This window comes from Ictidomys tridecemlineatus, chromosome 5 (assembly GCF_052094955.1).
Source record: "Ictidomys tridecemlineatus isolate mIctTri1 chromosome 5, mIctTri1.hap1, whole genome shotgun sequence".
Lineage (NCBI taxonomy): Eukaryota > Metazoa > Chordata > Mammalia > Rodentia > Sciuridae > Ictidomys > Ictidomys tridecemlineatus.
In genome coordinates, this window is record NC_135481.1 from 18,177,562 (window position 1) to 19,116,403 (window position 938,842).

Sequence of the window (938,842 nt, forward strand, 5' to 3'; positions counted from 1 at the left end):
AAAACGAAACTTAACTGGGGTACGCAATTCTAGAAGCTGCTTTCCAGAATTTCTGATTCTGGATGCATTTGCCATAGCTAGATTTTTTTAAAATTTTTAATTTGTAGATGGACATAATATCTTTCTTTAAATTTATTTTTATGTGGTGCTGAGGATCGAGCCCAGTGCCTCAGGCATGCTAGGCAAGCACTCTACCACTGAGCCACAACCCCAGCCCTCATAGTAGATTTTTCTCCTCTGAGTTTGATGCTTCTGTTTTCCTGGGGCCCTGAGGTTTTGCCTCCAAGGTGAGCCTGTCCTGGGGGGAGCCCCCTTTCCTTTATCCCTTCCTTTATCCCTCTGTGTTCCCAGTTCCTACCACAGAGCAGGACCTGCTCAGCCTATCTTTTCAGAATAAAGGAAACCAGTGTAATCTGAGTCTCTTATCCTCAAAAACTAAACGTGGACAGGTCCAGTGCAGACTCCAAGGGTTTGATGCCTTAGGAGGCAGCCTGGTGAGTGAGAGGAACATAGGGCAGGAGCTGGGCAGAAGATGCTATTTTCAAAGCCCACACTACCTTTATCTTGCTGTGGGACCTTGGCTAAGGCATCTCCCCCTCTGGGCCTCAGGTTCCACAGCTGTAAAAGCAAGAAAGCTGCACTGACCCTTAATGAAGACCCCTTCCAATGCCAAGATCCTGTGGTGTGTTTGTCTGTGAGCTCTCTGTCGCTACTTACAAACAGAACTCCTTTAAATCCTGGCCAAGCACACCAATCAGAAATCACATGTATTATTAATCAGAAGATTAACAATGGAGCTCCTCCCTTTGTTGAAAGCATCGTTTAGAATTTTGCCCAATGACTCACAATGGTCCACCGATATGAGTCATTTTCAGTGTAGTCTCCCCTTCTCAGCTTGGTGAAATCCTGCTGGTAAGCTCTGCACCCTGAGTGAACTGCTCCCATTCTATGTTGCCACAACCATGGCAGATGCATGGCTACCACCCCCCATCTCCTCCCCACATCCCAACAGTAGACAACCCACCCCAGTGGAATAATAATCCTGCTCAACACCCTCTAGACAGCACCACCAACCAATCAGATTTGCTGTTCTGATTCCCTGACAGAATAACAGCCCCTTCCTAGGACTATGGTGTGGATTTCCTCCAATAAGAAACTGCATGTTGGCCATCTTTGTGCCCCAGCCCATTGCACAGGGTGGACCCACAGTATGTGCACTGAAGTGCCTGCTGGGTGAACATCAGACACACTCTGATCTGTCTCTGGATACTGCCCCCCAGCACAGCTGGAGTCAGAAGTAGGCACAGGAAGCGGGGCACAGTAGCACACGCCTGTAATCTCAGTGGCTCAGGAGGCTGAGGCAGGAGGACAGCGAGTTCAAAGCCAGCCTCAGCAAAAGTGAGATGTTAAGCAACTCAGTGAGACCCTGTCTCTGTATGAAATACAAAACAGGACTGGGGATGTGGCTCAGTGGCTGAGTATCCCTGTTCAATCCCCAGTACCAGAAGAAGAAGAGGAGGAGGAGGAGAAGCGGGAGGAGGAAGAGGACGACGACAACAACAACAACAATGACGACAAAGGTGAGGTACCAGAGCCAGGAAGGTGGCAGGAGGTTTTGCATCCTGGTCAAAGCCCAGACTTCACAGTCACAGTACCTTGTCTTTGACACTGTGGTCACAGCCAGAGCCCACGAGGAAGTCCAGAGCATCCAGCTGCCCGTGCTCAGCAGCCCTGTGAAACGCAGTCCTTCCCAGCTGGCCAGGACAAGAGAGAGAGTGACCTTGCTCACCCTGTCAGTGGGCATGCCCATTCTGCCCACTGGCCTCTGCTTCCCGACCTCTCTGGGCTTGCAGTGGCCTCTCCTGTCCAGATGTTCTCCCCCTTACTGCCCCTTGCCCCACACACCCTGCATGGAAAAGCCTGGACCTCACTTCCCAACAAGGGCCACTTGGGGAGAGGGTCTCCCACTGCAATCCTTTGGTGGCTCCCTGCTGCCTACTAAATGAAGAACAGATTCCTGAGACTGGGGTAGATATCTCCACAAGGGGTTCCTCATCCCTCTCATCTCACCTCAACCCACCTTCCTTCCCAAAATTCCAGTCCATCTGAACTCTGGGGCTCCCCACCCCTTCCAATCTTACCCCAAATCCAACTCCTTCAATGCCACCCTCTCCAGGACACAGCAGCAGGGCTCCCTTCTGTGCCCTGTCTAGTCCTTATCAGGGCCTTTCTGAGGCAACTGCTCATGTTCTGCTTCCATCCCACCCATTCGTGTGCCCTGAGGTCTCCCCCAGACCAGTACTCCAGGTGGGACACAGTCACCCACAAATCAAAGGATGCACGCCAGAGTGCAGTAAGCCTCTAGGGCACAAGTGTGTTCAGGAGCCCCAGCCCATGGGAGGGAGGAGTGGCCTTGCCATTCTCACCTTGTCCGAGTGGTCCAGGGCCACGTCCTCCAGGTCCTCCATTATGAACGCCAGCACAGGCACATGGCCTTTTTGGGCTGCGCAGTGCAGCAGAGTCAGGCCATCCTAGAAACAAGCCTAAGGTGGGCCCTGCAGTCCGAAAAAGGAGGCCTTTGGCATACCTGCCTGTCTCCCAGAACCCAGCTTTCCCATGGAAGCCACATGGTAAATCAGGAATGGCCCCAGGCTGACCCACTGGGGCAGCCACTCAGCCTCAGCTGGGCTAGTAGGAATAAGGATGCCAGAGGTCAAACCCCAGCGTCACACCCATCAGCTCTGTGGTCTTGGGCCAGTTGCTTCTATCTCTCTGAGCCTCCATTTGTGCACAAGTCAATTAGGATGATCGGGTTAGAACACTACTCGGCATTGCCTACAGGAAAAGTATTTTATAACTGAAAAATGATTTTTAAATGTAAGGTGAGGTCATACAGCACTCACCGTTCCCAAAACATCCCCCACAGAATAGCTGAGAATGTTCTAGGCCTTTGTCTCCCTTCATGTCTTGCTTCATGAAGAAGCAAGTGACTAAGGGCTCCCTGTATTCAGATAACTAGGAGCTGACCTCTGGTATGCAGGAACTAGAGGAAGTGGCCTGGTTACGGGGAGGGAAGAGGCAGGAAGGTCTCTTGAGTTCAAAAGCAACATTTAAATGAGAGAGATTGCAAATTCTATGCTCATGATCCAGAGCTCCTACCCCTGCCTGTACCAAAGCCAGATTATTTGGAACATTGTTTATCAAATAGTAGATTGCAGTCCATCAATGGGTCATAAAAATCAACAGAACAATCGTCTACATCTTGATGGCGTCAAATCTCAGTGAGTATACTTTTTTATTTGTATATAAAGAAACTGAATTCCAATGATATGCTTGCTGAAGTATTTAGAGGGAAGTGCGTTGAATTTACTTTGAAATGTATCCAAAACACATAAAGAACTCTAAAAATTCACCAGTGAGGAATTAAACAATCCAATTAAAAATAATTTGACTGTGGAAGTGCCTGAGTGCTGAGTCCCCACACTTACAAGGTGGGAGGACTGCTGGAGCCCAGGAGTTCAACACCAGCCTGAGCAACACAGAAATCTCATTTCTCTCTCACACGCACGCAAATACCTGTGGCACACACCTGTAATCCATCTATGTAGGCAGCTACAGCAAGAGGATCTCAGATTCGAGGTCAGCCTGGACAATTTAGGGAGACTTTGCCTCAAAATCAAATTTGAAAACAAGGCCAACGTGGTGGTACACACTTGTAATCCCAATGACTCAGGAGGCTGAGGCAGGAGGATCTAGAGCTCAAAGCCAGCCTTAGCAACTTGGCAAGGTCCTAAGCAACTCAGAGAGACCCTATCTTAAAATGAAAAATAAAATGGGCTGGAGATGTGGCTCATAGGTTAAGTATCCCTGGGTTCAAGTGTCCCTGGGTTCCCTGGTACCAAAAATTAAACTAGGTGGAGTGGGCTAGGGGCATAGGTTAGTGTTAGTTAGAGCATTTGCTTAGCTTGAGGGAGGCCTTGGGTTTAATCTCCAGCAGTATAGAAAAAAAGAGGGGGGGCATATAAAGGATAATTTAGAAGAAACTGGATCAGTCTTATTATTTTGAAAGGAGATAGAAAATTTACATTTGAAAAATTACCTGAAATTATTAGTCATTATTGGAATGCAAATTAAAACCACAAAAAAGATCCTAACAATAGAGCATGAAAAGGGAAAAATGCTGACTTTACAATAGAGAAAACTACCAGATGCCACCTTCACCAGAGAATCAAGGTCAACATCCCTAGTGATAAGTAATGTTGGTATCACAAAGCCCCTAGTAACAAGATGAGAAGGGCACTGCTCTGTGGCCTTCAGCCCAAATTTATGAGTAAAGACTGATGATGAGGAAAACATCAGTTAAACCCAAATTGAAAGGCATTCTACAAAACACTTGACTGCTACAAACATTCCAAGGTCATGGAAAGCAAAAAAAAAGCTGAGAAGTTGCACAAAATTGGAAGACACTAAACAGGTAAGATGACTAAATGCATTATAGGATGTTAATAAAAAGCAGGTGAAATGTTAATATATCCTAAACTACTTTAAAATGTAGAACTATGCTACCCTTCTCATCAAGAGGGAGAATCCAAGTCAGTATTTTCCTTCCCTTCGACCTAGGCTGGTCCTAATGGGCTCTGGCCCACAAACAATGGTAGAAGTGATGTCATGTGGCTTTTCAGCCTTGGTCTCAAGAGACCTTGCCTCTTCTGCTCTTGCTATTTTTCTGCCCCAAGGCAGCCATACAGGAAGTCCAGGCTGGGCAAGGTGAGGATCAGTGACCACCTGAGAAACTGGGTCACTACTCTAAACATCCCAAACTTCCTTACAGAGGCCCCGACACGTGGGTGAGATCCCCCAGAGCCAGCCAGCCTCAACCACCTGCCCGCTGCCTGCAACCTCATGGGGGAGCCCAGGCAAAGCCAGAACTTTCCAGCCAGCCTCAGAATAAGAAGTCATTATTGCTTTAAGATATTACGTTTTAAATAGATTTGTTGCCAAAACCAGAACATAAAATAGAGGGAATCTGCTTGACTAGAAGAACCCATTACTCAGAACCCCACCCTCCATATACACCAAGACACCCCCCATTCTAGAATACTGAGGCTCATTTACAACTCCAGCAAATCTATCAGGACAGCCATTGGACTCCCCAGGGCTACTGAGATCCTCTGAAGCCATGCTGGGCCAGGCAGGCAGGACTAGACAGGAGGACTCTGAGCTCGAATGTGGGTATCTTCCCAGGGCGCTCTTCTGAGGCTCCTCACTCCCACATTCCAGCTCCAATATTGTGACCCAGGAATATCCTTCCCAGAAGTTGTCAGTTGTGCCCACTGCCACTGGCAAGATCCTGACAATGGCATGAGCCAGATTTCATATGTGCCATGGCCCTTTTTGGCACTTGGTGAAGCCTATGGATTTTCTTAGCTTAATGTTTTCTTAAATACATAAATCATTTGGGAAAAAAAGTTCAATCAAATACACAGGCTTACAATGATGTATTAGTTTCCTATTGCTGCTATAACAAATTACTATAAATTTAGTGGATTAAAATAGCACAAGTTTATTCTCTTATAGTTCTGAGATCAAAAGTTAAAATTGGTTGGCAGGACTACATTTCCTCTGGAAGTTCTGGGGAGAATCTGTTTCCTGGCCTTTTCCAGCTCCTACAGGCTACCTAAATCCCTTGGGTCATGACCTGCATCACCCCAATCTCAGCTTCCTTCATCATACCCTCCCCTGACTCCCTGCTTCCTCCCTCCTTCCCCTACAAGGACCCCTGTGAATGCATTAGACCCCTGTGGATAATCCAAGATAATCTCCCTAACTCAAGGTCTTTACTTTAATCGTATTTGCAAAATTCTTTTTGTCGTGTTAGGCTCTGGGGTTCACAGGTTTTAGGGATTAAGATACAGACATCTTTGTAGGGGGGCATTATTCTGCCTGTCATAAGAGAAAACCAATTCCACTGAAATATAGTTATCAAAATATTAAGAACGAGTTTTCAATCTAGTAACATTTATGCTTCTTTACTGATACATTAAATAATACCATTAGTAAAGAGTCTGATTACCACCATAATTTTAAAGTAATGATGAATGTAAGGAGTACTTTTTAAAATATAGTTGAATATGGACACCATACCTTTATTTTATTCATCTTTAAGGGGTGCTGAGGATCAAACCCAGGGCCTCACACATGCGAGACGAGTGTTCTACTGCTGAGCCTCAGCCCCAGCCCAAGAGTATTTTAATATAACTGCAAAGACTTTAATTAATATGAAAACAACTACATTTTCTATCATTGAAAGAAATTTTAGATTTTCAAGTAGACATTAATGAAAATAAATATGCACTTTTTGGATCCAACTTTATAGGTCCTCTGAATTCTCTCCAAGGACCCATGTTTGAGAATTCCTGGCCAAAGGCATTTGGAATATGAAGATATTTGCATTTCCTGAAGGGCCGGCGCACTCTAAAAGGTAAGAGGCCAGGGGAGGGTTCCACATACTCTGACCTGCTGGGGCCCTCCTCCCTGAAACCATACACACACCAGTGAGCCATGAGGGCTGCCAGGTTCCCTAGGGTGCCAGCACCCAGTCTTGTATGTCATATGCAGCACTGTGCTGGCTTCTCCCACAGTTCCAAGGTGTAATAGCATCCCTGGGGCTTGGGATATGGTTCAAGTAGTAGCGCGCTTGCCTGGCATGTGTGAGGCTCTGGGTTCGATCTTCAGCATCACATAAAAATAAAATAAAGATATTGTGTCCACCTAAAGCTAAAAAAGAAATATTAAAAAGAGAGAGAGAGAGAGAGAGAGAGAGAGAGAGAGAGAGAGAGAGAGAGAGAGAGAGAGAGCATCCCCGTTATCTAAGAGGAAAGCTGAGGTTCAGGCCGATAAAGTAACTCACTCAAGGTCCCTGGGTTGGTAAATGGGGTCCTTCCATCCCACCACTGAGCACAAGGGAGGAGGGTGGAGGTGAACCCACCTCCCTTTTCTTTCATCCTCCTAAATTACCCTCGGGGCGGGGGTGGGGGGTTGTTGATTTCTCTCCTATAAATAAGGAAGCCAACCAGAGGGCTGTTGTCCCAGCATTACAAAGTAGTAAGAGGTGTGGGAACCAAAAGAAAAAGCCTGTCACTTTCCCTACTGTTGCTGCTGCTGCTGAAAACACGGGAAGCTCCTCCAGACCTTTCTCCCAAGCCCCAGGGGAAGCAGCCAGCTTGGAATGAGCTCAGCACAGCTTCTGGGGGGTGGGGGTCTCAGAGAATAGGGCAAGTTGGGAGCTGCAGAGGCAAGAAGGGACAGAGTCGGGAGCAGATCTGTGTGTCTGAGGTCAGGGAGAGCCACCCTCAGAGGGCAGGGGCTGCGGGCTGGGTCTTACCTTGTTCTCACAGTGGATCTTGGCCCCAGAGTTTACCAGGATCTGGAGGATTCGCAAGTGACCAAACCAGGCAGACAGGAGAAGCGCGTTCATCCCAAACTGGGGGAAAGGACAGAGAGGTAAGGAGAATGAGGAGGCGTGGCCATGCCAACTGGGGCCCTGCATCTACGTGGCCAAACCGTACAACCATAAGGACTGTAAGTGCCATTCAGTTACAGAGAGCATCAAGCTTTAGGAACTTAAAGACCAGGAAGTTTTTTGGGATTATTTTGCTAGATCAAATCTAAAAATGAAACAGCTACCATCTACTCTCATCATTGTTCTATAAGGAAGAACCATTTTTTAAAAATATGAAAGGAGCCAACCTCAGAATATATTCATTATAATCCAGAGTCATGAAAAGCATATGATTTTGTCCTTATTGTCTGACCTGATGGCTTGTGAAGACCTCACCTGGGACTGAGCCTGAGAATCACTGTTGAAATCTCTCTAGAACATCCTCCAGTTTTGTGTGCAGCACTACCTGCCTCACAAGACAGCCACACACGGTCAGACACCGCTGTCAGACACTCCAAGCCCTGTCCTGCAGTTGGCACTCTGGCCCCTTTCACCCCGTGGTCCCTCTAAGCAGCTGGAAATATGTTGATCACCCATTTGAGGGCTGCTTTAACTCCACTTCTGAGTGCTCCAGGGTCATCTCCAGGGACCTCAGCCATGTTAGGGGCCCTGCATGGTCAGGACAGTCTTGACCACATCACTTCTGGGTCTTCTCTTGGAAATGGGGCCAGGGTTGTGGGGAGGGGAGATGTTGCTGCCACACCCCATCCTCAGCTAGTAATCAAGTCCCCCTCATGGTGGGACCTGGGACCAGAGAGAAGCCAGAAAGGAAAGAAGTATTTCCAGATGCCCAACTACCTGTGAGGCTGAGACAGGAGGACTGCAAGCTCAAGGCCAGCCTCAGCAAGTTAGCAAGAACCTGTCTCAAAATAAAAATAAAAAGGGCTAGGGAATGTAACTCAGTGGTAGAATACGTGCCTAGCATGCACAAGGCCCTGGGTTTGCTCTCTAGCACTGAAAAAACAAAAACAAAAAACAGTGTTTCCATGAACAACTAAATCTCTGCAGGCAAATTTATGATCTTTTTAGAAAATTTAAATTTATATTCATTCTCTCTCCTCACACCCGATCCACCGCCACCACCAATACGAGGGATTGAACCCAGGGCTTTGCACAGCGCGCTACCACTGAGTTACACCCCCATGCCTAAATTTAGGTTCTTGAATGTATTCTTAGGAAATGTCATTATCAGATTCAGCTGGATCCTCAAACCTGTAGAGCTAATTTTGCAGATGTTAGCCTTCAGTGCTTTCTTTTTCTCAACAATGGTGCTTCCTGTTCATTTTCTCAGTAAGACCATTAGTCTCTATGCGAGTCATTGGTTAAAGTGTTAGCCAGGGCGGGGCTGTGTCCTGCCATGACAGACCTTCTTCCTGGTGACTTTTATTGGCCTTTACCAACACCCAATTATCTGTTCTATAGCCCACAGCTCTCCCTGTCCTCATAAGGGACTGAGAAAGGCTCTTAGAACTGAAAGGCCCTTGACAATGGAGAGCTCTTTATCACTGTGCAAGGGAAAAATAGATCGATGTGGTTTCACTAAGCCCTGAAGCTGGCTCCCCACCGAGCACCTGCGTATCAGTGACAATCTGAGCAACTACAACTGGCTTACAGAGACCCAGAGAGATCCTGGGATCTCTGCCCTAGCTTGAGACAGACAAGACACACAGACACGCCTCCGAGAGGGACCCCTACCGCGTCCTCATCATCCACAGCAGCCTTGTGTTCCAGGAGCAGCTGCACAGCCTGCTCATGACCTGCACCCGCAGCCCAGTGCAGGGCCACCCTGCCCACCTGCAGGAGGGAGAGGAAACTTATCACTGTCCCCTCCATACCTGCCCCACCAGGAAAACTGGTCTGCAGGCTGAAAGGGCCTTTTGCTGGCTCTGGTGACCATCTGGCTGAGGACCCAGCCCCACTTTAGCCCCACTGTCCCTGACAGCAGAAGGCAAAATAAACACAGTAAGACACAATGACTGCGTGCTTCTGTCTCCACCTAAAAGTCTCCACAGCTTCTCACTGCTCTTGGGACAGACTCCTAACCCTAGGGCCTACAGGATTGTGAGTGGCCTGGCAATGTACATCACTGCTTCCTCAAAAATGCCAAACAACTTCCCACCGCTAGACCTTTGTTCCTGCTAGCTGAACTTGAATTATTCCCCAAATCCCCAAGGCCTCCATCCCGAGTGCCTGGGGTTCTTCCCTCAGAATGGGGCTGAAAGGGACTAACTGCCGACCTCATCCTCAGACTACCCTGCAGGTTCATCATGGGCTGTGGCCTCAGCATATCTGAGCTGGCTAAGGGTGGCCAGTTTCCCACCCAGAGTCTGCTCCTGCCTTCTGCAGCACTGTCCTCTCAGTTTATGAGGGGACAATGAAAGGAAACACTGTGTGATCTCAGACAAGTCACATCTCCTCCCTGGGGGACAGGCTGTTCTTTCCTTCCTTCTTCCCATGCTCTTCCCTCTGCCTGGACATTGCCCCTCCTCACCTGACTCCTGGAAGCTTGCCCTGACCCCTCTAGGTGGGCAAACCCCCTCTGACCCTTCTCCCAGTGCTCTCAGGACAGCTTTTCACAGTGGGAAAGGACTTCAAGATGCTTTGCTTAGTGTCTGTCCTCTCCACCAGTCCATTGGCTCCACCAGGGCAAGAACCATGTCTGTCATGGGTTCTGCTCTGTCCGTAGTGTTGAGAGCCACAGCCAAAGGGGCCCCAGCAACATGATTGGCTCACAGCGGCCCCAGCAACATCTAGCTGATTTGCTCCTCTGCAGTGATGCTCATTGGGCTGTTTCCCTGCCCTTTCAGACCACGGAGCTGCTCATTGGGGGACTTTTTGGCTCCGCCCACACGACCCAGCCAATCGGCCTCAAGAGCAGGAGGATTGTGGGAGGTGGGGAGGCTTGTAGTTTTGAGAGAGGCTTGTGGGAAGCCGGTGGTGGCAGTTGGGCTCTGAGGGTTTTTCCTAAGGAGCTGTTTTGTTTGGCATGTGTGGTTCTAAAAATAAAGTTCTAAAAATAAAGTTAGTTTCTTTTGACAAGTGGCTCCTGAATTGTGTCCAGCCAGACTGCGGCACCGGCACCGTAGCACCTAGCACAGGGCTGAGCAGAGTACGCCTTAATAAATAACTCAATCCCTACCACTCCAGAGTCTCAGAGACCTCGAGAGAATGCAGACCCTGTACCTCCCACCAAATTAGCACATGCAAAGCGTCTGTCTCCAGCTCAATGTACTGTTCCCCTGTGTGATGCTGTCACCTTGTGGGAGCCCATTACTTACGTGATTTCTGGCCCGGATGTTAACCCTCCTCCCCATCAGCTCCTTCATCTTCCCAATGTTGTTCTTTTGGGCGGCCTCATGGAGCTGCCTCTCCAGGGGAAGCACTGAGGGGAGAAAGTGATGTGGGTTGAGCGGAAGGGTCTCCCATATTTTTTAAGGGCTGCTCTTGGCCAGGTACAGTGGCACATGCCTGTAATCCCAGTGACTCAGGAGGCTGAGGCAAGAGGATTGCAAGTTAAAAGCCAGCCCCAGCAACTTAGTGAGGCCCTAAGCAACTCAATGTCTCAAAATGAAAAAGATCGGGGATGTGGCTCAGTGGTAAAGTGCTCCTTGGTTCTCCCAGTACCCAGAAAGGGGGGGAAAAAAGAGCTTCTCTTGGGGAAGGGGAATGGAATTCATTCCCAGTGGAGTCAGTAGCTCCAGTCTGCACAGCTCAGTCTGGTGCAGAAGGCAGCCAGAATTCCCTGTGTCAGCCTTAGGTGAGGCTGGAGGCTCATTGCTCCACTTCTACACCTTCACCTCCTGGTTCCACTCCTCATCCCCAGATCCCAGTCCTTCCACTTCTGCACTCTGAGGCCCACCCTGCTTTGCCTCCTCTGTGGTTTATTTTCTCCACTGTCACCCTGATAGCTATGTCCTTATATCAGAGTCTCAGACTGCTGGGAACTCAGAGCTGCCCCTGCCAACCTGTCACAAGCATTGGGGGGATCAGTGCCACAGAGCAAGTTAGCATCTGAGGTTGGAGAACACAAGGCTGGTGACATGGTCTGGGGCTCACCTCACCTAACCCCCAGTACTGCAGTCATCCTGACTGCTCTCAACTGTGAGACTCTGGTCTCCTTGGCTAGACCAGAAGCTTTTGGGGACCCTGATCTAGCTCATCCTGATCTAGCCACAGCTCTCAGCAGACCCAAAGCTGGACACAGGAGAAATCTACAAAGCTCTGCTTCTATGAATCAGACTAATGAATGCCTGACCCTACTCTAGAAGGGCTCAGATCCACCATAACAGAGGACAAATATTTTCTAGACCTTTGCACAGTCACTCCAGGGCAAGTAATTTTGTGTTTATGTTGTTGCCAAACCCACATCCCACATGTTTGGTCCAGTGTGAATGTTTGGATCCAGCCCTGGTTTATCCAGGGACAAGTGGTCATTCTCTTGACAGGGAAGGTTAGGATGCACTGAAGTGACAGGCCCGCCATGGAGTTGCCTTTCCAGATAAATTCCACAGCCTTCCAGATGTTGAAGAAAGTCTTGGGTTCTCTAGGTCCTCATGGAGATAACTTGTAGGTCCCATAATTTCTGCCTTAGGACCATTACATGGCCCTGGGTTCAACTCTGGAGGAACCATTTCTAGCTGTTGTGACTTAATCACCTGGTGCCTCAGTTTCCTCATTTGCAAAATGGGGACATGAAGTCTCTTCTGCAAAGTTCATATAATGATTAAAAATATATCTTGGGCTGGGGTTGTAGCTCAGCAGTAGTGCACTTGCCTGGCATGTGTAAGGCACTGGGTTCAATTCTCAGCACCACATACAAATAAATAAAGATATTGTGTATCCATCTCCAACTAAAAACAAAAATTTTTTTAAAATTACCATCTTTACCACTATGTACCCAAACCACCATCACCATCATCATTACCACTATTCCTCCAAAGCAAAGAGTCAGGGAATATTTTCTGTTGGCCAAAGACCTGGAGATGCCTCCTTCACTTAGGGGCCCCTGAGTCAGTGAAGCCCAACCAAGGAAAGGACTCCCTATTTACCTCCTGGCATCATTTCTTTCCATATGTTATTTTACATATTTATATTATCTACTTGCTCCTCTGTGTGTGTGTGTGTGTGTGTGTGTGTGTGTGTGTGCATGTACTGGGGATTGAATCCTGGGCGCTTTACCACTATATATCTATCTAGCTCTTTTTTACTTACTTTTTTTTTAACTTTTTTTTTTTTTTTTTAGTTTTAGGAGGACACAATTCTTTATTTTTTATTTTTATGTGGTGCTGAGGATCGAACCTAGTGCCTCATGCATGCAAGGCGAGCACTCTACCGCTGAGCCACACCCCAGCCCCTTTTACTTACTTTTTAAAAAATTTATATTTTCAGTTGTAGGTGAACATAATACCTTTATTTTATCTATTTATTTTTATGTGGTGCTGAGGACTGAACCCAGTGCCTTACATGTGTTAGCAAGTGCTCCACCACTGAGCCACAACCCATCCCTCTTTTTTAAAATATTTATTTATTTATTTATTTTAGGTGTAGATGGACACAACACAATGCCTTTATTTTTATGTGGTGCTGAGGATCCAACCCAGGTCCCGCCCACACTAAGTAAGCCCTCTACCACTGAGCCACAATCCTAGCTCCCCATCCCTCTTTTTTATTTATTTATTTTTTTTATTTTAAGACAGGGTCTCACTAAGTCACCAGGCCAGCTTATTCCTTTTAACATAAGCTCATGACAAGAGAGATTTTTGTCTGATTTGTTGATATCTATAGTTCCAAATTTGTGCCCTGGCACAGATCTATTAAATAAATGTGTGAGACACAACTCATTCAATTTCCTGGAGTTGGAAGGTTGGCCTTTAGACTGTAGGATGTGCCCCAACTGAAATTCACTAGTCCCCTAGAAAAGTGAAATATAAGCTCAGGTTAACAGCAGGAAAGAAGCTCCAAGGGAAATGCAGCTTCACCCCAATACTTTAGAGGAGGGTATTTGAGAGAAATGCCACCTTCCAAGTGTGGTCTCCACCGAAGGCTCCATTCTTCCCTGTCCCAAAGGGTCTGCCTTCCCTGCCTTCCCTGAAAACGTGAGGAGACCTTCTCAACATAGCATAACAGGCTTTAGAAGAATCTTTCTCAGATCCTAAGAATCTTCAACACATACTGTCCTGCACTTACTTTCTTACTTTTCTTTATTTCTTTTTTCTTTTCTTTTCTTTTTTCTTTTTTTTTTTTTTGTACTGGAGATGGAACCCAGGAACACTCTATCACTGAGCCACATCCCCAGCTCTTTTAATTTTTTTATTTTGAGACAGGGTCTTACTAAATTGCTGAGGCTGGTTTTGAACTTGCAATCCTCCTGCTTCAGTCTCCCAAGACCCTAGGATTACCGGTGTGCATCACCGTGCCCGGCTGCACTTTTCTTTCCTCAACTTTTTGCCTGAAAACCACCATGACCCAGGTTCAGAGGAGCTGGCATTTCAGGTGTGAGCCAGCTGAGGGTGGGTTCCAGGCCCTACTATGCCACTTTCCAGCAGCACAATCCTGGGCTAGTCAAGTCCCTTTACAGGTCTCAGTTTCCTCAGTTGTAAAATTAGGGGACAGAAGAATCTATTCAGGTTCTTTCCAGTTTCTATACCCACTATCCTAGCTGAAGCTCAGGGGAGTGGCCTGGTTTGTATTGACAAATAACCAAGAGTCCCAATGGGGAACAAGCAGACACTCTATACAGTGACCAGAGAAGCTCAACTGACAATGAAAGCAAGTTCTGTCTATCTCTTCCATTCACCTCGCCTCATGTACCCTCCTTCCAGCCACAGCAAATGCACACTATGCTCTCTGCCCACTGAGCCTTTCCCCATGCTCTGTCCTGCACCCAGAATCCCTCTCACATACTCCATTGTTACCCATGCTTTGAATGTGAGACTCACTTGAGTTGAGGCCAGCTCCAGTGAGCTCTGCCCCAAGCAGAACCCCCTTGACACTTTGAAGAAGCCCACTACTCCCAACACCATCCCTCAGCCGAGTGGATAGTTTGCTCCATCATATTGAACACCAGTGAGCTGTACTATGAGGATTTAATGAGGAGCCCTTGAGTTCAGGTATCAGGGCTCAGCCAAGGGCTGCAGGATTGAGGCTTCACAGTGCAGATACTGGTGTAATCCCCTCCCCTCTCCCAGGTAGCTCAGCCAAAGCTACCCCCAGGTTAGCTGGTGCCTCAGGAATATGACTACCCCACCTAGGAGTCCTGGCACTGGGCACACTTCTGGAGGAAGTCTCTGGGGTGCCCTCATCCAGCTTGGAGCTGGCCCCAGCTCCTCTCCTCTGGGTTTCAGCTTCCCCATTTGATATGGTCTCCATTCCCCATCCAACCCCAACATTCTGAGAAAGCTGGGATCGCCAGCATTTCTACCAATTAATGGCCATGTGACCTTGCACAACTTACTTAATGGTCCTGTGCCTCAGCTATCTCATCTGCAAAATGGAGATAACAATAGGTCCTACCTGTGCGGCAGCAGTGAAGATTAAACGTCATGCCTGACCTGCCTCAAGGCCCGGCACACAAAGCCAGTTCTCAGTAAGGATCTCTATTACCTTTATTCTGTCTAGCTAATGTCTCCTTGGCCACAGCTTCTAATTGGCCAGATGGGTGGCGCCCCCAAGTCCCAGAGGCGCGGCCAATGCCCCCTTGGCCAGCTGTGCGTTCTGCTTGGAGCCATAAAGAAGCCCAAGACGGAGGTGGCCAGGCAGACCGCGTCAACCTTTCCCTTGGCCGCCCTACGCGAATGTCCGGGTCCTGTCGGTCCAGGCCCGCCGGAGTCTCCCCTCCCGCAGCGCAGCCGACTCACAGCCGTGGGTCTCCCAAGCCAGCTCCTCCTCCATCCCGCCGCCCCGCAGCGTTGTGCGCGGGTGCCAGAGCACGAGGCGCGCGTTCGCCGGCGCAGAGCCTGGGGCGGATGCAGAGCCCGGGATGGGAGCGGCGCCTCCCGATCCTGCGCCCCTGCTACTGCTCCTGGCTGCTGCAGCAGGCGTCTGGTTACTCCCCCTCCTGCTTCCTCACCCTGCCCTCCGCCGGCGCCCTTCCTACCCGAATCAAGCCGGACAGGGCACGCTGGGCTCCTCAACAGTCCACCTGGGCGTGTCTGCCCCTGAGAGTTCGCCCCTCTCAAGGCCTCTGGCGGGCATCTCCCACGCCTTTGTCTGATGGCCCCCAGGATTAGAAAGTCAGACCCCTAAAGACTGGAGCAGGCATTTAAGGAACAGAAACCCCAACAAAGCCTGTGAGTCTGTGAAAACATGATCAGATTCATTTGTGATCAGAAAAATACAGGTTACAATGACAATGAGGTGTAACACCAATCGACTGGTAAAAGTGAGAAAGCTGGATATGCCAATGTCAGTGGGAATGTAGAGCTTTTCCAGCTGTCGCACTGCTGGTGGACTAGCCCGAGGCTGTCATTCTGGAACACAGTCTGGCAGTAATGAGGGAAATTCACAGTGAACTATTACTATGACCCTAAAATCTAATTCTTACATACAGAGCCTCCAAATTCCCTTTCAAGCCCCTAAACGGACACGTGGAAGAATGTTAGTTGCTGGATCACCAGGAGTTGGAGGCAGCCTAAATTGCTCGACATTGGGAGAGTGGATGGGTAAAATGTGGCACTATGCAGCCTTAGAAGCAAGGGGCCAGGGCCTGCCTGTAATCTCAGCAACTCAGGAGACTGAGGCAGGGGATAGCAAGTTCCAAGCCAGCCTTGGTAACTTGGGGAAACCTGTCTCAAATTTTTAAAAATGAAAAGGGTCAGAGATGTAGCTCAATGGGATTTCACCCCTGGATTCAATCCCTAGTACTCCTGCCCCCCCACACACCCAAAAGCAGCAAGGGACCAGGTATGTTCATGGCAACATGGATGTAAACACCTACTGCTGGATGGAAAAATACCTGTAACACAACAGTAATAAAAATATTGAGTTTTAGCTGGGTGTGGTAGCCCACACCTGTCATCCCAGTGACCTGGAAGTCTGAGACAGGGGGACCACAAGTTTGAGGCCAGCCTCGGCAATTTAGATAGGCTCTAAGCAACTTAGTGAGACCTGACCTCAAAATTTAAAAATTAAAAGGGCTGGGAATGTAACTCAGGGGTAAAGCACCCCTGGGTTCAATCCCAGGAACCAAAATATATATATATTAAATATCTAAAGAGTCAGGCACAGTGGTGCATGCATGTAATCTCAACTATTTGGGAGACTGAGGCAGGAGGATCACAAGTTTGAGGCCAGCTTCATCAATTTAGTGAGACCCTCAGCAATTTAGGGAGACCCTGTCTCAAAATAAAAAATAAAAGAGCTGGGTATGTAGCTTAGTGGTAGATTGCCCTGAGTTCAATCCCCAGAACCAAAAAAAAAAAAAAAGTACATGCCAAAACTTAAATTTTCAAAGACATACACAAACAAAAAGATACACATTAAACACATCAGAAGAGATTATATTTCAGATCAGTGGGGTGCCAGCTGCCATCCTTGATGTCTGTTCCCCTACATCTGCAGAGAAAAGAGGCTGCAACTTTATCACCCTCCTGTAGCCACTGCTACCTGGGTACTATCCATAGTCCTCCTAGCTTTCTCTGTGGAACCTGGAGATGAGACCCAAGAGAATGTAAATGAGCACTGGAAAGACCTACAGGGATGAGGCCTCTCACCAGGCACAGGCCTGCTCATTCTCCCCAGAGCAGCTGCCCTGGCCCAGGCTGAACCACACACACCTATTGCTTCTAGATCAGCCTAGAAGGCCCTATAGGCTTTCCCTAGTAGGCTTCTCCACCTCTGCTCTCAGGGCTCCTGCTCTGTAGCTTGGTAATGATGTATATCATTTCAAAGATGTTGGGGTTCGGGGGCACTGGGAATTGAACCCAGGGCTTCACCTTCTGGGCAAGCACTCTACCCCTTAGCTATATATCAAGCACTTTTTTTTTTTCTTTTTGATACAGGATATCACTAAGTTGCCCAGGCTGACCTCAAACTCAATTTTCTTGCCTCAGCTTCCGAGTAGCTGGGATTATGGGCTTGCATTTACCCTCTGACCCAACAATCTCACTTCTAAGTACAGATGTCAGAGACACCCTGGTAAACACATCAAATACTACAAGCACATTGCTATTTGTTGTAACTCTACTGTAGTGACAACAGACCGGAAACAGGGCAAATGTCCATCCGCAAAGAGACAGGTTGAATAAGCCACACAATGGAGAGTTCTGAGGCTATAAAAAGGATAGAGGATGATCCTGACTATTGCTGGAGATCTCTGCAGTGGGTTGTATGAATAATATCCAGAACAGGCAAATCCAAAAAAGTCAATGAATGGTTGCCTAGCCATTCTAGGGGCGGGAGTGGGAAGGGAAGACTACCTGAGGGGGTGGCTAATGGTTACATAACTCCGCAATACTAAAAATCTCTGAATTGCACACTTATGTGGGTGAGTTGTATGACATGTGAATTATGTCAGTAAAGCCACTACCAAAAAAAATTCACAAAGCAAAAAGATTGTGTATGGTATGCTACTGTAAAGAAAGGCAGAATATAGGATTGATTCAAACAGTATAAAGGCAAGCCACAAAAACAGTTATATGTCAATCAAGGGAGAAAATGACTTTGAGATTGTGGGTTTGGGATTTGTTATAGCAATTGTGAATGAAGCTGGGAAGAGAGTGATTAAAGGAATTGGGGATCAGAGGAGTCACTAGCCAGTCCTTCTAAGAAACCAAGTATGTACAGCTGCTGAAATGGACCCACAGGGAGGCTCACGGGGAGGTCTTGGGGATTGTTTCCACCACAGAGCCAATGTCTCTGGATCAGTCAGCATCTGTGGTGGCCTGGGGCCACTGCTGGTCAGCAGCCTCCTCAACTGGGAATAAAAATTGGATATGGAATGAAAGAGAATAAGAACAAGATGGAAGCCACTAGTCATCTCTCCATCCATCACCACAGCCTTCCGAGACTCCTTTGAAACGGGTAGATAAGATGTCATGTAAAACAAAATTAACATTTAAAAGCATCTGAAAAGTAAAACAAAACATATAAACAATGTTTGTTGAGTTGATAGCATAACTACACAGTGAAGTGACTTTAAAACAATATTGTGACTTGATGCTCCTAGTAGGATGTAGCCAAATGATAAGAAAATTTGTTATTTATTTATTTTGCAGTGCTAGGGATTGAACCCAGGGCCTCACACATGCTAAGCAAGCACTCTACCACAGACCCACATCCCTAGTCCCAAGAAAAACTTTAAAAAATATATTTTCTAGAATTATCTTGTTGATTATTATATCAGAATTGTTATTCTGAGGCTGTTTGGAGCATGAATGAGAATTCTGTTGAAGTCACAGGAAAGTGGGATTTCCAACATAGGAGAAAGAAAACATAGATGTCATTTGATGATGTTCAATCAAATCCCGTTGTCTTGTCTTGAGTTTGAGTTGATACTTACGATGTGTATTATGGTTTGGACTTTAGGTGCCCCCACCCCACCCAAAACTCATGTTTGAGACAATGCAAGAAAGTTTAAGAGGTGGAATGATTGGGTTATAATAGTCTTAACCTAAGCAGTGCATTGACTCCCCTGATGGGATTAACTGGGGTGGTGACTATAGGCAGGTAGTGGCTGGAGGAGGTAGGTTATTGGGGATGTGACTTTGGGGTATATATTTTATCCCTGGCCTGCCAAGTCTCTCTCTGCTTCTTGATGACCATGTTCTGAGCTGCTTTCCTCCTCCACATGCTTCCATGACGATGTTCTGCCTTATCTCAGGTATACAGCAATGGAATCAGCCATTTATGGACTGTGACCTCTGAAACTATGAGCCCCAAATAAACTCTTCCCCCTTAAACATTGTTTTTGTCAGGTCTTTTGGTCCAGTACCAAAAAATCTGACTAAAACAATGTTTTATCAAAAAACAAAAAAATGGACAAACATATCCTAGCTTGATCTGATGAATGGCCCTAGAAATAAGACAATGACCAGTAAGGAACAGCAATGCCTGGATTTCCATCTCTAAATACCACTTCCATTAAAAGGACCCAAGACTCCCTGGAAACATGGATGCTTCTAGGGCTGGTGCCAGAAATATGGTGGCTGGTGCCAGGAACTTACCAGATCAAGCTGGAGTGTTTTGGCATGTCAACAGTAGGTTGAAGCCAAAGGTAACACAATCTGAGTATCAATAAGGAAAATAACATCAGTGGATAAAACATAGATCCTACTTTACAATGATAATAAAACAAAATACCACAGTGATCACTTCATACAATGCTTGGAAGTCATCTCATGATTTGGAAAATTGGTAACTAAAAGGAAAAACTACAAAAGGAAGGAATGCTTTCCAACAGGAACTGTACCTTAATCAAATAATTGATAGGGGGAGTTTCACGTTTGATAAGTATGCCAGTCAATAAACAGAGAAAGTACAACAGAAGTAGAACACCATCAATTTTTAAAAGCTGGCTTAATAAATATAATAGAGAATATAATTAATGGCTGCTGAATGTCATACAAAGGGGGACAAGATGCTGTGCACCTCGTGATAGAAATACATACCACTTCTAAGAAAGAAGCCTTACCAAGACTCTCTTTTTATCAGTCTGCCAATTTATAGAAAATACAGGAGTCAGGAGAACATGATGATGACACCATGGGGAAGGGATTGGCAAAGCCTAGATTTCAAGAATCTCTACAGGACAAATGGCCCAGTATCTTCAACAAATAAATTATGTGTGTGTCTGTGGGAAGCCGTTCTCTCTGACTGGGTGTGAGGCGTTCCGGCCAGCTGTGTCAGAACTTATCCCCACCCTTTTCAGGTTCGAGAGCCCATCCGTGTGGGGGGTGTGACTGACCATTGACCCTGAAACCAATCACTGACCCTGACCTTGGAATGCTGTCCCCCTCGACCTTCATTGGATGGAATTTTCCCCTGAATTTCTTGTTCCCCAATAAAAGGCCACTCTCTGGCATGCCCTCCCTCTCTCCTGCTGGTCTCTTGGGTAAACCTCGATACCCCACCAGGTGGCTCGAGGCAGGAGCCAGGAAGGGCCATCTCTGACCTGGTCAAGAAAAAGGTAAATTGAGTTTATGTGTCTTTATTTTGATCTCACTCGTTAACTTCTATGCTTAGGACCTCTAATATGAAGCTAGCGTGCTGGTGGTGCGGCAGGTGTGTGTGTGTGTGTGTGTGTGTGTGTGTGTGTGTGTGTGTGTGTGAGAGAGAGAGAGAGAGAGAGAGAGAGAGAAGGAGAGAGAGAAAGAGAGAAAAAAATTTTAATTCTTTTTTTTTTAATTGTAGATAGACATGATACCTTTATTTTATTTACATATTTTTATGTGGTGCTGAGGATCAAACCCAGTGCCTAACATATGCTATTCGAGAGCTCTACCACTAAGCCACAACCCCAGCCCTGGAGAGGAAATTTATAGATTAAGAGAATCAAGAGACAAATTAGAGGACCTTAAATGAAATGAATAAGCCAAGCACAGAACCACAAATATTGCACATTCTTACTTATATGTGGAAGCAAAAAAGTTGATCTCAAAGAAGTAGAGGATGAACCAGGCAGGGTGGTATACACCTGCAATCCCAGTTACTCCAGAGGCTGAAGATTCAAAGCCAGCCTCAGTAACTTAAGAAGACCTTCAGCAACTTAGCTCAAAATAAAAAGGACTTGTAGCTCAGGGGTAAAGCACCCGTGGGTTCAACCTCTGATATTAAAAAAAAAAAAAAAAAAAAGGAAGAGGAGGAGGAAGAGAAAAATAGAGTAGTGATTACCAGAAGCTGGGAAGATGTGAGACAGAGGGATAACTAACAAGTACAGGAATGCAGTTGGATAGAAGGAATAACTATGGTTGACAATAACTAATTGAATATTTTGAAATAGCTAGCAGAGAGAATTTGAATGGTTCAAACACAAATAATAAATGTCTGAGGTGATGCATATGTCAATGACCCTGATATGATTATTACATATTATATTAATGTGTTGAAATATTACAGTGTATCTCAAAAAATGCATACACTTACAATGTGTCAATTAAATTCCCATGTAATTTTGCTAGCTATTGCCAAATTTCTCTCCATAGGATCCATTCTATTTTTCATTCCCATCACCAGCACATGAGAGTGCCTCTTTCCCCCAGCCTCTCTAACAGAACATACTGCAGTCAAGCTTAGATTACTGCCAAAAAGAAAGGTAATTCATAATTTTAATTTGCATTTCTATCATTACAAACAGTTGTTTATTTTTTTGTGTGTTTAAAAGTCACTTTCATTTTTTTACGAAAACAATGTGTTCTTATCTTTAGTTCATTTTCTTTATACTTATTAATCCTTTTTTTTTTTTTGTACTGAGGATTGATCCCAGGGGTACTCTACCAGTGAGCTACATCCCCAGCCCTTTTTTATTTTGTTAAGGTTTTGCTAATTCCCCCAGGCTAGCCTTGAAATTTTAGTCATCTGCCTTAGCCTCTCAAGTAGCTGAGATTAGAGGCCTGCACCACTGTGCTTGGCTATGCTCACTAGCCTTTTTCAAACAAAAGAGCACATACACACACACACACACACACACACACACACATGAAATATTGTCTAGTCTTATGCCAACACTTGGGAGCCAGAAATTGCATGGGTCTCCTTTCTGCTTAGTGTAAGGTGAGGCCTAGAGTGCTAGGGAAGGGAGGGGCTGCAGAAGGTTCTGACTGAGAGGCACTGGGTGCAGCCAGTGGGAGAAGCAGCTGAGTTGAGAAGGCTGTGTGGTTGTGGTGGGAGGGAGAAAGCCCCTGTGGTGACTGACTTCTTACTTTCTGCCTCTGCTCTTATTTCTAGTCCAGGGCTAGGAAATCTGAGCTTCAGTCCAGGTTTGCATTGCTCAGAGGGATGACTCTGGAGAAGTCTCTCCTCTCTCCTAAGAAAATAGGATCCCAAGGTCAAGGCCAGCCCCAGCAACTTAGCCAGACCCTATCTCAAAATAAAAAATTAAAAGTGTTAGGGTTGTGGGGCTGGGGATGTGGCTCAAGCGGTAGCGCGCTCGCCTAGCATGCGTGCTGCTCGAGTTCAATCCTCAGCACCACATACAAACAAAGATGTTGTGTCCGCCAAAAACTAAATAATAAATATTAAAATTCTCTCTCTCTCTCTTTAAAAAAATAAAATAAAATAAAATAAAAATAAAAGTGTTGGGGTTGTAGCTGAGCGGTAAAGTGCTCTGGGTTCAATCCCAGTACTGGGGCAAGGAGGGGAGGTTATATGTGATAAATAATGTCAAAGGAAGAAACTATTAACTAAAAGGAGATAGGGCCAAATATTTTTCTAGCCCTTGGGCACTTCCTTCACTCAAAGACTTCAGAAATTGGACTTGGTGGGAGTGAAACCAACGCCTGGCTCGGAGCAGCCGCTGCTGAGGTCTCTGGCCAATGTCGCTTCCAACCACCTACAAGGATGGGGAATATCTTTGCAAACCTCTTCAAGGGCCTTTTTGGCAAAAAAGAAATGTGCATCCTCATGGTGGGCCTGGATGCTGCAGGGAAGACTATGATTCTCTACAAACTGAAGCTGGGTGAAATTGTGACCACTATTCCCACCATAGGTTTTAATGTGGAGACCGTTGAGTACAAGAATATCAGCTTCACTGTGTGGGACGTGGGTGGCCAAGACAAGATCCGGCCACTATGGCGCCACTACTTCCAGAACACCCAAGGCTTGATCTTTGTGGTGGACAGCAATGACAGAGAGCGTGTGAATGGGGCCCGCGAGGAGCTCATGAGGGTGCTGCTGAGGATGAGCTGCGGGACGCTGTCCTCCTGGTGTTTGCCAATAAGCAGAACCTCCCAAACGCCAAGAACGCAGCTGAAATCACAGACAAACTGGGGCTGCACTCGCTACGTCACAGGAACTGGTACATTCAGGCCACTTGTGCCACCAGCAGGGATGGGCTCTATGAAGGACTGGACTGGCTGTCCAATCAGCTCCGGAACCAGAAGTGAACCAGAACCCCGCCACCCCCTCACTTTCTCCTCTCCGCCCTCGCTTTCCTCACAAGTGGCAAACGTGCGACTCTGTGGTCCTGAGTGCCAGAAGGTGTCTCCATGGGTTGGTCAGTGTGCATCGCACCGTGCTGTACATGTGCAGATGCAGCCTGCAGCCAGGTTTTTATTTAATGTAAATAGTTTCTGTTTCCACTGAGGCAGTTTCTGGTACTCCTATGCAATATTACTCAGCTTTTTTATTGTAAAAAGAGAATCAACTCACTGTCAGTACTGAGAAGGGATTTAGGCATGTGGGCATCTGGCCTCCAGGAGCTCCTGGGCTGTAGATTGGTGTTGGGATCCATTTGGTGGTTGGTTTTTAACCCAAACTCAGTGCATTTTTAAAAATGGTTAAAAATACAAGATAAGGAGAACACTTGAACACACAGAAGGGAGACTATGCCTATTGTACAGCCTGAATGCTAGTCCATCGGATCAGCTGTTACCCTGTGGGAACACAAAGACGGTGACACAAACTGCCATCCACTGCATGGTCCCAGTAGAGACCCCGAGACTCACCTGTCTTTGGGTCACTTGCATTCCATAGCGTTGTGCTTGTACTTGTGCTCACACAGTCACCTGGGGGCGGGCTGGGAGAGCCATTGCAGGGGACACGGCCCAGATGCGCCCTTTGTTGGCGTGTGGCCAGAGCAGTAGCCCATGTTCCCAGCACCCACTCACTCTTGCACCTGCTCAGCCCGCTGGCAGGAGGTCTGGGTCTCACCAGCATGAGTGCGTGCAAGCTGGGAGGGTTGGTCCACTCCAGACCCACAGGTCCCGGAGCACCCCCATCTCCATGTGTGAAGTAGCCTCCTCCCTCAGCCTGCAAGGGTCCGATTTGCCATCGAAAAAGACGACCTCTACTTTTTTCTTTTGTAATTTGATAAACACGGAAGAAGCTGGAGCTGTTAAATTTATCTTGGGGAAACCTCAGAACTGGTTTATTTGGTGTCGTGGAACCTCTTAATGCTTTCAATACACAATTAGTAATCAACTGTTTTGTATACTTGTTTTCAGTTTTCATTTTGACAAGCACTGTAATTATAGCTATTAGAATAAAGTCTCTTATTGAACAACAGCAGAGGAGGTAGAGAGGGATGTTGGGAGGGGAGGGGAGGGGAGGGGGGATAGTAGGGGATAGGAAAGGTAGCAGAATACAACAGTCACTAATATGCCATTATGTAAAAATGTGAGTATGTAACAGAAGTGAGTCTGTATTATGTATTTGGGGAGTTCAACTCCCAATTGAGTCGAATGTATGAAAGATGATATGTCTTGAGCTCTGTAATGTTTTGAACAACCAATAAAAAAAAAAAAAGAATAAAGTCTCTTAACTATTAAAAAAAAAAAAAGAAAGAAAGAAAGAAATTGGACTTACCCATATCTCCCATGGCTTGTGTATCCATGTCTTCCTAAGTCCAGTTCTAGAAGTTCATTTTGAATTCTGCTGATCTCCACCTATGTGATCCTCAATTTCCTCATCAGTAAATGATACTCCTCCAACCACTCCACCCCACCCCCGCCCCCCTGGTGTGGGATAAGGAACCCAGGGCCTTCAGCATGCTAGGCAAATGAGCTATACTTCCAGCCCAGATGATTGATACCTTTTGTTTGTTTGGGGGGTGGGGGAGAACCCACCCCCCAAACACATCCCAACCCTTTTTTCACTTTCTATTTCATTTTTTTTTATTGTTGGTCGTTCAAAACATTACATAGTTCTTAATACATCTCATTTTTTAATTTAGAGACAGGATCTCACTAGTTGCTTATGGCCTTGCTAAATTGTTGAGGCTGGCTTTGAACTTGTGATCCTCCTGCCTCAGCCTCCCAAGCTACTGGAATTTCAGCCATGAGCCACCACGCCTGACTCCAGATGATACTTTTTAATAGGGTTGTTTTAAAATGCCTAGAGCAGTCCCCAGCACATAGTGGGTGCCCCAGTATAGTGGTGGTGACTACCTTCTTGCTTTCCATCTGCCATCTGTGCTATCCCACTTCATCATCTTGACAACCCTGTGGAGCAAATGCTACTATATCGAAGCTCCTTTTTATAGAGGAAACAAGTGAGGCTCAGAGAGATTAATAGTTTGCTTGGGGACAAGCAGTGGAAAGCTTAGAGCGGCCTCTAAGTGTGACTCTTTCCAAAAGCGAACTCAGTCGACCCCATGACGCAGCACCCAGTGCTCAGGTGCTGAGATGGGGTGAAGACACAGGTCCGCTGGGGCACCCCACCTCTAGGAGACGACTCTGTCGCCAAAAAGGAAAGAGATCTGGGGGGAAGGCTCAGAAAACAGCTCAATCATGGACCCGACGCAGAGGACCCAGACCACGAGGCTTCCAGCAGGAGCGTCCAGCTTCTCTGCACTGAACCTCCCTCCCTCCCGGAACTCCGCGGCAGCGGGCGGAGGCGCAGGACCCCGCTGCAGTTCCTGTTGTTAACGAGAGGGGGAGCCAGAACCAGGGAAGAGCCGCTGTCTGTTAATACCGTAATTTTCACAATCGTGCGCACACATGATCTGTCCCCAGGACTAGCACGATGGTGACTCGGGCCAGAGCCGCGCAAAGAGGAAGAGATTAGGGATACAAGATGTTGTCTATCCTGAGCCACATGGGCTGGATTCGCCGTGAAAGGCTTCTCCTGGAGTCCACTTGCTCCGAGTCTCCCCCAACAGGCGCCTCCCCGCCGTGCTTCCTGCTGTGCTGTTTCTGAGGTTTTCCGGAAAATTGCCGGTGAGGGTACCGAACACCAGGCCAAGGACTCAAGACCTTGGGGACAGGATAAGGTAGAGGCCTGGTGACGAGATTTAAGTAAATGTGGGATTAACTGCCCGTCTGATTCCCACTACCCTTTCTTCCACCTTCTCCAAGGATCTTCCCCAGGAGCCTCAGGACTTTCTAACTAGGGATAAGAGAATGAGAATTTGGAAACTGCTGTGAGTCCCTTTCAAAGTACAGTGTATTTAAAAAACTTTTAGGAAAAGGGAACCACTGAACTCAAAATGAACTTCTAAAGGTCTAATTTCTGAAACTAACAGGTGGGAGAGAGGTGTTTGCCTGGAGTAAAGATGGGCTGACTTGGGCTCCTGGGTTGAGGAGAGGCAGCTTCTGTGATCTGGGTTCCAGAACAGGGGCAGGGTCCTGCAATTTGGTAACTCTGCCCTGACAACCCAGTGCACCTGGGCACATGGGTCTTGTTCCCAGGCCTCTGGAAAAATGGAGCACATCCAGACATAGTAGTGCAGTGTAATCCCAGCTCCTGTGGGAGGCTGAGGCAGGAGGATTACAAGTTTGAGACCAACCTGGGCAATTTAGTGTGACTCTGTCTCAAAATGAAAAATTGAAAGAACTGAGGAATGTAGCTCAGTGGGAAGGCACCCCTGGGTTCAATCCCCAGTACCCCCACACACAACACACACACACACACACACACACACACACACAGTGGGTACTGCCATATGCAGTGTCCTTGGGTAGTGTCCAAAGCCCAGGGTTCTGCTTGTGAGACAAAAGGATGGTCATATGGGGAAGCAAGGCAAAGAGAAAGGAAAAGGGGAGCTAAGAGGCTGAGCCAGTCAGTCAAGGTATGGGACACCTGTAATCCTAGTTACTATGGAGATTAAATCATAGAAAAAAAGTCACAAATTTGAGGCCAGCGTGGGCAATTTAAGTGAAACTCTTTCTCAAAATAAAAATTTTACAGAAGGTCTTGGAGCTTTGCCCAGTGGCTGTATCATAATCAATGAAGTTTATCTGAAGCACAATTATTGCTAATTAAAATCTTTTCCCAATATCCCAGTGTGACAACTTGCAATATAGTCAGCATTGACATTTTTTGACAGTCTCTATGGAGACTTAAAAAATCTCAGAATGCAGCTCAGTGATAGAGGCTTATCTAGCATGTGCAAGGAGGACCTGGGTTCAATCTCTAGGAGGAGAAAGAAACAAACAAAAAGCTCCGAGGCTGGAGTTGGGCAAGACCTTCACCCTGCAGGCCTCAGTTTGTCTGGAATGTAGAGATATTACCTAATGCAAAAGGCTACCGTGAGAACTCAACAAAATGGTGTTCCAGAAAGTGCTCTATAACCAGTACAAATCCTAGGCAGGAAACCTCCTCCCTGAAACTCCCAGGTTACTCCAAATCCAGGTGCAGCTCTTGCCTGGGCGCTCCCAGTCTTTGATGCCTGGCTTGCTGGAGGGAACTCTTTTGCAGACCTCTTTCCTGTTCCCCCAACTCCCCCAGAGCACCTAGCCACAATGGAATCCTTGCCAGACTGTGACCTTCTCAAGGCGGAGATGGGTGGCTGATTCATCCCTGCATTCATTCAAAAATACCCCCTGATAAGACTTGGCAAAATGTTACTAAAGTTCATCTAAGAAAAAAAAAAAAAGCCTGTAAAAACAGACAGCAAAGTTATGAAAACAAACAGCAGTGGAAGTGGAGATGGGAACAGACACTGAAACAATTTGACAGCAGCTATCAGAATTTTTTTTAATGTACATCCCCTTTATGCTGACAACTCCATCTCTTAGAATATGTACTACAAAAAGATAGCAGTAATGAACAAGATTAATGTGTGAGGATGTCTGCTGATATATAAAAAATATATATATGTATTTTTTGAACTGTAGGAAAGACCTGGAAACAACCCAATGGCCCATCAATAGGGGATGGTGAAATAAATTGTGATACAGCCATAGAAAGCAATGCTGAGCAGTTGATAAAAACAAAGGAGTGAGTGCTGAGGTAGGAAGAATCACTAAGAGATAGCAAGAGACAGAACAGGAAGTACAGTAGGAGTCCATGTCTTTAAAAATGTTCTCCTACTGCTGCCTTGGAGCCTTCATTTATCAAATTTCCTTTCCCAATCCCAGAATGACAATCTGGTAGATACTTTTGTTTTACTTTATTTTTTGCAGTCCTAAGGATTGCATGCCAGGCAAGTGGGTCTACCACTGAGCTACATCCCAGCCTTTTTTAAATTTTATTTTGAGACAGGGTCTCACTAAATTACAAAGGCTTGCCTTGAACTTGGGATCCTCCTGCTGGAATTACAGGCCTGTGCTGCCACTCCCAGCCAGTCTATGCCCTTAACCACTCTGTGTCACCTTAGGCTCACAGGACCTTGAGTGGGACTTGTCTTGGGATTTCAGCAGGTGTGCTACATGTCGTTAACTAGATATACCGAATTAATCAAATGATTACCCTGCTGATAAACATGTGGATTATTTCCAGTTTCGTGCTGTTATGTGTGAGCAGAGCTGTGTTGCACTTTTTCAGCATGGAAGTTTTTGTGCACCGTGCAAGTATTTCCATAGGTTAGATTTGTAGAAGTCTCAATTCTTTAGTCAAAGGGTAAACTTAAATGTGGATACTATTCCAAATACTGTTATTTTCACTTTGACTAAAGAATTGGTTCCAATCTGGCAGTTGAAATGGTATTTCTTTGTTATTTTGTTGTTAGACTTTTTTTTAGGCACTGAAAATTAAATTCAGGGCCTCATGCATGCTAGCTAAGCACTCTACCATTGAGCTACATCCTCAGCATTTGCTTTATGTTTCTTTAATGATGAGTGAAAGTGAGCATCTTTTCATGTATTTACTGTTTAAAATTTTTCTTTTCTTATTAATTTTCTGCTAACATTCTTGGACTGCATTTGAATTTGGTTGCCTTTTTTTCAAATATTACCTAAAGAGTACCCCTTTATCTTATAATGATTGCAAATAGTTTTTTGTAGTGGTCATGTATGTATGGTGTTTATTTATTATTTTATATAGGGAGATGTATCGGGGATTGATCCTAAAGGAGCTTTAAAACTGAGCTACATAGCCAGCCCTTTTATTTTTTATTTTATTTTATTTTTTAAAGAGAGAGAGAGAAAGAGAGAATTTTTAATACTTATTTTTTAGTTTTCAGCAGACACAACATCTTTTGGGTTTTTTTTTTTTTTTTTGTATGTGGTGCTGAGGATCCAACCCAGGCCGCACGCATGCCAGGCGAGCGCACTACCGCTTGAGCCACATCCCCAACCCCTTATTTTTTTGAGACAAGGTCTCACTGAGTTGCTCAGGCTGGCCTCAAACTTTCAAACCTCCTGCCTCAGCCTCCTGAGTTGCTGGGATTACAGGAACATCACTACACCCAGTTCCGACTTTGTTCTTTGACAACCTTTTTGATTCAGGTTTTTCATTTTTACATGTTCAAATTATCAGTCTTGTACTTTACGGCTTCTGTATTTTGGAAGATATGTGCCTTTCCTCTTTCAGAATTTTCATGCTAGTCTCAAATGTTCATTTTTCCAGATGAAAGTTCATTTTTCCAAGGCTTCTTCCCCAAATCCTATCTGTGTTTGGATCAGAATCACTTTCAGTATATAGATCCAGTAGAGAAAAATGCCCAGCCTTATGACTGAAGGGGGTTATAGGGAATCTTTTTTCCAAGAGGACATAGAGACTTAGTGAGGGTTGGCCAGGCCCTCCCAAGGAGGCCCTAGGGTGCTAGCACCTAAGAATGCACCCCTGGCATTCCAGAGAGCCTAGAACACAACCCCAAGCTCCTGGCCTCCTGCTGAGGGACTCCCTCATGCAAGCAGTCCTTGGAGGCCCAGGAGAGGAGCCAGATGTGCCCTCAAAGAGCTGATTCATGAGTAGGAGATTTCCCAGAGTCACACCTTGTTGCAGAGACCAAGCACAGTGACGCCTTTGAGGAAAATCCTACTGGTCTCAAAGTCACAGTGTTGGGGAGAGGCAGGGACCTGCTGCAGAACCACAGGAACAGGAGGCTGCTGTGGGCACAGCCCTGCAGGCCGGCCTTCCTGCCCAGCCCAAGCTCTGCGGGCTCCTTTCCAATCCTGGAGCCCCAGACTACAGCATCAGCCTTGCTTCCCCAGGCAGGGGCTCACGTGGGCCCCAAAGGCTTTCCCAAGATACCAGGAAGACTGAGTGGGCATTCACTTATCCAGCCATTATTTATTGAGTGCTTACTGTATGCTAGTCAGTGTTCTAAGCACAAAGGATTGCAGCAGAGAATTAAAAAGAACAAATTTCCTGCCCTCCTGGAGCTTACAGACATAAGCTATAAAAATTATCAAAATAAATATGTATTTATATTGGGAGACAAGTGCTATGGGGAAAAATAGGGCAAGGAGGGAGAATTGGGAGTTGGGGTAGGAAGTGGTCTCATTTCCCAGGGTGACCATGCTGGGGGACTTCCACTTGGCCTCAGACCCCTAGGGAAAGCTGGCCTGAAGGCTGGTATCCTGGCTCTGGCTGGGTTCAGCCAAAGGGGAGGGCTGAGCTAGGGGTGGGGTTCATCCCTGTCGCCTCCCTACAGAGTCGTGGCTCCTGACAGGTGCTCCGCTCCCACCATTCTCTCCTTCCTAATTGTAGCAGCTATATCCGGCCAAATTTGGGAATAGCAAAGCCTACCGTAGCTCAGGGCTCCGGCACTGCACTGTCCCTCGGGGTTTCCTTAGCCATATTTCACATCTGTAAGTCATCCTTGAATAAACTTAATTTGAGTGCTGTGCTCTGTTGAATGCTGAGAAGCACAGTGACATTTGAGCAGGCTACAAGGCAATAGGGTCATAGCTATGGGCAGAATGTTCTAGGCAGAGGAAACTGCCAGCACAAAGGCTGGAGGTGGGGGGTGTGCCTGACCTGTTGGAAGAAAAGCAAAGAAACCAAAGGAAAGCAGGCGCAGTGACAAATGCCTGTAATCCCAGTGGCTCCGGAGGCTGAGGCAGGAGGATCACAAGTTCAAAGTCAGCCTCAGCAATTTAGTGAGACCCCGTCTCGAAATAAAAAATAAAAATGGGCTAGGGATGTGGTTCAGTGGTTAAGTGTTCGTGGGTTCAGTCCCTGGTACAAAGGACTGAGTAGGTAGCTCAACTGCAGAGCTCTTGTCTAGCAAGGGCAAGGCCCCAGGTTCAATCCCAGCCTCCCTGCCTCCCCACACACACAAAAAGAAAGCTGAGCTGGTGCAAACAGAGGGATGGAGATGAAATAGCAGCAAAGAGGAGAGCGTTTGGAGGTGGGGACTCAGCTTTTGCCAGAGTGAGGAGGAAGAGCTCTGAACTAAGTGGTGACATGACCTTTAACAGTGTCACTCTGGCTGCTGGGTTGAGAACAGACCATGGGGACAAGGGTAGAAACAGGGAAGCTGGTGAAGGGGGTACTGCATCATCCCAGGAAAGAGAAAAGGCTCAGAGGCTGTGGGAAGCATCAGAAGAGGCTGGTGTAGAGGTGGAACCAGTAGGATTTGCTGTGGCGTGTAGGAGGAAGGTGACGAGGGTGGCTTCATTGTTCATGGTCTGTTGTATTTAGCAAGGCTTTTACGCTTTGAGTGGAATCCCTATATCCACCCAGCCTGACCCTTATTCCCTGTCCCTTGGTGTATATGGGGATCTGGGGAGGGGCACATGTACAGTCCCCAAGGCTGTACACATCTCCTCGGGCAGAACTAGGGGTTTGCTAGTGTCTGCCAGGAGGGGTCCTCATTTAAGTCACAGACCCCTTTGCCTGCAGCTGGCTGCCTTCTGGTCCCTGGTTTGGGGTGGAAGAGAGGACTCAGCCCCTGAGGCACTGGGAAGGGAAATGATACCCCATCCTCAGAGGCTGACTGTTCCTGTATCAGTGTCCGGCTTTCAGGGCACTCCCAGACCCCTGCCCTTCAGCTGGAGCTGAGGGTCAGCCAGTCCTGAATGTGACAGGCTTCCTCTTCCACCACTTGCTTGGCTGGTTTCCCCGTAGGCTCCAGGCCTGTGTGGGGCAGATGAGGCCTTGAGTGAAGAACCTCCTCAGGGGTGGCCCAGCCCCTTCCTCGGAGCCCTTGGCAGCCCTTCTCCCTCCTGTTGGACAGGGTCTTTCAGAATCCTGGGTTGGGAGGCCTCCTCCCGTGGCATCCTGTGTGGGGCCCTCTGGCTGGATTCCCATTGCCTGAGACCCTGAACTCAGGCCACAAGGCCTTCCGGGCTGGCGAGGCCTGGCCTCCATTGATAACAGCGCTCTGCCGAGCCCTTTCCCACACAGAGGCCTGTATGAAAAGTGGCTCTGGGTGGAAGCTGTGCCCCTCACCTGCATGTGATGTTAGCCAGTCACCTCACTTCTCCAGGCGGAACCTCCTCGCCTGCCCTTGTGTCCCTAGCATGATGGAGGTCTAAGTACTTTCTGCGTAAATAACTGGGAGGAATAAGCTTTATTCGGTGCCTACCCCAGAGTACATGCTCAGCCATTTAACTCTTTCCCATCTACGGATGAAACCGAGACTCAGAGAGAAATATCGCTTGTCTCAGGCCACAGGGCTGGGAAATGGGAGAGCCTGGTCCCTGCGCCCTGACTGGCCATCCCCCTGGGCCATTCTTCCTGGCCCTTTCCACCCTCACAGGTGGTGTCAGCTGGGAAGGGTAAATGGAGCTTACACTCTCTGAGAATCCCTGAGGGGAGGAAGGCCTCCTGTCGCCATGGATGACATGGTGAATTAAATGTAGTCTTCTGTCTTAAAGGGCCGCCAGTCTGGAGCTAGGAGCCACAGCACCCGGATAGGACCCCTCCTACATAGAAGACCCAGGAAGCATCCAGGGAGGGCTGGCATCTGGGTTTACAACTGGTCCATTGGATAGAAATGTCACAGAAATGGAAACTTAAATAAGTTTCAAACATTCTGTTTCATATCAGTGGGAGCTGGATGCGGTGGCACATGCCTGTGATCCCAGTGGCTCTGGAGGCTGAGATGGGAGGATCATGAGTTCCAAGCCAGCCTCAGCAAAAGCCAGGTGCTGAGCAACTCAGTGAGACCCAGTCTCTAAATAAAATACAAAATAGGGCTGGGGGATGTGGCTCGGTGGTCAAGTGCCCCCCGAGTTCAATTCCTAGTATCAAAAGAGAGAGAGAGAATGAATCAGCGGGGCTGGGGCTAAAGCTCAGTGGTGGAGCGCTTGCCTCCCATGTACGAGGCACTGGGTTTGATCCTCAGCATCACATAAAATCGAGTAAATAAATAAAGTTATCGTGTCCATCTTCAACCAAAAATATATTTTTAAAAAAGAGAGAGTATATATCAATGCCAAAAAGAATCCAACATTGTGACACCTAAATGACCTCAGGTCACAAAAATTCACATTCCTCCACATATCCAAAGTGTAACTTGGGGAAATAGGGACCTCACAGATGCCAGCTGTCCCATCCTTGTGGGTGTATGCATATCTACACAGACACTTGAGCCACCAAGGCAGAGAGTCACCCTCCCTCAGGCCAGAGGGAGCTAGGCAGCCTGAGCAAGTGAGCCCTCCTTCCCTTTCCAAACCCCAGAGCTGGGCTTTGCGAGGGCTGGAGGGGCCTGAGAATCCTCCTAGAAACAGACCCGTCTCACACACTTCCTGTCAGCATGAAGGGCAAACTGGTCCAGGCAGCACCTAGGTTGCAGCAGGGCGCTTGAGATCAGGCTGCTGCCCTCAGGTGCAAGGACCCTGCCCCCAGCCTTGCTGCAGGTCTGCCTTCCACAGCACCCCTGCCTCCACTTTTGGTTTCGGTTTATGTGTGCAGAAATAATCCTACCCTTTCCCTCCCCTTTCTAACTGCCCTCCTCCTCCCTTCCCTCTCTTATCCCTTGTCCCTGGCTCTGTAGGACAGAAGGAGGAGAAGGAAGGGATAGAGAAGAAGTGGACAGAGTTGCCACAACTCGCCCTCTGTTTCAGGGCTGGGCAGCCTGTAGCAGTTGTGTGTATTGTGCACTGCACAATTCTAGTCCCCTCACCATCACCGAAATCACCAAAATTTGCATGATTATTAACACACTTTTCAGGCAGATGGAGAAAAATGGTCCTGAGAAGGACCATTTTTTCTTAAGTAGAATGAAGCACTCCGAGCTGGATGAAAGGTTTGAGTTTCAGCTCTGGCCTCCTAGAAATCCCAAGCTAGTCCCTGTCCCACAGACTGCTCATCCTCCAGTCCTTATGTTCCAACCCACAAGGTTAGAGTCCCACTGAGAGACTCTGTCTCAAAAGAGGCTGACCAATCACTTCTAGCACCATTTGTAAGACCCCAAGCAAATCTCTTCTTCTCAGTCCTCAGTTTCCCCATCTGTAACATATAGAGTAGAGGAGATGATCTCTGAGGATCTCTGTGGGGGATGCCTGGGAGGCAGGCCTCAGGGTCCCCTTTACCTGGAAGAAAGGAAGTTATTGCTTGCTATCCCCAATAACCAATAAAAGCAGGACTCAGAGAGGATCATTTTGCTGAAGGATGTTGGTAAGGACCCCGCAAGGTGCTCCAGAGGGGCTCTGTGACCCGGGGCAGTTCCCTAAACCTCAGTTCCATCCCTATGAGGTGGGGTGAGAATATTCACCTTGCAGGGACGGATTGCAAAGGTACTGGCATAGAGGAGGCCCTCCAAGAAGGTAGAGAAGAAGGCTGGGAGAGGTATAACACACCTGTAATCCCAGCAGTTTGGGAGGCTGAGGCGGGAGGATTGCAAGTTCAAAGCCAGCCTCAGCAACTTAGCAAAGCCCTAAAGCCACTTAGTGAGACCCCGTCTCAAAATAAAAAATTAAAAGGGCTGGGGATGTGGCTCAGTGGTCAAGCGTCCCTGAGTTCAATCCCCAACATAAAAAAAAAAGAACATTAAGAAGGTCCTAACGACCTGCGCAGGCGGTTGGCTGGTGCTGACCAAGGCTGGGCCTGCAGACAGCTCAGCAAGGCTCAGCCTCCAGCACAGGAAACATACCTGGTTTCCTTTGGGCCTGAGATGCCACCCTCCCACCTCTCTTCCCCATGCTTCCTGCCCCGTGGGCCGCCCTCCCCTCTCTGCAGGACCTGGGGGATGGCCAGCTTGCACCTATCCAGAGGCACACTCCTCTGGGCCTGGCGTGCAGGACCTCCTAACCCCAGCCCAGCCCCCCATTCCTCCCCGGCCACACCTCGCACAAGCCAGGTGCCGCTACAACTCCATGCCTTTGCCCCTGCCAAAGCCTTCTATGTCACATGCCCTTCCTTTTGTCCGCTCCTCAAGAGAGCCAAATCCTGTGCATTGTTTAGGGCCTGGCTCTGATCTTCTCTGGGAAAGCTGCCCCTGTCCTTCCAGTGTAGAGAAGAATCACTCTCCCTGTTGGCTTTTTTGACCCTGGGACTCCATCACGACTCTTGGCAGAGCCCCAGCACCTTGTCAATAACCTGGAGACAAACCATCTCTGTCTTGCAGGGTGGTGGATAGATGATTCCGCCCCCCAAAAAAAGTAAAGCCTCCAAACATCAGCACCCCAAAATTCCAGCCAGCCAACCCTGTGCAGAGTGGGGAGTAGGGGTGTCAGGCAGCATTTGTGTCCTGTTCCAGTTCTCAGAGGGCCAGCGCGCTGCTCATTAGAAGATCAATCATGATAAACAAGTTTCGGGGCCCAAGGACAGATCTGGCCCTTCCTGGAGCAGATTGTCTGCCCATTCCTCAGGCAGAGGCCAGGAGCCACTTCTGGGGGTGGGCCTGATTTCTACTCACGGCCTCGGCCTCGTGCAGCAGCAGCAGCGGCAGCAGCCCGCTGATGACTCAGGTCGGCTCCCCACCCTTCCCCTGCAGGAAGAGGCCCTGTCATAATCGCAGTTGTTCTACATAAAAATAGCTTTGGTTCACAGATCTGTGAGCGCAGCCCTTTTCACTGAGGGAAGAGGAAGGCTGTTTCCCTGCCTGTCTCCCCTTGGCCCCTCAGCCCCTCTTCAAAATCTGATCTTCTGGGTGGGTCCTAACACTGCTCAGGCATGACTTCCTCCCAGGGGTGGGCGATGAGGGCTTTTTGCTGCTTTGCAATCTGCTTCACCCATTCTGTTTGTCCCTGGCATCAGACATGTGAAGTAGCTGAGGTTATGGTATCCATTTTGCAGATGGAGAAACTCAGGCCAAGAGAGAAGAGGCGACTTACCTAAGGTCACAGTGAGCTGGTGTTGGAGCAGAGCTTCGGGCCCCTCACTCCTCCTCCTCCTCCTCCTCTTTCTGGTATCAGCACTTGCCTCCACCTTGGAAAATGCCATGGCCACAGCCTGGGCAACAAAGAAAAAGGAGAGGAGAGGAAGGCTGGGCAGAGCTCAGACCCTGGGAAGGGCAAGATACTCACAGGCCAACATTTGTCCAGCTCCTGGTGTGCGCCAGGTACCATGACAGGCCCTCGGGATACGCAGAGAACAAAACACAGGCCCACTCCCAGCCCTTATGAGCACACAGGTAATAGAAAACATTCATTGAGTATTTTCCTTATACTAGATGTTTTGCTAAGCATATTGACACGGATTATATCATTTATCAACAACATCTCCATAAGTAGACATTCGTCCTTCATGTTGCCCACCCAAAGTCTGGAACTTCCTCCTCTGTGTGGGGAATTCTCCACTCATGAGGAAGAACCCAGCTTCCACTACTTAGACTAACTATGCCAGGACCAGCCATCTTCCTGCCTCCCTTGCAGCTAAGGCTGGGCACTGATCAGGCATGGCCGGTCACCCCACCACTCCAGACTCCATGTTGGAGCCCTGATCACAGGGGTCACAGTCAGTAGAGGCGGGAACAACAGGCACCTGTGACCTCCAGAGGCAGCAGGGTCCCTCATTCGCTGCTGGTGCAGACTGCATCTGTGCTCACTGGTGGCAGCCTGTGCTGTCCCCCAGCTCCGTAGCTAGTGGAGAAAGATCAAGTCCTGCCTTGGCCGCAAGAGGGAGGGTGGATGGGCAGATGCTAGGAATGTCAGGGAATCTGAGCTGGGGTTGAGATTTCCTCTGGGCCTTCCAGCCTAAGCCCACTGAGCCCAGTGGCCTAGGCTGGGGTAGAGTGGGCACTGGCAGTCTCAGAGGCCCTGCCTACTGGCTGCATAAGCATCCCTACCCGAAACCTGAATCCCGCAAGGGCCCTGCGCACTCTCCACTATCTCTTTGCTCCACCTCCCCTCCTTCACACAACTGTAGGCCTGCTTCTAGCCTCATGGCCTCCACTCGGACACACGGACACCTGTGACAGCTCTTCCTTGAATTACTCACTGCCGTCCTTCATCCTGGAGTCAGAGTGGCCTCTGGAACTCAGAACTGACAGAGTCACATCTCTCCATCAGCACCTTCCAGGACACCCTGACATCTAAGGCTCTGCCAACCCCTTTGGCCTGCACACCATTCCCCATAGACCATCCAGAGCTCTGGTCATGGTCACCCACTGTTCTATCCGCCTCGCCTGCCTCCCTTCGCCCTGTCTCGTGTTGCCTTTGCTCACGCTGATCCCTCTATCTTCCCTGTTCCCGATACTCTTTCCTTTCTAGTAAAATCTCATTCGTTCTATGTGTGTATGATACTAGCAGGGATGAACCCAGGGGTGCTCTACCACTGAGCCACATCCCCAGCCCTTTTTTATTTTTTATTGAGCCAGAGTCTTGCTAATTGCTGGGGCAGGCCTCAAACTTCTGCCTTAGCCTCCTGAGTCACTGGGACTTTAGTAGGCACGTACCACCATACCCAGTGTCTGGCTCCATTCACTCCCCCCTCCTTAGGTACTGGAGATTGAACCTAAGGGTATTTACCACTACGCTACATCCCCAGCCATTTCTATTTTTTATTTTGAGACCAGTTGCCTAAGTTGCTGAGACTGGCCTCGAACCTGTGATCCTCCTACCTCAGCCTCAGGAGTTGCTGAGATTACAGGTGTACTTCATTCACTCTTGAAGCAGCTTCAAATGCCAACTTATTCATGAAGTTTCCCTCACTCCCACTGAGGCTTCCAGGAATTGTGCTTCCTATATTTTGCCTGTGAGAGAGGTTCTGTGGCATTTTGTACGTGTGTGAGGTACTGCTGCTCACATCTATCTAGTTTGGCATCAAGAAAGGCGTGCCTGTGGGACCAGGACCTGGGGCTCCAGGTCAAATCGACTTCAGTTCAAGATCAGGCTTGGCCATTTGCCTGCTGAGCTTTGTGGGCAGGTCGGTGAATCCCTCCAAGGTCCATTTCTTCAGCTGCCAAGTGGGACGTTAGTCTCACTTGCCACCCTGTTGTGAGAATGGAATGAAGTGCCTGTGGGGAGGAACCTGGTACAGTGCCTTGTACAGAGTGGTATACAAGTGTCAGTTTTCCTTCTGTGCCACCCTGAGTGGCCCTCTCCAGGCGCCAATGACAAAAGAGTGACTTCCCTGTCAGTCTTTCCAGACCCAAGACTGATGAGCCTTGGCCAGCCTGGGGTCTGGGAGTTTTTGCTGCCTAATTGAACCCCTGGGGCATGGCCATCTGGGAGACATCTGTCCGGTCTTGTGGTCTTAGCTTCTCCCCTTCAATTCACCCTCAACTATGAAATGTCAGGCAAGTCAGAAGACGCAGGTAAGAGCTGACCGGGCATCTCCTGGCCCAGGTGTGTTCCCATTCATGTGCAGGTGACTCTGTGGGTGTGTATGTGGCTGTGCATAAACTTGGTGTGTGTGTGTGTGCAGGACTGCTGTGGTTGTCAACTCAGAATGAAAAACCCACACTTCCTGTTAAGAATCAGTTAGAGCATTTTTTAATATTAGTCCCAGATCTCCTAGTCCATGGGGCTGAAGAGGGGGGGGACACAGAATAGGGAAGATGTCCCCCCTGAGCAGTGATGGGAGAGGACTTCAAGGTCTCTCCCTCCTGGCTACCAAGTCACTGCAAAGCCTAAACAGTCACCATACCTCTCTGGGACTCCATTTCCCTTTTTGCAAAAGCAGGAGAGGAGGCCTGGGGCTGTAGCTCAGTGGCAGAGTGCTTGCCTTGCACATATGAGGTACTGAGTTCAATCCTCAGCACCACATAAAAATAAAGAATTAAAATAAAGACATGCTGTCCATCTACAGCTACAAACAAAAATTTTTTAAAAAAGCAGGAGGGGAGATTAGAGCAGATTCTCTGTCTGTATCTCTCTCATACACACACACACACACACACACACACATACACACACATGCACACAGATTAGTATCCAGAGTGCATCCTCCAACAGGAGACAACAGATGAATCACCCAACCAGACTGTCCTTGGAAATGCCTATCCCCTTCCTCGAAATCATGTGGAGAAGGGGACATGGAGGGAGTTTCCAACGGAGAAAGGCATAGTGCCAGCCAGTCTCCACCCTCATCAGCAACTTCCTCTCCTCTCCGCCCCCATCCCTCCTTTCCAGTTCCCACATCCTCAACCAGAAGAGAAACAGAAATTAATTGCTCAATAGGAAAAGGCAAGAGCCCCTCCCCTCCCATCCATCTCTACTAGGGAGGCTGAAGCATGAGGATTGCAAGTTTGATATCAACCTCTGCAATTTAGTGAGACCCTGTCTTAAAATAAAAAATAAAAACGGCTGGAGATGTAGTTCAGTGGTAGAGCATTCCTGCGTTCAATCTCCAGTACCGAAAAAAAAAAAAAAAGTAGGAAGAGGGCTGAATTCATGAAACTTCCCTTCATTTTACAGGTAAAATACAACCCATGCTCAGAGAGGGGCAGTGACTTGTTGGAAGACACCCAGTGAGACAAGTCAGTGCCAGGATTGAACCCAGGGTCTCCGGTCAGTTCCATGCCCTCGGAGGATACAGCACAAGAACAGGAGCTGAAATTGCAGTGGGGACCTTAGGGTGAACACCAGGAGGCACTTTCTCTTGGACTTTGCAGGCCTCAGGACAGATAGCCAAGGAGTGCTCCCTCCTCCCTGCCATGCCTCTTGAGTAGCATACTGTGGAATGCAGTAGCTCCCTGTGGTTAGGAAGAGGCCAAGTTATTCTGCAGGGATTGGAGACAGGGTCCATGAGCAAGGGGAAAGCCACCATGGCCAGGATGCACGCTCAGCATCACTTTATTCCCACACAGCTCTAGGAGAGAGGATCCCGTTTAATAGATGAGGAACCGGAAGCCCAGAGAGGTCACACAACTAAAAAATAGAGGAACCTATGTGGTATGACCCCCCCAAAACCTTTGTCTCTCCCCTAGTTTCCCAAAACATAGACCACAAGATGAATTTAAAAACATGGTCCAGCCAGGCGCACACCTGTAATTTCAGCAACTCCAGAAGCTAAAGCAGGAGGATCAAGTTCAAGGCCAGCCTCAGCAACTTAATGAGACCCTGTCTCAAATTTTAAAATTAAAAAAATGGCTAGAGATGTAGCTCAGTGGTAGAGAGCCCCTGGGTTCAATCCCCAGTACTGAAAAAACAAACAGAAAAAAAATAAATCAGGCTGGGGCTGGGGCTCAGTGGTAGAGCTCTTGCCTCACATGGGTGAGGCATTGGGTTTAATCCTCAGCACCGCATAAAAACAAATAAATAAATATATTTAAAATAAATAAATAGAAACATGGTCCACCAGGTGTGTTTATAGGTGAACAACAAACACACTGATCCAAATGTAAATCAGGAAAAATCAATCATCTCATCAAACTCATGATTTCACAGATCGCCTAGCTCAGAACTAGACTAAATTTTAAAGGGAATTGATGTAAAGGAAAATATTAAATGGGTAATCATTCAGGGAGCAAAATTCCAGAAAGTGCCACATGACTGGCTAAAGCTTCCAAAATGGTGCTTGAAACCCTCCTGGTCAGAGGCAGTACATACGAGCCTCTGTTTGGCCACCACACGGGTCAGTCCTGAGTGTGACCCCTCCTGTCTAGCCCTTCTGACCATGTGTGGAGGGGGCAGGTCATCCCTGGTAACCTCAGCCTTGGAGAAAGAGAGCCAGAGCCCAGCTGCTGGGTTTTGGAATGGAAGGGAGCAGAAGCATGAAGGGTGAGCCTGTGGGGCCTCAGAAGTATGAGACACTGTCCCCAGACACCTGGAGTCAGCTCTGAAGAGAGCAGAAGTGTCCACTTAGCCTGCCCTGCATCGGTGCCCCTTCCTCTCTCAGTTTTAGCTCCTCGTTTTGAGTCCGGTTCCTATTCCCCGTCAGTCAGTTTCAGCCTTGCTCACTGTCTGAGGAGCCATGGGCAGGAGGGAGGCTCTGGGCCTCCCTGAGGAGGCGGCTAATTCCTGGGCCCTCCCTCATGGGCCTCCCAGCCTGATGAAAGGAGCAGTTCCACGCAGCCAAGCATGGAGCTTGGACGCTGGCTGCCTCCAGGCCCAAGGGACTGAGAGAGCATGCAGAACCCAGCCAGGTCCTGGCCTGCTATCCCGGCAGCCTGGGTCAGCCCCAGAGGGACAGGCGATTGGGAGGTCAAGCACTCTCACTCCAAGGCTTGACACTGGGCAAGCTTCCAGGGCAGCATCTGCCCTGTCAGTAGGAAGCTCTGTAGTGGAGGGCCACCTACTTCGGCCCCCTTATGACACTAGCTCTCGGGGCTGCCCAGCCTGCCATAATTAATCTCGGCCTATTCACTCAATCAGTAGGATTTGAGTCCTGAAAGATCACAATCATATTCATCAATAAGCATTTGAGGGGTTTCCCACAAAGTTCTGAGTCGAATGCTCTTGTGTAGGATTTTATTTGATCTTCACAATACTCGGGTATGTCTGTTATTCCCTCTTAACGGATGATAAGCTCAGTCTTAAAGAAGGGAACCATCTTGCCTGAGGCCAGATACAGGCACAGAAGAGCAGGACCCGCTCCCAGACTGTCTGGCTGAACTGTGCTATTTCTCCCATCCCCGGGAAGTGAGAGATCACCATTGGAAAAGAGGGTCGGTCCTTTACCCAAAACTTGAACTCCAATGGAACACAAAGCCCAAGGACAAGCTTTCTCCGTTGTCCATGCTTAAGTGTGAGGGAGCTAACAATCACTGGACCTCAAACCGTGAAATTTTCCACATTCAACACATCATTTAGTCCACGCCAACAAGAGCATAAATCATTATCCCCATCTTATAGCTGATGAGACTGAGACTGAGCAAGTGCCACCAGCCACTACCCCTGCCCCCGCCCCTCTCTGACCACCTTTCTCCCAGCGCACACCTGGATAGCAGGGAAGCAGACTCAGGGCAGGCGGGGAGAAGTAGCTGCCCGAGGGCTGCACTGAAGCAACACAGTTGTCCCGTGTCCTCTCCCCCACAACCCTCCACCGCCAGCCTCTCTTTTTTTTTTGTTTTTAAAGAGAGAGAGAGTGAGAGAGAGAGAGAGAGAGAGAGAGAGAGAGAGAGAGAGAACTTTAATATTTATTTTTTAGTTCTGGGCGGACACAACATCTTTGTTTGTATGTGGTGCTGAGGATCGAACCCGGGCCGCACGCATGCCAGGCGACTGCGCTACCGATTGAGCCACATCCCAAGCCCACCAGCCTCTCTTCTGCTGAAAAGATGTCAGTTTGTTTTCACTGCTCTTCTTGGCACATTGTTTAATTATGGTGATTATACATGTGTATGAAGAAAAACATGCGGAGGACTGGAGGTGGTTTTTAAGTGAAGTTAAGCAATATCAATGCCTGCAGGAAAGGAAGCTCTATAATAAACTCTTAGCCTTTGACTGCGCAGTTGGGTGTTGCTCACGGCAGTGATGTGCAAAGTAGGATTTCACCTGATTAGTGACCTAACCAGATCAGCATTCGACTTTCTGATGTGACTAGAAAATGCCCTTTAAGGGCTAGGGTTGTGGCTCAGAGGAAGAGCGTTTGCCTAGCAGATGTGAGGCCCTGGGTTTGATCCTCAGCACCACATAAAAAATAAATAGATAAAATAAAGGTATTGTGTCCAACTACAACATATATATTTAAAAAAAAAAGAAATAAAGAAAAATGGCCTTTAAAAAAATAGGATTCATTTGAATGTATCTCTCAGAATTCTGCAGAGAAGGTCTAGATCAGTAGTTCTTTTTTCTTTTCTTTTCTTTTTTTTTTTTTTTTTTCTTTTGAAGGAGCAGGTACCAGAAATTGAACCCAGGGCACTCAACCACTGAGCCACATTCCCAATCCTTTTTGGTGTTTTTATTTAGAGACAGGGTTTCACTGAGTTGCTTAGAGCCTCACTTAGTTGCTAAGGCTGACCCTGAACTCAAGATCCTCCTGCCTCAGCCTCCCATGCCGCTGGGATTACAGGCCTGTGCCACTGTGCCCGGCATCATGTCAGTAGTTCTTAACCTTCCTATGTGTCCCTGGGCCCCTCTGTCATCTAGTGAAGCCTGTGGATCTCTTCTCAGAAAAATGTTCTGAAGTGTGCAAAATAAAAATAAAATGAGTGTCTCAGTCTGTTTTTTGTTTTGTTTTGTTTCTGCTAAAACAGAATTCTATAAGCTAGGAAAACTATCTAGCTCACAGTTCTGAAGGTTGGGAAGTCCAAGACGGACAGGCAACATCTGGCGAGCACCATAACATGGCAGAAGTGTCAAATGGTGATCTCTCAGGAGAGAGATTCAGAAAGAGACAGACAGAAAGGGCGCTATTCTCCCCATCCCATATCTAGCCTACTCCTATAATAAAGGTCTTGATCCCTTCGTGCGGGAGGTACCAGAAGGTCTTCTCTTATCTTTTAAAGATCCCACCTCTAAATACAGTCACAGTGGCAATTAAATTTCAATGTTGATTTTCAGGGGGACATTCAAATCATAGCAACAGGCTTATAAAGAAAATCAATTATATCAAAATATGGTCATCAGGCTTTTTTTTTTTTACTGGAAATTGACCCAGGGGCTCTCTCCCACTAAACCACATCCTTATCCCATTTTGTTTTTTACTTTTTACTTTGTCAACAGGGTCTTGCTAGGTTGCTAAGGTCTCTAAGTTGCCCAGACTAACCTTGAACTTGTGATCCTCATGCCTCAGCTTCTGGAGTCTCTGGAATAACAGGCATTTTCCACCACACCCAGCCAAACAAATCATTAAAAAAAAGAATTTTTTTTTTTTTAATGTAAACCAGGTGTGGTGGCGCACACCTATGATCCCAGCAATTTAGGATTGCAAGTTCAAGGCCAGCCTGGGCACGTTTGCCAGTCTTTGACTTAAAAATAAATAAATAAAAAGGAAGGTGGTAGAGTGCTTGCCTAATATTCATGAGGTCCTATATTCAATCCCCAGTACCACCAAAGAATAAAATAAAATAAAAAGGACCAGGGATGTGGCTCAATGGTTGAGTGCCCTGGGTTCAAAGCTCCTCTGGGTTCAATCTCCAGTGCAAAATAATAATAATAATAATAATAATAATAATAATAATAATAAAAATAATAATCTGTTATTATTATTTGTGTAGAAATAGGTAATAATTTATAATTAATACATGAAACATCAAGATCAAACAAAAGGTTTAATAACTGCTGTAATTTTGAAATAGTGATGAATAGAAACCATATTTTGAAATATCTGTGAAAGCTATAATACAAATTAAAAATATCTATGATTCTTTTATGACACCATCTCAGGTCCTTGCTACTATGATTAATTGCCTATACTCATCATCAAAGAGAATGATGAAATTCAAGTAGAATTTAGTGAAACTAAATATACATTTTTTCTCTTCCAAATTTTCAGACTTTTCAAGTTCTACCCTTGGATTTTATGAGATCTCATAAACCCCAGATTAATAACTCCTGGTCTAGTTCTATCTTTTATTTTATAACATATGTATATAATTGTACCAAAAATAGATTTCAAAATCTAATTAAGTATATAAATAAACAAAGTGCCCAGAGCAGGTACTAGGTCTCAGGAAATGGTAGCCAGTCTGCCTAAGGCCTGGGTTCCTGCTGTGGTTGTGCTGCTTGGCACTGAACCAGGCCTTTCCCCACCACCACCAATGACCTTTGTGCTCCTCTCACACTGAAGCCACTCAGCAGGAGAAAAATAGTGTTAGGTCTGAGGTTATTTTAACTGGCCCACAATCCAGGCAAGAAGGTGGCTTCACAGTTGAGTCCTGTGGAGGCCCAGCCTCCAGAACACCCAAAGGCCTTTGTCCCCTAGAGCCTTGAACTGCCTACATCCTGGGAATCCCCACAGAAAGCCCTTGGCAACTGCTTCCCCCCTCTCTCTCCCTCTCTCTCTCTCTCTCTCTCTCTCTCTCTTAAATACTTTTAGTTGTAGATGGACACAAGACCTTTATTTCGTTTATTTATTTATTTTTATGTGGTGGTGCTGGAGAACGAACCCAGTGCCTCGCACATGCAAAGCAAAGCCTTCTACCACTGAGCCACAACCCCAGCCCCCCTGCTTTTCCTCTTGACTCATCCAAGGTCACATGAGAAGCACAGTTGTTAACCCGGTGACTAGGTCAGGGCTGACAGACTCACTAGAGACCCTGCGCACCAGAGGCAGCAGAGCTGAGAGGTTCACAGGGCCCAGAGGGCAGACAGAGCCTAGAGGAGAGATCCCTCCAGCTCTTCCAGCTCTGGCTTCAGCTTCTGAACAGGCCCAACCAGAACTCAGCCTCTGACTCCTCAGAGCTCAGGCCACCCTTCCCCCTGCCAAGACCTTCAAGGCTCTGGGGACTCATGCTCCCCTTTGGTCAAGCTCTGACAGATGACCCAACTCCCTTGTTCCAGAAACAGTTCCCTCACCCCTTTCACTTTCCTACCAAACCTGCTAATTTTGTGTCCCTTTGACCTCTGCTCCCCAAGGCAACCCCCAGTTATCAGAGGTGTATAGAATCGGGAGCAGAAAGACCTGTATTCAAATGGAAGGCCACTCCACCTCTGTGAGCCTCTCTGAGGAATGACCTCATCTATTTCATGGACATGCTAAAATTGCTGCCCTACCTCTCATAGCTGTTAAGAGGATCAAAAATATTTTTAACCACAATGAGATATTATCTCACCCAAGTTAGAATGGTTCCCATCAAAAATAGAGGGCTGGGGATATGGCTCAGTTAGTAGAGTGCTTGCCTCACATGCACAAGGCCCTGGGTTCAATCTCCAGCACCATTGAGAGAGAGAGAGAGAGAAACAACAAATGCTGGCAGGGATGTGGTGAAAGGGGAACTCTCATATAGTGTGGGTGGGAATGGAAATCAGAACAGTCACTACGGAAAACAGCATGGAGGTTCCTCAAAGAATTAAATATAGGAACATCATATGATCCAGCAGTCCCACGACGGGGTGTACATCCAGGAAAGGCAATCAGTCTGTCCAAGAGACATCTGCACTCCCTTGTTTACTGTAGCCCTATTCACAACAGCCAAGATGTGGAATCAACCTGCATCTATTGACAGATGAGTGGATAAAGAAGTGGAGAATATATACACGATATAATGTTGTTAAAAGTGAACGAGGGGCTGGGGTTGTGGCTCAGTGGTAGAGTGCTCACCTAGCATGCATGAGGCACTGGGTTCGATCCTCAGCACTACATAAATGTAAAATAAAGATATTGTGTCCACCTAAAACTAAAAAATAAATATTTTTTTAAAATTGAATGAAATCCTGTCATTTGTGGCTACATGGATGGAACTGGAGGACATCATTTAACGTGAAATAAGTCAGGCACAGAAAGACACCGCCATGTTCTCACCGAGATGAGGAAGTGAAGAGTTGATTTCATAGTAGAATAGTGGTTTCCAGAGTCTGGGAGGAGGAGAGAGTGGAGAAAAGTTGATTAACAGATACAAAAGGACAGTTAAATAGGTTTAAATTCTAGTGTTCTATAATAGTACAGTAGGGTGACTAAATTTAATAATTCATTATGTATTCAAAATAGCTAGAAGAAAGGATTTTAAATGTTTCTGACACAAAGAAATGATAAATTTTTGAGGTGGAAATGCTGTTTTTCCTGATTAGATCGCTGCACATTATATGCATGTGTCAAAATATCACATTATACCCCATGAATATGTACAATTATTATGTGTTAATTAGAAATTTTGAAACTTCTATTTTTCAATATTGGGGATTCAACTCAGGGCCTTGAGCATACTACTTAAGTTCTCTACCACTGAGCTACATCCTCAGCTCCTTCTTATGTTTTATTCTGAGACAGGGGCTTGCTAAATTGCCTAGGTTGGGCTTGAACTTGTGGTCTTCCTGCCTCAGCCTCTCAAGTAGCTGGGATTACAGATGTGCCTGACCAACAAACTTTTTTAGATAAGATATCATATTATAAACTTCAAAGCAGTTCAAAGCTATGACGTGGGGCTCATGACTGGGTTAATTGATGTGTTTCAATTCTCAGAGACCCTCAGGAGAAATGATACAAAGGAGTGGCTTTAGTGGTGGATTTCAGGCAGGTGGGGGATCCATATAACAAGGTGGCAGGACAGGTGGGGGTGCTCTGCCACATTTCCGTTTCCACCACTTCCCTAACTCATGCCCCAAGACATGCCCTTGGAGGCAGAGTCTCATCGCAAATCTGGTTGAGAGTTTGAAATGACCCCCAGCCCCAGCACAGGAAATTGGCTGGGGGGAGCATCATGGCTGATGCAGTCTCAGCTCAAGGCTGATCTGTTTTAGATGTGATCCACCCATTTTGTCTTAGCAACCACTGTGGAGCAAGAGGGCAATGTGGGATCAAACATGTTTCTGAGAGGTGAACCCCCCTGCAAAGGTGAACCCCACTGCAAAGCCAAGCCTGTGGCTCCCGGAGGGGATTTTTCAAACCCTAGGGTGGCTTGGAGTGAAACCTGCTGTAGTCATGCAGGTGAGCCCCAGGGGGCCTGGAGTCCACATCCAGCTCTGCCCATACCAACCACACCCACATGTGTGCCCACACAGAGATCAGTGGTCCTCTCTGAGATTATGTTCCCAGTCTATAGTAGACCCACAATAATCCCAACTCAACAGGGTCTTATGAGGATCTGTGGGTTCATGAGACACAAATGCCTGAAGTTGGGTTGGGGGATAAGTGTCAGCCCTGTGCTGCCTTCCTGTGCTGGCACTTGTCTAGGCCCCTGTGTGGCTGTTTTCTGCAAAGGAAAGCAGGTCTTCCCCCTGCTCAGAGCACTGTCACCTGAGTTGTTTATCCTGTGCAGTGGATGGAAGAAAAGCAGGCCATGCACCTACAATGTTATTCCACAACTCACCTTACGATGGGGCTGGAAGCCCTAGAAGATCCTTTTCTCCCTGTGAGGCTGCAATCCAGTGTCTACATCTGTGTTGCTTTCACATATTCCAATTAGTTTTCACCTTTGGCATCACAGAGAACCAGGCCCTGTCAGCAGCTCCCACATGTCTGAAAGGGTTTCATCAATGCCCTCTGTCTTTTGGGTCCAGAATGGTTTGAATCCCAGCTAGGAGCAGTGACATGTGCCTGTGACCCAGCAACTCGGGAGGCTGAAGCAGGAGGTGCTTGAGCCCAGGAGTTTGAGACCAACCTGGGCAACAGAGCAAGACCTTGTCTCAAAAAAAAAAAAAAAAAAAAAGAAGAAGAAAAGAAAAGAAACAGTTCAAATCCCTGCTCTTACCAGCTATAACTCACTAGCTATAACCTTGGACAAGTCACTAAGCCATTCTGTCTCAGTTTCCTCATCTGTAAAACAAGGATATTAATTCAACCAATAGCTGAATGGATGTATACTTAACTTCACAAGAAAATGCCAAATATAGCTGGATGCAGTGACACCCACCTGTAATCCCAGCAACTTGGGAGGCTGAGGCAGGAGGATTACAAACTAGCCTCAGCAATTTAGCAAGGCCCTAAGCTACTTAGTGAGACCCTGCCCCAAAAGAGTTGGGGATGTGGCTCAGTGGTAAAGCATCTCTGGTTCAATCCCTAGTACAAAAAAAAAAAAAAAAAGACATTAACTTATTATTTTTTTTCTTTTCTAAATTGTGTTTTGTAGTGCTAGGGATCAAACCCAGGCCCTCCCACATGCTAGGCAAGTGTTCTACTGTTGAGCCATACCCCCAACCCCTTGAATGTTTTGCTTTTAAGTTATTGCTCTATTTACAGTTAGTTTTGTGTGTGGTGTGAGGTAAGGATTTCTTTTTCTTTTCTTTTTTTCAATACTGTGGATTGAACCCAGGAGTATAGAAACACTGAGCTACAATCCCAGGCCTTTTTTTTTTTTTTTTTTTTAGAGAGAGAGAGAGAGAGAGAGAGAGAGAGAGAGAGAATTTTTTAATATTTATTTATTTATTAGTTCTCGGCAGACACAACATCTTTGTATGTGGTGCTGAGGATCGAACCCAGGCCGCACGCATGCCAGGCGAGCGTGCTACCGCTTGAGCCACATCCCCAGCCCCCCCCAGACCTTTTTTTGTTTTAAGAAGTTCTCACCAAGTTGCCCAGGCTGGCTTCAAACTTGTGATCTTTCTGCCTCTGCCTCCTCAATCACTGGGACTATAGGCATGCACCACCAATTTTGATTGATAATCAAATTTTCTGTCTCTATTGTTGAACAGTCTGGAGTCAATTTTTTCCTTTTTCTTTTTAATCTTCTGGAGCCAATTTTAACTGGATATCTAGGGGGTAAGAAAGGAGGACCTGGCTGAAGTTCTTTTTTGTTTTTAATCATTTTAGTGACAAATGGAACACAGTTATTTGTTAATTTATTTTTCACATCATCTTTATTTGTTTATTTTTATATGGTGCTCACACATATGAGGCAAATGCTCTACCACTGAGCCCCAGCCCCAGCCCCCAGCTGAAATGTAATTGCCACATAGTTCTCTCTAAACCTGACCAATAACTTCCAGAGGACAGTCAAAGGCAAAGGGGATAGAAACAGAAGCAAACTCTGTCTGTATCCCAGCTCAGCATTGACTATTTTATTAATAGACACAATATTGGAGGCTGAGGGAGGAAGATCACTGGAACCCAGCCTGGGAAACGTAGAAAGACCTCATCTCAAAAGAAAAAAATAGCATGACCTATGTATATGGCAAATAATATGAATAATTCCAATAGTATTAAAAAGTATCGAATGAAAAGTTAAATTCTCCCACCTCCAGAACCATTATCCAAAGGTAACCACTCAAATAGTGATTGATTTTTATCTCTGACAGCAAACATATATTCCTGCCTACATTTCATCCATTATCATTTGATTTATCATTTCTAGAACAACTCTAATTATTCTCTGCTGGAAAAAGTTGTATTCCTTAGATCCATCTCATCTCTCCTCTCTTGTCACCCTAGTCCCGATATTAGATCTTTTTTAAATTAATGCCAAATGTTCTGCCAAATCCTGAAGCTGCTGCCACAGCTGTATTTCAGGAAGCCCGTCTTGCAAGGTTGCCACCCATCCCCAGCAGCAGAGCATCAGACAGGACACTTCCATCAGCCCATTTCCTGATTCCAGACATCAACGCTGAGCTGGACAGAAGGAAAACAGCCTTTTGGTGTCTTGTGTTCTCCCCAACAATGGTGCAAATGACAGGACTGGGCCTGTTTCCTGAAAGGGAAGAAGGCGGGGAGAAGGATGTTGCCAGTGGATTCAGGGTCCCTGTGTGGTCTCCATCCCTTCCCTTGCCTTTCCATCTATAAAATACAAGAGAAGTTCCTATCTTAGACTTTCTTTCTTTCTTTCTTTCCTCCCTCCCTCCCTCCCTCCCTCCCTCCCTCCCTCCCTCCCTCCCTCCCTCCCTCCTTTCTTTCTTTCTTTCTTTCTTTCTTTCTTTCTTTCTTTCTTTCTTTCTTTCTTTCTTTCTTTCTTTTTGTACTAGAGATTGAACCTAGGGGCCCTCTACCACCAAGCTACATTTCCAATCCTTTGTATTTTTTAATTGAAATTTATTTTTACTTTGAGAGTTTCCAAGGTTGGCCTTGAATTTGTGTGCCACTGAATCTGGCTCTACCTTAGACTTTCATGTTAAGAGTTTTAGAGAGGGGCTTCAGGGAGAACTTTCTGAAAACTACAGACAGGCTGTCCTCAGAGATAATGCAATAATATAATGGTAATGGGGGCTGCTCCTGAGGGCATTCTGTGGGCACCATTCTGGTGCTGTCCTATTTCATCTTCAAAACTCTCAGGTGGGCATTTTTCTCCTCACATAACAAGAGGAAACAGGATTAGAGACATTAGGCAAATTGTCAAAGCTCATATACCGGAAGGCCTGTGCCATCAATCCAATCCAATCTGCCTCATGAAAGCACTTGAATGTCTGGAAACTGAAAAACTCAAAGATCCTTCTTGAGCTTCAGAACAGGTGGGAAGCCAGGAGCTTAACCCTTCCTGAGCTCATGGAGATCCTGCCTCCTAGGGCCTGAGAAGAGTTCTTTCAGCAGCTTACCTCCTTCCTTCCCTCCTCTCTCCCTCCCTCCCTTCTTTCCTTTCTTCCTTTCTTCCTGTACTGGGGATTGAACCCAGTACACTAGCCACTTAATTGCTAAGCCACATCCCCAGCCCTTTTTATTTTTTATTTTGAGAAAAGTTCTCAGCTAAGTTGTTCTGGGCCTCGCTAAATTGCTAAGGCTGGCCTCAAACTTGCAATACTTTTGCCTCAGCCTCCAGAGTCCCTGGGATTACAGATATGTGCCACTGCAGCCGGCTCAGAAGCCTTGTCACAACTGGAGAAGAGCAGGGGGACTCTTTGGCCTGGGGAGACCTTTGCTTCCCTGTGGCAGGAACTCAGATGATGCAGAACATTCCTAGCTTGGGGACATTTCTCTTCCCTTGCCCTCCTGGAGACAGAGCTGTCTACATATAACCCATCCCACACACCAGCATTCTCTATACTACACCATGCCCTGGGGATATTGGGAACTCACAGGCCTCAGCCTCTGCCTGGCCTGGCACTGGCTGCAGCAGAGCAAAGCTGCTTCCCTTCAGACCCAAGGCCAAAGGCCTGGGAAGGAAACTAAGTGGAGTGAGATGAGGTGGGAGGCCCAGAACGCTGAGTTTGCTGGAAGGGTGCCTGGAGGGAGGGAGCCAGGAAGGGCCAGCCCAGATCTTTGGGTGAAGCCTGCCAGGTTGCACTGGATTCAGGGCCACAGGCACCTCACCTTGACCATCCAGCCCAGGCTTGCAGTCAGGAGGTTCTGGGGGTGGAGTCCTAACTGGGTTACACTGTGAGGGATGAACCTGAACCTGGCCCTGGCCCAGGCTATCGGATGTTTTTCTTTGAGAGCAGTCATGAGGGTAGCCAGCAAGCAAAGAAATGTCTATATTTTAGCTAAGCTTCTTTCTTGTGGCTCTAGTCTGGGACTCTGTCCTTCAGAGCCCAACATTAAGAAGTGATTTAAACAGAGACACAAACAAGGAAAAAAATCAAAGCCTCTCTGCTTTTATATGAGGGCAGGAGTCCCCCCACCCCCTGCAGGCTGGAGCAAATCTAACAAACCCAGGCCTCAGCCTCCTAGATTTGCCCTCCTGGGTCTGGGCTGCTGTTGCGCTCTCTTGGCTAGTGGCCTGCCAGGGACAGCTGCCTTGCTTATCCACAGTGATGACTCCACAGTCTGTCTCAGCTCTGGCAAACGGACCACAAATTGTCCCATCTAGGTCAGGGGATCTCAACAGCAGCATTTCCAACATGTTGGGCCAGATGTTGTGTAGGGCTATCTTGTGCAGCACTTCTGGCCTCTACCCACTGAACGCCAGTAGCAACGCTCCCAGTTGTGACAAACTAAAATATCTCCAGACATTGATAAATGTCTCCCAAAGGGCAATATCAGCCCTGGTTGAGAACCACTGCTCTGGATCCATTCTTTCATTCTTGAATAATAAGATTTTTGTTTTTCAGGTGGTACATAATCAGGAAAAAAGACCAAGAAGCTGAGAAACTGCCCCTGCAGCTAGGTGTGGCCATGACTAAGACCTGGTCCATGAGATGCATGAAATATGGGCAAAAAATCACTTCCAGAAAGCAGTGGAAGAGTGGACCCCTTCTCCCTCCCACTACTTAGAATAAAGTGCAGTATCTGGAGCTGGGTTACCTCCACTGATAAGATGGCTGAACAGCAAGAGAGAAGGAGGCCAGGTCCCGGGTGACCACTAAATTCGCACACAGAAGAAATGAACTTGTGTCAGAATTATCTTGACCTCACTTCCCCAGAGCCCAGGGTTAGCCTCTGATGAATTCTCCTGACACCATGGCCTCTTGCCAGTCACAATCAAATCTAATCCTAAGTAACATATAAGATATAACTTGACGATGCTAATGGTATCAATCACCCACTTTCTAAAAACTAGGGACCTTCGGAGTGGCCCAGCCCAGTTCTGATACCACTGAACCCCTCCACATGGTCATCATCCCCTGTCCTTCTCCTTCCCTATGGCTCCCCATCTCAGGAAAGGAACCCCCATACCTTCAGAACTGAGTCATCTCTGATGTCCTTGCCTCCCACTCCATTCCTCCCACATTCACAAAGCCCTCAATTCCCCATTCTGCCTCCTACAGAGTCTAGCCTCCACACCACCTGCAATGCCTCACTACCCCTCACCTTGTCTCCTGTGAAACTGGTCTCCTTGCCTCCAGGTTCCACCTCATGGACTGTGGCTCCCCTCCTTAAAACACTCCCAATGCCTCTCCTTGGTCTCTGGGGCAAAGTCCAAGCTTTCTGGGTGAACAGCATGACCTTCTGCCTTTTCCCACCTATCCCTTAGTACCTCTCCCTATAGGATACCTCAAGAAGGATTGGCCACAGGTCTGGTAACACACTGTGATTCTCAGTTCCCTCTTTCTCAGGTGTCCTCCCCAACTCCTCTGTTTGGTAAACTTCTACTCTTCCACTAAGGCTAGTCAAAAGTCACCTAGGAGGCCATGCATGATCCCCCCCCTCCCCACCCCCCAAAAGCAGCCCATTGATCCCTGCTCTGCCCCACTGTGTTTACTGAGGTGGGGCACTGTTTCCCACAATGGCAGCAAGCAAATAGAAAGGATCCTGTTTTATTGTACTTGGAGTCCATAGCACCTAATGTAATGTTGGCACCCAGTAGGTACTCAACACATATTATTATTACCCATTTACTAGGCCCTTACTATGTGACAGGCCCTGAGCTTTATCTAAATTACCTCATTATAGGGGCTTGGGATGTAGCTCAGTGGTACAGCACTTGCCCAGCCTGTACAAGGCCCTGGGTTTGATCCCCAACACCTCGAAATGAAACGATTTATCTTACTTTGTTTTCAAAATTCCCTTCCCAGGAGTGATTATCTTTTCTGAGAGAAAAGAATGAGAATGAGAAGCCGGTTCAGGTCACACAGCTTATGCACAGCATTGTCAGAGACCAATTCTTTCTGCCACATCTGGCTCTGCCTCAGGATCTGAGCCCACCTCATTGCCAACCCCAGCCATGGTTTCTAGGGAAGCATTGATCCCCAAAACTAACCAAACATGGTGTGGGAAAAGTCCTTTGTCTTTTTATTCAGCTAATAAGTTGTGATTTCTTTTTCTTCTTCTTCTTTTTTTTTTTTTTTTTCTTGGTACCGGGAATTGAACTCAGGGGCTCAGAGGCACTTAACACTGAGCCACATCCCCAGCCCTTTTTTATATTTTTATATAAAATAAAGATAGGGTCTTGCTAAGTTGCTGAGGCTGGTTTTGAACTCAGGATCCTCCTGCTTCAGTCTCCTGAGCCGCTGGGAGTACAGGAGTGAACAACTGCGCCCAGCAAAATGGAACTTTTAATATGAAAACAAGGAAAAACCATACACACACTTTTTAAAAAAAAACAAAAAAACAGATGAGCATGTTCAGATTCTCCCACTGAGCTGTCACTTCCTCCTCTTTAAAATCAGCAGGTGAGACTAGACAGTGTCAAAGATCCTTATCAGTCCAGTATCCTGTGATTCCATGATTAGCTTTGCAGATGGATAGTGGGCTGGTGAATTCTGGGGGAAAGGGGAGTTCCCTAGGGACATGGGCTATGGGAGGAAGAGGATAGGGTGATGCTGCAAACTGACCAGCACCCACCCCCTCCCCTTTATGACTTGACTTTGGAGGTCCAAAGGAAGAAAGGGAAGATTTGCCTAAGAACATCCTTACACTCCTCCTCAGACCTCTCTGATGGTCCTGATCAGTCTGAACACTGGCTGGACTAGAGCTTAGGGTTCAGACCTATGAGTTTTCTGCTTCAAGTAGTGTTCTGTTCCCTCTCATCTTCCTGTCGGTTGGCCACCCCTTTGGCTTCTTGGGCTGCCTGAACCGTCTTCCCCACTCCTGCCAGTGGGGCTTTCTGGAAAGCCCCGCACTGTGCTACTGACACAGGAAGGGGACAGGGAGGCCCTGTGGGTGAGTTCCTGCGGAGGCTCAAGCTCTCAGCTGTAGCCTTTGGAGCCTCAGTCACTTCCCTTCCCCCACCCTCCCAGCTGAGCGGCCAGAGGTTTCATCACAGCTAAATTGTTGTCCTTATAAGGAAGGCCTCTGAGCCGCTCCCCAGGGCCAGGCTGACTGGTGGGGAGCCAGGCTGGGCCTCGGGGCATGTCTAGATGCAAGGAAGTGGAGATGCCCCAAGCCCAAGTCCCTGGGCTGAGCCTCCACCTGTAGTCACAGACCCTCCAGAGTTAATGACAGGAAGCACTCAGCTGTGGCTGTAGGCCAGGACTGCATAGGGTCCTAATGCTAACTTTGGTCTCCTAAACAAGTTGCTTAAGCCTATTTCCTAAACTGTCAAATGGAGTGAACATTACATTTTCCTCATGAGACTTCTGTGGTGACAAGGAAAGATCAACAGCCCATGAGGCTGGAGTTATTAAGCATTTCCTATGGGGCTGGGTCTTGGGCTAAGTGTTCAACAGCAGCCTTGTGGAGGAGAGAGAATCCATCCATTTTACAGATAGGAAAACAGGCACAGTTAGTCTGAACTCACTCAAGTTGCTGTGTTTTTTGTTTTTTCGTGGTACCTGAGAGTGAACATTCTAGGCAAGTTCTCTACCACTGAGCTACATCCAGTCCCACTCTTGGGGTTTGAATTTAGGTGTGTCTGTCTTCAAATCTAAAGTATGTTTTTTCTACTTATACCCAGCTCTTTCAGTCAGAAATACTATTTCTTGAATAAGATTATGTCTACAGGGAGGAACTTCTGCCATCACCTCTCTGCCCTTCTTGTTCCCTCACACAGCCTCCTGTCACAGAAACCTCCACTTGAGTTCATGTGGTCTTTCCTGAAAGCTCTATTTGTCTGGAACATGAGAGGCAAGTTAGGAGAGGCAGGAAAGTGAGATTTGGACGCACAAAATACAGTGGCTCCAAAGACACAGGAAGCTTCCAGGACCCAGGCCCAGGTGGAGGGAACAAGAGGAGGCAAAAGGGAAGGCCCTCACCAACCTCCCCCCATCCCGGCCCCTCTGAAGGCAGCCACCTTGTGGTTTGCAAAATCCTGCAGTGAGATTACCCACAGGGACTCAGGCTAGAGGTTTTGCAGTTTGTTCAAAAAGAAGGCTCCCCTTCTCTTCAGTCCTCAAGACCACAAAGCAAGCTCTTGCCACAACCTTTCTCAGCCCTGTGATTAGCCACCAACACCATGCCAGAAGCTATTCCCTTCAAAGTGGCCCTCCAGAAGCGACTTAATTCTTGGGTCAGGGTTGAAGGGACACTCCCACCCATAGAGACTCATTTCAGATAAAGGGGCCTGAAAGTGGTTCTTCCGAGGTTCCCCAGCTTCTGCAGGACACATGTGGTATGGCTGTCACACATAAGATCAGTGACAGGGAAATTCACAAGGGACACAAGGGTCACAGCCACAGTTGATAGGTCCTGGGTCAGGTGCTTCCTGTTATGTTGGTCACAGGGACTGTGCAGTGGCCCTCACAGAGAAGGAAAGGAGCCAGCCTCTGGCAAGCACAGCAGTGCTTTCCCACATAGAAGACTGGAGAGTAGTTTAATCCTCTTTTGTGATTGGGAAAAATGAGAGCCCCCAAGACTGAAACTTACCCAAAGTCCCTGGGTGGGGTTTGAAAATCGGTAGTCTAACTGAAGAGTTCTGTAAATGGGCCCAGGGCTTGCTTCCCTGAGAACACTTGAGGTGCCAAGAAGTATCAGGAGTCCCCAGGCATAAAGCAGAGACCAGGCTCACCCCTAATCAGGACAAGGCTCAGAAGTAAAACAGCTGGTGGTGTCACTTGAAACCTTTATAGGAAACACCTTTTCATAAGAATCAAAAATCAAAATTGGGGGAAATTGTGTTGGGGGGCCACATTTGTGTATAGTCTTAAGATGCCTTGCACAGATTGCTTAGTACTTGCAAAAGAATAAACATGAATCAGATAGTAGAAAAGCAGATACTTTGCTCAGGTGATAAAAATGAACAGCATCAAAGAGGGTCAAATGGATGTCACACCACTAGATATGATTTCCTGAAAAGGAACCACTTACCTTCCATGCAGGTTTCTGGCCAAGAATCCATAGTCTCAACCTCAGACAAACCCCAAAGGAGGAACGGTCTATTAAAAGGGTTAGGAGGAAGACTATTCTTACAAAATGTCAGTGTCGTGAAAGACAGACTGTAAATGTTTCAGATTAAAGGAGACTAAAGAGAGTTGATAATTGTGTGTAATAGCTGACCAGGACAAGAGGAAAAATATGATAGGAATTATTGTGTCAAATGATAAAAACTGGAATATAAAAAACAAACTGTTAAGCTTACTGACACTGGTAACTATAGCATGATTACATGAGAGAATAAACTTACTTTTAGGAAACACACATTGAAGTATTTAGGGATAAAGGACCATGATAACCAACTTTCCAATGATTCAGAGAAAAAAAAAATGTGTACACATGGAAGAGAGAAAGTGCTGAGAAGATAAAATAATGGGTCAATCTGGGCAGAGTATGTGGATGTTCATTGTACTAGTCTTATTCTTGCAACTTTTATTTCCAAATAATGTTTTTTAAAATAAGAAAGCACTGCTCCTCACATTTAGACCCTGGCCCAGAGAAACATTGAGGGGGAGGGGTAGTTGGGTGGGGCCTAGCTGAATTTAGCAGGAGCCCAGCACTGGGAGAAGCAATACCTCCAGCCCAGCCTACAGGAAGTGGGCCCTGGAACTGTCGGGAACTATGATGCCAACTGCCACCTACCCTCTGCTCCCTCAAGGCCAGACCTAGAGCTGGCTACCACACCAACAAACAGGCTTAGGACTGGTAAGTTTCATAAAAAGGGATTTATTGCCAAACTTCAAAAAAGGCGCTTCATAAGCAGAGGACACAGAATGCCTTCCCCAGGGAGAGGCAGAAAGGTGGCCAAAGCATGGGAATAGACCTACTTGCCCTGCCACGCCAACAGAAGAAGAAACTGAGGCCCAATTCCTGGCAGTAGATGACTTGGCTAAAGTCCAGCCAGTCCTGGCTGCTGATGGGGGAGGCTGTTCCCTGAGGGAAGATGACAGGGGGTCATGTGATGGGCACCTGATAACATTCTTGCTCTTATACAGAAGAGATGGAAGGAAAGGCATACTGTGGCATAGGAGCCTAAGGACTGTGGTTTGTGAAGGATGATGAGGGCTCATGAACCATGGCATTGCTGCTCACCTCTGCACCATCGGGGTACAGACCAAAGAGGAGACCTGCCTCTTCTGATCTCTGCCCACTGCCCTCAAGGACAAAGTGACAGTACAGTAATGAAGACATCAACCTGCACTGGCAGGTCTCAGTGGGCATGGCTGGTGGCTAAAGATGGGTGGAGCAGTGGGCAGAAAGGCCAGGGCCTGCTGCTGTGGCCCTCTCTTCTCTTCTGTAAACAAAAGTGCACTTGGAGAAACCTCCTGGGCAGGTCCTAGAGAAGTTGCCTCCATCCCCACCCCTAAGCTCCACCCTCAGTCTAGTTGCTGCAGCAGAATGAAACTGGATGTGCTCCCAGATCCAGGCACAATTCGGGAGGGGACTTGGGAGGGGACCAGGAATGGGCCAGGAAGGGAGAGAGGAGAAAATCCTCCTTCCACTACAAAGTTAGGAGGGGTGACCCACCAGGGGTCTGAGCTGAAGAGGGCTAGAGGGGAGAGGGAAGGGATGTCAGATTCCAGCAGGCCCCATCAGTGTACGAGGAGATGATGGAGACACTGGGCCTGTTTGATTTGAGGAGGAACCACAGAGACCCAGATAAGTCCCATCTGGGGAGGCACAAAAATTGGAGGGGAATTCTGAGGGCTGATTTATGATAATCACATACAGGTTTTTTTTAATGTTGACACTGGGCCACTCAGGGGTTCACCTCTTCGGGAGTGTGCAAGGCTAGACACAGCTAGTCCAGAAGTAAAAAACAAGTTAGGAGACCCTCTGGTTCCTCTCCTTTCCTGAAATGCCCTAGACTTGTGCCTCCAATTGCAGCTCATCAAAGAGAAGGAGGCTGCAGAAAATGCCCTTGCTTTAAAATTAACAGGCCCAGAGAGGGGCCACACAGCAAATGCCTTCCACACGAGATGGAAGCATCTGCCTCAGGAGGCCCTAGCTGAGTCCCAGGTTTCACCCAGCTGAGGGATGATCCTATAGCCTACACCCAAGGCCTCTAAAGCCATTCAGAATAAGTGCGAAGGAGGCTGACTTGGAGGCTGTCTGGGAACATCTAGAGATGAGAGGAGGGACTACAGTGGGGCTCAGCTGTGTTCTATTCAGAAGTCAGGAATGTAAACTACTGGGGGTGGGGAACAGAGATGATGCCACCCCTAGAAACCCCAAGAACTGTGCCAAAGCCCTGGGGAAGTTTGGAACAATCACTCAGCACACAGGGCCTGAGTGTGAGCTCCTAGCACAGAGTCCCAGGTGAGGCCAAGCCAGAGAGACAGACAGTGGTGCTGGTTGGCACCTGGCACCACTGGCCAGGGCAGAGTGGGAAGGACACCAGGAGTTTCTTCAGGTCCTAACCAAACCCTGACATGCCCAATGGGCTTCATTTCTCAACAAGGCTGGGCTTTGATGGGCGCAGCCAAGAGGATCTGCGCCTCTGGCCCAGCAGGCCTACGGTGCACTTCTCCTATAGAGGGTCACCAGTTCCTTCCGCTTCTCCTTTAGCCCAGGGGCTTCCTGACTTAGGTCTCCCAAATCTTTCATTTCCTGCAGTACCTGAGTGGCCTGCCTCAGCTGCTCCACAGCCTGGCTGAGCAATGTCTCAGCACTCACAGGGGGTGGCTCACTGCCCAGCACCTTGTTCAATAGTTTCTCTGTCTGTTCTGAGGCCATCTTCACCTCCAGTTGGGCCCGATACAGCTGTTCCCTGGGCAGCCGTGGATGCCTGGAGCCTTCTCCAAGCAGGTCTCCAAGGGAGGAGCAGCGGGGATGGAATTGAGGTGGCAAGTCACAGGGGGGCAGTGCTGTGGATGTCGTTGCACCCTCTCGGGCAGTTCCTAGAGTGCCTGCACCTTGGGATGGCTTAGGCTCAGGACCATCATCCACACCATTCACTGAGAACTGTGCTGAGCCTGGGGCAGAGGACCCAGCAGTCCCAGAACTCTGGGCTGGCTCAGAAGTCTCCATCCCACTCAAACAGGCTTTCATTTTCTCCGATAAGATCTTGGGTGGGGGTGTAGGGGGCTTCCCACCCCTAGGGGAAGCCTCAGCAGTCTCAGAACAAGGTACCTTGGAGAGTTCAGCCCTCTCCAGAACAGAGAGCTCCTTGAGGCTGGGGCTCTCCCAGCTCACCTTCAGTTTGTCAGGCAAGATGCTGTTGGGAGGCTTAGAGCCACTGTCCTCCCCCAGCAGGATCTCCGAGTCCTCCTGGCTCTCAGGTTGGGCTTCAGAGCTGGCTGAGACTGGGGTTGGGGCTCTGTCCCCAGAAGGGGGCTCCACCTTATCACTAAGGCTGGTCTTCTCAAGTGCTGGGGAAGGCTTGGTAGGAGGCATAAGGGGCTGAAGTGTCTTCCAGGGCTGGACCTCACTGACATCATTGCTGGGGGCACTGTCCGGAACATCGAGGTCCAGGCGCAAAAAACCGTCAGAAGCTGCGTTGGCTACCTGGTGGGGGGGATGGTATGTGGGTGTCAAACAGGCTGAATGGTCACTGAGTCAAATGTAAATTCCCCCAAGTTTCAAGCTCATTCACTTCTGCTTCCCTTTCTGGAGACCTGTGTCCTATCTGCCAGTTCCTCTCCAGCCCTTGCCTAACCAGCTGAACACCAGGGGAGAGCCACTGTACCAAATGGGCTTGTCTCCCCACCTCACTCTGGTGACCCAGGGGACACCCAGCAGCCCAAGTTATGGGGATCTTGTCACAGAGCTTCAGAGATCTTGGAGTAGAGGTGGCAGGAGGCTTCTCTTAAGGTTCCTCAGATGTTGGGGATGCTGGCAGGGACCCTCACACCCTTTTACATGCCCCATGTGATCTGGCCAATACCTGCTCTGAGTCATGTGGAACTCCCACAGAAACATTCCTCCAGTGCGTGCACAGCGCACACGCACACACTGTGCCTCCCTGAGCTCCTCTCGAAGGTCCCACCTCAGATCTTCCCCATGGGTGTTCCTGTTCTTTTGAGGACCTCAGCTCCCCTTCTGCAGCTCCTCTCCTTCAGTTGACAGAAAAGAATAGGCTGCCTCCTCTCCACAGCAAACCTTCTGATGACCCTGTCCCTTTGTCCCTCTCATGGTGCCTGCCCCTCTAATGGTCCCTGCCATGTGCGGTGTCCACAACATCTCTACCCTGACTCCTTCTCCTAGAAAACGTGCTGCAAACATTATCACTTGCCTTTTCCTTGTTAACTGTGGATTGGATGCCAGCCTGGCTGCTGTTCCCCAGGTCTGGCCGCGCCCCTCCTCTCTCCATGCTCTACCACTGATCTGCATCCCCAGCCCTTTATGTTTTATTTTGAGAAGGGGTCTCACTAAGTTTGAGGCTGCCCTTGAACTTGTGATCCTCCTGCCTTAGGAACTATGACTGTATATCACTGCACCCCATTTGGTCTCTCTCGCTTCCTCTTCCTTGGCTGATGCCTACTGCTCCTCTCTAGCCCCCAAATATCATATTTGCTGAGGTTCTTTCATGGCCTCCAAAATTGGACACCCACATAAGCTGCACTGGTCTAAAAGGGGTGCCCCCTTACCCCTCATTCTTGCTCATACATTCTACCAAATTCCCTGTGCCCAGCACCTCCCTTTGCCCAGTCTTCAGGCCTTTGACACCACTGACCACTTTCCTCCTCTGTCCAATCCCAGTATTCAAGCAAGCCTCGATAGCTCTTGTTTCCCAGTGTCTCCCACTAACCCTTCCCTTCTCATCCATACCTGAAGCCTAGGGGACCAGCTCCCCCACTTCTTTCTGTCCCTCAATCTAACCCACCAAGAGGACCTCCAACTAAGCTCTGGATTGTGCCTTCCCATTCTGTTCCCAACTCTTGCACTCAAGGTCTCCACAAATTCCTCCCTAACCCTGTCTTCCCAAACCAGTCTCCCAAACCAGCAGAGCCATTGCACACCTTGAACTGCTCTGCCCCATGCCTCAGCAATTACCATTCCCTTTGCCAGGAATCCCATCATTCCAAATCTGCCAACCCAAACCTGCACTGTCCTTCAAGGGTCAGCTCAAATGCCAGTGGCTCCTCCACAGTCCTTCCTGCCCACAACCTCACAGCATTCTCTGTACAAAATTAGACACAGCTCTGCTTGGGGGAGTCTATGGACAGGTCTATTTTCCAACTGGAAGCTGAATTTGGAGGGTCAGGTTAGTCTCATGTGTCTCAATTTCCCTCTGGCCAACTCTGGCTAACCTACTATGTAGCCCATAAATGAAAAAGACTATGGGTTTGGGAACATCTACTCCCTGAGCATAATAGCACATGTGCCCTCTTCTGTACATCTTTTAGCAAGCCCAACTCCAGGTGTCCTCAGGAAAGAGATTGCCCAAGCCTGGATGCCACTCTAAGGAGTTGAGCCCCAGGCCCAACTGACCTCCCACCAACCAAACCGCAGGCACAGCCTTACCTCCTTTAGGTGGATTCTTGTTGGTGGCCGACGCCGTTGGCCCCCCCGCACCCGGTCCCGTGTCACATGCTCCAGAACACAGGTCTTGTCCACCTTTACCTGGGAAGGAGAGGAAGGCAGGTCAGCCCCCACCAGGCCTTGGGGAGAGTAGTAAACACCCATTGTCCTGACTTAGGAGCAGGGTCTGTACCCTGCATCCTCACTCGACAGGGATGGCACCCCACCACAGCCCTGTGGTGTCTCCTGCTTCTGGACCTCTACTTCTCTCTAAGTCTACACTGCCACTAGCAGTACCTCTGTCAAGTCTGAGGCTCTCCTGTTCTCTGTAACTACACTCTTTGCCTCAGTCTTCCTGCCCAAATATGAGTTCACAGTGCTTACCCTTTAGTCTATCATAAATATCTAAGCAACCCTGAGGCTGCTGCAGGATTTACCTGGGGAGAGGGAAGTGGGGAGAAGCCAGACCACAATCCCCTGGTATCTGCCTTCTAGCAAAGGCCTTCTCTGACCCCTGACTTTCTCCCAGGCCAGTGGGGACAGTCCAGGAAAGAGCAGAGTCTCTACCCCATGGGTCTGAATGTCTGGAGAGCAGCATCTCCTTTCTGATGGTCAGGAAAGCGGGTCAAGAGTAGCTGGAAAACCAGAGTAAGATTCACATGGGAAATCTGGGCTTTGAACACTGGAGTGGCCTGTCCCCGTGATGGAGTGGGGGCTTAAGCCTGTCTGGAGCGCCAATAGTCTGTGTCCTCAGTGGAGGACAAGATTGGGGGTGAGTCCCAGGCCATGGCTCCTGTATCCTCCCCCAACACCCATCAACATTTTCCCTGAAAATAGGAATGCTTTCCCCAGGCAGTGAAGAACTAAGCGTGACACAGTAACACAGGAAAGAATGTAGCAGCCACAGCTGGGAGTTGGATCTGGATGTTAGGTGGGTCTTGCTTGGGAAGGTTTGTTTCCCTCAGGTCTCATCCTCTACAATCCAAGGTGTCACACAAGGTAGACTTCAAGGTCATTGTAGCCCAAACAGCTAAGGATCCATGATGTCAAAAACAAAGACAAATCCTCTCTAGGAGATCCTGGCCTCATGGGACATACTGCCCTCCCTGAGCCTGATCAAACCACGGTTGCCAGAGTCACCACTACAGCACAGATGGATGAGGTCCACTGCAGACAAATAGGGAGATTTGGGGCTGCAAACCAGCCTGTAAACCTTGCCTGACTTCATGGGCAAACTGAAAGGGAGCACTCAGGCTGAGCTCACCCCCAGCCCACCCTTGCCTGGGCCACCTGCTGTTTCCAGTTAAGGTCGGGCTGGAAAAAGCCCATGGCTGCAATCAATTAAATTCTACCATACCACTTCTGTGCCTTTTTTTTTTTTTTTTTAATGGGGATTAAACCTGGGCACTTTACCACTGAGCTATATCCTCAGTCTTTTTTATTCTCCCAGCCCTTCTTATTTTGAGACAGTCTAGCTAAGTTGCTTAGGGCCTCACTAAATTGCTTAGGCTGATCTCAGATTTGTGATCCTCCTGCCTCAGCTTCCCAAGTCAATGGGATTACAGGTGTGAGCTACCACACCTGGCAACACACTTTTAATTTAAAATGTTACTTAATTATGCCTCAGTTTCATCTGTAAAATGGACAGCATCACCCACTTTGATGGACTGTTATGAAGGCTAAATGAAGTGTACCCCAGGTGTTGTAGCAGTGACGTAAATGAGGAATAGTCTGGGACAAGGTGGGCAGGGACTTCTCCCAGACCACACATGGTGGCCAGCCCAGAACCTGGCCACAGGACTGAATCGCACCTCATCAAAAGCCTTGTTCTTGCCTCGGCTGATCCCTTCATTGAGGGCTTTGATCCAGGATTCTTTCTCTTCCCCACTGGGTGCCTGGAATTTGATGTCACTGACCTGCAAGGGATGGATGGTAGATATTTTATAGAGTTCACATTTTCATGCCAGTTTCCAAAGTCAAACCAAAATGACCCGACAACAGGTCTGACATCGGCATTTGAAGGCGAGGGTAGGGAAAGAAGCAGAGAAGGGGCCCTCCCCTATCCCATAGCTGCTGGAGGCTTGGACTGGCATCAACCTTATCCTGTGGAAAGAGCTTGAATCTGGACTTCCCCAAGCCAGCTGCCTGATCTCTGGGCTTCAGTTCACTTTATGTTTGTTTGTTTTTGTTTTGTTTTGTTTTGTTGGTACTGGAAGTTGAACTCAGGGGAACTCTGTCACTGTCCCAGCCTACACCCATGCCAGCTTGATTATAATGACAGAGATGACAGGCATGAGGGGTGCCCATAATTAAGTATCACTGGAAACACAACCCCCCTCAAGCTCTGTAGAGAGCCCTACACCCAAACCTGGCCCCACCAAAAAATATGTCCCAACTCCTAAAGTTCCAGGGTCTCCTTTCTGGCCTTGAATCAGACCATAATCAGGTCATTGGGGGAGTCAACTCTAGCACCCATCATACAGATGAAGAAACTGAGGCTCCACAGATGGGAGGGCACTTGACTAAAGCAGTCTAAAGTAATCCCTTCTAACTCCCAGCTTCCCACCCACATCAACCCCAATCTACAGGCAGGAGTTCTGGAGAGGCAACTTGGAGTTCTGTCCCTACCAAACCTAATGGCCAGAGAGGAGATGAGAGGAAAGTATGAAGTTACCTCATGCAGTAGAGAGAGCAGTAGAGCTTCCCAGCTGGGTCTTAACCACTTACAGCTATCTGAACTTGGGCCTCAATTTTCTCATCTATAAAAGGGAATACTGCCGCGTGCAGTGGCACATGCCTGTAATCCCAGTGGCTTGGCAGGCTGAGGCGGGGGGATCATGAATTCAAAGCCAGCCTCAGCAACAGCAAGGCGCTAAACAACTCACCAAAACCCTGTTTCTAAATAAAATACAAAATAGGGCTGGGGATGTGGCTCAATAGTCAAGTGCCCCTTAGTTCAATCCCCAGTACCCCTCAAAAAAAAAAAAAAGAGAGAGAGAGAGAGAGAGAGAGAGAGAATGAATACCACCATAATCTGCCCCAGGGTGCTAAGAAGATCATTTAAAAATGTTTGTAGGAAAATGCAAATTAAAACTACACTGAGAATTTATCTGCAGTTCAGAATGGCAGCCTTCAAGAATACAAACAAATTAATGCTGAAGAGAATATGGAGAAAAACAAACATTTTTAAACTTTTTTTATTGATTTAAAAAAATATATGGAACGCTTCATGAATTTGCATGTCATCCTTGCACAAGGGCCATGCTAATCTTCTCTGTATCGTTCCAATTTTAGTATATGTGCTGCCAAAGCAACCACCATTTTTACACTGTTGGGGAGATTGTAAATTAGTACAACCACTATGGAAATCAGTATGGAGGTTCCTCAAAAGACTAGGCACGGAACCATCATATGACCCAGCTATACCACTCCTCAGCATTTATCCTAAGGAATTAAAGACACCATGCCTCATTGACACATGCATACCCATGTTTATGGCAACACAATTTACAATTGACAAACTATGGAACCAGCCTAGGTGGATAAATCAGTGGATTGAATAGATACAGAAAATGTGGCATATATACCCGATGGAGTTTTATTCAGCCATAAAGAATGAAATTATACATTTGCAGGAAAATGGATGAAACTTGAGAACTTTATGTGAAATAAGTCAAATTCAGAAAGTCAAAGGTCATATGTTTTCTCTCATATGTGGAAGCTAGAGGGGGAAAAAAAGGGGAAAAAGCAGGGTGGGGGAAATCTCATAAAATTTGAAGGGAGACCTTTAGAGTAGAGGAAGAGGACCAGGAAGAAGGGGGAGGGGAGGGAAAGGAGAAGTACTGGAAATGAAATTGACCACATTGCCAGGTGCAGTTTTGCATGCCTGTAATCCCAGCAATTGAAGAGGCTGAGGCAGGAGGACTGCAAGTTCAGGACCAACTTCAGCAATTTAGCAAGAACCTATCTTAAAATAAAAAATAAGCTAGGTGTAGTGGCACACACCTGTAATTCCAGCAACATGGAAAGCTGAGGCAGGAGGATCAGAAATTTAAAGACAGCCTCAGCATGCAGGGCACAGTGGTACACACCTGTAATCCCAGCAGCTTGGGATGCTGAGGCAGGAGGATAGAGAGTTCAAAGCCAGCCTTAGCAAAAGCGAGGCACTAAGCAACTCAGTGAGACCCTGTCTCTAAATAAAATACAAAATGGGGCTAGGGATGTGGCTCAGTGGTTGAGTGTCCCTGAGTTCAATCCCTGGTACCAAAAAAAAAAAAAAAAAGACAGCCCCAACAACTTAGTGAGGCCCTAAGCAATAAAGGGAGACCCTTTCTCAAAATTAAAAAAGGACTAAGGATGGGGTTCAGTGGTTAAGCAGCCCTGGATTAATCCCTGGAACTAAAAGCCATCATCATCATCATCATCATCAAAGTAAAAAATTTAAAGGATCAGGTATGCAGTTCAGTGATAAATATTCCTGGATTTAGTCCCTAGCACTAAAAAAAAAAAAAAAAAAAAAAAAAACAGAAAAAAAAAAAGTTGACTAAATTATGTTATGTGCTTGTACAAATATGTTACAATGTAGCTCCATGACTCAGTGTTTTAACATGTGTGAGGCCCTGGGTTCAATCCTTAGCACCATAAAAAATAAATAAATAGGGCTGGGGATGTGGCTCAAGCAGTAGCGCGCTCGCCTGGCATGTGTGCAGACCGGGTTCGATCCTCAGCACCACATACCAACAAAGATGTTGTGTCCGCCGAGAACTAAAAAATAATAAATATTTTTAAAAAAATTCTCTCTCTCTCTCTCTCTCCTCTTTCACTCTCTCTTTAAATAAATAAATAAATAAATAAATAAAAGATGTATCTAATTTATATACCCATGTTCACAACAGCATTATTCACAATAGCTAAAACATGGAAACCATCCAAGTGTTCATCAGTGGATAGAAGGATAAGCAAAATGTAGTGAATACATACAATAGAATATTATTCAGCCTTAAACAGGAAGGAAATTCTGACACATGCTACATATAGATGAACCTGGAAAACATTATACTAAGTGAAATAAGCTAGCACAAAAAGCCATAGACTATATGATTCTACCTATACAAGATGTAAAAGTATTCAAAAATCATAAAGAAAATAGAATATTGTTTACAAGAGCTGGGAGAAGGAGGAATGGAAGCTTAGTAGTTTTTGTTTTTGTTTTGATTTTTTATTTTGAGACAGGCCCTTGCTGAGTTTCTGAGACCGGCTTCAAATTTGTGATCCTCCTACCTCACCTCAGCCTTCCAAGTGCTGGGATTACAGGTGTGTGCCATTGTGTCTGGCTTCAGCTTAGTTTTATAAGATGAAAAAAGAGTTCTGGCGATGGATGATAATAACAGCTGTAGTATGTTGTAAATGTATTTAATGACACTGAACTAACTATACTTTAAATGGTTAAGACAGTAAATTTTATGTTATATGTTTTGACCACAATTGTTTTAGAAGTTTTTTGTTTTTTTTTTAAGTTTAAAAAAAAAAAAAGATAAATCTCAAGTATTGAATCTGGGGCTGGGGTTGTGGCTCAGTGGTAGAACACTTGCGTAGCATGTGTGAGGCACTGGGTTGGATCCTCAGCACCATATAAAAATAAATAAATAAATAAATAAAGGTCTATCGACAACTAAAAAAATTGAAAATTAAAACAAATAAATAAATAAATACTGAATCTGGAGCTTTGCAGAGTGAAGAAATTCCCCAGTAGTAGGAATTAACGGGTTGCCTTTCTTCTGGATAAATAGTCTCAATTTTGTCATCTAGAAAATGGGATCACATGTCCTACTACAAAGCAATGCTGAGGGTATTAAACATGATTAAAGCCAGGCCCTGGCACACAGTAGGTATTCAGAAAATAGTTACTGAATGAATGAGCCAATAAATGAACTGACCCAAGGTTCCTTACTTTGCCTTGTTTTTGGGCCACTGCCTACTCTGACCTCAAGATGCCCTAGTTCTTTGTTGGCAGTGGCCAATCTGCCCATCCCCCACCCTGGTGTTAGATAGCGCCTTCCCTCCTGCCACTCTCCCAGTTATGTAACACCACAGTACAGTCAGCCTGGCCCCCTCAGCATCCTCATTATATAACTTCCTCCTGGCCACTGAGCCTCCTCCTCATACAGGGCCTAGGTGCCCCACCTCCACACCAGGCATAGCCAAATGTTCATTTGCATGACCAGGGTAAATTCAATCCTGGCAGCAAATCTGCAGTTAAGTCAGAAACCCCAGGGCACCTTGGCAACTGCCTCTCAGTTCAGCCATCAGAGATGCTGGGGCTCAGGGAGAGACTGTGCTCCGTTCAGGGGCTACAAAGACCACCTAATCCTGTGGTAGGAAAAGTGTCTAGGACCACCACCTCTGACCCCAACTTCTCCTATTCAGGGGCTCCAAGATGGTGATGCTCTTCCCTGGTATAGGCCTTAGCATCCCTAAAAGTTTAAAAAGACTCTGATGCATGGCAGTAGCAAGGGAATAAGAGTGGAACAGGAAAGAGTCAGATGGCTGTCTTTACTACTTTGGGACAAGAACAGAAATATGGATCCAACTCACCTTGTAGCCCCTTACCCACTGGCCCAGCCCACCAGATGCAGATGCTGGTGGAAGGGGTTTACTCCCCTGGGAGAGGAAATGCAAGGTTACAGGGGACCAAGCTCTACCCTAAGACATCCTGTAATCCTGGCTCAAAGAGCCAGGCATTCCATAAGGATGACTGGAATCGGGATGATTAACACAAATACCAAAAAGTTATGTCCTGAAAGGCCACAGGCTACACAGGTCCCTACCATAAGCCCTTTCAGGAAGTCCCAGGAACACTGGCCTTGCTGGGAGCTCAGATGCTAATAAGACTGGCCACAGAATAGGCCCACAAGGCCTGGGGAAGGGGGAAGGGCAGAATGGCAGAGAGGAAAAGTGGGGGAGGGGGGGAAAGGAGGCAGGAAAGAGGAAAGAGCCAAGCTGGCCAAGACCAGCAGGGCAGCAAGGCCCAGCAGTGGCCACCCTGCTTCCTGGCAGCGGCTGCTTGTGACCTCATGGGCAGGGGTGTGGGGATGGAGAGGCAGGGGGAGAGGGGTATGTGAGACACTGGAGTCTTTGTTTATTTGATTAGAGGGGAAAAAAGCGGCCTCAGGACCAGACAGCCAGGGTCACATGACCTCCTGGCCGGCTGGAGGCTGCACTGAGGACCTCAGGAACACCCAGGGCGATGGGAAAGGCGGGAGAGTGGGAGGGTGAGAGGATGCAGGTGGTGCCTTGGGCCAGGTCCACAACCTGGGGAGGCAAGGGTCAGGGGCCTTGAGCTACAGCCAGGCTGTACCTTTCCCTCAGGTGGCCACCACCACTTACTCCATGACTCCATCTTCCAACTGACTACCCTGTTCCCAGAGTCACCCAGAGTCAACTTGAACTCTTAGCGGGGTTGGAGAATGGGAGGAGGGTGCTGGACAAAGAAGTTGAAAGTGCAGCTGCACAAACAGGCCTCCCTGAAGGTGATGTCCCAACGGAGCTGGGCCCCACCTCCCTCCTAGTCCCACCACCAGCTGGTTCTAAGAGCTGGAGAATGGAGATGGTCCACAAAGCAGCATGGACAGAACACAGAGGCAAGCACCCACACACATCCACATACTAGGAGGCACTCACAAAGACCCAGCAGAACCAAGGCCAGGGAGACACTCAACCACACACAGGGAGGTGCACACACAGACCTTCACATGCATCATACTCTGCATCTCAAACACACACATACATACAGTGCCTACTCGGAGAGACAGTGAGTGGGTCTCCAGGACAGGGTAGGGGCCAAAAGATCCAGAGCCTGAAAGATCAAAATGTGACTCTCTTTTCCTCAAAGAAGCCCTAAGCAGCAGATGTTAGGTGAACCTGGACCCAGCCACAGGAATCCTCAGGACACTATAAACCTGCCCCTGCCCAGGGGCACATCCTCCAACTCCCCGGAGTCAGAGCTCTGTAGCCCTCTCCAGTGCAGACTTGCTTGCTTCTCTGCCCAACCCCCAGCAGAGTAGGATAAAGGGTTAACAAGTAAAGCATCATGGTCTCCTCCTCTTCCAGGGTCCAAGTCCCCAGGACTACAAAGAACAGAGCTCCTGACCCCTAAAACTGGAAGAGAAACAAAATGGCCTCCAGCAGGTCCAGATGAAACCTACTGCCCAGCAGCCAGCCTCTGTGACTCAGCCCCACTCTGCAAGGCTCCACATGACATGCAGAGGTTAGGGTGGGTGTGGCGAGAGCTAACTTAGAGCTGGCAAGAGGTGCTGCATGCGCCAGCCTCAAACCCAAATTCCCTCCTAACACCTGTGAAACTGCACCAGGTGTCAACACCCCCAGACTACCAGTCAGAGTGGTGCAAACAGTAAACCTCATCTGTGCACAGACCAGGTCCCAGGGAAGACTCTCTCAGGCAAGAAACTTTCTCCCAGCTACAGTCAAAAAAGGAAAGGAAAAGGGGAGGAAAGCTGGGGGCTGTGGGCCTCTTAGTTCTGGGTCCAGGAGGGGACCTGAAGGGGCTACCCAGGAAGGCCTGGGATAAAGGAGAGGCCACATCCTTACTCCTACCTGACAGGGTGTTGCAGAGCTAGAGACCTCACCCACAGCTCTCCTGCCTTAGCCCTGAGCCTCCTGTGAGTCCAGGGTGCAGAGAAGGACCAAGAGCCCCTCTTCCAGTGACTACTTCCAACCTCAGCCTGGAATAGAGGCCTCAGGGCCTAAAAGAAGAAGAGGAGAGGAGGGATCTCAGTCTAGCCCTAAGTGCATCTCCCATCACCAGGGACTGAGGAGCCTCCAAGACAAAATGAGTAGAAGGTCTAACCTGTGGTAGTCGCTAGGTTTGGGCCTCAGCCAACTCAATAAGAAACCTGCAGGCTCTGTTTCAAAGCCCAGACTGGTTCAGCCACCCAGGGGTGGTATTCCCAAGCAGAATCTGGCCTGGAGGGAGGCAGACAGAAGTGGGCATATCCCTACCTTGTTCCCTGGGGATCTCAGCAGGATAAACCGGTGTTTCCGTTTGAGGAGAGCACGCAGGTCCTGGCACTTCTCATAGCTACCCAGCTCTACTGTCTCCACACACTTCTGTTCATCCTGGGGAGAAAGACAAAAGGGACATGAGCTGATGAGAGCCAAACCCCACTAAGACTCAAAACCCAGGCCATGCCCAGACCCTGATCCCACTCAGGAAGGACATCACGTCACCAAATTGTGCATTCAGACCCTGGCAAGTAGACAGTGCTCAGTATGTGCTGACTGGAAGGAAGCCCTCAAAGCTTACCATCCAGGCAAGAAATAGGGCCCCAAGCCCAGGGGTGGGTACCTGTCTAAGGGCTGAATCCAGTGGCCTAAAGCCAGAGGGGGAAAAGGGATGGCTGAAAAGACTTAGAAGGAAGCCTGTGCAGGACCAGAGGCCAGAGATTTGTGTAAGAGGTAGCCTTGGAAAAGCGATGCAGGATGTCACAAAATTGGGAGAAAGAAGACTTTCCAACTCAGAACAGTGATCCTGTGATTGCTCCCCAACTTGGCATCTTCCTGTGCTGATCCCTGGTTGACGTGAGTGGCCCCTCATCCCAGGCTGCAGGCCACGCACAAAAAAGAGGGTAAAAGCTCATTCAAAGCATCCTACCCTGTCCCCTTGCATGCCATTCTGAGGCCTCAATGCTAGGCAGGTCAGTGGCCAAGACAGTCCCATCCTGTACCACTGTCCAGGCTGCCTTTCTGCCCACTATCCCTGACATATAAGGGTTTTCTCCTTGGGCACTACCCATCAGGTGCCTGTCTAGCAAGCTGCCTGGGACAAGCTCCTCCCTCATTGGTGGTCAACTGGTTCCTCTTCCAGGGAAGACCCAGATAAAACAACTTCCTGGGAAGCACTGAAGCAGGTCCTTTGGGAAAAAGGTGAGTACAGTGCTTTGGAGTCTGGATGACAAGTTAAAGTTAAGGAAACTTGCTGATGTCTAACACTTAGTGAGCACTTTTGCCTTCCTGATTCTCCAGAGCCACCCAAGAACCTTTAAAGCCTAGAACTGCCAGGCACAGTGTCACGCACCTGTAATCCCAGCTTGGGAGGCTAAGACAGGAGGACCACAAGTTTGAAGCCAGCTCCAGCAACTCAGTGAGGCCCTAAGCAACTTAGTGAGACCCTGTCTCAAAATAAAAAATTAAAAAAAGGGGCTGGGGTGGTGGCTCAGTGGTAGAGTGCTCACCTAGCATGTATGAGGCACTGGGTTCGATCCTCAGCACCACATAAAAACAAACTAATATATCCACCTAAAACTAAAGATACATAAATAAATAAATATTTTTTTAAAAAATTAAAAAAATAAAAAGGGCTGGGGACATGGCTCAGTGGTTAAGCACCCATGAGTTCAATCCCTAGTAACTCAGTATCTGCCTCATCTGACAGGTGAGGAGAATGAGGCCTGGAGATGAAGTGATTTGCTCTAGGGACACAGACACACATCCTGACCCCAGGCTAGGGTCTTTCTAGCACACTACATTCCTCCCAAGCACAGTCAGTGACTAAATGAGTTCCTTCTCAATAGGTTACTCTATACCAGTGGTCCTCCTAATGTGGCACTTGGGGCAGCAGCATTGGCACCACCCAAGAACTTGCTAGAAATGTAAATTCTGAAGTCCCATCTCCACTGAATCAGAAACTTAAGAGCACAGGCTTGGAAATATGAATTTTAACTAGCCCTCCAAGAGATCTTGATGCATAAGAAAGTTTGAGAACCACTGATCTTCACCAGAGGTTCTCAATTTTGGTAGCCTGGAAGTTATTAAAAACCTCAATACCCAGGTTGGGCTTGTGGCTTAGCAGTAGATCGATTATCTAGCACGTGCGAGGCCCTGGGTTCAATACTCAGTACCACATAAAATAAAAGTATTGTGTCCAACAACAACTAAAAAATAAGTTAAAAAAAAATTCTCAATACCCGGCAGGTGTGGTGGCACATTCCTGTAATCCCAGCAGTTTGGGAAGCTAAGATAGGAGGATTGCAAGTTCAAAGCCAGCCTCAGCAATGGTGAAGCACTAAGCATCTCATTGAGACCCTGTCTCTAAATAAAAAATACAAAATAGGGCTGGGGATATGGCTTGGTAGTTGAGTGTCTCTGAGTTCAATCCTTGCTACCAAAAAAACAAAACAAAACCAACACCCAGGCAACATTACAGACCAATGATACTAGGACCTGGGACAATTATGAATTTGCCAGATACTTTAAGGAAGGTGTAGATCTCATGGTTGTGAGGCCCAGATCTCAGTAAAAGCAAATGATTGTACAGTTCAGGTGGATAACCACTGTTTTACTCTCTTCTGCCTCTCAGGGAAAGGAGACTAGAAGCCAGCATTACCTGATCTCTCTATCCAAGTTCAATCAGGTATCTTTTCCCATTTTTGTTTCCATATATCTCTTTCCAATCCCTAAAACCCAATCCCTTCCAGGTTCCTCCATGAAGCCCAAGAGCCAGAAAAATGCTCTAGGTAGCTCCCCTGCTGTCCCATACACTCCCCTAAGCATTGGTGTTCTCCCTTCTTTGAAGTCTCTCATCATCATTTACTTCTTGGAGCAAGTAAACATCTGCACAGCACCTGCCAGGTACAGTTACCCTACTAGGTGCCAAGGGCACTGAGCCCCTCTATAGAGTAGCACAGGTTTATGTCCCTGCTTAGCCGGCTCATTCTACCCTATTCTGTGTGTGTACCTCCTTTCTGTCCCTCCCTTGGTACTCTTCAAGAGGCAGCCCTAAAGAGGGACGTACATATGACCAGTGTGCTACAATGAGTGCCTAGCTCAGAGTAAGACCCCAGGAGGTCTCCTCCTCCCTGGGGATCCAACAGGAAAGCTCCAGTGAGAGTAGCTCACTGTGCCTCATGTCCACAGGCCTCCCCAACTCAGCAACCACTGGCCCAAATGCACCCTCCTCTGCCTAGGCTCAAAAAGTCAGTCCATCTCTGCCACCCAACTTCCCATAGCTGCCTGTCCTGGGTCTCTTCTCACACTGAAGTGCTGAATCATCTGATCCTTCTGTAGCTCAGAGAAAAAAAAAAAAAAAAGAATAAAGCAGCAGACACTGGGCGGGGGCAGCATCTTTGGAACATCAGCCTCTGACAGCAAAGAAACAGTCAAGAGCCATCCATACTCAGCTGGTTCCTTACATCAGAAAGAGAAATTGAACTAATAAGCATTTTTCAATTCCTACTCCTGGGCCAAGCTCCCCCACGGCCGAATGCTACGTTCTTGAAAGAAAGTTTTTAATAAGTGATCTTAAAAAAAAAAAAGGTATCATTTGGATTTTTCATGTTTGGGGGACATATAATCCTTCCTGCTTCCCAGGCATGGCCAGATGTAGAGCCAGAGTCCAGGACAAGTCTGGCAGTACCTGACAGGCTGACAGCTGAGAGATTGTCACTCAACTCTTGTAGCAGCTGGTACTGGGGGAAGCTGTGACAACCCTCTTTATTTATAAAAATATCCCTCTGCTGCCACATTCTCAGCCATGGCACATCCTAATTTGGTGACAGCCACAGTACAGAACATCTGGGGGACTGTCTGCACACACTTATCTCCTTGCTCTCTTCCCACTGCTTCACCGATACCCCAGCTCCAGGAGCCTAGGGACTTAGGACAGGCAAGGTGATTCTCAAAGGCAGCTTCTTTAAATGCTTAGATCCAGGTTGCTAAGTCTTTATGGACCTGGGACAATTATGAATTTGCCAGATACTTTAAGGAAGGTGTAGAGAGACTGATAAAGAAGAGGGGCAGGCTTCCCCTTCTACCCTCATGTATTCCAGCTGTCAGACAGTGGATGGACCCTCTGATAGCCTCCACCCAGAACCCAAACTGCATCAACAAGAAAAAGGCACCTTTCTTCCTGAGTCTTCACCTAGAGTTTTACTGACTCTTAACACACAATTTTAGTATCCTTGGATGTCCGAATTTCAAGCCTGCTGAAACAAGGAGGGGCACAAGATCTTGAAGTGGGAAGATGTGAGGACTGTGGGAGGCACAAGCAGAAGTGGCGGCAGCAGCTTGAAGTTAAAGGAGAAAGAAAAGCTAAAAGTAGAGTCTGATGGTACAGAACAGACGGGTTTTCCTTGCTGGTGTCTCTTGGTAGAAAGGGCACTGAATTTAGTTCTAGACCTGACTCCTCCATTCACTGTGAGATGCTGAATTCACTGTCATCTTGCCACCCTGAACCTCAACATTAAATTCTGTAAAATATAAATGATGACCATTCTTTTTTTAATATCTTTATTTTATTTATTTACTTTTATGAGGTGCTGAGGACCAAACCCAGCACCTCGCACGTGCTAGGTGAGCGACCCACCACTGAGCCATAACCTGAGCCCTGTTGACCACTCTTATTCCCACTGTGAAGAGAGGTATGTAAGAGTTCCAAACAAGTATGAAGTATTAATTATTATTTCTATAACCATCACTGAATGTTTTTCTGGAACATTCACTTATATGGAACTTTGCCCAGAGACAGGAATTTCCAGTACATAGGCCTACAGTTGAGGAGACTCACACTAGTTGCACATATAGTTCAAAGAGTTTTCATCCAGGAACCCTAGAGGCATCATCCCATGTTACAAATGGAGACCCAGAGGAGATTAGGCACTCACTCAGGGTGGCACAGCAAATTAAAAATGGAGGAGGTCTTTTAGCCCCAGGCCCAGGGTCCTCCTACTGGCCTGGCTGCCCTTACTTTGCCTTTTGCCCCAGAATCCCCAATAACAGGGCCAAAAAAGGCCTCACCTCGTTCTCGTAGACCAACAGCTGGGCTTGGCAGAGAAGCAGGTAGCGGTCTTTCCAGAGCCCCAGGAGGCCTCCACTGCTCTTCTTGATCCAGCCAGCCTTGTCTGCTGTCCGAGCTCCCCGAGGCTTCTCACTCCCCTCCTTCAAACCCTGTAAGACAGCACCAAGACATGCCATGAGGGCTGCTACCACATGGTCCACAGGCAACACAAGAGATGTGTCTGGGTTGGGCACCTAATGACATCATCCTATATGAGGGTCCCCAATACCTCTAAGGCAGATATTCTTAACCAATATCAGAAATAATAACAATAGGGCTGGGGATTTGGCTCAAGCGGTAGCGCGCTCGCCTGGCATGCGTGCAGCGCTGGGTTCAATCCTCAGCACCATATAAAAATAAAATAAAGATGTTGTGTCCACCAAAAACTAAAAAAAATATATTAAAAAAGAGAAATAATAACAACAATAATAGTAATTACCATCTTTCTTTCTTTTTTTTTTAGAGGCAGAGAGAATTTTTTTTTAATATTTATTTTTCAGTTTTCGGTGGACACAACATCTTTATTTATTTTTATGTGGTGCTGAGGATCAAACCCAGCGCCCTGAGCATGCCAGGCTAATGCGCTACCGCTTGAGCCACATCCCCAGCCCAGCAATTACCACCTTTCATTGAACCACTGTTTCACATTTCATACACACAATCTCATTTCCTTTTATAACTACCCTCCAAGGTGGTAGTATCATTATCCAAATGTTACAGCAAACTGAAGCTTAGAGAAAAGAGAAGACTTGCCAGAGTCCCATAGCCAAAGGGACAGAGCCAGAGTTTAAAGTACATTGCCAGGCACAGTGACACATGCCTGTAATCCCCGTCATTCAGGAGACTGAGGCAGGAAGATCACAAGTTCAAAGCCAGCCTCAGCAACCTGGGGAGGCCCTGAGAAACTTAGCAAGACCTTGTTTCAAAATAAACAATAAAAGGGGATGGGGATGTGGCTCAGTGGTTAAGCCCCTGTGTTCAATCCCTGGTATCAAAAAAATAGAAAAATAAAAATAAAGGAGGTCTCCATGACCTATGTTCTACCCATTCCACCCTTCTATCTCCATGTGTTCATTCAACCAGTCAACAAATGATGCACTGAGCACTTATGTCATGGAAGAAAAGTAACACGGTCTCTGTTCTCATAGGGCTCACAGCAGGATGAAAGAAGAACTGAACAAATAAACACCCAGACACAAACACATAAACCAGTGTGAAATGGTATAAAGGACACAAATAGGGGCCAATGAGAGGACAGTGGGGAACTGGTCCATGTTGGGGTGGCCCATAAAAGCCTCCCAAAAGAAAGAACCTTTAAGCAGAGATTGGAAGAGTAGCAACCTGCATCTCCAGCCCACTCTGCAGCCCTAGTTTCCTGCCCCAAAGTAGGAGGCTCTTCTACCTTCATCCACACCCCAAGCCAGGATCGTAGGGTAACCATCTCACCTGGTTCTAAGAACTCTTTTTATTTATTTATTTATTTTATTGTTTTTATTGAACTCTTCTTTCAACCAGTTTGTACAGGAGTTAATTTTAAGCTCTTCCCCTGGACAGGGCAGCCACACTGTACCCCTGGGTTAGTCACTGACATTGTGTACCTGTCCATTACTTGCTTCGGTGGCTGGGTGCCAGGAACATGCCTACCAGATGCGGTTAGATTCACTTCTAGATCTGCTGCACTCAGCCCTTTTCTTTTACATATTCTGGACGCTCAGAAATATCTGTGAAGCCAGGTATAGGGGCACATGCTTGTAATCCCAGTGGCTCAGGAGGCTGAGGCAGGAGGATAGCGAGTTTAAAGCCAGCCTTAGCAACTTAGCAAAGCTCTAAGCAACTTAGCAAGACCCTGTCTCAAAATAAAAAATAAAAAGGGCCGGAGATGTGGCTCAGATGTTAAGCGCCCCTGGGTACCAAAGAAAAAAATAGAAGTTGTAAGAAATAAGACCCCAAGAGGGCAGGGATTTCTGTTTTGTATAATGCCTGCCACACAGTAAGTGCTCAAGAAATGTCTATTGCTGAATGAAGATAAGGCATACAAAGCAGTTCCTAGGATACACTAAATTTGTAAATGACAGCTGTCATTCATGTTACTGTTGTTGTCATTGCCATCTCCTCTGGCTCTCAGGGACCTTCTCCCTGGTTCTGGTTCCCAATTCTGGACAAAGCCTTTCTTGACTAAAGCTGCTGGCCTTAGATCTCCAGAAGCTCCAGGAATGTGGGGAGCTCCCTAAGGACCTCTCCCTAAGTTATAGATGGGAAGAGAAATGGGGCAAGTGGGATGGTTCCTAATGGTCTTCCTGGATTTAGGAATGAGGAAGTGGGAAACTGGCCAGTTAAAACCACCCTGTCCAGGGTAAGAGGAGACTTCAAGGCCCTTTGACAAGAAGCAAGAAGCTCACTGGCTATGGTGGCACATGCCTGAAATCCCAGCGACTCGGGAGGTTGAGGCAGGAAGATCACAAGTTTGAGGCCAGCCTTAGCAATAAACAAAACCCTAAGCAACTTAGAGAGACTCTTTCTCAAAATAAAAAGGGTGGGGATATAGTTGAGTGGTAAAACACTTCTGGGTTCAATTCCCAGTACCAAAAAAATTTTTAAATAAATAGAAGGGGGAGGCTCTACCATACTATCTTGCACCCAAACTTCCCCTCCCACAATACAACTGATATATGTTTAGCCCCCATGGACTATGGAACCCCCCAGGGGCTAAGCCCCTCAGTGACCCTGGCGGACTGTCATAGGGCCCAAGACTGGAAGGGAAGAACTGGGAAATGGGAATCCCCAGCCCTACATTTCACACACTCATAACCCTCCTATCAGCAGCTATACCCCTGCTGGCCAGCTCCTGGACCCTCCATGCACTGGATGGGCATTCTTAGAATGGGTGTATTTTGTAAAACTAGAGATTAAATCTAGGGGTCCTCTACTACTGAGCTATATCCTCACTCCTTTTTATTTTGAGACAGGGTCTCACTAAGTTGTCCAGGCTGGCCTCAAGTTTATAATCCTCTTGCCTTAACTTTTTTGGGGGGCTCACAACTACCCCATGAAATCTCACATCCCTTTCTAACTCACTCCACTTATGACTTCTCCTGCCTGCTTCACCCACTGCCTGACACATGAAAACTCCCTACCAGCTGGAAGTTCTGGGGGCCAAGGCTGTAAACTTGTTCCTTGATCACTGTCACTTCGGTCATGGGTGTAGCACACCAGTGCCTAGGATATATGACTAGATTAACTTCAGAAGTAAGCCCAAGGCCTGGAAGGATGGGTGGGACCAGGATAAGAACTGGGCAGGAGGACTCTTTGGGACAGGGGAGGGGACAATAGAGGGGCTGCAGATGGTGTGAATCAAAGCCCAGTCATCCTACAGGAGGCCTGGCTGGAGGCCATGTTCCTACTTGCCTCCACCCTCCATCCAGCCCCTCAGACCTCCTCCCACTAGAGGGCCTGGCTATGACCCAGTAAGTTTTAACAAGGGGCCCCTCCCCTTGGCAGGGTTCACAGGGGAGGTTTTGTCCAGTTCAGCCCAGTTTCTCAGCCTCCTCTCCTCTTATTGACCAGCTGACCACTGTTCTCATTTTGCCCTCTCCCCTCCCATCTATCCTCACCCTGGCCCTCTCCTACCCACTGTGAGTGGCTCCTAAGGCTCCCTGGACACAAGCCTGACTTCCCTATATCTGACATGAAAAGATGTCTGGGTCATTCATTAAAAAGAAAAAAAAAAAAAAAAGCCAGGTCACTCTGACCCTGTGCACAGAAGAGGACAGATGGAAAGCCTCATCAAACTTATGACAGAGACAGAGACCAGAAGAAACCTTCTGGCATCTCACATCACAGGCAGCTATGACAACCTTTGCCCTCAGACTAATCCCAGTGATGCTCTGATCAAACTATACTAAGAACCCACCATGTCAGAACCCTGTGATGAAGCAATCAGAGAGTAAGCACAGTCTATTGGGGGCAAAGCAGACCCTGAATAAAAGAAGTCCCCATTTTGGGGGCTAGGTGGTTATCCCCTGCTTGAGGGGCTCCTATATGTTGAGAGAGACATCACATTTACCTTGAGGGAGCCCCAAGTGGGGTAAGGCCTTGGGTCAGTCTAGGCAGCCCTTACAGAAGGTAGGAGGTAGATAGGGTGCTGGGCCAGGTATACCCTGGCCCAGAGAAGGAAAGGCAAAAAGAGCATTGAAGACCCTAAACTCTCAACCCCTTCACTACCAGAAAATGAAAGTACAGCCCAGAAAGGGCAAGAGAGTAGCCCAATGTTACAAAACCAGTGCTGAAACAGGACACTGCCCTACCTATATCAAGATGGGACAGACAAGTGGGCAGCCTAAAACCAAGGAAAGGCATGACTATGGGAAGGCAGTGGGACAGAGTCTGAGGACAGACACAGAAAAACCTATATCCAAGGTTTCCAAACTTACCCCAGGGATAACAAATCCTTTTGTACATACGTCATCACTTTTATGGACCCAAATCCCTCTTATTTTACAGATGGTGAAACTGAGAGCCAGAGAACACAGGTGGGCAGATATTCAGTGCCCAGTTTTAGTACTTCCTCACCAAGCGTCAGCCTGACAGGGACTACCAGCCCACTGAACAGAGGATATCACTGAGGCTGAGGGGGCTTGGCCCCAGAGTAGCTGGGGTATGGCAAGGAAGCTCAAAGCTAACTGAGAGCTAAAAGCAGCCATGTGGAAGTGAGGTGATGTGATGGCCTGGGGTCATGGGGCAGAGCAGGTTACCATGATCTAAGAGGAGTTTCAGAGAAACAAAGGCCTAGAGAGACAAGGGAAAGATACTGGAAGTGGGAGGAAAGGAGAGTTAGGGATGCCAATGACAGGCAAGCAATAGAGAGCTCTTCCCTGTGTGGGTGAGGTTTTGAGGTCGGGGAGGAAGTAAAGCAGGCAAGACTTTAGATGGCCCAGATACTCAAGAACTTTTGGTATCTGGAAGTCAGAAAGTATCAATGTTAGAGATTAAGAACCAGAGGGAGCACAAGGCTGGGCTGAGCCCAGGAGGCCCCAGGAGAACTTTCTTTAATTGGGGGACAGAGCATATCAGGAGATGGAGTAATCCTGACCCACATCCTCAGGGAGCAGGGGAGGGGCCTTGCTAGAGAGCCCAGTCTTCCCAGCAGGAGCCCAGGGCAGTCAGCAGCCCCACCCGTGACAGACAGAAAGAAACCACAGCAAATCACAGTGGCCTGACTTTGCCCCTTACCTCAACCCACCCGAAGAGAAGGGGCCACAATCATAGTGCCAGGCATGGGGGAGGAGGCTAGGCCCTATATTTTATAGAAGAGGAAATGCAGGCTGAGAGGGGAAGTGACTTATCTATCATCCCACAGAAATGGAGGGCCTGGCCTGGAAGGAACAGACAGCCTGGTTGCTCCTGAAAAGTGGCATCAGGAAGTAGGGAGGTGGTCACTAACTAACAGGGACACAAGCAGCCTTGTCCACTCAGGGCTCCCCAACAGGCCAGTTACCAGAAGAAGAAAAGCTTCATCTTTCCTCTCCACCCATCCAGGCAAAAACACATCACCTTCCCTTGGGTTGGGAGGAGCAGAAGCTGGGAAACCTCAAAGGATAAGAACTAAAGTCATCTTCTTATTCATTCTACAGGCACACATTAAGTACATGGTGTGTGCTGAACCCTTGGATGACAGGCTGCTAAGAGAAATGAGTTTGTATGCACAGGGCAGAGGTCACAAGATTACCTGACCCCACCCCAGATCAAGAGTGTCCAAAGAGGGTACAGGGAGGCTCAAGGGGTATTGCTGGTCCAATCTTCAGCTCTTCCAGGAATTATCCCTTCCAGGGATGTGGGGAAGGTAGAGACCTGACTCCTCAGCTGGTGTGTCCTCAGATTGATGAGGAGCAAGGGAAGAGGAGTGGGGAAAGGGTACTCACAAGGACTTACACAAGAGAAAAAAACAATTTCTTCAGGCTTCCTGCCACCGGACACGACTGCATCCTCAGATTCCTTAAAACAGGGACCCTGGGATCTATAGGACCTCTCATCCCCTATCAAACTCACATACAGGGTCTGTCCTCTCAGGATCCAACCTGACCAGCAAGAGAAGTCAACGGTAACGGAGTTCAAAGACAGCAACCTAGGCCACTTTTAAGAGGTCATTAAACTCGCAGGAACCTCAGTCCCCCATCAATTCAATGGGAATAATAACAACTAGGATTTCCCCACAGTCAGCGAGCAACGCCAAAGATATAATGAAGGAGGATGAGGTCTGAAAAGTGCGGGATGCGGACCCCTACCCCCCGCCTCTGCTCCATCTGCCTAGGCTCAGCCTGGGAGTAGGAAAGGGAAGGGGTTCCCGAGACCAGTGGGAGTGGGGCGGGCAAGAACGGGGGCCTGAGCCCGGGACCCCAACCCCGTAAGGGGCTCGAAGACCCCAGCCCAGACCCCGGCTGGCCCGGCCCTCACCTCCTCCTCCATGGCGAGTCCGCTGGGGTCCGGCTACTCCGCCGCTCACTCCCCGCTCCTCGCGGGCTCCGCCAGCTCCATCTACCCGGGGCCGGGCGGCGGCTTTCTACATTCTGTCCCGCCCGCCGCCGGGGGCCCAAGAAACTTCGGGGGGCGGGGCCGGGGGCGGAGAGAGGCTTCCGGGGGCCGGGGGTGGGGCCAGGGAGAGAAAGGGGCGGAGCTGGCGGAGGAGCCGGGGCGGAGCCTGGGCGGGGCTAGGCGGGGCTTGGGGACTGGGCCGAGCAGCCTGGGCGGAGCTGGAGCCAGAGGAAGAGGGCGGGACTGAGCGGAGAGAGGTTTCCCCGACCCGCGGAGGGATGGGGCCTAGGAGCGGTTATAGCTTGCGGGGTATGAGGCGAGGGGAGAAGGAGGGGACTTCCGGCCCAGGGGCGGAGGCGAAGGATGCGGGCGGGGCGGGGCGGGGCTGGGGCGGACGGAGAGTGCCCGAAGGGTTAGCGGGCTGTTGTCTTTGAGGTTTCCTGACCGAGTGGGCTGTGGTTGTGGGACTGGACCCAGCTGCCCTGGGAGGCCCAGAAACGAGTGAACAAAGACCTACCTCCTTTCTTCCCAGACGCTGGGGCAGTGGTGATGACCTAGACCTCTTCTCGCAGAATTCTCTGGGCGGGGCCGGGCGGCGGTCTCTATTCTAAGGGCCAAGCAACTGGAAGACCTGGGACCCTTAGGGGTAGTTCTGCCTCTGGCTCAGGGGACCCCCAAACGCAGTGCTTTTCTGCTCTTCGTGGACATCGTGCACCCCCTCTCTGGTTCTCATATCTGAGGGTCGACTCCCCCACCCTCACTCCATCAGCATCTTGCAGTCCTGACATTTATTGGAGAGTGGAACATAGGGACCAGTAGAGAATGGTTTTAGTTAAACCATGTGTGTTTATTTTACGTCGGGAAACAGAGACTCAGAGAGAGAAAGTGCCTGTTTCCCAGCTTCCAGTACCGCCTCAGCTTTTCTAGTCAGCCCTGCCTCACGCCACAGCATAGAGAATTAAGTGCTTGTGGGATCAATGGTGACCTCCTTTGCTTCTGGCTGCCATAGCAGCAGCTATGCGGGTTGACCAAGTTCCCCTTTCACTCCCTTTTGCTGGCCCTCAGGCTCCCAGGCTATTTGCAGCCCTGCGCAGAAAGGGGCAGCCTGGGGTGCTAGGGCCAAGGGAAAGGAGGTGTGGGGACATTTTCCCCTCATACTTGAGCCTGGGTTCCTTTATCTAGAGGGTGAAGAAAATAGCTTGAGAATCTGGGAAAGTCAGTATATGTGGCAACTTTTTGTAGCTACTACATGGTTTTTCTTCCCTCAGTCTTCAGAGCTGTGCAGTGTTGTCACACTGTGCCTGAACACTCAGAAGATCTTCTCTAGAGATTTGGGTTCTACCTGTAGGAGCCAAAGCTCCTGGGAAAATTCATGATGTTACACAGAAGAAAACTATTTTGGGGTATGTGGGTGGGGAGAGTGTATTGACAGTGAGGTGAGGTGAATCTGACATCCAACCAATTCTGTTGCTTTTGGGAGTGAAAAACTACTCTGGCCTCAGTTTCCCCACCCAGCCCATGCTGGTCCTCTGGTTGTTGCTTCCATACCTCATGCATTTATTCAACACAATTATTTTCTTTGCCTTGAATGTCCATCAGGCCCTACACTACTGGAAAATATGGCAGGACTGAGGGTCCCTAGGCTTTTTTTTTTTTTTCCTTCTTGTACTGGAGATTGAACCCAGGGGTGCTTTACTACTGAGCTATATCCCCAGTCCATTTTTTACTTATTTTTAATTTTGAGATAGGATCTCACTAAATTGCTGGCCTCAAACTTGCGATTCTCCTGACTCAGCCTCCAAATTGCCATGCTCCTTAGGCTTTATGGAGAAAGAAAAGCATGTAAACAAATAAGAATAGCATTGTTAAATAAGAAGGTAAATGTATAGAGGAAGGGCACCAAAACTAGGACACTCTAGGCCGAGGGGACAGGTAAGCAATGGCAGGGAGGCATGAAATAACATAGCTTAAAGCCTGGCATGGTGGTCCACACCTGTAATCCCAGCAGCTCAGGAGGCTGAGGAAGAAGAATCTCAAGTTCAAAGCCAGCCTCAGCAATGGTGAGGTGCTAAGCAACTCAGTGAAACCCTGTCTCTAAATGAAATACAAAATAGGACTGGGGATGTGGCTGAGTGCCCCTGAGTTCAATCCCCAATACTCCCACACCCACCCCCCACCAAAAATAGCTTGAGTATGTGTGTTCAGGGAAACCTGAATGAAGCAAACAGTTCAGTGTAGAAAATGTCCTGTAAGTTGTATTGAGACCACATCTTAACCTCAAGACAATGGAAAGTCATTCAAGGTTTTTGGTTGTGGAAGTAAAGGAGCCTGTTTTGCATGTGCACCATTTAATCAATCAACAGAGGTTATGGTGTGCCTCCTAAGTGGGAGTGCTTTACAATACAAAAAATAAATAAATAAATAAGTAGGTAAGTATCCAGATAAAACTGAAGTAGATTTATCCTCATTTTATAGAGCAAGAATACAAAACTTGGACTGGAGGAGTAGCTCAGTGGCACAAGGCTTGCCTAACATGTACAAAGTCCTAGGTTTGACCCTTTTTTTTTTAAAGAGAGAGAATTTTTAATATTTATTTTTCAGTTTTTGGTGGACACAACATCTTTGTTTGTATGTGGTGCTGAGGATCGAACCCGGGCCACACGCATGCCAGGCAAGCGAGCTACCACTTGAGCCACATCCCCAGCCCCTAGGTTTGACCCTAACCTTGCAAAAAAAAAAAATAATAATTTCAAAGCTGTGAAGAACTAAAATAAGGTCACTTGACTGGATTCAAATCCTGCCTGACTCCAGTGTCTGTGCTCCCCACTAAATAATTAGTTTTTATTTTGCTTTTGGTACTGAGGATTTAACCCAAGGTTGCTTTATCACTGAACCACATCCCAAGCCCTTTTTATTTATTTTTTTATTTAGAGACAGGGTCTCACTAAGTTGCGTAGGGCTTTACTAAGATTCTGAGACTGGCTTTGAACTTGTGATCCTTCTGCCTCAGCCTCCTGAATAGGGATTACAAGGGTATACCACGATGTCTGGATAAATGACTATTTCGACAGCTTTGTGTGACCAGGTCACCCAAGATCAGGGAGAGCTGATGAACCCTGGGAGAGTGGACAAGTCCTAAGAAGGTGTTGATAAAGGAGTACAGTGTGTGGTAAGAGCTGGTTCCCACAGGGCTGAATTGTATTTTAGCAGTGTTAGCTACATAAGAAGGGAGATGGGGGAATTCGGGAAGAAGGAACACTTCACAAAAGGGAGAACCTATAGGACATGGCTTGTTGGGGGAACTGTAGGAGCTTTTGTGTGGTCATAAGCATGGCAGGAAAGAGGGGCAAGTTCTTAAGATGCCACTACAAAGACAGCAGGGTCCAGAGCACAAAGGGCTTTGAGTGCTGACCTTGAGTGCTGACCTCTTGCAAGTAGCAGAGAGCCACTGAAACTTGAAGCAGAGTGTGACACAATCTCATTTTCATTTTACAGGCTCATTTTCATAACCACTGTGTGGGGAATGGAGTGACTAGGACAAGAGAGAAAGGGAAGCTCATTGACTGGAAGATTGTTCTAGAAATCCAGTCTGGAAGTGACAGAGCCTGAACTAAGGCAGTGACAATTAGGATGGCAGAGATAGATTCAAGAGTGTCGGGTTTCTGTTCTCGCGACTAAAAGGCTCAGGGGTCACTCCAGATAAACTGGGCTAACTGGGCTGCACAAAATAACCACACGAGAGACACAAATACCTTTTTCTTTGGGGTCGCTGTGACGGCTCCTCTGACCTTAAGGGTCCGCAGAAAGAGAGAGAGTGAGAGCACGTGCTGACCCCTTTTATTGAGGAGAAGCCATTCAAATGAGGCAAGGGGTCAGGTTTCAGGGGGCTGAGTCTATCTTCATGATGTCCACTGTCAGCAGGTTGACTGACACCTGAGTAGGCCACACCCAAGGGCACAGTAGGAGAAGGGGACACACACAAGGCACTTCCATAGAAGATTCTATCCTAAACAGGGTAAGGGGTTACATTACAAAGGAATAGGTGAGCATAGCTTCACCCACGGGGTTAAGTGCATGGTGTAGCAAGACACACCCATGCATGAGACACCAACTCTCGAACCCAAGAAGGTAGGAAAAGCTCTGCCGCATTTCTGCGACTTGAGTGCCTCAGCACCCAGCTGGGGAGTGTAACCCAGTCATGTGTAAGGTTGGTCTCCCACACAAGAGACAGTGAAGGGCTAGGCAGTGCGAAAATTGCACGATTTTAATCCCAGTGACTTGGGAGGCTAAGGCAGGAGAATCAAAAGTTTGAGGCCAGACTTAGCAACTTGTTGAGACCTTGTCTCAAAATAAAAAATAAAAAGGGCTGGGGATGTACCTCAGTGGTAAAGTGCCCAGGGTTCAGTCCTAGTATACACACACACACACACACACACACACACACACACACACCAAAAAAAAAAAAACCTCTGAGTACTTCAGCTGAGACCTGAAAAATAAGGAAAAGAGCCACACAAAAAGATGGAGTGGGAGAAGACATCTCATGCAGAAGATAGAGGGAGTGAAAAGACCTGAGGAGCCTGGGGCTGAGATTCACACCTGTAGTCTCAGAGATTCAGAGGCTAAGGCAGGCTTTTATTTTAACCAGGGATTGAATCCAAGGGCACTGAGCCACCTCTCCAGTCCTCTTTATTTTTTTATTTTGAGACAAGAGTCTCCTTAGGTTGGTTATAGTCTCACTAAATTGCTGAGAATGGTTTTGATCCTACAATCCTCCCACATGCACCACCACGCCCAGCTTTTGTTTGTTTTTGAGACACACAAATCCCAGGCTGATTCTTCCTTTATGGTGAAGCCCAGGTAGTGGCACAGGCCTGTAATCCCAGCTACTCCAAAGGCTGAGGAGAGAAGGATCATAAGTTCTAGGCCAGCCTGAGCAGCTTAGGAAGATCCTGTGACAAAATTAAAAAATAAAAAATAAAAAGGGCTGGGAATGTAGTTCAATGGTAGAGCACCCCTGGGCTCAATCCCCAATGTGGGGGAAGAGGAATGAACAGGTTTTTGTGGTGGGTGAAATGTGATGGGTGAAGAAGGAATCAAAGATGAGTAGTTTTTCCACTTGAGCCCCCAAACAGTGGTGCCATTTACTGAGATGAAGATGGGAGAAAAACGTGTTTATTGCATTTGAGAAGGGGAGTATTAAAAGTTCTGTTCTGGAAAAAGTGAGTTTGACATACCTGCTGGCATCCACGTGGAGATACCAGAAACACAAGTGGAGATGAGATCTGGAGTTCCAGGGAAAAGGGAAGGCGGGATATGAAATATTGAGAATCATTTCGTAGTTATGGATTTGAAAGAGAGGGAGGGAGGGAGGGGAGAGAGGGGAGGAGGAAGGGACAGATAGAAAGAGAGAAGGGAGAAAGAAAGATCCTTCAAGGAGGGAGTGATCACCTCTGTGAGAGGTTCAACAAAATGACTGTTGGCTGCCCGGTGAGGAAGCAGTGCTAGGTGCAGTTGTGTTCGAAGCTGGACGACCGTGAAACAAATACTCTTTCTTTTCAGTCCTCTTCATGACTGTCCTTGTAAGCTTCAGGCTGAAAAAGCAGGAGGGCAAAAGCTTGGAGAGAAAGGATCCTAAGGTGGAGGGAGGGGCTCTTTGAGTATCGTACGATCTCGTCCAGGGCTAATGTCATTGTTGTTTCTACTGAGCCTGGGATTGGATTGAGACCTCCCAGAGAGTTTTTTTCTGAAAAAAAGCGTTCCGGAGCAGGAAAATTCATAATGAAGAAAACGCACTGACAGCTTATCTAAAAAGCATGCTTTGGACTTAGGCGAGAGAGAGGGGAGCGGTGTGACACCTTCCTCAGAACTGGTAGCTGTAGCGGTGAAGAGGGAACCCAGCAGACACAGAGAAACACCCAAGCCTAAAGGAAGGAAGCTCGGCCAGAGACAGGATGACTTCCTCTGGCTCCGCCTCTCTCCTCCAGCCTATAAGGATCCAGAGAACTGGAGGCGGCGCTGGGGCTGGGAGGAGGGCGGAGCCCAAGGACCGTTAATCCTCCAGAGAGGTCGCATCTACTTAAGGGCTTGAGTCCCTTAAGGACTCACAGTTGCTGCTCATTGCAAAGCTTGGGTGGGTGTATATCTACTTTGGAAAAAGGTCTGGCAGAGTCATATAAAACTGAATATTACACCTACTCAACGACCCAGAATTTCTTACCTAGATATGTATTCAAAAGAAATTAAAGCCTAAACGTGTAGTGCATGCCTGAAATGCCAGCAACTAGGGAGGCTGAGGCAGGAGATTGAAAGTTGGAGGCCAGGCTCAGTAACTTAGAGAGACCCAATCTCAAAATAAAATATAGAAAGTATTGGAGATATAACTCAGTGGCAAAGGGACCCTGGATTCAATCCCCAGAACAAAAGAAAAAGGAAAATAAAAAAGTTTATAAATGTCAAAAGAAAAAATGTTATAAAAAAACTTGTGTGGAACTCTCAAGAGCTTCTGTAGAAGCAGGCTGTGGTACTACAGAGGAGGAAAGAGTTGACTGCATATGTGGTAGGCCTATTTGAGCAGAAGGTAGTGGGAAGAACAGTGTTTTCAAGCCGACTTAGGTTCAAAACTCTCACTTTCTGTGAGACTGTATTCGTTTCTTATCACTACTGTTTCTTTAAAGAATTACTATAGGGCTATAGGGCTGGGGGTATAGCTCAGTTGGTAGAGTGCTTGCCTCCCATGCACAAAACCCTGGGTTCAATCTCCAGCACCACAAAAAAAAAAAAAAAAAAAAAGAGGGAGAGAATTTCTATAACCCGGGTGTGGTGGCACACCTGTGATCCCAGCAGCTCAGCAGGGCAAGAACAAGGCACTAAGCAACTCAGTGAGACTCTGTCTCCAAATAAAATACAAATTAGGGCTGGGGATGTGGCTCAGTGGTCGAGTACCCTGAGTTCAATCCCAGGTACCAAAAAAACAAAGAATTACTATGTAGCCAAGCACAGTGGTGCACACTTGTAAAACCTAAAAGCTCAGGAAGCTGAGGCAGGAGGATCTCAAGTTCAAAGCCAGCCTTAGCAATTTAGAGAGACCCTAATCAATTAGGTAAGACCCTGTCTCAAAATAAAATATAAATATAAAAGAGCTGGAGGGTGGCTTAATGGTTAAGCACCCCTGAGTTCAATTTCTGGAAGAAGAAAAAGAAGAAGGAGGAGGAGAAGGAGGAGGAGGAGGAGAAGAAGAAGAATTATTTCTATATATGTTTTTTAAACTGGGGATTGAAGCCAAGAGTACTTTACTATTGGGCTATATCCCCAGTCCTTTTTATTTTTTATTTTTGAGACAGAGACTCATTAAATTGCTTAGGGCCTTGCTTAGTTGCTGAGGCTGCCCTCGAACTTGTTATCCTCCTGCCTTAGCCTCTGGAGCTCCTAGGATTAGAAACCTGTTGCATCGCAGGTGCTATTTCCTCTATTTTCAAAGCCAGCAATAACAGTAACATATCTCTCTCTGCCTTCCTCCTTCCCTCCCTTTTTGGTCTTCTTCCTTTATCAAATCTCTGATTCTCTGAATAATCCCCATATCTCAATTTTACTTTCTGGTGCTGGGGATTCAACCCAGGGCCTGGATCATGCTAGACAGTCACTCTACCACTGAACTACATCCCCAGCCCTTTTAATTTTATTTTGAGACAGGGTCCCACCTAGTTGCCAAAGCTGGCTGGAAAATTGCAATCCTCCTGTGATCACCTTTGAGTAGGTAGAAATATAGACATGGGACACCATGCTGGACTCAAAATTATTAGCCACATCTGTAAATTTATTTACTTATACATAAAACCTATGTTGGGCTGGCGTTGTGGCTCAGTGGTAGTGTGCTTGCTTAGCAAGCCCGAGGCCCTGGATTCAATCCTCAGCACCACATAAAAACAAGTAAAGGTATTGTGTCCAACTACAACTAAAAAATAAATATTTAAAAAAATAAAAAAATAAAACCTATGTCACAGGTACTCGATATGTCAAGACAACACTGATGAAGAAAATTTTCTAAAAGTTTTGTTAGCTAGTTGTGGTAGTGTTTGCCTGTACTCCAGCAATTTGGGAGGCTGAGGCAGGAAAATCATATGTTCAAGGCCAGCCTCAGGAAATTGGGAGGCTGAGGCAGGAGGATCACCAGTTCAAAGCCAGCCTAAGCAACAGCAAGGCACTAAGCAACTCAGTGAGACCCTGTCTCTAAATAAAATACAAAATATAGGGATGACTGTGGCTCAGTGGTCTAGTACCCTAAGTTCAAACTCTAGTACCAAATAAGGAAGAAAAGAAAAGTGCTGGGCCCTTAGGCGAATGCCTATAATCCTGGCAGCTCCGGAGGATGAGGCAGTAGGAACAGAAATTCAAGCCTCAGCAATTTAGCAATTTAGTGAGACCCTGGGCTACTCAATGGGAACTCTTGTTTCAAAATTAAAAGGAAAAAAATGGCTGGGGTTAAGTGCCCTGGGTTCAACCACACACAAACACACACACACAAAGAAATATGGGAGCTATCATTATCTGTAAAATGATGTGGTTGTACTCACCCGTAAAAATCTTTTAGCTTGTCATTCCAAGTTTTGACGAGGAAAAAACGAGAATGAGAATTTAAAAACAAATTCTCAGGGGCTGGGGATGTGGCTCAAGCGGTAGCGCGCTCGCCTGGCTTGCGTGCTGCCCGGGTTCGATCCCCAGCACCACATACCAACCAAGGTGTTGTGTCCGCCGAGAACTAAAAAATAAATATTAAAAATTCTCTCTCTCTCTCCTCTCTCACTCTCTTTAAAAAAAATAAAAATAAAAACAAATTCTCAGAGCATCCAGTATAACAAGAGGGATAAGAATCCCCTGAAGGGCAGGGGTTGTGGCTCAGCGGTAGCGCATGTGCCTGGCAAATGTGAGGCACTGAGTTCAATTTTCAGCACCGCATATAAATAAGTAAAATAAAGGTCTATCAACAACTAAAACAAAATTTAAAAAAAAAAATCCCCTGAAGAGTCAGGCTCAGTGGCACACGCCTGTAATTCCATGGGCTCTGGAGGATCGCGAATTCAAAACTAACCTCAGCAAAAGCAATTCTGTGAGGGTTTCTATCTCTAAGCGTGGAGATGGGAAAGGGACTTACATGAAATGTGCGCCTTCTGTTTTCCAAGTTAGGTTTATGGGTAGCCAGGCAGGTCTCTATTACAGAAGTGAAAACAGACTGGGAGAGACAAACAAAATACAAAACAGGGCTGGGGATATGGCTCAGTGATTGAGTGCTCATGAATTCAATCCCCAGTACCCCTCCCCTCCGCCCTCCCCCCCCCCCAAAAAAAAGAATTCCCTGAAGCCTGGGAATCCTTCCTTTTCTTATGCCCTTTTGACACCTGGCACAGATTTCAGAGTTCCTTTCCTATGGGCATCAGCAGGGAGGGAAAGACAAATGAAAAAAAAAAAAAGATTCTTAAAAGGGCAGAGAAGGGTGAAGAGTGTTGTGGGGCAGGATAGGGGACTCGGTAAGCCATGGGGTGATTTACTCGGAAGTGAACAATGGTACTGAGTGGAAACAGAGTGAGCCGCAGTGTGTGAGCTAGAGCTAAGAGGGAGGGTGTTGATAGAATAATTCTCAAAACTTCAGAGTTGCATTGTGAGACTAGAGCAGAAGTTCAAGCCAATCAAAGCAGTTTGTGCCTCCTTACACCACGCTCAATCATATACCGGAGGAAGTAGACTGGGGTATCACAAATAACTTTCCTCGGGTGTGCGATTGAGAAGACCCAAATTTCTGGAAGTGGGAACCAACGGAAGCCCCGCCCCCATGGGCACGCCCACGCTGTTGATTGGCTGAAGGATTTAAAGACCCGACCTGTCATAGGTTGATTTTTCTATCCCAAGTATTTGAAAGTTCCTAGTTTGTCAGCTTCGCCTGTCTGCCGGTTTATTGTTGCGACTGCCCGCACAAGTGAGTTCCTGCTCGACCTCTGAAATGGGAGGCAGAGAATCTGGTTCTTGTAGGGGTCCCCGTCGGGAAGGTACAGATAAGTGGGTCAGACGGAGGGAGCACGGTTTCCGGGTTTTCCGGGACCCCGGGATTTACCTGTGAATTCCTTTGCCAAATATTTTCCACCCCACCCCCACCTTGGAGGTGGGAAACTCTGGGCATTAGAATCACACTGACCGTGAGACCTACTAGTCAAGGGCAAAAAAGTTTGTCTCTCCCAGTCTTTCACTTCTGTAATAGAGACCTGCCTGGCTACCCATAAACCTAACTTGGAAAACAGAAGGCGCACATTTCATGTAAGTCCCTTTCCATCTCCACACTTGAGACTCTCTTGATTTTCCGAGAGAGGACCATGACGATTACCGTGCTGGTTTTGGGTCTCAAAGCAAAGCAGGCCTTTTTGTCTCATCCTCCTCCTCCGCCCATGCCCCCATGAAATGCGGGGTCCTAGCAGGACAACCGAGGTTTCTGTTTCTGATACTTTTGTCGCTGCCCCTAGAGTATATTTCTAGAGTGGGCTTTCGATTAGCCCCAAGGACCTTTTACCGTTTCTAGTGACTTCCTTGTGTTGCCAGTGAGAATGTCCATGACCCTGTATGACAGGGTTCCCGGTTACGGACCACCTATTATATCCTGAATCTCTGTGACCTCTATGCTCCGGTCTTTTCGCAGACTTGCAGAGGTGGTAGCAATGCTCTCGAGCACCCAGGTGGCGGCAGCGGAAGGTGACCACGCGGACCTGCGGTGCCGTGTGGCGGTGGAGGAGCTGAGCCCAGGAGGGCAGCCACGGAAACGCCAGACCTTACGCACCGCGGAGCTGAGCCTGGGTCGAAACGAGCGCCGTGAGTTGATGCTGCGGCTGCAGGCTCCGGGGCCAGCCGGGCAACCGCGCTGCTTCCCCCTGCGCGCCGCGCGTCTCTTCACACGGTTCGCCGCAGCGGGGCGCAGTACGTTGAGGCTCCCAGCAGACGCCGTTCCCCGGGCGGGCGCCGTGCAGCTGCTGCTCTCCGACTGCCCCCCGGACCGCCTGCGGCGTTTCTTGCGCACACTGCGTCTGAAGCTGGCTGCGGACCCGGGTCCCGGGCCTGCCTCTGCCCGCGCGAAGCTGCTCAGCCCTCGACCCCGCGACTTCGTCACCATCAGCCCAGTGCAGCCGGAGGAGCTGCGGCGTGTGGCAGCAACGCGGGTTCTAGACACCACGCTGGCCAAGCAGCCGATGGAACCCGGGACTGGAGCCAAGCCCAGCATGGTGAGAACGGGAGAATGGGCACGTCTTTGGGATTAGGTATGCTTAATCATTAAGATGGAAGAGACTAAGGAGGCCCAAGTGTGGGGGACTAGACTGTGGCAATATTCAGGGAACAGCTGTGAGCTCAGAGATGCCATAGGTCATGGAATATGACAGGTTCGTTGGACTCTTCTGTGCTTCCCATATATAAGCCCTGAACCTGAATAAGCAAGAACAGGTAATGAGAGTCCAGGCCATAATAAAAGCTAAGAGAACGCCAGAAAAGGCGATTTAAGAAGGCAAAGTAGGGGGCTCAGCCGTAGAGCGCTCTCCTAGCATGTTCGAGGCGCTGGTTTGATCCTCAGCACCACATTAAAAAACAAATAAATAAAATAAAGGTACTGTGTCCAATACAGCTTAAAAAAAATGGAAGGCAAAGTAAATTTAAAAAGAAAAAGAAGAAGGCAAAATAGACCAACGCCTATAATCCCAGCAGCTCAGAGGCTGAGGCAGGAGGATTTTGAGTACAAAGCCAACCCCCAGCAATTTAGCAAGGTCCAAAGTAACTTATCAAGACCCTGTCTTAAAATAAAACATATTTAAAAGCGGGGGCGGGGGACTGAGGATGTGACTCAGTGATTAAGCATCCCGGGGTTCAAATCCCTTGTACACACATACACACACAAAAAAAGGAAAATTAGGAGTATATTAATGTATTTGGGGAGAAGTGAAGCAGTCAACAGTGTCTGGACAGTCAACATTCCCATCAGATGAGGGAAACATGTCTGGTGGTCTGACAACCGTTTTTGGACTGGGGCAGGTTGGTTGTTGACCACAGGGTTTTGAGACTAAGCTGGCGAAAAGCTAGAGATGGAACAAGAAGGAGCCTTAGTTGGGCAGGGTGTTGCTTGGATATTTTGAGGTGAGAATTTTGGAATAGGAGGAGAAATGAGAAGAAAATTTGGGTGAGAGAACCAGAAAGGTGAAGGAACCCAGAGGAGGAAGCTGAGGGAGGATCCAGACCCATACACTGGGAATCTTCAGGGCACGAGGAGAGACCCAGTAGTTACTGGCAAGATCTCCAGGTGAACCAGAGCTGTCCTAGGGTACCAGGAAGTGAAGGCAACCGAGGGAGAAAGCCAACAGTCTGTATTGAACACAGATCAAGAAGGGTAGGAGTAATGTCTGGGGAGGTGGGAGGAGGCTCTGAGACAGCCCTGTCTCTATCAGGAAGCCCCAAGGTGGCCTCTACCTGTGAAGAGGCTGAGCTTGCTCCCCACCAAGACACAGCTTTCTGAGGAACAGGCTGCAGTGCTGAGGGTTGTCCTAAAAGGCCAGAGCATTTTCTTCACTGGGAGCGCAGGTAGCAGGGGCAGAGTGGAGGGGGGGGGGGAGGTAGGATGGAAGAACAGGCAGCCCTGACTTTGCCTCCTGTCCAGGGACTGGGAAGTCATATCTGCTGAAGCGGATCCTGGGCTCACTGCCCCCCACAGGCACAGTGGCCACTGCTAGCACTGGGGTGGCAGCCTGTCACATTGGGGGCACTACCCTCCATGCTTTTGCAGGTAAGTGGGAGCCCCTGGGGCTTGAGATAAGAGCAAGTCAGACTTCTGGGGTAGAGGGAAAGGAGGGCAGCATTGATGGGGGCTGGGGTCTCAGTTCAGGCTGAGTAGTTTCATTCACAGGCATCGGCTCAGGCAAGGCTCCCCTGGCCCAGTGTGTGGCTCTGGCACAGCGGCCAGGCGTGCGGCAGGCCTGGCTGAACTGCCAGAGGCTGATCATTGACGAGATCTCCATGGTGGAGGCAGACTTGTTTGATAAGCTGGAGGCTGTGGCCAGGTTAGTATATATGGTGAGGGTAGTAACTGAGGCCAGAATCTGGTTATTTCCCAAGTGGAACTGTCTACTTAGCTTTTTTAAAGCACTACCTGCTCCCCTCCAGAGCTGTCCGCCAGCAGAACAAGCCATTTGGAGGGATCCAGCTCATTATCTGTGGGGACTTCCTGCAGCTGCCACCAGTGACCAAGGGCTCCCAACCCCCTCAGTTCTGCTTCCAGGTACCACTCACCCCCTGGCCCTGCCCCCCCGGGGGGTTAGCAGTGTTCCCTGACCCACCCCCCACCCTTACCCCAAACAGGCCAAGAGCTGGAAGAGGTGTGTGCCAGTGACCCTGGAGCTCACTGAAGTGTGGAGGCAGGCGGACAAGACCTTCATCTCTCTGTTGCAGGCTGTGAGGCTAGGCAGGTAGGCCCTGGCAGAAAGAGAAGGGACCATGGGGTGAGCAACCAAGCACAGTGACCCAGGGTAGGGGGAGAGATGCCTGTTCTCAGGAGTAAGTAGTCCACTAAAAGAGGAGTTTTAGGCAGGACACTGGTCAACTCAGGACAAATGGCAGTCGATGACTCCAAAAACATGGTCCCTGCAAGTGAGGGACCCAGCCTCCCTTGGATTTGAATTCCTATCACCCAACACAAAGGCTGGCATAGAGTAGGTATCAAGGAAGAAAATGGACATGCAGGGGTTCAGAAATGTCAACATCCCCATTCCAGATGCAGAAACTGGGTCAAAGAAGTGAAGTGACTCATACAAATTTATGTCCAGTAAGTGGCTGAGCTGGAACTTGAACCCAGATCTGAGTCTTAAAACCCAAGCTCCGTCTACTCTGGGACCCTGTAGGGTCAGGGTCAATTAGTAGGGAAGGAAAGGTTATGTACCTGACATCTACCTACTGAGGTCAAAGTTAAAGTACTGTGCCTATCTTAAGGTGGAAGTGGAAAGGAGGCCAGGAAGGTGAGCAGACCTGGACCTGGAAAGATAGGTCTGATTGGGATGGGACTCAGGTGGCAGAGAGTCTATGCCTGGGGAAACTTTTTGTAGATTTGGGAAGTAGGTGGGGAGGGAGCACAGCACACACTGACACATGTGGGGAAGACCAAGTGGCAGTATAGGCAGAGAAGGTTCCAAGCTATTCCTATTTGGTGGCTATTGCATCTGGGCCTCGGTGTGAAAAGTGGCTTGACATGAGAGAAGATAGAAATACAGGCTTGCTATTTCATCCAAGGCAGCAGGCAAGTGGCTAGAAAATTGTACGTTGGAGAGCCATTTGATGACAGGGTAGCCAGTATTATCTACATCAGTGCCTTGTCCCAGGCCTGCAAACCTCTGGCCTATGTTCACTCCTCATTTCCAGCTTCCTCAGAAACACTTTGGGGTGGGATGTTGGTCAGCTCCTACTGGGGGAACAGACACAGAAAAGGCACTCACATATGATCACAGCTAGCACCCCAACCCCATGCTCATTCTCCATATCTGGGGTCCAAGTGGAAAAAAGGACAAACTGGCCAACCTGGGAGCCAGCATATCTGGCCCTGGTACCCTTTTCCAGTTCTCAGGCCTGACCTATAGCCTGCTGCTCGGGCCATACTGCCCATGTTCCCCACCTCCTCTGGTGTAAGTGAGCTCTGCCCTAATAGCCCAGCCCCCACAGGTGCTCTGATGAGGTGACCCGCCAGCTCAGGGCCACAGCTGCCCACAAGGTAGGGCGAGACGGAATTGTGGCCACAAGGCTCTGCACCCACCAGGATGACGTGGCCCTCACCAATGAGAAACGGCTGCAGGAGCTGCCAGGTAATTAGAGATCCAGGACTAGGTAAGACCAGCTGGGAGGGGTCATCAGGCAGGTGTGGCTCCCAGGCAGCCTGGGCTTTTAGGATCATTTGGGTATCCAGGGTCTCAACCTCTGTGACCATAAAGGCCCTTACATTTGCAGAATTAACTGTGATCTTAAGAGGTTGGGCAGACTGATTCCAAAGCACCCACTAGGTCTGAGCGGCCTATCTCCCATACCATGGTCTAATATGTGGTTTTAGAAGCTGAGCCACAAGTCAATGATTCATAATCCTGTTTTTCCATCTCTCTTTTTCCAGGTGAGGTACATAGCTTTGAGGCTATGGATAGCAACCCTGAGTTAGCCAGGACCCTGGATGCCCAGTGTCCTGTTGGCCAGCTTCTTCAGCTAAAGCTGGGGGCCCAGGTGAGTAGGAAATTAGGTCTAGACCCTGGCAATCTGGACTGTCTTGTATGAGCCTCCCCAATCCCTCTGCCCAGGCCATTCTGTAGCCAGTGCACCAGCTATGACCTCACAAAAACCTCCATCTGGTTTCCACCCACCTTTCTACCTTCAGTTTTCCACTGCCCTCCTTTTCTTACTCCTAGAGGTCCTCCAAGCTATGTCACTTTGGGCAAGTCCTTCCTTTGCTGAAGCTCAGTTGCCTTGTTTCTAAAATGGGGTTTGAAACACCTCCCTCCTGGCTGTCTTTAGTCGTGTACCTTATAGATGGCTGAGTCCTCATCCCTCCCATAACAGTGGGGTGAGCAGAATGGGAGACTTTCCTCTGGGCCCAGAGGGTACCCACAGGGAAAACAAAGGCACAGTGTGGCTGAGACCAGGGTGGCAGGACCCAAGGGCCATCCCTCAAGATTTGTGGCCCCATAAGAGATCTGATCATTTCTGTAGCCTGGTGATATAGGTGACCTTACAGGCTTTACCTCTTCCTCCTGAGGCAAACTGGGCAAATGTATTCCTCTTTGACACAGGGGAAATTGAGATCCTGGGAATTAAGGCTGTCTGCCCCAGCGGTCAGAATTAACTGGTGGTAGAGCTAAGGATTGGGACTGGGCACCCCTTGATGATAACCCCCTGCCCTTGGCCTCTGATAGTGACTGCTAGAGTTGATCCAGGTGTAAGGATGGGCCCTTTGCCACTTCTCTAGTCCCCCTTCCCCTCAGGTGATGCTGGTGAAGAATTTAGCTGTGTCCAGGGGCCTGGTGAACGGAGCCCGAGGTGTAGTAGTCGGGTTCGAGACTGAAGGGAGAGGTAAGTGATAGGGAAGGACAGTTGTGCTGTGTGGGTTTGCAGTAGGGCCTGGGGAAAGTGTGGGAGGAAAAGACCAGAGACCTCTCCTCTCAGCCATGAAGCAGGACTAAAAGGTGAGACTTCTTTGTGCCTTCCTCAGGGCTGCCCCGAGTGCGCTTCCTGTGTGGAGTCACTGAGGTCATCCATGCTGACCGTTGGACAGTTCAGGCCACTGGGGGCCAACTCCTCAGTCGCCAGCAGCTGCCCCTCCAGCTGGCCTGGGCGATATCCATCCACAAGAGCCAGGTGACCACTCAGTGAGGGAGTGGGGACACAGCAGGGCAGAGTAGACAGCATATACCTGGGACATGTTAGGTTGAGTGCCTTGAAGGCCTTATAGCCTGTGACCTAAATGGAAAGTTCCAGATCAGGAGTAGAATAAACCTTCTTCCTCGCTGTCCTCAGAATAGATCTTTCTTTAGTAGATTTCGCAGCCCTTCTCCAGGGAAGGATATAAGTCACTTCCTCTTTGCTTTTTCCATTTGCTGAGCCACTACCAGATACATTAATCCCTACAAAAACAGTAAGAAGCTGGGTGCTGCAGCTCATGCCTATAATCTCAGTGACTTGGGAGGCAGGAGGATCCCAAGTTCAAGGGCAGCCTCAGCAATTTAGCAGGGACCTAAGCAATTTAGCAAGACCCTATCTCAAAAAATAAAAAGGGCTGGGGATGTGACTCAGTGGTAAAGCACCCCTGGGTTAAAACCCTAGTATAAAAAAAAAAAAACACACAAAACTATATAAAGTACATGTAATTAATAATCATTCCCCTTTCTCAGAGAAGAACACTAAGGGACTAAGGAACTTGTCCAAGGTCACACAGTTAGGGAGTGTCAGAGCCAGGATTCAGTTTCACCCCTGGGTGACCTAGAGTCTGAGCTCTTTCCTTTCACCCCCCACTTCTTACCCTGAATCCATCCATGTCCCCCTGTATTCAGACCCCGTCTGCAGTTAGGCTTTCCCTCTGCCGGAGCCTCTCTGGACTGAGTGAGGAGATCTGGGGGCAGTCACTGGGCTGGTGAAGGATCAAATCTTGGGTGCAGGGGACTCCAGACTAAACTGTCTCTCTCTGTCTCTCCATCCCCCAGGGCATGTCTCTAGATTGTGTGGAGATCTCTCTGGGACGCGTGTTTGCCAGCGGTCAAGCCTATGTGGCCCTTTCCCGGGCCCGCAGCCTACAGGGTCTGCGTGTACTAGACTTTGACCCCATGGTGGTTCACTGTGACCCCCGTGTGCTGCACTACTATGCCACCCTGCGGCGTGGCAGAGACCTCCATCTGGTAAGAGGGAATCAACCACAGGAGGCTGAGGCAGGAGAATGGCAAGTTTGAGGCCAGCCTGGACAACTTAGCCAGACCCTGTCTCAAATCTTTTTAAAAAGGGCTGGGGGTATATCTCAGTAGTGGAGCACTTGCCTAGCATGCACTGGACCCTGGGTTCAATCCCCTACACTATTGAGAAAAAAAAAAAGAATCACCTAGTGGTGGGCCTGTGACTTTGGCAGGCTGGGACAGAGGAAAGGCCCAATAGAACCCTGGGGTGGCAGAGCCCTCTACTGGCTCTTTTGGGGATGGAGGTAGGAGGAAATAAATGCTGGCCTCCCAGGCTATGGCCTAGAGAACAGGAAAAGCTTGTGACTGGGCTTTTTGGCTCTGATTCAGGAGTCTCCAAATGATGAAGATGCAGCCTCGGACCAGGAGAACATGGACCCAAACCTCTGAGCCTCTGCTGTAAAAAGAAGACAAAGAATGATCTCCACAACTTGCAGCTCCCTAGTGGACCAAGGCCCCAAGGAATAACTGGTGGAGGAGACCAGTGTTCCTCTGTCCCTTCTTGGGGGTTCTCAGACTCCTTGCAGGACTAAAGGAAGAGTGCCTCCCACTCACTTACCAGCTGTGCCACAATTTCTCCTGTTTGTCCTGGGTAAGCTCCTTCCATGATCAGAAGTAACCTTTTTTGTGCCAGTTGGGAATGGGTCCAATGGTGTCAGAGGTCAAAGCTCTCAGCAAGGGATGGACATAGAGCCAAAGAGTCCTTAATGCTTCTCCCTCTAGGTTGCAGAAGAGAGAGGCAGGAAAGACAGAGGCTTAAGGGAGCAGCATCAGGCCTCTCCAGCTGGGACTACCTTAGTCCATTTTGTATTGTTATAACGAAATACATAACAGTGAGATACTTCATAAAGAAAAGAGGTTTGTTGGTGGACATGATAGTGCACACCTATAATCCCAGTGACTTTGGAAGCTGAAGTAGGAGGATTGCAAGTTCAAGGCCAGCCTCGGCAACTAAGCAAGACCCTAAGCAATTTAGCAAAACCCTGTCTCAAAATAAGAAAAATTTTAAAAGGGGGTAGGGATGTGGCTCAGTGGTTAAGCACCCCGGGTTCAATCTCTAGTAGCAAAAAAAAAAAAAAAGAAAGAAAGAAAAAAAGAAAGAAAGGAAGGAAAAAAGAGAGAGAGGGAGGTTTGTTTAACCCACAGTTCTGGGGGCTCAAGAGCATGTAGCATCCCCTCAGCTCTGGTGTGTCCTCATGGCAGATGGTATCAAATGGCAGAAGCATACATGATCATATGGCATGTGAAACAAGAAGCAAGAGATGGGCCAGGTGAGGTGAGCACCTATAATCTCAGCGACTCAGGAGGCTGACCTAGCACCTGGATTGTGTGGAGATCTCTGGGCCGTGTGTTTGCCAGTAGTCAAGCCTGAGTCATGTTTCCCAGGCCTACAGGATGATCGCAAATTGGAGGCCAGCTTCAGCAACTTAGCAACACCCCGACTCAAAAGATAAAAAAAAAAAAAAGGACTGAAGGTATGGCTCAATGGTAAAGCACTCCTGGGTTCAACCCCAGTACCAAAAAATTAAAAAAGAAGATGAAGCCAGAAATGGGGAAGGGTCTGGCTTGCTCTTTTCATAACAACTGCTCTGGACAGAACTAATCCCCTCCTTCCACACCTGATACTTCTGTAGGACAGCATTAATCTACTGTGTGAGGATAGCGCCCCCATGACTTAATTACCTTCTGTTGGACCTCACAACTTAAAGATTTAAAGGTTACATCACCTCAGTACCACCACACTGGAGACCAAACTTCCAGTATATAAACCTGGAGAGGACCTGGAGGAGACTCACACCAGGTACAGGACCAAGAGAGAAAACAAACCTGAGTTATCCCACAGCTGAGGTCAGCCTAGCACAACCCAGAGCAAACAACCTTCTGAGCCTAACCTGAGAACATATGCTGCAAACGTGTGCCCATGTTTTATATATTATGTACATGGGCACACATGTTTATATGTATATATATGTGTATATACATATATTAATTTTAGTTGTAGATGGATATTGTAGTTACAATTTTATTTATTTTAATTTTTATGTGGTGCTGAAAATTGAACCCAGTACCTCATGTGGTAGGCAAGCACTCTACCACTGAGCCAAACCCCAGCCTCCTGTGTGCCCATATCTTAAGCTGCTTTTTTTGGGGGGTGGGGGAATAGTGTTCTGGGGCACTGAAATGATTGTTCCCAGGTTGTATTTATTTAGGACAAATAAACCTGTGATTGTGTAAGCTCTGCACCTCCTGTCTCATTTCCCACCACTGTGAACATGCACACAGAGGTGTTTGCTCACGTCACAAGGGCCATGATCACAGTATTTGTATGTGAGGTTTTGTTAATATCATTGGTCATTTGGGAAGCTGAGTTATTTGAGGCTGGTGACTAACAATAAAATGACAAAATTAATCACCATCACCCAGTAGTCAGACAGGAACACACTGCAGCATATCTGTTTGGGCCCTGCTAGAACTCTGGATTTAGATGGGGAAAAAGTCATCAGTGAACTACCTGCAGTTCATGAAGAAGCATGATGGAAGCTGCTCAGGGGTCTTCACAGGCTAGCTAGAACTGGTGCGATTCTCTGCTTATGAAAGAAAAGTATGAATTCTGGGTGGAAAATATGGGCTATAATAGAAGCATGCATCAGCCACTAGAGGTGTCTTTCACTAATAAAAAAGAGCAATAGCTACTTAAATATAAAATCACCACTAGGCATGGTGGTGCACACCTATAATCCCAGTGGCTCAGGAGGCTGAGGCAGATGGATCCAAGTTTAAAGCCAGCCTTAGCAACTTAGTGAGGTCCTGTCTCTAAATAAAATATATAAAAGGACTGGGAATGTGGCTCAGTGGTTAAGCGCCCCTGGGTTCAATCTCTGGTACCAAAAAAAAAGTAAATTTACCAAGGATGGGAGAAGTAGAGAATAATAAAATCATGTTGGTTGCTGGAAACCACAAAATCTAGGTGCTCAGAGGCTCTTATTGCTGTCTCCCAAAAGCCGGCAGGGGCCAGGTACAGTGGCACACGCCTGTAATCCCAGCAGCTTCAGAGGCTAAGGCAGGAGGATGGAGAGTTCAAAGCCAGCCTCAGCAACTTAATGAGACCCTAAGCAACTCAGTGAGACCCTATCTCTAAATAAAATACAAAATGTGGCTGGGGATGTGGCTCAGTGATTAGATGCCCCTGAGTTCAATCCCTAGTACCGGCCCCCCCACACACACACAAAAAAAGAGCCAGCAGAGGTCCTAGTACACAGAGGGTAGGCGCTGAGGAAGTGACTGGCTAAATGGTGGAGGCTACTGACATGGGGGCTCAGTGCTGTGGTGGTTCAGAGAGGTTATAGGGCTCCTACCTTACTGGAAGTTCTGTGGAAGGAGTAGGGCAAAGCCCATGAGAATGAACGATGGTTTTAGCTCAAGAGACAGACCTGGCTTTCCTTACTGATTTTGTCACTCACCAGCTACGTGAGTTTAGGCTGCTGCACAACCTCTAGAGTCCTTCCTCATCTGTAAGGTGCAGTGCTGACTGTTCTTTCACATAGGATTTTTAGACAGACCAGCCAGGAGCTGGGGGTATAGCCCAGTGGTAGAGTACTTGCCTACATGCATGAGGCCTGGGGTTCAAACCCAGCACTGCCAAAATAAATACATAAAGTCAACTATTTGGCAGGACTCCATCAATAGCCATCACTAATATTTATAATCACTATTGAACATTTCTGTGAAGTGTGAAGTTTGTGGTTTCTACACAGCCTTTTTTTTTTTTTTTTTGTACCAGGGGTTGAATACAAAGTCATTATTAAACAATAAGCCACATCCCCAGCCCCTTTTCTACGTTTTATTTTGAGATAGGGTCTCACTAAATCCTGAATCTTCCCTAAATTGCTAAGGTTGGTCTCAAACTTGTAATCCTCCTGCCTCAGCCTCCTAAGTCCCTGGGATTACAGGCATGTACCACTACATCTGGCCCCAGGGGCACTTTTATCAGGGAGTTATGTCCCCAGTCCTTAAATTTTAATTTTTTTGCTACTGGGGATTGAACCTAGGAAAACTTCATCACTGAACTACATCTTCAGTCCTTTTATTTTGAGCCAGGGTCTCACTAAATTGCCGAGATTGGTCTCAAACTTTCAATCCTCCTGCCTCAGCCTTCCAAGTCTCTGGGATTACAGGCCTGCACCACCACATGTGGCTACATAGCCCCATTGGCAGAAAAGATATAGCACTCAGAAGAGCGCTAACCTGGCCATGGGAACCCATGGCCATCTGGCTCTTGTCTCCAACTTTGAAGAGTTGAATGTTTTTCTGTGGCACGATCCCTTTTCTCTGCCCTGAGTGGATGACACTGAAGAAATAGAAGCTGCTGGGAATGGATGGTACACACCTGTAATCCTAGCCACTCAGGAGACTGAGGCAGAAGGATTGAAAAATTGAGGACAGCCTCAGCAAATTAGTGAGGCCCTACTTAGCAAGACCCTATCTCAGAATAAGAAATAAAAAGGGCTGGGGATGGGGCTGGGATTGTGGCTTAGTGGTAGACCACTCGCCTAGCATGGGTGGGACGCGGGTTCAATCCTCAGCACCACATAAAAAAATTTTAAAAATGCATTGTGTTGTGTCCATCTACACCTAAATATTATTAAAAAAAAAGGCTGGGGATGTAGCTCATGGTTAAGCGCTCCTGAGTTCAATCCCTAGTACTTAAATAAATAAGTAAAAATAAAAGCTGGGTGTGGTGGCACACGATTGAAATCCCAGAAGCTAAGGAGGCTGAGGCAAGAGGATCACAAGTTCAAAGCCAGAAACTTAGTGAGGCCCTAAGAAACTTAGTGAGACCTGTCTCAAAAAATTAAAAAAAAAAAAAAAAAAAAAGTTAGGGATGTGGCTTAGTAATTAATCACCCCTTGGTTCAATCCCTGGTACCAATAAATAAATAAATAAAGGCTGGCTGCTGGGGATGTAGCTCAGTGGTAAAGCATTCCTGAGTTCAATCCCCGTACCAAAAAAAAAAAAAGAAAGAAAGAAACAGAAAAGCCAAGCTCATTAGGATGACCCCACCAACCATTGGGCAATCATAAGGGTAGATATTTATTTATTTGTTTATTTATTTATCTTTGCAGTACTGGGGACTAAACCCAGGGATATTCTACCACTGAGCTAAAAATTACCAGCCCTTTTTACTTTTTATTTTGACACGAGGCCTCCTAAATTGCTCAGACTGGCCTTGAACTTGTGATACTCCTACCTGAACCTCCAGAGTAGCTGGAATTATAGGCATGTGCCATATATGTGTCAGGATGTTCCTAATCTGCCCAAACAACATGGTGTTCCTTCTAGCTTGCTTTCTTCCTTTCTTTCTTTTCTTTAGAACTGGAGATTGACTCCAGGGGCACTTTGCCTCTGAACTACATCCCCAGTCCCTTTTATTCTTTGACATGGGATCTCACAAAGTTGCTGAGGGTGGCCTTGAACTTGTGATCCTCCTGCCTCCTGAGTTGCTGGGATTACAGGTGTGTTCCACCATGCCCAGCTCTGTCTCTTGTTTTTTATCAGTTCTGTACCCCCTGGGGGTCATTGGATGGAAACAGGAGAAATTGACTCAAGATAACTGAAAGTAGAAAAGGAAGATAATAGAAGACTAGCTCACAGAACTGATAGGAAGCCCAGAAAATGAGGCTTGGAAACACACTGAAACCAGAAAGGCTAGAACCACCAGCAGTAATACAGCTGGGAACACTCATGCCAGGAGGACCTCTGTGGCTGCCACTGGACACTGAGCGCAGTCCAGGAAGGGAGTTCTGCATTCTGCCACCTCTTCCCCTCATTCAGTCCAGTGATAAATACTCCTAAGGGTCCTAACCCGGCATGTGGCTGGTTGACCTTGGTCCCCTGCACAAGTCCTACAGCTGCTAATAAGAGGCACAATGTGCCATTGAGGTACAAGAGGGACCAGTGCTTCTGTTGCAAATGAATCTCCCATCATCTCCCAGAGCCAGGCTGTCCAAGGGACCTGGGAATGCGGTTGTTTTTTTCAGCATGCTATCTGGGATTCCCCATTCTCAGACCCCACCCTCAACACAACCTGCTGAGGCAGCTCCACCCACTCAATCCTTTCCCTTTCCTTGACTGAATTCAGCTTTCTCTGGTCTCCTATGCACCTACCTGGCTCAAAGATGTCCTCCATTGGGTACCAGAAGGCCCTCTCTTAACAATTCCTTCTCTTTCCCCTCAGCATCATCCCTGAAGGAACTGGACACAGGAAGCCAATTTAGGAACTGTGGACTGTGTTCAGGAATCTCCTGGGTTTCAGGCAAAGAAATGCAAAGTCCCTCAGAATAGGGGGGTTGGGGGGTAAGTACAGATAGAACAAAGGCGAACATATCCCCAGTAATCTTAACACAAGGCAATAAAAAAGACCACCATGGGCTGGGGATATAGCTCAGTCGGTAGAGAGCTTGCAGCATACATGCACAAGTCCCTGGGTTCGATCCCTAGTACAAAAAAAAAGAAAAAATACCAGTGGGCTGGGGTTGTAGCTCAGTGGTAGAGTGCTTGCCTAACATGGGCAAAACTGCTTCAATCCCCAGCACCACGAAAAAAAGAAAGATAATCAGATCAATAGGCCTAAGAGATACTTCCAGTGAGCTGGGTATAATAAGTGAGCAAATAAAAAGATAATATCACACTATGATGAAGACTATGTAATTAGAAGAAATGATAATAGAGCTTTTATTTTTTTATTAGTGCTTTATGTTTATATATAGTGGTTGGGCTCATCCTGATAAACTCATATGTGCATGAAAATTAATTTCAGTTTAGGATTCCACTCTTTTCCCTCTCATCTTTCCCCATCTGTTTCTTTCTTTTTTTAAAAAATTTTTTTAGTTGTTGATGGACCTTTATTTATTTAATTTATTTATATGTGGTACTGAGAATCAACCAGAGTGCCTCACACATGCTAGGCAAGCGCTCTACCACTGAGCCACAATCCCAGCCCCTCCTTTTTCTTTCTTTTGTTGCTTTTTGTGGGGGGGGGGGGTATCAGGGATTGAACCCAGGGGCGCTGAGCCACTGAGCCAATCCCCAGCTCTTTTTCTTTCTTTCTTTCTTTAATTTTGAGACAGAGTCTTGCAGAGCTGCTGAGGCTGACTTGCACCTACAATCCTCCTGCCTCAGCCTCCTAGCCACTGGGATCACAGGCATGTGCTCCCATGCTCATCAATAATAGAGCTTACTTACACTATGGTCAGAGAAAAGGACTCTGAGGGGACATTTGAACCAAGACCAGAAGGAGAAGCCAAACAAGTGCAGCAGACGCCAGGCCAGGAAGAGGAGCAAGTACAGCATGCCTGGGTCCCTTCCCTCCTCCTACTTGGAATTTGCTACATGTTTTTAGTCTGAAATGTTCAGATTAGCCCTTCCAGACTCTGCTGAGACATCACTTTCTCTTTGTGCCCCAGGATCTAGCTCATCCCCTTTTTAGGCAGAATGGTCATTCCCTTTCTCTGAGTATATACATGGAGTTGTCCTTAGCTGTGGGTCTGTGTCCTTCACCAAAATAGGATCAAGGTCCTTGGCTCCCAGTAGCCCCAGTGCCAGCACCACATGTGGAACAGGGCAGGCACATGAATCAATCAATGAATGGAGGAAGGAGAGAGCTGGAGGTAGGGGCTCCCATCAGCCTGTCCTGTCTTGATGTAGGGAGGGGCCTGTGCTGCAGCTAGGGGGAGCCCCTGGACTTCGGCTTTCTTCCTGGTCACGGGATTCCCCACTCTCCTCCTGGCTGGCTCTCTTAACAGGCAGGATGGACAGGAGTTTGTCAAGTGGCTGAGTTGGAGAAAGGCATTGAGGACCGAGCAACCCCTTGTAGGACAGAGCCAATGAGGGCTGCACCACCCCTTATGGAGCTTGTCAGCCACTTTAAAGCAAGAGATGGTGGGGGTTGAGGAGACAGGCCTGAACCTAGCCGGTGGACCCATGGTCAGGGCTCAGCACAAGGAAGACCAGACCCTAGTCAGGAGGCAGGCAGGGGCCTGGGTAAGAGTAGGTGGGCACATAGTCTTAGAAAGATAATTCTGTGATCTGACTTGTCACAATCCTGCCACTTCTCAAAAATACTTCTGGGGGGGGGGGGGGGAGAGTTCAACTCATCTGAGGGTAGTGAGCAATTTATAAGTCATCTCCTGCCCAGAATGAGGTAGACTAGAGAGTCCCAAAAGACTTGGTTTGGATATCTTTGTGTCCCCACAGCACAATGATAATGATTTTAGAAAGTAGAGCCAAGTGCTCGCCTGTAATCCCAGCAGCTTGGGAGGCTGAGGCAGGAGGATCAAAAGTTCAAAGCCAGTCTCAGCAGTTTAGAGAGACCCTAAGCAACTCAGTGAGAACTTGTCTCAAAATAAATAAGGGCTGGAGATGTGTCTCAGTGATTAAACACCCCTACGTTCAGTCCTTGGTACCAAAAAAAAAAAGAAGTAAAGAAAGTAGATGTTGTGGCCTGGGGTGTAATTCAGTGGTAGAGCACTTGCATAGCATGTGGGAAGCCCTGGATTCAACTTTCAGTACCAGGAAACAGATAGAGAGAAAGGCTTCATAAAACGTTTGATAAATGAAAGAAGGCACAGTCTCACTGAGAACCAGGGAATGTGTACTCTTGTTTTGTGGAAGACACGGCTGAGGTCTGGAGAGCTACTTATTCAGTGGCAGGGCTGGAACTAGAACTGTGGCCTCCTCCTGGTCTTCAAAGAGCTGTCCCAGGGAAACAGGTATGGGGTGGGGACCTTAAGAGGCTTGAGAGGCTGAGAGGCGGAGTGGGAAGGGTGCACCACTTCCCACTGCCTTCAGTACAATAGCCATCTAGGTACCACCATACCCTCTGATATCAAGTGGTTAGAGTTGTAGTTCAGTGGCAGAGTACTTGCCTCACACATGAGGGACTGGGTTTGATCCTCAACACCACATAAAAGTAAATAAATAAAATAAAGGTATTGTGTCCATCTACAGCTGAAAAAAAAAAATGAGAGGTAGGTGGGTACTGGGGATTTAACTCTGAGACACTCAATCACTGAGCCACATCCATAGTCCTTTTTTTTATCTTTTATTTAGAGACGGAGTCTCACTGAATTGCTTAGTGCCTCGCTTTTGCTGAGGCTGGCTTTGAACTCATGATCCTTCTGCCTCAGCCTCCCGCTCAGGATTACAGGTGTAAGCCACTGCTTCAGGCGAAAAAAAAAAATATATATATATATATATATAGGCCTGGGATAATATTTGCCTAGCACCTGTGAAGCCCTGGGTTCGGTCTTCAGCACCACATAAAGATAAATAAATAAAGGTATTATATCCATCTACAAATAAAAAAAAATTTTAATAAAAATTAAAAGGGCTGAAAATGTGGCTCAGTGGTAGAACATTCCTGGGTTCAATCCCTAGTACCTGGGTGGGAAGCAGCTTCCACTGGGTTTCTGTTGAGAACCACAGGGTTTGGGTTTATTAGCCCTCTCATTTCTTTTTCACAAAAAAAAAATGAGAGTAGAGTGGGACAGTTGTCCCTATTTTATGGACAGGTTGAGTAACTTTGCTAAGATCACATTAAAAGCTTGGTCTGGAACTGACTCCCAGATAGAATGTTCTGAAGCTTTGTAAAATTAGCCAAAGTCTGAAGCCAGATTCCTGCGTTTCTTTCTTTCTTTTTTTTTTTTTAAAGAGAGAGTGAGAGAGAGAGAGAGAGAGAGAGAGAGAGAGAGAGAGAGAGAGAATTTTAATATTTTATTTTTTAGTTCTCAGCGGACACAACATCTTTGTATGTGGTGCTGAGGATCGAACCCATGCCAGGCGAGCACGCTACCGCTTGAGCCACATCCCCAGCCCCAGATTCCTGCATTTAAATACTAGCTCCGGGCTGGGGCTCAGGCTCTGTGGTGGAGCGCTCGCCCAGCATGGGAGAGGCCCTGGGTTCGATCCTCAGCACCACATTAAAAATAAATAAGTAGGGGCTGGGATCAAGCGGTAGCGCGCTCGCCTGGCATGCGTGCGGCCCGGGTTCGATCCTCAGCACCACATACCAACAAAGATGTTGTGTCCGCCGAGAACTAAAAAAAAATAAATATTAAAAAAAATTTTTTTAAATAAATAAATAAGTAAACAAATAAAATAAAGATATTGTGTCCAACTACAACTAAAAAAATAATTTTAAAGAAATTACTAACTGCATTACTTCCCAAATATGCAACCTTGGAGGGTCTGCCTAAATCTGAGGTTAGGAAAACCAAAAGGTGGAGGTGGGCCAGGTGGGAGGAGAAGCCTCAAGGTTGGCTCTTATTGGCCCTCCCCCACCCATCACCCCCTCCTCTCTCCGGTGGCCTCTGGGGAATAACAAAAAGAATTAACAGCAGGCCAGCATAAAGGTTCCTCTCTGTTTTACAAAGCCTCCCTTCCTATCTGGCCTTATGGAGGACCAGGCCCTGCCCACCCACTCTGGGGAAAGGGACAAAGAAGTGTACCCGCTCTGCTTTCTAGCCCTGGTCAGTGTTCAGTCATAACCTCCCCTCCTCTTTCCTCTGCCCACCTTCCCATCAGATGGTCTTCAGCCACGTAGTGGGATCTTCCAATCCAGTTTATAGAGGAGGGGATGGAGGGCGGGTGGCAGAGCCAGGCCGGGCACATGGTGCTATGCTTTCATAGTGCTGGTGCTCAGGCCTTCACAAAAAGAAACACCAACTGGCACCCTAGCTTTGTCCCTGAAGCCCCACACAGGCAAGACTCTAGTTCTTGGATTCCAAAAAACATCACCTGCTGAGATTCAAATAGCCCCTTGAGTCCTGGGGGCTGGGCAGGTTGGCAACTCACAATAGGGGCTGAACCCCAGGTGGAGACAAGCCCTGAGCAGGAGTCAGCATCCTGAGACTCTTTCCCCTGGGCTCCAGCTTCCTGCTTCAGCCTTTCAGCCTTCAGGTGGATGACCGCCCTAGAGATGGCGCCTCACCTTTCCTCCCCCACCGGTGTTGGGTTCAGTAAGCAGAGCCCCAGCTCACCTGGGAAGGTGCCGAGTGAGAAGGGCGTCCTGTTACAAGCTGGGGCTGGGAGGACAGGTAGGGGCAACCCCAGGGCAGATCCAAAGTTCTGGGAACTGATGGTAGGGGCAGGTGGCAGGGGGAGGCCTCAAGACACCCCCACCTGGCAGGAGGGCCTGTTCTCTGGGTTCATGGCCTCCCTAAGCACCAGAGGTCAGTGGTTTAAAAACCAGAGCAGACTAAGGCTGTGCCTGGTAAACTGTAAAGGGCTGTGGCAGCCCTGGAGAGAGGTTGTTCTCTCAGCACCACTCCTTTCTCCTCCACCGGGAGCAGCCTCCTCCCCGCCCCTCTGCCTGGGCCCTGGCACAGCACTCCATGCCTATTTAAGGCAAATCTCTGGGTCTTCCTTTAAATAACATTGCTCCTTGCTGCAAAGGCAAGCTGGGCCTGAGCTGAGAAAAAGGGGATAGGAGTCCCAAATACCCTCTCTGAGGGTGGGAGAGGAAGAGCAGTGTTGGTGGGGGAGCAGATGTAAACTTTCCTCTCCCAAAGTGAGCTTTGGAATGGTTCTTGCCTGGTCCCCTCACTCACTGACAGACCCTGGATTGGCTCAAGCCCCTGGTTGAGGCAGCACTCCCAGAATGCTACAGTGCAGCCCTTACAGAGATGGGAAGATGGGGAATAAGGTAACCCCGGCAGGAAGAAAGTGTGCTTAGGATCTAGAGTAAGACCTACACCTGACTTCATAGGGCAAGTGAAGGATGAAACACAGCTGCTGTTTGGTTGTAGAACTTGGAGGCTCAGAGAAGCCAAGAGACCTGCCCAGGGCAACAGAGCTAGCGAATAGAAGGATCTGATATACAGGGTGGCAGGCTCCAAATTTAATGCTTCCTCCCTTTCTCTGCCAGGTCAACTTTTTGTGGGGCAGGATGTGACATGACTCTTTTTGGGGTGTAGGGTTCTGGAGATTAAATCCAGGGGCGCTTAACCACCAAGCCACATCTCCAGCCTTTTTTACTTTTTGTTTTGAGACAGGGTCTTGCTAAGTTGCTTAGGGCCTTGCTAAATTGCTGAGGCTGGCTTTGAACTTGGATGGATCCTCCTGCCTCACTGGTCTAATGGCACCCAACATGACAGTGACTTTTATGTGGGTGGGCCAAGCCAGGCATCACTTAAGTCCCTGCATCTGGCCTTCCTGGGTCTGCATGGCTCTCAGCAGGGGACCCTGCCTCCCTCCCTTCTGCTTCCTTCCTCTTTCTGCAAGCCCACCAGGCCTGCCCCCACCTGCTTCCTTCCTTCTTTTCTCTTCCCAGCCTCCCCCCAGGTAGCCCCTCCCACCTCCTATCTTGGCATAGGCACCTCTAATCCCCACCCCCACCCCCGTGGTCCTCACATGACTGGGAAGCCCTCTCCAGGGTTCAAAAGGAGACCTCAGGGATCCTTTCCAGATCATGTTGCCTCCTCTGGCCAGCATTCCCTCCTCAGGCATGTGAGCCCCAGCAGGCTGACCCCACCCCTGGATCAGACTTGCTCTGGGGCTGAGGGACAAAAGCCCTTCCTCTGTTCACCTAGAGCTGAAGGAGCTATAGAGGTCAGTTGGTCCAATGGCTCATATCACCCCTGAGCAAACTGTGAGTCAAAGAATGAGAAGGCCCTGGGTTCCCACAGTGAGACAGAGGCTAAGCGGGTCTGGGGTCTGGGAGCTGGAAAACCTCAGGCAGGCACTTGATCCCTGAGGGAGGAGAGTCCATTATAGGAAGAAATTCAGCCACTCTAAATGCTTCTGTGTTGGGTGTTTTTTGGTACCAGGGATTGGAAACAGGGGCACTTAACCACTGAGCCACATCCCCAGCACTTTTTATTTTTTAGTTTGAGACAGGGTCTCACTAAGTTGCTTAGGGCCTCTATTTTGTGGTCCTCCTGCCTCAGCCTCTGGAGTAGCTGGGATTACAGATATGCACCACCACACCTAGCAAACTGTGTTTAGTGGGGGTTTCTGCAAGCTTCTCAGGATCTTCCTTGCCCAGCTCTACCATTAACCTCTTGTGTGTCCTTGGGCAAGTCCCTTTCTGTTTTTAGGCCTGCTTCCTCATGTCAGATGGGTAGATTGGAGAGATAATCATTAAGATCCCGCATCTCCCACCAGCTCAGACTCATCCTCCCAGACCTCTATTCCTATGCTCCTGCCCTGGCCAGGCCTGTCTCATAGTCCACTGAAATTCCTCCAATGTCTCCAGCTGTCACTATCTTCTCCTCTTATAACTTGTACCCACATGTTGCCCAGGTAATCTCCGGAGGCCTGGGAAGCTTCCATGGTTCTCCATGGCCTCTCAGAAGGATCCACTTCATTACCCCACAGTTAGCACAATCTGCTTGCCCGTCTGGACTCTGGGCTCAGTTTCCTCATCTGCCAAGTGGGGATAACAACTCTTTACAAGGAGGGCTGCGGTATAGACACACAGTGAGACACACTGGTCGTCTTGGGAAATGCCGGACCAGTGTCTCCAGATTCTCTGCACAGTAAGCAAAGCCAGCCCATCCCCCCATCTCTCCTTCATATCAAGTGCCATCTCCTCCAAGGCTTGGTCCAAGTCCCAGCCCTTCTTGGAGACAGGCTAGTCACCCTCTATGGTCCTAAGAGAGAGCCTGCCTCTGCCTGAAGTTCCTGTCATCCTGTGGGAATGTCAAACTGAGGACGCCTGGGGAACCCACTAGCAGGACACTTGTGAGGGAATGCCTGGGTCTGTGGGTGCCTGCCCACTTCCCCTTCCTTCTTCCAGGGCTGTGGTTTTCACATGGGATTATCTTTGACCTCCAGTAACATCCTCACTGCCAACTCCAAAAAAGCTTAGAGTTGAGCCTCAAGGCAGACTCCTGTCTAGAAGTTTTATACCCTTTCTTGCCTGGTTTCAGTGCCTGACCAAAGAACTCTCAGATATCTTCCCCAAGGGCAGAGGAAAGGAATGTGTTATCAGAAGAAACTGCTAAAGGAAGAGAAGCCAGAACCTGAACATTTAGAGACTTACCACTTTGGGGTCTGAACACTGATTTTATCACTTACTAGTTATAGGACCCTCAGGAGGTTGCCTAATATCTTTGAGCCTCAGTTTTCTCATCAGTAAAATGGGAATAATGAAGCCCATTTCATCCTGAACCTGAACATTTAGAGACTTACCACTTTGGGGTCTGAACACTGATTTTATCACTTACTAGTTATAGGACCCTCAGGAGGTTGCCTAATATCTTTGAGCCTCAGTTTTCTCATCAGTAAAATGGGAATAATGAAGCCCATTTCATCCTGTGATGTGAAAATTAAATGATGTATGCAAAGTGCTTAGCTCAAAACCTGGCACTTCATAATTACACACACATACACAATGGTAATGCCAGACATAGTGGCACATGCCTGTAGTCCCAGCTACTTGGGAGGCTGAAGCAGGAGGATCACTTGACCTGAGGAGTACACGACTAGTCTAGTCAACATAGCAAGACCCCACCTGAAAACAACAAACAAAAAAGGTAGCTGAATTATGATTCGGGTTTTTTTTTGTGGTACTAGGGATCAAACCCAGGGAGAGTTTAGCATAGGCTAAGCATGCACTCTGCAAATGAATTATACCTCGACCCTTTTTATTTATTTATTTATTTTAAGTCTCACTAAAGTGTTCAGGCTGGCCTTGAATTTGTGATCCTCCAGGACCGACTGGGCTTACAGGCCTGCATCACTGAGCCCATTTTGTAGGATGTCTTAAGTTTTCACTTTATAGAGTCAACCTCTGTTTAGTTGTGTCTTCAAGTAGTTGTTGTGCTGGTGATCGAACCCAGGACCTTCCGTGTTCTAACAGCCATCAATGGTCATACAACCAAACCTGGGCTTAGAAATAAGAAAGAAGCTGTGTCTTTCCCCATAAGCCAGCGGTAGACAGCTCTGAGAGGGTTTGGCCTCAAGGCCCACCAAGTGGCTAGGAGCTGCATGTCCCTTAAGGCAAGGAAGTCTGGTTTCTGCTCAGCATTCGCTTCAGTTGGGCTGAATGGGGGCCCCAAGGCACGTGTCTGGAGCTCATCAACCCTGCCTGTCAGCCTAACCTGGCTGGCAGAGGCCTGTGGTTATCCCAAAGGAGAGTGGGGCTGAGGGTAAGCTGAATATAGTCTCAATTCAGAGGCCTGATGTCCCATCCCTGCTGGGGACCTCAGACCTAAGCTCCCAATTTTCCTGCACTCTATTACATGACAAGCACTGGGAAGTACACAAAGACCTTGTTCTTTTAATCATTTATTTGTTCAATAAATATCTATCAAACACATATCCTGTGCCTGGCCCTGAGCTGCTTCCGGGGAACAAGACAAAAATTCCTGCCTGTATTCTAGTAAAAAAAAAAAAAAAAAAGCTGTAAGGTAAGGAAAGCAGAACTAAAAAAGAGTGATTCTGTTTATTTTTTTATTTTTTTAAACAAAGAGAATCTTTTTTTTTTTTTTAGAGAGAGAGAGAGAATTTTATTTTTAATATTTATTTTTTAGTTCTTGGCAGACACAACATCTTTGTTGGTTTGTGGTGCTGAGGATCGAACCCAGGCACGCCAGGCAAGCCCGCTACCAGTTGAGCTACATCCCCAGCCCGCGAGTGATTCTGTTTAAATACAATTGTCTGAAAAGGGTCTTTGAGTTGAGATAGGAAAAGCATGGCTAATGGAACATTCTAGACAGGAAAGAACTTGTGCAAAGGCCCGGAAACAGAAATATTTGAAATGTTTGCAGAGTTGCAAGACTAGTATAAGGTAAGCACACAGCAAAGTCTCCTACAATAAATGCCAATTGAACAAATTAAAAAATCATCATATGGGGCTGGGGATGTGGCTCAAGTGGTAGCATGCTCGCCTGGCATGCCGGCAGGGTTCGATCCTCAGCACCACATACCAACAAAGATGTTGTGTCCACCGAAAACTAAAAAATAAATATTAAAAAAAAAAATTCTCCCTCTCTCTCCCCCGCTTTCTCTTTCTCTCTCTCTCTCTCAAAAAAAAAAATCTTTAAAAAAAATGATCATAAACATTTTTTTTAAAATATTTATTTATTTATTTTAGTTTTTGGGGACACAACATCTTTGTTTGTATGTGGTGCTGAGGATAGAACCTGGGACGCATGGCATGCCAGGCGAGCGCGCCACCGCTTGAGCCACATCCCCAGCCCGATAAACATTTCTAATATCTAGATTTTTTTTTTTTTAATGGGCTGGGGCTTGAACCCAGGTCCTTGCACATGCTAGACAAGTGTGCTACCACTGAGCTACAGCCCAAGTTCTTCCCTTTTTAAAAAACATTTTTTTTTATAGGGCTGGGATTGTGGCTCAGTGGTAGAGCGCTCGCCTAATACACATGAGGTCCCAGGTTCGATCCTCAGCACCATATAAAAGTAAATAAAATAAAGATATTGTATCCAACTACAACTAAAAAATAAATGTTTTTTTAAAATATTTTTTATAGTAGATGGTTGTCAAATTGGTGGTGGTGACTTAGGACAAAGCAGCCTGAGCGGGAAAGAAACATCAATCAGCTGCCCACGGAAACGCCTGTCAATCAGCGGGATCTCCTGACTAACGCCTGCCTGTCAATCAGCAGGACCCCCTGGCCAATCCTGGAGTTCAGCCAGCTCCCCTGACCAACTCCAGCAGGACAAGGGACTCTAAAAACACCTTTTCCTGTCCCAAGCCCTTCCCTTCCTGCTGTAAGGCCCATAGAATTTCAGTCCACAGGGTTTCTCCTCAGACCCTTCCCCATGCCCACTCTGTCTATCTGATCGAGTTCCGCTGGGGAGTAATATTCAAATAAAGCCTCATTTGGTGTTCCTTTTAAATCTGCCTCCTTTGGTCAACACCCGCCTTGCCTGATCTCACAATGGAGACAATACCTTTATTTTTATGTGGTGCAGAAGATCAAATCCCTCACCTCACATGTGCTAGGCAAGCACTCTACCAACTGAGCTACAGCCCCAGCCCCAATAATAAGTATTTCTGGCCAGACAAGATGACTTAAATTCATGGTGGTTCATGCCTATAATCCCAGTGGCTCAGGAGACTGTCAGGAGGATCTCGAGTTCAAAGCCAGAGTTAGCAATTTAGCAAGGCCCTAAGTAACTCAGAGAGGCCCTGAGCAACTCAGGCCTGGGGATGTGGCTCAGTGGTAAAGCACCTCTGGGTTCAATCCCTGGTACTAAAAAGAAAAAAGAAAAAGGAGTGACTTAAATTCCCACCAAAACCAACTAAGTACGCTCCTCCTTATACATGAAATGACAGTTCTCAATATACCGAAAGGCAGAAAACAAAAACTAGCAAACACAGAGAGTCAGAAAACAATAGAGGGGACCCTATGAATGCCCCACTTTGTTGCCTAAATAGTTTTCAAACCAGAGCCCAGGAAGAAGCTTAGGTGGAGTATAGCCATATCCCTGCCTTAAAAAGAGGGAACTGGGACCCAGGAACACAAGATGGCTATAGTTTTCAGAGCAGAGAAGTGAAAAGGAGAGAGCTACCCACAAAGAAGTCTAGAGCTCTACAGACAGTACCTCAGCAATTCAGATCTGTGAGTGAAGGGAGGAAACTGCCAGAAAGCAGGTAAGATAAAGAGAACAACCCTTATGTTGGGGTTGCCACTCAGTAGCAGAGTGCCTGCCTCGTACATGTGAGGCACTGGGTTAAATAAATAAAATAAAGAGGGCTGGGGCTGGGGCTCAGTGGTAGAGTCTTGCCTAGCATGCTTGTGGCACTGAGTTCTATCCTCAGCACGACATAAGTGTAAAATAAAGATATTGTGTCCATGTATAACTTAAAACAAGAAAAAAAAAAAAAAAGACAACAACCTCATAGCTCACACTGGCCTGGGAACAGTTGTTCCTATTAACTAGAATGAAAACCTTATAATTAATTAACACTGAGCACTCAGAAGGAGGCAAAAGTAGCCAGGAAAGTACACTTATAATCCCATTGGCTCTAGAGGCTGATGCACGAGGATCACAAGTTTGAGGCCAGCCTGGGCAACTTAGTGAGTCCCTAAGCAACATAGTGAGACCCTGTCTCAAAATTTAAAAAATTAAAAAGGCCATGGGATTGTAGCTCAGTGGTTAAGTACCCCTGGGCTCAATCCCCAGTACACACACACACACACACACACACATACACACACACATACAAAAGGCTGGGAATGAAGCATGTGTGGGTGCAGTCCCCAACATTGTGGAAAATTAAAAGATGAAAATTTGGCAAAGCATATGAACAGATATCTCTACAGAAGATATTCAAATGGTCAATAAGTATATGAAAATATATTTGACAACATTAGTAAAATCTTTATGCCAAAAATTGTGACACTGTAGATGAAGTGAACATATTTTGCATAATTATTTGTTTTTCTGTGCTGGGGATGGAACCCAATGCCTTGAGCATGATACGCAAGTGCTATACCATTGAGCTACACCCAGACCTAAAATGGACATATTAGTAAAAGTATGACGTCTTACCCAAGAAGAAATAACCACAAGTTCAAGGCCAACCTGAGCAACCTAGTGAGATCTTATTTCAAAGAAAAAGGCAGAGGTCTGGGGCTATAATCAGTAGCAGAATATTGCTGGGTTTAATCCCCAGAATTGGGGAAAAAGAAGAAGAAATAATCTAAATATCCATGTATCTAAAGTGAATTTATTTTAAAAAGGACAATCTTTTCAACAAGTGATGGTGAAACAATCGAAACTTTACACACATAAAATATGAAGTTAGCTGGGGTTGTGGCTCAGTGGTAGAGTACTTGCCTAGCATGTGTGAGGCACTGGGTATGATCCTCAGCACCACATAAAGATAAATAAATAAAGGTATTGTGTCCATCTACAACTTGAAAAAATAGTAAAAAAAAAAAAAAAAAAAAAAAACATGGGGCTGGGGATGTGGCTCAAGCGGTGGTGCGCTCGCCTGGCATGTGTGCGGCCCGGGTTCGATCCTCAGCACCACATACCAACAAAGATGTTGTGTCCGCCAAGAACTGAAAAATAAATGTTAAAAATTCTCTCTCTCTCACTCTCTCTCTCCTCTCTCACTCTCTCTTTAAAAAAAAAAAAAAGAGCTAGGCGTGGTGTGGGTGTGGTGGTGGTGGTGGTGACGCATGCCTGTAATCCCAGTGACTCAGGAAGCTGAGTCAGGAGGATTGCAAATTCAAGACCAGCAAGATCTGGGAATGTGGTTCAGTGATTAAGTTCTTCTGGGTTCAATCCCTTGTACCAAACTAAATAAATATAAAAAATAAATATAAAGAGTTGAGGATGCAGCTCAGTGGCAGGGAATTTGCCTAGCATGTGTGAGGTCCTACGTTCTATCCCTAGTACTTAAAGGAAAAAAAAAAAGTAACTTAGTGTCAGAAAAGCTTACCAGAGCAAGTCAGCAGCAAAGGTCACATCCATGTACTTCCTTTTATGTAGTACTAGGTTCAATCCTTAGTACTGCATAAATAAATAATAACAAAATACATGATTGTTCATAGCAGCTTTATTTGTAATAGCCAAAACCTAATAACAATTCAATAGGCAAATACCCATGTAATTGATTATTACTCAGCAGCAACAACAAAAGAATGGTCTATTGGTGAGGTGGTGCACATCTGTAATCCCAGCAATTTGGGAGGCTGAGGCAGAAGGACCACAAATTTGATGCCAGCCTCAGCATTTTAGCAAAGGCCTACGCAATTTAGCAAGACCCTGTCTCAAAAAGTAAAAAGGGCTGGGGATATACCTCAGTGGTTAAGCACCCCTGATTTCAATCCATAGTACCATAAATAATTATTGTTATTTTTATTTTTATTTTTTTTGGCGAAGGGTACCAGGGATTGAACTCATGGGCACTCAACCACTGAGCCACATCTCCGGCCCTATTTTGTATTTTATTTAGGGTCTCATGGAGTTGCTTTAGCACCTTGCTGTTGCTGAGGCTGACTTTAAACTTGTAATCCTCCTGCCTCAGCCTCCCGAGCTGCTGGGCTCACAGGCATGTGCCACCGCGTCTGATAAACACACACACACACACATATATATTTGTTAATTTTGAGACAGGTTCTAGGTTACCCGGCCTAGCCTGCAACTTGTGATCTTCCTGCCTCAGTCACCTGAACAGCTGGTATTACAGCTATGTGTCATAGTGCCCTGTAGTATTAGGTATGTGTGTTTGTGTGTGTGTGTGTTTGTGTATGAGTTTGTGTGGTATTTAAGCCAGGGATGCTCTACCACTTAGATTCAAACGGACCCTTTTTATTTTTTATTTTGAGACAGGGTCTCTGTCATAAACATCCTATGTCATTAACATGGACCAAACACTTTTGTGTCTTTCCATAATGTCAGAATTTATTGAATAACCATAAATTCACAGCCTATACCACCTTCATCAGTGGCAGTCACTGAATACTTGTAGGTCATCTGGTAGTCATAAACTGGGCACTCACAGATTCTTTCATTCCAATCTTAATTGCTAATATTGAAGCACTCAAATCACACATTACACTTTACACAACTACACATAAAGGTCACAGAAAGGCTAAGGAAGGGTTAGGCAAGGCAGACACAGGGTCCAGAAGGCTGGACTGAGAGCAAAGGCAGGGAGCGCGGTGGATGCAGAGCCACTGTAGGTGATCAGAGAAGATCACAACCTGGAACCAGCAGAAGAACTTGTTCAGGGGCAAAGCTGTCAAAATGCAGGAACTGATTGTAGGCCAAGGTCCTGACAGTGGCAGTTCCACAGTGTCAGCATGGAGTGTTGGTTTGGAGTAGGACTTGTGTCATTGACACAGGCAGGAGAAACCACCCTTTGCTAAAGCCCAAGGACAGAGATTTGGAGGTTTGTAGCCGTGGCGATTTTCCTGGGCAAGGCTCATAACAAGTGACCAGAGGATGAGGTCAAGAGGCCACCATGTCCAGTTCTGAGGTACTCTTCTTCTTATAGGTCTTAAGTGAGGTGGCTGCATCATTTGGTGATCTGCTGTGTTCAGTAAACTCATGAGCTTATTTTTTTCCATATCAGTTTGATATGCACATGTTGAGAGCCACAGCCGAGTCCGGATGGCGCCTGGCATTTTGCCAGAAGGAGTGGTTGAGAGGTGACGCCAGCGAGCCATTAAGTTTTCGGCAGACACAACATCTTTGTTTGTATGTGGTGCTGAGACGGGCCGCACACATGCCAGGCGAGCACGCTACCACTTGAGCCACATCCCCAGCCCAGCCAGCGAGCCATTAAGATGATGATACTTAAGTTAAGCTGTGTATAATTGCTGTGACTGGATGATGCTGGATTGAAACAGGCTGTGTATTCAGTTGTATATAGACCCCTGCTGTCTGGCAATAGGGAGACTCCTGCTGTCTCAGCCACCCGCTACTTTTGAGTTCTGCATGGAGCCCTGGTTGAGGGCTGGGAGAGTTCCCGGGGAGTGTGCATGGAGTGCGGGTGAGAGTTCGGACAATAAAGTAGTTCCTGTTTGAACCTACAAGTGCCTCGCAGCGGCTCAGTTATTTGTGCCCAGCCAGACTGCGGCATGCACACATAACCATGTGCTTCTGATTAATTTGATAAGTTCATGGGTGGTCACATTTTTTTTTCCAGTATTGGGGATTGTACCCAGGGGTGCTTAACCACTGAGCCATATCCCCAGCCCTTTTCATTTTTTATTTTGAGACAGGTTCTCACTAAGTTGCTTAGGACCTTGCTCAGTTGCTGAGGCTGGCTTTGAATTTGCAATTCTCCTGCCTCAGCCTCCTAAGTAAGCTGCTGGGATTACAGGTGTGCACCACCATGCCCAACCATGGTTGATCTTATTAGCGTGATTAATTTATTTATAAGTTTATGCATTATGGTTGTACCAGGCAGTTGGTGGTTGTTTGCTTGTACAAACAAGGGTGGAGTGACTCCAACTCAGTCCTTAAACTCAAAATGGAGTAGCCTGTGACAATGACTGCTTTACAAAACCAACGTTCAAGTACAGCCTGAAAACTGCTCTTCTATACATTGTGGAGTAATTTGGAAAGAACAGGTGCTCTCTACAGTCTCACTAAATTGCTGAGGCTGATCTTAAACTTGAAATCCTCGTGCCTCAGCCTCCCAAATTGCTGGGATTACAGGCATGCACCACAGCATTGGCTCCTATGTCATTTTTTACAAGGAATTTGAGCAGGTGAAGATTTTCATGTCCTTGGGGGTCCTGGAACCAATTCTTTTTTTTAAATGAATTGATTTATTTATTCTAATTAGGTGTATATGACAGCAGAATGCATTTTGATTCATTGTACACAATTGCAGCACAATTTTTCATTTCTCTGGCTGTATATGATGTAGCGTTGCACCATATGTGCAGTCATACATGTACCTAGGGTAATGGTGTCCACCTCATTCCACCTTCTTTCCTGCCCCCATGTTCCCTCCCTACCTCTCCCTCCCCTTTTCCCAAAGTTCCTCCATTTTTCCCATGCCTGTACCCCCCATTATGGATCAACATTCACTTATCAGAGAGAACATTTAGCCTTTGATTTTTTGGGATTGGCTAACTTCACTTAGCATGACATTCTCCAACTCCATCCACTTTACCTGCAAAAGCCATAATTTTGTTCACCTTTAATGGAATCAATTCTTCATGGATACCAAGGACAGACTGTTGTGTGGTCTTCACCCCCACTTCCTGGCATATAACTTCTAAAATCCTTGGAATCTCCATAGTGGTCAAGGTCATTTTGTATGCTAATTGATGGCTAATTTCCCCAGGGTGGCCTCAGGACAAGAGGTAGTCCGGTGAAAGACCAAGGCTGGAATAGAAGATTGAGACTTTCAGTTCATTCCCTCAATCTCCTGGAGGAAAAGGGGCAGGATGGTCAATGATTTATTTGGCCATTACAATTGATTATGTAAAGAAATCTCCTTTAGGACTGGGGATATTGCTCAAGATTGCTCCAGGCATTTGTTTTTGTTTTTTAATATTTTTTTTAGTTGTTAATGGGCCTTTATTTTAATCATTTATTTATATATGGTGCTAAGAATTCAACCCAGTGCTTCACACATGAGAGGCAAGCACTCCACCACTGTGCCACACGCCCTGCCCCAGGCATTTATAAGGTCCTGGGTTCAATCCCTAGCACAGAAAAAAAAAAAAAAAATCCTCCATTAAAACCCAAAAGTTGGGGGCTAGGGGTGTTGTTCATGGTAGAGACTTGTCTAACACATATAAGGCCCTGCGTTTAATCCCCAGTACCAAAACAACAACAACAACAATAAATCCAAAAGGACACTGTTTGGTAAATTTCCAGCTGGCAGTGTTTCCTGGAGTCACGTTAGAATTCATCCAATAAATTTCCCTTTGGCTTAAATCAGCACTTGTTAGTTCTATTACTTTTTCACCATTAGAGAAAAAGTAATTCACAGCCAGGCATGGCGGCCCATGACTGTAAATCCCAGCAACTTGGAAAGTTGAGGCAGGAGGATAACATCGGAGGCCAGCCCCAATAATTTACCAAGACCCTATCTCAAAATAAAAATAAAAGAGACCTGGGAATGTAGCTCAGATATAAGACACTTGCCTAGCATATGCATGGCCCTGGATTAAATCCCCAGTAGTAGAAAAGAACAAAATAAGCGAGTGTGGTGGCACACGCCTATAATCCCAGAGGCTCTGGAGGCCGAGACAGGAGGATCATGAGTTCAAAACCAGCCTCAGCAAAAGTAAGGTGCTAAGCAACTCAGTGAGAACCTGTCTCTAAATAAAATACATACAAAATAGGGCTGGGGATGTGGCTCAGTGGTTGAGGGCCCCTGAGTTCTATCCCCAGTACCCCCCTCCAAAAAAAAACAGAACAATGTAGCTATCTCAGAAAAGTTTGCTAACATGCCTGGGGTTGCATAATACATAACAGCAAAGATACAAACTGCATATACTTCCCCTTTTGAGGGGGCAGGGGTGGGGGTGGTGGTACAAAAACTCTCTACCACTGAGCTACTTCCCAGCCTTTTTAATTTTTTGAGACAGGTTTTTGCTAAATTTCCCAGGCTGGCCTTGAATTTGGGATCCTCAGCCTTCCAAGTTGCTGGGATCAAAGGTATGCGCCACCACATCCAGTGGCATATGCTTCCTTATGATGGAAGGAGGAATGGAAGCTCCAGGCCCCTTCCCACCTTGCCCTGTGCATCTCTTCATTGGTAGCCTTTACAGTTGCCTTTAGAGTGAACTGATAGATGTTAAGTGAAGATCCATGGAGCACCGTAGCAAATTAATTGAGGCTGAAGAGGCTAGCTGGTGAGAAGCACTGGTAAAACAACAGGAGATTGGAACTGGCAAGGGAAATGGGGGCTGTCTTGTGGCAACAAGTCTTCAACCTGTGGGATCTGACCCTATCTCCACATAAAGGTAAAGGGTGTCAGAATTGAATTGAATTGGAAGACACCAGCTTGTGTCCAACTCAGAACTGACTCCTTGTTAGAGGGAGAAATCCTCATGTATTTATTGGTGACCAGAAGTCAGAGGAGTCTTCTGTGTTGCTTGATGAGTGAAAGAGCAGAAAGAACACGTTAGCTTTTTCCTTTCTATCCTCAGAGCACTTCACTGTATGCCACTTACCCCTTAATAAATTTGCCAAACTAAAAAAATAAATAAATATCAAAAATTCTCTCTCTCACTCTCTCTTTAAAAAAAAAAAAATAAAATAAAAAGGGGATGTAGCTCAGGGTACAGTGCCCAGGGTTGAATTACTAAAACCAAAAAAAAAAAAAAAAAAAAAAAAAAGCAGTAAGTGCTAATTTAAACCACGAAGGGGGGAATTTAACAAGAAGCAAAGGCAGCAAGCTTTGTGAGGGAAGAAAGAAAATGCCTCGGAAAGTTATAAAGATTGTTTAATCCCCTTTCTTTGCTTTTTTCCCTCCCCCATGTATATGGCAGAAAAAAAAAAAAGTTATTACTTTTGAGCTTTGAGTGTTCCAGGCTTACTTACTCTGAAAGATGCTGAAATGGCTTCCTGCCGGGCTGGGGATGTGGCTCAAGCAGTAGCGCGCTCGCCTGACATGCGTGATGCCCGGGTTCGATCCTCAGCACCACATACCAACCAAGATGTTGTGTCCGCCGAGAACTAAAAAATAAATATTAAAAAAATTATCTCTCTCGCTCTCTCTCACTCTCTCTTTAAAAAAAAAAAAAAATGGCTTCCTGCCATCCTCAGGCTCAAGCATACATTCTTAGGGAAAGACCTCATTGGTCCACTTGGATTAAGGATCTCACTATACACCAAGGTATTGGAGTCAAGACCAGAGGTGCATTACTACTGAGCTACATCCCCAGCCCTTCATAATTTTTTATTTTCAGACAGGGTCTCACTAAGTTGCTGAGGCTGGCCTCAAATTTGCGATTCTCCTGCCTCAGCCTCCAGAGTAGCTGAAATTACAGATGGATACCAATGTGCTCAGCTTTTGTTCGTCTCTCTGAATATAATGTGAGCTCCAGGAAGGCAGGGATTTATGTTTTATTTGTTGACTAGCATGGTGTCTGGTGTACAGAGCATTCATAGCATCCTATAACCATTTATTGGTTGTTGTTTTTTTTTTTTGGTGTGTGTGTGTGTGTGTGTGGTGCTGGGGACTGAAGCGAGGGCCTCATGCACCAGAGGCAAGCATTTTACCAACTGAGCTATGTCTCCAGCCCCCAATAACCATTAATTAAATGAGTGAAATGACCCAGACAGGGTACCAGATGATGGGGCTTCCTTTTTCTGGCTCTAAACTCTCTTGCTGAGCCACATTTCTCATCTCTGGGCCTCAATTGCCTTCTATGTAGAATGGAATGTGAGAGTCAGAAGTGAAACCCCTAACATTTTGGCTTTGCATCTTCCGTCTTGAAATCTCTTGCTGGGGACCTGCTATTGCTAGGTCTGATGGATAGAGGTTAGATTTGACTATGAGCCTTACTCCCAGCCCAGGTTTTGGGGATGGGTGGCAATGGCTCTACTGAGAGATGAGAAAAGGAATGGGTGGGGAAGGAGGGAGATCCAGGAATCAGGCTGCAGGCCTGGGCAGGCAGGGCTGTCCCTGGGAGATGTGAGCTGCAGGCCAGTGGCCAGGGGGTATGTGCCCAGAGATCCCATCAAGGCTGGCACAGTGGTACACACCTCTGATCCCAGCAATGCACCTGGAGGATTGCAAGTTCGAGGCCAGCCTGGGCAACTTTGTGGCACTCTGTTTCAAATTAAATAAAGTGTTGGGGAAATAGCTCAGTGGTAAAGCACCTATGGGCTCAATCCCCAGTAGTGTGTGAAATGTACAATACAGCAGCCTTGTTTAAAATAGCGAAAAGACTGAAAATAAGCTATCTATCAATAGGAACAGGCTAGATAAACTAGAACATATCCACCAAATGGAACAGTATGAGATTGTTAAAAAGGATCTAGCAAGTCTGTAAAATGCAGACTAATGTCCAAGTTCTAAGGAAAAGAAACAAGGTACAGAACAATGTATACAGGATGTTACTGTTTACTTTTTGTGTGTATGGTTCTAGGGATTGAACACAGGGCCTTGTGCATGCAAGGCAAGCACTCTACCAACTGAGCTATATCCCCAGCCCTGGATATATAAAAACTATACACACAAACGTTTACAAATGCTTAGAACATCTCTGGGACTTGTACTGGTTTCTGGGGGACAGGGCTGGTTGTGGGGGATGATGTTCAATATTAATGTTCAATGTTCTTTTTTCCAAATTGAGGTGTAATTCAAATAACATGAAATTAACCATTTTAAAGTATATAATTTAGTACATTCATGGTGTTGTTTAATCATCATCTCTACCTAGTTGCAGAATATTTTTATTTCCTCAAAAAGAAACTCCTATATCTATTAGCAGTTACTCTGTATCTCCCCAGTCCCTAATGACCATTAATCTGCTTTCTGTCCATGGATTTGCCCATTTTGGATATTTTGTATAAATGGAATCATAAAACAAGTGAGCTTTTGAATTTGGCTTTTTAAAAACTTTGCAGGGTTTTTTGATGTTCATTCACGTTGATCCTTCTTTATTTTGGGGCAATGCTTGGGATTGAACTCAGGGCCTCAAGTGTGCTTCATAAATTCAACCATAGAGCTATTGAAAAAGGAAAAAAAATAAAGGTGTATATTTATGGAAATAAAATAATAAAGAGTACTAAAAACACAGAGGGTTGTTTTTAGTACTAGTGTTGTTAGATAATAAATTAGCAAATACTTACTCACATGATTCCTGGAAGTACATTTCACTTTTGACCCTAGACCTCATTTTTTTTTTTTTTTAAAACAATACTGGGGATTGAACCCAAGGGCACTCTACCACTGAGCTACATCCCCAGCCCTTTCTCTTCTTCTTTTTTTTTAAAATTTTATTTCTTCATATGCAGTGCTGAGAATCAAACCCAGTGCCTCACTTTTGCCAGGCAAGTGCGCTACCACTGAGCCACAGCTCCAGCACCCACCCTCCTGCCCCCTTCTTTTTTTTTTTTTTTAAAGAGAGAGTGAGAGAGGAGAGAGAGAGAATTTTTAATATTTATTTTTCAGTTCTTGGCGGACACAACATCTTTGTTGGTATGTGGTGCTGAGGATCGAACCCGGGTCGCACGCATACCGCTTGAGCCACATCCCCAGCCCCTGCCCCCTTCTTTTGAGACAGGGTCTTGCTAATTAGCCCAGACTGGCCTTAAATTTTTTTTTTTTATTTGTGGATGAACACAATGCCTTTATTTAATTTTATTATTATTATTTTTTTATGTGGTGCTGAGGATCGAACCCAGTGCCTCATGAGTGCTAGTCAAGTGCTCTACCACTGAGCTACAACCCCAACCTTGGCCTCAGCCTCCCAAGTCACTGGGATTACAAGTACGTACCACCATATCCAGCTTCTAGACCTCAATTTAAACTCTTTTCTTCCATTTAGTTCCAAGAGTGGGGTACAGAAAACTGTAGGTTAAATCCCAGTCCTCCATTTATAGCTGTGTGTCATCATGCAGATTACCAACCTCTGCATTTCAAATGTAAAATACAGGAAAATCATCTCATGATGCAGCTATAAAGGTTGAATGAGCTCAGAGAAGAGATATGCCTAGCTCTGTGCTGGGATACAGCTGGCGGCCTGTGTTGGTGGCCTTATATTAGCAGGCCAAAAGCCATTCTCTTGAGAGTGAGAGAGGGGGACAGAGAGAGAGAGAGAGAGAATTTTAACATTTATTTATTTTTTCTTAGTTCTTGGCGGACACAACATCTTTGTTGGTATGTGGTGCTGCTGAGGATCGAACCCTGGCCGCACGCATGCTAGGCGAGCGCGCTACCGCTTGAGCCACATCCCCAGCCCCAAGCCATTCTCTTTTCCCCTGGGATCCCTGTTTTCTACAGTTTTGTCTACAGAACTGCTCTGATTTCCCTCATGTTCAAGAAACTCCAGCGGCCTGGCCCTTCTGGGCATTAGCCCCCTCACAAATTATTTCACCACCTCTAGTGCCAAACAGTCCAGAAGAGAGGGTTTATTTATTTTTTGGTACCAGGAACTGAACCCAGAGGCACTCAACTATTGAGCCATATCCCCAGCCCTTTTTATTTATTTATTATTTTTTTTAATGTTTATTTTTTAGTTTTCAGCGGACACAACATCTTTGTTTGTACGTGGTGCTGAGGATCAAACCCAGGCCGCACGCATGCCATGCAAGTGCGCTACCGCTTGAGCCACATCCCCAGCTTGAGTCCTTTTTATTTTATTTATTTTTTTTTAACATTTATTTATTTATTTATTTTTCTTAGTTCTCGGCGGACACAACATCTTTGTTGGTATGTGGTGCTGCTGAGGATCGAACCCGGGCCGCACGCATGCTAGGCGAGCGCGCTACCGCTTGAGCCACATCCCCAGCCCCTCCTTTTTATTTTTGATACAAGGTCTCACTCAGTTGCTTAGGATCTTGCTAGGTTGCTGAGGCTGGCCTTGAACTTGGGAACCTCCCATCTCAGCCTCCTGAGCTGTTAGGATTACAGGTGTGTGCCATTGTACCTGGTAGAAGAGAGGGTTTGAGGCAACAGGAAATAGGGTCAGGTTCTAGGAAAGGGGTCTGTCAAGAGCTGTCTAGTGACAGGGAACATGGGTTTGCTCTATGGAGCTGTGGAGCCCACAGACATCATGTATGGAGGAGCTAGAAAAAGGCACAGGGACAGATTTAGAAGACAACTTGCACTTCCTACAACATTACATCTTTTGATTCCACATAAACCTTGTAATACAGGCACTACCCAATTTTACAGATGAAAAAACTGAGGGTGAGTTCTTACTCCCTTGCCCGAAGCCACAGAATAAATAGAAAGTGAAGCAAGGTTTGCCCCCAGGCCCTTTTCAGTCTAGAACTTGAAAGCTTAATTACTGTGTTAAGAGGTCAATGACCACATTCCCAAAAATGTTACTTAGCACTAATCACTATCTGGTAATAATACTTATGTGGCAGTAGAAAAATGGGTGGGAGCTACCAGTTACTTATCCTCAAGTTCAGGCAAAGGCTGGATTAGTGTTTCGTAGAGATTCAAGTGTTTGGTGCAAACAGTTGGATTCAGATCCCAGGGTTCCAGTTGATGGGGTACAAGATTGCCAAGGTCTGTTCCCAGAGATTTGGATGTAGCTGCACTCAGATGGGCACCAGGAATCAGTCTTTTTCAAAAAGCAATTCTGGTCTGCAGCCAAGAGTGGAGTCTCTGGCTTGGATGACCTCTTGGGCTCCACTGAACACAGATTCTGTGATCATTAACGTCCTAACTCCACCACTGGCGAAGCATTTGAGTTAGGTTAATGCCCTCTCCCCCTTATTGCCTGGTTAAATCCCTAATATATTAGAGATAAGGAGTGTACCTGCTCCCTTCCTGTGTTGGAAGATAGGCTCTTCTGGAAGCCAAAGAACGTGGTAAAGATAGAGGGCATAGGAGCTGAACTGCCACACTCAGCGCTGAGGGTAGAGCCAGCTTACCCTCTTCGTGTCCTCTTCCCTTCAGGAAGAGTCCCAGTTCCCAAGACTCAACTGTCCCATGAAATGCTGGTTAAGTACAACTATTCCTACTTTAAGCCCCTGGGTTTTTCTTGGAAAATGCTTACTAGTGCCAGTCTCCCAGACATGCTGGGCAATTCTGCAGTTCATCTGGCCTAGAGGGTCCTCTCCCAGGTTCAGGGAGGCCCGTGTCTCAGGTAGGGAAGCAGGAGGGAGAGGCGCTTTCAGTGACCTTTGGTTCACTGGGAAGGCTCAAATCCAGTAAAACTTTAGCAAGTACTATTTAATCGATGCCAGATTTTAAAACTGTTAAAACACAACAGTTACTAATAGGGCATTATGTAAAAATGTGGATGTGTAACCGATGTGATTCTGCAATCTGCATTTGGGGTAAAAATTGGGAGTTCATAATCCACTTTAATCTAATGTATGAAATATGATATGTCAAGAGCTTTGTAATGTTGTGAACAACCAATTAAAAAAAAAAAAGAAAGAAAAAAAACCTGTTAAAACATACGCACAAACACTCACTTACTGGAAGATAAAAAAGATTATTGAGGGTTCCATATGAAAAGATCTTTTTTTTAAAAAAAATATTTTATTTACATTTTAGTTTTCGGCGGACACAACATCTTTGTATGTGGTGCTGAGGATTGAACCCGGGACGCACCCATGCCAGAAGAGCGCGCTACCGCTTGAGCCACATCCCCAGCCCCTGAAAAGATCCTTTTTAAAAATTTTTTTATTAGTTGTTGATGAACCTTTATTTTATTTACTTATTTATATGTAGTGCTGAAAATCAGACCCAGTGCCTCATATGAGGGAGTAAAGCGGAATAAAGCCCTCTGCTGCTGGGCTACAACTCCAGCCCCTGAAAAGATCTTTAGTTTTTTCCTAGAAATAAAATTGCTAAGTTATCTTTCTGTCCACTTTCTGATGCTGTAACAAAGTATCCGAGACCAGGTAATTCCCTCCCTCCCCCTTTTTGGTAGCAGGGTTTGAACCTAGGGGCACTTAACCACTGACCCACATCCCAGCCCTTTTTTAAAAAAATTGTTTTTTAGTTATGCATGGGCACAGTATCTTTTTGTTTGTTTATTTATTTTTATGAGGTGCTGAGGATCTAACCCAGGGTCTCACATGTGCAAGGCGAGCACTCTAACCCTGAGCCGCAATCCCAGCCACCGCCCCAGCCCTTTTTTTAATTTATTTTTTTCTTTTGAGATAGGGTCTTGCTAAGTTGCTGAGTCTGGCTTTGAACTTGTGATCCTCCTGCCTCAGTTTCCCGAACTGCTGCAGGGATTACAGGCGTGTGCCACTGCATCCAGTGAGATCAGGCATTTATAGAGGTTTATGCTGGGTGTGCTGTTTCATGCCTATAATCCCAGAGACTCTGAGGTGGAGGCAGGAGGATCTCCAGTTCAAGGGTTCCAAACCTGGGCAATTTAGGGAGACCTTGTCTCAAAAAATAAAAAGGGTTGGGAATGTAGCTCAGTGGTAGAGTGCCCCTAGGTTCAACTCCTAGGAACTCCATCCCCACAAAAAGATAATAGTTTATTTAGTTCATAGTTCTGGAGTCTGGGAAGTTCAAGAGAATGGCATTACATCTGCCTTCTTGCTGAACCATCAACAAATACCATTAACATATTAATTTGGGGATAAAGATACTAACACATAAAGTTTTGGGGGACATATTCAAAATGTAGCACTACCTGCTTTTTATTTATTTACTTATCTTTTGATACATGGTCTTGCTAAGTTGCTTGGGGCCTCCCTAAATTGCTTAGCCATTTTTTTTTAGTTGTAGATGGACACATTTATTTTATTTATATGTGGTGTTGAGGATGGAGCCCAGTGCCTCACACAGGCTAGGCAAGTGTTCTACCACTGAGCAACAACTGCAGCCTCTGAGGTTAGTCTTGAACTCTCGATTCTCCTACCTCAGCCCCCTGAGTTGCTGGGATTACAGGAGTGTGCAACCATACCTGGCTAGTACCTGCTTTTTAAAATTAAACAGAAAGTATGAAAGGTACTCAGTACCTTGCTGTGTATACTCAGGTGAGCTTTTCAGCTATTAACCCTCAGTTTCCAAATCAGCAAAGGCTACTGGCCCTGTTGTGATAACAAAATGAAGGAGTGGGCTGCTGAGAGGAAGGTCCAAGTAGAGAGCTCAGACCAAAAATCTTTGGCCTGCTCATGCACCACATTTGGGCTTCTCTTTGTTGTTTCTTTTTTTTTTTTTTGTGGTGCTAGGGATCAAACCCAGGGCCTTGACATGCAAGGCAAGCACTCTACCAACTGAGCTATATTCCCCAACCCCTCTTTGTTGTTTCTTAATCCTCTATACTTTTCCCATGTAGGTTCCCTCTATTCCACTCTCCCATCTGGGGATAGATGGGAAGCAGTCATTAACATGTGAGTATAAAAAATAATCTCACGGATTTTCCTATGGAAACCTTGGCCTTTCAAACACTTGTTATTCACTTTTTTTTAATAGTTTTTTTTTTTTTAAGTTGTCAACTGGACCTTTGTTTTATTTATTTATATGTGGTGCTAAGGATCAAACCCAGTGTCTCATACATGCTAGGCAAGCGCTCTGCCACTGAGCCACAACCCCAGCCCACTTTTTTTTTTTTTAAACCAGGGATTGAACCCAGTGGTGCTTAACCAGTGAGCCACATCCCCATCTAAATTGTTTAGGGCCTTGCTAAATTGCTAAGGCTAGCTTTGAACTTGCAATCTTCCAGCAGGTGGGATTATAGGCTTGCGCCACCAAGCCTGGTTTTGTTACTTTTGAACTTCTTTTGCCAGGACCTGGGATCTTCAGTGTCTACACTGAAGATTCAAATATGAAAAAGAGATACCTTCCCCTCTTCTCAGGCAGTACCCCACTAATTTTTAGCCATGTGATAGAGCAGGAAATTTTTTTTTTTTTGCAGGAGGAAACACTGTCTCTCTGGAAGGCTGGATCTTAAATGAAGTTTATATATTCTATTCCTTTGTTGATGTCATAATCATCTCTTCTGTTGCCCTGGAGCTCTGTGGCCAACAAAGAACTTTCAGAGTTAGGGTCTCATCTAATATTCAGGAAAACCTGAGTGAGACTCAGAAGAGCCTGAAAGATATCTCTAGTATAAACTTTGAGAAAACAAAGCCTCAGGAAGATTAAACTACCTGCCTATAGCCACACAGGTTGCTATGGTCACCTGGATGCAAACTCAGATCTTTTGGCACAGATACCTGGATACAGTGTTTGTCTTGGATTTGAACCTGAGATTCAGGTTCAGAATGTGGCCCAGAGTGGCAAGAAGAGATCTCAGGGACTTCGATCGAAATGACCCATTCTCCGACCTTCACCTATACACTAGGAGTAGGACCACGGGTAATAACCACAACCACTAAGACCTTATCATGAAGCTCTTGTCTGACAACACATCTATGCAGTTGTGCACTATTGTCCCATTTTACAGATGAACTGACCAGTATTTAGTTAGTAATTTGTCCAAGGTTACAGAATCAGAATCCTGTCGCAAAGTTGTCTCCTTCTTTCCCCAACACCCAAGCCATCCACTAGTGGCTAGGAGAATTCCTCTAAAATTTCTGAACCTCAGATTCCTAAAAATAACTAAGGATTGCAGGAACAATGGGAAGGTTATGAGAGATGACACATTAATGGCACAGAACAGCATCTTGTCCCCTTCCCCTCCTGAGCCTCTTATACTTAAGAGAGTGGAGACTAAACCTATAAGTATCAAGAAAATAAGCCTCAAAAATACCCACCCTTTGAGCTTCAAGGTTACCCTGCCTATCTGTCATCTTACTGCCCTGATGGCGGGGAAGCTGGAGTCAGAAGTGAGGGCCTGGGGCCTGGGGTTGTGGCTCTATGGTAGAGCACTTGCCTCGCATGTATGAGGCCCTGCGTTCGATTCTCAGCACTGCATATGAATAAATGAATAAAATAAAGGTCCATCAACAACTAAAAATTTTTTATTTTTATTTTTTTTAAATTTATTTTATTTTTTTTAATATTTATTTTTTAGTTTTCGGCAGACACAAATCTTTGTTGGTATGTGGTGCTGAGGATCGAACCTGGGACGCATGCATGCCAGGCGAGCGTGCTGCCGCTTGAGCCACATCCCCAGACCTAAAAATTTCTTAAAATAATTTTATACATATGGTGGGGACCTGACCTGAAGTAACAAAGCATACCTGGGGTGGCATTTCTTGGGAGTGAACCATCCGATTCTTCCCTACCCTGAGAATGAAATTCCAAAGAATAATGTAAGTATAGCAAATCAAAGAAAAAGGCCATAAACATTAGAATCCTGAGGCCTTAGTAACATCCCAGTATATAATTTCAACAAAGGATGATTAGATACCATTTCTATGAGAGGAAATGGCCACTACTCATCAAGCTCTACTGTTCAGCAGGGTTTATGGACAACCTTGGAGACAGAGTTTCCCATGTGCTATGTGAGACTCCAAGACATGATGTGCCCAAGCTCAACAGGATACCAAAAAGAAACTGAGAACGTGGGTGTTTGGGGGGGGGGGGCTGCTGGCGAAGGTCAGGAAACTGGGGGTGGGGGGCCTCTAAGCAAAGGGGATAGAAATGTGAGAAGCTCAGAGGTGACATGTAGTTTAATGCTGGGGGCTGAATGGGGGCACAGAAGATTGCTGGAGGCTGGGCTACTTGAGGCTGCAACTGGGGGAAACAGAAATAAAAGTTTGTACCCTTTTTTTTTTTGGTACTGGAAATTTAACTTAGGGGCACTTGACCACTGAGCCACATCCCCAGTCCTAACAGCTGGGATTACAGGCATGGGCACCACACCCCACACCTTTCAAACAGAATTGAACACCCTGAACTCCACTCTCAACTCCATCTACATCTTATACACCACTATCAGAAGGGAAGGTATAAGACAACTCAGGGAAGCGTGGGCTGGTGAAAACTTTGCATTTTCATGATCTTTATATCCTTGTGGGGTTGGAGATTCTCCCACTCAGGGGTTGTGGGGGACCCAGGGTGGAATCAGAAAATTGATGCCTCCAAAATGCTTAAGGGCTGGTCACACAAAGGGGAATCTTTTGGAGGCATCAAGAATTCTCATATAGGGGCTGGGGATGTGGCTCAAGCGGTAGCGCGCTCGCCTGGCATGCGTGCAGCCCGGGTTCCATCCTCAGCACCACATACAAACAAAGATGTTGTGTCCACCGAGAACTAAGAAAAAATAAATAAATATTAAAATTCTCTCTCTCTCTCTCTCTCTCTCTCACTCTCTAAAAAAAAAAAAAATTCTCATATAACGCCTATGAAGGCAAAAAGGAAAAAAAAATAGAAAAAAACGTCAATGTCTAACAGAAGATAGGATAAATAAATGAAGGCAATATACTGGGGAATAAACAATCATTACATTTGGGGGGATGGTTCTGGGATTGAACCCAGGGCCTTGTGCATGCAAGGTAAACATTCTACCACTGAGTTAAACTCTAGCCTCAATCATTAAAAACTGAGCAAAAAATTTAAAAAATGCTCATGATAAGTAAATAAGTATACTGCTGGGTGCAGTGGTGCACACCCATAATCCCAGTGACTCAGGTGGCTGAGACAGCAGGATTGCAAGTTCAAAGCCAGCCTTAGCAATTTAGAAGGCCCCAAGCAAATGTGTGAGACCGTCTCAAAATAAAAAATAAAAAAGGCTGGGGAGGTGGCTCAGTGGTTAAGCACCCCTGAGTTCAATCCCGTGTGCCAAAAAACAAAACAAAATAAACCAAAGCTTCACTTCTAGTATTCAATAATGGGCATGCAATGCTATTATCATCATAAAATTAATAAAGATTTTTATTAAAAAAGTATCAGCATCTTATCATGGAAATCAGTGATTGGGGCCCCATAGTGGGCCCTGTGTCATTGTCACCTCTTAGGGCCTCAGCTTGACCTTCTATAAAATGGAGACCAAAACCACAAGATGAAAGCCCCTTCAACTTTATTGGGGATGTAGCTCAGTGGTAGAGTGCTTGTCTAGCATGTGCAAAGTCTTAGGTTTAATTTCCAATACTACAAACAACAAAAATAATTAAATAAAAAGGGAAAAATTTAAATTAACCATAAAGGGGCTACAGGAGCTTAGAAAACCGACCAGGTCAGGCCCCTACTCCTGGAAAAAGCAGGACTACAGCAGGATCTCCAGGAAAGGGAGGATTTGGATTGGGGATTGGGAGAGAAAGGGAAATTTCTTTTAAATATTACTGTATCAAAATCATCTGAGAAATGATGGGAAGATCTGTTCTAGGGCAGAAGGCTGGTGACAAATCCAGACTGGACGGAGGCTCGAAAATTCTGTGTAAAAGGTGATAAGCACATCACGGATTGACAGTGCCTGATTCTTCTCAGGTGTTTCTGGCCTTTTGCCACAGCAAAGTGGTCCCCTGGCCCAAAGTAGGTGCTCAGTAATTTTTACCAAATAAATGAATGTCACTGGGAAACATATCACCCATCTTTAGTGATCAATTTACTTACCTGTGAGGTGGTAGGTTGAGGTGATTATAAATTATCTGGGAGAATGAGTCACAGCACAACACCAGTATGGTGGTGCTGCCCCTATTTACCAAGCCGGTACACTGAGATTCTCAGGGGCCAAGTTACTCGTCCAAGGTCTGGGGTGCCTCCTGGTTGCACCTGCAAACCTTTTAAGTCTACCGCCGCTGCGCGTCGCTTCCAGACCCGGACCCAAGATCTAGCTTAGCTAGTTCTAGTTTAGTCAGCACAGAGAGTAGGCGCGGGCCGTCGATCACACCCGATGACGCCTGACCCCTCCGCGTCCCTTCGCCTCTCCGCAGTAGCTACTCTAGGCCGGATGGTGCTGCAGACCTGGATCCCTCAGGACGCAACAGGAATTCTGGGGTGGGGACGCGGGAAAGGAGCCCAACCCTCGGGTTGTTCCGCCGGACAATCGGGATTCGGGCGCTTCCAGCGGGACCCGAAGCGGGCGCGGGTTTTAACAAACTGGCGGCAGGGGCCAGCCCTGGTCTGCGCGGGTTTTCAAATTCAAGAGGCTCGAGACCCGTCGGGTGGGAGTCACCGCGACTCCACCCGAGCAGCCAGGTTGCTCTCCCCTCCCCCCGTGCTCGTCTTTGAATTGGAGGGGAACGGCTTGGACGGGGTACTTAGTTCAGGCGTGGAGTGAGAAGACCCAAAAGCCGGGTATTGGTAGTGGGGAACCTTCTAGGTCATTCGAGGTATCCCCTCTTAAGGCTAATAGCCATTAGGGCCACGAGACGTATTTTCCAGCCTTGAGCGCCATTCAGAGATTGAGAGCGGAAAAGGAGTTTGCCTCCTAAGTCCCACCCTCTGGGCTAGGAGCCTGATGCCAGAGAGGGGAAGTGATTTCCTCAAGGTCACTCAGCAAAACAACGCCCAAGGAAGACCAAAGCCCAGGTGTCTGCCATTCTCCCCCTCCCCCGCCTATCATCCTCAGAACCCGGACCCCGCAGCTCTGAGCTGTGGGAAGGACGGTTCGAACTGCGACCCGGCGAGTAGTTCTGGGGGCAAAGGCAACGCGTCGAACACCCCGTTTTCCTACCCTAGGTTAAAGGGGAGCCCACAATCCCGGGGCCTCGCCGAGGGCGCACCTCGCGTGGGGCCGACAGGGCGGGGATGCGGCGTGCCTGGCACTCGGCTCCACCTCCGGCGGCGCGCGGCTCCTTTAAGAAAGTTCGCTGGGCCAGTTCATCAAAGTTTAAAAACTTGTCGTGGAGAAGGGAATGGGGGAAGCAGAGAAGGAGAGGGTGACCAAGAGGAGAAGGGAGAGGCCGCGCCGAAGGCCGGCGCGTCGCGGCCGGGACCGGGGCGAGACCGCAGTGGGCGGCCGGGATTGGCTGTGCGTTCCCCCGGAGACGGCGGGAGGGCGGGGGAGGGGCTGGCCGGGCCCCAGCTGAGGCCGGTTCCGGCCCCCGCCCCCCGGCGCCCGCCCCCTCCCCCGGCGCCCGCCCCCCGCCGCCGCCGCCGCCGCCGCCGCCGCCGCGGGCGCACTCGCCGGTCGCAGTGAAAAGGCGGAGGCGGCGGCCGCTCGGGCTCGGCTCTGGTTCCCAGTGCCTCCCCCGCCGCACCCTCTCCCCACCTCCCGCACCCGCCAAACTTGATGTGACCCCGGCCTGACGCGGCGGCTGCCCCTCTCACTGCCCCGCGGGCCCCCACCGCCACCCCGCCCCGCACCCCCGGAGCGCACCGCTCACCGCGCCCCTTCCCACCTCCCGGCCGGGGCCGGGCGCCGCGCTCGCTCTCCGCGTTCCCTTCCCTCGCCACCCCTTCCCCCTTCACCATGAGCAACCTGAAGCCGGACGGCGAGCACAGCACCGGCACCGGCACGGGCTCCGGCACAACCCTGGAGGAGGAGGTGGGTCTGTGGCCCCGGGACTTGGGTGAAGTGCACGCGGAGGTGGGCGCGGGAGAGGACGTGCGGGGCCTTCTGCGCCGCTCGGGGTCGGTCGGGCCATCGCTCCTGGCGCCTTCCCGCTGCTGCCCTTCGCCCGGGGAGGAGCAGCCCGTGTCCTGCGGGCGGGGGCGTGCGGCCTGGACTGCCTCGCGGGGCAGGCATTGTCTCCCCGCCCTCCCGGGCTCGAGGAGGGCCGCGCGTCGTCCGTGCGTCTAGCGGTGGGTTGGCTGCACCGCGTCGGTCCCACGCCTGCTGCCCGCACGTCCCTCGCACCCCACCCTCAGCCCGACTTGCTGCCGTAGTCTGGGGAGCACCTTCCAGGTGGCCGGGACCCTCGTCTCAACTACAAGCGGAGCGGCGGGCGGGCGGCACCCTCACTTTCCTACCCTTTCCACCCTGATCCCTTCCCATGACCTTGGAGGCCTGCGCCGGCCGCCCCCACCTGGGTTCACTAGAGTTGTAGTCATGGGACCGGGCAGGCTTTCTTCACAACCCCTGAACCTGGGTTTTGGCATAGGTGAGCCGGCAATTAACTGGAGTTGGGAAAGAGATGACTAAATACATTCAGTTCCCGGTTTTCCGATTTTGCACTGGTAGCCAAGCCAGGACCCCAAAGCTGGCCTGGGTGGGATCCTGCGAGAAGCGATGACATCATCTTGTCCACTGGCCATGTGCTAATAGGGAGTATGAGATGGCTTCATGGAATCCCCAGCAGCTTGTCGGTTGATGGGATGGTGAAGTGGATGTGTGGGGGTGAGGCGGTGGATAAAAATCTTAAAGCTTTCAGTAAATGTGAGGGTGGCCAGCAGAGAGGAGAACTGGTGTGGAAAGGGGACAGCCTTCTTAGCGCCTACGAAGGGCCTCTGCTGTGTCACCCAGGGCTGAAAGACCCTTCCTGCCTGGTCCTGGAATGTTCTTGCCCAGGAAACCAGGGGCCAGTTATCCATCTTGAGCGCTCTTCCTTTTGGTATGGGGGAGAAACCGCAGAGTGTGGGGGCGGGGTGGCTCAGGGTTGCTTTCACCTCCCATTGGACTATGGGGTTGATCAGAATAGCTCTGAGACTCACTGCTGGGCCAAACTCCCGCACTGCCAGCTCCTTGTCGTAGCAATTCAGAGGCCTCCTGACAGCCTCAGTCCACCAATGCGTGACATCTTGAGAACGTCTGTCTGGATTCCACCTTTTGCTGGGAGGAGCAAGAGAAGAATATACAACTCTTTACTAAGAATGTGAAGAGGGAAGGCCTGATGGCTGTTCAGTAATGGCTCTTGGATGGTGGGTTGTTTTGACTCCATTGGGCTTTGTCATCCTTTGACCTTGATGCCCACAGACCCTTCACTTTGGGCACCATCATGGTATGTGGTTGTTCAGAACCTTCCCTGAGATTAGGGGAAGAGTGACAGGGTTGCTGGTGTGTTTGCTTGCCTTTATACCCTTGCAGGCTAGAATTGGGAGGGCAGTATCTACTGTGAAGCTGAGCAGGAACCCTGAACCCCATTACTGCTCTAAAGTGTTGACTTAAGGGATTTCACACTGCTTGAAAGTTGGGCTAGGCTAACCACCCAATCCTCAGACCCACTGCTCTGGGTGGGAAGAATAAACAGTGTAAATCTTGAAAAAAGCATTTGAGATTTCACTTTTTTTTTTTCTCCTAATTGCCTTTCTGGGAGAGAAGGCAGGCTCCTTAAAAAGTGGGGTCCCTACATTCCTGTTTGGGTGCTAAGGTAGATTCAGTAAGAGGATACTTGCTAAGGAACATGGACTTGATGTATTTAGCTGAGGTCTAAATCTAAGGGCCTCCATTAGCTCTCCTGGAAACCACCTCCTCCTCTGTTAGCCTTCCTCTTGGAAGCCCAGTGTGTATTCAGGTCTGGTAAGAACAAGAGTCAGTCTGCTCCACTCATCAGCTTCTAAACAGTGGGCCAAGAGCTTTGCTGGGGGCTCCATCTTTTTTGTGCGCTTGGGCTTGGAACTGATCTCTTTCCTTTAGCTTAGATACTGCCTAGCAGTCAGTTCTGCAATCCCTAAGATCCATCATCCAGAAGATGTTGTTAGCAATGATGATAACTGCTGTAGCTGACCTAAGCCGACTCTTTCCAGTCAACTATTAGAGATTAGCTAGAGCAAGCATAGAAAACCAAAGAATCCTAATACTGTCCACCATAAGACTTTAATTCCTAAAGGTGCTGGGTCACTGGAGAAAGGGTGTGTTTCCATGGTTCTGAGGCTGTTTGTCTTAAAGTGCTTTTTATGGCTTTGGCTTTTCCTCCTTGCCCATCTTACCTGTAGTCTTCATCTGTATCACATGCATTAGGTTCTTTTTCTGGACTGTGGGTTTGGAATATAGGTGAAAGGTTGCAAGCTAGGAGGTGAGGAGAACCTGCCAGGAGGAAATGATGGTATGTTAGAATAAAGGAATGTCAGCACATGGTAACATGGTACCACTGAGAGGTTAGAGATCAGCCCTCTCTGAGTTAGGGGTGAGTAGATTGTTTCTGCCATAGTGGGGTGCAAAGGGCATTCTAAGAGGAGGGCCTGGCATGTATAAAGGTAGGGTAAGTGCATAGTAGAACCTCATGACTTTTGTAGGTAACTACCAGGAATTTGCGGTGTTGCAGCAATAATGTGGTCCATATTATGAAGAGCCTGATACCATGTGGGGTTAGGAAGAAAAACATTTTATTTACACTTGGGAAGGAGATGTGTTATGTGTTAAAAGCTTTGATACCCTTTGAACGCTAAAGAGGACAACAGGGAACTAAAGAGAGGAGATGAGTTTCCTTTTCTTTTTCTTTTTAAATATATTTTTAGTTGTAGATGGACTTTTACTTTATATGTTTATGTGTGGTGCTGAGGATAGAACCCAGGACCTCACACATGCTAGATAAGCACTCCACCACTGAGCCACAACCCCAGCCCCATGAGTTTCCTTTTCAATCTGAGCCTATACCATCCCTCAGGTGGGTCTTGCTGGACACAGAACCTGAATCCTGCTTGAGGCAGGCTTTATGTCCCTGCTGCTGAATCCCATATCCAAGCCTGTCCTGTCCCAAGTGATTTTTCCATGGATAGCTAGGTAGTTACTGTGTCTCTGGAGAGGAGTAAATGGAGATCTTTTACAATACAAAGTAATAAGTTATAATAATTTTTAAAAACAATGCTATTGAGGGCTGAGGGTGTAGCTCAGTGGCTGAGTGTGTGCCTAGCATGTGCAAGCACCAGGTTCATACCCAGTACCACAATACAAAAAAACTACCAGGACTGGGGATGTAGATAAGTGGTAAAGTACTTGGCATGTGAGGGCTTGGGTTCTATACCCAGTGCCATGAAAAACAAGCCTTTATTGAGGTATGATTGATACACCAAAAAAGCTATAATATATATTTATTATATTTATTGCATTTAACTTGGTGAGTTTGGATTGGTTACTTCCCCCGCCACCTTTTTTTGGTGCTAGGGATTCAACTCGGCCTTACAAATGTGCTCTACCACTGAGCTATATCCCTAGCCCCTATGGCAATTTTTAGTTGGGGTGGGGCATCCCTGGGTAGTGGGTATTTGGATTCTTGGGTTGAGGGGAAATAAGTTTCTAAGAGGTGAATTAAAAAGTTGGGGGCTGGGTCGTAGCTCAGTGGCAGAAGGCTTGCCTAGCATGTGTGAGGCACTGGGTTCGATCCTCAGCACCACATAAAAATAAAAAAATAAAAGGCATTCTGTCCATCTACAACTACAAAAAAAAATAGCCTAATGGTAAGCTGTTTATAGAAAGGCAGGGGTTAATGGCAGCTAAAGGGTGTATAATTTGACTTAAGTTTGCTACCTTCTTACCCTAGTGTAACTGGATCAAGACTGTTCCTTCTGTAACTGTTACCTAGGGTTCATCATATGTCCTCAGAGGGATGTCAGGAGACAGCCAGGTTCCTGGCAATGCTGAGAGGTTAGAAGTCAGTGAGGTATGGGTGAGTAGGAGGTTGTTAGACCTGTGGGGGTGGAAAAGGTCTGAGTTTGTCTAGAGGAGTGTGAAGGAAGTCCAGGGTCCAGTGTGTGTGACTTGGGTACCTTTTCTTTTCTGACGTTGAAAGCATTTGAAAGAACCTGGAACATCTTTGTGCTTTGTCTGCAGTCTTTTTTGAGTATGAAGAAAGGGAGACTTCTATGATTACCTGAGCACTTACCCTAACTAGAAACAGGACTCAGGCAGGTGGATCCAGGAGGATTCAGGTAGGAAGGCAAGTTCCCTTCCTCTCTGGAGGGTGTTGTAGGTGCCTCCCCTCTGCTCAAATAACCTAACGGAGAGGATGTACTAATAATAGTAAGCCTGTATGTAGTGTTTGCTGCAGACATGGTGCTAAACTCTTTATTATTTTATCTTACTGAACCTTCACAACAGCACTGTGAAGTACTAACATGTGTGGTACTGGAGATTGAACCCAGGGGTACTCTACCACTGAGCTATATATCACCATCCCATTTTATTTTAAATTTTAAGACCTGTCTCACTAAGTTGCAGAGCCTGGACTCAAACTTGTGACCCCCCTGCCTTAGCCTCCTGAGTAGCTAGGATTGAAAAGTATGGGACTGTGCCTGGCTGAGTGCTTACATTACTATCATCTCATATAAACATGTCAAGAGAGGTTAAAAGTTTCATGGAGCTATGAAGTGGGGAGGTTGGGATTTGAGTTCAAAATTACCTCTTAACCACATACTAGATTTTGCTGAGATTTAAGGTGGCAGAGAGGTGTCTGCAACCCAAATTTTTAAGGGCTGACCTCTGGGTACTTCTTGAGTCCCAAGTAGAAGACCAGAAACTGATTTTAGGCTATTTCCTTTGGGCTGTGGTGTCCCTAGGACTGGGTGATGAGAACTGTTCACCCCTGCCAGGAGGAGCGTTCTATCACAGATATTCTTTAGAACCACCGTCCCATAGGATAATAAAAACAGACCAAGTCAATTTTATTTTAAATTCTCTACAGATGGCCTACCCCTCCTTCTCTGTACCTGAGACTGACTGCTTTCACACCTCACTGCCACAGGATGCTTTAGGCTTCTAAAGAAATGTTACTCACTTTCAAGTGATTGTCATTCTGGAGGCCATACGGTTGGATCATTGTCTCCTCCTTTCCCATATGTGGGCAGCCTGGCTAGTTTTTTTTTTTTTTTGTCCTGGGGGTTGAACGCAGGGGTGCTTTACCACTGAGCTACATCCCCAGCTCATTTTATGTTTTATTTTGAGACAGGGTCTCATTAGGTCATTGAGGCTGGCCTTGAACTTGCAATCCTCCTGCCTCAGCCTCCTGAGTTGCTGGGATTACACACGTGCACTACCTTACCCAGCAAGAGAACCAGCTTCTAAATCCCATTTCAACTTTTGGACATGGTGGCTTTCTTTGCCTCCCTCTCGAGGGTGGTGCTGGTGAAACCCACAAGTAGGGGCAGAACATGGACTGAGATGCTGAATCTTCCCTTTGCTCTCAAACCATTTATCCAATTGGGCCTTAGACAGTCCTGAGAGGTAAATGAGTTCCTCCTGCCTGCCCTGAGGGCTGAGCTGCTGGTCCAAGGCTACCCACCTCTGGTCACTCAGTTCATAGTCCTGGGACTGGCACTGCTTGGTTGCTACTTGCCTCTACTCTGCCATTGGTTATGGGCAGCAGCCACTTGACTGTCTCCTAACCATGGCAAAGCTATGAGACAAACAGTGGGGCAAAGCCTGACACTTACACTTCAGAAACCATGCTGCCATAAGGTGGGTGGGACCTGGACAGCCCTTCAGGCTTTGTATGCCAGAACCCTTCCCATTGCCTTCCAGGGATCTGCACAGCCTCCTTGTTTTCTGCTTCTTCCTTGGTTGGAAGAAATGTCACCTCTGAGATGTGTTGAGACTCAGCCTTTTCTGAGGCAGAAGAATCCACTGTGGGTCCATTGGTGCCAGAGTCCTGGACTGCAGCAGGGCCTGGGGGATGGGAACATTTGCCTAGGCCCACCTGCCAGGGCTAGCCACTCACGGTCAGCTGCGTAGAGGCACTTGACTGTTGCAAGCTGTCGAGGCTGCCTTAGTCCCCCAGGGAGAAGGAGCAGGGCTTGACCTGGACCAGGCCATGGTAGCAGTATCTGGAGCATTTAACCCTTCTTTGTGGTTGGTTAACCTTCCCCCATATGGACCTTGCTTTAATTTGGGAGTCGGGGGAGAAGAGGAGTCAGGAGAGGATACTGGAAAGACCCCGAGACTGAGTATATATGTATTTGGTTCTGGAGATAACCCAGGGGCATGCTACCACTGAGCTTTATCTCCAGACCTTTTTTGTTCTTTGTTTTGAGTCAGTTGGCCAGGCTGGCCATGAACCTGACATCCTTCTGCCTTGGTCTCCCATCCCACCCAGCAACCTGAGACTATTTTTGAGAACTTTTATTGCTATGAAGATTCTATGTACCCTCCACCTTCTGCCTAGATTGTTCTGGTTTAGATGTGTAGTTATGGCACAGCTTGGAATGGAGGGATCTCTGATGTGTTTGCTAGGGGACCTTCTGATCAGAAAGGTCCAGAAGCAACTTTGGTCCCTGAGCAGAAGCCTTCTCTCAACAGGAGCACCATGTTGGGGATCATCACTCTTGTCAGATTTAGTCAAGTGATGGGGCACGGGTGGTGGTGCTGGTGCTGGTGCTCACGCTGGCGTGGCATCTTATGGTTTAAGAGCTGGTGGTATTAATTTTGGACCACAGTAAGCCTGTATGTAGTCCCTTCTGTGCAGTGGTGTGTGGCAGTGGTGGCAAGTATGACTCTCACCAGGCACTCAGGCAGGTGATAATAGATCTGTGTTGGCAGACCTCACTGCCCAGAGGGATGGGGAGGTAAATGGATCTGGGAGGTCTCCTGCTGGGGGTCCAGCAAGTCTTGCTTCTAAGTCCTGGCCTCCTGCTCTGACTGGAGATACACTTAAAGCCGGCCTAGTACCACCTCTGAGCAGCCTCTTGTGGTATGAAATCTGCACAGCTTAGTTCTTGCTGTGTCTTTGCTGTAGATCTCTAAATGAGGTGTAGGTCAGTGCACCTGGTGGGCTTTGACCTAGTGTGTGTCTACTATGAAGCCTATTGTTTCTGGGGCAAGGAGCAGCTTAGATAATGAGGTCTGAGGCTCCCTTACTTAGTATTAGTTGGTTGGTTGATTGATTTGCGGCACTGAATCTAGGGGCACTTCACCACTGAGCCCTTTTTATTTTTGAGTCAAGGTCTTGCTAAGTTGCTGATACTGGACTCAAAGTTGGATCCTCCTGACTCAGCTTTCTGAGTCACTGGGAATATAGGAGTGTGCTACTGCACATGGTTTACTTAGTACTTTATATGTGACCAGTCTGTCCCTCCTCTTAGAGAATTCATCACCCCAGTTTGGTTACCCCAATCTCTGCTCCCTTCAACCCTACACATCCTGTAAGAACTCTAGGATATGTTGTAGGCTATAAGCAAAGAGCCTTAAACTTTCCAAGCAAACTGGACTTGACCTCTAGCTCTATCACCAACTGGCCAGGCATTTAATCCCTGAGCTGTTTTTTCTGCCTGTAAAATGGGCCACATACCTGTTTTACCTGTTACATCAAAGAGACCATCATGCTTACATGCCAATGATTCAGGTGAAAGAATGAAACTATAAAGTGTGGCCCAGATTGGCCTTGAAGCCAAGCTCTGGTGGCATGTGCTCTGGGGCTGGAATCGGTAGAGCAGGCAGAACACTAGAACTGACCTTGAGCCTGGGAATTTCACACCAGATTGGGTTGTGATGCTGATGGTAAGCTCTGGGGCAAGGTGTCATCCAGGTGGAGGCTGCCTGGAAAAGATCTGGAAGCAAGGGTGCATATGAGCCTAGACACAAGGGCATTGGGGGAGTGTGTGTCTAGGTTCATATGCTGCTTGCCGTCTTTCCCTGTGCCCTTGTTCAGCACCTTATAAGTCCTGGGTCTGCTGGCCATGTCGCCACATTCCATCCACCTCGCGTCAAGTGGCCCCACTCAGAGGGCTGGCTTTCCCCCTGGGAGAGAGCAACCTGCTATGCCAGGCCTAAGCGTGGGACCCAGGCACATACCCCCACCCCCAAAAATAAAAACAACCCCCCCCCACCGAGGTCACACCCAGTATGTGATTACCCTGAGATTTCTGCCTGGCAACCTTGGCATTGGGCCAGCAGTGACCCACATACATACTTCAGGCCCAAGCTGGCGTAGGGGTCCAGGCCCTGGCTTCTGTCTTCTTATTCCCTCCCAGTTTTGTTCTCTGTCTCCTTCTTCACCATATCCTTTGCCTTCTTGTGGGCAGAAGAAAGCACTGGGGCTCTAAGCAGATGAGGACACTGTCCGAGTCTTGTCCTAAGACCTCATCACTTTCTCCTTTTTCCCTTAAAATTCTGATATCTTAGCACATCAATGGATCTCTCTTCCCTGGAGGAGCCAGATCAGATCTGGGCATGAGGATGATTGCTACCTATCTTAAAAGGATGTCTGGGCTGGAGCTAGGGGTGTATAGCTCAGTAGTAGAGCCCTGGGTTTGATTCCCAGCACTACAGAAGAAGAACAGAAATTAACTAATTAAAAAGAACATTCAGTATCTTTATATCAGGAAAACCATAAGCTTCCTATATAACGTAGGCTGCAGCTCATAAATACCTGTGGTCTAGGCTGGTAGAGTGTCTGTCTCCCTCCCCCCAGGGGGCGCGAGGCTGCTCACACTCAGCATTGGAGTTGGCAGTCTTGAGTCTTTCCTTTGACCTTTTTATAACTGAATCAGCTTTGTTTAGGACTAACCACAGCATCATCACCCCTGCCACCCCATCTTTTTGCAATTTGCTATGAAGATACCTGTTCCTGGTGTGCCTCAGAGTTATTCCGCTGGGGTCTAAGCTGCTGGCAAGCAATCAAGGCTTACAAAAGAGCACTGACTCAGTAGCCAGGCACTTGAGGACCCTGGGGCTGCTTCTGGTAAGCACAGTGACCATGAACAGCTCACTGGACCTCTGGGCCCTGGTTTCCATCTAAAAATAAGGTTTCTTCAGCTCAAATATTCTGTATTTGGGTTGCTGCTGAGGACTGGGAGCAGGGGAAGGATGTGGGAAGGGCTTATAAGAGGCTTGTTTTTCCCTGTTTGGATTTCCCTCCTCTCCCCACCCTCTTAAGTAGTGTTTTCCATCCAGCTGACACTAGGAAAGCTCACTCCCAGCATCGAGGAGGAGGGGCCTGGAGCAAGCCTGCTACTCTAACCGTTGATGAAGTGGACTGTGGAGGCAGTTTTTCTTTTCCAAATAAAATTCTAACTTTCAGATATCCTAAAGGATCAGTACCAGAAATCAGTATTCAGAAATCATTTTTATCTCCTTTGTATGATGATTTTTGGGGGAACAGGGGTACTGGGGATTGAACTTAGGCACTTGACCACTGAGCCACATTCCCAGCCCTATTTTGTATTTTATTTAGAGACAGGGTCTCACTGAGTTGCTTAGCACCTCGCTTTTTTTTTTTTTTTTTAAGTATTTATTTTTTAGTTGGACATAATACCTTTATTTTATTTATTTATTTTTATGTGGTGCTGAGGATGGAACCCAGGGCCTCACACATGCAAGGTGAGGGCTCTGCTGCTGAGCCACAACCCCAGCTCTAGCGCCTTGGTTTTGCTGAGACTGGCTTTGAACTCATCCTCCTGCCTCAGCCTTATGAGCCCTGGGATTATAGAAGTATGCGCCATTGCACACCGCTGTATGATGTTTTAATTGCCCAGAAACAATTTTTCTGGTAGGGTTCTCTCCCCAAGTTCAGCTCTCATGGGGTAGGGATTTATGAGAGGCTGGAGTTGGCCTTGAGGGGAGACTGTTCCCTGGGGGTTGATGGGATTTTTGTGAGTGGGGATTGGCCTCGGTGTTCTCCTGCTTCAGGATCCTTGTTGGAGAAAGGACTGTCTTCTCCATGATGGTCCCTTGAGTCCAGAGTCCAGTCTTGGTGATTCTAAGACGGGGATTTGAAGAAGACTGTAGTTGTCCTTCACAGTTAAATGGTAAGAGGACTTAATGACTATGGGTGTCTTTGAAAGCAGTGTTTACCCTTTCCATCACTAATAAAAACTGGCATTTATGGAGCCCATCCTCTTAGCCACAGTAACTGAGAAGCTGAGTGTTTAATGCTCAGTATGAAGGATGTCTTTTGGTGTGAAAGGTTGGGGAAAGTTGGTGCCTTCTGCATTTGGTCTGTTCCTCCCTTGTAGAAGAGGACACAGGTCTTGTGACCAGAGGGGCCTCTGCCACATCTCTGACCAAGTGTGTGTCCTTTTCACTGGGCCTAGTGGCCTGCAGCTAACCCTGCATCCTGGTCCTTCCTTTGGGCTTTGCTTAGCTGCTTTCGTCTAGGTATTTCATCCACCGCTCCAACTCCCTGCCAGCCCTTCCTCTATTCCTACTGGGCTCTGTGTGCCCCTGTGAGGAGGGAGACTTGAACAGCTACTCCTCAGGTGGGCAGAATGAGAGATCTGCCCTAGAGGTATCCAGGACGTAGAGAGGTTTCTGCCTGGAAGCCTGTTCCACACAAACCTGGATTTGGTTTGTGGGCTGGTTCCTTGGGGATCACTAGCACTTTGTTCCTGGAAGCTTGTTTTAATTTAATCTTTTCTGAAGGTCTTTAAACAAGTGTCAGTTTTTCTGAAGGAAGACCTTCACTGGCACATGGATGGGTTGTCTGAGCCCCTTTCTTCCGACCACTTTTCTCTCTAGAAAGTCATCCCTTGCCTCCAGGCTGCAGAGGCTATGGAGGAAGAAGGGAAACCCGGAGGGTGGCCTGCAACCAACACCTCCCTGAAGGAAAAGGCTGGGTAGCTTGTAAGGCTGTAATGGAATTAGACAGTGTGGTGAAGAAGCTCCTTTTAAGCCTGTTTTTTGGGCTGGGTATGTAGCAAGCATGCATGAGTCCCTGGGTTCAATCCCCAGCATCAAAATATTAGTAAGTAAACAGGCTTGTTCTTACTGAGAAGGGTTCAAGAACAGAGTTGAAGATCGGGAGCTGATACTACCTCTGCCACTCAGGTGCTGCCCTTCTTCGCTCCTGGAGACCCTAGCACTGGGAATGAGAATGAGGTGCCTCCCAGAGGATGTGAGAAGAGGTCAGGGGGTTGTTGGTCCAGCACTAGCTGGAGGAAAGTAGCCCTTAGACCTTTTACTCTGAGGGACAGGAAAGACCTGGATGACTGTAGTAAGTCTGCTAACAAGTGGTAGCCAGTGGTGTAGACTTAACAGGCAGGTGCTGGACATCTCCCACCACCTGACTCCCAAACTCTTTAGAGGAAAAACAGGCAACAGGGCTTGAGTGAGAGGAGAGAAGCCTTGGGAACCCCATGGCCTGGGAGCAGGGACATAGTTGTGACAAAAGCTGGTCTTTTCTACTCAACAGGCCAGGAACTGGCTGGGACCTGCAGCAAGGCTGGTCTGTTCCCAGCTATTATGGGGGGGGGGGGTACACAGCTATCTATGTCTGTGATGTCCTGTATGGGGTACAACCCTAGTAAGTTTCCCTGTTCATGTTAAAGTTTGGTGCTTCCAGTAGGTTCTACCAGAAGTGTTCTTCCTCAGCATGTATCATCTTTTAGTGAGTTCTCAAGATTCTGTATCTACTTCCCAGTATCCACTCCACTGACTATACACTTCCCTTCACCTCTGATAAAGGACAGGATTGTAGGCCTAGCAAGCACGGTCTGCTCTTTCTTGCTCTGAAGGTGACCATTCTTTTTTTTTTTTTTTTTTTTTTGGTACTAGGGATTGATCCCAGTGACGCTTAATCACTGAGCCCCAGTTCCAGCTCTTTTTTATATTTTTTATTTTGAGACAGAGTCTCACTAAGTTGTGAAACTGGCTTTGAACTTGCCATTTTCCTACCTCAGCCTACCGAGCTGCTGGGATTATAGGCATGTGCCACCTAAAGGTGTCTATTCTTAGGGGACCATTCTTAAAGATCCGTGGTTGCTCTTCACCTTTTAGAATGTAAAGGAGACAATCCCTTGGATTGTGTGGAGGCTTCTGCAGAAGGGGCTAGTCTGGGGTTGGGGATGTGGCTCAAGTGGTAGCGCGCTCGCCTGCCATGCGTGCGGCCTGGGTTGGATCCTCAGCACCACATACAAAGATGTTGTGTCCGCCAAAACCTAAAAATAAATATTAAAAAATTCTCTCTCTTTCTCTCTCTCAAAAAAAAAAAAGAAGAAGAAGGAGCTAGTCTGTGCAAGGAGAAGGGCCCAAGAAACAAGTTTGTTTGTTTGTTTGTTTTGGTGACAGTGAGGATCTAAACCAGGGCCTCATGTGTGGTAGGCCAGTGCTCTACCACTGACTTAACCCCCAGCCGTGTGTTGAATTATTGTCATCATCCTGTGGAATCAGCAGGACACCTGAGTTCTTTGGGTTTGTTGGTTGATCTTTCCATCATGGCATCAGTAGCTATAGAGGTCTGATTCCAGTCTGCATGCAGCTTCCCTCCTGAATCCAGGTCCTGAGGCTGGCACCAGAAAGTGCCATGGGAGGAGTGGGCTCCAGTAGTGACTTGAGACATGAAGACTACTTGGTCAGGCCTTGAAGACGTGACTGCATGTCTCAAAGGATCCTGACTGTGCCATCATTTATGCTGTCACTGTCCCTAGCCTCAGTTTCCCCTCATTTGTAAAATGATGGGGTTAAACTGAATACTCTCTATGATACCTTTGACCTCAAACATTGCTCTCTACCCCCCAGGGAAGAGGAAAAATAAGAATCCAGCGACCACCTAAGGTTGTCGTACCCACATTCCCAACTATAGACTGACCTGGGCCTGATCCAGCCTTACTAGACAACCATGGAAAAAAATGATACCCGATAGGTGAGGGCCTATAGGGCAGTGATGACAGGAGCCCTAAGTGAAACAGCATTTGGTTGATCCCTGCATGTGTACCAGGCATGGAGTAAGGTGAGCTTTCTCTTGGAGATGGATGGTGGTGGTGGTGGTGACAGATAAAGAATATATTCAGAAAGATAAGAAACTTCTCCAGACCAAGCATAAAGCTGAGATGCAGACTCTGGTCTAAGGAAAGCCTGTTCTTTCTCATTTACAGTGCCATTCTGTAGTCCTCAGCCACATCTGGTCTCTGGCCATTTTTTCTTTGGAAGGACTTAGTGTGTAGAGATGGGGAGGGAGGTCTCAAACGTCAAGGCCTGACTCGAGGCACTTTGGAAGATTGAAAAGTCTTGTGTCTTACTTAGCTCCTGTCTCTCAGACTTGATGCAATCAGAATGAGAGGGTCCGCTTAGGCTGGGGGTAACATAAGGCAAGGGTGCCAAGGACCGCTGCAGGACTCGGGATGGAAAGGGGAGCCAGGAAATCAGGACCTGAAGCATTAGTGCTCTTTAGCTAAAGAGTGAGGAAAGGATGGGCCAGAGGACAACAGCACAAGCAACTGCCATGAGATGGAACACTGCAGATGTTTGTCAGGGTCCTTGGGAAGGGTTTGGGGTCAGATGGGGTCGGAAGCAGGAAGGTGGGTGTGCAGTAGAGACTTGTCCTGTCCACGTGTGGCTGAGATTGTTGAGCTCATGCTTACCCCATCGCTGGTTTGCCAGTTTCTGACTTTTTCTACCTTCATCACTCTAGCCTTACAGTCATCTGAAACAAGTGCCAGGAGAAGGGACTGGCTACTGAATACATGTGTGACAATTCTTTATTCAGCTGTGGGGCTGAATTAGGTTGCCCAGGTGGGTGGTGTCAGACAGCAGTCAGGGTCTTTTACAACCTGGGTCTCGCCTACCTCTGCTCCTTGGTGAACCAAGCTGCATGCCCTGGACAAGTTACTGAGCTTTGCTGGGCCCTGTTTCACTGTCTGGACAAGGGAGATAGGAGGGCAGTGTCATTGGCTGGGATTGCTAGAATTAGAAAGAACCAAGGAGTATATTCAAGTCAGATTGCAAAGGGTCTGTGACCTGGCAAATAGGGACACATCACCTAATCCATAGGTGCCTCTTTTCCTGAGAGATGGCAAGGACAGATTAGGGGCTAGAGTGTAGCCTTTGGGAGTATTTTACAACCTAAAAGATGGAAACCAGTGGGAAAGGGCCTGGTGACCCTGAGGGAAGACTAGAAACAAGACTCTGAGCTGGAAATAAGGAAAAGAGTCCCTGTTACACACCCGCTCCCTGACCCTAAGCAGGAAACTTTGTGCTGAGAACTTGCTATTTAAGGGGCCTCTGGGGAGGTCTGGCCAGAAAGGAACCATTTGAGGGAGGGTTTAAAATTAGTCTGAGCAAAATAGGTGGCCTCTGGGGAGAACTGAGGCAGAGGCTTCTGTGGGGCTGCTCTGGCTCTGGGTCCTTTTTTTGTTTTTGTTTAGTTTTCGGCAGACACAACATCTTTATTTGTATGTGGTGCTGAGGATCAAACCCGGGCCGCACGCATGCCAGGCGAGCACGCTACCGCTTGAGCCACATCCCCAGCCCTGGCTCTGGGTCCTTGACCCACCCTAATGCACCCTCCTGGTGAGGACAGGAAGGAGGAGAGGACTGATTAGGTCCACTCTGCACAGCAGCTCCAGGGCATAGTGTGGCATAGGACTTAGTTCCATGTACCTCTTTGCCTCTCCTCAGACCAAACAGAATCTCTCAACCACGGTATCTTTAGGAAAAATATATACGTATTTTTTTCTGTGTGCTTTTTTGGGGGATGAGGCAATATAGCTTTCTTCAGATTCTTAGAGGAGTGGGACCTTTATCTGCAAAGAGCGTGTACGCTTTGTCAACAGAGCACGTTCTCCTTGCCTCTTTTGGCCACAGTCTGTGCGCAGAGGTGTTCATCAAGTGCTTGCTGAATGACACCTACAGGATAAATCTAAAGAAGAAAGGTGCATAGAAAGGGCTTTGAAAATTTTAAAGCTGTGAGACTAAATGTAAATATGCCTCTGTGTCCAAAGGAGGCCCAGGAAATACTGAATTCTTCCTTAAGCTCTAGAAGGACTCTAGTTTCCTACCTGAAAAAACAGCCCCCATTCCTGTCCTTCCTGTCCAATCTGGCCCTGACCACTGTGGTCTCTGTCCTTAGGTTCGGACATTGTTTGTCAGTGGCCTCCCCATGGACATTAAACCCAGAGAACTCTACCTGCTCTTCCGGCCGTTCAAGGTGAGTCAGGACCCAGCCACCCCCAAGATAGAGCCCTGGACCAGGGAGAAGTAACAGGAATGAATCTCTAAATTGAGTTGTGTGCGACAGTTGGATCAGCAGCTGTGGTCACAGACCTGGTTCTGTCTGGTTCTGCTAGTGTACTTCTTTCACTTGGTTAGCTCTTTGGAGCCTCTGTTTCCTCATCTGTAAAATGGAGATATAAAGGATCTTAGTAGTTTTGCTATATAAGGAATCTTAAGATTTGGTGTAGGCTTTTCCATTTGCAGATGAGAGAGCTTAAAAGGTAAGATCTGTGCTTTCGAATTACAAGTTAGTGGAGCGCACAACAGTTTACGCATGAAGTGATGAATGCCACCGCATGATGCCACCCCATGTGCTAGACCATGTGATTCAGAACACAAGGGCGGTTGGAACTCCACAGTGGTGGAGGTTAGAGTGGGTTGGCTTTGTGGGGGGAGAAGGGTGAGAATGATTCAGGGGTCACTGGGGAAAGGTGGGGCTGAGGGGGCAGTGCTGGGTTAGCATAATAGAGGCTTCTTACCTTCCCCAGTAATGGCCACCTCTCTCTACAGGGATATGAAGGGTCCCTGATCAAGCTCACCTCGAGACAGGTAATTTCCCCCACCCCCAGGTTTTTTTTCCTCCCAGCCCATACTGACTGCTGAGTTTATAACTGAGGTGTGGTTCCTTTCTCCTAACATGACAGTGAAACGCACTCTGCCATCCATATCTGTCTTCAGCTGACAAAAGGATGGCCTCCACAGGTCCCTCCCCACTTCACCAGCTGTTGGGGTCCAGTAAGCTCCTGGCCTTCTGTGATTGACTCTGGGGATTTGGGAACCACTGTCTGGGCCCATGGCTGAGGATAGTAGAGAAGGTAGCTGAGCTCTGACCTACTATCTTTATGCATTTAAACAGGCTTTTACAAAAGAGTGATTTTAAGTTGTTGGTGGACTTTAATATCTTTATTTTTATGTGGTGCTGAAGATCAAACCCAGTGCCTCATGCATACTAGGCGAGCACGCTACCACTGAGCCAAAACCCCAGCCTCCAAAAGGGTGGTTTTTTTAATGCAGTGAAATAAAGCTTGGTTGGCATTATTTCCTATGGTGTGGTACAATGGAGGGAGACTCCACTTTGGGTGCATGTGGATCTTCCAGCTGTACCTTAGTGGAGGTGTGGGCAAGGAGTTTTTTTCTTCTCTGTTCTCTTATCAGCAGAATAAATACTGTCTCTAGTTCGGTGATGATCCTTTTTTAGTTTGTGGTGCTGAGGATTGAACCCAAGGTCCTAGTATATACTATAGAGCTCTACTACTGAGTTCCACCCCCAGCTCAGTAATCTTTGTTTGGTTGTTTTAGATGGGGCAAATGGCATACTGGGAGAGATGTGAGGATGTTTTCTCTTTTTTCCTACTAGCCTGTTGGTTTTGTCATCTTTGACAGCCGGGCAGGAGCAGAAGCCGCCAAGAATGCATTGAACGTGAGTAGGTGGAAAGTAGGCCTTCTCTGGTAGGCAGTGACTGCCCCTGTTCTGTCTTTTGCAAATCTTCCCCCATTTCACGCCCAAGAAAAAAGTCCATAGGTGAACTTCATTTCCCACTCATCTCAGGGCAGAGTCCTTGGTTCCCTGTTTGTGATAAATATCATTACTCACAGGTCTAAGCCACATTCTTCTACCATGGCCCCATGTGCATGAGTCTTGTAGGCGAGCTTGGTTCCGGGGCCCTCTATATCCACTGCGGTTGACAGTGTGGATCCTACAGAGTAAGTCTTTCTCTTCCTTTCCTTCCTGTGTAGGGTATTCGCTTTGATCCTGAGAACCCACAAACCCTGAGGCTAGAGTTTGCCAAAGCCAACACCAAGATGGCCAAGAGCAAGTTAATGGCAACACCAAATCCCACCAGTGTTCACCCTGCCCTAGGAGCACATTTCATTGCCCGGGATCCCTGTGAGTGGTACTCTGAGCTGCCTTCTTTTGCCCCTTTGCCTGGTCAGAGCTGGCAGGCTCTACTGGAGTTGCATGCAGAGCAAACGCTCAGATTCTTGTTGAGGGAATCAGTCCTGTCTGTCTTCCCCTCTTCAGGGGGCTTCTTGCATCCAGAGCTACCTTTGAGACTTCCTTCCCTGTGGCCTTGGTTGACTCTCAGAGGGACTGTGCCTGAGCTGTTGGGGTTTTCAGCTTCTTGAAGCCAGTTCTTGAAGCCACTTCTGATTTTTCTTATTTGAGATGGATTGAGGCCTGTTTGAGAACTTATTGATGCAATCAGGGTGCCCATCATGCCAGGCCAAATTCATGTGGCTTCTTTGCCTGGTCTTGGTCTCCAGTAGAGGCTGGGGGAGGGGGTTATGGCTCAATCATAGTGCTGGGTCCCCTTCTCTGTTTGGAAGGGGGTGGTAGGAAGAAAGACCAGTGTTCTGACAATGGAGGCTGTTGTCTCCTGTTATAGATGACCTGATGGGGGCTGCTCTGATCCCTGCGTCCCCAGAGGCCTGGGCCCCTTATCCTCTGTACACCACAGAGCTGACCCCAGCCATCTCACATGCTGCGTTCACCTACCCAGCTGCCACTGCTGCTGCTGCTGCTGCCCTCCATGCTCAGGTAAGCCTCTCTGGGTGGAGGAGTAGAAGGGCTCTGAGTTGGCTCTTCCAACTTAGACTTTGTACCTTCCTGGCCATGGGGTCACTCCTATCCCTAGAGCTCCAGGGGAACTGTTGTCCTTCAGGATGATCTGAAAGGATAGGCTTCAGGGATCTATAAGGATTGGGATCTGACTGAGGGGAGGGAGACTGAGTGGTGAGCTCCTGTAGAGGCTGTAAGGCAGAGTGCCAGGAATGCTGAGAAGACTGGCTGTGGCATCGCCTCTCTGCTCCCCTGTGGTGACAGGATCACAATTCCATTCCCAGTCCAAGCATGATCTCTGGAACCAGACGTGCCTCTGCCTGTCTTTATGAACTTCATCAAACTTTTAAAGATTTCTCTGCCTCAATTTTTAGTCACCTGGAAAATGAGAATAATAGACTTTGCCTTGGTTGTTGTGACAGGTTGATGTTAACCAATGAAGTTCTAGAACTGTGCCTGGTTGTCCTAAGAGGTCTTGAGTGTTTGCTCCTGTTTTTATGAAACCTGGCTATTTCTGGTCTTAGAGCAGGAAAGTGGGAGCAGACATGTCTTGGGGGGAGTTGGAGAGGGTGAGGACTGGGCCCAGGGGGCTCTGTGTCAAATGCTATGTCAGATCCCAGCCTCTGGCCACCCAGGTTTACTGTGGTCTGACTTTTTATTAAATTGCTTTTATTTTTTAAATACATGACAGCAGAATGCATCACAATTCTTATTACATATTTAGAACACAATTTTTCATATCTCTTGTACTCTGGTCTGACTTTGCCATAAGTATAGGCCTTGGGATATACTACCAGTGATGTCTCACCACACTGTGTGTGTGTATGGAGAGTGGTCTGCACAGTGGCAATGACAGGAAGCTACCAGGTGTGTGGACAGGATGCTGCCAGACAGTCATAGGAGGAAGGCCAAGGAGCAGTCTTGATCAGCCTCTGATCGGCCAGATGACCAACAGCTGAGCCTCAGAGGAGCAAGCTGGCCCCAGGAGGGTGGCGGTGGGGTGTGCTGTGCTGTTGAGGGAGTATATAAAGGGAGGTGGCTTGGACCTGGGAAGTAGGGAAGGGGACAAGGCGAAAGGACGTGAGAAGCCAGAAAGGGAGAGTTCACTGGAAGCAGAAGATGCTGGTGGGGGGAGCTAGGTGCTTTGCTAAAAGCTGAATGCATATCCTTCTTTAGGCCCTTTGAGGGGCTTAATGACATTGAGGTTCACCAGTTCCAAGGTAGAAAGTTCAGATTCATGGACCACTACCTGAGCCAACTTTACCCTGGCAGGGAATTCCTTGGCTACAGCATCTTTTGATTGTACCAAGGGCAGAAGAATTGTGGTTATAGACTCACCACTGTTCCCAGCTGATTACCAGAGACAGCGTTAAAAAATTGATTAAAGCATAGAAAGAGGGCAAAGGTCTTTCCCTGGAGGAAGATCTTTGAAGGTTTGAGTGTGTGCCACAAACTAGTTTCTGTGGCAGGGATAGAGTGGGGAGCAAGAAAGCCCATCCTGTGTGTCTGCCCAGGGCAGACCTGTAGTGCTCCAGTGAGCTGAGCTGTTTTAACTGTAGGGGCCCCAGGAGGCACTGATGGGACACAGAACTGGCCTTGTTGGGCTCCTCACCTCTGGTCCTGTGTCTTCATCTGTAAAATGAGAGGGTTGGACTGGATCAGGTGGAGAGGTTCTGCTCTGTCCTGAGATGCTAGGTCATGACAGACAGGCAGGAAGGGGGTTCAAATGAATCAGGGGAGGCTTGGAGTGGCATGCTGCTACCTGTCACTGAGCTCCATGCCACAGGGTTGCATGCCTGCCATTTTTCTTTTTTCCAGTTTCCTCCCATAATCTGCCATATCTAAGGATAGTGGCAGTTTTCGGGAAGAAGAAGACTCATATCCAGAGGTTAACCAGGTGGTCATTAGCCAGCCATTCATTCCTCAGCAGTAAAAGAGTCTGTTAGGACCAAACGTGTTTGTTAGTCCTTAGATTTGGGAATAGGTGTGTAAGTAAATTCACAGATGTGAATCTTTTATGAAAATTACAATACATAGTTAATCTTTTCTGAGTTTGAATCTTAAGACAGTTTTCCTAGTAAGTAAGTATAGACTTGCATTTCGGATGCCTAGCTGGCACGGCAGTGTGGAAATGGACCTGGTGCCTGGTGGACAGTAAGTTAGTTTTTTGCATACTTGTTTTCTACTGTAGTGCCCTTGCTTTGCTCACATGTCTAGGCACCTGTCACAGACCTATTGCAGGGTCCAAGTGTAGGCTGTCACCTGGGTCAAGTATTGTTTAATTGACCTTCAGATGAGAGAGGTTCCCATTTTTCTTGACTACTCATATTTCTAATTCCTTTACCCTCTTCTTGGTGTCATCTTCTCCATTAGTCAGTCCTAAGATCTGAGAGCGAGCTGAGGCCATGTCCTTCCCTCCTTATTGGAAGCAGCCCCCCATAGGCTCATCCATAGCCTCATCATTGTGCCCTGTGGGATGGTCTCTCAGGAGCACATTGGGATAGCTAGAGGCCTTGACTCTAGTTGGGTCCCTAATATTGGTCCTGCCCCCAGGCCTGAGGGTCTCAGGCAGAAGGAAGAAATCTAGGAAGGGTCATGCTGCTTCTGGAGAGCCACTGGCCTAAACCAGGCCCCCAAGGGAAGCAGCCCCTCTAAGTGCATTCCATCCACTTCAGTGACACGTCTGTCCTGAGCCCACAATGGGAGCTTTCTTCTTTTCCTCCAATTAGTCACCTGACTCACCCAAGTTGGAGGGAAAGTTGCTGCTTGAGATGCAGGGGTCACAGTACCTTGTGGAGGAAGTATAAGACAGGATCTAGCAGCTGCTCAGATTCTCCAATGTAAAAAAAGGTAAGCTAGAGGCTTCCTAGTCCCTTCTAGTCTCATCCCTCACTCTCCCCTCATTTGGCCCTGCAGGGCACCCAGATGGGTAAGGGATCTGGGCAGGGCCACACTGATGGGTTTCCTGAGCTGGACTGAGCCAAGGCTTCTCTGGTGGCACCACTGCCAGTTTCTCATGTGTCATTCTTATGTGGAATGATTTGTAGTGTCCAGCCACATGGCCAGCTGAGAGAACATCCCCTGGGCCACATCTAGGAAGGGACATGCTGTTGGGGGCAAGAGAAGCTTTCCACACAGCTGTCAGCCTAGAAGGGAAGGATCTGCTTCCCAACACTTAGGAGGCAGGATAGGAAATACCATGGCTTCTGAGGTGGGACAGGCAGCTCCAAGGCAAGGAGAGGCCTTTTCTGTGGGCTACAGGCTCTATTAAGGTAGTTCCTGTGACCCAGGGCCATTGTATTCTGGTGACAGCAGTGCCACATCCTTTAGAGCCCAGGGGAATCCTAGTGTTGATTGGGTGGCCAGACACTCACTTCCTACAGCAGTCCAGGGTGGGTGTGTGGCCAGAAATCTGCATTGCACAAAATAACATCAAGAATTTGCACAGGGGCTGGGGATGTGGCTCAAGCGGTAGCGTGCTTGCCTGGCATGTGTGCAGCCCTGGTTGGATCCTCAGCACCACATACAAACAAAGATGTTGTGTCCGCCGAAAACTAAAAACTAAATATTAAAAAATTCTTTCTCTCTTAAAAAAAAAAAAAAAAGAATTTGCACAGAGCAAATTCTTAGGAAACCTCCCCTCCGCCCCCAGAGGGCCTGGCATCCTTGGACATACTCTGTCTACCCAAGAGGCAGGAATTGTGGCTGCTAAGTGGGTAACTGGTACCACCTGCTCTGCTTCAGGGTGTCTGACTATGTACTTGGCTTCAATCTCATTCTCTGTGGTCCCTTACTTTCGTGTGTCATTCCTTCCTTTTTTAAGGGGACCCTGGGCTCCCCTTCTGAGTTCTCATCCCTATACGACATTCGTGTGGTGCCCCTTCCCTCTCCCAGACAGCCATGGCAGGCTAGAGCAGACATGCTCTGCCATGTGTAACAGGCAGGTGCCTTCCCTGCAGCCTTGGCCTCGCAGACAGTGTAGCCCTCCTTCCAGATGACTGGCCCATGGGGACAGGGTTCTCTCTCTCTCTCTCAGTGGTGCTAGAGATCGAACACACTCAACAAGGCAAGTGCCTAGCCTTGCATGTAATTTTCTTGATCAGACTCTGGGAATCCAGCTTTGGAACCATTGCTCTGTGGGGCCTTCTGGCAAGTGCTAGAGTTTAGGTGGCTGCTGGGCACTGGTAGGATACTTTGAGGCTGCCATCCCTGTAGATGCTTTGAAGAATTGTATAAGGACAGGAGTTTTATCTCTTAGATGACCCTGTTTTGTTTGTCTTGTTTTGTTTTGAGTACTAGAGATTGAACTCAGAGGGGCTTTCCCACTGAGCTTCATCCCCAGACCTTTTTATTTTTTATTTTTAGTCAGGGTCTTACTGAGTTGCTGATGCTAGCCTTGACCCGAACTTGTGATCCTTCTGCCTCAGCCTCACCAGTCTCTGGGATTGCAGGAGTGCACCACTCCTGGTGTGACCCTGTTTTTTGGGGGGGGTGGGTGGGTACTAGGGAGTGAACTCAGGGGCACTCGACCATTGAGCCACATCCCCAGCCCTGTTTTGTATTTTATTTAGAGGTAAGGTCTCACTGAGTTGCTTAGTGCCTCGCTGTTGCTGAGGCTGGCTTGGAACTCACAATCCTCCTGCCTCAGCCTCCCGAGCCTCTGGGATTACAGGCCACCGCACCTGGAATGATCCTGGTTTTATAATGTACCTATGTCCTGTCTTACCTGATTGTCATATCCATTTCTGTTCTATGACTGGATGAGGATACTGAGACCCAAAGAAACACAACAGAAATTTACTAGGTTTGTTTTTCTACTAATGTTAGGAATGTCTTGCTCTCCTAGTAAGCAGGGGGGGCAGATTGCTGACTGCCGAGATGTCCCTCTGGCAGGCCTAACCTGGCACATGGCTCAGGCTTAGTGAAGTCTAAAGGCATCTGCATGATCTGCTCTCAAGGAGCCTCAATTCTGCAAAGGAGGTGGGGCAGGCAGTCTTCCCGTTTCTGGATGAAGAAACTCATATTTAAGGTAAGTAACTGGCCCAGCCTTTGCCAGCCAGTCAGTGGCACAACTAGGACTGCAGCAGGGACACCGAAGGCTGAGCTCATCAAGTTCCCTGCTGAGGGAAAGGACTGCACGGTGGGCTCCTGATGATGGGTTCTCTTGCAGGTGCGCTGGTATCCCTCCTCTGACGGCACCCAGCAAGGATGGAAGTATCGCCAGTTCTGTTGATTCTTCAGTAAGTGTTGGCCCCAGAAGCCTGGGACAGAAAATGTAGACTCTGGCTTCCTGCAGGGCTGTGGTCCTCTCTCTGCCCAAGTCTCCAGAGCTTGCTACTTCGAGGTGGTACTTGGAGCCTGATCACTGGGGCATGTGGCTGGTTTTCCCTTCTCCCACCCCTGTGAGCCTGCCATCTCCGTGTGCGGCCTCCGCAAAGGGAGGCCTGGGCCAGCTCTACTCCCTTACCTCTTCTTATGGCCACCCCTCTCCCCTCCAGGTCTGGTCGCCAGGAAGTTGGTTCTGGGACTTATGTGGTGGGGCCAGAATAGGGCCCTGAGCTTCCACCGCCCCCTGCGAGCGGCCTGTGCAGAGCTGCTGCTTCTCCGGAGACTGTGAATCTTAAGCCTGACTCAGTGAACTGCTTCCTGTTCCTTTCCCTCTTCCTCAGGCTTGTTCTACCCCAAACCCTTCTCCAAGGCCTCCCTGGAGGATTTGAGGGCCTTCTTGCTGGGACACCCAGACCCAGCTAGGAGGCCTCACTGTGACCCAGCAAGACCTGACCTGACCTCCCACTCAAACATGCTTTTTAAGCTCCCCCTCAAGAAAATGAGGCATTTAATTTTGCATGTTTTCTGGCATGAATTAAGACACTTAAACTTGTGTATATGTGAGTGTACAGTTTGTTCTCACACTGTCTCCATAGCAACAGGTCCTAGCTTATGGTGCCTGGTCCCTCTCTCCACACCCCGCCCCTACACCCACTGTGCTTCAGAGAGGCCTGAGCCCTGTGGCCACTTCTCCCCCAAGGACCCGTGCACCACACACACCTCCAGGCTCAGAACCACCACACAACATTTGCCTTGTCATTTCAAATCAGTCCTCTGCTTCCTTCTCAGATGGGCCAATAATTATAAGAAAGCCCTCTCCTCTGCCCATCTTGCTGACCTCTCCACATGGCACCCTGCCCCCACCACTGCTCCTTGTTCTTTCCAAACCTTAAAGTCAACCAAAACGTGAGAAGTATTTTTGTACCCTGTGTAACAAAATATTTATGCATCATAAAGGATTTTCATGTGTGTACCATTAATTATTAAAGAGACCTTGTTCGCCTTGTCAGATAAGTTTAATGTTTAGTTTGAGGCACGAAGAAGAAACGGGTTTCCATTCTTCAACAGCGAGCCTTTGTGTCAGGCGTTGGTTTAAGAAAAATAAAGAAAAAAATTGTGCAATTTTATTTTGTTTTGTGAGCATATCAATGCTTTACCTTTAGTCACAGCTGTGACTGTCTTGCCATTTCAGATGTGGGAGACTAGGTGGCTGTTGTAATTGTTGATCCTGTGAGAATGTGAAACTGGATAATATATGAAATGTAAAATAAAAAAATCCAAAATGACTGCTCTCTGGCCTTTTCTTCCACCTTCCATGAGACTGCAGGGTGAGGGTGTGACCAGAGAGGTGCTGAGTTAAGGGGAAGGAGCGGAGTGCGCCTGCCTGGAGCTCTGGCCTAGTGACTGTCATGGTGGGAGGGCAGTGGAGCTCCTGTTGCCTTTCTCCCCCTCCCCTTGGAGAACTCATGAAACAAAGTCCTGGAGGGGAAGCAGCTTGCCAGGGGCTACACAGCTGGGAGCTGTGTCTGACAGCCCACCTTGTTTTTAATGAATTCAGTTCCTTATTCTTGGTTCTGAGGGTAGGGACAGGCTTCCCTGCACCCAGAATAGACACCCTGATATTTGGTCAGGATCTGAGAAGGGACCTTTGTTTTCTCAGCATCCCTGTGTCTGTTTGGCTTCACCCTTCATGGCTTGCGGTCTTTCAAGCCCTCCAGTAGAAAAGGACTGAGGTGTGGGCATCAGGCTGCCCCATGAGGTGTCCCACCTTTGTGTACATCTTGTGCTGTGCTGGAGGGAAGGAGAAGGCCCAGGAGCCTTGTCAGAAAAGGTTAAACTAAGCCACCGTGTAGGCTGTGGACTGCAATTCTGATTGCTAGGAGGGGAACAGATGGGTGTGAAGGTCCCCAGTGTTGTGCGGTGCTAAAGAGCCAACTGAGTTGGCCTGGATCAGGGTCAGGATACTGTAGCCACCTAGCCCTTCTGTGATTTGGGTTCTCGGTTTTCTCATCTGTGAATTGGTAGTTGGAAATACTTTCTAGCTACTACTAGAGGGATGACCCAGTATTTCTAACTGGCCAACTGGCGAGGCTGAGGCAGGAGGATCACAAGTTCCATCCACATCCACCCAGGAGAGCTACCCCTGCACCCTACCTTCACCCCATACCTGAATCTGTACCTAGAATTAGAGGTCAGGGTAGGCCCCCAGAGCCTTCCTCCTCTGGGGTTCATTCCAGCCTTCCTCTGAGCAAAAGCTAGAGGGGATGGTATGCTACCCTGGTCACTTCCTCTCCTGCACCTGGTGTGACCCTGGTGTCATTCCAGGTTCTGCACTAGGTGGCTTGAGTCTCAGGTGTTCCCTGTTGGTGCATGTGCCAGCTGTTAAAAACTCAGAGGTGACAGGTTCATTCAGGTGCTCTGAGGGAGGGGGAAGAGCCAGGGCAGGCACAGGCCCTGTGGGTTACTGGGTGGCAGGTGGGTGGTTATCTGGATCCCAGAGGGAGGCTCTGGGAAGAGGGGCATTGGTGCCTTTCTTGCCTCAGACCCCTTACCTCACTTGTCAAGCAAACAAGGTCATTCCAGCCTGCAACCTGTCCCAGTGCTGGTGGGAGAGCTGCTGCTAGCCTTACAGGGCCCAGCCGGTGCCTGACCTACTTCAGCTATGTCAGGAACCACTGGGTCTTCCCAAGGTGGTGAATTATTTAGCTGGGGCGCCTGGGCCTTTCTGAGAGGGGCTAAGAAAGCTGCTCCATAATTTAAAGGCCCCTGCGCCTGTGGCTTCCCTGGGGGGCCTCCTTCATGCTTTACTGAGCAGGGGCTAGGCCTGGGTCTGAGAGGAGGAGCCAGGAAGGGGCAGGAAGTCCTGTAGCCATTCCAGAGGAGGCTCTGCAGCTGGACGAGGGCTTTTCTCAGGGCATCTGCAGAAGGCCTCAATGGACAGTCATGCTTGGCTTGAGCTTGAGTTGATGAGCCTCCCATAGTTTAATAAGGGCTTCCTGGCAAGGGTGTAGTAAGGCTGGGGTCAGAAACACTGGGTTCTGACTCTGTCCCATGCTCTTTCCAGAAGGTACTTACTCCTTTCTGAGGTGTATCATCCTGATCTCTGGTGGCAGGTATAAATCTTCTTTCCTTCCTGAAAGGGATCTGAGCATCTGGGAATACCAGGGTTCTTTGAATCAGGGTCTCTTCCCAGTAGCACTAAAGTCTCCCCTGAGGCAGAAGAGGCCATCTGTACATGTCTCCTTCACACACTGATGAGGTCAGTGCTAAAGAGACGCTTGGGAGACTGTACAGCCCTGCAGCCCCCGTGCCCTGGCCAAAACCAGCTCTCCTAGCAACAGAGATGGTGCTCATGGCTCCAGCTGTACCTTTCTGGGGAGCTACTGCCTGGCCAGTAACTTTTAGGAGATACACCTTTTTTTTTTTTTTTTTAATGGGTAGGAATACGACTTTTTTCTCAGGACCTTACCTAGAGTAGGTTCCCAGGTTCCAGGCTATGGGGTCTGAATCATGCATCCTAGAAATCAGTGCAGGATAAAAGTTCAGGCTGCTTGAGGACCTAGAAGACTGGAGGGATCAGAACTCCATTTCCTGAAGTTTTGAATAAAACCATTTTGATGTTGAGTTCTCTGTCGGAATGCAAATACCCTTCAGAAACAGGACTAGTTGGGCTTTATGGTGCACACCTGTAATCTCTGCAACTGGCCAACTGGTGAGGCTCAAAGGCAAGAGGATCACAAGTTACAAACCATCCTCAGCAATTTAGCAAGGCCCTAAGCAATTTTAGTGACACCTTGTCTCTAAATAAAATACAAAAAAGGGCTGGGGATGTGGCCCAGTGGTTAACAGCCTCTGGGTACAATCCCTCATACAGAAAACAAAACCAGGGCTAAGCCCTTGAGTAGAGAAGGCGATCCTGAAGAGAAAGGTGAAAAATGGGGAAGAAAGACTTCCTGTAAAGCCAACAGGTGGGGGCAAAAACCCCCAGTTACAGGCCCACCCTGACTCCCACTTCAAAAGAGCAGGACTCTCCCTGACATGTTCTCTAAGGTAGAGCTGAGGGCCACCCTTGTGAGAGGAGAAAGAAGCTGGGCAGATCACTGTCATGACCATACCTCAGGGTTGACCAGAAGGGACTGAGTCCTGATGCTTTTCCCTGGCTGTATAGCCCATCACCCAGTCCACCCTCACACTCTGAGAGGCAGTGTGGACAACATCCATGGGCTCCCCTGCTCTCTGGTCTCTGGGTGGAGTCAGTAATGGGAGTCCCTACAATAGTGTGGAGGGGATTCAGTGAGATCAGATGCCTCTTGGTCATTGCCCTCATGACCTTAGAGCGAACCCCTACACCTGTCTTCTGAAGAATGCTTCAGATGACCCTGAAAAACCAAAATCAGAATGTCATCACTGAGTATTGAGTCCATTTCCCTGCCCCATTTTACAGTTGAGCAAATTGAAACAGGACAAGTGGTCAGCTCTAATGGTACGAAGACATGTCTCCTGGCTTCTACTTCTACCACTGCACATGGCCATTCCAGAACCACATGCTGAGGGAGGCAGCAGACCCCTCCCTATTATGCTACACTATGCTTTCTGCTTGAGGTATCTTGGTCTAAATATGACCTGATCTTTCCCTGGGATACTGGATCCTGCTACTTGATTAAGGGACAAAGAGAAGCATTCAGTGGCCCATCTAGCTTCAGTCCAGCCTATGTAGTCTCTGGCTTTCTTACACAGAAGTTAGGATTGTTGAGTTTATAAAACCCATCTAGCCCCAGTTTATGCAAGAACCCAAATAGTCTATCTGCATTTCTATCTGTAATAGAGAAAATGTAATACAGGAGGGCTCTCAAACAAGGACAACACTCTCATTCCATAAGAGCCAACCATTTCTCTCTGAATGTGAATGTATTTCTCTGTGACTCCTTTTCTTTCTCTCACAAGGTTATGGGAATTAATGACAACACAAAAACATGTTCACAGTAGGTACTCAACTGTTTTCCATGATTGTCTTAAAAACACATTTTTCAGGCTGGGGTTGTGGCTCAGTGGGAGAGCACTCGCCTAGCATGTGTGAGGCACTGGGTTCGATCCTCAGCACCACATAAAAAAATAAATAAACAAAGGTATTGTGTCCATTTACAACTAAAAATAAATAATTTTTCATGTTTCATATTTTTCATATTTCTCTTATTTTTATGACAAAATGAAGTTGAGTTGATTTCAATTTCTGCCCTTCTTAATTATTTCTTCAATGGATCAATAGTCATTAAAATGTTTTTAATCCCTAGAAGAAAGGAGAAGGAAACACAAAGGAGGGGCCCAGGAACTTACAGAATACCTATAATACCTAGACATTTTGGCACTAGATCTAACTCTAGCATTTTTTTTTCTTTTTTTCTTTTGTACCAGGGATGAACCCAGGAGCAATTTACCACTGAGCCAAATCCCCAGTCCTTTTTATTTTTTATCTTGAGACAGGGTTTTACTGAGTTGCTTAGGGCCTTGCTAAATTCCTGAGGCTAGCTTTGAATTTAGGATCTCCTGCCTCAGCCTCCCTAACTGCTGGGATTACAGGCATGTACCACTAGCCTTTTTTTTTTTTTTTTTTTTTGGTACCAGGATTTGAACTCAGGGGCACTCGACCACTGAGCCACATCCCCAGCCCTATTTTTTCTTTAAGAATAAACTTTATTTATTTATTTATTTATTGTTGTTGATAGGCCTTTATTTTATTTATGTATTTGTATGTGGTGCTGAGAATTGAACCCAGTGCCTCACACATGCTAGGCAAGTTCACTACCACTGAGCCCCAGCCCCCCTATTTTGTATTTTATTTAGAGACAGGGTCTCACTGAGTTGCTTGGCCTTTGCTGAGGCTGGCTTTGAACTTGGATCCTCCTGCCTCAGCCTTTTGAGTCGCTGGGATTACAGGCATGTGCTACTGCACCCAGTTACCACTAGCCTTTTAACTCTGGCCTTTTTAATCCAAGCACTCAGGACTTCAGGGTAGTAATACTAATAGGGGTAACATGTTCATGCACTGCTATCTCTGATGATCACCCATAAAAGCCCTATGAGATAAGCAAGAAATGCATTTTCCTCTATTTTTTGCATCTATGGAAACTGAAGTTTAGTAGGTCCCAGAGAGGGGCTGGGGCTGGGCCTCAGTGGTAGAGCGCTCACCTAGCATTTGCAGGGCCCTGGGTTCAATCCTCAGCACCACATATACATAAAGTTATTGTGTGCAACTACAACTAAAAAAATAAATAAACATCTTTAAAAAAAAAAAAATAGGTCCCAGAGAAAGCAAAGGCTCAATTTTCAGGTTTTCCAGTTCCCCATCCAGAGTTAAAACAATTCTCTGTGATTCTAAACCCACAAAATCTAGGGTTCCTTCAACTCTCGGGAGTACCAATCCTATTGGTTCCAGAGAAACCCAGAATGAACAGAAGAGCTATCAAATGTTTCTAGTTACTGGATTAAGAAGTACATTAGGGCTGGAGTTGTGGCTCAGCAGTAGAGCGCTCAGGGCTTTGGGTTCGAACCTCAGAAGCACATAAAAATAAATAAAATAAAGGTATTGTGTCCAACTACAACTAAAAATTAAATATTAAAAAAATAAATGTTAGAAGTTAGGTATGATGGCACACGCTTATAATCCTAGCAACTCAGGAGGCTGAGGCAGGAGAATCACAAATTCAAGGTCAGCCTGGGCAATTTATCAAGGCCCTGTCTCAAAATTTTAAAAAGGGAATTTGGGGGTGTCTGTAGCTCAGTGATAGAGCATGTGCCTAGCATGCACAAGTCCCTGGAATCAATCCCCAGTGCCACCAAAAAAAAACAAAAAAAGATGAGATAGTCTATGAAACAAAAAGTAAAAAATACAACCTTGAGCATTTGTGGGAGGGAAAAATTTATTAACCTGAACGAGAGTGAGCAAAATTCAAAAATATCTTGCTGGATGCAGTGGCTCATGCCTATAATCCCAGCAGCTTCAGAGGCTGAGGCAGGAAGATTGCAAATTCAAAGCCAGCCTTAGTAATTTAGCAAGGTCCTAAGCAACTCAGCAAGACCCTGTCTCTAAGTAAAAAATAAAAAAGGGCTAGGGATGTGGCTTAGTGGTTAAGCGCCCATGGGTTCAATCTCTACTACTAAAATAAAATTTTAAAAAATTAACAAATAAAATCTCAATGTAGACTTGCTTCTTTTTTTGGTCAAACTGGATTTTATATGTGCCATTGTCAACTACCTACATCTGAGTTTATTATTTAACATTTTTGAGAAACTGTAACAATACTGCCTGAGTGTGAATAGCTTTATTGGTCTAAAAAATATATATATTTGGTTTGTTCTTTTCTTTTCTTTTTCCTTTTTTTTTTAAGAGAGAGAGAGAGAGAGAGAGAGAGAGAGAGAGAGAGAGAGAGAATTTTTTTTAATATTTATTTTTTAGTTTTCGGCAGACACAACATCTTTGTTTGTATGTGGTGCTGAGGATCGAACCCAGGCCACACGCATGCCAGGCGAGCGCGCTACCACTTGAGCCACATCCCCAGCCCTTTTTTTTTTTTTTTTTTTTTGATGCTTCTGGGATTGAACCCACCAAGGCCTTGAGCCTGCTAGGCAAACTCTGTACCACTGAGCTACATCCCCAGCCCTGAATTATTTGTTTTCAATAACTTAAAATTATGAAGCAGGATGAGAAGGATCTAAAAGCTAAATCCATACCCTATTACCACAAAGGATTCCTGTTTCTGATCTTCAAAATATCCTGAGAAGGTCATCTGGGAATGATAATTTTTAATGGACAGAAAGTTCAAGTTCTGAGAGGTTCCAATATCATGTTTGGCTCTGATGAGCCAAGCCAGAGGATCTTGTCACATCAGGGGAAGGGCCACACACCAATTTACCCATTCATTCCCTCATTGTCATTCTTTTTCCAAACATTTTTTTTTCATGTGGTACTAGGGATTGAACTCAGTTTTGTGCATGCTAGGCAAGCCCGCTACTGTGGAGCTACATCCCCAGTCCCCACTCCCTTTTTAAAAACTTTTTTTTTTTTTAAACTGTTAATGGATCTTTATTTATACGCAGGGCTGAGAATCCAACCCAGGGCCTCACACATGCTAGGCAAGCATTCTACCACTGAACCACAACTCCAGCCCTTTTCTAAAACAGCGTTTCCTTAAGTTGCCAAGGCTGACCTTGAACTTGTGATCCTCCTTCCTCAGCCTGGGAGTAGCTAGGATTCAGGCATGCTCCACTGCTCCCTGCTTCATTAAATGCACATTGAACACTTGCTCTCAACTGGAGGCTGCATTTGGTGCTGAGGTGGGGAACAAGGCATACTTTCTGCCCTCTGGGGGTCCACAGCTTGGATTCCAAGGGTCTTGGCATGGAGCTACTCAAGTAGGAATCAGGAAGGCGGGGGTTAGGAGTTAATGGTTCCTAATGCCCCACTTTCCCTCTTTTCCCCCTAGATACTGTTCTACACCTGTCTTCCCTCAAGAGTCCAGAACCTGACCTTGGGTGCTGGGTATTGTTCTTGGCTTGACCTTGACCTGTAGAATAGCTACATAGGTGACTTAGGAGGTGGGCACTGAGGAAGAGGCCCCCATTCCCTATCCCAAGATAATTCCTCAGCTTCCAGAGCAGGGTACCCCAGGATCCATCCCCTGGTAAAAGTAGTCTCTCAGGATTCTCAGATGTGCTGGAATCAGGAATGTGCTTCCTGAAAGTTAGCTGTGTCTCAGAGGAAAGACAGGGAGCAAGAAGCACCATAGAACAGCAAACAGGAAGGCAGAAAAGTCCCCGGAGCAGTGTCCCCACTAAGATTTTTCCCAAAGACCACATTCCCAGGTGTTTATTTGCATATGCGTTGCTTAATCTATATATTTCAATCTGCTGTGTGTAGCTGCCTGATGAACTGTGTCAAAATAACCCCTTCCTAGTTTCAGAGCTTCCTCCCATGGTTCTCTAAAGCCTATCCAGGACCCACCAACACTCTGGGTTTTGGTCCCTCTTTCCCTGTGCCCTCAGGTCAAGACATTGCACTGATCTCTTTTAGGCTGAGCATTGTCTTCATCCTCCAGGTAACAGGAAACCTCGGGGTGACACTGCTCCAGGTCTCATTTCCTTATGTTGCTCTAGACATGCCTGATAGTTCCCCCACAAGTACCTTTCTCTCTCTTTGGCCCCCTTCTGGTTCTGTGGCCACCTGCATTTACATCTCAGGCTCCTTGTCTTGGCTTCCTGGTGATCAAGGTGAGGTTTCTGCTCACCTCACACTTAGTACTGTGCCGGTGGCCTTTGATACAGCCTCCCTCTGCTCAGGTGCTGGCTTGGCCATGAAGCTGGGGCACCCTCTTGTGGCTGAAAATGCTCACAAGCCTCCCATATCTCTCCCTTTTGGTCCTCCAGGATGAACTTTGCCTGGAGCTACTTGAGGGTCTGTTTTTCTGAGCTATCTGGGTGTCTAATGCTCTCTGAGACAGAGTAGGGCAGTAAGTCACAAACATTCATGGGGCACCTTCTGGATTTGCAAAAGATATACATTCTAGATGATAACAAACTGCTGCCACCGAGGACACAAAAGTGAGTATTAGACTGACAGATTTGATTCAGTGTCCTTGGTTCACCAATGGAGAAGCTTCAGCCCTAGGAGGGAAAAAGCCGCACCCAAATCCATTTGGATGTGCACAATTGACATAAAACTCATGGTGTTCTGACACGGTGTCATAGGAGTTCAAGTCAGAGCCGGTTATGGTGTAATCCTGGAAGGCAGAGGCAGGAGGATTGCAAGTTTGAAGCCAGTCTCAACAACTTAATGTGACCCTGTGACAAAATAAAAAATTAAAAATTAAAAAGGTTGGGGTGTAGAGCACCCTCAGTGGTACAGCACCCTCAGTGGTAGAGCACCCTCGGCTTAAATCTCTAGTACCACCACCATCATCAAATAAATAAATAAATAAAGTCAATTTGGTTACCTCTGTGCCCTTTCAACTTACTGATTAACCCCCTACATGCCCACAGTAATGACACTGGGCTGAGTAACAGTTGCTATTTTCAGAGCTTGCATTTCTCATGCTGGGAAGGTTTTATTCCCACTGGAATGGCAAGAACAGACCCCCTGCAAGCTCAGATTCAAGACGGTTCCATCTCATTGTACTGTTATTCCCACTGGCCTCTCTCTCAGGTCCCCCTACATAAGCCTGGCTTGTCCCCACCCAGACTGGAAGCTCCTCTAGGGCACAGATCCTGCGTTGTCACTCATTCACCAGCCCAGTCCAGGGTCCTTGGTGGTATCTGACCCCAGCCAGCTAACTGGCAACTTCACTTCAGAGACATATTATAGGCAAGTGTCTTCCTATCTTTGGACATACATCCTCATGGGAACCCAGATTCTGTGGCAGTCCCCACCCAGTGAAAGCAGTGGAAGCTGTCCAGAGACATAACTGCCTTAAGGCAATGACATTTTTGTCCCTGAAGGTCTTCCAGCATGTACTGGATGATGATGTTTAATGGGGATGTTCTGGGGGCAATTTAAGCACTGACTGACTGGGTGGATCCCTGACCTGATGTTTTTCCACTCTGTTCTTTTTTTTTTTTGTACTGAGGATTGAATCCAGGGGCACTCATCTACTGAGTCACATCCCATTTTATATTTTGAGACAGGGTATTACTTAGTTGCTTGGGGTCTCCCTCAGTTGCTGAGGTTGGCCTCAAATTTGGTATCCTCCAGCCTTAGCCTCCCAAGTCACTGGGATTACAGGTTTCAACCCTGTTCTCTATCATGAAACTCTGGGCTTGGTCAAGAGTTACAAATCTGCAGAGTAGGGTAATAAGGAAACTGAGGGAGGTGGCCTGGGTGACTGAGCCCTGCCGAGCTCATGCAGCCATCCTCAGCCCCAGTGAATTGCTGTTTAGCAGGATGGGGGCCCCATATGGCTTAATTCTGATTTTTTCAGAAAAACTAGACATTGAAACTTTAACAGGCTAAAGAATGATGCATGTGCTTATCACTTTGCAACTTCAGATCAAAGATGCCTTCTAGTTTTCACTTTGTGCAGTGAGTTTTGGGGACAAAAATCAGCCCCCTAGGGCTTAGTTATCCCCTCTATGTATGGCACCAGTCTCTCCCTCTATTGTTCTGTTCTTCTTCTACAGCTAGCAAAGGGCAAATCATGAAGGCTGGGTTACCTGAGTTTCTTCCTCTCACCCACATCAATCCTGATCTCTGAGGAAGAACCAGAATAGGCCTTTCTTATTATGATGTGTCCACAATGCTACAAGAGGCCACCAGGGGGGAGGATGGGTGCTGAAAAAGACTGATTGTGGCTGGTGAAGGAGTGGGAGTTGTCATCTCAGTTTTTTTTATTCAGGTTTGGAGGGTCAGGAAGGCAGCTGGAGTCACTCCTTTAGGGTACAGTGTGGCTTGCCATTCCCCGACATACCTGCCAGTGAGGGCCGCGCCTCACCTCTTGGGAGCAACTTTTTATCTGGATGTTTGCCCTTAGCTGTCTTTCCTTTTACACTCACCTCATCCCACCTCTGTCCCCCAGCCAACCAGCAGTCTCTGGTATCAGACTGATCTGCCTAAAACCCACCTACTAGACCTTTTTAAGTGCTTTCAAAATAGGGCACAGTGGTGATGTGTATAATTCCAGCTACTTGGCTGGCTGAGGTAGGAGGATTACCAAGGTCAAGGCCAGCCTAGGTTATTTAGCAAGACTCTGTTTCAAAATAAAATAAACAATAAATAAATAGGGCTGGGGTGTAGCTCACAGAGTGCCCCTGGGTTCAATCTGTAGTACCATTAAAAAAAAAAAAAAAAAAGCCTTCAAGGGCTCCTCATTACATTCAGTTGGATGTGCATCCCTATTATATGAAGGAGAATGGGATGGAGAAGCCTGGCTTTCATCTCAATTGTAATTGTAAGGGCTGGGTTGGAGCTCTGTGGCAGTGGCCAAGCCATGAAGCCCGGGTCTCAATCCACCACCACCAACAACAACAACAAAAAAGAACCCCGTAATCAATCGTGATTTAAGAACAAACTTTTATCATTTCAAGTTCATTGATTAGAAGAAAAGAGTCTAATTCAGCCCAAAAGAATTCAAACATTTTCTAGATATCCCTGCTAGATAGTGTGGAGCATATAATGAACTTGAAGATATGGCTCACATCCTCTAAGAGACTATGGTTGTTAAGAAAACATGATACACGGGCTGGGGTTGTGGCTCAGAGGGAGAGTGCTTGCCTTCATGCGTGAGGCACTGGGTCCGATCCTCAGCACCACATAAAAATAAAGCAAAGATATTGTATCCACCTATAACTAAAAAAATAAAATAAAATAAAGAAAACATGATACACATTTATGGAAAGGTAACCAACTCCCAGTGGCTTCAATATAGGTAGGATAGGCAATAACAATTATAGGGATATCAGAGGCTGGTCAGGGCAGGCTCCACAAAGGGAGTAGCAGTCTTCAACTAAAGTTCTGTGTCTCCAGAGGCATAAAAGGACTTTTAGTCTTTTTTTTTTTTTTTTTCAGCACTGAGGATTGAACTTAGGGCACCTCTACCACTGGGCTAAATCTCAGACCTTCTTATTTTTTATTTTGAGACAAATTCTTGCTAAGTTGCCTGGACTAGCCTCAAATTTGCAATCCTCCCACCTCAGCCTCCCGAGTAGCTGGAATTACAGGCATTCAGCTTTGTAGGAAGACTTTTACAAGGGTAGATGGGCAGGGTTATGTTTAAGAGAATCAATTTCCAGAAAGTTATCTTCAATAAATTACAGCAACTCCAGAGGTTGAGGCAGGAGGATCACAACTAAGTTGCTGCCTCAACAACTTAGACTCTGTCTCAAAAATTAAAGGTTCAGGGCTGGGGTTGTGGTTCAGCGGTAGAGCATTCACTTAGCATGTGCAAGGTCCTGAATTCAAGCGTCAGCACCACATAAGAATAAATAAATAAAATAAAGATTAAAAAAAAGTTAAATCAGAAAAAAAAAAGGCTCAGTGGTAGAGTGCCCTGGGTTCAATCCCAAGGGTACTGAAAAATATATATTAAAAAATAGGGCTGTGCGGGCTGGGGATGTGGCTCAGGGGTAAAGCAGTTGCCTGGCATGTGTGAGACCCTGGGTTCAATCCTTAGCACTTCATATAAATAAACAAATTAATTAAATAAAGGTCCATTGACAACTAAAAAGTATTTTTTAAAAATAGGGCTGGGGTTGTAGTTCAATGGAAGTGTGCTTGCCTAGCATGTGTGAGGCACTGGGTTCAATTCTCAGAACCACATACAAATAAATAAAATAAAGGTCCATCAACAACTAAAAATATTTTAAAAAATAAACTTTATCCAGGACTACATAATTTTTAAAAAGTGCTTAGGGCCAGATGCAGTGGCACATGCCTGTAATCCCAGTGGCTTTGGAGGCTGAGGCAAGAGGATTGTGAGTTCAAAGCCAGCATCAGTAAAAGTGAGACACTAAGCAACTCAGTGAGACCCTGTCTCTAAATAAAATACAAAATAGGGCTGGGGATGTGGCTCAGTGGTTAAGTACCTCTGGGTTCAATCCCCAGTACTCCCCACCCCAAAAGTGTTTAGGGTATACATGAGCCAAATTATTAAAAAAAAAACACAGTTTTGAGAGCTATGCTGGAGATGGCTTAGTAGAAGAGTAGGAGAAAGGTATTTTTTTAAATATTTTTTATTTGTCAATGGATCTTTATTTATTTTTTTTATTTTTATGTAGTGCTGAGAATCAAACCCAGTGCCTTGCACATGCTAGGCAGGTGCTTTACCACTGAGCCACCACCCCAGTCCAGGAGAAAGGTATTCTGAATAGAAGGAAGAGAGAGATTAAGTATGGAAGAAAAATTAAGGCATGTTCAGGGAATTGTGAGTGGACCAGATCATGGAGGGCAGTCATCTGAGAGAAAAGAAAGCTGGGATCATACTAACAGGTATGAGACTAAGACATTTCTCTTCATTATTGTTTTTAATTAAGTAAATTATGCATGATTATAATCTTCTTATAAAGAAAAATTTAAATTTTAAGGATAGGCCTGGGACCATAGTTTCTATTTTTTTTTCTTTTTGTACTAGTGATTGAAACCAGAGTCCCTGTACCACTGAGCTAGATACACCCTCAGCCTTTTTAACTTTTTTATTTTGAGACAGTCTTGCTAAGTTACTTAGGGCTTCCGTAAAGTTGGTGAGGCTGTCCTCAAACTTGCAATCCTCCTGCCTCAGCCTGTGAGTCACTGGGATTACAGGCATGTGCCACTGCACTCAGCCATCACCCCCATTTCTTCTTCCTTCTCTACTTCTCTGGAGGTGACCTTCGTTTTCAGTTTGGCGTAAACTCCTTTGGATGTATTTCCTTGTATTCCCAAGCACATGTCACATGTCTCTGCATGAGAGAACACTTAAGCTAAGAAGTGTCAGCTTTCTCACAGGGTCATTAGCAACCTGAGGCTGGGGGATGAGCTGATAATATACTACTAGATTTTTATTATTACTCTTTCGTGTCTTGCAACTATGCTTTGCTCACTGAGAAAATTAGAATTATGATTTAGGAATAAGGGAAGGAGTAGGGGGTAATTCTAGCACAAGACCTATGACATTTCATAGCCAAAGAATGACATTAAGCACTATGCCACTGGAGGCCAGGTGTGGTAGCACACACCTGTAATCCTAGGGGCTCAGGAGGCTGAGATGAGAGGATCTTGAGTTCCAATCCAGCCTTAGCAAAAGTGAGGCACTAAGCAACTCAGTGAGACTCTGTCTCTAAATAAAATACAAAATAAGGCTGTGATTCAGTGGTCGAGTGCCCCTGAGTTCAATTCCCAGTACTTGCCCCACTCCCCACAAAAAAACAAACAAAACCACACTATGCCACTAGAAAGTGAAGGGGAGGGACAGAAAAGGTGGTAAAAGGACATCAAACTTCATCTTGGCTTGCTTAGAAATGTGCCTGGCTGGGTGAAAGTATGCTCTAGAAACAGGTGGCTCTCTTGGTTTCTTTTGTGTCCTCATTGTTTATAAAGACAAGAGCACAGAAAACTATGGAATAATCATGCCAGTGTGAGGAGCAGCAGCAACAGATACTCAGCCTTAGATTTGGGGACAAGTGGGGAGTAATGTGGACTGTGGTAAAATCAATTGCCCAAGCTCCTTCTAATGGGAACAGCCATTATTGAGTCCAGTCAGCTATTGTCCTAGGCCAGTGTGTATCAATATTCTGTATCTTCTGATTTTTCAAAAGACTGTAATAATTGGGATTTTAATGAATTTTAGTGAATTTAGTAATCTCTCAATATTGACTAAAAAAAAGAGTTTTTTTTTTTCTTTTTTTCCCAGCACTGGGGGTTGAACCCAGGGGCATTCTACCACTGAGCTACATCCATCATCCATGCTCCCACCCACTTTTTTTTCTTCTTTCTTTTGAGACAGGATCTAAGTTGCCCATGTTGACCTTAAACCTGTCATCTTCCTGCCTCAGCCTCCTGAGTAGCTGGATCAAAATTCTTAAACAGTATATTGGCCAAACAAAGCATGTATCTACAGGCTGCATATGGCCTTTGGTCTGCCATCATGCATTTGGCTCTAAGCTCTAAGTAGCTGTGAAGGATTCTCAGCTTAAGTAGATGCAGTGGGAATGATTGACTTTATTCTCCACATCTGGTTCCTACTCCTCTCCAATATCCAGCAAGTCATAGAGCTCTGCTAGGAAGCTTGGAGCTTAGCAAATGGTTCTAGAAGCATCCTAGAAGTTCAGGGAAGTCACCATCTAGATTCACCACCTCCAGGGAAATAGTCCTAAGGCCTCCAGTGTCTTTCTCTCAGGCATTGGGGCATGTTTGTATGCCTCTCCCAGAAGAGAGCCCAGTGGTAACTAGTTTTCAAAGGGCTTTGTCCTGTGACTAAAGCCAGGCAAGGCAGTCAGACACAAATGAAAGTGCATGCATGCGCGTATGTATACACACACACACACACACACACACACACACAAAGTGCACTCCCAAGACCTTTTCCCACGCAGTCCCAGGACAGCCGGAAGGGCAGCCAGTCATGGGAATTAACCCAGGCCCCCCTCCCCCAGTGGAAGCTCCACCCTGCTTCATTTACTCCAGGCCGTGAATCCCTGGCCCTCTCCACCCCCTTACTACTTCCAGAGGAGGAAATAGATGAACAATGTGGCAGATCAGAGAATGGGCACAGAGCCTGGAGCCAAAGCCCAGGAGGAGTCCTCATAGGTCATGGTCTCTGACCCTTGGCTGCCTTGCTCCCTGTCAGATGGCTTCCCCAAATGTGGCCTTCCTCAAGCCTCTCCATCCCTAGAAGATTCCACACAGCCTGACAACTCCTTTTCCCTCCTTTGGTTTGCCTCTTTCCTTTTTCATTCACACTCCCACACTCCACTTGGAGCTCCAAGTCTGAGGGGCTAAAGCCAGAATTTGGTGGGAATTTTGTCTAGTGGGGAGCGAGTAGGAAGAAAGGATCATTTTTCTCTCACATTTGTCTCGGGGCTAGGGAATGCATGTCCCGAGAATGAGAAGTTGTTGGAACAAAAGCTCCAGAGTCCTGAGATCTCATTCTGTCTTCTAGACAAAGCCTTCTCACCTTGGCAGGAGGAATGGAAGTGCTCACAGGCCCTGGGGCCATTCTCAGAGCAACAGAAGGGAATCGGCCAGGCATTTCCAGTTTCCTGGGGCTGAGAAGTTGGTGGGAACCGCTAATTTTGTTTTTCCTGTTGGTCTAAAATAATGATCTTCCTGGGACCGGAACCCTACGCCCCAGGCAAAACTACCATTGCTTCCTCCCAGTTCTAGTACTTTCAACTGCCTCACCTCTGCCAGGCACTTCCTGACTTGTGAGCCAAGGGGCAGGGTTCCTCACAAATCTTTTGCTCTCTCAAAACCTGGTATTCTGCCCCCTTCCCCATGGATCCTGGTTCAGGAGTTGGTAGTGGGATCCAAGATAGACCCTGGGAGGTGGACTCTGGATAGGTGTCACAAGAGGCCAACCTCATACCCTTCTGCCATATCCAAGATGGTTCCAGGATACAGTGGAGATGAGTCCTGAATCTCTTTCCCCTGATGTTTGGTTTCACCCTTTAAATGATTCTCATCTCCTTTTAGCTTGACCATACATGTGTGGTCATTTGGGAATCTCAAAGGCATTTTTTTGTGTGTGTCTGATACTGTGGATCACATCCAGGGCCTCATGTATGCTAGGCAGGCACTCTACTACTAGGCTATACTCCCAGCCCCTAAAAGGTCTTAGAGTGGGAATGACTTTTTATGAGTTTATTCCTACCCTTAAATTTTAGATGAGAAACTGGCACAAAGAGTACATGTGTCTGACTTGAGGTCAATAACCAGAAGGAGGAGGAGAATTAGGACTCCATTTTTATTTTATTTTATTTTACAGATGGAATCCAAGGCCTCACATACGCTAGATAACTGCTTTACCACTGAGCTACATTCCCAACCCTTTTTATTTTTTTGAGAAAGAGTCTCACTGAGTTGCCAAAGGTGTCCTCAAACTTGCCAACTTCCTTCCTCAGCCTCCCAAGTAGCTGGGATTACAGAGGTATACTTTTGTGTCATAACTACACCTGATATTCTCTTTCTCCCTCTCATTCTTTCCATAGCTCTTTCTCCACACACACACACACACACACACACACACACGCACACACACAAATATTTATATATATATATATATATATATATATATATATATATATATATATATATATATATATTTTGTTGGTGGTGGTGGTGGTTTTTTTTTTTTTAACAGTTGGGTTCTTTGAGTTAGCAACGAAAAAGAGGAGCCTCATGTTATACCTTTGGTGGCTCTATATAATTTTTTTTTTAAAGAGAGAGTGAGAGAGGAGAGAGAGAGAGAGAATTTTTAATATTTATTTTTTAGTTCTCGGCGGACACAAGATCTTTGTTGGTATGTGGTGCTGAGGATCGAACCTGGGCCTCACACATGCCAGGCGAGTGCGCTACCGCTTGAACCACATCCCCAGCCCTAATTTTTTTTTTTCGTAGCTCAGGGGCACACTGTTACTGAGCTACATCCCCAGTTCTTTTATATTTTTATTTTGAGAGATAGGGCCTCACCATGTTGCCCAGGCTGGCCTTGAACTTGTGATCCTCTAGCCTCAGCTGCTTTAGTCACTGCAATTATAGGAGTGTGCCAACACACGTTTTTTATATCTCTTAAGTTTTTTTTTTTTTTTTTTTTTTTTTTTTGAGTGTGTGAGTGTGCTGGGGATTGAACCCAGGGCCTTGTACATATGAGGCAAGCATTCTACCAACTGAGCTACATCCCCAGCCCATCTTAAGTCTGTATTAAGCTACATGTTTTCCCTCCCCTTTCCCACTTCTTTAGTGAAAAAACAGACTTTTTATCTTTAGAATGATCCCACATTAGGGATTTTGCTGATTGCATTCTTTTTAAAATTTTTTTTAGTTGTAGATGAACACAATGTATTTATTGATTGATTGATTGATTGATTGATTGTGGTGCCGAGGATAGAACCCAGTGCCTCACAAGTGCGAGGCAAATGCTCTACCACTGAGCCACAGCCACAGCCCCTCATTGATTGCATTCTTTTTTTAAAAAAAAATTATACACACACACAATACACACACACAACACACACACACACACACACACACACACACACTTGGACACAATACATTTTTCTTATTTGTATATTTTATGTGGTGCTTTATATGATCGAACCCAGGGCCTCGCATGTGTTAGACAAGTGCTCTACTGCTGAGCCACAATCCCAGCCCCTGATTGCATTCCTGGGGTGACATTTAACAGTTCTTTTGTCTCTTTTTATTTTTCTGTAAATGGTAGTCATATATAAAAGTTTGCTCTGATTTAGGTTCAAAGTTTTGGCAAGAATACATCATAGGTTGTTGATGTGGTTATGAGGCATAACCCTCACATATCTCTCTGTAACTTTAACAGCTACCAAAAATCATTGTGTAGATTCATGATCACCTTAAGAGTTTGCAAAATGGTATCATCGGGGCTGGTGATATAGCTGAGTGGTAGCGTTCTTTCCTGCTTTCCTAGCACACTGGCAGCCCTGGGTTTGATTCCCAGCATTACAAAAGATTTAGGGCTGGGGATATAGCTTAGATGGTAGAGTGCTTGCCTTGCATGCATAAGGCCCTGAGTTAAACCCCCAGAACCAAAAGAAAAAAAAAAAAAAAAAAGAGAGAGAGAGAAAAGCTTTATTGGGGGCTGGGGCTGTAGCTTAGTGGCAGAGTACTTGCACAGCACAATGAGGTACTGGGTTCAATCCACAGCAGCACCTCATAAAAATTAAAAAAATAAATAAAAGTATTCAGTCCATTTACAACAACAATAAAGATGAATAAGTAAAAAGATTAAAAAAAAAAAAGACTTTCTAACCTTCCTTCTTCACTCATTGCCTAGAGACTCACTCCTAGAGAAAATCAGGTTGAATACTTGTTACTCACTCTTTATAGTTTTCAGAATCACCTCACATCCATCTATTTTGTTACCTTGGAGTATAGTTCATATAAGAAAGGCATGTTAAATGCTTGAAAGGTGGCTAATGATGTTCCTTTTTTATTTCACCTCCTTCCCTCTCTCCTCTGTATCTTGCATCAGTAATCATTTATGAATTCTATCATTATAAACTAGCTTTCATCAGATCTTTTCTGGAGAGTAGATTTTTATACAGATAGAAGTGGGACTAAATTTAGTTTGTTTTTTTAGAGAGATTTTTAATATTTATTTTTTAGTTTTTGGCGGACACAACATCTTTGTTTGTATGTGGTGCTGAGGATCGAACCCCGGCCGCACGCATGCCAGGCGAGTGCGCTACCGCTTGAGCCACATCCCCTGCCTACCCCCTAAATTTATGTTTATAGAACATCTTCTAGACATTGGATTAGGTGCTTTCACAGACACTATTTTTTGTAATACCGCAATCTTGGAAGGCAATGCTATGGTCCTGTTTTTCACAGAGGACAAGATAGGCCCTCAGTAGCCTTGACTAGTCCAAAGTCATAGAGCTAGCAAATGGTCAAATTCAGATTTGTCTTATTCATTTTTTTTTCTTTGGTGCTGGGGGTCAAACTCAGGGCTTTTCCCACACTAGGCTAGTAGTCTACAACTGAGCTAGATCCCCAGCCTGATTATATTTGTCTTATTCATGTTGCATCACATAGCTTTTGTGTGTTTGTGCTAGGGATGGAACCCAGGGCTTCATGCATGCTAGGCAAGTACTCTGTCACCAAGTAAGCTATGCCCCCCAACCTCTATTTCATTTTAGTTAATTTAAATAGCAAGGGGATATCATAGGACAATATATGTTAGAGGAAGATGGCTCCCATCTTTGTGAATTTTTTACTGGCTGACTTGGTTTCCATAAGAGTGGTCACTCATTCAAACAGCAAGCTGGTGGCAGAGAGCTTCTGATTCCTCCACCAAATGAATCTAGGCAAAACACAGGACTAGGCAACGGTGGGTCCAAATTCTAACTTTACCATTTAATAGCTTTGAAATAGGCAAGTAAACTGACTTACTTGGTATAGATAGGCCCACAATAAATATTAGCTAACAGAATAAAACTTCCTAAGTTTTTTTTTTAATATTTGTTTTTTAGTTTTAGGTGAACACGATATTTTTATTTTGTTTTTATGTGGTACTGAGAATAGAACCCAGTGCCTCACACTGCTAGGCGAGCACCACTTGAGCCACGTCCCCAGCACCTACCTAAGGTTTTATTCTCTTCATTATACAATAATGGTGAGGAATTGTAACAAGTAGTGCTATAGCATGATGCTCAATAAATGATTGCTATTCATGACATAGTGAATTCTTAGTATTTGCCAAATGATTGACCAGAAACTCCTTCAGACCAAAGGGTTACTTGTCCATGGACTGGCAAAAATTAGGCATCCCAGCTCCCTTTGAGAACCAGGAGGTTTTCCCAGGTGGATTAGAGCTGGGTTCACTTGTCTGATTCTGTTATACACGTAAAAGCATACCTGGCATGAACTTGAAAGACTAGCTAAGGATAGCTGAAGTGATAAGATAGAGGATCTTAAAGTGAGCCAGAGATGGGACCGTCCTGGTATCATTTGCCACTTTAATTTTTGTGAAAAAGCTTAAGTCTGGTAGCTCCAACCTTCCAACCTTCCTTCCTTCCTTCCTTCCTTCCTTCCTTCCTTTCTTCCTTCCTTCCTTCCTTCCTTCCTTTCTCTCTCTCTCTCTCTCTCTTCTCCTCCTCCTCCTCCTCCTCTTCCTCCTCCTCCTCCTTCTTCTCTCTCTCTCTCTCTCTGATACTAGGAATTGAAGTCAGGAGCACTGGGTCACTGAGCCACATGAAGTCAGGAGCACTGGGTCACTGAGCCACATCCCCAGCCCTATTTTGTATTTTATGTAGCGACAGGGTCTCACTGGGTTGCTTAGCACCTCACTTTTACTGAGGCTGGCTTGGAACTTGCAATCCTCCTGCGTCAGCCTCCTAAGCCACTGGGTTTATAGGAATGCATCACTGTGCCCTGCTCCAACTTTTCTTTTTTCCCTACATCCTTATCATCTAAAATCCAAAAGCAGGCTTGTGAATAAATGTTGATGAACCCATACTAATTCCATTTTAAGATTGGGAGCCATCTTGTCACAAAGTCATGAAAAGTTAATTTCTGTTTTACTATAAATTACTGAGATTTCTAAACTTGTTTGGAATTCCTGCCCGTGCCTTGAAATCACCCATACCTGGCTTTCCCTGACCAGATAGCAACCCTCTCTGAAACCTCAGTGGTGCCTCATAAATTCTGCTGTTAGGATCTGAATTTACTCCCTACCTTGAAATATCATGCCATGTAGATCATTAACTTACTATCTGCCTTTGTATTATGTTTGTTAAAACCCTGTTATTTGTAACTTCTCAAGCATCCCCTTATTGGAGAGCTAGGTTGCTGGCCTGCATTAGGAGAGACAGGCACTGATCAGCTCTCTTTGTGTACACAAATACAAGCTTGCTTTAATTTGATTTAAAATTGGAGTTGGTGGTCTTTTCTTTGCGTTGGGGTTCAACATTGTGTCCTGAGATGGCCATGATGTGTGACATTTGTGATTTGGGGCTATTGTGAACTAGAAGTCATAGTGACCTCTGGTATGGAGTACCACACTTTCTGGGAAGCCATCCTTCTTCCCTATTACTTTCTCTGTTGCCTCCTTCATACTGAGTACTCACCTTGTATTGTGATGGGCTCTCTGTGTCTCTCACTCAGAGCAGATTGTGACATCCAAGGCAGGAACCTTGTCTAGCTGATCATTGAGTATTCCTGGACTCTAGCCCATGCTTGAGGCACATAGTAAGTAGTTGCTCAATAATTATTGTTGAATAAATGAATGGATGTGATTTGAGGTGACAGTGAACCACTATGAGCTGAAAGTACACTATCTCTTGATTGCAATTTGGGTTGACTATGAACAGAGTTAAAAACCTGATTGTCTTAAAGTGCCTGTAATTGTGACCTGCTATGACTCTGATTTGAGGTGTCTATACCACAGTGACTGTGACTCTTTGGCACTTGTCTGTGATAAGGACCAGCAGGGATAGTGAATGGAGATGGCTGTGCATTAGTAACCTTGCATGATTGACTGAAGTAGCCTGCATTGATTGTGACTTGAAGTGACTGTGAACAAGTCAGTGATGGTGGCTTCCACAATTGTTATGATGTGGCTGTGATCATGACCTACAGAGATTTGGCTTCTGATAACCATGTGACTGGCCAGTGATTGGAGCATGGACCATTGATCTGAGATGTGTCTCCAAGATGAAGAGACAGTTGATCTCAGCTCGCTGTTGAGGTTATTGATCTGCATTATGAGCTGAGGTAACTGAGATCTATAGGCTTGGACTCAGACTGGGGATGGTGCTAATATGAGTGTAGTACTCTTTAGATTTCCAATTTGGTTTTTAATAAAATATCCTTTAGAGGCTTACAAACGGCACTGCCCCTCTTGAGCCCAGCAAAAAAGGAATGGGAACAAGGACTAGGTTTGGTTAGTCTTCAGAAAACAACGTGAAATTCAATGCATCATTCAGGATACCGTGCACGGCAACGCCACCAATTGGGCTACGGCTTCTCCCTAAAAGCAGCCTTTATCCGGAAGCTCCTTACCCGCATCCCTATCCAGCGCTATCCACCCCAGGAGCGCCTGCGCGGAGGTGGGGCGGTGCTTTGCCCTTTGTTGTGGGCCCCAGTTTCCCAGGACACCGCGCGGCTCCGGGGTGGGGCTATGCAGATGAGCCACTTGGGGGCGGGGCGGTTGCGGCGTCGGCGGCGGCCGGGGAGGGTCAGTTGGAGGCAGGCGCTCGCTGAGGCAGGAGGAGGGCTCTCGGCCCGCGGCCTGACAGGGACTTAGCCCGCCGAGATCGGCCCGCGCGCGCGACCCCACACCCACCCACTCATCCACCTACCCACTCCCTGCGCCGCCTCCTCCCACCCTGAGCAGAGCCGCCGAGGATGATAAACACCCAGGACAGGTAACGGCCCGGCCCAGGCTCCCCGCCCCCATCCTCTCTACTTCGGCTCTAGAGGGCCTCCTCCCCCATCAACCAGCTGGTCTCCGTACCCCCCACAGTAGGTCCTCGACAGGGCTCCATCCGCCTCCACCGGACCTTTCCCCACTTCAGCCACCCCGTCTGAGTTCCAGACCTGAAACTGGGCCTCTTTCCGTCTTTTAGCCCCCTCCCTCCAGCCCGGCCCATCCCCCTCATCCGGGCCTCCTCCTTCTCTAAAGCTCCCGCAAACCCGGACCCAATCTTTCAGTCAGGTCCCTTGTGCCCTCCTTAAAGGTGTCCCTTTATCCCCACTGGGCTTTATCCTTCCAATAGATACCCCGAATATCCCCGCCTCCTCCATATCCTCCCCGTATATATATATTTTTACTCCCCATGTAAGTCTTTGACCCCGCTTTGAATCTGCTTTCTAGTGAAAACTGCACGCCCCAACCAACCAGACCCCTCTCTTGTCACTGCTTCTCTCCCACCAGTCAGGTTCCATCCTTCAGTTCTCAACTAGACCCCTTACCCCCCACCCCAACTCCAGGTCTAATGGTCTTTACAAAGATGCCCAGCCCTCCTTTTGGCACCTCACTCCAGCTTCATCTTTTCTCTCCTTTCCTCCTTCCACACTCCTCTCTCAGGGCTCATTTCCCTTGTCTTCCAGTATCATTCCTTTTATTTCCTCAAATACTTTGAAGTGGGTTCTTGTCCTTTTCTCCCTAAGGGTGTCCCACCACCACTCTAAATACTCCTATCCTTTAAATACGTTCTCTCAGCTGGATCTCAACTCTTAACTTTTCTCACCTTAATTGAGCCACATCTTTTTTTTTTTGGGGGGGGGTAGGGGATTGAACACAGGGCTTCATGAATGCTAGGCAAAAGCATATCCCTGCCCACAGAACCACGTCTTAAAGATTTATCAGATCACAGAACTTAGCCCTGTACTTCTTCCAGTAAAGACTTTCAAGGAACACCTCCTTTCCTTGGACATCCAATGCCTTCATATCAGGCCCTGTACTCTGGACACTGCACCTTGCAAGTTTCCATCCCCAAACCCAATTCCAGTTTCTCTGCATTAAATGAAGAGAAAGGTGCATCTCTTTCTGCAACTGAGATACTGGATATCTAAATACTGAATATACTAAATAGATACTGGATATCTAAACTTGAATTCTTTTATCCTTCCCCTGCCTAAGTTAAGCAGACTTCATTAATCAAAATTTCTTTCTCTTTTCTTTTTCTAGGCAGTTTCTTCTCACTTATCACCCTCAAATATATCCCAAAATTCTGCCCCAGATACTATTCTCTGAAATGGTTCCATAATTTCCTCATTCTCAAGTTTTTAGCCCTGGTTGTTCCTCTGCATCAGAGTGAATTCTGTTTGCAATTTAGACCCAATTCCCTTCCTCATTTTTTCTCTAGACTTGTTGCTGTGCTCATTAGTACCTCACACCAGACCCTTTGTCTTCAGATTTGCCCTTATGGCTTCTGCCCATCTGTAAGGCCTCATTATTTTGTAAGCAGATCCATTCCCTGTAAATCCTCTTTAAACCATGCCATGGTCCTTACTAAACTAGGCTCTACTTTTCTCTTATAAATATAGCCTTACTGCTTTCCTTCACATAGGGCTATAATTGCCACTCATGGTTCCCTTCTTACTAAATAGTCTCCAGCATAACATTTCCTATTAATCAGCACCATCCTTATATATTCCAACTGGGTTTTCAATTTTCTTGCATCTTAGTATTTTTCATCCCTACTGCACATTTGAAAAAGTCACCTGGGCCCCATCTTCACAGATTGCTCTAACTGTTCTAGGGTAGGGCTGGTTATTGGCATGTATTTTTTATAGCTCCCCGGGTAATTCTTTCCAATGAAGTTGAAAAACCCTGCTTCTCTTCTTTCAAAAGACTTTAACTTTTATCATTACCTTCCTTTAGTGAGTGTCATCTCATCTCTACTGAAAAGGGCCTAGTCTTCCTCAGGGATTTCTCAGTCTTTCTCAGGCACTATCCAGAAGAACCCAAGATACATGCAACAGCTTCTTAAATTCTCTTTCAGTTACTGGGTTCTCAGCCATTAGCCATTTTCTTTCCTCAATTCTTAAACTCTTATCTAGTCTTCCCACCTTCATTTCTTTTCTGCATACACTGAGAGAAAATTCACTCCCTATTCCTGGTTTGTTCCTTTTTGACTTTTATCTCTGCCTCCTAAGCCCTTCTTACCTATAATCCCGTTCTGCTTTTGATTTCCTTTTCTGAGGCTATCCACATCCAATCGTCATTGCATTCCCCTTTCCTTCCATCTTCTGTAACCCAGTCCTTCTGGAGCTGAGGAGGTGGAGGTGGATAGATACTTGAATGGTGCAAAAGGTGTTAACTGTGGTTTGGAGGGCCTTGTGTAGAAGATGGAGGGCAGGTAGGAGAGAAAACAGGTTGAAGTGTAGGGGTGGAGGGAAGCAGAGGAACCTACAGCAAAACCTGCTCAAGGGGTATGTATGTGAGATGAATTTTCTATGTTCTCTAGAAGGTGGGGTCTCTGGAAGGTGGGGTGGCTGAGCAGTAAGTCTATAGAGTCCTCTGTACTCATCTGGTCTAGATGCCAAGTCCTTTCCAGGCTGAGCTCAGAGTTGAGCACTTGGGACCAACATATAAGGGTCCTCACTGAATGAGTGTGAGAGATCTGAGTTCTAGTTCTGCCTTAGCTAGTGTGCTTACATGTGCTTACATGCTTACGGGGGTGGGGGTGGGAGATTGAGTTAGCTTAGCTTAAAGATTCTTTCCAGCTTCCTAAGTGGCAAAACAGGCTTGCTTGTCTCCAGGGCCCTTGCTTAGTGTGTGGGTAATTTGAGGGGCTTGGCTATGTGAGAGGCAAATGGAGGGAGGAGCCAGCTGCCCTGCCAGGGCCTGGGCTGGAGCTGGGCCTTGGATGAAGCTCCTCCACTTTGGCCTGGGGGTGGGGTGAGGTGGGGTGTGCAGGGTGTCTGGTTTCTTTGAGTTACTGCAATCCTGTTTCCCAGCCTCCTCTGGCCTGCCTCTAACTTTCTAAAAGAAATCCTGTAAAGAGTCCTAACTAGGGATTCCGATAAGAGCCGGATGCTCTTCCCAGTCAGTGTTGTTGGTGTTTTGTATCCGCAGAGAGGGGGAGTTGGCTGGAAGTTCAGCTCCCATTGGGTGGGGGATGGGATTTCCAGCTTCCCTGGCTCCAGTGAAAAATGCAGGAGGTGGAGGCTTAGTTTCCTGGAAGAAATAGTTGAAAAGCTTGCAATATGTTTTGAAAACAAGGCTCTTCCTTTCCAGTGTTGTTCTGATTGGTGCTTCCAAAATGTCAAAATTCTTGATGGTGGGGGAGGGAAGAAGACAGAAATACAAGCCCCTTCATTATATTTTTTGAATATCAGGTTTAAATCCAAGAGGAAATCAAGCTTCCTGGCCTTTCTCTGTCTGGACTTGGAGGGGCAGGGAGACAGTATCTGTCTAGGGCTTGTTTCATATCTTTTGACAGTACAGTATTTGGAGAAAAGCTATCCCTGGCTTTATAGCTATGTTATTATCATTCTGTCTACTCATGGACTTTGGGGGAGAAGCATTTGGTTCTACAGGGTGGTTTTTTGAAGGTGGAGGTGAGCAGGGTACAAAAAGCATATCAGAATTACCCTGAGTAGCTTCATAGTTTTGTGGGTAATGGGATTTTCCAAAGAATTTGATTTTCCTTGTTTATTGGCATTATGGCTTTTTGAGTGTAGGGTGGAAGAACCAGTTTTCCTAAGATGTGCCTTCAAGAATACCCTACAGAGAGAAAGAAACTCCTGTATAATCAGGAATTCCTCCAGATTGGATGCTTCAGAAAACAGTATGGACTAATAATAGCAATTTCTCATTCTGCCAAGAAATCCAAATTTAGCACCAGAGCAGCTTAGGGGGAAAAAAAGGTGGGGGGTACTGAGGAGGGGATAGAAGGATATTACAAATGTTCATTTTTAAGAAAAAGTATTTCATCCCTTTTTGAAACAATACAGTGTTGATTCAAATTGATGCCATGGTTTGGAAGGCTGATGGAAAACTATAGATTAGAAATGTCATTAGGGGCTGGGGATGTGGCTCAAGCGGTAGCACGCTCGCCTGTCATGCGTGCGGCCCGGGTTCGATCCTCAGCACCACATACCAACAAAGATGTTGTGTCCGCTGAGAACTAAAAAAAAATAAATGTTAAAAATTCTCTCTCCCTCTCTCTCTTTCTCTCCCCCCCTCACTCTCTCTTAAAAAAAAAAAAAAAAAAGAAATGTCATTAGATTAGCAAGAATCTTGTTACTTTAAGTGAACAGTCAGGTAGTTTTCCTGTTAGCAGCAGCAGAAAATGCTTTGTATAAGCCTTCAGAAAATCTCCTAGGTCTTTGATACAATATGAAAAATGAAATAATTTTATCCTGGGAAAAGCGGCTGGAGACTGTGATGAGCTTACAATACAGTATAATACTAGATTGCAGTGAAAAAATTGAGATCTTTTTTTAAAAAAATAGGATTACCTAGCCATGCAGCTACCTTTGATAGCACATGTGATTGTATTTACTTTTGGTAGAAGATGTATCACACCATCAACTGTATGATAGGCAAACCTTAGGGGCAGAGAGATTCTGGCTGCTACCATACATGTGTTTCTTGTGGAGAATAAACCAAAACCAATTTTGCTTTTAGCCTGTGATTCAGATTGGTGATGTGATTTTCTTATAATTATGCATAGCAAGTAGACTCCCTTTGGAATGCATAACAGCCCTAGTGAAATGACTTTAGTCTGGCATTTGCCCAAGGCCCCTGTCTCAGAAGGGGGAACTGGCAGCTGAGAATCAGCCTGTATGGTCACACTAGTCTGAAGGTGGCCATCACCTCCCATCTTTCTTCCTGTTTCTTTTTTGTTAAGTGTGATGGTAGCCCTGAATTGGTCTCTCTTTACATAAGGATTAGTCATCAGAGATATTCCTAGTCTTAGAGTAAAAGCAGCCTCTGTGAGGGAAATAAGGGCATTCTGAGTATTTTGTGAAGCAGGGCCTGAGACATGAATGGGTCAGAAGTAGTTAAGAGGGAAATGAATGTATAATACTGGAAATGTGATTTTTATGTCTCTTACTTAATATCAAAGGTAGGTAATACCAAAGCCATCTGATCTCTAGTAGGTATTAAAATGAGAAAAAGGGTGCAGACTTTGAATAGGTTGAGGAGGCCACTGATTGAAGAGAAACCTGATCAAAATTTATCAGAGTATTTGAATTCAAGTGTTTGTTAGATTCTGTGGTTACAGAATTACTTTTATACTAAATCTCAATTCTGTGTAGCAGCAGGTACCCTTCTTTGAGCAAACCAAATATAAAATTCAAGGGGGCTGGGGAGATAGCTCAGTTGGTAGAGTGCTTGCCTTGATGCATAAGGCCCTGGGTTCGATCCCTAGCACCATCACCCCCCCTCAAAAAAAATATATATATATATATATTCAAAACTGATAAAATCAATTGGAAGTGATTTAATTCTTTTAAATAATAAGTACTCCAGCTATTTAAAAACAGGATTTAACTTATACAAATTTGATTTAGCATCAATGTTTCCAGGAATACATGCTGCATATATTGCCTGTTGGTAGTCAGTGTATGAAATTATGATCTGTTAAGGACACTTCAGATAGGAGTTTTACAAATGCTTTAAATTAGAAGCAGCAGGATATGATATGGTAGCACTCATTTATATCTTGAGGACTGTTTCGTTTTTGTTGTTGTTGTTGAGGACTGTTTCTAAGGGCATGTCCTGTAACACCTGAGAAGATAAAAGGTTCAAAAGCCTCCAATCTTCCATCATCGCCTGACTTGCCCTGGATGCTGGATACATAATACCCTCTTTGTCCCTCCCACTCCTTCCCCCGCCCCCCCCAGGGCATATATTGGGGATTGAACCCAGGGATCCTTAACCACTCAGCAACATCCCCAGCCCATCCCTTTTTTGTATTTTGAGACAGGGTCTCTCTAAGTTGCCTAGGCCCTCACAAAATTGCTAAGACTGACTTCAAACTTGTGATCCTCCTGCCTTAGCCTTCAGAGCCATTGGGATTACAGGTGTGCACCACCATGCCCAGTACATGCCTGTTAATTACTTAAACTACTGCATATATACCCATCCTCCTTTCCTTCTCATCTAGGAAATGTCAGATTTTCTTTCAGAGAAGCAATTTGTCATTAATTACAAGTATCTAATAACAGATGCTTTATAATGGCTGAAGATAATTATTGTCATCTACTGTCAAACAAGCTTATCCTAAACTCCAGCTGTTTCTCTTAGGGAACTGGAACTGGATCCCAGTGTGGAGTCCTGACATACTCCACCCCCATTCAAACACATGCTTCTTTCTGCACTTTGTGGGGGAGGAGCAAAGCCTCTCCAGAATCCTTATGTGTGAGAGTAGGGAATTAAATTATTTACTACCATAGGATGGACATGTTGCATTTATTTAGAAAGATCAGGAAACCAGAAATATCACTAGTTTATTATAGGTTAGTGTGGGATGCAGGGCAGGTTTCAGAGATTATTTCAAGAAAAAAAAGGAGGGATTCTGTATGTAAAACAAAAATTCCCCACAATATTCTGATCTTTTCAGGGGATTGCCCCTATTGCTTCTGCTTTTCTTTTCTTTCTTTCTCAGTTGCTTAGGGCCTCACCAAGTTGCTGAGGCTGGCCTTGAACTTGCATTCCTCCTGCTTCAGCTTTCCTAGTTGCTGGGATTACAGGCTTGTGCCACTGTGCCTGGCTTGTTTCTATTGTTTACAAGTGCAAATTAGCCAAGAATGAAGATATTGGTTGGAATGCAGGGCAGAGGTTCAGTGTAAATCACTCATGTAAAAAATGGTTTTTGGGGCCTGGGTTGTGGCTCAGTGGTAGAGTGCTTACCTAGCATGCGTGAGGCCCTGGGTTCGATTCTCAGCACCACATGAAAATAAATAAATAAAGGTATTTAAACTAATACAACTAAAAAATAAATACTTTTTAAAAAATGGTTCTCAGGGCAGTGGTAAAGTGCTTGCCTTGCATGTGTGAGGCACTGGGTTCGATCCTAGGCACCACATAAAAATAAATAAAAAAAAGATATTGTGTCCATCTACAACTTAAAAAAAAAAAAACAAAAAAAAAACACCAAAACAGTTTTGAGAAACATTTCTTCTGAGAAGTGGGAGTCTGGCCCCAAAATTTTAGAATTTCAAGGCTTTGGATCTAGTTGTATTGTGAATCCAAGCAATTCTTCTGGTATCCATTCCAGAGGGGATTTGCCCAGTTCTTGGGTAACTCTGCTGATCAATGCAAGAAGGCCAGCTTTCTCCAGTGGCCCAGTCTTCCTAGTGTTTCTAAAGGAACCTCATTATATGCCAAAAGGGGCACTGGGGAATGAGAAGGGAATGGTATGTAGAGTGCACCATTGTGTAGGGAAACCCCTCACACTTGTTTTATTTTTTTTGTTTGCCTGGACAGTATTCTTCTGCCCCTTAAAACTTGGGAAGGGAAAATATAATAATTTATTGTCCCCAGCAGAAAGTAACTCCTTCAGGCAAACCTCAGAGGCACAGAGATTTGAAAACAGTATAAGTTAAGTGTAGCTGCCCTTTCACTTAAAGGCTAAGTGTAGAGATGAGGATGCCCCAAGGTTTTCCAGAATAGGCAAGAGGTAGGGAATGGGTTTATAATCCCTAGATATTAATGCTACTTCAGGCTTACAGATATTTCTCTGGGAACTCCATTTCCCAAGGAAATTTTCAGTTATCCTTTTAGGCCTCCAGTTAAAATCTGGAGACCATAGAAGCTGAGCAATGATGGGTTTAGATTTCTAGTCTCAACTGTAATGCTTGCTAGTTCCAGCATACCACAACAACACTTCTGTCCACCACCTTCTAGTTATCTTGAGGCTGGTATATGATGGCTAAAGGACAGACCTGTTGCTTAGTCCTGGTGGACAAACAGAATGAAGTCTTGCTTCATTTGCCCTTGGCTTGGGGGTCAGCTTAAGGAGCCATTCAAAGAAGGTAGTGGAACAGATCTGGAGTCCCATTGGATCTCCGTGGAAGTCATGGTGCCCAGTAAGGGTACCTGGATGTGATGGAGAGCTCCTGTAAGGGCTTTTGACTTTCTGTAGTCCATCTGATTGTTGGCTTCCTTATTCAGGTCACAGCATATATTACCTTTTCCCAGCATGCCCCTTTCCTACAACTGAGTATCTGTTCTGACTACATTGGTATTACTACATTCCCACATTTGGGTCATGAAGTGACTAGCAAAGAGAGGCAAGTGGGCCCAGCATTTGGTGGCAGATCAGGGACAAAGTCAGACATAGTAATATTGTTCTGGGAGCCAAATCTCCATATTTAATTAAATCTTAACCCTAGAGGAATGTGCAGTAGGTGATTCCTCATTCTAATTCCTTTGTTCAGATGGAGGATGGGGCCATCACTGGAACGTAGCCTTGGGAATTCCTCAAGGACACAGTACCTAGTGGCACATGGCTTCCCAAAGTCCATCTGCCTCTCCTGAGCCTGAATGTAGGCTTTGTGATTCTGCCTCATAGCTTGTTGAGGCATTGGTGGCTTAGGAGGGGTACTGGTGCAGGGCACAGGTCTGGAGTCCTACTAGGCAAGCTAGCATCTGGTGGTTCCTTCCACGATATATGGTCAGTGCCACAGTGTTTGTATGAAGATATCTGATAGGTGTTCCCCTTGTCAGACATATGCAGTTGAACTCCCTTGGGCCTTCAGGAATTTTTCTCTCTCTTCATGATGATGGGCTCCTTCAAGAGAGCAATGGCAATTTTGGAAGAATTGGGGCAATGGTGTGGCCTTTATAACACTTGTTTAGGGGAAAGGTTGGGGTGGGATTTGAGTTAAATTTTCAAGTTTTGGCATCTACTGTATTATCTTCTCTTTCTCTTGCAGTAGTATTTTGCCTTTGAGTAACTGTCCCCAGCTCCAGTGCTGCAGGCACATTGTTCCGGGGCCTCTGTGGTGCTCCTGATGCCCCTCACCCACTGTCGAAGATCCCCGGTGGGCGAGGGGGCGGCAGGGATCCTTCTCTCTCAGCTCTAATATATAAGGTAAGGAAGAACTTGGGATGGAAATCTGTGGGCAGAGTTCTCAGATACCACTGAGCTGCTGCTCAAAGGGAGCTGTCACTTTCATAGTTTTCCAGACCAGTAGTGGGACTGGGAAGGACTCTTCAGCTGAGGCTACTGTGTGGCTTTTCAGGAGTTTTAGAGGGAGGCACCATTTGCTGCCTTTTGATCTGCTGTGACTGAGGCCCAGAAGTTGGTTTGGCTTCTAAGACTGGGATGGAAGGATAGCAGGACAGCTAAGTTCTAGTCTCTTGACACTGATAATATGAATTGTACAGTCCACCTGAAAGCAGGTTTTGGTTGGTCAAGTCCCCAGCCAAACTGTCACAAATGTCCTTTCAGAGGGAAGGGAAAGAACATGGTTTTGGAGGGGAGGGGGGGGGGACTATAGGCTTTCAAATCAGACCTAGGTTGGAATCTCAGCTTTGTCATTTATTACCTTGAGAGCTTTGGTTGATATTCTTAATTGTTCTTAAATGTCAGATTTAAGATGGAAATACTAATGCTCACCTTAAGTGTTTGTCAAACTAATATATGGGACCATATTGTGCACCATACTTGGTACCTGGTATATGCTTCAATATACATTTCCCTTCTTAACATCAACTGGTTTTAACAATGGCTTCACTTAGCCAGATGTGGGTCTATATTTCCAGCATACCCTTTTGTCCTATGCCCTCTTTTGGCCTAAGGGATTCCTAGTGCCACCTAGTTAGAAAGCATATGACATGCCAGAGGCAGCAGTGATATGGTCCTTTGTCCTGCTTTCCTTCCCAGGACGAGAAGCTCACTGTGACCCAGGACCTCCCTGTGAATGATGGAAAACCTCACATTGTCCACTTCCAATATGAGGTCACCGAGGTGAAGGTCTCTTGCTGGGATGCAGTCCTGTCCAGCCAGAGTCTGTTTGTAGAAATCCCAGATGGATTATTAGCTGATGGGAGCAAAGAAGGGTAAGGAGCAAGTGCTAAGGGAAAGGAACAAATGAGGAAAAGAAGGTCCCCAGACCTATGTTTACTGGGATAACTGATTTTTAACCAAAGTCCATGCTTTCTTCCTTAGCTCTAGATTTTCCAAGTAGATTCCATTTTGTAACAGGTTATTTTTAGCCAATAAAACAGGCCTGCTCTAGGTTCTAATTAAAGCAGATCTTTATCACATTAACCAAATGCCTACTAGTTAATCACCCCCTGGTTCATGCTTCCAAGCAGATACCAAGTCTCTCTTGAGCCACCTTACAGTGGTGCAGATACCGTGGGATTCCATTGGACTGGGCAAGGCCCTCCAAGCAGCCCATGTAAGCAGTAGTCCTGAGGACAGAGTTCTGGCTCTAGTTTCTTGAGAAAATAGGCAATGGCAGGGCCCACAGTATCCTGCTCAGTCAGTGGCAGGTGACCTTATCAAAGTTGGCAGTAATCTCTGGAGAACTGGGTTCTTTTTCTAGGTCTCAAGCTCTGACTTATGAACTGCATTAGTTAAGATGGTCAGTGTTACTTTCAGATGATGAACTAGTCACAGGAAGAGATAATTCAATAACATTTTTCTTAAGACTGTGTGGCTTATTTTTTTCTGAACTCGAGGCTCTCAAGATCTCAAAATGAGAACCTTCTCTGGAGCTTCTGTATTATATTGCTGGCGGTTTGGCTCAGAAAACCCCTCTTTTTGACGGTTTGGAGTAGGAGGGCCTGATTAGTTTTCTTTGCTTCTTACAGATTGTTAGCACTGCTAGAGTTTGCTGAAGAGAAGATGAAAGTAAACTATGTCTTCATCTGCTTCAGGAAGGGCCGTGAAGACAGAGGTGAGGAGTCAAAGCAGCCAAAGACTTCCTCCAGGCTGCGCAGCAGGGTCTGGGGAGGAGGATACAGGGTTCCTGTTTAGTAAGTAGGGACTCCTCCTTTCCCCACCTAGTACCAGGGATTGAACCCAGGACAGTTTTATCTCTGAGTTGCTTTTTTTTAAAATTTTGAGACAGGGTCTTTCTAGTTGGCCTTGAATTTAGAATCCTCCTGCCTCAGCCTCCAGTGTATCTGGGATTACTGGTGTCTGCCACCACCCACCCCTGGCAAATCAGGCGTGGAAGGGAGTTCCCCAAGGATTACTAACAACCTTGTTTGTTCCATTTCTTTGGAGTTTTCCTTTGATTTTAAGCCTGTCCTTGTTTTTCTCATCAGAATCCTTTTTATGCTCTTATCTTCTACAGCTCCACTCCTGAAGACCTTCAGCTTCTTGGGCTTTGAGATTGTGCGTCCAGGTCATCCCTGCGTCCCCTCTCGGCCAGATGTGATGTTCATGGTTTACCCCCTGGACCAGAACTTGTCCGATGAGGACTAATGGTCATAGAGGATGCTTTGCCCAAGAGCCACAGTGGGGGAAGAGGGGAAGTTAGGCAGCCTTGGGACAGAGGAGAGGGTTCCTTGCTGTCTAGGGAAGGACGCTGAGGGGCTCAGGGTGAGGGTTGCCTATTGTGTTCTTGGAGTTGACTCGTTGAAATTGTTTTCCATAAAGAACAGTATAAACATATTATTCACATGTAATCACCAATAGTAAATGAAGATGTTTATGAACTGGCATTAGAAGCTTTTTAAACTGCGCTGTGTGATGTGCTCTATCTAGCCTAGGGGAGGACATTGCCTAGAGGGGGAAGGGCTATCTGGGTCCAGGGGCAAGGGCTGGTGGACAGCACTGTCAGGCTCAGGTTCCCCTACTGTTGGGCTTTCTGTTTTGGTTTTTAAGACTTAATGTATTTCTTTCTTTGCTTCCTGTCACCCCAGGGGCTCCTGAATAGGCTTTTGGGCAGTGTCCTTGGGTTGTTTTTGACTCCACCTGGGCTTTTCTGTGTGCATTTGTGTCTGGCCTGGTGTAAGCAGGTCTGACCCCTCCTCCTTTACAGCTTAGTGTTATTCTGGCATTTGGTTAAGCTGGCTTAATCTGTTTAATGTTATCAGTGCATTTTAAATAGGGCATTGAAGTTCACTCCCATGACAGGGCTTTTTTTGGGGTGCCTGGGCCTTAAGAAACACTAACTAAATTCCAACTCTCAAACTATTGCCAGGAGTTCTTACTCCTGTGGCTCAGGCTCCAAGGTCTCCTTCCTAGGGTCACAAAGAGCAGAGAGAAGAAATAGCAACTCAGGGCCTGGGAATCGTGGGGAATCTGTTCTTAGGGACCTAATGCCTCTGGCTGGCTGAGCATAGTGCTGACTGCCCCTAACAGGTTCTGAGCAGTGCTTTAATACCTTGTCCTGCAGGGCCTAGAGGTAATAGGAAAAGGGGCTAAAAGTGGCTCCTTCTTTTCTGTTTCATTGAATAGCTTGTTCTAAGGGGAAAGGAAGGGGCAGGAGATCTAGGCTGGGTGAAGGGAAGTGGGGGTGTCAGGGAGGAAAGTGTGTTGTGTTACTGTCAATAAACTGATTTAAAGTTATGGTTGGTCTGTTCTTTATTCCTGTACCAGGACCAACTTCTTACCACTACTGACTTTTGAGCCCACAGCCTAACTTAATAGGGGTGTGCAAACATGCTTCTCAAGGAGAAAGCTGCAATGCAGTAGGGCAGATAAGCTGGCCAAGGTCTCTGGGGCTGTGTTATACTGTGGGGTTGCTAGGAGTCTAAGACACATTGCGAGAGCCCCCTAGAGAGACAGGCATGTACAAAATCAGCTTCGTCTAATAGAGGCTCTCTCCCTAGGATCCAAATTGGTTTTCCTTTTATATTACAAGTCTGAGTTCTAAAACTGGGTTTTTGGCTTTTGCATGGAACTGCCACATAACGTTCCCTATTCTTGTTTCTCTCTCTCTCTTTTTTTTTTCCTACTTCCTATACCTCCTATAGCTTTGTAACTACTCTTGATTCTTAAGTTTATATGTGGGTCTCTGGCCAATTTTCACACTGTATTTCACAGAGCTTACTTGTGTTTTATTCTGGGCCAAACCATTAACCTAATAACCAAGTAGGTATTCCTTAAAAGACCTGAGTTAATACCCCCATTCCCCACACATAGTAGTATTAGAAAAAGTCTGGGACTAGACACATTAAATTGAAATCAGAGTGGCTAAAAGCTGTCCCCCATTAAGCAGATGATTTCTAGGGGCAGCCTAAAGGGGACGTAGGCAGTTTAGGATTCAGATGTTAAATCCAAGGAATCTGCTAGTAGAAAGGATAAGTCCTTTACTTTTTCCTCCAAAGCTAGCAGAATGGACAGGAAAGATGCTTGAGATTCTCCTGCCATCTGTTGGTGGTTCCTACTGCAGAGATAAAAGGAAGGACTGAATTGGAAATCCAGGTACCCTGTCAAGATTTCCCAAAAAATAGCTTTGCAGGAAAGAAATTTTGGTATTCAAAGTCTGAACTCCAGTTAAAAAAGCAACTTGGTAGAAGTTTTTAGGGGGGAGGGTGGAGAGAGGGATAGAGATGTGAAAGGCAAACTAAGTCTAAATTTAAGAACAGGGACATTAAAAACTTTATTCAATAAATACAACAAATAATTTAAAAATATATTTCAATTCCAAAGCCAATTAAGAAAAGGAAGTAGAGGCAAAGGGAAAAAAAGCAGGGAAGTAGGAAGGTAGAGGAAAGGAGAAATGGGGAACAATGGTTTGGTTGGGCTGTGTTTCAGAAGATACCACCCTTTTAAATTCTGATCAAATGCTCTTGATCCATAACCCCTTAGCCCTTTTTCTGATGGGGTAACATAGGAGTCCACCAGCAAAGAATGATTCTCTGGGCTCTGGAGCAGAGCACTTTGGAGACTGGAATGTGTGAGGGTGGGATGGGTAGAGCAATAGGAGTCCTTTTCCAGTCATTCCTAATCCCCCAGGCGGATTCAAGTAGTGCAAACTCTTAGGTAGAGAGCTCCCAGCTGCATAGTTTCTTGGGTGAGCATCCAAACTAGGGCCTCTGGGAGATTGGTCCCAGAATACCAAGGGGTCCAAAGCCACTTTGGTGAGTGGGATCTAAGGGTGAAAAGAGGAGAGGCTAGGACAGAGCTTCTGGGCTAAGCCAGTGACCAAGTCAGAAAACAATGCTGGGCAGGAAAGGGCTACAGGGCAGGTAGTTGGGACACTAGATTCAACAGCTTGCCATTAGCCAGGGAAGCTGAGGATGCACATGGAGCAGGACCAGAAGACTGGGAAAGCTGAGGGAAAACAGAAAAGTTCGGAGGAAGGAAGAGGCAGCTTAGCAGCAAACTCCAGGAGAAATAACCAGCAGCCCTCACAGATTTGTGATTGTCTCTTAAAAAGATTTATTTTCTCTTCTTGCCTGAATGTACAAAGGCAAAAAGAGTACAGTTTGTATATATATATATTTATATATATATATAAAAAAAAACAAGGAACTTGGTAATTTACACTTTTACAGAAGGGAACAATCAGGAAGACTGAAATTAAATCCAACAGAGCAACGCCAATGGAATAAAAGCTATGAACAGCAACACTGCCCCTCCAGCCCTGGCCTCCAGCTTGCCCCAACCTGCTCCCAGTGGGAGGGCTGAGCACCAAGGCAAGCGGGTGGGCTGGGGCAGGAGGGGCTGGGGGACAGGGCCTGGGAGGAGCTCAATCTCAGAAGGAGCCCATGGCAGGGTATCACTGGAAAGCTTCCTGGGATGCCCTAGTAATAAAACAAATGACAAAGGCCCAGAATTCTGGAGCCAACTAGCTGCCCAGTTGGATCTTGGGGGCATCAGAGTAGACACTGGGATGAAAATGGGACAAATGGGGAAGTTCGTGACATGAAGGGGCCTCAAAGCTTCTATACAGTTCTCTAGCCCGTCTGTAGTCTTAATCCCCAACTCCTTAAACTAAGTTCTCCTACCCCTACACCCTGAAGTCTGGAGAAGAAAGTCAAGAAATGACCACTTCATCTCATTGGGTGCCTTCTTACCCATCTGTGTGTGGTTCTTTGTCCTTGAGATGTGTGGAGAAAGTGGGGAAAGAAGGAAACTCCATGCACGCACACACACATGAATAAGGCAGGGACTGAGGATGAAGGGAACCAGCATACCTTAAATGAGGAAGCGGACATGAATCCTAAAGAGCAGCTCTCCAAGCTGCCCTTCCTGGGGATGAGGTCCTCTTTCCCCTGTAGCTTCTCTTCCATGGGAGTGCCCAGGGAGCTATGTTTGTAGGGACCTGGGCAGGGATGGCTCAGAGAGAGGCTTGGTTTTGGGGTCTGGACCCTTCACCAGTAACCTTTTCTAGCCTCTGCTGGTGGGGTAGAGATCATTGTTGAGTGTCTCATCCCTCTGACTAGGTCATGGGTGCCACAGGTAGCCCTTACCTGTTTTGCTCTTCCCCATGTAGGAGAGGTGGACAGCAAATCTTTCACTCAGCACTTGTCAAGGATTCACCACAGCTGCTGCTTCTACTTCTGCATCATGTTATTTCAGGGAAGATTGTACCCAGGAAAGATCAGGGTGAAGAGAAGGCAGGCAGTGCCATTCTGCCACTGTTGTTTTCACCTGCTCTTCTGTGCAGGTCCTACTCTTTGAGGGAGACTTTTGATATAAGGATCAAAGAGCTAAATGTTTTTTAAAGGGTGGGGGGAAGCAGCTGTTCCCTTCTGCAAAATCCAAGGCTGCTCTACAAATACAGAAGTTCCTCCTTTCTGTGTCACAGAACTAAGTGGAAAGGCAGGAGTGTGGGGCCATGCCTGCCCAATGAGAAAGAAAATTATTCCAACGGTTTCTTTACAATATGTACAGAGCACGCTGCAGGCCAGCGCCACAGATACAAACACACAATATTTTAAAACAACAGAGATGGGCTCTTGGCTCCACCCCACAGGAGCCTGGGAAGGCATAATTAGGCTGAAATTTAGTCACTCTCTTGGTAGGGGTGACTCAGGTTAGGTGGAATGAAGCTGTCTTCCAGCTACTTCCATAGATAAAAGGGAAGTCACTATTCAGGGCACTACCCCCTGGGCAGCAGGAGGCAGAGGGATGATGGCTGTGAGGGAGGCTGCTTGGGACCTTGTCAACAGGTCTAAAGTAAGGGGCTTTTGGGGAAGGCTAAGAACCCAACGTGAACAAAAAACAAGGACTTGAGAGTCTAGAGAAAAGGTCTGTAGGTCAGAGGGGCTCTCCTCTTGGACAAATGACCTAGGCCCATCTATGTATAGGGCTGAAGAATTTTTAGAAACCACCCTCAACTGGGCATTGTGCTTACTGTCCTCCTATTCTCCTCATTCTCCAAATTAAGTCACAGTCATATTCCTGCTCTTAAATTGTCACTTTTGGCACTCTGGTCACAAACTCTCTAGCCTTGGCAAGTGTCTGTCAATCTTTCTCTCTCAATCCAGAGGGTCAAAGAAAGATAGGAGGGGAGGAGAACAAAGAGATGACCCCTCACAAAAGCAAAGAGCTAATACTTCCCACACTCCAGGGAAGAAGTGACTCCAATAAAGCTACTGAATCATTATTTTCCCAGTGTACAGAGCATAAAGCTTGGACCCAAAGAGACTGAATTTCTAAGGAAAGCACAGAAATGTTTGCTATCTCAAAGCACAGCTCCACTGAATTCACTGCAACTCTGACAAGCAATGCTAGGATGTATTTTCCCAGGGTCTGAGGAACAAAAGGCCTCCTATGGCCAGTGGCCCCTAAAACAAAAACTTGTGTTACAAAGACAGCTTATATTGGCACACACGGAGGTTATAGATTGAGCTATATAAAGTCATGTACTTGTAGACAGAACTGGGCTGTATACATTTGTAGCCCTAAATGAGGAAGTTACTCAAATGGCTGAATGCACAGGACATCTCCAAGAACTGCTGGGTGCTCCCAGGGCCTGCCTTCTGGGTCTTGCCCTAAAGTGACCCAGTAGACTCCAAGCTTCCCCATGCTGGGGGAATACTATTTTATCTGCCTGAGTCTTAAGAGCCAAGCAGTGGAAAAGAAGAGGCAAGATCAGTGTGGGGATCCCCCTGGGAAAAGCACCAAGGGGTTAGGAGGGAAGAGAAAAAGACAAGGAGTTGGGAGATAAGAAGCAGCAGGACCTAGTGGGGATGCAGTTTCAATTTCATGCTCCAACTCATTCAGGGTATCCCTGGGGAGCCCTGTGCTGGTGTTGAAACCCCTGCCCCTCTGCTTGACAGGCAGCTTCAAGGCTATGGTGGGGCAAATGCCTTGGTCTTCCTTTCTAGGCTAGGCTCTGAGCGTTTATATGTGCTCACATTGGGCGGCGGGGTGGGGGGAGGGGTCCTGGTCCTCTATGTTTGAAGACCTTGTTTTCACACAGAGAAAACAGCCCCCCAATATCTTTTCCTGAGATTCTAATTCCTCCACATTGCTGTCTGTTCCCAGGGCCCAAACCACTGGGGAGATGCAGGAACTGATGATGGTGGTAATGATGGTAGAGGGGGTATGGCTGCTGTGCTGTCTTCAGACCTTACCCAGTGCTTGCGGGGTGGGGGTGGGGTCCCCTCTCTTGGGGTGTACTGCTCCGGCAGCAGACCAAGGCCTTGGGGAAAAGAGCAGTGACTTCTCTGGGCTGAGGCCATGTTCCCCTGGTTGCTCCCCGTGCCTTCATCTCCACAGAGGTGACAAAGCCATGATGTGGCTGAGAGAATAAATATTTTTGCTAAGTATCAGCTCTCCAGGTCCTGAGGAAGAGGGAGGGTCAGGGAGTTCCAGGGGTCTGGTGGAGGCGAGAGAGCCAAGGGTCTGCCTTCAGTCATGGTAGGAACGGCAAACAGGATGATCAACACCATTTAACTGATGTCTAAATGGCACGTCCAGCACCTCCTTGGGTGAGCCAGTCCAGGCCCGTGAAGTTGACTTTATCCGGGCACTTGGTGTTCTGCAAGGGAAACATGGACAGGTAACCAGGCACTCAGCCTGCTGGCATGACAACCACAAGATGGCGCTCCAAGAAAATTAACTGGCCAGTATTAATCCCTAGGGGCCACAGGTCTCTTAGATGCATACAGCTTCACAGGAGACTGTCCTACAAGAGGCTTGGCAGGATTCCACTATTTCCAGACTGCTGACACCTCAGTTATCCCTCACTTAGGCTCCACAGGGATGCTGTGATCCAGGTATTTGGGCCCTATGTTGCCCCAAACAAACAAAAATTACTTACCATTCTCACCTCCTGGGGGGTGGGTACAGTGAGGGAGTTGAGCCTTGCTGGCTGGCAACAATGGCTGTAGAAGAAAGCCCTGGGCAAGTAGGAGGACATGTTAGTCCGGCATTCACAGAAACCTCCCCTTCACATTTCCTTTTCACCAGCTGGCTAGACACAGGGAGGAGAGACCCCTTAAATTCCTAGCTCCACTGAGTTTTGGGTACTGACTGAAAAAAAAATCTGATTCTTGGCTAGATACAGTGGTTGGGGGTGGACAGTATATAGTATTTTTTTTTGTTTTTTTTTTTTAATAGATGCTTCTTTTATTTTGGCTGTGGGAATACCTGTTCCTTATTCTGTGAATATCAAAGCCAACATTCTGGATGAGTCTAAGAATCCCCCAGCTCCAAGGGAGTAAATAAATGTCATGTTTTAATGAGTATTTGCAGGAGGCAAGTACTTTGGATAGATTAGAAGCTTGAAAAGAAAAAAGATTCTTATGTAGGGGGGACCTTACTATGAGCATTACTACTGGGATGCAGACCAAAATATAGATGATAGGGGACCAATAGGCTTACCTGCTGCATAGGGTAGGTTGTACTGTGCTGGGAGCAATGAATACCCCAAGTGGTGGTGGTGGTGGTGTGTGGACATCAGACGCTGGGAAGGGGAGGTACGGGGCCGGTCGACACTTCGATCACCCCCGCCTGATCCCCCAACACTGCTACAGCTGCTGCCACCCCCAACCACCCCACAGCCTCCCCGATCTCTCTCCTGAGAAGTTTTATCATTTATCTGGAAAGGAAAGGAAACACAGAGAAGCACTAGAGTGAGACATACATGAGTGATATAACCAGAGCCCCACATTATGATTTCCTGAAAATGCAGGACACCTATGAATCAAGAACTTGCCCTGATGAGTCAGTCAAGTTGCACTGTGATTAGGACCTGAACTTGCCCACTGCCTCCAAGATTTTGGATCTTTGTTATTTTTGGATAATACTGTACTTCTCTTACCGTGGGAGACTTGCTCTTGTAGTGACTGGCATGCTGCTGCAAGATGTCCAGGGCTTTGGACTCTGAGCTGGATTTACAACTGACATTGGGGCTGGCTCGTGCCTTGTCGGCATCTTCACCACCTGAGACCTTGCTGCCATATGGGGAGAAAGAGTAGCTGGAAGGCAAATAGGAACCTGGGGAAGGAGAAATCAAGTGGTCAAAGAAGTGAAAAGTAGAAGAAACTGCTTTAGTGAGCTTGGTTAAGTGGGCATTAGCTTTCCTAGGCATAGGCTGAGGTATTTCCTACCATGGTATCTTTGGGATAAGACTATTGGCTTGTCTTTTCTTTATTGAACTCTATAGGAAAAATGAGTGAAGGGATGCAAGGAATATGCCTTCAGTTTCCTGGAGCTGACTTCCCCTGACCTGGTATGGTTCTTTGAAGGACTCTCAGATTCTTTTGGAGGGGTGATATTAAAGTAGAAAGATCATAAAGATATAAAGTCAACTGGCCTTGGGATTAACTAAACCTCTGAAACTTTCTAGCTGGGTAATCTTCAGCAAATTAACAACCTTTTTGAGTTTTAGTTTCTTCATCAAAATGAAGACAAGAAGATAATGTTCATAAATATCTCAGGATAGTGCCTGGATTGGAGCAAGCCTTCACAATACACAGAACTATTATTTTTATATATATGAGTGTATGTGACAGGAAGTAAGGAACACCTTACCTTGCTCAAGGAGTGAGAAAATTTTCCATTTCTGTTTGAAAAGCTTACTTATTCTACTTAGAGTCTGTCTTAAAAACAATGTCACCAGATGTCATGATTATTTAGGTTGTAGGAAGGTGGAAGCTCTAAGTAAGTTAGGAAGTGCCCAAGTCTGGGGCTGGAGATGTGGCTCAAGAGGTAGCGCGCTCGCCTGGCATGCGCGGGGTGCTGGGTTCAATCCTCAGCACCACATAAAAATAAAATAAAGATGTTGTGTCCACCGAAATCTAAAAAATAAATATTAAAAAATTCTCTCTCTCTCTCTCTCCTCTTAAAAAAAAAAAAAGAAGAGCCCAAGTCAAGGCTGGGGATGTAGCTCAGTGGTAGAGTGCTTGTCTACATGCATGAGGTCCTGGGTTTAATCCCCAGCACTGCAAAAAAAAAAAAAAAAAAAAAAAAGCCCAAGCAAATCTGAATGTAGAATAGTGATTACTAGGGGTTGGGGGAAGGGTAAGGTTTAAAGAGAAGTTGGATAACAAGTATCCAAACACAGGTAGAAGGAATATATTCTTGTTTTCCACAGAAAAGTGGGTGGCTATAGTTCACAATAAGTCTATTATATTTTATGAATATTATATTAATAAATTCACAATAACCCTATATTTTATGAAGATCTGTAAGAAAAGAATTTGAAGGCTCAAACATAAAATGCTAATCATCCTGATTTGATCAGTGCATGCTGTATACATTTGTTGAAATATGACATTATATCCTATTAATATATATATAATTATTACATGTTAAGATAAATAACAAGACAAAGTTAAATTGAATGCCCTTCTACCCCAGAAGAATCCCACATGACTCTTTGGGCAATAGAAATTGGAAGTAGAGTTGACTAAGAACATTTTCTTCTAAAAACTTTTTAAAAAAATTTTTTTAGATGTTTTTGGATCTTTATTTTATTCATTCATTCATTCATTCATTCATTTATTTATTTATTTATATGTGGTGCTGAGAATCGAACCCAGTGCCTCGCACATGCTAGGCAAGAGCTCTATGCTGAGGCACAACCTAGCCCCTAAAACCTTTTTAAAAAAGAAAATGTTCTTATTCAACTCTACTTGCCCCACCCCTCTAGGAACTCATGGATAAAGAGCTAATCTTTCTCAAGTTGAACCTAGCCAGACATCCCCTTACTTCAAACAGTTCTTCCTGTCTCTCGATTGCCTTCCAAACTTTCAGCTGGGCATGATCTTGCAATTGAATATGTACATTGTTCTGATCTGAATTTTATTTGTTCCACATGTCTCTACTCTATCAAGTTATAAGGTTTTTGAGAGGCGAGAACTAATCTCTTTTATATTCTCCATAGTGCCTTGTACATTGCAAAATTTAGAGCATATGTCTGAAAAAAAAAAAAAAGCCAGCTTAGATGGTGATACTAAGAGTATCAATGAGAACTGACAGTAGAGGCAACCCTTTAGCTTGAACAAAGGAAGGAGAGCTAGTCCCTCAGACTATAATCAGGAGTCATATAAGGAGCTACAGGAAAGTGTGACCACTTCACAGAATGATACAATCTAAAAAGGGCTGTCATCTAAACAAGCCTCATTGAGTCTTAGTGCCAAGCAACAAAACTCTGGGTTTGAAATCTCCCTTCCTGGTAAATGGAGAAGAGCTGGCACTAGGATGCTATACCTGGGTAGTTCTGCATCATCACAGCAGGCATGCCCCTGTAGCTGGGGTGGTTGGGATCATAGGACTGGCTGTAGGAGTAGCCGTGCATATAAGGGATGTAGGACTGGTGCTGGGTGAGGGGAGAGGACACAGGCACATGGACACTTGGTCGCGGCTCCTTGCTCCCAAGGCGGGACTCCTCAGACGTGGGCAGCTTGCAGTCACTACTTGTGCTTTCCTTCCCATCCTCCTTGGGGATAGAGTCCTTACTCCGACTCCTTTCCTCCTTCAATTTGCGATCCCGTTCCTCTTTCCACCGCTCATCCTCTGACTTTATATCTGAGTACTTGGCAGGATAAACATATGTCCACATCCGGGGTTCTGCCTCCTACAATAATCACAGAATGAGGTGTTGTACACATAAGACAGAGATATAGTTCAAGCCCAAGGTCCCAGAATAAATACAAGCACACTAGACTCCTGGGGCAGGGTAGGATCCTGGCTTTTATTGATCTTTGTTTACAATTCAATTTTGGTTTCTCTTGTTTAAAAAGCTCCCCACTCAAGGAGACAAGATGTGGGGAGAGAAAAGGAAAACCTATCAGTGTATGTTCTCTAGGCAAGCACAAACATTCTGGGATAAATATTCCTGGAATAGAAGGGGCTATCTCCTAAGACACTTAGATTGTTTCCTTTCTTCAGCATACTTTTTTTTTCTGGTGTGTGTGGTGTGCTAGGGATTGAACCCAGGGCCTTATCCATGCCAGGCAAGCAGTCTACTAATTGAGCTATATCCCCAGCTTCATTGTTTCCCTTCTTCAGGGCAAGCTCAATGGGTAGAAAGCTATCATTGCTGCCAGGTCAGAGAAGGAGGGTAAGCGTTCACCAGTAGGGAAGGGAAGATAGTCTAAGTTCCATGAACAAAGATGTGAAACTCTACATTCTCTGTTCTAATTCCACCTACTAAATCCCCTTTCTCCCTCTTCTTCTTCAGTTCTGAAGATTGAATGCAGGGCCTCATGCATGGTAGGCAAGTGATATACCATTAAGCCACATCTCTAGTCCTTTTATAAATTTTATTTTCAGACAAGGTCTTGCTAAGATGCCCAGGCATTCTGTCTCAGTCTCCCAAGTAGCTGGAATTACAGACATTATCACATATGGCTATAAAATTGTTCTTAAAGAAAATGAGTAGTGTACTTTTGACCTGCTCTAAAAAATGAAGAGATACCATTAACTCATTCCATAGGAAGGAACTAAACAGTGGGAGGAACATTATACTAGGAAATAAGATATCTAAGTTCTAGTCCTGGCTCTGCTAGTGAAGGTTCAAGTAACTTAAGACAAATCAAGCTAATGTACCTAGGTATTTCTTATCAAATGGGAAAAGCCTCTTTTACAGAGCTATATAGTGCTTACCCCCATTCCCTGAGACTCTGGATTGAATCCAGGTGCCCTCTATCACAGAACTACATCCCTACTCCTTTATATTTTGAGATGGTCTTGTTAAGTGACTGAGACTGGCCTCAAACTTGCAATCCTATCACAGACTTTAAAAAAATCATGAAAACAATTTACAAAGATAAAAAATTCCTAAAATCATAACTCTAAAACTCCAATTTTTAAAGTCTATGTGTTGCCGAAGCGAGCACTTTTTTTTTTTTTTTTTTAAAGGTATTGGGGGTGCTGGGGTTTTGGCTCAGTGGTGGAGAACATGCCTTGAACATTGAGGCACTGGGTTCGATCCTCAGTATCACTTAAAAATGAATAAACAAAATAAAGATATTGTGTCCATCTATAACAATGACAACAACAAAAAGGTATTGGTGATTGAACCCAGGGATGCTCTATCACTGAGCTACATCCTCAGTCCTTCTACTTTTTTATTTTATTTCAGACAGGGGCTTGCCAAATTGCCGAGGCTGCCCTTGAACTTGGTGATCTTCCTGCCTCAGCCTCCAGAATTATCCACCATACCCACATTTGCTAATCTCAAATGAACCCTTATCTAAGGATAGCCCTCATTTGTGAGGGAGACAGAAAGTTTAGACAATATTTCTACTTCCTCCCAAGGGCAAGAGTTACCTGTCGGTACCAGAGTATTGGATCCACCTCTGCCTGTCTGCCACACTCTGTGCCTGTCTTAGCCTCAGAGGCCTCCTTGCCTAGGTGGCCGGTCTCATTCAGCTTCACTTTAAGGCCTTCAGGGGCTTGGCTGGGGAGTTTTGAAGAGTCATCTAACTTGGGAATGATGACTGACTTGGCAGGATCAGTCCCTGGCTCCTTGGCTTTGCTGGGTCCTGACTTTACCAGGTCTGTTAAGCTGGGAGCCTTGGTGAGGGTAGGTGGGATTGACGGCTTTTGCTTCCACTCGTCCTTGAGTGCTGCCTCTCGTTCCTTCAGGCCCATCTCTGCCTTCTTGTCTAGTCCCCGCTGCTGCTGCTCCAAGCTCTGCCTTTTCTGTTGTTCTTCATATTGCTGCCGGTAAGCCGTGTTAGTACTCAGGAGGTGGGTGTGGTAACTCTGGTCACTGTAGCCATAGGGGGGCACATAGGCATACTGGTTGTAATACAGGGACTGCATGTACATGTTGGGCCGCTGCTGGATGACTGAGGGCTGCTGACTGGAACTCAGTTCAGGCTTCTTTTCCTCACAGACATCATTCTTCACTTTCCCCTCTATACTCTCAGGTTCCTCATCCTTTTTCATCTTCAGGGCCTGGCTCTCCACTCCTGCCTGGTTGCTGGGGTTCAGAGCCCCTGGGCTAGACTGTGCATAACTTGGAGAGTAGTAACTCTCAAAGCCTTGATAATATGGTGAGTCTTTGCTCTGAGGCTGAGGAGGGAAAAGAGTTTTCTTAGCCCCTTCCTTAACCAACTGTTCAGGGTCCTTTGATTTGACACTGTCCACCTTGCCTTCCCCATCCTCCCCAGCATCAGAGATGTCAGAGTATGCAGGGCTATTGGTTTTGACTGAGCTGGCTTCAGCTCCATTCTGGGTCACTACATGTAAGGGAGTCAGGGGCTGGGTAGGGGTTGTGCTATCTAGGCGGCTGCTGCCTCCAATTGAAGGGCTGGGGGCATTGTCTGTGAAGCTGTAGATTTTATCAGCTTCAGCCTTGATGCTAGCCAGTCGGCTTTGATGGGGGTCTGATGAGCCATTCAGGAGTCCTTCCATTTTCATCCCATCTCCTGATGATTCCCTGAATGGACTTTTGCCTTCTTCTGTTCGACATACCTTCCCAGGGGTCAGAGGACTTTCAAGTTCCTTAGAAGATTCCTTCTTTTTTTTGTCTTTCTTTTTCTTGTCCTTGGCTGGAGTCAGGGCAGGGTTGACTGAAAAAGGTTCTCCCATAACAGTGGGCTTGGGCTGAATGGGCTTGAGTTGAGGACTGTTAGGCATGGCTTGAACCACTGTGGTGGTCAAGCCTGAGGAGGAGCCTGGGCTTGCTGCTGTGAAGGTAGCTGTCTGGAAAGTGTAGATTTGCTGTGGGGGGATAGCAGGGGCAATGGGCCGGGCTGACTTTAAGCTCTTGGAAGGAATCTTTTCAGGTTTCAAACTAGAGGGTTTTTTACATTTCTCTTTTTCCATACACTTCCTTTCCAAAGAATCAAAGGCGTCATTGCTTGTTTCATCCACTACTGAGGGTCCATCATCAGAGCCATCATTGGATAAGGCCCCAAGGTCTGTGTCCCCTTCCCCGCTCAATTTTTTCTTACAGAGGCCTTTTGTGCTGAATTTATTTGAAGGAGAGGGACTATGAGGCTCCACGAGCCGAACTTTGGGGGTAGCTGAACGGGCAGGGGACAAGGAACCTTTCTGTGAGACGGGTGCACCATTGCAGCTCCCGAGGTCTGCATGGAGGGTGGGCTCTTCTCCATACTCACTGTCTCCATCTGCTTCAGGCTTGCTGTCATCATCTGTATGGGCATGAGCTTGGTGGTACTTAAGTCCATTGATGTGCTTGTATTTCTTGTTGCAGTTTGGGTGGGGACAGTCAATTAGAACTGGAGAGGGACAATTTCTGTCTAGAACAGTGGGTTCCACCTTGGTCCCAGGGAGGGGGCCAGTGGCTGAGCCCATGGAATTTGTACGGACACGCTTGCTCCCTTTGGAGTCCTCTGAGCTAGAATTCAGCTCCATGTCTGAAAGGGGTTTATTTTTCCGCTTATTAGCTGAGGAAGGGCTGGCCTTCACATCTTCTGAAGTGCTGCTGGCAGGTGGGCGATGCTCTGAAGAATTCTGGCTGCCCCGGCGGCCTTTGCTATTGGCTCCTGCTCGGGTTTTGCTGCTGCTGCTGGTCCCTTTGCTTTCAGAGGCTGTGGTTGTCTCGTTGACAGGTGTGTTACTGTTCGGACGCATGCGTTTGCCTCTACCTCGACCATTGCGCATTTCCAAGTCACTGGTGGGTGAATCACAGAATCTTGGCAAAGAACAAATATAACAGGATAGTATTAAGAAGAGAAACCATCTTTATTTATTTGTTTATTGTTACTGGGGATTGAACCCGGGGGCATTTAACCACTAAGCCATACCCCCAGACCTTTTTTTCTTATTTTATTTTTTATTTTAAGACAGAGTCTTACTAGTTTGCTGAGGCTGGCTTTGAACTTGCAATTCTCCTGCCTCATCCTCTTGAGTAGCTGGGATTACAGGTGTGTGCCACTGTGCATGATGGAAAAAAAAGTCTTTAAACCAGTTTATTTGTAGCCTCCAGAAGAACCTTCCAGATGATGACTATTGTTTTCAACAAATATGATTTGTTGAAAGAATTTGTGCTTGTGGGAACTGCATTAAGTGGTGAACTTCTAGGATTTTACCTGCATGCCAGTTACAAATTATTCCCCAGCATTTCTCTCTAAAGCCATGTGGGGAAAGAGTAGTCATGCCTGCATTTGTTTCATCACACAAAGAATAGTCATTCTGCATTTCCTATATGCAGCCATAATCACCGTTTCAGAGAAGACTTTAAAGATCACTCAGGAAATTGAGACCAGGAATGCTAAGTAACTGACTCAAAGTCACACTGCTGATTAATGGCAATAAACAACCAGAATTTAGTTCTGCTTTCAGCCTAATGCTTTTTGCCTAAATATCTTACCATAAAGGTATAGACTGGTAGAACAAATCAAACATCCATTCATTTAAAACACTCCTAAATATGTCTTAAACACAATCTCAGCCAATAAATAGTATATGAATTTTTTGAATGTTTGCATCTAGAGATTTGCACTTATGGATCTTTTTTCACTGGCCCTAGAGTAGCTTTTCATGGACCCCGAAATACTATCTAAAATAATAAAATACTTAGCTAAAGATGGTTCATGTTTAGATCTAAAGATGGTTTTGACTCTTATTCTGGGGGCAGGTGGAATAGATTGTTTCTAAGACTGTAAGTGCCACAGTTATGGCAGAAAAAAAAGACAATTTTTGTCAATTATCTCCTTTGGGCCCCCAGAACATTCATATTATAAAGCTACTATTTTTATTATTGCCCTACTTACCCACTGTTTCTCTAGATTCTTACATATTCCAAAGCAGAAATAAATCCTTCCAAAAGATTTCTCAGAAATAAAAAGAGAGGATATAGAGAACTTTAAAAACTGGTCTTAGCTGGGCATGGTGGCACATGCCTGTAATTCCAGTGACTTGGAAGGAGGCAGGAGGATCATGAGTTCAAAGGTGGCTTCAGTGACTTAGTAAGATCCTATCTCAAAATGAAAAGTAAAAAGGGCTGGGGATGTGGCTCAGTGATTAAGCCCCCTAGGTTCAATCTCCAGTACAAAAACAACAACAAACAAAAAACTGGGGGTGGGGTTATGGCTTAGTGGCAGAGCATTCCCCTAGTGTATGAGAGGCCCTGGGTTTGATCCTCAGCACCACAAATAAATAAGTAAAACAAAGATATTGTGTCCAACTACAATTAAAAAATAAATATTTAAACAAATAAACACACATAAAACTGGTCTGAGCTCATCTGAACAGTTTTATAATATGCTAAGCCTCCAGCCTAGCTCTCTCAATATTAGGAGGCATAAATAACCACATAATCCTAGGTAGAGCACCATTACAGTAGACAAAAAGAAAGTGATAGGGAGTAAAAAAACTTCAAAAATAATTTTCCTTGGGACATTCTTGCCGATCTTTGTTTCAAGGGAATAATGGGCAGTATAGTTTTTGTAAAAGATGTCTAGATGGTAACTACCAATTTCTTTTCTTCTTCATCCCGCCCCCCCATCCTCAGACAGGGTCTAGCTTTCTTGTCCAGGTTGGCCTTCAAACTTGGGATACTCCTACTTCAGTCTTCCAAGTAGTTGCCATAACAGGTGTGCACCATATATCCTACTTGGTAACTACCATTTTTAATGACTATGAGTCATTAAAGAAACTTGTAAATGTGTGGGAACTGCATTAAGTGTTGAGCTCCTTGGATGTTATCTGCATGACAGCTGTAAATTATTCTCCCACATTCAGGCACCCCAAGCCCTGGCAAATTGGGTACTAAAAAGTAATATGCCATTCACTGAAATATTAATCTATTTTTTTTTTTTGGTAGTGCAAGGGATTGAAGATTGAATCCAGATCCTTGCACATGCTAGGCAAATGTTCTTCAGTTCAAATTAGAATTTGAGGGCCTGAGGATGCAGCTCAGTAGTATAGCACTTGCCTAGCATGGGTACATGGGTTCTAAGTACCCACTCCCCCCGCAAAAATGGCAATTTGTATAGGTCCTTGCCTATATGGTCTAGTCTAGTAGGGCTTATAAAACTAAACATGTTCTTTTTTTTTTTAATATTTATTTTTTAGTTGTAGTTGGACACAATACCTTTGTTTTATTTATTTATTTATTTTTATGTGGTGCTGAGGATCGAACCCAGGGCCCCGAACATGCTAGGCAAGCACTCTACCACTGAGCCACAATTCCAACCACTAAACATGTTCTTGAGATGAGTTTCTAGGGGGGATACTTACCATTGAAAAGCATCATCAATGCATGTTTGTTCACTGACAGTTAGATTTTATATCCTTAGTCTCAAGGTGACTAAAGGAAGAAGCTAGAATTTAATTCTAGTCAAGGGCTTAAAAAGGATTTCTTCACTGTTGTTGCTGCATGACTGTAATCCCAGAGGCTCTGGAGGCAGGAGGATCATAAATAGAAGCCAGCCTTAGCAATTAAGTGAGGCCCTAAGCAACACAGTGAGACCCTGTCTCAAAATAAAAAATAAAAAGGGCTAGAGCCCGTGATACCAAACAAATAAGAAAACAAAACAAAAAAATGACCAAACAATTAAGAAAAGAATTTATTTCTCATTCTTCTACCCCTATTTCCCAGCCAACACTTTAATACATAATCTATTCATTTTTTTTTGTAGTGTGTATGAACAACATGTCTTTATTTTACTTGTATGCAGTGCTGAGGATCGAACCCAGTGCCTCACACATGCTAGGCAAGCGCTCTGCCACTGAGCTACTGCCCCATCCCCATTTACTCTTTTAAATGCGAGATGAACACAGTGCCTTCCCTTATTTCTACATTATAATGCCCTTTAAAAAAAAAGATGGGTATACGGCTCTAGCAGGATAAAGGTATAAGGGTTCACTGATTATAGAGTGATTCAGACTAAGTGCTCACCTTGGGGGTGCCCAATCATGCCGTGTGCAGTCAAGAAGTGTACCTACATATGTCTTGTTCCTCCATGTTACATTTACCACCAACATACCTGAAAAACAAGAAGACAGAAATATAGAAAAGGCAAACCCTGTTGGCCATCGGAAAGGGTATTCTTCATTTGAGCACTCTGACTTCTGTGGGAGGGCTTGGAATTGCACTGGGCACCAATGGATGAACAGTTGGATAGGTAATAGCTGCAAAGACTTCATGGTCAATGCAAAACACAATTTCTTTTTTTTTTTTTTTTTTTTTTTTTTTTTTTTTTTTAACCAATCCTTTTTAATTCTTAAATTCTTGACATTACAGAACTAAACTGAAATTTATTAACATTCCACTCTTACATTTCTTATCGACAAACAGAAATAAAATCCATGAGCCAAAAAACCCAAAACAAAACTAAAAACAGGGAAAAGCTTATAAAACTAAATATGGATTCCAGCATTAACAGCTGAACAGAGAATGTGATTTTTAAATTCTTAGCGGATGATAAAGTGTAGAAACTGAACACTTACAAATTATTTAAAACCTGGAATCACTGACCAGAAATTACACAGTTGGATCATGGGAAAACAGCAGAAGGGGGTTATGAGTGATCCTACACTGTTCTAGCTGCAACCCATGCCCTTCTCAGAGGAAAGCCTGGCATTGATTAGATATTGGGCCAGACTAATACTGGCAGCAGAGCCAGTGATAGTAACCTGCCTACCAGAAGAGCCTTCCACTGGGTTGGCAATTTTGATCTGGGCCCCGGACATCTGGCGGATCTCATTGATGTTGGCGCCTTGGCGCCCGATTATGCAGCCAATTAAGTTATTTGGAATGGTGAGTTCATGGGTGGTTTGAGTAGATGCATCCAAACTTGCCCAATAGCCTTTCACCTCTGGAGAGCTGGAGTCAATTCCGGCGAATCCGGTCCCGCCGTGCATCATGGCAAAGTGAGACTGTTGTCTTGCCACCTGGTTCAGCTTGGCCAGATCGAGCGGAGAAATGGTGTGTTGTCCTTGAATCGAGTAGGCATCTAGAGGTGGTCCCTCCAGGTCATGGGTGGCGTGAGGGTAGCCCGCAGCGTCGCTGCACCGATCTTGGCCGCCAGCGCAGATAACCGGAGAGCTGGCCGGCATGGGCTGGTACGGAATGGTCATGACTCTCCCTTGCGGAGACTGGGAGAGCGTCTCCAGCATGACCAGGCAGATCTGCTTGACACACTCGGTGACAGACTGCGGCACGCCAGCGATAGTGATTGCCCGCTCGGTGGAGTTGGGCAGCATATCCCCCGCCACCTGGACCTGGGCCCCGGTACTCTCGCGGATCTCTTTGATCTTACAGCCGCCTTTCCCAATCAGGGAGCCGCACTGGGTGGCCGGCACCACCAGCCTCAGGGTGACCGGGGGCCTGCTAGCCGCCGTGCTGTTGGTCATGGAGCTGTTGATATCTTCCTCCAGCTTGTCGATGATCATTGCGAAGGCCTTAAAGATGGCATTGGTGGGGCCGGTCAGAGTGATGATTCTCTCCGGACAATTCCCCTCCGAGATGTTGATCCGCGCGCCACTCTCCTCGCGGATCCTCTTAACCGACTCCCCTTTCTTCCCAATGATGCTTCCTACTTCCTTTCCGTGCATAAGAAGCCGAATGGTGAGAGTCACATTTAGTCCACTTTCAGTCACACCGGCATCCATGGCGAGCGGCGGGCGGCGTTCGGGGGAGTTGGGCTCGTTACGTGGTCAAGTCTTTGGTGGCTGGCGGGGGGAGGGGAGGTGTAGGCCCAAAACTGCCGGCGCGAGGCGAGCGAGGGCCGCGGGAGCGAGCAGGAGCGGGCGGGAGGCCGCGGCGTCGTCGCAGGGGCGGGCGGCGGCGGCGGAGGGGGCGAGCGGGGCCGGGAGCGGCGGGCGGGCGGGTGGGCGAGGGCGCGGCGGTGGCGACTCCGGCGGCAGCCTCGGCCACAATTTCTTAACTTTAAAAATATTATGCAGGGGCTGAGGTTGTGGCTCAGAGGTAGAGTGCTTGCCTAGCACGCGCGAGGTTCTGGGTTTGATCCTCAGTACCACATAAATTAAAATAAAGATATTGTGCCCATCTATAACTAAATATTTTTAAAAAATATTATGCAGCTGGGTGCAAGTCCTGTAACTCCTGCTACTCAGGAGGTTGAGGCAGGAAGACTGTAAGTGTACAGCCAGCCGTGGCAATTTAGCAAGACCCTGTCTTCAAAAAATAAAAAGAGCTGGGGATGTAGTTCAGTGGTAGAGTGCCCATGGTTTCAATCCCCAATACTGGGGGTGGGAGTGGGCAGAAGCAATATTTCTTTAAAAAAAAAAAGTATGAAAGATAACCTAATAAAAACCCATGGGGGCTGGAGATGTGGCTCAAGCGGTAGCGTATTTGCTTGGCATGCGTGCAGCCCGGGTTCGATCCTCAGCACCACATACAAACAAAGATGTTGTGTCTGCCGAAAACTAAAAAACTAAAAATAAAATAAAATAAAAATAAAAAAAAAAATAAAAAATTCTCTCTTAAAAAAAAAAAAAACATGGTTGGGTATGTTGGCACATGCCTGTAACCTTGGCAATTCAAGGGGCTGAAGCAGGGGAATCAAAAATTTGAGGCCAGCTTCAGCAACTTAGCTAAATTCTGGGTAATTCTGACCCTGTCTCAAAATAAAAAATAAAAAAGGGCTGGTGATATAGCTTAGTAATAAAGAACCCTTGGGTTCAATCTTCAGTATCAACAAAATGAAACAATAAACAAAGACAGGTGTGGCAGCATAACCCTAGGACTCAGGAGACTGAAGCAGGGATATACCAAGCTTCAGGCCTTCCTTGGCAATTTAAAGACCCTGTCTCCAAAACCAAGGTTGGGGATGTAGCTCAGTGGTAGAGCTCCTCTGGGTTTAATCCTCATATTGGGGGAAAAAAACAACAACATGTACCTATCACCCAGCTCAATGAATCTACTAATTTTGTGCCATATGTGCATCAGATTTCATTTCTAAATAGTAAAATATTATAATTCAAAAGCATTATATTTTAAAGCTTTATGTTGATCAATCATGTTGGCAATTCAACTTACCTTTCTCATGTAACAGTATGGACGTGAGATTTATCCTTGTTGATTTTTTTTTTTTAGAAAAATGAAAAAGAAGTTTCCTTGCTTTGCTAGAAAAAGAGAAAATACAGGGGACTCCTGTCCCAGAGGCTGTGATTCTGCCCATCACGGGGAACAGGGGGTTTTTAAAGAAGTGATTCAAAGGCTACAATCCAGGTATTCTTTGTCAAAGTTGTAATGTACTTGTTTATTTGGGAGATAATAATTTCTTAGATCCTCTGATACCATTCCCAAGTGAGCAAAGTATTTATTTCAATGCATGATTTGACCACAATTAATTAATTAATTAATTAATTAAAGGGGGGAGAGAGACAGAGAGAATTTCAATATTTATTTTTCAGCTTTCGGCAGACACAACATCTTTGTTTGTATATGGTGCTGAGGATCGAACCCCGGCCGCACGCATGCCAGGTGAGCGGGCTATAGCTTGAGCCACATCCCCAGCCCCACAATTTATTCTTTAAAATACTTATCACAATTTGGTCTCCTTTTGGTGGACATTTTAGATTTTTTGGGTACAATTTCATTCCAAAATGCGGCACAGTGAATACTCCCGACATGTTGTTAATCTTATTTAAAAATGCTTTTGAGTTAAGGAAATATATTGGTACATTCATCCTTAAATGGTAGCAATATATGTATATATATATACACACACAATTTTTAAAATTTATTTTTTAGTTATAGGTGGACACAATATTTTTATTTTATTTTTATATGGTGCTGAGGATTGAACCTGGTGCCTCACGCATGGTAGGCGAGCGCTTTACCTTCAAGCCACAACACTTGCCCTATATATACAAAATGTTTTGAACATTGTTGTTTTCACATATCCATATATTTTGGATCATTCTATGAGTATGCAGAGAGCTATTTTATTTTTCTTGATTATTGCTTCACTCTTCTGCTATTATTATAAATAAATGGCAATAAACAGCCTTGTACAAATGTTTTATCTTTCCTATACAAATGTATCTATAAGATTAAAATCCTGTAGTAAAACTGCTATAAAGAATTTGTATTTAGAGTTTTCATAAACACTGCCAAAATGCCTCAAAGAGATTTATTAAATTTACCTATTCCTCAGCAGCCCACGAAACACTTCTTGACCTTTCCCTTTGGTAATGTTGTATTCTGAGACTTTTTGATCTTTGAATTATTATTATTATTATTATTATTATTCTATTACCAAGGATTGAATCCAGGAGGTTTAACCACTGAGCCACATCCTCAGCCCATTTTATATTTTATTTGGAGACAGGGTCTTGCTGAGTTGCTAAGTGCCTTTCTAATCTGCTGAGGCTGGCTTTGAACTCACAATCCTCCTGCTGGGATTACAAGTGTGCACCACTGTGCCTGGCAAAGTATTTTTTTAATGTCTGATTAAAAAGTAATTTTATATTTTAATGACAGAAAATAAAATGAAAAAGATTTTTGTGTTATAAAATTATATAAAATTTACTATCACTGCTTACAAATAAAGTTTTATTGGAACATAATCACACCTGTTTATTTATACATTGTGTATGCCTTCTTTTACACCACAGGGCAGAGTTGATGCAACAAAGATTGTATGACCTGCAAAACTTAAGATATTTACTTACTATCTGGCTCCTTACAGAAAGTTGTCAACCTATTTTAGAATTTTTTTCCTCTATTTTTAATTTTAATTTTTTGGTATTATGGATTGAAGCCAGGGGCCTTGTGCATAGTAAATACAGGCTAAGAACAGGCTCTACCACTGAGCTATATCTCCAGCCCTGGTGCAAACAATTTAAAGATATAAATTTCCATTAAGACCTATGTTAGCTGCATCCTAACAAATTCTGATCAGTTTTCATTGTCATTTAGGTCAAGACATTTTCTAGTTTCTCTGACAATTGTGTTTTTTTTTTTATCCTGAAGCTATTGTCAAATTTTCAAATATATGAGGATTTTCCAGCTTTTTAAAAATATTTAATTTGGGGTGATGGGGTTTAAAGGCAGGGCCTTACCCTTCTTGTCAAATGCTCTTTTTTAAATACTTTTTTGTTAATGATTTCTAACCTAATTCTACTGTGGTCAGAGAACGTATGCTATATGATTTCAATCCTCTTAAATTCAGTGAGAGTTAATTTATGTTCTAAAATATGGTCTTTCTTGAAGGACAATGTGCACCTGAAAAGAATATTAAAAAGTATATATTCTGTAGTTGTTGGGTGTTCTACAAATGAAAGGTCAAGCTGACAGTGTTATTCTTCTACATCCCTACTAATTTTCTGCTTGCTTGTTCTTATCAATTACTTGCCCTTTGTTCTTTCTTTTTTCCCTTTATGTGGTGCTGGAGATTAAACCCAGGGAATTGTACATGCTATAATCAGTTCTACTGATCATACTTGTCTGCAGTATACTTTTCAAACTTGTGAGTTCATCCCTTAAAAACAAGTCTCTTTACTGACATTTAAGTAAGTTATAAGGGAGGAGGTTGATCTACCATGTTTAATTAGAATATTATTTACTTTTTTTTTTTTTAGAGCGTGAGAGAGGAGAGAGAGAGAGAGAATTTTTAATATTTATTTTTTAGTTCTCGGCGGACACAACATCATTGTTGGTATGTGGTGCTGAGGATCAAACCCTGGCCGCACGCATGCCAGGCGAGCGCGCTACCACTTGAGCCACATCCCCAGCCCTATTATTTACTTTAATTTATCCTATTTGATACTTGGAGTGCACTATCTAAATACTTAAATTTTGAATTAGGAAAATTATCACTTATTTTATATTCATTTATTGTTTGTCACTTATTCATTCTTTTATTTTCTAAGGACTTACATCTAGATGTGTCCTGGAGTCTCTCAAGTCATTACTTGTACATTTATTTATTTTGCAGTACTGGGAATTGAAACCAACAGCACTCTACTACTACATCCCAGCCTTTTCTATTTTGAGTCAGGGTCTCACTTAATTGCCCAGGCTTGCTTTGAACTTATATTCCTCCTGCCTCAGCCTCCTGAGGTGTTGAAATTATAGCTATGTGGCATATTGCCAGCAATTATCTATAAATTTAATTTCTTGAATTTAAGGTACTGAGCTAAAAACATTTTTTTTTCAATGACTATTTTTCATTTCCAAGATTTTAAACTGGCTAAATTTTTCATATCTATGTGACATTATTTAGTTTTTGGCTGTTTGAGTAAAAGTTTCATCTTATTAATAGACATTATTTTTGTTTCTTTCATAAAACTAAAAATAATTAAATCAATTTACTTAGCTATGCATGTAAGTCCTGATGGCTTCTTTTTGGGGGTAGTGGGGATGGGGTACTAGAGATTGAACTCAGGGGCACCCAACCACTGAGCCACAACCCCAGCCCTATTTTATATTTTATTTAGAGACAGGGTCTCACTGAGTTGCTTTAGGGCCTTACCATTGCTGAGGCTAGCAATTTGAACTCGTGATCCTCCTGCCTCAACCTCCCAAGCTGCTGGAATTACAGGTGTGCACCACCATACCTGGACTTTATGGCTTTTTGTTTGCTTGCTTGCTTGTTTGATTGATTGATTGATTTCTTACAGTCTTGGGGATTGAACCCAGGATCTTGTGCATGCCAGGCAAACATGCTACTACTAAGCTATAACTCCAGCTCCAGTCTTGATGTTTTTATTAAATTAATTCGTTTTAAAATTTTGAGATATTATAGATTCACATACAGTTATGATAAATAATAGAGATCCCATGTATCCTTCAGTCAGTTTTCCCCCAATGGTAATATCTTGCAAAACCATAGTACAACATCCCCATCAGGAAGCTGATATTGATACAGGGAAGGTGAAAACATTTCTACCAGTACAAAGATACCTACAGTATCTTTTAGGCTACAGTCACTTCCCTCCCACTCATACCCTTCCTTAACACAGGGCAATTACTAATCTGTTTGCCTTTTTATTTTCTCAGTACTGGAGATCAAACTTAGGTCCTTGCATATGCTAGCCAAGTGCTTTACTACTGAGCTACACCCCTTTGCCCCTTTTCTTTTGAGACAGGGTCACCCTAAGTTGCCCAGGCTAGCCTGGAACTTGGAATCCTCCACCTCAGCCTCCTAAGTAGCTGGAATTATAGGCATATCCCACCTCACCTTGCAGTTCAGGTCACTGCCTTTTTTTTTTGCTGGGGGGAGTGGGACAGGGGTGTTGGGGATTGAACTCAGGAGCACTTTACCACTCAGCTACATCATCTCCAGCCCTTTTTGATTTTAGGGTCTCACTAAGTGGCTTAGGGCCTTGCTAAATTGCTGAGGCTATCCTTAAACCTACAATTCTGCTTCCCAAATCACTGGGATTACAGGGTTGTGCCACCATTCTTGGCAGTTCATTGCTTTTTACTGCTAAGCAGTATTTATGGTATGGCTGTATCAGAGTTTGTTTTACCATTCACCTTTTGAAGGACATCTGGATTATTTCTAGTTTTGGGCTATTATGAATAAAACTACTATAAATATATATGTACAAGTTTTTGTGTGAACACGTTTTCATTTCTCTGGGATAAATACCCAGGAGTGCAACTGTTGGGTTACACTAAAGTTGCAAATCTAGTTTTTTAAAGAAACTTCTCAGAGCAGCTGTACCTTTTAACATTCCCACCACTAGTCGGTTTGTATCCTTGCCAGTATTTGGTGTTAGGATGGCTGTGGAAGTAACATCTCATTGTGGTTTTAATTTGCATTTTCCTAATGGCTGATGATATTGAATATATTTTTGTGCACTTATTTGCCTCTTTGGTAAAATGTCTGTTCATATCTTTTGCCCATTTCTGATTACATTTTTTGTTTTCTGTTGAATTTTGACAGTTCTTTATGTATCCTAGACATTAGGCCTTGGTGGAATATTTTTTCCTATTTGGTAGCTCTGTCATTTCATTATTTTAACAGTCTTTCCCAGAACTAACATCTTAATTTTGATGAAATCTAATTTATCAATTTTCTCTTTATGGGATTATGTTTTAGTGTCAAGATTGAGAACCATATTTGGCCCTAACTAAAGATTTTCTTGCAGATTTTTCCCTAAAAGTTTTGTTTTCTGTGTAAGTCCTTGATCCATTTTGAGTCAACCTCCATACCTCCCCCTTTTCTTTGGTACTGAAGATTGATTCGAGGGACACTTAACAACTGAGCCACATCCCAGCCCTTTTTAACATTTTATTTAGACACAGGGTCTCTGAGTTGCTAAGGGCCTCCTAAATTCCTAAAGGAGAATTGTGATCCTCCTGCCTCAGCTCCCAAACTACTGGGATTAGAAGTGTATGTCACCACACCCAGCTCACTTTGAGTCAGTTTTTTTTTGGGGGGGGTACCAGGAATTGAACTTAGGTACCCACAACCACTGAGCCACATCCCTAGCCCTATTTTGTACTTTATTTAGAGACAGGGTCTCAATGACTTGCTTGGCGTCTTGCTATTGCTAAGGCTGGCTTTTAACTCTCAATCCTCCTGTCTCAGCCTCCCAAGGCACGCCCCACCACGCGAGGCTTGAGTCCCTTTTTGAATGAGATTATTTTTTTTTTCTTTTCCATCTACGTTCATTTGTCCTAGAGGCTATCTTTCACGCAAAGAATTTCCTTTGCGCATTTGCCAAAAATCAGTTTGGCACATTTGAGTGAGTCTATTCCTGAATTCTCTGTCCTGTTCCATTAATTTATATGTCTATCCCTCTGCCAATTCCAGTCTTTTTTTTTTTTTTTTTAATGGTGCTGGGGATTGAAGGCAGGGCTTTGTGCATGAAAGGCAACCATTCTACCAACTGAGCTATATCCCCAGGCCTCCACACAGTCTTAATTACTGTGGCTATACAGCAAGATTTAAAATTGGGTACTTTCCCATTTTATTATTCTTTTGTTATAGCTTTCTCCCCCCGCTCCCCCTTCTTTCTTTCTTTCTTCCAGTTCTGGGGATTGAACCCACAACCTTGCACATGTTAAGCAAGTGGTGATAGCTGTTCTAGTTCCTTTGCCTTCCCATGTAAATTTTAAAATAATCTTCTTTATATCTAAGTATCAAAACAAAACAAAGTAAACAAACAAACAAACAAAAAAAAAACAAACTTGCTGCTGGTATAGTGGTGCATGCCTATAATCCCAGTAATTTGAGAGGCTCAAGCAGGAAGATCACAAGTTTGAGGCTAGCCTCAGCAACTTAATGAAACCCACCCTCCCTCCCTCCCTCCCTCTTTCTCTCTCTCTCTCTCTCTCTCTCTATATATATATATATATATATATATATATATATGGACTGGGGATGTAACACAGTAGTTAAGCACCCCTGGGTTCAATCCTCAGTACAAAAAACAAACAAATGACTTGCTGGAATTTTGGTAGGGATTCTGTTAAGCCTGTACATTAATTTGAGGAAAACTATCATCTTTACTATGTTGTTTGCCAATTTGTAAACAGCATGTCTCTGCATTTATATGGATATTCTTTATTTTTTTTCATCAGCACTATGTGGCTTATAGCATACAAATCCCATGGATGTTTTCTTAGATTGATATCTAAATATTTTATAGTTAGGATGGCTACTGTAAATGGTATTATATTTCTTAATTTCAGTGTCCATGTATTCATAGCTAGTGTATAATAGCTTCACAGCTGATTTTTGTAAGTTTATCTTATATTTTTTGATCTAGCTGAACTAATTTATTAATTCCAGGAGTTTTGTATAATTGTAAGGATTTTCTCTAAAGACATCAAGTGATCTGAAAATAGGAACGATTTTTTGCTTTCCCCCACCCTCTAGTACTGGGGAATGAACCCAGGGGGTGCTTTTCACATAGCTACCCCAGCCCTTTTTATTTTTGAGATAAGGTCTTGCTAAGTTGGTGAGGCTGGCCAACAGGAACAGTTTAATTTCTTCCTTTCTAATCTATGTCTTCTATTTCCTTTTCTTAACTTATTGTCACTAGCTAGAACTTCTATCACTATGTTGGATTAAAAGCAATAAAGGTAAATATACTTGTCTCATTCCTGTTCAGCTTGAATTATTCTACATATGGGATGTGGGAGGCAAAAGGAAAACCCCGGGTAATTACCACCATGTTGGGACTTAGGTCTTTGGCTCTGGGCTCCCTTGCTAGTCTCCCTTCTCTTCTGTACCTTCCACAGTTTGTTGTTTTTGTTTATATCTAAGTTTTTTAGTTGAAATTAATGGGAAGAACAGGGAAAAGTCTGTCTATTCCATCTTGCCTAAAGTGGAAGTCATAGTTAATTTTAACTGGCTACTTTCCTCAGCACAAGATTTCTATTATATAAAATTTTGGTTTTCAGGAATTTTTTTTTTGTATTTTTCGAGTGATATGACTTTGTTATTAACTCCCACCTTTTCTCTAATAATTTTGCAGTTTCTTCCTTCTGGTACCCTAAGGACCCAACCCAAACAGCTACTGAAATGGTCTGTGTCACAGTAAAATTAAAGATATCATAATTCTTTTAATAAAATATTTTATTATTATTATTAGTTGTAGATAGACACAATATATTTATTTTATTTTTATGTGGTGCTGAGGATCAAACCCAGGGACTTGCACATGTCAGGTGAGTGCTCTATCACTGAGCTACAACCCTAGGCCTAAAATATCATAATTCTAAATCAGTGAATCAAGAGGCAGCGTGATATTGTCTTTTCTAGCTCTCCTTAGGTTTCTCTCTTTCCCCCAATTAAAGGATTCCCTACATGAGGTTGGTTGGGGGTTACTATCCTACTCCCCTAGCTTCAAGTTCTCATCTCTCTCTCTATTTTTTCTCTACAGTATTGGGGATTGAACCCAGGGAGCTCTACCATAGAATTACACCCCACACCCTTTTTACTTTTTATTTGAGACAGAGTTTCACTACATTGCTTAGTTTGACCTCAAACTTGTGATACTCTTGTTTCAGCCTCCCAAGTCACTGAAATTACAAGCATATGCCACCATCCCTGGCAAATTCTCATTTCATTTTTAAGAAAATATTTATGTTTTAATTATAGGTGGACACAATATTTTATTATTTTTTTATTATTTATTTTTTAGGTGGTGGACACAATATTTCATTTCATTTTTATGTGGTGCTGAGGATCGAACCCAGTGCCTCACAAGTACTAAGCGAGCACTCTATCACTGAGCCACAAGTCCAGCCCCAATATTTTATTTTATTTTTTATGTGGTATTGAGGATCGAACCCAGTGCCTCGTGCATGCTAAGTTGCTTAGGTCCCCACTCAGTCCCCACTCTACCTCTTGCCCCAAATTCTCATCTCTTTCTGGAGTATTTGTAATAATTATTTACCCATCAGAAACTCAGCAAGTCCACAGCTTCAGCCACACTAGTGACTTCCAACTCTTCTGTTTTTGGTTCATTGAGATAGTTATTTTGTTTTTGAAACCAAACATTTTCTTTTGTGGGTATGTACTGGGGACTGAACCCATGGGCACTCTACTATTGAGCTGTACCCCTAGTTTTTTTTGTTTGTTTTAAGACAGGGTCTCCTTAAATTGCTGAGGTTAACCTTGAGTTTCAATCCTCCTGTCTCAGCCTCCTAAATTGCTGGGATTACAGGCCAGGTGTGCACCACTGTGCCTCGTTCTTTTTCTTTTCTTTTTCAGACAGAGTCTCTATGTTGCCCAGGCTAGTGTCAAGCTTGTGGGCTCAAGTGTTCTTCCTACCCACCTCATCCTTTTTTTGGTACCAAGGATTGAACTCAGGGCACTTAACTACCAAGTCACATCTCCAGCCCTTTTAAATATTTTATTTAGAGACAGGATCTCGTTGAGTTGCTTAGGGCCTCTCTAAGTTGGCTTTGAATTTGTGGTCCTCCGCCCCAGCCTCCCAAGCCACTGGGATTACCGGTGTGTGCCACCACACCAGGCCTGCCTCAGCCTCCTGAGCAATAGTAGTAAGTAGATGGGACTACAGGTAAGTGCTCTACCCCTGTCTTCACATGTTCTTTGATTTCTCTTTTTCATATTTTACTTTAAATTCTTGGTAAGTGCTTGGAGGAGAAGATATGTCAAAAGTTTGGGCCCTGTAAGTAATTCTTTTTTCTTTATAATATTGAGGATTAAACCCAGCAGCGCTCGTATCACTGAGCTAACATCCCTTTTAAATTTTTGAAAGTGTCTTGTTAAGCTGCCCAGGCTGGCTTTCAACTCATGATCCTCTTGCCTCAGACTCTTGAGTCATAGGATTATAGGTGTGCATCACTATGCCTGGCTCTGTAAATCATCATCATCATCTTCTTCTTCTTTTTTTTTTTTGGTACTGGGGTTAAACTCAGGGGCACATTACCACTGAGCTACATCCCCAGTCCTTTTTATTTTGGAATAGGATCTCACTAAGTTGCTTAGGTCCTCACTCAGTTGCTGAGGATGGCCTTAAACCTGTGATTCTACTGCCTTAGCCTTAGGAGCCCCAGATTACAGCCCATTCAGCTCTGTAAAATCACCTTGATTGGAACTTCCAAAATAATATTTTCTGTATATCAAAGAGAATAAATCTAGGGAATCTAGAATTAATCTTTTGTCTTTGGTCACATATTAATAAAATACTACTTGTTTAGTACTCTCAAGGTCTCTGTAGTAATTCACCTATTTTCATTTTCTTTGATCTAGAGCGCTGTAAAAGATCACAGTACCTAGAATCAGAAAACCTTAGACCAAAACCTTGCTTTGTTACAGTATAACCTTGGACAAGTCATTTGGCTTCTATGAATCTCAGATTTTTAATCAGTAATACAGGATTAAAACAAAAACAATTATAACACTATTAATAAGACAACTAGCTAACAGTGCAATACAAAGAAAATGCTTAGACCAAACTATGGAGTATTAAGACTTCAGCCTCAAATTTTTGGACATTGCTTTAAGAATGATCTTATTGTGGAATCAGAATTTATGTTGCTAAACTGGGTACAGTGGCACATGTCTATAATCCTACCAACTTGGGAAGTGTTTTTATATTTCTGACTAAATATTTACAACCTTATATCATCTTCTCTTTCACCCTGGTGCTGGGGATTGAACTCAGGTCCTTGTATTTGCTATGCTGTACTCTACCACTGAGCTACATACCAAGTGCTAACATCACTTTTTTTTTTTTTTTTTTGAGAGAGAGAGAGAGAGAGAGAGAGAGAGAGAGAGATTTTTAATATTTATTTTTTTAGTTTTCGGTGGATACAACATCTTTATTTTTATTTGTATGTGGTGCTGAGGATCGAACCCAGCGCCCCGTGCATGCCAAGCGAGCGCGCTACCGCTTGAGCCACATCCCCAGCCCCCTAACATCATTTTTTAAGCAAGGCAGGTCATAAGGAGATAGAAAGCACAATCTTGTTTGGCGAGGTGGTGCACACCTGTAATCCCAGAGGCTTGGGAGACTGAGGCAGGAGGATAGTTCAAAGCCAGCCTCAGCAACAGCAAGGTGTTAAGCAACTCAGTGAGACCCTGTCTCTAATAAAATACAAAATAGGATTGGGGATTTAACCCTGAGTTCAATCCCCAGTACCCTAAAACAAAACAAAACAAAACAAAACAAAACAAAAACCCAAACAGAAAGCACAATCCTCCTCCCGACTCGTTAGGGATCAAACACAGGGTCTCCTCAATGTGAGATGAATGCGCTACCACTACATCACACCACACCCCCATTTAAAGTTACTTTTAAGGGCTGGGGTTGTGGCTCAGTGGTAGAGTGCTTGCCTAGCACATGTGAGGCAATGGGTTCGATCCTCAGCACCACATACAAATAAATAAAGTTATTGAAAAAAAAAGCTACTTTTAAAATGAGGAAATTAAAGTCCAGAAAGGATAATTAATTTACTGAACACCTCACTGTTGAGAGCCTTAGCTCATGACATAGCTCTCTAATGAATTCTTTTCATGCAATTTCCTTAGAATGTCCCTTTATTTTGGTTAAAAGACACACGTAGAATTGCAGGGTGTGGGGATCCAGAGGCGGAGAAGGATAGGATTCCTATCCCTCTTCAAGGCTCTGGCATCTTAAAGAAATAGCATATTGTATAAGAAGTAGTAATTAAGCTAAATTCTCCATGGCTATTAGCAAAGTGAATTCATGTGGCCATCTCCCGTCAGTGATGGGCTGATCTGCTTAATGCATAACAATTTTTTTTAAATGCTAGATTTTTTTAACCTTTATTTTATTTGTTTGTTTATTTATTTTTTAGATTTTTTTTTGGAGCTGTAGATGGATACTATACTCTTATTTTATTTATTTATTTATCCTTATGTGGTGCTGAGGATTGAACCCAGGGCCTCATGGGCTAGGTAAGTGTTCCACAACTGAGCTACAATCCCAGCCCCTTATTTGTTTATATTTACTTGGTACTGAAGATCGAACCCAGTGCCTCACACATGCTAGGCAAGCACTCTACCACTGAGCTACAAACTCAGCATTGCATAACAATTTTAAACAGGAACAGTGTCCATTTATTTCTAGATAAGGTAAGACTTAGAGTAACCTCATTTATATGGGTGGATGAGCACAGCTGTATATAGGGAGCAGGCATACAATCAGAAGATGAATGTTATTCCTATTTCTGAAAATAGCTGGGCAAGAACACATGTTTATAAAAGTGGCTCCTTCCTCTGGTACAATCTGCAAACCTTAGCAATAATAAATGAACTGAAAAAAAGACAGGTCAGGCAGAGTGCTGAAGGGGAAGAGGAAAAATTCTAATATGGAAAGACAAAATGGGGAGGGTTGTTTAAATGTCAAAGGAAACACATTTTTTTGAAGAGTAATACTCTCCCTATAAGGTTCTGAGTTGAGTCAGCTGGGAGAATAAGAGGACAGAAAGGAAAAGCAGAAAATAACACTTAACAGATCTAGTTTCTCTACTAAAAGTAGCTTTAGGGCAGTAAGTAGGCTGACAAGAAAGAGAAAAATAGGTCTTCATTTTAGAAAGCTTCCTATTTTTCATAGTGTTCACAAAACAAGGAAAACCTTAGCATGTTTGGAGACGATAGTAATTCTGCTAAAAATTCTGTAACAATAGTCCTGTTTCTCTAGGTGGTTACTGTCATCTTCACCAAAAGTCATACAGAAAATCTTATTAACCATTATTAAGTTTTAGAGTGGCTGACTATTTTCCATTTTTATAGTTGATCAATACTGCAGCAAGATAAAGGGAAAATGACCTAATACAAGGAAGTTGTCAGGTCCCCCCAGTTCTTAGGAGGAGTGCCATGCTGAGACAAACTAATCCCAAAGCATTAGTGCTTTGATTCAGGGGACACATCATAACCTCAAAACATTTATGTAGTCAAAACTGATCCATGGGGCTGGGGATGTGGCTCAAGTGGTAACGTGCTCACCTGGCATGCGCGGGGCGCTGGGTTCGAACTCAGCACCACATAAAATAAAAAATAAAGATGTTGTGTCCACCGAAAACTGAAAAATAAATATTGTTTTTTTTTTTTTTTTTTTGAAGTGGAGGTACTGGGGCTTGAACACAGGGGCACTTCACTGAGCCATATCCCTAGCCCACCCCCACCCCGCTTTAAGTTGTAGTTGGACACAATCATTTATTTTATTTATTTATTTTTATGAGTTGCTGAGGATTGAACCCAGGGCTTCACACATGCAAGGCGAGCGTTCTACCACTGAGCCAAAACCCCAGCCCTGAGATAGGGTTTTTTTTTTTTTTTAAAGAGAGAGAGAGAGAGAGAGAGAGAGAATTTTTAATATTTATTTTTTAGTTCTCGGCGGACACAACATCTTTGTTGGTATTTGTTGGTATGTGGTGCTGAGGATCGAACCCGGGCCGCACGCATGCGAGGCGAGCGCGCTACCGCTTGAGCCACATTCCCAGCCCTGAGATAGGGTCTTGATAAATTGCTTAGGGCCTCATTAAGTTTCTGAGGCTGTCTCCAACTTGTGATCAGGCATGTAATTACAGGCATTTTATTTTTTTTAAAAGCATTAGGGATTAAACCTAGGGACTCTACCACTGAGCTACATCCCTGCCTTCCTTATTTTATCTTGAGACAGAGTCTAGTTAAATTTCCTAGGCTGGCTTTGAATTTTTTTTCCTTTTATGTCAGTCTCCTAAGCAGCTGGGTTTACAGGTGTGTGCTGCTGCACCTGGCTTTTTGTTTATATTCTCATAAAATGGATACTATGCACATTATTGTTTTGATTTCATGTATTTAAATTTACTTTTTTAGGGGCTGAAGTTGTGGCTCAGTGGTAGAGTGCTCGTCTAGCATGCACGAGGCTCTGGGTTTGATCCTCAGCACCACATAAATGTGAAATAAAAATATTGTGTCCACCTAAAACTTAAAAAAGACATGATCCCAATCTATTCTCATGCATCTTACAACTTAGTTGAAATAAACACACAGACAACATACTCCTATTAGATAAGGAAGAAAGTAAAGTTTGGCTGAATAGCTGAGTGACATATTCTGACACAGTAAAAAAAGGATATAAATGAACTGATGGTGAAGTTGTAAAACAGTACTGTAAATATTTTTAGACTTTCCTCTAGGTAAAGCTGAAGTAGCCATATCATCATCTATAAGTAAAATTTCCTTTAACATTTAAAAGTAAGGGCAATTTATAACTCATTAGCACCCTGATGGCTCTGCTACCAATTTTATAGTCCTTTGGCTCCCAGTCTAGGAGAGTGCGAAATTTTGAACATTACTAAGAAATTAAAACCACAGATAATGCAAACCTTAGTAACCTCTTAATTACAAAACGCTACTAAGTCAAAGTGATATTCTATTTGTATGTGTTTGAGAGTGGGGAAGTAGGATTGAATAAATTTGTCTCTTACTTCCAGAAAGTTTATAATCTAGAATGCAGTAAATAAGAAAAACTCTATGATAAAGCAGAAAACATTGTCATGAGCAATCATTACCACTACTAATCAATAAGATCACAGGATGCATAGGGTAGAGAATGAATATTCCAACCAGCCTAAGGAAATGAGGGTTCTTGAAAGACTAGTAATAAGTTTTTAAAGACATATTTAAAACAAAATTACATACAATTGTTTGTACGTTATTTTATTTCTTTGGAACTGGGGATTGAACCAAAGGTGCTTAACCAGAGCCACATCCCCAGCCCTTTTTTTATGTTTTATTTTGAGACAGGGTCTCACTACTGCTTAGGGCCTTGCTAAGCTGCTGAAGTTGGTCTCAAACTTACAATCCTCCTGCCTCAGCCTTCTGAGTTGTGGAATTACAGGTGTGCACCTATTGTTTGTACTTTATAGTAGCTACTCTCAGCTCTGTTATATTGGGCATCTGGAGCCAGATGGAAGCCCTGGTTTCTAAGTGGGAAACACAGCTGGAAAACAATATTGCACAAATTCCAAACTTACACAAATTTGTAGTATTTAAGTAATATGGTATAAATGATACAAAAATGTAAACTGGGGAATGGGGTTGACTCATGACTTTTCAAAAACTTTCTCAATAATTGAACTTCTAGTACACAGAGTTGGAATAACAGTATTATTATTCATAATAAATGAATAGAAATAGAACATTCCTACTTCCTCCCCAAGAGGGGAGCAATTTACACAAAACTATAGCATGCATAGGGGTCCAGAACAGCACCTCTGAAAAACCTCTACCCAGGCATTCTCTACCAGCTATCATTTCCCAGAGTAGCCTCCAAGCCTTTTGGTCATCTTATGTTGTCTCTCCCTCTCTCCTTTTTTTCCTTGTTTTTGTCTGCTTTCTTTCTTCTCTTTTATTGTTTGTTTATAATACTGTGGATTGAATTCTAAGATCTGGTACATGCTAGGCAAGCACTGTAACACAGAGCTACATCCCAGTCTCTTCATGCTTTTTTTTTAAAACCAAGACTGACTCAAACTTAGAAAACTCCTGCCTCAGGCCCCCAAAGAAGCTAAGATTACAAGCATGTACCCCTGTGTCTGATTTGCACAGTCCTCTTGACAGCTTTTATTAGTCTTTCCCCTCCAATGCCAGTGTTGAAGAGGAGCTGAGCAGTGGCTCATTGCTCCTGTCTAATCCCTTACATTAACAGGTACCTTTTGCAATAACCTGGTTTCCTAGTTTAAAATAATCAGGCTGAAGAAGAGTTGATATCTGTTCTTTTGTGTTAGATACCTAAACAAGATGCAAAGCCAAGATCTGAATGCAAATCAGTCCAACTCTAAACTAACGTCTGTATTTTTAACTATACTGCTTCACAAGATTAGAATATACTTTCTTGGTTCTCAGAAGTTCATAATTCCAAGTGTAAAACATAAAAGGTTCTATGTACTGCACTTAGAGAATAAAATTGTGGATAAAACTGAAAGATATCAACATGTACAAGTTTATTTTTGGCTGAAGAACAGGTTATTGATTTTGCTTGACTGCTCTCTACTAGAAAAGAGAAGCAGCAATAAAACTTCACACTGATGGGAGGCAGAGATAGGTAGAGCAAATGACATAGAAGTAAAAAAGAAATATCAAAGTGAGCAAAAGCAGCAAGAGGATAGAAAGCAGCAATAGAGAGGGGTCAGAAACTCAGAAGTTCAAAGCTGCCAAGTTATTATTGTAGAACACAAAATGTGGCCATGTAATTCCAGTGACTTAGGAGGCTTAGACAGGAAGAATACAAGTTCCAGGTTAGCCTCAGTGAGACCTTGTCTCCAAAATTTTTTAAAAAGCTCAGTGGTAGACTACCCCTACCACTGAGGGTTTGGTTCAATCCCTAGAACTACTACCCCCAAACAACAACAACAAAAAACTATACTATTTATCTGGTTGATATATTATTTTCTTCTTTGTGATTTACATTGTCTTCTCCCGAAAGCAGTAACTTCCTCTGCTCTCTAGTAGTATTTTATCTACTTTCTTTCTTTTGTTTGATGAGGGTACTGGGGATTGAACTCAGGGGCACTCAACCACTAAGCCATATCCCCAGCCCTATTTTGAATTTTATTCAGAGACAGGGCATCACTGAGTTGCTTAGCACCTTGCTTTTGCTGAAGCTGGCTTTGAACTTTCAATCCTCCTGCCTCAACCTCCAGAGCTGCTGGGATTACAGGTGTGTGCCACCGTACCTGGTTTATCTACTTTCTATGTAAATTCACCCATTCGAATATCTCAAATAAGTGGAAAATCAGAATACATGGCTGTTTGTGATTGGTTTATTTCACTTAACATTTGTTTTCAAGGTTTAACTATACTGTAGCATATATTAGAATTTCATTTCTTTTTTATTTCTGAATAATATTCCATTGTGTGTTTATCCATTCATCTGGGGATGCACACTTGGATTGTTTCTACCTTTTGGATGTTGTGAATAATATTGCTCTGAAGATTCACATAAAAGTTTTTGTTTGAATATCTGTTTTCAATTCTTTTGGATATGTATCTAGGAGTGGAATTGCTAGATCATAGGTTAATTATATGTTTAACTTTTGAAGAACTGTCAGACTTTTTCATGATGGTCCCACCATTTTACACTTGAACCAGAAATCCATAAGAGTTCTGATTATTCCATATCCTCTCCAACACTTTACTTTCCATTTTTAAAAAGTAACAGGGCTGAAGCCAGACATGTGGCATATACCTGTCGTCCTACTTGGGAAATAAAATCCCCTTACCAGAGTTTCTGACTTAAGATGTGAGTCTTAGAGGTCAATTGTAAACTGCATAAAACATATAAAATGGTTTGGGGCCAAAGAACTCTTGCTAAGATTTTTTTGTTTATTTTCTTTTGCTTTTTAGTTTAAAGTGGATACTATATAAATGCCCTGTAACACTATCTATAGGATGGTAAGCAGAATTGATGTAGTCTTGAACCTGTGGATAGCTTTGTTTTTATTATCATTATACTTTCTTTTTTCTTTTGGTGCTAAGGATTAAACCCAGGAGCACTTTACCACTACATCCCCAGTGCTATTTACTTTTCATTTTGAAACAGGGTTTTGCTGAATTGCCAAGACCTTACTAAGTTGCCAAGGCTGACCTTGAACTCTGATCCTTCTGCCTCAGCCTCAATAGTTTCTAGGGTTACAGGTATGAGCCACCACACCAGGCTCATTGTGCATATTTTGACCTCTACTAGGTTACAGTCCAGTCAGAGAAGGAATGTGGATACTTAAAAAACAGACTTTGTTAGCCACTGTGTTAAACTGTTTTGAGCTGGGTACAGTGGCACATGCCTGTAGTCTCAATGACCTGACAGGATGAAGCAAGAGAATCATAAGTTCAAGGCCACCCTGGGAAGACCTGTTTCAAAATAAAATATAAAAAGGACTAAGGATCCATCATTTGTTATAAAATAGCTATTTCTTTTTCTTCTTCTTCTTCTTTTTTTTTTTTTTTGTATAGGGATTGAACCCAGGAGCACTTAACCACTAATCTTTTAAATTTCTTTTCTTTTCTTTTTTAAATTTTGAGACAGGATCTTGCTCAGTTGCCCAGGGCCTTGCTAAGTTGATGAGGCTCGCTTTGAACTTGCGATTCTCCCGTGTTCCGCCTCCTGAGTCACTGAGATTATAGGTATGTGCTACCATGCCTGGCCTTTTACTTTTAAAAAAAAAAAAGCTTTTCACCTCAGAAAAGGTTTCCTTGAAAGCTATATTTCCTTAGCTTAGTCAGAGAAATAAAAAGTACTCAGCCTAATATCCAGTGCTAATGTGCGTAAGTAACCATAAACACTAATAGTCGTTGCTGACACACTACACTGATGCCAAATTGTTCAATATGGCCCTACTCTATAGAAAGATGTTATCATTTGTATTTTCCTATTTGCTTTCCTAGTACTTTTTACTCTCCTCATACTTCTTATAATGGCCAAATCCTTTTAGCCAGCACTAAATGATCAAAAGCCTGTTAATAGATTATTTGTATTCCCAGTTTTTTTCTAAAGAACAACCGACATGTTTGTCTACTGATGTTAGGAGCTGGAGCAAAAAGGAGGAGGATACAACTGCAAGAAATTCCATTTGCTCCATTCCCAGTCAATAATAGTTTCAGGTTTTCCAGTCCTCTTTTGAGACAGAGGTAGAAGAAGAGATCAGATGAAAATAAGTCATTCATAGTTTCTGGAACCTATACATAAAGCTGGATCTTGGCTTGAAGCAAGTAATGCTGCAGGAAACTGGCTAGAACTGAGAGAGAATGCAAAGAGAATGCCTGTGAGGAAGGCTTGTTTAAACTCTGGGTATTATTATCTCTGCAAAAGCCTCAACTGGGGAATGTAGGACTTATTTTACTTCCCACAGCTGATCTCCAGCATGTTATTGTCTAATATTTAACCTTGGAGAATAAACAGAATAAACTGTTTATTACAGGACAAAAGTTCCAATCAGAGATGTAGGGATAGTGTAAATATAATTAGAAATTCCCTCGATGGGGTTGTGGCTCAGTGGTAGAGTACATGCCTAGCACGTGTGAAGCACTGAGTTCAATCCTTAGCATCAAATAAAAAAATAAAAAAATACACAAAATAAAGGTATTTTATCCATCTACAACTAAAAATATTTTTTAAAGATTAGAAACTCAAAAGAGTGAGTAGCCTTCAGAAATGAAGAGACTAGAAAAACTAGGACCATCTGTGGTTCTTGAACTAGATAAGATTTTCTTAAAAATTATGTACAGTTATTATCTGAGAACTATTCATTTTTTACAAGTTTGCCATGGGGGTAATATTAGAAACTTTGGTAAAAATAGCCATACTTCAGGGAAAACTCTAGTTCCAAGTTTGTCTTGGAACAACGAAAATTATTAGAAGATTTCTGCCATACAATAAATTCTTAAAGCCTGCCAGATCTCATGCAGGCACAACCTCAAATCAGTTTAACAAAAATAACAAAAACAAAAAAACAAAACAAAAAAATAACAACAACAACAAAAAAATCAGTTTAACAGCAACATCTCTAGAGGGCGGTGTTAAATATTTATTTTGGTTGTAGTTGATACAATACCTACATTTTATTTATTTATTTTTATGTGCTTTTTATGTGATTTTATTTTTAAGGATTGAACCCAGTACCCTGCACGTGCCAGGTTAATGCTCTACTGCTGAGCCAGAACCCCAGCCCCATTTCTAGGTTTTGAATCCTATTTATCCTGGTCAACCTTATTCATCTTCAAGTCATGGATCTGATTGATTTGACTATAGGGAAGAAGCAAATTATGTATGGGTCTTCTAAAACCAAAAATCCAAGGCAGAAAAGTGGTTATTATTTCTTTAGAGCACTTCCCAAGAGAACCTTTGCTATGAGTCCTTTATTAACATTACAAATATAAATCTCTCAGATGATGCAACAAAGCAATTTGGGATAGTTTTCCACAGATATGGTGGTGCATGTGTATAATCCCAGCAATTTGGGAGGCTGAGGCAGGAGGATCTCAAGTTCGAGGAGGCCAGACTGGGTAACTTGGTGAGATGCTGTCTCAAAAACAAAACAAATAAACAAATAAGCAAACAAAGGGCTGGGGATATAGCTCAGCAGTAAACCACCCTTGGGTTTAATTTGCAGTATTAAACCAGAAATGTTCAAAACCTATGGAGAAGCTATGATGTTTTGTTACAGAATAGAAACACCTGAAGATCCATTAAAAAATAAAAAATATTGACTTCTGACTCCCACCCACAGAAATTCTGATATCATTTAATTGAGTGAAACCTGGGCATCAGGATTTTAAAATCCCTGTTCCTGTTCCAACATTCTAATGTGCAGCAAAATTTAGGAACATTGACAGAGAAAATGATGTCTTCAAATTATTCTGCCTTCAAGTCTGCCACTGACAGGAAACAATCTCACAGCCCTTATTTCTGGGATCTTCTGGGATTGAATAAGCCAAAGAAAGCACAAAGGTAACCAACATTTATCCTGCAATCTTTTCACAGGAGAATAGTATTGTCTTTCTATAGAATTTTAGACAAAAGAAAATAGCCAATTGAAACCATTATCAAGGCAAGTACCAATCTGGGGAATGGTTAGGTGTGTGTGAATGTCTCCCCCGCCCCCTTTCTTTTTTTGTATTGGGGATTGAACCTAAGGGCGCTTTACCAATCCTCCTCCTCAGCCTCCAGAGTTGTTGGGATCACAGGTATGGGCCACCATACCTAGCTAGATCTGGCATTATAAGGAGAAAAAGAACTGTTATAGGATTAGAGAAGTAAGGCCAAAGTGTAACCTCCATCAAATGTAAACTATTCCGTGTCCAGACTGTGGGGAAAGGGGAGGCTGCAGAGGAATGCTCAAGATCTGATACAGTTCCTCTTCCCATTACAAGTTCTTGCACCATGGAAACTATAAAACAGTGCAATAAAGTCTGGTTCACTACACCCTTAAATGGTTCATCCTTCCTTTCCTCTTGCTGAGATAACCACATACTGTAGCCATGGCTGGAGGAGGTGGATCAACAGAGGTCATCAGGGTCAGCTGGAATCCTGGTCTGAAAATCACTAGAAATAAGAAGGTTCATATTCTCAGTTTTGAGGAAATACCTCCCAGGTTGAGATGGAATCACAATGTCCACATTTTTACTGCTTTATGACCTAGAAGGAAGACCTAGGGATAACAAGATGGCTGAGGCTGGCTAGGCACTTTTTCTTTCTAGTCTTCCTCAACCACAGGCTGTGAAAGGTGCAGCCTGTTTTCCTTTCTGGAAATCTCTCCTTGGTAGTTTCAGGTCTGTTAACAGAGCAGAACTGAAGCATCTTTTGGCTCTCAGTGCCAAAGAAGGGGTAACACAGAAAGAGGAACCCAATAATAGTTGGGGTCTGAGGATGAATGCTCTTTTACCCAGACTGGCTTTAAAATAAGATCATTTGGATCTGTCCTAATCCAATATAACGGTATCCTTATAAATAAAAAGGTGACATTTAAGATGGGTATGGTGGGTCTGGGGTTGTGGCTCAAGTGGTAGAGTGCTTGCCTAGCACGTGTGAGGCTCTGGGTTCGATCCTCAGCACCACATAAAAATAAAATAAAGATATTGTATCCACCTAAAACTAAAAAATAAATTAAAAAAAAAGATGGGTGTGGTGACACACCACTCTAATCCCACTGACTTGGAAGGCTGAGGCATGAGGATCATAAATTCAAGGCCAGCCTAGGCAATTTAGAGAGATCCTGTCTCAAAATACAAAATAGAAAGGGCTTGTGATATAGCTCAGTGGTAGAATACCCCTGGGTTCAGTATCTCCACCACTGGAAAAAAAGCGGATGTGTGGAAGTTGGACATAGACATGCACAGAGAAGATAGCTATGTAAATGATCCATCTACATACAAGCTATGAATACAATGGATTACCAGCAAACATCAAAAGCAAGGAAGATCTCTCCCCACGAGCTACCTTGCTAACTAACACCTTGATTTCAGATTTTTAGCCTCCAGAATTGAGAAATAATAAATTTCTGTGGTTTTAAGCAGTCAGCTTCTGGTACTCAATTACAGTAGTTCTAGGAAATTAATATAACACCATATTCAGACCTAGTGTTGATTAAATCACTCAAATTTTTATCTTAACAAGCCTCATTGCTACATTGCAGTCTAGATCAGTGGTTCTCAAGTAGGGTATATAGAGAATAGTGGTAATGGCAGCACCAACTTCCTTTCTCCCTCCTTCCTTTCTCCCTCCCTCCCTTCCTTCCTTCTGAGGGCCCTGTGCATACTCAATAAGCGCTCTACAACTGAGCTACATCACCAGTCTGCAAATGATAATTTCCTGGGGAGGTTTTTCACAGTAAACATGCCCAATGTTTTAGATTATGAGGGTTGGAAGAGGTAACATATATTTTAAAAGGCTCTCTAAGTGCTATTAGTGAGTTGCTCTGATCCTCCTTCCCCCGAACTTTCTCTCACTTAACACTAGCTTAAGTAAAATAATAAACTTTGATTCTAATAATCTGTGGTTTCAATGTAACTTTAATCAAAATCTTAGCATGCCTTTTTCATAAAAAAAATTCACAAGCTGATCCTACAATTTTTGTGGAAATGCAAAAGGCCAAGTGCCCCAAGGCAATCTTGAGGAAGTACAATAAAGCTGGAGGACTTACACTACTAGATATCAAGATTTATAGAGGTATAGAGTTAAAACAATGTATTATTATTTTTTTTGAATTTTAATATTTATTTATTTTTTCTTAGTTCTCGGCGGACACAACATCTTCATTTGTATGTGGTGCTGAGGATCGAACCCAGGCCGCACGCACACTAGGCGTGCACGCTATCGCTTGAGCCACATCCCCAGCCCAAAACAACATATTATTGACAGAATAGGCAAAAGAATTAAAGGAATAGAAGAGAACTAAAAAATAAACCCACACATATCCTCTGATTGAGAAATATGACTCTGCTGTTCAGTGGGGGAAAGGGTGATCTTTTCAATAGATGCTGCAGCAATTAAATATCCACATGAAAAAAAAAAAAAAACCTTGACTCAAGTCACACCTTAATCAAAAATCAATTCCAGATAAACTGTGGATCTAAATATAAAAGGAAAAATAAGTATCTCAGAAAAAACATAGGATATCCTTATTATCATAGAATAGATAAAATTTTATTAAACAGAACCCAAAACTACCAACAATAAAACAAAAGATGAACTAGATTACATAAAAATGCAGAACTTCTATTCATGAAATGATACAATTAATAGAAAAGGTGAGACACAAAAGATATTTATAATACATATATTTGACCCAGGACTCATAACCAGAATATAAAAAGATAGGCAATTGCTAGGAGTGATAGCACACACCTGTAATCCCAGTGATTTGGGAAGCTGAGGAAAGAATATTTCAAATTTGAGGAAAGTCTTGGCAACTTAGTGAGACTCTGTCTCAAAAACAAAAAGCAAAAGTGGTTGGGGATGTAGCTCAGTGTAAAATGCCTCTGAGTTCAATCCCTGGTACCAAAACAAAAAACAAACAAACAAACAAAATAAAACAAAAAAACCCAACCAACAATAACAACAAAAAACAACAAAAAACCCCACAACAAACAAACTACTCTTATGATAATAAATAAAGTGAAGTACATACAACAACATGGATGAATCCTGCTAGTTTAATGGTGAATATAGCTCCAAGATTTGAAAAGCACACATTGTAATGATTTTATTTATGCAATGTTCAAAGTGAATTACACAAATCTGATGACAGAGGTCAGAACTGATTGGGGAGTGGGGGTGTTGTTAAGACTACTGGAAGATGGCACTAAAACAGACTGGTGGACCAATGGTACAGAATAGAGGACACAGAAACTAACCCACAAAATTACAGTTATCTTATATTAGATAAAGGTGCCAAAAACATGCAATGGAGAAAAGATAGCGTTTTCAACAAATGGTGCTGGGAAAACTGGAAATCCATATGCAACAAAATGTAATTAAACTCATATTAAACACCATGCACAAAACTTAACTCAAAATGGATCAAGCACCTAGGAATTAAACCAGAGACTCTGCTAGTAATGAAGAAAAAGCAGGCCCTAATCTTCAGCATGTGGGATTAGGCCCCAACTTCCTTAATAAGACTCTTATAGTGCAAGAATTAAAACCAAGAATCAATAAATGGGATGGAATCATACTAAAAAGTTTTATCTCAGCAAAAGAAACAATCTGTGAGGTGAATAGAGAGCCTTCATCCTGGGGGCAAGTCTTTACCCCTCACACATCAGATAGAGCACTAATCTCTAGGGTACATAAAGAACTCAAAAGGCTAAGAACTGAAAAAACAAATAACCCAATCAACAAATGGGCCAAGGACCTGAACAGACACTTCTCAGAAGAGGATATACAATCAATCAACAAATATATGAAAAAATGCTCATTAACTCTAGCAATCAGAGAAATGCAAATCAAAACTACTCTAAGATATCATCTCACTCCAGTCAGAATGGCAGCTATTATGAAGACTAACAACAATAAGTGTTGGCGATGATGTGGGGATAAAGGTACATTGCTGGTGGAACTGCAAATTGGTGCAGCAAATATGGAAAGCAGTATGGAGATTCCTTGGAAAACTGGTAATGGAACCACCATTTGACCCAGCTAGCCCTCTCCTCGGACTATGCCCAAAGGACTTAAAAACAGCATACTACAGCGACACAGCCACATCAATGTTTACAGCAGCACAATTCACAATAGCTAAATTGTGGAGCCAACCTAGATGCCCTTCAGTGGATGAATGGATAAAAAAAATGTGGTATATATACACACAATGGAATTTTACTCAGCAATAAAAAAGAATAAAATCATGGCATTTTCAGGTAAATAGATGGTGTTGGAGAAGATAATGCAAAGTGAAGTTAGCCAATCTCTAAAAACCAAATGCTGAATGTTTTCTCTGATATAAGGAGGCTGACTCATAGTGGAGTAGGGAGGGGAAACATAGGAAGAATAGATGAATTCTAGATAGGGAAGAGGGGAGGGAGGGAAAGGAAAGAGGCAGGGGATTAGCAAGGATGGTAGAATGTGATGGACATCATTATCCAAAGTAAATGCATGAAGATTTGAATTGTGTGTCAACCTACTTTAAATACAACAGAGATATAAAAAATTGTGGTATATGTGTAATAAGAATTATAATGCAAAAAACACAACAAGTACATGTATAAAGACATGAATTGGTGTGAACATACTTTATACAAAGATATGAAAAACTGTGCTCTATATGTGTAATAAGAATTATAATACATTCTGCTGACATGTATTTAAAGAAATAAAATCAATTTAAAAGAGGAAAATAAACAGACTATTGGAAGGGAGGCACAAAAGAGCTTCTGGGATTTTGACAATATTTGTTTCTTTATCTAGGTGCTGGTAACATGGTATGTTCACTCTGAAAATTCAATGACTTGTACACTTATGACTCATGAATACATTTATATTATTATTCTTCAGTAAGACCTAATAACAAGCTGGACTCAATGGTACATGCCTGTAATCCCAGCTAGTGGTTGAATATCCCTGAGTTCAATCCTCGGTAGCTTCCTCACCAAAAAAAAAAAAAAAAAAAAAAAGGAAAAAAAAGCCTGATTATCATAAACAAATCAGAACACCTTTGGGTTTATGAATCCTATAGATCAGTGAAAAAGAGGATGATAAAGTAGGCAGTGCCAGGATCAGATTGAGATGACATATTTTAGGCAGCCTGCCCAACCTCCAGGTCAGCAGTCTAGTCTAGTATCTAATGCAATAGCATATGGCGGGTGTGTGTGTGTGTGGGGGGGGGGCAGAGGGTTCTACTTTGTTCATCCATTCTTTCTCTATACTGATACTTGATTCTGGGAGATTTTAAATATGATTTTAAGGACAGAGCTAAAAAGAAGGAAGCTTGAATTTTAAATGGGAAAATGCACAGTATACTGAATGATTGGGGAAGGTTTTTTTTTTACATATTTTTATTGGTGCATTATAATTGTACACAATGATAGGATTTGTTGTTACACATTTATTTGTACATGCACACAATATGGGAAATTTTTAAAAGGTGGAGATAATCAGTCAGATATGAAACAGGCTGAGTTTAGGGTTAAAAGTTTCATTTGATTATGAGTTCAATGAAGGTAGAAAATTATTTGATAGTCTTTTTGTTTTTTTTAAGCTATCTTAAAGAGAAAATAAGAGTACAACTTGGGAAGAGTGCCTATTCAATTCCTCGAGTAGCCTTTTTGTCATATTGTTTGTTGCTATGGAGAAGACTGTGAAGGCAGCAACTAGGGAATTAAAGGATCTTGCAGGAGTAAACATAGGGATAGTGAATTTTGAAAAATTCCTAAAGCAATTAGCAAGTAAAAGGACCTATAAATGACATGCTTTCCATGTTTTTCTAATCTCTACTCTTCTGAAAATACATGGGCCTAGTTTGCCACTATAATTTAACTCAAAAAACAGAGAGGACTGAATAGGCCTAACAAAGCCTAAACCCAGCAGACAAAATACAAGGCCATTTAATAATGCCACCTCATGCCAGGAAGAATCAGCTACCTACCCACCCTATTTGGTGAAATTATCTCCTGCTGCTTAAATTATAAAGTTGATGCCCCGTGATTTCTTTGTTCTGTAAAGCTTGAGGGAGACGGGATAATAAGGTATCAGAAGAGGTGGAAAACAGCCCCTTGTTTCAGTGAGTGAGTGAGAGAGAAAGAGAGAGAGAGGGAGAGAGGAAGAAAGAAAATATAAGAGAATGTTAGTTCTCACTGGTATCATTTATAGGCAGTGGGAGTAGCAGCAACCTGGGAGCAAATCTCTGCCTGAACTGGTCTAAAACTACTGCCGTGGGAACCAAGGCTAGTTTGCAAATTTGTGCCCATCATTGTTACAGCAGCTTTATCAACCAAGGCAGGGCCAGGACCTGTTTTTAGCTGTATACACTCTGTGACCAGAGAGTCCTACATTTTCCACTCTGTCACAACCAATGACTAACAAAGACAATCCCTCTTCTCTCCCACACAATGCTACAGAAGTGGAAATATCAGAGCTAATGCAACAGCATATGGGAGGAGGCAGAGAGTTCTACAAGGACAGGACAACAGAGCTCCTAAATCTAAATTCCTCATTTGTACAATGAGGAAACTAAGGCCCAAACTAGTAAAATGACCATTTGACAGGGCAGGAAAACACCAAGGCCATCAAATGGGGCCCTTTCCCCTTGGAATCATACATGAAAGCTAAATTATCTACAGCATAGTGATTAATCCCAAGTCAAACCATAACTGTATCTACTGTACCTGAGTTCATGCATAAGTATCAGGAACACAATTATTTGTTAAAGGATGTTATTAGTAACAAAATAGGCCTGCAAGGATTTTGTTACTGAAATATCAAAAAGATCTCATTTTGAAACAACCTTCCTTGTCTGGCAAGTCCACAGCCTGGTCACCTGTACTGCCAGACTCTGCTTTACTATCCCTGGGAGGGAGGGGATGAGAAGAGGTGGGTGAGAAAGCACAAAGAGTACATACATCTCTTTTCCTTAGAGATTAATCCATTTTGTAATCTGAAACTTAAAAAAAACTGTGACTGAAAATTTTCCTTAGGGCTTTGGGATTTGAATATATGACAGTGGGCAGATAACATAATCCACCAAGGGTATATAAACACATCATACCTTAAAGCACCCCCTGGGAGTAAACTGCTAGGTGGGAAGAATGTGTTGGCTCCTGTTTTTTTATGGGGGAGGGGTAGGAAAAAATAGGTATTGATTTCCCTAATGTTTCCTTTGTGTGGCTGCTGTTGCCATGTGGTAGTCTGTTGCTATGAAGATCTGTGGTGCCAGACAATGGCTGCTAGACTCTTTATGACCATGCTATTGGTAGCATCTTTCTGCAGAAGTTAGGCTAGTGTGCCTCTGGCTAAGCAGCTGAGAAAGCTTGGTCCCAGTGCAGCATTTCTCTCTAGGTGAGTGCTGAGGTGAGACTGAAGGTAAAAGGGCATTAAGAATAGCCTATAAGAAAAGCCAGTAGCTGAGTACCACCTCATTTTTCCAGTACAAATATCTAAAATCAGATATTTCACAGTTCACACACGTATATTCTCCTAACCTTGGTAGTTCCCTATGGTTTATTCTGTTGATTCTGATCATCAACAGAATCAACAGAATAAACCATAGGGAACTACCAAGGTTACCATTTTCATGAAATAAGATTAATGGAGACACCTTTCCCTTTAGAGAGAAGGATAAAGACCCACAGTCAGGATCTGCAATTAGATAAGGATGAAGAATCACTGGGGCAGTTGCTCATCAGAGCTATCAAGGACAAATTAACTTCCTTTTAAGCAAACTGCCTATTACTCTGATAATAAGAAAACAACAACCACAGAGCAAAGAGCGGTGCTCATCCACAATTTAAAGCAGGACCAAATGTTTTCCTGGGTAACAGGGGTCAGAGTATACAGAAGTCTTCCTGGACTATTTAGATGTCATGTCAGCTACTCACCCTCTCTCTTCACCTTCTGACACAATCACTGTTCTTTTCATCTGAGAATACACACACAAACACTACACAAACATTCACTGACAATACTATAGCTACTAATTACACATGGCAATTTAAATTTTAAACCAGGTGTACTGTAGCCCATGCCTGTAATCCTAGCAACTCAAAAGACTGAAACAGGAGGATCACAAGTTTGAGGCTAGCTTCAGCAACTTGGCGAAACCCTGTCTCAAAATTTAAAAAAGAAAAAGGGCTGGGGATGTGGCTCAGTGGTAAAGCACCCTTAGGTTCAATCCCTAGTACCAAAATAACTAACTAACTAAATATCACACAGGTAAAGGTACAATAAGTTCTAGAACATAACTAACTGCAGTTCAGAAATATTTTTACTGTACTACAATGCATTTATAGCACTATTATTTCTTCAAATAGTTCTTCTCAAATAGTTCCAGACATTGGAATAGAAATTAATTTTACCTCTAAATGACAAATCTCTGTGGAAAACTTCCTTTTTTCTACCAAACTGTTAAACTGAATGAGAATTCAGTGTTGGAAGACAGACCAAGATTACTGTATAGATTTTCATATCCACTGACATCCAAGAGAGTTGCACTTACTTCAGCTTCAGAAACATGGTTTTAAGTCACTACAATTTCTTTCTTACTGATATTCTGGTGAAAGAGACCAGACTAATTTCAGAGATGTTATAAAAGTAATTTCTACATGGGATGAGAGGATTAATCTAGATAAATTATTATCAAACTTTTAATTTTTTTCCCAGTCCTGGGGATTAAACCCAGAAACATTTACCACTGAGCTACATCCCCAGTCCTTTTGATTTTTAAATTTTGAAAAAGGGTCTCACTAAGTTGCTGAGGCTGACCTTGAATTTGTGATTCTTCTGCCTCAGCCGTTTTGCTGGGGCTGGGATTATAGGAGTGTGCCACTGCACCTGGCCAGAGCTCCCATCTTTTTTTTTTTTTTTTTTTGATACTGGGCATCATTTAAATAAGGGTTTTCAAAGGAGCCTAACACGTAAGTGATCTAAAAGTAGAAATGCTCTGAGTTGCACCTGGTAGCAGAGATGGGAGCGAGGGTCTGGTATCCCTCATTCCTATGATGCCACTGTGGTTCTCTGGGCTCAGATTGTTCAGGGTATAACTTTTTTGAAAGTATTTGGCTAGGCACAGTGGTGCATGCCTGTAATGCCCGTAACTTTGGAGGCTGAGGCAGGAAGATTTTGAGTTCAAAGCCTCCTTGGCAGATTAGCAAGGTAATAGCAACTCAGTGAGACCCTGTCTCTAAATAAAATAAAAACGGCCGGGGATGTGGCTAGTGCTTAAGCACCCCTGGGTACCCAAAAAAAAAAAAAAAAAAAAAAAGTATATGATGGGAGCCATTATTTAAAAAAAAAAAAAAAAAAAAAAGCCGGGTGTGGTGGTGAATGACACCTCAGCCTCCTGAAGGCTGAGGCAGGAGGATTGCAGGTTCAAGTCCAGTAACAGTGAGATCCTAAGCAACTTAGTGAGAACCTGTCTCAAAATTTAAAAATAAATTTAAAAAAAAAAGTGCTAGGGATGTAGCTCAGTGGTAAAGTACCCCTGGGTTCAATTCCCTGAACTGGAAAAACAACAACAACAATAACAAAAAAAAAAAAAACCAAACAAAAAAAAACAAAACAAAAGCAGCCATACTCACTTTGAAAGCAACCAGGGAAAAATGACACAGGAAACAATGAAAATGATTGTGTATTTCTTATCAGAAACCTTGGAGGCTAAAAGGACACAGAACAGCCATGCACAATGTGTACACCTGTAATCCCAGAGACATGGGAGCCTGAGGCCGGAGAATCACAAGTTCAAGGCCAAATCAGCAAAAACATAAGCAACTGAGATCCTGTTTTAAATAAAAAGTAAAAAGGGCTGGAGACTTAGCTCAGTGATAAAGTACCTCTAGGTTCCATCTTCTGTACCAAAAAAATAAGTAAAATAAAATAAATAATAGCATTCTCAGAGAATTCATAACAACTGAGCTGTTCTAAAAGAATTCCTAAAGGAGGTTCTTCAGACAGAGGGGAAACAATAGGACTTTAAGAATCTCAGGAATGAAAGAAGAGCAACGGAAATGTTAAAATCTGGGTAAAGGTAACAAATTATTCTCTTGAGTTCTTTATGGTATATCTAATGATTGAAAGGGAAAAAAAATTTAAATTGTCTGATAGGGTTTTCTTTTTTTTTGGTACTTGGGTTTGAACCCAGAGGCACTTAACTACTGAGACATATTCCCACTCCTTTTTATTTATTTTTAATTTTGAGGTCCTTCACTAAATCGCTTAGGGCCTTGCTAAATTGCTGAGGCTTGGAACTTGGAATCCTCGGGGCTCAGCCTCCCGAATAGCTGGGATCACAGCTATGCGCCAAGGCGCCTGGCCTGATGGGGTTTTCAATATATTAGATATAATACATGCAGCCTAGTGTTGGTAAACTTTTAAAATAAAAGCCAAGGTCACAATGATAGTGGCAGAGGTACAGAAATCGCTTGATTTTCACTCCACTGCTCCTTCAACTGTATTACAATCTCTTCTGTAAAATATATGCCAAACTAAACCGTATTACCTTTGGCTTTAGTATTGCTATCACAAAACTGAATCCATGGAACCTCCTGGAATTCTTTTTTTTTTTTTTAAGAGGGTGGGGGAGAGAGAGAATTTTTTAATATTTATTTTTTAGTTTTCGGCGGACACAACATCTTTGTTTGTATGTGGTGCTGAGGATCGAACCCGGGCCGCATGCATGCCAGGCAAGCGCGCTATCGCTTGAGCCACATCCCCAGCCCGTCCTGGAATTCTTATCTAAAGTCAGTTTTGCCTTTCTTTAAAATACAACAGATGCCAGCAAGCAATTTTGCCTTAGCAAAAGCATATGTCCTCTTTAAGGCTTTTTTTTTCTTTTTTTTTTTTTTAATTGTATTTAGGGCCCAGGGTTAAGATTAAGCCTTGTCGGCTGGGGTGGTAGCTCAGTTGGTAGAGTGCTTGCCCTGGGTTCTAATCCCTGGCAAAACACACAAACACACACACACACACACACACACACACACACAAAAGATTAAGCCTTGTAAACCTGGAATAGACTTGGTACTTGATATTTTGATTTGAAGTGAGGTAGGCCAAAGTGAAATCAGCTGGAATCAGACCCTTGCATAGTGGTAAAAATCAATCTCAATGAAAACAAAAAAATCAAAACAAAACAAAAATCCAAGGGAAATATTCTGGGTTACACTTAGGTGTGTTTTTCTAGAGAGGCTGAGATTGGGGTATTGGGGATTGAACCCAGGGGCACTTTACCACTGAGTTACATCTCCAGCCCTTTTTATTTTTATTTTGAGAGAGGGTCTCACTAATTTTCTTAGGGCCTCAAAGTTGCTAAGGCTGGTCTCAAACTTCAAAGTCTTCTGCCTCAGCCTTCCCAGTTGCGCCACTGTGCATAGTCCCTTAGGTGTTCTTAACAATCCCAAAGTTGAACCTGGTCATGGATAGATCTTTGCAGAGTTGACTGAATTATGAACAGCTTAAAAAGAGATGGAATCTGCAGGAATTTCAAAATGCTTTCAAGGTGGGCTGGGGCTGTAGCTCAGCAGCAGAGCATGTGCCTAGCATGCATGAGGCCCTGGGTTCAATCCTCAGCACCATGTAATAATAAACAAATAAAATAAAAGCATTCTGTCCATCTATAACTACAAAAAAATTAAATAAAAAATGCCTTCGAGGCAAAATTCAAAATGAGAGATAGGGAGAGTAAAGGAAAAACAGAGCAACACTGGTAGGGCAGGGAGGCAAAACAAAACAAAGCAACCCCCTTCCAGCTCCCCCCCAAAAAAACCAAAAACCAGGAATTACTGCTGCTATGACCACTACACTTGTTCTCAGCAACCTACAGGAACTCATTTCTTTTCTTTTTTAAATATTTATTTTTTAGTTGTAGTTGGACACAACACCTTTATTTTTATGTGGTGCTGAGGATCAAACCCAGGTGTCCTGCACGTACTAAGCAAGTGCTCTGCCGCTGAGCCCCAGTCCCAGCCCTGCAGGAACTAATTTCTACAGGAACCTCTTAGCATCCTCCATTTTCCCCAAGAGGCCAAGCATTCATAGCTTCTTTCTAAGCTGGAAAGTTGTTCCCTTTGAAAATAATAGTTTGCTGGGCAGAGATAGAAGTGCAAAAAGTCAGGTGCAAACACAAAACCTAGAAGCCTAGAATTTTTTTTTTTTTAAGTATTTGTATGTAGTTCTTATGATCAACTTGAGGAATGACCTAGTACTCTAGATCTTACTTTTTTTTGTCCCCCCTTCCATTCCTGGTACTGGTAATTGAACCTAGCTCTTGTGCACTCTAGGCAAGCACTTTATCACTGAGCTGTATCCCCAATCCTTTTCATTTTGAAATGGCATCTCACTAAATTGCCCAGGCTGGCTCTGAACTTGCAATCCTTCTCCTGCCTTATTCTCCAGAGTAGCTGTGATTATAGCCCATCACCCCTGACCCCTGCCTAGATCTTATAGATCTTTTTAAAATTTTTTTAGTTGTCAATGGACCTTTTATTTAATTTATTTATATGTGGTGCTGAGAATCAAACTCAGTGTCTCACACATGCTAGGCAAGCATTCTGCCAATGAGCCACAACTCCAGCCCCCCCCAATCTTATGGATCTTCAGAGAATGATTATTGTAGGAAATCTGTTACTTTAAGATGTAATGGGGACTGGGGATATAGCTCAGTTGGTAGAGTGCAATCAGACCTTCATCAACTGACAATTCAGGTGAAGAGCCTTTGAGGTGTCCAAAAAGAAGAAGGAAAAAAAAAAAGTAGAGCATATCACTATATAAAAGATCTTCCCACAGAATAAAAAGGAGAAAAAAAAAGTGAAGGTAAGTTTTGAAATACGATATGTTAAGTGGGAGAAATCTGATATTAATAGAACTGAAAATCTTATAGTTGAGGACCTTTCTAAAGAAGTTGCTGAGGCAGGCCTTAAACTTGTAATCCTCCTGTCTCATCCTCTAGAGTCACTGAAATTATAGGCATATACCACCATGCCTAGCTCAAACAAATTTATTTCTGATAGCCCACTACAAGTGGCAGGTGTTAAGTTTTTTTTTTTTGTACCAGGGATTGAACCCAGGAGTGCTTTACCATGAGTCACATTCCGAGCCCCATTTTGTACTTTATTTAGAGACAGAGTTTCACCGAGATGCTTAGCACCTCACTAAGCTGCTAAGGCTGGCTTTGAACTCTCAATTCTTCTGCTCAGCATCCCTAGCTACTATGATTACAAGTGTGCACCACCATGTCCAGCCAGGTGTTAAGTTTTGGGGGACCAATGGTGAGCACAAAAATCCCCAATCTCAGAATTTCTAACATAGGTGAAGAGACAGACATTAATAGAAAAATTAGGGTTGGGGCTATAGCTCAGTGGTAGAATGCTTGGCCAGTGTGTGCCAGACCCTGGATTTGATTCTGTGGGTTGGGGTGGGGTAGGGAGTGGGAAGAATTACATGATTATAAACAAAACTGCAAACTGTGAATAAATACTGTGAAATAAAGTCTAGAAAACATTAAGAGTATCTAACAGGTGGCCAAGCATGGTAGCACATGTTTGTAATCTCAGCAACTTAGGAGGCTGAGGCAGAAGGACCACAAGTTTAAGGCTAGTCTTGGCAACTTATCAAGGTCCTCTCAAAATAATAAGAGCTAGGCTAGGCATGTAGCTCAGAGGCAGAGTGCCCTGAATTAAATCTCCCTAATACCACCACCACCATCACCCCCACCAAAAAAAAAAAAAAAAAAGTCTTGTTACTAATGTAGAGACATGATGGCACTCTGAGACCCAGCCTTTCTACCACATATACTTTATATACTTTGACAAGGACTTTGATTCTTTATTAAAAGAATGTGCTGGAGCATTGGGCATGGTGGTGCATGCCTGTAATTCCAGTGGCTTGGGAAGCTGAGGCAGGGAGGATCATAAGTTCAAAACTAGCTTCAGCAACTTAGTAAGGCCCTAAGCAATTTAGCTTGCTTATTGTCTCAAAATAAATAATAAAAAGGGCTGGGGATGTGGTTCAGTGGTAGAGTGCTTGCCTAGCATGCACAAGACCCTGGGTTCAATTCCAAGCACTGCAAAATCAAACAAACAAGCAACAACAACAACAACAACAACAACAACAACAAAAATCCAGGAGAATGAGCTGGATCACACAAACTCATTGTTATCAAGGGATCTTGATTACCTATTACCTGCTAAGGTACCTTTGCATTCCTATTTCATTTTATTTTTTAGTTGTAGTTGACACAATGCCTTTATTTAATTTATTTATTTATATGTGGTGCTGAGGATTGAACCCATGGACTCGAATGTGATAGGTGAAGCTCTACCACTGAGCCACAACCCAGCCCTCATTTTTTTAGGCTTATGAATTTCCAAAACAGAAACACTGTTCTCAGGGCAAATGAAACTTAAGAAGTCTGACTGGATGGAAGGCTTGGACAACAGCAACTTACAGCAAGCCAAAGACTTGGTGGATGTCTGAAAATAAGTCTATGTAAACATTTCCCTGGGGCTGGGGATGTGGCTCAAGTAGTAGCCCGTTCACCTGGCATGCGTGCGGCCCGGGTTCGATCCTCAGCACCACATACAAACAAAGATGTTGTGTCCGCCAATAATTAAAAAAATAAATATTAAAAATTCTCTCTCTCCCTCTCTCTTAAAAAAAAAAAAAAAAAAAACATTTCCCTGTTGACTCAGCCCATAAAAATCTATATTAAGTTGACAGATGCATGAAGTGGTACGGGTGGCTGGGCAATGAGGCAACCAATGGGAGGAAGGAGGTGACTACACTAAATGTTAAAAAAGACAAGAGCTGAGCAGGATATGGTGGTATACAGCTGTAATCTCAGCCACTTGGGAGGCTGATGTGTAAAAATCACAAACTCAAGGCCCTCAGCAACTTAGCAAGACCCTGCCTCAAAATAAAAAATAAAAGACTTGGGGTTGTAGCTCAGTGATCAAGTATCCCTGGGTTCAATTTCCAATACCAAAATAAAAAAAAAAAAAAAAAAAGGAAATGCAAAAGCTGCATCTTCAATGAGCCAAGATTAATTCAATTTAGAGTGAGTGTTCTCCATTATCTTGACTTTCTCAGCTGCCATTTTATTACTTTTTTCTTAAAGCCTGAACCCAAATTTCATCTATAACCTAAATCTCCCATATAAATGATAGAGGGAGCGGGGCTGGGGATATAGCTCAGTTAATAGAGTGCTTGCTTTGCTTGCACAAGCTCTGGGTTCAATCCCCAGCACTATGGGGGTTTGGAGAGTGTGGATACAATCTGAATCACAATGCCAGCACCTATTAAATGATTGTCTAAATACAAGGGCCAACACTGTTGAAGAATTATAAAGGGAGATAATTAATTTAACAAACTGGCACTGGGGGCTCAGGATACAGCTTGGCAGTAGAGTGGTTACTTACTTGTGATTCCCAGCACTGCAAAAACAAACAAATACTGGCATTGGAAATCTCTATAAATGAGATTCTGCTATTCTGTTTGGTTTGCTGCCATCCTATGGGTATTGCTAGCAGACCTGTTGACACAGGAGACTCCTTATAAATACCTGGCAATATTTACAGCAATAAGCCCTTATTGGCTGCTTGGTAGAAGCAGGTTGAGAAGGAGTGAGAAAGTCATATACAGGACTTACCATCTTCTGTTTCCTGCCACACGATGCCTTCGAGGTTGACACTGGTTCCAGGTTCACAAGGGCCCAAGCACTCAGGCTCTGTGGCTAAAGCCACATCACATGTGTTGACACCAACTGATCTTGTCCGAACCATAATCTGCTCACAGGGAGATGAGATGTCATTATTGACCACTGGCACCAAAAGGTGCAGAGGCAGCACTGCTGGTGTGGAGACAGGGGACTCCATCTGTGGGGGAAGACAAAGCAGTAACTGAGTTGTAGCAAGATTATTTAGGATAAGTACCTTTCAGTATTTAATCTAGTCCCACATGCTTTGCTGCCAGAGTACAGAGGCTCTAAATATTAGACTGTGGTCCTTCCTTTCAAGTTCTAGGTCATGATTCCATTACAAATTTGTGGTTTAGATGAGAACACCAACAAACAAACTCATACCCACACACACACACACACACACACACACAAACCATACCCTGTCCTAGGAGAAGCTCTATTTATTTTTTTCTTCCCCCCTCCACTCTTCTTTCATACTCTCTTTTTTTTCTATTTCCTTTTCTTTCTATCTATCTATCTATCTATTTATTTAATGGTGCTGGGGATTAAACCCAGGGTCCTGTGCATGTGAGGCAAGCACTCTACCATTCTATCCCCAGCCCTCCTTTTCTTTATTTCTGTAGTACTCAGATCAAACCCAGGGCCTCACACATGCTAGGCACATGCTCTACCACTAAGTTATACCTCCTGCTCCTCTATTTCTTATGAAAAACCTTTCTCATGAACTGTGCTTGGCTAAAAATGGTCTTTTGTATGTTGTATTTTTCCTATTTCATTTAAAAGTCTCCAGTGGAAAAGAATTAGTGCCAAATTTCAATAGCAGAGCAAATAAAAGACTGATGTGAAAGACCCAGCTTTTCAGGCATATTCTGCTACCACTATGCTTCCTACCAATCTATCATTCACCCAATCTAACATTCAACAGTCATTATATTAGTTAGGTATAAAAGCCATGAATACAGATGGGGATAAAGAGAAGAAGAAATATCCAGATTTAGTAAAGCTATAACTCCTAATGATTCTGGAGCTTTAGTACGACTAGCTAGAAGGAAATTTACTTAAAAGATATAGGAGAGTTGGGATTAATCTGATTGTGGTGGTTGGTTAATGAGAATGGCATTTTGGAGTAGGACTCTAACATCAAATCTATTTGTGAGGCTGGGCATAGTAGCACAGACCTATAATTCCATTAATTCAGGAAGCTGAGGTGGGAGAATTGCAAGTTTGAGGCCAGCTAGGGCAACTGAGTGAGGCCCTAAGCAATTCAGTGAGACCACCATCCAATACAAAAAGGGTTGGGGATGTAGCTCAGTGTTCAGGCACTCAGTCTCCAGAACTGTCCCCTGCTTCCCCCACCAATCTCTCTCTTTCTCTGAAATAGGAGGTACTAATACAAATCCTGAAGCCAATCCACAGCAATCCAAAGCAGTCTGATTACACATACCTAAACAAAAATGTTAAACACCAGCAATATACCTCTAAAACTATAACTTCTCACAAAAACATAATTACTAGGTTCCAAGAAGAATAAAACACTTCTAGAGATAACATAAAAGTTGTAATGGAGCAGGTGATGATCCCTTAACTCTTTCATCAGACATAGAAAATGGGTCAAGGAGTGAGATTCTTGGAATTCTTATCAAAGACTTCTGAACTGGAAGTGGTGACACAAGCCTGTAATTATAGCTTTTGGGGAGGCTAAAGCAGGAGGATTACAAACTCAAGGGCGGCCTCAGTAATTTTTAGAAAGACTCCAACTCAAAATGAAAATTAAAAAGGATTGGGGATGTAGCTCAGTGTGAGAGTGCCCCTGGTTCAATCTCCAGTACCAAATGAAAACCAAAACTACATTTTTTAGTCAGATTAATTATAGTCTTTGAATAGAAAATTCAGGGAACTACAGATGCATTCACAGTCCAAGCTGCTAGACAGCTTTGCAATGGAATTCTGATTCTGGGATAATTTACTGCATGACCACCGGAACTCCCTCTCCTCCAAACACACACCTTTCTAGCCTTGAAAACTAGTTTAGAAGTGGAGGTACGAATATTGCTTTCTTTACAACTGGCTCCGACTTGCTAGCTTAGAAAGTCACCACAAATGAAAAATTGAAAAACACAACTTAAAATAAATACTTTTAGCTAAGCACAGTTAAATTATTAATAAAAAATAGAGGAGCTGGGGGTATAACTCTGTGGTAAAGCACTTGCCTAGCATGTATGAGGCCCTGGTTCAATCCCTCACACCATTAAAAACAATACAAAACAAAAAAGGCCATTTTTTTTTTTTTTTTTTTTTTGGTACCAGGGATTGAACCCAAAACAAACCCGAGCTTGTTTTCTGGTTCTGTCTCACAAACAATTTGTTGTTGTCCTTGCTGCTGCTGCTGTTTTTGTTTTTGTATTTACTATCTGACATATAGTGCCAAACACCTTAAAGTCAGTCCAGATTTTTCTTAGCTCCTTTCTTTCTCTCAGGCACTTCAGCTAGGTTATTCATGGCTCTTAGACATAATAGCATATCTTCCTCCTGGGAGGTCAAGAGGAAGATATGCTATTATGTTCTAGATAAAGTCAAGCCCCCAATTCTGCCCTTGGGAAATCCAGAAAACAACATGTAAGTTGGAAACCCCAATTACTTTCAAACAGTATGTCTGGAAACTAGAATGTAATCAAACACATGAAATAGTTACATTAATAAAATATTATGGACTGGGATGTAAACTTTGTTATAGAATATTTAAAGATAATAGATCACTAAAAAACCTAAACCATATGAGAAACTTATTAACATTTGTACACCAAGACTACCCTTTAGATCACAGAAAGTAGAGTTAGAGATCTTTATATGAAAATAACTTTATCTCATTATTTACCTAATTAAAAATATATTTTGAGGTACGAAAAATGAAGACATCCACCTATGGGTGTGAAACTATGGGTTTCCTTTTATTTTGTAATAGAAATCTAAAAAGAGATCATAAAAGAAGTATAACAGTGTTTAATTTAATTACAGATCCAGCTCTGCTAATTACCATTTAGTCATATCTATAATATATATTAAGCCATAAAGCTATAGTGCATCATAAGCAACTATGTGATATACATTTAATAACCTAGTCTGCTTTACAGGACTTCATATTCTACTACTAATTGCAAAAAACATAGACGTATTTATTACTCTTCAGAAGAAAATAAAAAACAGAAAAGCATTTATTTTGCTATCTTTCTCATATGCCTAGGACATAAAAGCAGACTGTCAGGAGATTGATGCCAACATGGAAAAGAAGGAATAGTAATATGAAAAAGTTAAGGTTATTAAATACCTTAAGGTTAAATACCTGGTTCTGGGATAATTTACTGCATGACCACTACTCTATCTATAATTCACCTCTCTCTCCCCCAAACACACACCTTACTAACTATAATAACCACACAAATTAGGCCAATTCCCAGTCTCTGAAAAGACTGTCACCATGCCTCCTGGGGCTCTGCCAAATAGGGAGGTAAACAACAAGACAAACAAAAGCCTGAAAAAAGACAAAGTACTTAAAGAGAAAACCTCTGGAATTTCCCAACAGTTCAAGTCCTTTATGTTTTAATGATACGTATTTTCAATTCAACTTCAGATATTAGTTTAAAAGCAACTAGTAGGGGCTGGGGATGTGGCTCAAGCAGTAGCGTGCTTGCCTGGCATGTGTGCGGCCTGGGTTCGATCCTCAGCACCACATACAAACAAAGATATTGTGTCCGCCAAAAATTAAAAAATAAATATTAAAAAAAAAGCAGTTAGTAGGATCTGAGTATTGATAGGCATGTAATAGAGAAAGAGACTAAGAAGAATAAAGAAAAGCCAGAACCATTAATCTTTCAAGAAGTAATTATACACTGATTTCAACTGACTCTCATACATGAGAGACAATGATGGAGAAAAATCTTCAAGGCTACAACATAATTTTAGGAAAGGGATTAGTGACTGATGCCTGTAATCCCAGCAATTCTGGAGGCTGAGGCAGGAGAATCACAAGTATAAGGCCAGACTCAGCAATTTAGTGAGGCCCTAAGCAGCTTAGTGAGACCCTTGTCTCAAAATAAAAGGGGTTGGAGATGTGGCTCAGTGGTTGAGTGTCTTTGGGTTCAATCCCTGGTACCAAAAAAAAAAAAAAAAAAAAAAAAAAAATTGGGCTGGCTATATACTTGTTAATCCCAGTTTTTTATTGGCCACTTAAGTAATCATTATTTACACCCAAAATGTAAGACAATGAAGATGTAAAAATGAAAAATGAGATCAACTAAATTTAATTTACAATAACTAGTGTATAAACTTCAGGCATTGCTATGTGGGACCACAGAATTACTGCCTTACATTACCTGAGTAAAATTTAGGGTATAATCTAGTATCAAAACTGATAATTATTTAATGTCATTTTGAATCATAATTCCAAGATCAGTCAGATGTGGTGGCACATACCTATGATCCCAGATACTAGAGAAACTGAGGCAAAGGATCTCAAGTTTGAGGCCAGCCTCAGTAATTTAGCGAGAACCTGTCTCAAAATAAACATAAAAAAGAGCTGGAGGGTTGTGGCTCAGTGGTAGAGTGCTTGCCTCACATGTGTGAGGCACTGGGTTCAATTCTCAGCACCGCATATAAATAAAAGAATTAAATAAAGGTCCATCAGCACAAAAAAATATTAAAAACAACAATAACAACAACAAAAAAGAGCTGGAAATGTAGTTAGTTCAGTGGTAGAGCACTCCTGGGCTAAATTTTCAGATCACAAAAACAAATATTTGGAACAGAGATCTTCCCTCTCCTCTTCAGAATGTGAGTCTGATATCTTCATGTACACTGTCAAAAGGCAGAAAGAAAATTAGTTTTACTGATTTACTGGGGTAGCTTTACTCTCTTTTATTCAAGAATAGAAAGATAACTGGGGATAATGGTTAGATGAATGTTTACATTTATTCAGAATTATCAGATAAGATTGTGTAGAAAGTACAACTGTAGGAAGTAGAATGTCATAAAATACACTAGTAATAAGATGTCATCAGCTGGGGATGTAGTTAGGTGCTAGAGTGCTTGCCTGAAGTGCACAAAGCTCTGAATTCAATCCCCAGCACTGGTGAAAAGAAAAGATGTTATAATTTTTCAATAATCTCAAAGGTCCTTCAAGATTTTATAGTGAATTAGTAATGTTAATAATAATATAGGTGCACAAGGCAAATTGATTAAAATGAAAACTTACTGATCCATGGACAAATAAATACTTCCTCTGCCAAAGTATTAAATAAAAACTTCATTGTCTCACAGTTTTATTGTAGATTATTAAAAGAGGAAGTAACTTAAAATCCTATTTTTTAAACGTATTTGTTTGTTTTGTGTCCCAAGGTCTTGTGCATACTAAGCATGTGCTCTACTACTGAGCTACAAACCCAGCCTCTATGTTGTTTATTTTTTATCTTTCAAATTAAAATATAGAGGGGGGGAAAATCCTCAATTGTTTGAACTGCCTTCTGTTGACTGGAATTTTGAGACAAAATAAGTTTACTATATTTTATTTTAATAATTAAAGGTTACTTTTGCTTATTATGAAAAATCAACAATTCCTTCTGAAAGGTTGGAAGGTAGAAATTACAAATTAATTGACAATGTAGAAGAACTTCTCCTTTACATAAAGCTCTTGTCAGATGCAACAAAATATCCTGAGTAAATCTTAAAACCCAAGTACTGATGGAAGAAACCAGCTTTTTGCAAATAAAATATACACTTAGACTCTGTTCCTCCCTTTAAAAAAGAAAAAGAAGAGGAGGTTTCTGGTCTGTTGAGCTTCCAGATTTCACTTAGCCTACATTGAAAACAAATTGTGAAAAAAGCAAAGAGGGAGAAAAAAAGATGATGACACAATAGGGTACCATAACCAGACTTCAACAATTTTAGAAGCTACATGTTCTATTATTCACAGAATTACTTTAGTACTTAATTTTACCAATCTGTACCTGGTCAGGTCAGCAGTGAAGCCTATTGTAGTGTATACTAGAAGATGCAAGTGTAAAGAATTTATAATTTGAAGACCACAGGCTTGCCATGGAGGAATTATCCTATTGTGATCCCTATATAGCATCAGCTTAGACCCTACAGAACTCTTCTGGTAAAAAAGAGGAGATACCACAGGCAGGGGTGGTGGTGCATGCCTATAATCCCAGCAACTCCAGAGGTTGAGGCAGGAGAATCACAGTTTCAAGGACAGACTGTGAGACTTACTGAAGCCCTAAGCAACTTAGTGAGACCACCTCTCAAAGTAAAAAATAAAAAGGGCTGGGGATGTGGCTCAGTGATAAAGCATCCCTAGGTTCAATCTCTAGTACCCGGAGAGAAAGGAAGAGAGAAAAGGAGATAGCAGATCAAACAATTCTAATATTCTACCTGGTTTAAGTTCCCAGCATGTGGGAATGGATAAAATTATGTTTGAAATGTAACAAAGAAAAAAAAAATCATAAGCAAAAGCAATACATAAGACAAATCACACAGCAGTGTCCAGTACTGTGGCAAAGTTTTTTGCTGAATGAAGTATCTCCTCTGCTCTAAGTCTTAGGAAGAAATTCACATTATCCTTCAAAATCTACTTTTACAGCTGACAAGTGATGATAGGGACCTAAGTTACTACCTCTAGGGCTGACTGTATTTTTAACCACAGAAGGCCAATGATCCCTCCATTTCTGTACTGTTCCAGGGTAAGAACTGCTTCCTAAAAATAAAGAACTTGAGCAAAATTCATTTTTCGGCTGTAACTATTTTCATACTATTTCAATTTCCTTTCATAATACTTTCACATTTCCTAAAAAGTCAGGGCAGGAATGTGTTATCTCTACTACATTATTGTATCTCTGAATATAAAAACAAGTAAGTAAACAAACAAAAAATCCATAAAACACAACAGAAAGCTAAATTCTTTTTTTGAATCATTTAGAATTATAGATGTCAGAAGAAAACCTTCAATAGTGATTCCTAATCTAGCTGACACAAACCAACTTAATCTCTAAGTGGCTGGACCAAACAATTCTAAAGAACTTAGAATTCATATTGATGGTCATTCATATTGATGGTCATATGAAAAAACATAAAAATTCTAAAATAAAACCTCTGCTGTAGTACAGGAAAGAGAAATGACATGATTCTTCCTGCTCTTATGCCAGTTATTCTCAAACTGTTTGGTCTTGGGAATCCTTTAAATTTTCAAAAATTGAGAACTTTATTTTGGTATTAAGAATTAAATCCAAGGGTGCTTTACCACTGAGCTACATCCCCAGATCCTTTTGCTTTTTATTTTGAGACAGGTCTCACTAAGTTGATTAGGACCTTGCTAAATTGCTAAGGCTATCCTGTCTCAGCCTCCCCACTGTTGTGATAATAGGTGTTACGTGTGCTCCATAGTGTCTGGCAAAAGTTGAGAACTTTAAAAAGCTTATATTTATATAGACTATATCTACTAGTATTTACCACATTATAAATTAAAAGATACTTAATATATAGCAGGAAATTTATTTAATAACTTAATTTTGTATGAGACAAAATTAGAGACATAAGGCTTAGGGTGTGGCTCAGTGATAAGAGTTCTTGCTTATGTGCAAGGCCCCAGCACTGGGAGGGAGAAAAGGTGAGAGACAGAAAACAGATTAGTAGTTACCAGGGAGAAAGAAAGGGAGGTGAGTGTGGTTATGAAACACTGTAGAGATCCTTAGGGTGATGGATTTATTTTAAACACACTGACCCATGACAGAACTGCATGAAACTAAACAGATACATACAAATAATTTGAGTGAAATAGGGAAAATGCTGTTCCTAAATTAAAATAGGTGGACTGTATCAGTATCAACCCTCCACTTCTGACACTGTACTATAGTTTTGTAAGATGTTACCACTGGGGGAAAACTAGGTAAAGGGTAAAGAAGATCTGTTTTATTTATCACAACAATAATGATTTAAAATAAAAAGAGTGATTTTAAAAAAATTGAATGCTAGATGCAGTGGCATATGCCTGTTATCCCAGCAACTTGGGAGGCTGAGGCAGGAGAATCTCAAATTGGAGGACAGCCTAGGCAACTTAGGGAGACCCTCTTTCAAATGTGAAAAGGGCTGAGAATGAAGCTCAGTGGTAAACCATCCCTAGGTTCAATTCCAAGTATAAAACAAAAACAAAAATCAAAAAAAGGCATTTCATGAAAAAACTGGCTAGTTCAGCTTGCAACTAAATCACACAAGTGCTTTTCCTAGAGACATGTACTTCCTATTTTGTTGGGAATTGAACCTGGGTCTTGTGAGACAAGAGTTCTGCCAATGTGCTACATCCCCAACTCCCAAAAGTTGAGATTTAATAAAATTTTAACACATCATTGAGAACATTTAAATGTGGAACTGGTTCTTATTATTTTTTATCTTTTACTTTGCATATAAATATGATAACTATGAGTACAATTTGTCATCACTGCCTTGATTCATGCCAAGATACCAGCCATTTACATATTACTACTTCTGTACCATAAGTCAACAGAGTGACAAAGTCAAAACGTGTAGTAATATCATTAAAATAGTTTGACCTTGCAGAATACCTAAAAAGGAGTCAGGCACTGTGGCAGGGGAGGCTGAGGCAGGAGTATCATGAGTTTAAAGCCAGCCTAGCAACTTAGCAAGGCCCTAAGCAACTCAGTGAGGCCCCGTCTCTAAACAAAATAGAAAAAAAGGGCTGGGATGTGGCTCATGATAAAGAGCCCCTGGATTCAAACCCTGAAAACCAACCAACCAACCACCTAAAAATAAAAAGCTTTCAGGAATATATAGAATCTGAAGGTCATATTTTGAGAACCAATCAAATTTCATGATCTGGATTTGAGGAAGAGACCAGCACTCCAAAAGCATATTCCCACCTGATTCCTAAATAGAACTGGGATTCTGGTAGGAAGGGTAATATGAAAGTACTATAACAGGGTAGTATGGAAGAAAGGATAAGGAAAAAAAGACAAGAAAGTAGGGAAAATTATTAACAAGAGTGGTGTAGGAAAGAGCCACCCCTAGGATCCAAATACTAAGGATTTTATAAGTCAGGGATGCTTACAGGTTAGATATTAATAAATTTCAGGAATTCAATCAAAAATCAATTGGTGTAGATTTTTTTTTTTTGTACTAGAGATTGAACATAGGAGCAATCAACCACTGAGCCACATCCCCAGTACTTTTTATTTTTATTTTTTATTTTATAATAGGGTCTTGCTAATTTGTTTAGGACCTATCTTATTTCCTAAGGCTAGTCTCGAATTTGTCATCCTCCTGCCACAGACTCCTGAGTTGCTGGGATTATAGGCATATACCACCATTCCACCTTGTAGTAAGTGAATATTAAAAAAAAAAAAAAAATGGAGCCAGGTATACTGGCATACACCTACAACCCCGATTACTCAGAATCCTGAGGTAAGAGGACTGCAAGTTCAAGGTCAGCCTCAGCAACTTAGTGAGACTCTGTATTAAAACAAGATAAAGTCAGGCCTAGGGGTGCACGTCTGTAATGCCTGTGGCTTGGGAGGCTGAGACAGGAAGACCACAAGTTCAAAGTCAGCCTCAGCAATGGCAAGCCACTAAGCAACTCAGTGAGACCTTGTCTCTAAATAAAGTAAAAAAAGGGCTGAGGATGTGGCTCAGTGGTTGAGTGTCCCTGCGTTCAATCCCCAGTACAAAAAACAAAAACAAAAACAAAAAAACAAAACAAAACAAAATAAAAAGGGCTGGGATGTAAATCAGTGAGTGATACAGTGTCCCGAGTTCAATCAGTACTGCAAAAATGAAAACATTGTGTGTGTGTGTGTGTGTGTGTGTGTGTGTGTATGTGTATATAAACATCAAAGTATTTTATAAGGTCATTTTAATGATTAACTGAACCCAAAATGCTTAGTATGCAGTATCCAGTTAATACACAGTGAAATTTCAATACATATAAGTTAATAATAATAATTTAAAAATCTTATTAATTTAATTCTATCTTATAGAGTCTCATGACATCATGAATCTCTCATTCAGACATTCACAGTATGAGTTGAAGTATGAAGTAGTATAGTTTTGACTTTTCATCATGATTTCCCTTACTTTTCCTTCTGATGGAAGAATCTCTTTCTTATGGAAAACCCATTCTCCCAACTTCACTCTATTATAGAAGTGGGCCCAGACCTACCCTAACTACATGAAATAGGTACTCCACAGGCTATAGGGATTCTTTTTTCCTTTGGTACCTGAAGCTAGAAGGACTAATCAAACAAGCAGCTGCCAGCAGCCACTTTGCCTTACACATGAGGAAAGCCTCCTTATTTAGGAGAAAGCAGAATAGGGAAGTGAGCAATGCCAGAATCCCAATAACATTATTTGATCCTTTGCTTAAAACTAATAAACTCTATGCCTGGGAACCTATAAATTCCTTGATGGTTTATTTATACTAGTTTGAGCCAGGTTCTGTCATGACCACTATATCATCCACAAGTTTATACACATACTCCTAATTTAGTCACTGAAGTTATAATAAAAATGTTGAACAAGACTTGTGATACATCACATTCACCCTAGCTGACAAAAATCTAGTAATCTATACACTCTTTAAATGTAGCTCTTCACACAAATGTAGAATCACCCAACTGTGAGGAGAGAACCTACAGATTGGGAGAAAATCTTTACCACACCTCCGATAAAGCATTAATCTCTAGGATGTATAAAGAACTCAAAAAACTTAACACCAAAATAACCAAATCAATAAATGGGCTAAGGAACTGAATAGACACTTCACAGAAAAAGAAATACAATCGGGCTGGGGATGTAGCTCAAGCGGTATCGCGCTTGCCTGGCATGCGTGCGGCCCAGGTTCGATCCTCAGCACCACATACAAACAAAGATGTGTCCGCCGAAAACTGACAAATAAATATTTAAAAAATTTAAAAAAAGAGAAATACAATCAATTAACAAACATGAAAAGTGTTCAACATTTCTAGCAATTAGAGAAATACAAATCGAAACTACTTTAAGATTTCATCTCACTCCTGTCAGAATGGCAATCATCAGGAATACAAGCAATAATAAATGCTGGTGAGGATGTGGGGAAAAAGGTACCCTCATATGCTGCTGGTGGGACTGCAAATTGGTGCAACTACTATGGAAAGCAGTATGGAGATTCCTCAGAAAACTTGGAATGGAACCACCATTTGACCCAGCTATCCCATTCTTCAGTTTATACCCAAAGGACTTAAAAACAGCATACTACAGGGACACAGCCACATCAATGTTTATAGCAGCACAATTCACAATAGCTAAACTGTGGACCCAACCTAGATGCCCTTCAGTAAATGTTTTCCTCTAATATGTGGATGTTAATTCACAGTAAGGCAGGGGGCACTAGAGAAGAATCGCATTACCTTAGATTAGGTAGAGGGAAGTGAAGAGAGGGGAGGGGACGTGAGGATAGGAAAGACAGTAGAATGAAACGGACATTATGTATATAGGTGACTGCATGACCAATAAGATTCTACAACATATATTCAGAAAAATGAGAAATTATATCCCATTTATGTATATCAAAGTGCACAAATGCGTTCTACTGTCATGTATAAATAATTAAAACAAATAAAAAATTTTAAAAAAGAAGAAGTAGTAGTAATCCAGTTAGGCATGGTGGTGCATACCTGTAATCCTAGTGATTTGTGAGTCTGAGGCAAGAGGATCTCAAGTTCAAAGCCAACCTCAGCAAAAAGTGAGGTGCTAAGCAACTCGGTGAGACATCTCTAAATAAAATACAAACTAGGGTTGGAGATGTAGTTCAGAGGTTGAGTGCCCCTGCATTGAATCCCTGATTCAAACACACACACACACACACACACACACACACATACACACACACAATGGCTAGGGATGTAGCTCAGTGGCAAAGCTCCACTAGGTTAATAATACCCAGCACCCCCCCAATCCCCCCCAAAAAAGGTCAAAATCAGAATCACAATGAAAAAAAAAAACAAAGCCTTTTAACCAAGGTAGGGCATTAGGCAAATCCAACAATGTATAAGAGTCATCATATTTGCTGGGTGTGGTGGCACATGCCTTTAATCCCAAAGATTTCGGAGGATGAGGCAGCAGAATCACAAGTTGGAGGCCAGCCTGGGCAACTAAGCAATGCCTTCAGCAACTTAGCAACACCCTATCACAAAGTAAAAAATGGCTGGGGATGTGGCTCAGTGGACAAACACTCCCCTGGTTTCAATCCCCGGTTTAAAAAGAAAAAAAAGTCATTACATTCTAGTTAACAGATTTTTTCTACCTTCACTATTAAATATAGTCCTTATTCTAACACTCCCAAATTCATTCAATAGCAATAAAATTGAGACTCATATAACTCTAAGTCTCAGAAAAACACATATCCTGTATTTTTAGAGTCAACACAACTTTTATTTCTTTGTTTGCAAAACTTCATTTAAATATATTTTTTTAGTTGTAGATGGACATAATATCTTTATTTTATTTATGTATTTTTATGTGGTGCTGAGGATTGCATCACACATGCGAGGCAAGCGCTCTACCACTGCGTTATAGTCCCAGCCCCCAAACTTCATTTTAGATTAGGAAATGAACTGGTAAACAAATAATCATAACAAAAGTGAACAAAGGGCTACAAATATTTTGCCCAGAGAGTGGCTACCAGAGGGAATAGGGAAGACTTCATACAGAAATAGACCTAAATGATAAGTAGCAATTTCTCAAAGGAAAAAAAAAAAAAAAAAGCATCCTCCTAGCAGAAGGACCTGCCTGCTCAAAGATGCAAAGGCATGAACAAACACAACAAATTCAAAGAACAGCAAGTTGGTTGGCTGGAGTAAAGAGTATAGGGAAAATAAAATTTGTAGTATAGAGAAAATAATATTACAAAGCCACTCAGGAGACAAAACAAAGGGATGATGTTATCGTATTTGTTTGTTTAAAGGTAAAATTAATGGAAGAAGGGGAATAAACAGAAGGGATTGAAAAGGAGGACTCCTGGGAATAAACAGGGTAAATGATAAAAGTTAGAAGTGAGGAGATAACAAGAAGGACTCAAACACTTAGGACCTATAAGCAATTTGAGAAGCATCAGACATGTAGGTGATCAGTAAAGGAGTTAGGTATGACTAGAATTCCTGGTTCAGATAGCCGGGAAGTGATTCATTCCAAATACTTACTGTGCACCTCAAACATGCCAGGTACTATTGTAGGTTTGGAGGATACAAGAATGAGCAAGACAGATAAAAACCCCAGTCTCAGCCAGGTGCAGTGGCATAGGCCTGGGACTTTGGAGGCTGAAGCAGGAGGATCCCAAGTTCAAAGCCAGCCTTAGCAACTTAGGGAGGCCCTCAGCAACTAAGCAAGATCCTCTCTCAAAAAAAAAAAAAAAAAAAAAAAAAAAAAATCAAAAGGTTTGAGGATGTGGCTGAGTGGTAAAACACCTCTGTGTTCAATTCCTAGAACCAACCAACCATAGCAATAAAAAACCACCACTGGAGCTGAAATTTGAGTAGATGGTATTCCACTAACTGGAAGAAAAAGAAAAGGTTTATTTAGTTAGAGGGAGACTGCAGGGAGCAGATAAGCATGATTATAACTTTTTTTTTTTAACTTTGCTCAGTTGCCAATACTATAGGAAAAGAAGAAAAGAGGTACATAGATTTTTGGTGCATAATCGGAAGGGGTTATTTGAAGTCTTCCCTACCCCCAGATTGGGGTTTGAACTCACTGAACCATATCCCCAGCCCTTTTGTTTATTTACTTACTTACATTGATTGACAGATGATGGGGATTGAATCCAGAGACACTTTACCATTGAACTATATCCCTAGTCCTTTTTATTTTGAGACAAGCTAGGTTGCTCAGGCTAGCCTTGAACTTATAATCCTCCTATCTCTTCCTCCCCGGTTGCTAGTATTACAAGTGTATGCCACTGTACCTGGCTCACCTGAGTATTTTTAATGATGTAAAAATTATACTTGCATACACATACCTCCCACATAATTTTTCACCTATTTTTCTGACAGAGTTGAAAGAATTGAGTAATATACCCAAGTAGACAAGAGTATGTAAAAACAAACAAAATTAGAAAAAATCTAAAATGTGCATTCCAAAATAATCTCTCAACACTATATCTCTATGCCATATTTTTAGTGAATAAAAAGAAAAAAGGATATAATGTAGAATGAACTATATTAGTTCATTAATGTTAGTGATTTCTTACTATGTATATGTGATTCCAACACAATATGTAGATCAGCAGATAGAATTAAGAGGTTGAAAACTGGAAGGATATTGTAGTTTTCATCTCTGGGTAGTGAGATTCTAGATTTTTAGTTTCTCTTATGTTTTTTTTTTTCAATTTCAATTTTTATTACATTAAAAATTATATTTTAGTTTAAAGTTTTTTTTTTTTTTTTTTTTTAGGTGTAGATGGACACAACACAATGCCTTTATTTTTTTATGTGGTGCTGAGGATAAAACTCAGGCCCCACCTGTGCTAGGCGAGCGCTCTACCACTGAGACACAATCCCAGCCCCTAAAGTTCATTTTTATTTTGAAGGAAAGGGGAAGAATATTTACATATGTGAAGATTTATTGCAGGAACAGAGACCTAGGTTAATAGGAAATGAGGCAGGTAGGAGAAGACTTAAGAATACTTTAGAGTATTTAGTAGAAGGTAGAGGCAGAAGGATAAGGACATTAAATTAGAACATCTGTTGTACAGGTCACTGGGTAACAAGAATAGTAACATCTGGGTGGTTTCCAAGAGCTGGGGATGAGGCAGTAGCTCAATAACCTTCATAAGGCAAATATATATATTTATAATCTAAGGACAGATTGTATTCATCTAATTCTAGTTGTCTAGAACAAACAGGCATATTTCATGCATATGCATATGTGCAAAATCTTTGTTGAGAAATAAATAGCAATCCCAAACCCCTCTCTGTGGTAACCAGAATTCTGCCTGGAACAGGGCCAGAAAAAAGGCCAGTTTCCAACACTTCTGAGAAAACTGTGGCTTCTGCTTATCAAATTAAAATGCAAAGCAGTTCACTCCAGTGTCACTGGGAACTGTCAGAAGGGGATTATGGTTCCCATCCCAAGGATGCAGGTCAGCTAAACAATACTCATCTTCATGTGCTGAGAAGGAAGGGAGAAAGAGGAGAATGATTAGGCCTGTTTCCAAATAGCAGTTCCTTCTGCTTGTTACCATGGTAACCTCCCTTCCCAGAGCTGCTCTTATTTGTCTCTCTCTGTCTGACCTTCATGTTGCTCTGACAGTAACTGAGGAGGAAAAGGTGCCCCTCTGCCATCGAAGCACTCAAGCTGAGGGCACTGAGCAAGAAAAAGAGACACTCAAAGTCGCTCTCCTTCAAACTCTAAACAGTGACCTGACAGTGATTAGAGTTCTGAAAAAGATTTCTGGCGGCCCTTGTCATTTCATCCTTCCTCTCCTGCTCTCACAGCCACCTCACTTCTCTGATACATCCTTTTAGCATGAGGAAGCTGAGTCAGAGTCAAGTGTGTAGGTGAGAAGTTACAGAAAAGAAAAATTAAGGCATGACAAGCTAAAGAGTACAGATAACCAAAAATTAGCTCAAAGCTGCCTAAGACAAATATCAGCATAGTGATTTTTTTGGGGGGGAGGGGGTACAGAGGATTAAACCCAGGGGTGCTTTATCACGGAGTTATATCCCCAGCCTTTTTTAGTTTTTAATTTTGAGACAGTGTCTAAGTTGCCAAGGCTGACCTTGACTTGTGTTCTTCTTGCCTCAACCTCCCAAGTCACTCTTATTACAGACATGAGCTACCACTTTTGGCCAGCATAGCTTCTTATTTCCTCCCTCTTCAGGATTCCTGCCATGAGTATAGTCAGCATAGGTTATGAGGGCAATTATTACAGTACTTGGGACGAGGATTGGGGGAGGGCCCAAACTCTTAGTGCTTCTTATTGTTTAAGAGAGAGAGAGAGAGAGAGAATTTTTAATATTTATTTTTCAGTTTTTGGCGGACACAACATCTTTGTTTGTATGTGGTGCTGAGGATAGAACCCAGGCCGCATGCATGCCAGGTGAGCACGCTTCTGCTTGAGCCACATCCCCAGCCCCTTCTTATTGTTTCTGAAGCACTGGCTACACATAATTTAATAATTTAAGAAATAATAGCCAGGAGCAGTAGCATGTGTAGGTAAGCCCAGCAGCTTGGGAAGCAGGAGTATCACAAATTCAAAGCCAGCCTTAGCAACTAGGCAAGACTCTGTCTAAAAATAAAAAATTAAAATGGTTGGGGATGTGGCTCAGTGGTTAAGTGCCCCTGGGTTCAATCCTCAATACCAAAACAAAACAAATATCCCCCACAAACAAAACAAAAGGAAAAAAACTCAAATAATTATTGAGTACTTCCTATGTGAAACTCCTGGGTGAGGCAATGGATGTAGAATGGTAAATGAAAGAGATGGATAAATACACAGAATTGAAAACTGCTATTAAGGAACAAATAGGACATAGAATAATAAAATATACATTGGGAGATATCTAGTAAAGGGGTTGGATTTTAACTGTAACCTGAAAGATGAGAAAGAGCCAGTCACATGAACAACCAAGAGATAGGTCCTCTGTGCCAAAAGCCACATGGGGCAGCAGAGTGCCGGTGGGTCTGTGGGGAGGTGGGCTTGGGTCAAACAGACATTGGATCTCAACAAGGTAGCAGAAAACAGACACTGGATCTCAACAAGGTAGCAGAGAAAAAAATGTGAAACGTCTTGGTAGTGGTTTTATGTTGATTATATGTTGAAGTAATATTTTGGATTGACTAGGTTAAGTAAAATGTATTATGTAAATTTAAAAAAGAACCCAGGGGGGGCTGGGATTGTGGCTCAGTGGTACAGCACTTGCCTGGCATGCATGAGGCACTGGGTTTGATCCTCAGCACCACATAAAAATAAATAAAGGTATTGTGTCCACCCACAACCAGAAATATTAAAAAAAAAAAAAAAAAGAACCCAGGGATAAACACTTCTAGGAGAGAGAGCAGCATTTATAAAAACCCCTAAGGCAGGAAAGATTCTGGTATATATTTGAGGTCTATATTTCATTTCATATTACTAGACATACTCATGGGAAGAAATTAGTTTGCTGATTTTAGATGTCTAGGAGACTCAGGGACTGGGCAACACCAAAAGAGCCAAATGTTGGGGCTGGGGTTGTGACTCAGTGGTGGAGTGCTCGTCTAGCATGCATGAGACACTGGGTTAGATCCTCAGCACCACATAAATGTAAAATGTATTGTGTCCATCTAAAACTAAAAACTATATTAAAAAAAAAGAACCAAATGTTATCCACTGAGTTCAAATGACTTTATTATCAATCATGAGAAGACTATAGTATAAGAATTGTTCACCAATCCAATGTTGTAGAGAAATAAAAGCTACAATACTGGGGTCAGTTTTCTACTGAAAACAGTTACTATATTCCAAGAGACACTTTGTATGAAAGTAAGGCTGACTTCCATTAGTCATCTTAAATGGCATCCTCAAATCCTTAACAGCAGGTCCAAGCTTTAGTCTCTATTTTCCACCATTAAGCTATTATGTATAATCTTAGGCAAGTAAATTCACTTTTCCAAACTTTAGCTTTAAGAAATGAAGTAGTAGGACTGTTTGATCTCTAAGGAGACTGTCTTGTGACTCTTTCAGGTACATGTGACAGAAAACCACAATCTGGCTTAAACAAAAAGATCTTGTGAATCGCCTGCCTCAAGCCTCTCTAGACGTTTTTTTCCCTGACCACACTAACAAAAATCCTTAGATTCATTCTAATTGAAGCAGCTTATGGAGTTTACAAGCTAATGTTCCTTAAAATCTTTATATTTTGTGATATAGCAAAGCATGCAACTAAGAGGAAAAACAATCCAGGCAGAAGAAAGAAGTGGTATACAAACTTCAGTTAATACAACTAACCAACTAATAAAGCAAACACAATGAAAGCTAATCAGGAAAATTTCAAGTATTATTAGGGGAGAGATTTTTTAAAAAGTTGACATTTTTATTGAGATATAATTGATATATAATGAACTACATATAGTTAGATGATATAATTTGATAAGTAGTGATTATATATAAAATCATTGTCATAATGAAGACAATGAATATAATACCCATCACCCAGAAGTCTTATCATATTACTTCATGCTGCTTTGTTATCTCTTGCAGGCCCCTCTGAATCCTACCCCCACGCCAGAGGCAACCCTGATTACTTTGTGCCATATATTGGTATGAATTTTCTATAACATTTTAAAGTATAAATTGAATAATACAATATACTCTTCCTTATTGTCTGAATTCTCATTAGGCATGATTCTTCTGAAATATTTCCAAAGTGACTGCATGTATCAATAATTAATTTTTAAAATATATATATGTATTTTTAGTTGTAGATGGATACAATATCTTTAATTAATCAATCAATTAATTAATTCATTAGTATATGGTGCTGAGGATGGAACCCAGAGCCTCACACATTCGAGGCAAGCACTCTACCACTGAGCCACAACCCAAGCCTCTATAGTTAAGCTGATGCAGAAGGATCACATCAAGGCCAGACTGGCAACTTAGTAAATACTTTTATCAAAATTAAAAATAAAAAGGTCTGAGGGTGGGCTGTGGTTGTGGCTAAGTGGTAGAGCACTTGCTTCCCACATTCCCACATGTGAGTTACTGGGTTCGATCCTCAGCACCATATGAAAGTAAATTAGTGTGTCCATCTACAACTTAAAAAAAAAAAAAAAAGGGCTGAGGATATAACTCAGTGGTAGAAGGTCTCTGGATTCAAACCCCAGTACAGCCAAATAAAAACAAAAAGAAAATAAAATTGGCATGCACCAATTTTATATTTTGAAAATATTTATATCCCCTCTAAGTCTTTGCCTATTCATTTTTTCTTTATTTTATTTTTATTTTTTAAAAGAGAGAGAGAGTGAGAGAGGGGGGGAGAGAGAGAGAGAGAAATTTTTTAACATTTATTTTTCAGTTCTCGGCGGACACAACATCTTTGTTGGTATGTGGTGCTGAGGATCGAACCTGGGCCGCACGCATGCCAGGCGAGTGCGCTACCGCTTGAGCCACATCCCCAGCCCCTCATTTTTTCTTTAAAACCATGGAACATATTTACTTTTTGTCTGTCCAGCATCACACTTCCTGTAGAAGAAAACTGCTCTTCCTCTCCCCATCTGTGTGTCCTGAGTAAAATGGGCAATCACTGTCTCTGTAAGTATGGGATAAGCATCAATCTATCCCTTTATTTCTTCTAAAATAAACTGCTGGTGAAATATTTCTTTGTTTTTTTTTTTAGAGGAAGAGCCATGCTTCATCCGTCGCCCCACTCCACCTGCCTCCAGTCATAGAGATTGAGCACTTACTCACTGAACCACATCCCTAGCCCTTTTATTTATTCATTTATTTATTTCTGAGACAGAGTCTTGCTAATTGCTTAGGGTTTTGCTAAATTGCTGAGGCTGGATTTGAACTCTCGATCCTCTGAGCCATTGGGATTACAGCATGCACCATGGAGCTATCCCCATGCTTCAATATTTTTTGGGGGGGAAGAAGGGGGCACTGTGCAGGGGATTGAATTCAGGAGTACTCAACCTTTGAGCCACATCTACAGTCCTGTTTTTTGTATTTTATTTAGAGGCAGGGTCTCACTGAATTGCTTAGCCTTCACTATTTTTGCTGAGGCTAAGCTTTGAACTCACCATCCTCCTGCCTCTGCCTCCTGAGCCGCTGAGATTATAGGCCTGTGCCTTAGCGCCTGGCCCCATGCTTCATTCTTAATGTGCATACTCATAATATCAAAACCTTCATACTCCATCTACTCCTAAAAGTATTTATTTTTTGTATACTCCTGAAATATAATACTTGAGCAAGAGTGAAGGGAGTTTTATCACGTGTTAATAAGGCCGGGCGGGCGCAAATATCAATCCTTATCTGCTTAGTTCTATTACAGAAATGAGTATGTTTGGATCCTCAAAACATTCTGAATTACTCTTGAAGATGGGAACTTGCTTACTTTTTTTGTTGTTGTTCAACAGGAGATTGAACCCAGAGGTGCTCCACCACCAAGCTACATCCCAGCCCTTTTTATTTTTGAGATAGGGTCTCACTAAATTGCCAACATCCTGCATAGTATCCTCTGTCACTAGGATTACAGGCATGTGCTACCATGCTTGGCTAGATCCCTGGATGGTGGAAACTTTACTGAAGACCAACTACAATTTTCAGATAATGAAAAGCCCATTTATCAGATGTCAGAATTTCACTACATCATGAACATATTTTTTGTCAATTATGTTTTGATAAAATATAATTTAAATAAAATGTTATAATCTAAAACATAATTTTAAGGGCTGGGAATATAGCTTAGTTGGTAGAGTGCTTGCCTCACATGCTCAAGGCCCTGGGTTCAGTCCCCAGTACCACACACACACATACACAAACAAACAAACAAACAAAAACCCCACATAATTTTAAATGTTCGAACAGAATTTTCTTGAACAAGTCACAACATGTAATTAGTTCCCTCCAGATGGACATTTAGATTATCCTGATTTTTACTTGGCTTAGACACATTCAGATTTCTTTTTTTTTCTCCCAGTGCTGGGAACTGAATCTAGGGCCTTCCCTGAGATACTTCCCTTAGCACTGTTTCATGCACTATTAAAGTTCTATATATTAGCTAAGTGAGTAAAAGCATAAGCCCCCCACCTCCACCATGGCACTGGCAATTGAATCCAGGGTCACTATGTCACTGAACTACATCCTCAGACCGGTTTTTTTCTTTTTTTTTTTTTTTTTTACTTTGAGACAGGGTCTCCTTGTACTGCTAAGATTGGCTTCAAATTTGCCATCTTAATGCCTCAGCCACTGGGATTATAGGCATACACCACTGCATCTGGCCAAAGTATTCTATTTTGGATCTTGTCTTTACTCACAAAGGCTGAAAACATTTTGTTTTTAAATCTTCTTAATAATAACCCTGTAAATTGACATTTATAGCTACTGTTTCTGTCTTAAGGAGGTCTACTGATTTTGATTCCTTTTCCTGAGATAAGGAATCCTGATCAAAACAGATAAACCTACACAAGTTTATCTCACATTCCCCTACCCCACCCATATGTATGATTTTATATTTAGCCATAGGCAAACTTCAAACAATTATGACCCTGAAATTTAAATACTGGGCTGAGTCTGAGTTCCTCTTAAGCCCGGACAATAAAAGATTAGATTTCTTAGCATAGAGGTTGGAAGTTAAGATATTTAATCAACAAGTAGTTGGCAGCCAGTAAAGATTAACATTTTTAAGTTAAGGTGGGGGGAGGGGGGGCCGTCATGTATATAATGTATGTTTTTTCTTTCTCTTAACTTCTCCTGACACATCATCCCAAATTCAGCTCTTCTTACCCCCATTATTTTGAAATAATGTTTTTACCTTTTATCAAAATCAATGATTAATCATACTACAGCTTTTTTTTTTAACCAGCAACTATTAGTCTATTTTCACTGTTACTTGTCTAAAAGTTTTTAAGAGCTTGAATACTATTAAGAACTTTCTATAGGTTTTTTTCCTGTCAAATCCCTATAATGAACAAATCTCTTAAATATCTGAGTCTGTCTCCAAGATGTAAACAATTTTAATCATTTTATTTATTATTTTAGCTTTGTTGAAAAGAAAATCTCACATAAAAGAATGTCCCTGAAAAGCTCCATAGAGAGGGACTATTTTAGAAATGAGTAGAGGGCTTGGGTTTAAATGAGAAGAGGGAAGGGAAGAAAGACTTCTTCAAGTAGAAGTAAAGGATGAAGATAAGTAAGGGAGATAATGATGAAGAGAAATGGACTTTGAAGAAAGCCATGCTGAATTCAGATAGATCTCTAGTATTGGCTTATGTGCAAATCTGGGCAAGTTGTTTTAACTTCCTTTTATTTTTTTAATCTTTTATTGATTTTATTTTATTTTTATAAATACACGACAGCAGTGGAATGCATTATAATTCTTATTACACATATAAAGCATAATTTTTCATCTCTCTATATAAAGTATGTTCACGCCAACTTATGCCTTTATACATATACTTTTTTTGCATTACAATTCTTTTTTTTTTTAAAGAGAGAGGAAGAGAGAAGAGAGAGAGAGAGAGAATTTTTAATATTTATTTTTTAGTTCTCGGTGGACACAACATCTTTGTTGGTATGTGGTGCTGAGGATCGAACCCGGGCCACACGCATGCCAGGGGAGCACGCTACCGCTTGAGCTACATCCCCAGCCCCGCATTACAATTCTTAATACACATATATACCACAATTTTTCATACCTCTGTTTGTATATAAAGTATGCTGACACCCAATACAAGTCTTCATACATGTACTTTGTATAATGATGTCCATCACATTCCACCATCCTGCTAATCCCCTGTCCCCTCCTTTCCCTTCCCACCCCTCTCTTCCCTACCTAGAATTCATCTAATCCTCCCATGCTCTCCCTCCCATTAAAAGGAAAAATCATACTTGTATGTATCTAACAGAGCTATTTCAAGAATTAAACATATAAAAAAAGCATTTAGCATTGTTGCCTGGCATGTGACCCAGGCATCAGAGCTCTTTTCAGGCTAAGAACTGGTAAAAAGAAATAATCAAATGAGTTTCTGTCTCTTTTTCTGTTTCAGGTTGGAATAGAAGAGTATCTCCACTTTGGACTCCATCAGAAGAAGAGCTAAAAAACTGAACATGCTAAGGATGCTGATCCATAATATGCTGTGGGGAGGGGGTGGGAGGATTAAATGAACTCTAGCAAAGGGAAAAAGGGGAGGGAGATGAAGGGGGATGGGATAGGGGCAGAAAAATGGTGGAATGCAATGGTTATCATTACTCTAATAAGTACATGTAATGAAGACATGAAGGATGTGACTCAACTTTGTATACAACCAGAGATATGAAAAATTGTGATGTGTAATATGAATTATAATGCATTCTGTTGTCATACAACAAATTAAAATTTAAAAAAATTGAACATGCTAGTTTTCATCTCAGTAAGACAGAAACAAACCTAGGAGAAAAAGTATCAAAATAATATTCTGATGTATCACTAAACCACCTGTCCAATTTGGGTGGCTAAAACAATGGTTTTATTGCACTATTAGATTAAGAAAGAGGTTGTCATAATCTCCATTAGTCTCTACAACCTTCTCTCCTTTTCCAATGGCAGTGCTGGGCATTGAACCCAGGGCCTTTCATGTGCTAGGCAAGGGCTAGCTAGCTACATCCGCTTCTTCTTCTTTTTTTTTAATCTTTATTTTTATTTGTTTGTCTTTTTGTGGTGCTGAGGATCGAACCCAGGGCCTCATGTGTGTGAGGCAAGCACTCTACCACTGAGCTACAGCCCCAGCCCCTCCATCGGCTTCTTCACCTTCTTTTTTTTTTTTTTTCTGGTTGTTATACAAATTATATTCACACCAATTCTTGTCTTCATATATGTACTTTGGATTATAAAATAAACTGCATAATCCAGTTGGACATGGTAGCACACAGCTGTAATCCCAACGGCTTGGGAGGCTGAGGCAGGAGGATTCAAAGTAGTTCAAAGTAGCCTCAGCAACTTAGTAAGGTCCTAAACAACTCAGTGAGACCCTGTCTCTAAATGAAATATAAAAAAGGGCTGGGGAGGTTTCTTGGTGGTTAAGCAACCCTGGGTTCAATCCCTGGTATCAAAATAAAATAAACTGCATAATCCAAAAGCATAATTTCCACGATAGCTAAAACCGGTCAACAGGTGATAATGTGGAAATAACCCTACAAATCTCTAAGGAGTTGGAGAAAAGACACTTAATCCTGCTTTAATGAGGAATTTGGTTAATCACTTGGCTGAGAAATCTTCAGAAAAACAAATGGCTAGGACAGCCATACAGTGGGATTCACATAGCATGAATATACTTTTTAGCTGACTTTATTTAAAAAGCTCTCCCTCAATTCTTTATTCCTTTTCCATCTATAACAAGTAGACTTTAATTTGAAAAGAAAATTTCCTGGCATATATTACATAGTTTTCTAACATTCTCAAAATTTCTAGGTACAAGCCTGTAATTTCAATGATTCAGGAGGCTCAGGCAGAAGGATTGCAAGTTTGAGGCCAGCGATAGTCTCTTAGATCCTATCTCAAAAATAAAAAATAAATAAATAGGGGCTGGAGATGTTGCTCAATGGTAAAATGCTTGTCTAGCAAGTGTGAAGCGTGGAGTTCAACCCTCAAACAAATAAAAAGAATGAGCCGGGCTGGGGATATGGCTCAAGCGGTAGCGAGCTCACCTGGCATGCATGTGACCCGGGTTCGATCCTCAGCACCACATACCAACAAAGATGTTGTGTCCGCCGATAACTAAAAAATAAATATTAAAAATTCTCTCTCTCTCTCTCTCCCCTCTCTCACTCTCTCTTTAAAAAAAAAAAAAAAAAAGAATGAGCCAAGCATGCAGTTCAGTGTTATACAGCACCCAGTGGTATTGTAGAGCATGCTTGGGTTGATAATCCCCAGTTCAGACAAAACTAAGAAAAAAAAAACTACTTAAGAATACAGAAAAATAAAAAAATATACATAGGTGAATGATTAATATAAAATTCTAGTCAATAGGAAATAGAAGGAGAAAGTATGAGGGAAGTCACGCAGGAAGTTACAAACATAAATTGTTGCTAATGCTTTCTTTTTAAGGTAGTTGATGGGTACAGGTGTGCTTTTTACTGTCATTCTCTCTATATAGATTTCACAGTTCAAGACCAAGAGGAACAAATTACATTCAAAGGCAAAATAGTCCTTATAATATAATGCCTATGCATGGTTATAATGAATGCCAAGATTTCCTGATAACCTATGTAGAGATTCTAATACTCAAATTAGTTTCCCAAAAAAAAAAGAAAAAAAAAAGCCAGAAAGGATTCTATAGAATCTCACAAATATTATTTTCCTTTGTAGCATTTATCTCATGTAAAATAACTTTTTAAAAATTAAAGCTTTATAGTTATAAATAGTAGTTGGGTTCATTCTGATTAGTTCATACATGCATGGCAAAATAACTCTTTTATAATACTTCCCTCCCATAATTAGCTGGAAGATTCATGGAGAGTTTGCCCTATTTGATGTCTCTTAAATGTTGTCTTCATCCTCTAGTAGCATGCTTGATTGTGGGAAGTAATCAATAAGTACTTTTTGAATGATTATAATAAATGAATGTCTCTGAAATTTAATTAAGTTGGGATAACTTTTACTAGTCTCTCTATAAATATAAGAAAATACATGGCCAGATATGTGCTGCATACCTATAATCTCAGCACTCAGCAGACTAAGGGATTTACAAATTCAAGGATGGCCTCAGCAACTGAGCAAGACCCTGTCTCAAAATAGAAAGGATGGAGATATAGCTCAGTGGTGGGTTTAATTCCTAGTATAAAAAAAAAAAATATGTCTCAATTTTCCATTGAGGTTCCATCCTCATGTTATTAGGTCCTTTGAACCACTATTCTAGAATTTACTAGGACTTACGCAAAACAATTTTTTTAAAATACAGATCCTACTGGGGCTGGGGTTGTGGCTCAGTAGTAGAGTGCTTGCCTAGCATGTGTGAAGCACTAGGTTCAATCCTTAGCACCCCATTAAAAAAATAAAATAAAATAAAATAAAATAAAATATAGGTATTGTTTCCATATACAACTTAAAAAAAAATAAAGATCCTCCTACAAGTAGGCACCATACTACCGCATGAGGTGAAAATATAGCACTGACAAGATAGACAAAGTCTCATTTATCTATATAACAACCACTCCATGTATAAAGGAAGATGGGAAGATAAGATTTCCCCCCTGACATTTTAGGATACTGAAATCTACAAAGACAAGGCAGAGACTGCAACAACTGGAGGTGGCAAGATCCATTTTAGAGAACAAAGGGGTTTCCTCGGCTGCTCTCAACCACGAAATAATTCTTTTAGTTTTTGCCATCCTTGTGAATTAAAATTATCACCATTCTCTGTTCTGTAGAATAGACTCTCCTAAAATATTGAATAAACAACTAAGTATTTTCCTCTGGAACCTGTTACTGATCCCCCAGCCTTACATCTTTTTATTGGCTCATAATGATGGGATTTGTTGTTATATATTCATACATGCCCAAAATATAATAATATAACTCGGCCAATTTCACTCCCCTGCATTTTTCTGTTGCTTCTTCCCCTTCTCCTTTGGTCCCTTTCCTCTATTTTACCTTTTCTCTCTGTTTTTTTTTTTTTTTTTTGGAGGCTGGTATTGGGTATTGAACCCAGGGGAATTTTACCACTGAGTTACATCCCCAGCCTTTTTTATATTTTGACACAGGGTCTCACTAAGTTTGTTTTAGCCTCATTATGTTTCTAAGGCTGGCCTTGAACTTACAATTTCCCTGTCTTAGCTTCCTAAGTTGCTAGGATCATAGGTGTGTGCCTTCCATGTCCAGCTTCTCCCTTTGCTTTTCAGGAGATCACCTTTCTTTTCCTTTTACATATCTAGCTTCCACATATGACATAAAATATAAGACCCTTGACTTTCTAAGATTGGCTTATTTTGCTTAACATAATGATCTCAAGTTCCACCCTATTTCCTGAAAATGACATAATTTCATTTTTCTTTATGACTGAATAAAACTCCGTTGTGTACATATACTACATTTTCCTTATCCATTCATCTGTTGATGGACACCTAGGCTGGTCCCATAGTTTGGCTATTGTGAATCGTGCTGCTATAAACATGCATATATCAGTATAGTATAATGACTTTAATTCTTAAGTATAAACACCGAAGAGTGGTATAGCTGGGTCATATGGTGGTTCTATGCTTAGTTTTTTGAGGAACCTCCATACTGATTTCCATAGTGGTTGAACTAATTTACAATAGAAAAAACAGTGTAAAAGGTTCCTTTTTCTCCACATCTTCTCCAATTTATTATTGTTTACATTCTTGATGACTGTTATTCAGACAAGATAAAAATCTCAATGTAATTTTGATTTGCATTTCACTAATTGCTAATGATGTTGAATATTTTGTTCAGTATTTGTTGGGTGAATGTACTTCTTCTTTTTGTTATTGGTACTAGGAATTAATCCCAGGGGTCCTTTATCACTGAGCTACATTCTGGTTCTTTTTATTTTGATACAGAGAATCTTTTGAATTTGCTTAGGACCTCGCTAAATTGCTGAGGCTGACTTTGGATTTGTAATCCTCCTGCCTCAGCCTCTCAAGTTGCTAGGATTATAGGCATATTTCACTGTACCCAGCTGTATTTTTTCTTGTGGCAAGTGTCTGTTAATTCACTTGTCCATTTATTTATTTATTTATTTTTAAAGAGAGTGAGAGAGGGGGAGAGAGAAAGAGAGAATTTTTTAATATTTATTTTTTAAGTTTTCAGCGGACACAACATCTTTGTTTGTATGTGGTGCTGAGGATCGAACCCAGGCCACACGCATGCTAGGCGAGCGCGTTACCGCTTGAGCCACATCCCCAGCCCCACTTGCCCATTTATTAAATAGGTTATTTGGGGATTTAGTTGGGGTGCTTTTGAGTTCTTTTTTAAAAAAATATTTATTTTTTAGTTGAAGTTGGACACAATACCTTTATTCATTTAATTATTTAATATTTTGAGACAGGGTCTCACTAAGTTTCTTTTTTCTTTTTCTTTTTTAATGTGGTGCTGAGGATTGAACCCAGGGCCTCGAATGTGTGAGGCGAGCACTCTACTGCTGAGCCACAATCCCAGCCCTTTTTGAGTTCTTTATATATTCTAGATACTAATCCTTTGTCAAAAGAGTAGTTAGCAAAAGATTTTTTTTTCCCATTTTGTAGCCTCTCTGTTCACATTCTTAATTGTTGGAACATGTCCTTTTTCTGTTTTGGTACTGGGGACAGAACATAGGGACGCTTAACTACTGAACCGCATCTCCAACCCTTTTAATTCTGAGACAGTTCCTGCAGCTAGTTTTGAATTTCGGATCCTCTGGTCTTACTCTCCAGAGTTGCTGGGATTATCAGTGTACATCCCACACCCAGCATGGAACCTGTTCTTGAAAGCAACAGGCAGAGGCAACACACAGGGAGAAAAAAAGAAAAAAAAAATGGTACAAAGGAAAGAAATTATTATCTTGAAGTCAAACATTACTATTCTGAAGAGTCCTATGTTGCCACATTACAGCTGCACAAAGGCTAAAATTAGAGATAACTAATGAAAAAGCATAAACAATGTGTCTAATCATTACTTGAGAAATATAAAACTCTAAGCAAACAAACCAAAAATAAAATCCAGGGTAAACAAAACAAAAAGACTGTACAAGAAAAGAAGCATAGGAGAGAATAGTGCATAAAACAGGGTAGGGAGTGAGAAAAGGAGCAAAATTTTATCTTTCAGTGTAGTAAATTTAACAAATACATTAATACATATGAAATGCAGGTTGAAAAACTCTAATCTGAAATATTTCAAATTTTCAGATGAGTAAAGTCTACGAAAATATTCCAGTATCCAAAACACTTCTGAACCCAAGAATTTTGGATAAGGGATACACAATCTGTATCGGGGGTGGGTTGGGAGAATAGAACAAGCGTAGTTTTTGAACTACAGAAGTGAACATCAGGAGAAAAAGCCGGGTGTGGTAGTACATACCTATATTCCCAGCAGTTCTGGAGGCTGAGGCAGGATGAACCCCAGTTTAAAGCCAGCCTCAGGAATTTAGCGAGGCCCTAAGCAACTTAGTGAAACCCTGTCTCTAAGTAAAATACAAAAAACGGGATGGAGATGTGGCTCAGTGGTTAAGTGCCCCTGAATTCAATACCCCTCCCCCCAAAAAAAGAAGTGGAGGAGGAGAGAAGGAGGAGGAGACAAGTAAAAGATTTGAAAGTGGTTGCCTCTGGGTAGTGAGGAGGGATGACATGCTACTGTTATAAACCAAATGTACTTTTGATTTTTTAAACAATGTATAGGACAGGGGATGTAGCTCAGTGGTACAGTACTTGCCTATCATGCAAGAAACCCTGGGTTGTACCCCCTGAATTACAATCAAACTATACACAGACACTGCTTTAATAGGTAGTGCAAAGCAGTATGCTAAATTAAATATAATTTCATTAAACAACCTGCATGTAAAGCCCTTGGTCAGCTAACCCTTTTGGACAATCATCTAAATTAATCACTTCAAAATTCTACATTGAGAGGACCACATAATTACACTGAGTTTGAATGTTTAAAATTTGATCAAGCTGGGGTTGTAGCTCAGAGGTAGAGCACTCGCCTAGCACATGCAAGGTGCTGGGTTCAATCTTCAGTACCACATAAAAATTATCAAATAAAAAAATAAAGGTATTATGCCCAAGTATAACTAAAAAATATTAAAAAAAAATAAAATTTGATCAATGGGGTTGGGTTGTTCCTTAGGTAAATATGTTTGACTATCTGATGAGACCATGAGATAAAATGCATGATGCTGAGCTGATTTCTGGAATGATGCTATTTATCTCCAAATCTCCTCCCTCCCTTTCTTTTTTTGGGTAACCAGAGATTGAACTCAGGGGCACTTGACCACTGAGCCATATCTACAGCCCTATTTTGTATTTTATTTAGAGACAGGGTCTTACTGAGTTACTTAGCATCTTGTTGTTGCTCCAGATCCTCCTGCTTCAGCCTCCTGAGCCATTGGGAATATAGGTGTGCTGGGGATTGAACCTGGGGGCTCTTTACCACTGAGCTATATCCCGACTTTTTCATTTTATTTTGAGATAAGAAACTCACTTGAATTCATGATCCTCCTGCCCTGGCCTCCCAAGGAGCACCAAAACGCCCAGCTACCAAATCTCTCTCTCTCTCCTTTTTTTTTTTTTTTTTTTTTTTTTACTAGGGACTGAACTTGGGGTTGTTTAACCACTGATCGATATCCCCAGCCCTTTTTAATTTTTTAATTTTATTTCGAGACCAGGTCTTGCTAAATTGCTCATGGCTTCACTAAGTTGCTGAGGCTGGCTTTGAACTTACAATTCTCCTGCCTCAGCCTTCTGAGTTGCTGGGATTACAGGTGTGTACCCCTGTTCCTGTCTTCTAAATCTGTTTTATTAAGAAAAAATATTCCAAAAGGAAACTAGCAACCAAACTGGCAAGGAAGAAATTAAATTATCCAAAAAAACTATCAGAACTAATAAATGGCTGGATGTGGTGGCTTTCGCATTCAGTGGTAACGTACCAGGATTCAATCCCCAGGACCAAAAAACAAAAACAAAAACAAACAACAAAATATATATATTCTATGTATGCATGAATGATGAAAATGATATGAATATGATAAAAAAATGTCTGTGGCAATTTTTTTTCTTTTTTATGCCAGCGATCAAACCCAGGGCTTTGTGCATGCTCATAAACATGTGTTCTACCACTGAGCTATATCCCCAGATGCCAAAATATTTTAAAATACAGGAAAAATGTAAAGAAGTAAAAAACTGTTAGTACAAAGTTTTAAAAAAAGTTGTAAAAATTTTTATACTTACTTTTTATAGCGGCACACACCTGTAATCCTAGCAATTTGGAAGGCTGAGGCAACTTCTGAGGCCCTATACAACTTAGTGAGACCCTGTCTCAAAACAAAAATAAAAAGGGCTGGGGGTGTGGCTCAGTGGTCAAGTGACCTTGGGTTCAATTCCTGGCCCAAAACAAAAACAAAATAAAAATAAAAACTAAAAACCCAAAACAACAATATAGAAAGAAAGAAAAAAAAGAATCAAACTTTTTTTTTTTTTTTTGAGGTATAGGTGATTGAATGTAGCTCTACCACCGAGCTACATTCCCCAGGCCTTTTTATTGTGAGACAGGGTCTTATCAAATTGCTGAGGCTAGCCTTAAATTTGCAATCCTCCTGACTCAAACTTTCTAAACTGTGGGAATTACAGGAATCCATCATTGTGGCCAGCCAAATACACTTACCTATTCCCACCCCCTACCCCCAGGGGGGTGGCGGGGTGGGGGGGGGTGTTAACCTGGGATTGAAACCAGGAGCAATGAACAGCTGTGCCACAACCCCTTTTAAAAATGTTTTATTTAGAGACAGGGTCTCACCAAGTTGCTTATTGCTTAGGGCCTCACTGGCTCTGAAGTCACAATTCTCTTGCCTCAGCCTCCCAAACTGCTGGGATTTACAGGTGTGTGCCACTGTACCTGGCTTTTTAGGATATTATTAAGGCAAGCTTATTTTTTATTTTTTAAGAGAGAGAGAGAGATAGAGAGAGAGAGAATTTTTCAGTTTTCGGCAGACACAACATGTTTATTTGTATGTGGTGCTAAGGATCGAACCCATGGATGCCAGGCTAGCCGACTATGCTTGAGCCACATCCCCAGCCCAACGCAAGGTTATTTTTAATCAGATTAAAAAAAAAAAAAAACCAATTTTTACATAAACATTTTCTTCTGTTACTGAGAATATGGTTTTGATAGTTTTTGATGGTTGCATAATGATCTGATACAGAATCTAACTTGTATCCTATAGTCAGAATTTTATATTGAGTGCATGGGGGGGCATTCTGTGACTCTGCAAAATGCTTCCAATTACTTTCTTGTAATGAACTCCTACATGTGGAATCATTGTCAAAAAATGTATAAACATTTCAATACACTTTCTTAAATTGTCTTCTAGTAATATTGTAGCAACTAATTTTTCCAATAACAATAAATGTCTCATCCCTTGATTACATGGACAGTATTTTTAACAGCTTTATTGAGGTAAAACTGACAAACAATAAACCCCACAAACTTAAAATACTCAATCTAGCAAATTTGACAATGATATAACAGTAGAAAGTCATCATCATAATCAAGAGAGTAAATAGTCATGTTTACACACAATGAAGTTTCCTTATGCCTTGTAATCTTTTCTTTCTGATCCTCAGCCCTTTCAGATCTTCCCGAGAATCTTCCCCACCCCTCTCAAGGCAAACACTGATCTGCATCTTATCATTATAGTTAGTTTGCATTTTATAGAATTTTATAAAATTTTATAGATTTTTATAAAAATGAAACCTTACAAAGCTCAGTGGCATAGTGCTTGCCTGACATGTGTGAGGCACTGAGTTGGATCCTTAGCACCATAAACAAACAAACAGAGACATTCTATCCATCTACAACTATGAAACAATTTTAAAAAAATGAAACCATACAATGTGAACTCTTTTACTCAGAATTATAACTTTGTACTTTTGAGATTCATTTATGTTGGTTGTAATGATTCAATAAATTACCCATTTTTGTAAATGAGTAATAATTTATTGAACAAGTATACTAAAAATCTATTTAGATTGTTTCCAATTTGGGGCTATTATAAAGCTTCTATGAATATTTGTGTGCAAGACTTTACATGGAGAAATATTTTTATTTCTTTTTGAGTTAATGCCTTGGAATAGAATGTATAGGTCAAATTCTATGTGAGTGCTTAATTTAAATTTTCTTAACTGTTTTCCAAAGTGGTTTTATCTCATAAGAGAAATACAAATAAAAACCACAATGAGCAATGGGGCACATCTGTAATCCCAGTGATTCAGGAGGCTGAGGCCCCAAGAAACTTAGTGAGACCCTGTTTCAAAATAAAAACTAAAGAGTTGGGGATATGGCTCAGTGGTAAAGTACTCCTGGGTTCAATCCCTATTACAAAATAAAACAAAAAATCTCCAAAATACCAAAACCAAACCAAAAGGAGATTCAACTTCAAATTCACTAAGATGGCTATTATTAAAAAGGTGGACAATAGCTGGGTGTGGTGGCATATGCCTGTAATCCCAGGGGCCAGGAAGGCTAAGACAGGAGACAAGAGAATTGCAAATCTGAGGCCAGCCTTAGCAAATTAGCAAGGCTCTAAGTAACTTAGCAAGACCCTTTCTCAAAATAAATAAATAAATAGATAGATAGATAGATAAAAGGGCCCCAGTGACTCAGAGGGCTGAGGCAAGAGGATTGTGAGTTCAAAGCCAGCCTCAGCAAAAACGTGGTGCTAAGCAACTCTATGAGACCCTGTCTCTACATAAAATATAAAATAGGGCTGGGAGTGTGGCTCAGTGGCCTAATGGCCCTGATTTCAATCCCGATAAACACCCCCCACAAAAAGACTGGGGGTGTAGCTCAGTGATAAAGTGTCCCTGAGTTCAATCCTCAGCACCAAAACAACAACAACAAAAAGATGAATGATAACAAGTCTGGTTAAGAATGTGGCAAAACTGGGCTGGGGAGGTGGCTCAAGTGGTAGCGCGCTCGCCTGGCGTGCATGAGGCCCGGGTTCGATCCTCAGCACCACATACCAACAAAGATGTTGTGTCTGCCGAGAACTAAAAAATAAATATTAAAAATTATCTCTCTCTTTCTCTCTCTCTCTCTCTCCTCTTTAAAAAAAAAAAAAGAATGTGGCAAAACTGGAATGTCTGTACATTTCTCATGGGAATATAAAAAGGTACAGTTGCTTTGGCAAACAGTTTGGCACCTCCTCAAAAAAGTTAAAAACAGAGTTACTAACAACTAGCAATTCCACTCCTAGGTATATACCCAAGAGAATTAAAGATGTATGTCACTCAAAAATTTGAACATTCAGACCATCATTATTCATAATAAGCAAAAAGTTGAAACAAGTGATAAATGGATAAACAAAATGTGATACTGCCATACAGCAGAATACTCAGCTATAAAAAGAAAGAAGGAACAGTTGTCCTTCCATTTCTGTGAGGGATTGGTTGCAGTCTCCACCCCTGCCAAATATCAAAATCCAAAGATTTTCAAGTCCCTTATATAAAATAACTTAGTATTTGCATATAACCTATGCATATCCTCCTATAAACTTTAAATAATCTCTAGGTTCTTATAAATACTTAATACAATACCTTCATTTGCATGAATTTAGAATAGGACTTGTATGTGGCAAACTCAAGTTTTGTTTTTTGGAATTTGTGGGAGTGTTTATTATTTCTAAATATTTTGACTCTTGATTGGATGACGCCAAGAAGATAGAACCCATGGATATAATGGGCCAATTGTTAATGTGGATTAATCTTTTTTTTCTTTTTAATGTGGTACTGGGTATTGAACCCAGGGTCTTGCATATGCTAGACAAGTGCTATGCCACTGAGCTACACTTAGTGCCTGTTTTCTTTAATTTTATTTTGAGATAGGGTCTTGCTGAGTGGTCCAGGCTGCCCTCTGACTTGTGATTCTTCTGCCTCAGCTTTCTGAGATTATAAGTATGTACCTCTGTGTCCAGCTAGGTGAATCTCATAAATACTATGTTAAGTGAAAGAAGCCAGGCACATAGGCCATACATTTAATGATTCCATTTACATAAATCCATAGATTCAAGAGGTATAATACACTGGTTGCAGTGGTAAATGCCTATAATTCCAGCAACTTGGGAGGCTGAGGCAGAAGGATCACAATTTCAAGGCCAGCTTCAGCAAATTTAGTGAGGTCTTAAGCAACTTAGTCTGAGACCCTGTCTCAAAATAAAAAATAAGAAGGGATGGGGATGTAGCTCAGTGGTAAAGTGCCCTTGGGTCAATTCCCATTAAGGGGGCGGAGGGAATCTTGTCTTATTTTTTCTTCCATAGATTCCAAAGGAAAAAGGAATAAATAAGGAAGAAATGCTGAAAGAGCACTAAATTGAAAGGCAGCAGTGTTGGGCTGGGGATGTGGCTCAAGCGGTATCGTGCTCGCCTGGCATGTGTGTGGCCAGGTTCGATCCTCAGCACTACATACAAACAAAGATTTGTGTCCGCTGAAAACTAAAAAATAAATAAATAAATAAATAAATATAAAAAAAATTCTCTCTCTCTCTCTTAAAAAACAAAAGAAAGAAAGAAAGAAAGAAAGGCAGCAGTGCTGACATTTAATTCAAGTTCTGCTACCAAGTGACTAAATGGTAACCTTCCTCATAGAGAATTTAGTTCCACAGGTTAATTCCATATCCTCTCTGATCCACAGCTATAAGTTATTGTAATTATTCCCAACTGGTCAAGATGACAATAACTTCTTATCTTTCTAATCCAACTGCCATAAAAGCCAGAATTATAGCCCTAAAAAAGTTCTATCTATAGTTTACATAATTGTTCTTATAAATCAGTAAGAAAAACAAAGGTGATTAATTCAGTAGAAAGATGAGAAAAAGAAATGAACAAGCGATTCACAAAATATATACAAATAACCAATACATATACATTTAATATAATATTCAGGGCTGGAGCTGTGGCTCATGTAGAGCCCTTGTCTAGCATGTGTGAGGCATTGGGTTCAGTCCTCAGCACTCATAAAAATAAATAAGATAAAGGTATTGTGTCCTTTTATAACTAAGAAAAAGAATTTTTTAAAAATCGGCTGCACTAATAATTAGCAAGGTACAAATTAAAACAGCATAACATCCCTTCCAATAAATAAGCATAACTGTAAAGAATGATAAATACCCAGTTTTGATAAGGACGTGGAGAAACAGAAACTTCTGTTACAATCTTTGTGTATGTGCATGTGGTTCTGGGGATGGAACTCAGGGAGGCTCTACCACTGAATTATATATCTACTAGTCCTTTTTATTTTTATATTGAGACAGGGTTTCACTACATTACCCAGGTTGCCTTGAACTTGAGATCCTCTTGCCTCATCTCCTGAGTTGCTGGGACAACCAGTGTGTGCCACCTAGTTTGGTTTGGCTATTAAAATCTTATTTACCTTTTGCCTTTAAGATGCAATCCAAACTCCCACATAGGATTGAAAGCCTTTCACAATATGGCCTTGGCTTATCTTTCCTTTCTCTACTTACCCTGAGTGCTTTACCATAAGTCAAAAAAAAAAAGGCCTGGACCCATCATGTATATTTTACCTCCCAGCAATTAGAAATACACCATTCTCACTGCCTAAAATAGTTCTATTTCCCTTAGTCTCTTCAATACAAACACAGTATTTCTTTTCATGACATAACTCAAATTATCCTTTCATGATGTCCCTGAATTTATTTGTTCCTCTCATTTGAATTATCATAGCAGTTGTTTAAAACTCAAGATCCTTAATACTCTTCCACTTTAATGCTTTTAGATAATTGTCTTCCTAAATTACTGAGAGGGAGGTCCTTGAGACTAGTCTTATTTATTTTGTTAGCCCTGAACACATAGTTTGGGCCCCATAAAAACTGAATTGGTAACATTTTACCTAGAAATTAAAGCTAACAGCAAGGCTGTTTTATTTTTCTCTTTTATTTATTTATTTTTTAGTTATAGGTGGGCACAATATCTTTATTTTATTTTTATGTGGTGCTGAGGATTGAACCCAGTGCCTCATGTATGCTAGGCGAACACTCTACCACTGAGCCACAACCCAGCCCCAAGGCTGTTTTTTTTATTTATTTATTTTTAAAGAAAGAATGAGAGAGAGAGAGAGAGAGAGAGAGAGAGAGAGAGAGAGAGAGAGAGAGAGAGAGAGAGAATTTAATATTTATTTTTTAGTATTTGGTGGACACAACATCTTTGTTTGTATGTGGTGCTGAGGATCGAACCCAGGCCGCACGCATGCCAAGCCAGCATGCTACCGCTTGAGCCACATCCCCAGCCCCTGTTTTATTTTTTAAAGTCTACAAGGACTAGTATTATTTTTCTCTGGTTTGGGGGATTGACCCAGTAGTATTGTAGCTTTGAACTACATCCTCAACCCTATTTATTTTATTTTGGGACATGGTCTCCACTAAGTTGCCAAGGTTGACCTTGAACTTTCCATCCTTCTGCCAAGTAGCTGGGATTACAGGCATGTGCCACTGTGCCTGGCTAAGACCTCTATCTTTCTTTCTTTCTTTCATATTTTAATACATTTATTATGCAATGACATTATTTCTTATAAAAATGTGTACTTTTTTTTGTTTTAAGAACTCTATTTAATATTATCTTAAAATCTATTTCAACACATCATTATCCAAAAACCCAAACATAAAAACATGGTCTGGTAATCTGGGTTTTATTACTAATCACTTATAAGATAAAAAAAAAAGCCAAGCACTGTTTTTATCAATACAATGGCCTCTGTAGGTTAATTTTAAGTAAATATAAGGTCAGTGTAGAGGCACATTTTTGTAATCCCAACTATACAGGAGGCTGAGGCAAGTCAATGAGAATAAAAGCCCACTGGGAGCTTCTGTGAAAGGATTTCTAACCCCTGTTACCTTCATGTGGTACTTGGATGAAAAGCTTAGAAAAACTGTTGTCACTGCATTATCCAGAACAAACAAAACAAGAAACCTACCTCTGAAACTTCCTGCTATATGAGCAATAAAGTTACTAAGCCATCTTAAAACAAGCTGTCTGTTACTTGCAGCCCAAAGCACAAAAATAGATTAATCTGAGAAATGGATATATGTACTGAACATGGATTCTCAACACAATATAATTACCTGTTTAGGAGTAGCTGAAGCTAGATGTGGTGATGTATGCCTGTAATCTTCGTTTCTTGGAAGGCTAAGGCAGGAGGATCTAAAGTTCATGGCCAGCCTCAGCTACTTAGTGAGACCCTGTCTCAAAATAAAAATCAAAAGGGCTGGGGACATAGTTCAGTGGTAAATCCCCAGTATCAAAAAAGAAAGAAGAAGAAGAAGAAAAAAAAAAGAATAACTGAAGCTAGATGCAATAACACATACCTGTAACCCCAGCTACTTGGGAGTTGGAAGCAGAAGGATCACAAGAAGTTCAAGGCCAGTCTGGGCAACTTAAGGAGATTGTCTCAAGATTAAAAAAAAAAAAATCCGGGGGATGGGGGTGTTGGGAGGAATGTAGCTCAGTGGTAAAGTGGTTGCACCAGTTTGGAAGATAATGATTTACTTTTTCTTCTCCTGTATATTATACTTGTATTTTTTTCTATCTCTAGAAAATCTACAGTTTATATGAGCTGGGATTGTGACTCAGCAGTAGAGTGCTCACCTAGCACATGCAAGGTCCTGGGTTTGATCCTCAGCACCACATAAAAATAAATAAAATAAAGGTATTGTGTCCAACTACAACCAAAAAGTAAATATTAAAAAAATATAGAGATACTGATATGTACTAAACATAAATCTGATGAAGGATGAACTGACATAGTTAACTGAGAAGCACATGACTAGAGAAGCTCTATCAGAATTTGTAAAATATCTAAGCTAAAAATCACTTTTAATGTTTAAAGAGCTGTGTATGGTGGTACACACCTGTAATCTGAGTGATGTGGGAGGCTGAGGCAGCAAGAGGATGGCAAGTTTAAGGCCAGACCATACACTCTAATGAGACCCTGTTTCAAAATAAAAATAAGTTTGGGGATGTAGCTCAGTGGCAAAGCATCTCCAGTACTGGAGTGTGGAGTGGGGGAGAGAGAAGAAAGTCAAGTAAACAAGAAGTAGGCATTAAATAAATGGCAGTTATTAATGACAAACACTACTTCTGTATCAGCAAGTTCCAATACATATGAAGTAGATAAATTTGAACAAAAACCAAGGGTTTTAGTTTTTCAGGATAGCTATTCCTAAGTAGTTTTCATTTCTACTAATTTCTCAAATATATCAAGTAATTCTTTTTAAATTTATATGTTCTCAGTTGGGTAAAACCCAGCTTGGCTGGAATGTAGATTCAGCTCCAAATCTTGGCAAAGTTCAAGTAGCTCTGTCTTTAAGTTATTTTTTAATTTTAATTTTTGGTAAATACAGTCCTATACATTCTATATGGCCCAGGATCCTATTAATTTACACAATTAACAACACACAAGAACCCTGAATAAAAATGGGGATTCAGAATCAAGAAAAAGTAAAGCCAGGCATGGTGATACATGTCTGTAATCCCAGTGACTTGGGAGGCTGAGGCAGGAGGATCACAAGTTTAGAGGCCAACCTCAGCAACTTAGTGAGACCCTGTCTGGGGTGGGGGAGGAGGGGGTTTTAGGGATGTGGCTGTGGTTAAGAACCTCTAGGTTTAATTCCTGGTATCACAAAATAAATAAAATAAAAATAAAAATAAATCTACCTTCCTGAGAAAACAAAAGTTCCCTAGCAGTATCCAAAAGATTTATCTGCAGTGCATGCCTGTAATTCCAGTGATTCAGGAGACTGAGGAAGGAGAACTGCAAGTTCAAGGGAGCTTGGGCAATTTAGCAAGACCCTGTCTCAAAATTAAAAAAAAAAAAAAAAAAAGAAAGTGATGGGGATATAGCTCATTGGTAGATAATGCTTGGTTTCAATCTCTAGTACCATTAAAAAGAAGGAAAGAAAAGAAAGAAGGAACAAATAAAGAAAGGTGGACAGATACTCATGCTATTATTGCCTATAGGCAACCTCTACATCTCTTATTCACTCTCCACACTCCAAACTATAGAGGTCAATGTTCAAATCACTGGTGTTCAAGGGAGAATCTTTCCTTTTTTTTCTCTTAATGAGAAATGTGTAAGTAGAGGATATTCTACCCTTTCCCTTAGTTCCCTAAGATCTTATTACTCACCATTGCCTGATGAGATACTCAAAAAGAATCCAGATTCTTAAACAGAATAGTTTTAGGAATAAATAGGAAAAAAGAATGACAAATTTAAACTGAGGTCTGAAGAAATAAGCATTATGATCATAAATCTACTTAAAGGTATCTAAAACATTAATAAGCATTTGAAGGATTAATGTAGACTGTATAACATGTGCCCTTGATTATTCTTTTTTCTTTTTGGTACTGGGGATTGAACCCAAGGGTGCTTCACCACTGAACTACATTACCAGTCCTATTTAACTTTTATTTTGGGACGGGGTCTCACTAAGTTGTTTAGAGCCTCACTAAATTGCCGAGGCTGGCTTTTAACTCAAGATCCTCCTGCTTTAGCCTTCAAAGTGAGTGGGATTACATGTGTGCACCACTGTACCCAGCTAGCTTCAATTTAAAAAAAAAAAAAATATATATATATATACACACATATACATATTTTAGTTGTAGTTGACACAATACCTTTATTTATTTATTTATTTTTTAAAGAGAGAGGAGTGAGGAGAGAGAGAGAGAGAATTTTTTTTAATATTTATTTTTTAGTTCTCGGCGGACACAACATCTTTGTTGGTATGTGGTGCTGAGGATCGAACCCGGGCCACACGCATGCAAGGCAAGCACGCTTGAGCCACATCCCCAGCCCTATTTATTTATTTTTTATGTAGTGCTTAGGATCAAACCCAGCGCCTCTACTGCTGAGCCACAACCCCAGCCCCTAGCCTCAACTTTGATAAGAATTATATTTAACTGCAACAACAAATTTGATTACTAATACTATTAAAAACTAAAACAAACAAACAACAACAAAATCAAGGGAAATAAAACAATTACTTAAAAATAATTGACCTGGGCATGGTAGCACACACCCATAATCCCTGCAACTTGGGAGGCTGAGGCAGGAGGATTGATCATAAATTCAAAGGAAGATTCAGCAATTTAGAGAGGCCCTAAGCAATTTAGTAAGACTCCACCTCAAAACAAAAAATAAAAAGGATTGGGGTGCATGCCACTGTATCTGGCTAGCCTCAACTTCAATAAGAACTATATTTAACTGCAACAGCAAATCTGGTTCAGTGGTTAAGCATCCCTAGGTTCAATCACTGGTATCAAAATAATAAAAAATAAAAAATACTTATTCTATCCTGTTAAGCAAGGAACACGCCTAATGTTTAAAATGCCTAAATCTTATTTTCTGATATTTATTTCTAAATTTAAAAAAAATCAGAGCTCCTTGGAGAAATGACTAATTCTTAGACTAGGTCTGATACTAGGAGAGTTTAGCATCTTACAGTGCTAATAAAATAAGGAAGTCCTCAAACAATAACAACAACAACAAAAACACACATTTATGGTAAGAACATTTCAAAGGAGCAAGAAGAAGGAAACTTAGTCTATACTAGTTATGGACTTTAGATAACAGCAATATACTAGTAACATTTTATTGATTGTATATGTGCTGCCGAAGCGAGCACTATTTTATTGATTGTAAAACACATATTATACCACCAACAGAGAATACTAGTAATAGGAAAAACAAGGTATAGTATATATGGAAACTCTATATATTATGTTCTCAGATTTTCTGTAACTCTAAAACAAAACAGTCTATTAAAAAGAAAAAAATTAGTAAGGATCCCTCTCCCCAAGTCAGAATGGGATTTGAGCAAGTTAGGGTGAATGAGGACATTTAATAAATTTGAGTTCACAAAGAAAAAAGTCACATATTCTCTTACCTTAGGAAAAATTTGGAACCTATCAAATACAACATATATCAGGCATATAACTAACAGTTGTCTAACCACAACTGGTTGTGGTTAGATCAGCTGTCTAACCACAAAGTCACTTGAGTCTCATAGTAACTATATATCTTTGCATATCAAAATCAAGCATCTGAACATCTGGTCTTGCCAAAACCATGAATGATCTGACAAGAGAATTGTGGGGGAGATAGCTTCAAGTAAAAAATTATAATTTCTTTTTCTTTTTGTACTGGGAATTGAACCCAGAGGTGTTTGGCCACTGAGCTACATCCCTAGTCCTTTTAATATTTTATTTAAAGGGTCTTGTTATAATCCTTCTGCCTCAGCTTCTAGAGTCTCTAGGATTACAGCTGTCCTTGAACAGGGCTTTAGATTATAACTTCACTAGATCAGAGTTTTCCTTGAAAGTAAAAACTAATAATAACCTTAGGAACCTAACACACCCTAAAAGAAAATTACTTGCCAGAAAAATCAAATCAATAATTGAGTATTAGCTAAATGTAAGGAGTTATCCCTAGGTCAGAATTATTCAAAGTGTAGTCTTCATACTAGCAGCATCAGCACTTCCTGAGTACTTAAGTGCTGTAATCCAGCCCTCTTAAACATATCCAGATTGTTTTCCAGAAACTCCTAGATTTGGTTTTGAATTTAGCACGTTCAGGCTGCCTTTTCCTTCATGTTCTTTCCTAGCACTTTCTATATCACCAACAAAAGCAATTCAACAGGATTCATTTTTATATACTGTGCTACCAAATATAAGCCTAATTAATGAACAACACAAGGGACTAGGGGTAAAATGATTAGCGTGTCAGGAGAAATTCAACTCTGCAAGCTGCTGCTTTTAGAAAAATTCATTAAACTGCAGCCACAAGTCCCTTTCTTTGCTTGAAAATCAGATGTTCACCCAACCCTAGCAGTAAGATGAAGACCTTAGAGGGCCCTGACAGCAAACCACAGAGGCTGCAGACACATCTTGTTTTAATTGCATCAGCAACTGCTAAGCAATTAATGAGAGGGAGAAAGAGGAAGCATCAGGGCAAAGAGAAAAGGAACTTGTGCAACCATGTGGAAATACTTCATCCTCACCCCAATGAGAGCAGGTTATTTATGGTAGCTGCACAACACTTCAAATCCTTGCATCTGAACTCCCAGGCCACTTCCCAGGCAGCAATAAAGCTACAAAGTCTAGATTTCCTCTTGCTTACAGTTTTATATCTCCCATATTCTTCCCTGAAGACACCAACAAAGGTGAGGGAGGGAAAAAGGCAACAGATCAAGTGGGTGATTTAGTTATTAAGTTCCTTGAGCAGATTCTATGTTTTGCACAATATTGGAATATGAGAATCACTAAATACTAAGAGCAATGATTCATCAGAAGCATGTACAAAATAGGCTAAGGGCATGGTGGGATGGAACTCCATCAATAAATCCCTTTTTCTAATTTTTTCCCTTTTTTTTGGCAATTTTTATCTTACTGTCTTTCTCTTCTGTAATAGGGTAAGGACATAGTTTGAATAAGGCAGTAAGATAAAAACTGCAAAAAAAAAAAAAACCAACTCAAAACAAACAAAAACCTGAAAAAGTGAATTCTCAAGTGCCCCCAAGACCCCCAAAAATCAGCTTGAAAAAGAAAGAAAAGCAAGGGTAATTTAATGCCAAGATTCCAGTTGTCATCTCCTTAGTAAATAGGAAACCTTAACTTATACCAGTGAAGGTTTATGGTTTTGGGGGGATGAAGGGTGAGGGTAAGAGTTGATGAGAATCAAGAGAATTGTGATTATTTCATAGAGGAAGATACTAAGCAGAATAATATTCAGGTTCCTTCAGTTTCTTCCTTACTCATCATTCACTTCAATCACAAGAACCAGAGGCCCTAGGTTTTTTATAATAATCTGGTTTTAAAAGGATCATTTTATGTATAGTTCATCCTCAACTCCATAGCTCAATTCGTGAAAGAATGCGGTAAGTTGATATATGCAGGCAAAATGAAATACAAAATAGACAAAGATGAAGTAGGTAAGAGGTGCCCAAAAGTATACACCAATTTGGTCTATGACATACTCTAATGCAGAATTATTTGCACCACTTATTAAAAATATGGACAATGATTCAATGAGAAGTATTCCATGGAACTTCCCAATAGAGTGTAGCTATTTAGGGAGAGAGAAACTGAATTCCTTGGAAGTCCCTACCAGATCTGGTTTCTGCTTACCTTTTTGTCTCAGAACCCCTCTTTCCTTTCTCTATTCTGCCATTCCACAAATACTTAGTGCCTGATATATGCTGGCACTGTTCTAGGTACTATGGATGCACTCAGAGCTGCCATAAAATTGTTATTCAATTATTTTTGTAAAATTGTTTAGGAGGCAAAAAATAAAATCCAAGTCATGTTTTCCTACCTAAACTGCATATCCTGATGTGGGGCCAAAACCTTTAGGAAAGACTTATTGTTAATTTGCAGAAAGAAGTTCCATAGCTCCAAGAGATACTCTAGCTAATGAACAAAAACAGACAGAAATGCCTGTCCTCATGGAGTTTCTACTGTATTATAGGATAAAAATATATGAATACATTTCATTTATATAAACATATAAATGAAATAACTACATGGTATGGTATAAAATAAATTATATCAGATGCTTACAGTTAGGGAGAAAAACAAATCAGAAAACTTGAGTAGGTGTGTAATTTTATTTTATTTTATTTATTTTTTAAATATTTATTTTTTGGAAGTAGTTGGACACTATACCTTTAATTTATTTATTTTTATGTGGTGCTGATGATCGAACCCAGGGCCTCACATGTGCTAGAGAAGTGCTCTACCACTGAGCCACAACCCCATCCCCAGCTGTGTAATTTTAAACAGAGTATTCATGGAAGGCTTCACATAGGTGGTGATATTTCTATGTTTAAAACTACATTTACAGGGCTGGGGTTGTAGCTCAGTGGTAGAACGCTTGCCTCACAAGCATGAGGCACTGGGTTGGATTCTCAGAAACATATGAAAATAAATAAACAAAATAAAGATATTTGTCCATTTACAATTAAAAAAAATTAAAGACAAAACTATGTTAAAAAATAATTTTCTCTTCAGGCTTTTGTACTTGCTGTACTCTCTGCCTAGAACTCCTTCTCCAACCCTGTCTAATTTTTATATCACTTTTTTTTTTTTAATCTTTCAGGTCCAGCCTAATTTCATTTTCTCAAAGGGTTATTCCCAGCACCTCTTAGTAAAATAGCTACCAATATCCCTAGATATTCTTAACCAAATGAAAGAATCACATATAACTAAAGATGTTCAATTATTTCCTGGCATAACCAACTGAAAATGAATAATAATAGTGGCTAATTTTAAAGATTGCTGTGAATATTTATTACAAAAACCTTTCAATAATGTAACAGTAAAATGATAATATTATCATTTAATGGTGAGAGCTACTTATATAGCATTATTCTATGTGTTCTACATTAACACATTTAATTTACTCATTGAATACATTCAAATTGCTTAGTACTATAATTAACACAGTAAATAAATGTTTGCTGCCATTCTCATTACTATAACTGGTGGCAGCATTATCTATTCTGAGGTACCAGCACTCTGATGAACGTTATGTTCCACTGAAGTATCTATGCCTAAAAGTTCCTTATTTTCCCCTCTTCCATTTACACTCTAAAGAAGAAATTTATGATTAACCTTAGTACTCTGTGTAAAGTATCTCTCATTCTTCACATCAGCATGTACTTTAAAAAAAGATATGACTGTCTATATGGATCGTGTGTTAAAGGTCCACTAAAGGGCAAGTAATTCAATAAAGCAGTGCAAAACTGGTAGTAAAAATCCCTAGATTAAGAGAACATGAAAAATGTCACAGAACATTTGAGATTCTCCACATTAATTCCTCTTTTACACATTAAAAAGAATTTTGTATAAAGAAGAAAAAAAGAAAGACTGTTACACAGATTTAAAACAATTCCTGTTAAAATCCCAATAACATTCTTCATAGAACTCAAAAAAGCAATCATGAAATTCATTTGGAAAAATAAGAGACCCAGAATAGCCAAAGCAATCCTTAGCAAGAAAAGTGAAGCAGGAAGCATCACAGTATCAGACCTTTAACTACACTACAGAGCAATAGTAACAAAAATGGCTTGGTATCGGCACCAAAATAGACATGTAGACCAATGGTACAGTATAGAAGACACAGAGACCAACACACATAAATATAGTTATCTCATACTAGACAAAGGCACCAAAAAAATGCATTGGAGGAAGGATAGCCTCTTCAACAAATGGTGCTGGGAAAACTGGAAATCCATAGGTATGAAAATGAAATTAAGGGGCTGGGGCTGGGGCTCAGCAGTAGCGCACTTATATGACATGTGTGAGGCACTGGGTTCAATTCTAAGCATCACATATAAATAAATAAAGGTCTATCAACAATTTAAAAAATATATATATATATTTAAAACAAATGAAATTAAATCTCTAACTCTCACCATGCACAAAACTCAACTCAAAGTGGATCAAAGACCTAGGATTTAGATCAGAGACCCTACATCTATTAGAAGAAAAAGTAGGCTCAAATCTTCATGTCAGATTAGGCCCTGACTTCCTTAACAAGACTCCTAAAGCGCAAGAAATACAATCAAGAATGAATGAATGGGATGGACTCAAAACTACAAAGCTTCTTCTCAGCTAAAGAATCAATGAGGTGAACAGAGAGTCTAAACTCTGGGAGCAAAATTTTTGCCACATGCACATCAGATAGAGCACGAATCTCCAGGATATATAAAGAACTCAAAAAACTTAATACCAAAAGCAACAACCCAATCAATAAATGGGCTAAGGAACTGAACAGACATTTCTCAGAAGAAGATATACAAGTGATCAACAAATATATGAAAAAGTGTTCAACATCTTTAGTAATTAGAGAACTGCAAATCAAACTACTCTTAACATCTCATCTTGGGCTGGGGTTGTGGCTCAGTGGTAGAATGCTTGCTTAGCATGGGTGAGGCATTGGGCTCGATCCTCAGCACCACAGAAAAATAAATAAATAAATAGATAAATAAATAGATAGATAAATAAATAAATAAGGAAAGAAAGAAAGAAAGAAAGAAAGAAAGAAAGAAAGAAAGAAAGAAAGAAAGAAAGAAAGAAAGAAAGAGAAAGGTAGGTAGGTATTCTATCCATCTACAACTAAAAAAAAAAAAAAATTTCATCTCACTCCTGTCAGAATGGCAATCATCAAGAATACAGGAAACAGGGGGCTGGGGATGTGGCTCAAGCGGTAGCACGCTCGCCTGGCATGCGTGCGGCCCGGGTTCGATCCTCAGCACCACATACCAACAAAGATGTTGTGTCTGCCGAGAACTAAAAAATAAATATTAAAAAAAAAATTCTCTCTCTCTCTCTCCTCTCTCTTTAAAAAAAAAAGAATACAGGAAACAATAAGTGTTGGAGAGGATGTGGGGGGGAAGGTACATTCATATTGCTGGTGGGACTGCAAATTGATACAACCATTTTGGAAAGCAGTGTGGAGATTCCTCAGAAAACTTTGAATAGAACCACCATTTGACCTAGCTATCCGACTCCTCCATCTATAACCAAAGGATTTAAAATCAGCATACTATATTGATTCAGCCACATCAATGTTTGTCTGTCTATTTATTTATGTATTTATGTAGGTATGTATTTATTTATTTATTAATTATAGATGGACACAACACAATGCCTTTATTTTTATGTGGTGCTGAGGATTGAACACGGGTTCCGCCTGTGCCAGGCGAGTGCTCTACTGCTGAGCCACAATCCCAGCCCCACATCAAAGTTTTTAGAAGCTGAATTCACAATAGCTAAATTGTGGAATCAAGCTAAATGCCCATCAACAGATGAATGGATAAAGAAACTGAGGTATACATACATAATGGAATATTATTCAACATTAAAGAAGAATAAAATTATGGCATTTGCAGGTAAATAGATGGAGTTGGAGAATATTATACTAAGCAAAGTAAGCCAATCCCCAAAAAACTAAAGGCCGAACGTTTTCTCTGATAGTGGATGCTAATTTATGATGGGGGTGGGCATGGGAAGAATGGAGGAACTTTGGATTGGGCAAAGGGGAGAGTGGGAGGGGTTATGAGGGTAGGAAAGATGGTGGAATGAGATGGATGTCATTACCCTAGGTACACGTATGATTGCATGTGTACAACTAGAGAACTGAAATGCTGCACTCCATTTGTGTACCATGAATTGAAATGCATCCTGCTGTCATGTATGACTAAGTAGAACAAACAAAAAATAAATAAATTTTTAAAAAATAAGACCTGGGGGAAAAAAAAGATTAAATACAGAACAATACATCAGTTTAGCATTAGCAATATGATTTCATTCCTAACTATAGCAAGATCACTGCTGTGGTTTGAATATGCTCCCCAAATTTCATTTGTAAGAAATTTGGTCCCAAATACAGCAAGGTGGAACCTTTGGGAAATTCTTTTGGGTCAAGAGAGCTTTCCCTTCATGAGCAGATTAATTGTGCATGGATTAATAGATTGATGAGGTATTATGGGAGTGGTTTTATTATAAAATAGAGTTCTCTGAGGCAAGTTATTTTCTGTTTCACCATATAATGCCCTACACTGCTTCAAGATTCTGCAGAGCTCTACCAGCAGGCAGGCCTTTACCAGATCTAGCCTACTGACATTGGACCTACTAGTCTCCAGAACTGTGAGCTGATTTTATAAAAAATAAATTAATTCTTTATGAATTACCCAATCTGTGGTATAAATATAGCAATAGAGAACAGACTAAGACAATGGGTTTACTAATAGTTTTAAATAAGAGGGAAGAGAGGGGAAAGAACAGTTTGAATTATTAATTATTAAGGCTTAATATTCATGATTTATAATGAATTAAGTACAATAATTAATGTATGAGTAGATCTTTTTATGGAAGCTATTTAATGATAAAAACTACTTGGTCTGGTGCTTGGCACATAACAAGTTCTCAAAATTTGTTGAATTAATATACAAAACTGAATGAATGAACTAATTTGATGTGTTTGTGTGTGTATGTGTGTTGTGTGTGTTTTTTGGTATTAGGGATTGAATCCAGGGGCATATAACCACTAAGCCACATCCTCAGCCCTTTTTATTTTTTGAGACAGGGTCTCACTAAGTTGCATAAGGCCTTGCTAAGTTACTGAGGCTGGACTTGAACTTGTAATCTTCTTGCCTCAGCCTCTCAAGTTGTTGGGATTACAGGTGTGCACTATTGCGCCTGGCTTGATGTGCATTTTTCCCCCCAGTAGATAATTCTGACAAAAGAGAACTTTGTCAGCATGTAAATGAACCTCTTGGAGTTTGGCCCTATAAAAAATAAACAGTCCAGATATACCATATTAAAAAATGCTAACTAATCTAGAAGGTAAATGCTACTGTTTGAGTATGGCTTGTCCCCACCAACACAAAGCTTAATTCCTCAATGTAGCAGTGCTATGAGATGGGAGTTATGTGGATCATGGGGGCAAAAACCTCTTGAGTAGATTAATGCCATTTCACAAAAGTGAATGAGTTCTCATTCTCAAAGAATTAGATTAGTTACTGAGAGAATGGGTTGTTATCTGGCTTTTCCCAGGTGTAGCCAGCCTGATCTTAGTCTTCTAGCTTTCACCTAAATAAATGTCTTTCCTTGTATAAATTACCTAGTCCCAGGCATTCTGTTATAGCAACAGAAAATGGACTAAGAAAGTTTATGACTATGGCTACTAAAGTAAATTATCACAAACTTAGTAGCTTAAAACAATAAATTATTTCTCATAGGATGGAGGCCAAAATTCAAAAATCAGTTTCAATGGACTGAAATCAAGGGTCAAGAAGGCTCTCTGGAGGCTCTAGAAGAGCCTTGATTCTTCTAGTTTCTGGTGCCTACCAGCATTCTTTGGCTTGTGGCCTCATCATTCCATTCTTCAAAGCCAAGATCTTTCAACCTCTCTCGGCTCTATCTTCATATCACTTTCTCTTCTGTTTGTATTCATATATCCCTCTCCATTCCTCTGGGGAGGGGATCCATGTAAATGCATTTCAAGCATAGCTGAATACTTAAGGATAAACTTTGTTTCAAGATCCTTAACTTAATCACATTTGTGAAGACAGTTTTTCAATATAAGGTAGTATTCACAGGCTTCAGAAATTAGGATGGGGGGATATCTGTTGGGAGTCCATTTCTTTAAGCTACCAAGGCTGAATATGGAACATGAAAAGGGAGTGGTAACTAATATCTAAAGATATTACTAACTAATATCTTAGCCAGTTGTGCAAGAGGCTAAGGCAGGAAGATCACAAGTTTTAGGACAGCCTCAGCAACTCAAGGAGACCCTGTCTCAAAAACAATAACAAAAGAGCTGGGATGTAGCACAGTGGTAGAATATGTGCCCAGCATGCATGAGACCCTGGGCTCAGTCTCACCATGCATTCTCCCCAAAAAGTTCATAAAGTAAGTTTTGAAGAAATATGATTTGCATGAAAAGAAGGGAAAAAATGATTGAGACAAGTGAATGAGAGACAGAAAGAATGGCATATAGTAGAGTTAAAAAAAGGGTAGATCGAGGCCAGGTGGAATGGCACAAGCACATGCTTATAATTCCAGGTATCTGAGAGGTTGAGGAGAAGAATGCAAATTCAAGGACAGCCTGAGCAACTAAATGAGACTCTGTCTCAAAATGCAAAATAAGGGGCTGGAGTTGTGGCTCAGTGGTAGAGCACTTGCCTAGCATGTGTGAGGCCCTGGGTTCGATTCTCAGCACCACATATAAATAATAAGAATGAATAAAAATTAAAAAAAAGGTCCATCAACATCTAAAAAAAAATTAAAAAAAAAAAAAAGAAAATAAAAAAGGGCTAGGGGTGTAGTTCAGTGGTAGAGCACCCTTGGATTCCATCTCCAGTGTGTGTATGTGTGTGGTGGGGGGGAGAAGGATAAATATAGAGTAGTTTTGTAAATTATCAACAAAGTACCTATACCTTATCCTAATAAAGGAACATGCACAGCATGCATATATTCTACCACTGAGCTACAACTCCAGCCCTTTTTGTATTCTTTCATTTTGAGACAGGGTCTCCCTAGCAGGAAGGAAAGGTGGAGGAGAATCTTTGATTGATAAGAATGTGGCTTTTGAACAAGGCTACCAGGAATTGTTTTCCTTATATTCACTGCTTTGAGATATAAATCTACACTGAACTATCTCAAAATGCCTTTCATAGAAAATTTAAATGTTAAATATTAGTATAGAAAAGTATATAAATGGGATGAAGTATAGTTTAAACTGCTGAATATTAAGTAAGATTACCTGGATATTAATCCTGGCTATACAAATCACCAACAATACCTGAAGCTCATGAACTTAGCAAGACCCTTGTTTCAAAATAAAAAATAAAAAGGGAGACTTGGGCTATAGCTCAGTAGCAGAGTGAGTGCCTGCCTACTACTTGTATGCAAGTAGTTTGATCCTTAGCACCACATAAAAATAAACAAGTAAAATAAAGCCATGCTGTCCATTTATAACTACCAAAAAATCAAAATAAATAAATAAATAAATAAAAGGGCTGGAGATGTGGCTCAGTGGTAGAGCATCCTGGTTTAATCTGCAGTGCAGCAAAAGAAAAAAAGAAAGAATAAGTGCCAAAACAAATATCAAACACAATAATACGATAGGACCATCTGGGAGGTTACTTTAGATTAAGTGGTTGGGGGAAGCCACTTTGAGGAGACGAAATTTAAACTGAAAACTAAACTTAGCAAAGTCCAGTTTGTGTTCCAGAGGTGAGGGAAGAAGTGGAACAACAAACTAGTGAAAAATTCCTAGGACACAAACAAGCTTTGTATGTCTGAGGAATAAAATGAAAGCTAGTGTGGATGGAGCAAAAAGTAATATGAGTGATAAAGATAATACCTGAAAGGTAAGTCAGGTCATGTTAAAGCCGCTGAGAGGTTTAGGACTTAAAACTTACACTCAGCAAAGCTAGAATTTAACTCAACAAGACTTTCAAGTTCAGTCTTTTTAGAACACCACAGTTAACATATCTTACTCATTATTATAGAACCTGGCTCAATGTTTTTTTTTTTTTTAAAGAGAGAGAGACAGGAGAGAGAGAGAGAATTTTTTAATATTTATCTTTCAGTTTTCGGCAGACACATCTTTATTTTACTTTTATGTGGTGCTGAGGATCAAACCCAGCGCCCCGCGCATGCCAGGCAAGCACATTACTGCTTGAGCCACATTCCCAGCCCCAATGGCTAAATGTTTTAAATGTTGTAGATGTTCAGTAACTATTTTGTTCAGTATACATTTTTGAAAGAAAAGGAAAAAAGTCTTAAACATCTCAGTATACCAATATTGATTCTTGTTCTGATCAGAAAAATGTCAACTGTCTAAAAAAAACATGTACTCTCACTGAAGATTATTACTATCTCAATCTTGGTTGTACATAGGAATCATACGGAAAACTTTAAAATATATCGGGGTCCCTCTCCCCCAGAAATTCTGACTTACATGGTCTAGGATATAGGGGAACTGGGAGTTTTAAAAGCTCAAGTTTTTCTAATATGCAGCCCAAATGGGGAACCACTTCATTAGAGGTCCCCAAGTTTAAAACCAGATCAACATTCAAACAATCTCATCAATTGTTTCTGGATTTCAAATCTATGGCAAAATGACAAGGAAAAATAAAGCCTTGAGGAAGTAGGGCTATTAGAGTGAAGAAGCACACTGAAATAAATGACTAAATAACACATCTTGTTATGTATGCTTGGATAACAAAAATATATATATAAGTAAAACCAACATGAAAAACTCTTACAATTATTGGATCTAAATGGTGGATGATCAGTTCAGTCCTCTTAATTTTTTGGTATGTTTAAAATTGTTCATAATTTTTGCTGGGAGGAGGAAAATATCTTGCCACAACGTAAGTAGTCCATCATGTTTGGAAAGTTGTCTTCTTGGTAATTTTTTATGATGCAATGTCAGATTCTTTGAAGGAGTGCCAGTCTACACTATCCCTAATGAAAAGAGTATATAACAAAAGCTTGCCTTAACAATATTTTAAGAAGCCAGGTGTTGTGGGGCATGCCTGTAATCCCAGCAGCTTTGGAGGCTGAGGCAGGAGTATTGCAAATTCAAAGCCAGTCTCAGCAACTTAGTGAGGCCCTAAGCAACTTAACAAAACCCTGTCTCAAAAAAAAAAAAAAAAAAAAAAAAACCACAAAAAGGGCTGGGGGTGTGGCACAGTGATTGAAAACCCATGGGTTCAATCCCTGGTATGTATGTATGCATGTATAAATAAATAAATAGTTTGAAGTTTATAAAAAATTCTCAACTCTATCCACTTCCTTGTTCCTTTTTAGCCTGTTAGTTCCTTATTACTGAATAATGGGTAAAACTCATACACTCTTCAGAGTTTCTGGTGTTTCACTCTTTTTGGCAGTTAGATTTCCCAAAGCTTATCACCAAAGACTTCTGTGTGTTGCCAGCAATTTAAGGCTGCCTGCCATGAAATAGTCCTCACTTCTGAATGACACTAAGAAATACCACCCATGACAGAAGATGATGACAGCCTCCTGCAGAACTGAGCTACATACTCTCTGGGTATAATACAATCTATCTCCACAGCAGTCAAAAACACTGAGCTGTAATTAGGGTTATTTAAGATAAAACTGGGGGGCCTGGGGTCATAGTTCAATGGTGGAGTGCTTGCCTAGTGTAAGACCCTGGGTTCAATTCTCAGCACCACATAAAAATAAATGAATAAAATTATATATCTGGGAAGTGGGAAAACTATCCCTACTAACTACTCTTTTTGCTAATAGATGATCACCTTCCAATTCTAAACCTTCTCCCATCTCTTAGATCTGTTGGCTTTACTCACATCTAATTTTAAACTGTGAATCAATTAAATAAATGACTTCAAATATGTTTGCCAAATCTGATTTTGGTAGTGGTTCATTCTTTTCTCAATGTTTATAAACTTAGAGACAATGTATTCATTTACTAAAATGCTTATGTAATTTGCTGGGAATTTCTGTCTAAGCAAATATGAAGAGTTGGGCTGGGGATGTTGTTCAATGGTAGAGCACTTGCCTAGCATGTGCAAGTCCCTGGGTAGCAAGTCCTAGGACCATTGAGAAAAAAAAAAGGGCAAATATGGAACAAAAGTACTTAATTATCAAAAGTACTTAATTTAACCTATAAATGAACATGTACATAATGATAAGGAAAACAAAATTAATAATTTACATCATTCTAGCCTTAAACTTAGGATCCTTCTGCCTCAGCTTCCCAAGTTGCTGGGGCTACAGATATGCACCATCACTAAAACCCCACTCTTATTTAATTAGCACTGTTAGTTAAATTCGAGAAGTTTAATTATGTAGATTTACTCAGGCAAGAACTGCAAATGTCTATGGCTGTATCACAGGGGTTATTAGTAACATATGAGCCAATGTGGGGGTCACATTAGTGCTTCTATCACATTAAATGATATAGGCAGTCAAGCATGGTAGTAAAATGGTCATCTTTGAAATCACACAGACATAGATGATAAATCAATTTTTGCTTCTTTCTAGTTGTGTGATCTTGGGGATATAGATGTTTCTAAACCAAAGTTTCTTCAAATATGAAATGAGAACAATTACTTCCTACTTGTCAAGGTTGTAAGATTATCAAGATAAATTATTGCCTGGTATGGCTCACTCTGAAGGTTATTCAAGTACATGAGAACTATTATTACTAATTACAATGACTATAAGTGAACATTACATTCATTTGGAGGCATTTGTTTATTTATTGTGCCAGGGATTGAACTCTGGGGTACTCAAACACTGAGCCATATCCCAGCCCTATCTTGCATTTTATTTAGAGACAGGGTCTCACTGAGTTGTTTAGTACCTTGCTGTTGCGGAGGCTGGTTTGAAAAAACAAGAGTGCTGAGAGACTAGGCGAGGTGGAATATGCCTATGATTCCAGCGGCTCAGGAAGCTAGGGCAGAAGGATCCCAAGTTCAAAGCCAGCCTTAGCAATTTAGCGAGGCCCTAAGCAACCTTGCAAGACCCTGTCTCAAAAGAAGAAATAAAAGGGCCAGGGATGTGGCTCAGTGGCTAAGAACACTTGTGTTTAATCCCCCTCTCTCTGCAAAAAAAAAAAAAAAAAAGAGTGCTGATAGAGGCATCAATTAAGTGATAGATTAGGTGAAGTGAGTGATAAAATTGGAAGCACAAATGATGAAACCATCAGCAAATTCTGATGGAAAGATAGAGGAGACTCTCAAGGAAGTGACAATGACAAGGAAAAGAAAGTGAGAAAAGGCAGATTTCCCAAAGTTGAATTTAGAAATGAAGAGGAGGGCTGGGGGTTCAGTGGTAGAGCACTTGCAAGAGACCCTGGGTTCAACCCCTAGGACTGCAAAAAATAATAAATAAATAAAAGCCAAGCTCAGTGGCGCATGCCTGTAATCCCAGCTGTTTGGGAGGTTAAGGCAGGAAGATTGCAAGTTCAAAGCCAGCCTCAGTAAAAGCAAGGCACTATAAGCAACTCAGTGAGACCCTGTCTCTAAATAAAATACAAAATAAGGCTGGGGCTCAGTGGTCAAGTGCCCCTGGGTTCGATCGCCAGAACCAAAAAAAGGGAGACACACACACACACAGAAAAAACAACAAAGTATATCCATATCACACACTGAGACTACCATAACTAGACACAAGTACAAATCCTTCCCAAACCATTTGGAGCAGCATCACATTACATAAGGGACAAAGCCAGTCCAAACAAAAACACTTCAACCCATACACCTCAGTCTTTGGCTATGACTTCAGTGTCTAGTATCAAATTATCTGGTGACCTTGTCGATTTTTTGTTGGTACCAGCCAATCAGTAGGAGGATCAGTTAATTTATCTGGGGGATTTGTTGATTTTGGCAGTTTCCCTTCCTGAGTAATAACAACAAGCAGACAGGTGACACTGGGATAGAAAATAAATCCCCCTTCTTTTATCAATTAATTAAAATTGGGCTGGGGATGTGGCTCAAGCGGTAGCGCACTCGCCTGGCATGCGTGCGGCCCGGGTTCGATCCTCAGCAGCACATACAAAGATGTTGTGTCTGCTGAAAACTAAAAAAAAAAAATAAATATTAAAAATTCTCTCTCTCTCTCTTTAAAAAAAATTAAAATAAATCTATTCAAAGAACCATAAATAAATAAATAAAATTGAAACAATAAAAAGGGTGGACATCAGAACTCCAGCAATCAATGAAGAGATAAGCACTCACCCTCAACAGGATTAATTAGAGAATAAAGACTGACAAGAAAACAAAACAATAAGAAAGTAATGTTTATTAAAAAATAAAAGTAATGGATTAGATAAAGGAGTCTGATAAAGGAGCTGATAGGCTGAATAAGCCAGGTACTAGGGAGGAGCAGAAAGTGTAAAGTCTGAGGCAAGGTCTGAGTGGATGGTATCTGGGTGAGAAAAGTATTAAGATCAGTCAAACAAGCAGTCACAATCACATACGTAAGATTTTTATAAACAAGATTTAGTGACACTGAGCCTATTCTCAACATCTGAAGATGCTATTTTCCTGTTAAAGTTCACAGGTCCATATCAAGCCAACATATCCCTCAAATTAAAAAAAAAAAAAAAAAAGGTACGGTGGGTGGAAGTTTAGCACTTAAATTAAAATTCAATGGACTTCAGCATTCTCTGACCTGTTTTTCTGTTCCTTGTTCCCTCAGCTAATTTAAAAGCCCTGTCAGTTTTCCCTTCATAATCATCATCTGTTTATTCCTTTTGTCAAGCATCTTAAATTTTTTCCCATCTCTATTCTTTTTCTCTTCTTTTCCAAATACATGCTCATGTGTCTAAATGCACACAGATGGGCAAAAATTTTGAGACAACTCTCATCAGGGAAAAAAAGGATTTTCTATGTTAGAATCTAAATAATGAGAATGAAAAAGTGAAAAAGTATTCCATTTTCAGAAATAGAAAATAAGGAATTCCCTGAGTAAGGGCTAAACATGGACAAGAACTAAATTAACTCTATCTAGATGACAAATCTTTGATATACTATAGAAAGCCAAAGGTTTTATTATATGCCATCTTTCTTACCAGATACTGAGATTCTTTAGGAGGCTATGTCACTTTTTCATTTTTTTAAATGCCAGAATTTCCCCATTTGGTTTTCTATTCAAATTGTATGAGTGTGCTACACAACAAATATTTATTGAATAGTTACTATGTGACAGACAGTCAATTAGGCAACACTTATATAATTCAGCCAGGGAAGTACAGCAATCTATGGGTATAGAAAGACGTTTTTAACTCAACTGTGGGTCATAAAAGACTTCTCAGAATGATATTTATATGGTGCTTATTAAGAGACAAGAATTTGACTTTTCTTTTTATTGGGGGTGGGGGGGAGGTTACTGAGGATTGAACCAAGGAATTTTACCATAGAGCGATATCCTCAACCCTTTTTATTTTTTATTTTTCAATTTTTGGCAATAGGGATTGAACCCAAGGGTGCTTAACTATATTGAGCCACATTCCCAGCCCATTTTATATTTTATTTTGAGACAGGGTCTCACACATAGCTTAGGGCCTTGCTAAATTGCTGAGGCTGGTTTTGAACTCACAATCCTCCTGCCTCAACCTTCAGAGTTGTTGGGATTATAGCCATGAATCACTAAGTCCAGCACAAGAACCGTTTTAAGAGTATTCCATATCTACCATTTAAATCTCCCAACTACCTCATTAAACAGGAACTATTATTATTATCAAATTATAAAACTGAGGGAATTGAGAGATTAGGCAAATTGCTGAAGTCATACAACTAAGAAGGGGCAAAACTGGGATTGGAACTCAGGCACTCTAGAGGCTCTCTATATCCACGTAAGAAAGTTCAGTATGGTGGGCTCTGGAGAGAGGGTAAGAATGAAATTTAAGAGAAACCAGATTAAGTTGGGAATCTTTATTACACTAGATTTGAGCAGTTAATATCAAACTAAAAAAAGAAAAAAATCAAACTCAAGAATCAATCACATGGGGCTGGGGATGTGGCTCAAGTGGCATGCGTGCGGCCTAGGTTCGATCCTTAGCACCACATACCAACAAAGATGTTGTGTCCACCGAGAACTAAAAAATAAATATATATAAAAAAAATTCTCTCTCTCTCTCTCTCTCTCTCTCTCTCTTCTCTTTCAATCTTTAAAAAAAAAAAGAATCAATCACATGTGAATTACAGCAATTAGTCTATGAAATGATTTCCTGCTCTTCCTCTGAGATAATCTTTCTATATACTACTAACAGAATTCTACATCCTAAAAGATAATTGCATAATATCACTATCATGATCAAAAAGTCTTAGCTCTTGCTGGGTATGAGATTCATGCCAAATTATAAAGCTTCACAAAGTGGGCTCCATCTCTTTTTAACCTTTGCTTCCACCAATCCTGCACCACAAATTTCTATTCTAGATAGAATTATATTTTGCCCTTGGAACACTCATAGCTAAATAAAAATTTGGAAGAAATACTTCAATTTCCATATCATACATCAACCTTCAAACAATACACCACACGTCTACAGTTTTACAACTTTGAATAAATATGTAGAAGGGAGTAAAAGAGTGAATTTGTACAAACAGAACCAGTTCTTTAATATGTACCTGATATTCCTTAAAATGACTGCCTGTACATGCCATATCTTCAAATTAATGAATTGTGGTTACTTCCAAGACCTAGAATCTCAATTTTATTAAATATGCCAGTTATAAGAACTAAATTTAGTACTAAATTGTTTATTTCTAAATGAGCCTAGATTTTGGGTATAATTATCTTGTTTCAACTTTAAAAAGCAGGGTATTAAAAACACTTACAAAATTATCAAGTAGTGGTAGATAACTGTAATACAATACATAATAAATCTAGTCACTATGAGGGGAGGACCCTCAACAAACCAAGGAAATATTACAAATATAGGAGGGAGGCTATAACTGAAAGGTGACTATGTACTGACAGCTGGTCAACATAGGGTCATGTAGTTATATACAGACTAAATACACTGGCATTATGGCATACCAATGAAAAAAGATTAAGTATTAATGACAAGGAAAGAAGGACAAATATTTCTGTTAAAATCCAAAATAATTTACAAAATAAATATAAATTAGGGGCTGGGGGTTGTAACTAGTAGTAGAGGCACTGGGTAGAAGGAAGGAATGAATTATAAATTGGTACAAAATTTGAAAAATTATTTATAACAGTTATTTTTATTTTTACAAATCTACTACAGATAGAAACTAAATGCAAACTAAGATGTACTTATAAAGATGTGCATTGTAATATATCTAAGGATGTATCTTAGAAGGCTGGGCATATAGCTCAGTGGTAGAATACTTGCTGAGTCCCTAGGTTTGATTCCTAACAGTGGAAAAAGGCTATCTTAGATATAAATGAAGTTCAGGGCTGGGGATGTGGCTCAAGAGATAGCATGCTTGCCTGGCATGCGTGCGGCCTGGGTTTGATCCTCAGCACCACATACAAACAAAGATGTTGTGTCCGCCGAAAACTAAAAAATAAATATTAAAAAAAAATTCTCTCTCTTTAAAAAAAATAAAAATAAATAAATGAAGTTCATATTAAAAATAAATGAAATACAAACTGGGCATGGTGGCACACATCTGTAATCCCAGAGACTAGAGAAGCAGAGGCAGAAGGATCACAAGTTCCAGGCCAGCCTGGGCAACTTGGCAAGATCCTATCTTAAAATAAAAAATAAAAAGGGCTGTAAGTAAAAAGCTGAAAAGCAACTTTAAAGTTTTACATTAAAAATTAAGGAAATGATAGGATACTCTGACTCCGAAATATTTAGCAATAACTAAAAATGTTTGTAAAGAATTTTTAATGAATAAAAAAGAAAGGTAAGTAAAAAAAAAAAAAAAAACAGGAGTTCAATGGTACAAAACAATACACATATAATGAGGGAATGTATCTAATGTTAAAAACTGGCAAATGCCCTGGGTTTGGTAACATATGCCTATAATCCCAGCAACCTAAAGAGGGAGGAGGATTATAAATTGAAGGCCAGTCTTAGCAACTTCGTCAAACTTTTCTCAAAATATACATAAATAAATAAATAAATAGATAGAGAGCTACTGCTACATGTTAGGTTGTGGGTAATTTTTGTTCTCTATACTTCATTTATATTCCACGTTTTCTACATGAGCACAAATCAGTTTAGTAACAAATACATAAACATTTTTAGGGTTCCATTATGCAGAGAATTAGATACACAGAGTTCTGAGTAAAATTATTTATTATAATTAATTATATTACATGAAACTTTAAATTAAAAGCAAAAAGCTGGGTGCTGTGGTACACACCTGTAGTTTAGCTTCTCAGGAGGTTGAGGCAGGAGGCTCATCTGAGCACACCAGCTCAAGGATAGCCTGAACAACACAGTCCTGGCTCAAAACAAAAAACAAACAAAACCCTAACCAAACCAAAATAACAACAACAAACACTACCGTCACCACCAACCCCCCTCCCAAAAACCAACAACAACAACAGAAAACCTCACCAAAAAACTGTCTTCATACCAAAATCATTTATGGCCTATAGGTGGCAGTAAAGCTGAAGTGAGAGAAAGTTATTACTTGTTTTCCAAACCATATACACTTCCCCCAATGAAAACATTTTTCATGGAAGAAAAGGTATGTAGAAGGGACAAAATTAAAGCAGACAAAGAGAAATACTTGATCCTGAATCAGGATTTGCATCAGAAGATTGAACATGTTAAGTAAAGATTTGAAAGCAAAAATAGAAAACCTAAGTAAACGCTAGATGAAAACTATAATGTTTGAGTTAAAACACACTGTAAAAAAAATAAATAATGATAGATTAGATACTGAAGAAGAAAGATTGTTGAAATTGAAAACACAGCAATAGAAACTATATAAAATAAAGCTTATACAAAAGAAGGATTTAAAAAAAAAGAACAGAAGAGCTTTAACTGGAATAATAAGCATGTAACTCAAGTCTCTAAGGTGGAAAAGAAAAAGTATTTGAACAAAAGTTGACATTTTTCCAAAGTTGATGAGAACTATAAAATCACATTAACAAGATCTCAACAAATTCCTGGCAAAAGCAGCATAAAGAAAAAACATACAATTTTTAACTTATTTTTAAATTTTTTTGTAGCAAGGACTGAACCCAGGGATGCTTAAACACTGAGCCACATTCCCAACTCATTTTATGTTTTATTTTGAGACTGGATCTTGCTAAATTAAATTGTTTACAGCCTCACTAAGTTGCTGGGGCTAGCTTTGAACTTGCAATCCTCCTGTCTCAGCCTCTGGAGTTGCTAGGATTTTAGGTATGCACCACCAGGTCCAGCAAAAATTTTAAGTGACTAAGTCTACTTAAATTTTAAAAGCAGATTCCTTATGTATAGAGGAACAAATTTAAGAGTGACCATAGATTTTTCCAAAACAATGTAAACCTTGAAGAGAAACTACAAAACTATCAGAAATTAAAATCTTGCAGAAAATTGAAGAGGGAATACTTCTTGGCATATTCTATAGTACTTGAATCAAAAACATTACATAAAAAATTTAGATTTATATCCTTTACAAGTATACATGAAAAAAATATTTTAAAATTAGCAAATTAAATCTAGGCATATATAAAAAGTTCAATACATCATGATCAAGTGAGGTTTACCCTAGGATCACAATATGATTAGGTATCTGAAATATTTCAATCAATATAATTCACCATAATAACAGACTGAAATTTTTTAAAGTATAAATTTATCTTGATAGATGCAGAAAGAACGTTTGGCAAAATCTAACATTCATTCCGATAAAACACTCAGCAAAGCAGGAATAAAAAGGACTTTCTCAATCTGATAAAGGGTGACTATGAAAATCCTGTATCTAACTTATTTAAAGGTGGAAATAAAAGGCTTTTCCCCTGATGAAAGAAAGAATGCCTACTCTCATCACTTACTGTTGAGTGACCACTATTAACAGAGATCCTGTTTAGTTCAATAAAAGCAAAAACAAACAAACAAAGCAAAGCATCCAAAATAGAAAGACAGGAAGAACTAAATCCCTCTCCTTGAGAATTACATGGTTTTCTAGCTAACAAATTCATTCACAAGTGTAAGTGTGTATGTATGTGTGTGTGTGTCTGTGTTACTAAGGATTGAACCCTGGGTGCTCTTACCACTGAACCCTTTTTATTTTTTATTTTGAGACAGGGTATTGCTATGTTGCCCAGGCTAGCCTTGAATTTAAAATCCTCCTGCCTCAGGTTCCCTAGTTGCTGGGATTACAGGTATGCACCACTGCACCTAGCTTGTATGGAATCTTAAGAAAAAAAATCTTAAAGGAAAAAAACTGATATATGAGGTTTTAGCAAAGTTATAGGATAGAAGATCAATTTATAAAAATAAGTTTTATTTCTATTATAGATAAACAAATATTCAGAAACTAAATTTTAAAAATATCATTTATAGGTATATCTCAGTAATAAAAGTGCTTATCTACCATGTACAAGGCCCTGGGTTCAGTCCCCATCAGCGCAAAACAAAAAAATATTTACAATAGCACCAAAATAGGAAATACTTAGGAACAAATCTGGCAAAAAATATGCAAAATGTGTACTTTGAAAAAAAAAAAACTGCTAAGAGAAATCAAAGAAGTCCTAAAATAAAAGAGATAAACTGTGCTCATAGATTGGAAGACCATCTTATTAAGATGACAGTTCTCCACAAATTTATTTAAAGATTCAATGCAACAGACTTTTTTGGGGGGGAGGGCAGCAGGATACCAGGGATTGAACTCAGTGGTACTTGACCACTGAGCCATATCCCCAGCCCTATTTTGTATTTTGTATCACTGAGTTGCTAGTGCCTTGCTTTTGCTGAGGCTTTGAACTTGCAATCATATTGTCTCAGCCTCCGGAGCCACTGGGATTTACAAACATGTGCCACCATGCCCCACCATGCTTATTTTTTAGGACAAAGACAACCTGATTTTTAAAATTTATAAGAAAATCACAGGATCTAGAACAGCCAAACAACTTTATTGTTCTTTTAAATACTTATTTCTTAGTTGTAGTTAGACACAATACCTTTATTTATTTATTTATTTATTTTTATGTGGGGCTGAGGTTTGAACCCAGGGCCTTGAACACGCTAGGTGAGCGCTCTACCACGGAGCCACAACCCCAGCCCCCAACCAGACAACTTTAAAAGAGACAAGCAAACCTGAAGGATTTATACTTGGTTGACTTCAAAATCTACTGTAATACAATAGTAATCAAGACAGTGTAATTGGCTAAAGATAATACACTGAATCAAAATAGAATCTAAAATTATAGAATCATGCATCTATGATAAATGATCAATTAATTTTTTTCAAAAAAGCAGGGAAATGCAGTGTGTTGGAGAAAAAGAATGGTCTTTTAAATAACAGTGCTGGAACACTGAACAGCCATAAACAAAAAACACGAGCATTTCAATCCATACCTTGCATCAAATACAAAAATTAAAATTAATTCAAGTTGGATAACAACAGACCTAAATATAAAACCAACAACTATAAAACTTCCATGAGAAAACACAAGATAGTATATTTGTAAACTTCATTAGACATAGATTTTAGATAATAAATAAAAGATTTTTTCTTTTGAGGTACTAGGGATGGAATTCTAGGTCTCACATTACTTAGGCAAGCACGCTAGCACTGAGCTATATCCCTAGCCCTGAACAAAGTATTTTAAAAAGATATTTCATGAAAAAGATATACAGATGGCAAATAAATTCATGAAAAGACAACATCACTAGTAAAAAAAAATTAAAGTCACTAAGAGATACAACTATACATCATTAAAATATATATAAAAGAAAGATCACAGCAATTGTTGACAAAGATATAGAGCAAATGGAATGCTCACATGCAGCTGGTAGGAATGTAATATAGTACATTTTGCAAATTTGTTGGGGACTTACTTTATTGTATACAATTTGTAAAATGGAATACTATTCATGAATAAAAATGAATGTTTTCTACAGATGTAATTTCAAATGATTAAATAAGCTAGACAAAGAAAAAAATCTATTTATATAAAATTCTAGAAAATACATGTTAATCTATAATGACAGAAAACAGACCTATAGGTTGCCTGGAGATTAAGACAAGGAGCAGAAAGGGTTGGGAGGAACAGACTCCAAAAGGGCATGAGGACATTTTTAGGGGTGATAGAAATGCAGATCATCTTGATTTTGGTTCCACTGGTTTGTCAAAACATACCATATATTTAAGTATGTGCAACTGATTATATGTTAACTGTCTTGCAATAAAGCTATTAAAATGTTTGCTTAAATTAAATAAAAATGTTTCAAATCACAGAGCACAAACTGAAGTCATAATGTATTCCATACCAACCATTTACTTCTTTATCTCCTGTCCTCCACCTCAACTAATTTAGCTCTGAGTCACAGGAATTTATTGTTACCTGAACATGTTGCCACCCCCTCACCTCAGCACCTCTGCACACGCTTTTAATCCCTCTAGGACATTATTCCTTTGGATTTCCTCATCTCACTTCCTTATCTCTTTGTATATTGTTCTTTATCAAATGACACCTTCTCTGATCTACAAATCCCTTACCTGCTTCTCTAGTTTATTTTTCTGCAAAGCACTCATCACCGTCTACTATGCTATGTAGTTATTTTGCTTATTGTCCAAAGTGGCCAGGATCTTCCCTCCAGATCCTTTAAAAGTAGTTTCTTAATATCCCTAACTCATAGTTTGACCATCTGAACAATCTGTATTTATATTTATATGTCTGGCTGTATTTATATTTTCTCCTTGCTTTTCTGAATATCTCTTAAATGTTTGAATGAAGTGGACATTATGTGTAAAAGAACAATACAGACTGAAATAAACAATATTTATACCTGGAATTGAGCAAATCTGTTTCTGCCAGGCCACAAGGATGTGGGTTTTAAATTAATCTAGTGAGGAGGTGAACTAAGTGTGTTTTCTGTTGTTGCTTTAGTTAGCTACAGTGCATCAAAGCCTCCAAATTCTTCCAGTACTGAAAGAAGACTGCCTTTACAGAGTTGGAAATTATTTTTTGAAGCTCCCCACTCCACTGACTTTTCACACCATCCTCAGTTTTCAGAGTCTTGCTCACTTGTGCCATAGAGCAGGTATCTCTCTGTGCTCATGCCCTTACCCCAGTGTCAGACTAGTATTGCTATTTACTTGGCACATGAAAACATGATTCTCTTGCTCCATTCAGTTCATGCCTTAGGCCCTGGGTGCCTGAAATTTAGGGATGGAGCTTTGCTCCAGTGGCAGACAAACCTGTTTCCTACCTAGTACAAGATCTACATTGGTCAGAAAAGTTTCCTGCAACCTTTTTACTCTGTCCCTCACACTCCTCCTCTTTCTTCTCCATTGATCAACTGAACTCTACCTAATCTGAGTTACACTAGGTATTCGTGGGGACAAAGAAATAAGAGCAAGAATTTTAAGCTTGTTTAATAATGTATTCCCAGCACCTAGTATAGTGTGGCAGCACATAGTAGGCACTTAACAAATGTGCTGAATTAATTCCACATTGCAGTAAGTACATACTTACACATAAAACTGAAAATATGTTTACTAAATATACTGAACTCTTTTTCCCACCAGTACTAGGGACTGAACCTAGAGACCCTCTACATCTTAGTCACCACTGAGTCCTTTTCACTTTTTTATTTTGAAACAATCTAAGTTGCTGAGGTTGGCCTTATGCTTGTCATCTTTTTGCCTCAGCCTCCAAAATTGCTGGGATTACAAGGATTCCACCACTATGCCTAAAAGGATGAGTTTTTTTGTTTTCCCCCTCGTCTTACTGGGGATTGAAGTCAGGGCATTATGTATGCAAGGCAAATATTCTCTACCACTGAATTATATCCCTAGCCCCCATCCAATAGTTTTATTGAATTTTAATATTATGTGATATTGCTTTAATATCTCTACTAGTTTTTAACATTAAACATTATAGATTGAAACCTATATACCCTATTTTGTGTTGTTGTTCTCCTTATGCTCCCATCTCAAGAAGAATCACTATCATGGATTCAGTTTATTACTGACAAGTATAAGTTTTAAGTATTTATTATTTATTTAAATATTCAGACATCATATATTGTTGTTTTTCATCTTTATATTTACTCAGCTTTTCTCACTTTTCAATAAAAATACTGTTAAACATTCCCTACTCTAAAAACAGCAATCCAAGGGGCCAGGGAGTCACAGCACATGTTAAACATGTGTGAAGCCTTAGGTTCAATTCCTTATATCAAAAACAAATAAACAAAAAACCAAAACAACACATACACACACAATGGCATACGCCCATAGTACCAGTTACTCATGAGGCTGTGGCCAGAGGACTGCTTGAGCCCAGGAGCTAGTAGGCTTAGCTGATACAGTAAAATCTGACACTTAAAACAAACAACCCTAGCTATCCTCCTTTTTCTTCCCCCTTCTAAAGACTGAAATTTCTCAATGAGTAATTTATACTTGCTACTACCATTCTTACCTGCCACTTTTCCTAATTCCTTTATGCTAACGCTTTTTTCTTCTTTTTGGGGGGGTAATGCTAGGCATGGGACCCAGGACCTTGTATGTACTAAACAAGTGCTCTACCACTGAGCTATATACCCTTAGCCCTTTTAAATTTTATTTTGAGACAGTTGTTAAATTGCCCAGGCTGGCTTTGACCTTATAATCTGCCTTGGATTACAAGCCTGTACCACCCCACTTCGTTTATGCTACTCAAGTTGATGTACACTTGTAGGTAAAAGCAAAGGATTAGAAATTGAAAAAAACCACAGGATGAAAGTTGAATCCCTCTCTTAAAGTGTAACAAAAATTAATACAAAATGGACCAAAGAAGTAAATGTAGGAACTAAAAGTATAAAACTCACAGAAGAATACATCAGAAAAAAATCAATAATTTCTTAGCTATAAAATAAAAAGTACAAATAACAGTGGCTTGGGAGGCTGAGACAGGAGGATCTTGAGTTCAAAACCAGTATCAGCAAAAAAGCAAGGCACTAAACAACTCAGTGAGACCCTGTCTCTAAATAAAATATAAAATAGGGCTGGGGATGTGGCTCAGTGGTTGAGTGCCCCTGAGTTTAATCCCTGGTACCAAAAACAATAACAAAAAAGAGTGAAAGGACAACCTACAGAATAGGAGAAAATATTTTCCAACTATACATCTATACATCTTGTAAGTAATTAATATCCCGATTATAGCTAGATGCGGTGGTGCAGAACTGTAACCCCAGGAACTCAGGAGGCTGAGGCAGAAGGATCAAAAGTTTGAGGTCTGTCTCAGCAATGTAGTAAGATCCTACCTCAAAATAAACAATAAAAGGGCTGGAGATGTAGTCAGTGGTAAAGTGCCCTGATTTAAATTACCAGTAACAAAAAAATAAGCAAACAAACAAAAACCAAATATATAAAGAACACATATAATTCAACAACTCAATTCAAAAATGAGCAAAAGACTTAACTGGTATTTTTATAAAGAAGATATAGTCAATAAGCACATGAAAAGATGCATCACCAGCTATTAGAAAATGCAGTCAAGGGATGGGATTGTGGCTCACCTAGCATGTGTAAGTCACTGGGTTCGATCCTCAGCATCACATAAAAATAAATAAATAAAAATAAAGGTATTGTGTAAATCTACAGCTAAAAGAAAGAAAGAAACAAAGGAAGAAAATGTGGGGCTGGGGCTGTAGTTCAGTGATAAAGCACCCCTGAATTTAATCCCTAGTACCACATTTAAAAAAAAGGAAAAAGAAAGAAAGAAAAAGAAAAAGAGGGGTTAGGGATATAGCTCAGTTGGTAGAGTGCTTGCCTTGCATGCACAAGGCCCTGGGTTCAATCCCCAGCACCACACACACAAACAAAGGAAAAAAAATGTGAATCCAAAACCACAATAAACACCACTTCACACCCATTGGATGCAACATTATAAATGTTGATGAGGGTGTGGAGAAATTGGAACCCTTTTGCATTGTTGGTAGGAATATAAAATGGCACAGCCACTATAGAAAACAGTAAAACAGTATGAAGTTCCTCAAAAAGTTAAACATTGAATTACCATGATCCAGCAATGCTACTTCTGGTTATATACTCAAAAGAACTGGAAGACTCAAATAGATGTTTGTTCACCTATGATTACAGAGGTACTATTCATAATAACCAAAAAATGGAAACAACCCAAGTATCTATCAACAGAAGAATGGATGAGCAAAATGTTGTATATTACATACGATGAAATCTTCAGCCTTAAAAAGGAAGGAAATTCTGATACATACTATAACATGGACCAAACTTGAAGGCATTAAATGAAATAAACCAGTTTATTTTAGCTTCTTTTAAACATATGATTGCACTTTGTAAGGTAACTAGTATAGTCAAATTAATAGAACAAGGAAGCAGAATGGTGGTTACCAGGGATTGGGAAAAGGAGGGAACGGAGTTGTTATTTAATGGGTACAGAATTTCAACGTTTCAAGATGAAAATAGTTCTGTAGATTGACTACAAAATAATGTGAATATACTAAACACCACTGACCTGCACACTTAAAAATGGTTAATGAACTGCAGATGTAGCTCAGTGGTATAATACTTACCACTTGTGTAGGGAGAGGGTTTGATTCCCAGCACAAGACAAACAAAAAGGTAGATTTTATGTTATGTGAGTTTTATCACAATGAAAAGCAAAAGAAAATATTAGCTGGGCATGGTGGAATAGGACAGTAATCCTAGCTAATGAGGCCCAGACATAAGAATCACAAGTTCGAGGCCAGCCTGGGCAACTCAGCTAGACCCTGTCTCAAAATAATAAATTAATTAATTAAAAGGTTTGGGAATGTAACTCAGAGGCAGAGTGCTTGCTAAGCATGTGCAAGATTCTGGATTCAATCCTTAGTAGTGCCAAAAAAAGGTGGGGGAGGGGGGCAACAACAACAAAAAGTATAGACTCTAGAACCAGACAACTTGGCTTAAAATTTTGGCTCTGCTATTTTCTAGTTATGTAAACCTTGGGCAAATTACCTAACTGCTCTGTGCCTCTATCTCCTCAGCTGTAGATGGAGATGATTTGGATAATTTCAATAGTACCTATTAATCAACTTGTGAGGTAAACTTTTTATAACAATGCTAGCATACAGTAAGTACTATTTTTAAGTGTTTGTTACTATGAGGTTCCATCTTAAAAAATATTTAATTGTCAACGGACCTTTATTTTGGTTATTTATATGCGGTGCTAAGAATCAAACCCAGTCCCTCATGTATGCTAGGCAAGTGCTCTACCATTGAGCTCCAACCCCAGCCCTTAGGTTCCATTTGAACATATAATTTCATGTGGAATTCAGACTTATGAGTAAAACTGAGTTTCTTCTATGTAAAGCTGAATAAAACAGTTCATGTCCTTGAATCTCAGGATATTTGAGTGCATACTTCACATAAAGCTTTATATCTGCACACCTGTCATAGTTACAATACTACCCCAGTTCATAAACTAAGAACATATTTCCATATCTTCTCATATTTGCAAGGATTTCATTTACAACCTTGAATATTTCATCTAGGAGATTATTTTGATAGATAAGCAGAACAAATAAATTCCTAAGATTTTTCTCTTCAAGCATTCTAACCAGCATTACAACACATTTGCTAATCAATCTTTAATGAAAAGAAACTAATTTAATAGCCATTTGGTGTAACATTATTTCTGTGGTATCTGATGTTTTGTTCAAGTGTCCACAAGTAGAATCACTGAAAAGCAGCACCTTTCCTATTTCTTTTACATTATCATCTCAAACATAATACTAAACATTTATAAGCAGGTTGGTATAATGAGCAAAACTGTAATTGTATTAAGACTATGATGTGTTTGCTAATGCTGAAAAAAAACTCATCTTTTTCCGTGTAAGTGAGGGATTAAGTGTGCTTTGCTTAGAACTATTTCTTCTGAAAATGTCCTTGCAAATAAGACAATAAAGTTGGGGAAGAGAAACATTAGAGTGTGTGTATATATAAACTTAAGATATTCCTCATTAGAGGGTCATCACTGACTGAACAATTATGAATTAACTTTTCCCCCAATACTTTATAGGGTAAATCTGAAAAGTTTCTAGCTTTAATCAATAAGTAGTCTATAAGTATATTAAAGTTAGTATACTTCTACTATAATCCCACACTCCTTCTTTGGCTCATTCTTCTCCAGAGTCCATCTCAGTCTTATAAAGATAGTACTTTTATGATTAATCTTTATTGTGTATTTCCCCTACAATTGAATAGGGATTTGTTTTGTTTTTACGGTTTTGTTCACTGCTGTAACCCAGGCACCAAACAGTACATAGTGCCTGGTACCAGACTTGTGGGCACTCACTAAATAGTTGTCTAATGAATAAATTAGTGAATGGCTTTACAAATATCATTTGATAGGTGAGGTAATATCATTTTCCTCCCAAGTAACTTGGTTTTAGGACAAGTTGCTGCTGCTGCTGCTTCTTCTACTTTTTTGTTTTTGTGTGTGTGTGGTGCTGGGAAGAAAAAACTTCTTTTGAAAAGGGTCAGACCCAAATTTTATTATTCTCAAGAGTACAGGGTCTACTGTCTAAATTTTCAAAAGCCCAGAGGGAAAGTCATCTTGCTTACCATCTGTCATGCCAATTCTACATGACTATTATGCAACCATATTTACCTACTTCATATTAATGTCTTATGTTCCTATTATGTCATTCTAGCATATATGCAAAGGCTCACAAAGATGAAGCTTTCAAATATCCAGAAAAATCAGGCTGGAGATATAGCTCAGTGGCAGAACACTTGCCTGGGTTTAATTGCCAGTAATGGGGGAGATTTGGGGGGCGGGGGGAGACAGCCATACACAACCCACAAATATCCAGAAAAATCAAAAAAGCCCAAAATTCAAATAGTGCAGATCCTAGTCTCACTGCCTAAAGTTAAATAAGCTAAGTGTAATATCAACACCATGATTGTTTATGTCTATAGAGAAAACCCTGGAAAATCTAAAAAATAAAATTCCAAACCAAGCTGGTCACAGTTGCGTGTACCTTTAATCCCAGTGACTCAAGAGGCTGAGGCTGGATTCCAAGTTCAAAGCCAGTCTCAGCAACTTAGTAAGACCCTGTCTTAAAGGGCTGGGGATGTGGATCAGTGGTTAAGTGCCCTAGATCCAATCCCTGGTATAAAAACAAAACAAAACAAGACAAATCTATCTTTCCTTCAACAGGTAAACAGATAACAAAGGTGGTACATCTACACAATGATATTTGACAATAAAAAGGAGCAAACTGCTTTGGGCTGGGGGCATATCTCATTGGTAGAATATGTGCCTAGCACCATTAAAAAAGAAAAGAAACCTGCTAATATATGCAACAACTTGGGATAATTTTCAAGGACATTATACTGAATGGAAAAAGCTGGATACAAAAATGTACATTGTGTGACTCCTTTTATACATAATTTAGAACAGACAAAACTAATCTATGGTGCTAGCAATCAGGTTAGTTGATTCCAACAGAGGGGCTGATTGCAAACAGACATAAAAATATTCTTTGGGAATTAAAATATTTTATATCTTCAGCTGGGGACTGTAGCTCAGTTTATAGAGTGCTTATATAGGGTGAGCCTGTCCTAGATTTGATACCCAATACTGAAAAAAAGTTCTACATCTTGCTTTTGAGTGGTGGTGCAAAAGGTACACCCTCTTTTCAAAAGTCTGGGGCTAAGGATGTAGTTCAGTGGCAGAGCACTTGCCTAGCATGCTGGAGACTCTGGATTCAATCCCCAGTTTAAAAAAAAAAAATCATTAAGCTGTGTATTTACATTATTTGATTTTTCTTCCCTTTTATGGGTGATGGTGGTGGTGGTGGTGGCAATGGTACTGGGGATTAAATTTAGAGATACTTTACCACTGAGACTGAACTACACCCCCATTCCTTTTAATTTTGAGACCAGGCCTTGCTAACTTGCCAAAGCTGGCCTTGACCTTTTGATCCTCCTACCTGAGCCTCCCAGATTGTTGGAATTTTAGGTGTGCACCATTGTGCCTGGCAAAAATCTCTGATTTTTATCATATGAATGAATAATATTATACCATAATAAATGGATTTTTAAAAATCTTGTACATACACACACACACACCCCAAAGAATCTGTACATCCGCATCCTACGATCATTATACCAACCCCTCTCCTACCTTTTATCAAGCAGATCTGACTGAAAAGGAAGGGTTGAAAGTATAGCCGAGAAACACAATGACTTCAAAAAATGGTTTTCTAGTTCTATTTAATCTTGCTTAGTAGACAGACTTAATCTCTTTCACCTGCTAATCAGAATGGTGGAATCTACAGGTACATACCTCTCATAGTAGGGAGACTGCAGCTTTCTGCAATTATCCAATATTCATGGGCCATCTTGAAACATGTGACACAGCACCTTCAACTTTATAATGTGACAGCAAGAAGAGAGAACCAATTTGCAATCCAGACTAAAAACCAAATGCCTTTTAACAACCAAGGTACCTTCCTTGTATTCTTATCTCATGGCTTTCGTGATAACTGGAAAGGAGGAGGTTTATTTGCTGACAATTTAGAGGAGGATTTAAGAAGGGATTAGTCCTGATTTGCTGTTGAGAGAACTTTGAACAAAGTCTGACCAGTGATCCTTGGCCTTGGAAATGAGACTGTAGAAAAAACTCTTGTCTTTATCATGAGTTAAAAGGAACGCTACCTGAAGTTTTAATAAAAACAACAAAAACAGCTGGAAAACTAATCTCGGCATCATTTGGTTGATGTTGAGAGCCAAAAAAATTACCTTACTCACATCATGAATCTGGTTACCCAAAACTGGCAAATATATAAACCACATAAAATTATTTTATAACAGGTCCTGAAGGCCTTTTAAATTCACTGATTTGGGTTTGGGGAAATAACTCAGTTGGTAGAGTGCTTGCTTAGCATGCACAAGGCTGGGTTTAATCCCCAGGACTAAAAAGTAAATAAGTAAATAAATAATAAATAAAAAACAAATAAGTAAATAAATAAATTCACTGGTTTTGCTGGACTGTGGTTCCAGGGAATATTACTTAATATAAATTAATTATTACTTAATATAATTAATTAAAAACATCTTATAATCTAGTAACTAGAAGTTATTCAATTGAAAAAAAAAGCAGGGAAAGTTGTTCTTAGTGGTTTTTTCTTTTGATCAACTTCTGCCCTTCTGCCTTTAAATCATAAACTCTTGCCTATTCCTTTTCTCACAGAACATAGGCTTTGAAGAGAAGATGAGAATGGGGGAAGACAGGAGAGAAGGAACTCTTCCTAATGTACTATGAAATAAAGGAGATGGGTAGAGAGCTAGCATCATAAACCTTCCAGTAATAAAACTCCTCATTTTATAGATAATTTTTTAAAAAAAATTTAAATGTTTTGACTTTGGCATATAGTCAAATTTAACAACTCTATGAAGAGCCAAATTTACTAGCAAACTTCATGGTTAACCAGCCTATGAATTAAGGCAAAAACCTTAAACATTTTGATGAATTATTTTTCATTTTCCAAAAACTTAAAATGTCATGATGGTTTAAAAAGCTCATGCTGACAGTCAAATCTTTTAGTAAATAACTCAGAGATCTAATAGTAGATGCCAATACTATTAGGAGATCTCACAACTTGAGAGATTTCTAAGGAAAATCTAACCAATCTGAAAAAATATTCTACCTTCTAATGCAACAAAAGGAAGAAATTAATTGGAACACTATCCAAGAGTATGCATTCTTTTTTTAATGTTTATCTTTCAGTTATAGGTGGATGCAATATTTTTATTTTATTTTTGTGTGTTGCTGAGGATCGAAGCCAGTGCCTCACGCATGGTAGGCGAGTGCTCTACCTCTAAGCCACAACCCCAGCCCAAGAGTGTGCATTCTTTTTCTTCTTCTTTTTTTTTTTTTAAAGAGAGAGTGAGAGATGGAGGGAGGGAGAAAGAGAGAGAGGGGGAATTTTAATATTTATTTTTTAGTTATCGGCAGACACAACATCTTTTGTTTTTTTGTATGTGGTGCTGAGGATCGAACCCCGCCGCATGCATGCCAGGCGAGTGGGCTACCGCTTGAGCCACATCCCCAGCCCCGAGTGTGCATTCTTAATAAGGGCAATATGGGGGAGGGGGAGATCATATTAAAATGGTTTATGTTCAGCCAAAGGGACACAACACAGGAACATTTCCTCTTTTTACCCAAATTCCATTTTTTTAGCTCATTTTTTCTGTAAACCTGTTCCAAAGACTCTTGCCACTGATTTCCCCCTTTCTTCATATAATTTATAACCTGGTTATAAAGCCATCATATTTCTGTGTAATACAGTATTTCATGAATCCTTCTACTCTGATAAGATGGTGCCTTTCTTCTTGTGTACTGGGGTTTCTACTCTGAAAATTCAAAAAGTGTAACATTTGAGATTCATACTATAACAGTGGTCCACCTTATGCTTTGACTATAACTCTTGCTGCTCTGCCACTGCCAACTTATTTTTAAAATGCACATATTTCTTTCTCTTCCTTTATCCTGCTCTTCCCTAATCTCTCCAGTCCCTAATCTCAGGGGAAACAGGATTACCTTTCTTCCCCATTTTAAGCAGATTCATTTATCTTTGAGTATACACCCACCATAGGAACCAAGTTATCTAGACTTTGGGGATGGGACCAGAAGATCTCAGAAATGACCATCTCCCGAATTAACAAGTGAATTACAACTCCAACAGAGAACATGTGGAATATAGCCTTTGAATCACCTCCTCCTTTTTTTTTTTGAGAATGAATTCAGGGGCACTCAACCACTGAGCCACATCCCCAGCCCAGTTTTGTATTTTAATTAAGAGGCAGGGTTCTCACTGAGTTGCTTAGTACCTTGCTGTTGCTGAGGCTGGCTTTGAACTTTTTTTTTTTTAATATTTATTTTTCAGTTTTAGGTGGACACAATATCTTTATTTTTCATTTATGTGGTCGAACCCAATGCCTCACGCATGCCAGGCGAGCTGCTACCACTGAGCCACAACACCAGCCCCTGGCTTTGAACTCTTGATCCTTCTGCCTCAGCCTCCCCAGTCTCCTCAGGATTACAGGGTAGTGCCACCATGCCTGGCTGAATCACCTCTTTTAAAGGCCCCTATTCCTGCTGATGGGCAGAATCACAGCCCTTAGGGTCAGGAGTCCCCCGTGTTTAACTTTTGCTAGCAAAACAATAAATCTTTTTCTCAAAACTGTGTCCTCATTATTAAATTAGCCTCAGGGACAAGGACCAAGCTTTCAAATTTGATGACTCAAATAGGACCCAAGAGCAGCCTCCAATCCAGCTTTCTTGGGAAGGCCTGAATCTCTAAGGAACCCCATTTCTACACTGAGGATGCAAGATGCTGGTGAACTTGTTGAGAGCCAACTGCAGGAGAGTTAGGAGACAGTGAGTTTGCCTCAGGTCCAACCAGAGAAGCTATTCCTGTAAATAAAGGGAGGGACTGAGGGACTATCCCAGTAGCTGCTTAAGCTTCTTTTGCTTCAGGGAACTCCTACCTTTCTCTGTGAACAGTACAGATTGCTCCATTATGGTCCACTTTGAGAAAAAGGAAACTCAACACAGGAAAGTTCTGACAACTTTGCATGTAAAGACCTTTGATTCTACTCATTTGGTTCCTCTTTATGGAAACATCTAATCCCTCTTTCTAGGGACATCTGTGGCACCAATGGTGTAGGAGTCATAGTTAAGTGGGATTCAAGAACCTAGGGATATTTACTCCCTTGCGATCTGTTCTAGGTTTTCATCTGTTTGTTGGCCTTGAGCTTGGGAATTCCCTCTACTTGTCTGTTTTGTTTGTACTGTTACTGCTCTTTTTAAGACATTGCCAATACTGAACTGATCCCATAGGTAGTCTCTTGGGAAAGATCTTGGCTGGTCAATTTAAAGGTTCTTGTCTGTAGACCATGGTTTTGGGGCCTCTCTCTGGTTGTCTCTGTTTCTTTTTTGTACAATCTTGCAATTGGAATTGGTCTCTCAGAAGTAAAGTAAGTTGAAGAAAGGGCCACCTGTAAGTATAAGCCTGTCTAAGATAATGTTTTACTATAACAATCTGGTTTTTGAATAGCTTTTTGGATTATTGTACAATCCTGCAGTTGGAGTTGATCTGTCAATGGAAAAATAAATGAAAGAAATTTGTGCACGCAGGTTTGTCTGTTTTAAAGGTCTTGTCTGTCAGCCTTTTGGTGATCCTCTGTTGTCTATTTTTTTTTTTTTTTTTTTTTGTATCTGTTACTGGCCCCTTAAGTCATGGGCCATACTATATTGATCTTACCAGTAGTCTCTTGAGCAGAGATCTTGGCTGAATGGACCACCTATAGGTAGGTATAAGCCTATCTAAGAGAAAGATGATTTACTGTTACACAATCTGGCCTTTGAATGGTTTTTCTGGATTATTATACAATTCTGAAGTTGAAGTTGGTTTGTCAGGGGTAAAATATATGAAAGAGATTCTGTATGTACAAGTATGATAAGGGGTCTGAACTGTCAGGGACTAAGCTGAAGGTGCCAAAAGGCACTGCCTCTGGTGTGCAAGGATAGCAGAACACAAGAAAGGGTTAAAAAAGTGATTTCAATCTTTTAAACTCAGTGCTGTCAGTTGCAGTACTATTTCTCAGCCTGGCCCCAGGTAACTGCAGATATCTCATTGTGGGTCAAGAATACCAGCCCTAAACTGGGTGGGGAAAAAAAAAAAATCCAAGAAAAGCTGCCTGGGTTGTAGAAAAATGGCCAAAGAGAACCTGGTCTCTGCTCTGCCTTCCAGCCCCTTTTGCCCCTGCAGGATAGAGGCTGCTGGCTTTGTAGGAAGTGGGAATAGGTTTCAGCACTATTAGTTTACGACCTGGGGACAGGAACAGTCTCACCACTTAGGATCTAACAGAACACCCCCTTTGGCTGGGGAATATTCATTACTGAGGCAAAGCAATTCTTGCTGTAATGGTATCCCATCAAACTAAATGCCTGGGGAGACTGGTAAAACAAATAACTGAACCCAAAAAGAAAAAGATAGAAAGAAACCAAGGCTAACCTGTTTTATAGGCAGCCTCTACAAAGGGATCTTCAAGGAAGCCTAAAGAAGATAGAGAGGGCCTCCTCCATTGTTTATCAGTATGACCAGCATGAGAAAAAATCCCCAAAAGAGTTTGTGGGTACAAATGATAGTAGGAAACTCAAAAGTTGATGGCATTGTGATAATGATAAGGAAGATAGGTCAGGCTTAAAAATATCCAGTTTTTATATGTACTAGTTTATACAACCGTCTCCTGGGATGAAATTTGTTGTGTAAATTAAGTGTACAGATAACATTCTTAAAGACTGTTTCAGAATATGACTTTAAGAAAGGGTCCACATGGGGCTGGGATTGTGGCTCAGCGGTAGAGCGCTCGCCTAGCACGGGTGGGACCAGGGTTCGATCCTTAGCACCACATAAAAATAAAGTCATTATGTTGTGTCCATCTACACCTAAAAAAATATATATATATATTAAAAAAGGGTCCAAAACTAGAAAAGATAAAAGAAAGTTATAGGCATGGAATAATTTTAGTATGGAAAATTAGAAGGTAAAAGAAATGTTTCTGGATGAGAAATATTTTGTCTGGTAAAGTAATATTATTAGGTAAATGTCCAAGATGAGAGAGGACAAAATTTAAGGATGTAATGTTGTGAATGTCTAAGTAAGTCACAGAAGATTTGGGTAAGGTAAGTCTCAAAAAGTCTGTGTTTGTGATTAATTTGCTATAATTAGCACAGTCAAGTCAAAATTATTTAACTTTAATGTACTGATATGAAACAAAGTCTGAAACACTGATCTGCTCTTACCTATCAAGATAATTTTTTTGTATTTGTTAGATTTTATTATTTGGGAAAACTAACCATTTAAAGGAATTAGGGTTTGTACCTGTTTTAAAGTATTAAATGATCACCTTGTAATAGGATAAACAAACAACTGTTATTTAGGTTATAACAATATAGTTACACCATAAATATATGTGATTAGGTGTATGCATGCATCTGAGAACTATACTTGTCTAAGCCTTGTCTAAATGTTATGTAAAAGTTTATAAAAGTTTATGTAAGTTTCTGGCAAAATAATCAATAAGTGCTCTTTTATACATAGAAGGGCCACACTGTTGTACGAAGACCTGTCTTAATGTTTGATTTGACTGAGTCAGTTTCTGATTATTAACACCGTTTCCTAAATGTATAATAGATTTAAGGCTATTCTTTCATTTTTGTTAACCCATGCAGACGTGTGATTATTGTTACCATATAGTCTGGATTCTTTATTTTGAAAGTTAAACTAAGTTAAATGTAGGGGCTGGGGTTGTGGCTCAACAGAATGCTCACCTAGCACGCTCAAGGCTCTGGGTTCGATCGATCCTCAGCACCACATTAAAAAATAATACATAAAATAAAGGTATTGTGTCCAACAACAACTAAAAAATAAATAAATAAATATTTTTTTTAAAACTTAGTTAGATGTAAAGCTTAGGAGACCACTGTCAAATTGGTGTTCTCTAAACTAAAATTATGTGCAAAAGTCTTGGGTTTGTAGAGAAAAAACAAATTTGACTGATATCTATTCATGTATTTGATGTTTTATAGATAAAGTAACCTGTTGTCAATAAGTTATACATACAATCTGGTGTTACTCTTCACACTGCAATTGGAATTTAAATGTATTTTTGGAAGGTATTAAGGAGAGCCTGATCTGCTTAAATGTGACACTGTAAAATATGGCAGCATTCTGCCACTTATAATGTTGTATTGTGTTATTTGTAAAGAACCCCACCTTAACTTGAGATAAGGCTTTGCCTCCCACCTTACTCCATATTAGAATGGCTCCAAAATAGGCTAGACTTCAGCTCATTTAAAGTTGCGTTTAAAAGATTGTAAGTAAAGCTGAAGGCTATAAAGGAAGGGTTCTTGTATAAGAGTGAGTGCCTAATAATAAGGATCACAAAAGACTCCAGAGTTGCAAATTTGTCCAGAATTAATTTGAGTCTGTTCTCAGACCTACAAAACTTCTAACCTCCTACATTGATAAACTTGTTTGTTTTTCATTGTTAAGATTATGAGTTACTATCCTCTTGGTTTTCAGACTGGCTGAAAACTGCTTTTGTGCTAATTGTTTATAAAAAAGTAATGCTTTTCTGTCCTGTTTATTGTTGGTTTAGCAATAATCCCTGCTCTACCTATGTCCTGTCCTGCTGTGGACCTCTGGACTGCTCTGATGTTGAATACTCTTAATTGTCCATTCTCTACCTGACAAGAGAACAAGGACTTTGGGTTACTTCCCTCACTTTCAGCAGGAAGCAGTTTGGAGATGTCTTTGCCCATTTTTCCATAGAAATGGAATGTAGAAATTGATAGTGCGGCAAATTTAACAGTGGTCCACCTTATGCTTTGAATATAACCCTTGCTGCTCTGCCACTACAACTAATTTTTAAAATGGACATATTTATTTCTATTCCTCTCTTCCTGCTTCTCCTTAATCCCTCTGGTCCCTAATCTCAGGGAAAACAGGATTACCTTTCTTTCCCATTTTAAGCAGATTTATTTGTCTTTTGAGTACATACCCACCATAGGGACCAAGTAATCCAGACTTTGGGGATGGAATCAGAAGATCTCAGAAATGACTATCTCCCAAATTAACAAGTGAATTACAACTCCAACAGAGAACATGTGGAATTAACCTTTGAATCACCTCTTTAAAAGGCCCCTATTCCTACTGATGGGCAGAATCCCAGCCTTTGGGACAGGAGTCCCCTGTTTTTCTCTTTTGCTAACAAAACTTTGCTGTTATTGGACTGGCATTGGTGACAAAGACGGAAATTTCGGCAACAGCTGCTGCTAACAGAAGTAAACTCCAGCTGATTTATGCAAAAGATGAAAGGTTAGTGAGTGAGTCACAGAACCCCCAGGAACTCTCAAAAAATTAGCAGGAATAGAAAAAGATTACACAGTTGGATTCACTTCCAAAATCATTCCAAAAAATCAGTATGGAAAGGACACTGCTACTGTTACTGATTGCCAAGTCCTTGTCCCAAATTCTAATCCAATAATGAGGACATATTTTTGAGAAAAAGGAAAAACAAGGTTTACTGCTTTGCTAGCAAAAGAGAAGCACAGGGGACTCCTATCCTAGAGGCTGTGATTCTGCCCATCAAAGGGAGCAGGGGCCTTTTAAAGAGGTGATTTATCCCAATGTGTTTTGTCAGGAGTTGTAATTCACTTATTAATTTTGGAGATAGTAATTTCTGAGATCTTCTGGGGCTATCCCCAAAGTCTGAATATTACTTTGTTCCAATGGTATATTTGTACTTAAGGACAGATAACTCTGCAAGGGTGGAGAAGAAAGGCAATCCTGCTTCCTCTGAGATTAGGAAGGGGGGTAAATTAGGGAGGAGCAGGACAGAGAAAGAGAAAGAATCATGGGCATTTAAAAAACTGCAATGGCAGAGCAGCAGGGGCTATATTCAAAGCATAAAGTGGATCATTGTTACACCACTTCTACAACTGAATCATTGATACTACTGGAGATTGTAGGGTGCTGTCACTACCATCAAAATAAGCAATTCTACAATGTCCCTTAGCATCAGGAATTGATTGAAAATGACATATCCTAGTAGATGAAGCTTAGATCTTGTTAAGAGATCTGGAGCCGGGTGCAGTGGAAGACACCTGTAATTCCAGAGGCTTGGGAGGCTGAGGCAGGAAGATTGAGAGTTCAAAGCCAGTGAGGCCCTAAGCAACTGAGTGAGACCCTGTCTTTAAAAAAATACAAAATAGGGGTGGGGATGTAACTCAGTAATCAAGTGCCCCTGAGTTCAATCCCCAGTACAGAGAGAGAGAGAGAGAGAGAGAGAGAGAGAGAGAGAGAGAGAGAAAAGGGGGGAGGGGAGGGGAGGGGAGGGGAGGGGTAGGGATAGGGGTAGATATATCTGAAAAAGGAAGCATCTGGCATTTTCAGATTTTATACTAGACTCATCAGATGAGGAATAACCCCAAGGGCCAGAGGTTCAGGTAACATAATAAATATTTGTACTTTTTTTTTTCTCTCTATGCACTGAATTATTCCATCTTTCAAAGTGTTAAAGGCATATTTATATAAAATGCTATATTCCAAATAAAAGTAAGTATCATTGAAGAAAAATTCTTTTGTATCAAATGACACAGTGGGCCTGAACAAATTATACCAAAGGCAGGCATGATGGTACATGCCTGTAATCACAGGTACTTGGGAATCTCAGGCAGGAGAATTGCAACTTTGAGTCCAGCCTGGGTGTCTTACCAAGGCTGTATCTCAAAATTTAATTTTTTAAAAAAGGGATAGGGATGTAGCTCAGAGATTGAGTGCTTGCCTAGCATGCACAAGGCATGAGTTAAATCACCAGTACCTCAAAAACAATAACAACAAAAAAACCAAATTATAGCAACTCACATAGATGGATAGTGATATCTGAAACTTTTCTCAGTAACTTTAAGTATTAACAGCCATTTAAAAGAAGTTACATCCATATAAAAGCATGAAGATGAGCAATTTTGAGTTAAAAGATAGAATGATTTAATAAAGAAAAACTCTAGCAGCTCTCTCATAATTTCATCCATCATTTAAAAAGATGTGTATGCCAGACACTAGGGATACATATAAAAACTTAGAGAAAACAGAAGAGTAAACAACTGAACATAATAAAAAGTTATGGATACTATGCTTTCTCTGAGGGTTCAAAGGAATGATAACAGATGGGGTGGGGTATGATGCCAGAAGGAATGATACAAAGTCAGAAAATGCTTTTTTAATGAAGTAGTCTTAAGCTCTTGAATGATAAGATGAATAGCTGACAAAAAAAAAAAGCAGTTAGAGGAAGAACAAATAAAATTAAAATTCCACCTCAATACAAGATAGTCCTAGATCCATATATCTCTTTAAACATTCTTTCAAAACAGAAGTAAAAATAAAAGCTTATTTAAGCGGATATCAAGTACAAAAGGAGATGCTAGGCAATTTGATCACCAAAATTAACTTTCCTAAAAGCAAATGCATAATATGGGTGTGGTAGTCATAAATCCTTCCCTTTCCCAAATCCCTGCCCCTGGATTATTCTCACCAAAACATGAAATTTTATTTTGTGTGATGAGGATTAAACCCGAGGCCATGCTAGGCAAACACTAAGCTATAATCTCAGCTCAGTTTGTTACTTCTTGAATCTGTGTTGGTAAATTTTAATTGGCTTTGGTCAACAGAGGTGACAGCTACAAATTGTGTCAGTTTAAGGCTCAAGATTCAACAGGCCTTAAACATATCTCACACTTCCTCTTGGGGAAAAAGATCAACATATGAATAACTGTGATATAATCTGCTATAAAAAGAAAGTCCACATGGTAAAGGCAGCTAAATTGTCAACCAAGGTAAGCCAAATTGGCCAGACTACTAGGACCAAGTAGTTGAACTCAAACTAATTTGCTGTCCCTCAGAATAAAAAGCCAAATAAGTCAGTAAATGTGATGCTATCTTAAACAGCGAAAGGTAACTGATGTAATGGTTGGCTAGTTTAGAAAATATAGAGACAGATAAGTTTCTATAATCAAAGGTTTTATTCACCATTATGGAATTTCTAAAGCAGAGAACTAATAAGGAAGAATTTTCAGATTTTCTCATGAGCATATTTCAGAAAAGGTACATAGTCACTAAAAAAAAATGGGTGAGAGGTGCTCTAAAAAGTATAAGTACTCAAAATCTCATCAACATAGAATGACTAGATAAAATGTGGTTCATTCTTACAATATACTAAAGAGCAACAAGTGAAGAAACTACAATTACATGCACCCATATGTATGCCTCTCCCAACCTCAAAAGTATCTAATGTATAACTCTGTTTATATAAAAATCAAACACAAGCAAATAAAAATGAAAGTAGCAGAGTGATTAGTTTTAGGAAATCTGAGATTGGAAGAGGCCCAAATGAAGGTGTTTTTTTTTTGTACTCAGCACTTTTCCACTGGGTGATATCCCCAGCCCATTTTGTATGTTTAATAAAACATTTTTAAAAATACATATTATTCACAAGGTATCATGGTTTATGCCTATTATCCCAGCAACTAGAGGGACTGAGAGGGAGGAAGATCACCAGTTTGAGGCCAGCCTCAGCAACTCAATGAGGCCCTAAGCAATTTAGCAAGACCCTGTCTCAAAATAAAAAATAATAAGGGTTAGAGATGTGGTTCAATGGTAGAGTGCTTAGAGTTCAATCCCCAGTATTGCAAAAATAAATAAAGTACATATTATTCTATAACTGACAATTATTACCCCATTTATTTATTTATTTATTTATTTATTTATTTATTTATTTATGTCCACAAAATGTTTTAAATTGTCATACACAAAAATAGAATTGTATATATTATTCTATTTTGATTAGTGTCTCTACTTATCTATCTTTCAGATAAACAATTCTTAGTTTAAAACAAATCTTAAAAAAACAAAATAAGTCTTCAATCAATAGCTAAATTACAAGCAGGATGTGGTGGCCCATACCTATAATCCCTGTGGCTCAGGAGGCTGTGGCAGGAAGATCACCAGCCAGCCTTAGCAATTTAGCGAAGCCCTAAGTAACTCAGTGAGACCCTGTCTCTAAATAAGATACACACAAAAAAAAGGGGAGGTGCTGGGGATGTGTCTCAGTGGTTAAGCACCCTTGGATTCACTCTCCAGTTCTTAAAAAAAAAAAAAAGAAAAGAAAAGAAACAAGGCCAGGTGCTCTCCAGTAATTCCAGCTACTCAGGAAGCTGAGGCAGGAAGATTGCAAGTTTGAGGCCACTCAGCAACTCAGCAAAGAACCTAAGCAAATTAGCAAGACCTTGTCTCAAAATAAAAAATAAAGTGCTGGGGATGTAGCTTAGTGGTAAAGTGCCCTTGGATTCATTCCTGAGTACTGCCACCCCCCCCAAAAAAAAAGAAAGAAAAAAGAAACAATAGCAACAACAACAAAAAAGCTCAAACCCTAATACCCCCTCTTCCTAGTGCAAACATAACCATCTATCAAACCAAAAACATTTTGAGCAGGGGAGAATCTGGAAAATAGGAACAGGAATGATTTAAAAGCACAGGTATATGACTTCTCCTGAAGTGTTCATTGGAATCAAAGAATCTTTTCCCCACTTGCTATTTTGCTTAAGCAGTTACCTGACAGAAGCTGGTTGGGTTCTGAGTTTCAGGCAGCTCAATTTATACACAATCAAAATTTCTATTATCTCCTTCAAAAATAAACAACAACAAAAAATCTGACTAGAATTCACAGGCAGGTGGTAAGAAAAACTGAGGAAAGAAAAGAGGGCAATGACTGCAAAATAAAACAACACACTCTGCTAGAAAAACCAGCATTCTCTCCAACAGCAGGGATTTCCTGGTAGATTCTCCCTTGGGAAAATCCCAATTTGAAATTTAGAAGAAGGAACTATATTTGCACATTTCATTTGCATCTACTCACTCAGGTAGTATTCAGAGTTTTATCATTACCATTCCAGAGGTTATTGTTTGCTGGATTTTCTTTTCTTTTTGGTACAAGGGATTGAATCCAAGGGCACTTAACCACTGAGCCAGATATTTTTATTTATAAATAAAAATATTATTTTTATATTGTATTTAGAGACAGGCTCTCACTGAGTTGCTTAAGGCCTCCCTGAGTTGCTGAGGCTGGCTTTGAATTCAGGATTCTTCATGCCTCAGCTTCCCAAGCACAGCTGCTGGGATTACAGATGTGTGCCACTATGCCCAGTTTAGGATTTTCATTTTTATTCTCTTAAACACTGGAACATATTTGAGTGCAGAAATGTGAGACAGCACTGAGAAGACCTGCTTAAGCCACTAATACAATATAAAACACTTATATAGCATTTAAGGATAAAATCTATAGCATCATGTTTTTCTCTGCTATTATTCTCCACGGAGAAAAGCAAGCCAATAATGACACACTCATGAAGCTTACATAAGTCCTAGTATTTCTTTCTTCTTATGTTTTGAGATTAGGTAGGAAAAGAAAGCAAATTGTTATTGAATTGATATAAGACCATGAGTAAAATGAAGAAATGTACCACATTCTTATTATGGTAATGATAATGCAATATTTTATTACAGTACTAAAAAGGACAATATAAGGGCTGGGACTGTAGCTCAGTGGTAGCATGTGCAAGGTCCTGGGTTCGATCCTCAGTACCATGTAAAAATAAATAAATAAAATAAAGTCATTGTGTCCAATTACACTTAAAAAAATAAATATTAAAAAAGGACAACATCTCCTTCAAATTAAATCTATAAAATTAGTGTAACTTCAATCAATAGCTAAATTATATTATGGGAAGAATATATCAGTACACTTTTAAAGTTAGTCTACAAAGGATATTAAGACAACTAAGCCCTGCTACAGTAACCTTTTACATAGTATTTACTTTGTTATATAAAATTAAAAGAGTTTTACATATATTAATGCATTTTCTTCTCACAATAACCCAAAATGTATGTTCCTTATTTTAACGAGGGGGATATTGAGGCCCAGTGAATTTAAATAACTCACACTAAGTCACTTAGCTGGTAAATGCTAGCATTTACTAGCATTCAACTAGGCAACTGACCTAAATAAGAGTTAAGCTCTTAATAATCATGCTATGCCTCCTTCTAGACATTACATTTCATCAAGAAATGTAATATGATGATGTAACAGGTGAACAAACTGAAAAAAAAAAGAGCAGAAACAACCCCAAAGATGGCATCTCAAATGCCATCTCAAGTTGAAAGACAGTCTCAGAAATTTAGCGAGGCCCTAATCAACTTAGTGAGGCCCTGTCTCTAAAAAAAAAAAAAAGGGATAGGAATGTGGCTCAATGGTTGAGCAGCCTTGGATTCAATTGCTGGTACTGAAGGCAGGGGAGAGGTAGTTAAATTCTTGGCTAGATGCAATAGCACATGCCTATAATCCTAGTGATTTGAGAGGCTGAGGCAAGAGAATCTTAAGTTTGAGGCCATCCTGGGCAATTTAACAAGGCCCTAAACAACATAATAATGAGACCCTACTTCAAAATAAAAAATGAAAAGGGTTGGGGATGTGGCTCAGTGGTAAAGCATCCCTGGGTTCAGCCCCCAGAACCAAAAAAAAAATAACAACAAAAAAAGCAGTAGCTATATCCTTAATTCTTTTTCTCCTTTAGACACCTTCTTCTTCTCAGAAGACTGAAGATTTAATTCTCTGGAGTAAAGTACTTCAGGCATAATGGAGGACACAAGTACCATACCTAAAATAAGGGTATAAAATGTAGATATAGGGCTGGGGATGTGGCTCAAGCAGCAGCGCGCTCGCCTGGCATGCGTGCGGCCCGGGTTCAATCCTCAGCACCACATACAAACAAAGATGTTGTGTCCGCCAATAACTAAAAAATAAATATTAAAATTCTCTCTCTCTCTTAAAAAAAAAAAAGTAGATATAAGCATACTGACTGCTGACAACTGAGCCTATGGAATCCTTTCTCACTTGGCTCAAAGAAAGCTGGTAGACAGTCTTCATCCTTCTGCAAGACTAGAAGAGGCTTTTCTAAGGAATGTGGAAATCCCATGAGTAAAGACCTAGAGATGCTGATAGATATTGATAGCTACTTAACAGCCATCTCACTGTGAAGCTCTCCACAGATGTGTCCTGCAGATGCACTCAGAACTTCCAATTCATCTCTTAGTATCCTATCTTAAAGATATTTAAAACATGAATAGACATCAAGGATTCCAGACATCTAAGAAAAGCCTCTGATACAAAAGAGATCAAAACTAGCATTTCATAAATTAATCAACTAAGGCTCATATTAGCTAAAACTGAAATTTTTATTCATCACAGTGCACAGTTCATTCATACATTTAGTTAATATTTATTGGACCAGGTACTATTACAGATATGTGCTTGAGAAACAAAGATGCACAAACCAAAATAAAACAAATTTCTGCCCTGGTAGAGCTTATGTTCTAGCAGGTAGAGTTAGACAATAAACATAATAAAGTACATATATAGAGCTGAGGATACAGTTTGGTGATAGAGCATTTGCCTAGCATTGTGAGGCCCTGGGCTCAATTCCCCAGTACCACACTCAATCAATAAATCAATCAATATAAACAAAGTACAAATAGAGGAAATTAGAAGATTAGTGCTCTGAGAAAAAATAATGGAGCAGGGTAATGAAATGGGGAGTGGGAGAATGCAGAGGCAGTTGCAAATTTAAAATAGGGTGACAACTGAATAAAGACTTGGTGATAAGGGAGTTTATGCCACCAATCTATAAGAGAATTCTAGTAGTCACAGATTGACACTATAAGAACCATACTGGGAATCTACTGTTCATTAAATAGTAAAGTCTAGTTTGACTGAAGGGAAATGAGAGAGGAAAAACAAGATAATGCCACAAAGGTATGGAAGAGAGAAGTGTGGATCATGTAGGGCCTTGGAGGTCACTGGCTTTTTCTCTAAATGAAATGAAGAGACAAAGTAGGATTTTGTGCAGAGGAGTGACATTGGACAAGTTTCAAAGAAACAATTGCTGCTAAGTTGAAAAGAGACTGTGTGGAAGTAAAGAATGTATCTTAAATGGAGACAGGGAATGGAATCTCAATTTTAGAGTTGACAAAGGTCTTGGAAATAATTTTCTTCCAAGTCTTTTGGAAAGTTAAGTGAATTTTCCTAAAGTCATGTAACTGTACAGGGAATGAGTCTGCCAACATATCTATAATATCACAAAGTGCTAAATAATCAAATTCAGATCTTTATGTTATCTTCATTTTTACATTATCTAATCCACAGCAAAGCCAAGGCTACAAAATGCATTTTATGTACATTAAGAGGAGTGATATACATTACAAATTAAGAAAAAGACTTCAGACTTGGTGTCTGAAGTTTATTTGAACAAAGTTAATTCTGAGGTGAATGGGAAATAGCAATTTTGCTTCATATGATACTGTGTGTTCAGGTCACTTGCCCTCCTCTTTCCCACTTAAGCTTCACCCTGCAAGTTCTTCAAATAAGAAAGCAATTGATAAACAACTAATTCTCATAAGATGATTGTTGATAATAGCTCAAAGAGTATGTGTGTTTTAATAGGAAACAGAAAACCTTCAAAAGCCCCCCCAAAAAGAAACTGCAGTCAAATTAACAGAGATTATTATTATTACTCTGAAAAGGACTTCTTAGCACTGCCTCAAATCACAATCACTAAATCAATTCAAACTAAACAACTGTTTCTTAATGAAATACTATACTGTTAATTACAAAGACAAGCTTAATTTCTTACCCTGAAAACTCAAGACCTAGCAAAAGAAGACCTCACAGGAAATATTAGCTTTTGTTCCTGCTATACATTAGGCTGTTCTCTCTCTTCCTCCCTTTCCAGATGGGGTCTTGCTATTTTGCCCAGACTGGTCTCAAAGTCCTGGTGACTCAAGTGATCCTCCTTCCTCAACTTCCCAAGTAGCTAGGACCAAAGGTGCACACCACCATGCTTGACCTGAGCTATCTGGTTTTCATGAGCAATATCTATCAAATATTATACTTAGCCCAGTGCTTTGAGAATAACATATATCTGGAGTTGTGGCTCAGTGGTAGAGTGCCTGCCTAGCATATGTGAGACACTGGGTTTGATTCTCAGCATCACAAGTAAATAAAATAAAGGTCCATTGACAACTAAAAAATATTTTTAAAAACATACATTCAATATTGAGGCCATGACTAACATAATTATCTCCATAACTGCATTTAACCTTAATTTTTGCTTTATGAAGTAGATATTAGCTTTACAGATGAGAAAACTGAGGCTAAAAGAGGCTAATTAATATGCTTAAGGTCATAACATCTATTCAGATTAAAATTCAAGTCTGTCTAAGTCTTGTATAATATCCAATATTTCCATAACATTGACAGAAAAGTTTAATTTCACTTGCAAGTCTCAGGGGTTGGCTAACAAAAATATGCTGTAAAGAGGAAGTGACATTTAAGCTTGGTCCTGAATGACAAAGTAAAGTTTTGTTGAGATAACAAATCAGAGTGTGAACACAGGAACTAGCAGCAAGTATAAAATAGAGGTGATCTCTGCCTCTGTTATGCCTTTCTGCCATAATGTTCTGCCTTACCTGAGGCCCAGAATGATGCAGTTGGCTGACCATGAACTGAACCTCTGAAGCTGCAAGCCAAAATAAATTTTCAACTTCTAAGAAAGAAAAACAACAGAGAAGAGGTATAGTAAAAAGATGTGTAGGAGAGTAGGAGATTCTATCAGGCAGCTGGATATCATTGTTGAATTTAGGAAAGAGATCAGGGCAAAGGGATAGATATTTAGGAGTCATTGCTTATATAGTTTGAAATAATGAGTGCAAATGAGGTAGCTCTCATGGCATCTCACATGTCAGGCCAAGCCTAACACTGAGATCATACTAAATTCTGAAACAAGCAAGGTTGTAACACATATCTACAAACCAATGTGCCCAATCCTACTGTTTTCACAGATAAAAAAGAGGTTGCTGGAATAGAGTGTCAAATGATATCTGAGGACAAAGACCCTTATATACTCAAAATACGTGGCAAACTGAATATTCAATAAATATTTGATGAACAGAAAGTATGAAGGAAGAAAACAGAGAAATCAAGCAGAATGACCAAAGTTACACAATTTATTTCTTTATTTTTTAGGTGGTACTAGGGATTGAACCCAGGGTCTTGTGCATGCTAAGAAAGCGCTCAACCAACTGAGCTATATCCCCAGCCCTGTTACACGGTTTAAAAAGTAGAATGGACACCAGAATTCAAATGTCTCAATCTTGTATGCTTTATATTCCACAAATTTCTTTACCAAGTCACCCTCCCAATATATCCCTCATGGATTATCTTGTTTTATTTATATATTTTTGAATGTGTGTATTTGTATATAAATATGTATATGTGTGTGTATGTATAGATACAGCTATCCAATTACTCTTAAACTCACATAAGAGTTTCCCTTAAAATTACATTATTAATAAAGGCCATCTATGAAAAAGTCTTCAGTTAACATCACACTTAACAATAAAAGACTGAAAGTTTCTCCCTGAAATCATAAACAAGTAGACAAGGTGGTATAGCCTGTAATCCCAGGAACTTGGAAGAATGAGGCAGAAAGAGCTCAAATTCAAGGCCACTCCTGGCAACTTGGTGAGACCCTGTCTCACAATAAATAAAAAGGGCTGGGGATGTAGTTCAGTGGTAGAGCACCCCTGGGTTCAATCCCTAGTACCAGCTCCCCCTAAATCAAGAAACAAGGTGAAGCTGTCTCCTTTTGTCATTTTTATTCAACACTGTATTGGAGGGTACAGCCAAAAAACTAGGCAAGAAAACACACCTCTATACTGGAAAGAAAGAAGTAAAACTATCTATGTTTGCTAATGGCATATCATATGTAGAAAATCTTAAGAGGGGATGGACATATAACTTGGTGGTAGAATGCTTGCCTAGCAAGTAACACGAGGCTCTGGGATTAATTCCCAGCACTGAAAAAAAGACAAAGAAAGAAAGAAAGAAAAAGAAAATCAAAAGTAACGCACAAAAACCCTATCAGAGTTAATTTTTGCAAGACTGCAAGATACAATATCAATGCATAGATCTGAGGTTGTAGCTTAGTGCTTACCCTGCACGTGTGAGGCACTGGGTTTGATCTCAGCACCACAGAAAAAATAAGTCAATAAAATAAAGGTATTTCTTTAAAAAAAACAATGTACAGAAATCAACTGTATTTCTATATACTAGCAATAAAAATCCCAATCACATTTACAAAAGCATTTAAAAGCACAAAAGATTTAGAAATAAATTTAACAAAAGAAGTACAATAAAACATCATTGAGAGAAATTAAATAAGTCCTACATAATGGAAAGACAATGGATTGGATGACTTTATATTGTTAAATTATAGTGTACTCCAAACTAAGTGACAGAGTCAACAAAATGTCTATCAAAATTTCAACTGGCTTTTCTGCAAAAAATGGGAAAGCTGATTTTAAAACTCATATGAAAACAGAAAGCACTTAGAATAGCTAAAAAACAATTTTGAAAAGATGAACAAAGTTTGAAGATTCATAATTCTCAATTTCAAAACTTCACTGCAATTTCACAGTGATCAAGATTGTAGCTGGGTGCAGTGGTGCATGCCTGTAATCCCAGATACTCAGGAGGATAGGCCAAGAGGATTGAAAATTTGAGGACAGCCTCAGCAACTCAACGAGACTCTAACTAAATAAAATAAATTTTAAAAAATTCATAAATAAAAATTAAAAATAAACAAATAAAAGGACTAGGGATGTAGCTCTGGGTTCAATTCCCAGTATTGCAAAAAAAAAAAAAAAAGACTATAATACTGTTATAAGATAGATATACAGATTCATGGAACAGAACTCAGAATCCATAAAAACAAACAAGCAAACAAAAAACACATACATTTAATTGTCAACTGATCTGCAATGAAGATGATAAGACAATGCAACAGGGAAAAAATCTTTTGTCAACAAATGGTGCTTGGAAAATTAGATATTTACATGTAAAAGAATGAACATAGGGGGCTGGGGATGTGGCTCAAGCGGTAGCGCGCTCGCCTGGCATGCGTGCGGCCCGGGTTTGATCCTCAGCACCACATACCAACAAAGATGTTGTGTCCGCCAAGAACTAAAAAAAATAAATATTAAAAAAAAAATTCTCTCTCTCTCTCCTCTCTCACTCTCTCTTTAAAAAAAAAATTGGAATTGAAAGAAAAAAAAAAAAAAAGAATGAACATAGGGCTAGGGATCTAGCTTAGTGGTGGAATACAGCCTGGTATGTGTGAGGCTCTGGATTTGATCCCTAGAACCCCTACCCCTACACACTCTGAATCTATAAACATAAATCTATACATCTATGTAAGCATCTAAAAAGTAGAACCTCTAGACTGGTCAACATATAAATCCTCCCAGAAAATAATATAGGAAAAAAAAATGAACTTGTTTCTGGGTAGCTTCACTAACTAAAATGTTCTGTAAGAGAAAAGAAAATGTCCCTGTGGATTATTTGTGGAACCATGAAAGTTTCCTAGGGTTGAGGCTCAATGGTAGAACACTTGCCTCACATGTGTGAGGTACTGGGTTTGATCTCAGTATCACATTAATAAAATAAATAAATAAAGATTAAAAAAATTCCATGAAAGTCAGTTTTTTTCTTTTTTATAAAACAAGAAATATCATAAGCTTGTTTCTTGAGCAAACTCATTGATGAAAGCAAATTATTACATTAACTGATACCACTGACACCTCTTTCCAAAGAGGGATACCAGATCAACATTAAGCCTTTAAAATAACAAAACTACTATTCCCTACATACTCACTTACCACCATCAATTTAAAATCAAATACCCAGACTTCTAAAGGCAATCATCAATGAAGATAAAAAAAAAGTTGGTTTGAGACAAATTATAAAAACTCAGGGCTGGGCTGGGGTTGTGTGTCAGTGGCAGAGCACTTGGCTCGCACATGTGAGGCAATGGGTTTGATCCTCAGCACCACATAAAAATAAATTTAAAAAATGAAGACATTGTGTCCATGTATAACTAAGACAATTTTTGGAAAACAACAACAACAACAACAAACTCAGGGCTGGGGTCATGGTTCAGTGATAGAGTGCTTGCTAGCATGTGAGAGGCACTGGGTTCAATCCCCAGCAGAAAGAAAGAAAGAAAGAAGGAAAGAAGGAAAGAAAGAAAGAAGGAAAGAAGGAAAGAAGGAAAGAAGAAAGGAAGGAAGGAAAGAAGGAAAGAAAACTAAATAAAAACTCAAAATACAGAAGATGAATTTCCTACTCCAGGATATGATCTCAGCAAATGTAATAAAATCTAGCCAAGCAGGGCCAAATCAGTTCAGTTCTCTAATGAGAAAAATTAAAGATGCTTTAAGAAACAAATTGAGATTCATGAGATATAGAACATGCCCAAGTCAGTCCAAAACCAATAATGTCTGCCATTATTGTTTTCTTCTGTTAAGAAAAAATATGGAGCTGGACAGGTGGTCATAATGGTAACCCCAGCTACTCAGGAGGCTAAGCTAGGTTTCCAGGTCTAAGCCCAGTGTGGGTAACTGAGTGAGACTGTCTCAAAATAAAAAATTTAAAAAGGGTTGCAGATATAGTTCAGTGGTAGAGTGCCTGCATAGCATGCATGATTTCCTCAGCATGGGTTGGTGGGGGGTAAAATAGAATTAAGTACGATTTTTCTTTTCCTTTTTGGTGGCACTGGAGATCAAACCCAGAAGTGCACTACCACTGAGCTACATTCCCAGCTCTTTTCAAACTTTTTAAAATTTTTAGACAAGGTCTCACTGAGTTACCCAGGCTGGACTCAGACTGGCAATCTTCCTGCCTCAGCCTTCAGAGTAGCTGGGATTGCAGGTGAATGCCACTGTGCCCAACTAAAACTTTTTAGAAGACATTAAATATTGGTTGCCATGCCCGAATGCTGAAATCTCATTAGTAGAGAACATCCTCAAAGAAACACAAAATCAAGTGGACAAGAAGCTGTAAACTGACAAGGTCAAGGCATTCCCACTTGCCAAGTAGACAGTTGACCCTGAGGGCATCAGAGATAGCAATGCTTACACTTTGCCCTAGTCTTCTTTTTGACAGTAACCTTTTGTCTAAAGTTACCAGATGTCTCAGTGTTAGCCAAATGCCAGAGGCCCAGAACCTAGATAACACAGCTGGAGCATGGTATTCTTACACAGGCATTAAGAAACAATCTCCAGCCCACAACTTTATTGAGCAAACTTCAGGAGCTGCCAGAGCCAATAAAAGAATAATGAGGGGACAGGGGTCCATAGGCATAATTACACTTCTTTTTCCCACAACATTGCTCCCACCTTCCCCACTTCCCTTTTTCCCCAGATGGCTTACCCTGTTTGCCAGCTCCAGTTCTTACTGGTCTCCTGGCGTTAGCTACCATGACTGCCTATACCCTTAAAAAACAAACAAACAAACAAACAAGCTGGAAATGATGGGATTTTAGGAAAATTCAAAACTTCCAAATAAATTGAGGATCCCGTGTTGGGTATTTTCATAAAGGTTATGAGCCTTGATTTTACCGAGTTAAACCTCTTCTGGCTTTAGTCTTGGCATATAGGAGAGCTATAACACACTCAATATTCAACTATTTCCTGTACCTTGAAATGTTAATACTAAAGGGTAGGGGAAGAAAAAAATAAAACAAGGAAGAAGAAATGAAAAAAAAAAAATTTCCTCTTAGGGCAATGTCCAGACCCCAGAGACTAGGTCTAAACTCTCCCTGCTTCATTTCCAGCCACACAACAGCTAAAACCATTAACAATTCCACTTACAGAGCCTTCCACACATTTCTCTCTTCAGCCAATTCTGAGTCAGGATGAGAAACTTTGCTGGCACATGCCAGCTCTTGTTTATGAGCTAGTTTCCACCTCAAAGGATACTTGGCCCAAGGCCTGCTCTCTCTTTACAGGATCTTTCAAACTTCAAAATAGAATCTTCTTGGACTCCTCTCAAGACACTTAGGTGGGTTACTTAATCTATTACTTTTAGCTGGGCCCTACCTAAAAATGTCTCTAGGGACTAAACTCTTAAGGGAGCGTCAACATCATCTAATATCAAAGGAATTTCTATCCATCCATACAAAGTAAAGACAAATTGAAAAGATTTTATATTAAAAGTAAAAAGCAAACCCTTTCAGAAGTAACGTTAGTGGTCATCAGTAAAAGACTAAAATCAGGTGATTCTCTCTTTTGCTGACACACAGAATTGGAAAAAATAATAATTCAATCTTACACCCAGAACTTACTTTGAAATCTTGTAATTGGAATTTTTCTAGGTTGAATTCCATACCCTATTGGCTAAAGGATGAAACAAAACAAAACCTGAAAAGTCAAGAGTCTTAAGACTACTTTTTGCTGTCTTTCTATCCTACCATGAACTTCTCTCCCCACTTATTTCCACCTTGCCAAATTTTAGGAATTTAGTATTTAGGTATAGTTATAGATTAGGGAGCATGTTTATTTTCTTTCTATGGAAATACAACATTTACAACAGAAAACTGTGCCTATCATTTATGTAGAAGCCTGCATTTTCATAAGCTGAACACAGCTATGTAAATAGCATCCACATTAAGAAACAAATGGTTCTCAACCAGAGATTTTGCCCTCCAGGGGACATCTGGCAATGTGTGGGACATTTCTGATTATCTCAACTCTGAGCATGTGAGGGAGATGCTACTGACACTTTAGTGGGTAAAGAAATAAATGCTGCTAAACATCCTGTAATACACAGGACCATCCCCATACCACATAATTATCCAGCCCCAAATATTAATAGTGCTGTTGCTGAAAAATCCTGGATTACAATTAGCCAGAAATCTCCCTGTACTTCCTCTCCAGAAAGAACTTTTACCACTAAAATGCAATACAACTTTGTTCTGGCATAAAAGCTGGAGAGAATGAATGAACCAAATAAAAATGTCTCTTGAGATATGTGTATTGTATATTCCAGAAAATTGCAAATTTAGATATAAGAGTTATCACATGAAGAGGGTGGTACAAAGCATAAATGATCACAGATGAAACCCATACATCTGAAAAACAAAGGAAGGCTTCAAGGCAAAAGAAAAACAGAACAAACATTTTTTGCTGGCCTACATCTATTAGATTCTCATACACTGTGTATTTTCAGTGTATTTTGGTTCACTTTAATCCATACAAAATTTAAGGAAAATGAGATACAAAGAGTTAATTTATAAAAGATGCTTCATCTGTAAGTGGTAGTGATGAGATTCAAACACAGGTCTGATTACAATGTCTATGCTTTTTTTGGTTTTAATATTATTATGGAAGTTGAAAGTGATTTAGAGACTTGGCAGTAAAAAGAAAATATATGGAAAGTGACTGAAGTAAAAGCAAAGACTATTCTTTCACTATTCACAAATCACAAGGGAAAGAAACTTTTCCTTGGGCTGGGGTTGTGGCTCAGTGACAGAGCACTTGCCTAGAATGTGTGAGGCACTGTGTTCGATCCTCAGCATCACACACAAAAATAAATAAATAAATAAAATAAAGACTAAAAAAAGGAAAAGAAACTTCCTTAAAATATGCCTTATTAATATGCCTTTATTAAGATCCAATAAAACTACCAAACCAAACAAGTTCTATAAGATCTTTCAGAGGATTATAAAATGTTTGTGAAGACATATGTCCCTAGTTATGGGTTTCATGTGCCCTCCAGTACATTCTAATAAATCATCTAAGTTAGCTTCCTCCTTGGTATTCTTCAGTGTTTTATCCTAGGGTCCTGTTCATTTAGCACAGATAGTCCTTTTGGGTAAGCTCACCCACTTCCATGGCATTGATTACCTCTTATAGCTAAACATTAGATTTGCAGTTTACTGAAATATACAATACACAGCTCTGAAAGGAGATTTTTATTTGGTTCATTCATTCTCTCCTTCAAGTTAACTCTATTCATCCATCAGATATTTACTCAAACTTCTTCATGGATATTTTCACTGATCCTTCTTCTCTTTTCAGAATGGGTCAGCTCCCAATTTATGGGCCCTTAGCACCCTGTAACTTTTGCTTCTTATAATCTTAATAGTGTATAATTATATATGTCCATGTGATTATGATTCATTCTGTCTCTTCTACTAGAATGTATGTTCCAAGGAGGATGCAATCAAATCTGTTTAGCTTACCATCACATCCTCAGCATATACGGTGTAGGTATCTGAAACAAGTTGCAAGTTAAACTCCTATCCTTTCCTACAAACTAGCCTTTTTACTCTATTAGTAAATTGTTCCAACAAAAATGTGGCTATGCCTAAACATAAACTCCTGACTTCTTTCTTCTTTAGTCTCATCCCAACAGTAACCAAGATACTATCAAGATATTTTGAACTCAAAATCTCTTAAATTGGGCTGGGGATGTGGCTCAAGCGGTAGCGCGCTCCTCTGGCATGCGTGCGGCCCGGGTTCGATCCTCAGCACCACATACCAACAAAGATGTTGTGTCTGCCGAGAACTAAAAAATAAATATTAAAAAAATTCTCTCTCTCTCTCTCTCTCTCTCTCTCCTCTCTCACTCTCTCTTTAAAAAAAAAAATCTCTTAAATCATCCACTTTGATCCTTTCCTATTAATAACTATTCCAATTCAGGGATCCATTAATCTCAACTGGCTTTTGTGAACAGATTCCTAATTACTTTTGTCTTGCTCTCCAAACTACTCTGCAGACAGCATCAAGAGTGATCCTTTGGCTGGGGAATATAGCTCAGTTGGTAGAGTGCTTGTCTCACATGCACAAGGCCCTGAATTCAATCCCCAGCACCACCCCTCAAAAAAGAAAAAAAAAAAAAAAAAAGGTGAGTTTAAAAAAAAGTTATTATTTATTTTTTTTTAAATGAAGGTCTCACTATGTTTCCTAGGCTGATTTTGAACTCAGGATCATGTCTCAGCCACGTAAATTGCTGGGATTACAAATACACATCACCACACCTGGCAAAGCATTCCTCTTATAAAAAAAAAAAATCAATCACTTCAATCCACTAAAAAGTCAAAAATAATTTTCTATAAATGTTAGGATAAAAACCAAACAAATGAAGTTTCAAGGCTCTCTACTTTGGACCTCTAGCACTCCAGTCTCATCTCTTTACCATTCTATTCCTCATTCTCTAGTGGTAGTAAACTTAAAGTTCTTCTATGCTCCAAGAGTAGTTTTACCATTGAGCCATTTAAAAAAAAAAAAAATATATATATATATATATATATATAGTTGTAAACGGATCTTTTATTTATTTGTTTGTTTTTCTATTTTTTTATACAAAGTGCTGAGGATCGAACCTAGGGACCACGCATGCCAGGCAGGTGCTCTACCACTGAGCCACAACTCCTGCCCACCACTGAGCATTTGATTATGCTCCTCTCTGCCTGAAACCCATCTTCTGCCCTCTCTATTGATCTGTTGAACTCGTGCTTATCTCCTTGAGTTTCTTTAAGTTGAGAATAATCAATAATTTAGTTATAAAGCATCCTAAGTAGTAGGATTTGTTGAACCAAAGGGAATTGTTTTTTGGTGGGGTTACCAAGAATTGAACTCAGGGGTACTTGATATCACATCCGTAGCCCTATTTTATATTTTATTTAGAGAAAGGGTGTCACTGAGTTGGCTGGCTTTGCACTCGAAATCCTCCTGCCTCAGCCTCCAGGGCCGCTAGGATTATAGGTATGCACCACTGCACCTAGAGAAATTTTTTAAAAAATATTTTTCTTTAGTTGTAGATGTACAAACAATACCTTTATTTATTTATTTTATATGGTGCTGAGGATCTAACCCAGTGCCTCACATATGAGAGGCAAGTGCTCTACCACTGAGCTACAACCCCAGCCCCGCATAGGGAATTTTTAAATCAGCTGATGCTAATTATTAAAGCAAGAAGCTTAAACTGGGTGCAGAGGTGCACACATGTATCCCAATGACTCAGGAAGCAGAGTCAGGAGGATCACAAGTTCCAGGCCAGCCTCAGAAATTTAGCAAGGCCCTAAGCAACTTGGTGAGACTCTATCTCAAAATACAAAATAAAAAGGGTGAGGGAGCTGGGGATGTGGCTCAAGTGGTAATGTGCTTGCCTGGCATGCGCGCGGCGCTGAGTTCGATCCTCAGCACAATATAAAAATAAAATAAAGATGTTGTGTCCACCGAAAACTGAAAAATAAATATTAAAAAAATTCTTAAAAAAAGGTGGGGGATGTGGCTCAGTGGTTGAGTGTCCCGGGGTTCAACCCCTGCTACCAAAAATAAACAAATAAATAAATAAGGCCAGGAGTGCAGGCTTATAATCTCAGCTGCTCAGAATGCTGAGGCAGGAGAACAGCAATTTCAAAGTCTCAGCAACTTAGTGAGAGCCTGTCTCAAAATAAAAAGTAAAAACAGGCTGGAGATATGTCTCGGTGGTTAAATGGCTCTGGGTTTAATCCCTGGTACCAAAAATAAATAAAAAAATAAATGGTGTTGGGGCTGAAGCTCAGTGGTAGAGTGCTTGCCTAATATACATAAAGCCCTGGGTTCATTCCAGCACCACAAAAACAAACATATAAACAATAAATGAATGTTTTCAGAGTAGAGAGGAAGGAGACTATTGGAACCTGGAACAATACCATAACAATCATCTTGACAGTTGAAAGGTTCGACTTATTATTCAGTACCTATAAAATGAACTTTGGAAACACTTCTAAAAGACACAGAAGCATATAAGCACAATAAATGCAATTATAAGGAACCATATCTAAGAAAAGGTCAATACAAGAATATGTTTAAAAAGATAACTTAAGCCAGGTCTTAAGCCAAGATAAATTTAATTACAGGCACACACCTGTAATTCTAGCTTGGGGTGGGGGGGAGGCTGAGGCGGGATTGAAAGTTCAAGGTCAACCTGGGCAACTTTAGCAAGATCACGTATCAAAAAATATATTTTTTTTTCTTTCTTTTTTTTTTTTAGTATTTGGTAGACATAACATCTTTGTTTGTATGTGGTGCTGAGGATCGAACCTGGGCCGCACGCATGCCAGGCGAGTGCGCTACCGCTTGAGCCACATCTCCAGCCCAAAAAATATATATTTTTAAAGGGCTTGGGATGTAGGTCAGTGCCTAGCATGGGCAACATTCAAAAGAAAAGAAAAATACAGGCAATTTTTTTTTTCCTTTTTTCTTTTTTGGTAGCAGGGATTGAACTCGGGGCCACTCAACCATCGATCCATACTCCCAGCCCTATTTCGTGTTTTATTTAGAGAAAGGATTTCACTGGGTTGTTCAATGCCTTGCTGTTGCTGAGACTGGCTTTTGAACTTGCAATCCTCCTGCCTCAGCCTCCCAAGCCACTGAGATTACAGGCATGCACTAATGTGCCTGGCTAAGGTAATTTAATTTTACTGTGGAGCCCGCTTATACCAGATACCACATTAAAATCTAAGTTTCCAGTGGTAAAACACTTTCTTAGCATGTGTGAGGCACTGGGTCTGATCCTCAAACACCACAAAAATAAATAAATAAAATAAAAGTATTGGGGCCATCTATAACGAAATCTAAATTTCCATTATCTCTTGCTATCAGCACCTGAACTATTCTGATCACAAAATCTAGCCAAAATCACCTTTAGTGGGTGTTAACCAGACATTTGTTATTTTTCTGACCCAACAGGAAGCAAGTAGGTGGTAAGGAAAAAAGCTAAGATTTGTTTGTTCTTAAAAACAAACCATCAAAAATTATATTCAAGCATTCATCCCTCACCATCACAAAGCCCAACCTCTTACCACTACCTTCTGAATACCTCTCAGGCTGCTTACCAGTTGCAATTCAATAAGCTTTCATCAGTATCAAAGCTCTATGGGAAAGATTAAAGTGAGATCTGCCTGGTCCTTTTCTCTTGCTTTGAGTTATTAGATATAAAATAGGAAGGAGAGTGGAATATGACTAGGGAACAATAGCCAAGAAGAAATCTGAAAATTTTAGTCAGATATGAAAATGTCATTTGGCATTATTTCCCCACTATTTTCTATACTTTTTCCTATCATGAATGCTGCCTCAGGTAGCTGAGCACAAATTAGAGCCAGTCCTAATTTAGCTTCTAAACAATAGTCAGTCTTAGCCTCTGTGATATGAGGAGAGGGCTGGGAGGTGACATTATTTTAAGTTGTCAAGTCTCCTCTATTCTTTCTCCTGTCCCCACCACTTTTGAAAAGAAGCTCTATTTCACAAAGCCTGAGAGGCAAACACCAAGAGCTTCTCAACTCAATAAGCTCAGAATTTCTATTTCTGGGAGCTTTTGTCCTAGCTAAACTGCTTTCCAGGGAGAGGCAAACTGTACATTTATTTTCCCTCAGTGATGCTATCTTGGCCTATATCCAGAGTCATTTTTACTCAGTTCTTCAACACAGAGGTTAGGATTATAACTCAGTAGTGGCCACACTTGCTTAGCACACACAAGGCTCTGAGTTTAATCTTTGGCACCAAACAACAATAACAAAGCCAAGGAAAGCAGTCCTTCACCACGAAAACCTCTGTCTCTCCAGTCCTATTAGGCAAATGCAGCATCTTGTCCAAGAATAGCCACTAATACACAGCCAAAAGTATAGTAGTGGCAAGAAGCCTTCAGATACAACACACAATCCACTGATGTGTCATCTCCAAGTAGTAGCTAGCAGCAATTCTCGACTATGGGTAAACCCTCATTGTCAAAAGTAGTACAGTAGTCTTGATAATGTTTTACCCAGAATGTAACAAATGCCAAAGTAAAACATAAAAACAAGTGCTTTTTTCTTAAATATTTTCAACTGGGGCAGAGAGAGGAGTCCATCCCCCCTCTCTTTAATTATATATAAATATATAAAATATATAGGTAATTATAAATATATAGGACCAACAACAATTATAAAAATGAGTTCATAACGTTTTAAAATATTTTTTTAATTGTAGATGGACACAATACCTTTATTCCATTCATTTATTTTTATGTGGTGCTGAGGATGGAACCCATGCATGCTGGGCGAGTGGCTCTACCGCTGAGCCACAATCCCAGCTCATAACTATTTTTTAAAAGTAGCTGGACGTAGTGGTACATGCCTGTAATCCCAACAACTTGGGAGGCTGAGGCAGGAAGATGGCAAATTGGAGGCTAGCCAAAATAAAAATTAAAAATGGCTGGGAATGGAGCTCAATTATAAAGCGCCTATGGGTTCAATCTCCAGAATCAATAAATAAAAGTAAGCCTAGCATGGTGGCAGATGACTGCAATCATAGCTTGCAAATTTGAGACAGGAGGATTGCACATTTGAGGCCAGCCCTGGTTACTACTTAGGAAGACCCTGTTTCAAAATAAAAAGTAAAAAGGGCTGTGTTTGTAGCTCAGTGGTAGAGCACCCTGCTCCTGAATTCAAACTTCAGCACCACAGAAACAAAACAAAACAATCCACAGTGGTCTTGACAATGTTCTGCCCAGAATGTAACAAATGCCAAAAGTAAAACAAAAACAAATGCTTTTTCTTAAATACTTTCAAGATAAAAAAGCATGGTTTAGATTCTAGTGAAAGAGAAAATTAGAAAGTGAAGCCAGGTGTGGTGGTGCATGCCTATAATCCCAGCTGCGCAAGAGGCTGAGGCAGGAGAATTGCACATTCAAAGTCAGCTTCAGCAATTTAGTGAGGGCTTAAGCAATTTAACCAGACCCTGTCTCCAAATAAAAACTAAAAAGGAATGGGGATGTGACACCATGGTTAAACACCTGTTATGGTTTAGATGTGATGTCCCCCAAAAGCTCCTGTGTGACACAATGCAAAAAGGTTTGAAGAAGAAATGACTGGGTTGTAAGAGCCAACCCAATCAATGGATTAATCCCCTGTAGGGATTACCTGAGGGGTATCTGAAGTGGTATGGTGTGACTTGGTTGCATATATTTTTATCTGGCAAGTAGAGACCTTTCTCTCTGCTTTCTGATCACCATGAGTGTTTCCCTCTGCCACACTCTTCCACCATGATGTCCCACTTCACCTAGAGCCCGGAAGAATGGAGCCAGCTTTCTCTGAAACCCTGAGCCCTCAAATAAACTTTTCTTTACTAAAATTGTTCTGGTAAGATCTTTTAGGTGGAGTGGTGAAAAAGCTGACTAAAACAGCGCCTCTGAGTTCAATCCTGGTAACACGGTTTTTAAAAAAAGAAAAGAAAGAAAGTGAGGGGAGCCACCTCAAAGGAGCTACCAAAGGCACTGGGCTCAGGAATCTTTATGTTGTTCATTAAAAGACCTTATTCCCGAGTCCACTGCTAGACACATTCAAATGAAACATGTTCTTTAACTCATAGAAACATTATCTTACAGAAATAGCAGAAAACCCTGTCTCTTAGTTCTTTATTGTTGTTTGAAGTCAAGAAGAGAATTAAAAGTTTGGGGGTATAAAGTATTCTCTGCTGATATTTTAAGGCAAATACATAAGGAAAAGTATTCATAATGCTAATTGTTATTAGGACAAAACCTGATATTATCACAAATAAATGATTTTATTTCTTCAGTGACCAAGGGAACCTAAAGAGAAGGAATTTGTAGGTACTGAAGAACATGATGTCTGAAACTGAAAAAGTAAATACTTATTTTTCATTAATTTTGTTTAAGATGGACACAATACTGTTATTTAATTATTTACTTTTATGTGGTGCTGAGGCTGGAACACAGCGCCTCATATGTGCTAGGCAAGGGCTCTACCATTAAACTAAAATTCCAGCCCTCATTAATACAGTTCTTAAACACAATCCCACTTTTATGTGAAGACTTCAACTTAAGAAATAATTTCAGTGCCAGAGAAAAGAATCAGTTGTGTTAAATTTATAGCCAACATGGTGTCAATCTAAGTTAATTCTGAAGAGTAGTTTCTTGATTGAGAACTTCGCACTCTGACTTTAAAATATGATCTGGGTGAAAGACGGGAAAGGACAGGAGAGATAACAGCATAACAAAATAAAATTTCTCAGTCTCTTTCTGAAATTGAAATAAGCAGTCAGCTTGTTTGATTTCAAATCCCTACACCCTAAATACAAGCTCATATGTATAAGCAAAATGAAAACTGCCTTATGGCATATTTTTTCTAAAATAGACACTCTACCAGATGTTTAGGAATCTTCATAGGGACTGAGTTAAGATGTAGTCTAATATGGTTTATATAAATGTGTAGTCACTTTGTATGATTACTTTCCCCCCTACATTTGCCAATTTTTCATCCTACTCAGTAGTATATACATTGGAGATACTCCAAAACCTAAAAAAAAGATGTAAAGTATAGATTAATATAAATTCTGAGAGTAAAGGTAATATGTGTACTAGTACTAAAAATCAAGTTTTAAGTTTCATTATGAGAATAATAATTTTGGCCAAAAATTGACTACAATGCTTTTAAGACTGTTCATAGTATATTCAAAAGTATGTGTTCATCTCTAATAACAATTAGCATTATGAATACTTTTCCTTATGTATTTGCCTTAAAATATCAGCAGAGAATACTTTATACTCCCAAACTTTTAATTCTCTTCTTGACTTCAAACAACAATAAAGAACTAAGAGACAGGGTTTTCTGCTATTTCTGTAAGATAATGTTTCTATGAGTTAAAGAGCATGTTTCATTTGAATGTCTCTAGCAGTGGACTCGGGAATAAGGTCTTTTATGCATAGCAACATTATTTTACTTTGGAATGTCACAAATTTTCAGAAAAGTAGAAATGCCTTTTTCAACATAAACACAAAAATACATTCATAAACCAATCAGAAATAGGTGTGGTGGCACACACTATAATCCCAGCAATTTGGGAGGCTAAGGCAGGATGATTCAAAGTTTGAGGCCAACCTGGGAAAATCAGTGAGACCCTAATTCAAAACACAAAATAAAGGTGGTGAAGATGTAGTTTAGTGGTAGAGCACTCTTGGGTTCAATCCCCAGTATAATGGCAAAACACTATCACCACAACAACAAATAAACAATAAGAAAAGATACTACTTTTGGATTAGCAATAAATTTTGATTATCCAAATCTGTCTTCTGCTCCACTAAACTACATGGCAGGGATGGGGGTGGGGCAACCAAAATTGCCTATATATATAATAAATATATCTTGTAATGAGAATTTTCCTCAAAGTTGCCTTAAAAATTCTGAAATGATATTTTAAAACTAAATCATTAATGCTAATATAGATGGCTATACCTTAAAGGATTTATAACTCTCAGAAATTCAATAATTAGTTTTCCTAATTAAGAGGAAATTCAGAAGTCAGGTTCATTATAGCTCTATTTCTAAATGACTGATCCTGAAGTTTGAACAATGAAAAAACGAGATTCAAAAAGATCCTTGAGCATGCTATAAAACACTGGGACATGACATCAGCTGTGATGGTACTCCCCTGTAATCCCAGCAATTTAGGAAACTGAGGCAAGAAGATCACAAGTTTGAGGCCAGTGTGGGCAACTTAGAGAAACCCTGTCTCAAAAAGGATTGGGGATGTAGCTCAGTGGTAAAGTGACCCTGGGTTCAGTCTCCAGTAGCACACACACACACACACAATCCCAATCCCAATCCCAATCCTCATTCTTCTCCAGGCTACCTGTGCTAATCCCATCAAAAGGCTTAAATCTGTTCTGTTCAAGGATTAACAGAGAAACAAAAAAACTTCCTGAACTAAAACAATCAGTATCTCCACTTCAAATCTTAGGAAAATAATTCAAGGAACTAATTAAACACCAAAGAAACTGATTTTAGTGGAAAGGTTTAGCAAGAATGGTGATTCTTCAACCTGAGATTAGCCGTCTACCTAAAAGAATCCAACAAACACTTCCATACTAACAATTCAATTAAATAATAAAATCTCAAACTTCAGCGGCTCTAAATGCTCTGAATCATCTCTCCTTCAAGTGTTCCTAAAAATCAGTAGGAGCTGGAATATTATCATAAATTCATATTTGCCAAAGAATTCAAAATGAAGTAAAATGAGGACTTTTTCAAAATAAACTCTCTTAAGAATTTTTTTTCCCTTAATTTCACAATGACCTTGCACCTCATTAGGCTCAAGAGATTCCCATGTCTCAGCCTCCCAGGTAGCTGGGACTGCACTATTCTGAAGTATCTATGCACCATGCTGAGTGCTTAACCTTTTGTTTTGTTTTTAGTTATAGTTGGACACAAATAAACAAACAAACGAATAAATATATTATTTATTTTTATGTGGTGCTGGGGATCAAACCCAGGGCCTTAGGTGTGCACTCTACCACTGAGCCACACACAATCCCAGCCTTCCTAACCTTCTTTGTCTCATTTAACCCTCACAATATCCATAAAAGGTCAGTGTTATTACTTCCACATTACAGATAAAAAATGTGAAGCTTAGGGTAAATAATTTAAATATCTCTTCTACCTTCAAAGTCCCAAACCCTTAGATATTCCTTCCAATTTCTGTGAGTTTGTCATAAAGAATAAAAATATATCTGACCATTAAAGAAAAAGAACCCCTCCTACTGTCCAGAGTTACTTTTCATTCCTTAAAATTCCTGGTAATTTTTATTATCACTTTTAAGACAGCAAGGTGCTCTACAATACTGGATATGAAATTTCAGTGTCACAAACAACAAGAGAGCTAATGTTATAATGTAAATTGCTAGGTCTCAAGTCTAAAGTTTCTATTTTGGGGGCCTGGGATGAGGTCTTAAATTTGAATTTTTAAAAAAATGTAGCATATGGTTTATTTATTTTCTTTTAGTTTTTTTTTTTTTTTTTTTTTTGGGTGCTGGGCATTGAACCCAGGCAAGCATTCTGCCAACCCTACATTTGAAATTTCAACAAATTCTCAGACACTGTTGATATTCTTACATAACCTATTGCTTTATTAGATAGGAAAAGGAAGTACATCCCTCTCACCTTAGCTATCACTTCATGTGAAAACACTTCTCTACAGTATTCTCAACAACAACAAAAACCCACTTAAGGTTTAAAAATACCTCCAAGACCTAAATGCTAAGATTTCTTTTTCTTTCTTTTTTCTAACTTTGCAAAGGCTATAATAGCACCAGTGACTATTAGGGCAGTATAAATTCAGGCAAAGAAAAAATAAGGACAAAATATGTATAAAATATGCCCAAGCCTTTTATCATTCATGCTTTACTTCTTCAACCTGAGAAGTTTTTTCTTTGGATTTCTAGGGCAAGAGAGAAGCCAAAAGAAAAAGGAAGTAGATTGTTTTATAATACCAATCCCCCAAATGAAGACAGGTCCTCAAAATAAATAGAATTTTACTCTATAAATAGAAAAATCTCAAAATGCTCTAAAAATTCCTCTTTTGTCACACGTCCTCTTATCTCAAAAGAACTGTTCCTCTTACTCAAGAGTGACCAAAGTCTATTCTTTTTTAGATAAAGCTTAAGTATTGATTATGCCAATGTCATCTAGGATGAATGACTTCAGGGAAAAGAATTTGTTAAAGATGTCTCCTCAGCCATGCAAGAAGGCTTCTTATGTAGGTGCTCTCAACCATGACTAAATTGTACTGAGAGAAATATATTTTAAAATATTAATATGGTCTGGCACCTTCCTGATGCTAATGCTCCCAGGCCCATCCTGATGGCACAACTGGGAAATTAACTGAAGAGAAAAGCAATCTTCCCTCTGCTCTCTACTTTCAGATGTCCCTCCTCCCTAGCTAGCTTTGCTATGCAGACTACTTCTATAGATACACAGAGATAAAACATGCTCTCACACACAAATAACTCTCTGCAGGAACTCAAAATCAAAGTCTAACCCCATGGTTTTTAAGTGAGCAAGTCCAATTTCCTTCTTTGTAGCTCTTGACACATGCTGTCTAGGAGCCGTCTAGAGTTTTGCTGCCTTGTTCCTGCACCAGAAGGCTCTGCACTGTAGGTCAGGGGATGATAAGGAAATGAACAGTGTAATTTCCAAGGCCTCTGAACACGGCCCTGTCAGCAGCTCTGGAGGTAGGTTACTCAAGCATAGCTTGAAGAGTGCAAACCACAGAGAGGAGGGCTCAGATAGCCAGCAAGTGGCAGGATCTCAGCTGCGTATGTTACTGTCACCTCTAGCCTGAAAGCCCAAGTCCTGCTGCCTGTCTGGATAAGCTCAGCTGGCAAAAGCTCTTATACCCAAATGGAAAATATACAAGTGCACACGGGGGAGCAAAATTAAGATCTAAGACTTAAGATTTTCCATGTACTCTTGTGTAAAAACAAAAACATTTAGTGCTCTTTCAGTTTCCATAAGATTGCATATGCTGGCAAACCCACAGTAACAGCCCATCTAACCCACTCCAGGGATGGAGCCAAAAAGTAAACTTAATTCATGACATCTGAAATTCAACAAGACCACTTCAATATCCTCTGAAGCCTATTTTTGGTCTTTTCCCCCTTTCCAACTATAAATACCAGGAACTTTAGAACATCACCAACATGCAAATTTCCCAACCCAGTTTTGGAACCTGTAAGTATAGTACGGAAAATCTTATCCAACATGTTTTATTTTTTTATTCTGGGCTTCCTGTATAGTGGAATGTTGTTATATTTTAGTCCATTATTGCTTAGGATAGATGAAGCCATATTTTAATTCAACCTGTGTATTCTAATACTTATTGAATGTTTCCTGTTCTGAATTAATTAATTTAATCTTGCAACAACCTTATGTTCATAATTTTCTTCATTTTGCAGATGAAAAGAATGAGTCAGAGCAATTAAGTAATTTGGTCAAGATCACTGAGGTAATAAGTGGCCGAGCTAGAATACAAACTTAGGTAGTCTGGCTACAGAGTAGTACACTCTTAAGTACTAAGTCATATATGAGTTGATGTGAAATTTAAATTTTGAAGAATGGCATTTAAAATTAGAGGTGGCTCCCAGAACCTATCTTATAAGAAAATTCGCAAAGATACTCAAACTATAATGTAGAAAGCAATTATTTGGGGCTGGTGATGTAGCTCAGTGGTAGAGTACTTGCCTAGCATACGTGAGGTTCTGGAAAAATATGGAAGTGCAGATTTCTGGGTTCTTATCCCCAAAGTACATTTATCAAATCTGGAGTAGGGCCCAGAAATCTGCATTTTTTAAATTCAAGGAATGTGATTGATATACATGGTTTTATGGAATACCCTTTTAGATACTCCATTGTATTTGGTGTACTGTAAGCTTTCAAAAAACAGGGACCATCTCTGTTTTATTCACCAGTGTGTATAACCCATCACCCAGTACAATACCTAAAACCTAAATGCACTTATTTGCTGGTTGGATAGGAGGTGGGGGCATGTCTATAATCCCATCAATTCCAGAGGCGGAGGCAGGAGGATCAAAAGTTCAAGGTCAGCCTCAGCAATTTAGTAAGGCCTGAAGTAATTTAGCAAGATTCTGTCTCAAAAAAAATAAATAACAAGTGCCTCTGGATTAAATCCCCACTACCCAATAAAGTAAAATAAATAAAATGTAGTTTACTGTATTGAATGAAAGTGACAAGAGTATCCATAATGTATCTTCTCTTTATAAACAATAAGGATTGGACTGTAGCTCACTGGAACCAGCTTGCTTCACATGTGCAAAGCTCTAGGTTTGATCCCCAGCAATAAAAAAGGTAAAAAGAAAGACTCACTTAATAATAATCACAATCATTTGAGGATCTGCCTATCACTGATGTGTTCAAGTAAAAAGCACCAGAACAGGATAATTTTTTTCCTTATCTGCAATTGCCAAATAAGGAAAAAAATAGCATTACATATAGATATAGTTATATAGGAGGAATAAGTTCTTTTTTTTTTTAAGAGAGAGTGAGAGAGGAGAGAGAGTGAGAGAGAGAGAGAGAATTTTTAATATTTACTTTTTAGTTCTCGGCGGACACAACATCTTTGTTGGTATGTGGTGCTGAGGCTCGAACCCGGGCCGCACGCATGCCAGGCGAGCGCACTACCACTTGAGCCACATCTCCAGCCCAGGAATAAGTTCTAATGTTTTAAAGCATAGCAGGATGACTATAATTCACAATTTATTATATATTTTATAAAGAACCAGAAGAGTTGAGTAAGGTTTCTAATAAAAAGAAAAGACACTTTTTAAAAAATATTTTTTAATTGTCAATAGACCTTTTATTTATTTGTTTGTATGTTTGTTTGTTTATTTGTTTATTTATGGTGCTGAGGATGGAACCCAGGGCCTCACATATGCCAGGCAACTGCTCTACCACTGAACCACAACCCTAGCCCGACACGTTTAAGGAGATGGACCTAAGCTGATCATTGCACACTGTACGTATGTATTCAATTATCACACAGTATTCCATAAAGAGGTATAATTATTATGTCAGTTTAGAACTAGCAATGCCTCAAATAATTACAAAAAATATTCCAGAAGACACAAAATCCCTCCGTCCCCCATTAATGAGTTAAGCTCAAAGCTTTTTTTTTTTTTTTTTTTCTATTTTTTTTTTTTTTGGTGTGGGGTGGTTGGAGAAGTAGGGTTTGCTGGAACTGAACCCAGGGGCACTTAACCACTTATCACATCCCCAGCCCTTTTTATATTTTATTTTGAGACAGAGTCTAAGTCGTTTAGGGCCTCCCTAAGCCTCCCAACTGTTGGGATTACAGACGGGTAGCACAAAGGCTGGCTTCAAAGACATTTTAAAAGCAACTTTTCCTCTTTATATCCAACAGGATAAAGATTCTCTCCTAGCTGTAAATGGTTATTCATTGCAAATATCATCACCTCACCTAAGTACCTTTAATTTGAAAGATCCTTTGTTTACTGAGTGTCTATAATGTTGAAGTTTCTATGAAAACAAAGTGAAAATGGTCTTGGAATACTTGGGCATTTACATCCAATGTTTCTAAAGGTAGTCTTTAAAGACTGGAGACTTCATGCCAGTTAAAGATTTGTTAAGAAATCCAGAATAGGGCTGGGGATGTGGCTCAAGTGGTAGCGCGCTCTCCTGGTATGTGTGCAGCCCGGGTTCAATCCTCAGCACCACATACAAAGATGTTGTATCCACCGATAACTAAAAAATAAATATTAAAAAATTCTCTCTCTCCTAAAAAAAAAAAAAAGAAAGAAAAAGAAAAAGAAATCCAGAATAGCAACATGCCCTAAGAATTTAGTGTCCAAAAATCTGGCTCCTGTGCTTGGTTTTGCCAGTAATTATCTGTGAGATCCAGGTAATGATCTCCCTGGTCTTAATTTTCTCTTCTATAAAGTGAAGAAATTGGGCAAGATAATCTTTCTCTGGGGCTCTCCTTAAATTACAATACCTAGAAGGAAAATAGAACTGCTGAAAAGATAATTTAAGCTTGTAGTTCAAGATTGCAACTCTGTACCATAAAAATATCAACTTCTTTATTTTTTCCATGAAGGTAAACACTTGAGGGCACTGGACTTCAGGAAGCAAGGCTGACTGCTATGCTTGTCAACAGCTGTACAAAGTGGAGGAAGGTGTTAAGTGAGAAAGCCTTGGATCAGAAGGAATAAGAGATCTGACCTTGACTGGGCAATGAGGGATTGCAATGAGAGAAATGAACTGGAAGGCATAAACTAGGGCAGGAATACAAAACCAAGGGCAAAGGAAGATGCTCTTACAACATGGATATGATAGCACACATGATCAGAATACAAAAGAGTAAAAGTCATACTATGTCATTTTCCTTATATTCTAAATGAATGGGTAAAGTGGCAAACGTATGCATCATTCTGAAATAAGCAGAATCTGACATACAAACATGGAGAAAGCAGAGTGAAGTATTCCTACCCTGCAAGATCAAAAGCAGCTGCTAAGAAAAGGTCAGGGATCTCCTAGTTGCAAAAAACTAGAGCCTTTGAGTAAAACTCTTATCATTTGGAGCGGAAAAAAAGGAAAGCGGTCTCACCTTAAACTCCTGGACATAAGCTCTGACAGCACGGACAGATCACTGCTGTCTGTGGTTTGTAAATTCCTTTTTCCTTGTTTGTCAGAGTGGCCACATGTGCACTAAGCTCAGAACACTCCCTCCTGCCTACCTTCTTTTCCATCCCTAAACTTGTAACAACTTATCAATCAAACCAAACACAAGGAAGCAGGCAGGAGCCAGAAGGTTCTATCTTTTTATTCCTCAACATTCCCTCTCCCAGTCTCTTCAGTTGGCATGAAGTATGAAGCAGGTGTGTTCAACAACAATTCAGGGCAACAGTAGTTGCTGAGCCATCTCTGGTTATCTCCTAGAACCCTGGGAAACAACACAATGAGCCACCTGACAGAAAGGTGTAATGGAGTAAAAGTGGATGCCATTAAGGGGAATCTGCGTCTCAGACTGATGGAAAATTTCCTTGGCCACACCCTGAGATATCTACTTTAATGAGAGAGAAAGTCCTGAGGTAGTAATTTGAATATTCAAATCTGCCTCATTAGATAGTAGTCAATGTCTTGATAATTCTACCCTGCACCACAGAATCTACTGTTTTCTTTCCTATTTCCAAGGGGCAGCGGGTGATGTGTGAAAGGAACTCCAGTCAACAAGCTCTGAATTTTATGAGTTTCTCTTTTTCATGACAGTTCCCAGCTTAAGGATATGCAATTTCAAATTACATCAAAACATCTGTTTTGCTGTTTTGGTTCTGCTGGTTGTTCCTACAAAGAAAGAACATTCCAAACCAGTTAGGCCATAGACAAGCCCGCCTTTCTTTCTTTTTATTTTCTTTTTTTGGTACTTGGAATTGAACCCAGGGGTGCTGTACCACTGAGTTACATCCCAAGCCCTTTTTATTTTTTGAAACAAGGTCTTCCTAAATTGCCCAAGCTGGCCTAGTATTACAGATGTGCACCATGCTACCTGGCAACAAACCTAACCTAACCTTCACTTCTTTTAAGGATCCTGAGGATTGAACACTGGGATGTTTTAACCTCACTGAGCTATACCAAGCCTTTATTTATTTATTTATTTATTTTGGTGCTGGGGATCAAATCCAGAGCCTTGTGCATGCAAAGCAAGCACTCTACCAACTGAGCTATATCCCCATCCCGCCATTTTTTATTTTGAGGCAGGATCTCTAAATTGCTGAGGCTAGCCTTGAACTCCTGATCCTCTGGCCTCAGCCTCCTGAGTAGCTGGGGTTACAGAAGTGCATGGCCATATCTTGCTAGGCCTTCATTTTAGAGAAAAATTCTTAAAAGAGGTTTACAAAGACTTTGCTTTAAAACATAATACTAATCATCAAATGCTGGCTGAGTACCTATTATGCCCCAAATCCTGGGTTTTGAACCCTGGGACTCCTGCTTTCTAGGTAAGCACTCTCCCACTAAGAGCTACACCCCCAACTCTTCTTTCCCTGCTCTGATCCCAGAAATGCTCTCTTCCTGAATCATGTGTTTCTATCTCTTAGCAACTTCCAAACATTTATTTAAATAATTATCTTATTGGCCAAAGGCAATATGGTAAAGCACCCTCAAAACCAGTATGTCTAAAACTGGTTAAGGAAAAGGAAGGAATGGTGAAAACAGGCTCTTGCTTATGGTAACATAAAACTACACAGTAAATTTTCTCCTTCTAAAAGTACTTCCCAGCAATTTTACATTTCTTCCCCAAAATGGATGCTGTCTGTCTCCTTTTTGTCTTTCATTCCACTGCCCCATTCTTACAGTCTGAGAGGCAAAGCTTAATAGCAAAGCTATATTATTAAAGGTCAAAATTTCCTGGCACCAAGGTGTATTCTTTTTATTATTTTTAAGAGTTGATCTCCCCCACCCCCAACATTTTTCTTGGTGCATTATAGTTGTACGTAATGGTGGGAATTGTTGTTCCATATTCATACATGCCAGACCAAGATATATTCTTAGCTGAATGGATTGCATCTTTCAGCAATTTTAATCTGAAGGTCAGTTATCCACCAGTCCATACACCAATGAGAGAAAATGGGTTCCATTTGCTTTTCTATTGGAGACAACCATGGACATTTAGATTTAAATCCAGTATAAAGCTGAACAATAAGCAATATTCATCCTTTCACTCATAGATTACAACTGGGTTTAGAAGATTATAACGTAAGTAAATTTAAAAAAAATGAAAGCCACCCTCAAAAGTACTTTTGGGTACAGGAAGAACAAAAATTATGAATGATACATGGTAAAAGTTTCTTGAAGCCAGATGTAGGGAACAGTCTAATAGGCCTGGAACAGAAGCAAGAACTCCTGGTACTCCAAGGCCTCTTTAAAACAGTATTATCCATCTGTACCCCTGAGAAAATGGCAAATCACAGCCAATGCAAGATGAGCAATGCCTATAGCCAGCTGGAACTTGACTCTACTAAGGTGGACTATGGCATCTGCCACCTAAAGCAGGCAGGCTCTCTGGCAGCTGTCATTTGTAAAAAGGAATGAGCCATTGTTTAGTGGAAAAAATTCATAGCTCTCTTAACCAGAAAAACCCAGATGTTGCTAAAAGCTACAGATGTGCCAGAGTCAAAGACCAACATACCTAGAGCAAAGAAAGCACAAGCTACCACTAAAATCTAGGCACCAAGAGGGCACCACCACCCACACATGCACATCTAGCCTTTATTTATTAACACTTACATATGGAAATAGATATTCCCTGCTGTAGCTGATTAATTAGAGAGAAATCAATTTATACTGCATCTGCTGGGATCAGCTAAAAGCACAGGGTGAGCAGAACACAGAGCAGAAAATCAAGAGCCAATGAATGCTTCATCACCAGTCCAACTGCTTCATAGGAAACTGTAAGCTGCTCAAATTTAAGGCAGCCTGAATTGGCCCCAGATGCACACCTATTCTTCTCTAGCACTGAGAGACATTCACTCAGACATTTACTGAGATATCAACTAAGATCATCTTCTCAGAGGAGCGACACAATCTTAACCCATCCTGGGGCTGCAGGCACCTATCCTTTTAAGTCAAGCAAAACACAAGGTATCATTATACTATTACAGCTACAAAACCACCAGGATACTGATTCTCAATAATTGCAGAAGGTACCTGGCAAAGAGATACCCTTTCAGTGGCCAAAAATTCTTCCTAGGCCAAACTTTCATAGCTACAACTGTTGAGAGCCCCAGCAAACTTCCAAGCTACAACAGTAACTCATAAAGCCTGATTAAGTATTTCATAGTATAGTCAGGACCTCCTGCCCCCTTGTTTACCAGACCAGCAACTATGTCCTTAATGCTCTTTGGTAGCCACCAATAGAACACTTGGTGGATAAGCCATGAAATTTAATCAATCTTTTAGTTCTTCCAGAAATACAACACCATCAATTACTCCATTAAGAACAGCCCTATACATGTAAACAAAAGCTAATTAAGTTTATCAATTATTATGAATCTAATAATGAAATATCATTCAAGCTGGAAACCACATAAAAGTTTGGTGCCAGCCTCAAGCAACAAGTGTCCAAGATGGAACAATAACAAGCTGTGAGAAAACTTATTCTACCAGGTAGAATTCTAAGAAGATATCCTATTCCAAAATGTTTCTCTTGCTGTAAATGAGCCTATAGGGAATCTGCTAATTTGGAACAAAACCACATTATCATTACCAGCTGCTCTGACCTTGTAATTGGGCATCACCCACAAACTAATAAACCTCCAACAGAAAAAAAATAAATAAATAAAATAAACCTCCAACAGAGTGTATACAGCATTTGGCAGTTAGTCCAGGGCAGTTTTGACTGGCAGTGAGTGGGCAGCCAGATCCGGCCACCTCTTACCTTTTCAGACTTGACTTTCTTTAGCGGGCGACACTCATTCTCCCCTTCCTCTGGCTCCGGTTTAGTTCCCAAAGGATTGAGTGCTGCCCCAGGCTCAAGAGCTATACTCCCAAGTGGTTCCACAGCTCCTGTATCCACCCCTGTACTTCCATCATACTGACCACCCCGTCCTCCCAAGGGAACCGGCTGGAGGACCCCAGGATCCTTTTCTGAACAAGTCCCCACTCCTTCGCTTCTCTCCTTCTTGCTCTTAGACGAGCTGTTCTCCTTCTCCTTTTTGGAGCCGGCTACACTGCGGGATGCCTTACCGGCCTTCTCTGAGCCCTTGGGAGCAATAGCAGCAACCAGGCCTCCTGCATTGGCACCATCTCCTGAGCGCCCCTGCACCTCTTTCTTGCTAGCTGCCCCCTCACTTGGAGTGAACAAGGAAGTCCCTGGAGTGGGTTTGCTAGTGTCTTTTCCACTCTTATTCCTTTTGGATTTTGATTTGCCTTCCTTCCCTTGAGGACCTGGCACTGGGGTCACAAACTTGATGTTGTCTGGTAGTGTGGCCACAGCATTGGGAGCTGGTATCCCCACCTCCTTTGAGCCTGACATTTCCAGTTTCTGCTGGTCCTTTTCCAGATCGGCGTCCAGGTCAATGATGAGATTCCCTACTCCAATGTCCCATTCATCCCCACTGTCGTATGTCTCAACCGGGTTTGCATCCACTCCTTTCCCTCCGGAGGCTCCACTGCTCAAGGACATCTTAGAGTCAACGTCCCACCTCAAGATTCAAGGCTCTTCCTTGCCCCCAGCTTTCCTATTTTCAGCTTCAGCTATGTTCTCAGACCTGCCACATTGGTCAGTACATGCCCAGTGGACAACATCATTGCTGGAAAAAGAAAATTTAAAAAACTGTTAAAAGAAACAATACAGGCAAGGAAACAGCCTGAAATAGACTCCCACATAAAACAGACCCTTCCTGTGTGACTATCATATCACAATGGACCAAACAGGTTCAACTGTATTTCTAACCAAGTCATACTGGACCTAGAGAAAAGTTAATTCCCATTCCATCTCCTCACGGGGATAATACAGTATCTTCAATTACCCAGAGATTCTATAGTAAGTCTTAACTATTAGTCAGTTTCCCCTTCCTGAGACTTATTTCTACAATCACAACTAGCTGGCAATTCTCCTTCAATCAGTACAGGCCCTATCATAACAGATTCAAGCTCCAGCACAACTTTATTCAAACCCCCTTTCTCCTCCTCCTTGATTTATCAGAGACTCAGAAAACGATTTAACTGAAGCTTTAACATTCTACTTGTAGGCCAGTACTTACTAAAAACCATTCTACCATTGGGAGAAAAGGCCTTATTATGGTTAAGGAAAAGAAAAGCAAGCAGAGTAAGAGAAAGTGCAATTTCAGGATAGGGGCAAAGACTGCAACCATAGGAAATAATTTTGAGAAGATTCAATTAGTCACTTAAATCCAGAGAAATTAAAATATATCAGCCTTATCAAACTACCGATTTCATATCATGTCTAAAAAGTAGGGTTCAATGTGGCCTTTCCCACTTCCCAAGATAAAAAACAAATAAACAAAAAACCAGAAATGTGTTCTTACCCTGTCAAAGTTGGCCACTACTAAAAACCTAACACCAAGATGTAGAATAACTTTTACTTTCTTATATAAGATTGATGGCACTGTATTGATAAACAGAGGGTTTTATGAGACTGGCTTGGAGCTGGGGTTGTGACCCAGTGGTGGAGCGCTTGCCTAGCATGTATGAGGCACTGGGTTCAATTCTCAGTACCACATACATATAAATAAATGAACAAAATAAAGGCCCATCAACGTCTAAAAAATATTTTTTTTAAAAAAAAGAGACAGACTGGCTTAAAAGGGGGTGAGAGATTATTAAAAGGATAATTTATCTCTAATGTCCTGACTCATGAGATCTGGAGAGTATATCATTTAGAAAACTCAGCAGTTAACAGATACCACTCAAATATTGCTTAAGGATAAAGCCAAGGAATTCTGTTCTTGCTTATTCCTTTGTGCATTATCTTTCCATATCCATTTAGAAAATAATTTTTCTAAGATAACTGAATAGAAAGAGCAAATCAGTACTGTCACAGCGTATCCTATAAAATGGCTATCTAACAGGCAAATGCTATAGATAGGATAAAGAAAAGACAAACTGTGTCTTTTCACCTACTCCCTCAAAACAATGTCAAAGAACCAGAGTGCACGAGCAAAAAAAAGATGAATCCCAGGAAAGCTAAGTTGTACCAAATGAATGCCTGCTAAATGGGATTTGAGAGAGAGAGAGAGTGGTATGTACATTAATCTGTTTTTAGTTATAGACCCAAATGAAAATATATGGATTACTCAACTAGAAAACTTATGTTAACAGCACCAATTACTATTTATTAGCAAATGTGAAGACTGTCTGGATCTTCCTTCAGAAAAGATGAACAAAAAGGGGAGTGGGACAGGCACTGGATAAGATGTAGAAATTATGAAAAAAAAAGTCATGCACACGGTAAAGGAAACATGATCCCTAAAAAGAGTGAGAGATGATACTTTAAATGATCAAGAACTCTTAAGAAATTTTTAGTAAATAGTTTAGTTTGAAATTCTCAATACTACACAAGAATTGGCCTCTGTGGAAGAATAATGTAGTAGCTAATTTGTTCATTCATTTCAAGTTTTTTAAAAAATTCATAATGCCTACGAAATGCTAGGCATTACATGAGGTGCTGGGAAAACAGCAGTGAATAAAATAGTGAAGAAGACAATGGAATATGGTATTGAAAACATTAGTGGCTATGGGCATTTCTAGAAAAGGGAATGCTAAACTGAATCTTCACTAAAAAGATTATTAGTGCAAACTTCTTTCCAAAATAATAATTCATCACCTCTATAATTTTTCTAACTGTGGCTGGGTTTAGCATATAATCCACATTAATCTAAGATCTATCCACTGTCCTCCAGAACTACACTATCATCAGTGTGAATTTAACCACTAAAATGTTGTTTTATCTTTGGAAAAACAGTAAAACTTCCAATAGATTCAAGACTTTGGAAAATAGGATGGCAAAGAAGAGAGACTCTGGAGTAGTATATAAAGGAAAAGTATAAACATTCAAAAATGTTAGTATTCACTGAATTTTTGACAATTCTTATACTATTATATTAGTTGACCTGTTTCTATGGGACAGAACAAATTATGCCACTAAGGGTGAGAAAATATTAAGAAGGTAACAAACTAGCTGGGCAAGATGGTGCACTTGTGTAATCCTAGTGACTTGGGAGAATGAGGCAGGAGGATCTCGAGTTTGAGGATTCAACAACTTAATGAGATCCTATCTCAAAATAAAAAGTACTGGGGATATAGCTGAGTGGTAAAGCATCCCTGGGTTCAATCCCCAGTATAAAAAATAAAACAAACAACAACAACAATAACAACAACAACAAAAAAAAACATGCTGAAATGAAAAGATACAATTTACTTGAAAGGACAAAAAAATATGACATTAAAAAAAAAGTTATAGGGGCTAGAGGTAGAGCTCATTGGTAGTACACTTGAATAGCCACAAGTTTACTCCCCAGCACCATTAAAAAAAAAAAAATGCAAGTAAACTAAAATGCAGACTCAATTAAAATTCATACAGAAATCAGGAAAAGTACAGAGAACTGTTGAAATATAAGAAAACAAAGAATTTTTTTCCAGAATTCAAGGGAAATGGACAGTGAAGAGAAAAAGAAAGAAGGAAAGAAAGAAAGAAACTGAGAGAGAACATTTCCTACCACTAAAGTAAAATAAGAGATTAGAACAATACATGAATAACACCTTGAGCAGAAGAAATCTTGCAGACTGGAAAAGTTCACTATATTTTTGGCAAAATCAATTTAAAAAGACAAATGTGCACACATTCTGGAAAAATTTTAAATTACAAAGGACAAAAATTGGACTGCTCTCAGAATACTCAACAATAGTAAATGTTAAAAGACAACGAAAAGTTACAGAATTTTGAGGAGAAAATGTTAAGAAACTTACAATAAGACAAGTTATTTGTCTTGTGGAAAGACAACATATTTTCAATTATGTAAGAACAAATATATAGTTGGGTATGGTGGCTCATGCCTGTAATTCCAGCAGCTTGGAAGGCTGAGGCACTCAGCAAGACCCTGTTTCTAGTAAAATATTTTTTAAAAGGGCTGGGGTTGTAGCTCAGTGGCAGAGTGCTTGCCTGGCACATGTGAGGCATTAGATTCAATCCTCAGTATCATATAGAAATACATAAAAATAAATAAAAATAAAGATGTAGAAGATTAAAAAAAAAAAAAAAGGTTGGGGATGCAGCTCAGTGGTTGAGTGCCCATGGGTTCAATTCCCAGCCAACAAAACAAAACAAAATAACAAAGGGAGAATCCATCATTTCTAAAGCATATTATAAGGATACAAAACTGAAAAATGTAAGACAACTCAAAAAATACAAGATGACAAATATTCTTACACAGTTCTGATGTCTGAACTTAAAGGACAACTTAAGAGTCATTTACCTTTCATAGACATCAACAGGATTAAAAATTTTAAAGAAAGTGTTTTAAAATTATTTTACAAATTATATTACAGGTTGTATTGATACTTATTTGAGTTCTATAAAGGGAAATAACAATTCTTTCTTTTTCCATGAACTCAGTGTTATGGGCTTTCCTTTTAGACTACTACTCCCTCAGATATGTCTCGTAACACTTAACACTGACAAGAATGACTGCATTTTGCTTCAAAAATCTCTCAGGATCAGGCTGTGGGGAGCAGGTATAACTCAGTAGTAGCTCTTGCCAACAAGCATGCCCAAGGCTCTGGGTTTGATCACCAGAAAAGGAAAAAAAAAACAAAATGAAACAAAACTTGTCTCAGGGCTAAGGTACCAATCTCAAGACTCACATTTTTACATCCAGAATATCTTTCTTACTAACCTACTAGGTCATTGACCCCACCAACCAGCTAAGCCTTCAAATCAATTGTGTGAAGGGGTTGCTATCCTAGGGAACTGTCAATAAACCATGGGATACAACAAAGTTGCTAAAAGAGCTCTATTATATCATCTTCCCTGAATTCCAGATGCTGTCCTGAAATCACTTCATATTTAGCCCACCTCAGGTGGAGGTAGTACAAGATGTAAACCATCCTAAATGACTCTGAGCTTACCCAGCTGGAAGAATAGGAATCTTCCTCTCCACCTGCCACACTTCAAGGGAGCTCACTAATCAACTGAATTTCCACCTAGGCTCTAACGAGAAACAATCAACTTCCCTTTGGGCCTCCCCTTAATTTATTACATTAATTACTGTAACAAAGGAACTGTGTCATCTCAAGTACCATAGCTCTCAGCCTATAGCTCCAATGGAGATTAGATAAAGAACAAACAGTGCCAATTTGAGAAGACATCCAATTCAACAGAGCTCATCTGATCACATGTCACATAAGGACAGAAGAATAAAATTGTAGCATCTCTGGCTCCAAGTCTTTATATACTACAGCTCATATGGTCCTCACAGGCTGCTAGTTTCAGACAAAGATTATGAGGTTTGACCTGTTTCATTTCACATAAACAGCTGACACTTTCATCAGGACGAAGCTACTCAACAGGATTCAGGTTTAGATCCTTGATGTTTGTCAATACTGTTCTGTGTCAGCATATAAAACTCAATAGGTTGAACAGCATACTGAATCTGTAAATAATTCAGCCTCAACTCCAGAGGGATTCACTTAGTGAAACTGATCCACTCAAGAAACTTTTTCTAAGACCTGTGTGTATGGAGGTGAAGAAATAGAAGGCAAAGATTGTCTAAAGTAAAAATTTTTTAAAAATGTCATCTCTCTTCCTCTTATAATCAGAGGGTACACAGGCCTTTATAATCTGGTTCTTATTCCCAAAGGTAAAAATTTTCTGTAGTAAAGAGAAGGCAATGAAAAATTCTCAAGAAAAAAGTGAACAGTGGGTCTATGTGTGGCAGTGCACACCTCCTAATTCCAGACACTTAAGAGGCTGAGGCAATAGGATTGCAAGTTTGAGGCCAGTTGGGAAACTTAGTGAAACGCTGCCTCAAAAAAAAAAAAAAAAAAGGCTGAGAGGGCTGGGATGTAGTTCCATTGGTAGCACTTGCCAAGTACACATAAGGCCCTGAGTTTAATCCTTGGTTCTGCCCCCTCTCCACCCGCTATAAAAAGGTTAAGGGAGGTTAGAAAACAGAGCAGTCCTCACAATTAAAATGCCAACTGCTCCAGAGTATTGTTTTAACCTTCATTCTCATTATTGCACAGTTGATTCCAAAACAGGGCTAGTCCATAAGTCAAGTATTCTAAATATACCCAATTCCTGGTAGCCTCCATGTACAGATGACCTGTGACTTATAATAGGATTATGTGCCAATAAACCCATAAACTGAAAATATCCTAAGTCCAATATACATTTATTTGATCTGTGTGTACATGCGCAAGCATGCATTGCTAGGGATTGAATCAAGGGACATTCTAGCACTGAGCTACACTCCCTAGCCGTGCCCCTCCTCCCAGCTTTTTTTTTTTTTTTAAAACAAAGTCTCCCCAATTGTCCAGGTTGGCTCAAATCTGGAATCCTCCTGCCTTAGCCTCCCAAGAAGTTGGGATTACTGTCATGTACTACCACACTCAGCTCCAAAATGTATTTAATATGCCTAATCTACCAACTGAGCTTTCTAGTTTTGAAACTTTCTACACTATAGAACATTGGTTGTTTATCCTTGTGATTGCATAGCTGACTGGGAGCTGCAGTGGTCCAGCCATACCACATATCCTACTGAGAATATTATGCTACACAGACATATAGCCTGCATAAACACCAAAATTAAAAATTTGAAGTATAATTTCTACTGAATGCATATCACTTTTGCATGATCGTGAAGTTGAAAAATTATAAGTTGAACCATCAGAAATCAGGGATCATCTGTACATACTTAAATGTATAATAAATGAAAAGGTTCTACCAAACTTAAACCATCCACCTGTCACATTAAACATCTATAATTCAAAGGTGACAAAAATGGTTATGAAAAGTGACATCATGTTCCAGGTGTAATGGAGCCTATAATTGAAGCAACTAGGGAGGCTGAAGCAGAAGGATCACAAGTTTGAGGACAGCTGTGGCAATGTAGAGAACCTGTCTAAAAAAAGAAAAGGGTTGGAAATGTAGTTCGGCCATAGAACACCCCTGGGTTCAATCTCTAGTACCCCCACCACACACACACAAAGAGGTAATGCCTGAAAGGGGAAAGCAGACTGAGATGAAATGAGGGAGTCTTAAAGAGTGTTACAAATGTTCTGTATCTGAAACTGGATCGTGTAGATGGCTACATACATATATAAAACTGGACTTGTACACAACACTTACATACTTACTGTAGGTTAATATATGCACAGTATACTTTTTTTTTTAAGTAAAGGAGTAAATACCTGTGAACACCTGCTGACCTAGATCACTCTTGGTCCTAAAATAGTATTTTACTAATTTTATCTATTTATTTTGCAGTGCTGGAGATTGATCCCAGGCCTTGTATGTTATGCAAGCACTATATGTACCACTGAACTATATCCTCCTTAAAGTAGCATTTTATGAAAAGGGAATCATGACATCATGATTAGGATATTAGGATGACAGGAAGGACAGGAGAAAGAAAGGGAGAGAGAAAGAAAACTAACAAACAACAGATTTCCATATTTGACTATCCATATTTGACTATTATGAGAATTATGGATCTGTTGCAGTCTGGAAAACTAGTGATATGGATGTCACAGACAAAAAAATGATATAAATAATATTAAGTCCTGCGGGAAGTGGTGCATGCTTATAAACTCAGCTACTCAGAAGGCTGATGCAGGAAGATAGCAACTTTGAGGTCAACCTAGATAACTCTGAGGACCTTGTCTCAAAATTAAAAATAAAAAGGGGTGGGGGTGGAGCTCAGGAGTAGAGTGTATCTGGATTCAATCCCCAGTACCATAAAAAAGAAAAGAAATTGCATAAAATCATGTATATGAACATAAGCACATGTAAATGAATCTTAGTAAAATGGAAATCTAAAGAAGATAAGTGAATTTTAATCAATGTCAGTATTATGATACTGGAAGAAACTAGATAAAGGATACAAGGGATCCCTCTGCATTATTTTTACAACTGCATGAAGTGCTCAAAACAAAAGTTTAATTAAAAAATACAAAATGACATTATTTAAAAAATTTTTTCCACCTGTAGGGTTAATACATCTTGTTTACTTACTATTCATAAGAGTAGCCCAATAAGTAAGATAAAATTTATTTCTAACTTGAAAGAGTTCTAAAACAGAACGCTAAGAACAGGTGATCAAGTCTAAAGATTTGGTTCATCACTTGACAGGGTTTGACAATATTCTCTGTTTTTTAGAAGCTATGGGGCTGGAAGGGTTTACCTTGGTGGTAGAGGGCATGCTAATCATACATGAATCCCTGGGTTCAATCTCTAGCACTTAAGGGGGGAAAAAAAAACAAAACATGTTGGACTTCAGGGTATATAGCTTGATGGTAGAGTACTTGCCCAACATTCAAGATGCTCTCGGTTCCATCCCTAGCACCATCATGGGGGAAAAAAAAAAAGTTGAAAGTTGTTTTGTTTTTTTTTTTTAAACATGTCTACATTAAAGCCTTCATATCCTTTGGTTATCTGCTCTGAAATGTATTTCTTAGCGTCACCAAAATGCATAGTAACACAAATATTAGACAAACCTTGGTTTTACATAGAGGGGGCTTCTTTCTTTTTTTCTATCTATCTATCCATCCATCTATCCAAGGACTGAGCCCAGGAGTACCTTACCACTGAGCTATATCCTCAGCCCCAGTCTACTGACTGATTGATACTGGGTCTTGCTAAGATGTAGAGGCTATCCTCAAATTTTCAATCCTTCTGCCTCAGCCTCTAAGTGATATAGGTCAGGTATATGTCACTGCACCTGATAGAGGGGACTTTATTTAGTTATGTTTCCCTTCCTAATAGCACCCAGCATTTCTCTGGCAGCACACTGAGTTAATTTTTTAATAAATGGCATATCAAGATTCCCAATTTCCTTTGGGGCCTGCAATTGTTAGCTAGAAGTTACCCATTCTTAGAAAGTGGTTTGAACTTTCTGCCTATTTTTAAATGCATTCTTGTCCACACTGTGTTCATCTACTTTTCATCTTTCTCATATAGTCAAGGTATTCCATAAGTGCAGTCTGAACAATTTGGATACCTAACTACCTGAAAGAGCTTAATGTGATGGGAAAACCTAAATATTTCACTTATGTAAAACATTTATTTAAATGTCAAATAAGCCAGGTGTGGTGGTATCACCACAACTTTAAATAACCACTGTTTTGGTGTGGTCCTTTTGATTTTTTGCTTTCTTATAAAATAAATTTCAAATATGGTAGTTCTTTTTTTTTTTTTTTAAAGAGAGAGTGAGAGAGGAGAGGGAGAGAGAGGGAGAGAGGGAGAGGGAGAGAGAGAGAGAGAGAGAGAGAGAGAGAGAGAGAGAGAGAGAGAGAGAGAGAGAGAAAATTTTTAATATTTATTTTTTAGTTCTCGGCGGACACAACATCTTTGTTGGTATGTGGTGCTGAGGATCGAACCTGGGCTGCACGCATGCCAGGTGAGCGCGCTACCGCTTGAGCCACATCCCCAGCCCCAAATATGGTAGTTCTTAAGTCTTTTAATTTCTAGTAGGTATTTACTTTTAAAAATCTTTCTAGTTTTCCTACATCCTAAAGTACATATTCGATCACAGCTCAAGTTCCTTAAAACTGAATCCCTATGACAGATTTTGTTTTTCCTCTCACTGAAGAATGCTGAACTTAATTGACATGATTACTATTAGAATGCTTGACTACATCATTCTTGCTGTTTGTCAAGGTAAAATGCAGGTTCTTTGCTTTGTAGCTTCTAAAACTGTCAATAGGAGGGAGTAATTTATGTTAATCAAAACCTCAAAACCACATCTTCACATTTGCTCTCGATGATTTAACCAACCTATGTACAAACAAACAAGCCCCTCATTAGTTGCTTAATTTTCCAACTTTTCCAGTCTCTGTTAACATTTCCAGCTCAGTCACCCTATTTTGATTAGAACTATGACATGTTTATTTAAGCAAGAATTTCAACCCTTCAAGCTTCCATACCTCTTACTTTGATATAGGAAAAAAGTTTTTTAATTATTTAACTCCCCCCCCCCTTTTAAAAGACAAAGAGTCTGGCTATGCTGCCCAAGCTGGAATGCAGTGTCTATTCACAGGATACGGCCCAAACTCTTGGGCTAAGTGATCTTCTTGTCTAACTCTCCTGAATGGCTAGGACTAATGGTACATGCTACCATGCCCTGTAAAGATTTTTAAATATCAACACTGTTTGTTATTCCATATAAAAATAAGATTCCTTGCTGCCTCTATCATTCCTCTGAGCAATACAACATCTCAATGTAAGTATCCCTCCAACAAGTATCTGTGATGTGCATTAAATCATTATAACATTATTTTTCCTATACAGAAATTAGAAAACACATTATAACATTATATAAGGGTGAGAAAAAGACACTAATAATGTTTATATTTGCAACTCTCTGAAATAAATCTAATGCTTAAGATCATACAATCAGCTATTAACAGATTTGTTGTAGGAATAAAATGTCACTTTACCATTATGTTGCTAACCCAAATGTGACCTTGTTAAAACTAAATTTCTTTCTTATGGAAAGGCTCCATAAGAGAGAATATTGCCAGACATGGCCCTGTACTTCTTGGTCTGTCAGATGATGTTATGGAACTCATCTGAAATCAACATTGCCTGGATCTGTAACTCTGCTAGGACTGAAAGGGCCTACTAATACAAACCACAGAAACATTACTACAATGAAAACAGTAGCAAACTAAGCTATGCTAATGCTCTTTTACTAATAAGAGCAATACAACTTAGATCAGTAAAATGATCTACATTTTGATTCTTTCAAATATTACAGGAGGGGAAAAAAAAACCCTCAAAATAACCACTAAAGAAAAAAAAAAAGCATATACTTGCTGGCTTTAAAGTTCTCAATAACAGGGCTGGAGCTGTAGCCCAGTGGCACAGTGCTTGCCTAGCATATGTGAGGCACTGGATCTAATCCTTAGTACTTCAGAAAAATAAACAAAATAAAGGCATTCTATCCATTTACAACTACAAAAACAAATAAATAAATACTTTTAAAATGAAAAAAAATTAGGGGTTGGGGATATAACTCAGTTGGTAGAGCACTTGCCTCACATGTACAAGGCCCTGGGTTCAATGCCAGCACCACAGAAATAAATGAATAAATAAATAAATACCAAAAAATTAAGTTCACAATACTGCAATGTTGTTGTACCATTTAAGCATATATAATGAGAATATATTACGTCAAGTTTCATATACAAAAATACATAATGTAAAACTTGCCTAGAAGTCTATTCAATTTTAGATCCCAAATGTTGCCTAAAAGTAAAAGATTTTCCTTAACATGGATCTGAGTTCATGAATACAAAGTCCTATGTTCCATCCCCAGCACTACAAAAAAAGAAAACATTTTTTCACTCTAAAATAAAAAAGATCACACTTTTACACAATGGCTAAAGCAAAATGCTTAGTGACTTCTTGCTCATTGCAACTGCACAATCTGGTGGTATAAATAATTTAACATAGTAAACAGATCCCAGTATGACCTGCACCTCAGCTACCTCAAATGATAAACAATAAAACAAGCTGAATTTGATGTCTACAAGGACAGAAATAAGACACTCCATCTCTTTTTTTTTTTTTTTTTTTTAGTGAGAGAGGGGGACAGAGAGAGAGAGAGAATTTTAACATTTATTTATTTTTTCTTAATTCTCGGCGGACACAACATCTTTGTTGGTATGTGGTGCTGCTGAGGATCGAACCCGGGCCGCACGCATGCTAGGCGAGCGCGCTACCGCTTGAGCCACATCCCAGCCCCCTCTATCTCTTAATTATGTAGGAATTTTAGCTTCTAAGCAGTTACAAAAACAGCAGTCTAACCTAAGAGACCTCTGTTTCCTATCATTTTCACATATGGAAAAGAGTGAAGAGATAACAGGAAAAATAATGAAGAAGTAGGACAAGGAAAGGACAGGTAAAAATATTATAACAAAATTTATAATACACAAGTCAAACAGAAGAATCTGGACATTATATGACATCTTCATTCTCAAGCTGCTGAATTAGGTATTGAGATTTCTAAAACATAGCTTATGTGTTGAGAGGAAGTCATAATGTACCACAAACCTGAAAATAACACTAAAGTTGGGAGCACATGCATACTCTTTGAAAGCTTAAAAGAGCTACCCCAAAATAGCTGAGGCCTTACTAGAAAGAGGGGAAAAAAAATCACGATTTAGGGCTTTTTCCTTTGTGGAAGGAGAGAACTCAAAGGTTTAACTCACCTATTACCAGAGGTACCCAGGGCCCAGTAAGCAGAAAAGTATATTTCACCCCTCAGGGAACTGGTTATAAGGCCTCCAGTTCCACCCCTGGTGTCTTCCAGACATAACCTACTGCAATTTAAACCCTGATTAACTTTCAGGAATGCCAGCCAGAGAAGCAGCCAGGAGAAAAGAACATATCAAGTAGTTATTTCCCCTCAGTGTCAGCTGGACTCTAGAATAACTGCAGACACTGCCTTTTCTGCTTGTCACAAAAGTATATCCACCAACCTCAGGCAAGTACCTCACAGTATAGTAATGCAGTAACATGAATTGTCTTATTGAAAGCTGCAATTCTCCTACTTGACCCTCCTCCATACTCCCAATCCCCCAACTCTGCTCTGCTTCCCCCTACATCATTTATTATATATTTATTTATTATGCTTATCTCTATATCCTTCTACTAAAAAGTAAAATCCATAGACTGCACTTTTTTTTTCCTTTTATCTATTTTATTCACTGGCAGATCTTCAGCAGCTACAACAGTTTCACATATAGTAGGTATTCAATATCCATGTATAGAATAAAAGAAGTAAGAAAAGCTTAAAAAAAATTTCAGAGGTCAACAATACCCCAAGGGCCCAATAATGACTCCATTCCTCTAACAGAACCAGAATGGTTACTGTGACTAACCCACCTTTCTTCCATCTGCCACATACCACCCCCACCCACTTACGCAAGTCTTGCATCTCTTAGGATATACAGAACCATGTACTATTTTAAGCAATAAAAGTGACAAAGTTTGTCCTTGAATTTGAAGGATTTCTCAAGATTGCACAGTTTGCCTTTTTCCTAGTTTATTCAATTTGGGATAAAATGTGTTGAAAGAGTTACTTTTGCATAAAAAGAGTCTGGAAAACAAAATTCACAAGAAGTTTCTTTTTTCAAAAAACAAATTCTAATTTAATTCAGCAAGCATTAATTAAAGATAAAGTTATATTCAACACATTGGGCTAGGAGTTATAGGGAGACAAAGAACAGAGGAAACAGATTTCTTATGGAGCTTGGAATGAGGAAAAAATATATAATCATAAATAATTATGATTTAAGAAAACATGTGATAAAGTGTTGTAACAAAGACCCTAGCAAGAAAATTAAAGAATAGAGAGGAAGGTGAAATTAATTCTGATGAGAGGCTAGTGGGAAAAAGTGGGTGTAAAAGTCTTCAGGACAGAGATAGCTTTTTGCTAGGTAAGGGCTAGTTTTGAAAGCTAAATGCCTTGGGAGCAAGAAAGGGTATTCCAATAAGAGAGAAAAGGGTGGGGAAAAAAATCCCACTAAGATATAAAAACTGAAAAAAAAAAGGGGGGGGTAAGTTGGAGGAATAGCAGTGAAAACATGCAGATAGAGAAATACATGAAATAAGGCTAAGGAAGGCTAGGTTTGGTCAGGATATATATCTTGAACACTATTAGTGACATGGGTCATTAGTGATTCTTCAGCAAGGAAATGTTTAGAATAGCAATTGTAAAAGTCTTGCTGAGTTTCTTTGTTACATACTATTCTAGAATAAAATTCTTTTCTTCAGCTCATAATCATATATTCATTAGTTGGCTATCACCCTCACTAGATAGACTATAAGCCCTAATAGGACAGGGATCATGACTGGGCTAGTACATGAAATACTCAATAACTATTAGTTAAGTGAATAAATAAATATAGCAGCTGCATGTAGTATGGAATATAAAAAGAACATTAACCATGAGCATGTTATAATGTATAAAAGATGAAGACCTGAACTAGAGCAGATGGAAAAGTGAGGTAAAACAGCAAGATATTCAATTTAGTGAACAACTAACTGAAGTTGTGAGAAAGAAAAAAGAACCAAATAAGAGTCAAAGTTTTGAGCCACAGCAACTTAAATAGTAATACTCAGGGGAGAATAGAGTAGGAAAGTTTCAGAAGCTATGGACTGGAAGTAAATATGAAAGCAGGTGGCAAGGAGAAAAAAGTTTCTCCCTTTCTTGTGTATCTTTCAGACTTATATACCCCATAAGGTTAATAATTCCATTTCTCTTCTTATAGTTTGATTTCTTATACCATTCTTTAAGACCCTACTCTAGAAACATCAGTTCTATTTTCTTTCTTTTTTTTTTTTCTGTTGTTGAAGTTATCAGTCCTAGAACAAAGATAAATAACAGAGTTTTATACTGAACCTCTTCAGCTCAAATGAATGAAAGTTCTTCAAAATCAAACTCAAACAAATAAACAAACAAAACCAGACTCAAAGTGCCCCACCTAGAAATGTTGCTGATAATATAGCAAAAGTCCATTAGTACACTATGTACAGAGGATGGAACAGACATTGCCTTCCTCTACAAATACCTAACTACAGTAGACTATAGGTATCAGCAAGCAAGGTGGTACCAGTATGCAATGTGGCCTAACTATCAGGATCTCAATTTCATGTTGTAGTCTGATTTCCAAAGATTATGTGGTACCTACACTGGACACTTGCCAATCCAATCACCCATGTTCCATTTGACACTTTTTTTTTAAACTAAGCCTCAAAAGCTACTTATATTTCTATTATAAATCTTTCTAGGGCTGCAGATGTGGCTCAAGCAGTAACATGCTCGCCTGGCATGCGTGGGGCACTGGGTTCGATCCTCAGCACCACATAAAAATAAAGATGTTGTGTCCACTAAAAACTAAAAAAAAATAAATAAATATTTAAAAATTCTCTCTTTAAAAAAAAAATCTTTCTAAAATCTTGCATTCAAGTGGAACACTTCCCAAAATAACCTTTAGATTACCTGATGTGCTACAGATGGCTGGAAATAAAGAAAAGAACTCCCAAGACTTCTTGTAAATCCAAAACAAACAGTTCCACCCAAATTTCCTATTACAGACCAATGGATGTTTTGAGTACAAATTTAAAAATAGTGAATTCTATTTTCCAGTGTTCAAAGGTAAAGTAAACATGTGATTTCCCTATATTAACAACAATTAGAATACCATCATCCCCTTAATATTTAATAAATAGCTGCTACATAACCAGGCATGGTGGTACATGCCTGTAAATCCAGCTACTTAAAAAGCTGAGGCAGAAGGCTGACAAGTTTGAGGTCAGTCTGGGTAATTTAGAGCTTGTCTCAAAATAAAAAGGGCTGGGGATACAGCTTATTGGCAGGGCACTTTCTTAATGTGGGGAGTCCCTGGGTTCAAGCCCAATACCTGCTATTGCAAATCCAAAATCTGGAAATGCTGAAAAAAATCCTAATTCAGAATTAAAAACTTGGTTGAGCCTGGAATGTCTGTAATCCCAACGATTCAGGAAGTTGAGGTAGAAAGATGGCAAGTTCAAAGCCAATCCTAGCAATATAGAAAAAAATAAAATAAAATAAAAACGTCTGAGAATGTATCTCAGTGGTAAAGTCCCCCTGTGTTCAATCTCCAATAACAACAAAAGGAAAAAAGAAGGGAAAAATAAAAAATTGGTTGTGCAATTTTATTTCCTTAAAATTGCTCGAGGAGCCAGGCTTGGTGATAAACACCTGTAATTTCAGGATATTGGGAAGCTAAGGGAGGAGTACAAGTTCAAGGCCAGTCTGGGCAATTTAACAAGATCCAGTCACAAAAAAAAGGGTTTGGGCTGTAGCTCAGTGGTACATTGCCTCTAGGTACCAACAAAAACAAAAACAAAAACAAAAACAACCTGCCTGGAGGCCAGGGATGTAGCTCAGGGAGCAGAGTGTTTGCTTGGAATTCTTGAGGCCTTGGGTTTGATCCTCAGCATCAAAACAAAGAAACAAATAAAAACCATAAATGTGTCTTCAAACAAACTATTGTGGCAATTCATATTCAATTTTAAGAAGTTAATTCAAAGCAGGATTTCCACTAACTGGCCAAAATTGGGAAAACGTCCAAGAGTTTCAACAATCAGTTCCATAAAGCTCAAAGATGAGATTATTCGATCCTTGTCAGATTCACTTTTTATTTTGTGGTGGTGGTACAGGTGATTGAATTCAGAACCTCACACATGCTAGGCAAGAGCCCTAAAATGAGTTATATCCCCAGATCTTAAATTTTGAGATGGGATCTTACTAAATTGCGAAGGCTGGCCTCAAATTTGCAATACTCAGCCAGGCATAGTGGCACAAGGCTGAGACAGGAGGATGGAGAGTTTAAAGCCAGCCTCCACAAAAGTGAGGCGCTAAGCAACGTGGTAAGACCCTGTCTCTAAATAAAATATAATACAGAGCTGTGGATCTGGCTGAGTGGTTGAATGTCCCTGAGTTCAATCACAAGTAACAACAACAACAACAAAAAAGCAGTATTTCTGCCTCAGCCTCCCAAATTGCTGGGATTACAGGCGTGCACCACTGAACCTGGTTTGACGTCACTTCTTACTGATAAACCTGCCACATCCTTCTAGATGATTTCCTTCCCTCAGGCTAAGGTTCCTTTTTTGTAGCTTTCTGGTTCCCACTCTTTTGTCTTAAGCATTAACTAGAAAAAGAATATGTGGCAAGCTGGTAAACCTACAAAATGAAGGTATAACATTCTTTAAAAAAAAAAAAAAGGCTACTCAATAAAAAATACAGCTTTCCAAACATATCAAAGTAAGGGTCAGGCCCCAGGGAACTAAAGCTGCATTCACTAGCTATTCTGAATACTGATTGTTTTTGACATTTGTTAATGTCAGCCATCTTACACAGTTCTTCCATCATCATTTTCATTTCATTAAGAGATCATCTGGTCTAATATGCCATTTTACAGATCAGGAAAGTAAAAACAAGAGAAGTGGCTTTCACGAAGTCACGTGGCTAGTTAGAGGCATACTTATGATCAGAACCTGAATTTTATGACTCCCAATTATGTTTTTATCTCTATGCTCTGAAAAGTTAAACTAGTAATGAAAACACGACATTATTAGCTCAGATGATATCTTTTTTTATATTTATTTTTTAGTTGTAGTTGAACACAATACCTTTATTTTTATTTATTTCTTTTTATGTGGTGCTGAGGATCGAACCCAGGGCCTCGAATGCGCTAGGTGAGTGCTCTACTGCTAAGCCACAACCCCAGCCCAAAGATGATATCTTAACTGTTACTAAACTACACAAAAATAAAATTCATTTTGGACTTGGTTATAGTTCAGTAGTTAGAGTACTTCCTACTAGCATAAATAAGACCCTGGGTTTGATTACCAGCATGGCAAAATAAATAACTAAAAATTAATCCCCCAAGCTGGGTGTGGTGGTGCATGTAATCCCAGCCAAATGGGAGACTAAGTCAGGAAGATCACAAGTTTGGGGCCAGCCTGGGCAATTCAGCAAGACCCTGTCTGAAATAAATAAACAAACAAATAAATAAATAAATAAATAGATAGATAGATGGAGGGAGGGAGGGAGGGAGGGAGGGTGGGTGGGTGGGAAGGGATGTAGCTCAATGGTAGAGTTCTTGCCTAACATGTACAAGGCCCTGGGTTCAATCCCTAGCACGACATACAAAAGTACAAAGGTTTAGGGGTACAATGTGGCATATAATTTCTGAGGCATTTTATTAATTACCAGCTGCTAGAATATATGTTCTGTTTTCATCAAATGTAATTCCCTAAGAGGAGGCCACATGAACCTTGAGGCTGAAAAGTGATGATTATCAGCAAAAAAAGGGTTATTAGCTATCTGGTATAGATAGATAACTGATGGCCCCAAAGAAACCCACAAATGTGATGCCAACAACCAAAAAGAAAGGGCTGAAGTGGAAGGGGTAGAGCTATTTGCTAAGAGCAAGTAATTCTGAAAATGGAATAAGAATAAAAATCCAAGGAAGAAGTTGGCCAAAGAGCACAATAAAAAGAAGGCAATTTCAGAGCTTGCTTGGCATCAGAAAGCTCTCAACTGCAAAAGAAAGAAGAAAAAACTCTCACAGAGACAAGAGAAAAATCCTAGGTTTGTACTTGAGTGACGGACTAAATATGACCTAATAGGTATTTGCCACCTCTTATTTCTGGGACTCTGATCCAAGAACAAACAGCAAGAGAACCATGAAAAATCAGCCCTGTTGGATCTGGAGTTCTGCCCTGACAAGATATAAAGCTCATTCATAGATCTGACTGTGCTCATGAAACTGCAGTCAACTCCTGCTGCTATAGAAAGGGGAGGGGGAAGATAGAAAGAGGTGAGGGAAGGAGGTGGAGGATAAGGGTTGTGACTATAATAGCTACAGTAATTAGAGTGTTTCCAAGCTGCTAGAGAAGTCTTCAGAGCAAAGAAATGGGATGAGAGCTTGGGGGGGGGGGATGGGGAGGAACACAAGGAAGCAAACTATTGAGAATGCTACAAAAGGACATGGTGGTTTGTGAACAATTTAAATAAAACAAAACAAAAAAACTATGATAGCTTTATATGGAAGTTTATAGGTTTTCCCAGAAGTCAATACTAAATAATTTACTATTAGGCTACAACTTACAGCCAGGTTACTCATTAGATTTAAGCAGATGCTTACAAATGTCCTCATATATGCAGTGGTCCAAGGGTCCTGATCTCAGAGCCACAGTTTGCCACCTTTTCCCTCAAATCTCTCCATCTTTGACAAACAAGTCAGAGCCTTCACTCCACTTAGGCGGGGGAAAAAGGAATTAGTGAACAATTTTATTACATATGTGTGTATATATACATATGTACTTTTCCCTTTATCTATTCTTAATTAGTAAATTCCTTTAGATCGTGTGTGTGTTTCAAAAGAAGAAGCACATATTCTGTGGCCTAATGCAGAAAATGAATACAGGAAACTGAAAAGTCCAGAAAATAGCCATCAAGTTACTTGTTTATAAATTTTAGGCTCTATACTGCCTACTATAGTGGCAGTATAATCCCAGCAACTTGGGAGGCTAAGAAAGGAGGATGGCAAGTTTGAGGATAGCCTCAGCTATTTAGAGTGCCCCTCGGTTCAATCCCTAATAACCAAATAAATAAAATATTAACCGAAGATGATGATTACCTATAAAAAAAAAAGTCTGGGAATTTTCAGAAAACCTTAGATTTAGGTTTTTTTTTTTCAAGTTATAGGAAATGCTACTACTTGTTTTTAGGATAAATATTTAGTAGATATATTTCTTTTTTAAATTTTTAGTTGAAGGTGAACATGATACCTTTATTTATTTATGTGGTGCTGAGGCTCGAACCCAGTGCCCCATGCATGCGAGGGAAGTGCTCTACCACTGAGCCACAACGCCAGCTCTAGTAAACATATTTCTTTAACATCATTTGGTCCTCTGTTGAGATTTGGTTCTAACAAGTGAGGTTGATCTAAATGTCAGGAAAGAGTTACAAAAGTGCTGGGGAAAACTAAAAATTGAATAAAACAAACAAATGAAGAGATGCAAATATCATGTATAGAATTACAATCATAAAATAAAAACACATGTAAATTTCTTGAGTAAGCCATGTCAGGTAGATCTAACACAAAAAGTCAATTACATTCTTTGCATAAAACCTACTGGGTATTCTCCTTGTGAGCTAGATAATTTTTACCATGCTGAAAGCATAAGATCTTTTGTTTCCTTTTCCCCTCTAATAAACAAGTACTAAAAACACTGAATTACCACTATTTCCTTCCCATTCATAGAACGTAAAACCAAAACTCCAAGATATACAATAGGATCAAGTAGGACCATGTCTAGGGCCTGGTTCTCAATAATCTAAGTGACATAAGAATCTCTCTTCTCTATTCCATTATCATCTCACTAACAAATCAACAACAGGCATTAAGAAATGTGAAACAAAGTACAATTTCACACATATGAACTGAACCTTAACCACAGAGGACCAAGTATTTTCTTGTCACTGTGGCATGTGACTCTTCAACCACCTGCTCAATAATCCCTGTTCAGCTGCACAGCTGCTGCCAATTCCACATGCTTTGCTAGGCAGGTGCTTTGGTGAATTACCTGTTCTCTAGTGAAGAGTCCTTCACAGACACTTAGTGGACCCAGAACCTGCCAATCAGTATTACCTATCTGCATTTTGTCTGTCACAGATGTTTATCACAGTTATGATGAAGGTATGTTTAATATACTAAGTGGTTTTGTATTTTGTACACTTTTTGGATCTTCTGTTTCTAAAGGAAACCAATTTTTGAAAATCAAGCAGAAGTGAAAATTAAGTTACTGAAAATAAAATTTGCCATAAATATAAGACTATTTATCTCAGAGTAGCCCCATCTGCCTGGCAGCATTCCCATCCATGCCAGGTTTTCCACAGTGGAAATAATAATCGCTCAGTTACCTTTGAAGCAGGATAAAGTGACTGTACAAGTACTAAGTATCTGGCAGAGAAAAACCAGAGACAGAAGGAAGACTGGGAATTTCTGGAGAATAAATATCAATCCTGTAAAAAGTCTCCATATAGGAGCTCAGTAGTGTTGAGTCAAATAAATAAGGAGTGGCACTTCCACTAGACAGAGCAATCAGTAAACCCCTCAATAAATTATCCTGTTCCAGTCATTTAGTTGCTATATGCTAATTGCAACATAATTACTACCAGGAACCAAAATTATGCTTCCTTATCCTCCTACAAAAATAAGCACTAGTCTATTCAGCTATCTAGACCTCTCACAAGGAAACATTTCCTACCAAGAAGCTAGGGGGAACATCAAGTACTGTGTGAAAGATGGTCACAATCAGAAGACATCTAAGAGTCCTGTAGCAAGGGTCCAACTCTGAAACTACTGTATCTAATCATGGAAAATTTAATCTGAGGCTTCTGCGTCAATCATCTAACAACATTCAGAAATAAATACCAACAGCCAAGAACAAAAAGCTTTGGGCTTAGTTTAGCTGAGGTTTTACTCACAGACCTAGAGTGTATAGTTGGAAATAGACTAGACAGATACCTCCAGAAAGGCCTTAAGATATACATTTCTGTTATCCAAAAATATAATGGTCAGGGCTAGGGATGTAGCTCAGTGGTTTGCCTAGCAAGCATGAGGCCCTGGATTCAAACTCCAGCACCAATGGAAAAAAATGTATGTGTGTGTGTGTGTATAAATAAGATGGTCAGAACAAACCCTTCCCTCCTTTCAAAAGCCCAACTACTAAGTAATGGGTCATCATTGTAGGACTCACTGATATAAGGGGATGAGGCAACATAATCAGAATCACTGCCCTAGAAAGACCTTTACCAAAACCAAAGACTACTAAAGTCTTATTCAAAACATCCTATTCGAAATGGTGGTTGGCTACTGTATACATAATATACTGAATACAATCCCCCTCTCACAATGAGTTTTTTTTTCTTTTTTTTTTTAAAAGAGAGAGTGAGAGAGGGAGAGAGAGAGAGAGAGAGAGAGAGAGAGAGAGAGAGAGAGAGAGAGAGAGAATTTTTTTAATATTTATTTTTTAGTTCTCTGCGGACACAACATCTTTGTTGGTATGTGGTGCTGAGGATCGAACCTGGGACGCACGCGTGCCAGGCGAGCGCGCAACCGCTTGAGCCACATCCCCAGCCCTCTCACAATGAGTTGTATATCTAATCTCTTTCTGCAGTTTCTTTAATGTTCTAAATAGAAACATGTTTTCTAACCCCAATAAATTTTTACAAAATAATACCTAAATACTATTTGTACACTTCTATAAGATACATACAATGATAGGATCACTACTAGGCTGTTTTCATTAATAATTCCTAAGACCTAAATGATATTTTTAATGTTCATCTCATTGATAGAGAGGCAGATATGAACTTCCTACACAATGAGCAAGTCATATCCTTTCATTAGAGTTGAAAGAAATTATAAAAGAAAGTTGTTCTGTTTCTACAGGCAAATTGTGTGGCTTTTTTGTTGTGCAATTATTATTGACCAGGAAGTCACCACTATAAACAATACTTGGTCCTTGACTCCCTATCTTAACACTGCACAGGTTTTTAGTGGTACTCCTAAATCAACAAACAAAAATCACTGCATGAGTATCCCTTTTATATACATACATACATACATATATATATATATATATATATATATATATATATATATATGGAAGAAATGTAATATGATGGTTAAAGTACAAATAGAAACCTCCCTTGCAGTTTTCTTCTTTAAAGGTCTCACACAAACATTAGGTTTCTGTGTCCCAGACACTATTTTCCACAACTTAGTAAGGCTAACCAAAGAGGCAGGCAAAACATGGCTGGCATTCCCTATTCTTCTGAAAAATGTGTGCCAATGAGCTCTGCATTGTTTCTCACTCAAAAAGAAGAGCCTTTCTGTCTGGCCTCCTCCAATGGCAAGCCCCAGTCTGGAAAAGGAAGAAAATGGCACTGAGGAGCTTGGGAGATGGAGCATATCCAAAGCTCTCAGACAAGACTTGAACCTATGACCTTCACTGTGTACACAATAGGCGGGTGAGAGGGACCGGTTTATCTCTGCTGCAGCAGTTCTCAGCCCTGGGGTAGCACTCCCTATAATGACACGACTATTGTGTGTGGCAGCAGAACAGTCATCTCCTCACAACAGCCTAAACCAGCTCTCCTCCCCCAAGACAAAGCAGCAGGGGTGAAATTAACTCAAGGATGCAGACCAAAGCCTAATACAGAAAAGAGAGGCCTGTGGGGGTTTGGGGACTCTCCTTCACCCCTGGAGTTCTGGACACATGGCTAGAAACAGACAGGCTTTTCTCCCCCATCTTTCCCACTCTCATTTAGGTAGGAAGCTGCTTCTTAGAGAATTTAATCATCTGTGATTTGTTCAGAAATATTCCCCCTGAAGGGCTCTGATCTCTCCACCCTGTGTGAGCCTAATTCCTAGAAGCTGAAATGACTGTTTGCTGCTGCCTGTTTCACAAACACACATTAATTGGTCAGATGTGTCTCCTCCTCCTCAACCCCAGAGGGAGGAAGGAGAATCTGAGCAAAGCACAAGAGATGATCCAACCGTAATTACACATAAAGGGGAAAGAGAGCAGCGTGGGTTTTCCAAACAGGACAGGGTCACAAATCCTCCCGGGGGTACAAGGATAGCAGTTAAAGTCCAGGCCCAGGGATCCCTCCATCTTGAAGAAAAGAACAGGAGTAAATGTGACCTGAAGAGTGGAAGGGGCACACACCCATTACCTACTTACAGCGCGCTCCCAGCCACCTTGCTCCCCCCTCCTGGGCCGCGCACACATCCTGTTTCCAATCCTTGGCTCTGAAGCCCCCTCCCCAACTCCCTGACTGGCCCCAGTCGCCCGGGGCCCCCTCAACATATCCAGATTCGCCTCAGAAACTCTCTGGCCTGCCCTCACAACCTTGCCAAACCCTAATTCCCTCCTGGGCACCCCTACCCTCAGCCAGAACCGGCCCCGGCCACGCTTTGAACTTCACCTCGCGCCTCTCGAGGTCCCCTCCCCCACCACGCAACGACCCCCCTTCCAGCCCTAACACACCTTCCCCTCGCTCCGCCCCGGGCCCCCAACCCCCACTTCCTCCGTCAGGCGCCACTGCCCGCGGCCCCCCTCAGCCCCCGGCCTCCTCAGCACCGCCGCCTCTCTCCTCCCCCAGCCCCGGCTCCACACAAAGCTCCGGACTCACCGCGCGGCCGGTCCCGGGAGCCGCCACCTCCGCCCGCCCGGGGCCCCGGGCCGTAGAGCCGCCGCTGCTATGGGGCCCAGGCCTCCATCCGTTCCCGCGGCCCCTCCCCCCACCCCACCCCGGCTCCGGCTCTCCGCCCCCTCCCCGCGCCGCTCCGCCCCGCCCGGCCGGTGCCGCTGTGTCCGGGGCCGCGGGTCCCTCAGCCGCCGCCGCCACCACCGCCGCGATCCGGGACAAGCAGGGCCGCCTGGAAGAACCGGATACTGGACTATCGGGCCTTCGGATCTGGACTCCGTGCTGGTGTGGAGTCTGGAGCGGGTGAGCGCAGGGGAAACCCGGAACCTGGATGAATGAGCCAAATCCTAGGTCTCGGAATGAGCTGCTACTGGGAGCCCGGATTAAAGTCGAGTTCCGGGAATTTGGAAAACCCGGCGAGCCAGTTGCAGCAGAGATAAACTCGAAGAAATCTGGGTTGAAGAGTTCTAACCTAACGCTCCCTTCTCGCTCTCTTCTCGTGGAAGGGAGAACTCTTGCTGAACCAGACTTCTCGCAGAGGTATCTCTGAAGAAGTACTGTACCATAAGTACATAAGAGCAGTTCGGTAGATGTCCTTCAGCCGTGGGGAGGAAAAGGGCCTCAGGTCTGAACATAAACATCAACAAAGGGCAACCAGAGCTCATGTTGGTTTCAATCATTTTACACCTTCATTCAGCAAAACCCCTCACTTTTAATCCTTTGTTCTCCTAGGTTTCTTTAGGTTTATTACTTGTTTTCCTCTACAGAGTACCCATTTCTAACCCTTCAATATCTCTTTCAGTATACCATACTTTTTGGAGGGTGTGGGGGGTTACTGGGGATTGAACTCAAATCACTGAGCCACATCCCCAGCCCTATTTTGTATTTTATTTAGAGACAGGGTTTCATTGAGTTGCTTAGGGTCTCACTTTTGCTAAGGCTGGCTTTGAACTCCCCACAACCTCCCAAGCCTCTGGAATTACAGATTAGCGCCATTGAGCCCGGCTCAGTTCACCATCCTGTATCATAAATTTTGTTTTTTATTTTCTGATTTTTTTTTTTAAAGAGAGAGAGAGAGAGAGAGAGAGAGAGAGAGAGAGAGAGAATTTTTAATATTTATTTTTCAGTTCTCGGCGGACACAACATCTTTGTTGGTATATGGTGCTGAGGATCGAACCCAGGTCGCACGCATACCAGGCGAGCGCGCTACCACTTGAGCCACATCTCCAGCCCTATTTTCTGATTTTTCCCCCCTTACTGGGCACATGCTAGGCAAGCGCTCTACCAACCGAGCAACATCCCTAGCCCTTATCTTATTCTGTCCTCATCTAACAGACCTTTTTATTGCTATAGATTATAACTTTTGTCTTTATTTATCTGCCATTCATATCTATCCAGCACACTAGTACACAGTAAATATTTTTTAAAAAAATATATATTTATTTTTTAGTTGTCATTGAACACAGTATCTTTATTTTATTTATTTATTTTATGTGGTGCTGAGGATCGAACCCAGGGCCTCGCACATGCTGGGCAAGCGCTCTACTGCTGGGTCACAAACCCAGCCCCGCAGTAAACATTTTTAAGTGAACACTCTCACCCATCACTTGTGAAACATTATACTCTTCACAACCTTCTAAGACTTCCACCTTCTACCACAGCAAACAGAAATTTATCTTAATCCTCAAAGTTCCACACTACTTAGCCTATTATGTCCTTCCTGTGTGCATGACCATTTCATTCTGCTTTGCAGATCTTTCCTTTCTTCCTTTATCCTGAGGCTTCCTTCAACAGTGCCATTCAAGACAGCATGAGACTTAAGAGTTAAGAGTGAGTCATAAAATCCCTTTACTTCCCATCTCTATCTCCACACACACAAAAAAGGAGAGTGGGAGGGTTGACAGCTAAAAATGAACAATAAGCCTGTCTGGCCTAGGAAAACTAATTCCCCTTTGGTCCACCAATATCCCCATGATTCTTGGGACAGTTCAGGATCAGAACTGATCCTAAGTGACAGTAAACTTCCATTCTGAACTGTAGTAGTGAGGATTCAACTACTTAGTAGGCAAAAAAAGAAAAGCGTTTAGTGTTTTAGATTTATGTATGACTTATGTAACAGTTAAACATTTCAATAGTCATCTCCTACTAAAGGAGTGTGACTAACACTGGAGAGGACTAAATTGCAAAAGTAAAAGGAAAGGAGAATAAAGTTTTCTTCTCTCTCTCTGTCTCTCTGGTTCTGGGTATTAAACTCAGGGGCATTCTGTCACTAAGATACAATCTCAGCCTTTTTAAAATTTTGAGACAAGTCCTCACTAAAGTAACCCTCCTACCTTAGCCTCCCAAGTGGCTGGGATCACAGACATGCAAGAGAAAACATTTCTATAGCGGATCTCAATTCTTAGATGCTCTCAAACCTGAAAGACTCACTAAAAAATTTCAAGTGATCAAATGTATCATACAGTAAAATAATTTTAGCTATTTATGATGGCAAACATCTGCAATCCCAGCTGCTCAAGAGGCTGAGGCAGGAGGATCGAGAATACCAGGCTAGCCTGATTAATTTATCAAGATCCTGTTTCAAAACAGAAAGAACTTGGAGTGTAGCTCAGTGATAAAACACTCCTGGGTCCAAATCCTAGTACTTCAAAAGAAGAAAAAAAAAAATCTTAAAACCTTAAATCAGGTGTGGTGGTGCCTACTATAATCCCAGTGATTTGGGAGCCTGAGGCTAGATGATTGCAAATTCAAGGCTAGCCTCAAGAATTCAGCAAGACCTGTGTCAAAATAAAAAAAATAAAAAGGGCTGGGGAGGTAGCTCAATGTTAAGGTGCCCCAGAATTTAATCCCCAGTACAATAATAACAACAGTAAGAACAACAAAGAATCTTAAATTGTGACTTCCTGTACCTCTAGACCAAGGATTGGCAAACTATGGCCCAAGTAACAAACCAGAGTCGCCACCTGTTGGTATGTCCCATGAACTAAAATGGGTTTATATTTTTAAATAGTTAAAAATTAATCATAAGAAATTGGGTGTGGTGGCACACACCTGTAATCCCAGTGGCTCAGGAAACTGAGGCAGGAGGATCTCATGATTCAAAGAGCTTCAGCAACTTAGCGAGATCCTGTTTCAAAATAAAATATACAAAGGGATGGGGATGAGCTCAGTGAGTTAAATAATCCTGGGTTCAATCCCTGGTATATATAAAAAAAAAAAAATCAGAATAATATTGATACCCAGGACCTCAAGAAAAGAGAATATTTTGTGAAAATTTGAATTGAAGATTATGTGAAAATTTCAATTTCAGGGTCTAAATAGTTTTATTCGCTCTACCAGTGTTCATTTACTTATATTATCTATGGATGCATTTGCACTACAACAACAGAGTTGAATAGCTGTAACAGATTACATGGCCAGTAAAGGTTAAAACATTTGCTGTTTGGTTCTTTCCAGAAGTTTGCCAACCTCTGCTCTGGATGAGCACTGTCAGAACTTTTGCAATGGTAGAACTGGTCTATACTAGTGCTGTTCAATTCAGATGTCGCAAGCCATATGTGGCTACTTGAACATTAAAGATATGGTTAACAGTGCTTTAAGAACTGAATCCTTCATTGAAATTTATTTGTGTGTGTGTGTGTGTGTGTGTGTGTTGCTGGGGACAGATTTCAGGACTTTGTGTATACAGGCAAGCATTCTACCACTGAGCTACATCTCCAGTCCTGAAATTTAAATAACCACCACCTTTGGCTAGTGGCTACCATATTACACAATATTGCTCAAGACTCCTCTCAAAGAGAAGAAATTTGGTGTCATTTTTTGCTTCTCAGGCCAACATCTCACTCCCTTTCTGTGACATACCTCTTTATGGATTCTCAGTACCTCTCTCCCTCAACATACCTCTTTTTCTGATTCCAGGTTAGGGTCCATTTACTAGGATTTCTTTCTAGGCTCTACCATCACGACTGAAATCCAAAATCTAATCAGTTTTCCAAGTTTCATTCCACAAATTAAGCCACACTATGTGCGCAGACATAAATAGAGATTTATACAAGTTTCTTTGTTTTAGAGGACAGGGCAGTGGCTATGTAATTTCTTCACTGTGTGAGAGAAATAGAAATGCCCTCCACAAGCCAGAACCCTGTTGCTGCTAGTGAATGGATCACCTCCCTCTGAACACATTCACAGAAGCTGAGAACAGCAAATGTGCAGAATCTCAAGGAAAAAAATTCCTTTACCACAGAACTGACTTTCTTCCTCCAGGCCTAATAAACTGAAGTTTACTGATTTCTCTAGTTTTATAGATGCTTGCTTTTTACTGGTCTCTAGCAAAGGCATTTAAAAAATTACTAGATTAAATGAAATCCACATAAATGGGCTTTAGTAGAGATAGTCGTTAAAATGGAAAGATATTAAGGTTTATAACTCATAAAAGCCTGTAACTTTGTAATTATTTATAAAACTAATCTTTAAAGCATACATTTTTCACACTTCCTAGGAAAAAAATATTTCTGTAAAACTCCAGTTTAAGAAGAGAGGGGATACCTAATTTTCTTTCTCTAGATAAGCTATAGGAAGCAAACAAACAAATAATGCCCCTAAGTCCTTACTGTATTCTAAAATGTCTCTTACAAAGCCACTAAACCCTGGCAAAGTCTCCTGTTTCATATGCAGCTACTGTGAACTTAAATAAGTGAGACTGAGTCCTGCCTGCGGGGGGAGGGGGGGGGAGTAGAAGGAGGAAAAAAAAAACAAACTTGAGATTCCTTTAGGTACTATACACAAATTGATAGCCACTGAATCCAGCCATACAAAAGGGGGCACAGATATTGAAACTGTAACAGAAAACCAACTCAGAAACTTGAAACTTCTTTCAGGGCTAAACTATAAACTATCCCAGAGTTAATAAGTTCAGAGTAAAATGTTGTACAGTCTATTCCCAAGCAAGTTTGCACTCAGGCTGCTAAGAATTTCCAGTACGCTTTAAATTATACTATTCATCTTTGAGCAACTGAGGGCCATATTCCCTCAAGCCTCTCCCACACTTCCTTTCCATGTCTACACAAGTAAAAGAGAGACCTTATACTACACTACCATGAGAACTAAAGACAGGCTTTCACAGGCTAACCACGAAAAGAAGTTTCCAAGTCACTCTGCCATTTATTCATGTGGCTCCAACTGCATATTTTGAATGCTAAGGTGGGTTCTTGTAAAGTTCTTGTAAACTTTCTTATCACAGCATACAAAATGGTTGTATAATACAGTCTGTTAAAGCTCTCAATATTTTTCTTAACATACAATCTATCCAGGTGGAACATCAATCCAGACTCCTCTGTGTACAGGTCGTCTTCAAATAAAAAGCAGAGAAACTTTTTTGTTTTGTTTTTGTTATTGTTTTGCTGCCTAGGCTCCTTATCTCCTTTCTACCTTTCAGTTTTATTTTAGTATTAAGAAAGCCAAACAAGGGACTGAGGATGTGGCTCAGTAGTAGAGCTTGCCTAGCATATATGAGGCACTGGATTCAATTCTCAGCACCACATGCCAATAAATAAAATAAACGTATTGTGTCCATCTACAACTAAAAAAAAAGAAGGCAGACAAGCCAGATGTAATGGTACACACCTGTAATCCCAGGAAATCTGGATACTGAAGGAGGAGGATTCATAAATCTGAGGCCAGCTTCAACAAGTTAGCAGTTGCTGACCTGACTTAAAATAAAAAAATAGCCAGACCCAGTGGCACACGCCTGTAATCCCAGTGACTCAGGAGGCTGAGACAGGAGGATTGTGAGTTCAAAGTTAACCTCAGCAAAAAGCCAAGGCGCTATGCAACTCAGTAAGACCCTGTCTCTAAATAAAATAGAAAAAAGGGCTGGGGATGTGGCTCTGTGGTCCAATGCCCCTGAATTCAATCCCTGGTACTACTACTACTAATAATAATAATAATAATAAATAAATAAATAAATAAATGTTAAAAAAAAAAAAAAAAGGACTGGGGATGTAGCTCAATGGTAAAGCACCCTTGGTTTCAATTTCCAGCGCACACACAAACACAAAAGCAAGAAAGCAAGCCAGACAACTTCAACAACACAGAATTCAGGGTGGTAGTACTTTATGCCTTCATTAATAGTAGGGTCTCCAGGAGACTAAAAAGACTTTTTTTTTCCCAATAAAGAAGTGCCATTAGCTGTCCTTGCCACTTTCTCCAGAGGTTGAAAAGAAAAAAGAACATTGCATGTTTGCATCACCAGAATAGGAATCTGATGGGTTTTCCCTGGGAATCCAGAATAATCAGGCCCTATAGAACCAATGCTTATAGCAATGCAACAAGCAGGGTTCACAGTTGAGTGAACATCAGTGTATAATGAGTGGAGGCATTTCAATGCAAATAAATACTGAATATGAAAGATTAAAAAAAGGGGAAATTAATCTTTTTATAATACAGAGTACTTTTTCCTTCTCCCTCACTCTCTCTTTTTTAAGTCATACACATAACTACTAGAGTGAGTTGAATTCCTCAGTGCAGTGGTGGTGTTTTATAAAAAGCAGAACATACACAATTAAGACCATGGATTTCCTCACGATGCTAGCAATTGAGATTCTGATAACTCTTCAGAACAGACTTAGAAACAAAGTGCTTCACAAAGTCAGGCTAGATGGACTAGTAAAAATCTCATTTCAAACCTGTTTCCTGTTTCTAAAGCTCATAGTTTGTGGATGGTTACAAATAGTTTGGGTTTCAGCATTTGAGGGTATTTGGATGTACTTACTGAAGAGATTTTATTTTTTCAATTAGTTTTGAATTGCTCCATCCACATTATGCTTTTGCAATACTAACAAAATAAATTGGGCAGCTTCACACTACTTTAGTAGGTGGCTCTATCTCTTCCCAATCTGATCCTTCCTTTTCCTGACTTCTTGAACTAACGGAAAAAGTGGAAGTGCTTCTTCAGGTTATTTCTTTTGCTCCCAACCCAAATATAAAAACTAGCAAGTAAACACGGCCAATAAGGGTAACTCAGCTTTTCACTTTTCAATTAAGGGATGTTGGAACCGGTATGGTGGTGTATGCCTCTTATCCCAGGTACTCAAGAAGCTGAGGCAGGAGGATTGCAAGTTCAAGGCCAGCCTCAGCAACTTAGCAAGACCCTATCTCAAAATTAAGAAGTAAAAAGGGCTGGGGATGTAGCTCAGTGGAATAAAGGACCTCTGATTTCAATCCCCAGTATTTAAATTTAAAAAAAAAAATGTTTTTGAGATGCTGGACTCCAGCAAAAAGCTTGTTCAAAATATTTTGTGTCATCACAGGTTTGTATTATACTTAGGATTCCTTAAACATCCTACTACCCTTTCATTTTGAAAAGAAAAATTAAACCCAAGTAGTCCCTTAAAAAAATTGCTAACCTGGGTTAAGAACTTTCTTAGCTACAAATATAAATCTCAGAAGAAATTGTAATCTCCAACTTGTACTTTGTCCTTTTGGTACTGGGGATCGAATCCAGGGCCTCACACATGCAAGGCAAGTCTTCTATCACTAAGCTACCCTTTCCTCAGCCCTACCATAATGACAAAAATGTCAAAGACCTAGAATTTTTTTAAATAAATTTTTATAAATAGTGTATTCAAAGATTTTGACCCACTACATAAAGTAAGAATCCCAATTCTTTAAGAAAAATATACAGATTTCATTAAGAGTTTAAATTCTGAGAGATTCAAGCCTGACACCAAGTCTTTAGATTTCTACTGCTTCAATTCCAAAGGATCAGTGGATAGCAATTTTACTACACAAAACTCCACTATGCTGTATAGTTCCTTTTTTCCTGGGTCAGACAGCTTTATTCTGCTTCATTAACCCCTTCTTTGCTCCTTGATGGATCTTGGAATCCAGTTTCCCTGTAAGGAAGAAAAAAAAGTCTCATTATTTATTTCTTTAAATTTGCAATGCAAATATTTCATGGCCTCCCAGGTCTTCTGGTTACTGTGTTCCTGTCACATTCAATTATTTTGCTTTAGGACTTAGAAACTTCCAAACTTCAGAGTTTCATTTTGTAAGAATGAGAAAGCAGTGAGAACACTCTATATGGATGGATGGATATGGACTCATATGGATACATATACAAAGTATTATTTGTGCAAAGAATCTAATCTAAATCTTTCTAATTTTGTAGCTCCTAGAAAAGAAACAAAGTTTTTTTTTTTTTTCTGGGTATTTGATACTAAGGCAAAGTTTTTAAGAATATTAACATGTACTAAAGAAAGGAAGGTATTTTACAGAATGAGAAATCCATTCTGCTGACTTGTTAACTGGCTCAGCATAATGCATGAACCTTCTTTCACAGTGAGAAAATCAGTTCAACTCACCCCTTTGCTGTCTCAGACTTAATAGGGCAAGTGACCTGAAACAGTGGAATTGAATCCACATGAATGCTTTGCTGACAAAGGGCCCCTTTATCACCAGCTGAGAAGGGTAAAGGTCATAGGCCATAGGCCACATGACTCTTCTGTGTTAAACTTAGAAACAAGCAATTTTCGTGTTCCAGGTGATCCAAATGAGAGGAACTTTACTAATATGTTCTCTGAACTGTGATTCCATGGATCTACCAGGATAGCATTTGGTTCAGTGGTAGCTGCCTTTGAATCATCCACATCATAAAGAGAATCTTCAGAGTTCTTGTCTTTCTGGCCTGAGAAAAAAGCTTGCAATTTTTTTTTCTTCCACAAAAAGCCTCATCTAAGTCAACAGAAGTTGATGCTAAAAATAGAAACATAATTCAGTTCAGCTTTAGCTCTAAAAAATAAATAAAGAGGTGTGGGTATACAAGGGCACCCAGGTATACTTTGGGCCCACACCTATAACCAATGCCATTCATATGCTGTCATTTTCATTTGTTGGGCAATTAGGTATAACTGAAAGAACACTGAACTAGTAGAAGACCAAGGTTCTAGCCCATTGTCTCTGGTATTAACTAGCTGTATGATCTGAAGCAAGTCATTCAGCCTTTGGATTTCAGGGTCTCATTTGTCCAATTAAGAGAAGAATACATGCCCTGATTACCACACAAGGAGACTGAGAGAAAACCTCAGCCTAACAAATATTCATATTTTCTTAAATCCCCTTCCTCCAGTCTTTTGGAATAACACCTGCTTTTGGAATAACATTACATCTTCTTCTGGGCTTCCTCAGAAACTATCACTCAATGAAACCCTGAAGGCCATCAACAATACTCACAATGCTGTTGATTGGGCTTTAGAGCATAGGGCATTCCCAGGGTTTTAGGAGTTTTTTCATCCCATAGGCTGCCTGGCTGGAAACCTGAACATGTGCCAGTGATCTGGCAAAGAGCCTTACTACAAAGCAAGTTTGCCTTTGTATTCCTAACATTACCACAGTGACTGTCAAATGGTTGGTTTTCAATAAATGCCTTCATTAAATGACTAAAACAAAGAAGATAGATACTACAACTTTGTAACCCAAAGTAGCTGATTTCAAATAAACTTTATACACTGTAAAAGGTGGTGGTACACAGAAATAAGTATTGAGTCTCATTCAGTATTTTAGGACAAGCTAAGACAGAATTTAGAATTTCATCTGAGACTCCAGTCATCCAGTTCTCAATTTTATTTGAGACTCTAACTGCATAACCTTGAGGATGTTCCATAGTGACTCTTGTCCTCAATTTTTTTCAACTCTATAAGAAATTAGACTAGAGAGTACTGAAGGTCCCATTCAGCTCTATAATATTATGCCCTAAAATTGAAAGGTAAATTGGAAACTGGGCATGGTAGTACACATCTTTAACCCCAGCTACTAGTTGGTTTTTTTTTTTTTTCTTTCTTTCTTTCTTCCTGTTACTGGGGATTGAACCCAGGGGCATTTGACCACTAAGCCATAACCCCAACCCTTTTTATTTTTTCATTTTAAATTGCAGAAGCTAATTTCAAATTTGTGATGCTCCTACTCAGCATCTGGAGTCTCTGGGATTATGTGCTTCCATGCCTGCTAGTCCCAGTGATTCAGGAGGCTGAGGCAGGAGGATCAACAAGTTTGAAGTCAAGAATGGGTAATTTAGCAAGACCCTTGCCTCAAAATGAAATTATAAAAAATCGGGGAGGCTTCAAATGTAGTTCAGTGGTAAAGTGCTTGCCTAGCATGTGCAAAGCCCTGGGTTTAATTGAACAAAAGAAAAAAAAAGTGAATTGGAATAATTTGTTCCTGATAAGAAAAAAAGTAGGAAAACTAAAACCAGAAGATTTAAGAAAAATACAACTTCTGTAAATCTGTTTACTCAAATATAAAATGAAAGGAGGAAAAAAATCTCTATAAACCTGTTTACTCAAATATAAAATGAAAGGAGGAAAAAAATCTCTATAAACTCAGAATTGTTGAAATTATAGGTAACATTATGTGCTCTCTATATACAAGGCACTGTGCTAAGTATTTTACATATATTATGTAATTTAATCAAGTAACTAATTGTAATAATACAATTGTCCCTCAGAATCTGTGGGGGATTTGTTCCAGAACCCCAATGTATAACAAAATCCTCAGATGCTGAAGTTCCTTATATAAAATGGTGTTGTATTTACATATATCCTATGCATATCCTCCTGTATACTTTATTTATTTATACATATCAAAGATTGAACCTAGAGTGCTTAACTAACCCCTGAACCACATCCCCAGCCCTTTTTATTTTTCAGATAGAGTCTTGCTAAATTGCTTAAGGCCTCACTAAGTTGCTGAGGATAGCCTTGAACTTTTGATCCTCCTGCCTCAGCTTCCTGAGTTGCTGGGATTAAAGCTGTGTGCCATCACACCTGGCAAAAATTATTCGTAAATTCAGAATCCCCTGAAAAAGTAAGGGTGTTTATATTATTTATGTGGAGGCTTTGGAGTTGTTTCTTAGTTATGGCCTGTTTCACCCTAGAGTCACCATATAATCCCATGTAAGTCTATAAATGTATTGTATTCCTCATATTAAAAAAAAAGAAATAAAACTTTTCTTCACAAAGACTTACTGTATAAGAACATTCCAAATCTAAATTTCAGAAAACTCCTGTCTGATTGTGAGAGGCATCAAGAGGGATCATGTCAGGTAAAATCAACAGTAAATGGTAGACAAACTAATCACTAACTTTGATGATGATGTCATAAAATATAAGACTAAAAGGAGGAAGGTGATCCAAGAGGAACAAGGATTTCCAGGCCTTTCCCAGAGATTGCAAAATTCCAGGGATTACAAAATTCTTCAATCATTTAGTCTATCTAATAAAACCATACATGTGCCAATAATTTTTGAATTCTTTTTTTAATCAAGGACATCTTTGTAAACTTAATACCTACCAGAGTGACTGCCAATACCAGCAACTCTTGAGCCAACTATAGACAATGAAGCAAGGGACTCGGGCTTCTTATGGGAAAAGGCATATCCTCATATAATGGCTATTCTCAGATTGAAGGAACCCTGAGCTCTGAGTTCTAATTGATCTTGATCTTTCAAGACTTGGGATCTAGACAGTGAATCACAGTAATACCCAATACATTCTCTTAGCAGGAGAGAGAGAATGCTTAGTTCCTGTATTTACATTTAGTACCTAAAGCATCTCAGTGTTAAACCACATCCTCAATCACAATGCATAAAAGAATATCAAGTGCATGCACATGGGCAAGAAGTTACAAGAAAAAAAGTATTTGTCATCAATCCATATGACTCTCTAGGGATTTTTCACATGCTTTGAATAAAATAAAAGGCAGTATAGAATTTACATGTGTATATATAACATGTAGTTAATGTAAAAAAAAAAATTTCCAAGCTGGGGATAGCTCAGTGGTAGCACACTTGCCTAGCATATAGAGGGCCCAAGTTCAATTCCCAGTACCACACATACAAAAAATATTCCTTTAACTCTTTGAGTACTCAATCTATATACTCTACTATAATTAACTTTTTTTGCATTTCCTAATTTAAGCAAACATGAAGCCAAATGATGTTATATTGCACACTACTCTTTTCTGAATTATTTCAATTTCAGTGACACAAATTACTCCAAAGTCAAGAAAGTTCAAGTTTATATGTCCAAAAACATACATCAAATATACACATTTAATTTAAGAAAGATATATACACATGCACACATATGCACACACATACACACAAAACATAACATGTTAAATGGGGAATATTCTAAAAATTTATTTGCAAGTCAAAAGTTTGAAATTTGAAATATATTTCTCATAGAACCAATTTATAAAGGGTGATGAGGTTTCTAAGCATCTTGCAAAGAAACATTTAAACCACACTACTTTGGGGCTGGGGATGTGGCTCAAGTGGTAGCACGCTCGCCTGGCATGCGTGCGGCCCGGGTTCGATCCTCAGCACCACATACAAACAAAGATGTTGTGTCCGCCGATAACTATAAAAAATAAATATTAAAATTCTCTCTCTCTCTCTCTCTCTCTCTCTCTCTCTCTCTCTCCCTCTCTCACTCTTAAAAAAAAATAAAAAAATAAACCACACTATTCTAAGTAGAGTATTAATATTATTAATACTATGAAATTTAATTATTTCATGTGGTACTGGGATTAAAATTTTTTCCAGCTCTAGAGAGGCACAGTGGCGTATACCTGTAATCCCAGCTACTAGAAGGCCAAGGCAGGAGGATCACATGTACAAGACTAGCCTTGGCAATTTATAAAAACTCTGTCTCAAAATAAAAAATAAAAATAAAAAGGTCTGGGGATGTAGCTCAGTGATAGAACATCCCTGTATTTAATTCCCAGTAGTGTAAAACAAAAACAACAACAACAACAACAAAATTTTCTAGCTCTAAACAACTGGAAGTTTCTCCCAGAGGCTAAAGGAAGGAAAGGGAGTTCCAGTAAAGAAGAAGGTTTTTAGAAATGGTAATGAGGAATGAAAGATGATGAAATAAGAAGTTAAAGGAAATAGAAAACTTCACACCAGACTAAATTCTCAGATTAGGCTGACTCTCAATAGAAATATTTTCTGAGATCCATATGGGCTAGCCAAACTTTTTTCATTTTTTTATTTTTTGGAGACAGGGTTTTAGTTGCTGAAGCTAGCCTCAAACTTGTAATCCTCCTGCATAAGCCTCCCAAGTCACTGGAATTATAGTCATGTGTCACTAAGCTCAGCTCTATTTCTTCCTTTTAGAAACATTTTCACTATTGTTTCTGACCAATGTTCTATTAACTAATAGAAACAGGATAAAGTGAAAGACATAAGGTATCAAAACTTTCTCTTAAAAACATTACTCTCCTTCATCCCTTTCACCCCACAGGAGAAAAATGAAGGACATATATGTGTTAAAGGTGGGTCTCTGAGTAGAAAAAGTACTAAAATAAAACATTTCAGAAAAATATTTAAACTCTACTTACACAGAATGTTTTTTTCACAGGGTCTTAAACAGTAGATGAAAACTAAGACAGGGAATAAAGCTGAGGAAAGGGAACTGGGACTAAAGATCAAGTAATAGTTGTTTGAGAGAGAAGACCCATCTCCATTTCTCCTTCTTCCAACAGGACTGCCATCAGTACCTAAAGCAAAGTGAGGATGGAATGGGGGAGGAAATTCTAGAACACCACAATAAAAAATAAGGGAATGTAAAAGAAAATTTCAGTTCTCAATACTAGGGAGGAAAAAAGAATTTCCAAAGCTACCTGGCCAATAACTGGAGTAACTGGAGTATAGTCTGAAGCAAATAATCTATGTAAGTCAAAGATAACTTTGTTCAGAGTTTCTTATGTATAGGAATCTCAGGAAAATATGTCTTATCACTCATGAGAGTTCCTAAATTTTGCAGTGAACACTAAATTGATATTCCAAGCACTTCATCTTGTGATGAAAAACAATGCTAAAATATAGTCAGCTGGCCAACAGCATCAGTATCATCTGAAAGCAGGACCCAGGATCCTGTGTTTTTATAATTTGGCTAGGTGATTTTTATTTTTTCATAGTTTGAGAAGTACTTATCTACAGAACAGATTTATAAAAAGGCAAGTTGTTACCCAAGGTATAGGAGGAGGTAAAGTTGTGCACAAGTGAAAACAAGCATGCCTCAGAACTGCCCAATTCATATAATGGGAAAACAGTGACATGGAAGCATGAAACAGTAACTGACATGAGCAAATGGGAGTTGTTGTTGATGATTTTCAATAGAAGTTAGCCAGAGAAGGCACCATTATGTTTTTTGTGATTGATGTGAAATAGAAGAGGCTACTTCTAGAACTAGAGAGAAGAGAAGTGGGAGCTGATCAGTTCAAAGAAGAAAGTAAAGTCAACAAGCATTTCCTGAGAAGGCAATATGCAAAGGGTATTATAATTACCAAAACCTAAGAGCAAAAGTCATAGAAAATAAACCATTAAGAGATTTCAAAAAGAATGAAAAGCAAGAGGGCTCAGGCACAACTATAGAAACCAATAATAAAGGGAAATATGGGAAGTGGTGCCTCTAAAATAGACACTCATTGGACTGGGGGTGTAGCTCAGTGCTACAGCATTTGTCTAGTATGCATGAAGCCCTAGATTCAACCCTTAGCACCACAAAAAACAATAACAACAAAAACCCAAACAAATGAAGAACAACTTAAGGACTGAAGGTGTGTAGTTCATTGGGAGTGTGTGCTTAGCATATTCAAGGCCCTAAGTTCAATCCCTATCACCAAAAAATTAAATTGAAAAAATACATATATAGCCAGGCACAATGACACACTCCTATCATCCCAATGACTCCAAAGGCTGGGGCAGTAGGATCACAAATTCGAGGTCACCCTCAGCAACTTAGCAAGACACAGTGACAATTAATTAATTAATTAATTAATAAGGATCTATGATGTAGCTCTGTGGTAAAGGGCCCCTAGGTTCAATACCCAGTACTAAAGAAATAAAACAACACAAAGGCCTAGGGAATAGCTCATTGGTAGAACATTGCCTAACATGTGACAAAACAAAAAAATAGTTTTAAGATGTATGATATGTCAAAATACATTCTACTGTCATAACTAATAAAAACAGAAAATTAAAAAAAAAGATTTTAAGTTTTATTCTTGGAACAAATATTGAAGAACAATGGATAAATGACAATATTGTCACTGGTATTAGATCCCTATTTTCTCTGATGAGCATCACAGTGGGGCAAAGCATTCTCTTGGGTAACAAATTGCATTTTTTTTTTTTTTAAAGAGAGAGTGAGAGAGGGGAGAGAGAGAGAGAGGAGAGAGAGAGAGAGAGAGAATTTTTAATATTTATTATATTTTAGTTCTCGGCGGACACAACATCTTTGTTGGTATGTGGTGCTGAGGATCGAACCCGGGCCGCACGCATGCCAGGCGAGCGCGCTACCGCTTGAGCCACATCCTCAGCCCACAAATTGCATTTTAATGTAATGGGATTCTAAATAGAAGTTTATGGTGATTTACTATCATGCCAATGATTGTGGATCAGGATACTTTGGGAAGGCTATATTGTAGTAAATCCAACAGTAAAGTTATTGATAAAATAATAATGTGAATCCTCCCATTAGGAATACCACAGAATAAATAATTTTAAAGTTAGACAAGTGAGATATAAAACAAAAAATTTTAAAAAATTAGACCATCAAAGATAGTGACTTACAGATTTTTGGATTTCCTTTAATAGGAAACTTCACAATCATTTCCTGGGGATTTTTGCAGATGAAAACAAATGGAGAATCAGATTCTTGACTGATGTCTGGAAACTGTGAATTATAAAAATAAAAAGTTCAAGCTATTTGGGATAAATTTTGAATTTTAAAGAGATCAAAGCATGTCCCAGATTTTACCTTGACATTCTGATGATAGTATTCCTCGTTTCTTAGGTAAAGAGGATTATGCTCAACAAGAAAGAACAGAATTTCACCTTTCTGCAGTCTTTAGCACAATTTTATATACTCTTGCCTGCCACCTCTGGCTTTCAATAGTGGGAACTGCTTCATAAACAAAGGATGCCTGACATCCTTCCAGGCAAATCAGAACTGACCATTCTTTTTAACACAAACAACTCAGAGTTGGGAGATTCACAGGTCTCTTTCAGAAATATTGGTTCAACCCAAGTGAAGCACTGGAAGACTTAAGAAAAACATTTGTGGAAATTCTGCCAGCAACAGTACACACAGTTCTTCTCTCACTAAAGTCAAGGAAGATGATTCATTCTGAAAGGTATGAACATGTAAAAGCTGTCTTAGGGTAAAAAGGTAACTGGCAGAACAATTCTGAAATTGTTTTAAAAGTCTTTTTTGGATCTCTTATCACAAAACAAATTTGCCTGAATACTTAGAACTTTTATTCCTTCTACAAAGACAGGCACAGAACCTAAAAAAAAAAAACTATACTTAGTACACAATCACAATTTAAGGAACAATTAGGGGTTGGCAGAAAATGTACTCTAGCAATGCCCAACTGATCTGGTGTTACATTAGTTCTTATCTTGGGATATCCTGTATTTAGCAAGATGGACAAATATGACTGATAGGCATCTGGGTCAGACTTAAATTACCAGAGAAGCTGTTCTCCTAGTAACTACTATAAAATATGAAATTAGCTTTCCCACTTGCACAAGGTCCTGGGTTTGATCCAAAACATGGCCAAAAAAGACAAAAATAAGAAATTATTTTTCCACTCTTATTCTTCCAAGGATTTAAGACTCTAAAGTAGAAATAGAGGTTTCAGTTAAAAAAAAAATCAAGAAAATTCAAATTTATCTAGTGGAAGCATAAACTTCTTTACTGATCACTCTGTCCAAAGTGATAAGTTGATACTGTACAGAAAACAGGTAATAGCAGCTTTTGTTTCTAACCATATACCATAGCTTTCAGTGTAGGACAGGTGTGGCATATCCTTCATAAGAAGTAATTGAAGGGGCTGGGGCTATGGCTCAATGGCAGAGCACTTGCCTAGCATGTGTGAGGCACTGGGTTTGATCCTTAACACCATATACAAAAATAAGCAAATAAAATGAAAGCGTGCTGTCCATCTTCAACTACAAAAAAACCCCAAAAAACCCAAAAACCAAACCCCACTTAATATTAAGTATCAACCACAAACATATTCACAAGCAACATCAAAATAGTCACAGTGGAAAAGACAGTAAAGACGGGAGGGTGAACCCTCTTCTTCCCTTATCCCCTGGATCCTTAGAACTCAAAAAAAAAAAGCAGGGACCAATTGTTACTGCTGGGTATTTAGAAGGAAGTAAGTTCCACATACTGAGGTGCTTTGGCACAAGTAAGACCAGAGGCTATCATCAATACCTTTAAGCCTAATTCTACAGAGAACAAAGCATCAATAGTCACAATTACCATCTCTTTAATTTTTCCCTTCTCTATAGCTTACAAAAAGGACAATGCTGCTAGGACTTCATAGCTCTGCTTTTCCAAAACGGCCAACCATTTCATCCATTCTCTCCCTTTTCTACCACACTTGTAACTCTTTCTTCCCTATTGGATTAATCTCAATAACACATAAATATTCTGTAATATTTACTATAAAACAAAAATGTCTCCCAGATCCTACACTAGCTACTACCCCATTTTTCCCAGATCCCCTTTACAATAAAATTATCTGACCAGGCAGTGGCCCATGCCTGCAATTTCAGGGACCTGGGAGGCTGAAGCAGGAGGATGCAAGTTTGAGGCCAGCCTGGCAACTTAGTAAGACTCTGTCTTAAATAAATACATAGGGCTGAGGGTGTAGCTTTGTGGTAGAGTGTTCCTGAGTTCAATCCCCAGTACCATAATAAATAGACAACTAGACAATTAAAAAAAAAAAAAAAGGTGCTAGATGCAGTGGCGCATCCCTGTAATCCCAGCAGCTCAGGAGGCTAAAGAAGGCTGAAGCAGGTGGATTGAGTTCAAAGGCAGCCTTAGCAACTTAGCGAGGCCCTAAACAACTCAGCAAGACCCTGTCTCTAAATAAAATACAAAATAGGGATGGGGATGTGGCTCAGTGGTTGAGTGCCCCTGAGTTCAATCCCTGATACCTACCCCCCAAAAAAGAGCTGGCAGGGTGGCTCAGAATTAAGCACTCCAGGTTCAATCCCTGGTACCAGGAAAAAAAAAATAGACTAGAGAGGTAGCTCAGTGGTGGAGGGATTGTCCAGCATGCAAAAGCCCCTGGGTACAATTCCCATTAATCTCTCATTATATACATACAAAAGAAAAGAAATAAAGAAAAGAAATAAAGAAAAGAAAGTAATTCTGATGAATGTTAACAGAATAAGTAAATGTTGAATAATAAGGAAAACTGGAAAACTGAGGGACAAATATAATGATACTATGATAAACTCCTTGGACCAATCATGCCTTATAATGAAGATAAACATTAAGATCTACTTTCCTAACTGAATCTCAAATCCAAGTTCCATGGGAGTATCCCTTTTCTCACCCTGCCACCAAACACAGGGCTTACAAGACACAGAAATGAGGAGCAAAGCAGCCTACAAACAATAAAGCAAGGCCTTCACGCTTAAGGAAGGATTATTTTTCATTATTAAGGACACTAAGGCAAAGTCAAAGTACCTCCAAAAAAGCATAATAACTCCTAATGCCTGTGCATTAAGGACCACATTATATTCTAACAAGTCAGTGATAGTTGTAAGAAAGGGATCTTTGACCAAAGAGTGAAAAGACTAAAATTACTGACCCAGAGAAAGAGTAAGTTAAGAGAGAGAGGTGAAGAATGTGAATAAACATGATGTCACATTCAGTTCAGAGAGGATGCTAGATTTGGCATCAATGAAATGGAATAATACACAGTTTAAGGAATGTGGGTTTTACAATTAAGCAACCATCCATAGTTAGTAAAAGACTCTTCAGACAGTTGCTGCTGTTCTTGTCTACAAAGACTTCTATCACCTGGCTTCCAGTCTGAGGAGCAAGGAAGGTAGACCTACTCTTCCTTAATGCCTCATAAATTTCACAGCTATCTAACATAACAGGTAATTAACTACTAAACAGCCACTTTCTTCTCCTCTCCAGAGGGAAATTATTCACCAGTCATCTAGAAAACATTTCTTTTGCCATTTTTATGAGAGAGGAAAAAAAAAAAAGGTAGTACTTTTTGGCAACCACTTCTGATTTAGAGCCAAATGGGCATTTTTACCCAACTCTGAAAGCTTCCATTTAGTTCTTGTATTAATGTGATCAATAACTCCTAAACTAAGTCATTCTTCACATTAAGTCCCAGATGACCTATAAATCTTATACCTATCTTCAGAGTCAAAACAAAGAGTTAATAAAGAACTCATTGACAAAGCACATATATATGCTGAAGGTTTTCTTGATTGAACTTCAAGGAACTAGATAGGACATGAAATCAGGCTCTGAAATCTAGTTAGCTAAAAACTGACTCCAAGAAGATTGAGGTGATAAAACTCAGAAAAAGAAGGAAATGAGTCCGATAAGAGGCCACAAACACAACAGAGCCAAAGAGGCATATCCTGAAAGCAACTGCATCCTTTTTTTGGGGGGTGGGGTGGGGTGAGCAAGGGGAGATGGTAAATTAGGAATTGAAATGAGGGTGTTCCAGTTCTTTTTATTTTGAGGCAGAGTCTCACTAGATTCCTGAGTGTCTTGATAAACTGCTGAAGCTGACCTCAAACTTGTAATCCTGCTGCTTCAGCCTCCAAAATGGCTGGGTTTACACCTGGTAATTAATATCTGATAACTGCAGCCAGTTACATTAGATTTTTTGACCTTTCATCCTATATATTTGTTACTTTGTATTCCTTGACCTACATCTTTGTATTTCCTCTCTGAAACCCCAATCCTAGTAACCAGTGTTTCATTCTTTATCTCTCTATATTTGACAACAACCCCCACTTTTTTTTAAAGATCTCACATATAAATGAGATCATACATTATTTTTCTTTTCATATCTGGCCTCTGTCACTTAGCATGAAGTCCTCCAGTCTTCATTTTTTAAGCTGAGTAATATTTTGTTATATAAACATATACACAACATATATATATATATATGAATGATACACACCAGTTTCTTTATCCATGTGTCCACTGATGGGCCACTTGGATTGTTTCTATATCTTGGTTATTGTGAATAGTGTTGTAATGAATGTGGGTGTGCAGATATCTTTATGAGGTAATGATTTGGAGTATATTTCAGAAGAGGGAATGCTGGGTTCAGTACAGTCTTTCTAAAATATACATCTTATTATATCATTTACATGGTTGCCTTTAGAATATAGTTCAAATTCCTATACATGGCATTTATGGCTTTTCACATATCAATCACTCTTTGCTTCTCAATATTGGCATGACCATTTACTAAGCATTCACTATGAGCCAGACTGTTATGTTAGGAGACATACAAGTGAATAAAACATAGATGATGACCTAAAGGAACTAAATGTGAACATGTAACCTCCATCCCCCACCCCCCAAAAAAAAATACACAAGGAAAGAAATAAGAAATACAGTAACATACTACAGTTATAGGAGTATGAACCCAGTAGCTCAAAGAAGGAAATGATTAATTCTATCAGACAAAAACTGGTTTGAGGTCAGGGAAGAATCTATAGAGTGATATCTGAGCTGTTTTAAAGGATGAATAGGAGCTCTCCTTGTGGAAAAAGGCATAATGAAGGCTGGGATATAGCTCAGTTGGTAGAGTGCTTGCCTCACATGCACCCTTGGTTTCAATCCCCAGCACCCCCCAACACACGCGGCATAATGACTTGATATAGAATAGTATACTGAGTAGTATACTGAAGGCTAGGCTCAGTGACACATAACAGTAATCCTCAGGAGGCTGAGGCAGGAAAATCACAAGTTTGAGGTCAGCTTTAGCAAGTTAGTGAGGCTTTAAGTAACTTGGCAGGACCCTGTCTCAAAAACAAAAATAAAAAGGGCTATAGCTCAGTGGTAATGTGTCTGGGTTCAATCCCTGGTACAAAACAAACAAAAAAAGGTATATTAAGGGGCTAGGGCTGGAGCTCAGTGGTAGCACACTTGCCTGGCATGTGTGAGGTGCTGGGTTCGATTCTCAGCACCACATATAAAAATAGATAAAATAAAGATCTATAAACATCTAAAATTTTTTTTTAAAAAAAAGGTACATTGAGGAAGATATAAATTCTGCTTTCATCAGGATTTCCTTTTTTTTTTTTTTTTTTTTAATTGGGTACTGCGGATTGAACTCAGGGGCACATCCCCAGCCATTTTTTTTATATTTTATTTAAAGACAGGGTCTCACTGAGTTGCTTTTAATAAGCCTTGCTATTGTTAAGCCTGGCTTTGAACTCACAATCCTCCTGCCTCAGCCTCTGGAGCAGCTGGGATTACAGATGAGTGCCACTGCACCTGGTAGGATTTACCCTTTTTTAGAAGCTTCCTTAACTCTCCCCATTCCATCTAAACCCAGCTGAGTTAGGAGTTGGGTCCCCTCCTTTGTGCATTCCACTATCCATGTAATAATTATGACTGAGTTTTTTTGTTCGTTTCTTCTAGTAGGCTTAATAATATAGAGGGAATGGAAGACCTCTTGTTAAAACTCTGGATCTTTAGTCTTTATTATAATGCCTGGCACACAACACAAAATAATAAATATTCCTTGAATGTGTGATTATATAATATTCTGAGGCATACAATATTGAATTAGGAGATAATTTGTCACTTGGATGACACAACAGATTGCATGACAAACCAAGAAGGCTCAAGCAGATTGTAAAAACATATCAAGGCCACAGCAGATTCCTTCTAGGTCAAGCAGACCACTTTCTCTAAGACTTTCTTAACTTATAGGTTAAAATCAAGGTATCACAACAAATAACTGATTCTACCTATATTAAATCTCTTATATATGTTCTTCTCCTGCCTAATTCCATAAGCATTATACTAAAACAGGTCTTTTTATATGTCTTCCCTAGACTATAACACTCTTTTCACTAGTCTTCCCACATTCATAATCTTTCCACTTGAATCCATTTTCTACATTGCTGCTAATGAATTTTCTTTTCTTTTTTTTAGGAGAGAGAGAGAGAGAGAGAGAGAAATTTTAATATTTATTTTTTAATTTTTGGCAGACACAACATCTTTGTTTGTATGTGGTGCTGAGGATCGAACCAGGGCGCACGCGTGCCAGGCGAGCGCGCTACCGCTTGAGCCACATCCCCAGCCCACTGCTAAAGAATTTTCCTCAGGCAAAGCTCTGATCATGTTACTGCCTCATAAAACCTTCAAAACCCTCCTCCCGATCCTGCAACTCACTAGAAAAAAAGGTTTTAATTCTGTAGCCTATCATTCAAAGCTATCAACTTTCTGACCACAATCTACCTTTCCATTCTTGCTTGCTGCTTGTTCCTCTTCCCTCACATATTTCTTTCAACCAACTGATTTGCCATCATTATTCTTACATCCTCATAACATCCCATCAGTATTCAGGATGGCCTTGACCTTGACATTCTACCTCAGCTTCCAGAGTTATCTGGGAATTACAGGTACACACCACCTCATCTGGCCTCCCACCTGTGCCTTTGCTCACATTACTTCCTCTCCTTGGAATATGCTTTTCTTTTTTTATTTTGCAGTACTAGGGATTGAACCCAGGACCTTGCACATACTAGGGAAGGGCTCTATCACCAAGCTACATCACCAGTCTTTTTTATTTTTTGAAATGGCCTTCCTGAATTGCTCAGGCTGGCTTGGAACTTGGAATCCTCCTGCCTCAGTCTCCCAAGTCGCTGGGATTACAGGAGTGCCTCACCATGCACAGCAAGAATATGCTGTGCTAGCATGTAAATAGGAAGGCTTGGACAGCAAACTCCCAATTTTAACATGGGGTGACCAACATTACACAAGTTGTTTGTACTCTCTTAGCTTTAAGTTCCTTATCTCTAAAAGAGGAATAATAGTATCTTGCTTGCAATTGTTGTGAAGTTTAGAAAATAACATATATAATAAGCATGGCACATAATAAGTCATCAAAAATGATAATGTTTATTACTTTCCTTCAAGGCAAATTCAAAGCCATCTTTCTTTCTTTTTTTTTTTTTTTTTCGTACTTTGGGACTGAACCCAGGGCATTGCACATATTGAAGCCATTTCTTAATAGTTTTGTGGATTTCCTTTGAGTTAGAAATAATCACTCCCTTCTTCAAATCCTCAGAGGCAATCTTACTTCTGTTAAGACATTTATTTTGGGCTGGGAGTGTAGCTCAGTGGTATAGAGTTTACATAGTATGTTTGAGGACCTGTGTTTGATCTCTAGCATTATTTTTTTTAAAGCGTTATCTTTATTTTTTAGATTTTGTTTAATATTTTTTAGTTGTTGATGGACCTTTATTTTATTCATTTATTTATATGCAGTGCTGAGAATTGAACCAAGTGCCTCACACATGGGAGGCAAGCGCTCCACCACTGAACCACAACCTCAGCCCCATTTTTTATATTTTATTTGGTTGTTAACAAAATATAAAATATTTTTTATATTTTATTTGGTTGGGAAATCTGGTACCCTTTCAGATTTCCAAGGAAAGAATCTATGTATCTTTTTGTTTCCTTTAGTGTCTAGAATGGTGTCTGACTTATATTTTACTATAAGAAAATTTTAAGAATTACACATTCACTGTTAGATGAAAAACTAAACATTGAAGAATTCACATAAATACATGAAAAAGTGGCAATATTCTTCGTCTCTCTTCTATTGTGCTTCAGCACAACAGAAAACATGCATGTATATATGCGCACGCACCCACACCCACACCCACACACACACACACACACACACACACACAGTTATTCCTTAAAACCCATTTTTGTTGTTGTTGGATACTGAGAATTACACCCAGGAGTACTTTACCACTGAGCTATATTCCAGTCCTTTTTTAAATTTTTTGAGACAGGGTCTCCCTAAGTTGCAGAGGCTGGTCTTGAACTTGTGATTCTCATGCCTTAGGCTCCCAAGTACCTGGGATTATAGGCAGTGTCTCTGTGCCAAGCTCCTTAAACCATTTTCAAATGGATACTTGATACTCATCTGAAAATGATGATAAAGACAGTCTGTTCTGACTTAGAAACTCTAGTAAATATTCTCGTCTTCATTAGAATCCTGAAAATAGGTTTCCCATCTCAGGTGAGCTGTGAATTTAAAGAACTGCTTGGAATTAGGCTATTTGCTAGTGATACACAATTTCCTTCTTTGCTGAACTGGATAATAACCTGTGATCCCTGAGGAACACTGTCAGGTCTATGAATTGGCAGATTTTCTCTGTGCAACATAGAGGATATTTTAGTTTTATTATTATTTTTTATGGTGCTGAGAACTGAACTCAGGGCATCACACATGCTAGGCAAGAGCTTTACCACTGAGCTATACCCCCAAATCCCTCACAAATTTTAAAAGATAATTTATGGCCTTTGTCTTTTTCAAGGCCAATTCCTGGTCTGCATATTGACTATTACTTCCTTCAGTACTCTAATTTCCCCCTCTTAGACTCACAGGCAATCCATTAGTGATGCAAGCTTTGACTTACAAACCTAAAGCGATATCTGTAATCTTCCTGAAGATCTATGTTGCTTAGACACTCTTAAAGAAGGAACAAGTCATACTCATACTCTCTTCTCTACTGGAAGACTGAAATTCTATTGCTGGTGTCAATTACTGGATGTAGGCACCCAGCAGAATGCTTCAGCATAATTCCTTGAAGATAGGGTTTTGGTTGTTACAAAAGCCATAAGATCAAAAGGACTAAAGGGTCAGAAAGCTGGCAGGAGTGGAATGGATTCAGTTCAAAAGAAATAGAATAATCAATGGCCTTGAAGATTTCAGACAATCAGATTTTCTTTTGAAGGCAGGGATAAAAATAGCACAAACCCTACACAGACTCATTGAAACAAAAGCCAATAACTCAACTTTTTGTCTCAAGACTTGTTAGGTCTCCAGAACCATTCACAACCACAGCTGCTAATGGTTGTGGATTTGGCAATCAAAATGTCTTTGTTAGAAAAAAAAAAAAAGTTTTAACTGCCTGACTATTGAGGTTAGAAACCACAGCCTTGATGCATTGTTGCAGAGTCCTCCCTGCTGTTTTTGAGAGCTTACATCTGCTGTTGGCAGATAAAATGCTGGTAAACTACTAGGGCTCCTTCCAGAGGAATACAGGAGGAGCTTTTAGGAGATGACTCTCATCTACCTTTCTCCCCCAAGTTAAGCCCACAGCCTTTTATGGGTGACTGTTACCTAGTCCAGGTTATCCTCAGGCATTACTGAGGAGGGTTGAGAGTCTAGTGGTGGGATTTTTTTCAGCACAAATTAGCCATGTTGGCCAAATTAGTCTTAAAAGATAAAAGGAAGACAAGTTCTTAGCTCAGGAGAGAGCACGTTAAGCACACATTTTTTTATTTTATTTGCTTATTTTTAAGTGGTGTTGAGGATTGAACCCAGGGCCTCACACATACTAGGCAAGCACTCTACCACTGAGCCACACCCCAGCCCAAGCACATATTTTTTAAAAGCCACTTATAATGTAGTGCACTTAATTTTAAAACAATCACTGACAAAATCTTTTTTGTTCTTTTTTTTTTAAGAGAACAAAATGATCACACTATGTTAAAAAATAATGAGGGCTTGGTGATTTTAATTTATCAAAGAAAAGTCAAGAACATAATGTCAGAAGTAAATAACTGAGTTTCTTTGAAGAAGAAAAAATGTTAGGAACAGAAATAGAGAAGTAAAATGTGGTCCAAGTAATATAGGAAGTTACTTTCAGTTGAAATAAAAATGATTAAATCCACACTGGTTTTCAAACAAAATGTGATTCAGTTGGGTGATAAGAAAGGCTTGCTGAGATGCTGAAGAACACACAGGAAACTTTCCTGGATGGTTCTCTCTGTGCACTGACTTAAGGATAAAGGAAAATCAAACATAGCAGACAAATGCTCTCTAAACTATATATACTAGGTTACTAGTTCTGCAGTCTGTAAACAGATAATATGCAAGTGTGTGTGGTGGGGGATGTAGCTCAGTGTTAGTCCAGCATACATAAGGCCCTAGATTCAATTCCTAGCACTGCCAAATCAAAAAAAGAAAAATTTAGGGACATTGTCTAGTATATTCACCTCTCATTAAGGGCATAATGTATACCAGCATATTAAGGGCTCTGAAAAATTCTGTAGTAAAATAAATTTGTTTAATCCAAAGACATTTTCAAGATACATATTTCAAAGAACACCTATGCTATGGAATAATTTTAGAGATGCTAGTATAGGGCTATTGTTCCTAAATTCTCAACTTGTTTCTTTAGCAATAAGAATGAGGCTTAAAGTGGTGGAGTCCTTGCCTGCCGTGTGCAAGGCTCTGAATTTGATCCCCAGCACTATGAAAAAAATAAAATAAAAATCAGGCTGGTATAACTATGCAATTATATTTCTTACATTAAAGAACTCTAGTTCAAAAACAGACTACCCAACTACATTTTTTACATCACAGAACTCTAAACAGAGACAGGTAGATGATTACACCAAGGGTGGTCGAGACATTTTCCAAAAAGGCAGCCAATGCCAAAGCTACAACTTTTTTTTTTTTTAAAATAGTACTAGGTATTGAACCCAAAGTGTGCTACCACTGAGCTACATCCCCAGCCCTATTTATTTATTTATTTACTTATTTATTATTGGTACAGCACTATTTTGTGTTTTAGAGACCTGAGTTGCTTAACGCCTCGCCATTGCTGAGGCTGGCTTTGAACTCATGATTCTTCTGTCTCAGCCTCCAGAGCCACTGGGATTACAGGCACGTGCCACCACACCTGGTCCTTTTTATTTTTGATTTTGAAGAAGGGTTTCATTAAGTTGTCCAGTCTGGTCTTGAACTTGCCATCCTCCTGCCTCAGCCTCCTGAGTTGCCAGGATTACCTGGGCCACTGCACCCAGTCAAAGCTACAATTTTTAGAAGTGAAAAGATCTTTATCCAATAAATAACAACAACTATTATCAATCGGCTATTATTATTAATCCTGAATATATTCACATGCTACACTCAAACACAGGAAACAAACAATGGTGAAAAGCTGATGACCAAGGAAAAATGATATGGGATTCCTGTGTTTGACAAAGCCTACAGGTTTCTGGCATTTTGGTATATTTTAATGTCATACATAAGGAAAATTCATAATGAGAACTGACAGGACTTCCAACAGGGAACATATTGGAAGGTTCCTACACTTCTACATGCTGTCCTCAGCAACCTCAGAACATAAAACAGAATGTAAGCTGAAGGAGGAACATCATGTTCACCTGAAACAAGAGTATCCTTACGAAACCAAAAAAAGATTTACTTTGTTAATTATATTCTAATTCTTGTAACCCTCATGTTATTCTATACTTTAGAATTACAGTTTCCTGAATAAATTTGTGGCAGAACCATCATTTAACTGTCTAGAGTTTGAAATAATTTGACCTTTGTCAGGAGATAGTTTTCTTGACCAATAAAGGAGAAAGTAAAACAAGGCCCCTTTCCAATCACCATCCACATGGGCAGATGCAGCTGGGTTCTCTTTTAGAATACAGATATAACATGAAGAGAATATGACGCACTAAGTTTTATTAAGTTGTTAAGAACTGTCTTTTTTTTTTTTTAAAGAGAGAGTGAGATGAGAGAGAGAGAGAGAGAATTTTTAATATTTATTTTTTAGTTCTCGGCGGACACAACATCTTTGGTGGTATGTGGTGCTGAGGATCGAACCCGGGCCACACGCATGCCAGGCGAGCGCGCTACTGCTTGAGCCACATCCCCAGCCCCAAGAACTGTGAGTCTTTAAAACTGTAAAGCCCATACCAATATAAGGTATTTTTATAATTATTAATTCTACAGTGTGGGGCGGGGGGAGAAGAAGGCTGAGGATGAAGCTTAGTGGTAGGGTGCTTTCCTAGCATGCATGAGACCCTGGGTTGGATCTCTAACACCACAGGAAAAAAAAAAAAAGAGAGAGAGAGAGAAACAGGGAAGGGAGGAAGAATGATGACACTTGGAAAAAAAAAAAACAGTCAAAAGGCCCATAGATAGTACAGGCACAAGAGTGCAAGGCGGTGAAGGGCCTCCACATGTCTATGGTTCTGTTGAGGTTTAGATTGGATACTAATGGCAGAACAAAAGAGTAGGAGTCAAAATTCACATCAAAATACATGCACTGTGGGCTGGGGATGTGACTCAAGTGGTAGTGCGCTCGCCTGGCATGTGTGCGGCCTGGGTTCGATCCTCAGCACCACATACAAACAAAGATGTTGTGTCCGCCGAAAACTAAAAAATAAATATTAAATTCTCTCTGTCTCTCTCTAAAAAAAAAAAAAAAAAATACATGCACTATACTCAGACACAAACAGTAATCAGAACAGACTGAGGAGGCAACCCATAAGAAAATAAAAGACAGAAATGTAGGGGGATAATAACTGTTGACTAAAATCCGTGAGGAAAAGATAAAGAAGTTGAGATAGCTATGAATAATAAAGGGATAAAAAGGAAGCATTAATAGCAAAAGTGCAATGCAGAGTCAGGTGTGGTGGTTCATGCCTGTAATCCCAGTGGCTGGGGGTGGGGCCACTAAGGTAGGAGGATTTCCAGTTCAAAGCCAGACTTAGGGGGCTGGGATCGTGGCTCAGTAGTAAAGCATTCACCTTGCACACGTGTGAGGCACTGGGTTCGATTCTCAGCACCACATAAAAATAAATAAATCAAATAAAGGTATAGTGTCCATCTATAACTTAAAAAAAAAAAAAAGCCAGACTCAGCAATTTAGTGAGGCCCTAAGCAATCAGGGAGGCCCTTTCTCTAAATAAAACACAAAAAAGAAGGGCTAAGGATGTGGCTCAGTGGTTAAGTGCCCCTGGATTCAATCCCTCAGACAAAAAAAAAAGCAAGACAGGCAGGGAGGGAAGTAGCTCAATGGTAAAGCACTTGCCTAGAATGCATGAGGCCCTGGATTCAATTCCCAGCACTGGCGCCCCCCCACCCCCCCAAAAAAGGTAAGTCTGAAAAACAAAGAATTTACTGAGAAAAATTAAACTGAAGCACATTTTATTAAACATAGTGGTAGATGTCCTATTACCTATAGTATCTGTTCAAAACAATAGGAAAACTATACTATTAGTGAGACTCCTCAGGCTTCGTTTTTGCCAGAATGAAACTAAATATAAAAATCCTGTATGTCAAGAATTTTTCAATTAAGCTAAAGTCCTTTGTCTCCCTCTACTGTTCAAAAATGTACTTTGTGGGGCTGGGGCTATAGATCAGCGGTAGAATGCTTGCCTAACACATGTGAGGCCCTGGGTTCGATCCTCAGCACCACATACAAATAAATAAATAGAATAAAGGTATTAAAAAAAAAAAGTACTTTGTTATGTCAGTTCGATTGTCAATGATCAAAAACAAAATAGACATGGATTTGTACATCTACACACACACAAACACACCTGACACAATCGAAGCAATTGGTTTTCAAACACACTTGCCTACTATCATGAGGTCAAATGCTTTGAAAAGCAATAACAGATCTATCATACCCACCACCCAATCAAAATGATTCAGGGGATACTTTTGAAGACTTCCTCACCAAAAGAAGCAAAGCTTTAGTAAGAGATGAAGACCCTATACTTTTTTGCTGGACTATGGCAATAGTTTCCTATTCAGAAATGTATATATACCAGTTCTCCATACACCAAATACCAAAGCATCACTAGGTTTTTTTCTGTCATTGATAGGGTCTTTTCCTGCCCCAATATATCTTATTAAAAGACTCCTTTGGGGATGGGGTTATAACTTGCCTAGCATGTGTGAGGCACTGGGTTCGATTCTTAGCACCACATAGAAATAAATAAAATAAAGGTCCGTCAGCAACTAATACAAAGACTATTTTGATGGGTATGGTGGTGCATACCTATAATCCCTACTACTAAGGGGGCTGAGGCAAGAGGACTGAAGTTCAAGGCCAACCTGGGCAACTTAACAAAATCACATCTTGAAAAGATAAAAATAGGTCTGGGGCTGGGGCCAATGGTAGAGCGCTTGCCTCACATATGTGAGGCACTGGGTTCAATCCTCAGCACTACATAAAAATAAGTAAATAATGATATTTTAAAAATAAAAAATAAAAAGGGCTGAGATGTAGCTCAGTGGTAGAACTCTTGCCTAGCATGTGTGAAGCCCTAGTTTCAATCAGTACCAAAACACAAACCAACAACAAAGAAAACAAAAAAAGACACCCTTTTTCTTCATATGTCTAAATATATTTGCTAGCACCTTATTATCTTCAGGATATGCTGTATTAGAGGATCTATAAGTCAGTCATGATGGCGAATCTGCCTGAGAGAAGTATTCTTTACCTACCTGCTCTTTAAATTGTTTCTGGGACAAGCAATCAACTAGATCCACACAGCCCAGAAGACAACCTGATGGATAGTCATTGGGAAATTCCACATCTGAATCAAGAAAAACAAAAGGATTAAATAAATTTCCTTCTTTGTTACTCTGGAATTCAGGAATCTGTTTTGAATTATGAACAAATAACTCTTTCTATTATCTATTTATAGCCATAAGGAAAACAATGAGTTTTGTATCTGGCATAACTGTATTTTAGCAAAATACCTAGTGAGTGGCTAGCTAAACTAGGAAATTTTTCCTTTAGAAAACTATTCCCGGGGTTGGGGATGTGGCTCAAGCGGTAGCGAGCTCGCCTGGCATGCGTGCGGGCCCAGGTTCGATCCTCAGCACCACATACAAACAAAGATGTTGTATCTGCCGAGAATTGAAAATAAATATTAAAATTCTCTCTCTCTCTCTCTCTCTCTCTCTCTTTAAAAAAAAATAGAAAACTATTCCCTCATCTCATCAAAGTTCAAGGACTACTAATTCATAATAAGGATGTGAGGGAGGGAGGAAGAATAGAGGTAATTTGGACTAGACAGAGGGGAGTGAAGGGAGGAGGAAGGGGCATGGGGTAGGAATGATAGTAGATAAATCAGACATTTTTACCCTATGTGCATATATGATTACATGACCTGTGTAACTCTACATCATGTACAACCAGACAAATGAGAAGTTATACTCCATTTATATATGATATGTCAAAATGCATACTATCATGTATAATTAATTAGAACAAATAAAAAATATATATTAAAAAAAAAGTTCAAGGACCCTACAAGTTTATTCCAAACAAATCAATTCTACTATACTCAACTGGATCATACTGGAGCTTGGTGATAATGGATTTTAGAAATGAAGACAGGCAGCTACAGGTGACAATAGAAAACTATAAAAATGTGATTAAAAAACATAAGCATGAAGGTCAGGACACAAATCTAAAACAAACTGTACCAGTCAAAATAGAATTTTTTTTACCCTTTCATTTCTTTCTTTTGGGAGGATTAAACCCAGGTCCCAGAGCATGCTAGGCAAGTACTGTACCATTGAACTACATTCCTAATTCCAGAAATATGGGTTTTGTTTTTTTCTGGTACTAGGGACTGAACTCAGAGGTAATATGCCACTGAGTACATCCCCAACCCTTTTTATTTTTTCATATAGGTTGTTACAACCAAGTTGCTGAGGCTGAACTTGAACTTGCAATTGCTCGTCTCAGCTTCCCAAGTCACTGGAATTACAGGTGTGCATCACTGCTCCCAGCCATAAATCTGTTTTTAAGAGACTCCTTGCTTAAGTTTGGAGTCTAGACTCCTTGCTTAAGCTTTATGTATTAAAAACTTTTAAAGGTGGTTCTGTAATTCTCCTTTCATTCTATCTCCAAAACAACTCTGAGCTGGATAAGAGGAAGGGACATAGGATGTCTAAGGTCAGAAGTTCTTCTTAGGATCCAAATTTACTGTGCTTGGGGTGATTCTGAAAATTCTCTGTTCAGGTCAATCACCTTTGATCTATCTGAATCCAATAGCAGGTCTCTATTTGGGTCACTCTTGATTATATTATTTGTGGTTGTTTTTTTTCCCAATTTAAGATCCCAGAGCTTATGAATCATTTATATTACTTTCATAGCAAAAAAAAAAAAGGGAAAGAAGATTTTTTTCAGATAAAATTAAGATTAGTTGGTTGATTTTTTAGAAACTGATATTTTTATTTTCTCTTTTTGAGGTATTAATGCTTTGAATAACTGTCTATGATTTGTCAGTAAATAAGCAAATATAAGGTTTAAAAGTCCCTTTCAGCTGAGGAAAAGCCACAGGAAGAAGAAACTGAAAGAATAGGAATATCAATGACTCCTCTCTAAATGTAAGACCAAAAGAATTCATAGCTGTTACCTTTCCCACGGAGAAGTCGATATGTAGCCTGGAGTTCTGAGACTTCTTGAGGGGAGGGTTTTTTGCCTGTGGCTGCTATCCAAAGACGTCCTCTGTGGGGAGTATACCAGGATCTGCCCTCCACCCTTGAACAAATACAAATTTAGTAGGAAGGATCTAAATTCTAGTTTCCCAGACGATGCCACAATATACCAAAAAGAAAGAAAAAAAAAATACTCAAGCAAATTATTCAGTTGAACCAAGAGATCTAAAGAAGATGTCTCACCAAGAGGGAATCTTTTGTGAAAAACACTTTTCTCCCATAATACCTTTCCCTTGAGGATGAAGTCTGTTCTCTAATTTCACCTATCATCAGAACAAAGTTTTTTTTCTCTTAACTCCTGGATAGTTGTCACCTTATTCCATAACTCAGTCCTGGAGTTCTCACTACTCTTGGAACTTCTATAATCCCAAATCTGTAGTTTTTAAGCATCTAAGTTGTCCCACAAATATGAACATCATTGCCATTCTTTGAGTCAAAAGCTAACTTTTTTCTGGAAGACTTGTTGCTTTATTCTCCAACCTGACAGAAAATCCTGACACATAACTTCCCAAGAATGGTATTTAATAGAATAATGATTATGAATAAATTAAAAATAAAATAATTATAAATAAAAATGCTTATCTTTATTTTCTAAGTTGCAATGACACCAATATACATTTCCTAATTATTTTATATAGGGTTATGTTCTGTGTGGATAAGTAAACAACTTGTTGAATAGTTTGAAAGAATCAAGTGAAATGAAAAACTCAAGAGAATTTAATTAGTTTGCTACTTTCTGAGGACTACAAAAGATGTTTCTCTTCACCTCCCATCAAATGAAACAAAGTACCTTAATATTATATCCCTCTTATCTCATTCTTATAATGGAAAGTAGCACTGTGATTGTTTTTTCATATTTGTAGTATGCTAAAACAGATGAATTAGAGGAGTGTCGGGCACATAGTAGGTACTCCTTATGTAGAATGAACCAGTATGTCTTCCTTCTAGACCAAATAACCTGAAGAGTTACTGGGAAAATGGTCTCACAAATTTGGCAGAACCACCCAGTTTATTTCTGTAGGATTAGTGATTGTGGGAATGGATGATGCTCATCCTGTTCTTTCCAATGAGAAAATTTCAATAACAGAGATCCAGAATAGATGAGGGAAATGTAAACATTCTCATTAAGCTGTTTAGCTTTCTACTATGCAAAAAGACACCGAAGTTGCAGAGAAATGAATGAGAAAAACGGACATCTGAGGCTTTGGCTGTCCTGGAGCAAAAGCAGATTCACATGCATTTGTTCTACTAGTACTACACACACAGATTAGGAAATAATTAGGAGCCAAAGCAAGAAAACCTGACCTTCAAATAGAGGCGAAAAAGTGTTTTTATACCTTAACAAACGAGGGAAATGGCAGCTAACAGTGAAACCACTGAAGTAGAAATGACTGTTCCTAAATGCTAATAATTTTTCTTTGTAGAAAGTAGGGAAATGACTAAAGTCTGCAGATTAGAGAGTAAAGACATTTTGAAGTCCTGAACTCTGGTTCTATCTCTGACATTAACTAGTTTTAGCATTTAGAGTAACTGTGTCTTTGCCTGCCTCTGTGTCCTCGTTTTAAACTATTCATAGAGCTAATGATTCGAAAATTTAAATCCTATTTAAATAAAAGGTATTTTTACTGTTTGAGATAGGACACTGCCATGTACATAAAACTCTGAAAAATAAGAAGGAAAAATGAGCTCGCTATAATGCAAATTGAAAGAAAAACTCAAGCAAAATAAATGTCATGATCTCATTATATAACAATCTGAACAAGAAAAAAATAAAGACTTCAAAATGCTAACAATAGCTATTTCTGATGGTGGGGTTATAGGTGATCTTTCTGTTTCTAGATAGTTTTCTGCATTTTACAATTTTCAATTTCATGTATAAAAGCAAAGGAAAAATATTTTAAAAGTTGAATTATGAAGAAACACAACAGGCAGGCACAGTGGTGCATGTCTGTAATCCCAGCGGCTGAGACAGAAGGAGTGTAAGTTCAAAGCCAGCCTTAGCAACCTAGCAAGGCCCTAAGCAACTCAGTGAGACCCTGTCTCTAAGTAAAATACAAAACAAAACAAAACAAAAAGGGAGGGCTGAAGATGTGGCTAAGTGGTTAAGCAACCCTGGGTTCAATCCCTGGTACCCAAAAAAAAAAAAAAGAAAGCATGGAATAGTAAACAGTTATCACCAATAGATATGACTCAGCTTTATAATACCTCTAGTTATTCCTCACTACTTGCTCTACTTTTTGTAGAAAAGGAATTTGTAGTAAAATAGTTTCTGAAAAGAGTTTTTTCACTAGACTCTCTTCCAAGGATGAAAAAAACCTGGTATTCCATTTATTCTAAGTACTGAGGATTAAACCAGGGCTTTATACACAGTAGACAAGTGCTATACCACTGAGTTATATTACAATCCTTTTTATTTTATAGTTAGTTTTTTTTTTTTTTTAATAGTGCTAGAAATTGCACCCAGGCCTCACAGATACACTAGGCAAGGGCTCTATCAACTGAGCTACATCACTAGTTGCCTTTTTATTTTATTTTGAGGCAAAGTCTAACTTACTTAGGCTTCCTTCAAGCTTAGAATCCTCTTGCCTAAGCCTCCTGAAGAGCTGGGATTACAGATATGTGCACCTATGCCAAGCAAAACAATTTTAATTAATCTAAAAATTTGCCAGGCATAATGGAATAATCAGCCTGTACTCCCAGCTGAGATAGGAGGATCACTTGTTCAGGAGCTCAAGATCAGAGTGAGCCCCATAGTAAGACCCAGTTTCAAAAAAACTCTACTACCTAGTTAATATTGTTTCAAGTGCTATGTACTGGAAATAATAAGTAAGCTGGAGAAAATTAATTCTAAATCAAATTTTTGTCAAAGATCTCTCACTGCCAAGATTCATTTCTATTCTTTTTATTTGTTTATTTTGTTATCTAGAAAATTTCTTCACCTTCCAAACTTTTAAAAATATCTTCATTATTTATTTATTTTTAATGTGGTGCTGAGGATCGAACCAAGTGCCTCATGCATGCGAAGCAAGCACTCTCTACTGAGCCACAATCCCAACCCACTTTCCAAATTTTTTATTGGTGCATTATAGGTGCACATAATGATGGAATTTGTTCTTACATATTCATACATGCATATAATTTAACAATATAATTTGGCCAATATCACTCCCCAGAACTTCCTCACCTGCTAGTCTCTTTCCTTCACTGATTCTATTCTTACCTTTTAATCCCTCTGACAAGCAGAGAAGCCCAGGGTTGGTGAATAGATAGGCACCAGCCACCATCAAATCCTTCCTGGAATTCTTGATCCTGGATTCGCAACTGGTGCTGATATAAATTGAACTCAAGTCCCAATCCTGCTGAATGGAAAGCCTTCTTCTGTGAGGCTGCACCTGTGTGGTCTACCCACTGTATAGGAAAACACAAACAGTTCAGTCTGACAGGGAAGAATCCGGGGATGGTGAACAAATGCAATAATGAGGAAATCATAGTAGATACATTTTCTTAGAAAATTTTATCCCATCTTTGTCTGAAACAAGGCCAAAAAAAGGCTGGGGCTGTGGCTCAGCAGCAAAGTGCTTGCCTGGCATATGTGAGGCACTGGGTTCAATCCTCAGTACCACATACAAAAATAAGCAAATAAAATAAAGTCATGTTGTCCATCAAAAAACAAACAAACAAAGCCAAAAAAGGTATAAATTCAGTAAGAGTTCCAGGTATGATAACAAAGTGCCATCTTAAAAGATAGGTAGAATGTTGAAGTCTCCATATAATGCTTAATTCCAGAAGCAGCACAACTACCAGACCAAAAGAACTGTAAGTATTTCCATTTTATACTTATTAAGGCTCTATCTTGAATTCTGGAGGTTTCCTAAGATAAGTGAATCAGCCAAAAGACATACAACATTTTGGTTCATAATGCTTCTTGTGCTTACAGCAGACTCACATGTCAGTATTATAACAAAGCCAAACAGATGCTGTCATGGGCAGTAATTCTGGCTACTGGGTATAAGAAGTACTCGTATAATCCTGAAAAAAACAACTTGTACACTAAAAGAGAAGGAACACTACTGAAACAAGGTTCCCATCATATAAAGGCAATAGAGAATTATAGGATACAGGTAATTACAGGAGACGAAAGAGTTCTGGCAAGAGTTCAGTCAGAGAATCATGAAGGTTAATGTTTCTTTCAGAGCAAGAAGATCAAGTGTTCCAAAATTTAAAAGAAAAAAAAAATGGCTATTAGGATGGTAAGTCTTCATTTTTTTTTTAATTTTTAAAAGTGTAATAACTTATTTTAAAAAAGACTGCTAGAGTACTTGCCTGGAGACTTAGGCAATCATTTAACCCCCTTAAACTTTCAGCTTTCTCAACTGCCAAAGATGGATCTCTAAGAATCTTTTGTTGACAAATTTTTAGATGAATCTCTAAGATCTTAATCTTTTCACAACAAAATTTTATGATTTAACAGTTTTGTCTTTTTCTATTAAAGAATTTAAACTTTACTTTTCATTAGTTTTATTTTTTTGTGGTGCTGAGGATTGAACACATTGCCTCACCCATGCTAGACAAGCGCTCTACCACTGAGCTACAACCTCAGCCCTGTCATAGCTTTTAAAATACCACAGTTAAACTGGGCACAGTGGCACACTCCTGTAATTCCACAAGAGGCTGTAACAGGAAGATTGGAAGTTTATGGCCAGTCTGGACAATTTAGCAAGACCCCATCTCAAAAAAATTTTTTGAAGTATTGAAGATGTAGCTCAGTGGTAGAATGCTTTTCTAGCATGCACAAGGAACTGTGCATGATAGAAAAGCATTATTATTATTATTTTAAAAATAATAATAATATTTAAAAACCACATTTATTGAGTAATTAACTATGTGAAAAGCACAGATTAGGGAAACATAAAACATGAAAAAAATATGGTTTTGCCAGCTGTGGTGGCGCACCTGTAATCCCAGCGGCTCACGAGGCTGAGGCTGGAGGATAGGAAATTCAAAGCCAGCCTGAGAAATTAAGCAAGGCCCTAAGCAACTTAGCAATTTTTGAGAACCTATCTCAAAAGGGCTGGGGATGTGGCTCAGTGATTAAGTGCTCCTGGGTTCAATTCTTATTATATAAAAAAAACTATCTATCTATATATATATGTGTATGTATACATATGTATATTTATATATATATATGAGACAACTGTCTTTTGAATCATAAGGCAAAATTGGGTAAATATTAGGTAAGAATAGAAGTTCTTGTGTGGAAACACTGATCTATTATGGAAAAAATAAGTTATCTTGTAAAAATGTTGGATGAATAATCCTGAGGCCCAAATTCTTAGCTCTGTCTCTACTACAGTTCTTGACTGTAACCAAACAGCCATTCTCCCTCATTATCTTTCAATAATACTATTATATAACCTGTTAACTAATCTACTTGTCTATATTGTTAGTTGTTAAATAACTCTCTTCTATCCTACTGGTACTATGATAATAACTTGGGCCTTTATTATCTCCCCATTACAATAACTTCTGGAACAATTTTTCTGTTTCTAGTCTTAACCTTCCCTCCAATGCATTGTCTGTATAAGCATGGAAGTCATACCAGTCTTCAAGGATCTTCAAGGATCCTTCTTTGCTTACTTTCGAATAAAACTCAGTGCTTATTGTGAAACATAGGGCTTTCAAGAGCAGGTATTATCTACTGCACTGGGTTAAAGAATATCCCCTTGAGGGGCACGAGAGGAATAGACATACTCTAGATAGGGCAAAGGGGTGGGAGGAGAAGGGGGGGGTAGGGAGTTAGCAATGATGGTGGAATGTGGTCGACATCATTATCTAAAGTACATGTAAGACATAAGTTGGTGTGAACATACTTTATATACAACCAGAGGTATGAAAAATTGTGCTCCATATGTGCAATAAGAATTGTAATACATTCCACTGTCATGTATTTAAAAAATAAAATCAATTAAAAAAAAAGAGGATCCCCTTGAGTTCATGTCTACCTAGACTTTGATTATATGACCTTACAAATTTGTAGATGTAATCAATTTAAGATGAGTTCACACTAAATTATGGTGACCTAAATCCAATAACTGGTATTCTTTGAAAAGGAGAGGACACACAGAGATACACATGGAAGAAGGCCAAGTGAAGACAGAGGTAGAGATCGGAATGATTCAGCTACAAGCCTAGGGCAACCAGAAACTGAAAGAGGCAAGAAAATATTCATGTAGAATCTTTGGAGGGAATGTGGCTCTGCTAACATCTTGATTTTGAAATTTTAGCCTTCAGCTATGAGGAAAGAAATCTTACTGTCTTAAATCACCCTATCTGTTTTGTAGCACTAGGAAACTAACACATCTACTAGTCCATAAAAATGCTTTGATTTCCCCAAACCCGCAATGCTTTCAAGATGCTGAGTCTTTTTTTTTTTTTTTCTTGGCCTTAAAAGGGAGAAGCAGTCTTCATTCACTATCCCTTTATTTTTTTAATTAATTAATGAATTTATTTATTTTATAGTAGAATACATTTTGACATATTGTACACAAATAGAGCACAACTTCTCATTTTTCTGGCTGTACATAGTTTAGAGTTAGTCCAGCAGGGTAATGATACATGTAGACAGGGTAATAATGTCTGTCTCTTTCTACCATCTTTCCCATCCCCATAACACCACCCATCCCCTTACTCCCCTCTACACAGAACAAATTTCCTTCATTCTTCCCTATCCCCCCACCCCACTATGGATCAGCATCCACTTATCAGAGATTTTAAACATTGAGCTTTTGGTTTTTTGGGATTGGCTTATTTCACTTAGCATTTACCTGCAAATGCCACAATTTCATTCTTCTTTAAGGCTGAGTAATATTCCATTGTGTATATGTACCACATTTTCTTTATCCATTCAAGATGCTGAGTCATTACACATGTTGTACCTTCTGCCTGGAATTCTCTCCCCAGATTTGTCTACCTAGAAATTCTTAATTATTTTTTTTTAAATTTTCTTTTAGTTGTAGATGGACATATTACTTTTATTTATTTATTTTTATGAGGTGCTAAAAATTGAACCCAGTACCTCACCTGTAGCTAAACAAGCATTCTACCACTGAGCTACAAACCCAAACTCTTCTAGTCATTCTTTAGTTGTCAAACACTCTTTCTTTTATGCTCTCTCACAGATTTATGAACATGCTCATAAATACTGTTGCATCTATGACATGTATGTTTCATAGCAATTATCTTAAAGAACTGTAATCTTTGCATTCATACACATCTTCCCACTGATCTTTGAAGTTCTTAAGGACATGAGCTGGACCTTTAATTAATCTTTTAATTTCCCACTACCTAGCACAGAATTTGACACATATATAGTGCTGAAGGTAAGTAGATAAAGCATTACCCTGAGGGTATTCTCTCTCTACATAAGAACTTTCTGTATCACATTTATTTATAAAATAAAAGTGCTAAAACTTCCTAGCTAATAGGCACATGCTTATTGTCCCAGTAACTTGGAAGGTTGAGGCAAGAAGATCACAAATTTGAGGTTAGCCTGAGCAATTTAGTAAAGCCCTAAGTAACTCAGTGAGACCCTATCTCAAAATAAAAAAAACTGAGGGTATAGCTCAGTGATAGAGCACCCCTGGATTCAATCCCCAGTACTCCCTCCCCAAAAGTAAAAGAAAGAAAAAAAAAAGTTCTTTAATGATCTGATCCTACCTACCTAATCCTACTCTATTTCTCATTATAATAATACATCTTATAAACCCTACCTAGCTTGCACGTATTCACCACTTTATATGGATTTTGATTTTGATATTGAGCATCCCCCAGAAGCACATGTATTAAAAGCTTGGTCCCAGTTGATAGAGCTATAGAGAGGTGGCAGAACTTTTAGTGTGGGGACTAGTAGAAGGAAGTTAGGAAGTTAGGTCATTAGGGGTGTACCACTAAAGAGGTCATTGGAACCCAAACCTCTTCCTTTCTCTTTGCTTTCCAGATGTTATGAGGCAAGTTATTCTGCTCTAGCATATGTACTCTGCCATATGCTCTGCCTTACCTCAGGCCCAAAGCAATGAGGTCAAGTGACTATTGACTAAAACCTCTGAAACTTGAGTCAAAATAAATCTTGGGCTGGGGTTGTGGCTCAGCAATAGAGTGCTCGCCTAGCATGTGCGAGGCACTGGGTTCGATCCTCAGCACCACATAAAAATAAACAAATACAATAAAGGTATTGTGCCCAACTATAACAACAACAACAAAAAAGAAATTTAAAATAAATAAATAAATCATTCATTCCTTATTTTATTTATGTATATATGACAGCAGAATGCATTTGATTCATTGTACACAATTGCAGCACAACTTTTCATTTATCTGTACACGTATGACACCATGCCCAGCTTTATTTTTATTTTGAGTTAGGGTCCCAGCAAGTTGCTGAGGCTAGCCTCAAATTTAGGATTCTCCTGCCTCAGCATCCTGAGTTTCTGGGATTACAAGTATGTGCCAATGCCCTTAACTCTACTGTCTAAATTTCTATTGTATTTAATAACATCTTCTTTTGGAAAATGCTCATTGAAGATAGCACAAGTCAACTTTTTGGAAGTGCTGCAATAAAAACTGGAAAAAAATTGGGCAAAAATGTAAGATTGGTAGGTGAGTTAAGAGAGCAAATTGGTATCTATAAACTATAAAACAGACATACTTGAAAGGAGAAATATTTAGGACCAAAATTCTCTCGTTATCAGCTAGAGGAAAGAAAGGTCCACTAACCTTGGGAGGGGACTGGTACAGGTTAGGATTTACCAGAACTCCCAAAGGCTCTTCAGAAGATCTATCCATTTTGTCCAGTGGCTGGTTCAAGGTTCCATTGGCAATGGCCTGTATTGTCTCATCTAATCTGTAATAATAAACCAAAAGGAAGCAATAATCGGTAATATTCTATGCTCAGAATGTCTTTACTTAAAAACCAACATAAAACCCTTTGGTAATATTAAAATTTGGAATTCAAGGAGAAGCCCATGAACAACTTTCCCTCTTCCCACTCTACCTTCCTTCCACAGAACTTAAGGAAAATAGGTAGAGCACACTATAGTTACCAGTTTAACAAGATCAACAAAAATACAAAGAATATAAAATTTGTTTAAAAAGTAGTCTGACTCAGAGATGAATATTCTATGGCAGCTTGTCTATTCAATACATCCTACAGTTACTACTTTGTCTACTCAGGAGTCTCTTTTTTACTTACCTATGCTATTTGAATTCTATCTGCTTCGAGGTTTAGAAGTTCTAAAAAATGGTTATTTAGGGTCCCTAAATAACCATTGGATACATCCCATGTATTCTGTGCTTACGGTGTTAGTTTTGGGTATTTGGATCTAAACATATAAATGAATGTGATGGCACTGGGAATTTAGCTCAGTGGCAGAGTTCTTGTCTAGCCCCCTCAAGGCCCTCAGTTTGGTTCTTAGCCCTGGGGCCAGGGGGCAGAGGGACATGAAGATTTTCATTTGAACATTGTGAAATCCTACTGGCTTAGAAGCCCTATCTTATTCCATTCTATTACTCTATATTCCTTGTGGCTATATCCATACTCCTGTTTGATGTCTGACAAACATTTGTGAATGATGATTATAATTTTGAAACATAATAAAACAATAACAAGCTTTAACTAATAGAAAAGGTTGAACATGACCTTGAATTCAGCTCAACATATATTTGTTAAGGAAACCCTTATATGCAATTCAACCTAAAACATGGGGAGGACATGGTTCCAGCCTTCAAGAAGCTTTGAATTTCAATGGCAAGTTTAAGATAGCTATAAAGGGCCAGGTGCAGTGGCACACGCTGTAATCCCAGTGGCTCGGGAGGTTGAGTCAGGAGGATTGCAAGTTCGAGGCCAGCTTCAGCAACTCGCCAAGCCCCTAAAGAACTTAATGAGACCCTGTCTCAAAATTAAAAACAAAAAATGAAAAACAGGCTAAGGATGTAGCTCAGTGATTAAGTGCCCCTGGGTTTAATCCCTGATACTAAAACAAAAACAAAAACAATGGCATCCTGGTGCTGGGGTTTAACCCAAGGTGCTCTACCACTGAGCTACACACCCAGCCTTTTTAAAAAATTTTCATTTTGAGGGGCTGGGGTTGTGGCTCAGTGGTAAAGTGCTTGCCTAGCATGCTTAAGGCACTGAGTTCGATCCTCAACACCACATAAATGTAAAATAAAGATATTGTGTTCACTTAAAACTAAAAAATAAATATTAAAAAAAATTTTCATTTTGAGACAGGGCCTCACTAAGTTGTTAGGGCTGGTCTCAAACTTTTGCTACTCCTGCCTCAATCTCCTGAATCACTGAGATTACAAGTATGTGCCACTATGCAAAGTAATAGGTTTTAAAATCTGAATTTTCTGATAAATAGTTGAATATCTTTCCAAATGCTTCCTGGTTATTCATATTTCTTCATCTGTGATTTATCTATTCTTAGCTTTTGCCCATTTTTCTTCTTCTTCTTTTTTCTAAATTTTTATTTTTGAGGTTCTGGGGATTAAACTCAGAATCATAAACATGTTACAGAAGGACTCTACCACTGAGCTATATCCCCAACCCTACTTATTAAATTTTATTTTGAAATAAGGTCTCCCTAAGTTGCTAAGGTTAGACTCAAAATAGTGATCTTTCTGCCTTAGCAGTCCTAGTAGCTGGGATTATGGGCTTGAACCACCATGCCCATTTTTTTACTGGATTTTTTTTTTTTTTGGTCTTTTAATTTGTAGGCGGTCTTTGTAAAGTACAGATATTGCTTCTTTGCTAAAAATTTTCAATACATTTTCTCCCAGTTTGGTACTATATTTTCATTAAAACTGTGCCAGGCACAATGGCACACAATTATATTCCCAGTGACTTGGAAGGCTGATGTAGGAGTATCAAAAACTCAAGGCTAGGGCTGGGGATATGGCTCAAGCGGTAGCGCACTCGCCTGGCATGTGTGCGTCCGGGTTCGATCCTCAGCACCACATATAAATAAAGATGTTGTGTCCGCCAGGAACTGAAAAATAAATATTAAAAAATTAAAAAAAAAAAATTCAAGGCTAGCCAGGTGCGATGGTGCACACTTGTAATTCCAGAAGCTTGGGAGGCTGAAGCAGGAGAATTGTGAGTTCAAAGCCAGCCTCAGCAAAAGTGAGATACTAAGTAACTCACCCTATCTCTAAATAAAATACAAAAAAGGGCTGGACATGTAGTGCAGTGGTTAAGTGCTCTTGAGTTCAATCCCTGGCACTAAAAAAAAAAAAGGAATTCAAGGCCAGCCTTGGTAACTTAGTGAGGCCCTTTCTCAAAATAAAAAAAATAAGAGGCTGGGGTTGTGGCTCAGTGATAGAGCTCTTGCCTACCATGTGTGAGGCACTAGGTTTGATCCTTAGCATCACATAAAAATAAATAAATAAATAAATAAAAGGTATAGTGTTCATCTACAAATAAAAAAATTAAAAATTAAAAAATAAAAAATGAAAAGGGCTGTGGATATAATTCAGTGGTAAAGCACCCTTGGGTTTAATCCCCAGTACCAAAACAAACAAACCCATCAAAAGTTTTTTTAAAAAGTAATAGTTTTTTATTATAAGTAAGGACAGGTCTCCTTCCTTGAAAAATTTTCTTAGCTACGTCTATGTGTTTTTAAGCCCCAATAAACATTAACTTTATTTTTATTGTGCTGGGGATCAAACCTAGGGTCTTGTGCATACTAGGTAAGTGCTCTACTACTGAGCTACATCTCTAGCTCTTAAAATTTGTTTTTTTTTTTTTTAAAAGAGAGTGAGAGAGAGAGAGAGAGAATTTTAATATTTATTTTTTTTTTTAGTTTTTGGCGGACAACATCTTTGTTTGTATGTGGTGCTGAGGATCGAACCTGGGCCACATACATGCCAGGCGAGCGCGCTACCGCTTGAGCCACATCCCCAGGCCTAAAAATTTGTTTTTATTTTTAAATTTTCATTTACTTATTTTTTTACCACAGTGCTGGGGATCATCATCCTTTTTTTTTTTTTTTTTTGTAGCAGGGATTGAACCTAGGGGTGCTTTACTACTGAGCCACATCCCCAGTCTTTTTTTATATTTTATTTAGAGACAGGGTCTTTTTGGGTTTCTTAGGGCCTTGATAAGTTGCTGAGGCTGGCTTAACATGATCCTTCTGCCTCAGTTTCCCAAACAGCTGGGATTACTGGCATGTACGACTGTGCCCAGCTTGATGATCATCATTTTTAAAAATCAACAAAAACAACATCACTAAAGAAGTAAAAATCCTATATAGTCAACCTACTCCTTTTTTGAGACCCTTTCTGGTGCTGGCCACTTACCTACTGTGATATTCTGCTAATGGATTTTCTTCTTCTAGGATTTTCCGGCCAGCAAAGTCAATAGTGACCTTCTTAGAAAGTCGAGAGGCATGTCGAAGTTCTCTTAGCTCCTCTTCTCGCTTCTGCAAAGTTTCCCGCTCAATTTTGGACAACCACTGGTTAGAATCACTGGCAAAGTAATCTGACTCATCATCAATGACCTGGGTCCTTCGAATACTAAAAAACAAACAAACACATGACAATTAAGCCACATGTTGATAAGCATAGAATTATTAATGAGGAACTGTTTCAAGGTAACTTACTCTTTTGCTAGTCTTAGAGGCTACTGTCTGAAATACAAAGTCCAAGAATGTTACAAAAACAGGTGAAACTCAGCCTGATTACCAGCTTTTGCATATATCTTTTTTTGTTTGTTTGTTTACTGATACTAGGGATTGAACTCAGGGGCATTCGACCAGTGAGTCACACCCCGAACACTATTTTGTATTTTAGAGAAAGGGTCTCACTGAGTTGCTTAGCACATCGCTGTTGCTGAGGCTGACTTTGAACTCACTATCCTCCTGCCCCAGCCTCCAGAGCTCTATTACTGAGCCACAGCCCAAGCTGGGATTACAGGCATGCAGATCACCAGTGGAGCTGCTTATATCTTATCTCCAATGCAGCTTATAGAACTTATTTCAATATCAGACAGGAAAAGCACAGTACCATAATTCATTATCATTCTTCCTTTCTGCATACTCCAGCTTTCACCTTCTGATACCTGGGCTTCAGTTTGATTTTACTGCATCAGAGTTCATGTTCTGGCAACTTACTCAATATTCTAATTTTTCTACACTTGGGATCCAGTCTATTACTGATAGGCCCATTTGCTTACTAGAGTTTTACCCTGAAATATGTCCTAAGGCTTAATTATCTATTCTTAGGACATACTATTATTTGACTACTATGACAGTTTCCATCCCCATACCCCATCTCTAGGACTTTACTAACACAATGGGCAAAGTTCCAAGATATCTTAATCAGGCCTATCTCTAAGATCATACTGACAAAGAAACATAACTATAAGGAGTCTTAATGATCTAACTCCCATTCTATAGATAATGAACCTGGAGCTCACAGAAATTAAGTGATCACTCCAAAGTCACAAATCCAATAAAGACTGAATTTCTACAGGTCAAGATGATGCGGGGCTGGGGATGTGGCTCAAGCGGTAGCATGCTCGCCTGCCATGCGTGCGGCCCGGGTTCGATCCTCAGCACCACATACCAACAAAGATGTTGTGTCCGCCGAGAACTAAAAAATAAATATTAAAATTCTCTCTCTCTCTCTCTCCCTCTCTCTCACTGCCTCTCACTCTCTCTTTAATAAAAAAAAAAAAAAAAAGATGATGCACACCTTTAAACCTGGATACTCGGGAGGACTGCAGGTTTGAGGCCAGTCTCAGCAACTTAGAAAGTCCCTAAGCATCTTAGGGAAGATCTTGTCCAAAAAAATTGTTTTAAAGGGCTGGGGATATAGCTTAGTGTTAAAAGTGACCCAAACACACACACACACACACACAAAAAAAAAAAAAAAAAAAAAAAAAGAAAAAAAGAAGGAAAAGAAAAAAGAAAAAAAAAAGACTCAATTTCTCTATAATAACAAATCAGTGATAAACATAGGCATAAAGAAACAAACTGAAATCAGGTTCATATGTAATCCCAGCTTCTCTGGAGCCTGAAGAAGAGGATCACAGTTAAAGGTCAGCTTCAACAATTTAGTAAGACTGTCACAAAATAAAAAGGACCGGGGATGTAGCTCAGTAGCACATGTGAGGCACTAGGTTTGATGCTCAGCATCACATAAAAAAACTAAATAAACAAAGGTATTGTGTCTATCTACAACTAAAAATATTTTTAAAAATTATGGGTGATATGTGATTGATAATGATAGTAAATGATTATTACTGGTTTATGTATTTGCTAGGTTATTCATTATATATTTACTAGGTTATCATTAAATTTTATATTTATTTTTAGATAGTCAAGATGAAACCCAGTGTCTCATACACACTTATGTGATCTACCACTGAGATACTCCCCTAGCTCTTATCCTTATTTTAGAGTGTATTCCTTCTACTTACAATAATGCTGTGTTATGCGAGTAGTGGCCTCATATATCTCATACATCTCTCTCTTTCATTTTGTTTTCAGTGCTGGGTCTCAAACCCATGGCCTCACATACATGGCAAGTTTTCTACCACTGAGCTATACTCCTAGCCCCTATAGTATCTCTTGGATTGCATGGTTTTCTGTTGCATTAATTCAATCTTGTGTTTTGATCATCATGGCCCTACGAGCAATAGGCTCTGCCAAAAATAGATATACCACACAGCCAAGGTAAGTAATAGGCTACATCACCTAAATTTGTGCAAGTAAACTCTATGATTTTCAACAATGACAAAATCACTTAAAACATATTTCTCAGAACACAGCTCCATCCATCGTTAAGCAATAAATGACTGCATACGTTGACTAGATGAATAAATGGCTGCAAGTGAAATAAGTAGGGAATTATGACAACCCAAGTCAACTGTCTAGGGGGTATACTAGCATTTGCCAAAACAAACTGATGCAGGGCCAGACACAATGACACATACATGTAATCAGAGCAATGCAGGAGGCTGAGGCAGGAGGATCACAAATCTGAAGCCATCCAGGGTACCTCGGTGAGACCCTATCTCAAAATAAAAAGGACTGGGGATGTACTTCAATGGTAGAACAACACCCTAAGTTCAATCCCTAGCACCAGAAAAACAAACAAATAAAAAATAAACTGGTGCAGGATACAATTCTCTTGGTGAGAGCCTATTTTATTCAAACACAGATTCAAAAACAAGATGTAGGCCTCCTATACAGAGCATCCAACTTTTCTTTGTAAACTCACATTCCACTTTGAGAAGATATCAAATGCCAAAATAGTGGGGTTTTTTTAATTTTTATTTTTGTAGTTGTAGATGGACAGCATACTTTTATTTTATTTTGTTTTTATTTTTATGTGTTGCTGAGGATCAAACCCAGTGCTTCACATGTGCTAGGCAAGCACTCTGCACTGAGCTACAGCCCCAGCCCCAAAATTTTTAATGGCCAGAATCTGTGGAAAAGTCTATTTCTTAGCATTTGTTATTCTAACCATATCATACCTAGTTCTGTCAAACTCTAACAGTTTATCTTTATGCTTGATAGCCTTCTCCAGACCAGACTTAATTCGAGATTCTTGATGAGGAAGAAGGTCCTTGGTAGAGATGTCTACCTTTCCAGAATTCTCCATCCCTGAAATTGAATAAGGAAATCAAATGATATCAGCCTATATAGTACAAATTAGCTGTATTACTGTTCAGCAAAGAACAAAATATTGGAAGATCTCATTCTGATCTGCTGGTCTGGAGCCTTCATTTCAATGGAAAACAACCAAGTACAGAGGCCAGGTCTAACGTGTAAAGTATCAAGTGTTGCTTGATATGTAATAGGTACTCAATGAATGTGAGGTCCTTTTCTTCCCTTACAGAATTTTGGATCACTAAAGGTACTAAAGTGTTTAAATACACAACATAAAAATGCCTGATAGGACTGAAGATATAGCTAGCAATTAATCAATCAATCAACAAAATTAAATGCTGTAAAAATGAAAACCTTTACTGAGTAGGGCTGACTATCATTTTTAAATGTACTTTTACAAATCAAAAATAATGGAAGAAAAAAAGGAAAATTTCAGGAAGAGAGCAAAAATGAAAAGTTTAATGTAAAAGCATTTAATATAAATTAAATTATTTAATTCTCACAATAATATTAGAAATTTGCTTGAAATTATATTTGTTATAAAGTTAAGGAAATTGAAATTCACAGATGATGATAAATCAAATGGTATCAGCCTACAGTACAAATTAGCTGTATTACTGTTCAGCAAAGAACAAAATATGGCAAAAGTTCACTAAATTAGAAAATAGGAGGAATTAGCCAGGTGTGGTAGTACACACCCAAATACAAGTGACTCAGGAGGCTGAGGGAGGAGGATGGCAAATTCAAGACCAGCCTGTCTCAAAATAAAAACGGGTTTGGGGTATAGCTCAGTGGCAAAGCATCTCTGAGTTCAATTCCAATACCACCAACAAAAAAAAGAAAGAAAAGAAAAGAAAAAAGAAACAAGGAGGAATTAGCCTGGTATGATGGTACATACCTATACTCCCAGCTACTTAGGAGCCTGGGCAGGAGGATCACTTGAGGGTTAAGCCTTGGCAACATAGCAAGACCCAGTCTCAAAAAATAAATAAATAAAAATATAGACATGTTCAACCTCACTAACAATTTCAAAAGTTAGGGCTGGAGATGTAGCTCAGTAGTAGAGTACTTGCCTAGCATGTATGAGTCCCTGGATTCAGTCCCTGGCACCACACACATATCCTTTAATAGAGAGACAGGGAGAGAGGGGGAGAGAGAGAGAGAGAAGAGAGAGAGAGAGAGAGAGAGAGAGAGAGAGAGAGAGAGAGAGAGAGAGAGAGAGAGAGAGAGAGAGAGAAAGAGAAATTCTCTTTTCTTTATTTCTTAACTTATTTGGTTACTTATTTATATGAGTTTGAGCTCATGGATATTAATTTTATTCTTTGAGCTGTGATCCAATGTACTATTATATATTTGTTTCTCAAAGTTATGTAGCTAAAATAGTAAAATTTAAAAAATAAGTGCTTGTTGATTAGATGAATGAATAAACTGCATCTTTTATAAACTATATCTTTCATACCACAATATAGGAAAGAAAAACAACCATAGATACAAGTTGTACCCATCACCACAGTCATTTAGAAGATTCCTGTCTACCTGACATGAGCTTCTTCAGCAATTTCTGGCTTTTGTTTGAGTCACGCTGTAAAATATCCTGTTCTTCATGTGTACATACCTGTAAAATAATAAGAGAAGGACACATGATCTAACAGTTAAATTATATTGTTCACTTGATATACCTTAAATGTAACCTTAAATTATACATTAGATATGACAATAAAATGACATTACTGATGCTTTTCATCAGGACAAATCTATTAAAACACATTAATCTAAATAAGTTTTTCCTTCTCTCTTCATTTCCTTTTTATGAGTCATACAAAAAATAAAAAACTACCTCACTGCAAGTATATCTAACACTTGGTGGGGTTTTATTTTCTATTTATTTAAATCTACTGTACTTTCAAAGGACAAATATTTATCTTTGGAACACTAGAAAAATCAAGTAAGACTTTTTATTAAGTCTTCTGGTTCTAGAAAAATGAATCAGAAAAAGAAGATTACAGTACCACTAGTGAAAATTAGATTTACTTTTATACTATGATTTTCTTTTATACTAAATATATATGCACACACACATTTTTTTGCAGTGCTGAGGATGGAACCCAGGGCCTCATGCATGCTAGGCAAGGTATCTACCACTCATTTACATCTCTAGCCCAACTATATATATTTTGTTTCTTTGCTTTCAAACATAACAAACTTAGAAAATAATGAATATGTTAAGCAAAGAAAGCTCCATTTACTATAAAATTATTGCAGATTTCAGAAGGAAGCTGAGAAGGGACTGTGTCAAACTTATCAAATTTAAGACTTTAAGACCAATCTGGTTTGCATTACTATTTCTTGAACTGAACAGACTAAGAGAAAAAATTCACTGTCCCCCTCCCTTTTTTTTTTTTGGTACTGGGGATTGAACCCAGGGGCACTTAACCACTGAACCATTTCCCCAGCCTTTTTGTATTTTATTTAGAGACAGGGTCTCACTAAGGGCCTTGCTAAGTTGCTGAGGGTGGCTTTGAACTCTTGATCCTCCTGCCTCAACCTCCCAAGTTGCTGGGATTAGAGGTGTGAACCACTATGCCCAGCTAATTGCTATTTTATAAACATGGTGAAAACTACATTCTCCAGGTCATTCAGTTGTCTATCAGTTTAATCTCTGAGTATGTGGAAAAATCAAGAGTCCATTAGAAAAAATAAAGCAATATAAAACAGATGCCTTTATCAACATCAAATGTTATTGCTTCTGCCAGACAGCTCAACTGGTAAAATAAGCTTTTCAGACAGCTCTTTAGAGTTTTTAAGAGTCATTATTGCTATTTCTCTTTTTTCCTTTTTTATTTTTGGTAGTGCTGGGGATTGAATCTAGGGCCTCATGCATGTTAGGCAAGTGTTCTACCATTAAGCCAGATCCCCACATCCCTAGCCCTATTACTACTGCATTCTTTTTGTGTTTGTTTGTTTAATATTAATTTTTAGTTGTAGTTGGACACAATATCTTTATTTTATTTATTTATTTATTTTTATGTGGTTCTGAGGATCGAACCCAGGGCCTTGTACGTGCGAGGTGAGTGCCCTACTGCTGAGCCACAACCCCAGGCCTACTACTACATTCTTAAGGTCATTTCTTAAACAAAGCAAAGTTATAACAGGTGTTGTTCCAGAAACAGAAGCTATGAAGTATTGAGGATTATGTCACCGTGACTCTTGCCCCTACAGATATAAGCCACATCTGAAGACTACAAAAAATCCTGACACTTCAAGCTCTAAAGTTTTTAGTTTTGCTTTTGTTTTGGTCCCTGGGATTGAACACAGGGCTCTTAACTACTTAGCCACATCTCGGCCTTTTTATATTTTTAGTCTGAGACAGGGTCTTGCTGAGTTGCTTAGGGCCTTGCTAAATTGCTGAGGTTGCCTTTGAACTTGAGATGCTCCTGCCTCAGGCTCCTGAGCCACTGGGATTATAGGGATGCTCCACCATGCCTGACACAACCTGGGGTTTCTAATCAAATCCCTGCTACTAGAATCCTTGGGGAAGAAATTTACTAAGAAAAAGGGAAATTGTTAGGGATCTGAATGGATCTGTGTATTAACACAAAGCACAATAAAACAATAGAAAAAAAATTACCAGAGATCCACAGAATAAGCAGGGGCCGGAACCCTCTTGTTCACAGACAATCCGCCCACAGATGAGACAGTTATTGATGAGCTTATGCTTCTGGCCCAGGCAATCACAAGGGTGGCGACCAGGAAGTAGGACTGCAAGCTTGTCCTGTCCCTCTCTTGTGTATAAATTGACAAATTTTGTCTTCTTCTTTACGGAGCTACTGTTCTCTTGTGCCTAATTGTACAAAGACATCACAATAACATTGAACAATGAAAATGAAAAGAATGAAGGAGGGAAAACCTCAGTTCTAGTCCATAGCTATATATATATATATATATATATATATATACACACACACACACACACACACACACACACACACACACATATATATACTGTCCAAGAAATCATGAAAGAAGTGAGAGGGAGAAATACAAATAATCAAAATTAAGGGGCTGAGGAAAGGCTATGCTCCATAGAAATAGGCTAATAATTTCCTTGTCTTTTTTTGCTAGCAGCCCTCAATCTCCTACTATGGCTGGAGGAACATAAATATAGCACTCAAAGCTGTATGACATCTTAAAGCATAGCTAAATTGGAGATTATAAGAAACAAGAATGCAGGCTGGGGATGTGGCTCAAGTGGTAGCGTGCTCGCCCGGCATGCATGCAGCCCGGGTTCGATTCTCAGTACCACATACAAAAACAAAGATGTTGTATCCGCCGAAAACTAAAAAAATAAATAAATATTAAAAAAAAAAAAACACAAGAATGCCTTTAAAAGAAGATGACATTTGTGGATTTGTGGACAATCAATAAGTAAAATGAGAAATTTGTTCAATCAGAAATTAATAATAATTTAAAAATGGGCAAATATTTAAACAAGAACTTTATAACAAAAGATATCCAAATAGCATACAGATACATGAAAAGGTACTCAACTTTATTAGTCATTATAATCAGTCCCCAGAACTACTGGGGAAAAAATACCCAATCTCAACCAACCAACCAACCAATCAATTGAACAAAAAATAGTCAATACTAAACTATGGTGATGGAAATCAAGATGGCGTTTTCCCTTAGGAAAACCTGTATTTTCAATTTAGCCATTCTAATTGGTATGTAGTAGTAGTGCAGTGTGATTATATTTTGCATTATTTTAATGACTAATGAAGTTGAGAGCCTTTTCATGTGTCTGCTCTTCACTTGGATATCTTTTATTATGAAGTTCTTTGGAGGGCTGAGTTTTGTTGTTTTTTTTTTAGTACTTGGGACATCTTGTAGAGGGACAAGAAATGTTTTGTTTCTAGTTTTAAAATCCATAGCATAGTCAGTTTGTGAAAATTCATCTTTTCACTTGTGTATTTAGGTCACTTAATAAAAAGTAAACAAACAAAACCAGATCCACCAGCCTCTGACACTTAAAAAGTATAGATGCCTTTCTTTGCAACCATGTTGTGAACTTATTTTCTCTTTGCGAGTTTCTCGATCATTTCCAGAAACTGATGTTTTAGAAAAGAAAAATCTTAAGAGTTCCAGTCTATGGGAAACTGACTACAAGGAAGTAAGTAAGTAAAGAGAGCTGGTAAAATGCTCTCATGTCCAAAGCAAAAAGATGAGATATAGTGACAATACCAAATAGAAGTCAGTGAAGGCAAGAATGAAAACCTAAGACAAAGAAATGCTTAAGATTTTATCTAATCTAACAGGTTGCCACTTTTAAAAATTAACCAATATTATATTTTTGAATCTCAGAGATGGTGGTGGTATGAAGATTTAAAATCTCTTAAGAACAAATTTGTATTCTGATTCCCTTTAAAGTATCCATTTATATTAAAACAAGTATTTGAGGAATTGAGGACTCTGCTTTGATGAGGTCTCTCATTTATAATGGATAATAAATATTTATTTAAAAAGAGAAGGGGAGAGACAAAAATAGTAGAGAGAAGGGGAGAACAAGGCAAGCAGGAAAAGGCATAGTATGTCACTCCACAATCTAAAATCTGAAATGGATTACTTTTGTTGTAGTTGTTTTGTTTTTTACAGTTCTGGGGATTGAATCCAGGGACACTGTACCAGTTAGCTACATCTCCAGCCTTTTTTATTTTGAGAGAGGATCTCACTAAATGGATGAGACTGGCCTTAAACTTGTATCACTGCCTCAGCCTCCTGAATAGCTGGGATTATAGGCGTGCACCACCACACCCAGCTTATATTTTTGAGTTATGTAAATACGTTAGAAGTATCTGAACATTTCCATAGTTTTTGTTTTATTTTTGGTACAGGATTGAACCCAGGTTCATTCTATTACTGAACACATTCCAGGTACCTCAGCCTGCTGGGAGTCCCTTACAGGCATGTTCCACTGTGCCTAGTTCTGGATGTAAGCTGCCAAAGTGTCCCCAGACAGCTTAAATCAATATACATTGCTACCAGTAGTGTTCAGAATGTTCCTAACTTAATACAACTTCGTTATCACTGAGTAGTTTGTTGTGGTGGTGGTGGTACTGCGGATTGAACCCAGGGTGCTCTACCACTGAGCTATATCCCCAGCTAGTTTTTTTTTTTTCTTTTGTCCTTTTCTTCCCACCAACCTTTTTTATTTTTTGTTTTAAGACAGGGTCTTGTTAAATTACCTAAGCTAGCCTTAGACTCTCAATCCTGTAGCTTAGTCTTCTGAGTAACTGGGATTATAGGCATGTGCCACTGTGCTCAGCTTTAATGTGTAATTATTTATTTATTTTTTTATTTTTATTTTTTTTTTTTTTAAAGAGAGAGTGAGAGTGAAAGGGGGACAGACAGAGAGAGAATTTTAACATTTATTTATTTTTTCTTAGTTCTCGGCGGACACAACATCTTCGTTTGTATGTGGTGCTGAGGATTGAACCCGGGCCGCACGCGTGCCAGGCGAGCGCGCTACCGCTTGAGCCACATCCCCAGCCCATGTGTAATTATTTATTAGTAGAATAATCGGACAGCCTGGTTTGCTTAGGAGTTGGGGGAGGGAGTGTCCCAGGACATGAGAGTTTAAGTGTTAAAACTTAAAAAGTCCCAAACAAACCAAGATAAAAGACGACAAATTGGTCACCTTAATTATAAGTAAAGTTAAACACCTTTCTATACTAGCTATCTATGCTTTTCTTTTGCTTCTGAAGGTCTTTGTTTTTGTGGTTCTGGGGAGTGAGTCCAGTGCCATTCAACCACCAAGCCCCATCACCAACTCTTTTTATTTTTTATTTTAAGACAGGGTCTTGCTAAGGTGCCCAGGCTGACCTCAAACTTGCAATCTTCCTGACTCAGCCTCTTTCTCAGCTTCCCAAATTATTGGGAATATAGGTATGTGGCACAACACCTGGCTGTTTGTGTTAGTCTTTGCTCATTTCATTCCTATTGACAAAAAACTTTCATTCTTCTATTACTTCTCTTTAATTTAATATTAATTATTTTTCAAACACTTTTCAATTCTCCCTCATCCCCTCTCTCAGCACTGGGGATTGAACTCACCAATTTGCATGTGCTCAGCAAATGCTGTATCAATGAGGTACACTCTAAGCCCACCTATGTTTGTTTGTTTTTGTGGTAATGGGGATTGAATTCAGGGGCACTTTACTACTGAGCTACTCTCTAATCCTTTTCATTTTTTTTTTTTTTTTGGAAAGAGAGAGAGAGAGAGAGAGAGAGAGAGAGAGAGAGAGAGAGAGAGAGAGAGAATTAATATTTATTTTTTAGTTTTCGGCGGACACAACATCTTTGTTTGTAGGTGGTGCTGAGGATCGAACCCGGGCCGCATGCATGCCAGGCAAGTGTGCTACCGCTGGAGCCACATCCCCTCATTTTTTATTTTAAGACAAGGTCTTACTAAATTGCCCAAGAGGGGGACTCAAATGTGCTATCATCCTCTACCTTAGCCTCCTATATCCCTGGCATTACAGGTATGTGCCACTGTATCTTAGTGTCCTATATCCCTGGAATTATAGGAATGTGCCACTGTGCCTGCCCTATGTTTTTTTCTTGGTAATCACACTCAAAATTTTTGAGTTCAGTACTTCAATCTTAGTTTATTAACTATTATTTCTTTGGGGAAATTTAGCTTATCAAATTTCCTGATCATAAACATTTGTTTTCCTTAAGAGTTATTGTGAGAGCCAGGAGAGACTAGGAAATAAGTTTTGAAGGCTAGATGATAATAATAATATTAGAGAAGACTGGTTCAAGAAAGGAACACCTTTTTTTTTTTTTTAAACAAAGTTCAGGTTTTTTTAACTTTATTTTTTATAACTTTTTTTTAATGTTTATTTTTTAGTTTTAGGTGGACACAATATCTTTATTTTATTTTTATGTGGTGCTGAGAATCGAACCCAGTGTCTCACGCATGCTAGGCAAGTGCACTACCACTTGAGCCACATCCCCAGCCTTATACCTTTATTTTATTTATTTATTTTTATGTGGGGCTGAGGATCGAACCCAGGGCCTCAAATGTGCTAGACGAGCATTCTACCACTAAGCCACAATCCCAGCCGAAAGGAATACCTTTAATAATAGCAAGCATTGTGCATTCTTTCAGCATTAACCCACAAAATGTTGAAGATGAAACCCACAGCATGTCATTGTTTTCTATCAGTTGGATAGTATGTATTAGGTTCAATCCATAGAACCACCATAAAAAACAAAAACCCTACCATATAGAAAGCAATATGTCATCATTATCATCTAAATTCATATATTTGTTGAAAATTGCCACTGCAGATCAATTTTTACACTTCACTCTCTAAAAAATATTAGTCACTTCTTCTCCATAGAGGCAGAAAAAGCTTCATTCTATAAGTGCTCACCTTGGCCAAATCAAAAGGTGTTTTGACCTCTATAGTTGTGTCATGTTCAGCAAATGCAGGAACTTCCTGTTTGTTTCTTCCTTTCCGCCTACCACGCTTTAGCTGGTCTCCTGATTTATGCATATCAAAACTTTCTTTAAAGAATAAACACACAATCACACAAAGATTGATAATAGTAAGAATCATTAGTCAACAACTTTTTCTTTTTTTTTAATCACAGTACTGGCATTTGAACCTAAGGCCTCACCCCACATGTGTTAGTTAACTTGAATAGGTAATAAACAGAAAGTGATGCTTAGTAGAATCAAGACATCAAGTCAGGCAGAATTCCTTTCAATCCAGAACTAAACTAAACCATCATTTTCAAGATTATAGTCAATGATATTAACTCAAATACTACTGGCTGGGATTAATAATTTAAAATGTGATATTTATGATTATAAAGTAATAATGACTTAGGTAATTTACTTTGTTGTTCACCTTTTGGGAATTAAACAGAAACCTCTGTTATTTATACAATTATAATCAGTCAACATTTCTTTATTTTTCCTGTTTGGTATCAGGGATGATTAAACCCAGAGGTACTTAGCAATTGAGACACATCCCCAACCCTTTTTATTTTGAGACATACGATTATGTTTTAATTAGCTGTGAAGAAAAACAGGTAGCTGAAAATACTAAGACTTTTAAACCTGCTCATTTATGAACAATATTTCAACCTATACCTAATTACATTAACTTACCATCTTTTTTAAAACATTGCTGCAAAGGATCAGAAAGCAACTCCTGATCATTCTTTTGCCATTTGGTTATAAGATTGTCTATGAATTGTCCTTTTTTGCCTTCATTTCCCTGGAGAAGGTCCGTCACATATTCTCGTATTTCTTCAGCACTCTCAATCGACAAAACATACCTCAGGAGGCAAAGATAAAATTTGATGAAACAAGGATAACCTACATTATGCTTTTCAATAATTATAACGGAGGTCAAGATAGTAAAAACCATTCATTAGGGTTAGAGATGTAAATCAGTGGTAGAGGGCTTACCTAGTATGAGTAAAACCCTGGTTCAATACCTAGCACCTCAAAATAAAAACAAACCCTACTATTCATTAATCTATTAAAAACTTTACTTTGAACTAATACTATGCAAGATACTAGGGATATGATTAGGACAAAGACCCTGATCTCAAGAAATTAATAATCTAAACTTCATATGTATTTAACCATTTACTGTTTTGATGTATTTTTAGAATCAAATCAGTGCTGTGAAGTGTTGCAAGGCTATCCTTAACATAGGAACACTTCTCATTTCCCTACAAATGATACGTACTACTTAATCTCTACATTGCAAAATCTAAATTTATATTATTTGCTGAAGATAGACTTATATACTATAACCTCATTATTTTTTTCCTAACTAGTTATTAATTCAACATTTTTTATACCTTTATTTTATTTATTTATTTTTATGTGGTGCTGAGGATCAAAACCAGGGCCTGGTATGTGTGAGTCAAGCACTCTGCCACTGAGCCACATCCCAGCCCCAATTCAACACTTGTAAGTCAAGGGCTGGGGCTGTAGCTCTGTGGAAGAGTGCTTGCCTCTCGCATTTTAGGCACTGGATTCCATCTTCAGCACCACATAAAAAATAAATAAATAAAGATATTGTGTCCAGGGGCTGGGGATGTGGCTCAAACAGTAGCACGCTCGCCTGACATGCCTGTGGCCCGAGTTCGATCCTAAGCACCACATACAAAGATGTTGTGTCCGCCGAGAACTAATAAATAAATAAATAAATATTTTTTTTAAAAAAAAGATACTGTGTCCATCTACAACTAAAAAATTATTCTTAAAAATTTATAAATCAAGATTAGTGTCACATCAGAATAAATAGATTTTGTTTTTAATACCAGGGATTAAACCCAGGAGTGCTTTACCATTGAGCCACATCCCCAACCCTTTTTTAATATTTTCTTTAAAGACTGAGGCTTGCTATATTGCTTTAGGGCCTTGCTAAGTTGCTAAAGCTGGCTTTGAACTTATAATCCTCCTGCCTCAGCCTCCAGAGCTGATGGGATTACAGGCAGGTGCCACTACTGTACAGGCAAGCAGATCTTTTTTAAGGAAATGCTATTAATTGTTTAGGAATATAAAATAATGCAACTTTCCTAGAAATCAATCAGCCAATATATTTCAAGTGTTTAGAGCACTCGCCTAGCATAGGCGGGACCTGGGTTCGATCCTCAGCACCACATAAAAATAAAGGCATTGTGTTGTGTCCATCTACACCTAAAAAAAAATAATAATAAAAAAAATAAAAATAAATAAAAAAGGGCTGGGATGTGTAGCCCAGTGGATGAGTGTTTGCTTAGCATGTGTGAGGTCCTGAGTTCAATTTATAGCACTGCCAAAAAAATTTAAAAAGTGAAATTTATAAGAAATTATAATCAAGGGGTTGGGTTTATAGCTTAGAGGTAGAGCACTTGCCTAGCGTGTGAGAGGCACGGGGCTTGATCCTCAGCACCACATAAAAATAAATAAATAAATAAATAAAATAAAGATATTGTGCCCATCTCCGACTAACAAAAAATTTATTATCAACCTGAGAACTCTTATAATAACGATAAGTAAAACAGTATATGATCCCACTTCCCATAAAAGGTATACATACCCCAACCTATGTATAGGAAAAAGGCTAGAACATTATATACCAAAATCATTATCTTTGAGTGGTAAAGTTAAATGCAGTTTTTTTAAAAAATATTTTTTTAGTTGTGGGTGGACACAATAACTTTATTTGTTTATATGGTGCTGAGGATTGAACCCAGTGCCACACACATGCTAGGCAAGTGCTCTACCACTGAGCTGAAACCCCAGCCCCTATACAGTTTTAATTTATTTTCTTTTCCCCAGTAACAATGAATAATTTTTTTAAAACACATTGCATTATAATATGCATAGGAAAAAACACTAACAGAGAGAAAATGGTTTTCTCTAGATTGTGGCATTATGGTAATTTTGTTTCCTTCTTTATCCTTTTCTGATCTTTATTAGTTATCTACAGTAAATATATCTTATTGTTAACAAAGAAGTGATAAAAAATATAAATTTAAATATAAGCCAGGTGGTGTGTGGCTATAATCCCAGCTACTCAGGAGGTCAAGACAGGAGGATTCCAAGTTTGAGGCCAGCCTCAGCAACTTAGTAAGACCCTGTCTCAAAAAAAAAAAAAAAAAAAAAATTAAAGGGCTGGAATATAGCTCAGTGGTAGAGTGTCCCTGGGTTGTTCAATCCCCCGTACAACATCAGCAAAAATTTAGATGCAAGACCCTCAAAACAGGGGCTGGGGTTGTGGCTCAGTGATAGAGTGCTTGTCTCGAATGCGTGAGGCACTGGGTTTGACCCTCAGCACTACATAAATAAAATAAAGGTATTGTGCCCACCTACAACTAAAAAAAAAAAAAAAAAGACTCTCAAAACATTTGTAATTCAGACACATTGGTGAGTCACAAGAAAATTATAACAATGTTATACCCTTTAAATGTAAAAAAATAAAATCACAAAATTGTCCCATCATTGGTAGCATATGGACAGGATCCTTTTCATAGTGTCGTGGTGGAACTGCAGTTATGAGCTACAGGTGAACAAACCTATACCTTTGGGCTTCCTTAAGAGTACATTAGAGTCCAGGCACAATGGCACACGTCTGTAATCCTAGTGCCTAGGAAGGCTGAGGCAGGAGGATCATGAATCCAAGGCCAGCCTCAACAACTTAGCGAGGACCCTGTCTCTAAAAAAAAGGGCTGAAGATGTGGCTTCGTGGCTAAGCGCCCTAGGCTTGATCCCCAATACCAAAAAAAAAAAAAAAAGAACATATTATGATCATCAGGGGCTGGGGGGTTGTAGCTCAGTGGTAGAGCACTTGCCTTGTACTTATGAAACACTGAGTTTTATCCTCAGCACCACATAAAAGTAAATAAATAAGGATATTGTGTCCATCTACAACTAAAAAAAAAAAATTTTTTTTTTAAATGATCATCAGGGCTGGGGTTGTAACTCAGCAGTAGCGCACTTGCCTGAGGCACTGTGTTTGATTCTCAGCACCACATACAAATAAATAAATTAAAGGTCCATCAACAACTAAAAAAATATTTTTAAAAAATGATCATCAGGGCTGGGGATGTGGCTCAAGCGGTAGTGCGCTTGCCTGGCATGCGTGCGGCCCCGGGTTTGATCCTCAGGACCACATTCAAACAAAGATGTTGTGACCGCCGAAAACTGAAAAAAAAAAAAAAAAAAATTAAAATTCTCTCTCTCTCCCTCTCTCTCTAAAAAAAAAAAAAAATGATCATCAGATTAAAGAAAAAAAGACACAATGACATTTCAGGTCTTACATATTTCAACTACCTTTTCCTCAAAGCTTACCAGTCTCCATCAAAAAATTAACCGGTAGCAAAGACTCACAGAGCTATATGGAATCTTAAAGGATCATTTAACCCTGGAATTCCAAATTTTCACCAAGGAAGTAAAAACAGTTCTGGAAATATTTTTTAAATGTCATTTTAACAGTTTAATGAAGTATGATAAAGAACACTCATCCAAATGTGTTATATACCAAATATTATCAAAACAGTCAACTAAAAAAATGAACTCATGGAGATTGTGACACAGTTTATTTTGCTAACTCTGAACTCATCTTAATGTCTTATAAACATGTGACTGATTAGGAGTTTAATAATTCTATGCTATTTTTAAAATTCAGATTACTCATGTAAAATTATGCAAGCTAGAACACTACTGTAATACACCTTGATAATTCTTTTTTTTTAAAGATGCTGATAGACCTTTATTTTATTCATTTATTTTATGTGTGCTGAGAATCGAACCCAGTGCCTCACACATGCTAGGCAAGCGCTCTGCCACTGAGTCACAACCTCAGCCCCACATCTTGATAATTCTTAATTTATTGCGACAAGACACAGTAAATGCCTTAGTCATGGAATAATAGCCTGTTGTGCAACAACTAGTGAATACTTTATGGTTCAAATATTAGTACATTATATGTAATTTCAGTGATTATTGGAAGTTTGGAATACTTGTCTAACATGTACACATAAAATACAAAAATGCAAGAAGGTGGGGGCTGAGGTTATAGCTCAGTGACAGAGCACTTGCCTAGCATGTGCGAAGCACTGGGTTCGATCCTTAGCACCACATACAAATAAATAAAGGAATTCTGTCCATCTACAACTACGAAAAAAAATTTTTTTAAATGCAAGCAGGTGATGGGCTTGGGTTGTGGCTCAGTGGTTGAGCGCTCGCCTAACACATGTGAGACCCTGGGTTTAATCTTCAGCACCACATAAAAATAAATAAAATAAAGGTGTTGTGTCCAACCACAACTAAAAAATAAACATAAAAAATGCAAGCAGGTGTTCCATACTTAGTGTTTCCATTTTTTTTTGGGGGGGGGGTCGGTTATCGGGATTGAATCCAGGGCCTTGCATATGCTAGGCAAGAACTCTACCACTGAGCTTATACCCCAGTCCTTAGTATTTCAATTTTAAAATAGAAATTTATCACTTCACTTTCAGTGGTGTGGATGAGTTTGAGGAAAACTTGAGTCTGCCAAAAAAAACTGTTAAACCAGGATCATGAGATCAGAATTTTCTTGATAGAGTATACTCAAAAATTTGATTCTGAGACTAAGAAGTCTGCATTTATCATCTGTAATCCATTCCAAGTTGTTGATTCATCAAAAATAGACTCAATCTTCTAAGATACTAAGTGACTATAATGAACTCAGTAAATTTGAATTCACACATAATAATGTTAATAAAAACCACTTTTTTGGTACATATATTGTCAAGTCTTATTATTCAATTTGATAACATTCCACTAAATTAAAATGAATGTTTGAAAACTGTTTAACCTGATTTTGCATTCACACAAGAGTTAAGCCAAACCATGTGATATGTCTGGGATTTTTTGGTTTGGTAGTCGATTCAAGTGTTCAAAAACCGAAATTCTTTAATATGGGCTGTCTTGACTCTCTCCTTGCCAACAAGTTTCAGTTTTCTCCCAAAGTGAAACTGCCTTACTTCCTATAAACCTAGAATCACAATTTAGGTTTCAGCATCAGTGAACAACAGGAATCAAATTAAGAAACACTTTCAGGTTCTTCATCAAGTCCGATTTTTGCAGACATTCCCCTCCACCTGAGCACGTAAAACCTATACTTTAGTTCTCAGGCAAAAGGGATCCTTTCCAGTAAATCTTTCGAGGTTGCAAACTTTTTATTTCTTTATTTTTCCCACTCATCAATAAAGTATTTATTCTTTTTTATCCGTGCACTATAATTATACATAATAGTAGGATTCATTATGTCATATTCGTACATACACATAACTTGATCAATCTCCTAGTACTTTCCCTTCCTAATGTCTCAAATCTTAATGAAGATCCTTCAAAGTACTCTCCCAACTTCAGCTTTACCCACCTCAGAAACTCATCAAGATAGCACAACCCAATTGTATCCTTTTTGTTGCCCCAGCAACTGGCATGTAGTAATAAAGCAACATACGTTCGTTAATCAATTGGAAGCACATATTAAATCATGTTTGCTATGTCTGTTTCAAAAGAATTTTAAACACGAAAGATAAACTCTACTAATTATTCATTTATAGATGAAGAAACCAAGGTACAGAGAAGGAAATTAAGTTGTTTAAGATTTCAAAATTGGTAAATGATAGCTGAATATAGAACCTGTGACTTATGAGTCAGGAACTACTTGCACTGTACCACATTACCCCAGTTTAAATTTCAGGTCCGACCTGACACAACTCGGACCGGGCAAACCGAAATAAAGAATCTCTAAAGACAATTTGACTTGCTCCTTCTCTCAGAGTCTATAAGGAAACTAGATCCTTGGACAATCTTATAGGGCTAATTACTACAGTTTTTCAGAAGAAAAAAAACATATCTTACAGCTTGACAACCTTTCCAGAAGCTAAACTATAAAAGCGGAGACCAAAATTCGGCCCCTACAGACTAACTGCAGCTCTTTTATCATATTTCTTGTCTCTCATCAACTTTTCATTCCTCCCCGCTTTCCTTTTCTCTCTGCTAGTGCACATCCCAGAGCTCCTTCCCGCCTAGGACCCGAACTGGTCTCACTGCAAGATCTCCTCGCTGACATCCAGGCCGAAAGTTTTCCGCAACTGCTGGGTGCACCAGAGCACCAGCGGCTCCCGGGACACCGCCCCAGCTACCGCCATCTTCCTCAGCCGGAACCAGCTGGACAACAAAAGCCCCACGTCCTGCGCGGGACTAGTTCCCTTTGCAACCCGACCTCGCTCACGCGGGTTCCGCCAGCTTGCACCGCCCGGCGCAGTGGCACCGCCCCAGCGCCGATCCCGCCCACCTGTACTGCCTCAGGCTTGTTCCCCCCTCCTTGTATGCTTCCTGGAATACCCAAGCTCCCTCAGCGCATGCTTTTCGACATTGTATGAGGTAGAGTCGAGGAAGGCCACAGGCAACACTGCCGAGAAGACAATAGAAATACCTATGAAAACTACAGTTTAGGGAAAAAAAGACACACACACACACACAATACGCAGAAAGCCGAGAGTACAGCTTTTAAATCTTTCTGGTTTTACGTAAAACATTTAAAAACAACGCACGTAAGCTATTAGTAAGTACTATATTAATTTTTGTTCTGGTAGTGGTAGTTGTTATGGATACCCTCTGTAGTCTAGATTCACACTCCTACAATTTCTATTTAATTTGTCGAAGCAGGTCTTTTCCATTAGGGCCAAGACAATTTATTAAGCTCAAAGGGGAAAATTAATAACAGGTATTGAAATTTGTCTTAGAAGATGTTCCACATGAATTCTCAACCCAAGATAACCAGACTTAGGGGGTCCTTTGCAGTTCCCCATTCTGATAGGGCAATGGGTTGGGGAAAATGTTTGCCAAACTTTTTTGGAAAGCATTTTTTATGATTCCCGGATGCTTTTTTTTTTTTTTGGTTACCTTTATAGGTTAAAATTTTTCATTCTTGCCGGGTGCGGAGGTGCATGCGTGTAACCCCAGCCACTCGAGCTGAGGCAGGAGGATAGCAATTTAAAGAGGCTCTAACCAATTTAGTGAGACCCTGCCTTAAAAAAATAAAAAGGACTGGGGATGTCACTATTAAAGTAACTCTGGGTTGAATCCCTACCGCCCCCCCCAAAAAAAAACCCCCAAGTTTTAAAAATTCCTATTAGCCTATTTAGACATTGAATGTTGTTTCACTTTTTTTAAAAAAAATTAGTTCAACCCCAGCCCCAGTTTGACCTTTCCTTTTTTTCTTTTTATTTTTTTAAGAGAGAGAATCTTTTTAATATTTATTTTTTAGTTTTCGGTGGACACAACATGTTTATTTTTTTGTGTGGTGCTGAGAATCTAACCCAGCGCCCCGCGTGTGCCAGGCGAGCCCGCTACCGCTTGAGCCACATCCCCAGCCCCTGACCTTTTCTTTTCTTTTTTTTTTTTTTAACCCATGGATTCTTTTGAATTTTTTAATATTTATTTTTTAGTTTTCGGCGGACACAACCTCTTTATATGTGGTGCTGAGGATTGAACCCGGTCCGCACGCATGCCAGGCGAGCGCGCTACCGCTTGAGCCACATCCCCAGCCCCCCTGACCTTTTCTTAATGCTAATGTTTTTACTAGCATAACTAATCAAAATCATAAAAGTGTATTAACTTATATTGAAGTTAGATTGTTCTTGTCATTAATTTAGAAAATGTAGCATTTTTAAATTTTTTTAAAAGCAAAATATTGTTGATATTAAGTAATAATGGATGCATGATTTGTGGGTATGTGATTTCTTTATAAAAATCGGATACATTTATTACTAATTATAACATTCAAATAATTTACCCATTTCCATATTTGTTCTGGCCCATAACTAAAATATTAACTTCTGGAAGACAGACTATGACTTAAATTCATAAAAATCACAATAGAACTTAACATATCAGGGCTGGAGTTGTACTTAGTAGTAGTGTGCCTCCCTAGCACATGTGAGGCACTGGGTTTGATCCTCAGCAGCACATAAAAATAAATAAATAAAATAAAGGTGTCCTGTCCAACTAAAAATATTTTTAAAAAAAGAACTTAACACATATATGTTATAATGAAATGACAGGTCCTCAAGAATAATTTTTTTTCATAAAGCATATGTTTATGATTATAATTTTTAGGTTGTAATGTGTGCATATAACACCATTTTCAATCATTATCCTGTATTCAATTACATTTCTGCCTAAGCAAAGCAAGCACACCCAGTTAATATGACTTAAATATATTCTTTGGGACTGGGGGTGTAGCTCACTTGTAGAAAGTTTCCTTATCAAGGCCCTGGGATCATTTTTTTTTTCTTATTGGTACTGAGGACTGAATACCAGCTGAATACCAGGTGATTAATCATTAAGCCACATCCTCAGCCCTTTTTATCTTTTATTTTGAGAGATGGTCTCACTAAGTTGATGAAGATGGTCTCAACTTTGTGATCATCCTGCCTCAGCCTCTCAAAACACTGGGATTACAGCCTTGCACTACCATGCCCAGCAGCCCTGGGTTCTGTTGCCAGCACACATACACATAAACATGCACACCAAAGATATACTTTGGTACAAATTTAAGTAGAAATTGCATTCACACATTTAACAATATTTTTCACATCACATAGTTCTCTGTTTCATGAATTGTAAAGGATAAGTACTTCTCCAAAGCAAATATTTCTCTTAGAATTTTTAGTAGTGGGGAGGGAGGGGGAAAATCCTAGGCAGTGATACTGGTCAAATTATATTGTAGATACACACAATATAACACATTTCATCATTATGTACATAATGTACCAATAAAAACATAAAAGAAAAATAATTTTAGTAGGCATGACTTTATTTTTTTTTCTCTAACATGCATTCTTCATTGTCATAGTATTAAAAAGACATATAGGATAGGGGAAGTAACTCATTGTTAAGAGTGCTTGCCTAGCATATAGGATTGACTCCCAGCACATGCCCACTCCCCAAAAGGCATACAAACACAACTATAGTAATAGTAATATATAGACAGCCTCTATAGGAAAAGGTACACTTGAAATTCTTTCTAGCAATTTAATTGGCTTGCAGAATAGGAAAAAAGACTGTAGGCAGATCCAATCTTTGTAGGAATTTGATATGTGAATTCAATTCAGCCCTATGTAGAAGGTTTTTTTTTTTTTTTTTTTTGTACAGGGAATTGAACCCATGGGCACTTAACTGAGCCACATCCCCAGCCCTTTTTTATATTTTATATGAGATAGGGTCTCATTAAGTTGCATAGGGCCTCTCTAAGTTGCTGAGGTTGCGAAGTTGCTGACCCTCCCCGCCTGGGAAGAGAGGATTTTAACTGAAAAGGAAACAATGGCATTTACCAGAGTAAATTGAGATGGAACTTGATGACAAAGAGCATACCCTGAGGCTTCTTAATTTTTCTATTACAAAGGTGTCTGCAATCTTAGGCCCCAGGGTTAAGATAAAACTCAGGTAATTAATTGCAAATACATTTCCTACTATTATAAAGTTAATTTAATCTGTTAGAATGTTAATTTAATCTGTTGTTTAACTCCTCTAATTCTATAATGCAGTATGGCTGTTAAAGTAGTGAGTAGCCTTTTTTTTTTTTTTTTTTAATTCCAGCGTATCCATTCTCCTGGAATGTAGCCTAGTGCTAAAACATTTACCTAGATGTGAGAGGACCTGGGTTTGATCCTCAGCATTGCAAAAACAAAACAAAACAGAAAACCTCAAGCATAATTCTTTGGAACAAATTAATGCTGTGCTCACACTCTCTAGAGTTGCCTTTCAAATGAACAATTAACAGAATATACCCCACATCACATTCATTTGATCCTACTTTTTATGCACAGGTATTCAGAGTAAAAATCATTTTCTGAGGGTTTTGTAATTAGAAGATAAACATAGGGATAGAGAAAAATTATTACTTCCCTATTCTATCTAGCCTTTAACACATTTGGCAGATTTTTTTTCAGAAAGGCATTTTATTATTTCTCTTCGTGTGTGTGTATGTATATACAATTCACCCAATGTTTTTTTTTTTTTTAAATCTCACATGATCCTAAAACCAAAAGACTGTCAAAAATTATATTAGTTTCCTTTTCTCAATCCCATAGAATTGTTTTAACATGAATGATATAGATAAGTCATGCCTGCGGTTTGAAAGCTCTCAAAATTCTTATTTTTATTTGTGTCCAAAAATCTGCTTAATTTTAGGTTTCGTTTCCAGAAGTCAATCATTGTGTATTTAACCCTATGTATTTTTTTTTTTAAGAAATGTAATTTTCTGTCATTGCTGTTTTATTTCGTTTCTATAAACAGGCCCATTTACCTACTTTAGAATCTTAGCAATAACACATCAAGTAACCCGGGAAAGTGTCCAGGCACCGCCCTCCTGGCGCTGGTGCGAATCACAAGCCCCTGTGAGTTGATGGACTGGCCAGCACTGCATTAAGCCTCGCCGATGTTACCCCTGGACTCCGGCGATTGGTTTGGGGTTAAAGAACAGAACCAATGGGGAGCCACAGCTCGCTAGAGTCTTGTGGAGCGCGGGAAAGACATTAATATAAACGGTGGCGGGAGAGTTTTTTGTTTTTTTTTTTTAGGTCCTTGTCTTGTGAACCTCATCGTCCCGGACGTTTTTCTCGTCTCCTCCCGTTTGAACATGGTGCGAACTAAAGCAGACAGCGTCCCAGGCACCTACAGAAAAGGTGAAAGACCCAGCACCCAGCACCATAGTGGACAGCAAGGGGTGGAGAGGGGTTTCTCCTGGTAGCGTATCCCCGGGTGGCGAGATGCCCTGGCTCCCCTGGGCCTGCACACCCAAACTCCAGCCAGCCAGGAAGCAGCCGCCAGTCCCCTTTACCTTGAGGAAGCGGCTGGAGGGACAAGGGAAGGCCATCCTGCTGTTCTGGATCTCTGGGCTGTCCTCCTGAAGCTGCTAGGGTCCGGGATTGTGGTGAGAATGTGGCGAGACAAGGTATCAAAACCTTCCTGCCCCTTTCTGAATGCTCCCCTCCTCGCCTCTCTTTGCAGTGGTGGCTTCTCGAGCCCCAAGAAAGATCCTTGGTTCCTCCTCCTCTGCTACTAATTCTGCATCGCTTTCATCAAGGAAAGGTAAGAAGCGCCCTGCTGCAAGCTCCTTGAGTAAGAGGATGCCTCCTAAAAGAGGATCAGGTTTGGCACTACAGCCCTGGCCCACTTTGGAATTTTATTAGAGATTCTCAGGCCTTTCTTCCCTATCCTTTGAGGGGGCCTTGGCCTGTTAGGAGGCTTGAGTATGGAAAAAAAGTCTCATGGAAATGAATCTCAAGCCTTGAGATGGGGACCCAGATTTATCTTCAAACCTATTTTTGTTGTTGTTGTTGTTTAGTGTTTATTATTGACAGTTGGCTTTTTCTTTTAGAAACTATTTAAGTACCTCTTCACTAGATTTAGTATAATGATTGACTATGCTAACTACATTGTCTTCTTTTTTTATTTTATTTTATTTTTTTAATGTTGAGACAGTGTCTGGCTAAGTTGCCCAGGCTGGCCTTGACTTGCCATCCTCTTGCCTTAGCCTCCCAGTTCACTGGGAATAGAGGTGTGTGCCCCTTAGTCAGGCTTACATTGTCTTCTTAGTATAAATACTTTTTCTGCCTTTGCTTTTGCTTTCCTTCCTTTCTTCCTCTATCCCTCACTCTCATCCCCTCCTCTGTCTTTTTTGAGTGTGGTGTTTGTGTGTGTTTTCTAACTTTGCAGCTCCTGATACTGCTTTTGGGTGAGTAGGAGTGTAACAAGGCAAGGGAAATAGCTTCACACTGCTCCTCCTGCATGTGGAGAGGATGAGAAAATGCCCTGCCATCTGGTACCTCTTTCCTTTCAGTAGAAAGTTGAAAAGGCAGGAAGATTAATTCCACAAGGTTTAGTTACAAACAGAAAGGAGAGCACTGTTTAAGACTTCATAGATTTTTAAGTCAACTCAAATTTCCTCCTATTCCAAACACTTTCTTAGAAAATATTTATTCGGTCTCTTCAGATAAAAGGCAATAGTAGGGCTGGGGTGTAGCTGAGTGGTAGAGCACTTGCCTAGCAAGTGTGAGGCACTGGGTTCAGTTCTCAGCACCGCATATAAATATATAAAAATACAGGTCCATCAACAACTAAAAAAATTTTTTTAAAAAAGGGAATAGTAGTCAAAACACTTGAAAGAAGATGAATTTTTTGAGACTATCTTACAACCTATACCACTAGAATAAATTCCATTAGGGCCACATTCCATTGTTTGGAACACTGCTGAATCACCAGAGCTAACTGAATGTAGGCCCTTAATGAATGCTTTGAACAAATGCACCTTTTATAATGTTTTACATATCTTTATCTTTACTTCTAGTAAGTGTTTGAAATTGCTAATGTCCTTATTTTTTTCCTGTCTTTTGGTACTGGGAATTGAACTCAGGGTTGATCTACCAATGAACTACATTTTCAGCACTTTTTTATTTTTATTTCAAGACAGAGTCAAGCTAAGTTGCTGAAGCTGGCTTTGAACTTGTGATCCTTTTACCTCAGCCTCTGAACTAAGATTATAGGCATGGGCCACTGTGCCTAGCCTAAATGATCTTATTAAATAAGATTCTGGTGATTTATTCTATAGGGTGATACCTTATGTTAGGAAAAAGTGTATCAAATATTGTATGACAGTATATAATACTGTTTGATAGCTCTGCTCATGGACAAATATGAAAAAGATTTTCCAGCTTTAAAAATTGTTACTGATTTTTTTCTAGGATCAAACTATCAAACTGAGTTTATTGTCTGATTATAGCTTTCCTGTGTCACACTTTCTAGTTTTTTAAGATGGATGTAATATCCCTTATATCTTTGAGAATTTGAAGTGAAAGAAAAAATTAAGTTTTTTTTTTTTTTTTAAGAGAGAGAGGAGAGAGAGAGAGAGAGAATTTTTAATATTTATTTTTTAGTTCTCGGCGGACACAACATCTTTGTTGGTATGTGGTGCTGAGGATTGAACCCGGGCCGCACGCATGCCAGGCGAGAGCGCTACCGTTTGAGCCACATCCCCAGCCCCGAATTAAGGTTTTTTAATGAATGGTGGTTGGATTCCTAGTTCTTATTTAGTTCTGTTTATATTTTACAGCTGAAAATAAGTATGCAGGAGGAAATCCAGTTTGTGTACGTCCAACTCCCAAGTGGCAGAAAGGAATTGGAGAATTCTTTAGGCTGTCCCCTAAAGATTCTGAAAAGGAGAATCGGATTCCTGAAGAGCCAGGAAGCAGTGGCTTAGGAAAAGCAAAGAGAAAGTAAGTTTTTATATTCTGGAATATAAAGAAAATATACTCTGCCAAAAACTAAAAAATAAATATTAAAATTCTCTCTCTCTCTCTCTAAAAAAAAAGAAAGAAAAAAAATTAAAAAAAAAGAATATTTCAAAACAAAACAGGGATAAAATTATACATATATAGAGTTCAATGTGCAAAGTTTTTTTTTTTTTTTTTTTTTGAGATAAGAGTCTCACTGTATTGCCAAGGCTGGCCTCAAAATTGATGTCCTTCTGCCTCAGCCTCTTAGATAGCTAGGATTAAGAGCTACCACAAACAACTAGCTTGCAAACTTTTGTGTGTGTGTGTGGTGCTGGGGATTGAACCCAGGGCCTTGTGCATGCAAGGTAAGCACTCAACCAGCTGAGCTATATCCCCAACCCACTGCAAACTTTTTAAAAAGCTAATTAAACTATGCTTTTAATGACAGGAAAATGCTCATGATAAATGTCAAGAAAAAATTCTGGATACAATCCTTGCTGTGTAAAATCTAAACCATGTATTTAGATTTATAACAAATATAAAATATAACAAATATAGTAACAATTATCTCTGAATAAAAACCTCTTATACTAACAAATTTCAACAAACAAGTCACTTTTTTTAAAAATGGTTTTTTAACTGTAGTTGGATACAATACCTTTATTTTATTTATTTTTATGTGGTGCTGAGGATTGAACTCAGAGCCTTGCATGTGCTAGGCAAGTACTCTACTGCTGAGCCACAACCCCAGGCCAACAAGTCACTTTTAATAACCAGAAAGAAGATAATGCTACTTGGAAAAAAAAATTGAAACCTGTTTTTTTTCAATTTTTAATAATGTTAATAATGGGGTCCAGGCAACAATTTTTAAATGTTTTAAAACTTTCAAAAACAAAGTATTTGACTGGGTAAGGAAAGGTGTGGCATCTTGTCACTGTCATTGTGATGTCATTTGAATATAAGGCGTGGTTTGCTACTTCCACTCCAGGGAGGAATTCAGAGACCCTCCAGCCTACTAAAGCAGCAAGTTGGACACACAAGGGTAAGAGGATGGTGGCCAGGCTCAGTCTGGGGCTGCTGCTTCTGGTACTGCTCCTACCCATGCAGATTAATTCATTTGTTCCTTTAACTAGCACACCAGGTGCTACCTATTACGAAACCACAAAGCCCACCACCGCAACCACCTCCAGCGCTATAAAGACTATAGCCAGTCTTCTCGTGGTCTTACTTACCCTTCTACATCTCTACTATTGAGAGAATAGACTAAGAAAAATCTACAGTTCTCCAACTCATATTTTAAATCTCAATCCAAATGGCATCTGGAAGTCTGTCTTGGTAGGAAAAACAACAACAACAGGTGTTCATCATGTCTGCTAATTCCACTCATTTTATCAACACAGAAAAGCTTTGAGAGTCCAAACTGGGATGGTTTGAAGATCATCTGAAGGATTTAACTAAATAGAGAATGCCAATATTAAATCTGCTGGAGTTTCATGTACAAGACTAAGGAGAAAGTCAACATCAAAAATTACTTAACAGTTTTTTTTTTTTTTAATGTGGCTTAAGAAATATGGACTTTAAAAACTACCTTAAAGAGAATTATGTTACTTTGCTCTAGAGACAAGAATGACCTGTGGAATGGAAATTCAGTTTACATTTTGGCACACTAAATCTAGAAGGCTGTAAAATAACTAGGCAATATAAAAAGATTTCATGACTTATATGTATGTTTGAAAGAACCATCAGGTGTTAATGGAAATTATTCTTTTTCAATAATTATTTTTTAGTTTTAGGTGGACATAATATCTTTATTTTATTTCTATGTGGTGCTGAGGATCAAATCCAGGGCCTCCTGCATGCTAGGCAAGCACTCTGCCACTGAGCCACAACCCCAGCCCCTCTTGTTTTGTTTTAGTCCCAATTTTTTATTCTTATTTATTTATTATTTTTATTATGGTGCTGTAGATTGGACCCAGGGCCTGCGAACGCTAAGCAAGCACTCTACCATTAAGCTACATCCCTGCTTGATATTGCATTTAACTTCCTTTGTATTAATTGACATGTGCCATGGAAAGGATAGATTGGAATCTATTCCAAATCCAAGAATGAGTAAGAGTTGCATGTATACTTAAAATAATTAATTGGGGGCTGGGGATGTGGCTCAAGCGGTAGTGCGCTCGCCTGGCATGCGTGCGGCCCGGGTTCGATCCTTAGCACCACATACAAACAAAGATGTTGTGCCCGCCGAAAACTAAAAAATAAATATTAAAAAAATTCTCTTTAAAAAAAAAATAAATAAAAAAAATAAAATAATTAATTGGTAAGCATTTCTTAGCACATGTAACCATTCAATAAAAGTGTCATTCATTAGCTACCATACTTCATTCAGAAGAATAGAAGTACACTGACTTAAACCCATCTTACAACATTACTTTTTATTTTGCATATATTGAATAATTATATTTGCATATAATTGAAAATTTATGACTCAAAGACATATTTGATAAATCTTGAAAATAAGAGGCAAACATGAAGTAGACAAAAATAATGTATTTGGGAAATGAAGATTGGAAATCCCATTAAGTTCACAATTTTTTTTAATGTTCTTTTTGTAAATACTTTACAAAAACTTCTGTAGATCAGAATAGCTTCATTTGGAACACTTTCTGTATTAGTTTATACTTTTAAGTAGTTAAGACTTACTCCTAAGCCTTAACTGGACTTTATTCTAGAAAGAAAAACTTTTACAACTGCCTCAATGTACATAACCTTTTTAGGAGTAGACACTGCATGAAATCTGGTTCACACAGTCATACATTGACCCTTAGCTGTTCCAATATTCATTATAGCTACAGCAGTTTTAAAAAGTTTTAAGCCATTTTTAGAATCTTCCAGATCCAACAGATCTCAACCTGTGGTATATGTGAACGAAACTTGCTCTTGCTTCATAGTTAACACTGTACATCTGGTATGGATTGTACATTGTGTTTTGAATTGATTTACATTGAATACAAACTAAATAAAAATAAAGGGCTGAAAGAGAACAAAATGATTGCTAGAGAAGAGCACACTTGCAATCCCAGCTACTCAGGAAGCTGAGGCAGGAAGATAAGATTGAGGCCAGCCTCAGCAACTTAGTGAGTTGTTTCTAAGAAGGGCTTAGGGCCAGGCTCCGTGACAAACCCAGCCTCAGCAATGGAGAGAGGCTAAACTCAGTATGACCCCGACCCTAAATAAAATCAAAGTAGGGCTGGGGGTGTGGTTTAGTGGCTGACTGCCCCTGGGCTCAATCCCTGATACCCTCCAAAACAAAATAACACTATTATGATTGTTTATTTATTTACTTTTGAATTTGCATGTCATATTTGTGTAGGGCCATGTTAATCTTCTCTGCATTGTTCCAATTTCAGTATATGTGTGGCTGAAGCAAGCACATAATTTATTTCAATAAAAATCAACCATCAAACTTTTAAAAAATTTTTTGGTACTAGAGATTGAACCCAGGGGTGCTTTATTACTGAGCTACATTCCAAACCCCCCTGCTTTTTTTTTGAGACAGGGGCTCCCTAAGTTGTTTAAGGCCTCACTAAGTTGCTGAGACTGGCCTTGAACTTGGATATCTCCTGTCTCAACCTCCTGAGTAGTTGGGATTATATGCATGAGCCACCAAGCTTTTTAATAGATTTGTTTTCTAGCTAGGATATAGCTCAGTAGAGTGCTTACCTTGCATGCATTAAGGCCAAGGATTCAATTCCTAGTACCACTACTCACAAAAAAAAAAAAAAAATCACCAATAATAATAGGTTTGTTTTCATGATCCTCTATTTTTGTTTCTCCTCATTGCTATCATTCTTCCTTGTTCTTTCTTATTCTAAATTAACAAGGTGTAGTAGTCAAGATTACCTCTAGAATATACTTTAATCCTTTTGAATTGTTTGACCTAATATTAGGGAAATAAAATAATTTGGCAAGACAGCCAATTTTGGCTATAATACAGGAATAAACCTATATTTGTTTTCCACTATATGGAAAGAAATTATACATATATTCTCAAACAACTTTAATCCAAGGTATAATAAGATCTGTCCATAAATGTAGTAATACAGGTTTACATTATTTCTTTAGGCCCCTTTCTTAGATTTGACTTTGTTTAAGACAGTTACAATTATTCCTTTATTGAAATAGTTTATTAGAAGGAATATGAACCTTCAAAGTAATATTTTGAAATATGGTTACTCTTGTGGTCTTATTTTCTCCTAAAGGCAGGGTAAACTCCCATCTATTGCACATAGAGTCAGAATCAAGAGAATATCTGCTTAAATCTTTTTTTTGTTTTGTTTTGTTTTTTTGTTCCAGGGGCACTTAACTATCAAGTCACATCTCTAGCCCTTTTTATATTTTATTTTGATATAGAATCTCGCTAAATTGCTTAGGGCCTTGTTAAATTGTTGAGGCTGGCTTTGAGTTCAAATTCTCCTGCCTCAGCCTCCTAAACCCTTGGGATTATAGGAGTGTGCCACCATGCCCAGCTTCTGCTTAAATCTTGAACAGAACTATGATGCCTAAGTAAATTAGACCGTATGAAAAGGAAGTTTAGGTCATAATAGCATTCATTAGTTAACTTGGTTTAAATTCTAGCACAGCCTACTGATACATGAAGCAATGATAATCATCTTTTTTTTTTTTTTTTTGTACTGGGAATTGAACCCACAGGCACTTATCACTGAACTACATCACTAGCCCTCTTTATTTTTCTTTTGAGACAGGGTCTTTTTAAATTCCTTACAGCCTCACTAAATTGCTCAGGCTGGTCTTGAACTTTGCAAGTTTCTGCCCCGGCCTCCAGAATCGCTAGAGGTGTATGCATGCTTCCCTACACAAGCAGTGATAATCTTATACAATGTCTGGTTACCTTCATTTTAGCTTCCTTCTTTTGGTACCCAGTTCTATGATCATTCAGGCTTACTGGATCTAATTTGAAAACTAAAATCTTTAAATAGGTGTCACAAATCTTTTCTATCTCTAAAATAAAAATTTTGATTTATGATTAAATTCTTAATTGACTTTTTCTTTATAAAAAGAGTAAATATGAATGGCTTTGGGATAATGTAAATTATTTTTTAAAAACTATGACAACCATAAGTTAACAAATTTGCTGTTTCCTGTGCTCAAATGAACTGCTTAATTTTTTGCTTTTTATTATTACTTTCTTTTTTTTTTTTTTAATGGTATTGGGGACTGAACCCAGACCTTCAAACATGCTAGGCAAGAGGTCTACTATTAAACTGGGTGCCCTGCATGCCTGTAATCCCAGTGGCTTGGGAGGCTGCAGGCAGGATGATTCCAAGTTTAAAGTCAGCCTAAGCAACTCAGCGAGACCCTGTCTCTAAATAAAATATGAAAAACGGGGCTGGGGTTGTGGCTCAGTAGCAGACCACTTGCTTAGGACATGTGAGGTCCTGGGTTCAATCCTCAACGCATATAAAAAATAAATGATGGGGCTTGCCTAGCATGCATAAGGCACTGGGTTCAATTCTCAGCACCACATAAAAATTAAGTAAAGATATTGTGTCCACCTAAAAACTAAAAAATAATTAAAAAATAAATGAATAAAATAAAATTTAAAAAGTTACCTCATTAAAAAAAAAAAGGGACTGGGAATGTGGCTCAGTGGTTAAGCATCCCTGCATTCAATCCCTGGTACAAAACAACAACAACAAACACAACAACTCTACTATTGGGTTTCAACCCTTTTATTTATTTTGGAACAGGGTCCCACCAAGTTGTCCTGGCCTGAAACTGCCTTAGTCTCTCGAGTAGCTGGGATAATAGGCATGTGTTATTGGCCAGGATTATTACAAAGTTTTGGTTTTTTCTTTTCTTTCATTACTGGAGATTGAACCTAGCCATGCTTTACCACTGAGCTATATCCCCACACTTTATATATTTTTAAAATATTTTATTAGGGGGCTGGGGATGTGGCTCAAGCGGTAGCGCGCTCGCCTGGCATGTGTGCGACCCGGGTTCAATCCTCAGCACCACATACAAACTAAGATGTTGTGTTAGCCAAATACTAAAAAATAAATATTAAAATTCTCTCTCTCTCTCTCCCACTCTCTCCCTCTCTCTCACTCTTTAAAAAAAAAAAAATTAAAAAAAAAATTTTATTAGTTGTTGATGATCCTTTATTTATCTTTATGTGGTGCTGAGAATCAAACCCAGTGCCTCATACATACTAGGCAAGCACTCTGCCAATGAGCCACAACCCCCGCCCAGCCCACACTTTATATTTTTATTTTGAGCAGGGTCTTGCTAAGTTGCTAATGCTGTCCACAAACTCCTGAACTTCCTGCTTCTACCTCCCAAGCAATTGGGATCACGCAATTGCAACACTGCACCTATCTATCATGAAGTTTTTACTGATAGATTATATTCTAAATGAGACACTGTAAATAAAAATCACAACATATTCTAAATGGGAAATATTGATTCTAATGAGACACTGTAAATAAAAATCGCAACATATTCTAAATGGGAAATATTGATTCTGCAAAATAAGAGGCAAAGAAATTGCTACAAATTGTGTTGCACTAGTACTTGAAATTTATACATATTTGTCAATTAATGAAGTTAAATTTTCTTTCATTTCTGGCACTTGACCACAGCCACTACATTATTAATTATTATTCCTACAAATTAAGAAAAAAGGACTTAAAAAACAAATAAATAAAATTACTGTTCCTGATTTCTGTATGTTTTTTACTAATTTTTTTTCTAATTTTTTTAAAGAATTGATACTTAGGTGACTACTAAAGTTCTCTGTTCTTTCTACAGAGCATGTCCTTTGCAACCTGACCACACAGATGATGAAAAAGAATAGAACTTATTCATCTTTGAATAATGTCTCCTGTTTACTCTGGTATTTTAGGGTATAAATTTGCATAGATATGTTTGTTCAGTAAGCTTTGATGAGTAGGCATTTGATTTAAAAAATGAGGCTAAAGTTTATTCAAAAGCAAGTCATGAAATTGGAGAATTTGTAAAATTACGGTTACTTAGGTTAATATTCAATTTTAATGCACTATGTTAGTTCTTTTACCTGTTATAAAGCTTCTTCTTCTTGCTAACATTAAATCAGTGCATGATGTTCCAATTACTAATGTCCTGTATTTGAGATTTATTTACATCTTTGTACTGATGCCATTTATACTGACATTTGGGCATTGAAATTATGCTATGTTTTTATTCCCTTTATTTGCTTTAAAAAGCAGAGTTAGAGTTTTGCACATGAAAAAAAAATCAGTATTAATTAAATTTAGTTTCTGTCATTTTTCGGAAAGGGGGCCAAAAATGCCCTCTTGAGTAAATTTAAATGGATGTGGAAAAAGTAAAACAACAAAAAGACAAAATTCTAGCATAGAATAAGGAAAAAAACATTCGATAAGCCACATTAATAGGGAGGAATTTTTCTTGGATATTTGATTCAGTATCATAAAATATTACCCTTTGTATTTATACTTTTAAAGTTGGAAATCAATAAAATATGACAGGCAAATCATGCCATAAACCCACAGCTGTGTCTAAAGTCCTTAGAGCATTCACTGCATTTCTCAAGATTAACTGAAGAAGTGGGTATAATACTACTTGTTAATTGATGTTCTTGCTTTCCTAGCACACTTTTTGCATACTGACAAGCTGTCAATTTTCAAAATTAACCATGTTTAACAGGCATGTTTTCTGAAATTTGAAATAAAAGACTACTTATTTTCACAATACACATCCATTTGTGTGCTTCCTGAATTAATGCCTGACCAAATGTTTCAATTTTATTCCTTCCAAATGCAAAATCTGATTTTATCAACTTCCAAACTGATACCTGATGATTGTGGATTGTATATTATATTTTTTGCTTTGTCTTTTAGAAGTGGATGTTAAACGGAATGTTATTGAATTGGGAATACACACACACTACACATACGTACATATGTGTGTATATATATACATATATGAATATGTGTGTACATATATATGATCATTATATATATATACAGGGTCTCACTAAATTGCTCAGGCGGGCTTTGAATTTGCCATTCTCCTCCCAGGCATGCACCACTACAACAGCCTCAACCAGGTTTTCAAAGAACAATTAATTACTGGATATGCTTTGAAGTAGGGGGTGTGTGTTCTCAAATGTGCATTTGTAGATGGCAGGAGTGGGAATGTTTTTAGATGTACTGAGACATTTGAGCCTGAAGTAATTTCCTAACTGGCTTTGCTGAACTGACTGCCTAGGTAAATCAATTTAACACTGTGTCATGCATTCCTGAACCCAATAGACCTGGAATTTCTTCCAAGTTACCAAAGCTATTTCCTGTCCGTCCTAGCTCAGGTGGACAACAATACAATATCAGTGATTGAGGTTATCATGACCCACAAAACTGAAGACTGCAATTGCAAGTGTATTCATTGCTGATGAAGAGAAAAATTCAGAAGTTACCCTCTTGCTGAACTGCATCTAAGCAGACCTATTCAAGATAGGAAAGACAAGATTTTTACTCATTTTCTCTGAATATTTAATTACTATAATGATGAGGGTTTTTCTTAGGGGTGGGGGGCCCGGAGATTTAGCTCAGGGGCACTCGACCACTGAGCCACATCCCCAGCCCTATTTTGTACTTCATTTAGAGACAGGATCTCACTGAGATGCGTAGCACCTCGCTTTTGCTAAGCCTGGCTTAGAACTCGGAATCCTCCTGCCTCAGACCCCTGAGCCTCTGAGATTACAGGAGTGTGCCACCGCGCCTGATAGTCATTTTTATAAAAAGCATTATTTTTAAACCCCAAACTACCCTAATATAGAATAAATGAGATGTCTTATTGAAATATTTCTTGCCTACAGTGTAGGTACGAATGTTTATTCGGAGTGGAGGATTAGATATGTTTCTCATTACCAAACTTGATTATGGGGTTCCTTTGGCCTTTTGCTTTGCTCTTTTAAGTACAAAACTCACTCCAGTCGATTTACATCCATTCTCTCCCCTCCCCTTTAATCTTACAAGGTTTTTTCTAGACCATAAACAAACACGCGCAATCTTTAAAAAAAAAAAAAAAAGGTGAAGACAAAACTTTGCTCACCATTTGGCTTCAGGAGAACGAGATCTATCAAAAAGCTTTCACATTGAAGATTTTAAAAATCCAGATGAAACACAAGGAAAATCCACAAGAGGGAGATGCTTGCTAAATCTCCAGAAAGTAACTCCCGCAAGGGACCAGTATGAAGAGCCTTAAGAGGAGCCACTTAGTCAGCCTGGGGCTCAGAGCAGAAGGGAGCTGGTGTATGCAGTTGGTGGGGGCTGATGACCCAGAATGGCTGAAGGGAAAAGCGGCATGGGCTTACTGCCTCTGGCAGCGTGGCATTTCCTCGAACTAAATTCTTGAGTAGAAGGTAAGAGGGTGTTACCAAAGCAGAGCAGAACTCTCACAGCCTACCACCTGGTAGTCCCAAAAGATATGAGGGTGGGTGGGTGCTTTGGAGGCACTTCCGCTTAGCAACCCCACGCTGTTGCTAAGGAGGGGCTGCCGCGGGGATGACCCGGAAGTGGTGGTGTCAATTTCTCCGTGCCTGCTCTAGGTTTGTCCTATCAAGAGCGTCAGGGTACTCCGAGGGCTCCTGACCGTGGGAGGGGTCAGTGCTAGTGGTTCCGGTTCGGCTGCTGCCGCCCCTCGGCTCCTTACTTTCCCCCTCCCCTCCGCCTCCTCTCCTCCCTCCCGCTCTTGGGAAAGAGAAGCTACAGCTGCGGGTGGGTAGAGAAGCACTCGGAGCCTCCGGGAGGGGACCGCGCCCGCTCCTTTTGAGCCCCAGAGCATGCCCGTTCCAGGTATTTGCTCTAGCTTCGACGGGGTCCGGGAGGCTAGAGTCTGAGGGAGTGTGTGTGTGTGTGTGTGTGTGTGTGTGTGTGTATGAGAGAGAGGGAGAGAGTGAGGGGGTGATGGGTGGCTCTTACCCGGGCCGGGGAGGGGGACGCTGGGATCCCGGGTGGGGCGCAAACGGCGTGTGGAGGGTTGCGTGGGCGGAATGGAGGGGCTTGGAGACACTGCCGGCGGATAGTTTCGGGTAGCGGGCTAGGGACCGACGGATAAGGTGTCCCTTCTTAGGCAGAAGACTTTGGCCAGTGCTGACCCGGAGTTTGCCACCTGAAGGCTCGCTTTGAAAAGGGGGAGCATCATCTAGGGCCAAAAGGAGAGTATGGACTAGGCGGGGTGGCTTGGGCAATCTCATGCTTTCCATTACTGGATTCTCCTACCCATCCCTCTGAGACAGCGAGGTTTCAGGGGTTGTGGGGGTTCTGATTCGGCTGAGCTCAGTGGAGCCGCCCTTGGTAGAGCTGGGGCAGAAGAGTGGGTAATGATACCTCCCTCCACCCAACTTCCGTGCGCTTCCCCCGCTCCTTCCTTTACTGTTCCCTTGCCTCAGCGTCCTAAGGATCAGTGTCCCCCAAGTGGGCAAGCATCACGGTGTAGAAGAAAGAGGGTGGAACTGGGTTTGTTGCCCCTAAATGACACTTCAGATGTTTGGAAAGACTTCCAGCTAGATACATATCTGGTACAAATTTTCTTTAAAAAGTGCGATTCTGAAAAGCACCCAGCACCCATACTCGGACATTGCCTTGTATAGTAGATGTACGTGCCTGGCGGCGGGGGTGGGGAGGGGGGGAGACAAAAACCAAGAAGACTGGGAAAACGGTATGGATATAGAGGTCTAGGAAAGACATGTTGAGGCAAGCCTTGTCCAATCTCTTTCTTACCTGTCAGTAAACCTGCCCTAGTTTAAATGAAGCAGAAAGATCCTTTTCATTTCTGTTTCATTAACTGAATTGTAGGTAGTTTAGTGATGCATGTCTCAGAATAGATACGTGAACTTTCGGTGAGACTAGATTCTCTGCTGTTGAGCTGTGTTAATCTTTTAAGGAGATAATTGTGGTCAAGTGGAAGTATTGGCTTTGAGGTGAATAAATCTGGGATTGAACCCACACTGTGCTGCTTGCTAATTGTTGACCTTGGCAAATCCTCAGGTTTTTCTTTTCTTTTTAAATATTTTTTATTTGTAGATGAACATAATATCCTTATTTTATTTACTTGTTTATTTTTATGTGGTGCTGAGGATCGAACCCAGGGCCTCACACGTGTGAGGCAAACACTTTATCACTGAGCTAGAATCCCAGTCCGCAGGGGTTTTTTTTAGTCATTTTTTATTGTTGTTGTTTTTTATATGGTGATGGGGATTGAACTCAGGGCCTCGTGCATGCTATGCAGGTGCTTTACCACTGAGCTATCTCCCCAGCCTGTCATTTATTTATTTATTTATTTAATTTTTTAGAGAGAGAATTTTTTAAATATTTATTTATTTATTTATTTTTAGTTTTCCGCGGACACAACATCTTTGTATGTGGTGCTGAGGATGGAACCCTGGGTCGCATGCATGCCAGGCGAGTGCGCTACCGCTTGAGCCACCTCCCCAGCCCTCCCCTTTTTTTAAATAAATAAAATGAGTACAGTTCTTACCAGTATTACAAGGGGAATAGTACATTTAAATTACAGCCTCCTCTTGCGTTGTTGAGCAATGAACTTAGGGCCTTGCACATACAGGCAAGCACTATACCACTGAGCTACATCCCCAGTCTCTGTATGTAATTATAATTCACATCACATTTCTTTAAAGAGAATTAAAATTGGAGCATAAAAATAGAAAGTAGTAGTAATTTTAAGATTAAAATCAACATTAATAGCTTGACTCTGATTTAGACTAAAGTATTGGCAAAACTAAAGAATTCTTATAACTAATCTGTAAAATAAATGGATATGGAATAAATTTCCACCTTTAAGTCATTTCTCATTAGAACATGGAAATCAAGAAGTGTGTGGTCTTTATATTTGTTGGCTTTATGGATCTAAAATCATAGTTACATGTAACCTATTAGATCTCAAGATTTTCAGCTAACATTTTTTGTTTGTTTGTTATTAGGGATTGAAGCCAGGGGCATTCAACCACTGAGCCACATTGCCAGTCCTATATTTTTTTGTATTTTAGAGACAGGGTCTCACAGAGTAGATTAGCCTCTCACCCATTGCTGAGGCTGACTTTGAACTTGAGATCATCCTGCCTCAGGCTTCTGAGCTGCTAGGATTACAGGCTTACTCTTTTTTTTTTTTTTTTTTTTTTTAAAGAGAGAGTGAGAGAGGGGAGAGAGAGAGAGAATTTTTTTTAATGTTTATTTTTCAGTTCCCGGCGGACACAACATCTTTGTTGGTATGTGGTGCTGAGGATCGAACCCGGGTCGAACGCATACCAGGCGAGCGTGCTATCGCTTGAGCCACATCCCCAGCCCCAGGCTTACTCTTTTGCACCCAGCTAAGATGGTTTTTTTGATCTTGTAGTAAGTAATTTAAAAAATTGTACATGTACTTTATACTCAAAGGACTATAAAGGAATAGAAATAACTTACTTTAGGTCTTGTGTGGTGGTGCACACCTGTAATATCAGCAACATGATAGGCTGAGGCAAGGAGGAAGGCAAATTAAAGGACAGCTGCTGCAATTTAAGGAGACTGTAGTCAAAAAAAAAAAAAAAGTGTTGGGAGTGGGAGCACATGCCTGTAACCCTATTGGCTGGGGAGGCTGAGGTAGGAGGTTGGAAAGTTCAAAGTCAGCCTCAGCAACTTAGCAAGACCCCCGTCTCAAAATAAAACATAAAAAGGGGTAGGGATGTGGCTCAGTGGTAAAGCATGCCTGGTTTCAGTCCCTAGTAGGAAAAAATAGTTAGTTTTTTTTTTTTTCTGAAAAGTTGGTACAAAGTTTGTAATTTAACTTTTCAGAGAGGTTTTTAAGTTTTGTGTGAATTTAGTCATTTTTAAATATATTTTTCCAGTGTTTTCTTTTTTCTTTTTTTTAAAGATATGATAAATTTGTGATGGGTTTCATTTAAAGAGACTCTTGTCTAAAAAAAAGTGTTGGGGTTTATTTTTTTAATATTTATTTTTTAGATGTAGTTAGACACAATGCCTTTATTTATTTATATGTGGTGCTGAGGATCAAACCTAGGGCCTCACACATGCTAGGCCGGCGCTCTACCACTGAGCTACACCCTCAGCCCTATCTTTTTTTTTTTTAATATATTTTTTTAGTTGTAGTTGGACACAACGACTTTATTTTACTTATTTTTATGTGGTGCTGAGGTTCGAACCCAGTGCCTTGCACATGCTTGGCAAGTGCTGTACCTCTGAGCCCCAGCCCCTATATTTTTCTTTTAAACGAAGTTGAAATTGTTTTGCTACAATTATTCAACTTTTAAAATGGCTCTTCTAAGGATCCAGCCTTTTGTATATATCTAAGCTTTTTGCTCTTTTCTTGGATCATTATTTTTCATCATTTTTGAATCTTAAGGTAAGATTATCTTGCTTTGATAAAGTTATCAGAAGCTGCCATTCCCCCATCTTCTTATAAAACTTTAATAATCCATTCATTTTTATGAAATGATTCTAGCTGTTACAGCAAATTGTTCTATCTAAATTGTATGTAATGACTAGAGACTGTTAGGGATGATACTTTTCTCCATGACAAGTATGTGACTGATGATTCCAAGGGTCTTTGCAGTTTTCTGTGATGGAATTTGCTTGTCAGGAAATCTAAAAATGACTAAACCTTAACCTTGGTTTCTATCTTTTGGATGATCTGTAAAAGATTTAGGTAAGAGACGTGTGTGTGTGTGTGTGTGTGTGTGTATGTGTGTGTGTATGTGCCCAAATACACACACACATATATCACCTATGTATATAAAAACATGTATAGGGCTGGGATGTGGCTCAAGCAGTAGCGCACTCACCTGGCATGCGTGCAGCCCGGGTTCCATCCTCAGCACCGCATACAAACAAAGATGTTGTGTCTGCCCAGAACTAAAAAATAAATATAAAAAATTCTCTCTCTCTCTCTCTCTTTCTCTTAAAAAAAATAAAATTCTCTGTCTCTTAAAAAAAATAAAAAATAAAAACATGTATATACACATACAGTGTGTGTGTATATATATATATAATATATAAACATTTATACTATAGACTGGAATCATATAATGAAAAAAGTTTAGTTGTTGTTTTTTTTTAAGTTTATTTTGGGTGCTGCCAAATCAGGAGTGAAAGAGAGTTACTGTGGGCACAGCACGTTAAAAAAAAAAAAAAATCCAGATACTGCTTTCTCTTCACACAAATCAAATGATTGCTCTTCCAGAGCTTATTTGTATTTTAAAGCACAGTTCTCTTATTTAATTTCTAATAAAGTTAAATCATTTGTGTATCAGGAAAAAACTGATATGATAACTAGATTTTAATATTGCTGATTTTTTTTAGAAACTGTTTTAATGGCTTTATATTAGAAGTAGATTTTTCCTGAAAACTTTCAAATTTACGAAATGATAGTTTTTCTCTTTTTAACTTCTAACTTGTCTATACTCATTTCTGCCTAATATAGAATCTTTGAGAAGACGGGATTAAAAAAAGAATTTACTTCAGAATTACCATTTTATGGTTTTATAGATTACTTACTTAGAGAGCTAAATTGGATTTTTACATTATTGGGATTGTGTTCAAGATGGACTCTGAAAAAAAAATTAGATGCCATCTGTTTCAGATTCCTTCTCTCCCCACCCCTTCCATGTTTTATGGCTTTGATTTCATCAAATTATTTTTCAGAAAAAAAACCCAGTAGTTTTGAACTATATAGTTTTGAACTAACAGTGAACATGTAACTAAAGAACTTGCATTTTTATATTAAATTACACAGGATAATGTCAGGCATTGGTTAAAGGTGATTATCTCAAACTCTGAATATTACATAGCTTCTTATACATTTAATTGCCATTCACATTTTAAACCTTTTTTGTCAGTAGTGCTTATAATAGTCTACTTGTTGGTAGAAGTTGCTAAAACAAATTGGATATGATGGTATTATAATAAGGCTTTATTGACATCTTAAAACTAGAAGAAAAGCATCTACTGAGGATTTTTTATTGAATGATAAGCCCACTTGAATTTAACCTTCTGATAGTGGGTTTTGCGCCTTACCTGTATGCACGTTGCTTTGTTTTTATGCACATGTAAATAAAATGCTACATTTTGCCGTTTTTCAGGGTGTGTGTGTGTGTGTGTGTGTGTGTGTGTGTGTGTTAGAGAAATTTGGATCTTAATATCTTAATAAATTCTGAAGATGGGCTGTTGGATTTACTGAACTGGAAAAGACCATAACTTGCTAAGATTGTAGTAGTTGGCACTTAACGTCGACCAGAAAGACTCAGACATCTTTGAGAAAATATAGTCGTATTAGTCTGGTTTTGCAGAAATGGAGTGAAGAGAGAGCCATCTGGATAGAAGAGTCATGCTTTGTCTGCAGCAGGCATGTTCTGGTGAGGTAGGAAGACAGATGGACTGTCCCTACACCGTTGTAGTCTGCCCTCACCCAAAATCTTCAAGTAGGTCCCGTAATTATGATGGAGGCTGGTTTGCCAGGGATGCTATTTATTGTTTGTTGTTTTTGTGGTTCTAGGAATCAAACCCAATGCTTTGCACATGCTAGGCAAGTGCTCTGCCACTGAGCTACATTCCCAGCCCCCAAATTAATGATCTCTCACTTATCACAATGAGATATGGACATAATTGGAGAAGGGATATTCTCTTGTTTTTTACCAAGGTCAGAGAAGCTGGGTGCAAAAGTAGCTATTGCCTTTCTCACCATAGAAGCCTTGATGCAGCACCTCTCTGGTTCTGGGTAAGACAGAGTGCTCCAAGTGTTGCTGTCTCCATCAAAATGCTGCATGAATTTTCCAGGAATAAAGCATTAGAGCCACATTGATTTCTTTTGCTTTACACCTTCTAACTCCTTAGCCTAGAAAAGGGGTCATTGAGAATGTTTGGGCATCGGAATGAAAATATCATACATATTTTACATCCCTCTTGATAAGTTTCAAAATATTCCTTGTTGACTTTAATAAATGATGCAAATATTCCTTGTTGACTATAAATTTATTGGTGCTTGAGTATCCATGATAATCATCATATTTTATTTTAACCCTTCTGATAAATTACTAACCACAGCTGTGGTCAAATAGCTTCCCAGCTGGATGTCTCCTCCATTTCCTAGAGATCACTCTCTGATGCAGATGCCAGTGAACAGAGGAATAGCCAGTTGCTAGGAAAATGGCGAGGAGATTTAAATTTTGTTTTTCACTAAATAAAATTTTTGTAGTCCTACAGTGACAGTATCTACTCTTTGAGATTATGTACGCCTTATTATGGTTGTTTCTATTTTATTTTATTTTATTTTTGGTGCTGGAGATTGAATCCAGGGCCTTTCATATGGTAAGCACACACTCTGCCACTAAGCTACCTTCCTAGCTGTTTTTTTTAATAACATTTAAAAAAATTTTTTTTTTTTAGTTGTAGTTGGACACAATACCTTTATTTTGTTTACTTATTTTTATATGGTGCTGAGAATTGAACCCAGGGCCTTGCACACGCTAGGCGAGCACTCCACCGCTGAGCCAGAACCGCAGCCCAAGATTTTTTTTTAAATAATTTTTTTTTTAAATAAGATTAGTTTTAAGGCTGGGGTTGTGGCTCAGTGGTAGAGTGCTCATCTAGCACTTGCTAGGCCCTGAGTTCGATCATCAATGCCACATAAAAATAAATAAATAAAGGTATTGTGTCTGACTACTTCTAAAAAATAAATATTTTTAAAAAAGGTTGGTTTTAGATTTACAGAATAATTGAGCAGATGGTACATAGAGTTTCATATGCTCTCCTTTCCCCAACAGTTTCCTCTTTTATTAGTATCCTGCATTAATGTGGTAATTTTATTACAATTAATGAGCTGGTATTGATACATTCTTTTTTTAAAAGTTTGTTTTAATTAGTTATACATGACAGTAGAATGCATTTATGCACTTTGGTATATCATACATAGATTGGATACAATTTCTCATTTTTCTGAGTGTACATGTTGTAGAATCATTGGTCATGCAGTCACATATATACATAAAGTAATAATGTCTGTTTTGTTCTGTCTTTCCTATCTGCACATCCCCTCCCCTCCCCTCCTCTCCTTTCACTTCCCTCTACCTAATCTAAGATAACATTATTCTTCTCTAGATTCCCCCTTCTTTGTCTTATTGAGAATTAGCATCCACATATTAGAGAAAACATTTGGCCTTTGATTTTTTGGGATTGGCTTATTTCACTTAGCATGATATTTTCCAGTGCCAACCATTTACTGGCAAATGCTGTAATTTCATTCTTCTTTAAAGCTGAATAATATTCAATTGAATATATATACCACGTTTTTCTTTATCCATTCGTCTATTAAAGGACTCACAGGTTGGTTCTATAGTTTAGCTACTGTGAATTGAGCTGCTATAAACAGCGACATAACTGCATTACTGTAGTATGCTGATTTTAAGTCCTTTGGGTATAAACTGAGGGGTAGGATAGCTGGGTCAGATGTTGATACATTATTGTTAATTGTAGTCTTTAATTTAAATTTAAATTTAGGGTTTACACTGTATTATATAATTTTGTGGTTTTGACAAATGACTAATGACATATATCCATCTTTATAGTTTCTTACAGAATAATGTAACTGTTCTAAAAATCCCATGTACTTTACCTGTTTAATCTCTCCTTTTCTGGCTGAATCTGTCTCTATAGTTCTGCCTTTTCCAACATGTCATATGGTTATTATATAATATATAGCTTTTTAAGACTGATTTCATTGCTTTTACTTAGTAATATATATATGATATGTGTGTGTGTATGTATGTATGTATATATATATATATATGGTTCTTTCATGTTTTGTGATTTGATAGCGTATTTGCTTGTTTGTTTTATGGTACTGAAGATTGAACACAAGGGTGCTTTGTCATTGAGCAGTATGACTAGCCCTTTTATTAATTTTTAAAAATTTTATGACAGAATCTCACTAAGTTGACAGCATTCCATTGAGAATCCTTTGGCTCCACATCTATACCAGCATTTGGTATTGTCACTTTTTTTTTCTGTATTTTACTTATTATCTAGTAGGTGTGTAGTGGTGGGTTGTTGTTGTCATTTTTTGTGTCGCTAGGGATTGAACCCAGGGCCTTGAACATGCTAAGCAATGTTCTACCTCTGAGCCTCTGAGCCCTCATTGTTCTTTTTATTTGTGACTGCCTATTGATATAGTATGTTGGGCATCTTTACACATGCTTATTTACCCTCCATGTATCTTTTTTGGTGATGTGTCTATTCATATCAATTGCCCATTTTAAAATAGATTTTTTTTTTTTTTTACTGTTTTGTGTAATTCTATGTTGGATAGAAATCCTCTGTCAGATATTTTTTCCCATATATTTTCTTCTAGTCTGTGTCTTGTCTCTCATCTTAACAATGTCTTTTTTTAAAAAGAATTTTTTAAGATGTTGATGGATCTTTATTTTATTCATTTACTTATATGTGGTGCTGAGAATTGAACCTAGTGCCTCGCACATGCTAGGTATGCACTCTACCACTGAGCCACAACCCAGTCCCTTGACAATGTCTTTTATAATATAAAGTTTTTAACTTTTTAATACAGTATATCCTAAGTTGCACTCTTTTTAAAATTGGTGCATTGTAATTCTGTATCATAGTGTGGTTCATTATGTCCTATTAATACATGCATGTAACATAGTTTGATCAGTCTCATTCCCCAGTTCCTACCCCATCCCTTATTTCCTTCCTCTAAAGATCTGTTTGCTCTACTCTACTGATCTCCCTTCTATTACAGTTATTGTCAAAAGTTTTAAATTTTAATATATTCCAAGTTTTTTAATATATTCCAGTTTTTCTTTCATGGATAGTACTTTTGTTGTTGACTTAACAATTTATTTCCATGCCCAAGATTTTCTCCCATGTTATCTTTGAGAAATTTTATAGTTTTGCATTTTACACTTATGTCTGTGATTAGTTTTGAGTTATTTTTTGAGAAAGGTATAAGGTCTGCTTTTATTCTTAGATCTTGCATTTGTTTATGCAATTTTTTGTATTGCTGGGGATTGAATCCAGGGTCTAGGTTATGCTCAACATGAGATCTCTTTGAACTATACTCCCAGCCAGGATTTTTATTTTTAAGCTGGTGCTGTGTATCAAACCCAAGGCCTTGTATACGAAAAGCACAGACACTATCACTGAGGTACATCCTTAGCTCTTGATCAATTATTTTATAACACTTTATTTTTAAAAATTAATATTTCTTAGAGCTGGGGTTGTGGTTCAGCGGTAGAACACTCACCTAGTCCGTGTGAGGCCCTGGATTTGATCCTCAGCACCACATAAAAATAAATAAATATATTGTGTCCAACTAAAAAATAAATATTAAAAAATTAGTATTTCTTGAAAGAAGATAAAATGAATGAAATGGTTTTGTGGGAGTGGTACTGGGGATTCTACTCTAAGCTGGGGAGAGGGAATGCTGTAAAATGAGATTTTCCTGGCATTCTTGGATGTCATTAGTGGCATTGTTCAGAGTCTGATTTTACTTTACAGTAGGTAGGTCGTTAGGTGTTAATTGACAAGTTCTTAATTCTTTGATATATAGAGGACAAGAAAGTATAAACCAGTTGTAATACCAGCTATAAGAAAGGTGCAGGTGGTAAGGGGGCTTGATAGGAGACCTTACTTCAGAATTTTTTAATTATTTTTTTTTTTTGAGAGAGAGTTTTTTTAATATTTATTTTTTAGTTTTCGGCGGACACAACATCTTTATGTATGTAGTATTGAGGATCGAACCAGACCGCATTCGTGCCAGGCGAGTGCGCTACCATTTGAGCCACATCCGCAGCCCCTCAGAATTTTTTAATTGTCATGAAGTCACAGCCTTTGCCACTTACATTTTATTGTTCAGGGTTTCAGATATACATCTCTTCAGAGCTTTAGCATCTTTAAATATTGTGTGCTTTGATTCTCTTTAAGGGTGACAAAATAAGTTTGTTGCAGGCAACCCAGAATTTATGTATTATACTTGTTGAAGACTCTGCAGAAGATTGAGTTGATAAAAGACTGCATAGGAAGGTACCACATAGTGGCATAGTTGCTTGATTTTCTCCGAATCTGACTTGGGCTGGAAATCTCCATTCTACAGTAATAGAGTGCTGTCTTGAGACATTCTTTCTCACATAGTCTAAGAACAACTTTTTGTTAGAATCCTTTATCAGTTTTGGTTTATATGTCTTATACTCTGATACTACTTACTCTTCAAAGCATTTTAACCTTAATTGATATTGTACTGTCTAAATATTTTGGTCATCTAGGATATGATGTAAGAATGGTTCAAATTCCCTGTTTGGTGGGTTTTGTCGGGATTTTCCACTTAGTTAAATAATAACAGATTCAAGGAACTATCTGTGTGAAAACACTTAGATTCTCCAGAGATAAGTGTTCTATAGATCATCAGTATGCAAGCTCACTTTGTCTTTAATGTGATCCATCTGATTAATGCTTGTGTTTTTGTTTCATAGATTATGAAGTTATAAAGCTAAAAGAAAGTTAAAGCTAAAAGAAAACATGGAGATGGTCTAGATAGTCCCTTTTATTTTACAGCTATAAATATAGTAAGTGCAGAGGCTAAGTGACTTGCTCAAGATTGTATAACTAGTTAATTTCTGATATGGCTACACTATTTCATTTTAGTTAATGAAGAAATTATAGTTTTTTTGGAAATCAGTTTTCCAAGAAAATTTGAGTGGACTATGATATTTCTTAGAATTCAATTATCTGGCTTAATCCACGTATCTTAAGTATTGAATGAGTTAGTGTATATTTCTTTCAAGTACTAGGTGCCACTGAATTTTTAGTTACCAGCACATTTGTTATGTTTCACATTCTAGATAGAAATTGGTCAATTCAAAAATAATAGTGAAGTTATTATAGCCTATATTTTGTCAAGCACACATTTGGCTGCATTAAAATGAATCCTAATGTATTTTTTTTTGCACAGTAGAGATAATCTATTAATATTTAATGCATAAAGCAACAATGGAATTCTGCTTTCATGTGATGGTGTATTTATAAAACTAAAGTGAAGTGTTATGTAAAAACTAAAAGTACAGATTAATTTAATATGCATCTGGTGAATTCAGGGCTTGAAGGATACATCTGTTGAGAAAACAAATCATACATCTATTCAGAGCTTTAGCATCTTTAAATATGTGTGCTTTGATTCTCTTTAACTGTTTTGAAACAATCTTCAATGGATTTAGAAAAGGCCATTTGCTCTAAGGAAGCAACTTGTGAAGCCATTTATCTGTTCTTATGTGATGCTGGCATTTTCACACATTAGTATTTTTCTTTTCAGTTTATTTATTGGAGAAGAATGGGTGACAAAATAAGTATGTTGCAGGAAAGCATTAAAACAGGAGGAAATACAGTTTCCTGATTTGGATAGATTAGAAGTATTTTAAAGCTATGACTTCTATTTGAATTTTCAATGAAAAAGTAATCTCAGAGTTGCTACTATGTATCCATCACCATACTAGTATTGTAGGAATATAGAAATTAAAGACAAGGTCTCTACCTTCACTGAACAAGGTTGAGTGAGAAACAAAAGGTAGAGAATAAAACAATTCAATATGTAATGAAATGCAAACTTGATGATATAATCTGTGAATACTGTAGGAATTCAGTATTTTAGTTACTCTCTTCTTAATTCTTATATGTACCTAAGAATAGAATTGCTGTGTCATAAGTTAATTCTGCATTTTACTTCAGAACTGAAGATCAAACTCGGGGCTTTACTTGTTCTAGGCAAGTGTGCTACCATGAGCTACAGACTAAAGCCTGCATTTAAAAAAATTTTTTTTTAGTTGTAGATGGACAATATCTTTGTTTTATCCATTTATTTATTTATTTTTAATGTGGTGCTAAGGATGGAACCTGGTGCCTCAGGCATGGAAGGGAAGCACCATACTACTGAGCCACAACCCTAGCCTTACAGCCTGCATTTATACTTTTTAAGGAATCACCAAAATGTTTTCTACAGTGACTTCAACTATTCTATTTTATATTCTGTCAGCATATACAAAGATTCTATTCTCTCTCTTTTTTTTTTTTTTTGAGGGGGGTATTGGGGATTGATATATTAGACAAGTATTCCGCTGCCTACACTTCCAGTGCTTTTGCTTTTTTATTTAGAGACAGGGTCTTGCTAAATTGCAGAAACTGATCTCAAATTTGCAGTCCTTCTGTTTCAGCCTCCTGAATAGTTGGGATTACAGGCATTTAATACCACACCTACTTAAAATTTGCCATTTTATTTATTTTTTTAAAATTTTTTTTAGTTGTAGATGGACACAATATCTTTATTTTTATATATTGATTTTTATGTGGTACTGAGCATTGAGCCCAGGGCTTGATGCGTGTGAGGCAAGCTCTCTACCCCTGAGCTACAACTCCAGCCCAAATTTGCCATTTTAATCTATTTTTTTTTCTCACTAGGAAAACACTATACCACTGAGCTACAGTTCCAGTCAATCTTAACCATTTTAAGTGTACAGTTCTATGGCATTAAATACATTCACATTTTTGTGCATCTATCACTACCATTAATCTTCAGAAAGTTTTAATCTTTGCCAACTCAAACTCGGTGTATATACATACTTTTTCAAGTTTCTAATTTTATTTCTTTTGAGTATATACTCAGAAATGGAAATACCGGGTTATATAGTAATAATTAATTAATTTTTTGAGGAATTCCAATACCATTTTCCATTCCTGTCATACATAATGGTTCCAGTTTTATCATATTTTTGCCAGCATTTATTTTGGGAAGGTGTTTTTGTTTTTGTTTTGTAGTGCTGGGGATTAAAACAGAGCTTCACACATGCTCTACCACTAAGCCATATCTCTACCCCCTTTTGTGGAATTTTCATTTTATCTCCTCATAGGTGTGAAGTGGTATCTCCATTTTGATCTGCATTTCCCTTATTACTAGTGATGTTGACCATGTTTTCATATATCTTTTGGCCATTATTACAACTTCTGTGAATGTTATACTTTTAGCTACTTATATTTAGGTCTTTTATCCATTTTAAGTTCATTTTGGTTCATAGTATAAAGGTTTTTTTGTTTGTTTTTGCATTTAGGTTTCCAGTTGTTTCTTTAGTATTTGTTAATAGATTATAAATTATTCTTTTCCCCATCCTGGGGATTGAACACAGCTTTACCACTGAGCTACAGCCTTACCCCTTTTTATTTTTTTTATTATGAGTCAGGGTCTCACTAAGTTGCTTACTAATTAAACTTGCAATTTTTTTTCCTCTTGCTTGGCTCTGCTGAGTGGTCCTGATACCCTGTTGAAAATCATTTAATCATAAATGTATGGGTTTTCTTCTGAATTCTCAATTCTGTTCATTTGATATTTATGTAACACAGTATCAATTACTATAGCTTTGTAGTAATTTTGAAATAAACTTTTGAAGACCATTTCAGTTTTTTGATATTCTTTGAAGTTGCATCTGAATTTTTAAAGTTATAATTTCATATAATATGGGTTACAGTATACGATTACAACCATCTAAGTCCACTTTACTGTACTACTTTATACTTTGTAACAGAATTCCCAGTTCCTTCCTCCCATTCCTTATAATATTTCTGTGCTTCATTTAACTTATCATAATCTCTAATCACCTAATACATGTTGCTGTTATTTTGAACCAATAGTTATCAATTAGGAATAAAAAAAATTGAGGAGTTCATCTTACTTTCATTTCTGTCTTCTGTAATGCTCATCCTTTATGTAGATCCTGAATTTTTGCTCATGTTATCTTTCCCTCTGAAGAGAAACTTTTGACATTTCTTGTTAGGCAGATTTTCTGGTGTTAAATTCTATCAATTTTTGTTTGAGAAAATATTTCTTCTTCACTTTTGAAGGATCATTTCTCTGGATACAGAATTGTAGTTTGGTGCTTTTATTCCACCTTTTATTATTATTATCATTGGGGTTTATTTCATCCTTTCTTCTTCTAGGGTAAAAATAAATGTCTCTAGTTGAGAGCTTCTGCACCTGGTCTTTTTGTTTCTGATAAGTTATGCTTCTCTGTATATCTCTCTCTCTCCCCCAGTTTATGAGGGATAGTAGTTTGCCCTGTGACCTCATTTTTCTGGTAGATTTGAGAAGAGGTCTTGTTTGTCAGTTTTTTCTTGTTATGAGAATGCTAATGGTGACTTCAATCTCCTTCCCATGTGGACCAGTTATGAAGACTTCTGAGAAGAGCTTTTCAATTTCTATAAAGAAAGTCCATTGGGATCTTGGCAGGGATTGCTTTGAATTTGTACATCAGTTTTGAGTAGTATCGTCATCTTTTTTTTTAATGTATATATTTTTTCATTGTAGTTGGACACAACACCTGCATTCCATTCATTTATTTTTATGTGGTGCTGAGGATTGAACCCAGGGCCATGCGCATGCTAGGCGAGTGCTCTCCCCCTGAGCCACAATCACCGCCCCAGTATCGTCATCTTAACAATGCAAAAAAAAAAGGTCTTTCAATATATGAATGTAGAATTCTTTCTGTTTACTTAGGTCTTCTTTAATTTCTTTCAGCAGCGTTTGCTGGTTTTCAATGTACTGGTTCTATTGGTCTGTGTGTAAATTGAATCCTAAACATTTAGTTGACTTTAAAATAAATCTCTTCTACCAATCTCTGTCTTTTTAATTGAAGAATTTAATCCATGTACATTTAAATAACTTCCAAGGGAGTACATCTGCCATTTTAGCTATTTGTGTTTTGTGTCTTTTAGTTTCTCAGTTCCTCCATCACTGCCTCTTTTTGCGACTGTTTTTCCTAGTGTACTATTTTAGTCCCTTCTCATTTGTCTATTTTTTTGGGTTTTTTTTTTCTTCTTAGTGTTATCCTTGGAATTACAATTAACATCTCATCTTTCTATCAATCAAGGGTGAACTAATATCAACTTAGTTTAAGTAATATATAAAAGTTTGCTCCTGCTGGGCTCCTTGGCACACACCTATAATCCCAACATCTTGGGAGGCTGAGGCAGAAGGATCGTGAATTCAGAGATTGCCTCAGCAAAAGCAAAATGCTTAGCAATTTAGTGAGACCCTATCTCTAAAGAAAATACAAAATAGGGCTGGAGATTTGGTGCAGTGGTCGAGTGCCCCTGAGTTCAATCCCCAACACTCCCCCCAAACAAAAAAAAATTTGCTCCTAAACAACTTCACTTTCCACTTGTCAGTTACTGTCAGAAGTGACATATTTATATATTGTGTTCCCATTAACATAGATTTATAATTGTTTTATGCATTTGTTTTAAATCATATAACAACAACCAAAAAAACCCCCCAAAACCAGACATTATAAGCCAATAATGTAACAATACTGGCAGCAGCTCTCCTTCCTCTTCTTCCTCCCCTCTTCCTCTTTTATTCTCTTCCCCTTCCTTTCTTCTTCCTCTTTCTCCTTCTCGTTTTTCTTCTCTTTGTGAGATATGGGGTCTTGCTATATTGCCCACGCTGGCCTCAAACTCTTGAACTCCTGCATTCAAGTAATTCTCCAACTTTATCCTCCAGAGTGCTGGGACTATAGGCACATCTTATAGTGGCTGACTTAGTACTGGCTTCTATATATACCTATGTAGATATCTTTATTTTTTACTTTTTAAATTTTTATGACTTTGAGTTACTGTCTATTGTCCTTTCGTTTCAGCCCAAGGAACTCCCTTTTAAATTTCTTGTAGGGCAGATCTACTTGTGCCAGATGCCCTGAGCTTTTATCTGTGAATGTCTTAATTTCTCTCTCATTTTGAAGGAAAGATTTTTCTGGATATAGAATTCTTGATTGATAATTTTTCTTTCAGTATTTAAGATGTGTCATTCAACTGCCTTCTGGCCTCAATGGATTCTGGTGATTCTAGATGCTTTTAATCTTACAGAGGATCCCTTGTAGGTGATGAGTTACTTTGCTTCTTTCATGACTCTTAGTTTTGATAATTTGTAGTGTGTTTTGGTGCTGATCCCTTTCAGTTTATGCTTTTGAAGTTAGTTGAGATACTTAGATGTGTATTCATGTTTATCATCAAATTTAAGAAGTTCTCAGCCTTTATTTCTAAACATTTTCATCCCATTCGTCCCTCTCTTGTCCTTCTGAGATTTCCATTATATATATGATGGTACACCTGATGGCGTCCTACAGGTTCTTCAGGCCTGTTCATTTTTATTCTTTTCTTATTCTGCTCTTTGAGTGTATAATCTTAATTTGCCTATTTTTAGGTTTGTTCTTCATGCTCAGATCTGCTGTAAAACCCATGTTAGCTTTTTATTTATTATGTATTTTAGCTCCAGTACTCTTTGAGTCCTCTTGTAATTCCTCCTATTGATATTCTCTATTTGGTGTGATATTTTTTTTCTTTAAACCTTTTCCCATGGTTTATTTTAGTTATTTGAACACATTTAATATAGTTGATTTTAATCTTTGCCTAGTTAAGTTCTTTGCCTGAGTGTCCCCAAGGTCAGTTTCTAAGAATTTTTTTCTTAAGAATGAAGAATGAGCAATGGGCTGGGGATATAGCTCAGTTGGTAGAGTGCTTGCCTTGCATGCACTAGGTTCTAGGTTCAATCCCCAGCACACCACACACACACACACACACACACACACACACACACACACACCCCAAAAAATAAGCATTACTTTCTTGTTTGAATTTCTTGAATTTTTTTTTGTTGAAGAATGGACATTTTGAATATTATAATGTGGCAACTTTAGAAATCAGATATCTCCCTCTCCAAATTATTGTTGTTGCTTAGAATGGGATGTTGTTTATTTTTTTGTTCAGTGTATTTCTCTAAACCATTTTAATAAAGTATCTATTCTTTGTTGAGTATAGTCACTGAAGTCTGTTCCATTTGCTTTGAACTTAGTGTTTGACAAACAAAAACACAGAAAAGGAAAAATGAAAAACAAAAGAACAAAAATCTTGAAGATGAAAATACTCTTCCAGTTTTGGTTCTGTGCTTGAATACTCCTGTGGTTTTTAGCCAGACCATTTACAATTCTGTCTAAGCCTTGTGGGCTAAAAAGTAGGAGCTAAGTAGAATGATTAAACATAAATTATATTTCATAAGGAATATCCATTTTTTACTGTTTTTATATAGTCAGCATTTACCTTTTGATCTTGAACTTTTCATCATTTCATAGGCAAGACTTTTCCTCCTTGAAATTTTAACTTCCTCTTGTTAGGACAGTACTGACAGCATAAAACCTCTTTATGCACTCAGCTATGATTAAACTAAGGTTACATGCTTGGTATTAAAATACCACCTCCCACTTACTAAATATACTTTAAATCTAAGTTGCCACACTTACCACTACTGATTTCAGGGCCATTGGGATTTATCTATGTGTGGACCAGGTTAGGACAATGAATTTATTTCCTTGGTAAAAAATTTTTTTAGTTTTAAATATTTTTTTCAAATATTTTATAACTTTATGTGAATGGTGATACCAATTTATGAGAAGGTTGTGATAAGAAATGTTGACTTGAGTCACTGTCTTACCTATGTTTAGAATTCAGAATTTTTATTTCTTAGTCTAGTTCTTCACATTCATTCCCTCTCTGTGGAACATTCTTCCCTGTTCAACCATGGATTTCTTGCATTTTCTTTCTTTGTTCTTTCTTTCTTTCTTTTTTTTTTTGTATTAGGGATTGTACCCAATGGCATTTTACCCCTGAGCTACATCCCCAGCCTTTTTCATTTTTTATTTTGAGAGAGGGTCTCACTAAGTTGCTGAGACTAGCCTTGAACTGATCCTCCTCCTGCCTCAGCCTCTTGAGTTGCTGAGATTACAGACGTGCTATCAGGCTCAGTTCACTGGCTTTCTTTTTTTTTTTTTTAATTTTTTTTATTAGTTATTGATGGACCTTTTTTTTTTTTAAAGAGAGAGGAGAGAGAGAGAATTTTTAATATTTTTTAGTTGGCGGACACAACATCTTTGTTGTTACGTGGTGCTGAGGATCGAACCCAGGCCGCACGCATGCCAGGCGAGCGCGCTACCGCTTGAGCCACATCCCCAGCCCCTCACTGGCTTTCTTATCATACTAAAATATATTAAAGTGTTGAGTTGGTTAGAATCATCAAGAATCTTTTTACTTAGAGGTAAGTAAACATTGACTCCACTTAATTCTTATGACTTATTTTGATTCCTGTGTTCAGGATGAAAAAGTACAGAAGTGGAGAATTTAAATTTAGCTTTGACTAAAGTGACCAGAGGAGAGTTCAGATCTCTATTTGATGAGAATATTACTGGTATGCCTAATAAAAGATAACAAAGTTTTGGTTTTAAGGTAATGAAATACCTTTTCCTAGAAGTGGGTTACTGTAGATCTTGAAATAATTATCAGGAACCATAGCATATATAACTATAACATACATGATTATTTTATAACACTCTAATTTATGCAACTTAATTGTAATATCATAAGGTATAGAAGATAACATTACAAACTTTGACATAATATGTATTTCAAACTAGTAATTACTTGTTTTTGTGGTGGTAGATTTCATTAAACTCTTGAATTTCATTGACTCTTGCAAAAGTCTTTTTTTAAATAGTTTTGTTAAAATAACTTTTTATTTTTATTTGTTTTTATTTTACGTGGTGCTAAGGATTTGAACCCGGTACCTCATATGTGCTAGGCAAGCACTTTACCACTAAGTCACAACCCCAGCCCTGCAAATATCATTTTTAATCTAAATACTAATAAGACTTTCTATTATTGTAAGCTCAGAGATAAGATAATTATTTAAAAAGTTTCGGTTATAAATTTATTACAAAGGATTTAGAAGGGTGGGGAAAGCTCTGCCACATTTCTGTGACTGAGCGCCTCAGCACCCAGCCCGGGGACTGTGACTCAGTCAAGTGCAAGGTTGGTCTCCCACAACAAAGGGTTTCCATTTGATTTCACTGAGAAATTTAAGAGTTTGGTATTTATTTTTTAACATTTTGTTTCTTTATGATTACTTAAAAGTTATATTCATGTTAAAAAATATATGCCATCTATTTTCTTCCTTCAAATACTTTTTTTTTAAGCAGCACCTCAGTATTTTGACACTATTTTGAAGATATAAACAAGATGATAATTTCATGTGTGGCCACTGTAAAAAATTTGAACAATGTAAAAAGTTACAATGAAAGAAAACCATATGGAGTAACTTCTAGAAAGTAATTATTATTAGCAGTTAAAATTTTCTAATTTGTTTAATGATAATATTATATATAAAAGTTTTTAATAAAATTCAGATTGTATAGTTTTTTTAAAAAAATTTTTTTTGTAGATGGACACAATACCTTTAGTTTATTTATTTATTTTTATGTGGTGCTGAGGAACCAGTGTCTCACATGTGCTAGGCAAGCACTCTACCACTGAGCCACAATCCCAGCCCAGATTATAGTTTGTTTGTTTTTAATATTTATTTTTTAGGTGTAGATGGACACAACACAATGCCTTTATTTTTATGTGGTGCTGAGGATTGAACCCGGGTCCTGCCCATGCTAGGCAAGTGCTCTACCGCTGAGCCACAATCCCAGCCCCCCAGATTATAGTTTTAATATCCTTCTCTACTTAGCATTGAGAACATATTCTGGGGCTGTAGCTCAGTAGTAAAGTGCTTGCCTTGCATGTGTGAGGCACTGGGTTCAATCCTTAGCGCCACATAAAAATAAATAAAGATATTGGGTGTTCATCTACAACTAAAAATAATTAAAAAAAATTACTCCATGTAATTAGATGGTTAATGTTTATAACACATAAATTATTTAATTATGCCTCTTTTGGTTTTTGGATTACTTAAAAATTTTTTGATGTTAAAAGTTCTGGGTAAACATCATCTTTTTATGTTATTTTAAAAAATTATTTCCTTAGGAAACTTATTTCCTTAGGGTTTAATGCATGAAATTATTTTTGTCTTAGGATTCAATAAATGAACAGTTTGTCAGAAAGTGTTCCAGAGAGGTATGATCCTCTCAGCAAGGCATGACACTGGACTTGGATAGTATTGAATGTCGTGATTTTGTTTCATTTTTGCCAGCTCTATATATGAAAAATGTTTTTCTTTTACATTTTTAACATGTACTTCACAAGTATAATGTACTGGTGTTGTACAACCTTAGGATTTCTTAAATATTTGGTAACTGAAAAGTAAAATTGAATAAAATTTATATAAAAATCAGTTAATACAGTTTGATTTGTATCAATATTATACTAATTTCTGAAATATTAGATGGTGATGAAAATCGCAAAGGACCTACTTTTTCTTGTTTGCATCACCACATATGTAAGATTTGGTAGAATGGATCCTGTTGACAAGCTCACCTGGAGGTTTGATGCAATGCAAATGTTACTTAGTCCTGCAGGTTTTCAGGTTACAGCTACTAAAATGATCTCCATCTGTGTCTGAATAACTATGAAGAAGATGGTTTGCTAAGCAAATTATTGCTGGAATCAGCTTCATAGAGTCAGTGGCTAACCTAAAACAATGCAGTAATTGTTTTAGAGGCATTTTATTTGACAGTGTCAATTATAAACTCTTCCTATTTACTTGTAATAGAAGTATATCAAAGAACTCATAATCAGAAATTGTTTTGTTAACTTGGTTTGTCTCTTGTATTTGAACACATAAATCAGTATTTGTTTTTCCTTTTCTTTAATGTTTTTAATTGACTACAGTTTCTAAGTTAAGAAAGATAGCATTTGATTACACTTGGTGGTACACACCTTTAACTCCAGCATCTCTAGACACTGAGGCAGGAGGATTCTAAGTTCAAGGCCAACCTCATCAACTTAGCAAGGCCCAGTCTCAAAAAAAAAAAAAAAAAAGAAAGAAAGAAAGAAAGAAAGAAAGAAAAGGGCTGGGGATGTGGCTCAGTGGTTAAGTGCCACTGGGTTCAATCCCCAGTATCTCTCCCACCGCCCGCCCCCTCTATACACACACACACACACACACACACACACACACACACACACAGAAATGCTGATCTTTAAAATAGTCTTTCCTTTCTAAGGCATTCTCTGGTTTGAATGAAAGAGGAGTGATAATTTTTGATACACAGGTCACATATCTTGTTGACTACCCCTTGGTGGATCTGCTCTACTTACCCTAATTATGAAATGAAATAAAGCGACGGATCTTTATTCAGCTCTTATAGTTTTATTTCACCAGAAATTTCTTACATATGTTTTGATGAGAACCAGCATGTAGGTTAGGAAATGTGTTCTAAAAATTTGAGCCCTAAAACTTGCATGCACTTTTCTCAAGGGTGTACTTTTGAAACTTCTAGGGACATAGTTGTTGATCTTATTATATAACTTTACTTAAAGATTTTGATATAGGGGCTGGGGATGTGGCTCAAGCGGTAGCGTGCTCGCCTGGCATGCATGTGGCCCGGGTTTGATCCTCAGCACCACATACAAAGATGTTGTGTCTGCCGAAAACTGAAAAATAAATATTAAAGAATTCTCTCTCTCTCTCTCTCTTAAAAAAAAAAAAAAGATTTTGTTATAGCTCATGGTAAACTAAAGAGTACAGATTACAAAATAGGTAAGGAATGTGCACTAGACTTGAATATACCAACAACAGCATGAAATAACTTTTGATACCAAAAAAAAGTATAGTGTTGAAATTTAGAAGGGTAGGTTTTAGTATGGAACATTTGGCCATTAAATACTCCATCAAGGTTTGAAGGCATTATTTTTTCCATATGGTTCCTCCAAAAATGTTAAATTCGTGTAAAAATCATACATTTGGCTACCTAAAAATTCATAGATGAGAAAATCCTCAAGCTTCTTATTTCTTCCTTTGTAATATTTATATGTCTAATTTTCTTTTCTGATTTTATTCACTTGGCTTCAAATGTTAGTTAAAATGGCTTTTTGAATTTTTATTTCATTTTATTCTATCTATCTATCTATTTATTTATTTTGTGGTGCTGGGGATTGAACCTAGGGCCTTGTGCATGTTAGACAAGCACTCTACCAATTAAGCTAATTCCCAGCCCTGGAAATGAATGATCCTCCTGCCTTAGCTCCTGAGTGCAGAACTATAGGCCATATGCCACAAAGTTTGGCTTCTGGTAGTTAAGTTATTTTTGTAGTACCTTCTGGATTCAGCATATAATAGTATACCTTAAACAGTTTTAGTAGTTAAAAGGATAAAATTTATTTTCTAGGAAATTCGTCTATTTTAGACATAATTTTCTAATGAGCAAACTGATGAGGAATTATTAAAAGTAAAAATATTTATTTCAATGCATAGATACATTTTGGCATATATATGTATATACTTTTACAAAATTTGGTTAGATTAATGGTGGTTAGTAGAAGCATGAGTAAATTTAAAGATTGGACAAGAGAAAAGCTAATTATGGCCGGGCACAATGGCGTAGGCCATTCCAGAAGCTTGGGAGGCTGAAGCGGAAGGATCCCAAGTTCAAAGCTAGCCTCAGCAACTCCATGAGGCCCTAAGCAATTCAGCAAGACCCTGTCTCTAAATAAAATACAAAAAATGGTCTGGGGATGTGGTTCAGTGGTTAAGCTCCTCTGGATTCAATCCACAGTACCAGAAAAAAACAAAAACAAAAAACTAATGGAAAAAGTAGAAAGGTTATTGGTAATGATATTCAGGAAGAGAAAACAAGATTTGAAGATCAGTATGCTTATACTGCACTGGAGATATAGCTCAGTGGTAGAGCACATGTTTTGAATATGTGAGATCCTGGGTTTGATCCTCAGCACAATAAGCAACAAAAACAAAATACTTTTACTCTTGGAATAATAATTAAACGGAAGTTTTGCTGCTGCTGCTGCTGTTTTGTGGTACTAGAGATTGAACCAAGGGTACTTTACCACTGAGCTGCGTTTCTGGCCCTTTTTAGTCTTTATTTTGAAATAGGGTCTTCCTGAATTTCTCAGGCTGGCCTTGTATTCATGGTCCTTTTGTTTCAATTTCCTGAGTTGCCAGAATTACAGGTGTGTGCGACTGTGCCCATCAAATGTTTGTATTTTCTATTTTTATCACATCCCATTTTCCCTAGGCACTTTATACTTGTCAGACATTATCCGTTAGCCTTTAATAGTGAAGATATTTTATGTAGCTAATGCTAAAATGATGTGTAATTATCAGCAAGGGGTATACAAGGGAAAAGGTAGCTGGGCATGGTAGAGCATACCTGTAATCCTAGTGACTTGAGAAGCTGAGGCTAGAGGATCAAAATTTTAGTAAGAGCCTGTCTTTAAAAAAAAAAAAAAAAATCTGAGGATGTAGTTCAGTGGTAAACTGCCCCTGGGTTCAATCCTCAGTAATAGCATTTTTCCTGTTCTAGAATTATAAAGCATTGGTTTAGACATGTACTTCGATGCAGCCAAATTTATAAAAGTATATGAATTCTACTACAGTGTCTTGATCAGTAAATTTGGCTAAGGTTCATGGGAATCCTATAGGTACATTAGGTTTTTTCCTTCAGTATGTGACTTCTGAACAAGCTTACTGGAGGAGGGTTAATCTTAATTGTTTCACAAGGCAAAGCTAAAATATGTGTCTTGGAGTTTGTGGTTTCTTTTTCTTCTTTGTGGTGCACTAACCATTTCTTTTCTTGTCATACCTTTCTTTGTTTTAAAGAAGAAACACCCTTTTGCTCAGTTCTTTTAAGATCTCAAAGTGAAACTTACATACATATCTCCTATACCTCCAACCACCTTTTTTTGTTTGTTTTCTGGTTTTGGTGCAAGGAATTGAATCCAAGGCCTTGTGCCTGTGTGCTCTATTACTGGGCCACAAACCAACACCTACACCTCTTACTTTTTGTGTGATGGTATTGAATAGAGTTAGTGACACCCCAAGGCCATTGGAAGAGGCTATTCCCTTCTTTTCTCAAACTTTTTTTGTTTTAGTTTTTCACTGGATTTTCATTTGAGATGTTGTTTGTGAGTCATAGACTTTATCTAATGATTCTTGTGATCTGGATTGACAACCAAAGGCAGGCTGTTTATTCATCTTTAATCTTTTGGATTGTTTTCCTTATTACCTTTAGTTAACTGTACATAGATCCAGAAGTATTTAATAGGTTCTTGTGAATTCAATATGGAGTTATAGAAAGAAAAGGAGAAAATTTTGATTCTGTCTGCTTTAGTATTAAAAACAAGCCAGAGTAAAATTCGAGTTCTTTTCAGAATGGTGTTTAGTGTGTAGGCATAGGAATAACAGGAGAAACTCCTTGGCCCTTTCCGAGGATATGAGGATAGGTCCTTATGGATTATGGGTCTTTTGGCTTTCATTTTAGTACTGGGGATTTAACCCAGGGATACTTTACCAACTAAGCTATATCCCTAGCCTTTTTATTTTTTATTATGAAACAGGGTCTCACTAAGTTGCTGAGCCTGGCTTCGAATTTGTGATCCTCCTGCTTTCAGCTTCCTAAGTCACTGGAATTACAGGTATATACCACCATGCCTGGCTGGGTGTCTTATCAAACTAGTTTTACTTATTTACTTAGCTCCTCCTTCCTACATGCTGCCTTTTTGCTGTTTACAAGAACAGGGATGAGAGGAAAGAATTCTGTGGATAGCCCTACATCTCAGATCAGATTTGTTTTTTCTCTAGTGGTCACATTCTTATTTTACCAATAAAGAATTTGAGGCAGAGTCAAAGGTTACTATTTCCCTAGATTACTGTTGCCCATGGCTTTACCATTTGAACCTTTCTGTGAGTTAGTATTTTTCCCCCACCCTTGAGCTTGTGAAACCATTCTAACTTCCTTTTCTGTTGAGGATGTGCATTGAAATAATAGTCATTTTTTTTTTTTACTATTTCATCCTGATTCCCTTTGATGACATATTACAATATTGGAGCTGCATTGGTTTTTATCATGAAGTATACTTCTGGGTGATTTTTGATAGCCACAAAGAATAGCTTATAGACTCTCTGAAGTCTATAGCTTTGAAATGAAAACTATAGCATAACAGACTTTACAATGACTATTTCTTAAGTTTGGCTGCTGTAAAAATTTACCAACATCCTGAAACAATTACCTGATAGAATGACTAAGAGTACAGTTAAGTTGCATATTTATATGATTAATTTTCAACCAAAGGTGGAAAAGGGAAATCAGCCAGTTTAAAATGATGGTGGTATTCATTTTAATGCATAAGTAATATAATATAAATAAATAGAAATCAAAGGAAAAATGAGAATTTCACTATCCTCACACATAAATTATTTTTATTTTCCATTCTTTACTTTTTATTTGTACATAAGTGTACCTAGTTTTTATAATTAAGGATATTGAGACAGTTTAACTACCTTAGAAAAGGGTTGCAAAGACTGGAAAGTAATGCTTTCTTATAGTTATTTGGTAAAAGAAACCTTTTAGGAAGGAACTTTTTCCTTCTGTTTTGTAATATTGGGGATTGAACTCAGGACCTCACATATGCTAGGCAAGCATTCTATAACAGAACTATATTCCCACGCACTTTTTAAAAATTTTTATTTTGATACAGGGTCTTGTTAAGTTGCCCAGGCTGATTTTAAACTTACAGTCCTCCTTCCTCAGCCTCCTGAGAAGCTGGGATTATAGGCTTGCATTTAGAGAGGAACTTTGGAAGGGGTCAAAGAAGGAAAGAGTAAGTAAGGAAAAGAGGGGGTAGGTTATAATTTCAGAACCTTTGGCATAATGTAATCTAACAATAGCAGTTAAGTTTTCAACCAAATTACTTTCCAGTAATATGGGAAACTAACCTTTAATAAAAAAGTCTTCCTATGCCAGGCATGGTGGCACAGGCCCGTAATCCCAGAGGCTTGGGAGGCTGAGACAGGAGGATTTCGAGTTCAGAGGCAGCCTCAGTAAAGTCGGGGTGCTAAGCAACTCAGTGAGACCCTGTGTCTAAATAAAATACAAAGTAGGGCTGGGGATGTGGCTAAGTTGTCGAATACCCATGAGTTCAATCCCTGGTTACCTCTGCCTCCCCCCCCCCCCAAAAAAAGTCTTCCTACTCTTCATTACCTAAAAATGATGGATTTATTTGAAAAAAATATATTTTTTTTAAAGTATGGCTGAGATGGCAAAAAAACAAGGTAAAAAACCAAAATGACCACTAAGCTCCAGGTGCCTGCTCCCCTAAGGGCATCTTCTAGTTGCAGATGACTCTCATAATTGGTTTTAAAGAGGTACATGTAGAATTTAGGAGACAGCAGATAGGAGCCATGAATATAGGGATAAAGATCAGAGATTCATCTTCTTAAAATCATAACCCTAAAAAGGCTGAATACCCTCTGCAAAAGGGGAGCCAGGAAACAAAAAATCAGCCTAGCAAAGAGAGCTAGTCAGAGAACTTATCACCTCTCATCCTTAACTATGACTTTTGGGAGAAATAAGTTTGTCCTGAACATTTTTAATTAGAAACATGACTTCATTAAAAATTGGAACCCCACTACATATGTGACTTGAAAAGAAACTTGAGGCTTAGACTTGTTCTAAAATGTTAAGCTTGATACTATAACCAGGCAGAGATATAAGTGAATCCAGATTTTTTTCTGGAGGAATATTCCTTTCAAAATCCTTAAAGAATTATCATTTATAATATCCCAGAGTACCAAGCTTCCTGTTAAAAATTCACAAAGCACTTGAGGAAATGAGCACGACAGAACACAGAAAGACTTCAGGGATTGTCATTGTTGGATACTGAATATACTATATTTAATACGTCTAAAGAAACAAATGGGAAAATTGAAAATATGATTGGATAACAAGGGATTGTCCAAAATCTCCGATATAATCTAGCAATTTAATCTGTAATGATTAAAATTATAAATTTAAAGGTAGATTTAATAGCATATTAAGTAGATTAAAAGAGAGTTGTAAAAATATTGAGAATGCAGTACAGGAATGCAAAAGAGATTAGAAAATATCTATTTAAGATATATGGGTGGGGCTGGGGATGTGGCTCAAGTGGTATCGTGCTCGCCTGGCATGCGTGCGGCCCAGGTTCTATCCTCAGCACCATATACAAAGATGTTGGGTCCACCGAAAACTAAAGAATAAATATTAAAAAATTCTCTCTCTCTCTCTCTCTGTCTCTGTCTCTCTCTCTCTCTCTCTCTCTCTCTCTCTCTCTCTCTCTCTCTCTTTCCTCTCTCTCTCTCTCTCTCAAATTTAAAAATCAAAAATAAAAAAAAATTAAAAATACAAGATATATGGGAAAAAGACTGAAAAGGTCTGACATATTCTGACATATATGTATGGTAAGCATAAAAATGACCATGCAAAGATGTCCTTGTCTTTATCCTCTGAATCCCTGAAGGTCACCTGAAATGCAAAGGAGACTTTGTAATGTGATTAAATTAAGGCTCTTGAGATAAAGAATAGCTCCTGGAAGAATTAAAGCTGTAATAGAGGGATGGTGATATAGCTCATTGGTAGAGTGCTTGCCTAGAATGTATGAGTGCTTGGGTTTGATCCCCATCACAAGTGGGGAGAGCATGTGGAATGGGAGAGGAAGACCTCAAATAATAGGAAACAAAGGAGAAAGAAAAGTATAGGACAAAAATATCGTAGAACTAATATGGTAGAAATAAAGCCATATATATCAGTGATCATAAGGAATGTGGATTAAATATTCTAGTTAAAATGCAAATATTGGCTCAGCTATAATCTTAGCTATTCAGGAGGATAAGGCCGGAAGATAGCAAATTTGAGGCCATTCAGGCAACTTAGACCTTCTCTCAAAGAAAAAAAAAAAAAGCACTTGGGATGTAGGTTAGTATTAAAATGTCCTTGTGTTAAATCCCAGTACTGCAAAAAAATAAATAAAAAGACAAAAGATTGTGAGGCTGTATGTAAAACTATAAGCCAACTGCATGTGATTAAAATAGCGTGTTAAATTAAAACTTAAATTAGAACAGAGTCAAGTTGAAGATAAAATAATAGAAAATTATATTTCTGGCAAAATAAAAATGGGAAGAAATTGGTATAATTACATTGTAGGTTAAGTATCTGTTATCTGAAATGCCCTGGGCAAGAAATGTTTCAAGATTTTGGAATTTTTCAGACTTTCGGATATTTGCATATGCCCAAGAAGTTTTGTTGAGGATGAGACACAAGTCTATACACTAAATTTATGTTTTGTACACATCTTATTCACATATACTGAAGTGATTTATATAATATTTTTAGTCTTCAAAGAGTTTTGAGGTTGGGTATGGAATTTACCACTTATATCATGTTAGTGCTCAAAATGTTTTGGATTTGGGAATATTTTGGATTTCTAAGTTTTAATTAGAGTAGGAATTCTCAATCTTCAATAAAATAGACTGTAAAGTAGGGATCATCCTTGAAATAATAGTATCAATATTTTAGATGGGACTTGCTTTTTGCAGCAGGGTAGAGATAGAAGTAACAGTGTCTTAAAGAAGATATTCTTTTTTTTTTTTTTTTTGGCAGGGAGGGTGTATTGGGGATTGAACTCAGGGGCACTCAACCACTGAGCCACATCCCTAGCCCTAGTTTTTATTTTTATTTAGAGATGGAGTTTTACTGAATTGCTTAGCACCTCATAGTTGCTAAGGCTGGCTTTGAACTTGTGATTCTCCTGTCTCAGCCTCCAGAGCTTCTGGGATTATAGGCATGTGCTACCACGCCTGACCAGACATTCATTTTTCTCCCACGTAGAAGAGACTAGAGATTGCAAGGCTAGAGCTGATTATGGTTAATTTTATCACCAAACTATACTTCTTTGTTTCTGTATCCCCATCTTTAGCATGTATTGACTTTATGGTTCAGGATGGTTACTTGATGCATTAGCTTTCAAAGATTGCTTGTAGAAGAAAGTTTGAGTGTGGATAGAGCACATGCAAGGTATCATGCCATTTTATAAAGTAGTTTCTTGAAAGTTCCACTCAACGCCTTCATTTGCACTTAGCTACAAGGCAGTTAGGAAATGTTTTTTTAAGAGCAGCACAATACTGTCCACAATACAACTGTACTCTCCTTACTAAGGAAAAGAGGAAAGACTGGATATTGGGGAGGACACCAGCTGTCTTTACCACATTATACAAGTATAAAAATTTCTCCATCCTGGGGCTGGGGTTGTGGCTCAGAGGTAGAGTGCTCGCCTCGCATGTGCAAAACCCTGGGTTCAATCCTCAGCACCACTTAAAAATAAATAGGTGAAATAAAGGTATTGTGTCCAACTAAAAAATATATATTAAAAAAATTTTTTCCATCCCACCCCAAATTCCGAGCAACTACCAATGTGCATTGTGTGTCAATAAATTCAATAAAATATGATACCTTTTCCCCAAGGTATCATACTTTTTTAATATTTATTTTTTAGCTGTAGTTGGACACAATATCTTTTTTTTTTTTTTTTTTAATGTGGTGCTGAGGAACGAACCCACGGCCTTGCACTAGGTGAGCGCTCTACCACTGAGCCACAATCCCAGCCTCTCAAAAGGTATCATGTTAATGAACTGTTAAAAAAAAAGTTTTCATTTTCTAGGAAGATGTTAGAATTCTAAAGTTATTTGTACCAGAACAATAGACATAAACCAAAAATAACAACTATAAGAAAAAATTAATTTACCATCAAACTAGGAGTTTTGACATTAAAACAACAAAAGTTTGGGGCTGATTGTGTCTCAGTGTTAGAGCACTTGCCAAGCACGGCGGGACCTGGGTTCAATCCTCAGCACCACATAAAAGTAAAGGCATTGTGTTGTGTCCATCTACACCTAAAAAATAAATATTAAAAAAACCCCAAAAGTTAGACTTACTGGATGAATTATAGAACATTATATTCAAGTTTTGAGGAATCAATATTATATATATACACTTATGGTAGTACTTTATAGAAACCCAAATTTTTTTTTTTAATGTTTGAATTTATGTTTTATTCCAAAGGATTCAGACCTGGGGAATTTTTTTTTTTTTTGAGAGAGAGAGAATTTTAATATTTATTTTTTAGTTTTTGGCGGACACAACATCTTTGTTTGTATATGGTGCTGAGGATCAAACCCGGGCCACACGCATGCCAGGCGAGCGCGCTACTGCTTGAGCCACATCCCCAGCCCCGAAACCAAAATTTCTGATAATGTGGGATGGATGCTATACTTAACAATAGAGTGCTTGCCTAGCGTGTTCAGTCCCCAGCAACACACACACACACACACACATAACAACAAAATTCTGATGATGCGAGTTAATGAGTATTAAAAGTATCCCTGAAAATATCAACAAATTTCAGAGAGTATTTATTATATGGCTCACCTTCTCTGAAGATAATACAAATTAAATTAGAACTCAGTTTTTTTAATAAAAGGTGACTTTAAAAATAAGTGGGCAAGGTGATGCATGCTTGTAATCCCATTGACTAGGGAAGCTGAAGCAAGAGAATGGTAGGTTCGAGGCCAGCTTTGGCAAACCCTGTCTCAAAAAAGAAGAAAGTTTATAAGTTTAAAAATACACTTCTACATAACAATTGAGGTTGCATAAATAATGATGGAAGTTTAATAATACTTAAAACTAAATGATAATGAATATGTAATATTAAAATTTGTTTTGATAGAACACATTCTTAGCAGTCCCAGTACAAAACAAACAGAAATGTGTGAATATAACTTAGTGCTTTGGACATAGTACCTAGTTAAGTTTCAGAAATATTCTGTAAGAACTTGAATGAATTCTCCAGTTGTTGAGGGTAGTGGCAATTTTTTTTAAATCAATTTTTTTTTTTTTTTTAGTTATAGATTGACACAGTACCTTTATTTTATTTATTTATTTTTACATGGTGCTGATGATCCGATCCAGTGCCTCACATCTGCTGGGCAAGCACTCTACCACTGAGTTACAGCCCCAGCCCCGAAGATAGTGGTAATTAAGAGGGAAACAGAGTTTCAGAAGTTGAGTACTCTTAGTGCTCCTACTAATTTATTATTTAGCATATTAGGTCCTGTGCAGTTTGACTTCTGACAGTTGTCAGCATGTGCTACTATTCTTCCTCTTTCCTTTTATTTAAACTTAATGACAAATTACAGACTACATTAGTGGCCTTAAAACTTTAGTGTGTATCAGAGTCATCTGGGGGAGTTTTTAAAGTACAGATTGTTGAGTCTCACCCCCAGTTTCTAATTCATCTGATGCGAAGCTGGGACCCATGAACTTGCATTTTTAACAAACTGTCAGATAATGTTCATAATGCTGATAAAGTGACAATGCTTTGAGAACCCCACTGTACTAAGACTATATTCTATTGACTTTCCCTTTGTAACTCCCAATTCTTTCCTACAGCTCTTTTTTCCCCCTTCCTTCTTACATTTAACTTTTTTTCCCTATTGCTTCTAGGTAGTATTTTTAACTACCAAGCTGTCTATCTTTATATTCCCAGATACTTATTGCATATCTGTAATAGCGTATCTGTAATACTAGACACCACTTTATACCCCTTATTATGTCTATTTAAAAGAAAGAAAGAAAAAAAAAGAACACAGAAAATAACATGTATTGGTGAGTTTGTGGACAAATTGGAAACATTATATATTGCAGGTGTGAGTATAAAGTGGTATAGCCACAGTGAAACACAGTCCAAAAAAATTAAATCTAGAACTATGTATTATTTGACCTTGTAATGCTACTCATACCTATATATCCAAAAGAATTAGAGAGTCTAAAACAGATACCTGTAGAACATTTTCATATCAGCAACATTTACAAAACCAAAAGGAATAAACAACACAAGTGATCATTGATAGGCAAATGGATAAACAAAATGTGGCAATGTACATACAATGGAATATAATTCAGCCTTAGGAAAGAAATTCTGATACATGCTGCAACATGAAGGGACCTTGAAACAGTATACTTGGTAAAGTCAGACCAGAAGGACAAATGTTGTATGATTCCACTTATATAAGGTACACAAAATAGACTTATTCATAGAGAAAGTAGAATAGAGGTTACCAGGGCAATAGAGAACTGAGAAAAATGAAGTAGTTGATGAGTACATGATATTGGGAAAGATGAAAAGATTTTATGCATAGATAATGGTGATAGTTGTACAGTATTGTGAATGTATTTAATGCAACCAAATTGTACATTTGCTAATGTTTAAAGTGATAGATACTGTTATTTACCATTGATATAATTTGTACACTTGCTAATGTTTAAAGTGACCAGTATGTTTTATTATGGATGAGTATTTTTATCCCCCCGAAAAGCAAACAAAAATGTTAGTATATGATTGGAAAAAAAAACTTATCAGTAGCCTTTTTTTTTAATTTAACTTTTCATTTCTTTCGTCACATTTCTATTTTTTTTAAAGTAACAAACATGTGTTTTTCTGTTTTCTTGTTTAAATATTTTTTAGCTTTCAATGTACCTTTATTTTATTTATTTATATGCGGTGCTGAGAATTGAACCCAGTGCCTTACACATGATAGGCAAGTGCTCTGCCACGAGCCACTACTCCAGTCCCCAAGCATGTGTTTTTATAATAAAAAAAAAATATATATATATATATATATATATTAAAAAGACATTTATAAAATATATGTAAAGGAAGATTTTGTCCAAAAAGTCTATGAATTTTAAGGATTGTAATGTAAATCTTTTTGCTAGTTCAGCGTTTTTGGATCACTCTATTAGATGATTTTTCTGTAGCAATGTGACTAAAACTGTGAATTTTTCATAGAGGTATTACCAACTTGTGAGTAAAAGTAAACTTTCTTTTTAATAAAAGTTGTGTTTTTGAGTTTGTTATATCTATATCACCTTTTATTTGTATTTATTTTTTGGTACTGGAGATTGAACCCAGGGGCACTTAACCTCAGTCCTGTTTATTTTTTATTTTGAGACAGGGTTTCACTAAGTTGCTTAGGGCCTGGCTAAATTGATGAGGGTGGCTTCAAACTTGTGATCCTTCTGCCTCAGCTTCTTGAGCTGCTGGAATTACAGGCATGCACCACTAGGCCTAGCTAATTATTTTAATCTACACTTTTATCTTTAAATTATTTTAAGCATATTCTGGGATATAGGAAGGTATTAATGGCAGATAGCATATATCCTCAATCCTATAGAATTCTTGGGCTTAAAACAAATAAGAAAGAAGGTTAGAAAGAAGTATGTCCAGTATCAGCTATAAGTTTTTAGCATATTGTGGTTTCATTGTTTTATAATTTTATTTTATTTTTTTAATTAATTTATTTTTTTTAATATTTGTTTTTTAGTTTTTGGCGTACACAACATCTTTGTATGTGGTGCTGAGGATCGAACCCGGGCCGCACCCATGCCAGGCGAGCGTGCTACCGCTTGAGCCACATCTCCAGCCCTGTTTTATAAATTTATTGTAATTAGAGTATGGAGTAAAATAAAAGGGATAGGATCTAGTTAATTGAGGATACTTGTTAGGTGAATTTCAGTTAATTGAAAACAGTTCAATTAAACATTTATTTACTCTCACACAGTACTAACACTATAGGTTTATAAGAAAAAGAGCAGCCCCTGGTTCCATACAATTACACAATCTAGTTTGCTAGGCCACAATCAATTAGTATAGTGATAGATAAATGAACTAAGATTAGTGTTATTAATTCCTTTTATCATATATTTATTGAGCAGCTACTATGTGTTAGGCCCATTGTTGGCAGCAAGGGATACTGTGACAAACAGGAAATATTAAGAGAGCTTATATTAAGAGCTTATAGGCATGTTGTAAGTGAATTTTATATTTTCCTTTTTTAAAAAATATTTTTTATTAGTTATTGATGGACTTTCATTTATTTAATTGCTTATATGTGGTGCTGAGAATCAAACCCATTGCTTCATGCATGCTAGGCAGGCGCTCTACCACTGAGCCACAACTCCAGCCCATCATTTTATAGCACTTTATATAATAAATTTTACTTTCTGTTAATTCCTATTGACAAAAACCTGAATGCATTTATATTGAAAATAGCCTGGTATTTTCTAAAAGAACTTAGCCCATTATCAGAAGCAGCAACATTCACATCAACCAACAGCACATGGTAATTTTATGTGATATATTATAACTAATGACCTTTTCCTTTTATATCTTAAACCCATCTGTTTGGCATACAAATGCTTTCATTATCTCATTGTAGAATAAACTTTTATTTTGAACTCAGCTCATTTCCTTAGAATAATAATGTTAAATTGTTCTTTTTTCAATTTGAAATTGAGATGTGGGAAGTTTTCCTTGAATAGGAAACAAAAATAAATTAAATTTAGTTAACAAAACTAAACATGCAATTCTGAACTTCTCTGTAGAAAGACAATAGTTATAATTTATATTTCAGATTCTTAACTTTTCATATTAAGACTTCATTGCTGGGGTAAACTAGGTACTTTCTATTTTAAATAGTTGTGTTTTTTTATGAGTTCCCACCCTGGCCTTTTTACTTTAAAATTCATATTTTATTTTGAAAACTTTATTTTTATCTTAAAAGTTGTGTATTTTTTGAAGTAGAATCTTGCTGTGTTGCCCAAGCTGGTCTCGAATTCCTGGGCTTAAGTGATCCTCCTGCTTCAGTTTCTGAATATCCTGGAATATAGTTGTATACCACTTACCTGTCTTTAAGAACTTTACATCAGCGGTTACAAACTGGTAGTTCTGACAGTGTTTAAATTTTTGTTTTTGTTTTCTTTTGGAACGGTTTGAACCATGGGGTGCTTTACCACTGAGCTACATCTCCAACCCTTTTTACTTTTTGTTTTGAGACCGGGTCTTCCTGTGTTGCCCTGGCTGCACTCAAACTTGTAGGTCTTCTGTCTCAACTTCCTCAGTACCCTAGGATTTCAGACATGCACCAGTGGGTCTTGTTGTGTGTTGAAATTTTTAAATATTATCAACAGATTGCCAAGTACCCGTGGTACTTGCCTGTAATCCCAGCTACTGGGAAGGTTGAGGCAAGAGGATCACAAGTTTAAGTCCAGGCCCTGTCTCAAAAAATAAAAAGGACTGGGGATGTAGTATAATAGTTGAGTGCATCTAATCCCCAGTAACAGAAAGAGAAAAATTAAAAAATTACCCAATCATAAAAAATTGGAAAGTTTCATTAAAATTTCTGAAAAATCAGACTTGGCAGTGTTGGGTCTATAATATTAAATGACTAAACTCAGCAGCTTCAAAGAGTTAGCTGTGCCTGTTAGGAGAGACACTCACTGTTCACTTTACTACTATACTCTTTCCCAATAGTCATCCCTTGTGACATTCAGTATCTGTTTGTTTCTTGATATGTGCCTATTTCAGTAGATTTACCTGGAGAATAAGAAAAAGCCTTCATCTACTTAATCTGTCATTCATTTGAAAAAAGTCCTTTATGTAAGCAATATTTTCCTTTTATATTTTTTTCAAGAGAAAGATAGTATATTTTATGTCTATAACATAAATATAAGGGGATAAAATTATCAATTTAGCTAATTTCTTTTGTAAAGGTAGATAGCATGCTTTTATTTTGTTTATTTTTATGTGGTGCTGAGGATTGAACTCAGTGCTTCACACATGCAAGGCTAGCACTCTGCCACTGAGCTGTTACAACCCCAGCCCTAAATTTATCTAATTCTTTTTTTTTTTAATATTTATTTTTTAGTTTTCGGCGGACACACAGCTTTGTTTGTATGTGGTGCTGAGGATCGAACCTGGGCCGCACACATGCCAGGCCAGCACGCTACCGCTTGAGCCACATCCCCAGCCTCAATTTATCTAATTCTTAAACAAACAATTTAAAATCCAAACAAATATTTCGTCCTTAAAATAATCACACTCGGAGCCTATTTGTTCCAAAGGTGCTACTCTATTTTTGGAAAAAAAACAAGAAAGGTTTATTTCTTTTGCATATCCTTAGGATGTCACATTGTTATTTTTAAAATTAAATTAATTTAATATTTTTGTTTCCAGGGATTGAGCCCAGGGACACTTAACCACGGACCCACATCCCCAGACTTTTAAATATTTTATTTAGACAGGATCTCCCTCAGTAGCTTAGGGCCTTATTAAGTTGCTGAGGCTGGCTTTGAACTCAGGATCATCCTGCCTCAGTTTCCCAAACCTCTGGGATTATAGGTGTGCGTCCCAGTGCCTGGTACATTTTTGAAAGTATATAAGATTTATTAATAGTTGGAAGATACATGTAGTTTGATAAAAATGAAATGTAACAATTTGTTTTCACCTTTATTTTATTTATTTTTTTAATGAAGTACTGAGGCTCAAACCCAGTGCCTCACATGTGGTAGGCAAGTGCTCTCCACTGAGCTACAACCCCAGTCCAAATGTGACAAGCTTTATGAAGTAGCAAGAAGTCAACTCAAAATCTAATTGGATGGGAATCTGAATAAAACCAGATTTTATTAAACTTCACAATAAAGTTGAACCTGAATGCGTCTACATTTTTACATAGTAAATTTTCTTTAGGAAACATGATATAAACACAGTTTTATGCCTACCAGCCCTTCAGCCTAACCACTTTCCAAACCAATATAGTATAATGAATTAGCCAAAAATACTGCTGTTGCTGCTTCTACTACTACTACTACTAGTAGTAGCATTAAAGAAAGAATCGAAGAGAAAATTTTATTGGGGTGATGGAAATCAGATTACTTCTCTAATTTCATGTCACAAATTTTGATAAACGTCTTCCAGTAATAATACAATTTAGACCATATAGAAAGAAAATCATTTGCAACTATCCTTTCAGAGAGTATCATATACTGTTAGAACCACATACAGTTTGAATAAACCCTATTAGTAAGTCACAGGGAAAAGAAAGTTAATTGGGTACATGGTTTGTGTGTTGAGACTACAATAGCACAGCTATTAAAGAAATTGTATGTAATTTATTTATATTGATCATTTGAAAAAATACACATTTAAATTAGTATTTTCCCTCCTCTCTGATAAAAGCTTCTAATAGAAGAAGTCCCTCTACCAAACTTGGATAAGATTTAGAGGTAAGGTCCAAAGGTAAGATAACAGTCATTTAGTCTTATAAAATCCTTTTCAGGTGTATAGCTCCCTGCCCACCCTATCAAGTGATAAAATGTATAAAGCAACTAGAGTAGCTGATTAGATTAAATTAATTGCACTAACTGGACTAAGACTAAATTTGAAATCTCCTGTTCAAAAATTATTTTTAAGACAGAGGTGTGCTTTCGTAGATGAATTATATGGTATGTGAGCTGAAGTCAATAAAACTACTTAAAAAACACAAATATGTCCTCAAAGAGAAATTTTGCCACAGAAAGAGGGCATAAATGTACTATTAAATTGAATATGGGAAATAGAAGAAACTGAGGTATTTAAGGGAGGGAAGATTAGGCTGCCTGGCAAAAAATTTATGAAAATATTTAAAAATTACCACACACATCTGTTTTTTATTATTTCAGGAGGACAGTTGAGGCCAGTACACTTTTGACTCAATGGGGCTGAATGGGTGAGTAAGTGAGTGGGCAAGCAGGGTCGTTTGGTAAGTGTGGAAGAAGGACTATAGCGCTCAGGATTTGGACTTCTCTGGCTGGATTGGACTTTCACACAGTGACCATACATTTTCTGAGCCTTAATTTCCTTTATGAAAAGAGATAATTGTCTTTACTAAGGCAGGTACATCCAGGTTGACTCCATTGAACAGGTCACACAACACTCAGTCATTTGTAAAATGTAAATGCCTATATTCCTTTAAGTATAAATGTCATTTCCTTGCTTTTCATTGCTATCAGTGACCTATCAGTGACCTACAGAAAGGACTGAATAGTGAACTCCTGCTACCTCCTTACCTTGCTTACTGTAATCCCCATTTCCTTGGTTTTCGTTCACCAGCAGCCTTTCTTTATAGGCTATTAATCCTTCTGTGTCAAGGCTATGTCGCTAGCTCTTGACAAGATTGGTACCTTCTCATTTTGAGGACACTGTTTAAAAATGGCTTCTCATAAAGTCCTTACCACCCTCTATCTAAAACTTGTTCTGACTCACCCATAATCTTTATTTCAGGCTGATCATAGTGGCACATGCCTGCAATCTTAGTGACTCAGGAGACTGAGGCAAGAGGATCACAAGTTTGAGGCCATCTTTGGTAATTGAATGAGACCCTATCTCAAAATAAAAAAATGAATGGGGCTGGAGATGTAGCTCAATGGGAAAGCACCTGTGAGTTCAATCTCTAGTACCAAAACAGCAATATGAACTTTCTTTCAGCAACTCTGTTTAATTTGCATCATAGTTCAGATTTGTAATACTTTTATTCCTGTGGTTATTTGTGATGTCCATTCTACACTGTAAGCTCTATAAGCAGAGGAATTGTACATGTTGAGTTCACTATTCTAACTTTACCAGTTTTTAGGCACACAGGAGGCACTCACTAAATATTTATTGATTGACTTAGAAATAAATGTAGGTGCTGTAGTTTTTCTTTTTGACATCTGGACATGATTCAAGCTCCTTCAATAATTGCTGTCATTCTGTAGGATTCATTTATGTAGAAGTAATACAAAAAAGTACATATGTATATCTTCTTAAATTCAATTAAATCTGTTTTTCTTCCAGTGCAAGGTACTGTATATTTTAGGTATGTCCCTTTTTCTATTATAGAAGGTGAATTGAATGGAGGAAAACAAATTGGTGTTGGGGCTGAGAATAAAAATGCAGATTTTTGGCATTGGTCTTCTACCTTATCAACTTTGTGCCTAAATTAAATAATTGTTTCTCATGGTTTGGAAAAATACATAGGAACTAAATATTTATAATGTCAGAGAAACTCCCACATGAGAATACTTAGAATTGGATCTAAAATAAAACCATTATCTTGGTCATTAGTTTTCAGCTTTTGATGGTCTCTTATGACATATAGGTGAAAATTTATTTTTCTCAGGACTGTTGTCTTTTTAATAATGATAACATTGCAGACAATTAAAGCAGGATATAATTGTCATGGTATTTGTAATATGTTTATTCTTCTCAGAATGATGATAGGAATTAGGATCTTTGTAATTTGAATTTCTGTTCATTAGTTGAGAACAGAATTGGGAAGTCAATTATTCATTTGTATTTCTCTTTAATCACTAAATATTTGAGAACTAACTGTGCTAGGCCCAGTGAATAAAATGGAGAATGTGATAACAAATAGTTCCTGCCTTCACAAAGTTAATACACAGGTGCATAAACAATTACATTGTACCTTATTAGTGCTATTGGTGGGTACTCAAGTAGTACTGTAATTGTTTGTATTAGGTAAAAGATATTTAAGATGAAAGTTAGATATGCCCATAAGTTAACATAATGAAGAGCAGGGTAAAGAAGGATCCAGGGCCATTTGGAAGAATTGAAGTACTTTAATATTCATTAACATATAATATAAGGGGAGGAATTAACAGAAATGAAGCTAGAAAAGTGAGCAAGTACCAGATCTGGAAGGATCTACCCTGGGTTCTATCCCCAGCAATTGACAAAGGAAAAAAATTACTAAAAAAGTTTCATTCTTTTCCTTTTGATCCTATCCCTCAAAAGTAAACTGCTGTTAATTTTTAGACTTCGGAGTATGTGCAAACATATTCGTGGAATGAGTGTTTGCAAGAGAATTCAGTATTAATTTGTTTTTATTTTACTTGTTTTTGCAGGATCATACTATACATTTTATTCTGCAGTAGGCCCTTTTACCTAATAGGATATTTTACTTTTTCCACACTAAGACATAGATCTTCTTTTTTCTTTCCAACAGCTATATATTTAATGTTCCACAGCATAGGTACATTGGAATTTAACAATTCTCTTAGTCAAGGACATTAAGTTGATTCTAGTTTCTCATTAATAATAATACTTGGTAAATGGCCTCATCAATATATAAGAGTCAGATCTTACTCATGATTTGGATCTCAGCTCATGACATGAGATTAATATCATGTATGGTCACATATATTTTTCAGGAACACACATATTGCCTTTAAATAAGTCTAGTGTGGTCAGTTTTTCTTCCAGTGTTAGATCAAATTCTGTTTTCTAGTTGAGCACCAGATGAAATTGTTGTGTGTTCTACAGCTACATTTTATGAAAAATACATGCATATCTTTAAACATTAAAATTATATTTCTTATGAGATTCTATACAGTAAGAGCCCTTGTGAACAGAGTCTGAGGGAATAAAATTCATTTCTCCCATTGGGGGTAACGGTAGGTGAGATTGGGCTGCACATTCTATTAAAATTTTTCTTTATTTTGCTACATATATTCACTGATATATGTATGACTATGACATATTTTAGCAAGATTTTAATGATTTTTTTACCCTTTTGCCATATTTTTTTTTTTTAAAGAGAGAGTGAGAGAGGAGAGAGAGAGAGAGAGAGAGAGAGAGAGAGAGAGAGAGAGAGAGAGAGAGAGAGAGAATTTTTAATGTTTTATTGTTTAGTTCTCGGCGGACACAACATCTTTGTTGGTATGTGGTGCTGAGGATCGAACCCGGGCCGCACGCATGTCAGGCGAGCGCGCTACCGCTTGAGCCACATCCCCAGCCCATTTTTGCCATATTTTTATTGGTGCATTATAATTATAATAGTGGAATTTATTTATTGCCGTATGCACATAATATAACTGTATAAGTTGGTCAATATAATTTTCTATTTATAGATTGTTTAAAATGGGATTTGAAGGAGGACAAATGTATTATGATTAATTTTTACTTAAAATTTGAAATACTATAAGAATTCTTTTTAAATGGCATATCAGCCCATACCTCTCCGAGTAGGTTAATAGGTGGCTTTTATTTCTTAAATGAAATATAGGATCACCTGCTAAGGATAAGGAAACACCAGAAAAACTATAGCACTGTTCAGGATTCTGGTGAATTAGGAGACCACATATTTATAATGGTACCAGTTGTAACATATTTCTCTGTCAGTACTCAGCAGCATATATAATCAGTAGTAAGATTCACACACGATGGAGGCTTTGGCCGAATAGTGATAGAAATTATAGATTGTGGTATCTAAGCAGAGTAAAGTAAAAAGACTGGAAGAGGCTGCTAGAGAGTGAGAACCCTCCTAAGTTGATGAAATCACAAAACAAATAAAATGAGAGTAAACGAATGATAGAACTAGAGGGAAAATAAAGTGTCATCATATTTTAACCCAACTTTTTTACTTATTTGTAAAATGTGCAGGTAGTCTGAAAACAGCTGGTGACTAATTATGGGAATGAGATTAGTTCTTTTTACTGAAAAAGTAAGAGAACTGAAGACATAAACCTAAAGCCATTAATTTTATTTTAATTTACTTTTTCAGGGGAAGGATCCAGTGACTGCCAAAGATGAACATTATAAAGAAAAATACATTAAAAATAAATATTACAGATTAAGTAGACAATGTTTTCAATGCATTTTTGTCAAATACAGTACAAAGAACATTTTCTCCCCTAACAAAATATCCCATAAGCCCCAGCATTTTAGCATGTATTTCCTAAATAACCAAAACCTAAATAACCACTGTATATTCAATCCTCAGACTCCCTTTAAAAAATATTGCCAGTTGCCCCAATATTATATATAAAAAAAGGATCCACTAAAAATTATGCTAAATATTTTAGGAAAAGTTAATTCAAGTCTTAAGTAAATATCACATTACTAATCAAACTTGTAATTTATTCAACTATATCTTATAAATTTTTGATTTACTCCTTTATTGGGTAGGTTATAATCTTATGTATCATTTATTTTGATATTCACATTTGTTCAGTAGGAGCCCTCCCTACAAGATTGCATATGTATTCTTTTGACATATTACTATCATTCATTGACTGTTTCTTTATTTTCATGTTTTAGGCTCATGTTATACTCTGTTAGCTTCCTCAACTCTAAACTTAGCATTTCTCCAAGGATTCCTGGGTCCTTTTACTTGAGAATGGTGTTTGTCAGATATGTTCATTGCTATTGGGTATTGCTCCCCTCAGGTCCTGTTAGTGGATAGAGATTTTTTTTTTTTTTTTGGGTACTGGGTACTGAACTCAGGGCACTCAAACACTAAGCCACATCCCTAGCCCTGTTTTGTATTTTATTAGAGATGGAGGGTCTCACTGAGTTGCTTAGTGCCTGGCTAAATTGCTGAGGCTGACTTTGAACTCGCGATCCTTCTGCCTCCACCTCCTGAACCACTGGGATTACAGGCATGCGCCACTACACCTAGCTAGGGAGATAGTAATTATTTTATTGCTATATTTGTCTGTTGTGTGTGTATAAAACGTAATGAGTTTACTTTGATACTTCTGATGCACATCCAGCACCACATTTCATTCTAGGTTATTTCCTTTTCCATTTTTAAAATTCTTTTATACTGAGAAATTTGACCATAATTGTCCTCAATATGTTACCTATTTAGTCACTCTGCCTGTATATAACTACTCTCTCATTGCTACTCTTCTTACTCTATTTGGGTTCCAATACTCTGTTCCAGACTTCTTCTTTCACATGGATGCCATCACCTTGTGCATGTGCCAATATAGCATGCTGGATTGTACTTTCCATGCTTGAGCTCTGACCACATGTGCTGCCTTCTTCACCCTTTTCTTCTTTTTAATATTTATTTTTTAGTTTTAGGTGGACACAATGTCTTTATTTCATTTTTATGTGGTGCTGAGAATTGAACCCACTGCCTCACACATGCTAGGCGAGTGCACTACCACTTGAGCCACATCCCCAGCCCTCCTCACCCTTTTCAGGATCAGATATACAATACTGCCCTTCTCCCCATCCCTCCCTACAGTGGACCTATGTATTTTTATTTGTGGAAGTATGTTACACAGATTGAAGTATGTTATACAGATTTTTTTTCATCAGATAGATCTTAAAAAAAATACTTTAGTGAGTTTGTGGGTTGTAATTGAACCAGGTGCACTTAGCCATGTCCCCAGCCCTTATTTATTTTTTATTTAGTGGGTCTTGCTAAGTCGATGAGGCTGACTTTGAACTTGCAATCCTCCTGCTTCAGCCTCCTGAGCCACTGGGATTACAGGTGTGTGCCACTATGCCCAGCATTTTGGTGAGTTTTGATAAATGCATATACCTGTTGATATTCATTAGACTAGTGTTCTGTTCCATTAAACACCCACCTTTCTATGAGCAAATACTTCTGGTTTCTTTCACCATAGGTTAATTTTTCCTGTTCTTGAGCTTTGTATAATTGGAATAACAGGTATGTATTAATGATTGCAGCTTTAAAATATGTTCTGAAATTAGTAGATTCTTCCAACTTTGTATTCTGATTTTTTTCTTAATTGGAGTAGGAAAACACATAACATAAAATTTACCCTGGTAACCATTGTTAAGTGTACAGACCCATAAGGTTAATCATATTCACAATGGCATGCAAAAGCAATGTTATATTGCTTTAGAATTTTTTCATTTTATAAAACTGATACTGTATATCTATAAAACTCCTGATTTCCAGTTTTCCTCAGTCCCTGGCAACCATCTTTCCATTTTATGTTTTCATGATTTTGACTACTCTAAGTATTTCATATAAGTGGAATCATACAGAATTTTTCCTTTTCTGTGTGTTTTAAGATTGTTTTGGCTATTTCTGTGTCCTTTGCTTTTCCATATGTTCTTTTTTTTATATCGTATATGTATACATATTAAAAATTGTATACGTATGTTATATGCATATAAAATTATACACATGTGTGTAAAGATTATTATAGCAGTTGCGACAAGTGTTAGTTTTCTAGCTGTTATAACAAAATAGACTTATTTTGCAGTTTCCATATATACTTTTTAATCAGTGTTTTAATCCCTGTAACCATGTTATTGATTTTGATATGAGTTGCATTAAATTTGTCTTTAAGGAAAATTGACATCACAACTTCTAATCCCTGAACACACCTTTCAGTCTCTCCAGTTACATAGATTTTTATTTATTTATTTATTTAAAAAAATTTTAATGTTTTTAGTTTTTGGCGGACACAACATCTTTGTTTGTATGTGGTGTTGAGGATCGAACCCGGGCCGCACACATTGAACCCAGGCGAGCGCACTACCACTTGAGCCACATCCCCAGCTCCCATACATAGATTTTTAATTTCTCTCAATGGTAGTTTATAATTTTGAGCACAAATGTTTTTATATTTTTTTTTTTTCATTTTTGCAGTGCAAGGGATTAAACTCAGGGTCTAACATATGCTAGGCAAGCACCCTATCCCTGAGCTTCATTCCCAATCCTATATGTATTATATAAATAGATTCCTAAGTAGTTTTAGTTTCTTGGTGCTGTTTTTAGATGAAATTATTGCTATATTAATTAATAGACTTATTTTTAGTTTGTAAGAACAATTTCAGGTTTACAGAAAAATTATATGTAAAGTTCAGAATTTCCATATTCTTACTCTCTTTCTCTCTCCCCCCACTTTATTTTTCCCTATTAAAATATCCCATTGGTGTGGTATTTTTTTTTTTACAGTTGATGAGCCAATATTAATATAGAATAGTTACACTGACTGGAAAATCTCCTGTGCTCCAACCATTCATCTTGGCCTCCCCCTGTCCCCTCTTTTCACCAGGCAACCAATCATCTTTTTACTGTCGCTGTAGTTTTGCCTTTTGCAGAATGTCATAGAGTTATATAGTATTTAGCCTTTTTAGATTGGCTTCTTACACTTTGCCATAACATTTAACTTTCTTCCATGTCTTTTCGTGATTTTGCTTTTTTTTTTTTTAATTGTTGAATAATATTCTGTTGCATGGCTTTACCACAGTCTGTTTATCCATTGACCTATTAAAAGTATCCTTGATTTTGAGGGTTTTTTGACAATTATAAGTAACACTGCTGTAAGCATTTATGTGCAGGTTTTTGTGGGTCATCAATTTTCAGTTCATTTGGGTAAACTCCAAGGAGTATGATTACTGGATCATCTGTAAAAATTGTGTTTAATTTTATAAGATCATTAAAATTCCTTCCAAATTGATTGTACCATTTTGCATTCCCACCAATAATGAATGAAAGTTCCTGTTACTCTGTATTCTCCTTTTTTTTTTTTTTAAAGAGAGAGTAGAGAGGAGAGAGAGAGAGAGAGAATTTTTTTTTTTTTTTATTTTTTAGTTCTCGGCGGACACAACATCTTTGTTGGTATGTGGTGCTGAGGATCGAACCCGGGCCGCACGTATGCCAGGCGAGCGCGCTACCGCTTGAGCCACATCCCCAGCCCTGTATTCTCCTTTAAGCATTTGGTGTTGTCACAATATTTTGGATTTTCACCATTCTGATAGGTGTGTAATAGTATCTCACTTGTTTTAATTTGCAGTTTGCTAGTGACATGTATTGAATATCTTTTCATATACTTATTTCCCATCTGTTTACCTTTTGGTGAGATATCTAATTTATATCCTTTTCTTTTTTCTGTTTTTTTTTTTTTTTTGCAGTATAAGGAATTGCATCCAGGACCTTGTGCATGGTAGGCAAGCACTATACCACTCACCCCACCCCCCAGCCCTTTTTATGTTTTGAGACAAGTTTTCACTGAATTGCTGAGGCTAAAATGCCTCTGCTTCTGCTTCCCAAATAGCTGGGATTATAGGTGTGAGTCACCGTGCTTAGCACATTTATCATTTCTTTGTGTTGAATAGGCAAACATCACCAAACCAGTAAGATATAACTTTTGATTTCAAAAAATATGTGGAGTTTCATACTTTTAAAAAATATCTCATCTTCTCATTTAGTTATACCTAAATTAATAGGAACCACTAGAATTGAGGTTTCTTTAGGAACTTGCTGCTCTGACTATAAAAATTCAAATATTGATTCATCACAGTGTGTAACATGTTTAATAAATAAGTTACAAGTTATTGTCAAATGGTTATTCATTAGAAAAATAAACACATACTTACTACCTGTATATAATTTCTTTCCTCTACTTTTTAAAAAAATATTTATTATTATTTTTTTTTTTAGTTTTCGGCAGCACAACATCTTTGTTTCTATGTGGTGCTAAGGATTGAACCTGGGCTGCATGCATGCCAGGCCAGTGCACTACCGCTTGAGCCACATCCCCAGCCCCCTTTCCTCTACTTTTTTTAGAGGAATAAAAAGGACTACAAATAATATGAGATAGATAATAATGTAAGAAATAAACGTAGTTTGTTTTTTGCTGTTCTTAGAAATCATTTGTTAATGTTATAGTATAATTTAATTTTACTTTCAATATTGTTTAACCTCCTTCTTAAGCTTTTTTTTTACATGTTACCAACTAGTACTGTAAATAAACTATATAATATTCTTGTGAAATGGAAATCCTAACATCTTAACACTGAATTTAAGTGAATTAATATTAGCTTCTTACTAGATGAATTCTAGTTCTCTGTTGTGTACACATTTGATTATGTCACTGAAATCTGTTTTCAAATACTTGAACAAATCCATCATAAGTATTAAACTTAATATTTATTAAGTACTACCTTAATTATATATGTAAGAAACTAAAGGAGAAATTACAGGATCCCTAAGCTTAAAAGCTTATAATCAAATTAGATATTAGGATATGCATAATTATAATCTGGTACATGGTGGATGACAAATGACTGATAGAGACAGTGGTGTTTCAAGTGCAAATGACAAATTGGTTATAAAAGGTTTAACCCAGGAGTTAAACTTGAGTCAAGCCTTAAATGCAAATGGAAGAGTTAAGAGGCCATTCTAGGTATATATAAGGCATGTATTCTTTGTATTTATATTGTAGTTTTTGTTTTTGTTTCTTGTGGTATTGGGGATTAAACCCAGGGTCTTATGCATACTAGACAAGTGCTCTACCACTGAGCTACATCATCACCCCTATGTTGTAGCTATTTAAAAAGAGGATTGAGGTGGTTGATATTCAGGAGCATCGAGTAACAAGCTACAGAGCTTATGATTGGGAACCAGAAAATCATTTTGAGCAGTGGGTGGTGATAAAGAAGTAGAACTTTAAGCCAGGCATAGTGGTGCAGGTAATCCCAGCTACTGTGTGTGTGTGGTGGGTAGGGAGTTGAAGCAGACCAGCCTCAAACTTGTGATTCTTTATATTGTTCATATAGGAAATCTAGTAATTGCTAATCTCATCTCAATAAAAAGAGATGAGTAAGCAGTAATTTTAACTATTATAATGAAGCAAAAATATTACATTTTTGGATTATGTACCTACTTGAACAGTCAGCTCTTAGCTTTGTACCTGTGATTATATCCTATCTCTAGTGTCCTCAGAAAGCTTACAGTCTAGATATTTTTGCTGTGTTATGTACTAGTAATGATAACCAAGTAATTGTTCAGTTCTCTTAAAGTTTGGGGGAGAATTTTTTTTCCATTCTTTTTTTTTTTTTTTCCCAGTATCAGGGATTGAAACCAGGGTCGCGTAAACACTGAGCTACATGCTACATCCTCAGCCCTTTTTTATTTTTTTTATTTAGAGAAAGGATCTTGCTATGATGCTTAGGGCCTTGCTAATTTCTAAGGCTGGCAATCCTCCTGCCTTAGCCTCAGGAACCACTGGGATTATGGGCATGTGCTACCATGCCCAGCTAGGAGAATGGTTTTGAAAGTGAAACATAAACATGGATTTAACATGTGACAAAAAGTATTTTTTTCTTAAGGGTATTGAGTTGGGAAAACAGAACTGATTTTCTTCTACTCTCACACCTCAATAATCAACATAGAAGACTTCTGTGACCCCTAAAGGTATGGGGATTTCTTCCAACCAGCAAGCAAGCAAGTATTTCTACAGCAGTGGACACTATCTGGTTGTCCATGTCCTAATTCAGTTCAGTTCTGACATAGTCAGGAGATAGCATCAGATCCCACAGAATGAGGAAACAGTTGCCAAGATGAACCCCTTCTCCCACACATCAAATGTCATTCCTAAGCCCTGAGTTGTTTTACCTCTGTTTCTGAGTGACTGGCTATCAATAGGGCTTCTTTCTACAACCGCTTCCTTGGGTTCATTCTATTAAGTGACTCACAGAACTCAGGGAAATGCATATATTGGTTTATTATAAATGATATTACAAAGAATACGATGAAGAGATATATAAGGTGAGGTATGGGCCAAGTGGTACAGGATTTTCCTGCTCTCTGTAGGTGGTACAACACCATTTAAGGAATCTCCCTCTCTACAGTTATGTTAAAAGCTATCCAGAAGCTATCCAAGTTCTGTCCTTTTTCTTTTTTGTGAAGACTTCATTGTGTAGGCATGGTTGAAGCGTGGATGAGGGTTCAGAAATGTTACTGGACAAAAGGGTATGATTTTATGTTAATAATTGACAGTGGGGAAATCTAGTAAGCCAGTCTGTTCAGATTGTTTTGCCTCTGTGCAGCATTCTTCCCTCCCAGCTTTTTGAAATGGACATATTATGATCTTCTGTGAAACAGGTTGGTCAGAGAATTTCTTTATGGTCAGCAGCTCCACAGTAGGGGCTAGGGAACTTGCATTGGAGAAGAGATATGCTCTGGGGTAATTATGGTAGGACCCAGCTTCAGGATTGGTGAGAAGATTGGTCGTGGGAAGTTCTAAGAGCTCACAACGTAACTTGCCTTGGGGAAAAGAAACTCTAGTTTTTATGGCTTGCCTTGGGGAGAAAAAGTAGCAGGTGGAAGGAGGGCAAAAGGAAGGTTACATTTTGTTTTCTAAGGCCTTCCTCTGAGGTCTAAAGCACCCCAACATTATTTTGATTGCTTAGAAAATAACAAGGGTTATAGGAGTAATGAACCAGAAACCATGGACAAAAACCAAAACATAATATTACAGATATTCACTTGGATTATCAAATATAGCATCAAAATGATCTCATTGTAACCTTTTGTGATAAATTCAGTCCTGAATTGGGAAACTGAGGAATTCTGGTAGAGACAAATGTTATTTATGTTTAAGATTTTTTAGTTTTTTGGCTTTATTTTCTCTTTGAGTTTCTATAATGGATGTCCTTTAGAAAGTCTTGTCATTGCATGCTAAATCCACATCAAAAGCTAGACCAAAAGTTGAGCTTTTCAAAGCTCTAGTCTATGGCTACTTAGTACTAATAGGGTTTGAGGAATTCCTTCCGATTGCCTAATTGCTGCCAGTGCTTGATAAATGATGGAATGGGGAAGAGAGGCAGTGAGTAACCTCATTTCTGGTTAAATTCTAGATAAATTAAAAAGAAGAGAATGTGTAATTAAATTGTCCACGTTGTATTTAACTTGACTCTAATCTCAATAGATCTTTCTGTTAGCCTGTGATGAGGAAACCAACGAATATTTTTGGGAATAGTGGTCATAGGTACATTACTAGAAGAAACTGTTTTGTGGTAAAGGCTTGTGTGTTCCCTTAGTTTCCATAGTTTGCAGCCCACTGAGCTTATGTTAACACATGAATAACTAATCCAGATGGTTAAACTGTTGGAGGATATGAAACCAAAACCTATTTCAGGAAGCTATCCACTGTTCATCTTTGGATATGATCCATTCTAATTAGTGGTGTCTTTCTCAATTTGTTTCAAAATTTAATTTTTAACTGCATGTTTTCTTGATTTTTACCTAGGTTACAAAATGTCCTCCTATGCTTGAGACCTACAGACTACATGTCCTACAGGAACTAATCAATGGTTTTTCATCTCCTGGAGATACATTAGAAACATAAATATGGTGCCAAAAGAACTTCTTATATTTCTCTGACTACGGTTTATTTGGACGTACTTTTGTATTGAAGAGAGGTATACACACTGAGGCTACTCGTTATACAGAGACTTTGTCCTGTAGGATCATGGACCATCCTAGTAGGGAAAAGGATGAAAGACAACGGACAACTAAACCCATGGCACAAAGGAGTGCACACTGCTCTCGACCATCTGGCTCTTCGACATCCTCTGGGGTTCTTATGGTAGGACCCAACTTCAGGGTTGGCAAGAAGATAGGGTGTGGGAACTTCGGAGAGCTCAGATTAGGTAAGAAATCGGTTGTCAGTGGCTTCCACTAACAACAATTGCTATAATAAGCTTGATGTGTTTCAAGACAAGCAGTTTATAGTTTTATGGGAAGTTTCTCTTAAGTAGGACCTGTTGGTATAAGAAATAAAGGATTTGTGAAGGGGACTATAGTTTATGAGTCATAATTTTATTGTTCAAGGTCTATGTGTGATAGGCTTTAAAGTTTTTCACCAATTCTGAGACTTTATGATATAGGTATATAAGCACCCAAATTATCAATAAAATCCAGATTCTGATTAGTAGGTTTGGGGTAGAGCCCTAAATTCTGCATTTCTAACAAATTCCCATGTAATGCAGATACTGTTGTTTCTTGAATCACACTTTAAGAAGGTTGTAAGTCCTTGCTTTAATTCAAACCTCTACCCTGACAAAAGAAGAGTAAATCCTTCCTTAGTAATACCCAGACTTAGTCTGCAAGACTATATATCCTGTATAGAGAAGTTTTCCTTTAAACAGTTTCTCGGAGTTCCAAACATTAAGATTGAGATAGAACTCCAGGGAGAAATCATGGAATTTTATTTTCCAACCAAGTGTGAATCTGTGGGTGAAATAATAATGACAACAACCAGTTTAAAGATGGGATTGATTAAAAGGTATATAGGGTATTTATATACATTTTAATGAGCTATATGAGTGGAGGTATTTATATACATTTTAGGGTATTTATATACATTTTAATGATCTATATGAGTGGAGAAGAGAAGATAAAGACCTTATGAATGGGATCAGCTTGCAGAATGTAAACATTTCCCTTTTTAGACTAAAATGTTTTCTTTTGCTTCATAGCTGTTGGGGCCATGGGTTATTATGAAGACTCATCTTAAGAAACTTTGGCCCTTGGAGGAAAGGGAGAGAGGGAACATGAGATGATTATTGTTTGATGCCTCTGCTGCTTTTGATGATCTTGCAAAATATGGGGGAAAAAAATTTTACCTCTGATCTGCCTTAGAGAGCCTTAGGGAAACATTACTACACTAGCCGGAGATCATTGGATATAGGTATTGAGTGTAGTGATACCGAGAATGCATTTATTTTTGCTGGTAGAAGGCTTGCATCCTGGAATTTTAAGATCTTACAAGGATAATGAAAGGGTCTTTATATTTAGAGGATTGTTCATGTTCGAGTGAGCAAGCCAAGCAGATGCTACTGAGAATAGGAGTAAGATGTGTAATTTCACACTGGTTGACTTCCTAGCAACTACTCTGTTGCTTTAGCAACTAGTTTCACAAATATTCATTTATGTAATGGATTGACTTTGTTTTACCATCTCAGTAATACTTGCATTAAATAGATAATGGCATAAACATTCACAAAATTACTGCTGAGAGTTTCTAAAGCATATCAATTTGTACAATTCTCATAATTTTTAATTTTTGTAAAAGTGAAGAAAAACCTTGGCTAGGTGAAACTGGGAGTTTATTTAATCATTGAGATCTAGATTTGTATTACAAGTTTACATGGGAATGGAAAAATTCATTCAGTTAAAAGGATATATTTATAAATCATATGTATTTTGAAAGTAGCAGAGTATTTATTTCCTATAATGAATCTAGGATACTTTTGATGTCATTCTCTGTGACCTGTCTTATAGTTAATAGAAGTTTGTATTTCTTTTAAAGTGGTTTTATTTTTTGTGCTTATCATGTTTTCATTAGCCCTGAGGCCATAATTTTACAACATTATATCTAGCAGTATTTCTAATCAGCAGAAACCAGGAGAGGTACTTTGAGGATCGTTTTGGCATCTGCTTAACAATAGAGTGGGCTGTGAACCCCATTCCATTATTCTCTTATCCTGCTATGAGAATGTAGATGATTGTGCAGACAATAGAACTAGTAAACTAGAAAATGCCAAACCCAAGTAGGTGTCTTGAGGCTTCCACCATGGTTCCAACTACAAAGGCCCTACTTCTCCAAATTCATTTCCTGGTTTTTTGGGTTTTTTTTTTTTGTTTTTTTTGGTTTTTTTTTGTACTCAGGATTGAACCCAGGGGTGCTCAAACACTAAGCCACATACCCAGTCCTTTTTATTTTTTATTTTGTGACAGGGTCTCACTTTCTTAGGGCCCGTGCTACATTGCCAAAGCTGACTTTGAACTTACATTCCTCCTGCTTCAGCCAAGTTGCTGGGATTACAGGCATGTGCTACTGTGCCCAGCTCACTTATTTCTTTTTCTAGACACATTGTCTCTACTCTCAAGCAGCCAATTGTATTTCTCTTCAGTTGCCTCTGCCTGGATAATTATTTTCCTAAAATTACCTTCTCGAGGAAACCTGTGACTTCTTCCCTATTCCCATTTATTTATTTATTTTCTTTTTTAAAGATAGAGGAGAGAGAGAGAATTTTTAATATTTATTTTTTAGTTCTCAGCGGACACAACATCTTTGTTTGTATGTGGTGCTGAGGATCGAACCTGGGCCGCTACCGCTTGAGCCACATCCCCAGCCCCTCCCTATTCCCATTTAAAGTGGCATGTGTCTCCTCTAAGCACCCTTAATTCCATCAGACTGCTTTTTTAAATTCAACACATTGATCAGTATTTGTGATCTTACTTATTGTTTACCCTTTAAAAAAATATTTTACTTTTTAGTTGTAGTTGGACACAATGCCTTTATTTAGTTATTTATTTTTATGTGGTACTAAGGATCTAACCCAGGGTCTCGAATGAGCCACAACCCCAGCCCCTTATTGTTTACCTTTTAATGGCCTCTTCCCACTTGAATATAAGCCTTTGGTGGGCAGGACTTCTCTCTGTATTGTTTACTGTTATTTGTGGGATGAATCCTAGTTAGATAGATAAGAGGGAAAAGATTAAAACAGTCTTCTTTGTGTTCCATATATTTATCAGTGGTGGTAGGTAGGTGACCTTAGTGTTTTAGGTATACCCATGGCTTCCAGACACAGAACAACAATAAAAAAAATGTGTAGTATATTTTAGTTCTCTGCAAATCTGTTTCCCCCTATCATTAACAGTTTTTTGTTTTGTTTTGTTTTTAATATTTACTAAAACTAGACTTTGGGAAGGGTACAAATAATATGAGATGTAATCTCTGTCACTAAGAATACACAGTCTAGTGGTAGAGAGCGAAAATATATCAAACAAATTGCAATACAATGTAAGAAGTATTATAATAGATTGTATAAAAACTACATTGGGCCAGGTGTGGTGCTGCATATCTGTAATCCTGGTGACTTAAGAGCTGGGCCAGTAGGATTGCAGATTCAAGGCCAGCCTCAGCTACTTAGCTTGATCCTAAAAAATAAAAAGTGATGGGAGTGTGCTCCATGGTAGAGCTCTCCTTGATTCAGGACATTCCTAGTACTAGGGAGTTGGGGAACATTGCGAGAAAAGGTTAATGTATGATTCAGAAAGGAGGTTTCATTTGATAATAGGACAGTGTTTCTGCTGCTGGGCACAAGGAAGAAGGGCTCTCTCCTACTGCAGGATGCACAAGCATTAGGTGTTAGGAAAGTACCCAGCGTATTGTCAGAACAGCATCTGGTTATACATGGTTAGGTCATAGGATGTGAAGTGAAAGAAAAGTAATAGATGAACTGTTAGGTAAATTGGGACCAGATTGTGAAGTGTTTACCTGGTATTAAAGCATCTGGACTTTCTCCTATAGGCAACTGGGGAGAATCATCAAGGATTTTACAACAGAGGAGTGACATGATCTAGTTTGTATTCTAGAAAGTTAATTCAGGTAGTTGTATAATTAGATCATATAGGAAAGGAGTTGATGTTTTATTGATTTTGTTCTAATTTTGGTACTTAGTGCATTGTATTTTCTTATGTTTCCCCACTCTAAGATATGGTTGAGAGGCAACACTTTGCTTTATTAATCTTATATCCTCAACTATCCTACCGTGCTTGAAATATAATGGGTGCTCAAGAAATGTTTGGCTGAGTAGTCCAAGTCAGAAATAGCAGGGCCTTAGTTAGCTTTGAAAATTGCAATGAGGGCTGGGGATGTGGCTCAAGCAGTAGCGCGCTCGCCTTGCATGCGTGCGACCCGGTTCGATCCTCAGCACCACATACCAACAAAGATGTTGTGTCCGCCGAGAACTAAAAAATAAATATTAAAAAAAAATTCTCTCTCTTTCTCCCTCTCTCTCTCCTCTCTCACTTTCTCTTTAAAAAAAAAATTGCAATGAGATGGACGAAGGAAGAGGTAAATTAGAAATGTCATGAAAGAGAGAATTTGTTCACTAGTTATTTGAGTGGACAGAATCAAATTTGCCTCAGGAGACCATATGAACGAAGAAGGCTTTAATGGAGTTAGGAAATATGCATCTGAAATTGGTGGTGGGGAAGTGAAGGGAAGATAGAGTTTGTGAATATGCTGACTTTTAAGAATGTGTGACACATGTGCAGAAATGTGTATCTGAGAAAGTTTAGGCTTGATAAAAGATTAAGACACCATCACCAGGTAGGTGAGTGTTCATTTACTCAGGATCATGGATACTGAGGTTATACTTTGTAGAACCTTTATGACTAGGAGAAGAAGGGATGCTGGAAGAGGAAGTGTTTGAAAAACAGGGAGGTTGACCACAAGAGGGATGATTATTGCCTTTGTTGTCTTTTATTTTTGTTTAGATATTTCTCTGAGATATTTTATTTATTTAACAGGAAAAAGAACACACAGAATTACCTGCCTTTTAAAAACCGAGCACGTATCTTTTGTAATCAGAAAAAAGAAGTAAACAAAAGCCAAAAAGGTTCCTTTAAAGCACATTTTTAAAAGAATAACATGCTGGTCCTGGGATTGTGGCTCAGTGGTGGAGTACTTGCCTAGCAAGTGTAAGGAATTGGGTTCGATTCTCAGCACCATGTATAAATAAATAAAAATAAAGGTCCATTAACAACTAAAAAAAAAAAAAGTGCCTATTGCCAAAAAGAGTTAAATTCACTTATGATTTAATTTTCCAGAATTTAAAAATGTATATCAGCACATATTTTAGAAGTATAGTCAAATTGTGCTATAAACCTGCTTTTATCACTTCATACACACTGAACATATTATCATTGCAACTTAAATGTGGATAATTCATTTTTGATGTCCATATATTCAATAATTGTTTTAGCTTATCTCTATACATGTAAATTATTTCCTTTTTAATAATATTCTAATAAAGAGTGTATTGAGCATCCCTGATATTCTTAGGCTAAATCCTAGTAGGATACTTTGAGTCAAAGGATATGTGTATATTTGCAGTTTTGTTACACATAGACTAGAAAGCCTTGCATATAACTTTAATAATCTTGATAATATCTTTGTGAAGTAGGGTTAGAGAATATTTTTGCTTACCATCAAGAAAATGGAGGCCCAAAGAATTGACCTCTCCTTTTCTATCTTTCATATCTGGAACCTGTTCACAATACAATACTTTGGGTGTGGCAGCGAATACTCTGCTTAACAGAATCAAGATTCAGCATTATCTTAAATTAGCAATGAGTTGAAAGAAAGTCTGGTGGTTCACAAACTAGAGTTCAATTCTGTACTGTTCACTTTTGGATCTGATAACTTGATTAGCAACAGTTAACATGAAAAAGATGACTATGAATTTAATGAGAGACAAGAATGGTCCTGGCCTTCCAAAAGGTTGTGGTATCTTTGACTGAGTTAATAGATATATAAAGAACAGATCAACCAAAGTAACTTAAGTTTTAGACCTATTAAAAACCCTTAGTAGCCAGGCACAGTGGCACACACCTGTAATCCCAGTGGAGTAGGAGGCTGAGGTAGGAGGATCACAAGTTCAAAGCTAGTCTCAGCAAATTAGCAAGGCCCTAAGCAACTCAGTGAGACCCGGTCTCTAAATAAAATATAAAAAAGGGTTAGGGATATGGCTCAGTGGTTAAGTGCCCCTAAATTTAAACCCCAGCCCCCGAGTCCCCCCAAAACTCCAAAACCATAAAAATTGCCCAGTCCAACGATCATTGTGCTGATGATGAGATAAATTAGAAATTAAATGACTTGGTTAATGGAAAACAACCACCTCACCACAGAATTGGAACTAGAACTCAGATCTGGTGCATCCCATACTCATTTCTGTTATACCATGTAGTCTTACCCCATTTACTGATTAAGTGTGCAACTGAAATACGACCTGCTGAAGTCTAAAAAGGACATTAGAATAAATGTCTCATTACAAAGGTGATAATCATTGACATTTAATTCATTACCTATTACCAGGAAAAGATAAAGTATAAAATGATCATTAATGACTTTATCTTTAAGTAACACTATTTAGTTTTTGTGGTACACCACCCCAACTTTAATCTTTAGGGATTTTCCAGAAAGTGAGGAGAAAAAAATTAGTAAATTAATTATTGCAAAATACAAATTCTGAAACTTAGAATAAAATCAAAGTGGAAGATATTATAAACACTGTACTGTTTTCAGATAAAGGACCACTTGTAGATTTCCATTTACTCATTTAACAGTTTATATTGAACATCTGTGTTTTGGCATTTATCTAGACCCTGAGGATATAAAGATTGTATATAAGATATGGTCTCTGCTCTCATAGAGTTCACTATTTGGAAAAGTACATGTATAACTCTTGTGTAGTCTACTAAGAAAGATAATTTCTTTCATGTACACAAGGTGGCTTAGAAGAAGAGAGTAATATTTCTCAATTGGAATTTACAAATTCCGGAAAATCTGCACAAATACACTTGAGTTGAATCTTTAAGGCTGGTATTAAACACTAAGGATAGAAGTTGAGGACGAAGGAAAGAACCTTCTGAGAGGAAGAATCAGTACCATACAAAACATGGAAGTATGAAACACAAGAAAATGTAAAAAATGTCAGTGCTACTTGGTGAGCATATTGCTAATACATATATAGTAGTAGTCAGTGTGAAGAATTGGTGTTGGAAAAATAGCCTATAGATGTGAGCAAAACCTGTTCTTGACCAGCTGTGTTGGCCATCAAGTAGATTTGGACATTATTCTATATGTCATGAAAAAAAACGGGAAGGGTTTACATTTATCTTTGTAATCCCCCCAAAAAAAGATAAATTAATTAGAGTTAATTTTACTCTCTTTACCCTCAAAATGCAAATTTTATGTATTTTTTAAAAACATGAAGCTACCAGTTTTATCCAGTGATACTTACTCATAGCTAAAGAATAATAATGAGAGCTCCTCCAGTTTGTTGGGATGGCAAAAAACTGAGACAGTACTGCCTTGTGATTTAAGTGATTCTAAAAGTGTTTCTTTGATTAAAGGGCTCTTCTAGGTAGTTTGTGCTATTGTATTGTGAAACTAGAAGTTAACATGTTAATATCTAGCAGAATGAGGCTCTTTTTGAAGTTGTGATGCTACTTTTTATACTCGTTATACTTTATTTTATAATAAACATGAATTAACCTAAATGTGAGTAGATTACTTAGATTTAAGCATCTCGACAGTAGATTTAGCATAATTCTAATTCATAAAGTTTTGGTGTTTTATTTTTGTTGATATGGGCATTTTGGTTGGGGGAGGGTAGACATCATCACAAAAACTTGGAGCAAAGTCTTTTTTGTGTATGTATGTATATGTATGTATACTTTCATATAAACAAAATTGGAGATACTTTTTGGGTTTTGCTTTTTTATTTATAAATTCCTGTTTCATTCTTATACTTTTGTTTATTTACATATCTATCAGTTCATTCATTCATTGCACTGGGGATTTTACCCAGGGATGCTTTACCATTGAGTTACAATCTTATTCCTTTTTAATTTTTATTTTGAGATAGGGTCTCATTTTGTTGCCCAGGCTGCCCACACGCTTGCAATACTCTTAACCTCAGTCTCCAGACCCATTTTTGCAAATTAGAAATTTAATTTTTACAAATTTTCCCCCTAGTATTGAGAGTTGAACCCAGAGCCTTGCACACATTAGGCAAGTACTCTGCTGTTGAACTACATCCCCAGCCCTACCACATTCTATTTCTTGAAATGGGTTACTAGAGGTATTAACCATAAACCTGGATTTCCAGTTACATCTAGCTTTATGTGTGCTAAATAAATAGTACAATAAACATTTCATAAAGATTGATTATTATCAGAAGTATACCTTCTTCTGGGGCTTATTGGATAAATTAATTTGAGGCAGAAAATATATATTGGGCAGGAAATTTACATATCTGTGACAAATATACTTTTCTACCTTTATTTTACTGTAAGATATTCACGTTTAAATGTAGTCAAGGCTAAATGTAGAACTTTTCATGAAAATTTATGTAGAGCATAAGTTAGTAGTAACATAAATTAGAATTATAAATTACATTTGCTGACATTTTTAGCAGTGTTATAGTAAAACTAAATATAGCAACATTTGTGTTAACAAGCTCCCGGTTCTCTGGAACAAAGCTGAAGACTAGGAAACAAACCAAAGCAACACTAAAAATATAAAATCTCCTAGCAGCCAAAATAGATTGTTAAGATCTGTGTTCTCCCAAGTTGTTCTTTAGACTTTTAGTCTGTTATTTAAAGCTTCTATGTTCTATACTTTATACACATTTCTAATAAGCTTATTCATTTTTCTTAGTCTTCTGTAGACAAGAAAAATCGAAGGAAAAGGGCATAAATATATCAAAGTGATCACTGACAGACTGATAACAGGAGAGAGGACAAATTTATACAAAGGACAACAGTCTGGGCGGAATAGCCTTATTTACCTGATTAGCCCCTTAGAACATTACTCAAGTGGTGTAATATAATTATTCATACTGACCAGATTTATCAAGAAAAAGAATCAGTCATTATTTTCTTTCTGAAACCTGGAACTTTGGAAACATTTTCATTGTAAAGGATATTCCTTTTTAATTATAAATGAGGCAGTTCACTTATGGAAAATTCACTTGTATACAATAGTTCCAGTTGACATTTAAAAGATAACACTACTTAATCAAAGCACATATTACTTTGTGCTTCTGCAGTATATACAAAAGGATATATGTGTAATCTAAAAATGAAATTGAGTTACATTTATAATAGTATCAAAAAGAATAAAATAGGGAATAAATTTAACAAAATGAGTGTAAATTTTATGCTCTGAAAGCTGTAAAAACATTTAAGAAATTAAAGAAGACCTAAGTATACATGGTTAGTCATCCCATGATCATGGATCTCAAGGTTACTATCCTTAAAATGGCAGTACTCCCCAAAATGATGTAAAAATTGAACATAGTCCTTATCAGAATACCAACTGGCTTCTTTTTAGAAATTAATAAACTGATCCCAAAATTCATATAGAAGTACAAGGGTCCTAGAAGAACCCCCGCTCCAAAAAAAAAAAAAAGTCTGAAAAAGAATAAAGTTGGGGGGCTAGGGATGTGGCTCAAGCGGTAGCGCGCTTGCCTGGCATGCGTGCGGCCCGGGTTCGATCCTCAGCACCGCATACCAACAAAGATGTTGTGTCTGCCGAGAACTAGAAAATAAATATTAAAAATTCTCTCTCTCTCTCTCTCTCTCTCTCTCTCTCTCTCTCTCTCTCTCTCTCTCTCTCTCTCTCAAAAAAAAAAAAAAAGAGAAAAAAATAAAGTTGGGGCTGAGGTTTAGGCTTAGTGGTAGAGCGCTTAGTTGGCATGTTTGGGGCACTGGGTTTGATTCTCAGTGCCACGTGTAAATTAATAAAATAAAGGCCCATTCATAACTAAACAAAAAAGGAATAAAGTTGGATGACTCAGTTTTTATTTTTAAACTTACTATAAAACAGCAGTGATCCAGGAAGTGCGGTACTAAAATAAAATAGATACACAGATCATTGGAATAGATTTGAGAATCCAGCTATGAATCTGGTCATTTGCTCTAGGCCAGTTCATTCAGTAGGAAAGCATAATTTTTTCAATGAATGGTACTGAGATAACTGAATAACTATATTCAAAAGATTAAAGTTGAACCCTTACCTCATACCATATACAAAAATTAATGCAAAATAAAGAGACTAAATGTAAGCACTAGAACTGTAAAACTTTTAGAAGGAAGCATAAGCATACTGCTCTTACATCCAATCCATGGCAGTGGATTCTTAGATACAACATAAAAAGCCCAAATAGTAGAACAAATATATATATATATATATATATATATATAGTCAGTTTATTAAAATTAAGCAATTTTGTGTTAAGAACTATCATTAAAATATTTAATGAGCTAAAATAACATGGGAAAGCATCACCATTAGGTTAGGCCACTTTAAATATAGATTCTCATATTTTGAAGACAAAGTATATAAACTTGAAGTTGATAATAAAGATGTTAAGGGACCACAACCAGAATTTTCAAGAAATGTGAGATAACAGTAGGGATCAAATTTAAGATTCACTAGGGTAGAAAAAGGCTCCAAAGTACACACTAAAGGAACACAAAATCTTGTCAATAAAATAATAACAAAAAATTCCTGATCTTAGGAATGAGATAGGAATTCAAATACAAGAAGCATATAGAACCCCAAATAGGCAAGATCAATAAAGATCCTCTCCAAGACACATTATAATGAAAATGCCTAATGTACAGAATAAAGATAGAGTTATAAAAGCTGCAAAAGAAAAATAGCAGGTCATATTTTGAGGTAATCCAGTGTGGATTTCAACTGATTGTTTTCAATCCAGAGCCTAAAAGCCAGGACTTAAAATGATATATACCAAGCTCTAAAAGAAAATAGGTGTCAACCAAGATTATGGCAAAACATCCTTCAGAATTTAAGATGAAATAAAAACCTCTCATGAGAAGCAGAAACTAAAAGAATTCATAATCATTAAGCATTAGAAATGAAATCAAAATGGCAGGAAATAAAAATCACCTCTCCATAATAACACTGACTGTAAATGGTCTAAACTCTTTAATCAATAGATATAGATTGAAGGGGCTTGGGATGTAACTCAGTTGGTAGAGTACTTGCCTCTCATACACAAGGCCCTGAGTTCAATCCCCAGCAATACCCACCCCCCAAAAAAAAGATATAGATTGACAGATTGGATTAAAACACACTACTCAACCATATGTTTTTTACAAGAGATTCACCTTTCAGACAAAGACACCCACAGACTGAAGATGAAAGAATGGAAAAAGGTATACCATGAAAATTGAAACTGAAAGCAAAGCCAAAATTAATGAGGAGACACAGGTCACTTCATACTGGTTCAGGGAATCATCCAACAAGATATAATGCTTGTAAATATTTATATTCCAAACAACGGTGCTTCCATGTACATAAGTAAAATAGACCACGATACAGCAATACTGGGTGATTTCACCACACTTCTCTCACCATTATGTAACTCATGTAGTCATAAAGTAAGTAAAGGCTCTTCTGAACTTTAAGAAAAAAAAAACCTAACAGAAATCTATAGATTATTTCATTTATTAACACTGTAATTCACTTTCTTCTTAGAAGCACATGGAATTTTCTCTAAAATAGTAATATTTTAGGGCACAAAGCAAACCTTAACATGCTAAAAAATATAGAGATAATTCCTTGCATTCTATAAGGTCATAATGAAATGAAATCAATATTCATTGACAATATAAAAACAGAAACCATTCTAAACCTGGAAATTGAAGAAAACACTTTTGGACGAGGAATGAATTTTAGAAGAAATCAGAGAAATAAAAAACTTTCTTAGAAAGAAATAGAGATACAGCATATCAAAAATCTCTGGGAGGGCTGGGGTTGTGGCTCAGCGGTAGAGCATTTGCCTAGCATGTGTAAAGAAGGCCCTGGGTTTGATCCTCAGCACCACATAAAACAATAAATAAAATAAAGGCATTGTGTTCAACTACAACTAAAAAATAAAGTATTAAAAAAAAATCTCTGGGACAGTAGGAAGACAATCCTAAGTAATATGTACAGCACTGTGTTCTGTGTTTAAAAAAAAAGATACCAAATAATTTAATGTTCTATCTCCAGATCCTGGGGATGGGGACTGATAGCAAAATTAGTACAAGACAGGAAATAATTAAGATCATAGCTGAAATTAATGAAATTGAGAATAAAAAATACAAAGAATCAACAAAACAGAGTCAGTTCCTTGAAAAGATTCAGATTAATAAATCCCTAGCCAAACTAACCAAAAGAAAGAAACGACTCAGATCAACAAAATTAGAAATTAAAAAAAAAAAAAAGAAGGTGATATGGGTTAGGGATATAGCTCAGTTGGTAGAGTGCTTGCCTTGCATGTACAAGGCCCTGGGTTCAATCCCCAACACCACCAAAAAAAAAAAAAAAAAAGAATAAGCTAGTATATCTTGAAGATAGTGACAATTCCTGGAGAAATAAAACCTACCTAAATTGAACCATGAGGATGTAGAAAACTTAGACCAATGTCAAGCAATGAAATTGAAACAACTATTAAAGTTTTCCAATGATGAAAAACTTAGGATCAGATGGATTCTCAGCTGAATTCTACCAGACCTTTATAGAAGAACCAGTGTCAATCCTCCTCAAATTATTCCATGAAATAGAAAAGAAGGGAACACTTCAAATTGATTCTTTGAAGCCATTATTACCCTGATACCAAAAGCAGACACATCAAAGAAAGAAAATTTCAGACCAATATCCCTGATGAACATAGATGCAAAAATCCTTAATAAAACATTGACAAACTGCATTCAAAAACACTTTTAAAAGATAGTGCATCAGATCAAGTGGTTTTCATCACAGGGATGGAAGGTTGGTTCAACAAACAGATCAATACACATAATTCACATAAATAGAGTTAAGGAGAAGAATCACATGATTATTTCAATAGATGCAGAAACAGCACTTGACAAAATCTAGCACCCCTTCATTTTTAAATGGGTTTTTTTAGTTATTCATGGATACAATATCTTTGTCTTCATTTTTTTTTTTTTTAATGTCGTGCTGAGGATCAAACCCAGGGCCTCACATGTGCAAGGCAAGCGCTCTGCCACTGAGCCACAACCCCAGCCCACCCCTTTATTTTTAGAACACAAGAGAAACTATGAATAGAAGGAACTTACCTCAACATTATGAAGACTGTATACGACAAACCCAAAGCCGCCATCATACTCAATGGAGAAAAACTGAGGGCATTTCCTCTATAAACAGAAATATGATAAGGATTTCTACTCTCACCATCCCTATTCAACACAGTCCTTGGAACTCTAGTCAGAGCAATCAGGCAAGAGAAAGAAATTAGAGAGATACAAACAGAAAAATGAAGGCAAATTATCTGTTTGATGATAACATGATCCTGTATTTAGAAGACACGGAACATTCTACCAGAAGAATTCTAGAGGTAATAAACAAATTTAGTCATGCAGCAGGATACAGTATCAACATACTTAAATTAGGAAAACTATCCCATTCAAAATAACCTAAAAAAAAAAAAACAACTTGAGAATAAATCTAACCAAGGAGGTAAAAGACTTCTATAATGAATACTATAGAATACTGTAGAGAGAAATTGAAGAAAACCTTGGAAGATGGAAAGACCTCCCATGTCCTTGGATAGGGACAATAGTATCAAAGTGGTCAGCGGGATGCAGTGGTGGCACATGACTGTTATTCCAGCAACTTGGGAAGCTGAGGTAGGAGGATCACGAGTTCAAAGCCAGCCTCAGCAACTTAAGGAGGCCCTAACTACTCAGTGAGACCATGTCTCTAAATAAAATACAAGAAAGGGCTGGGGGAGCTGGGGATGTGGCTCAAGCGGTAGTGCGCTCACCTGGCATGCGTGCGGCCGGGGTTCGATCCTCAGCACCACATACAAACAAAGATGTTGTGTCTGCTGAAAACTAAAAAATAAATATTCAAAAAATTCTCTCTCTCTCTCTCTCTCTCTCTCTCTCTCTCTCTCTCTCTCTCTCTCTCTCTCTCTCTAAAAAAAAAAAAAAGAAAGAAAAGAAAGGGCTGGGGATGTGGCTTTGTTGTTAAGCACCCCTGGGTTCAATCTCCTGTTCCAAAAAAAAGAAAAAAAAGCCATACTTCCAAAAGCATTATATCAATTCAGTGCAATCCCCATAAAAATACCAATGATATTCTTCATAGAACTAGAAAAAACAGTTCCAAATTCATTTGGAAGAATAAAAGACTCAGAGTAGCCAAAGCAATCAATCCTGAGCAAGAAAGTGAATTGCATTTTTATGTATATTTATAATGCACCAATTAGAAAAAATATGAAAAGACCAGTAATGCATTCCACTGTTGTTGTGTATTTAAAAAAATAATAAAATCAATTTTTTTAAAAAGAAAAAGATCAGTAGAATAGAGGAAAGGGAACAAGGGGAGGGAGGGAGAAGAGGAGGAAGGAGTGAGTTTGGGGGACTGAATTGGAGCAAATTATATTCTATGTTTGTATGTCAAAATGAACTCCAATATTATGTAGAACTATAATGTACTAATAAAATTTAAAAACAAAGAACCATCAGTTCTTTTTAGTCTTAGCAGCAGACGCAAGACAAGATAGGGAATGTTATCCTTTGGAAAGCATCGTGGTAAGGCACACACATTGTGCTACTATTGTGGCTCTAAGGCCTACTATCTTCAGAAGTTGATATGTGGCAAATATTGCTGCCTGCCAAGCATGAGAGAAAGTATAACTGGAATGCCAAGACTAAAAGACAAAATTATCACCTTGACTGGTCAAATGAGGTACCTAAAAGTTGCATACCACAGATTTAGGAATGGATTAGGTGAAGAAACAACAACTTAAACCCAAGAGGGGCAGCTATTGCAACATCTAGCTAGTCTTAAGAATTTCAATGATTAGCCACCCCATGAATGTTCTGGGTTTTTTTTTTTTTTTTTACATTTAAAAATATAAAAAATTCAAAAACATAAAAAATTCAAAGTAATCAAACAAGGCTGGAGCACAGTGGTACATTCCTCTAATCAGCAACTCAAAAGACTGAGGCAGGCAGGAAAATCAAAAGTTTGAGGCCAGCTTCAGCAATTTAGCAAGACCTGCAGCAACTTAGCAAGACCATGTCTCAAGATAAAATAATAAAAGTGAAACAAAAACTCATACCTCAAATCATGTCTAGTAAGGTACTTTTTAGAATATATAAAGAACTCTTCTTATAAGTCAACAAAAAGACAACCCAGTTAAATACATGGGCAAAGGATCTGATAGACATTTCTCTAGACAATAGACATCCTTTTTAGACAAGGAAAAGGTAGTCAATAAGCATATGAAAGGATATTCAACATTATTATTCATTGAGGAAATACAAATCAAAACCACAATTACCACTTCATATAGAATCAGGAAATAAGAGTTTGCTGGGGAGGATGGATGGAAATCAGACTTATCATCATACTGCTGTTGGCAGTGTCCAATGCTAAAGCCACTTTAAAAAACAGTTTGGCAATTCTTACCTGAATACCTATTATAATAATATACTTGACATAGGCAACATATAAAGAAAAAGTGCTTTATTTAGCTTAGTTTTAGAGGCTGAAAGTCCAAATAGCATAGCACAGACTTGGCAAGAGCCATCCCATGGCTATATTACCTCATGATACAAAAGCGGAGAGAGAATAGGAGGTTTCAGGCTTGCCCCTTCTATAATAACTCTCTAGTGAGAACTCAAAGAGTCTCCTGAGAACTGCCTTCCAGGAACATGCCCATAGTGACCTGAGGACCTCCCACGAGGGTTCACCCTGTAAAGGTTCCACAACGTCCCAGTAGTGCCACCCTGGAGACCAAACCTCCAGCTTATGAACTTTTGAGGGAACACAAACCATAACCAAGTTATTGGAATAGAAATAAAATATTCTTTTTTATTTAGTTATAAAAAAGAATGAAGAACATGCTTTTACAACATCAATGAACCTTGAAAACAATATGTTAAGTGAAAGAAGACATTCAAAAAAGATCATATATTATGTAATTCCATTTCTATGAAATGTCCAGAGTGGGCAGGTCTGTAGATACAGGTCACTTAGGGCTATTATAGCCTAAGGAGGAGAGAGAGAGAGAACGACTGGTGGGTAGATAATAACCAAAGAGTATGGGTTTCTTTTTGAAGTGATGGAAATGTTCTAAAATTAGTAGTAATTATGACTGTACAATTCTATGAATATACTAAAATTCATTGAATGGTACACTTTAAATGTATTGTGTTGTGTGTTATGAATTATATTTCAAAATCTGTTAGGAAAAAAAGGACATATCTGTTAGGATTTGTACTTAAATTAAAATTGATATGCCAGGACTTGGGACACAACTCAATGTAGACCATTTGCCTATCATGTGCAAAGACTTGGATTTGATCTCTAGCATCACCAAAAAGAAAAAAGATATATAAACTTCCTAATGTAATTATGTAACTCCATACATTATTACATTGGGCTTTTTAAGAAGTAGTATAATCACTTTGTTTGGGCTGAAATGATTTTTCTCCTGTGAAGCCACATTTAGAATTATAGTGGAAAAATTTTAAGTGGTATCACATTTGAGAAATTATTTTCAAATAATCTAGAGATAAAGCTATATGATTTATGGTTAATCCTTACTTATACATTATAAATAATCATTTTGCATTCTTATGTCTCTTTTCTGTGTAAATAATCACTTAAATGATTGTGGGAAATATGCTCACCTATTCAAACCCAACTGAGACAAAAAGTACAGAAAAAGGGAGACTTTTAATGAAAGTCTTGCAAGATCTGGTGTCTGGGGGAGCAGGATCAGCCAGAGCAATTACAATCAGTATTTTATTTCCTAGTGTGCAGGGTCCCTCCTCCAGTTCCTCTTTGGTTAAGTACAATAGAGGGTATTCAGTCTTCCTGAACTTTCTCCTATGGGGTTATTTTTTTTTTAAATGTACCTTTAGTTGTCCCCACCTCTGTTTGTTCTCTTGTGATGGGAAAGCCTTCTTGGGGTGAGTGCACATATGTAGTTTAACTTTGGTCAGGCTGTTCCTTTCTCCTCACCTCCTGTTTGTCGAGTAAGCTGTTCATCAAGGAATCTGTCACATTCAGCTGTTAAGTGCTAGTAATCACCCATTTGTTCTGTTTTCCCTTTGGCTGTTTTCTTTTTTAGTTATAGGTGGACACAATATCTTTATTTTTATGTGATGCTGAGGATGGAACCTAGTGCCTCACGCATGCTAGCAACTGCTCTACCTCTGAGCCACAACCCTAGCCCGATTTTCTTTTTATATCCCCAGTATTTTTACATTTAAAGCTAAATACCTTATTTTAAAAATGGACCACCTGACTTTCAATTTCTTACAATAACTAAAAAAACAGATTTGCCTTTTGTTTTTTTTCCCATGTGGTCTTTGTTTGATTGATTATTTTGGTGGTGCAGAGGATCAAACTAAGGGCCATAAACATGCTAGGCAAGTGCTTTACCCACAGCCTGCAAATTTTTAAGCTATTCTAACAAAGGAATTCTTGAATAGAGATGGTGATTTTTTTTTTTTCTTTAAGGTGGTGCTCCTTCATAGAATCCATTTCTGAATCTGTTATACTGTGATGTAACACCTGGAATTTGTTTGAAAATAATTGGTTCGTTAAATGTGGTTGAGTTAATGTGTGGGAATGGATCATATATCTTTGAAATTTTGAACAATAAAAGTTTTAAGAAATATAAACATTTTGTATTTTTCTGCTGTAGAGTGTCATGCCTTCTGGGGTCATTGAGTTTTTTCCCCCATTGCTATAATGTAAAATGGTTACACAGTTGCTTTGTAAATAATTTGCCTTTAAAAAGTGGTCCACAGTGGGCTGGGATTGTGGCTCAGGGGTAGAGCGACGCCTGGCCCTGGGTTCAATCCTCAGCACTACATAAAAATAAATAAATAAAACTATTGTGTCCAAATACAACTAAAAAAAAAAAATTCTCCTCCTTTAACCCTATTCATAGATGACACCCACCTCCTTTGTTTTCTTTGGCACCTGCCTCTCTTTACTCATTTCACCCAGCCTCACTCCAGATTTTCAGCACTTAGAAACAGCCCTTTTTTTTTTTTTGTTAACAAATTGATCAGAATATCATGTGTAATACTTTAAGAAAGTCACAGAAGATAGTATATCACTGTCCTAATCTTTTTACCTCTAAATAATTGAAACTGCTCTTCTGTTTTTTATTGATGGCATTTAATTTTGACCATGAGTCACACTAAAGAATAAATATTATATTGTGATCCAGTATACAACAACATGTGTGTATACAAAAATTTCCTGAAATAATCCTTTCCTTTAAGTGTGATAGACTCTCATACATCTTTATTGTGCTTTTTTTTTCTTCAAAGAATATGTTGGTTGAAATGTTCTTTAAAATAAATATTCAAGTATACATATTTACCTCATATCCCTTTAATAGAAAATAATCTGCAGTTTAAAAATATTTTAGCATTATCTAATTTGTTAATAGTAAATATGCTCTGTGCTGTCACTAGTGCTATGGTAAACTAGTTGATAGGTAATTCCTTAATATCTTGCCAAAGGAAGGAATATTTTCCTTGCTGTTATTTGGGAAATGTTTCTGTATAGTATTTCTGTATATTATATTAATATTATTAAGATTGTAAAAATAGGCCTTGGGTTGTAGCTCAATGGTTGGTGTGCTTGTCTAGCATGTGTGAGGCTTTGGGTTTGATTCTTAGCACCACATTAAAAAATAAATGAATAAAATAAAGGTATTGTGTCCATCTACAATTTAAAAAAATATTTTAAAAAGTTAAAATGAAAAACTCCTCTGGTTTACTTTTTTCTTTTACCCCCCCTTTTTTTTTTTTAAATATTGTAATGCCATGTGTTATTTTTGGATGAGGGTGGATAGTGGAGATTGAACCCAGGGGCATTTTGTCACTGAGCTAACACCCTTAATCCTTTTTATTTCTTTTATTTTTTATTTTGAGACAGGGTCTTGCTAAGTTGCTGAGACTGGTCTCAAGCTTGTAGGCCTCCTGCCTCAGCTTCCTAAGTCACTGAGATTACAAGCTTACACCACTGCTCATAGCCTTTGTGTTATTTTCTTATCCTTAATTGTACTGTACCCTTAAAGAGATGCTCCCAGGGTGGAAGAGGCAATGGGCCAACCTATCCTCTTTGCCCTAAGTAGACCTAGTAACTAATCTGAGGTATGTAGATGTGGTTTTCGTTTTAACTGCTAATTGCCACAGTTCATTTGGCTAGATTCCCCCTACCCAAGTTCTGAGTAGTAATTTATACATGTACTACTTTCACTTTAGGGCAAGAAAATTTGACAGCTGGAGATCTAACTAAACTGGGAACCCAAGGCTGTATGTTCCTTTATCAGTGTGGCTCTGAGAACTGAGATCTGCTGGTTCTTTGAAATAATGCTGTGTCTGATGAAGCTTACGGTAAATGTTGTTCTGTAGGTGACTTACTGAAACAGGAAGTCTTCATTGAGATGGTTTTATGGGCATTATCACATCCAAGGCTGCTCCTTCAAAAGGACTGAGTTTATATTTAAAGCTCCCAAACTACTATGTAATGTAGTTTCTTTTCCATTAACAATAAAAGAACCCACAGCAGGAAGTGAGCTTGGGAAGTATTGTGGATTTTGTGCAACAGATTCTAAAAGCTTTGAGTACTTGGGATTATGCCAGCTCATCGATGTTATTTTCTTGTCCATTAAACTGCTTGCCTTTCTCACAGTTATTGATACATTTTGATTTTTTTTAAGCTGAAGCAGTTACTCATTTTAAATAGGTAGAATTTTAACCTTCCATCTTTATAATTAAATTCTTCCAGAGCAAAACTTCTGAGTACTGTATATCATGGAATATAGCAATTTGAATAATTGTGGTTACTTGTTTTTTTTTGTTGTTGTTGTTTTTTTTTTTTGTACTGGGGATGGAACCCAGGGGCACTGTATCACTGAGCTACATCCCACAACCTCATCCCTTTTTAGTTTTTATTTTAAGACGGGATCTGGTTGAGTTGCTGACTCAACCTCCCCAGTAGCTGGGATTACTGTTGTGCTCCACTTGGCCTGACTTAACTTGTTCAGTTGTAATGATGCATTTGTCCCCCGATAGAATAATTCACTTGAACAATGCTTAGCTGAGAATTCTTCTTGAGTCACCTCTAGTACTTCTCAGGAATTTAGGATAATAAGAGGATGATGTGTATTCAGTTCTTAGTGATCTTCAGAGAAAGTAAGCAAACACATGTAACCTATGATTTTGTGATTTATGAGCCTCCATGTTTGGTGTTACGTGGGTTGCCTCCTTACATTTTGTCTTCTTTTGGGTTAGAGGTATAGCTCAGTGGCAGAGTGTTTGCCTAGTATGTGGATTTGAGCCCTAGAACTGTAAAAAAAAAATGTATTACTTTCTTTTATATAGATAGGAAAATTGAAGCTAGGAGGTATTTCTTAATTTTTCTATCACTTTTCAGTTTAGTGAGAACTTGTAGGAAAATATCATGGTAGAGTAGAATGATCATTGCTTATTCTTCTGGCTTTTAAATTAAGAACATCATTTTTGGCCCTTCTATTTTCCTTACCCCTCACATTTATATATAATCTGAAGGTTGTGAGTTTCTTTTTCAAAATGTCTTGCATATAATTCCTGTTTAATATAGTCTCTTCCCTGAAATTATTACCTCATACCTGGAATAACAGTAGAAGTAATAAAAATTAGGTTTATCTAGTACTTTGCAATTTACAAAATACTTCCCTGGATTCTATATCATGTACTCCTTAGAACCACTCTGTTATTTATTAAATGTTCTGCTATAAAAATGTTCTATTCATCATCTTTCTAATTATTCCCTTCTCTTTTATTTTATGCAGTGGGGCCAGCTTAATAATTTAAAATATAATTCTCATCATTTACTTTTTCTCTTGACCCAAGATTTGGTGATTTCACAGTAAGCTGAAGAATGATGTCAAAACTTGTGTATTTGGGTTTAGGATTATCTCAAATCTGATTTTAACCTACCCTTCTTTTTTATTGCTCTTTTTTATATCAGGTCAATTTTGTTTATTTTAGTAAATGTCTGTTACTTAGTATAGTCATATTATGTTTGTTGCTAGGGATAAAAAGATGAGATAAACATTCTTTTCCTCAGGAAATGCACTGCCTAGGGGAAATAAAAATGTTCATGTAACTAGTTATAATACATGTGAAAGTGTATGGAACTGAGTACTGGCTTGGTCTTGTAAAACTTTGAAAAATGTATTTAGAAAAGGGATTTTAAAAAAAAAAAGCATAGTCAGGCATTGTAGTGCATGCATGTAATCCCACTGACTTTAGGAAGCTCAGGCAAGAGGATTACAAATTCAAGACCAGCCTCAGCATTTTAGGGAGACTTTGTCTCAAAATAAAAAGAAGGACTGGTGATGTAGCTCAGTGGTAAAGCACCCCCTGGATTCAATCCCTAGTACAAAAAATAAAAAAAATAAAAAGCATTAAATCACAAGGAACCAAAAAATGGGAAAAGAACAACATAAAAACAGCCTAAGAAATGTTAACAAAATTTTGGAAGCTGGAAAGCTGGTAGGTAAGTGGTAACTGATTTAGCATCTCACAGAAAGCTGTGTACTATTAAATATACCAAATAGGCTCAGGAATTGGAGATACTAGGAACTTCAGAAAAATTTGGTACAGAAGGGGCTAAAAACCGAAAGCATAGTTGAAAATTAAATGCACTGTGAAAAAGTGACTGCCCTGCTGAACAGAGGAAATAAGAAAACAGTGACACATGGAATGGCAGTTACCCCAGAGACTTTATACGGAACAAACTCTGGTATTATTTTTTCTTCAAAAGAAATCTGTGTATAATTTTTATAATGTTTGTTTTGATGTCCCCAAGTGTACAAGTAAAAATAAGGATTTAAGAATAATGTATCTTATTTGTCTATAGTTATTACACAAATGCCCTGGAATACCTCCATGTACTCGTTTGTGCATACCTCACAGTAAGAAGCTTATACTTGCCAGGCATATTTGCACACACCTGTCATCCTAGCAACTCAGGAGACTGAGGCAAGAGGATTGCAAGTTCAAGACCAGGGCAACTGGAGAGTCCCTGTCTCAAAATAAAAAATTTTTAGAAAGGGCTGAGGCCAGGCCTGGTGGCAGACCTCTGTAGTCCCAGCAGGAGGATCAAAAGTTTGAGGCCATTCTCAGCAACTCAGCAAGGCCCTTAGCAACTGAGCATGATCCTGTCTCAAAATAAAAAATAAAAAGGTCCTGGAATGTGGTTCAGTGGTTAAATACCCCTGGTGGGTTCAATCCCCAGTACAAATAAATAAACAGATAAATAAATGGGCCTGGGATGTAGCACAGGGTGTCCCTGGGTTCAAGACACAGTAAGGAGGAAAGAAAGCAGCAGCGGCCTTCCGTGTTATTCACAGCTGGTCCCTAGTGGTCTTTCCTGTTCACCATTTCTTCCCACAAGTGTGTACTCTGATTATATGGATCGTCTCACTGTATATGAAGTTCTGCATGTTCTATTGTGTCTCCATATCATGGTTCAAATTGGTTTTTTTTTTTTTTAATAGAAAATGCCTTTTATTCTCTCTTGTTTGTTCATCCTTCAGGGATCACTTGAAGTGCTGCCTACACCTACATGTGTTATCCTCCCTTATCCAAGTTCTTCTGTTGACTTTTTCATATTTCTGTTTTGATACTTATTATTTGATTTATTTGAAAAAATTTTGAGCCACCATTGTATAAGTCTCTGTGTGAATAACTAGAGTATAGTCTATCTCTGAAGGGTGAGAACTGAGTGTTGCTCATCTTAGATGCCTGGTGTCAGCATATCTTGGGTATTAGATCAGTCATATGCTTGCCCTTCCTCTTGTCACTTATTTTTCTAGTTAATTTTTAAATACTACCTCATAATTTGTTATGAACAATCATAGATCTGAGTATGTCACCACCCTACCCCCCTAAAACCTTTCATTTTAAACTTTAAAATAGCATTGAGGGCTCTCCCAAGTGTGACCTCAGCCTTATTTTTCCATTCTCCTCTGCTCTGACCACCATTTTGCCCCTTTCCCCCTTCCTCATCCTTATGCAACTTTTGGTCCATCACCCCAGACCATCCACCACTCTCAGCAGATACCATCTCCATTCTCATTTTTGTATGTGCACTTTTCTCTCCTTGAGATACCATTTCTCATTCTTCAACTGTTAAAATCCTACTCATTCTTGAAGTAGTTGTGGGGGAGGGTGGAGAAAGGAAAGAATTTCCTTCCTGAGACTTCTTTGGCTCTCCAAACCTCTATAATTAGTAATTGCCTCTTCTTCCTGCTCACAGATTAGAATCTAGGTTTATTCCTCCCATCAGTTCACCTTAAATGTTGTGTGTGTTGAATTGAAAATCAATTTAAAGCATATATACTTCAAATATTAAGAATTTTTAACACTTACAGGGATGCTGTACTCTGAATGAGTAAGGGGTCAATTTTGTGCCCATACAACTCTATTCTCTAGTAATTCTTATTGTTGAAACTAGGCTAGGGAGGGGAGAATGTCAGCAATTCATAAAGATGGCTGAACATGTTTAGAATTTAAACTTGTAAAACCCGACCTTTTTCCTTTTAGCAATGTTAAGTTATTATGATTTAGCTCTGTGGTAAAATTGATTTTAAGTCACAGTAATAGTAGTTATACAGAGCCAGGAAGAACTTGCCTGAAAAATCTTTGTGCAGTGTCATATGTGGTATGGAAGAAATCCTGGGCTAAATTGAACTTTTAATCTGCCTAACATTTGACTTTTACTGCCTTTTATCTTCCTATCTTAGTTATTACTGTGATTTTCACAATTTCATAAAATATATTTTTAAAATTGTGTTTGATGGGAACATGAATCAGAAATACAAAATAACTCTTGGAAGCTTCCTGTAATTAGTGTACAGAGAGGGAAAATGCCTGTTTTCCATTTGTGCCTCCTTTAAAAATGAAGTTGTTCATCTTACATTGGTTTTTAGGTGTTTAGAAATTTGTGGGTCCCCTTTGTTATGTTATTTGCAGGCAGAATTATTCCTAAGTTTGTGTATTCTTCAGCACATAGAGGTACTCAGCAACCTGATAGCAGCATTAAAAGTATAATGATATATTATAAAGGGGTTTCTGTTGTCTAGAGATTGGTAAATGCGAATGAGTATTACAAGCAGCTTTTTGTTCCCAAAATGAAGTGTTGTGGTTTTCTTTGTCATAAAAATGCTGCAGAACAAATCAGTTTAATACCTTAATGTACATCTTTCTATATCCTTTTCTGTGCATATCTATTCTACTATGCTTATCAAAAGTAACAATTATTGTGTATATTATTTAAAACATAGTCATATTATGCATACAAATTACTTAATCGAGGTTTTGAATGTGATGTACAGAACATGGTCTTAAGCACTATAGAATATTGAGACAATTATTACATAAAATCCCTACCCTCAAGATGTTTACTGTAGCTGGATAAGGTAGGGTAAAAATATAAGAAGTAGGTCAAGCACAGTGGTGCATACCTGTAATCCCAGCAACTTGTGAGGCTGAGAAAGGAGGATCACAAAGTTTAGGCCAGCCTCAGCAACTAAGTGAGGACCTATCTCAAAAAATAAAATAGGCTGGATGTAATTTACTGATAAAGTGACCCTGGGTTCAATCCTCAGGACCAGTTAAAAAATACATATATATTTCATAAATGATATATGAAAACACACATAATAATGTGTGTGTGTGTGTGTGTATATATATATATACATACACATATATGCATATATATGTGAAGCAATAGGAAGTCAATGCAATTGCTTAACTTTATGGTATGTACTAAGTACTTGGGAAGAATGAAAGTTAAGGCTTCAAGGATAAGGGCAGTTGGGGGTTGTGAGAAGTATTCAGCTTGTAATATGGGCTAAGCTACAGTTGTTTCTTTTATCCCATCATTACTTCAAGTTCTTAGTATAGATGTCTAGGAGAATATTGATTGTTCTTTTGAAAGTAGTGAAGTTGAAAGGAAAAATTGTTATTTCAGGAAGAACTTCAAGATATTTAAGTGTTGTTGGGTGAAGATATGTTTCATGTATATAGTTAAAGATATAAAGCTAGAGTTCTGGTGAACAGTCAGAACAGCTTTGAAAACCATCTTCTTACAGAAAATAGATGAGTTCCCAAAGGAGGAGGGGTTGGGAAAATTGATTTTATTTTACACTATTCTTTATCGTATGTAAAGTTGCCATTAAATGCCAGGAGAAAAAATAAATAAAAAATTCCTTTTTGCTAGTCAGTTTAAAGAATGAGGGTTTGGGGGCTGTGGCTGTGGCTTGTGGCCCAGTGGTAGAGTGCTTGCCTAGCATGTATGAGGCCCTGGGTTCGATTCTCAGCACCACATAAAGATCCAAACAAAGGTCCAACAATGACTAATAAAAATATTTTTTAAAAAAGAATGAGGGTTTGGTTTATTGTGCCAAGTGTTTAAATTTTTGTCTTTGAAATTCTGGCATTTCTTCTTGATTTGCCTCATGGGAATAGTTGGGAAATGAGAGAGATGGATGAGGAGGGAGAGGGAGAGAAGAGGGGGAGGTTAGTTGTTTTTCTCTTTTTCTTAAAAATAACTCATGTGTACAGTTTAAAATTTCAGATTCTTAAGCTGATCTTGTTCTATTCTTGCTGGATCTCATTATATCTGTTTAGTGTTTCAGTTATAAATCATGTTTCATGTATGTGAACAGCATTGAGAATGTGACTTTTCTCATGACCCTGTGAGCTAAGATTTTTGCTTTGCATTTCCCAGAAGAAATGTCACTAAACATATACATTCTGCTTTTCCCTTAGGTAAAAATCTCTACACCAATGAATATGTAGCAATCAAACTGGTGAGTAGAATGTTTGTAGTCATTGTACTATCACTGCTAATATCTTTTTACAGGAAATAGTTGTAAGCATTCATTAAAATACTAGACCTGGGTTTTTTTGCTTCCATATGATCCCACATAGTCATCTTTCTTCAATTATAGTGTTACAGTGATGAATCACTGTATACTATATAACACTATATGTTAGATGCTGCTAACTGTGGTGCTAGCAATGATGAATCAAAATTAGTTGAAAAAAATTGCTGGAAGAACTAGGCATGGTGACACATTCTTGTCATCCTAGCTCCTCAGAAGGCTGAGGCCCGAGAATTAGAAGTTTGAGGGCATCCTCAACTACTTAGGTAGACCCCGTGTCAAACTTAGAAATAGCTGGAGATGTAGCTTAGTAATAGTGTGCTCCTGGGTTTAATACCCAGTACAGAAAGAAAGAAAAAAAAAAAAAAAGCTGAAGAGCTAGTAATTCTGTGGACTCTGTACATTTCACAGTGGTGTCTTAAAATGATAAAGTCATTTGAAATTTTGCTTTTTTTTTCTTGAGCAGGACCGATTCATTTTTTTAGTGTGAGGTGTTCATTAATAGACTTAGTATAAGAAAACCAAATCCGACCATCTAATAATGTCTTTTTAAAAAGCTGTCAAGCATAAACAATATACCTTGAGGCCAAATTGGAAACAGGATTGACTCCAAAGCATTTTTCGTCATATGGAATAATTTGTATGACTAGTTTCTATGGAACTATGTAAATGTTTATCCTCCTAGTAAAACTACTAGGAAGTTTCCCTGTTTTACCTGTACATTTGGGCTTTATTAGTTGCAAGTCAGAGATTTAAAGGTTGGAGGAACTATCTTGTAATAATTTAATGCTGTTCTTTTCTAATGAATTGCAGTTATTACATTCATACCTACTGTGTGTGGTCTCTTCTTTGATTCAGCCTGTCAGTTTTTGGAGGAATCAGGATTGTTTTATGACAGGAGATTGTTCTCTACAAAGGGATGGACAGGGAGCAGAGCTTAGATTAGGCCAATTTATGGGGGACCCAGTATTTTGCATTTTGTTTGGTATTCAGAATTCTTTTTGGGGAGATGTGAGCAGAAAGAGTGGTGGTGCATGTAGCAAGCAGGTCAGATATCCTCTCCAATTGAATATTAAAAGATTTAATCATGGTTTTTTATTTACAAGAATTGTTCTGTAAGTGTTCCCTAGTACATCTCATTTGCCTTTTCAGTTTTATTCAGAATAATCTTGGGAATAATCTTTGATTATTTGAGACTACTGACAGGAGGAAGTCCGTGAAACACTTTAAAATTTTGTTTTATTTCTTTTTATATTTGTTATTATCCCTTTATTTATCAAGACTTCTTTTGAGGCTTTTTGTTAGGATTAGTTCTTTCTATCTGGATTTCTACTAGGATCATACTACTCGATCAATATAGATGAACTTATATAGCATGTTATTGACATAATTGACCATTACATTTCACTTCCCTTTCATTACTATTTTATTCTGTTTTGCATGCAAAATAATTAAAGCTAAAAATAGGTGTTGAGTATAGCTCAGTGGTAGAGTGCGTGCTTAGCCTGTGTGAGGCCCTGATTTCAATCCCCACAATCAAAAATAAATAAATAAATAATACAAAGGAAAACCTCAACTAAAAATAAAATTTATTTCATTTAGTAAGGTGTATCTCAGTACGGCATTTCTCTTTCAAATACTCTTAAATTAAGACACTTTAGAGCTTAACAGTCTTGTCTATGGGCCTCCTCTCTTGCCGTTGAGCTTATTCTCCAAGGGAGATATGAGGATAGTAATTGAGCTTCTTTCCTTATAACAGGAAATATTGCCTTAAGCATCACACTCCTACAAGGTAACCATCTGCTCTTAGTTTAAAATTTCAGGCAAGCATGTGTGTTCCAGAATAGCCGTGATTCTGGCAAATGGCCAGCTGTCTATGGAAATGTAATCAACATCTGGCACAGAAATGTAAGGAAGACCTGCTACTGCTGTTTCGGTTCTACTTTGTTTGGATCTTCATTGTGGGCTCTTGTTTCTTCAATTCTTAAGACTTTTAAAAATACACAAATGTACAAAGTAAAACAAAATGATGTAATAAATCCCTCCTTTACCCATTACTCAGATTTCTAGGGTAAAAGGATAAAATAAAATTCTCAACATGTTGCTAATCTTGTGATCTTCTCTAAGCTATGGACTGAGTGTTTGCAAGACTCCTGGAAGCCCCACTTAGCTGAATAGACTACAGCCATGAGATAAAGAGGTTGGTTGAAGGGTGTCAGTTCCTCAGACTGTGATAAAAATCCCCTAAAGTCTAAACACATGTGGGGTGGATACCCACTTTCAGTCTTGAAACTCTAAAGAGTTTTGCTTCTTTTATTTACTTGAGTTACCCAAGTTCAGGTTGAATATTTCCTATTAAGGTTTCCAGTATGAAGTTTGAGAATATTAGGTTTAAGAAAAAATCTGTGGTGTTAAGATTTAAATCTAATTTAGATATAAATCTCTTTAGATGTTTGTCATCATCTAAAGAGACAGACAGAACTGTCTTTTTCCTGGTATTTTATCAACCTCTAGTTCCATATTGACTTACCTTCATTCACCGTTTTTGTTTGGTTCTCTATAAATTTATCAGTAGTGAATTTTGCCAGTGGACAGATTCTGTAACTGTTTTGATGGTGATATAGATGAACATCTGCAACCAAATGAAGAAACTCTCACCAGTGATCTCTCTTTATCTGAAGAGAGAAATGAATAAGAAACTTACTACCTTATTATTAGCATTACATACTTTTCTTTTGACAATGAGAATGTTGAGAAACTTGAAGTCCACCTCCACTGATTGTTGATTTTACACTCAACAAAGAATATATGTTCTTTTCCAACTTGCCTACATTGATTTAGGTAAAACTTCCTAAAAATAGGAGGATAAACTTTATGACTTCAAGAAAACTTTTGAATTCTGTGATTGATGGATTCTGTGTTTTAAAAAAATGCAGAAAATTCAAGTAGTTTCATAAAAGAGCCTTCAAAGATTATAAAGAGTTAAAAAATAGGACCAATTAGGAAAGATTAAAGAAATTGAAATTACTTTGCTTGAAGAAAGAAAGATTAGGAAATGATTCAGTAGTTTTGTTATTTGAAGATAGCTATTATAATATTCACAGGTTATCCAGGAACTTTTTAATCTTATTATCCAGGATGTGAGAGAAATAGGTATGTTTCAGTAATGAAATTTGAATTAAATACCAAGGCCTTCCAAACCATGAAACTTGTTGAACACCAACACGAATTATCCAGAAAGGCTGTGGAATCTACTTCCTTGGAGTGTGGACAAATAGCACAAATAACCCATCAAAGGGGAAACAGTCTTTTCAACAAAAAGTGCTGGTAAAACTTGATATCCACATGCAGTAAAGTTGGATTCTTACTTTACATCATATACAAAAATTAACTGGCTGGAACAAAGATCTAAATGTAAGATCTAAAATTATAAAACTCGGTGGAAAACATAAGGAAAGTTGTGACATTGGATTTGGCATTGACTTCTTAGATACAACACCAAAATCATAGGCAATGAAAGAAAAAATAGATAAATTAACAAATTGAATTTAAAACTTTAACAATATTGAAAACTTCTGTACATCCAGGTACACTGTTAACTGTAAGAAGGCAACCCATCAAATGGGCAACAATATTTTGAAAGTATTAAGGGATGATATCCAGAATTTACCATTTTAACCATATTTAAGTGTACAGTTCTGTAGCATTAAGCATGTTTGCATTGTTGTACAATCATTACCACCATCTGTCTCCAGAACTTTCTTCCCCACCTGCACCTTTGTGCCTAATAAACACTACTCCATAGTCCCTCCTATTCCTAATCCTCATAATCACTGTTCTGCTTCCTATGAATTTGATATACTTCCTATACTCAATACTTCATATAAGTGGAATCATACTATGTGTGTCCTTTGCAACTGGCTTATTTAACTTAGCACAGTTTCTGCAACACTCATCCATGTTGTTATGTAGCATGTGTATATATATATATATATATATATATATATATATATCACATTTTATCCATGCATCTGTTGATGGACTCTTGGGTTGCTCACAACTTAGATATTGTGAATAATGCTGTTAAAAATATGGGTGTGTAGATATCTATTTGAGTTCCTACTTTTAATTCTTTGGAGTATATATACCCAGAAATAGAATTGCTGAATCATAGTAATTCTATTTTTGGGGGGGGGGTACTAGGGAGTGAACTCAGGGGCACTCAACCACTGAGCCACATACCCAGCCCAATTTTATATTTTATTAGAGACAGGGTCTCATTGAGTTGCTTAGTGCGTCATCATTGCTGAGGCTGGCTTTGAACTTGTGATCCTCCTCCTTCAGCCTCCTGAGCCTCTGGGATTACAGGTGTGCGCCACTGCACCCTGCTGCATCATAGTAATTCTGTGTTTAATTTTTGAAGAATCATCATACCATTTTCTATAGCAGCTACACCATTTTACATTCTCACTAACAATCTTAAGGGTTCCAGTTTCTCCACAACATTTGACAATATTTTATTTTCTGTTTTTTTATAATAGCTATCCTAACAGGTGTGTTGATGTTGAGTTTTTAAAAGAGAGATCATGTTCTTGGTGATTTTTCCAGAATACAAAAGGGACAGGGAAACCCTATCTTATAGGATGTTTGGTTGCATTATGCATTATTAGAAATTTGCCTGATATACTGTTGGTCAGAATAATTAACTATACAGTTCTTTATATTTGGTATAGAGCAAAACGTGGTTGTTTGCTTGCTTTATCTCTGGGGTTTTTCTTGTTTGTTTTTGTACTGGGGATTGAACCCAGAGGTGCTTTACCACTGAACCACATCCCCAGCCCTTATTTATTTATTTATTTTTGTGGTTCGGGGGATTAAACCCAGGTACTTATTCATGCAAGGCAAGCACTCTACCAAGTGAGCTATATCCCTAGCCCTTTTTTATTTTCTATTTTGAGACAGGGTCTTACTAAGTTGCTGAGGTTAATCTCAAACTTGAGATCCTTCTGCTTCAGCTTCCCGAGTTGCTAGGTTACAGGTATGTGCCATTGCACCCAGCTCTGGGTTATTTCCAATACTCTCATTTTTAGAGATGAGAATATTACATTATTTAAAATTACATATTTAAATTATTGTATTTAATTCTCACAAATGTAAAATGAAATTTATGTAAGAATGTTTCCAACAACATTGTTCATAGTATTGAATGCCAAATTTAGTGTATATACACACATACACACATGGGAATATACTTGAACCATGAAAAATATATATTTTTTAATTTTTACTTTTTTTTTTTTAAGAGAGAGTGAGAGAGGGGAGAGAGAGAGAATTTTTAATATTTATTTTTTAGTTCTCGGCGGACACAACATCTTTGTTGGTATGTGGTGCTGAGGATCGAACCCGGGCCGCACGCATGCCAGGCGAGCGCGCTACTGCTTGAGCCACATCCCCAGCCCATGAAAAATATTATACACCTTTACTTACTGTAATGGAAAGATGTCATCATCATCACATTGTCCAGTTAGAAAGAATGTTACTGAAGAGCAGATATACTGTGATTTCCTTTATGTAAAATCCTATTTGTGAGTCTGTAGTATGTATAAATACATGGATAAAGAAATACTTGAGGGGCTGGGGATGTGGCTCAAGCGGTAGCGCGCTCGCCTAGCATGCGTGCGGCCCGGGTTCGATCCTCAGCACCACATACCAACAAAGATGTTGTGTCCGCCGAGAACTAAGAAAAAATAAATAAATGTTAAAATTCTCTCTCTCTCTCTCTCTCTGTCCCCCTCTCTCACTCTCTCTTTAAAAAAAAAAAAAAAAAAAAAAAAAAAAAGAAATACTTGAAAAAATATTTACCAAAATGTTAATAGTGGCTATCTTTAAAGTGGTAGGATCTCCAATTACTTTTACTTTGTTCTTGGTTTTTGTGTATTTAAATTTTTTGAAGCATGTATTATTTTTCTAATAATAATAAATATTCCACCCAAAATTCATAATAAAACTATCAGGAAATAGGTGCTGTTATTTTTTTTTTTAAAAAAAAGCTTTGTTATCTGTTTTCCTGGGAAAATACATTTCAGAAAAGTATATTATGTTGAGAGAGCTGTCCCTGAATGATGGTTCATGGATAATCTAATTTTATTTGACTATCCATGAAAGGGGTTGTATGTAATTTTGCTCATCATCTTTTAGTTGTACTTTCAAAGACAAATTGTGATAAGAAAAGGCATATATCATATGTGAATATCATCTCTAAATCATTAAGTGATCTCAGCCCTTGTTTACTCCAAAAATCTAGGCATAGAAAAACTCCATTTGTCTAAATCTGATCACAGTTTTTTTCCTTGGGTTTCAGGAACCAATAAAATCACGTGCTCCACAGCTTCATTTAGAGTACAGGTTTTATAAGCAGCTCGGCAGTGCAGGTAAGTTCAAGTTTCTTTGCTTGTTCCTTCCACGTAACTTAGTGGAAACCCTGACCTATGTAATTTTTTTTTTTTGGTCTGGTTTACCCTTTCTATTAGACCATATGTCCCTTGCTCACCGGATAGGTAAGTAAACAGTTAACTAAAAAGTTCCTTGCTATTTGGTTCCTGGCAGGGCAGTTAAGTTAACTGGGGATTTTCAATACTATGCCCTTGCCCATTGATCAGCCTTCAAATGTTTTTCCTTGCTTCAAATATACCTGGTGTGAGATTTTGGCTTTTTTGGTAGTTCATTCATTCTTTTCATTTCTTTATGTATTCTAAGGGAAAGGAGAAAAGCTTGATAATTTGCAAGCTATATTTTAGTGCATTGAGATACTTTCTGAAATAACATAACCCTTTTATTTTTCCATTGTTCTCATTAATTTGAGAGAGCTGTCCATATGATTGTGATAACCTGTGACCTTTGGTAATTTTTGAAAATTAAGGGTTTTTTTTTTTAAGTCTTTTTTTTTTTAACCTACAAGCTCTAATTTCTAAAGTGTTATTGGCTTCCAGAAAAATACTTTGACTAAGCAAATGCTACCAACTCTAAATAGGCTACACCTATAGAACGAATTGTTCAGAACTAATTTCTTTTCTTGAAATTAGTAGAAATTCCTCTACTTCATGCTTACTTCAGTGTGGTAGTTTTATGTGAATGATTGAAGCATAGTTTCTATTTCAAATATCACTATTGAAAGTATTATTGCGGCTGGGGTTTTAACTCAGTGGTAGAGTGCTTTCCTAGCACATGTGAGACACTGGGTTGGCTCTCAGCACCACATAAAAATAAATAAAAATAAAGGTATTGTGTTCATCTACAACTTAAAAAATTTTTTTAAAAGAAAGTATAATTGAAGTATTAAAGGAATTTTATTTATTTATTTGTTTATTTTTAGTTGTTGTTGATGGACCTTTATTTTATTCATTTATATGTGGTGCTCAGCATTATACTCAGTGCCTCACATATGTGAGGCAAGTGCTCTACCATTGAGCCACAACCCCAGCCCAGGAATTTTATTTTTATTTTCTAAAATATAAAATTATATAAGAACCTTTGGTTTTTGTTTGTTTGTTTGTTTACACCAAATAAGTTATTATTTCCTCCTATCTGTTGATTGAGCTGTCATCTTTATTGCTGTTTTTAGATTATAGTATGGCTTTTTTTTTTTTTTTTTTTAAGATCCCTGTAAGGTCTGATACTATTTCTCAATCTGACAGTTCTAATAGTTATCAAAAGCTGAACCCTTGGATTTTATTCAAGTCTTGTAACCTGACCCTGGCAGTAATCAGCTATAGTCATAACCTCTGAAGGCCATGAGATATTTGTCTTTCATTAAATTTAATTTAAGTTCCTATTCACAGTAGCCTCTTGACATATATTTGTTGATTGACCATATCTTTAAACATGTAATGTTCCTGGCATAAGATCCGAGACTGGCAAATAAGTTTAAAGGATAACTTGAGGCTTATGTTTCCTCAGAACTAAATTTTAATTGTTGTTCCCCTTATATTCTGTCTGGTATCATCATATTTTTCTGAGTTTCATAAATTTCAGAGTGATAATTACCACAGCCCACTTAAGATAACATATACATGTCTCACAAATCTAAGACACAGGTTAAAGTTATGCTTAATCCATTCCATTTTAGAAGTTTTGCTGGGCCTGGGGGAATTGACCAGGCCAGTTTACAGAATTTCCTCTGTAAATCCTTCTAGATATAACCACAAGATCAGGACAGGCTTCCCTTTTCAATGTAGAGCCAAATAGCCATGTGCCTGGAGTCCCAGTAACTCAGGAATTTGAGGTGGGAAATCACTTGAGCCCAGAAGTATCATCTCAAAAAGCAAAAGAGGGCTTGGGGCTCAGCAGTAGAGTGCTTGCCTAGCATGTGCAAGGGCCTGAATTCAGTCCCCAGCACTGCATAAAGCTGAGGAGGTGGAGAGTTGGCCAAAAAATCTCATTAACTTGTTATGTAGGAATAGAATCTGTATTGCTGGGTTCATAATCTCTAAATATTGATCACTGCAGAGTCTTGAATTTTCAGCATTCTCTGTGCACTGAAAACAAGGAGTAGATAGACAATTGGAGGCTCTTCTTCTTCTTCTTATCCTCCTCCTCCTCCTCCTTTGTGAAAGGAGTACGATTTATTTAAGAGAGGCAAAGGTCCAGCTTTAAAAGACAAAGCTCCAGCAAGGGGAGAAGATATCTAACGGGTTTCCCTGGAGGCTTCTCTTAAGTGAGTTTCATACAATACCTAAGTATCTGGATAATGTCTCTTAAGTGAGTTTCATACAATACCTAAGTATCTGGATAATGTAGACACAGTGGGTTACTGGCCTACATTAGCTATTTCACATAGTTGACTGAATGCTTTTATGGAGTTGTATTAAGCTGAAACCTGTAAAACTTTTTTATTTAAGTTGCCATCAATCAAGGCTTTTTGTTTTTTGTAGTTATTGAATTCATTTTGAGCACTTCAAATATAATTTTATTTTATCCCATTATTACTAAATATTGGAAATATTTTTTTCAATTCTGATTGTTTTAGCCTATTGGTGATTATATATTGATCATTTTAAAATTGTAACTGCATATTTCCTCCCCCCAATAAGATTATAGTCTCCTGGATAACAGGCTTATAGCTTCTTAACTTTTATATCTCAGAGCCCAGTCAGCAGTAAGCAGTTCAGTGGCAGTAAGAAGTTAGGAAGACTGAATAAGCTTGCCGTTTTAGATTGTTACCAAATTATTAATAAAAATATTCCTTGAGGATGGCCATAAAAAATGTGGGGTGGGCGCTGGGGCTATAGTTCAGTGGTAGAGCATTTCCCTTGCTTGTGTGAGGCACTGGGTTTGATCCTTAGCACCACATTAAAAAAAAAAAATGAATAAGCCTCTTCAATAAACAGTGCTAGGAAAACTGGAAATTCATATGTAGCAAAATGAAATTAAACTCTATCTCTCACCATGCACAAAACTCAAAGTAGATCAAAGACCTTGGAATTAGACCAGAAACCCTACACCTAATAGAATAAAAAGTAGGCCCAAATCCTCATCATGTCGGATTAGGCCTGGACTTCCTTAACGAGAGTTGTAAAGCGCAAGAAATAAAATCAAGAATCAATAAATGGGATGGATTCAAACTAAAAAAGTAGCGTCTCAGTAAAAGAAATAATCAGTAAGGTGAATAGAGAGCCTACAGAATGGGAGCAAAATTTTAACACAGGCGCATCAGATAGAGCACTAATCTCTAGGATATATAAAGAACCCCAAAATCTTAACACCAAGAAAACAAATAACCCAGTTAATAAATGGGCCAGGGAACTGAACAGACACTTCTCAAAAGATGATATACAATAATCAACAAATATATGAAAAAATATTCAATATCTCTAGCAATCACAGAAATGCAAATCATAACTACTCACCTGGTATGCGCCGGGCGCTGAGTTCAATCCTCAGTACCACATAAAAATAAAATAAAGATGTTGTGGCACTGAAAACTAAAAAATAAATATTAAAAAAAATACAAACAACAGTAAGTGTTGGTGAGGATGTAGGGGGAAAGGCACACTGATACACTGCTGCTGGGACTGCAAATTGGTGCAACCAGTCTGGAAAGCAATATGGAGATTCCTTGGAACATTTGGAATGGAACCACCATTTGACCCAGTTCCACTCCTTGGTTTATACCCAAAAGACTTAAAAACAGCATTCTATAGTGATACAGCCACATCAATGTTTACAGCAGCACAATTCACAGTAGCTAAATTGTGGAACCAACTAGATAGATACCCTTCAGAAAATGACTGGATAAAGAAACTGTGGTTTATATATACAATGGAATATTACTCAGTATTAAAAGAGAATAAAACCATGGCATTTGCAGGTAAATGCATGGAGTTGGATAATATTATGCTAAGTAAGCCAATCCCAAAAAATCAAATGCCAAATGTTTTCTCTGATATTCGGGTGCCAATTCCCAATAAGGTGTGGGGGGGTTGGGAGACTGGTAGGGAAAAAAGGTACTTTGGATTAGACAGAGGGGAGTGAAGGGAGGGAAGGGGGAGTATGGGGATAGGAAGAGAACTAGAATGAATCAGATATTATTACCTTATGTGCATATGTAACTACACGACCTGTGTGATTCTACATCGTGTACAACCATTCTACTGTCATGTATAACTAACTAGAACAACAAAAAAGGAATTATTCCAAATAATTCTAGAACAAACAAAAATTTTTAAAGAAATATAGGAAGACAAATTTTTTCAAAATAATATAGCATGGTACTTTTTGCATACTGCAAGAAGTACATATACTATAGATATGTCCATAGAAGCATAGAAAGTATCTGAATGGATATTTAAAAGAAATTATTTTCTTTAAGAACATGAATAAAAATGGGAGGCATTCCAGGAATGGTGGCATATGTCTTTAATCCTGGTGACTCTGATGGCTGAGGTAGGAGGATGAAGTCTGAGGCTAGCCTGGACAACTTAGCAAGACCCACTGCATCTTTGCATGTTTCAAACTAAAATTTAAAAAGGACCAGGGATGTGGCTCAGTGGTAGAGCACACTCTGGCTTCAATCTCCAGTATGATAAAGAAAATTAATGGGAAGTGGTGGTGCTTTTAAGGTTTTACTTTAATCTTGTCATATTTTTTCATTTTTTTACCCTATGCAGTTATAACAGTAACTAGTTTTTAAATGAGTGTACCAGTGAGTTTATGGTCTGTCTCCTGTGTCTTCTATCACTATAGCCTAACTGTAAGAAAGCCCAAGCAACCTCCTCCTGCCCATTTATCCTGAGCCATGCATTAGCAGTTTCAGGCATGAGTTCAACATATGATAACGAAGTGGTACACTACCATGTTTATCTTTCTAAACACCTTCTTGCAGGAGGAGAAAAGAAAATCATTACTAGAATGAGCTAGCTTACATAAGAGAATTTCCTATCTCTTAGGGCGTGGTCATTACTGAGAGTTATACATTTGGGATATTACATATTTGCAAGGGAAATTTGTGTGCTAGATAGAAGGTTAGAATGTTTGGCTGTAAGACCTATTTGAACTCCTAAGATTTTATAAGAAGCCCTTAAAGAATGCATTACTATACAAGAAACATCCTGGTTATATTCCTTGTGCAGATGTTTATATTTGGCATCTTCCTCAGTTTCTGAAGACAAAAACTGATTTCATAAAAGTTAATTTCATTTTAAATATAATCCTGGCAAAAGAAACATACACTGATCAGTGAATCAAAATAAGATCAGTGTATGTTTTCCCAAAATGAGATGACACAGGTGGGGAATACATTTTTACTTGCAACTTGCTGTTTAAATTATTCAATCTACCATTGATGAAGAATTTCTAAATTTAATACAAGGAAAAAAATATTTTTTGTTGTAGATGGACACAATACCTTTTTTTATTTCTTTATTTTTATGTGGTGCTAAGGATGGAACCCAGTGTCTCACATGCTGGGCAAGTGCTGTAGCTACAAAAATTTTAAATGTGAAACTCTGTAATTATATGTAATCACTATGGAAAAGTATTGTATTTTTTCTCACTGATGAAAAATCAAAAGTTTTACATTTTCTCTTCTGACTAAACCAGATATTCAGTTTTATTTTTGCTTCATTTCTAATATCACAGTATTTTGATTTTTCAAGCACAGAGGCTTTGACATTGGGTACAATTCTGCTTTTCTTTGCAGATGTAGTTTCTATAGATTGTTCTAAGTACACAAGATTGGGAGTCAGGATTTAATGATTAATTCTGAATTTCTTGGAATTTGCTTGTCCTCGTAGCAGCTTCAGTGTTTGGTGTAGTGGGCCAGCGTGCTTCATAAGAAAGAACAGCATTTAATCGTGGTAATTAAAGGCTATGTGCCTTCTAATCAACAGATGAAAGCATTCCGTGAATTGTAACCATCTTTCTTATTTTCTTATCATTTTCTTTAGTTATCAGTGTTTTGTTAATTGTGTTATAATCACCATGGGCAAATTTATTTTCCTTGTGTGGGAATATTTTTAAGTTTCCCTGTGTCTTCATGATCTTTTATTTAGGAAAGTACATGCATTACCATTTTAAAATTTCCTGTTGAGAGCCACAGCCGAAGGGGCCCCAGCAAACTTCCAGCTGCCGGCTGATGATTGGCTCACAGCGGCCCCAGCAACATCTAGCTGATTGGCTCCTCTATGGTGATGCTCATTGGAGATGCTCATTGAGCTGTTTCCCCGTCCTTTCAGACTGCCAGCTGATGATTGGCTCACAGCGGCCCCAGCAACATCTAGCTGATTGGCTCCTCTGCGGTGATACTCATTGGGCTGTTTCGCTGTCCTTTCAGACCACGGAACTGCTCATTGGGGGACTTCTTTGGCTCCACCCACACGACCCAGCCAATAGGCCTCAAGAGCAGGAGGATGGTGGGAGTGGGAGAGGCTTGTGTGTTTTGTGAGAGAGGCTTGTGGGAAGCCGGTGGTGGCAGTTGGGCTCTGAGGGTTTTTCCTGAGGAGCTGTTTTGTTTGGCCTGTGTGGTTCTAAAAATAAAGTTTGTTTCTTTTGACAAGTGGCTCCTGAATTGTGCCCAGCCAGACTGCGGCATTTCGCCTAGCCATCTCCTTGCAAAATTCCTCATTGGCAACCTTCCATAACAGGTGTTGACCTCCATTTAGCACAGCTTTACACATATTAGCCCAATCTGCTGGCGTCATGTTCAAGTTGTTAATGGATTCGACCAAGCTTACAGTGAAGGGTGCTTGAGGACCATAGGTTGTTACAGCCTCTTTTAGCTGCTTCACTGTTTTGAAATTTAAAGCATGGTAAATTCGCTGCCCTCCTACCTCAAAAACAGGGCATGTTAATACTTGAGATCCTGTCTCAGGATCCCAACTATCAACTGCGGGGGTTGGGAGCCTCCCAGCATATGGAGGTGGTGCTGTTGATTGGACACTTATGCCCTCTGGTGATAGAAAGGTGTTAGTAGCAGTCTCCTGTTGTAACTTTTCCCCTGATGGCTTTTTCTGCTCTAAACTTCCTTCCTCTGTCTGACTAGCTCGAAAGACCTTCTCTTTTTTTCTTTTTTTTTTTAAGAGAGGGAGAGAGAGAGGAGAGAGAGAGAATTTCAATATTTATTTTTCAGTTATCGGCGGACACAACATCTTTGTTGGTATGTGGTGCTGAGGATCGAACCTGGGCCGCACGCACACCAGGCGAGCGCACTACCACTTGAGCCACATCCCCAGCCCCAAGACCTTCTCTTTTACTTGAATCTTTTCCTCTTTCTGACTAACTTGAGAGACCTTCTCTTTTACTTGAATCAATATGTCTTCTCCTTCCTCTACCTTTGTATGAATTGAAGGCTTTGGACTAAGCAAACCAGATACGAACGTCCACAATGGCAGTGTGCCAACTGGCAGAGTCCCTGGGCTGTTCTTTTCTATTCTTTTTAAATCTTCACCATGATGGTTCCATTGTGATATATTCAACAACTCCTCCTCAAAAAGCCATGGGCTACATTTTTGTATTGTATCAACGTATGCCCTGACTGCTCTTGATTTTACTGGGATGCCTCCTTCCTCTAACAATTTACTTAACACTCTTTTTTTTTTTATTGTTGGTTGTTCAAAACATTACATAGTTCTTGATATATCATATTTCACATTTTGATTCAAGTGGGTTATGAACTCCCATTTTACCCTGTATACAGCTTGCAGAATCACATCAGTTACACTTCCATTGATTTACATATTGCCATTCTTTCAGTTTGTTTTTTACTAATTTCTGATCCTATATTTCTACTGTAATACAACCCAACAAGATGATGCCAAACAAAACCAAGACAGAATGAAATAAAAATGGAACAACACAAAATCATTATAGCCTTTCTATCCCTCTGACATGTGCATCCGTCCTTTCTCCCTATCTGTTCCTCAGACGTAAATAGTTTTTCCTCAGATGTGAGCGGTTTTTCTTCCGTCTCACTCATCTCCAGGGACAGGCAACTTAAAACAAAAATGAAGCAAAACAAAAGAGGAATCTTAAAATGGCTACCCATCCTCTCGCCCTGCCCTCAGGGGAGAGCAGTTTACTTACCCTCAGTTGCCACCAAATGCCACAGTCTGGCTGGGCACAATTCAGGAGCCACTTGTCAAAAAATTTCCCATCCCACAAATCCTTTATCCAGTATATCTTCCATTTTGCTTGTATTTTAGCACCCAGAATCAGAAACTTGGTATATAACAGGGTTAGAGATAGGCAGGAATCTGTATCCTAAACAGGTCTACATCAGGAGAACAACAGAGGTGAAGATTCAGCCTGGCGCGGGTGGTTGTACTCCTATAATCCCAGCTACTCAGGAGGCTGAGGCAAGAGGCTTACAAGTTCTAGGCCAATCTGAGTAACTGACTCTCAAAAGAAAAATAATTGGGGAAATAGCTTAATGATAGAACATTTTCCAGCAAATGTGCAAGACTCATTTCCAAGTACCAAAAGAAACAAAAAAGTTGAAGATTCATATCTAGATATGATCTGGCCATATGATAAAGGCCTACTATAAGTTTAGTAATGAACAAAGATGAATAAACCAGAACCAACCATGCAACTGAAGTGGAGAGGAAGTCCCATAAGAGGAAAGGATGAATTAGTGGGAGCAATCATAAACAAAAGAGGACTAGGGTTGGGAGGTTAGGCAAATGTCAAGAAAACAGGACTCTAAATGTAGAAGTGAGAGTGCATATAGATAAAATATGGTAGAGTACTCTGATTTGACCGGAAGCTGTAAAATTGCCTTTATTGTTGTTCTTGGAGTAAGCTATTAGGAGCAATGGTTTTAAACAATAGCTTTGACATTTTTAGCGAAAGCATTAGAGTAGGTTATGGTAAATTCCCTTCAGTTCACTGAGTGTTTGGAAAGAATGAACTGTAATAAAAACCAACTACAATGATCTTTTTGCTTCTGGAGTGATCCTAAAGGAGTGGAGGAATTCATCATGTCCTTGTTAAACACTTAATTCTACTTCACCCTGCCTGGAAAAAGGACTCTAGGAATAAATTTCATATCCCAGCTTATTTTAGTCTAGGCTGTCATGTCCTGGCTTTCTAGTAGCTATTCTGATTGACTATTGACTATTCTGTTATAAAGAAGATGCTAATCCTTAAATAAAGAAATGACAATAAGATTCTTATTGAAACTTCATAACTACAACAAAGCCTAGGCAAAAATCTCATTGGGCAGAGAAAACAAGTGAACTTGCTAAATATCAAATAGGCATGTCTTTTGTATTTAAACACCCCCCCTCCCATTTTTAAGTACAGGGAAGGTATAGTAACTTATTCAGGGTCACACAGTAAACAGACCAAAACTTGGAATGTTTTCCCCATGTTTTTGTACAGATTTTTTTTTTTATTGGATTCAGGTACCTAAGTTCATCAATCCTTTGCCTAATTATAAATCAATGGTGGGAGATAGTTGTAAAAGTATTTAACTGGGGCAAATTCTTGGAACTCTCCCTTTCCTTCCCCCGAGTGAAAAAGTCGTATTTTCTATTCACACGGTTTCTCTAAGTTTTGTGACATAAAGAGCTTTGTTACCCCTAGAACCATTTATGGGCTTTGTAGGTTTTTGAAAGTAAATTGATTGTTGCCAAATGTGATAGCACACACCTGTAATCCCAGCGACTTAGGAGGCTGAGGAAGGAGGATTTTTACATTTTTACAAGACAATCTCAAAATTAAAAATAAAAAAATCTGGGGCTGGAGTTGTTGCCTGACATGTATGAGGCCCTGGGTTCAATCCTCAGCACCACATATATAAAACAAAAAATCCATTAACAAGTAATAAAAAATTTAAAAGCTGGGAATGCAGCTCAGTGGTAAAATGCCTCTGGGTTCAATCTCCAGTTTAAAATAAAAAGGGAGGAAGAAAAAAATTTGGAAAAAAACTTTTGTTCTCCAGTTGAGTATGAAGTTTTCATAAAGGAAGAAAGAATAAAATAGAAAACTTGATTAAAAAAATATAAGAAAAAACTAGTTCCCTTTTTGCCATGTGTAAATTTCCCAGAGGTCTTTCTATTAGAAATATTATAAAGGGAAGAGCTATACCAGTAAGTTCAGGGAAAAAATTATATTAATTAGTATGAAGAGGCTGTCTTGAGGACTGAAGATTTCCACATTGCCATCTGTAATTATAGGCAGTGTGAATCATCTGAGAAAACTAAGATTGGAACAAGGGGGAAAAAAGTTCATGCCAGGTTTTTCCCACTGTCTTCTGTGTGATCCATGGTTAACTCTGTGCCCCTGCTGAGTGTCTCAGTTTCCTTATTTATATAATAGAAAATCTCCTCTGTTTCTTGAGTTTACAGACATACTGTTGTTTGTTTGTTTATTCTTTGGGGGGGTTGTCTGTTTGTTTTTGGTTTATGTTTGTTTTTTGTTTTTGTTTTTTGGTACCACTTTGTTTCAGCTTCTCTCTGTTTCCCTCAGCCTTTTCATTTGCTTATGCCAGCAATTCTTGATTAATTGTGTTAGGGAAGCAGAATATAGGTACAAATGACTAATCAAAGATATCAGAATGTAGTCTCCTAATTACTTCTACAAAGACTTGGCGTGCAGGAAGTGACATTGGCATTTTCACTATTACTTTTGGACTTAGGGTATAGCCAGGAACTCCATGGTGAATGCTCTGGAATTTAAGCCTCTTAAAGGTAGGAAGTATATGCAATTCTCAACAATCTTATGGCTATGGTTTTGCAGATCTTGATACTTAACTGAGCTGTTGTAAATAGCTAGAGAATTATTTGGACACAATCACATTCAACCAGTTGACATTCATATCTTTTTGCTCTCAATAGTTACAGTTCAGCAAAAATAGCTCTCTTGTCCTTCTACTTTGCCTTAAAAAAAAGGGGAGTAACTTTAGAGAAGATATTTGCAGATATCTCTGTACATTTTGCCAAAAAGGGAAAAAATTTAATTTATAAAAGTATTTTGGAAGTTCTAGAGAAAAACTAATGACTGAAAGTTTAGAAAAAAATATATTAAAGAAATTCCTGGGCTCAAATGATCCTTCTGCCTCAGCTCTCCATGTACCTAGGACTACAGGTACATCCTACTGTGCCCAGTGACTTAAGTATTATAAAGTTTTTATTAAAATTTCTCTGATTTAAAGATAATATATGGGTCTGTTTAACAAGTGAGAAAGAGATAAATTTCAAACTGCTGATAGGCTTTTAGCTTTATTAATGAATTTTAGTGATAAGACACTAAAGAGGTAAAATTATTTAAACAAGTTGAATAACCTTCAACTTGAAACACCTTAATTATTGAAAAAATTGTAAACAAATCAAGGATGATTAAAATGTCAGAAAATAAGTTGCTGGTGCCCGGTGCGGTGATATATAACCTGTAATCCCAATGACTCTGGAGGGTGAGGCAGGAAGATCACAAGTTTCAGATCAGCCTGAGCAAGACACTAAGCAACTTAGTGAGACCCTGTCTCAAAATAAAAAAAAACAAAAAGGGCTAGAGATGTGAAGTGGCAGAGTGCCCCTGGGTTCAATCCCCAGTAGCAAAAAGAAAGAAAAAAGGAAAGAAGTTGTTAGGGCCCATGATGTGCTATTTTGTCATATTTCCTATATTGAAGTTCTGTGACTATGGACCTTTGGTAACAAGTGACTCTTTGGGCCACTAATTTGAGTTTGGGGCTTTGGTTCAAAACATAAGAACGCTGTATTTCTGGTCATTTGGCTGTTAGGTTAACATAACAGATAAATAGACCACCCACCAGTTGTCATAGATCATATCTACCTACAAGTTTATAATTGTCTTATTTAATGCTAGGATCTGTGACAGTGCTTTCTAAGGAAAGTAACTGTTAAACAAAGCGGAGTCACATGTGAAGCGAGGATCTAAAGTTAGCATATAAGGTGAAAATTACACTTAAAGTCAGTCTTGAAACTGGGCACAATGGCACATGCCTGTAATCCCAGCTATTTAGGAGGCTTAGACAGTAGAATCTCTTGTGCCGGTGAGTTTGAGACCAGTCTGTGCAACATAATGAGATCCTGCCTCAAATGGGGGTGGGGGAAGGTTAACCTTAAAATCCTTTAAATTTCCCACAGATTATAGCCTAACTGGATGTGTATATATGATCACATTCTGTAATTATGTACTGTACAATATGGATAGGTAATACATCAATGTATCGTGAATAAATTGTGTACTTTGCATAGTGGTACAAAGCTTATATAAACAAGGAAACATCTGCATGATAACTAATGGTAGTGTTTTTATGTATTTTTTTCCAAAGTATATGAAATTTGGTCTTATTCTATACTACATCAAACTTTTCATTTTTTAAAATTAAAAAAAAATTCTTACAAAAAACTTGACCTAAATTTTTTCTAAAACCATGTTACAGTTTAATTCTTTGTTTTCTCCCAAAAAGCTCCCTACTGGCAGAGGGTGTCAAATCTTATTTTCTCCTGCCTCCCTAGGAGGTGCACCCAGTGTAGTACCTTCCATGTAGTGAGTGCTTAGGAAATGGCTTAAAGAGGAGGTGAGTGAGCAGCTATGTGTTTGTGTCTTAGTCACCACTATTTTGATTACAAATAATAGAAGCTATTCAAATTAACTTGTACTCAAAAGGAGGATTTACTGGAAGAATGTAGGGACCTGTCACCAAACCAAGGAAAGAAATATACAGCCCTCACTAGGAATTAGACATAGCACTTGGGAAACCTCTAGGGACCAAGAGAACTACTCAGTGTCCCTGACTTTCTAACTCTTCTTTATCTGACTTTCCTTTTGCTTGGGGCCATAAAATCTCTTGCCTGTGCTTCTGTTTACCTGCATCATTTTTTTTTTTTATATCACAAGCCTTCTCTTCTCCTGTCATTAGTGGACCAGAGCCTCCCTTGTACCCCTTGTACCCCTTCTCCTCAATTTAAGCACCTCCAGAGTCCTACTGTCCTTGTTGGAGGTTCCCAAGAAAGAAACTGGCTGATTCAGTTTGAGTTAGCTTTGCAGTCCTAGTTCAGAAACTTTATTCCAGGGGTCCCAATCATGTAGGCCCCGCTACTCAGCAGAGAGCAGATTCTCTAAGAATGGGGCTTTAAGAACTGGGAGAAAGGGGTGGACAGAAGGACATGAGAACGGTGAGCTCAAGCATACTTTAGTTTTCTCTTTATGTAAAACTTGGTTAAAAAAAAAGAGACAATCTCAAGAAAACATCTTGAGATAGTCTCTAAGTAGGGAATAGAGCCTATTAAAATAACTCTCCTCACTCTGGCCTAGGAAAGTGAGGATTCCCAGAAACAAAACTACCCCTTTTACAATGAATTCTTTGAAGATGATGAGTTCAGGTTTAAAACGGAATGTCAAACGTCAGCCACTAAGGACCTGCTCTTTTCAGTGGAAGTGCCTGTTTGAATATTAGGGTAATGGCAGAAACCTTACATGAAAAACAAAAAAGTTCTAGACCTTCCCACAAGGTAAAGGATGAGGTGGGGAGGGGAGGGAGCAGCACCAGTGTCACATTGCTCCTCTTAGGGAATAGAACCTAGAATATAAAAGTGTGCCTAAGTTAGTCAGTAGCAACAACCTGAGATCACTATATGGAAAGCAGCCCTGGGTTATAGTAATATGGAACAAACTTCAGATGGGGGAAAATGTGTGTTTGTCATTTCCTGAAAGAGAGAGATTCCAAATTCCACTATGTTGTCTCCAGAACACATGTTTAAAGGACATTTAAATGCTTCCATCAATGTTACAATTTAAGTTCAATCAGTGACTAATACTAGTCGTGGAAGGGTTTGATTCACATAGTCAGTAATAATAATTTACTAGTCTTTAATGAAGTTAAAATGGTGATATTGTGAATCTCCAATTATTCTTCCAAGGATGAAACATTGTGACCTTAATCTTTAATTAACTACCTATACTAGTTTGCCAAAAAATAACGAATATTTCTGGGGCCAAACATTTCTGGACCAGGATAAATTCTCTGATTGGTTATCTTTTGTATTTCTCATAGCTTAGAGCTTTGGGACAACCTTTCTCATATTATCGCTAATTATATACTCTACTGTATAGTGAAGTATAAGCAAAAAAACCTTATGTGATGCTGAAAGAGACTTGTTTATCTGCTAGAGCTGGACCCTATGTGTCCCTTCTCTGCCCTCAAAACTCTTAAATGGCTCTAAGTCACATGAGACATATGAGGTAATTGCCTTTAATTATATTAAATTTTAGAGAATTTATTTTTCTCCCTCCTACAAAAGAAAACCACTTCTGCTTTACACATTTTGGACCAGTAATTTATTTAATTACAAATGAAGTGTTTTGAGTTTATTACGGAAATTGTTTGGTCTGCCTAATTCCTCACAGTAACACAGAGTACTAACACCTTTTCAATGCACTGTTTTGCAAAGTTTAGAACTGCTAGAGGTATTTGCTCAGTGTGAAGGCAGAATTGATTACCTGGATTTTGTCTTCTTACAAGGAACTTCATGAAAAACAGAACAAAAACGGTTTCCAAAAATAGACATAAGAAACTTATAAGTGGACCAGACTAGAGAGTTGTAATTATTTGAAAAAAATTGATTTAGTTCTTTTGTAGTCAATAGAATAGGCACAGACCCTGAAGGTTCTGGTGTCATTCCCTCCTTTTAATTCTAGGTCATACTTGACTTTTTGGTATATACTCACGTCTCTCTTACTGTGTACCTTCATATTGTCTTTCTTCCTTACCCTCCTAGCCATTCTTCAGACATTGAGTAATGCTTAGTGACTGCTCTTAAAGAATGCTTGCTAAAAACTTGGTCAAGGGCTGGGGTTGTGGCTCAGTGGTAGGGCACTTGCCTAGTACGTGTGAGGCACTGGGTTCGATCCTCAGCACCAAATAAAAATAAATAAATAAATAAGTAAGTAAAATAAAGATATTGTGTCTGTCTACAACTAAAAAAAAAAAAAAAAAACTTGGTCAAAGACAGGAGTTTTAGTCCAAACTAAAGGCTGGAGTAAGCTTGATATCTTACCACATACGACTCGTAGCCCTCAGTCCCTCCCTTTCCTTATTCATAATATGTCAAGATTTATCATTTAGAAGGGATAGGGTGTTATATAGCATCTCCAAAGCCATGGAGTACTATGGAACAAAAGAAATGAATCATTGAAGTGATTTTTTTCCTGAGGTTATGAGAAACTGGAAGCATGTATCTATGATCTTACATTAAAACTTAACTAATTTCTTTCTAGTAGTTGTCATTGTTAAAAGAATATTTTCCTTAGGTTCCAATAATAGACAACATAAAGATAGATAACTCTTTATACCTACTATCAAAATAGTACTTCATTTGCTAGCTAAGCCCTTTTATATTTGTAGAATATAAATTATCTATAAGCATACTTAAGACAAAAATCAACAAAAGATTAATTTTTAACATTTGTGACCAATTATATTGTTATTTTCTTTCTACAGTTCCTAAGTAAGTAATTTATATTCCACCTACCAAAGAGTTTGTCAGCTCTGTACACCTCTGCATTCTTGTACTTTCAACAGTTTAACAAACTTTTAACTTTTCCCTGCATTTTCCTTTTTTAAAAATTTCATATTGCTTTAATTTATCATCCATTGCCAGCTTATAAGTAACCTCTTAATAATAATAATTATTTTAGTGATAAATATAATTACTGTCAGAATTATACTTTGAGGCCGGGGTCGAAGCTCAGTGGTAGAGCACTTGCCTAGCACATGTGAGGTACTGAGGTTTGATCCTCAGCGCCACATTGAAAAAAAAAAAAGATTAATTTTGTTGGTCATTTAATCTGGAAGCCTGGTGCTATTTTGAGAGAAGGAAAGACATTTATTTGATGTGTGACTTTCAGTACCATTAACTAAGATGAATAATTCTGCATAGTTTTTCACCTACATCTGGGAGCAGCAAGATAAAATTGTAGGTACAATAAACACCTATCATAGAAGCAAATAAGATAAAATTGTAGGTACAATAAACACCTATCATGGAAGCAAATAAGAGTGATTCAGAGTTATTCTTATCTGAATAACTCTGAATCACTGGTGTTATGGTTCGGGTATGAGATGTCCCCCCAAAGCACCAGTGTCAGTGCAAGAATGCTCTGAGGTAAAATGCATTGGGCCATGGCTGGTAGAGGTGGGTCGTTGGGGGTGTACTTCTGTGGCCCTTTCCCCATGCCACAGAGAAGTGGCACTTCCCTGAAAGTATCTTTCTCTCCCTCTCCCCCTTCCTTCCTGGCCACCATGTAGTCAGCAGCTTACCTCTACTACCACCCTCCTGCCATGGTGTTCTAGCTTCCCTTGGGCCCAAAGCAATGGAGTTAGCTTACTATGGTTTAAATCTGTGAACCAGAGTAAACGCTCTTCTACCTTGTTCTTGTCAGATATTTTGGCCACAGCAGTGCTAATCTCACTAACTCAGCTGGGAATCTTTATACTTACTTGAAATCTTCATACTTGTGGTTTGACTAAGAGAACATTTTTTTACAATAGTCCCAAGAAATTTAAAAAAAGAAGGGCTGTAGTTGTGGCTTAGAGGTGTAAAAGGCTTGCCTAGCATGTGTGAGGCACTGGGTTCGATCCTCAGTAACACATAAAAATAAATAAGTAAAATTTATTTTGTGGGGGCTGGGGATGTGGCTCAAGCGGTATGCATGCGGCCCCGGTTCGATCCTCAGCATCATATACAAACAAAGATGTTGTGTCTGCTGAAAACTAAAAAATAAATATTTTCTCTCTCTCTCTCTCTCTCTCTCTCTCTCTCTCTCTCTCTCTCTCTCTCTCTCAAAAAATTTTTTTGTATTGTGTCCATATACAACTAAATATATATATGTATATACATATATATACATATATATTGTGTCCATCTACAACTATGTATGTGTGTGTGTATATATATATATATATATATATATATATATATATATAAAGAAATTTAAACAAGAACACAGAAAAATCCTCTTTATATTATCATTCCTTGTACATTTAAAATTGACTGAATTTGATTTACTCTATGTGTGTGTTTTAGAATTTTGAGGGAAGCATTATGCATTCCAAATAAAAAATTCACATACTGTGTCATTGAGTTATATTTCTTATAACTTTTTCTATTGTCGTTCTTGTTCTATGAATATCTACCATATGCTTGGACCTGTGCTAGATGCTAACATACAAATATAATTAATACACAGTAGTCACTACCTTCAGATAGCCTTCATTAATAGGGAAGACAGATACATAGACAGGGTAATGAAAGGGTAATGGGAGTGGGACTGGAGTGTTAGTGCAGCAAATCTTCTTCTTCCTCCACCATACCAATTTAAGGTCATATTAACAGCATATGTCTAGCAATATTCCAGTTCCCAGGAAGCTTGTGAATAAGATCATTGTAAAACATTTTCATCATAGAATAGAATAATCTTGATTCCTTAATTCTGAATCTAGCTGTTTTTGTTATTAAACCAACATTTTGAATAAACTCATGATGAACTGGTATTTGTAGAGAGGTATTTTTCTGTCAGAGAAATGAAAGGAATTCTATTTGTTCTTTTTTAAAAAAAATATTTAGTTTTTAATTGTAGTGGGACACAATACCTTTATTTTATTTATTTATTTTTATGTGCTGAGGATTGAACCCAGGGCCTAACAAGTGCTAGGTGAGTGCTCTACTGCTGAGCCACAACCCCAGCCCTCTATATCTTCTTTTTAAAGAAACAAACACAATGTATTATCTCTTATCTTTGTTATAATACATTATTTTTATATGTATATACATATATTTCACACACATATATATTGTGTCCATCTACAACTATATATATATGTTTCAAAAATTATGCTTTTGTTTTTTCCTCTCCCTAATTCTTATGCAGTATCATTTGGTTTTTCTATTTCTGTTTTCTTGTTGAATGTACATGTTAACGTTGTCTTCCCTGATGATACTTCCTCATGTATTTATAATGCCTTGATTTCTCACAGACAATGATGAGATCAAAAGAGAAAGAGTTCAATTTTCTTTTTGTGGTGCTGGGAATTAAACCCACAGTCTTGTGTGTGCCGGGCAAGTGCTATACCACTGAATTACATCCCTAGCCAAGAGTTTAATTTTGGAGAAAAAATTATCCTAATTTTTTTTTAACTTTAAAAAAAAACTATATACATAATGCAAAAGAAGGAGCTTACCAAAGTCATTTTGTCTTTCACAGTGTTCTCCAGCCTGCCTTTAGAAGATAGTCATCACCAAAATATACTTATGTTTTATATTGAAATATTAATATAATTTTTTATATCCAGGTATTGATACAAGTATAGGACTTATTTGAATTTGCTTTACAGTTCAATAATTTGATTAATTACTTTTTGTGGTACCGGGAATTGAACCCTGAGCCTTGAAGATGTTAGGCAAGCACTTTGCTACTGTGCTACATGCTAACCCTCCATCCCTTTTGTTTTACTTTGAGTCAGGTAGGGTCTTGCAAAGTTGCCCAGGCTGGCCTCAGAAAACTTCTTATCTTTTTTGCCTAAGTATCTCAAGTAACTGGGTTACAGACATGAGTTACTGTGCCCAACTATAATTTGGTTTCATAAAAAAGAATAAAATGCTAATTATTAGGCAGTAATATGATCAAACCAAAAACTTCAACATGGTTCTATTTCAGTTCTCAGTCTAATGTGCATTTAAAAATATCTCTACTAAGAGTAGGTATTTTCATAGTGCATTATGGAATCTTTTTAGGTAACAGCTTGGATGATAAAGAAGCCATTGATGTGTGTTTAACTCAAGTTAAATTTATGGCAGAAGAAATTAGCTATAGTGTGAATACCTCATTTCCTATTCTGTGTACCTTGATACGCATGTGAACCATATGTGCAGCAGGGCTTATAAGAATGTTATTGATAGATGAAAAGGCTGTTTCATTGTAGGGGAAATATATAAGATAATATGGATAGTAAATGTACATAATTTTGCAGTTTTGATTTAGAAGAGATTTAACCTGTGATTAAACAGCTCCTGTGTAGTTGACTGATTTGGGTGGGAAACCTCATTTGTGTGTTACTTACAGAGCAGATGAGAGATTATAAAGCCACCTTAGTTTTTTGCTTTGTTTTTTTTAGGGGAGCGGTACCAGGGATTGAACTCAAGGGCACTCAACCATTGAGCCGCATTCCCAGCCCAATTTTGTATTTTATTTAGAGACAGGTTCTCACTGTATTTCTTAGTGCCTCGCTTTTAACAGAGGCTGGCTTTGAACTTGCAATCCTCCTGCCTCAGCCTCCCGAGCTGCTGGGGTTATAGGAGTGCGCCACCGCACCCAACACCACCTTAGTTTTTAATATACCATAGATCAAAGAATTCAATGCCTATCTACCCCATCCAACTCTCCCACATCCATTTCCGTTACTTCATAATTACTTATAGGAAATAACCTTGTCTATTATATGTTTAGTTTTTGTTGCATTTAAAGCTTTTTTTTCTTCTTTTTTTTTTTTTTAGTTATAGTTGGACACAATACCTTTATTTTATTTATTTTTAGGTGGTACTAAGGATCGAACCCAGCGTCTCACACATGCTAGGCGAGCGCTCTACCACTAAGCCACAACTTCAGCCCTAGGCAGAAGTTTTGACTGGCATTGTTGTTATGAATTATAGACATTACTCAGAATACTTTTGTGAATTCCTAGTAAACATAGGAACTTCTTGCAAGAGATGCCTAGATTTGGTACTAAAGATTATTGAAAACAAGATCATTTGTCTCATTTAACTGATCCTTAAGCACTGGCTGCAAGTCTAGAAAATCATGCCTATATTATATTTCTAAGGAGGCATGACTTTTAACTTTGTACTTTAGGAAGAGGATATTGTGCCCAGATATGCAATTTAGCCAATTTAAAATAAAAATCCAGAAGGAAAGGAAGTCCAACATTGGCATGGCTATTCCACAGGAATGAAGGACTCTTCTTGTTTTTTCTCTATCCATTCTTGGAGCTGTCTTACATTCTCAAGGTGTAATGACTTCAGAACCTTCAAAGAATATCTCCCATTTGAGCAAGCTCCCTTTAAAGAACTGTTCTAGAATGACCCCACCCAGTGATTACTGTTTCCATGATTGTCAAGTGAGACTAGAAAGTTTTAACTGAGTAAGTTGTTTTTTACAACAGTCAGAAGTTCTGTTATTAAATGGGAACAAGGGGGAATGGATATTGGGCAGGCTCCCAACAGAGTGTACCACAGCTAGCTTTGAAGAATGTAATATTGTATTAGGAAAATACAATTGTGGTGGCATCAAAAAATATTAAATAGGACATAAAAGGTTTCCTAACTCTGTCTGATAGGAAAAGCAATAAATCTCTAGGGTAGTGTTTTATATTTGATTTCTTAGCAGGACTCATTGGAAACAGCTGTTAGATTTTGTGTATTTTAAATAAACTGAAAAAAATGACTTCTTCAGAACGGCAGGGGGAAAAAGACACTTCAAATTACTCCTGTTTCCTTTTTGGAGACAGGGAAAATGAAAACAACCACTAAAGTTAGCTGGAGCAGATTATACTATATTAGATGATACAATCCAGGAATGAATATACTGAAAGAAAATGCTAATGTTTAGTATTTAAGTGGAACAAGACAGACTAATGCAGTACATGAAATAGTTAAATATTGCTGTATAGGCCTATTTAACTATAGCAATAAATCACTAACTCCAGATATACACGACCTTCCCTGTAGAGTAAGATATATTAGATGTATATTACTCTGCCTGTATTTCACCCCTACAAATAAGATGAGAATGGGAAGATGGAGTTTTGTTGTCTAAACTGCTTGGAAGTAGAAGCTAGCAATAATTAATGTCATATATGACTGTGGACTGGTTTACATAAATATGTGAGATAGAAATATTTCTGCTCTGTGAAACCGGATAATTTTTTTATGTTCTATAGTTTCATAAATATGCACTGTTATCATAGTGCCAGTAACATGTGTTTATTGTATGCCTCATATTTCCAGTACACTTTAAGGGGGAAATTCATTCTCAAGTTGCCACTTCGGTAAGAAAGCCTAGGATTTGGCATCTTGTAACTGTGAATTTCAAATCTTAGGAAAACCAAACCTGGTTTTTGTTTTTGTTTTTCTCTTCTTTTTCCCTTCATAATTGCTTATCAGCAACCAAATGCTAAGTGTCTGTTGACTTTTCTCCAGCTGATAGAAAACAGAGCACTACAGAGACTCCCTGTGAGAAAAGAGCCAGTTGTGCTGGCCTGGGGCCAGGCTGTACCCTCTCTGACTTCACCCCTTCAATCTGAGTTCTCCATGGGGCAGCAGTTGCAAACAGCTCCATGTGGCTTTGGCAGGAAGCATAAGGAGTGCTAATGAAACTAGCTAATGCAACAAGGTCAATTAGCCTGGTCTTTGAGCTCAGCGAGCCATCCTTTGAACCTTTTATGATATTGCATTTTCAGGCATCCTTTGGGAAGAATAGTTTACACTCTGTTCCAATAAGGGATCAAGGACCATTCTCTGTTTTATGTAGCAGTGGAAATGCCTTTGGCACTCTGGTATTAAATAACTGCTTATTTGAACATATTGTGCAATGACTTAGCCTTCCCTACACATTATTAGTTTCCATTGAAGCTATTGTGCTCACTTTAACTTTTCCAGTAGGGACTGTGAAAGGAAATGGAAATTTTACAAATTGAACTTTATTTATATCTTATTCACTGTTAAAGCAATTGTCTCATTCTTTGTTTTTTGTGTCTCCCATTCTATATCTCATTTCCCCTCTGCTTTCAGGTGAAGGTCTCCCACAAGTGTACTACTTTGGACCATGTGGGAAATACAATGCCATGGTGCTGGAGCTTCTTGGCCCTAGCTTGGAGGATTTGTTTGACCTCTGTGACCGGACATTTACTTTGAAGACGGTGTTAATGATAGCCATCCAGTTGGTAAGTTGGCATTGCCATTCCAAAAGGCCACTCCCTTGGCCGTATCCTTATGGGCCTTTTGGTTATTAATTAGCTGTGAATTGGTTTTTATAAGCTAATGGCATTCTAGGAAGTTGGCTGGGGCAAAAAGTGTTAAAGAAGTCACACTGAATCTGCAGTTTGCTGTATTTTAAGAATTTGTACCTTGGAGCAAAACCCTGCCCTAAACTGAAGTAATAGTATATAATTTAGATTAGAAAGAAAGAGGATAATTAGATATAGTTGTAGTATAAAGTAATTTCTTTAGTGTTTTATTTATAAATTTTAAAGGTTTTGTCATGTACTCTTCTTTCACTGTGGCATTTTAGAAGAGATTGAGGGTGTAACCCCCTGCACTAACCCTCATTCAGAGTTGTGTAACCAAGAATTTGCCTTAGTTTTCTCCTATTACACGCTTTGAACTGGCCAAAAGGCAGCTCTTGCAGCTTCTCCCAAATTATATACTGATGCCAGCTTAACAAACATTGCAACCGTTCATTTGAAAAGCTTGACAGGCCTTAAGAGAAAGGATACAGATGTATCTTTATTCATTTGAAAAGCTAATGGTCTTACCCATCCAGTAAAAAATTGGAAGTATTAGAAAATTGATGGGCTGTGGTTGTAGTCGAGTGGAAGGATGCTTGCCTAGCATACATATGTGAGTTCCTGGGTTTAATCCCCAGGACTGAAAAAAAGAAAAGAAAAATTGACTTTGACATCTGACTCTAAATGTCTAAGCTTCCTTTTCTATATTAAGTAAGTAGAAAAACTTGGTATATAAAAATATTGAACTGAAATTTGAAATAATGTTGTGATTATTATTTGGTTATATTTACTTTTTTGTTTTTTCAGTTGTAGATGGACACAATACCTTTATTTATTTTTTTTTATATGATGCTGAGGATCAACCCCAGTACCTCACACATGCTAGGCAAGCTCTCCACCACTGAGCCATAACTGCAGCCCCAGGTTATATTTACTTTTAAATAAAAGTTGTGTCCCTGCTACTGACTAGCTTTCTTTCTTTTTCTTTTTTTTTTTAAAGAGAGAGAGAGAGAGAGAGAATTTTTTAATATTTATTTTTTAGTTCTTGGCGGACACAACATCTCTGTTGGTATGTGGTGCTGAGGATCCGCACGCATGCCAGATGAGCACGCTACCGCTTGAGCCACATCCCCAGCCCCTGACTAGCTTTCTGATGTCAGGCCAGTGTTAATTTCTCTAGACCTCACTTTTCTTATTTCTACAACAGTGAAAGCTGGGTGGGGAACTACTGTCCAATTGAGGATAGGAGATGTGGTCAGTAGGTAGATGTGTCACAGGACCTGTCTCAGAGGCCCCTAGTTGTCTGACATCCTACCTTGGGAATACTTCTTTCCTTTTAGTTAATCCCAGTCATCTTTTGGAAAATGTGACATTATGAGATAAATCATTTTAGCCAACTGTACTATCTTCCTATTTATAATCTTGACAGTTGTTATTTATTTGTGAAAGAAAGTAGTTTTTTGCTTTACAAGTCAGGAAAGTAGATGGTAAAGAAGAGATGTTTTATTTTTATTTCAGTAAAAACTTATGTTGAGGGCTAGAGATGTACTCAGTGATAGAGTGCTTACTTTGCATGCATGAGGCCCTAGGTTCAATGTCTAGTGCTGAAAAAAATCCAACAAACAAAAAAACATTATGCTGCGCCAGGCGCAATGTGTGTACCTATAGTACCAGATACTTGGGTGAGGGAAGATAAGAGGATTGGGGGGCTGGGGATGTGGCTCAAGCGGTAGCGCGCTCGCCTAGCATGCGTGCGGCCCGGGTTCGATCCTCAGCAGCACCACATACCAACAAAGATGTTGTGTCCGCCGAGAACTGAGAAAAAATAAATAAATGTTAAAATTCTCTCTCTCTCTCTCTGTCCCCCTCTCTCTCTCAAAAAAAAAAAAAAAAAAAAAAAAAAATGTTTCTCTTTAAAAAAAAAAAAAAAAAAAAAAAAAAAAAAAAAAAAAAAAAAAAAAAAAAAAAAGATAAGAGGATTGCTTCAGCCAGGAAGTTCAAGACCCTGTCTCAAAAAAAGGGGGGGAAAATGAAACAAAAAAATCCAAAAACCTTATGCTGGCAAGAGAAAATATTTTCATGTTTTAATTGCAATATACTTATTTAAAGTATTTCCACCTTTTTTTTTCCTTTTTCTCTTTTAGCTATCTCGAATGGAATATGTGCACTCAAAGAATCTCATTTACCGAGATGTCAAGCCAGAGAACTTTCTGATTGGCCGACAAGGCAATAAGAAAGAGCATGTTATACACATTATAGACTTTGGACTGGCCAAGGAATACATTGACCCTGAAACCAAAAAACACATACCTTATAGGGAGCATAAAAGTTTAACTGGAACTGCAAGATATATGTCCATCAACACGCATCTTGGCAAAGGTGTGTTTATTTTCTGCTCCATGAAAGGGGCAGGTCATTAGAACAACTTTCTGTTCCATTAACAATTTATCCCCATTGTTCATTACAACTTGTGGTACTTATCACAAGGTAAGTGATTTTTATGTTTGAGAAATTGAAATGTTAGTGGGCATGGTGGCACATGCCTGTAACCCTCCTGCTTAGGCAGGAGGATCTCAAGTTCCAGGCCAGCCTTGGCAAATGAGATCCTGTCTCAAAATAAAGAGTAGAAAGGGCTGGGGATGAAGCTTAGAGACAGAGCATCCCTGGATTCAATCCCCAGTACCCACCCCAAAAGAAAAGAAATTGAAATGATAAAGTAATGACTTTCCTGAGTATCTGGTAATGAGTTTGGTACTTACAGACCTATGAACTCCTATATGACCATCCTGAAAAGGACCAAGCTGATGTTTGCATTAAGGAAGCATGCTTCACTAAAACAAGGACTAGGCTTCTGTTCACTGCATAATTCTTTAAAGAAGAGATTCTGTCTTATACATTGGAAAATATATTTGGTGGGGCTGGGGTTGTGGTTCGGCGGTAGAGCACTTGCCTAACGTGTGAGGCACTGGATTCCATACTCAGCACTACATAAAAATAAATACATAAAATAAAGGCATTGTGTCCATTCATAACTAAATATTTATATATTTGGTTTACCATAAGTCTTGTATTTTATTGGCAATTAATAATCTGTATAGGGCTAAGGTTGTGGCACAGAGGTAGAGAGAGCACTTGCCTAGCATGCATGAGGCACTGGGTTCGATCCTCAGCACCACATAAAAATAAAATAAAGTTATTGTGTCCACCTACAACTAAAAAATAAAACACTGTATAAATTTTACTAAAATCTTTAATCAAAACAGAAGACTTCCTTATTAATTTGAGGAACTAGCTGGAAAGAGTATGCGCAAGAGAAGCTTAAGGAACAGTGGGAAGGCCAAGCTGGCAGAGCCCTGGACCTCATGCTACCTTCTCTAGAAAAGCTTCTGTTTTTATTTGTTTTATAAATCAGGCTTTCTTGAAAATTTCTATTTGGAGAAAAGATTCCTAAGTGATTAAAAGAATATGTTTGAAAATCAAATCCTAGAGTATAGACATGTAAACAGAATATTATCAGGTTCATATTCCCTGACTCAGCTAATTATATAAGGTTTGTAAATATTAATGAACTGCTACATGCTAATAGGTTATTTTGAATACTAATGTATCAATTCACTAAGTTGTCTTATTAAGTAAACTATTTATGTATTCAGATGAGAATTCTGTTGATAGTGAAGAATAAAATGACATTACACAGTAGTGTGATACAGCTTGAATTAAAATCATGAATGTTATCAGGAATTTTTTTTAAGTTACCATATGGAAATCCTCACTTTACTGAATGTAATACTTTAAAATTAAACTAGAAGGTCCTATGCTTATCAGTGTCATTTCAGACAAGTTACTTAATCTTCCTAACACTTATTGGTAAAATGAGAGTAATACTTCAGCAGGATGTTTTGAGGGTTAAAAATAGATAATATATGTGAAAGCACCATGCCTGTCTTAGTTTGTTTTCTATTTCTAGAACAGAATACTTGAAACTGGGTAATTTATAAGAAAAGAGGTTTATATAGCTCATGATTCTAAAAGCAGGAAAATTCACAATCAATTGATTCCATTTGGCTTGGATCTCATGCTTCATAACATGATAATAGCCACCTTCCTACAGATTAAGACAACCTAATTTGTATTATTGAATGGTTGAGATTAGCGTGAGAATACTGGGTAACTTATCTCTTTCATTCAACAAAATATATGTAACCTAAAATCACGAAGGTAATACAGGTAAACCAAGTGCATCTTTCTGATTGGTAGAAAGCAGGCCTTTGTGGGGTTGAAGGGTGTTTTTGTTTTCCAACGATAACTCCAGATAGGATCCAAAGAGGAGTTTTGCAATCTCTTCCCTGATTTTTAGGGAGGACTCTTTTACCCTTTTTTGTTAGCCTCTTAAAGCACTGGGAATGAAGAATTTTGTGTCCTAGTGGTTTCACTGGTATTGAAATCTTTTTTTCTTTGAAAATAAAGTATCCTCTATGAAAAAATGAGGGCCTGTGGAAATAATGAACAAGTGTGAAGTGTTCAAAGAAATATGGAACTATTTTTTACTTTTATTGAAAAGATTTATTTATCATGACTATTTTAGAGTGGTAGAGCTGGAAAGTGATTTTTCCATACTACCTACACTGACCACTTTAATTTCATATGAGGAAACTGAAGCCCCATATTGGTGACTTGGCCATGCTTAATTTCAGTTTCACTGGATTAAATTAATGGAAATGATGAGCCAAGACCTAGGTCATTGACCTAACTTAGGAACCATTGTTTTTCCTATTATCTCATATTCCACAGCTATTTTCCCTACAGTTCTCAGGACTTAAAAGTGTCATTATTATTTGAGTAAGTTTAAAATGTTTTTAATTTCATTTTATAATTGGCTTTGCCATGAGAGAAATTTTTTTCTATGGGCCTGTATAATGCTGAAAATGTGGAGAGTTTTGCCCTCTAGTGCTCAACTAGCTTAAATTCTACCATCTGTGTGGTAAGGTTTTTTCTTTCTTTCTTTCTTTCTTTCTTTCTTTCTTTCTTTCTTTCTTTCTTTCTTTCTTTCTTTCTTTCTTTCTCTCTTTCTTTCTTTCTTTCTTTTTCTTTCTTTTTTTTTTTTTTAAATTACCAAGGGAATTTTTGTTACAGGAAGTGGATATAAAAAGGGAGAGGTGGTTATGTAGGTGTGATGCAGTGTGAGAAACTGCAGAGTGTGTTTCCTTCTCTGCCCTACTTTGTGGGAGGCTTCAACTCACCCTTTGTTTTCTTGCTGGTTTTCATTTGTCTTTCTGTTCTGTTGCACTGTTTTTTTTATATAATTGCTTTGTTTTCAATCATATGTAATATTTTGTCCAAACTTCAGACAAGCTGTGTAGACAAAAGTGTCTGATGTTCTTGCTATTTTATTTCATCCTTTTTAAGATCATTTTAGAGGATATATACCAGCTCAGTATTATGTATTTCTCTGTCAGGATGCCTCCTTTTTTCTTCTCTTTTTGTTCTGGGGATTGAATCCAGGGCTTCACTAAGGAGGTCCTCAATCACTGAGCTGTATCCTCAGCCATTGCTTTCTCTTTTTTCCATTAGTGACCACAGAAAATTATCTTTTCTTCATCTGCCTGTAGAGTACAGTTCATTCTTTCTCATGCAAATTTCCCATAATTCTAGGCAGCATTTCTCTATCTGGAGTTAATTGGATGGCTTTTCTTGACTGTATGGCAATCTTCAGTTTTACTTTCTGCACACAAAACAAAGCCCTATAATCAAATCTTAGCCCACATCAAGGTAGCCTTTTGGCTGGGGATATAGCTCAGTTGTTACAGTGCCTCCCTCCAATGCTGGTTTCAATCCCCAGCATTACAAAAAAATAAAAATAAAATAAAGGTAGCCTCTTAAGTCTTCTGTAATTTCTTTTGAGAAAACCCTTAACTTTATTCTGAAAAACAGACACATAAAATGTTTGCAATGAACCATAATTGGCAAATAAGAAATGGAGACATGTACTATTCAGTCAGACAGCTAAAGAATGTACAAGAAGCTTTCTGAAGTGAAGTTCCATTTTAAAACAATCTTCTCAATTAATTCAAAGAAAAACACAGCAACTTGTTTTAGGTAAGCTCCAAGAATGCCCACACTCTGTTTTATGTTCTCATAGAGGACACCTGACTAATAAACTTCAAAAAACTAATGAACCTTTTTTAAGGTGGTTATGGGACATGGTACAAATATAATAGGAACTAAGAAGTGGTTTGCTTACATGAAAATGAATTTTAAGTGTTAATTTTAGTGATGAATAAAAAGTGCTAAGCATGTATGCCAGGCATTCTACAGCTTGTGTCTTTGCAGGCCTAGCCAGAATGGACTATTTTAACAGCTTCAGCTGCTTAATCTGCTGCTCACTTTCCCTGTTGGTAACGAAAGGGTAATTGTAACCCTTATACTGGAAATAGCATTTTATTTAAATTATCTCACTTTCAGGCAGGTGACGGCATTGAGTGAAGGATGGGTTGCTCACTGTTGAGTGATTGGGGCTTGAAGATTTGCTCTTTTTACTTGCTGTCTACTTGCCAACAGATCTAGACAAAGGAAGTACACATTGTCTTTTGGTTTTAACTACTATTTCTGGTTTAGATGTACAAAGAATTAGTAAAAGCCTTTTCAGAGCAGGAGGGTTTCTGAAGGGATTACTTGCTTTTGAACCTCTTTCTGCTTTAATAACTGCAAACATAATGTGTGATCTGTCTTCCCTTTTAGAGCAAAGCCGTCGAGATGATTTGGAAGCCCTAGGCCATATGTTCATGTATTTCCTTCGAGGCAGCTTACCCTGGCAAGGACTCAAGGTATCCTTGAAAGTGTTCATTGGAGGGCTTTGTCTCTATGCAGTTGTTAAAGAAGGTGCTGCTGGCTTGATGCCTCAAAACACGAAAGGAAAGAATGGCTACAGAAATGAGGAGCAGGGATTAGTTAAATTAGTCTACATTGTAAATTCCCACCTGGGTTTTAGGAGCTGTTTCTGTTCACATTTGATTTTTTTTCTCATCTTAATCCATCTTTCTTTATATTTCAGCTCTCCATAATCTTTTTTCTCATTCCCTCTTAGCCTTGGCATAAGTGCTGCTTTTCTCTCTGTGTTGGTATCCCTCCTCCACTACCATCATGTAGCAGGAGGAATGTTCCCAGTGTGTCAGGGAATTTCTGGAACAAATTGATGACAGCAGCTGCTACACATTTTACCAGAAAGACTAGCAGGGGATGCCATTAAGAGGGACTGGAAGATATTTGCTTATCCTGTGTAGGCTAAGAACCCACCTGTACTGAAATGAAAATCTAGGCTCAGCATTGCTGTTCAAGTGTATTATTGAATAAATACCTTTTTGGACAATGGCCATTCCTTGCAAAACATGTTGAGTTTAAGTAGACTTCCATAAGAAGGGATCAGTAGAGTAAGTACGTTTCAGAGTTAACTATTCATTTATACAATTCTAAGCATTATGATTACTCTGTGCTTCTGGCTATTAGACTAGGAAATGGTGAGCAAGCCATCTCAAATCTTTTTAGATACCTGAATGTCACACATATTTTTAGTTGTAATTTCTTTGATCATGTTAGTATGGAAAGAAAATCAATAGCCAGAAGGGCAGAACAATTCATTTTGCACTGTAGAAAGTAAGTACCCTTCATGTTTAAGAATATTTTAGTTTTTTTGTGCTTAATTTTCTCCCCTGATAGCTCATCTATGGTCTTTTCCTATTCATACCCATCTTCTCACTAATATTGACAGCTTTCAAATAGTTATAAATCCTACTTGCTCAGCATGTAGCCAAATAGTACATTAGTGAACAATATTATTAATTGTTTGAAATGCTCTCATGGCCCATGAATCATTTTATAGTGATAGTGGTAGATTTAAAATATTTCCAATTTACTTTATATCATTGTGGCTTAAATTTGGGTGCAGCAGGCTAGATAGAGCCTGATGAGAATCCCTTAAGAGTTCATTGTTGGTCCAAGATCCATAAGTACTTTGTCTAGTCCTGAGCATATAAGACTTCAGCTACTTTGAGCCACGAATGTACTCAAATTGACTATTAGCCAAGCCTATACCATAGGTAACTTTTTTTTACTAATGAAGCACATTATTGAAAAGCATTTTTTCATAAGCACTTTTTTCTCTTCAACTTCTTAACATATGTAATGAAACTGTTTCCCCCACTTGGATTAGTCAATACTTTCAATCTTATATAGAGCTGATATAAGAGGGAGAAGGCTGAATCACTGTTGAACTCTAGTGGCCTGGGAGATTACTAAACTGCTATAGTTTTGAAAATATTGCCACAGTGTTTTGCTTTCTTATCCTAGCTGTTCATCTCATCACATTTAATAATGTTTATTTGAGACTATTAAATATATCTGCAAGGAAAACTTCCCAGAATCCATCAGATGTTAGTACATACCTAAATATACCATCTCTATTATATTTCTTATTTGTTAGTATTAGAGAGGAAATAAAATTGGGATTGAGTGACAAAATCTTGCCAACTTGAGTAAAACAGTCATTGTGTCTGAAAACATATCAAACCTCTCATAACTACCAGCTCTTTCCAGGTAATTTTTTTCTTTAATTTCCACAGGCTGATACATTAAAAGAAAGATATCAAAAAATTGGTGACACCAAAAGGAATACTCCCATTGAAGCTCTCTGTGAGAACTTTCCAGGTAGGATACTAAAAAGATTCTCCAACCAGTATGGCTTGACACTCTAAGGAGGTAGATTCTTTACTTGGTATCTGTATCTAAAGGGTGCATTTGGCATTTCCTTTCATTGTTATTCAGACTGGGGATTATCACTTTTATTTGGTTCATAAAGAAAATACTAGTGTAGGTATCTGCAGATACCCCTGTGTGGCCTAGAGCTTAGCCCCATGGGAAGTGTCAGCTAAAGAGTATGGCCTTTCACTTCTTTCCTAACAGAGGAGATGGCAACCTACCTTCGATATGTCAGGCGATTGGATTTCTTTGAAAAACCTGATTATGAGTATTTACGGACCCTTTTCACAGACCTCTTCGAAAGGAAAGGCTACACCTTTGACTATGCCTATGACTGGGTTGGGAGGCCTATTGTGAGTATCATCTTTTTTATTGTATCACCTTCTTTCTTACACCCACATTGCCCCCACTCATTTATTTTCCAGTCTTTTTGCTTAAATCCTTGCAGGGGGGAAAAAGTCTTTTGATTTTAGACTTTGCATGTACCAACCTTTTCAGGATGATGCCATAGGTTGCTTTCACTGAAGTTAGGAAGCAGAAATTATACATTTTTAAGATTATAACTTGTATATCCTGAAATATTTTAGAATTTAAGCCAGATTTTTTAGAGTTTTCATTGAATGATTCAGAAGCTGACACTACATATGCTGATCTGGTACCTGGCTTCTGTAGGCGTGGAACTCAGCACCATAATAAATTTTTGGATTTGCTTTTCTGGCCAAAGCTCCACAGGTCCTGAAAGTATGCCAACAGATACTACCATAGGATGTTTTTTGTTTTTTTTTTTTTTTACTTTCAAAGGTAATCTACTCCCCAGTGAACTATTGAGGTCCAGACTACCACCTTTTGTAGATTAGCAAACTAAGAAGGCAAGATTCCTTGAAATTTCTCCTGATAGCTGAAAAGAATTAATTACTCCATGAGAATTAGAACGATGCTATGCTGTCCTTTGCAGAGACATCAAGTAGCCTTGTTTATCCCACTTGACTTTTATTTCATTTTCTAGCCTACTCCAGTAGGATCAGTTCATGTAGATTCTGGTGCATCTGCAATAACTCGAGAGAGCCACACACACAGGGATCGGCCATCACAACAGCAGCCTCTTCGGAATCAGGTATGTGTTAGTCCTTCATCGTTTCAGACATTTACTGTCTTGATACCTAACATTAAAACTCAGATTATCCAGCTTCTGTGCATTAGTGTATTCTGAAGTTAAAGAAAAAGGCTCACCATTTCTCACTGGTTTGATATGATATTCTAGAACCCCCAGGATATGTGTAATTGCACTGAGCCGTAGCCACATGCCTTATATGAAGAAGCATCTAGTCTGGAGAATCTGGGCCTGTCAAAATGTGTTGGCTGAAAGTGGGGAACTAACTGTGAATTAGAATCCAAAGCAGTTGGCCACAGGCCCAAAGGATCTGCTCGATGGACAGGGTATACCAATAGCCCACCTTGGGTCTCATCTATAGTCCAGTCTGGAGCTCATGCCAATTCTATTTTTTGCTTGCTGGGTATAAAATCATTTAGATTTCCAGCTGACCTGAGCATGAAGTGGAACCTCCACACTACACCTTGTCACTGTACCCAAGTTAATTCTAGAGCTGGCCAAGATCATAGATTGACCTTTGCTGAGAAGACCTCATCATTAGTTCTCTACTATTCATTATTTGGGATACTAATGAACACTTAAAAAAAAAATCTTTTTTAGGTTATAGATTGACAAAAACCTTTATTATATTTATTTATTTTTAAATGGCACTGAGGATCGAACCCAGTGCCCCACACATGCCAAGCAACCGCTCTACTACTGAGCCACAACCCCAACCCCAAAACTAATGATCTTGATCTAGATGAGGGATCTGTCTCATCCTAAAGACAGAAAAAGCAAATACAATAAATTTGACAACATTTTTTTAGAAGGACTGGGAATGTAGCTCAATAAGAGTGTTTATCTATCATGTTTGAGGCCCTGGGTGCATTCCCCAACCCTGCCCTCACCCTGCCCCCCCCCCCAAAAAAAGAAAAACTATAGGCAGGGCTGATTGAGAGGTAATTATGACAAAAGTATTTTTATATCATTTATATTTCTAAGATAAAAATGGAGACCCTGATAAAAATAATAAACATCATATATGCACATAATCATCACATATCAAGATTGGCTTGTTCCCCCTCCTCCTCCCTTACATTTTTTATATTAACAGACATTTTTACAAAAAGATATGAAAACATATATCAGCTCATAAATGGATAGGTGCAAGTACATATGTTGTGACTAGCACATTGAAGAAGTACACATACGTGTACGATGAGTACATTGACAGATAGAGACCACTCACCAATAGCTATATACTCTCAGCAAAATATATGACTTAGTGGTTTAAAAAAAAATGTGTAAAGACTGAAAAAATTCATTAGCACATAAAAAATAGGGAGGCAAGGGCAGGGGGAATGTAGCTTAGTGGTAGAGTGTTTGCCTAGCATATGTGGTGAGGCCTGTGTTGGATCCCCAGCAACATTAAAAAAAAAAAAAAACAAGAAAGTGATATCTAACTAAGACTTAACAATTTGACTGACTTCTGATTTGACAACATAATATTGTTGACATCTACAGTTCTCTCTACCTCCTTTCTCTTAAATGCTAATAATAACCAGGGCAGGTGAGGGCACAGTTAAACTGAGACTTGTATATTGCTATTGACTTTGCAAATTGATACAATTTGTCTAAAAAGTAATTTGATAGAGTTATTATCTTCTCTGATAGAATATCTTACTTCTTGGAATCAATCATAATAAAACCCAAATGTAGGTTAAGTTATGTGCCTAAGACTGTTCCAGTGTCAGAGCAAAGATTCAGCTACCTTTATAAAAGACTGGTAATGGATCCACCTCAAATCCTTTACTGAGTAAACTAGCTTATAGTAAATAAGTATATATATTTTACTATATAAGTATATATATATATTTTACTATATAAGTATATATATATATTTTACTATATAAGTATATATATATATATATTTTACTATATAAGTATATATATATATATTTACTATATAAGTGAATATAGTAAAGTGAATTGTAAGATATTTACTCAGTAGAATATAATATAGCTGCTAAAAATAGCATTTAGGAAAACTATAACAACTTGAAAATGAAATGATTTGTATAGTGAAGAGATTAAAAACATAAAACTATAACTGCCTCATGATTTCCCCTTAGGGGAAGAAAAAATTAGAAAATCAATGGGCTTGCCAAAATAGCAGAATTACTGTTCAAAGTGGTAGTACTCTGAGTAATATTTTCCCAAAATATTCTATAATGAAGTTTTATTATTTTATAGTAAAAATACATTTGGAGAGAAAAATGTATGGAAACAAAATAGACAAGTAATCAGGGAAGTCATAATCAACATATATTCTCGCTCATATTTTTAGAATTTATTTGAACTAAAACATGTTTCCTTTAGCTTATCTTTTCTGTTTCAGTGAATTCATAATCATTGCTGTTGTTTTGAATTGATTTTAAAAGGATGGGGAAAAGCAGTAGTTGAAAATCTGAATTGCCAGTATAGAAAGGTTTTAACACAGTAAATTTTAGGTCTACTATTAAAGAAAGTAGAATCATCATTGTATATAATTATTTAGGAGAATCTCATTTGTCAGTCAATAGCTTATTTTTGAAGAGTTGACTCTTGAAAGTCTTCTCTTTGGTTAGTTGGGGTTTTTTGTTTGTTTGGTTGGGTTTTTTTTTTTGTTGTTGTTGTTTGTTTGTTTGTTTTCCTCCCCCTTCTTTCACAATTTTTAGTTATTCCATAGCTGCTATGGAATTGGAATTCTCCACATTAGTGCAAATTTTACACCTCCCTCCCAGCAGAATTCCAAGTCCTTGCTAGGTAAAAGTCTTTCTTCACTAGGGTAAATGGATTTCTAGTGTCTGTTCAATTTTTTCATTGTCTTATGTTGTGGTTTCATTACTTCCAACTTCTTTCTTTTTTTGCGAGAGAGTGTTTGCAGCCAAACATGTCCCTTTATTACTTTAAGAATTGAAAACAGTTTTTTTCTCCAGACTAATTCTTTTCAGGTTTTTAAATCAGCAACAGAAGAAAATGAAATCTTTCCTTGATAGAGATGGGCAAGATATTTACTTCAGAGACAGCTAACATTTTCTCAGCAACTTTGACTCAGTAAATCTGAGCTGAGGACCTGCTATGTGAAAGCCTATCCTATGGATACCAAGTATGGAGTGCTTGTACTCAAAAAGCTGGCAGATAAGCCAAGTAGCCAGATAACTATATCACAAGGCAAAACAGATAAGCATTTCAAAGTACATATTATTATCACCTGGGATTGAAAAAGGGAGACATTTTATATAGTTTGAACATAACAAATTGTTTCATGAAAGAAGTTGCATTTGAAATGTTCTTAGAAGAAAGAGTACATGAAAAATAATAATCTAGTTTGATTTTGCTAAAATATTTGAGATGGATAAAGAATCATAGGAGACAAAGGTAAAAAAAATAGGTTGGAGCCATTTGATGAGGCTCCTGGAATGCTGGGCTGCAGTATTGGTACTTAATTTCAGTATAAATAAGGTTTTTAACAGAGGGATGATAATGATGAAAATTTGCTTTGGAAATCTTTTGGCCAAGAAGGTGGTAATATCCTGAGAGCTAGAGTGGAGACCAATAAGAAGGCCATGAATTTCCTTGAAAGCCAAAGGAAACCTAGATGGGGTAAAGTAGTTAAAAAAAAATTGAAAAATGTTACAGGGGTGCAATCTACCATAATTTGCAGACCACATGTATGTTAGGATTAAGAAGGATGAGTCAAAGCTTTTGCTGAAATTTTGAGCCAAGATAATTAGGAAGCAGGTGTTACTATTATTAGAGACAGGAATGTTGGGGGAGGAATTTATTTGGATTTATGTAGGTATCTTAAGGTGGTGTGTTTTTTTTAATATTTATTTTTTAGTTGTAGTTGGACACAATATCTTTATTTATTTGTTTTTATGTGGTGCTGAGGATCGAACCCAGAGCCTTGCACGTGCTAGGCAAGCGCTCTACCACTGAGCCACAACCCTATCCCTGGTACTGGAAATTGAACCCAAGAGTATTTAACCACCGAGCCACATCCCCAGCCCTTTTTTTGTATTTTATTTGGAGACAGGGTCTCATTGAGTTGCTTATCGACTTTGCTTATGCTGAGGCAGGCTTTGAACTCACAATCCTCCTGCCTCAGCCTCCCAAACTGCTGGGATTATGGGTATGGACCACATGTATCTTGAGTTTAAAATAATAGCAGTATATTGCCCTGAAGAGGTCTAGTGTCCAAGTGCGGTGTCACTCACCTGTAATCCTTATGATTGGTGTAGGAGGTTGGTCTACAAATTCTAGACCAGCCTTGCAATTTAGTGAGACCTTGACAGAAAATAAAATGTAAAAAGGGCTGGGATGTGGCTCAGTGGTAGAGAGCCCTTGGGTTTAATCCAAAGAACACTCAGAAAAAAAAGAAGAGGTCTAGCAGACAGAAGGTCTTTCTCAAAAGAGAGCTAGAAAATATTTGGGAGTAAAGGTATAGAGATAACATTGATGATAATGCTTGAAAACTTTCCTTGTTCTAAATAAATCTGTCCATCAGCTGTGTAGTACAGGAGTGGACCTGGAGGCTAACAGGCTTAGTTTATTCCTATACTAAGAGGAGGAGGATAAAGAAGAGGAACTTATAACTTGGTGTCAGCCCATCTATGCCAAGATTTTGACCATAGGATATTTAACCTAGCTGAAGCCTTCATCTTCTCAGATGTAAGCCTTGTGAAAGTAGAGATTTTTGTTGTTAACACAAAATCATTGTCTGGGTACTTGATAAATAATTGTTTGAATGAATCTATTAAACAAAGAGTGTTGATGAAATCAGATGTTTGTTTGTAATACAGTTTTTTATTTAACCTTCCATGGAAAAAAATTGTGAATTTTTCTTCCTTATTTTTCATTTCCACAAAGAGCCATTCTGCTTGTGTTAGGCAGCCAAAGAAGGGCTAGATCATCTGCTCAAGGGAAGGGATGTAAGAAACAAAAATAAACAAAACAACAACAACTCAGAAGTTATTTGCTGAAAAAAAAAAAACATACCTGCAAGCCATATAGTGCCATAACACCTGTAATCCCAGCTATTCAAGAGGTTTAGCAGGAAGATCACAAGTTCAAGGTCCATCTGGGCAATTTAGCAAGACCTCCTCAAAATTTTAAAGGTAGGGTGTGGCTGCCTGAGGATATAACTCAGAAGTAGACTCCTGTGGGCTCAAAAATAAAATATGAAATATTTAAAAAGTATATAAAATATAAAAATGTTCAGATAATCATATTCTTTTCCATCACAATGAGAATCTATTTGCCTCATGTTCTGGGAAAATTATGTTTTGCTGGTCTGGATTGTAGGTATATTGAATTGAATTCTCTTTGGATTGTACATGCAATAATAGACCCCAAATGTGGTTCCCAAAGAATTGAATTTAAACTTACATATATTAGGTCTGTCTTTTTAAACTTTTTTTCTCCCTCTTGGGATTCAGGGGTGCTTCACCACTGACCTACATTCACAACCCTTTCTTTTTTCTTTTTTCTTCTCTCTTTTGGCTCTAGGGATTGAACCCAGGGGCACTTAACCACTGACCCGCATCCCTACTTCTTTCTTGTAATTTATTTAGAGACACAGTCTCACTGAGTTGCTTACGGCGTCACTGAGTTGCTTAGGGCTTTGTTAAGTTTCAGAGGTTGGCTTCGAACTCATGATCCTGCCTCAGCCTCCCAAGCTGCTGGGATTACAGGTTTGCACCACCATGCCTGGCCCCAGCCCTTTCTTTTTTGAGGCAGGATATCACTAATTTGCTAAGGCAGGCCTTAAACTGATGATCTTCCTGCCTCAACCTTCTGAGTTTCTAGAATTACAGACATATGACACCTCACCCAGCTAAATGATTTTAATACTAAATGATTACAAACAAATTTTAAATATTAATTTTGTCTAGGGAAATATAATTAAATCTTGAGTTTAGATAAAGTAAATATTTCTAAAAGCTAGATCCATTCGAAAAGATTCCAGTGGGTTAATCTTTTCTATCATTTTACCCTTGGTATTTCTCCATTCTCAGTTCCCAATATGGTAAATCCATGGTTCTGATTTCTCTCTGTAAAACTCTGCATTACTATTCAGCAGGAAGAGGATGAAAACTTTAATAGTTTTGCCTGTTTCCACTTGCTAAAACTTCCTTGGATTCTCTGATTTAATTCAGTGAGGGAATAAGTCCTACAGGTATCCACAGATATGATATTAGTAGGCAATATATTATACTTCAAAGGTTTTATTTAGTATGCTTGTTAACATAGTAATATAGAATATTGCACTAAGATATGCCTACAGCAATGCTCATTCTGCTCTTGAAGAACTTTAAATCCCAAGCTTGTGACAATACTTACTCATATAAATTCTACACAAACATACAATATGATAGTTTAGCAACTTTGATACTGTTTCTCTTTTATTCCATCAGCCCCAATTATTTAATAGGTTTTTGGTGGGCATCTGACGCAGAAGAGCTACTTAGCCTAGAAGGTTAGAGAGAATAGATCCTTTTTGAGATTACAAAGAGTCATATTGGCCTTCAAGAGCTATTAAACTAACAGATATGGTATCCTACTACTTACACTAAATCTCAAAATGGCAGTTATTCTTATGTTCTTGAATATGCAGCATATATTTAAGGGAGTTTATTCTCTGCAAACTCTCCAGTGTGACGAGGAAGGAAAATATGAATTAAGATCGACAAAACTGATCTCTCATTCCTTCCAGAAGAACCATATTTAAACTAACTCAATACCACCTTATACTTAAAAGTAAGCAACAAAATTTAAGAGTCAAATCATATTGAATTCTGAAGAAAATGGTCTTCCAGTAAGAGTAGTTCAGATGTATTTATTTGTGTCTAGATTCCAAGGGAATGGTTTAAGGAATATATAGGCTTTAGAAAATATTGTGGTTTAGTGCTGTCATGCTTACTGAATAAAGCTTGTTAGGAGCATAACATTTCCAAAAGAAAGATTAGGCCAGACTGCTAAGTAGCCAAAGTAATTAGAGGTCTTCATAAAAGGAGTATCCTTCTTGGTAAGTGTCCAGTAAAACACCAGAAGATGATTAATTCTCCGTTCTTTCTTTTTCTTGTGGTGCTGGGGATTGAACCCAAGGCCTTGTGCATGCTAGGCAAGCACTTCAGCAACTGAGCTGTATCCCCAGCCCTCCCTTCTTTTTAGAGAGTACTTTTTATTTTCCCTCTGTACTAGATATTGAATCAGTGGCCACTACCACTGAGCTGCATTCCCGGCATCTTTTTTTTTTTTTAAATAGAATCTTACTGTTACTTAAGCTGGCCTCTAACTTGCAGTTCTTTTGCCTCACCCCCGCAAGCTGGGAATAGAGGTGTTTGCCACTGCCCTTTGCTTTAATGGAGTACTTTTTAGTTTTCACTGAGGCTCAGGATTTGCTAATCAAGGCATATTAGTTCACTCAGAGATCACTTGCCTCCTCTAACTGGTGTGTAGTTACCTGACATGCTGCAGGAGCACAGGTGTAGGGGTTGCATGCACAACCTGTCTGCTCTTCAGCACAGAGCTCAGTGCAGGATTGGGCCACTCCTCATTCTGGGGCTTTAACTCTTAGGGAAGCACTGAAACAAACAAGTGCAAACCCGAAAAACCATTTCTTCTGTCCTGTCACCTAGTCACTACTGCTTAACTCTGCTTTTAATTCTCTACTTCATCTTGAAAATTTTTTTCTGCTGCCCACATTCTCCAATATTTTGTGTTTCAGCAGAAACCCTATTTTCTGAGCCATCTCCTTGTAAGATGAGACTTGGTGGTCCTGGAGTAATTCCATCAAAGGGATTGTTTTGTGCCATCCATGGAGGAGTGTTTTATACCATTTTTTAATTTACTCACTTTTTAGAGTTGGGAGTCTGATATATTCACAGACTTCTTAGTAGCTGGGAATGCTGGCATGTGCCTAGGTACCCAGCTCAAGTTGCAAACTTCTAGAATGCTTCATGTGATTTTTTTATCTAAGAGTTTTACAGAATCTATACTTCTAATTTTCCATGGGTATATATAATATTGATCCTTGATGTAATCTTCCAGGTTGTTTGTGTTGTCAGTGATTTTTAAAATATCTCTCATATTTGATCAAGTTTGTATGTAGAATACAAGAAGTCGTTGTTGGCACAAATGATGGAATTGCCTGGAGTAACCCTTGTTTGGCACAAGGAAATTGTTTCTAATTCATTACCTTAATAGAAGGAAGTTTTTAGCTTTGTTGAAATATACATTTCAATAACCTTTCTTGTTGACCCTTTTTTATTGTTTTTGTTCTACACTTGTTAAGGTCTTGTTTTTAATTTTCATTTTTTTCAGTTCTGTGGGTTTAACCCAGGGGCAATTGACCACTGCTGCATTCCCAGGTCTTTTTTTTTTTTTTAATTTTTCAAAAATTTTTTTAGTTATAGGTGTACCCAATACCTTTATTTTATTTATTTATATGTGGTGCTAAGGCTTGAACCCAATGCCTCACATGTGCTAGGTAGGCACTCTACTGCTGAGCCACAACCCTAGTCCCCCCCCAGATCTTCTTTGTTTGTTTTTGGTGAGACAAATTGCTGAGAGTCTTTCTAAGTTGCTGAGGTTTACCTCAAATTGTGATCTTCCTCTCTCAGCATCCCCAGCTCTTTTTATTTTTTGAGACAACTTGCTGAGACTGACTCAACCTTGCCATTGTCTTGCCTCAGTTTCCCAAGTAGTGGGGATTATAGGCGTGCACCACTCTCCCTGGCTTGTCAAGGTCTTCTATACCCCACCCCAAAATTTCTTTTCTTTTTTTTTAAAGGGATATATTTATTTTTAATATTTATTTTTTTAGTTATAGGTGGACACAATATCTTTATTTAATTTTTTATGTGGTGCTGAGGAATTGAACCCAGTACTTCACTGAGTGGTATGTGAGCGCTCTACCTCTGAGCCACAACCTCAGCCCCCAAATTTCTTAAAATGCTTGCCCCATACTTTCTGCCTTTTACTTATTTGCACTAAGAAGAGAAAGAAAGAAAAATTATTTTTCTTGAAAGTGTGATAAAATAAAATATGGTCTAGTATATTCTTTGTTAATCTTTTGGTACTATTCAATCTCTGTTTTTCTCATAGTTGAAGACAGTTAATAAAGCTAATAAGACTGACATGAGAGGCCAAAATGTTTTTTGTAGATGGCAACTTTTAAAAAATTTTGGAGCCATAAAATGAAATGGGTAAAGTTCTTTGTTAATGTAATCAATCAATCAATTTTTAAAATTAACTTTATATGAAGAATAGGATTTGGTAATTTATTTGCCTCAAGAGCAAGATGTTTGTCTTCTGTCAGAACAGTAGCTTTATTTCCAATAGAAATTTGAAATAATTTTCAAGCCACAGATAGAGGTGATAGCTGAGACGTTTTCAGACAGTGTTTCCCACCCTGTTATGTCAGTTAATCCCTGCCAAATGGACCGCAAGGATAGTCTCCATCACCTCTGGTTTTCACCTGTTCACCAATCTTATATATTTTTTCCTAGGTGCTTTTTGTTAGTTTTGCCTGTGATACATTCTATGTTGGATTGCAGCTTTCTTTTTTCCACATTACTTACTGCACAGTACACCAAGCATTTTTACACAAGTAATGCAATCACAACTGAAGATTTTAAAGTGTTTCCCCATTGAGGGGAGGTACCACTTCTTGAGATTCCTGCTTCTGCCTTTGGGGACTTAAAACTCTCCATGTGGACCTCTGCCTTTCAAGTAATGCAGAGAAATTGATCTTGCTGAATGACTCCTCTACCCATGAGCCTCTTGATCGCCGTTTAGATAGGGGTGTGTGGTGTGTGTGAGAGAGATTTAAGAATGAAGTGGTTACATGTTGATCTCCACTGGCTTGCTTGTCTAACAAGCTACTGTGCTGATCATGCCTAATTATAGATCCTGTGTACACAGTGTTGCCTGGAGTACTTTGCAGAGGAAGTTAGTTACACTAGCAGAAAATGTAGTTGTCAGCATCCTTGGTTTCATCTGACTTCTATGCATTCAGCTACTTTGTAAAACTGATGAACAGCCCATTTTACTACATTGGTCTTTAGGTACCAGTCTCAGCCTTTAAATTCCAGAAGTGAATTGCCCTAAAGCTTAGCATTTTAATGAAAAGTATTTTCCAAAGCCATAAAACATCCCCTTAATTCAACTCTATCACTTGGTGATATTGCTTTCAATGGACATAAAAGGCACAGGAGGGCTGTGGTATGAGTCATGTCTTTGCTTGGTTACAGTGGAAGTACTTATGAAGGAATCAGGAATGTTAATTTTTTTCTGTCTTTAAAACGTAAATGCATATTGCTTTGAGAATAGAGGTAGAATGTGACTCTTAGTCTTTGAAAAATGTCTTGCTATTTCATTTAAATAAAAATCTTAATTCTTCCAAGAAATTATTTAGCCAGAATTAATATGAATTAGTACATAGTCCTGTGAATCAGACAGTATTATCAAACCAGAGTTCTGATACATATTTAAATAAAAATAGAAATAATAAGTGATTAGCTCTCAGGGCTTTCTTAACTTTAAAAGCATATGATGTCTGTGGGTATGACTCAGTGGTAGAGTACCTGCTTAGCTTGCACCAGGCCCTGAGTTCATTCCCCACCACACACACAAACACACACACTCAGAATGTGTATGAGTGTACATTCTCAGCAGTTTTTAATATTATCTACCCTTAAAAATATGCAAAAAACAAAGTATAATCATGAGAAGGTAATTAAATTGAATATATATCATAAAACTCAAAACAATACTAAGTGACTTGTATGGATTTTTTTGATCATTTTAAAAGAATTGGAGAACTGACAGCGTTGTGTAGTAGTGTAGAAGCTTAAATATTCTACTTAAATATTACACACAAAAAAGTCCCAGAGAATCTAATAGATATTAGTTATAGATATTACTTCTAATATTAAAAAGAACGGGTGTGTTCTTGGATCTTTAATGGTAGTCAGAATAAATTAAGTGCTATAAGAATATAGACGCCATCAGTAAATTTATATAATAGTATGATTATGTCATATACACCATCTTATTTTGGAAGATAAATACCTGAATGTCTTTTGGCAGAAAAAATGAAGGTAAGATGGTCATGTTGGCCCACACCTGTAACTGCAGCTACTCAAGAGGCTCCGGCAGGAGGATCACAAGTTCCAGCCTAGCCTGGGCAATTTGGCAAGACCCTGCCTCAAAATTTTTTAAAAAGGGGAGTTAAGTGTAGGGGGGATGTAGCATAGTGTTCAAATGCCTCTGACTTCCAATCCCATTACTACAAAGAAAGAAAGAAGAAAAAAGAATGGGAGAGTGACATTTAGGGTATTTTTTATTCTCTCTAATAAGAGGATAGCAGTATAAAACCAAACTCCTCTTCTGTAAGATTATATAGCAAGCAAATTAATAACACCCACCATCTTAAGGCTATCTGCTCATTCTCCAAGGAATATCAGTGAAAACATGACTAGGATCCTCTGTAGTGCTACTACCCACGTTACTTCATTTTCATTAATAACGATGAGTAAGTTGTAGCTGCGTTATGGGAAATGCCTTTTAATTGACTTATGGATGAGCTTTAAGCAACTCTCCTCAGTGAAGTCCTGCAGCAGAATCACGAATAAAAAGCCTCAAATCATTGCTTTCTTACTCTTCCTTTTCTTTAGAATATATTATAGTTACAACATTTTTAAGATTTATAGGATCCTTACTGGTTTTCATACAGAGCAGCAGTATCATATCCCAGCCCCTGCTGTTGTTTATATCAGCAGCAATTAAAATTTGATTTATTAATCCCTCTTTGCTGCCTCTCCAACTACTCATTTTTCATTTTTGTAGAGCCTTAGGATTGTTACAGCTGAGCATGATGATGTTAACACCTCCTCAGCCATCTGGCACAGGGGAAGAGGCACCTAAACAGATTCTTCAGAACAAAAGTCACATATGAGCAAGATCAGAATAGTATGAAATCTAAAAAAAAACAGATAAAGAAGGAATGAAGAGAGCCTGAATGACAGCAAAGGTGAAAGCAGAATCCAAAGAGGTTTTTAACTGGAGGCCCTCCTTTTGCAGAGAAAAGATCTGCCTTTTGCTTTCTAGGAGAAAATAATTCATAGTTTTCATGTAAACTTTTTCTAATTTCAAACTAGAGGCTGTTAACTAGAGGAACCAGAAAATAATCAAGACTTTTTATCTCCCCATCATTTATTCTTGACATATGAATCTGTTTTTTTTTTTTTAAGAGAGAGTGGGGGAGAGAGAGAGAGAGAGAGAGAGAGAGAATTTTTAATATTTATTTTTTAGTTCTCGGCGGACACAACATCTTTGTTGGTATGTGGTGCTGAGGATCGAACCCAGGCCGCACGCATGCCAGGCGAGCGCGCTACCGCTTGAGCCACATCCCCAGCCCCATGAATCTGTTTTTTGAAAAGATAATTTGTTCATTCTTTTAGATAAGAAAGCATATTCCTGCCACTGCTCCTTTTATCTTAGTAGAAAGTCTCATGGAGGTTAATGTTGAGAGTAGTAGATTCCTTATTTAAGGGAAAGGCATATTATTCTTGATTCCTAATCCAGGGATTTTCTTTATTTACTACTATCTGTTCAGATCTTTAATCAGTGAAATGATTTGTAAATATGAGTCTTCCTTTGTTCAACAGTCTTAAAATTCTGAATTTGGTCTGCTCAGTGGCTACTGAAATTTTACTAATGTGGAAGCGAAAAGGTGATTCCAGCTTTGAATGTTCCCCTTTGCCTCCTGCTTTTGGTCATTACTGGTTTTTGTGTGTCTGGAAGAGGATGGTGTGCTATAGTCTCGTGTATTGGCTCATCAGGCTGAGATGAATGTAGCCATGCTAACTTTTTCTTAGTGCTTTGCAGCAGTGGTTAGTTTAAAATCCAAACCAAAAACAAAACTTTCAGGGGCACTAATGTACTTGATTTTGTTTATGCTTGCTGTTGCTTCACCTTTCCTTCCATATCTTGCTGACATGCTTCCTAATGCCTGAGCAGACTGCATCGTCAGAGCGCCGAGGAGAGTGGGAAATCCAGCCCAGCCGGCAGACCAATACCTCATACCTGACGTCTCACTTGGCTGCAGACCGCCATGGGGGATCAGTGCAGGTACTTAACTGCCTTTATTGCCTTTCCTGGCATTCCCAGCTTGGCTGGTAGAATGTTGGCTTGCTTCTGAAACTTGGGTTCCTTTAAAATGGACACTTAAGAGCAAGTGTGAGCTGCTTCTATAGTTAACTTAATATCTGGGTGCTGTTTTTTGTCTGGATGATGTTTTGAATCAAGAGTCACTTGTTGAGATAATCGCTTCTTGTTGTTATTGACTAAGAAATATCTATTTGATTTCTGATACTGAGATAACCTAGTCCGACAACCTGATCCATTCATGATAAACTATAGAAATAACATCAAAATAGTATTGTGTTCATGTCAAGTCTGTGAACTGTAAAGACCCGGCATATAACATAAGTACTCTTTGGATAGAGGACCAAAGGACTGCAGGTTTAGCTCATTCCATGATGATATGTACTTTAGCACATGATAAGCTGAGAATGCTGATTGGCATAAGTCATTTGGTTTGGAGTAGGTACCCAGGATGTTGGATTTTTTCCCCTTTTCTCCCTGATATATGTGTGGTCTTAGAAAATTACTTTTGATTTCTTTTTGGCTAGGTTGAGAGTCTTTTCCCCATTTAATACCAAGAACATCTTGCATCTTTTAGCTTTTTATATACTATTTTTTTAAAAAATCTTAATCTGAATATTTTTTGCATACTGGTAAGTGACATTACCAGTGAAGGTACACAGTGAACCCTTTGCATACAGAAGTGCATCTGGATAGTCTTGATCTTCTAGATATGCTTTTACAAAGAGTGATTCATTGAAAGATCTTCTTTTTCACAGAAGGCTAGGAGACACCTTTGGCCCTGTAAAGACCTTATGTGGGCATTGAGGGAAAGAAGTCCTAGGAATTTCTATGTAAAATTGATAGATTGAGTACATAGTTCTTATTTCATTTCACCCTCTCCTGAAACAATGGTAAAGTAATTTTTTTAAAGGCATAAGTCTATATAAAGATGGAAGAACACAGAAGAGAAAGCAACAACATATTGGAAGTTGCAAAGCAGATGAGCAATTTTTAAATGATTTATGAGTCCCAAGAAAATTGAATCCTGGAGGTCAGGTAGAAGTGCTAGGGACTGAATTGGAGAGGGTTTGGTTACATGTGTTTGTGATTATGTCAGGGTGTTGTATCATAACTAAAAAGAATAAAATTTTAAAAATAAAAATAAATGAAGAAAATTGAATTCTCAGCCAGTAAAGGGAAGTGCTGAAAATTAGCCTGTTGACACTGGGAAATTCCCTAAAGACTCAGGAATTGGCTGTCTGTAGTGGATGGGGGGTAGAGATGTTGTACTATAGTTAGAAAAATTGGTCGAAAGTTGTTTAAGGGGACTGGGGTTGTGGCTCAGTGGTAGAGCACTTGTCTAGCATGTGAGGCACTGGGTTTGATTTTCCGCATCACATATAAATAAGTAAATAAAATAAAGGTCCATGAACAACTAACAAAAACATTTTTTTAAAAAAATTTGTTTAAGAACTCATGTATCCCTAGATGCTCTTCTCTCTCCAGCAAAAATTAAACATAGGGGCTGGAGTGGTGGCTCAGTGGTAGAGCACTTGCCTAGCACGTGGGAGGCACGGGTTCGATTCTCAGCACTGCATATAAATAAATAAAATAAAGGTCCATTTACAACTTAAAAAAATTAAAAAATAAATCAAGGATTTATTCTTTAGAAAAAGCAAAAGAGAAGGTCTCTGGACTAAGGGATATAAGATACCTTTGAAGACAAGGTACTGTATTGAGAAGAGGGAGATTAAATGAATGTATATACTTCCTGCCTGCCTTCCTTTTAATGCTTCAGAAAGCTGGTATTCAGGTTTGTATCTTCCAGGCAAAATATTTTTTTAGAATTTTGTCATTTACTTATTGATTTTACATTTTGTGATGCTGTGGATCAAAAACCCAGGGTTTCCTGCATGCTAGGAAAGCCCTCTATCACTGAGCTGTACCCCTAGCTCCAGCAAGGGATTGAAAGAATGTGCTCTAAAAACTAACCAACCCTAAAGAAAAATCTAAGGATACTGACAGCAAGGTTTCCTCACTGAAATGGCCAACTAGATCACTAGTACAATTCATATATGTCAAGTCTAGCTATGTTCTCACAGTGCCAATTAGTGTGCAGCTCTCCACTTTTAAAATGATAGATAATCAAGAGTTATCAGACTTCCAAAGAAAGCCTTTAATAAGAAAGAGACTAGGGCTGGGGATGTGGCTCAAGCGGTAGCGCGCTCGCCTGGCATGCGTGCAGCCCGGGTTCGATCCTCAGCACCACATACCAACAAAGATGTTGTGTCCACCGAGAACTAAAAAAAATAAATAAATATTAAAAATTCTCTCTCTCTCTCCCCTCTCTCATTCTCTCTTTAAAAAAAGAAAAAAAGAAAGAGACTAAAGCAAACAACAGCAGCATTGTTTTTTAAATATATATATATATATATATATGGAAAAAGAGAGCTCTTGGTAATTAAAAAATATATAACAAAAATTTAAAACACATTAAATTGTAATATAAAGTTGAAGAAGTCTCTGAGAAGGTAGAACAGAGAAAGATAGTTGAAAAATAGGAGAAAAAAAGTAGATAAAGATTCGAGGAGAACCTAGGACATATAGTTCTAAGTTTAGAAACTTCAGAAAGAGAACAGAGAAAGTGAAGGGAGGAAATCGTTAACAAAATAATCCCTAGAAGTAGTGAAGATTGATTTTCAGGTCAAAAGGACCCACTGAGAACACAGCATAATGGATAATAGAACCACACAAGGTATATCATTGTGAAATTTCAGAACACTGAAAATAAAGAGAAGATCCTTCAGGCTTCCAGAGAGAGAAAAATCATATGCAAAGGAAAGATCAGAAATTACTATAGCTTTGAATCTCTGAACAGCAGTACTAGAAGCTACAAGGCAGTGAATGATGCCTACAAAAATCTGAGGGAAAATTATTTCCAACCTAGAAATTCTATACTCAACTAAACTGTCAGTCTGGTGCATAAAGGTGTTTGTGGGTTTTTTGTTGTTGTTGTTTTGTTTTTTAATGTTTATTTTTTTTAAGTTTTAGATGGACACAATACCTTTATTTTTTTATTTTTTTATGTGGTGCTGAAGATCGAACCCAGTGCCTCACACATGCTAGGCAAAGCACTCTGCCACTGAGCTGCAACCCCAGCCCTGTTTGTTTTTTATTTTTTCTCTTTTGGTTCTGGGAACTTAGCTCAGTGGCTCTTTACCACTGGGCTACATTCCTAGATCTTTTTATTTTTTATTTTGAGACAGGATCTCATTAAATTGCTTAGGACCTTTCTGAGTTGCTGGAGCTGGCTTTGAATTTGTAATCCTCCTGTCTTAGCCTTCTAAGTCACTGAAATTTAGCGTGTACCACCATTTCCCCTCATGAAGATCTTTTAAAACATCTGTACTATCAAACATTTTACTTCTCATTAACCTTTTCATGTGAAGCTACAAGAGGATGTACAAAGGGAATTTCTAATGTAATGGTAAAGTTAAGAGATCCTGCGGGGACAACTGTATGCCAGTAGAAGTTGTCAGGAGGCTTTGAGAACAGTTTTCACTAAAAATGGTGAAAATGGCTAGGATACTGGTATGTCATAATATCATGAAAGAAGCTATTTAAAATGAATAAAAGGGAGCTGGGGGTGTACTTCAGTGATAGAGCATTTGTGTAGCATGTGTAAGGCCCTGGGTTTGATCCCCAGCACTACAATCAATAAGAGTTTGGGTAAAATTAGTGATTAGCAATTAATATATAAAAAGCTAAGTAAAAATGAATTTTAATATATATATATATATGTATATATATATTAGTTGTAGTTGGACACAATACCTTTATTTTACTTATTTATTTTTATGTGGTGCTGAGGATCGAACCCAGGTCCTCGCACATGCTAGGTGATCACTCTACCGCTGAACTACAACCCCAGCCCCTTAAAAATATTTTTTAATTTTAAAAAAGAAGTGCACAAAAGAAAAGATAACGATGATGTATTCCATAGTTCAGTTGTAAATAGATTTTAATAGTCATAATGTGAACACTCAGGAATTATCTAGTCAAAATAAACTATATTGGGATAATAAAATGATGGAAAAGGTATGCTTGTGAATGTAATGCTTAAAAATGAAAAATAAAAATGTACGTTATTTGAAGATACATAATTAAGAAAGACATCAACTGGGGCTGGGGATGTGGCTGAAGCAGTAGCGTGCTCACCTGGCATGTGTGGGGTGCTGGGTTCAATCCTCAGCACCACATAAAAATAAAATAAAGATATGTGTCCACCTAAAACTAAAAATAAATATAAAAGAAAAAGAAAGACATCAACTATAAGGAAGGGGATGGTAGTGTGGGGGAAAGAGACTACTATTTTTCCCAATAGTCTTCCTATACTGATAAAACTAATAAAAATAAAACATAATTAGAGAGAGAGAGAGAGAGAAAGTGTGTGTGTGTGTGTGTGTGTGTGTGTGTGTGTGATATCTACCCTTTGGAGCTGGTGAATCCAGTTTCAGATAAATATCCCTCAGAAATGTACAAATTCTTAAAGATTTATGTTCTGGAATAGAACTGTCCAAATAAAATGAATCATATCTGTAATTTTAAATTTTATAGTAGCCACATTAAAAAAGGAACAGGTTGGGGCTGGAGTTGTGGCTCAGCAGTAGAGCGCCCACCTCGCACTTGTGAGACTCTGGGTTCAATCCTCAGTACCACATAAAAATAAATAAACAAAATAAAGATATTGTGCCCATGTATAACTAAAAAAATTTAAAAAGAAAGAAAGAAACAGGTGGGGCTGGGATTGTGGCTCAGCGGTAGAGCGCTTGCCTAGCATGGGCGGGACCCGGGTTCAATTCTCAGCACCACATTAAAAAAAAAAAGGCTTTGTGACCGTCTACAAAAAAGATTCTCTCTCTCTCTCTCTCTCTCTCTCTCTCTCTCTCTCTCTCTCTCTCTCTCTCTCTCTCTCTCAAAAAAAAAAAAAAGGTGAAACTGATTGTAGTAATATCTACATGTAGTCAATAAGAAATACTAAGGAGATGTTTTATTTATTTTTTTAAATGGAGTCTTTGAGGTCTAGTGTGTATTTTACTCTTATAGGAATCTCAGTTTGTATTAGCCTGATTTTAGGGAACCACATGTGGCTAGTAGCTAATATATTGAACATAGCAGTTCTAGAATCTTTATTGCCAGCTTCTTTGTAATATCAGAATATTAAAGGCAGCTGAATGTTCATCAGGTCAGCATTAACCAAACAATTACTTTTATGCAGTTGAAAGAGATCTTTGGGTATTGTGGGAAATCAGGTGAGAATGCATGTACTAATGTATACAAAGAAAAACAATATAGAGTAGGAATAAACATACAGCCATTGCTGGCCATTAGTGGTACACACTTGTAATATCAGTCTGGAGAAAAGGCAGAAAGGACTACAAGTTTGAGACCAGCCTGGGCAACTTAGTGAAACCCTATCTCAAATTAAACAGAACAGGGAATGTAGCCCAGTGATAGAGAGCTTGCCTAGTCTGTGCAAATCCTTGAGTTCAAAAAAGGTTGGGGGGAGTGGTGGAAATCACCTCATAGGCATATGCAGACAGTAAAATCTGTCAGAGATGTGTCCTAGAAAACAGGGGTTCTCATTTAGACAATGTTTGTACTCTCCATTTGGGAGATATCTTTTGATTAAAATTTGAGCCCAATTAGAGTATCTCTGGCAGCACTTTTGAAAAATGCATATTTTATCTTCCTGTAAATTAAGTTCTGCCAGCTTCCTTAGCCTTTGGATAGAGGGACAGCCATTTGCACCATCTACCTAATATTGTACAAAGTTCTGCTGTTCTCATTATATCTTGATTCTTTGGGCTTATACCACTTGTAGCTCTGGCATTTGTAAATGCATAAAAGGCTCTGCTTTTTCAAATCAAATCAGCAATACCTTTCTAACACAACAGATCTCCAGATATTTCTAAGTTGTCTCACTTTCTAGGGGTAATGTCGTAAAACATGCTTAGCCTGATGGAAAGCCTGCAAGACACCCTTACCCTGGGAATAAGTGCAGAATCCCAAGATTAGAAGAGTTTGTTCTGATAAAGCACATGGACACTCCTGTTTCAACCTATTTAATGGGCATACCCACTGGTTCTTATCCTAACAGTATTTCCATAGATCTTCTCAGTGAAGATGAGATGTTAAGAAGACAATGTATTTTTTCTCTTATCAAAAAATTAAAGGGAAAAAAATAAAGGGGGGCTTTGGATATAGCTCAACTGGGTTTGATCCTCTAACACCATATTTAAAAAAAAAACAAAGTTGTGTTCATGTACAATTAAAAATATATAAAACAATTACAATTAAGGTTGCTGGGTGTGGTGACCCACACCTATAATCTCAGCAACTTAGTGAGGCCCTAAACAACTCAGCAAGGCCCTATCTCTAATAAAATATTAAAAAGGGCTGAGAATGTGGCTCAGTGGTTAAGTGCCCCTAGGTTCAATCCCTGGTACCAAAAATAAAAAAGTTGTTTAAAATATATAGGAACTTAGTGAGGCCCTAGGCAATTTAGGGAGAGCTGTGTCAGAAGAAAAAGGAGCTGAGGATGTGACTCGGTAATTAAGCACCCCTGAGTTCAATCACTACCAATAAACAAAGAAACAAATAAATAAAATGTGTGTGTATACATATATGTGTATATATTTAATACATATAGCATTTGGATAGAGGAAAGCCATTTGTACCATTTACCTACTTTACCTTTACTTATTTGTACCACATACCACACACATGAAATTTCTTGAAATCTCTTAAGATCAAGAACAAGGGCTTGCAACTTAAGACTGACACATCAGCTGAAGTACTGTTTATTTTGGTATACAACTCTGATTTTTCCTCACAGTGATATTTTGAAAAATGGGACTAATAATTCAAATTTTTTGGGAATCCTTCAAGGAATATTATCAATATCAAGGAGTATTACCAATATTAAGAAGTAAAAGACATCTGGGTATGGTGGTACCAACCTGTAGTCCCAAAGACTCAGGAAGCTGAAGCAGAATGATTGCAAATTCAAGGCAATTTAGTGAGACTCTAAGTAACATAGAGAGACCCTGTCTCAAAATAAAAAATAAAGGGGGCTAGGGACTTAGCTCGCTGTTAAAGCACCCCTGGATTCATTCCCCAGTACAAAAAAAAGAAAAAGAAGAAGTAGTAGTAGTAGTAGTAGTGAAAGTCAAAAATAATACTTTGGGGGCTGGGGCTGTAGTTCAGTGGTTCAGTGGTAGAGCACTTTCCTCACAGGTGTGAGGCCCTGGGTTCAATCCTTAGCACCAAGTAAAAATAAATAAATGAATAAATAAAGATATTGTGTCCATTTAACAAACCAAAAAAAATTTGTAAATAATACTTCATATTAGTCTTTCTCATGGCTAATCCTATAAAATATTACTTTAATTTTGTGTAATATAGCCAGATGAATGTGTAATTAATATTAATAGTGATTATAAAAAATTATGTAATATTCCAGGTATGCAAGTAAATCATTTTTTAATGAAGTTAAACCAAAAATTAGAAAAATAATGGCAATGACATTGTTTAAAATATCAGTATTCAGGCTAGTCACTGTGACACATACCTGTAAGATAGCTAGCTTTCTATGGGAAGACTGCTTGAGCCCAGGAGTTTAATGCCAGATTGAGCCACATTGTAAGAACCCCCTCCCCTCCAGAAAAGAAAGAATGTGTCAATTTATTACATTCATAAAGTTCTTTACAGTTTTTCAGATCTCTTTGCTAGATGTCATTGTATTTAACTGCCATGATATTTATGATGTAAATAGGGCTGAGGCTGTTTGCTTTCTTACAGAATTAGTAAACAAGTCTCACCTAAGATGTTGACGGTAGAGCTGGGCCTGGAATCCATATCTCTGTCACACCAGTGTTCCACTACACATCCAGACAACAGTTCAGTGATTTGACAAAGTACCTTCAACTCGAAATAATTAAGTGAATGCTGGATTCATAGCTGTTGATTCCCCAGGCTTGTTTTAGTGCAGTTAAGTTTAAGGGCAGAAAACTGGCGAAAAGTTTCCCATTCCTGCCTGAATTATTTGAGGCCATATGCTCATTGATATAGGCAAGATGTCTAGTTTGTAAAATGGAAATAACCTCTTCTTCTTTTGATCACCCAAGAACTTTGATTGTGGGCTGAGTAGTAATTCATAGGGAAGAGAAAATAGAAAGTGTAAGACATGTGAAATGCTGTGAACAGGTGCTATGACCCAATATCACCAGGTAATTCTCAGTGTGATGTTTATTACTACTTCATTCATATAAGTAGAAGCCAAGCCATTTTTATATAACATCTTGTCTAGTTCCTTAATTGTTCTTCAAAAAACTTACTATGCTTTCTCCTGTAACTCTTGTGCTAAATGAATTTACTGTTATTAACACTAACGTGCAATCAGAAGCAAATGTAGAACTGAGTAAATGTAGTATAGTGTTAAGAGTATTTCTGTGATTCTCTATTTGTAAACCTTTTCTCTTCAACTTTTTGTTTTTGCTGGGTTTTTGCCTCCAGTTTTTTTGTTTGATGGTTGTTGGCTTTTTGTTGTTGTTGTTGTTTTGTGGTACTGGGGATTGAACCCAGGGGCACTTAACCACTGAGCCACATCCCCAGCCCTTTTTATATTTTATTGGATACAATGTGTCACTGGGTGCTAAGGGCCTCACTGAATTGCCCAGTCTGTCTTTAAACTCACAATATTCCTGCCTCAGCCTCCTGAGCTGCTAGGATTACAAGCATTGCCTTTTCTCCAGTTTTAGCTTGAAGTTTTCAAATCCACAGGAAAGTTGAGAAAATACTTGAACTAGATTACCAAATCGTTAAGATTTTTGCCACACTTGCTTTAATTTTCTCTCTGTGTATGCTTGCCTAATCATTTGAAAATAAGTTGCAGCAATCATTACATCTTACCCCATATACTTCAGCCTGCATCTCCTAAGAAGATATTCTCTCATGTAGCCAAGAACACCATTGTCATTTCTAAGAAAAGTAATAATTTCATAATCTTCATCACATTTCCCTCAATTCCTGTTGTCCCCAAAATCACTATTATAGTTTTTAAGTTCTAAACAAGATACATGCATTGCATGGGTTGTTAGGCCTCTTCAGTCTCCTTCAATCCCTTAGTCTCCTAATCTTATTTATACACACACACACACACACACACACACACACATAATTAATTTATTTTAGTTATAGATGGACACGGTACTTTTAGTTAATTTATTTATGTTTATGTGGTGCTGAGGATAGAACCCAATGACTCTCACATGCAAGGCAAACACTCTACCACTGAGCTACAACTCCAGCCTTCCTAATCCCTTTTAATCTATAGCAGTCACCAGTTTTGTTTTGTTTTTTTTAAAAGAAGGAACAAGAATACTTTGCTGTATAGTATTAATCATGCCAAATGATTATACATATGATCAGGTTATCCACTATTCAGAGATGCTAAATTTAATTAGTAGTAGAAATTTGGGTCTCCCTCACACAAAGTCCAAATTTAATGTTGTAGGAGTTTTTTGAGTTTGTTTTTTTTTATTGTTTTGTTTTGTTTTTGATATTAGGGATTGAACCTAGGGGTGCTCTACCATTGAGATATATCCTTATCCCTTTTTATTTGAGATAGTCTCACTAAGTTGCTTAGAGTCTCTCCAGATTTCTTCTTTTCCTTTTTAAAATTTTTTATTAGTTATTGATGGACCTTTATTCATTTATTTGTTTATATGTGGTGTTAAGAATCAAACCCAGTGCCTCACACATGCTAGGCAAGTGCGCTACCATTGAGCCATAACCCCTCTCTCCAGATTTCTGAGGCTGACCTGAAACTTGGATCCAGCTGTAGTTTTTTCACTAACTATACAGCATTATTTTAAATTTTTAAAATATTTTTTAGTTGTAGGTAGACAAAATACCTTTATTTTATTTTATTAATATGTGGTGCTGAGGATCGAACTCAGGGCCTCACACGTTAGGCAAGCGCTCTACCGCTGAGTCACAACCCCAGCTCCACATTATTTTAATTTTTAAAAAATCTTATGTAAGAGCAGTAATTATTCTGGTTTAGAAATAATGGTGACTGTAAATTGCTGATGGGTAGTATTCATTCTGTCTTCCCCAAAGGCTGCTCTACCAACTTTTTCCTCCTACCTTCTTCTTTATGTAAAATGGAAATAACCTCTTTTTCCTTTGATCACCCAAGAATTTTGATTGTGGACTGAATTCATAGGGAAGAGAAATTAGAAAGTGTAAGACATATGAAATGCTAGGAAATTTTTGTGGTCTAGCTGCTAGTAAGCACCTAAAGCTAGAGATAGGTATAAGTAAACATTTATAGGCTGGGGTTGTAGCTCATTGATAGAGTACTTAATTAGTATGCAAAAGGTCCTGTGTTCAATCCCCAGAACTACAAAAATAATACAATATTAAACATTTATGATCTAGGCATAGTGGCACACTCCTGTATAACCCCAGCTATTTGAGAGGCTGAGGCAGGAGATCACACAACTGAGAAACCCTATCACAAAATAAACTTTTAAAAGGTTGAGGATGTAGCTCAACGGTAGATTATTGCCTGGCATGTACAAGGCTCTGTGTTCTGTCCATAATACCACAACAAATCAATATATAAACATTTATGGAGGGAGAATAACAGTAAAATGAACATTTATTAATCCTTACCATGTGTCAAGACCCAGGCCAAGTACTTTTTATGGATTGGGCCAAGTACTTTATATGGATTAGTTACTCTGACCCCATTAGGGTAATAAGCAATATTGTTTCCCCACTTACAGACTAGGACACTCAGGCATAGAAAAAGGTCAAGGACCTTGCCCAGGGACCAGCAGCAAGTAAGTGAGAGCTAGGGTTCAAACCCAAGGCTGATTAACTCTAGAACCCATTTTTTTTTCCTGTGCTGTGCAGCCTTCATTATTGTGTACCAGGTATTGTACCTAACACTGTCTCATACATTTCTTATATAATTCTCACATCAACCTGTAAGAACAGTCTCAAACAGGGCATATGATATCTGAACCATTTATCCTATTTTGTGGTTCTCTCCCATGTTTCAGCCAAGGTCTTTAACAGCAGAGTGGTTTGTCCAGCGGGGTCCCTTTTCCCACTCCCCAGCACCCACATAAACAGGAATCATGTGCTGGAAATGAAACCAGGTGGCAGAAGCAGCTGCACAAGCAAGAGAAGCCTGATCGGGTCCACATTAACCAGATGACAGGAGTGAGAGCCTTCATTTACAGTTCGGGGACCATCAGTGTGAACTGGGATGACAGTGAACCTGAAATAAAGGTCGTTGAAATAAGACTGATTTTCTAAGGGAAAGTGTTTCCTTATTGTTTTTCCCTCTCACCAGAGAGGATGTGGCAGTCTTGTTATTCAAGTAACTTCAAACCAGTGGTCAAAACCATGAAGAAATTTCTGAAGGAAAGTGTGATTTTTCATAGTTTTTGGTGACCACTTTTAGTTTCCTTTTCAGATTTTTTTTTAAACATCATTACTGAGTCTGTATGACTATAGCATAATAAACAGAGGAGTACAATTTGCCCACAATGGTCGAGGGAGCAAAGTGATTTTATCATTAGAGGTCAGCTGTACAGTTATTTTTAATATGATAAAGTACTGTATGAATTTTTGCAATATGAAAGAATCTATGTTTAGGACAAATTTTTCTCATGGAAGTTCACAAACACTAACTTAACCTTTGGTTAAGTTATTTCTTAGCATTTCCATCTATAAAAAGAAAGTAATATTACCTATTTCCTAGGATTTTTGTGAGGATTAATTTTACATACACATATGGGATGGGGTATATTTCATGATAGAGTGCTTGGCTAACATGCACAATGAAATCAGGCTTTGATCCCCAGCACCAAACAAAATTCACACACACACATACACACACACACACACACATAAAATGTAGGGGAGAGCATGACACAAAGTAGCTCTCAGTGTAGAAGTAATTATTATCATTATATCATTGAATTTAGTGTTCTCACATGATATGGGTCTGGGAATCTTCCCTGAATTAGGACACTTGGCCTGTTAATCCAGGAAAACAAATATTCTAGACACATGCCTGACTCTAGCCTAAGATTAGAGACATAATCTCCCTTAGTGACCCCTCTGGTGCTGGCAGGAGGTTCATACTGCTGTAGTGCTTGTCACAATCTGTCTTTCTTTTTCAGGTGGTTAGCTCAACCAATGGAGAGCTGAATGTTGATGACCCCACAGGAGCGCACTCCAATGCACCAATCACAGCTCATGCCGAGGTGGAGGTAGTGGAGGAAGCTAAGTACGTTCATATGTCAAGGGGGTTCTTGAGTCATGGATTGGAAAATCTTTTCTGTCTCCTCCTCTCTGTGTACTGCTCATCTCAGACTTGGATTCTTCATGCTACTGTCCATAGCTTTCTTCCCTTGTTTTTTGCATGCTACCTTAAGGCTGCTGCTGCCCTTCTTTAGCTGTAATTTATGGGACAATAGTCAAATTTTTCTAGTCCACCTGGTGCAAAGGATATGATGAACTATAAGAATTACATAGTAAGGGCTACAGCAGATAGTAGCCATGAGCCTCTGGGAATCCTAGAGTTTCATACTTCCTATGAGGGGGGGGAAAAAACCTGTTAAACCATGAACTGTGCTGAACAGCATTAAATTTTTGATTATTGGCCAACAACTGTGGGTGTTCAATTCTGGAAAAAGGGTTTCAGGGCTCTCAAATGATTCTGGACTCGAGACATTAAATAAATAAAGACAAGAAAAATAGTTTGCACCTGTGAGTGTTTTGGAAAGGAAGGGAAATGACCCTAATCCCAAGAAGGTGAGGCAGTTACCCTCATGCCTTTTTCTGCTTCTCTTGCATGTATATGTCTTGCTGTGCCCATATCACCAGTCCCTTGGTGCTATCTGCATGGTCTGTGTTTAAACTCTTAAATTCTGGGATGGAAGGTGAAATAATTGCTGATTCTGCTACATACGCAGCATTTTGCCACTTCTTTCCCTTTTTTCTGGGAGGGTTATGCCAGCAGACCATTTTTAGTAAGGAAACATACCTCCTATTCTCAGGAACTTTGGCCATGTTTGGGAACTCAATTTTTCTTCCATTCTCCTCAATAAATATTAAGGTATTCTTACCTTCTGGGTTTTAACCCTGGCAGCACTTTGGAGTCACCTGGGACGTGTTAGAAAATACAGATGCCTGAGTCTGGCCCTAGAGATTCTGATTTGTTTATTGGAATCTGGTCTGAGCATGAAAAAATTGAAAAGTTCATGTAGTTCTAATGTGCAACCAAGGTTAGGAACCATCAGGCATGGTCTGATCTTGAAACAGCCATATCTATAACCACCTCTACCCCCACTCCTAGTTCACACTTGTGGCTGTTGCTTTTAGAAGTTCTACTCTGAATTTAATATTATACTTTGAATACAAAGATCAAATGGACTTGAGTCTTATGATATGCCCAATATAGATATATTTTTTGAACCCATTCATCTCATTTCATTTTGGTAAACGTGTACAGTAATTGTGTATGTGAATATGGTGTTTGTGTCTTGTGTGTAAGATAGAGGGCCATTCATATAGAGTTCAGTTTGGTGTATTCTGTTGTGGTAAAATCCAAATTCTAGAATATAAAGAGAGTTTAAAGTCTTCCCATGCAACAACAAAGACCACTGTGCATCTTTACCACCAGTTCCAGGTTTGGGCCTTCTGAAAGGTGTAGAAGCCAGAAGAGGAGCCATTGTATTTGACCAGTCTTCCAACAGCTTATGGAATAGGGCATTTTGTTTGCTATTTCCCTGATGATTTTATGTGCTACTAATCCATCTTGTGTAGGGAACTGTCAGGACCCAGCCATATGTTGTTATTCTTGGCCCTCTGGGGGGGGTGGGGCAGGGACCCGGTAGCCATGTTGTCTATTTGCTTGATCATTCTCCTGGGAAGAAGTCTCAGCTAGAGAAACATGAGGCGTCTTGAAAAACCCTTCATTGCACGCAGCTGGGATGCCATTTGTTCATGCAGCCTGTTTATTGGGTAAGGGGCGCTATTGCCTATATTAAGATTCATCTTGGGTATTGGGAGACTGTGTGAAACCTTCACTTCCAAGCTTTTGAATTTAGGTTCCTCATCCAACTTGTTTTCTGTGAAAAGATAGGATTTTGGTTTTTGTTCTGTGAGCAAAATGAACATTTAGCTTTCTTTTTTCTGTTAGCTGCAGGACACATGTCCTTGTTTAAGTATGGTTGGAAGGGTGAGGAGGGCAAGCAGGTTTTCAGTTGATTTTTTGTTATATAAGTACACAGGCATTTCAAGTTATCTAGACTTCAGCCGTGACCTTATAAACCTGAACCTCATTTCTCCTGAGAATTAATAAGAGTAGATTTAGGCACTTCTCTGGTAGTTATGACCACAGCAGTGACCATCCTCCCTCTGGTTCATCTGATAAGATAAAGTGTCTCTTAAACCTTTTCTCCCTCTCTGGAGCAAGAGTTAACTGTTAGTTGCTTTGGTCAGGCATGTTGCGCTTGTAGAAAGCGAGGGACTTCTTTTTCCCTCAGTGTAGGAGAGGATAGCTCAACATTGTACAGGAAGACCTCGTGCGAGAACCAAATAGCTCAAGTGAGCCTGACTGAGTTGTTACAGGCAGGGTCATTTGCTCTTTCCCCTGCCACCTTCCTGAAAGTTGCTCAAGAAAGGCTATCCTGGGACTTCTGCCAATTCTTTCTGTTTTGCCTTCCTCCTAAGATCCACTTCCCACCTTGATGCTTCTGTCAGGCTCCTGCCCCCTCAACTTTAATGTGGAAACAAAGTGGTCTACTCAGCCTACCTCAACAGGAAGAAACTAAACACAGACACATACTGCATGTTTGCATGGCTCACAGGGAGTCGCTTCCATCTCATCTTTGTGGACTAATATCTCTCTTTCTTTCTTTCTTCCTTTCTGTGTTTTTCTCTTTACATACTCTGTAGCTGCCTGAAAATGCTCAACCTGTGGTGAGTCCCTCTCTCTAGTCCACATGCAAGGGCAGCGGACCAGACTAGGCTGGGATTGGCAAAGCCAAACAAAATGCTTTAGGAAACATAAATGGCTTCCATATGCCTCCTGTGCCATAACCACCCAGACTGGGGAACTAGATCTACAAAGTAGGAGTGGGACAGGCCTACACCCAGAAATTAATCTGTTCCTTCTTTCTTTTTAAACCTACCTCATTTTTCTCTGCCACCTCTGCAAATAACATTCCACATTATCCAAAATTGTCTTTTTTTTATTTTTGGCAGAGCAAATTTTCTCCCAAAATAATATGGCCAGGTATTATTAAAGGGAGAGAGACTGAGGTTAAAAAAAAAAGGTTAATATAGCAGTTGTTCAGGTATCAGTTGTTCCCTTGCCAACCACAAGGATTGATGTTGTTGCCAGATAATTTCATATTCTGCAATTGGATTTCTAACTTGGAAATTGGCCACTCTGGAAAAAAAGTATCTTTTTTCTTTAGCTAATTCTTCCATCTGTAGAGTGGGAGTCTCAAAAAAGAACCCCTTAGGGAAAGATGGACATTTTATTGATGTTGTTTTGGGGGTTATTTGGTTTGTTTTCTGTTCACTTTCTTTATTCCTATGAGAGTATAGTAGGCCAAGGGCTGACTCAGCTGATGGAAATATTGGAGCCTGTCACTTCTACTCTCAGAGAAGGCTTCTCGAATGCTTTCTTGGCAACAACAGGGGGTATATATGGAAATGGAACACCTAAAGGATTCATTATCGGTGACAAACATTCTTGCTGCAAGATAGGGAACCCCCTAGCTCTCTTCCTGGACAATGCTTGTGATCTTCCAGGTGCTCCTGAACTTGCTGGTCTATTGCAGTCTGGAATTGAAACTCTCCCACATTGCCTTCATGCATAGGGCCACATTCTACACCATGATAACAGCCTGCTGGACTCTGACTACCTCATTTTTATTTTCTTCAGTGATTGGGTTGGGCACTGGTTTCTGATCCCTAATTGTTCTAGGCCAAATTGCCCACAGGGCTTTCCTAGGGATGGGAATGTATTAAAGATAACAGTTGGGTTTTATGGAGGTAGGATTTATATTCTTATGGTTTCAAAGAGCACATTTGGCCTATTCGTTTTGCGAATATGTGTCTGTGTAATCTGACATTGTTGTGGTCTATATTTTTCCTGTGAGATGTCAGTCACATGATCCTGGTTGAAAATTCTTGCAGTCTTGTTGTGCTCATCAAAACTTGTACTTGGGCTGGGCATGGTACAGGGGGGTTGCAAGTTCAAAGCCAGCCTCAGCAACTTAGCAAGGCATCAGGCAACTCAGCAAGACCCTGTCTCTAAGTAAAATATAAAAATGGGCTGGGGATGTGGCTTAATGGTTAAACAGCCCCTGAGTTCAATCCCTGATACCAAAAAGAAAAAACCTGTACTAAGAACTCTAAGTTAGAGTCTCAAGGTCTGCCTGGAGAGATAAGACATGATATTAGGTGAAATAACAAGGAATTCTCCAGTACACTTACATTATCATTCCTAGAAGGCTGAAGGGGCCAAGAAATCACTGTGAATGATCAAGGAAGACTTCATGGGCATAGCAGAACTCAAGCCAAGTTTTAGAGGAAAGAAAGAATGTGCAGGTATGGCAGAGAAGAGGAACATAGCCGAGTAGCTGAAGAGAAAGCAGGACACAGTAAGAGAGTGATATGAAAAGAGTAGTTAATCAGAGAACTGCGGGAATATTGCCTGATGGCTCCTCAGGAGTCTTAGATCAGTTTTTGCTCTAGCATGTTAAGAACATCTTGTTATTCAAAGAATCAACTGGAAAGGAACCTAAGACACAAAGGTATTGATCACCTGGCCTGATTTTCTTCTGAAAATAACACACTGGTATGAAGTCACTCAGTGGACTTAGTCTGGAGTCTAGCCCAGTTTAATGGGTCCTGTTGCTAGTCATTACTGCAGAAACCAAACAATTAAAGAGCAGGATGTAGGGCCTACTTCCTCTTGAGTGGAATTGTTAATAGCTTGTGTTACTGCTGAAGCTTTAACTATAATAAAAGTAAAAAATTAATCTAGGGCTCTAAATTTAAAATATTGCAGTTCCTCTGAAGGACGGCTCACAACACTTATCCACTCCAGCGATTGCACACTGCACATCAGGTTATGGTATACCAGATATTAATTTGTTAGGTTTGTCTCGAAGGAGGTAAAAGAGAAGTCATTGTACAGTTTGAAGTGGACCAGTATTTCAAACATTTTTTGATTCCTTTTATTTATTTTTAATTTTTGTTTATTTATTTTATACTTGGAACTGAATCCAGGAGCACTTTACCAGTGAGCTATATCACCAGTCCTTTTTACTTTAAGATAGAGTCCCACTAAGTTGCTGAGGCTGGCCTTGAACTTGGGATCCTCCTGTATCACCTTCCTGAGTTGCTGGGATTATTAGGTGTGCGCCACCACTCTTGACAACTCCTTTTATTTAAAAACACAAAATCATCATTTTAGCATCCTCCAAAGAAAATAAGAATAGAAATTAACTTAAAAGTTAGTTGGGCTGGGGTTATGGTTCAGCAGTAGAGTGCTCACCTAGCATGTGCGAGGCCCTGGATTCGATCCTCAGCACCACCCACATACAAATAAATAAATGAAATAAAGGTTTTTTTAAAAAAAGTTAGTAATACCTGTGAAAATCATGGTTCAAAAGGATCAGTAAGACTATTGAAATATTAGGGATCCCATGAGATTAACTTTGCCTCTTTAAATATTGCTGGACATTCAACTTGGTCTTACTCTAATATACATACACACACACACACACACACACACACACACACACACACACAGAGAGAGAGAGAGACAGAGACAGAGACAGAGACAGAGACAGAGAGAACAAAACCAGTTTTTTTCTTGAATTCTTTCTCAGGGTTTCCACTGAAGACTATCTTAAGCCATTAGAAGTGCTGGTCATTTATATTTAAAAGAATTTATTCTGTTCTCGAATCTGTATGACACTTTGGTTAGTGATTATATTTGCACCCATTAATGGTACTTTTTTTTCCATAGGAAAATCGCTTTGCTATTTGTTATTTTTAGTTATACATGACATTAAAATGTTTTTGACATATTACACATACATGGAGTATAACTTACTCAAATCAGGATCCCATTCTTGTTGTTAAACATGATGTAGAGTTATACTGGTCATGTATTCATATGAAAATAGGAGAATTATGGTTTATTCTACTGTCCCATTAGTGGTATTTTAAAATGTCATTGTTATGCTCGAAGAAAATTTGTTAGGAAACTCTCCTTTCCAAAATTTGCAAGTTTGATTAATTCAGATATGGTTAAAGCACATCATTTTCTGTGTAAATATTTATTTCTGCCTTCTAAGGAACGTTCTCCAAGTTTGTTTTGTTTCATTTTGGTTTTGGTACCAGCGATTGAACCTAGATGTGCTTAATGCCTGAACCACATCCCCAGTCCTTTATATTTTTTTTTAATTTTGAGACAGGGTCTCACTAAGTTACTCAGGGCCTTGCTAAGCTCCTGAGGCTGGCTTTGAACTTGAGATCCTTCTACCTCAGCCTCCTGAGTTGCTGCGTCTCCCAAGTTTTTATTTATTTATTATATGGTGCTGAGGATTGAACCCAGTCCCTCACACATGCTAGACAAGCACTCTACCACTGAGCCACAACCCTGGCCCTCCAAGTTGTTAATAACTCCATCAGATGTAGTAATACCACAGAATATAACTAAAACAAGAGGTAATCTTAGTTAGTGTGGAGAATTTTGGAGTATGGGAAGTGAAAAGTAATTCTATATTTCCTTATCTATATTCTTGGCATTTATCCTAGAAGGATTATGCAAGAGACTTAAAGGTAGTTTTCTCAGAAAAGCTTTTCTTTCAAGGATCCAGCAAGTCTGAACTACACTTCGAACTTCACTCCTCTCCATCATTTGGCATTATTTACTCATCCACTGCCTTCCACCCCTCACATTCTCATTTCCCATGTGTCAGTTCCTTGTAGAGAGCATATCTTTTGCCACTAGCATTGCCAAAGCCCCCATCACCCCACTCTGGATTGCCAAAGCAAGAGTGATGCTTCTTAAGCCAAGGCTGGAGTGAGGAAGGGATACTGAGGCTTAGGGAAGTGCCAGAAGTGTACCTGTTCCCCAGGAGATGGCATGAAGGGAGTAGGCCCCAACCTCTACCCTAAACAGGGTTAGTTCATAACTACATCTGACACAACAGCAGCAGTCTCAGGAAGCTAAATAAGGAGTAACCTGCAGCCAGAGAACCTCCTGAGGATCAGCTCATGGGCTGAGGCAGTGGTCTCCTCAGAATGAAAAGAAGGCTGTGCTGGCCTCAGGAGATAGGGGTTCACAGTTTTTGTTTAAGTCAGGGCTTCTCCTGCTTGTGCCAGGCATCTAGTGGGGACAGAAATGGGGGTTGAGAGAATCACGAATCCTTTTCTTGGTTGCAATATGAGACCTTCTCAGAGCTCCATACATTCTAAGGGATTTATTTGCATTAGTTTAGCTTTCTTGCCCACCAGCTAGTGAGTTGCATTAAATAATTTTCCCTCAATATCAAGGAGCAGAGAGTGCAGGCTAATTTTATGCAGCCTTGAGGACCCCCAGCCTCGTTCTAGATAAAGATGAGGCATGTGGGTTGAGTTTTAGACTAGGAAAGACGCTGTCATTACTCTTCTTTCAAAAAAATCCATGTTTCAGCCCAGCCTGACCGGTAGCATTTGAATAGTTATGTTGGGCAGATTGAAATTAAGCAACTATTTCATTTGGCTTTCCTGGCAGACACTGCCTGCTGCCTCCAGTCGGCGCCCTGTAGATGGTGGGCGGCCTGTGGGTGGTGGGTACCAGAGAGGGAAAGCCCACTCTGCAAGAAACAGAAGCAGGCAGAGGTCTCCTGGAAACTGCAGACAACTAGCACTGATTTGCAATGTTCCTTGTGCTCCAGGTGCTGCTGTTTCTTTAAGAGAAAAAGGAAGAAGACTGCTCAGCGCCATAAGTGACCAGTGCCTCCTAGGAGTCCTCAGGCCCTGGGGACTCTTGACTCGATTGCACCTGCAGCTCCTGCCATTTCTCATTGGAAGGGACTCCCCTGTAGGGGAGGGTGGAGATCCAAACCAAAAAGAAGAAAACAGATGCCCCAGAAGGAGCCAGTGCGGGCAGCAAGGGCCCAGTGGGTCAGTTGCTGTCTCCGCCTGTCTGAGGCTCTGAGCAGGTCCCAGAGCTGCTGCTCCTCCACTGCTTGCCCTTGGGGCTACCTGGTTGACTCTCCTGCCCATTGTTTACAGTGAAGGTGTCATTCACAAAAACTCAAGGACTACTATTCTCTTCCCTCCCCTTCTACTTTACTCCTGGTTCTTGCCCCACCCTCAACCCTCTCCAGCATCAAAGCTAGTGAGCTAAATGCTGTATCTGTAATAGGAGCTCAAGAGGCTGGGGGTGTGGCCAAGAAGGTAGCAGGAAGATGCTGCCTGGTCCCAGAAGATCTTCTCCACTTCCCAGGAGTGCCTGGCAGTATGGCTTCCTCTCCCTCTGAGCAGCCTACAACCCAGCTGGCCTTAGGGTTCAGGTTTCTTCTTCCCTCCCTCCTATGAAGTTACACTGTAGGACACAAGCTGTGAGAAATCTGCAGTCTACTGTCCCCATGTGTTGGTGTTCTTAGCTTTTTTGACAAATTCCTTTCTCCAGGCAGTAGCAGAACATGCAAATTGTTCTGAGCAAAGGAAAGAAAACTGACTTTATTGCACTTTTAGTTTTGTTTTAGTTTTTTTTAACAAAAAAAAAAAGAAAGAAAAGAAAACATGGCAGATGCATATTGTGTCTGTTTTTTGAGGGGGTTTTGATTTTTTTTTTCTGTTTTGAGGGGGATGGACCAGCCAAGCCATTCAGAGAAAATGTGGGTCCAGAGGACATTCTCAATGGAAACCGTTTGATCAGCAGCACCCAGAAGAGAAGCCAAACTCTGTGTCATTCTGAGTGAATACTCAGGTTGGCAAGAAAACATACTTGAATTTTATTCATCTTCTCAGCTGCTGAAGAATGTCCCTACCAGAGCCTCTTTACCTAATCAGCCTGCAGTTTGAAATCCTAGCTCTCCAGGATGGAATGAGCAGCAAGTCAGACTGTGACCAGGAGACAGCTCATCCCAGTGAAGGAGATGCTTAACAAAAAAATATCTGAAATGTCTGTTTCCTCCACTGCCAGGGACTTCCTATTATAGCCATGTGACTTTTTGGTGACAGGATTAGTGATTAAACAGCCACCTCTTTATTGCCACTATTAAACAAAAAGAAGACAGTGAACCTGCCTTCCAAATGCCAGAGAAGCCTCAGGATGTGGCATCATAGGGCCAGGAAAAGCAAATGATAGTGTGTCCTGTCTGCCCCAGTGGCTGAGTTATTTGGTCTGGACTGCCTTATCAGAAACCAAGCCCATGAAGTTCTTTTTGAGCAGGTCCATAGTAGCAGGCTTAGAACTCAGTGCATGGGGATGCAGTGAAAAGGAGGGTAAGATTGTTGGTGCTGGAAAATTCCAGGAAAAAGGGGCCTGAATGAAATGTCTAAAATTATATTCTCAATGGGATATAGACTCCTTCCAGATAAGATAGTCGAGCATATGAGCTTGTATTCCCAGTACACCCTCTACCTCCCACCTCCCACCATGATCTAGTCACGTGACTTATTACCAAAAAGCATCTAGGTTTCCCATCCTCTGTTTGAAAAGTTAATGTGTGAAGTTAATCTTCCCATGTTAGATTTTCATTCAAGTTTAGTGGCTTTTCAAATGACTCCTCTTTCCAAATGTGACAGAAGAGAAAGGGTGATATCAGGGAAAGTGGTCTTGATCTGGGAGTAAAGAGCTAACCGTGAAGAATAATGGCAAATGACTTGGTGTGGTGATTTGTGGTGCAAACCACAGAAATCTTCACCTCCTGGCTTGAGGTGTAGGGGCTGTTTTTTGGACTGGAATTTCGGGGATTCTGGTAGTTGGTATTTCCTGACAAGTCCCTTGATGTACCCCATGTGGAGCAGAGATAGCAGCATTCACATGAATCAGACTTACTGGGCTTCACCTCTTCCATTAGACCTTGGCTAGGGAAAAACATTTCACTGGCTTCAAACCTGCTTAATTTATGTAAAGATTGTAATCTCTCATTTTTTGAAAAGAAATGTTACTGTATATGAAACAGAGTGGCAGGGAGAGGCAGTGTCTATACCCATTTCCCACAAAGATTTTGAAGATTGGGGTATACTTCCTTGCCATTACCTAGTGGTTGGAGCCCATCACTAAAATTTAGTCTCTCATTTGGTATTTGAGCAACTCTAACTTCCTGTACAGAAAATTTAACTTCTTCACCCCTGTATAGAAATGCCTTACCTCTCAAGGGAGGGCAGGGGAAATAGTGGCAAAGCCTGGAGCATCTGGGCACACTGTATCCCACAAAGTGCCTCCCCCACCCCACTTCCACAAAACAGCTTGGCTGCAGGGCAGGCTGCCTTTACAGCTGGGTCTGTGGCTTTTTTTTTTTTTTTTTTTGTCTTAAAATTTTTTATAGGCTAGCTCTTGAGGGGTTGAACCTGAGCAGTTGGTGGTGGGAGGGTGTTGTGTGGGGGGGTCCTTCCTGATGCACTGTTCTCACCCTCTAGCCCCCATAAAGCACTTAGATATTGGTTTCTGAAGAACCCCGGGTCCCTTTAGCATGCAGGGTAATGGTGATCCTTCCAAGGCTATGACACTCCAAGGTGGTCCCAGACCTGAGAGATTCTATTATTCCCTAAGAAAAACAAACCAAAACAAAAACTGAATAACCAAGAAGCAATTTGGCCATCAGTTCCAGCCCCGCTGGTTGCTGCAGTTTGGCTTTATGTCTCAGCCAGATCCTTAAAGGATAGTCACTCCTTCCCTATATCCCACACCCTCCAAATCCACTTGTTCTAATTTTTTTTTTTTTCTGGTTCTGGGGATTGAACCCAGGGCCTTATGCATGCATGCAAGGCAAGTACTCTACCAACTGAGCTATATCCCAAGCCCTTGTTCTGAAGTTTTTAACTTTTCTCCTTTTCACTCACAGCTATGATGCTAGAGGCCATTTTCTTTGGGATTGATGCAGTTTTTTTCCCCTTAAAGCTAACTGAACATCTGTTCATAAAAACGCATTAAGAGTTATCAGCCAGGTGCAGTGGTGCACTTCTGTAATCGCAGCCACTTGGGAGGCTGAACCACGAGGATCACAGGTTCCTGGCCAGCCTGGGCAACTTAGACCCTGTCTCCAAAAGGCTGGGAGTTTACCTCAGTAGTTGGGTGCCCCTGAGTTCAGTCCCAGGAGTTCTCTCAGGCTCTCCTCAGACACTGTAATCTGAGTGGATGAAGTCAATCAGGCAGGATTCCACTAAGTGTACTCTACTTGTGACTGGATCAGGACTTGTTCCTGTGCAAGCTAATCATGTAAGGGGAAGTGAGTGTCCCAGCAGCCAGCATGCGTTCATGACTACCTTAATTAACATTCTTCTTGGGGTCTGAATGGTGTAAACAGGGTCTAGGAAGGTATAAATTGGGTGCCTAGGTTAGCCTTCCATTAAAATTGCATTTTACTTTGGAATGGGTGAGCTGCAGGAGACAGAGAGATCCTGAGGTTTCTAACAGAAGTGTTAGTTTCCTGTTTATTTTCAGTGAACTCCAAGCACATATAAATAGTCCCTGCTCATTGGCCAATTGGGGTTTCCATCAGCCCTAAAGGAATTTCCAACTTAGTTCACTGGAAATGTATGCTGGTAGTGCTTTTTTCAGTGTTAGTAACAGCCTTTAATGCCAGAAATCTACAGTATGCTAAAAGTGGTTACTAATGAACTTTGCCTTAACTTTTTGTCAATGAAAAAGATATAATCCATTCCACCTCTCCATGAGCAAGCATGGCCTGCATTTCTCAAAAATAAGAAAAGGCATCCTAGAAAGCATCTCCTCAAAAGAACTTGATATTTCTTCTTAAGCATCTCTCCCAAACCTACATGCCTCCTGTGTCCTAGCTATCCCTTCCATTTTCATATTTAAGCCAGTTTTCCATTCTTCATTGAGTTACCCTGACACTGTTGTCTCTAGTGTCAGAGCCATGCTAAGGCTAAACTTTCTCCGATTGGGAGTTTGCAGGGCCAAGTAGCCAGCATTGCCTTTGCTAGGCCACTACCATCATTGTCCCAAGATATGCTGATGAATTCCAGAGACCCTTAGGGAGCCAGGATAACAGGTACTCTGTCTGGATTGGCCCGTGTGGGTGACAGGCACTGGGGTTCTTGGCTTTGCAGACTAGGGAAGTCCCATGTAGAGGTTGATAGCAGCAACTCCTGTGATGGGCTGTTAGAAATCAAATTGGGATTCCTTTGGGTTGGGGTGTTTTGTTTTTTGAGGGGAGAAGGTTGGTTCGTGTTTCTGCATAAGAAAAAGAAGTAACTATGGCCCCTCTGTGGTTATATAGTTTTTGAGCAGTGTTTTAGCCACCAGTCGTGAGAGTCTGACCCAGTAAGCAATCTTAAAAAATGTTTTTCCTGATTCCTTTTGCAGGTGAGTAAATGCAAAAGAATAGGTTTCTCATTGTATTCTGAATAGTAAGTAGGTCCCTGAACATAGGTAATATAGTTGACATATTTCTTAAAAACCAACCAGGAAATCCACTCCAGTATTTGTAGATCAGCATACAAAGCAAAAAGTAAACATGTACTCCATTTTTTTTTTTTTTGATTACCAAATTTGATGTCACAAAGAAACCTCAGTTGTGTGGACAGAGTTTCATTTTTTCCTCTTTTATTCACAGTCACTTGCTAGTGCCATTACCACCTTCAAGGTCTCAGAGCAAAGAATTATTCACAGTAATAAATGGGGGTACAGTGCAGTCATTCCAGTAACCTGAACAAGAGGACCACTGTCCCAACTGCCCCCAAGCCCCTCTTTCAGGATAGGTGAGACATTTTCAGTGTTCTCTTCATGAGCTCCAGACCAAATCCCAGGCCAGCCCTTGCACCAAAAGGCTTTTTGGAAGGCTTATCAATCTGTTAGGAATGTTTCAGGAAAGATGAGCCATTTCTTTGGGGGGAAATATATTTACAGATGGGCGTGTGTGATTGCATGTGTGTGTGCTCATCTGTATGCATTTCACTTTCATAAAGTCTCACCACCCAGGCTGCTGGGAACCTTGTGTTCCTGGGTATTCTCAGAGGTAAAGCCATAGTGAGCTTCTAAAATCAGTGTCTCAGCAAGCTGGCTCTGGGAATGAGCCCCATTTATCAAGCAGAAGAGTAACAGCAGAGAAGATAAAGAGATGAAACCAAAAATATAAACTTCCCCCCAATGGAAAATAATGTTGATTCAGCAATTCCCATTGAAGATATTACATACTCTAATTTATTATATTATTATTTGTTTCTTCAATCTTTGCCCATTGTACTCTTAAAAAGATGTTGGGATGTTGATTGCAATTTTTTTTTAACTAGATAATGTATAAATCAGCTGAGGAAATGAGTTTTAATTGATGTGTGAAGGTGTATGAATATTAAATGCCTTGTTTTTTTACTTTTTTTAAGTATGTAATGTTTCATAAATCCTGGCACTGGTTGCAAAGCTCAGCTGTGAAGATGAAACTTGTAGTATTTTAAACATGAATGTCAATTTCAAAATGTATTTGAAATGGTTCCTTCCAGAGATTTGTAGACCATTGGGGAAAACTCCTCTGCAGAGGAAGTAGCCTTCTTTGGAGAAAATGGAAAATGGGTCCTGATAATGTTATCTCGGAGTGGCCCATTTTCTAGGGCACCATGGAAAACACAAATGTGATCTTTAAGTATACCTCTTTCCCAGTTTGGGGAGGAAAGGACTCAGTTTGCACCCTTTTTGTATGTAAAATAAAATGTCTTACCTTTCTAGACTACTTTTACTTGTTTGTTTGGTTCATTGATTTATCTGTTTTTAATGCCCTATAGCTCACTTCTAATTAGGAATCTTAGGCTAGGACTAAATTTGATGTGATTCAGTGCTCCCATGAACAAAAATGCCAGATATGTAGGCATTCTTGCTTCTTTCTCTTGGGTTGAACATTACCCTCTCTGTGAGTCACTTCAAAAGCAAGTATTCCTGGGCTGGGGATGTGGCTCAAGCGGTAGCGCGCTCGCCTGGCATGCGTGCGGCCCGGGTTCGAACCTCAGCACCACATACCAACAAAGATGTTGTGTCCGCCGAGAACTAAAAAATAAATATTAAAAATTCTATCTATCAATCTCTCTCCCTCCTCTCTCACTCTCTCTTTAAAAAAAAAAAAACATCAATAGTCCAAAGTGATCAGAATGGGGGTAAAAATTGCAGAATATTAAAGGTCAGTTAAACAACAAGAAAGGTATAAAAATGTGCTTCATTTAAAGGTGAAAATAAAAAGAAAATCTTAAAAAAAAAGTATTCCTAGAACTTAAAGAAATTCTTACTCAGCTAAGTTCCTGTATCCTATGGTTCTCAGATGGTAGAACACCCAGAAGTCAGGTTTTACTTTGTAACAATTTTTGGAAGTTTTAGAATTCTGCACTACCAATGAGGAACATGTGTTTTAGACAGAAGATATCCATTGTGCAATGTAAAAGAACATGCATACATGGCAAACAAACTGCCTATTAATGTGATTTATTTTTTCAGTGGTAGGCAAGTAGCAGAAAACATGTATAAAATTATGAGGGAAGCTTCATGGTAAGGGCATTTTATCCATCAACTTGATTTCTTTTTTCTTTTGAAAAGGGGTGGGGGAGAGACTGCTTTTATGCCACTTTAGCCTTAGCTCCTAATGTACAAGACACCTCTTTGAACACATGGTTTAGTAAACCTTTTCTCAGTGGCTATAGGTAGGGTTAGACCTAGGAATGGGGAAATAGACAAACCTTCATTCCACACACAAAGACAGGGGTGGGAAGGTGAATTTGGAAGATCGTTGTCAGTATTAACAATTTTATCTTGAACAACCTCCACCGGATTGAGGTGGTCTGGATTGAGGTGCAAGGAAATAGCAAACATCATTTGTGTTTATAAAGAGAACAGTCTTGAAGTTCTACAACCTGACTACAGTGACATCAGTTGTAAGGAAAGGACAAGTTAAGGAATTCAGGTGGCCATGCATAATTCAATCAAGTCAGTACTTCAGGCCAAATTGCATAATTCATTTATGGAAGTGGAGCCATGCCTACAATCTGGATGATGACAAACTAGAATTTCTAAAAAGTTAATACCATTGGTTCAAATTTTAGAAAGATACGTGTCTGTTATATTTTTCTAGGTATATAAGACTTAAAAACAACTTATGTTGTAGACTGGAACAACACCAAGCTTCTTTTACAACCTTGAATATTCCAGAGGGCGCATCTAATGACTGTGACCTTCATGAAGGCCTCTGAAAAAGTAAAGACGTCTCTCTCAGGCCTTTGCATATATTTCCCACCTCAATGCTAATATGAAGCTACCCCAACCATCAGTTTGAGCACCAGCAATAAGGAAGCTGAATACGATGTATCCAGTGCAATACAGTCCGTTACAACATTGGAGGGGGGGAAGCATGCAAAGAAAAGTTAAGAACCAGAGTACAGTGGAGTGGGCATTGACTCATACAGCAGTAAGTGCAGAACTAAAGAAGGAAGAGAAAAAGGACAGACTAAAGTGACACACTCCAAGTAAAAACGGAAGTAGATTTTGAAGCAAGTTTTACAAGACAAGTAGAAGCTGTAGAAGATGACAGTGTGAGAATAAATGTGCCCTGGGTTTTTGGAAGCTACCACATTGAAAACCAACTTGGTAGCTCCCGACACTCTACCGACCCGCACGGACCGTGAGTGTCCTCCGTCCCGGCCCAGGCCACCGTCTTCCGGACACTGCACTCCGCCGCTACACGCTCGGCATGCCGGGGCCTGTAGTCTCTTCGGAGACCAATCCCCGCCTCTCCCGGCATCACCTTCCGCCCACCGCCTTCCAGCAGCTAGGGGGACGAGCTGGGAACCCAATGAGGGAGCAATAACGTGGCAGCCACCCACAAGCCCGCGTCCTCGCCGGCCCGCCGGCCCCGCCCCCCGGGGGACTTACTACCTGGCGCCGAGGCGGAGGGGGGAAGCTGCGCCCGCCCCTGGCTGAGAGGCTGCAAGCAGCCCCGGCCCCCCCCGCCTCCGTGGCCGCGCCGGCCCACGCCGCCGCGTCCCCACCCTCTTCCGGCCCTGGCTGCCCGGGCCGCGTTCGCTCCTGCCGGTGGATGCTGCGCCTCTCGGAGCGGAACATGAAGGTGCTCTTCGCCGCCGCCCTCATCGTGGGCTCTGTCTTCTTCCTGCTGCTGCCAGGACCCTCTGTGGCGGATGAGAAGAAGAAGGGGCCTAAAGTCACCGTCAAGGTCCGTGCGCGCCTCTCCCGCCCTGCCTGGCGCGGCCTGCGCTCCACCGCCCGGGATCCCGTCTCTGGCCAGTGGTTCCCGGAGCATTTAAGGCCCTGGAGTTCGACCCTTGGCTTCTGGTGTCTTTGTCCTTATGGCGTCTGTGCCATCCAGACCAAAGAATGATCCGGACCCTCCCCAAATTCCCAACCCCACCCTGACCCGGGGAGTTAACTGGAGCGGGGGATGCCCAGCTGCTGCCGCCACTGGAGCAGCCCTTTTGCAAATAACCTTGCGGTGCTGGAGAAATGGTGAAAGATCAAATCCGTCGAATCCTTTCTCCTTGTAAAATTTTAGCCACTTCCAGTTACAAAACACAGAGAAATTACAGCTTAAATTTGCATGGTAAACTTGCAAGCCCCTTATGTGGCTTTCTTCTTTTTTATGTGAATATCTAGAATCTGGGCCCATTGTTTATTTAGAGTAAAGATTGGAGAGCATGGGGCGTGCAAACACACACATTTTTCAAGAAGAGGGTTTGGAACTTCACATGGTTTTGCCTCCACTGCTTTAAATGACTGCCCTCTCCCGTCCTCAGAGGAGCTTCTTGGGCCCTCCGTTCCCAACTAAGGTCCTTTAAAGGGGCTAAATTTAAAATGGTTCTTTTTCTTAGGTGTATTTTGACCTTCGAATTGGAGATGAAGATGTAGGCCGGGTGGTCTTCGGTCTTTTCGGAAAGACTGTTCCAAAAACAGTGGATAATTTTGTGGCCTTAGCCACGGGAGAGGTAAGTGGCTGGTGCAGAAGTTGTCAACTCTTGCAGTAGGAATGGCAGCAGAATGCAGCCCATTTGTAGCAGTAGCCCTCTCTGAGGGCCAGTTGACTATGGCCATGGGAACCTAGTATTGTTATTTTTTTTTCTCCCAGTACTGGGGATTGAACCCAGGAGTGGGCCACAGGAGTTATATTCCCAGCCCTCTTAAATTTTATTTTGAGATTGCCGGGGCGGTCTCATTAGGTTGCACAGGCTGTCCTCAAACTGTGTTTTTACAGCCTCCCAAGTTGCTGATAGTCACAGGCATGTGCCACCATATCCTGCTATAGGAGGTTTGTTTTTTGTTTTCATTTTTTTTTTTACAATACCAGGAATTGAACCCAGGGCCTGGCATATGCTAGGCAAGTGCTCTACCCACTGAGCTACATCCTTTGTCCTCGTATTGCTGTATCTGTATCGTAAGAATAAGGAATATTTTATCCTGGAATATGCACAGTGTTTGAAGGCACAACCCCTTTAATGAAGTTTGTATTTCAATTTTGAGTTCAACTAGCAGATAACTTTTTTCCTTGGTCTCTGTTTCCTTTTATCTGATCTTGTGGTTAGAAGAAAAGAGGGGATAGGCATTCTATGAAATAGAATTGTATCAAGTCTGGCAATTGTACAAAGGCAGAGGCAGGTGGAGTCTTGGAAGTTATTGGGTCTGTGCACTCTGGGTCTGGCCTGCAGTTACTACTCACTCAGTAGCATGTTGAATGATGAACATGGCCAATAATGGGGCCACTTCTGTGAGCAAGAATTGTGGGCTGGGTTCTTGCAGGGCTTATTTAATGTCTGCCTATATGATGTCTCATATCATCTCTTTGCATTCTCATTCCTTTTTTAGAAAGGATTTGGATACAAAAACAGCAAATTCCATCGTGTGATCAAGGACTTCATGATCCAGGGTGGAGACTTCACGAGGGGAGATGGCACAGGAGGTAACCTCAAGTTTTCTGAGAAGAGGGATCTGTCAAGTTTAGTTTCCCAGGTAGAAGGGTCAGGCTGTGCCAGACAAATAGGGTCCCTTCCTTCCCTAGCTCCAGGAGCAGGCCACTTAACATGCATTGAGAACAGCTGCATCCTCTGCAAAGTGGACCAGTACAAAGGAGACAGAGTGATGGGGGTTAGGTGGGCCTAAGAGGTTCTTTTCCCTGTGCATACCTGCTGATACAGGCCTGTAGCCTGGTGACTTTTCTCCCCACCACGCCTCTATACTTTTGGAGTGGGGTAAGGAGGTGGCAGCAAAACGAAGACTTGTGGGGAGCATTTCCAGATCAGGTATGTACCACCTTGGAAGCCCCAGCAAGGGTGAGAGGTGTTCTTTCCTTTGTGCTTTCCCACCAGAGACCTCTGCATTACCTGTTTGCACAGGACAGAAAGACAGATACCCTGGACTAACCCATGGGTCTTACTGTGCTTGGGGACCCATCTAGCTGTTCCCTCAGACCGCAGGGAAAGGGCTGAAGACATGAAGATCGGCAGGACATCAGCTCCTTTTTGTACCTGAAAATTCCCAAGTGGGACATATACAGCTTTTAAAACTCAGACTCTGTCCTCAACTTTGTTTGTCATAGTCTTTCTAGAAGAAACTCTGAAAGCTACATAGCAACATAAGATTTAAGTAAGAACAGAAGGAACTCAATGCAGCAAGTGGATAACAGGGCACAAAGCTGGATAATATAAATTGTTTTTGTGAGTCAGACATGGTCATATTTGATCCAATGTCTGCCACCTTTTTACCTTGTGAGCTCAGGCAAATGACACCTTGGAGCTCCTCTTTCCTCTTCTGTAAAGGGAGTGGGGGAGCATAGGGCTGGAAGAATTAGGTGAGATCCTGAGTGTTAAGTGCCTGGAGTGTGTTGAATGCCCAGGAGGGTCAGCCATTGTTGAAGTATTGATAAACAGGAGGCACTGGATGCCAAGGTAATCAGGAAATGGCCTTGTGAACATGAGGGAAGATTTGAGCAAGGGTCCTAGGTGGTTAGAGAAGAGGTAGGAATGAGGACTGAGTCCCACCCTGTTCTGTGGCAGGAGCTTGACAAAGGTGGGGTAGTAAAAATGGAATTAGAGCATACATCGGGGTGCACAGAGGCGTGTTATGGCCAGGCACTTGGGCTTCGTGCTCTAAGGAGTGGGGACCTGCTAAAGGCTTGAATGGAAGCAATACCCATGCACAAAAGATTTGAGGGGAAATGATGTGACAGGATTTACTCTGTAGAGCCAAGAGCTAGCTGACTGCTGAGGAATTGGCGCAGCTGTGCTCAGCAGGGTGGCTTGGGACTGAACCCTTGCAGATTATAGCCTAGTGGGTCAGAGCAGAAACTCCTTGGTTTGAATTCCAGCTTCTGTGCTTCCTTTAACCTTTCTGCATCTTAGCTTCTTCATCTTTGAAACAGAGTTGTTATCCTGCCTCATGAGGTGGTTTGCTGTCAAATGCTTAGAGCAGTTTCTGGCACAACCTGTCCACACTCCAGGCATTGGCTATTATTGCAGTGAGGGCTGCAGGGATGAAGAAAAGGATGAGTTAATGCGGGGGGTGGGGGTGGGGGTGGGGGGAGGATAGAGACAGTATCAAGCAATGTACACAGAAAAAATTTCCAAAGAATAAGTGATCTAGAGAGGAGGATAATGGATGTTGGACCTAACCCTTTGAGTTTGGAATTCCTTGTATCTTGGGAAAGTGATTGGAGATAAAGATATAGATTTGGAGATTTTCTGGGTAGCAGCAATAATTGAAATCTTGCAGTTGGTTGAGACTTATAAAAAGGACCTTCAAGTGGGAACATCTCAGCCAGGAGTCACTGCAGGATTGTAGCAGTCTAGTCTCTGCCTGGTGTGGGAGTGAGGGGTGGAACACAGACCAAAACACTTCTTCCCCATCAGCTGGTCCAGTCATTCTTGGTTTGGGGTCTTCCTGGCTGCTACACAATCAGCAACATCTCCCTGATCGGCCTTATCTAGGGCAGTTTTCAGCTGGTTCTATCATTTGGAACCACAGGACAAACACAGGCGCATTGAGAATAGAAATAGTTTGTCATGTACAAGTGAATCAAATGGTATCAGGTCAAAGAAGGAAAATGGCTTTTTAAATGCTGGGTTTCTCAAGGTCTTGAGCCTGTAGATGCACAGTATGAATCTCTAAGAGTGACTGAGAGAAAGAGGGTTCCATTGTTTCTCCTAGAACCATCTTTGAAACTAGGGTCTCAGAAGTGGTATATAGACTGCGGATACGGTCCCTTTGTCATGTACCTGGCCCCAACCCCCATATGGACAGACACATGACACATATTCATAATTCATAAGCATCTTTTATTTTATGCTCATTTCATTGATAAGGAATAATTTACTCTGCAGAACTCAAATGGCAGCCCTATCTTTTGCCTGCCCTGGTTCCCTCCACACTCATCTCTGTCCTGTTTCTACTTTGCAACTATGTCTTTCCTGTCTTTTTTATTCTTAGGAGAACAAGTTGGTCAGCCACAACAGTCTTTTTCTAGAAAGTTCTGTCCACCAAAGGCTGTTCATGCAGGCCTGAGGTTACAGCCAAGGGTAGCTAATAATATGTGCCTTAGTTAAAAGCGTTCAAACAATCCTTACTGTACACTGGTCACTAAATCAGCCTGTCCTGATGCCTTGTTTGCTTTCAGTCTGCACGGTTTGGCTCTAGGCTAAAGGACAGGAAGGGGTCAGTTTTTATGTCTTTATGTACCTCTCTAGCCTGGACTGGTACAGAGGACTGGTTATACCCCTCAAATCCTCACTCGAAAGGTCTGCCTGGTTTAGGCCAACCCAGATCCCCCCATCTTCTTTTCTTTTCTCAGGAAAGAGCATCTATGGTGAGCGCTTCCCCGATGAAAACTTCAAGCTGAAACATTATGGGCCTGGCTGGGTGAGCATGGCCAACGCGGGTAAAGACACCAACGGCTCCCAGTTCTTCATTACTACAGTCAAGACCGCCTGGCTAGATGGCAAACATGTAGTGTTTGGCAAAGTTTTAGAGGGCATGGTAAGTTCTGGAGGCAGGGGCTAAACCTGGACAGTTCTCACCAGGGATTTAGTCCAAACCCTGGGGCAGGGGCTCCATGAATTTTATCTATTCACAAAAGACCCAACACCGCAGATTCAGACCAGTGCTCGTGTCTGGAGAGAACATTCAAAAATAGGTAGCTTGGCCAGGCACCATGGTGCACACCTATAATTCCAGCTACTCAGAAGGCTGAGGCAGGAGGATCATGAGTTCAAAGCCAGCCTCAGCAACTTAGTGAAGTCCTAAGCAACTTAGCAAGACCCTGACTCTAAATAAAACATAAAAATGGCCTTGGGATGTGGCTTGGTGGTTACGCACCCCTGGATTCAATCCCCAGAGCCCATAATTAAATAAACAAATAAGTAAAAAAGATAAAACAGCCTGGCTGGGTGCTGGAGCACATAACTATAGTCCCAGCTACTTGGGAGGCTGAGAAGAGAAGATCACTGAGACTAAGAGGCCAGCCTAGGCAACATAGCAAGACTCCATTTCAACCAAAAAGAAGAGCACCTCTATCCCCCCACCGTTCTAAATCCCTCTAGGCCCTAGACAGGAGGCCTTATAGAAGCTACTCAACTGCAGGATCACCCATTCCATCACTCAGGCAAGGTTGTGCAGAGTCCCATCCTGAACTGTATAGGGTACAGCTGAACATGATGTCCCTAAAGAGTTACTTGGTACCTTGCTCCCTGGCCACTCCCTTCTTCCTCCTTATCCTTTGCCCAATATGGTCCTGAACAAAACTCTTGCATCCACTCATTGTCAAATCTATTCTTCCCACCCTGGCCTGGCACCCCAGCCATATATTCAGTAGAATTTTGGTGCCTCCATGTTTATATGCTGTTGATCCCATATGGGTCTCAGCCCTCCTGAGGCCTGTTGCCCATTGGTAGACCTCATGACTATCCTGCCCTACTGTTACCACCTTTCTTTTTCAGGAGGTGGTGCGGAAGGTAGAGAGCACCAAGACAGACAGTCGGGACAAGCCCCTGAAAGATGTGATCATTGCAGACTGTGGCAAGATCGAGGTAGAGAAGCCCTTTGCCATCGCCAAGGAGTAGGGCCCCAGGGACCATATCCCTCTGAGCAACCCCCTGTGCAGGCCCTGTTGCCCTCACTAGGGAATAGGTAGCCCGTCACAGGGCTCCATGCTGCACTGGCCCTAGGGCCAGCATCTGATGGAGCGGACCCACTCCCCTCACATTCCACAGGCCCAATTTTGTAAAAACTCAATGCTGACCAATTAAAAAAAGTGGGTTTTTTTTTTTGGTTGTTGTTGTTTTTATAATCTGCGTGTGGGCTGGGTTCTTGAACCTGTAATACATTCCCCAAGTGTGCATCCCAACATGTCTAGGATCTCTTGTAGCTGTAAGGTGCTTCCTTCCTCAGGCTCCTGCCTGAACCTGTACCTAGATACTACCCATAAAATACTGGCTTCTGAACTTTGCAGATCTATGTCTCAGCCTTTACTACCCTTGCCATCTTCTGGTCTAGGTTAAGAAATACAGCTACAACTGTACCTTCTCAGTCTACTCCAAATTGACTCCTCTCTTTATTCCTCAACTCCATGGCCTTGCCTTGGCCCCTAGGCTCTAAGAGCACCTGAATTCTACCACCCCAGCTGCCAGTGCAAGCTGAGTTTAGAGTGGTTAAGTCCTAGGTCTAGTCCAAAGGAGGACCCAGCCCTAGTTGCTTATATGAAATTCAGGACAGGCACATGACTCCTGACAGGTGGCCCAAAGGCTTCTGGGCTGATCAAGGCATAGGTGACAGAGGAGCTGGGTAACAGTCCAGTGTTGCCTGGGCTGATGCTGGGCTGGTACTGAATCCATAGAGGCCCTGGAGCACACCATTCACCACCACATCTGGCAGAAGCTCTAGGATAAATATAAAATGGTAGAGGGTGGGGAGTGGTGTGAGACAGGCCATCCTCAGGTCTGTAGGCTTCTTAAGCTTTTTTCTTTTTTTTTTTTTTTTTTTGTCACAGCCTCTGCCACTCTTGGGAATAGAGCTCTTGCCAAGGTGGCAGATATCAGCTGTCCACCCAAATGAGGCATTGGCATTCACCTGGCCACAGTCTGTTTACATCACACATCAGCTTGGTAAAACCAGGCCCCTGGGGAATGCAGACTTAGGGAGCTAAGGTTATTTCACTGGTGTCTGCAAAGCAGGCTACAGGGTTAGAGGAGCACCAGGTAGTGGCTCCAAAGAGGTATCTGAGGGAGGTGCTGCCTGGAGGTCTCAGGAGCAGACAAATAGTAGGCCCACACCCACCCGGCCCTGGTACCCAAACCCTAAATGCACACCATGGGTCAGGCACCTCCTAACCTGGAGAAGGAGTGGAAATGTATGGATCCATGCAAAAGCTGATGACAGGCCGGTGGTGCAGCTGTGAGCTGGGAAGAAAGGGTCATGAGCTGTGGAGGCTGGAGAGAAGGCAGGGCAAAACCCCATATGGAGTGGAGACTAAGGACTGAGATCACCAAAGACCCACAAAGGAAAAGGTGAGTAGGAAATGGATTTGGGAGGCATCAGCAGGGAAAACCTGGACCACAGGGACAGGACTGGCTCCAGGCTGCAGGCCCACCTCCTACTATGCAGCCACCAGGGGGCAGCAGGAGGTAGGCAGGCCAGGGCTTTGACTTGCCTGCTGTCCCTAAGCAGGAATTCCCCCAGGGTGCTGAAAAGAAGAGAGATACTGTAAGCTGCCTGGGGATGGCTGGGAGGTGAGGGTAGGGTGGAGACAGCCAGAACTTCAGTCCCCAGGGACCACTGCTTCTATTTGTAACAAGCCAGTTCCGGAGGTAGAGGTAGCTGGTGTAACGAAGGCTGTCCAAAAAAACAGCCCCTCCACCAAGGTCAAGAAAGCTGCTAAGGGAGGTCATGTCTCCCTGAGAGAGAACCAGGCAAGCCAGAGCCTGAAAGATGTGAGAAGAAAGAGGGCTAACCCTGAAAAACATTCCTCACCTGCTTGCTGCCAAGAGCTCCTGCCCTCCCTGAACACTGGCCCTCCTTACCCCCAGCTACTGGTCTTGGGGTCAGTGGGGAAGTGGCGGAGTCTCAGGAATTCCAGTAACTCCTTGGGCACATCCTGGTTCAGGTACAGGATGCCCTAGAAAGGAGGACAGAGGAAACCATAATTAGACCCAGCTACTAATTTACACAGCCCAGTGCAAATGAAAATGTGAGAAACTTAGTTCCAAGTAAGAAGTTCAAGGCGGTGAGAGCAGAACAAGACTTTTGAGTGCTAGGCCCTGTATGATTGCACAGGTTAGGGCCCAGTAAAGGTCCAGCCTGCAGTCACACATCACTGTTGTGGGCAAGAGCCTCCACTGGTATTGCACCATAAGGGTGCCTCAAAATTTACCCTGGAAAGGAAGGAAACTAGCTTTCATTGAGTTGGGACTACCTGCCCTCTGCTTGCCTCACTCAATCCTTTCAACAATCCAGTGAGGGATATTGGAACTCACGACTGTTCAGAAAATTGAGGCTGGGGTAGTGAACAACCCCCAAATTGTGAGAGCCCTCCCATATCACTGCTTTCTATCTGGGTCACACCCCTTTTCCAGCAGGCTGGAGGCAAAAGAATATGCCCCTTGCACACCTGGATATAGGCCTCCAAGCCCTGCCGGCGCTGTTCCAATCCTCTGGTCCTCCAGTTGGGCAGACGTTTCGATGGGAAGTCAGGCACTTTGTACAGTTTCTTAATCTGCCGGGAGGTTACAGAGGCGCCATCACGTATCCCAACAGAGCCCCTTAAACCCACTTGAGCCTAGACAAGAGTCCTCTCTGGACCCCTCTCCAGGCCCTACCCTAGTGAGTGGTGATTGGGACAGGGGTGAGGGTCGCCTGTAAGCGGGGTGGGCACACAGGGATAAGGTCAGTGTGAGCTGGAATCGGCTCCTTTGCGCCCTCTCCACACGGGACCTTGCAGCCAGTGGGCAGTCTAGAATCTGCGGCCTTCAGATGCTCGGGTAGTAATGGGGGTGGCTGAGGCTGGGACTAGAGCTCTTCAGCCTTCCACCCAGGGGTTAGACCGGGATCAGTGGATTGTCCGCGCCGCCTCACCCGTTTGTGCAGTGCATGGAACTCGCTGTAGCGCCTTGGCACCGTGTGTCTGCGCCCGCTGCACAGCACCTCCACTCGGAACACCTAGCGGGGAGAGGTGCGCTTGAGGCTCCTCGGCAGGATGCTGCGAGGCCAGCTCTCAGCGATGCCCTCACCCTCCCGCGCTCAAAGGCACAAATCGAACTTGGAGCGCAGACGCTCTCCGGGTAATCTCCTGCTCCGCCAAACACCCAGGAGAAAAAGCTGGCTCCACGCGTTCCCCCAAGAGCGCAAGCCACCACCCGGAGGCTGGCTAATCCAAGCAGTTCCGAAACCCTCGAGTCGGGGTATCCTGGGACTATGTTGGGAACCCGAGCTGGAATTATAGGTCCCTATTGCTCTGGGCGTAGAGAAATTCGAAGGATCCCTCCGCCCCTTTCCAACTAGTGGTTCTGCTCACCATGTGTCCTTTCTCTGGGCTCTGCCTGGGCCCCTCGGCCTCGGGCCCCACCGACGGGATGCGAACTTCCAGCATCCGCGCCCGGGCACCGGCTGCGTCCCCTCCTCAAGTACTGCTCCGAGCGCGAGCCCCGGGGTAGCCACCCGCGGACCCTGTGTGGCCGCTCCGCCCTTCGAGCCCTCAGGCCCCGCCCAAGACCCAGCCCCGGGCGTCCCCAGCGCAGCGCGGTCCTGAGCCGACAAGATTAGGCAGGGCGCGGGCTGGAGGTAGCATACCGCCCCTTCGGTATGGAGGGGCCGCAGCGCAGGGGGAGGAACCCTCAGTAGAGTCATCGGTTTGTCAAATATTTACTGAACGCCCGACTGCCAGGTACGCGGGCAAGCCAAAATTTCACCTGTTCTTTGTTGAGCGTCTACTAAGGACTCCAGTCTGTGGCGCCTGGCTTGGGCGGAGGCGTCTGCCCAGCGGACGATCCCCGGAGGTTCCTTGCTTTCCTCAGACCCTTCCCCTGGACCAGGCCTCCCTGTCTCCTTCCCTCCTTTCAGCCTGACCTTTGGGAGCACGGGAGACTCCAGCTGAGACCATGCCTGGGTTAGGCGTGGGTCAGTACAGCTTTGTCATCCCCTTTCCCCATAATCCACAGGCCCCTTAATTCATTTTTTTTCTTCCATCCCTCCATTCATATTTTTCAACCTTAACCTGTTCTAGGGACATTTTACAGGGAAGAGGTAATTTAGGAACCCAGGGTCTACTCTGGAGATCAGTCAGAATGGTATCAGAAACTCTGTAGACCTTGAGCTGGGGATGTGGCTCAAGCTGTAGCGCGCTCGCCTGGCATACGTGCGACCCGGGTTCGATCCTCACCACCACATACAAAGACGTTGTGTCCGCTGAAAACTAAAAAATAAATATTAAAATTCTCTCTCTCCGTGTAGACCTTTGCTTACGTGCAAAATAGAAATAATATGCCTCCCAGGGGATGTAGCTCAGTGGTAGAGAGCTGGCTAGTATATGTGATTCCCATGTGCCACCAAAAAAAAAGAAAAAAGAAAAACCACACCTCCTTCAGGAGAGTGTATATGGCTGGAGAGCAGGAATTAAAGGCCAGCCTGGGCAACAGGGAGACCCTCTCAAATAAATGAGATGATGACCCATGTTAAGCCCTTAGCACAGCAGATGTCTGGTAAACAGCAGCTTGATTGTAGGCTTGCCCTGGAGAGAGGTTGGGTGATGAGTAAGAGAGGTAGTGAACAGGAAAGGACTGTGGGAGGTGGCACCAGGCTGCTCTTGCCTACCTTTCTCAGTAGGGTCAACTGGGAATGTGGAAATATTTAAATAGAACTTTTTCCACCCAATATGCTGAAAGGGCCTCTGCTCCCATCTCTTTACCACACCACTCAATAGCAGAGCTGCTTCCACTCAGTAGCTCCATAACAGGAACCCTCTATCTCACTGACTTCCCCTGACAAAGGAACCTGAGGTGAAGATTCGACACCCTTCTCCTCAAGAGCTTGCACCTACCACCTGGTAGGAGGCCTGGTGGAGAGGAGAAGACAGTGCCTTTGATGGACTCATCTCTCTCCTTCAGAGTGGGAGCAGAACATATGCATTCCCAGCCCAGCCCCAGAGAGGGGCTCAGAGGATTACCCCCAATGGGGGCAGGTATGTCTCATGTGTCCCACATACTCTCCTTCCAAATTCCATCACACCAGGGCCCCAGAATCAGGAAGCTGAAACTTCCTGCATCCTGGTATGGTCCCCTGGAAGGGAAATGACCAACACTGAGAAGAAGTGGTGTGGTTTCATTTCCTCCCTGGCATTCTAGGGCCCCAGCTCCTCCTTGACCTTCAGGGCCTACCAGTGCCTCTGTTCAGGACACCATTCTAATGACCATTTGCCCTCTGTCTCTGGATCTCCCTGCTTTTCCTTGCCTCCCTCCCCAGTCAATATAAGGTTTATTCTCTATCCTTCTATACAAACTATTAAAGCCAGGTTTTAGCCATGGTGACCTTCCTCTAGTTCTTCAAACCTGACAAGTTCTTTTCTTGCCTCCAAGACTTTGTCTTTGTTTTTCCTATCCCTGGAACACTCTTCCTTGACTTTTAGCCTGGTGGACTCATCTTCTGATTCTGAGCATAAGCTTACCTCCTCAAAGAGGCTTCCTTCCTGACCCCATCATATCACTTGGTTCATGCACATATTAAGTCTGTGACTATTGTTTATTATATGTCTCCACAGTGCCAAGCATTTAGCATAGGTCTTTGGTAGGTAGAATGGTGGGATAATTTTCCTCACTCATCATAAGGTTCACATGGACATTCCTGTAACAAAAGACAGGTTAATAAGAGAAAAGCATAGCAAAATTTAAAGTTTTATGTGATATGGGACCCTTTCAAAATGAAGTCCCAGAGACCCAGGGGCCTTCCTTTCAAGGTTCATGCTTAAGTCTGATGAAGCATGAATAGTCACATAGAAACATTTTTGGACAAAAAGGGTACGATGGATTAAGCGGGAAGTCAAGCATGGCCTGTCCAGATTCTTCTCAGCCTCTGTGCATCATCATTCATTTCTCCTGGATGTGGGGCAAGATTCCTCTGGAATAAGGGTGTTCAAGGGAGAAGGGAAAGGGTAAATAACCTTTCTAGGTTTATGGTTTACTTTAGGGGAATAAGGTTCTGTATTTTTGTTTTTGATATGAGGGATTGAATCCAGGGCACTCTACCACTGAACTACATCCTTAGCCTTTTTTTTTTTTTTTTAATTTCGAGATCGGGTTTCCTAGGTTGTCTAGACTGGACTTAAATTTGTGATCTTGCCTCAGCTGCTCAAGTAAACTGGGATTCCAAGTGTGTACCACTACACCTTATGTGATTCTAGTTTCTATGACCCATTTTGGAGAAGAGAAATTCTGATTTCTGTAGCTCACTTCAGGGAAGAAAGTAAGGGCAGGAGGTCAGAGAGACCTTGCTCTTAGGCCCTTCCAGTCTTTTTATTTTATTAATTAATTAATTTTTGGTGTTGGGATGGAACCCTTGCACATGCTAAGCACACACTACCACTGAGCTACATCCCCAGCCCCCAAGTCCTTTATTTCAAAATATTTAGCACCTGCCATACCTTGGAGTTTCATGTTCTGAGCCCTGATATACTAAAAACAAAAAATTGTTGATTGAAAGAGTATATGAATGAGAATATGTAAGAATGAATCTATTATGTATAATTATAAAGAACCAATAAAATTTTTTAAAAAATAAAATAAAAAGGCTAAATGGTGGTGGTGGGGAGGTAGAGCAAAGGCTGGGGAGGGGAGAGAAGGCCTGGGAGAGAGGTGCAGAGGGGATAGAGATTGCTGAAGGGCTAGAAGGTCTGCTGCAAGGGGATTACAAGAACCCTTTTTCCATCTTAGGGTTAGACATCCATCTCTGCCTCTCTCTTTTGGTGGACTGGTGTTCATTTTATTCATTTGACTTTTTTCCAGATGTTCCTGAGAAGCTTCAATGGCTTTTCATTGAGATTCATTAGAAATGACTTGAAAACATCTGTAGTAAACATGCAGGTCCCTAATTCTACAGTGTCCTGTGGTGCAAAGGTGCAGGTCCAAATAAGGAGAAACAAGATCCTGGACCTAGAGGTATTATTTACAGTGTCTTTGAGGAGATAGAACAAGTTATGGGCAATATTGTCCTATAAAGAGCAACACATGGTATGATATAAATTCCAAAGCAGTTATTACAATCAGAGGAAGAGTTTATTTTCTGTATACTTTAAGCATTGGTCAGTGTGGCAAATGAACACTGTTAAATTCCAGGCTTATATGATGGGTGTAGAGACCTCAAAGTGACTTCTATTTTTAGAATGAGTTGTTTTACTATAGAATCTCTGTCTTTTCTCCATCACTGTCTAGTATATGAATTTAATTTCTAAGTTGCTGAGTGAAAATTGCCTAAAAGTATTAATTGATCACATTTTTTTGATCTAGATTATACAGCAATAGTTTTCAAGTTTTCACAGTCAGTATTATTCCCTAGAGGTCCTAAAATCTCAGATTTTAGGGCCCTGACCCCATATTTTCTTTTTTTGAGGGGGTACCAGGGATTGAACTGGGGGACTCAAGCACTGAGCCACATCCCCAGCTCTATTTTGTATTTTATTTAGAGACAGGGTCTCACTGTGTTGCTAAGTGCCTCGCTGTTGCTGAGGCTAACTTTGCAATCAGAAAATATGGGGTTGTGCCGGGTGTGGTGGCACATGCCTGTAATCCCAGCAGCTGGGGAGGCTGAGACAGGAGGATTGGGTTCAGAGCCCTACGTGGTACCTAATCATGGACATTTTTAACAGTTCCCTGGGGATGCCCCGTGTGTTCCTGGGGACCATGTAGTAGATATCAGACTCCCACACCAGCCCCTCAAGGGACTGTGCTACACTGGCTGCTTGACAGTATCATGGCTTGAGCAAAAGGCAGGACATGCTGAGGTGAAGATGTTCCCCAACACAGCCCTGCTCCTGTGGTGGTCCTGTGGGTTGGCTGGCCTGAGCTTCTGTCATGCCTTGGCTGGGCCCTCACCCTCCACCATTGCTAACAAAACCACTGCACACAAAACCCCCTTTCACCCACAGCTCCAAGGCTGCTCAGGAGGTTTGGTTAACCCGTTAAGAAAACAAATAGCTCCTGGGCAGGGCAGGAAAGAGGGTGCTGCTAGACACAGAGGCTAGATTCTTCTCTGGGAGTGGGTGGGTGAGCCAGAGGGAGGGGCCAACCATGGGAGGCTGCCTGAGCAAGGGTAGGCCTTGCCTGCCCCACCCAAGTCCTGCTCTAGTCACTTGTGTAATCTTGGAGAGCCCCCTGAACCTGAGTCCTTATCTGTACAATGGAGAGTTGTGTGTGTGTGTGTGGGGTGTGTGTGTGGGTTAAATGACATCATGCTTCTGAAGTGCTTAGCATGGGCCTGACACACAGTAAATAAATATTCGCTGTTATTTTTAACTGAATTATATGAAACTAATGTTTTTGTAATCCAAAAATGGTAGGAGATTCACAGTTACATATAGTTCATCCTAATATATTGCTACTTATTTATCAACAAAAACAAATTCTATTCCTTTCAGTATGCTGAGCTTTAAAGGTTAGTTTGAAAAACAACTCTTTCAGCTACTAACTCTGTGATAAGGATTTTCCTGATATTTCTCCATATTGCACAACCAAAAAAAAAACAACAAACAAACAAAAAAAACAACACAGCAAATAAATTGGAAGCAGAGCTTGGTGTAAATCAGCAACTATTCTATTCATCACAACCACCTCAGGGTTCCTACTGATTGCCTTTTTAATAAGTACATTTTATTAATTTGAAATAATGAAATTTAAAAACAATTTTTATGTTATAATATTGAATTTTGGAACAATACACCTTAAAAAGAGTTCTCTAAAATGATTTTTAAGTTACTGACAGAGTTTAAACTCTTCATTTTTAGAAACAGGAGAGTGAAGCCCAAGGGTGAGAAGTGGTTCTGGAAAGAGCTGGATTAGAAGGCACCTCTATAGAAAATGTCTTGAGAGCCACGAGAGCAAACCAGGCTCAGGACAGGTTGGCAACCTGCTCTTCAGGGTCAAGCAGGTTCCAGACCTGCAGCCCCAGCCAGCAGTGTCATTCCTCAGAGCCTCTTTTCCTCTGCCCAGATATGACAGAGGCAGCTCAGCTGCTCACCCAGGGCTGCATCAGGAGAAGCTGGCAGAGACTGCCTCGGCACTTTTCATGGCACAGCAGATTTTTCTTGGGAGACAACTTTCTAACACTCTTCAAACCATAAGTCACTAAGCCTGGTTCAACAAATATATCTGGCATTAAAGGTCCCCAGCTGTTTACTAGACTTGCTTCTCTGACTTCCAATGGCTGCTCCTAGGGGAAAGAAGATCTCAAAGGGGTCAGAGAGGCTCATACACTTATAAGGTCAGGTCATTATCAAAATGGGACTTGTTCCAGGTGCAGTAGCACATGCCTGTAATCCTAGCTATGCAGGAGTTGAGGGAAGAGGACCTCAAATTTGAGGCCAGACTGGACAACTCAGCAAGATTCTGTCTCAAAATAAAATAAAAAGGGCTGGGAATGCAGCTAACTGGTAGAGCATTTGCCCAGATGGATTTGTACTTAACAGGCATACTGTATGGATTTATTGAGGTCTTTAAGAACTTTTGTAGGTTAATGTCTTAGTAGGTTGTTAGCTCTGGGGTGTTGTCTAGAGCTAAGAACCTAGAATCTAACTTAGCTCTGAGCAAGCTGCTTGTTCTCTGACCCTCAAGTATTTTAATGTAGATAATGATGACTACCTGGTAAGTTGAAGGTACTGGAGTAGAGATGTCTTAAAGCCCTGAGCACAATGCCTGGCAGATAGTACTTAACAAGCAACAATTCTTACTATAGTTAATGAAATAATGAGGCTCCACAGTGGGAAGAGGCTGCTGGGGGCAGTCTGTCCTTTGACCTACACATGTTCCTGCCTGTAAGGTACACCTCATCTTTTTTGCTAGTGAGGCTGCTGATGTGCCACTTCACAGAGACTTGCTGGTTGGGTCCCTGTGGTCATCATTGCTGCCACTCATAATGGAAGGGGAAGCTAAAAAGCAATAAATCTTGGAGGGCAGAGTCATTTGGAAACAGTCGTCACATCTCTTTAGTGAAAGGTTCTATCTCAGACTGGCCAGGGTTTTTCTGTTTTTTTTTTTCTGGACCCAGACAAAGTACATCCTATGGAGGATGAGCAGCTGGCTTTTTCTGAGCTGCCTTGGGTGGGTGGAGTTTCTGTCCCAGAGGTCTGGTCATCTTAGCCACAGGGGCATTTCCACAACAGACAAGGGCCAAAGGGGAGAAGCCTTATCTCAGGCAAGCCTGATGAGGCAGGTGGCTATCATGGGGCGGCCTGTAGGCCCCACCTAAGGCTCTGAGGACTAGTCTTACCAACCATGGTAGGGCCTACTGAGTCCCAAAATTGCCAGATTTCATAACTGTTTGCAAAACCTCAAGATCTGTCCTCATTGGCCATATAGCAATGATGTGGAGCTACAGAAAAGCAACTACCCCCATAGGCTGCTTTTGAGGGTGGCAGGAGGATACAAGATGAGTAGAAAATACAAACTCTATGATCTTAAGGAATTCATTGCACAAGAGGCCAATGAGGTAACCTCAGAGAGCCATTGCATAAGGTAGAGACCAGAGTTTACAAAGACAATAAATACAGTGCCATACAAGAGGTACAGGAGATGGAGTTCCCATTCCTGTCTGGGATAGAGATGGTGGATCAGATAAAGTGGATCAGACAAAGCTTTTCAGAGAATTTATATATGAAGTAGGCCCCAAAGGATGCACTAAATTGTTCTCCCACAATGAAAATAGTTTTATTTGATTTTTCTACTTGTAAAGATAATACACAGACATTTTAAGCAATATAAATGGCATAAAAAACTGGAAGTAATGCAAAATTCCATCTTTAGAGGCAATCATAGTAAACAATTTAATTAACATCCTTCTCATATATAAAATTTTATAAAATGAGGATCATATCATACATGCAATTCTATAACCTGCTTTTTTCACTCAAAAATATGAGTTTTTCTTGTCAATGAATATAACTACATATCACTTTCAATGGCTATATAATAGCCAACTGTATGACTGTACCATAATTCATTTGATCCTTTCATGACACAAATTTAGATTCATTCCAGTTTTTGCAACTGTAAACAAACAACACCATTTACAATGGGCACCTGTGGTTAGTTTTCATGGGCCTGGTTTCTAGAAGTGTCTATGAGGATCCTCACCGACATATTGGCAAATGCCCTCCATCTCCTTACACTTACATGCCCATCCATAATGTTGAAAAATGCCTATTTCAGACTGGTATAATTCTGAAACTGAAGATAAGAAATGGGAACTGAGAAAGAATGCCACAGGTACAAAGCCCAGAATTAACAAAGGCTCATCCAGTCATATGGAAATTAGAAAGGGAAAAAGCATGTTTGTAATCAGTTTCCATGAGACTTTAGCACTGTTTAGGACTGGGAGATAAACAGGGCAAGGTGAGCTGGGTCCTCTCACAGACAGCTGTGAATGCCAGGCAGCAGAACCTGCAACTGAATAATCATGTAACACATCTATTTGGCATCTGTTTTGAACCCAAACTTTTGCTGGGGCCAAGAAGTGATAAAGACATATAACCAACACAAAGCCACACAACTGGGATACACAACTGGTATCCCAGGATAGTGATGTATGCTCCATTCCCAAGGTTCAGAGGATAGGATTGAGTTGTTGTCCGTTTCTATTTCTTAACTCAAACATGGCACAGAGAATCTTTAGTATCTCCAAAGACAAAGTATATAGCTAAGGGATGTGCCGACAGCAGCAAAGATGTGTCCTTTTCTGCAAGGGCAAGGATCACTATTCTTCTCTTTCCCTCCATTTCCTCCAAGCTGCCAAGTACCAGTGGGAAAAATCCCACACCTTATGGTTAGATGTCACTCAGAATCCGTGGGCTTCAACTTCATGTGGGACCTAAGCATGCTCAGCAAAGGACACTCCTTCCATCACCACGCTCTGCCCAACCAGACCTTTGCCCATACTTGAGATTTCCATCAATTTTCCTTTTTAAAATTTGAATTTCTGAAAAACCATTCCTTATTTTCTTTAGAGTTCCCAACTATAGGTGCATTAATAATAAAAGTCTTCTGGGAGGGCTGGGTGTGGTGGTGTACTCCTGTAATCCCAAAGGCTCGGGCACCTGAGTCAGGAGGATGGCAAGTTCAAAGCCAACCTCAGCAAAAGTGAGGTGCTAAAGCAACTCAGTGAAACCCTGTCTCCTGTCTCTAAATAAAATACAAATAGGGCTGGGGATGTGGCTCAGTGGTCAAGTGCCCCCTGAGTTTAATCCCCAGTACTTAAAAAAAAAAAAAAAAAGTCTTCTGGGAAGAGTTTAAAGTTACTAATATTTATGTGACACTTTCTATTTTATTTCTACTCCACTTACTTATTCTGTCACTGAATACTTATACTGAATATTACATTTTCCCCAGCTCTACTTCCTCACCTTCAGATGGAATCCAGAAATTCTTGAGGAAACAACCCAAGGGGCAAGCAGGGTAATTGTAGACTTATCTCCATACATTTTGTCTAAACCTCTTGGTTCAAATAGGTAAACAGAGTGTCCCTACCAAGAGGAGGCATGAACCCTTCTTCTGCCTTCCCTCCTCCAATAAATTTCTTTCTCACAGCAGATAGCAGTGAGGCTCCCTCTGAGCATGGGAACTGTTCCCTTCCACTCTCTGGGCTGCCTTTATTCCCACACATAATTCTGAGATTTGTTCCCTTTCTCTCCTCTGAATTTCTATAACATGCTTAAATCTGCCCAGCCTTTAAATAAAGCTCTGTATCTCCCACTTCTAACCACCAGCCTCTCATCCCCTCCAGAGGAGCTTTACTGTCCCCACTGCTTCCCCTCCCATCTGCTCTAAACCTGTTTGCCTTCTGTGTAGCTTGTGTTACAATGTGTAATCTGTGTCTAATATTCAAGCCAGATACCTGAGGGCTATACCAACTACCTTCCCCTCCCACAGGTCTCTCATCAAGTCAGTGGCCAGGTCCCAGGTCATCAAGTCAGTGCATCTCCACCTTCCAAACCTTTCCCTGAATTCTAACTCCATTATTACTGGCCTCATCCCTGCGGATGTTGTATAGAGTCTGGCAGCAATCTCCACCTCCAGTCTGACACCTTCTGATATGTCTAAATCACAAATACTTTCCTTTAGTAGCTTCCTGTACTTGTAGGAGAACGTTCAAAGGGCCTCACGAATTCTCAGGCACTATGATCCAGCTTCTGCTCATTATTCTCACCTCATGGATTCAACTCTGGCCATACCAAGCACTTGTATATCCCTAGATATCAGTATCCACCTCTGACTATCAGGCAGACAAGGAAAGCAGAATGGTCCTGGTAGAAGGAACAAACACCTCTTCACGTTTAAGACACAGTTCAAACATCACATTCTCATCAATTTCTTCCCCCTGAGTCTCGTTTCTTTGTGTCATTTATTTATTATTCCTTTGTGCCTGTTATTCCCTGTAGAGGCTTCTGGATCAGTACCCCTCACCTGCTGTTGGCCTTCTTGATTTCCTTGTCTATAAACTCTGCACAGAAATGCATAAGCCCTGAAGTCAACTGGCCCATCAGCTTTAAGACACAGCAGACCCAGAGGGGAGTTTTGAAACCCAAGGAGCATCCATCCCAAGGAAATAATGAAACATCAAGATGATCATTGGACAGAACTTAACAAAGCACAGAGAAGTTAATTTAAAAATAAGTCTCCGTGGAGAAAAGAATTACAAATGTGGAAAGGGGACAGAGCAAGCCTATAGGGCTAGACTACAACTATCAATGTGAATTCATGATAGAATTTACTTTTTGTGGTAATGGGGATTGAATCCTCTATGCCTTATGCATGCTAGGCAAGTGCTCTACACTGAGCACTCCCCACCCCATGATTTTTTTTTTAAATATTTATTTTTTAGTTCTTGGCGGACACAACATCTTTGTTTGTATGTGGTGCTGAGGATCGAACCTGGGCCGCACGCATGCCAGGCGATCGCGCTACCGCTTGAGCCACATCCCCAGCCCCCCCACCCCATGATTTTTAAAAAATATTTATTTTTTAGTTATAGTTGGACACATTACTTCTATTTTATTTATTTTATGTGGTGCTAAAGATCAAACCCAGGGCCTTGCACGTGCTAGGCGAGTGCCCTTCCACTGAGCCACAACACCAGCCCCCCATGATTTTTTTTTTAATATTTTTTTTGTTGTAGATGGACACTATCTTTATTTTTTATGTGGTGCTGAGGATCAAACCCAGTGCCTCATACATGCGAAGCAAGCATTCAACCTCTGAGCTATAATCCCAGCCTCCCACCCCATGATTTTTAATATCTACTTATGTGATCTATCTCTACCTCTCTCAATATTTCTTTTACCTCTATATATTTTCTTGTCCTGTCTGGAAAAACCTTGCAGCAAGATGTCCCAGTAACAACAAGCACACTCAACACCCAAACTTGGTTTCTAAATTTCATTCCTAAGAATCAAAGCTCCCTGGAGAAATGGCTGATTCTAGGGCTGAGGCAAGGAAGATACAAGATGGGCCTAGAACATCTTGTTATGCCAGAAAGTAAAGTATTCAAAAGTTAAAGACACAGGAGCCTGCTACCAATGTAGGACAGTTTGAGCAAAATAAAATCAAAGTAACAGCTTGAATTTGAATACAGTAGGAATCCATGTTTCCATATTGATAAACAAGTGGTAAAATAAATGGGGAAAGAGAATGTTTTTATTTAGGAGAATCCAACCAATAAATGTAGAATGTATGACTGAGATGGAAAATAACACTGCTCAATCCTTATAATAATAACTGATTCAGGCAAGACCAGTACCAATGAACAAAATACTTGTATGATCTCAAAGTATCTCCCATAAATTACTTGTTAATTACAAAGGGGAGAATAGCAAATTTAAAATGAAAAACCTGGTAGACATCAACTTAACCAAGTGATCAGATTTATCATCAACATTAATGGGACAAACAACATCATATGCCAACTTCAGATGCATGGAGAACACATCACTTCTATATTCTTCAAAAATGTCACCATAATGAAAGACAAAGGCTGAGGAACTCTTCTGCATTAAAGGAGATACAGGTAGGGCTGGGGAATGTAGCTCAGTGATAGGGCTTTGCTCTAGGTTCAACCTTCAGTACTACAAAAACAAAACAAAAATAATTTTTTAAAAAAGAGACAAATGTAATCATGTATCACAAATAAAAGTAACACATGATCCTGCATAAGGAAAAAGAGAACTGATACGAAGGACATTATGGGGACAAATGACTAATTTAAATATAGTAACCATCATTAGATAAGTATTTTATCAGTGTTCAACTTCCTGGTTTTGATAACTGTACTTACATGAGAAGGTTCTTGTTCTTAAGGAAATACATACTTAAGTTTCTGGGGCCATGGGATTCACTGGTATGCAATTTATCTTCCAATGATTCAGAAAAGACAACATGCAAATTCAGTAGATAAAGCAAATCATAAAGCAAATGGGGTAAAATGTGAATACTTCATAAATTTGGGTAAATTTCTGCAACTTTCTGTAAGTTTGAAATTATATTTTAAAAAGTTATAAAAACAACCCCCCCAAACCAAGAATACAACAGTAAAGGATGAATAAAAATTATGGTACAGTCTAATCTATGGAAGCCTTAAAATGATATAGCCTTACAAATTTGTGAAGGTATATAAAGATACAGAAAAAATGCTGGTAACATATAATGTTGAATGATAAAAGCAGGATACAAAATATTTTATGTGTATATTATTACAACTATGTAAAGGCAAGCATATTAAAAAGGTGGAAAGATAAAAATCAAAAGTGATAATAAAGATATAGGGGAGAAACTGAGTAACTTTTTCCAAAAACTTAACTTGTTGAAAAAAATACTTGCAGCAAGGACACCTTCCCAGATACAGGTCAGCACCATTTAATGCTTTCTCTTGCCTTAGGCTACCCCTCCCCAAACCTTAGCCACTACCAAAGAGAATTGAAAGAGCAGGTCCTAGAGCCCCTATGCAGAGGGTGGTGGGGTTGGAGGTGGCAAGATTCCCATGGCAGTCAGTCAGCCAGCTCTGACTCACAAGGGAGCTTCAAAGTCAGCTCTGACCAGTGCAGCTCATGCAGCTGGGAACACAGCTGAGAGGAAGCCCATCAATGACTTATCTGAGGCTCTGGCCTTCCCTGGCCAGACCAGTAAAGACCTGTTTGAACACTCTTGGCTTGTGCTTACAATACCTGGGGGCTCTTCCTGACATGCTCCCTCTGAAGACACAGACAGTGAGGCTTCTGTGAATCTCAAAAAGGCTCAGGAGCTTGGAGATTACCCTATCCAGAGGCACAAGTTCTGGCTCTTTGTAGGGATAAAGCAGCAAGTCCTTAATCATATATTTATACCTTAACAAGAACAGTTTATTGAGGATGTGGTAGTTTTGCTTGCTTGCTTGCTTATTTACTGTGACTTATTTTTGGTGCTGGAGAATTGAACCCCATGCCTTATACATGTATTCTACCACTGAGCCATAGTCCTCAGCCCCTAAGGACATGTTTTGATAGGTAGCTAGAACATAAAACTTGCTTCCAGAGCTTAGGGCAAAAGTAGGAATAAGACAAGGTTAGCCTTCTCTGCAAAATAAGTTTTAAAAATTCCTTCTCTAGAGAAAAAAAGAGTTAAGAATTAGGCAGATTAATACAGCCTCTGAATAACATCTGAGGTAGGTAGAGAAAAAGAAACCCAAGTTCCACAGGGAAGGAGCAGCAAAAACTTATGAACTCCTATACAGAGAAAGTTCCTACACCTGGGCAGCTTCTTGGTTATGAGTATTTCAGACCTGCTTTCCAACTGCTCCCCAAACTAAAGCAAAAAGCACCACCATTCTGAGTCATGTGACCTGATTTTAAAATATTTTATTACATAATCTTTTCATGGCACCATCAGGAGTAACAGAAAACGTTATTCCCAGTTCCTAAACCACATCCTGAAAAATATACATTTATATTTATATATTTATAGTAATACTTCACCCCTATTCCATAATCCACCACCTACTGTAGTCTTTTGCTTAAAGCAGGAAACTATTCTCTTAGGTAAGAAAATATATATGGAAGCTAAATGAAATATTGGTTAGAGTAACTGGGAACAGTTTGGTCACAGGGGCAGGTAGGAAGGGGCTAAGTCCAGCCTAGGCAAGATGCATCACTGGAGTCCATCAAAGGAAGGACAGTGTATAAAAAGGCAGCGTCACACAGGTAGGCTCTGGTATCCTTGGTCCATTAGGAGATGGCCTTTGCCTCAGGAAGGAAGGCTTCCCAGTACTTTGCCAGCTGCAAAGAAGTGGGGGGACAGTAAGCAAGTACCCCCATGTAGTAGCAGGGCCCAAGTTAGTCTGGGAGGGAGCAAGCACCTCAGCCACCCAAAGGAAGGTGTGCTGAGCAGATGCAGAAGCCATAACATTATCTTCCTCTTCCTCTATTAGCTGGAGCATCTGTTTCTGAGTCCCAAGTGGAAGGGAAGTCTCTAGTCTCTAAAGACAATCTTGGTTTTGCCCTGAAGGGTGTACTCCTAGAGGCCACAGTTTTGCCCAGCTGTTAACTTCTCACAATAAGGCCATTCCATACTGATTGAGGTCTCAGCCTCAAGAGGGCTAGGTGGTGCCACAGAGTTGCCCTTACTGGGAGAGAAGTTAATCATAGACTTAGGGCAACATAGTCCGATCCTCCTGTCAGATGGTCTATGCTGGAGTAGCAAGGCCAATTTTCTATTATTAACTATAGCAGGGACCCTCCCTCCAAGCAGGACCTGCCCATTTTGTCATTCAAGGCCCAAGTAGGGATCTGACCCTTGGAGTGGGGAGTAGGGGACAAAGTTCATACAAAACTTACATACCTGCTGCTGTGAATACAGGAGTGTCTCAAGGTACTTGATCACGTGGTTTTTGAAGTCCTTGGATTTCTCTTTCTATAGGAGACAGGAGTCTACATAATCATCAAGACAGTTGCTCCTTCCCCTTTTGATAGGATGGTGGTGTTTATTGCTGATCAAGGCCAAACACAGCCTCCGAAAGTAGAGCCAGCAGCTGGAATAACTACAAATTTCCAGCCAAATCGTCTCTGCTAATGCTCTGTAAAGCTTTCTTGGAGGACAAAGGATGGGCAGGGAAGGAGTAAGAATGGGGGCCCAGAGGGTACATGGCAGATACAAACTGTTTTGTATCTAATGCTCTGATCTGGCATTAAGTTTAAGGGAGCTACCATGCCTCAGGAACAAATGCACATATGAGCACACACATGTACACCCACAAGCACACAAAAGGCCTTGTCGGTTCACAAGAACTACACGCTAAGTTAGAAGTTAGACTCTTCTAGCTTACCTCAAACCGTATCACTTCTTTTCGGACCACTGTTGAAATCCTTTCAAAGTCCCTTTCATACTGAGTCACCCGAGACTCCCACTGTGAAGAAAAAGCAAAGAAGGGATCATTTAAGTCTTTACATTTGGTCAGAAATTCCACATGAGACCTCAACTGATCATTATATCCAGCAGAAGGTTACTTCAGGGGCTGCTGAGAAAGAGATGCCATGTGTTCCAGACCAAGCCTGGTCTTTGAGAAAGCTCTGGTACTGCACAGCTTCTGATTTAGTTCTTACCAGCAGTGCCAGAAGGGCTGCCCTACACCCCCAACTCATTTAATTCTCACCAGGGCACCATTTTTGCATTACCTAAGTAGCCATACCAGGATCCTCTGATTTGGCAAGTCTGGGTGGAGTGGGAAGAGAAAAGAGTCAGGCCTTGGGGCAGGCCTGCAATTACTCTGAGGCTTACCCAGAGGACAAGGCCCTTTAGTCTCAATTATCTTTTCTGCCTGCTGAGGGGTTCCAAGCATCTAGGTGGAATGAGACCAGGCTCATTCAGAAGCCAGAGAATACCCTGGCAAGGCTGCCTTAGGAAACTCACCTCTGTGATCTCATCCTTGGCCTGCTGTAGCTTGTCAGGCTTGTTGGCCCACAACAGCCGAGCCTCAGCCTCTCGCTTCTTCTGCAGCATGGCTTGAGCATCCTGCCAGCGCTGCCATGTCTTCATGCGCTGGTCAAAGGCAGCCTGTGGGGGTAGGGGTTTGGGAGGAGCACAACCAGCTGTTCAGGAGCTCTGCTGGGTCTGCTTTGTAGGGAGGCTCTCCCAGCAGCTGTGCCAGGGAAGGACTGAGCAAGGGCAGGTTCTGCAGCCACAGTTAGTGCCCAGCTGCAAAGTTTAATATCTAGAAGCACAAGCTTGGGTAAGATCCTCTCCAAGCCTTCATTGGGCCAATGCCATGCTGCTTCATGCTACTTCCGGGATTGGATGGCTGGGGGCACAGTAGATGGCCTGACGCCAGTGATGAATACTATGACTTCCGAAATGCCTCCCTCAGAAAAGTGAGTCCATGAGACTACACATTTTCCCTGGTGCCAGAAATTAAAAATGAAACACATGATCCAGTTTTCACTGAACTTATCTTCTATTGGAAAAAGCCATCATTGTATTAACAATCACAAACACATACAAGTATGCAGAGTAGCAGGAAAACAAGCAGGGTATTTTAACATAAAGCTTGCTTAGTTTTGGAGATATGTCAGGGAAATCTAACCCAAGGAAGCAAACTTTCAACTGACACTTAAATAGCATACAAGGTTAGCTTAAAATAAACAGGACACTCTGCTTACATCTCAACCACACACTCACCTTCTATAGGCAACCAACGCTGCCAAAAAGCTCCCCAAAGTCTACTTGCTGGTTTTCCCTATTTCCAATCCCTTGAACACAATCAGCATTTCCAGAGAAGGGCAGTTGTTGATTTAACCAAACTACCACCACTCCACATTCGGTTTGTAGACCTCAAGAGGCAGCACAGATCAAAGTGCCTAGTGCCAAACACCCAGCCCTGTTCCATTAGTTCCCCTTTCCCTACAAAAGTTCCCTGTACATTCCCTAGGCTTCCTTAACATGGGCCTTTGCCAAACCTGAACATTAGGGAGTGCAAAGCCATCAAATTCACCTTCCTCAGCATAATTACTGCTGATTGCCTGTAATTTCTCAGGCAATTTCATATCCAAGACTCAAACTAACAGTGGGCTAGCAGTAGTCTAATTCTAGGTTCAGGGAAGGGCAGGAAAAAAACCTGCTTGTCTCTCAAATCCCACAGAAGCTTATGACATAAAGTGGGAATATGAAGGACTCTGAGAAATGACCAGTCACAGTTCTATGCTCTAAAGCACACTTCCCCAGCTCCAGCCTGTGGAGCTCCAGGATAGCCTCTTCTCCCTCCTGTATATATAAGCTCAGCTGCCCGAGGATATCCAAATATTCTCCAGAGACCCCCATACAATGCTCCTCTCAGAAAGCTTCCCCCCAGCAGAGACCCTTCCCTGAGATGGCTCTCCAATCTAAGTAGTCTGACCAGTTCTAAGAATTCCATAGCAGGTTATTTTTCAAGCCTCTTATCACTCTGGAGTTAGAAGCAAACCAAAGACCAAAGAGAGAGGACAATGAGCAGTCTCACAGGCTATATTAAGCAACTCTACTGCAGAGGAAGTGAGAGTCCTAGGAGCATCTCAGATCTTGACAGAACACAGAAGCTCCCTAGTGGGAGATATGTTGGGGATGGGGAGTCGGGGGTGGCACCATTCCAACTCAGAGGCTCAGACATCCTGATCCCAAGCTGAATCAGGCCCTTATAGGGTAGGCACAAGGCTCTCTCTTAATTCTTTCCTCTGTTTTAGAGGCCATGCGAGAGCTAATACCACTGCCCAGTCAAGCTTTCTTAATTGCTCTGAGAGGTCATGGAAAACCAGACTGCCCTGGTCACCAGGAGAAAAAGTGAGGTGTTTGATCTGAGGGGCAGGCTGCAGTGTTGTAACCAGGGTGGTCAGCACAGCACAGGGAGGGCTTTGGTGACACGCTGTCTCAGACCCCTGGCCACACTCCTCCATGCAATGCCAAGCCAGTTCTGTGTAGTTACCTGACTGCCCACATTGGAGGGACAAGTGGAAGCCAGCAAGAGCTCTTATCAGGGCAAAGCCACCGCTTGCTGTTAAGAAGGCAAAGACCAAAGGACTGAGGAAGTCACTGCTCCATGGAGCCCAGACAATAGGTCTGTAATAACCCTTGCTTGAAGGAAGGAGCACAGAGGACACTGTCCTTCAACAACAGGGGCGAGGCTATTTGGAAATTCAGGAGTGGTCTTTTCTCCAAATTCATCTAGGAAATTGGCTGTGGGCCTCAAAACAACTCAACAATATTTGACTAACAGTCAAACAGATTGCTTGGTTGGTAGGATACCTTCTCTTATAATAGTAGAAAAAGTTATACCTATTTATAAGCTATAATGAGATGAAATTTCTTGAGACAAAGAAAATAAAAATTAATCAAGGGAGGAGAAAGAGAAAAAGAAACAGAAGCTTACTCGGACTATGGCCAGGAGGCGAATGTAGTCACTCAGGAGTTCAGCAAGGAGGAAGAAGTCATTGTTGGCCTGTTCCTGGTGAAGCTGCTCAATTTTTTCTTCCACCTCAGCCAGCTGGGAGAGTGCCCGTGACAGTGCTGTGTTGTCCTCAGAACTCCCAAGCATGGCTAGACTCTTTGCAAACTGGGCTGTGTGCAGTGCTAGCTCTGAAAGGAGGAAAAGACAGCAAACGGCCCTCTGATCTCACAAGGAAAATGGACAAGCCAGTTGACCTTGAATGGCATGTTTTAGCAATTATTTCCCCTGCATATCCAGCAAAAGAGGGCTTCTTTAATCTAGTAACCTATAATACACTCGACCATATTCAGAAAGTGAAGGGAAAATGTCCTGATCACAGAAGAGGAAGGAGAGGCACCTGCCAACATACATTCCAGCAGATGGGCCTACCTGAAGGAAGCAGTTTCAATATTCCTGGAGAACACCAAGGGCCAGTTAATACAAATGGGCCAAAGGAGTAAAGATGTTTTGTTGTTGTTGTTTATATTTTGGTTTTGGTACTAGAGTTGATCCCAGGGTCACTTAACAACTCAGCCACATCCCCAGCCCTTTTTATTTTTCATCTTGAGACAAGGTCTTGCTAAGTTGCTGAGGCTGGCTTCATACTTTCAATACTCCTGCCTCAGCCTCCCATGCTGCTAGGATTACAGGTGTGTGCCACTGTGCTCAGCGAATGATGCTTATTTTTATGTTAAAGCTCATGAACTATGTCTACATGCAAGAGATACATACTATTGTAGTCTTACATGTTCTAGAGCAGAGCAAACCTTTTCTGTAAAGGATCATATAGCAAATATTTTACGCTTTGCAGGGCACATATGGTATAGCTGCATGTTCTTTTCTCTCCCATATCCTCCCTTTAAATGTGTAAAAACCATTATTAGCTCAAGGGAATAGGTCCCAGGGCCAGGTCATCATTTGCCAACCCTTACATTGGCCTCATGTTAATGGTCTTTCTTTTAGAATTCTAATTATCAATATGTTTAAGGCAAAGAAGGGAAGCTTTCCAAATTTGGAAAATTTCACTAGCTCTTAAGCAACTCCCACCAAAGAAAGATGCAAAGGGTTAGGAGGCATGTGATTTCCCTGAATTAACCCAACCATGTAGCTGAAGCATGTGTGACTTTTTCTTGGATGTAAGCCACAACTCAAATACTTTTAACAAAAGCCTTCATCCCAGGTCAATATGTATCTGGGACAGCTTCTCTGCACCTCTCTCAGGTAGAAAGTCCACAGTGGCTAAATAAAGTTTCCTTCCAGTAGATGTAGAATTTATCTTTTTAATCTGAACATCAAGGACCAGGTGGGCTGAAAATTTCAACTTAGATGCCTGAGAGACTTGGGAACAGCATGCTCTCCCATCCCCAGCTCACTGGAGACAATTTCCCCTAAGTCAAAGTACATTTCGGAGGTGGTACCTTTTCTGTGATTGACAAGAGTTTCTACCACAGCATGTAGTTTCCTTAGGCGTTGTTCCTCACACTCTACTTCCTGGAGTTTCTCTTCAAACCACTGAAACACAAGGCCAAAGCTTCAATGGAGGTTACTTGCATAGGGGGAGAGCAGTCTTTCCTTGGCATTTTTTTTTTTTTTTTAAGGGACTGAATTCTTTTAAAGTTGTTTTTTAATTGAGAAAAACAGTCTAATCTCAGAAATTTCAGGAATTCTCAGGGCTTCTGACCAATAAGTCTGAGAGGCAGAAGGAGCTGAGAGGTACAGGGCTACTCACAATGTCTGATTCATTCATCTTGATGGTCATTTTGCTGACTGCATCTGTGGCTTTGTTGAACATCTTGAGGAGACCAGCACCACTCAATGTCTGAGTACCAACGGCCCGTGGCAGCTACAAGACCAAGAAGGCGGGGATGGCAAGTTATCTGCTGCCCCTATTTTAGGTTCAGAAGAATTAGTATCCATCAGATGGCATGCCCAAAACTTGCCAAACTAATTATGTGAACTGTAAATTGTTGTATTCTAAGGCAGTTACATCAATCTAAAAATAATATATACAACAGAAAAATCAAAGGACTATGTTAAAACAATCAGTAAAGTTTTCAGATTTTAATATTATTCATAGAAAAAAGTAGACTAGGGTTGTTATGTGGCTAGGTGACCCCACATTTGAGACTGTCTGCCTACTCAGGTATGATCTGCTTAACTACCAAGCATACTTTTGTTAAGTCAAAAGTTCCTTTGCATTAGCACATGTTGCACACAAACCAGACTTAAGTCTTGAGAGACTTTGAAGTTATGTTGTGATTTCATTTAAGTTTTCTGCATTAAACAAGTGTCCAATAATAGGAACATTATTTATTCGTATTAGGCTACTTTTACATAGTAGATTATGCTACAAAAGTTAGACTTTAGTGCTTAGCCCTTTATGGCAGTAGTTCCCAAGTTGGGATCATTTTGCCCTTAAAGGGCACATTCGGCAATGTCTGGCTGCTACAGTTCAGGAGGAAGGGCTACTGGTATCTAGTGGGTAGAGGCCAGAGATGGTACTAAAACATTTTGCAATTTATAGGACAGTCCCCACAAGAATTAATCCAGCCCAAAGTGTCCACATAGACAAATCCTGTTCTATGAGTAAGGATGAGGCAGTGAAAAGGAAATATGGACTTAAGAATACCCAGGGGCAGAATTAAAAGAGTTACAACATTTGATTGAGAATTTTTCATTAATAAATTCATTTTAAAGAAAAAAATTCTATATACTTAGAATTTTTGGTTATAGAGGTCAAAAGACAGCCTAATTGTGTCTTACTGAACTACCACAGAGATCTATTTATTTTCTTCATTAGAGAAAATACTCTATGTACAAATTAAAGAAAAAAGTAAAAGTTAAAAACAAAATAGTAGCTTTATCCTGTTATTTTCTTTTAGTTTTCTGAGATAAAACACTATTTTTTAAAATTAAAAAAAAAACACTATTTTATCTAGAGCTTCTTCTGATCCTTAATGACTTGAGTTTCTACACCTATATTTATATGGTGTTGCATGTTTCAGTTTTTGTAACTTTTTTTTTTAATTTGTTTTTATATGGTACTGAGGATCCAATTCAGTGCCTCATACATGTGACACTAGTGCTCTCCCACTAAGCTATAACCCCAGCCTCTGTAACTCTTTTAAAACATGCTTCCACATATTAGTATTTCTATATACTCGGTTTATGAAGAGAAAAAAGTATTGGTTATATTGTTAGCAATTGTACTGTCTCCAGTTTTTTACAATCATTACAATCATGAATAGCCTAGGCAAAGCCTGTAAAAAAGACTGTCCACTTGAATCCACACTTTTGCTACATGTCAAATTCTGTGGGTTTTGGTAACTGGTTTTTAACCAATGCTCCTCAACTCCTGCAACAAAATACACATTCAAGTGAGCCAACAGGTAACCTATAAGATATATGCCAAGGACCTGCCAAATAGATCTCTGTGTTGGTTCAGTAAGACACAATTAGGCTGTCTTTTGACCTCTATAACCAAATTACTTTTATTTCAAAGGCTGAAAGATACTTATAATTCTTGGGTGGTCACATAAAGCTAGGATGTATTCTGATGCTAGTCACGTTAAATACTCAAATATCTGGTGAATGAGGTGGTTTCATTTCACAAGTAGTAGATATAAATTATGAAATTCAGTTTTGGACAATACTAACCTCTTCTTTTTCCAAAAACTCCCTGACATCAGGGTCCTGTAACATAGTAGGATGATTCACAACTCTTTGAAGGTACCTAAAGGGTAAAGAGTTATCATCTGGTTAGATGATCTGACCTCAGAAGGTTTTGGGTAGTGCATTGCTAGCAGAGGCACCATATCTTTCACTACTTAAAATATTTGTCCTCAGAGAAGGTACACAAATAGGACACTGCTTTTAAGTACATTCAATTTCATGTTCTTCCCACTTCCAAAAAGGGACAATAAAAGAACTACTCAGAAAGAGACCAAAGAACTATTATTCATATTTGATTATTAAAGAAAATGAATATGATTGTTCATCAGGACGGAGACAGAAAAGAAGATAGTTTGTGCCCAAGAGTGCGAAATAAGAGATTTAGAAAAAGTCAGGGATAACATGTAGGTGTGACTCTTTTTTTGGGGAGGGGTATCGGGGTTTGAACTTGGGCACTTGACCACTGAGCCACATCCCCAGCTTTATTTTGTATTTTATTTAGAGAGAGGGTCTCAATGAGTTGCTTAGCACCTCACTTTTGCTGAGGTTGGGTTTAAACTCACGATCCTCCTGCCTCAGCCTTCAGAGCTGCTAGGATTACAGGCACACGCTAATGCACCCGGTAAGGTTTAACTCTTTAATACAATCAAATTTCATGGCTACTAACTCAAGCAAACATCTCATAATTAAGTCTCAATTTCAACTTCTTACTTGTTCTCAAGCTATTCAGAAACATGTTTGTATGGCACCTACCTTTCTAGAGCAGCCCTCCGTTTTTCAAGAAATTCTGCAGAGGAAGAATCTTCCTTCCCAACTTTCACTTTTGTCATTCCTAGAATGGAATTTAAAAAGCAAAATAACCAGAAATCATAAAAGAATAAATCTATTTTATTTTATAGGTACTAGGGATTGAACCCAGGGAGATCTCTACCACTGAGCTCCACCTCAACCCTTTTCATTTTTATTCTCAAACAGGGCTTAAGGTGCCAAGGTTGGCCTCAAACTTGTAATCCTCCTGCCTTAGCTTCCAAGTCATTGGGATCACATGGCATGCCCACTGCCTTTGCCTGATAAATTATTATTTTTTTTTTTAAATATTTATTTATTTTAGTTCTCGGCGGACACAACATCCTTGTTGGTATGTGGTGCTGAGGATCAAACCCGGGTCGCACGCATGCCAGGCGAGCGCGCTACCGCTTGAGCCACATCCCCAGCCCCACCTGATAAATTATTTTAAAGTCACAAGGAGGAAAGGCCTCAAGGATAGCACTAAAAAACACAACCAAAAGCCACTTCTGTGTCATGAGCAGGCAAGAACAAAAGGTTCTTTACATCAGAGTTATTTTTTTTAAACTAGTTTCCAGGGCTATGGTTGTGGCTCAATGGTAGAGCACCTGTCTAGTAGGTATGAGGCACTGGGTTTGATCGTCAGCACCACATAAAAATAAAGGTAGTGTGTCCATCTACAATCAACCAACCAATAAATAAAGACACAAGACATTAACAAACTAAGCTAAAACCAAAGCACCCTATTGTACCCAAGGAAAGAGAATGGTCAAAATATGCTATTTCTCTAGACTTCAAGTGTTCTAAACTATTAATAGAAGTAGTCATATACTACAGAGTAAATTCATAATAGAAAGACAGTAAAGGAAAAACCCCAAAAGAAAGACCTCAGGCTTACCTATTAGGCTCTTCTCAGGTGGAGGAGGGACAATGAAACCATTCTGAGAGTGTTTCTCTGAAAGCTTCTCATAAAGACCCAGAAAGTCACTAAATCTTCTTTTCACTGCAAACTGTTTACTTCTGAACATTGGTAGGCTCGTCTTGGGTACAGAAAACACACAAGGTGATTTTATTCCAAATACAAGATGAATGAGTATCTTGAGAGCCATCCAGCTGACATCAAATGACTCCATTTCCCAGATCCTTGCCCTTTAGCCACCTAGCAAATAACTTTCTCTGAGGCACAGACAATCTTGTTTGAGCTATAGTCTACTTTGGCAGTCTGGATGCCTAAGAAGAACAGCTCAGAATAATGATTTTAAATGCAAAAAAATATAATATATATAGAATTACAAAGGAAACCAACTAAATTCAAATATAGCTTCATTCCTAGATTAAGAATACTTGCTCTAAAGAAACAATGTTGAATTCTAGTTTAAAGGCAGAATTCTACTCTCCCCAATACTGAGTTTATCCTTTACTGGTCTTCAATAAACATTTCATCCTTTATTGACTCATGTAATAAGGTATTAGTTGCTGGAATTAAAGCAGACAGGGGCTGGGGTTGTGGCTCAGTGGTAGATTGCTCGCCTAGAATGCATGAGGCACTGGGTTCAATTCTTAGCACCACATAAATGTAAAATAAAGATATCGTGTCCACCTAAAACTAAAAAATAAATTTAAAAAAATAAATAAATTACAGCAGACGAACTAAAAAATGAGACTAATGAAAGAATGTTTCTAAGAGGGGTAGGGAGGAATCAGATGATATGTCTAAGCTGTAAACACTAACCTTTGTAGTGTCATGGAATCTCGAGCTCACACAAGACAGGCCAACAGCAGTAAAAATACAATACAAAGGAGAATGAGAGTAAAAAAAGGACTAACCAGAGATGTAAAATTTAATAAGAACGGCCTAGCCAATTGCTGGCAATAAAGTAAATCAATGGGAGCTTTTATACACTGCTAATAGAAGTATTAATTGGTGTGTGTGTGTGTGTATTTTTATACAAATTGGGAGTTAACAAATGTAGGAAAAAAAGTTTGTATTCCTTAAATTCAACATCTGCAGTACGTATGACAAAGGGAAACTATTCCTAGTTATGTACCCTAGAGAAACTCCTCCATGGGTATGCTAGAGACATGCAAGAAAGTACAGAGTTCATAGAAACAAAAACTGGAAACATGTTTCATGACAGGAAAACAGATATACTACCATACAATGGAATAACTACAGCTATGCCCTATAAGAATGGTTTTGAGAAACAATGCTAAGTTTAAAAGTACTATTTTCAGCATGATGTATGTACTTTCAATACTAGGGATTGAACCCAGAGCCTCATGCATAATAGGTGAGCATTCTACCACTGAGATACACCCCCAGCCCTTTTTATTTTTTACTTGGAGATTCAGTCACACTACATTTCCAAAGTTGGCCTTGAATTTATAATTTTCCTGTGTAGTCTTCTGAGTAGCTGGCATGAGCAACTGCACACAGCATGACAGTATTTTTATGAAATTAAAAATGAAAGCAAATTGGTATATTATTCAGAGATACATATATAAAGATTATATTTGTTTGTTTATTTATTTAATGGTACTAGGGATTGAACCCAGAGGTGCTTAACCACTGAACTACATACTCAGCCCTTTTTATTTTATTTTTTTATTTTGAGACAAGGTCTCAGTAAGTTGCTGAGGCTGGCTTTGAACTTGTGATCCATCTGCCTCAGCCTCCCGGGCCAATGGGATTCCAGGTGTGTATCTCTGTGCATGGCAATTAAGATTTTTTATAAAGGGAAAAAGAGAACTCAGGAGAGTGGTCACCTCTAAGATATGAGGAGGAAACATGACAGGGAGAGGAAACATGAAGATACAGTCAATGGTACTCTACTTATAACTGGCTATATGTTCTAGGCTTAATTTTATTTTGCTTTATAACTTGCATAAACATTAAATAAGTTTCATTTTAGTTTTATTTTTGAGACAGGGTGGTCTCAAACTCCCTGGCTCAAGTGATCCTCCTGCCTCAATCTCCTGAGTCACGGGTTACTGGCATGCACCACCATACTAGACTGTTATGCAAATAAAATTATATTAAATCTGCCATTCCAGGATATCTTGCTAAAATATATCTGTATATTAAAAAGTAATACCAAACTTGAAGAGAAGAAAAAAGTTAAAGTATTAAAAGCAGCTCTCTATTAAAAACCTAAGAAGAGCTGAGGTCTTTGTTGTGGTACTGAGGATTGAACCCAAGAGTGCTTTACCACTGAACTACATCCCCAGCCCTTTTAAATTTGTTTGTTTGTTTAAGACAGGGTCTTGCTAAGGTGATGAGGCTGACCTAGAACTTGAAATGCTTCTGCCTCAGCCTCCCAGTCTCTGGGATTACAGGGATATGCCACTGCACTGGGCTCAACTGTTATTTATTTATTTATTTGGTTTGTTTGTGGCACTAGGGATTTAACTCACATTCTAGGTAAGCACTCACACATGCTAGGCATGCATACTACCACTGAGTTATGCCTCAGCTGTGCCCCCACCCCATCTTTTAAAAATTATTTTGAGATAGGGTCTCACTAAGTTGCCCAGACTGCCCTCCAACTTAGATTTCTCCTGTCTCACCCTGCCAAGAAACTGTGATTACAGACATGTGCCATCATAACTGGCTGACCTCAGAATTTCTAAACAGGTAAACTACTCTTGGCTTGGGGAAGCCCATGAAACTAGTTCCACACCACACAGTTCCTAAGGGGAATGGGGATAAATCAGATACACGGCACATCTTAATAAAATTTAACAACATTTCACACTGAAATGTTAGACCTCTGGAATAATGATGGAAAGGCTCAGTGTGGAGTATCCAGATAAGGTTATCTTAGTATAAATGGGGATTTCTAAACATGAAGGGAAAATGTGGGCAAAGAAACCAAAAGATACCCAGAATAATCTGAATGATGACCTTGATATGATTGGTGACCTTGATAAGCAGGGTCACTGGGACTCACCTGTGTTGTAACTTTGTAGGCCACATAGGCATTCATACCATCCCCTGTGGGAGAACAAGAAAGCAAGATAGGATTATCCTTTAAACCAAAGCAGTGTAAATTCAGTAACATTTAACCAGGAATCATAAGCACAGGAACCCTACATAAAAAGGATTTGTTTTAACTCCAAGCTTTACATGTGATCCTAGAATCCAGTTCCTACTTTGCCTCAGGGCCTCTATGGTACATATAATGCCCCCCACAGATGCTGGCTGGGCCCCAGTCTGAGTTAGACAAGAGAGTTAGCCTCCTGTTCCAAAACCAGGCTCCATTTATACCCTCCACAAAGCAGCACTGGATACTGACAATCCATCAGTTGTTACCATGCCAATATTTGGGCTGGTTACACACATCTGTCCAAAACCAAACAATTCTCTTGCTGTATAAAGTAAGAGGAGAAGGAAGCAACTGATGTAAAAGGAAACAAGTAGTTCTACCCTAGGCTAGCTCTGGGCTTGGTTTGCTCTTTCAGAAATACAATCATGGCCCCCTCCACTGGGACTGGGGGACACTGACCTCTCTGATCTAGCATGTTCACCCAGAGTAAAGGGCCTGGCAGGAACACACTTGGGCTGCCTGATGTCACAAAAATCTCCCTTTCCTGAGGAATTATTTTTATGAAAAAGCCTTTGATTGTTAAATAATCTGGGATTCAAGCAACTGTTTTTCTCTGTGACCTAGACCACTTAGGGAGATAAAGGCACCATTGACTCCTTAAGCACTGAAAAGACATACATTGGAATCCACAGAGTCACAGCTCCAGTGCTGGACGATGGCATCTTGGGTTGGTTTTGTCCCCTTCCTGCCTTGCCCCTGGATTCCTCCCCACATCAAACAGGAAAGCCTAGGTTAATAATTAGTTGTTGCTTAAACTCCTGAATTAATTCTGGGTGGGGGTCAGGGGAAGAAGGAGCAGTACTGGATCAAAAGGTCACATACAAGAACTTGGTTTAAAAAAGATGGCTCGAAATGCACAGAGTGCACAGAGAAGCTGGAGATTGTACAGGACTAGAGGGCAGGCCTGCTCTATCTTCTCAACATCTAACAAATGAGTAATATACAAAACAGAAATTAAGCTAATTTGAGCTAAGCTTTAGAAATTATTTTATGCTGATTACCACACCTTTAGTTCTCTTCTAAGCCATTTGTACTACATTGCCTAATATTACTAAGGATATTCACCACTGGAAGGAAAAAAACTAAATTTACTTTATAGAAATATATTCAAAATTTTATTCACTGTTGAGTAGTTATGTTCCAATGTCCAAAAGGCCAGTTTCATAATTTGGTGCCAGCATGATCTTCAGATACTCTGCCTATGTATCAGCCACTTTTACTAAGGTAATATGTGTGAAAAAAGACATACTGTTTACATATGGACAGAGTACATAAGATGTGGAAATGGGGTAATAATACAAGAGTCTTAAAATTTACATAAATTTCTTAAATAATTTCTGAGAAGTAAAAATGGCATATATAAATTACCAAGTTCTAAAAAGAGTATCCTGGTCAAAGTAGGATTCTAATTTCTATAGTGGTGTGTGGGCCAAAGAAGCACATGTTGAATAAACAGCCCATACGTAAAGTTTTGTTAAAAAATCAGACCCTGGGATATGGTTGTAGCTCAATGGTAGAGCACTTGCCTGGGATGTGTGAGGCACGAGGTTCAATCCTCAGCACCACATAAAAATAAATAAATAAATGTTTTATGTCCATCTACAACTATAAAAAAAAAAAAGCCCTAATATGAATATGTTTTAATAAGTTGGTTTCTTGGCATCACATGACTAAGAATCCAGGGGGATAAAGGATTATTACCAAGAGTGATTTGTGTTCAAATAAATCTAATCCATAAGACATTTAAATTATCCTACTATAGGGCAAATTATGCCCCTCCAAAATGATATGTTGAATGTCCTAACTCTTAGTACCTCAGCATGTGACCTTATTTGAAAACATGGCCTTTACAGATATAATCACGTTAAAATGAGGACATCAGGGTGAGTCCTTCTCCAGTGTGAGTGGTGTCCTTATAAAAATAGGGAAATTCAGATGAAGAGCTATACATGCATAAAGGAGAGATGAATTGGAGACACTTAGAAAAAATGCCACGTGACAATGAAGGCAGACATTGGAATGATACATCTATAAGCCAAAGAACACCTAAGGCTATAAGGATCTGAGAGAGAGGCATGGAATTAGACTTCACAAAATTTCTGCTTCTAGCTCTAAAAAAAACAAAAAGTTAGGAATTATATTTTTTCTTTTAATTATTACATTTGTCTTCTTAACCATATGAACATCACTCTTTGTTTAGGAGGACAAAGCTCTAAAATAGCCTTTTCTGTAAGGGACTATACCTGAAACAAGGAAAGTCAAGGTCTATTATTTTTTGCTAATAACACTCACAAACCTGGGAGAGGGGAAAGTTATCCTAAAAATTCAAGTCTGGCCAAAGTTAAGTATTACCTTTTTTGAAAATCTAATTTTAGTTTGACCATGCTTAAACTTGGGTCCCTTAGTCTTTCATCTATGAGAAGAGGATGCCAACTTCTCCAACTCATTTAGAATACCAACGCGAATGACAAATGTTATGTACAGCAAAAGTTTCAAATTTCTTGAGGAATTTTATTTTTTAAATTTTACTTTTTAAAAATAAATATGGAATGCTCTGCAAATTTGCATGTCATCCTTGCACAAAAGCTATGCTAATCTTCTCTGTATCTTTCCAATTTAAGTATATGTGCTACCAATGTGAGTACCCATATCCCAGAATTCTAACATATATTTTAAACTACTTATGTGGAATTTATGATCTAAAAATGGAGTAAAGGGTTGGGGCTGTAGCTCAGTGGCACAGTACTTGCCTAGCATAAACAAGGCACTAAGCAATGTATAAAAATAAATGTATAAAATTATCCTACTATAGGGTTCGATCCTAAGCAATGTATAAAAATAAATAAATAAGGGGCTGGGGGTGTGACTAAGCAGTAGAGCGCTCACCTAGAATGTGGGAAGCCCTGGATTCAATCCTCAGCACCACATAAAAACAAATAAACATTAAATATTTTTAATAAATAAATAAAATAATTATAAAAAATAAAAAGGGAGTAAATAAAAAGGGATCTTAGCAACTCTGAAGGAGAAGGTAATATTTGAGTTTTAAAAAAGGGATTCTAGGGGCTGGGGATGTGGCTCAAGCGGTAGCGCGCTTGCCTGGCATGCGTGCGGCCCAGGTTCGATCCTCAGCACCACATACTAACAAAGATGTTGTATCCGCCAACTAAAAAAAAAATAAATATTAAAAATTCTCTCTCTCTCTCCTCTCACTCTTTTTTTTTAAAAAAAAAAAAAAGGGATTCTAGGGGCTGGGATTGTGGCTCAAAGGTAGAGTGCACACTTAGCACATTCAAGGCCCTGGGTTCGATCCTCAGCACCACATAAAGATAAATAAAATAAAGTATAAAAAATTATTTTTTTAAAAAAGGGATTCTAATAGTATTTGATGTCTCCATTTTTTCTTCTTAAAGCACAGAAAAACTAAGTACTGCGTAACCGGTGTCTCTGGTCTTTGAAATATAGCTAGGGTTATATTTTTACAGGTGGTTCGGCTCTGCAGGTAGCCATCCTCAAATTAGCTACCCACACTTTCTACCTGTCCCCATCCTAATATCATAAGGAGTTCCAAGGGCACTTACCTATCTTCTCAGGATCAGTAATACCAACTGTCAAATCAAAGTGATCCTCCTGTTCTTCTTCCTCTAGCTTTTTAAAGAAAAAATAAGTCATGCGAGTTGATGTGAAATTAATTTTATCCATTACTATATATCCATATAATAAAATAAAGATATACCTTTCTATATATATATGTGTTCAGCTCTGTCCATTCCCAATAATTTCAACCAATGCCCTCAATTTTAAGTTGGGAGTCAGTTCACAGGTCTTTGTTACATCTATCCCCTTGAAATCTCATTTGGATGGCAATGAATAACTATTAGATTTTGGAAGACACTTGCCTCTTTCAGACTAAGGAGGGAGTAAAGAAAGACTACATGAAAGCCTTTGTGCTATCTTCTGGGTAACAGACCGTTTAAGAAATGTTTTTTCACAGGATTCTAGCTGTCTATTAATCACAGCAGGTCTCCTTCAGGAATCATAAATGTTTTCTCAAGGTTTATACTCAACTAACTTCAAACCAGTGACAACAAAGACCTAAAAATCCAAAAGCAACCAGACCAATAGCACAGATTCTCACCTCCTCATAGCTTGGCTGGGGCTTAGAAGAATTTGTGGCTTCCTGTGGAGGAAGAGAAATGAGTGTTTTGGCTGGTACAGTCTTCTGATTATTTTGTGTGCTGTCCAGGGATAGCTCCACTGTGGCATCTGAAAACAGTTGATATTTTTAAATAAAGGTCAATAATGGGTCTTTGAAAGCTGAACTTCAGTTCAACAACCTGACTCATAAGAACATCAGCAAGCACTCTTAAGTAAATACTCGGTGGCTCTCAGATTAAGAGAACAAGAGTCACAAAATTTTACATGGATAAAAGGGAAAGAACATGAGGAAAGTGTTCTTTTAGCACAGCCTTATTAGTAAAGCAACTTCTCCTTTTTCTTTCCAACCACAACTACTTGGTCACACTCTCCCATTTAGAATTTAGTCAAAAACTAGGAATCAAGCCAGGAGGTGGTGTAGGCCTATAATTCCAGCTACCTGGGAGGCTGAGGTGGAAGGATCAAAAGTTCTAGGCCACTAGGCAAACTTAAAAAAAAAAAAAAAAAAAAAAAGACCATTTCAAAAATACAAATGTAAAAAAGAACTGTGATAAAGCTCAGTAGCAAAGCACTTGCCTAGTATGTGTAAAGCCCTGAGTTCAATCCCCAATACTGCAAACAAACTAAAAAATGGATCAAGCAAAAAGATTCCATAGCCAAAATAAGTGTACCAATTAATTTTACTCTCAGGGGTATTCCTTTATAACCTGACATGAAGCCTATTTATCTCATTATAATTGTTTATAAAAGGACAATGTTTGTTTATCTGCTTTACAAATCAATGTGTAAGAAGAGGCAAGCATACTGACAAAAAAAAAAAAAAACATCAAATGAGAGTCAGGAAAAATGTAAGCCAGAAAAAATGGACTCAAGGTAACAATTATTAATATTCAGGAAAGGGAAGTCTGCTACACCTGAGGACATCATTGTTATTTTAACACTTAAGAATTGTTCAAAATTATACTTTAGATATCCTTATAAAGATTGAATTGCATTAAAACATGCATCCAAAGAGGAAAAAATTATACCTACAATACCTAAAAATCTGTCTGATCTAAGTAGTGCTTAAGAGCTACTTTTGTCTATCTGAGAAAAACTCAGTTGAGCAGAACAACTCATTTTCTAAATGTTCCAGAGAGGGAACGTTTAAAATAGCATTATGTACCATTTTTAGACATTAAAAGTTCTTATGCAAATAAAAAAGGATGTAATTTCAACTTGGTGCAATAAAGCTAGTTGTTCTAAACCTAACCAGTTTTTTTTTTTTGTTGCTGTTGTTGTTGTTCTTTCTAGTAAAGAAAAACATAAATATCATTCAGGTTTGGTCTGATCAGTAGATGTTCAATTCATCTTAGGAACTTCAAAGAAGCTATTTCTTTTTCTCTTTCAGATTTTCATTCGAAGCTAAGAAAAAAAACAGAGATAGGGATCCAGAAAACATAATCAAGTTCTAGGTCAGTGTGCTAATCATTAAATGTAAATCATGTGCCACATTGTTAGAAAAGAACCTGATCCCTATCACGAAAGAGAAAACAGTAGTAATATAATCTGACCATGGAATAGGAGTATAAAACAGAAAAAAGTATACATAATGAACATGTTATGTTGTTAGGAGTCTTTGAAACAAACAACCAGTGGAGTGTGTGAAGGATATTCCCATCATGCAGGTTCCACATAAATAATATATGTGTGTGTTTGGAAATGAAACAGACAGAAAGTGCTACTGCTAATTCAAAATGTTTGGCTTGAGTGCTAGTAAGAACCTTTTGAAAAGCTGTATATTTTCTATGGAATTCATGTAAAAAGATGCTCAAACTTACATTAAAATACGCTTTTTTTCTTTGAACTCCTGATAAGAGTAATGAAACAAGCCTTTGGGCTCCATAAGATTCTGATCATCACTAGACTAATGACGTAGAAAATATATCAAAACATTTAGATTTCTATAGTCAATATCATATTGGTTCATGCCGATAATCCCACTTACCGGGGAGTTGAAGACAAGATTACAAATTGACGGCCAACCTTGGCAACTTAGCAAGATACAAGCTCAAAATTTTAAAAAGGCTGGGGATGTAGCTTAGTTGGTAGAATAGCCCAAGGTTCAACCTCCAGTACGACAAAAATAAAATAAATGACTAAATAAAACATCTGAGAAGCTATTCAAGTCCTAAACTAAATGTCTCATTATAGACATTCCTTTTTAGAAATATCTTATGTTCCTTTCTTAGTAGTGAGGCAGGTATTGGTTACATATGAAACTGGTAGGGGAATAAAGTAAATAAGAATCATTATCACTGATAAATGTGTTCTTTGTTTTTTTTTAAAGTGTGATATTTTTACCTTTTTTTTTTTTTAGAGAGAGAGAGATGAAAGAGAGAGAAAGAGAGAGAGAGAGAGAATTTTTAATATTTATTTTTTAGTTTTCGGCGGATACAACATCTTTGTATATGGTGCTGAGGATCGAACTCAGGCATGCCAGGCGAGCCGGCTACCGCTGAGCCACATCCCCAGCCCGATAAATGTGTTCTTAATAAAGATATCCACTATGTATAAAGCCTAGACATGGAGATAAGTCTGTTACACTAAGATTTCAGGTCATCTTATAAGGAAAGATCATACACAAGTTAAATTATCTCAAAGATAGAAAATTCACCTTTTCAATCTGTCATATAACTAAAAAATTAATTATTTGCATTTATATCATTTCTCCTGCAGAAATTTTATTAAAAAAAATAATCACTGTCAAATGAATAGTGTGCACTTTTAAGTTTCACAGATAAAAGAAGTGGAAAATCTCCTCAATCTTTGTATTTCTTCTAAACTCTTCTTCCCTCTCACGTCTTTAAAATTTCCTACCAAATAATTATAATTTTGTGGGTTGGTCTCTGTGTCCTCTATTCTGTAACATTGGTCTACCAGTCTGTTTTGGTGCCAATACCATGCTGTTTTTGTTACTATTAATCTGTAGTATAGTTTAAGGTCTGGTATAGTGATGCACCTGCTTCACTCTTCCTGCTAAGGATTGCTTTAGCTCTTCTGGGTATCTTATTTTTCCAGATGAATTTCATGATTGCTTTTCTATTTCTATGAGGAATGTCATTGGGATTTTCATCAGTATTGCATTAAATCTGTATAGTGCTTTTGGAAGTATGGTCACTTTGATAATATTAATTCTGCCTATCTAAGAGCAAGGTAGATCCTTCTATCTTCTAAGGTCTTCTTTGACTTCTTTCTTTAGGTTTCTATTAATTTTCATTATATAGATCTTTCATCTCTTTCATTAAGTTGATTCCCAAGTCTTTAAATTATCTTATATTAGACAAAGGTGCCAAAAGCATGCATTGGAGAAAAGATAGCCTCTTCAACAAATGATGCTGGGAAAACTGGAAATCCATATGTAACAAAATGAAATTAACCCCTAACTCTCACCATGCACAAAACTCAACTCAAAGTGAATCAAGGACCTATGAATTAAACCAGAGACACTGAAGAAAAAGTAGGCCCTAATCTCCATCATGTGGGATTAGGCTCCAACTTCCTTAATAAGACTCCTAAAGCACAAGGATTAAAATCAAGAATCAATAAATGGGATGGGCTCAAACTAAAAAGTTTCTTCTCAGCAAAAGAAACAATCTGTGAGGTGAACAGAGAGCCTACATATTGGGATCAAATCTTTACCCCTCACATATCAGATAGAGCACTAATCTCTAGGGTATAAAAAGAACTCAAAAAGTCAAACACCAAAAAAACAAATAGTTCAATCAACAAATGGGCCAAGGACCTGAACAGACATTCTCAGAAGATGATATAAAATCAGTCAACAAATACATGAAAAAAATGTTCATCATTGCTAGCAATTAGAGAAATGCAAATCAAAATTACTCTAAGATTTCATCTCCAGTCAGAATGGCAGCTATTATGAATACAAACAACAATAAGTGTTGACAAGGATGTGGGGGAAAAGGTACAGTCATACACTGCTGATGGGACTGAAAACTGGTGCAGCCAATACGGAAAGCAGTATGGAGATTTCTTGGAAAACTGGGAACGGAACCAGCATTTGACCCAGCTATCCCTCTCCTGGGTCTATACCCAAAGGACTTAAAAACAGCATACTACAGGGACACAGTCACATCAATGTTTATAGTAGCACAATTCATAATAGCCAAACTGTGAAACCAACCTAGATGCCCTTCAATAGATGAATGGATTTAAAAAAATGTGGGGGCTGGGGATGTGGCTCAAGCGGTAGCGCGCTCGCCTGGCATGCGTGTGGCCCGGGTTCAATCCTCAGCACCACATACCAACAAAGATGTTGTGTCCGCCAAGAACTAAAAAATAAATATTAAAAAATTCTCTCTCTCTCTCTCTCACTCTCTTTAAAAAAAAAATGTGGCATATATACACAATGGAATATTACTCAGCAATAAAAGACTAAAATCATGGCATTTGCAGTAAGTGGATGGAGTTAGAGAAGATAATGCTAAGTAAAGTTAGCAATCCCAAAAAACCAAATGTTGAATGTTTTCTCTGATATAAAGAGGCTGATTCATAGTGGAGTAGGGAGAGGGAGCATGGGAGGAATAGACTAACTCTAGATAGGGCAGAAGGGTTGGAGGGAAAGGGAGGGGACATGGTGTTAAAAATGATGGTGAAATGTGATGGTCATTATTATCCAAAGTACATGTATGAAGACACGAATTGGTGTGAATACACTTTGTATACAACCAGAGATATGAAAAATTGTGCTCTATATGTGTAATAAGAATTGTAATGCATTCTGCTGTCATATATAAATTAAAAATAAATAATTAAAAAAAAATTTCCTACCAGAGTTCTAATGTGAGAGTCCTCTTAAGATCTTGCTCTTCAACTTCTTGTGTCTTCCCCTGCTCTCTATTCTCTCCTTTTAGGAATCTCATTTACATGGCAATTTTGACTACCACTTCTAGGAAGAAGATTCCCACGTTTCCAATTCTTTTCTCTTCTCTCTTTCGCAGGTAAAAAACACTCCTTGGGTACTTCTTTTTGCATTCCAAAAGACTTAAAATATTTGGTATTTAAAATACCAAAACCCAAAACTAACTTTTCCTCTAAAGCCAGTTTTTTTTTTTTCCCTTTCTTCTTCTTCTTCTTTAGAATTTGGTTCTTAAAATGATACCATCTTGTCAATCCTTGGACTTGAACCATTTGATTTGGTCCTTAGCCTCTCTTTCTTTTTTGACATCCATTACATCCAAAACTGACACCAGATTTCTTTTCCTTTTGAAAAGTTTTATCTTTTCTTGACTACTTCTATCACCTTATGTTGGTTTTTGCCATTTCATTCTTGAACCGATTTTTAACCATCTTCTAAACAGCCTCCTGTTTTTGTCCACTGCAACTCATTTTATATAATAATTTCTCTACATCAGTTTTCTAAAACATTACTTTTCCCATATCACATTTGTTACCTAAAACTACTAATGGCTCTTAATTGGCATTAGGATGAAAATTCAAACCCAAATTACTGATGTGTAAAGCCCTCCTGAACCTGTTTCTTTCTTTCTTTTTTTTAATATTTATTTTTTACTTATAGGTGGACACATATCTTTATTTTTTTTTTTTATGTGGTGCTAAGGATTGAAACCAGGGCCTCACGCATGCTAGGTGAGTGCTCTACCTCTGAGCCACAATCCCAGCCCTGCCTAAACCTATTTCTAAACAACATTTCCAATCTATCTTCCACAGCTTCTCTTAAGAAACAATTTAAACATGAGTTAAATTATTAAATAATAATAGAAATAATAGAGGAAGGAATGATAGAAATACAAAATCACAAAAGCTCATAAGAATAAGAGATCATGGGCTGGGGATGTGGCTCAAGCGGTAACGCGCTTGCCTGGCGTGCGCGAGCTGCTGGGTTCGATCCTCAGCACCACATACAAATAAAATAAAGATGTTGTGTCAACCAAAAACTGAAAAAAAAAAAGAATAAGAGATCACATGAGATTATTGATTTATAGCAGTAGTTTTCTTCTTTTTGGGTGTGTGTGTGTGTGTGTGTGTGTGTGTGTGTGTGTGTGTGTGTGTGTGTGTGATGCTGGGGACTGAACCCAGGGCTTTGTGCATGCAAGGCAAACACTCTACCAACTGAGCTATATCCCCATCCCTATAGCAGTGGTTTTAGACTCTTATGACTCCCACTAAGAAATTTTGTGTTGTCATCCAAAATACATGTACAAAACTGAAACAAACGATTTAGGTAATTTGCCCTTCTAATAAAATCTGATTCTTAATTTAATGTCTGTCCCTTAATTATGCTTTATACTTCCTGTCCAACATTTTTTTCTCCTACTCTCCCAGGAAGTCTTCCAAGATCACGCTAGACAAAAGAGTTTCTATGTTGGTATTACTGACATTCTGGATTCAACAATTTTTTTGTTGTAAAGGGCTGTCCTGTGCATTTTAGGGTGTTTAGCAGCGCCCATGGCTTCTACCAACTGGATAACTGTAATGCATCCAATTATGATGACTAAAACAACTCCATGAACTTAGCAAATGTCTTCTGGTAGGCAAAATCAACCCCAGTTGAGAACAGAGTAGTCTTCCTCAACAAAGATCTATCTAGCTCAAAATATTAATAGGATGAGAAAACCTACTGTATACTAATGGTTTTTATATTGCAAGTTGTGGCTTATTGGATTATGAAATAATTCAAGGGGTTGTAAAGAACACTAAAGAAAATGTATGATATGTCAAGATCATTGTATTGTCTTGAGCAACCAATAAAAAAAAAGAACATTAAAGAAAAGAGAAACAACAGAAAATTTTAGACTTTATTAGAAGGTCAAATTACTTAAATCTGTTGTTTCAAGGCTGGGGATGTGACTCAAGTGGTAGCGCGCTTGTCTGGCATGCGTGCGCCGCTGGGTTCAATCCTCAGCACCACATACAAATAAAGATGTTGTGTCTGCCGAAAACTAAAAAATAAATATTAAACTCTCTAAAAAAAAATCTGTTGTTTCAGTTTTGTACAAGTACATATATTTTGGACTATGACACAAAATTTCTTACTAGGAGTCTTGGTCATAAGAATCTAAAACCACTGCTACAATCAATAATCTCATTAAATCTCTTATTCTTATGAGCTTTTGTGATTTTGTATTTCTATCACTCCTCTATTATTTCTATTATTATTTAATAACTTAACTCATATATTTATGTCTTACTCCCTAAACTTGTAAGAATTTTGATGGAAGGGAATATATTTTATTCTGGAATCTTCCACTACAGTATCTTACATAAAGTTATGTTGCTAATACCATTTTCAATTTAAAAAAAGCTATTTAGAAGGTTCAATTTTGAGTCCATACTTATACTTGCCTGCAAAGAGATCCTGTGGCTCCTGGTCTTGTTCTTCTTCAATCCCATTTTCTTTGGAACCATTGTTGATGGGAAGAATAGATAGTCTCTTTGGAGACTGGGGTTTATTCTGAAAACAGTGAGATACTCTGAATAAAACAGTATTTATTAAAAACAAATAACATGCCTAGAAAAAATTTTTTTTATACAATCCTTCTGTCCCTTGGTTGTTTCCCCAAGTGTTTTAGGGGACAACAGGATCACTTGTCAGCCAGTTCAATTAGCAGCAAAACATTAATAGTAATGAAAGTACTGCTACTCAAATGATCACAGAGCTAATATAGATTCATATAATTCAGGTTTAATTTCTAAAACTATACCCTTGCTGAAATGCCCTACCCCAAAGTACGTAACAACAATGGTGTGTGTAAGCACATATAATTTTCAAAAGAATCTGTCCAAATGCATTTCTCCTTCTCAGCTGATGACTTTTATTCTTTCAAATGCTGATGAGGCACATTCTAGTGACCAGGACACACCACTCTGGAGTCCAGAATTCAAGCTCTGACCCTGGTTTATTTTTGTAGTGTTGTCTAAACTGTTAACTAAAACTCACTTGTGTTAGATGTTACTAACCCACATGACAGGCAAAGCAAGGTATACATTTTACATCTAATGCTGTTGGTGAATATAACTTCTTTTTTCATCCTTCTCACATACACAAAATTTTCAACCACATTCTCTCAGGCTAGGAGAATAAAAACCAGTCATGCCTGGCCTAGAAGGCACATGGTGAAAATACAGTCAGTACATGGCCTTTAGTAAACGAGGCAAACAAGGGTGGGGTGGATCCCCAGACCGGTACCAGAGGGAACAAAGACGGATTGTGCACCACATGAACAGAAAGCTGGGAATCTGGTTTCAAAAGCCTATCATTGTGGAATTGCAGGGTTTTGAAGTCAGACCCTAAGGCTAAATCAGTTAAAAGACCTGAAACTTTTATGAAACATGTCCTTAACAAATCTGAGGGATTTGGTTCCTTGGAGACAAGACCTTTTCTGACCCAACAGAACAAAGTGAAATGACATCTATTCGGGTACTCTGAATTTTTCATGCAAACAGCTTCGTCACCATAATGGGGCCACCCTCTAGGAAAGAAACTGTTACCAATATTTAGATTTATATTAGTAAATAATGCCTCTACTGCAACTTTTCTATGTTAATAAAGTTTAACAAGGTGCTTAGTTGTATATGTCTACATGTTATACCAAAAGTGGGTCCTGTCCTCTATCTGCTTCCACAATCTTCAAAAACAAAACAAAACAAAATCACTGTCTGCTGGACATGATGGTGCATGCCTGTAGTACCAACTACTGGGAAGGGGGAAGCTGGAGAATCACTTGAGCCAAGATACCAGCCTGGGCAACAAGTGCAAGAAGATCCCATCTCAAAAAAAAAAAAAAAATCACTACAGAGAGAAGATAAATAACTGGGTAAAAACAAAACTAGAACTTCCCTTTGCCTCATAAACTGCCAACCACCTTCCTACACAACCACTTCCTTCCTTCACTCTTACACAGTACAGTGACTTCATAAGCCACCTTTTGTAGTGTTGTCTAAAACTGTTAAAAGATCCAGGAGAGATTAAAACCCAGTATACAGTAAGAATATATGTTCACAAATGTAATTTACTAGTAGCTCACAAGGGAAACTAAAGTAACAGGAAAGTCAGTAAAAATTTAATCACTTTTAAAAATGCCTAAAAGAATTTATTCCTGTGATATGCAGATGAATAAAGCCAGCTTTCCACTTCTGACCTGTCAACTAATCTTGGAAGTTACATGACTAAGAATGCTTTATGAAACATTGTTAGGATAGCAGTCTGTCACAGTGACAGATGGAGATGAATGGGATACACAGGGACAACTAGAGCATTAGCTCCTGACTTTTCTCCCTCCACCCAGCCCCCTTCAATCCCAATCCAGTTAGTATGACTACAAATATGATTTTAAAAAAGATGTGTGCTCCCTCAGTAAGCTAAGTAACTGTGAGACTCAAAACTACTCTCAGATCTCCCCTGGAAGCCCATTCCCAAAACCACACAGTTAAGTCCTAAGAGAGCTGAAGATAGATTGACTACCATACTTATTACCTTAATCTTCCTCAGCAGTTCTTTCACAAAATTAATCTTCTACAAATGTAAAACTATGTCCTGCTTCTTCTCCCTACATTGTTTTCCCTATCATTAATAATTGTAGGGCTGGGGCTGGGGGTGTGGCTCAAGCGGTAGCGCGCTCGCCTGGCATGCGTGCGGCCCGGGTTCGATCCTCAGCACCACATACCAACAAAGATGTTGTGTCCGCCAAGAACTAAAAAATAAATATTAAAAAAAACAATTTCTCTCTCTCTCTCTCTCTCTCTCTCCTCTCTCACTCTCTCTTTAAAAAAAAAAATAATAATTGTAGGGCTGAGGGGGTAGCTCAGTGGTAGAGCACTTGACTGGCATGTATGAAGGCCTGGGTTCAATCCCCAACACCAAAAAGAAAAAAAATTGGGGGATGAATAGCCCAAAAGAAATTCTGGTCATTTGGGAGGCTGGTAATGTGGCTCAGTGGTACAGTACTTGCCTTGAACGCAAGAGGCCCTGGGTTCAATCCCAGCAATACCAAAAACAACAAAAGTAAAAAATCCTACTTTTAGTGATTTATTTATTTATTTATTTGAACCAAGATTGAACCCAGGAGAGCCACATCCCCAGCCTTTTAAAAAAATATTTTATTTAAGAGACAGGGTCTCACTGAGTTGCTTAGGGCCTCACTAAGTTGCTGGCTTTGAATTCAAGATCTTCCTGTCTCAACCTCCCAAGCTGCTGGGATTACAGGCATGCCCACCCCACCCAGTATGACTTAATTCCCTATTATGTAGATATATCCCAACATAATCATTCTCTTAAGGTTGGACAGTTAACTAGTTTTCAGGTTTCATCAAATAATGTTGTGATCGATGCCATCTTGAATATAAGTCCACATTTGATTTTTAGGGGCAATAGACTGCTGGCCATTTGAATCCCTGTGGCTTATCTTAATGTCCTTTGCCTATTTTTGTATTTAAGTCAACATCTCTTGGCTGCACTTTTTTGTTTGCTTTTGTTGTTTGATGTTGCTGGGGATGGAATCTAGGGCTTTGTACATGGCAAGTGCTCTATCACTAAGCTACATCCCTCATCCACTTTTCTTAAATAATATGTTAGCCCTCTTTCTGCCATATTGTACAGTATCCCTCCCAACTTTACCTCTTTTCATATTTGTTTTACTTTTGTTTGTCCTTATCAAATGTACTTTCAGTTGATTTGGACTGGCACTGGACAAACTAAGCTTCTTTCTTTGGCTGAAGAGTACTTAGCACCCAGCCTTCAAGCCATAATAATATTCTCAAGTTTTACTTACAATCAATTTTTTTAAAAAAAAAACCTAACTGGGTATAACCACTTTTAAGATAAGAAAAAGGAGAAATGTTCATGGCATCCCAAATTCACCTAGGCAAACAAGTTTTCCATGAGACTAGAGTCTATAATAATAACTTGTCATCAAAATACCATCGAGGCATTATAACATTGCATTTCATATGCCATGTCTAAGGTTAAAAGGCTATTTAAAAATTAGTATTAATGATGTAAAATATATATTAGAATGCTAATTTTTAATTGTGCATTATAATTACACATAATAGTGGGGTTTGTGGTTCAATATTTGTACATGCACACAATATAACAATATAATTTTTAACAATATAATTTGGTAAAATTTCATTCTCCTATATTTCTTCTTTTCTTCTTCTCTTCTCTCCCTGGTCTCCCTTCCATTTTAGAAAGCTAATTTTGATTCAACAATTAAAATTCCAGAATGAACTTATTTTGGGAGAAAGAAGACACACTGATTAACTGAGTGGCAATTGTCATTGTGGACGTTGGTATCTAGTTTGCTTAGTCCAAAGCCTTCAGTTCAGACAGAGGTAGAGGAAGAAGAAGACATATTGATTCAAGTAGAAGAGGAAGTCTCTCAAGTTAGTCAGACAGAGGAAAAGATTCAAGTAAAAGCTCGAGCTAGTCAGAAAGAGGAAAAGATTCAAGTAAAAGAGAAGGTCTTTCGAGATAGTGAGACAGAGGAAGGAAGTTTAGAGCAGAAAAATCTATCAGGGGAAAAGTTAAAACAGGTGACTGCTAATAAGACCCTTTTATTAGAGAGCGTAAGTGTCCAACCAACAGCACCGCCTCTACAGGAGACTGCTACTAACAGCATTCTATCACCAGAGGGCGTAAGTGTTCAACCAACAGCGCCACCTCTACAGGAGACTGCTACTAACAGCACTCTATCACCAGAGGGCATAAGTGTCCAATCAACAGCACCACCTCCATATGCTAAGAGACTCCCAACCCCCGCAGTTGATAGTTGGGATCCTGAGACAGGATCTCAAGTATGCCCTGTATTTGAGGTAGGAGGGCAGCAAACTTACCAGGGTTTAAATTTCAAATCAGTGAAGGAGCTAAAAGAGGCTGTAACAACCTATGGTCCTCAAGCACCCTTCACTGTAAGCTTGGTCGAATCCATTACCAACTTAAGCATGACGCCAGCAGATTGGGCTAGTATGTGTAAAGCTGTGCTAAATGGAGGACAATACCTGTTATGGAAGGTTGCCAATGAGGAATTTTGCAAGGAGACGGCTAGTCGAAATGCAGCAGCTGGTTATCCTCAGAGAAATCTAGATATGTTGTTAGGAAAGGGACCTTATGAGGATCGGCAGCAACAAAATGCATATGATCCTGGTGTATATTCACAAATTGCTATAGATGCAGTCAGGGCATGGAAGACTTTACAAGATCATGGAGGTTTACAAGGTCAATTATCTAAGATAATACAAGGAGCTAATGAACCTTACGCTGAATTTGTAGATAGGCTTATTCAAACAGCTACCAGAGTTTTTGGGAATACAGAACAAGCAATGCCATTTATAAAACAACTGGCTTATGACCAAGCGAATCGTTGGTGTAGAGATATCATTAGACCATGGAAACAGGAAGATTTAAACACATATATTAAATTATGTAGAGACATTAATGAACAAGGGCAAATTGTGGCAGCTGCAGTAAAACAAGCTTTAGATGCCAGAGACATTAATGAACAAGGGCAAATTGTGGCAGCTGCAGTAAAACAGGCTTTAGATGCCAGAGACATTAATGAACAAGGGCAAATTGTGGCAGCTGCAGTAAAACAGGTTTTAGATGCCAGAGACATTAATGAACAAGGGCAAATTGTGGCAGCTGCAGTAAAACAGGCTTTAGATGCCAGGCCAAGAACATGCTACAATTGTCAACAAACAGGACATTTTAAAAGGAATTGCCCCATAGGAGGAGGGTTTAACAAAACTAGGTATCAAACAAGTAGAATACCGGGTATTTGCCCACGATGCCGTAGAGGGAGACATTGGGCTAATGAATGCCGTTCTCAAACCACCATAGAGGGTACTCCATTATATTGGGCTAATGAATACCGTCCTCAAACCACCATAGAGGGTACTCCATTATCAAAAAACGAACAAGGACAAGGTGTTTATCCACAATATCGTGGACAAAGGCATCGGGCTCCGTTGCCAAAAAATGGACAGGGGGCCCCAATGCTCCGGGGCCCCAAACCACAAATATACGGAGCACTGGAGGAACCCAGCAACCCCATCAGGGTAGTGCCCAGCACATCAGATCCCTCATCAGACAAACCAGAGGGAGCGCAGGGTTGGACATCTGCGCCTCCACCAAATCAGTACTAACTCCAGAGATGGGAGTTCAAATCATTCCCACAGGGGTAAAAGGACCTCTTCCCAAAGGAACAGTAGGCTTATTATTGGGACGCAGCTCTTCTACTCTAAAAGGACTTTTGATAAGTCCTGGGGTAATTGATTCCAATTATGAAGGTGAAATAAAAATTATAGCCAGTTCTCCAAAGGGTATATCAGTAATTTCACCAGGAGATAGAATAGCACAGTTACTAATAATACCAAGCCTACATGATAAATTTTCCAGTCATGTTGTAGAAAGAGGTTCCAAGGGATTAGGCTCCACAGGTGTAGATTGGGCTATGCTTTCTTTAAATTTAGATTCTCGCCCCATGCTAAAACTAAATATTCAAGGACATGAATTTAATGGGCTACTGGATACAGGTGCAGATCTTAGCATCATCTCTCGTCAAGAATGGCCAAAACATTGGCCATTACAACAAGCCACTCAATCGCTTCGAGGCCTAGGAGTGGCGACTAATCCCGATAGAAGTGCAATGCTATTAGATTGGAAGGATCCTGAAGGATGTGAAGGAACTATACAGCCATATGTATTGGATCATCTTCCCGTAAATTTATGGGGACGAGATGTCTTAGATCAATTAGGTTTGACATTAACAAATAATATCAATCAAAATGCACCCACTATTATGGCTAGACAAGGTTTTAGGAAAGGAAAAAGATTAGAAAGACAAGAACAATGTATAGCAGCACCAATACAAATAGATCAAGGAACAGACAGACATGGGTTGGATTTTCACAAAGGGCCACTGAGACAATAAAAATTACATGGAAATCAGAAAGACCAGTATGGGTTCCTCAGTGGCCCTTGACTAAAGAAAAGACACAAGTAGCCCATGATCTGGTCAAACAACAATTAGCGGAAGGACATATACAACCTTCTGTATCTCCCCATAATACTCCCATTTTTGTCATCAAAAAGAAATCTGGTAAATGGAGATTACTGCAAGATTTAAGAGCCATTAACAATGAAATGGTCATTATGGGACCTGCTCAATCGGGGATTCCTCAATTGTCTGCTTTGCCAAAAACCTGGTATATTTTAGTTATAGATATTAAAGATTGTTTTTTTTCAATTCCAATTCATCCTGAGGATAGTCCACGTTTTGCATTTACTATCCCTGCACTAAATCATGAAGGTCCTGATCAGAGATATGAATGGAAAGTACTCCCTCAAGGGAAGGCTAACAGCCCAACTATGTGTCAAATTTATGTTAACAAAGTAATCCAGCCACTTAGAAATCAAAATCCTGAACTACAAATATTTCACTATATGAATGATGTGTTATTGGCACACAAAGCTAAAAACACATTGCTAGAATGTTATGCCACACTTACAAACTTATTAAAAAATTATAATCTAGAGATAGCAATAGATAAAGTACAATTAAATTTTCCAATTAATTATTTAGGAGTTCTATTATCCTCAACCATGGTCCGTCCACCAAAAATTCAAATACGAATAGATCAACTCAAATCACTTAATGACTTTCAAAAGTTATTAGGAGACATAAATTGGATAAGGCCTTATCTAGGTATTCCAACAGGAGAATTGGGACCTTTATTTGATATCCTAAAAGGTCCATCAGATCCAAATTCACCCCGAATGTTAACGCCTGAAGCAAGAAAGGCATTAAAAATCATTGAAACATATATGGAAAATATGCATTTGGATAGAATTGATATAAGTTTGCCTTTATTATTTATTGTACTACCAACAAAAAATATTCCTACAGGAGTATTTTGGCAAGAAGGTCCATTATTATGGATACATTTATCTTATTCTCCTAACACTATTCTTACTAGATATCCTGAGGCTGTAGGACAATTAATACTCAAAGGAATAAAAACAGCAAAGGCAGTATTTGGAATTTCTCCCCATAAAATTATTACTCCATATACTATGAATCAAATTGATGAATTAGCTAATGAGTTAAATACTTGGGCAATAATAATGTGCAAATCTAATGTTTCATTTGATAACCACTTACCATCTAATCCTTTATTGTCTTTTTGGTCATTGCATCCTGTAATTTTTCCAAAAATGACAAAAAAAACACCTATCATGAATGCTCCAAATATATTCACTGATGGGTCAAATAATGGTACAGCAGCAATAGTTACACCTGATCAAACTTTTACATTTTTAGTACCCAAACAATCAGCTCAAAAGGTAGAGCTTAATGCAGTATTACAAACTTTTGTGATGTTTAAAGATTCTGTATTTAATTTATTTTCTGATAGCCAGTATATAGTTAATGCTATAGTATCCCTTGAAGATGCTGGTAGAATTTCCCCTTCTTCTACTGTTTTCTCTTTGTTTTCCACTATACAAAGTTTAATCTGGGACAGAAAAGATCCATTCTTTATAGGACATATCAGGGCACATACAGGATTGCCTGGAGCCCTTAGTTTAGGCAATGATTTAGCAGATAAAACTACACGTGACATACATATTTTCTCTGTACTAGAAGAAGCTATAAATTTTCATGAAAGATTCCATGTCAATGCTAATACTTTACAAAAGCGTTTTAAAATAACTAAGGAACAAGCTAGACAAATAATAAAACAATGTCAAAATTGTGTGACCTTTTTACCACAAGTTAATCTTGGAGTCAATCCTAGAGGATTGATGCCTAACCATATTTGGCAGATGGACGTCACACACTTGCCAGAATTTGGAAAATTAAAATATTTGCATGTTACAGTTGATACTTCTTCTGGATTTTTGATGGGCTCCCTTCATGCCGGCGAAAAAACTAAAGATGTTATAGCTCATTGCTTACAAAATTTTGCCACTGTGGGCATTCCAAAACAGTTAAAAACAGATAATGCCCCTGGTTATACGTCTACTTCTTTTAAACAATTTTGCTCATCATTTGGCATTACTCATATAACAGGAATCCCATACAATCCACAGGGACAAGGCATAGTTGAAAGAGCTCATCAAACTATTAAAATGTACTTATTAAAGCAAAAAGACGGAATTGGGAAGGGGTATATATTCCCCAAAGATAAACTTAAAATAACCCTTTTTACTCTAAACTTTTTAAATTTGGATTCATCAGGACTTAGTGCTGCAGAAAGGCATATGTGTCCAAAAAATGTACATAAGCCCAAGGTACTTTGGAAAGATATTCTAACAGGTCAATGGAAAGGTCCTGACCCAGTAATTGTCTGGAATCGGGGGTCTGTTTGTGTGTTTCCACAGGAAGAACAGCAGCCGATTTGGATTCCAGAGAGATTAACCAAGGTTCTGACCCAGAACAGCAGCCGATTTGGATTCCAGAGAGATTAACCAAGGTTCTGACCCAGTGATTGTCTGGAGTCGGGGGCCTGTTTGTGTGTTTCCACAGGGAGAACAGCAGCTGATTTGGATTTCAGAGAGATTAACTAAAATCCTGACCCAGTGATTGTCTGGAGTCGGGGGTCTGTTTTTGTGTTTCCACAGGGAGAACAGTAGCCGATTTGGATTCCAGAGAGATTAACTAAAGCGATTTCTACAGACCAAAAAGAAGATGATTTAGCTCAAATCCATAATAGCTGATATCCAAAACTCCAATTTGGCTATCCTTACATCTGCGACAGAACCAGGATGCTTTTTTCAATATCTATTTTATTATTGCCCTTTCCCATATCATGAAGTTCTATTTTATTTTTTTGAGCTCATACAGATCTAGGTTAATGTTTTGCTGATCAGTTCTATTTTTTTTTTTTGACTATAGAGTTTTTAAACATTGCAATAGAGATTTTACCTGTAAAAAGTTATAAGGCCTTTACTATTATGTTATGTGTTGTATGTATTATATTATGTGTGCACACTTGTGTTTTGTGTTATATGTTTGAATGTACGTATGTCCAATGTACGTATTTCCATATATCATATATGATGAGCGCTCATGAAAAGATGGATCCAAATATTTTTTTTTTATTCACGTGATTTAAATGGTTTAATTTAAATTGGGTAAATAACTGCTAAGAATTGTTTTAATATGTAAACAAAAAAGGAGGTTAACAGATCTGTTTGTTTACTCTCACCTTTCATTTTCATTATATTTAATAATTCTCTTCACTATAATGTAAATTGTTAAGAAAATTGTTTTCTTTTAGTGTCTTCTGGAATGTTACCTAATTTTTTCTTTAGCCATTATTGCCAGAATTTCTATCTTCATCCCAGTGCCGATGAAGATAATATAAATTGTTAAGAAAATTGTTTTCTTTTAGTGTCTTCTGGAATGTTACCTAATTTTTTCTTTAGTCATTATTGCCAGAATTCCTATCTTCATCCCTGTGCCGGTGAAGACAAAGATAAAACTAATCTACAGTTTCTGCAATAGCCATCACTGAACTGCTTACAGAACTTGCACTGAACTGCTTACAGAACTATGTGTCACTTGTATGCATTGTGAACTATCTGTTGGTGCAGCGACTTGTGGTAGTGTTGGGGTATTTTTGCTGATGATATCATCGGTGGTACAATTTTCCCAAAAGGAGCCGTCAATTGACTTGGTATATCTTCCTCCCTTCTGCTTGTCATGATCATTCAGCTAAAATTTGGGGGTCAACAGAGGTGAGGCAAAGAACCTCACCCCCCCCCCCCCGCTGAGACCTCTCCACAGGTGTGGCTGTATACTGGACCGGTAGTCAATGACGGGTAAGATCCAATTACAATGGTACCAACCTAAGACAGGAGGCTGACGCCCTGAGGTCAGCTCATCCGAAGACGGGTAAGGACCATATGTATTGGACAACCTAAGGCAGGCACGGTCCATAAGCCACATGCTTGTTGTTTAAACAGAGAGGGGGAGATGTTGAGAGCCACAGCCAAAGGGGCCCCAGCAAACTTCCAGCTGCCGGCTGATGATCCAGCTGCCAGCAAACTTCCAGTTGCCGGCTGATGATTGGCTCACAGTGGCCCCAGCAACATCTAGCTGATTGGCTCCTCTGTGGTGATGCTCATTGGGCAAGACTAAAAATAAGCCTTGCTTTATAATACACACAAACACACACACACACACAGACACACACAATGGTACTGACGATTGAACCCAGGGGTGCTCAACCACTGAGCTACATCCCCAATCCCGTTTTGTATTTTATTTAGAGACACGGTCTCACTGGGTTGCTAAGTGCCTCACTAAGCTGCTGAGGCTGGCTTTGAACTCGAGATCCTTTGCCTCAGCCTCCCAGGCCACTGGGATTACAGGCATGTGCCACCATGCCTGGCTTTATTATCTATATTTTTAAAACCTCTAATTTCTAGGCAACAGATTAAAAGTTTGTTTGTAATAAGGTAAGTAAAGCCCCCAAACTGCCCTATTTCCTCTTGCCTTTTTTTTAAAAAAATATAAAAGCATTCTTTTTTGTTAGTAGACAGAATTCTTAGGTAAGATATCCAACATTTGCTTTACTGCCTTTGGCTGTTAATTCTAACAGGTGGTTCCACTAATAAGCCTATTTAAGAGTGCAGATACTTCTGTTTATAATTATAAGAACACACAGACAGAACAACACTAATTTGCAGACAGGTATTAGATGTTACAGCAAGAGAACACATTTGTTAAAAGCAAATGGGTATTTCTCAACAATTACTAGCCTCAACCTATGAGGCCCAGACCATTAACACTATTTTCTCAGCTCAGAGAAGGACAGATGTGGGTTTGTTGCCCTTCAAAGCTGACACAGCCATTCAGAACCGAAAAGTCCTGCTGTGATTCAGGGTAACTTCCCTTTAGGTTAACCAGTTGTGGTTCTTCTTTATGTTGTCAATTGCTCTTTGCTTCACACAGAACCAGTGCATTACATTCAAGAGATCTCAAAAGGGTAGGTATTGTCAAAACTCTCGGTGTCTTAGAGGTTGAATGTATATTAAATGTTAAGGTAACCCTGCTTCTGAGGACTAGATATCATTTTTTGGAAAGAAAATTAGTACAATTTAGTAAGGCAAGATGGAGTTAAGGAATTGTGTGATCACACTAATGTAACAAGGCAAGAAAAATTAGAAATAAGTCAATGACAGGAACTATACCCTTATGATAATAGGGCAGCCATGCAGTCTTTAAAAATTGACCCTGGCAGATTGCAGCATTAAATACAGCTCCTTTTGCCATCTTTACTGATAGAAATGAATGAATTGGGTTAGTATATTTTATTGGTATTGTAACAAATTATCAAAAACTTAAGTTTAAATAATGCAAATTTATCACCTTTTAGTCTCACAAAAGTCCAATACAGGTTTCACTGTATAGGCTAAAATCAAGATGGATTGGGGCATTCCTTTCTGAGGTTCTAGAGGGTAATCGGTTTTCTTGCCCTTTCCAGCTTTTAGGTCTTTCCTTGGTCCCCTTCTTTGTTCTTCAAAGTCAGCAATGTTGAATCTTTCTGTGTCTTTCTTCTGTAGTATCTTCCATATCATGGACTCCTCTCACATTTTTAAGAATATTTATGATTACACTAGCCCCATGCAGATAATCCAGGACGATCACTTCATCTTAAAGTCAGGTGATTAGCAATCTTAATTCCATCTTCAACTTAAATCCCCCTTTGCCATGTAACATATCCAGTGCTTCTAGGATTAGGATGTAGACAACTTGGTGGGAAAAGAGGGAGCTTTATTCTGCCTACCACAGGCAAGTGACTCCTGTCCCAGCAAATTCATCTCAATTCACAATAGCCAAAGTATGGAACCAACTTAGGTGTCCACAGATAAATGGATAAAGAAAATGTGGTATATATGGACAATGGAATTTTTATTCAGTCATAAAGAAAAATGAAATATGTCATTTTCAGGAGAATGGATGGAAGTTGAGACCATTATATTAAGCAATTTCTCTCATAATGTGAGAAGCTAATGAGGAAAAAAGGAAAAGAAAAGGAGGTGTCTCATGAAAATTAAGGGAAGATCAGGGAGAGGGAGAAGACAAGGGAAAGGAGAAATACTGGGGAATGATACTGGCCAAATTATATTGTTATATTATGTGCGTGTATGAATGTGTAACAAATCCCACCATTATGTATAACTATAATGCACCAATAAAAAATTATGGAGAAAAAAATGGTGCATCTGTGGTTGGGAGAATGGACATTCACTGTCCATTGGATTTGAGAGTACAGTATGCCTTGCTTTGTAAACTTGGTGAACTAAAATGATGTCACATTATTACTCCTTCTCATAACTTAAGAAGTTATATTAGGGGTTCTTATCTTGGGCCCATGAACTACAGAAGTCGGGGCAGTCTATGAACCTAATAGGAATAAAATTACAATTTCATTTTCCTTAATCTCTAACAGAAATTTAACATGTTCTTTAACCATAAAGATAAGCAGCAAACCATAATTGCAATAGCAGTGCTTGAGACTATATCTAAAAGATATTAGGTGTTGGGCTCAGCGGCACACACCTACAATCTCAGTAACTCAGGAGACTAAGGCAGGAGGATCACAAATTTGAGACCAGCCTTAGCATTTTAGTGAGGGCCTCAGCAATTCAACAAGACCCTTTCTCAAAAAAATAAATAAATAAAGGGTTAGGGATGCAGCTTAGTGGTAATGCACCCTTGTGTTCAATTCCCAGTACAAAAAAAGAAAAAAAAAGAAAATAGATGTTTTATAATATCACAGTTTCTGTAGATCTTAAAGTGTCATTTTTGTTCATCTCTACTTAAAAGTTAGATTATTTTGTGATCCTCAGCCCTCAGGTTTCTGAGCCACTGGGATTACAGGTGTGGGCCTAAATTGTTTTAAAGGAACTCAAAACCACTTATCTGAAACTCTAGGTGTATTTAATCTAAGTATATTTTGTGTCTTCCATAACTCTAGTAATTATATTAAATACTAGAATACTCGACATTATGTGTAAAATCACATAAATCTAGTGATTTTACACATAATGTCAAATATTCCAGTATTTAATATATTATCATATCAATATTATATATGTATTATCATTATAATAAAAATACCTAAATAGCTATTTTTAGTTATAAGGATATTTTCAGTTTGAAAACTTCTACAAAAACTTCTATAATCTAAGTAAACTTACAACCTTACTCAAATGGAGTGTAGCTCCCAATTATTGTTTTCCAAAACAACGTATGAGTTTTGCTCTCTTACAAAGTGTCTCCAACCATCATGTCTATAGAAATGTCATCACTGAAACTTTTGAAAGTTTTCCATATTTTCAGTCTTGTTATCTATATCACTGTCATTATATTGAGTTCTATTTCTGCAGACAGTTCAGGTCTCAGTTATAGAGAACTCATTGGATATACCTACAAGTTGTTCTTTTACTTCAGTTGACTTAAAAATCAAATAAAAAGACAAAACACAGCAAAAAGATTGGAAAAAATTTTATATAATTATTCTACCTATTATTAGCATTAAAAATATTTGTTACTTTTACAAAATTATTTTAATGTATTGAACCTGACTGTTGAGCTAGTTAAGGAAAACAATGAGTAAGGCCACTAGATATCTCACTAAAAGGACAGTACATTATCTACCAAAATTAAGCTACAGATGTTCTACTTAATTTTCTGGCATAATTTCTCTATGAAACTTTTTTGGTTTCAAATTCACAGAACTCAGAAGGGCCCAGAAAACTACAGAAATATCCGAGTGCTAATGGATGATTTATCCTCTAAATCTGAAAAAACAAACCCAGTTCAACTATGTTCTGAAAGCAGACTGAAGCCCCAGCTGTCCATTTGACTAAGCAAAAGAATAAGTCAGAAAAAGTTGAGCAACAGGCTTTTCCTGGAGATGAGATACTTATGGCTACTTGCTCTAGCAACAACCAACTACTCATGATTTATTTTCGCCAAAAGTGCTGAGAAGCTTTGAAGACCAAGGGAGAGAAATCAGAATATTATTTCCCTCCCCCCAACATAACCAACTGTAAATGGCCAAGTCAGAAGTACCTGAGTAAGCAAAAGGGGCAGCAATTCTCTCCAGAAAGCAGAAAAGTCCAACAGCAACGTTTGCAGTTTCTCTTATATGCCCCAAACTCTTTATTTATTTAAATATTTAACTACACTGGGGATTGAACCCAGGGCCTCACACGTGGTAGGCAAGGGCTATACCACTGAGCTACATTTTAAAAAATTAGTTATTTTAAAAAATTTTATTTTGAGATGGGGTATTGCTAAGTTGTCCAGGCTGGCCTCAAATTTTCAATCCTCCTGCCTCGGTCTCCCAAGTTGCTGGGATTATAGGCATGCAACCACAATGCCTGGCCCCAAACACTAATTTTAAGTTGGGTCCTTATCAGTCAGCTTTATGAGTCTTCTCTTTTCCTCCAAAAGTGTTTTATAACTACATTTTTTTTTTTTTTTTTGGTGGGTGGATATTGAGGATTGAACCCAAGGGTACTCTACTACTGAGCCACATCCCCATATTGGGGCCTTGAACTTGAGATCCTCCTGCCTCAGCTTCCTGAGTTGCTGGGATTACAGGTGTGCACCACTGTGCCCACTACCTCCATAATTCTGAAAGTTAGGTTAACTGTTAGGGCAATTTAATGATTAATAAACTGATTAGAACCAAGAAAAAATAAATTAAAATTTTAAAAAATGAGCTACACCATAGCCCTTGCTACTAAAAAAATAAATTAATGATTCTGTACTTCATGGAAATGTAAATTTTCAAGAAGTACAATCTGTTTATCATTTGAGCTAAACACTAAAGTGAACTTTTGGCCATAATACCTATCACTGCCTTCTTTTTCTTTTTAATTTTCTGTAGTTGTAGATGGACAGAATGCCTTTATTTTTTATTTTTATTTTTTTTATGTGATGCTAAGGCTCAAACCCAGCGCCTCACACATGCTAGGCAAGAGCTCTGCCACTGAGTTACAGCCCCAGTCCTATCACTGACTATTTAAAGAATATTTTTACCAGAATGTGGAATTTCAACTTGTCATGTTAACTCCAAAATGTAGTATTTGAAGGAATGTGCCTGTAGAAGATATTATACCTGAAAGGGAAACTTACCCATAACTATTTCAATGACTAAACCATTATTAAAGAAACTAAGCAATACACCCTTTATGTATGTGTGTGGGGGGGGGTAACCAGGTATTGAACGCACTCAACCATTGAGCCATATCCCCAGCCCTATTTTGTATTTTATTTAGAGACAGGATCTCACTGAGTTGCTTAGCCTCTCGCTTTTTGCTGAGGCCAGCTTTGAACTTGAGATCCTCCTGCCTCAGCCTCCCAAACTGCTGAGATTACAGGTGCGCGCCACTACGCCTGGCAGCAATACACCTTTTCATAAAGATATGTATAGAGCTGGGTGTGGTGGTACACACTTGTAATCTCAGCTATTCAGGAGGCTGGGGCAAGAGGATTACAAGTTTGAAGCGACCCTGAACAACACAGAAAGACTCTTAGCAATTTAGCAAGACCCTGTCTCAAGATAATAAATAAATAGGGCTGGGGATATGGCTCAGTGGTACAGCATTCCTGAGTTCAATCCCTAGTACTGAAAATAAAAGGGTATTTTTAAAGATATTGTTATGGAGATTCACTTTCAGAAGTTTGATTAAGACCACAAAAGGTCTAAGTGCCAAGTAACTTATTGAGGACAGGCTACACCTTTGGGAACAAACGTGCATGTTTTACAGAACAGAGAATTAAAGTACTGGCCAGTTGAACTATGGATGTCCTTACAGCTATTAATAAAACTACCAAATTCTGTCCCAGATCCAAAGAAGTTATTCTATGAACACTCAAGGTCTGAAAAGAGCTGAAATGGTGTGACCACTACGGAAAGTAGTATGGAGGTTCTTCAAAAAATTAAACTAGAATTATCATATAATCCAGCAATCCCATTACTGGGTATACATCCCAAAAATATGAAAGTAGGATCTTAATGAGATATTTGCACATTCATATTCAAAACAGCACTTTTTGCAATAGCTTACAGGTGGAAGCAACCCAAGTGACCACTGGTAGATGATGGATAAACAAACTGGGGTAATATACAAACAAGAGAGAATCATGCAAGTTAAAATGAAGTACTGACCCATGATACAATATGGATGAACCTTGAAGACATTATAGCAAGCAAAAACCTATCAGAAAGAGACAAATACTGCATGATTCCACTTATATGAGATATCTAAATTAGTCAAATTAGAAACTACGCTGGCTTCAGTGTAATTTGCCTGTAGTCCCAGCTACTGGGAAGAGACTGAGGCAACAGGATGGCTTGAGCCGACCAGCTCAAAACCAGCATGGGCAATATAGCAGGACTCTGTTTCAACAGGGAAAAAAAAAAAAAAAAAAGAATTATTTTCATAGAAATGTAAAATTAGAATGATGATTACCAAGGACTGGATAGAAGAGGAAAGGGGGAGTTATTCTTTCATGGGTACAGAGTTTTAGATTCGCAAGTTGAAAACATTCTGTAGATGTTTCACATCAATGTGAATATACCTAACACTACTTTACTGTATACCTAAAACAATTAAGATGGTATATTTTGTGTTTTTTTTTTTAACCATGATTTAAAAATTGATTTCTCCCCACAAGGATACATACTATACTAATCACAGATTTAGAGCTAGATTCTATGAGTATGCCCTTTCCTATTTAAACGTTAATATGTAACTTACATTTACATAACTTTCTGACATCTACATAAAACACTGACATTTAGGAGTCAACTGCTATCCCCAAGACATTTTAAATACCAATAAAAGTAAATTATACTGTGCATTAATCTTAAACACCAGTAGACATATGTAAATGATTCTTTTTTTTGGTACTGGAGATTGAACCTAGGGAGCTTAACCCCTGAGCCACATTGCTAGCCCTTTAAAAAAAAAAAAAATTGAGACAAGGTTTGCTAAAATGCTTAGGATCTTGCCAAATTGCTGAGGCTGGCTTTGAACTTGCGATCCTTCTACCTCAGCTTCCAGAGCTGCTAGAATTACAGGTCTGCAGCATACCAGGCAACATATGTAAATGATTCTTGACTAATCAAATTATTCAAAATATGACTTTTCAAGTTCCCTTTGCTATTCCTTTTTTATCTTATTTCATTTTTTCCCCAAACATTTCTCTAATCATCACTAGGGCTTCAATTCACAAAATAAGAGTAATGGGCCAGACACAGTGGCACATGCCTGTAATCCCAGTAGTTCAGGAGGCTGAGGCAGGAAGATCACAAGTTCAAAGCAAGCCTCAGCAAAAGTGAGGTACTAAGCAACTCAGTGAGACCCTGTCTCTAAATAAAATACAAAGTAGGGCTGGGGATGTAGCTCTGGTTGAGTGCTCCTGAGTTTGATCCATGGTGTATACACACACACACACACACACACACACACACACACACACAAAGAGAGATGGGAAAAAATTCCAATTGTCCACCAAAAGAAGTTGCCAGATTTGGCCAAAATCTGAACTGAAGGTATTTATGTTTTCTTCCTTTCTCTCAGCATGAGAAGACCTGCCACAGTTCTTCCCTTTTATTTATAAGATAAATCTAGTCATGGTCCCAGCATGCTGCTAAAGAGGGTAGGCATATAAGTACTGGGAAGGCAAATAAAATAATTTGCTTCAATTCTAATCACTTTAGGTTTATAACTTCACAAACACAATGAGGGAGCAATAAGCCCATAAGAGGATAAATCAAATGAGGGGGAAAAATATATGAGATTTATATATATAGTTTTTAACAAGACAATTTTAACAATTATGAGCACCAAAAGAATGGCTCTACTTTAGACACTTGTTTTATTAAGGGAAAAATTACTCCTATTCCCTAATTAATAGAATTTTAACTAAAAAGCTATACATCTGGATTCAATTCAGATAATATATAGAGACTAGACTTTTCTTATATATGGGCCCACAAAGAGAAAGAAGAGAAGGTCTTAGGTATTGTTAAGAATCAGAACTTCCAAAAGCTGGTTTTTCAGCCTAAGAGTAATGACTTCAGATTTGTTCTAATAATTTTTTTGCTTCAGTCTCTTCCACTTAAATAATTGGTTTACAGATTTTGAGATGTACATCTTTCAATTATAAATCAAATCACATTTTTATTATTTTACTAACAAAGCCAATACTATACTCAAATCACATTTTTATTTCTGTGTTAACAAAGCCCAGTACTCTTGGGCTGTAAAAGAAAGACGACGGGATGATTAACAGCAGCAGCTGTTAAGTCTAGAAAATTGCACGCATACCATAATTTAGTTTTAAAAATTTATAAGCCTCATTTTTCAATTCTTTAATTCCCATCACTTTGCCTCCAAAATGTAACTAAACACAATATGAAGATTCACTTGTATCAATAGGAAATTACTCCAGTCACTAAGTGCCTACTTTGATGGCTTTTAGTTAATCAAATCAATCTTATTAGGTTCTTTTTTGTTGTTGTTTTTGGTACCAGAGATTGAACCCAGATGTGATTCACCACTGAGCCATATCCCCAGCTCTTTTTATTTTTTGAGACAGGGACTCCTAAGTTGCTTAGGGTCTTGCTAAATCAGTGAGGCTGGCTTTGAAACTTTCAGTTCTCCTGCCTCAGCTTCCGGAGCCCCTGGGATTATAGGCCTAAATTTTGATTTTTGATAACTGTATTACCTATTTTTAGGGTTAATTAACTTTTCTAATCCATGATTACATTCTATGGATTTTTTTCTTAGAATAATTTTAGTTTACTAAATGCTCATCAACAAATACAGCTCAAGCCCTCAAAACATTAAGTACTTTTAAAAATATTTATATTTGGAAGGAACTGTTCTAGATATTTCACAGATATTCTAATTTACTCCTCAAAAACAACAGAAGTAAATATAGCCATCCTGGGCTGGGGATGTAGTTCAATGCTGGAGTGCTTGCCCAGCATGTGCAAGGACCCAGGTTCAATCCACAGTACTGCACTGCTCCAGCACACACACACCCCCACACACAAAAAAACAGTCCCTCCTTCCATATATGATGGGATTAGACTGGTTCCAGTAACCCACCTAGTGCAGCTCTGGTCCACCCCATTATCTGGGATGCTCAAGTTTATTATATAAAATGGCACAGTATTTGAATAACCTACAGAGCTCCCTTAAACCTAAAATCATCTTAATTACTTATGGTACCTAATACAATGTAAATAGTTTTTAATACTGAATTGTTTAGGAAATATAGATAAGAAAGTCTATACCTGTTCATTACAGAGCAACCTTCCCCATCTGCCATCTGTGGTTGGTTGAATTCACAGATGTCAAAGTCAAGATAGGGAGCCCAACTGTACTATTAGTATTCATAATTTGTGGGTGAGAAAATTTTATACAGAGTATCTTATCTAAAGTTAAGCAAGTAATACAGTCTAGATTTAAGTCAGAATTCAAATTAATTATTTTATCCTTCACTGTTATTCCTTAAAATACAGAAGTGCTACAATCCTTTGCAATCCTCTATATTCTCTGGCTCACAACTAAAAGTATTTATTGAAATGTAATTTGTATTTGATGGCTGTTTAACAAAACAGTTTAACTAGTGAGGAATCTTGTGGCTTCCTGAAAATTAGTATCAAGAACGACAACTCAAAGAAAGACAGCTCACAAGGGGTATTTCAGTTTCCTTAGCAACTCAGTTTTTCTGTATCAAATCTAAATAAAAATGACTATGATTTCTGTGGCAGAACAAGGTCATTATAATCCCCTCTTCCTCCCATTAGCTGGAAAGTAGGCAAGGGATTTTACAATCTTAGGAGAGAGGTATCATGTGAGATCAATTAAATTATGGCTCCTGAACTTCTTTAGAGAATTCTGGAAAATAATTTCTCACCCTTCCAGCCTCGCCTTTGGAAAATAAATCAACATTTGTCCAGGAACCAATCATTTTCAGTGCCGGAGTATCTATTTTCAAATACTTGGTCTGAATATCTATCATCCCAGAGTTACCAACAGTAGCTGTTCTCCAAGATTTATGAGAGATTAACTATACAAAGATTTGTTTAAAATTTGAACAAAGATAACAACAAGAATTATTTCCTGGAATAACAGACTTCATTAGAAAGTTTATATTAGCATCAGCAAGCACTGTAGGAGCACCATTATGGACTTAATTCCTGAATACTATATAGGGAAAATTCTAATGATTGTCACAGAAAAGTTTCAAAAAAAAAACAAATCTTTTTTTCTGACATAAATGAGGTGAGTCTCAAACTTTTACAGACACATACTGCATTCAAAATTTTTAAAGCAACTTAGGAGACCCTGTCTCAAAAAATAAATAGGGCTGGGGATATGGCTCAATGGTGAAGCACACCTGGGTTCACTCTCTGGTGCCAAAAACAACAACAAAAAGAACCTAATAAGATTGATTTGATTAGCTAAAAGACATCAAAGTAGGCACTTAGTGACTGGAGTAGTTTCCTATTGATACAAGTGAATCTTCGTATTGTGTTTAGTTACATTTTGGAGGCAAAGTGATGGGAATTAAAGAATTGAAAAATTGAGGCTTATAAATTTTTAAAACTACATTATGGTATGCATGCAATTTTCTGGACTTTAAATTTAGTCAATTAGTTTCTGAGTAGCTACTATGAAGAGAAGCCTAATCCAGTATTCAAAAGATAAATTCAGACTCAGCACTGAACTTTACAACCTGGAACTAACTATAGTAAGAGCTATGAGTCAGTATTCTCATAAAATAGCCCTAAACATCTCAACTAGTTCCATAACTGTTTATTGAGTATCATGTTCCCCATATAAAGGTTAGTTTTTCCTGTATCTTATTAGAAATCTGTATATTTACCATGGGAAATGTCATTTCCTCCTCCCATTTACAGATTTGCTCCCAATTAGGTACTTGCCACTTTAATGCATTCTTTTAATAGCATGTTTTCTGGTTTATGTGGTAATTTATCTGGCAGGGCCTTATCTGAACAACGAGCTTTGGCCCTATTCTCCTGAAGAGAGGAGTCAACCTAACTTTTATAAACTAAGATCCAGAATGGGCTTTTGGCAATAACTGGTAAGTGCAGATCTAAGGAGGATTTGTGGGCGGGTCACTAGTCCAGGCTATTCCAGATAACGTTCTTCAACCTAGCAGCAGTATGGCAGAGGAAAAGTCTAACCCCAGCCCCTTATCCTGACCTATTGAGTCAGCATGGCCAGAGCACAACCAGAAAACAGCCCCGTGGATCTGTGGGGCGATCACACTGCAAGGCCAAAGAACGGTCTCGGCGGCTCTTGGCTTTTAAGAACCTCGGCGGCGAAACCACCACAACCCCTCATTCCTCAACCTACCGTTTGGCTTTCACTCAGGGCCCCCCATCCCCGACTGCAGACTCCGAAGCGATGTCTCACCAGGCCCACTCTCCTAGTTCCCTGGACCCTCTCCTGGCATCTCTTCTCTCTTGGGGCGCCCTGTCGCCTGCTGCCCCAAAGGGTGGAACTCACCGCTGCCGCGGCGCCAGTGAAAATGTCTTCCCCCTCTGTGTCGCTGTCCCCACCTTCGGGTTCTGACCCCCCGGCTGTCCCCTCAGACTCCGCATCCAAGCCGGGGAACGGCGGAGGGAGTCTCTCCGAAGCGCTACAGCCGCCACCTCCCGACGCCATCTTCCTCCACCCGCGGCGGAAGCCACAACAACAACTTTATAGAGAGAGCGCCGTGAGCAAAGCGTTCTATCGGTGCGAGGAGCGCAAGGGCCGCGACAGACCCTGCGGGACTGGAGAGGCGGGACCCGGGCTCCGGGGGCGGGGGGGGCGGGGCCGCGGATGCTGCCCAGCAAATCCCGGCTCCGAACCGCGACGCTGCGCTCTTAACAGGGAGGGCCAAGTGGGCAAAGAAGGCGGAGCTAGGGGCTGCAGGTTCCTGAGGCCCTTTGTGCTGTGCGTAGCTTTATCTAATAGGTTTCTGAGAATTCGTTTGAATAAAGGAGTCTAAAAATATTAGACTATCCATTCCAAGCACAGTACCCTCACAGAGATTCAATTTAAAAAGTTTTTTTTTTTTAATTGAGGTCTCTGAACAGACTACAGGAAAGTTTTATCACTCTTTGGACATTCAGTTAATTTGTTCTATATGTACTGAGCATGTACTGTGAGCCTGGCACCTCGCTGTGCTTTTGAAATACTGAAATAAGCTCTTGGACCATTGGGTGCTTACAATTTAATGAGAGAGGCAGCCATGTAAGTCAACAATTCCATATGTTCATGCTGTACTGTATGCTGGGGGAAAAGTAAAAGAAAGTTTTATCTGCTTGGAGAAGTCAAGAGGCCTCACATACGGTGTGACACATCATACTACTAATTATGGCTGGAAGGTTAGAATTATCCTTTTATTTGCTGTGGAGTAAGGGGGTGGAATAAATGACAGGGAAATTGTTAAACTCTGAATAAAATGTTCCTGGGACCCAAATTATTCGCTGGTTGGTCATCCAGTCTAAATCAACTAGACAAACAAGACCGGAATTTAAAGATATGGGACATGTTGTCATATGATGCTGCTGCAAGATACTCCTAACTTTATTTTCAATAGAGATGAAACTTTCACCAACATTGACAAAAAGTTTTGTTTCTAACTGCAAATTCCTCAACATCGGGTTCACTCCTTCACAGGTGTGTGAGCTGTCCAAGGGCAGGGGGCCATATCTTTGTAAAGACGTGGTGCCTACATATCTCATGACAAATTAAGTACCTAATAAATATTTGAGCTTTGGATGACGGGATGGATGGATAAAACAACATCGTCAACCTTGTAACTGATACCCATCACAGTTATAAACACCAGAGGACTTAAGATTTTCTTTTTAGGGTGGCGACTTCCATTATGTCACTGTTGGGCACATTAAACAAAGTTCTCTCCTTGCAAGTCGTCTTTGAAGGCTATTGGCAAAAGCATTATCCGTGGCGGAGAGTTGTGCTGAATTGAGTCCACAGGAACGAGAAAACCTAAAGGTTGTCCCCTTCCCACCGCCATGCTTAACTTTCCTTACTGGACTCCCAAGACGTCCCACTTCGCCGCAACGGAAACCCACTTCCGGCCTGATCAGGAAGTAAGAAAGAGTTTGGCTGGAAGCAGCTCCCTTAAAGAAATAGCTGTAAAGAGTCTTCGTGTTAGAAACTTCTTAACTGTAACTTTAAAGCGTGTCTGTGTTACAAAACAAGTTCTCCTGTTCCCTACCTCTTCAACATTCATCTTTAGTTTATCCCGGGTGCTGAGTGAGGCACTCAGTGACAGGTAGCAGACCGTTACATTCCACCCCCACCACGAACTACAAATCCCAGAATACAGTTCGCTGTCTTCCAAAGAAAACGTCCCCTACATCCCAGCATGCAATACTCCTCAAGGGTCGCGAGGAAGTTTTCTTGTCCCGCCGAAACCGAGCAAAGCATGCAGGGGCATGTAGTTTTACGTTTCCCTTCCCTAGGTCCTTCGCGCTTGTCTGTCCGGTCCCGCCTATTCTCTGCTCCCCTAAACCTTTGCACTTGTCTTGACCATTTGAAGATCAGGAAGTTGATAAATCCTGAGGCCTGCTGCAGAGAGACGGTGGCTCAGATAGGACAGTCGCCAGGAATGGCGGAGCGTCAGAATGGAGTGGGTGTTGGGGCTGCTTTCTTGGACGCTGAACAGAGCCCGGTGGCCCTTAGGCCTCTCTGAGCAGGGAGCTGCCCGGTGGCCCTTAGGCCTCTCTGAGCAGGGAGCTGCTCGGCGGCACCGGATCATGGAAGAGAAAGCGCTAGAGGTTTATGGTAATTAATTTTACCCAGTGCAGCTTTTGGCGTTGTTATGTGGAATTGGTGGGGGAGGCGAAGGGAACAATGGCCTCACCTGAGGGCTGGGAGTGGACACCTGTTTTTTTGCCGGATCTAGTGGATGGGAAGCATGGGAAGCCTTTTCTTCGGGATCCTAAATCACACAGAATGGAAGTCCTTCTAGCAGCGGGCTCTTCCTAAACTTGGGGCAAGCTGAGTCTGGTAGTCTTAACCGGCTTTATTTTTCTTCTTTGCCATCCATGCCCTAGTGCCTAGTGTGGACTGAAATTACAAGAACTGTGGGCAGAGCAGAGGTCAAGGGTGCTCAGTTAGGAAGCAGAGCTGTCTTGATTACACCCCTTGAGTTTTCTTCCTTCCCTAGCTCCTGGACTCGCACTCTCACCACTTCTGTGGGCACTGCTATGATTGGGGACTGGCCCAAGGTCACAGCCACTCTTTTATGACAGATTCAATACCCATAGGTCCCAGAAGACCACAAGATAGGCTTCTTATAGCAAGGCCTGGAATTTACAGTTCATTAACACAGTCAAACTGTGTTTTATATGTATGCATACATATATACACACATATATGTGTTCTTCACTGTATATATTTAATAGTCCCCTCTTGGGACTGTCTTCAATATACAGATAAAGAAACAAAGGCTTAGAATGGTTAAACAACTACTTGGAGGTCACACTGTCAGTAAGGAACTAAGCAAAAATTAAAGCCCATGTCTTCTTATTCCGAAGGTGCACTTTTGCACTTTTCACTTCACAATTGCTATTCCCTGCTCTCCCTCTCTCCCTCCCTCTCTATCCCCTCTCCCTCTCTCTCCTTATGTAGAAAACCAAAAAAACTCCATATAAAAAGAGATCTAACTATAACAATACAAATGTAACTGGGGCAAGGATATAAGCTAGTAGAAGAAAGTGAGGGATGGGAAAGACCTTTGGAGTTAGTCTGGTTTACTTTTCTCTTGGTAGAGGCTGGAATACTTAACCCCAGCCAAATGGTAATTATGGGTGTACTGATCTCCACAAAGCAGATGAACACATTCCTGTCCTGCCAAACCTTTATCTATAGCTTTTAGGAACTGCAGGGCCTTGGAGACAAAACTTTGGAAGACAGATGATTCTAGTCCTGAAACTTAAGAGACCTATATATGCAAAAATATAGTATGTAGTAGAAGGCATGGACTTCAAAAAGAGATATAGAAGTTCATGGGAAGATGAGAGTCTCTGAGGGAATCTGAAAAGAATTTAAAAGAAGGAGCCACTTGAGTTGAGCAAGAATAGTTGGGACCTGAATATGTAGTGGGTCAAGAGGGCATTCTAAACCCAGGAGACTGGAGCAAAAGTATGGAGATTGGAAGATAACATAGCTAGGGAAAAGGAGATAGATGGAGCTAAAGGGCAGGTTTTGAGGTTACAGGTGGAGGTGTGGCTGAATGTTTTAGATAGGTTGGAATTGGATACTGAAGCTTTTAAATATAAATGAAGACTCAGTATCAGTGCAGAGCCGTGGAAAAATTTTAGACACAAGGAATGTGAGGAGAGCAACATTGATTTCTTTTAAAATAAACCAATCCAAAACTTCTGAAACCACTAGAAAGCTAGAGAAGTTAAATAAGGAGTGAGATTTAACTTCAGGGTTTAGAGGCATATAAAGAACATAGTATAAGCCAGGCACAGTGGTACAAATCTGTAATCCCAGCTATTCAGGAGGGTGAGGCAGGATTGCAAATCTGAGGCCAGCCTTAGCAACTTAGTGAGACTGCCTGAACATTAAAAACAAACAAACAACAACAAATTATGTAATTCAGGTGTAGAGCATCCCTGGGTTCAATCCCCAGTACATGTCTCTCCCCATCCCCCCGCAAATACCAAATAGTACAACTTGGCCAAATGAACCATACAGGGAGAAAGTCTGGGAGGGTTAAAAAAAAAAAAAAAAACACTTTCAAAAAACTCTGTTTCTATAAATCCCATGATAACACAGCTCCTGTAAGAGAAGCTATATCGTCTTACCTGCCTATATTTTAAAATTCCATTTCTCTTTAAGAATAAGCCCAGGAGATAGCTGGGGAGAAGGTAGAGTTTGATTGATTTTTCCCAGTTGTATTTCTGATTACAGGAGAGCTATAAATAATAGAACAAAGCCTGAGGCTTAAGATCATCAAGCCTATCCTACCTAAAATTCTACTTTTATCCTTTCTATATCATTGTTTCTTTTTTTATCATTTTCTACATGTAGCCTCAGTGAGAAGGGAATCTTGTCCACTCCATGACCAACCCAGGCTCCCACATTTTGGGGGTGGGGGGTACCAGGTACTGGGGCACTTGACACATCCCTAGCCCTATTTTGCATTTTATTTAGAGACAGGGTCTCACTGAGTTGCTTAGCACCTTGCTTTTGCTGAGGCTGGCTTTGAACTCACTATCAGGAGCTCCTGCCTCAGCCTCCCGAGCTGCTGGGATTACAGGCCTGCAATACCACACCTGGCCAGGCTCCCACATTCTTAGTCCCATTCCCTTCTGCTTAAATTTACCAGTATCCCCCTCCCCCTTTATATTTTCAAACCTCTCTTACTGTGATCCTTCCCTTTGGGTATATAACTTACTCAGATTTCTTCTATCCTCGTCTTTGTTCTAGCTTTCTTGTAAAGCTAGAACTGGTCTTTCTCTGCCCTTTTATCCCCACTGCCAAGGCCCTAGGAACACATTTTCAGTTTCTACTTACTTCTTTTGCAAGCTGGCTTTGGCCCTTTTCTGCTGAAACTGGTATTATTATTTTTTTTAATGGTACTGAGGATTGAACCCAGGGGCACTTTACCACTGAACTATATCCTCAGCCCTTTTAATTAATTAATTAATTAATTATTTTTTGTAGTTGTAGATGGACAGCATGCCTTTATGGTATTATTATTTTTATGTGGTGCTGAGGATTGAATCCAATGCCTCACACATGTGAAGCAAGTGCTCTGTCACTGAGCTACAGCCCCAGCCTCTGTATTTTTAATATTTGAGACAGGGACTCACTAAGTTGCTGAGGCTGGCCTTGAACTTCTGATCTTCCTGCATCAGCCTCCTGTGTTGCTGAGATTACAGGCATGTGCCACCACACCTTTTGAAACTGCTTTCTTGTAGTTGACTTCCTCGGTGACAAATCAAAGATCTGTTTTAGCTCTTGTCAGCTTAATTCAGCATTTGATATTTCTTCTAGCTTTTCTTTCTCATTCTAATCCTTAAATGTTCCCAAGGATCCCATCCCTAGATTTCTTTCCCTTTATACAAATGATTCTCAAACTGAGCTACATGTAAGATAACCTGAGAAATTTTTTAAACTCTCAGTTCTAAGACTGTACCCTAACCAATTAAATCAGAATCCCTCAGACATTAGTTTTTGTTTCAAGGGCAAAGTTCTACTCAGTCTCTGTGAATCCCATGGGTTCAACAACCAGTCTAGTTTGGTATCCTTTTAAACCCTATGGCACAGTTCAACATTTGCTGGAAAATTCCATTGGCTTGCCCCTTACACACCTCAAAATCACTATGTATCAATTGTCCCAGGCCCCACCCAAATTTCTTCCTTGTTTTGTTTATTTTTATTCTATTGGTGCTCTCTTTGACACTTAGACCTAAAATCTGAGTCTATTTCCTTGTCTTCTGCATTCCAAGGGGTGACAAATGCTGTTGATTCTGTCTCTGAAATTACTTCTTCATCTGTCCCTTCCTCTGGTACCATCATGTGCTGATTTTAGGGCCAGCTTTTTCAGTTAATATCACTAGCTCTATTCTTTAATTCTGAGTCTGGTAGCTGGAGGATGAATCACCAGCTGACAACACAGTGCTATTCATGTCCCTTCCTTGTTCTCATCTTAAGGACTGCCTGATGCCTGTAACCAGTTATAAAAGACCCTTGGTGGTCTGGCCCAACCCTTATATTCTAATCTTATGCTGGATTCTAAGTAAATGAAACTTGACATATTACCTATTTCTATAGGCTTGATTTCAAATTGCACTTCTATAAAGCCTAAAACAATATTCTTCCAACCTAGTAATTCCTCTTGAGCTCCCATAACATATTTCCCATTCTTATTATATTCTCTCTGCAATGTTGCTTCCAAGAAACTCAATGAGGTCTACTAATGATCCAAGAAAATAATTGTCTCAAAAGGAAACCAGTAGTAGAAATCTGTCAGAAGCCTAAAAATTGCAGTAATACTTGCTTAAAAAGAAGTCAGTGCTTAGAATTGGCAAAATCATTGCTATTTAGAATATTCATATCTTAATGTAATACCTTGTCTCTGATGATTTTTTAGATTTGATTCGAACTATCCGGGATCCAGAAAAGCCCAATACTTTAGAAGAACTGGAAGTGGTAACAGAAAGTTGCGTGAAGGTTCAGAAGATAAATGAAGAAGACTATCTGGTTATTATCAGGTTCACGCCAACAGTACCTCATTGCTCTTTGGCAACTCTTATTGGTAAGATTATGTGTGCATATGTGTAAATTCTAAATTATTTATGTGACATTGACTCAAAATAACAATTTGTATCATGTATCACACTTTATGGTTTACAGAATATTTTCATTTATTCTTCTTCTGTCATTTTCACAATTAGCACTTGAGACAGTTAAAATACTATTATCTTCATTTTATAGATGAGGAATTGGAAACTCAGAGAGTTCAAATCACTTGCTCGGAATCCAATAGACAAGAAATGGTGAAGGTGAGACTTAACCCCAAGTCTCCTGACTCCAAATTTCTTTCTCTAGTTATCTCTCAGTATTTCTCTTAGGTATGCATGGTCACAGTTGACAGAGGGCGGGTATAGGATAGATGTTCTAGTTGTGGACATTGAATGGCTGCTGTCAGACTAGCCCTGGTGATGCCATCACCATCTTCTCTGTTCAGCTTCTCTGTTGCCTTCCATATAGTATGAGCATGAAAGTGTTAGAAAGGTTATGTTTTTGTTAGTTTGTTTTGGTGGTGTTTGACATTGAACCCTGGTCTTTCATATACTCTAGAAACACTCTTCCACTGAGCTATTTTCTGAACCCTCAGTGCTTAGAATTGGCAAAATCATTGCTATTTAGAATATTCATATCTTAAAGGTTTTATGTTTTGGTTTTGTAGTTATTGGGGATTTAACTGGAGGTTGCTGTACCACTGAGCTATATCCCAAGACCTTTTGTTTTGAGACAGTCTTGCTATTGCTGAGGCTGGCCTTAAACTTGCAATCTTACTGCCTCAGCCTAGCTGGGACTACAGGCATGTATCAGTGTGCCTGCTTCTGGAAGGGTATTTTTTGAAGCAGGGTATTTTTTTCACTTGAGGCTGCAGTCTCAATATTTTGGATTAATTAGCAGTGCTTTGAAGATATATGTTATTATAAAGAATTTAAAGGTAATATAAAGGAATATTCCATTTGGTTTCTTTGAATTTGTACTTTTTATAAAGAATATAAAGGAAATTTATTTCAAACTAAATGTTCCTCAGTAGAGGATTGATTAAATAATTAATGATAATAAATATAAACAAAGGAATACTATGCAGTTATAAAAAAGAATGAAGAAACTCATTAATAATCAGTACTTACCCTTATGACATACTGTTAAGAAATAAAAATAAGCATAGTATTGCTACTGTTTACAGAAAAAAGGGCAAAAATAGCCAAATAGCCATATGTGGTGATACAAGCCTGTAATCCCAGTGACTTGGAAGGCTCTGGCAGGAGAATTGCAAATTCAAGTCCAGTCTGGACAACTTAACCAGACCCTGTCTCAAAATAAAAAATTAAAGGGCTGGGGATGTAGCTCAGCGGTAAAGCACCCTGAATTAAAGCCCCATTAGTACTATACATTCACCAAAAAAAGGAAAAAAATAATTTATATTTGTATGTATAGAAAGCCTCCATAAAAAATGAATAGCTATGATGGGTATAAGTGGGTAATAGTGGTGGTCGGAACTGGACAGATGGGGGACAGGATGAGATAGAGACTTTATATTGTCTTATGTTTAAATTTTCTGAACCATGGGAATAGATCATTTGTTGAAAGCAAACAAGTTTATAAAAATTGAAAAGGTGAGTAGTTTGTTATTGTTCGCACCATTGTGATTTAGTCCCTTTCTCACTAGTTGACTTAGATTCCTTTTATTAGTGGTTTCCAGCATATAAGCCATATCTTGAGGGACTAGAAGTTCTGTGTATACATAGGTGTTATTTCAGTTATTAAAATTTTAATGCTAGGGGCTAGTAGAGCTCTCGCCTAGCACAGGCAGGGCCTGGGTTCAATCCTCAGCACCACAAAAATATAAAGGCATTGTGTTGTGTCCATCTACACCTAAAAAATAAATAAATAAATATTTTTAAGAAATTTAATGCTAGGAAGAGTATTATTGAATGCATAGTTATTTTTTGTCAATAGAGAATTTCTGAACCAACAGATATTGGATATACTGCTACCATCTTGAGGAAGAGGGGGTATCTTAAAATACTTTGACAGATGAAAGTCTTTAAAATAGCATCCAAAATAGCAAATTCATTTTTAAAATTTTTTTTTAGTTATAGTTATTAGTTTTATAGTTATTAATTATTTTTTTTTTTAGGGCTGGGGATGTGGCTCAAGCAGTAGCGCGCTCGCCTGGCATGCGTGCGGCCCAGGTTTGATCCTCAGCACCACATACAAACAAAGATGTTGTGTCCACTGAAAACTGAAAAATAAATATTAAAATTCTCTCTCTCTCTCTCTCTCTCTCTCTCTCTCTCTCTCTCCCCCTCTCTCTCCCTCTCACTTTAAAAAAAAATTATTTTTTTTAGTTTATTTATTTTTATGTGACACTGAGGATCGAAACCAGGGCCTTGCCATGCTAGGCAAGTGATCTACTGCTGAGCCACAAACCCAGCCCCGCAAATTCATTTTTTTGAAGTAACATTTATCTGAATTATAAAGTGGTATGTTTATTGTCAATCATTGTGAAACTTCACAACAAAAGTATAAAGAAGAAAATAAAATCAGTTGTCATAAAAGAATATGTGCTTTGGGTTAAAATCCCAGCTCTGTCAGTTCTCCCATTTTGTAGCCTTGGGCAAGTTACTTAACTTTTCTTAGCTTCTTTCTTATCTGGGAAACAGGGACAGTAAAGATATTTAGATTTGTAAGGGTTAAGAAATAACAGCATGAAATATATTATTATTTTTTTTTTGGTGCCTTATGCATGCTAGGTAAGTGCTCCACCACTGAGCTACACACCCCCCCTCAAAATGTTTTCATAGTATTAGTCTTTAATTACATAGTCATATAGGTTACATGATAATCATATCTACATAATTATTACAACTATTTGGATTGCTTCTAGCCTCTCACAATTATAAATAGTACTGTGATGAGCAACTGTATACATAAATATTTTTATAAATCTGATTATTATCTCAGGATAAATTTCTTTTTTTTTAATTTTATTTTTATTTATTTTTTATTATTATTATTTTTTATTGTTGGTCGTTCAAAACATTACATAGTTCTTAATATATCATATTTCACAGTTTGATTCAAGTGGGTTATGAACTCCCAATTTTACCCCGTATACAGATTGCTGTATCACATCAGTTACCCTTCCATTGATTTACATATTGCCGTTCTAGTGACTGATGTATTCTGCTGTCTATCCTATTCTCTACTATCCCCCCTCCCCTCCCCTCCCCTCCCCTCCCCTCCCCTCCCCTCCCCTTTTCTCTCTCTACCCCCTCTACTGTAAATCGTTTCTTCCACTTGTATTATCTTGTTTTACCCCTCCTTTCCTCTTATATGTAATTTTGTATAACCCTGAGGATCACCTTCCATTTCCATGCGATTTCCCTTCTCACTCCCTTTCCTTCCCATCTCTCATCCCTGTTTAATATTAATCTTCTTCTCAAGCTCTTCATCCCTACCCTGTCCTTGGTTACTCCCCTTATATCAAAGGAGTCATTTGGCATTTGTTTTTTAAAGATTGGCTAGCTTCACTTAGCATAATCTGCTCTAATGCCATCCATTTCCCTCCAAATTCTATGATTTTGTCATTTTTTAATGCAGAGTAATACTCCATTGTGTATAAATGCCACATTTTTTTTATCCATTCATCTATTGAAGAGCATCTAGGTTGGTTCCACCATCTTGCTATCGTGAATTGTGCTGCTATGAACATCGATGTAGCAGTGTCCCTGTAGCATGCTCTTATTAGGTCTTTAGGGAATAGACCGAGAAGGGGAATAGCTGGGTCAAATGGTGGTTCCATTCCCAGCTTTCCAAGAAATCTCCATACTGCTTTCCAAATTGGCTGCACCAATTTGCAGTCCCACCAACAATGAACAAGTGTACCCTTTTCCCCGCATCCTCTCCAGCACTTGTTGTTGTTGGACTTCATGTTGGCTGCCAATCTTAGTGGAGTGAGATGGTATCTTAGGGTGGTTTTTGATTTGCATTTCTCTGACTGCTAGTGATGGTGAGCATTTTTTCCTGTACTTATTGATTGATTGTATGTCCTCCTCTGAGAAGTGTCTGTTCAGGTCCTTGGCCCATTTATTGATTGGGTTATTTGTTATCTTATTGTCTAATTTTTTTACTTCTTTGTATACTCTGGATATTAGGGCTCTATCTGAAGTGCGTGGAATAAAGATTTGTTCCTAGGATGTAGGCTCCCTGTTTATCTCTCTTATTGTTTCTTTTGCTGAGAAAAAACTTTTCAGTTTGAGTAAGTCCCATTTGTTGATTCTAGTTGTTAACTCTTGCGCTATGGGTGTCCTATTGAGGAATTTGGAGCCCGACCCCACAGTATGTAGATCATAGCCAACTTTTTCTTCTATCAGATGCCGTGTCTCTGATTTAATATCAAGCTCCTTGATCCATTTTGAGTTAACTTTTGTGCATGGCGAGAGAAAGGGATTCAGATTCATTTTGATGCAAATGGATTTCCAGTTTTCCCAGCACCATTTGTTGAAGATGCTATCCTTCCTCCATTGCATGCTTTTAGCTCCTTTATCAAATATAAGATAGTTGTAGTTTTGTGGATTGGTTACTGTGTCCTCTATTCTGTACCATTGGTCCACCCGCCTGTTTTGGTTCTAGTACCATGCTGTTTTTGTTACTATTGCTCTGTAGTATAGTTTGAAGTCTCAGGATAAATTTCTATAAGTGGAATCATTGGGTCAGTTAGTCTAAATACATTTAAGCCTTTGGCTTATATCGTAAATACTTATCAAAAAGCTTATACTCATGCTTGTCTTACATTTGTGAGGCACTGGGTGTGATTCTCAGCACCACATAAAAATAAATAGATAAATAAATAAATAAAACTCCACCCCAGGAATTAAAGAAATAATTCCATAGAAGAAAATATTATCATATATAAAATATTTATAATAAATTTAAAATAGTGAAATCTGGAACAAACTATAACATCTATTAATAGGGAAATAGCAGCAATGTAATGTGCTTTCATATTGCTATTGAACATAAATATAAGCAAGGAATCAAAGTATCTGTATGAGAAATATAGACTGGGCACCATGATCCACCCCTATAATCCCAGCTACTTGGATACAGGAGTATAATGAGACCTTCTTGAAATTATAAAAAAATAAATAAATAAAGTACTGAGGATGTAATACAGTGGTAGAGTGCCTTTGGGTTCACTCCTAAAGTACCAAAAATAAATAAATAAATGAGAGAGAAAAGTATATGAGAAGATTTAAATGATAAGTTCAATTTGCATCGTGAGTTCAATTATAGAAAAATTTATTTATGGAACAAATAGAGAGTGAATGAAATAAAAGTAACGCCTATGTGAGGATGCTAAGATGACATAATGGTTGATATTGCAAATGTTTATATATACTGAGCAAAGTTTTTTGTCAATTTTCTTGGCCCTTTTGATATGTGTTTCATTTAAGATTCTTGGCTTTTTAGAAGGCAATGTAGTAGGTATTCCAGTCAACACAGTTGGAAAACTCAGTGAAGAAAGTCCTATTTCTGTGTTGAGGGACATTTCTTATGAGCAGATAGTCCCAGTAGAAAAGGTACCAGAGTGTTAAAAGTACTAGCTTAGATTGTCACCTACTCAAAAGTTACCGTGGTGAATGATTACATAGACAAGAAGACTCAAAGAGATCAAGTGAGTAGGCAGAAAACCAGTTGATGATCATTTATGTTGACATCTAGAAAGAATGACTGTGGCAGCAGTGATCCTATCAGAAGGGCATAGGATTTGGAGTCTGAAGTTGTAGGTTCAACTTATACCTCTGCTACTTGTTAGCCATCAGATTTTGAACAAATTGCTGTAAAATGCAAATGATAGAACAGTAAAGCTAATGTTTATTGTACACTTGTGTGCTGGGTACTATTTTAAGCTTGTTGCTTAATAGTTTATTCCCAATAGCAGCTCTATACATTGGGATACTAATATAATACCTGTTTTACAGATGAAGAAACAAGCTCAGAGAGATTGAGTAACTTGCCCAGGAAGAGGGCTAATGTATAGTGGAGCCACTTTTCAACCCAGAGTATCTCAATTATGATGTAGTGCCTTTCTTGAGGATAATGATGCTCAAGGGAGTGCTTTGTGGGTGCTGGGGTAGAAGCTCAGCGGTAAAGCACTTGCCTAGCATGTGCAAGGCCCTGGTTTCAATCTCTAGCACTTCAAAACAAAACAAAAAGTGTTTTGTGAATTGTAAAATAGTTATTAATTTATTTTATGGGTGAAGCATTACCCACAGCAATGAGATCACATATGGATGCTCATATGGTACACAAATAAATTAAGGAAACAATGTGGGGGCCAGGAGAATAGAACTCTCCTGCATATGCTTTAAGGCAGATCCTCTAAAGGGAGACTCTGTTAAGGAAATGATATCTTTTCTTTAGAGTCCTCTAATATTTATTAAGAACTACTGCTTGTTTGTTTTCCTGATGCCAGGGACCAACTGTAGGACCTCAGTATGCTAGGTAAGCACTCTACCGCTAAGATACACCCTCAGCCCCTAGAGTTACTGTATTTGAGGCTCTAAGCTGGGCACAGTCTGATTATATCTTATCTAATCTTTTTCCCTATTCTGGAATCTTTCAAAAGATTCTGTTGGAAACTTAATAGTACTTATAATATAAAAAATAGGGAATAGGGTTGTGGCTGAGTGGGAGAGTACTTGCCTCTCATGTGTGAGGCCCAGGGTTTGATTCTCAGCATCATATATAAATAAACAAATAAAATAAAGGTATTGTGTCCATCAACAACTAAAAAATAAATTTAAAAAAATTAATTCATTCATTTCATAGCCTCCCAAAGATAGGTAGTTGGACAATTATATTTTGCTATATTAGGATGGTTTGGGGTTTTATTATTAATATTTATTTTTAATAAGCCAAAATACTAATAAATTCTTTTATAGCATAAAAATCCCTTATCATTGGTTGGGACAGGAAATAAACTGCTCCAAATAGAAGGCTGTAAAATTAAGGAAAGGAATCTATTTGACTCTTATTTTTTCGTGACTTATTATTGAAGCACTTTCTCTTCATAATAAGAGCAGTCTGATTTATCTTCTGTTGTCTAAGAGTATGGATTTAGTCAAAAATTGATTTGAGATTGATTATGTTATGTGCATCTATAAATATGGCATAGTAAATCCCACTATTATGTATAATTATAATGCACCAATAATAAATAAATATTTATTTATTTATTTTTAACTTGGAGATGCAGGAGAAGTTGGACATTGGCACTGAGGATCTGTTCCAAGTCCAGTTTTAATTACTTTTCTTTCATTCTCTTTCTTATTTATTTATTTATGTCATACTAGAATTGAACCCAAGAATGCTCTATCACTGAGCTGTTATCACCAACCCTTCTATTTTAAAATTTTACCTTGAGACAGTGTCTTGCTAAGTTGCCCAGGCTGTCCTTGAACTTGCAATCCTCAACTAGAAAAAGAAATTATGAAACTGAGGCTTAGCTATGGTGACAAACTGAACTTCAGTGGAGGTTGTTTTAGGATAGTAATTATTTGTAGTTTATAAGCATAAAGAATTCCCACTTCAAGGGCTGGGGATATAACTCAGTTCATAGAGTGCTTGTCTTGCATGCACAAGGCCATGGGTTCAATCCCCAGCACCATAAGAAAAAAAAAAAAGAATTCCCACTTAAAGAAGTTTCATTTGGCCCTTTTTAAATGACTCTTACCTGGTTTTATAATTTTTTTATTTATTCATTTTTTTAATGTGGCTGGGGATTGAATCCAAGGCTTCCAGTGTGCTAGGTAAGGGCTCTACCACTGAGCCATATACCCAGCTCCTTTTACTTGTTTTTAAATTTTTGCATTGCCTAGCTTGTTGTGAACATTCAATAAAGTTTAGTGAATTAATTGACCTTTGCTAGAAGGCTAATTGATATAATAGAAAAGGCATGAATTTTGTAGTGGTCCTGGGTTCGCTTCCCAATGTGACAGCTTGGGCAACTTACATTGAGACTGGTTTCATAATTTGTAGAATGGGGTTAATAATGCCTAGTTTACTGGATTATCACGAGGAATACATAAAATTGTGTATTAATTTTCCTAGAATGGTGCCAAGCTAGGGCACCTTACTACCTTCTGTGCTAGATTTAGCAAAGCACTTTTTCAGTTCCTATATTATGTGAGAACACATAACACAGCTATATGGTTTTTTTAAAGAATCAAGAAGAGATGAAGAAATAATTAGAGAATTTCTTTTTCCTCTTCCACAGGGCTATGCTTAAGAGTAAAACTTCAGCGGTGTTTGCCATTTAAGCACAAGGTAAGAAAAATGTTTCATTCTTGTCTTGAACCCAGGGACTCACACATGCTAGACATGTGCTCCACAACTAAGCCACATCTGCAGCCCATGTTGTTGTATTTTATAACTGCTCTGTTCCAGATATAATTCATACATATTATATAATTCACATATTTAAAGTATACCATTCATGGGTTTTAGTATATTCATAGAATTGTGCAGCCCTCACTCTAATCAATTTTAGTATGTTTTCATCACTCCCAAAAGAAACCCTATCCCCATTAGCAGTCATTTCCCTTTTATTCTGAACCCTCCTCCATCTCTGGGCAATTACCTATCTATATTCTGTCTCTGTAAATTTGTCTATTTTACATACTTCATTTAAATGATATTATACAATGTAGCTTTTGTGTCTGACTTCTTTGTCTTGGCGTGTTTTCAAGGTTCTTTCACGTTTTAGCATGTATCAGTGTTTCCTTGCCTTATAATATTCCATTGTATGAATATGCCACATCTTATTTACCTCTTCGTCATCTATTGGACATTTGCTTGTTTCTACGATTGTCTGTTTTGTTTTTAATGAAAAATGCTACTCTGAACATTTGTGTACAGGTTTTTGTATGGGCATGTTTTTGTCTTTTCCATGTAGGAATAGAATTGCTGGGTCAATAACTCTATGACCATACCATTTTACATTTTTACCAGTAGTTCCAATTTCTCTGCATTCTCACCAACATTTATTATTGTCATGTCTCTTTTTTTTATGTGTGTGTATGGTACTGGGTATTGAACCCCAGGCCTTGTGCATGTGAGGCAAGCACTCTACCAACTGAATTATATCCCCAGCCTTGCTCAGATTTTTTATGGCCTAAATGCAATTGTTTTCAGAGAATGTTCATAAGAAGCTAAAAGAAATTATATTCAGCTGTTGTTGAAGGAAATATCCTGTAAATGTCAATTAAGTTCATTTAATTGATAGTATGAATTAACTCTGTAGTATCTGTGTTGATTTTTATGTCTGGATGACCTGTCAGTGTATTGAAATCACCCAGTATTATTATATTGGGGCCCGAGACTTTATGTCAAATAGTGTTTGTTTTATATAGTTACGTGCACCAGTGGTTGGGGAATAAATATTTAATATCATTATATTTTCTTGTTGGATTATTCTGTTTTCTAATATATAGTGTCCTTCTTTGTCTCTGATTTTGGCTTGAAATTTACTTTGTTAGATATAAGAAGAGCTACTCCTGTTTGCTTTTGGGTTTCATTTGTATGTAATACCATTGCATCCTTCACTTTAAGCATGTGGATGTCTTTGCGTATGAGGTTTGTTTCTTGAAGGCAGTGTATAACTGGGTCTTGTTTCATCATTCAGTCTGAGTTGCACATAATTTTTAACCAAAGTAAATGAAAGTGGAGTTATCCTATACCCATGGCTTGTGGTCTAGATAACAATGTTATGCCACTAGGAAATTGTGTATGGTACTTTGTCTTTTAAGAGAGATTACATGAAATGATCTCTAAGGTCCCTTTAACTGTAATAGATTATAATTTTTTTTCATGAAAAGGATTTATCTCGGTAGTGAATAAGTAAGAATTAGTTCATGTGTTTCAGTGTTCTGTGGAAAGCATGCTTTCTTTTCTTTTTTAATTTTTTACTTGTAGATGAGCATAATACCTTTATCTTATTTATTTATTTATTTTTATGTGGTGCTGAGATTTGAACCCAGTGCCTCACATATGTCAAGCAAGTGCTAAGCCACAAGGCCAACCGCGAGAGCATGCTTTCTTAACCACAAGATTTGCAGTGATTTTGTAGGTTGTCTCAAAAGCTCTAGGGCTTAGAGGCTAACTAATTTGTAGGGGTGCAGCAGGGCCAGGAGGAATAGCTTAACCAATATTATACTTGAGAAAAAGTGCAGCAAAATAATAGAGGATAAGAAAAGGAAGATGCTAAAATTGTATATATTGTGATCCCATTTTTCTAAAACAAATAATGAAAAGAAACTTCCAACTCTGTGTGTGTGTGTGTGTGTGTGTGTGTGTGTGTGTGTGTGTGTGAGAGAGAGAGAGAGAGAGAGAGAGAGAGAGAGAGAAATGTATATAAGTCTATATGAGTATAAAGAAAAATATCTAAGAAACTACATGAATACATGAAATTGTTAATGTGGCTTTCCCTGGGAGTGGCGCAGGAGGTGGTTTAGATATTTATTTGGAAAGAAGTAGAGTACAGGGGAAAGATATTCCTGAATAAAACAACACATATGAGATTTCATTTGTATAAAATTGTGTTTATGTGTATTCATTAAAAAAATTATGAAAATGCCCCCTGCAGGATCTCCTCAGTTGAACAAAATATTATTAATTTCAGTCTTTGTTTTAGAAAAGAATGTGAGTGATTTGAGCCTAAGTCTTTAATGTCTGAAACAGGATTTAGGCTTTCATCCCAAATTCCAAACATGTAGATTCTTGAGTCCACTGCACATTCTGCCTCACTCTGTCATCTTAGAATGCTCTAATGTTTTGTTTCTATTATTTTTTCTTCCTAGTTGGAAATCTACATTTCTGAAGGAACTCACTCAACAGAAGAAGATAGTAAGTGAATCTGGAAATATTAAAAACAACTACAGATAGTATTTTAGATTGGATACTGGGTTATTCTACCAGCCAAATATCTATTGGATCACTTACAGTATACTGTCAGTTATTTGGTCCTTATTCACAGACTGTAAAATACAGGCATTTGAAAGTGGTGTTTTTTTCAACCAGGACTCTGGATGAACTGTAGTCCGTGGATATTAATTGGCTTGGGCCAGAGACTGAACATCTGTAAATGGTATCCAGCTCTAGGGACCTTGACTTTTGAGCTCAAGGACATAATTCTGTTCTTTGTGTACTTCAAATTGGAGGTCTTGTGATAAAAGCATTAGGGAATTGGAGTAGGTGCTGTCTCTTTGAGTTACTGTGTTAGAATAAGAGTGGAGAATCTTTTTTATGTTTAGAATCTCTAGCCTACAATGAGAAATCAACAAATAACTGCTTAAAAATCACAGAGGTGGGGAGTGGGGTTGTGGCTCAGTGGTAGAGCGCTTGCCTAGCACGTGTGAGGCGCTGGGTTTGATCCTCAGCACCACATAAAAATAAATAAATAAAATAAAGATATTGTGTCCAATTACAACTAAAAATTTTTTTTTTTTTAAATCACAGAGGCAGGATTTGGGAAATGCAAAAGAGTTCCAATTGGTCTGTGTCTCAATTTTTTTTTATTTATTCTTTTTAGTATAAATAAAAAATGCAGAATGTATCTTGACATATTATACAAACATGGAGTATAACTTATTCTAATTAGGATCTCATTCTTGTGGTTGTACATGAAGTGGGGTTTCACTGGTGGTATCTGTATGTTAAATTAAAAACAGAATTCTGAGCCAGGTTCAGGGATACATGCCTGTAATCCCAACTATTATATATGCCTATAATCCCAGAGGGTAAGGCAGGAGTATTTCAAGTTTGAGGCCAGCCTGGGCAACTTAGCAAGACCCTGTTTCAAAATAAAATTTTAAAATGTGTAGGAATGCAGCTCAGTGGTGGAGCATTTATATAGTGTACACAAGGTCCTGGGTTCCATCCCCAGTACCACAAAGATATAAAAAATAAATTAATTAATTTAAAATGAATACATAAAAACAGAATTTTGTACAAATGATAGAGCACAATAATGAGATATATATATATATATATATATATATATATATATATATATATAATGTATGGCTATACTAAGCTTATATCATTAAATTAATTGGAAAGGCAAAAGACATGAGAAGAAGAGATAGCAATATAGAAAGCAATAGTGGGGCTGGGATTGTGGCTCAGTGGTAGAGTGCTCACTGGCACATGCGAGGCCCTGGGTTTGATCCTCAGCACCACATATAAATAAAATAAAAGTATTGTGTCAACTACAATTAAAAAAATTTTTTTTTAAAAAAAGATTGTTTAAAAAAAAAAAAAGAGCAATAGTAAGGTAGGTAGGTAGGTAGAAAAAGACAGTGACTCCACAAGGCTGGGAGAGATTTATCAGAGGAAAAATAAAAGTACAAAGAAAAGAGATGCAGAGAAGAAAACCTCCTACTTTCACAGCAACAGTCTGTTAAGGAAACATTTTGAGTACTGTTGTGAAAACTATAAGGTCATGTCCTATTTTCAAAATTCCGGACTTATATATCATCATTCTCCTCATGGGCTAAGTTTATTCAAACCCTATAAACTGAGGGCTTCTACCTCTAATTTAAAAAATAGTAAGCTGGAGATGTAGTTTAATGGTAGAGCACTTGCCTGGCATGCTCGAGATCCTGGATTTGATCTTGCCACCAAAAAAATAAATAGGTAAATAAACCATGTGCGGTGATACATGCCTGTTGTCCCAGCTACTCAGTAGGATCACTTGAGCCCTGGAGTTTGAAGCCATCCTGAGCAAGACCCCATCTCAAAAATTAAATAATAAAGTAATAAAGTAAACTTTAAAAGAGCTTAAGTACCCTTAATCCATTCACTTTATCCTTTTTTTCCTCATTTTTAATTGGTCCATTATAGTTGTGCATATTGGTGAAATCTGTTGTTACATATTTGTACATGCACACAATACAATAATATAATTTGGCCAATATCATTCCCCAGCATTTCCCCTTTCCCTCCTCTCCTTCCCTGGCTTTTTTTTTTTTTTTTGTACTGGGGATTGAACTCAGGGGTGCTCTACCACTGAGCTACATCCCCAGCCCTTCTTATTTTTTAAATTTTGAGATAGGGTCTCACTAAGTTGCTTAAGGCCTTGCCAAGTTGCTGAGCCTGGCCTCAAATTTGGGATTCTCCTGCCTCGGCCTCCCGAGTCTTTGTGATTACAGGTGTGCATCACCATGCTCTCAGCCTTGGGTTATCCTTTTGAAAGTCCTCTAAACTATAGGACTTTGTGTGTGTGTGTGTGTGTGTATATATGTGTTGCTAGGAATTGAATCCATGGCCTTGGGCAAGTGAGGCAAGCACTCTACCAATTGAGCTATAGCCCCAGCCCTAAACTATAGAATTTTATAAGAATAATAGTATTGAGTTTTACGATTTTGGTTTTCCATTTTTAATTGTTTACCGAATGCTTTCTCTGTATCCACAAAGTTAAACTGTTGAGATATGTACCTGCCCATGTAGAGCCTACATTTTCATAGAAGAAATAGAATAAGTTGTATTTGTTGACACAGGAGTGTGTGTATGCGTGCACGCTTGTGCGTATATGTGTGTGTGCATGCATGTATCAGTACTAGGGATTGAATCTAGGGTTTCACAAGTCTAGTCAAGCACTACCATTGAGCTACTTCCCCAGCACTTTAAAAAAAAATTATTTTTGAGACAAGGACTTGCTAAGTTTCCCAGGCTGGTCTTAAATTTATGATCCTCCCTGCCTTAGCCTCTTGAGTAGCTGCGGTTACAGGTATGTGTCACCATGCCTGACTGTGAGTGTGTTCTCTACATGAGAAAACCCAGAAAAATCAATCCTCATTAGGAATATGGATATCTTTCTTTTGAATTCTTCTATTAAAATCACTATTAGTGGGGGCTGGGGTTGTGGCTCAGTGGTAGAGGGCTTGCCTAGCACGGGCAAGAACCTTGGTTCAATCCTCAGCACCACATAAAAATAAATAAATAATTAAAGATAAATATATAAAAAAGATTACTATTAGTAAATTGTAGACAACAAAGTGAGCCAATAGCTTTATTATGTGAAGATCCATGCAAGCTGATTAAAAAAAAAAGACCCAGTAGATTAATAGAAAGAAATATTATCAGAAAATTCACACAAGAAGAACTCATCAGTAAACATGGAAAATGTTCTATCACTCTTAATCAAGGAAATGCAAATTACAGTGATAATATGGAGCTATCTTTTACTTCTTGTTTTATATGTGCATTTAGGTGTATTTGTTTTTATTACTAAAACCAGCTATTGGCAAAATTATAGCTAATGTATTGTTTTTGAAAATGTAAATAGGTAAATAATTTTGGAAAAAATTCAGTAATATAAATCAAACCATAACAATACTTACACCCTTTGTTCTCACAATCACATTTTAATTTTTTTGTAAAAAGAAGAAAAAATAAAAGGCAATAATTTTAAGTTTTTTAAAAGATCTTAATTGGTTTTATATTTTATTCTAGATCAGGCAACATGCAGAAAACTTTATGCTTAAAGTTGTTTATTATATTTAAGTATCCTGTAGTTTAGAAAATAGGCTTAAGGGGAAAAAACAGCCATTTCCAAAATTGTGTTTACTCTAAATATAACTGTATAGAAATGGCCAACAATTGGAAATAAAGAAATTTAAAATAGTTGTAGTAGGGTTATGAGTAATATTTTTATTTTTAAGTCTGCCTTCTAGTCCTTGTAAATTGCAATTAAGTAGTCAAAAACAGCTTTAAATTCTCAAGGAGTTACATTCTTTGTTTTAGTAGGCTAATAAAAATACTGTATGGTCCTCTGTATTGACATAGTTCTACTAATTTTTGTTTGTGTGTTTTGCAGTCAACAAGCAGATAAATGACAAAGAGCGAGTGGCAGCTGCAATGGAGAACCCCAACTTACGGGAAATTGTGGAACAGTGTGTCCTTGAACCTGACTAATAGCTGTTGTAATTACTGAACTGTAATTATTTGATAGATTTGTTTAAACTCTTTGTAAAATGTATGAGACTCATGTTTAATACATAAATGATTTGTACCTCAAAGCATTTTTAAAAGGATTATTTCCAAGCAAGTTATAGTTATAAAGTAGGACCTAATTTGTTCAGTGAATAACATTCTCAGGATTTATAACACTTAAGTGATCAGACAGAAAAATATTTTCTAGTTATTATGGTGTAAGATGAGTTACTATTTTTCTGATGCCCATTCTGATACAACTACTTTTCATGTCAAGTCTCTATTGTGCCCAAATGTATTTGATTTAAATCATTACTGTAAAATAAATAAAACAGATGATTCTTATAATGTTTCACTTTAGAATTTTGTTGAATTGTAAATTCCACTGTGTCAATTCCTCAAAGATATTTTCAAAACTTTATTTTGCTGATTATTATATAGCATCGGATCTAAAAACCAAAAGGAACCCTTAAGTTTGGACCCTGTGGGCTGGGGTTGTAGCTCAGTGGTAGAGCACTTGCCTTTTTTGCTTGAGGCCCTGGGTTCGATCCTCAGCACCACATAAAAATAAATAAATAAAAATAAAGATATTGTGTCGGGCTGGGGATGTGGCTCAAGCTGTAGCGCGTTCGCCTGGCATGCGTGTGGCCCGGGTTCGATCCTCAGCACCACATACCAACAAAGATGTTGTGTCTGCCGAGAACTAAAAAATAAATATTTAAAAAATTCTCTCTCTCTCTCTCCTCTCTCACTCTCTCTTTAAAAAAAAAAACAGATATTGTGTCCAACTACAATTAAAAAATATATTAAAAAAAAAAAAGATTGGACCCTGCTTTTCTTCAAGGAGAATCCTGGATACATTTAAATGGAAGGAACACATGTGAAGGTCAGCTGACTTACACAATTTTGAAGATCAAGAAGTCCCCCAAAGGCCTAGAGATGTACCTTAAAGAGAGTGGGCTTACCTAGAGTTCAGAAGGTCCTGGGTTTGATCCCTAGCACTGAAAAAAGAATCCCTCCAAGGGGAGCATGTAAAACATGTTTAGGATGCTTGAAACTCTGAATTTTATTTATTTATTTTTAAAGAGAGAGTGACAGGGAGAGAGAGAGAGAATTTTTTAATATTTATTTTTTGGTTTTCAGCGGACACAATATCTTTGTTTGTATGTGGTGCTGAGAATCGAACCCGGGCCGCACGCATGCCAGGCGAGCGCACTACTGCTTGAGCCACATCCCCAGCCCGAAACTCTGAATTTAATTCCTAGCACCACCAAAATAAATAAATAGATAGTTAAACAAAATAAAATACAAATGTCTCCCCAAGAAGTTTTTATTAAATCAATCTAAATGTATGGTCTATTCTTTATTTATATTTTGTTCAGTTTATTTTAGGGGTTAATGGTCATTTGAAGTGTAGCAGGTTACAGTAGGCAGCCTTCAAGATAGACTCCAGTGATCCTCACTTCATGGTGTTTGTGCCCTTGAATATAGTCTCTTCCATATTGAATCAGAGCTGACAGTTATGCCTCATGTGGAATGGCAGAGGCGACAGTGTGTAACTTCTAGTCTAGATCATAAAGGTATTGCTACTTTTGCCTTTGTCTCTTGGATTGCTCATTCTGCCAGAATCTGGCTGCCATGTCATGAGAATATTGAAGCAACCCTATGGAAAATTCTACAAGGAAAGGAAGTGAGGACTCCCACCATGAACTAGCACCAACTTGCAAACCATGGGAGTGAACCATGTTGGAAGTAATCTCCAGCCTCAGTTAGGTTGACAGATTGACTGGAAACTCATGAAAGAAACCTCTGGTAAGCCAAAACTGCTGGGATAAGCCACTCCCAAATTCCTGACCCAGAGAAGCTCTGAGAGATGATAAATACTTGTTATTTATACTTCTAAATTTTGGGGTCTCTTTGTTATGAAGCTAATGTAGAAGGTATACCTGTGCTGGGTGCCAATTCTCATTATGTCAGAAGTAGGAGGGAAGTGACATCTCTAACTACCTGTCTATAAATGAGAGACCCAGAAAATTGGTGCCCCAATCCAGCCTAAGAAAGAAAGTGGAGCTGTGCTGAAGGCTGGGGTATGACTCCTTCCTCAGAAACCTGGAGAGCAAGAGAAGGCAAATGTAATTATTTTGAATGCAGAGTCATACTTGAATGTATTTCATGGACCCTGCTGTGGAGTCATATTTGACATAGTCCAGTAGCCGTCATCAGGGCCAACGAGACCTCAGCAGATAACATCTGGACATGTAACTGCCTGGTGCCTTGGGACTGAGTGAAGATAGCAGCCAGGGTGGAAATGGATCTGCCAAGATCAAGAGGCTCAGTAGAAACCCCTGGTGAACCTGCCAAGAGAAAAAGCAGCTCTTATCACCAGGTAGGCCTGGAGAGCACAAAGCCAACTAGCTAAGTAGTAACTGTCCTATCTCTTTAGAATTTCCCTTGCTTCCAACTTTGAAGGCAGTGGTAGAATAACTTCCAAGTCAAGAGTTAGGAGGACAGAAAAGGAACCGTCCATCTCTCCACTGTAGATCTGAGCCTGAAGCAAGCTCAAGTTGGCAGATTTAATGCCAAGTGTGTAGTTATGACTATTAGTTGTGACCAGATACTTTAATGAAATGGATTGTATGATTTAAAAAAGTGACAGGAAGTGGTTGAGGTGTAACTTAGTGGTGGAACACTTGCTTAGGGTACAGGAGGCCCTGGGTTTGATCCCCAGTACCAAAAAGAAAAATGACAGACTTATCTGACAGAAATCCTGTTTCTTTTCAAATCTACACCCATGGGCAGAGGAAATCATGCCCTCTCAACAAAGCTTCAAACCATAGTGGTAGAGGTGGGGTGAAATTACAACTAATTTTTGTGCAACATACTGGTTATAGAAGTTCTGTTGAGAGGCTAGGGTTGTGGCTCAGTGGTAGAGCTCTTGCCTAGGACATGTGAGGCACTGGGTTTGGTCCTCAGCACCAGATAAAAATAAAGTTATTGTGCCCATGTACAATTAAAAATTAAAAAAAAGAAGAAGAAGTTGTGTTGAAATCATTCTGACTTCTGCTGAGGCTCTGTACTGTAGGGATGTCTCAGCACAGCATTTTCCTTGTGTTCTTCCTTTCCATTGAGATAATACTAGGTTTGTGGAAATGTGTCAATTCTCAATCTTTGGCTATAAAAGTTCCCATTGGCTCCTCTTTTTTACTCTATTTCTTTAAAAATCTGTTGCCCAGCTTACAGAAGTAATGAAATGTTCCTAATTTTTATGATTTGGGGATTTTTTACTTAAGGATTTGCTAGTTTCTATTAAGATATGCCTTTGTGGGGTGCATGCCTGTCATTCCAGCATCTTAGGAAGTCATGGCAGGAGAATTCATGGTCAATCTCAGCAATTTAGTGAGGCCCTAAATTGAAGGCCCTAAGCAACTTGGTGTGACTTTGTCTCAAAAAATAGAAAAGGCCGGGATGTGGCTCAGTGGTTAAGCACCCCTGGGTTCCTGGGTTTAATCCCTATACCCTCCCCCCAAAAAAAGATATGGCTTTCATTTTTTTTTATTTATTTTTGAGATGGAAGGGGTGGTCTCAATGTGTTTCCCAGGCTGGCTTCAAACTCCTAGACTCATGATCCTCCTGTGTCAACCTCCTAAGTAGCTGGGACTACAGGTATGTACCATTGTGTCCAACTTGTGTTCCTATTTTTTAATCATCATTTTAATGTCTTCTTTCTAAATTATAAATCTTTCTGAATTGTAAATCAAAGTTTCTTAGAATCAACATTTCTTTCTTCATGGCACCCTGTGGGCCAGACCAGGGCAGGAGTTAAGTGTACAAGTTGTATGCCCTGTTCATATTCTCCCACCTAATGCACGATGTATTCTATTTGATCAGCTGTCTGCTTCTAGAAGATGTAACAGGCATCTTCAGAGGAGATTTTGGGCTCATGGACCAAGGTTCTTTGACATTGTTGGGGCTCAGAAAACAGTTCTCCAAATTGTAGCACTTTGGCATGCTGAATACTTCGAACTAAAGGAGATTGAAAGTTTGAGAAGTAGTCTTTCCAGTCTCCTCCTGCTCTCCTATCACCTGAGGCCTCTTCTCCCCTGAAACAGTTATAAAAAGTGAGAATTCCTCTTCCTTAAGGCAGGTTGTAGAAACTAGAACCCCTCTTCACCAAAGCAAGCCACATAGCCTAGAAATATTATTTATAATTTTCAGGGTTTTTAGCCCTCATTCCCTCCTGACCAGGACAAGCCAAGAAAGGAGAGGGCCAAGAAAGGAGAGGGCCAACTGACCACCCGCACCCAGCCCTCCCTTGCCTTCAGAGGCATCAGGGAAACCAGTCAAAGCAGGATCTCAGTTTAATGAGAGAACACACACAGCTAATATAATGTACAGGAGCCAATCAGGATAAAGGTCAGCAGGGTGGGGAAAGTTCACATGTACACCCATCCTACAGGCAGTAATGGGAGACACGAACTGTCCAAGAAGGCGGAAGGGTTCTGAGCCTATCTTAGAGGTGGTCCGATTTTTTGTCACAACCCATGGCAATGCCTTCTGGTTGATCATCAGGCGCTATCTTAGCTACATGTGGCCCCAGGACCCGGAAGCGGGTAGCAGCCAGCAAGTTAGATTTTCCTCTTTTCTGATACAACATGCCCTACATGTTGCATGCCCTACATCAACTTAGGTTTCCTCCTTTCTGATGCAACATGCCCTACATGTTACATCATGCCCTACACATAATATATAACATTTGTATATTTATAATATAGAATATTACATGACATAATATAATGGCATTTAAATTATATATCATATAATATTCTATATTATATTATATTCTGATTCTCTACTGTCTGTGTTGGAGCTGACCATAAAGAAATTCTCTGTCTTATTTTGTGAAAGAAAAGTGACCACAACACTCGGAGTAACCAAAAGATCTTTATTGCAGCAGTGCAACAAAGAGAAAGGAAAGAAGGAGAGAGAGAGAGAGAGAAAAGAGAAGAGGAGAGATGAAGAGGGAGAGAGCAAGAGCACGAGAGAGACAGAGAGTGCGCGCAAGAAAGAAAGAGAGCAAGAAAGAGAGAGCAAGAGAGAGAGGGGCCTGGCAGGAGGGAGTTTTTACAGCCCAAATCTATTGGGGCCTCTGGGTCTGCAAGCTGCCTTGTTGGTCCAAGGGGGGGTTAAGTGTTCAGCCTTGAGCAGGATTGAATGTTCAGACTTGAGGCAAACAGGTGATAAAGGACCAGATAGAGGGGAGTTTGAGTGCGTAGGCTATCTTGCAGTCAACATCTGTTCAGCGTGCCCTGCAGACAACACAGTTCAGCCTGCTCTGCACCCAACACTTTGTCTGATGATAGGTCATAAGACCCTTGTTTCTGAGGGACCCTGTCCCATACCCAGGAAGAAGGAATACTGCAAAGAGAAGCCAAGAAGAATCTGAACAGACAGGCCTCACTGGATTCTTTTGTCAAATCACATTTTTATATGACTGGCCACTCTTTTAAAAAATTATTTATTTATTTATTTTTGCATCACAATTCTTAATACACCATTATACCATAATTTATATAATCTCTGATTATATATAAGGTATGTTGACACCAAATTCACATTTTCATACATGTATTTTGTATAATGATGAGGTCTCCTTTCACTGTCCATGCTATTCCCCTTCTCCCTCCCTTTCCCTCCCACTCCTATGCCCTATCTAGAAGTAATCTTCCTCCCTTGCTCTCCCTCCCAACCCATTTTGAGTCACCCCCCCCTTATATCAGAGAAAACATTCATCATTTGTTTTTTGGGGATTGGCTACCTTCACTTAGCATAATCTTCTCTAATGCCATCCATTTCCCTGCAAATGCCATGATCTTATTCTTTTTTATTGCTGAGTAATATTCCATTGTGTATAAATGTCACTTTTTTTTTTTATCCATTCATCCACTGAAGGACATCTAAGTTGGCTCCACAGTTTAGCTATTGTGAATTGTGCTGCTTTAAACATTGATGTGGCTGTGTCCCTGTAATATGCTGTTTTTAGGTCCTTTGGGTGTAGTCCGAGAAGAGGAATAGCTGGGTCAAATGGTGGTTCCATTACCAGTTTCCCAAGGAATCTCCATACTGCTTTCCAAATTGGCTGCACCAATTTGCAGTTCCACCAGCAGTGTATGAGTGTACCTTTTCCCCACCATCCTTGCCAGCACTTGTTGTTGTTTGCCTTCATAATGGCTGTCACTCTTAGTGGAGTGAGATGGTAGTTTTAATTTGCTAGAGATGATGAGCTTTTTTTTCGAATATTTGTTGGTTGAATGTATGTCCTTTTCTGAGAAATGTCTGTTCAGATCCTTGGCCCATTTATTGATTGGATTATTTGGGGTTTTTTTGGGGGGGTGCTTGTTGAGCTCTTTATATACCCTAGAGATTAGAGCTCTGTCTGTTGTGTGAGGAGTAAAAATTTGTTCCCAGGATGTAGGCTCCATATTCACCTCACATATTATTTCTTTTGCTGAGAAAAAACTTTTTAGTTTGAATCCATCCCATTTGTTGATTCTTGGTTTTAATTATTGTGCTATAGGCGTCTTATTAAGGAAGTTTGGGCCTAGCCCCACGTGATGGAGATTAGGGCCTACTTTTTCTTCTATTAGATACAGAGTCTCTGGTTTAATTCCTAGATCCTTGATCCATTTTGAGTTGACTTTTGTGCATGGTGAGAGATAGGGATTCAATTTCATCTTGTTGCATATGGATTTCCAGTTTTCCCAGCACCATTTGTTGGAGATGCTATTCTTTCTCCAGTACATGCCTTTTGGCACCTTTGTCTAATATAAGGTAGTTGTAATTTTGTGGGTTTATGACTGACCACTCTTCATTGAATCCAAGCATAACAATAGAACAACAGGGTCCTTGGGTCTTCTTTTTGTTTGTTTGTTTTTTATTTTGGTACCAGGGATTTGAATCCAGGGGTGCTTAACCACTGAGCCACATCCCCAACCTTTTTTATATTTTCTTTTGAGGTAGGGTCTGGCTAGGTTGCTTAGGTCTTCCCTAAGTTGCTGAGGGTGGCCTTGAACTAATGATCCTCCTGCCTCAGCTTCCTGAGCCACTGGGATTATAGGTGTGTACCACTGCATCCCACATGGGACTTCATTCTTGAAGGCTCCTATATTGCCCACAACCTGAGCTGGCGGGCGATGGATTCAGGATCACTCCTTGTGAATTGGATTGGCAATGAAAAGACCACACAAACACAGAAATATCTTTTTGAGGGGTCAGGGATGGCTCTGAGCCCTCAGGTGTCAGCAAGGGGAGCAAGGGAGGCAAGAGGCAGGAGAGCTAGCTCATCCAGAACCCCTGATTTTACTCAAGGCTAAGGGAGCGTGCTCAGCTCTTGTTCAGGGCAGCCCCTAACATGTGTCATGTAAATAAATTTGTTATGCTTTTCTCCTATTAACTAGATCTGTTGCGGGTGTGGTGGCTAGGACCCTTATGATTTTGAGGAAAGATGTCACCTTTTCCACTCCTATGCTTTTTGTTGGGAATGTTCCAAATACTGTAAGAGGGTTCGGATGACTAACGTCTACTACATTAATAAAATTTGAAAGTGAGTTTGAACTGTATCAGTTGTCATACCCTCTACATACCAGTGAAAAAGAGAAGTACTTATATGTGCCTTATGTATTGACTAGTCCATCTCTGGCAGAGGTTGACAAACTTTTTTTAGAAAAGTGACAAATTGGCAATATTTTAGAGGGCTGCAGAAAAAGAGGAAGGGGGGGAGAAAGAGAGAAAATAGTGTTTGTTTTGTTTTGTTTTTGTTTTTTTGAGGGGAGGAGTATGGGCAGTATTGGAGATTAAATCCACGGCCTCACACATGCTAGACTCTACCACTGAGCTACATTCCCAGCCCTTTTAATTTTGAGACCAGGTCTTACTAAGTTGTTCAGGCTGACCTCAAACTTGTGAAACTCCTCTCTCAGCTTCCCAACTAGCTAGTTTGCACCACCCAACCTGCTACTTTAGCCTTTTTGAACCATATGCTTTGTTCCAACTATTCAACTCCACCCTTATAGTGCAACAGTAGCCAGGACAATATGTAAATGAATGAGTGTGACCTTCCTCCAATAAAACTTTATTTATGGATGCACATTTGAATTTTATATGATTTTCATATGTTATAAAGTATTTTATTTTTTTCCAACTATTTAAAAATATAAAAGTGTTCTTAGGTTGTAGGTTATAAAAAAGCAAACATTGAACTTCATTTGGACTATGAGCCCTTTGTGGACTGCTGATCCACAAGAATAATTCTTTAGCTTTTTGGAAGTTCTCAGACTAATCCAAGAATTAGATAAAAGATACAGAATAGATTCTCTCCCTAAAGGAAAAAGGCATTCACACAAAATGTTACATCTGACTCCAGGATGTTCATGGAGTTGCGAGGAGCCAGTGCATTCCAAGTTAATAACTCTGGGCTACAAATAACTTGAGCTGAACATTTGGGTTTCCCATTCCTTTAATAACTCCTCGGACCCTTGGGGTTTCAGGGTTAATAGGTATCCTCTACTTTCTTAAACCATAACAATTCACAAGCTTCTGAGCTCCACTGTGGACCAAGAGCTTTGTTTTCAAACCTGCAAATGTCTCCAGCAGGATGCAATTATATTTATAATTATAATTAAGGGAGGACAGTTATTAGAAAGGGGAAGGGTTGCTATAAAAGTCATATGGTGGGGGCTGGGGTTGTGGCTCAGTGGAAGAGAACTTACCTCGCACATGTGAGGCAATGGATTCAATCCTCAGCACCACATAAAAACAACAAAATAAAAATATAAAAATAAAATGCTTTTTTTTTAAAAAAAAAAAATCATATGGTGGCCTGGGGCTGTAGCTCAGTGGCAGAGCGCTTGCCTAGCATGAGTGAGGCTCTGGGTTCCATCCTCAGTACCACATAAAAATAAACAAATAAAATAAAGGCATTCTGTCCATCTATAGCTACAAAAATGTTTTTAAAAAGGTCATATGATTTCCATACTCTAGCTGGTGTCCCTCATGTGTTAGTACAATGGCAGAAAATGAGCTGGGGAACATAGACTTGAAGCTCATCACTGACATATCCTACTATTAATGCTCTGGTTTTTAAAAAGATGCTGATAGATACTAATTGTTATGTTATTCCTTGTCTCTTCTTTTTTGAAATACTTTTATATTTTAATATAAATATATACTTTTTAAAAGCCCTTAGATCTAGCCTGAACTGATGGTTGTCTGTGACTCAGGTTAGTCTACCTATAGGGCAGGGGGTGAACTACGTTGCTGTATGAACATATTTGGGGCAAGTGTGCTGGGGTGTGGGAATGCTGCCTTGTGGGCTATGAGGTTCTTTTCAAGTGTTGTTTGTAGTACACAGACCCTTGATTTTCATGAAGAAGCTAGTCAGGAGCGTGAACCCTGGTGTCTAACTGCCACCTTGTTTGAATCCTAGACTCAGTTACCTTGCCTCTTTATACTTTCATTTCCTAATTTGTAAATGAGATAAAATTACCTACTTATTTCTGTTGTTGGTAAGGGATTGAACCCAAGAGCGCTTAACTACTGAGCCACATCCCCGGCCCTTTTATTTATTTATTTATTTTAGTTGTATATGGACACAATACATTTATTTTATTTATCTATTTTTGTATGGTGCTGAGGACCAAACTCAATGTGTCACACATTCTAGGCAAGTGCTCTACCACTGATTTTCACCACCAGCCCCTAAGTTTTGTTCTGAGACAGGCTCTCACTAGGTTGCTGAGGCTGGCTTTGAACTGCATCCTCCTATCTCAGTCTCCTGAGTCACTGGGATAACAGGCGTGCGCCATCATGCCCAGACTACCTACTTATTTCATAGGGATGAAAGAATTCTGAGCACAATGCCTGGAGCCTAGTAAATTCTTTATTAGATTTTGTTGAAAACAAGAAAAAAATCCCTTATTGTTACTTATCGGAGGCAACCATTTTTTTTTCCTCATTGGGTGTAATTACTCCAGAAAAACACTAGATGGCAGGAAAGCATGAGGCCTTAGTGCACAGCATTGTCCACTTCTGCCTGGGTGTTCACAGCACCTACAGAGACTTGAGGGCACATTCACTATCCTTCTAAACAGGTCACATTAAATAGGGCCCTCCCACAGCGGATTCTTCAGTTTGTACTTTTATTCTGACTGTGATGATTATTACTGAAGACTTTCTTACACGTGGAATTACTTGGCCAAAAATGATCAATAATTGCCTTTTGAAGAAATTATACTAATCAACCCCCATTAAGAATGTGGGGTATATGTCCCTGTCCTATATTAATATTGGGTATTATTATTTTAAAAAAATATTTGCTCAGCAGGATTTGAGCAAATATGGAATTTTTAAAAATCTGTTTATATTCTTTACCTATTTTTCTATTGACATGTTCACTTTTTAAACAGCTAATTATACAGTGTGGATATCAGCAATTTCTGTCATGTATGCTACAATTTTATTTCCCAGTTTTTTTGTTGCACAAACATGTTTAACACTATTTATTCAGTTTTTTAATGAATAATTCAACCGTAGAAAACAAAGAATATGGTGAGAGGACTCCTTCCCCAAATAGTTCTCACCTTTCTTCAATAGATTTTATGGTTAATAATTTTTTACTTATTGTTTCAAAGAGTTTTTATACCTATAAAATCCAATACAAATATATATGCCCATTTTGCACAATTTTTAGCATACATTATGCTGGACCTTGCTGTTCTATGCTTTGCTTTATTTTTTTTACTTAACAATGTATCTCCCCAATCATTCTCCAAGAGCTTCCTCATTTTTTGTAGTATCACAGTGTTCTATTATATGTATCATATTTTATTTAACATTAAATAGTGTTATAATGATGAACATTTAGTTTATTTCCATCTTTGTGCTGTTACAAGCAATGGTACAATGAACAGCCTTACGTATGTGTATGTGTACCTCGAATCATACATACAAGTGGATCTCTAAGATAAATTCCTGGAAACAGGATTTCAGGCAGAGGGCTTATATAATTATAATTTAGATATATACTAACAAATTGCCCTCTATAAAGATTGTGCTAATTTACATTGTTGCCATCAGTGTATGAAAGTTCCTGTTTCACTATAGCCAAATAGGACATTATCAAACTTTTAGATTTTTGTGACACCTATAGGTGAAAACTTATACCTTAGTGTTTTAGTATTTATCTTATTATGAATGAGGCAGACCATCTTTTTCTTATGAATCAAGGGCATTTGTATTTCTTTTTCTGTGAACTATCTGTTCTTATCATTTGTCCCTTTTTCTCAAAAGCAAAATAAAAACCAATATGTCAATGATCTCAATTAAAAACAAAAGTGCTTGTATGTATAAAACTAGCTTAGGAGGAAATTATGAAAAATTTAAAAGTTCTCTGCCTTAAAGTTTCTTGCAGCCAGGCACATTGGTTCACACCTATAATTCCAAAGGAAGCTAAGAGACAGGAGGATCATGTTCAAAGACAGCCTCAGCAACTTAGCAAGGTTCTAAGCAACTTAGTGAGATCCTGTCTCAAAATAAAAAATAAAAAAGGGCTGAAGATGTGGGGATGAGACTCATGGTTAAGTGCCCTTGGGTTCGATCCCTAGTACCAAAAAAGTCTTATGGCATATGTGTGTGTGTATATATATAAATATCCTATGTATTTCATATATATATATATTATGTATTTCATATATATATGTATATATACATACATACACACACACACACACACACACACACACCTCTTGCCCTATAGGTGTTTTTTCTTTGTAAAGCCATTAAGAGTGTGTGTGTGTGTGTGTGTGTGTGTGTGTGTGTGTGTGTGTGTCTAGGCATTAAACCCTGGGCCTTGTTTGTGCTAGGCAAGAACTCTATGAGCCCCTAAAACCTATAAATATTTATTTTGGTACTGGAAATTAAACCCAGGTGCACTTAACCACTGAGCCACATCCCCAGCCCCTTTTTATATTTTTTATTTAGAGACAGGGTCTTACTAAGTTGTTAAGAATGGTGGAGGTGTAGCTCAGTGGTCATGCTAAATACACACAAATTGCTGTGTTCTATTCCTAGCACTGCATAAAAACAAACAACAACAACAACAACAAAGATAAGATAAAATGTAAAACTTTCTAAGCCCCTGGTCCCTTATTTATTTTGTGGACTGATAATAAGGGTTAAGTAGGTTGACTCACATAGAACTTCCTGGTGCAAAAAAGTAGGATATAGTTGGACATAAAAATCAAGATATGGTTTTACTTGGGGCTGTAGCTGTAGATCAGTGGTAGAGCACTTGCCAAGCATGTGTGAGGCACTAGGCTGGATCCTCAGCAACACACAAAATATAAATAAATAAAGTTATAAAAAAAAGATATGGTTTTACTCATTTTGTCAATTTTATCAATTTCTGAAGGATATTGATAACTTAATGTGTCTTCACATTAGCGATTTTAATGTTCTTGGCATTTGTTTTCTCTTAATAAGATTGAGCAGAAGAATATAATGCCATTAATAAGTATTGTTGTTGAACAGAAATTAGACTGTTGAAGCCAAATGAGTTCCAAGAAACTCAGCACTCATTAATAGGCCTAAAATGAGCATTAGTGGGCATTTAACACATGTGTATTAATTCTTTTCTGGAATGAAGAAGCCTCCTTGGATATAAGCTTACTAATCTCAGAACAGCCTCTGTTATTATAAATATTTTGTTTTAACCTCATTAACCTCATTTCTCTAATCATAAAAGTAACATATAAACATTGGACTGCAATTGTAGCTCAGTGGTAGAGCACTTGCCTAGCATATTTTAGGCACTGGGTTCGATCCTCAGCACCACATAAAAATAAAGGCGTTGTGTTGTGTCCAGCTACATCTAAAAAAGAAATATTAAAAAAGGACATTCTCCTCCCATAACCACAGTATGATTCTTCCACTCAGAAAATACAGCACTGATGCAATTTTGTAATAAAATGTCCATATTTAAATTTTGACATGGTCTTTTTTTTCCCCCAATTCAGGATTCAATCATGCTTCACAGGTTTCATTGAGTTCTTAAGGCTTTTCAATCTCCTTTAATTTAGAACAGCTGTATTTTTGTCATGACATTGATATTTTTGAAGAGTACAGAAATGTTGTTTTTCAAAATATCCCTCAATCTGGATTTGTCTGATTGTTTCTTCAGGATTGGATTCTGGATCCACATTTTTTTTTTGGCATTAGTCCTAAATAGATGAAGGTAAATCTTTCTCAGTTCAACACATCAGCAGGAAAGTGATATCAGTTGTTCTATTATTATTATTTAATATTTATTTTTTAGTTGTAGATGGACACAATACCTGCATTTTATTTATTTTTATGTGGTGCTGAGGATCGAACCCAGGGTCTCAGACGTGCTAGGCTCTCTATCCCTGAGCCACAACCCTAGCCCCTGTCCCATTATTATTGATGTTAAGTTTGATCATTTCTTAAAGAAGGTATCTGCTAAATCCTGCATTGTAAAAAATACTTTGTAATGAGTGATTTGTGAAAGAGACCACGTGAATATCCTGCTCCCCAAGAATATTTCAATCAATGGTTTTAATATCCTGTGATATTTCTTACCTGAATCTCATATCACTATGTAGTGTAAAGTGGTGATTTTTCTAATTCCTTCATTTCTTAAATCCTCAATTATTCATAGGTATTGTTCTTTAAAATGTCAATTTTCCAGGCTGGGTTTAGAGTGTTTGTCTAGCTGGGTTCTATCCTCAGCACCACTTAAAAATAAATAAATAAATAAATATTTTTAAATGTCATTTTCCTTTCTTTTCCTCTCCATTTTAAAACTTCTATGTAGAGCAGAACATATAAATACTTTAAAAAATATTTGAGAAGAACTACTGTAAGAACTGTTCCTATTATTATTTAATTAATTTTTAAATAATTCCAAATCTGGCCAGTGGGAGCCCATTCAAGCCAGTGACCTTATCCTCCTACCATGTTATTATCTACTTTTTAGCACTTTCTTACTTCCTGGCACAAGATACTCTGTGTTCACCTATATTCTACCTGTTTCAGGTTTGGTATCAGTCATTTCCTTTAGAAGCCTTCCTTAATAATTTAAAATAATGTTAACTAGAATGAATCTCTTCTTTCTACCACTTTTTCTCTTTCTACTTCCCAAATTTGTTTTCTATACCTTTTTTTCATTGTCAAGATGTATATAACAATATTTTGACTTGAACCTATTGTCAAACTAATCACTCCTTTGTCCATACGTTAGTTCTTGAAATTAAAAACCAATAAATGGCATTTATTTTATGATTACATATATTATTCCTCTCTAGAAATGAATATTTATTGGGATTCAAGCTTTAGAATAGATCTGATTCTCCTAAGGGGTCTAGTAAAGATTGGGATTCCTCAGTCTGACCCCCATAAGCCCTAAATCAATAAATTTAAAGGATCCAGTGATTTTAAGACATTCTAAAGAAGTATTAGTATTAGGTGCATAAAAGAAAGAAACATAATTCTTGTCTTTAAAATTTGGCAGTTTGACCAAGAATCCTGAGCGTCAGTCCCTATTTTCTTTCTAGCTATGTTTTTTTCTGGATTATAATAGGCCCAAACTGTTTGTTATATACCCTATCAACATCTTTCTTGGATTCTTTAAACATTTTTTCTACCCTCCAGAGTAATTTTTTTTCAAATATGTATCATAAAGTGCCTTCATTTGTTCTTATACTTAGTAGATATTTTGACTTGACTATTGTTGATGTGATTGATATTTTCAAGTCAAATGCTTCCCTCTCGTAAGAATTTTTTTCTATTTTCTTAGGATTCTAAAATTTCATCATGATGTGCCATACTTTTTCATTAACCCTGCGTGGCCCCTGATGAGTTTGCTTTTTTATTTTTGTTTGCTTCTCTCTCCCCATCTCTTTATATATATATATAATATTATATATTTTATTTATATATAAAAAACATACACACATTTTTTTCCAAGTTCTGGGGATTGAACCCAGGGCCTGGTGCACACTTGACAAGTGCTCTATCACTGAGCTACAACCCCGGCCTGGTGGGTTTTTTTAATCTGAAGATTTTTATCTTTTTTTTACTATTTCTTCCTTTTAATTTTTTTCATTTGTCCTACTTCTCATTTTATGTAAATATTGACCTTCCTAGTCCTATTCTCTATGCCTTTCCAACTTTGTCTACATTTCTCACCTTTTTGTGAGAATTTCTCTTCTTACGTTCTGGAAGGCTTCTCTGTTCTCCAGTTGATAAGCTGTGTAAGTGGATTGGCATGTAAGGTGAGCTTTCCTGTCAGGGATGGCATGGGGAACATACAGACTGGGGATAAACTGCCAAAAAGTAGAGCTTTATTCTGAGCAAGGTGCACCATGGTATAGTTCACTTCTAGATGGAGCTGCTTTTCCTTTTCCTCACTCTGTCCCTCAAGGAGGGTCCCAACAGCCTGTTCCTTGCTTCTCCCTAAGGCCCCCACTGTCTTCATCAGGAGGCCTCCCCAAGTAAGTTGTCTTCTCTTTCCTGAAGTTATTCTTACTCAGGCTTTCCCTCAAATCCAAATCTGTATCTTCTGCCCACTGTTGGGTGAAAAAGAATAGGTCCTGCTGTGGCTAAGGTGGGTACTTCATGCATTATTCTGAGGGTCACTAGCCTACCCCCAGTCTACTTAGGCAGTCTCCCTTTGGCTTAATGCGCAGTTTGGTGCTATAGGGTATGGCACAACCTGTACTCTGGAGTCATCAGACTGCATAGGTTCAAATTTTGGCTCTGCTACATGTTAACTATGTGAGTCTCAATAGCTTTGACCTGTAAAGGGGGGATTATAAGAATATAGTCACTGGTCAGTGGTCAATTATTCTTGGTGACTGTGAAGCCTGCTAATTTTGATTTCTTCAGCTATGCTTTTATTTGTCTTTTTTTTCCTACCACTCTTATCCTACCTATTTTCTTTTCTTTTTGTTTTCATCAAAGTAACATGTTTGTATTAAAAAGCAAAAACATTTCGAGTCTTATTACTAAAAACCACCATCCACTACATCATCTTGCCTGACTCTTGAGCCTGAAAGTCATCAGTTTAATATCAAAGCTATTTATTTTGTTGTTTATCATTGTATTTCTAAAGAACATTATTATAATGCAATTTCATGGCTTTTCTTTTTTAATCTATTAACTTCCTATTATGACAGATTAGGATTTAATACTTATACTTTTCCCCATTCCCATACATCTCTCCACTGAGATAATTTAAAAATGTATCATTCACATTTTAAAAATATATAAATATTATTCACAGTTCAAAACTGAGCCATAGTGTATTGATGACATTCTCTTGTTTATACATCTTTTTGTTTTTTCTAGCTTTAATAATCACTTTGCTTTATATTCATTTAATTTTCCTAGAAAAGGAGAATAAATTCATCACTAAATCTTCTTCTCCAAGAGCACTATTCTGGGTTGAAACACGGTGCCTGGTGTATCAGTTTCACTTTTTTCTTGAAGACACCCCCACTGGATCCCCTGTTACCCCTGTTACAATCTGGTCTGGTTGCTGTCCAGGCCAGCTGCCCGCTGTCAACCTTGGATCCTTGAACTCCGTGAAGAGGTTCAAAAATGTATCTGTTCCTGTCTTTCCTAGTATTGGTCATATTCTTGTCAACTCAGCACAAAATGATTTACCAGAAAGCTAAAGGAACTCAGAATCAATGGAGGCTAGGACAGTAGGGAACAAAGGGGCTCTGGAGGCTGAATGTAATCTGTCCAGGATGCCTTGACTGCTGTTGACACTCACTGTGAACATCCTGGCTTTACTTACTTGGAATTCAAAGTGCTGGGCAGAAGTATCTAATTCACCAAATTTGCCTGGATAGGTGTGGGAGAGCAGAGGGCACAAAGCAGGGTGGCAGAAGGGCTGAGAAAAGGTAGGCCACCTTTGGAAGGAGGAGACTTCCTGCCTTCCTGCTACCCAGGGAGTAAGCCAGCTGGAGAGGAATCCCCTGGTCTGCCTGATCACCTGAGAAAGGTGACACACTGGATCCAGTGACAAGAAGCCCACCTTCCAGATTATCTGACACTTGTTAAGAATCTGTTTTGATCAAGATGGAGGTAGAGTTGGGTGCAAAGGTGAATAAGATCCATCTTCTCCCCAAGGAAGCTCATACCAGACATTTTAAAAAATAACAAAAATAGCTAATTCTCATTGAACACTTTGCAAAGTGCTAGACACTGATCTTCCACACTTACTAATAACTAACCAAATGTTTTTTAACAACCCAAAGAGACAAATGCTATAATTAGCTCCATTTGACTTCTGGGGAAAATGAGGCACAGAGAGCTCTAGTAGCCTGCCCTAGATCACAGAGTAAAGTCAGGTGCTTGCTAGGATCCACACTTAGGCAGTCTGTTGTCAGAGCTCCTGCATTTAGCCCTCACCCTATCCATCCTCTAAGCCAACTCCAGGACCATCTCCCATGACCAACACATGCAGCAGCTTAAATCTTGCCCTGACTCCTTGTCTGAAGGTTGTTAGGCTTTGTAAACTCACCGGACACCAAAGTATGCTCTAGGATATTGCCATTGTCGTTTCCCTGTTCTGCCTTCCACAGTTACATCATTAACCTGGGTCCTCATGGTCTCATCCTACAGAAACTTCAAGCTCCTCTGACTCTCCCATTTCATAGTCTTTGGAGTGTCTTTCACAAGGCAAGTGCTTAGATGTTTTTGCTGTTTGGTGGGTTGGTGGAGGATTCTGTCATTTCCCCAGGTTTCTGTGACATGCACAAAGTGTTCTCAGTCTGTGCATTGGAATTACGGGGAATTAACAACTACGATGCCCAGACACCACCCCTACAGGTACTGATAAAACTGATCTAAGGTGTAGTATGAACATGGCGTACTCCCTGCATTGACACTAATTTTAGAAATTTTGGAAATGTCAAGAGAGGGCAGTCAGTGGAGGGAGTAGGAAAAACTTGGGTTTTGGAGATGAGCAGGCAAGGTTCACATCACAGCTTAATAAGTTACAAGTTGGATGAGTTTGGTCAAATCAACTTCCCCACATCTCAGTTACCTCATCTGTAAAAGGGAAGAATAATATTCACCTTAAAGTAAAGCACTTGACATGAAATAAAGCACTGGGAAGAAGTATGTTAGAAGAAACGTAGTATGTGGCAGCTATTAAAATTAATTATGCATTTGCCTGTCCAATATTGATTCAGCATCTCCCAAGCACCAGGCACTTGGATGCTCTTGGGGGACAATAGAAAACATGACATTTGTGGTCTCTTTCCTTTGGGCATTAATATTCTTGCAATTCAATTTAACAAACTTTTATTGGGTTTGGGATATCAAGAACTCTGTGGCTTTAAAATGAACAAAACATTATTTTGCTGTGAAGAAAAGAAAAGTAGACACTAATCATAACTAAATTAGAGAAGGAGGAATGGCAAGAGAGGTGCAAACCAAGAGTGGTGGGGTTGAGAGGAAAGAGGCATTTAGAGGGCAGATCATGGAAATTTCCATGGAAAACAGGATACTGCAGAGGGCCCTCAAAGAATAGAGAGGATTTTGTAGGATGATGTTGGGAACTGCTTGAACAAAAGCATGGAGGTAGGAATAGTCAGTAATCCAACCTGGCAAAGGAGCTGGATGTGCACATACATGAACAAAGAGGACAGTCATACATAAGCAGGAAAATGCAGGTAGGGACCTTACATGCCAGGGCGAGGCATTGGACTCTATTTGTTCAGCTATGCGAACCACTCAGGAGTTGGAGCTTAATTATATTGTTCTTAGCTCTTAATACCTGAACCTCCGCTGGCTTCATTCTGCAGTAGGTATCTTTGGTGCTGCTATCTTGAGCTTCCCTTTCTCTCTCTACTGCTACCTTAGTCCCAAATGTTCAGTGCTCAGTATCCCGTTTCTGCCTTCAGGTGAGAATCTGATAAATCTCAGCCTCAGGCATAAAATGCAACTCCAAATAGCAAATGCATGTTGGCAGGTACAATGGAAGGACCCTGAGACTGAATCTGGAGGAGACCTTGTTCTAATCTTAGCTCTGCTTCTCACCATCTGTGTGGTCTTGGGCCAGTGACTGCCCTTCTCTGAGCATCAGTTTCCTCGTCTGAAAAAAGACTGGGATGGATGGGTTGACTGACAATGACCTTTTGAGCTACAATGTTCTCTGACTAATTTTCCAACTGCCAGATTCAAGAATGTCTGCTTTGATTCAGATAAGGGGATGTTACTGCTGAAAATTAGTTCTGGAACATGAGGCTTAGGGGAGAGAGGTAGAGCAGCTACCTCCAGGTAGGTGCTCAGCAGTGTCAACTGAGTTCATGCTTGAACTTATTGCAGCCCAGGCACTGGACATGATGCTTCCAGATGATTCTAGCTGCCAGCCATCTAAGTCACTGCCAGGCAATCTAGACTTCCCTGTTGAAGTCAAATGTTGTGGAACAGAGATAAGCCCCCTACACTGAGCTGTCTGAATTCTTGACTCTCAGAATGCCTTAATATAATGATATCATTGTTTTGTAAAACCAAGGTTGAAATGGTTTGTTATATAGAAATAGATAACTGGAAATGGGGGAGCAGGTGTCAGGGATGGTTGGAGGGTGAGGGGCCTCCCTCTGAAGGTAAGACCTCATTAGTGGGTATTCTTCCCCTCTGCCCACTGACTTCAGAAGCTGCCTCTGATGGTGGATGTTATCCCACATAGCATGGTGCTCTCAGGACAGGTTCAGAGCCTACCCTGTCCTGGAATGTTGTGCAGAAGCTCTGGGATCTTCCAAGAGGCTGAGGCACTGCTTGCTGTGGGGCAGGATCTATTTGTATCTGTCAGAATCCCAGTGTCCAAAAGGCTAAAGCCGTTGGGCATGGTGGTGTACCTGCAATCCCAGTGGCTCTGGAGGCTGAGGCAGGAGGATCTTGAGTTAAAGGCAGCCTCAACAAAAGTGAGGCACTAAGTAACTCAGTGAGACCCTGTCTCTAAATAAAATAAAATAAAATAAATAGGATCAGGGATGTGGCTCAGTGGTCGAGTGCTCCCTTAGTTCAATTCCTGGTACCTTGCCCCCAAAACAAGGCTAAAGCTGGGACAGTAGGTGCACATTGGTAAAGCTCCTCTAAGTGCATCTTACTATCCCATTCTGGCACCACAGTAGCTCCCCTAGAAACTACTGAAAGGGATGTTTCTCCCATTTCACTGATGAAGGAAGAGCCACTCAAAGACCACACATAGGGAGGGCAGAATATGGCTTTGAGCTAGGCCATAGGACTCTGCATCTAACACTCAGCTCTCTGGGGGAGCCCCATTGGTGATCTAGCAATAAAAGCTCTGGGAAGGAGACTTTGTTTTCTTCTGCTAACAGGATTCTTGTCTTGAAATAAGACCACTGAACTTGGTTTAGCTTGTTTCCATTTCCTTTCTCCCATCACCTCCTCCACTATCATTTATTTTTTCCTTTGGAAAGAAGAAAGAGAGGAAGAATCCACTCCCAAGTCTTTCATTAGGAAAATAAATTTGGTGATGTGGGGGTTTCACTAGCAGTGTCAGGACTAGGGCTGCAAAGGGCAGTGAGCCGGGAACCCCCCAAACTGGGTGGGGGCAGTTGAGGAAGGGAGTGTTCCCATCACAGCTGGTACTCTGCTGAGAGTTGTGGGCGGTGAGATTTCCCAGAAGAATCTGTGCGAAATCAGGGAATACTCTGGGTGCAGGGGCTGGGCAGGGGTTGGAGTGAGGCAGGGGTGCCTGGAAATGCTGTTTTCTGAGCAGTTGGCCAGACTATGTAGTACACCTATTGGTTCATTTAAGTCAAACAGACAAGACTTGAGGGTTAGCTGACTTGCCCAAGGCCGCCCAGTAAATAAAGGGCAAGAGTGGGAAAGGACGCTCTGATGTCACCTCTTGCTGGGTCTCTTGGGAGCCTCAGAGCCCTGAGGTGACCTCGGGGAACAGTAGGAGGGCTCTAGGCCCTCACAGCAGGGCGGCCTGAAGGGGGTTCCCAGCAGGGGGCGCCCAGAACTCGGGCCGGCCGCCTGCCCGGCACGCCTCCAGCCGGCGCCTGGGACAGGGCCGGCCGCTCCGCCCCCTCGGCTCCTCCACCTCTGCCGGCCGGCGCTGGGCGCTGTGTTAGAAGAGTGGAGCTGGGCGCCGGGAACCCCGCCGCGCCCCGTCCCGTCGTGCTCGCTGCGGCCGCCGCTTCACAGCCTCCAGCCGTGAGTAGTGCTGGTCTGCGGGCTCGACGGGCGGGACCGGGCAAGCAGGCAGCCCGACGGCAGCAGCGCCAGGGGCTGGGTCTGACGGGGCAGAGTCCTGGGGCGCTCTTTCGTGGATCCCTGACGCCGGCCCGGGGTATGGCCGGCAGTGCCCTGGGCATTGTGTCCGGGATCAGGTCGCCAATCTGCACGCTGCTACCCCAGGCACGCTCGGAAGCCTATCAGGCTGGGGCGGCAAGCAGAGGCCTGGCGCGGATGGGGGGCAGACTTCCATCAAGTTAAGCCCCCTCAAAAGGGAAGAGCATGCTCGGGAGGAGAGAGACCGAGGTTCTCAGTTTCTGTTGTCTTTCACATCTCTTGTGCCCGCGGCCCAGGATTTGTTGCCAGGAGGGTGCTCAGTACGTCGGGAGCCTCCAATGTGGCTGAATGAGCTACAGGCCCCTGCTTCAGGAGCCCCGCTGGGGCAGCACTAGGGTGCCGCAGAGCTCAGCTGCGCGTGGAGGCAGCCAGCGGGTCTTCTGCACGCTGGGGTGGAAGAGCATTGCCAGGGCTTGGCCCGGACTCTGGACAGGCATTGTGGATATCTCACAGCGTATCTTGGTTTGGCTAATCCTCACTGTAACGCTGCAAGGTGGAAATGAGTTTTGGCTTTCAAAGGGCAGGACGAGCTCTTGTGACGTGAGCTGCTTTGAAGCCATGCAGGTAGTGGTAAGTTAGGGGTGCACAAGGAATGCACACTGGAGAGGACACTATAGCTGGCTGGCTCAGGCAGATGGAGCACAGCCCCTGGCACCCTGTACTCTAAACTACAGTGGAGGGCAGCTGGGGGCTGCTGTTCGGGTTTCTAACACTGTTTCCCAACTGCCTCTGGGTGTTGACTGAGCGGTGCTGGTGTCAACTTCATGGTTACTTTAGAGCCGTTTTCCTCCCTATTCCCAAAGATGTGTTTCAGCACCTAAAATGACCCCACTGATAATTCGGAACCTTCCTGCAGGGCTTGGATAGAGGTTTAGGAGTATGTGGATGTGGGTGGACATCTGATGTCCTGGGACAAGCTTCTGACCCTGATGGCCTCCCTGAAACCTATTTGTTAGATGAGGAGGTGAACAAGCAAAGCTGGATCTTTACCAGGAGTTTTTCTCATGTCAGCTTAGGCAGGTGGCTGACCTCTTGTGCCCCAACTTCCTCGTCAGGGATTGTGGTGGGTCAAAGCCAGGAGTGGCTAGAAGGGCTCTCTAATCCCCCCCTTTTTGGCAGCCTCCCCACAGTGTGAATGTGGTGATTCCTAATGTGGGTGTGTATGAGTGGACAGTCATTTGTGTTTGACCCAAACCTCTGCCTGTCCCTGCCATGGTCCCATTTCTGTCACTTACTGGGTGAGGAACTCAGAGAGCTTATTTTGTAGAGTGAACTATGGACAGTGGGGGAGAGGGCTTTGTGAATGTGAGGTGATTTTTTTCAGGCTTGAACATCTCCCAGGTTGTCCCCCAGGAGCTCACTGACTTCCCAGCCCCACACCACCTTTGGAGGGGCTGGATGGCTATCAACAGAAGTCTTGAGAAGTTCAGTGGGCTAGCTGTGTGACTGTTGGTAAGTCCCTTCCCCTGTCTGGACCTCAGTTTCCTCCTTTTGTCAAACAAGTGGCTTAGACCAGACAGCAGTGGTTTCAAACTTCTGTTTCACAGTGAGTTTTTACCCAGAATCCCAGCGTGTATCACAGAGAGTGTGAAACTGCTCTGGCCCCACTTTGTCACCTTGTTGGCTACTGAAGCAGAGGCTAAAAATTCCTGAATACGTATGTATCTGTGAGGTCCGTTTCTGTGGGGTCCTAGGAAATCTGTTAGCACCCCAGGGTTTTGCCTGGTATTGAGGTGATGGGCAGGAATGTGAATTCCAAGGACCCTATTAGGAGAAATGTGGGCACTAAGATGAGTCTCATCCTTTGAATGTCTGGAGCTAATGACCTGTGCCTCTGGCCAAAAGTTGTAGCCATGTCTCTCCCCTCTGCCATGTGGTTTCAGCTTTTCAGGGTCAGAAAGATGCCTGTCCTAGATGGTGACAATAATTCTACCTCAGTTTCTCTACTTTAATTGCATACTTCTACACTGGTCAAGTGCAGTCAATTTGGGGGAGGTATTAGGAAAGCGCTTTAAGCTGTTACCTGTTTTTTACTGTATGAGCTATATCCTTGAGAAAGGAGGCTGGGGCACTAAATGCAAACCAACCAACATTTATGGTGTGTCTGCTGTAGACTAGCTACTATGAGGGACTCGTGGGGCTCCAAGACAATAGGCAGGAGGGGAGAAACTCACATATTGGAATTGTCCAGGGACCATTTCAAACATTTCACATCTTACTTGTCCCATAAAGTAGAAGTTAATCTAATTTTTAAAATTTTATAAAGTTTTGATTGCAATTGAAATACATATACATACACATTACCATACATATATGTCCACATTACTATCACCCAGCTTGAGAACCAACATTGCCAGCACCCAGAAATCTCCCATGTCCCCTTCCAGTCACAACCTCCCACCCAGGTGGAACCATCGTTCTGACTTCTAGCACCATGGGTTAGTTTTCCCTAAATGAAACCACACACTATATAATCTTTTATATTTGGCTTCTCTTATTCAACATATTTGTTTATGAGATTCAACCTTATTGTTGCAGGTAGCAGTAGTTTGTTAATTCTCCTTGTATGATTCCATTGTATGGATACACCTCAATTTATCTATCCATTCTTCTCTTGGTAATTATTTGGTTGCTTCCAATTTTTAGTTATTCCTAATAGTGCTGCTATGAATATTCAAACATGGACCATTCTGGAAAATAGCTGTGTGCATTCCATATATATATGTATATATATATATATATACATATATATATATCCCCTCAGCACCACATAAAAATAAATAAAACAAAGGTATTGTGACACAATACTTTTATTTTATTTATTTATTTTTATGTGGTGCTGAGGATCCAACTCAGTGCTTCACATATGCTAAGCAATCAGTCTACCACTGAGCTGCAACCCCAGTCTGAGCTTCATGCATTTATTTAGTTACCTCTGTAGAAAATCCCCCACCCCACAGTTTTCCAGAGTGGTTGTCCGTGTGTGTACTCCCCCTGACAGTGTTTGAGAGCTCTCACTGCTCCACCTACTCAGCAACAGCAGGCATTGTATAGGTCCAGTTCCCTTGGAAGTAGTTTTAAGTTCAGAAAAGTTATCCTGTGCTCAGCTAAGGACAATGTGTTTATAAGTGACAGAGTTGGGATTTGAACCGAGACCTGTGTGACTGTAATCTGTGCTGCTTCCCTCTGAGATAGAAATAGACATTGATTATGATCTGAACCAGAACTTGCAAAATTCTAACCCTAAGTATGTATGAAGAACAAACACTCTTTGGGAATTTAACGAAGGGGAGAATTTTCATTTGTTTGTAGGAGGAAAAGGATCATGGTACCTCACAGAGATGGTAGCTTTTGGGCTGGACCTTTCAGGAAAGGAGAGATTTTGCCTGGAGGGCTTTCCAGGTTGGGCTTCTGTAGAAAGGGCTCTGCTCCAGCTGAGGCCAGGCAGGAGTGAAAGTTTTTGGGGAATGGGAAAGGTCTACTTTGGCTGTGATACAGAATATATGGAAGAGGGGGCTAAGGCTAGACAGATGAATTGAGGCCAAATTGGGCAGGCGAGTTGAGCCTTAGGCTGCACCTCTGCTTGCTGACATTGGCCAACCAGGATGTGGAGCCATTTTATTAAGGAACTGGGGCTTCTTCAAATTCAGCTCAGTCTCTGATGGTGAATGGAGCTGGCCTGTCACTAAATGGAAGTTCTTAGCTGTTCCTGGGACCACTTTCAGTGTTTCTGCCAACAGAAAATTTTTTGGAGTTTTCTGCTTACATCTAGCTGTATGAGATTAGTCACCCCACCCCCACGACCTGACCTAAATAGTTTGTTTGGAAGGATTTTTTCAGCAAAAAGAAGATGGTAGACAGCAATCCCACCTCCTCTAAGACTAGTCTCAGAAGATTTGCCATATGTTGGGGGTGAGGGTAGTTCTAGCTTCTGATTCTGGTTTTGCGGGGGGGCCCCAAGCCTTTTTTCCTGAGAAAGGAGCCAAATTGGTTGTCTCAATGGCTGTAGGGAACAGAAACACAAACAATCGTCTGCGATGCATCAAATAACATTAATAATCACTTATTTATACAGCAGTTTATAATCCTTATCACAGTGAATTCCCAGATGGATGTGTGAGGTAGGTGATATGGATAATGTCACCTCTATTTACATTTGAGGAGACTGAGGCCCAAAGAGGGTGGCCCCCTGCTGTGGGCCACAGGGCTAATAAACACCAAGCTAGTTCAGACCTGGGGCTGCTAGGGCCTGCTATTTTTGATATTCCATGTCCCAGACCTTGCTGAAGAATAGAGACCAAGCACGGAGAGGATACATGAGGGACTGTAGATGCAGACAGGCAGGTGATCCTGAGAGTGAAACCTGGGAGCCAGCCCAGCTCTGCCTGAGGGTCTCAGGGATGTGTTCCTTAGCAGAAGGGAAAGTGGAGGTGGCATCCAGATAGTGGCACTCTGATTTGCATGGGGCAGAGCTGGAGGAAAGAAGGTGAAATGTATATATATCCCCTGAGAATTAGAACAGCTTCAGCCACTTGGTGTTGGTGAGATGTGCCCTTATGTCATGGTGTCTCCACCCTGCCTGGTGAAATTAATCATTTGAGGTACATGGAGCCTGGGTGTGGTTGGCATCTGATTGGCAGGCAGAGATGCTTCCCATGCTAGGCAAAATGGGCTCTGAGAGGCCTTTGCTAATTGACGACTTTTGAAAGACAGGTCCACAGGTTTTATCTTTTTGATTGGCAGACTATACCCTGGGCTCTTCCCTTAGAGTGCTGTCCAGGATGGCAAGTAGCTGTCTCAGGAATAGGTGAGGATCCCAGGGGAGGATGCAAACAGTCTCTTATAGTGGAGTGATGAGTGCTCTCTATGGCTTAGAGTAGTCCTGTGGTTCTCATTAAGGTACCCTCTGCAGGAACTTAGTTCCACTTTATAGATGAGGAAACCAAGCCTCTCTGACAAGCAGTGAAGTCACAAATCTAGTTGCAGTCAAAGCTGGAATCAGCACCTCAGGCTTCTGATCTTGGTACCTGTTGTAATTTGTCACATCATTCCCGCCCATTTTCCCCTTGGGGTGATAAGTGAGAGCAGTTACCAATCTGTTCAGACTTGCAGTTGGGTGGCACAACCCCTAAGGGAGCTGAGGTCATGATAATCCCTTGCCTTTCTATAGCATTTCGTCATTTACAAAACAATTTCATGACTTGAAGTTGATTTTTACAGTATTAGCCCATTTTACAGATCAGGATGCTAAATTCCTTGCAGCCTAAATGATTTACCCAAGCAAGAATGGGACTTAAACCTGGGACTTCTGACTCAAAAACTAGTGCTTCCATTACTGTACAACATTTTTTTATTCTTTTCTCAGTGGATCTGAACGTAATAAAAGCAAGTAGTTCACCATGGATCTTTTTCTCAGAACTTCTTCAGAATAAGTAAGGAAGACTCTTTTTCCATCTCCTTAATAAATTTGAATAAGTAAAACAGATGTGGTGACTCATCCCTGTAATCCCAGATACTCCCGAGGTTGAGGGGAGGATTACAAATTTGAGGCCAGCCTGGACAATTTAGGAAGACCCTATCTCTAAATAAATAAATAAACTGAATTAAGATGACTCCTATGAACCATACATAGTCTGTCCAAGTGAAAAGAAAGCTGGAGTAGGGCATTTCTTGAGGAAACAGGGCTGTGGATTACCGTTAAAATATTAGCTCCCTTGCAGCCAGCTGTTCTGAGTTCTCAGACTCCGAGGCTTGTGCTTATTTTCATGGCCCTTCTAATGTCAGGTTTCTTCCAATTTCAGGGTTGTATGGTCCAGGCCTCCATGAAGAGCCCAAACATGGAGACGTTCAAGCAGCAGAAGGTGGAGGACTTTTATGACATCGGAGAGGAGCTGGGGAGGTAAGAGATTGGTGGAGGGGATGTGATCCGAGGCCAATTATGCTGCCTTTTGGTGAATTGTCAGTTAGTGTTGTAAGACATGGGCTTGTCAAGGAATAGTGGGAAGCTTTAATAACAAGCCTGGGGCTTATTCATCTTCATGGGTGACTCTGCAAACAGTCATGTCTCTGGAAATCAAGACTTGCTAGAAGAAGGGGCTAGAACTGTTGAGATCTGTGTTTTCAGTGCAATCTGACAGCTGTGACAAATCTTGATGATTCTTGTTTCATGTGTTACTTTCCTCACAAATCCCTCTTCAGGACCTGACCTATTGATTTTCTTCTGAGCCCCACTTGGGATTCTCCATCCTGGTTCCCAGGATTTTGGTTTTTAAGCTCAGAGCCTGAATGAGAGGAGGTGGAGTAATCTCCTGTAAATGGATTTGCATTGAGTAAACAGTCACATGAGCCTAGTCATGAAGTTTCTTGGGATCTGAATTACTTAGTGCATTGTCAGTTTGGTTCAACCCAGAATGCAGTCAGGGCTGAACTCTGAGAAGTAAAACCAATTACTCTTTGGAGAGAAATTAGGATTTTCATGAGTTTTCAGGTCTCCTATTTCTAATAACTGCTCATACTTACATGGTATTTTTCATTGTTTTTGTTTTTGCTGTATTGGGGATTGAACCCACAGTCTTGTGCATGTTAGTAGATAAGTGTTCTACCACTGAGCTACATCCCAGTAAATTTTTTAAAAATTTTATCTTGAGATAAGTTCTTACTAAATTGCCAAAATTGGCCTCAAACTTCTGATCTTCCTGTCTCAGCCTCCCGACTAATTGGGATTACAGGCATGCACCATTGCACCTGGCAGGATGAGGTTTTTTAACAGTTACAAAAACACCAGTTAAGAAGTCTGATTCTCACAACAATGTGTGAAATAGGAATTATTTCTACTGTCATTTTCCAAATAAGGAAACTGCAGTCCAGAGTTTAAGCAAGCTGCCCAAAGTCACAGCAAGCTGCCCAAAGAGGCAGCAATTGACTTGGCCAAGGTGCTGACCAGTCCAGTTTGCACATGCGCACCTGTCCTGCTCTCTCCTGTGAGAACAACATTGCATGGTCACGTGGGCTCACCAGAATACCCACACACCCGGTGACATAAACCCCCAGCAGTTTGGGATATCCGTTGTATTCAACAGATAAAACAAGGAGCCTTTTTCCTTTATAGAACTCTTGGATCAGGACTAGTCTTTTACTTTCCTTCATTTTTAAAGACAAACTCCAAAGCCAAAAGTGCCAGTCTCAGGAAAATGGGGGCAGAGGATACAACAAGTTCAGGGTGTGTTAATCCTGGCTGGCTAGTTAGGTGGGGAGCAAGTGACTGCAGACATCTCAGAGGGGATGACTCCCCAGCACAGGATGACTGCTCCTGCCAGTGTGGGGCCTGGTGAAGGGGTGCCAAGAACACAGAGGGCCAGAGGCTTGGGGGGCTCAGCTGGTTCTGCCTCTGAATGGGGAACCAGGTTCTCTTCACCTCAGGTCCTTCTGCCCTTGGGAAGTGGCATCTTCAGCAGATCTTGACAGGCCCTGCCAACAGCAATGGATTCGTTGGCCTCACCTTGGCCATAGGGAGTACAAGGTGCCATGAGTACACAGATTAACAAAACAGATAGTCTCTAGCTCTGCTAGAGCTCCAGCCTAGAGTAGGAGCAGCTGCATACACAATGACAGAGACAGAGTTGAATTGGATTATTATTATTACTCAACTGAGAAGTCAGGTGGGGCAAGGTCCTTGAAAAAGAAAGCAGAGGCAGTTCCCTGGGAAATTCTTATTATTCCTTTGTCATCTCATCTCCCATTTACTCTGTACATTAGGGACATAAGCGGAATAAGGTGAGCTGGTGCATGTTTATAATCTTAGCTCCCCAAAAGGTTGAGAAAGGAGGATCGTAAGTTCTAGGCAAATTCAGTGACTTAGCAAGACCCTGTCTCAAAATTGAAAAGGGCTGGGGATGTAGCTCAGTGGGAGAATGTCCCTGGGTTCAATTCTCAATACTGCAAAAACAAACAGAAAGGAACCTGAGCTGTTAGAACTGGAAGAGAACTCAGGTTTTCTGGTTCTCCCCTGCAGCAGGTGTGAAGGCCCCTCACAGGCTGGGGAGTCCCTATGCCCCAGCCTGTCTAAAATGCTAGCTGGGCTAAAGGTGGGTAAGAGGCAGCAGAGGCTTGGGGGCCTGAGGCTTTTGGAGTTTCCAGGCTTGCTAGGACCTGTGGTCTGAAGGTCAGGTGAGCTAGAAGGCCATTAGAGGTCCTCTCTTCTAGGATCCTTATTTGACAGTTGAGGAAACCAAGCATCTGAGCAGGGAAGAGTTTTGGTGGGGGACATAGAATGGGCTGGAACTAGAGCTGCCTTCAGACAACCTCTCAGATTCTAAAGGGTTAGTCCTGTCCTCTCTTCCCCACCTTTTCTTCACATGACATATTGAAGACCTACTGTGTGCCAGGTACTGCCCAAGGCAGTGATAAACAAAACATATACATTGTTGCCCTCTCACAGTCTGTGATCTGCTGGTGAAAAAAGGCACCAACCAGTGAAGACAGAAGGGTGAACCATCATACAGGGTGATCGGGCTGTGGAGGGAGGGAACCCGATGCTCTGAGAGAATAATGGGTGGCATAGTTTAAACTGGCTGCTCAGGGAAGGTTGCTCTGAACTCGCCATTTTGAGAATTGAGGAGTAAATGCCAGGCAAAGGCAGCAGCGTGGACTGGCTCTGAGGCGGGAAGAGCCTGAGGCCTGAATTGATGGCAAGAGGCCAGTGTAGCCTTGAAAAGTGAGCTGGGCAAGCAGTGCCAGAGGAGGTAGGTGGGAGCCAGGTCTAGTTGGTGAACTTCCTGCCAACTCAGAGTAGTACAGAGGTTTGGTGTTCGGGTTCCCTTCATAGCTGTGCAACCTTAGGACAACTTACTCAACCTCTGTTTTCTTCTCTGTAAAACGGGAAAAATAACAGTCCCCGCCTCATGTCTGTGGAATGGTATAAGATGTTGAGTTGAAGATGTTGAATCTAAAGTGTTGGGCCTAGTAATGGACTGATTCCAAGTAAATTTGGGACATCAAGGCCCCATCTCCCCGCCCTGCAGCCCTCAGGAGGAAGGTGTGGGACTATCAGGAAGCCCCACCTGGGGGTTAACCTCATTTCTGGAGGATGGTATGTAAACATACTTCCTCATTTTTTTTTTTTTGGTATTGCAAATGAAACCCAGGGGCGCTTTACCACTGAGTTATATCCCCAGCCCTTTTAATTTTTATTTTGAGACAGAATCTCACTAAATTGCTGAGGCTGGCCTCAAACTTGTGATCCTTCTGCCTCTGAGCTACTGGATGACAGGCATGTGCCACTACACCTGGCACCTGCCTCCTCTTCTATCAGTGAGCACCCTGCCCTAGACTCAAGGTTGTCTCATTGACTTTAGATCTTCTAAGTTCTCATTATGCAAAAGTGTGAATGAATGAAAGCCTGTTACCTGTCATACTGGATGAAGCTCACAAACAATCTTGAGCAAGGGAGTTAGACTCAAGAGTCCATACTGTATAATTCCATCCATTTCAAGTTCAAACCGGGTGAAATGAATCTCTGCTGTTAGAATTCAGATAGGCAGATATCCTCAGGGGACAAGGGACTCAGAGGACCTGGGGAGGATTTCTGAGATATTGTTCAGATATTGTTTAGATATTGTTCTCTTTCTCCATCTGTACTTGTTTCACTGTGGTGTTCATTTCATGTGTAAGTATCAAGATGTACATGTATATTTTCCAGTGTGTATGTCAATAGACTACTAATGAAGAACCTTCAGCTGCGTTTCCTGTCATCGTCTGTCCCCAAATCACATGTTTTTGATTCTTTTAGAGGCCTTTCCTTCTTTATCCTAGGAGGAAGAGACCCTCTGTAAACTTTGGGTTGGGACAGTGTGCCCTGGCTGGACCATCCTGTGCTCAGCTGGGGTCCCGCCTGCCTGCACACCTCGCCTGGTTTCTGGCTCCCCACACTGCCTGCAGATGCTTGGCTGTGCTCACACTTTGGCTGAAGGTTGCCTGCTCTTTCTAGGAGTGTTTGGAGAAATGCTGGCCTGCAGAACTTGGCCTCTCCCAGCCTTGGCATCCACCAGGAGGGCGGAGCAGGGGAATATTAAAGCAGGACTCTTACAGAGAAGCCCATTCAGCCCCTCATTATATAGATGAGGTCAAGACCAGTGGCTTGTCTAAGGTCACACAGTGAAACTGTGATGGAACCAAGGTGGAGCCTGGTGATCTGACTCCTAGTTTAGGGTTCTAACCCTCCTACCAGAAGGACTCACAAACCACCAAAATCATTTTTTCTTTTAATGTCAATGCTTCTGGAGAGTGGGCGAGAGTATGAAGCAGGGTGATCTTCTCTGTTTGACCTTGAGGGTAAAGGTATGAGGGCCAGAAGTAGGAGGTGGAGCATTTGGGAAGGAACAGTGTTTCCCAGTGACTGTTTCTCGGACCTCCACCTACACATCTACTGCATGCCTGAGGATATAAAGTAAATTAATTTAAGTATCATGCAACAATCAGAGATTCCTTGTTTCCTATTCTTCAATTACTTTCCTTCAGTTAATTTTTTTATTTATATTATTATATTAATGTAAAATCATTAAATGTTACCATTAAACTGGATCTCAACAAAAATTTAATTCAAGTCTCCCATTTTATAGACAGGGAAAGTGAGGACCAGAGGGGAGGTGACTTGTCTAAAGTCACAGAGCAAGTGGTCTAGGACATAGAACTCAAAGGCAGAACCTTCTCAACTGTATTGTGCTGGTTTAAACATATAAACAGACAAAAGCTAAAACTTAGCATCAGGCCTGGTGGTGCACTTCTATAGTTCCAGCTCTGAAGGCTGAGGCTAGAGGATGTCTAGAGTTTAGGGCCAGTTAAGATAATAAAAGATCAGCAACATTAACCCAATAGATATTTTTATTTTTATGTCTTCCCTTCTAATCTTTCTGAGGATATTTCTCATATCCGCACACCCTTCCTCTGTGTGTTCCCTGGAAGCACATATGTTTGCACAGAGTTTGCATTCCCCCTATGTGCTAAGCAGGTTGGAAAGACCGTGGAGAGCAGGACAGGAATGGCCCTGTCCCTGGAAGAGGCCAGGGATGATATTAGACCTATCTCATATTTGATTATACTGGGTTTTTTATTTGTTTATACGCTTCGAAGGCAAGTCCACATCTGTTCTCCTATTTTGAGCATCATTTAGTACTGAGACAGAGGCCAGAGGTCCCAGAAACTTCTGACTTATCTTGTTCTTCCCCCACTCTTGGAAAAATTATACTTTTCCCTTAAGGTCCAAATCAAATGCTATCTTCCCAACAGTGATTGCCAGGAACCACCCTCCATTCCCTCCCACCTTCTTCTGGAACCCTATCTCTATTAAGTGAGAAAAAAAATCATCAAACCTCATATTACACAAAAGGGTTTATTTGGTCCTCTTCCTTGTTGGACTAGCAGTCCCTCCAGGTTGGACTTCTGTGTTTTTCAGCATTTATCCATCTGTCCCTGCTACTGTGATGTCTATCCCAGGCCTTTTATACCCAGCACCCACGGACACCACAGTTCAACTGCGGAGCTATCTGGAACCTGCCTTAAGTTAACGATGAGCCAGAAAACCCTCCTTCCCATAATATGCTGAAATCCATGAGCGTACGGGACATCTCAGGTACAAAGTGGGAAATGGAACATAAAAGTTACGTCCACATATCAGACACACACTGTTATATTTAATTCTTATAACAACACCAGGTGAAGTGGTTATTCCCAATTTGCAGACGAAGAAACTCGGTCTCTAATATGTTAAGTAATTGACTCAAGAAACACAGACTTGCCTTCTCAAGGAGAAGTCAAGTGGGACATTCCACTCTGTGTGACCCAGCTAATCTCAAAATATGTCAGAAAAAAAAAAAAAGCCAGAAACTTCTCTGGGCAGAGCCCTGTCTTTTATCCTGGCCCCGGATGTTTGTACCCCTCGGATCACATGCATGCTGGCATTTCCTGCTCTTGGAAAAGTAGAAACCACTGGAGTATGTTAGGAATCTGCTGTTCTCCTGTCAGTCTGTGCTGAGCCCTTCCCTTCTTCTGGAACAGCATAAGGCGGGTTCCATTCCCATTTGATAGATGAGGAGAATGAGGCTCAGAGAAGTTAAATAAGGTACTTACGGTCACACAGTCTGAAAAGGAAAGTCAGGATTCTCTTCTAGATCTGTGAAACTGGAATGCCTGTACTCTTTCTATGGGAATTTCACTATTTAATCAGAATCTATCTGGGAGATTCTTCAAAGGTCATCTGTTCTAGTAGCAGCCAGGGCTCAGGGTAGTGGGGTAGAGGTAGTTTTTTTTTTTTTTTTTTAAACCAGTAAAGGGGACTCAGAGAATAAAAGACAGAGCAATATATGCATCCTCTTCATGGTGCAGCAGCTAGGACACCCCAAGCCACAAAATTCCCTTAGTAAGATTCCATCTTTCAGCCTCAATGGAGTTCTTTTACTTCTAAGCCTTCTAGTCACAGGACAGTGGCCCAGCTCAGGGAGGAAAGTGGTTAGAAACAGGGGAGGTGGGTGGCAGGAGTCAGTAACAGCCCCCTCAACATCTAGAAGCCAGGAAATACCATCAATTCTGGTTCTGTCAACACCACACAGCAGGCTTCAGAGAGAGGGTCCTCACCTGGCTCAGAAGTCCTTTGTGGCCTCTGACCTGTGGAGTAAATCAAAGCATAGGCCTCCTAAAGGGTAAAGGGATTGTGAGTGCAAAACACCACAGTTCAGCACAGAGGCCTCTTGTTCCTCAAACCATAGGCTTGAGAACTTCCAGGGCCTGGCACAGACTCGCTTGGAGTTAGTGATAAGGAAGCTTCCTCAACCATAGCTGCACCCTAGACAAGCCAGTGCTTTCCAGAAGGTTAGTGGGTGTGTGGATGTGTGAGTACATGCACATCTGTACTCTAGGTCATTATGGCAGTCAACAATAAATATTCTCAGGCACCCATGATATGTTGGACAACAAGATGGATAGAGGAGACTTAGGAATCAGGCCTTGCCCCACAAGATCTTAAGGCTCAGTTCAGTCTCAGGGGTGTTCTCCTCCAAAGATGAAATGAGCAGAGGGATTAGACCATGTGCTAATGGAGAGACTCCAAAAATATGTGCCAGGAGTTCTAAGGAGGAAGCCATCACTCTGGGTGGGACAGCTCCTCATGGTCTAATGTGGGAGACTGCAGTAATCTCTTTGAGTAAGGGCTCTGCCCGGACTTGGGCCAGAGGCCTGGGCTTGGGTAAGAGGGCAGGAGGAGAGGGTGAAGGGATGGAGCTGTGGAGAGGACAAACTGCAGAGGGCCCTGGATGACAGAAGCTGTGGATGAGGGAGGGAGGCGCTTTTATCACCCATTGTTAGGAAGACAAAGCACAAAGCCACTCAAACAAAGTGGTTGCATTGCACATGCTTCAGTCAGAAAGCAGCTCAGCACCCAGTGCAAATCCCTGACCCTGAGGGGTGGGTCTCATTGAGCTCTGTCTACAGTAGGAAAACTGTAAGGACTGGGGGAGGTGTTGTGTGGGGGTGACTGAAACCATTATCTCCCCACCATCTGCTGGATATCCTTTCTCTTCTACTTACGTGTTACCAGTGTGTAAACTTTGTGTTGTGGTTTTTTTACTCATGTTATTGATTTATTTATATCTTCCTATGCATTGAGAGTTCATATACTAAAAAATCTTTTGTTTTGAAATAATTTCTGATGTAATAGGAAAGTTATGAGAATAACAGAACTCTCATGTACCTTTGACCTAGATATATGAATTTTAACATCTGTTTGTCTCCTCTCTTTCTCTATCTTCCTTTCTTCTCTTCCCCTCTTTTCCTCTTCCTGCCTTCTTTCCTTTTTTTCTGAATCAGGCTTGTGTTTGTATCTCCCATTCTCTGACCTATTTGAGGGTAGGTTGTAGACATACCGCCTCTTCATTCCATAATATTTCACTATGTATCTTGAGGATGTGGACATTCTCTTTCATCACCACAGTATAGGATCATATGTGGCATCTTGTTGTCACATTTCTTTAGTCTCCTTTAAGCTTTAAGCTGGAATTAGTCCTTAGACTTTTTTTTCCCCCGCTTTCATGATGTTGGTATTTTTTAAGAATATTGGCCTTTTTTTTTAAAAAAAAAAAAAAACTTTTTTAGGGGCTGGAGTTGTAGCTCTGCCGTAGAATGCTCACCTAGCACATGGGAGACCTGGGGTTCAATCCTCAGCACCACATAAAAAATAAATCAATAAAAAAATAAAATAAAATACTTTTTTAAGTTGTAGATGAACACAATACCTTTACTTTATTTATTTTTATGAGGATCTAACCTAGTGCCTCCAAAATGCTAGGCAAGCACCCTACCACTAAGTCACAACCCCAGCCCAAGAATACTGACCTTTTTTAAAATAAATACAATCCATAGACTTTTGTTAACATCATAATATTGTACTACATAGGCATTCCTAATTTATTTAACTTTCCCCTGTTGTTTTTCATTGCTAAAAATAATAGTATTTCTGTGAACATATTTGTTTAATTTCCTCTCTGCGTTATTTTCTGTTGGGCGTACTCCCAGAGGTGGCATTCCAGGGCAAAGGTTGTGACTGATTTGCTTCATGGTTGAAACTAGAAATACTGAATCAGCTTACGTTGTCACCAGCACGTACTTATTTCCTCATGGCTTTGCCGACACTCTGTCATTGTTTTTGTGTATTTTGGGTGGGTTTTATAAAGCTACAGTAATATTTTCATTATAGGGAAATTTGAAGAGCTTGAAGTCTTCTGTACTTTCCCCTTCATTCAAACCTTATTCCTTATGCTTCTTAATTTTTTTTATAGTGTTTGTGTTTCATTTGCATTCATTACATTTTCATGGATAATTTTAAGTTTTGATAGCAATAGGGTAGGTAATCACCATTTTATAAGTGATGAAAGAGAAGCTTGGGGATTCTCCCTGACCCAGGCCTAGGCACAGAGTTCTTCCCTATAGAATGACAGCATTTCTTCCTCTCACCAGAAATAGAAGGAATGCATGGTCCTTGGGGTCTCCAGAACTCCCTAAGGAGTTTGCTTCTTTGTCTCTGCTTTTAGAAGCCAGCTGGGAGGGTCCTATTGGGCAGCTTTCTGGGAAAGTGCTATTGGGAGAGGGGTGTTTGGGGTAGGTATGATTTTGAGAGGACCCAGGAGTGAGCTCTTATTCTCCTCCTTGCTGAGGAGACCAGAGTGAGGACTCTGAAGCTCCCATCTTCTCAGCTCTAGCAAGGCACCCAGGGCTTTGTGATACAGGTAGGAAGCCCTGTGAGACCCTGCAGCTTCCAGCGCCTTCCACAGAGGGAACAAGCTGTGGCCTCAAGTCTCTCTTCTAATGCCTCCTTCCAAAAAGGTTTTGAACCCAAGACCTTTACCTTTCAAAGGCTCTTATGTTGTCTAGTCCAGTGGACAGAAAACCGTAGCCCTACAGCCAAATGTGGTACCTGGTAGTCCTGACCTAGAAATGCAGATGGTTTTATGGATGAACATTTCCAATCAATTTGATGGTAGAGAACTTTAGATCCAAATTAAATGAAATACTACTCCTCTTCCCTGTTTCCATTTTTCTCATTGGAATACCTGTAATACAACAAAACAAAAACAAACTACCTTATTTATTTATTTAAATATTTTAAAAATTATAGATGGGCATATTATCTTTATTTTACTTATATGTTTATCTTTTTTTTAAAGAGAAAGAGAGAGAGAGAGAGAGAGAGAGAGAGAGAGAGAGAGAGAGAGAGAGAGAGAATTTCCTCAATGTCTATTTTTTTTTAGTTTTCAGCGGACACAACATCCTTGTTTGCATGTGGTACTGGGAATCGAACCCCGGCTGCACGCATGCCAGACGAGCATGCGCTTGAGCCACATCCCCATCCCTTATTTATTTATCTTTATGTGGTGCTGAGGATCAAACCCAGTGCCTAAACATGCCAGACAAGTGCGCTCCCACTAAGCTCTCATTTATTTATTTTTAAAAATTTTTATTTTTTTAAAAAATAATTTATTAGTTGTTGATTATTTTATTTGTTTGTATGTGGTGCTGAGAATCAAACCCTGTTCCTCATGCATGCTAGGCAAGCGCTCTACCACTGAGCCACAACCCCAGCTCCCTCCCATTTATCATTACTATGTTTTGGATTTTATCAATTAAAAGCCTGTAGAAGTTTTGTTTTCTCCTTTGTTATCTAAGTACCTAGCTGGTACCTTAGATTTTGCTTCCTGGCTCTCAGTACCTCAAGTATTTACCATCTGATGCATTGCGCACCTGCTCCTGATCTCCTCCACTAGGAGAACTTTTTGAAACTGAGACTACTAAGGGGTGGCAGCCTTGGGGAAGTGGGAGGAAGGAGTCAGCAGAGGCCCCCTGCCCCATTCACCACCCATGAGGAACCTCCAGGGACTCAGGGTTATGGGAAGCCTCATTTCAGATCCACTGCCCACCTTGATGAATCCCACCCTCTCCAGAGAGTGACTAGGAAGAGGGGCGAAGAGCTCCACATCAGGGACTGCCTTCTCTAACCCTGGCCCTGCGCTAGGCACTGGGGTACATTACATGATTCAATCTTCCTGCAGCCCTGTGGGTTGGTATATTTCCCATTTTATAAAGGAGGAAGCTGAATGTGGGTGTCAGAGCCAGGATTTAAACTCATAACTCCTGACTTCTGTCCAGTGATCTCTTTGAGGTACCAAGTTGCCTAGGATTCTCTTTTTCCCAGGGAGCCTAGGTCCCCTCCAGAGAATACAGAGGAGGGTGATAATATTGCTTAGCCTTCTTGGTAGTTTAATGGAAGCTGCTCAGAGTCAGTTTGTCCGGTGTCTAATCATTTCCAGGGCTGGCTCACTCTCGATTGCTTGCTGCCAGCATCTAACCTGGAACCCTAATCTTGAATCCTGAGCTCTCTGCCCTTGGTGACCTGGGCAAAGGGCCTGGAGAGAGATGAGACATCCTTCTCTCCTTGGGGTGAGGTTTGTTTAGCACCTAGGGGAAGGGTCCCTCCATAGAGAGGAGGATGGCCTGTGAAGGAGCTGCCGTGTGGCCCTTTTGGGAATCTAAGTCCCTTCATGTTTTCCAGTCTTGGGGTCCAAATAGGAATGAGGAACATTCTATTCCAGGGCAACAGGACTTCCTATTTCCCAGCCTAGCCTTCTGGAGGCTCCCCAGGGAAAGCTTACATCTTTCTTCATGCTTCAGCCCCTTCCTCCTTTGAGACAGGCTGTGTCCCCTCCGTAATCCCAGAGACCCAGGCCTCTGTCTGAGTCTATCCCTTGCCACTGACATGGGCTGCAGGGTAAACTGAGTTTCATGTAAGGTTTGAAGGTGATGAGAATTTCTGCATGGAAAAGGACACAGCTTAATACTGAGTAAGAGACACCTCTGCTCCTGCGACTGGTGACTTCTGCCATGATTCTGGGGTCTTCCAGGACCCTATTTGAGGCCTCAAATCTGCTATCATTCTTTATAATTTACTGCTCAAGGGAGACACCCCTTTTCTTCCACATGCAGTCATGAAACTCCATGTTGTTAACCACTTCTCCATGAGTAGATGCTGGGCTTCTCTTTCACAGAAGTGAAAAAAAGCACAAAGGTGCTTTGAAGTTTTTCCCAAACAGAAAGGCATCTCTGACCCACACAGTTGGATCTTCTGCCTCCTTTAGCAAGTGGTAACAGCTTTGAGCAGCTTTCAAAATAGCAATCTTGCTACAGAAGTAAAGGGCATGACCTGGCATGAGGGGAAGAGCCCAGCAAATGGCCAGATATTGATGCCCTTAGCTTAGAGGTTCAGTGGTCAGTTGTTTTGAAGAGCTGAATTAAGCAGCTTCTCCTCTGTTACCTCATTTGGTCTTGAGAGTCCCCATGTAGGGCAGGCAGGCAGGCAGATGGGAAATCATTGTCCCTATGTTACTGAGAAGAAAACAGAGGCACAAAGACCCAGTTCTTGCCCTCAAGAGCAAGAGGCCATATGGAGTGGAGATAAGTTTCATAAATATAGTTCCAAGCAGCAATGTTAATATGATTTCTTAAAGAAAGAGATTTTATAACCCACCTGCTAACTCTGCAGCATTTCTAGAGTTTAGATCATGAAATTATTCCTGTCTCCTCTGACTTCTCTCTGGAGTCCACACATACATCTGAGAATATATCAACTCCCCGCCAGTTAGGAAGCTCTGCCAGGCCCTGGCTAAATGAACCTGGCTCACCCCCCTCTTGTGCAGTTCTCAGTGCTGCTCTTCAGGCCATCTCTGTGGGGCAGTTGAACCACCCCTATCTAGCACATGGTCAAGAACTTGGCCCTCAAGCCCAAGGGTCAAACCTGGGAATGAATCCCAGCTTTACTGCTAACTGACTGGGTGACCTTGGGCAAGTTATTTCACCTCACTTAGCCTTGGTTTTCTCATCTGTGAAATAGGGAATATACCCTGTACCTAATCAGGCCAGGATTTGAGCTGAGATCTCTTCTGACTCTAGAGAACTGATGAAGTTACAGCTGAAACATGCAGCGCAGTGGTTGTCATCCCAGGCATATACCTCAGAATCACAGAGGAGGGTTCAAACAAACAACGAACATGCATGCCAACTGGTCAATTCTTCAGAATGGAACTTGAGACACATGTAGGCTCTCAGAGTTGTTAGCTTATTCTGTTCTTTCTTTGATTAAAAAAGACTCTTTATTATCCTTTGTCCTTGCCTTTACTCACAATAGACCCCTCCTTAGACCTGTTCGTGCGTGTGTGCATGTGTGTGTACCACACTCAGAATTTCTTTTTGGCTAAAAGTCTCTTTGTCCTTACACCCATAGCACCCTGCCCTTCGAGTGGAGCTGGACTGGTCCTTGCATAAGTGGTCCCTCATTGAGAGAGGGTGTCTCCTGACCCAAGAGAGACTCATTCATTGGCTACTTGATATCCTAGGAGGTGGCTGGGCTCAGAAAGCTTTGCCCATTAGGGTCCCTGATAATTAGCTAAAGTCAATTAAGTGACCTCTCTCTGGGACTTGATGCAGAGTATGAAAAGGAATGAAGGAGCCACTAAAGATGGAGTGGACTTCATAAACCAGTTCCTTATGGCTTACTTCACATTCTTTTTTTTTTTTTAAACCAAACATTTATTTATTTATTTAATTTCTTACATCATGACCATAGTGGAATGCATTACAATCATAATTATCCATCCACAACACCATTTTTCGTAATTACTTCCCATTCTTGTGCATGTCCTTTCCAGTGGCCACCTTTCTCTCAAAGATCCACCATAGCATGCTTTCTCTGTGCTCAGCTAGATGTCACCTGTGCACTGAGCCCTACTCAAGTTTTGCTTCCTATAGCAGACAGGGCTGGGTGCCTCTATTCTATGTCCCAAAGCACAGGTGGATACCCCTGTTGTCAACAGGGTCTCATTAAGTTGCATAGCACCTCGATTTTGCTGAGGCTGGCCTTGAACTTGTGATCCTCTTACCTCAGCCTCCCAAGCCACTGAAATTACAGGTGTGCACCACTGTACCCGGGTATCATTCTGTATTTATTTCCTAGTGTCTTCCTCAGAGGTGGGCACATAATAGGTACACAATAAATGTGCAAATGAGTTATGGTTTCATTTGGCTCCCAGGATCTCTATTCTGCCTTTGCCACTGTGGTTTTTGTCGAGTTTCTTCTCTCTGGTCTTTAGGCCCTCTTTTGGTATTACAAAGGGGCTGGGCTAATGATCCCCTTAATTCTAAAATTCCATGATTCTATGAAATACCTATCAAGCACATATTGAGTAGAAGCTTCTTCAATGGACACTAAGAGGAGAGGAGTGAATGCAAAGATATAGTTTGTGTCTTCTAGGAGCTTACAGTAGGGCTATAGATAGAAACAAAACAAAACAAAAATCCATGGATGTGTCAGGCTCAACAGCAATTCAGAAACTGTCAGAACATCATATAGCCAGAACATCCAGATAATATATGTGCTATGGTTCAGAACAGGGAGCTACCTTGGTGGCCTGGCCTAGCCAGAGAAGGCTTTGGGAAGTAGAAGCTAAGTGGAGCATTGAAGGATGGATGGAATTTGGAATAGGCCAAGCAAGGAGAATGGACATTTCAGGCATAGATGGACTTGAGCCCTCCAAATGGACCAGAAAAGACTGACAAGTGGATGATGGTAGGGAAATAGTGGATGAGCCCAGAGTAGCAAGCAGAGCATGGGAAAACAGCTAAGCTAGCCAGGAAAGTTTTGTTTTGTGGTCCTGGAGGTCAAACCCAGGGATTTGCACAAGCTAATTGCATGTTCTAGAACTGAGCTACATCCCCAGCTCTTTTTAAAACTTTTATTTTAAGATAGGGTCTCATTAAGTTGCCTAAGTTGGCCTTGAACTTGAGATCCTTCTGTCTCAGCCTCCTGAGTAGCTGTAATTACAGATATATGCCCCTATAATTAACATCATTAAAAGTTTTAATAGTATTGGAGACAGGTGCAATGGCACATGTATGTAATCTATCTACTCAGGAGGCTACAGCAGGAGGATTACAAGTTCAAGGCCAGCCTGTCTTAAAATAAAAATAAAAAGGGCTGGGGATGTAGGTAAAATGATTGCCTAGCAAGGTCAAGGCCCAGGGTTTAATCCCCAGTGCTGTAAAAATAAGTTTTAAATAAATTGGTCATAGGAAGAGGGTGAGGAGGACATGGATGGGACTATGGATGATTTAATTTTTTTCACTTATAATTTTCTGTATAAGTGAATCTCTTCTAAATTTACAATATTTAGAATGCATTCCTTGTGTGACTTGGAACACATAAATTGCTTCTTAAAAGTATTTTATGCCTAGGAGTTTGGACCTTCTACTGATTTTGAGCTGGAATGTCAGGAAGAAAGGTTAATGGGATTGGATGGAGAAAGGGAAAGGGGACCAATCAGCCAAGAAAAAATTGCTGTAGAGAACATGAGGTGCCGCGGACCTGGAAGCTCTTCAAGGATGAGGTGGAGGCGTCTCTGTCATGTAGCTTTCACACAGGAGGAAAAGGCTCAGGAATCCCTTGCGGAGGACCAGCAAGTTAGGATGACAGCATCTAAAGGAAGGTGAAGAGCTAGCCAGGCCCAATGGTGCGTGCCTGTAATACCAGTGGCTTGGGAGTCTGAGGCAGGAGAATCATGAGTTCAAAGCCAGCCTCTGCAAATTAGCAAGGCCTTAAAGCAACTTAGCGAGACCCTGTCTCGAAATAAAAATACAAAAAAGGACTGGGGATGTGGTTCAGTGGTTAAGCACCCCTGATTTCAAAAAAAGAGAGAGAATGAAGTGGGGAGGCCTGCACACCTGTGCCTAAAAGTGAAATTCCCATATATTTGCCAATTAAATTCTGTATACCCCAAGGGTTTAGTAAGAGTTGCTATCATCTTAGAAGTAGGACTTACACCATCATCTAGCTCATTCAGAGCTCTTTAGGATAACTTCTAGATTTTAAGGAGTACCTTCTCCACAGGAGAATTCACCAGGCACAAATCCTTTCTAGGGCATTGGAAAAAGTGACTTGACTTTCAAAAAATCCACTTTTTGGGCTCTGTCTCACTAAGTGTTGCCCTTTACTTACTTATGATACCAGTTACATAGTTATGAAACAACAAGAACCCCCACCCTCCCACCGCCAACAAACTTACCTGTCTGGTGAATGAAGTACACTTGTAGCTCAAGCCCTAACTCTAGCTAATGCTGCCTTTAGAAAACTATCTAAGACTATCGAGTTTGGGAAACCTTCTCCAAATGCTTAGTGCAAAGGTTGTGTGTGTGTGTGTGTTGGGGGGGTGTGGGTGTGTGTATGCATGTGCACACTTTATTTTTGCTTTTGGTATTAGGAATTGAAATTAGGGACACTTTACCACCAAGCTATATCCCTAGCTCTTGTTATTTTTTATTTTGAAAAAGGGTCTTACTGAGTTGCAAGGCTAGCCTTGTGATCCTTCTGCCTCAGCCTCCTGAGTTACTGGGATTAAAGGGGTGCACATTTGCCGTTGGCTCACCTTATGCTGTGAAGAACATGACCATTAATTGGGAAAAGAACTGTTACTAGTTGCAGGGGTGCTCATTTAGTGATAATAGTTGTATATTTATTTGTGCCTCTACAAGATTGCCCATTAGCCAGCACCTAATGTATAATATTGTTGATTGGTTGACCCTTGTTAACATTAATTGGATAATCCTTCTAAGATTGTACTCTATGCCTACTTTATATGTTTCTGATATTTTTACTTTCCTTTTTTTTTTTTTGTCACCTTAGCTTCCTCTCTGTAGGATAATGCCTAGACCATGTCTTCCCAATACAATATCTGAGACAGAGTCAGGAATAATTGGCTCATAGATTAAATTGAAGAATGTGGCTAACTTAATCTCATTACTTTGCCCATTCTACCATGCAACCATTTACCTCCTAACCTTTCTCTATGCTAACTGCTTTTTTGTGTGTGTGTATGTATGGTGCTGGGGATTCTAACTACTCTTTTTATGAAATATTCTTTTCCTTCTTCCAAACACCTTCTCTCTTATTACCCTTTCTGTCTTCTATTTACATAATTCTTACCAGGCCTCCAGTCCAGTGAAAATACTTCCTTTCCCTCTGAGGACTTTCCATGCATTCTTCTTCCCAGTCCCATCCATCTCTCCGGCTTTGAGCATCTATAGCCCTTAGAGTCTGAGCCTCATACATAATTGTTCTGACATGGAAAATTTTCTAGATGCTCTTTCTGGATGTCAAGCCAGACTGTGAGCCTCTTGAGCACAGGTCCAGGTTTTATCTTTGAAGTTCCTAGCACCTCTAGCATATGGACAGATCCACACTCAACAAAAATGAGGGCTTGTGCAGTCATAAACTGTTCTCAGCCAGCACTGAGCCTACAAGGGTTCTGACTTTGCATCTGCAAGCCCAGGAGAAGGTAGAAATGCAGCAGCAGTGTTTTCATCAAGACCCAGCTCACATGACCTTCTTTGTTTTCTTGCCTGGAGGGGGCAGGGCAGAGAAACTGGTCAAGTGTGCAGAATTGTTTGACACCCATTGACTGAATAGAATGCTCACTTGTGTTTCTTCTTATGTGTCAGGATAAGCCCACATTACAACATCTTCTTGCATGGTGTGAGCCTGGTGGCCCCTGACTTGCTTCTGCTTCTCCAAGAAGTGTCTGAACCTGGTTCTTTGAAATTAGTTGGTGGACCTATTCCCAGGGAGAGAAGGTGTCAGGACCTCCCTTTGAGGGCAGGGCTTCCTCCTTAACTGAGAAGGAAGATGAAGAGAAGTTCTATTGCCAAGGAGCTTCCAGATAAGACTTGTGGCTTTCTTGGGTTATCCAAGGATTGGAAGAGTAGAAAGATACATCTTTGGCATCTGGGTCATCAGAAATAGACTTGGAGTGAAGAACTTGATTTAGGTCTCACTTTGGCCACTTTCTTTATGTGTCAGGTGTGGTATTTTGGTGGTAGAATTGGGATGTCAATGCAAGACTCCTCACTTTGGGTTTTTCAGTCTTTTCACTAGTCCTCAGAAACACTATAGTCATTTGATATCACACCAAATCACCTATTTGTCCTTTTGATTTGTTCCTTTTGGTACCCAGGTTGCTTGGAATGGAGACTTTATTCCAGAGGACTACTGTCCATGGGCTACCCCAAAACATGATTCTCCTGTATTTTCTCTCTATGGGTGCTTTCCTCTAAGCCTCAGACTTTCTTGGGTTATCCAGTGGATGTGTCTCTTTTGGCATCTACACATCCTTCCCAGAAGAGGCAGGCAAAGTGATGTTACTTTAGTGAAGCTATAAATACCTCCCCATAGTTAGTGCTTAATAAAAATTTGTCATATCAATAATTGCCAGCAAGAGAGCTGATGATGCCATGGTATCCCCTTAATCATTAAGAGACCAGGCCACTGGTCTTAGCAGCTGCAAACTCAGAGCCCTTGTGGGCTCAGCACTAGCTGAAGACAGCATATGACTACATGAGCCCTTTTCACCTTTTGGTGAAATTGACCTTCTCAGAGCAGCCTCTGCCCGATTTCCCATCCTGATGAGATAGGTTCTGTTTCCCACAGCCTGATGAGATAGGTTCTGTTTCCCACAGCCTGATGAGATAGGTTCTGTTTCCCACAGCCTTCTCTGCTATTTCTCTATGTTGATATGTTCAGTGAGACAGTGTGAGAGTGTTGATGTGGAAGCAAGGGGATCCTGACTTCAGTTATGGAACTGCATGTGTTTAGACAGGTCCTTTTCCCAAGCAGAGCCTCAGTTTGTCCATTTCTTAAGTACCTTTTAGCCTAGCATCCTAAACTCCTGCAACTTCACAATTATGTTGAAGCATCCCAGCTGGGCCAGAGACCCAGCTGTTCAGTTAAGGCCCAAATCACTCACCTAGTGCTATGGCCTGTGGCACAGTAAAGCCTTCAGGTGCCACTGAGACTGCTGCTGCTGCTGAGATTAGACAAGGCGACTTGGCACCATATCTGTGACCAGTGCCTGTTTTAGCAACATGGCTAGTAAATATTGACTCTGGCATGAAAATGGAAAGCAGAGATGACTATGTTAACTCACTCAAAGGGTAGAAGTTCACCAATTCCATGATAAGACAAGATGTAGTTATGCAATGTATAGGTTTTTCTGTTAACAAATAAGTTGTGTAGCGGTGGGAAGAATGGAAAACAGGACAGGGAAACCTTCCATGCACAATCAACAGCTGTCTGCACTGCTGGTTCTCTTACTCATTTGTTTGTTTTAAAATAAATGTCATAGGAAAAAAAAGAATACACAAGGCTGGAAAGAAATATACTAAAACTCTCCCTGTGGCAGTCTCTAGCCTTGGTGAAATTACTGTGGATTTGTTTCTTTCATATACTTTTTTTTCTGTCTTTCTATGCTGTCTGTAATGTCATATGACTTTTATAATCCAAAAGGGCAAAGTGTTAGAAATAAAATAATTGTCTTTGAAGAATCCGAAGGAACTTTGAGAATCATTCAAGTACCTTCAACCTGTGTTATTTTGCCTGTGGTACCCTATAATACTGTAGCTTTCAAAAGAAAAGACCGTATAAGAGAAGCTACTCTTCTGAATAAACCTGATCTCAGTGTGTTTACTTATTGTTTTATAGCTATAAAAGCAGAATGTGGTGGGAAAAATTCCAATCATTTAAGATTTCAAGAGTATTTTTTTTTTAAGTCAACAGACACTTAACGAGTGCTCTCTGGTTGCCAGCCCTGTGCTCCACAGCAGCAAGGCCCCTCTGAGCCAGAACTGGGCAGGATTGAGGACAGGGCATGCTGGGAAGTGGTTATATGGGAGCTGGAGGTGGCAGAAAGGACTAGGCCTTAGAATGTGGAGCTCTGGGTGGGGGTGGCACCGAAATAATAATTACCACTGATTAAGCACCAACCGTATATCAGGAGCCTTCTACATATTGTTACTAACCTCATAAAACTTTGGGGGATGGGCATTAACTTTTAAGGATGAGAAAGCAAGGGCCATGGCAGTCACTTCTCCAAACCTGTGTCTCTCAAGCAGTTCAGGGTTTTGCAGTGGAGAACAGAAACCTCTGAAGGGAGCCCGAGCTAACAAATAGGTATGTGCAGTCCCTGTCCAGGATAGAGGGCCTTTGGAGGGAGAGGCACCCCCAAGTGTAAAACACAGACCGGCTGGAGGTAGTATCTTGCTGTGTCTACCCTGAACCTAGGACTGGGTGTGCCTGTCCTCCTTAGCCTTGGGAAAACCCAATGGGGGCCAGTTGGCCTAGGCTAGGGGGCCATGAGAACCACAAACTTACTGCTTGTGATGGGGGAGGTCATTTGTTGGGAAGCGGGGAGTTAGAGAAAGGGGCTGCTGCATCAAGGCCTGTGAGAGAGAAGAAGTTGGTTTTCTGTCCTTCTTTGTACCTGGTTGTTTAAAACAAACAGTAAAAAGAGGTCTTTTTTTTTTAATATTTTTTAGTTGTCAATAGACCTTTATTTTATTTATTTACATGTGGTGCTGAGAATCAAACCCAGTGCCTCACACAGGCTTGGCAAGTGCTCTACCTCTGAGTTACAAACCCGGCCCTAAAAAGGGTCTTAAGTTTATTTTGCTTTTTAGCTGGAATATTAAAGTTAATTTCTGAGTTTGATGCAGCAGTTGCGTCTTGGGGCTAGCCCTTGGGAACTTTCCATCTGTGCTGAAAACCTCTTTACCTGCAAACTGTGACTTGTGAATGCTTATGTCTGCTGCAGCAGGGGGAGGGCCTGCTCTCCGAGAACGGATATTTCCAAGTTGAGTTTCATCACTCACTGTTGGTTTCCACTGATTTTATCTTCTTAGGAGAAAGGATGTGTGTTTCACGGGAAGGGGTTGCATTTGGTGTGTGGTGTTTTTAAAAACTTTTTTTTTTTTTTTTTTTTTAAGCAGCTGAGTGGACTGACGCCCAGCAACACCCATTATGAAAATGGCTTGTCTTGTGGTCAGCATATTTTTGAGTTGTGGCTAGCATGATTTAGGTTTCCTGGCAAAGCCACGTAAATTTAGTAATTTGATGGTGAAGTTCTCAAAGTTACAAAAATGGAAAGGAGCTGTGGCATATGTGCTCTCTTGCTTTGGGGCCAAGGAGTCTGTGTTCCTCTGACACATTCATGTGTCTGGTTTTTCAATCTGAAGTCATCATTGCAAAAACCGCCTGCATTTGTGTAGAACATTATAGTTGACATATTCACATTCATTATCTCATTTGATTCTCGTGGCTACATTTCCAGATAAGCAAGAGTAACTGACCCTCTTTTACAAAAAAGAAGACTGAGGTTTGGAAAGATTAAGTGACTGGGTCACACAGCTAGGCAGCATCAGAGTTGAGGTAAGGAAAGGCAGGGAGGTTTACTCCCACAAGGTGTGGGCCTATGCAGGTCTGGAATGCAGGCTTTCTGGGTACAGGGAGGTGTGAGCACCTTGAGATCTCATTGTGGCTGTCCTATCCCCAGCAGGGCCACCTTGGGGTGGGCCTCAGCGTGGTGCTTTGCCCTCTTCTAGGTCTTCTGTAGCTGCTATCTCTGTTTGGTCTTTACATCTGTCCTGTGAGACTATGGGGAAGGTAGATGCTTATTAGCTGTCATCTTGTAGAAAAGGACAATGATGTTTTGAGAGCACCATTGCTCACTGAGCACCATTTATTCATTATTCACAAATCAAATATGTATTAGGTGTTTATTGGAGGCATCTAGGGGACTGAGGTCACAGCTAGTGGCTGGGGAAGAAGGACCTGAAGGCAAGTAAGAGGGAACACAGTAGGTTCTCAATAATTCTCTGCTAAATGAGAGATCCTAAGGCTATCCCCAGGTATCCACCACAGCAATGAGAGCAAGGTGGGCTTAGGCCAGTGTTCCAGAAAAACTTCATTATGATGTAAATAGTGGTGATGACAATTGCCACCACTTATGGCATACCTGCAGCATAGAAGGCTATATGCCACAGAAAGCCTGATGTCACAGAAAGCCTGTGGGGCAGCAGTTGTTTCCCCCACTTTACAGATGAGGCTGCTGAGGCGCAGAGAGGTCAAATCGCTCATATCCTAAGTCACCCTGGGATTAAAATCCAGGTTTTTAAACTCCAAAGTCAGAAAACTTTCCATGGAAGTACACTGCCTCTCTGCAATGACAGGCTCTGAGAATGCTTCGTGGAGAAAGCTAGTGCCAGTTTATTTTGGGAAACTCATGGATAAAGAAGATCAGGTGTGGAGGAGGCTCAGGTGTGTGGACAGGACCATGGCTCTGGGCAAAGAATCTGTGATGTGCTGTACACTCCATTGGTGGCAGCTGGTACCTGAAAGTGTGTCACCAGTACGCTGTTCATGACTCTTGCAGCCAGCTGGCCTGACGTTCTCAGAAGCCAGATCTACCTGGCCTCTGTGAGCCCTGTATAGCAGAGGCTGCTTGTCCCTTGAACATCTCCCTGAACCCCTAGCCTGCTTCCCTGCTTCCCCTTTCCCTGCTATATTTGTTTCCTGGGGCTGCCATAAAAATGACCACAAAGTGGGTGACTTAAAACAACAGACCTCTCATAGTTGTAGAGGTCAGAAGTCCCAAATCAAGGAATTGGTGGGGTTGGTTCCTTGTGTAGACCCTAGGGAGAAGCCATTCCATGCTTTTACTAGCTTCTGGTACCTGCTGGTAATTCTTGGTGCGGTGGTTTGTAGATACCGCAATCTAGACTCTGCTCCTGTCTTCACATTGCTTTCTCCTTTTGTGTCTCTATGAATCCTCCTTTTCTGTCTCATTCTTATAAGAACTCCTATCGTTGGATTTAGGGCCCACCTGGGTAATCCAGACAAGCTCATCTCAAGAGACTCTTTTTTTTTTTTCATATAAGGTAACATTCACATGTTCTGAGGGTTAGGACATGGACATATCTTTTGGGAAGCCACTGTTCTGCCCACTATACCTGTCCCTGTTTCCTCTTGGAGCTGCCTAAGATCTTTGGGGTCAATACACTCACTACAGACTGGGCGCCATGCCCATAGCAGCAGTCTGCTTTGCCCCTAGAAGTATCTTGGGGCCTTATGATCAAATGGGTCTTGGCTCCCTATAGACCAGCAATGGGAGAACCTTGTATAATGAGCTCACAGAGCCCTGGAATTAACTGCTTTTGAACTCCAGAATAGTAATTCCCACCTGGAACATGCTGCCCTTTTCCTGTGTGGCAAAGACAGGCAAGAGGGTGTTTTTGGCCTTGCAGGGCCCCATGGGTCAGCCAGGCTGTTTGTTCTCTTGCCAGACTACAGCTGGCACAGATCTCTGAACACACAGTACCCTTTCCTGGTGCCTTATCCTTATTACCCACGCTGCAAAAGTCTGCTCCTCCCTTCTGTCTAGACCACCCATCCTTTCTTGTCCACCTCCTTTTAGGGCTCTGCCTTACTGCATGCCTCTTGTTATCTACAGTATCCATCTTTGACTTCTCTCTTCTCCCTCAACTGTGGCGCAGCACATATTTACTTAATAGTATTACGCTATCTGAGGGACCATGTCTTGTTTTTCCAATGGAATGTAGGTTCCCCTGTGGCACACTGCCCGTGGTCTTTGGTAAATACCCATAGATGCCTCCTTGGCTACTTATCTGATCCAGTCTCTGTTCCTAAATTGTCGGGTGACTTTGAACAAGTCACCAGCTTTCTGAGATTTTATTTCTTCCTCTGGAAAACCAGTGTTAGACTATTAGGTACTCTTAAAGGTCCCTTTCTGGTTGAACATTTGTGATTATCCCAACAGTGCTCGGGTCCCTGAAGGCTCATGCCTGATAACAGCAGGATCTGGACCAACTTGAATGTTTAACTGTGTCCAAGGTAGGAAGGGTCAAAGATACTCATTCCTCAACCCCTGGCCCCAGCAGCGCTGCCTGCATAGGTAGTGTGTTCCTAAACGGCACACTGCAGGAGGGACCTTACTTCTCTCTATAAAGCAGCTTTCATAATAATTCTACTTCCCAAGGATCAGGTTCTCTCGGGTGTTGTAAGGCCATCTTAGAGGAAAACCAAGTAAACAAAGACTTGACCTGTACTGGTGCAACCTCAGCAAGGACACAGGCAGTTGTGTTTCCTAGACCAGAATCCTAGCTGGAAGGTGTTTCTTTCTGGCAAAGCTATCAACCACACCCAAAGAAGTTCTCTCATTTGCTAAGTGAAATGACTAATTACTCTTGAACTGGGAGATTTCTATCTGCTCACAATGGCATCATGATTTATTCATGTGAGGCCAGGCCACTTACAGGGACTGGGCCCTTGTTTCCTATGGCTTCCATGTGATGTGCAGCCAATTGTATTTTTCCAGAATCAATAATTTCTCAAATCCAGCTTGCTTTCCCAGTTGCTGCCAGGAAATCTATAACTCTGGTCACTTAATAACACCCTCATTCCCAGGTCTGTTGTCGTTTTAGAAAAAATGCATTCTTCCCTGGGCCTTGGCTTTTATGGCAATGTGGGGGTTGAGTTAAATGCTGTCTCAGGGACTTTCTAACACTTAGGTTCTTTTTCTTGCTTTTTTTTTTTCCCCAATAAATTTTATTGTGCCTATCTTAGAGTGATTTTGCTTATTTTATTTTTTGGTGCTGGGATGGAACATTCGTGCTAAGTACATCCTGTACCTCTGAGCTATACCCCCATCCTCAGGCTCTTTTATGTTTCTATCTGCTCCCAGTTAACCCTTCTATTTTCTTGAGGTATTTGCTTCCATAGGACTGCATGGATGATAATCAGAGACATCTCAGCTGCTTGGAAGCCTCTCTCCTGGTTTCACTATTTTGCCTAATTACTAAGTCTTAAATGCATGTAGTGTCATTTAAGCTGTTAGTTCCTGGCCTCTTAAGATACAGATTCATGTAATATCTTCCCGTTGCAGGCTTCCAGCCTAAAATCTCAGTAAAGAAGAACCAGGTCTCAGCCCTTGTATAGAGGTTAATGGCAGGCTCACCCCACCTCCATAATCCCATGCAGAGGGAAGGAGTTAGAACTGTCTCACTTTACAGGGTGTTTAAAATACTATTGTGGCTGCTTCTGCATTCTGACTGTGGAATGAGTCAGCTCTTTACTGATTTGGTTTCCATCATGTGAATTGGCTTGGGTGGGGGTCTCAGGCGTCCCTACAAGACCTAGACTAGGAGGGACAGTGATAATTTTGCTTCTATGGATTCTTTTTTGTGTGTTTGACATTATGACCACATCAAACATATAATTTATATCCTGTTTTCCCCAGTTATGTTGTAGTGTAAACATTTTTCTGTCATTTCTTCAATATATTTATTGACTATGCAGTGTTGCAGATAGAATTTTTAACATGATCAAGATTTAACTTTTATAGTTAAAAAAGAAAAACAGGGGGCTGGAGATGTGGCTCAAGCGGTAGCGTGCTCGCCTGGCATGCGTGCGGCCCAGGTTCGATCCTCAGCCTACATACAAACAAAGATGTTGTGTCTGCCGAAAACTAAAAAAAATAGAACATTAAAAAATTCTCAAAAAGAAAAAAAAAGAATAGAAAATCAGTTAATTAAAAAAAAAAATAGTTGCCTTCCACCATCCTCCTGAATCTCTCCAGTCCCAACTTTAGAAGTGACTATTGTTGAGTTTCTTGTATATCCTTCCAAAATTGTCTATATATATACAACTATCCACACGCATATTCTGCTTTAAAAAAATTAGATGGGATCAGATTACACACACATATAGGATTGGAATGTAGTTTGCAACTTGATTATTTTAATCTTGTGCATTTTCCCAGATTAGTGTGCATGTGTGTATCATATTTTCTCTCTCTCTCTCTCTCTCTCTTTCAATATGGGGAATTGAACCCAAGGCCTCATGTGTGCTAGGCAAGCACTCTACCACTGAGCTACATTCCCAGCCCTTTAAAATTTTTTAAAAATTTTACCACTTTTAAAATTTTTAAATTTTTGCCTCAAGGTTTTGCTAAATTGCCCAGGCTGACTTTGAATTTGTGATCCTCCTGCTTCAGCTTCCTGAGTTGCTAGGATTACAGGCATTATCACCACCCCCTCTTTATCGTGTTCTTTTCATCAACTTCATAGACTACCTGTTTTGGATGGATCATTATTTTTTTTTTTTTTAAAGAGAGAGTGAGAGAGGAGAGAGAGAGAGAGAGAGAGAGAGAGAATTTTTAATGTTTTTTATTGTTTAGTTCTCGGCGGACACAACATCTTTGTTGGTATGTGGTGCTGAGGATCGAACCCGGGCCGCGCGCGTGTCAGGCGAGCGCGCTACTGCTTGAGCCACATCCCCAGCCCTGGATGGATCATTATTAATTTAGCCAGTGCCCTATTGATAGGCATTTAAGTTGTTACTAAAATGAGCATTTTAAAAATTAAATTACTTATTTATTCTAATTTGTTATACACGATGCAGAACTCAATTGATTTCATATTACCCATATAGAGCACAATTTTTCAAGTCACTGATTGTACACAAAGTATTTTCACACCATTCGTGTCTTCATACATGTACTTAGAGTAATGATGTCTAACTCATGAAATGAGCATCTTTTCATACATACCTGCATTCCTCATTTACTCATGTCCTTTCTGCAAAATATGGTTCTGGGCATTGAAGATTCAATAGTAAACAAGACAAACTCTTGTGTCACCCTTGAACCTAGTATAACTGTTAAACAAATTCTAGAATGTAGAGTTGTTGATAAATTGATTTATCACACTTGTTGAATATATGCAGCATGTATACCACACAGAGTATTTGAATGAATATTTCATTATTTGATTTGTTTTTGCTATACTAGAGAATTGAGCCCAGGATCTTGCACATGCTAGGCAAGTGCTATGTCTGAGCTAATCCCCAGTCCTTATATTTAATTGTATTTTGAACCAGTCTTGCCAAGTTGCTCAGGCTGGTCTCGAACTTGGATCCTCCTACCTCAGCCTTCCAAGTAGCTGCCCAGCTTGATTGAATGATTGAAGATTTCTATACCCTTAGTCACAGTAGGGTCACCCTCTTTCCAGTGGCTAAAGATTCTGGAAGATGGCTTTAGGAAGGTGGCTCCAGCAGCAATGGGTGGTGGCAGTAGTGTGCACTTGCTAGTGTTTTAAAGGTTCCTTACAGTACGGCTTTGCCTTGTGTCCTAACAACTCTGTGTGGAAGTCAGAGTGACTCGTTCGCACTTTCTAGGAAAAAGTGGGATTTGGAGAAACCAAAATGGTGGAGCTGAAAGGGATTCCTAGCTCCCCATGCAGGTGTTTGGTAGCAAGGCCAGGCCAAGGACCCAAGAAGAAGGGCTCTGCTTCCTGGGACTTCTTTGAGTATCCCTCAGTTTCTGCCATCTAGATGAAGAAAGCATTTGTAAACTAGAAGAGAAAATAATTTTATCTTTTTTACTTTCTGTATGGAGATCGAGTTTTCAAGGCCTTTATATTTCATGAATGTACTTGGATTTACACTGTACTATTTAAAAATTTAAATGTAAATTTATTTAAAATAAGTAAAATTGCAAATAAGTTCTCCATTCACACCAGCCACTTTTCAAGTGTTCAGTGTGGCTGGCAGCTAGCACATTGGAGAGATACAGAGTATTGCCATCATCCACAGCACAGAGTTAAGAGTACCTGGAAGGCTGTAGTGTTGTTTTTCTCCTAAACACTTGAATGTTTGGAAGGGATTTTTTTAGGTCGTCTTCACTTTCTACTCTTAGGAAAGATGACTTGCTGCCTGCAGTCACATACTGAGAGTGCAAAAGTCCATAATTAGAACCAGACCTTTGCCTGTATTTTCTCCACTACAACCTGCTACATTTATCCCGAGATCCCCTTCACATATGGCATCATCTGTACCCTCGTTCTGCCCACTGACTGAACCAGAGGGTAAGGTCCAATGCCTTCTGTGAGCAGGGCCCTCTGCCAGGTAGCTCCAGGTCTGTGTTCACGCATTGTCCCCATGTCCAAGAGACCACAAAGAAAGTCAGGCACCTTAGCCCTCGGCATGGGGATGCTGTGACTGGCAGATTCTCCCCCAGGACTATAGGCCTCCCCTTGAACCTTCCTCTGATGAGGTCAAGACAAGCATCAACAGTTTACCTACAAGACTAGGGGTGGCTGGGCTGCTGCATTGCACACAGACACACTCACTCAGAGATCTGCAGGGCTCGGACAGGTGATGAGGAATGAGGAGCCGTGTGGCCTGTCTCCAAGGGTGGTACAAAATTGGAGATGCTGGCAGAGACCAAGTTTTCACAAGTGGAGGTGGGTAGACAAGTTAGAAACCAAAACTCCACAGAGGGGCTCAGAACAATTAAAGTTCAAACTCTATTAATGTAATTGAGAAGACCCAGGGGGGGCCGTGGCTGGAAGTGGTCTTTTGGGGTTAGGAGGTGATAAGAATCATTCAAGACTCAGAGATAAGGGGAACATCATCACATTGGAAGGGCAAGAATGTCCATACCTAGGCCTCATATATTTTATCTTCTAATCAACCTCTTATTCCTGAAAACTGTATAGATAGAAAAATTGGCAGAGAAAGCTAGGCAGCCAATAACTGCTGTTGTTATGACTATTTTTATTAGTACTAGGAGTAGTAGTAAACAGAAAGACATGAGTTAAAAATTATACCCGTAGGCAGTCTTTAGAGGTCAAAGAAACTGACCCATCTGGTATACCAGGATATTCCTATTGTGTATTTACACTAGCGGTTCTCAAACTTAAGTGGACTTGGGAACCACTCCCAGAGTTTCTGATTCAGTAGATCTGGGGTGGGGCCTGATAATTTGCATTTCTAACAAGTTCCCAGGTGATACTTATGCCCCTGGCCTAAGGATCACCTTTGACAGCCACTGGTTTATACTGTCAGAGGTAAGGGAGAGCTCCTTTTAAGTTTCAGTGGCATAGGTCTGAAGTTCTGTGTTCTTTTTACAAACCCCCTATCTAGACCCCAGCAGTGCTGACCAGAAACTGTACCAGAAACTGCTTTGTTGTTTCGTTCGTTCTTTCTTTCTTTCTTTTTTTTTTTTTTTGCATTGGCGATTGAACCCAGGGGTACTTTACTTTACTACTGAGCTACATTCCCACCTCATTTTATTTTTTGTTTTGAGACAGGGAGACAGGGTCTTGCTAAATTGCTTAGGGCCTTACTAAATTGCTAAGACTGTCCTTGAATTTGCAATCTCCCTGGGATTGGGCCTCCTGAGTTGCTGGGATTACAGGTGTGTGCCACTGTGCCTGACCCCTTTTATCATTTCTAATTATGATTGGCTTCCATTTTTAGTCCTAACCTTCACTAAGTTGTGGTTGTTGTTGTTGTCCCCCATCCCCAATCTTTTTTTAAATTTTGAAACAAGTTCTCATTAAGTTGCCCAGGCTGGCCTCAAACGTGTGATTCTCCTGCCTCAGCCTCCTGAGTAACTGGGATTACAGGCCTGTGCCATTGTGCCAGGGTCCTCTCTGTCTTGAGCTTTATATTGTGCTTCTATTAAAGTTGGTGTGGTGGCCACAGATGAAGTGTATGACATTGTCCTGCCCTTATACAGATTAAATCTAATTTTGGGGTCGGGGACAGACAAATACAGGAAAGAAAAGGGCACAAAAAGATAATTAGGTTACTCAATTGTTAGGAGCTGACATATTCAGAGCCAAGGATCCCTGGAGGTTGGCATGGTCAGGAGGACTTCCAGAAGGAGTTGGAACTTGACCTCAAGCAGGAGGAGTAGGACTTGGGTAGGCAGAAGGCCTCCCAGGATAGGCAAATAGAGATAGCAGAAGCCCTCTGGTGGGGCTTCCCTGGCTGAGCTGTGCCTGATTGGAAGCCAGGGTGTAATTGGGCACATAGAATGGGCCAGCTGATGAAAGGCCCTGGGGCCTGCCAAGGAGCTCAGGCTTGATGGGCAGAAAGAAACCATCTTGAGCAGAGGAGAACCTGATGACATCAGTGTGTAGGGAAGGTGGACTCAGGAATGTGGGTGGTGGATTGGGAGAGTGGGTAGAAGGTTGAGGAATGCTGGGTGTCTTGGTCTGTGAGATTCTACCTCAAGAGGATGGCAGATGATGAAGAAGATCTAAGTCCAATTACACTCAGAAAACTTGTGCTACGGAACCTACTGTATGCCTGGCGCCGTATTAGGTGCTGGTAATCATGGGCTCTGTCCAATGAGGAAGAGGAATATTGTATATAAGGAGAGAATTTCAGCTAAATGTGCTGAATGCCATGATGGAGGTGAGTGCACAGAGGTGAAAACAGAGAAGGGCCTGGTGTCCAGGGTGCATTTCCAAGGAGACCAATGGTGACTGAATAAATGCTGGCCAAGTTCTTTGTACCTTCTTTTGACAAAGAGGAAGTTTGCAGACTAAAAAGGGCATTTCTGCTCTTTCTTCCTCTGTCAACTGCAAGACCCTTGGTGATCCTGCAGCCCCGTGGCCTGTCACCCTTGATCGGATAATGACTGTGCGCTGCTGTGTTGACTGGAGGGTATCCATTCAAGTGTTTCTTTTTCTCATTTCCTGTTAAAACAACACAGGAACTTCTTAAAGAAAAAGTTTCACTCAACTACTTACCATCCTCATGTACTTTTGCATCTGTGTTCTGTGGTATTATATTTACAAAACAAAACAAAATTTGAATCAAATCATACAAATCATTTTCAAATGTTTCTTTTCATTGTTTTATAAACATGACTCTCATGATATTCATATTTATCATTTTAATGCTTGTGCAATTGTCCATTGCTTCCAGATCATTCTATTGCCACAGCCTTTCTTTAGTGGGAGGTGCTTAGCTTATTTCCAGCTTTTCCTTGTCTGTGGAGCTGTGTTCTATGGAAGTATCTCCTTGGGCTAAATTCTCAAAGAACACAGCACTTGGACTTGATAATTCAAGTTTCAGATCTGTGACAAATTATCTCTGCAACTTGAACTTGCTGAGCCTCAACTTCCTGGTCTATATAATGGAATGGGGACAATAACTGGGCAGGGTATTGAGATATGGCTCAAGGTCAGTATATGTAAAGGTGCTTTGTAAAGAACCTACACATTAAGGCATAGTTGACATTCACCTTCTAAAAGCACAGTGAATATTTTTATGGTTCTTTATTTTCTCAATAGAGATGTAATTCAGACATCATATAATTCATCAGTGTTTATAATTTAGTGGCTTTAGAATATTCAGAGTAGTTGGATATGGTAGTGCACACCTGTAATCCCAGCAACTCAGGAGCCTGAGGCAGGAGGATTGCAAGTTTGAGGCCAGCCTCAGCAACTTAGCAAGGCCCTATCTCAAAATAAAATATAAAAAAGGCTGGGGATATAGCTCAATAGAAAAGCACCCCTGGATTAAATCCTTAGTACACAAAAAAAGAATATTCAGAGTAGTGTGATGATCATCACAATAAACTTTAGAACTTTTTATCACTTCTCCAAAATACCTCTATACCCATCATGTGTCACTCCCCACTTTCTCCAATTCCCTTAGCCCTTGGCAAACACAAATCTACCTTCTGGTTCTATAATTTTGCATATTCTGGACATTTTATATAAATGGAATCATAATATATGGTCTTTTGTGATTGATTCCTTTCTCAATGTTTTCAAGACTCATCCATATTGTAGCATGTAATGGTACTTCTTTTCTTTTAATTTCCAAATAAAATGAATATACCACATTTTGTTTATCCATTCATCAGTTGCTGGACACTTAGGTTGTTTGCTTTTTGATATGAAGTGCTAAATGTCATCTGTCAAACATTGTATCATGTCCCAAACTATTTAATATGCCAGCATGTAGGATTTTGGGTCCTTTTTGCAGCATTTATTAATTAAACTGGAAATTAGGTAACTGTTAGGAGATGCCTCATGTAGCTATCCCAGTGGGTTATGGGAAATATACGTGCAGAATAAAACCCCGCCCCGGGGGACCTCTGCCTGCCTTCTCTGTGCTAATACTCTGGGGCTGGGAGATCAGAGGAGTGGCTTCAGGTCTGGCCTTAGAGGATGGAAAGCTGGCTGTCACCAGGAAAGGGTGGATATCATGGGCAGGTGTGCACAGGGGGCAGGTTGCCATGATAAGGGAGTGAGGGAAGACTGGAGGATGTTGAAAAACGAGTCCGGGCCTGAACATGGCTGTGGGGATCTTACAGCTTTCAGGCATTTGGAGATAATTGAGAGAGGGTTGGGTGGTGACTGGCATGATGAAAGGAGGACGGGCCCTCCACTGCCTTGTAGCTTTGTCTTCCCTGGAAGCTGATGGAGGTTCTCCTGAGTGAGGTTTGGGCCTCCCTGCGTTCCCTGGTTTCTTGGATTCGGGCCACCTCTGGGCAGGAGGGAAGAAGTCTCCACTTCCTTCTTGGCTACCTGCTGGATTGATGTAATCTGTACTTGGCCTTATCCCCTTCTAGCTGCCAGCCCATCCCTGTGTAGGCGCCAAGTCTGAGCTGTCTGAAACATGAGGCCGGTGGAGAAGGAGAACTCGGCTGCTTGACAGGGGACCTGTCTGGTCCTGGATCTGCTGCTGCTCGGGAGAGTGGGTGACCTAGGCCAGTTCCTCCCCTTCACTGGGCCTCATTTCCCCATTTTAAAGTGAGGGTGATTGTGAGAACTTCCCTTTATTTCTCTGGTTCTTATGAGGTTTGCAAGTCTTATCGTATCCCAGGAGATCTCAGACAACTTTCTTTGGTTGGTTCGGCCTTGCTCTATTTAGCAAGGTGAGAATGGATTTTGGGGAGTTTGTCATTTTCTTGAGGTTCTTAATGTAGGTGATGAGGTTGTACATCCTTAGCTAGGGGCTGTCAAGGACTGACATGCATTGTACATACCAGTGCATGATATGAGGAGAAAGAAGTCATTTGGCTTGTGCTCACTAGCTGGTCATTCTGGAGACCTGTGACCCTGGTGGCTAGTGCTGGCTCTCTGGCTCTAGACTGTTTCTGGTAAACTGACCAAACGCTACATGCTAGAACTCCTGTTGGTGCACATCTCAATGGCAATTGCTCCTGTGGTGGCACAGAGGTCAGGCTGTCCTGGGGAGGCTAGATGGCCCAGAGTAGTGGGCCAGGACCACTCTGTGCAGGTTAATCCTGAGGCTCTCAGGAGTGACAGGAGCTAGGAGCCCCCACAGGCAGAGCCCAGCCAGCAGGCTGGTTTTGCCAAGTTCTTAGAGTTTTATGTAGGCTGGATTCTGGTTGTGCTCCTGGATCTAGTCCTGATATTATCTTCTCCTTTGTGGGCAAGAGAGTTTTTGTTTTTTGTTTTCTCCCCATACCACTTCCACCTTGGCTATCTGTCTCCCAGTGTTTGCTCTTGGCCTCAGGCAAGAGGGCCTCTGGGCAGATTGGTACAAGTCCATTCCCATCTTGGGAGTGCACAGGGCTGTCCTCCCACCTTCCGTATTGCTTCAGGCATCCCTTTCCACATCTTCTCCATCACCTACACATCTTTCCTGAACTGCACATGGTATTTCTGGGTGACATCTGGGACTTAGGTCAAGGAAAGATAAGTTTCTGTTCTTATTTCTAATAGCTGTTGTATCTATGTTCACCAAAATCCCGATTGAAACACAAGGCCTGATCCAGCTAGCAGTGATAGAGCTGCCTGTGATCTCAGCACTCAGGAGGCTAAGGCAGGAGGATCTCCAGTCTGAGGCTAGATGCAGCAATTTAGTGAGGCCCTCAGCAACTTAGGGAGACCTTGTTTCAACATAAAACAAATTGTCTCAAAATAAAAAATAAAAAGGATGGAGGATGTAACTCATTGATCAAATGCCCCTTGAGTTCAATCTCCAGGAAGCCCCCCCCCCAAAAAAAATAAAAACACACAACAAAATGAACAAAACAAAAACAAAAACAAAACCATGTGGTCGGACATGCAGAACCTTGATTTTAAGGTCTGGTGATTTGCTATGAGCTAACCGGGTCCCCCACCTGAGGAGAAACCTCCTGTTTCCCCTAGACCACACAACAGAAGATCCTTATAGAAGAGTGTAGATTTATCAGAAGGCACACCATTGTCCCATTAAAGGCAGAATCTTGCACCTTTAATTGCCTGCAGAAGCCAGAGCACCACAGCAGAGAGACCAGTTGAAACTTTGGCCTCGGTTTCCCTGTGGAGGAAGTGGGGGTTCTCTGCTAGTCACCTTCCTTATTCACTTAAGTGCTAGAAGGATTAGGTCAGAGTGTTTTGAAAGCTCTTGAAAATCCTCATCTAAAAGGAGCAATGGGAGTAGGAGGAATTAAGTTTTCAAGGAAAGAAAGAAAGTCCACCTGCTTTGGGCACAGAATCCAAGAATGTGAGGTCAAAGAACAACTATGGCTGCTAAAAGGGAGGGTGTGGCTTTAGAGTTATTGGATCCTTGGGTTGGGTCCTTGGCTGACTCTGGAGGCAGTTCTGCACGTGCTTAGTGTGTTTCCCAGAACCCATTAGAAAGCCCACTGCCAAACCAAGGCTCCCAAGTAGGGCTGTTGTGATGAACATTGACAGGAGGCCCCACCCAACTGAACTTTTTGTGCTGAGGGTGGAATCCAGCAGCACTCTACCACTGAGCTACATCTCCAGCCCTTTTTATTTTGAGACAAGGTCTTGCAAAGTTGCCCATGCTAGTCTTGAACTTGTAATCCTTCTGCCTCAGTCACCAGAGTTGCTGGGAATCACTGTACCAGCACAGAATCTGAAATACAGGGAGAGGAGAACATGCAAACAACATGCTTGGAGGGGAAGGGAGCTCTTTCATGGAACAACTAACTGAGAAATCAAAGACAAAGTCTCCCGTTTTCCTCTCAGGTGAGCTGCAATTGTGACTGACACAAGCTGTGTTATGTGGGAATTGTCATTTTTTTCAATACTTGGCAAACTTGGTTCAGAGCATGCTTGTTCTCAGGAGTTTGGAGTACCTTGTGGGATGTGGACTTTCAAAGATGTTGCCCCATTTGCAAGGAGTGGAAGTAGAGGTGTCTGCCAGCAAAATGTAGACTGGAAAACTATGTAGATTAAAAGACCTGGAATTTTTACAAATGAAGTATGAGAAAAAGATAGGGAGGGATGAATGAAGTAGGGTGGGAAAAAAGAGAGAATAAGAGGAACATATAAATTAAAAGAAGCATAAGAGATGTATCAAATGCAATGAATGACCTTGTCTGGATCTTGATTTAATGAAGCAAACTGTAAAAAAACCTTTTATGACACAAATGAACACCAACTGGACATTGAAGATGTTAAAGGACTATTTTTGAAAGCATAATCATTACTATGATTATAGATTTTTTAAAAGGAGTTCTTATTTTTTTAACAGAAACATATTAAGATACTTAACCAAGTAAATAATATGATATCTGGGATTTGTTTCAAACCAATCCAGTGGGGAGGAGACTAGGTCGGAGTGTACATGAAATAAGATGGCTATGAGCTGATGATTGTGGAAGTTCCAAGCCTCATCCCTTTTTTTTTTTAGATGAGGTCTTGCTATGTTGCCCAGGCTGAACTTGAACTTGGAGATCCTCCTGCTTCAGCTTCCTGAGTAGCTGGGATTACAATCATGGCCACCATGCCCACAAAGAACAGCTATTTCTAGTGAGATCCGGCAAAAACTTTTATGGGATCATTTAACCCCAAGTTTATCTAGAAACTTTGTTGTATGGAAATGCGTCATAGTCTCAGTGTCGTGGCATTATTAAGTATTTGCAAATCAAATGAACTCTAATACAGTAGGCCATAAAATAGGACAATTTTCTGGGTTGGCACAAACTAGTACTAATAATAACAATAAAAAACTAGTATCGACAGAGAACCTCCTGGGCATTGGATGCTGTTCCAAGCCCTTTGCATTAATTTATTGAATTCTCATAACTGTAAGTTGAAGGTGCTTGGCTACTTCAGTTTTTATCTTGCACTCTTCATTTTGGAATAATTTTAGATTTACAGAAAAGTTGCAAAAATAGTACAGATTTCATATACCTTTCACCCCACTTCTCTCTAATGTTAATACCTTATATAATAACCATGGTACATTTGTCAAAACTAAGAAACCAAATTTAGTACATCAACTAATAATTAGTGTTATCAATTAAACTCCAGACTTTATATGGATCTCACTGGTTTTTCCTTTAATATTCTACTTCTGTTCTAAAATTTCATACAGGATATACGTTGCGTTTCACTGTTATGTCTCCCTGGTCTTCTTAGACTATTCCTCTTTCTTTGTTTTTCATAATCATGAAGAGTTGGAGGAGAACTGGTTAAGTATTTTGTAGGATGTCTTTGATTTGGGTTTGTCTGGTGGTATACATGAGTAGATGCAGGTAATGGGTTTCAAGGAAGAAAACCTCAGGCGGGAATGCCTTTCTCATCCCCCATATCAGCAGCTCATGATCCCAGCATGACTGATCACTGGTGATGTTGACCTTGATTGCTTGGCCAAGTGCAGGTCCTGCTTTTCCCTTTTCATACTCTTAGAAGAGAGTCATTAAGTCCAGCGCACACTCAAGGAGTAGGGAATTAAGATCCACCTTTTGGAAGGGGGAGCATCTACAAATAGTATTTGAGATTCTTCTCTAAGGAAGATTTAATAACCTTATTTAAAAGAGGAAAAAACTGAGGTATAGGGTGGCAAACTAATTTACCCAAAGGATGCCTTCTTCATTCACTGTGTCTATTTAACCTCAGGAATATCCCAACTCCATACTTGGCCAATTTAGTGAGACCCTCAGTAACTTTGCAAGACCTTGTCTCAAAATAAAAATATCAAATAAAATAAAATAAATAAAAGAGTAGAGGGCCTGAATGTAGCTCAGTGGGAGAGTATCCCTGGGTTCAATCTCTCTAGTACCAAAACAAAACAAACGAAACAAAAACAGTGCATTTTGTCAAAGCACATACATAGAATATTGTTCATTAACTATTACAACAGCACATGAAGTCAATTCATGTTTCCAAGATCTACATAAAAAAGGCATTTTTTTTCTTTTTATGGTACTAGAGATTGAACCCACGACCTTGGGCATGCAAGGCAAGCACTGTACCTACTGAGCTATATCCCCAGCCCTGAAAAAGGCATTTCTGATGAACTCTGCAAATAGAAAAAAATTAAGCTTGTTCATCCTTTCCTCTGGAACATTGTGGTTAACCCATGTTGAACTCCAACATTTCTACCAGATGTGGACCAGAAGTGTTGTGTTGAGGCCGATGACAGCACTCTAAGGCTCCCAAGCTTGGCTCCTCCCCTATAATAGGAGCCAGTAACACCTGTTCCCAAAGGTCTCCCAGGATTTTATGAGTAAGAAATGACAGAACTTATGTGAAACCACTTTGAAATTCTTATTATTCAGATTTAGTATTCATGAGAGGAGTCATTCAATAGTTTTTTATTAATTTGCTTATTATACTGCTTTTTTTCCCCCCTCTTTTGGATACAGAGATTGAACTCAAGGGCACTTGACCACTGAGCCACATCCCCAGCCCTATTTTGTATTTTATTTAGAGTCAGGGTCTCACTGAATTGCTAAACACCTTATTTGTTGCTGAGGCTGGCTTTGAACTTGCAATCCTCATGTCTCAGCCTCCAGAGCTGCTGTGATTACAGGCATGCACCACCTCACCAGCATGACACTGCTTCTACCAAGGAAGGAAAACAGCAGAAAGCTCCAAACTGGAGGGAATTTGGAGTGAATTTTGAGGTTCCTGGGATTCTGCTAGGCAGTAGATTGGGGCTTTTTTGTATAATAGTTTCTTAAAAAGTACTTCTAAAATGTTAATGTCTTCACGATCCACCTGGGAGTCAAGTTGATATTCAGATTGTAATTCAGAAGGGACTCTTAAGATTCTGCTTTTCTAATAAGCTTACAGGTGTGTGCCATGTGGCTGGCCAAGGACCATGCTTCTTAGCTTCACTTCTTTAAGAGCAATGTTCTGGGGTGCCATATCCAGTAGTGGGGGGAGGAGAGCAAGTGCAGCCCAGGGCCCCAAGAGGGGTGCAGCTCACTGCTGCCCTGAGAGCCATAGAGAGGGATTTCCTGAAAGGTCTTTTTGGGAGTTCTGATTGCTGCTCAATGCACTCCCCCCTTCCTTCCAGGCCCCATCTGGTGGGCAGAGGCTGTGTCTTCTTAGGCTGTACCCTTGCTCTGAATTTAGAAGGAGAAGATGTACATTGTGATTGCTTGAGCCCCATCTGGGGCCAGGAAGGGGAAGGAAGGAGATTGCATCTCATTGTGGTGACTGTCCTTTTGTGAGGGACTCACTGCATTTCCCCATGGTTGTGCAGTGATCTAGAGATAGCAGAATGGGCCAGTTCCTGCTGTCAGCATCTGATGGAGTCACAGCACAGCAAAATCGAGAGCAGACAAGAAGGTTGTGTTTTTTGTTTTGTTTTTTGGTGGGGATTGGATGTTATCAGAGTGTTGACTAAAGGACCTTGGAGAAGGGAAGGACTGAAGAATAAGCAATCTCTCCCCTTTTTGCTAAATTCCTCTTGACACCTTTTGTACTTATCTATGCCCAGCTTGACAGGCTCGGGGTGCCCACATGCTCCCCTCTAGCACCCCAAAGATCCCACTGTGGAGCCCATCTTGCCCTCCCTTCTGCCTAAGTACACATTTTACCCCATTTCTAACTTTATCCCTCCTCTTTCCCATCCCAACATCAGAATTTCCTTTTTTACCTCTAGCCTAGCTGAGTTCTGCCACTTGGTAGGAAAGCAACCTAATACAAAAAGCTATGAGTTATTTGTAGTTTTATGAGTTGTGACGCATAGATCCCTCCCACCTTTGCTCCTCTCAGAGCCTACATTTTAGGGAAACCTTGAGGCTTTATAGAGGTCTCTTTTGCTGTATATGGGGATATCCCAAAAGTTGGGGTATGAGAGAGCTGTGTAAACAATGCCCAGGTCTGCTTGGGCTGATGTGTCTGTTCAGGGGGAAGAGTTCCCTCTGCCCCTACAGCAGGCCCAGTGAAAGCAGGGGCTGGGACATATAGGTTTCCATACTAAGTCTTGTGGTACAGATATAGGAGCTGTGGGGTGTGTGTGTGTGTGTGTGTGTGTGTGTGTGTGTGTGTGTGTGTGAACTGCTTTGTGGGTTTTTTGTTTGTTTGTTTTTTTGGTTTTTTTTGGTACCAGGGAGTGAACTCAGGGGGCACTTGGCCACTGAGCCACATCCCCAGCCCTGTTTTGTATTTTATTTAGAGTCAGGGTCTCATTGTGTCTTCTTTTTGAATTCTTTAAGAATCTTTGCTTTGATCTATTTTGTACATTAAACTTTTACACAAGATTTATTTGAAAAAAAAGTACTCAAGTATAGGATGACTTAAAAGCAGAATAGGGCAGGGGGCTCTTGTCTCCATTATAAGATCTTCTGTGCAATTTTGTTTTGACTTAGCCACTTTCATGTATATTACTTTGCTAATAAGAAAAAATGAAATAAAGAAAATAAAAAGCACTCTATTGCTAGAGCAAGTTGGGAATTCCTTGCTGTTATAGAAAACACAGGCACAGGAGTAGAGAACTGAGTTCACGATGTTCGGCTATGAACTCCTCTGTGACCTTGTGACCTTGGGCAGGCTGCTCTGAGTGTTTTCTCAACTGTGAAGTATGAAGAGAGAGAGTCCTTCTCCTCTTCTGGGGTTGGATGATAAGCACTTGATGATAGCTGTAGTTCTCTTAGTCCCAACTGTGCCTGGAAAGGCTTAGGTCTGACATAGAACCTATGGATATTCCCCATTTTGCTTAGAGAATTCCTCTGCGGGGGGGGGGGGAAGAATTTTGACCAAATTACTTTTCTTCTTATTGGCCACTAGGATCTGTGGGAAAATTCCTCCCACAGCAGAGAATGACTGGGTGAATGTCCATCAGAAAGTATGGGCTGTGGTCCTGAGCTGACAGTGTGTGTCACAGTGCCTGCTGTGTACCTTGTGTGAGGCCAGGTGTCCTAGGATAGGAAGAAGTTTCACACAGCAGCCAAGCCCTTGAAAACACAGGAGAGGTGAGATAGGACTTCAGTTAAGCAAAGAAGCTTAGCGAAGGTGGAGACAGGTGGCTGCCTTCTTCGTATATGGGTTGGTGTCTTGTTCATCTGGTACTCAGGACTCACTTATTCAGCTAACATTCAGTAAGCACTCTTGATGCTGAAAGTACAAAGATGAGCAAGATAGTGTCAGGGGACTTTTGGGAGTTGACAGTCCAGGGTGGAATTCAAGGCCCATATTCAGAACCATCAGGGATAGCAAGAGCTGCCATGGGGAGGATGCTGAGCTGTTACACAGAGGGCACCTGTACTTATTATGGTTGTAGCAGTCTTATCTGCTCCTGGCTGGGCTTCTGGGCAATGCCTCTGGGTCTCTTCTGTGGAGGAGGCCTATCCTCCCATCAACTCCCATTCACCACCACACAGCAGAGACCCAGGGACGCAGGAGAACAGCTATGTTTCTATATAAGAATCTTGCCAGCCAGACCCAGCCTCTGGCAAGAGACTCTGCAGAAACCCTGACTTGGAGGAAACAGAGTGGTGGCAGGTAGCCTAAGGGAGATAGTCTGTCCCTTGGCTGTCCTGACATGTTGAGTTAATAACTTCACTTCTCCCTCTGCTCCTGAGAGAAGACTGGACCTACAAATTCTTAAGATGAAGCAGGGATGTGCCTGTTTGGCCATCCTGGACCTGGATAGGAGTCAGGGAACATCACTCCATGGGCTTACTTCTTTGAAGATAAAGGTGAATTTTCTGGGATATTGGGGGCTGGGTCAGGAAAAGGCAGCCTGCAATCATGGGTGAAAACTTCTGCTCCGAACCATGACATTACTTGCTGATTGGTTCATCCTTCACCAACCAGAAATCATTTACTGAGCACCAAGGATCTGTCAGGGTGCTAATGTTCTTATGTTTCTAGAGTTAAATTTTCTCAAGGGTTCTTCAGAGACCCCTGTATTATTTTCATTTAACAGGTGAGGAAACCGAAGCCCAGAGAGCTAAAATTAAAATCATATTTGTCAGTGTTTATCTTATGCCAGGTGCTGTTCTGGGCACTTGCATAGATCAATGCATTTGATCTGTTTCACAGCCTGTGAGGGACTTGTTATGCCCATCTTCATAATGAGAAAACTAGCCCAAGGCCAACCTGCTGGCTAAGTAATGAAACTGGGCTGGAGTGATCCTAGGGTCCTTCCCAGATCTGAGCCCTCTGCACCCTTGGGTAGTTGCTGGTTGACCTCTGTCCCTCTGTGACTGCAAAGTGGGCCACATGGGCAGGACAAGGCCTCCTGGAGGCAGCTAGCAGGGGAAGCTTGGTAGATGGGAAGAGGCCATTTTAGAGGCTGGAGTCCATTCCAGATCACAGCTTGAGTAGTCAGAGCCAAAATAAACCATGTTGGCTTTGCTGCATTCTGACAATTAGGTTTGAAGGAAACTTGTCAGGCAATGCTAAAGCCTGTAATGACTTAGAGCTGAGTTAGAGGAACCGGGCAGAGGTGGTAGCCCTGAAGGCGCCTGGGAGCTGCTAATTGGGGGTGGTGATGACAGAGGAGATGGCCCAGGGCCCTTCAAGCTGCTTCCACAGCAGAGTCTTTGGCTGCTGCTGGAGTTGGGCTGGGCAGGAGAAGAGACTGGAGGGAAATAGGCTTCTAAGATAGTTGGACCAGTTCCTTTCACCCCCACCCCGCCCTCTAGTCTTATGAGCTTAGGGACGCTGGGTGTGGATCTAAAGTCAAATCCTTTTGATGGTGGGAAGAGGGAAGGGGCCACCTGCTAGGCTGGGGGAAGAAGAGGGTGGGCACTACTATTTTATTCCTGTGGGAAATGTCTTCTATTCTGCAATCAATCAACTTGGCCATCGGGATGACTATAAATGAGAGTTTTGCCTTGTAATCCCTTTAACACTGTGGGGCCACATTTAGCCCTCTGTAAAGAGGGCCTAGCTCCATCTTTATTACTCTGATACAAATTCTCTCTCTCCTGGGCCAGTGAACTCCACAGTGATGGTGGCACAGAACACTTTCAGTTCCCCCACTCCTGTATGCTGGGAATTTGAGGCAACCTAACAGTGAGAGGCACATAGCCAATTTAGAATCTGAAAATAGAAGATCGAAAGCCACAGCCCTCCAAAAGATTATGATTTAGCAAACTTGTAAGAAGGTCTGAGCGTCTATCTATATTTTAACAGGCTCCCCAATGATTCTGACACACTCTCAAGTGTGAGAGCCATCAGTGCAAAGGAAGGGGGAAGGAAATACACCAAGATTCAGGCTATCATAGTTGATGTCTTTTTTTTTTTTCCCCAGGGGCACTTTACCACTGAACTACATCCCTAGTCCTTTTCATTTTTAAACCGGGTCTCACTAGGTTGCCCAGGCTGGCCTCAAATTTGTGATTCTTCTACTTCTGTCTCCTGAGGTCACTGGGCTTAGAGGCATGTGCCACTGCACCTGGTCATAGTTGTTGTCATGGACCACCATTATGTCATGCTAACTATCTGAAATGAGGAAGAGTGTCAATGTAGACATCATCATGGTAGTAATTTCTGAATGAAAATCACTGTGAGTCCTATTACAAAGGAGTGCTGCACAACATGATGGGTAATTTGGGGACAGGGAGAACATTTTGCATCCCTAAAGGAGTCTGTTGGGCTGGTTGCTCCCACAACTGCTGCCCACCCTCAGAGCCATGAACCATCCACAGCAGGACCTGCTCACCCTGGGATGTCATACCTTCCTTCAGCTAGACAGTAGGAGGGACATTGCAGGAACAAGAACATGATAAGATTCAGGTCATCATAGTTGATGTCTTTTTTTTTTTCCAGTACTGAGCATTCAACCCAGGGGCTGGGGGAAGAAGAGGGTGGACACTACTGCTGAGGCAAATTTGAAGCCAGTCTCAGCAATTTAGTGAGAACCTGTCTCAAAAAATAAAAATAAAAATAAAAATAAAAAGGTCTGTGGGTGTGGCTCAGTGGTAGAACATCCTGGATACTACAAACATCCCCGGTACTACAAACAAACAAACAAATGAAAAATCTTACCAGAGAATAGTCACTCCTGTCAGTGCTCCTCAGACACAGGATTTGTGTGATTGACAGACTAGAGAAGAGAGAGTTTTGTGACGAGGAAAAAAAACTGGTTAATACCATCTTATGCTGAGAAAGACCTAAAGCTCCTTTACAAACAAAAAGCCTATAAGACTCAACCATATGAAAATCAGTTACAAAAAATATTTTGCAACATACATGACAAAGGGTACTATTACAAACCTGAGATTTTACAAATAATCAGAAATAAGCAAATGCTCCATTAGAAAAATTAGAGAAGTGCATATGAATAGACAGTTCAAATTACCAATAAATATAGGAAAAGATGTTCATTCTTACTAGTAATCAACTACAAGTTAATTCCAGCAGCTCAGGAGGCTGAGGCAGGAGGATCACGAGTTCAAAGCCAGTCTCTGCAAAAAGCAAGGCACTAAGCAACTCAGGGAGACCCTGTCTCTAAATTAAATGTAAAATAGGGTTGGGGATGTGGCTCAATGATCTAGTGCCCCTGAGTTCAATCCCTGGTACCACCCTTCCTGAAAAAAAGAACTATAATCTTTCAAGTATCAAAAAAGTTGAAAATTTGAGCCAATGTTTGGTGAGTTGTTTGAGGGGTAGAGTGCTGAGGATATTTATGAGGATCAAAGTTCAAAGTCAGACTCAGCAACTTAGGGAGTGTTAATGGGACAATCTTTCTGGAGGATAATTTATTAAGCATTAAAAACCTTAAAAATGTGCATACTTTATGAATAAAACATGCTCTGTATACATAAAAATGCACCTTTTAACCAATGATTCTACTTCTTGAAATTTATCTTAAGAATGATAAATTAAGGGATATATGCAGAGATCTATACATAAAGGTATTTATAACATAAAGGTATTTCTACATCAAAGCATCTTAATGATAATAAAATTGGAAACACTATAAATGTCCAAAATAAATAATTTACTTTAAAAACTATGGTTTGGTTATATAATGAGAGAGATATGCAGCTAGTTAAAATTAGGTCCTGAAAGAATTTTTAATTGTGTGGAGAAGTATTTATGCTTTATTGTTAGTGGATAATAAAAAATAGACTTAAAAATAGTATATACAATATCATTTCATTTACATTTTTTAAATGGACAAAGAAAAAAAAGACCAGATTATGTACTGAAAAAAATCTAAATGAACAGATACCTAAATGATAATGAAAATGGTATTAAGTTTTAACTTGCTTTTTCTGCTCTTCTACACCACCTCCATACTGGATATTGAACCCTGGATGCTCTAGAGTATGTGGAACACATTCCAAAGACACACAGTTGATCTCTGGGTTTTCCAATGCCTGGACATGGGTTCTGCCTACAATGATTTATCACTGAACTGTCCCCCAGCCCTTTTCATTTTTTATTTTGAGACAGGATCTTGCTAAGTTGTTGAGGGTCTTGTTAAACTGCTGAGGCTGGCCTCTAACTTGTGATTCTTGCTGGTGTAGTGGATCATGACTATAATCCCAGCAATTTTTTGGAAGGCTAGGGCAGGAGGATCACAAGTTCAAAGTCAGACTCAGCAACTTAGAGAGGCCCTAAGCAACTTAGTGTGACCCTGTCTCTAAATAAAAATATAAAAAGGGCTGAGGATGTAGCTCCGTGATAGAGCAACCTTGGGTTAAATCCCCAGTAAATCTCCCCCCAACCCACCTACTTTGCCACAAAAGTGATTAAGTGCCCCTGGATTCAATCCCTGGTACCAAACAAAACAAAACAAAATACAACTTGTGATTCTCTTCCCTCTACCTCTCAAATTAATAGGATTATAGGTGTGCCCCACTGTGCCTGGCTCTTTGTTTTGCTTATAAAAATAATGGACATGTTTTTTTTCTAATAAAAAATATGAATGTTTTCTTTTTTAAGTGTGGCTGCCAATGAAGTGCTCCTGGTGCCTTGAGGGAGTGCTGAGGGTGGTGAGGTCCTTCACCACACTGCCTTCTTCTTCGGTTTAGATCATCATTTCTACAGACACTGGCTGCATACTCTTTTTGTACCTGGTGCTGAGCTGGGCCCTATGAGAGTTATAGAGATGTCAGGTCATTTCTCCAGGCTGGCTGATAATTGAGAGCTAAGTCCATGTTATTTGCCATAAAATACTTCTGTGTTATTGGGAGTGTTTAGCATTTGCTGACAAAAAGACGCTACCTGGGTTATCTCTCTGAGAGTTCCTGAGATCTGCTCTCCTTGCTTAAAGCCTTGATAGATAGATATGGTGACACATGCCTGTAGTCCCAGCTACCTGGAAGGCAGAGCTAGGAGGATCACTTGAGTGCAAGAGTTTGAGACCAACCTGGACAACATAGCAAGACACAGTCTCAAAAGAAAAAACAAGAAACAGAAGAGATGTCCAATCCTTCATTTCTGATGAGGAAACTGAAGCCCCAAGGGGGTTTGGAAGTTGGTGGTAGAACCAGGACTCCTGACTCTGCCCCAAACATGTGATCTTCCCCATTTACAGCCCTGTATGTTTGGGAGAGGTGATCTTGGACATTGTCAAGTAATGACAAGGAAGCAAACTTTGAATGAAAAATTCACAGAAATTCTAAGAAATAGGTAGCATCCATCCTAGATGGCTAAGAGAGTTGAGTATATCAATGAAGAACTTGCAACAAGAATCTCTCAGACATTAAGATTCAGGATACTGGGGTGGGGTATAGATCAGTGGTAGAAAGGTAGCTTAGCATGCATGAGGCTCTGGGTTTGATACCCAAAACCACAAAAAAAAAAAAAAAAAAAGAAAGAAAGAAAAGAAAAAATGTGTACACACACATTCCTCTGCAGAGCCACTTATTCTGTGTAGAAAGCCCTTTCTACCTCCAAGTAGTTTCTAACTTGCCACCATTAAAACCCCTTTTTGGGGCTGGGGTTATGGCTCAGCGGTAGAGCGCTCACCTTGCACGTGCAAGGCCCTGGATTTGATCCTCAGCACCACATAAAAATAAAATAAAGTTAAAAAAAATTTTTAAAAAAACTTTTTTTGTTGGGTATGGTGGCCCACACCTGTAATCCCAGTTTCTACAGAGGCTGAGGCAGGAGGATCTCAAGTTCAAGGCCAGCCTGGGCAACTTAGTGAGACCTTGTCTCAAAATAATAAAAAATAAGAAGGGCTGGGGATGTAGCTCAGTGGTAGAGCAACCCTGGGTTCAATCCCCAGTAAATTTCCCCTCTATCCACCCACTTTGCCACAAAAGCCCCATTTTGGTGGAAGATGCCATTAAAACGTGGACATGTTAGTTTGAAGGGAGGTTAGGTTAGCCTTTGGAATCCTTTGTCATCTTATGTGAATCATAAGAAAGATCATAGGAAAATATGGGTCAGGGAGAAGCAAATGTTCGGAGGCTGGGTGCAGGAGAGCTCTGCACTAGAGGGAGGGTCCAGCAGGTGGGTATTGTGATATTCTAGAAGATGAACTGTTTGCTTCACTATTTTATGAAGGATGGCCCGATACCCGCCCCCAACACACATAATAACAGGAGAGTCATCCTGGACTTTTCCATTTTTTTCTCTGCAGTCCTTTTCTTGCTCTTCAGCCTGGGCTCATGTTTAAGATCCCATCCTTCATAGTCTAGTCTCCTGGGTTTTTCCCAGGCTGTGGGTCTGGCTGTTTCTAGAAGTGGGCAAGCTGACCTGTTCTGTTGAAATTCTTCCATTAATCAAACATACATCTGATTGTAGGAACTTGGATGGTAGAAGGTTGTGCTCAATACAACTGAGCACAGTTGGTCACTTGACTGCTGGATCTCCTCTTCCTTCCACCCCCATGAGAAAGGGAAGAAAGGGCAAGTTCAACTTCACAGTGTATTTCTTAGAGAAAGTGGCCACTGATAGGGAAGAAATGAGGTAGAGCAAAGATGACCTGGAGTCTCCATAGATTGAAACACTTGTGGATCCACACCCACCCCCATCTCTCTCCAGCTGGTGGTTAATAAATGAAGAAGATGGGCTGGGGATGTGACTCAGTGGTAGAGCATTTGCCTGTCAAGTACAAGGCAGTGGGTTTGATCCCCAAGACCACAAAATAAACAAATGAATAAATAAAGGAAGGCTAGAGGAATACATTCGTGAATGGATGGATGGATAAATGGAAGTTAGGTGGATGGGTGGGCGGGCAGTCCCACTTTGCCACAGTAACCTCTATCATGTCAGTGTCTAGACTCTAAGGGAAATATCAGTGGATAAAAAGCTGGATTTTCAGTGAAAACCTTTCTATATGTAGCCAAATCTAATTTAAGAGGAGCCTAATTTATTTTAGATCTTGGACTTGTGGGCTTATGTTCATTTGACAATAGTATTAAAATATGCTTACACTTAAAAACAGTTTCTGAAAGTAATCATCCCTCAGCCCAACTTGGCTCTGCTCAACAACTCAACAATTCCTTCCTTTTTGTCCTTTAGGAGTTTTTTTTTTTAATTCAAAAAAACTATTTAAAAAAACCTATTATTATAAAGAAAAAAAAAAGAAATAAAGAAACACAGGAAGGAAGTTAGTCTGCAGGACCAGGGAATTAAATGAGTTAACCTATGAAAGCAGCTGCCGCAGGCCAACACAGAGCAGCCACCTGTGACTTTGTGGACAGGGGCCATTTGTAGGTCAGTCTTCAGTTCCCTGGACACTTCTGGTTCCTGACCCTTACTTATCCTATACATGTTTCTTACTCTTGACCCTGAGTTTATGTTAGTTGGAGTGACTTCTTGAAAGACCAGATAATAATTTTTTGCAAAGCATCAGTGTGTTCTGTTTCTCTATTTTTCTTTACAGTTTGAAACTTCTTTGGGATCACATAAGAGCATGCTTCCATTCTATTGAGCAGTGCTTTTCAAACTGGGTTTCCTGGAACTTTGGGGGTTCCATAAAGCTCCTGTAACCTTCATAGTGTAAGGGTGGTAAATGGGTGGGTTTGCCTTTCCCCAAAAAGTACACATTTTTTTTTTTTTTTTTTTTTTTGGTGTGTGTGGTGGCACTGGGAATTGAACCTAAGGGGACTTTACCACTGAGTTATATCCCTAGTCCTTTTTATGTTTTATTTTGAGGCATGATCTTACTAAGTTTCTGAGGCTGGCTTTGAACTTAAGATCCTCTTGCCTCAGCCTGCCAAGTAGCTGGGATTACAGGAGTGCTGGGATTACAAGAATAACAGTTTTTTATCTGTTTTACATATTGGATTTCTGTTAAAAGTTTACTTGAGAGAGGGTTCTACATCTTAAATAATTGTAAAAGCCGTTGTCAAGAATCAGTGTGGTGGTCAAGGAAGAGAAACAGGTTCATTTGAGAGCAGGTTTGACTCATTAGCTGAGAGAAAGGTCCTGTTGAACAGCTCAGGCCCTCTTCTATTGGAGGTTCCTGCTTAGCCCATATTGCATGGTTCCAGATCTTCCACCTGATTCAGGCCCGTTTCCTGCTGCTCCCTCCTGTCTCGCTGCCTAGCCCAACATGCTGCCCACCTGGCTTTGGATAAAGTTTTGCTCCTTATCCTCATCTCTCTGGCCTGGAATCCTGACCTGATTCCCACTCTGACTTCTGATAACACGTTTCTTCACTCTATTTTGGCTTCCTGGCTGTCTGGTCTTGTACTTGCCCTGAACTTAGGTAACAATGTCCTAAAGGGTTTTCTGCCTTCCTGGATCCTGACCTCACTAGGAGCCCCTGCTTTTCAGCAGCCATGGTCCTGTCCATCACTATCTGCATTAAAGCTGGGATCTGAGGATGGGGGGTTCATGGGGACTGAATCAGGTTCCAGAATGCACTGGGACTGGAAACCAGAGATAGCATTGGATGTGGTAATCCAGTCAGTGGAAAGAAATGATAATTCACATTCATGGAAAACAAAGTTTACATGGTACTTTCATATACTCATTTCATTTTATTCTCATTGCAGTCTGTGAGACAGGGATGGTTTTATATTTGTGTTAAGCACAAAGAAACTGAGGCTTGGAGTTATGTGATTTGCTAAAGATGACAGAGGTAGAAATAGAACCTGGATCTTTTTTTAAAAAAAAATATTTTTAGTTGTAGAGAGACACAATCCTTGTATTTTATTTATTTTTATGTGGTGCTGAGGATCGATCCCAGTGAGTGCCTCATACTTGCGAGGCAAGCGCTCTGCCACTGAGCCACAATCCCAGCCCAGAACTTGGATCTTTTGACTCTAAATTCTGAACTTGAGTGTTTGAGCTTGGAAACAGGTTGGTTGCTAAGGCAATGGGGGAAAGGGTCTTATTCCTGAGAATTAGGAGTGACTTGGTTGGAGGACTGGTATGTTGGGAAGGGCTGGGGATAAGAGGCAGAGTCAGTCATAGAGGCTCCTCAGTGGAGCCTGGCCAGGTAGAGGAATGGAGAGGGTCCTCAGCTACACCATCCTCAGACCCCCACCCCCACCCCGCTCCCACCCTATCCCCCCACCCCCATCAGGCTGATTTGATTCCTCCTGTCTTTGCCTTTGAGACACATTTGCTGAAGGTCCCATTCCTACTCTTGGGCTGCACCTGGGGTGGCCTGGAGTGGAAGTTCCTAAGCATTATCCTTACCCTATGACCCTGAAAACTTGCAGGGTAATTCCAGAGGAATTTTGGCTCATTGTTCTCTAGGGTGGGAAAAGGAACTGCAGTGATTGCTATGCGGAAGCAGGAGGAACATGATGCCACATCTTTCTCTCTTGGAGTGCTTCCCATTTGATACCTCACATGGCATCTTGTCCCTGGGTTGTAGGGACCTTGCATTCTGTGCAGCTCCATCTCCATCTTGATAAAGTGGTGGCTTTGGGATGACTCACTCAATTCATTGCCACTTTAGAGATGACTGAGGAGAATGAGTTAGATCTATTGTTTTCATAGACCTTACAAAATCTTCAGCAGCTGGCCCCTGGGAGTTGACAGAACACATCCAGTTGGCCATGGCCTGTCACAGAGGATGGGGGTGGGTGGGCAGTGGGAGTGGTCTGCCTGGATGCAGGCCCTGAGAATTTAACACCAATAATAAAATAAAGTATAAAAAAATCACTATACTTTTTATTATCAGCATATGCCAAGCTTTTAAACAAGAACAAGAATAAAATATCTTCCTGGGAACTGAGGGTGTAGCTAAGTGGGAGAGTGCTTGCCTAGCGTGTGCAAGGCTCTGGGTACCATCCCCAGCACCTCAAACAAACAAATAAACAAACAAACAGAAACCCATACACAAAACTCCTCCCTTCTATGGTGGGTCTTCCCCCCACTACTTGGCACACCACTGCAAGCTAGTTACCTAGAGAGCTTCTCTGAAGCTGGAATCAGTAGACATGGATTTGTCTCTTCACTTTGTTGCCTGGTTCAACTTCCAAGTCATTTAACCTCTCCAAGCCTCAGTTTTCTCATTGGTAAAATTGAACTAAGATAATGCCTGCAATTTTTTTTTTTTTTTAAAGTGAGCCTGACATGGTGGCACACATCATAATCCCACCCTTTTAGGAGGCTAAAGCAGAAGGATTACAAATTTGAGGCCAGCCTGAGAAACTTAGCAAGATCCTGTCTCCAAAAACAAAAACAAACCAACAAAAAAGGCTGGAGATGTATCTTAGTGGTAGAGCTCCTGGATTCAATCTCTAGTACTGCGAGGAAGAAGAAAAAAAGAAAAAGAAAGAATGTAAGATTAGTTTATAAAGAGAATAGTTATACTGTCCATATTGCTATGCAGATCTATCCCATAGTGTGACGTTTGGGTCATTTCAACGTTATTCCCACTTCACAGTGAAGAATTTGGGAGGATTGAGTAAGGCTCTTCCATGCAGTTTAGGAGCTGGGGTTGGGACATTTCTGAGAACTGACAGGCTGTTCTAGGTGTACTTGTTTTGTGCAGTTCCTAGGCAGACAACAGGAGAACCTGTGTGAGGTGCCAACCTAGACCCTGCCAAATTTCGATGCAAGTACATTTGCCTTCAACCTAATCTCCACCCAGTCCCACTCTGACTTCCCAAGTGCTGAGTGAGTGAGGAGCTGAGCCTTCTCAGAGAGGCATGTTCTTAATAGAATTTCAAGAGAACGTAATGGCAGAGTAGGAAAGATAGTTTCTGTGTCTTGAGGATTTACTGTCCTTTGCTAAACCTTCTTACATGACTTTGCAAGTCAGCCTCAGGCACTAAGTTCCCACCTGTCCACACCTCTTGGCTTTCCTGCAGCTGGATGGCAAAGTTCCTTCTCAGACATGATCTCATGATTTCCCAAACAACCCTGGGAGATGGGCAGAACAGGTTTTATTGTCTCCATTTGACAAGGGTGGAAACTAAGGCCCAGGGGCCTGCACAGGCTACTCAGGGTCACAGCTGGTTAATGGAAGGTCTCTGACTAGAACCTATATCTCTTGATGCCAGCCCAAAGACAGAAATTTGAAGAGTGAAATGGAAACTTTCATTTCTGTTCAGAGTTGTCACAGGCTTTTTGGAATTTTCTGATAGCAAGCTTTTTCAGGTGATAGAGGGAGAGATACAAACTGAGAAGGCAATTCCTTATCCATACCTATGAAACTCTTTTGTGCAGATGGGGAAGGGGATGGGAGGGGGTTGGGGAGATTGAACCCAGACTCTTATGCATACTAGATAAGTACTGATCACTAAGCTACATACCCAGACCTATTTCTTCCCATAATTTTTGAATTAGTGTTGGCAATGACAGTCATTAGAGGTTGTCTGTCTCTCCTCTGCTCCCTTCCTACATGATTTCCTGGGTGTCACTCTCCTAAGAGAAGCCCTTACCACCTACCTGTCTCCCTCATAGCCCATCTAGTTGGCTTCCATACTGTGGGGCCTCACCATCTGGCTGCAGAGCCTCTCTGGTGGACAGACAAATGCCTGTCACCATCACTCTTTACCTGCCCTTAGGTTTGTTGGTGCACTCTGACTGGGTAATAGGGCCATGTCAGGTTCAGCTTTTCTGAATCTGTCAGGAGTACAATAGTTATGGGGTAGTCCACTGCAAAATTCCACTTCTCTTATCCCCTGTGACATAGATTGTGAATGAATACCACCGCAATTTTATTGCTGACCCTCTCAAGCAAAAAATGCTGGTGAGTTGAAGGAGGTGGTGCATGCCTATAATCCCAGCTCAGCTACTTTCAAGGCTGAGTCAAGAGGATTGTATATTTGAGTCCAGCTTAGACAACTTAGTAAGACTGTCTTAAAATAAAAAATAAAAAAGGGCTTGGGATATAACTCAGTGCTTACCTGGTATGTGCGAGTCTCTGGGTACAATCCTTAGTTTTAAAAAAAATGCTAATGGGAGAGATGCTCCTTCTGATTCCCTCTACTTCCCTTAAAGATCAAAGAATGCTGCAGGTAGATGTATAATATTGCAAATGACAGAAATGATAAGAGTAACAATGGTGTGGTTTCTTCATGTGTGAAACGGAGATAGAGGGCTATTGTAAGTCAGTGGTTCTCAGCCCTGGCTGCCCATGAGTTACCAGAGAGCTTTTAAATATCTCTATCTCCAGGCTGTAGCTAAGAGCTAGGAGCTCAGAATCTCTAGGCTGAGACCTAGACCCCAGGAGTTTTAAAGTTTTCAGGGGATTCCAATATGCCACCAAGGCTGAGAACAAGTGCACTAAGATCAAAGAGTTGGCTAATTGTTTAGAACAGAGATATCCCTGCAAAGTGTAGTAGGACACATTTGTAATCCCAGCTACTTGAGAGGCTGAAGCAAGAGGATCTCAAGTTCAAGACCAGCCTCAGCAACATAGTGAGGCTCTGTCTCAAAAACCAAAAAGTCTTTGGGGTGTAACTCATTGGTAGAGTGCCCTCTGGTTTCTAGTCCCTGTACTGGCGGCGGGGGGGGGGGGGCGGGGGGACAGGGATATTCCACATCTGGCTATTTTCTGGAATCATGGGGGAGGGGTTCTTTTAAAATTATGCCAATTTCTTAGCCATACATTCCAGACCATTTGAATCAGTGACTTTGGGTTGTAGGTGCCTTTGCTCAGCTTTCACCTGAGCTAGTGGTTATGCTGATGCTGGGCCAACATTATAAATATTTTCAGTCTTCATAATTATCTAGCCAAGGAATCATGATTCCTATTTTACAGATAAAGAAACTGATGTTCAGAGCAGGTAGCAACTTGAACCATGTGATAGTATAAATAAGTTCTTAAGGCCATGCCTGTCTGATCTTGAAGACTGATATTGTTGATCAATCTCCATTATGGGGGCTTGGGGTATGGCCCTGGAGAAGGGTGTTCTATCTTCCCTAAATGGCTCAATCAGATGGGGTAAACCAGCCAGCTGTCTTTGCCCTCCCTGAGATTCCCCACAGCAGGTTGAGCACAGGGTCCTTCCCCAGTGAGGAGAGGTGAGATTCAAGGTGTGGCTTGGTATTTGGCTCCTCTTAGTCACCCACTCTCAAAATACTTTCTTTGGAGGGAGATTAAGTCTGTCCCAGTCATCTCCCAGTGCAATGCTGCTCTCACAAGGAAGAAACTCAAGAGGGAAAAGCAAACACTCATTTGCTTTTTGAGAGTTTGAGGAATTTTTCAGGCATGTGACATAGAAAAATGTCTCTGTTCCCCTCATAAGACAAAGAGTAGGCTATGTCAAGGTGACCTAAAACCTGTAGCTCTACTTGACAAAATTGCTTTTTGCCCTTCCCAAACCCTAATGTAGTCAAAACAGCTTGGGATTGGGAGATGGGGGACTTGGTGCTACCACCCGCATGCTATGTGAGCTTGAACAGCCCACTTAAAATCGTTCAGCTTCACATTCTCCATCAGACAAGTAGAAACTCAGGGCTGCTGTGACAAGGCCACAAGAACTCTGAAATGCCAATAGCCTCTTGAGGCATCAGAAGAAGAGGAGTGTGGCTGCGCTGCCACCAAGGCTCACAGCCATCTGGAACCAGAAGGTTTGTCAAGTGTTTGCTGGCATTCTCTCAGGACCCAATGTCCCCAAGGCCAGAAGTAGCTCCTAGTGACCATCAGTGTTAGAGACACGCTGAATGCATTCCCTCTGGCTTCACTCTACCTGTATCAGTCCCTAGTTATGGGCAAGTGAGAACCAATGTTTTGGGTCTAAATAGCTGAAACTTTAGGGTTAGTGGACAGTGCAATATAAATTTGGCTCCAGAAAGCCTTCCATGCCAGCCCGGTCCCCAGGGACCTCTTTCTCCCCAGAACTCCCCCTGCACCTGTTGCCTGTGCCTTTGGTCCCTGCTCCTTACTGCCCAGCACACAGCAGATGCTCAGTGTTGAGTGAATGGGGGATGAGGAAGGAGACATTCATGAACCTGTGTTTGTGACATTTCTAAAATGCTTGCCATAGAATGATGTGTAAGTGTTGGTGTATCTATGCCTTGCTTGCTCAACATGACTTTCTTGTTGTCACTCAGTTTATTTTGAAGACCATCTAACTTAGGGTTTTTCTAATAATAGAATGGTCTAGATGTAATGCTATTTTCTGAGGTTGAGGCAAATATCCAGGGTATCTCATCACTCCAGAGCCACTAAGAGAATACTTCTTTAGTCTGGAGTTTGGTGGCCCCTTATTAAGCCATTAAGCTGAACCGTAAAACTTTCTGATCTGGGTGTGATGTCTCAAGACAGTAATCCCAGCTATTGGGGAGGTTGAGGCAGGAGGACTGCAACTTTGAGGTTGGTCTCAGCAATTTGATAAAAGCCCATCTCAAAACAAATATAAAAAGGGCTGGGGATGTGGCTCATGGGTAGAGCACCGTTGTATTTAAAATCTAGTTCTAAAAACAAAGCAAAACAAAACTTTCTGGGTTACCCAAGCAGTGGGTTTGTGGGGTGGCAAGAAAACCTGGGGCAGAGTAAAAAGGGATTATGAGAGGTGTGGCCACTGAAAGTCTGCAGGGACTTAGATCTGCCCCTGCTGATGGCCTGCTTAGAGATGGAGAAGCATAAGGTTGCTGCCCTTCTCTTGGGGGTGGGCTGCCCTTGGAGCACTTAGAAAAGATGGCTCAGGGCTACTTGCCCCTCTTGTATGGTCACCCTTTCATGGTTATTGCCTTGAAAGGATGAAGTGAAGGATTCCTAGGCCCAGCCCCAGTTGCTACGGAGCAGGCCTTCACCCCTGTGACTGTCTGAGGGGCTTTGTGGACCGTGGGTTACGCAGCCAACTTTTGAGGCTTGGGTTTGGGATTAACACTGTGATGACCTCAGGCAAGCCAGTGCCTCAGTTTCCTAATTTTATAACTCTGTAGTCACACTGTCATGGTCTCCCACTATGATGATTACCCTTGTCAGGCTGCCTGTACCCCAACCTCCACCCCAACCAGAATACCTATCAAGACCACCTGCTTATAACACTGTGATTTCATCTGGTGGATTAGACTTGGGTGCCAGCTTTGCAAGGTGATGCTTTGTAAGGACAAGGCTGTCATCCTGATCAAGTCAATGCTTTTCAGGGGCTTGGTGTTCACCTTTGTATACTCAGGATAACAATTTTTACATGCGTTCCTAGTTAAAGGTAGAAGATTTATGAACAGAAGGGAAGCCAAGTACCTGTGCCATCTTGGTCACTGGTTGTCAGCCAGGTGGGGATGCTGGCCAAGGGCATAATTTTTCCTGTTCTGGTAGAATGACTGAATTAGTAACCCAGTAGCTGGCAGTGGGGGTAACTTCCCCAGTGGGCACAGGACATCCTAATTGTTTGTGTCTGTGTTCCTTCAGTGGCCAGTTTGCCATCGTGAAGAAGTGCCGGGAGAAGAGCACAGGACTGGAGTATGCAGCCAAGTTCATCAAGAAGCGACAGAGCCGGGCCAGCCGGCGGGGTGTGTGCCGGGAAGAGATTGAGCGGGAGGTGAGCATCCTGCGGCAGGTGCTGCACCCCAACATCATCACGCTGCACGACGTCTACGAGAACCGCACCGATGTGGTGCTCATCCTCGAGCTGTGAGTGAGGTGCCAGTGACCCATGGGGGCAGGAGGGGCGGGCAGGGTGGTGAAAGCTTTAGCTAAGGCTGGGGGATAGCAATGACCAACCTAAGCTCAGGCCAGAGGTGAAGACAATGGTGGGCAGTTTCCCTCTTCCTCAGTCATCCCCATGCTTCTTCTGAAACTGGACCAAAGGAGGGAAAGACAAGCTTGCTGAGTAGCAGGGGCAGAGGGCAATGGTCTCAGTCTTGTTTTCATTGGTCCTGGGGATGGAAGGGAAGAAATGACTGGCGCTGGGTCATCTCCTGGCTGGAGGAGCATGAGGGAGGGTGAGAGGGGGCAGCAGGTGGGGTGGGGAGCAGGGGAGGCTGTCAGGAAGGGATCTGTTCTATGAGGAGGGGAAGAACAAACATCCTTTGAGCTCTATGACGCTCTTCTCCAGCCCTTTCCTGGGGAAAATCCACTGTATGTGTACTCTGTTTAACACCTTTATTGTTTCCTGATAGCTATTATTTAGAGAGGCCGACTATAGGCAAGCATTTTATGGGTGCATTACGTTTGTCATCTTGTTCAATCTTTACAACAACTGTGATGACAGAAATGTTGTCTAACACAGGAGTTATTTTGTATTCACTGAGCCAAGCACTTCTATTACCTGGTCTAGCCCTCAGAACAATGCTATCACATGATGACTCTTATTATCCCCATTTACAGACAAGAACACTGGCAGGCCAGGTCACTTATAAGCCAGGAAACGACAAGGCCAGGACTGGAGTCCATATGACTTGTGCAGACAGCTATAGACATGAGGCAGGACAGCATTATGTTGGTCTAGGTGAGGAGGACTTCACAGTGGTTGGTGGAATTTGGATAGATGACACCAAGATTCCAGGGGTTGGTTGGCCACTGTCATGTTTACTTGGCACCTTCTCCAAAGAACAGAGAGTTAGGGCCCTGGAAAACAACAGGGTTTGAGTTGCACTGTGGCCCAGGTCACAGTGGCTATGTCTAGGAAAATGTTCTAGCTGGGCATGTTGGCACTTTCCTGTAATCCCAGCTACCTGGGAGGCAGAGTCAAGAGGATCTCAAGTTCAAGGCCAGCCTGGGCAATTTAGTGAGACTCAGCCTGGAATAAATTTTTATAAAAAATTTAAAAATAATGTTCTGAGCTTCATAAACATATGCATCTGCCAGTGAGCAGGGAAATGGGGGCATTTACCTCAGTGATCCTTGAACTTGGGTAGTTTACCTCATGGCTCCATTTCAGATCTCACCTGCAAACCAGGTAGCCATCCTTAACCTGCCAAAAAATTGGGTATACTACCTGACATTTGAAATCATTCTATTTTAAGAACTATCTTTTTGTTGGCAAGATATTTAAGAAGTACAAGATGGACTGGGGTTGTGGTTCAGTGGTAGAGCACTTGCTTAGCAGGTGTGAGGCCTTGGGTTCAATCCTCAGCACCACATAAAAATAAATAAGTAAAACGAAGGTATTGTGTCTATCTACAACTAATAATTGTTTTTTAAAAAAAGAAGAAGCACAAGAGCGTTTGTATATTCCTGTATTTGATTCCAGCCCGATGTTTAAATGCATAGAATTGTTGGTGTTCTACTCTTCTATAGCACCCAGCGTCCATTCTGTTTTTCTTATACGTGTCCCTATGCCTGTCTGACCCAGATAAAAGCCTGATGTGTTCCCCCAGGGATGGCCTGCAGGGCTCGCAGTCAGCCATTAGTAATGGGCCCTCTTCTTGGGAGCTCAGGGGCACGCACCATCCATTGCATTGCACTGATGCTCCTGCCACTTGTCTGGGCTACTGTGCTTGTTGAGTTCTGACTATTCACAGTTTCTGTCTCCACTTCTAAGTTGTCTCATTTCTCTCGGCTCTCAGGATGCCTATCTATGGAGTACTAAGGACTTTTTTTTTTTCTTTTTGGTACTAGGGGTGGAACCCAGAGGTGCTCTACCACTGAACTACATCACCAGAGTCAGTATCTCACTAAGGTGCCCAGGTTGTCCTCAAACTTGTGATCTTCTTTCCTCAGCCTCCTGAGTTGTGTGTCATTGTGTCTGGCAGTGCTAAGGATTTTTAAAATTAGGAAAGACCCAAGTTCACTAAGACTATGTCTAAGCCATGTGTGGCCAGAGTCTGAGAGGGAAGACCTCCAAGGAGAGGAATTCATGGGCTTTTTGTGCTTAGATTTGGTGAATCATGTTGGGCCTATAGGAATCTTTGACTTCTGGGTTCTTGCTCTGCCCTCTAAGTTACTGGTTTTGCCTAGTAGTTGAACATGGGTGTTGGCGTCCACTTGTTCAGTTGAAACTGCTTAGTTATAGGTTTGATGGATTGTCCCATCCTGATTCCATGGCCCCTCTCAGCACCTTGTCTGGTATAGGGCTTCCATTTACTTTCTGCTAAAGCAGTTAGGAGGAGGAGGACATGACCAAACCTGACTCAAGCTCCTTTCAGCTGTCCCGATCCCATATGTGACTCCTTAGAAGGAGTTGCCTCTAGACATGGCTGCTGAAGGCAGGGTTGGGAAGAACTTAATCGTCCATAAAGTTGACTTCAGTATGGCAAGAAGAATATTCAAAATCTCAGTAGATTAACTCATGTCTTATATGGAAGAATATCAGCCTTTTAGTGAGGGCCAGGCAGGCCCCTCATTGCAGCCCCAAATACTCAGGACCTCCCAGACTCCAAGCTTGCAGAAAGTGATACCTTGTGGTTACAAACCAGAGAATGGGGTGGTGGTGGTGGCGCTGAATGGAGTCCAGCTTCCCGGGCGCAGCAGCTCTGGCAGCATTCTTCCCACTGCTACATAAGCAGATCATTTGTGCATACGTTCCTGGAAGAGTTCTGGAAAGCATTTGGGCTGGCAGACCAACCTGCAGGGAAGAAGGAGACAAAGGTCAGGTTAGCAGGCAAGGAACAATCCTAGAAGGCTTGAGGAAGAGGCCAGGCTATTCATTTTGCTTTCCATATCAAAAAGCTAAGGAGATTTAGGTGTGAAATGAAGCCTGGAAGGAGATGGGAAATGACTCCAGAGCAGAGGTCATAGAGTCAAGAAGTCCTTGGTAGAAACTTTGTTGCTGGCCACATCGTGGTGGATACTCAGGAGGCTGAGGAAGAAAGGTGGCTTGAGACCACTATGCCCCTTGGGTGCCCACAGGCAATATTTAATAGTGAATAGCCACTGCTCTCAACCCTGTCTCTCTCTTCCTCTCCCTCCCTCTTCTCTCTCTCTCTCTCCCTCTTCCTCTTTCTCACTCTCGCTCCCCTCCTACTGTGGTGCTGGCATTTGAAGCCAGAGCTATGCTAGGCAAGTACTCTACAGTGAGATTTATCCCCAGGGTGGGACCCTGTCTCTTTTTAAAAAGAAAAGAAGCAAAGAAAAAAGTAACTATGTTCATGGGAAAAAAGAAATAAATCCCAGGCTACTTGATTGGGCTTGGAAAAGAGGCAACTGAGCATTGATGTGAATGTCCCCAGCCTGGGTATCCAGGGCTTGGATAGTCACCCTGGATAGACTCCTCAGCTTTCCACTTTCTGAGTCTCTGGGAGAGATTCTAAGGGCTGCAATTACTGTTCCTTTTTTCATCCCAAGGAGATCATGTCACACCAGGTCTCCTGCCCAGGTCACATCTTCAAACAGATGACTAATTACTACTTTCCAAAGTCCTCACCCAGCCTCGGTTTTCACTTTAGTGGCTTTGGGGGTAACAGGATAGATAATCATTAGAATGATAATCTTTTACATTTATGCAACACTTTATTTAAAGTAGGAATAGTAGAATTATTATTTTAGACTGAGAGATTTGCTGGAGGGCATAGCCTTATTTAACCCAGTTGGGGGACTAGGAGTATAGAAGACAAGGGTGGGACTGGGTTCTGTGTTTCAGAAGTGAAACGACAGATTTGAAAATCTGAAAAGGCTCTAGAGAGGCCCCTTGTCTATGCCAAGATTTTGCTGTCTATATGATACAGAATATTCTCTTATTACTTATTTATTCACTCATTTATTCATTCTTATGTGGTACTAGAGATTTAACCCAGGGATGCTGTACCACTGTGGTGTATTACTACCTCTTTTTACTTCTTATTTTGAGACAAGGTTTCACTAAGTTGCTGAAGCTGGCTGATCCTCCTGCCTCAGCATTCCAAGTCATTGGGATCATAGGTATGTGCCATAGTCCCTGGCCCATATTGATTTTTTTTTGTACCAAGGATTGAACTCAGGGTACTTAACCACTAAGCCACATCCCCAGCTCTTTTACTTTTATTAATTTTGAGACAGGATCTCACTAAGTTGCTTAGGGCCTTGCTAAGTTGCTGAGGCTTGTGTAGAACTTGTGATCCTCTTTCCTCAGCTTCCTGAGTTGCTAGGATTACAGGCATACACCACAGCTCCTGGCTCATATTAATATTTTAAATGTTTTGTTTCTTTCCTTTGTTTTATTCATCAAACTTCTTTGAATGGCGTTCTTATACTAGGTGCAGTGGAATCAAAGATAACCTGGCTGGAGAGAGAGTCAGATAAAGATGTCCAGTGTGTTGAGGGCTTGGCTGTAACTGAACAGCAGGGCAGTTCCTGGGTGGCTTTCACTCTGCATCAACAGTTCAGGCTTTTCAATGTGGAGAGAACATGGCAAGGGACCTGTGGTGGACTTGGACTTAGGACACCTGGGTCTAAATCTTGGTTGTATCACTTACTAGCTATGGGACCTTGGGCAAGTCACATACTCTCTTGGGACCTCAGTTTCATCATCTGACAAATGGAGATAGTCATTTCATCATACCTCTCAGGGTAGATGAAAGGCACAAGTGAGAGAATGTCTGGGAAAGCACTTGCACAGGTGGCAAACTTTGAACGCAAATCAAGCCCTTTTCCACCTCCGCCACCCCAGCAGTGACACTGTGCGTGGTTTTTACTTCAAGAACTTTATCAAAGACCTTATAGCCTGTGCCCAACATTGCATCAAGATTCCTCCCACTCCCACCCCCACCCCAGAGGTGGTGATTAGACTGTTTTCTTCTCCTGTTTCACAAGAAGGAAAGCTGAGCCCTAGAATTTTCACATGCCCCACGCCAAGGTCAAGGTTGAGTCTTTGGTGTAGAATAATTGGGACCCTATCCTGGCCCTTTGACCCCAGTCTGCAACTCAAGGTGACTCCTGCAGTATCTGTGGGAGTGCTCCAGTTTCCAGCACCTGTCCCAGGTCAGTGTAGGGGTAGGGTGGGGCGCCCAATGACTTCGCCATGAGACACTGGGAAAAGAGTGTACCAGACTCACCCCCAACACTAAGGTAGCCACTTCAGCCCTGTGAGCAGAGTGACACTGCAGCTCTTGCGGATGGTTTGTGCCAATGTACCATTCTTGTCTCACTCTCTTGTCTCCCTTTCACCTTCCTCCTGCTCTCTTTTTTCCTCTTCTTTTTTTATGCCATTGATTTGTTAGAAAAATTTGGTCATTTGACCTGGTAATTATCTCAGTTCAGATTTAACTTATTCCTTTCACAGTTATTCAGCACATTCCTCTGCCCCCTATATTTCCTATAAATTGGTAGTTAGATCTAAAGGAGGTGCCTTCCTATTGCTGCTGTCCAATAGAAATGTAATATGAACTAAATATGTAATTCTAGTTTTCTTTGTGTTGGGTCATACTGGCAACTGAACACAGGAGCATTCTCCCACTGAGAAATATCCTTTTATTTTTTATCTTGAGACAAGTTCTCACTAAGTTGCTGAGGCTGTCCTCAAATTTGAAATCTTCCTGCCTCAGCTTCCCTATTTGCTGGGAATAGAGGTATATGCTACCACACCCAACTATTTCCCCCTCCTCTTCTTCTTCTTTCTGTTCCTCATGTATGGTACTGGGGATTGGACCCAGGATGTTCTACCATGAAGCTACATCCCCAACCCTTTAAATTTTTTTTTTTAATTTTGAAACAGGGTCTTACTAAGTTGCTCAGGCTGGTCTCAAATTTGTATTTCTCCTGCCTCAGCCTCCCAAGTAGCTGGAATTACCGGGTGCATCACCACACCCAGCTGCATGGATTCTTTTATTCCATTCCAATCTTAATTATATTACTCAAGACACACATACTTCATACAATGATCAATAGGTTACTGAACAGCTAAGAAAGAGTTAATGTAGCCATAGTGTTAAAGAGGTAGCACTGAGAGCAAAAGCAGAGAGCAGACACAGAGGCAAAACCTTTACTGCAAATGGTCAGAGGAGATTAAGAACCAGCCTACGAACTTGTTGAGGGCTCAGAACTTGTTCAAGGAACTTGTCAATTGGTCTGACAAGGTGATGGGGTAAAGGACCAGTGTGTCCTGTCTTAGGGGTCCTTCCCTGTATGCTTCAGGTAAGAGAGTTGAATCATTTGGTGGTCTAGTGTGTTTGATAAGCTCATGAACCTATTTTCTCTGAAGAAGCTTTGATACACTCATACATCCATCTGCCTGTGATTTAATTTGAGAAGTTCATAGGTGGTCACTTTTTTATTAGTACAATTAATCTATTCATTAGTTTGTGCCTTATGATTGTGCTGTGTAGCTTGGGGTTGTTCTTTTTTTGTAAGTTCTATATGTCCAACACCTAGTGGTTTAGTAGTTTGACCAGGAACATTACCAAGTCATGCTGCCTTAGCACTTGACTCAAAATGCAGTAACTCAGGGCAAACTGCTGCTTCATAACTCAGGGCTAACTCCAGAGTAACTCAGGGTTAGGCACGAGCTGAAAACTGCTGTTCCATACTACGTGGAGTAACTCAGAGCAGGGTCACAGCTGGCTCTCTACAGTCTCTAAATTCGTAACTGATTCCAGCATCAAATCCAAAGTTTGTTTACTTTGGTGCCAGAAATTGAACCCAGGGCCTCACACATGCTAAGCCAATGCTCTAACACTGAAGTGCTTTCCTAGCAACTACAAAGTTTAAAGTCCAAAGTCTCATCTAAATATCATCTAAATCAGTTATGGTGAGACTCAAGGTATGATTCATTCTGAGGCAAATTGCTTTCCAGTTATGGATTTGTGACATAAAATGTGTTATATACTTCCAAAATACAATGGTGAGACAGCATGGGATGAACATTACCATTCCAAAAAAGAGAAATAGGAAAGAGTGACAGGTTCTTTTTTTTTTTTGTACTGAGGATTGAACCCAGGGGTGCTTAACCACCGAGCCACACCCTAACCCTTTTTTATATTTTATTTTGAGACAGGGTTTCACTAGATTGCTTACTAGATTGCTTAGGGTCTTGATAAATTACGAGGCTGGCTTTGAACTCACGATCTTCCTGCCTCAGCCTCCCGAGCCTCTGGGATTACAGGCGTGCACCATTGCTCCTGGTGGGAGTGACAGGTTCTGAGTCAGTCTAAAACTTGAGACTCCAGAGTACTTTTTGGCTTAATACTCTGCCCTTCAGGCCCTCTGGGACAGAGGTCCTGTCCATACAGATTTGGGTGGCCCTGCCCTCGTGCTTTTGCTATGCACAGCCCATGCCTCAGTTCTCAAGGATTCTCCTGGCAGGAAGCACACCTGTGGCTCAATTGGTTTGAAGTCTCAAGGACTCCCATTCCAGGGAAACCTAGGTGGAGGCAGCCATACCCACGTGACTTTGCTTCACACAAAGGCCACAGCAGGGCTCCTCTGGGAACCACACCGGAAGTGTGTGATGATGATACAGTTGGAGAGCCCACCCTATGAGGCAGCTCTGGGTAGTGAGCCCTCCTATGGTGGTTCTATCCCCCAGGCCCTGGCACTATGGGTCTGTGATGGGAGGGGCAGTCCCCTTTTCCCTCCATGATCCCTGAAATGACTTCAGGGTCTTTCTGTCATTGTCTGGGACAGTAGATTATCTAATCTCCCTATTATTATTAGATTAGATGGCTGACTAATCTCCCCCATTGTCTTGATGAGTAGCAGCTGGCTTCCCTTGACGTGGCTGATCCAGATTAATCTCCTTATGAGCAATCCTTGGCCACACCTTTGTTCTCTCCTAAACAGGTTTGCTCATTTTTTACCCCCAATGGATTTTTCCCACTTTTAAGTTATCTTGTCTTTTTGATAAACAATTCCATCTTTAAAATATTTCTCAGCTGGTCACAGTGGCATGTGCCTGTGATCCCAGCAGCTCAGTAGACTAAGGCAAGAGGATTGCAAGTTGGAGGCTGGCCTGGGCAACTTAGCAAGACCTTGTCTCAAAACAAAAATTTAAAAAAAGGATTGGCAAACTGAGAGTGGTAGTACATGCCTATAATCCCAGCAACTCAGGAGGCTGAGGCAGGAGGATCCCAAATTCAAAGCCAGGCTTAGCAACTTAGTTGTATCCTAAGCAACTTAGAGAGAGACTCTGTATCAAAATAAAAAAGGGCTGAAGGCATAGTGATAAAGTACCCCTGGGTTTATTCCTCAGTACTGTAAAATAAAAATTTGTAAGACAGGCTGAGCAACTCTGTGAGACAAAATAAGGCTGGGGATGTATGTGGCTTAGTGGTCAAGTGCCCCTGAGTTCAATCCACCCCCCTCAAAAAAAAAAAAAGGATGGCAATGTAGCTTAGATGTAGAACACTGCAGGATTCAATCCCCAGTGCTACAAAAAATAAAATCAAAAAATAAAAATAACTAAGAATAAAATAAATAATAAATTAAAAAGATAGAAATTGAAATTAAAAAGATAAAACATTTCTCTCTTTTTACTTACTGTGAGCAGTCAAGAGGAACCAGGTCACTCTTTCAACATTGTACTTAGAAATTTTCTCAGCCAAATATCTAATTTCTTCATTCAACCTTCCACAAATCACAGCATATAAACAAAATTCAGCCAGGTTCTTGGCTACTCTGACTTTTTCTTCATTGCCCAGCATCTTGTTCCTTATTTCCATCTGAAACCTCATCAGAATGGCCTTTACCCTCCATATTCCTACTAACATTCTATTCATGACCACTAAGGCATTATTCTCTTACAAGACCGAGAATCTCCTCCTGTCCTTCTAAGCCAAAATCACCATTCGTAACCCTTTCATGACAACATGGACTGGGTGGTTTATTTAAACAGAAATTTATTTCTCATGCTTCTGGAGGCTGGAAAGCCCAAGATCAAGGCACCAACAAATTTGGTGTCTAGTAAGGGCTCACTTCCTCATAGATAGCATCTTTCCTGTACCCTTGCTAGATGGAAGAGATGAATGAGCTTTCTGGGGATCTCTTTTATAAGGGCTCCAATCCCATTCATGAGGCCTCCACCTTCATGACCTAATCACTCCCCAAAGGCCCCACCTCCCAATATCATCACCTTGGAGATTAGAATTTCAAAATATGAATTTGGGGGGGACACAGGTATTCAGACCATAGCATTATTCCCCAATGCTTCTTTCCATTCTCTGCCACATCAGTCATACAGAGAAGATGGTAACTGCCAGGATAACCAGGGACCTGGGCCTAAGTGTCAGCAGAGACCTTTCTGGCAATATCCTCAGGGTGATTTGTACCCTTGACCCCCAAAAGAAAGAATACAGAAATCAGTGTTTGATGTTGCTTGGACAAGATCCTAGGCAGGGCAAGGGGGATTCTGCCTTCCAGGATGCCTGGGGGTCAGGTGCAGGGTGCACCCATCCACCTGGCCTCATGACACACAAGGCTGACCGGGCCTGGGCCCTTCCTGCTGGTGTCTTGCAGAGTGTCTGGTGGAGAGCTGTTTGATTTCCTGGCCCAGAAGGAGTCGCTGAGTGAGGAGGAAGCCACCAGCTTCATTAAGCAGATCCTGGATGGGGTGAACTACCTTCATACAAAGAAAATTGCTCACTTTGATCTTAAGGTCAGTAAGGGGAATAAAGGAAAATCAGCATAGGGAAAAGGGGTCCAGTCCCTCCCAATGTCATTGCCAGGTGGGGCCCAGTGCCCACTTGGCTCTCTTCCCTTACTTTAAAATTCAAAAACTGAGGGCAGCTGGGCACAGTGTCACTCTCCTATAATCCTAGTGATTTGGGAGGCTAAAGCAGGAAGATTGCAAGCTCATGGTCAGCCTGAGCAATGTAGTGAGACCTTGTCTCAAAAATAAAAAGGAGCTGGTAACTCAGGGGTAGAACAGCCTCAGGTTCAATCCCTAGCACTTTAAAAACCAAAAAGAAAAAAAAGAAAGAAATCCTGAGGGCTAGGGATATAGTTCAGTGGTAGAGCACTTGCTTAGCATACACAAGGCTCTGGATTCAATCCCCAGCACTGTTAAAAAAAATAAGTAAAATAAAAATCAATCAGTTAATTAAATAATTGAAACCCTGAAATGATGCATGGTAAGTGTCCACCTCTTCAGAATCATTTCATCTATCAGACTTTCTGCAAATTAAGGCTGACTTCAAGAAGCTTCTTAATCAACTACAGGCACCTTTTCTCTTCCAGGGGTCAGGTAGGACATAGATTTTAAATAAGTAGACCAATGACAGGAAACTTAAAACCAAACCCATTTCACAAGATTGAACTTTTCAGTAACAAAGAGCTCTGTCCTGAGTGGGTGGAGGGTTTGGAGAATTGTTAAAGTTGGCTGCCTCTCTGGTCCCTGGGAGCACGGTGCAGCCTCCAGCATTCCTCCACCAGAGACTATAAATCTTTGAGCCCAGGGACCACTGGCTGCCCTCTTCCATCCGACCCCAAACACTGGACATAAACTGCTTCCAGAGCCCACTGATCATTTGTGGTAACTGGCATTGAGAGTTGATAAAGTTCACTCTGACCACATAGGCCTTCATGAAGAAAGAATGTGGTCAAAGTAGAAGGATCTGTTCCTTAGTAACTGACCTCAGTCACACAGACATCTGATGAGCCTTGAAGATACCTAACAAATAAAGGTCTTTGAACTTGTGGTCAGACCCATGTTTCTAGGAAGGAGGCCCATTCATCCTTCCATCCAAAAATTCCTGTGGCCTTTTACCCGGCTCTCTCCTGGATGCCTGGATATTGCTGAGATGCAAAATCACCTGAGGCCTGTCATGGCTTAGTACAGAAGATAGATCAATGGCTCTAAATGTATGATAGAGAGAAGCACAAGGGTACTGGGGATCCAAATGAGGATATACCTAAGACTGGGGTATCAGAGAGGGCTTCCTAGAAGAGATGGTATTTGAGTTGAGTGTCCTGAAGGACTCACAGGTGTTAGCAGAGGGGAAGGCCCTTCTGAGGAAGAGAGGCCAGCAGATTACACATCATGAAACAGCACAGTTCATTTAGGGAAGTACAGGCAAAGGGAATATGTGCTAAGTGGCTGGGAAATAGGCCAGGAGAGGGGCAGGAGGCAGACAAAAGGAGTGGGAGCTAAGCCAAGGAGATTGCACTTTACCCTGAGAGATACAGAGGCCAGGTGAGCAAGGGTGTGTTTTGGAGCCATCCCTCTGGCTGGAGTATGGATAGGATGGGGATGGCCTGGCAGCTGGGGGCCCAGCTAGCAGGCTGATAATCTGGGTGAGACATGAGGAAGGATGGATCCAAGATCTGTTGCAGGGCTGGGGTTATGGCTCAGTGGTAGAGCACTTGCCTGGCATGGGTGAGGCCCTGGGTTTGATCCTCAGCACTTCATATAAATTAATAAATAAAATAAAAGATCCATTGACAACTAAAAATATATATTTTAAAAAAGATCTATTGTAGAGGTCAAACTGAGGATCGATTTGGTACCTAATTCAATGCGGAGATGAGGGAGAGGGCAAGGTCCAGAATGACATGCAAGTTCTGGCGTGGGGGACTGGCCCAGAGAAGCTATGGCATGCTCGTAGTCTCATTGCTGTGCCAAGGTGTGGGCTCAGTTCCCTCACATAGGTTCCTGCCCCAGCTCTTACCCTGCCTCACAGGGTGACCTGCTGTGAATCCCCTTAGCAAATCCCCCCTTGTTATGTTGATTATCACAGTATTTTGAATTTAGAAAATGTTTCTCTGGGGTGTTGAGTAAAAGTTGGGATCACACAGGAGGGTGACGCCTGGGCAGGCCTTGGACTTCAGGGTGGTGATACCTGAACAGGAAATGCTCTGCCTAAACTGCACCTGGGTCTCCTTCCCGTGGACAATTAACTTGTTGTTTTCTTGTGTCTGCTGGCTCCAGAAGACGGTCTCAAAATGGGCTCCTTTGTCTTTCTCTTGCTGGAGCCCGCAGGCCTGATCCTGAAACAGGTTCATGGTGTTTGGTTTGCTTCCGTGGCAGATCATGTGGTGCAGGCAGGCTGGCTTGGAGTCAGCCAGGTGGGACTTTGCTCCTCACTCCCATGTACCAGGATACATCTGAACCTCAGTTTTTCTTCTTGGATGCAACACATTTTTGTTGCAAATAACAAGAGCTACCTGGCAGAGTTGTTGTAACAGAGAGAAGAGGCATGAAGTGCTGAATATGGAATACATGCACTGTAATAATAATTGTTATTGTTATTCCCCTTCCCAGAATAGAGGAAAAGAGAAGACAACTAACTCATTAGTGTTTTGGGATCTGATAGGCTAAGGAAACGTACTCTGCTAATGCAGTTCTCAATTGCCCAGCAGAGAGCTGAGATTGATTGCTAGGTGGAACTGCTGGTGGAGCCTGGGCTGGTATCTAGCTCCTGGGCTCAGTCTGAACATTTCCCATGACCGAGAGGCAGCCCAGGTTTCCCTGGAAGCATGTAGGGTGGTGATGCTGCTAATCCCCACCCATGGCCATATATCCTTACAGTGTATGGACTCTGAGCTTTCTAACTACCTGACTCATCGGTCCCTTCACTCAGGCCCAGCTCAGCAACTTGGGGAAGTGATGAGTAGCTGGAACTCAGAGACATCCCCTCATGGTTGAATAGACGCTTCATGCATTCAGAATGTGGGTAATGTGTGTCTCCTGGCTGGAACTTTCTTTTTTCTTTTAACTTTCTTCTCTCTCTTTCTCTCTCTCTTCTGTAATGGGGCTCCAACTCAGGGCTTTGTGCATGCTAGGCAAGTGCTCTACCACTGAGCTACATCCCCAGTCCTTTTTGTTTTTTATTTTGACACAGGGTCTCACTAAGTTGCCAAGGCTTCATAAACTTTTAATTCTCCAATTTTGCTCTCCCAAATTGCTGCAATTACAGGCATGTACCACTCTGTCTAGCTTGAGCTGGGTCCTTGCTACCCATAGGATACATGAATCCATTCTCAGCATGGCATTCAGGCTTTTCTTGCACTGTCTTAGCCCTGTTTCTGGCCTCATTTGCCCTTCCCCACTCCAAAACACCAGCCCTGCACATTCTGGCCTTTCTCCTCCTCCTGTTCATGCTGCTCTCATCCAGGATGCTGCTGCTCTTCCTTTTTCCTCCCCAGTGACTTCCTGATCATTCTTCAAGGCCAGCAGAAGTGGCATTTCCTTTAGCCTTTGCCATCTCTGCAACCTCCAAAAGTATAACTAAGAACTAACCTGCTGGCCAGGCATGGTGGTACACGCCTATAATCCCAGTGGCTCAGGAGGCTGAGGCAGGAGGATTGCGAGTTCAAAGCCTCACCAACTTAGTGAAGCCCTAAGCAACTTAGTGAGACCCTGTCTCTAAATACAATATTTTTTAAATGTCTTGGGATATGACTCAGTGGTTAAGCTCCCCTGGGTTCAATCACTACTACCAAAAATAAATAAACAAACTTGCCTGCTTCTCTGCTTTTGCTGCCCTTTGTACAAATTTCTGCTAAGAGCATGCATCATTACGAATCTCTTTCTTCTGCACAGTGCTTGCCATATGATGAGTCACTCTGTGTTGAATGAATGAATGGATACCTTAGTGAAGAACAAATGTGCTTATGGATGTGCAAGGCCCTTTCATGTCTCACTTGGAAAATATAAATGAGGTTACAGGAAGAGTTTAATTCACTAATGTGAACATATCTTGAGGGCCTGCTATAATCCAGAAGGGAGAGTGACAAATATCAATGTGACATAGCACCTGCCCTCCAGGGGTCTACTGTGTACAGGGAGGCCATATAAAATAAACACTAATGGATTCTCACCAAATAATGCCTGCTTCCAAGGGGTGAGCTCTTTGTGTGAGCAGAGCGGAGATCATCCTAGTGTGTATTGCAAATTCACCATAGATGTGGTAAAGTGGGGTTGGTAAGGGTAGATGATGTTGAAGTTACACAGATGGAAGGGACACTGAGGCTGGTTGCCCCTCAGTGCCAGGTGGCACCTGACAAGCCTCCTGCAAGACAAATAACTAGCAAGTGAGGCTCAGTGCCATCCAGAAACCTCACCCATTTCAACACAAATAAAGGTCTTCTAGGGAGTATTTGTACGTGGTTTTATGCTTATTTTGGATTTGGGAGTTTTCCCTGAGTATGGGTGTGTCCCTTCTTTCCCATCCCCACCCTAACCTGATCCAATTTGAAAATCTGAAATGGAAGAGTCTCCAGGACTAAGGGTATTTTAAGCAAAAGAACAAATCATGAGAAATTATTAAAATTGGATGCAAGCCAAAACTCTGAGCGGGTCTTTTGATTTACCCCTGTAGTGCCTGGAATCATCCTCTGTGCTGTTCTTAGGTTCATAGTGTGATCAGGACCACTGGTTAAGCTTTCCTAAGAATGATAATGATAATGCTTTAAGTGTATATGGAATTTTCTAGAATGTAGCATGCTTACACATCTTTTTTTCTCATTTAACCCATTGAAGTAGAAGATATTCTCACTTTTTTTAACATATAAAGCAATTGAAATTCAGAGAGATTAAATAATTTGCCAAAAATCACACAGATATTGAATGATGAGGACTTGAACTTAATCAGAGAGGAAACTCTATTTCACCAGATGCTAACGGTCCAGATTTTTTATTTCCTTAATCATGCTTTTTATGCACAATTAATCCAAGCCTATACTGTGCTATAAACATATTCTTAACATAGTTAATTTCTCATCTGGTTACACTGTTTTCCCTTTCCAATAAGCGATCCCTCCAATTTAAAAAAATGATATGTTATGAATTGCTATAGAATGTGATGCATTTGAGAGTTGAACTGGTATGAGCTTGGAATACAGAGGCAAAAGAGAACTGTAGTCTTCAGTTTGTGGGGGCAGACATGATCCCCACTTTTCAAATGAGGAAACTAAAATAAAAATGCCATCCCTTCTCCTTTTTTTCCCCATGTCCTTTCCAATCACTGTTAGGCTTCTTGCTTCTCCAGTAGCCCACTGCCCTGCACTGAACCCTGCATAGGCCTGACCTCACTGAAGTATCTTGTGTCCAATTAGAACTTTCTGGGGAAGGGTACAGGGGATTGAACTCAGGGGCACTTGGTTACTGAACCACAGTATTTTATTTAGAGACGGGGCCTCACTGAGTTGCTTAGCGCTTTGTTTTTGCTGAGGCTGGCTTTGAACTCATGTTCCTCTTGCCTCAGCCTCCTGAGCTGCTGGGATCACAGGTGTGCACCACCATGCCTGGCTCCAACTAGAATTTTTTAAGTCACATCCACAGCCACCATTAGCCCTGCCCTTGCAGTGGAACTCAGAAGGAATGAAAGATTGTAATTCTGGAAGCAATTAAGGGGGCAGAAAGATCTTGATAGTCAAAAGTCCTGGGCTTAAGCCTGGTTCTACTACTTATTAGTTGTGTGGCCTCTAATAAATTACTTAATTTTTGTGAGTGTGGTGGTGCACACCTTGAATTCCTAGAGATGGAAGGATATGAGGCAGGAGATCCCAGGCTAGCCTAGCTACTTAGTGAGATGCTGTCTCAAAATAAAATAAAGATGCTGAGAATATTCCTTAGTGATAGAGCACTAGTGTAGTGAACACAAGGTCCTGGGTTCAGTCCCCAGTACCATTAAAACCAATATCAGGAAGGAAGGAAGGAAGGAAGAAAGGAAAGAAGGAAGGAAGGAAGGAAGGAAGGAAGGAAGGAAGGAAGGAAGGAAGGAAGGAAGGAAGGAAGGAAAGAAATGAAGGAACGAAGGAAGGGGTTGTAGCTCAGTGGTAGAGCACTTGCCTAGCATGTATAAGGCACTGGGTTTGATCCTCAGCACCACATAAAAATAAATAAATAAAATAAAGCTATATATATATATATATAAACTCAGATAGTAATCTACTTTAATTAGGTTCTGTGTAGTAGTTTTCTGATAACAGCAAGATCCCTGGGGAAAAATGTATGTACACACATAAGTTTATGTTTCACAGATAAAAAAAAAGATTTGTTACACACTATTTACAAATAATTAAATACACATATAACATTCTTCATTGTAAATTCCACAGAGCAGAATGATTCACATAGAACACTTCCTTGGTTCTTGTCAAACTCTTGTATCAGTTCCAACCTATGGTTGCAGCTAACAAGAATATTGTTCTGGCGAGAATATTGGCTAAAATTTTTATTTCCATTAAGTAAGGTGAAAATGAAATAAACATATTGTAACTTATTTGCTAAAGACATAAGTGACTTTGGTTTTTGAATAATGCTTCATTTTCTATGCTATTCACACAATAATGGCTGCAGACAAGGCACCCTTTTAAGTTGAATTTGTTATTAAGTGATCTTCATAATTTTTTAAAGTCTAAAATCAAAGAGAAAATAAGTTGGGTCTGGATTTGTAGTGTTTTCCAATTTCTGTGGTTTTAGTCTACCCACTAGCTGATTTCAGGGTACCCACATGACGTCACTGGGATTGGGAAGTGGTATGCAGCAGCAACCATCATGGAGTACAGGCCAATGGGAATACAGACACAGCAGGCATGAAGAACCTAGAGAGAGTAGAAAATACTAAAACAGAGTATTTTTTTTCTAAAAAGGAAGTTACAAGTTTTAGTATTTATAATTCTTAACATAAGTTTTAATTCATATGATTTAATTTTTAATTGCTCTTTCAACAACTGGATCACAAAATTCCTGCAAACTTAACAACCTGCTTTCATGAACCAGTAGGCTCCCATACTCTGTAGGCAAAAGCATTTTTTTTAAGCAGGATAGTTCCATACTAGACTCAGTGTTGTTGTGGCAGCAGTAATGGAATAATAATGACATATAACATTTATTGAACACTTATTTACTATGTAGTTCAGTAGTGGTGCGCTTGCCTAGTATACATGAGGCCCTGAGTTCAATCCCCAGTATGGGGAAAAAAAAAAAGCCCACAAAAAACCCAAACTATACACGGGCATTTATTGTTATTATTATTATCTATAATTTTGGTGATACTGGTGCTCTACCACTAAATGACATCCCCAGTTTTTTTTTATTTTTTTATTTTGAGACAGGGTCTTGCTAAATTGCTGAAGCTGGCCTTGAACTTGCAATCCTCCTGCCTAGTCCTCCCAAGTAGCCGGGATTACAAGCATGCTGTGCAGGCTCTTTTCTAGGTACCTTGCATGTATTTACTTATTTTATCCATAAAACAACCTTAACAAGAAGGCTCTGTGATTGTGGCAGGGAAAAGGGAGGTTGCTAGAGGATTCCTAGGGCTTCATAGTGTCTCCTCAGAACCCCTTACTATATTAATCTTTCCATTTGGCAGATGAGGGGTTCAAGGCTCAGAGAACTGAGTGGCTTGCCAAAGTCACACAGCTAATACAGGGCAGAAATGGAACTCAAACCCAAGTCTGTCTGATGACAGAGTTCCCAAATGCTGGGCATCAAGTGACTTGACTTTCTTGTAGAGCTTGCTTTACAACACTGACTCTAAGCCCCACTCCTGGTGAGTTTGATTTAGTTGGCATCATATTTTTAATATGATCCCCAGGGAATGACAAGAGGTAAGCATCGTTTGGACAGTTGAGGCCCTCAGAGCACAGTAGGGGCTCAGAATGCCAGTATTCAGACCTAGATTCCTTGCTGGCTAGATGGGGGCACTGACCAGCCTAACCTGACCTGATGGCTTCACAGAGTTGATGAAGGGACATGCCGGGAGAACCCACAGCAAATGCTAGTTGTCCTATGATACAGACTGCAAAGCCTGTGGACTGACTGGCTCAGCACTGGAAGTGGTCCTAGAATGACTTTGAAGCAAATTCTTATTTCCCTACCTCCCCACCAGAGCATAGAGACAGAAAGGTAGTGGTTTTCTTTCCTGCTTTACCCCTCAGGGCAACAGGAGGTCAGAGCTAGACAGTGGCCTTCTCCAGTAAAGGAGTGGCCAGAGGCTGTGGTTTGACAAATCCAAGTGCATCCAAGTTCAGGCCCTTTCTTAAGCCACATCTGTGGGTTTTCTGGGGAAAATATGGAGCTGGAGCAACAAAGTGATGAGGACCAGATTGAGCTAGGAATATCCAGTTTCCCAGCAGGCAGGGGTGATCCCAAGGGAACTCTTGCATCCACTAGAGGAAGGCGGGGGCCATCTGGGAGAGTGGAGCTGGGCATAGCAGTGAACACCTGTAATCCTAGCAACTCAGGAGGCTGAGGCAAGAAGATTGCAAGTTTGAGGCCAACTTCGGTGACTTAGTGAGACCCTGTCAAAAAAATAAAAAGGACTTGAATCAAATGTATGGAATATGATATGTCAAGAGCTATGTAATGTTTTGAAGAACAAATAATAATAATATAAAAAATTAAAAAAAATAAAAAGGGCTGAGAATGTAGATCATTGGTATGGTGCCCCTGGGTTTAATTGCTAGCAACACACACACACACACACACACACACACATTGGGAAAGTGGAAAGTACACAGGATTTGGGTCAACCCCATTGCCTACCAGCTGAGGCCTGTTGGGCAAACACTTAACCTCTCATTCATCAGTTTCTTCATCTGTAAAACCAGAGTGATGACAAGTCCTTGCCTCACAGAGTGAGGGTTGAGGGTCAAACGTGATGAGTGTAAACTATAAAATGAACCACTGGCTGGGTGCTTTGAGGAGCAAAGGAAGTGCATTTGCCCTCAGTAAGTGTGTGATTCAGCCAGGGAGGCACAGTGGTGCTGCGGGTAGAGACGCCAGCACAAGAGTGGAGCCTGGAGGGGAAGGGGCTGGGCTGTGGGTTCAGTGATGCTACCTGGGGAGACAGGATTTTGTCAGGGCCATGCAGGGTGAATAGCAGTTCAACAGGCAGATGATAATAAAAGGTTTCATTTTTAGAAGGAGACATAATCAAGGGAATAGTCACAGGAATAATGATAACAGATATAGGCCACTTGATGTGTCTTGTTTGATTCTCCTAGAAACCCTTTAGAGGTGGGTTTCATTATTATTCCTAATTTATAGGTGAGAAACCTAAAGCTGAGAGAGATTACACAACTTGCCCGGCCTGAGGATGCTGGTAATTTTGGATTTGAATTCAGATTCCAAGCCCTGTGCTTTTAGCGGTTACCTATATTGATTTTACAAAAGTAGGATGTATGAGAGGTACCTATGTGATTGCACTGACCTGTTCATTCATTTGTCTAGTAAACGATAACTGAGCACCTACTACAATGCCAGCCACTCTTGAGTGCTAGGGATGGAAGTGAGGCTCTCGGGCAGAGGGCCTCTGGGTGGGAACAACTAGCAGTGTGTGTTGGAGGGGAGTGGGTCACAGCAGACATTTCAGTGTGGGTGCCAGAGCTGGGTGGTGAGTAAGAGAAGGAGCTTGTCAGGAAGGTCACTCCAGCAGAGTGATCTGCAGGAGTGGTGGTGAATGCAGAGATAAGGGAATGCAGCAGAAGGCTGTCCAGAGCTGGGAGAGGGTCAGGAGGTCCTTGAATGGAAGTGAATGTTGGCATAGGCTACACTGGAGGCTCAGGGGAAGGGGCTGCCTGTGGTCTCACTCCAGTGTGCCTGAAGGCGAAGGAGCCACAGCAGCTTGGAAACCTGCCACAGAGGCCTGGCAGCAAGCAACCTCACTTTCTCAGGTTGCCCAGTGCTGCCTGAATAATCTGGGCTGGACTTGCATTGTCAAGGGAAGGTTCTCAGGCAGTTTCCTTGTCCCCATAGCACAGACATGGCTGGGTCTCAGCTCTGCTGAGTTGAGCAGCCTCATCCAGCAGCAGGCAGGCTATGCAGGCACCTAGAGAGGGCACTGGGCTGGGGGTCAGCAGACTTGGGCTCTGCTCCTTGCTCTTGACCTCTCTGGTCTTCTCTATAACATGAAGGGGCTAAATGATCTGTGAGATCCCTTGCAGCCCGAAATATTGTGAGCCTGGGGGGTAAAATGGGGTAGGAGGAGGGAAGCAGGGAAGGACTGTGAAAGGGAATAGTCTTTAACTGAGTGCAAGTGATTCTATCAGTACTCAGTCTGAGCTCCCTGGTGTGACTGTTAGTGCTGCATCCCAGAAAAGAATGAACACCTGTAGCCCTGTTCTCTGCTATCTCTTTGGGTACTGTTCCTTATATGGACCATCTTTGTGAATTCTCAGAACAACTCCATGACTTGTTAGATATTGTTCCCATTTTACAAATGGGAAACCAAGGCTCTAAGAGGTCCAATGAGTTTGCCCAGATTTCCCCCACATTGTAAGTGGCAGAGCTGAGATTTGAATCCAGGCCTGCCTGACTCCAAATCTTTCTGTTTTGCACTTTACTACATAGCCTCCTGAGGGTGCCTTCATTCTGCATGGGCTCCTGGGCATGCCATGATAGGGTCTTGGGGCACGCCCCCCCCCAGAGGACCAGCATCTAGTTGGCACTACAGTAGGAAGCTTTGGCCAGATCCAGCAGGACACGAAGGGACATGTTGGTCTCTCCCAAGATGCCTGCCTAGCGAGCAGAGCTTGGTGGGTTTGTTTGGACACACGGAAGGCAGTCTTACTTCCTGGAGGCAGCTTCACAGGCCCAGAGTCAGGCAATAGCAGGACCTACAGGAGTGTGAGCCCTTCCTCTAGCCATACTATGGAGATGATGTCAGATGTGTGGGTGAAGTATCTAGTTAAAGTAAATCAAGCTTCAGGAGAATGACAGGAGTAAAGGAGTATGGATATCCTTCTACCCAGGGGTTGGGCTGGCTTGGGCCCAGCTGTGTGGGACTGCAGCAGCCTTTTCTTCTGTCCTGATCTGGGGCCAGGTGACCTAGCCTTTTCATGACCTGCCTTGGTCCAGAGCAGTGGAATTTTGCCCAGCTCACTTGGTAGTTTGTGCCACCTTGAAATTGCTTACTTAGACCTTGAAGGGGCTTTGGATGGCACCCAGTGTCTAACCTAGAACTGGGGGCTGAGGCTTAGAGAAAGGAAGTATCTAGTCTAAATTCCCACAGCCTTGAGTGATGGAGCTGGAACTGCAGTTTCCAATCCCAGGCCTGGGCTCTTTCCACCACTATACTATGTTGGAATAGTGGGAATCTTAGACCAAACCCCGGGGCAAGTGCTACTTTGCTTGTCCTTGGGCTACCTTTCAGACTCTCCCTTAGTCCAATTCCTTCCTGACCAACCTTGTAACCTCACCAAGGGAGGAGTGTGCTCTGGCGCCCCTAGTGGTGGTGAAAGGCCTCCGCAGGGCAGGAAAGAAGGAGCTACATAGCCTGCTTCTTTCAATTCATTTCTGCAATATCAATAACATGCAGCATGCAAGACAACATAGGCAATGCCAGGAACTTTAAAACCAAATTGAATTTCCCCAAGGAAAAAATCACCAACTAGGAAAGTAGCATCACAGATGAGAGTCCTGAGGCTTAGCTCTGCCAGCAAGTATTGGCTCTGAAGGGATTAGAACACATGATCAGGGGAAGCATCCCTGAAACTACAAGGAAGTAAAAGGAGGCAGGAGTCCTAAAGCATTGACTGGAAGTGTGAGGAGCAGTAGGAAAGGCATTCCAGGCAAGAAGAGCAGAGGCTGGAATTGAGAGGTCGTCCTGATAGTAGGTATATAGCCAGGGGTGGACCATGAGGCTGGAAGGGAAGCCTGGTGGGGGGCAGTGCAGAACTGTGAGCCTCAGATATTAGGCACATTCTCTGGTGGTCAGTGACACCACTGAAGATAATTAACCAAGCTAGGCGATGTTGTGGGAGAATAGGGCATAGACTGCCAGGGAAGCTCTCCTGGCTCTGCCATCATGAGCTATGGGACATTAAGCAAGTCATTTATCTTGCTGGGCCTCTTTGGAATAGGGATGCAAATAGAACCTTCCATTCAGGGTGGTTGCAAGGATCACATAGAGCTCTGGCATGAAGCATGATTTGGTAAATGTTAGTTCCTGGTCGGCCTCCTGGGTATTATCAGGCTACTAGTAGAGGTTAGGATAGCAAGAAGGAAAGACTTTCTGAAAGCAGGAGGAGCCACAGACATGGTGGTCCAAGTCCCCTGGCCAGCCTGAAACCCCCTAGTGACCTGGGAAGGAAGCAGAGCATTATTTGGTGGCAAAGAGCCCATGGCCTCTATATGTTTCCTGTCAGGGAAGGACTGAGTGTGCAGGTACATATGTCTAAATGGTCTGATGAGTAAGCCGTGAGGCAGGGATAAAATCCCCAGTCCTGACCACCCCACAGAGCATTCCTGCTGCCCCAGCTGGCCGCTTCCCCAGCTGAAATCCCCAGGCAGTGTTCACTTATCCAGACCCAGCTTGGATCCTCTCCTGCATGACCTTTGTCTTCTCATCTGAAATATCCAGCTCAGGAGCTCCTGAGTCTAGTGAGTACCAGGCCAGGGATTTAGCCTGGGGGCCACTTACCTGCAGGAAAGTATCATCAGAAGACAAGGCACTCTGGCACCTGCTCCAGCCACAAGCCTACTGGATTGCTCAGCTCAAATGGCCTGCCCACCTCTCTAGGATAAAGTCATAAGATCCTTGAGAATGGGAAGGGGGATCATTTGTTGGGTAGAAGCACAAGGTTGGGGTCTGATAGATAAATATTGCAATCTTTCATCCACCAGCTTTGTGTTGCAATCTTGGTTTCTTTATCTACAAATGAGGAACAATAGCACCTACTGGAGGAGGCAGTTGAGAGAGTTGAATGAGGTATAAAGTATGTCATGCACTTGGTTGGTGCTAGGTCCTGCATATTTCAGGGGCTTAATAAATGGCACCTTTACTTCTCAGGAAGCATTTATTGAGCACTTGGTGGCTGCTGGGCCCTATCTCAAGCTCTGCTGATAGGAACAAAACCCTTAGGAAGCTTGCAGTCCATTGGAAGGAGACAGATAAGTAATCAGACAAGCTCAGCAGTGTAAGAAGCACAATGCTTGGAAGAACAGGATGTTTGGGGGGAACTGGGGAGATGGTGGGCAGGGGCAGAGCAGGAAAGGCCTTTCGGATGAGGAACTATCTAATTGAAATATGAAGAGAAATCAGCCAGGTTTGGGGAGGGGCCAGGATGGAAAAAAGTGTTCCAAGCAGGGGAGAAGTCACTTGCTCTATGTTAGATCCTTAGGGCAGAGCTGGAGATAGGTGTCACTGCCCTAGAGACGCCTCAGTTTTTCTCCTCTGCCTCATCCCTGCTGCTCTGCAGGCCCAGGGATAACAGGTCTGGGGTGTTTGTCCACTGTGGCTTCCATCCCCGTACAGTATGAGGACCTTGGGCTATGGTGGTTAATAGGGCCCGTGTCCTGACCCCTCAGCCTAAGAGAGGTCTCAGGGCTTCTCCCCAGGAGGGCAAGTTCCAACAAGGTGCCTGAGAATTATAGGTTAATGGAGGAGGAGCAGTCTGCTTGGAAGTGTGCCGCTCACTGCAGGGGGCACCAGAGCACTTGGGCTCCATGGGCAACCACAGTAGGGCTGAGCCCAGGGAACCTAACTGGGTCCTGTCCTCTGATCTCTCACCCTTCTCTCCTTTCTGTTTTTTGATTTTGTTTTTTTCTTTTCTCTCTCTCTCTCTCTCTCTCTCTCTCCCTCTCTCTTGGTTCTGGGGATTGAACTCAGGGGCATTCTACCTCTGAGCCACATCCTCAGCCCTATTTTGTATTTTATTTAGAGGCAGGGTCTCATTGAGTTGCCTAGCACCTCGCTTTTTTTTGCTAAGGCTGGCTTTGAACTCACGATCCTCTTGAGCTGCTGGGATTACAGACATGTGCCACTGAATCCGGCTCCCTTCTCTCCTTTCTGCATAGACTAAGAATCTTCTCTGCCTTGGGAAAGGACTTTGACACATTTTCAAAATAAAGTTGAGAGTAATCTCCTGAGGGGAGGAATAAATAAGTTTTAAAAATGCAAAAGGAAATGTGTTATTTATTTATTTTTGATGGTGGAAAAAAATTCAGGGGAGGGCCTCAGCAGGCTCCCTTGAGTGAAAGTTTCCAGCCACAGTGACAGAAGGTCACAGAGACTTTAGGGAGATAGGGACACCTGGGGAGTGAGGGGTGGGCTCTGGTCCAGATTCAATATGAGTTCAGCTAAGAGGTAGGGCCAGGCTCAGTATGCCACTGTCAGGGATCAGTACAGCTGGGGGAGGGGACAGTGACAATGCAGTCCTGAATCCTCCCTCCAGCTGAGGACAGCTCTGCTAGGGGAGCCAGGCAGACAGCAAAGGACCACTGGACAGGGGATCTGCCAAATGTCATAACAAAAAGTTATGACAAAACTTTTTTCATATCCAAAGAAGTGCAGAGAAGCCAGGAGGGGAGGGTTCACTGTGGAGTTGTGGGGGCCTCAGGGGGGTATGAGGGCCCCAGGCTGCGAGCAAGGTCTTCAAGGTGAAGGGTTAAGTTAGACTTTGAAGCTCAGCCAGGATTCAGTGAATGGAGATGGAACAGAGGCCTTCAGGGAGGGTGAATGGTATGAGCAGAGGTGCAAGGTGGGAAATCCCATGGTACTTTGAGAACCGGGGCGTGGGCTGGGGATGTGGCTCAAGCAGTAGCGCGATTGCCTGGCATGCGTGCGGCCCAGGTTTGGTTCTCAGCACCTCATACCAACAAAGATGTTGTGTCCGCCAAGAACTAGAAAATAAATATTAAAAATTCTCTCTCTCTCCTCTCTCACTCTCAAAAAAAAAAAAAAAAAAGAAACGGGGACGTTCAATTTTCTTAAACATTTATTTATTTACTTAACAGTCACATGCCATACAATTCACTCACTAAATGGGCAGTTTACAAAGTTGTAATAATCAATACCACAACCATTCAGAGAACGATTAGAGAACATTTTCGTCACCCAAAAAGAAACCATGTACCCATTAACATTCACTCCTCACCCGCTTATTCCCCCTATCCTAGGCAACTACAGATCTACTTTTTCTCTATGGATTTGCCTATTCTGTTTTTCATATAAATAAAATTTTGTGATTTGTGACCTTTTGTGTTTGGTTTCTTTCACTTAGAATAATATGTTTTTTTAAAAAAATTTGAAATTGTAGATGGACAGCATGCCTTTATTTTATCTGTTTCATTTTTATTTGGTGTTAAGGATAGAACCCAGCACCTAACACATGCTGCCACTGAGCTGTAGCCCCAGCCCTAGAATAATATTTGAAAGTATGGATCAGTACTTTATTCCTTTTTATTTGACTTGATTCATTTTTATGGTTGAATAATATTCCTACATGAATACGATATGTGGTATGTGTTTATCACATTTTGTTTATCCATTAATTAGTTGGTGGACATTTTCCACTTTGGGGCTATTGGGAATATTGCTATGAACATTTGTGTACAGATTTTTGTATGGATGAATGTTTTCAGGACATTCCAGTTTGAGTGAAGTTTAGGACAGTTGTGGGGCAAGAGGAAGAAAAAGGATGAAGCTGAGGGACCTGACCAACTGGTTCCTAGTCTGAGGGTGAGGGTGGGAGTGAGAAGGGTGGAATTTGGGACCCTGTTCTAGCATCACTGGGAGCCAGGGGTGATTCAGGGCCCCAGCAGGGCTGCCTGGCTGCTCACCGGCCTGCACTGTTGTGTCTGGACTGGTAGATATTTGCAGGGCTGGAAACAGTCTGGGGCAGTTGGTATTTTCCCTGGAAATCAGGTGCATTTTATCCGGTGACCTGCTGAGACCCAAAATTAGTTAAACACATGGAGAAGTATGGGCTGCACAGTTAGTCTGGGGGGAGGGGGGGAGTCTTGTCAACAGGAAGCTGGCTGGCCCCAGGGAAAGAGGTGGTCAGGAAGCCCAAGGTCAATAAGCCAAATATAAACCACCACCAAGCCATGCTGCCCTGCCCCCATCGCACTTGTAGCAGAGGTGGCTTTGTTTATAGGAAATGCTGCCAGCATCTTCTTGACCCTTTCTGACAGGTTGGGCAACAGAGACACTGCATTAAAGGAATATGTCATTCAGAGAGAGGAAGGAAATTAAAGCTGAATTCTCTGGTCTGCTATGGGCATCTGGTTTGGTAAAACCCAGGCCTTGCCCTCAGCACTCTGCCTGTTTTTAAGCTCACAGAAGACTCAGGACACAAAAACAAGAGTTGTGCTATTTTAGTCTCCTAAAAAAGAACAACAAACTCCACCCCAAACTCCAAAGCAAAAACAAAAAACAGGGCTTTAATCACCATCTCTTCTTCCTTCCTTTTTCTTTTCTTTTTTTTTTTTTTTTGTTTTTCTTTCTTTTGTTCTCTTTCTCTCTCTCTCTTTTCTTTTGTTCTCCAGCCAGAAAACATTATGTTATTAGACAAGAATATTCCCATTCCACACATCAAGCTGATTGATTTTGGCCTGGCTCACGAAATAGAAGATGGAGTTGAATTTAAGAACATTTTTGGGACGCCAGAATTTGTTGGTAAGTTTTAGGTCTGTTTCTCTCCCAGAGAAGAATCAAAGTATAGAGAAGTCCTGGGAACAAAGCTCAAGTCTGAGGCTGTGGCCTCTGGGTTAAGAGAGAATGCTATGGGACACCCACTAGAAACCTAATGGGAGTGGGGGCAGATATCTTGTTCGGGTCTGGGTGAGAGTCCAGGTGTAGGATTTGAGCACCCAGTGGGACAGGGGGTGACCAGAGAGGAACTTCCAGAGTTGAATCTTCCCAGAACTGGCTCTACCTCTTGCTCTTAGATGAGTTTATCACATATATTTAAAATCACCTTGCTCTCTTGCATTCCCACAAACTCTGCCTTCCATGAAGTAGCTTTTGATTTCCTAAAAAAGAAAAAGACTATCGTTTTCAAAGTCCCAGATCCACCTACCTGCCTCTTTTGTGCCCACCTTTATTCATGCTTGTGGTACCTGGCTCCAACAGGACCCTGGCTGCCCTCTTCCTTCTGTATCTCTTTCCCTTGGTCCAGGCCCTACTTTCCTGTACTCCAGAAGCCCTTTCATGGGGCTTGGGCCAAAGGTTGGGGAATCACAAAGAAATAGTCCTGTAGAGAGGAAAGGAATGGGAGTTGAGAACCTACGTCTGTCTTTCTGCTTCAGGGGTTGGAGAGGTCTTAGGGGTGGAGAGTTGGTGTGGTCTCCTCAAAACCTGGGAGCTAAAAATTCCTGACTACAATCTAATCAAAAAGGAAGGCAGGCTACGGGTGTAGCTCAGTGATAGAGCACTTGCCTAGCTGTTATGCTCCAATTTGGGACCCCCAAAAGACCACCAGAGGCTAAGATCAACATAAACAGCAAAGAGGTGTTTATTGAGAGCTAGCTCGGTCCTCCGCGCGGGCACACACAGCAACTGGTGACGCTGAGAGGCCCCGAGCCCAGGGTTTGCAGCAGTTTATGCACTCTTTGGGGAAGGCAGGGACTTCACATACATCATAGCATCTCTTAGCAAATCATCATACACCGCGGGAAAATCAAATAACAACTCTAAAACATGATTAGCACATTCACTGGCGGGAACAAGTTGGGTAGGTAGGGGTGATTGGTCAGTACAAAAGGGGTATTCATTTGAACTGATTGGTTTAAGACAAGAGGAGTGTTTGTGCTGAACTACATGGTTTTCCAACATGTTATCAACCACTAAAAGTACTGGGAGGATCATCTGGCATCCCAGGTATTTCCCTGTCTCATGCTGATTGGTGGCTGCTAGGGGGTTGCTATGGGTCCCCACCTAGCCTGACAGTCAGAGACACCTGGTGCTGAAGATCTCTCCTGGTATTTGTAGATAAACAACTCAGCAAGGTGGGTAAGTGCCTAGGAGTGCTCTGTGGGTCTTTCCAAGGACAAAGGTCACGCCCCCTTCCTTGGACAGGCTTTGCTTTGAGGTAGAGGCTGGTTTTTCATAGCATGCAAGAGGCTGTGGGTTCAATCCCCAGTACCACCAAAAAAAAAAAAAAAAAAAAAAGGGAAGAGAGAATATGTTAGACCTTCCACCCTGAAGCTACGCAGTCACTATGGAATGGTGCTGCAGAGACTCGCCCCTGGCTCCCCAGACCCCAGGACAGGGAACCCTGACCATATGCCAGGCACCATGCCTCACATTCTGCAGACTTTGTCTTATTTAATCCTCAAGTAGCCTCATGAAGCAGATTAAATTATTTTCTCCATCAGGTGCCTTCTTTCAGACAATACAAGCAGTAGGTGGTGGCAGTAGATTCAAATACTGATAAATCAGCATCAAAGCTCTTCTCTTTCTATTATACCAGGGTCACTCTGAGAAGTCCCTGCTCTCAAGGAGTTTCCATTTAGTTGTGGATATAAGATAGTAAACCACTAAATAAAAGTGCTGGAAGGATCTTTTCAGATCATCTGGTCTAGTTAAATAAATGTGGAAATGGAGGATTGGGGAATTTTCATTAAGGAAACCAAAGTTGTTCTTTACCTCTGGTATGACAGATTTTAGGTAAGGTATGGGAAGCACAGTGATGATAAGGAGCCAGCCACCTTCAGAATGACATATCCAAGGTCACTGGTTGGTGGGAGAGCCAATTGGAACCTGGGGAACAATATATCTAGACTCAAACTTTGTCTAAGAGAACAGTTGCTGCCCAGCATTCACATATGTGCTTGAAGGGCATATATTCATTAGTTAAGTTCATGTAAATTTTTCAATAATAGTCAGTCAATAAATAGTTCAACTAGAAATTCAGGGCTATAATGGAAGCCAGGATGTGATTAATTGTAAAGTAGTACAGATAACTCTGGAAGACTATTCAGAGAAGATATCCACTCTGGCACAGTCAATGGGATTGGTCATGGTCTTGAGTCAGTGAGGGGCAAAAACTGATGGTTGGGGGTGGGGAGAAGTCTGAAATAGTTGGAAAAGAGAGCCAGAATAGAGGAGAAGGAGCACAGCCAGGTCAGTGATAGCATAGCAGGGAGGAAAGGCTAGAATAAGTGCTTTTATTAGGGACAGGTCAAAGTCCACTCTGTATAGAGTTGATTATTCATACCAGATTGTTGGTGTGAGTGGGATATTGGTAGCTGGAGCCAGACTTTGGAGGGTTTTGCCCAGTGGTATGCAAATGTCTAACAACCAAATCTCAAAAATGAGTCTCTAACTTATAATATTAGCCAATTTCAAGCTACCAGCATGTCATTGAATACAGAGTCGGAAGAGATGCACACAGTTATTTCTTATACCAGTATGGTTTTGTTTGTGATGGGTTTATTTGTATCTTATAGATTTATAGGGGGAATTTTCTAGGCTCTTCCCTGAAATAGGGTGACTTTATTTTCTCAAGACTCCTGAGAAACAGGTTATAAACACTTTGCCTTGCATCCACCATCCATTTGAAATTTCAACCTAAGACCCAGGAATAAAAAGTCTACAAAATCAGGAACAACTGCCAGTAGTTTGGGGGAATCAGGTATTAAAAAGGCCCTCTAAGTACATGACTGGATCCATGGAAGACATTTTCTTTTGAATACAATTTATGGGAAATAAGAGAGTTGTAAGCCCTTCAGCATGACTCACCCCCAATGAATTGAACTTAGAGCTGAGCTTCAAGCAGCAAGAAAATTCAACAGGAATTTTCTTTTCTTCTGACCTCCCTTGAAGGCAAATGTACATGTCAACAATCCAATCAAAGGCTAGCAAGGTATAGATGTTCAAGGACAAAAGATAACTGAAATTACCACATGAGGACTATGAAATAAGTGGAATGTATACAGAAATAAAAGGTGGAACCACAAGAATGAGTAAGGAACACGAGGTGTCAAAAATGACCAAGCAAATTTTTGAAAGAACCAGAGAACTTTAAGAAATTCCATATATAGTCATGTGTCGCTGTCTGTCCTGGACTTTACTTTAGGAAGAGACCATAAAAATCAGCTACTCAAAAATGATCATAGTTTGGATGTCAAAGCAATGTCAAATTGCTGTAAGAGTCTCTAAATACATACTTCCAATTTCTGCACCTATCTTCTTGGACCTGTCTGCAGATTCTTTGTGGATCCCATGGTGAAGACCATGGTCCTAAGAAAGTTTTTCACATGCTTACCCTGAGCCAGGAACAAAAAATGTTTTCAGCAATATTGTTCCAATAATGAAAGTAATGGAAACCATCCAAATGGTCTCTAAGAGGAGAATGACTGAAAAATGATACATAGTTACACAATGGTTTATTGCATAGTAGTGAAAATGGAAGAGGTGGATGAATGTGCAATGAGCAGTAGAAGCATGTAAAAGGCAATCAAATGACAACAGATCACAAGCAGCATGACACCATTTTTATAAAGCTAAAAATAAGCAAAGCCAGGATAGTGATTATCTCAAAACAGGGGCAGCAGGAGAGTGGGAGGGCAGACATAACCCTGTAGATGGGATGCTTTAAGATATTTTCTAGATAGATTTAGCTTTTTCCACTCTGCCTCTGTCCTTCCTCCTCCTCAAGGTACTGCCTTCTCTTTTGCCTCCACTCATTGCCAACCTTTTAAAGAATCATCAACGCTCTATCTCCTCTTCCTACCTTCTGGAGACACTGGGTGCTGTGAGCTTGCAGCTCAGCACTCACTCTCCAGTGCTTATCTGCTCCATCTCCAGGCTGCCTGTGGTCTTCTCCTCTCCTGGCAATCTTCTCTCCTACTCTACACTGGTCACCACAACATTGGCTCAGCTCTTCTTTCTTCCTGTACTTCAATGACTCCAAATGTGATGGCCCAGACCTCCTCCCCCATAGCCATCTGCCCCCTGGACATCTTCCCTGGCTGCCCCTCAGGCACCTCAGGCTCAGCATCTCATCTTAGTGACCACAAAGATGCCCTCAGTGGGAGGTCCCTTCTTTTTGCCCAGACTCAGGGGAAGGTGGAGTCCTCTTTGCCTTCTTTTCTTCCCCATTTCCTTTCAGCAGCACTGACTGGCATCCACTAGAGAGTTCTAGAGCGGGGCTCCATTTCTCCTTCCTCTCCCCTTGTTCCTTCTCCCTTTCAGGCATTCTTACATGCTTTCTCTCTCCTTCACTATCAAGGCCTGCCTGTAGAAGGTTTCTACCAGAAAAACAGGCACCTTGTGACATAGTCTGTCTGAGATGCTATTAAGAAATGCCTTAGACTTGGTAATTTATAAACAACAGAAATTTAGCAATCATAGTCCTGGAGTCCGGGAAGTCTAAGATCAAGGTGCCAGCAGATTTAGTGTCTTGCCGTGTCCCCTCATAACAGAAGGACTGAACAAGCTCCCTCAGGTTTCTTTGAAAGGGCACTAGTTCCATTCATGGGGGTCCTGCTTTCATGACCTCCTCACCTCCCAGGGGCCCCACCTCTTTTATATACTTGCACCAGGGATTAGATTTCAACATGTGACCTTTGGGGAAACACAAATATTTGGGCCATACTTTTTCCCTAAAATTCTTAGATACAGATTATTTCCATCTGCTGCTCAGATTTTCCTAAGAGTTAGGATGAAGACATTTGGCAGCAGATTCCCTAGAATTCCCTACAACTATCTCCTCTCATTTATTTCTCCTCTTGACTTCTTTCAGCTCCAGAAATCGTGAACTATGAGCCCCTGGGGCTTGAGGCTGACATGTGGTAAGTTGTACAGATCACTCAGGTGGCCTAGGGATCCTTCCAAGGGCAGAAGTCCTCAGAACCTGCTTTGGGTTCCCTTGACTGTGAGAACTCTCTTCTCCATATTCACCTCTTAGAGCCTCAGGCTGCTCCAGGTGTTCTGCTGTTGCTGGAAGCAGCAAAGCTGGGTCCTGAGGCCAGTTAATATATGACCAGGTCTTGACTCGGTCAGCTGCAGAGAAGCAAGGGGAGGGGCAGGGCCGGAGTGCAGCTTAGCCTTGGCCTGCCACAGCCATGGTCAGGATAACAGTAACAGTAGCTCATTAGGGCAGTCCACCAAGTGTTTAACAAGTGCTTCCCTCATCCTGGGCACTGTGTTGGCCTAGGGGTGCTGCTGCTGTCAGTCCTCTGCACATGCAGGACTCTTTCATTTGAATGCTGCTGGACAGTAGGCTGAGCATTTGGCCTTTTAAAATCCTGCCTGCGGTCCTGTAAGATAGTTCTCATTATCCTCCTTATATAAGAAAAAAGGGTCTCAGAGGTGGAGAGAGTTGCGCCCAAATCACAGAACCTGCAAGTGTGGAGATCAGATCTTGAACTTGGGTCTTTGATCTCCGTGTGCTGAGCTCAATCACTCTAAATGCATCCCAGGCTGCTGCTGAAGAGTAGGATGAAGAGGGGTTTGGGGACGCCTGGAGGAGGCAAGTAACCTCTTCTCCCAGGACCACATGGGGAGTCCCTTGCTGGTCTGAGTTGGAGGCAGGAGGTCCTTACTTGACTGTTTTCTGTTTTGCAGGAGCATCGGTGTCATCACCTACATCCTGTGAGTATCCCTGATTCTGGGGCTCCATCCCAGCATAGACTGTGGGGTCCTAAGAGGAATGAGAGAGGGGCAAGTAGAAAGATGTACTGAGCATCCATCTACCATGAGCCAGATGTGTTAAGTCCACAGAGCAGACCTGAGACTGAGTGCTCTGAGGTGTTTCATACATTTAACCCTGGCATTGAGTTTCAGCAGGAAGCCCTGGGAGCAGCCCTCCCTCCTGCACAGGCAATGACTGCATTCCTGTGTGGAGTGCCAGGCCTCCCCTGCCATGGCAATGTAGGGGTTAAATAAGCCAACATGTGCCAATTCCCTAGTCCCTGCTCTGGCGCATGCATGGCAGGTGCTTAGGTATTCAGTCCATCAGTGCTACCCAATCATCTTCCCCTCATAGCATACCTGGAAAATGCTATTTTTATGGCCCACTGCAGTGAGAATCAGCCCATAGCCAGAGGGAACAGGGTGGTACCAGTGCTCCAGGACTGAGGGATCATTCTCTCTAAGCCCCCATAAACCAGCTTTCTGACTCACAGCAGCACTTAGACTGCACAATAACAGTGGATTCCCCCGAGCTGCAGCAGAGGGTCTCAACCCTGGCTGCACAGTCGAGTTTTCAATACCTACCATGGGCCAGGCTCACCCCAGATCTATATATATTAAAATTGCTAGGGGTAGGACCTCTGCATCAGTAAATTTTTAAAAACCCAGTTGAATTTGATAGAGAGGGTTTTGATGGAAAGAGAGGCTGAGCATCACTTTGCGTTGATCTGTAATACTGGATGACAGCCAGGATATTCAAACGTCGTCTCTTGAAATCTGAGTTTCTCCAGAGCTCCAGGTCTCATACTGAACAATTAAGGAATTCCAGCATCTGCAGGGCACACAGTTGGCTCACTTGAATTCAACACAGCTTTATTGTTGGCTGGCACCATCATGGGCATTGTGCCAGGCACTCAGGACGTGGACGTGAAGGAGAGCCTTTCTTTCTTGCCTGGGGCTCTCTGTCTGAGGGAAGCACACCATAGAGCTACCTCTCACCCACAGTGACCAAGGTCACTTCTTCATGTCAATTATGTGAGGTAGAGGCTGCCATTTTCTTCATTTTACAAATCAGGAAACTGAAGCTCAGAGAAGTTAAAGAACTTATCATGGTTCACACAGCTAATGCTTAGCACAGCTGAAATTCAAACCCAACATTGAAATATCCAAAAATACAAAAAATTATTTCTTGCTCCTAAATCTATGCATATTTTCTGTTCTTTTCTTGTCTTATTGTTTTATTGTCTAATATCTGTAGTACTAGATTGAATACCAGTAATGAAAGGGAACATTCCTGCCTTACTTCCAATTTTATAGGGAAATCATCAATCTATTTATAATTATATAAATATGTTACATACATAATGCCGCAGTCTGGCTGGGCACAATTCAGGAGCCACTTGTCAAAAGAAACTAACTTTATTTTTAGAACTACAAACGCCAAACAAAATAGCTCCTCAGGAAAAAACCCTCAGAGCCCAACTGCCACTACCAGCTTCCACAAGCCTCTCACCCCCACACCAGCCTCTCCACCTCCCACAATCCTCCTGCTCTTGAGGCCGATTGGCTGGGTTGCGTGGGCGGAGCCAAAGAAGTCCCCCAATGAGCAGCTCTGCAGAGGAGCCAATCATCTAGATGTTGCTGGGGCCGCTGTGAGCCAATCATCAGCTGGCAGTCTGAAGGGCAGGGAAACAGCCCAATGAACATCACCGCAGAGGAGCCAATCAGCTAGATGTTGCTGGGGCCGCTGTGAGCCAATCATCAGCTGGCAGCTGGAACATAATGTAATATTCTTTGTCAATTGAGGATTTTTCAATTGATAAATTCTTTATTATTCTTATCAATTGAGTATTCCTCTATTACTATTTTCCGATAATTATTTTTTATCATGAATAACACTGGTAACACTGGATTTACTGGATTTTGTATAGTATTTTTGTATAATTTGAAATGATCCCCTTTTTTTTTTAGTTTATTGTTTTAATGGATTACTTAATTGCATTTTGAGTCTTAAACATCCCTGGCATATTTGGAATAAATGTCACTTTATCATGGTGTAAAAAAAAAATATCCAAAGTTTTCCAGTATGCCTTGCTACTTCTATGCAAAGAAAGAAGCAGGGGGAGAGGAGTAAATATTCAAGGTTTGTTTAGTAAACAGAAACAGTAAGACGTTTTGCCAATCAAGTAAGGAGGGACTTAAAAGAGACCAAGGTGACTGTTGCGTTTCTAACAAGCATCACTTCACATTTGTGAAACAATGTCATTGATCAAAGCAAGGAACACATGGAGGGGGTTTTGGCACAGTGAGTCCTGGGAAAATGGCACATCTGGGCCGTGTCCCATGAGCAACTGAAATGCATGTCAAGAGATGGTAGCTTCAGAAATCACTGTTTATCTGATGCAGCCTTGAACAACCCTGTAGGGACCCCACAGACCCCAGTCTCCATGGCTCTGAGGATATGCTCAAGTTGCTCCCTTGGCCTGAAAGAGCTTTTCTTCTCCTCCTCCAACTGCTGTCAATTCTTCAAGACATGACAGTGCAATTGTCAACTCTCCCATGGAATTGCACTGGGGTCCCCCTTTTTTTGGTGCTCCCACAGTCTTTTATCTGGCTTTCAATAATTTTCTGCTTTGTTCTGCTGGGGTTTATGAAGAGCTATGTCTGTTTTTTCTTTTTTCTCCTCTCAACTTTTGTGTCCACTAAGACACAGTTTGTCCTCTGTAAAGTACTTACTAGGAGTTCCATAAAATGTGTTGAATTGGACTGCATTGAAAAAGCTGTGGGTTGGCTGCCCAGAGAGGGAAGGCTGTGTTGCCAGGAGCCTCCCAGCCTTGTGCCATAGCATGGGTCAAGTTTCCCGAGTCCATTTCCATCTCCAAACCCGCAGTCATATGGTTCCTTCTCTGTTGTATGCAGCCTCAGTGGAGCATCCCCTTTTCTGGGAGACACAAAGCAGGAAACACTGGCAAATATCACAGCAGTGAGTTACGACTTCGATGAGGAATTCTTCAGCCAGACTAGTGAATTGGCCAAGGACTTCATTCGGAAGCTTCTGGTTAAAGAGACCCGGTAAGAAAAAAAGAAAGGCACTGGTTTCTCAGGTACTGATCCTCTCCTTTTACCACTGTCAAAGATGTCAGTCTGTCTTTGCTTTGCCACAGCGTCACCTGCACCATTGTGGTCTAATCTGAGCAGGTGCTAAGAAACATGACTGGCCAAGACTTGACATTCACCTTGTTTGCTCAAGTCTTTCTTTCTTCTACTGAAATGCCAATAACTGTGTGTATATGTGAAAATGTGTGTGTGTGTGTGTGTGTGTGTGTGTGTATGTGTATGCGTAAATCAGTCTTTGTTTTTTAAGACTCATTACCTTGTACAGTTGGTCCCAAAGGCACTCAATTAGAGAAATAAAGTAGCAGGGTTTTCAAGCCAGTTCAGGTGGGAGTGGAGTTGGCAGGCCCAGAGAGGTCAGTACAGTGGAAAGAGAGGAGACACGCTAATCCTACTCCTGCCTCAGAGCCCAGAATGAGCCCCATATCTGTGGGGTCAAAGGAGGACATGGGCAGGGAATGTAGGGTGCTGGTACCCAGGGAGGGCCTGGATGGAGCAGGGGAAAAGGGCCACCGATGCTAGAAAATTATGTCCTTTTGGTCCCACAGACTTCAAAGAGGGCCAGAGTGGTACTAGGTACAAAGGTCAGTACTAGGGAGGGCCCCCCCTACCTGGGAACAGAACAGTGAAGGACAAAGGAGGGACCTGGGAGGCAAACAAAGACCAAAGGTTTAGCAATGGAGAGATGGCTTTTGGAGGATTCTGGAAACTCAGTAGTGCATTTAATGACTCCCCTAGAGGGTGGCCTTTCAGCTTTGGAACTGAAGGTGAGGGTTCAGGTAGAAAGGTCTCTCTGTTTGGGTTCTGCCCAAACCTCTTTCCTGGGAGCATGGGGCATGCAGGCAGTTCTCATCCATCTCTGCATCTTCCATTATGATGGCATGGCCAAAGAATGCCAAAAGAGCGTGAGAATGGAGACTGCTGCTCCCAGATTCTGCCCTAAAGAATCATCACTGTTTCCTAATCCTCATTTCAGGAAACGGCTCACCATCCAAGAGGCTCTCAGGCATCCCTGGATCACGGTAAGGGCACAGGGGTGAGTTCCAGTGAGCAGGGGTCTTTGCTCTGTCACCAGGGCTGGCTGTGGCAGCCAGATGCAGAAGGCCTGTGGAGAGCCTTTTGCTGGAAACACCAATCCTTGGGCACAGAAGATAGCTTGTCAGGGGCCCCAAGGCACCTGACCATTTTCAAATAGGGTTATGCTAAATGAAGTTTGTATTTCATGGGTTCAAACAGCTTATAGAATGAAACCCTGACTTTGTAACCTTCTTCTCTGACATTTGGGGCTCAAAGGATATGCTTTATATCAGCTGCTTTCCACAGGCACCATGAGACCTCAGGAATTAGCCTCTGAGACAGAAGCCTTGTGGGAAAAGAGACTGCCATCCTGTTAGGGGAGTTTTGTTCCCTTTGGGAAGGGCCAGGGGGAAAGGTCAATCTCTCCCTAACTTGCCTTGTAACCAAGCTCCAGCTACTGGTTTTTCAGAGGGTCTCGCAGTCTGGTATAGTGAAAAGCTTTTTGGGAAAGAGGGACTCATAGACCGGCATTCTGTTGACTGACTAGCTGTGAACTTCCAAGACTTCTTATTCACCTTCATTGTTAAAGAAGAAGGCTTACAGGAATGATCTGAGCGTGCAGACAAGAAGGGTAGAGGCCTATAGATGATGGGGAGTAGGGAGGGTTGGAGTGATCAGGGAGATCAGGTTCATCTGCTTGTTGAAGGATGGGGAAGATCAAGGGTCCTCCTGCTGAGCATGCTCAGTTTTGCCAAGATGCCAGGAACCCCAAAAGAGAGACACCCTCTGCCTCCCTCTGCCTCCCTCTGCCAGCCATGGCCTTGCCTGCTCCAGCCCTGGAGTGGATGTCTACAGAATCCTGACCGCAGCCCGCTTTTCTGCCTGAGCCCCATTAAATGCTGTGCGTGTGGAAACCCTCTAATGGCTGTGGACCCCTCCGCCCTGAAGTGAGCATGCAGGGAGCATCCCCATACCCTTTGACCTTTCTTATGGTCTGAGGGGTTGCTCACTCCACCAGGGCTCTCCCTATGTCCTGACGCATGCAGTGAATGCCAAAGAGACCATCGTGTGTGCTTTCCACCTGCAGCTTGGATTGCCCTCTGGAGCATGCATTATGTTAACATTGTGGTTCTTCTGTCTGAACATCTGCCAGTCGAAGGGAGAAGTCAGAGCTCCTGAGCAGCGGAAGACACAACCCATTGAGCTGAAGACCAAGCGTCTGAGAGAGTATACCCTCAAATGCCACTCAAGCATGCCCCCCAACAACACTTATGTCAACTTTGAGCGTTTCGCCCATGTGGTAGAAGATATGGCTGGGATGGACCAGGGATATCGTGCCTTAGTGGGGGCCCGTGACACTCTCCAGGATGATGTGGAAACCCTGGTCTCCATCTACAATGAGAAGGAGACTTGGTACCGAGAGGAGAATGAGAGCGCCCGGCACAATCTGTCCCAGCTCAGGTATGAGTTCCGCAAGTTGGAGTCCTTGAAGAAGCTCCTGCGAGAAGATATCCAGGCCACAGGGGCTAGCATTGGAGGTGTGGCCAGGAAACTGGACCATCTGCAGACACAGTTTGAGGCTCTGAGGCAGGAGCTCTCAGCCGACCTACAGTGGATACAGGAAATGATGGGCAGCTTCCAGTTAGAGAGTGGGGACACAGATGGCCTGGGAGCCATGTTCCACCAGGATGCCAGTGAATCCCTATCGGAGCTGCTCAGCAGACCACACACAGAGGAAGTCCTTGCCAGCCTGAAGCTCTGAGCACTAGAATCCAGTCAATAAAGCACTTTCCCATTCCCCTGCCTCCGCTTCCAGCTAGAATCATCCTGTAGGGAGTATATCTGTAGGGCAGCTTTCCACCCCTCTCCAGAGAATTGACAGTTGCCGAGGTGCTGGTTAATTATTAATTCCACACCTCCTCTCACCAACCTGGATTTCTCAGAGAGCGATGGCAGAGCAGCCAAGCTGTTAAAACAATTAGAGAACAAATTCCCCTCACCATACCCTTTTCCACAGGGAGTGAAGCACTCCTTGGGGAGATGCTTGAGAATGGATTTGTGGTGATGGGTTTGTTCGCCTCTCTCTTCCCACCTACATGCCTTATGATTGCAGATCTTGAGTGATATTTGAGTTAACTAAGGATAACTAAGTGAGCATAGTGCTTTCCTGCTACAGAAGCAAGAATTTAAAATGCACAGAGAAAATAATACTACCTTTTGTTTGAACTGACTTTTCACGTAAGGAGCCCTTATGTCTGTGACCTCACTTGATCCTTAAAGAACTCTTTGAGATGGGAAAGTAGGAGATGATATGATTTCTATGTAACTGATGAGGAAACTGAGAGGGAGGATGGTGTAGGATTATTCATAGCCAGTTGATGCCAATGAAACAGGAACCCAGGTGCCCATCTCCAAGACGAAGCATATGGGAGGAAGTAGTGAGGCTTAGTTGTAAATATCCACCTTAATATTAAAGTTTGGATCCCAGAGGCCAAGCAAGCAACTTCATGTATTTTTCCAGGTGTGGGTGGAATGCATACACTTGTACACGATTGTCCCAGGAGCCATGTCCCAGACGGTGTAGTCACTGTTCCTACCCAGCCCTGTCCAGGTCTGAAGACCAACCTGCAAAGCAGGAGGAAAGAGGAACATCTCCCTCTTCTCCACTTTTTCCTCCAACTTATGGCTAAGTGCCCCAACTGTGCATTGATAACAAGAACCAAAAGGGGCTCAACCAAGAGCTTCCTTTCCTATGTACTAAGCCATTGGGCCTTGACAGTCTACTAGACTCCATCAGAATTTTTGAAGAGGATGGACAGGAAGACTGGGAAGCACAAAGCTCAGTGACTCCTTCATGATACAAAGCTTTGAGCATCCCTCTTGAGGATTATGTGATCTCATCCCCTTTTCCTCAAAGGAAGAGGCAGTCAACATAATCATAAAATCATACAGTCAGTGCAGGGAGATGGACGTGGCCCTGCTAGAAGTTTTGGGTTGGGGAGTGGACCAATTAAAGAGTTTCAAAGTACCTTCATGGCTTCACAAAACATCCCTGTCATTTGGATTGGATATTATCCCCGGTTTAGAGATGAGGAAACAGAGGATGTGATTTACTCCAGGTCACATCATTAATGACAAAATAGGGGCCTTCTAATGGCAATCTATGGCTCTTTCTGCTTCTTCTAAATGCTCCAATCTCTAGGAGTTTACTGTCTGCAGGTGGAGGCAGATGATATCCAGATTCATCTGTTCATTCAAAAAATAACTTTCAGGCATCTACCAACTTCCAGAAACATGGCTTGACTGATGATACACGGTTGAGTAAAAAACAGGCCTGTCTCTTGCTTCGTGGAGTTCTCTGTCCTCTGAAGGATTCCAACATTAACCAAGAATCATTAAAACGTAGAACTGTGGCTGGGACACATGCTAAGAAAGGGAAGCATTCCTCAATGCAAGAACCTATGGTGGGGCCTTTGATCTGGTCAGAGGAGGTGTCTGTCCCAAAAGCAGGGATGCTGGAACTGAGACCAGCTAAGCAAACGAGGGAGAGAAGTGTTTCCAACAGGGCCATCATGTCAGGGCTCTGTAATGAGTAGGGCATGGAAGACTGGAAGTGCCAGGACAGTAAGACAGCTAGAGGGGAGAACAGGAATGTCTACATGGCTGGGGAGGAGGCAGGACCAGGAGGTCCTTGGCCACATTAAAGAACTCTGCCTTGCTAGGCATGGTGGCACATGCCTGTAGTCCCAGCAATTTGTGAGGCCAAGACAAGAGAATCACAAGTTCAAAACACCAGCCTCAACAATTTCGTGAGGCCCTAAGCAAATCAGCAAGATCCTGTCTCAAAATAAAAAAAGCTCTGCCTTTGTCCCTGGAGTCATGGGAAGCCACTGACAACTCCTGGGCTGGTGTTAGAGGGGAAACACTCAGACAGGAAGTGAGTTAGGACAACACATATTTTGATGTCATGAAATCATTTCTTCAAAATCCTGTCTCCTTTTCTTTTAGCAAGCTGAATTATTTCAAATATCATATAATACTTGAAACAGAATCTTTTCATCAAATATAAGAAATAATAATAATTATAATAATAATAATAATTATTATTATTATTTTGTACCAGGGATTGAACCCAGGGGTGTTTAACCACTGAGCCACATCTCCAGCCCTTTTTAATATTTTATTTAGAGACCTGGTCTTGATGAGTTACTCAGGGCTTCACTGCTGAGGCAGGCTTTGAACTTGTGATCCTTCTGCTCAGCCTCCTGAGCCACTGAGATTATAGGTGTACACTAATGTCCCTGGCTAAGAAACCATGATTATAAGATATTATCATTGTTTTATGTACCATTAAAAAATAAAAATGCCCAACATGGGAAGTCTAATGGGAGAGCCTTAGACACATAAAGTTGTGATAAAATAATGATAGGGTAAATGAGAACTAGAGCTGCTATGAAGGAAGAGAGAGCAAAAAAATACATCTCATTCTGGACAATATGTGGGGATGAAAAATCCTCCTGAGAATGGGAGGCCCAGGCTGCTAGTCCTCATGCAGGGTTCCTCTTTGCCACAAGCTGTGCGATATTGAAGAACTTCAAGTATGGAATGTCATGGCCAACAGTCTGAGGCTGGGTGGCCCCACATGACCAGCCAGTGCAATCCTCTCTGGGAGCATCTGCCTCTACTCCAGGGCCACAGCAATGATATGACATTGTTGACTGGGAGATGCCTCCTCATTTCTGAGATCCAAAAACATGCATCTTGGAATCAAGGAAAGATGACAAAAACCCTATTTCTCTACCCGAGAGAATTGGTACAAAATGACCTCTACAATCTCTCCAAAGACTTCTCTGCCCTGTCACAGGATGTTGTATACTTGTTTGGCATAGATTCTGCAAATATTAAAGGTCTCTTTGGCCACATTAACAGGCATTGACCTTCAATGCCAGGCTTCCTGAGGCCAGGATGACTGCCAGTTGAGCCACACAGGGCAGACTTCTGGTGAATGTCAAATAAATGGGAATAAAAAAAAAAGAATAATATGGTGGCAATGATTTGAATTAGAGAGACTGGGAAAAAGGGAGGAAGAAGTGATTATCTTAGATTTGTGGAATCAGCTACATACCATCTGATATCCTCATTTTACATCCTCGTAGAGGGCAAGTTTGTTCAGTCTCTGCTGATCAGCCCCTGAGCTGGGCACCCAGCCATAAGTAGTTTTTCTTCAGAGTAGTAAAATGGTCCTGTGTGTGTTTCCAGTCATTGGTAACTGCTTCTCCTTTACGGTGTTTCAAAAACAGACCTTTTTCTGTACAAAGAGCATCTAAAGACAAATCAAAGTAAATTGAGAAAAGCCCCCAAGTCTGTCAGGGAAATCAGAGAAGCCTGTGACCTTCCTCTGTCTCCTGCCAGTAGAATTCCTTTGGCTCTCAACCTGGTGCTGAGGGGAACCCAAGGAGGCCTGTGGAACGCAGCCAGTGGACCTGCTTGCTCTGTTCCCCCATACCCACGGTTGGCATTGTAACAGTGGTGGTAAGGGCAGGGCTGGCCATGGTGGATGGCACGTGGGCATATTTTCTTGGGACCTTGAGGGAGGACCTCTTGGGGGCACTGCTCTGTGGGCAGGCCCCTCTGCCATCATGGAGGATTTTTAGTTTACAAGAACTAAGTAAATTAAAGGTCAACTTCCCTGCTCAGTTTAAACACCATCCTGGGCCATTTGGGAGGAAAAGATGACTGTGTGACATCTCCCTGAATAAAGATTCCCAAGGAAGCTGAAGAGACAGCCCTCTGGGAGGCAGCAGTGGTGACCCTGCCCTGGGGCAGATGCTCATGGCATATCTCTGCCTGTCTAGTTTGTGTGAGGAAGGGTGGTGATGGTTTGGTAGTTCGTGATTTTGTAGATAAGGGAAGCTAATGATGAAGGGATGGAACAGAGTAATCATGACAGGAGAAGCCAGAGCACCCTCCATGGGCCCCTTCTCTGCTGGTGACTATGAAGACGGCAGCTTCCCTCCTCACTGGATCACGCCGCACAGTTGGCCCACATTGGAGGTGGCTATGTGCCCAGCTGTCACCTCCCACGGTCTACCTTTTGTGAATGTCTGAGGAAATGAATGCCTTTTCTCCTTTGTCTATGAAGTTCTTGGCCTGTGGAGAAGATTCTTTGCCCTGGAGAGGAACCCAGCAGAGGGCATGTTTGAGTTGCAGAGGGGCCAGTGCAGTTGAACAAACACTGATTGTGCTCTGGCTTGTGGTGGAGTAGGGGTGATGATAAGGACAAGATAACCCCTGAATGAAACACTCAGTATCTGGGGTTAATGGGGACCCGACCAACTGGGAGGTGGGAAAAGCCAGGGTGAGTGATAAAATATAATATTCTAAAAATCAGGAGAGAGATGAATTCTGATTGAGACAGGGTAGGAGGGATGCAGAGAGCAGAGGTCTTCTCAGGGCAGCTCCGTCACTGACACCCCCATCATCGCCACCAAGCTGTTTCCTTATGAAGAAGGTGCTAAGTAGAATTTGGAGGGATGGCTGTGAGCCCAGATTGGGTCAGGAACTCAGAACTATTGAATGGAGGCTAGAGATTAAAATGAGGAGAGTTTTTGTTTTTAACTTTTTGTCACGGAAAATTTTCAAAACTTGCACAGAAGTACAGAGAATAGTATAGTGAATTCCAGGTACTTATTACCCCACTTCACCTGGAATTTAGTCAAAGTCACAGCCAATCTTTTTTTTTTTTTTTTTTTTTGTACTGGAATTGAACCCCAAACAGGATTTTGCTAAATTGCTGAGGTTGGCTTTGAACTTTTGATCCTCCTATTTTAGCCTTCCAAGCTGCTTGGATTATAAATATGTGCCAGTCTTTTATTCATCTTCCTCCACTCCACCACACACACTATTTTCTGGAATATTTCAAGAATTTTAACACAAATTTCAGATATATTTGATTCATAAATTTTTCAGCATGAATCTCTGATAAGAATTTTTTTTTTCAATGCTGGGAATTGAACCCAGGACCTTGTGTATGTTAGACAAACACTTTGCCCCTGAGCTACATCCCTGGCCCTTTTTATTTTATTTTGAGTTAGGATCTTGCTAAGTTGTCTAGTTTGGTCTCACACTTGTGATCCACCTGCCTCAGCTTCCTGAGTAGCTGGAATTACAGGTGTATGCCAGTAGGACTTTCTTTTTTTATATAACCACCATGCCATTATCACACCTGACAAATCAGCAATAATTCCTCCATCTCATCTGGATACCCATTCTATAATCACATGTCCAACATTTTTCAAGGGTATTCTGTCGACAGTTGGTTTATTCACAACAGAATTCAAACACAGTTCACATATAGCATTTGGTTGACATCTTTCAAGTCAGTCCCTTCCTGACAGTCCAGGGGCTGGAGTTGTGGCTCAGTTGTAGAGTGCCCACCTAGCATGCTTGAGGCACTGGTTTACCCTCAGCACCACATAAAAATGAAATAAAGATATTGTATGTCCACCTGCAACTAATATATATATATATATATATATATATATATATATATATATATATATATATATATATGACAGTACAGGAGGGAGAGCTTTGGAAGCTTTTGCTTGAGTTGAACAATTGCTCAGAAAACTGAAGGTCCTGGAGAAGAGGATTAAGAGTCTCCATGTGTCCAAGCTGAAACCTAACTCAGAAAAGTCAGGCCAGGCAAGGAAAGGGGCATTGCCACCTCCTCCCATTGCCTTCAGCTCTCCTTACCCAGTGAGGAGGCAGACATCCAGGTGTCAAGCCTCACCTGCACCTTCCTGAGAAAACCAATGGTGAGTCCAGCCAGGACAGGGCTCCAGCCTTCAAAGTAGCCAACAAAGGAAGGGGCAGAGGTGCTACCTGGAGAGATGCAACTGAGGGAGGTGGAGGTGGTAAGGCCCAGAAAGTGTCCTAGGCAGGAAAGAAAAATGGGTGCCCCAGTTTTCCATGAAGTATGAGGCTGGAGAGAAGGTACAGATGGAGGTTTGAGAAGTTGCAATCTGTTTGCAGAAACAGATTTAGAGAAAAGTGTCTGGAATGACTCTTCTGTGAAGCTGGGGTCCCTTTTTCATGATTTGTTGGTGGCTCTGCTTCCTCTCCACGCTCTATGGATGTGGGCACAGACCTAGAACAGCCCACTAGACTTTTCAAAGGCATTTGCATCTGTATAAACAAAATCTGACTCCAGCCACCTCTGCTTTCTGTCTTCTTGTCTCCCTTCCTGATATCCTCCCAAGACACACAACATACCCCCAAGAGCCAGGTGGAAATTTCCCAGGCTTCTGGTGACACTGATAGGCCACAAGGTCGGAAGACAGTTGGGTGTTCACTGTTTGCAAGGAGGAAAGGGCCAGGAGAAGGCGGACATAACTCCTTCTTCCCCTCACATTCTCAATTTAGTCAAAAGTGTTCGAGCCACATTCCTTCTGGGAGCAAATTTCACTGACTTTCCAAGCTGGGCTGATAGCATTAGCCTGGCATTGAGCCTTTTATCAACCAGGGAGGCCCATTGATTAGGAAAGGTAAGCCTGACAGACTCGTAGCCTGGAAGGTTATCTCCTCAGGGGTCATGCTATTGTTTGTAGCATATGGATGGACAGGAACCTAGAAGTAATTGCATCACTTTTCGTTAATGGCCCTGGAAATGGTCCTACCTGACATTTCATCTGGGCCCCTCTGCTCAGTGGCTTATCCTGCTTGGCCAGTAGGAAGCGGGGGATTTTCCTTAACAGGACCCCTTGCCTGTGTTGACCTTCCAGCCCTGAGGTCATCCATTTTTCTCCTGGGTGAGGGCACCCCGCAGTAAGTGGACAAAAAGAGGTTCCTTCCCTCTCGGAACTTTTAGCCCCACCTCATCAACTTCTCCTTGTAAGAGACAAACGTCCTCTGCCAGGGTTCAACTGAAAGGATGAATCATGGCTGAGTGAATTGAAGATATGAGTGAAGTTAGAGGTAGAAAGGTTTTTGTGGAGTGAGAGGCAGCATGCTAATCACCTGGGGGAAGAAGATTCTAGAAGCCATGAGGAATAAGGAGGGTGGGATTCCCAAAACAATCCCCAAATTAATACAGAATAAAATGCCAGGCAATGACACATACTTAGAGAAGACTGGCATAAGCAAAGTCGTCGTGGGGGACTGCTGAAGAGCTGTTTTATCTAGGGGGAATCAGGAAGGCTTCTCTGAGGAGGTGATGTTTGAACAAAGACCTGAACCAAGTGACAAAGTGATGTAAGAATGAGCAAGGGCAACGACCCTGAGACCTTGGGTTTAGGATCAGCAAGCCAACCCGTGTGGTGGAGGAGGCATATGCTGGCCTGGGAGTCTCCAGGAGAATGTTGGGTTGTATGGAGAGCACTGGAAAGCCACAGGAAGGCTTGGAGCAGAGGGACAGGCAGGTCCTCAGCACAGGTGGGCTGCCCTCTGCCTGCTTTTCTTTTTTTTTTCCTTTTTATGTGGATATGACAGTAGAGTGTTTACAACCCATTTCTTATTAGAATCCCAGTTCTTGTGGTTGCAAAAGAAAGTCGTCTGCCTGCTTTTGTCCCTCCCTTCCAGGTGGGACCTGGACCCAGGCTGGACCTGCAGACATGGCGATAGGTGACTAAGGAAAGGGTCCAGGAGAGCTGGGCGTGGCCTGGTGATCCCTCTGTGTCCTCATTCTTTTCTCTTCCCTTTTCCTTTCTCTTCCTTCCCCTCCTCTTTCTTCCTGCACTCTTTGCCCAAACCACTGTGTGCTCATTTGGGAAGGTAAGCAGCCCCTGGCCTTCCCACCTCCCATCTACTTCAGGGTTGCTAAAACTCTGTCCCTGCTCCTTGACCCCCACAGAACTCTGCATCTCACTGACAGACTCATGACACCCTTGCAGTGTACTGAGAGGGTGACCTGGGCCTCTCATTGATGAAATGAGTAGGTCTCAGGTCCTGCAATTTATTCCAATTTATCTCTTGAGCAGCTCAGGGAAATAACCAGGCAGCTATTGAGTACCCAGAGTTGTTGGTTCTGGGCAGAGAGGAGAGAGGGGCTGGAGGCTTTGACATAGACATGGAAAAGTTTCTGTGCTCTGAGGTTGCTTTCTGGTGGTGGGATTCCTCCACTACAGAGCTGGCAGAGACAGCTGCTGCACATAGGAATGGAGCATGCAGGTGCTTTGGTTAGGCCCGGGAAGGAGACATTATTTCTTAGAAGTGCTCTAGGAAGCAGGTGCCACTTGCATTAGGCTTTGGAACACTTGGAGGCCTTCTGGGGGCTTTAGAGAAAGGCCCTGCAACGGATCCCCTGCCAGATGCAAGTCCAGAGCAGCACGGGCCCACAGTGTGCACTGGCTTTCTTCTGGTTCCTGATGCCTTGATGAAAGGTGAACAAGAATGGAAATGTGCTCTCAATGTGAGACAAGACCAGCCCTGGAGAGTCAGTGAGCTACCCACCCTTAGCACTCACCAGGGCCAAATATGGCCTTGCAGTGAGCAGGTTGTCAGAGTGGAGAGAAAAAAGCTGCACAGGACCTTAGGGGTCATCCCGGGCAGCTCGTTTTCTTGAGGTCATGGGGTCCTTTGAGAAATCTGTGAAAGCTATCGACTCAGAAGAAATGCTTGTCTGTGCAGACACACTAAATTGGTTTTTTATTGAGGTATAATTTATAACCCATAAAAGTCACCATTTTAAAACATACAGTCCAATGGTTTTTAGTACATTTACAAGGTTATACAACCACCATTGCTTTCTTACTCCAGAACATTTTCATTATCCCAGAAGGAAACCCCATACCCTTTGTAGTCATCCCCCATTCTCTCCTTTCCCCAGCCCCTAGCAAATTGATCTACTTCCCGTCTCTGGTTTTGCCTATTCTGGCACATTTTATATAAATGGAATCACACAATATATAGTCTTTTGTGCTGGCTTCTTCCGTTTAATGTTTTCAAGATTCATTCATGCTGTAGTTTGTATCAATACTCTATTTGTTTTCATGTATAATATTCCTGAATAATATTTCATGTATGGATACCACATTTTCTTTATCCGTTCATCAGTTGATACACATCTGGGTTTTTTCTACTTAGCTCTTATGACTAGGTTGCTATGAACACTCACGTACACATTCACACATGAAAATTTGCACACCGTTTCAGAGATTCACAGAACCCCCAAAATCTATCTCATGACTTAGGAAAGCCTCATTTTATAAAAAGAGGGAGCTGGGCACGGTGGTGCACACCTGTAAGCACAGTGGCTGGGGAGGCTGAGGCAGGAGGATCACAAATTCAAAGCCAGCCTCAGCAACTTAGTGAGGCCCCGTCTCTAAATAAAATATTTAAAAATGGCTGGCGATGTGCTGGTTAAGCACTCCTGAGTTTAATCCCTAGTGTCAAAAAAGTGGGGGGAGGGATTTGAGAGGAGATGGACATAACTTGTTATTGTTTATTGAGTGGTGCTAAGTTAAATTCTTTATGTAAGCCTCAACAACCCTGTGTCACGTTATTATCTCCCATTTCAGATAGGAAAACTGAGGCTCAGAGAAGCCATATCAGGCTTCTTAGAGAAGCTGAGATTTAAGCTAAGCCTCGACTGCCAGGCAAGGAAGGGCAGTTACACATCTGTCTCCACCTGACTCCCACCAAAGCCCCTATTTCCTTCCATTTATTTTCTAAAGATGTATTAATGCTCTGTCTGCCAACAGGCCATCCATTTTGCTAAACCCAGAGCCAGTCTAGCATACAGGGAGCATCCCAGATTGCCAGAAAATGACCCTGTCCCTAGAGTGATGTGTGATCGAAGCCCCTGCCTCCTGCTCTCCCACTTCGGGAGAAGCTGGGCCTCCAGCCACACTGGCTTGTGTATCTGGGTGTAGTAATAATAGCTCAGGGGCATCCATCTCCTGAGCAACTGAGACATCTGTAGCCATTGCCCTCACTGTACCGCTCCCACTGCACACCCTGCCTGGCAGGGAGGTATCGGGGCAGGTTGAGGACAGCGTGTGGCTAGGGTTCTGCAGGAAGGTGGGCAGCTGCTGTCTGACGCCCATTGACACCATCACGCTCTGCTTTGTCCTGTAGCCGGTGGACAACCAGCAAGCCATGGTGCGCAGGGAGTCCCTGGTCAACCTGGAGAACTTCAAGAAGCAGTATGTCCGCAGGAGGTGGAAGGTGTGTGTGGTTTGGAGTGGTTGGGGGAGAGGGCCAGCCAGGCACCCTGCCACTTTTCAGAGTCCCTGAGCACATTCTCACCTGGCATCTGTTTTCTCTCCCTCCCTCCCTCAGCTGTCCTTCAGCATCGTGTCCTTGTGCAATCACCTCACTCGCTCCCTGATGAAGAAGGTGCACCTGAGGCCAAATGAGGACCTGGTGGGTAAATGCAGGACCCTTTGGGGCAGAAATCTGGGGGTGGCCTGAAGCTTGGAAGTAGGGGGAACTTCCCTCTCCTGTTGAGGCAGGTGAGTGCTAGTTATTTCCAGTTTTTTCTGCTGGCCCTGTGCTCCTCTGCCCTGGAGCTAGTGTGTAATCAGCAGAGGTATATGTTTGGGGGGCCTCTGGCTGGTGCTGGGTGCGGTGCTCCAACAAGGTAGCATGAACTTTTGGAGAATCTTAAATTCTTTCCTGCTCCATCTTTGAAGAGATTGCTGCTCCCACTCCTCCTCATCCCTCCAGAACCACCCTGAAGACTTATAGTCCTCAGAGGATGGTGGGGACTCTGGAGAATGAATACCAGAGACCATCCAAAATTTATTTCTGATGATCCAAAAATCTACTTTAGAATGGGAATTTTACATCCTCTTTTCAATTCTCCCATTTCTAGCTTGCTTTAGATTACCATTATCAATAATAATATTAGGGTGGTTTCTTATACTTGTTATAGTTTTATGCATCTTTTAATGGGATGTGCTGAAGAGAATAGCCTCTAGAGCCAGACTGCCAGGATTCAAATCTGCCACTTACTAGCTAAGTGATCTTAAGGAAATTACTTAATCTCTTTATGCCAAAATGTCATCATTTGTGAAATGAATTAAATAATAGTTCCTACCTCATAGAATAAACATGGGGTTGCAGTGACCTGTCCCTGAAATTTGGCATGTAAGTGTTCAATACATGATGGCAATTATTACTATTGTTTAAAATCCTCCTATAGACTTTAAAATTCAACACTAATGTCAGTATTTCAGTCTGTAGGGATTCCCTGGCAGCTCCCCCACTGCAAAGGTGAAGGGGGCCACCAAGGAGGGTCTGAGTTGGTACAGGCCAGGACAGAAGGTGACTCCTTGCTAAATAAGGGACAGAGGATCAACTGTCTGAGACATCTGAGCAGCCTCAAGATACACAGCACTTAGGCGCATCCCAGGACCCAGCACTTCCCGTACTTCCTACTCCCCCCATGTATCCTAGAGTTCTCTTTCTTCAGCCTGAGCTCTGGTTTATTCCTGCTCTTGCCAAGACTTGAGGATTTATGACTCCAGAAGCCTACAAGGCATTGGCCAAGTTGGATCCCTTTTCTGGCTGCTTCCCTGACCTGCTATAAAGGGGACTGGACCACTCTCCCTCTGAGCATACCTGTCAATCACATGCAGACTTTACCCAGCTTACTTTTTTGTTGTTTGGCTCTGACTCATGGTATAAAAAGTTGCTGGTCAGCAGAGCTTGAGTTATTTTTATTATAACTCAAGACTTGGTCCAGGATGTATTTGGCTGAAGTTAACCTTGCCCTTGGATTTCCTGCTGGCTCAGGCCAGCCTGGGAGGGTGCATGACAGGGAGCAGACATGCCTTTCATGAGCCCCTGACCCCATTGCCATGTGTGTGGAGATAGAGGACCAGAGAGTAATGGTGAAGAACATACATTCCTTTCCTAATTTTTGTCCTAGCACAAACACTTGAAGATAGTTTTCTTTTTATTCAAACACCCAGCATTATTAGCTCCGTGGCTCATTCTACAAGTGGAAAAGTATTGAGTCCCAAACAGACATAGTTTTTACAAAGGGACTTTTCTTTAAAAAAAGGTAATGATAGGGCCCTTTTGTTTGGGGAATATTGAAATTGAACATCTAACAATTTTTAAATTTTTTTAAGATGACTTTATGAAGTCTGAATTAGTTCTTTTTTTGTTTTTAATCTTTCTTTTGTTTATTTATTTTTATGTGGTACCGAGGATCGAACCCAGGACCGAACCCAGGACCTTGCACGTGCTAGGCGAGCGCTCTACCGTGCCTTGCAAATGCCAGACGAGCGCTCTACCGTGCCTTGCAAATGCCAGACGAGTGCACTACTACTGAGCCACAACCCCAGCCCCTAATAATTTTAATAATTATATTAGTTGGTGTGAGCTGAACAGAAAGACATCATACCCTCTGGGTAGTTACCTGGGCTCTGCTTTAGCCATGTCGGGATGGACAGACTGTATTGTCTACTTCTTTCCTTGTTCATAAAAATGAGCTTTTCAGAAGTCATTTCATTGGAAGAGCTGCAGGGCAAGGCTTGCTGAAGGTGCAGTGGAAGTCAGTCAAGGTGGAAGGGTTGGAATGGTGGCTGTTGGAGCTTAGGGGGAATCTATAGCTTACCTCTCTCTAGACTGAGCAGAGACTCAGCAGCCCACAGACAACTTATCCTTATGTGTGGCCACAAAGGGCATCAGATGTAATTTTCATTATTATGGTTGGGTGTCTTTTGGTGCCTGGTTTCCCTTAGATGCCCCACCTGCTTTCCTGCCTCCAAGGAGGCCTCAAGTTTGTTAGTTAGTCTGGCCTCATTTTAAGCCCCCCACCAGACCCCTCCCTTCCACTGGTCTCTTGATATGCCCCAGCCGAGGTATATCAAACTTAGGCTGCCCAGCCCAACCTGCTTCCTGGCATCCCATAACCCCCTGCTCTGGCCTTCTTTTTTTTTTTTCCCCCAGAGGAATTGTGAGAGTGACACTGAGGAGGACATCGCCAAGAGGAAAGCCCTCCACCCTCGGAGGAGGAGCAGTACCTCCTAACTTGGCTGGACTTGCAGTGGCTGCCAGGGAGGTCCAGGCCCAGCGGGGCTCCCTTCTGTGCAGACTCTTGGACCCAGCTCATCACCAGCAGCCAGGCGTTCCACATTCCTGAGCACTTTGCAAGAGAGGGGCCTGCAGGATTCAGAAAAATTTGCAGGGGAGCCAGGAGACCCTGGGAGTTCTGGCTCTCTCCTGTGGAGGAGGCTCCAGCACTTCCAAAGCTCTTAATTCTTCATGAAACTGGCTTTTATCTGTCTGCCAATCTCAGAACCTGGGCAGGGGTGTGGACTTTGGGAAATGATGTAAAACATCATCTTCATCCCGGCATGAAGGTCAGACCCAGGCAGCTCTCCTCACGGGGTGAGGGAGTTCAGAATCAGCCTGGTCAGAATTCACACCAGGAAGACAGAGACTTACCACTAAGGGAACAGTGAAGAGAATCTTGGAATATGAGGGACCAATCTGTGACCTCCTAGAACCCACTGGAATCAGCATACCAGAGTGACCGACATACTAGACCTTCTAGAACAGCCATTGTCAGCCCACTATGCTGTAATATTTTTAATTTTTATTAAACTTTTGGTTTATCTGAGGCTTGGCTTCTTTTAGGGCTACCTTCTTCTGATTTCTCGTAGCCCAAGGGCCTACGACTTGGAAGTGCTGAGGGGACAGAACCTCAGAAGGTGATTCTAAATTGTCCCCCCCTGCCTTCAGGGTGTCTGCCTTCTGCATCCTTCTCTAAAGGTCTCCAACCCTGATGCCAGCATAAAAGGCCTGAGCTCCCCACACCACCCCTGTACCACTCCTGCTGCTGTGGGCTAATCATGTCTCCCCCAAATTCATATGTTGAAATCCTAACCCTTCCCACCACAGAATATCAGTATAATTGGAGACAGGGTCTTTAAACAGTAATTAAAATGAAATGAGTTCACTGAGGTGGACCCTGATTCTCTATGACTGGTCTTATAAGAAGAGATTAGTTGGACACAGTGCCACACGCCTGTAATGCCCCCAGCTCTGAGACAAAAGGATCCCAAGTTCAAAACCGAGCCTCAGCAACAGTGAGGCACTAAGCAAGCCTGTCTCTAAATAAAATACAAAATAGGGCTGGGGATGTAGCTCAGTGGTTAAGTGCCCCTGAGTTCAATCCCTGCTACCAAAATGAAAGAAGAATCAGCCAGGCACGGTGGCACATGCCTATAATCCCAGCTACTCTGGAGGTTGTGGCAGGAGGATTATAAATTTTTTAGGTCATTCTGGGCAACTCAGTGAGACCCTATCATAAAAGGAAGGGGGCTATCAGAAGAGCTATGGATGTCGTTCAGTGGTAGAGTGCTTGCCTCCTATGTACAAGGTCTTGGGTTTCCATTACTACAAAAAAGAGTGGTGGGTATTGCTGGGCACAGTAGCCTGCCTTATTGTCACAGCTACTGGGGAGGCTGAGGCAAGAGGATCGCTTGGGCCCAGGAGTTTGAGGCCAGCCTAGGTGATATAGCTAGAACCCATCTCTTTAAAAAATAAAATAAAGAGAGATAGAGAAGGGGAGATTTGGATACAGAGGGGAAAACACATGAAGACACAGGGCAGGGGAAATGGCCTATAAGCTAAGGAAAGGGGCCTCAGAAACAAACCAACCCTGTGAACACCTTGATGTTACAATTCTCGAGAAAATAAATTTTTGTTATTTAAGACACCTAGTCTGTGGTACTTTGTTATATGGTACTCTTTGGTTCTTAAACCCTATTTCTTAAATACCAGCCGACTATGGCCAAGATAGAGATGGGAATTTTAATAATGCAGATAGAAGAGCGTAAAGAAGGGCCCAAGGGAGAAAGGAGAGGATAAAGATGGATTCCTCTTTGGGAGAATATGGCAAGGGTACCTGCATGGCAGAAATCCAGGCCCTGCTTTCCCAGCCAAGAGAATGGCATTGCTGACCAGACTCAAGAGAGGACCCATGGAAGTCAGAAGTGAAGAAGTAAGGGGCGGCCCTGAGAGTGGGAAAGTACATAGAAGGGGAAGGGAGGGGAGTTGTGGAAAGTGAGCCAGGGAACCAGCTGAGGAAGTGAGCCAGGAAGTACAGGGCTGGGAGGGATCAAAAGGGTAGAAAGGAAAGGGCCCTTAGTTGGGCTCCCTGTGTCAGCAGTTTTAAGCACATTGTGAGAGAGCAGGCCAAGCTGCCTTCACCCTGTAGAGGGATTCTGAACAAAATGGCCCCTAAAGAACAGAAAGGCCATGCAATTTCAGAAACTTTCCCAACAACATGGAGGGGGCCTGCTAGCATGCTGTAGAAAGCTCTGCAACTGACCTGTGCGTCCTGGGCTTCCCCAGTTTTCAGGCAGAACCAGCCCCATACCTTGTTCCAGTTTGGGAGGACAACTGAGGCTGAGAATTTCTGACTACACTCAGCACCCTGGACCTGTGAAGGATTCTTGACTGAGCCTGATGATATAAATCAGCAGGAAATATTCTGCAACAAGGGCTCACTGGGCACTACTAGGAAGTCATTTGTGGTGGAGCGAGGTGGCTCCTCTCCTGCTTGGAAAGAGAGCAATGAAAGGCTTGTCTGATCATGATCATAGGCTTAGCCTTTTAGATCTTAGCACAACCATTCTTACAGAATAGGAAATAGCCTAGAGAGAGGAAGTGACAACTTCCTGCTTCACACAGAAAGTCTGTGAAATGTCTGGTAAAAGCCCAAACTTCCTGACTCTTAGTACAGTGCTCATTTTTTTCAGCTCAATAAACTGTGGTGGGCCTTCCAGGAAATAGATAGATTGCCTCTTTTTTTTCCCCCCGATACTGGGAATTGAACCCATAGATGCTTAACCACTGAGCCACATCCCCAGTCCTTTTTAAAAATATCTTATTTAGACTCAGAGTCTCACTAAGTTGCCTAGGGCCTTGCTAAGTTGCAGAGGCTGGCTTGGAACTTAATATCCTCCTGCCTCAGCCTCCTGAATTGCTGGGATTATAGGCATGTGCCACCATACCCAGCTAGTTTTGCCTCATTTTTAACAAGCTGGCACTTGTATTTTACTGTTACCTACTTTGTCCTTCATTCTTAGAAATGGAAGAAAGTGTCATACTTGTTTCTATACATCTTTCCTTATTAAAAATATATTGCCCCTGGGTGAGGACAGCCTAGCAGCCAACCCCATGGCTGCAAGGCAGACAGGGAACTAGTATTTACTAGATTCTCACTACGTGTTTGGCAGTGTCCTAAATGCTGGGGTTAGATTAGAGAAAAGGAAATACAGTCTCTGCTCTAAAGGAGTCTACTTCATCATGCCCACGGACTGTTCCTCCTGGTCTTCCTGTCTAGGTTACATAAAGCCCTGTTGACTGAAACAACTCTCTGGTGTTTGGTAGCATCTGCTGGATTTCCCAGAATCCTTTGGGAAGCACAGGGCCAGGCAGGGGCAGAGAGGGCCCTTGAGGATGCTTATCCATTGAGGATGCCTTTTGGGGCCAGAAGCCAGGCGCCAATGCCACTCCCAGACACTGCCCCAGTCACTGTGGCTCTCTGCTAACAGATGGCTGCTGGCCTGCAGGTGACAGGATGAGTGGAACAGCTAGCCTAGGGGAACCAGGAGCATTCTGTTGGCTCTGAAGGAGGATGTGTTGGCCAGCTGACACTTCAAGGCTAAAAGAAGCCACGGTGTGCTCTGAGGCAAATGGAACATTTCCAGGGATAAAAGTCATGCACAGTTAAGATGCAATTCTTTGAAGAGGTCTGAGGGTGTCCTGCCCCAGAGCATTTGCTGTGTGTTTCAGGATGCTGCATTAATATTTCACAAATTAGTATATCAATATTTTAACGTGTGCTGTGTTTTAATGTCAATCTCACCAGCTTTCCTGACTACAGATCTTAGATTATACTTGCCTTTTCCACTCAGATGTTTATTTGCCAAAAACCTGATTTTGGAAGCAAATGAAAGTCATACTGTAAGAGGTAAATCATTAAATCTCTCTCTATATATAAAAAAGTCAAGCCTTCTGTTCCATAAAGAAGCAAGTATATGTGAAAAGAGCTAAACTGAGGACTGTGGTGTTGAAAGGAATTGTATCTGGCATAGGTTTGTAGAACTTTCTTTCCATCTGGTCCCCAGCTTGATGTCATCCTGATAATGTTCTATTCACTGTTGCTGCACCTCAAAGAATATCTTCCTGGGTAGTCTACTGAGAGAATCCCATTCTAAGCAAACCTTAATAGGCTTAGGGACTGGAAAGTTGAACAGCTGTGAATAATGGGTTGACATTTCCAAAAGTAGAGACACAGTTGGTGACCTCCCATGAACAGTTTCTCTCTTCTTTGATTTTCCCTCTCTCCCACAAATTCTCTTTCTCTCTTCCTCCAGCTATTAGCAATTCATAATATATAGCTAAGCATATATCTTAGTAATTTCTTATTGAGTAAAATTTATGTTCCCAGCTCTTAACCTAGAAAACAGTTTATTATATTTTCTAGGGAGAAATCATTTTGTAAGTATTTTCCCCCTATGGATCTATGATCCGACACCCTTCAGTGAAAGGGGGAGAAAAAGAGCTCACAATAATTTTTTTTTAAAAAAATGCTCTGCAATAGGAACATTCTTCACACATTTCATGTGATCCTCTTCATAACCTTGTAAGGGAAACGAGAGCCTCATTTTTATAGATGATGAAGCGGAGACTCGGAGGAGTTAAGAAATTTGCATGCAGTCACACAGCTGGGGTACTTGGAATCTGGATTCCAGCCCAGTTTTGCCTTCCCCCACATCCACGTTTTTCTCTGCTTTTCCTGGAGAAACACAGTGATGGATGAAAAAAGAATCCTGGAGAACCACGTACAGTATGATACTATTTTTTTTAAAGCTCAAAATCTATACCATATGTTTAGAGATACATGCAAACGTGATAACATTATATTTCAGAAGCAAAGCGGTGACTATCCCCAATTCAGGATGAAGCTTATGTCAGGGCGGCTGAAATAGGGAGAATAGGGTGAGCACTGGGTTGTTGCCAATATTCGGACCAGTACCCAGTTTACCGTGAGCTCATGGGAATTAATTTTATTATTATGCATCCTGAATTACCTATTAGTTGTTTGTTTTTGCTTATACCAAATGTTACATTGAAAATAATAAAGGGAAAAAGTGAAGTGAAAGAAGCCAAACCCAATGATGATTGGCTGCTTTAGTGGCCTCTATTCGGATAGTATAGTGACCATCCCTGTGTCTTTTTCCCTGTTGACTCCACAGTGCATTTGCCACGTGTTCTTTTACTGGTGCCTCCATCAGAGATCATCACGCCACCCTGTGAGAATACCTGGGATGGGGTTTTTATTCCCACTTTAAAGAGAAAGGGTGGAAACCACCCCTGCGCCTCCTAGCCTCACCTCTTCACATCACCTCCCATTGGAGTTTGCCTAACAACATGGATCCAAGGACAACTTCCAAAGCCAACCAGGCTGTTGTCAAACTGTGCCCCAGAGACCTTCATGTCTCTTTGGATTGAAACCTGGAGGCTGGGGTTTGAAAAGTCATCTGATCCATTTCCCTGGGTTTGCACTTGGGTTTGTCTATTTGGAATTGAGCCAAAGAGAGGCTTTATCATCCCCCCAGCTTTCCTCTCTAGTTCTTAGCCGTCCTTATCATAGTTCTCCACTCAAAGCCATAAAGCTTAGGTGAAGTCCTGATACTCTTCAGCTGTTGGACCTTGGACAGTAAACATTTTGGGCCTGGATTTTCTCATCTGTGAAATGGTGACGATAACATCGGTGTTACTTGTCATGAGTGTCTCTTTGAAACCAGTTTTGTAAAGGACCTTGGTCAACTTTGAAGGACTTGGCAAAAAAAAAAAAAAAAATATATATATATATATATATATATATATATATATATATATATATATATATATATTATAATTTAATTATACTCTAAGGCCTCAGGCCAAAAGAGTAATCTGAGAAATGTAGAAGTTGACCAACGTGGTCAATACTGGGACTCTACTGGTCAATATGGGGGCTCAGGGTGAAAGGCTCCTGGGGACCAGCTCTGCTTCTTACTAATTCTCTCAGACATGCCTGTAGAATGCTTGATTCGGTTTACTCAGCAACAATTTATGAAATAGGAGAAAGCAGGAGGGAGGCCTTTCTCTATCACATTGATGCTGGAGACCATCATCAAGGGACTCCTTCAGAAAGGTCCTGCCGGGGAGTCAGAAAGAGCTCTGGAGGAGTCAGGGTGCAAGAGGACAGTCTTTCCAGTCAGACTTCAAATGTGTAATAACTTCTTTGTTTTGTTTTGCTTTTAGTACTGAGGATTGAACCCAGGAGTGCTCTACCACTGAGCTACATCCTCAGTCCTTTTATTTCTTATTTTGAGACAATCTCCCTCACTAAGTTGCCCAGGCTGGCCTCAAATTTGAGATCTTCCTGCTTTGCCTACTAAGTCACTGGGCTTGCAGGGAGCTCTACCAAGCCTGATTCATGTAACAAACTTTTTTTTTTTTTAAAGAAGAAAATGCAGGATTTTGACAATCTGCCCCCACCCTGTTTTCTCATGTTTTTTTTTTTTTTTGTGTGTGTGTGTGTGTGTTATTATTTTGCAAGAAATCCTATAACAAAACACCACAGACTGAATGGCATAAACAATAGAACTTTTTTTTTCCCCAGGGACTGGAAGTCTAAGACCAAGTTATTTTAGGGCTGGTTTCTTCAAAAACCTCTCCCATTAGTTCACAGATGGTTGTTTACTCCCTGTGCTTTTACCTGCTGTATGTGTATGTGTCTGTCCTGATCTTTTCTTATGATAAGATCACCAATCATATTGGATTAGGGCCCACAATATGACCTGATTTCACCTTAATTATACCTGCAAAGGCCCTATCTCCAAATAGGGGCACAGTCTGAGGTACAGAGAGTTAGAGATGAATTTAGGAAGATGTAGACAAAATTCAACCTACAACAAATACTTAAAATTTTCTAACCAAGCATGGTGGCACACACCTATAATTCCAGCTACTCAGGAGGCTGAGGCAGAAGGATTGCAGTTCAAGTCCAGCTTGGACAACTTAGCAAAATAAAAAAATAAAAGTCCCTAGAGATGTAACTGTAGTAGAGCCCTTTCCAAGCATACAGGAGGCTCTGGGTTCAATCTCCACAAAAAGAAAAAAATCTTGACCATCTCCTCTGGTAGATTATAAGCTCAATGTGGGCAGAACTGTGTCCATTTGCTGTTTTCTGTACAGGGCCTAGGGGTGCTCTGTACGTATTTGTAGGATAAATTAAATGAATGAATTTTCTTCCATTGGTTGATCCAAAGTGGTAAGGAAAGCCGTGGGACCTCAGGCTGGCAAGGCACCAAAACAGAGCCTTGGAACCAGACTCTGGGCAACCACCCTCTCCTAGCATGCCCCCACTCCTGGATGGATTCAGTTCAGTACACATTGGTGGTAAAGGCCTACTCTAGTCAGAATTTTGATTAGGCATATGGAAAACAGAGTATTTATTATCTAATGAATAGACAAGCAAGGAAAGGTGACTAGAAAGAAATTAGAGCTAAAGAGAAATATGTAGCATGCTCTGAGGATGCTTGGGAGAAACTGCTATTTCTTCCTGGGGGATCTAGAGGACTACATGGACAAGGATAGTCTTTAATCTGGCCTTAAGGGATGGGTAAGATTCTATTGATAAGGGAAGAGAAGTCTCACGAGTATTTGGATAGCTCGTCCTTATGCCTTCCCATGGCTGAATTTTGGAAAGCTACCAAATAAATACAGGAATGAAAATTCTTTTCTGGGGATTAACTACACTGTGGTGAATTAATAGCTCTACTGTTTTCCATTTTCTTCTCCTCTGACCATTGTGTCACTTGTTCTGGGTCAGAGACGCAGAGGGCCCTGCCAAAGACCCAGTGTCTATCTGCTGGGCTTGACAGAGGCATGCAAGGTCAGGCACACAGAACAGACCTGATTCTGAATCCTTTGTCTCTCTGTCGATGTGCAACACTATGTGTCTCTGAGTTTTTGGGTTTGCCTAGGTGTGTTGTATGAATCTGTCTCAGTGGACCACTACCCCATCAATACTGCCTGGCCAGGACTCTGGGGGTGTACTTGGATTTGTATGTAGGGTTTTCTCACTGGATGTGTCTGTTTCTGAATGTACATGTCAGTCTATTTCTATATATATATATGTCTGACTGTGTCTGGGTGTATCTGACTATGTGTCTGGCTTTATGTGGGGGTCTGTGTTTCTGGCATATGTAGGTATTGGAGGTAGCATGCATCTGGCTGCATCTAGGTGTCTGGGTTTTGTCCAAAAGGACTCATGGAAAAAACTCCCGTGGGCCCAGACTCAGCAACATCTATTGGGATGCTGTCAGGCCTCTGAAGCTGTCAATTTGACGAGCCAAGAGATGTGGCTGAGGACAGCCGCATCTGCTGAGTCATAGGATGTAGGCTGTGTGTGTTCACAGTTGGACATATCTCCTTTCACACACACGGAGAGGAAATTTCAGATGGGCTGGGTGACCCTGCATTCTTTCAGAAGGTTGTGACCTCAGCTAGCCCTGGGAAGGAGCGGAAACAGGAATGCTCATGAGACCTAGAGCTTGGAAGAAGTCAAAATGAGACCCGGGTGTTTCCCAGCTGGGTCCCCTGGGTCATGGCTTTCTCAGACCTTTCCAATAAGCAAGCTGCAGGCTTTGGAAGTGATGGAACACTTCCTGGTGGGGGAGAAAGATGAGCAGATTTTCTCAAATGGTACAGACTGCAGACCTCACCAAACTCTGATCAACAGTGCTGACCCTGGAAAGCCCCACCAAGCCCTAAGAGTCCAGACTCAGAAAATTTCTCTTCCCTCTCCAGACCAATCAACTGACAAACAGGCAATACCACACTGCAATCAAGTCTGATTTCAACAGTGAAATAACCCCCAGGGATGGCAGGCATTACCTTCTTGGTTGAGATGGATTTCACAGGCTCCTTCCCAGTGTCGATGGGAAAGGACAAGAGGGTATTTACCTGCTGCTGTACATCTTCCTAGTGTGGTACCATAGGCAAGAAGAGGTGTGGAAGGTAAACACACACACCTAAGCATTTACATAGCACTGGGCTATAGGAAATAATCATCCTTTTCCCAAGGAGCCCAGGCTGGGGGTGCAGCTGTAGATCCTCAGTTTACCCATAGATCAGCTGCTTCCTTCAGTTTCGTGAGGTGTGAGTAGATGAGAGAAGATGGTGATTGTGACAAGATGGAATTAGTTCTCCTGGGGGAGGTGATAGTCAGAGGAGGGCAGGGGGCTGCCTGGAGCAGGAGGGTGCCACCGCTGGTCACTCCTTATGTTTAGACAGTGAAGGCCACTGACAGAGTGTCATGCTTGCCAATGATCACTTGCTTCTAGTGAAGTCCAACCCTGGGAGTTGGTCTAGAATCCAGGGCTGTGGATTTGGTGGAGGGCCAGGTTCTCCTGGTGAGGGAAGGGCCGGAGAGGCAAGTTGGGATGGGCAGTACTTGGCCTAACTGGGCACCAAGACTTTGTAGGTGGTCATCCCACCCCACTGAAGATGCTCAGGGGTGACAGGGAGCTTGCAATCCCCTGGCACAATTCTCAAAAGCTGGCATCAAACTATTACTACAAGTTATTTCTCAGGTTGAGGTCAAATCTGCTTTTCCAAAGATTCCTCTATCATCCTGGTTCTGTCTCCTGGGATCATATCCACTTAAACACAGAGACAAAAATGGGAAAACAGTCCTACAGGAATCCAAGTACAAAAGAATGAAATAGGAGCTAAGTTGGGAGCTGGGAAGGAGTCCTTCATTCTTTCTGACAGATGAGGCCCAGGGAGGCATCAGGGAGGGGGCATTTGAGATAGGCTTAAAAGATATGAAGACTTGTGTCTGTGGAGGGGCCAGGACCAGCATAAGCAAAGACACAGAGGTGTAGTATAGCCTGCTAGTGGGGCCTGAGATGATGGGGGCTAGGCCACAGATGGACTTGAACCCATGCTTCGGCCTCTGTTCAGTGAGTTAAGGGGAGATCCAGAGGTTTTTGTGAGACTTTATCAGAGCCTTAGTTCTCTAAGTGTGGTCTGTCACGAGCCTTCTGTGGGCTGTGTGTGGACTATGTTGCAAATAGCAGCCTTGTGAGGGCATAAGTCTGGCACTGGGAACTTCCTGTGGCACCCCCCACAGGGCTTAACTTCTGATACAGGTGAACTTCCCTCTCAATCTCTGCTAAAAATTCCACACAGCACCTGGGATGGGTGTGACCTGAGAAGATGCCAATCAACCTGCTGACTACTAGACATCTCGAAGCAAGACTCTGCCCTTGAAACCTTATCCCTGCCTTTGATATACCCCTTAATAAACCACTGAGCCATCTTTTTTTTTGTGGACTAGATGTATTAGGGGCTTCGTGTTTATAAATATATTTCTGAATAGTTGTGTTTTATTATTCACTAAATATTTGAGACTTTAATTTTTAGGGTGGCTTACATTCTTCTGGGCAGGAAGAAGAATCCCCCAATGAGATGCTGGCTGTTGCCCCCGTTGTGGTCCCTGGCCAGCAGCATCAGTACAGCCTGGGAACTTGTAGAAATGCAAATTCTCTAGCCCACTACAGACTTCCTGCATCAGAAACTCTGTGTGTGTGTTTGTGTGTGTGTGTGTGTGTGTGTGTGTGTGTGCACGCGCAAAGCCCACCAGGGAATTCTATTGAGCTACTTTAGGCAAATAACCTGGAGAGTGAGGGAGAGATAGATAGGGTGGAGGAAATCTGGAAGGCAGAGGCAGTTTAAGGATACCAGGACCATCTGAATGAGGCAGGCAAGGGCCTGACCTAAGGTGGGGGCAAGGAGAATCAGGTAGATTTGGGTTCCAGTGGCAGCCTCTTCAGCTTTTAGCGTCATGGACATGAGAGAGCATCTGGCCTTCCCTGGAGCTCAGTTGCAGCATGTTCAAAAAAAAAAAATCCCAATAAGGAGTGTTGGGAGATACTGCCAACAATGTCCCCAGTAAGAGCAACCAATAGTCCCAGCTTGCCTGGACTGGGAGGTTTCATGGGACATGCAACTTTCAGTGCTAAAAGCAGGAGAATCAGGGCAAAGCTGAATCATGGACCACTCTACCTCCAACATGGTTCCCAGAAGGAGGCAGGTGCTCAGAATGTTCACAGAGGGAACAGGAGAAGGGTGGAGTCATCATGGAGCCAGAGACACAATCTCAAGCACTTTGGTGGCAGTTAAGGTTGCCCATGCCACCTATTTCTGGTGCCCTTTGAACCTGTCAGGAGCCCCTGTCACATGTCTCAGCCATGCCTGACTCTGGAAACTAGCAGAAAGGGAGGTAGAGCCCACGCCAGTGGCAAGGGCATAAGGACAGCTTCCCCTGGCCATGTTGCTGGCCTCATTCCTTGGTCACATGAAATACAATATGGCTGATGCCTCTCAGACTTGCTGAGGCTGCTGAAGGCTGAAAATACCCAGGGCCCTGGCCCAGGCGCCTGTGTGGCTCCTCTGGGCCAAGAGTCAGGAAGCAGCTATGGTGTCCTCACTGGGCTCTTGTTACTTTAGCCAGGGGCCTCTGTGGTGGAGGGGGATTTCAGGGTCCTACAGCCTCCCACCTTTCCTCCAGGCTGGGTATTTTAAACAGTTATCTGGCTTTTCTTTATCATCTGACTGCCCCGGCATGTGCCCATGGAGGTTCAGGGTGACTTTACCATGTTTACTGAGGAGTGAGTGCCAGACAGAAAGGTTACCCACGGACGCTTTCTCTGAAAAGCTGGCAGCCCCTCATCTTGTCTTGCTGGTCCACATGCTGGTCTGTTATAGGCTGAGGATGTAAACCAGGGGATGAGTGAGGGTGATTTGTTTTGACCTGGGACCCGGCACCTTAGAGCCTGAGGCAGAGTTAGGTTCCTTCAAAACCAGGAGGGGGACTCTAAAGTCCCTGGCAAGAGAAGGGGAATGGCTGTAGAGAGGTGGACCTAATGTCCTAGTTCTCTCCCTTCCCCTTCTTCACCTCCTGCTGCTGCTCTTTACCCCATTCTCTGCTCTTTCAGGACTGCCTCACAAGCAAACTCAGGTTTTAAATGAGGCTCCCAATACACACCCACACCTACCCTAGATCTGGTGCTGCTGCAGCCTCCAAAACCTGCAGAATCTTCCCAAATCACCCCTGTTCCCTAGAAAGAGGTTTCTAACTCAAGCAAGAAACCTGGCTTTGGAGTTAGGCTGGGCCTCAGGGTTTGAATCCCAGTTCTGACAACTTCATGATGGGTGACTTTTAGCAAGGCACTGAGCATCAGTTTTCCCTTTGTAAAATGGGCATGATAATATATTCCTTGCAGTGCTCCTGTGTCACAAGCCATCCATGGGCTGTGTGTGTGGACTGTTCCACATAGTAGCCAAATGAGGGGATAAGTCTGGCATTGGGAACTCCCTGTTGGGGATTGATCACATGATGCAGGTGAACCTCCCCCTCAAGCTCTGCCTAAGATCTCAATCAAGATGGGTGTGACCTGCCAAGATGCCGATCAATCTGCTGACCATTAGACATCATGGAAGCAAGACTCTGCCCTTGAAACCTTATGCCTTCCTTTGATGTCCCCATTATATAATAAACCAAACGTGGTTGGGCTCACTCTCTTTCCAGCATGGAAGTTTGACCCTTAAGGTCAAAGAGATGTCCTTCCCCGCCTTCTGGATACTACTTTCTGTGCTGTGTGATTTTTCACCGCCACCTTCTTAGCTTAATATTACAGCCAGCCTGTTTAAACCCAGTGTGTCTTGTCTGCGCGGGTCATGGGCAAGACTTCTGTGTGGATTAAACTGAATGAGCTAAAGCATAGAAAGTATTTGTTGTGTTAACACTCAGAAGGTTGTCATTTTTGCAACAACTATGCTTCTTATTGATAGGATACAATGAAAGGATAAAAATGAACACATGGGATACTCTCTATACTGTTTCTGCCTCTGTCACCCACTCTAGTGACTGCAAAACCTGTGGTCAGCAGGGCTCTTGATGTGAATGAGGGCCATGCCTTTTGTTTTCCTTTCTCTGCCTTCCATGCTGGGGGCTAGAGGTGTGGCCCCATGCCCTGCGCACTAGGAGGACTGCAGTCACTTAAGAATCCTCACTGCCTAGCCACAGGCACATTCTGCTTTCCACATGTCTGACTCCTTCAACCAGGACCCCATGCCTAAACCATGACCACCACCAAGTGCGCATGAGCTGAGCATGAGAGGTGCAGCAGCTGACCCTCTTCCTGCCTGTCTGTGGCCCATGTGGTTTATGTAGGAGAAGCAATAATATGATGGTCCCCAGCTGTCATGTCCCTGCCGTGCACCAGGTGGTTTGCACATATTATCTTTAATTCTCACAAAAATTCTGAGAAAGAGTTAGTACTTCTGTTTTACTGATGAGGACACCAAAGCTCAGAAAGGTAAATGACTTTCCTGAAACTGCACAGCTAGAAAAATAAATGGATATTTTAGGATCATCCAATTCTATCTGGCTCCAAAGTCTAAGTACTTTACATGGGGCTCAGAAGACTAAAGGTCTAGATCAGTGTTACCCATTAACTCAGGTGGGACTAGTGCAAATACCTCCCTTTGCTGCTCCTCAGTTTTCTCATCTGTGTCTCAGGTGATGCCTGCTCTCCTGGCATATGACTCCTTATAGGGCCTGTGCTGCTGTGGATAGAAAGAGAAGAATTCTCACCCAGGTGATCTCAGTGTTGCCCAATTTCCTCTTGTGACACTTGTCCTCTGGGCAGCTGGTGTTTTTCTCTTGCCAGGGAGTATTGAGTCAAATAGTGACCCTTCCTAAGAGCATTTTGCCCCAACTTATAAATACTATTCCTGGGGCTGGGGTTGTGGCTCAGTGATAGAGCGCTCACCTAGCACGTGTGAGGAGGCCCTGGGTTTGATCCTCAGCACCACATAAAAATAAATAAAAGAAAGGTATGTTTCCAACTACAACTGAAAAAAATTTTTAAAAAACCATTCCCCACCAACACCACCACAAACAAAAATTTTGCAGTTTAGTATCTTATTTTTCAAAGTTGAAGACTTGGTTGCCAGCCTGTGCTGCTACTGGGAGGTGGTAGACCTTTAAGAGGTGGGGCCTAGTGGAAGGAAGTTAGGTCATTGGGGGCCTGCCCATGAAGGGGATACTTGGGACTGGGGCAATTCTTCTCTCTTTTTGCTTCCTGGCCACCATGATATTCTGGGGTATATTCTTGGATTACTTCTTGGTAGCTAAAGGAGAAATAGATGGAAGGAGGGAGGAAGAGGGTATAGAATACCAGAAGCATATAGATGTCTTCTTCCTCAATCTTTCCAATGCTTGAGCCCTCCCAGGCCATGGGAAGCACAGGAGAAAGGCTACTTGCTTTTTGGCTGGGGGAGTAAAGTTATCAAGAGGTAATAAAAAGAGGTAATAAAGAGAAACAGTACTCATCAAGTTCCTGTTGTATGCAGACATTGCTCTAGATTTGTATACAGACTTTCTCTGAGTTATATACTATCTCCATTTGGAGGATGAGCAAACTGAGGACCTAAGAGGGTAGGCTGCATGAGATAGCAAGGTTAGGAGATGGTGGAGCCAGGCTTTGAGGCCAGATGTAACTTTAAATTCTCTGTGCAGCATTGGGCCCAATGGCACACACCTGTAATCTGAGACTCAGGAGGCTGAGGCAGAAGGACTGCAAGTTGGAGGCCAGCCTCACTGATTTAGTAAGACCCTGCCTCAAAATAAAAACTAGAAAGGTCTGGGGGTGTTGCTCAGTGGTAATTCATCCCTGATTTCAATCCCTAGTACCTCAAATGAAGTCCATGTGCTGTGTGCTCCTGTAGACTGCCTTGGGGGTCTTCTTGGAGTAGAGGCTATGGAACATTAGAAGCAGTGCCTCATCCTATCATCAGGACCCCACAAAGGCAGCCCTGTAGGTAACCGTGTGCCCTCCAGGGCCAGTCCCCTCCAATCTGAGGGCACAGTGTCATGTTGCCCTCTGTCCTGGTCAGCATCTCTTGGGCAACACCACAGATTTTTCAGAAGGATGCTTGGAATCTTGTCGATTTCCACCAGGTGGCGCTGCAAGGGCGGTAACCTTGACTTGTGAATCTAGGGTTCCGCAGCTGCTTAAGGATGTCTGTGATAGGGCAAGACTCCCCTAAGAGGTTACTGGGGAAATTTTTAAAAATACAGGCCTAACCCCTGAGAGTCTGGCTTAATTTTCTGCATAGAAGTATGCAGGAATTTGTCCTTCTTTTAAAATTGTGCTAATTTTCTGAATTGGTAAAATATCATTCTCATGGTTCAAAAATTTTAAGTATGGAAAAAGGGTCTGGGGGTCTGGCTCAGGGGTCAAGTTCGTTCTCAGCTGAGCAAGGCCCTAGATTTGATCCCCTACCACTAAAACAAAAAAATAAGTGTAAAAAGGTATATAGAAGAAAGTCTGTGCTCCCTAGTAGGTATTAGCAATTTGAGAATCCTTCTAGAGATTATACATATGAATATAATATTATATAATAACTTATATAAATATAATATATAATAACTTATATAAGTATGTAGATACAAAATAAAATGTAATATATGAGGATATATATTTCTTCCCCTTTATAAAAAAATGGCTTTTTAAAAAAAATACTTATTTTTTAGTTGTAGTTGGACACAATACCTTTATTTATTTATTTTTATGTGGTGCTGAGGATTGAAACCAGGGCCTCACATGTGCTAGGTGAGCACTTTATTGCTGAGTCACAACCCCAGCTCACAAATGGCTTTTTATTGATTTTTATTTTTGTTAGATCCAATTTCAGAATTATATGTCTAATCATAAATTTTGTAAGAGGGAAAAGATGCACTGCAGTCTTCCAGAAAACAAGAGTTACCATTTAAAGCAATAAAGTAACTGATCTGAGCCATATTTTATTTGATCACATACAAGTAAAATATGAAATATGTATTCAGTAAAAAAATGAAAATGTTTTAATTCAAGTAGCAAAATATGAACAATATAGTCTTTTGCTTTCCATGGAAATGTAAGTCAAATAAAAATATTAACCATCAGCAATTACTGATTTGGTAGAAATATGAATATCTTTATTTTCATTTACAAAATCCATTTATTGCACAGTTTTCATTAAATAGCTGGGGTTCAAATTTTGGAGACTTGATTGACTCAAGTGAAAAAAAAATCCTAACAATAATAATTTTTAAGAGCCATTTCAGCTGGTGTGGTGGCACAAGCCTATAATCCCAGCAGTTTGAGAGGCTGAGGCAGGAAGATTGTAGTTCAAAGTCAGCCTCAGGAACTTAGCAAGGCTCTAAGCAACTCAGTGAGAACCTGTCTCAAAATAAATAAATAAATAAATAAAATAAAAAAATTAATAAAGAACCATTTCAGAGAAATAAGCCCAACATTTCAAAGTTATTGTGGCTTTGTGACTTTGAATTATAATACAAATTTTGTAACTTTAAATTATAACACTAACTTTGTAACTTTTTAAAAAATTATAATACTAACTTTGTGACTTTAAAATTATAATCCTATTCTGAGTAACATGTAAAACATTAGTTTAACAAATAATTGCATTTAACTCAGGAAACAACTATTATGGAACTGCATGCTGGTTCTAAAGTCTTGAAATATGAGTATCTTGGCCATGATACTTTTAAAAATTACTTGAGCCAAATGTGGTGGCTCACACCTCTGATCTCACCCAGCAACTTAGGAGGCTGAGGCAGGAGCATCATAAGTTGGAGGTCAGCCTCAACAAGACCTTGTCTCAAAATAAATTTTAAAAAAGGCTAGGTAGAGGGGTCAGGGTTGTGGCTCAGTGGTAGAGTGCTTGCCTAGTCTGCATGAGGCCCTAGGTTCAATCCCTGGCACTACATAAAAAAATTAACAAATAAAATAAAGATGTTGTGCCCATTTATGACTAAAAAAAATTTTTAAAAAAGGCTAGGTAGAGGACTGCAGTTTTAGCTCAGTGGTAGAGTGCTTACTTAGCAGGTATGACTCACACTGGGTTCACTTTTCAGCACCACAAAAAAATAAATGAATGAAAGTAAAAGGTATTGTGTGCATCTATTTTTTTAAAAAAGGCTAGGTGTATAATTCAGTGGTAGAGCACTTTCCTAGCATGTACAAGGTCCTGGGTAGACTCTTAGTACCGGAGGTGGAGATTTGATCAATTTTTTGATTGAAGAGTGTCAAAGCATGATTTTAGGAATGTTTCATAGTGTGCATCACCATGTTTGTGAGATTTACTTATTTTATCCTTCTTTGGTGTTGATGATAAGAACGTGACAGCATCCTTGATTCTTGCTTGCACAAGACTGACCCAAAACTGTCAGTCATTATGCTGACGCTACTCATCTTAAAGTGATTTAATGGAAGCCACAATAGCATGATGCTTGTGATGGCTGTGGTGAATTCTTTCCAGATGTAGCTGAGGCTTTACGAGAGTTGGTTCCCACAATCACTGCTTTGGGAGTAGAGCCTGTAACCTTCCACTACTGATGATGTGAAACTGCTGGCTGCATAGTCTCAAGTCCCCCATTTCAGGATGGGGGCATAGCAGCTTCTACTGTTCCCAGTCCTGGTGACCTGCAGGACCTGATTCCACAACTCAGAAGCCTGTTGCCACAGTGCTCCTTGTGGGGTGAGAGTGTTGCACGTACTTCTCTGCACGTTGTTTTTTTTTTTTTTTTCACTGAAGGATTCATAGTTTTGTTTTTATCAATTCATGAAGACTTCCTCATTCTTTGTTGCAACTACATAGTAGTCCATTAAATGGATATAACATTTTTACCAGTTCTCTACTGGTGGATATTTACATTTTTCCTTTGCTGTTCTACACAATGCTATAATGAATAACTTTGTATACATGTCATTTCACATTGAGTATGAATCCCTAGGAGTAGAATTTCTAGATCAAATAGTAAATGTTTTTAATTTTTGCAATTATAGTTAAATTGCCTTTGATAAAGATTATACTATTTATACATCTGCCAGCAAAGAGAGAGTGCCTGTTCTTCACTAGTTTCACCAACATAATGTGTTATTTAATATTAGGATTTTTTGCTATTTTGATAATGTGAAAATGGTATCTCACCATTTCTCTTATTATGGGAGAATTTGTGGGCTTTCCATATATTTATAGTTAACTTATATTTCTATATTTTCCTTTCTTTTTTCTTTTTTTTAGGTTTGTCTAGGAAATCTGTGGTTTAAAAAAATGTTCTTGAAACTCAGGAGGTTGTGGCAGAAGGATTGCAAGTTTGAGGCCAGCCTCAGCAATTTAACAAGAACCTCAGTAACAGATTCTGTCTCAAAATAAAAATATAAGAAGGACGCGGGATGCAGCTCAGTGGTAAAGTACCCCTAAATTCAATCTCTAGTATACCCCCTCATCAAAAATATATTCTTCACTTATAGCATTAGGCAAGACACAAAAACACAAAACCTTAAAGGAAAGATGGATATATTTAATTGCACTTGAATCACAAGCTTCTATATAATAATAAAACTTCTTTATAACAATAAAATAATAAACAATAACAATTTAAAAAGTTAAAAAGTTAGAAATACTTGCAACATGTATTCCCAATATAACTTGCAGGTGAACTTTTGGAGGAAGGGCAAGGGCTGGTGTTCTGACTGGCCACCATCCCTCACCACCTTCATGGCTCACTCAGAAGATGCTCGACTCCGTGGGTGCTTGGAAGCCCTCTCCATGAGTGTTACCATTTCACACATGCAGATTCTAGAATCAGGGAGGCTAGGTGAGCTGTCAACATCCAACAGCTGGGGGAGGAGACAGGTGGCTGCATCATGTAGAGATTTTAGCTCTCACTCTGGCACAGCTGCTGCCCAGGGGTTATTTTAGGCAGGTCTCATCTCTTTCCAGCTCAGTCTTCTTGACTGTAGAATGGCTAGATTTTTTGGTCCTCGCCAGCTCTGGACTTGTATGTGTGCTGGGGATGATGGTGGGAGGTAGGAATAAAGAGAGGGGTGGGCTGTATGGGACATGCCATGGAGGTGTGTCCGGGATGGAAGTGGAGAGTGCAGTGAACCTGTGCTGAGTCTACAGAGAGGACATTGCTGCAACCTGGGAGCCGCATCCATGGACTCTAAGCCTCTCTCAATAAGCTGCTCCCACCCAAGAGGTATCTCTGAGCCCATTACTTGTCAGCAAGGCAAGCCTCCAGAAGTGGGGGACATTAAGCCACCACCCATTTTTGCTTTCAGGGACCTCTTGCTGTGCTTTCATCCTCCTTTTCCAGTGTTTATCATGACCAGTTCTTCCTCAGGGTCTTCCTGCTTTGAAGGAAGGATAATGCAATAAGCTCATGCCTTTGAGAGGTGCATTCTGATGGGGTCCTGTAGGGAGAAGACTATGCTTAACTCTAAAGGAAGATGGCATTTTGCAACATCTATGAGTGAGGCTGATACTCTGAGACAAGTGGGGGTTCAAATCCAGGAGGCAGGTACTGTGCAGTTAGCCAGTCCTGGGGACAATCTGGACAACTGAACTCGAGGGCAGTAAACTATAGTGGGTCCCCTGAGATAGTCACATAAGACACATGTCCCAAGGACTAGGCTTAGGGAAAATGTCAGCTCCACATCCGCTCTCCACCCAGCACTGCAAAGAAGGCCAAGTTTGCCCAGCGTGGGTGCATAACTTCTCCAATGGCCAACATTCTCTTTGAGAAAAAAGGAAAAAGAAAAACTAGATAAACAAACTTTGGAAGTTAAAAATCTAAAACAAAACATGATAAAATAAAGATGATATTTCATAAATACATCATAATATTCCAGAATTTTAAGCTACTCATTGTTGGCATTCGACCTGGGTTCCATGTATGTACAGGTGCTGAGCCCAGAGCAGGAATCGATGGGGCATATACCAGAGGCCTCATCCTCCTGCCCCCACACCCCTATGCTAAAAGAAGAAACCCCTGGGACAGGCCCCATCTAAGTGGAAGAGGAACTGGGAACAGCTTTCCAGGCCTCCAGCCCTGGGCCTGGCCTCAGAGGAAATTGGGTTGACAGAAGGGTCAACCCAAGCCTGCCCTGAAGGGGAGGAAATCTACCAAAGGAAGGAAGTGCATAGTAAGGGTCAAAAAGAGGAAGGAGGGGAACACAGGGACTGAAATGAAGTAAATTAAACTCCATGCATGGATGATTATGTTAAAAGGAACCCAACTAATATGTATAATTATAATGCTCTAACAAAAGCATTTAAAAGAGAGAGAGAGAAAGGAAAAGGAAATGCACCCTTTGAGAGACCAAAATGGTTCACACAGCCTTATTTCAGACACCCAGATAGAGAAAGAAGCACTTTTACATACATAAAGAGATTCCCACAATATGCATGAAGCTCAAAAAGATGATGTGAAATGAAGAAGGCCAGATACAAAAGACCATGTATTATATGCTTCCATATATATGAGATGTCCAAAATAGAAAAATCCTACAGACAGAAAATAGATATGGGGTGGCTTAGGGATTAGGAGGCTTGGAGGATGGGGGAGTGATAGTGAAAGGGTTTCTCTTTACAGCTAAGAAAATGTTCTAAAATTGTGGAGATAGTTATGTATGTCATTGAATATACCAAAACCTACTAAACTGTGTACTTTAAATGGGTGAATTGTATGGTATGTAAAACTATATATTAATAAAGCTATTAAAAAGAAAGAGATTTCCAGAGAGAGGGAGGAACTCTGGGAGCTATTGGAACAGGATTTCCTGGGGAGTGGAAAAGGAGTAGAGAATCTGGTGGGGACAGGAAGGCTAAAGAAAAGGAATTGAATTAGGCCTCAGGGGTGGGCAGGATTTCCAATACCTTTCCAAGAGGACTTGGAAGGCTCCTTTTCTCCTGTCCCCCTTCTCAAGTCATGGGCTTCATGCTTTATGAATCCAGATCTAAGGGGGAAAGCCTAGAAGCCCATCTCAGGGGCTGGTCGCGTCCTAGGATGTGACTTTCCTCAGCCAGAGGGAGGGCATCTGAGTGTGGTTGTCACATCTATAGTAGGTGGCCTCATAACCAGGTCCTTGAGGGACCCAGTGGTTGGCGATAGATTCTCATCAAGTGTTCACTAAAGATCTGATGTCCTCTGCCTGCTGAATACAAGATACAGGAAGACACAGATCATGGCCACAAGTCTGACTTGCCCCTAGCTCTGACATCATAAAATACTTCTTGATGGGGAGCCGTGAGGGAGCACAGACAAGGCCACTGATTGAGTCATAGAAACTTCCATCTTAGGCAGCCTCTATTTTATGTGAGAATTGAGTTCAAGTTCTTTTGGGCCAGTCGTGACCTATCTGAACCTCAATCAAATGAAATAAAAATTCTACTTTGCCTTTATCAAATCAGCTAATGTAAATAAATATGCTTCATAAGTTGGGAAGTGATATGTGCATATTATTTATAAAATTAATATGCTATGCAGCATTATTTTACAAAAGCCAATGTTGGGAAAAACCCAAAGTCCTTGAGTTGATGAATGAATAAATAAAGTACGGTATATACATTCGATGAAACAGTATTAGACCTTGCTTTAGGCAGCAAGCAAAAGGAGACTCAATTCAAAAGACCCAAATTGATGGGGCTAGGGTGTATCTCAGGACTAGCTCCGCTTCCCTAGTATGCTCAAGGACCCAGGTTTGATGCCTAGCATCACCAAAGAGACCTGAAATAATAAAAGGATTTATATCTGCCATTACAAAAAGTTGAGTTAAAATGGGTAAGTTTCAGGTGGGACAATTCCTCTTCTCTCAATGAAGACCTAGATTATTTCTTTTTATAAACTTATTTATTTATTGTGGCACTAGGGATTGAACCCAGGGACTCTACCACTGAACTACATCTCCAATCCCTATTTATTTATTTATTTGTTTGTTTGTTTGTTTTGAAAAGGTTGGGCGAACGTTGGAGGAAAAGACCACCAAGAGACTGTCTCATGCAACAGCAAAGGGTTTATTTGGGGTCCAGCATGCTGGGGCTCAGAGCTCACTTTAGAAGAGCAGAGAACAAAGAGCCCCGAGAACAACTTAAGCAAAGTTTATATTCATTCTTTGGAGAGGTCAGGGACTCTACATACATCATAGCATCCTTTAGCAAATCACTGTACACCACGGGAAAATCAAATAACAACTCTTAAACATGATTAGTACATTCACTGGTAGGAACAGGTTGGGCGGGGGTGATAGGTCAGTCCTAAGGAGGGGTATACATTCAAACTGATTGGTTTAAGCCCTAAGGTGTATACTTGCTGAACTGCATGGTCTCGGGGAAGGGGTGGTTAAGCAACTAGGTGGTCAGGGGAGATTTTGACACACATCTAATGGGCAGTTCCGGGAATTGTTTTAACTGCCACAGGAATTTCAGGTTCTGAGTGCAGCTTAGAAACTTTACAAAACCTGGTCTTTTACATCTTAATTTCAATTTCTTTTATCCTTTCATTTCCCACTCCTTTTCTGACTACTTTTAATCTTAAAAGTAATAAATCATAATTATTTAGGGGTCTCACATTCTATTTCTGTCAGCGGAGCATATTGCTGTCTAATTACCACGAGTTTCACCTGTCCAATCTGAGCCTGGAGAAAAGAAACTATTCGGTTAAGCAAACAGGGCCCCACAGTTAGTAATAGCATAAGGATGATCAGAGGTCCAGCTAGGGCTGATAGGAGTGTAGTTAACCAGGGGGACTGGGTGAACCAAGACTCAAACCACCCTTGTTGAGTCTCCCTTTCTCTCTTGTGCTCTTCAAGGCGTTTTCTTAATTTACTCATGGATTCTTTTACAACTCCAGTATGGTCAGCATAAAAACAACATTCTTCTCTCAGTGCAGCACAGAGGCCTCCCTCCCTCATGAAGAGGAGGTCTAATCCTCACCTGTTTTGAGAGGATTACCAGTCTGTTCCAGTTTCCAGCCGGAGTCTGGACAGGGCGCAGGCTTGAGATGGGAGGCATGGATCCAGGAAGCGATCCCATCCACTTTCACCGCTGTAGGTGTTATCAGCAGCATCTGGTATGGTCCTTTCCAGCGGGGTTCCAGGGATGACACCTGATGCCGTCTCACTTAGACGAAGTCTCCCACTTGATATTCATGTGGGGTTCCCTCATCTCCGGGCTGATAAGCAGTGGCCAACTGTTTCCACAGGTATCACTGGGTTTGTTCAAGGGCTTTAATTCTGTCAAGCAAGGGGGTGTGAAAGGAATCATTAAGTCTCAGAGTTGGGGTTAGGTCCCTTACTGGAGGAGGGGCACCATAGAGAATTTCATAAGGGGTGAGGTTACACAAAGATGCGGAGGGGGTATTTCTTGCACGAAACAGTGCATAAGGTAGGAGCATAGTCCAATCTTTTATGCCCGTCTCCAAGCTTAATTTCGTTAAGGTCTCTTTGATGGTTCTATTCATCCTTTCTACCTGTAACTTCCAATTAATCCCCAGGGTCCTGGCCAATCCCTGACTTACCTGGGCCACAAACGCCGGTCGGTTATCAGAACCTATTACCTTAGGCAGGCCGAACCTTGGAAAAATATCTTCTAGGATCTTTTTGACCACCATCTGAGCCGTTTCTTTCTTCGTGGGGAAGGCTTTGACCCATCCTGAAAAAGTATCTACAAAGACTAGGAGGTATTTAAGTCCATACCTTGCTGGCTTAATTTCAGTAAAGTCCACTTCCCAGAATTGTCCTGGTCTGGTTCCTCATAAGCGCTTCCCTGCAGGAAGCTTGGATGAGTAAGCATTAACTAATTGGCAGACTTGACAAGCTCTAGTCACCTGCTCAGCTATTTCTTTCCTCTGTGAGTCAGTCAATAATAAGTCCTTTCTTTGGTCCTTTAAGAGTGCCTGTAACTTCTTTGAGCCTAAGTGAGTGAGCTGGTGTATGTCTTTGACATAAAGTTGGGCTTTTTGAAATTGTAAACTTGGCTCTGTAGGGTCCCAGAGTTCTGTATCTGTATCCTCAGATGATAAGTTGCCTGAATGTTCCGGTGCGGCCAAGTCTCTTGTTTGTTGCTCCCCCAGTGTGGAAAAAGTTAACAGGGTCACTCCATTTAGGGCTACCAATTTAGCTTCCTCATCTGCCCTTCTGTTTCCAACTGCCATGAGGTCATTCCCCTTCTGGTGCCCCAGACAGTGCACTATAGCTAGTTCCTTAGGGCCCTGCACTGCTGAGAGAAGGTGGAGGATCTCATCTTTGTTCTTTATTTCTCTCCCAGTGGAGTTTAATAGCTCCCTTTGCTGGTAAATAGCCCCGTGCACATGAGCAGTGGCAAATGCATAGCGGCTATCAGTGTATATGGTGGCCCTTTTGCCTGTTGATAGTTCCAATGCTTTCGTAAGGGCAATCAGTTCTGCTTTTTGAGCTGATGTCCCTTCTGGGAGACCAGAGGACCAGATGACATTAGTTTCGCTAACTACTGCTGCTCCAGCCTGCCGCTTACCATCTTGGAGGAAGCTGCTGCCGTCCGTAAACCATACGACTTCAGGGCGAGGCAGTGGCTGATCCTTCAGGTCTCATCGTATATTGGTTTCCTCTGCCAGTATGTGTTGACAATCATGAGCGACGGTCCTGATGATTCTTCTGGCTGCAGTGTAGCCGGGTTGAGTGGGGCAGGGGGTCCCAGCGTTATTCTGTATTTGTCAAGCAAGAGGCTCTGGTAGTGGGTTATTCTGGAGTTTGATAGCCACCTGTCGGGAGGCTGACGGATGATGCTCTCCAGGGCATGGGGGGCTTTAATGGTTAGCTTCTGTCCCAACGTTAATTTATCAGCATCTTTTATTAGAAGGGCTGCCACTACTATAGCCCTTAGGCAATGGGGCCACCCGCTAGCCACTGGGTCCAGTTTTTTTGATAAGTATGCTACCGGCCTTTTCCAAGGTCCCAAAGTCTGAGTGAGCACTCCCCGTGCTATTCCTTTCTTGTAGAGAGTGAAGGGTTTTTCTACATCTGGGAGTGCTAAGGCTGGAGCAGATAGCAGTGCCTTTTTGATATTATCAAAAGCTTGTTGGTGCTCAGGGGTCCATTGGAACTGGGCATCCCCCTTTATCAGCAGGTATAAAGGGGCAGCCAGAGACGCAAACACAGGAATCCACAACCTGCAAAAGCCGGCAGTCCCAAGAAACTCTCTGAGTTGTCTCTTATTAGATGGGGGCGGTATCTGCACAACGGTTCGTTTTTCTATGCTCAGTGAGCCATTGTTTGCCACCCCTAAGAGAATAACCCAGGAAGATTATTTCTTGCTGGCAAATTTGAGCCTTTTTGGCAGAAGCCCTATATCCAAGCTGAGCAAGCTCAGATAATAGTGCTTGGGTCCCAGACTCACAGTTCTCCTTCATGTTGCTGTCAGTAGCAGATCATCCACATATTGGAGTAGGGTGACTTCGGGGTGTGCAATTCTGAAGTCGTTGAGGTCTCTGTGGAGGGCTTCATCAAAGAGAGTGGGGGAGTTTTTGAACCCCTGTGGGAGTCTAGTCCAGGTTAGTTGGCCAGATGTTCCTGTTTCTGGGTCTACCCACTCGAAAGCAAACAGCAATTGACTGTCCTTATATAGGGGCAAGCAGAAGTAAGCATCTTTTAAGTCTAGCACAGTGTACCATTCCCGCTCCGGATTCAGAGTGCTAAGCAAATTATATGGATTTGGTACCGTGGGGTGAATGTCCTGCACTCTGTTGTTGATCTCTCTTAGATCTTGAACAGGACGGTAGTCCCCAGTTCCTGGCTTTCTTACTGGTAGCAGGGGGGGGGGGGTATTCCAGGCTGATTGACAGGACCTTAGGACCCCAAGAGCCAGGTATTTCTGAATATGGGGCCTTATCCCATCCTTAGCTTCTCTGCTTAGAGGATATTGTTTAACACTGATTGGAGAGGCAAAGGCTTTTAATTCTACTACTATTGGAGGTTGTTTTATGGCTAGACCTAACCCAGAGGCATGGAAGTGTTTTGTCCCATAATGGGAGTTACTCAAACAGGGACAGTAACGACAAAACGACATAAACGCGACACAGACGATAAAGACAAACAGTAAACATTTAACACGAGTCCAAGACAAAGATTAGAACTGAGTAACTGGCAAAACCTGATGGGCTAGACCATAAAGACAGACAGTAAACTCAACACGAGACAATGAACAGAACTGAGTAGCCGGCAAAACCTGATGGGCTGGCAAACCGAATCCTGAAGCAAAATATAACCAAGTCGAGGAAACTATTGTTCCTCGATTTCCCGAGTCCTCTGGAGCGTCCCCCAGGGATGTGGCCTGTGGCTCTGTGACAAAGCCTGTCCAAGGAAGGGACATAACCTTTGTCCTTGGAAAGACCCACAGAGCACTCCTAGGCACATTCCCAACCTGCTAAGTTGTTTATCTACAAATAACAAGAGAGATCTGCTGCGCCAGGTGTCCCTGACTCAGTCAGGCTAGGTGGGGATCCATAGCACCCCCCTAGCAGCCACCAATCAGCATGAGACAGGGAAATACACTGGGATGCCAGATGACCCTCCCAGTAGTTTATGGTGGTTGATAACGTGTTGAGAAACCATGTAGTTCAGCACAAACATCCCTCTTGGCTTAAACCAATCAGTTCAAATGAATACCCCTTTTGTACTGACCAATCACCCCTACCCAACTTGTTCCCGCCAGTGAATGTGCTAATCATGTTTTAGAGTTGTTATTTGATTTTCCCGTAGTGTGTGATGATTTGCTAAGAGATGCTATGATGTATGTGGGGGTCCCTGCCTTCTCCAAAGAGTGTATAAAACTGCTGCAAACCCTGGGCTTTGGGCCTCTCAGCGTCACCAGTTGCTGTGTGTGTGCGTGCGGAGGACCGAGCTAGCTCACAATAAACACCTCTTTGCTGCTTACATCGATCTTGGGTTTCTGGTGGTCTTTTGGGGGTCCTGAATTCGAGCATAACAGTCCTTTAATAAACTTCTAAATTCTACTCTTAAAAAATAAATAAATAAATAAATAAATAAATACAGGTGTTGTGTTCAGCTACAATTACAAAAAAAAAAAAAAAAAAAGTTGTGGAATTTGTAGGCTACCAGCTATGAACATCTTCGGCTTATTAGGTATTGCTAAATTGTTCTCCCAACCAGTTATATCAATTTAAACTCTCACTAAGCAACCCTAATATAAATCAGTACATCACCATTTTATTTGACCCTGAAATTTTCTCCTTCCATAGCATTTCATGGAACCAAATAGCAGCCTACGACACCTTCATTTGCAATTTCCATTTCAGTTCCACAAACATTGCTTGCTGTGAGCAAGCCCTGCGAAAATTCAGTTGCAGGCAGGACTCATTCCTGGCCCTGAGGGTTTATAGCTAGTGGGTGAGGCAGAACCAAGTATGCAAATGATTATCAACCACAGGAAATTGTCCTCGAGTTACAAACAAGACTGTGGATGCTTCACTGCAGAAATGACTTTATTTTCTTTTAAATGAATATTTTAATTTTTATTCTAAACATAGAAAGTTTTTTTTAAAAGAGAGAAAATTATAAGTCCAGAGACAATAGATAGATATTCTGCTGCTGCTGGGGTGACTGGTTCTGAGTGGAGAATGTGGTAGGGAGATGGCATTTAAGATGTGAAGAGGACAGCAGGAGTCCGAAGGGGGGGGATTTAACACATAAGAGACAACAGCACCCTCCATTCCCAGAGTGGAAATTACAATGTTTAGGGAGTGGACTGTGGTTCTACCAGTCAGGCCAGGACTGTCACCTCGTGGGTGCAGTTTGTCTACATCTACAATGATGACCTCAAGGTTTTTTCTAGGTTTCAAACTTGGACAGTCTGGGTATAGTGGCATGTCAGAATGATTTGTTCAAAGCCAAATTATTCTATCTTGTTTTCTTTGATAAAAAGTGAAGGAAAGCAACCCCAAACCCCCATCCTTCCAGACAACAGTCCCTGCTCTCTTTGCTCTCCCATCCCCACCAACTCCAGGGCAGTCCTGGGCAAGGGAAAGTCCACCCTGGAGGATTGTCTTCCAAAGCCTGGTTCTGATGACTTGGAAACTGGAGGTTCATCTGCCTCTGGAGACCAGCAGCAAATGATGGGAAAGTGCTGAGTGAGCTTTGCACAAAACCTGTTTTCAGGAGGGGGAAGTGGTTATTATGATGGCTCTGCCAACCTTCCTGGTCTTGGTGGGGAATTCTCTGCATGCCAGGCTACCTTTTGGAGGCTTAGGGACTCTGACCACTACTGCCCTTTCTTCACTAATTCATGAATCTGCTTCAGAGAGGAGAAACTTATCTGAAGGGGGCCTGTTAGGGCCAAAATCCAAGGATATCAGACCCCAGGCTGTACCGAAATACTGTGAGAGGCCAGAGCCTTAAGGCATCCTACCCATCTCTCCACACAGGTGGCCTGGAACTTACAATCTCATACCTGGTGACTCACCATTCTGCCTTGACCCCCACAAGGCCCACCACTGTGAGAAAGTGTGTGTGATATTTCAAAGGTATAGCTGCTCTCTTAGCAGCAGCAACCCTATCTAATGATATCTGCAATCCCACAGTTAGAAATTCTTCTCATTGATATTCTCCCTGACATAAAAACTTTTTCCTGTTTTTTTTTTGTTTGTTTGTTTTTGGTGGTATTGAGCATTGAACCCAGAGCACTCTACCAGTAAACTATGTCCCCAGCCCCTTTTATTTTTATTTTCAGGCAGTCTTGCTAAGATTTGTTAGACTGGCCTGGAACTTCCAATCCTCCTGCTTCAAGCTTCTGAGGTATGTGCCACAACACCCAGCAATGTAAAAACATTTGAAGTCTTCTCTGTCACAGGGAATAAGATGGGATAAATTCAGGAAGGCCCTGTCCTAAGAGCAAGTTTCTGTGGGGCAGGAAAAGAAGGACACATATCCATGAAGTACCTGGAGGTGGGTGGTAAGGGAGCTGGGAAGGGACATGAGGCACAGAAAGAGTGGCCTGAGACCGTCTGCCTTAGTTGTGCTCAGAGCCAGATCCAAGTGTGCTCTTCAGATTTTGAGAGCAAAAAATAGAATAAATTTTAATGCTTCTCCTTAATTAAAAAATCAGCATAGTGCCAAAAGAAGGTGCTTCAGGAGGTAACAGAGAGCATGAACTTTGTGATGAAACGAATTCAGTCCAAGGCTTGTTCTGTTACCCAACTCTTTGAAGCATTAGTTTCCCCCTCTGTTAGAATGCTTTGAACAAACAAAAACAAAACCTACATCAACAGGCTGTCATTAGAATAAAGTGATAGAATGTATGGGAGGAACATAGCCCAATGCCTGCACATAGTAGCTCCACACCAAAGGCAGCCTTCCATTCCTTCTTTCTCTCCCTTCTTCCCTACTCTGTTTGGATGGTGAATCAGATGGGTCTTTGGCTGAAAGCAACAAAAACTGACTGGAACTAACCAAAAGAAGAGGGAGGAATGCATTGGAATTGCATTTGCTGGATAATCCCCAAACCAAACCAACAAACAAATTATCCTCAAGAAGGAGAGCGACCAGGAGACCACAGGAATGAGAGACTGTGACACTAATGATTGGGAGACCAGAGCCTCACTGCCGTCAGGTTCTGGCCATGGGTTGGTTCCCATTCCAGGTGCACAGGGCTGGTGCCCGCTCTTCTGGAAGGCTTATCTTCCCCAGCTGTCCAGGTTCTCATTACCCTCTCAGGAACTGGGCTCTAAATACCCTCAGGGATAAGGAGGACCCTAAACAGTCCTGGACTGATCACATATAAGACCCAAACCTTGGTTACCAGCTCAGGACTCAGGACTCAGGACTCTGTCACCAGAATCCCTATATATATCAAAATTATTATATGAAATGACATAGTATTTGCATGTAGCCTATGTACGCCCTTCTATATAGTTAAATAATCTCTATAGATTACTTGGAATACATAATTTAGTGTAAATGTTAATACAATGTTACCACTGTTGGGTTTTGTGTGTGTGTGTGTGTTTTTTTTTTTTTGCCAAGAACGCATAAATGAATCTAATAGTGAGAAAACATTAAACAAGTCCAAATTTAGGTACATCCTTCAACTCTGAGTCTGTAATATTTTTCATACTTTTTTTATTGGTGCATTATAGTAGTACAGAATGAAAGGGTTTGTTTTCACATATTTGTACATGTACACATATAACAATATAATATGGCAAATATCACTCCCCAGCATTCCCTCCTTCCACCCTGCCTCCCACCCCTGGTCCTTTTATTCTACTAATCTCCCTTTGATTTTCATAAGATTCCTGTGCCCCGGCCCTTCTTTTCCTTTTTGCTCTCCAGCTTTCACATATGAGAGAAAACAAGAAACTTGCAGTCTGAGTTTGGCTTATTTTAATTTACATAATGATCTCCAGTTCCATCCATTTTTTTGCAAGAGGCATAGTTTCATTTTTCTTTATAGCTAAATAAAACTCCATTTTGTATATATACCACATTTTCTTTATATATTCATCCATTGATGGACACCCAGCCAGTTCCACAGTTGGACTATTGTGGATTGTGCTGCTGTAAACCTGGGTATGCATGTATCAGTATTGTATGGTGACTTTAATTGTTTAGGATAAATACTGAGGAGTGGTATAGCTGGTCATATGGTGGTTCCATGCCTACTCTTTTTTAAAAATATTTATTTTTTAATTATAGGTGGATACAATGTCTTTATTTTTACTTTATGTAGTGCTGAGGATGGAACCCATGCTAGGCAAGCACTCTATCTCTGAGTGACAACCCCAGCCCCCATGCCTACTATCTCCATACTAATTTCCATAGCAGTTGGACTAATTTACAATCCCACCAATAGTGTTACACTATTTTGTTTAAGGAATAATGAAAAAAATTAAGTCTGCACATGTTCAGTACAGGTACAATTTCTTTATCCTAAATAAATAAAAAATAAATATAAATATATAAATATAAATATATATATATTTTTTTTTTAAAAGAGGATTTTTTTCTTTTGTGACAGGGCCTCGCTAAATTGCTGTCTGGCCTCAAATTTGCAATCCTCCTACCACAGCCTCCAGAGTCAATCTGATTATAGGAGTGTGCCGTCATGCCAGCCTGAAACAGTTTTGCTCTATTGCCCAGGCTGGCCTCAAACTCCTGGATTCAAGTGGTCTTCCTCTTTTGACCTCCAGGTGGTGTTCTTTATTTTTTCAACACACACACACACACACACACACACACACACACACACACACACATTTTCTACAAAAATAAGTCCATGGTGTAATATTTTATCTTTTTCTTGTTTAATAATATATAAGTTTTCACATGTCAACAGATACCCTGTCCTGACATGACTTTATTTTATTTTTTGTACTGGGAATTGAATCCAGGGGCATTTTTGCCACTGAGCTTCATCCCTAATCATTTTTATTTGTTTATTTTGAGAAAGGGTCTCACTAAGTTGCTGAGGATCTAGCTAAATTGCTACGGTTGGCCTAGAATTTGAGATCCTCCTATCTCAACCTCTCAAGTCATGAGATTACAGGTGATCCATTCCATGAGCCACTGTGCTCAGTCCTGACATAATCTTTTTTTTTAGTTGTAGATGGGCACAAATATCTTTATTTTATTTATTTATTTTTATGTGGTGCCTAGGATCAAACCCATTGTCTCACACATGCTAGGCAAGTGCTTTACCACTGAGCTACAACCCCAGCCCCTGGCGTAATTTTTAATGCCTAGGAGACATTTCATTGTTTGAAATTGCCATAATGGTAGTTACCATACTCTATTCAACATTTAGTGTGCTTCTGATTTTTCCATATTATAAGTGGCAACATTGGATCACCTTATTGGATTTCTTTCTTAGTTGCTTTGTAGGATTAATTCTTCAATAGAATTTCTGAATAAAAGCAAAGAAAGAATTTTGCAGTAGTCTGATCAATTGCTCTCAAAAGATTTATTCCAATTTATACCCCACCTAGGACTGTTTGTGTGTCATTTCTACACAAGCATGCCTACTCTGGGCACTTAAAAATCTTTCATCTTAGCCAATATGAGAGTTTTAATATATATTCTTACTTTAATTTTAATTGTTGTAATTTCTAGTGAGGTTGGGTGTATATTAAGATGTTTATTATTATTTGTAAATTCTTTTGTGACTCACCTACCCATACTTTGTCTATTATCCATTCGGATATTTATCTTTAATTTGTGTGGAAATTTTCTGAATAAAAACAATACTATTTCCTTGTCTGTTACATGTTTAACAAATCAATTTTCTTAATTTTTTGTTTCCTTTTAGTTTTGTTTATGACTCATTCCCCTCCACCCCCAGCATATATAGTGAGGTTTTGTATAGTCATAACTATAATCAGTGAGGTGGAAGGGCAATCCTGCCTACTTTACTTTGGTGCCTGACAAGCTTGCCTTGACTCTCTCATATTTTTTCTTATTACCAGTTAGGATATCCCTGATTCCCCCAGATAGGGGATGCTCCTTGAGCTATAGGGCAAGGACCAGTGTCTAGTCCTGCCTGTCCCTCCCTAGAGACTAGCAAGGTGAAGAGCTCTCTCCTCACCCTATTTCAGGTTACTGACCTCAGGTCCAAACCCCATTGGCAAAGATGATTCTGATGATGATGTCAATGTGAAGCCAGATTTAAAGTTAGGTAGTCTGTAGTTAGATGGGTCTAATACCGAGTGAAATCTAAAATGGAGGTCATGCTGGGAATGATTCCAGGAAACGCAGGACAACTCATGGAATGTTAATGAAGTCCCAAAAAGGCCCTAGGCCAAAGTCCACCTCAAAGAAATGTTAATGGAGCCCAGGAAACAGCCCCCAACAGATTTGGAGATAGCCCATCCTAGAGAAGTGATAAGCCCATCCCAAAAGTCCTTCCTGCCCATTTGGCCCACCTGTGTCCTAACCCTTCCAACTTACATTTCATCACCAAAACTATAAAAAGAGGAAACAACTGCACTTCCACGGATTCCACCTCTTGGGTCCCCTTCTTCCTCCGGGAGAAGTCTTTTCTGCTGTCCTATAATAAACTTCTAATTTCTACTCTGACCTTGCCTCGGCGTTCTTCTTTGGTGTTATTCTTCAACATCAGGGAAGCAAGGACTCGTCACCGGTCAACAGCGGTAACAAATGTACTGTCAAGTTCAGTCTCAGATAACTCAATGGAAGCCCCACTCCAAAGCTTTAGCTTTGGTCTCAAACAGGACACTCAGAACTCTGCCAGAGCCTCTCAATGTACTGAGACTGCTGTCTAGGCTTGCCCTGGAGCAGCTCTGACATGGGCAACTTCCCTCTGTTGGCTAGGCTGGAGGCCCTTTAAGAAATCAAGGGAGGGAGGGAAGAAAGAAGGAAGGGAGGGAAGAACGAAAGAACAAAGGAAGGAATGAAAGAAGGAAGGAAGAGCAAGTGTTGAATCTCAGAACACAATATTCCAGGCCAGGTGTGGTAGTGTATGCCTGTAATCCCAGTGATTTAGGATGCTGAGGAAGGAGGATCCAAAGTTCAAGACCAGCCTGGGCAACTGAGTGAGACCCTGAATCAAAAAAATTTTTTAAAAGGCAGGGTATGTTGCTCAGTGGTGGAGTGCTTGTCTAGCTTGTGGAGGCCCTGGGTTCCAGCCCAATATCAGACACACACACACACACACACACACACACACACACACACACACACACACCCGCATTACCCATGCTCTGGATTACTGAGCACTTTGAAGGAGATTGAAAGGGCCTCAGAAGCAAAACATTCTTTCTGAACTTCTCCTGTTCTTTTTTCTTTCATTTCTCCCCAGGTTACAAAAAGTAGAATTCCTCCCTACCCCCAACAAATCATAAAATATAAAAATGACACTCTCTGAAGACTCCCAAGTGTCTGATGTCCCTGCCCTATTCCAGGAGGAAGGAATGCTGCACAGAGAGGTCTGGAGGAATGTGAACAGACAGGCCTTGATGGGTCCCCTCCTTAGTCCATTACCACTAGATCATTCTACATAGCTTCCATTCTTGATCAAACCAAAAGATAAAAATCATTATCTCTTGGTCTTTGTGTCTTCATTTATGATAGTTTCTATGTTGCATAAAACTTTAAATAAATAAGATCTTCATGCTTTTCTCTGCCTTTTGTTATAGGAACCCCAGCTATGCATCTTGAGATGGGTGAGGTAAAGTATCACATCTTCTTACCCCTGCACATGCAAGCCAGCAAGTACAATGATTGAGTTCCTACTGCGTGCTGGGTGTCTTCACTCAGGTGTCTCTATCCATCAATCACAATGACCCTGTACTTACTACTTTCCCATTTGGGGGATTAGGAAACTGAGTCTTAGAGGAGTAGATTATTAGTCATTCCACTAACTCATGGAAGAAACTGGGCTTGAACCTACATTCTGTTTCTCCCAGGTTGATACCTGCTCCCCATAAGGCCTTCAGGCTTTGAGCTCTCTCCTTAGTTTCTGGGAAAATGAACAGGGAAACTCATTCACACTAGAGTTCAAATGACTGACATAGCTTTAAAATATTCTCTTTCCCATGGGGCTCCAAGATATGGGTTCAAATTTGACTTTACTTGTTGTAGGGGACAGACAAGGTAAGGCACCAAAGATAGCAGGAAACAGTTTTATTTGTCTGCAGCCAAATTCAGAGGGTACAGCTTTCGCTGTAATCAATTAATCCCCTGAAGCCCGAGTTCAGGTAGTTTCAGAACTTTATACCCAGCATATAAAGGGAGGGGCTCAGAAGTTCAGTCTGCAGAAGTTCACAGAAAAGCAGCCTTTCTTCTTTCACTGTTTTGGGCAAGTTAACCCTTCAAGGACAACACCTGAGAAGGGGATAGCTTCTTCTTCCCTTTCTTTCCTCCCCCTGCCAATTGTTACCATGGAGCCCAATTGGTAACTTCTCTTAGAAATGTAGACATCTTTGTGAAGCTCAGCTCAAGGCCAGAGGCATTTGCAAACACACTTCTACAAACTACTATACTGGGTACATATTTGTGAAAAATAAGCAAAGGGATGTTCAGCACCTGGCGTGCTGATTTCTTCCAGGCCAGTAGCCAAGTAAAATAGATCAACAGGAAAATAGGAAGTTTACCTACATTGAACTTTTCTGTAGAGACTCTTTTGCGTATAGTCCTAAAATCAATGATGGTGAAGATTTCTGGAGAAGCTTAGTTAAGATGTTCTGTGGAGGAGGGGGTGCCACTACATACTCTGTTTCACTTGCAACCTAGGATGGCCAGGGCCATATAGAAACTAGCTTAATTAGACTAATGCTTTTGGAAATTTCCCCAAAAGCTGAGAAATTTCCCTTTAAGTCTCACTGGAAAGTTCCCAAGAGCCTACTTCCCTGTGCCCTTTCCCTGTTGGCTCCTGGCCAGTCTGGAGGACAAGGAAAAGATGTGAGACCAATAGTGTCTAGGAGCCTGTCCTTCCATCCCCAACTTGTCAGTGGCCTCTGCAAAGGTCTTAGGATTCTTCTAAGGCAGGGGAGGGTGGATGGGAGTGGGGAATGGGGAGACACTTATTCTGATGAGTGTGACTTAAAGGAGCCAGGCCCTAGTGTTAATGTGGTACGAGAACAAGAAGAAAGGTACATTTCCAAAAGCACTGTGGAGCTCCACAGGGGCCACTGCAATGGAATCATTTCTCTCTCGTGGTCTCCAGGTTTGAGGAGAGAGTGGATTTTAATCCTGCTTCTACTGATGAGTGCTTGGGAGGAATTGGCTTAATCTCGGGAATCTTGGCTTCCTCTTGGTAAAATGGGAACACCACTGTTGGGCCATGGTGAGAACTGAAAGAGGCAATAAACTGAGAGAGTCCAACAACTCAGGCTGTAGCTTCCTTCACTGGCAGTGTCTGCCCAGATCAATGCGTTGAGAAAGTTAGTGGCAAAGAGTATTGCGATGAGATCTGAGCTCTAGCCAGTGTAGAGCAGTGGCATGGAACATGGGAGTCTCAAGGAAGGGTGCTTCAGCTGTGTCGGGAACTAGAAGGAAATTCTCCTTCAAAGATTAGCCTGACAGCCCCCTGGGAGACATTCTGCCCTGAAGGCATCCTGCAGCTACATATCTCCCTGGAACATCCTGCGGTTATCAGGATCATCAGACATTTTGCAGCTGGCAGTTTTACCACCCACATCCAGCAATTGCAGAGACCTTCCCCATCCCTAGCATATGAATACCCACCCAGCAATTGCTGATTAGAGAGCTTCCCCATCCCCAGCATATAAATACCCTTGTGTGAACAATAAAAGTTTGCAGCTTGATCAGAACTTTTGTCTTGCTGTCACCTTTGGGGTCTCTTGTCCCTTCATTCCTCCCCATCTAGGTTCGCTGCCCACGTTGATGTGTCCTGCCGGACGGGACACAACTGCACAGTATGCATACTCACCAGGGCCTTCTGGGCTAGCCACCGCATGCTAGGCCTGCTGTTTTCACCCAGCTCCGTGTTGTTCCTAACTGCCAGGAACCCGGAGGTGCTACTGCAGCTGGAGGCTGCTCTGGTCAAGGAGCATCCTGGCCTGCAGGTGGTGCAGATGCCCACCTGGGCTTGATGCTGGCTTGCAACAGCTGCTCTCATCCCCACATGACCTCCCCAGACCCGAAGGGCTTCAGCGATTGCTGTTTATAAATGATGTGGCCACTCTTGGGGATTTTCCAAAGGCTTCCTGAACCTGAATGACCCAGCTGTAGCAAACAGCTACTGGGCTATGAACTTCCACACTCTGCCTGACCTCCAGCCTCCTGAAGGCCTTCCAGGACTGTCCTGGCTTGAGTAGGACTGTGATTAACATCTATTCCACCTGTGTCCTGAAGCCTTTTAAGGGCAGGGTGTTGTACTGTGCAGGGAAGGCTGCTAGGTGCAATGATGTTCCAGGTCCTGGCTGCCGAGGAACCTAGTGTGAGGATGCTGAGCTATGACCCAGGTGTCCTGGACACAGACCTGCAGCAGTTAGCCCAGGAGACCTTTGTAGATTCAGGTTTATGAAAAAGGCCACAGATCTGAAGACAATGTTGATGCTGGTGGATTGCCTGGAAACTACTGAACTTGCCACAAGCAGACACATTGGAGTCTGGAGCCCATGTGTCCTTCTAGTAAATAGATCATGTCCTTGACTTCTTGGGCCTTTTGGCTTCTACTTTGGGGCACATCCCATGAGCCCTGTGGCTACCCAAACCCTTTCACAAAGGCCCTGCCAACCCTGTCCAATGCAGACTACTCATACCTACTGCCCTGCCCTCAAAGGCAACCAATGGGAGTGGCTGCTGTCACCAGTTGATAGGATCTGTGTCATGCAGCCTGGATGATAAGGAGGCCTGGAGAGAGGTTATGGGTGTTGTAGTTCTCTATCCCCAGGGACAGAATTTTAGGGATAGGAAGAGCAGGAAAAGCAGCTGAAACACTGAAGAAAAAAGTTGAGTCTCTTGCCCTCAGCTAGTCTGTGGGAAAAGAGGACTGATCTAATGTGAAGCCTGAGGGCCCGTGCAGATTCACAGGTGGCCTGGAGGGAAAGGAGGGCAGAAGAGTTTCCAGCCCACGGAGATGCTCCTTGCTCAGGATAATGGGAGCTTCTGTTGAATTTCCTGTCCTTATCCTGATGCCTTCTTTCCTTTAGAACCCCTCTTCTCTCTAGGTTGGGAGTGTATGTACACAAAGAAGGCAGATACAAATAAAACACAGCTCAGTCTTAAAAAAAAAAAAAAAAAGTGTTGGGATCTACCAGTTGTCTCCCCTGGATAAGAAGAGGGAGGTGGACACACAGCTAAACACCTCTGGCCTGGGGCATAGTAAGTGTTAAATAACTAGGAACTCCCTTCCCCCCACTTTTGGGAAGTCACCTTCCCCACTTGCCACTCCCTTTCCTGCATGAGCCTGGGTATCACCTGTCCTCTGATTCCAGACACAAACTCATCTGAGGTTTGCATTACAAAGAAGCCTGGATTCCAATTGCAGAATCCTTCCTCCTTTATTTGTCTCAGGACACATGTCATAAGAGCATTAGGGTGACCAAGTGAGAATTTACTTTAGATGGAAGAACATGTCTAAATGTACATTGAATCCTCCTGCCTCAGTCACTAGGTTTCAGTCACTCTGGAATTACAGAGTTCACCTGCATTTTTGTCATATAAGGTCAGGTATGGAATTTTCCACTTGTGGATCATGTCAGAGCTCAAAAAGTTTCGATTTTAGGGTCGGGGGTTGTAGATCAGTGGTAGAATGCTTGCCTAGGACGTGTGAGGAACTGGGTTTGATCCCCAGCACCACATACAAATAAATAAAATAAACGTATTGTGTTCATTTACAACTAAAAAAATTATTTAAAAAGTTTCATATTTTGGATTTCAGATTTTTAGATGAGATGTTCAATCTGTATACAAATGTATATGTATGTACACATATATACATGCAAATCTTGTTGCATTTTATAACTTGATTTGTTTTCCAGTGAACATGCATTATATTTTTTAATGAGAAAATAGTTATGAATCAATACATTTCCCTGGTTTAAAAGTTATATCAGTGTTTTTTTTTTTTCTTTAAAGTACTGAAATCTAGTGCTGTGGTAGTGGTTCAGCAGTAGAGCACTTGTCTAGCTAGGCACTGGGTTCATTCCTCAGCACCACATAAAATAAATAAATAAATAAATAAATAAAATTTTTAAAAAGTACTGAAATCTATATTGACAGAAGGATCACAATACAGGATAAACAGCTCAAATGTCCTCCAACCTCCCCTTAATCATTTAGATCCCATGAATTTTTTTTTTTTTTTTTGATACTGAGGATTGAACACATGGGTGCTTAATCATTGAGTCACATCCCCAGGCTTTTTTTATATTTTATTTAGAGACAGGGTCTTGCTGAGTTGCTAAGTGCCTGCTAAGTTGCTGAGAATGTCTTTGAACTCACCATCCTCCTGCCTTAGCCTTTGGAGCTGCTGGGGTTTACAGGTGTGCAGCCTCGGCGTCCAGCAGTCCCAGGAACTCTAAAGTATTGAGAACTCACAAAGAATCCAACTTAGTTTCTCTCTCCTCTTAACACCCATTTAATAAATACCTTGCAATTTGGCTCTGCACCAGGTGTCAGGAGTTGGGCTGGAGAAATCATGATGGCTATCCTCAAGGGGTTGGGCAAATGAAGTACAGAGACAAATGCCCTTCAGTGGATAGATGGTATTTAGAGATGCGAGAGGGAAAATGTACAGTGAGGCCTCCCAGCTGGGCAGTAGACCCTCACAGGCTGTAACTTGGGTCTCCCACTGTCCTCTCAAGTTTTGCTAAGGCTTGGGTTCCCCAGATCTGCTGTGGGGGCTCAAGCCCCTGCAAGGGCAGCTCTCTAATGAGGACCCCTCTTTCCTGCTGACTCCAGGGGACACAGCTGTGAAGACCTAGGTCCCTGGGGTGGGAGTTCAGGGGACCAGTGCTAGGCTTCTATTAGCATATTCCCCTCATATCCCCTGAGGCCTGGAAGGAGTGCTGGCCCTAAAGAACCTACTCTTGCCTGTGGAGAGCAGCTCCTAGCCCGGGGGACGGAGTGAACCAACTTCCTCAGGTCTTAGTGAGAGGCAGTCTTGGCAACTGAATCCCATGGGAGGGAAGGTGTGCCTAACAGCTCCCTGTGGACTTAACCTGCAGTTGTCCTCACTGCCAAGGGTTAGTTAGGGTAGGGGACCAGCTGCTCCCTGGTGCCAATGAGATCAGAAAGCAGGGCTGAAGTGTGGAGTATGGAGACCTGGGCTCTAGTTCTGGCTCTACCTGGGCAAACATAGCAATATTTGTTCCCTACTGTGTGCCAAATACTCTGCAACATCTTTTTTTTTTTTTTTTTTTAAGTATTTTCTCTCTTTTACAGGTAAGGAAACTGAAGCCTAGAGAAGCTCCCTAAGTTGCCCAAGATCAACAACTGGAATCTCAGTCCAAGTTTCTGGCTTCAAATCGGGTGCTCCCCCTCCCCATGACCTCTGTCCCTTCATCTCCATCACTTCCTCTTCCTGTAAAGGGGCTGGACTCACTGCAGGTACAGGCAGGAAGGGAGCCCTTCAATTGAACAAGTCTATCCATGCCCTGCACCCACCCAGGAGTTTACAGACATTGCCAGCAGGGCAACAAGGCTGGCATTTCCCACTCTGGACTATTTGTTCTTTCTTACTCTTTCTCCTCTTCCCTCCTCCCCATCTTCTCCTGCACCCCTCCCACTTCCTCCTCCTTCTCTGTCTCCAGCTGAAACTGCAGAATCTTCTTCAGAAGGAAAATTCAAATAAAGGGAAGCTGTGCCTGGAGCTGGTTTCTTTAAACTTTCAGGGATTCTGTAGGTTTGGTCTTTCCCACCAGAGGCTTCCCAAAACCACTCTCTTCTCCCATTTGCTGCCCTCCGCCAGGATTCTGAGGCTGCACTGTCCCCACAATTTTACAGCCCTTTCCCATTCATATTTCACCATCTTCTCAATAATAGTCTTTGTTGCTGTGGTGGAAGAGAGGATTCAGTGGGCACACAGTCCCCTGCCCATTTGACAGATGAGGAAACTAAAGCCTCACAACTACTTGGAGGCAGGTCATTCCATCTGAGTCCTGCCCTTTGCTTAGGTGAATAACTGTGGCTTTGATCTACTCATGTTATGTCCCATTGTCCAACTTTCTTTTGCTGAAGCTGCTTAGATTGGGAGAGTAGCCTGGCTCCGTGGGTTTCCCAGGTTACTGCCAGAAACTCCCAGGCTAGTTTTCTGCAGAAACTGAGTATATCCTCTGTTCCATTCCTTCTGACAAGAATGCCCTAGATAATACTAGAAACATCTGGGCATCAGAAAATACTTCCTGTACTGGGGTGTACCTCAGTGGTGGAGAGTTTCCCTAGCATGTTCAAGGAGCTCTGGGTTCAATCTCCAGCACTGCCCCCACTCCCCCACACTCCCCCACCCCTGACAAAAAAAAAAAAGACCAGCTACTTGTCTGGCCTCCCTCCACCCCAAGGCAGAAAATTTCCCCAGTACACGTGCAGCCCTGCAGAGGGAGGTTGAGGTAGGACTCTGGAACTAGGGCTTTGTTGTAGCACTTGGGATCAGCTGAATCAGGGAAACCAAACACTGGCCATTCTCCTTCCAGATAAGCTGAAAGTTTCACTTTATTCTTATTGAGGAAGGAGCAGGCTTTGCCAGGTGACAAAAATGCTAATGAGGGGGCTGGGGTTGTGGCTCAGCAGTAGAGTGCTCCCTTGCATGTGTGCAGTCCTGGGTTCCATCCTCAGCACTGCATAAAAATAAATAAATAAAATGAAGGTGTTTGGTCCAACTACAACTAAAAAATAAATATTTTAAGAAAATGCTAATGAGGACCCAAGAGAGATTGTGCCTGGTGGAAACAGTACTAAACTCTGAGTCGCATAGGGCTCTGCCTATTCCCAGAGGTGAGACCTTGGGCAAATCAGGCTGCCCCTCTGAGCCTGCCTCGTGGTGTTGTTGGGAGCAGAAGAAGCAATGTTTCAACTCAGTGGCTTTAGAAAGATGCTTATTATATATTGGTATGAAAATCATTTTACAAAAGATATGCAAAGTAGACCCTCATTACTGTGAAACATAGAAAAATAGCAGAAAGCCTTATACCACAATGCTAACAGCACTTATTCTGAGTGATGGGATCATGGGTGTTCTATTTTCTCCTTTTTGCTTATTTATATTTCCTAATTTTTTCTATGATATATATCACATAATGCTGTATAACAGACCAACTCAAAAGCTGATTTATTCTCAGACTCACAGCTCTACAGATCAGCTGGGCATGACAGGGCTGTAGGGCCTGCTCTATCTCAAGCTGCAGGTCTATTGAGCCTGGCTCTTCACTGTAGGACCAGCTCCACATGTCTTCATACTGGGGCCCTGGCTGGAGGGGGTAATAGCCATCTAGGGTTCATTTCTCCTTCCTGATCACCTTAGTCCAAAAGACAAGCCCAACTATTCAAGCACATATAAAGCCTTTGCTTAGCTCATTTCAGTAACATTTAATTGGCTAAAGCAAGTCACATGGCCAAGCTCAACCTCGATGAGTCAGGAAAGTGTTATGTTACCCACAGTGGGAGTATTATGGTAGTGAATATATGTACATTAAGAACACAAATTGTTACATATTATTTGTATAATACAACAAACATGTGTTTTTCAATGTATGTTCAGAGTATCCACCAGAGTATCCTGTAGGGTTCTCCAAAAACAAGATAGTGGACCATTGTATAATCTTGTAGGCTCATCCCTCTTCCTCTGCCTTCTCTCACCCTTTAACATAATGAGATACCACCATTTATGGCACCTATAGTTTCACAGATGAAGGTTAAAAAAAACAACATAAGTTTGCCCCAATTATTGCCAAAGGCCAGACCCTCACTAGTTCCTACCCAGTGGCCAGCTCCAATCACTTCCGTTGATCTCCTGTCTTTTTACTTCCTTCATTTCACCTGGACAGTCATTCAAAATTTATTTATTGAGCACCTAATGGTGCTCTTCTAGTCATGGGGTTGTATTTGTGAACAAGGCAAGTTTCCCTGAACAAGGAAGCTTTCTTTCATAGGATTTGTGTTCCAAAATAAAATAATAAACAATTTAGGTTATTTTGATTTTAATTATGTACACCCAAATTAGGGTTTGCATTCCAGTCAGGAGGCGAAGTGGCTGATAGGTGCGGGAGGAAATGAAAGAGAGCCAGAAAATATCATTGAGTGTGAGTGTTAAGAAGTGAATAAAATAGGATAGTGCACCAGGGAGCAGTGGGGCAAGGGTTGGCAAAGATGGTGAGGTTCCCAGAAGGGGTACTGTTGGAAGTTTTTGGAAGATGTCTCTTGGATTCTCCAGATCTTGACTCTGAGTCTCACTCGACAATTCTACTTAAAAATTTCCACCACTTGCTCTGCACTTTGGACTGCATGGGGGCCTTCCTGTCCTACCTGTCTTTCAGGACCCAGCCCAGTTTCTCATGGATGCCTGGACCTTAGCTAGTCCTCAACAAAAAGGAAAGCCAACAAACCCTATTAGATCAAACCAAGCACACTTACTGAGCTCCCATCATACATAAAGCAAGCAGGCATTATTGCTTAGCTTCTGGAAGCCAAGCCAACAGTTACTTGTTGAGTGTTTATTGTATATCCAAACCAACAAGTGTTTATTTACTGTCTTCCTGGAATTAAGGATAATGCAAAGGTAATTGCTGCTGCTTTCTAGGAAGTTGCAATCAGGTTGCAGAGGCAAAGGTTACATAAAAATAGACCATTGGCTATGAAAAGAAGTACTGGTTATCAAGAGGACTTGTACAGAATACCCCTTTGAGAAGACAGAGCTGGGGCTATAGATCATTGTAGAGTAGAGTTGCCATAGAAGGCTTTATGAAGGAGGTGAGACTTGAGCTGGCAGGGGTCAATAGGATTTATTTATTTATTTACTTATTTATATTTACATATGTGCATACATACATACTGGGGATTGAACTTAGGGGCACTTTACCCCTGAACTACATCCCCAGCCCATTTTATCTTTTATTTTGAGACTGGGTGTCACTAAGTTGCCCAGACTGGCTTTGAACTTGCAATCGTTCTGCCTCAGCCTTCCTGACTCACTAAGATTACAGGCCTGTACCACTGTGATTTAAGATTTAGATAGAAAAAAAATAGGAGGGCTGGGAATAAAGCTGAGTGGTAGAGTGCTTGCCTCGCATGCATGAGGCCCTATGTTGGATCACTAGTACCTCCAAAAAAAGAAAAGATAGGGAATGGGGTAGCCTGGCCTGGGCCTGGTGTTTGCGTTTTGGAATTCTACAGAATCATTCCTTATTTGGGGCTGGTGCTCTCTTCTCCCTGATGTGCCAGCATTCTTGTAACACCCAGCTATTCCATGACCATGTTTCTTCTGGACCAAAGCTGGATTTCTTTGCAGACCATAATTTGCCCGTGTGATGGAGGGCTGACACCATCTGGCTAAGGTCAGAATGGGTAGCCCTGTGAGAAGGTGTTTGTGATAAGGGCATAAAAACCATGGAGGCTGGCATTAGGATGTCCAAGTGCAGCACATTTATAGTCCAGGTGTTATCTCATCTCCTAACTGAGGAATCTTTAAAAAACAGTCATGTTCCTCTACTCTACTTGGGGCCTTGAGACAGAAGCCACAGCTACTACTCATTTGATTCAAGTATGAACTCAATAGTTTTTTTAATAAATTTCTGAAATTTTCTGACACATCATTCTTTTGTTGACTTGGTTGCTAATAATATGTTCTGCTTTCCAGAAACTACTCATGAAGAACTCTGAACTGATAAAATGACTCCATTAAAAAATTGTCATTTTCAGGGAAAAAAAAGAAAGAAAGGGTGAAAAAAGTAGAGGGAATTTCATCAAAATAGAAGAAAGATAGGTAGAGTAGACCAAGGGGATTGAGGAGAAGGATGAAGGGATGGGAAAGGGGAAAAACAGTGGAATGGATCTGACTGAACTTTTGTATGTGTATGCAGGGATGTGACAAGTTGGGTCCCCATATCAGGTTTATCCACACGACTCTAATTCTTAAAAAACAGTGAAGTACAAACTGTAAATAGGTTAAGAAGGGATCAGTGGAGTGAAGGAGGGGAGCAGGTATGGAGGAAAGTGCCAGGGACTGAATTGGAGCGGATTGTGTTCTCTGCTCTTGTGATTATGTCAGGGGTATCCTGGTGCTGTCTATAACTAAAAAAGAACTAAATAATAATCATTTTTTTTACACTAAAAATATTTATCCAGTACCACTCTGTATACTTTGGATATAGGGAACAAAAGGGAGAATAAGCCACAGATTATGAATTCCTTTTATGCTTTGTTCAGTTTGTGGAAAGAATCTATTTACACAGCTTTCCAAGAAATTTGCTCTCTCCCTCATCTGGGGGTGTATATACCATCTGTAATATTATTTCCCATTTCATTTGCCTCCAGGTTATATGGGTTGTGTAGATCTCAGGAGTCTTTGAACATCATCATTGTAGGGGGAAGTGTTCGGGCCAAAGACAAATAAAAACTGTAACCAAGAGGCAGATATAAAGCAGACTTGAAAACTCATTCCATGGGGGAAAATAAACCTTCACAAACTGTCTTCTCCACTGGAGTCCAGGGAAAGGCAAGAAGAAAGGCAAGAAACAGCCATCCCACTGTTTTTCCCCTTTCCCATCCCTTCAACCTCCTCCTCAATCCCCTTGGTCTATTCTACCTATCTTTCCTCTATTTTGATGAAATTCCCTCTCCCTTTTTTTTCCCTTTCTTCTTTTTCTCTGAAAATGGTAATTATTAAAAAATATTTATTTTTAGGTATAGGTGGATACAATATCTTCATTTTATTTTTATGTGGTGCTGAGGATCGAACCCAGTGTCTCACACATGACAGGCGAGCGCCCTACCTCTGAGCCCCAGGCCCAGCCCCTGAAAATGATAATTTTTAATGGAGTCATTTTATCAGTTCAGTGTTCTTCATGCCTAGTTTCTGGAAAGCAGAATATATTATCACCAACCAAATCAACTATACTGCGTTCTCTGCAGTTCCAGACTGTCACTCCTTCTGGAAGAAAGCTAGTGAGCTGCAGAAGGAGGGAACCCTGTCATATGAATATTAAAGAAAACCAGGGGCTGGAGATGTGGCTCAAGCGGTAGTGCGCTTGCCTGGCATGCGTGCGGCCCAGGTTCCATCTCAGCACCACATACAAACAATGATGTTGTGTCCGCCGAAAACTAAAAGTAAATATTAAAAAATTCTCTCTTTCTCTCTCTCTCTCTCTCTCTCTCTCTCTCTCTCTCTCTCTCTCTCTCTCTCTCTCTCTCTCTAAATAAAAAAAAAAAAGAAAAAGAAAACCAGGCAGCCAGCTCCATGTTTCAACACAGATGCTTCCAACTGCACCATGGCAGATGGCACATGAGGCATAGAGGTGATTAGGGGTTGATCTCTGCCCACCTGGCCACCACCAGCTGTACAGCTGTTAGCCCAGGTCTACCAAGATATGAACACCAAGACGGGATTAGATGGAAATGGATTATTAGGTAAATGCCTGTGTGCAAAAAGGGGGATGGAGCCAGGAAGGATGGGAGAGCCTCAGACCTTAAACTACAGTGCAGTAAGACCAAGAGCTTCACTTTAGAAGAGTCCTCTGACTTCTTGGTCTGTGTTACTGGGAGCAGGCTGTGGGAAGAATGTCTACAGGGCAAACAACTCAGGTAAATTTTTGTACCTTTCTGAGTCTCAGTTTCTTCAACTGCAAAGTGAAGGGTTGTTCAGAGGGTTAAATAAAATAACATATTTAAAGTGTCTAGAGTAAAGTGCCCAGTAATGTTCAATGCAGGAGAATTCCCTTCATTCTCTTGTTGTATCTCATCAGGAGGCAAGTTCAGCACAGTGATGTGATCTTTCTCCCACTGGCCCTTCCCTCAATCATCCTTCCTCCCACCCTCCAGCTAAACACAAAAGGAGGCAGAAGGTGTACCCCAAAGGCCACAGCCTGAGGGTTTTGGTTTTGGTAGCCACCCCTTGGGCCTTTATCATAATGTCGTGGGGCTCCAGCCTCAGGGTGCAGAGAAGGGAGACCCCACAGAGATGGATAACATTCTTACTTGGGGAACTTACAGCATACTTGGAGCCACATCCCCTTGGGAACACCTTGGGGAGGACCCTAAGGCAGGCTCTACTCCTCCAAATATTTTGGGCTGAAGTCCAGACCACCACTATCACTATTTTGACCTCACCCTCTGTCTTTATCTATGGGCCCTATGCTCCTGCCATGCTGATTGCCAGTCTGTCTCAGTCTGTCCCTCTCCCCAGCCTCATAAATCTAGGCTTTGTTCTTATTAGCCCCTTTCCCTACACTGTCCTTCCCCTTCCCTCACCCTCCTAGCGAATGCCTCTTCTCAGTCCAGCTCAGGTGTCCCCTCACTGGACAGCCCTCCCTGACCCAATGCTCTCACTACTGGCACCAGTCCCCTAGGTATGTCACCTACCTCTCTGTGCTTCAGTCTCTAATGGGGAAATGAGGGCGGTGATAATAGTGCCACCATAGCTAATTAAATGAGATGATAAAAGCACCATTAATGGGCTGTATAAGCAAGCATTATGGTCAATGATAGGCATGTGTCCAGCAGACACTGGCCAGTGAACACACAATACTCTGTGATGGAGGAGGGGGAACACACAGTGTAGTAACATGGGGGACGTGTTGGACTCAGAGCTGCTACTGTGTGGGGCTATGTGTTCCTCAGCCAACCCTTGTTCTCTCTAGGCCATGTTTTCCTCCTTTGTATTGGAGGAAAACATGGCCTAGAGAGACATGTTGGACATGTCCTCCAAGGGCCCTTCTGGCTATGCTAGCTTAGCTCAGAGGCTCTGGGATCCTGGGCTTTGCTGGCATTGCCTGGGCTCTGAGGCCCTTCTTAGCTCCACTACTGGTGCTGACTCCCTAGGCTGGACAGCTCCTGTACCATTTCCGGAGGCAGCAGAACCTCCCAACTCTCAGCATCTGGACAGCACCTCAAGCTGGGAGAGCTAGGGCTTCTACAGGCAGACCTCAGGCCCAGGGCTCCCAGGTGGGGTGTGTGTGTGTGTGTGTGTGTGTGTGTGTGTGTGTGTGTGTGTGTGTATGAGAGAGAGAGAGAGAGAGAGAGAGAGAGAGAGAGAGAGAGAGAGAGAGAGAGAGAGAGAGAGAGAGAGCGCTTTGGGTGGCACCTGGAGGAGGAGGAAGGTACCAGCATCTCTCAGACTTTCTGGGTCTGGGCAGACTCTAAATCTTAGAAAATGTGGCTTGGGGGGTCTACCTACAAACTTTAGGTCCTAGATTACAAAAATCATTTAGACCTTGATATTTTAATTTGCCTTCGACCTATCCCTCAATGCACTCCCACCCCTAACACTACCACAAAGCACAAAAACCCTTACATTTATTATCATGGGCATTTGTATGAAATCATAGATATTTGGACAGGTACATATATTTTCATGTAGGAATCCATAGCCCAGTTTTAAACCAAAATGTTAGCAAACAGTCAGACTGACACCTATGAATTTGTGAATACCTATATATTTATATCAGTTTCCTACATAATTTTGCATATATTTTCATTCATTTATTCATTTATATTGATGTATATGTTTATTCCCTAACCCTAATCTTAGCACTACCCCTACTTCTACCCTTAACATTACCACAAATCACAAAAGCCCTTGCACATATAATCATGGGCATCTATATGGAAATCATAGGCATTTTGACAGGTACATTTATATACTGGATAGATCTTCTTATATAATATCATATATAATCATACGTTCATGGATGAATCCACGGGCCAATTTTAATCACAATGTCAGCACACAGCTACTCAGAAACATGTATGATTGTGAAAACATATATACTTATGTAGTCTTTCTTACATAATTTCATGTATATTTTTATTGTTTATTCATTTATATGGATATATTTGTTCATTCCCTAACTCTAAACCTAGCCCCACCCCTCAATGTACTCCCGCCCAATCACTACTACAAAGCACAAAAATCATTGCACGTATAATTATGGGCATTTACATGTAAATCAAAGATTTTTGATAGGTACATTTATACACTCTCATAAAATATCACATATATAAATATATTTTCATATATGAATCCATGGTACAGTTTCAATCCCAAATGTCAGCACAAAGCTAGACTGACACCTATGAGTTTGTGAAAACACATATATTTATATAGTTTTTCTCCTACCTGATTTCACCCATATTTTCATTTTTTATTAATTTATATCAATATAGATGGTTATTCTCTAATCCTAACCCAAGCATTACCCTTAATGTATTCTTACCCCAAATACTACCACAAAGTGCAAAAGCATATGCATGTATAAGCATAAGCATTTATATGAAAATCATAGATATTTTGACAAGTACATTTATATACTCACACACACACACACACACACACACACACACACACACACATATATATACATTCACGAATGAATTTATAACCCAGTTTTAATCCCAATTGTCAGCACACAGCTACTCAGAAATGTGAATGTGAAAATATATATATTTGTACAGGTCTTCTTACATAATTTTACATATATTTTCATTTATATTGATATTTATGTTCATGTCCTAACCATAACCCTAGCCCTACCCCTTAATGTTAGGGCTACCCTTCCTCTACCAAAAAGCACAAAAGCCCTTGCACATATAATCATGTGCATTTATATAAATATCACAGATATTTTGACAAGTACAGTATATAAGAGAGTATATCTCTTATAATATCATATATATATTTTTTTTTCTTGTATGAATCCATTGCCCAGTTTTAAACCAAAATGTCAGCACAAAGCTAGACAGACATCTATGAATTTGTGAAACATACAATTTATATATTTTAACATAATTTCACATATATATTAATTTTTTAATAACTTATATTTCTCTATATATTCATTTCCTAACCGTAACCCTAACCCTACCCCTCAATGTTCTCCTACACTAACATGACCACAAAGCCCAAAAGCCCTTTTTTATTCATTAATATTGATATATTATTTATTCCCTAACCCTTACCCTAACACTATCCCTAAAAGTACTCCTACCTAACACTATAGCAAAGTCCGTGCACATATAATCATTGGCATTTATATGAAAATCTTAGATATTTTGATAGGTACATTTATATACTCACATATAATATCATATATAAATATATGTTCATGTATGAATCCATGGCCCAGTTTTAATCCAAATTCTGAACCCAGGTGCTCAGAAAACTATTTGATTGTGAGAACATATATATTTATATAAATTTTCCTAAATAATTTCACTTATATTTTCATTCACTTATACTGATACATATGTTCATTCTTCAGCCATACCTCTAGCTCTACCCCTCAATATACTCCTATCCTAACACTGCCACAAAGTGCAAAAGCCCTTGCACATCCAATCATGGGCATTTACATGAAAATCATAGATGTTTTGACAGGTACATTTATATACTCATACATAATGTTATATATATATATATATATATATATATATATATATATATATATATGTGCTTTCATGTATGAATCCATGACCTAGTTGTTTTTTTTAATTTTTTAGTATTTATTTTTTTAGTTTTCAGCAGACACAACATCTTTGTTTGTATGTGGTGCTGAGGATCAAACCCAGGCACGCATGCCAGACGAGTGCACTACCGCTTGAGCCACATCCCAAGCCCTCCATGACCTAGTTTTAAAGTTAAATGTCAGCACACAGCTACTTAGAAATATGTTTGATTATGAAAAAATTACATATTTATGTGGGTCTTCTTACATAATTAATGTATAAATTCATTTTTATTCACTTATATAGATATACATGTTCATTCTTTAACCCTAACCATAGCACTACCCCTCAATGTACTCCTACCCCTTACACTACCACAAAGAGAAAAATCACTTGCATGTATTATCATGGAATTTATATGTCATAGATATTTTGGCCCACACATATATACTCACATAAAATATCATATGTACACATATATTTTCATGTATGAACCCATAGCTGAGTTCTAAACTGAAATGTCTTCACACATACTAAGAAACCTATCTGATTGTTAAAACATGTATATTTATATAGGTTTTCCTAAAAAATTTCACATATATTTTCATTTTTTTATTCATTTATATTGATACATATGTTCATTTCCTAACCCCAACTCTAGCCCTACTCTCAATGTACTCCTACCTCTTACACTACCACACAGAGAAAAAGCTCTTGAACATACATTCATGAGAATTTATAAATGAAAAACCTTTCCACATAAAATCATGTGCATTTATGTGAAAATCTTGGATATTTTGATAGGTACATTTATATACTCACATATAACATCATATATGTGAATATATTTTTATGTATAGATACATGACCAGATTAAACCAAAATGTCAGCATACAGCTATACTAACATCTATGCATTTGTGAAAACATATATTTATACAGTTTTTTTTACATATTTTCATTTTTATTGATATTTACTTCATTCCCTAAATATAGCCCTAGACCTAGCCAAAAATGTAATCCTACCCCTAACACTACCCCTAGGTAAAAAAGCCCTTGTATGTGTAAATATGGGCTTTTATATGAAAATCATATATATTGTGACAGGTACATTTATATACTCACACATAATATTTTATATATATATATATATATATATTAATTAATTAATCCATAACACAATTTAATCCCAACTGTCAGCGCATAGCTACTCAGAAACCTGGTGAGTTAGAAAACATGTATATTTACATAGGTTTTCATTCATAATTTCAAGTATATTTTTATTTTTTAGTCATTTATATTGATGTAATACTTATTTCTCAACCCTAACCCTAGTTTAACTGCTGAAAGTACTCCTACACTTAATTCTACCACAAAGTGAAAAGCCTTTGCATAAATAATCATGGAATTTATATGAAAATCATAAATATCATGACAGATACATTTATTTACTCACTATATATTTTTTTCATGTGTGAATCCATGGCCCAGTTTTAATCCCAAATGACATCACTCAGCTACTCATAAATTTTGAATTGGAGACATCCAAGATGGTGGAATAGAGGAGGTTATGTTTCTGGCTACTCTGTGGTATGAAACCAAGAAAGCAGACAGGCAGCTTCCCCATAAATGAGGTACGAGAAACCTTAGGGACACTATAAATCCATGGGGTAGAAACTCTACTGCCTCAGATCCATATTATTAGATGAGTAGACACACAAACAACATGAAAAAGCAAGGGAACAAATTTCCCCAAGCAAACCAAGATACTCCAATAACAATCCACTGACACCACAATGTCAGAAGAAATGTCAGAGGAGGAATTTACAATGTACATAGTTAAACTGATCTGTTAAGTAAAGGATGATGTAAGAGAGCAAATACAGGTAGCAAAAGATCACTTCAATAAAGACACAGAGAATCTGAAAAAAAAATCAACAACAACAGAAATCCTTAAAATGAAGGAAATGATAAATCAAATTAAAAATTCAATAGAAAGCATCACCAACGAACTAGACCACTTTTGGAACCTCAAGCAATGAAGACAAAATATATAATCTTGGGCTGGGGATGTGGCTCAAGCAGTAGCTCGCTTGCCTGGCATGTGTGCGGCCCGGGTTCGATCCTCAGCACCACATACAAACAAAGATGTTGTGTCTGCAGAAAACTAAAATAAATAAATAAATATTAAAATTCTCTCCCTCCACCCCCCCTCACTCTCTCAAAAAAATAAATCAATAGAAAGCATCATCAACAAACTAGACCACTTTTGGAACCTCAGGCAATGAAGACAAAATATATAATCTTGAAAATAGAGTTGACCATGGAGAAAAGATGTTAAGAAACTATGAATAGATCTTCCAAGAATTAGGGATAACATGAAAAGACCAAATTTAATATTTATTGGGATAGATGAAGGCATGAAGATACAAACAAAAGGAATGCACAAACTTTTCAATAAAATAATATCAGAAGATTTCCCAAATCTAAAGAATAAAATGGAAAATCAAATACAGGATGCATACAGGATCCCAAATGTGCAGTAGAGTTTCTACCCCATGGATTTATAGTGTCCCTAAGGTTTCTCATACCTCACATTTTCTCGTACCTCACATTTTCTCGTACCTCCTCAATCAAAGGAGAAACTTAATTCAATTTAAAAACTACAAATAACCAAAATGACCAAGAATACAAATCATATCTCAAAAACAAATTTGAACATTAATGGCCTAAACTCATCAATTAAAAGACATGGACCAACAGATTGGATTAAAAAACAAGACCCCACGGGGCTGGGGATGTGGCTCAAGAGGTAGCGCACTCCCCTGGCATGGGTGCTGCCCAGGTTCGATCCTCAGCACCACATACAAACAAAGATGTTGTGTGTGCCGAAAACTAAAATGTAAATAAAATATTTTTTAAAAAAGACCCCAAAATATGCTATCTCCACATCAAGGCACATTATAATAAAAATGCCTAGCATACAGAATAAGGATAGAATTTTAAAGGCTGCAAGAGAAAGATATCAGATTACATATAAGGGGAAACCAATACAGATCTCTGTATTTCTCAACCCAGACCCTCAAAGCTAGGTGGTCCTGGAATAACATATACCAAGCTCTGAAAGAAAATGGATGCCAACCAAGTCCTATAGCCAACAAAATTAAGCTTCAGACTTGAAAATGAAGTAAAAACTTCCATGATAAACAAAAATTAAAAGAATTTGCAACCAGAAAGCCTGTACTTCAGAATGTTCTCAACAAAATATTCCATGAAGATGAAATGAAAAAAAAAAAAGGGAAAACCAAGGAAGGGAAAAACTACACTAAAGAAATAGTCAATCAAAGGAGAAACTAATTCAAATTAAAAACTACAAATAACCAAAATTGCCAAGAACGCAAATCATATCTCAAAAACAACCTTGAACATTAATGGCCTAAACTCATCAATTAAAAGACGTGGACCAACAGATTGGATTAAAAAACAAGACCCCAAAATATGCTATCTCCAGTAGACTCACCTCATAAGCAGGAATCCACAGACTGAAGGTGAAAGGATGGGGAAAACATACCACTCACAAGGATTGTGTAAACAAGCAGGGGTTTCTATCCTCTTATCAGATAAAGTGGACTTCAAGCCAAAGTTAACCAGAAGAGACAAAGGGGAGCATTTTATACTGCTTAAGGGAATTACAAATCAACAAGACATAACAATCATAAATATTTATGCCCTAAACAATGGAGCACCAATGTACATCAAATAAATCCTTCTCAACTTCAAGAATCAAATAGAGAGCTGGGGTTGTGGCTCAGTGGTAGAGTGCTCACCTAGCATGTGTGAGATGCCGTGTTTGATCCTCAGCATCACATAAAAATAAATTAATTAAATAAGGATGGATATATATATATATATATATATATATATATATATATATATATAATAGACCACAACACAATAATACTGGGTGACTTTAACACATCTCTCTCTCTCTACTGGATAGATCTTGCAAACAAAAACTAAACAAGAAACTGAAGAACTAAATAATACGATCAATAACTTAGATTTAACAGACTTATATAGAATATTTCACCCATCAATAAGCAAATATACTTTCTTCTCTGCAGCACATGGATCTTTTTTCTAAAACAGATCATATCTTATGCCATAAAGCAACTCTTAGTAAATACAAAAAATAGAGATAAGCCTGCATCCTATCAGATCATAATGGAATGAAATTAGAAATCAATGATAGAAACTACTCCAACACCTGGAGACTAAATAATATGCTATGAATGATGAATGGATAACAGAATAAATCAGGGATGAAATAAAAAAATACTTGGAGGTAAATGAGAACTCTGATGGAACATATTAAAATCTCTGGAACACCATGAAGGCAGTGCTAAGCGGAAAGTTCACTGCATGGAGCTCATTCATTAAAAGAATACAAAGTCAATGAATAAAAGACTTAGCACTACATCTCAAAACTCTAGGAAAATGAAGAACAAATCAACACCAAAAGCAGTAGAAGACAGGACACAATTAAAATCAGAGCTGAAATAAATGAAATTGAAACAAAAGAAACAATTGAAAAAATTGTCAAAACAACAAGTTGTTTTTTTGAAAAAATAAATAAAATTGATAAACCCTTAGCCATGTTAATGAAGAGAGAAAAACTCAAATTACTAAAATTCATGATGAAAAAGGAAATATTGCAATGAACACTTTTGAAATACAAAAGATAATTAGAAACTATTTTGAAAATTTATACTCCAATAAAATAGAAAATCTTAAGGACATCAACAAATTTCTAGAGACATATGACCTACCCAAACTGAACCAGGAGGACATACACAATTTGAACAGATAAATCTCAAGCAATAAATAGAAGACACTATCAAAAGCCTACCAACTAAGAAAAGCCCAGGATCAGATGGATTCTCAGCCAAGTTCTACAAGACCTTCAAAGAAGAATTAACACTAATACTTCTCAAATTATACCATTACATAGTAAAGGAGGGAACCCTTCCAAATTCATTCTATGAAGCTAATATCACTCTGATACCAAAATCAGACAAAGACACATCAAGGAAAAAAAAATTCAAACCAATATCCCTGATGAACATAGATGCAAAAATTCTCAATAAAATTCTGGTAAATCACATACAAAACCATATTAAAAAGGTAGAGCACCATGATCAAGTGGTGTTCATCCAAGGGATGCAAGACTGGTTCAACACATGGAAATCAATAAATCTAATTCATTACATCAATAGACTTGAAGATAAGAATCATATGATCATCTCAATAGATGCAGAGAAAGCATTTGACAAAATATAGCACCCTTCATGTTCAAAACACTAGAAAAACTAGGAATAGTAGGAACATACCTCAACATTGTAAAAGCTATCAATGCTAAACTCAAGGCCAACATCATTCTAAATGGACAAAAATGGAAAGCATTCCCTCTCAGAACTGGAACAAGACAAGGATGCCCTCTTTTACTACTTTTATTCAGCATCATCCTTTAAACTCTAGCAAAAAAAATAAAGGGATACAAATAGGAAAGAATTCAAACTATCACTATTTGCTTATGACATGATCTATATTTAGAAGATCCAAAAAATTCCACCAGAAACGATCTCAAACTAATAAATGAATTTAGCAAAATAGCAGGATATAAAATTTACACCCATAAATCAAATGTGTTCCTATACACATTTGAAAATGTATTCCTATACACATTCTTCTTCCACTGAAAGAGAATTAGAAAAACTCCCCCATTCACAATGGCTTCAAAAAAAAATATTTGGGAATCAATCTAACAAAAGAAGTGAAAGAACTCTATAATGGATACTACAGAACACTAAAGAAAGAAATTGAGGAAGACCTTAGAAGATGGAAGGATCTCCCATGCTCTTGGAGAGGCAGAATTAACATTGTCAAAATGGCCATACTACCAAAAGCATTATATAGATTTAATGCAATTCCTATTAAAATCCTAATGACATTCTTCATAGAAATAAAAAAAAGCAATCATAAAATTCATTTGGAAAAATAAGATACCCAGAATAGTCAAAGCAATTCTTAGCAAGAAAAATGAAGCAGGAGGCATCACAATACCAGACCTTAAATTATACTACAGAGCCATAGTAAGAAAAACAGCATGATGTTGGCACCAAAACAAATATATTAGACCAATGGTACAGAATAGAAGACACACAGAAAAACCCACATAAATACATTATGAAACAATAGGCAAATGTGACAAAAACCAACATTGGAGAAAAGAGCCTCTTCAACAAAAGGTGCTGGGAAAACTGGAAATCCATATGTAGCAAAATGAAATTAAATCCCTATTTCTCACCCTGCACAAAACTCAACTCAAAGTCGATCAAGGACTTAGGCACTAGAACAGAGAAAAAAAAGTAGGCCCAAATCTTCACCATGTTGGCTTACGAGCTGACTTCCTTAACAAGACTCCTAAAGCACAAGAAGTAAATCAAGAACCAATAAATGGGATGGAATCAAACTAAAAAGCTTCTTCACAGCAAAGGAAACAATCAATAACGTAAAGAGAGAACCAACAGAATTGGAAAAAATCTTTATCACAACACCTCAAATAGAGCATTAATCTCCAGGATATACAAAGAATTCAAAATTTAACACCAAAACCCCCCCAAATAATCCGATCAATAAATGGGCTAAGGAACTGAACGGACACTTCACAGAAGAAGAAATACAATCGATCAACAAATATATGAAAAAATGTTCAATATTTCTAGCAATTAGAGAAATGCAAATCAAAACTACACTGAGGGGGCTGGGGCTGGGGCTTAGCAGTAGCGGACTTGTCTGGTTTGTGTGAGGTACTGGGTTTGATTCCCAGCACCACATATAAATAAATAAATAAAAGTCTATCAACAACTTAAAAAATATACATATATTTTTGGTATCAGGGATTGAACTCAGGGGCACTCAACCATTGAGCCACATTCCCAGCCCTAGTTTTAGTTTATATAGAGAGAGAGTTCACTGAGTTGCTTAGTGCCTCTCAATTGCTGAGGGTGGCTTTGAACTCTCAATTCTCCTGTCTCAGTCTCCCAAGCCGCTGGGATGACAGGATGCACCATCGCCCTGGATAACAACTTAAAAAAATATATTAAAGGGGCTGGGGATGTGGCTCAAGCGGTAGCGTGCTCGCCTGGCATGTGTGCAGCCCGGGTTCAATCCTCAGCACCACATACAAACAAAGATGTTGTGTCCCCGGAAAACTAAAAAAAATAAATATTAAAAAAAAAAACTACACTGAGGGCTGGGGTTGCTCAGAGATAGAGTGCTTGCCTAGCACGTGTGAGGCCCTAGGCTCAATCCTTAGCACCATATAAAAATAAATAAATAAAGATATTGTGTGAGATTCCATTTCACTTCAGTAAAAATAGCAATCATCAAGAATACAAGCAAGAATAAATGTTGGCGAGGATGTGGGGGAAAAGGTACACTAATACATTGCTGGTGGGACTGCAAATTGATGCAACCACTATGGAAAGCAGTATGGAGATTCCTCAGAAAACTTGGAATGGAACAACCATTTGACCCACTCCTAGGTTTTTACCCAAAGGACTTAAAATCAGCATACTACAGTTACATAGTCAAATCAATGTTTATAGCAGCTCAATTCATGATAGCTAAACTATGAAACCAACCTAGATGCCCTTCAACAGATAAATGGATAAAGAAACTGGTATATATACATAATGAAATATTGCTCAGCCATAAAGAAGAATGAAGTTATGGAATTTGCTGGTAAATGGATGGAACTGGAGAATAGTATGCTAAACGAAATAAGCCAATCACGAAGAACCAAAATCCAATGTTTTCTCTGATATGCAGATGCTAATTCACAATAGGGGCTGGGGGAGAATAGAGATGTTTTGGACTATACAGAGGGGAGCGAAGGGATAGGAGGGGGTTTGGGAATGGGAATGATAGTAGAATGAATCAGAGATTATTATGTGCATATATGATTACATGACCTGTGTAATTCTACATTATGTTCAACCAGATGAATGAGAAGTTATACTCCATTTATGTATGATGTGTCAAAATGCATTCTACTGTCATGTATATCTAATTAAAATAAATAAAAAAGTATACTTTTAAAAATGGCGTTATATGAAAATCATAGATGTCTTGACAGGTGTGTTTATATACTCACCTATATATCATATGTAAATATATTTTCATGTATGAATTCATGGCCCAGATTTAAACCAAAATGTCCTCATACAGCTATACAGACAACTATGCATTTGTGAAATTATATATATATTTACACATTTTCCTACAGAATTTCACATATATTTTCATTTTTATTCATTTAAGTTGAAATATATCTTCATTCCCTAACCCTAACCCCAGCCTTACTCTTCTGTGAATTCCTTCCCCTAATACTGCAACTAACTGCAAAAGCCCTTGCATGTATAAGCATAGGTGTTTACATGAAAATCATAAATATTTTGACAGGTACATTCTTATACTCACATATAATCATATCTATAAATATATTTTTTGTATGATCCAGGCCAGTTTTAATCCCAAATGTCAATATCCAGCTACTCAGAAACCTGATGTGAAAACATATATTTATATAAATTTTTATATACATATTTATTTTTATGTTTTTATTTATTTATATTGATATATATGTTCATTCCATTACCCTAACCCTAGGCCTAGATGTCTGCATAGACTCCTACTCCTAACACTTCCACACAGCACAAAAGCACTTGAATGTATAAACATAGGCATTTATATGAAAATCATAGATATTTTGACAGGTATAGTTATAAAGTCACATATAATATCATATATAAAAATATATTTTCATTTATGAATCCATGGCCCAATTTTAATTTCAAATGTCAGCTTCCAGGTACTGAGAAATTGACTGTGAAAAAATTTATTTATATAAAATTTTCTACATAATTTAATAGATATTTTCATTTTTTTAATATACATTGATATATATGATTATTCCCTAATCCTAACCCTTAACCTAACCCACAATGAACCCCTATACTAAACACTATAACAAAATACAAAAGCCTGGGGCTGGGGTTGTGGATCAGCAGTAAAAGCACTCACCTAGCATGTGTGAGGCCCTGGGTTTGGTCCTAAGCACCACAAATAAATAAATAAAATAAAGTTATTGAGCCTAACTACAACTAAAAATTTAAAAAAATGCAAAAGCTCTTGCACATATAATCAGGGGAATTTATATAATAATAATAAATTTTACATGTATATTTATAAGCTCACATAAACAATATATATATATATAAATATATTTTCATGTATAAATCCAAGACCCAGTTTTAAAACAAAACATAAGCTCACAGTTAGAAGGACACCTGTGTTTGATAACCTTTATTTGTATAGGTATTCCTTCATATTTTCACATATATTTTCATTTAAGAAATCATTTATATTGATATATATGGTTATTTCTCAACCCTAACCTTACTTCAACCCTAGTAGTACACCTCCATTAGTTCTACCACAAAGTGAAAAGCCCTTGCATGTATAATCATGGGCATTGATATGAAAATCATAGATATTTTGAAAGGTTCATTTGTATGCTCACATATAACATCATATATAAATATATTTTCATGTATGAATCACTGGCCCATTTTAATAAAAAATGTCAAAACAGGATTACGCAGAAACCTGTCAATTATGAAAACATGTATTTATATAAGTTTTATTACATAATTTTACATGTATTATCATGTTTATTTATCTACACTGTATATTTGTTCAAACACTAGCCCTAACCCTAGCCCTCCCCCTCAATGTACTTCTACCCCTATCATTCAAAAAAAAAAAAAGACTTTGCACCTTTACTCATGGGCATTTATATGAAATTCATAGATATTTTGACAGATACTTTTATATACTCTCATATATTATCATATATATAATGATATTTTCATGAATGAATCCATGGCCAATTTTTAAGCCCAAAACTCAGTGCACAGCTACTTAGATACATGTCTGAATATGAAAACATACACATTTATATGGTTTTCTTACATAATTTCACATATAATTTCTTTTTTTATTCATTTATATTGATATATATGTTAATTTCCTCCCCTAACCCTAGCCCCAACCCTCAATATACTCCTACCCCTAATACAACAGAAAAGCCCAAAAACCATTGCACATAAAATAATGGGCATTTATATGAAAATTATACATATTTTGACAGGTACAATATATGCCTACCTATAATATATATATATAATATATATATTATATATATAATATATATTATATATATATATAATATATATATATTCATATGAATCCATGATCTAGTTTTAATTTCACACATCAGTACCTAGGTACCAAGAAACATATCTGACTGTGACATGTATATATTCATATAGATTTTTCTACTTAATTCATATGTATTTTAATATTTAAATAAATTTATATTGATGTATATGCTCATTCCTTAACCATAACTGTAGCTCTACACCCCATGGACTCCTACCCCTAACACTTCCACAAAGCACAAAAGCACTTAAATTATAAACAATGGCATTTATATGAAAATCTATTTTTACAGGTACATTTGCACACTCACATGTAACATCATATATAAAAATACATTTTTATGTATAAAGCCATAGCCCAGATTTAAACCAAAATATCAGCACACAATTATACTGACTGAAAACATATAGGGTTATTCTACACAATTTCACATATATTTTCATTTTTTATTCTTTTATATCAATATATATGTGGACTTTCTATTGCTAACCCTAGCCCTACCCCTCAAAGTATCCCTACACCTAATACCACCACAAGGTGCAAAAGCCCTTAAACATATAATCATGGGAATTTATATGAAACATAGATATTTTGACAGGTATGTTAATATACTGACATATAATGTCATACATATAAATATATTTTCATGTATGAACCCATGTCCCAGTTAAATTCCAAATATCAGCACATAGTTAGTGAGAAACCTGTCATTTGTGAAAACATATGTATTTATATAGGGTTTTCCTTCATAATTTCATGTACATTTTTATTTCTTTATTCATTTATATATTATATATTTTATATAATTACTTATTATATACTTTTGACTTTGTGGATCTAACAGACTCATATTTTCCCTTTCAGAAAAAAAAGAACTTTCAAAAGTAGTTACCATGCCTCTTAGATGGGAAAATCAATACTTACCCTAAGGGCACGAATTTAGGACTTTTAGATCATAATAGCATAGTTGAAATATGATAACTGAAGGGCAAGCGAAAGAGGTAACATGATGTAGGCAACAGAACCTACAAGGGTGATTTCTAGTCTGGAAACAAATAACATTCTGAGTGCTTAAAACCAAGAGATATTAATAAACACCACACAGGGGATAAAGGACCAAGAAACCACTAGCAGGGCTGGGGATGTGGCTCAAGCGGTAGCGCGCTCGCCTGGCATGCGTGCCACCCGGGTTCGATCCTCAGCACCACATACCAACAAAGATGTTGTGTCCACCGAGAACTGAAAAATAAATATTAAAATAAAAAAAAAATCCCTCTCTCTCTCTCTCTCTCTCTCCTCTCTCACTCTCTCTTTAAAAAAAAGAAAAAGAAAAGAAACCACTAGCAGTGTGATCCAATTCAGTGATTAGGAGCAATGAGAAACCATCTCCACCCCTAGGCCAGAAGGACAGCAGGAAAGGGTTCCAGAGCACAGGGACCAAGGATACCAAGAGAGTGCTTTTTGTGGGGGTACCAGGGATTGAACTCAGGGACACTCAACCACTGAGCCACATCCCTAGCCTATTTTGTATTTTTTTTAAATATTTTTTTAGTTGTAGATGGACACACAATATCTTTGTTTTTTTAATTAATTAATTATTATTTTTTTTGATGCTGCAGATTGAACCCCAGGGCCTTGTGCATGCAAGGCAAGCACTCTACCAATTGAGCATATCCCAGCCCCTATATTTTGTATTTTATTTAGAGACAAGGTGTCACTGAGTTGCTTATCACAACCTTGATCTTGCTGAAGCAGGCTTTGAACTCATGAACCTCCTGCCTCAGCCTCCTGAGCCCCTGTGATTGCACCACTGCACCCAGGGAGATTATTATTATTTTTTAATCACTTGCTTCCAGAAGTGATTCTTGGTTCTGGCAGCCACTCTCTTTGAAGGTTGAAGCAGTTTAGATGTTGACACCTATCCAAGGCACTGCCTTTAGGATTTTTCAGTATATCATGGTACAGTGGTGCACACCTATAATCCCAGCTACTTGAGAGACTGAGGCAGGAGGATTGCAAGTTTGAAGCCAGCCTCTGAGGCCCTGAGCAACTGCAACTTAGTGAGACTCCGTCTCAAAAAATAAAAAGGACTGGGGATGTGACTCAGTGTTTAAGAATCTCACAGGTTCAATCCACAGCACCAAAAAAAAAAAAAAAAAAAAAAAAAAGCAAGAAAAAAGCCTGTCATGGTACTGTATATCTGTAGTCCCAGCAGCTCAGAAGACTGAGGCAGAAGGATTGCAAGTTCAAGCCCAGCCTTAGTGACTTAGTAATACCATAAGCAACTTAGCAAGACTCTGGCTCAAAATCAAAAATAAAAATGGCTGGGGATGCAGCTTAGTGGTAAAGCACACCTGATTTCAAACCCACCCCCCACCCCTTGGGGTTGGGGAAGGAAGAAAAAGAAAAGAAAGAAAGAAAACAAGAAAAAAAGACATTCTAAGGGGAAACTGCTGGTTGACAGGCAAAATTATTGGTTGGGATTGACTTCTGAATCTGGAGCTGGATTTTTTGTTTGTTTTGTTTTTTAGATGTAGATGGACACAATACCTTTATTTTGTTTATTTAGGTTTTTTATGTGGTGCTGGGGATCAAACCCAGTGCCTCATGCATGCTAGGCAAGTACTCTACCACTGAGCCACAACCCCAGCCCTGAAGCTGTTTTGGAGGCTCTTTGGGCTGCAACACCAGCCATCCATTTCTGTTGGAGTATCTATGTCTGGGTGCATCTTCCTGGCTGAGAGACTAAGAATTCCCTTCCAAGGACTTCCACCTAGGATTCTGTATCCCAGTGCCCTCAGGCCAGACCTGAAGTTAAGGCATTACTGGGGAAATGCAGAGATATTACAGAGCCTAGAATTGAAGGTGCTGGCCCTCTGCTCTGGGAGACAAACCAGTTGAAAGCATAAATTACACACTTATTTCTTCTTGGTATTTCCCAGTTGAAAGCATAAATCAGATAGCAAAACAAAGTGTGAGCAAGGTATAAACACCTTTTCTATGATTCTCTTCCAAGGTCCCATTATTGTTTAGAAGCCTTCTTTTCTTTGAATGTTCAGAAAAACACCAGTTGCTTTTACTTAAGACACTGTATTTTGGTGAGTAACATACTGAGACAATATATTGTAAATATTTTTAGCACAAAATACCACTAACAAAGTGGTTAAAAACCCTCCTCTAGAGTTAGGTGAAATCTGACCTAAGATTCTGACTTTGCCTCTTATGAGCCTTGTGGCCTTGGACAAGTTCCTTAACTTCTCTGAGTCTCAATTTCATTATCTTTAAAATGGTTTTGATAGCAGATAGCTTCTGAGTTCTTGTAAAAAGAAATGAGATAATCCACATGTAGTACTCAGCACACTGCCTGAACTTTAACAATTACTCAATAGATGTTTGTTCTTCTTGTTGGTAGTAGCATTGTGATGTTATCATCATTTTCAGAACACTGCTTTCACTTCTGACTGGAGGCAGCCATGAGTCTAAATGCCAACTTGGCTTTACCTCTCTGTATTGTCCCAGCCACCTGAGAAGGCATGCTTGGCCAGGACTGACTGGGAGGTCAGGCTGCTTTTCTCTCAAGTTCAACAGAGCAAGCAGCCTGAGAATCACCTGGGTGGGTCACTGGGCCTGGCAGTAAAACACAAAAATGGTATGTTGACGTGTTCCAGATGTGCTTCACAGCTGTTGTAGTGGGGATTGACATTATCTGTCTGTAGAGAGCAAGTTGATACTGAGTTACTCCACAATGTATAGAACGGTAGTTCTCAGATTGTGCCTACCCCTGAACTACTTCATTTTGAAAAGCAGAAATTTGCCATAAGTTATTCATTTTGAGTACAAGTGCTGAGGTAGAATGACTTACACTTTGTTGTACCAGTAAAAAACTGCTGTCTGCCTAGTACAACCATAAAACACAAACTTATAAGTTAATCATACTAATAAAAACAACCACCTGTGAATTTATTGAATTAGTCAGAAGCATATGGATACTTAGGCAAATCAAACTCATATCAGAAAAAAACAGGCCCATGAGCTTATTGAACACACTAGATCACCAAATGAAGAAATCTCTTTACCCAAGACTCATAAAAGGAGGAGCAACCGGAGACTGGACACAGTAGCACACTGACCCTTGTCACCTGGTCACTTGTCATGAGCCTTTCTCAGGAAAATCACCACAGTGAAAAACCTCTGAATCCCCATCCTCAGGCTTCATGAAGCACAGTACAGTTTCTCCTGCCAGTGACAACCATTCAACCACTTACCCCAGGCTAACATCTTAAGCTGACACTCCAAGATGAACTCTGAAACTGCTGTTCATCTGGACCCTGACTTAGAATAATTATCTGTGCTTTGACAGTTGTGCTCCTTGACAGAGTTCCTCAGCTTATCAGCCACATACAGTGACTCTTTGCAGTGGTATCTATCTGCTGTCTGCCTTTGCTCTCAGCCTTCGGAACCCTTGTGGCTGCTTTAACATTTTGCTAGCCTTTATAAGAAATTATATATGTAACCTACATATATAATTGTGTAAAGCATGATGTGTGATTTGAGTGCTATGGATACTAGAAATGAAGATTAGAACAAAATAACTTGTGTTTGCCTGGTTTATGATTACCAAGTGATCCATAAGTATTTGGTGAAATGCCAAGGCTGAAAATGGTGTAGCCTGTGGATATTTTGTTATTCAATAAATTCTGAGGGGCTGGGGATGTGGCTCAAGCGGTAGTGCGCTCACCTAGCATGCGTGCGGCCCAGGTTCGATCCTCAGCAGCACATACAAAGATGTTGTGTCCGCCAAAAAACCAAAAATAAATAAATAAATATAAAAAAATAAAAAATAAAAATAAATAAATAAATTCTGAAATTGTGGGAAGATACAATTGTGTTTGGCCTATGTTAATGACTTAGCTTGCTCATGACGCTGTTCTATTAAACTATAAAAAAAATCATAAAATTAAAATAAAAATCATTTTGTCTTTGCATGAAAGGGCTGAAATAGTTGATTAGCTAATTTAGTTATGACTGATAAAAACATACCTGAGAAGTTATACACTTCAGGTTTCTCTCAAGTGTGGTAATTAGAGGCAAGATTCCCCAGAGTAAGAACTGGGTGGGGATAGCTCAGTGGTAGAGAGCATGCTTAGCATGCACAAGGTCCGGGGTTTGAATACCAGCACAATGTTATTAAAAAAGAAAAAAGAAAAGAAAGAGAGAGACTACAAACAAGATATAGAAAATGAGTCAAATGACATTTGGCAAGGTCTTTGAATTCACTCTCCTAGAGTGATAGCGATTGATGGAATGCAGTGAAACAAGCTTTCTCCTTGCTTGCAGGTGGCAGTGACATCACTGTAACCTTTGGGAATGTAACTTGCCTGTTCATGTCAAAATGTTTATGTCTTTAGGCTTGGTAATTCCACCTCTGAGAATGCATCATAAGAAATAATCCACAAATTTAGAAAGAGCTATATAAACATATTTATTCATTGTCTCATTGTATGTAAGAATGAAAATGTCAACCAAAGGTCTAATAATAGGGAGGTAGTTAAATAAATGACAGCATATTTACTGGAATAGTACACAGCCACTGTTAATGAGTTCATAGAGATCATGTGGCAGTACAGGAAAACGCTTGTGGAAATAGCAACTAAGAAAATTAGATACAAAATGGTATAATACTAAGTATGTGAAAAACCTTAATTGAAAAAAAGATTGGGGAGTTAGGAAAGATATTAATAATTAATACTCTTAATAATTATTAATGTTAATTGATTAGCAATTGTATTAGGGTGATGGAGGAATTATGAGTAACTTTTGTAGTATTTTGAAGTTTTAATTTTGTAGTTATATAACTTGTATGGTAGACCCTTCAAAGATCTCCACATCCTAATCCCTGGAGCCTGTGGATATGTTACCTTATGTGGCAAGAGGGACCTTACAAATGTAATTAAGAATCTCAAGATGGAGGGATCTTCCTGGATTATCCAATGTGATCACAAGGTCCTTATAAAGAAGCAGACAGGAAGGGCAGGGTCAGAGAGAGCTTGGAAAATGCTCTACAGCCAGATTGGAAGTTGGAAAAATGGGCCTTGAGCCAAAATAATGCTACAACCTCTAAAAATTGAATAGGAAACAGATTCTCCCCTTAACCTCCAGAAGGAATACAGCCCTGTTAACCCTTGATTTTATCCCAGTGACACCCATCTCAAGCTTTTCACCTCCAGAAACATATGATATATATTTTTCAGTGCTGGGGATCAAACCCAAGGCCTTGCACATGCTAGGCAAATGCTCCACTGAGCAACATCCCCAGCCCTAAATTTGTTTTTAAGCTTTGCAGGAGGTAGACCTAAGTTTGCAGCCTAGCCCCTCAGTTGCAGATTGTGTATAAAAACTTCTCTGATTCCCAAATCAACATACATTTGGACCTTATAAGAAAATAATTTTCTGCTGAATGGACTCCAATAGGGGCTTTTTTTCTCTCTTAAGTGATGTATTTAAAAATTTAAAAATAATATTACATTACAAACAGAATTAAAAATATAGAGAAAAATTCCATAATTTCTTTACCCTAACATAATAATTATTTATTGTATTTCCTATCAAGTTATTTTCATATACATATTGTACTAGTTAGGACTTGGTTGCAAGTAACTAAAACCTAATTCAAAGCAGTTTAACTGAAAAAATAACTGGGAAATACACTGCCTTTTGAAAGAGCTAGATTCACAGGGAAGGGTGGTGCACACCTGTAATCCCAGGTATTTGAAGGAGGATCACAAGTTTGAGGCTAGCCTGGGTAACTCATTAAGATGTGATATTAAATAAAAATTAAAAAGGGTTGGTTATATAACCTAGTAGTAGAGAACCCCTGGGTTCAATTCCCAGTACTGTCAAAAAAAAAAAAAAAAGAAGAGCTAAATTCAAACAATGTGCTCAAATGATATTGTTAAGGTCTTGTGTCCCCGATGTCTTGGCTCTGCTTTCCTCTGCATGGTTTCATTATTTGCTCTCTTAAATGTGGTGGTAAGAATGACCAATAGCATAGTAAGGCTTCTATGGACCTTATAAGTCTTGTCCCAGAGATATCAAACACATTCAGATTCTTATTGGCCCTCCATGGGTCACATGCCTACCCTTGGGCAAGCCAGTATTGAGTGGGAGAAAAAGGTGTTATTGTTGTCTAGCCCAGTGTCACATGCACACTCCTTCAGGTAAGGACCGGAACAGTATAGTATGACTGTTTTACAACCAGGGGGAGGAGCAGTTAAAAAGAGTATTGGGGGTGAAGGCTAGGGATGTAGCATAGTGGTGGAGTGCTTGTCTAGCATCCTAAAGGCTATGGGTTCAAACCCTAGCACCACCACAAAACATAAAATAAAAGGGGTGTTGGGCTTGCAAAAATAAAAGCCATCCTTTATTCATGTTATGGTTTGAATATGAGGTGTTCTCCAAAAGCTCCTGTGTTAATGCAGAAATATTCAGAGATGAAATAATTGGATTGTAAAAGCTGATTGTCCATCCCACTTTGGATTGACTGGGTGGTAACTGTAGGCAGGTGGGGCATGGGTGGAGAAGGTGGGTCACTGGGGGTGTGCCCAGGAAGGGTTTATCTTTCTTGTGGTCCCTTTCTTCCTCTCTCTGCTTCCTGGCTGCCGTGAGTGGAACAGAATGAATGGCCTTAATTTTAGGCCCCAGAGTAATGGAGTGGGCCATCTATGGACTGAGACATCTGAAACTATGAGCCCCGAAATAAATTTTTCCTTCTCAAAGGTGTTGTCAGATATTTTGGTAGTAGCTACACAAAGCTGACTAAGACAACATATTTAATTTACTTACTTACAAATATTATTTTAACTGACATAAAATCATATATTTATCATGTATGACATGATATTTTGAAATACACACACACACACACACACACACACACACATTATGGAATGGTTAAATTGAGCTAACTCACTTACACATCACCTATCTGTATTTCATGTCATGAGCAATTTATATTTTTCTTTACAGTCTTTATCAGTTTAATGGATTTAAGATCAATCATACCACAGCTTGACTGAACCTTGTTAAATATCTTGTTGGCTACTTAAATTGTTTTTAAAGTTCTTCTATTATAAATTATGCTATAATAAGTATTTTGTATTTTGGGGGCTCAGAATATGATACCCCCAAAGTCTGGAGCTTTGACTGCTGAAAGGTGTTAAAATCTGCCTCATTGGGGCTGGGGATGAGGCTCAAGCAGTACCGTGATCACCTTGCATGTGCGGGACACTGGATTCGATCTTCAGCACCACATAAAAATAAAATAAAGATGTTGTGTCCACCAAAAAAAAAAAAAAACTAAAACAAAAATTAATTAATTAAAAAAAAAAAAAAAAAAAAGCCTGCCTCAGAATCCAGTTGCCTTTGCCCTTCCCTTGTTTTTCTCTCTCCCTGGAGAGGGAGAGACTTTTTTCAAAGCTCCTTTATCTACCAGGCTCCATCAAAAGAGGAACACAATTGCCTTCAGTTTTTCTACTGAAAACCTAATTAACCAGGAAAAACTAAATTCATCATAGGAAGGAATACTGAAGTATGTCAGCACACCTGGGCAGACTTGTAACACACCTTTGCCCTCTATTTTGATACTTCAGAGAATCATTTATGATCTACTATCTGTCTGTGGACCCAGTGGACTTTATCCCAAGCCATTGTATATTCTCCCAGCTCTAAAAATCATTTACTATTTCCCTAAAAAAATCATCGACAATCCTCATTCTCTCCCTCCCCTATAAAAAAGGAGTAATATGTTTCTGAATCACATTGAGTTGGTGAATAATCACACTTCTATGATTTTCCCCCACACTATGATCTTTGTTTTCCTTTTGCACTTTAATAAATCTATGTGCTGTTTCTCCTAATTAAATTGTCTGGTGTTGTCAGGTATGGTGGCATTCCCTGCAATCCCAGCAACTCAGAAGGGTGAGGCAAGAGGATAGAAAGTTGTTGGCCAGCCTCAGCAACTCCACAAGACCTTGTCTCAAAATACAATTAAAAAATTTAAAAAAAAAAATTAAAAAGAAGGGACTGAGGGTGTAGCTTTGTAGTAGAACACTTGCCCAGCATGTGCAAGGTCCTGGGTTCAGTCTCCAGTACTGAAAGAAAAAAGAGAAAGAGAGAGAAAGAAAAGTCTATTTTTAGTTCATTCCGGCCTGCCTTCAGAGGCAAAGAGGAAATTTCCTTTTGCCCCTACAGTACATATAGTTTTCTCTTGTGTTTTTGTTTTGTTTTGTTTGCTATACTGGGGATTGAACCCGGTTGGTGGGGGGCTGGGCGGGGAGACCTTATTGTTTTGTATTTTGAGACAGGCTCTTCCTTGGTTACCCAGGCTGATCTGGAACTTAAGATCCTCCTGTCTTATTCTCCCAAATCACTGGCATGCACCATTATGTCCAACTATTCTCTATAGTTTATTTCTACAAAATAGATTCCCAAAAGGGCTGTTGGATTAAAGGTGATAACAATGATTCATCTGGCAAATTGTTTTCCAGAAGGGCTCTACCAGCACATAGGGCCCATTGCTGAGGTAAAGAGGAATGACTTTGGTGTGGGGCCTTGCTAGTTGAAGCAGGTTGAAAGAATATCACAAATTGGTGTGTCTGAGGCCATGACCAAAGCAACAAACAGGAAATATACTTCCCCTCTTTAAAACTGAGATAAAAATGCAAACTCTCTTATAGTTAGAACAAAAACAAAGCTCCTGAGCTACATCCCTAGCCCTTTTTATTTTTTATTTAAAGACAGATTCTCACTAAGTTGCTTTTTTTGAACCCTCAATCCTACTGCCTCAGCCTCCCAAACTGCTGGGATTACAAGCATGTGCCACCACATCCAGCTTAGTTTCCTTTCCTGCTACCTGCAGGAATTAGGTCTATCCTGCCTGTGGGTTTATCTCCAGGAGAAGCCATACTCTTGTCTTATTAACTAAACATTTGATGTGGACTGTGGCAGAGGCTGCTATCTTCAGGAGTATTTTACCTTTCTTCCTTTTAGAAATAGGTCCTACAGAGCCTCTGACCATCCAGTTAGAAGCCACAGAATCCAGTTTCCCTTACAGTTAGGTGTAGCTGTATGAATAAGTCCTGGTCAATAGGATGTGAGTGGAAGGAATTTGGCAGTCTCCAGGGATGGAGACTTGCTCACCTGGAAATTTTGGTCCTGAGAAATACTAGTGAATATGTTGGTCTCTTAGACAAAGAAAATATGGAATGGAGAGTCACAAGATGGCTGCTTTCTGCCACAGAAATGGAAAACAGGAATAAGGTGGTTTCGAGAGAAAGAATAGAGCAGATTCAAGACAAGAGAAATGAGGTGGGATTCCTGGGAATCTCAGAAGGTCCTGGGGTGCTCAGAGAGCTGTCATGATCCTGGCTCTCCTTCCTTATGAGTAAGGCCACATTACTCCTGTACTTGTTTTCTAATAGAGAGGAATTTTTCTTTGTGATAAAGACCTGATTATGAAGTGAAATTATAAGAACATTATGATGGGGGCTGGGGCTATGGCTTAGTAGTAGAGCGCTGGTCTAGCACGTGTGAAGTGCTATGTTTGATCCTCAGCACTACATAAAAATAAATAAAATAAAGGTATTGTGTCCAACTACAACTAAAATATATATATATATACATACATATATATATATATATATATATATTTTTTTTTTAAGAACATTATGATAAAGAACCAATGCCTGTGGAAAGGGATTTCCCCCTATCCCCATCTCCCATCAGCTTCTCTTCAGGGAACCTTATTAACCATGGTTCCCTATCTATTGGATTGTAAATGGTTTCTCTAGGAGTCTTCTGTTCTTAAAATGTAAACATCCCTTTGACAGGCTTTCAAGGCCAGAGATTTCAACAGGCGTCTCTTAAGGGGGTCATTTTTTCTTATACTTTGAAACTTTCTGAACTCTGTTGGAATGTAGCTATATCACTTAATTGCTATGCCAATTAACTGCTGTCTAAACTATAACCTCCTAAGCTTAATTTTTAGAAATATAGCTCTTAGGGAGAAAAGTTATCTTGGGTTACTGCTGCCTGTGGTGAAGGCCACTTTCATGTTCTACCCCTGTGAATTACTTATCGTAAATTCCCTATGCATGATGGTCTTTGAACACAAAAGGCCAAGCATTCAAGCCCACTAATGTTGTAATGGTTAAGAAATTATGTCAAATTTCCCATAAAAGCCCATGTAGGGGCCCAGAGCTTCAGAGCACTGGCTCATCTGGGTCCACTGTTGTAAATAAACTTGAGACCGTCAACCCTCCAGAGTGGTGCTTAGTCTCTTGCTAAGTGTGATTTCCATAACACCTGCAGCTAATGTAAATAAAATTTCTATTATTTGCAAGAAAATTAGGTTTCGTAGAGTCCTCCAGAATAATGCCTAATTTTGTATTGTTAGCCAATAAGGTGTGATGTTTTGCTTGTGTTGAAGACTTATAAAGAATAATAGCTGATGTGGTGGCTCATGTCTGTAATCCCAACAGCTCAGGAGGATGAGGCAGGAGGATTGTGAGTTCAAAGCCAGCCCCAGCAAAAGTGAGGTGCTAAGCAACTCAGTGAGACCCTGTTTCTATTTAAAATAGAAAATAGGGCTGGGGATGTGGCTCGGTGGTTGAGTGTTCCTGAGTTCAAAGCCTGGTACTCCCCGCCACACACACACACACACACACACACACACACACAAAATAAGCTAGGGTGGTACATGCCTATAATCCCAGTGACTTGGGAGACTGAGGCAAGAGTATTGTAAGTTCAAGGCCAGCCTGAGCAACGTAGAGAGATCTTGTCTCAAAATAAAAATGAAGGACTGTAGGTGTATAGCTCAGTGGTAGAGTGCCCCTGGATTAAATCCCAAGTACCTTTCTACCTTTCTATTTATTTATTATTAGGCTTTTCTCTGCCTTATTTGAGAAGGTAAGGTAGATAGGCCTCTCCCACAAAAGGAAGTTTGAACTTTAAGGCTGAAAGTCCTCGGTTTGGTTTCCAAAAGTCCAAGATTCTTGAGGGGAGTTTTCTGGGGGAAAAGGGAAAGGTTAATTGTCTCAAGGTAGGGGAGGTAGAAGGAGTAAGAATGAAGAATTAGACTTTGACCTGGAGGGGATAGAAGTCTGTAGCATCTGTGTCTTGAGCCCTAACTTGGCTAGTCTGAAGGAGATGAAAGGACCTCAGAGGGGACCACTATCCTGGTATATCCAGAGATACTGAACCAACTTAGACACTGGCTTTCCATGCTTGACTATTGCTGTTACAGAGCTGGGGGGTTCTAGGAAACTGAGGCAGCATAAAGACCCCCACCCTTCAAACTCCTATTATTGCAATCAATTTAGAAAAGATTTCAAACATGTCACTCAGAGTAACAAGAATGAGCTTATCATGTCTATCCCCTAACATTGTTATCTAACAGAACAATTTTATTTATAGAAACAAAGGAGTTTGGCAGACTTGGCCCTTATGCCATCGTTTACCAACTCAAATTAGAATATCATCATTAAACAGCCCTCGATAAATTAATGGATATGAGCATTAGGAATCAATGACTATTAACTTCATAAAAAGGAGAAAACTTGGCATTGTGTTTCCTGAGGTCTTCTCCAACACTTCTTATTCCTTAGTCAAAGGGCCAAACCTGAATCTTATCTAGTCCCTGGATACAGCGGTCAATTTGCATGAGAAACATGTTGAACTGCAGCAAAAGTAAGTAATCAGCAAAATCTAGACTAAAAAGGCAAAAAGATTCAACAGATTGTGTAAAAGGACAAAAGAGGAAATACGAATTGAAATAAATTTAGGGACATATTTGCTTGGAGAATAGCAAAGAATAAAGCCCAGCTTAGAGATGCACATTTGGATGATTATTATAGAGATTAGGATCTGGGAGCATTGTGATTGGGAGAAGTGGTCCCTGGATGATGCTTCTCTGGAGAGTGGTAAGTTTTCATTTCAGACCTGATATTGATGACAAGAGTTATATATTTGTGAGTGTGTGTGTGTGTGTGTGTGTGTGTGTGAGTGTTTAAAATATTTGTGTTTTATTTTGTAGTTTTAAAAAAAAGTGTTCTAAGGACAACATAAGCCTAGAATGATACATGCCATTACTTATCTGAGTACAGAATGCTTCTTGGGAAAGACGAAAAAAGAACACAGACGAATGCAGAGTTTATTTAGTGGTACAACAGGAGATGTAAAGTCCATGATCTTGTTTGATACCCATGTTTAGCCATTTCTGAAGCTTAATATATCTTTGGAATTTTCAGTCTCTTTTTACTTCATTGCTTTGATTCTCAAACCAGTCTATCAAATACTAATAGATCCCCAAAAGGCTGGTGAATATTCCTCAAGGAATTGATGCCTCTGCTGGATTTTTCATGATGGCTTTGTCTTTAGTAACATTTCCCACAACACTCAGGCAACTTGTTCATCTTCATTTTCTCGGTGCCCTTGAAGGCTTTATTCCTAATGTTGGGGTTTGTAGTTATTCACAGAGGCTCAGTTCTTCCTGACCTTGTTGGAGGGTCAATAGGGCTCACTGAGGGAAGGAATAGAAAGGAGTGTTCTGCTAAAGATGGATTTAAAATTTTGTCATGTGGAATAGTTGGCATATTTGTTGAGTTAGTCTGAGGTCCAGGGGAGGTAAGAGGAAGTCATGTGTTTCAGATATCATCTGTTCACTCCACATATTTATTGATTTTCAAGCTCTGAACAAGAAAGCTCCAGTCTCAGCTCTCAGGAAACTCAAAATTGGGATTGTGTATGTGTGGAAGTGGGAAATGGCTTCCCTTTATCCTTTGTTGGTAAAAAACAAAAAACAACTCTGCTTAAGGAAATAAGAAAATAGTTTATTCTGACGAAATGTGAGTGAGCATTCCCCATAAACATAGATTCAAGTTACTCCGAATGACATGTGTTGCTGTGGAGGAGTATATATGAATTCTTAAAGCCACAAAGATATTCATAAATCAATACATTTACTAAATACATTGGTGTGGGCATTAGGTAAGTGGGCTCCAGTAAAGTAAGGAAATCTTTCCCATAGATTTAAGATGTCATAGTATGCATGCATTTATTTTGTAGTACTGGGGATTGAATCCAATGGTGCTTTACCACATAGCTACATTTCCAACCCTTTTTATTTTTTATTTTGACATAGGGTCTCTAAGTTGCTGAAGATCATCATAGAATTCTTAACTTTAGGTTGGTGGAGGCTAGAGGTCTGCTAAGCTTAGCAATACAATTGGAAAGTTATACCCAACAATCAACAGTATGTTAGGTCACATACAAAGATAGAAAGTAAATGCCTATTAAAGGGACTAAGATAGCTCAAGATAATTTTGGCTGTCTACCTGCAACATTTCATCTTTCCACAATCATGTTTTGCTCAGCCAAGGTCAAACAGTCTGCAGGATATTTAATATAGTTGGGGCTACTTTTCAGCTTCACACCTTCTAGGTTCTTTGGCTGGGTTACAAATTAAATCGACACAAAACAGACTGTTTTTTTTTTTTTTAAAGAGAGAGAGAGAATTTTTAATATTTATTTTTTAGTTTTCGGTGGACACAACATCTTTGTTTGTATGTGGTACTGAGGATTGAACCCGGGTGGCACGCATGCCAGGCGAGCGCGCTACCACTTGAGCCACATCCCCAGCTTCAAAAAGACTATTAATAGTTTGGATATGAGATGTAACCCAAAAGCTCTTGTATTAATGCAGGAATTTTGAAGGTGAAATTATTGGATTATGAGGACTATAATATAATCAGTTCATCCTAGTTTGAGTGGATTGACTGAATAGTAACTATAGGCAGGTGTGGCATGACTAGAGAAGGCAGGTCACTGGGGGTGCCCTGGAAGGGTTCATCTTCACTGTGGTAACTTCCTCCTTCTTTCTGATTTCTGACTGCAATGAACACTCCTCTTCCATGCCTTTCTGCCGACATGATGTTCTGCCTCACCTTGGGCCCACAGCAATATATACTCAGCATATAGCCCAAGCACACTGGCTTTTGTCAGTGAGTGTTAGTTCCTATTCTTGGTTGAGTAATCCAAGTTGTTTGACAGCATTCAGGGCAAAAAGAAGAGAGACTTTTCCTTTTAGATCAGTTTTACAGATAAACTTCTTTTTGGAAGTTCTTTCCTGTAAGAAAAAAAAAGAAAAAAGAAAAAAAAAACTAGCCAACTCTCATTCATTTAACATTCCACCTTCACATTTCTCAAATTTTTAATTTTTATTTATTTTTAAATATTTCTTACTGGCCTATTTTAGTCCCTACTAAAACACACTAAGGAGTCACAGAGTTCTTCCCTTTCATTTCTTGTTTTTGCTTTCCCAAAGCTTCTGGTTTATGGGATAATCATGAAATACAGGCAGTTTCCTTTTCTGGGAAACAGATAATTAAAAATAATGATGTATTGTATGCTGGCCGTGGGCCAGATAATTGGACTATGAATTTCTTTAATCTTCGCAATAACCCTGTGAGTAGGGATTATCACAGATTTATAGAACCGCATTAGTTTGTTTTGATGATTAAATGAAATGTTTGAAAAATACTTGAGGGGTCTGGGGGTGGAGCTCAATCAGTAGAGTATTGGCTTAGCAAAGCCCAGCAACACACACACACACACACACACACACACACACACACACAGAGAGAGAGAGAGAGAGAGAGAGAGAGAGAGAGAGAGAGAGAGAAATGCTTAGAGCATAGAACACTGAGATTCAATACATGTAAGCTTCCATTGCTACTATTATTTTTCAGTGAGAAAATAGAAACTCAAGCTAGTTAAGATATTCACCCAAAATTAACCTGGGTAGAAGGTTGAAGGAACACATTTCCTATAGTCCTTAAGCTAATGTGAGAGATCTACTGTTAGAGGACATCTTGATTGAAATGACAAAACAATCAATTTCAACCTCATTTTAATCTGATAGTCCAGCAAAGGTAACCACAATTTTTAGGGTCAAGTCCTTACCCATTTCCAGCACACAGACTCATCTCCCACTTTTTTCTATACAATATGGTTGTGACCTGCACTTCCATTGGTTTCCTGAGATTGGTGTAAGGGTGGACATTGATTCAAGCCTGACCAATCTTTTCCTAGAATTTTCAAACTTGAAGTAAAAATGTTGGTCCATTTCTAGGAATGGAAATGGTAAGATATAAAATGTGGGTATGCTTTATTCCCAGTTATATGAAGGGAGCCAGTTACTGAGAGACACTAAACCCAGCCACTACAAAGCAAGCCCAGAAGTAAGAATTCTGGTGGTGTTGAAGTTCCTGAAGCCTGGGTTCATTGCCCGACTAGTTTGACTATTTAGTCTTTTTTAAGTTCCTCCTTCCTCACTCTTTCCTTCCCTCCCTGCCTTTCTTTTTTCTATTTTTGTTATGGTACTTAGGATTGAACCCAGAGGCACTGTACTTTTTAAAAAATATTTATTTTCCAGTTGTAGTTGGACACAATACCTTTATTTTATTTATTTATTTATTTATTTTTATGTGGTACTAAGGATAGAACTCCAGGCCTCAAATGTGCTGGGCAAGAGCTCTACTGCTGAGCCACAACCCTAGCTCAAGGCACTCTACTTTTAAGCCACATCAACAGCCCTTCTAATTTTTTTTTTAATTGAGACAGTGTCTCACTAAATTAAAATCATCCTGCTTCAGCCTCCCTAATAGCTAGGATTACAGCATGTGACACTATGCTCACTTCTCACAATTCTTTAAAAGGAGAAGAGATAGTTCTCTTTTTGTACTCAGGATTTTCTAGCTTGTGTTGTAAAATATATGTGTGTGTGTGTGTGTGTGTGTGTGTGTGTGTGTGTATTTGTGTGTATGTATATGTGTGTGCATATATATATATATCTCCTCTATTTTCTTTCCAGAAAAAAGATTTGCCTTGTTTATCTCACTGTCCTACACAGTGTCTTGCATGGATAGCTCTTTCAAAATGTTAAGTTTCTCCCTTCTTCCCTTTATTCCTGTAGTCACACTTTCCACCCCTGTTGTTTCATATTTTTTTCCCAGTATCAATATTCCATTCCCTGCTACTGAGTGAGAAAAATTTCATCTGTGTTCACCCTAGGTAGGTGAACACAGATGAAAATACAGATCCTATAGTCCTTAAGCTAATGTGAAAGATCTACTGTTAGAGGACATCTTGATTGAAATGACAAAACAATCAATTTCAACCTCATTTAAACCTGATAGTTCAGCAAAAGTAACCACAATTTTTAGGGTCAAGTCCTTACCCATTTCCAGCACACAGACTCATTTCCCACTATAGGAACTGTGTTTTGATGAAACAACACTAACAAACCTTTCGAAAAATAATTTTTCTAAAATTGGTTATTGTGTTATAGACTTAAGAAATGGCTAGTAATTTTTCTAAAATTGGTTATTGTGTTATAGACTTAGAGAAATGGCTAGGTGGTGAGTTTTCTTTTATTTTTTGAAAATATTTTTGGGGGCTGTGGCTGTGGCTCAGTGGTAGCATACTTGCCTGGCATGTGTGAGGTACTGGGTTCGATTCTCAGCACCACATATAAATAAATAAAATAAAGGTCTATCAACAACTAAAAAAATATTAAAAATATGTTTGGTTGTAGATGAACATACCTTTATTTATTTATTTTTATGTGGTGCTGAGGATCAAACCCAGTGTCTCACACGTGCTAAGCAACTTCTGTACCATTGAGCTCAGCTCCAGTTGTGGGTTTTCTTGATGTGTGTGATACTTTATTTAGGATACAGATTGATATAGAAACCTTTTAAAGTTTGCAGTTAGTAAACTCTATTTTCAAAAGAACTACTTGCCAGTCTTGTGGTCCCATTTCTAGAATTCTCACTTCCCTTCAAACCTGTTTGGGAGATCAGTTACCTTTAGTGAAAAAGGAGATAGTGAATCTGTACTCATATGTAGATACATTTAGCAAAATTCTAGGCAATTTTTTTTTTTGGCTTGGAAGTTGGTGTTTTGAGAATACATTATTCTCAGAATTTGAAACTGTATTTGATTGTCAGCTCCCTCTCTAATTCTACCCAGCAATCTCATCTTTGTTCTAGTTCTGGGAGTGTTTACTTTTTCCGCACCTTCTTTTAGTTTGAATTATGTTGTTTGTACTGATTTTTTTTGTGTGTGTCTTTATCTTCTAAAAGTTATTTTAATACTATGGGCTTGGCCAATTTCAAATTTGATCTGTACACAGAGAAAACTATACTGACTACACTCTGATTAAAGGATGATGTATTCAAGAAGACCTATTAAATTACTTATCATAGATCTATAAATATCAAGTTACAATAAATATCCTGACCTTCCTTAATACCTTCCTTCTCTGGTGGAGGAGTAGTGTAAACAGATTTCAGAAGCTGGGCACATAACTACAAAGTTAGTCATATAAACAATAACAAATACAGAGGGATAGAATCCATCATAGGGGTAAAGAGAATTATTTTTATCTCTTTTCATAGATATTTTTCTCCATCTTTGGTTTTTCAGACCCCAAATGGCATAGATATGCTTCTACTATATTATACAAAATAGGCATTCAATAAATGTGAAAAATAATGACTGATACACTCTTTTGGAATTTATGTACAGCATGGTTTTAATAAAAGTGTTAATAGTTACCTTGGGCTGGGGATGTAGCTGAGATCACTTGCCTAGCATGTGCAGTGTCTTGGGTTCCATCCCAACATCACAAAAATAAATTAATAAAAAGTAAATCAACCTTTTAGGCTGGGGCTGTAACTTAGTGGTAGAGTACTTGCCTAACATGCAACTATCACACACACATAAAAGGTCTTTTTTGTGGATGAGTATATAGAGAAACCATAAACAAAGCAAAGTATTGTTATCATGTTTTGGAAATGTCTCTTGGGCTCTGATCTGCAATTTACCTGGATCAGGTAACTGACTGAAGGGAACTTCTTGGGGACCAAGCATATGATATGGAAAGCATTCTCTTTTCCTTGTCTTTAAACACAAGCTGTAAGAACAAAATGTTTCTAATTAAGATACTACTGATTTTCCCTCCATTAATCCTATCTTTCTTCAAAGCTAATGGGTGTGTATAATGACTCCACATTAAACACCCTTTTCTAGTGGTTTAGGAGATATGAGTTTTATTAGAACACAGCAGAATTCACAACCCACAACAGGGCAATTGGTTGAAGTTATTTTGGAGTTGATTTAGGAATCATTCATGAAATGGTCTGGATCCTCATCATGTGTATTATCCTCAGCCTCCTCCAAGAAGCCTTTCAGCTCTCTTTGCCTATTTCTTTTCCTAACTGCCCTTCCACCCCTTATCATTTACACTTTCACATGGTATTATAATAATCTATTTTCTTTAGTTCCTCCCATTAGACCACAAGCTCCTTGATGGAAAGTATTAAAACTTGTATAATAGTACATTTAGTGCTTTTCACAGTGTCCAGGCTAATATGTATTCAAGAAAGATCTGCTAAGTGAAAGAATGAGCATGCCTCACATTTAAATAGTGCTTAAATTGACTGAGTACTTTCGTATGTTATTTGAATTTCATGATACTCTTTTTTTTAAAATATTCACTTTTTAGTTTTAGGTGGATACAATATCTTTATTTTATCCTTATGTGGTGGTGAGGATCGAACCCAGTGCCTCACACATGTGCTAGGCAAGCACTCTACCACTTGAGCCACAACCCCAGCCCTTCATGATACTCTTTAGGCAAGCAGGAAATCCATTTATCACTCCTGAATAGAAGTGTGAGACTAGGCTCAGAAAAACTGTGTAACTTGGGCTGGGGATGTGGCTCAAGCGGTAGCACACTTGCTTGGCATGTGCAGGGTGCACTATGTAAGATGAAATAAAGGTGTTGTATCCAATGAAAACTAAGAATAAATATTTAAAAAAATTCTCTCCTCTCTTAAAAAAACAAACAAACAAACAAAAAAACCCTGTGTAATCCGAGGGCAAATAGGCTGCAATTTCAGGAGGTAGCAGAACTCTATCATGGATTCCTGCTCTGAAGTTCTTTTCCATTTTTGGAGCTATTTTGTCTCCTAAATCAAGTGCCAAGGGCAAAATAAACTTATTCCCTGAGTCCTTTTAACCCCTCCTTTTCTGCCGCCACACTTTCCTGCTGGATCTTTTAGCTTCCATTTTAGCAATCATTTTCATTTAGGAGCCATATATTTCCTATATGCAGATGAAAGATGAAAAATACATATTATTCTATTCATTCTCCAATTTCTTTGCCTGGGACTTAGTGGCTGTGGTATGGGACTGGTATGTTGCATGAGATGGGGATGAATGTTATATGTGATGGGAGGAAGATGTGACTGACTGGCATGGTCAGAGTGTACTGCTCAGAGGATTATGAGGCCAAGGGCCTGTGATACTGAGGACTTGGTCTTGAGATTCCTCTGTATACTTCTCCTAACTCCAACATTTTTCTCTAGGGGAGATCTAGATAAAAAGAAGTGGAAGAGTTGGAAGAATGATGCTCACAACAGGACTCCAGCAGATGTTGATTAAAGTATAAAAGGCCTTTTTTTTTTTTGTACTGGGAATTAAACTCAGGGATACTCTTCCACTGAGTCACATATCCAACCCTTTTTATTTTTTGAAGCTGGGTCTCACTAAATTGCTGGTCTCAAACTTGCAATTCTCCTGTTTCAGCTTCCCAGATTGCTGGAATTACAAGTGTGCATCATCACCAGGCCCTGCTTGAGTGTTTAGAGAAAGGGTGAGGTGGTCAAGGTCAGGGTGGAAAGTAGTCAGGGCTAACTTGCTGACTTTATTTAATTGTATGTAGCTGGACTTAACTATATTCAAGTATCCTTTGCCCGGAGGCAAAAAACAAACAAACAAACAACAACAAGAGCATTAATTAAAAAAAACCCTGCTGGTAGAAGCTAAGGCTAGGGCAAAGGAGATAACCCTTCAACTGATCTTTAAAGCAGAGTTCTTTCATTGAAACAAAATAGGCAAAAGTAGTATAATTTTATAAGTTCAAGAAAAAAATGGGTAAAAGCAATAGTTTTATAAATTCAAGAAAAATGGAATACCATGGATATTTGTGAATGGCTTAGATGACATATCAAGAAGTTAAAATGAGGATAACAGGGGCCTGGAGGTATAGCTTAATGGCAGAGCCTGTGTTTAGAATGTACAAGGCCTTAGCACAAACAAAAAAAGAAACGAGGATGACAACAGAGCTTGCTGGTTTTGAGTTGGCTTCATACACAACATGCAGATCATAAAGCACTAGTAACAATGACATCACTCCATACATACTTGCTTCCTCATATCTAGTTCACCAGAAATAGATACACATTTTATACATAGAAACTTAAAAGATACACCCATAATAGGACTTACCAGTTAATGAATACTTAAAATATATCAGGAGTTTTACTATATTTTACTCCTCAGAGGAACTCTGTGATAATAAGAACTAATATCTTAAGTTAACAGATAAGGAAATGAGGTTCAGAGCGCTCAAGCTGCTAGCCCAAGGTCATACCATAGTAAGTGGGATTCCAGAATCCTCACCATGTCTGAAAGTGAACCTCGTGGCTCTTAATTCTTGGGTTAAATTGCCTCAATGACAATACACACACATCCAACTTAACCATGGCTAAGGGCTCCCTCTTCTGCCTAATATATGTGTGTTGCACAAACAGACACACATTAGTGTCATACACTTCTTGTATGTTATTTATGTATTCCTCCTATGCCTCTAGAGGGCAGAGACCAGCTCCATTTTTTGTCCCCATATCCTCAGTTACACATTAATTGGTGCTCAGAATAATTTGATCAAAGGCTAGGAGTAAAAGGTACAGGGGCCACCATTCAACAATTTCATGACAACTTAGACCTGTGCCTAAGCCTAAGCGCTAAGGTACTATGTGTCCTTCCTCTCACGGGATTTCATTGCTGAGTTCGCGGTCACGACCAAGGATGTAAATCATCCAAAGGATATTTTACTTCAGTGTTCCCTGGTAGAAAAGAAAAACACAGTCGCAGGGCCCCCTGGTCTGCAGGGTTTTGACAGTCCTGCAGCCCTCGAAGACAAGAAAAACAAGAAAGAAGTAGATCAAGTGTAATGCTTTCAAGGGATTGAACTTGACTCCCCGGAGGGCTAGGGCCGGCTGTGATGGGAGATAAGAGCACAGAGCGCCAGGCGCACAACGACGATAAAGGGGTGTTGCCGCCTAGCCTAGCTGCCAGCTTTTCCACGTGTCGCTTCACTCGGACGCCAGGCGGTGGAGTTTCGCCGGCGACTAAGAGGAAAACGGGGCGCGCTGCCTGGCCTCCAGCTCTTTTGTCAAATGCACCCAAGTGTTCC

The 938,842-nt window shown here is 40.8% G+C and overlaps 15 protein-coding genes, 2 long non-coding RNA genes, 6 other non-coding genes and 2 pseudogenes across 94 annotated transcripts in view; 13 read left to right on the top strand and 12 right to left on the bottom strand.

The window, feature by feature from the left end:
* The window catches only part of Ankdd1a (ankyrin repeat and death domain containing 1A), a 67,114-nt gene extending 17,369 nt beyond the window's left edge, over window positions 1–49,745 (bottom strand). For 10 of the 19 annotated variants that reach the window (XM_078049476.1, XM_078049479.1, XM_078049480.1 and 7 more), the window contains exons 1-9: window positions 49,640–49,745; window positions 48,444–48,753; window positions 46,940–46,992; window positions 36,484–36,601; window positions 10,780–10,883; window positions 9,197–9,295; window positions 7,385–7,483; window positions 2,427–2,531; window positions 1,656–1,754 (exon numbers count right to left, since the gene is read on the bottom strand). In XM_078049476.1, the coding sequence (XP_077905602.1) occupies window positions 1,656–1,754; window positions 2,427–2,531; window positions 7,385–7,483; window positions 9,197–9,295; window positions 10,780–10,883; window positions 36,484–36,601; window positions 46,940–46,969 (654 nt within the window). In that variant the 5' untranslated portion in view covers window positions 46,970–46,992; window positions 48,444–48,753; window positions 49,640–49,745. The other 9 variants (XM_078049483.1, XM_040274442.2, XM_078049486.1 and 6 more) reach the window with 9 other exon arrangements.
* On the top strand, window positions 22,920–23,589 carry LOC101964426 (ADP-ribosylation factor 1 pseudogene; annotated as a pseudogene).
* Window positions 27,291–27,431, top strand: LOC120887119 (U4 spliceosomal RNA). The gene has a single exon (XR_005730269.2). It is a non-coding gene; the product is annotated as a U4 spliceosomal RNA (small nuclear RNA).
* Window positions 49,457–83,602, bottom strand: Plekho2 (pleckstrin homology domain containing O2). 7 transcript variants are annotated; one of them, XM_040274449.2, is made up of 8 exons: window positions 83,445–83,602; window positions 76,955–77,104; window positions 72,164–72,280; window positions 64,957–65,061; window positions 63,149–63,247; window positions 60,302–61,189; window positions 53,237–53,294; window positions 49,911–50,756 (listed from the first exon to the last, which is right to left on the bottom strand). In XM_040274449.2, exons 1-8 carry the CDS (start codon window positions 83,454–83,456, stop codon window positions 50,575–50,577), a joined length of 1,611 nt encoding a protein of 536 aa, XP_040130383.2. In that variant the 5' UTR covers window positions 83,457–83,602; the 3' UTR covers window positions 49,911–50,574. The 7 variants fall into 7 exon arrangements, with proteins under 7 accessions (XP_021583152.1, XP_040130383.2, XP_077905614.1 ...); XM_040274451.2 differs by lacking the exon at window positions 49,911–50,756 and adding an exon at window positions 50,784–50,842; XM_021727477.3 differs by lacking the exons at window positions 49,911–50,756; window positions 53,237–53,294 and adding an exon at window positions 49,457–49,824.
* On the bottom strand, window positions 66,357–66,459 carry LOC120886923 (U6 spliceosomal RNA). Its single transcript, XR_005730109.1, has one exon. It is a non-coding gene; the product is annotated as a U6 spliceosomal RNA (small nuclear RNA).
* Window positions 83,603–94,154: 10,552 nt separating the features above from the next.
* Window positions 94,155–117,870, top strand: Pif1 (PIF1 5'-to-3' DNA helicase). Of its 5 annotated transcripts, none has more exons than XR_005729280.2 (13): window positions 94,163–94,780; window positions 95,990–96,122; window positions 96,199–96,324; window positions 96,445–96,598; window positions 96,702–96,816; window positions 96,897–97,003; window positions 98,247–98,386; window positions 98,686–98,792; window positions 99,548–99,635; window positions 99,775–99,920; window positions 100,763–100,954; window positions 101,336–101,597; window positions 117,501–117,870. XR_005729280.2 is itself a non-coding variant. In XM_078048891.1 (12 exons), the coding sequence occupies exons 1-12, from the start codon at window positions 94,184–94,186 to the stop codon at window positions 101,393–101,395; spliced, it is 1,965 nt and encodes a 654-aa protein (XP_077905017.1). In that variant the 5' UTR covers window positions 94,163–94,183; the 3' UTR covers window positions 101,396–102,917. The 5 variants fall into 5 exon arrangements, 3 of the variants coding, with proteins under 3 accessions (XP_040130938.2, XP_040130937.2, XP_077905017.1); XR_005729281.2 differs by lacking the exon at window positions 117,501–117,870 and adding an exon at window positions 102,209–102,917; XM_078048891.1 differs by lacking the exon at window positions 117,501–117,870 and having other exon boundaries at window positions 101,336–102,917.
* A 3,495-nt stretch (window positions 117,871–121,365) lies between these two features.
* Window positions 121,366–139,713, bottom strand: LOC120886319 (uncharacterized). 4 transcript variants are annotated; one of them, XR_013438503.1, is made up of 4 exons: window positions 139,374–139,713; window positions 135,250–135,295; window positions 126,007–126,141; window positions 121,366–123,834 (listed from the first exon to the last, which is right to left on the bottom strand). It is a non-coding gene; the product is annotated as an uncharacterized LOC120886319 (long non-coding RNA). The 4 variants fall into 4 exon arrangements; XR_013438500.1 differs by lacking the exon at window positions 135,250–135,295 and having other exon boundaries at window positions 139,374–139,692; XR_013438502.1 differs by lacking the exons at window positions 135,250–135,295; window positions 139,374–139,713 and adding an exon at window positions 138,627–138,961.
* On the top strand, window positions 138,463–163,856 carry Rbpms2 (RNA binding protein, mRNA processing factor 2). Of its 10 annotated transcripts, XR_013438493.1 has the most exons (10): window positions 139,023–139,439; window positions 149,388–149,506; window positions 154,543–154,620; window positions 155,196–155,234; window positions 156,043–156,105; window positions 156,423–156,573; window positions 157,073–157,224; window positions 159,975–160,095; window positions 162,416–162,485; window positions 162,744–163,856. XR_013438493.1 is itself a non-coding variant. In XM_078048907.1 (8 exons), exons 1-7 carry the CDS (start codon window positions 139,365–139,367, stop codon window positions 162,476–162,478), a joined length of 507 nt encoding a protein of 168 aa, XP_077905033.1. In that variant the 5' UTR covers window positions 139,022–139,364; the 3' UTR covers window positions 162,479–162,485; window positions 162,744–163,856. The 10 variants fall into 10 exon arrangements, 2 of the variants coding, with proteins under 2 accessions (XP_077905033.1, XP_005316746.1); XR_013438497.1 differs by lacking the exons at window positions 139,023–139,439; window positions 149,388–149,506 and adding an exon at window positions 138,463–138,481; XR_013438498.1 differs by lacking the exon at window positions 149,388–149,506 and having other exon boundaries at window positions 139,021–139,439; window positions 157,187–157,224.
* Window positions 163,857–167,549: 3,693 nt separating this feature from the next.
* On the bottom strand, window positions 167,550–393,844 carry Znf609 (zinc finger protein 609). 5 transcript variants are annotated; one of them, XM_078048886.1, is made up of 10 exons: window positions 393,248–393,400; window positions 369,178–370,051; window positions 254,177–254,402; window positions 215,381–215,468; window positions 209,833–212,170; window positions 207,769–208,135; window positions 205,376–205,551; window positions 204,937–205,153; window positions 204,374–204,452; window positions 167,550–172,407 (listed from the first exon to the last, which is right to left on the bottom strand). In XM_078048886.1, the coding sequence occupies exons 2-9, from the start codon at window positions 369,922–369,924 to the stop codon at window positions 204,379–204,381; spliced, it is 4,233 nt and encodes a 1,410-aa protein (XP_077905012.1). In that variant the 5' UTR covers window positions 369,925–370,051; window positions 393,248–393,400; the 3' UTR covers window positions 167,550–172,407; window positions 204,374–204,378. The 5 variants fall into 5 exon arrangements, with proteins under 5 accessions (XP_077905012.1, XP_077905014.1, XP_077905011.1 ...); XM_078048888.1 differs by lacking the exon at window positions 167,550–172,407 and adding an exon at window positions 199,732–204,091 and having other exon boundaries at window positions 208,018–208,135; XM_078048885.1 differs by lacking the exon at window positions 167,550–172,407 and adding an exon at window positions 199,732–204,091.
* Oaz2 (ornithine decarboxylase antizyme 2) lies at window positions 185,922–198,722 on the top strand. Its single transcript, NM_001290100.1, is given in 5 exon segments — window positions 185,922–186,150; window positions 195,125–195,282; window positions 196,078–196,253; window positions 197,013–197,098; window positions 197,501–198,722. Coding segments are annotated over 5 exon segments (570 nt in total). The 5' UTR covers window positions 185,922–186,130; the 3' UTR covers window positions 197,632–198,722.
* On the bottom strand, window positions 215,720–217,323 carry LOC101966794 (poly(rC)-binding protein 1). Its single transcript, XM_005322115.3, has one exon. The coding sequence runs from the start codon at window positions 217,093–217,095 to the stop codon at window positions 216,025–216,027; it is 1,071 nt and encodes a 356-aa protein (XP_005322172.1). The 5' UTR covers window positions 217,096–217,323; the 3' UTR covers window positions 215,720–216,024.
* LOC144377505 (uncharacterized) lies at window positions 217,364–242,290 on the top strand. Its single transcript, XR_013438504.1, has 4 exons — window positions 217,364–218,677; window positions 218,863–218,932; window positions 225,454–225,493; window positions 225,889–242,290. It is a non-coding gene; the product is annotated as an uncharacterized LOC144377505 (long non-coding RNA).
* Window positions 393,845–399,356: 5,512 nt separating the features above from the next.
* Trip4 (thyroid hormone receptor interactor 4) lies at window positions 399,357–473,674 on the bottom strand. 6 transcript variants are annotated; one of them, XM_078048895.1, is made up of 14 exons: window positions 473,296–473,674; window positions 450,494–450,663; window positions 449,751–449,884; window positions 444,941–445,153; window positions 442,849–442,927; window positions 441,177–441,306; window positions 437,996–438,211; window positions 436,618–436,686; window positions 434,414–434,540; window positions 428,862–429,049; window positions 425,560–425,684; window positions 423,632–423,723; window positions 408,897–408,999; window positions 399,357–401,154 (listed from the first exon to the last, which is right to left on the bottom strand). In XM_078048895.1, exons 3-14 carry the CDS (start codon window positions 449,871–449,873, stop codon window positions 401,087–401,089), a joined length of 1,533 nt encoding a protein of 510 aa, XP_077905021.1. In that variant the 5' UTR covers window positions 449,874–449,884; window positions 450,494–450,663; window positions 473,296–473,674; the 3' UTR covers window positions 399,357–401,086. The 6 variants fall into 6 exon arrangements, with proteins under 6 accessions (XP_077905021.1, XP_077905018.1, XP_077905022.1 ...); XM_078048892.1 differs by lacking the exon at window positions 473,296–473,674 and adding an exon at window positions 456,929–457,096; XM_078048896.1 differs by lacking the exon at window positions 473,296–473,674 and adding an exon at window positions 456,740–456,897.
* Window positions 457,241–471,937, top strand: Pclaf (PCNA clamp associated factor). Of its 3 annotated transcripts, none has more exons than XM_078048912.1 (5): window positions 457,241–457,445; window positions 461,467–461,571; window positions 461,897–461,977; window positions 463,998–464,160; window positions 470,995–471,937. In XM_078048912.1, the coding sequence occupies exons 2-5, from the start codon at window positions 461,526–461,528 to the stop codon at window positions 471,038–471,040; spliced, it is 336 nt and encodes a 111-aa protein (XP_077905038.1). In that variant the 5' UTR covers window positions 457,241–457,445; window positions 461,467–461,525; the 3' UTR covers window positions 471,041–471,937. The 3 variants fall into 3 exon arrangements, with proteins under 3 accessions (XP_077905038.1, XP_077905039.1, XP_005316741.1); XM_078048913.1 differs by lacking the exon at window positions 457,241–457,445 and adding an exon at window positions 465,149–465,202 and having other exon boundaries at window positions 461,321–461,571; XM_005316684.5 differs by lacking the exon at window positions 457,241–457,445 and having other exon boundaries at window positions 461,342–461,571.
* Window positions 467,489–467,596, bottom strand: LOC120886987 (U6 spliceosomal RNA). The gene has a single exon (XR_005730163.1). It is a non-coding gene; the product is annotated as a U6 spliceosomal RNA (small nuclear RNA).
* A 110-nt stretch (window positions 473,675–473,784) lies between the features above and the next one.
* Csnk1g1 (casein kinase 1 gamma 1) lies at window positions 473,785–627,669 on the top strand. 11 transcript variants are annotated; one of them, XM_078048904.1, is made up of 18 exons: window positions 473,785–474,038; window positions 476,441–476,594; window positions 507,493–508,290; window positions 511,185–511,231; window positions 511,667–511,713; window positions 523,793–524,195; window positions 549,967–550,007; window positions 556,444–556,513; window positions 578,387–578,538; window positions 580,746–580,980; window positions 585,340–585,425; window positions 587,217–587,301; window positions 587,557–587,705; window positions 588,359–588,466; window positions 601,514–601,624; window positions 613,909–614,015; window positions 616,691–616,714; window positions 621,703–627,669. In XM_078048904.1, exons 6-18 carry the CDS (start codon window positions 524,015–524,017, stop codon window positions 621,755–621,757), a joined length of 1,404 nt encoding a protein of 467 aa, XP_077905030.1. In that variant the 5' UTR covers window positions 473,785–474,038; window positions 476,441–476,594; window positions 507,493–508,290; window positions 511,185–511,231; window positions 511,667–511,713; window positions 523,793–524,014; the 3' UTR covers window positions 621,758–627,669. The 11 variants fall into 11 exon arrangements, with proteins under 11 accessions (XP_077905030.1, XP_077905027.1, XP_040130095.2 ...); XM_078048901.1 differs by lacking the exons at window positions 476,441–476,594; window positions 507,493–508,290; window positions 511,185–511,231; window positions 511,667–511,713 and adding exons at window positions 519,352–519,518; window positions 519,672–519,703; window positions 521,871–521,955; XM_040274161.2 differs by lacking the exons at window positions 476,441–476,594; window positions 507,493–508,290; window positions 511,185–511,231.
* Window positions 582,900–583,013, bottom strand: LOC120887065 (small nucleolar RNA SNORA26). The gene has a single exon (XR_005730233.1). It is a non-coding gene; the product is annotated as a small nucleolar RNA SNORA26 (small nucleolar RNA).
* Window positions 627,670–629,896: 2,227 nt separating the features above from the next.
* Ppib (peptidylprolyl isomerase B) lies at window positions 629,897–636,236 on the top strand. The gene is made up of 5 exons (XM_005316679.5): window positions 629,897–630,147; window positions 630,800–630,913; window positions 631,788–631,881; window positions 634,765–634,949; window positions 635,909–636,236. The coding sequence occupies exons 1-5, from the start codon at window positions 630,013–630,015 to the stop codon at window positions 636,029–636,031; spliced, it is 651 nt and encodes a 216-aa protein (XP_005316736.1). The 5' UTR covers window positions 629,897–630,012; the 3' UTR covers window positions 636,032–636,236.
* On the bottom strand, window positions 634,232–652,885 carry Snx22 (sorting nexin 22). Of its 2 annotated transcripts, XM_040274164.2 has the most exons (6): window positions 639,478–652,885; window positions 639,039–639,122; window positions 638,575–638,679; window positions 637,988–638,082; window positions 637,299–637,366; window positions 634,232–636,847 (listed from the first exon to the last, which is right to left on the bottom strand). In XM_040274164.2, the coding sequence occupies exons 1-6, from the start codon at window positions 639,550–639,552 to the stop codon at window positions 636,726–636,728; spliced, it is 549 nt and encodes a 182-aa protein (XP_040130098.1). In that variant the 5' UTR covers window positions 639,553–652,885; the 3' UTR covers window positions 634,232–636,725. The 2 variants fall into 2 exon arrangements, with proteins under 2 accessions (XP_040130098.1, XP_077905037.1); XM_078048911.1 differs by lacking the exon at window positions 639,039–639,122.
* A 138-nt stretch (window positions 652,886–653,023) lies between these two features.
* On the bottom strand, window positions 653,024–700,216 carry Snx1 (sorting nexin 1). Of its 3 annotated transcripts, none has more exons than XM_021727363.3 (15): window positions 699,957–700,216; window positions 677,720–677,828; window positions 670,332–670,459; window positions 669,775–669,841; window positions 666,038–666,081; window positions 662,986–663,127; window positions 662,055–662,133; window positions 661,287–661,362; window positions 659,359–659,472; window positions 659,048–659,141; window positions 657,573–657,778; window positions 655,088–655,231; window positions 654,504–654,584; window positions 654,020–654,108; window positions 653,024–653,457 (listed from the first exon to the last, which is right to left on the bottom strand). In XM_021727363.3, exons 1-14 carry the CDS (start codon window positions 700,113–700,115, stop codon window positions 654,058–654,060), a joined length of 1,494 nt encoding a protein of 497 aa, XP_021583038.1. In that variant the 5' UTR covers window positions 700,116–700,216; the 3' UTR covers window positions 653,024–653,457; window positions 654,020–654,057. The 3 variants fall into 3 exon arrangements, with proteins under 3 accessions (XP_021583038.1, XP_005316733.1, XP_077905024.1); XM_005316676.4 differs by having other exon boundaries at window positions 654,020–654,091; window positions 699,957–700,215; XM_078048898.1 differs by lacking the exons at window positions 653,024–653,457; window positions 654,020–654,108 and adding an exon at window positions 654,147–654,218.
* On the bottom strand, window positions 668,732–668,838 carry LOC120886948 (U6 spliceosomal RNA). The gene has a single exon (XR_005730133.1). It is a non-coding gene; the product is annotated as a U6 spliceosomal RNA (small nuclear RNA).
* Trnas-uga (transfer RNA serine (anticodon UGA)) lies at window positions 680,296–680,366 on the top strand. Its single transcript has one exon. It is a non-coding gene; the product is annotated as a tRNA-Ser (tRNA).
* Window positions 700,217–701,905: 1,689 nt separating the features above from the next.
* Window positions 701,906–722,081, top strand: Ciao2a (cytosolic iron-sulfur assembly component 2A). Of its 4 annotated transcripts, XM_013358386.4 has the most exons (6): window positions 701,909–702,251; window positions 706,579–706,743; window positions 715,018–715,067; window positions 717,599–717,644; window positions 718,257–718,292; window positions 721,618–722,081. In XM_013358386.4, the coding sequence occupies exons 1-6, from the start codon at window positions 702,092–702,094 to the stop codon at window positions 721,713–721,715; spliced, it is 555 nt and encodes a 184-aa protein (XP_013213840.1). In that variant the 5' UTR covers window positions 701,909–702,091; the 3' UTR covers window positions 721,716–722,081. The 4 variants fall into 4 exon arrangements, with proteins under 4 accessions (XP_077905035.1, XP_013213840.1, XP_077905036.1 ...); XM_078048910.1 differs by lacking the exons at window positions 718,257–718,292; window positions 721,618–722,081 and adding an exon at window positions 706,923–706,990 and having other exon boundaries at window positions 701,911–702,251; window positions 717,599–717,640; XM_005316673.5 differs by lacking the exon at window positions 718,257–718,292 and having other exon boundaries at window positions 701,916–702,251.
* A 20,770-nt stretch (window positions 722,082–742,851) lies between these two features.
* Dapk2 (death associated protein kinase 2) lies at window positions 742,852–856,226 on the top strand. Of its 5 annotated transcripts, XM_078049491.1 has the most exons (12): window positions 743,186–743,336; window positions 748,949–749,046; window positions 804,286–804,507; window positions 814,180–814,318; window positions 830,879–831,008; window positions 836,080–836,128; window positions 836,904–836,930; window positions 839,889–840,041; window positions 841,060–841,105; window positions 853,179–853,268; window positions 853,383–853,466; window positions 856,005–856,226. In XM_078049491.1, the coding sequence occupies exons 1-12, from the start codon at window positions 743,313–743,315 to the stop codon at window positions 856,083–856,085; spliced, it is 1,143 nt and encodes a 380-aa protein (XP_077905617.1). In that variant the 5' UTR covers window positions 743,186–743,312; the 3' UTR covers window positions 856,086–856,226. The 5 variants fall into 5 exon arrangements, with proteins under 5 accessions (XP_013215183.2, XP_077905616.1, XP_013215180.2 ...); XM_078049493.1 differs by lacking the exon at window positions 841,060–841,105 and having other exon boundaries at window positions 743,183–743,336; XM_013359729.4 differs by lacking the exons at window positions 743,186–743,336; window positions 853,179–853,268; window positions 853,383–853,466; window positions 856,005–856,226 and adding exons at window positions 742,852–743,009; window positions 842,254–848,914.
* Window positions 856,227–892,470: 36,244 nt separating this feature from the next.
* LOC101969250 (sepiapterin reductase pseudogene) lies at window positions 892,471–893,150 on the top strand (annotated as a pseudogene).
* The last annotated feature ends 45,692 nt before the right edge of the window (window positions 893,151–938,842 follow it).

Excerpts from the sequence above, each read along its gene's own strand:
- Snx22 (XM_040274164.2), bottom strand. The coding sequence starts at position 639,552 with ATGCTGGAAGTTCGCATCCCGTCGGTGGGGCCCGAGGCCGAGGGGCCC. Across the intron at positions 637,367-637,987 it reads CCCAAGACCAGTAGCTGGGG|CTCACAGCTGCACCACCGGC; the intron begins GTAAGGAGGGCC and ends CTTTCTTCCCAG. Across the intron at positions 636,848-637,298 it reads CATTTCCACTCCTTCTCCAG|AGCTTCTGCCAGATGTGGTG; the intron begins GTTAGGAGGTGC and ends TATTTATCCTAG.
- Znf609 (XM_078048886.1), bottom strand. The coding sequence starts at position 369,924 with ATGTCCTTGAGCAGTGGAGCCTCCGGAGGGAAAGGAGTGGATGCAAAC. Across the intron at positions 254,403-369,177 it reads AGAAAGTCAAGTCTGAAAAG|ATGGAGTCCCCTGTCTCCAC; the intron begins GTAAGAGGTGGC and ends CTTCCCCCACAG. Across the intron at positions 205,552-207,768 it reads GATGATGCAGAACTACCCAG|GTTCCTATTTGCCTTCCAGC; the intron begins GTATAGCATCCT and ends CTCCTTCCCCAG.
- Rbpms2 (XM_005316689.4), top strand. The coding sequence starts at position 139,365 with ATGAGCAACCTGAAGCCGGACGGCGAGCACAGCACCGGCACCGGCACG. Across the intron at positions 154,621-155,195 it reads TGCTCTTCCGGCCGTTCAAG|GGATATGAAGGGTCCCTGAT; the intron begins GTGAGTCAGGAC and ends CTCTCTCTACAG. Across the intron at positions 156,106-156,422 it reads CCGCCAAGAATGCATTGAAC|GGTATTCGCTTTGATCCTGA; the intron begins GTGAGTAGGTGG and ends CTTCCTGTGTAG.
- Ciao2a (XM_013358386.4), top strand. The coding sequence starts at position 702,092 with ATGGAGTGGGTGTTGGGGCTGCTTTCTTGGACGCTGAACAGAGCCCGG. Across the intron at positions 702,252-706,578 it reads GAAAGCGCTAGAGGTTTATG|ATTTGATTCGAACTATCCGG; the intron begins GTAATTAATTTT and ends ATGATTTTTTAG. Across the intron at positions 718,293-721,617 it reads ATGCAAAAGAGTTCCAATTG|TCAACAAGCAGATAAATGAC; the intron begins GTCTGTGTCTCA and ends TGTGTTTTGCAG.
- Pif1 (XM_078048891.1), top strand. The coding sequence starts at position 94,184 with ATGCTCCGGTCTTTTCGCAGACTTGCAGAGGTGGTAGCAATGCTCTCG. Across the intron at positions 96,599-96,701 it reads AAGCTGGAGGCTGTGGCCAG|AGCTGTCCGCCAGCAGAACA; the intron begins GTTAGTATATAT and ends GCTCCCCTCCAG. Across the intron at positions 98,387-98,685 it reads ACGGCTGCAGGAGCTGCCAG|GTGAGGTACATAGCTTTGAG; the intron begins GTAATTAGAGAT and ends CTCTTTTTCCAG.
- Plekho2 (XM_040274449.2), bottom strand. Across the intron at positions 72,281-76,954 it reads TGTTGGTCTACGAGAACGAG|GATGAACAGAAGTGTGTGGA; the intron begins GTGAGGCCTTTT and ends CTTTCTCCCCAG. Across the intron at positions 65,062-72,163 it reads TGAGATCCCCAGGGAACAAG|GTCAGTGACATCAAATTCCA; the intron begins GTAGGGATATGC and ends CATCCCTTGCAG.
- Dapk2 (XM_013359726.4), top strand. The coding sequence starts at position 743,313 with ATGCTCGGGAGGAGAGAGACCGAG. Across the intron at positions 836,931-839,888 it reads GGTGTCATCACCTACATCCT|CCTCAGTGGAGCATCCCCTT; the intron begins GTGAGTATCCCT and ends TGTTGTATGCAG. Across the intron at positions 840,042-841,059 it reads CTTCTGGTTAAAGAGACCCG|GAAACGGCTCACCATCCAAG; the intron begins GTAAGAAAAAAA and ends TCCTCATTTCAG.
- Trip4 (XM_078048892.1), bottom strand. The coding sequence starts at position 457,029 with ATGGCGGTAGCTGGGGCGGTGTCCCGGGAGCCGCTGGTGCTCTGGTGC. Across the intron at positions 450,664-456,928 it reads GTCAGCGAGGAGATCTTGCA|GTATGTTTTGTCGATTGAGA; the intron begins GTGAGACCAGTT and ends TTGCCTCCTGAG. Across the intron at positions 436,687-437,995 it reads TTAGCAGAATATCACAGTAG|TTCCTGGCGGACACAACATC; the intron begins GTAAGTGGCCAG and ends TTTATTTTTCAG.
- Csnk1g1 (XM_078048904.1), top strand. The coding sequence starts at position 524,015 with ATGGACCATCCTAGTAGGGAAAAGGATGAAAGACAACGGACAACTAAA. Across the intron at positions 524,196-549,966 it reads CTTCGGAGAGCTCAGATTAG|GTAAAAATCTCTACACCAAT; the intron begins GTAAGAAATCGG and ends CTTTTCCCTTAG. Across the intron at positions 550,008-556,443 it reads AATATGTAGCAATCAAACTG|GAACCAATAAAATCACGTGC; the intron begins GTGAGTAGAATG and ends CTTGGGTTTCAG.
- Ppib (XM_005316679.5), top strand. The coding sequence starts at position 630,013 with ATGCTGCGCCTCTCGGAGCGGAACATGAAGGTGCTCTTCGCCGCCGCC. Across the intron at positions 630,148-630,799 it reads GGCCTAAAGTCACCGTCAAG|GTGTATTTTGACCTTCGAAT; the intron begins GTCCGTGCGCGC and ends TCTTTTTCTTAG. Across the intron at positions 631,882-634,764 it reads GAGGGGAGATGGCACAGGAG|GAAAGAGCATCTATGGTGAG; the intron begins GTAACCTCAAGT and ends TTCTTTTCTCAG.
- Snx1 (XM_005316676.4), bottom strand. The coding sequence starts at position 700,115 with ATGGCGTCGGGAGGTGGCGGCTGTAGCGCTTCGGAGAGACTCCCTCCG. Across the intron at positions 670,460-677,719 it reads GCCACAGGATCTCTTTGCAG|ATGCCACAGTGGAGCTATCC; the intron begins GCAAGTATAAGT and ends AACTGTTTTCAG. Across the intron at positions 662,134-662,985 it reads ACCTGAGAAGAGCCTAATAG|GAATGACAAAAGTGAAAGTT; the intron begins GTAAGCCTGAGG and ends ATTCCATTCTAG.
- Pclaf (XM_078048912.1), top strand. The coding sequence starts at position 461,526 with ATGGTGCGAACTAAAGCAGACAGCGTCCCAGGCACCTACAGAAAAG. Across the intron at positions 461,978-463,997 it reads ATCGCTTTCATCAAGGAAAG|CTGAAAATAAGTATGCAGGA; the intron begins GTAAGAAGCGCC and ends TATATTTTACAG. Across the intron at positions 464,161-470,994 it reads TTAGGAAAAGCAAAGAGAAA|AGCATGTCCTTTGCAACCTG; the intron begins GTAAGTTTTTAT and ends TTCTTTCTACAG.
- LOC101966794 (XM_005322115.3), bottom strand. The coding sequence starts at position 217,095 with ATGGATGCCGGTGTGACTGAAAGTGGACTAAATGTGACTCTCACCATT.